General features: G+C 40.7%; 3 protein-coding genes and 2 non-coding genes across 7 annotated transcripts; 3 read left to right on the forward strand and 2 right to left on the reverse strand.

The window, feature by feature from the left end:
• The first annotated feature begins 1,382 nt into the window (after positions 1–1,382).
• On the forward strand, positions 1,383–304,188 carry LOC126325726 (fibronectin type-III domain-containing protein 3A). Its single transcript, XM_049995274.1, is given in 21 exon segments — positions 1,383–1,581; positions 78,087–78,349; positions 199,920–200,083; positions 237,737–237,890; positions 239,947–240,099; positions 240,627–240,775; positions 240,899–241,089; positions 243,004–243,174; positions 245,154–245,223; positions 245,225–245,337; positions 259,547–259,793; positions 260,067–260,271; positions 260,866–261,084; positions 265,771–265,943; positions 269,150–269,419; positions 270,598–270,851; positions 276,053–276,256; positions 281,188–281,354; positions 282,656–282,783; positions 291,481–291,672; positions 300,894–304,188. Coding segments are annotated over 20 exon segments (3,504 nt in total). The 5' UTR covers positions 1,383–1,581; positions 78,087–78,198; the 3' UTR covers positions 301,023–304,188.
• Trnas-uga (transfer RNA serine (anticodon UGA)) lies at positions 48,232–48,306 on the reverse strand. The gene has a single exon. It is a non-coding gene; the product is annotated as a tRNA-Ser (tRNA).
• Positions 304,189–418,502: 114,314 nt separating the features above from the next.
• On the forward strand, positions 418,503–863,516 carry LOC126325742 (putative ATP-dependent RNA helicase TDRD12). Of its 2 annotated transcripts, none has more exons than XM_049995275.1 (29): positions 418,503–418,838; positions 429,325–429,544; positions 436,184–436,440; positions 475,940–476,151; positions 502,627–502,715; positions 532,232–533,313; positions 594,651–594,834; positions 611,242–611,412; positions 634,976–635,128; positions 656,121–656,273; positions 658,551–658,791; positions 688,385–688,531; positions 688,672–688,874; positions 709,814–709,942; positions 710,280–710,425; positions 710,517–710,681; positions 727,697–727,862; positions 731,219–731,407; positions 735,009–735,213; positions 744,344–744,488; positions 751,844–751,951; positions 765,358–765,496; positions 774,144–774,272; positions 800,681–801,184; positions 820,935–821,233; positions 832,485–832,606; positions 846,123–846,233; positions 851,136–851,216; positions 863,389–863,516. In XM_049995275.1, the coding sequence occupies exons 2-29, from the start codon at positions 429,332–429,334 to the stop codon at positions 863,514–863,516; spliced, it is 5,871 nt and encodes a 1,956-aa protein (XP_049851232.1). In that variant the 5' UTR covers positions 418,503–418,838; positions 429,325–429,331. The 2 variants fall into 2 exon arrangements, with proteins under 2 accessions (XP_049851232.1, XP_049851233.1); XM_049995276.1 differs by having other exon boundaries at positions 744,347–744,488.
• Trnav-aac (transfer RNA valine (anticodon AAC)) lies at positions 663,743–663,815 on the forward strand. Its single transcript has one exon. It is a non-coding gene; the product is annotated as a tRNA-Val (tRNA).
• Positions 863,517–863,551: 35 nt separating the features above from the next.
• LOC126325768 (geranylgeranyl transferase type-2 subunit alpha) lies at positions 863,552–953,881 on the reverse strand. 2 transcript variants are annotated; one of them, XM_049995277.1, is made up of 10 exons: positions 953,692–953,881; positions 953,506–953,616; positions 936,996–937,120; positions 908,457–908,644; positions 896,776–896,973; positions 875,337–875,590; positions 867,851–868,091; positions 867,614–867,742; positions 863,987–864,189; positions 863,552–863,901 (listed from the first exon to the last, which is right to left on the reverse strand). In XM_049995277.1, the coding sequence occupies exons 1-10, from the start codon at positions 953,692–953,694 to the stop codon at positions 863,650–863,652; spliced, it is 1,704 nt and encodes a 567-aa protein (XP_049851234.1). In that variant the 5' UTR covers positions 953,695–953,881; the 3' UTR covers positions 863,552–863,649. The 2 variants fall into 2 exon arrangements, with proteins under 2 accessions (XP_049851234.1, XP_049851235.1); XM_049995278.1 differs by lacking the exons at positions 908,457–908,644; positions 936,996–937,120; positions 953,506–953,616; positions 953,692–953,881 and adding an exon at positions 899,732–903,147.
• Between the last annotated feature and the right edge of the window lie 73,837 nt (positions 953,882–1,027,718).

Here is a 1,027,718-nt window from a genome sequence, read left to right on the forward strand (position 1 = left end):
ACGCAGTGACGATTAATAGGTGACCAAATACAGATTCTGTTTGTAAGTAAGATTCCAAGTAAAATAAAGATGTGCGTTAATAAAGAAGAGTACGTAGTACACAGTTCGTTTCTGCCCTCTGTATTTGCATATGTTTGTCCAATCCCGTATCTAGGTATGCTACTGGGAATTTGTCTCTACGAAATCTGATTTATTTCTCGTAGTTCGTTGTCTGTGAATAAAAGACACAGGCCGTATATTTATGACGAGTTGTGTAATTGCTAATGACATACTATACGATGTTAGTTTTTACTACTATTCTAACAAATTTGAAACGTCGTCTAGGCATTGTTTGTAGGAATACTATTCCAGTGTAGTATCGCAATAACGAAAATATTGAAGAATACCATACAGACTCTCAGCTATGATCAGCAACACTGTCGATGAGCATTGCACTATGATTTCATACGGCCATACGTATCTTAAATAATAAAGGATCGAGAAGTTTGAAGGAACATGGATATTTTTTGCGGGGGTGTTCTTGTTATGAATGCCTTTAAACATATTGAGAAATGGAAGCTATCACATTGTGATGGGGAAAAAAAGAGGGTTTTTTTTCATCTGGGTTGGAAATACAAACATGGGCTGTGCAATACATAAAAAGTATTGACATGACATGTTCATTGGATTCGCCAACCCACAACTAAACTAAGACCTTCCAAACTAACGGCTACTTCAGGTTGCGCCAGAATTCAGTCTGTCATCGAAACTTTCATTGAAAAGAACTTCCTTATGTTTGTTATATATTTGTTGGGTCGTCCACTCACAACCAAACGGTCACCTACCAGTTTAAGCTAGACCTGAGGTAACTTTACAGAACAGTCTGTCGCCCCTCCATTTAAAATAAATAAATAAACAAATAAATTGTACACCATATTGCATGACGATACTGATCAAAGAAGAATGGTAGTACTGCAATCATCAATACGCCCGAGAAAACGACCCTGTGAATACACAAATGTGCAAATCGCAACGGCAAGTGCGGTCTGTCTAAAAATAGAATAGTTCTTCCTGCTTGCAACAATACATCGGTCTGCGCGACGAAATTCGCTGTCGTGAAGTCATCTCTTTTGTCGCCCTGCTCTGCCACGTATGCAGTCAGTGAAGACTTTTCATGGATTCTCTTCACAACACGAAGACATCTAGCCCAGAATGGCAAAGTAGACAATAGGAGTGGACCGTTCTGTTCCGTTCGTTCATTGACTCGAGCATAGTCGAGTGACTGACCTTCTAGAGTAGACTCGCTTCGACGCGACGGCCAGACGCGCGCGCCGCGCTGCGGCTGGCTAGCGAGTCTCTCAGGCCTTTCCCCGAATCCGCGACACGTAAGCAGGCTCAGTGAGTCCGTGTGCTTCGTGGCGTGTGGACGTGTGCCGTTGTGCAGCGTGTATTATCTCAAAACCTTGTAGCGCAAGGCCCCTGTTTGCCCCGCCGAGTGCAAGTTTCTGTTTACCGCACGCGCGGACACCAGTGCTGTGACAGATAGCGTGCGTTAAGCTGCGTGTGTGCCGTGCTACCGGTGCAGCCTACTTCAAACGTCAAGTAAGTACTTCACAGTGCAGTCGGGGAATCCACAGATGTAGAAAGTCGAGTACAAAAATTCTACTGTACGTAAGAAGTGCGTTTTTAGTAGGTCAGTGATGGTTTTGTCAGTTTTAAGAATCAGAAAGCAAGTGTGTTCAGTGTCAAAGATAAAATAGTAATTACGTACTTTGGATAAAAGTGTAACGTTGTTACGAGCAGCATCGCAGGTGTGGTGCAGTGTATTTTTGTTACTGTAATGACTTGTTGATTTTAAGTTGTATGTGTTATGTAATGCAATGTGGGCGCCAACCACAGCAGGAGCATTTCCCCCCGTCCCATGTAGCGAGCCAGGCACCGTTATGCGACACGACCTCGATATCTCCCGTCCGGCGGGGGCCAGCGGATGTTGTAGCCGTGTCTGTCCCGGCGCACGTTGCCGAGAACGTCAGGGCGGACAGAATGCGGCGAGGGCGGCTGCAACCCCGCCACGCCCAGGAAGGCTCCCGCCCGTCTCAAGGCTGCCGCAGCCATGCCACGCAACAATAACACTTTGCCATGTGCGGGCAACATGTTTGCGATCGGAGCCGGGCTGCCCTGGCACGCTTGTTTGCGCGTGGGAGTGAGTCTCTTTGCAAATGTCATGTCCCTCTCACGCCGACTGCCCGTCTGCTGTGCTGTGCGTGACGCCTACGCTTCTCACGCGTGCGGAGCACGTGTCGACGGCGCGTCGCCGCGTGTCAAACTTCCTAGGCCTGGGCGGTTTTTCTCGTAAATGTTTTTTATCAAGTTTTGCCAGACCAATACGGACGCGTGTGATTGCTACCTTAATCATCTTTAAGGGTGTCAATTTTTTTTGATGTTACTTGAGCTCTTCTCGAAATTGTTTTTATAGCAGTTGCGTAGTAAAACCGCGTTCAGATCCTGTAAGGTATGTGTACATAAAGATACTTGTTCGGGGCTTGTCCATTATCTAATACATGTTTCCTGAATTTGCCCTCAGGGGTTTAGTTTTTATAACGTAAAATTCGTAATATCTATTACACAAGCGTTACTTCGCATTCACATTCGTCGACTTCTCCAACTCTCAATCAGATTATCATCTTCCAACCTAACCTAGAGCTCGGGCTACTCTACCGACCGGCCTGTCAACGCCTCCAAGATTTCGGGGCTTAGAGCTGGGTGGCGTTTTTTTTACTAAATAATACAGTACATCAAGGAACTACCTTACAGTGCAGTTGAAGCATCAACGGATGCACAAATGAAAAAATGGAAAAAATGCTGATATACGTAAGGCGTCAGTTATAAGAAGATTCAAGCAGAAATTTGGAAATAGGTGTGTCCATTGTTTCGGAGAAAATAGGAATTAATACAGATATTATTTTCAACCTCAGGTAGATACAGAAAACTTTTAAGTGTTATTGTATACGTGTGCATCCTGAGAAAGAATGCATGTATCATGATTGACGTATAAACATTCTGTATTCTCTTGAAGATGACTGCATAAACCCGAGTTGCAGCTAGAATGTCATAAGTTCGGATACTGGTGCAAATACTATCTCATTTCAGTTCATCGTCCAGGCTTTCCGAGATAACATTCTTTCGTCGATGGCATAAGGCTGTTATCCTCATCTTTTATTAGTTTTTCCGTGCTCTGTGAGGGGGAGGAGGTCGACAATCCATGAGTTTCGTGATGAATGGCGAAATCATTTTTTTATACTTCGCGATAGTTGAATCTAGCTATACTTGCTACTATTCAGTGTCCATTTCATGTTCTGGCTTTCTTCAGATTGATGCTGAATTGATAAATCTGCCTGGCGAAAACAGTTTGCACATGTTTTTAATGTCTGGGTACACTCTTTCTATCTCAAGCGTTAGGTATAACTATCTATGGTAACTATGCTTTACATAGTACCGGAACACATTCACAAAATTTCTGTAAAAAAAGAAAGGGCTTACAATTTTTACGTGCTTGTTTGTATTCGCTGAGCATGAGTGTCTGTATTAATGTTGTGACATCTTTAAGCAGACATAAAAACACGCTGTAATGGTCGAGAAGTCCAACGATATTATCTGCTCTGAATTCCACGTTACTTATGAAAATAAACTGTAATGTTTTCGTGTACTGAAAAGGCCCTTTGCAAAAGGCTTGCTTGTATTAACTGCTGACAACGGTCTTTTCTTCAGTCGGGTAAATGTGTGTCAAAGTCATAGTATTACTTATATTGGTGGAATTCTGACTGCTAGAAACGCTCCGTGTTATTGATGTAGAGAACGATCCAGCGAGATCTTTTCGTGTACCGTTATGTTAAGATTCTCTGGATCACTCCTGTCATGTCACAATAATTCCTTCTGCAAAAAGGCGGCAGATTGTACAGTCCCATACCTGTTGATGAAGTAGATCTCCAATGTCTCATTTATCGATTGAAAAAGGGGGAGGGGGTGAGCTAAATCCCAAAAGGAATCTCTTTCGTGATGTATAAATCGTTTGTCGTCACTCGGGCGGTAATTCAAAGCACGATTGACACAATTCCAGCGCTGGTTTGCTCTTTGGGTTGCCATGACACTGAGTATTACAAAATAGTTTTTTTTTCATACACTATTTACACTTCACAACTTTACCATTTCTCGTAGTCACCAAGTTCATTATTAGAACTTGGACAGCATTGATTAGCTTCGATTCAGTAACACATCATATGGTTTGGTTACTCATGAACTTTCGAACAGGTAGCGAATGTATGATAACGCGCTGCAGCTCTATGGAGGCTAGCAGTTGCAGGACGTGTCAGCGCTGAGCGAAAGGAAGGAGAGAGGCCGAAGGTTGAGCCTGTGTACGTGGCAACCCGCTGGATAGCAACAGCAACTGCTGCCGTGGCTGTCACAGCTTCCAGTCTCGCGCTGCGTCCTGCCGTGCGACTGAAAAGCCTCCATCTCTCGTGGCATATCGTGAGTAAGGTACGGCTCTGACAGTTAACTTCTTGTTGCACACAACATACTAACAAAAACAGGCACACAGGTACTATTTGTGCACAAAAATGTACTCTGGGCGATTCAAAAGTTGATTCCGCATTTCAGACTGGCATCTAGGGACTCATGTATCTGATAGACTCTGTATTACGAACAAAACTTCCTAGATTTGAAGAATGTGTTGAGAAGCAGAAAAAGGTGATTGCTAGTCATCAGTGTTGAATCGGCTGTCGCGGATAGTGTGACGCTTTGTTGTCCTTGTAAGTTTACATGTGTGGTGGCACTGGTTGTTTTAGCCTCTGAGTAGTGGTGTCTTCATTCTAGCTTCTATCCTGCTACATTAAGTGATGGTTGCACATCTAATAGCATGTCATAATATTTACAAATTCTGTGTCATACTGTTCTTTATGGCGGAATTATAAATAAAGGACACTACTTTCGGGAGATCCTAGACCACTGTTACTTTCCTGTGTTTTATACTTAGTGCAGATCATTACCTGTGCAGCATCCTTACTGTTAGTAACCTACTTGTACCCGTGCAGTCGTTCCAGTCTCTTTTTCTGGAGTGGGGGAATGAGAGTCTGAGTGAGACATGCAAACAGTGGAGCATATAATGTTTACAATTATACGGTGCAGCGTTGCCGCTGATTGAAGTTCGTGCACATAATATAAGATTAGACCTTCCCGCGTCTAAATGCACTGGTGGTCTAGCTCCTCTCTTCTGTATCTGACTGGTGATGGTTTGACGATACTGTCGTGCTGGACGATGCCATTGATGGGCATCACACCGTTCGCAGTGACATCGTTTGAGCCTTACATTGTTGGTTGGTAGCAGACTAGTCCTGATCCTTGTATTTCTAAGTAGGTTATTCGAATCTAATGATAATCCGCGATTAGTTTGTTGCTGTCTCTTGTTATGACACACTCATAATTTTTTTCCCTTACAACAGCCACACATTTTTGAGTCCCCTACACTAAATATTTATAGCTGAAGCTCATCATAATGATCCATTTCTGTTCTTGTTTTTTCGCAAGAGATTCCACCATTGTTTAAATCATTTTATTAATCTCGCTGGTGCTGTGAGCTGCTACGCTGGATATTTGACTCAATGATGAGTGGGTAATGACGCAGATGCTGTGCAGTTCTCAGAGGCGCGCCATACGTACTGATATTTCAGAAGCACTTAAACCGTAAATCGTCGCACGCGCGTATAAATCAGAACAGTAAATGACGAATACGAATTATTTATAGCACATGTTGACTAGATTAGCTCTGCTCACCACTAGTAACATACAAAACTACTGAGGTTAGAGGCAGTAGCTTTTACTTATAAAAGCGTTCTTTCCTTTTGGAGATCTCATCGATTAAATCGCCGCAAGTGTTAGGCATGGTTCGTAGAATACCAAAGTAACTTTAATAATCAAAGAAAAAAAAATCGTTTGTTTCTTTACTGGTAAACGCCAAAACATGCATTTCAGATCACCACTCCACTGATTTTTCTAATATTTTTATCATGATATCGTTTGCATTGAGGCACATTCATTAGAGATACATTGTTTCATCTCAGCACGATAACATACTTTCCCACACTGATACCTCGAAGTTTATTGGTATCATGTGTTCACATTAATAGTGCTCTCCTCGCACAGACGACTCATCAAGTTTGCACTATTTATACTGCTGTTTATTTAAGAAAATAGCGCCGTAACCGGTTTCGAACTGAGAAGTTCAGCATCGGACGGGTGTTCACAAGATGCACTTTTGTTAATCTTGTGAATACCCGTCTGATGACAAATCACAGTATTTCCAATACTTTTTTAAATGTGCGAATGGGTTGAATAACAAACTTTCGTACAATTGAGATTCCGTAGTAGTATCTCCATAGAACTGTTATTGTTTCGCCATTGAGTTGAAGTAGTCACCTCAGTATTATTCCGTATTTCGAATTTTGTCAGATAGAACAAGATAATGTTTTCAGTCTTTGTCACCTCTGCTCAAACATAGCCAACAATTCTCTGTACTTTTGTTATTTTCTTCGCCGTCTGGCGTACATCCAAATCCAGTGAGATTCGCTTTATAGCCAACTCTTAATTAAGTAATAATTTAATCAATGTTTTTATATGAACTTTACATTAACCCTAGTTCAGGTTACTGGGAAGCCCCAAATAGTAGTGTCAAACAAGTTTGTAATTATGTCCAAGGCATATATAGTTTGTATGACGAGGTTATAACAACATTAAACACTATGTGTTTCCTGTACATCTTATCATTTTTGAGCACACAGCTTAGAGGACTACTAAATTTAGTTTTACACAACTCTTAAGATCCTTTTCCAACGGCCTATTGCTCGTAGAAAGTAGGGGGAAGGGGGAGGGGCGGCGTCGTTATTCAACAACACTTGGAAGTTGACGTCATGTGTTCCTTGGCTTCCACGATGTAAGTGTCTCAGCTTGTGTGAGTGATGAATTTGCGTTACGGACTTGCATATGCAGAGCGGTATAGTGATTACCGTCCTTACAAACTTTTAATATTCCAGATTATGCTTAAACTGTTTATTAGTCGTGTCATTTTGCCACTTAACTAGTTTTTAAAATAATGCCACAAGTTGGCGTTGTTGTAATTGTGTATCTTTGCAGCACAATTAATAATTGACTGGTTATGTGATTCAGGACGGTCTCTGTACAAATATTTGGCCAACAATATCGAAACCAATAGTGTGTTTCTTTTATATTCGTACAAAAAAAAAAACATCAATGACTGTATACCTGTAACAGCGAACCCGGCTATGCTTCGCTGTTGCTAAATATGTGTGAGAATTGCATATTCATCCTAGACTCTTCCCCCTCACCGTCACCCCCGTTCGCCCATCTCTTCCTTCCCCCTTCTCTTTGCCCTTCTTCTGCCCCCCCCCCCCCCCCCGTATGTATCACCTCTGCTCCCTGTCCAGTTGCTCCCCCCCCCCCCCCCCCCCCTTCTTTTCCTCTCAACTGTTCTCTCTGACTTGAACCTTGTGTGTTGTTATTGCAAACAAATCTTCATTGTGAATTGGAGTCGCTTAAAATGAATCGATAAATAGGTTGGGATCATTGATATGTGGGTTTGATATGGGGTATGAGAGATACCTGTCCCGCTACTGGTGGTGGTGATAATGCTTCGTTGACATTATTTCCAATAATAGTTTTAATGTGCGAAGCCATAAAGTCACCATTCCTGTTGTCTGTGTGTACGGAGATACAAAATATATGCGAGAAACCATGTCTAATGGTTTACATGCCCTGCTACTGTAGCTGAAACTGACTGGAAGAAAGAAAATGAAATCGCACATTTTCACGGCGCAGCTTTTTCTTTCTCGATGTCGATTTTAAAAGAAAACCTGTACGCTGTGTTTTTTCTTTTTTTAAAATTTATAGCTTATGTCCGTCTGAATTTTCATTAGAGTATCATATAAAAATGAAGCAAATCGGGTTTTTCGAGACTTTTGGTAACAACGTCAAAAAACGAATTGTCTTTATATTGCAGTGTGGATATCCTTCTGTATTTACTGAGTTTTCAATTGATTTCAAACCAAGTAACAGCATAAACAAAATGAAACAGCGAGCTATTGAACAAGTGATAAACAAAACAGTTGGCAGTAAAATAATTTGGAACTGTTGCCGATGTAAATTATACGCCGAACTCTGCAAGGTTGACGTTTAGAAAATTCCAAAGTATTCGTGTTTTAGAGAGAGCTGGCAGAGTAAAATTACGACGTGTTCTGGTGGAGTCTTCTCCCTCCCGTGGTGATGTTCGAAGGGCGCTCCCCTTCGCGATGGATGACGCCCGCGGCGACAGAGCTGTGGGGGCGGCCGGCTTATTATGGTAGCCAGCCTCACACACTGGGGCTTTGTCTTTCGCGAGGCTGTACGACAGATAGGAACTGCGCTGACACACAGACCTGTATGGAGGTGGTGCCGTGCGGCGCGTGCGCCATCTCGCCGTTAACATGTTCATGTCATTTCTGATTCACAACTGAGGGTCAAGGGAATACCTACATCGCCCGCTAACGGTTAGTTAATATCTTATCTGATGCAATAAGGTGACCTAGTGCCACATCACGTTATTTTTGTTTCTTTACATTTAACTCGCGTAAGGACGTAGTGTGTATGTATTGGAGGCAGTTTTTAAGAAAACGTAAACGCACAAAATAATCTGACCATCTCACCATTCCTTGTACTTCAGTACTGGCACGTGTCATTTGTTGCAGTGAATTACAGAAGGCACCCACATTGTGTTTGCAGTGACACGTAGGGTACTGGCGTTCTTAAGGCATTTTGTGTGCTGATAGTTTCTCATTTTGACTACCTTTTCTTAATTACATTTCATTGAACACCCATTTTTACGGTCTCAGAAATGCCGAAAGTACTTATCTCTGCGCGTTTTATCCAAGTCTCAGCTACACCACCACGTACGAGTCTGTAAGATTAATTAATTAAAATATTATATTTACTCTTGATTTATCGGTTATCAGATATCAGTTTGTGCTGTTCTTTTCAGCAAAACTTCTGCACCGTAATCTTCAGCGATCCGCCATTTATCTGCGCATCTTGCTTTCCACTTTCCCTCCAAGTCAAAACTCGAGTCGTAAAATACGTACAGTCTTTCTCGCTGTAGGCTTCATTACATTTGTTAGCCTTGTTTTTCTTGTTGAATTCTTTTTTCCTTAATCAAGCAAACCATATTATCTTTAACAGTATTCTGTAACACAACATTTCAGAGGCTTCTAATAATTTGATTTTAGTCTTTCTCCCTTGTCCATGTTTTACACCCTCAAAAAGCCGTGCTTCAAGAATCACTTTCTGCTCTTGTGGTTTTTATTTTAGTATTTAACAGCTGTCTGTTTCTATAGGAGGTCCGTTTACCTATGAAATCATTGCTACTAGCCATTTTTGTATTTTACTTGTTTCCAGAGTAGTAAAATTGCATTTTTGAAGTGTTATGATTTATTTTGTTTAAAGTTTCTCCAAGACAGTAGGAGCATTCGGCTTCTAAAACTTTTTCAAAGTTGCAGCTGCTTTTCTTTTAACTCTTTGACTTTGAGCTGGCAATTCATTATTAGTGGAATACGTTCATTAGTAATATCGGGACCTTCGTAGCTCTGGCAAGCTTTATTTTGATTCCTGAGTGTTTGTTGTACCAAAATGTAGTCCGTCGGATACTTCTTTCATACCGCGGTATCATCCACACAAGTTTCGTCCTCGAAAAGTTCCCGAAAAATGTATTCTCGACGACTAACTCGTGTCCAGCACAGAATATTCCTCCCTTGTCATTTCATTTACCGAAACCAAACATCGTTATTTGCTGTTCCTCACCTTCACCGAAGAATGTACTCCAGCCTCACTTTACGATTAAATTCTCATCCCTTTTGAATATTTTATGAGATAATTGTTATACGCTTCAGTTTCATTCTCATCTGTATCTGTGATTGATATGCATGATTGTGATACCTATTGCATATCAATTCAGTAGCTCCATCAACGCCTTTCTCTGTTAGCTGCAGGTAATCCTTAACAGTATTGTCAATTTCCTTATTCATTATTATTCCCAGCCCCTTTAAGAGCCATTTATATAACTCCTCCCGCACAGGCCATGAAGGCTCAAAGGTACCGACTGGCCGCCGTGTCATCCCCAGCCCACAAGCGTCACTGGATGCGGATATGGAGGGGCATGTGGGCAGCACACCGCAAGAGCCATGTATATAGACCTAGAAATATTAGTAGGCTCCATTCTGAGAGTCTATTCTTGGCATTATACTTGTAGTTCTTCTCGTGACTTGAACTTCTGTCACTAAATGCCTTCCAGCTGAGCTTATAACATTTCCGTCAATCCCTCCGCGCTTCTCTGTTTTACTTAATGCTCGGTTCCGCCCACTTAAATCTCATATGGATGCCATGCACCTGAGTGGAATTAGCGTGTAAGTCTTTAGGTACTGAAAGCGAGAATATATATATATATATATATATATAACGATTTATGCATATTTAGTGGCAACGCAAAGTACTCTAACAATCAAACGGAAAATTTGATTCAACGCGAGGAAGTGGTGTGCCGCTGTTCGTTGTTTATAACGCAAAGGTCCGTTTCAGTTACATAACTGCAGCATGTTTTATGAAGGACACAGAGTTATCACATGTGTTTGATGTGCGAAGCATTAGTGAAAAGATAAGTGTCGTATAACTTTGCCATTTTATCCAACGTCCCGTTCCACTGTTAAAATGTCTCCCCTTCCAACACCTGGAACACTTTTGTCTATTTATTTCACAATGTTTTGAAAAATAAAGTGAATAGGAAAACTTTCTGCAGCCAATATCGTTTCGTATCGTCTCTCATTTCACAATGACCGGTTGCTACAGGATCTTGTTGTCAGAATCAGATTTTCGGAAAGTTCTCATTAACGTGCTTACATGCTACCACTACAATGAGAACGCCTTCCACTCGCGGGAAACATCACATTGGCTTGTGAAACACACATAAACAACATATAGTTGCAACAACTGTGTGCGCCGAAGTGGATGTGTTCTAACAGAAAGTCCATTCAGGACTCAAGGAATGGACCGCAGGCACAGAAATGTTATGTGCATGGGCTAATGCTCTTTCTGTGTGTGCACATCCACTCCTGAGCATCCAGTGTTCTTTTTTGTGTATGACAAGCCAACGTGATAAAGTTTCTTGGGCGTGAAAACTGTTCTCGTTGTAGTGGCAGCATGTATGCATGTTAATAAGAATTTTCCGACGATCAGTTGTTGACAGGAAGAATCTGTCGAAACTGGTCATTGTAAAATAAAATACCAAGCGATCTTGGCTGCAGAAGGTTTTCCTTTTCACCAATGACAGATCGCTCCCTGCGAACATATACAACCTATGGAAAAGTAATGGTCTGCATCATCGCAAATTTGTGCTTTAGTGGTGACATTCTGCTAACCTGAATCTTATGCTAGAACTCTGTATATCACAACCGCCTGGCTTTCTTGGTATATTTTCAGTATTCATTCCCTTTGATTTATTCCTTTGTAGCTTGTCTCACTAATGTTAAAATACGTGATTGCTAGTGGAGGAGACATGGCTGGGAAATGTATGAAAGTCCAGTACTACCTATGGAGGGACAGGTCAGGGTTAATGTTTGTGGGCATATGGCATAGATGGTGGAACGACGATTTAGAGACGTATTGTGCATGTCAAGGTTCTCAGGTTGGCCAGTGGGTTCCATTCGAAGTCTTCAGCCGATTTTAAAGTTTAGGTTTCCTCATACTAATATTTAGTCCATAGTTCTGCGTGTCTTCATTCTTTAAATGCAGCTTTAGTTCATACTCATTATAGATAGGGAGGCTAATGACGTCAGCAAACTGCGTTTCATTGAAGTTTCTTCTGGCAGTCAAGGTACCACCACGTCAATGACTGAAAGAACTTTTCTGGATGTTTTGAAGTACCAGCCCAGTAATAAAAATAACCTGCTTGGTCTTATTACGCGTCCGCTTGCCTGAACAGTCGAAAATCGTAAACGTCTAGAATATGAAAGGAGCCATTGTGCGTCCATATCCATCAAACCACTTTTATGTTTTATCCAGACGTTATCTCCCATTGTAACATATATTAACCTACTACGCCGTCTCATTCGCCTATAGAGCGTAGGCAGAAGAACGCATAAATTCCTCTGTCACCTATAATTAGCCTAACCTTGTCTTCCTGTCCCTACAGTACAGACACACATGGATCTGTTCTATGTTCCTCACTTAATACTGGCTCTTGAAACTTTGTAAGTGTGCTTTCGACCAGTTTCCGTGGCTCGGAAAAGCCTGTGTCCATTCATCCTGCCCTTTTCGTATACTTCAAATATGTGTAGTGCTATTTGATGTGGTCCCACACATTTGAGCAGTATCGCACGTTGGCTCGCTGTAAGATTATCCCTGCCAATTGCAGTGGGCTGCGCACAGCATCTTCGCTCGTCTTCTGCAACCAATCGCGTTACTCGATTTTGTAAACGTCTCTGTGGCATCGCTTCAACGTCGCTGGAGTCTACAGATGACTACTGTTTTCGGCTGCAGCCGTTTAAGCCCCATAGTTGAAATATGGTAACGGCGCTGCCAAATGTCAAGAGATCAACGTACGTCGACTCGACTATGGGAGGGTATAGTGAGCAATCTCCTTGGCAGGTTGACTGAGTTTTCCTAGTATCCTCCCAATGAATCGCTCGCCTCCGTAGCTCAGTCGTCAAGGTCCGCAATGCGGAGGACCTTGGTTCGATTAACGGCAGTGCCAAATTTTTCCTTGGAAGGGTGGGGGGAGGGGGACGCGGGCCGCTGTGGCCGAGTGGTTCTAGGCGCTTCAGTCCGGAACTGCGCTGCTGCTACGGTCGCAGGTTCGAATCCTGCCTCGGGGATGGATGTGTGTGATGTTCTTAGGTTAGTAAGGTTTAGGTAGTTGTAAGACTAGAGTACTGATGACATCAGATAGTCCCATAGTGCATAGAGCCTCCCTTTGTAGGGGGGGGGGGGGGCGGAAGGTGGGAGAGGACAGGCTTGGCCTGCACTAGCCTTGTGAGATCAGCTGAGGAGGTTCTTGAATGAGAAGTTGTGGCTTCTAGATCACGAAAGCCGACAACGGCCGGAAGAGCGGCGTTCTGAACCCACGCCCCTGCATGCCACATCTGGATGACGTTATTCGCGGAGGCTGATATGGCGGTCTGTTGGTCCCGATTGGCCCATTAGGTTCAGAACGTGGAACTTTGCTTTGATAGCAATCAACTGAATTCTACCACTTGCTGAATTTGTTCATTCAGTTTCATGTGCAAACATCAAGGTAATTGCGAATCACTGATCTTGTAGTCACAGGACATTACTTCTTGAAGTTTGCTAAGTGCACAGTTTGACATTTATGAACTTTTAAAGCAAGTTACAAATCTTGCACCATTTCAAAAGCTTATCAAGATATGACTGAATATCCATGCAGATTTTTTTCAGGCAGTACTTCGTTTCAAATAACTGCAGAATCCGCCAGAAGTCGGAGGTTACTGTTATTATTATGTCTCAGGTAATTAACACGCAACATGCACAGCAAGGGACCCAACACACTTTCCTGGGGGATGCCTGCAGTGACTTCTACATCCGCCGATGACTCTCCACCTAAAACAAGTTGCTGTGCCAGTCCTACTAGTAAATCGTTAACCTAGTCACAAACTTCGGTTGATACCACATACGGTGATACTTCCTTTAATAAGCGTTTGTGTGGTACTGAGTTATGCTTTTTTGAAGTCAACCAGTACTGCAATCACCTGTCTGCCTGATCCAGTGTCTCAGTATAAGTGGGAAGAGCGCAAGTCAGGTTTGGCGCGAAACACTGCGGCAATTGCACAGCCGTCAGAAAGGTGTGTGTATTTGAGGAGGGCGCGTGGCGCGGCAATTACGAGCCGTAGTGGTCGCTCCGCCGGCCTGAATGGCGCTGCACTGCCTGCGGCTATCGATCGGCAGGGAGGGGCCCGCCCCAGCGGCCCGGCATGGCGCTGCCCCCACTCTTCTCCTCTCTACTAGTGCGCTCTCCTTCCGGACAGTACTCGCCCGTGATGCGGCGTAATTTTGTTACCCTGTAATGTCCCGCCATCACCGGAGCCACTCTAGACACAGGACATGTTCAAACATCACGGCCACTGAGAGCACATAGACCACCCCCTTAGGGAAGTGGTGTCCTCTCTCAGCGGAGCTCGCTGGTGTTGGCTGCGAACGAGAAATATTACTTCGATATCCCAAATGGGACGGTTCTTTCTCAATTGACCATAATAGCATCATATTCTGAATTACGGTCTTGTTGCATCTAACGTATGCCGACTCTACAGCAATACTCGGCAAACCACCTTATGCTACTCTCACACGGCACGTGAGAGCGAACGTGGAAGTGGAACCGATCGACTTTTTTGTAACATTCGATCGTGGAATTTCACGTTGCTAAGAACTGAAACGCGTAAAATGTAGAATCTGTCACGCCAAATTTTTACTTCGTGGAGAGGAACGTGGACAATGAGATGCAAGGCCGTTTTCACGTAAAGATGGGCTCTGAGCACTATGGGACTTAACATCTATGGCCGTCAGTCCCCTAGAACTTAAAACTACTTAAACCTAACTAACGTAAGGACATCACACGCCCACCAGTCATCGCGAGGCAGAGAAAATCCTTGACCCCGCCGGGAATCGAACGGGGAAACCTGGGCGCGGGAAGCGAGAACGCTACCGCACGACCACGAGCTGCGGACTTTGGACTATAGGAGATAATATAAAATAGGGTTGTGACGTTCGCAGTTGAAACCAGCATTAATGAATTTTATAACATAACTCCCGTACTGTGAATATATGCTATTTAAGAGCACTGACACTTGGAGAATCTCTCCAAATCGCGTCGTTTTTGATAAGATTTTCAATAATTTAACTACGGGAAACGACACATTGTCGGTTAGTTTCCTTGTATTTGGTGCTTTGCATACTATAACTGGCGAGCTGTGGAAGAACGCCATTTCAAGGTACTGGCCCATTTTAGATTTATCAAAAACGTGTCATTTTTTGTAAGATTTATTACATACTTTCAACATTGCTGCCCAGTCAGCAATCGTGATAACCTAATATATAAGAAACTATCAGCCTCGACTGCTGTAATGAAACCAACCTTTACCTAGGTTTCAGTCCAAATAATTGAGCCTTCAGAAGATACACCTGAATCTATAATTTGTCTAAGAGGGCATGGTCTAGACATAAAAGGTCTGGGTAAAGGTTGGTTTCACTACCGCAATCGAGGCTGATAGTTTCTTATATATAAGATTTATTATAATTTGTCAGTTACTGACATATCGGTTGTTAGTGTTCAGGACACATTAAGATAAAAGGCAGACTTCGACTGGTGTAGTGCAGTAGACAGAGGTGCGGATTCTGGTTCGAAACCGTGCCAGTTCGCTACCTGCGTAGTGCTTATATTTTATTCACTTTCGTTTTCAAAAAAAAATCTGGTACTTCAATATTTTGATACCAGTATGTTCTGTAATATTAGAAATGAGTTTGTTCGATTTTGTGAACTTGCCAAGGGTCATGAACCAATGAATTGCAGCACTGCTATGTCACTTCAGTTTTCATTTATTTACTAACCCAAAATATTTTTCGGGGTATGAGATACGTCAGTCATTTATAAATATTTATGTATACTAACTCTCTCTCTCTCTCTCTCATACAGTACAGAATACAAGAGAGAATGAATTATATGCAACAGGAAATTTTGCTTTTTCATGTTTCAAGTCTCTATTACATCGTATTTTCTAAAATTCTGCTGCTGATATGAAGCAGAGGTCTAATAAGAAAGCCCTTAAGGTTTTACTAAAATGTGACAATGATAAAATATTTTTACGTTATGTGGAAGACTGTTGTCTGTCTGTATCGCACTATTCGTGATCGAAGTTTTTAAATGCTTATCTCGTTTCTGACTGGCACGAGACTTTTCTTTTTGTCTTGTCAAGTGTTCATGAATCTTGAATTTTTTTTCTTTGTGTATACTACACACAGAATAACATGGCTAACATATGGAAAAGGGGTATATGAGCGTTTTAGTAGACCTAACTTCGCAATTTTACGCACCGGAGAGTGCTGCGATCGCAAATCATAAGGAGAAGCACGTTCCGTTTGATGTTTCAGCTCGTTTCTGAACGTGCACCAACCACGATGGGAAACATGTCCAGTTATGACGGCTGTACGGTATGAGGCTAAGGGTAATTCAGGTACAATTGCAATTTCCCCCCCCCCCCAAATTCCTGATTCATTCGCGATTGGTTCGCAGGGAGAACGGCTGTACATAAGCTGAAATTTTTACATTCGTTCGCGACATGTATAGGAGAGAAACTAATAGATTGCTTGACTATTCTTAGAACGCACGCACTCTTAACTGTAACGTTTCACTTGTGAGGCGCCTGCCACTCGAATTCGATGAGCATATTCATTACGCACTCGCGCGTATTAAACAAACCTGTGTCGAAACTCTGAGCTCTTTGACGGGTCTCCTCGATATCTTCTAATAATCCCTGGTACGAGTAGCAAACAGACGAGCAATATTCGGCCGAATGCGTGGTGTCCACGTCATGTTTTTCGTAGATGAACTACATCTACCTCAGCATACTTTCGTTGAATCTCAGCATGGCATGTGCTTTTGCTACGAGTGTGCAAGGAGTTGTTTGGTTTTCTTGGGCTGCGGAATGCGGAGCGAAAGTTAGGTGTGATTTCGAGATTTTTTATACTAATAATGTAAATAGAAATGTTTTGAAATCATCATTAACAGTTGCGAAATTTTGACGAGAGCCTTGTTTTCGTTTTTCCTTTTCAGTGAGAACGATGAGGCTAATTACAATGTGGATTTAGGTATCTCTGCCTGTTCTCTATTAACCCGAGTAAGGGTTACACGAAACTGAGAAGCAGTTAGTTACTTCAGCCAAACGCTTTATTAATTATAAGGGTACCTCAGACGGAAAACATTAATGGGGCTGTCCTGTGCCGATTTACTATTAGGCCTGTTCCGAATGCATCACTCGACATACAGATAATTGTGCTGAAACATCCGAAGTAAATGTGACGCATCTGTAACAGTTACCATACACTATAGTACAACGTACGGGGACTTTAGCGTGATTCCCTCTTTAAATGAGATAATTGGCTTTCTTTCTCTTATCAGTGGTTGTAACATCACAACTTAGCCTAGCACGTAAAAATTTAGATCAAGCGAAAAGCTATGGTTTATTGTACAGCAAAGAACATAAGACTTGGGTAGAATTGTTTCATGAACTTCCGGAATTTTCATTTCCTGAGCTGTAGAGCCAAAAGTCATTCCATCCAATGTAGTATCTGTAGTAGAAACACTTTTCGTAAAAGTATTTTCAGCGAACAATATTGTCGAGTAGATGGAGATTGCTCATCCATTGTTCTGAAGCCGCGAACACAGGCACTCTTCGAGGAGGGTGTATTTAGGAAACGTCTGGCAGTTAGGACTCTAGAACGGTGAAGAACTGCCTTATAATCCATGAATCATCTTCAAACGTGTACGGATAATTTACCTTACTTCAGCCCGTTGTTTCTGAGCAGCCAGCTTTCCTTACTTGTTTTATGAGTATTACAATGTTACTCTGCAAATTGTTGCACTTCCCGTCGTGCCTTTCGGGATTGTGGTACTAAGTCTCACGAGATGTGCTACTGTAGCCGTTCGACACAGGCAACTGTGTATAGGACACTGAAGAGGCCGCTTCGTGTTATATTTTCCTGTCCCATCGCAAACTGAGTGAGAAGAATTTACGCCTTGGCACAAGCCACAATCTCTTGGCTGTGTCGCGTAAGGACTAGAATTAAAACCACTAGACTGAGTGGCAATGTTTTGGCACAGGGCTGCCAGACTATATTGACCTCTTGCTTGCTCTCTGTCTTCAAAGACCCCTTCTTGCTTGCTCTCTGATTTCAAAGACCGTCGCCGAAATGATCATTGTGTGTGTCACCACAAAATAACTTTCAAAATCCTGCGTGGTTGACAAAGATATGAATTGTCTTGCTCAAGACGTGAACCAGGACGAATATTAACAGGCTCTCTTGGAGCGGTTCACGCCATATCACGGAAAACCGCATCGAAACCAGTATTCTCTGGACCTCTCATGTAGTTGCCTCTCGCATGGGGCGAGGATTGGGAAGTAGCCCAGTGTTTCCCTCAACGTGTGCGATAGGCCGCCTATAGCAGAGTCGACGCCGACAGTTGCTGTAGGTTACGTTGGCTGCTTCGCGCGGGAACCTCATCTAGTACGTAACACAACTTTGTATACGTCTGTATGCCAACGTTTGAGTTTTATCGCAGCTCTGTATTACCCGACCACAATATTATTGCTCGTGACCTACCGTGGCAGTTATAGGAAACACCGGGACTCTCGAGAAATCCGGGTCCCCGCAAAGAACTTGTGACGTCACACCAGTCGGCTAGTCCGCTACACTTCGCGAGCGCTCGGCTTCATGCAGTGTCCACCGGAATTCAGTTGATGTTATTGAAAGGATACGCGCTAAAGGTCTTAACTTTTTCGTATACTATCCAGAGCGTGCTTGCATATGTAAACAGGCAGTGAAGTATTATTAAACTCAATCGTTACTGGGTCCTCGCCGGAGACAGCTGCTGACACTCGTAAGACCTGCAGTGTCACGTGCCGTGACGTAAGCGCCATGGCCTCTCTTTCCCGTGGGTCTCGCGGAAACATGCGGTGACGTTACAGTAAACAAATGTAGGGGTGACCAAGGAAAATGCATCGCATTGTGAATGATTTCAATACAATTATGCATGATTATACTATCAAATGGTTGGGTGTGTCCTCGTGAAATAACGCGATAAATATAAGCTGACCCAAACGCCCTCACTCCCAGCTGCAATTATATTGTGGCCGACTAATTGACGATTTTTTTTTTCTCTTGAAGCCATTTGCGCTTCATAGCTGAAAGCAGCACTGGCGGCTGTCAGGGACTTTGTTTCGCCAACTCTGCTGTAGAAACCACGCTCGTGCTACCCAGTGTACCAGACCAACGGTGGGTAATACGCCACGCAGATTCCATCCTGGGCTACCTCAAGTCCCAGTCTCGCAAACTTGAGCACTATGCGTTAAGCTTAACATCTACAAACATACTCCGCCAGCCACCTTATATACAGTTCATGGCTTATGATACCCAGTACATCTACACAGGCCGGCCGGTGTGGCCGTGCGATTCTAGGCGCTTTAGTCTGGAACTGCGTGACCGCTACGGTCGCAGGTTCGAAACCTGCCTCGGGCATGGATGTGTGTGATGTCCTACGGTTAGGTTTAAGTAGTTCTAAGTTCTAGGGGACTGATGATCTCAGATGTTAAGTCCTATAGTGCTCAGAGCCATTTGAACCATTTGGTACTGAACAACTCTGTAGGCTGTCGCCTTTATGGATGAGCTACACTTTCTCAAAATTCTCCCAGTGAAACGAAGTCAAGCATTCGCCTTCCCTTCTACCATCCTGAGATGTTACCTAACTGTTAGTCATTCTTTTTCCTGTTACGGCCGCAAATGGAGCGAGGAAAAAATGCGTCTGCATGTGCCCTTACTTCTCACTTGTCTTCAGGGTCCTTACGCGAGATGTATGTTGGTGGCGCTAGGATCGTTCTGCAGTATGTCGCAAATTCCTGTTCTCTAAACTTTCTCAATAGTATTTCGCGAATGGAGCGCCTTTTACCATCCAGGGATTCCTATTTGAGACCAAGGAGCATTTTTTAATATTAACGTGTTGATGGAACCCAGCGATAACAAGCCTAGCGGCATGCTTCTGAACTGCTTCAGCGCCTCCCTTTAGCCCACTTTGGTGGGATCACAAACACTCGAGCAGTACTCTAGAATGAGTCGCACAAATGTTCTGTACGCAGTCATCTTCATCGATAAGCTGGTGACCTATAAAGCGTGTACAGTAGAAATTTGATCTCTGAAAAGGTCGAGGAAAGGTGCACAATTCCTCTGTCCGAACTCCAACTGGTAGGCACAGGGTCTGAGGGCTCTTACGTGTTGTGAGAGGAAGAGGACTGGAGATGCTCAATCAAGAACTGCAATGTTCACATTTTTAGGATCGAAAGTGATTAATTTTTTTCTTTCGAACGTCATCACGAAATTTTTACTTACGACTAGGTCTTCAGAAACTGCAATGAAAACATAAGAACCAAATTACAAAAAAGGAATTTTATAATGTTTGTTTTACAGTTGACAAAGCATACTTTGAAAATATAAGAAAATATGGTCCATACTAGAGGATCAGCAGATTTGTGGTACGAGTGGTGTCGTACTGAAGTAAGAGTTAGTAGTACAAAAGTACGTCGGTGAAATAAACTGTATATAGCTCTTCCTCCCGTTCATAGCGCTATATTCGCGTGTCCTCTGTATGTGACTTCAAAAATTAGAACAATTATCTTTATTATAATAATAATTCTGCATACATTATTAGTAAGTGGAAGAGGAATTAGCATTATAAACTAGTATAGTTAGTTAGTTATTCCTTAAGAAGGCAGAGTACCATAGAATAACTTACGCAATAACAAACAGAATTTTTAAAGTGACAATGCGTAACTTCGTTTTTCATATTGGACAGAGTACGAATCATAAATGAAAGAAAAGCAGGCATTTAAACGTTTAAACAACTAGAACCAGTGCAATGTGGGTATGAAAGATGGCATATCGTAGAACGTTGTGTCGACTATTGTTGACGCTCGTCTTTTGACACCAGCATATTTACATTGCTGGTCATTTGCGTAGTCGATTCGACGCGACTCGGACAAGGCGGCAACATCACTTCACATCGGACGCACTGAACGTCTCCGACGAACGAGAACCCTCAGGTGCAGCTTGTCCGTGGCTTAGCGAGCATGTAGTTTCTACGAATACTGGGCGAAAACGCAAATTTCATAGTTTTGTTGTTTTCTTAAAGGGCACATTTTTTCACTGAGCGCGCTTTCGCGTACTCACATACGGCATACTGTCCTAGAATTTTTCTAGTAAACCGAAATAATCATCCGCGTTTCCTACAACTGGCTTAACGTGCTCGTAACCATTTCGTATCGCTTTGCTACGTTACACCTAGATACGCGGGAAGGTTCCCGCTCCAACACCGATAATGGTGTGAACAACAGAGCGTCTATTTTTACTTTTTTGAAATTAATTTTGTCTGAAGTTAGACCGTGATCTCGGTTTTTCCGTCGTCATCCCCAGAACACGTGAGACGAATGTTCAGGTGGGTCCTTAAGATGTTTCACATGAGACGAATGTTCAGGTGGGTCCTTAAGATGTTTCACAGAGCTAATGAGCTCAGTTTTGTCAGGACCATGTCCAATCTTTGTTCCGCCGATCACTTGTAGCGCAGGAGTGGCTGCTGTTAAGTGGGCCCTGGCGTTGCTGGCGCGCAACAGCTGTGTCCGGCCGGGCGCCGTGGGATCGTCGGCTGAATGGCCGCTATTCATCGGCGACGCGGGCACACAGTGCAGTGCAGCGGCGAGCGGGCCCCGGCGGCAGCCGGAACAGGATGTTGGCGGCGGATACCGCTCGCGACTTCCTCTGCCGCACTCTATCTCGCGCCTTGTTACATCGCAGCCGCGCTGCACGCGCTGCCCTCGTGCTGGACCGTCCCCTCTGCACAGCCGACCACATCGACAAGACTTAATAATGGAATGTTCAGACCAACACAGGACGATTGTCTCATACTTGCAAAATGTGAAGGTCGTGTCCGGGCATCAGTTGCCTAAAGCACGACCGACCTCCAAAAAAAAAAGAAAAAGAAAAGACTTCGACAATTAGATTTCCTACCTACCAAATCAGTTTGGGCCTTTACTACAACTGCTGGTTGCTGAGTGCATAGCGCAAACGTCTATTAATCCTATAGTTGTGTGGGAGGACGAATGGCTGGCGGTGACGGCCAATAAACTGCGGTTGATAAAGTCAACCACTCGGCCGTGGCGTTCCTCCTGCCGGTTGCTCAGGCGGGAGGAGGTGGCCCTCACACGTCTTCGGATCGGGCACTGTCCTCTCACACATAGCTTTTTATTACGGCGGGAGGATCCACCGTTTTGTGATGCTTGTGGTGTGCACATCTCTGTCCGGCACATTTTAACAGACTGCATTTTATACCGTGATGCACGGGCAGAAGCACAAATTGCTGGGGATGTGCCTTCTTTTCAGCTAATGATGAGACGTGTGTGTCTAGGGTTTTTAAGTTTTGTGATGTGTCTGGACTCTGGCCGAAAATTTTAGGCTGGAGGTTTTAGTGTATTGCAGACTGGCTGACTCCTCCCCTTTTTTCCTTGCGGTCAGCCAGCCACTTCCATCTGCTACATTGTTTTAGCTTCTTCTATCATTTTCTTCCTGCGTTGTCCATGTTTTATTGCTGACGCTCTGCTTCATCCCACGCTTTGGTGTGGGTGAGCACATGTTTTTCGACGATTATTACCCATGTTTTCTGTTCCGGCATGTTTCTTGACACCCGTCTCACTAAGTTACTGAACGGGCGCTGAAGACCTTGCTGTCGTGCGCCCCAAACCCCTCTACTACTACTACTACTACTACTACTACTACTACTACTAATCCTATAGTTACTGGTTCGAATCTTGATGGTAGCGATTTGTTACTATTATTTAAAATTTCTTGTTCATTAACAAATGGAGATGTCAATTAAAACAATGAATTATAGATTTTAAAAAATTGTATATTTTTCTTGTTAATTTCTAATAACGTAAAAATGAGAGTAATCACGATGAATTAAAATTCGAAACATAAAATAGAGTATAAGATACTTTTAGGACCTTTTTTTTAAAGACTGTAGCGGATTGTATACTGGGTGATTGTTTAAAAAAAACGGAGCGACGTAGATGATGCCGAGACAAGTAGTTTAACAGAAGACACATGGGGCCGTGAACGTCGGGAAATACCCCAAATGTTGAACATGTGTCGTTGCCGGATAGCGTGTAACTCCCCGCGCGTGCATTGTTTGGGCTTGTCGATCGTACTCTCGCTGGTAGTGAGCAACTCTACACAGCGCTCCGCTAGGCTGCTCGGTTTTCGGAAATGTAAATCGATTCATCGTAGGCTTGTGCTACCACTACCACGTACGGCCCTGGTAGCTGAGTGGTCAGCGCGACGGAATGTCATACCTAAAGGCCCGGGTTCGATTCCCAGCTGGCTCGGAGATTTTCTCCGCTCAGGGACTGGGTGTTGTGTAGTCCTTATCATTTCATCCCCATCGACACGCAAGTCGCCGAAGTGGCGTCAACTAGAAAGACTTGGACCAGGCGAATAGTCTCTCCGACGGGAGCCCTAGCCACACGGCATTTCCATTTTACCACTACCACGAGCTCTGACAAACTACATTGGATAATGCAAGAATGATTGTGGAGTAGCCTTGTGGAGGAATGTGTAGAACTGCGCCCACCAGTGAAGGTAGGATCGACAAGCCGAAGCACTCCACACGCGGAGAGGTACGTCATCTATCACACGTTCTACATTTGTCATCTATTTTACGTTATATCCCGAAATTTGCGGCCCCCTTGTCTTGTATAAAATTACTTGTCTCAGCGTAATCTACATCGCTTTGAGGTGTTCTAAACATTAACAAGAATCACCCTGTATATTTCATTTCTTATGGGTTGCGGTTGTGGGTAATGTATTAAGGGTAATAGGTTGTGGTTTACAGGTTATTTGTGATGGGTTGTCATCAAGTATGGGTTTTGAGTTAAGAGCGTTCCACTATGCACTATGGGTTACTGGTTATGCTTTAGCATATCTATCACATTTTAATTTATTTTCATAGTAATTAAGAGTAGAAAGATGTTATTTGAGTTCGGCCGGACGGTGTGGCCGAGCGGTTCTAGGCGCTACAGTCTGGAATCGCGCGACCGCTACGGTCGCAGGTTCGAATCCGGCCTCGGGCATGGATGTGTGTGATGTCATTAGGTTAGTTAGGTTTAAGTAGTTCTAAGTTATAGGGGCTGATGACCTCAGAAGTTAAGTCCCATAGTGCTCAGAGCCATTTGAACCGGTATAGCGACGAATTAAAAAAGTCCGACTGCAGAGAGGTCTCCTTGCGAGCTGATGCCAGGTGCTGAACGATCCCTTCTAATTACTGGTGCGGAACTGTGTGTGTCTGCGGCGAGTCGTGTTCTGAGCCTGTCGGCGGAAGGATCCCCTTGTCCACCAGTTCAAGGCGGAAGCGAAGTCGTCCGCGGTTGACAGTGTTCACTATTGGCAGTTGCCGACTTCATTGGCGGACGTACGACGCGGTGAAGGAAGTAGCGCGGAAGCAGAAGGACTTGCGGGTTCGTGAGCGCCATGCGGAAGTTGCCGCACGGACCTGAAAGAAAGCCGAGTGGGTGTGTCTGTGTGATGGCGTCCTCTGGCGGTATTTGTTGCGTCCTCGTCCTCGTCCTCGGCACACGATAGGGGTAGCGTTATAAAAGTAACGACAATTTTATCCTTGTCTCGCGGGCCAAAGCGGTTTAATATGCATTAGTACAGACTACTCATCCACTTCGGCGAGCGTGTATTGTGGCCGCGAGTAGGACTTCGTGCGTGCGACGGAAGCTTTGAGGACGGACGGAAAAAACGTTCGGTAACACTTGATTGGGCATAGCTGAAAGGTGGAATGCCTCGCCGTGTCCGTCGTTTCCGCCGTGGCGTGCGGCGATTTATGGGCAGCGCGTGTGGACCTGCGGACGCTGTGGAGCCGGCAGCGGCGCTTCCGTTTTCCTGGGCGCCTAAGTATAGCGGCCTCCGTTTCGCCACGCTATTTCAGGACCTCCTACCCGTGGCCCGCCCCACGCTGTTTCTACCCGCCGCTGTCGCTATGATGGAGGTATTACGTCAGTGAATCTTCATAGCATCCAAATTCTAGAAGTAATTCACCTGTTATGACGTTTTTTCGAGAACCAAAATCTCTCCTGTGAAGAGCAACGTGGATCTCTGAGATCTTGCGAAACTCAGCCTGCTCTGTTCCCTTCTGATATCCATAGAGCTGTAGACAACGGCGCCCAGGTTGATGGCGTGCTTCTTGACTTCAGGGAGGCATTTGACGCCGTCTCGCAATGTCTGTTAGTGGAAACAATACGAGCGTAACGAGTATAGGACCAGATTTGCGACTGGATTAAGACTTCCTTACAGACAGAACTCGACACGTCGATCTTAACGTAACAAAATCGACAGATGTTAAGGTAAAATCCAGGGACACAAAGGAAGTGTGGGAGGACTGTTACTGTCTACAGTGCATATAAACTGTCTAATAGAAAGCATCGGAAGCTCTTTAAGACTATCCGCAGGTGATGCGGTTGTCTATAGCAAAGCAGCAAAGCCAGAACGCAATATCGATTTCCAGAATGACCCGCAGGGGACTGATGAATGGTGCAGGCTCTGGCAGTTTACCCTGAACGTAAATAAATGTGACATATTGCATAGGAAAAAAGTCCACTACTGTACAACTACACTATTGACAACAAATTGGTGGTAGCAGTATCTACTCTAGAGGAGATGTAAGTCATCCACGAAGGAAATGGCTTAAAAGACGTTCGTTGTACAAGTGTCTTGAGCATCGTTCATCAGTATAGGATCCTTACCAAATAGGACTGATAGAAGAGACGGAGAGCGTTAACGAGATGCTCAACAAACTCCAGTGGCAAACGCTTCTGCAAGAGGTGCATCACGGAGAGGTGTACTGTTGCAATTAGAGTGAATACTGTCCGGAAAGAGTCCGTCAACATAGATATTACTTCCTTCCACAATGACCGCATTCCTCGCGCAGTGACCTGATGAAAAAATAAAAGAAATTTAATAATTTTTTTCATTATGTGGGGCCACAGTCATAATACATTTCTTTTTAAGTCAGTATCGCCATTAGACTGTTTATTATTTGCAGTGTTACATTTATACGATCATGATTTTGGCTTCAAAGTACCATTATGAAGTGTTTTAAGTGTTATACAGTGCCTAAGATAGCATACTGTCGTATTTAAAATACACTATTAGACACATTGTCTATGGGTCGATATTTCTGGTAAAGCCTACTGCTTTGTTTTATCACTGAGTATGCCATCTTGACTCAAGATGCTGACGAATAATAAGTGGCATAGAGACCCTACAGGCTAATCTTAGCAACAACAGTACCGGTATATGTATTCCGGTACTATTGTTGTTGAGATTAGCCTATAGGGTATATGTATACCACCGTCAGAGGTAACAGGAAGATTTTCGCTCACAACTTTCGACCTGATTTTTTCCGAACCAGGGTCCCTTATCTCAAATTAAGTTTCCCCTCTCCATCGTCCCGGAAAGTTTGTAACATCTACGAATCACTGTGCATAATTACCGGTTCCTTTATTCCATACATGACGATAACTACTTTCTTAAATAAACGTCTCTCTTGGCGTAGATATTTTGGTCAAGTAACAGATTCGAATTGACAATTACACCTTTTACGCACTAGTACTTTTCGCAAGTTTAGAACATAAATGGTTCTGCAGGTATTTTTCGAGTAACAATGCCTTCAGCTAACATACATATAGGATATGGTAAAAATTAGGCAACTGTGCCTGAATTTTACTTAACAGTTGTTTTAATGATTCTAAACTGTAGTATATTCACGCGAAATTGAGTCGCCTTCGTGATTTTTATTCCTCCGCAGCGCTGACGCAACCCTTGCCACTGTTTGTGTAGTGACAATCGCCACGAAGCCGCGCCAGAGGTCGTTATCCAAATCAGCGCCCGCTATCACTTGACCCTTGTTTATGAAAATGTTTTATATAACAGCCGTGAACTGGCCGGCCGTGTTTTCTTTTATGACTCCTCAATGAATGTCAAATGTAATTCGTACCGACAGTGCCCGCTGCTGTAAAACCCGCAGTAAAGACCGGTCAGTCGGATGTATTATTTGAGATGCTGTGCCGTTACGTCATTTGAAGGGACGTTTATTGTACCTGTTGAACTCACCGTGCGAAAGCTGCAGACTTACCGGAACGGTAGCATGGAATCGGAGACTTGTTGCACTAACGACTTCTTAAGAGTAACGGATAGACAACTAGTTGCAAAAAAATGGTGCCTTTCAAATGATTTGATTGACTGTCCTTTATTCCTGCTGTTCTGTCCTTGCTGTATTGCAGCCATGTTCAAAATATTGAAGTAACGACTTAGTAATATTTTCTCGTCTTTAAAGACCGGACCAGTGCTTATTGCTAGGGCAGTTGGACAACAGCGAAAGGGTAATGGCTTCAGCGTGCGTAATTCTGGTTATGAATCCCTATATTCTTCGTGTAATATATCACATGTCGTCTGATGTGCTGTTTACACCTAATACTTCAATAGGGATTGGACAACCTCTTGTGTCCGAAGAATATATTGGGTTGGTGCACAACTTCGTAGTGTTTTTCCATTAAGTTCCACAAACACAACGGATACACATAAGAGACTTTAGTCATAATAATATATTCTCCTTCACTATTTGCAAGTATCTCCTAACGCTGCGATAACTTTCCTATTCCGCTACTATAGAAACCACGAGATTTGGAGGCGAAAACTCGTCGAGCCATGTTCCGATCGCATTTTCATCTCTAAAGGAATTTCCTTGAAGATTGTTCATTAGAAAGCGGAAAAGGTTAAAATTTGAGAGCACTAGATCAGGCGAATAAAATGGGTACGGAGTGACTTTCCAAACCAACTCCCGTAAAAAAAAAAAAAAAAATTGTCAGTCTAACAGAAAGCGGGTGGGCATCATCGTGGGGTAGCATCGCTTCACGCAGTCTTCCTGGTCGTTGTTCTTGGATTGTCTGTAAGACTTCTCATTTGTGATGGTTACACCTTTGGGAAGCAATTCATAGTACACCAAACCGTTGCTACTCCACTAGATGCATAACATCTTTTGTGGAAGGACACGGGTATTTATACGGGGAGTTGTTGCTTTGTTTGGGCTCAACCATTCCATTCTTTTTCGTACGTTAGCATAAAGACATCATGTCTCGTCACGAGTAACGATACAGGATTGGAATGGTCGGGACTATTTACGAGACAATTAATGAAGAACATGTAGACCTATATATGTGGCCACCTACTGGTTTTTTTGTGATTTTGGCTTAGAGCATGCGGTACCCATATACCTGCTTTTTGAACCTTCCCCATAGCCTTTAAACGTCGCACTATGGTGCAATGATCATAGTTGATCACATTCACCAGTCCTCGAGTACACTGACATGGATCATTGTAGATTAGTTGATTTAAACGATCTTAATCAAACCCATAAGGTCCTCCTGAATGGGGATAGTCACTAATGTTAAAACAATCCTACTTCAAACGAGAAAACTATTTTCTTGCTGTGCTCTGTGCAACAGCATTACAGCTCCACACATTCTCAAAGTGACAGTATGCAAGCTCAAATAGCAACAGTGAACTACAAACAAAAAGTAACCGATAAATAAGCCCAAAGCAACCGGAATGCCAACACGCGAAACAAAAACGCTACGAATTTACGCACCACCCTAATAGTTATTGAAACAATGAGATATTAGACATAGTGAAGTTAGTAAGCTTTCTTCTAGATGAATCATTAAACATGTATACAGGGTGTTCTACCTAGCGGGAATTCACGTAATCATACAGCTTAAATACATTTGAAACGAAGATTTCGGTGAGTGACAGTCGGCGAAGAGAGAAGTACTTTTGTGCGTGAGTAGTGGCCGTTAACCACCTGTTGGCAGAGATTAACGCTCAGCGTGCTCGTTCGCGAGACAAAGACGTAAGGCAGGCTTGAATCAACCTGCGCGCCAATCAGCCTCATTGTGGTTTTTCGTCGGTTTTTCATATTCGTGTAGGCAACAGCGGCGCTAATTTCCTATACGTACATCGGATATACAACATATAATCTGTTAAAATATGAATACACACATTAAAATAGTTTCTATTTCTGTCCCGACCGACCGCCGTGTCATCGTCAACCACTGGCGTCTTCGGCTACACCTATGGAGGCACATGTGGTCAGCACATCGCTCTCGGTCGGTGTCGGGTTTGTTGACCTTGGAATCTCTACTGATCGTTTAAGTAGCTCCTCAGTTGGCCTCAGGACACTGAGTGAACTCCGTTCCAGTCATCACACCAAGGAAAAATCCATGGCAGTGTCATGAATCAAACCCGGGCCTTCCGGGTTGTGGTCAGCCGCGATGACCACTCAGCTGCAGAGGCGGACACGCACATGACAGTCTATACGGTTCACAAATGGCTTACACGACCTTCTTCCCTTATATAATCCAAAAGTTTTGGCAGTGGAAGAAGATGTGGACACAGAATTCAGAGGAAAAAAAGATACCGACATCGTTCGTGGTTGAATACTTCTCATCAGTGGATCGTGCCGCAGGTGAAACAAACTCCGAAGAAGAAGAACGTTCTTTGTATTTGACTGTAACGACGATATTTTTTTCGCCATTGATATACACACACATGAAAAAAGTTTTGCATCACCTCGGTTCCCAGAACTCCTATAGGTATACGTTGACTGTGGATATTTTATCACACAGATAGTTCCTTTGACTGTTCAGAGATGTCAGTAAACCCACCCAAAGACGTACACAGCCATGCATGAGCAGCGCCTATTAGACGGAGGGGGTCCAACATCCGATCAGTTTGTGATTCCACGAGGAAGGATGCACACGGCTCGTGTTGTCTGTAGTTCAGCCATGCCTAGACGGTCAAATACCGCGGTTCGATCTCGTCCGCATTGTTACTTTGTGCCAGGATGGGCTCTCAACAAGGGAAGTGTCCAAGCGTCTCGGAGTAAACCAAAGCGGATATGGAGGAGATACAGAGAGACAGAAAGTATCGACGAAATGCCTCGATCAGACTACCTAAGGGCTACTATTGCAGTGGATGACCTACCTACCGATTATGATTCGGAGGAACCCTGACAGCAACGCCACCATGTTGAATAATGCTTTCGTGCAGCCACAGGACATCGTGTTTAAGACTCAAACTGTGCACAATAGACTGCACGGTGCGCAACTTCACTGCCGACGTCCATGGTGAGCTCCATCTTTGCAACCACGACACCATGCAGCGCGGTACAGATGGGCCAACATGCCGAATGGACCACTAAGCGTTTGCATCACGTTCTCTCCACCGATGAGTGTCGCATGTGGCTTCAACCACACAACCGTCGGAGACGTATTTGGAAGCAACCCGGTCAGGCTGTACGCATTAGACACACTATCCAGCGAGTGCAGCAAGGTGGAGGAGTTTTAGGATGGCATTGTGCGGGGCCGACGTAAGCCGTTGGTGCTCATTGAATGCGCCGTAACGGCTGTAAGATACGTGAATGCCATCCTCCGACCGATAGTGCAACCATATTCGGCAGCATACTGGCGAGCCATTCGTCTTCATGGACGACAATTCGCTCCCACATCGTGCGCGTCTTGTGAATGATTCCCTTCAGGATAACCATAACGCTCGACTGGAGTGGCCAGCATGTTCTCCAGACACGAAACCTATCGAACGTGCCTGGGATAGATTGAAAAGAGCTGTTTATGGGCGACGTAATCCACCAACCACTCTGAGGGATCTACGCTGAATCGACGTTGACGAGTGGGACAATCTGGACCAACAGTGCCTTGATGAACTTGTGGATAGTATGCCACGACGAATACAGGCATGCATCAATGCAAGAGGACATGCAATTGGGTATTAGATGCACCGGTGTGTACAGCAATCTGGGCCACCACCTCTGAAGGTCCCACTGTGTGGTGGTACAACATGCAACGTGTGGTTTTCATGTACAGTAGAGAGGGCAGAAATTACGTGTATGTTGATCTCTGTTCCAGTTTTCTGTACGTGTTCTGGAACTATCGGGACCGAGGTGATGCAAACTTTTTTATATGTATAGTTTTTTTGTCGCTTTTCAGTAGGTACTGGAAAGAGTAGTATACAAACATATGCAGCTGTGGATGTTTATAGTTGATCTTCTTTTTCTAAAAATAGCAAGAAAATTTACTAAAAGTGAAGCAAAAGTCTGCAGGCACAGGCAATCCCAAGTAAACCGTTGCAAAGTGAGTTCTTCCAGTGGATTGGCTCCCAGGCAGCATATTTTCCTGTTATTTCTGCGAAAATTTTGACCGTGAACATTGATAATTCTTACGCTATTTCCTCTCCCCTTTTTTTCTTAAATTAGGTCGTATAACGTTTAAAATTAAGTATGCCATTTGATTTCGATGCATTATAAAGAAAGAGCATTGACAATGTGAGGAAGTACTCACCCTTTTGCACTCTTTATATACATACTTGAAGCAGTTTATGGAACACTAGATGCTTCGAATGTACGTGGGGCTTCATTTGCAGTTAGAGACAGTCTTTTTGTTATGATGTTCACTTTACAACGAAGAATTTTTATGCGAATATAACTCTTCTTAAATTTGGAATCTAATAATGGTTTTTATTGTGCATACGTTGCACAGCTGTATGTTTACAGATGAAAAATTTGTGTGTCCTTCACGTCGGAAGTTAACTTTGTGAGACGCGACTGGTATTGAACTCAGCGGACAGGTATGCGAGGAGTGGAACTCGCTAACGGGACATGTCTGTGCTACTGACATCACACCGGACGCTGTTGCTATTTGGCTGCGGCACGGCGGGAAAAACACGCTGCTAGCGCACGTGCCACTGCTGACATTTCTATGCAAATGTAGATGAGAATATACACCCTCCGACAAAGTAAGCAGGCAGTCAGTCGGCTACCTCGCAGCACCAACACGAATTATTGAACCAACTTGAAAATAAATCCGAGTTTTAGATGTGAAAATAGTGAAAATCGCCTCGGCTCTGAGAAATATACGTATATTTGTGTGCAATTCTTTATACATTACTCACAATTTCGGAAATTGCAACTACGAATGCACTACAGCTCCCACAAATATGCGTTTCTGGCGCGTTGACATCGCGCTGAAGATGCTGACAGGACAACAGAAGGCCCTGATGCCGTTTGTTTGATGTGTACATTGGTTTCAAAAAGTATTGGCAAAGACATCTTTTCGCACCTAATACAAGATGTATAAATACTAGAAACATTATCTGCACCATTGACTCTGACTCAACAAAGGAAAAATTTGGATATTAAAATAACAGAACAACAGTAACACGTGTAATCATTAAACGAGGGTTTTCTCCTGCTCAAAAAAGTATTGGCTCACTGTAGGACATTTGTTATTGTGTTTGACAGACATCGCCGCGGGTACCAGATTTATGCAGATAAAATTCAGACAGTTCTGTCGCGTACCTGACGGCTATTGTAATGGGCATTCACTTGACATGATGAGTCGGAAGGGGCGGGAGCTTTCTGTGTCATTCCGCAACATCCGCAAGGTAAAAGTCAATTGGTAACGAACTTTCTGTTAATTATACAACAATGCGGGCAGTCATATAAAACTTACGAGAGTCTGATACAACAGACAAAACGCAGATCCGACGTCCGAGAGTTCTTACGTGTAGGGAGCGTCGGATGGCAGTTCGTCTTGCACAAAGAGCCCTTAAAAATGCGAGGTCGTGTGTATCGGACATCCAGTCTGCGTCCATCAAATTGGGTCAGTGCTCAAACCGTTAGGAATGTTCTGAATGCGGCTCATATTCATGGCAAATCTCCCAGAAAGAAGCTATTTATTTCTGAAGTTAGCAGAAGGAAAAGCTTGCAGTTCGCTAAAGATCCTGTCTATAATGTGGATGAAATGTGGAATACTGTGCTACTTTCTAGCTAATCGAAATTTAACTTGTCTGGATCTGACGGAAAGGAATAATTGTCGCGCAAACCAAATAAGAGTTCTATCACATGTCCTGGCTACAATAATACAAGGGGGAGGAAGCATAATGGTTTGGGGGTTTGTGTTGGTGACTTAGCAATTGTGGAAGGTGTCACGGATCATCGTCAGTATATCGATGTGTCGCGAGGCCACGTACGTAATAGTGCGCAGAAACTGGTTCCTTATGGCGTCTTTTACCCGCAACAGTACAGTGACCCTAAACATACGGCTCTGAGAACTCGTGAGTCGTTATTACATAATGCTCCAAGAAGGTTTTTCACTCCACCACAGAGCCCTGACCTTAACCCAATAATATTTAACTCTCATTCGGGAGGACGACGATTCAAACCTCCAACCGGCAATCCTGACTTAGGTTTCCGTGATCGTTCCAGGCAAATTCCGGGATGGTTCCTTTGAAAGAGCACGGCCGACTTGCTTCCCCATTCTTCCCTAATCCGATGGGACTGATGACCTCGCTGTTCGTTCCCCTGCCACCAAATAAACCAACCAAACTTAACCCGATAGAGCATCTTTGGGCATCCTTGGATACAAAAGATCAAAACGCCGTTCTACAGAGAAGTTTCAGACGGTGTTACATGAATGGTCGAAGATCTTACCTGATATACTCGCACGTGTTGGCTGAGCGGTTCTAGGCGCTACAGTTTGGAACCGCGCGACCACTACGGTCGGAGGTTCGAATCCTGCCTCGGGCATGGATGTGTGTGATGTCCTTCGGTTAGTTAGGTTTAAGTAGTTATAAGTTCTAGGGGGACTGATGACCTCAGATGTTGAGTCCCATAGTGCTCAGAGCCATTTGAACCATATACTCGCAACTTGGTCGTTGCCATGCCAAGACTTCTACGAGCTGTTATCAATTGCCAACGTTATGCACACAGGCTACTAGAATTAAGTGAATTAGTCATTTACTTCATTCTTATGTAGGTGTGCCAATATTTTTTCGATGTGAAGAGCAACTGAATTTTTTTAACTAATATTTTTGTGGAGAGATAATTATACTAGCAGAACCGTATGTTTACAACTGCGCATTTAAATAAATGCAACAGTTTCTTGGCATCATTATTTGTTTGTAATGTATATATAATGGCAGATATGCCAATGCTTTGTGATGCCACTGAATAAAATTTTTAATGATACGTCGGTGTCGCGCAAGTTCCCCAATTTTTATCTAACTAGCAAAGTCTTTGATGTTAAGTTGTCACAACTGCCCCGTGGCCATGTTGCTTGGCCGGGATGTACCAACGTCTAGTTACAGCCCCGTGCGTTGTAATTTCGCTGAATTCTCAGGAGTGTGTTTCCCTGTTAGATAAGCTCAGCTCGGCAGCAGCAGAAAAACTTCAGTCCCTTAGCCTTTGCTGTGTGCCCTGCCCTCTCGACCTGGGAGTCGGGGTCACAGTCAGCGTCGTAGCAACAGCGGAGCCCAGCGTCGTGAAATTCCATGAGTAATAAGAAGCAACTAATGATGCTCCTGGTGACTCATGTCGTCTCTCACTATTTCACTTTGTAATGGTTCCCTCCGATCTCCTGTTGAAAATGCATATGTTAATTATCACTACATGGATTTAAGCATCGCGCCGTCAGTGCTGTGGCAGTTTCTATAGGCTGTCATAGTTAAAATACAAAGCTTCCTGCCGACTAGAACTTCCCCACATTCTGGGTTCAGGTGGCTTGACCATAGATAGGCCGTTGTGGAGTGGTTAACTTGCCTCTCTTCCGACACGCACAGCTAAGGCAGTGAATGCACTTCTGTACCGACCTCAAATCACAATCGTCACGTGGTATAGATGTAACAACTTAACAGCCTATACTCTTAAGTGACTAAATGCGTGAAAGCTCGTTTTTTTAAAGTGTTATATTTATGCATTTCTGTCATAATGTATTGACATCTTTCTTTTGGGTGACATGCAGTTTTGACCTATCATGTTACTGAGCATTTTTGGTCGGGTTTGATTAGAGATCTTGTGAGCATTGTCTCGAGCTGATATTGGCGTATGCTAAAAGCAAAGATTTTCTTTCGAAGTAGAGGTGTAGCTTCGTAATTCCGTCGACATTTTCTGTTCGCTAATTTGTTTCAGTTCGTGAGTTTCCTTTAGTTCCCTGCCACTTATCTTATTCTGACTATTGTGTTTATAAGATATTGAACTGCATGGTCAAAAGAGCAGAATGAATATTGTAGGTACTATGAAATATTAAAACTGTCTTCTTTACGGGTTCAATAAATGTTGATCTTCGCTCGTTGTGAACCAACTCATTATAGGTAGCTGCTTCCAACGCTTGCTTGCTTTTTTTTATGTACAAAAAGGCAGGCGCCTCAGCTAATTGCCTGGATGGTTCCTTTGAAAGGGCACGGCCGACTTCCTTCCCCACCCTTCCCTAAACCGATAAACCGATGGGACTGATGACCTGGCTGTTTGGTCCCCTTCCCCAAATGAACCAACCAACCAATCATTCGATGTTTTCGAGAAGTACGCAAGTCTAGAAGCAACGTGTTTATTGTTGGCGTCACAAAATCAAACAGCAGCAAGGATATGCTAGCGTCCTGTACAAAAGCACTACTTGAATGAGGCAGCCTGAAGCTGAAAGCTGTAGTTTATGAACAATGTAGTAGTGCCGATAACATTAATGGAAGCTGACGGATAGCGGCAGTGCAGTTACGGACTACGCCTGAAGGTTGCAAACTACCGGCCAACGGTCGCCATCCGGTTCGCGGAAACAGTATGACGCAAGTGTTGCCAACGCAACGAGGAAATGCTATGCTCGAACAAGTAGCGATTAATCCCATCTCCCATACGGCGTTTCAACATTTTATGCGTACGTGTGCTTGCAGGTGGATCGGCACAACTAAAATTGCTATGCCGTTGGTTGTAATTTACACAAAGAATATTTACTATGTAATTGGCTTTACAAGTGCACGACCGAAAATGCCTACATGCATCTATATTCAATTATTGAATCGCCTTGGACTTTACGGTATATATAGTGGTTTCAATGATAACTGCGAAGGCCGTCTTCTAGTACGTCAGGAAAGAGTAACGTTTTTTGTCTGTATGCCTGTAGGACTGTGTGGCTCCGTAGCTTTTTTTCTGATTGAAAAGGCAGCTATTCAATTCCTGGTCAGTGATATTATTTGTGTGTCACTTATCTGTTCTTTCACCTCTAACAACGTGAAAAACATTGAGTTATGCCTTCGTTCGGGGTCCTATGTTAAAATGCCGATTCCCCGATAACCGGCTGGCAAGTCAGATCAAAGTTGGGAGGAAGGGAAGGGCATATCACTTCAAATAGATCCATATCTATTGGGGTAGGGTGGTAGGACAAAAATACGGAAACACCACGAGACACGCATGCCTGAATATAATTAATAATAAATATAAAACCTGCGAGTTGCGCTGCTATCTTTGACCACTATCTGTTTAGTAACCTCAGTACGCTCGTGGCCTTGCGGTAGCGTTATCGCTTCCCGCGCACGGGGTCCCCGGTTCCATTCCCGGCGGGGTCAGGGATTTTCTCTGCCTCGAGATGACTAGGTGTTGTGTGTCTTTCATCATCATTGACGCGCAAGTCGCCGAAGTGGCGTCAGCTAAAAAGGACTTGGAATTTCAGCGGCCGAACACCCCGCATGGGATTTCCCGGCCAACAATGCCGTACGATCATTTCGTTTCAGCACGTTGTGTCAGTCGTGGTAGAACAGTGTTCTGTGTAGCTGTGACTGCATTATGTCTGAGCTAAATGACTTCTAACGTGGGCCAATTGTCATTCCTCGTATGACGGCTGCTTCCGTTTGATATTTCAAGAGGCGCCGTATCGAAGATTCACACCGCATACAAGGAAAATGGGAACATTGTCGGCTAAGCCACAACTCGGACGAAATTGTGTGTTGCGATCGTGACGGGCGCTCATCAAAGTATTGTAACGAAAAATAAGACCACGACAGCTACAAAGATCACGGCAAAACAGAATTTAGCGCCCGCGAACTGCTCGACAGTGATGCAAATGCCCGTAACGGGAAAACATGCTGCCGCAGCAGAAAAACATGGATTATGAAACAGTGGAGGAAAGTAATATTGTAGAATGATTGTTGTTGCATACTGTTTCCAACTTCTTGCCGTCTTCACGCCTCAGAAGTGTTAAAAAATGTTTCCGCCATTGCAAGATCGCGATGTTTGGTTAGTATTAAGATATTATTTGGTTTTACCAACTTGATCACTGTGGGCCTGCTTAAATCCTGTTTTACACGAGCGACATTCTGGATAAAATCAACTACTCTTTGTGGGTACGCGCCATATGCTTCTGAGTTATTTCGCCGCCAGCCATGTCGTGAATAGGTCACCGACCTCCATGATCTGGTGAGTATGGCGTTCAGGGACCTTGAGTATGCTACAGACTGTGCTTGCACAGAGGCACGGGACTGTGACATCTTCTGCTACACTGGAAAGTAACCTATTGTCGCCGAACTCACTCCTGCCAAAGCCATAGGTTTTGCAGCGTCTTCATCTTTATTTTTTGTTTCCTTTGTTCTCGTGACACATTGCGAAAGTTGCTATATGGCCTGGTATTCTTCCTACTAACGTTCTTCCACAGGAAAGCAGAAATATCTAAAAGTAAAACCGTATGTAAGCCTTAAAAATCTGGACAAAAAAAAGCTCTACACTGCGTAAATAACGAGAAAACTAATTTTCGGTGTCATTTGACACTTACAAAGAAACCTGCGCCATTTTTTCCCTTCTAAATATTTGTGGATTTGTTTATAAGTATATACTTTCTTGAGAAAATAAAGATATTTGAAATCCTAAGAGGACACTTGGTCTATTCTTTCAGTTTTCTGAAGTGCTAAGAATTTACACTTCTACCTTTGTCAAGATCATCCACTACGATTTTTGCTTTTGTTATTAATAAGCTCTTTCATCATACCTGCTGTTACCTTCTGGTGCCAAATTTTTATTTCTTCGTAAAAAGGATATTTGCTTGTAACCTAACATACACGTTCAGGTGCCAAATTGCACTGCAGACAGCTCTTACAGCACATGCAATTTCGCGCTGCCGTGTAAAAGAAAATAACTACTCATAACAAACGAGATTCAGTACAGGAATAAAACGCCAGGGACGTTGCGGTAAACTTAATTAAGGGCTGTCGACTGAGACAAAGTTCCCCATATAAAAGTGGCCTAGGAGAAGTTGGTAGTCAAGCCATAAAGTAAAAAGCAAAGGGCAGTAACATGGATGTTGAATAGCTTCGGGGAAGTGTTGTATGTTGCACAGAGTAATACGCGGAAGGTTGCCTTTACGGGAGATCTGGAGCTTTTTGCTGGAGCGCGCGTTGTAATCTCACGCAGCAGCCGCTGTTAGCCAATCGGCGGCGTCTGTGTCGGCATTCCAAGTGACGTCACCGCCGCCTGCCTGTCCGTTGCTGCCAGCGTAAACAGTCGCAGGGCCTCGCGAACTGCGATGATGTAGCCGCAGCTCAGAGACCGGGAATAACGGCACTCTCGTTTGCAATTGGAGTCGACCAAAATCTCAAAGAGCCAAGCACTGCAACTGAAAACTAAACGCTCAAATGAGAAAGATCGTTAACGGTTGACCGTAGCTGTGCAGCCTGATTCAGGGATTAAAACATATCTATTCGTGAAGATTCATATTCACTATGTGCTGCAGACCATTAACTCCATCTTCAGGCGACAAAATTTATTTTTCTTTCGTCAGCATTGCTTTTAACAACGTAGCGCTTTTACATATTCTGCAGTTTTGTCCCATTTGCTTTAGTTATTTTCCTGGTCAGCACTACCTGTCGAATGTGTATTGTTATGTCGCCAACAAAAGGAAACTCCCCAATTACAGTTTCAAAGCACGCTCTTAATGTCAACACCCATTGCTGCCATTCATGTAAAAGTCATGATTACTTTGGTGTCAAAGGAAGTAGATAGACTTCGTATTAAGTGGAGCATAGAGTTTTATACTAACTTCATTCCTTAACTTTTGTTACTTACATCGAAGTATTTTCATTCTCATGCGGCAATGCACTTCACATTTCAGTACCTTCTGACTGGTCGCGAAATGAGTGCAGCCACATGGTTTTCTTTTTCACTCAGTAAACATGGTAACTTAAACACTCCTTGTTACTCTTTCTCGCAGCCTAGAGATTACTTAAACGAGCAGCGCACCAGCTTCGTAAGCAACTGCTACCATTGTGATGCAGCTCGTCCTACAATGTCTTTGTGTACTTCATATTCCATGTTGTTTTGGCTCAAGTGGCTCTGAGCACTATTGGACTTAACATCTGAGGTCATGGGTCCCCTAGAACTTAGAACTACTTAAACCTAAGGACATCACACACATCCATGCTCCAGGCAGGATTCGAACCTGCGACCGTAGCAGTCGCGGGGTTCCGGACTGAAGCGCCTAGAACCGCACGGCCGCCGAGGCCGGCATGTTGTTTTTACTGCGTATTATTTAACATAAACTGAAACACAACACAACAGTGCACGAGCACTCGTGATAGTGTTAACTGGTGAACATCAACATCTGCCTCGTCTAGTGAACGCCAACGTACTTGACAAAATGATTTTTTTTTTTATGAGCAACAGTAGATGCATTGTTGTTTAGCACTGTTGTTGTAATGTGCTGTATTTCATAGTGTTCGACGGAGAACATCCTAGATTTCATGACAAGCTGAGCTGAGTAAATTTGCTATCAATCAATATCCATTACATATTCTTCCGTTCTTTTGTTACTTGGCTTGTCGTGAAAATAATTAATCTGAAAGCTGATAGTTAAGTGACATACTCATTTTCCATCTCGTGCTGTTTGTAGAGAAGTAACGTTAGTTTTAAATGAAACAGTAAGCATAAATCCATTTACGGAGATTATTTCTGTACATTCCTAATTCTTTGTCTTGGTATGACCCTCCCCTTCGCAGAAAGATCTTCCACATTAACGTCCTCCAAAAATCATGTATACCGGGTGATTTGCGTCTATTCTCAAGGCGGTAGAGCGGCTCATACTCGGGTAGTTGTTTATTATCTTGCATCTAGATGGTGCTGATTCTCCCGCATTTGACGGTGTCCACAGCAAACTCGTCATGCAGAAGTGGAAGAAAGGTTAACATTTGATCACCGAGAATTTGGAAATAAACAACCTAATTCATGTTCACGATTACGTGATTGAGTAATGGTGCGGAAAACGTTCTCAAAACATGAGAGCCACCTTCGCCTTGAACTACATTCTCCGCATACTACAGATTAAACACCTGATTTCGCCGTCCATGCTATTGACGCCGTGCGCTATTTGAAAAGAAGCAAAGTCGCTACTCGTCTCACCACACTATAAGCCTCCAGTCAACTGATGGATGTTTTCTGTGTCTGGACCATTGAAGACGTGTAGCTTTCTTTGTCATTGCGAGCAATGGCCTCCTGCGAGGAACTAGACTCCAAATGCCCATTGCGACCTCGGAAACTAGTTCGGAAGGACTTGAGCCCATTGACAGAAAGCAGTTCTTGTCGGATTTGAAACCAGTTGTCATTAACAAGGCGTGACAATTGTCTCCGGCCTCTGCGGTTAAGATATTTTTGCGGCCACTGCTCTAAGGCTGTGTTATATGTCCTTTAAACGCGTTACATTCTTTACTCGCCGCGACAACAGGGCAAGAGATTTAACTTTCGCTAGTAAACTTGTCCTAGAAACTGCCGCGCGGGATTAGCTAAGCGGTCTGGGACTGTGCAGCTGGTCCCGGCGGAGGTTCGAGTCCTCCCTCGGGCATAGGTGTGTGTGTGTGTGTGTGTGTGTGTGTGTGTGTGTGTGTGTGTGTGTGTCTTTGCCCTTAGGATAGTTTAGGTTAAGTAGTGTGTAAGCTTAGGGACTGATGACCTTAGCAGTTAAGTCCCATAAGATTTCACTTGTCCTAGAAACTCATACCGAAAGGGCCTTTAAAAACTGTGTTGCTTTTTAACTAGCACTCCAGGCTCCCTGTGACTATTCATTGTAGTTTTATCCGCCAACTAACGCCGTTTTGGCTCCGTGTTAAGTGTCTTGAAGAATCACTAATTGCTTTCCTTGGAAAACGCTCCATTTCAGTTTGTCACCTTGGTTGTTTTGCATCATAAAGCCCCAACATGGAGACGCTACAGTAACCCTCAAAGACATATTGGACAGTCGGCGTTGACACCAAGAAATCGGGCAAATTTATTCATGGCATAGTCATGGGCACATCAAATCACGATGGTGTTCTGTAAATTGTATCCATGTATCCAGTGAAATTTGTGGCCAGGATAGGTGCAGGAAAGGTCCACTAATATGTCCGTCCAACCTGCGCAACTTGCTTGAGCAGACGAAAGAGCCGAGGGCTCTAGACGCGTTGACATGATCCATATTTTACGCCAATGTGCGGCCACAATAGCATTCCCGGCAACATTGCTGAAGGAACAAGCTGTTGCGTGTAGCTGCGGACGCACTGCCGAGTTTTCGCCCGTATTGTCAAGTCACGTAACACGTGACTTCTCTCTCTCTCTCTCTCTCTCTCTCTCTCTCTCCCCGCTTCGAAAGCTGGCGCGCGTGCGTAGTGATGCTATGTGTTCGTTGTCTCATGAATATAGAAGTGGGCAAACAAGACAACCATTAAATCCATGAATGTGGTACGTATATCAAGGAGCAGAGCTATGAAGCACAAAAAGTAACAAAGTGTTCAAATGTGTGTGAAATCTTACGGGACTTATCTGCTAAGGTCATCAGTCCATTCGAGTCTGTCAATAAACCGACGCGCGGGCAGGGTTCTTAGGGCAGGAAGTGGACTTTTCCAGTAGTACTTAGCAGCAGGTAGGCCGGTGTATCCTGCTTCTGGAACAACCTGTTCAGAGGCACTGCTACCTGAAGTGTCATGGGCACTGTGGAAATGTCAACACATTCCGACTGCGTACAAGTTTCACAAACTCGCGCTCCAAGGCGACCACTGTACCCGTTCGAGGAGATGACTAACATCTAGTCGTCAGGGCTTATGAGAACAAGTTGTGTAGTCACTGACTGCTGAGTAGGCCTACGGGCTGCCGGGTGGGATTCCAGGGATAGCTGGGCGAGACGAGGGTAGGTATTTCGCCAGCGGGCGCGCCGTGCTGGCCGATAAGCGGGCCTGAGTACATTTTTGTGTCTGGCCGGCGCCTTATCTTTATGAGCGAGTGGCCTGCGGACGATACAGCACGCTGGCGCAGGCGCACCGGACGCGGCCATTAGGGCGGCTGCTGCACTCCTACAGGAATGTCCCCTCGATTCGCACCGCCAGGCTGCGTGCACCTCGATAGAGGCACGCCAGGAGCACTTGCTGTAGCATTCGTGAGGAACACACTCTGCCGCTCACGCATTCTGATACGGTGATAGGCAGTTAGCATTCGAAGCGAGCCTTTCGGAAACCCGCCGTCTACCTTACCAACTAGCGGCATGAATTGCATATTCGAAACTGAATGACAGTGGCGATACTGTCGTACAAATTTGATTTTTTTAAGTTGTAAGATTTACTCCCTTGACTATTACAGAGTAAGGTGTTAGGCTGACTGTTTCATCCTAGATTTTTGTAAGTGATCAGTCGGCTTCTTAGTCGTACATCTTAGATCTTTTTAACCTGTGTGCTGTAGTTCAGATCGGATTTTAACAACACATTTTTTGTGATAGGGTAAGACTGGGCAAATGAATGGGAGTGAAAGTGGAATAGAGTGTAATTTTTAAGCCGGCCGCGGTGGTCTAGCGGTTCTAGGCGCTCAGTCCGGAACCGCGCGACTGCTACTGTCGCAGGTTCGAATCCTGCCTCGGGCATGGTTGTGTGTGGTGTCCCTAGGTTAGTTAGGTTTAGGTAGTTCTAAGTTCTAAGGGACTGATGAACACAGATGTTAAGTCTCATAGTGCTCAGAGCCATTTTTTTTGTAATTTTTAATGAAGTTCATGTATCAAAGGTGTAAAATATTGATTGGGAGTGCATATAGATAGGATTTATTTATATACCCCGTGGGTTTTTAACCTGTACCTTATCCAAAACAAAATGTTTGTTTTTTCTATTTACCTTCTGTGTATCTCGATTTATTTCTGTAAGAATGTTATGCGAAGGTTTCTTTCTATACACACAGGTGTCGAAATATGTTTAGGTAAATAGATAGTGTTTTGCAAGAGGTGCGTTCAGAAATCCCAAATTAAATAACAAACGCAAAAAAATGAAACAGGAGATTGCTTTGCAGCGAGATGAATATGTACGTTAAACAATGATGAAATAAATGTCTTGTTTCGTTTAATATATTGAAGAAGCTGGTTTTTGGGTTGATCACCGTTTCTTCCAATCTTTCGTAAAATACGTCAGCGGAAGGCGACATATTTTCTATACTGAGATTACTTAATGCAATACCGGCAATGTTCACTCGCCTGTGGTTTCTAAAGGGTTGAAGTGCGTAATCGCGAAAAACAAATTCTTCGCAGCTTCATGTCTCATTTGCTGAAGGATAACATTCACAGTACTAGAGCGCGGAGATCTTCATTGACCTCGACGCTATGGTAAGGTGTTTCTTTCGAAGCCTATTCTTTTGCTTGAAGTTTTTTAAGTTCAGTCCTTCATCCCTGAAGTATATTCTCACTAAATTTTGAGCATTTTTTATGTCTCAACATAAGACACCCGTTTGTTGTATGCACCCCTGAGTCTCCCTCCACAATTTTTATCCCCCACACTCTCATCTGTTACCAATCTGGCGATTACTCGAGGCGTCAGGATGCGTGTGTATGGACTGCTACCTTATTTTTAAATTGCGCAGTACATTTTTTTCCCATATTTGATTCTATACTCATCATTATTTGATTTGCCCACCTAATCTTCAGCATTTCTCTACAGCAACTCATTTTAAAAGGTTTGATTGTTTTTTGTCTGAACTGTTTATCGTGTACTGTCTCTTTCGTACAAGGTTGCACCCCAGACAAATACCATCAGAAAAGATTTCCTGACTCTTACCAGATATTTTTTTTTCATCAATAATGCTTTCCTAGCTGTAGAAAATCATTTTATTTCCCCTCATAAGTTATTTCGCTACACAGAGAGCAAAACTCTCCTAGTACCTTCAGCGTCGCCTAATCTAATTCCACTACATTCCATTGCCCTTATTTTACTGTTGTTAATGTTCAGGGTATAATCCCTTTTCAAGGCACTATCCATTCCGTTCAAATGCTCTTCCTTGCTGTCTATAAACCTCAAAGTATATATTTCGTTTCCCTGTAATGAACATGGGGACAAGCTACGACATCGTCTCACTCCCAACTACTGCTTCCCTTTATATCCTAAGACTCTTATAACTACAGCCTCTACAATCTAGTTTCGCTCCGTGTATTTTATCCTCGCTACCTTCAGAATTGCAAACGGTACATTAGTCAACATTGTCGAAGGTTTTTCTGAATCTACAAATGCGAGAAATGGAGATTACTATGTCTCCAATTTATGATGATCAAAGGTAAGTCGAAGGGTCAGTATTGCCTCGAGTATTCCCACATTTCTCCGGAACCCAAACTGATCTTGCGTGATGTCGGCATCTACCAGTTTTCCATTCTTCTCTAATTTATTCCTGTCAGTATTTTTGCAACCGTGACCTACTGAACTAATGGTTCGGTACTCGTAGTATTGATATGCCAACTGACATGTCACTTGTAACTGTCGGGTAATTTAAGGATGCTTAGAAACAAGCCTCTAAGACTAGTCCTTTACTCGAGAAGAACCACAGTAGTGACTTACGTTGTGGTCTGCACGAATTACAACTTGGTGTTCGATAAGCAATGTTGATAAAGAGCAGTGTAACTTTTTTACGCAAGACTAGTTGGTCTTTTATGCGGAGAGGCGGTAGATGCAAGACTCGATAAGCAGTTACTAGTTGAAAGCGTTTACGTTTCACCTTCTGACTCCCAATTAGCCTCAATATTGAGCGCAATGCAGCAGTTAGATGCGTCCCCGGCGGGACTGCCATTTCATTTGACACGGCAAAACACGCCGCACCGCTGGCCTCTCACTATTTAGGTCTGTCCTTCGCGGAGCCGCTGTCTCTACCGTCTGACATTTCGTGTACATCATGGTGCTACAGCTACATAAATCACCACACTGACAACGTTCCGTTTAACCATTTCATTGCGTGTCGCCTTCATCTTGTAACATGGACTCCGCGCTGTGTAGAAACATCTACCGGGCTTACGGTAGATGGAGTTGTTGGCTGTGTAGCATGTCCTCCAATACGCATAGAGAATGTCACTTCCGTGATGTCTGTGTTAAAGTAAATGTTTTAAATATATATTTTACATTCTACGTATTGTCCTTGAGACTTAAATGCCGTCCATTGTGATTACGGCCGGCTAAGACGTGAAGATTTTTGGTTGAGCAGTCTTGCATTAAACACCCATTCAAACAGCCATTTATTTGCAACTATGAGGGTTATCAGGTGTTGTTAAAAAGGAAACAATCACAAATTTTAATTAACACTAATAGATATTTTCACAAAGACACTGTCAGCTTTATTTTCAGCAATCTTTTTCCCGTTTCCCCTAAAGTCGCGTCACGTCGCCATTTTTTATTACATGCAACGTCCTTCATCCAATTTCAAACATTGGTCTCTAGGATAGCAAGTAGATGTTCGTGATATTTTTGATGGTTCTTCTTATTTATCCAGCACGTTAGACTACGCAGGAATTTACTTTTATTTACCTGGATGTTGGGATTTTTTTCTTCTTTGTTTGAGGCTCGTGATCCAGTATTCCTTTCAAACATCAGAATTTTTAATTTGGCACTTTAAAAAAATTAGTGGCTTTTTTGCTTGCTTCAGTCATTTATACCTCTCACGACTCTGTCGCAGTGCAATAAGGAGTTCAGTGATAGAACGTCCTAGGAGCGTGTTATACTGGCTTTCATTTCCAGTTCCTAAATATATTATCCACTATCGCGGTATGTGAGCTTCACGGTCCACCACACGCTAGGTCTGCTGTCAATTGCAGAAACTACAGACATGTAACCTGTTTCTTTATTCTGACGGCTAGCGTGTAGCCAGCTATTTCTTGACGATACATGTATGTTTCTGATGATCGTCAATTCTGACAATACAATACAACCGTATCGTTAGCTTATGCCTGATAATGAAGATTATTTTACCCTGTTAGGATAGGTACGAAATTTGACTTTTCTGAGCTTATTTTAAATGCAGTAGGTTTTTGTCTATATGCTGGTGGTGTTACATAGTGTGACCTCGTTAAAATCACTTCAGGACGTTATCCTAAGCGTTCTACTAATCTCAACCCCCCCCCCCCCTCCCCCTGTTGTCTTACACAGACCTCATCTGAAGATGTATAATACGTTTCCTCAAATTCCAGCCCTTCCACACTTTATTGTATCTTCTCCTATTTCTGCATTTAGAAAGGAAGGGAAAGAAAGATAAGCTTAAACGAGCTGTCGAAAATTTGCTGACTTGAGCACGTGCTCAAATATGACAACAAGGCAGGAGATAGCACGACGCCTTCCCGAAGGAAGCTTCTCAGTATTCGATTTAAAAATATGCACCGTAAGAAAAACCCAGTCGAAAAATTAATCCGTGACTGCTGACGGAGGTTTGAGCCCTGCCGTGTCGAAAGTGTGTCACTGACCGTTGTTGTGCAGTTGGACTGGCATTCGAGAGGAGCTCGTTTCAAATTCCCGTCTGGTGTTCTATTTTAAGTTCCACCTTATTTGACAATCATTGCAGCCAGTTCTTAGAGTCGTTTCATTAACAGTAACACGGCACAGTCCTTCCCTAAGCCTTTGCCAAGTAGTTCTAACTCCGTCTCTATTGACACCCCCCCCCCCCACCCCCCACCCTTCACCCACCACCGACCCCCCGCCTATATTACACCCTAAACGTTCTGTCCTATATTGTGGATAACGGGTACGCGTACACAGCTAGATTTATTTTAACTCTTGGCGATACATTTGTGCATACCTGTCTGGTGTCTGTACAAAAGTGCGTTACTCCAAGATATTTTCAGCTTGTACAAAACATTCTCCCACTACGATAAAACCTCGAGATTTCGACGAATACCTCCATCGTCTTCGTCAGGAGAAAACTTGACTGTCAAAGCTGTTGCTGTGGTGGCTTCATAGCCCGATTTTAAATGCTCAGTCGATAGGGTAATGAAACCCACTCAGATATCCACGCGCGCTAGCATGCCTCTTCCGGGATTGGGGGAGGCGCGCCGGCCTCGAATCTGATCCGTCGGGCGTATTGACGACGACGGCCAGCCTGGATGTGGTCATTAGGTGGTTTCCTCCATCCGACTAGATGAATACTGGGCTGCTACCCAAGTGCCGCTTCAGTTATACGATTCGCAAACACACGAAAAGAAATTCCTACGTTTTCACACGGGATAACAGACAGTTGAAGTGCACAAATTACGCTCAGGGATAAAGGAAAGGCGACAGGAAGGGCAACTGGCAAGCGTACCATTAACATTGCCAAGCCCAATCTACATCTACATGATACTCCACAAGCCACCTTCCGGTGCGTGGTAGAGGGTACTCTGTATCGCTGCTTGTCATTTCCTGTCCTGTTCCACTCGCAAATAGAGAGAGGGAAAAACTATTGCATATATGTCTCCGTATGAGCCCCAGTTTCCTATATTCGTGGTCCTTACGCGCAGTGTATGTTGGAGGCAGTTGAATGGTTCGGCAGTCAGCTTAAAATTCTCCCAATAAACCGAAGTCGACCATTCGCCTTCCCTATCACAGTTCTCACATGCTCGTTCCACCTCATACCGCTTTGCAACGTTACGCTCAGGTATTTAAATGACTTGACAGCGTCAAGCAGGACACTAGCAATACTGTATCCGAACATTACAGGTTTGATCTTTCTACTCAACCGCATTAACTTAAATTTTTCCACATTCAGGTCTAGCTGCGATTCATCACACCAACTGGAAATTTTGTCTAAGACGTCTTGTATGCTCCTATAGTCACTCAACAACCGCACCTTACCGTGCACCACGGCATCATCAGCAAACAACCGCAGATCGCTGCCCACCCGGTCCGCCAAATCATCCTATCACACTTCCCTGGGGTATTCCTTCGCATATTGTGAGCTTATTCCATATGCTCGTACCCTCGTTAACAGCCTGTAATGGGGCACCGTGGTAAATGGTTTCCGGAAATCTAGAAATATGGAATCAGCCTGTTAATTATACGGACCAAGAAGAAGAAGAAGAAGAAGAAGAATTGGTAGAATTTTGTGTTATTTGGCGCTTCATTTGGTTCAAATATTTTCGACCATGGAAATAAACCGTATGCTATTTCCTGGCAGATTAAAACTAAATGCCGGGCCGAGACTCGAACTCGGGACCTTTGCCTTTCATGGACAAGTGCTCTACCAACTGAGCTACCCAAGCACGACTCACGCCCCGCCCTCAAAGCCTTACTTCTGTCAGTACCTCGTCTCCGACCTTCCAAACTTTACAGAAGGTCTCCTGCGAAGGAGGACGGGGCGTGAGTCCTGCTTGGGTAGCTCAGTTGGTAGAGCACTTGCCCGCGAAAGGTAAAGGTCCAGAGTTCGAGTCTCGGCCCGGCACATAGTTTTAATCTGCCAGGAAGTTTCATATCAGGGCACACTCCGCTGCAGAGTGAAAATCTCATTCTGGAAACCGTATAATCATTCTGGTCATTGTATCTGCAACCAATGAAGTGACATTGTGGAGGCACACTTTAAACCGTTACTACTTCCGAGGCGTGGATACATCTCCCTTTCCCAACTAACTCTAAACTTTTCAAATGCTAGACCGGTTCCATTCCAATTGGCTCTGAGCACTATGGGATTCGTACTGCTGGTCGAAATTTTGTACTGATTCTACATACACACATAAATAAAAGACAATTGTGCTGTTCGGTTCTTTTGCTTGTTGATCTTTTAATAATAGATGTTGTGAGTCTAGCACTTAAAACGAAGTCCCTTATGCTGCGTACTTCGCAACTGTACAGGCACGTATTTGAAAAATGACATCTTGTTGCACACCACACTTTAACAGCAGTATTTCCTTGACTTTTAAAAAAATCAGCTGTATGGCAGCGTGGAAAAAATAGCTCGTAGACACAAAGAATGGTTCAAATGGCTCTTAGCACTATGGGACTTAACATCTATGGTCATCAGTCCCCTGGAACTTAGAACTACTTAAACCTAACTAACCTAAGGACAGCACACAACACCCAGTCATCACGATGCAGAGAAAATCCCTGACCCCGCCGGGAATCTAACCCGGGAAGCGAGAACGCACCCGTACGACCACGAGCTGCGGACCCATTCCAATTGAACCGATTTTCTTTAATTGCGCTTTTATCACTGCATATAGTGAAACAGTCACCCTCCACCATACATCAGTAGTTGGCCGATGGGTCATAAGAGTTAAAGACGACCAACCGACCGGCGACAGGATAATGTGTTTCCATTATCGGTTATCAAACAGTAATTGCTTTATGGAGATGCTGGGGTTCAGTGCGTAGTTCTTGAACTGAAACCCACTCATTTGCGGTTCTGTACGGTAAGGCATCTAACATACCTCAGAGTCACTTACTCATTTCCGCGCAGACACAGAAAATGAAACTTTTGGGGTCGCACCAGGTAATGTTCGCGGCCGCCAAAGTGCTGATTAGTAATTCGTTGCAGACGTGCTTGCTAATAACGATTCTAACAAGGCCTCTCAGACGAAAACACGAAAAAGGCCGTACTGCTCCCTAAGGAACTGGAGATTGTAGTGCTGGCAGCCGTGAGCCGACCTTATAGCAGCGCGGGTGACGTCATTTATGCAACCGGGAGGCCTTAGCCGTCTCAGTGTCAAGGCAAAAGACGGCCGCTCCTTACTGGGAGAGGCTGACCGTTGTGGCGGACGCACGTCGCGTTCCCACAGGGCACAGGTATTGTGTGCAACTGCCACAATCTTTTCCTGCCAGCTGCTGCAGGGACATCTGACGATCACTCCGACACCGAGACGACTGCAGCGATAAGCAAGAATCGAGACTGACCACTAGCTGAGTGTATCACGTACCTTGAGGCATTCGCTTGAACTAGGGAAACCACAGAATTATAAAATTATGATGATGGGTCGACGATATGAAGAATGCGCCCGAATCTACTGACACACTTCAGTAGACATATCATTTTTCTCTCTTTATGGAATTATTTCCCTATTTAATAGCATTAGATGCCCTTTAATGGAGCAGCATAGTTGCAACCGACGTTAATGTCCGCAGCGTAATTTTCAAAGAAAGAAAACCTTACGTTAACTTCCACTTTCGAAGAGTAAATCGACGTTTCAGCCTTATTTCATGCTGATATCACAGTGCTAGTGAATTCGTACTATGTCAACAACGGTGGGTTTCAGTTCTAGCAAAAAGCAGCTTTACATTTGCACAGCCTTCCACTAGAAACATTAACGCTTCGTGTGATCTTTAAACATAATCTCATACGTATCTAAATGGCCAAGTACCTCTTTTAATATTGCGTTGTCATTCGCTTGAAAGAAACGGTAGAACTAACCTCACCACAGATTCTGAGAGTTTCCCGCTACAGAAGTTTCATTTTTACGGTTCCGTACCTCAGTCGGTAAAAACAAACCGTAAGAGGGATCGAATTGTAACATTTCTCTTTTTAAGACTACCAGATACATTTGTCCTATTACATTTAGATCAGTGTGATCGATAGGCGTTATGTTTTACGAGGTTTAGCTGGAGTGACTGTATCATTTTCATGTACAGTATTTCGACAGATAATATACACGTCTCTGCATCTGTAGCGCACACACGAGTAATGTCATCCACTGCAAGACCTTGAGAAGATGGATAGGTAAGTCGTCGAAATATACGTAAATGTGGAATCTAACTCCACTGGACGCTAGAAAAATTACCAACTATTCCTTGCAATATTGGAGAAACCGCGCCCCTCAGAATTGCTTTACTCGTAAATTTTCACTCTTTCCCTAAATCGCCTAAGGCAAATGAAACGATGGTTCCTTTAAGTTAGCTTATCACTCTTGTCCACTTTATATATGGATCCCTGGTAGTTTTCCTGTTTGTTATACGACCTAGTTCTTGCAACCAGTGTAACGTAGCATTTTGTTGTTTCACCTACACAAAGCAGCGGCAGGGATGAAATCTCCGTCCTGTCGCCAACGAAGTTGTTGGAGAAGGACCAAGTAAGGAAGTCATTCGTGCCTTTTCTAATAAACAATCCCAGCGCCTCAAGACCTTTAGGTAAATTTAGTTCCCGAATTGGTATTTGAATACTGTCCTTCCGAATTCAGGTGAAGTGTCTCAACATCTCACCACTACTCAGCCTCACTTGGTGGAAAGAGGAAAACGCATAAGAGAAAGGGAGGGGGCGGGGAGAGAGGGAGGAGGAAAGAAGGAAGGACGTAGTGTTCCCTGGCTTAAAAAGTGCCTCCGGGGAGTGTGCAGGCAGATGATGCCTGGCGTCTGGTTTCGGTTGTTTGAGAAGTGCGGCGTCTGCTGGCGGCCGGAAGTGCAGTCAGCGGCGTTCTCGCGTTGCAGCGGCGCTGCTTTGCGCACACGCCAGATGCTGGCCCCTCATCTCACAGTTTGCTGCAGCCAAGGATACGGCAGACACTCCTGCCCGGCGCCTCTCGAACGCCCAAGTAACTCGTTTAATATAGCATTTCCATTCTTAATTAAGGCCTTTTGTTCATCACTTGAAAGAAACGGTAGAACTGACCCACTATTGAGATCTCATATTTACGGTTCCGTACGTCAGTAGGTAAGAACAAAACCCTTATTGGATGACTTTGTTGTCTCTCTCTGTCTGTATGTTAAAAATCCTTTTTCCGAGGATCGGGTACACTTATCAAGTTGACATTTATGTCGCATACTAAGATCTATAGTTACTTGGTGTAATAAATACAGGCTCTTTCGTCAATACAATCAAAAGATAGGGGCGTTTAAGTCACATATTTTGATATTCGCAAACTCTCTCATCAAAACCTGTAGTGTACTTCCATTGGCTTAGAATCATGAAATTTGGCAAGAAGCAAGGTTTCACAGTACAACCGAAAGGGAAAATACGAAAATTGTGAATCTGCAATTGTATCACAGGAAAAAAATTTTCTTTCGTCATTTGTTATTCGACTTCAAAATCAAAACATTTCGGAAGTCCTGGAATTTCTGGAACCGATATTTTCGCAGTATCAGAGTCGACAATAGTACAAAATCGTCGACATTCTCGTTTCCCGTGATTGATGAACTGTCAATATATAATTAAGTTTGTGCGGAACCCTCCAGCACGAATGCTACTCGCACCAGGAAAATTTTCTGTTATGGAGACGAGAGTCAACTTCTTGCAACGAGAACCACGGTTCCTAAATTGTCATTTTGCCTTAATGGCAATTTTCCGTGCCGTTATATAAACATTCCTTCGTGTTTTTAAAGTCTCATAACTCTGCATGTTGATTTCCCCGTAACTATGTAGTCATTCGCAATGTATGTGGTGTATCACTTCCCTCTGCTTTTTGTTATTACACCCGACGTCGGCAGTCACACGTCTAAACCATCGCCAGTTCAATTGCAGTTCTTGCTTTTCACTTCCCTGTTTTCAGTTGAGCTCACAGATTTCACCGTTTTCAATCAGACTACTTCCTTCCACTGCCGCTGCCTTCTCCCCTTCTTTCCTTAAGTTAAAAGTAATTTTTTCCGTGTAGGCTATACAGTCATTTCTCAATGTTTTGGGAATTTTTAGTTTTTTATGATGCAGCGCAAGATTACATTTATTTAAAAATTTCATAATTACTTATATTTTGATGAGAGAGCTGCCATATTAGTTGGTAGTGGTTGATGACATCTGACTAATTGTTGCAAGAAATCAATTTACTGGTTTTTATCCAGTTCACATTCGAAGAAAAATTGGTTGATATCACCTTAATCGTGTTGAACCAGGGCTTAAAGAGAATTTTGGTTGTGTTTATTCATAATATTTCTCTTCACTGCATATTCATGATTGATATTCATTTTCTCATTGGCGTAGTTATGTACAATGTAGCCATCAGTTCTGAAGACGGTAGTAAAAAGTTTTTAAATGTGCCGTATAGAGCCGTGGTCTTCGCTAACTCATCAATTATCTCATATTTATGTTAGCATGCTCTTTACCTACATAAATTTTACCTTCTCCTCGAGATTTTAGTTTTCCTTGGTAACTGTCACAAATCCATTACTACTAAATCAGGTTTCTTGAGTAGCTGGCACAATCCTTAAAAATTAAATTGTTTTGAACTGTAAAGTTCTGCAAATAATGTAGAAGTTCGTAAGTAATTACCGGTCAAGGATAACCGGGGTGTGTTAAAATAACAATTATGTATGTCTGCTTCATGTGTCTGGATGATTAAAAACTGTGCGAAGACTGTCTTTCATAGTAAGACTGTCTTTCATAGTATAATAGTACAATAAGCCAGTAAAAATCGTGTGAATGTAAACTTCTAAAACCAGAAGTGCTTTCTTGTAATTTGTGCTTTGCTGGGGGAAAAAACTCAATTCGCGCAACTTGTTGTTTGTAAACCTTGCTTCTGTTAACTAGTCCCTTTTTCTTATTATGAGTACAAATTTACAGAGTGAATGGGAATAATTTTGTACTTTGTTTGTTTGGGGTAATTTGGCTAGAAATTCTTTCGTCTGTCACAAGCTTGTAATTCAGTCTCCAACTCGTAGTTCAGTTTGATCTCAACAGTGAGTGCGCCAGTGCAGGTACAGAATCACGGATCGATTTACAATGCAAATGGGAGATTATAAAGGCAACAGAAAATCTGTGCCAGTCGCGAGAAGAGGCATTTCTGTGTAATGGTTTGATATCTCGTAGACTGCTGGGCGGGGATTGTGAAAGGCAATGCTCATGGTCTTGTTGAATGAATCTGTCCATTTCATCTTACCTGTTAGCTATCTTAGAAAAGACATGCGTAATTGTGACTGGGAGGGCGATATTGTGGCTTGAGGCTGGTTTTTCCTACGAGATTATTCTGTAGTGACAAACTTCACACCAAGCGTGATCAGTTTTATTGTCATTTACTAATGGGAGATTGTTCATTCCTACTAAAAGATATAGCTCTACAAAATTGAAACCATTTCTATTGGATTACCTTCTCCCAAAGAAAAAAAGATTGCAGATTTGTGAAGCCCATTCCTCTTATAAGTAGTCACAACGCTTACCTTTTTTGGGTAAATACTAGCTTTAGCTTCTATTTAACTTCCAACACCACCATCGCATCTGCATTTTGACTTCTATATCGTTCTACTCCGAATATTGGACTCAGTAAGTAGGTAGGTCACGCACGCACTTACAGAATTTCGTTTGCCGTTCGTAATATACTCCACCACTCCATTAAGAATGAACTTCTTTAGTTACAAGAAAGGTTATACTCCTTAGGTGAACTGGGTGTATTGACAACGAGGTCCATCCGATTTGGACTCGGGGACTGACTACAGTGAATTGATTCCAAATCGTACAAGTTTCAGAACTGTAACACTTTTTTCCTTCCATCGAATAACAAGAAGCATTATGCCGCTCCTTGGTAACTGTTAGGAGCCCTTCTGGATCGACGCAAAAAGCACAGAGCACAGTGCAACTGTTACTCACTCCCCTGGTTGCACGCCGTCAACACTCTACCATTCTGAAACACTATCATACCTAAATATTAAAATATATAGAGGAGCGTTCAATAAATAATGCAACACTTTTTTTTCTGAAAGCAGATTGTTTCTATTCGGGATTCCAGAACACCATACTATTCTCCACTGTTTTCGTTACAAAACCCTATTTTTCAACATAATATCCTTTCAGTGTGACACCCTTATGCCACCGTAGGGAGGGCCTGCATACCCAAATGGTACCGCTCTACTCGGGCACGTCGGAGTCGACATCATGCTACATTAATAAATCCCCATGATCCACTCAGTGCTTCCCGCGGAGTGCATCTTTCATTTGACCAAAGAGATGGAAGTCGGAAGGTGCTAGATCTTGGCTGTAGGAGGGATGATGAACAACGGTTCAATGAAGTTGTGTGAGCTCTCCTCGGGTGCGCGAACTTGCGTGAGGCCTTCCGTTGTCCCGGAGAAAAAGTTCATTTGCATTTTTTGGGGGCAACACACACACTGAAGTCGTTTCTTCAGTTTCCTGATGGTATCACATTACGCTTCAGAAATGATCGTTGCAGCGTCAGGGAGGACATCAAACAGAATATCGTGACTCTGACTTTTCCGGCTGAGGTACGGCTTTAAACTTTTTCTTCGTAGGAGATGTGTTGCTACGCCACTCTGTGGATTGCTGTTTTATCTCTGATTCGAAGTGATAATTCCGTGTTTTATCAGCTGTGACGGTGTTAGATAAAAAATTGTCACAGTCCTCCTCGTAACGCGCAAGCAGTTTCGCACAGATGGTTCTTCGTTGCTCGTTGCGGTCTTGTTTGGCGGCGACGAACCCAAGAGGCACACACTTCTGAGTACAACTACTGGACGTGTGTATCAACACTGCCAACTGAGACGTCCAGTTGTGCAGCGAGACGTTTTATTGTGATCTATCGGTTACCCGGAGTGAGTGTGTCCGCACGTTCCGACACTGCAGGAGTCACAGCTGTGTGCGGCCGGTCGAGGCGCGTAGATCAGACAGGTTTGCGCAACATTGTTGCGATGATGATGATAATGATGACAGACGCCTCGCTTAACGACTCTCCGCGCTTTTGTTCACTGCCAGCTCTCCGTAGACATTCTACAAGCGCCTGTGAATACATGCGATGCTCTGGTTTTTCGCTAAAAGAAACTCGAAGAAAGCTCTCTACTTGGAACGCACCTCCGTTACTGACTCCATTTTGAAGGCTACGTACTGCACTGCCCACTTCGTAAACTGTAGGGGTCAAAGCCGGAATATTCCACGATGTTCTACAGCAAATTCCGCATTTTTTTCAGCCGAAACTGGAAGAGAAAAAGGAAATGTGTTGCATTCATTGAACGCCTGCCTCATATTCCACTACACTGCATGAGTACCGATGCCTGTGACGTATTTATCACGCACGATTTAGGTACCTTCACGAGTAGCAACTAACCTTGTCTTCTCAATAAGCGGGTTTCAGATGGAAGAAGCCCACTGTATCATCATCGATTTTACGGCATACTGAAGGATGTACCTCTTTTTTTTTTGCGGTTAACGATTTAGAGTTCGCACGGAGGACAGTTTTTTTTTCCCTTCTCCCGCTAAAACGAGTTGCAGAAAAGCGCGCGGGATGGTGTGTGTGTGTGTGTGTGTGTGTGTGTGTGTGTGTGTGTGTGTGTGTGTGTGTGGGAGCGGCTGCAGCTGCGTGTGAGGCGAGCCAGGCAGCCAGGCGAAGCGAGGAGAAGAGAGGAGCCGCTGAGGCCGCGCCGGCCGTTGAACTCTGAGCCGGCGGGCCGGCGGCTGCTGGAATGTGGTGCTGTCTGCGCGTGCCGACACCGCCGCCAAGCGGCGCGCCCAACTTCAGGACGCGCGTTTCGCCGCTCTCCCTTATATGGACGTTCATTTTGCGACGCCGGTGGTTCCTTCGTGTGGACGGCAATCACACAAGGGCCGTGCGTTAAGACACACGAAGACATTGTCGAAAGCACCGAAGAAATGAACAGAGCTTCTTTAATAATTGACGCTGAGGGTTCGGATTAAACATGTAGTCTAAGCGAAACTGTTGTTGTAGTTGTCTTCAGTCCTGAGACTGGTCCGATGCAGCTCTCCATCCTACCCTATCCTGTGCAAGCGTCATCTCCCAGTACCTACCGCAACCTACATCCTTCTGAATCTGCTTAGTGTATTCATCTCTTGGTTTCCCTCTCCGATTTTTACCCTCCACGTTGCCCTCCAATGCTAAATTTGTGATCCCTTAATGCCTCAGAACGTGTCCTACCAACCGGTTCCTTCTTCTTGTCAAGTTGTGCCACAAACTCCTCCCCAATTCTATTCAATACCTCCCCATTAGTTACGTGATCTTCCCATCTAATATTCAGCATTCTTCTGTAGCACCACATTTCGAAAGCATCAATTCTATTCTTGTCCAAACTATTTATAGTCCACGTTTCACTTCCATACATGACTACACTCCATACAAATACTTTCAACAAACGACTTCCTGACATTTAAATCTATACTCGATGTTAACAAATTTCTCTTCTTCAGAAGTGTTTTCGTTGTCATTGCCAGTCTACATTTTATATCCTCTCTACTTCGACCATCATCGGTTATTTTGCTACCCAAACAGCAAAACTCCTTTACTACTTTAAGTGTCTCATTTTCTAATATCATTCCCTCAGCATCACCCGACTTAATTCGACTACATTCCATTGTCCTCGTTTTGCTTTTGTTGATGTTCATCTTATATACTTCTCTCAAGACACGGTCCATTCCATTCAACTGCTCTTCAAAGTCCTTTGCTGTCTCTGACTTTCTCTGACAGAATTACAATGTCATCGGCGAACCTCAAAGTTTTTATTTCTTCTCCGTGGATTTTAATACCTACTCCGAATTTTTCTTTTGTTTCCTTTACTGCTTGCTCAATATACAGATGGAATAAAATTGGGGAGAGGCTACAACCCTGTCTCACTCCCTTCCCAACCACTGCTTCCCTTTCGTGCCCCCTCGATTCTTATAACTGCCGTCTGGTTTCTGTACAAATTGTAAGCGAAACTACGTGTACATAATGCTGTAACTCAGTATAGTGTCCATTAAAAGGGATTCATTTCCATACTTGGTACTTTTTGTTGTACACAGGTTTTACACCGTGGTCCAGTTTAAGTTTCTGTGCTTAACGTTTGCTGCAGTAATAGGGATTCTTCTTCCTCCTCCTCGCCATTTCCAGTTTCTCTACAGGGCCTGCATTTTTATATGGGTTTTGGCAATGTTAGTGGTATTTGGTGGCCGGATGCCACCACTCCCTCCAGGAAGGAATCTGTGTACCCCATCCGAAGTGTGTAGAGTAAATCTCGTGTCTAAATTTGTGAACATAGTCTAAATGACTGCATTGCATGTAACCGAGGCGGAACGTGGGTAACACCCAGGTATTTACCTAACTCAGCGGTTCCCGACCTGGGGGTAATTAAAGGGATTGCTACGCCCCAGTTCTAATGCAAGTCGTGCTAAAGTGTCCCTGTTTCGCTGTACACGATATGTTCTGTTCATTCCTCTGCTTAGATGTTTCATTAACAGAAAAAGTTCGCGGTCATTGCCCTGAGGCGTGGACATAGGTTTCCATGTGCGAAGCAACCTTTTCGAGTATACAAACTGGAACAAGCGACATAATTCCCGCTGTAAAGTCAGGTAGTGAAAAGGAGAACTCGCGTTCCAGAGGTGCAGTTCGGAAACGAGCACCCACTGCTCTGTTCCCTGCCCTGACTGAACCTCAACTTACTAATTCATCTTCCACTATATGCGCGATCCCACCTTGTCTTCAGAATCACAGTGGAATAGGTCAGGCGTGATGACAGACTGGTGCCTGTAGCACTCAGTTATACTGTGTCGTCGTGCCGCGTAAATAGCAGGATCATAAGGTGTCGAGACTGACAATACGAGCCACCGAAAACGCATTTTGATGGCTGAACAACTCGGGGACCCACTGAAGCACACCTCTTGCTGCGGGGGTTATTTAAAATTTTGGATTTCGAAGGAAACGGCCGACTGCTTTTCGTAGCTAACCTGTAAGTCGCATAGAACTATTACGCGAGAAGTTCATGCTTGGAAGTAAAAGCAGATGCTGGCCAGGCCTGCAAGTTGCGCTGTTGTTCCGGTGTTTGACCTCGAACGTCACCTGTGAAATCTCAAAACGTCAATCGTCGAAACAGTGGTCTGTGTAAGTCGGTGATTATGTCGGAGCTAAGGGACTTCGAACGTGTGAAAATTGTCCCTGCTGGTATTGTGACTGCTTCCGTAACCTAATAGCCAAACGTATCGTGTTTCAAGAGGCACCGATCCGAAGATTTATACCGTATACTACAAACAGCATAGTGAACGCATTATTGTGGCCAAGATAGATACGAAGTCCACACCTACTACAGTAGTACAAGTCTATATGCCAACTAGCTCTGCAGATGACGAAGAAATTGAAGAAATGTATGATCAAATAGAAGAAGTTATTCAGATAGTGAAGGGCGATGATAATTTAATAGTCATGCGTGACTGGAATTCGGTAGTAGGAAAAGGCAGAGAAGGAAACGTAGTAGGTGAATATGGATTGGGGAAAAGAAATGAAAGAGGAAGCCGCCTGGTAGAATTTTGCACAGAGCACAACTTAATCATAGCTAACACTTGGTTCAAGAACCATAAAAGAAGGCTGTATACATGGAAGAAGCCTGGAGATACTGACAGGTTTCAGATAGATTATATAATGGTAAGACAGATTTAGGAACCAGGTTTTACATTGTAAGACATTTCCAGGGGCAGATGTGGACTCCGACCACAATCTATTGGTTATGACCTGTAGATTAAAACTGAAGATTTAAGGAGATGGGACCTGGATAAACTGGCTAAACCAGAGGTTGTACAGAGTTTCAGGGAGAGCATAAGGGAACAATTGACAGGAATGGGGGAGAGAAATACAGTAGAAGAAGAATGGGTAGCTCTGAGGGATGAAGTAGTGAGGGCAGCAGAGAATAAAGTAGGTAAAAAGACGAGGGCTGCTAGAAATCCTTGGGTAACAGAAGAAATATTGAATTTAATTGATGAAAGGAGAAAATATAAAAATGTAGTTAATGAAGCAGGCAAAAAGGAATACAAACGTCTCAAAAATGAGATCGACAGGAAGTGCAAAATGGCTAAGCAGGGATGGCTAGAGGACAAATGTAAGGATGTAGAGGCTTATCTCACTAGGGGTAAGATAGATACTGCCTACAGGAAAATTAAAGAGACCTTTGGAGAAAAGAGGGCTACTTGTATGAATATCAAGAGCTCAGATGGAAACCCAGTTCTAAGCAAAGAAGGGAAAGCAGAAAGGTGGAAGAAGTATATAGAGGGCCTATACAAGGGCGATGTACTTCAGGACAACATTATGGAAATGGAAGAGGATGTAGATGAAGATGAAATGGGAGATACGATACTGCGTGAAGAGTTTGACAGAGCACTGAAAGACCTGAGACGAAACAAGGCCCCGGGAGTAGACAACATTCCATTGGAACTACTGACGGCCTTGGGAGAGCCAGTCCTGACAAAACTCTACCATCTGGTGAGCAAGATGTATGAGACAGGCGAAATTCCCTCAAACTTCAAGAAGAATATAATAATTCCAATCCCAAAGAAAACAGGTGTTGACAGATGTGAAAATTACCGAACTATCAGATTAATAAGTCACAGCTGCAAAATACTAACGCGAATTCTTTACAGACGAATGGAAAAACTAGTAGAAGCCGACCTAGGGGAAGATCAGTTTGGATTCCGCAGAAATACTGGTACACACGAGGCAATACTGACCTTAAGACTTATCTTAGAAGAAAGATTAAGGAAAGGCAAAGCATTTGTAGACTTAGAGAAAGCTTTTGACAATGTTGACTGGAATACTCTTTCAAATTCTAAAGGTGGCAGGGGTAAAATACAGAGAGCGAAAGGCTATTTACAATTTGTACAGAAACGAGATGGCAGTCATAAGAGTCGAGGGACATGAAAGGGAAGCAGTGGTTGGGAAGGGAGCGAGGCAGGGTTGTAGCCTATCCCCGATGTTATTCAATCTGTATATTGAGCAAGCACTAAAGGAAACAAAAGAAAAATTCAGAGTAGGAATTAAAATCCATGGAGAAGAAATAAAAATGTTGAGGTTCGCCGATGACATTGTATTTCTGTCAGACAGCAAAGGCCTTGGAAGAGCAGTTGAACGGAATGGAGAGTGTCTTGAAAGGGGGGTATAAGATGAACATCAACAAAAGCAAAACGAGGATAATGGAATGCCGTCAAATTAAATCGGGTGATGCTGAGAGAATTAGATTAGGAAATGAGACAATTAAAGTAGTAAAGGAGTTTTGCTATTTGGGGAGCAAAGTAACTGATGCTGGTCGAAGTAGAGAGAATATAGAATGTAGACTGGCAATGGCAAGGAAAGCGTTTCTGAAGAAGAGAAATTTGTTAACATCGAGCATAGATTTGTCAGGAAGTCGTTTCTGAAAGTATTTGTATGGAAGTGAAACATGGACGATAAATAGTTTGGACAAGAAGAGAATAGAAGCTTTCGAAATGTGGTGCTACAGAAGAATGCTGAAGATTAAATGGGTGGATCACATAACTAATGAGGAAGTATTGAATAGGATTGAGGAGAAGTTTGTGGCACAACTTGACCAGAAGAAGGGATCGGTTGGTAGGAAATTTTCTGAGGCATCATGGGATCACAAATTTAGCATTGGAGGGCAGCGTGGAGGGTAAAAATGGTAGAGGGAGACCAAGAGATGAGTACACTACGCAGATTCAGAAGGATGTAGGTTGCAGTAGGTACTGGGAGATGAAGAAGCTTGCACAGGATAGAGTAGCATGGAGAGCTGCATCAAACCAGTCTCAGGACTGAAGACCACAACAACAACGGGGAAAGAGGAAAAAAACATCCATCTGCTGAATCACAACGCTGACGAAAGTGTGTGTTGATTATTCGTGACAGGCGGTCATTGAAGAGGATTGTGACGAAAAATATGAGGACCACAACGACAAAAGTTACTGCAGAACTGGATGTCGCACTCGCGAACCCTGTCAGTAGCAAAAACGCGAAGGGAGCGCCGTAATCATGACAGTACAGGGCGTGCAGGAATTCCAAAACCACCTCATCGAAGACGCAAAGCCCCGTAACAGGAAAACGTGGTGTCGAAACCATAAAACCTGGACTATGGAGCAATAGAAGTTCACTTGGTCGGACGAGTCTTGTTTCACTCTTTCTAACTTCTGGCAAAGTTACGTCCGAAGAGTGAAACATGCCGGGGGTTGGGCGGTGTTTTGGGCAGCCTAATCACGGTATTCCACTGCCCCCATTGGTACTCTGCAATGTCTCATTACTGCTAAAGATCATGTGACCATTTTGGCTGATCACTTTCAACGCGCGATCAGTGTACCAAGACGACAAGCCCATTTTCGCACAGGTCCAAATGGCTCTGAGCACTATGCGACTTAACATCTGAGGTCATCAGTCCCCTAGAACTTAGAACTACTTATACCTAACTAACCTAAGGACACACACACATCCATGCCCGAGGCAGGATTCGAACCTGCGACCATAGCGATCGGGCGGTTCCAGACTGTAGCGCCTAGAACCGCTCGGCCACACCGGCCGGCTCTTCGCACAGCTCACATCGCCCAGGACAGGTTTTGTGAGCACGAGGATGAATTATCGTATCCCGTCTGGTAACCATAATCGTCAGATCTGGATGTTAGTGAGCCTTTATGGTCTGCTTTGGGGTGAAAGGTACGTGATTGCTATGCATATCCATCATCGTTACCTGAACAGGTCACTATTTTGCAGGAAGAATGGCATGAGATTACCTTGAGAACGGTAGAGGACCGTATTTGTCCATTCCGAGACGACTGTGAAAACTGGGCGAGAGTCGTGCTGGGGTAGCTCAGTTGGTAGAGCACTTGCCCGCGAAAGGCAAAGGTCCCGAGTTAGTCTCGGTCCGGCACACAGTTTTATTCTGCCATGAAGTTTCATATCAGCGCACACTCCGCTCCAGAGTGAAAATCTCATTCTGACAACTGGAAGCCGTTTTGGATGCAACTGGTTTCCCTACATAGTATTAGGGAAGGCGACGTGTTGTATTTTTATGTTTGTCCACCCCGTGTAACTGTGCTTCTGCACAGTTTGTGCAGGCTGCTTATTTGCTTTATGTTGCGAGACGGACGACCATAACCGTTTCCCCGGCGTACTCGAGCACGAAGGAGCGTTCACACTTAGCAAGAGAGCTTCTCTATAACGGATTATGACGTCTTAGGAAAAATTGCTTTTGTATTTACGAGCAGCAAAAATTATTTCTACATTGGCGCATCACTACTTTATATCTTGTATCTTTCGTCTGCATACGCCACTAATTTAAAATAAATAAATCATCGATGTAGCTCTATACTTACTAGCTTCAAAGGCTTGTTAGTGTTTAATTAACCGATGTGGCGATAATAGTTTACAGCCCCTGAAGAGTATGGCATGACAGTAGGTGCATCAATATGATGGGTTTCGTAACGGCTTCGAAGCGTGTGGTTAGGTGGGGAGGTTGGCTGCGCCTCTTGGCGAACAGACGTCGGTGTGACGGTGTGGCGGCGCGCCGTTCCGGTGTGTGGCCGCCAGCCAGACGGCCGGGAAGGGAAGGGACAGGCGTCGTTGACCTAGGTCGCTCCGCTCGAGCCGTCTGCGCCGCAGGGCCAATCGTTACCGGCGCGCCCGGCCAGCCAAAACTGTCTGCCCACTTCTCTTTAAACACCACCGCGTGCACGAATCCCCAGACAAACTGACTCGTCTCATTTTCAAGTAACAATTCCCAACAAAGCAACAAAATTGTGTGTTGGCTGTGTCACACCCACAGATGACTGTAGAAATTTTTCCAAGAGGAGGCAAAATTCTAAAATTATCAATTTTGATGTAACTGAGTGGTTTGCTAGAAACACGCCGTGCCTCATTAGCTAAATTTGACAAGATATATACGAAGGGCGTTCAGTAAGTAATGCAACAAATTATTTCTCGTGGAATTTCAGTTGAAAAAAAATGCCATATTTGCGTAGTGGAATATTTCCGCTTAAGCCCTTACAGTTTCATGAAGTTCCGATAGGTGCCCGTAGGACTGTTGACATTTTTAAAAATATCGGGAATCCAATATATCGATATTTAAAAATATCATTATAGATATCATTATAGCCCGTCGATATATCGAGAAAAACTAACGATATATTGAATTATCTACGGTATACATATCGACTCACTGGCCTATAAAAATATCGGCTGCATATTGTAAACACATTGCCGGTTTTAGAGCTGTTTATTTAAGTGTTGATTGATAATTAGATATTCTGTACATCTGCTTATCCCCCTTAGAGCCAGAATCGAAAGGAAGGTGATGCACGTTCACGCTTGGCGAAAACCATTTTGTTAACAGTGATAACTGTATGCAAATGGCAAAATAAAAGGAGTGTTCTAGCAGTAGTGGACACCAAAAGATCCTGAGGAAGATCCCAGCAAAGGGGTCGAAACGTCGAACATTTTAGAAGAAACATGACGCGGCCTAATAACCCAGAAGATTTTAAATTCAGCAAAATAAAAGGTGTCCGATGGGTCCGTCTTTCGGTTTCTTCACATATCGCATTTGTCCGGAGCACTCCATCTCGACTTCCCTGTTGGTTTTTTTCTTCATTTCTACAAACGCTAGCGACGTTCAGTTTTTAAACTTAACTGGCGTGCCATTTCTTCACATCGGGAAACTTGTTTTCCATTCACACTGCCACCATTCAGTGCAGTCGGAGTTCTTCTTTGTGCCACCTATACTTACTTCACACAGTCAAAGAGAAAGATTGAACGCGATGAAAGCTCAAAGCAGTAAGACTCCTTCACACAGTGAAAGTAAAATAATGTTCTATTGCAATTTCAAAAGAGCGGTTTCAAATATATACCGAAAATTGCGAAAAAAGTATAGCATAAAATAAAGATATCGGCGCCCGATATTACCATTTCTATATCGATGAGGAATATATCGCAGATAAAATAGGCAAAGTTTGCAAAAAAAATATCAATATATCGACATTTTATCAACAGCCCTACGTGGCGACACTGTACATGGTGTCTGTAACGGAGGAGCGTTCCAAGGCGACAGCTGTCATAGAAGTTTCTTTTGGAGGAAAACCAGAGAATTGCAGATATTCATAGGCGCTTGCAGAATGTCTACTGATAACTGGCAGTGAACAAAAACACTGTGAGCGTCTTTATTCATCGCAGTGTCGTTGTTTGACAGGAAGTTCCATCTTCGAATCTATGAATAGCGCTATTTGTTTATTATTTATATTAATCTTAATTCTATATCTATATAATACACGCAGCATTCAGTTAAGTTCCACACTCTTTGCGAGAAGCGACATCGTAGCGGTGGAATTTTTCCAGCTTTTAATGCAAGCATAAGAAATTTCTGCTGTAAGTAATTCGATGCTGCAGGAAACTGCCCGTCAGCTGTCATGACAGCAATTTCACTGCGTGACGACGTTTCTGATGAGACACGTTCGTAGCAAATGAATGAAATAACAAGCACACTAGTCAAAACCCACTGTTATCTACAACAGAAAAATTCTTTCAGGGCGAAAGATGGGTATACGAAAAGGGTTTTTACAGCATTTAAGCAGTTATAAAATTAAATAGTTTAAACCAGGGTCTTATGTCCTGCCTAGGAACACACTGATTTTAACTGTAGGAGCTGGGAAGAGCTGCAGAAATTTTATACGTATTCATTGCCTAAAACTGAAGACCAGGCATCTCACTTACACCCTTTCGTACTCTTCAGGAACATGCTGTCTGGATGTGCGTACGACTGAAATACAGCACACCGGGGGATCCTTCCACCCGAGGAGGACTTCAGTTAATACAGACTCAAAGGTGAAAGCCGACTTGCAACTAATGCTCATTTATTCTCAGCGCGTTTGCCTCTGCTATATGTAGCTCTTTACAGGTTATATATTACGTTTTGCCTTCGTTCTGTCTTGTCCTGCTGCATGCTGAGGTACCGATTTTCTCATTTGAAAAATTTTACTATATCACCAATGGTGCCCATTTCCACGTTCTGGTCAAGATTTTCTGGGGGTTTCCCTTGGTTGTAACCCACATATTGGAACTATAAATTACCTTCCATATATTCCCAATTATGACTTCCATAACCCCCACCACCAGTTCGCTGGTACTTGGCTGCAAAGTCCTGACATCCTGCTGTATTTCATACGTAGCTTACTATCTCCTACAGTCATTTACCTGCAATATTATTATTTATATCACTAGAATACCAACCAGAAGTTGTTATTTCGTTGTTTATTCACTAAAGTACAAAATTTGGGCTCCAGATGCCGTGCATATGTTGCATAAAATTGCTTAGAGACTACATTCTTCTGTTGTGGTCAGTTTTTAATCTTTGCCATCAGACAATCTTATCTCTTATCCTTGGAGGGACGAACGTTCGTGAATGGGAGCTGACTGGCAGATTTCTAGTCCAAGTCAGGTCACATTTCCAATAGTGAAACATTTTTTAAATTATATACGTATAATAATGTTAGGATTATTTACGTACCTGATAGTATTCCAGGGTTTTCCGCTGACTTGAAAACTGACGCTCGGTATCTCTTTCGGTACACCATATGTTCATCCCATTCCATTATTTTAATTAACCTGTTCTGCAGGTTGAATTACAGCCTCGGAAATGAGTTTGCAATTTGTAAAAAGAGAATAGTAAATTATACATATTGACTGAGAACGCTTTTATGGGGCAATTTACGTTATTTTACAAACACCGGTTGAAGAAGACAATAATTGACTAAATCTGAAAAATGGGGCGCTAATAGAATTTTTTGAAAACAAGTGGAAGGCTTAAAACTTACTTTCTTCAATGCATGTGCCGTTAATGACATTGTAGCCTATAAGGGGAGAACGAAAAACGGCTGCATCAGCGCATGTGGAAAAGACGGTTGGTGTAAACGAAAGGTTGCAATGCCTTAACTGGTATCTCAGTTTAATAAACTGACTCAAGTAATCGAAATATCGCAGAAGATATATGTACTACTTTCGCCAGAATGTTAAACAATTACATGAAGTAAAAGTTGAATGTGACTTAGTCGAATACCTGTCTGACCTAAATGTCGGTTTAGGTAGCGCAACACGCACTCAGGCCAAAGATTTGATTGCCGTACTTACAAGAGGTCTGACAAACTAAGGTAAGTTGGGGGGAGGGGCAGAAGACAGGGGGATGGCAGGAGGTGTAAGTTCCTGTCTTGGTGGACTAAGAAAAACTACGTACGCTGACATAAACCGCCGTTGTCATACGATCGCCTCGCTACTGAACATTATACATAGCGGAGGTACGGAATTACGTTAGCAAGTGAATCGCTCCATTCTTCGACTTGCTGGCCCTATCAGACGCTTCAGAGAATAGTGTAATTGAGATTTATTGGCCATTATATCGGTGGCGGAAAATAAGTCTGTCTGGCTGCCGTCGCCTGCAGATATAGACATTGAACCTTGTAGGCACCTTGCTCTGTCTAACACGGTTGTAGGTTGAACGAATTGTTCTCGGCTATTTTAAAGATCAAACTTGGTAGCCGGAATAAAACTTTGCCTGAGATAACATTCCAGTCACCTGTATCCGCACTTGAATAAGCAGTCAATTAATAGTTTCAGTGAAACAGTTTGAGTGAAGATATATGTAAAAATGAATGCTGAATTCTTGATTCCCAAAGACAGACATAGTATTTCAATAACGTGCACCTTTATCGCGCAATGTGCCTGAGAATAGTCCACCAACATTTTTATTTACAAAGTTGTATTTTTCTTAGAAACCACAACATTATATGTATATAGCGTCGTAAAAATTGTACAGTTAACTTTGTTGCTTCGGTACTGTCAGGAAGCAAATACAGTCCTCTGAAATCGTTCGGCCAGGATCATGTTGTTGATTGGTACTGAATGTACAACAAATATTTAATACGGTGATGGGATACAGTTGACTTTTAGATTCTTTGATATCAATCTTCAGACGTTCTGATAAGCAGATTAATTCTTTTTCAGAAGAGAGAATTTCTTAAAGTTTTGTCAAGTGAAGTAAAGAGTGTACTCGGAGAAAGCAAAGAAATTGATCGGAAGTTGTTCTGCGAGAAGTTGTTTGTTTGCACTTAATGAGCACGCTATGGGTGTTTGTTTTAAGCAAAACAATAGTCACCAACACAATTCAATTATCTTCATCTGGAAGATGGAAAAGAATTTATCTTTTCGTGAAGTAAGATGGCAGAATATACTATAGGAATAAATCAGATAATACTGCTGCTCAAAAAGGGGAAACAATTGAAAAAATTGTGAGGACAAACTTAGGAGACAGCCTGATAAAGATTTTTGTTTGGAGCATAATGCCACGAACCGAAAAAGGGAAGATAGAGGCAGCATATTAGACCAGTCTGGTGTTTATGGAGAAAGAGAATGTAGTGGATACATAGCATAAGCAAGAGATAACTGTACTAACTGGAGGATTCAACTTCCGTAACATTAACTATAAGAGTAGTGACATGAAATTGTTGTATACGAAAATAAAAGAAAGGGATCGACTGCAGAACGGAAGATTAGCAGAGGCGACGTTGCTAAAGTAGCCTGGTCAGCTAAGAAACAAAGGCCGTTGTATCTACAACGTGCCGAAGACACTCGCTGAAGACAAAAAGTGATAGTCAAACCGAAAAACCTGCAAGCAATACTCGGAATGTCGGCGAACACTGGACAGTATTAGAAGTGACTAGAACAGTCTCATGCTGATGTATTTATCAATAAATTAACTGCCTCGATGTGTAGAAACTGGATAGTAATTGATGAAAGTATTGTTTGATACTGCAGACAAAGAATGGAACAACTCGCTCACAACACAAATGTTTCCAGACATATTGATAATTTAGTTATAGTAAGGCCGAAGCAAAATTACATCTTTTATTTGCGGTTTCCATAAGTTCCCGAAACCTCTTCAGACGAACGGGTTGATGATTGCGTCCTTCATTCTCTTCAAATGAAATAGTGTTCGGTCTTCAATAACCTCGATATGGTTAGGACATCATTTTTCACTTGTCCCAGGCACTTGCACCAAGTGAGATCAGAGCTGTTTGCCGCTAAAGTATTACCAGTATCCCTTCATCCTCGAGAAGACGGTGCCGTATCTGTGTTGTCACGCTATGCGTATAGGCCTGAACTCTTGTTCCTGTTAGCGGGCATACATGTAGGACGTCGCGGCTAGCGGAGAACCGGGGATGCATCCTATCGCCACGGTAAATATTTACGCACGATTATGGCGCTACAGCGGTGGCAACACGGTGACTTGGGAAGCCGTCCTGCTCCCAGCTAAAGATGTATCCTCAGGCTGCCGGCAGGAGAGATTCTATTCTGCTCCAATTAGCACGCTCGCCCGCCTTCATTATTTCACAGCCGAGGTCTTGGTCGGCAGCAAATTTCTGTATCGGCATTGTGTTGTGCCAGCAGCCGATATTCATTCTCCCTCCCTCCCCCCCCCCCTCCTTCCTTCCTTCCTTCCTTCCTTCCTTCCTTCCTTCCTGTGTGTGTGTGTGTGTGTGTGTGTGTGTGTGTGTGTGTGTGTGTCGCGCACACATCCTTCCAGTACAGCATTATGACATTAGATAGCGGAATGCCGTAAATGAGCACTTCAGTAGATGTTTTACAGTACGCTAACGAAGATAACACTTGAAGGTTGACCACCTAAAACAGGTTCTGTCTTAGATAACTACAGACTGGAAACTGCAGATATTTATAGATGATATGCAACCACGCACTTAAGCTGCCTATAGCTCAAGTAGTTCATCCTGTATGTATCAGGTGAATTAAATTCAGGTAAATGAAATCAATGGGACCGAGGGAATGAAATCGGCAAAGACGCCCTGATATTTCATGTCATGAGAGAGACCCATTCAGAAACGTTTTCAGGTTAGGCACAAATTTATGTCTGTCATTTGTCACAATGTTCAGTTTCTTGCAACTTCGGCGTTTTTAACGGTTTGCAGTGATTTAATTTCATGTCATCGCATCCTAATTGATTTAATCCTTCGTTCCCTTAAAGTACATTTCTTCGTTTCACGTGAGGGCAGTAATAATTCCTCTTTGACTGATTGTAAAGCAGGGCTGGTATTTACGGTTTAGCTTTCTGCCACTGGAATCGTAGAGGTGGCGGAGGAGGAATTAGGGAGCCGTGTGCAGAGGAAATGTGCGGGAAGTGGGAGGTGGCGGGAACCTCCCACACGCCAGCCGGAAGCACGGCACACCCTTATCTCGCCCGCTGCCGCCCGGCATCCGCTCCTGCTTTCCCCGCTGCCTCATTCTCCTACCGACTTTGCTGGGCTTCAGCTAAGCTATAATTGCTGCCCCCCCTCCTCCCATATCCACTGTCTGACAAAGCAGTTGAAGCACCCAGAAGGCATGATCGGATGTTACGTAACATTGTACACAAACATGTCGTCGCCGAGTATCTAAATTATTAGAGCTGTAGTTCTCCGTGACGTGCAAAACGGCCACCAGAGTGCATTAGTGTAGTTCGTGTTCAGTGTTGTTCCCAGCCCTGACAGATTATTAATGGCTGTTCACAGCGTCAGATATTGAGTGAGCACTGTGAAGGACGCGGAAACGGTCGATTTGTCGATATTGAGATTTGGGGGTCTTAGAGTGTGAAAGAAGCCGGAAGATGGGCTGCATGGGAACGTGAAAACAGGCATTCTCGTCTCCAAGGTTCTTGTCAACCACATCTCACCGCCACAAGGGACGATCGCCTTATAGTGTACCAACCCCATCGCAACCCTTTTACGTCTGTGATTGCCATTAGAGAACAATTTATGGACGACTTACAACATCGTGTCATCCTGCACCATTGGTCGGAGACCAACACCAGCTGGACTAGAAATTATTGTACCTTGCATAGGCTGCCGTTCACACTGTAACACGAACGGCTTCGAATGGCGTGGTGCCGGGACGAGGAAACGTGGACTGCTGCTGATTGCGTCGCTCTGTAGTGTTCAGTGACGAATCTGGGTCCTGCATTGCTACGGGTGACGCCCCCTCGTAACATAGTCACTACCAAGAACTATATTGTTGAAATAACAGATGTAAGGAAGAATCTGAATCGGGAGTATACAATTCTTATTGCAACTTAACAGAAAAATCTCTCTAAACTAGTGCACGTGGGACGTGAAGAAACCACAAATTAAATCTTCTTCCCCCCCCCCCCCTCCATTTTTTATTCCGTCACTCAAAAATTACCTGCTTTTGTATCGATTCCTATGGCATCGTAGTGTTCAAGGTCGGTGTTTAGTAAGGAATGTAAAGCTTTCTGCGACTCTTCACGTGGCATCCATTAGGAATAAACGCTTTATTAAGAAGAATCTCCTTGGGCTACCACTTTTCTCTCGTCTGGCATCTTTTCCCGTTTAAAAACACGCGGGCGTCTTCCACCTCAAGCTGGTTCTCGGTCACTCCCATCGAATGAAACGGCGCGCCTCAGGCTGGAAAGTTAATCGTCCGATGACGTCCTAATTGCGTTATTACTGCCGCTGCGGACGTCAGCCGCAAGAGGTCGGAGTGCCGCGCCTTCCAGCGAGTGGTGGTCGCAGCTGCGACTGCAGACGTCTTATCGCCTGGAGAACCACTACCGTGTCTTCTAAGATTTGCACTGTGGTAACTCACGTAAGCAGCATGTTCCTTTAGCAGAGGAAACAGAAGAGTAGTGCCTGTTGGCACACACTATTTTGACCCGCGTGATTGTCACAGAAATTTTTAAAAAACTGAACTGGTGACACTTGAAAGGCACAGGCACCATCTTCAGTAATGTCAAGAATTTTTTTGTATGCTATTTAGGAACACCCTCTAGTGCATGCACCAGTAATTTTCGTTGCCGGCCGCGGTGGTCTCGCGGTTCTAGGCACGCAGTCCGGAACCGTGCGACTGCTACGGTCGCAGGTTCGAATCCTGCCTCGGGCATGGATGTGTGTGATGTCCTTAGGTTAGTTAGGTTTAAGTAGTTCTAAGTTCTAGGGGACTGATGACCACAGCAGTTGAGTCCCATAGTGCTCAGAGCCATAATTTTCGTTGCAAAGGCAGTCCCTGTTGCGTGTATATTACTGTGTTCACCAAGCGAACATCGTAATTTGTTCCGCGTGTGAAGTTGCATGGATAGGGCTGCGTCGCACGAGCCGCAAGCGTAATTCCTAAGATATCTGCTTACCGTGTATCTTCTATAGATGCCTTATGTCATTGGTTATCCTCTCGATTGGTCGGTGACTCTTAGCTGTCAAAAAGTGAAATCTAGAGTGGTAATGAGGGTCACTACGTTTATGTTGGATGATAAACTCAAGTCATTTGATTTAAAAGAAGGGACGCTATCTCATTTTTATTGATGTAAACACACGTCATACTTCATGTTGCCGACAGAGCGTCAATGAAGTCAAGAACACTATGTCTATTACACGTGCAAGCACAGTATCAAATTAAATATTACTCGCAGACTTGTTCTCATGCTCCAGTCACTGTCCGAGATACTTTTAACACTTAAAAATACATCGGATATACGGTACTGTGGGCTGCCTGCAACTAACGGCAACGACAAATTCCTTGTAACTGGAGGCTATAGCGCACAACTGAAGTCCGTCAGCGCTCTCATCATACTACGTTCTTAACAATATTGTATCGAAATCATTAGAAAGCTGAAGTGTTAGTATAACTATAGCTTGCAGCAAGGCGAGCTTATGATTTCACTGTATTAAATATTAATTATTAAGCTTAAATGAAGTTACACTTGTCGCCAGTGTCCATACACGAGGTTTTTTAAATATACATTTTATCACAGAATCACTGTCTCGACTCGACAGACTTATTCCCACGATCCTGGCTCCTGTGTCCTGTACCTATAACACTTTAACTATTTCTCCTGCGAAGCGTATCTGCACACATCAAAAAAAGTTTTGCATCACCTCGATTCCGAGAATCCCGGAATCTGGAATACAGATCAACATAAGCATCATTTCCGCCCTTTTTATTGCTCATGGAAACTGTACATTGCGTATTGTACCACCATACAGCGAGACCTTCAGAAGCGGTGGTCCACATTGCTGTACACACTGGTACCCCTAATACCCGGTAGCACGTTCTCTTGTGTGGATGTATGCCTGTATTCGTCGTGGCATACTGTCCACAAGTTCATCAGGGCACTGTTGGTCCAGACTGCCCCACTCCTCAATGGCGATTCGGCGTGGGTGGGTCACGTCGTCCAAAACAGCCATTTTCAACATATTCCAGGCTTGTTCGATAGGGTTCATGTCTGGAGAACATGCTGGCCACTCTAGTCAAGCGATGTCGTTATCCTGAACGAAGTCATTCACAAGATGTGCACGATGGGGGCACGAATTGTCGTCCATGAAGACGAATGCCTCGCCAATATGCTGCCGATATGGTTGCACTATCGGTCGAAGGATGGAATTCACGCATCGTACAGCCGTTGCGGCGCCTTCCATGATCACCAGCAGGGAAACTTAACCTTCACTCGCTGGACAGTTTGTCTAAGGCATTCAGCCTGACCCGGTTGCCTCCAAACAAGTTTCCAACGATTGTCTGCTTGAAGGCATACGCAAATCTTGTTGGTGAAGAAAACGTGATGCCAATCCTGAGCGATTCATTCGGCATGTTGTTGGGCCCATCTGTACGGCACTGCATGGTGCTGTGGTTGCAAAGATGGACCTCGCTATGATCGTCCGGAGTGAAGTCGCGCATCATGCAGCCTCTTGCGCACAGTTTGAGTCGTAACACGACGTCCTGTGGCTGCACGAAAAGCATTATTCAACATGGTGGCGTTGCTGTCAGTGTTCCTCCGAGCCACAGTCCGTAGAGAGCGGTCATTCACTGCAGTAATAGTCCTTGGGCGGCCTGAGCGAGGCATGTCATCGACAGTTCCTGTCTCCCTGTATCTCCTCCATGTCCGAAGAACATCGCTTTGGTTCACTCCGAGACGAATGGACACTTCCCTTGTTGAGAGCCCTTCCTGGCAGAAAGTAACAATGCGGACGCGATCGAGCCGCGGTATCGACCGTAGAGGCATGATTGAATTAAATACAACATGAGCCGTCTAATAGGCGCTGCTCATGCATGGTTGTTTACATCTTTGGGCGGATTTAGTGACATCTGTGTGCAGTCAAAGGGATTGTGTATATTATACAATAACCACAGTCAATGTCTATTTTCAGGAGTTCTGGGAATCGGGGTGATGCAAAACTATTTTTGATGTGTGTATATCAAATGAAGTGAACCAGATCTAATATATGAAATGATGATATAAAATGGCATAAACACTACAACACTAAACCATCTCACAAACTGTACAATTCGATACGAGACCTTTAAAGTCGGCCTTCGCATATACTACTCCTGAAGAGTATAACAACTACATACTCCCATGTATTTCCCTGTCGTTCACATAATGTATCGGATATATCACATTTAATGGCGTACACGCATGCAATTAAATGTAGGCAATAGTAGAAGCAAAAAAGTCAGCCTTAGTAAACATGGGCTTTAAAACGCATCGGTTAAGAGCTATGAGCACTTTGTCTTCGATACTGTGAAACAAATCTGTTCCACTGCAAGCTCTTCCTTCACATATTTCCAAGTCCTCCCTAGTGTGTGTGTGTGTGTGTGTGTGTGTGTGTGTGTGTGTGTGTGTGTGTGTTGTTCTTAGCACAAGTTAGTCTAAGTAGTGCGTAAGTCTAGGGACCGATGACCTCAGCAGTTCCGTCCCTTAGGAATTCATACACAATTGAACTTTCTATATTTTGGGAGTCCAGTAAATATGGGCTCTAAAGAGCAGTCCTTAAGAACTGAGCACCTGTTCACCGTAGATGGATTGAAGTGTGCATTTTGGAGCCCATGTTTACTGAAACTCTTTGTTTCCGGTATCTTAAGCTGTATGCGTGTACGCCATTAATTATAAAACACTCTGCAGAATCCGACCACAGCAGAGGGGTCTGTCAGTTGCACAGTCCGTCCTGCTAGGTGCGTCTTGCGTTTAGACCCTTTGTCGTTGTCATTTGTTATCGCGCGTAAACAAAAACAAAAGATAATTTTATGTTCGTGGACAAACTGAACGCACTGTTCAGAACATATGACGGAGAAATCTTTCCAGTCATGATCGCCAGCTTTGACATTTAGGAGAAAGGAAAGTTAGATTGTAATGTACTCTCGACGACGTCATGAAATGCAGAGTACAATCACGGATCGGACAATAACGTGGCAAGTAATCGGCCATTTTTTTCTGTGGAATCATCCACTTGTTTTCGGTATGTAGTACAAAGAGGATACGGCAAACCTGATTAGATTTGGCTGCAAGTGTATTTAAAAACCTCTCCTCCCTAATGCAAGCGCAGTTCCTTAACTAGCAACTGTCTCGAAAATTGCGTGTATACAGGGACGTCCGAGTAGAAGTTTTGGGGTGCGCCGAAGCCTGATGTTCTTTCGTATATATGAATTAACTAACCTAATACGATGATAGGCTAAGACAATATTTTGTGCTGCAGTATTGGCGGAATTTCCACACTGCGTTACTATTTTTCTTTCTTTGCTCGGAGAGAACCTAATAAAATGTTAATTTTCCAAGCGGCCGCACAAAGAAGACGGTATGAGATAACCCTCGTGTCTGACGGCGATTAACAGGACGTGGTCGGTGCTGGGCTTAGCATCGGCGCTGCTCACATATTGAGCATACCTTTTTATTGCAGCTTCTCGAATCCTTTGGCAGCAAATTAGAACTGAGCAGTAGAACTGATTTCCATTGCTTGTACATTTCAGTTTCTCGCATTACAGTGACAAAGATTTAGGCGAAATAGGTACAGTAGAATTCTGAAAGTAATGGAAAATATGACACCAATTTCGTTAGATATTCATTTGGTAATAGAACAAATTAGGTGATATTCTTCATCCGCTAACACGATTTGTTTCTCTAATAAACCAGCGCATACTTTCGTTCACCGTGCTGTTAACTTTCCCGCTATTCACATTGTTTTGCATCTTTTCACCATGACTGCGATTAAATTAGAATCGCAGCTCATTTATTTGCGGGTATTATGAGGGGCAGTCAAATGAAAGCCGAACACCCGCTACAACAGAACCATGAAATGGTTCTATTCACAAATAATCACCAGACGCGTTAAAACATTCTAACAGCTGACTTCTCGAGCGCAAATGGCAAAGCCAAAAGTGAAAACATCCCACAATGAATGTGCAGCGCTCTCAAGACACTTTTCGGAAACTAGACGCGCCACAGTCAAAACGCCCGGGAATGCTGTCGGACGGAATCATCCTGTTTCATGATAATGCCCGATTTGGTTGGGAAACACTGCAAGATCGATCGTACAGCCCGGATCTTTGTCGACTTCAAGAAAGACGTGTGTTGACGTAATTCCAATCGGGCGAGAAAGTGAAAGAATGGATGCAATTGTGGATCCGTCAGCCGCCGACCGCGTTCCACCAAACAGGAACCGATCGTCCCATATCCCAGTGCGTAAGTGTCTTACGCGTATGCTGAATGCAACCATTCCATCGTCTCGTTGTGACGGGTGTTCGATTTTCATTTGACTGCCCCCTTATGAAGTACATGCATGTGTGTGGTCTTTTATCTTGTAAATGTTGCTACTATTGTACAAAATCCGGTAATTTCCAAGAATGTTTGCCTATCGAAGCCGCGGGCTCCAAACGATGGATATCGGACGTGCGACTCTAAATCGATCACACGACTATGGTGGCGGGCGTTATGAGCATTTTTATAGTGGCCTCTACAGCTAAAAAAAAAAAAAAAAAGCAAATGGCTCTGAGCACTATGGGACTTAACAGGTCATGAGTCCCCTAGAACTTAGAGCTACTTAATCCTAACTAACCTAAGGACATCACACACATCCATGCCCGAGGCAGGATTCGAACCGGCGACCGCAGCGGTCGCACGGTTCCAGACTGAAGCGCCTAGAACCGCTCGGCCACACCGGCCGGCGGTCTCTACAGCAATGACAAAAGAAGAGCGTTACTAAAATGTTGTAATACAGAGAAACGACTTACCTCGGTCGTAGTCCAAGTTGTCATGAGAAAGTCCATTTGATGTGTATGCCACGGAACGCATTTCTTTTTTGCCATAACCTGGGTAGACTATGTCAAAGTCGTGCAAAGATATGGATAGAGGGTCACATTTCCGACAAAAATTCAAACTATTCTCTACATTACATAAGCATGGATTAATATTCTTCCACGTGAGGCAGTTGGCCGAAGAAACGTCTACAATACCACACATCACACACACTATCGTCATAAATCGTTTGGGTTTTCCTAGCATCTTACAACGCCCGCCATCATAGTCACGTGATCGATTTAGAATCGCACGTTCTATATCTATCGTCTGGAGCCCGCGGAACCGATAGGCAAACATTCTTTGAAATTACCCAAAATCTTATCTTTCGTAGTGGTATTACCTTGGAGAGAAGTGTAAAAAATATTTACTGATTTGGCTCCTCGATCGATGTGGAAGGTGCTGCTAAAGTCTGTCTTTTTTCTGGTTTAAGAAGACGTTCGACTCTGGTTACAATTCGTTTCATTCTTGACACTGATCCTTACGAGTATATTTACCTCGTAGGTGTATCAAGGAGCTCCCGTTAGTGATATCTCAAGAATTTCTTCCTCGTTCTCTTGTATTCTGCATTTACAAGTGTACTTATAGCCAGCTGGATGAATGCCAGAATTGAATACCCTGTCCATATAAGGAACGGTTGCCGTGGCACTAAAACTACATGCGACGAATTCCAACAATGGTGATGAGCTAGTTGAAACGGTCAGTCAACTATGAAAATCACAATTTACATTTACAGTGACAGTACGAAATTCAGTTTGCCGCGGATGTTTTATTAGCCGTTTTCTTCAGGAATACATCTCAGGAGAAATGCTGTACATTACTAAGCAAAAGGACGCTTACTAAGCCTCATCGTCTTCAACTTTTGGTTCTCTTGCGAAATATACGACGGAGAATACAACTTTGTTCTACAGTCCTTGAAAAACTAGTTCTTTAAGTATCTGCCTTCTTCAGCTATATCTGTGTAGTATAAATCTTTATTTCCGGTCATGCTCAAAACATCTAGATGGGGTACCGGTTTCTGCTGCCATAACATGACCAAAAAAAATCCGTTTATATTTCCTGAGCACATACTATCGGTGTAAATGTGCCACTTACGACCGTACCTCGGCGTGATAATGGCTATACCTGTTTCTACTGACGATAACACAACAAATATGAAAAAAAACTGTTTATATCTCCGGAGCCCATATTTTGGGTGCGAAAGTGTCGCTCACAACGGTAGCACGTCGTGACCCCGACTAGGGTATCGCTCCTGCGTGGTTGGCAGCGGCGTGCGGCGGGCGCTGATGGTATGGTGTTGGTTCTAGATCGAGCGGCGCGTGCCAGAGGGACTATGTACAGTAGCGTTGTGACGTGACGCGGCCCACGACAGCAGCAGCGCTCCAGCCCAGCAGCCACGAGCCGGCGCCGCAACCTCCCATGTTGAAGGCTATGGTCGCGGGGCAGCCGGTGGAAAACCATAATGACATGTATTGCTCTCCATATGACTACTACCCGGCCGACTTCTACCCGCAGCCGCAGGAGATGTGCCCCGCGCACCCTCACATGTGCGCCGTGCACGGAGACTACGGTAAGGCCCGCCCTGCACCTCTCTCTCTCTCTCTCTCTCTCTCACACACACACACACACACACACACACACACACACACACACACCGCTCCGTAAACTGTAATAAATGGGAAGTGCCCCAATGACTAGTGAGACAGGGTTCAAGGAACATTCGCTGTCTACCTTATAATTATAAAACCATATAAACAGATATTTTAATTTGGTTATCATGCTTGGACAACTAATAAAGAGTTTTCCTTAGTGTTTCCTAAATGATTCGACGAAGAATGCTTGACCCCAATGACACATATATCACCAACCAGCTTAGCGCCCGCTTCTTCGCTCATGTAGACGTATAGTGCACAAAGATTTTTCTTTTGTTTTTGTTTTTCTTTAATCGAATTTTATGTTCACAAATTGCAACAACTAAACTTTTCACGCTAATTAAGGCCATAGAAACATGGTCTTTCCCGAAAGAACGTCTGACGAAAAAGCAATCCTGGTAGCTGGAGTCGAAGATTTTTCTTAATCTTGCCTTTTTTGTGCTTGTGGTGATATTTCCATAGAAACTTTCATCCAATAATACACATTTCTTTACATCTAATTGAGAAGTGAAATGCCAGTTTTCATAGATTTAGCTTTAAAAATTTTGTAATATAAGAAATATTTTCTTAGTAATTTTCTTCCCACACACGCGAGACAGATGAATGTCCGAAAGCAGTGGAAACACGTAATCTTTCTCGTTTCAAAAGCTAAATTCAAAATATATGAAGGTTTAAAGATCTTTTCATAATAAAATATTTTCATAAAACATTTCGTCCCCTATTTCTGCCCCTTAGGGATTGAGTTTCCAAAGGCTATATATTTGTAACCGAGAAGTCTTTTACCAATTTCCGTAGGTGTAGCTTCAAAAATGGTTTGTAGATCAATAATTATTTATTCCGATAAAAAACTTTCACCCAATATCGGTAAAATTCCCAAAATCACTGAAAGACGTATTTCTTTATTTCTGATCGAGAAAACAGATACCAATTCTCGTAGGTATAGCTTCAAAATTGTCTTCATAGCGACATTTTCAAAAAAACCTTTCATTTCCTTTTAAACCCCTCCTCCTTAAAAGTGAACCTTCGAACAATCCTTCCTTAAATGATGCCTGCCTTTTCCAAATTTGAAGTTTCAATCCTTAGTGGTTTCGGAAGGGCGATGATCAGTCCGTCAGTCAGGACATCGCCGTTTTTGCGTTTATAGATTGCTGTCTCCACACAGGTTATTAAAAAAAAAAAAATTATCCGGCCTCTTTTGTAGCTTGATACTTAGACTAATACGGAGAGGTAGGTGCAAAATATGTCCACCCAAAATGATTCAGAATGTTTTAATGTTTCTTCTGAATAATGCGAATGAATACTTACTTAAACACCACAAGGCCGCTTTGGCACCAACCTAATTCATCTGATTTGCAGCTCATTCTACAGGGTGGAGAAAAACAACGTGATAGTAAGGTCACAACAGGGGTAGCGAATGCTCCATAAAATTTCGGGTGTCCAGCCGCATAAGTTCAGCTTCCTCTAATAATTTCGACGTTTTCGTACAACGTAGAATGCCCAGTGTCAATACAGTTCTGTGCCACCGTCAGTTTATTGGGTTTTGAGACCCAGGTGTACATGCGGTGTTCTGTGCATCTTTCGTGGACGGTACGTGTCGTTTGTCCGATGCATGAAGGGTCACACTGACACGGTATCTTGTAAACCCCAGGCTTCCGAAGCACCAAATTATCTTTAATGGAACCCAGGAGTGCTGCTGTCTTCGGTGGAGAGTGAAAAAAATCGCTTTTACTTTGTGGTTCTCAGGATCCGTCCTATTTCACATTAGACAGCGGCTTCAAATTGGATAAGTTATGGGATCTGGCGCTTTCAATAATAAACTTCCAAACAAGTCGCGACAATAAATCTCAGTGTGATACATTGACACCCCACATTGGATCAATTGCACAGCCACAGATATAATTCATGCACACTGAACTTCTATGCCACCGATTAAAACGTCTCTGGCGCCTGTGAACCAGTGGCCGCGTGCGCAGTGGCGTGGTCCGCGAGTTTTAAAGGGTGGAGCGAGTGCTGGGGAGTCAGTCTTGCTGCTCACCCTGAAGATGGCTGAACGACATACAGCCGAAATAGCAGAAGCTGAAACTGACTTTTTGTAACTGCATACCCGAAACTTAACAGAGCAGTCGTTGCGCCGCGAAACCATGAAAATACAAAGGGCAGGGAAAGTCGAATCGAGCCAAATTTTCCATGCGTTTGAAATGTTCCGTTGTGGAGCTACGGCGCTAAAACGACAGCCAATCAGCGAAGTGCTTGTTCTTCAACTACCCTGCCCCAGCTAACAGCTGTTATGCTAAAGTGCGCGATTAGTGACTAAATTAGTCGTAAATAATGATTTCAGCTGAAGAGCGAAAGCTGCTTACGTTACATGCGAGTTTTCTGTGTTGTTTACTCGGTGAAGCTTGACTATTAACTCTTTTGCGGCGGCACCCGGTTAGAACTCTTGCAATGTTAGTTACTCAGGTGGACGCCGTCCGAGTCTCGTCAGTGTAGTGCTTAGCCGCCATTGCGCATATCGATAACCATGTAGACAGCACAAGGAAGAATCTGTGCAATGTGCTGCCACGTAGTGATCGAATTCAGTCCTATCTATACTCGAATACAGCGCGTTATACAGTGCTGCTCTGTGTTGTGTCTATACTATAGCCTCGTCTGTTAATAAGAGCCAGAAGAGGAGAACGTGCCCAAAAGAAACGTCCTGATTGTGTCCAAATTTTGCTGTAGCTCTTTGTATGCGTTAGTGTTTCAAAACAAAACGCTATGAGGCAAGTTGTGTAAGAATAGCGTGTACAAATTTTCTTTCGGAATAAAAATATGGTTCAGTAAAACTGTATATTTACTAATTTTACTATCTCATAATTCACCTTCTACGAAAAGTTAAAAGGAGGTTACATCGTTTCAAGTGACACATCACACAAATTTATTGCATGTATAATGGCAGTGCTATGATCGCCGGAAAATGTGCTGAAAGAAACCGCCCAGCGGCCCCAACCACGGTAGCTCAGACTCGTCTCGTAAGCGTTAAATCAGCTCAGCTAAAAATACTGTAATCCATTAATTGCTTAGTCGGACAAAACAGCACTGCTAGATGCACTCATAAACACTCTCGCACTAGTCATTGGTTGGCTGTCTCTTATGCCCATAGGTTAATAACAGTGCAGTTCTCGCCTATAGTTATCCAAATTTTTGCTTAATTGTGCGTCCCCTGCTCTGCTCTAATCTTACCAGCCCCCCCCCCCCCCTCTCGACCCCCTACACCCTGCATGATGACCGCGATGTAGAGGAGACATTAAACTTCAATCTAGTTCGATTCGCTCTTTACAGAGGAATATTGTTGTTGTTTTATTTCTGTAATTTGATGAAAGATTCCGGATCCGGACTGTATACTGCGTTAGGAATACTTTCACAGATTTGTGTTTTTTACAGTGCTGCAGTTACATTAACTATACACCTACAGTCACACTTCCATTGCCGTGCGGTTTCTTTTTTATTATTATTAATTTTTTGAGAAAATGGAAAAAAACAAGCGTCAGTACATTTGCAGTTATAACGCGAAAGTTAAGTTCGTTGGAAAGGTTTTTCTGTTATACCAGAACGTCAATCTCTGCCACAATCATTGCTTGTAAAACATCAAGGCAGTATTAGAGCTCTGCACATGTACAAGTCAACTGTTTTGATTGCTTTATTGATTCCTGCACGAAAGGTAGCCATTTTACTGCCATGGTGTGCACCGCATGCTGCACGTTCAAACTCCAATATCCGGGTGCATCATCATGCTGAAAGATGATGGATAGCTACAGCTCTTCGGTCTGTGGTAGAAGAAGCTGTAAATGTTTCCCATTATTCCCCAGATAAATATTTCCCATTATGGTTTTCTCTGCAAGAAAATCGCCCTATCGTCCTATCGTGCATTAGGCCACACCAAACACGAAAATTCGGGTTATCACAGATGTCTTAAAGTGTATTTGTGGGTTTTCTTAGACCTATAGCCCTTTCTCCTGATCTGACGCCATTCTCTTACAGGCCAAGTCAAATCTGCAAAAAATGACAAAGGAGAAGGTCGTTTTACTAGAAACCACAAAGCGGTCTCTCTAGTAAATTTCCAAGTTACAATTTTTTGTGGACACATTATTTTAACAATCATAAATTCTTGAATATATTTTTGATGACAAAAGTTAGCATGACGAAACAAGTTGGTTTTTATCCTGAACCTTGTTCGCTGCTGTCCAGAATGAAAATATTTTGAATAATTACGGATAGGATTTTAATACCTCGTGAAGGTAATTAGGTATGAATAGTAAACCAGACTGGAGAAAGGAACAGGACGTTAAATATTCAAAGGAATAGTCCCGGCAGTTGATTTAAGCGGTTAAGAAAAACCATAGAAAACTTAAATCTGGATGGCCGAGCGTGGATTTGGAGCCCTGCGTCCCCCACTGCGGATCCAGTTTCGTAATCAGTGCGCCACCTCGCTCAGATTGAACACACACACACACACACACACACACACACACACACACACACACACCATCCCTTGTTCTAACGTTGTTGGTGTAGCATGCTGCAAATATTAGCTAACGTAGAGATTAATGGTTCAAGTGGCTCTAAGCACTATGGGACATAACATCTGAGGTCATCAGTCCCCTAGACTTAGGACTACTTCAGCTTAACTAACCTAAGGACATCACACACATCCATGTCCGAGCAGGATTCGAACCTGCGACCGTAGCAGCGGTTCCGGACTGAAGCGCCTAGAACCGCTCGGTCACAACGGCCGGCATAGAGAATAATAACTAGTATGTCGTCTTCTAATCTGAGTATTTTTGATACACTGTGTGAGAAACAAACTTTCAGTAAACAGCATGTTACGACAGGATATGCGTTTTTGTGACACATGACAACTTACTAGTTCAATAACAGTAACTATAGTACTCTATGCCTGAAGTTCCTATTGCTAGCAATTTTTTGTTTTTTAGATAACTTAACGTAAAGTCATTAAGTTATCTGGTGACGCTATCATTAAAAATCAGAGATATGGAGAAAATTATGACCTAAACAGTGAAGAATTTGCCCCTATAGGTAATGTTATTTATATATTTACTAGCTTCCGTAACTCTGTTAGTGTGCACGACAAACTTAGTAGTAAACTCCTTGAGTCTTCTACACAGTTTAAACACACGGCAAGTCAGCTACCCCAACGTATGGGTTTTACGCAACCTGCAATGCCTTCAGGTACCATACGCAATAGTTTCATATTCTCTCGATCGTTACGAGCAAACTGTCAGTGATACACAATAAACAAAATCTTTTTGTAGGAAATATTAAGTCGCTGAATTTTGTATTTGGTTACGTTTTCGCTAGAGACCGTAATTTTCGAATTGTCCAATGAAAACGGATAAAAGTGACCTAACGCGTTTTTCTGGAGTACCTCGAAAACCGTGACCTCCAGCATTAACGTATTCCTGTACAAAATTTGATTACATTAAATTTCCTACAGGAAAGACCTGTTCATTTTTTTCTATAATACTAATAGTGTGTGCTTAGATAGCGAGAAAGTATGACAATCTTGAGCATAGTTTTCGAAGACTTTGCGGATAACATAAAACCTACTTGTAGGAGCAGCTGAATCGCCTTTTTTTATCTTAGACTTACCGTGGCATGAGTGTGACTTGATCTAGATCCCAGAGAAGCTGACAGCAGACATCGAAGGAATCTTGACACACTTCGCTAGGATGGTAACAGGTCATTACAGCTCAGGCGAATATCTGACATAGATGTTGCTGGTGAATATTCCGTCGATAAGACTCAGCGGACCCAGGAGCACATCTGAAGATGTCCAACGCAGCTCTGGACGAGAGGTCACCAACGATCTTACGATCTGGAAGATTCAACAGCTACTAACTTTTCATTTTATGTAACAAAGGAACTCCGAAAACTTAAAAGGGAATATCTGAAAAAAAGGCAATTTCGTTCTTTCGAAACACTGTTATGTGGCTTTCGGGAGGACGACATTTCAATCCCGCGCCCGGCCATCCTGATTTAGGTTTTCCGTGATTTCCCTAAATTCCTCCAGGCAAATGCCGGGATGGTTCCTTTGCAAGGGCACGACCGATTTCCTTCCCCGTCCTTCTCTAATCCGATGAGACCGATGACATCGCTGTCTGGTCTCCTTCCCCAAACAACCCAACCCCAACTGTTAGGTGGACCGATATTAAAGGCACACTGTGTAACAGTTCTGGAGACTCCACCTTGTAGCTTGCGCAGGGATCATAAGAATAAGTACGAATGCATACAGGCAGTCCTTTCTATCAGCGAATGATATACGACAAATTACTACCATGCCGGATAAAAAGAGCTTTACGAGTAAATACATAGCTACAGGGATGATACCATTTTCTGTAGTCAAACGTTCAGCAGAGAGAGAGAAGATGGGGGGGGGGGGGGGGGCAGGCATGAAGATTTTGGGATTGAAATTCCTTGCTGGTCACCCAGATATAGGTTTCCCTACATCTTTAAATGCAAATAGCCACCTTTGCAGAGGACACGCTCGATTTCCTGCCCTGCTGTACCCCAGAGGTCACGTAAACGAGTAACAGGCTACCGTTGCAAAATTGCTAACGGCTCGCAGTTGTGATATTTTGGCGGAAGTGGGACGACCGGTGGACTGCTTTTCGCATCGAGCGGGGCCTGAGAGAACGTGCCTGGCACATATCGGCTATTTCTCCCCGCCACCGCCGCTGTTCTGCTGCCGCAGTCAGTCTGAGAAATGGCCGTTCCCCGCCGTCTCCCCGCTTGCTTTATTCTCGGAGCGCTTGCGCAAACCTCCCGTAACGCTATTTGTCGCCAAATTCTGGATCGTTACGTGTAGCTGAACTGCTAAGAGATGTGCCATTAGGTAGGAGAGGTGGGGGTAATTGAAGGGTTAGGCTTAAATGAAGAGGGATATACTCAGCTTAAAGGGGAGAAAATATAGATTCTCGCTACTGTAGCAGGTGAATTACAGAATCACATAATCAAATTAGTGTAACGGTTATAACCAATGTGCTAAAAATGTTGAGCGATTTCCAGCGTAGGAAGAGGCCTGTATTAAACTGCATGTCGCCTGCCACTGGGTGGAAAATTTTCATGAAATTTAACATAGTATAGTGATAACGTTCAGAATCACTTGGGCCACTTTGTGGACTTGTTACTCAAACATTAAAACCGTTTGCGCTACACACATTTTAACACTATGAGAGACTGTTTTGCACGCAGTGGCAACGATGAACCCCGAAAATAAGTTCGGTGCTCAGAGAACACTAGGTCACGCTATATGGAGTTCGTCAGCATATGGGGATATCCTCTACACAGATTACAATGACAGTTGTAACTAATGAACACACACACCGTATTATTGGATTTGTTGCAGTTTTCGCCCATCAGACGCGAGGATCTTCTGGTCTGATAACATCACGTCTGATAACAAACTCTGCTTGGCGCCAAATTCAACACGTTCACTCCAGGCAAAACTGTAATGAATCAAATAAACGTGACGTATGCCGACTTATATGTACATTAAATATTAGGCATCTCCGTGTTCCCTTCGGTAGGCGGAGTTTTCTTCCTCCACTCCCCACCACCCCTCCCTCTCAGGCACCACCCCTCTCCGCCCCACCCACCTTACCGCTCGAAAACTATCAAGACGTCTTGAACAAACTATTCCTAAACAAAAAGTCCAGTGCACAGTCACCTATCCCAGTTTCGGGCTTCCTATCTAACAGAATCCGCTGCTGGACAGAAATTTAATTTTCAATATTTCATATAACAGTTTAATAACCGAATTTAAAAATTTAAAATACTGTCAAAATCCACTCATTAAGAGGTATAATCTTACGTTAAAGATTTTACACAGTAAGACAAGTATTAAAGTTAGCAAGTAGGTTTGCCTTGAAGCAGTGCAACTCGTGGTGCACAAATACCCGGATTATATTCATTCTGTATTTGAGACTGAGAGCACTCAGCGACTTCCAGCAGACTTACCACAGTTTCAGATTTTATCAAAGCGTTCTCGCATTCACGCTTAACTCACTTGTAAAGTAATCAGAAGTTGTTTTGTACATGGGAGTTGGATTCTTCAAAGTTTCGTATTTTTACTGGTATATTCCTAAGAGCTGCTATAACCTACCTTAACACAGCCATTACACAGTCAAATCGAAAAATAAAAATTGAGAACTAGGCTGTTTAGAAATATTCTATGAAAATTGAGTTCTGAAACCATTTTAATGCGTTTATACGGTTTTATGAAATAGAATTTTTCCGGTCGATTTCCGTGATTTCCTCCAAAATGTAGGTAAGGGCTATCGCTTAGATTGAGACCAGTTGAGTGGGATCCGCAATTTTTTAGGTAACGTTTGTTCTTTATTGGCGTTTTCCTCGCAGTTCGTCGTTGCTTTAAAGGCCCGATTTACGACACATAGTCGCCGCATCTCAGGGACGGACGAGAAGATCGTTTACAGAGCGCAGAAGTGGCTTCTTTCGAAGTGGGCCGCTTGGCGGCATTCCATTCGCCGCCGGGGTAGCCGGTGCGGTCTCTTTCACGTCACAACACGAACTCAGCCGGACCCTGGCCACGCACAAGTAACTGACAGCTTCCACGAATAGCTCGCAAGAGATGTTACTCCAGCTGACAGCGTGAAATACGTGTGGAAACTTTGGTCAGATTACACCTGCGCAGATACCGATGTTACATTCTGTCCCCAGGAGGTAGTGGTGTTCGCGAAAGGTAGGAACACTGTTTTCGTAATGTCCCGAACCCACATCCTGTAATCTCTCCAGAAGATTCGTAGCATCGCACATCCCGCTTTATAGAGCGAGTTTAGTTTTATTCCGCTACTGTCTCCGTTTCGAACGCCTGCCAATTGCGTTCCCTGCCAGAGTAAGCAGACGGGCGACCTGAAGTAGAAAGCACAAACACAACGAATTGTAGTAAACGCAGATTGTAGGCTGTCATTGGCAGAATCTTCCACGAAAGAAGTGTCTTACAAAAAAAACTTGCTCTACAGATTCTGGAGTACTGCTCATCAGTCTGGGACTCTCACGAGATGGATTAATAAGAGACAGGGAAGAGCCAACAGTGTGTGGCGCTTTTCGACAAGGAGTCGTTTAGTGGGCGCGACAACGTTACGAAGGTGCACACCAAACTCTACTACTGAGTGAAGTGGCGCGGTAGTTAGCACACAGTACTCGCATTTGGGGGGGACGACGGTTCAAATCCGCTTCCGGCCAGCCTGTTTCAGGTTTTCTGTGATTTCCCTACATCGCTCCAACCGGGATAGATGCTTTGAAGCGGCTAGTCCGATTTCCTTCCCCATCCTTTAACAATCAGAGATTATACTCGGTCGTTAATGACCACTATGTCGACGGGACGGTCAAACACTGATCTTCCTTCCTTCCAAATTCTACTGGCAGATGCTACAGTAGAGGCGCGGGGGATGTCTTAGAGGTTTACTGCTGAAATTCCGAGCGTACGTCCAAGGAAAAATCGGACAATATATTACTTCCTCCCAGTACAGAAGTACACTTCAGCAAACACCGTAAGGTGGCTTCGGAGTATAGATGATAGATGTAGAGAATGCAATGCTGTTGGCGATTTCTGTGTGTTCAGATGTTTATACAATAAATCTCTTTATAGAACGGAACGCGTGCTGTCTTGAGACTTCGTGAGAGGTTAAAACGGCGTTCCAGAGTGAGACTCTCCCAGAACCTCATTTGTGTACATTGTTCTTGCGACACGGCCCAACAAACTCAATTGTGCCATTCTCTTTCTCCTATTATTTAAATTGTACATTTTTTATTTGGTCTGTCTTTCGGAGAATATGTTCATTCTACTATAAAGATCTACTTGTAGAAGCAGTTTTTAGGAAAACAAAAACCAAAACAAAAATACGCCGAAAGCTACTGTACAGAGAAAAGTGGAATGCTTTACCGCCATTAATAATACCGTCTTTACTTAAACCTTCTTGAAATGGAGGACGGTGAAGTAGAAATACTGTACGCGGTTGTATTCAGTGTAATCGTTTCCGTATATAGTTCCGCGCGAAACGCTCAAGTTTCTTATTGCTAAACTTGGCGTGTTATAAACCTCGAGCATTTAGCATTTCTTAAAGCTGAACAGTTCTTTTAGTTAAGTTTGACTGCACTTCGATATAAAATCCTTCATACGACAGCTCTGCACGAGGTACCGCTATCAGCATCGGGAGGTCTCTGCTGGGCAACGTCTGAATTGGCATTCCGCTGTGAGGTGTCAGGCACTGTTGACGTCAGGGGGAAATGTTAGCTGCCTGCACGCTGCACTGCGGGCGTGTCTTCCTGGAATCCGAATGGCTATACAGACGTCGGTTGTTTCTGAACACCACATGTTTGTCCAGTGTTAAAGTGGACTGTCGTTACAGCGCATATGTTTCGTCTAGCTATTAATAGTCCTAACGCGCCGCGTGCTATTTTTCGAGAATGTGTGGTGAAGCGGAGCTGGATCGAATCCGCCTGGCTGATTAACGATCGTTGATCTGGTAGACGTACCAGCCCGAGTGTCTTTTTTAACCAGTTTCCGCGCTTCTTTAAGGAAATACTGCTCCATCCGTGGCTCAGAAAATATGATACACAAACAGTTAAAATAAGTTACCAAACAGAACAAAATTTACACAATTCATATGGATGGTGTTTCCCTTCGCGGGCTAACTGACGACAGGAAGGATATATGGCCACAAAGTTAAAATAATTTTGCAAGATCATGAAAACAGCAAACATCACTTTTATTTCAGTCATCAGTCGGCTGACTGGTTTGATGCGATCTACATATACATACATACATACTCGTACGTATGTATGTACCGGACGGTGCGTGGCAGAGTACACTGTACCACCACTAATCATTTCGTTCTGTTTCTCTCATAAATGCTTCGTACGAGCCTTAATTTCTCTTAGCTTCGTGATCCTCACGCGAAATGTATGTTAACGGCAGTAGAATCTTCGTGCTTTTACTTTCAGGTGAGGGTTCTCTAAATTTTCTACATAGCTTTCCTCGAAGGGAACGTCGCCATCCCTCCAGGGATTCCCAAAGCATTTTCGTAATGCCTGCTTTATGTTCGAACTTGCCGGTAACAAATCTAGCAAACTGTCTCTGAACTGCTACGATGTCTTCCTTTAATCTGACCCGGTACGGATCTCAAACATTCGAACTGTACTCAAGAATAGGTAGCACTAGTATTCTACACGCGGTCTATTTCACTGATAAACCACACTTTCTCCAAATTCTCCCAATAAACTGAAGTCGTCCATGCGCCTTCCCTACTGCAATCCTTACATGACCGTTCCATTTCATATCACTTTGCAGCGTCACTCTTAGTTTTTAATCGACTTGACTGTGTGAAGCAACACATTTCTAATGCTCACATTAAGGGTTTGTTTTTCCTGCTCATTCGAATTAACTTAAATTTTCCTACGTTTATAACTAAATGCCATTCATCACATCAACTAGTAATTACGTCTGTCGTCAGGTAATGGTGTATCCTCACACAGTCACTCAAAGATGACCCCTTCCCGTATACCACAGCATCATTAGTGAAAAACAGCATCATTCATGTTTTTAGGATTAATATCGGTCCTATCACACTTCCCTGGGGCACTCCTACACATACCCTTGTCTCTGCCGTCAAAGACAACATACTGGTTTCTGTTACTTAAGAACTATTCGAACCACTCACATACCCAGGAACCTATTCCATATGCTCGTGGCTTCGTTAAGTCTGCAGTGGGACACCGTGTCGAATGCTTTTAGGAAATACAGAAATATGGAATTGTCTGCCCGCCCTTCATCCATAGTTCGCAGTATATCATGCGACAGTCCCCGTCTGTGACAACCTGTTTATCTCAGAGTAGCACTTACAACCTACATCCTCAATTATTTGTTGTATGTATTCCAATTTGTATCATCCTCTCCAGTTTTCATCCTCCACAGATCCCCTTAGTACAATGAAGTTTATTCCCTGATGTCTTAACACACGTCATATCATCTTGTCCCTTCTTGTTATCGGTGTTTCCTGTCTGTCCCTTTCTTCGTTAATTCTTAAGAGAACATCCATATTCCTTACCTTAAAAGTCCACTTAGTTTACAACAGTCTTCTGTACACAACATCTCAAACGCTTTGTTTCTCATCTGTTCCGGTTTTCCCCACTGCCCATCATTCACTACTATACAATGCTGGGCTCCAAATGTACATTCTCAGAAATTTCTTCCTCAAATAAAGGCCTTTGTTTGATACTAGTATAATTCTCTTGAACAGGAATTCCATTGTGTCTGTGCTAGTCTGCTTCGTCCGTCATGGGTTATTTAGCTACCAAGGCAACAGTTACTTAAAGTACTTCGTGATCACTAGTATTAGATGTTGAGCATCCTGCCCTGTTTGTTTACTTGGTTTATTTAGGTCTGTACTGAAAGACTGTGGATGAAACTTTAACCTATTAACAACAATGCTAACTGAAACAGCGACTATTTTCAGATTCGTAATATTTCTGACAGCATTAACGCACGCTAAGCAAGTTTGTGAAATACTGACGATGTGGCGTTTGATTGGTCTGAAGACTTCGTAGAGTATTTACGAATGCTATATGTCAATTCGTACAACACCAGCTACGCTAATATACGGTAGGAAATCCATGGTATGATTCATATCGACATAATTTTGTGAAAAGAGGCTGTACGCAACTACAAAACTCCTTCAAGGTGCTGTAACGAGAGATGGAATGATTAAGTTGAGCTTTAGACACACACGATAGTACTATTCTCAAAGAGAACCTGTCGCAAAAGGTATCGTAGAAGCCTTTCATTATTCTCCATGACAGTGTCTCACAGTATTTCTCTTCAAGTCGTCCAGTGAATGAGAACCTATAAAATGACACTTTCAGTGTGTGTCTCTCCATGTATAGCACCTGGCTGACATGCCATCGGTAGGTACATGTAAGAGACGGTATTCTAGCTTATTTCTGAATAGGATGACGAAAGGAATAATCGTGGAGGTACGACGGCAATTCTCTATTGGAGTTCTTAGGAAAAATCAAAATTGGCTTTGCAGCTCGAGAAACTTAAACAAAAATCCACCAAACAAAAATTCACTGCTTCACTTCTCGGTATAGACGACCGTTGTCTGATGTCGAATAACGTACTCGGAGTTTTTCACCAGTCTGGTAATTGCATTTATTTCGCTGGCACCGTGCAGAGCGCGTGCCAGTGATATGTGTAGGAGCGGCTTGCCGTAGCTCGGAGGAGGTCGGTGCTGTGTGCGTCGCCCAGGGAGCGCTGGGAGAAATAAACTGCAATTGGCATAACTTGAGAGGCGGCCCGGCGTTGTGCTGACGTCACGTCCGGCCGTCTCGCTCAACCCGTTCCAGCCGGCGGCCGGTCGAAGTAAGCCCGGTGGCTCTCCAACCTGATTTTCTTTATTGTTTGCCTGTTACGGGCGGATACACTTTTCCTGGAAACATGGTAGTTGGGTTTCCTCGAATTGGTCTATATTTATCATACATTCAGTACGTTGTCTCAGTAGGTCGATACTCACTCAAGAGATTTCAGGATAGTCATAAATTTAGATTTATATGTGTATATCCTTTTTTAAATCGATATTTGGAAAAAATTGGATTTTCGGATGTCTGGCTTGCAGCAAAAGTCTGTTGGAAGAACCTAATGTAATACGCAAAGAAGAATGTAATTGTTCGCTGACTTCTGCTGTAAAAGTCCTCAGCCCAAAAATCATGGTTTCACATTTTCGTTTGCATAATACATAGTAACGTCCATAGTCACGCGCCCCCCTAAGGACGATTACATAAGTAGCATTCTTTGAACATATGCCTTGAAACATTTGTTCTTTTAATCCAAAAGGAGACGAAGTGTTCTTGTTTCGGTGTGTCTTTGTTGCTAGATCAAGATCGAAACTCTAGTGGTCGTTTCCTTGTGCAAGTAGCTTCGTGGTCTAGATACGTGTAAGACATGATATACTCTACAACTATTTGTAACCAGCTTAGCGTCCACACTTCGCTCGCGTGCATTGTATGGCTTGCCCAAGCTTTTTTTTTGGGTCGTATTTTTATGTTGTTCACAAATTGCAATAACTTTTGAACTTTTCACGCTAATTAAGGCCATAGAAGCATGGTCTTTTCCGAATGCGCTTCTGACCAAAAAGGGATTCTGGTAGCTGGAGTCAAAAGTTTTTTGTTCATGATGCCTTTTGCGTTGTGGAGATATTTCCATAGAAACTTTCATGCCCTAACACACACTTCTTTATATAATAGAGGTTATATGTCCAAGAGCAGTGAAACATTTTTTTTTTATTTCTAACAGAGCAGGCAAATACAAATTTCCGTAGAATTAACTTTGGAAGTGCTTTCATAATGAAATAAATTTCGCAACATTTTTCATCCCCTATTTCACTCTCTTCGGCAGTTGAAATTAAAAAAAAAGCTAAAAGACGTAATTTTAAATTTTTAACCGGGAAGTCTAATACCAATATGTGCCCTGAGTAGTAATACTGTCTTAAGCAGAGGTCGAACTTTGTTTGACCTCGATGGCTGTTAATCAGTTGAAATCGATTTGCAAAAGTGAATAAATAAAACATGATTTTGCGAGTGGTTGCTGCATATTTGGTAATTTTAATAGAATTCTGTCATTAGGAAAGCCGTTGAGGTCAGAATGTGCAACAACAAATTTAACCGAAACCTTTCTGTGGTGCCGGCCGGAATGGCCGTGCGGTTCTAGGTGCTACAGTCTGAAACCGCGTGACCGATACTGTCGCAGGTTCGAATTCTGCTTCGGGCATGGATGTATATGATGTCCTTAGGTTAGTTACGTTTTAGTAGTTCTAAGTTCTAGGGGACTCATGACCACTGATGTTAAGTCCCATAGTGCTCAGAGCCATTTGAACCACCTCTGTGGTGCATGGAAACGAGCGCTTGATGCTGAAAGAGTCAGAGGAAATAAAGCCATGTAACTGGATCAATGTCGCTACTAATGTTCCTCCAACAAAGGTATCGACATACTCCATGGTAGCGTCGCCATCATATAATTCGGCCAACTACATAAGCAAGTACCATGCGGCATATTAGTACGACAGTTAACTCCTGACGATGCCGTCAGATGTAATCGCTGAAAACCTCAGCTCTCAAACAAATCAGATGTAGCAAACAACCCGAGAAACACACAATTCGCAATATTCGCGTCTTGATCGAACCAGCGGGTAACAAATCTAGTGGCTTGGCTCTGAGTTACATAAATGTCTTCCTTTAATACGACACGGTGGTGTTGGGTATCCCAAACACTCAAAAATCGGTCGCAATAGTCTTCTACACGTTATTTCCTTTGTAGATAAGCTATACGTTCCTAAAATACTCCCAATAAACCTACTTCCCTACTACTGCCCGTAAGTGCTCGTTCTGCTTCAAATCGCTTTGCAACGTAACGCTTAGATGTTTAATTGGCGTGGCTGTGTGAAGCAGCACACCACCAATGCTGTATTCGAACATTACGAGATTGTTTTTCCATTCACCTGCATGAACTTACATTATTCTTCATTCACAGCAAGCTGCCATTCATCACACAACTAAAAATACTGTCTGTCATCTTGTATCATCCTACAGTTTCACAACGATGACACCTTACGTTACACCACAGCGTCACCGGCAACCTGCCACAGATTGCTGCTGATCCTTTCCGTCAGACAAATGACACACAGCAGTTTATTAAACATACTACTCCGGGTCAAACTACTCATAAAAAGAAGAAATGATACGAACGTATGTTTTATCAGTGTGCGGGTGTTATAATATAGGTAACAATCGTTGCAGTCCAACTTTGTGTCTGGCTTAAAATTTAATCTCTATTTAACACAACAGGTTTGTCATGAGCAAGGTTTCGCAGACGACTGCTCCTTTCGCCCTCTGTGTGACTTTGTTTTGTACAGTTTGCAATTTCTCGTGCGGCCGTAACCACGGATACACACTCGTAACGAGAATGTGCTGCCTCTTGTGTGTAGACTGTTCTTCCGGAATGAGCTCATGTGTGGCGACGTGTAACATGGTGTTTTCAGCACGCTGCATGAACCTAGCATTACCAAGAGGAAGGTTACTGCTTGTACCGATGTGCGTGTGTCCAGGGCAACGTGTAGTGTCGACAACTGTAGGACAGCCAGCTATCCTAGCGTTTTGTGAATCTCGTATGGCATATTTTAGCTGGGTTATCATACGGGATGGGTTTAGCTGCCTGTTCGCCCCCCCCCCCCCCCTTTCCTTGCGAATATGGGCGTGGTGTCGTATTTCTGAAGAGCACGTGATCGCAGTGTTCGTGCTTGTGCAGGATGATGATGATGATGATGATGATGATGATGATGTGAAACATGATTCCAGCCCATAGCATACTCCTTTCGAATAGCACGAGGGGGCTGCCAAGCTTAATGTGCCCATCCGACTGACGCATTACCATAAATAGTGTTACGTGCCCTCACTCAATACGACACCATGGAGATGTTTGGAATTTAATCCAGGACAGCGATTGGTAATTAGGAATTTTATGCCACCATCTCTACTCCCCTTGCTGACCAAACACTGGCAGTGACAATTTCATCCACCACCAGGAATCGAACCGGCTTGCCTCAGTCAAGCGCCACTGATCAGGCATGCCTAAGCGACCTCGGCTACGAAGGCGGGTATATAATCTAGTGTTTGCGCCGTTTCAGAATAGCATGCAGGGGAGAGAAGAAAGCGATAGTCACAGCCTCTCACACAGTAACGCCCTACCTGGAAATGAGAGATGTGTGCAGAAGCAGAAGGAGCAGTCAGAATGTTCCCCGTTTGCTAAACTGCTACATTTGTTGTGCAAATTTTGGATATTCTGTGCGGAAACGAATGATTAAATCACTCTTAGTCGTTTACAACCGCCACCCACTATTCCAAGTTGGGTAAAAAGCTTCCCTTTCGCTTATGTGAAATCATTTAAACGTTTTTACTTGTGGATTTTAGCGTCAGGTTAACACGTAACACACCTCATTTCCAGCCAGGGCATCACTGTGCGAAGAGACTGGAACGTACTGCTTCTACGTCCTGTGGAATCGGCGCCATCTATTCCCCCTGCATCGCCATTGGCAAGGAATGTTATTTTTCAGATGTATTCAGAGATCTACCGGCTCAAGGCTAAGAATCAGACAATGAGAAAAAATGCGTCGGCTATGAACGAAGTGTGTCCCGTTGTGAAACTTCCTGAAAAATGAAAACTGTGTATCAGAACGGAAATTTTCGTTTCGGGAGCAATTCTCTCTGTCAATGAGTGAGTTATCCAAACACGACTCGCAGCAGCCCAGTACGTATCTCCTACTTTATCTTCACAGAAGCTGTCTTGCGATTCAATCCGGTGACGTATACAATAGAACATCTGTGAAGTTTCGAAAGTGGAGGTTCTAGACGCTTCAGTCCGGAACCGCGCACTGCTACGGTCGGAGGTTCGAATCCTGCCTCGGGCATGGATGTGTGTGATGTCCTTAGGTTAGTTTGGTTTAAGTAGTTATAAGTTCTAGGGGGGTACTGATGACCTCAGATGTTGAGTCCCATAGTGCTCAGAGCCATTTCAACCATTTTGAAAGTTGAGGTGAGGTACTAACAAAAGTAAAGCTGTGAAGGCGGGTCGTAAGTCATAGCTGTATGGGTCAACTGGTAAGAACATTGCTCGGTAAAGTTAAGGTTCTGGGTTCAAGTTCCGGTCCGGTATACACTTATCTTCCAGGAGATTTCAAAACAGAACGGACTGTATTATAGAGCAGGAGACTCAGTTTGTAGAGGTCTCATTAGTGTTGCTATGTTAGATTGTTTCCTTCTTACCCAGTGCTTGTAGCGGCAAAAGGGGGCAGAGGAGTTTGTCATTAAGGCTTGGACAAGATTGTGACAGAGAGCTCTGATTAACGATGAACTGCTGCAAAACAATGAAGACGTGGGAGACAGAGCACTTCCTTTTTCCTTTCACTCGGCGTAATATCGATATTATTTGCGGGTGTTACACACCTAACAGACGGGAGACTTCCACAGCCACACTTCATATCCACAACGTAATTCTTCAGTCTTTACATATTTAATTTATGTTTTAGTGAAAACTTCTGCTACAGTAGATCACTACGTACATCCATTGCTCCGTAAAGCAGTTTCAACATCGATTTTACGAATCGGTTAAATGTTCGTTACTTCTCTGTAATGCCGCCTTGTTATGGATGCGGAGCGTACGTTTTTCCGGCCCACTCATTCGATGGTACCTTGTGTTAAGTGTGGAGCTTCTTTCTTGTACTCCACACAAACCCCACAAAAATGTGTCGAGAATAATTGATACGACTGTGAATGTTGGAGTTCCCCCTTCGTTTTCCTAAGTACCTTGAACAACTCGTGACACTTTTTGGCCACTCCTACCTTGATTCAGGCGAACAGAACTTATCAAAAGATACATTCAATGTGAAATAAAATATTGATGCGCACCCCCCCCCCCCCCCTCCTCCTCCTCCTTCACTACCGGGATTCTGCCAAGCTGTTATCATTTGACGCCTGATTCTTGCATGTACGTTTAGCTGGGAGTAAGGCCAAAACGTTGACGGCTATGGGTATGGGAATGCATTTAGCCATTGCCTGCTGTAAATCGTAACGATTTGGTAGCTGCTTTCCAAATGAGCAGGCCATTTTAAAATAAGAACGGCATAAAAGTTATAATTATGTACGTAGATTCTATTGGAGCCTTTGTTAGCGTGCCGTATGACACGCTTAAGTAAGAGTTCACTGGATGGGCACGAAATATTAGCTTTCGCTCAGGCATGACAACTCGAAGCGCCATAGAGACCTGATCCTAGCCGGCTGTGTGACCGAGTGGTTCTAGGCGCTTCAGTCCGGAGCCGCGCATCTGCTACGGTCACAGGTTCGAATCCTGTCTCGGGCATGGATGTGTGTGATGTCCTTAGGTTAGTTAGGTTTAAGTAGTTCTATGTTCTAGGGGACTGATGACCTCAGATGTTAAGACCATAGTGCTCAGAGGATTTGAACCATTTGAAGACCTGATCCTATACTCTGGAAGCTGCAGGAAGCACTGATGTTGGCAATATCAACAGTGTGCCTTTGCAAACAAATGATATGATAGAACATGCAGCAGCCTCAACGTTGACTCAGTGGGTGTACAACGATAGCTGGATGCGTCACATCTTGTCTCTAGCGACCCATTCGTCTCTATGACGCACTAGGCACTATCGTGGGTATTTCTGTTTTTGCCATATTATTTCTTTACCAACTAATTCATTACTTTCTGACCCAATTCAAAATTTCACGTACTTGATAGAATAAATCAAGGAAAGGAATTGAAGTATGTCACACGCAGCCCACTTACATTTCGTAGAGTTGTTCTTTCTGTTTTCATTCTACGAGACAGTTTCAGTTAATTTTGCTCGAGCCGTGTTTTGTCATATTTCTGAAAGCTGGAGTACCATTAAGGAGGAGACAATGAAAACGCTTGGTCAGAAGAATACTGAAAGCTGCTTCTTTATTCAAGTGCGTTACACTGAGCGGCTCGTTTAATCAAACTTGTGCGAATGTTCGAAATATTCGGTTCTTCCGCATGAAAACAGTTTGCCCAGATTATTATTTCACTCACTGTAAATCATTTAATTATCCTGTTAACAGTAAAAAAAAAAAAAAAAAGTCAGCCTCTTAGTTCAGCCTTCTAGAAACCTATTTTGTTTGCTTTAGCTGTAGATTACAAGGCTTCAAAAATTCGCAAAATACAACGCTATTTCGCAGTGCAAGTAATCCGTTCATACTTCCCACACTCGTCTTTTGAACTGCACTGAAACACACCAGTAAGCTACATTTTAATTTGTTACGCTGTATGATTGTGTAAATTTTGCGTTCGGTACATCATCTTCGTTTTACGACGTCTCTAAGTATTTGAAATGACTATGCTTTACTCCAGAATGCAATCATCAGTTGTCTTCCCCTTTTTAATACTTCGAAGAATCTTGATTATTAATTTTCAGCTATTTTTAATTGACGTCCTCAGATTTCGTCTTCACACGTAAACTTCACTGCACGTAATATTCTCCCATTTGTATGACTCTACAGTAACAAATATTTAACGACCTGCTCGCCTAATCGTTACTACTAACCGCCATCAAAAACACTAAAAGATTGTAAGAGATGACCTATCCGTCAGCACCGATCGCCCCTGAACTTGGAAGGCGAGGGTCCCCGATCCCAGTCAGAGCTAATGACCCTACGGAGTTACCTTGAGCAGACCGCCGGAGCCTTTGACCTGAAGCTGTGTAGTGGAGACACAAATATTTGTGCATCATGTAAACATGTTACTCGCACGTCGTTGGCGTGGTGATCTCCCACTGATTGCTATGGACCTGGTGTTGCAGAAGAGGAAAACTGTCTGAAAGCAGCCCAGCTAGCCCAAGACGAGTGAACGTTGCGTTAGTTGCGCTCCGAGACTTTCATTACATAAATGAATATGACTACTTTCTCCTTTAAAAAAAAAACTTGTAGAGCCTTCGAGAGTAACTTCGACAAACCGCCATCTCACGTTACACGTAAATCAACTGTCTTGAGTGATTCGCGTCCGAAATTCCAAGGCTCCTTACCAACCACATAGTTCTTATTTCAGATTTTCGTTGATTGTCAGAGGTTCTGTATCTTGGTTCTATTACCTGCATGAACACATCACTGCAGTTTTTCTGCCATTCCTTTACACTTGTTGTTTTCCTTTTTCCTTTTCTTGTTTCGAACGGGACGGTAAATAGAAATCTGCAGGTCACTCAATTCCACGGCGTTGACTTCGTACCCCAACGTTACTAATATAACTTAACCTTTTCTTAGTCCCCTTTATTTTTATTTCTCACTAGAGCGTAGGACAGGTACAAATCTTTCGCATTCGGCTCAGCATTCTGCACGTATAACCTACCTATCTCCCTCCCTCCCCTTCTCCCCTTTTCTTGTCTTTCTCTCTTTGTAACTACACTCGCCGTGTTCCTTTTTCATTATTTTGCACTCACTTTTAGAAAATCGTTTGATATATGTATTGTTGAACTGGAGGCTATATTTGTCAACAATTTCCCAAGCTCTAAAGCTGAAATTTAATCATAGATTTCTGGCTAATTTGTCTTGGTTGATATTCCCTGACAATTTTTATCGGTTGTGTATGTTAATTTCAATGAATTGCCCTCTGCCGATAAAAAGTTTTCTTCGGGAACAGTTCTGTGAATAAAATATTACCTAGCATATCCTTTTTCCAAAAAATGGTAATCTACGAAGTTAGAGGAAGCAGCAACCCTAATGACAGATTGAATCTGTGATAGACTGCACTGCCGGTGCTGTGTTAACCGTCAGTAGGGACTGTACCAATCTGGTACAGTCTTAAAGTTGAGAAAATATACAGCAATCAATCGCTAATAATCTAATCAATGCAGATCTAGATTTCAACCAGTGCTTCGCTATCATCAGTTTAGTAAGATGCAAGGCAAATCATCATTATTGCTTGCCTGCAAAAATAACCCCTACTAGACTAACCATATCGGTATTTCGGTTAAGTTTTAATTTGTTAAAAAGAGAACGTTACATTGTGTACCGTTGAGAAACATATTATTGTCACAATCTGATGTTTTTTAAAGCACATAAGAATACCACAACTTTAGGAATTTAAAACTCTGCAACGACAAAAGGCAGAGCTAAGTACTATCTGTCGGCGAATTAAGGGAGCTATAAAGTTTCATTTAGTTGTACATTTGTTCGCTTGAGGCGCTGTTGACTAGGCGTCAGCGTCAGTTGATGCTAAGATGGCGACCGCTCGACAGAAAGCTTTTTGTGTTATTGAGTGCGGCAGAAGTGAATCGACGACAGTTGTTCAGCGTGCATTTCGAACGAAGTATGGTGTTTGGAGAGTCCTACGAAGGAGGTTAGTTATGAAACCTTATCGTCTGAAATTGGTTCAAGCACTGTCTGCAGCTGATAAGATTAAAAGAATCGATTTCTGTGATTTTATCCTTGCTCAAATGGAAACAGATGAATCTTTTGTTTCAAAGATTGTGTTTAGTGATGAAGCAACTTTCCACACTAACGGGAAAAACAACCGTCACAATGTCTGTATATGGGGCACTGAGAATCCGCGGGAAACACCTCAGTATGAACGTGACTCGCCTAAGGTGAACGTTTTCTGTGCCATTTCAACCAATAAAGTTTTTGGTCCCTTTTTCTTCGAAGGTGCTACTGTAACTGGACTACAGTATCTGGAGATGTTAGAGAATTGGCTGTTCACTCAGCTCGAACAAGAAGCACAACAATTCATATTTCAGCAGGATGGAGCGCCACCACATTGGCACTTATCTGTCCGTAACTACCTGTACGTCAACTACCCGAGGCGATGGATCGGCCGCCAGGCAGCCCGTGACAGAGCACTTCATAGCTGGCCTCCAAGAAGCCCTGATCTTACACCCTGCGATTTTTTCTTATGGGGGTATGTTAAGGATATGGTGTTTCGGCCACCTCTCCCAGCCACCATTGATGATTTGAAACGAGAAATAACAGCAGCTATCCAAACTGTTACGCCTGATATGCTACAGAGAGTGTGGAACGTGTTGGAGTATCGGGTTGATATCGCTCGAGTGTCTGGAGGGGGCCATATTGAACATCTCTGAACTTGTTTTTGAGTGAAAAAAACCTTTTTAAATACTCTTTGTAATGATGTATAACAGAAGGTTATATTATGTTTCTTTCATTAAATACACATTTTTAAAGTTGTGGTATTCTTTTTGAATCACGCTGTATTTTCCGTACGTCTTTAACAACCATTTGACGCATACGTCTTCTTTTTTTAGCTCTCTCTATTTTTCAGGTTATCTTTTCCCTTCCGTTAAGTTTTCGAAGAAAAGAAACCGTAATGTTTGATTATTCCTTCCCAATATCTTCCAGTGATTGTTCTGGTTTTACCGCTTCTTCTACATTATTCCAGTTTACCCCCACTAAGTTTCATTTCTCTTGCAGAGTGAATTATTCGTTCTTAGAGTATGTTTGTTCTTCATCTGTGTTTTGCAGTCGGACATGAAAATAGAAAAAACTATTTTCCGGTGTCGTCTTAGGACGGAGTGGAGTGACACTGTGTTAAAACAATGGATTCTCTTTCAGGACGACGGCGGTTCACTCCAGACAAAACAAATGCTGGAATGGTTCTTGTGTAAGGGCACGGTCCACGTCCTCCTACAATCCGAGTTCGTTCTCTGTGCTTAATGACCTCATCGACGGGACATTAAAATCTGTTTTTCTTCGTTCCTTCTTTCCGGTGTCACAATATTAGGAATGAATGTTATGTGCAGAGCTTGTTCATGATCCATCTAGCTTCTTTGTCTCTTTTCAACCGGGTGGTGGCGATTCTGTAATGGACTGACAGAATACATGCAAGATTAAAGTTTCAGCAGGTCATCCGCTCATGCTTGTGCATTTGGGTAGCACAGTGAACAGCATTATTTTACTTTCATATTATGAACATACATACGGCACTATGTTAGAGTTGCTGTTATTGTTACTTACTTGAATTACAAGAAAGGTCCAACATCACGAAGATATGTACATGTAATGTGCAATAAACCGTCTTGAACCGGCTTGCTTACTTAATTATTAAACGAACGGAATAGATCCAGTATTAGTGAAACATACTGTGTATGTCCAATTGCCGGCACAGAATAGTTTGAAGGTATCTAGATGAGAAACAAGCCAACCTGATACAGCCAGAGGTAACAACACTTTCACTACTTTTTCCGTAAATGCAATGCTCAGCGATACATTGGCTTCTTTCTTACACTGGTTCAGTCCAGATGTACTGGTGCTATGGCAACGACTCGATAAACCAGGAAATGTTAGTTGTGTGACGAACTGAACTCATCCACCGAGTGAGATGGCGCAGTGGTAAGCACACTGGACTCGAATTCAGGACGACGACTGTTCTAATCCGCGTCCGACCATCCAGATTTAGGTTTTCTATGATTTCTCAAAATCGCTCCAGCCAAATGCCGGGATGAGTCTTTTGAAAGGGCACTGCCAGATTTCCTTCCCCGTCCTTTCCTAATCCGAGCTCGTGCTATGGCTCTTAATGACCGCGCTATCGATTGATTTTCAATCTAAATCTTCCTTAATTTTGTGTTCAGCCTTTCGGGATTAGAATTGGTGCATTATTTGACGTAGTGGAAAGCGACTCAAATTTCGGCTGGTCATCATGAATTTCTCTGTGATGATGGTTGGCATGGTTCTGAAAAGGACCCAGATGTTGTTTCTGGTGTGTAAGGCTTAACCGGCATTTATGCCGCTGTCCAGGGAACGCCTGATTGCTTCATCTACTGAGATTCCCAAGCATACCACAATCTTCTTGCAGGTACTTTTATCGTTCCTCATGTTGCTAAACTTATTAGTATCCGGAATGGGAAGACGCAAGGACAATATGAAGAAATGGGGGTTTAATATTTATAACACGTAGCCTGAACGTGGACAAGAGCAAACCACAAGCCACACGCTTAAGTCTTCGTGCCCAGCATCCTGCGCAGAGGAGTATGTCATTCTTGGCATCCCGAGTGTCCTAGAGACTGCTAAGTTCTGGGCTCATGGGATAAAGCCCACCAGATCTCTTATATTTTCCCAGTCTTAAATTTCCTGTTTACTGATTGTCAGAAAAATACGTGTATTCGTATGTTTCTGACTCGAGAGTAAATAAATCGTCACTTTACATTACTCTAGGTTTCCTAAAACAAACTAACGTTGATATTAATACGATTCCATCAGTTGATCACAGCCGATTCTTTCACTAGTTCTTCTCTAAGTTTGTCGTTATTAACCTTGCCATCAGCAGCACGTTAAACTCAGACCTTCCGACCTTCCTTCCTTAATTCATAGGAAAGAGGAGACTCGCGTTGCCTAAACTTACCTTCTGTAGCACAGCTCAGGAACTTCATATTTGCTTAGACATGGTGCAGTTGCCTGAACAGTGGCTCGGGGAAGCTGTGGCCGCTCTTTTCAGGGTGGGGGCGCGGCGACCCAGAAGCTGATAATCCGACTGGGGTGTGCGTCGCAGTGGTGGTGGCTGTTGCAGCTGGCTGCACCGGAAGACCTCTCTTCTGAGAAGTCACGCAGTAGCCAGGAGCAAAGCACTGTGCCTCTTCCCTTCTCTTTTTACACGTCATCTTTCTTCTGCTTGTTGTCACTTCATTTCCCGCTACTGACACACTGCCGCTTTTCTTTTGTTGCTCGGCCATTGCAGGAAAGAGTTGGAAGGGAGGGAGGGGACCTTGACCCAGAGATAACAGCCGGTATTCAACACACTGTAGCCGCAGCGTCTTGTATTCCCTAAGAGTTTCATACATATTCCTGTTGAAAGCAACAAAAATAAATCTCCTAGGTGCTTGATCTCTTGCAAAAAATAAATTCTCTTCTGCAGCGGTATGTCCCCACGTTTTATTCCATAAAGAACTTAATTGTTATATTATCCATGATTGCGCTCCGTGAACTCCGTGCTTGTTAGCCAAATAAAGGTAGTTAAATGAACACAGAACTAGCGTTAAGTGTGGCTTGGTGGCTGAATGGGTGTTAGAATACATATGTAAGGGTCGGGAGTTCAATTCCCGCTCGATCCTAAAATTATTTCTGTCTTTTATCTTTTCGTTCAACTCTAGGAATGGTTTGTTTGGAAAAAAATACCATGTTGCATCGTGGTACGGTCCAAGTTAAAACTGTAGAGCATCCAATACTGACTCATTCAGAGTTGGGAGGAAGGCAAGACCATATTATCTACAATAGGACAACGCCTATTGAAGCACTCTAGTGATCAAAAAAATTAGGATAACATCTTTAGGTTACTTTCATAATTTATCCCACGTGTGCAGCACAACAAAATGGCTATTTAATAAATTTAATTCTTGCTTAAATGTCAGAAGCGGGGCTAACATCTAATACTACTCACGTACGAAATCAACAGACAACACGACTTACAATATAGTCTGCGTATGAGACGGCTGTGCAGGCATTAAAAAACAGGCATGACCGCCCAGAAACCGGTTGTGGTTTGAAGATAAACCCCTTTCACTGAATTCTTTCAATATATAGCAAAACGAGTTTCCTACTCGTTTCGCCTTATGGTACCCTTACCCTTTCCTCACTTACCAGTTAGCCTTTCCGTTCATCTACATACACTGGCGGAAAAAAAAGCGACACCACGGAGGAGTTGTGTGACATAAACGAAAATTGGTAGGCGTGTTTGTACATCTGAAAGATGTCTACATAAATTCAACGACAGTCGCATAAGAGTGGCGGCAGTAGCGTCACTATGGGGATGCAGATCAGGTTTGCTTTAAATACACACTACAGGAGTCGTGGGCTTCAGGGTCCAGTCGTGAGCTTTAGGGTCCTTTACGACTGGACGTGATGGGTTGACGTTAGTCAAGAATGCCTTTCAGTGGACAAAGACGCAGCTAACGAACATTTCAATGAAATTGAACGAGGTCGTGTAATTGGGCTACGAGAAGCTGAATGTTTCTTCTGCGATACTGCAGAAAGACTTGGCAGGAAAATAGCCACTAAGCATGATTGCTAACAAGGGTGTTCACAGGACGCAAGAAGCCCGGGCTCCGACGTGATACTTCACAGAGGAAAGATCATCGTATTCGGCGTTTGGATTTGGGGCATCGTACTGCAGCTGCAGCAGCAATTGCAACCACAGTCACCCAACGAACTGTTACAAATTGGTCACCTCAAGGTCGACCCCGAGCCTGTAGCGTGCATTCCATTGACTCCCAACTACCGCTGCGATTTCATTGGTGTCAAGCGACAGCTCATTGGAGGGCAGGGTGGAGGGAGCTCTGTTGTGTTTTCCGATGAAAACTGGTTCACCTTGGTGCCAGTTGCGTCCGTGTGTTGGTTTGGAGGAGGCCAGTTGAGAGTCTGTAACCAACCAGTCTGCGTGTTAGACGCACTGGAACGACACCTGGTTTTATGGTCTGGGGTGCGATTTCGTATGACGGTTGGAGTACTCTCGTGATTATCCCACGCACCATGACAGAAAATTTGTACGTCAGTCTGGTGATTCGACCTGTTATGGTGACATTCATTAACATTATTCAAGGTTTTTTGTTGTTGTTTTTCGACAGGTACGCTCGCCCATATACCGCTGTTGTGTTGTAACTTAACATGCTTTGCAGAGCGCCGACTTGTTGCCTTGGCCTGCTCAGTCACCAGATCTATTTTCTATCGAACACATATAGGAAACTATCGGACAACTCTAGCGTCAACCCCAAACAGCATTAAACGTGCTTGTATTGACCCACCAAGTACAACAAACATGGAGCGCCATCCGACAAACTGAGATCCAGTACCTGTACAACACAACACATGCATATTCGCATGCTTGCATTCACCATTCTGGTGGTTTACTGATTGTTACTGTACAGGCATTTCACATTTCCAGTGGCTTATCTCGCACTTAAATTAACCCGTGATCTTAAAATGTTAATCACCTAGATACGTTATCTAGACAAATGTATTCCCGAAATTTCATTACTGGGCATGAATTATTTTTTGTTAAGAGTTTTTCCGGCAGTGTAGATACTGCTTTCGATTAAAAGATATAGTTCCAAAGTTTCTCTCCATGTCACGTTTACCGTAATGCGAATTTTGTAATATTGAATTCTTACGACACACACGTTTATACTGAAGACTATTATGAACAAATACGGCAGCTCTTTAAGATGTTAGATTGGTGTTGGGACACACAATGCTCTGTGGTAAATTGTAAATGCTATATGTAGGTAAACAGATAACGTAGCCACGCAGTCCAATCCTCTTCAACAGGAAGCCTATCCTTCACTGCTACAGAGGCTGGCAAAGGGCACTAATCTATAGCCAACAAAACCCCAGCGTCCTTGAGCACATTGACGAAGCTGACGTCGCACGCAAGAACTACTGGAAGATTGCTGTCCACAGGTATCCATATTATAAAATACTGAAAAATTTAGGACGTTACTTGACGTAGATGTACACTGAGGAACCAAAGCGTTATGACCACCTACTTAAAAGCGTGTCGGTACACATCTGGAACGCAATTCAGTAGTTATTCTCAGTGCCATGGATTCGACAAGAACTTAATTGGTTTCCAGAGGTTTGTGGCACCAGATGCAAAGCACAGGTCCCGTAATTTACGGGCGGTTGGTTTTGCGGGCGCGGAGCTGGCGACCGATAGCGTCTCAGTTGGGTTTCGTCGAGTTCAGGTAACAGAATTTGATGGCGAAGACACCAGCATGAGATCACTATCAAGGTCCTTCAACCATTGCAGCGCAGTTCTGGTCTTGTGACATGGACAGTAGCATGCTGGAAGGCGCCACCGTTGTTGGGGAAGACATCAAGCATAAGAGATTACAGGTAGTCCCTAATTACGTTCACGTAGTCCACAGTTGCACTGGTGCCTTCGATTACTACCGCAGGCCCCATGGAAGTCCAGGTGAATGTCCTCAATAACATAATACAGCTCCCGCGTCACTGGCGCGCAACATGTTTCGAACACCCGTTCGCCTGGATGACGGCGTATCTGCACACGACCATCGACCCCGTTTAACAAAAAAAGCGATTCGTCCGACTAAATTCCATTGATCTGCCGTCCAATCTCGATGGTCCCGTGCCTGCTAGAACCATAATTGACGATGTTGTTGGTAAACATGGGAACACGTAGTGGTCATCTGCTGCGGAATCCTATGCTCAACTCCGTCCACTGAACGATGTGCTCCAAAACACTTCTGCCTGCGCTAGCACTCAGCACTGAACTTTTTCGTCAGATCTGCCGCAGAATGACGCCTATCCTGCTTTAGGGAGCGGGCAAGCCTCCGATCCCTATTTTCCTACCGAACGAGGTGGCGCTGTGGTTAGCACACTGGACTCGCATTCTGGAGGACGACGGTTCAATACCACGTCCGGCCCTCCCGATTTAGGTTTTCCGTGATTTCCCTAAATTGTTTCAGGCAAATGCCGGGGTGGTTCCTTTGAAAGGGCGCGGCTGACTTCCTTCCCCACCCTTCCCTAATCCGACGAGACCGATGACCTCGCAGTTTGGTCTCCTTCCCCCCCCCCTCCTCTCCCCCCCCCCAAATAACCCATTAAACCCTATTTTCCTTGAAGAGGTAAGGTCGTCCAGCTTCGTGTCGCCTACTTGTGGTTTCAGCACTGGGGCGCAACAACATGGCTTTTGTCAGTCACTTAAGACGGCTGATTTCCGCATATTCGCTACTTATCGTGGCTAGAACGATTCCCCATTCGTCTCGACTCCGCTCATATACTTCTCTTACCGCGCCACATGAGTAGTAGTGTTAGTCCCATTGGTACTTCTCTGCTGTTTACCAGTGCGGGGAACTCTACTTGCACATAGTTCATCGTTGGCGGTTAGCGATATACTTACCTTATTCTTTAAACTGACAAAAATTGATATATCAGATATTCAGCCAGACTCTATATGAAAGCAGTGTTAATAAAAGCACAAAAATAAGTAAATATTAATGAAGTGCTGCGTATGTAGTGTGTAGCAAGATGGGAATTTGGGTCGGACGGAAAGCATAGCCGAAGCAGTAACCGCTCGCGTAAAGCACGAAATCGGTGATTGAGTCCGGTCCAGCATAAATTTTCGCCTGTCGCCCGGAATTTATTCAAGCGGCCAATTGCGGACGATGTAAGAATTTTTCATTTAATCATGTATATGTACGGCTGCCACACACACACACACATATATATATATATATATATATATATATATATATATATATATATATATATATATAATTTCTTGTAGTGGTGCATGGCGCTTAGAAACAGAAAGATGGTGTCTGTCTATGAGAGTCTCACACATTCGCATAGAAGTTATAGCGTATACAAGAAAATGAGCTGACAGGAAACACTAAATTAACTAAAACTGAAAGTCCCTTTCAAGATACAGTTAGATTCAACAAATTCTTATTTAGTGTGCAGTCGACGAATTCCTCCTTAACTCGGTCTACAATATTCCTTTTCGTAGAAGTGATGTAGTCGAAGTACCCTGATCCACACGCTGTCTGGTTGCTTTCGGAGTATAGATATAAGGCTAAAAGACATCTTGGATTAACTACTACTGTCGAAAATTTGAGCATCAAAAGGACAAACTTATTAAAATTTATTCACCAGTCGTCAGAAATTAGTTGTCAGTCTCCCACATTATAAGAGGTAATTTTAAATTCATATCGTGTAGTATTCTGCCCATTAACGTAGTGCCTCAGTGGTCTTTGGAAACACATCTCCACAGGAAAGTGTGATTTCTATATCATTTGAAGGGTAGTCCTCTGATGACAGGCATCTTGCTTCATACCACTCACGATAAAAAATGAGCCTTACATTCACCACTTATTACTGGGCAAATAGAACATGTGTTACAATAACTTGCTTTGACATTTTAAGACTGTGAGATGCCAAGGCAAATATGAACGAAAAACATAGATGTTCTGGCAGTGCTGCACGCCTGGAACACTAAAGATTACCACTGTTTATCAGTGCATAGCGCGGCAAACACTTACACGTCCATTTTAGGCATCAAAGTTTCGGCTCTAGCTGAAAATTAAGGCGCTGAAACTGAATACGTGCAAATGTTACAGCAACTGACCCTAATCGTGAGAAGAAGCAACAAGTGCGTGGCTTCTGGTAATATCAGAAAGTGATTAAACACGTCAGTTATCTCAAGGTATGAAGCAACAGTGTCTTGGCTAACCGCTGTAAAAGATATTCCTTAACGTATGTAGCTGGCTACTCGTTGCGTATAAGTATCAAGAACTGCAAGCAATATTATGAATTGTGAACTGCAGCAGTGATGGCCCTCGTTTGTTGGGGTGGGGGCTCTAGGACCATTCTTGTTGTGAGCCAGGTATTCCCACAGTACCACTCGACTGCTGTGTCGTCTCCCAGAACCAGTAAAATTTTTGCAGTTTATTCAAATACAATCGTCTTCAAGGAAACACAGTGTTACTTTGCTGCTGCTTTAAATCGTGTCGAAAGTAGGTTAAATAAGCGAGACAACAGTAACACACCAAAAATGAGTACGTTTTCGAAACTACAGAAATTTTAAATTCTGGAGAATTACTCTCAGAGCACTTTGAAGGCATGGAATGTAAGGTTTCGCACTCTTGTAATGAATCCACCATCTTTTTTTGTTGTTCAGTAAGGAAATATGACGAGTGTATGCAAGTTTCAGAAAATATGAAGTCCATCAGAGATCTCTCAATTTATTGGTCGCATACATAGTTCATGGAACACGAAAACAAATCGTGCGAAATTTTTGAAGGAATGCTGTGGAAAAAGCAGTAGGATGTTCTCCAGGTTTTGTTGTTGGCGTATGCATTACTTCCCTAAAACCACCGTAAAGAGACTGGAGAATTGTGTCTAGAACCACTATTGTACCTCCTTCGCATCCTTTCTCCGGATGCTGTGAAGGAAAATCTGCTCGAAGGATCAGTGTGTCCACATTACTCTTCGTCTAGCACAGCAATTTCAAATAGATTTGTGCGTGTGCTTTAATGTCATTTTAGTACAGTCACTTTTGGCAGAAGGAAAAAACCGTTAGGAACCGCGGTGTTATTGTTTGAAATTTTTATCCACTCACCCCAGACTCTAAAACTGGCCTACAGTCAGAGCAGTGTTCAAGGATGCAGCACCCGAATGCCTTATAAACTTCTGTGGTAGATAAACTTCTGTGGTAGATAAGCTTCGATGTCGTCAGTATGTTGAACAACAAAGCCGGCGTTGTGCGATATGCAGCAGCGATATAACGTTAGACGTCAGGCGGAGAGAAATTCCTCATCCTGCCAAGCTGGTGGAGCTGTCTTGCTAAAACGCCGAATTACTGTAGCAGCTCAGAGACACACTGTGATCACAAACTACGGCAAATATCGCAGTGTATGTTGTAAAAACAACGAAAAGAGCACAGTTAAAACCATAGCTCACAGCCTTGAGCACATTCGTGAGCGGATATTGTTTTGGATTTTATTGGACTGTGTGAATCGCCTGCATTCTGATCTGTTGCACGTCAACACAAAATTGCACGTTAGTAAGAAACGCATGTATAATACATTCATAACGTTCGGATGACGATGAGTTGCCATTGTACATTGGTGAGCTGTTGAATTGGAGTTAGATCTCACTATGAAGACGAAGGGCTTTTGTTACTTTAGCGTGTGCAATAGTTCACTGTGGCATTTGGAAGACACTCCATGTACTGGAAGCAAAAAGCGATGTCTACCCGTCTTTTCGTCTACAGTATTCATCAGGAGAGTAATTCTTTCTGCAAGTGACTGCAGTGCAACGATCCAGAAGTAGCAGGACAGCTCGATTAACACTTTACCTACATGTGGACCCTTGCCTTGTCCCAGGGGTCTAGGATTTATGAGGAGATATGCGCGTCTACACGTCGTTTTGTGTATTGAGCGTTCGTCTACCGTGATCCCGTTGAAAGCGATTATTATGTACTGTTATGGAGGTGTATTGAGTTGCGAATATTAGAGGTCAGACTTCACAGTAACCGTCATGAACATTAATTTCGAAAATACAAATTACAGTACCAGTCATTTATTATTTTTCTCACTACATGTTTTGGAGGACTGTACTATTAGCATCATATAGATTAAAATCAAATAATAAGGAATGTATGTGTTGCATGTGCAGTTCAAGAGAACATATTTCACTGTCTTTCAGTGGTCACAGGCTCGTCTACCAATCGTATTTATGTCATATATGATTTGTACACACTATATATCATGTGTTGAGCCGGCCGTTGTGGACGAGTGGTTCTAGGCGCTTCACTCTGGAACCGCGTGACCGCTACGGTCGCAGGTTCGAATCCTGCCTCGGGCATGTATGTGTGTGACGTCGTTACGTTTAAATAGTTCTAAGTTCTAGGGGACTGATTACCTTAGAAGTTAAGTCCCATAGTGCTCAGAGCCATTTGAACCATTTTTAGTGCGTGCGTTGATAGCGACGGTATACCACTTCTTGCTTCATATCCATCCATTCAGTTCTAAACATCATCTGTTAGAGCACCAGGCTGTAAGCACTTGCAGCCCTGGAAATAGGCAACATATAGGTGTTTAGCTACATTCAGTGGAGTTTGATATAAATTTATTTTGTCTCATTCGTTGCAGTGTACATTAGTAAATTGGATGTACATACGACTGGAAAAGAAGTCTGTGATCATTAAAACAGAGTGCCATAGGTTTCCCAAAAGCCATACATACAGTACATATATGGTTCATTTATATACATGAAAATTCAGCCTGTGTTTGCATATGCTCACGAAACTCAAAAAGCTGTTTGTCGATTTACTTGAAATTTTGGCACAACGTTGCATTCGAATACCCGTGTGTTTTTATGTACTTATTTTTCTAATATATATAATATAGAAAAAATGTGTAAGTACAAAGAGGAAACGTTGTTACAGAAAATCTCGAAAATTCTTGACCGGTTCATTTCAAATTTTTAGATGTTACTGTAACAACATTTAGGCGCGTTTAGGCTATACATGTTCAATATACAACATTTCACTGCATATAGTGAAATGTTGTTAGCAAGCAGGACAGTTGTATTTATAGATTATCGGGTTATGATTAGAGTACTGCTACGAAATCTGAATTTGTACTAACAGTAAAAATAAGGCTCAAGGATAGAGAGAGGGACAAGAGGTGGTAGACAGAAGTGTGGGAGGAAAAGGACAGAGGGAGGGGGCAGTAAGAGATGAGAGGGGGAGAGAGTGAGAGGGGGAGAGAGAGAGGAGATTAGAAGATGGACAGAGAAATGGGGGAGAAGGTGGTGGACAGAGAGAAGGGGGGATGACAAGATGTGCAGAGAGAGGAGGGAGAAGCAGGAGATGGACAAAGAAAGGGGGAGGAGGAGATTAGGACGTATATCCAATTCCCATAGATATTTAGCAATTTTCCGTTTCACCAGATTTGGCCACAGCAGCACGTGGCTAGTTAACTGATATAAATTCATTTGCGGACAAAGGTGTAATCCTCTGAAACCCGCAGTGGAAAGTACAATATAATAAATGTGACTGGTCACGGGAGCTTTAACATCGCTAGAAATTAGTTCCGTGTTAGTATGTTGAGTTCATTGTCGAACCGAACGGAATTTAGTAAAAGTGCGAGCCACTCTGCACGGCAGAAGTCGGTGCTTGGCTACGTTGTTCCTCTTTCCTTACGGTGTGTGAGGCGGCGACATGACCGGCTGCGGGCGGATGTGGCGCGCGGGCTGCTGCCGAGTGACTCACGGCGCGTGGGCAGCCTAGCCTCACACGGCCCTCCTCCCTACGGATCATATGATTCCGGCACATTCCACGTACCTACGACGGCAACCAGACAATTCCTCACCAGCAGGAGACTGTGTTTTTTTTTATCACAACGACACGCTTATTTAGGTCCGTGCACTTTAACCTTTGGTTCAATGCGTAGATTTCATCCCACAATAGAGATTATGAAAGGTCAGCAAAACACACACAGAGTACTTCTGTAACCTCTCCTAAGACTCTAAACCTTTTCTAGCCAAACTAGTGAGTTGTCCCGGCTCCGAGCGGGATCCGGACGACATAGCGGTACTAAGTAATATACTCAAATCTTTCTCGTGAATCAGTCTCTATATTAATGAAAAATCCCTGCAGTAGTTCATGAGATTAGCCTTCACGTGCAGACAGAAAAAGGCTGTGAGGGGCTTTAACTTAGTATTATGTATGGCTGTCAAAATCAACTGGTGTCACTGGCGCCAACAAGTTAGAGCTGTATCTTCCTATATTATTTCGTTGGCTTGTTCATTTTTTTTTCCATTTGTAGGCCCTTGACTCTCGTCTGTTGTTTCTGGTCAAGAAGAGCCACTAGTATTCGGCGCACCCTTTGAAACGCAATCAGTATCGAGAATCATTTTGAATTTCTGAAAAAACTATCTATATCACGATTAAAGTTCGCCTGGTGTGGTGCAGCGCTACCACTTCTATTCACAGATGTGATTCTGGTTTCATTTCTGGCTACAAGTGGTGAACTGGCATCTCATAAATTGTCACAAATTGACGAAAAAAAAATTCATTCTTTGTAGTAGCTTTAAACACGGCTGAAAAATTGATAGTCCGAATTGCTTTTAGTTCGCTTGCAACAAATTCCGCATCACTTTTGAACAAAGCTCCCTTGTGGTTATTTCTCCTTGTAACACGTACAATATTATTTCTTCGCATATGTAAAGGCATTGGCGTTTTCGTACGCCAAAAGCATACTGTGCATTTCTTCGATGTTTTTATCAATAGTTGTAGCCTTGTGGCGTCATTCATGTGGATTACCTTTCAGGGGAAGATGACCAGGTTTTAATGTATCAGTCATTTCTTAAATCTCAAATTGACAGTTATGTAAGTGCACAACATGTAACATCATAACAAAAATGGCTTTCCCTTCCGCGCGAGGAATATAAATTTACTCCTTCCTCTCCATAAATATTCATCCACCTTTCCATCATTCTCAAAAGTTTTTTACTACAACGCCAGGCTGTGGACACTTGCTCGCACGGAGAAACCACAAAAGTTTTACCTGCATTAGATTTTGTTATAAATTTATGTCTTATCTCATTTTTATTTTTATTTATTTAAACGGTTTCTTGGAGGTGGACACTGAAATCTAATTTGAACATATGCCGTGTTTTGTGGAAATAATGTCCCCGGTTCAACAAGCCAATCTGTTGGCCCCTTAACGGTTTATAAAGTAAGACAGTAAAGAAATAAATAGATATGCCCAATAAGTACTGTGCTCCGATCTAAAAGGGATAATTAACAAATTCATTCTCTCTCTTTTTCTTTTCTCGTTGAAGAAAATTCGAAAATTAAATAAACTGGCACTGCTTGAATCTTCTGTCTAGTAATGCCATGTTCGTTTGAAACCTCTGAAGTTCGTAGTGTTAACCAATTTAACGTACGAATAAATTAAAGTGATACGGTACAAAAATAAAAAAGCAATGAGCAGTGTAACACACTGTTTAAGATTCTTATTCAGCGCCGCTCAATTTCAAGTTTAGGTTTGCCGTCTTTCATTACCCTGAATCTCTCCTTGTGAGTGCTCTAACGGTCGCGCACACGCGTGCACAACCAACTGAAACTCGCTAACGATTGTAACCATTAATGTTCAAAGTTCAACAGTATTATGCCAATGCTAGTTTAATATCTGACTGTATACTGAATACCAAAATTTTCAGAAAAGGGTTGCTTTGATGTCGTTTCGCAACCAACATTCTTGGAGATACTGCACCTGTGTTAAGAGTTACTTTTTTTTTTTCCAGGGTCTAAGCAGGGGTGCAAAGACAGATTTCACGACTGATGTTGATATCAAAACGACTGCACTTAAAATCTCATCGGAACATTAGTCACAAGGCATCATGACTGCCTAAATGCATTCTTTCTTGCCGTAGCAAATTTTATTGCGACGCACGTCGTTGTTGTGTCTTCTAGGCTGTGTAGTGTCACAGAGTAATATCTTTGTCTGTGGTAGTGTACACGCATCACCTCGGTTGACATGTCGGTCCGAGACAGCTGTTGCCGGCTTGCCTCGCGTCCGCCGCTGCGCAGTTGACTTTGGTTCCCGTTAAGCTGGCCTTGTGCTGCCCTCGGTTGGAATGAAATCGCATTCGCGGCGTTCCAACGCGCTGAGCCGAGCCAACGCCAGCCGGCGAGTTACCGCTGCCTGCCTGGGTGGCTAACGGGACGCTGCCCGGCCTGACCTCTTGACCTCCACGCACCTGTTTTCTCTAGCAGCCTCGATGAGAGATGTATAGTGGGAGATGGTACTGGGCTGCACGTGCCTGTGGTCACTGCCAAGGTGTCATCGCACCGTTTGGCGCTACAGTCCTGTCTGAAGACATTGTGGCTTTTAGGGTACGATTTGCATGGAATTACGAACAATCGATTTATAACGTTTTCAAACTGTTACTTGACAATTAACCATTACAGGTAGATATTTTAACCATTACCTTAAATTTCACTACGGATCCGGCTTTAACACACTCTTCATTGGCGAGCAATTTGCTCGGGAGTAGAAGTGCAAAACTTTTTTGGGTTTAAACAGTGTCCTTCTGTTTGTAACAGGCTCCACAATCACGTCCAACACTCCATGACGTAGGGTTGGGGCAAAATGTACAGAAGTAAATTTATCTTATTTTTTCTTGATACTGAACACGGAGTTTGTCGTTAAAATTATTTCGATGGAAACTGCGACCGATGTTTTGTAAGGCTTTAGAAATGTTGCTTAGCCATTAATTGGCTTTCGACTCATTGCAGCTTCTTAATACCACGGTGGGCATTTCTTTTAAATGCAGTTAATTGCTGGGTTCGTGGCACTAGTGGAAACAGTCCGATTTATATCGATTCTACCGAATTACATACATAAGATATAGGGATGCTATTTGAAACTTAAGTCATGCGATCCCAAAATCGTGCGCTGTATTTAGTACATTTTGACGAACGAAAATAATGCCAAAGAACACGATGTGATGAAACTTCTAAACTCAGAATTATTTTGTTATCCTTAGCGGTAAAGTTAAATGGTTGTTCTCTGTTTACTAAATTGTGTGTCTACGAGTCCGCAGCTCGTGGTCGTGTGGTAGTGTTCTCGCTTCCCGCGCTCGTGTTCCCGGAATCGATTCCCGGCGGGGTCAGGGATTTTCTCTGCCTCGTGATGACTGGGTGTTGTGTGATGTCCTTAAGTTAGTTAGGTTTAAGTAGTTCTAAGTTCCAGGGGACTGATGACCATAGATGTTAAGTCCCATAGTGCTCAGAGCCATTTGAACCATTTTTTGTGTCTACGAGCTGTTTTTTCCACGCTGCCGTACAGCTGATTTTTTAAAAGTCAAGGAAATACTGCTGTTAAAGTGTGGTGTGCAACGAGATGTCATTTTTCAAATACGTGCCTGTACAGTTGCGGAGTACGCAGCATAGAGGACTTCCTTGTATGTGCTAGACTCACATCATCTATTATTAAAAGATCAACAAGCAAAGGAACCGAACAGCACAATTGTCTTTTATTTGTGTGTGTATGTAGAGTCAGTATAAAATTTCGACCAGCAGTAAGAGTGCAGGGATTAGCTGTAACGGTGCACACCTCATGATCTTGCAGCTGGCCAGTGGAAAAATAGAAGTTTAAAAATAAACCACTGGTCTTAATCTCCCGCTGTTTTAACCATAGTCGCGGTGATCAGCTTTCAGAATGAATAAGATTAAATTAGTTTTTACTAGTTTATTCTGCTCCGATGCCAACTGGAAGTGGTAGAAACGTCTGTGTGAACTGCTCGTGCACTGCCACCGTGATGATCGAGTGTGATAAAACAAGCGCAAGGGCAAAAAACGGTTGCGCCCTAGAGCAGTGAGATAAATAGTTTCTTAGTAATGCGAACAGTCTTCTGTCTTTTCTGTCGAGGTGGATCTGTATTGAAATTTAAGATCATTATTAAACGTCTGACCTTAATATAGTCGTTAATTCTGCTACATTCATATTTTCCTCTACGGTATCAGCTATTTCTACTAAAGCGTTCTCGTTCAAAAATCGCCATTACTTTCACGGTAGCAATCGCAATCGCTTGAATAGGTGTTTAATTGCGATAACTTCGGACTTAATCTTGCCAAGCCGTTATTCACCTGTTCTCTGTTGACTGAGTGTACCCAAATACATTTCAGTTTATACCAATATAACTGCTTTGGAATCAGTTACTGAACTGTAAGTTCCACATAAACACCTGGCACTGAAATTGATTTCGGTCGGCAAGTTACATCAAATGTGCCGCCTATTCGATCTGTTTCATCCTATGCGTAAGAACACCTGCAACCTTGTGCACTCGCCCTGGGTTGCGACCTTCGTGAATTCGACTATTATGCGGTACGTTTTGTCAAGAAAGACACATCTCCTTTGTACGAGCCGATCTGTTCGAGGTTCGACAAAGAAATGCAGCTGAAAATTCAAGTAGTTCGCCGCTGTCTTTGGAGCAGAAAATCTTCTCCTTTATTTGCGGCATATTATTATTATTTTTTTTCAAACTTTTACTCTTTCTTGAAGCTTTAACATCCGGCATTCCTATGGCAACATTCGAATAACGTCAGTCGATTACCCCTATGTAATATCCTTCGTGTTCTCGTGCTACACATATATGCAGTTGGCCACCTCGAAGGAAATCTGCTCTGCATAACTGAATAAGAAAGTGGCGGTGGTATCGAGAGTCTAAAATCGCCACCGGAAACTGAAGCTAATATAGATCGCCCTGGGCCAGGAGAATGCGGTGTGGGTATCGCGGATGGCGACTGCAGCGGGCAGCGGGGGCAGGTGCTTCTGCTTAGCATCCCCAGCGTGCGGCGTGCCTCTAATGCTGCTCGCTACTTAAATATTTATAAGTTCGCGGAACGACATACACTGCATATTACAGTTTCCTGCCGTTGCACACGTGTCGTCGTCATGATGGCTTTGTGAGAAGTGATGCATCAGTCAAACAGTATCTCGGACACTGCAGATCTGTCATAACCGTAACAGTACACATTCTTATGCACTAACGATACAGTGCCTAAACGTCGAGGTGCTCTTCACCGAAAGACGCCAGTCTAAAATAACTCCTCCCCTCAGTTAATAGACAGTGACAAGACATCGGCCTCGCAGTTGGCAAGGTGATGGTTCAAATCCCCGTCCGACCACTGGGTTATCCATGTCTTCCCAAAAGCACATAAGAGAAACGCCGACACAGTTCCTTTGAAAAGGACACGACAGATTTCCTTCGTTTCTGAGATTTTGCTCCATTCTAATGACTTCGTCGTCGACGGGACGTCAAAAACTAACGAACCTACCTTTCTTTGCCCCCTCCCTATGTTCTTTCGTTGTTCCCCGAAGAGCGTCTAATCTTTTCGTAAACAAGTGACGTGTCTTTCTGAAACTGTGAATGCCATTTACAAATCTAACTAAAAATATAGGCTGTTAGTATCACACAAAATTAAATCATTGTTTTACCATTGATTACGCTTAAAAGTTCTTTTCGTTTCATATAAGCAGCAAATTGTTATAAGTTCCTTCCGTAATTGGTATAATTTTAGATACAGAGGGTCATTCAAAAAGTTGCACAAAATTGAAGGAGCTGACGGAGGAGTCGAGCTACACCAACTTTGAAATAGGAACTTTCGTTCTAGGAAGTAATCTTTTGCCAGTGAAATCTTTGTCAGCAACATTGACGTATTGTTTCTGTGAACGTACAACTGCTTGTCATTCAAATGCATTCCGTGTGCTGACATACAGTTAATGTCTTGTGCAACATTTGCTGTGAACGTACATCTGCTTTTCAATCGTGCGCATTGAGATCGATAGGAGAGGTCCAGTTGCATAGCCATATCGTTCCCCTGGGGATGTATCATCGTGTCATAGCCTCGCGTATCTGGTAGCAGTTGCCGACGAAAAAACACTTCCCGCCAGGATACCTACAGGACTGAAGACATTCGTGCGATGCCTGACGTACTGATAAGAGTGCGCCAGAATTTTCTACGATGTTAAGCCTGTTTGAATGTTGTTGTCTCCATTTTGAACAGTTTCTGTAACGTACAACATTTTTGAGGAAACAGTACGTTACCTTTGTTGAACTTGACGCTCGTGTACATTGATTGGGACGTTAGGAACAACAATAAAGCTTTCACTGGCTCAGTATTACTTGCAACTTCATAAGTTCATATTTTTGAGTTTTTATTTAGACTCTACCGTCAGCTCCATTACTTTGTGCGCAACCATTTGTATCGCCCTGTATATCCTTAGGAAACAAGAAGGAAGATTCGCGAAGCAAAGTCTGTGGCCTAGTTGAGATTAGGCGATTCTGCAGTGGTAAAAAGGAACGTTCGACAAACGAGAACATTGCATAAGGAATAAGATGTGATAAAATAGACACGGGGTGTTTCTTTTATAGTGTGTTGATCCCTTTAAATAAGTATACCCCGTGAACTCTGTCAAATCTGTTGTGGTACTGGCTCACATTTGCAACCTGTGTTGTTGAATCAAATCAAATGTTGAGTACTGAGGTTAAATAAATCTACTGGCGTAAGATTTATTTAATAAGATGTAAAATTGGGTCGGTCGTAATGTCGCAGCATTTTCAAAAAGCATTTGGTAATAGCAATTAAAATTCAAGTTTTAAATTCTGTGTTTTACAATATATGCGGAAATAAAAATGCAAGAAAACGATGAAATAAAGCATCCGCTTGATATTTCAGAGAAAACACAGAACACGGCAGTGACGTACGCAGTGATTGTGAATAAGAACGGAATAGCTATTCTGTTCTTCCAAATTCACCTCGCAATGTAAGGGACCTGTTACTTAAAACTTTGAATCTGTCCGTGAGGAGTGCTCATCTAGCGCAGATGATATATCGTTGTATGTCATGTTTCAGATATAGCCTCAGCGAGGAACGGAAGCTGTAGAACCAAGAGGTTGAGCAACGCTTTAGATGAAAAATTCTAACATGATTTGGGAAATATAGATCAATACTAATATCTTTTGGGATATTGTTTAATTTCAGAATCAGTACATTTTTGAATTTCTAAGATATAAAGAAAATACGACAGCACTTACGTGTATTGGAGAAGATATTTCTTCAGTCCTCCCCAGAGAACAAAACAAGCATAAAGATATGTAGCCTCTGAGGCAAAAGGGAAAGCTATGGCCTCGAACATCAGCAGGCAATCTCTTCTGATGGGAGACTAATGGATTGGAAGTCTTGGCCGGCACGCTCTCTATACCCAAAATAGACTGTGCTTATGCAACTCTTGCTTGAAAGCTAGACGACATTTTACAGCTCGAAAAACGAAAAACATCAGCTATAAGGAGTTTGTCTTAAATGTAATTTTTTACCCCTCTTTTTCCGCTGTGTAAAATATAGGGCATCGGTTTAATCATGAAAATGGGAAATGTGTGGTTTTCTGGTCTTACTAAATATATATTCCATAGTCGAATGCGTGGCACTCTAGACGTTGGTGATATAAACGCATGATATCAAAAGTAATTTGAGATGTAATGGTTTCGTCACGCAGGTAATGTGAACGCGTAGTTGAGAACACACACGTGTCGTTGAGGACACTGAAGAAACGTGGAACAACTAGAGGTCAAGGCAATGGGAGTTGCAATTAGGACTTCGTTATAGGAAGTTGGAGCAGTCTGATATAGCTAATACTAGACTTTGAACCATTTTATTTTTCTTGTATGCAAAAAAAAATATTGTCTTGTATTCTTTTTAAAAGACATAAAACAATGAATGTGTGTTCAGATTCATGGAAAATAAGTGTTTTTGTTGGAAATTGATTGTTAATATTGTGCTTACTTTGAGAAGTGGAAGTGGCTTCTGTTATTTGGTTCAAATGGCTCTGAGCACTATGGGACTTAACATGTATGGTCATCAGTCCCCTAGAACTTAGAACTACTTAAACCTAACTAACCTAAGGACAGCACACAACACCCAGCCATCACGAGGCAGAGAAAATCGCTGACCCCGCTGGGAATCGAAACCGGAAACACGGGCGTGAGAAGCGAGAACGCTACCGCACGACCACGAGATGCGGGCACTTCTGTACTTTACAAGAACGTAGTAGCACTAACTTGTAAACGAATTAGCCTGAGTATAGCATTGTGGTAATAGCATTATTGTCATGGGGAGTATTTTATTGCAGGAAGCGCCAATTCGCCTGTGGAAAGACTGATAAGAGAACCTTAGTGCCATGTTAAATCCGTAAGTCGCACAGGAACACAGACAGACACATACATCGGGTAGAAAGTGCCCGTTACAATGAGTAAACAGAGCAAAGTTTAATCTCATATTTACATACTGTGGTCACATTCACCCCCCCCCCCCCCCTCGCCACCATACTTCTCCTACTGACCCATAACTCCTTTCTTATTTATTCTACACTTTTTACTCTTCTCGATTGATTCAGGCCTGCTGTAAACAATCTAGGGCGCCCGATTTATAAGTCGGTCGTAATGCGAAACCTGTTGTATTGCTAAGTTGCGTACCTCTGTTCGTGGTGTATCCGCTTCGTGTGTGAAAGTTCCCTAGTCCAAGCCTCAGTACACCTATAATTCGACTTTTCTCCTCCTCCCCCTCTTCCGTTTTTCTCTTCTTCTCCTTCTCCTCCTCCTTCTCCTTTTTGTGACTTTATACCCTTCGTGGGTCTTGGCCACCTTAACAATGTTTTTCCATTCCACCCTCTCGATTACTTCACCACCCTCTGATTCCTAGGGCTCGGACGTTGTCTTCCATGTCGTCCAGCCATCGTTTGAGATCTTCATTTTAATCTTCTTCCAAGATCTTCTTCGTAGTCCTTGTGTCCTCCATCCTTAGGACGTGCCCCAGCCAGGCTATTTTATTTTTAATTAGCCTTACAATATCAGAGACGATCTAACTTTCAATTGGTTTTTGTTCTCTAAGTATCATTATTTCGGATCCTTCCATTAATTTTCCACAGTATTCTTCGTTAGAATATTCTGAGTTATCCATTAGTGTTGGTTAGCGTCAATGCTTCACATCCAGATGTAACCACTGGTCTAATAATAGCCTTAAGTGTATTCATTTTGAGCTGTTGGTTTACTATCCTAGGTATTAGCTTTTTAAATGTGTAACACGTATCACCCCTCTAAATGCGGTCTTTTATTTCAGAGCACATGGAATTTACTTTGTTAACATTAGCCCCTAGGTAATCAAAATCCTCAAAATTAAAAACTGCTGCTGAGCAGTTACTGTCCACTGTTGTACGGAGTTTCTTAAATTTGGTTGCTGATTCGTTAATTTCGTCCCCTATGCTGTGCGGCTTCTTTCTGCTCCAAAACTAATATCTCTGAAGTTCTTCGACGCATCAGCTTATGCAACCATTTGCATGGTCCTTACTCTGATGTGCCCAGATGTTTGCAGTTTTCGTGTAATTGCTTTTAAGGTCAAATTGAAAAGCATTGTGGAAAGAGCATCACCTTGTCTAACTCCTTTGTTGATTCTGAACTAGTCGGTTGATTCACCAACCACTTCCACTATTGCCTTGGAGCCTGTCATGGTTGCCTTAATAACCGAAATATATTTGAATGGTATGTCAAGTATTGTAATCCACGTAGATATTGTTGAGTTCCATATTATATCCATATGCTTTTTCGATTATTTGTCTCAGGCCGAATAATTGGTCCATAGTTGATCTATTCAGCCTGAAGCCCAGTATATCTTCCACTCTTCCGCTTATGGGATTAGTCTATTGTGTAAGATTCGGGATAAACTTTTATATACTACAGTCAACAGTATGATCTATCTGTAGTTAGAGCAAAATGCCTTGTCGCCTTTTTTATGTATGGGCTGAATTACACCTGTAGTCAGTTCCCTGGAATTCTTTCTTAATTCCTAATTAAACAGATAAGTTTGTGTGTTCCTTTGTGTAAAATAATGCTTCCTCTGTTGAGCAGTTCTGCAGTTATTGCACTTCTTCATGGAGATTTGTGACTTTTTTTTCACTTCTGCAAGAGTAGGCTCTTCTATATTTCGTTCTGTTGTATCGTATTTTTGTAGCTTGCCGTCATGCGATCACCCTCCAGCATTTCTTTAAAACATTCCTCCATCTGTCCGTCACTTCTCCCTTTTCTGCCTCCAGGTTTCGATCTTTGTCCTTGCTGCAGCATGTTTCTCCTGTTAACTTATCAGACTCTCGACTCTCATCTCTGTTATGGTGCTCTTTCATATCTTCTGTCTTCACATTTCTTTCTTCTGCTTATCCTTGACGCTTCTGTTCTCTTTCCAGTATATGACACCTTCATTTTCGTACGTCGTAGGATACACTGTAATGTTGCTTCTTTCTTCTGTTGCATCATCTGTCTACATTCATTATAATACTACTCCTCACATCTAGGCCTTCAAGATTCCTGTATTACGTTCTTTGCCACAATTATGACCATATTCTTAATACATCCCCATTTCTTATATATGTCATTCTACTACTTGTAATTTCATTTTAATTTATTCTGGCTTTTAAAAGCTGTATCTCTGTCTTCCATATTTTCTACATTTCATTTCGTCACACACACACACACACACACACACACACACACACACAGCCGCTAGCTGGATGTTCAATTATTGGTGCCAAACTTGTTTCAATCGAGCTCTTATATCTGCTTCAGATTTCCAAGGTAGATGTTCGAAAAGATCGGTGGTTAATGCATTTTGCATGAAGTCTTCCTTTGAGAACGATGTACATAACTTATTTAGGCAGAGTGGGAATATGAGTTTAAGTTTTGTGTACTACGAGCAGAGAGAGAATTTTCTTAAGAGAGCGTTACTGAATTTTCTCGTAACAGTCAATGTGCCTCTTGTGCGAAGTCCAGATTTTACAACCTTACATGAGGGTCTAAAAGATGATGCATCGGTAACTCGATTCGAGTACTGATGGGGTTGCAGGACGCCATCTTCCGCCCCCCCCCCCCCCCCCACACACACACCGAAAGAGCAGATGCTGTAGGGAGAGGTGTTGGTGCGATGGGACATGCCGCTGTGCGTACAAGCTGTAGACTTGTGGACCGAACCTCACCAGCATCAATCGAATGGTTTGGAGGGTCTTGTGTGGCTGCATTCGGTCTGTCCACACTTGACGGCAGAGCAGTTCATTTGGCGCTCCGAGCCAAAACAAGCTGTCAAGAGGCGCTGGCACACATCACGGGCCGTGCGTCGCTGCTCCCTCCCCACGCACTGGCCTCAGCTGTGCAACATTTCCCGCTACTGCCGCGCCGCATGAGCTGACGTAACAGCTGACACCGTTTTGCGTAACAGAGATGCAAGAAGGAAGAAGCGCGCGCGTATATATATATATATATATATATATATGTGTGTGTGTGTGTGTGTGTGTGTGTGTGTCAGTCACCCACCCACAATGTACGACAAGCCGGACACATTTCTAAAATAGAACAACCTGAGTCTACCTGTTGGCATGTGTTCGTGAGTTGCAGGATTTCGTGTGTGAAAGGAGAGCAGTTTTTCACAGGAATGCGGATTCATATGCACAAACTCTCAGGGACGATGTTATCTGAACTTTGTCTATTTACCTTGTGTATTCAGATCACTGGACCGACTACTGTCGCGACACCGAAGCTGTGGAAAAAGGCAGTGTTTTTCACGTAGGATGCACAGTTCCTGTTCTACACGGAGACCAGCACCAAGGAGGCAGACTGAAAAAAGACGTACAGTTATTTCATGTTGAACAGCGCAAGAGCGTATACTATCAGTGCGCCTGTGAAAAGTATTACGAAGTGCTTTTGAGAGGAAAACTGTCCTCGTGATGTACTACTGTCAGACTCCTTGGCACGTGTGTGTAGTTAGAATCCATGGTTTGGTGAGAAAAGGTGGTCCGTTAAATGCACATCGCACAGTTGGTTTCACGTATAAGAGGCTTTTTATGTACCTGATGAGAATTTTCATTTGATTATTCTGGGCCTTCACGTGTCCCAGTAAATGCAGCCATACTGCATCAGGTTTCATGGTTTAATAATCATGAAAGAAGGTTGTATACATGGAAGAAGCCTGGAGATACTAAAAGGTATCAGATAGATTATATAATGGTAAGACAGAGATTTAGGAACCAGGTTTTAAATTGTAAGGCATTTTCAGTGGCAGATGTGGACTCTGACCACAATCTGTTGGTTATGAACTGTAGATTAAAACTGAAGAAACTGCAGAAAGGTGGGAATTTAAGGAGATGGGACCTGGATAAACTGAAAGAACCAGAGGTTGTACAGAGTTTCAGGGAGAGCATAAGGGAACAATTGACAGGAATGGGGGAGAGAAATACAGTAGAAGAATGGGTAGCTTTGAGGGATGAAGTAGTGAAGGCAGCAGAGGATCAAGTAGGTAAAAAGACGAGGACTAGTAGAAATCCTTGGGTAACAGAAGAAATATTGAATTTAATTGATGAAAGGAGAAATTATGAAAATGCAATAAATGAAGCAGGCAAAAAGGAATACAAACGTCTCAAAAATGAGATCGACAGGAAGTGCAAAATGGCTAAGCAGGGATGGCTAGAGGACAAATGTAAGGATGTAGAGGCTTATCCCACTAGGGGTAAGATAGATACTGCCAACAGGAAAATTAAAGAGACCTTTGGAGAAAAGAGGGCCACTTGTGTGAATATCAAGAGCTCAGATGGAAACCCAATACTAAGCAAACAAGCGAAAGCAGAAAGGTGGAAGGAGTATATAGAGGGTCCATACAAGGGCGATGTACTTGAGGACAGTGTTATGGAAATGGAAGAGGATGTAGATGAAGATGAAATGGGAGATACGATACTGCATGAAGAGTTTGACAGAGCACTGAAAGACCTGAGTCGAAACAAGGCCCCGGGAGTAGAAAACATTCCATTGGAACTACTGACGGCCTTGGGAGAGCCAGTCCTGACAAAACTCTACCATCTGGTGAGCAAGATGTATGAGACAGGCGAAATTCCCTCAAACTTCAAGAAGAATATAGTAATTCCAATCCCAAAGAAAACAGGTGTTGACAGATGTGAAAATTACCGAACTATCAGGTTAATAAGTCACAGCTGCAAAATACTAACGCGAATTCTTTACAGACGAATGGAAAAACTAGTAGAAGCCGACCTAGGGGAAGATCAGTTTGGATTCCGCAGAAATGCTGGAACACACGAGGCAATACTGACCTTAAGACTTATCTTAGAAGAAAGATTAAGGAAAGGCAAAACTACGTTTCTAGCATTTGTAGACATAGAGAAAGCTTTTAACAATGTTGACTGGAATACTCTTTCAAATTCTAAAGGTGGCAGGGGTAAAATACAGGGAGCGAAAGGCTATTTACAATTTGTACAGAAACGAGATGGCAGTTATAAGAGTCGAGGGACATGAAAGGGAAGCAGTGGTTGGGAAGGGAGTAAGACAGGGTTGCAGCCTCTGCCCGATGTTATTCAATCTGTATATTGAGCAAGCACTAAAGGAAACAAAAGAAAAATTCACAGTAGGAATTAAAATCCATGGAGAAGAAATAAAAATGTTGAGGTTCGCCGATGACATTGTAATTCTGTCAGAGACAGTAAAGGACTTGGAAGAGCAGTTGAACGGAATGGAGAGTGTCTTGAAAGGGGGGTATAAGATGAACATCAACAAAAGCAAAACGAGGATAATGGAATGCCGTCAAATTAAATCGGGTGATGCTGAGGGAATAAGATTAGGAAATGAGACAATTAAAGTAGTAAAGGAGTTTTGCCATTTGGGGAGCAAAATAACTGATGATGGTCGAAGTAGAGAGGATATAAAATGTAGACTGGCAATGGCAAGGAAAGCGTTTCTGAAGAAGAGAAATTTGTTAACATCGAGTATAGATTTAAGTGTCAGGAAGTCATTTCTGAAAGTATTTGCATGGAGTGTAGCCATGTATGGAAGTGAAACATGGACGATAAATAGTTTGGACAAGAAGAGAATAGAAGCTTTCGAAATGTGGTGCTACAGAAGAATGCTGAAGATTAGATGGGTAGATCACATAACTAATGAGGTTTTGAATCGAATTGGGAAGAAGAAGAGTTTGTGGCACAACTTGACCAGAAGGAGGGATCGGTTGGTAGGACAAGTTCTGAGGCATCAAGGGATCACCAATTTGGTATTGGAGGGCAGCGTGGAGGGTAAAAATCGTAGAGGGAGACCAAGAGATGAATACACTAAGCAGATTCAGAAGGGTGTATGTTGCAGTAGATACTGGGAGATGAAGAAGCTTGCACAGGATAGAGTAGCATGGAGAGCTGCATCAGACCAGTCTCAGGACTGAAAACAACAACAACAGTAACAACTGCATGAGCGGAAAGAGAACATTTCAGAATCATTATCGCCGTCATACAAAAACTGCAATGGCCAATTACATTACCATTGTCGAGCAATGACTTGATCAGTCGATCCATTACAGTCACTTTGTAAGGCTTCATTTTGTGTTCGTATATAGCTCTTACGTGCTGCTGATACATCAACCTGAAGGCTTTTCTCCCAAGGCCGTTGCCCACTCGTCTAGCTGCTCTTGACCCGATACGCCACTTGAGAGTACGAGGAACGGGCCGCAGTGTATGCAGCACCCGCGTTCCTGCCTCTACATATACACTTAAGAGTACATGCCTACTCTGCAAGCCACCGTTCGGTTCGTGGCGGAGGGTGCGCCGTTCCGTATGTAGTCATTTCTTTTTCTCTTCTACTCGAAAATAGAGCGACGGAGAAACAACTCTATCTTCGTAACCCTTAAGCGAATTGTACGTTGGCGGCACTGGAATCTTTCTGCAGTCAGCTTCAAATGTCGGTTCTCTAATTTTTTTCAGTAGTATCCCTCATAAAGAAATTTGCCTTCCCTCTAGAGATTCCTTTTTGAGTTCCCGAAACATCTCCTTAATGCCTGCGTGTTGCTCGAACCTACCGGTAACAAATCTGGCAGCTCGTCTCTGAATTGCTTGGATGTCTTCCTTCAGTCCGAGCTGATGCGGATCCCAAACATTTCCTAGGGCGCTACTGATGATAGCGTTGCCTCTGCTGAACACTCGCCGTCGAGGACAACGTACTGGCTTCTGTTATTTAAGAACTCTTAAACACACACATGTGGGAACCTATTCCGTATGCTCTTGCCTTCAATATGTCAGCAGCGGGGCACGGCGTGAAACGTTTTCGGAAATCTAGGCGTATCGAATCTGCCTGTTACCCTTTATCCATGTTCAATGAGATTTGTGTTACTTCCGTCTCAACGCCTGTATAATCACCGCTCTAGCCACACATCAACGCCGGTACTACAGTCTTTCGTTCCTTTAGGAGATGCGCCGGGTTATCTACACCGAAGGCTCCTCGTAGCCACATGTCTATATTTACCACGTAGCTTAAAGGAAAACTGTTCCGGCATTAAGGTAATAGTTAAATATTAATGAGGATCTCGAATTATTTCGAGGAACGTAATATTAACATTCACGTATGGAGAACCATATGAATCCGTAGAAAGGTAAGTGCCCGTCCATGAGAGCTGTGAGCCGGCGCGAAAACATCTCAGTAAGTGGAAAGTGCAGCAGATTAGAGCGGTGGAAAGCTGGAGAGAACTGAGTACCAGGAGACCACAGGCCAGCTCAGAGGGAGGGCCGTGCATAGTCGTGAGCGGTCGTTTATACTATAGTTCAAACTTTCCGATTAACTCATCTCCTCTCCTACACGCCATTTGTCACAACTTCCAGTTGTAGGTTGGCTGAGTGATACCTGCCTGAACAGTCTCCTACATTTCCCGTTCCAGTCACAAATGTTAAGAACAATTTAATGGGAGTTTCACTCCCCCCTTCCTGTTGCCGTCAACAACACTGCTCTGCCACACTCGTGCACCAGGCATCTGGACTAAGTTGTTTAACTTCAGACACAGTTCTCTTACTTTACCAAGGTGCGCCAATACGTGGGATGTAGGAGGTGGAGGGAAACTTTCTCCTTAGGCTGCTGAATCTGTCCGTGGAAGTCTTGCGGATAATAACGCCTACTGGGAACGTGCTGCTGCTGCATCGTGGCATTGTCGCTGAATTTTCAGTAGGTAAACGTACGCAAAGTTCCCAAAACTACAGTGCTTTGAAAGACATCGTTTTCTTTTGCGTTAACAGTACTCGCTAAAAATGTTTTTTAGAGCGTGGAATTACGATCAGCTGTCAAGGATCTGAAGATACGTTGCATAGCCTTGACTCGAGATGAACTCAAGGAACGCGAAACGATACTGAGAACGTAGTTAGCCTTAATAAGGACGCGCAGTTCGAGATGAAGGAAGAGCTCCTCTCATTAAGATCTTTTGGGGACGATGCATTTTCATTTCAGTGCCAGTTATACTTAAGCGTTTACGGATTTCCGACACGGTTAGTCAGCCAGCCAGAGGGTGCACGTAGATGGTAAGCAAGGTACAAATGCCTCTTAATCTCGATACATTTATCTCTACTGAGAGATCCGCTTGCCAAGACATTGGTTTCACATTGGGGAGGACAAAGTTCCAAATTCCCGTTTCTCTATCCAAATTTAGGTTTTCTGTGGTTTTCTTAATCGCTTAAGATAAATGTAGGGATACTTTCTTCGAAAAGGATCCGAGCCTTCTCCTTTCCAACACGAGGTTATGATCTGTGATGTTAAACTCTAAAATCCTTTTCCACTGATCTGTTCTTAACACTTTAATAACTAGCCAAGAAAACGAAGGAATATAAAATTACAGACAAAGCCCAAGTTGAGATAGGGAAGGTATTTGGAAGAGATCTTTTACAGTGGCTCTTTCCCGACATTAGTGTTAATCTGGGTTAACCAGGGATAACCTAAGTCAGGATAACTGGACAGGGTTTGAACTGCTATCTTCCCGAATGAGAGTCCATAAAGATAATTACTGCGCTACATCGTTTGGAACATTAATCATTAGTAATTTTACTCTGAAGGGAAATTTGGTTCATATATTATTTACGTCATAATTTAGACTTACATTACAAAAGTAGTATCCCTGCTACAGCAGTAGCATCTTTGTTGAGATGAGTAACACGATTATGATTTTCACTTCCATTATTGTCGGAATTTAATAGCTATCACGAGCCATATAACACAATAATCATTCGAAAGAAAGTGCACACAAGAACTTAAGAACGACTGTCTTTCTCACCTCTTAGGCAGAATGACGTTCGTCTTACTTTTAAGTAACTTAAATGCGGTTAACCATGTTGACTCGTAATAGTGTTTGTAGACCGCTGGCATTCCTTTGTGTTACAAAATCAATACCAATATAGTTCAGTGACACAGCTCTCTTGTGACGACGGCTACTTTGCCCGTAGGTACCACCGACTCGTATACAGTTAGAAACTTACTGTAAGTGCTGACAGTTATCGAACGGCGCCTGGAATGCTAGAGGCCATTTTCTATAGCCACCTGTAATGAACGGAACTTCTCCTTGTAGTTGCTAGAAATAAACTGAGGTAACAGTATTGAGGCAAGCTGCCCTGAGTCAAAAAGAAGGCTCTCCAACTCTCATACTTAATGCTTTCAGACCCTCTAGCTATAATAATCTACATTAACTTTTACTGCGCGTTAGCTGCAACAGAAGTATTTTTTCGCAATGGAAACCTGAGGTAAAAAATTGTGGAAGTTCAGCCTTTTATCATGTCCAAGTGCTGCCAACTGTTGGACATCACTATGAAAATATCAGCAAGTCAATGTAGTAGTGCGCAGCAGCACGTGATCGCCAGAATACGCGGATGTGGTTGGTTCGCTATATTCCACTGTATAATTGAATTCTGTTGTTACATTGTTATTTTGCTTGTTAATTATTGAACTATTATTTTACTATTTGTTACAATAGAGAATATTTCGTAATTAGTTATTTTAGTCCATAAAATGAAGTCAAGTGTACAAAGTGTTTTGATAATGCGTTCGTATTGTTGAATAAAATTTGCATATAAAATCATTAAAAAATAACCTTAGAGCATATGGATATGGATAAAGATGAGATGGGAGATATGATACTGCCTGAAGAATTTGACAGAGCACTGAGAGACCTAAGTCAAAACAAGTCCCCGGAAACAGAAAACATTCCATTAGAGCTCCTGAAAGCATTGGGAGAGCCATCCATGACAAAACTCTTCCATCTTGTGGTGAGGAAAATGTAAGAGACGGAAGAAATACCCTCACACTTCAGGAATAATGTAATAATTCCAGTCCCAAAGAAAGTGAGCGTTCACTGGTGTGAAAATTACCGAACTATCAGTTTAATAAGTCTTGGCTGCGAAATACTAACACGAATTCTTTACAGAGGATTGAAAAACTATTAGAAGCTGCCCTCGGGGAAGATCAACTTGATTCTGTAGAAATGTTGGAACACGGAGGCATTACTCACCTTACGACTTATCTTACAAGGTAGATCAAAAAAAGGCAAAAGAGAAGATTTAGAGAAGGCTTTTGACACTGTTAACTGGAAAACTCTCTTTCAAATTCTGAAGGTGGCAGGGGTAAAATACAGGGAGCGAAAGGCTATTTACAATTTGTATAGATACCAGATGGCAGTTTTAAGAGTCGAGGGACACGAATGGGAAGCAGTGGTTGGGAAGGGAGTGAGACAGGGTTGTGGCCTACTACTATTCCTGATATTCAGTATGTATATGGAGCAAGTGTTAAGGGAAACAAAAGAAAAATTTGGAGTAGGAATAAAAATTTTGAGGTCTGCCGACGACATTAAAAGTCTGTCAGAGACAGCAAAGGGCCTGGAAGAGCACTGAACGGAATATACAGTGTCTTGAAAGGAGGATACAAGATGAACATCAACAAAAGCAAAATGAGGATAAAGGGGTACAGTCGAATTAAATCGGGTGATTCTGAGGGAATAAGAGTAGGAAATGAGACACTTAAAGTAGTTAACGAGTTCTGCTATTTGTGCAGCAAAATAATGATGATGGTCGAAGTAGAGGAGATATAAAGTGTACACTGGCAGTGGCAAGAAAATTGTTTTTGAAGAAGAGGAATTTGTTAAAATCGAGAATAGTTTTAAGTGTAAGAAAGTCCTTTCTGAAAGTATTTGTGTGAAGTGTAGCCATGTATGGATGTGAAACATGGACGATAAACAGTTCAGACACGAGGAGAGTAGAAGCTTTCGAAATGTGGTGTTACAGAAGAATGCTGAAGATTATATGATTAGATCACATAACTAATGAGGAGGTACTGAATAGAATTGGGGAGAAGAGGAATTTGTGGCGCAACTTGACTAGAAGAAGGGATCGGCTGGTAGGACACTTTCTGAGGCATCAAGCGATGACCAATTTCGTATTGGAGGAAAGCGTGGAGGGATGAAAATCGTAGAGGGAGACTAAGAGATGAATACACTAAGCAGATTCAGAAGGATATAGGTTGCGGTAGTTACTCTGAGATGAAGAGGCCTGCATAGGATAGAGTAACATGGAGAGCTGCAACAAACCAGCCGCTGGACTGAAGACCACAACAACAACAAATGTTTCAAATGGCTCTAATCACTATGGAAATTTATATCTGAGGTCATCAGGCCCATATAGACTTAGAACTACTTAAACCTAACTAACCTAAGGACATCACACACATGCATGCCCGAGGCAGGATTCGAACCTGCAGGGCCGTAGCAGCAGCGCGGTTCCAAACTGAAGCGCCTAGAACTGCCCGGCCACAGCGGCCGGCCAACAACAACAACAACATGTTGCACAAAAAAGAGTAGCACGCAATTAACGTTATTAAAAGCTCATTAAATTATTTAAATCTATTACAGTATTATTGTTTTCCCATCTGTAAAGACACTGTGGATGCTCCAGTGCCTTGTCACATTACAGTGTTTGGATGGGTCCGTGCGCATGCGTGTATGCTTGTGCAGTTTAGTTAATTTACGTATAAACTCCTTTCTCTTTAAACTCGTATAGTGAGAGGGCTTGCAAACCGTATTGGTATCCGCAGCTGTAGTGAAAAACTCTTGATGCAGAGTACGGTCAGGAATTTTCGGGACACATTTTGGGCACGGTGTCAGCGACTGGCAGAATAGGTGGGTTAGTGCCCGGATGCGGCAGTGGGGATCCCGTTACGAGAGCGGGTGGCGCCGCCGGCCGATGGAAGCTGCGGTGCGCGACTGATGGCTCAGCCGGCCGTCGCGAGTGCCGTCATTTAGCGCGACACGACCCTGTTGCCAGACCGGCGCGCCGCCGCGGACACGCGACAGCAGACACGAGCTCCCAACCCGCTGCGTTTTCGCGGGCCGCTGGCCTCGTCTAGTGCAGGCTGCCTTTTTCGGGCCACTTTCCTTTAACTGTGCTTCTTGTACCAAGTGTTTGCTTCTGAGAAGTAATCGTATGTCCACTCGTATAGTCTAGTGGAAATTGAGCACTGGTCACTCTAGAGCATTAGTCCCACATGAAGTTTGGCTAAGATATAATACGAGGGACATTCTGTGACCGTAATCACTGGGTCGTGCACTCTGATTGAAGTCACGAAAGATGGCGTTCAAGTTTAGGCTTGTTCTGCGCATCTACATCACGTATTCTCTGGCAAGCAGTGAGCTTGAAACGTCTCCTTAGGAAAATTTATGAATTACAGTGCTGATAAACCTCTTACGTATTTGATTTTCAAACAGCTGAGCAGAACTGAACGTACTCAGACATTTCTCTCTTTACTTATCCTGATCAACACTAAACTGACACACACAATTTTTAGCGCAATAATCCCTACAAAAGAATGGCCCTGACTAACAATAACCTATATCTTTCGTGAATCACCTCACAAAAATCTTCGTTACTCGAACTACTGCAATAGCGCCAGTACTGCCAGCTAAATAAAAGATTCTAACTACTGAAGGCACTAACTACTGATAGGCATAGTTAGCAAATGAAAGATTTTGATAGAGAACAAACAATGTATTTACCTTAATAGTGTTCAAAAGTCATAACATATATATAACTTCATGACATCCAGTCTTACAAATTTACTGTCTCTTATGGACACACGTCCAGATCATCCGCTCTCAAAACTCCACCATCTTTCCCCCCACATCCACCACTGCTGGTGGCTCACCTTCAACTGCGCACCAGCTGCCCAACACTACAATAGCGAATATTACAACAATGCCAACCAGCCACAGATTGCACACAACACAGCCAGTGATTTTCATACAGAGCGCTACGTGGCGTTACCAACATAAAAACCTAAACAGCCTACTTACAAGCTTTCAGATGTGTTGGGACCACTCTGCTCCGAATGCCGTAGCCAATGCGAGCATTAAACATGACCGTAGCGAGTTGTTTAGTGTATTTCTATTCCATTTGTTGCGAGTTGTTATCGCTGATGTGGTGGTGAGTGATAAGTTCTGCATAAGCAAGCGAGGGACATATTGTGCAGGACATGTGCTTAACGCAACCGTCGCTTGGAATCACCAAAAATGCATCCCCAGTCAGTGCCTCGACATGCGCGAACCGCCATCGATCGTGGATAAGACTGTAATGGAATGTCATGGACAGAAATTTCAGTTTCATGCATATCTTCTCCTGTAGCTGTGATCTAGTCCTAGAACCGCACAGACACGCTACTATAAAAGTCTATATCTACGTCTCTTCTTCAAGCCACTGGTGTGTAGCGGAATGTACTTTACGTACCATTATCAATTCTTTCTTTACTGGTCCAGTCGCGAATGGTGCACGTGAAGAACAACTGTTGGTTGAGCTTGTTGTGAGCTCGGATCTATCTGTTTACCCTGATGGCATTTCGCGAGATAAATGTAATATGATGAAGTAAACTGATGGACTCTTCTAGGAACGCACGTTCCCGGAATTACAGCAGTAGACAACAATGAGATGCACGAAGCCACGTAGTAGCGGCTGCCACTGGAGCTAGATAAGCATATCTTTGATGATTTCTTCCCTACTGAACGAACCGTGACAGCTCGCTGGTCTTCCTCGTATCTACCGTAATTCCTCTATAAATCTTGTCGGTTAAGGGTCCGCTACTGAAAATCAGTGTTAAAATAATGGTCAAACGGTGATTTTGTAAAGTACCTCCTTTGTGGGTGAACGAAATCTCAAGAGCGTTGATCCAGTGAATCTGACTTCAGACTATGGTTCTCCACACCTTGATGCTCCATGATGGTAGCATCTGTCGCTGGTCGTTACGCTTACGCATTACGTGATCAACGCTTCACTCATCACCACCATAGCCACGACTACTGACACCAGAGCTGAATCTGCTCGCATCACGAAACGCAACAATGCGCAGTTTAGTTCTCCCGTTGCGCGTTCCTTATCCATCACAAACACGGCGATTAAGTTTGAGAGGTAGCTTGGCATGCAGAACTCTAGCTCGAAGCCCAGCTTTCCATTGGTGTTACCAGGTATTTTGGTTGTCCACACAATAGCAGTGGTTGCTCGTTTAAAGCGAGTTTTGTATTGATATGGCACTGGCGTCCGGACCTAGGACGATGAACATGTGAACTTGCTTGCACAAACGGCGCCAACACTGTGGTAACCAGCTGACACCGCACGATCAGCGGGTAGGGAAATTCTTCAGGACGTATAGCCTCCTGCAGCCTGTCAATAATATTTCGATGAAATTAAATTATGCCTGTGATGCCGTCCTGATATGTCCACAATGTTTACTAACCCACTAAGACATTCGAAACAGAACACACTTTCAAAAATACCAATACAGTAATGAGTTAACTGTCCTCACGTTCAGTTCGTTGTTCCTATACCTTTCGCAAGATGGCGACTTCTATCCTTACATTCACTGTCCTCAGACACTGCTCTGTGCTAATATAGTATTGTTTCTTCTTAACTGACCCCTAGTGAACATGCCTCTCCGCTTTCCGGCCGATATCATACACTTAAAAGTCCTTGAAGTTTTTAGGCCATGACTTTACTTCATTTCAATGTTTCGGTCCTAGTTATAGAAAGTGACAGGTTTGCCTACGAGGCAAAAAGTGGGAATGATTGTGTTGTGGATCACACTTACTACTTGATCATCTTGCATGTGAGTCGTTGCAAATTTTTGAGATGATGATAATCCATACCTCGCTCTTAGCTTGCTAATGAGCTATTGAACAGCCTCAACTCCGATGATCAGGTGGACATTCTCGCGACTAGAAGTCCACGAACCAATTCTTTACAAAAGGTAGGACAAGTGACGACCTGTTATTTGAATGATGTCTGTGTGGCTAAACATCCTAATTGTACACTCGTATGTTCGGAGAGTAAGTGTCTTTGCAGAACTCGGCTGTATACGCCACGTTGACATCTATCTTCTTAGCCTGTTTACCCGAATTTAGGTATTGCTATACACCAGTACACAGTGCCATTTGAATAAAGAAAGTACAGAAGAGTAATCTCCGCGTAATTACTTCGGGTGCATTGTACTCCCATCCTCGCTGTAGCAATTTATCTGAATAGTGTAAACAATAAGGGAGATTCGCGAGCAGCGAGAGATGTGGAGTGTGGGATATCCTATCGAAATCACTGTTGCACCGACACAAACGCAACTTACTCCAGAACGATGGGTGAGTTGCCTCCGTTAGACACAGGTGACTAGTTTTTGTTTTATTAACGGCTTAATACCCGGACTCGTTCGAAATCGAAGTTGGTCGAAAAGTTAGCGCCCAGTCTTTAATAATGTGAGCAATGGCATGCTGCTAAATCGTGCTGGGAATTGCTTTTGCCAGTTTTGTCCCGTTTACTGCATTGCGGTTTCCAGTCTTCCGTAGTCGTTCTTTATGACACCAATTTTTCCATTCTGTTATTTCTAGACAAAATATTTGATGAGGAAGCTGATCCAGGTAACTTTCTCCACCTCTTCTGGATCTATAGAAATTAAAGAAACAGCGTTGTTGCAGGAAAGACATACGCTGTCCTCTCGGTAAAATAATCTTCTTTCGTGAGAGTCTTTGTCATTTAAAACAGTAATTTACTTTTAATTGGCAAATAAAGCCATTGGGCATGGTGTTGTCGCACCAGTAACAGCAATCCTGACAGGAAAATGTGCTTACTGATTGTAACGATCGCCTTCTCGGAAGAGGGCTCTTAGCCTAAGCTTTGAAACTAGCCATCAGATGGCTTTATGCCGTGGTTACTATATCAGAGAAATCTTTTTATGAGTTCCAGTCTCTTACTCAAGCTGTTTTTCGTGCCCCACAACAGCCAAAGCGAAAAACCTATTTTGTGTTGATGTTGTACACAAACTTCTTGGCGACGTTTGGAATCTGCGCCTCTCACAGAAATCAGATTTCTAACCGGAAATAACATTTAGTTATATCGAAGATGAGCTTCAGCGTCATGCCATGACGTTGTCAGATACGTGTATGCAACGACTGATGTCCAGTTCATCTGTCCCAGTGGGGCAGGTGGCGTAGTGGTTAAGACATTGTTCTTGCCGAGGGGCGGAGTTTTCTCTTTCATTGTTTCTGATTTAGTTTTCACGCGCTTTCCACAAGTTGCATAAAGATCGAATAGCCTCTCTGAATCTATGTAAAAGGTTTCCAATTAAAAATTTCACATTTGAAAGCACCTGCATCAGGATATGTTAATAGTGTCTGGTCTTGTGACGTCCGTTTGAAGAAGTCTGCAGTCTGTCAGCTGAACCATACGTTGCACCGCCTCCTAATTAATTAACATTGAAGTTAGTCAATTAGGCCGTTGCGCGCATAAATTCAAGCGGCCCGCGAGATACAATTCTCATAGCGTAGATGGTATCGCACGAGACTCCTCAGCTTTTGGCTCGGGTTCGATCATTACTACCGTCCTATGTCCACTTTTTGTGCCGCTCTCTTGTTGGGTTTTAGGAAACTAAATTAAGTACACGTCTGGCGACACAGTCTCTCACGGGGCGCTTGAATTTGCAACACCCTTACAAACTTTTCAGATTGTTTCTGGCCACCCTGTATTCGTCGATGATGTGTGCGCAGAACTACTGTCGATGCATCTATGTATAAGATGAAATTCATGATCATTACACGAGACGTGAATATCCAGTCTCGGAATTACAAGAATATGCCTGTCCGTGATGTACAACGTCCGTTCTGAAGCGTTTCCCATCGGAGTTTGTTGAGCATTTAAACGGCATTCGCAGCGGTACAACTTTGCAAGACAGCAATAGCAGGAGAAGTCGAATATGTCCCAAAAAAACGAAAGGTGGATATTATGCGGCATTACAACCTGGAATCACTGAAAGGCCGTGGTTTACGAGAACCCATTTGGACCGATCTAAGATTTCCACCATCATTCGGCTCCGCTTTAACCATGCCTCGTTCCCTTTGCATCAGTATAGAATAAGCATTTACGATTCCTCTGCATATGAATGTGATTTCAAGGCAGAATCTACTGTAAACCTATTTTATTTTCATGTTCCGAATTTGACAATGTACGACCGAAATTTCTGAGGATTTTGGTGAGTGTGGGTTACCTTATCCCTCAATCAGCGTCTTCTCTTTTGCTTTCTAAAGACATTCGTCTGTATTAAATAACTGTCAATTTTCTTAAGAATATAGGGAAACATACCCAGGATTCATATTTTCATTTATCTGTATCAGATATTAAATTTAAGTAGTAGTGTGAACTGATTACATAAATATGTCTAGTTTAGTTATCAGTCTATTTGTTAAACATTTGTTGTGGTAAAAGCTTGAGACTTCTATTCTGTAAATATGCCTTTTTGTATTTTGTTTGTACATTTATGTATTCTGTGTACTCATGTCTTCTGGTTGGCTGAATAGAGTACAAACTCTGAAGGCCAAATAAAACAAACAACTTAGCAAGGATCCCAGACGGGGAAACTAGTTTCGACATGGCTTCCTTTTAAGACAGTCTTCTTCTGCCAAGCGCTCTCTACATGTCCTAAGAGTGATCACATTTTTTCCCCCGTTATCAGTCTTATTTACTGGTTTGACGCGGCCTCCATGACTTCCTCTTCATGTCAGAATATCACTTACACCCAGCGCCCTCAATTATTTGTCGGGTATATTCCAATTTCTGTCTTCCTCCTACAGTTTTTCCTCTCTGCAGCTCCCTCTAGTACTGTGGAACTTATTGCCTTACCTCTTAACGCTTGTTATTCCTCCTTGTAGTCAGTGTTTTCCAAATATTCATTTTAACACCCTTCAGTAATTCCACATCCCAAAGCTTTAATTCTATTCTTTTTCGCCTTTCACACGTTTTGTAAGAATAATATATTAAAGCATTACATATTTCGATGAGGAACGGTACCATCCCGCTATTGAGGCATGCCCGACGCAACTGTTGCTTCTTCTTGAGAGTCTTGTGTCTGGTGAGAGACCTTGAGTCAAAAAGCGAACCTGGCCTGTTTTGTTTGCTGCAGAGAACAAAATCGAAACGAACAACTCTAAACCGACCACTCTCATTAGGAAACAACACAAAAAAGTGGGTCTTTACGAAGCTGCGCGCCATTCGCCAGAAAGCTCGCGGCACTAAAACTGAGCGAAAGGGCGTTTGTGAGAGTTATTCCTCGGCAGTAGCAGATAGTGCCGAGTTCGCACGCGGAATGAGAACGCCGACTGCATATGTGGTGAGCCGGCGCACCGCTTTCGCCCGAGTTCTCAGAAGAATGCGACGAAAGCGCGAGCGGAGGCGTTGATAAGCGAGGGCGAAAGCGGCGGCGCCAAAGCCGCAGTAGGAAGTATGTGGGTACGGGAGGTGCGGGCTGCCACGGCCGTTCACCTTCGCCACGCGCTGCCTGCTAATGCCTGCCAGCAGGTGCGACTGACATCACTTCGTACTAGGCTACTGCCGAGGCTCTCCTCCTCACCCCTCCCCACACTGCGTAGCGGAGAGGTGCGCGGTATTCCACTTCGGAACCCCTATTTCCCTCTTCCGGAGACATAACTGGGATATCTGCTCCACGCTAGAGCTGGATTATTAGTTGCTGGTAGATCTTCCGGGATGGATGGCAGCGGTCCACGATACTTTCCCGTTCCTAACGTTCCCGACTGCGAAGTCGGCAAGACTCAGCAGAACCTGCAGCACCTCCGCAGATGCCCAGCGCAGCTCTGGACGAAACCATAACAACTGACAAGTTTCATGGACCGCGATCATCCAATCCGGAAAATTTACCAGCGCTCAAGACATCCAGTCGTGCAAGCCTTAATTGTATGCTGGAGTTTTAGCCCGAAATAGGATGTTTTTCTTGGTAACCACAGAGGCTATTCTTCCCAAACATCGCGACAATGAAATAAATGAAAAATTAAATCATTTAAGCTCTCTCCTGCCTTTTTAATACCATTTTTAGTATGCCATTGTGCATTTCAAAGTCATAGCTTCAACAACAGGCCTTCAGTTCTTACGTAAGGACTTTCACCGCCATGTCAATAGTCAGACAGAAAAGCATACCAGCTAATTTTGTTGGTTCTTTTTGCATATGATACCTCAGTGAAGATTAACCCACATGTTTCTTACGCTGTTATATTGGAAGTGAAGTTTTGATGATGCAGTGACTTCGAAATGTACAGTGGCATGGTTGAAAACGCTATCTAAAAAGTAGCAGAGAGATTTTATGAAATTTCCTACCACGCTTTCCTTCAAAAAATAAAAAGTTAAATCAATATATACAATTTTACAAAAACATTTTAGATTGTTATTTTTTCTGCCTGAATACCAAATTTACTACGTAACGGTCCTTTTTTTTATCACGGAGGGGCGGGCGGAATTTGTGATCTGTGCAGAGGACTGTTTTTCCACTGACCTGTAGAATTCTATACTGAACATTCTATTTGAATGAGGAAGGAAGAGAGTTTGAGCTTCCAGCTAAACATAATAGATCACATCTAAGTATCGTGAGCGAGATCTTGTTTTTTCTCACCACTACGTTCACACAAAACAAAACAAAACGTAAAACTGTTAACATTTTCGCTACCATGTCAGCGTATGTACATCACAAATCAGATGGGAGGGAGATGGGGAAAAAGAAACGCTATAGCACCGTTGCTATGCCATATGACTTTACATAGTACGTTTTATTTGGTGAGAGGAGGCGGAGAGTATAATCCAGGGTTTCATGGTCAGTATGTACATTCCTAAAGGTTCTCAGAACTGCAACCAGTCGCTTGTCATGATGGTGGAATTTTTTCTTTACTGGATCCAAGTCGCTTAGCGATTCATCATCAGACGGTACAGTTCTATAGTGCCGTTCGTATCATCGTGAACGTTGTCGTACAGAGTTATTTGATTTCACAGGGACTCCTTTTGCACATATCACTTTCGAAAACATTGTTGACGTTCAACAGCTACGTTAATTATACAACACTGCACGTACTTCGCCAAAAGTAACAACTTCCACGTACTTTGTTTCAGTTGAAAAGTTGAAATATTGTTTGAATTCACTCACTTATATGTTTGCTGCGTCGTAAAGAGGGATCGATACTAACTAGGGTTAATTTTATTGGGGCACTAAAGTCGTATTTGGGAGAACAGCAGCTGGGTTTCCCATCTGCTCTTTCAAGATTTTTGTTTCACGTGATTTCTATAAATCGCTTGGGGGCTTAAACCGGGCTAGTTCCTTTGAAACGAACACGTCATATTCCCTTCCCCCACCTACCACAAACTAAACATGTGCTCCGTCTCTAATGACTCAGTCGTTGACGGGACATTAAACCCTAATCTGCCTTGCTTCCTTCGATTCTTCCTTCTGTGCCCGGGAAATAAAACTGAAACTGCAAGGAAGATGCGAGAAAATGCCTTTTCTGAACGAATTGGACCGTCTGCTTGCTTAAAATAACGTTCCACTTGCAACATCCTTGATTACGCACAGTGCTGCTCGACAAGCTTGCTAACTGAACTCCATATAGCAAGCGGAGACACCGTGAACGTGGCCCGTTAACTGTAAAAATATACTTTACTGAATAGTTAAGAGCTATTTATTATTTCTTTGTATTATGTTTTAAATTACATTTGTGGTTACTGTTCAATCCAGTGGTGTTGCTTACTTGTTTACATTCTGGTGTCATTTTTGTCTTGTGGTTATAAAGATAAATGCCTAAATTTTTAATTAGTGCAGTAGCTGTTAAATTTGATGTGTGAAATTTAGTCAGCGCTTTTAAGATAATTAAAAAAAAGTCCATTGTAAGATGAAAAAAGTACGAATCGAAAGACAGTAATGATAGGTCACCATTACAAATTCTTTGCCACAGACATCTCGTTATATGAATTTGTCCGTTGTCCTAACAGTCAGTCACTAAGAGCTTGGATTTTTTTCATGGTCGCGTATGAACAATATCAAATAGGAGTTGATGGTGGTGGTTAGACTTCAATACAGACAGCGAAAACTTGAGCGTCAAATCAACTGCTCAAAGCAGTGAATTTGCGAGGCCTCATTGTAGGAATCGTCAATCATTTGCCTGGAGTGATTGAGGTAACCTACGAATAATTTGTACCATCCTGATCGGATGGTTAAAAGTGAACCGCTTTTGTTCATTTGTTACTGCATCGTTGAGCATGACAGTGACCGCATAGTACTCTCCGTCAATCGTATTTCTGAAAAATTTGAGCTTACTATCCAAATCACTTTCGTCAATTTATGTTGTACAAGAAGGTAACCCACTGCGCAAAGAGTAGTATCAAAGGCTCGTAAAGATTTCATGCAATTTCTGTAGCAGAGTTGCACTTAACTGCTCTTGTTGCCCGACGTGAAACTGTTGGCGTTGGTGCTCTTTGGTCGTTACGAGGGCGTTAAACGTATGCAGAAAAGCGACCTCTGAGGAAATATTTACCCGCTTTCCCGCAAGAAACTAGGAACGGTGCAGTGAGATTGTTCCGGGAAGCTGTGTGTGTCTGAGGCGTTAATGAACATTGCGGGAAGAACTGCTTCTCAGCAGTGGCCTCACAAAAGCCGTGTTTGCACACCGTGTCCGAGAAGCGGGGCTAACTGAGGATGCCATGCATTATTCCCGAGCTCCAGCGCACCGCTGCTTGAGCTCGTCAGCAATTTCAGAGAGAGACAACGATGCAAAAACCGTAGCAGCTCGTGTAAATTTTGCTTACCCCTGCAAAGGCTTATTATTGTTCCTGATTTACATTGTAGACGTCACGAGAAACAATAGCATTCACCAAGGACTATTAGGGTCTCTCTTCTGTATAACCCGTTGATAAAACTAAGAAATAATGAAGTGATTTATCTATTCTCCGCACGTCGTTATTTCATTAATGGCTGGCATATCTTGTTCTTGCTAAGACAGTGTATACAAAAGTAGCAGTAAAATTCGAATTGAAATCCTGCCTTGCGCCAGACAACGTTCATTTTATTTTTCTTTCACTTATACATTGTACAGTTTCTTTCGTGAGGTCTGCAGTTGGTTATTTTACTTTACTGCCCGAAAAATTTGCTGAAGAATTATTTATTAGAAATAAAAAACACATTTTTACGATTTTAAGCATATTAATTTTATTCTTCAAAGCGCTGAGTTAATGTCAGTGATACATTTTGTCATATTATTTAACGTTAACGAATGTTAGTACTTAAATTTGGTGTGAAAACTATATCTAGAAATAAATCAAATCAGTTACTTCATACAGAAGTAGCTACTATCTTGTATCGACACCACCACACGATATGTAGTTTAAGCTTATGACCTGCTGCTACAATTTTTTCCGTTAGGTTGTGTTCAGTACTGAAAAGATGTATGTTTCCTAGGCGGACAGTGAAACTTATTTTCATGCTGTGCTTGTGGCTCTCGGTGTTTTCTTCCTATTTGACCTTGAGGTTAACCTATTAAGAAGCGAATCAAATTTAGTGATTGTTTAGCTATCCATAACGGCCATAATATTTCTTGACACGTTGCGTTCTCTCTGCTTAGGCTTTTGTGCGTAAGTACGGCTGTTTACATATACTATTAGGGCGTAAGGAATATTGAGGTTCAATGTCCCGTTGACAATGAGAACATTAGAGACGGATCTCAGTCTCTGACTGGAAACGGATGAGTAATGACATCTGCCGCAAGCTTTTTCAAGGAAACATCTCGATATTTGGCTTTCGCGGTATATGGAAACCACGAAAAATCGAACCCTGGATAGTCAGACGCGGAGTGTTTGAGCTTGGGAGCTGCAATGAGTGAAAAGAGAAGTTGGTATAAACTGAAAGGTTAGGGAGGTGTTCTATGATTTGTTCATGGCGTGTGTCAATTTATTTGTGATAGTGTTCTGCTACAGATTGAAGTGTATAAATACCAACAATGTTCATTGTAGGTACACCCAGTTTACTCTCGCTATTCATTTCAATGGTTATTGTTATGCAGTAGTAATTGTATCATAAATGGTAAATTCAATTTTTAAGATTCACATGTGTTTGTCTTACAACTGCCGAGTCAATGTTACGCGGACGTTATCTTCTGCGGTGTGCTGCTAATGTTGAGTGAACTCCACTGAATACAACACTGAACGTGGTGAGACGGGTAGGGCGAAGTAAAAACAAATAATGAAATCTGCGCGGAAATAAAAAAAACTAATATTTTCAGAAGCATCTCAACATATTCGTCATGATTTAAAATTTAGAATCAGCTTTAGTTCCCTTTCCAGATGAGGAAAATGAGTGATAGATGACCATGTTCTGGAACGGAACTAGTATGAAGGACAAATCCTTGTGCCTATGTTTTGAATCCTTTCTGAAAATACAAAACCCGAAAAAAGACAGATTCCTTCACATTCCTATCAAATATTTGGAGAGTTATCTGTTTTATAGAGAACAGAAAGCTTCATAATAGAACGTAATCATAACGAATTAATTACCTATTCAAAAAAGATTGGCCGTTATTCTGTTTTCCTGAAAACTTTTGTAAGACCTAAGGCTAAATAACGGTGAGGCACATACCAGCACTGCAATACCCAAGTGTGAGGGGCTTTTAATAATGAAATATTGTTTTGATACAAAGATATAAACGGTTTTAGTGACTGAAGAAAACAAAAGACTCGAGAGACATCATGTGAATTGCAAACATCTCTACAGAATGCATCCACAACAGCTCAGGAGGGAAATAATTTTGATAAAAAGGAACATCATTTGGGTTACTGGTGGTACTGAGGACCTACACGAACGAGTCAGTGGCCGTACATAGTGGATGGAATACTGATTCTGCTAAACTCGTTTTTCCCAGAAGTCGACAAACGCTACGCTTCAGTAATTTCTAGAAGTGAACTAGAAAGATTTATTCATTTGAGATGGGGCCACTCCACGCCCGCACCAACGTGGTGACCAAACCAAAAGTTCTACTGTCACCTCCGTCAACTTGTTAGTTATCTAGTAAGTGGATCACAGGATGCTGGGCTGTGATGATGTCCGTGCGTCTGGGTAAGACTACGCATTAACACGGTCCATCAGGTGATGGTGGACGAAACGCTGCCATGGCTCGTGCTGTGGGAAAAAACCTCTGCGACAGTGGGATGGGTAGTAAGAGCAGTAGTGGCTTACTAGCTGCGATAGTTCATGCAAGGTTGGATTTGTTAGTATAGGTATCATGCATCATTACCGTGACAAGCGATGGCGATGTGTCCCAGTTGCTGCAGCTGCTACATTCCTGGAACAATCAAGATCGTTATACAGTAGTGGGAGATCGACCATAGATCATCTCACTGTGTGGGGGATGTGTGGAGCTTGTCTGCATGCAGTGTACGGTACAGCTTTCCTGTGTGGTGCCAGTTATTCGGCAGTGTGTTTCAGCTGGATATCCAGTAATGGCGTCTAATTAGCAGGGGCTCGCCTGTACCGTTATGTTTGCGTATGCTTGGCCATAGATGTTATGTCCTTAAAATTATGTCTTTTGGTCTTTTATGTTTCCATCTATGGTTGTGGTCGTAGTTCCCCAGATTCAGAATAAACGGGTTCTGCGAATGTCTGGAGTTCCTGTATAGTCTTGTGGTGAGTTTGTGGATTACCTCCTTGAGAGTCTCAAGTCGGTATTCCCGGTGAAGGTCCGCGATGCGTGTGTATCGTGGAGCATTGCTTATGATTTTGAGTACTTTGTTTTGTATGAGCTGCAGACGGCGCAGGCGTGTGGATGCAGCGTATCCCCAGACAGGGGCTGCGTACGTCATCAGGGGTCGAATAAGTGTCAGGTACATGGACCTCGACACCCTTCTGTTCAGTGTGCTACGCCTGTTGAGCATAGGATAGAGCTGTTTGAGCCTCGCGCTAGCTCGGTTGGTCATGTGTTGTATGTGGTCCCCCCAGAGTAGTTTCTAGAAAGAAGTCGCCCGAGAAAGAAAACGTCATGCCAGACGTCCAAAGAAAACCTGTCATCAATCCGAAGGTTGCTTTGATCACAACAATGTTTGAGCAAGCATGCTCGTGTTGGAGGTCCTATGCCTTTGCATGTCTCGGACCTTCGAACTAACTTACCGTGCGAGTATACCTGGTGCTATAGCTTAACGTTGATACGGAACAACTGTGCAGCCCAAATCATTGCCAGAGATGAAGGAAGTAAAAAGTGAGGAAAAATACTCGGACCGACTAGAGCGCAACCTGGAACTTGAGTTGTGGTCTGACACTTACCAGCCACCGATCCATAAAAATAGCAGTCGCTGAAAGTAATCAGTGTATTCAGTCGACCATACTCGTCAGGAATAACATAATTAAAACTACTGTGTTTCTTCGTAAATGCAGAGAGACGATGATGCCTACATGCACCTCCGTCGGAGGTAGTCCTCCCTCGGGCATGGTGTGTGTGTGTGTTGTCCTTAGCTTAAGTTAGTGTAAGTTGGGTTAAGAAGTGCGTAAGCTTAGGGACCGATGACCTCAGCAGTTTGGTCCCATAAGACCTTACCACAAATTTCCTACATGCAAATCTACGCTTTACAGAGCACTGTAAGTGCTTGGCAGAGAACACTTTCTATTGTACCACGACTTATTAGGGGGTTTTTCCTGTTGCTTTCGCATATGGAGCGCGGAAAGAGAGAAACTGCTTGGATGCCTGTGTGAGCGCTATAACTAGTCATATGTTCACCATGGCAGCGACATGCAGGGAGCTGTTTCATATTCCTAGATTCCTGACTTAATATTGTTTCTTGAAGGTTTGTAAGTAGTCTTTCACGCTATAGTTGGCGTCTGTCTTCACGGGAATAGCGTGCATACCACACGTGCTGCCTTTCTCTATGTACGTTCAATATCCTGTTCGCAGTATCATGTGTGAGTCCCAAACACTGCAGGAATAGTCTAGAGCGGGTCATTTGTGAATTTTAAATGCAATCTCCTTTTCAGATTTTGTTTTCATTTTCCTAGTATCATACCCTCAACCGCAAGTCTTCCTACCACCTAGACTATGTGATCATTCAATTTAATATGCCCTCAAACTGTTACGTGTGAGTGAACTGTGTTCAGTTTTGGCTCATTGATATCGTCATAGGTACCAAGTTTTGCATTAATTTAAACTGCAAAATTTTTCATCCTTGGACATTTAAAGCACGTTGCCAATCATTGCATCACTTTGAAAGCTTATCAAAATCTTACTAAATATTTGTGCAGCTTTTTTTTTCAGGCAGTATTTCATTATAGGTATTCCACCATCTGCAAAAAGTTTGAGGTACATATATGTTTTGTTGCTACAAAACTTCGAGGGGTTGTAGAATGTTTCTTGAGGACCAATTCGAGAGGAACCCCTGTCTGGAAATGTCATCCAACGACGTAAGGTGTGTCAAAGTTATAGGCACCAGCGCCTGCCACTATAGGACATCTCTTCGGCAGCAAACGTGACTTCATACGATGACTGACTGTAAGCGGAACGTCTCGCAATGTTGTTTGTTATTTAGTGATCGTGACTGGCAAAGATCGCCAGTGGAGAAGATGGAGCTAGCTGCTGCCTAGACAGTCCGTGTCTCTTGTGAATGAGATGTTATGTTGCCTTGGCGGATGGTGGTTCGGACGCGGATTTCCATCCTCAGTTTATTTTTCTCCTGTACACAAAAAGACATTGGAGATTGTAGAGAATTCCAGGAGAAAAATAAACTGCGGATGGAAATACGTGTCCAAAACAGTCATCCACGGAGGCAACAGAATATCGCATTCATAAGAGACGAGGTCTTTCTACGCAGCATCTCCTCCACTGGCGATCGTGGCAATCAGTCGCGGTTACTGAATAACAAACAATATTGCAAGACGTTCTGCTTACAGGCCCTCAGCGTACCAAGTAACGTTTGCTGCCGAAAGGGTGGCCTGATGGCAGGCGGCGGCTGTAACTTCGACGCACTGTAGCGTTGTTGGATGACATTTCTGCGCACGGGTTCCTATCTCCGATTTGTCCTCAAGACGCCCTCTACACCCTTCGAAGTTTGTCACAAAATTTCTCGGACACCATGTACAAACGTAAACTACAAGGGTCCCAGGTCAACACTTGTAGTTGTTGCTACTTCTGTCGATGACAGTCCATCCAACATGATACTCTGTGTTCTCCATACCAAGAAATCCTCAGTCCAGTAGCATGGAGAGCTGCATCAAACCAGTCTCAGAACTGAAGACAACAACAACATGATCGTACTTTCGTTAAGAAACGTTGGTGCGGTACTGAGTCAAATGCTGGCTACCTTGATCGACGGGTCCCGTGTGTGACATGTTACAAATCGGCGCTGTAATGTCCGCTGTACTACTAGATAGTGTTCGTCTAACAGGACTGCAGCAGTAGCGTAGCGCTCAACTTCAGTCAGGTACAGTGTTTCATCGCTGCCTACATGCCTGTCATGGAAGCCGCAAGTAGGCGTTGAAGTCTTGCAGCCCTTCGGCGGGCCACTTGGGTACGGACGAGGGGACGCAAGTGCGCTGGGGGAAACAAAGCAAGACTGATTAGCAAAGGTGAGTGCCGCACTCTCGGCGTCGACACGCAGCGACCCCCCTCCCCCACCCCTCGTGTCGATGAGGCTTACTACGTGAGTACAGAATGAGTCAAAGAATCGCAGCATACACGCGCTCCGCAAAGAATCGTCGATTTGGCTTTTAAACAGTCGATCTGCTCAGACGAACTACTCACATTTACTATTTCTCGTCTTTATTATACACTGTGCTATGAACCGCGGCAGTATTTGATCTTCTTTCGTAATGTCGAGTATAAAGCTACTTTTCGTAATTCCGTGGCAATCGTCTAATTATTTATGGAAAGAGGTTTGTTCCCAACAGCTGTTTTTCCTTTTACGAGCTTTGTGTTACCAAATGAGCAAGCGCGGCACGCCTCTTCGATCGCTTCAGAGCTTCTTTCTGGTAGCGCCAGTGCTTTGCCTTCCGAAACTCAACAGAAGTTCTACAGCATACGAGATCGAGATGAAAATTTCTCGACATAGCGCGGACATGGTGTATATATATCAATGAAAATCTACTTCTATGATGACGTGCTGAAAAGTAATGCCTCCGAATTTTTATGTGAATATCCTTAAAGATTTTTACATAAAACAAACGTTAACTTTGTATATCTTTATTCGTAATATTTACTTATTTGCAGCCCCCTACCATTAGAGGGCTCCTAAATGTAGTGCGTAACATCACTGCTTGTAATGTAACTATGTCTGTGCGTGAGAAACAGAGTGCTGTAATCGAGATGCAAATTCGAAGAGTTCTACATTTGAAGCATCCTCTCCTTCAGCAGGGCACTGATAGGCGACACATGAGAGCTTCGACATCTGCAACAATCCGAAGTGTTGGAGTCAGTGCCATCCATCATCCTCAGTATAGTCCCCACTTGACACCACACGATTTTCATTTGTTCCCAAAACATAAAGAACACCTTCGAGGACTTCTTTGATTGTGATGAAGTGTAAATAAAGTAAGACATTTTACAGTGACGCTATCAATAAACTGCTCTCTCTCATTGACAGAAATTGTTTTCGCCGCAAGGGTAACAATATTGAGAAATAAATACGTAGTTGTGAAGAATAAATATGTATAATGTTAAAACGTTTGTTTTATTCGAAAAGCTTTAAAAATTTTCACATAAAAATTTCGGAGGCATTACTTTCCAGAGCGCTCTCGTACTATAGTGATACAAGTTGCGCAGAAAGTAACTTTAAGCATGGTGTGTGGGTTGGTTCGTTGGTACAGCACGTTAAGGAGTGTGGGTGGGGGGAGGGCGGACTCCTCATGAAAGTGATTCACGTGCAACACTTCCTAAAACTGAAGTTGCAGGTGAAACATCTACAAAGTCAATACTGAATGTTGTGAGACTAAATTTCTGCATCTACAACGATACAGGGCAAGCCACCGTACAGTTTCTGCCGGAGAGTAATTTGTGTTCCAGTGTCACTTCACCCTATCCTGTTCCGGTCGCGAATGGTTCGCGGGAAGAACGATTGTTCGTAAGCTTCCAGGTGTGCTCGAATCTCTCTAATTTTATATTGATGGTATTTTCTCGAGATATACGTAGAAGAAAGCACTATTTAGTTTGACTCTTCTAGGATTATGCAGAATGGAGGCAAACCAAAAATAGCAAGTTTCTCGGCTGTGGTGGCTTCTCTTAAAAGAATCTAAGTGATTTTATGGGCTGTTTTCTTTGCGGGGATGACTTTTGGCCTTCCGCCAAAAGAGGCGACGTCGTTTCAAACTGTGTGAAAAGTTACGGCTAGTTCTCGGATGTAAAAAAGACTGAAGGTTATATTGCAAACGGTTAAATAACGTGTGTCGAATTATGTACAAGTATACTAAACTATGTTGGTGAAAGTATGTAAGAAGTGGCCTGGATCGCCGGTGTCAGATTTTTGTGAGCGCACAGCCTGTACCCATGCAGGTGCTTAGAAAGAGAGAAGATTGACGTATTTAAGGTACAGACTGTTTAAACACCTACCCTAGTCGGCAGCACCCTCTGACTGCATCATACTGTAGCATCCCAAGAAATTTGCAGCTTGAAAACATTTTCATACTAGTGACGAGGTTGCGAAGTTGTAGATTCATTTCTTAGGAGGCTTAGAGAAAAGCGATTCAGGAATGGACACGTGTTCCTAAGACAGGTGGACAAAATGCACTGAATCGGCACTACATCGAAAAATTAGTACACCTTTGACCTGAAATGAGAAACCGCGTTTCACTACAGGATATAGGACACTTCAGTACAATCCTGAATGTTGTGAAATATCTTTTGGTACCCTGTATATCAACATCTGTACTCACAAACCACTTAATGATGTGGGGCGGATGGTAGCGATTGTACTTTCATGATCTTATCATGAGACTGACGTCGGAGAAAGCAGCAGGTTCGTTGACTCTTCTACGAACGCACCCTCTTGGAGTTTCAGCTGAAATGCCTCTTATAGCGCCTACCATTAGAGGTATGCGAGCACTTCCATGACACTTTCGCGCCCATTAAACGAACAAGGAACTATCTGCGCTGGTCTGCTTGAATATTATGTTCCGTCTAAATTCCTACTGGTAAGGGTCATAGACGGATGTGTGTACGTGTACGTGTGCGGGGGGGGGGGGGGGGGGGGGGGAGGAGGAGGAGGAGGAGGAGGAGGAGGAGGAGGAGGAGAGAGATAAGAGTTTTATACGCTAATCTTTTAAACTTTTCATGGGTGGGCTATACTTCCTGAGGAGTCTTCTATAAATCGAGCCGTACGCAACTTCCCAAATGTTTAATGGATGTGGCTGTTCCCAGTGACTTCTCGACTATAGGGTAATCAAAGAGTAATGAGTCTTCCAGCTTATTTAAGCGAAATGCGTTGCATTTGTTGATATTGAGGGTCAAATGCCAATCCCGGCTCCCAAGCATCGATCCTTGCAGTTCTTCCAGCAATTCACAACAATTTTTAAGTATTATGACTTTCGTATATACAACGCCATCAACCGTTAACAGCTTCTCGGTGCTTCCAGCGCATTCCTCCAAGCCATTTAAACATATTGTTACCAGTAATAGAACATACGCGGTTACTCAAGATTTGTCTCCGTTAAGAACGACATACCGTGTTCTAAAAGTCGAAAATGTTAGTTTAAACAAGAATACTTCTGTGGGCCGCGCGAATACCAGATCTCATGCAGTCGCAGAAGGGCAGCGAGTGCAGCTGTGTGCGAACTGTTGGCGTGTCCCGTCATCCCGTTCCCACAGTGTGAGCTATATATAGCCGCGATGTGCTCGCCGTGGCCGTTGCGGCCGCTAACCTCGCTAATAAACACGAATCTCCCCCACTCCTTTGTGTGTGCGTGCTAACCAGCCACATTTAATCGCCCGTTGTGATTCATCTGTGCCAAACAGTTCATCGCCTTATTTAAAAATTATGTCCTGTTGAAATGCGTGTATCTCCCTCATGAAAGTGAATGGAAGTGATTCACGTGCAACACTTCATAAAACTGCAGTTTCAGGTGAAACATCGACTAAGTTAATATAGTATGCAGAAGAATGAAAGCGCAGATTTTCAGTGGGTATATGAAATAGGATTCCAAGAAAATGTTTCTCGTCGGGAAGTAAAGCAGCCATTTCTGTAGCTGCGTACGTTGTTCTACACAACGATTTGATATCTGTAGACCTATCTGTTGATTTAAAAAAAAAAAAAATGTTTTTGTTCCCCTCTAGGGACGTGGTACATTGTGTAACTTGCAGAACTATACAAATCTTTTATCAAAATAAAAGGCAGTCGTCAACACGAAGGTTTAGTTGAATAATACTGTGTTTTACTGCGCGTGGTCCTGTCAGAGGTGGTATGTAGTTTCTTTCCTCAGACCAGAGAAATTGCTTTCCCATTTAGTTATGCTGATACCCGCAGATTCACACACACACACACACACACACACACACACATACACACACACACGACTATTCTTAAATGTTTTCGAATGTTCTAGGTTACTCTAGGGTGTTTTATATTGTTAGGAGTGTTCTTTAACGTTTTAGAATGTTTGAGAATGTTCTCGGTGTTCTGTGAAGAAATGAAGAATGACACCAAGTACTTTATTTCAAATTAGGGCAATGTTGACTACTTAAATGGATATAAGACTAGTTAAGATTATTTTTGAGCGTTCCAGAATTTTTTTTGGGCATTAAGTATTAAGATTTTTATAATTTCCTAATTTTCTTCTATAATGTTAATCTTTACGACTTTTTCAGCTTATAATAATTATATTTTCATCACTTGTCAGCCAATATTACCTGTGGTCGTCACACATACAACAGTCTCGTTTCATACATTAGCTTTGATATACAAACGTGTTGCTTACCTGGAAGAATTTAATATTTAACGCTTCTAAAATACAAAAGCAACGTATGGTAAATGTACGCATGGACATAAGTCTCTAGACATGGTAATCTAATGCATATTTATGCATATTTGGTCACACTGGTAAAGCAACTGAATTTCCTGTTCATCGTTCTCCTTCGGCATCATATAAGTACTTACATACTAAGTATCACACCTTTAGTGTAGCAGTCCTTTCGACTGGTGTTTGACGTGTGAACTAAGATCAACTGTCAAGTTATCTGAAGCTGTGGCTCACCGCTAAATACGGCTGGTAGTAAGAGGCACTAGCTGAAACGAAATGTGAAACATTACAATACTGCACACCGGCCTTGACGGCGTTCCGCAGCTTCGAGCTGTCACGAACTGCCGTTAACGCATCAAAGTTCTTCGCGTCAATCGCTATGTTGGCTAAGGACTTCTAGGAAAACTGTCTTTGTAGCTTCTGAGGAATTTCCCAAGGATGCAGCAACAGTGGAAGGCCGTGACCTCAGATGTCCGCCTCTAAGAGACACATTTATTCGTGTGTGTGTGTGTGTGTGTGTGTGTGTGTGTGTGTGTGTGTGTGTGTGTGTGTGTGAGGTGTCGCTGGTTGAATTTTGGGAAGGGACCAAGCACCGAAGTCATCGGTCCTACCGGATTAGGAAAGGATGGAGAAGGAAATCGGCCGTGCCCTTTTCAAAGGATCCACCCGGCATTTCCCTGAAGCGATTTAGGGAAATTACGGAAAATCTAAGTAGGGATGGCCGGACGTGGGTTTGAACCGTTGTCCTCCCTAATGCGGGCCCAGTGTGTTAACCACTGCACCAAATGCTCGTTGTGGTGTCTTTAGGTGCGTACACGACGACTGACAACTCCATGCCTTCAGTTATGTGTGCGCTTTAATAATGGATCCCGAGGACCTACTCCTTTCTTTCGTCAGCAATTAATGGCTGTCAGAACTATTCTTTAAATTGCTTTTATTTAGCCATGTGAAAATATGCTCCCACAATATGCTCTCAAAGAGAGAAAAAATAAAGTTTATATAGAAAATATTTCGTGGGAACACGATTACAAGAGAATAATTTCTTGAGGTGTAGTGGGACGAAATAGTTGTAAATTTATGGACCACATTGTTAAAATTTCTTTCTTTCGTCTGTGGAATCTGGTGATAGGCGCTAAAGGTTGTACGATATTGTCGTTGTCGTCGTCTGCTTCTTCCTTGAGTCCTGCCCCCCCCCCCCCTCCCCACCCTTATTCAGTAGAAATTATTTATGCTTTCTCGTCGCCTGGAGCTATCCCTCCCCTGAATATGTAACACCACGGATGACCCAGCTAACGAAGCAAAGCAGCAAAAGTCCTTACCTGCTGCTTTTGTTGCGTTCGCTTACTTATAGCTCGCGCCCTCTGCCCAGCCTAGTTTTTGATTCGGTTCCATAAAGCAAGTAGCGTGCTGCTTCATTTACGTTGTGAATGCTCTTGACTTACGTGTATTATCGTGAATCAACAGTTTAACGTTACTTCATTAATGTCTTAAGGTGTTATAAAGTGGAGCGTATGAAAAATGTTCTCTTCCTTGTCGTTATCTCCCCTGTGGCCTCTCTCGCGCCTATGGTGCTTTTGATTCTCGGTCTTACTGAAAAAAGGCGAGATTGTCGGTGCGATGAGTATGGTGACACAAGTTTCCCCAAATTTCGTTCTGTGCCTGAGATCGCTCGATTAGATGTGAGACTGAAGTTAAGATGGCGTGAATAACGTTGTATATTATTACGGGTCTTATTGCCTACACCATAGGTCTCACTGAGTGGACAGCCAAGGCGCTTAGAGTGGGCAGGTACAGTGTGTAAACTTATAGATGGCAGACCTCTCCCTAGTCCTGAATTGGGAGAAGTCGGTTGTGTTGTACAAGGTAGCCATTGTCGTCTGCTTCGTTGTTGTTTTGCGCTGTACTGTTCTGCGTGTTTTTATTGTGCAGGTGTGCAAAACATTATCAAAATGAGTGAAGAGGCAGTTGCTGACCCACCTCGGGAGTCGCCAACAACCCCTACCGGTAGGCCTCCGGTTAGAAGGAAACTAGTATTACGTAGCGATTGTCGCAAAATTAGTATATTTAAATTTTATAATTGTTTAACATTCGGGGAATGAAATAAAATGAAAAAAAATTGCGAGGAGTGGGAATCACACCCGGGTCCATTGCATGATAAGCCTTTACCTAATCAATTACTCTACGCATGCTACAGTAACCTACCTGTTGAAACATTGCCCATCACTCTTTTCGGGCGTTCGGAGAACAACTCAGCAAAGTTTAATTGCAATCGGATGAATGGTTTGTGAGCGTATATATTAATGTACATGACGATTTCAGTTTCGTTTACGAACAACACTTAAAGCGAGTTTTACTTCCAAGCCTTTCGTCTGCTTTCTATGTTACTTACCGGACTTGCTTATTCAGCAGCTGGATGACTGGATCGTCATATCAAAACGCCGATCTACCCTGCTCTCCCCAGCTTCCTCGTGTGTAGCACTGCCTGCGATTGCCAGTGTTTTTCCTGCATGCGGCCGAGCCGGAACTGGCGGGCAGCCACCGGCGCGTCGTTCCCACGTACCCAATACCGCGCTTGGCCGCACCGAGCCGACCGCTGCCCGCCGGGAACCCAGCTACGTACCTCTGCTGTCTCTTGAAACCTCTCGCGTAAGCGTTGCCAGCAAGTGTTCACATGCGCGAAGCGCTAAAGTCCGTAGGAGTAACACAGTAATACTGTTCATACAGAAATTCACAAGAAGCAACCTTTTTATTTAAGGACGATTATTGACGTAGTGCTAACGTAAAAAAAGTAGTTTACCTTCAGAGCTATATGCGATGTTTGTAGTCATGCACTGCCAAAAAATCTCTAATATCTGATCGGCAATATCCAGACACTCCTATGTAATGCGAAATTGACCACGAGATGTCGCGAGACACTCATCTGCCAATACAGAAGGAAGCAAAGAATATTGTATTGTCAGTCCAAAACCCACCCTCCGTCTCCAACTCCGAGTGGCGGCCCGACGTATAATATTCTCGGGGTGACTATGGACCAACGCCTCATATGGTCCTGAGGATAAAAGCAAGTAAAAGGCTGCACGCACTATACCCCATACTAAACAGAGAGCAGCCTAGCAGCCGAAGTAGAGATAAAGGTGTATTGCAGTCTAGTATGCCGCATTGTGGAATATCCCTGCCCTGAATGGGGCTACGCTCCAGAAGCCCACTCCAAAAGACTGCAAGCGGCCCAAAACAGAGTTCAAAAAGAGCCATACATGTAGACAGCCTTTTTCCCACTGCAGACTTGTACGCTGCCGTCAGTATAGAACCTCCGAAAATAAGGTTTTAAAAGTCTCGCCGAAGTTTTCTCCGAAAGAACCAGGCAATCCCCGAACGATGCAATAAGTTCCCTTGGGCACTACAACTAAAGACTTCAGGATCAAAATCCCCAGATCACTAAGTGAAGATTAGTTATGTGACAACACGCACACGCAAAACCCTAATCTCTGATTAATCCAGGAAACCCACACACTTCTCTCATAAACGACAGGACTTCACAAAACATACAAGACTGTTACCACTCCCCACCAGAAGGAAGAAGTAAATGTCGTAAAGACAAAGCACTTCACCAAAATGAACCTTCAAAGCAATTCTAACAGTAAGAGAGAGAGAGAGAGAGAGAGAGAGAGAGAGAGAGAGAGAGAGAGAATTGTCATTAGAGAAGCGTTAACAGCAGACTGGGTCTATCAGAAGAACTCACAATGCAACCGCGCCTACTCGTCATCACCGATGTCGACCAAGTTTATGGTCTATACAAGGCGTGGCCAGAAGTGAAGTGACAGCAGTGGGTGCTTCACATGGCCAAGTGTTTAGGAAAAAAAAAAAAAAATTGGCGAGAGCCGAATGAGTCCAGAGCCATTTATGTCAGCGTCGTTTCCAGGCAACAGTTGGCGTTGGCGAAGTACAGAACGGTAACGAAGCATCTTGAGATTGAATCCGTATGTTCAAGCTTTTTTTCTTTTTCTGTTCAAGTTTTAAGTTACTTACACTGCAAATAGTTCGAAACAATGCCCTGTATATAGTATTCATTAATATTTTCACAAAAAACATGAAAAAGAAAGGCCGAGGACAGTTTCGGGTGTACAGATAAATTTCCAGGAAGGGATTGTAGCCATACACGAGAACCTCGTATATAAAATAAAGTACTTTTAATATTTCACAGTTGATGATTTTCTCATACTACTGTGATTATTTGCAGAGTCCTCGTGGACGATGTTAGAACAATCCATTTCGGAAATTTATGACTATATGTAGGGAATTATAAAAAATGAGGTTCTGCTGTCGAGCAGCTCTCATAAGCCACATATAGTACACTTAATGCTAAGCGACGTTTCAGGTAGTCGAAAGAGCGGCACGACTTGACAGTGGATGACTGGGAACGAATGATGAATCACGTTATGCCCTGTGGTAATAAGATGGAAGGGTTTGCGTTCGGCGAATACCTGGAGCACGTTACCTAGTATCCTATGTACTGCCATCAATGAAGTACAGAGTTGGGTTGTGTTACGGTATGTTTTATTTTTTCCGTAGTTAGGGTATTGTCTGCTTATCGCGTTTCAAAAAACGCTAAATACGGAAGGATATGGCCATACTTCAAAGCACTGTGTAATCCCTAGAGTAAAGCAACAGTTCGGAGACCTTGACTGCGTCGGCATATGATAATGCTGCCTGTCATAAAGCAGCATCTTTGCTGAGGCAATGGTTTTTGGATAATAACACTTCTGTGATGGACTGGTCACACTAGAGCCCCGATCGGATCAGAATCGAACCACATACGGGCCGAGCTGGAACATAGACTTCCCTCCAAACATCACCGTCCATCACTAACTTCCCTGGTTTCGGTTGTTGAGTAAAAATTGGTCTGACGTTCCTCCACAGACGTGCAGACACCTAATTGAAACGGGCCCTAGAAAAGTATAAGCCGTCGTAATGGCGAAGTGTGGTCATATCCCATACTAATGCACACTAATAGGTGCCCGGAAACGTTTAATCAGATTGTGTATATAAAAGACTGCCATCTCAAGCCGAAGAATAAAATTTATAGTGCAATTTATTCATTGCATAAGAAGGAAAACAACTTTCGCTGCTGACAACACTTTACAAATAATTGATTTCATTTTTTCTGGTAATTTTGGAGCTATTGTTTCTGATCAGTGTCTTATTTTCCACAGAAAGTCGATTTAATATCGCCTGTAATTTATTTACGTTCATCTTAATCGTTAATTGTGAAATGAATTTAAGCTAAACTTAGCTATACTTTCGCTAATTACTCAAAACTGTGCGCTCTCTATGTTTTCCTATAGATACTTTCTTTTGCAATCTGACTTACTTCGGGAAATAGTCTTGTTCACTACGTGCATATTTTTTGCTTTGACACAATGAAACATGCAAACTTTGACAGCAACAGTATTACTTAAACGAATAGTCAAATAAGTACAAGGAATGCATGGCCTAGCAGATGGTCATTCTATGGAGGGTCACCATTGAAAAAATTACAGCCTCTTGTCCTGCATATGCTGGCTTGTTTCCAGGACAAGCAATGGCGCAGGGACGTTTTTAGAACACTACACGTATAGCGTCTAGACTGCTCGTGTTAAGCGTCGAACGTTGGCGTAGGAACCGTATCCATTTTTAACTCTAGCACGCAGATATGATTAGACTTAATTCCACAAAGAAGAATGGCGATTAGCTTCCTCGGTCTATTACAGCATCTTCTCTGGCAATCGGAATTGCATAGACTTTCGTATGGATGGAAGACACGTGTCACCGATGGGGCCATGTCCCATTGACAATAACGTATTTACTGCCGGACCCGTATCTCTATTAAAGATGGACAGCAGTCTCTGGAGACTTATTCGAAGAATGTTCCTAACATTTGGTTTTAGTAATTTAGGGAAAGGACGGAAGTCTAAATCAGAATAGTCGGACTGGGATCTCTGATACGGATTTGTCATTTAACAGTCTACCATCTCGCTCCAAGTATATTTCAACGACCCGGCCATCCAAGTTTAGATATTCCGCAGTTTCACTTTTGGTAAACGCCGGGAGGAATACTTCGGGTGTTTCACGTCAGATTTCTTCCCTATTATTGCCCAATTATGCTCGCCACTTCCTCACCACTAATGTAAATGTCGACCGTACTTAATTCCAACCTCCCTTCCTGCCTTATTTATTTTAAGCTCAAATAGAGAAACTGCTCAGCATCACTTCGGGGACTGCAGTCATGGTGAAAAGAATGTTGGTTTGTGGGTTATTTATTGATTAGACAGTACGGAATAAGAGTGGATTAGATCCTCATACGTGATAATTCAACAGCCAGTTCCGCCCCACCGGCTAATGCTTACACATTGTGTTGCTTCATGTAGTCTTGGCTAAGTATACTCCACGTAAAACGTGGCTCTCTTGCTGGAAGACCATTCGATGTCGAATAGTAGAATAATTCCACTCATTAAAGTCATCAACGCGTCTTATCAAGCGCGTAAGAATTTTACCCTGATTCGATATTTCGACGAGTTTCTAATTTATCTTAAGATAAAAACTGCATATGATGATGATGATGATGATGATGATTAGTTTTACGTCTCATTTCCATGCTTTCTTTACTGGGAGCTAAACAAAATCTTCGCTATGGCGGTATTTCTGAAATTATAAATGACCACTGCGTTGGGATTACAAATATTCTACTTTAATTACTCTCAAGTAGGAAGGAAGTAAAACTGGGTTTAATGTCCAGTCGACATGAGGCCATTAGAGCAGCAGCTCAAGCACGGATTGTAACAAGGATGGAGGAAGGAAATTGGCCGTGCCCTTTCAAAGGAACCATCCTGGCATTTGCCTGGAACGATTTAGGGAAATCACGGAAAACTTAAACCAGGACGGTCGGACGTGGGTTTGAACCGTCGTCCTCCCGAATGCGAGTCCTGTGTGCAAACCACAGCGCCACATAACTCTGTAAGTACTCCCCAAGTTTATTTTGAATACTGGGCTCGCCAAGTTTTTCATTTAACATAATCGGCAGAAATATGCATAGAAATTGATTTCAGAAGTCTGTAATTATTTAATCTCATATGGAGCACGATTTAATTGTCTGTGGAGCTCCACTCAAACAATGTGTGTTCCTCTTTGGTTTATAAAACAAATGACAGAGGAAATAAGTTTCACATATCTGGCATGATTCTGTAATGCTTGATTTCTAACAGTTAACCTGATCGTTCTTTGTTAATAATTCGTTCAAATCTCACTGACACAAAGAATTATTTTAGCTAATTTCAATTTTCGATACGATGAATAAAAGTGAAAGTGTTACTTACTCGGAATGTTTTCGTAAACGACATTTATCGAAAAAGCCTTCTTTCGCAACCAAGTGTATCTAGATGTTCGTTATGTCAGCTTTCGACGTTCTTTAGGGTCACATGTATTAATACTAAACATGTGAAATAATTTTCAGTTTACTGTTGGGTAAACGATGAGATTTCTGCCTATACACTTTGTGCCATTTGCGCTTGTTCGCCAACTCGTATTTCGGCCTACCAATGAAGGTGCGCTGGACGGGGTACGTTCAAATTTTGAGGGCGCAATTCTTAAGGAGATAGTCACTAGTCTCAGAACACGCACATAGCCCTTCACTAAAGTAATTTACCCTGTGGGCTGAACAAGAATATTATTCCTCTAGGTCGTCCTCTCTCGCGGTGACTATGTAGAAACTGCGAGGACTTGTGAGCGCAATAGAAGAGCGAGTAGTGCAGCCGAGATTGCTCAAAAAATCAATAGCGGTCTGCGGCCGGGGCCCGCGGGCGCTCGATGCGATTCCTAACCTCAGATCATTACCACCCACATCGCGTGAGACCGCGCTGCGCCCAAAACAGACGCCTCGCGTGACTGCTTAAAGGGCAGGCAGGGCCACAGCGTGCGTGTCGCAGCCCCTCCCCTGCTTAATGCTTAATATATAGCCGTTGACAGATACCACTTCAGGCACGCGTTAATTGAGTCTGTGACTATCTGTTGGCATTGTTTTGGAATGAAATTTGGTTTGTTAAGTTATTATGTAACTGATTTTTAGGTTAAGACCTATGCATGCAGCTAAACAAGGGTACCATTTAATTTGCCAGGAACGTTTCGCGTAAATTTATTAAGGCACCGTCCGTGGCCTTAATAGATAAATTTCAACTTTCATATTCTGCTACTGTACATGCAGATTCGAAACTGATCTGAATCAGGCACATTTTGTTCTATATATGTTTTAATAATTACTTACATATTAATGCTGTTTTGCATGTCCTCTCTCTGTTCTGCTGTTGAAGCTCCTGCTCTGCCTGTGGCACTAAAAACAGTTTTCAGCGCAGGTGACACTCATCCAATCAACTTGTTCTTGTTATGTAGTGTTGGCAGCTACGGGGCGTATTTTGATGTCAAACGTCAGAGGTGTGTGTGTGTGTGTGTGTGTGTGTGTGTGTGTGTGTGTGTGTGTGTAGGGGAGGAGGGGTTTCGTCCAAGTTTTGGTTGGACATGGCAACAGCATTAAAGGTATTAAAATCTGTAGATACGGAGAAATCAAACAAATATTTACGACTATTACAGTGTTTTGCAGTACCAAGTACACTACACAAGTTAAATGCGGTGTGTTGCTAAAGTTGCCATGTGCTAATGGCATTTGCTCGCAATGAACTGCAGTAGCTCTACCCGTTTCATTTTCTAAGACTGGTTTGATGACATTCTCCGCGCTAGTCTACCCTTTGCAAAGCCTCTTTGTCTCTGCTGCGACCTATATCCACTTGAACCTGCTTAAATACAGTCGCGTCATGGTCCACCTATAAAATTTTCGGCCCTCTACACTTCGGTTAATTGGCAAATTGACATAATATCAATGTTCCATGGTGTGTGTGCTATTAATCGATCGTTTCTTTCATCCTAGTTTTGCTATAAAGCTTTTTTTTCTTTCCAGTTCGATATGATAGTATCTCTTCATTAGTTCCCCGAACTGCTCATCCTGTCTTTAATATTCTTCTGCCACGCCTCATTTCGAACTCTTCTATTCTCTTTTTCTCTGTAATTTAATCGTCCGCATATCGTTTAAAAAATGGTTCAAATGTGTCTGAGCACTATGGGACTTGACATCTGCGGTCATCAGTCCCCTAGACTTAGAACTACTTAAAATTAACTAACCTAAGGACATCACACATATCCATGCCCGAGGCAGGATTCGAACCTGCGACCGTAGCAGTCACATCTCTTTCCCATATAACAGTGCACTCTAAAGAAATACTTCCAAATATATTTCCTAACACCTAAATGTATATTTGCTATTAACAAATTTGTCTTTTTCACCGAATATTTTCTTGTTGTAACAAATCCCTTAACTTCTGCTGTCGTTTGTTATTTTATTGCTCAATTAGTAAAATTCGTGTTCTAATTTTTGTCTCATTTGCTATTATGATTCCTCCAACGTCTCGTTGCTTCATTCGACTGCACACCAGTACCCGTGCTATACTTTTATTGGCATTCATCTTACGACCTCTCTCCATTTCTTGAGTAAATAACACGCAAAGTAACTGGCGTTATTCCGCGTGTTGCTACCAGATACCTCTTGTGTTCCACCTAGGTAAGTTCCGATATTTGCGGCTGAAAAATTAAAGATTTCAGAAACTTCTTGTGTTCAGAAACTTTGCGAATTAAAGTATTCTGTAATGAATTACTTGTTCTCATTCTGTGCGGGACCTCTTAGAAGAACTGGACAAATAAGTTAAAGAATTCAGCCAGTCCGTCAAATTGTCTATGTATGATACCAGCAGAATACTTTTTTTAAACCTTCATAATTTACGAGGCCTTGGTAGTTTAGTTGCATTGCTGCTCTGTGTGCTTGTTTATTGAGCAGACAGTAGGTCACAGTTGAGGATTTCGTTGAAATACTGGTATCTCAACTTATTTTCATTCATTACATTCGCTGTAAGTGATGTATTCCGCGGTAAGGCATGTGTGAAGTACGAGTTTTGCAATGTTACTAGTTCCCGTGATACAGAGGCGGTGTGCCGGACGATATCTCGTCGCTATGAGTCAGACGAGGAAGTATAGTTGTTCGCGTTTGTATACTTGCACAGCTTAACTTCAGGCAGCGCCGGGATGTACCAGCTTAAACACATCAGATCTGCTTGTAGCGTATCCCAATTTTCTTGTTATCTGATATCAGACTCTAATGAGAGAGTAGGGAAGTCTCATCATTTAGTAAGTTTCATTTTGTTGTCATCCTCCATAAGTTACATCTTAATTATAAAACGTATGATGACACAGTAGTTATATTTAAGTATGACGATCGACGAAAGTCGAATATGAACCATTGTTACGATATTAACGTGGATCCTGAAACTCTTCAGCTGCTGAACATCAGACGAGCCACGCCGCCGGTGGCAGTCTAATACACTCCTGGAAATGGAAAAAAGAACACATTGACACCGGTGTGTCAGACCCACCATACTTGCTCCGGACACTGCGAGAGGGCTGTACAAGCAATGATCACACGCACGGCACAGCGGACACACCAGGAACCGCAGTGTTGGCCGTCGAATGGCGCTAGCTGCGCAGCATTTGTGCACCGCCGCCGTCAGTGTCAGCCAGTTTGCCGTGGCATACGGAGCTCCATCGCAGTCTTTAACACTGGTAGCATGCCGCGACAGCGTGGACGTGAACCGTATGTGCAGTTGACGGACTTTGAGCGAGGGCGTATAGTGGGCATGCGGGAGGCCGGGTGGACGTACCGCCGAATTGCTCAACACGTGGGGCGTGAGGTCTCCACAGTACATCGATGTTGTCGCCAGTGGTCGGCGGAAGGTGCACGTGCCCATCGACCTGGGACCGGACCGCAGCGACGCACGGATGCACGCCAAGACCGTAGGATCCTACGCAGTGCCGTAGGGGACCGAACCGCCACTTCCCAGCAAATTAGGGACACTGTTGCTCCTGGGGTATCGGCGAGGGCCATTCGCAACCGTCTCCATGAAGTTGGGCTACGGTCCCGCACACCCTTAGGCCGTCTTCCGCTCACGCCCCGACATCGTGCAGCCCGCCTCCAGTGGTGTCGCGACAGGCGTGAATGGAGGGACGAATGGAGACGTGTCGTCTTCAGCGATGAGACTCGCTTCTGCCTTGGTGCCAATGATGGTCGTATGCGTGTTTGGCGCCGTGCAGGTGAGCGCCACAATCAGGACTGCATACGACCGAGGCACACAGGGCCAAAACCCGGCATCATGGTGTGGGGAGCGATCTCCTACACTGGCCGTACACCTCTGGTGATCGTCGAGGGGACACTGAATAGTGCACGGTACATCCAAACCGTCATCGAACCCATCGTTCTACCATTCCTAGACCGGCAAGGGAACTTGCTGTTCCAACAGGACAATGCACGTCCGCATGTATCCCGGGCCACCCAACGTGCTGTAGAAGGTGTAAGTCAACTACCCTGGCCAGCAAGATCTCCGGATCTGTCCCCCATTGAGCATGTTTGGGACTGGATGAAGCGTCGTCTTACGCGGTCTGCACGTCCAGCACGAACGCTGGTCCAACTGAGGCGCCAGGTGGAAATGGCATGGCAAGCTGTTCCACAGGACTACATCCAGCATCTCTACGATCGTCTCCATGGGAGAATAGCAGCCTGCATTGCTGCGAAAGGTGGATATACACTGTACTAGTGCCGACATTGTGCATGCTCTGTTGCCTGTGTCTATGTGCCTGTGGTTCTGTCAGTGTGATCATGTGATGTATCTGACCCCAGGAATGTGTCAATAAAGTTTCCCCTTCCTGGGACAATGAATTCACGGTGTTCTTATTTCAATTTCCAGGAGTGTATTTTGTTATGGACAGTTAAGTCTTATAATTTTTACTAAGTTTGATTTCATAAGTCAAAATGAATCATTATCTATTTTCTAAGCAACATTCTAGTTGCAGTAGTAACTTTACAACGTCCTAGATTTAAAAATAAAATTCCAACCACGACACCATCATTCACATCTTACGAGTAAAGAGTCGTCTTTATGATGGTACTTTCATCAATGCTCCAACTGTCTACGGAGAAAGAATAGCGATAAACTCAGGAGAGATGGCTAGACAGAGCCTGACCTTGTTCACGAGAATTTATAGACAAGTAAGAATCCCAGCGAGCTAATCACCCCGCGGCAACAGCTGTATGTCGTAAACGCGGCCTTGGGTAAGCAAGCAATTACTTCGAAAAGATAGTGCTGCAGTACCACCATACGAGTGCAATACATGCTTCTAACAATTAAGTTGGCGGTTCTCGTTTACTGGAATGGTTCGGCTTCATGACGCATAAATCATACTCTACGTTATCCTGCCTAGCCCATTTATCTTCTGTAATATTACACGTCATGAACTGGACTGTTAGGTCCAAGAAACAAAGGTACAAAGATCGTGACTTGAGTTTCTCGGTAATGGGCTCTCAGCTGGCTCAAAGCTAGATATGGAGCATTTATCGGTCTTTTGGTAATTGTCTTGTTTTCTTCCGTTGCTCTGAAATAAATACCATCTTCGTAGAACACTGATGTAATCTTCGACATGCTTGTATTCACAGTTTCCAGTATAATACTGCTTGGCTATTGTTCACGTTCATCAGTTAAAAGGTAACAAGTCATAAAGAAGTAAATATTTCTAATACTGTCAGTTAACTAGTAAAGTCTCGTAAATCCTACGCTCAAGTATGCCTGTTTCAGCGTTTTGTACTGTAATAATAATAATAATAATAAAAATAGGCAACTCGTTCCATTTGCACTGCTACAGACACGAAACTTCTTTGCCACCCATCACGTAAACATTGACTGTCTACTTAGGAGTCACATTGAACAAAAAAAAAAATTCTGACGTTTTACATATGCTAGTTATTCGTTTTACACGCCATAATCTAAAAAATATTCGCTGCTGCGACATTTCATTTCCAGAAAACTACATCGTCGTATCTGAATCTACAGGCAGACATACATAAAGTGATCAAAAGTATGCGGACACCTGGCTGAAAATGACTTAAAAGTTCGTGGCGCCCTCCATCGATAATGTTGGAATTCAGTATGGTGTTGGCGCACTCTTAGCCTTGGTAGCTCCCACTCTCGCAGGCTATGTTCAATCAGGTACTGGAATTTTTTTTGGGGGGAATGGGGGCCCAGTCTTCACGGAGTGCTGCACTGGGGAGAGGTATCGATGTCAGTCGATGAGACCTGGCACGAAATCGGCGTTCCAAAACATCCTGCAGGTGTTCCGCAGGATTCTGGCCAGGACTCTGTGCAGGGCAGTCCTAAACAGGGATGTTATTGTCATGTAACCACTTCGCCACAGGTCGCGCATTATTAACAGGTGCTCGATGGTGTTGAAAGATGCAGTCGCCATCGCCGAATTGCTCTTCAACAGTGGGAAGCAAGATGGTGCTTACGACATCAATCTAGGCCTGTGCTGTGATAGTGCCACGCAAAATAACGTGGGGTGCAACCCCCTCCATGAAAACCACGACCACACCATAACAGCACCGCCTCCGAATTTTACTGCTGGCACTACATACGCTAGCAGATGACGTTCACTGGGCATTCGCCATACCCTCACCCTGCCATCGGATCGCCACGTTGTGTACCGTGATTCGTCACTCCACACAACGTTTATCCTCTCTTCAATCGTCCAATGTTTACGCTTCTAACACCAAGCAATGCGTTGTTTGGTATTGACCGGCGTGATGTGTGGCTTATGAGCAGCAACTCGACCATGAAATCAGTTTTCTCACCTCCCGCCTAGTCATAGTACTTGCAGTGGATCCTGATGCAGTTTGGAATTCCTGTGTGATGGTCTGGATAGATGTCTGCCTATTACACATTACGACCCCCTTCTACTGTAGGCGGTCTCTGTCAGTCAACAGACGAGATCGGCCTGTATGTTTTTGTGCTGTACGTGTCCCGCTATCATATCAGAAACAGTGAATCTAGGGTTGTTTAGGAGTGTGGAAATCTTGCGTACAGACGTATGATACAAGTGACATCCAGTCACCTGACCTAGATCGAAGTCCGTGAGTTCCGCGGCGCGCTCCATTCTGATCTCTCACTATAGTGTATATACAGAGTATCATGCAGTCTTATTCTTCAGCGATGCTACGTTTCGAAATACGAGATGCAGGAGGGGGGGGGGGGGGGGCGTTTAGGTCATTTAGTTACTGATTTGAAACGCCTTCAGTTTTGTTTAGCATTTACACCCATCAAAAAAGTTTTGCATCACCTGGGTTCTGAGAGTTTCGGAACCTGTACAGAAAATTGGAATAGAGAACAACATAATTTTCATTTCCACCCTTGTTATTGCTCATGAAAACCACACATTGCGTGTTGTACCACCATACAGATAGACCTTCATAGGTGGTGTTCCAGATTGCTGTGCACACCGGTACCTCTAATGCCCAGTAGCACGTCCTCTTGCATTGATGTATGCCTGTATTCGTCGTGGCATACTATCCACAAGTTCAACAATGCACTGTTGATCCAGATTGTTCCACTCCTCAACGGTGATGCGGCGTAGATCCCTCAGAGTGGTTGGTGGGTCACGTCGTCCATAAACAGTCCTTTTTAAATCTGTTCGAGGAGTGTTCGATAGGGTTTATGTCTGGAGAACATGCTGGCCACTCCAGTCGAGCGACGTCGTTATCCTGAAGGAAGTCGTTCACAAGATCTGCACGATGGGGGCGCCAGTTGTTGTCCATGAAGACGACAGCCTCGCCAATGTGCTGCCGATATGTTTGCGCTATTGGTCGGAGGATGGCATTCACGTATCGTACAGCCGATACGGTGCTTTCAATGACCACCAGCGGCGTTCGTTTGCCCCAAATAATGGCACCCCTAAACAGCAGGGAATCTCTCCACCTAACTGCACTCACTGGACAGTGTGTCTAAGGCGTTCAGCATGACAGGGTTGCCTCCAAACACCGCTCCGACGATTGTCTGGTTGAAGGCGTATTCAACACTCATCGCTGAAGAGAACGTGATGCCCAGTAGCACGTCCATTCATCATGTTGTTGGACACATCTGTAGCGCGTTGCATGGTGTCGTGGTTGTAAAGATGGACCTCGCCATGGACGACGGGAGTGAAGTTGCGCATCCTGCGGCGTATTGTGCACAGTTTAAGTCGTAACACGACGTCCTGCGGCTGCACGGAAAGCATTATTCAACGTGGTGGCGTTGCTGTCACTGTTCCTCCGGGCCATAATCCGTAGGTAGCGGTCATCCACTGCAGTAGTAGCCATTAGGCGGCCTAAGCGAGGAATGTCATCGACAGTTGCTGTCTCTCTGTATCTCCTCCTTGTCTGAACATCATCACTTTGTTAAGAGTCCTTCCTGGCACAAATTAACCATGCGGACGAGATCGAACCGCGGTATTGACCGTCTAGGCATGGTTGAACTAGACAACACAAGCCGTGCAACTCCTTCCTGGTCGAATGACTGGCACTGATCGGCTGTCGGACCCCCTCCGTCTAATAAGCGCTGCTCATGCATGGTTGTTTACATCTTTGGGCGAGTACAGTGACCTCTCTGAACTGTCAGAGGGACTGTGTCTGTGATACAATTTCCACAATCAACATCTATCTTCAGGAGTTCTGGGAACCGGGGTGATGCAAAACTTTTTTGTGTGTGTTTTTTGTGCATTTGTGTCTATACTCTATCCGAGCTAGGTTTTTCTAGGGGAAAGAGAGATTTAAATGTGCACCATGACGTCCCTGCCTTATAATGCCGGATTTCAGTATTTTCCAGATTTTTGCCATTATTGGCAGTTTTCCTAATAGATGGTATTCTCAGTACAATGTAATTACCGTATACTCTTACCGCAGACCTGCATTACAAATGATTGACTTGCAACTTTCTATAGTGGGCTGGCCATATTTAAAATGAATTGTCTTCATCGCACGGGTTTCCGTGGTAATGCGGTCCCTGCAAGAAAATGTTTACTACTTAAGTTTACTTCTGTCGCTATGTCAGTTCTAGTCCAAATTTCCTCTTCTGCAGAAAACTAGTGAACTGTGGTGTCTAAGTTCACCGAATGCCGGTTTTCACTTCATCCCACATAGTCGTAGACGCTTCGAAGTATCACAGATAAAAATACGGATTGTGATTCGTGTAGCTCGGGTGAAGACGTTTTGCTGTCATTTGAGAATAGGAATTCATTTGCCTTCTATGATGAGGAGTGTCGCGGAACAGACAGCTCTGCAATGGTTCGACTGCCTCTTTGATGTCTGGTAGTCTGTGTATTGACACAATCTCCACAGAGTTAAATTTATTTACCGGATAAAGAAAGTTTTAAATAACGAGGGTGTCATGGTGTAACAGCATATTGTCCATTTTGAACATATATTGTGATCAATGTAACTTATTCTTGCTAAATTGCTCTCGCGAGCTATCCCAAGCGTCGACGAAAGTTAAACAGTAATTTTTGCTCCATCGTTCCATATTTTTGAGCTGTGAAGTAAAATTTCTGATTCGATCTTAAGAGCTTGTATTCCTGGGCTTGTTTCCCTGAAACTCTGCAGACAAATTTCCTGCGCTCCCCAAACCGAAGGCTGGCCGGGGTGGCCGAGCTGTTCTAGACGCTACAGTCTGGAACCGCGCGAGCGTTACGGTCGCAGGTTCGGCTAAATGGGTCAAATTGCTCTGAGCACTATGGGACTTAACTTCTGAAGTCATCGGTCCCCTAGAACTTAGAACTACTTAAACCTACCTACCCCTAAGGACATCACACACACATCCATGACCGAAGCAGGATTCGAACCTGCGACTGTAGCGGTCGCGCGGTTCCAGACTGAAGCGCCTAGAACCGTTCAACCACTCCGGTCGGCGTAGCAGGATCGAATCCTGCCTTGGGCATGGATATATGTGATGACGTTAGGTTAGTTAGGTTTAAGTAGTTCTAAGTTCTAGGGGTCTCATAGTGCTCAGAGCCATTTGAACCATTTTTGAACCCAAACCGAACTCTTCTGGAACGATCAGAATGTTGACAGGACGTCGTGTCCTGCTTTACTTATGCAGCGGTCACCGGCCCTGCACTACGCGCTGCCTCAAGAGTCTTCATTGCATTCCGTGCGTTGGTGTTTCTAGCAGACTACATGGTTGACATGAAAATTAACTAGCGCCATCATTTCTTCATCCTGGCAAAGAAAATGGTGGAAGTGTGTCGTTAATATTGAATCTACTGATTTCACAAGTCTGCTGGACATAAACATCCTATCTAAACCCAGTATAGATAATATACGTTCGGTAATAATTGCAGTTGTTCTCGTGACATTACGTTCTTTGGATTCTCCGTACTAAATTGTCGTCATTCAGTCTAACCCAATTTTCTTGCTACATTATAGATCGGCCCGTCAACACGACCTACATAAAAATTGGCAATTTTATCTCCGCTTAGGTACATATGACTTCATACACGACATTTTTACGTCGCTGGTTGAAGTTGACGTCCGGTGTCAATAGTTTCAACAGACACAATTTTCCTACAATCCTTTTTTTCAGTCTCTTCTTAAATGGCTCTGAGCACTATGGGACTTCTGAGGTCATCAGTCCCCTAGAACTTAGGTTAGTTAGCTTTAAGTAGTTCTAATGACATCATACACGTCCAGGATTCGAACCTGCGACCATAGCGGTCGCGCGGTTCCAGACTGTAGCGCCTAGAACCACTCTACCAACCCCGGCTGGCCTTTTTTCAGTCGTGGGATGTTTGTATCCCATGGGACATTCTCTGTTCCTTAATCTGAAACTGTAGCGCGAAAGTTGTATAAACGTTTGGTATGCCCGATCTCGAGGGAAGTGGATCAGCTAAACCACAGCGTTCTGCCCGAGAAGCAGCTTAACGGTGGACCAGTGGATGCGTGCAGCCGTGGAAGCGGCGCCAAAACAGTTGCGCCACTCGCGGCCCAGTCGGTAACGCGAGCGGAGGTTTCTTAACCGAGCTGCCTTGTGAACTGAGACTGAGTTCCCGTTAGGTGAAAGTCTGCCTGCCTTTATATAACAGCCGTGCGCTGCGCTGAGCTGCGGCACGTTCCGCATTCTTCTGCCGGCTGCAGCGCCAGCGCCGTGTTATGCCCGGCAGGCTGCATGCACCACGGACGGTGGTTTCGAGCCTCCGGGCAAGCGCTACGGAGTGGCACAGAAAGGCATACGCGGTAGTCGATAGGCATAACTTAGGTGGTATCTAGAGACGGCAGCGGGCGTATTTAGGAAAATCTGTTATTTCAATTAGAGTTACGTGAAAATGAGAAAAGGTTAACACCGTCAAGGATTCAAGACTTCTATAAAGTCTGCAATTCACTATAATTTACAAATCTATCAATTTTGGGCGGTTGTAAGAGAAACTATGCAATATTTAAAATAACTGTTTTGTACTGTGCCCTTAGCTCAGTGTCAAATTACGGATACAAACGCCTTATATTCCATCTCCAGTCAGTTCTAGGATTTTATGTCACTTACCACTTCTTTCACCTCAAGCAGTAATTGATACTGTTAAAAAACGCTGAGCTGCAGGGTTCGAGAGTAGATGGTAAACTGTAGTTCAGCCTATGAGGTGCTGGATAAGTGACGCAAAGGCGTGCTACCTCCAATAGGACCATCCCTGGTAAATCCCTACGTAATCAAACCAGTATTGGAGTTAATCATAGCTTTGCCTTTTCTCATCTCCATCAAGGGACATAATTAAGTAAAACGACACAATGTATTATTACTCTATATAATGGAGCATGTTAATCGAATCGACAGACGATACAGAAATTGCAAAATACACAGTATAGAAATAAAGCTTCTATAAAGTTCAACTACGAATTCACCATAAATTACTATAGGCTCATTGTTCTTAGGCTTGCTACACTTAGGAGTTGGTACTCCATTTTCAATGAAGTCAGCTTCTTTCTTACACGTTCGTCCGCTTGTTTCTCACGTGAGTCACCGAAATAAAACAGTAGTAAATGTAATGTCCATCTAGTACACGTTGCAAGGATAAATAAATAAAAACAGCAGTACTCTGTACACTGACTAATGTTTCAAACTTTTTCCCTTTAATCTTTCTAATCTGTTCAGAGCAGAAATCAAATCATTTTGTTTCAACAACTGCCAGTAAAAACAGAAGTGTATAATGTTTAAAATTTTAAACAACATCCCTAGACAACTTCAGAATCTTCAATAAAAGATCAAAACTTTAGTAGTTTAATAACAGTATAGTTGTTGAAATATTCTATCATACCGATAAGTCACGGTCCACACGTAGTAATGAACTGCATCTTCATAACATTAGACTTTGGTGGATTCGTTCGTTTGCGCTTAGTAGAATAATTTCATCTTTAACAATGAAAATTTTACCTAATCGTCCGTTTTCTCAACTGTCCCATTATTGTTTGCTCCCATCTTACTTCACTATTTCATTTTGATTTTCGTGGTGTTTTTCAAATGACTCAGTATTCAGTTGTGTCATATGTACGTCTTCTCTAGAGCTATGAGCAATTGTTTCTTTTTATGTAAACCGGAAAGTTACTTATAACATGATGGCTATTGATTTGTCACAAATTTCTATTTAGTTTTTACAAAATTTCGACTCCTAATGTTGTTAGTTCTTTCGTGTCCAACGTTTCCACCTCTACATAGCTTGACATTTGCTTATCTCTTGTTTCAATATCTTCAAAGTGTAACGATTTCACTGTCAAACATAGTTCTTACTCTAGTCACATGTATAGAAACTTTCATTTAGTTGCTCAATTAATTTCTTAATATATTACTTACCGATAATCAGTTATTTGTGATAAGCTGAAAATTGAATCACAAAATAAGTTTACATTTTCATTGTTGAACATAAAGATACTTGCATTATCGGGTAAGGTGCTGCTGGGCTAAAAATACGGTGACCGTAGAATGTTTCGCTACACTCGTACGTTCATCTACTACAATAGCGAGCGAGGTGAGACACTGGGCCCGTTTTCAACAGGGTGATAGTTTTGTGTACCTATGGCAGAGTTCGGTTTCTACTTTCAGCTGTTTGGTCGTCTTGTAACTGGTTGGATGGATTGGTTTTCAGATGGTAGCATACTACTTCCGATATTGCTTTATTCCCAGACACTATGCAGCAGTTTTTAGGCTGAATATTACTTAACGTAAAGCACCATTATTCGGTGGAATTGTTGTTAGGCCATCTGTGCTTATAGTATTTCATAACAATTTCATCTTGTTAGAGTTGTTAAAACTGGTCGATATTGTATGACTTTGAAAATTACCCACGTCTGTGTATTTCGGTATCATCTGAGTAGTAAAAAAGCTGTCGATTAAAAGGACCAATACGGAATAAGTATTTACCGTTTCATATTTCTTTCTGTGCCTGGCCTTGCTCTTACACATTATAGACTTACTTTTTTTTATAGTTTGTGAAAGTGCTCTCAGCTTTTTATTGTGGACTTATGTAATTCTTAACAGCTATTTACCTGACAGCTATTTACCAGATTACAAAGCTAAAATAGATAATAATTGTGGTATATTACTTAATGCTGTCATTAAATTGCTGACTTTGACCCGTGAGAGCCATGCGATTTAGCTGTATTATCAATCACCAGTTTTTACTATAGCACTTAATGTAGTTTAAGAGCAGTTCCCTGAGGGATTGAACAAAATACTTAGACGCTTAAAAATTATCTATCAAGAGAAAAAGACGCGGGAGACATCCGAAGTTAGAAAACTATTGTTAAATACGTCTCTTTTGGTTAACATTCTGTAATCGTACATTCCATTTATATTACGCAAGTCTTGGAAACGGGCGTTGAAGTACGTACTGAATCGTGAAGACATAATTTCTTTTCCGTAATGCTACACAACAGAGTAATGTCAAAAGCCAGTGGTGCGCAGAAATATCAGGATATTTAGGATGTGGGGTTAAAGTTTTTAGCTGGTACTACTGCTGCCTTGACAGACCTATTTACTCAACCAAAGTGCCTCTGTATGGCCAGTTCTTGATCCTTGTAATTGCGTTCCTTTACTTTCAGGATTAACGATCACACATTAAAAAAGGTCTGGAGAGCTGTTGGGGTAATCTTACTTTGGTTAATTCCTGTAATTTCTGATACGTGACCGGAAACTCATACTGTTGGCTTGCAAGGATGCAAGGAACATGACTTACCTCACTAATACGTATACTAATTCTTCTTCATGTTCAGAAAACACTCTCTCTGTTTCGCTCTCCCTCTCCAGCTGCCGCCCCCCCCCCCCCCCCCCCCCCTGTTGAATAACATTATGCCTGTCAATTCCGCTCATTCTTCTTACCTTCCTGGAAAATGCCGTTAGGACAGTATATTTTCCATGCCATCTTTATTGTTCAGTGGGAAGGTAGAATCTTTGGACAGTAAGTAAAGGTCTGTATTCCTGTCCTGTGGGTAACGCTAATCTTGGGTCGGCCGCCCGAATAAATTAATGTGCCGTGAAATTGTGGTTCAGCTCGACTTTCTCTCCGCGGGCAGTGCCAATAGAATTTGCACGGTCTGCTGCAGCGGCACGACTGCTTGTGTTGGATTAAGGCAGCTGCTGTCCCTTTCCGTTTATCGGTGAACAGCTTCAGCCAGGACGTCTCGTTTAAGCTGTCGTCACATGGCAGTCAGGTCTGCTACGAAGACTTAGTGGTATTCCGGCTTACATCTTTATCTCCACTACGGGGTTTGTTACGCCGGTATGTGACCGATGGAGGGGAACTAGATTAAGCTTAATTTATGAAACCTGCTAGTAAAAACTGTCTTGCAGATACCGCTATTTCTTCAATTCGAATTTTGTATCGGTACCTTCTTATGAAATACATTTCACTGTTTGTGCTTTTGAAGAATAGCAACTTCTTAATAGTTTGTAGTTCATTGTCCTGTCTGTTTGGTTGCTGAAGTTTCACCCTTCCCTTTCCCTTCTCATTCTCAATCTACAAACACTCAGTTTCAGGAGGATTTTGTAGCATTACCAAACATTCAAGGTTACAGACCAAAATGAAAAGCAGCTCAATGCCAGGGGACTTCCAGAAGAAATTACACATTATTGTGGCAGAATGGTACAACACACTTTGAGATGTCACGAATACATGACAGTATTTTTCAAGACAGTCGCCAAATCTCTCTAAACAACGATCGGACCGTTCTGCCAATCGTTCAATTTCTCGACGATAGAAATCCACTCTTTGATCAGAGACATTCGAGAAGCGCAACGTGAACGACCTCATCACCCCGTCCGCCCTTCCAACCCTCTCTCCTCCCTCCCCCACTCCATCTCCGTATTCTCTCAGCTTACCGAAAAGAGAGTTCACTGCGGCTGGACGCGACATTGCATTCTTCCATATACCTCCAAAATTTCAAAGTGAATCTGTGTGGAATTTAGACGTTATGTGTACGTTGGCGCAAGGTTGCAGCTGCCTTGCCATTTCACTCACACACTATGATGCACCTATGATGCGTTCCGCAGCAGAACTGTGTCGGCTGAACACCTGGAACATTTACAATGCCCCACCGACATCTCGCAATGGTGTTAGCTTGGAACGACATGGGTAACTTAATTTGTGATGCTCCTACGTGCAACTTTCACCTTCAGTAGTGTTGTAGTATAAGATCTGATGAGAATAATTAAGTGTACTACGACCAAATACATTAGCAAGATATTTAAATTTAATTATTTTATTTGTAAAACCCATCTAACAAATGGTTCAAATGGCTCTGAGCGCTATGGGACTTAACTTCTGAGGTTATCAGTCCCCTAGAACTTAGAACTACTTGAACCTAACTAACCTAATAACATCACACACATCCATGCCCGAGGCAGGATTCGAACCTGCGACCGTAGCGGTCGCGCCGTTCCAGACTGTAGCCCCTAGAACCCATCTAACAGATACTTATAATTTAGGACATATTTACGTAGCAATAACATGTACCGTTAAAGTTTTACCATCGTATATTGACTGATGAAACGATTTAAAAGTTCTGCATCCGAGCTTTCATTCTCATGTCTAGCGTTGTGCTCAATTTGACCATTCTTTAGCGATGGAATTTATTTATAGTATTTAGTTACTTTTTAATCACCGTGTGAAACACGTTTCGTGCACTATGAGCACGTTTGTACCACTTGTGCAATTTTCGAAGTTTTAATACTTATGTCGTACGTTGTATATTTTTAATGTAGTAATATATAATTTGATAAATCTGAAGCAAGACCCAATGAAATTACCATCGTATGTAAACGTTGTTTAGTGGCACCAAAGTTGGTGTCCAGTCGCTCTTGGACAACACAGGAACTGAAATTGACAGTAGCAAAGCAAAAGCGGAAAATGCTTATCTGTTTTCAAATGTTCTTTTACGAAGGAAACCTCAGGAGTATAGGCCCAATTTAATTCTCGTACACTCTACCAGCTGGTGAGCAAGATGTATGAGACAGGCCAAATACCCTCAGACTTCAAGAAGAATATAATAATTCCAATCCCAAAGAAAGCAGGTGCTGACAGATGTGAAAATTACCGAACTATCAGTTTAATAAGTCACAGCTGCAAAATACTAACGCGAATTCTTTACAGACGAATGGAAAAACTGATAGATGCGGACCTCGGGGAGGATCAGTTTGGATTCCGTCGAAATGTTGGAACACGTGAGGCAATACTGACCTTACGACTTATCTCAGAAGAAAGATTAAGAAAAGGCAAACCTACGTTTCTAGCATTTGTAGACTTAGAGAAAGCTTTTGACAATGTTGACTGGAATACTCTTTTTCAAATTCTAAAGGTGGCAGGGGTAAAATACAGGGAGCGAAAGGCTATTTACAATTTGTACAGAAACCAGATGGCAGTCATAAGAGTCGAGGGGCATGAAAGGGAAGCAGTGGTTGGGAAAGGAGTGAGACAGGGTTGTAGCCTCTCCCCGATGTTATTCAATCTGTATATTGAGCAAGCAGTAAAGGAAACAAAAGAAAAATTTGGAGTAGGTATTAAAATTCATGGAGACGAAGTAAAAACTTTGAGGTTCGCCGATGACATTGTAATTCTGTCAGAGACGGCAAAGGACTTGGAAGAGCAGTTGAACGGAATGGACAGTGTCTTGAAAGGAGGATATAAGATGAACATCAACAAAAGCAAAACGAGGATAATGGAATGTAGTCCAATTAAATCGGGTGATGCTGAGGGAATTAGATTAGGAAATGAGACACTTAAAGTAGTAAAGGAGTTTTGCTATTTAGGAAGTCAAATAACTGATGATGGTCGAAGTAGAGAGGATATAAAATGTAGACTGGCAATGGCAAGGAAAGCGTTTCTGAAGAAGAGAAATTTGTTAACATCGAATATAGATTTAAGTGTCAGGAAGTCATTTCTGAAAATATTTGTTTGGAGTGTAGCCATGTATGGAAGTGAAACATGGACGATAACTAGTTTGGACAAGAAGAGAATAGAAGCTTTCGAAATGTGGTGCTACAGAAGAATACTGAAGATAAGGTGGATAGATCACGTAACTAATGAGGAGGTATTGAATAGGATTGGGGAGAAGAGAAGTTTATGGCACAACTTGACTAGAAGAAGGAATCGGTTGGTAGGACATGTTTTGAGGCATCAAGGGATCACAAATTTAGCATTGGAGGGCAGTGTGGAGGGTAAAAATCGTAGAGGGAGACCGAGAGATGAGTACACTAAGCAGATTCAGAAGGATGTAGGTTGCAGTAGGTACTGGGAGATGAAGAAGCTTGCACAGGATAGAGTAGCATGGAGAGCTGCATCAAACCAGTCTCAGGACTGAAGACCACAACAACAACAACAACACTACTGAAAAGATGAGAGAAATAGGTTTCAGTGTCAATGGCGTTGAGAAGCAGCTGAAATCATTAAAACTGAATAAAACTCCAGGGTCCTGTGGAATCTGTCAGATTCTATACCCAATTTGTGGATGAGTTAGCCTCACTGTTAACTATAATTTATCATAAATCCCTCGAACAAAAAGCTGTTCGTAGTAGCTGGAAGGAAGCACAGGTCACACCAGTCTCTAAGAAGGGTAGCAGAAGTGATCCACAGAACTACCATCCAAAATACTGGACTCGTATTTTTTGTAGAATCTTAGAACACATTCTGAGCTGAAACATAATGAGGTCACTCGAACAGAACGACCTCGTTCGTGACAACCAGCCTGGATTTCTCAAATGACAACCTGAAGTCATGGATCAAGGCAGTCAGGGAGATTCAGTATTTCTCGATTTCCGAAAAACATTTGAGTCAGTAAGACACCTACGGTTATTATTTGTGCCTTGATTGAGGATTTCTTGGTAAGGAAGAACATAGCATGTTATCTTGGATAGAGAGTCGTCGACTGAAGTAGAAGTAAAATCGGGTGTACTTCAGGGAAGCGTGTTAGGTCCCTTGATGTTTGTTTGTTGTTTGTTGTCTATCAATGGCTTTGTAGACAGTATTCATAGTAACCTCAGACTTTTCGCAGATGATGCAGGAATCTGTAATGAAGTACAGTCCGAACGAAGCTGCACAGTCTTTGATGATTTCAAAGTTTTCCAAAGGTTGGCAACTTGATTCACACGTCTAGAAATTTAAAATTGTGCTATACACGGAACGAAGGAGAATATGCTTATCAGGTAGCCGCTGTAGGAATTGGTAAACTCATACAAATACCTAGGAGTAATACGTAGTAGGGGTATTAAATGGAATGATCACATAGGTTCCGTCATGGGAAAGGCAGGTATCAGACTTCGGTTTATTGGTAGAATACCAGGAAAATGCAGTCACTCTACAAAGGAGATAGCTTATAAAACACTCGTACAACCCTTCCTAAAATAGTGCGTGGGACCCGTACCAGATAGGACTAAAAGGGGATGTTGAAAGTATACAAAGAATAGTAGCACAAATGGTCACAGGTTTGTTTGACTCGCGGTAGTGTGTCACTGAAATGTTGAAAGTACTGGACTGGCCGACTCTTGAAGAGAGACATAAAGTATCCCTAGAAAGCTTACTGACGAAGTTCGAAAAACCGGTTTCGGTTGAATTAGAGCTCAGACTTTTATGATCTTGACGTCGATGCGGTGCTAAGCTTTCTTTCTTACCCCCCACCCCCAAATCGTTTTCATGGAGCATTTTGGATAGAGGTATACCCTTATCACAAAAGCTCCCTATATCAAATTATCAATCATTATAGTATATAATAACGGCTTACACAGGAAAGGTTCCGTGCAGTATGCATGGACTTACGTTCCCGTTTTAGGCATATACAGTGATACGGGCAACGAATTGGCTTCAAAGCTGCATTATCAGACATACTCACTCTAAAACTGTTATCACAGATCTACAGACTTCACAAATTACGTCAGGAAATGAGTTAGCGAAGACACTTCGGCGAACGGGCCTGTCACTTTAAAATTAGCCGCAGCAAGTTAACGAGCTGGCCCTTACCGCTAACGAAGCAGCGAGTAACCGTGGCTACATTACGTTTCACGCGTGCTAAGTAGGCCGTCCTTTTCTAACGGTGTGCACCTACGCGAACGCTCTTTCTGCAGCATTATCTCTCGCTCTTTCTGCAGCATTATCTCTCGCTCTTTCTGCAGCATTATCTCTCGCTCTTTCTGCAGCATTATATCTCTCTCTCTCTCTCTCTCTCTCTCTCTCTCTCTCTCTCTATCTATCTATCTATCTATCTATCTATCTATCTATCTATCTATGCGAAGCAGTAGGTGAAGTGAGTGGAGGGGTAGCTCGGATGCGTTGATCTTCCTGGATGCGTTTCATTCCTATTGACTTTCAGTAGGTGAAGTGAGTGGAGGGGTAGCTCGGATGCGTTGATCTTCCTGGATGCGTTTCATTCCTATTGACTTCTATCTCCTCGATGGATTTCAAGAGGCGGGGATGTAGCACTGCCGACACCTTGCAATTATCTTGCGAGACATGTTTAGTGCGATGCTCTCTTTTCACTCATGGGAATTACACTACCACACTAGGCATGAGTAGTGTTCAGCAGGCAAAGTAGGAGTACGCAGGTTGGACATAGGAGCTTAATAATGCTGTTGTGTGCATTTACGTTCTCTAAGTGTTCCTGTAGGAGAAGGTACGGTCGAGAACTACAGATAATTTTTAATTTCTTTCTACGGCCATCGGAAGCACGAAACCAAATTTTTCCCTGGGCTAAGGTACAAGAAGTTAAAGCCGATAAGCGATGAATAAAACTTCCTTGTTTTCCGTAAAGTCGACGGCGAGGAAGAAAACAAAAACATCACATTGCTGTGTATAAAATTTCTGTTTAAAATTGTATATTAGAGGAAAGAACGTGTATTGGAGAAACAACTTGTCTAACGATTTACAAGCCCTGCTATCGTAGTTAAAGCGGACTTCGAGAAAGAAAACTGAAAGCCGCATCTTTATAGTACAACACAATTTGGGTTTTAGCAGCAAACCTTTACATTGTTGTTTTAAAAAAAATACAGCCCATGTCCGTCTCAATGTTTACTAGCGTATCTTGTTAAAATACAAAGTAAATTGGTCGAGAATTTTTGTAAATTTTGGCAAGGACATAATTTAAGAAAAATGTAGGCTAAGTCCGTTTGAATGTTTCTCACGAGAGTCTTGTAAAAATTTGGAGCAAATCGCTCAAGAACTTTTTCGAGATTTTTGGACGCGACGTTAACATCACCTCGTCTCCACACACACACACACACACACACACACACACACACACACACACACACACACTATACGTTCGTGTGTGCGGTCGTTAGATCTTCATGTAAAAATTGGAAGCAATGCATGCTCCGCTGCATGGGAACATGTTGCGGAACACACATTTCTGTGCATGGTGATCACTTACCGTATTAATAATAAAGTCCCTTCTTTGAAATGTCGAGGGGAAAGTCACAAATCGCAATGAGAAACAAAACAACTTTAAAAGAAGACTTGTCTTTATATAGTAGTAGTAGTAGTAGTAGTAGTAGTAGTAGTATAGATAAGAGGAAATGATTGCATTTGTAGGTGATTTGTTGATATACACCCTGGCAAGGACAACAGTCAAACACCCTGTATCGAGATAGGTCATAACAGGGGACTTGCTGTCATACATTCTGATGAAAGATCATATCTTGGAAACCTCAAGGTTGGGACACAGTTACCGGAGGAAAGGAAAAGGCTGCTGTCCAAATTAGCGGCTATGCGAACAAGAGCTGATGGTCTTGTGTACCTATCACGCCAGGGGTCGTATGATGACGAAAGCTGTCTGGAAATAAAGCTTGTCGGAGCCGCCTCACACTTGCATCGTGGTGCTGTACTGAGAACCGGGCTCGTCTGAAAAGATGGCGCGGAATCACTTCTGCATCCAGTGCTGTTGCTGGATTTACCATTGTCAGTGTACCTCTTTACTACCGCGTCACAGAAAGCCACATTAGTGGCCATCGTAGTGACATTTCCTGGTACTACATATATCCTCACACGATCCTTGTGGACACTAGTCCTGCTTGAAACTATTTCATCATACAAATGAAGGCTTTCACGGCCGGATGGTACTGTTGTTGATAATTCTTCCGGGTTATATGGCCGTGGTCCATGGAATTCTTCTATTCCTAACGTTTCGTCCAATACTACGTTGAACATCCTCAGAGGTATGGCTGGTCCTGCCGACTGACGAGTTGGGCGTCGGAGAGCGGCCTAAATACCGAGGAAAGTGGGCGTGGTCTAGCTTGCACATAGTAGCAACTATCGATAACAGTCCGTCACATCAGTCAGGTGACCATGTAGTTAAGTGTTCTGAAACTACAGTTTAAGTGCTCCCACGAACTATTATCCACGACTGTGTAAGGCGGCTATTGAAATTTATAAACATGAAGATAATTTTAATAGATAAGAAGAGGCCTTGAAATTAAGCGAGATATGGACAGTGGCGTCACAGAATCGATAAGTGATTTTTATCTATGACTGACTATTATCGAGTTACGTTTTATCTTTGACTAGTTTTCTCTCTGCTACTATGTGCAAGCTAGACCACGCCCACTTTCCTCGGTATTTAGGCCGCTCTCCGACGCCCAACTCGTCAGTCGGCAGGATTCAGCAGGACCAGCATACCTCTGAGGATGTCCAACGTAGTATTGGATGAAACGTTAGGAATTGAAGAATTCCAAGGACCACGGCCATATAACCCGGAAGAATGGTCATCAAACTGTTTTATTTCGTGACTCGGAACCGATGTGGTTATAAGATCCTGCACAGCCGAGTCAACGATGTCCTCTCGTGCTCTATTCGCGTGGAATCGTTGATATTCTGAATAACTTTGTGTGGCCGCCAACCATCAATTCCATATTCTCAAGACTTTAATAGGATCCCGTTCAACGCGAGCATCAGTGTCGTTGAACGATGAACCGTCGTCTTCATAGGCAACAATTCTGCCAGTCGAATTTCAGCACTGCAGGCAGAAGTTCCTCCTCTTTACACGAGCCGAACACGACTTTCTGGAAGAAAAAAAAAATTCAAATGCGATTTCCGAACGAGGAACCCGGCGCCTCTCCTTTCCTTATGTAGAGGAAGATAGTGGCGTTGCTCCAACCTACTCTGTGCAGCTACACTGAAATGCTAATTATCTTCATATCTAGGCAGGTTGTACACTAAAAGTCTACTTGATATTTGGAGCATGTTGGCTCCACGGTGATGCAGTTTAATACCCGGCGGTATACTTAGTCGCCTTAGGCATGTGGTACCCTGTATGCAGTTACTTGTGCAAGCCCTTTCGTTCACGTGAAAGCTGATAAATTTGTGATCTAACTTGTCACCATCGATCTATGAAAACCCCCTTAGGACAAGATGCCCCTTGGAAACGGTTGCGGGACGTGGGATCCAATGACTGGAAATAAGTGCGCTGAGCTGTGAGAGGTAAGTGCAGAAGGCACGGCGGTAGTGACTATCGAGCCGGGAGCGGCCGGGTTTGTGGACATCGTCTGGTTGCCCGGGCAACCGGGCTGCAGCGCTGCGCCCGGCCGGCGCTTCCAGGAACTGCGCTGGGGTCAGGCGTGGCCCACACGTGTCGATATCGCCTCCTCGCTACCTGCAACGCCCACCTTCTCCGCTGCCTGCCCCAGACCGTCTCGCCAGTGCATAAAACATTCCATACAGCCGGAGCAGTCGGAGAAGCTTTCTTCAACTCTCTCTACTTTTAGTTATCTATTTCTCTGAGGATGTATTATTATAAGATTGGTAATCTGCATATGCACAGATAATAAAATTAAGAAATAAACGTTTCTGCAATGCAGCTCATGGCGCACATCAAGATGTCCTTTATCACATTCCGTAATACGTGCGAGGGTAAGTCAATTATTTTCCGCACAGTAGTTATAAAATTTTATTGTAATCAAATAGGAAACTTACAGGAACATCATTTTTCGACATAGTCTGCTGGAGTTTCAACGCACTTGGTCCATCGTTGTACAAGCTTCCTGAAGCCCTCATAAAAGGTTCTCGGCTGAGTTGCGAGCCTGGAATGCACCGCTTCTTTCACTGTTTCGTCTGAGGCAAATCGACGGCCCGTTAATATCTTTTTGAGTGGACCAAACACACTTGCCAGAAGGGGAAAGATCGGGACTATCAAATTTAAGTTTCTAGAGCGTTTCAGCAGTGTGGGCAGCAGTATGCGGACGGGCATTCTCGTGCAACAACACAACACCTTTTGACAGAAATCCTCGGCGTTTGCTTCGAATTGCAGGCTTTAACCTGGCAGTAAGCATATCACTGTAACGTAACACTGTTTGTTGTTGTTTCCCTTTCCCCATAATGTTCCAGTACTGAACCTTTTGCGTCCCAAAATACCGTAAGCATGACTTTTCCTGCGGACGGTTGGGTTTTTAACTTTTTCTTGCAGGGCGAATTTCCATTCCATACTCTGCCGTTTCTCCGGCTCTTAATGATGGATCCATGTTTCGTCACCAGTAATGATCCTGTCTAAGAAGTTGTCCCCTTCGTTACCATAGCGATCCAAATGCTTTTTTGCAGATGTCCAAGTACGTTTGTTTATGCAACTGCGTGAGTTGTTTTGGGACACATCTTGCACAAACTTCATGAAACCAAAGTCTGTTGTGGATGGTTTCGCAGGCAGAACCGTGAGCAATTTGCAGACGATGTGCCACTTCGTCAATAGCTGATCGTCTGTCTAAGAGAATCATTTCACGTGAACGCTCAATGGTTTCTTCATTTGTGGCGGTAAACGGTCGTCCTGCTCCTTCATCACGCGTAACACTCGTGCGACCGTTTCGGAATTTTTCAATCCATTCGTGGACCATCCCTTATGGAAAAACACTGTTCCCGTACTGTACCGAGAGTCTTAGATGAATTTCGGCCCCTGATACGCCTTCCGACCACAGAAAACGGATCACTGAAAGTTGCTCTTCTTTGGTGCAGATAAACAGCGGAGCTGCCATGATTAACAGCACGGGAGCGATAACGAAACTAACCTAGCAGCTTGAAAATTGCTAAGATATAACAAAAATTAAAGCATGCGTCATGAACGTAAAACGACAGTATTACCAAAATAAACCAAAATATAACTAAATTGCGGCTAATAATTGAATTACCCTCGTACATACACTGCTGTAAAATTTAAGGATGAAACTTGAAACTACACGTAGAATGAATTACTACATTGTAGTACTAAAGGTAACAATGTTATTCAAATACAATAAGTACTCTGGTGTCACTGCGAATATGATTGTCCCCTTGACGTTTCAGAAGGCGGGATATTGTTCTTCATATGGTGTGTGATCACCATCGACAGCAGTGCATGCACCGGAACATGCTCCCGTACTGGCGTCCAGGGCGGTTGACAACTGAGCACAGCTGGTACGACGCACATGGAGGAGTAGTACAGTGTCACAAATAACATTGGCCTGAGAGTGTAGTGTGTCAAAGATTTGGAGGTCAGTACGTCCAGGCAACGCTGTGCTTGGCAAGCTATAATACCTGTACCACTAAAAGGATCATTTTTGACAATGTTCATGGGTGCATTATGTGCCATATAATGGTACATCGAGAATTGTCAGTCGCGACTGTTTCGGTGGTCCAGGTGTTACGGTGTTGGAGGCGTAATGTTAATTGGGCTACTGACCCCCAAATATTTTTTAATTTTCAGTCTATTGGCTTTCCATTCGTGCCCGTGCAGCCATCTCAGCTAGCGGAAATGCAATACGACAGTGTGTTTGGGGCGACTTCCTTATCATTAATGACGGTACGGTTATGGATGTCACTGCGTGACCGCATCGAACAGCTGAAGTGGAGCAGCTCTTGGAGCAAGAGGATATTAGGCGAATGCACTGGCCTACCCGTTCTCCAGACGTAAACCCCGGCGAGCACGTTTGCGGCGGTGAGGAGAGTTCACGCCCACCAATGACCATCCGAGAAGTTGTGAACTACGCTGGTGAAGGAATGGAACGCCTTACCACAAGGACTCCTTACCAACCTAGTGGGCAGGGAAGTAGCACGTTGAAGAACATGCACTGTCATACGTGGTAATCGCAAATACCGTATCCTATCGTTAATTTTTCTGTTCCAGATGCACTTTTTTTTTATACTAAAGTGCGGCTGAGACCGAAAAATAAGATAAATGAAAAAATAAAATATCAGTACAGTTACTAAAGTCTTTCGCTACGAATTTGTTGGCTGTAGTGACAGAGACGAGTGTTTAAACATGTCTAGTCGAACATGTGTTCAGTCTTTAATGACCTCACCTACATGACAGGCTGCAATCATTTCCGTAACTTAGCATGTTAGAACGTTCTTACGTAAAGCGTTCATCGTAGCTTTATTATAACAGTTTGTTTAGTGTCTCAAATGTATACTATCGATGACTGTAACGAATTCGTTTTGAATGTGATGTGTTGTAAAGACAATGTATAGACAGGAACGAAAGGAAGAAAGTAATGAAAATCATTAACTCAACAGTGGCACATACTCTGTCTATTCAACGAGCACAAGTGCCCTACGCCCACACACCGATCGCCACCAATTTCTGGAACTCTTTCTGCGCGAAATACTGGGGTGGAGAATTAGTGTGCGATACTGCCATAATTTTTTTTCCAAATACAGAAGAGGTGAGGCGTTAATTGCCGACATGCAAATGCTTGCTTTGTGTAAGCGATAACTCCATTACTGTCCTGTTGCTGTTTAAGGAAACAGGGGCAAAATGTATAAAAAATTACAAATAGGAATACATTTCTTCACCTCGTACGCTTGTGACGTAGGTACCGTCAATAAACGTTTCACTGATGGTAACAGAGTAGGCATCCCACGAAAAGCAGTAGTTAGGTTGTATGTAAATACTGTCATATCTCAATCACAGGTCCACTCAGCTCACTCTTACGTCTGCTTTGTCTTATTCTGTAAAAGCGCCCTTCAAATCCCCACTCGTGAATCCTGATTTACGTTCTCCGTCGTTTCCGTAAATAACTTACGGATCGGATGAAGCCTTGGGTAAGTGGATTGGTGCTGCGTTGTCGATGACCTAAACTCAGGGTAAATTGCAACATTTCTTTCTTTTTTTCTGTTCCTTTCTCCTTCTTTCTTCCTTTCTATCTTCCAACAAAACGTAGGAATGGTTTTGGTGTTCAAAAGTAGCCCACTATTTCCTACGATTGTCGAGTATGTGACACATTTCTAGATCTTCAGAATGTGAAGTCAAATGATCGTGGACTAAACAAGCTCTTCTGAACGCGTCGTGTGCGTCCAGAACAGCAATATTCAGTTAACTCCTAACTTTGGAAAGTGATACAAACTCTGCCCATTATACCAGAGCAAGCGTCTGTTCATGTCGTATTTAGTGTCGGGTTTATACGTCATACACACATATTGTTTACATTCTGTGTTTACATTAACGCCGCTTGAAAGAACGGACAATTAAAATTTCAAGAATTATTTCCCAACGGTTTTTCTGTTAGGTTTACGGATATAACTTACAGATATTGGATAAAATTACGTAATTGCTTTCGAGGTGCAGCAGTGGAAACAACTAAGTTAACGTCATTCACGTTGACAGATTCCTTAAATCACACGGAGATTAAATTCTGACGTTGAAATATTATGAAAGAAATAGGTACTGTAATAAGACTATAGCCGGCCGCTGGTGACGCGTTTCTTGGCACTTCAGTCTAGAACCGCGCGACCGCTACGGTCGCAGGTTCGAATCCTGCCTCGGGCATGGATGTGTGTTATATCCTTAGGTTAGTTAGGTTTAAGTAGTTCTAAGTTCTAGGGGACTGATGACCTGAGATGTTAAGTCCCATAATGCTCAGGGCCATTTGAACCATTTTAATAAGACTATATTACTCGAGGAAATAAAGCAAGCCAGAATACGATGATCAGAAAATGGCTATAAATGTAACGGAATTTCAGTGCGATAATCAAGAGACGATACATCAGTCGGGAAACTCTTAAGAGCAGCCTCATGTTTGTCGCTATCGTGTCAGACACGACTCTATTAAAAGTTCTTTCTGTAATATCCCACTGAAAAATTCTGTACGTATCGGATTCCGTTCAGTTGCAATTAAGAAACTGGTCGCCTTTCGAACTTTTTTCCTATGATTCCCTCGTGGCATCCAGGTGCTTTTGCCGTACTGCGTGCACTTGACTGTTCGCTGCCCGCGGACAGTTCATCGCGTGTGTCGTTAACTTGAGCATGCGTCTACCACCGCTTCGTCGGAAGGCCGTGCGCCACAGCGACCTCTGCCTTCAGACATGTTTGTCGGAATGACTGCACGCTGCTGTTCAACGGGCGGACTGCGCAAGTGGTTGTTGTAGGATATGGCGTTTTATCGGCCTGAAGCCCACGAATGGCAATCGCCGCAGGACAATGCGTGGAACTCGGCCGCTTTCACCTCCCACAGGCGCTTCATCTGCATACAACGGTGCACCGCTGAACCATTTTAGACGCCAGTTTTCCACTGTTTTCTTTCTCTGCAACGGGTTAGAAAGGGTGCTATCCTATCCTGCAGGTACAAAAGTAATAGGAAAGATATTAAGACTTTGATTTTCTGGAAGTAGTATAAACGAAAGCGACGTAAATTTTGACAAGGCTTTTGCGAAATAACATTTTTCTTAATCGATGATGGCTATATGTCGTGATCTGTACTTAAATTAACTCGAACTAAGACTTTGCAGAACAGACAACGGTGAAAAAAAGTGCTCAGTCTAACGTTTCACAGAAAGTATTAGTTGCCTCTGTGTTGCTGTGAAGGACCTCTCCCTTGATTTTAGTGTATTTTATCACGAGAAAACCGAGTGAAGTGACGCAGTGGTTAGCACATTGGCCCCGCATTCAGGAGGATGACAATTCAAACCCGCGTCCGGCCATCCTGATTTAGGGTTTCCGTGATTTCTCTAAATCGCTTCAGGTTAATGCCGGGATGGATCCTTTGAAAGGGCACGGCCGATTTCCTTCCCTAATCCGATGGGACCGATGATCTCGCTGTTTTGTCCTCTCCCCCAAATCAACCAACCTATGGTGAAAAATTCAGATATGGAATCGTAAAGAGGCTTACCGCAATGACTCTTAATGTCCTAGGAAATCAAATCGTGCCAGTAAACTAGTAAATGTAAATGTCGTGTGACTAGGGCCTCCCGTCGGGTAGACCGTTCGCCGGGTGCAAGTCTTTAGATTTGACGCCACTCCGGCGACTTGCTCGTCGATGGGGATGCAATGATTATGATTGGGACAACACAACACCCAGTCTTTGAGCGGGGAGAGCGGGGAAACCTCCGACCCAGCCGGGAATCGAACCTGGGCCCTTAGGATTGACATTCTGTAGCGCTGGCGGCTCCGCTACCGGGGGCGGACAGTGAACTAGTACTGCCTCGGAATATACCGGTACCTTAACCAAAAAGAAAGGAATTGCCAAAGTCTGTTATGATGGACAACGCTAGTTTTATTTTACCTTTTAGTAACTCCTTGGCGAATGGTCAGCGAAGTACTACATGTCACTTGTAAGTGAAAGTAACTTTAGCAGTCTGTTTTGACGCTCGTCTGTGCTCTCGAAATCGATAACTCTGGCAGTCAACGAGTTCTGTAGTTGCTATTGTGTGTTACCAGTACATGGAACATTCTCGCTATCGAAAACGACAGTTTTCTAATTTTTTTCCTTAAGTCTGAGAAAAAAAAACTTGTTCTACAGCTGCAGATCGCGATGCGCAGCGACAGATATTCACACATCACATGCGGAAGTCATCAGATTCACTCTGTATGCGAATAAACAAATACACTTGCATATACACATGGCTTTAATATTTGTTTCTCTGGGACACATCGTCCCAGAATTAAAGTAGAACTGATCCCGTCCCCATGTTGTGTGACTAGTCTTTCGGGAACTTTCCCTCGATTGTAAGACAAATGGTTGAAGTGGCAATGCTTGTATGACTGTTCCCGCCCAATGACATTAACATTATTGGAGTGCGTAATTACCTGAGCGCAGCAGAGTCATCAGTCACAGCAGGCGACTGGTGATGGCGTGAGGAACGTTTAGAAGAGTCACCCGAGTGTCTGTAACTACAGAAGCAGCGTGCAGCTACTAACAGCTCCGATTTCTTTCAGTACTTGCTTCACATGCAGTCTCCGGGAAGCAGACATTTAATTTTTCCTCAGCAAAAGTCTCAAATTTAGTCACCTCGACAAGAGCGCCAGTGCTATCCTCTCACAAGAAGACGGTGTCCAAATTATAGAAAACAAACATATTTCCAATACCTTATCGGTTACAGGTACACCAGATGGACTGCGGCAGCTAATGTTCGCTTCTGATGTTTTCCGAAAGTCAGATTCGCTGTTATAGAAAGGCTTTCTATTTACTCAGTAATATGAACGTTCGTTATAAATGTAAAACAAAGAGCAATGAAAGAGTGGACGATCCAAAGCCACTTTCTAAATTGCGAGTGATCATCGTAACATAAGAAAGTTCCCAAAAGTCTGATCACAACCTGGGGACGGGAAAAGTTTTAATTTAATTCTGGTACGAGGTGTCCCAGAGAAAAGATATTAAAGCCAAGTATGTTTGCAAATGTATTTGTTAATAGGTATAAAGAGTGAATCGGATGACTTACACATGCGCAGTAATACTTCGTAGGGATATGAAATGGAATGATCACAAAGGGTCAGCAGGTGGTAGACTTCGGGTTTATTGGCAGAATATCGGGGAGGAGCAATCAGTCTATAAAGTAGACTGCTTACAAATGACTCGTGCGACCAGTTCTATAATACTGTTGCAAGTGTAGATCCGTACCAGATAGGACTAACGGGAGATATTGAACGTGAGCAGAGAAGGGCAGCACGAATGGGGACAGATTTGTTTAATCCGTGGGAGTGTCTCACATAGATAGTGAAGGAACTGAACTGGCATACTCTTGAAGACAGACGTGCACTATCCCGAGAAAGCCTGTTAAGAGTTGCAAGAACCGGCTTTAAATGATTACTCTAAGACTATTCGACAACTCACTACGTACCGCTGACATAAGGACCGTCAGAATAAGAGTACAATAATTACTGCACACACACAGGGGCATTCAAATAATCATTCATCACGCGCTCCATACGTGAATGGAACAGGAGAAACTGTAATAACTGGCACGCTCTACCATGCAGCTAACCAACTGAAGTAGATACAGAGCAAGAAACACTCATCAGGCAATAAATCGGAAATGTAGATTATGAGAAGTTGTTTAAGAACAGGGAAGGATACCGTATTGAATTACGCAAATAGTTCCCGCACCTTAGAAAATGAAGCTTGTAAAGACATACTCAGCTGAGATCTTCCGGAATAATTAAAGAGAGAGATAGAGAGAGAGAGAGAGAGAGAGAGAGAGATAGAGAGATAGATAGATAGATAGATAGATAGATAGATAGATAGATAGAGAGAGAGAGAGAGAGAGAGAGAGAGAGAGAGAGACACAAATGTATCGGAGAACACACAGTAGTAGAAGAGAGAACAGACGACGACCTAATAGTAGCAAAATAGATTACTGTAAAGTAAATAGATACCAATACGGAATCCTATCGTTGAAGGGCTTAATGTTTGGAAAAGTATAGGGCGGCATTAGGTATCAGTGGATATCTAAATGTTGTAGTTTGTTGATAAGCTGAAGAAGACAATGGGGGGGGGGGGGGAGATGATGTACAAGGCAGCACTTATTAGGCGTTACTTCCTCCTTTGCAGTAGGACGGACTAATAGATAACTTCACTTTCAAACTTTGGTAATTGAAATGTAGGAGACAAATTTAGGTAGATCTATTTATTTAAAATGATGAACGTCACAGCTATCGAAAGAATTATGTCTCAATTAGATACAACTGCAACGAACAAGGCGAGGCAGTGGTTAAGGCACCAGACCCGCTGTAGGGAAGAGTGGGGGAAAAAATTTTCCTCGTTTTGCATTTAACCAAGTCGCGGCATGCGTTATTTGGTTTGGTAGTCAAGCTATGCGGAACAGCCTTTGTGCACACTTTAATCTTCTTCAAAATATTCTGCAGAATGTCTTGAACACCCGATTTAGAGTTCAGTTCGTTGCTGCACCGCGATTTGTGACACGGCGAGAGTGACACACAACGGTCGCATCTCCGCTGCTTAAAACTGCCTGCTCACAACTAACTGGTCGAATACGCACCTGTTCTTTACAGGTGTTAGTTCAAGTTGCCTCCATAGTTACTGCGCTGGCGTCATCTATGCACCAGGAATGAAATCAATCATGGCCCATTTTGGACGGGCGGAGTACTGTGAAGTAAGTGTTCAGTCTCCTGTCTAATGAGCGGTTAGCTATATGCAATGGGCGTCCAGTCTCGTGGCACTGCTAAAGCTTTTTCACTGACGATAGTGCTGGAAAATGGTCCCGTCAGTCTCACGAAGGAAACTGATGAATTACCTCGAGAAACAGTAACTGCAGCTGTAAGTTCCGGCAAGGAAATGCATCCTCTTTCGAGAGGAGAGAAGCTTAGGACCTCGTCCTACCACAAGGAAATAAGTTTTCTCTGGATTCTCTGAATCGTTTAACGTGAAGAACGAATGTCGTAATGCTTTTTCCCAAGAGTGAAAAGCCGCCTGCTTGCCTTATCCTTTTGTAATTCGATCTTGAGCTGCGTCTCTTGTTAACTCGTCGTTCACGAGATGTTAAATCCTAAACTTCTCCCGAAACGGTCCAGAGGGCGATATGCTGACTAAATGCGTCCGGTAGGAAAGTTCTCGGAAGTATCTCAGTTTTCTTTGCCGGTTAATGTAAGCTCGTTTGTTCTATTCCCCTTCGATCTGTAGGTGTCAGCCCTGGAGGTTAATTTTACTTCGTAAGCGGAGGCGGGATCGGGAAAGAGAGTGGTTGCAGCTTGCTACGAGGAGAAACCAGCGCCACTTTCTACTGCTATTGCGGCTGAGCGCTGCTCGGCCTTGGCACGCCGACAAAGACTCCGTCGCCTGCAGCCAGTTGGCGATTGGCTGCATCGCCTCCACGCCGCCGAGGCGGGGCACGTATTGTACACGGCGCATGCACGGGCTTTCGTGTGCTGATCAGAGCAGCAGTAAGTGCGTGCAGAAAATATTGACTCCCACCGAAAGATAGGAGCAAAAGGAAAGAAAATCTGAAAATGAAAGGCTACAGGCGGGCCAATGGCTCTAGTCGCAGTAGGACGCACATGGCCAATGATTTTCTCACTATTAAGAGTAATAGTCGTGGAGAACTGTCTGAGAGCGCTTTCGCCATTTGCAGTCACTATCAAGTAATTCTGCCATTAACATATCCATTTCAGCATTAGTTCATTATTACAACGTTACAGATTACAACATAAAAGTCATACAGAGGCTACCGCTGATAGGTATATACTTAGGCGTCCGCAAGAGGGAGCAGCTGCCCCTTGCTGGCACCTGAGTACAGGCTTTTCTTCATTACAGTTTTCCCTCGAATTTCTAACAATCACTGTCTGCGACTCTACTGAACGGCAACTTTAACACTGCTGCTTCAGCAATCGCTACATATTTAGGGTTTTATTAGCAAGGGAAATTATACGTATTCCTTGCCGATTATTCCGTTTCAACGCTTCTCTGCAGTCAGGATGGTTGACCTTTACAGAACAGTGCCGATATAACATCTTCAACTTTTTTTTCTGTGTTTTCAACGTTCAGCCATTACCGTGCTCAGGAAGGGTCTCTTCAACATCCACTCGCACGGATCCCGTCGCCAGTTCCCACTACCTCATACCTGCGTCATCCATCACCGATTCTCATAATGCACAATGGTATCACAACTGTCTCTGGACAAGGAAAACCCAAGTTGCGTTGCTGAGTCTGTATTCACTTTAACAGAGCAGAACTACGTATGGTAGTGCAATCGGAAGAACACAACCATACTCTTACGTAGGTGTGAAAATCTATACTTAAGTTACAGCCCCAAACACGTTAGTCGAAAGAAGAAAAAAACTGTTTCCTGTGCTAGAAGAAATGGAGAAAAGTATGAAATGTTAAGATCAAAATTTTTTTTCTCTAGGGCTGGGATCTTAATAAGGTCAGCGAGTGCAACAACGACACACGCTTTCAGAGTTAGAGATAATGCATTCAGTTGCTGTGCTGCATAACAGTGTAACAGACTACCAGGCGAGGATTATATTGGTGCATTCCTAGGAGGCTAAAAGCTTATTCTACATACCAGTTTCAGGATGGTTAGGTTAGGTTACCAGTTTGCTGTAGTGGTGCATTTACCACTGGGTATGTTTGACCTAACCAACTCAAATAAATGTTGCTTTCATAACATATTTTGTTCAACTTCTTTTATGTCAGTCAACGCTAAAAAATATAAATCATGAATAATGCAATAAATCCGTTACAGTGAACAGATGTGATATTTCATAAGCAAACAAACTGTTATAGACGGGATCAAGGTAAAATAAGTATTGTTAAGGTTTATTCTCTGTTTATCTGCTTCTAGGGGTATTAATGCGATATTTTTGTTGATATCCAACAGGGTTGTGTCACGTATTCTGATTTTTTCCTCTTTCTGATTTTATTATTTCAGTTTCCGCCTAACATTAGGGGAATGTGAATACATAATTTTTTTTTTAAATTTTACTTCACAATTCATTGAGATTTAATTGTAGAAGGATGTAATTCAGATCGTTGAGTCAAAAAACTGGCATTTATATTTATGCTAATAACCTAAATAGAAGTACCTTTCATATACTATCGAAATATGCTTACCGTTCAGATACCAAAGTAATCTACTTCAGAATTACTATTTATTAACTATCAATCTTTTGAGATACAGTAAGTGTTATATGCTTCTTGTCAAATTTAGTTCTTTGGGTACGAAACGTTCTCCGACTAGAGAATTAGTTGAAAAAATTGAGTTTTGAATATTGTCCACCCCTCCCTTTGAAAAATTTTTGCGTACACGCATGATTGCATACCATTTTATTGTCTTATTGAAATTAGTTACATTTCATGTTGTGTTACATATTCATTATTTGAACATACAGGGATCTTAACCTGTGTTGATTAGTAAAGTTTTTATCACGTATCAGGTTACCAGTAATTCTATGGGAGACTAAACCGCCAAAGATGTATTTTACATACATTCTCATTATGAAATTACCTTTGATCCTAAAGCAGAAAAAGACCTAACACACATGATACTTCCATTACGCATCCTAACAAAGTATATAATAATTGGTCTGACAATCCTTGTATTGTCAAATAATGTATATTACGGTCTTGATATTTAACGCGACATAAATGTAAATAATTGTAACGTGAATTCTTGGTCGCGTCTGTGTGCTCTTCCTGTGGCCCTCGTCTGCGTCAAGGTCTCTGTCCGGGGGGTGATGGGCCGGTCTTTCCCTAATCCCGCTAAATGGGTTGTTGAGGAGACCTACGAGGCTGGCTCAAGGGCTTGTGGCTTCCCCAGGACGGGCAGGTGGTTTCAAACACCTGCCGGAAAATAAACGCTTCAAAAGACCTGGTGATGGGCAGTTTTTGCAGTGGAGTGGTTAGTGCGACTGGCGAAGGGCCACTGAAACTACCTGCACCCGGCTACCGAGTGGCCGAGAAGCCTGACTGTTAAATAATTTCGTGGATGTTTTTTGGAGCTTACGAAATCAGAAGTAGTCGACATGCAACCCCGTACTGTGCAGAAGTCATGTGTCCACTGGGGCGGATGTAATGTTTTCCGACGAAAAGTCTGAAAGCATTCGAAAGTGCGTTCCCATGAGCCAGCGTGGAGTGGTAAGATTTTTACATCAGACCGCGAAGCCAATAAATAACTAGATGGTGGTGCTTTATTGAACAAAACTGTCTTGGCAAGAATGGCAGAATCCAATAAACTACATCTATTTCCAAGGAAATTTGAAAGTGATATTTTTGCGTGGATTTTTCTCTTATTGTCGCTGAAGTGTGGTGTTGGGCTAAGTAGAGATTATCGGTGTAAGTAGTCAGGAGCCAGTTGGAGGTAGCATAGGAACTGTATGCGGTGTTCATATTCCATTCCACTGGTCGGATCTTGGAAATGTTCCGCAGTTGGATTCCTAGAGGCCTTTTAAGTAGCTGGTTTGTAACACTGAGAAGTTTAACCCTGTCTCGTGGGTCAATACGAGGCTAGCGATCCATTCTTAAACTAATTTTGGTTGTGCAGCAGCACAGAGAATTAATTAGGGTTCGACAATATACGTTTTCGACTAAATCCGCAAAGCAGTACGTCCCTCACCGATTTCATTCATAGTGACAAGACGGTGTTCGGCTTTCATTACATGAGCAATATGTCTCAGTAATTGTTGTGGTTCAAATGGCTCTGAGCACTATGAGACTTAACATCTCTGGTCATCAATCCCCTAGAACTTAGAACTACCTAAACCTAACTAACCTAAGGACATCACACACATCCATGCCCGAGGCAGGATTCGAACCAGCGACCGTAGCAGTCGCGCGGTTCCGGACTGAGCGCCTAGAAACGCTAGACCACCGCGGCCGGCAGTAATTGTTGTCTAAGTTTTTACAATCCCTGTCATCCTGATACGTATTTTACACATTATACGAGGAGGAGGAGGATCGGAAAGTTAACGCACAATAATTGTTTTTCTTCCCTGATATTGCAGCTGGATTGTTGAAATTTCATGTCGATATGGTCTGAAGTTCGCGTTACCGAAGTTACTTTTTTTTCATGTGCAGCTCTAGTTTCAACTACGAAACACACATAGCGGGCGGGCATGTAACCGTCGTCAGCTTGTGAAGAGCAGCGAAGTGTAGCTCTATTTGTGGGCCAAATGGCATAAACAGAGTTAAATTCACAGGTATGGGCGTGGCGTGTTTGGGGAGCACTATATGGACCGTAGCGATGTCTCCAGGCGATGTGCACTCTCCCAAGGCGGCCCTGTGAACCTTAGTGATTCGCTATGCGTCGGGCTGCCGGTAACAGCTGCAACCTCGCAGAATGTCGGAGCCGTTGAAGCAGCAATTTTGAACGACCGGCTTGTGTAACTGCGAACCTTATCGCAGCAGTTCAACATTTCCTATGGTGCAGTGTGCGATATCGTTCATTACTCTTTGAAATTTCATAAAGTTAGTGCACACAAAGTGCCTAGAACCTGACAGATAACCACAAGTGCCAGCGAATTATGACAAGTTTGGGCCACTTAACGCGTTATGTGGCAGAAGGGCACTACTTTCTGAAAGAAATTGTCACTGGTGCTGAAGCCAAGCAGGCCTCTGTGAAGTGGAAACATGCTGGTTACCCCGAACGAAAATAATTCGAAGTGACTGAATCTGATGGGCAAGTGCTTGTGGCAGAGTTCTGGGATATGCATGGTGTGTTATTGGGGGACTTAGCTGAACATGAGATCACTTGGAATGTTGCAGCCTACATTAAAACTCTGATTTAAGTTGCGTCATAACTTTCGTGATAAACGCCACAACTGCCGGTATCATCTTCATGACGATGCCCGTCCCCATGTTGAAAATTATAACTGAATCATTAAATGTTAATTTCTGCAGTAATACTAATTCTGTTGTTAGAATTACGTTGGAATGGAGAAAATAGAAGTACCAGCAGCGAAATTGGGTCCAGTGATCTCTCGCTTACGGAACTAAGCGCTTACACGCTGGACTTCGGAGTCCTTGAATACTAGCGACCATACAACATACACAATTTCTCAAACCCGGTTTTCTCGAAAACGGTTGAAAGCGCGTCTCTGTGTTTACATATATACTGAAGTCCTAATCGTGCCTTAAACACCCTGTCTATAAGAATCAGAATAGTGAGTGGAAGTTCGTACGCTCTAGTAAGTGTGCGAGAGGTCTGGCGCCCTCCATGGGTAACGCTGCAGCCTTCAGTATGGTGTTAGCCCACCCTTAGACTTCACGACAGCTTCCACTCTCGCAGGCATACATTCAATCAGGTGCTGGAAGGTTTCTTGGGGAATGGCAGCCCATTATTCACGGAGTGCTGCACTGAGGAGAGTTATGGATGTTGGTCGGTGAGGCCAGGCACGAAGTCGGCGTTCCAAAACATACCAGAGGTGTTCTATAGGATTCAGGTCAGGACTCTATGCCGGTCAGTCAATTACATGTCGTGTAACCACTCCGTCACATGCTGTGCATTATGAATAGGTTCTCGATAGTGTGAAAAATGCAATCGCCATCCCCGAATTGCTCTTCAACAGTGGGAAGCAAGAAGGTGCTTAAAACATCAACGTAGGCCTGTACTGTGATAGTGCCACGCAAAACAACAACCACATTGTATACTGTGATTCGTCACTCCACACAATGTTTTTCCACTGTTCAGTCGTGCAATATTTACGCTCCTTAAACCAAGCGAGGCATTGTTTGTTCACCGGCGTGATTTGTGGTTTATGAGAAGCCGCTCGACCGTGAAATCCAAGTTTGCTCACTTCCCGTCTAACTGGCATAGTACTTGCAGTGGATCGTGATGCAGTTTGGAATTCCTATATGATGGTCTGGATAAATGTCTGCCTATTACACATTACCATCCTCTTCAACTGTCGACGGTCACTTTGTCAACAGACGAGGTCGGTCTGTACGCTTTTGTGTTGTACGTATCCCTTCACATTTCCGCTTCAGTATCACATCGGAAACCGTTGGACCTGAGGATGTTTAGGAGTGTGGAAATGTCGCGTACAGAGGTATGACACAACTGACAATCACTTGACTACTTTCGAAATCCGTGAGTTCCCCAGAGCGCCCCATTCTGCTCTCTCATGATGTGTGATGACTACTTAGCGTGCTGATGTCGAGTACCTAGCATTAGGTCGCAGCACAATGCACCTAATATGAAAAACGTATTTTTTTAGGGTGTCCGGATACTTTTGATCACATAGTGTTCATGATAAGATCACGTTACTGCTCAGCTTTTGGCTCGGTTCGATTCGTACCTCCCTCGCATGGTCAGTTTTTGAATTACTCTCATGTTAGATTGTATGAAAGCAAAATAACAACACATTGCAGTCCCTGGTAGGTCGCTTGATTTTGCGCACGCTGAGGCCTGATTGGCTAACTTCAGTGCTCATTAACTTGGAAACGGTGCAACGCAGTAAATTTTTTTCTTAACAATTACTTCTCAGCACAATCTATCTTGCAATATCCTTACAAGCTTTCCAGACTGTGAACAGTAATGGTCCAGTAACAATTCCCTTGGGAGAGTCCCGAAGCTACTCCCGAAGCTTCTTTTATATACTAAGTCATTGCCGAGAGGAGTGGGATGCTGCGTCCCATTTGCTAGCAACAAGCTGTTCTGAATTTTTTTTTTTAGGCAGCAAAGAGGACTTCCCTCAAATGCCTTCCAGTATACAAGCAACACTGAAGCAGTAGACGGTGGTATATACTGCTTTCTGGATCTCGTTTACGAGCAAGGCGAGCTGAATCCAACAAGATCGTTGTTTTACTAGGGCTATTCGTTTATTAAGGTCCGAGCGGTCGCGAAATGGAAACCACAGTGAAACTCCGACGAAGCTGTGCGCAGGTGTGTTGCGCAGTGTCATTAGTATGTTCATCGATCACGTCACGTCACTCTTTACAGTTCTGAGTGGAGAGTGAACATCTAAAGATGCATAGAAAATAGTGTCTGAGCCAAGTATGAATGAGTGTCTGTTGAAAGACTTAGCCTGATTTGATGCAGCCCACATTACATAACTGGCATGCATTTCCTTCGTCATGACAATTCTGTGTCACGCACTGCAGGGGCAATGGAGACGACCCTGCAGCATTTTCGATGGGAACTGTTTGATCCCCCACCATACAGCCCAGACTTGGATCTCTTATTACACGAAAACAACATTTTGGCACAGACAGCGAGCTGCAGACCAGCGTAGAGAATTGGCGGAAAGTACCGGCGGCAACCTTCTGTGGCAGGGGAAACGGGAAGTTGGTACAACGCTGCAACAAATAAGTTGGAGCGGCGACTGTGTAGAGATATAGCTGTAAGGTGTAGGTAACGGACGTAAACAAAACATATTTAATTTTCACTGTGCTTTCCATTTAGCGATCGATCGAACCGTAATAAACGAATAGCCCTCTCGGAAGTCATGTTGATGCCTACAACTAATGTTTTCGGTCTTCAGGAAGGTCGCAATACTCTGGTTGTTCCTCTCGGAGTGTGTGGGTGTTTATGGAATGCTTGTTTCAGGTCCGGTGACGGTGCCGATGGTGTCGACCAACAGCTCGCCGCCCATCGCGATGCCGGTGCAGGTGCCTCCGGGCCACGTGGTGCAGCAGATCGTGGACGAGAGCGGCACGCTGCGCCACGTCATCCTGTCTCCGCAGGCCATGCTGCCCATGCCGCCGCCCTACGTGAGTAGCCTTGTACACGACAGTCATGCTCTGTGATTTCTTATCCCGTAAATTACACCAAAAGAAAGAGGGAACGCTCGATTGTATTGTGCCTCAGAATATTAGTTGTTCTGAGGTGGGATAAGTCACGAAGGTTGCACCGGGATTCGAAAGCGTGATGTTTAGTTTGCAGTTACGATAGAATTTAAACAAAACTCTCCGCTGAAGCTAGTTCTGCACTTTGTTACCAGTATTTTTCCGGCTATGACGAAACCAGACGCAGAGATCGCTGTAGGAGAGCGTTAAGTTGGGTTTTAGTCAATCGTGTTAAACTGTAGCACAATGCGATGAAATGTCGCAGTGCACAGCAAGAATAATCGGACTTGGAATAAAAAAACAATTTAGACTGCGAGCTATAAGAGAGAGGATGCAAATACGCGTCTGATAGAACGTTGATTGCGTGTAATCGTCACACCTTTTTCGTTTCCCAGCGGAATTAAACTGCTAAAACATGTAATTCACTTGTACAGACAATTAGTAATTTTTAAGGTGATGACTCCTAAATATAATGAAAGACTTTAAAATACCATCAAAATTAATTAGATTAGTTAAAATGTGTATCGATGAAACTTTGTCGCATAAAGACACCTGTAGGAGAAACTGAAGATTTTAAGGTGTACACTAGACTGAGACAAAGGGATGCCATTTCACTTATTTTATTTAACCTTGTCCTAGAGAAGATTGATAGAGAATTTTCTAAAACTAGTCCACAAGGGCTAGAGAAGATTGATGGAGAATTTTCTAAAACCAGTCCACAAGGGTTCCAGTTACAGGATGTGAACATTACAAGACTTGCCTATGCAAATGGTGTAGCACTAATAAGTAGTTCAAAAAGAGAATTAATCAGAATGATGCAAAATTACTAGAAAATTGCTGAGAAAACAGGATTACGTGTTAATGAAGAAAAGACAGAATACCTGCCCATAAGTAAGAAAACCAGAAAAGATGCACCTCTGACTGTAGATGAATTCAATTTAAAGACTGTTGACCACTTCAGGTACCTAGGAAGTATTTTTAGTAATAACAACAGCAAACAAGACACTTTTTAGTTTCATCAAAATTCTAAGAAAAAGATCACTTAGCAGTAACTTCAAAATCCGCTTATATCAGTCGACCATTATACCTGTGATGTTATATGGATGTGAAACATTAATATTTAGAAAGAAAGATGAAGAAAAACTTAATATTCGAAAGAAAAGTATTAAGGAAAATTTTTGGACCTGTATACGACGAAAATAACATGGAATGGAGAATAAGAAGAAATGAAGAATTAAGAGGGCTTTGCAAACACTGTAACATCGTCGAAGTGCTCAAGAGGAGAAGGTTGAATTGGGCAGGCCATATACCAGAATGACAGAGAACAGACTACCTAGAAGGGCATTCAGCAGAACAATAGAAGGAATGAGAGAGAGAGAGAGAGAGAGAGAGAGAGAGAGAGGGGGGGGGGGGGGGGGGGAGACCCAGAATCAGATCGCGGGATGACATTCGGGAGGACACAATGAGGACGAATAGCAGCAGCAACTGGACAAACAGCGCATTGGACAGGCAGAAGTGGAAGAGGCTCATAGAGCAGGCGTATGGTCGATAAGGCCCTTGCCACATGTAAAGTAAGACTTCAGTACACACTGATAAGCGAAAGTATTTGACCACTGCCCTCCACGACGTTAGATGCCGCGTAGTGGCGATGCCTGCCCGTGACGCGGTAACAAAAGTATGTAAGCGGAGCAACCACGGACGGGGGATCACCCTAGAGAGGATATGGTATGAAAATGGGGAAATCCACTGAGGTGAGAGACTTTGTCAAAGGATAAATTATTACGCAGAGCCTGTGAACGACTATCTCGAAAACAGCGAAGCTGGTCGAATGTTTACGTGCTGCCGTAAGCATTTATGGAATAAAATAGAAGGGTAGTGAAACTACCACTATGCATATCTACGGAAAGAGGTAGGGCAGTGAAACTACGACTAGGCGCTAAATGGTCAGACGTCGGCGACTCCCCACAAAACGTGGGTCTGGAGGCTTGTCTGCTCCGTTACGTGGGATAGATGGTGCTCAGTGCCATCTCCGTCAAAAGAGCACATTGCTGGTGCACGCACAAGTTTTTCGGAGCATACCGTTCATCTTACATTGTTGGACATGGAGCTCCGCAGCAGACCACTCCTACGTGTTCACATGTTGACCCAACTACATCGTCAGTTATGACTGCAGTGGACACGGGACCATCGGGATTCGACCGTCGATCAGTGGAAACTTGTCGGCTCTTCGGGTAAATTACACATTTGCTACTCTGTCGCTGGTCGTCTCCACAAACGTCGTCACCGAGGTGAACGGCGGCTCGAAACGTGCAACAAGTCACGGACGCTGGCTGGTGGGAGCAGTATTATTTTATGGGACACATGCTTCTGCGCTTGCATGGGACCTGTGATAGTAATCGAAGACACGCTGGCAGCTGCGAACCTCCTGCATCCCTTGATGGATGATGTGTTCCCCGACGGCGATGTAATCTTTCAGCAGTATAACTGGCGGTGTCTCGGAGCCAGAACTGTGCTACAATGGTTTGAGGAGCATTATAGCTGATCTCACATTGGTGTCTCGGCGACCTAATTGGCCTGATGTAAATCCTATGGAACCCATCTGGATCGCTATCGGGCGCCATCACCGCCTACTCAAATCAACGGGCCATTATATCCGCGAATTACATGGCGTGTGCGTAGACACCTAATGCCACATACCTCCATAAACCTACCAACAAACGTTCGAAAGATGGACGAACACTGTCATAATGTTTTGGTTCATCACTGTATAATAGGAGCCAAAGTCATTTTAACTCAGTAGCAAGATTATTATTCACAATTAATGTAAAGCTACAAACGTGGTGATCTTAGATGCGTCTAGACAGAAAAAAAACATTATGAAGTACTTACGAATCTAAGGAATTTGGAATTTCCTATGTTTCATATTAAAGAATAAGGAAATTAGTCCATCGACTCTAGCACATAAAGTTAAAGGATACACATAACTCTGCATACTACTTAATCAAATGATAGATTTTAATTTATTTACAGGTTCTATTGCTATATTCATACCTTTAACTACTTTTGTGAAAAGAGGAACATTGGATGTCACAAAGGACATTAATGAATTTACGTATTGTGACGTAGTTGCCAAAATACCCAGTTTTTTGAAGAGGTGTCTCAGGATGTTCTTTAATTAACTCCAGGGGTTAACACCCTTTTGTGTTCTGAAAATATTATCCATGTAACTTGAATTTTCTCTAGAATAGGATTCCATGATAAACTGACTATATCCTGTCTCTGGGCTGAAAAACTTCGTTAGCGTTGCTTGTACTGGCATTGAATATTTTCTCACTCGTGGAACCTTGCCAAATGTATGCCGCCTCCAATCCGCTAACTAACAAGCCTCTTGTATTGTCATTCAAAAAACAACTCATTACACTACACTATACTACGCTATGCCATGTTCTCGTACTGGCACGCTACATCGGTCACGTATTTTCATTGTGTCTAGGCAACAGCGAAGACCGCCCACTGTCAGCTTAGCGTAGTGATTTTTCGTCGGACTCAAAGACCACATGATTTACTGACATGAGAGTGGTTATATTAAAGAGAGACAGACGAAGAGAAAGAGATTATCTCCATACTGAGGAGGAAAGTTGCTAGTCTTCAAAATTAAGTTAGGTTCCTCCCAGCTTTCTTTAAGGACTTCAGGCGGTAGTAGAAAGTTCCTTAAGTACTATAAATGTATTCAGTCGTTGTAGACCTTTTCATAGTCAAGGCATTAAATACCGGCTGAAAGTTTTATCGAGATGGGAAAGCAACCATAGTTGTTTTTAAATAACAAGTCAAATATGCACCTAAAAAAGACATTAGGATGTCACAGCAAACCTTAATTGTATTGTCAAGACTACGTTTCTCCAGTCCACATCCCACTGATCCCTGAATATGCAATCGAAAACAGTCAGCAGTGAATCTGCACGACAGATTGGTGGCTACTGGCGTCATCAGAAATTCGGACAATGAAAATTAGGCACCTCAGTTTTTCACAAAAAAGGATGAATTGATGGTAAAAATTGGCCACTTATGACGTGAAATATTTATATGTGCCAGAAGATGCTTACAGCTTAATTTTAAAAACTTCAACGTGACTCTACTGTCAAATTTACAGTCGCGCTGATTGAGAATAAAATGGACTGAACAAAAAAGAAAAATGTTTGACCGTTATGTCGGCTGTTCTGTATTTAGTACTGTATTTTACAGAATTGCCGTTGTGATATATTTTGACTGTGGTTAATTATATTTTGACTTGGACGAAATACGCAAACAAAGAACTTGAATTTTTTCAATACAAATATCTGCTTGGGGGAGGGGCGCGGCCTCGGACGGCGGCGGCAGAAGCAGCAGATGAGGGTGTCGAAAACATACGTAGCCAGTCACAGGTTATCTTCAAGAAGCCGACGCGCTGTGCTGTGTCCACTCGAGAGATCCACGTAGAAAAAAGCCTTTGTTGAAGTCACGTTATCTGCTGAATTACGAAGAATTTTTATACGTGAATGTTTTGTGAAAAATTGCAAATCAGAGTGCAGCACCATAGGGAACGTAGCGCTGCAAATGAAACCGTAAATACGGCATCCCTCATTTGGAAGGAGGGGGGAGGGTTGCGTAAGGGGGAAGGCGGACCTTGATGTTTACTTTCGCTTTAATAACGTGGAGGGTGAAAGGCCGCAGCCATTGGAGTAAAGGAGCAACTTTTGTGGCCGTTTGAAACATTGCTTGGCGGGCACCAGACTGTTAAACCGGCAGTGGCGGCAGACGCCGACTGTCGAGTGCGGGGGCGGCAGGGGTGGCGGAGTAAATCACGTTTACAGCCTCCACGGCCACGTGCGCCGGAGCCGCCACACGTGTGGTCGGTTACAGCTAGCTGCGCACATTTACTGCTGCAGTTTCTGCCTCCCCTTCCACCCTTCCTGATATCGTAGCCGCAGGCTAGTGATAATTTCTGCAGCAGTTAGCATTTAAGCTGCAAAACGAAGCGCTAATTATTCGCCTCATATTTGTATGTAAGCACCGAAAGAGAAGGCGCAGTTCTTACCACACTGGACTCCCTCTTAGGAGGGCGGCGTTCAAATCCCATCCGGCCTTTCAAATTCAAGTTTTCCTTGGTTTCTCCAAATCGCGTACGGTAAATACCGGAATAGATCTTTCAAAAATTACACGGCTGATTTCCTTCCCCCATTTCGAGCTTGTGCTCCATCTCTAATAACTTTGTCGTCGACGGGACGTTAATCCCTATTCTTCCTTCGTTTTGGTAAGTAAGCGCCCAAGAGCTTCCTACGGCGATTTGTTGGTAACCAAAAGGGCACCAATACTACGGCCATTGTAGGGATGGGCCAGTATTTCAGTATGCACATCATTCATTAGTGTGTTGTCTTTTATTTCTGTTGGCGGTGCCTACGCAAAAGTATGCATATGCCTCACGAGGAACCCAGAAGGCTGAATTTTGTGTTTCCACGTTCATTAATGATCTTCTAGCAATTAATCAGTCATATTTATTGCTACACTTCTGGAGTTTATCGTAAGTTTAAAACTACGGTCATTGGTCATGGTAAGGGAAGCTCAAGGTTACAGTCCTTATGAAGGGGGAGAGAGAGAGAGAGAGAGAGAGAGAGAGAGAGAGAGAGAGAGAGAGAGAGAGAGAGAGAGAGAGGGGGGGGGATGCAGAGAAGTGACCTGCGTGCCACCAGACCTTTTCCTCGTGAAAAACTGAAGGAGCATCCATAGTGATGCCCTCCTTCCAAGCGATAATTGGATTTCGGTTACATTCTTAGGATCAATAGCCTATAGCCCTACACGCTGCCAACTTCTGCCATTTGATTGCAAAATCTAGTTATGAGAATTTCTAACATCACCGAGATTTGAACCGGCCACTATGTTGAGTACCTGTAACACTGATGCAGGAGCGGAACGCTATAGTTTGCCACCATATTACAGAAAACATTACGTTTCTAAAAGTGGCCTGGTGTTCCGGTAATTAGAACTTTTGCACCAAAAGAATGTGTCCTGATACTACTTTAGATTCAAATTTGGTTAGTAAATTAGGTAGATAGCTACTTTACGATGTCCATTATGTTGGCTAGTGCATACATGGATGCTGAAACAGCCGGTATTGGACGTTGTTTTTGTCCCATGACGTAATGATGTGGTTTGTGACGTTATATGTGTGCAAACAGATCAAGGGACTGAAATATTCTGTGGACCTAGGCTGCGTACATTTCAGTAAACACGTTCCCTATCTTCCGATTGTTCTTCTCTCCATCTTCGGCAGAACGCTGACTATTCGTTCCGGATTTGTATTATCTTTTGGACTGTAGACTGTGGTGACGTGATCTGGTGCGTACCCCTTAGTCTATATGGGGTCAGTCTGATAAAGTTTGATTGAGCGAATGTGGTATCATGAGATTGACTATAGCTGTTAGACGCGTATGGTTTATGCGCCTCCTCTCCTCCCGCTCCCCACGTCTGATAGGATTTTTTTTTTTTCTGCGAACTAGACTCGCAATTTGCCCCGTCAAACACACTGACGTATAAACTCAGTATGAGCTTCAAGAAAGGGAGCACATGTAATGGATATTACATATACTATCTTCAAAATTACTTTAAGATTGACAGCTACGAAGAAAGTAGTGCGGTGAAATTCACACGTGAAGCACGCCACGCTGTCTTACAGATCAACGAGACGTGGAGGCACAGCAACCGGCCAAGATTGCAGGCTGGCACATCACCTACACCTCTTCCTGCTTGCACTTTGCTGTAGTTTGTGGGCGGGTGTCTCTACGCACTTGGCTGCTTCGACGTTTAGTAACCGGAAATGGACATCCTGTGACCCTGCTTTCAGTTCGGACTTCGCCGCGATGACAGGTTACATAGCAGTCACGTCACTGTCGGCCACAGTAGACCTGAGCACAGCACGCGCTGTGCAGTTTTTTCCCCTCATTTCCTTTACATGTAATTTTGTTTTTACTATTTGTGGTGTGATACTGAACAATGCCAGAAGCAAGATTATCAAATATTAGGCGTGGAAACTTCGATGTCGCTCTCTTGCGCAGGAGATAACCATACAATCTCAGTCGTTAGCTGCCTTCTTCGAGAAAAATTAATGATGGCCCGCTTCTTTCCGTTAGCAAAGTGACCTAAAGAACTGATGCAGCTTTGAACATAAACAAAAAATACTGGTATGGTAATCTGCAAGGTTATTTCGAGAAAAAAAGAAGCTGGAAAATTCTCGAAGCTGAAAACTTTTTTTTTTGGGGGGGGGGGGGGAGGAGTGTTGATGGGTAAGCGTATTACGTCTTCATATCTACTATCGCAGAAGGAAACATCAGACTCTCTGCAAATTATTGGTAACTTTTAAGAAACAGGTCTTTTCCAAGACAGAAACATCATTACTTATAGTACTTCACGTCCTGACGTTTCACTGTGGACAAACCTAGGCAGTAATGTATTGTTAAAGACGGAAGGTATAGATGTGAGGCTGAACAGAAATCGTGTAAACCTAATTATCTGCTTCTCGTAATGAAATCAAGTGGGCAACCACTAGTTCTTCACGCTCTTATGCAGCGTTATATGTCACATTTACCTACTTCTTTATAGATACCTTTCACAAAGTTCTGATTTGGAACAACAGATATTAAGAGCTATACTGAACATTTCACTTGCGTAACGATACACCTGTCTTCAATATCAACAACATTTCTCATAATCGGAAAATTCAGTAGTTTAAGTAGGAAATACATTTTCGTAAACTTTCCCTGTATCATCTTACAAATTAGCTGTTGCAGTTAAATATAAGATGAAAACATAGTGCAGCTTCGCTTAAGATAGGTTAAGGAAAGGCGAACTTACGTTTATGGCATTTGTAGACTTAACCAAATCTTTTTGACAACGTTGACTGGAATACACTCTTTGAAATTCTGAAGGTAGCAAGGATACAATACAGGATCGAAAGGTAACTTACAACTTCTACAGACTCAGTGATAAGAGTAGAGGGTCGTGTAAGGGAAGCAGTAGTTGAGAAGGGAGTGAGACAGGGTTGTAGCCTCTTCCCGATGTTACTAAATCTGTACAATGAACAAACAGTGGAGGAAATCATTGAAAAATTTAGAGTAGGAATTAAAGTACAGGGAAAGAAATAAAAATTTTGACTTTACCGATGATATCGTAATTCTGTCAGAGACAGCAAAGGACTTGGAAGGGCAGTGGAACTGAATGGACAAGAGTCTTGAAAGGAGGATATAAAATGAACATCAACAAAAACTAAACAAGAATAATGGGATGTAGTGGAATTAAATCAGGTGATGCTGTGACACTGAAAGTAGTAGATGAGTTTTTCTATTTGGGTTGCAAAATAATTAATGATGGCTCAAGTAGAGAGGATATAAAATATAAACTGGCAATGGCAAGAAAAGCGTTTCTGAAAAAGAGAAATTTGCTAACATTAAATATAGGTTTAAGTGTTTGAAATCTTTTCTGAAAGTATTCGTATGGGGTGAAGCCATGTATGGAAGTGAAACATGGACGATAAATAGTTTGAACAAGAAGAAAATAGAAGCTTTCGAAATGTGGTGTTATAGAAGAATTCTGAAGATAAGATGGGTAGATCACATAACTAATGAGGAGGTATTGTGGCACAACTTGACAAGAAGGGGGGACCGGTTGGTAGGACATGTTCTGAGGCATCAAGAGATCACAAATTTAGCATTGGAGGGCAGCGTGGAGGGTAAAAATCGTAGAGGGAGACCAAGAGATGAATACACTAAGCAGATTCAGAAGGATATAGGTTGCAGAAAGTACTGAGAGATGAAGCAGCTTGCACAGGATAGGGTAGCATGGAGAGCTGCATCAAAACAGTCTCAGGATTGAAGACAACAACAACAACAACAACAACATACTAGCATGCGTACCGAGAGGCTGTAAAATCTCGAAGTTTTTCATCATTCACAGCGTCCGCCCCTGGTAGCTGAGTGGTAGCCGGCACGGTAGCTCAGCGTGTTCGGTCAGAGAGCGGGTTGGCCTCTGTAATAAAAAAAACTGAGTGAAACTATCAACAAACGAACTTGACCGGATGTCATGTGATGTCCGCAACGAACAAACGCAACGATCAACAATGAACAAAATGGAGAATAAAAAAATAAAAAATAAAGTGGTCAGCGAGACGGACTGTGAATCCCAAGGGCCCGGTTTCGATTCCCAGCTGGGTCGGAGATTTTTCTCTGCTCAGGGACTGGGTTTTGTGTTGTCCTAATAATCATCATCATCATTTCATCCCCATCGACGCGCAAGTCGCCGAAGTGGCGTTAAATCGAAAGACTTGCACCAGGCTAGCGGTCTACCCGACGGGAGGCACTCGTCACATGCCATATTATTATTATTATTTATCATTCACAGCAAGACTAATACGAGTTGCTCCCCTCCATTTCACATCTTGGCACGCTCTTGGGTTTGTGCCTGCCATTTTGATGTCATGGGTCAGATCGTACGTTGGGTATCGATTGGTCCAATATGTCTTCTCTCATCGTTGTAAAGTCCGGCAACAGATGCACTCTTGCAATGAGGTAGTCAATGGTGACGGGAACGGTTGCGCATCCTTAGCATGCTGCAGCGCCTCGCGTCGTCCGCCATGTCGAAGGTGAGACCGGAATCGAGGGTGTAGGCGGACAGTGACTGTCGGCCGTCTTCCCGGAGAGGCTTGGCGCAGGGCAGGACGGAACGTGCGTCTCAAGGCCGCAGCGGCCAAGGTTGCAGCGGCGAGAATAGGACGGCCCACCAAAATACCTGCTCTGCTCTCTCCCAGCCCGGCGCACCGGCGCTCGCTGGTTCCCCTTATCATTTCCGACGTCCCATTGTGATTTAATCAAATACTGTGTGTGCTTAGGCTGCGTGCATTTCAGTAAATACGTTCCCCCATCTTTCGATTGCTCTTTCCTCCACTAGCTCCCAAAAGGTGAGTGACGAAGGCTGTATTGTCTTCGTTAAAGACGAAGGAACTGACAGTCCACCATAGCATCTTGAGACAGTCGGAAGTTAGTTATTATGGACAGAGAACAACTGATGCAGACAGTGTTTTTTTGGGGGGGGGGGTGGGGGGTGGGGGGTGGGATGTGACTGTTTCCAACGATTATACAGGATGGCTACAAAAAATATCATTGATTCCAAGTACAGCTGTCTCCCGTTATTGGAATACTGCTACTCGTCGAAATTTATGGTGTGAAGACGTAAATCGCAAAATCATTCCCAAGTGGTTACATAGTGATGCTTACGAACTGCGATTTGGGCAGGTAAGTGACGCAGATATAGCGGTGCAGTAGACACAGAGATGCGATGATGCGATTCGGAAACCCTGTCGTCATGCACATCGAATGACTGAAATTCTCGTCAGAAAAAAATGAAAAAAAGAAACAGGAAAAAAGGGACGATTCATTCCCGAAAGCGAACTGGAAGCAAGTGATACGAAATATTGTGTTCTTGGGGTAATTTTATGTAAATGCGTTGTCAGATTCTGGCAAATAATGCGTATGCACTGTAGTGGTCTTTCGCATGTGACATGTAGCTGTTTTACAAATTCAGTCGATTACACTTTGTGGTAAAAACTAGATTTTCAATATCTTATTCTTTCGGTTATCTGCACTATCTCAGGTCCCGATTAACAAAGATAATCGGGAACGTGGAATACTTGAGTTTCTCGAAGTGGTCGTGATACTTGATTGTAAAGAAAAACTCTCAGAATTTAGCTACATAAAATGTTCCAAATTATATTTACGACTTTGACCACATATATTTCAGAAATGAGGTGGGTAGAAAGGTACTGTGTGCGGAGTAATGTTTACACCAAGTAAAATTTTAGTAACGTTTAAGAAATTTCAGTATGTACGCCATCTGTAGCACACAGGATATGTAAGCGATATTCCAGTTCCTCCCATGTCTGGCGTAGCGTGTCCTTATGAATGCGTGCGACTACTGCTCCGATGAAACCAAGCTTCGTCCATGTACCTTACGTTACACTAATACTTCTTCTATAGATCATGAATAAGACATTTCGTAATGATGTGGAACGTGTCATTTTTACGTCAGTTTTTATTACACAACGAATTTTTTTTTTTTACACTTCATCTATTGAGTAGGAGGAGTTGTCATTCAGAGATTCTTGTAATCTGTTACCTGAAAAAGGTAAGTCTGGGTTATCGTCGATGTGACTCACTCTCAATTGCAAATGCTCTTCGCTTTGGCATTGCAACACATTGGAGCTCTTGCAGCAGCTGCGCCTTGTGGGCTGTATGTTTTAGACTCTACACTGTGGTCGGTGGTCGCCGCCGCATCTGTCGAGACGATTGACGGGTTGATTTGGTTGGGCTCAGGATTAATGCTTGTTGCATCCATTCCACTTATTCATCATTCGTGCTCGGACGCCTGGAATTCGTCCTTTTAATCACATTTTTGGGTTCCTTGACAATTCCACACTCTTTGCCATATGTCAGGTGGTGATTTTCGTCAAAAATAAAATAATTTAACTCTAAAAGAAAAGAAAAAGCTTCAAGTGTGTGAACATTATGCTGCAATCGACAGCTCTCTACCTGTTCCCGCTTCTGAAATATACGCCAGAAAAATTGTAACGATCGATTTGAAACTTCCTATATTTTCAAAAAATCCTTTCGTCAAGCGCACCATGATGTACGCGCGGTATTACGGTTCTGTCCACACACGTTCCTGTGTGTCACTACTGATTGCCATGAATGCAGTAGTAATACAGTTGCTGCTGCTGATGACTTCGGCACTTTGGCAACTCAACGTTCAAGTGGTGGCTCTTTCTACTGTACCAATGAACTGTAATGCTTTTTTTGGGGGGGGGGGGGGGCGTGTGAGAGATGTTTGCAGTGGTTATGAGAGAGGCAATTGAATGCTAATCGTAGGGAATACACATCCAATCAGACGGTTCAATCTCGCGTACAGCCATCCTGATTCAGGTTTTCCGTGATTTCCCTAAATCGCTCCAGGCAAATGCCGAGATAGTTCCTCTGAAAGGGCACGGCTGACTTCCTTTCCCGTCCTTACCTAATCCGATGACCTAGATGTTTGGTCTCTTCCTCCAAACAAGCGAAGCGACCATCTTCATTTAGACTGCCTAAGTTTTTCAGGTGAACTCCAGGATTCCTTTAGAAAGGACGTCGCAGAGTTCCTTCACCATCCTCGTCTAATCATACCATGTGCTTCGTCTTTTGACCACGACCTCTACAGAAAGTGGACTCTGTAATTTTTCTTATACGACAGAACTGTTGTGTTCCTTCCCCTTCAGCGAAACTTCAGACAACATATAATTGTATCACAAGCAGCTCGCAGTCAACAAAATCAGAAACGCTCTTTGCTCATATTCGATTTTTTCGCATCCTTAAAGATAAACGCTGCAATTATCGAGCAAGAGTACAGTGTCTCTCTTATTTGGCTAAGGGAAGCCACTTTGTGTAAGATGCTACATCAGGTAATGAGAGATACGTCAGATCTGACCAGGCCTTCAGTGTTTTACCGAGTGAGGAGGTGCAACGGTTAGCTCACAGGACTCATATTCGGGAGAACCGGGGTTCGATTTCCCGACCATCCATCCAGATGTAGATATCATGCGGCTGGCTTTGGACATACGCCTGGATAATTCTTTTGAGAGGTACATCGCTCCTTTGCTTCCCAGTCCTTCCCCGGCTTGCTCTCTTTGTAATGACGTTTTTGGCGGTACGGTATTACGTTGCCCTTACACACATAGCTACTTTTTATTGGGTAAACTCGCATCCGCATTAATCATAGGTTCAGCATTTAATATTACGTGATCTGGTTTGATTTAGCATGCTGAATGTACTTATTTTGTGTTGTAGATAAGCTTTTATATTATCTCTGTCAGTTTATTTTCGGATTCCCTCTAGGTTAACACAACTTCAGGAACTCTCCTATTGCGTACTTATTCGTTCGTTCACTTTCGTAATCTATAATGTAAAAATGAAAAACTCACATGCACAGAAGTATAGGGTCTTCAGCGAAGGAATCCGTTATTTCAAAATAACATATCAAAAACGAATATCGATAGAAGAGTATATTAAACGGTATGTTTATTGTGAAAGCCGTAAGAATTTTATACGGAAGTTATACTTTAATTTCAAAATAGTTCTAAAAGCTGCGAACACTTGGCGCTGTAACCGCATTACGTAGTGCCTAGAAGTAGTGCGTTGCAGCTCAGTGATCAGTTCCACGATTGAAAGGTGAAAGAAGGTTAGCGTACCGAAGGAAGAGGTTGAAAGCATATATTCCATTGAAAGACGTGTTGTCTGTTACTGGAAAACCACTGGTTAAAACACGGTCCTACGCATCTAGACACAGTTTTCATACATGTTTTAATGTTCCAGAAGCTCTCAATGCACAAACCATTCGCAAACCATTCGCAAACTCTTCGCCAATTTCCAACGGACAGGCAACGTGGCTCATGATCTAGCGAAGAATATTGCTCCAGGCAAACTGTAGCTACTCCTGAAAATGTCGCCAGTTTCTGAAATTATTCAGTAAAACCCGAGGAAATTCCTCAGTAGAACTGCAGCAGAAACTGGTTTGAAGCGTTACAGCAATCGGAAAATACTAAGACATAGCCGACAAATATTTCCATTCATAAGCCAATAGCCCTAGGCCATACCTGTATGAACTACGTGACAAAGGGCTGACTTTGCGAACGAGGTTGTCAGAGTGATTGATAGTGAAGGATTTGATGCTGGCTGCATCTAGCTCATAGATGAAACACACCCGAATGGAGTAGAGAATAAATAAAACTGCCGATTTTTCGAGTCCTAAAATCTCCATTTGTGTGAAGCGAAACCATTATTTCTCCCTAAAGTTTGTTGGGGTTGCTGTACGCAACGCCTTGTGGCCGTTTTTTTCCGCCTGAGAAGACCAGCAATGAACGTTACGTTGCAATTTTAGAACAACGAAACTGCTATTCAGTCTCTGAATGTGAGAGGGGAAATGCAGGGTGGAAAAAACAGCTTGGTTACTAGCTCAGAGCAGGACAGAAGACGACGTTCGAGTAAAATTTCTAGATGGCCATAGGTCGGAAATGCACCGATATGGTGCTACGGCCATAAAAAGACAGCCAACCAGCGACGATCATGCAGTTTATCCTCCAAGCGAACGTGTTTAGATGTGTTTGGCATTGCGGTTTCGTCCGACTTAGGAGCCCTGTTATTTATTATTGTTACGGAAACGCTGTTTAAATGTTCTGTTTTCTTTCCCACTATTGTTTCAGTTCTCACACATTGAGCTCCTGTTTTTGTTAGAAGGAAAGCTCGCTGAGCTGCTTATCTGACCAAATTAACGACATTACGGTACTTTCAGCCTAGTTAATTTAACAGCCAAGCTTTACCCCATAAACCTCATTTAAAATCCGCTTCTAACTTAACCAGCCATGGGTAGGAATTTAAAATTTGCTTGTTTTTTACTGTTCAGCTGAAACCATTACATCAGCTAGTTAGTAACTGTGCTCCTTTGCATAATAGGTATTATATGGGACAAGTTAGTCTAAATTCACACTCTTCGATGCGCTCGTTGCCTTTTTAATGCTGTAGGTCTAGAACGCTGTATTTCCGACCTATTTGGTAAATTTTGGTAGAATCTCCCCCAACTGCTCTGACCTTATCTAGCCGTTTCTCTCCACCCTATATTATAAACGTTGGCGATCTCTTCTTCTGTTACATCTCAAACACAAAAATCAGTGGCAGGTTAATAGTTCAGCAGTTTTTGTCATAATTCAAGGATCTGATAAGTGATGTTGCAATCTTCTTGAATGAAAGAACTATTCTGTTGTGTGAGTTGGGCACCTTCAGCAGAATGAAAACTGATAAGTCAGTAAGTGAACTTTTATGATTTTTTCGGTCACAAGAATCGCTTTAGCCTGCTTCATTTGTCCTAGTCTACAGCCTGTACCCTCCGCCAGGAGAAACCAATAAAATGGCTATCGAACGTGTGGCAGATGTTCAGTGCCTCCCCCCCCCCCCCCCTCCCGCCCGCCCTCCCCTTCCCCGAGGGCTTTCGCACCCGGTATGATCTTATACGGTTTCTTCGCAAGTACTCGTAAACAAAAGGACTGTTAAATTTTCCCTTATGGGAAATGCCTCAAAAACGCCACAAACTGTTAAATACCACTGGGAGAATTCGCTTGCCTGGGACACGTCTCATAGTACTAAACATATCCGGCAGTATAGTACTGAAAAGCTTTCAGATCGCCGACCTCAATGGTTTCAGTGAAACTAAAATAATTCTTAAGTGGTGAAGAGAGTAGGCAGTATTTAGCGGACGAAACATAAATGTCATAAATCCATACGAGCCAGACATCAGGAAGAAGGAAGAGAAGATGTAAGAAAAACACTCATAGATACCCGAAGTACGAATAATATAAAACCAACAGAGAAGCACTCATCACTCAGCATATTAGGTGGCACCACTATGAACGAGAGAGGTGCTACTATGATGTTCAAAGTAATAATAATTGATACTTAGTATACTTAATCGACTTCTAGAGAAAATCAGGTAATAAATTTAGAGAACGAATGCCTTTCTGGAATATTGTCAGTGGAAGAAAATGATGCATTCGATAGGGGCAATAACGACAAATATCCGGAAAAGACGGGATGATAAAAAGGGTATTAAAACGTGGGAGATTTGTGAGAAACTGAAACCTTGAATAATTATTCACAGGATACCAAATATTTGGAACGAAAGTGTGATGTTGTTAATACACCAGAAATAATAATGTCCTCTGTAGTGTTTCGCTGGCGATATACAATGTTTTTACCAAAATTCTTGGTAATGGTATGGAAAATATCCTTGACTGAGAACAGGAAATGACTGTAGTATGATGGCTCATCTGTAAGGCGAGCCAAGAGTTTGACGTAAGCGATGAGTGTGGATTTCAGCTTTGTCTGACGTTACTGGGTTTTGATTAAGTTTGACTCTGGTACCATAATGTCTGTGATGATACCAGTCAAAAACCAATGAACAAGTCCACAAATAACATCCTAATCGAAATTTACGGTGAACCTGCCTTTTCAGTTATAAGGCACCAAAACGGGGGAAATTGTGGAATTAGAAAGGCAGTTAAACGAGAGGTGAGTACATTTTAACATCTATTTTTCTGCTGCTTTTAAAGACATTTCTAAGTTACTGATCTGGGATGAAGTGTAAGTTTCTATTCGAAGGCCGTAGAGTCCAGAGTCGGTATACCAGTCGGACAAAATACCCATGAGCACTCACGTAATCATCATCCCACCGATGCACCAGGTTGAAGATACCCGTTTGCTAAAAGACGGCATCCTGTTGCGTTAAGAAGTCCATAACTGCCTCCTGCACATCCTCGTACGACAGGAATTGTCAACCCTTCAAGCTCGGTTTTTTACCAAAGGCACGATAATGGCATGGAGAGAGATGACTATAGGTCGGGTGATCGAGTGTCTCCCACTTGAGTTGGCGTAACTTCTGCGTCACGACGTTTGTAATATTGCCTTAACTGCACGCCGTAGTATCTCCAGTGTGGCGCGGTACTGCCCCCGAGTGATGGAGACACCGGTATCGATGATGCTGGCCTCCCAGATCGACCGGCGTCTTGTGTCGAATCGCGACCAGCACGAAACTTGGCACACCATTCCACAACGGTGCTTTTCGACAGGGACGCTGCCCAAAACACATTCACTTTCCGATGGATGTCTATCGGTGTTTGTCCTTCGACAGTCAAGAAAAGAGTTCAAATGGTTGAAATGGCTCTAAGCACTATGGGACTTAACATTTGAGGTCATCAGTTCCCTAGAACTTAGACCTACTTAAACCTAACTAACCGAAGGACTTCACACATATTCATGCCTACATCTACATCTACATCCGTACTCCGCAAGCCACCTGACGGTGTGTGGCGGAGGGTACCCTGAGTACCTCTATCGGTTCTCCCTTCTATTCCAGTCTCGTATTGTACGTGGAAAGAAGGATTGTCGGTATGCTTCTGTGTGGGCTCTAATCTCTCTGATTTTATCCTCATGGTCTCTTCGCGAGATATACGTAGGAGGGAGCAATATACTGCTTGACTCTTCGGTGAAGGTATGTTCTCGAAACTTCAACAAAAGCCCGTACCGAGCTACTGAGCGTCTCTCCTGCAGAGTCTTCCACTGGAGTTTATCTATCATCTCCGTAACGCTTTCGCAATTACTAAATGATCCTGTAACGAAGCGCGCTGCTCTCCGTTGGATCTTCTCTATCTCTTCTATCAACCCTACCTGGTGCGGATCCCACACTGCTGAGCAGTATTCAAGCATTGGGCGAACAAGCGTACTGCAACCTACTTCCTTTGTTGTCGGATTGCATTTCCTTAGGAGTCTTCCAATGAATCTCAGTCTGGCATCTGCTTTACCGACGATCAACTTTATATGATCATTCCATTTTAAATCACTCCTAATGCGTACTCCCAGATAATTTATGGAATTAACTGCTTCCAGTTGCTGACCTGCTATTTTGTAGCTAAATGATAAGGGACCTATCTTTCTATGTATTCGCATCACATTACACTTCGCTACATTGAGATTCAATTGCCATTCCGTGCACCATGCGTCAATTCGCTGCAGATCCTCCTGCATTTCAGTACAATTTTCCATTGTTGCAACCTCTCGATACACCACAGCATCATCTGCAAAAAGCCCCAGTGAACTTCCGATGTCATCCACCAGGTCATTTATGTATATTGTGAACAGCAACGGTCCCATGACACTCCCCTGCGGCACACCTGAAATCACTCTTACTTCGGAAGACTTCTCTCCATTGAGAATGACGTGCTGCGTTCTGTTATCTAGGAACTCCTCAATCCAATCACACAATTGATCTGATAGTCCGTATGCTCTTACTTTGTTCATTAAACGACTATGGGGGACTGTGTCAAACGCCTTGCGGAAGTCAAGAAACACGGCATCCACCTGTGAACCCGTGTCTAAGGCCCTCTGAGTCTCGTGGACGAATAGCGCGAGCTGGGTTTCACACGATCGTCTTTTTCGAAACCCATGCTGATTCCTACAAAGTAGATTTCTAGTCTCCAGAAAAGACATTATACTCGAACATAATACGTGTTCCAAAATTCTACAACTGATCGACGTTAGAGATATAGGTCTATAGTTCTGCACATCTGTTCGACGTCCCTTCTTGAGAACGGGGACGACCTGTGCCCTTTTCCAATCCTTTGGAACGCTTCGCTCTTCTAGAGACCTACGGTACACCGCAGGATTCGAACCTGCGGCCGTAGCGATCGCGCGGTTCCAGACTGAAGGGCCTAGAACCGCTCGGCCACAACGGACGGCCAAGAAAAGAGTAACAGCATGTTGGTCGTGTTTAGACGCTTTGGCAATAACGTCGCCTCAGTTCACGTTACTGCGTTTACCGCACGCAACTCATAAAGACACAAATACAACATCAATCAGTTGCCTACATGTCGAGACAGAGGGAGGTGGCACACCGGGTAGCACACTGGACTCGCCTTCAGGCGGACGATGATTTAGGTTTTCCGTGATTTCCCTAAATCGATTCAGGGAAATGCCGGTATGGTTCCTTTTAAAGGGCACTACCGATTTTCATCCCGTATCCCTCTATAATCAGAGCTTGTGCTCCGTCTCTAATGACCTCATTGTCGACGGGACATTAGTGTTTAATCTCCTCCTCCTCCTCCTCCTTCTTGTCCTACATGTTGGTGCTTGTATATCAGAATCAGAGTCGCGCTACATTGCCTATTCGTTGGGCAGCAACGCCCCGAGACCGAATATTTCTTATAAGTTTAACGTATCATAGCCAAACATCTTTCACTTGCGATTGACATTGCTTTACTTGCTTGAACTATATGACAATTTTAATGAAGAATGGATGAACTCGATAAAATACACTCTTGGAAATTGAAATAACACCGTGAATTCATTGTCCCAGGAAGGGGAAACTTTTATTGACACATTCCTGGGGTCAGATACATCACATGATCACACTGACAGAACCACAGGCACATAGACACAGGCAACAGAGCATGCACAATGTTGGCACTAGTACAGTGTATATCCACCTTTCGCAGCAATGCAGGCTGCTATTCTCCCATGGAGACGACCGTAGAGATGCTGGATGTAGTCCTGTGGAACGGCTTGCCATGCCATTTCCACCTGGCGCCTCAGTTGGACCAGCGTTCGTGCTGGACGTGCAGACCGCGTGAGACGACGCTTCATCCAGTCCCAAACATGCTCAATGGGGGACAGATTCGGAGATCTTGCTGGCCAGGGTAGTTGACTTACACCTTCTAGAGCACATTGGGTGGCACGGGATACATGCGGACGTGCATTGTCCTGTTGGAACAGCAAGTTCCCTTGCCGGTCTAGGAATGGTAGAACGATGGGTTCGATGACGGTTTGGATGTACCGTGCACTATTCAGTGTCCCCTCGACGATCACCAGAGGTGTACGGCCAGTGTAGGAGATCGCTCCCCACACCATGATGCCGGGTGCTGGCCCTGTGTGCCTCGGTCGTATGCAGTCCTGATTGTGGCGCTCACCTGCACGGCGCCAAACACGCATGCGACCATCATTGGCGCCAAGGCAGAAGCGGCTCTTATCGCTGAAGACGACACGTCTCCATTCGTCCCTCCATTCACGCCTGTCGCGACACCACTGGAGCCGGGCTGCACGATGTTGGGGCGTGAGCGGAAGACGGCCTAACGGTGTGCGGGACCGTAGCCCAGCTTCATGGAGACGGTTGCGAATGGTCCTCGCCGATACCCCAGGATCAACAGTGTCCCTAATTTGCTGGGAAGTGGCGGTGCGGTCCCCTACGGCACTGCGTAGGATCCTACGGTCTTGGCGTGCATCCGTGCGTTGCTGCGGTCCGGTCCCAGGTCGACGGGCACGTGCACCTTCCGCCGACCACTGGCGACAACATCGATGTACTGTGGAGACCTCACGCCCCACGTGTTGAGCAATTCGGCGGTACGTCCACCCGGCCTCCCGCATGCCCACTATACGCCCTCGCTCGAAGTCCGCCAACTGCACATACGGTTCACGTCCACGCTGTCGCGGCATGCTACCAGTGTTAAAGACTGCGATGAAGCTCCGTATGCCACGGCAAACTGGCTGACACTGACGGCGGCGGTGCACAAATGCTGCGCAGCTAGCGCCATTCGACGGCCAACACCGCGGTTCCTGGTGTGTCCGCTGTGCCGTGCGTGTGATCATTGCTCGTACAGCCCTCTCGCAGTGTCCGGAGCAAGTATGGTGGGTCTGACACACCGGTGTCAATGTGTTCTTTTTTCCATTTCCAGGAGTGTATTTACAAGAATAGGACTGAAAATTAAGACCGGAATGAGGTGATGTACAAACACGCTCATTTATTGGTCACTTTCTAAGGGTCCGTATTTTCAATCGGTGAAAACTGAACCCTTATAGGATCCCTTTGTTGGCTGTCAGTCTTCTGAGACTCCTTCTTTCTCAGGAACGGTTAGAGGTAACATGCTTATTACTCATACTCAGGCCTATAGTATCTCGACAGTGTTAACAATTTAAGCTTCTAAGATTCTACAGTTTGTCACATATTTCGATAATCGAAAAGTCACAGTTTTAACTTATCGTTAAACCGGTTGGTTCCTTTCCCCGGCTAGATAACAGGGGTAGGTTAGGGGCACGATGGTCGCGGAAGCGGCGTCGAATGGAAAGACTTGCACCAAGCCAATGACACACACACACACACACACACACACACACACACACACACACACACACACACACACAAATGGTTCAAATGGCTCTGAGGACTATGCGACTTAACTTCTGAGGCCATCAGTCGTCTAGAACTTAGAACTAATTAAACCTAACTAACCTAAGGACATCACACACATCCATGCCCGAGGCAGGATTCGAACCTGTCACCGGAGCGGTCGCTCGGCTCCAGACTGTAACGCCTAGAACAGCACGGCCACTCCGGCCGGCGAGCCACACACAATTATTATTGTTCTCTGTTACATAATGAAGTTTGTACATAACGGTCAGAGCGCGAGCTTTACTCATACTTGGCCCGTGGGTTTACTTCACAGCTTCAGGGTTGGCCTTAACGATAATAATATTAGGAGAATGTAAATTGTTCATCGGTTATAGATTTTATAGGGTAAGCTGATGCGTGATGGCCAATATCGTTAAGAAAATGTCTCTCATAAATGTTTCTGTATTTCTGTGGCGCTCTCACACTTACCCAACAAGCTCATGTCGAACCTTTTAAAACTTTGCCAAATTTTATGAAGACAGAAAATTCAGGAAAGGACTCAGACTGACGAATTATTGTGAGGATCAGAACGCTTCTTAAAGCGACCACGTTTGAGGATGAATTACACTTATCCACGATTATTTCAACGAATTTGGCTAGCATTCACTGTTACCTGACACAGATTTGCGAAGACGGTGCAGTCCAGATGTATGCTCCCACATAGTTTACAGTTATGACTGTTTCTAGTTACTGATATACACTCTTGTCCCGTATTATCATGCCATCTCACCTATTTGGCGGCATTAAATTTTATTACTTTTCGTTACATTGATTAATATTTCAATTTAGGTCGATGAAGTACTTGTAGGTACTTTCTGTCTCCCAACTTCGTCCTAATGAGACTGATCACAGCATTTTCCTACACGCTACTCAAACTATATGATCTTTCCACATCACATCTCTATGTAGTATTATTGCAAGGTCTTTGAATGACAAAAATTACTTTACCCATTTAATCATGTTGTCAATGACTACGAATTACACTGTTCAGTAACATTAATCTGAAAACGTGTCAAATGCGTGAATAGTTAGCTTTCGCAGCGCAGACCGCTGCGAGACCTGCTGGAAGAGTATCAGTGTGGTTCCTGAAGGCACCGACAGTGATGTGGAGTCGCGCTGCGGCCAGCTGCGCTAAGTTTCTCGGCCGAGGATCCATGACGCGGACAGCCCGATCGAGGTGGTCCCACATATTCTCGTTTGGGTTTAAATCCGGTGAGTTTGGGGAACAGGGGAGTGCGGTAAACTCATCCCGGTGCTATTCGAACACCGCATGTACACTGCGAATGTATGACATGTTGCATTGTTCTGTTGGTAGATGCCGCAGTGTCGACAAAAAACAAACTGCACGTAGCGTTACGTATAGTCAACAAGGATAGACGCAGATGTATGTTGATCCAGTGTGCCTTCCAAAATGACGAGATCACACAGGGTGTGCCCCTGGCAAGGACCTTCCCGATCGTTGCAGGATGCTTGCTTTCAGACGTGTCACACCGTACGTGCTGATCGACATTTGCCCAATGGTGCGTAAAACGTGATCTGAGCGCCCAGTAGTCGCCACACAGTGGACGTCTAGTAGTGACGGCGTGAATTCCAGGCTTCGTCGCCGGTGAACCAGTCAGCATGAGAGCACGAACCAGGTGCCTGCTGCAGAGACCCATGCGCAGCAATGTTCTTTGAACAGTTGTTGAGGAGACGCTGTTGGTAATCTCTTGTTTCATCTGAGCGATCAGTTGCTCAACAGTTGCACGTTTATTCGCCCGTACACCTCTCTGCAATCGTCGTTCACACCTGTCATCTACAGTTTCACAGTTGACTCGGTGTCATTTTTGCATAGCGCCGGTTTGCCATGCACGTTATACTTTAACCACGGCGACACTTGAACATTTTAAAAACTTACCTGTTTCGGAAATGCTTTCACCCATTATCCCGAAAGCCTACTATTACGTCCTCTTGAAAGTCGGACAAATCGCACAGTTTCGGCATTGCGACAGAGATAGTACGGTTTTACGCGTGTCCCTTCCGACACGCTTTATATGTCCTCCACTGCTAATGCTGCCACCTACCGTCTGTTAGTGGTTATTGCACGTTAAAATCGAACACAGGCGGTAGTCACGTTAATGTAGCTGGACTGTGTATTTAGTATTTGTGAAGAGTACAGCTTTTGCCATATTAGAGCTATTTGATATGTGTCTCGATGTCGATGCTGTGTTTGCGAATAAGACTTCTTACTAAATGAGACCATCATTTTGGTGAAGACTGAGATTTCAAGTAACATTACCCATCAAGTTTATATTATAACAGATGGTTATAATTAAAGTGCAGTAGCTCACGGACATCCAGAGTGGGCTGTAATTATCGTATGGCAGCGAAACTTGATATTTTTTCTGAGGCATTAATGCGGAACCGATTTACGCTGGAAAAACAAAGTTCCAGTTTTGGTCAGCATGAGCAAATCTGGCACTGTGATTGCAAGAAATAATTATAGAAATGTTTCCATATTTAATATGTTAGGAACGAGATGTGGGAAGAAAAGGTCAAACAAGTGAGAAAGGCGTAATGTTGGTTTCGTTATTAACCGCTGCTTACACAGTTTGTTCAGTATGAGCACTGGACACACAGGCGAGATGCTGCATCTGTAAAACGACGTGACCAGCAGTTGTTCGCAGCAGTTCCGATGGAATCTGAACAACATGTCCCTGTTTACTGGTCTTCAGATCAGGTAGAGACCGGACGTGTCCCTGGTAAACGCGTCCTTTTAGATATTCCCGGAGCCAAAAGTCACTTAGATTCATATCAGGTGGTCTTGCAGGTTGTGCACGTGGAAAACCTATACAGATTACTTTCGTGGAAGGTTGTAATAAAAAGATCTTTCACTGGGAGTGCGCCATGAGATGTTGCCCAATCTTCCTTGAAAAGTGTGATTTCCGCGCAGCTGCGTCTAACAAACCAGGCATCACATACTGTAAAAGGAGGTATCGATAACGTACATACGTCACGGTATATCTGACAGGCCTTCTAAGTGTATTCTCTTCAAAGAAGAACGAATCGACAATAAAGGTGCTTTTGAATCCACACCACCAGTCACATACGTAGAGTGCAGTAACTCTACGTGCGCAACACGTGGCTTAACAGTACCCCGTAATTGGGTGTTCTGTGTATTCACTACACCCTGTAGTGTGAAATGAGCCTTGTCACTACATAGGATATTGCCCGATCACACGTAATCAGCTTCGATCCGTGCCAGAAACCGAAAAGCAAATTCAGAACGTTGCTGTGGATCATGAGGTTTCAGTTGCTGCATCGTCTGGGTCTTGTACGGCTACTAGTTAAAATTGACCGCAAAACTTTCCGTACCGTTGACCATGCGATGGAGAATTCTCGCGTCACTGCACGAACAGTAACTCTGCCCGGGACACGTGGTGCATGGTCAGTTACAGCAACATGAACCACGTCAGTTACTTCCACCCGGGGTAGAACGCCTTCCTGTTCCAGGTGCCACGCAAAGTTCACCTGTGTTTTCGGATTCCATTATCATTATCTTTAAACCATTTGATGACATCGGGCCTTTCGTCAGACCCTTCAGTCGGCGGCACTCTCTCAGTGCAGTACTGTAATTTCTTCCGTTAACATAGAACAGTTTCACTAATAGCACACGGTCTCTCATGTCGACAGTCCTACTTTTCATTCACGTTATGGTTTGTTAAATGACAGCGTGGATGTCATACCATCACACAAACAATGCTCAGCGCCACACTTGTACCTGGTGAGCACAGTGGGAACTAATTTGCTTTCCAACGTAAATCTGTCCCGCATTGACGCGTTAGTATATCTACGATGTTTCGCTGCCTTACGATAATTACAGACCACACTGGACTACGTGAGTAGCTGCACTTTAATTATAACCACCCAGTGTGTTAATAGTCCAATCATAATTAGCTGGGTTGGATGTTGTGGTCTTCAGTCTGAAGACTGGTTTGGTGCCGCTCTCAACCTTAGTTGTCGTGTACAAGCCTCTTCATCTCTGCATCATTACTGCAACCTAGATCAATTTGAACCCTCTTAATGTTGTCAGGATTTGTACTTCCATTACAGTGTTTACCCCGTACGCTTTTATCATTTACCAAACTGATGATCCTTAAGTGTAAACCAATCGTTTCTTTTAGTCAATTTAAGTTCTTCTTTTTCCTGGTCTTATCCCATATTATTCAGAGAGGCATCCTACTCTGGATTTAGCAATATTGGTGACTGGATGCGCTTCCTGTTGCACCCAATGTAGCGTCGCTATGTTCTGTGGTCGCACCCCCTGCGTCCAGCGTTATCCCATGTGATTGTGTGCAAAAGTTTGATAAATATCTGCGATCGTTTATCTGATGCAGGACGCGGGTACAAGCCCAGCATTCATGTAGTGAGATGGGAGAAACCGCATAAAAATCATTTCCAGGCGGGCCGGCACACCGGTCCTCATCGTTAATCCACCGGGCGGATTCGATTTGAGGCAGGTGCACCTCCGCTAATTCCCCAAGCTGTGTGTTACCGCGCGCGGCCATCCTGGCTGGTCTTTCCGTTAATTTCAGTTGTGCCTCAAATTTCTTTCTTTTCGTAATTCGATTTAATACCGCCTTATTAGTTACTCAGTCTACCCATCTAACAGTCAGCGTTCTTCTGTAGCACCACATTGCAGAAGCTTCTTGTCTGAACTATTTATCGTCCACATTCCAGTTAGTCACAAGGCTACAATTCAGACAGATGACGTCACAGAAGACTTTCTGGCACTTACATTTACATGCGATGTTCCAAATTCCTCGTTTTGAGAAACACTTTTCTTGTTATTGCCTACCTGCATTTTGTATCCTCTCTACTTTGCTCCCTAATATCGGAGCTCGTCTAGTACTTTTAGAATCTCATTTCCTAATCTAATTCCCTCAGCACCCCCCTGCTTTTAATTCCACTACATTCCATTATTCTTGATTGTCTTTTGTTGGACATTACCGGGACACAGTTTAAATTTTTACTTTGTCGTAGTACCTCTCAGTCTAGGGAGCTGTGCTGTGCTTTGCCTAATGAGAATGATGTTGTCTTACTAAGTATCTCATACGGACACATTTTATGCATCACAAGTGAGTGCGGTACTGAATCAAAGACTTTTAGAAGTCTGTCGGGCTAGTCCTTCCACTCATCAACACTGCTGAAATTAAAAACTTACCTTACAGACAACCCTTTCTTACCTGTTACGTCTACAAGTAATATTAGTGTTGTTCATTTGCTCCTGTCGTAGCGTGGTTCACATATTTGCAGTTCATCTTCCGTTGAAAAGAGCAATCATATTTTTCGTATAATCGTAGCAACTTCTGGTTCAGAAGCAGATGATCTTTCTCTTTTCCGTACCATTGATCATAAATAGTGCAACGCGCACCTCGTATTCTCTGACAGTTGAATTTTTCCTTTTCCTACAATTTCCCGTACATCTATACTGAAGAGCCAAAGAAACTGGGACACCTGCCTAATATTTTGTAGGGGCCCCGCGAGCACGCCGAAGTGCCGCGGCCCGAGTGGCATGTACTAGACTAACGTCTGAGGCAGTGCTGGAGGGAACTGACACCATAAATCCTGCAGGGCTGTCCATAAACCCATAGGAGTATGAGTGGGTGGAGATCACTTCTGAAAAGCACCGGACAAGGCATCCCAGATATGGTCAGTAATGTTCATTGATCCCCACTTCATTGATATTTCGGTGACTCTGTGGCCCATCGCTCGTGCGCCAACTATAACACCACGTTCAAACTCATTTGAATCTAGATAACGTACCATTGTAGCAGGAATAACCGATCTAACAACTGCGCCAGACACCTTTTTTAAAATCATTGGAAGTTACTGTTCTACAAGGAAGATTTTTGTGTTAACATTCGTCCAGTCTGGACATATACCGTGCTTTCAGTTCTTTAAATATCGAAGGAAAGACCTAAGTAAAATGAAATACGTTTGTTATATTATACAGCTATTTGATTTAATCCTTTTCACGGATATAGCTCCGATAGTTTAACTTCACACAAATACTTTAAGATACAGCAGCATAGCAGAAGTTTTCCGGACGTCAGTTTGAGTATTTGAAGACAGCATGCCATTATATGTAACTTAGCCCCATCCATACCATAAATGGCTATAGAACGGCCTTTCCCTCACAAGAAATACCGTATCTCGTTTCAGTTTCTAAGAGGAAGAGGAAAAAACTAATGACTCAAAAACACCGAGAAGTCCACACGAGATAATTGGGATCCGATGAACTACAATCAATCTATATCAGTGGTCGTAATTATTATTATTGTTATTATTATTATTATTATTATTATTATTATTTCTCTCTCTCTCTCTCTCTCTCTCTCTCTCTCTCTCTCTCTCTCTCTCTCTCTCTCTCTCTCCCCATGAGAGTCAACACTGGCACTGCTGAGCGTCGTCTCGGGGCCATATAGGAAGAGAAAAGGGGAGGAGGGGGGGCGACGGCGGTCACTTTTCGAAAAATTTCATTTTGACCAAACCGTAGCTATTGTTAAAAGCATACCACTTACACATTTTGAATCTACATTTTATAAGGTATCGTGCGGGTACTGTAAGCAGTGCCATCTCAACAGGATCCCATCTTGGTTTTTCTGATTTACGGGCACGTTTTCAAATAATCTTCGCACTGTACTATCTGAAAGAATACCAGACGGCTGGATCAGACAGTTTTCAATCGGACTTTTGTATTAGGTCGAATAAACTGAACAGAGACGATTTTAAATAATTTAACTTAATTCATTCAAAAAAGTCACAAAGGCATAGAACGGCGGCTCATACGCAATGGTTTAGAAATCAGTTTTACGTGTTGTGTTATGCGTGTTTTCTGGAGGTAACTGTTATTGGGGTGATCGCCTTGGCTGCTTTTCCCGACAGTGTGGCTACTTTTCCAGATCAAACGCCATGTCGACGTCAGTGATCCATAGAAGAAACTACCAGACTGAAATAAGTAAAAAGGGCCTATATTTATAGATCAAAAGACGTTGTGTAAACACAGATATTGTAAAAGAAATTATTACTTTGCAAGAAAGTAGGTTAACAAGGACATCATAAATGAATGACTTACCGCACACCAGACGACTACGAAACAAATAACAAAAAAGATTACTGAAAAATAACAGGACGAGCTTCCTCAATCTCATTGACAACACTGATGGTGTATATTATGACTAATCTGACCACTTCTCGGCAAGCAGCAGCAGTGTTCATGGTACAAAACGTGCAAAGGCCTTTTTTCTTGTCGTGGCCACTTTACCAGACCTTCCGCTACCGTTCTTACTATTAATTAGTAACCTACATAAATTAGTATTTTATATTTATTAACAACAGTAATTGCATTATTAAACATGTTGGCAAATGTTTACTTAATGTTGTGAATGTCAGTTACCAATTACTCATTACTGCAGTACACGTTACATTGTACGACTTTTACAACTGCCTTAATTTGATTTCATATTACTTGCTACAGACTTTTACCACATTTGAAGATGACCGTCTCTATAATGCACATTCATGAATCCTTTTCACTTCCATTTGAAATTCATACCACAGATTCTGATCGCTACTACTTGCGCACGCTCTTGAGTTGCCAGTATTGGAAGACACCTTAAGATATTCCACTTCTCACTTGTATTAACCCCGCAGTCACTGCGCTACATACCTCTCTGCCTCTGACGCAAACGGTGAACTTTAAGTAGCTCATAGGCAAATTATCCACCGTTAGTTAAAATTAAGCCCATCTTAAAATATTACTGCCTACACACGTATTTTGTTTGTTACTAATAAGAAAAAATGCGCTCTAAGAAACTTATAACGCTAGCTGACGTGTTTCTAATCGGCTATTAGTTGATACAAGGGCATTATTATAAAATACGCCTGACAACCGCGATGCGCACGAACATTTGATTCGGGCCGCAGCCGCAGTTTGAGACCACTGATCTAATTGGTTTGAATGTTGTTGTTGGAATTTTTTTTATCATCATCTGACTACAAGTGACATCTCCTCATTTCTTCAACCGGATCTGGTGCGATGGCGTCTTTCCATCGCAATGGCCGTAGAGCACCATCATTCCAGTTTTCAAACCCGGTAAAAACCCGCTTGATGTGGATATTTATCGGGCCATCAGCCTCACCAACGTTGTTTGTAAGCGGCTCGAACATATGGTGTGTCGGCGGTTGGGTTGGGTCGGGTCCTGGAGTTGTGTGTCCTACATGCTCCATGTCAGGGCGGCTTCCGCCAGGGTCGCTCTACCACTGATAACTTGTGTCCTTCGAATGTGACATCCGCACAGTCTTTTCCAGACGCCAACACCTAGTTGCCGTTATTTTTGATTTACGAATGGTACCTGGCGACATCATATCCTTACTACGTTATACGAGTGGGGTCTCAGAGACCCGTTCCCGATTTTTATGCAAATTTTCCTGTCGCTTCGTACTTTCCGTGTCCACGTTGGTGCCTCCCATAGTCCCCCCCCCCCCCCACCCCCCTATCCAGGAGAATGGGGTCTCGAAGGGCTCTGTATTGAGTGTCTCTCTCATTAACGGTCTAGCGGCAGTTTTGGGGACATCCGCCTCGCCTTCTCTGTATGCTCCTCCAGTACTTGTGTCGCTGAGCGTCGCCTACAGGAAGCCATTCACAAGGCGGAGTCATGGGCTCTAGCTCACGGCTTCCAGTTTTCAGCCGCGAAGTAGTGTGTTACACACTTATGTTGGCCTCGTACCATTCATCCGGAACCAGAACTTACTGACGATCCACTCACTGTAGTGGAGGCATACCGATTCTTAGGACTGGTACCTTCGTCTGCTTAAGCGGAAATGCTGGAAGCACCTCAATGCCCTCCGCTGCCTGTGCAACACCAACTGGGGTGCAGGTCGCTCTGAGCTGTTGCAGCTTTACAGAGCCCTTGTTCAATCCCGCCTTGACTATGGGAGTGGCGTTTATGGTTCGGTGGCGCCCTCGGCGTTGCGTTTACTCCACTCAGTGCACCAGCGTCAGGTTCCTTTAGAACGAGTCCAGTGACCAGTCTCTTGATGGAGGCTAAGTCCCTCCATTTAATTCTCCTCTGCATCCGAATTACCGTCTCCTTTTCCCCACCCGCGGCAGCCCGTCTTCCGCATCGCCGGCCCTTGTCAGGGCTAACAATAGCGGTTCGCGTGCGATCCCTTCTTTCTGAACTGGAGTTCTTCCCTTTACCACCTACACTTGAGGTCCATTCACGTACTCCTCCATGGTGTACACCTAGGCCGCGGCTTCGCCTGGACCTTTCACATGGCCGTGAGGACTCAGTTAACCCTGCGACTCCCTGCTGTCACTTCCTCTCGATTCTCGACACATACTGGGGCCATGAAGTGGTTTACACTGATGGCCGATGGTCACCTTGGCTTTACTTATGTTCATTGAGGACATATAGGACAGCACTCCTTGCCTGATGGCTGCAGTGTTTTCACTGCAGAGCTAGCGGCCATATTTCGTGCTCTTGAGCACATCCGCTCATGCCCAGGCGAGTCTATTTCTCCTGTGTATTGACACCTTGAACAGCTAAAAGTATCGACCAATGCCACCCTCCCCGTCCTTTGGTAGCGATCATCCAGGAGTCCATCTCTGCCCTGGAATGGTCCAGTCGTTCAGTGGTGTTTGTCTGGACCCCAGGTAACGTCGGAATCCCAGGCAACGAACTTGCCAACAGGCTGGCCACACAGGCTACGCGGAAACCGCTTTTGGACATTCGTTCTGTCTTAGGCCGCGGGGTTTTTCGGCTTTGGGAGAGGGAATGGCATAACTGTACGCACAATAAACTGCGTGTCATTAAGAAGACTACGAATGTGTGGAAGTATTCCACGCGGGCCTCTCGCATGGAATCAGTTATCCTCTGCCGGCTCCGCATTGGCCACTCTTGGGCGACCCACGGTTTCTTCCTGCGCCGTAAAGACCCGCCTCAGTGTCGGTGCGGCACCATCTTCTGGTGCATTGTCCCACTTTGACTGCCCAGCGACGGAGTCGTGGGTTACCGTACTCGTGCCGCTAATTTTATCTGACAACGCGTCATTGGCTGGTATAGTTTTACAGTCGTGAGGGTGGGTTTTATCATTTGCTCTAAGTTTTAGCGCATGCCCTTTGTACCTCTGTGTCCTCCACCCTAGTGCTGTTAGGGTGGACGTTCTAATGTGTCGCAGAGAGGCTGGCTTCTCCTTTTTATTCTCATGGTCAACCAGCCATGGTCATCTGGTTTCCCCCCCCCCCCCTCTCTCTCTCTCTCTCTCTCTCTGTCTCTCTCTCTCTCTCTCCATCCATCGCGTTTCTTGCGTTTCTGTGGTTTTCTTGTCCCCCTTTTTGCCATTTACACGTTCGTCGCCCTTAATCGTTCTTGTGATCTTTCATTCCGTTTTGTGTTGTCAGTCTCGTTTATTTTATTCTCACACTTGTGGCATTGTTTTATTCGGAACAAGGGACTGATTACCTCATAGTTTGGTCGTCCCTCACCCCCCCCCCCCCCCCCCTCACCCCCCACCCCCACCCCTCTTTTAATCCAACCAACCAACAAGGAAAAACTGTCAACAGCAAGGTATACTGTGACACCCTAAAGGTGCGTTTACACCTGTGCGTCTTGAGGCTAGTCGCCCTGCGGCTGTAGCTTTCCCAGTCGCAAGCACACGTTGAGGAAGAGGCACGAAACCTACACGCAAGCCTCTACTCGCCGGTGCGGCAAGCACAGCCGCACGGTGGCTAGTTGCAAGTCGTACAGGTGTAAACGCACCTTTACACCACTTCGATGCAGAATTCAGCAATGGCGGTGGGGAGAGTGATCGAAAGGAGTGCTCCTATAGCACGACAGTATGCGGCCACACACCGGCGATGCATGACTGCAAAGCTGACATCACTGAGATTCGTTGCGCCACACGCACCAAATTCACTGGATCTCGCTCCATCCAATTATACTTCATTCGACCACATGAAGTAGCGCTGCGATGTAAAAGTTTCAACAACAACAAGATATTGCTATCGGGTGTCCACGAGTTAAGTGCGTAGACCCCCAAACAATGGCTCCGTGGTGCAGTAATGAAGTTGCCAGCGGTGTATTGACGTTGGTGGGGTGTATGTTGAGAAATCCCATGTACATTGACTCGCATTGATTAGTAAAAGAGGTACTAAAATTACTGTTGTAAATCATTTCCAAACACTGTGATATATAGCACCAGACTTCTACGCAGGCCACGCGTTTCCCGTTAAGTTATGAGCAGCGGTTTGTGGGCCCGGAGTAGGCGCCCGTTGGCGGCCTAAATATGTTCCGCCGATTTCAAGTCAGTTGAATTTGGTGACAAGAAATCAATGTGAGTTCACTTGATGCTTCTCAAACCACTGTACCACTTGTGATACGGACAGTTATGCTGCTGGAAGATGCCATCACCGTCGGAGAAGGCAAGCGTGAAGCGACGGATAGATTCGTGGAAATGCGGTACCATTCGCGTGACCTGAAAGTGAAACACACAGTTAAAGGCTGTACAAGACTGTCGCTGTGTTTTTCTAAGCCTTACTAGCATAGCAATAAGTTACATTCTCTAAAACTGAGCACAAAGTGTTCTGCTACTACGGCTCCTCAGGCATTTGATTACCTTGGTAGACCTACCGTTGACGTTTACCTTCGTCCAAATCATTTTGCATTCCAAATTTATAATAACCTCACTAGATGTGATCAAGCTCTTTAAGGCAATACGTACCCCGCCACTATTGAAGTAAAGCCGTTCTTTCGCCATGTACCTCGCTGTATTAGTATCTTTGATGTGCAAGGATGAGCGATTCCCTCTAAACTTATGTAGCTGATCTGTATTACCAGACATAAGTGATAAAGTGGTCATAGATCCTGGAAAAGAATTGGACTTCACGTAAAAACAGTACATTTGTACACCATGCGCTCTGTACTACCAGACACACGGGTCGTGCTTCAGTTCTACATGCTAGGGCAAACGTCTTCACCAAGAAGTTTTCTAGGGGAGCTGAGGGTAGCTTCTAAACAGAGACCTTAGGTACATTCGTGTTAGCATAATAGAAGGCGAATACGTAGCCTTCAGAGATCGAAAGGCAGCATAGGATCAATTAGGAAAAAACACAAGGTCCAGTAGAAATTCATGGTTAAGGCACGAAATATTGAATCTAATTGCCGAAAGACCAAAATTTAAAAAAAGGCGGCCAAAGGGAATACAGAATTCTAAAAAATTAATGGTACGAAATGAAAAATGGCAGTGCAGGAATGGCTAGACGAAAAATGTAAAGTTGTTCAACTGTGCATGACTATGAGAAAGATAGCTATAGCACACATGGAAGTTACACATTTGGAGAAAAGAGATACACTTGTATAGAATTCTTGAGAGTATTTTTGTTCTGTCATTGCAATTACAAAAATGCGTGATACTTTTCACCGTAAGTGTTTCGCTATATTGAGGTAAAGCATCATCAGTGGTCCTTAATAAAATTATTTATATTTTGATTTGCTTTTAGATCGACATAACCTTAAGGAAAGACGATAATAAAAACACGTTTGACATATACAGAAAACCTCACAAGTGACGTTATCTTAAATGCAACCTCAAACCACCTGCAGTGTCACAAACAAGCAGCAACCACGTACATGAAACTTCCTGGCAGATTTAAACTGTGTGCCGGGCTGAGACTCGAACTCGGGACCTTTGCCTTTCGCTGGCAAGTGTTCTACAGACTGAGCTACCCAAGCACGACTCACGCCCCATCCTCACAGCTTTGCTTCTGCCAGTATCTCGTCTCCTACCTTCCAAACTTTACAGAAGCTCTCCTGCGAACTTTGCAGAACTAGCACTCCTGAAAGAAAGGATATTGCGGAGACATGGCTTAGCCACAGCCTGGGGGATATTTCCAGAATGAGATTTTCATTTTGCAGCGGAGTGTGCGCTGATATGAAACTTCCTGGCAGATTAAAACTGTGTGCCGGGCCGAGACTCGAACTCGGGACCTTTGCCTTTCGCGGGCAAGTGCTCTACCGACTGAGCTATCCAAGCACGACTCACGCCCCCATGTTAAAGTTGTACTGACAGTAAACCTATTTTGTGGGTTTCTGAATGAATCATAGTATATTAAGTTATGAGTTTTATCATACAGTAATCCATTTGAGGCGCTGACAAGGGAAACCCCCCTTCGCAACCCCCCCCCCCCCCCCCTCCCCCGATGTCATGTTAAGAGGGCCCAGTGGACTGCCCGTCGAAACCTGAACACAGATTAAGTATGAAAACAGGGAGAACGTGTTCTGAACTGTGAAATAGGCGAAACAGAAAAAGTGTATGGTTCAAGGAAAAGAAGTGCAATATACGGCCAGCTGCAAGAACGGCGACGTTGTGGTGTAGTTGTGACTGTATGCCAAAAGCGAGGTGTAAGGAAGGGATCTATAATGACAGTTCATTCTGACTACTACTGTGTTAGCAGTCAAAAGGAAGTGGCTTTCGAATGGGAATCGCTAACGTTTGATGGTGTGTCATACACGGCGTTAGTGACAGTTGTATGTCATATGATAGGAATCTCTTACCGATGCACCTAGTTTGGACGCCTGGTGACTAAGATACGCCTCCTTGCTCGATTTAAGTGTTCGTATGAATGAGAATGTGATCCACTCCCAAGGAAATGATGAAAACGTTATAGTTTGTCACGTAAGTTGCAAAAAATGAACGCAACAATTCACTACCATGTAGTTTCTCTGTACTCTTTCAAAACAAATGTTTTTAACGTTTATGAAGTTGCGTTCCGTTTTGAAGTTTTGACTCTTGAATTTCTTTGTTGTAACGTAGTTCACACTCGGTTATTTGTTATTTCTGTGAGACGTCTGTGGTATCTCGCCTGCTGTCACTATTCATTAGATTTACTAGCGACGGTAACGTATTCTTACCATATTACTCATATTCTATAATCAGTGTATAGTACGACAACTGCCAAGACTACGGAAAGAGAACAAACAGTTCACTGACCTGACGGACAGTTCTTAATGTTGCGAAAAAAAGAAAACCTTGCATGAGAGAGTTTTGAACACGACTCATCCTCTTCACACAGCAACACCGGGACCGTTTAACCACGACGCCGCGCCTCGAGTATGTGCATAATGTTGCACTTCTTAAGCACGGACCATTCACTGTTTCTATTTTGATTTTTTTGGTAGTTCAGTTCACCTTCTTCTTGTTTCCATTCTTGGTCTGTGTGAAGCTTTTGATGGACTATCCACTGTCTAACCACTAAATCTGAGGGGATTGCGATTGGGAGTTTCCCTTGTGAGAATCATTAAGGCCTAAAGCACATGAACGTCGACTGTGATCTTGTAGGATTTATTCGTGCTTCTTAAATCTGTTTATCTTACTGTGAGTCAGGTTTATCTGTGCTGTAGGCGCACATTGCATATCTGAAAATTCACGAAAAGCTGTATCACTGGTTTCTTCGATATTCACTTAGATGCGGGATCGACAGCGCTGTGCTTTATTCCCTTCTACAAATGAACTAGCGCCTCCGAGAACAGAATATTTGGTTGAGAGAGTGACTAAATAAAATAAGCGTGACTACAAGCGAACATTTAACAGGGAAGTGTGTAGTTAGCACAAGTTGTTGTGTGGGTTCAGCGTAAGAATATGTTATTGGAAATGGCTGTAATTGTATAAATTTGTTGATAAGCATAACTGTTATACAGCAGATGCTATTAATTTCACACTCTCAAATTGATCTGAATCTAGAAAGTTGTGAACTTCCAGAATGTATACTCAGGAACCGCCATTGCTTCAGTCTAATATTTCTACTTATCCTTTACAGTACAAAAAGCCACTCTTTCCATAATTAGCCGAAAATTTGTAAAATAAAGAAACCTGACAGCCCAAGCACGTTTCAAAACCGGTTGCGTTTACATGGGAGCGAAAATCGATTGCGGAATTGGAAAATCGGCAACCAGGAGCGGATTTCCAGAATCGATTTTTAAGTGTTTACATGTCCACCCAGAAGAGAGTTGGGAAACGGTACACGAAATCCGGTTTTGGGAGCCCCTTTGTGATTAACAATAATTTACTACGTTTCATACGGCAGCGCTATGCAACAGTTGGTAGCCTTGGCAGTAAGGCGCCTTCCAGATAAGTTTGTTGTTGTTGCCAGCGCATCAAAGCATGAGATGTGAAAGTGTTTGACACGGTAAGCAGCTGATATTTGCTCTACGTCGTGCGATAGCAACCGTTTACTGTTGGTTCACAGACCTAGCGCGAGGAACTTACGCAGATATCTCGTGCCACCTATTTAAATACTAATAATATAGCATACTGCAAACCATCTCAGGTGCGCACATCTGTCAGAACAGACAGTGATCCGTATTGTAACAGAAAAGTACTGTGGAAGCTGCTGTTATTTACTTATGGCTCTACAGTTTGTGTTCAGATAATGTAAAAACAACGTTTTATATTCAGAAAATTTGTTCTGTGGTACATTAATGTAGGCCTACTGAGATTGCCCTACGCTAGTTGTATTTAAAGTGAACGATTTTACTTTTACTCGTGTTCTCCCTTGATTCCCAATTCCGAAACAGAACTTAATCTACATATGAATGTGTAATGTAAATGTAAAATGACTCGTTCAACATCATTACGATTAATTGTACAAACTATCCTCGGAACACGAAATTAACATACGTATATTAGGAGGAGAAACTTCAATAGCGTAGTTAGTTTTATGCATTTACAAATGTCTTTTATAGCGGTTGTTAAATCATCGTTGCATTAAAGGTCTTAACTAATCCGAGAAAAATATATTTGTTGTCAACGCTCGCGTTTATTGTTGTGACAGTGATGGAATCCTGATTCATTTAAATAATTTTAGTTGTCTTGTCGCTGTGGAATTCATCAAACGATTATTATGTGTAGTAATGCATATACTATGCTTCAATTTTTCGTAATTCGGCTTATGTCAGTGCAAAAAAGGTGTGACCAGGTCATAATGCGTAGATCTTGATTAAAGATGACAAACCGGGGGGGCGGTCGAGAGACAGTATAGAAAACCCTGGGGGGAGGAGGGAGAGAGGGAGAGAGAGAGAGAGAGAGAGAGAGAGAGAGAGAGAGAAGCCACTCACCTTAGATTATAGGGGACTATGCCTGATGATGACATATGGATATGTATTATAATCATCAGTGTTATTGAGACAAACCAGTTGTGCCCTTGGCACTGACGTGGCAGGGAGAGAAGATAAGCCTAGAACACAGTGTTGGTTTTTCACTACCAGTTTTACGTTTTCTCACTCATATAAATAAAACAGAACTTAATGGGACTAATGTTCAAAATAAACTGTGACAACAAAAACAGTTCTCAGGAAAATAAATTGTACATAGTTTAACTGATATAATTGATCATTTTATGGGTCATCATTTCAAGAGAATAAACAAGTTTGTAAAGCAGGAAATTGATAGCAGGTAATATTGCACTTAGTTGAACCTGTGGAGTACAATAATAAAACCAACAGAACACCATAAAGGGAATTGGTAAAGAGCATGAGACATATTAAAAAGTTGATGTAATATTCTCCCAATGGTTTTCAGAAATATATTGTATTTAGAATGCATGGAATTACCAATGGTCACTGTTGATTTCTTCCACATTTTGACAGCCATTTTTTTCCCTTCTAGGGTCCTGGTCCAGGGACTAGCTCAAACCAGCCACACCAGCCATTCTTTGCACCACAAGGCCTACCTCCAAGTTTCCACACCCCTCATTACGGCAATCCTCTACAGCCTGGAGTGATGAGTCATGTGCCACCCTCTGCTACTACAGCCCAGCAAGGTAGTTATTTTCTTGATGAAAGGATCATTAAATGTGCTATTTTTGTTTTTTCATGTATTGTGATGACTTACTTTTAATTTTGGTCATAATACCATTTCATAAGCTTTTCATAGATTCATCATGTTCCATGTATGCCATTTAGAACAACTGCTAAGACCGTGGAACAAATCAAGTATATGTTAACAATAGATAACCATATCATGAGAAATGTAACTTGTTTACCATATCAAAAATGAAGTTCGGTGTCACTGTGGTGTCAGTGTTATTTGTCAGATAAATGTAATCAAGTAGATTGGTAAGAAAGCTACTACTCAGAATAAACATGGCTGTGTCCTTGGTTACTCTAGGCAGCTGATGTTTATCTCCTTAATATTTGCTTGATTACATCGGTATTTTTCAAAGAAAAATGGGGTAAATGTTACTTATTGGACACCCCCCCCCCCCCCATGCATTTTTCAGTATGGCACAGATGTAACTGGTTAGTTTTTTTACCACAACTTTTATTTGGCTTTCACATTCACTGGCTACACCAACTCTCAACCAGGTTGTCTCACCTTGCAGCATAAACTAGAACTTCACCTGTGTGACAGACAAGTCTCTCACAACAACCAGGGTTGCTTTTTTTCTGAGGGGGGGGGGGGGTTGGTTAATACCACATTTTTAACTGAAATTATCCATACTGAGACATGTATTACAGTACATTACTATTTTCATACAGCTTTACGCCAAAGACTGGTACTTGCCATGTAGCTAAGAGAACTTTCCATACCATGAATCTAGAAATGTAGATGATATGCAGGAAGAATGCGTAAGGAGGTATATTTTTAACTTTCCTTCTGTTATAATGCATGTGGTTCTCTGAACTCCAGATAAGGAGACAAAATTTACAGAAAAATTATTTTTGACTTCTATTGTGATTGCGTACACACAGTTCAACTGAAACAGATCATTGTTAACTACAAAAATTGTTATGAAGGAATTGTAGTAGTAAAGAGTGTAAGGATTCCAAGATCCTTGAAGAGGTTTCTGCAAGACATGCAGTTATGTACTTCACACAATATTTTCATTTCAGCTGGAAAAGCACTATTTTAGCTGTGCTTTCCCAGATGTTGATATTGCAACACAACAGGAAGTGAAATTATGCAAAATAAGCCAACTAGTTTGAAAATGAATGAACAGGTTTTTGCTTGTATTTCAGCTTTTCTTTTAAATTACATTTTCTTTCCATCTCATGGACAGTGAGACCACAAATAGATTCATGGCATTTTTGTGAAGGGGGTGGGAGTGGAAGTTTGATAGAGAGTTGTACACCAATAAAAAAGTATTATGTATTGTGATGCACTGGCTAGGGTAATATAATGCCCTCCTCTTGTGAATTTGTTGTTGTGAAAACAGGTTACTTGTAGGTAGTGTAGCCATTCTTCATCCCATATAGCTATCCTCTTTTTCTCTCCACTGACCAAAGTAAAAGTTACTATGTTCTTCCCTCTAAATCAAAACTTTTCCCTCTTTAGGGATTTGGTTTATTTACCAGTACTTAGCATATAGAACCAGCTATTTTTTGCAGCTGGACGCCAACCAACCTAATCTGTCTTTGAAGTTACAGCGGTAAAATGTAAGTATTTGGGCTTCAATTTCACTGTAAAACATTTTTCTGGCTCTGATATGGAGCTGTTAGATTTGCATTTAGCCACAATACTAGATTCTACTAGGCCTATATTAATTTATTTTTTGTTCATATTCTACTGAAGGGCTTTGAATGTGGTAAGGTCTTGCCCATTCAAGAATAATGAATGAAAATAATTTTACACTGCTTGTGTTAATTTCTGAAGCAGTGTCAGTTACTCCACATGTTTGTAGAACTCTTTTAAGTAGTGCATACTTGTTCCACTCCCACCATACCTTAAGTACTATATTATAATTATACTGGAGTGCCTCATGTAGTTATTTTGTAGAAAAACTGCATTAAATCGTGTTGCAGTGTTGTCATAGATAATATTTCTCACAAATTTTGCATTATACTTGTTTAATGCATATAACATATCTTGTATTACAGGTCATTCCCCACCTCCACTTAATTTTCACAAAGATGAAAGAACCCACCGCCAGTATATAAAACTGAAGAAGAAGCTTGAACAGAAACAGTTAAGAACTGAAAATTTTATTGTTGGTTCATCTCAGGTGACACCACCTGCTTCACCTAGAAAAGGTAAATTTAAAAAACTAAAGGGTTCTGTATTGATTAAGCAGCTTGACTATAACAAAAATGTAATAACATTGTGTTTTGTTACTTGACTGGTTGAGATTTGCAGTTTCCGATAAAAGCAGACGGATTACATATTACAAAGCTCCAGACAGAAATCCAAATAATCATCTGAAAAGTATAGAAATGTTATTGAAATTTCATTCAGAAAGCTATGGTTACATATATTGGAACAAAAAATTTCATTTTTAGTTCACAGGGCAACCAAAAGTCAAACTTATAATTCAGCTTATAAAATTTTCACAAAGAAAGACTAACGTACAATATGTTTTTTAGAATCATTACTTTTGTTCTGTATGCTATGTATGTTTTTCTTGGGGAGTCGACATGGAGTCACATAATTTCAGAATATGTTTCATTCATTTTTACTTTTAATCATACTTAAATTCTATCGCTTCCCTTTCATTAACACTTTCTCTGTGCATCACAGATGGTTTTTCTCTGCATTCAGTAATGTCTGTCTTCCTTTGCAGAATTAGTGAATGGTATGAGAAGAAGCAAGGAAAGGGGCATGAGCAGTGTTGGCACATCAGAAGATGGGGAAGAAAGCAGCAGTGTACAGGATGATGATGATGATTTTCATGTCATTTCTGAAATTTTATCTACTGTCAAACCTCCCCAGGTTAGATGTTTGTATGCTTGATTAAATCTATTTTTTAATATATATTTCAGTTTCTCTGTGTATTACTTTAATTTTTCCCAGCTGGCTGCTATTTTTTCTGTAATTTTTCATTCTGATGTGTAGGTAGCTGAACTGAACTCTCGTAGTGCCTTAATGCAATGGTCACCCCCTGAGAGGCTTGCTGATAGTGGACTGGAAGGGAAGACTGAGTTTGACATTTCAGAGTCAGATCTTCGTTATGAAGTGCTTTTGAGTGACAAAGCAAAAGAAGGGAAATACAAGATGATTTACAGTGGACCATCACTTTCGTGCAGGTAAATGCTAAATTTACCAAAAAGTGATATAATTTGTTTGTCATAACTAACTGTTTGTTTAATTGTGTTGTGACAGAATATAATTGCACTTAAAATTTCAAGGCTGTTGTCAATAATTTCTAGACTCTCATGAAGATTGTTTGATCAGCATCTCATATTGTTGGTATTGTCATGGAGCTTTTTTTTTTTAGATGTCATTATGGTCATTAAAATTATTTTACTTTGTAAATAAATGAAATTTTTATAAAATTTAAAATGAGAATGTCACATGCTTGTGATATTCTGTTCCATTTTTTGTCTAGTCAGTTTTTGCATAGAACAGTGAAATCAATGAATTTATAATGGAGAAGAGTAACTTAATTATCTGGCAGCAGTTACAAAATTTGAGACATATATTTAACGGAAAACATTATGAAAAGCTTACATTGCTATCAACCATATAGCAGAGATTTTGAGCCACAGATAGACACAACAAAAAGACTGTCAAACAAGTAAGCTTTAAGCCAAAGGTCAGGAGGAGGCTGGGGTGGGGAGGGTGAGGGATATAAGGGTTGGAGTAGGAGTCAGTATAGTGCTGCTCGTGGGAGTGTGTAGGGCCGAGGTGAAGAAAAACGGTAAAGTAAGGAAGTTGTAGGGGGGGGGGGGGGGGGGGGCAGGGATGTTGGTGGTGAGGGGAGGAAGGAGAGATGTAAAAAGACTGTGAGTGCCTTGGTGTAATAGAGGGCTTTGTAGTGCTGGACGGGGTACATAGTATGAAATAAGTGGGTGATATACAATGAATAACAAAGTTTGAGGTCAGGAGGGTTATGGGAACGTAGGATATATTGCAGAGAGAGTTCCCACCTTCACCATTCAAAATAGCTGATGTTGATGGGAAGAATCCAAGTGGCATAGGCTGTGAAGCAGTCATCAAAATGAAGAACATTGTGTTGGGCAGAGTGCTCAGCAACTGAGTGCTCAAGCTGTTTCTTGGCGACATTTTGTCAGTGGCCATTCATGCGGACAGACAGCTTGATGGTTGTCATGCCCATTTAGAATGCAGCACAGTTGTTGCAGCTTAGCTTGTAGATTATGACTGGTTTCGCAGGTAGCTCTTCCTTTGACGGGATCGGTGATGTTTGCCACCAGATGGTGTTGCATCTAGGACTATTACAGGGATACAAGTGATGAGGCAAGGGGTTTGGGAGCGGGGTTAGTGTGGGGATGGATGAGGATATTGTGTAGGTTCGGTGGGAGGCGGAATACCACTATGGGAGGGGCGGAAAGAGTATTGGGTAGGACATTCCTCATTTCAGACAATGACAAGATCCAGTCGAAACACTGACGGGGAATGTGATTCAGTTGCTCCAGTCCTGGGTGGTACTGAGTCACGAAGGGAATGCTATCTGTGGATGGACGGTGAGACTTCAGGATGTGAGAATATGTCGCCGCATACTCCAAAACACCCAGTTAAAAATGATAACATTTCAAATATGCCATGCACCTATGACATGACACAGCACAGTTACATTACGGGTTAAAGCAGAAGAGTGGTATCGAATGCTCTAGTTGACGTACATTTGGCACACATTTTCTGATAAATAAATGGGGGTAATATTTATGTGACACTAAGCAAGTCTAATGTTAATATTGTTTTGCTTTATTTTAGACTGCCCTTTCAGTAAGATATGCAGAGACTGTAGGACAAAGTAGGGATAGAAGGATCCAACAGTCTTAACATTGATCCTATGATCCAGCATCCTATAGCATGCTCAAATAAAGGCAAATCATGAAAACGGCTTGTGTTGAACTTAGTTGTCAAATTAGCATTTATGCCAGCTGTTTGCTCAGTGATTCCTATATAATAGTATTTACAGGCACAATTTCATAAGTGTTTAGCATCAGATCTATCAGAATATAATTGTTCTTAAACAGGATTCAAGATCTACGACCTGGGACAGAATACTCTGTATGTGTGGCAGTCAGTCTGGATGATCTGAAAGGATCAGTATCTATTCCTACAACTTTCCGCACGCCACCTTGTGAACCAGAACAGCCTCTCCCTCCAAAGCTTATCAGCAGATCTCGCACCTCTCTTTTGCTCAGGTAAGTTCTTTGAAAGACTTTGTATTGATGATTTTCAGTATGATCAAAAATTTTATAATATGCTTATACATGCTTGCAGTTTGCGCTCTTAATTTCAGATGCCAGAACATGTTCATGTCATTTTTCTTGCCAGTGAAGTAGGATTATAATAGAGCTATTGCTAGACCTTTTAACTGTGTATATATGCTGTACAATTGTGATATGGCCAACATATTCTCTACTCCCCTAAATTACAATCCGTTTCGTTGTAATTTGTTCATGCATTGTATTTTTAGTCAACTACGCATACGCTTCTTTTAAATTTTGAAAGAACTGGAAAGTAGTCATAACTGGGTAAAACACACAAAACTTGCACTCATTTTATTTCATGAGCAGTTCAAGTTATTGAAATAATGTTTTTGGGAAATAATAGTATAGAGAGAAGCATATGATATAGTTGCACAAGTAATCCTCTTAACTTTAGTAACATCTTAGACATTGTAGTAAGTGTGATTTGTTTTAAAAGCATTTGAAAGCTCTATAAAAGAAAGGGTACAGTGCGAAAATCATTGTTAGTGTTGGCTTTGAAACTTTTGCAAAATTTTTATGAAATGTGCTAAAGAATAAAGGTAGAGTGGTAAGTCTGATTTTGCAGTATTAAGTTCACCAAAATTGGGCTCTCGTGCCAGGCTCTGTCATTATATATAGCATGAAGTTAGGCCTATCCTACTGAGATTAAACCTTTCTTCTTGACTCAACTTTGTGTGACATAGAGGCAGAATCGGGTACGATTGTTATAAACAGAACTTATGCTAATTTCAAGCTTATTAGAAGGGGCTTAGGAACACTATTTCAAATGTGTGTACGTACTTATGTTTAAGTGAACAGCTGTTGTGGAAATGGTTAAACAATTAATACAGCCATGGAGTCTGACATGAGATCCCCACTTCGTGGTGTTTACACCACCAAGCCATTTAATTTTATCACATTTCTGGAATACTTCAGCAAAAAATTTTAACAACAACATTAGCAAGCATTAAAGCACTATACTCACGTTTTCAAGTGTTTTCAAGTGCTTTCAAATGCTGTTATGAAAGGTATATAATTCTAGTTCAAAAAATCCATTCTTGCTTCTCTATCTTGCTCACCAGAATTAAGAGTATTGCCCATAGAACAAAATGATGTGTACCTTCTTTTTGCTACCATTAGCCGAAAACCTTCTTTTCGATATCTTGAACTGTTCACGAGATAAAAGTAGTGCAAGTTTTAGGTAATTCACCCTGTACATATTAACCATTTTGCGAAGAAGTCATAGTTCATAAAACCATAATTTGTGGGGGGGGGGGGGAAATCACTCATTTCACACACAGGAAAATTAACCAGGAGCAACCATGCACAGTGATGATGTTATGATTGTCTACATGCACTTCCTATCTTATCCAGATTCCTCTTAGATGCTATCAGAGTTATTTACCATGGTGTATTTTTGGTGTCGCTGAAATTGTATCCTCTTAAACTAGATGTGGGCAAATAGCAGTCTGTGGGCCACATGCTAATGGTTTTTGTGCATTCCTAAGGAACAGAGTTTTTATGCAACAATTTCTACCTTTTCTGTAATTTAAAATTAACTAATACATGCAATCATTTTAAAAGTGTACCCCTCTGGTAACATCTGCTGCCACAAAGTAGCCCCTGAGCAAAAACTGTTGCCCATCCAAACTGTGCTTCTGAGATACAGTTTCCGTCATATCTGAAACCAGACTGCACAACTCTTTTAGGAGTCTGGTCTTAACTAACAAAATTGTGACAGAACTTAAACTTATTAAAGAACACCTTTACCATTTGCAATCAGAAAAATACAATTTCTGTAATAATGAAACCACATTACATGATTCCATGATTAACTTTCTTTTAAACACACAGCCAGCATGGGCTTATTTGTTGCAGTTTACATTTAATAGTTCAATGTATGATTGCCAATAATAGTTTTTCTGTTTTAGATGGAGTCCAACAGGAGACAATGGTTCTCATATTACGCACTATATTTTAGAATATGATGAAGGAAAAGGCGGGTGGTTTCGTAGAAGCGTACAAAAACCGGGGAAAACAGCACAATATGCTTAAACTTCAGTCTTCGACGTGCTACAGGTTCAGATTAGCTGCTGTAAATGAATATGGCAAAGGGTAAGATACCAGCAGTTTCAAATTGTTACCAAGTGGAATGTTGATGTTTCAAACACGAATTAATTCTTGGTGGTTGGAAGTGCAACTTTCTAAGCATTTATTATTATTATAATTATTGCGATCATCATTATTATTTTTCTGTGAGACACTTCAGTGTAGCAGTTTGGGGGGGGGGGGGATGTTTTGAGATCTGGTCTGTACTGCCTTATTTATGACACAGCAAACCATTGCCCTGTGTCCGTTACGGAACGCTTAGTGTAATCCACTTTGATTTGTGTTCTACAGTGCTCATCATTATCTTTCCTTGTTGTGAGATGAGTGAAGATAGTAATCCCGGTTCATCATAACATCAATGCAGGCTGTAAGTCCTGTGAGAAGGGGGTTGGTGTGGGACTGTTTTCCTGCACTGTTCCTCTCCCCTTGGGCAGTCTCATTTGTTTACACATGCAGCCAACTGCCACATTTACTTATACACAAAAGAATAAAATTTGGGTGTTTTGGGAAATTAAATGTGAACATTTTTGCATTATTCGCTTTAACAATGTGTTAGGAGGAAAATATAGGTGAAGCATCTTCGATAGTTTCATACCTGGATGTCTTTAAATATCTCTCTCTGTCTCTCGTATTTAAAAAGATAAAGACACACACCATTACTGTTAAAATACTGGAGTATTTGCAATATCAAACAATGGAAAATCGAGAATGGAACGTAACAATATCATAAGGATATTGCTACACACCATATAGCGGGGATGCTGAGCCACAGGTAGGACACACACACACACACACACACACACACACACACACACACACACACACACACACACACACACACACACTCTGCTGGCTTCAGAGACTGTGGTCATGTGTGTGAGAAGGCCGTGTTCGCCTTCTGACAGTTTTTTGGTTGTGCCTATCTGCGACTCAGCATCTCCGCTATATTCTGAGCAGCAACTATCCTTTTCATAATATTGTATTACGCTGCAAGATTTACTACTTGCTATCTTGCAAGAAGTGGGGAAAATGCCGGTGCAGATTATAAGTTTGGCCTCTATGTACTGTAAGCATGCAGTACTGGTAACGCAATCCTGTGTTCTGAGCGTCCACAATCTCCTGATAACTGGTTTTCTTTTCCGAACTGCATCATTACTGTTTTTGAAACAAATCACAATGAAAATAGTGCAACGGAACACATACAACAGCATAGCTCAGTGCCAAAGCAGACAACAGTGCAGTTGACAGCAGTTTGTAGTTCATTGTGCAGTTGGCAACAAACACCTGCAAATCACCATAGTATGAAGTCTCCTAACTGCTACTGATCAGAACTGGAAAGTCCACATGCCAGGTTATAGTTCCCATATAGTACTTGTTATTTATTATTGTTTTATTTAATATTTATTTATTTATCACACTGGAAGTAAATTGGAGAAGCTGAAGAATTGGTCACTTTTAGTCACAGTCTGTTGTGACTTTTTAAAATTGTTGTTACATTTATCAATTTTTTTTTTTTTGCTCTTTTAGGAAGAGAATAAGTTATTTAATTTTTTCCCAAGTTTCTGTACTCAGGTTTGCTCATTTAATTTTTTGGAGTTCTCCAATGATGAAACCAGAGGATCTTCCACAATTTGAGAGAGATTGTTCCCTTTGGATTTTTTTAGGGTTTTTTATAATTTGTGCAACTTCTGTTAGTGTCAAATATTCCTCTGTTATAACTGCTTCTAGTTTTGTTCCAGGTTATAATTTTACTTTAGTAACAAAACCACTGCTATGATACTCTGTTCAGTTTTGAAAATAGACCTTCTGTACTGCCTGGCTTGCAAAGACTGAAAAAATTAGTGAAAGTGAACTATTTTGCAGTGTGTGTTCTTGCTCTATTAATTTTGAGACAACAAGTTTTCTGGCAGTTTGTAACCAATCACATTCAACAACACATTCGAAATTAAATCACATCAGTTGTGTTTAGAACTTTCAGATCAGACACAACCTGCAAGTTTGATACATGTGCCAACATAACAAATAGATCCACTACTGCCGAATTGATTTGGACAGTGGAGGCAGTAATTCCTAATTACTTTATGGATTTGTCAAGTGATAGTTTTTAAGATGATGATTCCTGCCAGCATTCCTGAACATATTGCGTTTCGGCGTAAGAAAAATACTTGATTACAGATGGACTGGCTCCAGTATCTGGAACATGTTAGAAGAAGCAAGTTCATTGTATTACACACGGAGTTTTGATGAAACTAAGGGTGTTGAAGATAAAAGAATTAATAAAAGCAATCATTCTAAGAATTTCTTTATAACCAAAGCGGATGGTGAAATGAAATGTTACCTTAGAAATTATGTGAAGCACTTTCTGAAATGAACTTGTCCCTAAATAAATGCATTATGCTAGGATCAGGTGGACCTAACATCAGTAAAGTGTTTAGGCATTTAGATAGTGACATCCAGGAAACTCGTGGCAGACAACTTATAAACATCTGAACTTGCAACATTAGAAGGAATTTTGTCTAAGTTTTAACATCCCTCATCACAGTTGTTTGAGGCATATAGCTACTAGATGACTTGCTGCTACCCAGTCCAGATTCTCCAATGACATTGTGAATGCTTAAAAACTTAAGTGAAAGCAGAATGTCCTTCCATAATTTTATGTGCAGAACTAGTTTGTAAATTGTTTTCAAAGCCAAACACCTTGATTTGCAAATTGCACACAGAAATAGAACATACTCGAACCTTTTTTGCTCATCGTCTGGTAGATTCTGCTTTGAGGAAAAATGAGTGTGTTTCTGAAGTTCTTTATAATGAACTTTTTACATTGGACAATCTGTATCCTGACGAACAACTACACGTTAGCAGGCAAGTAACTAAAGACCTTAGTAAAATGTAAGAATGTGAGAAGTTTTGGTTAGTAAAGTTGGCCCAAGGACATTACATTGCAGCTTGCAGACTAGATGGAAAACACATGCTTATCAAGTGCTCCACTGAAAAGTTTTAAGTTTTTTGACCTCAAAGAAAAAATACAGAGCAGAAGCTACAGAGACATCCTAAAGATTGTAATAATGATGTCTTTTGATGCGTGGCACGATTCTAGGACTATTGTAAGGCTCTACAGTTTGGGAAAGATACCCAGCTTTAGATAACAAAGGTTTTGACAATTAGTGACAGCAACATATCTCGAAGAGAGACTTATCATCCGTAGAGTTAAAATATCCAGATGTTTCAAAACAAGTGAAAGCTTCTTTTAATTGTCCTGTAGAAATGCAGGCTTAGGGAGAAAATATTGTGCCTTGAAGTGCATAAGGCAGTGATGCCCAAAAGTTTTTTAAACAGATGCCTCTGGAAACTAGTCCCATTTTCTGTTTGTGCCAGTCGAATTACAGCTCGTTACTTGTAGACAGCAAGCACATGCAAATTCTACTGCTTATAAGGAAGAATGTTAAAGGAAAATAAAACTGGACTTAGAAGAAAAGCAAAAAGTGGAATAAAACTAAAGTTATCCTGAAAAGGGAATTAAGAAGGCGAAAAACAATAAAATATCAATTGACTGTGTCAGGTGCTCCAAAAGAAAAGAAAAAAGAACATAACTATCTAAAAGAAGCATGAGATGATCTTCTCTCTCAAGCTTCAGCTGCTGGTGCACAAATATTTCAGTAGAAGAAAGAGTGACGGAAAGGGATGTGCAGACCACTTAGAGATATATTAGGAAAAATAAAATGTAGTATGGTTATGAACTGTAGATTAAAACTGAAGAAACTGCAAAAAGATGGGAATTTAAGGAGATGGGACCTGGATAAACTGAAAGAACCAGAGGTAGTACAGAGTTTCAGGGAAAACATAAGGGAACAATTGACAGGAATGGGGGAAAGAAATACAGCAGAAGAAGAATGGGTAGCTCTGTCGGAGGAAGTAGTGAAGGCAGCAGAGGATCAAGTAGGTAAAAAGACAAGGGCTAATAGAAATCCTTGGGTGACAGAAGAAATATTGAATGTAATCGATGAAAGGAGAAAATATAAAAATGCAGTAAATGAAACAGGCAAAAAGGAATACAAACGTCTCAAAAATGAGATCGACAGGAAGTGCAAAATGGCTAAGCAGGCATGGCTAGAGAACAAATGTAAGGATGTAGAGGCTTATGTCACTAGGGTAAGATATACTGCCTACAGGAAAATTAGAGACCTTTGGAGAAAAGAGAACCACTTGTATGAATATCAAGAGCTCAGATAGAAACCCAGTTCTAAGCAAAGAAGGGAAAGCAGAAAGCTGGAAGGAGTATATAGAGGGTCTATACAAGAGCGATGTACTTGAGGACAATATTGTGGAAATGGAAGAGAATGAAGATGAAATGGGAGATTAGATACTGTGTGAAGAGTTTGACAGAACTCCGAAAGACCTAAGTCGTAACAAGACCCCAAGAGTAGACAACATTTCATTAGAACTACTGATGGCCGTGGGAGAGCCAGTCCTGACAAAACTCTACCATCTGGTGAGCAAGATGTATGAGTCAGGCGAAATACCCTCAGACTTCAAGAAGAATATAATAATTCCAATCCCAAAGAAAGCAGGTGTTGACAGATGTGAAAATTACCGAACTATCAGTTTAATAAATTTGTTAACATAGAGTATAGATTTAAGTGTCGGGAAGTCATGTCTGAAAGTATTTGTATGGAGTGTAGCCATGTATGGAAGTGAAACATGGACAATAACTAGCTTGGACAAGGAGAGAAGAGAATAGAAGCTTTCAAAATGTGGTGCTACAGAAGAATGCTGGAGATTAGATGGGTAATCATACACAACAAAATAAATGAAAACACAACTATGGAAGAGTTACAACTACTGGTTTATATAGGAGCACTCACTACACTAAATGTACACACTAGGCAGAGATCAGAACCAACCAACACACAGAAGAAACCCAAAAAACCAGCATGGCAACACAGGCTACAGATCAGAATAGAAAAACTGAGAAAAGACATTGGACAGCTAACACAATTTATACGACATCAGATGTCAGAAAAAAAAACGAAAAAGGTTAGGTAAAATCTCACAACAAGAAGCAATAGAGCAATTAGATGAAAAGAAACAGAAATTACATGCATTGGCCAAACGACTTAGAAGATACAAAAAAAGTGAAAATAGAAGGAAACACAACCAAACATTCAACACAAACCAAAAGAAATTTTACCAGACAATAGATAACACACACATTAAAATACACTCTCCACCAAACATAACAGACATGGAACACTTCTGGAGCAACACATGGTCAAACCCGGTACAACATAACAGGCATGCACGGTGGATAGAAGCAGAAACAGACACATACAAGATGATACCACAAATGCCTGAAGTGATAATTTTGCAACATGAAGTCACCAAAGCAATTAATTCTACTCACAATTGGAAAGCCCCTGGAAAAGATAAAATAGCAAATTTCTGGCTAAAGTAGTTCACCTCAACACATTCACATCTAACTAAATTATTTAACAGTTACATTGCAGACCCATACACATTCCCTGATACACTTACACATGGAATAACATATATGAAACCTAAAGATCAAGCAGACACAGTAAACCCAGCTAAATACCGCCACATAACATGCCTACCAACAATATACAAAATATTAACTTCAGTCATTACACAGAAATTAATGACACATACAACACCGAACAAAATTATAAATGAAGAACAAAAACAAAAAGGCTGTTGCAAAGGAGCACGAGGATGTAAAGAGCAACTGATAATAGATGCTGAGGTGACGTATCAAGGTAAAACTAAACAAAGGTCACTACACTACGCATACATTGATTACCGAAAAGCTTTTGATAGTGTACCCCACTCATGGTTACTACAAATATTGGAAATATACAACGTAGATCCTAAATTGATACAGTTCCTAAACATAATAATGAAAAATTGGAAAACCACACTTAATATCCAAACAAATTCAAATATATTAAAAACAATTATTCCAATACTTTCCAAGCGAGGAAGCGCCGGTAGACAGGCACAATAAATAACACACACACACACACACACACACACACACACACACACACACACACACACACACAATTTCTAGCTTTTGCAACCGACGGTTGCTTCTTCAGGAAAGAGGAAAATTCAAATATCACATCACAGCCAATACAGATTATGCGTGGAGACTCATTAAGTCCTTTCTGGTTCTACCTTGCTCTGAACCCACTATCCAACATGCTAAATAATACAAATTATGGATACAATATTACTGGAACATACCCACACAAAATCACACATTTGCTATACATGGATGATCTAAAACTACTGGCAGCAACAAATCAGCAACTCAACCAATTACTAAAGATAACAGAAGTATTCAGCAATGATATAAATATGGCTTTTGGAACAGACAAATGTAAGAAAAATAGCATAGTCAAGGGAAAACACACTAAACAAGAAGATTACATATTGGATAACCACAGCGACTGCTTAGAAGCTATAGAAAAAACAGATGCCTATAAATATCTAGGATACAGACAAAAAATAGGAATAGATAATACAAATATTAAAGAAGAACTAAAAGAAAAAATAGACAAAGACTAACAAAAATGCTGAAAACAGAATTGACAGCAAGAAACAAAACAAAAGCTATAAATACTTATGCTATACCAATATTGACCTACACATTTGGAGTAGTGAAATGGAGTAACACAGACCTAGAAGCACTCAATACACTTACACGATCACAATGCCACAAGTATACAATACATCACATACATTCAGCAACAGAAAGATCCACATTAAGCAGAAAGGAAGGAGGAAGGGGATTTATCGACATAAAAAACCTACATTATGGACAGGTAAACAATTTAAGAAAATTCTTTCTAGAACGAGCAGAAAGAAGCAAAATACACAAAGCAATCGCTCGTATAAATACATCGGCTACACCACTGCAATTTCATAACCGCTTCTGCAACCCTTTAAGATCACATAACATCAACAGATGCGAAGAAAGTAAATTGGAAAAAGAAAACACTACATGGCAAGGACCCGTATCATCTAACACAACCACACATCGATCAAGACGCATCCAACACATGGGTAAGAAAAGGCAATATATACAGTGATATGGAAGGATTAATGATTGCAATACAGGATCAAACAATAAACACCAGATATTACAGCAAGCATATTATTAAAGATCCCAATACCACAACAGATAAATGCAGACTTTGCAAACAACAAATAGAAACAGTAGATCACATCACAAGCGGATGTGCAATACTAGCAAATACAGAATACCCCAGAAGACATGACAATGTAGCAAAAATAATACATCAACAGCTTGCCTTACAACATAAATTTATAAAACAATACGTTCCCACATACAAGTATGCACCACAAAATGTACTGGAGAATGATGAATACAAATTATACTGAAACAGAACCATTATAACAGATAAAACACCACCACATAACAAACCTGACATCATACTCACCAATAAAAAGAAGAAATTAACACAACTAATCGAAATATCCATACCCAATACAACAAATATACAAAAGAAAACAGGAGAAAAAATTGAAAAATACATCCAACTGGCTGAGGAAGTCAAGGATATGTGACATCAGGATAAAGTTGACATTATACCAATTATACTATCAACTACAGGAGTCATACCACACAATATCCACCAGTACATGAATGCAATACAGCTACATCCAAACTTATATACAACTACAGAAATCTGTAATTATTGATACATGTTCAATTACCCGAAAGTTCCTAAATGCAATATAATGACGATGTAAATAAAACAGAAAGAAACTTCCACATGGGAAAAATATATTAAAAATAAAGATTCCAAGACTTACCAAGCGGGAAAGCGCCGGCAGACAGGCACATGAACAAAACACACAAACACACACACAGAATTACAAGCTTTCGCAACTGGCAGTTGCTTCGTCAGGAAGGAAGGAAGGAGAGGGAAAAATGAAAGGGTGTGGGTTTTAAGGGAGAGGGTAAGGAGTCATTCCAATCCCGGGAGCGGAAAGACTTCCCTTAGGGGAAAAAAAGGACAGGTGTACACTCGCACACACACACACACATATCCATCCGCACATACACAGACACAAGCAGACATATTTAAAGTGAGTGTGCGAGTGTACACCTGTCCTTTTTTTCCCCTAAGGGAAGTCTTTCCGCTCCCGGGATTGGAATGACTCCTTACCCTCTCCCTTAAAACCCACACCCTTTCATTTTTCCCTCTCCTTCCTTCCTTCCTGACGAAGCAACTGCCAGTTGCGAAAGCTTGTAATTCTGTGTGTGTGTTTGTGTGTTTTGTTCATGTGCCTGTCTGCCGGCGCTTTCCCGCTTGGTAAGTCTTGGAATCTTTATTTTTAATATAAATGCAATATAACATATACCGTACAGTTAAAAGGAAGTCACGCTTGATAAAGGTGCGTGTCACTTTCTACTTCTGACCAGACATAACGTCTGAGATAAGAAAGAAATAATAATAATAATAATAATAATAATGTGCCATACCTGTTCATTGAAATATTTTGGCACCTTTTTCAAGTGCCACACTGGTTCCTCACCCTGAAATTGGTCATTCATTAAAGTATGTACACTTAACTACCAAAGAAAGCTAAATTAACTGTGCTAAAAACATTTTATTTTTCATTTATCATAACCTGGTCTGTACAAGTCTCAAGATTGCATGGGGAGTCCTGAGAGGATAGAACTCAAAGTGAATTAATTATGCAGCTGGTAAACTATTATTTTGAAACTCGGAAAAATTATTAAAAAATTGAGAGGTTGGGCATGCATTAGAAAGCTAGTCTGGCTAGGACATGAAGGTAAATGAGTAACACCTCCTTTTTTAGAAAATAATGTAGTCGTAGAATTGCAATAGAAGCTGGTTGGTCTAATGAGGCATTGGTTTCAAATTCCTCTGCTGCCAGAACAGCATTCCCCCCTCTCCCCCCTTGTTATGGGCAATATGCTAAAACAGTTCACTCCCCCTCATCTTGTGTACTACAACAAATGTGGTAGTGTTTTGAGTCAGCAGTACAGCTATGTGTTATATTGATTTACCATCATATTGGCCTTTACACACTTCCACCGTGAGAACAGTCACCAATTGTACTGTGTGTGTAGATGCTGTGTTGCTAGATTACACAACTGAAGAGAAACTTCATCTACTAAGCATAACATTAGAGAAATAACAGCAATAAAGTAATGTTACTGCTGATGTTATCACTTGTGCTAAAAGTTATTTTGCCAGATAACTGGAAATTAGGTGAATGCAGAAAAGTTTCATTGGTGCAGGGAGACAGAATCTTAACATACTCCACACTGCTATGTATGAACCTCGACAATGCAGGTGCACTGGCGATTTTCTAGCAAATTTAATGAATAAGTGTGCAATAACTAAGGGCCTACAGCATTCCCATAACCATGAGAAACTTGCAACCGGAAAAATTTTTTACTTTTCCTAAAATGATTTCTGTTGTTCGTAATAAAAAGAATTTGTTTCACAAGAGGTTTTTAGTTAATATTTTATGATATAAAATGATGATGAATATTTTATAAATAATACACTTACAAGTAGTAATCCTGAAAGCACTGAGGTACACAGTCTTTGCATCATCATCTGCTTTCTTTTCTTATCAATTTGCCAGTCTCTTTCTTCCCTTTCTCTGAGCAAACTTTGCAGTAATGCATAGTATTTACTTTGTTGGCAGTGGGAGGTACTTTTTCTGGAAAGTGATGGCCAAAATTTCTGTCCAGGCTAGTGCTTATTGTTGATCCTGAAGATCAAAAGTCTCCTCCTGTTGCTACCAATTTCAAGCTGGTTTTCTTATATTGTTTTTTTTTTTTTTTTTTTTTTTTTTTTTTTTTTTTTTTTTTTTTTTTTTAATGATGTTCACTAGAGAGATTTTCTATTTATTGACATCTCTGTACAAAATTAAACTGTTCACGGCAGACATTACAAAAACATGGAAGAAAAGTTTTTCCACCACTTCATTGCTTTTTGTGCGAATGGGTAGTAACTGTACAGCTGATCCATATGATCTACACCAGTCTTCCCGAATGAGGTTTTCACTCTACAATGGAGTGTGTGCTGTTATGGAACTTCTTGGCAGACTAAAACTGTGTGCAGGACCGAGATGTGAACTCTGGTACTGAATTGAAGTCTTGGTCCAGCACACAGTTTTAATCTGCCAGGAAGTTTTACACCAATCTTGTTCATATTGTAGTCAGTTACAAAGTCTGGTTTCATTGCTATTGTAATACCACCTTTTGAAAATACTGGAATGTCTTCTGTTGTAGCTTGATGTTTTGTGGATACAGTATACATCACACTTATTTTTCCACTTCAGTGCTAGACTGGGCCCATTCCTCAAAAATATCATTTCATTTTGCTTCAGTTTTATTCTTTTGAAGCTTGTTGGTAAGCCTTTTCTGTTTTTCTTTACAATTCCAACAGCTAATGTATTTTTCTCCCACAACATCTGGAACACTAATGTAATATCTGTCCATGTAAATACAGTGGCCTATACCATAATATGGAGAACAGAGTCTGTCTAATAATGCTGGAGTATGGTTGTCAGTCCTTCCTGCTGATCCTGTGAAACATTGCAGTTCACAACATAGCCTGTTGCAGCATCACAAAGTGCATAAAGCTCAAAGTTATATTTATAGTGTCTATTTTTCATGTAAACCCTAAAGCCAACATTTCCACAAAATGAACAAATAACTTAATCTACAGTTAAATTTTCATATGGCACGCAACTGGATCTACATCTTTTGACAAAAATGTTGAAAACAGGTCTAATTTTATGAAGAAGACCGTGATTTTCCTCTTTTTTTGTTATGTTGAGTTGTCATTGGCATGCAGCATGAACATAATACTGGAAAACCTGTCATGGTTCAACAATCAATAAGCAAAGCCTGTTTGTAAAAATGGATCAGTTGACCAATAGTCAGTAAGCATTGGTAACTTCACAATAAACATATGCAGAACTGTTGCAAAAAAACAAAATATTTCTTGTTGTTTTACTGGATCCCATTTGTGCCACATATTGTTATTTTTTATTTTATTTCATTGTTTCGTTGCAGCAATTTTTGTACCGGCATATGTTTGTCTCGGTCTTGTATGTTTTGCATAACATTGTCACTAAAAAAAGTTCTAAAAACAGTCGTAAACTTTAGTTCCTGTTCGCAAACAAGTGGCTCCAGGTGCCAACGGAAATACTGGAAGCTGAGGGTGTGCACCGTGCTCCTGCCAGTTGTCAGCATTGTGTTCAGTAAGACCTACTGTAGCATTTGTTGCTATAACATTTGCTTATCGTTGCGGCTCCTCATCTAATGGAAGTTACAAAGAAAAAAAAAAGATAGTGTGTTTCCTTTACAAATTATCCATATAAATTAGCAACAAAATTGAGAAAAAAATATTAAAAACTATTACCTGATTCGTCACTTGAAACATTTTCTTGCTCGTAGTTACTGTTGTCTCCACTGATGTCAATATCAGATTCATTTTCTCCGAATAAAATGTCCAGAACTTCACTTTCCAGGAGGACCCTGGCTGTCATTTTTGCTCAAAATGATCATTCACAATCACAAAATTATGGTTGCATGCCAAGTGAAAAGTCGTCAAAGGACCAATTGCTATACTTGCAGATATTCTACTCGTACAACTGATACACACAATTCATCGACTCCTGCTGCATCTAGTGGACAAAATATTAAACTACTGCAGTTATCTTACAGCCACCAGCCATAGTGCAGTGAAACACACCTTTCAGTGACCATACGAGATATGGGTGCTGTACACGCGGTCGAAACGTATAGCGTACGGACGTAGTGTTGAACGCGTTAACTATTAGCCAAATGAAATACAGTCTAATTGAATGAGTGTATTTTTGTGATATTTCCCACGAGGAAACATGTTTGCATATTGAGAATGCAAGAGGAAACATACCATTGAAACATGCATAACTCTTTAAAATGATGATGAAAAAACATACCTTCTTTGACCTCTGCAGTGATTAGAAGTGAATGTTACTGAGTTGCTGCTGCCAGCCTCCTCCTCCTAACATTTTTCAGAGGCGTTTTCATGAATAATGATTTATCTTTTTGGGAGAATGTTTGCCTTTTATGGCTGTAAAACATAGGGTGTGAGTGTTACTATTGACTCCTATAAACCTTCACAGTCAAAGAATTTACTGCTTAGCACATACTTTATTTGGACCAGTTACCTGCTTTTGGAATTATCTGTTGACTGTTATCTGTATTAGTTAGAATATTCTGCTCAGAAATATTGCTCTGGCTGGACACACAGTACTGCTACTGCATTTTGGCTGGTTGACTAGATTGTGGCGAGAGCATTTCGCTCTGTGTCAGTGCTTGATTTCGTCTGTTGGACTAAGTAGTGGGTGACGTCTATGGCTTGGAGTCATCACATGCCTAGCTCTTGTACCTGCCAGACTTGCCTCCCACATCTCTAGCTGGCAAACCAGCTACCTCCCTCAGAGGAGCACCCTCCCACCACCAATCCCCGTGCCTGCCTTCTGCCTCTCTCTTTCACTGTCCATCACACCTGACTCACGTACCAAAAACCTAGTCCACCTGTTGAAATGTAGCGCTGTTACTGTGCATCCATCCAGCCCCATGTAGAGGCAAACATACATACGTGTGTGTGTGTGTGTGTGTGTGTGTGTGTGTGTGTGTGTGTGTGTGTGTGTACAGATACAGAAAAAATATTGTACAAAATTCTAAAACTGTTAAACTACTTTTCAACTTAGTTTCTGAAATTTTGTAGGCACTTGTTATAGTGTGGCCCAAGTTTTTGTACACCTCCTTCATAGAAGGTTGTCGCCTATGTATTCAACCATGAGGCAACATTTTCTTTGAGCTCGTCATCATCGTTGAAATGTTGACCACCAAGGACAGATTTTAGGTGTAAGAGGAGATGAAAGTCGCTAGGAGCGAGGTCCGGGTTGTACGGAGGATGATCAAACTCATCCCAGTGAAATTCCCGAAAGAGTAGTTTGGTCATATTCGCCATGTGAGGTTGAGCATTATCATGGAAAAAACACCACCTTCCGACAGTAATCCTCAGTGCTTGTTCTGTATAGCGCAGCGCAATTTCTTAATGGCCTCACAGTAACTGTGGACATTGATTATTTGGCCTTGTAGTAAGAAATCAATCTGCAAAATGCCTTTTCTGTCCCAAAAAATGGTGCACATGACTTTTCAAGGTGTCAAGATTTGCTTATGGTTAACCTTCGTTCGGGTGAACTGTGCTTCCATTCCATTGTTTGCTGTTTTGTTTCAAGGGTGTCGTACGATATCCAACTTTCATCCCCCCTGACTATCCGAGAAAGAAAACCATTGTCTTCTTCATTGTAGCATGTCAAAAACTGAAGTGCACTGCCCATCCATTGTTTTTTGTGTTGTTCAGTAAGAATTTTGGGTACCCAATGTGAGCAAAGTTTTTGAAATTTGAGGTTTTCAGTAACAAGTTCATGAATTAGTGAGTGTGAGATTTGCGGAACTTCCATAGCAAGGGCACTAAGGGTAATCTTACAGTTGAGTTTAATCTTCTCTTCTGTTGTGTGAACCAGTTCATCAGCAACCACAGACGTGTGTCCTCTGTGTCCTTCATCATGCACTTGGTCATGTCCATCATTGAACATTCTGACTCATCTTCGACCCATTGAATCATTCATAGCTTTCTGTCTGTAAACTGCACAGATTTGTCGAATTTCCTTTGTTTTAACTTTCTTTGAATTCAGAAAATGAATCGCAGATCTGATTTCACACGAGGTGGCTTTTTCAATTACGGCTAACCTTATAAAGAAGTGCTACAAAACACACGTCAGCAGCAGCGATCTGAAAATGGCATACGTGTCTTCTCCTTGAGTCAAAGTAACTGCCGTGCATGCTCGGAACTGCAATCATAGTGCTGCTGCGGATAGAAATAGAAACAGAACTTACTTTGTGGACAACCCTAGTAGTTACATTCTACTAGAATTTTCCTACGATGCTCAACTTGCACATCTTGATTCGTACCAACTTTCTGCTCTTTTATGTTCCTTACTCACTACTGGATAAATTGAAAGTTATGATTAATTGTTGCTTTGGCATAATGCTAGTATAAGTGGACTGTTTAATTTTTCTCTGGGAGTTTTCTCATTGTAGTATGCTTCATTGCAGGCCATATTCAGACATAGTTCAGTTTTCAACATCTGGCAGTCCACCTACGGCTCCTGCTTCTCCAGTACTGAAGGAAGCGACTGTTTCATCACTGCATCTTGCTTGGCAAAAGCGACCTAATGATGTTGAATTTTGCCTGCAGATGGATGATTTGGTTTCAGGACATGGTTTCAGACCAGTTTACAACGGACCTGAAACTCACTATGTCCAAGATCGCCTCTACAGGCACACAGAATACAAGTTTAGAGTGAGTCAGTTTTTCCATCTAAAGAGTACATTTAATGCTACATGTTTACTACGTGTAATATATGTGCCTTAGTTTAGATTTAATTGCTGAAAGTGAACCTGTAATTTACATTTTGTGTTTATAGCTCCAATAAACGACATCCTGTTTCAGCGAAAGATGCAAATGTAAAATTTTGTTCTCTTTTGTTGTGCACAGCCATTAAATTATATTGCTAGTGAAGAGTTTATCTGCCACCGGCACAGCTTCTTTTACATAATGGCTCTAATTTTACAGCTATGTGCACATAATGAAGAGGGAAATTCTCGGTGGTCGGACGAAGTGTGCTATCGTACTCTACCTGGTAGGCCAGCTGTTCCTTCTAGACCAAGTGTGAAAGGTCGCATTCATACACACACCTTTAAAATAAAATGGGAACCACCAAGTGATACTGGTGGTGCTGAAATAACTGCCTATACAGTGGAGCTGAATGGTGGAAGAGGTAAGGAAGAATTGTTGCTATAGTAGTAGTAGTAGTAGTAGTAGTAGTAGTCGTCTAAAATTAACAAAATTACTAAGTGTAAGTGGAATGGATTAAGAAAGTTTGTGATAAAGCGATCATGGCCCTTAAGTCATGAGCAGCTTATTATGCATTATTGCTTTTGTTCTAATTCACTGAAATCAGTGAGAAGGTGATGGCATTGAAATCCCTTTCTCCATCTTGGCCTTGCGTTCCTCTTCAACAAGCTATCATTTTGTTGGAAACAACACATTTATGAAGCTCCATAGCCTGCTTTAGAGTGCTATTAAACAATGTCCACCTTATAAATAAATTTCTGATGAAACGAAACATTGATGTTTATATAATTAATGATTGAATGAATGAACAAATGACTGAACAAATGTGTCAAGTGAACACACTTAATAAATATTATTCTGTTCACATAACATTCAAGGAATGTTTAGATTTCTGATGTCTTGCACAGTTAAGTAAACACAAATGAGGCTACAACATCTGTGAATGATTGTGCAATAATGATCTTTTACTAATACTTGGGATTTACAAATAGAGATTTACCATTTCTGTTTGTTTCAGGTTTTGAGAGAGTCTATACTGGCCCAGAACTGGAGTATGTATGTGATCGGCTGATGCCTGGCACAACATACCAAGCACGAGTCTCGTGTAGTAGTGCTGGTGGCTGCAGTGATTACTCAGAGCCTTGCATTGTTACGACTGAGGCAGTGTGTCCTGGGCAGTGTTCACCTCCTCGCCTACATGGAAAGGCCCGTGCCACATCACTTGCTTTAAAATGGAGTAAGTTATTATTCCTGATTTCTGTTCCATTTCTTCAGTGTGACACTGTTTTGAAGAGTGTTGGAAAAAACAAGGGTCATAATTGTGTACAATGAGGGTAGCTGAAATATACACAGTCAAATTTCTCGATACTCATTTGTTGCAGAATCCTAGAACATGTAGTAAAACCTGTTTCTAGTCATATCTAGGGATTTGGATATTTTTTCCTTAAATAGGGGTTTTCCTTAAATGGAGGTTTTGCCACAGAACATGAAAGGAGTGACCCAGAATCATAAATCAATCATGTTTGGGTGATGTAAGTGCTATATAATTACAAAATTATCCTGTGCCATAAATTTAAATGTAGCAAATATATAATTATTACATTTTTCACAGAGCACATTATTTATTTGTCAGTAAGTCTTGTTTATTTTGTCCTTCCAGCATATTGTATTGAAAGAAGTTGTTGCTTCAGCTGGTGAATATTAGAATTGATCCATCTACATTGAAAGAGGAAAAGAAATTCTTGACTGTTTCAGTTACTTGCACAGCAGCAGCAGCAAAACTTGATGCTATGCCCCCCCCCTCCCCCTCCCCCTCCATCAAAGTCCCTGCCAGCTTGTACCTGTGTTCCTTCATAAGTATTTCACTGACACCAATGTCGGGTATGGAAGTTATGACATAATCATAACAAATAATGCTCTGGAATGTTGCATTTTTGGAAATATGTTTTTCTACTCCATTCTTCTTCTGGAAGAACATTGTCTTCAACAACAACTGATGTACGACAGCCAGCCTATGTGAAACAATTTAACATAGTCTGTTGTGTTACAGAATTCTAGGCAGCAACAAACGTATGTTAGTCTGTACAATGGTGAGTCTCATCACTTCCTTCCTCTCAAAGAATGAAATTGACTTCTACTCAATTGCTACTTTGTATTTGGATTTACAGTGTATTATGCCCAGGTCCAGAGGCTGAAGATGACTTCTACAGTTTGGAGAAAGAAACACTACTTTACATTCTGAAATTACATTTCTTTACGATGTAAAAGGCATAAGTCAATAATAAGTACAATTTTCCTTCTTGCTGCACTCGTCTTGGCATCTAAATGCCCAAAAATGCTGTAAAGATTTCTGATATCTCCAGGGATTGCTATTGTACTCATAAGTTCAAAGTAGCGTTTTTATGTTTTGGAAACACATGGGAACTAATAATGGCAGCAACTTCTAACTTCCATTATTATGTACACATAATAGCATTGTCATTTTATTTACTTTTTATTACTCCTGTGGCATTTTTCTCCCATAATAGAATATGATTTTGCAGGAAGTAAATTATAGAAGACACAAGTTTCATCAGCATTCAAAAAGTATTTGGCCTCATACTTGGAGCCAAGCGTGGCAGTTTAACGTTCATCCACTACTTCTCACTTTCTGCGACCAGAGCTGTACTTTCTCCATGTACACTTTGAAATAACAGTTTACAGTGATTTTTATTTATTTTTAAAAATTCAACCAGCCATTCCTTTTTTGGATTCGCAGGAATCATCAATTTTGGAATTAAGAAATGCTTCCATATGTTTTAATATGATGCACATGTAGACAGTGCTAAATCGTATTTCTGCACCATGTTGGAAAGATTCATTTTAAGATTGTTATTGTCTGCTTTTGTTGAACTGTAAGCTTTCTACATTTGCCTCCATAACTATACAAAAATAAAATTGATAGCTTCAGCACTTCAGAAACCGAACAGTTACACTTTTAGCACTTCATACTTGTAGCCTCAGTGACTGTGATGTCAAATCATGTGACCTCTGTTACAGAAAAATTGATTTCCAATTCTTTTAACGGATCTGGCGGTATCATTACAAGCTAAGTAGAGTTATTGACTACATTCTAGGCGCACGCCGACCTGTTGAATCAGTTTCCATTTACAGCATCATAAGACAAAAATTATGACTTGCGTGAAGCGGAAACAAATCAGAAACTTACCAGAACATGTTAGGAACTATGTAAAAACTGGATTCCAATTTGCAGAATGTTTCATTTTTATTCCTTAAAAGTGGACCTTTTCTTAAGCGGAGTCCTTTAAAGGCGGGGAGAAATACATTTTTTATGGGAGTTTTGCTGGGACCAATTGAAATATTCATTAAAAGTAGAATTTCCTTTAAAGGAGGCTTGTTAATTCAGGGTTTTTCTGTACTCTGAACTCAAATATCATTAGGTATTTTGGACAGAATGTCCTTTTCCATGTCAGATAACATGTATTCCAAAAACATTGATCGTATAAAACCCAACTCTCACTTTTCTCATATGACATCAGAAAGTTATGTGAAAGGTTTTACACTGAAGACAGCAAGCCTCCCACATGTTTGTCAGTAAAAGCTTCGAAAGTTATTTGTTGCAATTTTGATGATTTGCTGTGTTGACTTCTTGGGTCTGTAAGATATTCCTTCATCTGTGAGCCTTGTCATCCTTCTTCTTCTTCTTCATCATCATCTCCAAAGAACTACAGCAACCCGTATCCATTTGAACTTCCTTCCTGTACTCTTCTCTCGGTCTTCCTCTGCACTATGCATGCACCTCTCCCCTCCCTCCCCCTCACTTCCCACCAGTACTAAATTGGTGATTCCTTGATGTCTCAGTAACTAGTCCCTTCTTTTAGTCAAGTTATTCCAAGAATTTCTTTTCTCTCCAGTTCTGTTCAGTGCCTCCGCATTAGTGCGACTTACCCATCTTTAGCATTCTTCAGTAGCACCACATTTCAAGCTTTTGCCCATATTTCACATTCACATTCACACAAAGCTACAGTACAGCCAAATGCCATAAGGAAAAGCTTCCCAACATTTACATTTATATTTGATGATAAGAAATTTCTGTTCTTCAGAAATGCTTTTCTTGCCATTACCATTGGCATTCTTCTTTTTATGTCCTCCCTACTTCAGACATCATCAGTTATTTTGCTACCCAGATTTCAAAACATCAAATACTTTTAGTATCCCGTTTCATAATTTAGTTCCCTCAGCATCATGATTTAATGCTACTGTATTCCATTACCCTTGTGTTGCTTCTGTTGAGTCTCATCTTATAACCTCTTTTCAAGGCACTATCCAGTCCATTCAACTGATAATCAAAGTCTATTGCCGACTCTTCCAAAATTACAATGTCATCAGCAAACCTCGAAAGTTTTGATTTCTTCTTCTTCTTAAACTTTGTGATTCCCCTTCCAGATTTCTCCTTGGTTTCCTTTACTGCTTGCTCAATGTGCAGACTGAATAACACGGGGCATAGGCTACAACACTGTCTAACTCCCTTCTCACCAACTGCTTCATTTTTGCACTCTAGACTCTTAAGACAGCCGTTTGGTTTCTATAAAAGTTTAAATAACCTCTTGCTTCCTGTACTTTACACCTGCTACCTTCAGAAGTTTATCAAAAGCTTTCTCTTAGTCTACAAATGCTATAAATGCAAGTTTGCATTTCTTGTCTAATAGGATAAGTCATTTGGCCTGTATTGCCTTGTGTATGCCTACATTTCTTCAGAATCCGGTCTGATCTTCCCTGAGGTCGGCTTCTACCACTCTTTAGTAAATAATTCCTGTTATTGTTCTGCAATCTTGACTTATTAAACTGATAGCTTGGTGATATTCACACCTGTCAGCATCTGCTTTCTTTGCAATTGGAGTCTGAGGGTATTTTGCCTGTCTCATACATGTTGCACACTAGGTGGAACAGTTTTGTCACAGCTGGCACTCCCAAGGATATAAGCAGTTCTGAAAGAATTTCGTCTGCCCCAGGTGCCTTGCTTTAAATTCAGTCTTTTGGTGCTATGTCAGGTAGTTCTAACAGTATCATATCTCTCATCATCATCATCATCATCATCATCATCATCATCATCATCATCATCATCAATCCCCCCCCCTTTTCGTATAATATTGTCTTAAAGCTCGTTTCCTTTTATAGCCACTCTGTATATTATATTCATACAGCTGCTACTCTTTTCTCCAAAGATCTCTCTAATTTTCCTTTGGGCAGTATCTGTTGCTCTTCTATTTATACATACTTTGATAGCCTTGCATTTGTCCTCTGGCCATTCCTGTATCACCATTTTGCACTTTCTGTCTATCTCGTTTTTATAGTCTGTCTCCCACTTACCGGCTTCATTTGCTGAATTTTTATATTTGCTCCTTGCATAAATTAAATCAGTATCTCTTCTTATATCCAAAGATTTCTAGCAGCCCTTGTCTTTTTACCAATTTTATTCTCTGCTGTTTTCATAATTTCATCTCTCAGAGCTATCAATTCATCTTCTACTGTAATCTTTTCACCTGCTGGTCTCAGTCAGTTCTTGCCAAATGCTCTCTGAACAACTTCTGCTTCTTTCAACTTACATGAGGTATAAGGTATATCTTTCTTAATTTCTCGCCTTTTTGCAAGTTCTTTATGGCCAGAGTCCATATCTGCCCCTGTAAATGTCTTATAGTTAAAAATCTGGTTGTGAAAGCTATCTATTACCACTATATAACCAATCTGAATCGTTAGTCTGTTCACGTCCTTTTCATGTATACAACCATCTTTCATGATTTTTAAATAAAGTCTTGTGTATTGACTTTGCTGTAGCACCTGTAAAAATAAGATGCACACCAATTATTTAAAGTGGCTATTATTACTTCATTTTAATCATTGTTAATAATTTCTTACATGCTAGGTGACCCTGAATATGATGGTGGATCGCCACTGACTGATTTTGAAGTTGAATTGGCCCAGGCGGATTCTACCAAGTGTACGGTGTATAGAGGCAAAGAAGCTGAATGTGTTGTTTCAGAACTTTCACCAGGTCAACTTTATGTCTTCCAAGTCCGAGCATTCAACAGGGTTGGTGTAAGTATCTAATATATCTTGTCGGTACTTGAGAGGGGCCGGGGAGGAGGGCGGAGACACAGTGAGGGTTCTGTCAGGGAAGTTCTTACATTAACGAGGAAAATAACAAGTAACACTAGTTATTTTTCACGATTTATGTAAAGCAGGGGTGTTCAACTGTTTTAGGCTTTAGATTTCCTACATGTAATTTAGTCCATTTAGAGATCAAATGAGTTAAAAATTTATAAAAGCTTTAAGCACAAAACAACACTGTAGCCAAAATTAACCACTTTAACTACACTAAATACATATAAGGTAATTTTCTCTCTCTCTTAAGATGTAGGCCTACTACCCAGTTCTCAAGTTAGTAGGCATGTGAACAAAATTAAAATATACATCATCATAAATATTAAGAAAAGGCTTAGTGAGATGCTTGGCTTTGCATATTATTGTTAAGTTCATTATAATCTGCTGAATAAATCCTCAAACCCAACCTTCACAGTCTGCAAGATGAGTATCAGTTAGTTTCTTTCTACACTTTGATTTCACAATGTCCATAGTTGAAAATGCTGCCTCACATAAATAAGTTGATCCAAAAAGTGATTAAACATATGATAACACTTTTATATTGTTCCGAAAGTTTTCTACTTTAAGGAAATGTCATTTTGAAATCGAATTATTTTCTCTTCAGCTTTTGCCTCACTAAAACAGAAAGCAGTATTCATTTTACATTAAATATCTTCCACATCCACTTTTTGTGAAGATTGAGCTATGAGCGCTAGACCAAGTTCCATCGCCTTGAAATTTGAAACTCGGTTTTCAATCTCCGTCTTCAGTGCTGTCACATTGGCTGTATACTTCTTTGCAGCTCCTTGATCTAATGATGTTTGTTGATCCAACAGTTCTGAGCGTATTTGAGGAAAGTGTTTCACATTTAATTTCTGTAAGTGTGCTCTCCTAAGGTCAAAGTTTTGCATGAAATACTTTATAGAAGATGTAAAAATTATGACAGTACATTTTTTTCCTGGAAGCTCATTGCTTCACTCATTTTAACTCATATTAGTTACAAATGCCAAATGTATCAACCAGCTCAAATCATACAATTCTGAGTAATCTTCCTCTCTTCAAGACACAGAGGATGTTATTGCTGGCAGAAATTCTCTAAATATGGTTAAAACCATACCCAGCTACTGAACTTTGGTGTGCAGTAGGTGTTCTCCATATTGGTCATCCAATTCTTCTAATTGCTCTCTAACCTTATTTCTCTGTGGTGACTGTGAGCGAATTGAATCCAGCTTTTGTGACAATACTCATACCATGTACCATTTTCAAAATATGTCCACAAAGCACTTGCTGATGCACAATACAGTGCTACTTAAAGAAAGGCAGGTAAGATTCGTTGTTCACACAAAAGGTAACAAATCCTTTGTGATTGCCTACCGTGCAAGGTACTCCATCAGTACTAATAGACTAGTTCCTAAACTGGCAAACCATATTTCGAAATAAAGGATTTGAACGCATTGTAAAAGTCTTCTCCTGTAGTGTCTATCAAGATCAAAATTGTAAGCAAGTCTTCTTTTAGACTGAAATCCGAAAACGTCAATCTTATAAAAATTATAACTTGGAGTGAATCAACACCATCTACTGACTCATCTAACTGCATTGAGAAACATAAGAAGCATTGCAAATCTGTTATCAGTTAACCTTTTACAGTTTCTACCATTAATTCCACTTTTCTTGTTATAGTAGTCTTGACACAGACATGTCTCTGATGGCTGATATTATCTCTGATTTGTTTTTAAGATTGGAAAAAACAAGGACTCACTTGCTGCCAGAAAGCACTCCTTAATAACTGTGCCATCATCATATGGTATTGCAGGTTTCATCAGTACTTGTGACACACTAAATAATGCAATGTTTGATGAAAGACTTTTTTGTACAGGCTTTACAAAAAACACTTCTGTGACTGTAAATTACTTTTAACACTAGGAAATTTCTTCCTCTTCATGTCACTACCAAACTGGTATTTTGCAAAAATGGCTCATTTAAACAGATTTCTGACAAATGACTTCAAAGATCCACGCATAAAGCTATGGCGATTGACCAGTCATTTGTGATCGATGGGTTGAGCACCCTTACTGTAAGATATTCTCCTACAGCTTCAAAGTCCCCTTAATTTGGAGAAGGCTAGAGATTGGTGAATTTAGGGAAGAAAACAGTTCAGAGGCATTGTATGTAGGTAATAGTGTTAATGATCCAGCAGTAAATAAAGAGTCCTTAATTTTTCAAATGTGCACAGTGGTCTCAATCAGAGGTGCATTGTAATGATAAAAGTCACTTTTCTTCTGAAAGCAATGTTTCTCTTTGTTGATTTTGGGATTCACTTTGCCCATAATAACAAAGTGGCACATGCCCATTTTTATTGTTGTTGATATGAGGAGAATAATGTTCTAAAATTTTGTAAATGTGTGGTTACAACCCCCATTTTGTGCAAAGATATATTATGTACAGTGACTCGTTTGAAGTAAATCCCACAGATTGCTTTTAGTCTGAACAGTATTGACAGTTTCCCTCTTTTTTTTAATCGAATTGTCTTCCACTGCAAATTTTTGTTTGTAATGATTTATGGTAATGTCTCACTTCACAGATACATTAATTATCATGAAGGCTAGTATGCCCAATTTAAAGATGTGCATCACCTTAACATTAATGTAACTTGAACAACCCTAGAATCTAGCGTACTGCAGTGGTCCAGGCACATTGATATTTGCATTTCAAGACAATAATGTGTGTTTGTTGTATCATGCTAGGCCTAAATGAAACATTTCAAGTATGATTAGTCATTCCAATTGAGTAATGCATGGTTGAATATGTATGTGTCTTACTGCCTTAGGATGATCAGTATGTGACAGATAGTGATAGTCAAAATAATAAAATAAAATTAAGTACAGATGTGTATTGTATGATGCAGCTCCTAACCATTGTGAAAGCTATGCAACACTGCCTTAACAAAATATTTTTTCATGGTAAATATGATACTTGTCTCTTTCTCCACCACCACCACCACCACCACCAACAACAACAACAACAACTACTACTACTACTACTACCACTACCACTACTAAGTACATTAACTGTACAAATTATATTAATTTATAGCCAGGTCTACAGTATAATACATATTCACTGAGTTTCGTGACCTTATACTTTAATTTTTGTTGTTATAGCCTGGCCCCTGGTCAGACCCTCTAGAAGTTTTGAGTGGAGCTGCACCTCCTGAGACACCCTCACCACCTCAGGTTAACTGTCGTTCCTCGCAACACGTATTCGTCCATTGGTTGGAGCCTGTAAGCAATGGTGCAACTATCACAGACTACCGCCTTGAGATGAGTCAGTCTGACAATGAAAATGATTTTTCTACTGTGTTCCAAGGTCTTGCTAATTCCTGTCATATCAAAGAACTAGTCCCAGCTACACCATATTATTTTAGGTTGCAGGTGAGTAATATTTATTTTAGTAGCAATAGTTAACATAGCCCTTTAAAATAGCTGAAAATTTACATACAGTGTAAGATTCTTGCCGCCATCATTTCACAAATACAGTGCCAGCAGTTCCATTATATTTGAAATTAGTTGCAAAAAGCAGATTGGCTTGCTGTGTCGCTACCTATGATTTAGGTATTAACTCTGCCTTACAGTTAATATGTAACTGATTTACCAATATTAATGCAAAAGATTTTTGTAGTTTGTCAGATAATAATTGTACTATTATTGAAATTGGAAGTAGAAACTGAAAGCAGGAAAAATGAAACTTTGCACATAAATAAGCCTTATTTTTATTAATAAAATGATACGTAGAAAAAGTATTAATTGAACATTAAAGTTCATTTTAATTCATTAAATTAGACTTACATTTTTTGGAACATTGTTTCAGGAAACAGTGATGTAAATTTATAATTTATTTAGTAAAAACAGTTGTGGTCTTGAATAAGTTGTTACTTTTTATTTCTGGATGACTGATTTGATCGACAACAAAGATCATCAGATCTACATTCTTTTGTGATAATAGGGATCCCTGCCATGGTTGGGCCTGCTGCATGCCAGAGGTCCCTACTATCACCAAGGAGTGTCAATCTAATGATGGTATCTGTAGCAGATTGAAACCAGTCATCACAAATAAAAAGTAACAAATGTGACCACGACAGTATTTACTAAATAAATTAGACTTATATGCTTCAAATTAGGAACTGTATTTTGTGTCCGTGATGTGCATTTGTGAGTGAAGTGGACTAGAGTAGCTGTTCTCAGAAACATCCTTTGCCTGAGTTTAACTTTCATTTTTGGCATGGAGACTTTTTGGTTTATCTATTAATACACACTGTTCCTGTAAAATAAAGAAGTACTAGAGCAACTACATACACGCAGTAATGGTATTGTACATTGATGGAAGAATAAACTCATCCCATGGAATTAGATAAAACAATAAAGTGTGTCAGTATACAGTAGTCAATCATGAGAGGAGACATTTGGACTGAAATTAAAGCATGTTTGTAAAAAAAGAAAGAAAGAGCAGAAGTTAATGCATGTGACATAAAAAGGTCTCAGTTTTGTTTCTGTGTTGGTTAAAAGGATGAGTAGCTATTAAATGAAAACACTGTCATTTTCTTTTGTTTCAGGCAAGTAACAGTGCAGGTTGGAGTGGATTTTCTGACAGCACACTAGCTGTAACACCACCCTCTTCGCCATCAGCTGTTTCCTTACCTCGCTACACAGCCACTCCACTGACAATCTCCCTCACATGGCAACAGCCAGATTGTCATGGTGCTGAAATTCTCCACTACAATATTGATTTGGGTGACAGGGTTGTCACCACTTGTGGACCTGTATTAGAACATACATTGGAAGGTCTACAGCCAGAAACTACTTACAGGTTTGTGTTACTGTAAATTTGTGTTGTCATAAATTATTCATTGAAAAAATGATTGATACTGTAGTCTTATTATAAGACATGGCAGTGGTTGTTACAGTTCCACGAGTTTCCCTGTAGCCACAGATAAAGCAATAACAAATCCTCAAAATTTGATAATTGCAACGTTTATGCAAGATGTTTCTATGATAAGAGAGAAAACTCTCAAGGACGATGGAACAGCGAAAAAGTAGCAAAATGGGAAGTAACCTTGTCAGATATTCAACATTAAAATTGCTGCTTGGTGATAACCAGTAAGAGAAAACGCAATCCTTTTAACATGTATGGGCATATGAGGGCCTTTTTGGAACTGAAGTATCACAACAAATGCTCTGCCAGATGGGGGCTGAAAGAACCTTGTTAACTTATTTACATCGCTGTTTAGATTATGGAGGATTTGGGTAGACGACAAGAAATGTTTGTTGCTAAAATGCCACTATTGAGATTCCAGAATGACATTTCACAAATCTTCGTCTTTGTAAGCATCTTTTACCTGTTGTACAGTCTCTAAACTGTTATACTGAATTGCTTGTAAATTGTAGCACCTTTCCTTGCACTCTTTGTTACACAAAGAAACTTAGGGTTTCCCCAAAATATTTGCATTTCTTTGTCCCTGGGGACCAAGGAAACCAATTGTAAGTGGTGGTGTTCCTGCATTTTATAAGGAAATTTTATTTTGCTCATCAATATCTAGGAGATTCTATTTCAGTCAGCATTCTTCTATTTCAGCCAAACACTATATTGGAGTCTTCTTTAATTTTGAAATGAGATTGTCCCAAAGACTATTCTCTGCTACCTTGTGTTGTTTTTGTGCATACAGACTTTGAAATCCCTTGAGAGTTACACAAAAATGAAAGAGATTTTCTATCTTCGAAGCGACTGTGCATCACATTATTTTGTATGAATGAATTGTGCAGTGTGAACTAAAAGATGGAGCACTGCCTATCCTGCTGGATGATAAAGATTCTGCTCTGGTGTAAGTGAATGAGCCATTGAATTGAATATAAGAGGAAATGAGCAATTTCCTGTTTCTTTTTTAAGGAAGTTTTCTTAAAGTAGTCATTCATTTAGTCAAGGAAGGCACCTGAACCATTAATCTGAATGTTTTGATGTTTGTGTGTGACCTTTGGATAGCTGAACATTAGAGATCAATATGGCTGTGGGTCATATTCAGAATAGTTTCGTTCAACACACAGCTTTGTGTGACCTACTGTGTAAAGTAAAGGCTACTGATTTTCATAGGTTCTTTATCAAGCTTGTAAATCTAAGAATACATTCAAATAATGCAGGTGATAATACATCTTTCTCACCATTCAGATCCATGTTGTAATTCTTGTTGAATACACATACAAAGGCATGCATCACTACATGAAAATTGTACAGTTTCAGACTTCACCATGCTTCATTACTTTCATCCGTGAATATCTGAAAAATCAAACAGTGGAAAATCCAGGATGAAATGTAACAATACTACGAAAAGGAAAGTTGCTAATCGCCATATAGCGGAGATGCTGAGTCGAAAATAGGCACAACAAAAAGGCTGTCACAAATGAAGCTTTCGGCCATTAAGGCCTTTGTCAACAATAGACATCAACACACACACACACACACACACACACACACACACACACACACACACACACACACACACACACACACGCGCGGCTGCAGTCTCGAGCAACAGCACCAGTGTTGGAAGGGACTGGTAACTGAGTGGGGGTAAGGAAGAGGCTGGGGCGGGGAGGGGGAGTGAAGTGCTGCAGGTCAGACAGAGTGCAGGGGAGAGGTTGGGGAGGCCCCTTCCTTGTTCCCATTCGCGCACTCCATAGCTGTCATTCCGCCATCACACCCAGTCTTTTTACTTTTCTCTTTTTCCACTCCTTGCGAACCCCCCCCCACCCCCCACCCCCCACTCCCCACCTCTTCCATGCCCTCTGTCTAACCTGCAGCACTTCACTGTTCGCTACCCCACAATACTATCCCTCTCCCTCCTTGCCTCAGCCTCCCACTTACCCCCATCCAGTCGTCACTCTCGTCATTCACTGATGCTGATGCTGCTGCTGCTGCTTGCAGTGGGGTTTCAGTTGCCCGAGACTGCAGTCGTGCGTGCGCGCGTGTGCGTGCGCGCGTGTGCGTGCGCGCGTGTGCGTGCGCGCGTGTGCGTGCGCGCGTGTGCGTGCGCGCGTGTGCGTGCGCGCGTGTGCGTGTGCGCGCGTGTGCGTGTGCGCGCGTGTGCGTGCGCGTGTGCGCGCGTGTGCGTGCGCGCGTGTGCGCGTGCGCGCGTGTGCGCGTGCGCGCGTGCGCGCGTGCGCGCGTGCGCGCGTGTGCGCGTGCGCGCGTGCGCGCGCACCGAAAGACTGACTGTTGATAAGCTAGTACATGAGCTAGGAACCTCCACTGATTTTATTTCATGCTGTTTTTTGTGAGTATAGGATAAAGCATTATGTTTATTGATTCTGCTTTTTGATGAGACCCGCGTCAAATGTATCAAGTGAACACTGGCCTTCTTACGCAACTTACCACTATTTCCTTGAAGGATCTGTAATATGCTTACTGTTGAAACTACCAGTGTGCAATAAACCCACTTTTTACATTTGCCCAGATCTTTCAGGAAGAGCAGCTCAGTCCCAACAGACAGGATATCCTTTCCTGGCTCAGATACCCTCTCACTGAAGGGCAAGAGTTCAAACCCATTTCTAAGTTGTGAAGGGGGCAGCCTTGCAGCTAGTACAAAGTTTAACCTTCCACACTTAGCTCTGTATCCCATCACATTTTGTCATTTGCCCTCAGGTGTATGTGGACTAGTCATGTCAGGCATATTGGGAAGTGCTTGAAATCAGAGGTCACAAGTGACAGCACTGCCTGAGGTGCTGTGGCTTTTAGTACAAGTACCTCATTGCAACCGCATTGCGCAGGGCCGGCCTGAAGCCTGCTGACTGTTAATAACACAATGTCCAACTGTTTCCATGCAGTGACCAGTTCCCCTTGCATCTGTGCACAGCAGACACAGGTGCTATCTAGCTTTACCTGCATTCCGCTGTACAAAAACAAGTACACTATTATCTGAAGCAGTCAGGAGGCACTGCTGCTCTACTGCTTGTGGCTGTCATTGCAGTAGAAACTCAGCTCGCATTACACTATAAAGCTGTGTAGAACTAGGTACTGCTGGCGGTTTTTCACTGATCGACCATAAGACCACTACTGATTTGGGTTATATTTTAACAATTTTACAAAAAAGATAGTTGCTACTCACTATATAGCAGAGATGCTGAGTCAAAGATAGACACAATGAAAATACTGTCACACTATAAACATTTGGCCAACAAGGCCTTTGTCAAAAATAGACAATAGAACAAAGTAGTCTGGCTTCAGCTGCCAGAGACTGTGGTAGCGAGCGGGTGTGCATACGTGAGCACGTGCGTGCATGTTTGACAAAGGCCTTGTTGGCCGAAAGCGTATTGTGTTAGTCTTTATGTTGTGCCTATCTGCAACTCGGCATCTCCACTGTATGATGATTAGCAACTATCCTTTTCTAATATTGTTATATTCGAGCCTGGATTTTCCATTGTTTGATTTGGGCTATATTTAAAGGCATTGTTTTGTTTAAAGCTTCCTCACTTAGTGTTACGTGAAAACACTTTGATCTCAAATATTTACGTTATAGAGACTGAAATTGTAATACACATTTGTGGTTGTCTGCTGTTATAAACGTCCATGGAACCCTACTTTTTTATTCTATATTATATCTTTGTTCTCAAAAGACTCATATTACAAGTGCTGTTTGATAAGTTCTCAGCCTCACCCCAAGATCTTGCCACTATTCACATGATTTTCTCCCCTCTTACATTGCTGCGCATGTTAGTGGATGTCACTTAAAATTGCAAGTCATTCTAGGCAGCAGTTGGCTGTAGGCAGTCATTTAAAGCAGTTGTAGTGCACGTGGTGTTGAAAACGGAAAAAAAATCAAGCATTTTGCAGTGATTAAATCTTTCGTAAAAGAAGGTTCAGCACCAGTCAAAATCCATTTGCTGCCTGTAAATGTATGTAGTGCCACTTCACCTTCAATTTCCAGAAATAAATTTGAAGAAATCGGCAGCAGAGTTAAATGTGGCCGTGAAAGCTTCTAGGTGGGACATCCAAAAAGTGCAACCACACTGGAGATCATTAACTAAGTGCTTAATATGAGTTTGGAAAATTTACTTATAGAGGTACATAGCGAAAGCACTAGGGATAGCAAAGGAACGTGATGATCACCTCTTGCACCAGGAATTGAACTTCAGAAAGCTTTGTGAAAAGTGAGTGCCACATGTGCTCACCGTGGATCACGAACACATTTGCACAACACTTTCTGTAAAGGGCTTGGTGTGTTTTAGGAAAAACAGAAGTGACTTTTTGCATTAATATGTGACAGTGGATGAAACATGAGTTCACCACTACATACCCAAATCCAAACGGCTATCTGTGCAGTGGATAGAAACCAGTTCGTCAGCTCAAAAGATGGCAAGGACTGTGCCATCGTCAGGAAAGATAATGGTATTGGTGTTTTGGATGTTAAAGGAATTTAGTTGGTTGACTGTCTTGAGAAAGGCAAAACTGAGAGTACTAATCTAAACTTCTAATGAAACAGGATGCAAGCATTTGTGAAAACAATGGGGAAAAAATCACCAGGACTCTTCACCAGTCCTCAGAAGTGTCTTGGCAATGGGGAAATTGAGGAATTTGCCCTATGAAGTGCTGCAACATCCACCCTATTTCCCAGCTTTGACTCCCTTGGGTTTCCATCTGTTCACAAAACCAAAGAAATTCCTTACTGGTCAGCACCTGTTGTCCAGTCAAGAAGCCATTGCGACAGTAGGTGGGTACTGTGAGCACTTCTGAAGGAATTCTTCAGAGGGGTTAATGGTATTGGAACACTGTTGGATAAAATGTATCTATATTAGAGGAGATGATGTTGAAAAATAAACTTCTTTGAAAGCATAATTTGTTATTTTCACCATGAGGCTGAGAACTTTTCGGGCTGCCCATGTATGTTAAAACAAAATAAATAAACTGAAGAAAATAGCTACCCGTTCTTTATAATGTTGTTGTTGTTTGTTAGAAACTTGCCTAATTAATGGCCGTGTACACTATTAGCTGTCAAATAATTATTTCTTTATATTTTTCAGGATAAGGATTCAGGCTGTGAATAGTGTTGGCCCAGGACCATTTTGTCCTGTACTGCGAGCTTCTACCCTTCCTTTACCACCTGCACCCCCTAAACTTGAGTGTGTTGGAACTGGACATAATTATTTGAAATTCAAGTGGGGTGATGGTAAAAACCTTGACTTCACGCAGTATATTTTGGAAATGGAGAATTCTTGGTCAAAAGAGTGAGTGCTTAACTATAACATTTTTTTTTATATTTAGTCTTTAAGTGTATTTTATTACTGCCAAGTAATAATAGTTCAGTGAAACTTAGATTATACATTGAAAGAACTGCTATAATTTAGTACAGAAGGAAAAATACCCAATGAGATAAACAGAAATGACACTTTCATTCAAAGACAATAACTGTACTGAAGTCACTACTATTCAATCATGGTTGCCTAGACATCACAAAAGGTGGGACTTGATTCTTTATATGACGTGTTATTACTATGGATGGCAATGCGTGCTCTGCAACATGCTTGCATGCTGGCCACAAGTTTGGTTATAAGTTCTTGTGGTAAGGTGTCTCGTTCCTCCACCAGCACAGTTGACAGCTGCTGGATGGTCATTGATACATGTGAATGTCCTGCAGTGTCTCTCCCTCAATCCTTCCCACACATGCTGAATGGGATTTAAGTTGGGGGTGGGGAATCTATACGCCGAATATCCTCGCATGCCAAGAACTGCTCCACCTGAGCTGTTCGATGCCATCGTGCTTTCTCATCCATACAAAGACAGACAGACAGACAGACAGACCTAAATGCACCCCTGAAATGATACTGTGTTGAAAGATTTGTAGGTCAGTATGCCCATGAAACATCATTTCCTCCACAACATAACACATGGACCATCAGAATGACAATGTTCAACAATCCTAGATGTAATGCACTGAAGAACATTGTTAAACATAATTGTTTTAATTTTTTAAATTTATTACTTACTATTTTAATCTTATTATAGTTCTTACATGTACTATTATATTTTAGTTATATTTTTATGCTCTACTAATTTTTCCTGTTTGCCTTTGAAGTTTATCTAAGGTAGAATCAAAGAGTACTGTATCATTATATTGTGCTTCAATAATACCTTTTAGTGCTCCAATGCTGAAAAAATCTAGTACTGTTGAGAAAAGGGAACTTCTTTGCTGGACTCCTCACTATGTTCTGAATTTCCCACTGTCGTGATAACCGAAACTTTAGCGGTGGCATGTATATTCTTTAGGACACTCATGGACATTTAATCACTTTCTTGTTTCACAAGTGCAACCACTACAGCTTTTGTTTCAATTGATTCAAAGCTTTCTCAAAATCTATGAACATAAAGAAAATTGTAATTCATACTCATTACTCTGTTCTGTAATTTTTTTCATTCCTTGCAACATTTTCTTTGTGCTATATGCATCTCTGTAAGCAACTAGTTCCTTTTCTTGATTGAAATCCAGTGTTTTCCCTATATTATTGATGATAATTTTAGTGAATATTTTTTACATTATAGATACGAAGTGGTAGGTCTATAATTTTTATCTTGTTTGTAACCTTTCTTGTGAAGCAAAATAATTAAATCGTTGCCCCAGTTTTAAGGAGCGATTTCTTTCACAAACTTTCTATAAATAACCTAGCAAGTTCCTTGTTTATAAATTCATGTCAGCTGTCATCACTTCTGTTGAAATACCATAATTTCCAGGAGTCTTCCTTGACTATGTCTTCGTAATGGCTCTTTACACTACATCAACCACCACTTCTGGTGTGTGTTTATTTTCTTATTATCAACTATTTTGGGTTTGTGATTCATCTCTTGAACTGTATAACCTTTCAAGAAAATCTTGGCGTTTCTTACATAATTATCTCTCGTTTGTTGGTTACAGTGGCACTTGCAATATTAACTGATGATGTCATATGTGTACCACACAGAAGTTGCTGTTGTCTTCGTTATATTTCATTGTTTTCAATTTCTCATGCCAAATCTTTATTGTGCCGTCTCACATCCTTTCAAAGAAAATTCTGAATAGTTCCATTGTTTTAACCTGTTGTTATCATCAGTATTTTGAAACCAACTCCTTTTCTTTAGATATAAGTCTTGTTCCAATTCAAATGTTCTTGACATTTGACTCCTTTATACCTGCAACATATTTTACTGTTTTCTGAAATACTCTGTTAAATAATTGTCACTTTTGACACTGTTTGTGTTATACTCTTCCCTACACTTAAGTAAATTCTCAAAATTTGTGTTTCTGTCATCCTGTCTAAAATATCTCTTTCTAGCTTTCATTTGTGTAGATTCCTAGCTTGGGTGTGAACATCTGTGGGACTGTCAAGTGCTACATTTGCTACAGAGCGATAGATAATGACATTGAAGATTCAGTCAAATGGCACATCACCAAGTGGAAAATTGATGGTAGAATGAGAATTTCACCAAAGTTTGTCAGTTATTACTGCTATGCTTGACTTTTCTAAGATTAGTGCTCAATTGGTTCCACAGATGCCCGTGCCCAAAGTGAAAGACTGCAGACTTCAAATTTGCCGGCAGATGATGATGATGATGATGATGATGATGATGTAAAAGACTGAAAGTGTTCCTTCATACAACATTACAATTTCATGTGTAACTCCAGTCCACCATTATAAACCGAAAAATTCCAGTGCGTTTAATATTGACATGGATATATGCCACAGAAAAAAAGTTCAAAAATGGCCTTAAATTGGAAGATAATAATTTTAGTGAATATTTTTTGCATTATAGAGAGGAAGGACACCAGTAAAGTTACCCATATTGAATTTGTGCTTCTACATACAACTTTGAATGCCTCAGGAAAATATGATGAGAAAGAAAATGTTTTGTTGGAACAAGACCACATTGAGCTGTACACTTAACACGTCAGCATGAGAGTTTGAGGGTGAAACATGTGGAAATACTGTGTCCACCATACAAACCAGATTTTGTGTTCTGTGGTTTTCATATATTTCCTAAAATAAAGCAAGTCTTCTGTTGATATTGGCCTATTACTTCAGTGAAGAATCGCAGACAGTGATAAAGACCTGATTATAGATACAGAAGGCGGAGTTCTTCCATGATGGCTTCATGAAACTTGTCATTGGCAGAAGAGCATGTAATGGTCTTGAAATAATATTGGAAAAATAATATCTCCTTAAAAGAAGAATTCATAGGAAAAGTTGTTTGATTTACTATAATATTCCCATCCAGTCATATATACTGTTTAAAGAAACATTGCTTTTCATTAGGGACAGGAAAAAATCATTTTATTTTATTGCCAAATTCTTTGGTATGTTTTGCCACGGCCAGTGTTACATTATGTCAGATTCGGCATTAGATTTTGTGAAATTATGTTACTTTTTTGCCGAAGTTGGTGGTTTTTGTCAAATTCAGTGTTATTTCCATCATGTCATGATAGTTCGTTACACTAAATGAACTGTCAGTTTAAGATCGTACACAAACCCCAGCCTTGAGGAGGTAAGATGTCAAAATGCAGCTTTTACATTCAATAATTATCAGTTATGAATATTAGTAAACTGCTGTCCACAAATTTATAACAATTTTATGTTGCAAAATTACAAAAATCTTGATGTCTGTAAAAATTAACACTTTCACATTATTTTGCCAAAAATGGCTAGTTATACATTTTTCCATCTTATTGTTTTCACAGATTCTTCGTGTCCCTACTCATATCTCTTACTCGCTCTAGACCTAATGGTACTTTCAGGCACATAAATTTATTGGTTTCCCCTCAGATCCTCATCATTGCTTTTCTGTCGTAGTAGGTGTTGTGACTTGCTGACTTCTACAATTTACATCTGGTGCTCCTTTTCCCATTCAAAGCATTCACCCAGAAAGGGCAGCATATGCAAGGAAGTCATCAAAATAGGTCTTGTTCAGAGCAAACTGGTGGTTAATGGCAAACTTGAAATTATGAGTCACTTTAATCACTACTATCAAATAAATGACTCACTTTTCCAGGTATTTGGGTCATATTAAAGATAGTCCTAATGACATGGGTTGTCAAATGTTAACCTATTGGCTATAGAGGTGCTAATATTGCTTTTATGTGTATATCGACAGCAGAATGCGTAATAGACTTTGTGGGTCCAAGAGAGAAATAAAGCATGCAGCAGCTTAATTCATCCAAATATAACGTCAATCTAAAGGATCACTGGGAGAGTAGATAAGCATCAGATAATGAACAATGTTGTGTAGTTAGTCAAAGCATTGTCCATAAATGGTAAGGTTCTGTGTGTAAGAATTTTAGTCTGGCACAGTGTTTTAATCTGTTGAAAAGCTTAAAGAGGCATAAAATTGTTACTTTTGTCTGTCTCTCACAACAGGTACCTTAGCCTGATCTCTCCCATTCAGCATAAGCAATTGTGTGACAAGTTAAAACAACATTCCTCAGTATTTTAAACAGAATTGGTTCACTTAGCAATATGCAACCAATGTGGAGCCAGTTGCATACTTGTTTTTGAAGCCTAGCAAAGATTCTATTCAACTGTGCCATTTTTACCACAGTGTGGCCAGTATGGCAAAGACTTAAGTTTGGATGACATTTTGTAACCATTTATAATAAAAAGATTCAGAAAATTGTTGGCTCACTCCTATATTTATGTGAAAGCAATCTGAGATACTTAAAGAAACTCTGAACAAGAATCCTTAAGGTAGCACATATCCTCAGGAAGTTGACTTGGGGTTAGATAGATTACTGTAGATTATATTTTTCAAATTATAAAGTATAAAGCCATCTGGTTGCATGAGTTTAATGTAAAAACTTTGACCAGGTTTTGATACACCTAATGGTATCTTCAGAATGAAATCGTATAAATTACGTGACGTTAGAATTTGTGACTGCCTTCTGAGAAGATATCCTTAGTGGTATCAAAACATGTTCAAAGTTTTTACATTAAACCTATGCAACCAGTTTGCTGTATACTTTTTACATATTGAAAATTTATTTACAATTGCTGCTGTTAGCCATGTTTAAAACAAACTCCATTCATATCTACCATGACTTTACAAAATGTATTTACGTATCTCTGCCACTAATATTGGTAAAACAGTTTTATATGTTTTTGTTTTTATTTATTAACTATTTATTTATTTATTACAGATTTCAGTGTGTGTATCAGGGTGCCAGCCACAGTTACAAAGTTAACAGGCTGCAGGAACTAACCACATACAGATTTAGAATAGCAGCTAGCAATGATGCAGGACAAGGGGATTTTTCTGATGTTGTGGAACATACCACTTCAAGAGCACCACCACCAGCTCTTAAAGGTAAAGATGCTGTGTAATGGACAGAGCTTTCCTGTTTTGTAAGAATAAAAGCTGTTCCAGTATTAAAGTCTATACTTATAACTATTGTAATGTTATCTGCTTGTAATTTGCTGCTACTACATTATGAGAAGTCAGACTATTATTACTAGTTTTAGAGCAAATTTTGCTGGTTGAAGAAATAATGTAAATTGCCTTAAAATAATCAAATATATTATAGGGACCAACTAGGACTTATTAGAAAAAGAGAAGTTGGCTCCAAGTGTTTGGATATAACATCAGGTGCAATGTGCCTATAAAATAAACAACAAAAAATTTTCAAACATTAATCAGGTGTTTAAATGAATTTTATCAGTTCTCTACAGTTCTGTTGGAAAATCTGACCAACAGTGACTAATGTGGCATTCAGTGGTATATAGCACTATAAAGTAACTTAACTTCTTCAGTGGCACTGCCTGTCAGGTTAATCTAGGTTTAGATAGCCAAGGTATTTACCAAGTATTTAGTATATTAAATTGTTTGTCTTGCAAATTTAGTACACTTAACACAGGGCTGAAGTGTAAATAAATACTTTCTTTATCGGTATGTAGTTTATTGAACAGAAACAAATGCAGTAAAATGTGGAGACCTCTGATGCTGATTTCTTAATTTCTGTCCAATCAAAAATCTTTATGTAGTTTGTGGTTTTCATAATTGATTTCAAAATGTTCTTCTGTTTCTAAAGTTGTAAAATTTGTAGTCATGGTTCAGACTTCAAAGTACTGATAATGAGCTGTGTATAACCTTGAAATATCACACGAGGAGTGTTTGGTTCAAGTGCCAGAAATTAGAATTTGGGCCCTGTATGCATTGACCATACCACAAGAGTGTATTCAGTCTTACACTAATTTTTCTTTTGAGTGTATAAGGGAACTGAAGGCTTCAAGGGCTGTTGTGGTTCTGGTATCAAATTGTTTCTAGTGTCTTTACCCAAAATTGTCATTTTCACCAAGTAATGGCACAAGATAAGTTACTGCTAAATTTCGAATTTTTTTTAATGAGTTACTGTTGGAGATTTTATTATTACATATTACTACTCTTAATAAACATTTTATTTGTTACCAAATTGAGTTTTTACTTTTAATTTTGATCAAATTCTGTTCCTTATTGTAATAGCTTAGTTAGGATTTTGTATAACATCTTAGTGCAGTCTGCCAAAAAGAGGCCATCTTCTTGCCATAATAAGTGTAGATCAAGAAATAAAGTATTGGTCTTTTTTTATTGACAAAGGGATTAATAGGATTACTTTCTTTTGTTGTTGATAGCTCCTAAGACAACTGAAATCCAGCAGAGAAGTTGTCTGGTGGAGTGGAATTCTTGTAAGCCAATTGGGGCTGATCCTGTTATATATCAAGTGCAGCTTGCACGTGTAAGAGACCAGGATTACAAGCAAGTATGTGCCTACACGTTTTAACATTATTTTTGCAGTTCTTTTTATGTGGTTGTTGTTATATAAATTAATCTATTACTTCTAATTTTGTGATTTTTGTGCTGCCTTAGTATTTATGTTAGACTGGAATATTGCATATACTGTTGCTTTATTGTACCTCTAGCTCAAACTACAATACTTCTAGTTGTTATGTCATATAAAGACCGTGGAATGCTTGTTTGCTTTTGTAATTCACTTTATAATATTCAGGCCAGTCAACTTCGAAGATTTTGCCATAATTCTCAAAAATAAATGTGATAAATATGGTGGCTCTGTTTCGGAGCTACTCTTGGTTACTTCATGTATCTATTGTCTTCTGTGACCTAAGTTGAAAACTGTGAAACAGCATTGAGAGGCTTTGAGTGGAATTACCAGAAGGCTAGAAACATTTCCCCTACTAAAGTTCATTTTGAAAAATTTCATTGATGTGATCGTTGTTATTGTTGTGTTCTTTAGTCTGAAGTTTGATTTAATCCACTTTTCCACACTAGCCACACTATTCTATCTTGTGCAAGCTTACTCAACTCCACATAATTACTGTAACCTGAGCTTGTTTTCTATATTCAAGCCGTGGTTTCCCTCTACACTTACCTCCATTATCAGACTGGCAGTTTCTTGATGTCTCATAGTGTGTCCTTTAACCAGTAAATCTTAAATTTTGCACCACTAGTTCCGTTCTTCATAATTAGGTTCAATACTTTTTCATTAGTTATTTGATTTACCCGTCTAATCTTCAGTATTATTCTCTAGCACCAAATTTGAAAATCTTCTGTACTCTTCTTGACTGAACTGTTTGTCATCCTCATTTATCTTCCTCACAAGGCTACACTCCAGCAAATACTATCAGGATACACTTCCTATATTTGCTGTTGGCAAAATTATCTTTTTCAGGAATTCTTTTCTTGCTGTTTCAGTGTTATTTTACACATATTGGCGATATTGATGTCCAATAGCAAAATTCATATATTACTTCTAATGTATCATTTCCTGATTAGTGCCCTCACGATGATCTAATTATGATTCAACTTTTTTACATCACTGGTATTTTTCTGTTGTTAATATTCATCTTATAATCTGTTTTCGAGATACTCCATGTTGTCTGACTGATCTATAAAGTTCTTTGCCATCTCCAACCGAATTACCATACCATTGGCAAACCTCATAGTTTTTATATTTTTATCCTTGCACTTTCACTCTTTTGTCAAGGATGTCCTTGATTTCCTTTACTGCTTGCTCAGTGTACAGATTTAGTAACACTGGGGATAGGCTACAGTCCTATATCACTCTCTTCTCAACTAAATCTTCCATAATTCCTTTCACTCTTAAAACTGTCAGTTCCTGTTTTTTATCTCTGCCATCTTCAAGCCAACATAGTCTCAAGCTTTCACTAATTCTACAAGTGTTATAAACGTAGGTTTACCTTTCTTCGTTCTATATTCTAAAGTAAGTTGTATGGTCAGTGTTGCTTTACATATTTTTACATTTTTCCAGAACCCAAACTGATCTTCCCCAAAGTCAACTAGTGCCAGTCTTTCCATTTTCCTCCATATAACTCATGTCATTATTTTGCAACCACCTGGGTCCAGAGTTCATGAAATTTTTAAATGAAATTGTTTTTCTTTTGTCTGTTAGAACATTGTTTTTCACAATAAGTAATTTTTTAATGTCTAGAAGTGGAATGATTTCATTTGAAAATATTAAACTGAAGTAACGTGGTCATTTGTCTGTGTGTTCAGGCTACTCACAGGAACTACTTGCTGCATGTATTTTGACACCATTTTTTGATTGGTAGACAAATTTATAAGGAAATTTTGTATATATAATTATAAATTTTTCATGCAAATTGTCTGAACTATGATGAATCAAAGTAAACAACTGATGTGAAAACAGTGTTATAAGCCTTAAGTTGTGAATGGTAGAACTTGCAGCACGAGGTGTTGCTGCAGGATTGTGTCCATTTCATCTTCATCACTCCCTGCGGCTCGCTGGTTAACTGCTCACTCCAAGACACTATTGTTGCGGTTGTGTGACCTATTGTTTCTTCTTCTGGGTTTTACACATTTTGTAGTCGCCCGCACCTTCATGGATCAAGTCAATACTGTCCAGTATTGACATGAAGTGGCTCCTAATTGAAAGACTTGCATTAAACCATTGAGCCACACTAGACTGTTATTACCAGAATCTATACAGTTATACATGTCTTCGTCATCTATACATTTTATAAATTAAATTCCTGTGTCATATTTTTCTGTCTCTATGTAAAGACTAAACTCAGATTTAGATAGACTAGGCCGACCAGGCAGTGCAGTAGCCTGCACTTCCATCACTACCAAGAGATGTCACTTCTTCTTCTGTGGACTGCAACGCTTGATTTGCCTGCTCAACAAACAAACACATTTTTCACAGGATTTTCATTTCAAATGCCCTTAGGTTTTTCATAATCTGCTCTTGTCATTGTCCACATTTCTGACCAGTATATAACAATTGGTTGCACAAGGGAATAGTGTACTCTTAACTTGGTCGATCTTCTAATTAGAGAATTCTTGAATACTTTTAAGTTTGCATAATAGGCTCTGTTTCCTGGTTGTGTCCTTTCTCTAAAACATTGTCTCATATTATTATTGGTGGTTAAGAGGAGACCTAAACCATGGAAGCAGCTGACAGCTTTGAAACATTTATTAGAGGCCTACAGTTCATGTGGTGGTCTTCTTGCATTACAACTAAGCATGTATTTAGTCGTGCTTTTGTTTACCATCATTAAGTTCAGTTCTTGCTCCTTCTGCTTCCATTATTTTGTACATTTATTAAAAGTGTTTACATCTCTTGCCACAATTGTGATATCACTTGCATATGAACATATCAGACTCCATTTCATCATTATTGTTCCTCTCTTGTGTATTTTTTGTTTCAGACTTTGCAGTGCTAAGTTGAATGGCACTACCAGGTCACACATGCCCAATTCATTTTGTACTTTATACAATGCTAGCCTGTTAACTGTAGCAAAATCTTGTTTGAAATCAACAAACAGGAAGTGGAGCTCTGTACCACATTTGTAAAAATTTTCCATTATTTGTCTAATGACAAATAACTTGTCAGAAGTGCCTTTTTTGGCTGAAAACCACATTGATATTCTCCAAGGGTATTTTCAGTGCACTTCATCCTTTCATTCAGCACTCCAGAAAATATGTTGTAAGCTTTAGTAAACATCAATGTGTGCTCCCTTGGTAGCTCAGAGAATGTTGAGGCGGTATTCCAGTCCCGCCAGGTGTTTCGTAACATGTGTTCTGTCACAGTACCCACGGCAGCTTGTATCCTAGCCTTCAGTTTGTTTACATTGGCAAATGGTGTGATGAAGACTCTGTCCTTGATACAGCCCCCCAAAAAGTCAAGGGGAGTAATACCTGGAGAGTGGGGTGGCCAGTGTGTTGGACCATTCCTTCTAATCCACCAATCCATAAATGTTTCATCCAGGAAATCATGCACTGTCAAAGCCCCACAATTAGAAGAATATAAACCAAAAATAATTTTCCAGCATGATGGAGCACTCCCCCACTGGGCTTTGATAGTGCGGATGAAACCTTTCTGGATCGTTGTGTTGGAAGGAACAGTCCAACACCCTGGCCATCCCGCTCTCAACACCCCTTGACTTTTTTTTCTGGGGCTATATCAATGACAAAGTCTTTGTCACACCAGTTGCTGCCGTCAACGAACTGAAGGCTAGAATACAAGCTGTTGTGGGTATTGTGACAGAACACACGTTACGAAACACCTGGTTGGAACTGGAATACCGCCTCGACATTCTCCAACCTACCAAGGGAGCAAACGCTGAGGCTTACTAACGTAAGTGGTCTTAAAAAACTAGTAACAGTAACCTATGTAATGGCATCAAATGTAAAATATTATGTCAAACGGTTATTCTGTAATAAATTGTTATAATCACGGCAAGACTTTGTGCGCACCGTGTGTTACCAAATTTAGAGTTCTGACACTATCCTCTCTTCACCAGGTGCATGGATATTTTTCAATTTATGTCATTGACTCCATCTCCTGCATTGTTATTTTTCATGTTTCTTCCCTTTCATTTTCTCTTACTCATTCTGCCAATCTCTGCAATATTTTTTGTCCACCTCTGATTGTCTCGCCATTTCTATTTTTGCATTCGTTTTCTGTGCATTTTTTCTCTTTCCTATTGCATGATAGAAGTTTGTTTCATTGTATTCCTTTAGTTCTTCTGTCTCTTGAAATTTTGCTTTCAGCCATTCGTTTTTCGTACATATGCTATCAGCATTAGACCTTAGTTACTTACACATGCCCTCTTTTCCTCTTATCTCTCTCTCTGTACCTCTTTCATCTCTTTCTGGACCTGCTCTGTCTGTCTTGATGTCTCATTGTTTTCTTGTTTGCTGCAGGACATCTTTAATTTTTATTTCATATGCTTTTACATTTCCAGGATCATTCATTTTTTTTTCAATATTCCAAATTGCCTTTTCTCCCATTCCATTTTTATGCATTACCCCCAGCTTCTCTCTCACTAAGACTTTTATAGCATAGTGGTCTGAATCACACTTTGGACCCCTACAGATCCGTACATCTGTGACTGATGTAGCATATTATGGTTCACTACACATGATCTATTGGGTTAACTACTACATTTACACTTGATTTCCATGTTCCAAGATATATTCTTTTGTGTGGTAAACATGTACTTTTGAGAGTAAATTATTTATAGCAGCAAACTAATATGTCTCCATCCTCAATACTTTCTTCCTGTAATCTCCTTGGTAATCTTCCAGTGTTATTTCCCCAAACCTGTGCATTAAAGTCATCCAAAATTGGCATTAGATCATAGTTTTGTACTTTACTACATGTATTTTCAAGGTTTTCGTCAAAACTGTTCTTTTATTCCTTCTTCTGACACTCTTTTGCAATGCCTGTTGGTGCATATGCTGTTGTTATTGTTATATTCTTGAAGTTCTCTTTTACTCTCAGTCTGCTGAGTCTTCAGTTGATAGATTCAAATTCCAAAAGACTTTTCCTAAGCTCTTTTGTTATTATAAATCCTATTGCAAATTTGTGGGTTCTTTCTGGTCTGCTGTACAGTACGGAATACTGGGGCATATCTATCTGCCTTTGCCCTTGCCACCTCACTTCTTGTAATGCTACAATATTGTACTTAAACTTTGTAAGCTCTTCAGTTATTTCTTTAATTTTTTTCAGGTTTCAATATTGTTTGTATATGCCAAGATACTATACTTCCTTTTTCTGTGCCAAAATCTTGTTCTGTGTATCCCATCTATTATCTGAGGCCCTTGTGGGTCCTCAGTATCACCTTTTTTTGTGCGAGGTTATTGACACCGTGCCCAACTCCCACCCTAGAGGACATGGATCTTTTTAGGGTTTACTCTCCAAGGAAGGGTGGCTTCCCTACACCTTCTAAGCCCTCCCTGTCCTATATTGTAGGACGCACCTCGTCTTTCTCCTCTGTCAAGACAACTCCGGCTTGGGTGACGCTGCCGGTAGCTATGCTACCGCCGGCACAGCCCTTGTCTTAATCAGTGTGTGCAAACCCTCGTGCCTATCACTGAAGGTGCCTTCGATAAGGCGCCCTTGGGAGGGACGAGATGCCAGTTAGATGTGGACCTCTCAACATTCATGCCTCCTGAGAGCATTTGTTTGTTATATGAAACTGATATTCAGTTACCTAACATTGTTCTCTGAATTTTAATCATAACTCTGTGCAGTGGCCAGAAAACAAAATTACCGCCATGCCAAAGAAGTTGTCTGCTAGTTGATATTTAGTTCTACCTGTACAAATCTGGGGTGGGTCATTCGTGATTTATTAAAACAGGTGATTCAGTAATATTCATTCTTTTCAGGTCTGCCTGTCTGAGGCTATTTTGTCAGTCTGGTATATTCTGCATACTAGATGGAATAGTTTTGCCATGGAATGTTCTCCCAAGGATCATAATAATTATGAGGGGAATCTTGTCTACTCTTTGTGGCTTGTGTGGACTTAGAACTTTCAGTGCTCTGTCAAATTATCCTTGCAGTTTTCTATAATATTGTCTTTTTAATTTTCCTTGTGAAGCCATACTATACAATCCTTCTGCCTTCCAGCATTCCCTTCTTTGCTTAGTACTGAAATGATATCTCAATTCAGGATATCATACAGCTGCTTCTTTTTTACCTGAATATTTCAAGTTTTCAGTAAGTGACATCTCTGTTGACCAGTCATGCATGCTTTTCCAACTTTTCATGTCTTCTCTACTTTGCAATTTTGTATTTTCTGTCGGTCTCATTTTTAAACTACTGGATTCCCATTTGCCAGCTTTATTTTTATAGTTTTGTCTTTCAGGTATTAAATTATGTACCTTGTGTTCTTCGAGGAGCTCTACTGGGCATAGTCTTTTTGGCTGAATGATTGTCTATTGCCACCAATATTTTTCTTTCTCAAAAGTACTGAGTTGTCGTCTTTTGTTGTTGTTGTTGTTTCTAGGTTTGCCAGCTGTTGCCTAATGCTCCCTTGGAAACTCTCAGCATTTTCAATTTATTCAGGCCCCTTCTCCTTAATTCCCTTCTTTCATGTAATTTCTTCAGTTTTAATCTGCAGTTCATAATTGATTAATTCTGGGTGGGACCTACATCTTCACCTGAAAATGTTTTGCATTTAAAATTCTGTTTTCAAAGTCTCTGTCTGATCAGTGTATTAACCTGTCTGAAAACTTTCTGTGTGTCAATGTCTCTTCCACTTTTACTAAATTCTACAATGGCTCTCAAACCACATTTTAGAAGTTATTAAATTGTGATTCCCCCTACCCTCCTGGTCCATATTTTCTTATTCTTCCCTTCACTTCCTTTTCCTGTAGTTGTACACCAATCCCGTCACAGTTAAGTTTTCATCTCCAGCGATGATCTGAATAATTTTCTGTATCTCATCATACATGCTTTCAATCTCTTCGCCATCTAGAAAGCTAGTGGGTGTGGTAACTTTTACTGCAGAAGTAGGAATAGGGTTTATGCCCCTTTTGGCTATGATCATGCTTCCTTTATGATGGTCATAGTCGATCACAAGCATTGCTATTGTCTTACTGATTATTAGACCTACTTTTGTATTACACCCAGTCTGGTTTTGTTTTGATAAACCTTAGCCTCCTGATCGGAAGTCCTTTACTCTTGCCATTGCATTGCGCAATGGGCAAGTAAATTACAAAACAGGCAGAACTGAAAAGATATTTTAACTTAATGTTGTCCTTTTTGAAACATGATTGTTGTCATACTGTCCTACATTATACAGTTACATAGTTACTTTTATTGTGTTGATCTAATACAAGAATTCTAATGTTTAAGGTCACAAACATTGTTTTGTTAATTTGTTTATCATCCAGTGCCCCTTAGAGATTCAAAATAAAGCCCCTTTTATTGTATGCCACCATGTACCAGTAAGAAATACTTTTACTGCAATTCTGTTCCAAAAACAGATGCACAAAAATTGTATTGCAAGCCAGTTTTGTTGTGCTCTCTCAAATATTAATGATATTACAATGTCTTTGTACTAGCACAAATGTTGTCCACATCTACACAGCACTGCTGCCTGGAAAGAATTACTACAAATGCAGGCTGTTGTAATAGTGCCTCTCTATGGCCCATTGTTTGTGATCATTGTTATATTTTTTTATTTTTTCAACAGCTGAATATTATTTGACCTTATCATATATCATCATATATCTACCGTTGACAGCTGGCCATACTCCATATGAATGAATAATTAATAATGAAATATAAAATTAAATACTGTCATGTATTTCAGCATCTGCAAAGCTAGTGAACTGCTGAGGTAGGAATAGGGTTTATGTCTCTTGGCTATGCTGAAGTAGTTGCTCGCCATTACAAACTGAACATGTCACATTTACAGGATATTAGAGCAGCATTCTACTCAAAGAATTCACATTTAGAGAATTAACAAAAATAAAAAGATACAGAATTAAAAACATATAATGAGAGAAAAATTTTAGAAGAACTGTTTGCTTTATGCATTAAATTTAAAATTTGCTCTTTGGTTAGGCATTTATTTTCTGTGAATGATAGTTTCATATCACTACTAATGGCAAAACCAAATGCAGATAGATGGTGAACTGTTCAGATGAAATAGTACTGAATAAACACTAAATGGATATCTATTTTTAAATTGTCTGGCTACATTTTGTTGTGTGTTTTAGATTAAAGACAGATACTGGCTTCACATATTTGCTTTTGGCAACATATTGCATAATACGTAATTATAATGTGTAAATATTGATATGGTTAGACAAAAGGAATGTACATAAAACAACTGTTAGGAAGTGAATCAAAATTCTAAATATTGTCTTTGTAAAAGCTATAAAATTTAAATAAATTCACAATTTAAGATAGCTATGCATGAAATTTACTTAAAATTGAGACAGGAGAGGTTGTGAAATCTCATTTGCATTGAAACATTTAGTTGAGCTGAGAACCTGCTCAGGGCCTTTCCCATATGTTTACCAGTTTGAACAAATTATAGCTCATAGTATTATTGGTGTCAGTTAATTCATTTTGCAGTTGTAGTTGCGAAGAAAAACTGTATTAACATATAAAACCTTTGACATGAATATATTCAAATCATGTAACATGTAAAATTTGTAGGTTTATCGAGGACCAGAAACAAAATTGCAGCTGAATGACCTTGAGCCTGGTACAGATTACTGTGTAAGAGTTTGTCCAGTGAGGCAGGCAAATTCAGGAGATCTTCCAGGGCCATATTCACCTCCTGGGACATTTTCAACAGTTGCACCTGAACCTGTAGTTTCCCAGACTCCAAAGTCTTCATCTTTACAGGTATTTAAAGATGTCTCCTAGTTATTTATTGTAAGTGTATGAAAGATTGAAGAGAATGAGATTAAAATTTGCAGGATAATCTTCAGTTTCTTTGCATTGGTTAAAAATAATAATTTTGGAACAATCTTTCCTTTTATGATATAACTGTCCTTAGTTATATGTTTAATATCTGTGCATAGGACATTTATCCTGAACAACTGTCTATAGTGACTGAGTCTCCTGCACTTAGGTAGGCAGTCTATGAAGAGTCATTTTGTTAAATCCATATATTTGCAAGTGTTCCTCATGTAGTGTTCCAAAATAGTGACTGACAGTAACTTTCAGTACAGGGAGTTCTGATGCTGCCCTGTGAGGTAAAAGCATCCTGAGATGCCCCCAGCTTGCCCATGGGCAGGTGCAGGTAGGCTGGGTTTCCCACCAGACAGCCCTATATCACATGTTCTGCACATTCACCAACAACTTGTAGGCCTCTGTCAGCAGTCTCTGTGCCAGGGCAGTATGGTTATATAGGTCATGTCCCAGTTTTCTGATTACTAGTGTATCAGCTGATTGCCCACCTGTGCCTTTACGTACCTCACTGTCTGCAGACAGACACTTGTTTTGTACGACCATGCTCTAATATTTGGGCTGAAGTAGTAGTAGTAGTAGTAGTAGTAGTAGTAGTAGTAAAAACTCACCCAGTAAAACTGGCTTCAGTGTGGTTAAAGCAACACTTCGGCTGCTATTTTTGCTAAGACAAATCCATGTATTGTGGAGTCTTTCTAGGTAAACAACATTAGATAATATAATCCTTGCTGATGCTGCTGTTCCTGCTACTGAATACAGGGTGGCCACAAAACCGAGGAAACAGAATTATCAGAATTTCATGCAACCAGGAAATAATTTTCTTGTGACCCCCCCCCCCTCCCCCACCTTTTTTTAATAAAGGAACAAAAAAAACTGCATCGAGGGGTTTCTTTGTGCTAGCACGATCTTCACAATGTAGCATGCATACCATCTGTTGACTACTGATGAAAGGTTACTAAGCATCTGAGATAATGTCTGTGCTTGTTTTCCTGTGGTATAGACTCTGGAAACTTCGAGTCATGGAGTGTACTATTCTTGTATAGCAGAGTTCTCCAACTAATACAGGCCCTTGCTTTATTTTTTATGCACAGTACATTGGGTCAGGATTCAAAATTTTAGTGCATGCTGTGTATTTACAAGCTGCTGTGAGGCTTCTGGACTGTATAGACCTGCTAGTTTAATTTCGTATTTTATGTTACAAATATATAAAATTTCTGAGAAGGACCGTATCTATAATGCACTTTTGAAAATTTTTATTGTTTTCATGTGTCTTTATACAATGATTTATATTGTCAGGTAAATATTGTAAAAGTGAAAATATCAAATAATATAATATTAATATAATATATTAATTACATGGTATTGCACTCAGCATAACAGCACACTTTCTAAGCCATTGGTTTACTGATCCGGATTTGAAGTTTTGGATAGAAAAAGTTAGGAAAGAGCGCAAAATGCAAGCATTGCAATGTACATTTTCTTTAAGTAATATGGTTATAACAGCTGTCAAGAATCATGCTAAAGAATTAAAACATACTACCAAAGTTAAAATCTACAAAAGTATCACTCCTCCCCTTCAAAGTTTTTTAACTTGTGGTCAACACATTACTAATGAGACAATGAAAAATGAGGAAGTGATGTATTGTTATTTTAAAAAATGTTCAACAACAGTGAAATAGCCAGAAGAATGGAACTGCAGTGAAATAAAATTTCGTACTAATTTCTGTGTGGAATTGCTCTGTTATAAAAATAGATTGAGGAAATCTATTACAACTTATAATCATTTTGTTATAGGATTTGATGAGTCACGTAGTAAAGTTTGTCAAGAAATCAAATGGATGTAAATGTCAGATTTTGGAGCAATGAAAAAAATGAAAATCTACTTTTCTTCATCATAAAAGAGCTTCTTATCTTCCTCTGTCACTCATGAAAATACCTTAAGAAATTTTACAAATCTGAATCATAAAATTTTCAAAGATCTGAAATCTGAGTTGCAGTCTACTAAAGAAGTCAATGATCCAGTGATACTTAATATGGGCAGTTGCACTCTTCATATGGTGCATTTAAACGTGGAACTGGAATATTGTTAAATTTTTTAGGTCAATTATCATATGTTTAAAGATGTACTGACTTGTCGTGCCTAAGTAACAGAGTATTCAGGATCAAAACTTTATTCTGAGAAATTTTGTGCAGTCCATTTGGTAGATAATGGAAGTGCTGCTGCTTATGCTGTTGAAATTATTTGGAATTGTTAAAAAAAATGGCGGAGAGTTTAGAGCATAATAAAAAAGAACTGACTTCCACTATCTACATAATTGCAACGGGGCTGTTTCAGATCCTTTTCTGCCAGCAAAACTACAATTATTTGTCATCAGCAGCAGAGTCACAATCATTACTACCATTTCTGCACATCTCTTTAGTGACAGTTGTTTAAAATATAATGTGAAGATTTATCAAACCAGATGTACCGAACTCTGTTGACTCCTTATGAGGTACAGACTAAGATTTGATACTAACAAAGGCTATCAAAAAATTAAAAAGTAGTAGAAAAGTCACCAATCTCATGATTTTTACAACTAAGAAAAGATCCTGCAACTGCTTTCATACCTTTTATAGAAAAATTCACTCTTGAGACTGAAAATTATACTCACTATTTTGAATGGAAATAATTGGATAAGTGGTACGCGGCTGATGAAATTATGCAAGATTTCAACAATTTATGTTCTCAACCTTCATCACAACTACTCTTAAAAAATAATTCACTGGCCTACAAATGCCTAGATCATAGATCATGTTCTGAATGAATTTATTCTTACACACACCAGTTCACAATCATTAGTAAAACTGTTAAAGATAGATATGATTTTTATCTCGTGGCAGTGCTAGTATTGAAAGAGGTTTTTCAGTCATTTCTGAATGCTGTTGAGAATATGAGAAATAACTTTAATTGCTCATTGATTAATATGTGACTTCGTTCTAAATGAAACAAATGGAGATGATGTAATTCTTGATGTTCCAAAATCTTTAATTCATTATTCCTGGAGCTTGCATTAAGCATTATCAGAAGAAACTGAACATCAGAAAAAGGAAGCTGCAATAACTGAGACAGAATATTTGAAAAGCAAACATGTAGCAAATGGAATAAAAAAAAGATTTGAGGTAAAAAAAAGAAAGCTAAACTGTTAGATAGATTAAAGTTATTGATGAGCAATGTAAAAATCTTCATAAACTGATCTATCAAGTATTAGAATTTTAATTTGTACTAGTTCATACTAAGAGTCATTAGCTTATATGTGTCTAGCTCATTTTAAATTATGTACATTTTATAAGACCGTTAAATTACCTGTAAATACAAGCTATGACAAAGTACCATAATGAATAAAATAAAAAATAAACTTTAAATAAACATAGTTAAAAATATCTTTTTAACTTTCGTGAATTTTGTAGCAGATTTAATTATTGAAAGTTAGAAAACATTTAAAACTTTGTCTTTATAATATGCATACAATTTCAAAATCAGGGAACATAATTACAAACTTTACTGGAAAACCTGGTAAATTTGAGAGAATTTTTAAATCATTTCTTTGTGGCTATCCTGGAATAGTAGTATCTCTTAAAATCTATTATGGTAAGACTGTAAACTTTCCAGAGGCTGACTGAACAGTTGAGTACATCATGGGGAAGTTCTGCAAGATTATCTTTGCAGATGACTAGTTCTGTTATTCCTTTACAAAATCTTAAACATGACTGCAGTTCAACATCTGTGTAAGTTTGAAGAGTCTGAAAAAATCAACCAAACAGTTGCAAACAAAAGGTTTATTTAGCCCCTGACCTAGGATTTGATATTTATAAAAATATCTTCTTCAGGAGTGGGCCTTGTTACATCACATTGTGGTAAATTTCATTAGCTTCACAATATAACAATCATATAATCGAAGACATAATATTACTATTTGGATGGGTCCTTGATGGCCTATATGTGGAACTTGTTACCAGAAGATACGGCACCCAACAGAGCAAATTTTTGAGTAGACCAGAAAAATTCCCTGTATTCACAATAATACTCATTTGAGAAATATAGTTTATATCCAGCTTGTCTGGGATGCACTAATGTCTTTGAGAACATTTTAATGTATGCTACATTATTTTTGTATATTTATTAGGACATTAATTGGTACTTTTGTCATAAAAATTACTTTAAAAGTGTACAAATTTTATGACTTTCATTGCAAATGACTTTAGAGGATATGTCTAGCAGTCGCACATTAATTCTCTACTGACGTAGAATGGGATTTAGTTAAACTCCTACAAAATTATTTTGTTTTAGTTGTTAAGAGATACTATATTAATAGTGATTATACATATAGAAACCCATTTTTCCCAGTATTACTGATATTTGGTTCAAAACATCAGTCACCATAACTAATGATTATGATACCACACTTTTGTAAAAAGGGATCTGGTTCAATTCAAAGTCAATTGCAGATGACGTCATTGTGGTCTTCAGTCCAGAGACTGGTTTGATGCAGCACTCCATGCTACTCTATCCTCTGCAAACCTCTTCATCCCTGAATAACTACTGTAACCTACATCCTTCTGAATCTACTTAGTGTATTCATCTCTTGGTCTCCCTCTACCATATTTTGCCCTCCATGCTTCCCACCAATGCTAAACTGGTGATCCCTTGATGCCTCAAAATGTGTCCTACCAATTGATTCCTTCTTCTAGTCAAGTTGTGCCACTAATTCCTCTTCTACCCAATTCTATTCAATACCTCCTCGTTAGTTATGTGATCTACTCATCATTCTTCTGTAGCACCACATTTCGTAAGCTTCTATTCTCTTTTTGTCTGGATCATCTATGTTTCACATCCATACATGGCTACACTCAATACAAACATTTTCAGGAAAGACTTCGTAACACTTAAATCTATACTCAATGTTAACAAATTTCTCTTCTTCAGAAACGCTTTCCTTGCCATTGCCAGTCTACATTTGATATCCCCTCTACTTTGAGCGTCATTTATTTTGCTCCACAGACAGCAAAATTCGTTTACTACTTTAAATGTCTCATTTCCTAATGTAATTCCCTCAGCATCACCTAATGTAATTCGACTACATTCCATTACCCTCGTTTTGCTTTTGTTGGTGTTCATCTTACGAAGTCATTTTTCTTTGCTTGTTTACATGACTACTGTTTGGTAAGTCTTTTACTTGAGGCAAAATACAATTACATCTTACCCACTTTTTGACTATTTTGTTTTGCACATTGATGTTATTTCATATGGTGCATGCATACCAACCAGTGCTGATGTGTAACAAATAGTGAGACATTTAGCTTCATTAATGTTGAAGATTTTTACTTTGGAACTGATATTTGACAGAGTTCTTGCCAATTAACCCAGGAAAAATCAGAATTGATGGAGTGAAGTGTTTCTAGTGCCTCAAATATACTGTCATATTCCCCTGGGATTATTACAATTTCAAGTTTTCAGATTTTCTTTTCTGCAGTACCAAAAGATCTGTCTGGAGGTGTGGGTGAGTGACCACACACACAGGAGAACCACTCAGTCTGAAATCCGTTCCGTGATGTAATCACACACAACACAAATAAAATACAGGAATTTTCGTTTTGAGATGCACAACAATTGAATACACTTATTATTATTTGCATATTTTAAGACTGACTTTAAAAAATGCTACAGATATGAACTACTTACCTTTGGACCCCTACCAACTTCACTGTCAACCCACTTGTAAAAATGTGTTGTGTTTGGAGAAATAATTTTGCTCTCCTCAAAAAAGTTTACTGTTACACTGTGATCTGGAAATTAACCAAGGTTTTGAAAAACAGCTTTTGCTTTTAGTTTATGGACAAGTCTATCCACAACAAGCTGTTCCTTGAAATCATCCGTACCAGCTTTAAAGCGAACTTTTAATGATAGGCGGTCATTGCAGGTGTCTTGTTTTAAGTGGGTAAATCCAGGATCGAATTTGGTGACAAAAATCTGAAGAAAATAAAAAACTGTAATTAGAAACTGTCTTTTAGTATGCAGTGATCGTAATACAAATTTTAGACATACCATGAATCTAACTTTTAACTGTCAACTCATCATATCATATCATATCATATCATATCATATCTACTAGATAATTAACTTATTGCACACCTTCTAATACATTGCATAAGCAGATTACATTGGATTTGGGCTCCCCCCCCCCCCCCCCCCCCCCCAATGCTGTTCCCTGTGTTTAAACCTTGTTATGTGAGCTGTAATTTCAGCTTGTAGTTTCTTCATATCACAACCAGACCTTGCACCACCATTTGTTTCAGAAACTACTGCTCCATTTCTCATCAACTGCATGCTCATATTTCCTTCTCCCAACATTAAAAATGCTTAGGAAAATAGATCTATAAACAGGAACCTTCCCCTGAAGAACAGTTGGTGTGGTCCATCAGAGTTACTCTCCCAAAATTGGGGTAGATAGTCACTAAATACAAGCATGCTAACCTTCTCCGAAGTATCGCCTAGATATGTACAAAGGGTCATAAAACAACTGAAATCATCTGATAGCTTAGATATATATGGCATATCATGCAACCTGTTAAGAAAAGTGGTTGATTGCATTCTCTACCCTTTAACCCATTGCATAAACAAGTGCTTACTTGAGGGATATTTCCCTGACGAGTTCAAACTGTCTAGGATCGTCCCAGTATACAAAAAGGGAGATTAAGACTCTCCATCTAATTACAGGCCTATTTCAATAGTGCCCGCATTCTCCAAGGTAATAGTATGCATCATGTACCAACAATTATCATCTCACTTTGAGAATCTAGGAATAATTAATGCTACACAATACGGGTTTAGGAAGAATCTGCCGACCATTGATGCAATCAACACGGTAGTCAGTTACATCCTCAAAGTTTTTGAGAACAAAGGCTTTGCTCAGGTCTCATTCTGTGACCTAAGCAAGGCCTTTGACTGTGTTGAGCACACACCACTATTAGAGAAACTAGAATTCTACGGCATCAAAGGGAACAGTCTGACTATTAAAAGGTTATCTCAACAACCGTAAACAGGTAGTTTGTGTTGGTAAGTAAATGTCAAACATAGAAAATGTTAAAGTAGGTGTGTCTCAGGGATCTGTACTGGGGCCCTTCCTGTTTCTGATAATGATCAATGACCTCCCCTCGTTTATTAGATCAACCACTGTATTGTATGCAGATGATACGACTTTTCTTCATAGCAGTAACAATTTGAATGATCTTAAAACCTGTGCTAAAAACACGGTCACTCATGCAGCATATTGGTTCAGAGCAAATGGTTTCCTGCTAAATGAAAATAAAACTCAGCAGATAATCTTCACTCTAAGAGACAAGCCGTTCTGTTAAATTCCTGGGAGTTTATTTAGACGAAAAGTTATCCTGGGGCCAACATGTAAACTATATTAGTAGTAAGCTATCTAGAGTAATTTATTTATTAAGACAACTCAGAAATTGTGTACCTGAAACATACATCAGATCATCTTATTTTGCATTTTTCCAAAGTATAATATCCTATGGCATTATCTTGTGGGGTAACTGTAGTCATATACATGACATCCTATTACTGCAGAAGAAAGCCATTAGGATAATTACAAATTCTTCACATAAAGCTCATTGCAAACCCTTATTTACTAAACAAAAAATTATGACTGTAATAAACCTCTATTTATACAGTGTCTTAATCTTTACGAAGAAGAACCTACAAGATGTGAAACGTAGAGAAAATGTACATTCTTACAACACAAGAAGCATCAAACACACATACACGCCTTACCACAGACTATCAAAATCAATAAATAGCTATGAAGTCACAGGGCACAAACTATTTAATAAGCTGCCACATGCCATACAGGATCTTCTTGAACATACATTCAAAGAAAGACTGCATGAATGGTTTATTGCCCACCCGTTCTATGATATCAATGCATTCTTCAACTGTAAAATGCAGTAATCCAACAGATGACCCACTGTACATTTATTGTAATATAAGCTAAAATATTTCAGTAGTCAATACCTTATCACACTGTATTATAAATTGTAACTTCATTTGACGTTGTCAATTGCTGTAATGGCCTAAAGACAATAAAATCTTTATTATTATTATTAGCTTATAGTTTTATTTTTGCTTGCATTCTTTCATACATTAATTGGGCCTTTTTCTTTTGGATAATTCACATTGATACACCCCCATTATAATGTTTCTCCATCTCACAGCATATGTATTGTTCCAGTATCTGTTATTTTCAGCTTTCATGTTATCTTCTGATAAGCATAATGCTTTGCAATAATTATCATTTTGTTTAAATGTGATTTGAGCTTTTGCACTTGCAGCAGCACAATATTTCATGTTTTAAAACACTCTGCTTTCACATATTTAAGAGATCTTTTAATTTACTTGGCTTTTCTGTAAATTCAGGCACATCCCCATATTCATAAGACGTATCAGAATTCATTTTAAGTGTTCACAATAAACAAACACAACAGAAAACGCAAGAATATTATATGAAATAACACAATAACAAACTGAAGGCTGCCATTACTCAAACTGTAATCACTTGATTGCACACTCTCTATATTCGCCCACTGCGTTTGTAATGTCACAACACTCAGCCAGACCATTGCAAGAGAATTTGGTACTTCTTGCCATGAAAGTTGAAAGGGATTTGGTATGTTTTGGTTTAAAAAGTGGGATTTGATGACCTATGCCTAAGAGATTGGGTACTATTTGCAAGAAAATATTTACATGTTAGATCCACCAAGCCGTTAGGTAGGGGGCTGTCATCTCTGTTTTGGTTTCAATAGCTTTTGGAAACAATCTCCACAAATGGTGTTAAGGTATATTAATTTGAAGTGGAAGTCCTAAAGGAAATAAAGCAATTGTATCTGGAATGACAAAAATTTGTTTATAGAAGGTGTACTGAACAGCAAGTAGATTCATGAATACATTATTAGTGATAAAGCTTAGCAATATAACATGTATTCTTTATCAGAGCATACTTACCAAAGTGACTAGAGAGAATTTTTAAAAGTAAGTCATATTATTGAATTTTTAAAAGTAAGTTATATTATTATAATAACACATAACTAATGGTCATTCCTTGTTTTTCTAGGTGTCTGAGAGAAAGGCTCTAACAGATCAGCAGTGGGCAATGATAATATTGTGTGGATTTGGATTCTTCTCAGTGTTGGTTGCTGTGATAATGCAACAAGCAATTCATTGGAGCAAAGACCATACTTGAATCTAACCGATCCAGAATGATGTAGGTTGTAATAATGCACCATTAATTACAATGAGTTGTATTGGTGTTGTATTTACTTCCTCATATTCCACAAAATGTGATCAGAAATTTTCACCTATTTTCCTCATGGACCATTTTTATATCATAAAACTGCTTTCCAACCAGAGCTTTTGCATGACAAACAGAGGGATGCAGTACAATGTATGTTGCATACTCACTTGGACAGAATGACTGTGAGAAACTACTTTAAATTGAAGTAACGAACTATATACATGTACATATAATCCTTTTGTTTACTTATGTGCACTTCATATTTATTTGACAGATTAAGGTGCAGTATATATTATACTCAAATTGAGGTGAATATTTGTTCAGCTAATACCAGTGTCATTTCTTTCGTCAATGTCCTCATGCTGCTGCTTTTGCCCGTTACTGCTGGCTTCAGGCGTCTTTTCCTCTTAAGTTATCAGAATTTTCTGTTGTGATGCGTTAAATTGTCTTCTTAGGTCTGTTAGTAGTATGGTGCATGATATTTAGTGATACGGTGTTTAACCATAGTCGTGCCACTGCAATGACTGATGGTATTCCGTAAAACTGCGTAAGCTCTTCAATGATTTTATATTATTTCTGATTAATTTTAGAGAGGGTGGCAGACTGATACTATTTTACCGTAAAGTACTACTGGTTATGAAGTTGCTATCACTGTAACTTCAAATAAATGTTGTAACATTCTTTTGATTTGAAACTGGTCATCAGCATTCAGTTATGTTACAACTTTTGGTGAACGATTGTCATATGGCTGAGTGATTGTCCTTTTTTTTTTATAATGTGCCTGAAAGATTACAGCAAAATATTTTTACAGTGAACTGTAAGATGGTGAAACATAATTTTTGTATTTATTGTAAGGAAGCTTAGCATTAAAATTATTGATCCCGAGTTTTTAGTGACTTTCAACACTGAATTTCAGTACTTTCTGTGAAACTTTTATCTGATTATGTGTAAAAAAAAGGTTTAAAATGCTTCATATTGTGTTATGCACAAGGGAGTGTACAGTTCATGTCTAAAAGTGTAATTTTGAATACAGAATAGCACCTTTATATATTAGATTGTGTTCTAATTGAGATAACTCACTGAATATGAAAACGTGGAAGAATATATTTTCGTAAATATATAGTTTGTCCTCTTCACTGTGTTAATAAACCACATATAGATCTTTGTGGCTTGTATCCTGTATAAACTAACTAACTTTTGTGTATAAATTAAATCTTGTATCTTTCTGGTAGTATTGTTACCTCTCCACTGCATTGTTTGTTGTAGTTATGTATGTTGTGATGGAAGAAATGCATTCCAAGAATCAGATTTGTCTAGTGTTGTAAAATAATCTCTCAGTTAATTGTTCTCTTGGATGTATCTTGGAACTAAGAAGAATTTTTTTCAATCGTAGTGCTACATCAGACAGACAATTTACAAACATAACATTATGGAATGTCAAAAATTATCCCTTAAGTTTCCCTGTGTTTGTCATGTTAAATCTACTTCCGTATCATTAAGATGAAAAAGACATGGCCCTAATGCATTTTATTAAACTAATTGAAACTGTCTTTATCTATGGACATAATTTTTGCCACCTGTTTATGTATTCAGTTAATGTGAATTGCCTGTATGTTTGTGATGTTGGAGACTGGCTTGCATTAATGAAGTATTCTGATGTGTTTCAGGTAAACACAGATGGCAAGTAATGTTTGTGGTGCTAATATTGTTGCTATTATGACAAGTTTATAGTGAAGTTTACTTATTAGCAATGAAAATATTTAAAGGTTAATGGGATAGCAGATGTATTTTTTATCATATAAACTTTATACAGCCTCTTTTGTGAGTTGGGTTGGGAGGGGGGTAATATTGAACCAAATGTGTTGTGTATGTGTCTTGACAGTGATTTAATTGTAAATTGTGTATGAATTTTGTAAATTTGCTTGCTGCCTTATTTCCATATGTGCAGGATATTGCACAAATGTTGTTTGAGTCAGTGTGGTAGGAGTATGTTTAAGTCAGTGTAATAAAAGATTTCTCAGCATAGTTCATATTGAGCTTTGCACAAAAGTATTGATGTGCAATTAAGTTACCTACAGATTTGGTGCCGTTATAGATGTGGTTGTTGGAAGACTGCATAATAATTGTGGCTGATATATATGTGCATCATATATTTGTATATAATATGAAATGAAGAAATATATATATATATGTATACACACTTGCATAAGAATTTATATACATATACATGCGAAAACAGCAGTTATGAAGGTATTAAATTATTTCACTCAGATTTGCAGCCAAGTATTTCATTAAGAGATGATTTATTATTTGTGTATAAATAGTTTAGTAAATATGTAACATGTTTATTGGTTGGAAAGCAGCAAATGTTATACCATAGATAATATTAATCTACTAAAAGTAAAATATATATATATATATATAAATAGCTGTTGAAACAGAACCAAAGTATTTTCGGAGGGAATTTAGTGCTTGTCAGATACATGCACAATTACTTGTTCCCTGCGCAAAATAACAGATTTGGTACTGATGTTTGACGTTACTCAGATTCTATGAGTGCATATAAATATATAAATAAATATATATATATATATTATAAATACAAATATAATATAAAGTGAATATATTTTATGTAAGTGTATCAGTGATACTCTTCTGAACTATAAGTCAATTTTCTGCAGAATAAAATAAGTAAAAAGCCAAAAATTATATTGGGGATAAAATATTTGTCTGTGTCTGCTAAAATGAAATTGTGAAGAAGAAGAAAAAAAAGAATCATCTTTGGGAAATGTATTTTGTATGGTTCATCCAATTTATGGATTAAATATGATGTTGCCTAAACTTTGTATGTCATGCAACATATCCATAGTTTTCATACCTTTTTATATAAAAAAGACTTTCCTGTTGTATGTACACAGTGAAACATCATGCAAATACCCAAAACTGTTTTGTGTGCAGTAACCCATTTACAAGTGATTGAATTTGGGCAATGCCTGTCTTTGAGAATTGAATCTGTTTATTATTGCCAGTCACATTAGGTTGTGTTTCTTGCTGTTTGAAAATATTATTGAATTTTGTTGTATCCCAATCCATAATTAAACAAAATGCTACTTTTTGTTTGTATTTGAATCTCACAGTGCAGAGAGAGATTCCTTTTGATTCCTTGACTATCCCTAGAAAATGCATTCAGACACAACATGTGTTTTAAGAAAGACAATTAACTGCTTGATCTCTGAACAACCTTGCAAACAGAATGCCATACAATCATTTAATTTTGTTTCGCCTGCAATATTACCACAGATACATGCATCAATTTTTCACCTTAAACAGATTTTCCTCCCCAGTAGTACAGGGTTTCTGACTAGAAATCATATTTGAACTATATTAATAACCGATGTGTCACTAGTCATATTTGTTGGCTTTGAAAATAAAAATTCCTGTCATTTGCAATTACAGCGAGTTATTTCATTTGTCATTATAGAAGGTTATGCTGTTGTATCCAATGTCAACTGTGCATCTTTAGTTAAGAGTGAAACACAAGGAAAGTGAATGAGTCATACTTTTAGTAAAGGCCAAACATTTTGCACTATGAAGTGACAGACTTTGCACTCAGGTAGGGAAACCTGTTGGATTTCACTGAGCACCAAATACCAGTATTATCTTATATGTGCAGTTACACACTTTTGAAACTGATAAGAGAGCTGAGATATGGAATTATTTTTATTGGCAACAGTACATAGTTATACATACCCAGAAACCTTCTCTTAATTGCATACATCTCACACTTCTTATAGACTGAAAACTTTTAAGTTCTGGGCTGGATGAAACCCTCTGGCAGCAGGATTCTTTACAAAGGGCTTAGAAAAAGCTTGTTTGTGGTGCCAAAACAGAGTGATAGATAATGTTTGTTCTGTTGAAGACTTTGAAAGCCCACATCTCTGGGCCTCATAATATTCTACATTTTTGTAACACTTCCTAGATTACTAGCCCTTTTTGCATAAACCCAGATTTAAGCATGTTGTGGGGCTATTAGACCTTCATTAAAAAGTAGAGCCATTGTAGATAATAGCTGACCATTGGACTATTTACTAACAGGTCGATGTTCGGGCTCCTGAGCCCACCCTTGTAACAGTGAACTGCAACACTCATTCCATGACAGCAGCACATAAAATGTAGCCTAGTCCTAAGGTACCTGTGTACCATACCATTGCCTGACTTCCTTTCGGAACACCAAAATAATTTCTTCTTCTTCTTCTTCTTCTTCTTCTTCTTCTTCTACTTCTACAAATGGTGATAACAAAGTTAATTTTTGTGTCATCTTGGGTAACATCTTCAGTTTTTCAGTTTCAACACTCTGTAGTGAAGTGTAGGGATGTACACTTTGTTGCTCTTTCATCTTGCCCAGTTCTGTCTTCAGAATTTGCCACCCAAACTAGTTTATTCTGTACAGTGCAAAAAAGGAAGTGACTGTGATGACTTGGAGCAGATGATTGTTTCAATTAAGGTAGGGTCTTCCTATGTGATGTTATTTCTCGAGAACAGTTTCAAAAGTGCAACTGTGTTCAGTTGTATCAGAATCAATAGTGATCAATGTTCTCTGATGCAGAACATTTGGACATGATGCCACAGTGAATAGATAAAACTTTATGTATGTACTTAAAAGTAAAAGTGCCAGTTGCAACTATCGTCTGGCAAAGAGCGTGGCATGAGAGATTGGACAATACTGAATTGCCTCTGTACATATTTCACATAGTAAAGACCATGATGATTAGTCTTGGAAGATTCATATGAGGTGCCTTTACTCCACAGCTGTACTAGCATGTTTTGTGCTGGATGAATGCTGGCTGTCTTGGTGTGTGTTAATGCTCTGTGCACTACAGCTTGTCACCCATTAGAAGAATCTCAAACATAAAAATCCATACACTGCACTATTAACAAGCGTAAACTAAATATCAGTCTCAAACTTGTCAACGAACACATGTCAAAACTAATTATTAAAGATACGCCATTTTCAGAGCTCAAAAGGATCCTATATCCTTATAAAATATAGTTTTGTAGTAGCTTATGCAGACACATTCAGCTTGAATTGCTGGTTTGGGTTTGGGTTTGGTTTGGGTTTTTTTTTTCCATGTGGTTGACTAGTGGCGTGGGTATAGGGCAAGTGAGTGAGACTCATCAGTGGTTTTGTAGGATATGTAGTAGAGAAAGGAAGGTACTAGAACAGGAGGAAAAATTGGTGCACTTCAGGCTGAGTTAAACAAGGCTAGGGGAGATCTTGACAGGTGAAGGAGGGAGAAGATTAGAGAGAGATGCAACAGGAGGAACAGGCCTAGAACTTTGTCTGGCAGCTTCATGGTGAATGTGGTAAATAGATTTGACGGGTAGCTTCAGTTAGAAGTGGGTGAGCCTCAAGCAGTTGCAGGTGTAGACAGGGCACAACAAACTTCCAGTAGCAAATTCAAAAGTCAGAATGTGGGAAATCAGTAAAGAGAAAGAAAGTGTTGTTAGGTAGTTCCCATGGAAGAGGTGTTGGCCAACTTTTGCAGGATGAATTAAGATCAGAATACCAGGTCACCAATTTTTTAAAACCTAGTGCTGGTCTGGAGCGAGTGACAGAGGATTTAGGATCACTTTGCAAAGATTTCACTAAGGAAGACACCGTGGTTATAGTGGGTGACCAGAGAGCCTGGGTACAGTGTAGAGTGTGACCCGGCAAAGATTGCATAACCATTGAAGCATACCAGTATTTTGTATCTGTTCTTGGGCAGCATGACTGACCTCATTTGAACTCTTCTGCCAAGATAGTTAATTTGCAGTTGGAACAGCTGCTTATGGCAGGTGCAGGGTCACACATTGGTGTGGTTCCTGTTGATTCTCTGAATAGGAGGAATTATACTAGGCATGGCCTTCACCTCATCAGGAAAGGGAGGAGTAAACTGGCTGGAAAAATAGCAGTAAAGTTAAAGGGAGGAGGCACTGTCATGAGTGATAACATACCAGTACTTGTAAGGCTAAGAAAAGACTACTTTTTTTAGAGTAGAAAGGACAGAAAGAAACCTAGTTTTAAGAGAGAGTAGGGTTGAGACAAACCTTCAGTTCGAGAAAGTAGCCAAAAAATATAATTCTAGCTTATTACATCATTATAAACAGCTGTTGGGTAAGAATGTTCAACAATCAGCAGAAATTTCAACTCTACCCAGTTTTAACTCAGTCAATGTGAAATGTCAGCTATCTTTATTGCATCAAAATATTCGAGGACTGAGAAATAAAATTAATGAATTAATTATCTGCATAGATGAATTAGAGTCCTCAAACCCAGCTGACATAATCTGCCTCTCTGATCATCATGTGACCACTGCTACAGAACTTTTAAGTGTTACAGAATTTAGGGTAGCATCTCACTTTTGTAGAGCAGAAATGGAAAAATGAGGGGTTACCCATCAGGAACTGTCATAAATTTAAGAAAATAGACATTCATAAATTTTGCCTAGGACAGCATATGGAAGCATGTGCTACAGAAGTAGAATTTCACAAAAAATCCTTCATAATATTCAGTGTGTATCAAGCACCTGCAGGTAACTTTAATCTGTTCATAAACCAGCTTGAAGCTGTACTGACCCATTTAACAACCAAAAGCAAACAAATAGTTGTTGCTGGTGACTTCAATGTAGATTTCCTCTAAGACTCTCCCAATAAGAACTTATTTGAGTTAGTAGCACTGTCATTCAACTTAATCCCCACTGCAAAGTTCCCCACTAGGGTAGCCAATTACTCACAAACACCCATTGATAATATATTTATTGAAAAGTCCAATGAACAAAATTGTATTACAAAACCAATAGTCAATGGCCTCTCAGACGATTACATTCAGTTTCTTCTGTTAAATGTTAATATTGAACAGGATATAAAATCTGTTAAATCTGAGCTCAAGAGGGTAATCAATAAGTCAAAAATTTATTGTTTTAGGACACTCCTCGGAGACATCCACTGGAGCGATGTTTACAGTGCTCATGGCATGAATGGAAAATACACTTTTGCTAACAAGGTGCTTACCTTATTTGAACACTGTTTTCCCCCAAAACTAACCAAGGTTAGAGCAAAGTCTACAAAGAGGCCATCGATTACTCAAGGAATAGGCGTATCTTGTAAACAAAAAGAAAACTGTGTCTGTCAATTTGAAACAGTTCTGATGTTGATGCTGTAGCACATTACAATAAATACTGCAAAATATTAGACTGTATAATAAAGACATCAAAGCAAATATATTACAATGAAAAGATAGTTATATCAGATAACAAAATAAAGACAATATGGGATATAGTGAAGGAGGAGACTGTTAGAACCAGACATGAAGAGGGACAAATAGCATTAAGAGTAAATGATACATTGGTGATGAATGTGTATAGTGTTGCAGAACTTTTTAACAAACATTTTATAACTGTTACTGTAAAGATGGGGTTGTCAGGTTCAGTAGATGCTGCTATGGAATACTTCAGACCAGACGTTTCAAGTAACTTCTATAATATGAATTTCACCCTCACTACCCCAGCAGAAGTAATGTCCATCATAAAATCTTTAAACTCAAAAACATCTTGTGGGTAAGATGAAACGTCAACAGTTAATTAAAGAATGTGATTCTAAGTAACATATTAAGCTATCTGTGTAACCAGTCATTTATCAGTGGAATATTTCCAGAATGGTTGAAATATGCTGAAGTTATGCCACTGTTTAAGAAGGGAGATCAAGAAATAGAATCAAATTTCTGACCAATTTAACTTTTGTCAGCATTCTCAAAAATTTTAGGAAAGGTAATGTACAAGTGGCTTTATAACCATCTTATCACATACTGTCAAAGTCGCAGTTCGGATTTCTAAAGGGTTCTGATATTTAGAGAGCTGTCTACACTTACAGCGAAAATGTACTTAATTCATTAGACAAAAAATTGCTGGCAACTGATATATTTTGCGATCTGTCAAAGGCATTTGACTGTGTAAATCACAGTATCCTTTTAAGTAAATTAGAATATTATGGTGTAACAGGAAATGCAGCAAAATGGTTCAAATCTTATATCTCTGGCAGGAGACAAAGGGTGTTATTAGGAAAGAGACATGTATTAAGCTCTCTGGCATCTTTCAATTGGGAACTAATTACATGTAGGGTCCCCCACAAGGTTCCATCTTAGGGCCCTTACTTTTACTTGTGTATATCAATAACCTTTCATCAGTAACATTAACAGATGCCAAATTTGTTTAGTTTGCTGATGATACACACATTGCAATAAATAGAAAGTCAAGTGTAGTCTTAGAAAGGTAGGCTGATAAAATATTTGTGGACATTAATCACTGGTTCCTAGCCAATTCTTTGTCACTAAACTGTGAAAAAACACACTACATGCAATTCAGAATTTGTAAAGGGTGTCCCACGAGTATATGCCTAACATATGGTGCAAGCAGATAAGGACAGTGTTAAATTCTTGGGATTAAGCCTTGAAAATAAATTCAACTGGGAGGAGCACACCACAGAACTGCTGAAGCGTCTTAACAAATCTCTGTTTGCAATACAAATCATGTCAAACATAGGAGATGTAAAAATGTAAAAGCTGGCATACTATGCTTGCTTTCATTCCATAATGTCATATGGGATTATTTTTTGAGGTAACTCATCATGCCAAGCTAAAGTTTTCCAGGCACAAAAACATGCAAGAGTTATATGTGGTGTGAACTCAAAAACATCCTGCAGAAGCCTGTTTAGGGAACTAGGGATTCTAACTACTGCTTCCCAATATATTTATTCCTTAACGAAATTTGTCATTAAAAATAAATCACTTTTCCAAACCAACAGCTCAATTCATGGAATCGATACTAGAAATAAGAATAATACTCACAAGGATTTAAAGTCACTCTTGTACAAAAAGATGTGCATTATTCAGGAACACACATTTTCAATAACTTGCGACCAGCCATAAAAAGCTTAACAACCAATGAAATTCAGTTTAAGAGGGACCTAAAGGATTTATTGGTGGCCAACTCCTCCTACTCCATTGATCAAATTCTCAGTAGAAATAACTGGTGTGTGTGTGTGTGTGTGTGTGTGTGTGTGTGTGTGTGTGTCAGTCAGTACAATCTAACTTCGGCACCATTTCAGTGCAGTAATGTCTTCATTGTAAATAAGTATTGTAGCTGTTCTATTATATGTTTATTACCTTATAAATAAAAAAAGAACATTTTTTTAAAAATTCAATGCATTAATGCGATCTTGGTAAATGAGTGTTTGTAAATTGATTCTTTCATATAGTGTTCATTAAAAAAAATAACAATCATTCTACTTGGGACCTGTGGTAGGTACATTTAACTTATGTGTTTCAGTTGCAAATATTTGTCATGTAGTATTGTTTTTCTGACATGTTCTACATCCTGGAGGACGTCCTCGCTATGGATCAATTGGAATGAAAATTAATCTAATCTAATCTAATCTATTAGGGTAACAACACTACATAGCGACATTTTTGTACTGTTGTGCAAAGCCTTCATAGTAGGTACATTATCCATTATCCACATAGTTTCACATTTTATCATTTTCTTTGTTTCATGTGGAGTGTAATCAATAATTATTTTTGCTCTTTGTCCTGTAGGTGAAAAAGCATGATTTGCTGAGAAGACAGATTTCCATTATTGTGTTTATCTTTTTTTCTATATGAGAAGTTCTGTTGCTTATTGTACAAAGGACATTTAAAATAAATGTCATTTACAGAAGCGATTACTTTGGTCAGATGGGAAAAATACTTTCTCATTCAGTCTACACTTTGCAAAATGTGTGTTTTTAACATACTTTATCTATTTTGAACAAATGTACTTTCACAGCATTTGTCAGTGCCTTCAGTTGAATTTGAGTCTGCTATTCCAGATTAATTTAGATTTTCTTTCTTTTCTCAGCAGAACATTCAAAATGTGGACTGTATCAGATGTAGTCCTGTGGACAATATTGTAATGACACACTAAGGTAATGAAGTGGCTGTATTTTTGATAATTTGCCCCCATTTCTGTTGAACTACTTATCATGGTCACAGTGAATCTTGCCTCATTGGTATCTTCAAGTGACTTGCTTTACTCTTGCTAGTACATAATGTGAAGTAATTTTTCAGTTCATTTTGACAGTTCTCATGTGCACATCAGGTTTCCTGTAATTTTTTACTTGCATATTCTCACGTCTTGCCACCCTCCTAGACTTTACTTCCATTACATCTACATCCACAAGCCACCTGACGTTGTGTGGCGGAGGGTACTTTGAGTACCTCTATCAGTTCTCCCTTCTATTCCAGTCTCGTATAGTTCGTGGAAGGAAAGTTTGTCGGTATGCCTCTGTGTGGGCTCTAATCTGTCTGATTTTATCCTCATGGTCTCTTCACGAGATATACGTAGGAGGGAGCAATATATTGCTTGACTCCTTGGTGAAGGTATGTTCTCGAAACTTCAACAAAAGCCCATACCGAGCTACTGAGCGTCTCTCCTGCAAAGTCTTCCACTGGAGTTTATCTATGATCTCCGTAATGCTTTTGCAATTACTAAATGATACTGTAACAAAGCGTGCTGCTCTCCGTTGGATCTTCTCTGGTGAGCAATATTCAAGCAGTGGGCGAACAAGTGTACAGTAACCTACTTCCTTTGTTTCGGATTACATTTCCTTAGGATTCTTCCAATGAATCTCAGTCTGGCATCTGCTTTACCGATGATCAACATTATATGATGCATTAACACTACGTCACCCCCTTTTTCCTCAATGGTGGAATTTCGTTATTTATACACTAAATTTTTATCTTTATTTCTTCTCTTGTAGTGATTTTTTCATCATATCTTCTCCCCATTCTTCCTTCCTGCAATATTCCAATTGCATTTTTCATTTCATTTCTCAGTTACTCTCCATCTATAATCTATCTTCTTTTCTACCTCTGTCCCTTAAACTGAAGCTGCCATAGTGCTTACTAATGTACTGTCTGTGACCTAATCACACTGTCACCCTCTCCTCCACCATGTGCATATGCATATTGATTGTATCTATGTAACAGAAACTCAGTATCCATCTGACAAGCAATTTGGACAACAGTTCATACAATGAGGCAGTTAATTCTATCAAAGTAAAGTTCAACCTACAAGACATAACTGGGGGCTAGCTTTTACTTTCAGGGTGTGAAATGTGCAGTACTTTCAATATGCATATAAGAAGAACCCACTAAGTAGCCTTTGGAAGTAATAGTTCCTTCATTGGTGAAGAGGGAGGGATATGTTGGAGAGTGTTAAAAAAAAAGAAAGGACGCTCACTCAGATCCCAGGATGGGAGACACCCACCTGCAATGAGGACGAGGTTAGACCAATAATCTGGTCTGTACTTGTCCTCTTTGCAGGTGGGTCTCATCCCTGGGTGAGAATATCCTGGCCTTCCTTTTTAACATTCTTCCCCTATTAAAGAGCTGTTAGCCCAAAAAGTGTTCAAGCTCAATGGGAAACCTCTTGCCAACTGACCTCTGTATCTCCGACTCCAGCCATCACCACTGTCCACAGAGAAATACAATGTAAAAGACTCTGGCCCATAGAGCCCAAACACCTTCAGATGGGATGAGCTTCACTGAAGAATTAGACATACCTAAGAATACTGTTCCGAAGGTGTGATAACTCTCATCATTATAGTCAAAATCCAAAATGCCTGAAAAAAGTGAGAGCAAGAAAAGCCAAGAAGCACTTACTCTGGCCCAGTACCTGTAAAGAGTGATAGACTCCTACAAATATATGGCATCCAGTGTAGTTCCCTCCCATTGACAAAAATACTGTTCTCTGTAATATTAAAGCCAATCTAGGTCTCCAAAAGCCAGATGTGTTCCACATTCCATGCAAATGTAGCATGTCTTACATGGATCAGGAGAGATGTGAGGAGAATCGTCGTACCGGACTAAAATAACCGATTAAACCAGCTGTCTCCAAGCATTGTGTCAAATATAATTGTGAAATGAAATAGGATGAGACCAGTATCATATGCATACACTAAGTTCCTAGCACTGTGTAATTAGTCTATCAATATTTAGATGCTGAAAAACGTAATAAACAAATGGAGGTTTCAGTTTGAATAAGGTGTGGGTCCAGCACCTGATTTATTGAGATTTTTGCCAGCCACCATGTACATCAACCCTGGGAAATGATGAGAGAAATATGTTCCGCAGAATATCATTGCGAGCTTTGGAGAGGAAACAACATCAAAGGCAACATGGTTATAAATACAGTGGAACTTTGATTTTATGTTCTCCGAGTTTACATTTTTTGCAATTCAATGCAATAAATTCATATCCCCTGTGAGAAACCCATTAATATTAAAGCTAAAAATTCTTCAATTTTACATTTCTTCCCACTAAGTTTTACATCAATTCTAAGTAATTAATCTATGTGTCCCTAGACTTCATCCCATTTTCTTCCTGTTGACATTTGATACGACTGAACAAGTTACAAGTGCCACATTAGACAAATGGTTCGCAACACAGATGATAATAGAGTTAAGGAGATGGTTTAGGTCATTGTGAAGAGGGGAGACAATGAGAGAGGAAATGCTGATGTAATCCATAACTGTTGTTGCCAACACAACTTGCAATGTTTACCTTCACTGCACTATTGTGATGCAACTACCGCTAGGTTGCAGTGGTAATGGAAAACCAAGACAGTCAGCTAGAAGTGTTCTGGACTGAACCAAAATGTGATGAAGGGGCCCAGCCATCACCTTTGTTTTTTTGCCACTTATAACTCAGTCTCTTCTTGTTGCATGTACACACATCAAAAAAAGTTTTGCATCACCCCGGTTTCCAGAACTCCTGAAGAGAGACGTTGACTGTGGATATTGTATCACAGACACAGTCTCTTTGACTGTTCAGAAATGTCACTAAACCTGCCCAAAGATGTAAACAACCTTGCATGAGAAGCGCCTATTAGATGAAGAGCGGTCTGATAGCTGCTCAGTTCACATAATTCCACCGGGAAGGAGGTACATGGCTCGTGTTGTCTGCAGTTCAGTCATGCCTAGACAGTCAGTACTGCAGTTTGACTGTGTCTGCATTGTTGCTTTGTGCCAGGAAGGGCTCTCAACAAGGGAAATGTCCAGGTGTCTCGGAGTGAACCAAAGCAATGTTGTTCGGACATGGAGGAGATGCAGAGAGACAGGAACTGTCGATGACATGCTTCGCTCAGGCCACCCAAGGGCTACTACTGCAGTAGATGACTGCTGTCTATGGATTATGGCTCGGAGGAACCCTGACAGCAATGCCACCATGTTGAATAATGCTTTTTGTGCAGCCACAGGACGTTGTGTTATGACTCAAACTGTGCACAATAGGCTGCATGATGTGCAACTTCACTCCTAAGGTCCATGGCGAGGTCCATCTTTGCAACCATGACATCATGCAGCACGGTACAGACGGGCCCAGCAACATGCCGAATGGACTGCTCAGGATTGGCATCACATTCTCCTCACCAATGAGTGTCGCATATTCCTTCAACCAGACAGTCGTGGTGGTTGTGGTTTGTGTTTAACGTCCCGTCGACAGCGAGGTCATTAGAGACGGAGCGCAAGCTCGGGTTAGGGAAGGATTGGGAAGGAAATCGGCCTTGTCCTTTCAAAGGAATCATCCCGGCATTAGTCTGAAACGATTTAGGGAAATCACGGAAAACCTAAATCAGGATGGCCGGAGACGGGATTGAACAGTCATCCTTCCGAATGCGAGTCCAGTGTGCTAACCACTGCGCCACCTCACTCGGTCCAGACAATCGTCAGAGACATGTTTGGAGGCAACCCGGTCAGGCTGAATGCCTTATACACATTGTCCAGCGAGTGCAGCAAGATGGAGGTTACCTGCTGTTTTGGGGTGGCATTATGTGGGACCGATGTATGCCGCTGGTGGTCATGGAAGGCGCTGTAACAGCTGAACGATACATGAATGCCATTCTCTGACTGATAGTCCTACCATATCGGCAGCATATTGGCGTGGCATTTGTCTTCATGGACGACAATTGGCACCCCCATCATGCACATCATGTAAATGACTGCCTTCAGGACAGTGCTATCGCTCGACTAGAGTGGCCAGAATGTTCTCCAAACATGAACCCCATTGAACATGCCTGGGATAGATTGAAAAGGGCTGTTTATGGACAAGTTTATCACCAACCACACTGAGCCGAATCGCCACTTACGAGTGGCACAATCTGGATCAACAGTGCCTTGCTGAACTTGTGGATAGTATGCCATGACGAATACAGGCACGCATCAATGCAAGAGGACTTGCTACTGGGTATTAAGAGGTACTGGTTGTGTACAGCAGCCTGGACCACCACCTCTGAAGGTCTCACTATATAGACGTACAACATGCATTGCGCGGTTTTCATGAGCAATAAAAAGGGCTGAATTGTGATTATGTTGATCTCTATTCCAATTTTCTGTACGGGTTCCGAAACACTCAGAACCGAGGTGATGCAAAAATTTTTTTAATGTGAGTATTTCTGATTGACTGTATTCAGCAACAATATCAATCGTCAATCTTTTAAATTCGAACATTGAGTCTCGAAAAATATGCTTGGTCATAATCGAGGAAAGGTTGCCCATTTCTGCCTGCTGTTTAAGTCACAAACAATGACAGTCAATTTTACATATGTTCTGCACATCTACGTTATGTGTTCTCCAACAGCCAATGAGCATTCAGTAGTGTTCTCAGCACTCTGCTGTGAATGTCGTAGCCAATGTGACCATTAAACATGATTGCAGAGAGTTATTTAGTGAATTTTTATGCCGTAATTGCAACTTGTCACAGCTGATGGTGGTGGTAAGTAACAAATTCTGCACAAGAGGTGAGAGACATAATTTGCAATATACACACTAAACCATGCAGTCCCCAACAGTATCTCAAGCTGCGCGAACCGCCATCGTCCGTGAATTGAATTATAGTGAACTCTTATTGGCTGGCAATTTGTTATGTCACCCAATTTCCAGTGCAGCCACCATGCCACACTAACACGAGAAAATGAGCTTGCCTGCTGGATGTGTGGAGACAGGATGTGTGGAGAGGGGGAGTGGCGCTTCAATGACAGGAGTGCAGGTAGGGGTGAAAACATCTTGTAAAGTGCTGAAGCTATACTTTTCATGCAGATATTGTGTTATAACAGAGACGTCACATGGAAATAAATTAAGGGTTTTGCGACAGCACATTTTAAAGGCTTACGTGTTCAAATCTATCACAATATAGTTGCAGCAACTACATACACTACTCACATATATACTTTGCACCACACATTATAGATCATAAAGACTGGAAGCAGTGATAGAGGGTGTGAAGTGAAACTGTAGCACCTGAGTTTTCTTTCAGATTTACATTTTACACAGTGTACAGAAATTCACTGAGCCAACTTCTATTAAGCTTATAACGTCAATTGGGGAAGTAAACTCATTTTTTCATGTCTCTGTTTCTCCCATCAACCCTAAAATAACATTTTACCAGTGTTGAGCATATTAAGTGTGGCTCATAAGAAAAGCATTAAACAATAACAGCAATGGTGACAAAATTTGTCATTAAGCAGACATCTGCATTTCTGCTGCTATGATGTTTTTGGTTTAATTCAACATGTTCATCAATTTTTTCTTTTTTCTGGGCAAGCACAAATAATGATCTCTCAAAAATGTGTTTTGAACATACAATTTGTGGTTGTAGCTTGTCAGAAAATAGCTTGATTACCTTGCACCCAAATACTAATTTCAGTTTTTACTTGCTGTTACACATCTGTGATTTTTTAAGAACTGATGAAACCCATTACCACAAATTACTATATAAACATTGTATTGTACATTTAATTTCCTTCAATTAGACAGATTTTATACAAAGTATTGGGAAGGATTGTGATTTTTAATCATATTTTGGGTGTTTTAACATTTTCTTCGTTCTATGTTTTCCTCAGTTTTTTGTTATTAAGTCTGGACCACACAAAAAGGTAGAATAGGGTTTTCACTGCATCAGCTCAACACTAACAATATTTCAATCTGATTGGAGTCCACTTGAGACCAACAATATTTCATTCTGATTGGAGTCAAGACAGTGAGTACACACAGCACCTGCAGATGATGACAGAGTCATTGAAATAGTATGCATAAAATGGAAACAACTCGGCTGAATATGCAGAAGCACAACATTGAAGAATCCTTTGTGAATCTGAAGTATTTGGAAAGATATGAGTAGCAAGGATTTAGCCATGATTTTGTCAAAAGGGTGGGGTCTCATTTGTTAAAGAGGACCTTAAAATACAATTAAGTTTTTCGTGTATTCTGAAAAGTATGATAAACTCTCTCTCTCTCTCTCTCTCTCTCTCTCTCTCCATTTTTTATTACTTACAATGATCTCAGAGTTTTCACCAAGTGGTTATATAATCTCGTTATTTAGGAGTGCTGTATTTTGACAAACCACTAAGAAGCAATCGTGATCCAGTCTCCCTTCACTCTCTAAGGTCATTTCATGCTCTTCCTCTTTCAGTATGGGTATGAAATGAAGAAGTGCTCAGCAATGGACAAGTGCTGATCTTTCGGGACACAGTTATTATTACCAATATGACTTTTGGAATAAGGAGATCTCAGTTCGACAAAGAAGCTACAACAATTTTTGGTGGTGAAAGTACAAAGGACCCATAATTATTGAACCTTACACTGTACCAAATTTCCTCATTGAAGTATGCATTTGTCACTTCTTGCAATGTAAGACAGATTGTTTTTTGTATTAAAAAATGCTCTGCCAGACAAATGCATGAGCCTAAATTAGGAGAATTTTGATTATTGTTTATTTATCATATGGCCTTTAGTGCCACGATACTCCGAAGGGCTGCTCAACAACCTCCAGTGCAGCTCTCTTCATTTAAGCTAAGGGGCTGCATCTTTAAGGAAACTAGAATCTTTCCAGAAAGAAAGTTATCCAGAAGGAATAGGCTGTGGCCAACAATAAGGGAGGAACCTCGCCATTTGCCTATATTGAAAACAGGAAACCACAGAAAACCATTTTCAAGGGTGCCACCAGATGGATTGAAACCACTTTGCCCCCAAGTCCAGGGATTTCTAGAGAGAGTTATGCCAGGTCAGCAGAAAATTTGGAAAAAGTGGTTATCGTATATGGTTTAAAGTAACACAACAGAAGATTGAATTCTATCGAAATTAAAGGTTGAGGGAAGAGAAAAGAAAAGAAAGGAAAGGGAAGGAACTCATGATGTCAGCTGCATCAGCACTGTCTACAGTGTCAATGGCATGGATTGACAATATGTGCTGGAGTGGGATTCAAACCTGGGATCTCTTGCTTATTAGGCAGTTTCATTAACCACTGTGCCATTTGAACACAGCGTTTATTGCAGTTGTGGGGGCCACATTGGTACACCCCTCAGTCAACCCACATTCTGTTCCAGCACTACTGGTCCACAGTTCTCATTCATGTCTCCCATGCTCACTACTTTGAGTTTCCTGCAGGAGGTCGAATGTGATTGTTCCAATCGCACTGAAGGTGGTGGATACCCATCGAGTCGACTCAGTTATATGAATGCACAGCGCCTGTTCTTTTGAATGTGTCTGAAAGAACAGACAGCATGCATTCACATACGACTGAATTTTAACATTGAATATTTTTCCTTTAATTGTGTATGTTCAGTCATTTGAGAGTTCATTAATGCATTCATATTTTAAGATTCAGTTGTACATGGAATCGCTGAATTCAGTTATTATAGTCTTACAAGAATGTAAATAGATTTTGGGTGAAACAGGGAGGAAGTAATGCAAAGAAGAGTCAACTTAGACAAATTCAAGTAGCCTGCCGAAAATAATCTTTTAGAAATGGATAAACTATAGAATGTGCTGTCATCACATATGCTTTCCAACACTCAGAAATCCCTTCACATCTTTTTGTCTTGTTACTGGTTTTCATAACAGTACCTCCCAGGTATAACAGTACCTCCCAGGTGACCAGATTGGGCGATATTTTGCATTTTGGCTACCAATTATGGCATATTGAGCGAGGTTTTTTTTTTATATATATATAAAAGAATTGCTGCCATCACCAATTGGGCAATATTTTTTGGGGGACAGAGAGAAATCCAGGTGTATTTTTAGGCAGTGATTTTAATTTAGTGTTATTTGTAATGACACTTACCACTCATATGTCTTGTGTGAAACACTGCAATGCCAAAGTTCTGTCAGCCTCAAAACAACAAATCCAGTGCTAACATTATACTGCTTGTAAACCTTTCGGGATGTGAGGTTGGGGGACAAGAAACTCTTCTGTTCCTTGCCAACTCAGCAAGACTTAGTGGAGGAGCACCTCTGAGGAAGTCCAGTGCATTCCTGGACAAAACATCAGGAACAGAAGAGTTTCTTGGACCATGACATCACATCCCAAAAGGTTTACCAGCAGCTATGTCGTCCAGTCGTGAAAGCCTTAATTCTATGATCTAAAATTAAACAGCTGTAGATAGGTAATTAGGCTATTGTAGTCAGGCATACACATTTTTAACTTACCATAAAGCAATCAGATGAATCAAAATCAGTTTTCCTCTTCTTTCTTGTTACAAATGCATCCATGTTGAGAAACTTCTGCAACAGCAACAGCACCTAAATAAATAAATAAATAAATTATAGCATTTACATTAAATTCAACAGAACTGATTAACAAAAAAACAACTGAGCTCAAGCAAGGCCAACAATAGCCTTGGCTAAAATACCCGATAGCTGATCATATTGCAGATTAGTAGGTAGTTTAAATCCATTGCTGGTCTTCTTGACCATTGGTAGTGCATGCTCCTTTTTCATCCTGTGATTGAAAATCAAAATATCTTTCAGTTTCAGTACATGACAGTTAGCTTGTGTGAAATTTCATTTAGGTGATAGTGGGGATCCACACCTGTTGGACCCCCCATTTGGCTACAGTCTTGTGGGTGCTAATGGAGATAGAGGTGTCATACTTTTCACTTGCCATTATAAAAGCATAGGTGTGGAAGACAGTGTTCACATAGTAATATTTTTGTGTGGATTCAATTCGGCACCACATTTTCCCAAGGAACTCGTGCATGTGATGTCCATGAGTTACACAACACATATTTTAGCCCTGGTAGTATGCTGCAGCAGTACCAAGTGCTGAAAAAAAGAATAATTATGCCATTTGTGAGTGCAATAAAATGTAAGCTAGTCACTGAATGTGCTTCACTCAATGGCTACAAATATGCACCTTAAATGGATCAGATAGTTTACTGAATTTGATACCAATGTATCAAGAAATTAATTTTTTTGCAGGAACATTACAATTCAACACCAATGTTGTGTGATGATAGGTAAGTCTCAGATTTATCCTCAGTCACTAACACAGAACCAGGAAACATGTTTTAAAACATTAATGCATTAGTGGATACACTTTATTCATATGAAAGACAACTTTGAATGAAGTAATTGATCACTGCAATAACATCATAACAAATTTTTATTTAAATGTTTCTAGTAGTTTAAAGTTGGGGAATGACTGTGTGTTAATTTGTTGCATCCTCTCACAAATGTAGAGAGCTGAGGATAAAAATATGGCACCAGAAAACTATTCTTTCCAATTTTTTATTATTAAATTAATTAAACTTATAAAAAGAAACCAGCAAATATTGGATTACTAATCTAAAGGTCTGAGATTGAGTGTCAAACAATGCTATGATTAATTGACTTTTTTTCATTTGTCTCTTCTTTATCCTCTGTTTCTATTTCTTAATGTGAAAAATGCAAAGCCCATGTTAAAGTGGAAAAGATCTTAGTCCTAATTGTCATGTAAATATACAAAGTTGCAGTTGGTCATTCATTGAATGTGCCACACGTGATTGAGTTACCAATTAATATCAGTCAGCTGTTTGAATGCCACTGAAATGTGAAATCATGCCACATGAGCTGCCATGTCTTGGAGAGGGCAGTGGATTGGCATGCATCAATCTATAACCATTAAAAAAACTAGATTAAAATTTGTTAAACTTGTTTTGGAATACATTTATGCGGGAATCATAGATTATGTGTTAAGGAAGTGCTCAGCCTAAATTACCAGCTGGTGAAAAAAACTTCATTACAAGGTTAAAAGCACAAGTTTTTATATTTGGGGACATCATTAATCAGTTAGTATTTCCTTTTACAGTAATTTCCCTATCCCCATCTCCCTTTCTGCTGTGTTCTAAATAGAGCTCATTTTCTTGGAAATATACATTTTAATGTTCTGATCGTTTTGATTAAAATTTTACCGTACAATTTGTAATGTAATTTAACCATACCAGCACACATATCTAAGTGAATGGGAAAGCGTTTATCCCATTGTAGCACTTTTTAATCTTCCTTCAAGTTCAATTCACATGCAGAGCATGGGCAGAACGAAGACTGCTTAAATGCCTTGGTGCATCTCATAGTGTAATCTTGTCTTTGCGAACAATACACAGAAGATAGCAACATATCATTAGATTCTTCCGTTATCTTAAAGTGTTTGACTCTTCAGTATTTCTGTGACACTCTCACATGAAGCAAACAAACAAGTGGTCCTTTTTGCTGACTTTTGTTTATGTTTAATATTTTCTGTTAGAATTATTGGGCATGGACCCCACATTTGAGCAGTATTCTAGGATGAATCACATGAGTGTTTTATAAGGAATTTCCTTAACAGGCTGACTGCATTTTTCCAGTATCCCACAAATGAAATTTCATCTGCTGTATGCTTTACCTACAGCTGAGTCTATGTGATCATTCCATATTATATGCCCACAAGTTTTTGTACATGTACGTATGTGTCAACTGACATCAATTGTGGCTTATACGGGCTGTTTGGAAATTCCATTTAAAAACTTCAAAGACTTGTAGAGGGGATGAGTACATAATATTTTGTATAAGAGCCCATGTCTGGAAATGTATCGTTTCCATTATACTACAGTTTCAATTCAGATATGCAAAGGGTCCATGTCTGCTGAGGGAAAGAGAAAAGACTGAACTGCATGTCCTGGTTTGCAATAGCGTAGGCAGGATGGTGTGTACTAGCTGAGCTGGTCATATGATGTCACTTAATGTCTTCCTTGCTGTGAGACCTTTTCAATGCCTGTGTATCTCTGATACAATAAACATGGTTTGGTACACATTTTCAGAATACATAAACATGATCCTAGTGTATGGCAAAGCTTGAGGTAAGAGATGAACTGCTAGTCAGCTGTAATATGAACATTTTCTGCAATGTAGCCCACCATCACACAAACTTTTTGCTCAAGTTACACAACAGCTCTGAGAAACAGGTGCCTTCACCATGAGGAGGCAGGTCTGTGGTGTTCCATAGCAAACCCGCACACTAGAATTTAAAGATGATCTAATGCATTATGTTGAAGAAGAGAATCTGTCAACGAGTACATGCCACAAGTGATAGTCACAGTATCATGTGGGATGTTCTGCAACCACAAAAATTACATCCATACCACTTACAAAGGGTACACCTGCATATGGTTCCTGCACAACTGCATCAACACACCACTGTTTCCACGTCGAGTTCTGTTCACAGATGAAACGTAAGTTCAATGGGAATTGTGTTCTGAATTCACAAAACAGCCATATCTGGGCACATGAAAACCCTCATGCCACACATGTTCATGGATTTCAACACTGGTTTGGTATTAATGTGTGGGCAGGTATTCGAAATGGTCATGTGGTTGTGGCATACCTTGCTTCCCCTTGTCCTGCATACTTGATCTTCCTACAAAACCTAATGGACCTGTTCTTAGAGGTGGTGCCACTGAATGTCCATCAGAAAATGTGATTTTACTATGATGGTGCACCACCTCACTTCTCATGTGCGGTTCCAGTGTCATCTCAACAGACAATGTGGTGAAAGAGGGATAGGCCTAGGTGGTCCATCCATGTGGCTGCCGTGATCACCAGATTTAACTCCTATAGACTACTTCTTGGTGGGTTGGATGCAAAGCTTAATTTACGAGACTTTTGTGGAGACAGAGGAAGATCTGCTCGAATGAGCTCTGGCCACTGCACTAGAAATTGAAGAGAAAGCAGTTGGGATGCAGAGAGTGTACCACAGCATGGTTCACAGGTACAATGTCTCTAACGCCATTGGTGGTAATCACATTGGGCTGCTGTTGTAATGCATCAGTGCTGTTCTGTACATATAGTATGGTCACATAGAAGAAGATGTAATTAGATGAATGACAAACACTAACTTCACTTAACGAAGGTTTATTCAGCACTTGCACATACAAGAATGCGGAGCAAACAGCCTCCGGACAGAACACATATGGTATATATATATACAATTACAGAACATTCCATTGCAATGATTCTGTACATTTGTGGATACTCCTAGAATGTACTCAAGCGAAATATAGAAATCAAAATTTTGCCCTTCAGGGGGTTTTTGGACTCATGACCCTCCATGCAACAGTCTAGTATCATAACCACTATACCATGGTGACGGTGCTTCTCACTTTCTTCTGCGATGTTGCTCCCTCGGTGTTACGTCCTCCAAGTCCAGGAACAAGTCAGTGGTCCTGAATACTCTGACTCCCAATGACTGATGTTCGCCCTGGTGGTGCTCTTATCAGAACTTGCTTTGCCACTAAGCTCTTCATCACCTTTCTGCTTGTTGTCTGTCACTGGAGCTTCAAATTTACCCTAGGTTGCACGATCCTTATAGGGCTTCATTTGAAGGATGTGGACCATATCTCCAATCTTTTGTAGTCTTGTGATGGGGTTGAAATCTTCAACTTCATTAGTAACATCAAACAAATGTCTTACAACCTTATAAGGTCCAAAGTACAGCCTGAGGAGCTTCTCAGAGAGACCAACCTTCCGAACAGGAGTGAAGACAAGACGAGGTCACCAGGCTGGTAGACAACAGGGCGGTGGTTAGCGTCATACCTTCGGCGATCATTTTCTTGAGGCTGCAGCGTGCAGAGTCAAAGCCAACTGCTGAGCTCCCTCACCTCTGGTTAACACCTGGCCGATGTAGTTGTCATCCATGTCACCAGGATGTAATGGAAACACAGTATCCATCATCGTAATTGCCTCACACCCATGCACCAGGAAAAGTGGCGTAAATCCCTTGGTGTCTTGTTTGGCAGTGTTGTAGGCAAACATCATGAAAGATAGCACCTCATCCCAGATGCTTTGCTCAACACTGATGAACATTGATAGCAAGTCGGCCAAGGTCTTATTAAGGCGTTCAGTAAGCCCATTAGAATGTGGATGGTAGGCAGTCGTCATGTGATGAGCAATGTTGCACCGATAGTTTATCTCTGTCACAAGATTCGATTGAAAAACTTTCCCTCGGTCCGTAATTAACGACCCTGGGGCACCGTGTTTTAATAGAATTTCTTCCACAATGAATTTAGCTATGTTGAGTGCTTCGTCTGTTTTCACGGCTTTTGTAATGGCATATCGTGTTAGAATTATGAGTGCAAACAATAATACATCTATTGCCACCAGCAGACGTTGGATATCGTCTGAGGATTTCAATTCCAACATGCTGGAAAGCCGTTTCGGCTGGTGGAATTGGTATGAGTCAGGCAGGTGGTTTCTTAGGAACTGCCTTTCTCCTCTGGCACTCTCGACAGTGCAACACATAGTGATGGACACCATGGGCATACCCAGTGAGGAGCAGGGGGGGGGGGGGGGGGGGGGGGCAACTGCCCCTCCCCCCCAGGAGTTATTTGCAGTTTTTCACTAGTTTACTGTTTTTTTTTAATAAGAAATGCTGCATGTCTTCTCGGATTGTGTAAGTGCATTCTTGTATTTAAAATGTTTATTAAAAGCAGTTTTTCACTGATTTACTGTTTTATTTAATAAGAAGTGCTCTATGTTGACTCGAGTCCTTGTTTCCTGAGAACAGTATGACCTACCCCCCGCCCCCTACCCCCTAGTTCAGATCCTGGGTACGCCCTTGATGGACACTCCTAAATAAACCTGGCCAGAAAAATCTCTTGCAGATATTATTGTATGTCTCAATAAATCCTAAATGTCTGCCATGGAATTTCTGTAGAATATCAAAGCACATGTATTTAGGAATCACTGGTAGCCACCTCTTTCAAAATTGATCAAAGTTTTACTTGCGAAGTATTCCATTTACTACCTTAAATTGTCCTTTAACAACCTCCAGTGCTAATCCAGTGCTTCACCGTCGATTTTTTTAATTTGCTCTTCACCTGTGAATTGAAGCATTCAGAGAACTCTTGAAGAATGGCAAGTAGCTTCCTCTGTTTTTCCTTAGTGCAACCTGGTGATAGTCGAGCTAGAAGATCTTGTCTCTTAGTAGTAGTGATAATTTCGCCCACAGAGTCGGCAGGGGAAGTTTCTATACCGCTCAGCTGTTCTGCAATTAACGGCTCAGTGTTTGCTACGCACATGCGTCTTGGAAGGTTCTGCGGTTCTCGGTGACAGTTAGCTATCCACAATTCACTGAATCTGTTCTTAAACGAGACGACAGAGGCTGGAATGACCAAGTTATTCTTGAGTGGTATGCTTCTCTTACATTCCACATGGGTTGATGCATGGCATGACAAGTGACAGTTACTTTTCTAGTGCTAACTGCAAGAATGATCACTTCATCCAGCACACATAGTCTCCACACACTTGGATGCACATCTTCCTGTCCACACTATGTCTTCTTGTCTAGCATAATCTTCCAGCGACCACAATCTACAATTGCCTGAGACGCTTTAAAAATGTCCCATCTGAGAATGACGTCCTGACTACACTCCTGTAAGACGATGAATTCTAAGGGCTGTGTATGGTCACTTGTATCCACATGAATGGCACATCTTCCTGTAGGTTTTAAAATTTCCCATTAGCCACCTTCAGCAGAGATGTTTTGTTGTCAAATACAGTTTTCTGCAACTGCTGACAGTTCTTCTCCGAAATGACTGAATATGACGCTCCAGAGTTCACAAGAGCTTGAGCTGGTCAGCCGTCCATGAGGATATCGACATAGTTTCCTACCATTTTTGTAGTGATCGACAGCAGAGGATTTTTCTCTTCGGTGGCCTCACCTCCAAGGAAGGTCGACCCCTATAGTTTTCCATGTTGTGGCAGCTGGGTGATCGGCTGGAGCTTCTAAACGGCGATGGACACCTTGATCAGCGTGTTGGGGAGTGTCCTCTCCAGCTGCTAGCTTGGGCGATGGTGACCTACGTCGTCCTGCACCCACATCTTGTTCATCTTTGTCATCCCGGAGGTGGCATCGGCTAAGGCCGGTCTGCTGTCTTCTGGCACGGGCGTCATCTAATATCCGCCGCCTTTCTCGACAATACCACACTACATGTCCCGGTCGTCCACAGTGGAAATATACTGGTTGGTTATCCTGGGTCCTCCAGACGTCAGTCTTCCTTGGTGCCCAAACAAGTTCCTTATGCGGCATTGTAGGAATTTAACTTTGCCTGGGTCTCAACTGTTGCACCATCTTAAATGAAAACGAAGGACGAGAGATTTGAGTTCAATGTCTGTTCGACTTCCTCCCTTATGACCTCTTGAAGCGTCTCGGTTTTTTTGCTCACCGCGCAATCCAAGTGCCTTCTGAACTTCCTCTCTCACTATATGACAAAGAACACTTCATCCATCACAGACATCGATTTGATGGTTGGAAGCCGTTCAAACTTCTTATGTGTAATTCTTTTTTGATGCATTGTCTCAATATACTGGTAAGTTTTTATGTAGTCATCTGCTGTCGAAACCTCCTTCAGGAGTAGGGCTTGATACATGTCCTCAGCCACACCCTTCATGGGATGTGAAACATTATCTTCCTCCTTCATTCTAGGATTCATTATTTCACACAGCTCCAAGATGTCTTGAATGTAGGATACTGTGGTTTCTTGTAGGAGCTGTGCCCTGCACTTTAATTTATCTTCTGCTTTGCACTTCTATCATTGTGTATCACAGAAATACTTGCACAGTTCTGCCTGGAATACTTCCCAGCTTGTGAACTTCTCCTCGTTGTTTTCATACCATTCCTTGGCAGTGCCCTCCAAGTAGAAAAGTATGTAAGCCAAACACAAAGTGTCATCCCATTTGTTAGCACCACCAGAACCCGGAAGGATGTCTCATGTGGTGGCACACAGTTACTGTCATTGTAACATCCTTTTTTTCTTCTGTCTCTGATAGATTGCAATGTGTTCCATGACACATCTGAGACCGGACATGTAGGATTTATTGAGACATATAATAGAATCCGCAAGAGATTTTTGTGGCCAGGTCTATTTAGGAGTGTTCATCACTGTGTGTTGCACTGTCGAGAGTGCCATAGGAGAAAGGAAGTTCCTCAGAAACCACCTGGCCGTCACATATCAATTCCACCAGCCAAAACGCCTTTCCAGCGTGTTGGGATTGACCTCCTTGGACGATTTGTAAGGTCTGTTGGTGGCAATAGATGTAATATTGTCTGCACTGATTATCTGACACGCTATGCCATTACAAAAGCCATGAAAACAGCCGAAGCATCTGAGGTAGACAAATTCATCGTGGAAGACATTGTATTAAAACACAGTGCCCCAAGGTCGTTAATTACGGATCAAGGGAAAGTTTTCAATCAAATCTTGTGACAGAGATAAACTATTAGTGCAACATTACTCATCACATGACGACTGCCTACCATCCGCAAACTAATGGGCTTACTGAACACCTTAATAAGACCTTGGCCAACATGCTATCAATATTCATCGATGTTGAGCTGGGTAGCTGGGTTGAAGTGCTACCTTCCGTGGCAATCGCCGAAAGTATGACGCGAGCCACCGCCCTGTTGTCTGGCAGCCTTGTTTGCTAAATGCGTATTTCTTCACAAGAGTTTTCAATGCTTCATCTTCATTTTTTCTTCCAACGACCTCTGTTAATGGCTGGATGAAGATAATGCGTTCACATCGCTTGACATTCATGACAGCCACAATAATGTCACATAGGAGAAGGTGTAATTAGGTTAATGACGAACACTAACTTCACTTAACGAAGGTTTATTCAGCACTTGCACATACAGCAGTGCGGAGTGAATTGCCTCCGACCAGAACACATATAGTATATATACAGCTACAGATCATTCCAATAGAATGATTCTTGACATTTGTGGATACTCCTAGAATGTACTCAAATGGAATATAGAAATTAAAATCGTACAGCCTTCCATGCAACAGTTTAGTATCATAACAAATACATCATGGTGCTACTCAGCTTCTTCAGCAACATTCCTCCCTCCTTAAGAGAACAGAGTCTCGGAGTTATGTTCTCCTAGTTCGGGAACGAGTCATTGTTCCTGCATACTCTGACTCATAATGATTGATTCTCGCCCTGGCAGTGATCTTCTTAGAACTGCTTTTGCTGCTGCGCTCTTCATCACCTTTCCTATTGTTGCCTGTCGCTTGAGCTTTGAATTTACCCTCAGTTGCAGGATCCTTATAGGGCTTCATTCGAAGGACGTGGACTTTATTTCTGATATTACGTCGTCTTATGCTGGGGTCGAAATCTTCAACTTCATAAATAACATCAGACAACTGTCTTACAACCTTATAAAGTCCAAAGCAGAGCCTGAGGAGCTTCTCGGAGAGACCAACCTTCTGAACAGAAGTGAAAATCCAGACGAACTCACCAGGGTGGTAGGCAACAGGGCGGTGTCTCATGTCATACCTTCAGCAATCGTTTTCTTGAGCCTGCAGCTTGCAGAGTCAAGCTAACTACTGAGCTTCGTTAACTATGGTTAATACCTGGCCAATGTAGTCGTCGTCCACGTCATCAGGATATAATGGAAACACAGTGTCCATCGTCGTAGTTGCCTCACGCCCATGCACTAGGAAAAATGGCGCCTCATCCCAGTTTCTCTGCTCAACATTGACGAACGTTGATAGCAGGTTGGTCAAGGTCTTATTAAGGCATTTAGCAAGCCTGTTAGTTTGCAAATGGTAGGCAGTTGTCATGTTATGAGTAATGTTGCACCGACGGTTTATCTCTGTCTCAAGATTCGATCGAAAAACTTTCCCTCGATTCGTAATTAACGACCTTGGGACACTGTGTTTTAATATAATGTCTTCCACGATGAATTTAGCTATCTCAGACCAGAACAGCACTAATCCCATACCAACTGGCATCTGTGTGTAGTTCTGTAGGTGCTATCTAATCATACAGTCGAGGTACAGAGTCAGTCATCAGAACTTTTCACAACATCGAAAGAATTTTGTTAAGCACTGCCCCAGATAAATTTAGCATCAGATTTTAACAACTCTTGGAGTGGCCTGGCTTTTATACAAAAGTCTTTGATAAAACGATGGCAATAACAACATAATCCGAGGAAGCTTCTCACATCTCTAATACTTTTAAGAATAGGAAATTCCATTATACATCTCACCTTTTCTGGGTCTGGCCACACTCCTTCATTTGACGCAAGGTGTCCAAGTATTTTGATTTCTTTTGCTCCAAAGAGACACTTTCTTGGAGTAAGTTTCAGTCTGCCTTGTTGGAGACACTTATAATAGCCCTCAGTCTTTTTATATGTTCATCAAATGCCTCTGAGAACACTATAATGTCATCTAAATAACAAAAACACATTGTCCACTTAACGTGAGTTAGAAGATTATCCATCATCCATTCTAAAGTTGCTGGTGCGCTACACAAACCAAACGGCATTATCTTAAACTCATACAGGCCCTCAGGGGTGACAATGCAGTTTTCTCATGATCAGCTCCATCTACTTTGATTTGCCAGTATCCTGAGTACATGTCTATGGTTGAGAAAAACTTAGCCTCTTTCTGACAATCTAGTGCATCATTGCTGGCCGCGGTGGTCTCGCGGTTCTAGGCGCGCAGTCCGGAACTGTGCGACTGCTACGGTCGCAGGTTCGAATCCTGCCTCGGATATGGATGTGTGTGATGTCCTTAGGTTAGTTAGGTTTAAGTAGTTCTAAGTTCTAGGGGACTGATGTCCACAGCAGTTGAGTCCCATAGTGCTCAGAGCCATTTTAGTGCATCATCAATTCGTGGAAGAGGGTAAACATCCTTTTTAGTAATCTTATTAAGCTTCTTGTAAGCAACACAAAAGCGCCAACTGCCATCCTTCTTCTTGACGAGGACTACTGGTGATGACCATGGGCTCTGCGACAGCTGAATGATGTCATTCTTCATCATTTTCTCTACCTCGATGCGGTTTATTCAACTTTCCATTTCTGACACATGGTATGCTCTCTGGCTTATTGGTTGATGGCCTCCAGTGTTAATCCAGTGCTTCACTATCGATTTGTCTAACTTGCTCTTCACCTGTGGATTGAAGCATTCAGAGAACTCTCGAAGAATGGCAAGTAGCTTCTTCTGTTGCTCCTTAGTGAGATCTGGTGATAGTCGAGCTAGAAGATCTTGTCTCTTAGTGGTAGCGCTAATTTCACCCACAGACTAGGCATGGGAGGTTTCTATGATTCTCAGCTGTTCTTCAATTAACTGCTCAGCATTTGCTATGCACATGCAATTTGGAAGGATCTGCAGTTCTCGGCGACAGTTAACTATCCACAATTCACCGAATCCGTTCTTAAATGAGACAACAGAGGCTGGGATGACCAAGTTATTCTTGAGTGGTATGCTTCTCTTACATTCCACTACGAGGTCCATGGGTTGATGTGTGGCATGACACGTGACAGTTACCTTTCTAGCGCCGAGTGCAAGAATGATCACTTCATCCAGCACACAGTCTGCACACACTTGGATGTGCATCTTCCTGTCCACAGTATCTTATCTCATCTAGCATAATCTTCCAGTGACCACAATCTATAATTGCCTGAGAAGCTTTCAAAAATTCCCTTCTGAGAATGATGTCATGACTACACTCTAGTAAGACAAAGAATTCTAAGGGCTGTGCATAGCCACTTATACCCTCACAAATGGTACATCTTCCTGTAGGTTTTACATATTTCCTATTAGCCACCTTCATCAGAGATGTTTTGTTGTTGGCGAATACAGTTTTCTGCAACTGGCAACTGTACTTCTCTGAAATGACTGAATATGATGCTCCAGAGTCCACAAGAGCTTGGGTTGGTCGGATATCCATGAGGATGGTGACGATGAGTGTAACGGCAAAAGTTCTAAGAAGATCACCATAAGTTCTAGCTTCAGTCAGTCAGAAGAAGCTGAGTAGCAGCAAAAGAAGTTATAAGAAGATCACTGCCAGGGCGTGCATCAGTCATCGGGAGTCGGAGTATGCAAGACCAATGACTCATTCCTGGAAAAGGATGACGTAACACCAAGACGCTGCTCACTTAAGAAGAGAGCAATGTCGCAGAAGAAGAGTAACACCATGGTGTAGTGCTTATGATAATAAACTGTTGCCTGCAGGGTCATGATTTCAAAACGCACCTGGACTGTATTATTTTAATTTCTATATTCCGTTCGAGTACATTCTAGAAGTATCCACAAATGTCAAGAATCATTGTACTGGAATGTTCTGTAGCTCTATATATGCTGTATGTGTTCTGGCCAGAGGCAGTTCACTCTCAGCTCTGATAAATGCAAGAGCTTAATAAACCTTTGTTAAGTGTAGTTAATGTTCGTCAGTCATCTAATTGCACCTTCCTCTTCGTGGCAGTATGGTGGGCTCAATTTTGTTTTGAAATTATGTAAATAAGTAATGTTTGAGTATTAATACAAACAAGTGTGCTTAAATGATAAATGAATGTTTTTTTTTTTCATATATCCTTTTGAATTTTTACCTAATAACTGTACTGTCACGCCTAATTCATTTTGACAAGCAGAAGTGGATGAGTTAAACATCTGAACTGAAACCAGACATGGGTTCCTATTCAAAATATTGTGTACTCAGTCCCCTCTACAAGTCCTAGAATTTTGAAACAGGGATTTCTGACCCTCCTATAAATATTGTATTGACTAGATACTACCTTCTTGAATTTTCTGAAGTGAAGTGCGCAATGAACATTTAAAGCGAGTTGCCAATATGCATACCACTCTGAACTCTCATAAATATCATACTGAACATTTGTACTGCCTTTTTTTAGACAATACTTTATTGCAGATAACTGTATCATCTGCAACAGTTGTGATGTTACTATTAATATTGTCTGTTGGATCATTAACATACAACATGAACCGCAAGGGTCCCAACATACTTACCTGAAGGACATGAATTTACTTCTACATGTGTTATTTACCCTTTACTGCAGTAGCAGATTTTATTAAGTTTAAGTATATTAATTAAAGTTATTTGCACTTGAGTGTGGAATTAGCAAATTAATAATAATAATAAAAGAAATTAGATGTGCCAGCTGCAAGAATGTAAATAGATTACATTACATCATTTATTTTTACAAAAGGCATCTGGACCATAGTCACAGAAGTCCCAGAAGGAAGATCCTGCACACTTGTCCTCCCATCTACTGTATCTTTCGAGATTGGATACTCACTGGAGACTGGGTACTTCAATATTATAAGACCCAGGAGCACAACCACTCCAGCCTCCATTTTGCTTGGTTTTCCTTTGGACCAATGGTTGCAGCCAGATGACCCTGTCACAAACATGCTCTACACTTTGTGCTTGCTGCCTTGAGTCAGATTACAATTTGCATATTCATTACCTTCAGCAGAAAATAGTAATGTCAGTCATGTATAGCCATCACAGTTTTTACACAGCATACATGACTATGATATGCTGTCACTATTAGACAACATCTTCTGCCATATGGTAAGAAATCATTGCAACCTCCTTAACCACCCTTCTTCCCCTGCGAATCACTTTGTTGTCTTGATTGTTATAAAAAAAAATGGCTCTGAGCACTATGGGACTCAACTGCTGTGGTCATCAGTCCCCTAGAACTTAGAACTACTTAAACCTAACTAACCTAAGGACATCACACACATCCATGCCCGAGGCAGGATTCGAACCTGCGACCGTAGCAGTTGCACGGTTCCGGACTGCGTGCCTAGAACCTTGAGACCACCGCGGCCGGCTGATTGTTATCTCACTGGTTCAGCTCTGAGCATGTTAGGATTCCCATATGCACTCAACTCTCTCCAGCAGGTTAGTAGGGCAGGTGTTACACAGATAACTTTGTAATTTCATGTGTTAATTCCTGTACTTATTGATAAGCATGTGCTACCTAATATGTTCCAAAATGCCACACTTAGAACAGGATTCTTCCGGGGCTCATACTTCAGGTTTTATTGGTGATAAAAATGTAGGGTCAAGTGCTTTGGATAGCCCCTGGGCTAGGGGCCATTTGTACAGTCAAACTTCAATATATTGGACCTTGATATATCAAAGACCTGTCTGTATTGAGCTTTTCTTCATTCCTTTCCCTCAGAAGCCCAAAACCTTGATATTTCAAAGAAAACTCACTGTTTTATCAAAGTTTTGGAAGGCTAAAGAAGAGCAGATTTGACCTCTGTACAAGGTGATTTTTTCCACTGTGTACAAACTCTATGGATTGATTGATGAGAGGATACAAAGAAAAGGTCTAATGAAGTTATGACCAAAAATGCATGTTTTTCACACGAGAGACCGTTTATTCAGTCATACATTGTTACAGAGACTGCAGTCTAACATGTGCTGTACCATGCAGCCACAGTATGTGCTGAAAATGGTTTCCATGTGCCTCAACATGTGCATGTAAGCCCCACAGCATGTTCTGTCTCACATGTTCACATCAGCCAGGCTGCATGTGAACAGTGTTAAATGCAGCATGAATACACTGCTCCAGTGTACCCACATCTGCAATGGACACTGCATATACAATACTTTTGAGATTGCCCCATAAACATAAATCACATGGGTTGAGATCTGGTGAATGGGCAGGCCATACAACTGGACCCACTTGTCCAATCCATCGTCCGGGGAAGACCCAACTGAGATATGTCTGGACATTAACAGTGAAGTGGGCTGGAGCATGAATAGGTTTGTGGGAATCGAAATCAATCAATTTCCATTCCCACAATTGCTTCAATAATTGGAGAAACTGATTGGAAAGAACAGTTGATAGACTTTAGACGGTAATTTATAAATCTGTGCACAGTCTGGGGTGAACTTTAACTGATACAAGTATCAACAAACCTTTAATATCAATATGTTGAAAGTCAATAATTGTAATTTTCATTACATACTGCTTCATGTTAAGTCCATTGTATTTAGTCTTGATTTTGACAATGTCATTACAGGAATGCTCCTCTGGATACCATGTAAATTCATCTTGTCTGCACCTAACCACCTTTTGATGTAGGATCTTGGTTGTGAGTGAAATGACGACCAGATAGGAGATGACCTCTTAACATTGCTTTTCCAATAATCTTTTATAACACTTTTAATTAACAGTACAATGGATCCAAGCATATGTCCGTGTGCTACCACTTCTCGAAACAAAAGTGTGAAGATACAGGAATTAATAAAATGAAGAGCGTATTTCTTATTTTGTTTCATACAGGTAGTTAACAATGTATCACAACATTACTTTTGCTATAGAACAACTCGTTATATACCTTTGGTGATGTCTATAACTCATTCAGTTTGTATATAGCTTATATGTAAGAAAAGAAAAGAATAAGAAAACAATATGATTTAACACAAGAACCAACATGTAGCAGCCACATAACCCTTCGAATCATCAATGGCACTTCTTGCAGGGGAGGCATAGTCACCTGCAAAAAAACGTCAGTTAGGTTACATGGAAGGAAGATTGGTCTCAAAATACAGTCACCAATTGTCCCAGCCCACATACTCTGGTTGCACCAGTGCTGATGATTCACTGTCACCATACCAAGGGGTTCTGCATACTATCCCACAGATGACCGTTATGAAAGTTGATGATACCACTCCATGTAAAGTGGCCTCATATGTGAATAACATGGATGGCGCACAGATCCTGGAATGACGGTTGCCTGGTTAAGAAACCAGTGACTAAATTGCTCCTGATGGGGAAAGTCTGTCCCTAGCAAGCCCTGCACATCCTATATGTGATAAGGGTAGTAACAATTGTCATGGAGAATGTCCCACACAGTCGTCTGGCATACCCTGTACTGTTGGGCCAACTGCCTGGTACAGATGCAGCGAAGGCCTTCCACAGTGTTAATCACATTTTCCTCCAAGTATGGCGTCCGAACATTTCAGGTACATCCTTCATGATTTCCTGGTTCCTGAAACAGTCCTGTCTCAGGCAAATGGCGAAACACTGTTGCAAACATTGAATGCTGTGGTGGTTGTCGGTGGGGATAGGTCTCCTGATGCAACCTTGCTGCCTGCCACCCATTGCCATTTGCCTTTCCGTAAGTAAACACCATATTGGCAAGCTCTCGATTCGAATATGGAACTGTTGTGTACAACACTGTATCACATACACTACAAGGTGAGTCAGCAAGAGAAGTGAATCAGACACAACATTACCGATTCCTGTGGCAGGAGTGGGCAGTAGGGCATGATGTGTGAGGAACAATGCCACTCTCTAGGAGGAAACCATGCATACTATAACTGTGGCTGCACGGTAGAGCATTTATTAGACCGCACTCTGTGTAACAAAGTGTGATGCGTGGAAGCCATGCATTTCCGGACATAAGCTGATTAGACCTTCTTTTGTTCCGTATCCTCTCATTGATTAATCACTCGAGTTTGTACACAGTGGAAAGAATCGCGCTGTATATCTGAGTTTAGTGGACAAAAATTTTTTATATGAAGGTCACATCTATATATCGAAGTCTTTCATGTGCTATCTCTGTATATCAAGTGCGCACAAATAAGGGAATCTCAGTTCCTCTCCTCTGCGTCAGTGGGATTTGTGTTGTGTTACAGTTCCCACGCCCTTTCTGCAGGTGCGATTTTACGCAGTGTTTGTTTTGATTGTGAGCTGTAAGTGCCATGAATGGGTTGTAAGCGGGAATATCTGACAATCGCTGAAAAGCTAAAGGTAATTGACGAAGGAAAAGCAGGAATGAAGACAAAGAAAGACTTAGCTGCAAAGTCTGGGATTTTGGGAAACACTGTCGACAATAATCAAGAACAAAGACCGCGCGATTATCACAGGTGAAGGGACAGATCGGAAACGACAACGAAACGCGACTTCCAAATTTAGAAGAGCATTCAGCGCAATTTTTCCAATAACAGAGGAACATTTATGTGAACGTTGCTGGACGTATTGTGAAAGAAAACGCAGATTATTTCACAGCAGCGTTGGGATACTACACGTTTCGTATGAGTAATGCGTGATTACACAATTTCAAGAAAATACACGGTACTGTTTTCCGAAAGGCGAGCAGAGAAAGTGCTAGTGTACATAACAAAATTTTTGATGAGAGAAAGTTGGAATTGCAGAAGATCCTTCAAGATTACAAACCCAATGAGGTTTTTAATGAAGACAAATTTGGACATTTTTATAGATTTCTTTCAGGCAAGCTTTTGAGTTTCCGATGAGAAAAATATCACAGAGGCAAGCTAAGCAAAGGTTGCATTACCGTTCTGTTAGCAGCAAATATGACCGGCACACAAAAAAATCAAGCCAGTTATGATCGAAAAACCTAAGAAACCGCAATGTTTTCCATGTGTAAGTTATTTCTGTGGAGTACATTGCGAACAAGAAAACATCTGTGAACAAGAAAGCATGGATGACTGCAGAAGTGTTTTCCTACAGGTTAAAGGATTTTGATAGGAAAATTACTCTTGAAAATCGAAAAGTTGCGTTGTTTGTGGAGAACTACAGTGCGCACAATGCTATCCTCCCGTTAAAATCCGTGACAGTACAGTTTTAACTACCTACCACTAAGTCGAAATTGCAGCCCTTAGATAAAGGAATATTGAAAAATTCCAAAGAAACCTACAGGTAGGAAGTGGTCCGAAGGACAACACTTACAACTATCAGTATTTCAGATGTTATGAGAATGCTGGATAAGGCGTGGAGAAACGTGAAGGAGCAAACAAGGGATGGGTCGTTCGTGAACTAACGGGTCCAAATGAATGGTTCACCATGATGAACAGAAGGAGAGAGGAACGTATTTTAAGGAACAGTCTTTCATAGTTAACTTCGGTTAACTAATCATAGTTCCCGGGAGCGCGAAACGGTCAGTCTCGGCACGTCGGTCGGTTTCGTTCCCAGCCTCGGTCACGTTCCCGTCTGTCTCGGTCTCCCTCGGCTGCACTCGTCCTTCGCGTGGCCAATCCTCGCAGTTCCACTGCCGACTGCTCCTAGTTAGTTCAGCATCGAGTTGTTCGTTTCGTTCGCTGCGCACGCCCATTCTAGATCTGTTTCAAACCTTCTTTTTAGCTCTGGACTTCTGGTTTTCTTTTCGTATTCTATTCAGCGTTCACGACCGGTAGTTAAAATGTATTTTATAATTACGTAAATTACATAAAAGTTACGTGGTATGTAATACATTTATCTTCACTATTTCGATAAACAGCAGAAGATATACTTACAAAAAGGCAAGCTTTCTTTGTTATTACACACGAGTGGCCATTTTCCGTCTTTTTTTGATCCAAGGTAAAACAGCATGTTCTTTGTTATGGAAGGCAGACAGACTTACAGCCAAATGAAGCCCGCGCTCCGTAATCGAGTATCTGGTGTCGCTTTTTGTAAAGAGAATGTGATAACTTCTACAATATTATTTCAATGGTACAGGGTGGCGCACGAAAAATCGGCTCCGAGTACTAAACTGCTCATTGTCGTCCACCAATCATCATCCGTTGTTTCGAAGTTGTTGTTTGCATTAACTTATTTGTTATTTCTTTACTGCCTAATTATTACATGTTCATCAATTGTGCTCGTAGCGGTCAACAAATCGTGCGCAATTGGCGAGCAGACTGTACTCGGGGCCGGCTTTTTGTGCGCCAGCTTATATTATTTCACTGCGATCAGCCACATAACGCTACAGTTGGCTAAACAAGAGGTTTTGCTGAATCACAAAAATTACTTCTGCAAGTGTGTGAGAATTTGTAATGAATAAAAACTCTGTACTCCAGGGGCGAGGCAAGTACCGCGTCTTGGCGCCTATGCTATTAATTTTCAATTTTTCATAAGAACCATATACTATGTACAAATGAACGGTGAACGAGTAAAAATGAACGTTTCCCAAAAAAAAAGAGCGATCACCAGTGAACTAGTTTCCAAGGATGAACGAGTTTGCCCATCTCTAGAGCAAACGATCATCAGTTGATGAAAATGAGCAGCTGGTGTATTTAATATTTAAGCACGTAACATTGTTGTTTGAATCCGACACTGGTTTATGCGAATTTTGATTGAAGTTTTTATGGACCATGGACGTTGCCGTTGGTGGGGAGGCTTAAGTGCCTCGGCAATACAGATAGCTGTACACTAGGTGCAACCACAAAGGAGAGGTAGCTGTTGAGAGGCCAGGCAAAGGTGTGGTTCCTGAAGAGGGGCAGCAGCCTTTTCAGTAGTTGCAGGGGCAACAGTCTGGATGATTGACTGATCTGGCCTTGCAACATCAACCAAAACAGCCTTGCTGTGCTAATACTGTGAAAGGCTGAAAGCAAGGGGAAACTACAGCCGTAATTTTTCCTGAGGGCATGCAGATTTACTGTATGGTTCAATGATGATGGCATCATCTTGGTTAAATATTCTGGAGGTAAAATAGTCCCCCATTCGGATCTCCGGGCGGGGACTAGTCATAAGTACATTGTTATTAGGAGAAACAAAACTGCCGTTCTACGGATCAGAGCGTGGAATGTTAGATCCCTTAATTGGGCAGGTAGGTTAGAAAATTTAAAAACGGAAATGGATAAGGTTAAGTTAGATATAGTGGGATTCAATGGAGTCTGGTGGCAGGAGGAACAAGACTTGTGATCAGCTGAATACGGGGTTATAAATTTATAAATACAAAATCAAATAACAATAATGCAGAAGTAGGTGTGTCACCTCTGATGGTGCCGCTCGCTGGCTGCAAGCAGGGTATCTTTGTGGAATTAGACATTGTGTGTTTTCGAACGTTGTATGGCTTTATCTCTGTGACAAGTGACTGTTCATATCGGAAAACATAAACGCTATACCATCTACGTCGACTTGTGGTGTTTGCTTTGTGTTGTTTAGCTGTTCAATTTTGCGTATTTGACGAATTTTGCTCGTACCTGTTTTACGTATTTGGTTTGTGGATATCAATATGCCCCGTTCCAGCAAATGAGTGTTTAAGAAAAGGCACAATGAGTGGAAGAAGAAATCTTTTGTTGTTTAGAGGGGAGATGACGCTCAGACTGCTTCACCGACTACTCCAAATGAATGTGATAGAACTTCTTCCAGCAAGAAACTTTGTGACAGCAAAGAAAAATTTGATAACTATGAAAGTGACAGTAATGATGTGAATGAAATAATTAACATTTCCTTGCTCTCTAATATTTTGAAACATAACGTATTATGCCAAGTTTGCAAAGAAAAAGGACTGGAATTGAAAATAACTTCACACACTGGTTTGGCATGTGAAATGTTATTGAAGGGTAACAAATGTGCTGCAGAAGTTTCGTTTTCTAATTCTAACAATATTCCTCGTAGTGGTAATAGTGGAAAGAAGGTGTATGATATAAATGTTAGGCTAGTGTATGGTTTGCATTGCATTGGCAAGTGCAGTGCTGCAGGGACAATGTTATGTGGAATTATGAACTTGACAAAACCACCAACCAAGCTTGGATTTTATAATGAATTGGTGGTATCTTCTGTTGAATATATTGCTCAAGCAAGAATGAAGAAAGTAGTTTAAAAAGCTGAGACAGATAATGGGAATTATAGAGATTTAACTGTTGCTTTAGATGGATCATGGCAACATAGAGGTCATAAATCTCTAAATGGAGTTGTAATAGCTACCAGTGGAGACAGTTGCAAAGTAATTGATGTTCCTATTCTCTCATAACATTGTAGATGTAAAGACAACAGCTGGAGACAAGAAGAATCGTATTCCAGTTAAGTCTGTCGCTGCCCAAGCTCTGCTGGATGGTCCTGCTGTTTTCGTCGGTTGTAGACTTAATTTTAGTTTAGATATAAACGATACGTTTGGTCATGGTAACGGATGGTTAACTGTTGCCATTGTTCGAGGAGGTACTGGAGTACCAAGTGTTCCTGGACTTGAAAGTTTTGTTGACAGAGACATTATTGCTTTTCGCACTTACCATATTTCAGAATTAGCTAATAAGGATTTTGGTAAATCTGCATATGTTTCTCCTTCTTCCTTCTCATTGTATACTCGTAACAGGAGGAAAATATCTCTAAACGAATCTGTATTCATTTGGGTTAAAGGCAAAGGTGTATGTGAATATGTAAAATTTGTTGGTGATTGTACTGTATATTTCCATAAATAATTTTTTTTTTTGCAAACACCAAGGACGAACATAGTGAAAGTTGTGAAGCCAATTTTCATGGCACGAGTAAAGTGATGGAAGTAGAAGGAGTGAAAGCAATTTTTTCCAGATCACAGGAGTGGTATAATGTACGGCACGCTATTTATCTAGGAGATAATGATTCTAAGGGATATAAAGCTGTAGAGGAACTCAAACCTTATGACAATGAAATTCACATTAAAAAACAGGAATGCATTAGACATGTGCAGAAGTGCATGAGGGCTCGCTTGCACAAACTAAAGCAGACATTAGGATCCCAGAAGCTTAGTGATGGTAAGACCCTTGGAGGCTGAGTAAGATTGACAGATGAAGTAATTGATAGATTCCAGAGGTATTATGGGTGTGCAATTAGGCAAAATACAAGAAACATCAAGCATATAAGTAGAGCAGTATGGGCATTATTTTTTCATACTGCATCAACAAATGAGCAACCACAACATACAATGTGCCCCACAGGTAACGACTCATGGTGTAAGTACCAATCAGGAAAGGAATATACCCAAAAAACAGTTTGCAAATGCTGTAATTGATGTAATTAAGCCCATATTCAGAGATTTATCACAGGTAAGTTCATTGGATCCCCCCCCATGAACCATGGACCTTGCCGTTGGTGGGGAGGCTTGCGTGCCTCAGCGATACAGATGGCCGTACCGTAGGTGCAACCACAACGGAGGGGTATCTGTTGAGAGGCCAGACAAACGTGTGATTCCTGAAGAGGGGCAGCAGCCTTTTCAGTAGTTGCAGGGGCAACAGTCTGGATTATTGACTGATCTGGCCTTGCAAACATTAACCAAAACGGCCCTGCTGTGCTGGTACTGCGAACGGCTGAAAGCAAGGGGAAACTACAGCCGTAATTTTTCCCGAGGACATGCAGCTTTACTGTATGATTAAATGATGATGGCATCCTCTTGGGTAAAATATTCCAGAGGTAGAATAGTCCCCCATTCGGATCTCCGGGCGGGGACTACTCAGGAGGATGTCGTTACCAGGAGAAAGAAAACTGGCGTTCTACGGATCGGAGCGTGGAATGTCAGATCCCTTAATCGGGCAGGTAGGTTAGAAAATTTAAAATGGGAAATGGATAGGTTAAAGTTAGATATAGTGGGAATTAGTGAAGTTCGGTGCAGGAGGAACAAGACTTCTGGTCAGGTGACTACAGGGTTATAAACACAAAATCAAATAGGGGTAATGCAGGAGTATGTTTAATAATGAATAGGAAAATAGGAATGCGGGTAAGCTACTACAAACAGCATAGTGAACGCATTATTGTGGCCAAGATAGATACGAAGCCCACACCTACTACAGTAGTACAAGTTTATATGCCAACTAGCTCTGCAGATGACGAAGAAATTGAAGAAATGTATGATGAAATAAAAGAAATTATTCAGATAGTGAAGGGAGACGAAAATTTAATAGTAATGGGTGACTGGAATTCGAGTGTAGGAAAAGGGAGAGAAGGAAACATAGTAGGGGAATATGGATTGGGGCTAAGAAATGAAAGAGGAAGCCGCCTAGTAGAATTTTGTACAGAGCACAACTTAATCAAAGGTAACACTTGGTTTAAGAATCATGAAAGAAGGTTGTATACGTGGAAGAACCCTGGAGATACTAAAAGGTATCAGATAGATTATATAATGGTAAGACAGAGATTTAGGAACTAGGTTTTAAATTGTAAGACATTTCCAGGGGCAGATGTGGACTCTGACCACAATCTATTGGTTATGACTTGTAGATTAAAACTGAAGAAACTGCAAAAATGTGGGAAATTAAGGAGATGGGACCTGGATAAACTGAAAGAACCAGAGGTTGTACAGAGTTTCAGGGAGAGCATAAGGGAACAATTGACAGGAATAGGGGAAAGAAATACAGTAGAAGAAGAATGGGTAGCTCTGAGGGATGAAGTAGTGAGGGCAGCAGAGAATAAAGTAGGTAAAAAGACGAGGGCTGCTAGAAATCCTTGGGTAACAGAAGAAATATTGAATTTAATTGATGAAAGGAGAAAATATAAAAATGTAGTTAATGAAGCAGGCAAAAAGGAATACAAACGTCTCAAAAATGAGATCGACAGGAAGTGCAAAATGGCTAAACAGGGATGGCTAGAGGACAAATGTAAGGATGTAGAAGCTTATCTCACTAGGGGTAAGATAGATACTGCCTACAGGAAAATTAAAGAGACCTATGGAGAAAAGGGAACCACGTGTATGAATATCAAGAGCTCAGATGGCAACCCAGTTCTAAGCAAAGAAGAGAAGGCAGAAAGGTGGAAGGAGTATGTAGAAGGTTTATACAAGGGTGATGTACTTGAGGACAATATTATGGAAATGGAAGAGGATGTAGATGAAGACGAAATGGGAGATACGATACTGCGTGAAGAGTTTGACAGAGCACTGAAAGACCTGAGTCGAAACAAGGCCCCCGGAGTAGACAACATTCCATTTGAACTACTGACGGCCTTGGGAGAGCCAGTCATGACAAAACTCTACCAGCTGGTGAGCAAGATGTATGAGACAGGCGAAATACCCTCAGACTTCAAGAAGAATATAATAATTCCAATCCCAAAGAAAGCAGGTGCTGACAGATGTGAAAATTACCGAAATTACCGAACCTCGGGGAGGATCAGTTTGGATTCCGTCGAAATGTTGGAACACGTGAGGCAATACTGACCTTACGACTTATCTTAGAAGAAAGATTAAGAAAAGGCAAACCTACGTTTCTAGCATTTGTAGACTTAGAGAAAGCTTTTGACAATGTTGACTGGAATACTCTTTTTCAAATTCTAAAGGTGGCAGGGGTGAAATACAGGGAGCGAAAGGCTACTTACAATTTGTACAGAAACCAGATGGCAGTCATAAGAGTCGAGGGGCATGAAAGGGAAGCAGAGGTTGGGAAAGGAGTGAGACAGGGTTGTAGCCTCTCCCCGATGTTATTCAATCTGTATATTGAGCAAGCAGTAAAGGAAACAAAAGAAAAATTTGGGGTAGGTATTAAAATTCATGGAGACGAAGTAAAAACTTTGAGGTTCGCCGATGACATTGTAATTCTGTCAGAGACGGCAAAGGACTTGGAAGAGCAGTTGAACGGAATGGACAGTGTCTTGAAAGGAGGATATAAGATGAACATCAACAAAAGCAAAACGAGGATAATGGAATGTAGTCAAATTAAATCGGGTGACGCTGAGGGAATTAGATTAGGAAATGAGACGCTTAAAGTAGTAAAGGAGTTTTGCTATTTAGGAAGTAAAATAACTGATGATGGTCGAAGTAGAGAGGATATAAAATGTAGACTGGCAATGGCAAGGAAAGCGTTTCTGAAGAAGAGAAATTTGTTAACATCGAATATAGATTTAAGTGTCAGGAAGTCATTTCTGAAAATATTTGTTTGGAGTGTAGCCATGTATGCAAGTGAAACATGGACGATAACTAGTTTGGACAAGAAGAGAATAGAAGCTTTCGAAATGTGGTGCTACAGAAGAATACTGAAGATAAGGTGGATAGATCACGTAACTAATGAGGAGGTATTGAATAGGATTGGGGAGAAGAGAAGTTTGTGGCACAACTTGACTAGAAGAAGGGATCGGTTGGTAGGACATGTTTTGAGGCATCAAGGGATCACAAATTTAGCACTGGAGGGCAGTGTGGAGGGTAAAAATCGTAGAGGGAGACCGAGAGATGAGTACACTAAGCAGATTCAGAAGGATGTAGGTTGTAGTAGGTACTGGGAGATGAGGCAGCTTGCACAGGATAGAGTAGCATGGAGAGCTGCATCAAACCAGTCTCAGGACTGAAGACAACAACAACAACAACAAGTTCATTGGAAAGGTGTTTACATGGGAAAACACAGAATCCAAATGAAAGTGTAAATAATTTAATTTGGATTAGGAGTCCCCATAGAGTGTTTGTACAGAGAAAAACATTGCTTGCATTTTGGAGTGTATGATGCAGTGGCAACATACAATGAAAGAAACATTATCAAATGTGATGTGCTGAAACGTTTAGGTTACCAACCAGGACACAATGTGGTTAATTGACGAAGGAAGATAAGAAGAAGAGACAAAAGTGTGCAACATGCAGAAAAAGGGAAGGAAAGATCAGTGAAAATGAAACTAACACTGGAAGAAGAAGAGGATGCTGATAACCCAGCATATGGGTCAGGAATGTATTAAAAAACTTTGCAAGCCATTTTCTGTAACTTTAAAATTTTCATCTTTGTGGAAGATATATCAATGAAATTTATATTCGCTATTGTTTACTTCTTTTCATTCATTTTTATAACAAATTGTAAAAAATATTCTATAATTCAAGAGTTATAGAAGAGAAAGTACAAAATTTTAGAGAAAAAAATAAGCATCTGTCTAAAAAAAATTGTATACCAAAAACCAATAAATATTTCTTAACATAGCATTACAACTTTGTAGAGAAATATTCACTGAACATGTAGTCCAAATTTCAGAGCAATATGTTTAGGGATTTTAGAAAAAAATGTTCCTTCTATTTGCTAAAATTAACATGGAGGAGATGGATTGTTCAGGCTCCCCTTAATCATAGCTAACAGTTGGTTTAAGAATCATGAAAGAAGGTTGTATATGTGGAAGAGGCCTGGAGACACTGCAAGGTTTCAGATTGATTATATAATGGTGAGGCAGAGATTTAGGGGCCAGCTTTTAAATTGCAAGACATTTCCATGGGCAGATGTGAAATCTGACCACAATTTTTTGGTTATGAACTGTAGATTACAACTGAAGAAACTGCAAAAAAGGTAGAAATTTAAGGATATGTGACCTGAGTAAACTGAAAGAACCAGATATTGTAGAGAGTTTCAGAGAGAGCATTAGGGAACAGTTGACAAGAACAGGGGAAAGAAGTGCAGTGGAAGAAGAATGGGTATAGTGAAGGCAGCAGAGGTTCAAGTAGGTAAAAAGATGAGGGCTAGTAGAAATCCTTGGGCAATTGAAGAGATATTGAATTTTATTGATGAAAGAAGAAAATATAAAAATGCAGTAATTGACGCAGGCAAAAAGGAATACAAACGTTTCAAAAATGAGATTAACAGCAAGTACAAAATGGTTAATCAGGAACGGCTAGAGGACAAATGTCAGGATGTAGAAGTATATATCACTAGGGGTAAGATAGGTCCTGCCTATCTTTGGAGAAAAGAGAACCACCTGAATGAATATCAAGTGCTCAGATGGAAAACCAGTCCTAAGCGAAGAAGGGAAAGCAGAAAGGTGGAAGGAGTACATAGAGGGTCTATACAAGGGCGATGTACTTGAGGGCAATATTATAGCAATGGAAGAGGACATAGATGAAGATGGAATGGGAGATATGATACTGTGTGAAGAATCTGGCAGAGCACTGAAAGATGTAAGTCGAAACAAGGCCCCAGGAGTAGGCAACGTTCCATTAGAACTACTGACAGCCTTGGGAGAGCCAGCCATGACAAAACTCCTCCACCTGGTGAGCAAAATGTATGAGAAAGGAGAAATACCTTCCAACTTCAAGAAGAATATAATAATTCCAATCTCAAAGAAAGCCGGCCGTGGTGGTCTCACGGTTCTAGGCACGCAGTCCGGAACCGTGCGACTGCTACGGTCGCAGGTTCGAATCCTGCCTTGGGCATGGATGTGTGTGATGTCCTTAGGTTAGTTAGGTTTAAGTAGTTCTAAGTTCTAGGGGACTAATGACCACAGCAGTTGAGTCCCATAGTGGTCAGAGCCATTTGAACCATTTGAATCTCAAAGAAAGCAGGCGTTGACAGGTGTGAAAATTAATGAACTATCAGTTTAATAAATCATGGTTGCAAAATACTAACACAAATTCTTTACAGACGAATGGAAAAACTGGTAGAAGCTTCTGCGAAGTTTGGAAGATAGGAGACGAGGTACTGGCGTAATTAAAGCTGTGAGGAGGGGGCTGAGTCATGCTTGGGTAGCTTGGTAGAGCACTTGCCTGCGAAATGCAAAGGTACCGAGTTCGAGTCTCGGTCCGGCACACAGTTTTAATCGGCCAGGAAGTTTCACAATACTTAGACTCCCTGAGTCCGAATGGACGAAAGTGGTGACTCACTTTAGCACTGCTCACATTCATTTTAAAGATTTCGTGGATACGGACAACGATGCCGCAGTAGCAGGAGCACTAAGAGAAGCCGAGATTGTTGATTCTATGAAGACAGCGAACGAAAAAAAAGGCTGCAACAGTGACAAAGATTAGTGGGGGAAGAGGAGAAGGGGGAGGTCGAAGAAGCACCGCCATTAATTACGAAACAGGCCAAAGCGACTCTCGACACAACCAGGGCATATATGAAGTCTGAGGGAGTAGTGGATAATGTATTCTCACCCATCGCAATCACAGACAATAAAACTGACTCACAGATGATCAGAAGTTTAAAACAAGCCAAAATTACGGGTTACTTTTAAAGCCAATGATGCCTGGAAATTTTTAATGTAGGTGCAGGATGTTCGGTACTCGGGATAGTAGTTACGTGTGAGGGAAATTGTGCTCCATCCCTAATAACAACTCTGCCAACGAGACGTTAAACTCTGATCTTCCTCCTTCTTTATGAAGGTGGGAGTGGGGGTGTTGCTAGATCGATTGAGACATTACATGAACGCGTGGTGTCTGTTCTTTCGGATGTGTCGTTTCTCCCTCTTCCACCTTCAGTATACACAATACAATGTATGTATCACTGCTGTGGACTCTAAGTGGTGTGTTCTTCCATCTGGTCTGGCACACATTTTCATACATCACCGTTGATTCTGCATAAAGTTCCAATGCAGCTGACTTCAACAGTTCCTTACCTTTTGCCCCCTCCACCTTCAGTTTACATAACACGACTGATACATGCCTGTGTAAGGTACATCTTTCGAAATGGTGCTTTTTGTTAACACTACAACGGCTAGTTAGCACCTGGAAGGTCTTTTCTGTGCACAATGTTACGCAAGTGGATTACTGTACAAAAAATCATAAAAATTAAACTCGAAAGAATTGTTGCTGTACTAGTTGAAGTTCTCAGTTCTCGGTTATGTATTCGATTCATTTTTGTCCTCGAGAACAGAGGTCTCAGTTCCTGTAAGTTTTCGTCTTTTTGAAAATATTCCAAAGAACGTCGAATTCGGAGTTAATGACATGGAACAAATTAGCGATTTACACCATACGATTTCCATTATTTTTCTTCAGGTTTCCTTTAATCCTTTTTCTCTTCCTTTTACACAAGCAGGCAATAATGTTCAATATTTTAACGTATTTATTTGGCGTCTTTTTTGCACAAGTGTTTACTGCATTTTAGTAATATTGTATGTCAAAAATACGAGTACAATAAATGCTCAAAAACACCAATTAACATTAAAAAATATTTCATTCTACTGCATAGACACTCTCACACAGAAATAAAGATTGCACAAACGTCTTACATCTCAGTTACGCGTTGAGGGAAAAGAGACATTGACGAAAGAGGTGGATGGCATCTCAGGGCCCCGCACACAGCGACGAATAGCAGCAAGTTCTCGCTAGATCGCGCGACCATTCTTCAACCGCACGACTGTGGACAAATCACTGTGATGCATCAGTGATTGCTCGTAATAAACAAGCGACTAATCGCTCGTGTAAGCCAATATAGTTGGCCTCTGGCGACATATTTGTACAGGGTGTTTACAAATGAATATTGGGGTTTTAATGCTTTATAATATTTATTACATTAAACTCACTGTTATAAATGATATGTCAAATGAAAGAGCAACTCGAACAGTTGTGTTTGGCACCAGTGCGCATGCGCAGCGCGCTATGTTTCCGCCGCAATCCGCTAGACTTCACTGTACCCAAGTGCTGGATAGGCCGCAAGGGGACCAATGACAGGGCTTGCTTTCCATGGCCTCCACGTTCACCCGACCTAACGCCATCCGATTTTTTGCTTTGGGGTTTCATCAAGGATCGTGTTACGAGCCTCCGCTACCAGCAGACCTCTCTGAATTAAGAAACCGGATTGAAGCAGCTGTTGCTACAATAACTGAAGACACACTTATCAACATTTGGGAAGAACTCGGCTATAGACTTGACGTGTGCCGTGTGAGAAATGGTGCTCACATCGAACATTTATAAGGTTCTCGGTAAAACTGTTTGAGTTGCTCTTTCATTTGCCATATCATTTATAACTGCAAGTTTAATATATCGGGTGATCAAAAATTTGAAAACTGAATAAATCACGGAATAATGTAGATAGAGAGGTACAAATTGACACACATGCTTGGAATGACATGGGGTTTTATTAGAACTAAAAAAATACAAACGTTCATAAATGTCCGACAGATGGCGCTTCGTCTGATCGGAATAGCAATAATTAGCATAACAAAGTAAGACAAAGCAAAGATGATGTTCTTTACAGGAAATACTCAATATGTCCACCATCATTCCTCAACAATAGCTGTAGTCGACGAATAATGTTGTGAACAGCAATGTAAAGCATGTCCGGAGTTATGGTGAGGCATTGGCATCGGATGTTGTCTTTCAGCAACCCTAGAGATGTCGGTTGATCACGATACACTTGCAACTTCAGGTAACCCCAAAGCCAATAATCGCATGGACTGAGGTCTGGGGACATGGGAGGCCAAGCATGACGAAAGTGGCGGCTGAGCACACGATCACCACCGAACGACGTGCACAAGAGATCTTTCACACGTCTAGCAATATGGTGCGGAGTACCATCCTGCATAAACATCGTACATTTCAGCAGGTGTTTATCAGCCAGACTGGGGATGATTCTGCAACATACCGGCGTACCTCTCACCCATCATGGTAACAGTTTTGCTGTCCAACGCCATCTGTCGGACATTTTGTGAACATTGTTTCTTTTTTTTTGGTTCTGTTAAAACCCCATGTCATTCTAAGCATTTGTGTCAATTTTTACCTCTCTATCTACATTATTCCTTGGTTTATTAAGTTTTCGAATTTATACTGACTTTTTGATCACCCTGTAATAAATATCATAACCCTTAAAACCCCAATATTCATTTATAAACACCTTGTATAATTGTTAAGAGTGGTTGTGTTATTTTTTCCGTTTCGTTATGGATACGTCGAGTAAGGACTGTCCATTAGAATTAATAGTTATTCACAAAGCATAAACCACTGTGAAGTCAAAGGAGATGTTACTTATACAGGATGGCCCTGAATTTCACCAGCAAAATTTCGAAGATGTTCAAGGGTATTTTCTCAGTTTCTTTAAAAATAATTTCAAAACAGTGAAAAGTCTGTAATATGCAATGACACAGACGAAACTTGTACTCAGCCATCGCAACATAGAGTCATTGTGCCGTTCTTTCACTGTATTCATTGAGACCATACATGAGGTGTGTACAGGAAACTCGTTACCAGCAAACTTACCAATACTGCAGTGCACCATTGTTAACGTGCAACTAATATAGCCAGAAAAACAAATCCAAGACAAAACCGAGCGCAGTACAGATCTCAAGCTTAAGGGCGAAAAGCAAAGTGGACAAAACTGTTGTGAACAGCAAGAATCCTGAGTAAATTGAACAACATTTATACAGGTGCGCAAATATTTCAATGCAATACAAATACAAAGATAAATGAGGTTGAGAAATCAAATGAAATGCAATTGCTGTGTAATGAGTTAGCGAAGACCATGGATCCCTTGCATAAAAATAATCAGAAATTATCCCTGGACAAGCACTGAAGTTTTGTCGCTGGAGTTTGGGTTCACTCTTTATCCCTTTCAGACGATGTGGTTCCGTTTGAAGCCACCTAGAATTTTCTCATTTCGTGGCATATGCAGAGTAGCTATCTATATCTGTAGCCACCCTTTAGGTCTCCAATAGTGTTGCCCTCTAGAAGGTGCACCTTGAACTACTTCATAAGTTAATGTAGGAGCCATTTTTGTATGCGGCGCAGGATTGCCTTTGTTTTCAAATTACGACTGAATTTGTCTGTACAAGGCATTACTTGGGCATAGATTAGGTACAAAGAATTGTCCTGTTCAAATTTATACTCTGTGTAATGCGATAACAATTAAATTTACGTACTGCTAATTATTTTCTTAATATTGTTGTGGTTCCTTCTGAAACCACTGTGGCTCTTAAGGGGAACATGATTAGCAGTGACAGTCAGCCATATTTCCAGTTTCTCACGACGTACTCTCGCAGAATAAAGGAAGAGGAAATTCTTGCCTGCCTTTTGGAAGGGATTTCTTCTGATGCCGACTCAGAGATTGACATCAACAGCGAAAGTGGAGATGATGTGTTAGCTGAAGACAGTGATCTCGATTTGGGGATAGTATGCTGCAACAAATAATTTTCCAGATTAATCGGGAAATTTCAAGCACCAACTTTCTCCTCCAAATGCGAAAATATTTTGTTGACGCCGATCTACGTAGGGAGAAACAATCATCACAATAAAATAAGGGAAATCAGAGCCCAAAAAGAAAGATACAGGATAGGTGTTCGTTTTCTCCACAAGCTATTCGACAATGGAATAATAGAGAACTGTTGTGAAGGTGGTTCGATGAATCCTCTATCAGGCATTTACTTGCTTGTGATTTGCAGAGTACCCATGTAGATGTAGCTGTAGACGTACATTGTACCACAAAGAAGTAACCTCAAAGAATCAGATGGAAGTATGCTCGCTGTCAAGAAGCCATATGCCTATCTGCAGTAAGGAAGTGCATTACCACCAAGATTAACGACATTTCATGCGCAATAGCTCCATTTGAAACCATCCTAATGTATGTTACACTTGTTTTTCATGTCATTCTGTCTTAAGCTGTCTAAAATCTATTAAAAAAAGAAAATTCAAATAATCTAATTTTCAATATTTCGAGTCTGAAACTGTTAGTATTAAGAAGGAGTGCGAACATAACAAAATATGTTCTCTAATATCATGCAATGATCAGCATTTTATAGCCATGGAAAAGCATGGAAAGTTACTAGTCATGATATACAGGGGTTCAGCTTGGGATTTTGACTTTTTCACGAAACAACTTGATGTGGCATTAAACTTTTGAGTGATTAGGTAATAGTGAACTGTGATTTAAATTTAATTTTTAAGGGTATACCCATTCTAGAGCTACACTTTAGTCAGTCCCTTACCATTTCATATAATTTCATACAAATTCCATAAGTTATGGAAGCAGTGCTTGTGCAGTTGATAATATTTTATAGGTACATCAGAACTCCCCCCCCCCCCCCCCCCCCCATGAACCATGGACCTTGCCGTTGGTGGGGAGGCTTGTGTGCCTTAGCGATACAGATAGCCGTACCGTAGATGCAACCACAACGGAGGGGTATGTGTTGAGAGGCCAGACAAACATGTGGTTCCTGAAGAGGGGCAGCAGCATTTTTAGTAGTTGCAAGGGCAACAGTCTGGATGATTGACTGATCTGGCCTTGCAACACTAACCAAAACTGCCTTGCTGTGCTGGTACTGCGTACGGCTGAAAGCAAGGGGAAACTACGGCCGTAATTTTTACCAAGGGCATGCAGCTTTACTCTATGATTAAATGATGATGGCGTCCTCTTAGGTAAAATATTCCGGAGGTAAAATAGTCCCCCATTCGGATCTCTGGGCAGGGACTACTCAAGAGGATGTCGTTATCAGTAGAAAGAAAACTGGCGTTCTACAGATCGGAGCGTGGAATGTCAGATCCCTTAAACGGGCAGGTAGGTTAGAAAATTTAAAAAGGGAAATGGATAGGTTAAAGTTAGATATAGTGGGAATTAGTGAAGTTCGGTGGCAGGATGAACAAGACTTTTGGTCAGGCGAATACAGGGTTATAAATACAAAATCAAATAGGGGTAATGCGGGAGTAGGTTTAATAATGAATAGGAAAATAGGAATGCGGGTAAGCTACTACAAACAACATAGTGAACGCATTATTGTGGCCAAGATAGATACGAAGCCCACACCTACTACAGTAGTACAAGTTTATATGCCAACTAGCTCTGCAGATGACGTAGAAATGTATGATGAAATAAGAGAAATTATTCAGATAGTGAAGGGTGACGAAAATTTAATAGTCATGGGTGACTGGAATTCGGTAGTAGGAAAAGGGAGAGAAGGAAACGTAGTAGATGAATACAGACTGGGGCAAAGAAATGAAAGAGGAAGCCGCCTGGTAGAATTTTGAACAGAGCACAACTTAATCATAGCTAACACTTGGTTCAAGAATCATAAAAGAAGGCTGTATACATGGAAGAACCCTGGAGATACTAAAAGGTATCAGATAGATTATATAATGGTAAGACAGAGATTAAGGAACCAGGTTTTAAATTGTAAGACATTTCCAGGGGCAGATGTGGACTCCGACCACAATCTGTTGGTTATGATCTGTAGATTAAAACTGAAGAAACTGCAAAAAGGTGGGAATTTAAGGAGATGGGACCTGGATAAACTGGCTAAACCAGAGGTTGTACAGAGTCTCAGGGAGAGCATAAGGGAACAATTGACAGGAATGGAGGAAAGAAATACAGTAGAAGAAGAATGGGTAGCTCTGAGGGATGAAGTAGTGAAGGCAGCAGAAGATCAAGCAGGTAAAAAGACGAGGGCTAATAGAAATCCTTGGGTAACAGAAGAGATATTGAATTTAATTGATGAAAGGAGAAAATATAAAAATGCAGTAAATGAAGCAGGCAAAAAGGAATACAAACGTCTCAAAAATGAGATAGACAGGAAATGCTAAATGGCTAAGCAGGGATGGCTAGAGGACAAATGTAAGGACGTAGAGGCTTTTCTCACTAGGGGTAAGATAGATACTGCCTACAGGAAAATTAAAGAGACCTTTGGAGAAAAGAGAACCACTTGTATGAATATCAAGAGCTGAAATGGAAATCCAGTTCTAAGCAATGAAGGGAAAGCAGAAAGGTGGAAGGAGTATATAGAGGGTCTATACAAGGGCGATGTACTTCAGGACAATATTATGGAAATGGAAGACGATGTAGATGAAGATGAAATGGGAGATATGATACTGCGTGAAGAATTTGACAGAGCACTGAAATACCTGAGTCGAAACAAGGTCCCCGGAGTAGACAACATTCCATTGGAACTACTGACGGCCTTGGGAGAGCCAGTTCTGACAGAACCATTTGGTGAGCAAGATGTATGAAACAGGCGAAATACCCTCAGACTTCAAGAAGAATATAATAATTCCAAGCCCAAAGAAAGCAGGTGTTGACAGATGTGAAAATTACCGAACAATCAGTTTAATAAGCCACAGCTCCAAAATACTAACATGAATTCTTTACAGACGAATGGAAAAACTAGTAGAAGCCGACCTCGGGGAAGATCAGTTTGGATTCCGTAGAAACGTTGGAACACGTGAGGCAATACTGACCTTACGACTTATCTTAGAAGAAAGACTAAGGAAAGGCAAACCTACATTTCTAGCATTTGTAGACTTAGAGAAATCTTTTGACAATGTTGACTGGAATACTCTCTTTCAAATTCTAAAGGTGGCAGGGGTAAAATACAGGGAGCGAAAGGCTATTTACAATTTGTACAGAAACCAGATGGCAGTTATAAGAGTCGAGGAGTATGAAAGGGAGGCAGTGGTTGGGAAGGGAGTGAGACAGGGTTGTTGCCTATCCCCGGTGCTATTCAATCTGTATATTGAGCAAGCAGTAAAGAAAACAAAAGAACAATTCGGAGTAGGTATTAAAGTCCACGGAGAAGAAGTAAAAACTTTGAGGTTCGCAGATGACATTGTAATTCTGTCAGAGACAGCAAATGATTTGGAAGAGCAGTTGAATGGAATGGACAGTGTCTTGAAAGGAGGATATAATATGAACATTAACAAAAGCAAAACGAGGGTAATGGAATGTAGTCGAATTAAGTCGGGTGATGCTGAGGAAATTAGATTAGAAAATGAGACACTTAAAGTAGTAAAGGAGTTTTGCTATTTGGGGAGCAAAATAACTGATGATCATCGAAGTAGAGAGGATATAAAATGTAGACTGGCAATGACAAGGAAAGCGTTTCTGAAGAAGAGAAATTTGTTAACATCGAGTATAGATTTAAGTGTCAGGAACTCGTTTCTGAAAGTACTGGAATGGCGTGTAGCCATGTATGGAAGTGAAACATGGACGATAAATAGTTTGGACAAGAAGAGAATAGAAGCTTTCGAAATGTAGTGCTACAGAAGAATGCTGAAGATTATATGGGTAGATCACGTAACTAATGAGGAGGCGTTGAATAGAATTGGGGGAAGAGGAGTTTGTGGCACAACTTGACTTGAAGAATGGATCGGTTGGTACTACCTCTTCTGAGGCATCAAGGGATCACCAGTTTAGAACTGGAGGGCAGCGTGGAGGGTAAAAATCGTAGAGGGAGACCAAGAAATGAATACACTAAGCAGATTAAGGAGGATGTAGGTTGCAGTAGGTACTGGGAGATGAAGAAGCTTGCACAGGATAGAGTAGCATGGAGAGCTTCATCAAACCAGTCTCAGGACTGAAGACCAAAACAACAACAACACATCAGAACTGCAAAGCTATAGTGTGCAGTTGATCAAACACCGGATAAATATGTACCTAGTAGAGAATTAGTGACAGAAAACACCTTTCATGGTATAAAGCATCTGTTAAGAAACTTCTAAAGAAACAATGACTACTCCGCAGTGGGTGTAAAGCAAAGCATCTACATCCATACCCTGCAAACCTCTTTGAAGTACGTGGCACAGATTATGTTTCAGTGTACCACTTATTAGGGTCCTTTCCCACTCCATTCACGTGTGGAGCATGGGAAGAATGACTGAATGCCTCTATGCACATTGTAATTTATCTAATTGTGTCTTCGCGATCCCTATAGGTGCGATATATAGAGGGTTGTGATATATTCCTAGAATCATGTATTAAAGTTTGTTTTAGAAACTTTCTAAGTAGATTTTCATGGAATAGTTTGTTTCTGTCTTCAAGCGTCTGTCTGCCAGTTCAGTTTTTTCAGCATCTTCGCGAAACTTTGCCAGTGGTTGAAGAAACATGTGACAATTCATGCTTCCCTTCTTTGTACCCGTTCAATATCCCGTTACACATATTTGGTATGGGCCACACTTACTGGAGCAATATTATAGGAAGGCTTGCTTGAGTGTTTCGTCAGCAGTCTCTTTCGTAGATTGAGTACATTTACCTAGTTTTTAATCAGTGAACTGCAGTCTGTCACCTGATTTATCTACGTACAACTGAGACTATGTGATTGTTCGATTTTATGTCCCTTCAAATTGTTACACCCAGGTAAGAGGCATCTGCGGAAAGTATATCGTTTTGGAAAGAAACTCATAAAAACATTTTCTTTTTTCCAAACTAAAACTTATTTTTACAGTGTCGTAGGAGGAAACCAATGTTTCTATACACTCTTCATAGCAAGATGCCGCCACTGCTTTTTTATTTTATTTTATTTTTTACTGTTCCTTGCACTATCGTCGCTGTCAAAGCGCCTGCCTCCAAAATCAAGCTCCAAGTTCAAGAATAAGTGATTGTAGGTGGAGATCGGGGCTGTACGATAGGTGATCAAACTGCTTGCAAAAATGGCTCTGAGCACTATGGGACTTCCATCGGTAATGCTGGAATTCAGTATAGTGTTGGCCCACCCTTAGCCTTGATGAAAGCTTCGACTCTACAGGCATACGTTCAGTCAGGTGCTGGAAGGTTTCTTGGGGAAAGGCATCCCATTCTTCACGGAGTTCTGCACTGAGGAGAGGTATCGATGTCGGTCGGTATGGCCTGGCACGAAGTCGGCGTTCCAAAACATCTCAAATGTTTTCTATAGGATTTAGGTCAGGACTCCCAGGACTCTGTGCAGGCCAGTCCATTACAGAGTTTTTATTGTCATGTAACCACTCCGCCACAGGCCGTGCATTATGAACAGGTGCTTGACCGTGTTGAAAGATGCAATCGCCATCCCCGAATTGCTCTTCAATAGTGGGAAGCAAGAAGGTGCTTAAAACATCAATGTAGGCCTGTGTTGTGATAGTGCCACGCAAAACAACAAGGGGTGCAAGCCCTTTCCGTGAAAAACACGACCACACCACAACACCACCGCCTCCGAATTTTGCTGTTGGCACTACACACGTTGGCAAATGACGTTCACCGGGCATTCGCCATACCCACACCCTGCCATCAGATCGCCACATTGTGTACCGTGATTAGTCATTCCACACAAAGTTTTTCCACTGTGCAATCGTCCAATGTTTACGCTCCTTACACCAAGCGAGGCGTCTTTTGGCATTTACTGACGTGATGTGTGGCTTATGAGCAGCCGCTCGACCATTATATCCGTTTTCTCACTTTCCGCCTAACTGTCATAGTTCTTGTAGTAGATCCTGATGTAGTTTGAATTCCTGTGTGATGGTCTAGATAGATGTCTGCCTATTACACATTACGACCCTCTTCAACTGCCGGCAGTCTCTGTCAATCAACAGACGAGATCGGCCTGTACGCTTTTGTGCTGTACGTGTCCCTCGACATTTCCACTTCACTATCACATCGGAAACAGTGGATCTAGAGATGTTTATGAGTGTGATAATCTCGCGTACAGACGTATGACACAAGTGATACCCAATCACCTAACCACATTCGAAGTCCTTGAGTTTCGCGGAGTGCCCTATTCTACTCTCTCACGATGTCTAACGACTACTGAGGTCGCTGGTATGAAGTACCTGGCAGTAGGTGGCAGTAAAATGCACCTAATATGAGAAACGTATGTTTTTGGGGATACATTTGATCGCATAGTGTGCGGGGCGATTCCGTGATGATTGAGAATGGTGAATGCATGAATCTGAGGTAAAGCACCCAGCTTCAGAAACGACCGAATCGAAAGGTATAAGCGAAAATCTACAAAAGTTCCGCCTTAGCCTTGTGCAGCACTCAAACTAAGGGCACCAAATTCTGAACCCTGATCATGCCGTATAGAAGTCCCAATGAATGAGCCACAATACCCTCAGATAATTTCCCCATTGATGAACTAGTAACGACGCATGTAAATCGATGTCAGACGAACCGAAAATCTTAAGTTTATGGTACAGTAATAATGAATTTCATTTACCTGCACAGTTTTACAAGCTCTACATTTACAATAGTTGTTCAAAATGATGTCCCCTGCGGCAGTGCAATGACATCGTAGCACAAAGTTCTGTCGTACCTGTCGTAAAACCCCCCTGTCTTGTGAATATTGTCGCAGGCAGCAAGAATTCTTGCCAGAAGATCCTATTGAGTCTCGAAAGGCGTCTTCTTCACGAAACTTTTCACTTGACCTCACAAGAAGAAGCCAAGCGCGTTGAGATCCGGTGAACGTGCTGACCCGAAGCAGGACCTCCTCTACCTATCTAGTTTTCAGGGAATGTCTGATCCACGCGTTCAGGAACCTTCAGTTCAAAGTAATGGGGGAAAGGGGGGCCTCCATCATGTTGAATCCGCAATCGTTGACGAATAACAAGTGGGCCAGGAACTGTCTACTCTTCAATCTTAGCAATAACAGTACCGGTACATGTATTGTACTGTTGGAGGCATCAGAACATTTTCGCTTATATCTTTCGGCTCGGACTTTTCTGGACCGGGGTCCCTGACCTCAAATTGATACATTTATCATTCTCCATCATCCAAGGCAGTCTGTAACATCATCCAGAAATCACCCTGGACAACAAGAACAGGAAGGGTCCCAGCACACTTACCTGGGCACACCTGAAGTTACACTCCTGGAAATGGAAAAAAGAACACATTGACACCGGTGTGTCAGACCCACCATACTTGCTCCGGACACTGCGAGAGGGCTGTACATGCAATGATCACACGCACGGCACAGCGGACACACCAGGAACCGCGGTGTTGGCCGTCGAATGGCGCTAGCTGCGCAGCATTTGTGCACCGCCGCCGTCAGTGTCAGCCAGTTTGCCATGGCATACGGAGCTCCATCGCAGTCTTTAACACTGGTAGCATGCCGCGACAGCGTGGACGTGATCGGCGGAAGGTGCACGTGCCCGTCGACCTGGGACCGGACCGCAGCGACACACGGATGCACGCCAAGACCGTAGGATCCTACGCAGTGCCGTAGGGGACCGCACCGCACCGCCACTTCCCAGCAAATTAGGGACACTGTTGCTCCTGGGGTATCGGCGAGGACCATTCGCAACCGTTTCCATGAAGCTGGGCTACGGTCCCGCACACCGTTAGGCCGTCTTCCGCTCACGCCCCAACATCGTGCAGCCCGCCTCCAGTGGTGTCGCGACAGGCATGAATGGAGGGACGAATGGAGACGTGTCGTCTTCAGCGATGAGAGTCGCTTCTGCCTTGGTGCCAATGATGGTCGTATGCGTGTTTGACGCCGTGCAGGTGAGCGCCACAATCAGGACTGCATACGACCGAGGCACACAGGGCCAACACCTGGCATCATGGTGTGGGGAGCGATCTCCTGCACTGGCCGTACACCTCTGGTGATCGTCGAGGGGACACTGAATAGTGCACGGTACATCCAAACCGTCATCGAACCCATCGTTCTACCATTCCTAGACCGGCAAGGGAACTTGCTGTTCCAACAGGACAATGCACGTCCGCATGTATCCCGTGCCACCCAACGTGCTCTAGAAGGTGTAAGTCAACTACCCTGGCCAGCAAGATCTCCGGATCTGTCCCCCATTGAGCATGTTTGGGACTGGATGAAGCGTCGTCTCACGCGGTCTGCATGTCCAGCACGAACGCTGGTCCAACTGAGGCGCCAGGTGGAAATGGCATGGCAAGCTGTTCCACAGGACTACATCCAGCATCTCTACGATCGTCTCCATGTGAGAATAGCAGCCTGCATTGCTGCGAAAGGTGGATATACACTGTACTAGTGCCGACATTGTGCATGCTTTGTTGCCTGTGTCTATGTGCCTGTGGTTCTGTCAGTGTGATCATGTGATGTATCTGACCCCAGGAATGTGTCAATAAAGTTTCCCCTTCCTGGGACAATGAATTCACGGTGTTCTTATTTCAATTTCCAGGAGTGTATTTGTATAGCTGTCGACAACTTTCCGTCCAAGGTAACATGCTGCCTCCTCCCTACCAAAAGGTCCATAATCCAGAAATTTCGCTTGATACCCCATATAATCGTACTTTCATAATAGGTGTAGATGTAGTATGGGGTCAAATGCCTTTCGGAAACGGAGAGACACTGCCTATACCTGACTGACTTGCTCCATATCTTTAAGTATTTCATGTGAGAAAAATGCGAGTTAGGTTTCACATGATCGTTGTTTTCGGAACCTATGCTGTTTGGCATGGAGGAGGTCAATGTGTATGAGATAACTCATTATGTTTAAGTTAAAACTATGTAATGAGATTCTACAGCAAATGGATGTCAAGGAACTTGGACAGTAGTTTTGTATATTACTTTTGCTACTCTTTTTGTAGAGGAGTGTAACTTGTGCTGTCTTCCAATTATGTGGTACAGTTTTTTCTTTGTAGCATCTACGGTAGACTATATGTTAAAGGAGAGGCTAACTCAGCCACAAATTCAGTATAGAATCTGATAGAGATTCCGGCACGCTCTGAAACTTTAATCAGTTTTAACGATTTCAGATGTTTCTCAACACTACTGAAACCTGTGTCTATTTCACTTATCAGTGGTATGGGAATTAAACTGGACTACACTTCTGGCTTTTCCTTTCCAAAGGAACATTTGAAAACGTAATTATATATTTTTTGTTTTAGCTTCAATACCCTCAATTTCAGTTCATGTCTCATCCACGGGACACTAACAACCTTTATGTACGACCGGAATTTCTTCGGGTTTCGTGAAAGATCTGTCGAAGAATTTCTTCTGCAGTAGTCATTGAAGGCTTCACGCATTGCTCTCTTGACAGCCAAATGCATTTCACTAAGTGTCTCTATGTATACAGCACCCTGCTTTCTTTTACACATATTACGCTGGAGTCTGTTTCTTTAAAAATTTCTGTACTGTGACTGAATACCAAGGAGGAGTCCTCCCACCATGAACTGCTCTAGTAGGTACACATCTGTCCGGTGCATAGTCGACTCTTCTTTTAAACTTGAGCCATAGTTTCTCTACATGCTTCTATGCTGGGCTAAAAGTTTCAGCTTCTTCACTGAGATATGACACTACTGCTTCTTTATCTATTTTACAGAACATGTAAATATTTCTACTTATTTTAACTGCCTTTTGTACTTTGATAGTCATTGTTGTTACAACTGACTCACCGTCATTGATGCCAATTTCGATGTCGACATCCTCAGAGAGCTCAACTCTGTTTGTTGCCAATACACACATCAAAAAAAGTTTTGCATCATCTCGGTTCCGAGAGTTCACAAACCTGTACAGAAAATTGGAATAGAGATCAACATAAACATCATTTCCACCCTTTTTACTGCTCATGAAAGCCGCACATTGCATGTTGTACCACCATACAACGAGACTTTCAGTGATGGTGATCCAGATTGCTGTACATACGGGTTCCTGTAATAACCAGTAGTACCTTCTCTTACATTGATGCATGCCTGTATTAGTCATGGCATACTATTCGCAAGTTCATCAAGGCGCTGTTGATCCAGATTGTCCCATTCCTCAACGGCGATTCGGCGTAGATCCCTCAGTTGGTTGGTGGATCACGGCGTCCATCAACAGCCCTTTTCAATCTATCCCAGGCATGTTCGATAGGATTCATGTCTGGAGAACATGCTGGCCACTCTAGTCGAGCTATGGCGCTATCCTGAAGGACGTTATTCACAAGATGTGCACGATGGGGGCGCGAATTGTCGTCCATGAAGACGAGTGCCACGCCAATATGCTGCCGATATGGCTGCATTATCGGTTGGAGAATGGCATTCACATATCGAATAGCCATTATGGCGCCTTCCATGACCACCAGTAGCGTACATCGGCCCCACATAATGCCACCCCAAATCAGCAGGGAACCCCAGCCTTGCTGCACTCGCTCGACAGTGTGTTTAATGCATTCAACCTGACCGGTTTGCCTTCAAACATGTTTCTGACAACTATCTGGTTGAAAGGATATGCGACACTCATCAGTTTAGCGAACTTGATGCCAATTCTGAGCGATCCATTTGGAATATTGTTGGGACCATCAGTAGCACGATGCATGGTGTCGTGGTTTGCAAAGATGGACCTCGCCATGGACATCGGGAGTGAAAATCTCATTCTGGAAACATCCCCCAGGCTGTGGCTAAGCCATGTCTCCGCAATACCCTTTCTTTCAGGAGTGCTAGTTCTGCAAGGTTCGCAGGAGAGCTTCTGTAAAGTTTGGAAGGTAGGAGACGGATACTGGCAGAAGTAAAGCTGTGCGTACCGGGCGTGAGTCGTGCTTCGGTAACTCAGATGGTAGAGCACTTGCCCGCGAAAGGCAAAGGTCCCGAGTTCGAGTCTCGGTCGGGCACACAGTTTTAATCTGCCAGGAAGGTTCAAGCTTGCTAATTGTCAACTGTCGAAATCCTGCAAGAGTCTTTATTTGAGGCACTACCACCATCCAGTGTGTTCGCCACAAAGTCCAGAGTCCAACGGACCTAGTACACAGTACCACCACCAGAGAGCACTGTCGTCCATTCCGTGATGTAACCCAAGACGGTGGGGGAAAATGGCGGGAAATGGTGTTGTTACCACGAGGTCTGAGGTCTGAGCCTAGTACACCATACTGTCACCATAGGGCGATGTCGTCTGTTCCAAGACATAACCCAAGATGACTGCCTGGACAGGAAAATGACTCAGCCTGTGCTGGTCTGCTGAAGAGAAGAAGGAGTGCACTTTTTTATTTTGGAACAATTTATTTACTACTGTTTGTGATCCTTCTCAATCAGTCATCGCCTGTAGAACCTACGACATGGTATCGAGACAGAATATGTTACAAATACTATAGAAATATCTAGCGGCGTGAGGGAGTCGCAAATACTGCTTCTATACCACGTTCCTTAGCCGAATCACTTTCTAAATTCAGCGATTTTATCCCGAAGTTACATCGTGGGCTACGTGTAACTGGACTGCTGGTCTGATAATATACTCCTCTACGATCACCACCTCGGTATTTGTCTGGAAAAAAACAAATTCATTTGGAGGTAATGCCATACCTCGATTTATAAAGCAAGTATAGCTTTTAACATAAATACTTGTGTGTACCTGTAGAACCAAGAGCGCTTGTGACAGTAACATACAGTAGTTGTTGCGATCGGGTTTTTAACATCTGGCGGTTTGTAAGACGATTACACCTTTCTTTCTAAGACACAGTGGTATCACTCGCAAGAGAAACTTATGAGACATGTCCCCCCATTGTTGATTTTCTCTGAGTATTATTTTGTATCGTCTGGAATCATTTATTGGCCAAGTATTATACTTAGTAGTAGTAGTAGTAGGGGATGCGTGACAGGTTCACCCTGAGCATCAGGCTTATTAAGTATGTGTTTGTGTTCCGACTTGTGCAATGGGAATGACTATGTCCAGTCCTAAGGAAGGTGTGGATTTGAAGTAGAGTACTGTGATAGCAAAGGGAAGAGTATGTCAAGTCATAAGAATGGCACCGATATTTTTATTTCCAGATCCACAGCCGTCAGCGTGGTGTATTTCCAATACTTCAGTCATTGTCAAATGTCATTCAACTGAAACGGAAATCCTAACATTTAATTGTAAGTATAACAATGAAATATATATGTGACCGATTTTGTAGGATGATTCCGTCTATGCGTGGCCTGTGGTAAGAATGATTCACGTTTCCAGTTAATAGCCTGAGCGGTCCGAATGCAAAGGTCTCTTGGAATGCAGGAATGGAACTGAGTTAGCTGTGTCGTCCTCTAGACGGCAGAATAGCGAACTAATACTTAGTATGTGTTGAGCATCTTTCGTGATCGCATGAAATTTGAGAAGATTCAATAGGGATGTGTGTTTGCGCTGGACCGTTATTCCCTCCCATGTAGATTCTTCGGTTGGCTGCTCGTGCACATTTCGGGCCTTTATTTAGTTGAGGGAAGACGAAATGTGGTGTGTGCATCTATCAGGTGAGAGACATGTTAAAACGTCACTTAGAAAAATTGTGAATGACAGTGCTGGCAAAACTCTTACGTTATTTGATACAGAAAAAGCTGAGTAAAACTAAACGTACTGAGACTGTTTTCTCTTTACTTATTCTGAACATCACTAAAGTGACACACAATATTTTTAGCGCAACTTTCAATAATCCCTACAAAAGAATGCCACTGACTAACAATAACCACTGAATCACTTACCACACAAAAATCTTCGTTACTCGATTTACTGCAATACAGCGAGCGCCAATACTGCCAGCTAAATAAAAGAATCTAACTACTGAAGGCACTAACTACTGATAAGCATAAATAGCAATGAAAGATTTTAGTAGAGAACAAACAATGTATTTGCCTTAAAAGGCAATACATATATAATTTTGTGACATCCAGTTAAACAAATTTCCGTTTTCTGACGGACACAAGTCCAGATCGTACGCTCAGAACTCTGGCATCTCTCTCCCCACATCCACCACTGCTGGCGACTCACCTACAAAACTGCCCAACGCTATACACTGTTCACATCCAACTGTCCAACACTACAGAAGCGAATATTCCAACAATGAGTCCAACCAGCCACAGACTGCACACAGCGCAGTCAGCGATTTTCATACGGAGCACAACGTGGCGTTACCAACATAAAACCCTAAACAGCCTACTTCTCTAGGCCCATGTTCCCCACAAAAAATTTTCAAACTGGTTTGGGCAGTACCCTAAACTTATTTGCTAAAATTTTCTTATATTAACGACAGCAAATATATGAAATGCACACTGTTATTGATACGCTGTTGGTCAAAGGCAAAAATTGTCCTCACTGTCCATAAAGACAGTCCTGATCATTCATCACAGTAGTAATTGCAGTTTTTTTTATTTTTGCACAAAGTCTGAGCCGTAAAAGAAAGGCACATGGAAGTAGTGGATTTCCATGCACTCTTCAAGAAGTAGTGTTGTCCTTCCAATGGAAAGTCAGTGCTGACTCTTGACATGCAGACAGGTAAGGGCCACAACAGAGCAAACCCACAGCACAGTCAGTCCAAGTTTTGAAGAATAGTGGTAGGTAGATCATCACAGAGCAGACCCACTGTAGTCCTTGTAGAGATAATGGTATTGGTGGGCTATCAAAGATGCAGGCCCACAGTAGTCCTTGTAGAGATGGATAGCAGCCATCCATTGCGACTGTGCGGGTGCACAATCACCATCGAAGAGTCTTATGAATAATATAGCAAGTCCATAAACCACCACTTGTGCACTCAAAAACTTTTTGGAATGTCCTTAGAACCAGCAATGCTGTTAACCAGTACCTTGCTGAATTATCAACACAGATGTAAACACTAGCAGTCCCTTTTTTTTTTAACTTATCACATATTGTGTATGTACTATGACCAACAGAAACATGTGCAGCAAAATGAAACTTAGTTTGAAGAACTAGTGTCTATACAATTACAAATTTACAGCATCAGAATACAATTATAAAGATACAGAAAACATAATTAAAGAACATAATAATACAGACAACATTTGTAGTAATACAGGCTTTACAAAAGAATAGATATAAACATATACATCAGTGTTACAGGAATTTTGGCATAAGTAAATAAATAAAAAAGTGAGAACCGCTTTCAAAACATTAACTTCACACATGAGCATTAAAACAGAACAGAATAAATAATGTCTAAACATCTTTACAAAGTAAATAACATTTGAGGTTAACAGTATTCCTCATCATAGTGAATATGTAAGTCTTATAGTCGTTACGTAATCGTGCAACAAGCAAGCAATATGTTCACACAATAACACTGTCTCGTCTGTTCACTACAACAATGCATTCGTAATTACTGTCTAAATAAGTTCCCTAGGTTCTTGACTGGACAGTTAACTCCAAAACATTGTTGCATGTTAACAGTTTCTAAGTGTGACAAAGCGCACTAGTAACATGAAGTAGAAATCTTACAGCAACGACTAATTCAGAAAGCAAATTATCTCTCAATAAATGGTTTTACATGTGAAATGTGGTGTAAACCTTTACTCTTCCTAGTACGCAGAGTTCCAACTTCAACGCTTTTATCATGTGGTATACGTCGGTAAAGAGAGCTAAAATTTTTCTCAAGGTTAGCGTCTATGCTATTTTCCTAATGTCCGAGTGGCGCACGTGGCTGCCTGCGGTGCGAGTCACTGTCTATTGTCTCTTTGTTGTCGTGTGTCGTTACTGGGGTTTGGATATCTAACTTCTACAAATTCACCTTGCCGAGAGGGCCCTGACCTATTTGAATCCCACCAGTTCTGATGAAATTCAGGTTTGTCGTTATGATTATATCGTCTGTCGTCATGTCGGTAGTTTCTGCAGTTTCTTTCTTGCCGGTTAAGTGGTGGAGAATTTCTCCCTGACTCCTAACTGCGCAGTGGACCTTTGCGTCTGAAGTTATTCTGTCTCTCTTGATAATAATTGTTTGGGTTCCCATATTGTCTGTTTCTATGGTTGTCTCTGTCGTATTCATTACAGCAGAGAGGTGATCTTTCCCTGTAGTTATTATTACTCTGCCAACAGTTGTCATACAGGTGATGTCTGTTTTGGTCACAATCTGCGTTGTAAGAATAGCCTTGTCGTGTCCAGTTATTATTTCTGTCGTCACGGAATTGTGACAGATGTGACCTGTAATTGGTGTTCTCCTGGTTTTGTCTCCCGCGATTGTCAGTGTCAGTTTTCAATTCGTGTAAGAGTCCCTGAAAGGCTTCAGTGTCGTCTTTGCAACGTCCTGCCAAAATAATATGTCTTAAATGTTCAGGCAATTGGATTAAGCAAATGCGGATGAGTTCTGAGGGGCTGTATGGGTTTGATAGGTACTGATTTTTGTGCAGCATGTCTTCAAAATATTTTACCGCACTGAAAATTCAGACTGTTCAAAATGCTTCATCATTATGATGCTATGTTTTACTCGGTCTTGAGTACCTGAAGACCAATATGCTGAGAGTAAGGCATGATAAAATTCTCCTTCACTGTGTCAACCGCGAATGATCGATGACATTCTTACAGCTGGTTCATTCTCTAAGTAGCCACACATAAATTCTAATCTGTACTCTAATTACCATTTGGGAGGAAAACAATGAGAGAATTGATGAAGCCACTCTTGTAGATGAATGTCGTTGCTGGAATTCGTAAATGTTTTGAATTTATATTTAGTATTGAACAGCTTATAATCAAAGTCATCATGACGCCGAGTAGCATATTGGTCAGTTTTACGTCGTGTCGGTGGTTCCATCTCAAAATTCGATGCACCTTGCCAATTTCTTTCATAATTTCCGAAATGCCCTGTGTTATTATTTTGTGGCTTTTCCATATTTCTAAGTCCCTCTTCCCGTATCTACTGTATCCTTTAAGTTTTCCTGAGTTTTTGAAAGTTGCGTAACTGAATCGGTAGATGCAACTGAGTAAATTGTAGCCCTCAAGGTGTCGTGATTTTTATGAACAATGGTTTGCAGTTCTTTTATGGCTGCTTCGTGATTCTGTAATGCATTTTCATGGCACAAAAAATACTTCGAAAATGCTACAGATTTGTGTTTCTACGTCATTACAGATTTTTTGGCATTTCGATTCGATGTTATGTAACTCAGTAGTTAAATCTTCACGTGTTTTTTGAAGTGTTTCTTTAATTTGCTTCTGATTTTGTTCCATTTGCTGCTGTGATTGTTTTTAATTTTGTTCCATTGCGTCTAACTTTTGAAGCTGTTGTCCTATTTGTTGCATTAATTATAATAACAATGCACTGGTGTCTGAAGCATTTTCTTCTGTACTTTTCGGCAGTGCATTTGCACTGGCGGCATTCGCATTTTGAAAAGCAGAAAATGTGCCTGACTTAATTGAGAAAAAGGTGAGGACGCAAAACCTGAATCTACAGTATTTGCAAGATTCTGTCCTGATCGATCGACAATGCTTCCTTGTTCACTAATTGTTTCACTGTCTACAACATTATTTATTGCTTGGTCCCTTTCCTTATGCACAATTACCAAATTATTATTCTGAATATTTGTTAATTTATTACACGGTGGCACTAATACACTACTCTTGTCTTCACTGTCATTTCTCAATTTACTTTGCAGGCTAACGTTACGTCTTTCACACGCCATAATTGTTACAGTATTTCACACGATAACACAAAAAAGCACAATTTGAAGAGCAAAATAAGAATACACATTAACTTAGCACTCAAAATAATATCTAATTAATTGCAAGCACAGTTGCGAAATACTTGGGCAAATCTACATGCATGCCGCAACTGTTTTACAGTACAACAACGAAAAACTACAACTACAAAGGAAATTCTCTCTCTACTATTATGTACTAGCAATAAATAACAACTACACTAATTACTCAAACTACAAGAAAACATTCAGGAGATTTCAATGAAGTATCCTCAGCTAAGGGTCGACGACAGTGCTGGAAAAACTCTTGCATTATTTGGTACAGAAACAGCTGAGTAAAACTAAACGTACTGAGACTGTTTTCTCTTTACTTATTCTGATCATCACTAAACTGACACACAATAATTTTAGCACAACGCAATCTGACTTTCAATAAACCCTACAAAAGAATGGCCCTAACTAACAATAAACACCACCTTTCATGAATCACTTACCTCACAAAAATCTTCATTACTCGAACTACTGCAATACAGCGAGCGTCAATACTGTCAGCTAAATAAAAGATTCTAGCTACTGAAGGCACTAACTATTGATACGCATAGTTAGCAAATGAAATATTTTGATAGAGAACAAACAATGTATTTACCGTAACAGCGTTCAAATATATAACTGTCCATCACTACACAAGCGAATATTCCAACAATAAGTCCTACCAGCCACAGAATGCACAGAGCGCAGTCAGCGATTTTCATACAGAGCATTACGTGGAGTTACCAACATAAAATCTAAACAGCCTACTTACAACATTTGCCGGTTCTCTAGACAAGAGAAATACCTTAGTTGTCTTTGTAAATTATTGGGATGATTTGGAATCTGTTACATCACCGACATAGGTATTCCCAAGCGGAAATATCATTATCCTCTATTTGTTTCGAGTTCTCACGTAAAGGTCTTCGCAGATAGTACAAGTTTCTAGTTACTTAGTCGTCTAGAGCACGCTCTACCTCGCTAAAGTTTGGGGTTTATAGAGAAATAATTTCCAGTCTATATCTTGGGAATTATGTCTCGCGAGTGATCGGTAGGATGCTGCCGTGTGCTTGACATCGAGAAGTACCGCAAAAATGGTATAATATTATGGCAAACCATGTGAAAATACATGTGTTCTTATACTCCCCGAGACTGGGGATGAGTGTATAAAAGTGAGCAAGCAAACAGGTCCGCACCAGAAATAGTAATGCTTCTGTGGCGAGGGGAAACGAGCCCGAATTTGTAGAACAGTTCTGAGAGTGACTTTGGTCCGCTGAGGACGTTCTGGTCACCTGTTGGGGGTGGATAACCGACGACCTTGCATGGAAATATCTAGTGCTGTGAGGAGTGTATACGGTGCTGTCTGTCTCTGCGGTACATATACGAATTATGTGGAAGGGAGCATTTTGTATGGCACAGGATAGGAAATGATTGTTTGCTACATCGACACGGTATGCGGTGATATATTTCTGGGTCGGAGATCGGTTTTATGCTATAATATTCAAGCTCCTTTCCTTAATGGGAGACCAGTGTAATTGAGTTAGAGTCTTCCCATCTTTGACTATATGTAGGTGCACATTGCAGGGTTTAATTGTCGGTGTAATATAGCGATCTGTGTTAAATAGTTATATCTGCTGCTGAAAGCCTCATCTGCAGAAAGAAAGAAAAGGTGGACAGAGCTTCCACACCAGCTGCATCAGTAATTCGGAGGATACATTCGATAAGAGCCAATCATAATGCTCGATTCATTCACATGGCATCCTTTGTGCTGGGATATAGGAGTCTCTACATAGCGGTGAGAACGGTGGTGTATGTTGAAAGCAGGAAGGGTAACATGTGATGGACAGGGTGCTACGTTAATGCCTTGAGGAAGAATGCATTTGAGGTTATTCTGAGCTATTTTTGTAAACATATTCTGTTGGGGAAAGAATTTCTGTGCATACAAACTGAGACATCCAGAAAGCCAGCATTAACTATTTGTTGGACACTACACAATTTCCGAGAGGTCGTATCGGTTCTTACTTGACATAGCCATGTGATATCAGTATAAGATTGTGAACCTTGTTAGATGTGCTTGCGATGGTTTGTAGCTACACACAGTGATGCATCAGTATGTGCATCACACATGTCGCTAGATGTGGAATGCTTTTTCTAGAGCACGATCCGTGACGTCAGTATGCGCATCACACACATGTCGCGAGCAGTCGAACAGTTTTTCTATAGCACGATCTGCGACTTGAGTAAGTGTGTAACACGTTTCCCGTTAGAAATCGCGAATGTTGGAACAGTTTTCTATAGCATTTGTGAGGGTGAATAGCGCTGCAATTCTGCAGACGGGATGACGTCGGCAGCAGCAGTGAACACACACGTGCATGACCCACCATTTATTTAGACAGACATGTGACATCAGTATAACACTCGAAGAACTTTCACATGCCGTCGGCAGTGGTATGAGTGTGATGATTCGTGCACTCTTGTGTCCGGCGGTGGCTCTCGCTCATGGAGCGTCTGCGCTCTGCAAATATGTCTTTGCTCCCATACGGTTGCATCAGCAATGGTGCCTCGCTGAAAGGAATGTCGCCACCTCATGCTTGTGGGTACCTGTATGTGGTTAGACAGCTGCTGGTGCATCTCGACTTCTGGAAGCATCTGTCTCCTGTGCAGTCTAGTGGAGACAGGGGCACTGGGCAGTACATGCGGATGTTGTTTGCATGTCTGTTGTGTGATTTTGCAAGCAGGTCTGTAGGCTGTGCTATATGTTATTTGGATGGTTTACCAGTTGGTTTCATGTCTGCACATCAGTGTACTGCGTTATTTAGGAGGATTTTGCATGTCTGTCCTGAAATTATTTCAGTGATTTAGGAGTTGTTTGCATGTCTGCAGAGCGTTTTTTATGAGTAGTTTACAGGTCTGTGGGCTGTGTGGTGTGACTCCAAGAATGTCAGAGCGTGTGTTTTGTATCAGTGTGTCAAATATACTATCTTTCAAAATCTATCCCTAAATAAATTGTTTCCAAAATAAAAAAAAGGTACATGCCTTCCTCTCTCCAGCAGTCCAGTGCAGCCTGAGCCATTTTCCCCTCCAGGCAGTCATCTTGGTTTATGACACGGAACAGATAACGGCGCCATCTGGTGACAGTATGATGTACTAGGTTCAAACCTTGTGGCGACCACACTGTTTCCCGCCTTTTCCCCCCCACTGTCTTGGGTTACATCACGGAATGGACGAGAGCCCTCTCTGGTGGTGGTATTGTGTACTAGGTCAGTTGGAATCTGGACCTCTTGGTGAACACATTGGATGGTGGTAGTGCCTCAAATTGTTTAAATAAAGACTGGTACATGATTTTAACAGCTGACGATTAGGAAGCATGTATCCAGAGTCTTTCCGATGTATTATTATTATGACAATTTACGAGTTGTTTGGCTCTTTGAACATAAATGTATTGCATTATTTACAAGTGATTTGTATGTCTGTAGGGTGTGTGGCATGATCCCAAGCATTTGCAGGTGGAGACAGGGCACAACATACTTTCAGCAGCAAATTGAAAAATAAGAATGTAAGGAAATCAGTAAAGAGAAAAAAAAAATGTTGTTGTTAGGTAGTTCCCATGGAAGAGGTGTTGGACAACTTTTGCAGGATGAACTGGGATCAGAATACCAGGCCATCAATTTTTTAAAACCTAGTGCTGGTCTGGAGCAGGTGACAGAGGATTTAGGATCACTTTGCAAACATGTCGCTAATGAAGACACCGTGGTTATAGTGGGTGGGGCAGGTAACAGTATTGACAGAGATCCTGGGTACAGTATAGAGTGTGACCTGCCGAAGATTGCATCAGCACCGAAGCATACTAGTGTTGAGTTTGTATCTGTTTTTGGGCGCCATGACCGACCTCATTTGAACTCTTCTGTCAAGAGAGTTAATTTGGAGCTGGAACAGCTGTTTATGTCGGGTGCAGGTCACACATTGGTGTGGTTCCTGTTGATTCTCTCAGTAGGTGGAACTATACTAGGCATGGCCTTCACCTCAACAGGAAGGGGGAGGGTATAGTGGCTGGGGAAATAGCAGGAAAGTTAAAGGGGGGAGGCAGTGTCATGAGTGGTAAAATACCAGAGGTTGTAGGGTTCAGAAAAGACCCATTTTAGGGTAGGGAGAACAGAAAGAAAGCAAATTTTAAGAGAGGTTAGAACATAGACAAACCTTAAGTTCGAGAAAGAAATTAAAAAAACATAATTCCAGCTTATTACATCAGCATAAACAGCTATTGGTTAAGAATTTTCAATAGTCAGTAGATATTATAACTCTACCAAATTTTAACTCAGTCAATGTGAAATGTCATCTATCTTTATTGCATCAAAATATTCGAGGACTTAGAAATAAAATTAATAAATTAACGATCTGCATAGATGAATTAGAGTCTTCAAACCCAGCTGACATAATCTGCCTCTCTGAACATCATGTGACCACTGGTATAGAACTTTTAAGTGTTACAGGGTTTAGCTTAGCATCTCACTTTTGTGGATCAGAAATGGAGAAAGGATGAGTTGCCACATTCATTAGGAACTGTCATAAATTTAAGAACATAGACATTCATAAATTTTGCCTAGAACAGCATATGGAAGCATGTGCAACAGAATTAGAATTACACAAACAATCCTTCATAATATGTAGTGTATATCGAGCATCTGCAGGTAACTTTAATCTGTTCATAAACCAGCTTGAAGCTGTACTGACCCATTTAACAACCAAAAACAAAGAAATAGTTGTTACTGGTGATTTCAATGTAGATTTCCTTAAAGACTCTCCCAATAAGAACTTATTTGAGTCAGTAGCACTGTCTTTGAACTTAATTCCCACTGCAAAGTTCCCCACTAGGGTAGCCAATTACTCACAAACACCCATTGATAATATATTTATTGAAAAGTCCAATGAACAAAATTGTATTACAAAACCAATAGTCAATGGCCTCTCAGACGATTACATGCAGTTTCTTCTGTTAAATGTTAATATTGAATAGGATATAAAATCTGTTAAATCTGAGCTCAAGGTAATAAGCCAAAAATTGATTGTTTTAGGACACTCCTCAGAGACATTCACTGGAGCGGTGTTTACAGTGCTCATGGCATGAATGAAAAATACACTTTTGCTAATAAGGTGCTTACCTTATTTGAACACTGTTTTCCCCCAAAACTAACCAAGGTTAGAGCAAAGTCTACAAAGAGGCCATAGATTACTCAAGGAATAGGCGTATCTTGTAAAACAAAAAGAAAACTGTGTCTGTCTATTTGAAACAGTTCCGATGTTGATGCTGTAGCACATTACAAGAAATACTGCAAAATATTAAAGACTGTAATACGGATGTCAAAGCAAATATATTACAAGGAAAAGATACTCATATCAGATAACAAAATAAAGACAATATGGGATATAGTGAGGGAGGAGACCAGTAGAACCAGACATGAAGAGGAACAAATAGCATTAATAGTAAATGATACATTGGTGATGAATGTGTATAGTGTTGCAGAACTTTTTAACAAACATTTTATAACTGTTACTGTAAAGATGGGGTTGTCAGGTTCAGTAGATGCTGCTATGGAGTACCTCAGACCAGAAATTTCAAGCAACTTCCATAATATGAATTTCACCCTCCCTACCCCAACAGAAATAATGTCCATCATAAAATCCTTAAAATCAAAAACATCTAGTGGTAATATCAACAAAGTTAATTAAAGAATGTGATTCTGAGCTAAGTGACATATTAAGCTATCTGTGTAACCATTCATTTATCAGTGGAATGTTTCCTGAATGGCTGAAATATGCTGAAGTTAAGCCACTGTTTAAGAAGGGAGACAAAGAAATAGCATCAAATTTCACTTTTGCCAGCATTCTCAAAAATTTTCGAAAAGTATTGTACAGTCGACTTTATAACCATCTTATCTCAAATTACATACTGTCAAAGTCACAGTTTGGATTTCTAAAAGGTTCTGATATTGATAAGGCTATCTACACTTACAGAGAAAATGTGCTTAATTCATTAGACGAAAAATTGCGGGCAACTGGTATATTTTGTGATCTGTCAAAGGCATTTGACTGTGTAAATCACAATAGTCTTTTAAGTAAATTAGAGTATTATAGTGTAATAGGAAATGCTGCAAAACGGTTCAAATCTTATATCACTGGTAGGAAACAAAGGGTATTATTCGGAAAGAGACATGTATCAAGCGATCAGGCATCATCAAACTGGGAACTAATTACATGTGGGGTCCCACAAGGTTCGATTTTGGGGCCCGTACTTTTTCTTGTGTATATCAATGACCTTTCATCAGTAACATTACCAGATGCCAAGATCGTTTTATTTGCGATGATACAAAAATTGCAATAAATAGCAAATCAAGCATAGTTTTAGAAAGATCAGCAAATAAAATATTTATGGACATTAATCACTGGTTCCTAGCCAATTCTTTGTCACTAAACTTTGAAAAAACACACTACATGTAGTTCAAAACTTGTAAGGGGTGTCCTATGAGTATATGTCTAACACACAATGACAAGAAGATAGAAAAAGTGGACAGTGTTAAATTCTTGGGATTACAGCTTGATAATAAATTCAACTGGGAGGAGCACACCACAGAACTGCTGAAGCGTCTTAACAAATCTCTGTTTGCAATGCGAATTTTGTCAAACATAGGGGATATAAAAATGAAAAAGCTGGCATACTATGCTTACTTTCATTCCATAATGTCATATGGGATTATTTTTTGGCGTAATTCATCAAGCCAAGCTAATGTTTTCCAGGCACAAAAACGTGCAAGAGTTATATGTGGTGTGAACTCAAGAACATCCTGCAGAAGCCTGTTTAGGGAATTAGGTATACGAAATACTGCTTCCCAACATATTTATTCCTTAATGAAATTTATCATTAAAATATCTCACTTTTTCAAACCAACAGCTCAATTCATGGAATCAATACTAGAAATATGAATTATCTTCACGAGGATTTAAAGTCACTTAGTCTTGTACAGAAAGGTGTGCATTATTCAGGAAAACACATTTTCAGTAACTTGCCAGCAGGCATAAAAAGCTTATATATATATATATATATATATATATATATATATATATATATATATAAAACTTCTGCGCAATTTCAGTGCAGTAATGTGTTCATTGTAAATGTGTGTGTGTGTGTGTGTGTGTGTGTGTGTGTGTGTGTGTGTGTGTGTAAGTACTATCTAACTTCTGCACCATTTCAGTGCAGTAATGTGTTCATTGTAAATAAGTATTATAGTAGTTGTATTACATGTTTATTACCTTATAAAGTAAAGTGACTTTCATATAGTGTTCATTAAAAAATGACGATCATTCCACTTGGGACCTGTGGAATGGTACATTAGCTTATTTGTTTTAGTTGTAAATATTTGTCATGTATTGTTGTTTTTTGACATGTTCCACATCCTGGAGGACCTCTCAACCGCAGATAAATTGGAATGAAAGTAAATCTAATCTAATCTAATCGAGAATATCAGCCTGTGTGTTCTCTATCACTGTGATAACTATACTATCTTTCAAAATCCATCCCTAAGTAAATTATTCCAAAATAAATAAAGTACACTTCTTCCTCTCTTCAGCAGCCAAGCTCAAGCTGAGGCTTCTCCCTGCCATTTCCTAGCACAAGGTGACGGTCGGGTGACTTAGGTTGTGGATGTAGCCCAACTGCACTTTATTTCCCATCATTTTTTATGTTAGTGGAGATAGCCCAAGTAATCTCAAAATTCAAACTTCGCGCCAGTCCCTAGGAAGAGGTGGCAGTCAGATGACTTGAGTTAGTGGAGGTATCCAAACTGCCCATTCGTTGCCGCCATTTTTCTTACATTAGTAAAGGCTGCATTATCCTAATGGAATTTGAACTTCCTGCCATTTTCTGGGGGAGGGTGTTAGGTTAGTGGAGGTAGCCCAGTTGATCTATCTTCTAACCAAAATGCAAACTTCCTTTCAAAATCCGCCATTTTGAATGACGTCATGACCGTCATCTTGGGTGACATGATGCGATGTTGCCGATTCTACACGCCGCCATCTTGGATGACGTGATCCCTGACATCTTGGATGCATCTGGCTACAATGGAGAATGGAGTAGAAAAGGCTTTGTCTCAATACTCACATATTCTCGCATGAAGGGAAATTCGGAAGTCAACTTATATATGTAAATAAATGTGCAATTTACTCTGATGTTTTACTTACTAAGCTTCCATAGACCTGTTAATCATGGTTTTGATGTGTCATAAGGGGAAATGGTACAATCCGACAAGTTGAAACTTACCGTGATATTTTTCGTGCAGGAAGAATACACCGAAACAAATGCAAGTTTTTTTTTAACTGTTAAAGTTATTCATTTTTGCCCCACAAAAAACCTCTTATAAAAGCCATTTGTGAAGCGCTAGCACACATCTCGCCGAATGAGTGATCACAGCTGTGACAAAGAATGTGTAGCGCCACGTCCAACGTGCTCACACATCGATTTTAAGCACTTGAACCTGACTAAAAAGTCTCACATCATGAATTTTTTGAATAGCTTTCAGGTCATATCGACAGATGAACTGTAGTAGACACCATTTTTACACAAGCGTCTAGCAAAGGAAAGAAGATCAATGCCTTGCATGATGTTGCATTACAGACGACTTCCATCAATCCAGAATCTAATTTGTTCACACTAAATATTTTATAACGATTCCTGTGGCACGGTTCTCATGATAACTTTTCAATAATGTTTACTTTGATAACAATGAAACAGCTCCTTGTTTATTCTCTGTTGTAGTCACAAAAATGCAAAGTGTCTATTGGACGACGAAAACAGTTTCCTTACACAAAAGACACTTGATGAAGGGAAAATTAATAAATTCTGGCATTTCACAGTAATTACTAGTTTCATTTAGACAGAACTACACTACTGGCCATGAAAATAGCTACACCAAGAAGAAATGTAGATGATAAACGGGTATTCATTGGACAAATATACTATACTAGAACTGACATGTGATTACATTTTCACGCAATTTGGGTGCATAGATCCTGATAAATCTGTGCCCAGAACAACCACCTCTGGCCGTAGTAACGGTCTTGATACGCCTGGGCATTGAGTCAAACAGAGCTTGGATGGTGTGTACAGGTACAGCTGCCCATGCAGCTTCAACACGATACCACAGTTCATCAAGAGTTGTGACTGGCCAGTTGCTCGGCCACCATTGACCAGACGTTTTCAGTTGGTGAGAGATCTGGAGAATGTGCTGGCCAGGGCAGCAGTCGAACATTTTAAGTATAGAGAAAGGTCCGTACAGGACCTGCAACATGCGGTCATGCATTATCCTGCTGATATGTTGGGTTTCACAGGGATCGAATGAAGGGTAGAACCACGGGTCGTAACCCATCTGAGATGTAACGTCCACTGTTCAAAGTGGAACAAGAGGTTACTGAGACGTGCAACCAATGGCACCCCATACCACCAACAGGGTGATACGCCAGTATGGCGATGACGAATACACGCTTCCAACGTGCGTTCACCAAGATGTCGCCAAACATGCATGCGACCATCATGATGCTGTAAACAGAACCTGGATTCATCCTAATAAAATGACATTTTGTCATTCGTGCACCCAGGTTCGTCGTTGAGTACACCATCGCAGGCGCTCCTGTCTGTGAAGCAGCGTCAAGGGTAACGGCAGCCATTGTCTCCGAGCTGATAGTCCATGCTGCTGTAAACGTCGTCGAACTGTTCGTGCAGATGGTTGCTGTCTTGCAAACGTCCCTATCTGTTGACTGAAAGATCGATACGTGGCTGCACGATCCGTTACAGCCATGCGGTTAAGAAGTATGTCATCTAGACTGTTAGTGATACGAGGCCATTGGGATCCAGCACGGCTTTCCGTATTACCCTCCTGAAAACACCGATTCCATATTCTGTTAACAGCCATTGGATCTCGACCAACGCGAGCAGCAACGTCGCGATACGATAAACCGCAATAGCTATGTGCTACAATCCGACCTTTATCAAAGTCGGAAACGTGATGGTACGCATTTCTCCTCCTTACACGAGACATCACAACAACGTTTCACCAGGCAATGCCGGTCAACTGCTGTTTGTGTATGGGAAATCGGTTGGAAACTTTCCTCATGTCAGCATGTTGTAGGTGTCGCACCGGCGTCAACCTTGTGTGAATGCTGTGGAAACCTAATCATTTGCATATGACAGCATCTTCTTCCTATCGGTTAAATTTCGCGTCTGTAGCACGTCACCCTCGTAGTGTAGCAATTTTAATGGCCGATAGTGTAGAATGCAGTAACAAATGATAGTGGTCGTTGCTTTGCATATTTTGCTGCATACCAGGCATACTTATGTGTTACGCTCCACCTGAGTAGCGTAGTGCAGGGGCACGGTTACAACGCTAACGGCACCGATTCACGCCCTGTTTCTTTCCTTCAGTTTGCCGGCCTGAGTGGCCGAGCGGTTCTAGGAGCTTCAGTCTCGAACCGCGCGACCGCTACGGTCGCAGGTTCGAATCCTGCCTCGGGCATGGATGCGTGTGATGTCCTTAGGTTAGTTAGGTTTAAGTAGTTCTAAGTTCTAGGGGACTGATGACCTCAGATGTTAAGTCCCATAGTGCTCAGAGCCATTTGAACCATTTTTTTATTTTTATTTATTATTATTATTATTATTATTATTATTATTATTATTATTATTATTTTGCAGAATGATTCTGTATACCGATGCAAATACTGATCCATAATTTCGTCCTAGATTATGTAATTAATACCGATCAAAACAGCTACCAGGACCAATCGACATTCAATAGATCCTTTGAGGAACAGGGAGCGAAAAGCGATTTAAATGGGATTAGTCATTCCTTCAAAGCACAGTATAACTCCGCCAGGAAAGAAATAGCCTTACGTTTTCTTACATAGGCAAGAATCACCTGGAAAATTTGGTCGGAATGTAAATAAAAAAAAGAGTTGACGGGTTGACACATAAATTAAAAAAGATGCAATTGTGACCCGCACGAAATCAGGGAAGTTCACGTAAGTGCTGCTCGAATAGTTTTTAAAATCTTCTGACGTTCTTCCTGACGTGAGACAAGAAACATTTGTTTACATTATTTATTTGTGGGAAGGGCACGCTGATCTCACTTACGATCAAATTTTTATAGTCGATAGGCCTTCACCTGCGCAGTAGAAATTACCCCACCCAAATGAACTCCACTTTGTGAAATCTGTTATGCTTATCTTTATAAGCAGGTCAAAATTTTCATTCAAAAATCAAACTGTTCCAGCCTTACTAAGGACTAACAGAGAAATCGCTTCGAGAGAATATTTCATAAAAACACATTCTTTAATTCTAAATTAAATAAGTGCATCAGATTCCACAGAAATGAAAAGTAATGTTGGCGTCGAAGTTGAGCGAAGAAAGTTTTGTGCCGTCATTGACCCGGCACGGGGCAGCGCAGCGAAGGCAACACTTCGCGACACAGCGTGTGCGCGTGTCTGGAGGCAGTTTCCGTTGCTGTGTCCACCACGCGAGAGCACGTGCTCTGTATGGAGGCTGGCGCAGTAGTGTGGAAAGATCTGTATAAGCTCTGTGTATTATACAGGGTGTTACAAAAAGGTACCGCCAAACTTTCAGGAAACATTCCTCACACACAAAGAAAGGAAATATGTTATTTGGACATGTGCCCGGAAACGCTTACTTTCCATGTTAGAGCTCATATTATTACTTCTCTTCAGATCACATTAATCATGGAATGGAAACATCCAGCAACAGAACGTACCAGCGTGACTTCAAACACTTTGTTACAGGAAATGTTCAATATGTCCCCCATTAGCGAGGATACATGCATCCACCCTAAGCGCATGGAATCCCTGATGCGCTGATGCAGCCCTGGAGAATGACGTATTGTATCACAGCCGTCCACAATACGAGCACGAAGAGTCTCTACATTTGGTACCGGGGTTGCGTAGACAAGAGCTTTCAAATGCCCTCATAAATGAAAGTCAAGAGGGTTGAGGTCAGGAGAGCGTGGAGGCCATGGAATTAGTCCGCCTCTACCAATCCATCGGTCACCGAATCTGTTGTTGAGAAGCGTACGAACACTGCAACTGAAATGTGCAGGAGCTCCATCGTGCATGAACCATATGTTGTGTCGTACTTGTAAAGGCACATGTTCTAGCAGCACAGTTAGAGTATCCCGTATGAAATCATGATAACGTGCTCCATTGAGCGTAGGTGGAAGAACATGGGCCCAATCAAGACATCACCAACAATGCCTGATCAAACGTTCACAGAAAATCTGTGTTGATGACGTAATTGCACAATTGCGTGAGGATTCTCGTAAGCCCACACATGTTGATTGTGAAAATTTACAATTTGATAACGTTGGAACGAAGCCTCATCCGTAAAGAGAACATTTGCACTGAAATGACAACTGACACATTGTTGGATGAACCATTCGCAGAAGTGTACCCGTAGAGGCCAATCAGCTGCTGATAGTGCCTGCACACGCTGTACATGGTACGGAAATAACTGGTTCTCTCGTAGCACTCTCCATACAGTGTCGTGGTCAACGTTACCTTGTACAGCAGCAACTTCTCTGACGCTGACATTAGGGTTATCGTCAACTGCATGAAGAATTGCCTCGTCCATTGCAGGTGTCCTCGTCGTTCTAGGTCTTCCCCAGTCACGAGTCATAGGCTGGAATGTTCCGTGATTCCTAAGACGCCGATCAATTGCTTCGAACGTCTTCCTGTCGGGACACCTTCGTTCTGGAAATCTGTCTCGATACAAACGTACCGCGCCACGGCTATTGCCCCGTACTAATCTATACATCAAATGGGCATCTGCCATCTCTGCATTTGTAAACATTGCACTGACTGCAAAACCACGTTCGTGATGAACACTAACCTGTTAATGCTACGTACTGATGTGCTTGATGCTAGTACTGTAGAGCAATGAGTCGCATGTCAACGCAAGCACCGAAGTCAACATTACCTTCCTTCAATTGGGCCAACTGGCGGTGAATCGAGGAAGTACAGTACATACTGACGAAACTAAATTGAGCTCTAACATGGAAATTAAGCGTTTCAGGACACATGTCCACATAACATCTTTTCTTTATTTGTGTGTGAGGAATGTTTCCTGAAAGTTTGGCCCTACCTTTTTGTAACACCCTGTATAGAGCTTTAACCTGTGCGCTGGTCACTGCGCGACGAAGGCTCAAGCTGCTCTGCCCTTCTCTTCCCTGCCCTGAGCCTCAATTTTGCGCTGTTGCATCTACCTACACCCACGAGTCACAAAAAACCTGTGCTGTGCTTCCCTGCCCTTCGTCGCCTGTGCCCCAATATGCGCCTGGCCTTAAGACACTTTGCGCGTCTGCAGTGCTGTGTACTAAGTGCTGTCGTCGTTTAGTTTTGGAAAATCAGTAAGAGGACGACTGTCTTTCTTAGGTTTATTTTTGCCCCTGCCGCCTGTTCGAAGTTCTGCAGAGTTTCTCGTATCATGTTAAGGTCTTCCTTCTCTCATGCAAAGAATCCTACGTCATCTTCTTATACTTAGCATTTTATGGTTGTGCCACGCAGCGTGATTCCACTGATGTTGCGGTGGATCTGGCGCAGTTTTAGGTCCAGTGCAATGGCAAATACTGTCATTAAGAGCGAGCATCCCAGCACAGAATGGTAGCACCACAGAAGGTGTTTTTGAATGCCTCGAGCCGCTCTTTCTGTCTTAAGTTGAACACTGTAGTGGTGCTTGGTTGGTGAAGGTAACCAGTGTTACCTCACTGTGCCTTGCTAAGTATCACATCGGTGCTTGAGTTTCTTTCCGCCCTGTTCCGACGCTTTGCGCATCAGCAGTATGACATGTTGACATCACGATTGGCGCACCAGCCCAGCAGTAACTTACTCTGTTCCGAGCAAGCCTGGGAGAGCTTCAACAAAACTTAAGGCTTGCACAAGAAAACTGTTCTGCTGCGCAACACTGCGTGTTACAGATATGAGTTCCAGTCACTATGCTGGTGTTAACATAGTGACTCAACATTTCAGGGGTGGTCCTGTGAACTCGTTCTGTTCTGCCATTAGTTTATGGATGGAACAGGTCTGTCCATTACTTCCAGATACAAAGTACGTGACAACTGCTTTGTCAAGTCTGATACAAAATTCGTGTCCTGAGCCGTAACTAAGGTATCAGGTACACCACAGTTGAATATCCAGCTGTTAACCAAAGTCTGTGCTACTGCACTAGTCTGCTGATTAGGAATTGCCACCATTGCTAAGAACCTTGAAAAATGGTCTATAATGGACAGTACGTATTTATTTCCAGTGGATGTCCTGTAGGTGGTAATAAAATATTTAGCCCAACTCTTCGAAAGGGTTTCAGTGAGACTGGTAGCCTTTGCAAAGCGGTTTTTTGGTCCTAAGGTCAGCTCTTTGTGTGCAGGGTATGCAGTCCTTAAGATGTTGCTCGACATCACTTTTCCTTGTTTGCCTCCAGAACCTTTCCGCTACTTGTCTGTCCACTTTTTGGTGTCCTCTGTCGCCTGACAGCACATGGTCATGCACCTGGTGCAACACTTTGTCATTGATCGCTGCCGGAACCACTGTGCACAGTCCGCAGGGCAAGTTCTCATGTGTAATCTGAATCCCTGTCGACCCCTTGTGCTCTCTGTCACTCCGATACACTTCTGTCTAGCGCGTTCAGTACTGCGACCTTGCTACTCAATGTGTCTGCATTTTTGTACCTCCTACCTGGTTTATCGATCACCTCATAATTCAATTCGCTGAGTTTGAGTGCCCTTCCCGTTATCCTACTTGATGGGTCTTTCAGCCTAAACAGCCATTTCATTAATATATGGGGTGTGACGACCTTAAACTTCTGTCCATATAAATAATAACGAAAGTATAGACCTTTTATTTCATATATCGCCACCAGCATTACCTTTTCTGTAGTGGATTAGTTACGCTCTGCATTAGTATGCACTGGTGGATGTTTCTGACCACTGATGTTACGCTAAGCGTCAGATGTGCAGATAGCAGATTGCTAAGCGTCAGATGTGCAGGTTGCACATTGCTAAGCACCTCTTCGAAGTGTTTCACAAGCTGCGCCGTTGTTCTTGTGGTCTTATTTCGAATACTGGTTTGATGCAGCTCTCCATGCTAATCCATTCTGTGTAAGCCTCTTCATCTCCAAATAACTCCTGCAACCTACATCCTTCTCAGTTTGCTTGCTGTATTCATCTCTTGGTCTCCCTCTACAAATTTTACCCCCACACTTCCATACAATGCTAAATTTGTGATCCCTTGGTGTCTCAGAATGTGTCCTATGAAACAGTCCCTTCTTGTGGTCAAGGTGTGCCACAAATTTCTCTTCTCCCCAATTCTATTCAGTACCTATTCATTAGTTACGTGATCAACCCATCTAATCTTCAACATTCTTCTGTAGCACCACATTTTGGAGACTTCTATTTTCTTTTTGTCTAAATTGTTTATCGTCCTTCTTTCACTTTCCTATAAGGCTACACTCCAGACAAATATCTTCAGTAAAGATTTCCTAACACTTAAATCTACGAGGGTGAGTCAATTGTTATCCACATTTTAGTTATATTTTGTTCATTTTGGCAGTGCTGTCGTTTTACGTTGATGACGCATGCATTGTTTATTTGTTGTTGTATCTTTGCTATTTTCAAGCTGCTAGGTTAGTTTCCTTATCGCTGCCGTGCTGTTAATCACGTCTACTCCAGTGTCTATTTGCATCATAGAAGAGCAACGTTCAGTGATCTGTTTTCTGTGCTCGGAAGGCTTATCAGGGGCCGAAATTAATCGAAGACTTTCGGTACTGTACGGTAACAGTATTTTGCCACAACGGAGTGTCTACAAATCGATTGGAAAATTCCGAAATGGTCCCACAAGTGATACGCACAATGAAGGAGCCGGACGACCATTTGCCACCACAAATGAAGAAACCATTGAGCGCTCACGTGAAATGACTCTCTTAGACAGACGATTAACTATTGACGAAGTGGCACATCGTCTGCAAATTAGTCACGGTTCTGCCTACGAAATCATCCACATCAGACTTGTGTTTCATAATGTTTGTGCAAGATGGGTCCCAAAACAACTCACACAGTTGGATAAAAAAACAAGCTTGGACATCTGCAAAACAACATTTGCATCGCTGTGGTAACGAAGGTGGCAACTTCTTAGACAGGATGAAACTTCATGGCAGATTAAAACTGTGTGCCCGACCTAGACTTAAACTCGGGACCTTTGCCTTTCGCGGGCAAGTGCTCTACCATCTGAGCTACCGAAGCACGACTCACTCCCGGCACTCACACCTGTGAGTTCGAGTCTCGGTCGGGCACACAGTTTTAACCTGCCAGGAAGTTTCATATCAGCGCACACTCCGCTGCAGAGTGAAAATCTCATTCTTAGACAGGATCATTACTGGTGACGAAACATGGATCCATAGTTACGAGCCAGAGAGTAAACGGCAAAGTACGGAATGGAAACATCCAAACTCGTTCTGCAAGAAAAAGTCCAAGACCCAACCGTTCGCATGAAAATTGATGCTTACGGTATTTTGGGATGCACAAGGTCCAGTACTGGAAAATTATGGGGAAAGGGGAACAACAATAAACAGTGTGCGATACAGTGAGATGCTTATTGCTAGGCTAAAGCCTGCAATTCGAAGTAAACGCCGAGGATTGCTGTCAAAAGGTGTTGTGTTGGTGCACGGCAATGCCCATCCGCATACTGCTACCCACACTGCTGAAACGCTCCAGAAACTCAAATTTGATAATCCCGATCTTGCCCCTTCTGACTATCACTTGTTTGTTCCACTCAAAAAGGCATTAAGGGTCGTCGATTTGACTCAAACGAAGCAGTGAAAGAAGCGGTACATTCCTGGCTCGCAGCTCAACCGAGAACCTTATTTCATGTGGGCATCAGGAAGTTTGTACAACGATAGACCAAGTGCATTGAAATGCAAGGAGACTATGTCGAAAAATGATGTTATTGATCATTGATTTTATATCCTCTCTACTTCGGCCTTTATCAGTTATTTTGCTGCCCAAATAGCAAAACTCATCTACTACTTTAAGTGTCTCATTTCCTAATCTAATTCCCTCAGCATCACTTGGTTTATATAGAGTACATTCCACTATCCTAGTTTTGCCTTTGTTGATGATCTTATATCCTCCTTTCAAGACACTTTCCACTCCATTCAACTGCTCTTCTAAGTCCTTTGCTGTCTCATAGTTTTTGTTTCTTTTCCCTGTACTTTAATTCCTACTTCCATAATTTCTTTTGCCTTTTTATTACTTGTTCAGTGTGCAGACTGAAAAACATCAGAGACAGGCTACAACCCTGTCTCACTCCCTTCTCAACCACTGCTTGCCTTTCAAGCCCTTCAATTCTTGTAACTGCCGTCTGGTTTCTGTACAAGTTGTAAACAGCCCTTCGCCCCCTGCATTTTAACCCTGCTACATTCAGAATTTCAAAGACAGTATTCCAGTCAGCACTGTCAAAAGCTTTTTCTAAGTCTACAAACGCTACAAACGTTGGCTTGCTTTCCTTAACCTGTGTTGTAAGAGAAGTCTACAGCTGGGCGAATTGGTTTCTCACCATACTTTAAACAATCTGCCCACCTGCCTGGAAAGGCTTCAGGTTATCTGTCCCTTCACTTTGGGATGATATAAGTACTGGTTTAGCCGACAAAAGAAGAATTGATGAAAATTCGACTTAATAACTACCACACAAAAGCCACATAACACCAGTCCACGGATAGTAGATGAAAGTTAGTTAAATTATCGAGCGTTAGGGATTCCTGCATAAGCCGTTTGAAAAAGTGTCAAAAATTTCCTTTTAGTTGGTTTATTGTCTTTAAAACAAGGAAAATGGCTATAAAGTCGTATTTAATATCCCGACATCAATTATGTAATGTTACTGGCTGTCTCTGTAACAAATTCACATCCAAAAGCAGTCGGAAGACATTTAGTCCGACCTTATATTTGAAACGTCTTAGCCGGCAGAAGTGGCCGGGTGGTTCTAGGTGGTACAGTCTGGAACCGCGCGACCGCTACGGCCGCAGGTTCGAATCCTGCCTCGGGAAGGATGTGTGTGATGTCCTTAGGTTAGTTAGGTTAAAGTAGTTCTAAGTTCTAGGACACTGATGACCTCAGAAGTTAAGTCCCATAGTGCTCAGAGCCATTTTGAAACGTCTTAAACTGTCACTGACCCACGACTATTGGCAAGTTAACACATCAGTCCTTCAGTAGTCTTCTTCTAAGGAAGTGCTCCCATAATGTCTCGTGATTCTCGCGAAAAACGCCACGCGGAGTTTGTGTACTACTTGAAATAGTCACATGCGAAATCTCCTAAAATAAATTACTCACAGAGGTCAAACTTTCTCAGAATACCTAACATTGTAGTCGCTTTTCATTAGCTACACGAAAACCAATCAAACGCCCAGCTTTCTTCACTTAATTAGCGCGATTTAACATAAGTGTTTACCAGAAGACGGCTCCCAAGTGACTGCGGCATGAGAGAGTTGCAAATACGGGCTTCATACCACGTCCTTAGCCGAATCACTTTCTAAATTAGTTGATTTTATTACGAGCTTACACCATTGGCGACGTGTAATCGCACCGTTGGTCTGTTAATATACATTCCGGTGATCACCATCTATATTCATTGTCGTGGTATTTGTGAGGAAAAACTACTTCATTCGGAGATAACGCCATACCTCGATTTATAAGGCCTGTATAGTTTTTAACATGGATATCGTTAGTGATACATGTGAGCACCTGTAGAACCAATACCGATTGTGACAGTAACACGGTCGTTGCTATCGTGTTTTTAACATCTGGCGACTTGTAAGACGATCATGCTTCTCTTTCTAAGACACGGTGGTACCACTTGCAAGAAAAACTTGTGAGACGTGTCCACCCATCGCTGATTTTTCGCTCATAATTGTTTCATATCGCCAGCATTCAGTTACAGGCGAAGTATTATACTTAATAGTAGGGGATGCATGATAGATTCAGCTTGATCATTAGGCTTATAAAGTATGTATGTGGCTCCGACATGTGCAAAGAAAATGAATATGTCCTGTCATAAGAGAAAGCACGGATTTGATGTGGAATAGTGCCATAACTGCTAAGGAAACGAAAGATTTTTTTAAAATTTAGAATATTATGTCAAGTCATGAGAATGGTTTATACATTTCTATTTCCAGAGCCACTCTCGTCAGGAGGGGATGTTTCTGGTACTTCGTCTCATTGTCGAATGTCGTCCGATCGAGGCTTCAACTGTAATATTTAATTGTAACTATAGTGATCAAACACATATGAGGTCAGTCTCCAAGGACGATTCTGTCTGGAGGCGCGTGGCGCGCAATAGCGGTGGCCTGTGGTGGGAACGATTTACGTTTCTGGCTTATGGCAGAAGCTGTCTAAGTGGATACGCCAGTTGGGGTACAGGAATATAACTAACCTAACCGCGTCCCCCTCTAGATGGCTGAATAGCGAACTAATACTAAGTATGTGCTGGACAGCCTTAGTGATCGTGTGTGTTCTCCGTGGAATTTTGAGAAGATTCAATATGGAGGTGTATTTGCGTTAGACCATTATTCCCTCCCATGTAAATTGTCCAGTTGATTACTTCTGCACATTTCCCGGCTTTATTTGGTTGAGAGAACATCGATTTTGCTGTTTTGTGTGCATGTAGATGGTGAAAGACGGGTGGAAGACACGTTTGCTGGTTCTCTAGACATTAGAAACACTTCGTGAATTAGAAGGATGATTTGGAATCTGTTAGATCATGGACAGCGGTATTCGCGAGTGGAACTATCAATTTCCTTTATTTTTCGAGTTTTCATGTGAAGATCTTCGCATATGAGGTAAATTTACAGTTACTCTGTGGTTTACAGTATGTTCCACCTCGCTGCACATCGCTAAAGTTTTGGGTTTCTAGAAAAATAATTACCAGTCTTTATCTTCGGAATTATACTGTGCAAGCGATATTGCTATGCATGCGATATTGCTATGTGCTTGATATCGAGAAGTATCGCGTAAATGATATGATATTCTGGTAAACCATGTCAAAATAAATATTCTCTTGTAATCCCAGAGTCTGAAGATAGGTGCAGAAAAAAAGCAAGCAGGTCGCAATCAGAAACAGTAATGCCTTTGTGCCGAGGGAAACTGACCTAGTCTTTGTACTACAGTTCAGACTGTGACATCGGTCCACCCCTGAGGGTACTCTGGACATGCATTGGGCCAGCGTGTGTACAGGGAGGGGGGCGAGGGGGGGGTGAGACGATTTGTGACTGTCAGCTGTGGTGTATAACCGCCTGACCTTTCAGCAAATATGTAGTGCTGCAAGGAGTATATACGGTGAATGTGCTTATGCTATCTGTCTTTGTGGTATATGTACAAGTGTCTGGTGGTCGATAGCTAAATGCATGATGCAGAAGTGGTGATATTGTATGGTGCAGGATACAAATTATACGTTTACAACATCGATATGTTATGTGGTGAAATAGCCGGGTCGGAGATTAGCTTCACACTGAAATATTCAAGCTTTCCTCAACAGTAGCAGAGCAGTGTAATTGAGGAAGTGTTTTTCCATATTTCATGATCTCTAGTCCACTTTTGCAAGGTTTAATTGCCAGTGCACTACGCCGATCTATGGAAAATAGCTTTGCCACCGAAAGTCTCATCTGCAGAAAACAGCAGACGGTGCACCCACACCAGCAGCAATAGTAGTTTGGCGAGTTTCACACCGAAAAATCAAGCTTTGCTCAACAGTATGTTCAAAATGTTCAGATGTGTGTGAAATCTTAAGGGACTTAACTTCTAAGGGCATCAGTCCCTAAGCTTACACACTACTCAACCTAAATTATCCTAAGGAAAAACGCACACATCCATGCCCGAGGGAGGACTTGAACCTCCGCCGGGACCAGCCGCACAGTCCATGGCTGCAGTGCCTTAGACTGCTCGGTGCTCAACAGTAGCAGAGCACTATAATTGAGTAAGTGTCTTTCCGTATTTGCCGATCTGTAGACCACTTTTGCAGGATTTAACTGTCAGTGCAATATGGCCATATGAACAAAATAGTTTTACTCCTGAAAGTCTCATCTGCAGAAAAAAATGGCGGACAGTGCTCCCATACTGGCAGCACCAGCAGTTTGATGGGATAAATTCAATAAGAGCCAATCAGAAAGCTCCATTCATTTACAAGGCATCCTTTGTGCTGGGGCACAGGAGCCTCTACAGACTGGTTCCATCAAGACCGGAGTAATGTGATGTCTTCTGTGTTGAAGTGTTCAGAGATAAGTTGAAGCAGACCATCCATCTCTGGCTCTATGCTGTGCCATTGTGACATTAGGACATCTCCAGACCAGCAGCTGTAGGACACCGAAAATTCTAGCCATTTTTCTCTTCTGTAGGACAGTGCTTCAAATTCTGTTTGCGTAACTGTTCTATTTTCCCATCTGTGCTTAGACAGTGCTCTGTTTCTGAACAACAACAATGCTTAAATTATTAACAGTGTTTTTGCAAACATGCACAGACATGATGAAGACTTTTAATGGTGAGAACATGAGCGAACTTTTATCGTTTCTGAGACGTATTTTGAAAGCAGGACATTACGATTTCCAGGAAGGGTAGCAACGTGATGGATGGGGTGCCTCGTTAGGACCATTAGGGAGAATGCAACCGGTGCTATTCTGGGATATTTTCGTAAACAGGTCCTGTTAGGACAAGAATTTCCATGCTGACAAGCTGAGACCCCACGAAAGCTCCTACAAAAAAAGTGACTGTTAACTATTTCTGTGATACTTTACCATTTCTGGGAAGGTTTGATATATAGTGGATGGGCTGTCCTGTTAGGATCCCTTGGGAAGAATGCATCCTCTGTTATTCAGGGATATTTTCGTAACAAGTTGCTGAAAACATTGCAAAAGATTTACATAGCACGTCCAGAGAGAGACTTGGTTGTTATTTACATAGCTATGAGATGTCAGTATAACACGGACAACCTTGCAGCTGCACCTGCAAGGGCGAATCGCTAGGCAAACATCTCACTCGGCGCTGGGCCCACAGGTACGAAGACTATGTGTCAGTGCAGGAGCAACAGTAAAGTCTTGCACATGGCCAGATGCATCTCGCATTTGGGACAGGCTGGACCTGCATACGCGCCTGATACATCCGGTCACCATTCTGGCTTGGACCTCTGTCGAGAACAGTTCACTGATACGTCTTGGTTAAATTTCGATAGCGTTTCTACATGCAATGAGTGAATTTGCACTGCATTATTTTCAGCTGTTTAAGTGTTATGAGTGTATTTGCAGAGTGTTATACATACATTATGTTTTGACACTTTTCCTCCGTTGTGAATGTGTCTGCGCATAGGTGTACTGCATTATTTTGTGAACATGTCTGTAGGCTGTGCAGTGCATTATTTCGATAGTTTATAATTAGTGAGAGTGTTTGCAGAGTGTTCTACATGCATTATTTTGACAATTTACGAGTTGTTTGCGTGTCTGTACATCAGTGTGCTGCATTATTTCGGTAATTTACGAGCATCTGGAGATCTGTAGGCTATGAATTGTGACCCCAAGGATATCAGGGCTTGTGTTTCGTATCAGCGTACTAAATAAACTATGTAAAATCCATCTGTAAATAAATTGTTCCAACTTCTCACTGAAAATGAATAAATTACACTCATTCCACTCCAGCAGCTGGACACAGACTGCATCCTTTTCCTGCCAGTTCCTAGGAAGAAGTGGTTGTTGGATGAGTAGGTTAGTGGATGTAGCCCAAGTGACCTTTTTTCCTGCCATTTATCCCACAAAAATTTTCCCACCATTTATTTGGGGAGGGAAGGGGTGAGGGGAGGGGGGAGGTGAGGGGAAGGTTTAGGTTAGTGGAGGTAGCTCAATTGATCTATTTTCCCGCCAAAATTTGAACTTCTCGCCATGACGTCATTGCACTGTTGCCACATCTATCACCACCATTGTGGATCCGCCATCTCGAGTAAATCTGGCAACAATGCAGAGTGAGATGACACGAACTTTGCCCTACTACTCGCAGGATATACTGAATTCCGGTTGGCTACTATGTTAAGCAGCCAGTGAGATCGAATAGATACATTTTTGTTTATTGAACTTCTATACAGAGAATTTTTTGTATTTTATTGACTTCACCATAGCCAGTAGTAGCAATAGTTCACTACCATATTATTCTGTATATATTCTTCTACAGAAAAAATATTTTACAGTAAAAAGTGAACTAACATTTATTAATCGAAAGTAAATAGTATGTCAACTATCCCTATCTTTACCCAAATCAGATTCCAAACCACAATCATTAGAAGTACTAAAAATTACTGAAAGTTTACAATAAGTGCCTCAGTTGGCAGCTGTCACAAAAAACACAGCATGTTCACCTTTATCTCTGTACTAAACCTCTTGTCTTGGCATACTGACAATCATATCAGTACTGCCTCTGTTCTGAATCTTAAAGATTAACAGGCATAAGAACATTTCACCACACTTAAATTTTATGAGTACATCTTATTACACGAGAAAAACTTTCAAATATTTTTCTCACTCATTCCTCATCCACTATGTAGTATGTTAGCAGTTTTTTTTATAGCTGAAATTTCTTCAAAGTTGGTGGGTCAATAACTTCTATCTACAATACCTGCATCTTTGGCAGAATCCGATGATATAGCAATGGAATTGCCGTGTGGAAGAAAGATTGACGTTTTGCTATGAAGAGGCAATTTCAGACAGGTGTACCTTCAGGAGTGTAGGACACCTACAGTGAGCAAAGGTACTTATATTCATGATTATTCTGACGAAGAATGATTAGGCTATGATGAAGTTAATGCGTTTAAGTTGAAAGGAATTCATTGTAGCTTTCAGTCTGGAGAGGTTTCTACAATGCAAGTGCAGATAGTGCAGGTGTAAAGAGACAATCACTGTTATGCACTACGGAGCCTGTGGACAAAAGTTCTGATGAGCTTGAGTATACAATCAGAAGACAAAGTGGTAAATATGTTTATGGCGATCCTGTATGTTTAAGAGCAAGAGTTTGCCGAAATTGTTTAGCATCTGAAAGACTAATAACTTCTGTATGAGCACGATATGGTGATTTTTATTGTTCAGAAGAATGCCAGAGGAATGACTAAAGACAGTCACTGTGTTATTGAACAAAATAAAAATGTAATAGATGAGAACAAAGCTGCAGAGAGTCCAATACTTTCAGTCAGTAACAACTATCCTACCAACACTCCAGCAATTGCTCAGGACATTAGTAGCATTGGGAGATATTCCACTTAAAAGAGTGGTGCTAAATGTGGTGTACCTCACTAAGGCGAAGAAAGGATTTCAGTAAATGCAGAAGTGTTGCAGACACCACAGCCTTTACTAAGAAATAATGAAAAGAACAGAGAGCATGAAAAATTCTGAATGAAGAAGAGGTAGGTTGACAATACGAAAACGAAAAGCGAATAGTATTGCCAACAACTCAGGATGCCTGGTGTTCGTCCAACACCTGACGTCGCAAAGAATGCGCGTCCCCTGAGGCCAGCTAGTTACTACTGTCCCCATCATCTTTCTGTATATACTTTTTTAGGTCAGTTATGTTGCTTAGTCCTAACGCTTTGTGTGTCTACAGTGCTCTAGCCTACAGGCATTCGCATGAGGCTTGTCCACATATTCATCTGTGAATTTCTTGGTTTCTGCAGACAGCTTTTCTTGATTTTTCCTTAGTTTTAACGAGTACCAAGACTCTAATTTGAAAACTGGTGAGGGGCCCTAGCATCATGTCTTTCCAAGGACTTTTTCTTAATATTTGCACTTGCTATTTTCTTTTTCAGCTCCATAGCTACTTCTGTTACTTTAGAGAATTCCACTAGCTTGAATATAAATTATCAGGTCTAACCCCACACATCAATTCTATAGGCGCAAATCCATTGGCTTCTGGCTTTAAGTGATTAAGCACTTCTTCAAAATATCCGTGATAGTTGGCTCAAGCTGAGTGTTTCTTATGATAATATGCCCTGCAAAGTCTATTCAGTTATTTCATTATTCGTTCACTCATATTGCCTTACGGGAAATACACAGAAATCTTTATATGTTCAGCAGTTCTATTTCTCAGACACTGTTAAAAGCTCTTAGATACAAATTGAGGCCCACTATCTGACAGTATTGCCTTTGGCACATAAATGGTCACAGAATAGTCCTTCCTATGGAATTTGACTATTTAATGGGGTAAAATCTAACATACTTCACGAATCCATCGACTAGTACAAATACATACTCACAACCTCCTCTTGAAGCAGGCAATGAATCAAAAGCACCAGTTCACCCTATTCTTCTTTGTTTGGCTAAACAGTACACCTTCATGTAAACTGTAATATTCTGCCAATTTTGGAAAATTGGGATGACCTAATTTACTTTTCACTAATTTCAGCTTATCATCTCGGTTTTGCTCTCTCCTAATGTCTTGACAAATTCTTTTCAGTGGTGCCTCCTCTTTAATGTGGATTGTTACGTTAAAAATGTGGATCTCGCCTTGGTTTTATTTTCTCTTGGTTTTCCTCTATACTGCGTGACAATGCGTCAGCTACCACATCCCCAGTGCCATTTATATATTTATTATCTATATAAAACTGCTGAAAATACATTACTGGCCATTAAAATTGCTACACCACGACGATGACGTGCTGCAGACGCGAAATTTAACCGACAGGTAGAAGATGCTGACATATGCAAATGCTTAGCTTTTCACAGCATTCACACAAGGTTGACGCCAGTGGCGACATCACAACGTGCTGACATGAGGAAAGTTTCCAACCGATTTCTCATACACAAACAGCAGTTGACCGGCGTTGCCTGGTGAAACGTTGTTGTGATGCCTCGTGTAAGGAGGAGAAATGCGTACCATCACGTTTCCGACTTTGATAAAGATCGGATTGTAGCACATCGCGATTGTGGTTTATCGTATCGCGACGTTGCTGCTCGCGTTGGTCGAGATCCAATGGCTGTTAACAGAATATGGAATCGGTGTTTTCAGGAGGATAATACGGAACGCCGTGCTGGATCCCAACGGCCTCGTATCACTAGCAGTCGAGATGATAGGCATCTTATCCGCATGGCTGTAACGGATCGTGCAGCCACGTCTCGATCCCTGACTCAACAGATGGGGACGTTTGCAAGACAACAATCATCTGCACGAACAGTTCGACGCAGCATGGACTATCAGCTCGAAGACCTTGGCTGCGGTTACCCTTGACGCTGCATCACAGACAGGAGCGCCTGCAATGGTGTACTCAACGACGAACCTGGGTGCACGAATGACAAAATGTCATTTTATTAGGATGAATCCAGGTTCTGTTTACAGCATCATGATGGTCGCATGCATGTTTGGCGACATCTTGGTGAACGCACGTTGGAAGCGTGTATTCGTCATCGCCATACTGGCGTATCACCCGGTGTGATAGTATAGGCAGCCATTGGTTACTCGTCTCGGTCACTTCTTGTTCGCACTGACGGCGCTTTGAACAGTGGACGTTACAGTCCAGATGTGTTACGACCCGTGGCTCTACCCTTTATTCGATCCCTGCGAAACCCTACATTTCAGCAGGATAATGCACGACCGCATGTTGCAGGTCCTGTACGGGCTTTTCTGGATACAGAAAATGTTCGACTGCTGCCCTGGCCAGCACATTCTCCAGATCTCTCACCGACTGAAAACGTCTGTTCAATGGTGGCCGAGCAACTGGCTCGTCACAATACGTCAGTCACTACTCTTAATGAACTGTGGTATCGTGTTGAAGCTGCATGGGCAGCTGTACCTGTACACGCTATCCAAGCTCTGTTTGACTCAAAGCCCAGGCATATCAAGGCCGTTATTACGGCCAGAGGTTGTTGTTCTGGGTACAGATTTCTCATGATCTATGCACTCAACTTGCGTGAAAATGTAATCACATGTTAGTTCTAGTATAATATATTTGTCCAATGGATACCCGTTTATCATCTGCGTTTTTTCTTCTTGGTGTAGCAATTTTAATGGCCACAAGTGCACCATACTAACCTCTTGGGTGTTTTAACTTACAAGTCTACATAAAGGTCAAGGCACACTGGTGACTGTGTATGATTACTTTATGGCCGAATAGGTAATGTTGAAATTTCTGTAACCCAAATGTAATGGTGAGAGCTTCTAACTCAGATCTACCATAGTTCTTTTTAGCGTGTTGTATAGATCTGCTAGGAAACGCTATTGTTTTGACGATTTGCTCTTCTTCTTCATTTCCAATTCGAAACAGTGCCACCCCCACTACGTATTTAAATGTACCTGATGCTAGGCAGAAAGGTTTGGAGAAATCGCGATGATTCAAAATTTGACTGTTTACCAAAGCAGACTTAAGTTCTCAAAGGTCCTCTCACTCTCCTCTATCCATCTATACGATGCATAGTTTTTCAATAAATCTCTTGAACAAGGTGCACTTAATAATTGTGCCAGAACGAATTTTCGATAAAGCCCAAATAGTCCGAACATTCCCTTTAAGTCTTTTCTATTTGTAGGTGCTGGCAACTCTTTGATGGTTTTTATCGTGTTGCTGGCCGGAGTGGCCGTGCGGTTCTAGGCGCTACAGTCTGGAGCCGCGTGACCGCTATGGTCGCAGGTTCGAATCCTGCCTCGGGCATGGATGTGTGTGATGTCCTTAGATTAGTTAGGTTTAAGTAGTTCTCAGTTCTAGGGGACTGGTGACCACAGCAGTTAAGTCCCATAGTGCTCAGAGCCATTTGAACCATTTTATCTTGTCAAGATCTGGCATTACCCTTTCTCCACTGATAATATGTCCCAAGAATTTTCTTTCTTTCTTCATAAACTCTGTGTTATCTAATTTCAGCTTCATTCCACCCCTCTTCTATGGCTACTAAAGCTCTGTCCAGTAACATGCAATGTTCTTCCAAAGTGGGGGTTGAAATTAACACATCGTCCACATAAAAAGTTACTCTCTTCAACATTTCGTCACCTATAATTGGGACACTGCTTTGACGAAAGCACAAACACTGATATTCAAACCAAAGGGAACTACTTCGTACTGGTAATATCGTCTTTCAAATAGGAAAGCTGTGTACTTCTGTGATTCTTTTGCTAACAGAAGATTCCAGTAACCACAAGTTACAGGGTGTTTCAAAAATGACCGGTATATTTGAAACGGCAATAAAAACTAAACGAGCAGCGATAGAAATACACCGTTTGTTGCAATATTCTTGAGACATCAGTACATTTTCAGGCGGACAAACTTTCGAAATTACAGTAGTTACAATTTTCACCAACAGATGGCGCTGCAAGTGATGTGAAAGATATAGAAGACAACGCAGCCTGTGGGCAGTCTGCAAAGGATAGCACTCTTACAGACTGCTATATGTTTCCCTCATCACCTGCTCTGCCATTAGTCATAGCATTCCATTGGTTTAGCTATCTGGAATGCTGCTCTGCTCTCTCAGCTGATTGCTGATTTTGATAACTGTCATTCCTGTTCCTGCCGTAATTTCTATATCTAGTAAAACCCTTCTCCACCTTCCTCTGTGATTGTTAAATCTCTGCACACCTATTCAGTTTACTTGCACTTCATTTTCCCTCGTAGGAGCCCTATAATCGTTATTATTATTTTCTTCTTCTTTCAAAAGATTCTCTACCCGTCCCAAGTAACCAATCAACTTGTTAATGCCCTCTCTGATTGCAGAAATTATTTTATTTCGCCAGTATAAAGGCAATACGTTTTCTAACTCAATTTTAACTTGTTCTACTTCTAACTTGGTAGTCATTTTAGATAAAATAGTTACCCACTTCTACACAAACTTCGTAACAGTGTCTTTCTTTGGGTTGAATTTTCACCTGACCAAAAGCTGTTTAATACTTCCATTTGTTTTTTTTTTCCACAGTATTCCTCAAAGAAAGCCTGTTTTAAATTTTCCATGTTGTTACACTTGTCTACTGCTAAATTTCCCGAAACACGAGCTTCCCCATAAGATTACATACCACAATGCGTATTTTCTGTTTATCATTCAATGACCTAGGCAATACATCCTCAGAATCACTCCAGAACTCTTTAGGATGCACACTCTTATTGACATCAAATCTCAAAAACTGTCGGTGGTTAGCATAGGCAATTTCAGGGGACTCTGCAACACTGTTTATTATTACATGACCAGTATTCTTAGTAATTTTCTGTTCTAAATTTGTTAGTATAATATCGTGCTCTTGTTGGTTACCATTTACTGCAATTATGAATTCTGACAAGTCAATTTCTAAATCAGTTATTCTTGCACACACTTGTCCTTCAAACAGTTTATATTTGTCACTTTCCTCCTTAATTTTACTTGCCAGAATTTTATGATCCTCGTTACATTGTAATGCAACGTGTTCTACTCGTGCCTGTACTTAAGTCAAGTCAGCACTTAACTGTTCACCTAGCTGTTTACTGCCTTCAGAAACTTGCTTGATATGGTCAGTCAGTTCACCGTTTACTGTTACAGTATCCTTCTTACATTCGTGTTTTGCATAGCAAAATTGTCGTTTCACACTTTCGTTAGGCTGCAATATCTCATTTTTTACAGAATCACTTAAACCTGAAATCTGTGATCTATTTCCTCCTGAAATTTGTCAATTTATTATCAAACTGTGCTGACTGTTTTAGAAACCGCTGCTTGATTTCTGAGACTAATCCACTTATTTTACTATCCATTTCATTATCCAGTCCACTTATTTTATTATTAATACCTCCCATCTGTTTCATAATGTCTTGGAACATGGCTGCAATCCAAAGATCCTGCTCACCAGCTTCCAGTGCTGGCTCTATTCTCGCTTCAGCTGCAGTAAATGGTACTAATTTAACATTAGGACCAGGTGTCTGTTCCCGACTTATTTCTTGAACAGGAGTACTTATATTTTTCTCATCAACTTCAAGACATGACACCCTTTTCATTTTCTCACAAGACTGGATGCCAACTTAACATCAGTTTCCACCGTGTTTTGCTTATTAATTGACCTATAAGTATCACACACTGAATTTGGATAACCACTGTCATTAATTTGAGACACATCAAAACTAAAATTTTCTCTCAAACTATCATCTGCAAGTACTCAGTCATCAAAACCTACGTCCTCCTTCCTTTCAATTATCAGACTTATCACTTTTGTCCATGTTGACAAATTTCTTTCCTTAGCCACACACCATAGATGCAAAGCACTACTTCTCTTTTGCTCCAAGTTGACAACATGGCGAGATGCTACTGCCACTCCGTCCGCCAAAAGGCTGCCAACTCCGCTCCAGTTTCTGGGACCCCATAGCACCGTCCAAGGGTAACTGCTCCTGCTGCCGAACTGCTACGGACGCTGCTCCCATCTGCCAACCTCAGCGTTCCTGAAATTTGGTGACCTTTTCTCCTGCTGTCTCCTGAACCTCCGCAAATACTGTTGACAGTTTTGCACTGGATGTAAGTCCTTCTTCTATAGCTTCAGTTCACAAGTTTTATTTGCACACGTGTGGGTCTTTCTGCCGCGGGCTTTAGACTGCTACTTTTGAAGTTCATTCCACACTGAACTTTACTTTTCTCGGCCGCTAAATGCACCAAATGCGGAGGGCCGGTTCATCTCTCAGTATCCTTTAAACAAAATGCCCATCTACCTGGATAGGCTTCAGGTTGTCTGCCCTTCACTCTGCAGTGGTAGATATTGGTTTAGCCGACAAAAGCCGCGTTGATGAAAATTCGACTACATACCTACCACGCAAAGGCGACATAACACCAGTAGTCGAAAGTTAATTAAACTGTCGAGCGTTGCATGAGCCGTTCGAAAAAATGTCAAAATTTGCCCTTTAGTTGCTTCATTGTCTTTAAAACAAGGAAAATTGCTACCAAATTCATATTTGATATCCAGACATCAATTACGCAATGTTACTAACTGTCTCTCTAACAAGTTCACACCCAAAAACAGACAGAAGATATTTAGTCCGAAATGATATTTTAAAAGTCCTAAACAGTCACTTACCCATGACTATTGGCAAGTTAATACAGTCATTCATTCAGTTGTCTTCTTGTACAGAAGCGCTCGCCATAATGTCTCGTAATTTGGACGAAGCACACCCCGCGGAGTTTGTGTACGACTTGAAATATTCACAGGCAAAATCTCCTAAAATAAATCACTCACAAAGCTCAAAGTTTCTCAGAATATTGAAAACTGAGTCGCTTTTCATCAGCTACACGAAAACCAATCAAACGGGCAAATTTCTTCACTTGATCAGCGTGATTTAACACTGGTGTTTACCAGAAGACGGCTTCCTGGCGATTATTCGACTCATAGATCTGAGGCACCAAAGCCTACTCAAAAGCGCGAGTAATAATGAATTTCTATTGGCCAGGATGTTAATCAGCCAATCAGATCAACTCGAGCATTTCTATACTCACAGTATTTCTAATGTCAGCCAATCAGATTACCACACTAGAAATATCGTAATTGCGAAACTGGATAAAATTTAATGAAAACGAAATACGACTCCTTTCCACAAAATATATTACTAATACATTTAATACTCAACTCCCCTTCTGGCTCCCCTTTATTACCCGACGGGAGGCCCTCGTCACACGACATTTCATTTTTTTACAAAGCCAAGCTCACTCAGACATGTCACAAATTCCCCTATTACACAACAACTTTCCCACATAAACATTTACGTAGTCCTCTATTCACTCTCTCAGTCTCTCCGAAACACTCACACAATGAAAATACTATGAAATAATAATTTTCCAGTGTACTGTTAATTACGTTACAAGTCGGTGGTAATGAAACTAAAGAAAATTCCAGAAAATTAGATTATACACACATCAAAAAAAGTTTTGCATCATTTCGGTTTCCGAGAGTTCCGGAACCTGTACAGAAAATTGGAATAGAGATAATCATAAACATCATTTGCACCCTTTTTATTGCTTATGAAAACCACACACCGCATGTTGTACCTCCATACAGCGAGACCTTCTGAGGTGGTGGTCCAAATTGCTGTACCTCTAATACCCAGTAGCATGTCCTCTTGCATTGATGCATGCCTGTATTTGTCGTGGCATACTATCCACAAGTTCAGCAAGGCACTATTGGTCCAGATTGACCCACTCCTCAACAGCGATTCGGCGTAGATCCCTCAGAGAGGTTGGTGGGTCACGTCATCCATGAACAGCTCTTTTCAGTCTATCCCAGACTTGTTCAATAGGGGTCATGTCTGGAGAACATGCTGGCCACTCTAGTCGAGCGATGTCATTATCCTGAAGGAAGTCATTCACAAGATGTGCACGATGGGGCCTCGAATTGTCGTCCATGAAGACGAATTCCTCGCCAATATGCACTATCGGTCGAAGGATGGCATTCACGTATCGTACAGCCGTTACAGCGCCTTCCATGGCCACCAGCGGCGTACGTCGTCCACACATAATGCCACCCCAAAATAGCAGGGAACCTCCACCTTGCTGCACTCGCTGGACAGTGTGTCTAAGGTGTTCAACCTGAGTGGCTTGCCTCCGAAGACGTCTCCGACGATTGTCTGGTTGAAGGCATATGCGACACTCATCGCTGAAGAGAGCGTGATGCCAATTCTGAGCGGGCCTTTCGGCATTTTGTTGGGCCCATTTGTAACGTGCTGCATGGTGTCGCGGTTGCAAAGATGAACTGTATGGAGAGGCACTACAGATATCTGTAGCTGCCTTTACTTTTACAGCAATAAAAGTAATCAAGGCACATGCAAATTTTAAGAAAGTTTTATTTAAACTGATTATACACATATACAAAACAATGCCGTCTTGTGATATAAAAAAGTTACAATTGTGGTTCTCTTCCTTAAATGATGAATTCTATGCGCCTATTCGTCCTGCCAAATTGGTTAATTACATCGCCAAATAGGACAATCAATGTCAGGGTGAATGTTCAACAGAGCTAAGCCAATAAGTCGATCCTCCTTCATCTACATCAACATACACCGGTAACTCCGCTAGACACCAAACGGTGTGTGACGGAGGGCACTATTCACGCCACAGTACGATCTCTAATTTCCATTATCTTTGAATAGTGATCGCTGCGCAATTTGAAAGTTGGTGGTAATAATATATGCTCTACATCCTCGGCGAAGGTCGGATTTTGTAATTTAGTGAGCAGCCCCTTCCATTTAGCGCGTCGTCTATCTGCAAGTGTGTCCCATTTCAAACTTCCTATGAGAATCGTAACGCTCTCGCGATGACTAAATGTACCATTCACGAATCTTGCCACTCTTCTTTGGGTCTTCTCAATCTCTTGAATCAGACCCAACTCGTAAGGATCCCATACAGACGAACAATACTCTAAGACTGGACGAACTAACGTATTGTAAGCAAGTTCCTTTGTTGAAGGACTGGATCGCTTCAGGATTCTACCAATAAACCTCAATCTAGAGTTTGACTTGCTCGTTACTTGTGTAACCTGATTGTTCCATTTGTGATCATTTTGAATGTTCACACCCAGATACTTGACGGATGTTACCGCTTCCAAAGACGGGGCATTTATTTTGTACTCGGACATTAATGGGGATTTTCGCTTTGTTATACGCAGAAGATTACACTTACCGATATTGAGAGATAATTGCCAGTCATTACACCACGCATTCATTTTCTGCAAATCCTCATTTTTGATACTACTTTCCTGTAGACTACAGCTTCATTGTCTACCTCAGCCATGTGTTTGTACGCCGAAATGTTGAAACACTTCTTTCTACTCTGGCAATAGATGCAGGCAGACAAGCAAATATTTTGTACAGCATTTGTCTCTTTTTAATCACTAAGACCGATTCTTCGGTCCCGGCGGGGGTTCTAGTCCTCCCTCGGGCATGGGCGTATGTGTTTGTCCTTATGATAATTTACGTTAAGTAGTGTGTAAACTTAGGGACTGATGACCTTAGCAGTTAAGTCCCATAGGATTTCACACATATTTGAACATTTGATCCTTCTTCAAAGAACGGTAGTTCAGTTAAGCACTGATTCAATTTATCTTATCATTACCGTCATGTATATTAAGCAAGCAGTAAAGGAAACAAAAGAAAAATTTGGAGTAGGTATTAAAATTCATGGAGACGAAGTAAAAACTTTGAGGTTCGCCGATGACATTGTAATTCTGTCAGAGACGGCAAAGGACTTGGAAGAGCAGTTGAACGGAATGGACAGTGTCTTGAAAGGAGGATATAAGATGAACATTAACAAAAGCAAAACGAGGATAATGGAATGTAGTCAAATTAAATCGGGTGATGCTGAGGGAATTAGATTAGGAAATGAGACACTTCAAGTAGTAAAGGAGTTTTGCTATTTAGGAAGTAAAATAACTGATGATGGTCGAAGTAGAGAGGATATAAAATGTAGACTGGCAATGGCAAGGAAAGCGTTTCTGAAGAAGAGAAATTTGTTAACATCGAATTTAGATTTATGTATCAGGAAGTCGTTTCTGAAAGTATTTGTTTGGAGTGTAGCCATGTATGGAAGTGAAACATGGACGATAACTAGTTTGGACAAGAAGAGAATAGAAGCTTTCGAAATGTGGTGCTACAGAAGAATGCTGAAGGTAAGGTGGATAGATCACGTAACTAATGAGGAGGTATTGAATAGGATTGGGGAGAAGAGAAGTTTGTGGCACAACTTGACTAGAAGAAGGGATCGGTTGGTAGGACATGTTTTGAGGCATCAAGGGATCACAAATTTAGCATTGGAGGGCAGCGTGGAGGGTAAAAATCGTAGAGGGAGACCGAGAGATGAGTACACTAAGCAGATTCAGAAGGATGTAGGTTGCAGTAGGTACTGGGAGATGAAGCAGCTTGCACAGGATAGAGTAGCATGGAGAGCTGCATCAAACCAGTCTCAGGACTGAAGACAACAACAACAACAACCGTCATGTTTCAGGAGGTATGAGGGCAAAATTATGTTGAATTTGAAATGATAAATATTTTCTTCAGCAAAAAATGTTTGAATAAAAACAGTTCTTTTCCAATATGTCATAGCATCAACAGTATGCTCGCAGTTTTCCCTGTGTCTTTGTCTGTCTGTAAGACGAGAAACACACATCTCCAAGTCTAACTTTTCCATAACTGCCTTCGCCTCTTCAACAATACGAGCAAATTGGCTATCAGCATTAGCTCTCATGCTGACCCAGACCTTAAGCATCGAATCTAATTTTGCTTTTATCATTGCGACGTCCAAGCTACGGTCTTGTAAGAGTTTTCTGACTGGATATGTTATGCCCATAAGGTCACTCAGTGTAAGAAGAGTGATAATAAACTCGCAATTACACTACTGGCCATTAAAATTGCTACATCAAGAAGAAATGCAGATGATAAAAGGGTATTCATTGGACAAATATATTATACTAGAACTAACATGTGGTTACATTTTCACGCAAGTTGGGTGCATAGATCTTGAGAAATCAGTACCCAGAACAACCACCTCTGGCCGTAATAACGGCCTTGATACGCCTGGGCATTGAGTCAAACAGAGCTTGGATGGCGTGTACAGGTACAGCTACCCATGCAGCTTCAACACGATACCACAGTTCACCAAGAGTAGTGACTGACGTTTTGTGACGAGCCAGTTGCTCTGCCACCATTGACCAGATGTTTTCAATTGGTGAGAGATCTGAAGAATGTGCTGGCAGGGCAGCAGTCGAACATTCATTTTCTGTATCCAGAAAAGCCCGTACAGGGCCTGCAACATGCGGTCGTGCATTATCCTGCTGAAAAGCAGTGTTTCACAAGCATCGAATGAAGGGTAGAGCCACGGGTCGTAACACATCTGAAATGTAACGTCCACTGTTCAAAGCGCCGTCAGTGCGAACAAGAAGTGACCGAGACGAGTAACCAATGGCTCCCCATACTATCACACCGGGTATTACGCCAGTATGGCGATGACGAATACACGCTTCCAATGTGCGTTCACCGCGATGTCGCCAAACACGAATGCTACCAATGGCACCAATGGCACCCTATACCATCAACAGGGTGATACGCCAGTATGGCGATGACGAATTCACGCTTCCAATGTGCGTTCTCTGCGATGTCGCCAAACACGGATGCGACTATCATGATGCTGTAAACAGAACCTGGATTCATCCGAAAAAAATGATGTTTTGCCGTTCGTGCACCCAGGTTCGTCGTTGAGTACACCATCGCAGGCGCTCATGTCTGTGATGCAGCGTCGAGGTTAACCGTAGCCATGATCTCCAAGCTGATAGTCCATGCTGCTGCAAACGTCGTCGAACTGTTCGTGCAGATGGTTGTCTTGCAAACGTCCCCATCTGTTGAGTCAGGGATTGAGACGTGGCTGCACGATCCGTTACAGCCATGCAGATAAGATGCCTGTCATCTCGACTGCTAGTGATATGAGACCGTTGTGATCCAGCACGGCGTTCTGTACTGCCCTCCTGAACGCACCGATTCCATATTCTGCTAACAGTAATTGGACCTCGTCCAACGCGAGCAGCAATGTCGCGATACGATAAACCGCAATGGCGATAGGCTACAATCCGACCTTTATCAAAGTCGGAAACGTGATGGTACGCATTTCTCCTCCGTACACGAGGCATCACAACAACGTTTCACCAGGCAACGTCGCTCAACTGCTGTTTGTATATGAGAAATCGGTTGGAAACTTTCCTCATGTCAGTACGCTGTAGGTGTCGCCACTGGCGACAACCTTGTGTGAATGCTCTGAAAAGCTAATCATTTGCATAGGACAGCATCTTCTTCTGTCGGTTAAATTTCTAGTCTGTAGCACGTCATCTTCGTGGTGTAGCAATTTTGAAGTCCAGTATTGTAAACAGAGCTCGAAGGAGAATATTGGCTTTGGCAGCCGTTGTTCTATCACTCCAACACTCTATTTCTTTAAGACCTGTGCAACCTGTCCAGAGCAGCTGCGTATTGAATAACAGCATCATGTCGCTCAACCCATCTCGTTTGATAATGTGACTGCAGCGAGTATTTTAGGTGACACTTCAATGTTGCGAACCGCTTGCTAGACGCTTTAAAGAACGATACTACTTCTTCAATAGTACCAGGTGAGTTCTCACACTTGTAACTTCGCAACTGCGAGAGACAGCGAGGAGGAGCTGATGACTTCAACATGGTGCTACTTGCGCGCTGATAGCTTTCTTTTTTATTGTAGCCATAGCTCTTTTCAATTATGACATATTAACTGAGCAACCATCACAGCCTATACCCACACAGTTCTCCAGTGACACAGAAGGATTTTCCAGTCTCCTTAGAACTGTACTATCTAATACTATGCTCTTCATTGTGACTCTCTTGAGGTTCATCGTCAATGTTTCCACTACAATCATTGTCTTTATGGATGTCAACGAAACCCAAAAATCTTTCGTGTAATTTGCCGCCACCATCAACATAATTATCTTGCAGCTAAACTCAGTCGGGCAATGTGCGCTACGTCCGTAGTCTCATAGAAGATTATGCTGTAATAACGAGAATCTTTGATTTCCTCCAGTATTCTCGATAAGATCACTGTTTTACAGCATGAAATATGTTCGTTACACGTTATTTAACTTACATAAGCGACGTTCGCTTAAGTGGTCTCAAGCTGATGATTTAGTTGCAAGTCTCCGACATCAATTCTAAATCTTAGAAGAGCTCTGAAGTTTCCCTCGTTACTCAGTATACTTTGATGATCATTTTCGTTTTCTAATAGAATCCCATCATCTCTATGCCCCCTCAGAGGAATACTTTATTTTTCATGAAATATGATTGCTTTTATTATAGGTACAAGACGGTCTCTATTTTTCTAAATGCTTTCCATTCTCTGTCTTGACAATTGATTTATGACCTAGTTTCGGTCGTCTCATGTCGCCAAAAATAATGTTGCTTTTGTCGACGCTTCTACGTAGTACCTGCACTGAGAGTGTTTCTCAAGGCACCATCTTTATCAATAAGTTTGGCAAACTTTGTTAGTGATTCAGTCACAAGTTTCTTGGTGATAATGGATTTCTTTCCTGCGACCATTTTTTTATTCACAAAAACTGAAAAGTTAATGCAAAGAAGTCCCTTTTTAACTTGTGAGAACAACAGCCATGGATACTGTTCAAAGTGATAATCGTGCGCTTCTCTGCATTCAACCCGTCTCCTCTTGTTGAGCTCGGAAGTAGGAAAGATATAACCTGTTTCCTTGGAGCTGTGAAAAGCTTCTGTTTTGTATCATCAATAATATTTCCTGACACTAATATATCCAAATAATTGCAAATATCCGTGGGGTTAAAGGAATCAGTCGATGAACTTTATTGTGTAAGTTTCTCTGCCTGTACATCTGGTGGTTTTTTTGCGGCCGAATGGTGACCGGAATCTTCAGATATTTCTACTTTTCTTTTTCTTATTACATAATGATCCATTTTATTATGTTATTACGGCATAGGTAAATTAGATTCCAATTATTCTCGAATAAACACATTATTCGCACTGAAAAATGCAACACTAGTACACTTACCACTAAAACACACACAGTCACACTCCGCATATTTCTAATATCACTAAGCACAGCACTTAACAAAGTCCGTGGCAATAGCAAATAATCGCAGTTGTTCACTTTTTATAACTTCCAAGTTTTTGCGACGATCGTAGCTTTCAAACTGACTTGCTCGCAGCGACTCTGCTTCCCTTATACTGGGTGATCAAAAAGTCAGAATAAATTTGAAAACTTAATAAACCATGGAATAATGTAGATAGAGAGGTAAAAATTGACACACATTCTTGGAATGACATGGGGTTTTATTAGAACCAAAAAAACCAAAGTTCACAAAATGTCAGACAGGTGGCGCTGGACATCAAAACGTCAGTGACTGCGAATGACAATCGTGTATAAAAGAAGCTGTAATGAGAGAGAGAATCAGATGCACCAGCAGTCGCAGCATGTTGAAGTTATCTGAAAAGGCGCTTTTAGTGAAGCTTTAGTGTCAGAATGGGGAATGTGCTAGTTCAGCGTTACGATCCTATTGCCATAGGAAGGGGATTCCAACGGATAAAGGTCCGTTGACAAATGCAGCTGTGGCGAGAATGATTTCGAAGTTCGAAGCCACGGGTTGTTTAGACGATAGACCTCGTAGTGGCCGACCGAGAACAAAGCGTAATGCTGCTGAGACAGTTCAGGAAAAAATGGAGACTGTAGCGGGTTCGTCTATGCACGGGGAAGTCAGCGCTCGTGCAGTCGCACGTCGCACCGGCATTCCATACACTACTATTTGTTTGGCACTTAGGCGTACCCTCCGATGCTATCCGTACAAAATCCATCGGCATCATCAACTGTTACCTGGCGATTTAGTGAAGCGGAGGGCATTTGCGCTGTGGGCGTTTCAAAAGATGGCGGAAGATGACGATTGGTTGAGTAACGTGTTGTGGACCGACGAAGCTCATTTCATCGGTCTGTCAACGCCCACAACTGCAGAATTTCGGCTACCGAAAATCCTAGAACTGCCGTGGAAACTCCATTGCGCGACGAGAAAGTCACGGAATGTTTTGGATTTACCACATCTATCGTTATCCGGCCTTTTTTCTTCGAGGAAATGCGTGATTCTGGTTTTGTAACTGCTACCGTGACGGGTGAGAGGTACGCCGATATGTTACAGACTCGCATCATCCCCAGCCTGGCTGATAAACACCTGCTGGAACGTACGATGTTTAAGCAGGATGGCGCTCCACCCTATAATGCTAGACGCGTGAAAGATGTCTTGCACGCGTCGCTTGGTGATGATCGTCTGCTCAGCCGCCACTTTTGTCATGCTTGACGTCCCAGGTCCCCAGACCTCAGTCCGTGCGATTATTGGCTTTGGGGTTACCTGAAGTCGCAAGTGTATCGTGATCGACCGACATCTCTAGGAATGCTCAAAGACAACATTCGACGCCAATGCTTCACCATAACTCCGGACAAGCTTTACAGTGCTGTTCAAAACATTATTCCTCGACTGCAGCCATTGTTGAGGAATGATGGTGAACATCTTGAGCATTTCCTGTAAAGAACACCATCTTTGCTTTGTCTTACTTTGTTATGCCAATCATTGCTATTCTGATCAGATGAAGCGCCATCTGTCGGACATTTTTTGAACTTTTGTAGTTTTTTGGTTCTAATAAAACCCCATGTCATTCCAAGCATGTGTGTCAATTTGTACCTCTCTATCTACATTATTCCGTGATTTATTCAGTTTTCAAATTTATACTGACTTTTTCATCACTGGGTATATGTAGCTCGGTTGCTTCGAGAACATTCGTTGCCAGAATGTTCGCTTTGAGATTTTTCTGGAGTGTGAACAAATACCTACTGTGAAAGCAACTAGCCAATATGTACTTTACGACGAGTTTTATGTCATCTGGCAATTTATGTGTGTGGAACTTTTATTGTCAATTCCGTTCATTTCTAGTGCATTCGGTAGAGGGCCTATATAGTAACAATGCTTTTTTAGGAATATTCTCCAAAGTCACTATTACCGGAGATATGTACATCAATTGTAATATGAGTTAGGTATGGGAAACTATTATTACGTTATTAGTAAAAATATTGTTACGAGTCTCGTAAAAATATTTTTACTGAAAAATTACTATGAATTACTATTATTAATACTTCACAATCAACTCATCAGTCTCACTCTTGACTAATCTTCACACTTGCACTTGCTACCACTAGAACTTTTTACTTATTCATTCTTCAGTCTTAATATTTCTGCTTCTGAATGTAAACTAGATTCCTATTCGGCAAATAGTCAGTATTTATAAAGCTGTGTATCGAAGGTTCTCTGTACAATAAAACAATAGAATATTCGCGACTTTTCTCGAACAAATGCCAGACAGAATAACGTATCGAGATCACTAGAATGGCCGCAATTTTTTTCGTAGGTACGTGTTAGCTATCTATGTGCCAGACTGAAACGTTTAAAATCGATGACGCGGACGCGCTTGCTACGTAGGAAAGTAGAACTACTCGATTCAGTCGAGTCGACTGACGAAAGGAACGAACGAACAGCGTGCGGGCTGACTGGCGAGGGCGACGCGGTTGGCAATGGCGGGTGACTCCACAAGGTGAGAGGGAGGGGGCGCCCCGTGCGCCCGCAATATGTATCCGCCACTGGTCTGCCTTGATCCAAATCTATGAGTATGTCATATGAGAAAAGTGCGAGTTGGGTATCGCATGATCGAAGTTTTTGGATCCCATGGTGCTTGGCATTGAGGGTGTCAATCTGTTCAAGATACTTCATTATATTTGAGCTCAAAATATACTAAGGTTCTACAACAAATCGGTATCAAGGATATTAGATAGTAGTTTTGTGGATCACTTATACTACCTTCTTGTAAGTAAGTGTGACCTGTGATTTTTCCCAAGAACTGGGCAAGGTTTTTTATCCGAGAAATCTACAGTAGATTGTACAGGTTGGTGCAAATAAAGCTGACCCAGACGAGTGGATACTATTGGACATGAGTGCATGCAAATAAACACACCTCGTGAAGCGCACGCTATAATCCGTTCATCATAAGAGTAAACCTAATGTAAACATTGCACTATGTATTCTTCCGCGTTTGCTGGAACCTCACTGGATTTCCGTTTCACATGGGGTTGCAGCTAAGCTGTCTCGAGTACTGTAAAGTACGACAGTAAGGGTACTTTTTCTGCTGTGCGTTACGCGCACATCGACTTTGCGATAATTCGGGACAACAGCTTTACCGGCGCATTTAAGTTGGACATCACTGGCCGGTCAGCTGGTACAACTAGGCTGCACTGACGTGGCCAGCTGCAGTTCACACGTAAAACGAGACGAGCAGAGAAGAAATACATCTCCGAATGTCATGTAATTTTTAAGCAGAATGAAATAATACATTGCAAATCTCCCACAATACGCTACTTAGACGACTAGTCGAAAACCGCAATTCGTTATCGTTTTCAGCTAACGAAACTATTGCAATTAAAAGCAAGAACGCTGAAAACTCTTGACTTAATCTCAGGTTAATTTTACTGCATAATCTGTGTGTAACGTAAGAGAATATTGAAGGATTTCACTGTATAGTTAAATATTGAAGCCACTGAAGGTATCACTTACAGTCAGTCGTCTGGTAATCTCTTAGCTACTTCCTTATCCGAATCCGAGAAATACATTTCTGTTCCAGAAGTGTCACCGCTGCTACGTTGATAACGAGCCTATCAATAACAGAATCCACGAATCCAACCAGGCGCAGTATTTTTCTCTACCTCTTTCATGACGAGTCGTTCTCTATCTCGCCAGCATTCGTCAGTGACGTGTGAAAAAGCTGCGTGCCAGTACGTCGGGCAGCTTAACATTCTTGTTACTTCTCGCGCCAAATCCCGCAGCTTGGCTCCATATCATTTAGGTTGGGCTCATATTGTAATGGTACAGTAACATACGTAAAATGCAGCATTTTTACGTGCTCGATGGTGTGAAAATGATTTTTTTCATCTTTCTACGATACTTATTTACCTCTGTGGTATTAAACGATGGGCAAAGCGCAAATAAAGAGGACTTGGTTTTTCATTTTTGCCTTAAAAAATTAAATTGTCATGTTTTCTTACTTTAAACAACTTTTAGGAACAGTCTTTCATGAAACATCGATGATTAAGAATTTGTATTTGAAATGCAAACAGGAATTTCGCGTCCAGTACTTAATTAGAAACAAGAAGACGTGCATTATTCATAAAAAATGAAGATGAGTTTTATAATTACAAGATGTAAGTATTTCAAACTGAAAGAGGAGAAAAAGTAACAGTAGAGAGATTTGAACTACGCACAAATAATAGCGCTTGTTTTATATCGTATTACGCAACGAAATGCACGTTGAATGTTCAAATTGTCTAACAACTGCAGTATATACAATACTGCGAAAACTTTAAAAGCCGATTACCTATGTAAATGTATGAGAAACATTAAAAACAGCTTATTTCTCGGCACTTTTTAACCGTGTTCCACACGCGTGTTTCCTTACGGAGCAGAAAGCAGCCTCAGCCATTTTCATTAACAGCGCGACAACGCTGCAAAGGCTGTGACTATAAACGATTTTTGAAATAAGAACCACGGATCTAAAGCGTGATTAAGTAAAACATAGACGGTCGTTAATATATTTGTACATCTTAAAGTTTCATGTAACGTAACTTATTAATAAGATATCTAATACGTAAGTAGGATCTACTTCAAGAGCGTAAAAACACCAGTGTTCATGTACTACGACTTCTGACTAATCATCGCTTTTGTTTGTTTGTATCAGGTTTATTCTTACGATGAACGAATTATAGTGATCCATGTGATCCACACTAGTTCAGAGTGTAATGTGGGCTGTTTTAGTGTGAGTGGAGCAGTGTAAAGGAGACGATGGTACTTACAGTGGAGCAGTGGATGTTCGTTGTGAAAAGTTATGTGACAACAAAGTCGTGGAAGCAGTGTGATCAGTTGTTTGCTAATAAGTTTAATGGTGTCAAAAATGGTTCAAATGGCTCTGAGCACTATGGGATTTAACATCTGTGGTCATCAGTCCCCTAGAACTTAGAACTACTTAAACCTAACTAAACTAAGGACATCACACACATCCATGCCCGAGGCAGGATTCGAACCTGCGACCGTAGCAGTCACGCGGTTCCGGACTGCGCGCCTAGAACCGCTAGACCACCGCGGCCGGCTAATGGTGTCAAAGTGCAAGGAAAGAGTGCCATGCAATGCTTAGTCTGAAAATGGCGTTATACAGGATCTGTTTTGCCCAAGGAAAAAAAAAAGACCAAATGTGGCTGCACACCTGCAAATGTGACTGCAGCTTACCAAAAATATGCTTCAGAGTCCTACCAAATCGGCCCAAGCTTATCACAACATACAGGCATATCACGTCAATCATGCAGAATACTCGATCTGCACTTTCATCCCTACTGAGTTCATGTCTTAAAATCATCAAATGCTCCTCAGGGTCTCCAGTTTTGTGAGTGGCTGTTCACTGAAATAACAGTGGATGACTTGGACAGGATGTATTCTTTACATCTGATAAAGTCTGGCTTCGCCTGAGTGATTATGTCAACTCACAGAATCACAGGTTCTGGACAGTGGAGAATCTTCATAACTTCCAAAAAATACCTTTGCATGTTCAGGAGGTTGTGGTTTCGTGTGGAGGGTGTGCACACCACATAATTCTTCTTTCACCATACGCTGACTTCTTTGTGTTACATTGCCAACATTTTGAAATCATTTGTGGCAGCATTAATGGAGGAGGAAAAGACTTACAGTTACTTCCAACAGTATGGAGCAATTGCCCATGCAGCTGGCTGAACATTGGACCACATTTACAAAATCTTCACGCCTTTCAGAGTTGTTAGCAGAGATGTGGCCAACCAGGTCACCTGATCTGCATTGTGTGATTACTTCGTGTGGGGAGCTGTTAGGTCTAAGGTGCTTTGCAACAACCCTCATAGTCTACAAAAACTGCATAGAACATTTCGAATAAGACTGCAGTAATCTCAGCAGTCCAGCTTTGATCCGCTTTCAGTAATTTGCTGGTCATGGCCCAAAAATGCCAAGAGGTGAATGGTGATCACTTTCAACGTCTGCTGTAGTCAGGTTTGTACTGTATTTTCTTTCCTCTGTTGTGTTTCTATGTACCCACGAACTCTGTTCTCTGAGACACTTTTATTTGCCCCACCCTGTAGATAGAATATGTGCTAACTCAGCCACAAATTCAGTATAGAATCTGACAGGGACTCCATCGGGCTCTGGAGCTTTGTTCAGTTTTATCGATTTCAGCCGTTGCTTAGCACCACTGACATTAATAATTGTTTCATTCATATTTTTAGTGGCATGTGGATTAAATGGGGGCAATTATCATGGGATTTCCTTTGTAAAGGAACGTTAGAAAATTGAGTTAAGCATTTCAGCTTTTGCTTTGCTAATCTCAGTTTCAGTTCCTCCCACAATACTAGTGTTGTCTGCAAAAAGAACTAATTCTGCTTGTTGTATATTATATGGAAGATCGGTTACATAAATGAAGAACAGTAGTGGACGTAAGGTTGAACCTTGGGCAACCCATTACATGAATTCACCCCAGTCAGAATTATGTCCCTGGACTATATTATTTGAATTACTAAGTACAACTTTCTGGATTCTTCTTGTTACATATGACATTGGTGGCTATACCACCAGTCACATGAAATGTCAGGTTACCTAGAAGAATACTATGATTCACACCGTCAAATGCATTAGAGAGCTTGCAGAAAATATGAGCCGGCACTGTTTTATTATTTAATACTTGTAAAATCTGGCGAGTGAACGTGTAAATGGAATTGTCAGTAGCGCAACCCTTCTGAAACCCAGATGTGATTTTCTGCACTCGCTGGACAGTGTGTCTAAGGCGTTCAGCCTGACTGGGTTGCCTCCAAAGACGTCTCCGACAATTGTCTGATTGAAGGAATATGTAACACTCATCGGTGAAGAGAACATGATGCCAATCTTGAGCGGTTCATTCGGCATGGTGTTGGGCCCATCTGTACTGCACTGTATGGTGTCGTGGTTGTAAAGATGGACCTCTCCATGGACGTCAGGAGTGAGGTTGCGCATCTTGCAGCCTATTGTGCACTGTTCGAGTCGTAACACGATGTCATATGGCTGCATGAAAAGTATTATTCAACATGATGGCGCTGCAGTCAGGGTTCCTCCGAGCCATAATCGGTAGGTAGCAGTCATCCACTGCAGCAGTAGCCCTTGGGCTGTGTGAGCGAGGCATGTCATCGACAATTCCTGTCTCTCTGTATTTCTTCCATGTCTAAACAACCTCGCTTTGGTTCACTCCAAGACGCCTGGACGCTTCCTTTGTTGAGAGCTCTTCCTGACACAAAGTAACAATGCGGACGCGATCGAACCGCGTTATTGACCGTCTAGGTATGGTTGAACTACAAACAACATGAGCCGTGTACTTCTTTCCTGGTCGAATGACTGGAACTAATCGGCTGTTGGGCTCCCTCTGTCTGATAGGTACTGCTCATTCGTGGTTATTTACATATTTGGGTGGGTTTAGTGGTATCCCTGAACAGTCAAAGCGGTTGTGTCTATGATACAATATCCACAGTCAACGTCTATCTTCAGGAGATCTAGGAACTGGGGCGATGCAAAACTTTCTTTGAAGTGTGAATTTTTTGTGACTCATCATTTATAGCACTTCCAGTCAGTTCAGTAGTGATGTCTTGTTCTGTGGCTCATTGCCCTGTTTCTCATTTCAATGCATTCCATGTAACCTTAAGTCTAGTGTCTAAAGTACTGATTTCTGACATTATGTGCATGTTCCTTGCGTTTTTAATAACCTTTCTTAATAACTCTGAGTAGTTTTTGTAGTGTGTAACTACTGCAAGATCCCTATTCGTTCTCCTCAAAAGATATATTTCCCTTTTCCTTTCCTAGATGCTTTAATCCTTCTACTGATTCTCGTTTTTTTACATGGCTCTTTAGTGTCCTTCCTGATTAGCATATATGAAGAGCTATTTTCAGATAAACCTGGTGAGTAGGAATTACAAAGTCATGTTTGTATATTTAAAAAAAGCATGTAGCCATATTTACAAATTAATTTGTGATATGAATATGATCTGAGGAACATGAAACTAACTAACAAACTTGTTATACTGCGATATCCCACCAACAGAGCTCTAATAGGAAATTGCAAAATAATTGGTTTTCGGATTTCAGTCTAATAGACTGAAGATATTACATGCATCTCAAAAGCACCATACTACATGGCACAACGAATCTACTCTAACGATGCCAGTACCTTGGAGAATTGATTCGAAAAAATAATGTTGAAAATATAGCCAATCAAATAAGATGCAAAGAAAAAAGAGAACTGTATTTCGTGATGCTCCAAGTACCTACAATAATGCTAGTCAATCAAGAAGTCAAACAGTATGCTATATATATCATTAGAAAACTCGAATTACGTTTTATAGCACTATTAAAGAATTTGACAAGACAATTACGACAATTTTATGAAACTGCAGTAAAGTAAAATCAGAGACCATGAAATGATTTGGCAAAATAAAAAAATTGCTGTGATTGCACAAGAAGGTCCTGTTGATGGTATTGGTATATGGGACATCACAAGACTTGTTCTTCACCTCAATAGAAAAGGGAAGGGTAAACTGGCTGGGATGATGGAAAAATATTTACTTGTGGGGTTACCTCTCTTTTAGGCCAAGATCAGTGACCAATGATTCAACATTGAATGAAATTAAGCATGTGAGAAGCTCAGATAGCAAGGTACTAGAGATGCTAAAATATTACAATATTTGCATAAAAGTACAGTGAAAAATAATCTCAGTATGTTACAAGGTCATCATATATGCACAGTGAAAAGTAATATTACTGTATTGCATCAGAATATCAGGGGATTAAAAAACAAAGTAGATAACGTTCTTGTTTGTTTATAAGATTTAAAAACTGAGGGTGGAACAGACATTCAATGCCTGTTTGAACATTATATAGCCACAGATATGGAAAAGGTAAATGTAGGTGGATATAAGCTTTCAGCACATGCAAGTAGAGACATTACGGAGAGAGGAGAAGTTGCCATATATGTTAAAATCTGTCATAGTGTGAAAAATTTAGAAACTAAAAAAGTTTGTGTAAAGCAACATATAGAAGCATGTACATGTGAGCTTAAACTAAATAAAAGTACTTTTATAATCCTAGCTGTGTGTAGGTCTCCCTTGGGAAATTTTCAGCTATTTTTGAAAACTTGGATTCCTTGTTGTGCTGTCTGCCAGACAGAATGAAGCAAATTATTGTTTGTGGGGATTTCAATGTAGATTTTCTGAAAGAATCTGATAGAAAGCTTGACCTTGAAATATTACTTTGTTATTTCTATTTGATGTCAGTTACTGATGTTCCTACTTGAGTGGTACAGGAAAGCATGACACTGATATACAATGTTTCTACAGACCAAGATAAACATCAACAAATAAAATTTTTTCCTGTGAGAATGGTCTTTCTGATCATGATGCACAGCTAGTTACAGTATATGACATAGCTCTATGCAGTAATGCAAAATATTCCTCCAAAATAATGTGTTCAATTAATGATTTAACAATTGAAAATTTTAGGGAAAGCTTAAAATGGCTAGACTGAGATGAGGTGTACAGGGAATCTGATGCTCATTTAAACTTTGACCTATTTCATGATACGTTTGGGAGTATATTTGAAATCAGTTTTCTTAAGAAAGTAGTGAAATATAATTGTAAGAAACCACGTATAAAGCCATGGCTTTCTAAAGAGACAAAAATATCTTGTAAACCGATAAGGGAAACGTATGTTATAGCTAGGAGGTGTAATGAACCAGAAACAGTGAAACTTTATAAAAACTATTGCACTGTATTAAAAAAGTTATTAAAAAATCCTGAAGTATGTGCCTTATATCTGAGATTGACACATCTGATAACAAAATTAAAACAGTTTGAAATATTGTTAAAAGGGAAACAGGGTGACTGAGAGCACAGGAAGACTGTATTTCTATCAAACTCAATGAAAAGTTTATTAACAAAAAGTATGAAATAAGAAACATTGTTAATAATATTTTTTTAAGTGTCAAAGAGAAAATTGGATTCAGTTATTCATTAGAAAATGAAACACAGAATATGGAAGAGGCAGTACATATGCAACTGGATAAAACTGAAATTCAGCGCATCTCTCCTACTGAAATTAGGAAAATAATAAATTCCATCAAAAGTAAAAGCTCACATGGAGTTGCGGCTTTTCCAACAGAGTACTAAAAGCTTGTTCCCAACAGATAAGTAGGATTTTCTGCCATATACATGGTAGCTCACTGAAACAGGGCATTTTTCCAGATAGACTGAAATACACTATTGTTAAACCATTGCATAAAAAAGGGGATTGGTCTGATGCTAACTACTTCCCAGTCTCACTTCTGACAACTTGATACAAAATTCTTGAAAAAGTAATGTATTCAAGAGTAGCATCACATATCTGTAACAATGAAGTATTAACGACATGTCAGTTTGGTTTTCAGAAAGGCTTTCCAACAGAAAATGTTATATATGTTTTCACTGATCAAATACTAAACATCACCCATTGGGATATTTTGTGATCTCTCACAGGCTTCTGATTGTGTGAATCATGAAATTCTTCTAGATAAGCTTAAGTATTGTGGTATGAGTGGGACAGTGCACAAATGGTTTAATTCATATTTAACTGGAAGAATGGAGAAGATTGAAATAAATACTACAGATATTTCCAAAAATCAGCAGAGTCCAGAGGTATCAGGAATGGTGTCCTACAGGTTGCAATATAGGGTCTCTATTGCCCTTAATATATATTAATGATATGCCACTCTATATTCATGAAGATGCAAAGCTAGTTGTTTTTGCTGATGATACAAGTATAGGAATCACACCCAACAGACAAGAATCAGCTGTGGAAATTGTAAACAATGTCTCTCAGATAATTATAAAGTGGTTCTCTGCAAATGGACTCTCACTAAATTTTGAGAAAACACAGTGTATACAATTCTGCACAGTAAATGGCGTAACATCATTGGTAAATATAGACTATGAACAGAAGTGTATTGCTAAGGCAGAATATTCAAAATTTCTGGGTGTGTGCATTGATGAGAAAATGAACTGGAAGAATACATTTATGATATGCTGAAATGGTTAGGTTCAGCTACTTATGCTATTAGGGTTATTGCAAATTTTGGTGACAAACTTATCAGGAAATTAGCCTACTATGCCTATTTTCATTCACTGCTTTCATATGACATCATATTTTGGGGCAATTCATCATTACGAGAAAAAGTTTTAATTGCAAGAAAAGAATAATAGCTGGAGCCCACCAAAGATCACCTTGCAGACATTTATGTAAAGAACCCGGGATATTCTCAGTACCATATATTCACTTGTGAAATTTATTATTAATAACCCATCCCAATTCAAATATAGCAGTGAAGACAACACTAGAAGAATGAGCGATCTTCACTATTCTGGGTTAAATCTGACTTTGGTACAGAAAGGGATGAATAATGCTGCCACAAAAATCTTTGATCATTTGCCAAATAGCTTTAAAAGTGTGACAGATAGCCAATGAGCATTTGGAAACAAATTAAAAGAATTTGTAAATGACATCTCCTTCTACTAAATAGATGAATTTTTGTAAAGGAAGTGGCAACTGTAAAATAATAATAACAATTATTCTTATTATACTGCTAAAGAAAACTTATGTTAAAGTGACATGTTCCGCATAATTACTAAATATCGTATTCAGGATCTGTGGAAGAACTATTAATGTAGAGTAATGATATCCAGAACAAAACTGACTTGACGTGATGGTCAATGTGAATACACCTTGACGTGACATCGCCGTGACGGACAGTGTGAATTGGCCTTGACTTTAAGATCTAATGTTCACTTATCGCAAACTGACAAGAGGAAAAGCTGACGAAGATGTCTGGGACAAGTTGGTCTGAAAATAAGAAAACAAGTTTATATCAAAAGAAGTACAGAAATATGGGCGAACAGGAAAGACAATCAAGGTTTTTAATTATTTTGTGAGGTCTGAAATAGGGCAATTCGAATAAATATAATAATAAAGTTATGTTTGTGCACATTCTTTTTAAGATCTGGCTTTCTGAGTCAGTAAAAATTCCTGAAAAAGCTTCTTCCTTTTGTAAGAACCTTATATTATTGTTGGTAAAAATTTTGCGGGAACTTACGAGCTCTAGCTTAATGCATATCTTTCGTGGATGATGTTTGGTCGCACACTGCGGCCGGCGTGTTGCATGTGTGGTGTTGGTGGTAAATATGAAAGTTGGGTGGGTACGTTCTGGCGTTTGAAATGTGTAATGGTTGGTGGAACAGTGATCATAATACTTTTGTTCGTTCACATATAATGAACAAATAACGGGCAACGTCTTTTCAGTTTATGTCAGTTGTACTGTTTGAAGTTTGCTTTGTGCAATAGTGCTGTGTTAAGAGCGAAAAATATTGAAATCTAATACTTAACATTTCCACAAAACCTCACTGTTACCTGCGGTGACCTCAAACAGAGAAAGAATCTCTGTTTTATAGAGGGACCTTTTTATCGACTGAAACTTGCTGAGGTAATACACATCCCTTGCATGTTATAGTATGTATACATATTTTTGTTGTTATAGTTCACATAAATTTATCATTTTGTAATATTGACTGTAAACAGTTTATGTAAAAGAAGCAAACAACAAAAAGCTTGAATATTACTGGTAATTTTCGCAGTAGCTGCATGACATTTGTTAGTAAACAGCAGCATTTTAATTTTGTGCTTAATCTTTACTTATACATAACAAAGAGTGAACTATCTGTTGATATTTATATGGTACATGCACAAGGAAAACAGTTACCATTTTCAATTTACTATTAAGGTGTTCTTCGTATTTACATGGTTGTATGGATGCACAGTGGACAGGTTGCTGCTGATACATAAAAATAATCAACCATTTAAGTACGAATATGTATTATAATAAGCACATAAAAACAAGAATTTAGTAGTAGTAGTAGTAGTAGTAGTTTATTAATCCAGGAATCACTGTGTGACAATAGAGTAACTGTGAGTTTAACGTACGGAAAATATATCAACATTTATTGCTAGTACTGTGTTATTTACCTGTTAGGGTTGGATGAACTGTTGCAGTATTACATTTGAATAAAACAACAGTGAAATAAGTAGGGTACTAGTAATTATTGTGCCACTAGAAAGAATTGATCCACAATCACTCAATGCTTTTTGCTTTAAATAGCTCCATTGGTAGAGGCTGGGCACTGGTACTGCACTACAGATTTTCATGGGCAATATCAGCAAAATTTGACTGTTGAATAGTGTCTGAGACCGATCAGTGGTGCAGAATAGGACAAGGATGTGTGTTCTGGTTGAAGGCCAATGCAAGGGTAATAGTCTTCTTCCTAAATTAAGAATTAGTAAAAGGCGATTTACATAAGGCACTCCAGTATGAGGATAAATTATTTATTTATTGAGATTTTCCTCTGTGGAGAGGTTTTTCTGCAACATAACAAATGAACAGAAATTATTACATGTTACATTGTTGTTGTTGTTGTGGTCTACAGTCCTGAGACTGGTTTGATGCAGCTCTACATGCTACTCTATCCTGTGCAAGCTCCTTCATCTCCCAGTACCTACTGCAACCTACATCCTTCTGAATCTGCTTAGTGTATTCATCTCTTGGTCTACTACGATTTTTACCCTCCACGCTGCCCTCCAGTACTAAATTTGTGATCCCTTGATGCCTCTGAACAAATCCTACCAACCAGTCTCTTCTTCTATTCAAGTTGTGCCACAAATTTCTCTTCTCTCCAATTTGATACGTCCTCATTAGCTATGTGATCTACCCATCTAATCTTCAGCATTTTTTCTATAACACGACATTTCGGAAGCTTCTATTCTCTTCTTGTCTAAACTATTTATCGTTCATGTTTCACTTCTATACATGGCTACATACAAATACTTTCAGAAATGACTTCCTGACACTTAAATCTATACTCAATGTAAACAATTTTCTCTTCCTCAGAAATGCTTTCCTTGCCATCGCCAGTCTGCATTTTATATCCTCTCTACTTCGACCATCATCATTTATTTTGCTCCCAAAATAGCAAAACTCCTTTACTACTTTAAGTGTCTCATTTCCTAATCTAATGCCCTCAGCATCATCCGACTTAATTTAACTACATTCTATTATCTTCGTTTGGCTTTTGTTGATGTTCATCATATATCCTCCTTTCAAGACACTGTCCATTCCATTCAACTGCTCTTCCGAGTAGCAGAATTACAATGTCATCGGCGAACCTCAAAGTTTTTATTTCTTCTCCATGGATTTTAATACCTACTCCGAATTTTTCTTTTGTTTCCTTTACTGCTTGCTCAATATACAGATTCAATAGCATTGGGGAGAGGCTTCAACTCTGTCTCACTCCCTTCCCAACCACTGCTTCCCTTTCATACCCCTCGACTCCTATGACTGCCATCTGGTTTCTGTACAAATTGTAAATAGTCTTTCACTCCCTGTATTTTACCCCTGCCACCTTCAGAATTTGAAAGAGAGTATTCCAGTCAACATTATCAAAAGCCTTCTCCAAGTCTACAAATGCTAGAAACGTAGGTTTGCCTTTTCTTAATCTTTCTTCTAAGATAAGTCGTAAGGTCAGTATTGCCTCACGTGTTCCAACGTTTCTACGGAATCCAAACTGATCCTCCCCGAGGTCCGCATCTACCAGTCTTTCCATTCGTCTGTAAAGAATTCGCATTAGTATTTTGCAGCTGTGACTTATTAAACTGATAGTTCGGTAATTTTCACATCTGTCAACACCTGCTTTCTTTGGGATTGGAATTGTTATATTCTTCTTGAAGTCTGAGGGAATTTTGCCTGTCTCATACATCTTGCTCACCAGATGGTAGAGTTTTGTCAGGACTGGCTGTCCCAAGGCTGCCAGTAGTTCCAATGGAATGTTGTCTGCTCCCAGGGCCTTGTTTCGACTTAGGTTTTTCAGTGCTCTGACAAACTCTTCACGCAGTATCATACCGTTTCATCTACATCCTCTTCCATTTCCATAATACTGTCCACAAGACCATCGCCCCTGTATAGACCCACTATATACTCCTTCCACCTTTCTGCTTTCCCTTCTTTGTTTAGAACTGGGTTTCCATCTGAGCTCTTGATATTCATGCAAGTGGTTCTCTTTTCTCAAAAGGTCTCTTTAATTTTCCTGTAGGCAGTATCTATCTTAACCCTCGTGAGATAAGCCTCTACAGCCTTACATTTGTCCTCTAGCCATCCCTGCTTAGCCATTTTGCACTTCCTGTCGATCTCATTTTTGAGATGTTTGTATTCCTTTTTGCCTGCTTCATTTACTGCATTTTTATATTTTCTCCTTTCATCAATTAAATTCAGTAGCTCTGCTGCTACCCAAGGATTTTTACTAGCCCTTGTCTTTTTACCTACTTGATCCTCTGCTGCCTTCACTATTTCATTCCTCAAAGCTACCCATTCTTCTTCTATGTTTCTTTCCCCCATGCCTGTCAATTGTTCCCTTATGCTCTCCCTGAAACTCTGTACAACCTCTGGTTCTTTCAGTTTATCCAGATCCCATCTCCTTAAATTCCCACCTTTTTGCAGTTTCTTCAGTTTTAATCTACAGTTCATTACCAATAGGTTGTGGTCAGAGTCCACATCTGCCCCTGGAAATGTCTTACAATTTAAAACCTGGTTCCTAAATCTCTGTCTTACCATTATATAATCTATCTGAAACAGTGTAGTATTTCCAGGGTTCTTCCATGTATACAACCTTCTTTCGTGATGATTAAGTTATGCTCTGTGCAAAATTCTACCAGGCGGCTTCCTCTTTCATTTCTTAGCCCCAATCCATATTCACCTACTACGTTTCCTTCTCTTCCTTTTCCTACTGTCGAATTCCAGTCACCCATGACTATTAAATTTTCGTCACCCTTCACTATCTGAATAATTTCTTTTATTTCATCATACATTTCTTCAATTTCTTTGTCATCTGCAGAGCTAGTTGGTATATAAACTTGTACTACTGTAGTAGGTGTGGGCTTCGTATCTATCTTGGCCAAAATAATGCGTTCACTATGTTGTTTGTAGTAGCTTACCCATACTCCTATTTTCTTATTCATTATTAAACCTACTCCAGCATTACCCCTGTTTGATTTTTTATTTATATCCCTGTAGTCACCTGACCAGAAGTCTTGTTCCTCCTGCCACCGAACTTCACTAATTCCCACTATATCTAACATTAACCTATCCATTTCCCTTTTAAAATTTTCTAACCTACCTGCCCGATTAAGGGATCTGACATTCCACACTCCGATCCGTAGAATGCCAGTTTTCCTCCTCCTGATAACGACATCCTCTTGAGTAATCCCCGCCCGGAGATCCGAATGGGGGACTATATTACCTCCGGAATGTTTTACCCAACAGGACGCCATCATCATTTAACCATACAGTAAAGCTGCATGCCTTCGGGAAAAATTACGGCCGTAGTTTCCCCTTGCTTTCAGCCGTTTGCAGTACCAGCACGGCAAAGCCGTTTTGTTTTAGTGTTACAGGGCCAGATCAGTCAATCATCCAGACTGTTGCCCCAGCAACTACTGAAAAGGCTGCTGCCCCTCTTCACGAACCACACGTTTGTTTGGCCTCTCAACAGATACCCCTCCGTTTTGGTTGCACCTACGGTGCGGCTATCTGTGTCGCTGAGGCACGCAAGCCTCCCCACCAACAGCAAGGTCCGTGGTTCATGGTCTTTACCTCCCCACCAACAGCAAGGTCCGTGGTTCATGGTCCTTATGTGTTACATAAGATCTTAATTTATCTCCTTAAGATTACTTTCCAGGTGTTTGTGTTGTAAGTCTTCCTCCTCTGCCTCAGGTCTTCTCATTGTTAATTGTACATCTGTGAACAAGGTGGTCATAGGGCGACCTCCTCTCTTCTTTCCCTCTGGTTCCCATTCCAGGATCATTTTTGGTATTCTGGTTTCCTCCGTTCTTCTTACATGGCCGTACCATTGTAACTTCCTTCTATCCATCGTGTCATGTATTCTTTCTCTTACTTCCATTGTCCTTACTATTTTGTTGTGTCCTTTTTTTCTCACCTTCATCAGAAGTCTCTTTCTACTGCTTGCAATTTTCTTTATGTTTCAGATTAGTATCCAAGTCTCCACTCCGTACATATCTGTGCTCTCTAGTATCGATATTTCTGTGATTTTTTGGTTCAGTTTATTACATTTCCGCTTCAAGATTGAGCTGAACATCCCAATGACCTTACTTCCAGTGTTCTATCTCTTATTTTTCCTCCAGCTCTAAAATGGATCCCAAATAATGGGAAGTATTGACCTCCTTAATTTTCTAACCCTCTATGTATAAGTCATCTGGATCATTAGTGAGGTATTCTGTTTTCTGGTACCGTAATTAATCTTCAATCAGCAGTTTCTGTATTCCATTGCTAACTGGTTATATCTTTGTTTTTTGCTATAACTGCTAGATTACAGCAAACAGTAGATGATGTGAAGAAACTCCATCTCTGATTTCTAACCACATCTGTTGCATTTACAAGTCCATCTCTTAAGACTGATGCCTATAGAGATTTTAAATAATGTTGGTGAAATGGGCGAGCCTTGTAACAGACTCTTGCTTGTTCTAAATTTTTGTGGATGTGTACTACCAATTTTCCCTTGACATATGTTATCTTTATATATTGTGTGTGTTATTTTAATTAAAGGACCATTTATGTTCGATGTATGTAACACTCTCCAAAGTAGTTTTCTCAGGACAGTATCATTTGCTTTTTTTATATCTACAAAGATTAATCTTTTGTTTTTTGATTTTTCCCTATGTTTCCTTAAGATCTGTTGTAATGTGAAAATATGGTCTACACTTGATCTACCAGCTGTGAAACCACATTGTTCTTCCTGGGCTTTAAAATTTATTTCTAGCTTATTTTAATCATTTTCCCAAAAATTCTCATTAGGCCTAACATGTTTATAACACAGATTCCTCGATAGTTTGAACAACTTTTGAAATCCCCTTTGTTAAATATAGTATTAATAGAGCCCAACTTCATTTCCTTGGATACTGAATCGCCATGTAACATTTTATTTAAGAACCATCTTATTAAGTTCACAATTTTGTCACCACCATATTTTAAGAACCCAGACTGATACCGCCTGTTCCAGGTGATATGCCACTCTTCCCTGTTCTTAATACCTTACTCACTTCACTTTCTAAAGTTTGGATCTCCTCCTTTTTCTGTTCCTTTTCTTCTACTGCTCCTTCCTCCATACACTCTATCCTCATTTAATAATTTCCAGAAATATTCTTCCTATTTTTTTGTTGTTATTAGTTGAAGATTGGTTTTGGTTTTTGTCTCCTGTCCTTTTAATACTGACCACTGAGCGCACTTCTTTCGCTCTCCCAAATCCCAGTTTGTTATCAACACTGGCACATATCCTTCCCCATGCTTCATTTTTTGCTATCATTATTTTTTTAATCACTTTATCCAATTTATCATTCAATGACTGGTTAAATGCAGTCGTCTTTTCTGTACTTGACACCTCGATTTCCTCTGACAACCGTTCTACTTTACAGCTGCGGTTGTTTCTTCTTATTCCCCGCACCTCTGTTGCTATATTTATAACACTGGATTTTATGTATTAATATGTTTCCTCTGTACTTCCTTGAAATGTTTCTCCCAATCTTATTTCCATTCTGGCAGCAAAGAATGTTCATATGCTTTCATTTTGTAGGCTGTCAGTATTGAAGTTTTGACCTTTCTGAGCACAGTTCGTTTTAATGTTTTTAGAATAATTCTTTGCATTCTTCCATGGCCAAAAGCTCTTCTTTTTACTAGATAACTGTGTGATACGCACTGGGTTCCCATATAAGATCTAGCATCTGTTGCCTTGAATCTACTTGTCTGACTAATGATAGTATGTATATTAAAAAGAAAGATTCCAAGACTTACCAAGCGGGAAAGCGCCGGCAGACAGGCACAATGAACAAAACACACAAACACACACACAGAATTACTTTCGCGAAAGGAAGTGCTCCATTGCAGCGAGGCCCCGGACGTGCGGGACATTCGTGTATAGGGAAGTGGCATCAATGGTTACAAGGATGGTTTCCGGGGGTAACAGACCGGGTACGGATTCCAGGCGTTCGAGAAAGTGGCTGGTGTCTTTGATGAAGGATGGGAGACTGCATGTAATGGGTTGAAGGTGTTGATCTACGTAGGCAGAGACACGCTCTGTGGGGGCCTGGCAACCAGCCACAATGGGACGGCCAGGATGTTTGGGTTTGTGAATTCCAGGAAGTAGGCAGAAGGCAGGAGTGCGAGGCGTCGGTGGGGTCAGGAGTTTGATGGAGTCAGGTGAAAGGCTTTGCAGGGGGCCTAAGGCTCTGAGGATTCCCTGAAGCTCCGCCCGGACATCAGGAATGGGACTACCCTGGCAAACCCTGTATGCAGAGTTGTCTGAAAGCTGACGCAGTCCCTCAGCCACATACTCCCGACGATCAAGCACCACGGTCGTGGAACCCCTGTCAGCCGGAAGAATGATGATGGATCGGTCAGCCTTCAGATCACGGACAGCCCAGGCTTCAGCTGTGGTGATGTTGGGAGCAGGACTAAGGTTTTTCAAGAAAGTTTGAGAGGCAAGACTGGAAGTGAGAAACTCCTGGAAGGCCTGGAGAGGGCGATTTTGAGGAATAGGAGGTGGGTCCCGCTGCGATGGAGGACGGAACTGCTGCAGGCAGGGCTCAATTCGGATAGCGTCTTGGGGAGTTGGATCATTAGGAGTGGGATCAGGACTACTCCTCTTCGTGGCAAAGTGGTATTTCCAGCAGAGACCACGAGTGTAGGACAGCAAATCTTTGACAAGGGCAGCCTGGCTGAACCTGGGAGTAGGGCTGAAGGTGAGGCCTTTGGACAGGACAGAGGTCTCGGATTGGGAGAGGGGTCTGGAGGAAAGGTCAACCACTGAATTGGGGTGCTGTGGCTCCAGATTGTGTTGACCAGAATTTTGAGGTGTTGGGGGGACCGGAGCCGGAAGTGGGAGACTGAGCAGATGGGAGAGACTGGGTCCGTGTGCAATGAGAGGAGGCTGAGGCCTGCTGGAAAGGCTGTGGAGGGTGAGTGAGTTGAATTTCCGGAACATCAAAATAATATGGCTTATGATGAAAAAGATTCATAGTTTCTGTCTCTAATTGAACAACACAGAAATAACTAAAAAACTCAATCCAGCATAATGTCAATTGATTGAAAATACATCAAGTCAACTTTAAGTACGACATAAAAGACACAGCACACACAATATAGAAATAAAAGAGCCATGAAATGAAAGGAAAAAAATTTCTGTGATCTGGAGTAATTTTTAAGAGAATTCACAGGACCAAAAAGCTGTAACAATTGTTGTTGTTCTCACAAAAAAAGACTGCTTCAAAAATGATTAAAAACTTGCACTGACATACTGCTTACAAATTCCATGTCAACAAAGTACACATAGCAATTACAAGAAGCTCTGGCCATACTAGCAAAACCAATCTCTAAAATGCACATACTTTATCAGATTCCACAGCTAAATACAAAATGCTTCTAACAAAGTAAAGCCATTAAGATGTTATTTAACAAGAAGCCTCATTAATAATGCTTAAGCAGTTCCAACTACTAATGAACAGCAGCATGACTCCGGAGATGGGAACTCGCCCTTCAGTATATCCTCTCTTCTCGATATCCGCCAGGCCTCAACCTCCGCTAATTTCAAGTTGCCGCCACTCATACCTCACCTGTCTTTCAACAACTTCTTTGCCTCTGTACTTCCGCCTCAACTGACATCTCTGCCCTTACTCTTTGCCTAAATATGTCTGCTTGTGTCTGTGTATGTGCGGATGGATATGTGTGCGTGTGTGTGTGTGTGTGTGTGTGTGTGTGTGTGTGTGTGTGTGTGTGTGTGTGTGTGCCCGAGTGTACACCTGTCCTTTTTTCCCCCCTAAGGGAAGTCTTTCCGCTCCCGGGATTGGAATGACTCCTTACCCTCTCCCTTAAAACCCACATCCTTTCGTCTTTCCCTCTCCTTCCTGAAGAAGCAACCGTCGGTTGAGAAAGCTAGTAATTCTGTGTGTGTGTTTGTGTGTTTTGTTCATTGTGCCTGTCTGCCGGCGCTTTCCCGCTTGGTAAGTCTTGGAATCTTTCTTTTTAATATATTTTTCCCATGTGGAAGTTTCTTTCTATTTTATTGACATCATCATTAATGATAGTATGTTATATTATAGAGCAAAGTTCTCTAGTATTCTGTTGCCAAGTATATTTATGGATAGCCTTGTATTTAAAAAATGTGTTGGTAATTTTCAGTCCAAACTGTTCACAAATTTCAATTAATTGTTTTCCTTTGTCATTACATTCTGTCCCTCCATGTTTCTCCACTGTTGGACATGATTATCTATTTCCTACTCCTCAATTCATATACCCTATGACAGTCAGTTCTTTCCTCCTTGGTATTTTTTCTGTAGTTTCCGTAAGTATCTTTCTTCTGATCTCTTGCATCATTCGTGGGTGCATATACACCAATAATTATAACTTCCCCGGCAAATAGGAATTTCTACCACAATAATACATTCATCAATAAATTTCCAATTGGTGATTCTCCTTTTCTGTTCTTTCTTTGTCATAATGGGGACTCCTGCTTTGACTGTTACCACTTTGGATGCCCCATTCCAAATATGTTCATAATTACAAAGTTCTTCTTCTTCACCTTTCCTCTTAGTCTCACAGAGTATGACAACGTCCATTTTGAACCTGTAAAGTTCTGTTGGTAATATATTCAGTTTTGTGTAGATATCTTGCACATTCTAGCATTAAAATGTCATTTCGTTTTTTTCTTCTCCAGTTTCTCATTCAAGATTTCTTTTTTTTTTTTATTCTGAGACATAGCATTAGGTTTATTTTACATTTTAATTTTTTGACACAACTGCCAACCTTGGGGACCAGGTAATTTATTTTCAAGGTTTTCTTCTTTCAGCCTTTAATAAGCCAATATCAAGCTACAAGGCAGCAGCCATTAGTTTTGGTCTATCTCAGCATTTTATTTCCGGGATATCCACCGTATCTGGTGAGCATTCCCCTATCTGCCACCTAGGTAGGTGCCCAATGGGAGACCAACAACTCCATAAGGGATAAGGATAAATGCAAATCGTAGAAGTAACTGATGCCCAAGAAGAGTTATGTTACAGTGTTTGCAGTTTATAATGAGAATTAATCACTTGAGTAGAGGGATATTAATCAATACTGGCATCAGCAGATAGTGTGCCTTTGTTTTCAATGCTAATTAAACAAAAGGATCCTGGATTGTAGGAAGTTTTTAGAACTTTTAGTATCATTGTTCTGAAGTGATGCAAAAATAATTTGTCAGTGCTACTTGCTACCTTGTACATTATGTCCTTACTCGTCCACTGGAACTGGCATGCTTATTATTTTGTAGTCCTCTAGTTATCTTTGTTAATTTGTAAGAAGAGAGTTACTTTATTGCTGAAAACTTGAAAGTACTGAAACTAAAATTTCAGTGACAGATTGATGCTAATTTAACCATGGTTTATTACTAGTTTGGAGCTTAATTTAACTCCTGGCTCAGGTATCTGAGTAACTTACTTTTTGTTCTTTTCTTTTCACTTCATTTTCCTTTAAAATAAGTGCTATTTTAAATGAACACTTTGTATCCTTTTTTGTTTCACATTCCACTATTTCTTCATGAGGTTCTTTTACTGTCAGTGGTATTAAAATGTTGTCAAGTTTGTCTGGAAGCAATGTGGAAATAATGAACTAAAAATTTGACCTATGTCTGCACCATCTTTCTTCTACATTTTGTGGGCCAGTTGTCGTCCCCTCCCTTTTCTTTCCATACTTCTGTGTTTAAATGTGGAAAACTGAAGTAACCCACATGTAGCTCAGATACACTGTAAAGCTTCTGCATGTTATACGTTTTTATGTAAGCTGAAAATAATTGTGTGCTTGAGGACTAATTGTAACAATATTGTTTCAGAGTTAACATGGAGAAGCGTAATATTATTGCTGAATTGCCATCGGATGCTAAGAAAGTAGTATTAGGTGACATGATTAGCAGTTCAGCATTTTGGGTCATGGACCCTAACGACATAAACATGTCTGAGCAGCGTAAAGAATTCCTTGTGAAGGAAGAAATACTGTCAATCCGCTGCAGTCAGGCAAAAGCATCTGATCATTTCCTACCAAAAGAAGCAGAGGTATGATTTGCTAAGCTGTGTTAGAAAATTGTAATATGCTTTATGCTTGATCTGACTTACATGTTAGGTATTTTCTTGCACTCCATAAAAAAGTCTAATTTGAGGTAAATTCTGACTCCTAGTTTCTCTATAAATGTCCGACTTTCAATATAGATCTTTTTATCTTTGTAGAACAGTAAACATCTCATTATGTAAAAGTAAACTCTAGTGTGATATATAGGAACTGACACTTTTGTAAGAAAGGCTTAGGGAGGAGGGCGGTGACTGAAAGAAGACATTTTAGGCACATTTACCTTAACTAGCCTGTACAGTATGGAGTGTAATATTACAACTTTTTTGTTAATCAATCAGAAAGAGCATTCTGCCGATACTGAAACAGAGCAAAAGGTTACAAAATTTGGTCACAAAGTTGTGACTAAATGGTAGAAAGCAGCAGTTAGTTGACTTAAATTTGCCTCAAATTCATACATTTTGGGAAAGCCTTTGATCCAGTTTCAACAAAATTTGTACTATGCATATAGTAGGGAGCTACGAAAGTGGCAGCTGGAAGGGTAAGTGGAGAAGGCACCCCCTCCACCTTTCATTCATGTTTCACCCACTTGTTTTCTCACTGCACACCTCAGTTGCCACGAGTTGGCAGCCTTTGGCCCACGTCTAGCCGATCTAAGCTGTCAGATATTGCTGTCTGTATGCTCAGTGCATTACAAGGCATTCATTTGAAAATAATGCCTGAAATCTCTAGGTAGCACATTTTAAGAACGATTTTATAATCAGAAGCAGTCAGTGACTTATTTTGAACACTTCATTATGGTATCAAATCCATACACCAAGAAAATGCTTTGAAAACACTGTAGTGAGATAGCAGCCCCTTCATATTAATGTATTCTTGTGTGTTTAGAAGGTATATTAGAGCCATATACATTATTAATGTTCATCTGTTAAACTATAAAAGTATTTCAGTTATGATTATGTGATCATTCAAGCAGTCACTGAGGTTGCACATTAATTTTAACATCGCTACAAGACAAAAGACGCAAGTCTTCTGCAGGGGCGATTCTAGAAGTTGGTGAAGGGGGGAGGGGTTTTGGGGGAATGAGGGAATGGAATATGGCTTAACAAAAGGCAAGTTGGGGTCTGTGACCGACAAATTGGTAAAATTTGGTGTTGCTTAATGTAGTTGCTGAATAGAGTTGAGGGTAAAAAATGTGCATTAATAAATAACAAGATGCCTGTTTTAAGTTAAATGATATTTATTGGTTTAGGCAGTAAGCTATTTGACACTCTTATTCTTTTGTTAAAATGTGTTTGGAATACATTGCAACCTATATTGCTATATAATTATATAAAAAATGATTGATTCTATTAGAATAATATATTCACTGATTTCTGAAGTCATTTTATCCAGTGTAATATGATACACTCTGTGTGTGTGTGTGTGGGGGGGGGGGAGGGTAGTGGTATAGCCCCCCCCCCCCCCCCCCCTTTCCCTTGCCACTGCCCCTGGTCTTCTGGTCCCCACAAGTAACACCGAAGAACATGACAGCATAGTCAGGTTTGGCGGCTGTTCTGCTTTGTACTGATAATTGGGGAGGGGGAGGAAAGAGAAGAGGACAGCAAAGGGAAGGGATGGGATTTATTGCTCTGAATACTGACTAACTGAGGAGTTATTTGAAGTAATGACAATACCTTCAGTGCACTTTCGTTGAATGCCTGCCTTCAGAAATTCTTTTTTTAAATAGAATTTCAGCATGGTGTAAATTGTTAATGTAGTGGTACATTGTGACATCATCAATTGCTTCCTCATGTAGATTCTTCACTTCTTTCATTCTTGATGTAACCTTTCTTTTTACTAGTGTTCATATATTTTCTATGGGTTTGTATTAGTAAACTTACCACGTCGTGACCCATTTCTGCTGTTAAGCTGTGAAATTCTGTTGATTATTCACATTTTGGTGCCTGAATTCCACCACCATCTCTACTTTTGTGTAGTGACCTGAAATGGAAATACTTTTCTCTTCTAGCCACTGTGTGATTTCTTCCTTCTATGTGCTTCAGCTAGGAATTTTTTCTGTTGTTCTCAAATGATAACTGGAATTATCCATGACAATTACAGAACCCTCTTCTAAACCACATAATAAACGCAAAAACTAGTCTTCATCTATGTCACTATTCATTTCTTGAAGATAATCGGTATATTTGCAGTATGTAAATATTAGCCTTGCACCTTTGATAAAGCCGTAATTGGATGACCCTGCATGACAGACCATACATAAGCATGTTTCTGTTGCCAGTAGGCACTTTCAGCCGGCCATTCGCTTGCAGGTCCCACCAGATGTGCTTTCTTGTGCGATTTTGATCCAGCCAAGTTGCTGTGAGGTGAATAAGAAGGCAACAATGATTTTCTTTCCTGATGCTGTGCATTCTTCACAGAAAATTAGCTCTAGCTGCTACTGTATCTACATATACATCTCACTCCACAAGCCATAATAGTGGGATATGGAGGACACTTATGGTTGTGTGTCCACCCCCCCACCCCCCCTCTTCTCAACCCCCTCCCCTGTTCCACTCATGAAAGGCACATGGGGAAGAATGATTGTCAGTAAGCCTATTTATTGGCTCTAATTTCTTGAATTTTTTCATTGTGGTCATTACATGAGATATATGTGGGAAGAAGCAATATGTTGCCCAACTCTTCCGAAGAAGTGCTCCCTCAAAATTTCAAGTGGCGCAGTTTGAACATTGAATGTCGAGGCATGGGTGTCGCACTACTAAAATGAACCACCACGCCGCTGTAGCATTCATTCCACAGTCCACGGGACAACAGAAGAGGCAACCTGTCTCTTGATGGAGTACTCAATGCCGCTCTGCAATCAGGACAGGGCATGCGGCTCTGTGCAGGTTCAAGTGTCGAACAATTGCAGAGAATCTTGCAGCCTTTCAGGTGGCGAGTGCAAAGAGTCATCGAATTATTTGAGAGAGTAAGAGGTGGTCATGGCAACAGTTCCTGAACACCATTAATCGTTCCACCATAAGTTCCGTTGTTTGGGAGACCATCAGGAGTATTTCTGGGAGAGAAGGCAGATGCTCCATGGCTGCTGTAATGGGGAACGGCACTCTCCAAACCAATCCACGAGATACTGGCGAGACTATGCCAGCGTATTTTGCCACAGTTACTGCAACAGCCTCTCAGGATCCAGGTTTCCAGTGCCATAGAGGTTTAGTTTGGACTTCTGGTCCACCTCTAATGAAGATTACAATTGCCCATTTTCCGTGTAGGAGCTGGGTCCTGCAGTGTCTGCAGCTCATGGCACATCCCCTGGTCATAACAGACTGCATTACTGTATGCTGTGGCACCTCACACTTTTTAATGCCATCTGGGTGTCAGGTCACTTTCCCGACTTGTGGTATGAGGCAATTTTAGTTCTCCTTTTAAAGCGTGGGACAGACCGTACATGCCCAAGTAGTTACTGTAGTGTTGCCCTCACTACCTGCATGGGGAAGACCTTGGAGTGCATGGTCAACTGCTGCCTTGTCTGGATCTTAGAAGCCAGGCAACTCCTTAGTCGCTTTCAGTGTGGGTTCAGGAGGTATCACTCCACCTTTGATAACCTTACCCTCCTGGAGGCGGCTAAACAATAGTCTTTCCTATGCCGGCATCACCTTTGAGGTATATTTTTTGACATCGAGAAGGCCTATAATAGTACTTGGAGGCAACGTATCCTGGGGCAACTTCACAATTGGGGTTTTTGTGGTTGTCTTCCCATTTTATTCAGTACTTCCTCTTTTTTAGATATAGAGATACAGAGTTGGTGACGTCCTGTCTGATCACTCTGAGCAGGAGAACAGTGTCCCTCAAGGTAGCGTATTAAGTGTGACTGTCTTTACATCCATATTGAAAATTCCTGTCCAGTGTTCCTTGTTTGTCGATGATTTCGCTGTGTTTTCTTCTTCTTCAAGCCTCGCAATGACAACACATCAGTTACAACTAACTCTTTGACATTTGCGTGAATGGGTGCAGAAGAGTGGTTTTGAGTTTTCCACCAAGAAGTCTGTATGTGTTCTTTTTAATTGTTCTTATTTCATTTTGAACTTTCCTGAGTTGAGGATGAGGGACACTGTTTTTACTTATAAAGACACAATGAGGTTTCTGGGCCTCATATTTGACTCTTAAGGTTACATGGTTGCCAGATCTTAAGGACCTGAAAAAATGGTTACTTAAGACTTTCAGCATGTCTGCTCCGGTTTTACAGGGCATTTGGTGGATGGGTCTGCGAGACCATTTTATTTAAAGTCTGTGGATGTAATGCACTGTGAAGGGATTCGGTTGGCCACTGGGGCATTCAGAACAAGCCCTGTACCAAGACTCTGTGTGAAGGCTGGTGAACCACCACCTCATGTCAGGCAATGGCTACTTATGGTGCGTCAGGCGTATGAAACACTGTTCACACCATACACACCCGCCTACCATACTATTGCTCAGTCTGCACTGGAAAGGCTTTTTCATAAGTGGCAACATGCAACGAGGCGGTATGGGATTCGTGCACAGGTTTGCCTTCTAAAGATGGGTGTGGCCAGTCTTCATGTTTTACATCGTTGTGGGAGCAGATTTCCACCTCAGCTTCACCAGAGGCCCAGACGTACTTTAGACTTGACGAATTTTAAGAAAGATCGTACATCAGATTTTACATTTCAGTTTCTGTATTTTAAGATTTTACGTATACATCATGGTTTCACAGTAAACAAGAGCATTCCCTTGGCTGCTCTGTTGTGTTCCCTGACCAGGATTCACCTTCCTTACGAGTTTACCATTTTCTCAGTGGAGCTCCAGGTGATCCTGGAGGCACTGAGGTAGATGCATCATACTCGGGGCAAACAGTTTCTCTTTTGCTCCAATTCCTTAGTGCCTTGCAATCATTACAGAACCTGTATCTATCTGAGGAGTGGTCTGGCTGATATATGACTAACTGTACTTGCTCCAATGGCGGGGTAAGCAGGTGTCATTCTGCTGGGTGCCAGGTAATGTAGGGATATGGGGAAATGAAGAGGCCGATCAGTCTGCCAAGGAGGCCTGCAGAGGGCAGGATGTGGCTCAGTGTCGTATTCCCTTTCAAGAAGTGCATACAGTTGTGGAATGAGGAATGGCTGGCAGTGACAGCCAATAAGCTGTGGTTGGTGAAGTCAACAACCCAGTCATGGCGTTTCCTCCTGCCAGTTGCTCAGTCAGCATGAAGTGACCCTCTTGCATCTTAGAATTGGGAACTGCCCTCTCACACATAGCTTTTTACTATGGCGAGAGAATCCTCCATTTTGTGATGCTTGTGGTGTGCCCATCTCTATCAGCCATATCTTGATGGAGTGTGGTGCAAGGGCAGAAGCAAATATTGGTGGGGATCTGCCCTCTATTTCAGCTGATGATGGGATAAGTCTGGCTAAGGTTTTAAAGTTTTGTGATGTGTCTGTACTCTGGCCTAAACTTGTAGGCTGGATGTTTTGGGGTGTCAAGAGTGGCTGGCTTCTCCTTGTTTTATTCTTGAGGTCAGCCAGCCATGTCCATTTGCTATATTGTTTTAGCTCCTTATAGAACTTTCTTCCTGTGTTGGTAATGTTTTACTCTTGACACAGTACTTCCTTTCGTGGTTCTGTACGGGTACGCACATAGTTTTCCAACTTTTGTTGCCTATGTTGTACGTGATGTTTTATTTTCCTGTTTTGTGTATTTTATCAACACTCATTGCAATCTGTTTTTGCACAGGTGCTAAAGATCTTGCTATCGTGTGCCCATACAAATATCCATGTCTGTCTCCATGCCCATAGAAAGTAATTGATTTTTAGAATACTTAAGTTTGGATGTAGGTCTTGCTTTTATATGATTACATTAATTAATGACAGAACAGGTAAACTTCATTATTGATCTCAAATATGTGACTAATCTTATCACTGATACTGTATGCTGGTGAAGTACAACTGTGATCAACAACTTTTACTTGAACGAAACTAGAACTACATTGACTTGACAGACACATGATACAAATAAACCCAGAACAATACCAGTTTACAAAGTTTTATTAAAATGTTGACATAAAAAGTTTTAATTAAGAATTAAAAGGTCACCGATGTTCAGGTGCAGCGTTATCCTTCACAAAATAAGTAGATTTTTTTGACAGATCTTTGCCAAAATTAGTTTTGTGTATAAAATTTAACATAATTCCAGTCTGTTGACAGTTAGTTACAAAAAACTTTAGATAACTTTTTGACTGCATTAATATTTTAATTGATAATCTTTTCGTGTGATCTCTTACAGAGGCTAAATAATTTAGGGTAGTTGGTTTTTCTTGACTGAGGAACTGATGACCTTGTTGTTTGGTCCCGTAACACCCCATCCCCAACCTAATAGTTAAAGGAAACAAATCTCCATCCTCTATAACACTTTGCACATTTTCTGTTTACTTCTGCTGTTAACTGGTTGCCTGCTTATCTCATTGAATATACTGCATAAAACATTGGAAAGCTATTAGTAAAAGTCTGGTTTTTCATTTTTGTGTATGTAAACTTTACTCTTGGCATTACTCTTATTTCAGCAGTGTTTATTTTCATATTTGACTGCAACATTCTCTAGGATTTTTATATATTCTGTCACAGATGGTCGCAGTGCAGCATCCACTAACCCACAGATGGCACAGAGGAACTGTGCTTAGACTCTCGAAGCTGGACCGAGGCTACATTTATCGTGTTTTTCTAGTAGATTATGGTATCTCTGTAGATGTCAAAAATGGAGCAATTAAGGAACTTCCACATGAAATGAGGAGGTTAAAACCTCAGGCCTATCAAATTGAGTTGTACGGTGTTGTACCTACAACTGTGGATTTAGATTATAATGTGATGAAAATGAAACGAATGTAAGTATAATGTCACTATTTGATATGTAACTTATATTTGGAAGGTTTCTGAAGTAAACTGTATGTCAGTAAGAAAAACAAAACTTATATTAGACATAGTGACACACACAATGTGGATGACTACATTTTGGAACATTAAATCTTGCTCATTAAACAACATTTACGTTATCTGAGGTGAAGTGGTAGTGAGCTAGGAGATGAGGTGCTGAGAGATGGAACATGTTGGCCAGACAATAACCTTGTTTCATAGTGGGAATTAAGTGCAGAAGTCCTAGGAAACGGAGAGAGAACACAGTGGCATGTTAATTAAAGTCCAACAGATCATTTGTCTGATCAGAGACACGAGGAACGCGGGAGGAGGAGTGAGAGAAAATCACTGTGTGGACATAAGCAAGATAAGAAACTGGAAGAGGCACATAGCAAATGTCCATGACTCAAGTGGAAACAGATAAGTAAAGGGCAAGACAATAAATAATTGATAGCTGTAGTGAACAATGAATAGAAAGTATTAGAATCAAGAAAGTATTAGAATCAAACTGAGAACCACAAATAACAATAGTGAGATTAATCACTTACTGCACATCAGATACTTCCCCTTGTAGCTAATTCCAGGGGGCTCATAGCTCTTTTGTGAGTACAGGATTGCCTATCACAGGGCTCTAACTTTTGCGGCATTACTTCCTTTCTGTGCTGCAAGCTTACATTTCCACTATACCTCTCCTGTCTGCCTCTCCATCTGATGGTTTTCTTGGTGCAGACCCTGCTTGGACCTGGTTTACAATTTGGTACTCGATTTTCAACTTCCAGCATTTTCTAAAAGTGTTTGTTAAGTAAACACATGGTCTCCATTGTTGAGTTTGATCTAACCACCAGTTTTCAAAATTCTCCAGAAGTGCAGATCATACAGGGAAGGTCACCAGGTGCAGTGTATGCTCCACCTGTGTGCCTTTCCATCTTTGCACCCTTCCCTTTAATGAAGTAATACATCCAAAACCCAGCACCATAGCCATCGTGTTGTGGGGGAGGGTAGGGGGGGGAGTTGTCAAGTACCTCAACGATGGTAGTCACTGACTACGCAGGGGTCACGCTGCTGGTGCCTGAGCTGAAACCTATGTGTCTTCATGACAAGCATGGCGTCTCTAAGAGATGGATTACTGGACTGGTAACCATTGCTGAGGCTGGGTGGTGCTCACGGGGAGAGCCCCCATTTGGAGTGGCTGGCACAATGGTAGATGAGCCACAGATGAAGAAGATGAAGTTATCTCCCGCTGGTAGCCATACATCACCAGCAGTCCTCTTTTAATGCAGAGTTAAGACCCTAAAATGTTCCCTTCCCTAGCTATGTCATGGGAGGAATGTAGGGCTAAGCAGCAAGTAGAGAAGTACTCCGCACAACACTTACTTTGCACAAGGACTGATGATGATTCCTTCATACCCACAAAGCTCTAATTCTCTGTGAAGAATTTAAGACAAATTTGGGGAAGTGGCAGCCATTGGTAAAATGAAAAGTGAGTCAGTTTTGATCAAAACAGTGTCCCCTGCCCAGTCATGGACACTGCATGCTTGTGACATGCTGGGTAACGTACTGGTGACTGTCGCTCTCCATAGCAGTTTAAATATGGTTCAGGGCATCATTTTCCACTGAGACTTGCTCTTCCAATCTGAAGATGAGATACATGCAAACTTGGAGTGACTGGGTGTAAACTTTGTCCGTCATGTACATAGGGGGCCAAAGGATAATAGGGTTACTACTGGTACCTTCGTCTCATCATTTGAGGGAAATTCATTGCCTGAAAAGGTAAATATGATAGTATACCGATGTGATCCGAAATTGTATGTTCACCCCCCACCCCACTCCACCCTACCCAACCCCTTCCCTTTTGGTGCTTCAAGTGTTTGAAATTCGGGCAAATGTCTTTGCATTGAAAACCGCGTCTGTAGGGATTGTGGACGAGCATTGCATGTGAACACTCCTTGTGCCCCTCGCCCCATTTGTGTGAGCTGTGGAAAGCACCATTCTCCCTGCTCATGAGATTTTCCAGAGAAAAGAGAGAATAAAGAATACAAGACTCTGGACAAACTAACTTACAAGAGGCCAAGAAGAAATACGAGCAGCTGCACCCAACATGTCTGACTGCTTCATATACTTCAGCTACGATGACTTCACCCCCTATGGTGATGGTACTTCCACCCATTACACCTGCTACAGTGGGCCCACAGTACTGCTCAACCATGCTTCCCCCCCCCCCCCCCCCCCCCATGGATGGGGGCTCCCCTCTTGCTGCTTCTCCCACACCTACTTTGGGGTCAGTGGGTTTCCACCCACCAGGGACTTTGGTCCTTACCTTGCTTCACCTGCTCTTGCGAGGAAGGAATCCTTTGGAACACTTCCTTCCAAGGTTTCCACTGGTCTACAACCAGACACCAATCAGTGAGTAAAGGAGCTGCAGGCTACTGGTCGCAGGGCTTCACAGTCATCATCTTTAGGTGAAAATGATTCAGAGAACCCTCACAATCATCAAAATTCTCTAAGGAGAGGAAAGAAAAGAAAAAGTTCTCCGAGAAGAACATTCCGGTGGCGCCCACATCGCCAGATCTTACCGAGGCAGAGAGTCTGGCCCCCCAGGGGTCTCACAGTTGTTTCGTGAGTATGTGCGTGGCGAGCATGGGGCCCAGAGGTATTGCAGGCTTCCTTCTTTCCAGGGCTGCATTTCTGTGCCCTTTCCTCTCCTTGCTCCTTCCCCTTCGCCCTCTCCTCTCTCTGTATTGATGTCCTTGCTTATGTTGGGCCTGCTTTCCTCCTGGTTATGTTGGTTTTGCAATTTAGTTTTGTTGCATAATCACCTCATCCTTTTGGCATTCCCTGGTCCCCCTCTGGCGTTTGACCTCCATTACTAAATTTCTCTTCCATAGTGTGAGCCATTTGGGGAAGAGCACCTTACCTAGTGTCTTCGACGTGTGCCCTCCTAATTCATTCCACCTTTTCTTTCACGTCGTTGTCTGATGCTAGGATGCATAGCCAGCACAGTAGGCAGCCCGTGTGGTGGGGTCACTATGTACCCTTTTGTTTGAGCCCCCTGAACCCACAGGGATCACACTTCTGATACATGAGTTGTGACCTCCTCATGTAAGCCTAGGAGTGGTTGCTTGTCATCCTGGAGCATCGGAACTCCCGGCAATGGCCGCCGTGCCAGATGGCTCTTGCTGTGGCTGGGTGGCACCTGTGAGGAGAGCCCCTGATTGGAGTGGGTGGTATCAGGGCGGACGCTGTGCAAATTAAACACTTACGGGTTCAGAACTCTGGCCATTCTTCTGCAGTTGTCTCTGCCTGGAACTGATTCTTTTTAGTACTGCTTCTCCTGCCCCTTTGGCCTTCCCTTCCATGGCTACCCTGGGAGGAGGGTCAGGCCCGTCGGCTAGGGGTGAAACCTTTCCCCCGCTATCTGGCTTGCACCAGGACTGATGGGGATAATTTCACCAATACCAAACCTTAATTCTTTGAAGAAAAGTTTGGTGAAGTGGACTCCCTGAGCAAGTTGCGGTCGGGTTCGTTGTTGATCAAAAGTGCTTCAGCTGCCCAGTTTGCGGCCCTTCGTGCCTGTAACCATCTTGGCACAATTCCTGTGTCCATTACCCCCCAACTGTCTCTAAATATGGTTCAAGGTGTGATTTTTCACAGGGACCTCATCCTTCAGACTGATGAGGAACTTCGGGACAATCTCGGACGGAGGGGTGTTCACTTTGTTCAGCGTGTTCAGAAGGGTCCAAAGGACAATCACATTGATACTGGTGCCTTTATCCTGGCCTTTGAAGGGATACCCTTCCTGAGAAAGTAAAGATTATGGTTTATTGATGTGATTTGAAGCCGTACATCCTGCCTCCTCTGAGGTGTTGTAAGTGCTTGCGTTTTGGACACATGTCATTCCGCTGTTCGCAAGCCCCTCTCTGTGGTGTCTGTGGACGTCCACTCCATGAGGGGAGTTCCTGTGTTCCCCCTCCTGCATGTGTTAATTGTCATGGCAATCATTCTCCACCTTCTGCTCCAGGAGCTGCTCCCCCTCCCCAGCTGGAGAAGTGTCCCACTTCTTTGGCGTCTGCCGATCAAGGGCGTCCCTTCCTGGCACCTTCCAGGCCAAAGGTCTGCTGCCGTTTGACGATCGCGAGTACCACGGTCTGTCGGCCCCCAGGTCACCCGATCTTGTTGCAGCTGGCTCCTTTATGCCACACAGCCCTCCTCGATCTCAAACAGAAAAGAAGAAGAAACATAAGTCCTGGGATAAGGAGCCTCTGGTGTCACCAGATGTCCTATCCCTGGCTTCCCAACCCCCTCCTTGACGGTGACGGGTCGTGACCCGGCAGCATGACTGGCTTTAGCATGTTCAACCGCCATTTGAATCATCGTTCAGTGGTTATCCAACGGAATTGTAATGGATATTAGCGTCACCTTCCGGAGTTGAAATCCCTTATTTCGTCTTACTCTGCAGCTTGTGTGGTTCTACATTTTACTGATGATCACTCACCAACCCTCTGTGGGTTCCGTGTTTTCTGTCAAAATTGGGTCGGCCCCCTGTGGGCTTCTGGTGGCATTTGTACGTTGGTCTGTACAGACGTTGCTAGCATGTGGATTCCTCTTCAAACTACATTAGAAGTGGTTGCTGTTAGGGTCCACCTGGACTCTGAGGTCACGGTTTGCAGTCTTTATCTCCCTCCTGACGAGACTCTTACTCCTACTGCCTTAACTGCCCTTCTTCAGCAACTTCCTCCTCCCTTCCTCCTTCTCGGGGATTTTAATGCTCATCATCCATTACGGGACAGTTCATTTCCATCTAGACGAGGTCTTCTCATAGACCAGTTTATTGCAGACCACGGCTTGTGCCTTCCTAATGATAGCTCCCCTACTCATTTCAGTGCCGGTCAAGGTACCTTTTCTGCCCATTGATCTTTCTCTTTCTTCTCCCTCCCTCCTCCCTTTGTTACACTGGTCGCCACACAACGACCTTTGTGATAGTGACCTTTTCCCATTGATTCTCTCGCTCCCTTCCCGCTCCCCAATGGACTGGTGACCTCGTTGGTCTTTCCAATGCACCGATTGGCCCCTATACACTGCACAGGCCGTGTTTTCTCCCTCTTTGTTGGGTAGTATTGATGACATCCTATGTAACGTGTCTGATGCGATTGTTCGCGCTGCTAGCCTTACTGTACCGCTCTCATCTGGACCATTTCGCCGCCAGCAAGTCCCATTGTGGAGTACGGCCATTGCCATAGCCATCTGTGATCGCCATCGAGCTTTGCAATGCCTTCCGTTGCCAACCTTATTACCTTTAAACGCCTTTGTGCTAAAGCCCGTTATTTAATCAAACAGAGCAAACAGATACGTTGGGAACGCTATGTTTCTTCCCTCGGTTCTACTGTCCCTATGTCAAGGGTATGGGCTACACTTCACTCTCTCCAAAGATGCCATTGGCAGTCCGTCCTCCCAGGCCTTCACCTCCCAGATGGCCTTTGTACGGACCTATTGATTCTTGCGAAACATCTTGCAACCCATTTTGCAATGACATCAGCATCAGCCTCCTATCCGGCTGCTTTCCTTCACTGGAAACAGCGGGCCGAAGCCTCCACCTTATGTTTTACCCCTTGTCAGTCAAAATCTTACAATGAACCTTCTACTGAATGGGAATTTCTTTCCACACTTTCTTCTTCTCATGATACGGCATCTGGTCTAGGCTCCATTCATAACCAACTGCTTCAACATCTCAGTGCTCCACAACAGTAACATCTTCTCCTGGTGTTCAACCGTATTTGGCTCCAGGGTGACTTCCCTTCTCGGTGGAGGGATAGCATCGTGGTTCCTGTCCTTAGGCCTGGTATGAACCCCCTATTTGTTGAAAGCTATTGGCCAATTAGTCTGACAAATGTTGTTTGCAAGTTACTTGAACGGGTGGTAGCCCATAGGCTCAATTGGGTCCTCGAATCTCGGGATCTATTGTCCCCTTACCACTGTGGCTTCCGAGAGGGACGGTCTGCGATTGATCATTTGCTTCGCTTGGGATCCACAGTTCGGCAGGCTTTTTCCCAGCGTCACCATTTGGTTGCAGTACTTTTCGACCTTCGCAAGGTCTATGTCACGGCTTGGCACCATCATATCTTACTTACACTTCATCAGGGGGGTCTTCGGGGCCCACTCCCGATTTTTTACCTCCAGTTCCTGTTCCATCGGTCGTTCAGGGTTCAGGTTGGTACTGTTTTTAGTTCTCCATGAACCCAGGAGACTGGCACCCTACAGGATTCTGTATTGAGTTTACTTCTTTTCCTCATTGCTATCGATTTGACGTGTGGCATCTGTCGGTCCTTTGGTCGCCCCTGCCCTGTATGTTGATGATTTCTGCATTTGGGTTAGTTCCTCTTCGATGGGCTCTGCAGAGCAGCAGCTCCAGGGAGCTATATGGCGTGCTCTGCGTGGATCCTCTCACACGGGTTTCAGTTCTCTCCTTTAAAAGCCCCCTGCGGGTTCGGGGGTTAGAATAGGCCCACGGTATTCCTGCCTGTCGTAAGAGGCGACTAAAAGGAGTCTCAAACTTTTCGGCCTTATATGATGGTCCCCTGTTGGGTTTGACCTCCATCTCTCAAAATTTTCCGAAGAGCGAGCCGATTGGGGAAGGACGCCTTACTTGGTGCATTGTGTCCATCTTGCGATCAGGCCTTTCGCCAGCTTATACACCGTTGAACTGCAGTCCTGTCCGCTCTCCATCTCTTGGGCATGACTCTTTTTCTGCGTGCAGATAACACCTTGAACTGTGCAGTGCCTCTTTCTGCACCGACGGCGACCATGGACCACATGTTACCTAACATCCAGCACGGTAGCCAGTCCATTGTGGTGGGGCCACCATGTACCCTGTTGGTTGTAGCCCCCTGACAACACAGGGATCGCTCTACTGATGCCTGCGCCGTTAACTCCCCACACGTATGCCAAGGAGTAGATGCCTATCCTCCTGGGGTATCGGGACTCCCGGCAACGGCCATCCTGCCAGGTGGCTGTTGCTGTGGCTGAGTGGCGCCCGTGGGGAGGGCCCTTGGTCGGAGTAGGTGGCATCAGGGCGGATGACCCGCAATGAAGCGTGGTACATCGTCTCTCGCTGGTGGCCAGCCGCCAGCAGTCTCTAAGCGTTCTCGGGCTCAGTATAACGCTCAGAAATACGATCCGAAAACGTTCCCCTCCCTGGCTACACCGTGGGAGGAACGTAAGTCTCAGGATGGCAGTAGCAGTTATTCGCCCCGCTTCTTAGTTTGTACGAGGGTTGATGGGGAGTCTTTTCTCTCCACAAAGCCTCAGTTCTTCGTCGAGCATTTAGAGGACAAGTTTGGGGACGTGGAGGGCTTGTCAAAAATGCGCTCTGGGTCAGTCCTGATACAAACGACATTCTCTGCCCAGTCACGACGGTTACTCGCTTGTGACAAGTTGGGGGATGTTGCCGTTACGATCACACCCCATAAGAGTTTAAATATGGTCCAGGGAGTTATTTACCATAGGGATCATCTTTTGCAGTCTGATGAAGAGCTGCGCGCCAATTTAGAGCACCGAGGTGTACACTTCGTCCGGCGCGTTCATCGGGGTCCAAAGGAAAATCAGATTGCTACCGGTGCCTTCATCTTGGCCTTCGAAGGGGATACATTACCGGAAAAAGTCAAGGTGATGGTCTACCGATGTGACGTTAAGCCCTATATCCCTCCCCCGATGGGGTGCTTTAAGTGCTGGAAGTTTGGCCGTATGTCTTCTCGCTGCACTTCTAGCCTCACATGTCGAGATTGCGGACGCCCATCACATCCCAATACTCCATGTGCCCCGCCTCCCATCTGTGTCAACTGCGGGGAGCACCATTCACCTTGCTCGCCAGACTGCCAAATTTTCCAGAAAGAGCATAAAATCATGGAATACAAGACCCTGGATCGACTAACCTATACTGAGGCCAAGAGGAAATACGACCGACTCCATCCTGTGAGAATGACATCTTCGTACGCTGCTGCTACAACACCTGTGCTAGCCCCGTCTGTTTCTCAATTGTGGCCGGATCGACGAGTAATAAAACTCCTCCTGCCCCCTCGCCAGTGGGGGGCTCTACCCACCGGGTTTGCTCCTGCGCCACCTACCTCAGGAGCAACACCATCCCACCCATCGGGGACGTCCGTCCCCACTTCTAAGCTGGAGAAGTGTCCAACTTCTTCGGCTTCTCACGCTCGCAAGGGGTTCCTTGGGTCCCTCCCTTCCCAGGTTTCCGCCACCGAGAAGCCTGACGACCAACAATGGCGTAAGTGCCCGCAATCAGCTGGTCGTAGGGCTTCATGATCCTCCTCTGTCCTGGAGACTGAATTGGTGAAGCCCTCCCAGCCGGTGCAACCCAAGGAACAGCGTGAGAAACCCAAGAAGAGCTCTCAGCCCAAGGAACTCGCGGTGGCAGCCATCCCACCGCAACCTTCCAGCTCTGCGTCTGAGGATGCGGTGGAGATTCTGACGTCCGCTGAGGACCTCCATCTCGCCGGTCCATCAGACGCCATGGCAAGCACTATCACAGGTGCTAAATCGGAGGCAGCAGGTGACCCAGTGGCGTAATCTCCCATCCCAGTCCCGTCAAGCCTTTCTCAGCCATGGACAACACCATCCTCCAGTGGAACTGCAGCGGTTTCTTCCACCATCTAGCTGATTCTGGCCTATGTCCTACGATTTGTCTATTTTTTTTTTCCTCCTGTGGTTGGCTTTTCCCTTTTTGTTTGTATGGTCGGCCAACAATCGTCACACTGTGTGATTTTAGTTCGTCTTGTCTGGTCTTTGTCTACGTTTCTCGTGTTCTGTGTCATCTGTCTTATCGTCTGTTGCTCATTTTTATTCTCAGTTGGTGTTTTTAGTATTTGGAAAAAGGGATCGATGACCGTGGCAGTCTGGTCCCTTTAACCCCCACAAACCAACCATCTCCTTTAAAATCGCGGGTGGTCTACTTCTGTCGCCGTACTATGATCCACCCCGATCCAGAGCTCTATCTCGATGCACGACGATTGCCTATGGTCCCACAGTTTCGTTTCCTGGGTCTTCTTATTGACAACAAGCTCACTTGGCTGCCCCATATCTGACTTCCAAAGGTAGGATGTTTCCGTGAACTTAATGATCTTCACTTCCTTGCCCACACCTCTTGGGATGCGGACTGCTCCATCCTTCTCCGCCTTTATTGTGCTTTAGTTCTGTCTTGCTTGGACTATGGGTGTCAAGTTTATGGTTCGGCTACTCCTTCCACACTGCACTTTCTGGATCCAGTCCACCATCATGGTATCCGTTTGGTCACCGGTGCCTTCCCTACTAGCCCTGTTGATGGTCTCTTGGTTGAAGCTGGGATCACCCCCCCCCCCCCCCCCCTTTTCTGTTTGGTGGTCCCAGCTTCTGGTGTCTTATGCAATCGCTGTCTGTTCCTCTCCCACTCATCCTTCCTATTCTATCCTGTTCCCAGACCGTGGATGTCGCCCACCTGATTCCCACCCTCAGGCGGGTTTACCTGTTGGGCTCCGCCTTGCGTCTCTTCGCTGTGATTTTCAGCTTCCTTTTTTGTCCTGCCCTCCACACACCCTCCACACCACCTTCCCTTGGTTAGTTCCTCGTCCCCGAATTCGGATGGATCTCCACTGAGGTCCGAAAGATTCCATCCCCCCCGATGGTGTTCCATTCCTTTTTCTGCCGAATTTTATGGGAGTTTCGGGATGCTGTTGTTTTTTTACACCAATGGCTCCAAATCTGGTGATCACGTCGGATATGCCTTCACATCCTCTATTGGCACAGAAAATCATATGCTGCCATCTACATGTGGGGTTTTTACTGCGGAATTGATGGCAGTTTCCCAGGCCCTTACCGTTTTTAAACAGTCCCAACACAACTTCATTATGTTATGTATGGACTCAGTGAGTGGCCTTCTGGCTATTGACTGTTGTTTTTTGCACCTTCGCTTGGTCTTGGCCATCTATGACCATCTCGCCGATTTTCACCATGCTGTTTGTTTCGTCGACTTCCTTTGGGTCCCTGGCCATGGATATCCCAGTTAATGTAATGAGCTTGCTGATCGTTTGGCTTGGGGAGCAGTCACTCCCCCCCCCCCCCCCCCCCCCCCTTACCCCCGTTCTCTGTAACCCCACCTGCAGCGGATTTACGGCCCACTTTGCACAATCATGGGCCAACTCTTGGGAGCCTACTTCCCTGTCTAATAAACTTTGTGCGATTAAGGTGACACCAGGCCCGTGGTGTTCTTCCTTTCACCTCTCCCGAAAGGAGTGGCCACACTGTCGTCTCCGCATTGGCCATATCAGGCTGACCTATGGTTTTCTTTTGCATAATGAGCCACCCCCACTTTGTGGTTGTGGAGCCTTCCAGTCAGTAGCCCACATTTTGGTGGAATGCCCCCTTCTTTTGGCCCTACATACTAAGTACAATGCTCGAGGGAGGGGGGCGCCAGTATCTAATATTGTCCCAGTTTGGAAATATCATAGATCTGGACTTGATGCACAGAGCAGTCTGAGTTGTAATGGAGAGGTGGTAGTCTCCACGTGACCTGTGTTTACGTGAAGTGATTTTGTTGTTTCCTCTTCATTTATTGCTCTCATGTACGATGAAAAGAAAATGGATTTCTGTGGCCAGGAGCTATCAAGTGAATTAAAATACATTCACATAATTACGGAAGGCTAAAATACATTATTAGTTTCAGATTTTATTTTGTTTCCAATTTTCTGACAGTCAAGCAATAATCACCTTACAGAACAATGAAGTTATTTTTGTCGGTTTGTTAAAGAATTTGACTTTTATTAATCTCTTCTGCTGATGGAAGTGTTTAATTCCACACTATTGGCTAGTTTCACCTGTTCGCTGCATTTCAAGTTCATGTTTTCATCTTCTAGCACGTATGGTATTATGCCGTAATAAAGAATCAAACATGAGGTGGTATTGGTACTCCAAGAAAATTGGCATATGATTCTGGACATACAAATGTGCACTTTAAGCCGAATTATGCATTTTAGTATGGTTCACAAAATTCCCATGCTCTTTGAGTATCCTCTAATGTCTTGTTTCTTTTATGACATAATGTAAGATCTTTTAATGTTTACACGTACGAACGTACGGGCTTCCTACGTCATCGTGGCTGCCCAAGCGCGGCGACGCCTGTCATCTGGTGCAACTGCTGAAACGAATCCATTTGTAACAGATAACGGGAAAATATTCCGAAAAGGTTGTTCCAAAAGCGTTATTTTCAAGTAAGGTAAATTTCCTTTTACACAAGATGAGCTCTGTGTGTGGCTGTCCGATGAATTTCTTAAATCACAGAATGTTTGACTCTCATTCAAAAATCAAGTCTTTGAGGACGACCATTTAGAATATTTTCAAGCCCAGAAGATCAAACAGTTATGTCATTTTTTAAAAAAATTTAACTGAGACATTTGTGTGATGTATCTTAAAGTGTAACACACACAAAAAAGATCAACATTATGTCTGAAAGCTTAGCTTCTCTTGCGGCTTATTAATCTTAGAGACCATTATTATACGTGAAAGCTTTTCTTTTCTTTTCTTGTAGCAACACTATGTATAGTAATTTAAACCATTACCTTTTCCTATTTGTGTGTTCTCGCTACTTAACAGTGATGTTGCTATTAGCTGACAACATCACATATCCTATGCTCTGAATATCCACTGTCATCGGCTGGCAAGATCACTTGACATGAGGTACGACTGGCTTACAAAAGTGCATTGCAATCTCGATTTCAATCCTTCGGAAATATGCAGTGTACATTTTGCTGCATATCAGACATCTTTCCAAAATGTGTTTTTTCCCCTGAGTTTCGTTTTCTAAAGTGCCGGGAAATTCTAAGCAGGTGTATAAAACCACAACCATATAAAGGATTGATAAGTTTTACAGTTCTGAGGAAAAGTATTCTGTTAATTAACACAGAAAAAATGCATTTTCATCCGGGAGAAAGTGTATTTTTAACCGGGAAATCCGGGAAGTTTTTTTTCCTCGTCCACATATACACCCTGCAAGGGCAATACCCGAGGCGAAAGCACCACAGTCAGCACTGTTGAGAGTCCATCTCTCGCATCGAGGGGAGCAACAGTGAGGGAGGGAAAGGACAATCAGGAACCGGTCACAGACACACAGGTCATTGTAGACTCTCCAGTGTATGGATGGGGAAAGACAAAGGCTGCAGATGGAAAGGTAAAAGACTGAGAAATTTCTGTGCACCACACTGAAGCGTGTGGGGGCACCAGTATTCCAGAGGCAAAGGCTAAGTTGTGTCAGTAAGTTTTCAAGGTCTTTAATTGAAGCCATGGATCATGGTTCCACCCCAAAAAGGATTCGTTGGTTGGTTGATTTGGGGAAGGGTACCAACCAGTGAGGTCATTGGTCCCATCAGATTAGGAAGGAAGTCAACCATGCCCTTTCAAAGGAACCATACTGGCATTTGCCTGAAGCGATTTACAGACATCACGGAAAACCTAAATTAGGGTGGGCATATGTGGGTTTGAATCATCTTCCTCCCAAATACTAGTCCCAAAAAGATTATGAGCATTGAAATAACCCAAGATTAGGAAAGGTGAGGGTAGCTGAGAGACCAATGCAAACAATTTGTCCATAGAGACTTCACCATCGGGAGAGAGGTAAACACTGCAGATGGTAATATCTTGAAATGCCCTTATCCGAACAGCCACAGCCTCCTAAGGTATATTCAGAGGCACAAGTTCACTATACAGTGTCCAGAACATATGTGCAAACTCCACCCGACACCCTGTCACAGTTAGCATGATTCTTATAATATCCCCTGTACCCACAAAGTTCCAGGGTCTGCATTGCTGGAAACCAAGTCTCCTGAACGGCAATGCAGAAGGCAGGGGAACTGCTTACGAGATGTCATAGTTCAGCCAAGTCGTGGAATAAACCCATTACAATTAAATTGGAGAATAATGTTGTTGACGTTCTGTTAGGTTGTAAAGGGCCTAAGGGGACAGGTTATGGCCGGTGTCACCAGCTGCTACTAGCTGAGGGGTTATTGCATTACCACACATAGGTTTCGGGTTCTGTTGTGTGGTGCACACTGGAACCTCAGGGGTGTCGGAATCTCTGGTTGGTTGGTTGGTTGGTTGGTTGGGGTTGAAGGGACCAAACAGCAAGGTCATCAGTCCCTTGTTGCAAATGTGGTCCATTCAGATAGTGTGACATCTCAGAAAAGTCAGAAAGATAAAAGGAAAAAGGCTAAAAGTGCAGTCATGTCATCAATGGTAAAAACAAAATGAGGTAAGACAGCAAGAGAGCGACCCCAACGCTATGCTAGAGGCAGAAAATATTCCACCTCTGAAGCAGTAGAGGCAAGACCACTTGTGACTTAAAAGCGTCCAACTGCTAGAATGTAGAAGTGCTTATGGGAAAAGGAGACTAACCAATACCAAAAAGTGATAGAAACAGAGTAAAAGGGAAAGAAAAGAGGATCTTGGCCAGGGAGGGGAGTCGGGAACCTCCAAACACAGCTTACATTGGGAGATACCCCAATGCTCACCGCCCTGTCCCAACACCAGAGTGAGACTATAAACCTTAAAACTGAGAATAGAAACCACTTTCCCGGAGGAAACTAAGAACCAGTTTGACTATCTGGGAAATGTCAGCCAACATTAAAGGTAAAGATTTAAAAAAAAAATCTACTTTTCAAAAATATCTTCATTTTGTACCGCATATCTTTCTGAAGAGTCTGATACATAAAACATATATGTTCGAGGGAATGTAAGACATGTTATTTGGCCTTTAAGTGTGCCGGAGTGCAGTGCCAAACCTCTTCACACAGCATTCTTCCATCGGATGTCTCGGCATATCGCTCTGTTGAATTCTATCGTGTAATATTTTGTAATGGGTGCAATCGACCTATATTCCGGCCAGTGGAAATTAAAATGTCCTGTGGTGCCTCTCCTACTCCCAGTCGGTCGGTTTGACATCCTGCCCCTCTTAAAAAAGTCTCTCAATTAATACTAGTTGGGATTATTCATAATTGGCAGAACAAGAACTCTTCAGAAAATTTGCAGTCTTTACTGCCTATTAGCTAATAACTTGCTGTTTTGTGTGGCATAAAATTAAATATATGATACATAAAATGAGCAAAGACAAGAGAGAAGCAAGACAGTACACATTTCTTCAGTCCGAAAGGCCTAGCTTTTTTTTTTTTTTTTTTTTTTTTTTTCTCTCTCTAATCTTGTCACAGCTTTATATGGCGTACTTTCCTTTCTGGAAAAGAATCTATTACCTTATAAAAGTTTGTCAATGTTTTGCTATATGAAAAAACGAAATGTCGTTCTCTAATACTAGAAAAGCTGTTAATACAAATAAGTACCTAAGACTGGTGTGGTTTCTCGATCTGATTACGTGTATTTTGTCACTGTCTGCTAGATAAAACGAATAGGCCTGCCTAATACTGCAGAAATTGTTACACATCAATTGGCACAAATGGTTATTTTTATAACACGATAGAATATAATTCACGAAGTACCGATGTCAAATGCCTATTAGGCCTACTATAAGCAAAAAGTTAGGAAATAGTTTCTTATGTCATTCATACACTCTAGTTTCTGAAGCATGAGATCGAAAAGTGGTAGTACGAAATTTTTATATAAATTTGGAATCGTCATATTCTTCCGTAATTTGTGTGAGTCGGCATTTCTTCTCCTTCCTCATTCTAACAATCTTGTCATCACTAATTATCTAACTATTCCTGCCAGTGTCAACATTTATTCTCTGGTTAACTTCACTAACCCTGCCAAAATCGCCGGTGTAGTTATTCTGCATTTATTCTCCGATTAGGCGTTATTACATGTACGGACAACGCGTTTTCTGTGCTACTCTGAGAATAGAACTTCAGCAGCTGCTAGCCAGGGATTGTTCAACTGGCCCTTAGTAGTGCAGCGGTCTGTCCAAAAATTTTCTGTAAAAATTTCATTTTCTTGGATACAAGGAGAAGACAATATGTAGTCTTTGTTGCCTGTTATTCCTGTTAGTCGTTTATTTCCATTCTGGTAGTCTGAATCTATGGAAGTAGCTAATAATTGATAACAATGCTGATCATTTGCAAACCCAGTCAACCACATAAACAGTGATTGTCATTCACCCTTTCAGCTTTATTCGCTCAACTTGAATAGACCTGTCCCCTTTTGTCTGCCGGAAACTTATTTCTAGATGCGACGGGGATTCCCCTGGCAGAGACATCACGTACACCTTGCACGCATTCAAAAATCAATTTACGGTTCATTCAGAAATCAACATAGAATTTGATCAAAAATATTCAAAAACCAACAGCGATGCGTTCAAAATCATGTGAGTAATCGATAGACCAACGTGCACTGGATGCTTGGTGCTTTGTGAACAGCACTCACAGCTATTAGGGACACTCTTCAACCTATCACTATCGGTTAATATCCTTTAAATGAACAACACACCAAATTAATCTCAGGCTGTTCTATCAATTAGGCACATAAAATAACATGTCAAACAACATTTTGGTTGTGGTGATAATCTGGATATCATATGAGAGACATGTTGCGTTGTCTTGAATGTATACAAATTTCAAAAACAGATTTGAAAATATATTCAGAAACGTGAGGAAAGGCACCTGAAGACAAGAGAAAAATATTTGGATGGAAAGGCTAGTAGTGAAGACGAATGGAAAGGAAAGAGGATGGTGTCAGGATGGGAAAAGAAATGAAATTAAACATAAAATGGAGATTGCTTTGTTGTAAAGCATGTAGTTAAAACAGACAGGAAAAAGTGGAAATTTTCATTATGGATTAATATGAGGGTGGTTTGAAAAGTTCTTGGAATCGCCAGAGAGGTCAGCACTAGTGCAATGAGTTGTTCACATGATATTCATTGGACTGTTGCCTGTACACATGTGCCACATCAGTGCTCTTGGAAGAGAGGTATGGCGGTGACGTGGCTCTGTTTTTGTTCCCACATAGTGATTTGCGAAGATGGAGAAAATCGAGATTCGAGCAGTGATTAAGTACTTTGTAAAGAAAGAAATGAAAGCAAAGGACATTCATGCCGATTTTCAGAATACACTGGGGGACTCTGCTCCTTCATATTCAACTGTTGCCAAGTGGGCAAATGAATTTAAATTTGTTGTGGAGAACTTAAATGATGACTCACGCAGTGGTCAGCCAAGATGTGTCATTACTCCAGAAATCATTGCAAAAGTGCACAAAATGGTCATGGACGATCGCGGATTGAAAATGCATGAAATTGCTCACGCTTGCCACATGTCATCTGAAGGGATATATTACATTTTAACTGAAGAATTAGAAATGAAAAAAATACCTGCAAGGTGGGTGCTGCAACTCTTGAAGCTGGATCAAAAACACATGACAATGGACATATCGGAACAATGTTTGGCCCGTTTTAGGAGAAACGAAAAATATATTTTGTGCTGGTTTGTGACCACAGATGAAACTTGGGTGCACTACTATACCCTAGAGACAAAACAACAGTCAAAGCAGTGGAAACATGCTGATTCCCCGCCACCAAAGAAAGCAAGGACAATTCCTTTGGCGGGAAAGGTCATGGCATCAGTGTTCTGGGATGTGAAGGGGATTTTATTTGTAGATTATCTCCCCACTGGGCAAATAATTACTGGAGAGTACTATGCTAACCTCCTGGACATATTGCAACAGAAGAGGCAAAAAAAAAGGCCAGGTTTAGCAAGGAAGGTCGCCCTAACCGCCGTCTGCTTCACGTCTGCTGTGCAGCGAGCTACCTTAATTTAAGTATTATCTGTATTTTTCTTACTTGTCACTTCTTCTTCTGCGTGTTTTTGCTTTTAGGAAGCTTTAATAGTAGAGTGCTATTAAGTGTTCCATAGATCTCGTGTTTGTTTTGAATACAGTCAGGGAGAGTCCCTTTAGTCAGCCATAGTGCCAGTAGTGTCAGTGTCGCCCTAACCGCCGTCTGCTTCACGTCTGCTGTGCAGCGAGCTACCTTAATTTAAGTATTATCTGTATTTTTCTTACTTGTCACTTCTTCTTCTGCGTGTTTTTGCTTTTAGGAAGCTTTAATAGTAGAGTGCTATTAAGTGTTCCATAGATCTCGTGTTTGTTTTGAATACAGTCAGAGAGTCCCTTTAGTCAGCCATAGTGCTAGTAGTGCTAGTGTTTGTTTTCCATACCATCCAGAGACAGGTAGTGCTATTTTCCTTGTTTCTACAAGAAGTGGTTAGCAATCACAGTTTAGTCAATAATCAACCGCCTTTAGTGAATTAGCAGTCTAGTTAAAAGTTGATTAACACTCTATAGTAAATTGATTTCTTAGGATGGATAGGATGTGTGGCTGCTGTGTACGGACGCAGGAGGAGCTGGCCACTCTTCGCGAACAGCTGAGCGTGTTGATGGCCGCGGTCAGCCGTCTTCAGGCTGCTGCCTCGGAGTGTAGCGGCAGTGGGGAGTCTGGTGCGTCGCATGGTGCACCCCAGGTGTTAGATGCTTCACCCACTGTCCCTGCTGTCGAGACATCTTCGCGGGTACCGGGCGCGGTTGGGCCACCCTCTCCCCAAGGGGAGTGGCGGGTTCAGCGGCATTCGCGGCGCACGAGGCGGAGGGTCAATGTGGAGGCTGGCCGTGTGGCATCGCCCGCTCTGCCTGTGAGTGGACATGTGGCTGCTCCTTCAGCAAGGTCCGAGCAGGCACACGGGGGGAGGGGTTTATTAGTTATTGGGAGCTCCAACGTTAGGCGGGTGATGGAGCCCCTTAGGGAAATAGCGGAAAGGTCGGGGAAGAAGGCCAGTGTTCACTCTGTCTGCTTGCCGGGGGGTCTCATCCGAGATGTGGAGGAGGCCCTACCGGCGGCGATAGAGAGCACTGGGTGCACCCGACTGCAAATTGTTGCTCATGTCGGCACCAATGACTCTTGCCGTCTGGGTTCAGAGGTCATCCTCAGTTCGTACAGGCGGTTGGCGGAGTTGGTGAAGGTGGAAAGCCTCGCTCCCGGGGTGGAATCAGAGCTAACTATTTGTAGTATCGTTCCGAGAACCGATCGCGGTCCTCTGGTTTGGAGCCGAGTGGAAGGCTTAAACCAGAGGCTCAGACGATTCTGCGGAGAGCTGGGGTGCAAATTTCTCGACCTCCGCTATCGGGTGGAGAAATGTAGGGTCCCCCTGAATAGGTCAGGCGTGCACTACACGCCGGAAGCGGCTACGAGGGTAGCGGAGTACGTGTGGAGTGCACATGGTTTTTTTTTTAGGTTAGTGAATTCCCTCCCTAGGCCCAACAAGACGCCTCCTGAGATGCGGCAAGGCAGGAGTAGGCAAAATGCAACAAGGAATAACAATATTAATGTGCTAATAGTAAACTGCAGGAGCGTCTATAGAAAGGTCCCAGAACTGCTCTCATTAATAAACGGTCACAACGCCCATATAGTACTAGGAACAGAAAGTTGGCTGAAACCAGACGTAAACAGTAATGAAATCCTAAACTCTGATTGGAATGTATACCGCAGAGATAGGCTGGACAGTGAAGGGGGAGGCGTGTTTATAGCGATAAGAAGTGCAATAGTATCGAAGGAAATTGACGGAGATTCGAATTGTGAAATGATTTGGGTGAAGGTCACGGTTAAAGCAGGCTCAGACATGGTAATTGGATGTCTCTATAGGCCCCCGGGCTCAGCAGCTGTTGTGGCTCAGCACCTGAAGAATAATTTGGAAAATATTTCCAGTAGATTTCCCCACCATGTTATAGTTCTGGGTGGAGATTTTAATTTGCCTTGATATAGACTGGGAGACTCAAACGTTCATAACAGGTGGCAGGGACAAGGAATCCAGAGAAATTTTTTTTAAGTGCTTTATCTGAGAACTACCTTGAGCAGTTAAACAGAAAACCGACTCGTGGCGATAATATATTAGACCTTCTGGTGACAAACAGACCCGAACTATTTGAATCAGTTAATGCAGAACAGGGAATCAGCGATCATAAAGCGGTTACTGCATCGATGATTTCATCCGTAAATAGAAATATTAAAAAAGGTAGGAAGATTTTTCTGTTTAGCAAAAGTGACAAAAAGCAGATTACAGAGTACCTGACGGCTCAACACAAAAGTTTTGTCTCAAGTGCAGATAGTGTTGAGGATCAGTGGACAAAGTTCAAAACCATGGTACAATATGCGTTAGACGAGTATGTGCCAAGCAAGATCGTAAGAGATGGAAAAGAGCCACCGTGGTACAACAACCGAGTTAGAAAACTGCTGCGGAAGCAAAGGGAACTTCACAGCAAACATAAACATATCCAAAGCCTTGCAGACAAACAAAAATTACGCGAAGCGAAATGTAGTGTGAGGAGGGCTATGCGAGAGGCTTTCAATGAATTCGAAAGTAAAGTTCTATGTACTGACTTGGCAGAAAATCCTAAGAAATTTTGGTCCTATGTCAAAGCGGTAGGTGGATCAAAACAAAATGTCCAGACACTCTGTGACCAAAATGGTACTGAAACAGAGGATGACAGACTAAAGGCCGAAATACTAAATGTCTTCTTCCAAAGCTGTTTCACAGAGGAAGACTGCACTGTGCTTCCTTCTCTAGATTGTCGCACAGTTGACAAAATGGTAGATATCGAAGTAGACGACAGAGGGATAGAGAAACAATTAAAATCGCTCAAAAGAGGAAAGGCCGCTGGTCCTGATGGGATACCAGTTCGATTTTACACAGAGTACGCGAAGGAACTTGCCCCCCTTCTTGCAGCGGTGTACCGTAGGTCTCTAGAAGAGCGAAGCGTTCCAAAGGATTGGAAAAGGGCACAGGTCATCCCCGTTCTCAAGAAGGGACGTCGAACAGATGTGCAGAACTATAGACCTATATCTCTAACGTCGATCAGTTGTAGAATTTTGGAACATGTATTATGCTCGAGTATAATGTCTTTTCTGGAGACTAGAAATCTACTCTGTAGGAATCAGCATGGGTTTCGAAAAAGACGATCGTGTGAAACCCAGCTCGCGCTATTCGTCCACGAGACTCAGAGGGCCTTAGACACGGGTTCACAGGTAGATGCCGTGTTTCTTGACTTCCGCAAGGCGTTTGACACAGTTCCCCACAGTCGTTTAATGAACAAAGTAAGAGCATACGGACTATCAGATCAATTGTGTGATTGGATTGAGGAGTTCCTAGATAACAGAACGCAGCACGTCATTCTCAATGGAGAGCAGTCTTCCGAAGTAAGAGTGATTTCAGGTGTGCCGCAGGGGAGTGTCATAGGACCGTTGCTATTCACAATATACATAAATGACCTGGTGGATGACATCGGAAGTTCACTGAGGCTTTTTGCAGATGATGCTGTGGTGTATCGAGAGGTTGCAACAATGGAAAATTGTACTGAAATGCAGGAGGATCTGCAGCGAATTGACGCATGGTGCACGGAATGGCAATTGAATCTCAATGTAGCGAAGTGTAATGTGATGCGAATACATAGAAAGATAGGTCCCTTATCATTTAGCTACAAAATAGCAGGTCAGCAACTGGAAGCAGTTAATTCCATAAATTATCTGGGAGTACGCATTAGGAATGATTTAAAATGGAATGATCATATAAAGTTGATCGTCGGTAAAGCAGATGCCAGACTGAGATTCATTGGAAGAATCCTAAGGAAATGCAATCCGACAACAAAGGAAGTAGGTTACAGTACGCTTGTTCGCCCAATGCTTGAATACTGCTCAGCAGTGTGGGATCCGCACCAGGTAGGGTTGATAGAACAGATAGAGAAGATCCAACGGAGAGCAGCGCGCTTCGTTACAGGATCATTTAGTAATTGGGAAAGCGTTACGGAGATGATAGATAAACTCCAGTGGAAGACTGCAGGAGAGACGCTCAGTAGCTCGGTACGGGCTTTTGGTGAAGTTTCGAGAACATACCTTCACCGAAGAGTCAAGCAGTATATTGCTCCCTCCTACGTATATCTCGCGAAGAGACCATGAGAATAAAATCAGAGAGATTAGAGCCCACACAGAAGCATACCGACAATCCTTCTTTCCACGTACAATACGAGACTGGAATAGAAGGGAGAACCGATAGAGGTACTCAGGGTACCCTCCGCCACACACCGTCAGGTGGCTTGCGGAGTACGGATGTAGATGTAGATGTAGAAGAAAGTCATCTTCCATCAAGACAATGCGTTACCGCACACGTGTTGTCGCCATGGCAGAATTACATGAACTAAGTATGAATTGTTGCCACACCTGCCGTATTCCCCTGATGTGGCTCTGTCAGACTTCCATTTTTTGCCAAAACTGAAAATTTTTCTTGGTGAACGAAGATTCACTTCAAATGACGAACTGATAGCCAGAGTTGTCAACTATTTTGCAAGCCTGGAGGAAACTCGTTTTTGAGATGGGATCAAGGCACTGGAACATCATTGGACCAAGTGCATTAATTTACAAGAAGACTACATTGAAAAATAAAAAAAGTTTCAGTGATGTACGTACTTTTTTTTTACTCCGTTTCAAGAACTTTTCAGTCCACTCTCATATCATAGGGAGCTGAAAGAGATGGATTGATACTGAAGAATGTCATTTTTAGTTCATGAATCATGAGTCAGAACTCCGATGGTATTGTCATACAATTATTATTTCCTTCTGTTAGCCTGCCCTCTTCCTTATGTTGACTTCATAGTGAACGTGTGTCTTCCTCTATGAAACACTATTGCATACAGCAGCACCTGCATTTGTTTTCAGCATTTGTGTAAAATGCTCCAGTCTGCCCTTTATTTATGTGGCAGATGAGTTCTTCTGTCATAAAATATATCCAAGGATTATACACCATTTGAATGGAGCTTGCATGTCTAGAGGCCTCCCTCATCTCAAGTTTTTAGGGCACTTCCATCTTAGTGCATAATCTAATATAGTAATTTATTCATCCAGGAACCATTTTTACAATGATTTGCAATTCATCAGCTCAGTACAAGGGGAAAAAAACATAAGATACATATCCTGACATATAAATATTTACAGAACTGTTTAATGTGGATAGGTCAGGTGTTGGACCGTGACCTTTTTTAAGGAACTGTCCCAATATTTAACTGGAATGACTTAGGAAAACCTAAATCAGGATGGCCAGACAGAGCATGAACCTTCATCCTCTCAAATATTAAGCTATTGTGTTAACAAGTGCTCTACCTTATTCAGTTTATACCTGGTGTACAATGTTAAGATGAAGAATAGTTACACACCACTCATTTCATTTCCCATCACTTGTCACTGTGTGTGCGTTACATTCTCTACCTTCCCTTCAGCATTTTTGAGAACCTGAGTTAGCCTTATTTCGTATTGAGTGAGATGTTGAGCTCAGAAAGAAAGTGATACGTTGGTATTAAGCAGTTCAGATTTTGGGCATATGATTTCTCAAAAAAAAAAAAAAAAAAAGGCTGTGAAATTTGTTATTTTATGTGATGGGTGTTTAGTCATGATTTATCTTTTGCTAACCTCTAATTTTAGTTTTCTAGGTAATCTTTGTATACACAGACTATAGTGTGTACAAAATTACTTTGGGATTGACCCTTGGTAGGAGCACGTAAAAGTCCAGAATAGAGTTGCTATGTCCCGCAAACAGGCAAATGGTTCATTTTATAAATATGGAAATTACATTAAAGTGTTCTGGAAGGGTGACATTTAATTTTGATCTTAGTTGTATCTGGGGCAATAAATTATTATTATGATATGCAAACACATGCTCTACCATCTGAGTTACCGCAGCATGACTCACGGCCGGTACTCACTGCCTTACTTCTCTCAGTATCCGTCTCCTACCTTCCAAACTTTACAGAAGCTCTCCTGCGAACCTTGCAGAACTAGCACTCCTGAAAGAAAGGATACTGCGGAGACATGGCTTAGCCACAGCCTGGGGGATGTTTCCAGAATGAGATTTTTCACTCTGCAGCGGAGTGTGCGCTGATATGAAACTTCCTGGCAGATTAAAACTGTGCGCCTGACCGAGACTCGAACTCGGGACCCGAGTTCGAGTCTCGGTCGGGCGCACAATTTTAATCTGCCAGGAAGTTTCATATCAGCGCACACTCCGCTGCAGAGTGAAAAATCTCATTCTGATATGCAAACAGTTTACGAAAATGCATTTTCTCACTAGATCATTGAATTTTTGACATGCCATGCAGGGAAACTTTTTTTTTTAAATTGAAGTTAGGGGAATACATTATGGGAATCAAATCTTAAGAGTACGTCATATTTTCTTATGTTTGAAACCAGCAATTTGTCGGAGATCTCTGTTGTGAGACAATTTTAGTTAGATATGACACACAAGGGTCTGTCTGCTCCGTCAGCTACTAACTGGGTGCCCGTACGGTTTCAACACGAGAAGTGAATTGTTACAGGTTTGTAATGAAACTGTTGTTAAGTTTTCTGATCTGTCTACTTACAGTTCTAACACCACAAAAAATAAGATTGAATTCGAGAGATGAACTTGCTGTGGAATTAGTTGCTTTTAAGACCATCTTATTCAAATTTCAAAACTTCTTCCAATCTGCAGAGGTGATATTCCTGACAGCTTCTCTTGTGGGTGCTTTGACTACAGAGAGGGTAAATTTATTATTATTTCCGCCAATGTAAACTTTAATTTGGGCCCATATTAACTGTGTTGGGTTGAAATGGCTGTGGTAAGGTGGTAGCCTAATGACTTTATGTCTATGTTTCTTTGTCAGTTCATCAAATTCGTATAGAGAGAACTGTGGCTTAGAGGGAGATTTTTTTCCCCATAAGTGCCACCTTTTCAAGCTCATCACTTACATCGACATTATGGCACTGAAACCAGTTAATGATTTCCTTCTTCTGGTTTGCCATGGTAGGTGCATTGTCAACCTCAACTGAATGGTAAGGAGCATTACCTAGAACTATTGTTGATGATGATTAGTGGATCTTTGAATCATTTTGTAAATGTAAAGTAGTTTGTTTCTTCTTGAGAATCACCGGTTTTCTTTGATTTAAAAAGCAGGGGACTATTTGTGAAAAAACTTGGCAACTTGAAGACGAATAAGTCTGCCTCTCTTGCTGGAAGGCAATCTGATTGTTTCTTTAGTTGTGTTGTATGTCCAGCCTTCCTTCACAATGTGACCAGAACTGACCCATGTTTTGCCAAGTCACACTACTTTGTTGATGTTTATGCTATGAATATCACTTAAAAATCGAAATTGCCATGCAGCTATATTATCTGCCCCCATCAGCAGCTTGTGGCTACAGAAATCTCCATAGTAAAACCATAGATTGTGCAAAACTGTGGATGAGGGTATAACACTGCTTTGAAAAAGCTTTGTTTCTTTAAGTGTCACCAGTAAGTTCCTGAGTGTTGGATGTTCCTTCCTGCGATAATCATCATAAACATGACGATGAATCGCATCCCCTGCAAATGAGTCAATGTTAGTAATACATCTATACAACATTTTTTTCCCCAAGAGTGTTAAGTTTTGATGATTTTTCAGTTTATTTTTATTTATTGAACATTTCCTTCCCAATCTTCACAGTGGTGTTTTTGTTCATATTCAGAGCTGCAGCAGTTCTGTTGATTACTTTGTTAACACAGAGCAGTGGACCCCCATAAGCTTCTCACTCCCAAAGCTAGCATGTAAAACTCAAACCATTTCTCTCAACTGCTCTCCTATGGCAATTCCTTGGCCAAGAGAATGACATCGAATTTTTCCATTTGCAATTTTCGACAGACTTCTCACTGATGTTGTTGAGTACCATACGATGAATGACTGTAACAACCAGTAACAGTAACAATGAATAATAGTAAGAACAAATAAAACAAAATAACTCTCACAACTGTAAAAATTAACACACAGTATGGTTGCCGGGAGGTCTCGTCCATGATGTGGAAGAGGCCCTGCCGGTAGCTATTGAGTGCACTGGATGCAACCGGCTGGACATAGTGGCGCATGTCGGCATGAATGACACCTGCCGCTTGTTTTCTGAGGTCATCCTCATCTCCTTTCAGTGGATGGCTGATTTGGTGAAGGCAACTAGCGTCGCACATAGGGTGCAGGCTAAGCTGTCTTATTTGTAACATCATACCCAGGGTTGATCACAGTTCTGTGGTTTGGAGCATAGTGTAATGTCTAAAGCAGAGGGTCAGATGGCTCCGCAACTGTGTTGGATGCGAATTTGTCAATCTCCACTATCAGGTACAGAATTGTAGGGTTCCACTTAATAGGTCGGGTGTGCATTACACACAGGCAGCAGCTACTAATGTAGGGAAGTACATGAGGTGTGCACATAGGCCTTTTTAAGTTAGTCTCCCTTGGGATAAAAGACGATTTGTCTGATAAATTAGACACAGTGCCCTCAGAGAATGTTTGTTTGTTACAAACCAGAGGTAGGAAAGGTTAATATGATTTTAGTAAACTGCAAGGAAAGGTCCCAGTATTAGCACTGCTTACGGAAAGTAAGACAGTATTGGGAACAGGAAGTTCGTTAAAACTTGGGGTAAATGACAATGAAATCCTAAGTTCAGATTGGAATATTTATCATAAGGATTGCTTAGTTCCCAGTAGCTTGTTTATTACAGTAAAGAATTCGATAAAATCTGGCGAGGTTGTCACGGATTCCGATTGTGACTTTATCTGGGTGATGTTAAGCATCAAAAATCTGTCAAAAATGGTAATTGGATGCTTTTATATACTGCTTGGATCAGGAGCTCTAGTGGTAGAGGGCCTCAGATGTAACTTGCAGAATATCGTTAATAAGTTTCCTGAGAACACCGTTGTAATTGGGGGTGACTTCAACTTGTCAGGTATAGATTGGGAGTGTCATGCTATCAAAACTGGTGCCAGAGACAGGGACATTGTTCTGGATTTCTTGTTCAAAAATGACTTTGTGCAGATCGTTAGACAACCAAATTGTGAGGGTAACATCTTAGACCTCCTGACAACAGACCTGAACGTACCAAATCGATTACTGCGGAGGAAAGTATCAATGATCGTAAGATTGTGATAGCTTGTATGACAACGGATCTGCCAAAGAATGTTAAGAGAAGTAAGAAGATAATTTCAGAGTATTAGCATAAAATATTTGGTGATGAGGATGAAGATGTGGACAAAAAATGAAAAAAAAAAAAAAAAAAATCAAAGGAATCATGCAGTATGCCCTAGGCAAGTATGTTCCAAGTAAAGTCTTAAGGGGTAGGAAAGACCCACCATGTTTCAATAGCCGTGTAAACAAAGAAAACTATAGCTGACAAACAAAAGCTGAATGAAGTGAAAATGAGTGTAAAGAGAGGAATGAGAGGGGCATTTGATAACTTTGAAAGTAAAACTTTGTCAGCTGATCTGAGTAAAAGCCCTAAGAGTTTTTGGTTGTACATAAAATCAGTAAGGGGATCAAAATAATCTGTTCATTCGCTCAGTGAGCATACTGGCACTGAAATGGAAGATGACAGAGAGAAGGCTGAAATACTGAATTCAGTCTTCCAAAATTGTGTCACCATGGAAGATCGAAACACGGTCCCTCCTTTCAGTCATCGTACAAGTGTTAAATAGGCAGACATTGAGATAAATGATCGCGGAAGAGAAAAACGCTACTGTCACTGAGTGGTGGAAAGGCATCTAGACCAGGTGATAAGATTCTACAAAGATTGTGCAAAAGAACTTGCTCCTTTTCTAGCAGTAATTTATCATAGATCACTTGAGCAATGAAAGTATCTAGCAACTGGAAGAAAGTACAAGTCATTCCCGATTTGAAAAGGGCCGTAGTACACATGCACACAATTATAGACCTGTATTATTGATGTCTGTCTGTCTGTAGAATTATGGAACATGTTCTGTGCTCAAGAATCGTGACGTTTTTGGAAAATGAAAATCTCCTCTAAAGAAATCAACATGGATTCTGCAGACAGAGATTGTGCAAAACTCAGCTTGCTCTGTTCCTCCATGACATCCACAGTGCCATAGACAATGGTGCTCAGGTTGATGCTGTGTCCCTAGACTTCAGATAGGCATTTGACACCACCCCGCACTGCTGTTCAGTGAAAAAAAAAAAAAAAAGAGATAGAGCTTATCGAGTAACGGAACAAAATCGACAGATGTAGAGGTAACTTCTGGAGTACCCCATGGAAGCATGATAGTACCGTTACTGTGTACAGTATATATAAATGATCTAGTAGAAAGCGTGAGATGTTCTCTAAGACTGTTTGCAGATGATGCGGTTGTCTATAACTAAGTAGCAATGGCAGAAGACAGTAACGATTTGCAGATGACCTCTAGAGAATTGATGATTGGTGCAGACTCTGGCAGTTGACTCTGAATGTAAATACATATAATATATTGTGCATACATAGGAAATGAAATCTACTACTGTATAACACTATTGATCTACATCTACATAAATACTCTGCAAGTCACCGTACGGTGTGCGGCGTACAGTACCCTGTCATTTCCTTTCCTGTTCCACTCGCGAATAGAGTGAGGAAAAACGACTATCATTGTGCCTCCATGTGAGTTCTAATTTCTTGTATCTTATCTTCATGGTCCTCATAAGCAGTGCATGTTGGCAGCACTAGAACTGTTCGGCAGTCAGGTTCAGATGTCGGTTCTGTAAATTTTCTCGATAGTGTTTCTCAAAAAGAAAGTTGTCTTCCCTCCAGGGACTCCCATTTGAGTTCCCAAAGCATTTCTGTAACTCTTGCGTGTTTTTCGAACCTACCGGTAACAATTCTAGCTGCCCATCTCTGAATTGCTTCAATGTCTTCTTTCAATCTGACTTGGTACAGCTTCCTAACCCTCGGGCAATACTCAAGAATAAGTGGCACCTGTGTCCTGTATGTGGCCTCCTTTACAGGTGAGCCACTGTTTCCTAAAATTCACCCATAAACCAAAGTCGACCATTCGCCTTCCCTTCCACAGTTCTTATATGCTCATTCCACCTTATATCACTTTGCAACATTATGCTCAGATATTTAAATGACTTGACTGTCAAGCAGGACATTAGTAATACTGTATCTGAACATTGCAGGTTTGACCTTCCTACTCAAACACATTATCTTACATTTTTCCACATTTAGGGCTAACTGCCATTCATCACACCAGCTGGAAATTTTGTCCATATCATCCTGTATTTTCCTACAGTCACTCAACTTGGACACCTTGCTGGACACCACAGCGTCATCAGAAAACAACCGCTGCCCAACCTGTGAGCCAAATCATTTACGATTATAGAGAAAAACTGCGGTCCTATCAAACCTCCCTGTGGCACTCCTGATGATACCTTTGTCAACATCGAGGATAACATACTGGGTTCTATTATTTAAGAAGTCTTTGAGCCACTCACATATCTGTGAACATATTCCATATACTTGTATCTTCATTAAAAGCCTGCAATGGGGCACCATGCCAAATGCTTTCTGGATATCTAGAAATATGGAATCTGCCTGTTGCTCTTAAACTATATTTCTCAGTATATCATGTGAGAAAAGGGCAAGCTGAGTTTCGGACAAGCGATGCTTTCAAAACCATGCTGATTCGTGGGCATAAGCTTCTCAGTCCCAAAAGGGTTTATTATATTCATATTGAGAATATGTTCAAGGATTCTGCAACAAACTGAAGTTAGCTGCAATTTTGTGGGTCCATCCTTTTACCTTTCTTGTATATTGAAGTGACCTGCGCATTTTTCCAGTTGCTTAGGACTTTACACTGGGCGAAAGATTCATGATAAATGCAAGCTAAGTAGGGGCCAATGACGTAGAGTAATATTTATAAAATCAAACTGGGATTCCATCTGCACTTGGTGATTTATTTGTTTTCAAATCTTTCAGTTGTTTCTCTACACAAGGTATGCTTATTACTGTGTCGTCCATATGGTAGTCTGCCTTATGGTCAAATGACAGGATGTTTGTATGATTCTCCTGTGTGAACGACTTCTTGTATGTGAAATTTAAAACTTTGCTATCTTCATCTTGCCACACCAGACTGCTCAATGAGGGACTGAATGGAAACCTTAGACTCACTTAACGAATTTACATAGGACCAGAATTTTCTTGGTTTCTATGCCAGATCTTTTGCTGCATTGTGATGGTAGTAGTTGATGTATGCTTTGCGCACAAATCTTTTCAGATACACTAATGTCTACTAGTCTTTGTCGTAATTTATGCATTCCCTTTTGAACCAAGAGTGCAACATCGTCGGCTTCCTCAGCATCCACCGAATTTTGTTATTGAACCATGGTGGGTCTTTTCCACCCTTCATCCACTTACTAGGCACATAACTCCCCAGACCACGATTTACAATCTACTTAAACTTTTCTCCATAATTCCTGTACATCCATCATACTGGAACCAAGTGATGCCAATTCATTGTCTAAATGAGATGTTAATAACTGCTTATATGCTCTATATACCGGAAACACTCTCCTAGCATTCTTGGCTGATTTCAACTTTTGTAATCATAGTTTTTATAATGACATCATGATACCAAGAGTGCAACATCGTCGGCTTCCTCAGCATCCACCGAATTTTGTTATTGAACCATGGTGGGTCTTTTCCACCCTTCATCCACTTACTAGGCACATAACTCCCCAGACCACGATTTACAATCTACTTAAACTTTTCTCCATAATTCCTGTACATCCATCATACTGGAACCAAGTGATGCCAATTCATTGTCTAAATGAGATGTTAATAACTGCTTATATGCTCTATATACCGGAAACACTCTCCTAGCATTCTTGGCTGATTTCAACTTTTGTAATCATAGTTTTTATAATGACATCATGATAGCTAATCCCAGTTTTTATACTGACATTATTGATAAAAGTCCAGTCTATTTGTAGCTACAAAATCTAAGATACTTCCATTGCATGTGGGGTGCCGAGCTAGCTGCTCGACAATTTTCAGAAAACTTTTGTATTTTTCATGTCTGTATATAACAGTCAATACTTGGCAGGTTACAGTCACCTCCAACCATTATTGCATGATCTCGGTATTTACGCACTGTTGACTGTAGATTTTCTTTGACCAATTGTAGAACTGTTCCAGAAGAATAGGGTGGCCAGTAAAAATATCCAAAAATTAACTTGGTTTCACCTACACCTGTTATATGCAACCAGATGACTTCACTGTCACATTCAACCTTGACCTCAATAGAGAGAACATTTGTATCAACTGCAATGAACACTCGCCATCCTTTGGTCTCTAATCTGTCTCTCTGATATATGTTTCATGACTTGCTAAGTATGCCTTTGGGTTTCAGCCAGCTCTCACTCAGAAGAACAATTTGAACGTGAGAACTTTCCTGGAGGGCAGTAAATTCAGGAACTTTATTATGAATACTTCAACAGTTTAATGTTGAAATTGTGACAGTCTATTGTGAATGCCGTTTAACTTCCCTTACTGAATATCGACTGATGAGTGTTCTTCATAGTAGCTCGAACTAATGCCTAGCCTAAAAAATCCTCATGTGCAGTCCACAAGTGCTATGCTACACAAGTAGCTTCTTCCGAACAACTTTGGGAATGATGTTGCAAATTGCGATCTCTGCTTGTTGTACCCCATGTGCGAGGCCAGCAGCCCCCCTCCCCCTCCCCCCTTGTGGCTGTTCGGACCCTGATGAAAGAGCCACCTGTCCACTCACAGGGTGAATGAGCGAGACCAGGCGATCAGTCTCCACATTGTCCCCCCGCCTCGAGTGTGCAAACGCATTACCACCCACCACTGACCCTTCTGGAGGGTGGACCCACCACATTGGGTGCTGTAGGAGGTGCCTCAGAAGCAGAGACTGTGGGCAAAACAAGTGACACATGAGGTGTCCATGTGACATGCTAGATTCTCCACAGCTGTTACACCCACAGGCAGCAGCCTGAATGTGACTGACTGTAGCCAAAAGTGCATTCAGCTAACACGAACTGCAGCCAGCTGGTCTTGCATTCGCAAACAGCATGCACACATCCTAACCATCCTAGCAAGACTAACTGAAGAAGTGAACTATGAAAGAAGACAATCCTAGATATGCAACTTTCTGCCCTCCTGATGTGTCACCAGTGGGTGCTGATGCATAATGAGCTATGTAGGTGGTTGTTCAGTGGGCAACTATTGTGCTACAGACTGAATTAATTTACTCTTACAAAAACATGAGATTAAACCTCTTAAACATAAATTTAATAAATATACTAAGTGAAAAACACAAGAAAAGATAAACACTTAACTTGCTGTGATGCAGATGTGTATCACCTGAGAGCTAATGATTAACCACTGGATACAATATATGCCATAAAATATCTAGGAGTAACTATCCAGAGTGACCTTAAGTGGAATGACCACATAACTCAAATAGTGGGGAAAGCAGATGCCAGATTCAGAGTCATAGGAAGAATCTTAGAGAAATGTAACTCATTCATGAAGGAAGTGGCTTATATGCCACTAATTTGACTGATTCTTGAGTATTGCTCATCTGTGTAGGATCCCTACCAGGTAGGGCTGACAGAAGAGATAGAGTAGGTCCAATGAAGAGCAGCACATTTTATCATGGGATCGTTTAGTTGGCATGAGAGCATTATGGAGTTGCTCAATAAAATCCATTGGCAGACAACAAACTCCATTGTCAGACATCTAAAGAGAGGCATTATGGACCACAGAGAGATTTACTATTGAAATTTCAAGATAGCCTTTCCGAGAACAGTCAGACAACATATTACTTTCTCTCACATGCATCTTGCCTAATGACCATGAGGAGAAAATTTGAGAAATTAGAGCCAATACTGAGGCTTACTGACAATCATTCTTCCCACGCACTATTTGCGATTGGAACAGGGTTGGAGGGCTCAGACAGTGGTACAAAAAGTACTCCCTGCCACACACCATTAGGTGGCTTGTGGAGTATGGTGTAGATATAGATGTAGATCACACAGGAGAGCAAACTGTCTGCAGTTGAAAATCAGTGAAAGCAGGAAGTGGTGTTGTGTGGAATGAAGGTTTGACAGTTCGTGGGTTTGCTGCAGATAGTGTGGTATTGGCAGAAAGTGGCCTGAGTCTGTTTCATAGAATTCTATTGTAATACTATTCTTTATAACAAGCCGAACTACCAGTTTTAGTGTAATTCTTACAGCTCATTTCTGTAAATTGAAAATTGTCCATGTTTTGTGCATTTGTGCAAGTAATCCTGTAGCTTTGAATTGAGTGTACATATAACAGCGTGTCACCACAATTTACTGCCTTTTAAATATTGATAATTAATAAGACCCTAAGGATGTAACATGCTATGAAAGGCATAACATACTGAGGACATTCTCTTTGGCAGTATCTTTGTTGATTCCGTGTCAGTTGATAACCAATATCCATCCCTAAAATATTTGTATTTACTATACAGTCTATAGATTTATCATTTATATGTAATGTGACAGAGTTGCTTCCCTTTTTGAGTCAATGTTTGTGCCGTTTGTTTTCTGTATATTTAGTTTTAATTTACTATATTCTGCTCAATGGTTAATACCCTAAAAATTTTATTTACCTTCTCTACTACGAGTTGTGGTGTTTTATTAAAGTTACTATAATATTGGTGGCATCACAAAAATGCGTTCTCCTCCATGCACCGTATTTTCTGCAAAGTCACTGTTATTTATTATAATTTGTCTTAATATACCACCTGAAGGAATACCTCTGTTAATATGTGCAGGGTATGGTAAATGTTTCACTAGAATACAGGATTACCAGATTATAAATCATGTATTGTGCACAAAAAGTTTACATTTCATAACAAGTGATATGTGATCACTGACAAGTACATTAGATTTACTTGTTAAAAGAACAATTCATTTGATAAGTGAGCCACATTTTTATTTTAATAAATGTTTAAAGTATGGAGTTTTTCCAGATTTGCTCAAAATTTCAAAAGTTATCCCCATATACAAAAGGGGTGATGAACTACTACTCCAGAAATATCGACCTGTTTCTATTGTGCCACTATTCTCAAAAATATTTGAATCATTCATGCACATTCAATTAAGTAATTGCTTTGAAAAATATGCCCTTTTACGCAACAGTGAGTTTGAGTATGGATTTCAACCAGGTAAAAACATCACTGCAGCTGCTTTAGAAATTGTTGACCAGACTTTAACTGCTTTCGAAATTAAGATGATGGTGTCACCTGTATTATGTGATTTAAGTAAATTTTTCAACTGCATTCCTTTTAACATATTACTAACAAAATCGGAGTATTATGGTTTACAGAAATCTACATTGGCAGTAATCTCTTCCTACCTGACTAACAGGAGACAGTTTGTCTCAATTAAAAATAGGCATTTCCCCTTCGTAGAAGTTAGCACAGGTGTACCACAGGACTCGGTCCTTGACCCCTTCTTTTTCACTGTGGCTATCAATGAGCTGCCCCATTGTGTATCATAGTCTGTAATCTGCTAAGGTGATGATACGATTCTGCTTTCTTCACATCATGATGTCCCAAGCCTTAATAAGATCTCGCAAGAAACTGTCGACTCTGCATTGAACTGGTTTGCAGCCAGTAAACTTGTCTGTGAACCATATTAAACTCAAAAGCATATGTTAGGATTGATTAAGGAGATAGAAAATAAATGTGTCAAACTTTTAGGGATAAATATTAATGCCAAACTCAGTTGGGAAGAACATATCAATCATATATGTAAAAAGATCTCACGAGTGTCCTCATATGGAAACTGAGAGATATGGTTTGTAATAATCATCTCCGTATGGCATATTTTGGACTCTCTCTGTATCTCATCTCATATGGCCTTCTCATATGAGGACATTCTCCTCATATCAGCAACATTTTAAAAGTCCAAAAAATTTTTTTGCATGTTACGCAAGGCTGGTTCTAAAGAGCACTGTCACCTCTTTTTATCAGGCTTAAGCTGCTAACAGTTGTGAAGCTGTACACCTATGCGTCTGCACTCTGTCAAGAACAGCATTAAATAATGTGTTTGTTGTTGTTGTTGTGGTCTTCAGTCCTGAAACTGGTTTGATGCAGCTGTCCATGCTACTCTATCCTGTGCAAGCTTCTTCATCTGCCAGTACCTACTGCAACCTACATCCTTCTGAATCTGCTTAGTGTAGTCATCTCTTGGTCTCCCTCTATGATTTTTACACTCCACGCTGCCCTCCAATACTAAATTGGTGATCCCTTGATGCCTCAGAACATGCCCTACCAAGGTCAAGTTGTGCCACAAACTTCTCCCCAATCCGATTCAATACTTCCTCATTAGTTATGTGATCTACCCATCTAATCTTCAGCATTCTTCTGTAGCACCACATTTCGAAAGCTTCTATTCTCTTCTTGTCCAAACTATTTATCGTCCATGATTCACTTCCATACATGGCTACACTCCATACAAATACTTTCAGAAATGACTTCCTGACACTTAAATCTATACTCGATGTTAACAAACCTCTCTTCTTCAGAAATGCTTTCCTTGCCATTGCCAGTCTACATTTTATATCCTCTCTACTTCGACCATCATCAGTTATTTTGCTCCCCAAATAGCAAAACTCCTTTACTACTTTAAGTGTTTCACTTCCTAATCTAATTCCCTCAGCATCACCCGACTTAATTCGACTACACTTCATTATCCTCGTTTTGCTTTTGTTGATGGTCATCTTATGTCCTCCTTTCAAGACACTATCCATTCCGTTCAACTGCTCTTCCAAGTCCTTTGCTGTCTCTGACAGAATTACGATGTCATCGGCGAACCTCAAAGTTTTTATTTCTTCTCCGTGGAATTTAATACCTACTCCGAATTTTTCTTTTGTTTCCTTCACTGCTTGCTCAATATACAGATTGAATAACATCGGGGATAGACTACAGCCCTGTCTCACTCCCTTCCCAACCACTGCTTCCCTTTCATGTCCCTCGACTCTTATAACTGCCATCTGGTTTCTGTACAAATTGTAAATAGCCTTTCGCTCCCTGTGTTTTACCCCTGCCACAAGGAAAACAATACACCAACATGACACCAGAAATAAGGCAAACATTGACATTCCAAGACACAGGCTAGCTATAACAGGAAACTCTCATAAAATAAATACCTTCAAATTTTTAACAAGCTGCCTCTTACTGCTAAATCCCGGCACTTCAAAAAATTCAAAACAAAATTGTATGACTTGCTGACAAAAAACCGATATTACAAAATGAAAGAGCCCTACAAAATGGGCACTATTGACATTAATATTCAGGATTATAGCTGTATATAGGATAGTTAATCTGTATGTGGATTGTAATGGTTAATTGTAATAATTTAAGTTCAGCTCTAACTCGATATTATTAAGATATTACCTAATATTTATTAAGAAAGCCTATTTTACTGTATGTGGTAAATGACAATGAAAGGTTCTGACGTATGATTACTGACCAGCACATCAGGTTTATGTGAAGTCTTTTACATTGCCATTTCAAATGTTGTTTTGCAAAGAATAAACAGTACAGTTTTTTTAACTGAATAATTAATGCAAGGTTTTATGACAATGAGATGGGGATCTCCCTGTGTGTTTAAGGTGTTGAGGACAGCTTGGTGTCAGATGGCTTCACACTACTATGTATTATCTGTTCGTGCAGCAGAATTTAACTGCAGACTGGACTGAAACTTTGAGTCCACACTTTTCATTTACAATGCTTGACATTCCTGAGATATTACTTACGGATATTTACAATCTGCGTAGAAAGTAACTTCTTATAACACATGTAACAACAACATGCTTACTGCTTGTTTGCCAGACTCTGAAACACAATCTTTCAGCTGAATGAATTATAATACTCTTAATGCATTTTAGTGCTTAGTGTGAGACAGAAACTGTAAACCGTATAAGCATTTTTCAACGGATAAATTGCTGAAGTAGGCATGTTGAAGTAGAAGAAAAATGATAGAGCATAGAAATAAAACTGGGAAAATAGGAAGTGGAAATGAAATAAATTAAGGCTCAGCTTCCTCTTTTTAACAGTTGATGTACGCACAGAAAATCTGTCTAACCTGTTAAATACTCTGTAAGATGCAAACAGAAAAGGACAATACGAAGATGAGAAGTGAGATATGATACTGCGTGAAGAATTTGACAAAGCACTGAAAGACTTAAGTGGAAACAAGGCTATGGGAGAAGGTAACATTCCATTAGAGCTCCTGAAAGCCTTGGGAAAGTCAACCATGACAAAAGTCTTCCATCTGATGAGCAAGATGTATGAGACAAGTGAAGTACCCTCAGACTTCAAGAAGAATGGGCAAGCTGTACAACTTTGCTTCCGCCATTTTTTCCCCAGCATTTGAGTCTTTAATGAAACTAATTGGGCACACAGCTATCATTCAAAGTATTTTCCATCGCTGGCCACTACTTTCTCTGATCTTTCGGGCAGTGTACGAATTCCGCGTCAAAAAAATTGTTCATCTTTTGAAGTGATCCATGGATTGATCCAATTTGTGACTTCTTCATGAGATTGGAAGTGCTGGTCAGCCAGGCCATGCACCATTGATTTAAACAGGTGATAGTCAGAGGGAGCAATGTCAGGAGAATATGGTGGCTGGGGTAGGGCTTCCCATTTTAACATTTGCAAGTACATGTTGACCTCTTTTGCAACGTGGGGTCGAGCGTTTTCGTGCTGCAAAATCACTTTACTTGCCCCTCGATTTATTGTGGCCATTTGCCTTTTAATGCTCTACTCAGATGCTTGCGTTTGATAACAAGCACCTGTGATTGTTTGACTTATTTTTCACACCTCATAGTACAAGACGCTGAGCTGGTCCCACTAAATGCAGAGCATGGTCTTGCAGTCGTGAATATTCGGTTTGGCAGTTGACGTGAAAGCATGTCCAGGATATCTCCATTGATTTTTTGCCTTTAGGGTCATTGTAATGAACCCATTTTTTGTCCCCAAAATCCGTTTCGTTTTTGCCTCTGAAGCAACTGTTCACAAACACTGTTCAACTTCTCTTGGTTTCAGCTCACACAGGACCCAAGTTCCTTCTTTCTGAATCATGCCCATAGTCTTGAGACGTTTTGAAATGGCTTGCTGTGTCACTCCCACTAATTTTGCCAATTCTTCTTGAATTTGACGCGAGTCTTCACTCAGCATTGTCTCCAATTCTGCATATTCGGAAACATTCTCTCTTCCACCACTATGCTGGTCTACGGCGTTAAAAATCACCCTTGTTGAAGCGTTAAAACTACTTACTGCACATTATTTCACTAATAGCGTCCTTACCAAATGTACTTGAGAGCATTTGATGAGACTCAGCCGCTGTTGTCTTCATATTGAAACAAACCAGTAACACCTCCAGCAAATGAAGAGAATTAGGCTTCTAAACTGACATTTTCAATCAAGAACAACTTTATGATGTTGACACAAATTGACTAATGTTTGAATGAGGTTATGTTGACTGAGTTCCAAACTAACTACCTGATATATGCGATCTGTTTCTTTCGACCACTACTTACCGTTGTCGCTACCTATCAGCAAATGGCGGAAACAAAGTTGTACACCTTGTAATAATTGCAGTTTCATAGAAGCAGGTGCTGACACGTGTGAAAATTAACGAACTATCAGTTTAGTAAGCCACAGTTGCAAAATACTAACCCAAATCCTTTACAGAAGAATGGAAAAACTGATAGAAGCAGACCTTGGTGAAGATCAGTTTGGATTCTGGAGAAATGTAGGAACAAGTGGAGCAATACTGACCGTACAACTTCTAATAGAAGATAGGTTAAGGAAAGGCAAAAAGGCAAACCTACTTTTACAGCATTTGTAGACTTAGAGAAAGCTTTTACAATGTTGGTTGGAATACTCTCTTTCAAATTTTAAAGATGACAGGGGTAAAATATAGGGAGGGAAAGGCTATTAACAATTTGTACAGAAACAAGATGGCAGTTATGAGTTAAAAGGCATAAAAGGGAAGCAATGGTTGAGAAGGGAGTGAGACAGCATTGTAGCCTATGTGCAATGTTATTCAATCGATATATTGAGCAGACGGTACAGGAAACAAAAGGAAAATTTGGAGTAGGAATTGAAATGCAGTGAGAAGAAATAAAAGCTTTGATGTTTGACAATGGCATTGTAATTCTGTCAGAGACAGCAAAGGACTTGGAAGAGCAGTTTAATGGAATGCAGAGAAACTGTAAAGAGGATATAAGATGAACATTAACAAAAGTGAAATGAGGATGATAAAATGTAGTCAAATTAAATCAGGTGTTGGGCGAGTAAATTAGATTAGGAAATGAGACACTTAAAGTAGAAGATGAGTTTTGCTATTTGGGAGGCAAAATAACTAATGATAGTTGAAGTAGGGAGGATATAAAATGTAGAATGCAATGGAAAGAAAAGAATTTCTGAAGAAGAAAGGAAATTTGTTAACATCTAGTATAGATCTAAGTGTCAGGATGTCTATTCTGAAAGTGTATGTATGGAGTGTAGCCATGTATGAAAATGAAACATGGACGATGAAAAGTTTAGACAAGAAGAGAATAGAAGCTTTCGAAATTTGGTGCTGCAGAAGAATGCTGAAGATTAGATGGATAGATCATGTAACTAATGAGGAGGTACTGAACAAAATTGAGAAATTTGTGGTACAGCCTGACTAGAAGAAGGGATCAGTTGGTAGGATACATTCTGAGGCATCAAGGGATCATCAATTTATTACTGGAGGGAATTATGGGAGGTAAAAATCATAGAAGGAGACCAAGTGACGAATACGGTAAGCAGATTCAGAAGGGTGTAGGTTGCAGTAGTTACACGGAGATGAAAAGGCCTGCACAGGATAGAGTTGTATGCAGAGCTGCACCAAACCAATCTTTGGACTGAGGACCACAATAAAAACAACAAGCACCTTCTAACTATTCACCCATTCTCATTACAATAAGTCAGTGGAGCTGCACCACTTTATCACAGAAGCAGCTACATAATACAACAACATTTTCCAGTTCATAGTGTAGGGAAATTATATATACTCAAATTCTTCAGAGGTTGTCATTTCTTAACTAATTTGGCAATTGCCACTTTATAATGTGTGCCTTCAGTTAATAACACACTGGAGCACTTTTCCTTCTGTCATGCTTTAGTTTATATTTAACCATTGTGTCAACTGCTCTATCACAAAACATTCTTGGGTGTTTTTTTTCCATGGGAAGAGCCAACACATCTGTGCTTGTGCCATGTTACTTTGCACAAGCTTTACCTTCTCATCACAGTATTTCCATCCCTTTTCTACGTATTCCCATTATTGGTACAAATGTGTGTGTGTTTGTGGGGGGGGGGATTTTCATAGGTAACCAATTCTTTGCTGTTATGTGTGTTTTTATATGTTCATATACATAAAAATAATGGATTTAAGAAACTGTCATTAATCAGCAAACAGGTTTGTAATCCAAAATAGTATGTCAAAACAATGAAAAATCTCTTTCATTCGCAAATACTGTTTTAATTTTAAGCAGGCTGTATAGGATTTTTATTACGTTTTATGCTCTTATATGTTGCAATTATTTTTTTCAGAATATCTGAAATGTGGTGTCCTGCATCTGCAATATTTGTGAGACATGTTCTGAGACAAAGTTCTGGGAGTTACATTGTACAAAAACAACAAAGCAAAAGTCGGAAGAGGCTGTATGTTGACCTCTACCTATCCATTGACGAGGGTTTTATTAATCTTGGTGAAGAGCTTTGTGATAAGGAATATGCAGTATTTGAGACACAGATTTTCGAAGGTATGTGTTGATGTAAATAACAAAAAATAAAATCGTTTTAGTAACATGATTACACTTCCCAAGAAATAATATTTAATTTATCTAGAGGAGACCAACCTACACTGATTCAACAATACATAACTTATCACACCATCTATGCATGCATAAGTTTGCTGCGCTCACATATGTGCTACATAGGGCACACAGACACTCCTGTTAAGCCAGAAACTGTACATACACGAAATTAATACTGTAGCAGAAGTTGCAGTGAATACTGAATAATTGGCAGACTCGGCTGACAGATTCTCCAACAGAATGAAATCCAGTACTTGCAATAAAGACACCACAGAAAGGCAAAAAACATCTCACAGACCTGCACAATTTATGGGACATTGAAAAAATTGGCAAACAATTTAAGAATATTAATGTAAAACCATCCTTCTCCACAAACAACAAATTTGGTTATCATTTAGCTCCCACAGTGAGCACTGAAATGTCATGGTTTTAATTAATAGTTCTAGTATGGCTCCACATTGGGCACTATTGAAAGATAATGATTTTTAGTTAGTTAGGCCACATGCTGAGACAATTGTGGTGTACCTACTACGAGCAGATTAGTAGACATACATGTATTTTTAAGCAGTTGCCAATTATGTGCTAGTTATGAACCAAGTGTCAGATTCATTGGAATGGCTTGAATAAACTGATCCTTCCTGGGCGCGCACTTGCATACATCCAAATAGTAATGAAGGATAAGTTGCTGTGGCAACAGTGATGTGCATACTCTGCTTGGGAAAGGAAAAATGGTGCGTCAGTTTTGTGAGTTTTCTCTAATTAATGTCCTATAAATTGTGAAACTGTATTGCTGGTCAGTACATACCTTCACATGGTGAAATATGTAGTATTGCTGATCAGTACATATAAAAATGACATACTATCCTAGCTTTCTAAAGTATTTGTTCCTTCCTCGGGGAGGGGAGAGGGATAGATTAGAGCGGGTCACTCAGACCCCAGGATGAGAGGGATGCACTTGGCGTGAGGGTAAGGGTAGCGTTTCTCTTTCTTTTTTCTGACGAAGCCTATGACCGGAAGCTGATGTGTAATTGTCTTTTAATTGTGCCTTTCTGCAGTGAAACATGCCATCTTTATGGTAAATAGCATTCTATCTTTTCCTCATGTTGTTAATCATTAGAATGCTGCCCTACTATTTGTAAGAAATTGTATGAAGTGTGCTGACATTACAACAGCACTCTAAACTACATTATGTGATCAAAGGTATCTGGACATCCCCAAAAACATATGTTTTTCATATTAGTTGCACTGTGCTGCCAGGTACTCCATATCAGCGACCTCAGTAGTCTTTATACATCGCGAGAGAGCAGAATGGGGCTCAATGCGGAACACATGAACTTCGAATGTGGTCAGGTGATTGGGTGTCACTTGTGTCATACGTCTGTACGCGAGATTTCCACACTCCTAAACATCACTAGGTCCACTGTTACCGATGTCATAGTGAAGTGGAAATGTGAAGGGTCATGTACAGCACAAAAGTGTAGAGGCCGACTTTGTCTGTTGACTGACAGAGACTGCCGGCAGTTGAAGAGGCTCGTAATGTGTAATAGGCAGACATCTATGCAGACAATCACTCAGGAATTCCAAACTGCATCAGGATCCACTGCAAGTACTGTGATAGTTTGGTGGGAGATGAGAAAACTTGGATTTCATGGTCGAGTGGCTGCTCATAAGCCACACATCACGCAGGGAAATGACAAACGACACCTTGCTTGATGTAAGGAGCGTAAACATTGGATGATTGAACAGTGGAAAAACGTTGTGTGGAGTGACGAATCATAGTACAAATGTGGTGATTTGATGGCAGGGTGTGGGCATGGCAAATGCCCGATGAATGTCATCTGCCAGTGTGTGTAGTTTCAACAGTAAAATTTGGAGACGGTGGTGTTGTGGTGTGGTCATTTTTCTCATGGAGGGCGCTTGCACCCCTGTGTGTTGCATGGTACTATCACAGCACAGGCTTACATTGATGTGTTAGGCACCTTCTTGCTTCCCATTGTTGAAGAGCAATTTGGGGATGGTGATTGCATCTTTCAACACGGTCAAGCCCCTGTTCATAATGCACGACCTGTGGCGGAGTAGTTACACAACAATAACATCCCTGTAATGGACCGGCCTGCACAGAGTCCTGACATGAATCCTATAGAACACCTTTGGGATGTTTTGGAACGCCGAATTCATGTCAGGCCTCACCAACCGACATCGATACCTCTCCTCAGCGCAGCACTCCGTGAAGAATGGACTGCATTTCCCCAAGAAACCTTCCAGCACCTGATTGAACTTATGCCTGCGTGAGTGGAAGCTGTCATCAAGACCGAGGGTGGGCGAACACCTTACCGAATTCCAGCATTACCGAGAGAGGACGCCACAAACTTATAAGTCATTTTCAGCTAGGTGTCTGGATACTTTTGATCACATAGTGTAAGTAGTTGCGTTTTTCTGGTATTGGGGTTTTCTGTCTGACAGCTGTGGTTGCCAAACCCATCCGATGGTGACTTGGTTCAAGTTGAGTGTGTTAAGCAACTTAACCAGACATTTGTAGCAGAACAAGCAGTTCTATAAGAACGACTTTTCATGTAACATTGTGGCATATCTGTTATATCTCAACCTGTGACATTATCTCACATCTAGTACCAGATTAGGCAGTCAGTGCAAAGGAATGGTGTCATCTGATCCAGCATTAACTAATGTTCCAAAAATCACTGAAGTGCATGAAATAACATTATGTTTGATGGTAAAAGTAGTGTTGAATAGCTGTCGTGTTCATCAGTCAACAAATGATAGTAGTGTAGAATTTTTTACTAGTAGTCATTTTTTTGTCCATGAATCAGCTTATGAGTCAGCATCATCACTGAACACACTTTCATTAACTGGGCTATAGAAGGGAGATACAGTGCTTAGAAAAGTAGTTGGTGATTCACTGTCCTCGTCATTTGTATATGTGCACAGCAAAAAACACTTATCAACCATTGTTCACTCACTTAGTGAGCAAAAGTTAACAGAACAATTTGCTGCACAACTTTGCCCACAAATCTAAGGAAAGCTATCATGAATAATATATACATGTGATTGCACCACCAGGCATGAAAAGCAACATTACTCATTCCTTGAAGTCATATTTTGTATGCAAACAGCTGGGGCACATAGCATGTATCTGCCATAGGGTACGTATTGAGTAAAAGAACAGCCTTACTGGATTGTGTGGATGCAGTAAATAACAGTCCTGAAGAAGAACTTAACAGTTGGACTTCTTCTACAGGAAAGTTAGTGAACTAAGAAATGGTAAAATTCCTATGATTACAGGTATGAGAGGTAAACCTTTTTAAAGTGAAGTACTTCATTCAGAAAAGCTGCTTCAAAAGGTGTCCAGATAAATGGAGGTTCTACGTAAAAGAAACTGAATAATCTTTGGAATGATAGAGGGCTATAAAATCGAACAGTGGAAAGTCCAGGTTGGAATGTCAACATTATTATGAATAGGATAGATTTATGCTCACTGTAAAATGACATGTTGAGTTACAGACAGGCACAGTGAAAAAGACTGTTACATATAAGTTTTCGGCCAAAGTCTTCTTTAGAGAACAGAAATGTGCACACACATTCACACATGAGCACTAACTGCAGCCACTCAGGCTGGACTGCAACAAATACACATTGAACAGGAACAACAATCCAGAGGGGGTCCGAAAATGGGGAGGTATAGCAGGATATTGGTGGGGGAAGAGGAAGTAATCCTGCCTGGTAGAGCATTCAGGGACTAGAGGTGACAGACAGGGCTGCCAGGCACAATATCGGGAAGCTGTGGTGGTGGTAGAAGGGGAAAGATGAGAAGTGGGAAGGAGAGAAGCAGAGAAGGGGCAAAGACCATTGTGTGCACCAGCAGAGAGCAGAGCACAATGAGACTGAAGGGAAGTGAATTGTGAGGAGGTTTCAGAGTGGTGAATGTGTTGTAAAGATAATCCCTGTCTGCCTAGTTCAGAAAAGCTGATGGTGGATGAGAGGATCCATATGGCTCAGGTTGTGAAGCAACCATTGAAAGCAAGCATATTAAGTTCTGTCCTGCCACCACTAGTCTCTGTACACACCACCAGGCAGTACTGATTCCTCTTCCCTCACATAGATCCTGCTATCCCTGCTCCTTCTCCACCCCACACCGAGTTTTGTCTCATTTTAAGCGTTTCAGCTGCATTCTGACCACAGTGACCAGAGATAGTGTTCACTTGTGTGTGTGAGTTGAGCTTGCTTGTGTGAAAGGCGTGTGCATTTTTCTTTTCTGATGAAGGCTTTGGTTGATATCTTTATGGGTAACAGTGTTTTCATTGTGTCTGCCTTCTACTCAAAATGTCATTTTTATGTTGAGTAGCAATCTATCCTTTTCATATTATCATTGTTATTCCTACCTGGTCTTTCCATTGTATGAAGCACAGCTAGCCATACAGAATACCTTAACTAATTACAGTGTAGAGGTATCGTGGGAAACAGATTAATTAATGAACAGGCAGCAGGAAGCTGGCTGGAGGGATATGTATAATGCAAAAGACGACAATTCCAAATGGAATGTATTTGTAGGTGGGCTTTTATCAATTTTTAATAGCCGCTTTCCCAAGAAAATGTAAAGTATGACACTAATAAGATGTCAGGAAATGCTGGTTTACAAAAGGAATAAAAAATTTATGTGCAAGGAAAAAAGATTTTTTTGGAAATTATTAGGAGAAACAGAGGTAGGACTGATTACATATTAAAAGAAGTATTGTTTCTTTCTTAGGAAAAAGATTACAAATTTAAAATAAACATTGTATAATGTCGGACATTAGTGGTTCATATAGTAAAATTAAATCTGTATGGGCAATAACTGAAAGAGACTCTTAGGAAACTAGTTAAGGATTGTAAGGACTTTACTGGTAAATAAAACAGCCACATAATAAGTGATAGCAGTCAGGTAGCCTATATATTTAATTATCACTTCCTTGCAGTTCGGTAATGCAAAAGACTGGTATGGACAATTCAAGGATTAAAGTGATGGATAAATGCAAGAACAATGTCACATATGCGCAGGCAAATCACAATTATTCCTATTTCTGCAAAAGAAATTAAGAATTCAGCAAACTCTCTGAAAAGCATAGACAATCATGGAGCTACAAAATCTCAAGTAAAGTACTAAAATCCTGTCCTTCAGAAGCACAGATGAGCCAAACATTATGACCACTGCCCACTGCGGGATTGTTTGCAGTGTGGTGGTGTTCTGGACACAAACACAATAAAGAAAGTACATAAGCAGAGCAGAGACAAATGGGAAAGGACGATTCGGAATACAAATGGGAAATGCACTGATATAAAAGACTTTTACAAAGTGTTGTTATATAATATATTATAGTTGTTATAGTTACACTCCTGGGAACAAGTGTCTTGTAAGTGGGTTGAAACTGGTCAGTTGTTCATGTACTGCTGCCATGAGCATCTGTGGAAAGAGATTGAAGGAAGATGAAACCATGAATTGGCTACAGGGTCTTTGCCATTAATTCCTTTTCTCAGAATTTGGAGGTCAAATGCTTACCCACTATGTAAAGCAGGATAGCTGATGATCTGTGGCAGATATGATTAGAGAGTTTAGTGCGGGTGCAGACACAAGTGTTACCAAGTACAACTTTCATCACACATTGTTGAAGGTGGAGCTCACGGCAGATGATCTCTATGCGTTGCCATGTTGTCACAACAACACTGTCAGTTAAGACTGTAGTAGGCATAAGATCATTAGGTTTGGTCCATGGATCATTGAACATTTTTGTTACATCAGGTCAATAGTCATGTTCAGATACTTAGTCATCCAGGTGAACAGTTGTGTGGAACATGCACCACACCACAGATCAAGCCAACGGGGACAGTATTATGGATGGAGCACATTCACCTAGGCTTCCACAGGACCTGTGGTAGTAATTGAAGGCACGATGACATCTTTGGACTATGTGAACATTATTGTGAATCACCTACATCCCTTCCTCCGCAGACAGCAATGGCATCTTCCAGCAGGATAACTGTTAATGTCACAAGGCCATACTCGTGGTATTTGTGAAGTGTGTGATGTCTTAGTCACCAAATTTGCCTGATTTGAAGCCAGGGGAAGACAGCTGAGACGCTATTGGGTACCAAATCTGCACCCACAAATCACCAACCCATAATTTGCAAGAATTTTGTGAATTGTGTGTTGACAACTTTTCCCACATACCTCAAGAACTTATCAAGGGTTTATCAAAGCCATGCCATGCATAATCTCTGCTGTGTTGCGTTCTGTAGGTGGACCAACACACTGTAAAGCAGATGGTGATAATGTTTTGGGTCATCGATTTATGTACAATGTTTTCAACCACATATGGAAGATATCACTGTCACAGAGGATATTGCCAGACGGACCAAAATATGCTACTGTAAAGGACAGATAATAATAATTAGTGACTGCTCTCACTATCTGCCTCCTTGTCAAAGTTACTCAAAAAAATATGTATGCAAGAAGCAGAACACACCTCTCACAAAATAAGATGCTCAGTCTCAGTTTGATTTTCACAAGTGCCTCTTTACAGAACATACTATTTTTCAATTCACAAGTGACTATCCAAAATTTAAATGTCAGTATGTTGTCAACTGGTATTTTATGTGACTTGATAGATGCAGTTTATTTTGTAGTTCACAGCACTGTCATAGTAGCTCAAATATTATGGCATCAGAGACATTGCTGGTGACTGGTTCTCATCCTGACTAACCCAAAGGAAACAGTATGTAGCACTCAGGAAGTGCTCACAGTGAAATAGCATCTTCATGCTGGGGAATAAGCACTGCAGATGTGCCACAGGGATCAATAATGCGCCTGCTCTTGTTCTTGGTACATATTAATGATCTTCCATCATGTATTTAAGAAGCAGAAATGGTTCTCTTTCCCGATGATGCAAGTATTACCATAATATCTTATGATTAACTTTTAACACTTGAAAATATAGTATTTCTGTGAAAAGTATTAACTGATTCTCTTCAAATGGATTGTCACTGACTTTATATAAAACACAATACATGCAATTCAGTATTGCACAAGGCACGATCATACCATTAGAAATAATACATGAGGGTAAAACTATAAATGGGAAAAGAATATTCAAAAATCTTATGTTCTTTTGTTGATAAGAACCTGAATCACAAGTCACATGCTACAGAATGTAAATGTTTAAGGCCTGCAGCTTTTATATGCAGTATATCAGATTAAGGAGATGGAAATGTCAAATAGGTGACTTATTTTACCTACTATCATTCAGTAGTGTTGTAGGCATCATATTCTTAGGTAACTTGTCAATGAGGAAAAACTGTTTATTGCCTAGAAGTGTGTAATAAGGATAATATATAATGTCCCCTCAAGGACTTTGTACAGGCAGCTCTTTAACAACTGGACCTACTGTCACTACCCTCATAGTACATTTACTCCCTTATGAGTGTTGTTGTTAACATCAGTCACAGTCTACAGACCACAGTAGCGTTCATAAATACAGGGTGTCCCAGGATTGATGGTCAGTACTCAGGGATGTGACAGGAACAATAATTGAAACAAAAAACATGTGCTCTAAAAAGTGTACTTTAAGAGCCACATTCACTTCAACTTCGATACTGTGAAACAAAGCTTTTCTACTGCAAGCTCTTTGCTTTCCGTGTAGACCAAAACAAGGAAAAAATGTTCAGTATACACGGACTCTGAAATGCATACCTTCACAACTACTAGCACTTTTTCACCTTCACTACTGTGATACATGTCTCTTCTATTAAACAAGTCCTCATAGCTCTTAAGGTATGCATTTTAGAGTCCATGCTTACTAGACTTTTTTGTTTTGAATGATCATTCCTGCCATATCCCCGAATATTGACCATCGTTCTTAGGCTATCCTGTATAATGCTAAAGAGAGAAAAGATTTATATCATCAATCAGTTGTGGTGTGACACAGGAAGGAATGAGGCAGAAAAATCTTTGACAACCTACCCATCGATGTAAAGAATTTAATACAAAATAAAATTAACTGTGTGTACTTGTGGCTGTGAGGCATTGAGAAGTGAGTGGGTAGTAAGGGGGGGGGGGCAGAGAGAGAGAGAGAGAGAGAGAGAGAGAGAGAGAGAGAGAGAGAGAGAGAGAGAGAGAGAGAGAGATATTGAACATAGTTAACTATAAATCACTATATGTGTTTGGCAACAAAAATGTAGCTTAAGAAATCATATAAATGGTCAACATGTTACATTAATTTTTATTGAGGTAGTGTACTGTAATTGTAAAGATGACAAATGCAACATCATAATGAGAGGTCCCAATTGTTATCATTCAAACATGCCAGTAATTAACTAGCTGAAAAGGGGCTTAAATTTGGGTGCATGGAAGAATACCAGAAACCACTCATGCAACATAAAAAATACATTAAAACTGCCCCCCATCTACTAATGTGTCAGATTTTGGCATCGGAGCACTATTGTATCACAATATGCAGTCAACATGGAATAACCTATTGGATTCATGTAGAAAACATTAAAGGTGGTGTAAGGCAACTACTTGAAAATTGGGGAAGAGTAATTGGCAATCATATTTGATTCAAGAATTTTCACATTTATTGTAACGGAACAAATTTCATTTGATTACCAGTGTTACACACATGATTTCATTGTTTGACCTCCACCCTTAGCTCCCTGATAAAAGAGCGAAACAGCAGCAAAAGTGGCCATTGTTTCTTTTTAATTACAATAATGAAATTTATTGTCAGCCTACTGTGCATCATGTAAATGCGGATGCTCTTCCCTGTCTGCTTAGTAGATCAGGCACAGGCATGAGGCACTATGTTTCGCTTTATATACCAACCAGTGACTTTCTACAATTTTCCAATCACAGTACACAAAGCAGTTAGAGAAATAGACCATGACCCACTACTTCACAGGGTGTTGCCTGCTGTGTGGCAATATTGGCCAGAGCATTTATCAAAGAGAACAGACCCGGCATGGCAGACATTTTTCCATTGTGCCATTGCTTCAGCTTAATCATCCATGTCTTCTTGTTACTTACAGGATTATCTCAATGATAGGCAGTGATCTGTCCTATGATCCCCCCCCCCCTCCCCCCATATTTAAGTGTGGGGTATGTGCTAGATTAAGGCACACTTACTGGTCTAGTGTTGTTGCAGGCCTGCATCCAAAACAAGGCAGCCATGGAGCAGTGTTCCAGTTCCTGTCTCTGCTCTGAGCATGCCTGGCAAAGCTACGTGTCCACCATGTTCGTAATAGAGGGACACCTACTATGTCTAAAAAGAAAAACAAGCACCCCCCCCAATTTAAGGCTCCTGAGTTCCAAATATCCAGAAATGAACACCTCACCACTGCTCAGTTACAAACAGTGTTGAATTCTGAATTGGAGCAGTTGGTCAAGACTTATAAACCATATATATGAGAAGTTATGACTCCAACTAATTCTAGAAAAGCACTCACTAGATTTCTTGCAACATACAGGTCTGGCCTTGTAAACTGACTTAGTCTGGCCACGATATTACATGTATGCAGTCCACATACTGTCTTGGACATGCTGTAACAGTCCCAGCATGACCACTACCCACACAGACAGCCATGTTATTAAATGGGCTCCTGTGTACAACAGATAGTCACAAAGTGATTATTACCTCTAAAAAAATAATGTTATGTTATGTTAATTTTTTGTTTGTTTGCAGATACATGTCTAGAGTCCTGGTACTCATAGAAATCCCTGTGTCACAGTCCTCTAGAATGTGTGCAGAGGAATCAGATGAAAATGGTGCAGCCTATGGATAAAATGAAGTATTGTGCAAAGGCAATGGAAACCAATGCATTAAATTAAGGTGTAGCCACAGAAAATGTGGGTTTTTAATTGAAAGTGTGTCTGATGATCTCTCCATTGGCAAGAAATCCCCCATTTGGATCTCCGGGAGGAGACTACCAAGGGGTCGGGGGTTGACCATGAGAAAAAGGTTAACCATCCAGTGGAAGGGTAACAATTTGTGAATTGTTGCATGGAATGTCAGGAGCTTCAGTGTGGTAGGAAAGCTAGAAAATCTGAATGGGGAAATGGAAGGCCTCAGTCTAGATGTAGTCAGACTCAGTCTAGGGAACTGGAAAGAAGATGAGGATTTCTGGTCAGATGACTATAGAATAATATCAACAGCAGCAGAAAATGGTATAATTGGAATAAGATTCGTTATGAGTAGGAAGTTAGGATAGAAAGTGAGTTACATTGAACAATTTAGTGCTAGGACTATTCTCATTAGAATCAACAGCCAACCAGTGCCAACAATAATAGTCGAAGAGTACATGCAGACATGTAATATCCATCTGCTAATAGAAATATACTGTTCAGAAATCACAAGAGGGGGAGGTATATTTGAAAAAGGCTTGGGGACATGGAAAGATGGATTATATCATGGTCAGCCAGAGAAGCTGAAATCAGATATTGGATTGTAGGGCCTACCCAGGAGCGATTATTGACTCAGATCACAGTTTAGGATTAATGGAAAGTAGGCCGAAGTTTAAGAGAATCCCCAAGAAGCAGCTATGTGGAAAGGGGGGATACTGAAGTACTGTGGAATGATGATGTACATTTGAATTTCTCTAAGGCTGCTACACAGGGATGGTGAAAAACTTGGCTCTTGTGTTGTACTTGTGCATGCATGCAGATCTCCCTTGCCCGAATGCGCACTTTCCCCTGTACCATGCCACACTGTCTGAGTGGCTGTGAGGGGGGAATCTGTTTAAGTGCTGCATGTGGCTTTGTTTCATATTTCTCAACAACATAGATCAAAGACAAAACATTTTTAAAATTACTTCTGGCATGCTAAAGACATAACAAATTTATGTGGATGCAAATTTGTCACCTTACAAAAAAAAACCAGACTCAGACATTTTCACAGATTGTCGTCACGCAGGCGGCTATGTAATCATGACTTTTCGTGCTCACATGTTGATCAAAACATTGGTATCATGTTTGCAACCTCGTTGTGAAAATGTGGAAACTCTTTTTGAGACAAGCAGCATAGGGCACCTGGATGGTTTTAACATAAATAAATTTGTCCATCTGGAGACACAAAGAGACCCTTTCAACTGAAATTGCATCCTGAAACATCTAGACAGCTATCCTTTAATACCACAGTGAATTGTTTTAAATTCACATTTTCATTAATGCTAGTGAGCTTAGGGAAGTGTACAATGCTCTTTGTCAGAAGCTGTCCCTTCAGCAATGTGATTTTCTTTTTAAGTACATCCACTTTCATTGTGAAAGCAAAGATAAGTTGCTTTATCACCTTGCAATATCTTACTGAGGGCAGTCTGCAATCAACTGTATTTAAAATGTAAGGTTTGCGATTCATTCTTGATCTTATTATTTTTGTTCTTGTTTTCCTTTTGTCTTTAATAATTCGACAATAACCAATCTTGAATTGGAAACTTGTTTCAGGCATATCCTTTGACATAATCAACATACTTGCAGTAATGTATAATGTCTCCAAGCTCTTCATTCAATTCCATCAAAAGCTCTTGCAGCTAATGATGTAATAATGCGTGCAACTTCAGAAAATTTTGCTATTCACACCACCGATTGCATCACATGATCCATGTCATGTTATTTAACACAAAAGGCTTCTTTATGTACAGAACAATGAATCCCATACAAATTGTCTGTCAAATATTATTTTTAACTCTTTCAGCTTCACATAAATCTTTATATTATTCCTGCACGGTGTTGTAATGCAATTTCAGAGCAAATTTCCAATTTCCATCAATTATGCAGCTATATAATAGCTATTGAGAGATCTCGTCCCTCACTTCTGTGATTTCCATTCATTTTAACACTTTGGAGATCAAACCTGAGCATAGCTCAGGCCACAACTTTGTTTTAAAAAGACCGCACCAAAGTATAGCTCAGGCAAAGATTTTCTTGACACGTGAGCCCAGTATCACTCAAAAACTGGACTAATTTTTTGTGAGAACATTGTAGAGATATCTCGCTACCTGTCTCTTGACAGATGCTGCCTTCAGTTGTCAATTTCTAGAATTATTTCGAAAGAAAAATTAGTGAACATAACAGCTGCTGTTCCAAAGGTCTCAGCAAACATGTTATCACATTAACATGATTTTATGCATGTTCTCATTCGTTCTTGCAGTTTGTTATAATTCTGCTACAAATATGTCATTTTTGTTGAGTGAGCAAGAAATTTTGGAAGCTCAAGAGGAATAAATTGCTCATAAGGCACCTCACTCTTTTTTTGGGAGAAGTTAATTATACTTTCTGTCATCATTTTAAAATTCATAAACTGTCAAAGAGCTAAAGAACAAGTGAACAATGTGTTTAGAATTTTGGTCCTTTTTTTAGTATGTGATATATCAATAACATATGTGCCAGCAACACTTTAAATAATGGTATAAGTGGCCTGTTTCCTAGGCCTGATATTCTTCTAAGGGGCTGGTCTGCAAAGTGTTAAAGGACTTTGAAGATAGATCTCTAGACTGCCATTTTTTGGAAGGGAATAGTGCTGAGACAGGCTGAGCCTTGACCTGCATCTGAGCATCACATTGTCCATGTGTGAAGGTTTGCATTCTGTGGCTGACCCTGCTGTGGACACTGTGATAGTGAATACCACAGTGGGCAATTTAGTTGAAGGGGAGTGGAAATCCCTAAAAAGGGCAAACACACAAACTGGACAGACAAACAGAAGATAGCTATGGAGAAACTTTGGGTAATGGTAGAAACACGGAAACTGATCAACAAAAGAACGATGTACAAAAAAGGCTGGAATACAGCAGTATAATTTACTTAGGAAATGAAATAAATAGGAAGTGCATGGAAGCTAATAGGGAAGCAAATATGAAATGGCCACAGGAAAAATGTGAATAAATATGAAGGGAAATTATTGTTGAAAGAACTGATTCACTATATAGAAAAATCAAAACAGCCTTTGGTTAGATTTAAAGCAAAGGTCTCATCATTAAGAGTACAAGATGAAATCCACTGTTAACACAAAGAAGGGAGGCGATACGTAGAAAGACCACATTGGAGACCTCTGTGTGCAGAGGAACTGTTTGATGCTGTGATAGGAGAATATAGATGTCATAGGTGATCCAGTATTACTGTTCAAAGATAGCAAAAGAAGCTAAATGTGAAAATATTATAAAATCAGTGTAACAGCTCACGCATCAAAGTTGCTGACAAGAATAATACACAGAATATAAAAGCCACGGTGATAGGAATCAGTTATAAAATTCACTGATGACACTGCTATATTAAGTGAAAGTGAATTGTGGGAATACTAACAAAATGAACAATCTACTGAGAGCAGAATATAGACTGAGAGTAAAATTGAAAAAAGATGGAGATGATGAGGAGTAGTAGAAATGAGATAGGTGAGAATACAATGGAAAATCCAGAATGGAATGTAACAGTGTTATGAAAATGGTAGTTGCTACTCACCATATAACAGCGACACTGAGTCGCAGAAAGGCACAACAAAAAGACTGTTGGAAAGTTAGCTTTCAGCCAACAAGGTCACACACACACACACACACACACACACACACACACACACACACACACACACACCTCATGCACACATGACCACAGTATCTGGCAGCTGGAGCAGGTGTGTGTGTGTGTGTGTGTGTGTGTGTGTGTGTGTGTGTGTGTGTGCGGTTTTTTTTTTTTTTTGTTTGTTTGTCAAAGGCCTTGTTCGCTGAAAGCTAACTTTCCAACAGTCTGTTTGTTGTGCCTTTCTGAGACTCAGCGTCTCTGCTATATGTGCTATATGGTGAGTATCATCTATCCTTTTCATAATATTGTTATAACCGATAAAATTAACATAAAAACTGGGGACCAAGAAGTAGGCCAAGGAAATGAATTCTGGTACCTTTTAAGTGAAAGAACTTGTGATGGATATACCAAGGAGCACTCAAAAAGCAGATTAGCTCAGGCAAAGAGAGCATTCGTAACCAAAAGAATTCTGCTAGTATCAAATCTCGGCTGTAATTTGAGGAGAAAATTTATGAGAAAATTCGTATGTTGTACCATGTTTTGTGAAAGGGAATCATGAACTGTGCGAGGAAGCTGAGAAGAAGATAATCGAAGCATTTGAGACATGATACCAATAGAACAATGCAGAAAATTAGGTGAACTGATAAAAAATGAAGAGGTTCTCCACAGAATTGATGAGGATAAAAATATATGGGAAACATTGACAGTAAGAAGGGACAGGATGATAAGACACATGTTAAGACAACAAGGTGTAACTTCCATGTACTAGAGGTCGGGATAGAGGATAAAAACTGTAGGGGAAGACCAAGATTGGAATATACCTAACAAATGATTGAGGTAATTGATTATAAGTGCTGATCTGAGATGAAGAGGTTGGCACAGGAGAGGAAGTCAGGCAGTCTGCTTCTGGTTAGTGTGATGACTGATGGAAAGGAGGGGGGGGGAATATGTTTTTCCAATTGTAACATTTCTGCTGCTGCTGCTGAAAATATTTACAGCATGATACTCCACTTTATCAATGAGCTGCACCATTTGGTTTTGGCTCCATTTGTGGTGAGCTAAATTGTTGTGGTGAGACAATTTGAATGTGTACCAAGACTTCAGACATACCTGCTAACAAACAAAAATAGAATTATGTATTTGTTTATTTATTGGGCCCACATTAATTAACAGAATCTCAGATGGGCCCCAAGGCATCATTGTCAACAGGAGGAGGTGACAGCCTTGGCGTTGTGGCTGTGACCATAAGCATCTGATCTGACCTGAGAACCAGCTGCAGTGGTGACTTGAGAACCAGCCAAGTTGTGACAGTCCACAATGTGCTGACATGGACCCAAAACACAAACATGAGCCTGCTCACCATCCTGTCAAAGGAGGTGAAACCAGTGCCTCTCCCTGCACCACTTTTTTCACCCACCACCACCACCACCACCACCTTCCTCCACATGAGAAAAGGCAGCAGAAGTAAAGCATTAAGGCACTGAAGCATAGTTGAAGGCAGAACTGCTGCCACTCTGTAAACAAGTCTTGGCACCTACTCCCCTACAGACGAGCTCAAGCAGCACTCCAGACATATGACTGACTCATGGCATCACATTGATAATGGAACTGACATTATGGCACAGACATGTCATAGGAAGTTTTGATGGATGTCCTAGTGTGTGTGTGTGTGGGGGGGGGGGGAGGGGGCAATATTGATGATAAATACTATGGCTGGAGGTGGCCCACGTGGCCTAATGTAATCCACAAAGCATCCGTTATTGTGGCAGATGGATATTCAGTGTTTGATCTTGCTTGTTAACGTTTCTCAATTTGGATTGCAATCTGGACACGTTTATCGTGGTCAAACGGTGTACTTTATTATTAACAATGCTAATGGCATTGCCACAGTAGTAACACCAGTTCCCGCCGGATCACTGAAGTTTGCTGTCGGACTGGGCTAGCACTTGGATGGGTGACCATGTGGTCTGCCATGCACTGTTGGAAAGTGGGGTGCACTCAGCCCTTGTGAGGCAGATGAGCTACTTGATTTAGAAGTAGCAGCTCCAGTCTCGTAAGCTGACATATGGCCAGGAGAGCAGTGTGCTGACCACATGCTCCTCCATATCTGCATCCAGTGATGCCTGTGGTTTGAAGATGACACGGTGGTCAGATGGAACCGTTGGGGCTGCATGGCCTGTTCGAGCGGAGTTTAGTTTTTTTAGTTTAGCTTTGTTTTTCGCAATACATAAGTTATTCTTTTTTATTAGAAACCCACCTATAGTCATTTGTTTCTGGCGGCGCTCCAAAATATGGCAAAAATACAATGCAACATTATCGTCAAATAAATTTGTAGCACGCTGAACCACTGCTTTATTGGGGTGATGATTTTCACTGTAAGGTGCAACCGATTCCCATGCTTTCAGCGTATCTCGTACTGCGTCAGATGATTGTTGCTTTGCTGTTATGGCCACCTCCTCCTCCTCCTCCTTTGAAGAGCTCCTCTCCACAACTTTCTGCTGTGAAGTGCACTGCAATTCCATAATCTTTTTGGTGGTCATTTCTTGGCTATGATCTTGCACAAACTCATCGATATCAGTGTTATTCACTTCAGACATAATCTCATTGACTATAGGCTCCACAGCTGCTGACTCAAATACCTCAGAGTCACATTCGATAACACACTCCGGCCAAAGCTTCTTCCAAGCGGAAGTGAGAGTGCTCTTGGTAACCTTTTCTTTCCTCTTTTCGATCATCTTGAGGCAGGTAATGATGTTCAAGTGATATTTCCAAGTGTGTAACTCTCTACAGTAACCACATTTGTTGTTACCAACAGTTTATTGTGTGGAGGACTGGGTGGAAATGATAAGTTTAAAAGGTTGTCAGCTGATAAATACCTTTGTATGTACACATGTTGACTTTGAAGATAGGGACTAAATATGACCGGGTCCTGTCTCTTACATTCACAGATCACAAGAGTGTAGAATGTATCAGTTTTTTTCTGTTCTGTTCCTTGAGCTTGTGGTACTATGTTTTATTGGTGTTACAGAATGGCCAGTGAATGATGTGCATGCTGGTTTTGTATGTTTTAAATTTATGTAACAAAAAACAGTATTGTCATTCTTAATGGTAGTTCCAACATATTTAGGAAACAAATTATCTTAAATTGATATTCAACAATGTAGTCAGAATGTATCATTGTTTGAACCAACATAGCATTATTTACCTATAATTCTGATAATACATACCATTGCTGATTTCTTTAGTGTGGGAATCATCTCCATTATATTTCTATATAACAGTTGGACAAGGCTGTAGTTTTGGCATTATTGGTTTGTTCTATTTTTCTGTAAGTTTGTAATTTTGCAGCAATTTCTATACATTGAAATAAATACATAATGGTATCTTCTGCAGTTGGGAACATTCCTTCATAAATAAAGAGTATATGAGTCCATTTATTAATGCCTTTTATATTACCCTTTTAAGATATTGAGTAAATAATGGTTTGCATCGGTACCTGTGATTTGAGATGTACTGTTTGTGTGCTATAGGAACAAAAATGTGTAAAATAATGTTTTCTATTCACCTGCAAGTGTTAGATGAAAGAGTGATGGTAGGTTACTGTAACTCTGACAATTATTACATTTCTAATCAACTAGCTAAAGTAGTAACAGTTCCCAATACTAACAATTGCTGTAGTGGAACAGGATGCACACTATCGTTTTGAAAAGAGGCACTGTGTTCATAATTTGACACAGGAATATGGTACACTTTGTTTGTGCCCTAAGAGTGAATATTGTTGCCTTATTAGTTAGCTTGTGACAAGTGTAGTAATTACCTGCATTATAGTAAATTACTGCAGTTCTTGCACCTAGCAGTTTGTGTGTGTGTGGGGTGGGGGGGTGGGGGGGGGGGGAGGGGAGGCTCATCGTATCAGAGACATTGGTTAACCAATACATGCTTCTAAAGTCATGCTAAATGACAGCACTTCAGGGAACTCGACTGCTTTTGACTGGATATGGATTTATTGAAATTGACATTTCTGAATTGGGGTCTGCTGAGTGCCACCTGTTCCCTGTAACTGAAAGCTCTGTGTTTGTGTGAGTGTAGACTCTTGTGCTATATATTGTTTTGAAAGAGTAGGGTTTCAAGCCAGGTGGCACTGTTAAAATACCATGACGTATCAAAGAATGCCATACTCATAATGTTCTAGTCAGTGTTGAGATATTGCAGAAGTTGCAATATTTATACTAGTGGTGTACTGCCTCCAACTGGCTATGGATGACTGCGTGGTGTGTGGCTGGCAGGTGGGGGGGTGGGGGGGGTGGCTGAGTTTGCAATGGTAGGGGTGACATGTCCCATTCACATGTCTGTCTGGGCATTCTGGGTGCATCTTATGTGCTGGATGGTTTTGGTCACACTCTCGTTGTATTGCTGTTAACCCTTTGCCTGTATCAACCAGATTCTCACGAATTCATGTTTCAGTGGATTCCTTTATATAGCTGTCCCAATAACCAATTGCTCAGAGTATTACTTTGGTGTTCTGAAAGTCAAAGGTGTGTTCTACCGTATGCTATTCTCTGCTATCACTGATGTGCTCCTAAGTATTCTGCAAAGATGGGTACAATGAAGCACAGATTAGTGAGACATTAAAGAAGAGAAAAGATACATTAATCTGGGAAGGGGAGGAAGAAGATGAGATGTGCTTTCCTTTTGTACTAGGGACCGATCTCAGCCAAAATTGTTAGGGAGCTTGAAAAATCTAACTTAAAAGCTGTCTTCTGACCACTGCATAAGATGAAAGAATACCTTGACTTTCCCAAAGTCCCAGTAAAACTGAGTGTAGTGAGAATATACAGTGGTGCCTGTGAATGTGGCCACCAATACATTGGCCAAACAAATTGCAGTATTTCTAAACACTGTGAGGAGCACTTCAGGCATGTATGACTGGGACACACAGAGGAATCAGCAGCAGCAGAGCTTAGCATCAGGGAACATGACACCTTTGACTTCCAAAACACCAAGAAGCTGTGACAGACAACAGACTGTTGAGGCAGCATTATTAAGGAATCCATTGTAATGAGTCACAAGAATCTTGTTAGTAAGGGCGGAGGATACCAACTGAATTTGGCATGGAATTTGGAATTAGCGACAGTACGACATGAGTGCACTCCGTACCATCCAGCACTGGAAATGCCCAGAGAGAGATGGAAATGATGCACTCACTACCCCTAACACTGCAACCTCATCTCTCGCCCTTCCCCCCCCCCCCCCCCCCCCCCCCCCTTGCTGTCTGGATAACACCCAGTCACCCGTATTCAGGTGGAGGGGGCCACACTGCTGGTATAAATATTATGACTTCTGCAATATCTTGATACTTTACCAGAAGATAGTATGACACACTTTGAAACATTGTAATTTTTTAACCCTGCCAACCACAGCAAACCTTAGCTTTTCATCACTCTGCTCTGTGTGTGATTAAACAATGAACATGCATCATGTTGGTGCAACACTGTATGTCACAGTGAACAAAGATCTTGTCTTAATTGCTTGGGCACAAAGTTTGTATAAACCTCTATGGAAATAAAAACCTCAATTTCAAGGTGTGCTATGTACTGATGTCATGAATTGTTATTGAGGGAAAAGAGTTGTTAAAGCACACCACTGGGACTCCTGTGGCACACCTCTGTTATGTAATCTTGGTACATCCATCTCCTGATATATCGTGGGATGACAGCTGTTTTTGTGTTTTTATAGTGCCTGGATAACACCTTCAACTGTATTTGTAGGTGTTGTTTTATTTGCAGTCAGTTTCAGTGTTACATGACACCATCTTCAGGCCCCTCAGTTACCAGGGATCATGTGGATACTGGCTAATCATCACCATATACACTGTAGAAGGTACAGAAAATCAATGTCCATCTACGAGATGTATAATGATGATTATGTGGTATGTACATGATCACTTGGTACAATAGAGATGCTTAAAGATGGTGTGATGCAACACCAAAATCAGCTGCCAAACCATTAAGAGAAGCTGTGACAGGTCTTTCATGACGTAGCAGGAAATTTAAAATTGGTGAAATGCCTCCTTAATAAGAGTACAGTAGGGCAATAAACACTGTTGTTGAATGTGCAACTGCTTAGTGTGTACCCACTCATGATAGAGCAGCCCAGCACCTTGAATTCGAGTAAAGATGTTGTGCCTTACAGTGACATAATGGACCTAGACAGTAGTGAATTAAAGTAAGAATAACAAGTTGACTGAGTCATGTAAATACTGTGGAAAAGTCAGTGGAAAACTACAAAAGACAGCTACACTTGTTTTTGAGTTTTGATGCACCTGGTTTTCCCAAATGTATTTCAACAGCATTTATCTACAGATAAGTCATCCTTGCCAATCTCTTTTTAGATAATTGTGTTACAGTTTGGAGTTGAGATTTTCCCGTTTACATGGAGGAGAAGAAACTGAATTTAAAAGTGACCAACCAAGTACCTTGCAATGAAGCAAAATGTACCTGTAAGTTACAGCAGCCATCTACCTTCCTGTCTCTATAGGCACAATGAAAAATCTGATATAGAAAATTATCATGTTGAGGCAGACTAAGACCAGTAATGAAAAAGAGAATAAAAGCACCTGCAAACACACTTGTAGAAATGTAATAGCTACAAAACCGATTAACTCTTGAAAGGTGCTGATGAAGCCCACACTCAAAAATAATGCACAGTAAGCCACACTTATGCAGGGAACAGATAAAGACAAATCTATTAGTGCAGTGGTTAAATCACCACCTTCATAATCAAAAGCTGAGCAAAAAACAAAGTAAAGGAACATGAACTGGTTGAGTCCGAAACCTAACTCTAGCTTTGTGTGACAGACCTGTTGCCACTTTAGTAGACACTGCAGACTATAAAGTCAGTGTTACACACCACTAATTAATCTAGGTGACTTAGCATCTAGAGGCTTGCTGGGTATGTCAGGCTAGTCAAAAAGATTACCAAAGGCTGTCCTCAGTGCTCCATAAGTGCTCCATTGTTGTGGGATCTCAGTATCGAACTCCTATTACATTTGTTAGTGCAGTTGCACACACAGATGACTTCCTAGTACTTGTGTCTACAGACTCCAGGGTGAGACTTATGTAGTGTGCTTACTCAGATGCAACTTTGGTGCAAGAGCAATGAACTGATTATAGCTGTTCATAAAACCAAGTACATACTGCTGAATGGGAGACTTTCTCTACCAGTAATCCTTCTCTGAGGCTCGATGGACTCCCTGTAAAGCCCAGCACTGTTTGTAGATGTAGGCATTCTTCTAAACAAGAAAAGTGGCTTCCTAGACTGTGTAAGACATGGTACTCAGAAGTTGGCTGAAATTGTGCAAAAGATTGCGCACTGGTGACTATAAATTACTATTGCACGTGGTGCGGTCACATCACATAGCTATCTTTAATGCCATTGTGGGCTTGACCACCAGCATCTGGGGCAGATCGTCTTTGAGTAGGCAGCTACAAAACAATACTGTGACAAATCAGTGGAGCGTATTTCTGAGGCCCACTGATGTCTTTTGCACTGCATCTGTTGAGGGTTTGCTGGTGATCCTTGGGATAAATGTGATGGATATTGTGGTACGTTACAGAGCAGTGCTGCATTGGCTATGGTGTGAAAAACATAATTGTGTGTATGAGATCACAGGAACTCATTACCGATAAAAGATAGTTATGAGCCTGGATGTTAGTTGAATGATAGTATGACTGAGACACTAGAAGCACTACACGACAGGTTTACAGCTCAAAGTGCGTGACATTGCCCTACTTGAGGTATGGTGCACCTGCAACAGCTCACAGTCCATATCCTCAGCATTTGCTTTGAGGGGGATGTGGTAAGACTCCAATCTTTGAATGTGGAGAGGAAGGTTCTGCTGATCATGTCTTATTGAGTTGCCTCCATTTTCAGATGAAGAGAGACTGCACATAATTAGACTGTGATTTACAAATAATTGTAAATGACCAAGTGACCAAAACTTGTGGACTAAGTTAATATGATTGCACATAGAATATGTAAAAGACAAATGCTTAACATTGTCTTTGAGATCAGGTGGACACTCTGGATATCAAATAAGACATTAAGACATCTTCCATTATAACTATGATAGGCACACACAAATTTAATTAAGAGAGAAAACAAACACACACACACACACACACACACACACACACACACACACACACACACACACACAGAGAGAGAGAGAGAGAGAGAGAGAGAGAGAGAGAGATGGGGGGGGGGGGGGGGATGAATGGTATCGCTGCCCAAACAGGTATGCATAGAATTTGAGATTGTGGAGACATCCGCGTACAAGGGTGTGTGTTGTGGAATAGTGTAGCAATGTTAGGTTTAGAAGTTTGTACAGTGTGTTAGTTGGCAAACCTTGAATTATTCTGAGGCTGCCAGCAGGAAATCACATACTATAAGCTGGGAGTTGCTCACTTGGAACTTGGGTTAATTCCTTTCATTTTATTTGTTTTTTAATTCTTATTTTCAGTGTTCTGTTTTATTACTACATTATATTCTCAGTGGTTCTGTTAACATAACTTGTTACTGTATACATAATAAATATTGTATGTCACTATGATTATTGAATGTGTATCACCTGTTTAGAGTTTCCAGATAATATGTGTAAAATTCATGGCAATAAATTGAATTGAAATGAAATGAGTGAACACCAAAGTCACTGATGCTCCTGTGGTGCTGTACCTTCCACTGTTAGGGTCACTTTTATGGGGAATAGCCAAAAGCTGGGTGGCTGTGTTTGTAAATAACACATACCACTTTTCTACTATCCCTCTGGTTACAGGCATCCAAGCAGCTATTGACATTCATGTTTGACAAAGGATTACAGTGTGCTCCCTGTAATTACCACCCATTTCTTAAACCATGAAAGAACCAAACATGCATCAGTAGAGTTACTGTAATGGGTTGTCTGGGAAATTCCTTGGAATATATGGTCACACCTTGCTTATTTTGGGAGCTAAATACCAGGAATCTCCTTATACTCTCTCAGTACAGGTTGAGGAGGTATCACTCTGCTGTCACAAACATAATCCTGCTGGATTTGGCTATATTACAGGGTTGCTGTGTAGGCAGCTCTGTATTGTATAAGAATATTTTTTGACATAAAATTGATGCATGAGAGTACTTGTAAGAACAGGGATTTTCTTCACCTGGAGACTGGGAGTTTGTGCTGCACATATCATTTTCATCATTATTTGTGGAAGTGGCGAGACTGGACAGTGAAAATATTGGGAATTTGTACAGGCACTGATACACACGCAGTTGAGCATTCCACGAACCAAATATCATCATCATCATCATCATCATCATAAGTACTTATAAGAAAAACTATTCTAGGGCAACTCCAAAGTGTCCTTCTACATATATTTATTCTGTGTTCTTCCTGTAATTTTAATTTTGTGATGTAAGGGAGAGGCTGTAATATGGCATAGGTTTTAATTCAAAATGCTACAAAATTTTAAATGAGCGGAAACTATATACCTGTATTCACAAGTGAGTATGAGCTGGGGTCTCTTGGCTGTTCTATGGTTGTCCCTGATTGTGTCGTCTAGATAAGTCTACCAAATGAATTTTCTGTATTTAATTCAGAGCTACACACAATTTTGATGACACTAGAGCAGATTAGATGTATTCATGCTAAATAGTTTTCCATCTGCTCCAACTTAAAAAAAAGTCCTTTTCAATCTCTACAATGCTTGTAGCTAACAGATGAAGTAATTTAGAATTCCAGGACTACCTTCACTGCCAACAGAGGTTGGAGATGACCTGTCATGTTGCTGGGTACCAGGGCACATGACAATCCAAGGAAATGTTTTAACAGATGTGCTATCCAAAGAGGCACGTGATAATCATTTGGTTCAGTGTGCCGTTCCCTTCACTTTTGAGGTAAGGAGTCTTGGATGGGAGAAAGAATGACTGGAAATTATGATAATAAGCTATGGCTAGTAAAATCACTGACGTGGCCATGATGAACCTCTTTCCAGTCACACAGATGAGGTGACATACTTGTCACATGTCTACACATAGGTCATATTTTGATGATGCATGGCTGTTTGGTCCAAGCGAGAGGAGTGCATCAGTGTGTGGTGTACACCACATTAGTTGACTGTGGTTTATGTTCATTCTAGAGGCAGAGGTATGCAATCTATTTACCTGACAGTATGAGAAAGTTACTACAAATATTAAGATTGTGTAATGTCCAATTCATTCCCTAGAACGCTAGAGAGGTCCAGCCATGTCTTTTGTGTAAGTAATTGGCCTGCTGCACATCTCTGTGTTACTATTTTAGCCTTTCTATTACATTAATCATTTTTTGCAGGTAGGGATTAATGAGAATGAGAGAGAGCAAATGTGGTTTTAACTAAGATTGTCTATCTAGCTATTTTAGCAGTGTCTGAGCATTAATAAACCTTGCACATGTGCACAGGGTTAAAAGTGGGTGTAAGTTTTTAATATTTTTATTCCCCTTTCTCATAAATACCTCAAGACATGGATTTGTATTCAGACCAGTGTGAACCTACAGTAACATCCTTTAAAAATATCTGCAGTTGGTAAGGAGATATTACAGAAACCCCAATATATGAATTATTCATGAAGTAATGTACTGTCTTGTGTGTTACTGTTATTTGTATGATAGAGGAACAGTTATGAAATGAAAAGCCATAGAGCAACAGCTTGAATCAACAACAATAATAATGATAACAAAACAAATCATATCCTTGTTGAATTTTTGTGCTGAAGTATGTTGTATGTTGAGAAAAGCAGTGTTCTTGTCGTATTCTTTTGACCGTCCCTGTGTTTATTATGTGCACACTTCTGTTGGTCAGAATTTGTGAACAGTAAAACCCTGTACTAAAGTTGAGACACACACATTTTACTGTACTGATAGCACAATAAAATAACATCTCCAGGTAAGTGATTACTTATTTAAGTATCCATAGTAACAAATATACATTTACAATACTCATCATTATTCTGTTTGTACAGATTGAGATATCACAATTGAAAGACTTATTTATGCTGATGTGCCCTAACAACCTGTACAATCTATTTCAGTTGTATCAATAAAACACATATTGAAATAGACCTGTTCACAAAAAAATACTATGTAAATTATCAAATTATATAACCAGATTGAAATTGCACTCATACAGTGTAATAGTGGAGAAATGTATGATCAGATAATGGGAATTACCATTTCATTATGTTCATCACCTCTATATAGTAATCAGCTACAGACTATTTATCAATATGTCAATTAATTAAATGTATTTTATTTCGCCATTAATTGATAGACTGCAAGAAGCACTTGCATAAATTCTTAATTTTAAGGTGATAAATTCTTAATTTTAAGGTGTTTTTCTCTAATTCTTTGTAGCTGATGACTTGACCACTTGGGCATCAATGCTGTAAGTAACTGAGAATTTCCCACACCTCCCCTCAAAATTACTATTACCAAATGTAAAGTGTACAACAGCTGGTGTTTTCTTTTGTTTTCCAGTGTAGTTATATCTCTGCTTCCATTGTGATCTTCTAACAGAACTTTTGAAACATCTCACATTATTGTGGCACTTGCATGTCAGATCTTGTTGTTGAAAGTGATACAGTTTTCTCAAATCGGGGCTTATGCTCACAAATAAATGTTAAGTAAATCCCTGAATAACTCACTGTTAGTACTTTCCATAGTTTCAAGTATTGCATGGTGTTTATCACTTTCATTGGCATTTTCTTTCTGCCTCTCAGTGACTGTTTATACTTAACAGAAAGGAAATTTTCATTGGCAGATTTTACACCATGAATGACACATCCAAGAAATTTTATTTCTGGTAGGTGGTGCTGTGGTCAAGACACTGGACTTGCATTTGGGAGAAGGAATGGAGTTCAGATCCCCATCCAGCCATTCATATTTAAGTTTTATGTGATTTCTTTAAACTGTAATTGGAATTTAGGGTGCATTTGGCTCACAGAAACTTTTCAAAAATATATCATCATCTTTCAGGTTTACCACATTTGCTCTGTTAATGTTCTGTTGATGACATGGTCTTTAGAACTGAAGCAGAAGCTCAGGTACAGCAACTGTGAAGGAATTTAGCTGTGTCCCTTTCAAATGAACCATCTCAGCATGCACAATAATACATTTAGGTCAGTCATGGAAAAAACTGAATTAGGATGGCTGGATGTGGATTAGCAAGCTACTTATAAATGCAAGTCAAGTGCCTTTACCTGTGTACACTCTGCTTTGTCATAACTTTTGACCAAGTATTGATTTCACTACCTTCCAAGGTTTCACAGACAATGGAAAATATGGTTTAAAATATATAAGAAATTTATAGGTTGCATTAAGGACTTTTGTTCCCATTTTTGAAAAGTGTCACTGCATTCTTAGGTTACTTGATAGCATTTACAACACTATTTGACAATTGTCAAGTTAATTAGCAAAGAAAGAGATAATGGAAATACTAGTGAGAAGAAAAACTTGATTTAACATACAAAAAGAAGTGCTGTGCCATTCGAATAAATAGTCCATATAATTTTTGCTTGTTTAATAAGTTAGTTCTAATTTAGTTATTAACTTGGTATAGCTATGTTGTTGTAGCCTTTAACTGAATTTTCAGTAAATATTGCTGTTGCGTTTCCTGATTCTATCATAAACTGGAAGAACTAAAGGCTATAATTTAATGAGAAGTATTTCCAAGATATATGGTTATTATATTTAAGCAGTCTGTTGCACAATGTGTTTTCAAATGTATTAAACTGGTTGTTCAGATTATATCTTATGCAAATGAAGCACACAGTATCAATTGAAAAGTACTTTCCTGTTGCAGATCTCCTTCAGTGTGGGCTGAATGACAGTTCGAGTGGTAGTGAGAGCGACTTTTATTCTGAGAGTTTGCCTTGTGATGCGTCTGAAGTGGTAAGCATGTCGAGATTTGATGTAATTCAAAAGTTTTCAGAAAGTAAATATTTCAGTGACATTCCTTGTAAAAGTGAGTACGTTGAAAAATTTGTCCAAATTATTTGCAGAGATTGTCCTAGAGCTGCCAAGAAAGAATATTTACAACTTTAATTTTTAATGTTGAGATCTGTGATTGTAAATTATTGACTTATTTATGTTTAGTAGGCAGCAGTCTGTCTGTAGCATCACCTGGAAATTTTAAGAGTTGCATTTGTATCTTTTGCTCTTCTTATCTCCATCACCTTTACTTGGTTTTTATTACTGCTACTTGCTTATTCTGTTGTCATCTCTTGTTTCACATCTTCTTACAGTTTATTTCATGAGCTTTTTCATGATTTTTTTATTTCACCAGTTCCTCTAAACAATAATAGGATTGAACGTAATATTTCATCAATTACAGAACTTGGAAGTAGGGAGATTTAATCAGTAAATTTGCATTGCACTCCTTTCTCTGTCTCTCAAAAGAAAATCAGTCCATATTTACAAAGAGAATTTTAATTTCTGAATTAAATGCAACCTAATGATCTCTCATAGTAATTCAGCCAATTTTCTTTTGATTTTTCTTTGTATTTACTTTTGCTACTTCGTCTTTTTTAAACACTAATTGGATAGTTTTCTGAATGAGAACGTAATTCATAGTAAAAAACATTTTTGAAGGAGCAGTGACTGGTCGAAGAGCTTGAAGAATGTACATACTGATAGGTGATATATAGATAAAATAATTTTATTCAGATTCATTTTGCTAAAATTTATCATATTTGGAAAAGGAAGCTAGAAAAGAGGGAGAGCTGGCTGATGCTCAGCTTCCTGTAGAGGTCATTTACATAAAGTATCATGTAGTAAACAAGTAATACACCAAACCAATACAAGTAACGCAAATATGGCCTTATTCAACAATGGAAATAAGCCTCTCGTGACTTCACACGAAATGAGACAAAAGACCCATATAGAAGATGCAACATAAGTGATACATGGAACAACTGTTGTGAGCAGTACAAATTAAAAGAACATAGTGAGGGTGAGTCAGTGCTGCTCCATGCATATATAGGCATGCGTCACGGATAGATGGTGCCATGTGAATGCTTCCTGCTGGTGGTTTCTAGTGGCCGGCCCTCACAGAGTTGGCTGTTGATTTAAGTACACACACACGTGGTGACACTACATTCAGCACACTCGCACACGTACACACAATAGCAGGATACAGCACGCCTCTCCCTTGTGCGAAAACGTTTGCAAAGGCAATGGATGAGACTTCAGCAGTCTGACTAGGGACGCTTCCATTGCATCCGGAGCAGCAGCAGCCGGTGCTGACGGTGATGGTGGGATGAAGCATGCGGCGGGCCTCGGATGTAGGGCCAGAATGTGCCAAAATGCAGGAACGCCCGAAGGCAGTGGGCACACATGGGATGACAGGGTTATGGTACCATCGCCATATCTGTATCATCCTCAGCAGGCAGGTCCCGTTGCAGAAGAGATGGAGATGGACCCACTGGTGATAATGGCTGAAGCGATAATGGTGAGGGCGCTTGTGGAGGCAGCCCAATCAGAACAGCAGGCTGCGACAGCAGACCCAAGGCCAGAAATGGATCTGTGCCCGTAACGCGAGAGCTGGAACCCCAGGGTGCCGCTTGTGAGTGAGGCAGCCAGTGAGACTGGCTTGGCTCCGCAGCAGATGATGACAGGCTCGAGGTGGAGGTCGCAGGACAGGCTGCGGCAACGGGAGCCTTAACCATGAACTGGTAGCCTCTGGCGGAGAGTGGGGGCATAACTGATCAGAGTGGTGCATCGCCAGCCTATCGGCCTTACAGGTATCTCAAAGACTTTATCTCCAGCCAAACAACAGTGACTGGTATCCACCTGGACTGGCAATCGAAACCTCATGCCCACACTGCCAATCCCAGCACTAAGCGGCCAGATGAACCCAACTGCGGCAGGTGCAGTGCAGCCCACAGAAGGTGGAGGACTGTGCATGGCTGCCAGCTCTGAAGCAAGTCACCCAGGCTCCACTCCCCCGTAGATGTGAAGCGATAGGTGCCCAGAAAACGGAGAAGAGTGTTGTCTGCTGAAGAATCCACAGGGAACTTTTCCATTTGGTACTTGAAAGTATGCACTAGTCAGTCTGCCTCGCCATTTGATTGAGTGGGGAATAGCAGAGCCATAACATGACTGATGCCATGACGGGAACATAACAGCTGAAAGGTGTGAGAAATGAATTGGGACCCTTTATTGGAAACTTAAAGTACATGGTGACCCATCAGTAGAAAAAGACCCTCAAAATCGTGTGAATTGTGACCTCAGCTGACATCGACGTGCACTGGAGGATGTAAGAAAACTGGCAAAATGTGCATCCACAACCAAGAACCAATAGGAATTCAAGAAGGGATTTGCAGAGTCTATATGAATGCATTCCCATGGCTAGTGTGGATCGGGCCAGGGGGGCAGACACACCCTGGAAGCTGCCCGTTGTTGGGCACATTACTAACAAGCCACAACAAAACGGAGAGTTTCGCCATTAATCCCTAGGTGAAAAACATGTTTCCTAGCTAACAGTTTAGTGCATGAAACTCCCCCAATGTCCCTGACGGAGAAGGTGTAGAACCATTTGCCATAACATGGCATGAATGACTACTCAGGGAGATAGAGCTTCCGCGGACAACAGCAAAACACCGTCAAAGACTGAGATGCAATCCAGTAGGAAAAATATTTGTGCAGGGGATCCCAAGACCGACCTGGCAATTTATCTGGCCAGTTGTATTGACCAAACCGAACTACCTGTCAGAGAACTTGGTCTGTGGCAATGACAGCTACTATGCACGAGCTTGTAATTGGGAACCGCTTCATCACAGCCTGAATTTCAATATCAAGATGGAAGCAAAGTAATTCTTCACAATCAAAGTCAAGATAAGGACCCACAGATAGATGGGACAAGGCATCCACATTACCATGTTCAGACATAGGTCAAAAATAGATTTTTTAAATGTAATGAGACAAGAACAGGGCCAAGCATTGTAGACAGTGTGCTAGTTTGTCAGGCAAGGAAGTGTGTGAGTTAAAAAAGGAAACCAATGGTTTATGGACATTCATAAGCTGAAACTTGGAGCTGTACAGAAAAAAAAGAAAAGAAAGAAAAACATAAAATTTCTGGAGAGCATAGATTCTGGCAAGAACCTCTTTTTCCACGTAAGAGTAACACTACTGGACTGTAGTGAAAGATTTAGAGGTGCAAGTAACAGGTCATTCAGAGCTGTTGGCATATCGGTGTGCTAGGACTGTGCTGAGGTCTTACTGTGAGGTGTCCATAGCCAAAACTATGTGCTGGTCCAGAGTGAATGTAGCTGAGAGTAGTTTGAAATTCCACATTTGAAAAGCTTGTTCACGGTCTGGGCTTGAGCAAAAAGGTAAGTTCTTTTATAATAAGGCATACATTGGGTGGGCCAATATGGCTGCTAGGTGTGGCAGGAATTTATGGTAGTAGGCTATCTACCCTAGGAAGGTGTGAAACTCTTTTGTGGACAAGGGGCAAGGCATAGACATAACAGCAGAATGTGGTCTGGCAGAGGGCAAACCCCATCCCAGGAGACCTCAAACACCAAATAAACAATAGAAGGTTGAAAACAGAGATTTTGTGAAGTTACATTATAAGCCTGCAGACTGTAAGACAGAAAACAAAATGTGCAAATTTTTCAAGTGATGGGCCATGGAGGAGCTCATGATAGTGTCATCCAAATAATTAATGCAGCCTGGGACAGACATAGGCAGTTGCTCTAAAAGTTGTTGGAAAATAGCAGGACCACTAGCCACACCAACAGGAAGGCCCAAATATTGATAGAGACCAAAAGTGGCATTGAAAACCAGAACTTGCCGAGACTCTTTGTTCATAGGGACCTGCAGATATGCTTCAGACAGATCAATTTTAGAGAATTACAGGCCACCTGATATTTTTTCCAACAGTTTCTCCTGGCATGGAAGAGGATACGTATCCACGATCGACTCCAAATTGACGGTAATACTGAAGTCGCCACAGATGCGAAGTTTCCCCGACAGTTTTTGGACTACAACCTGTGGACTAGCCGTAACAGATTACTCCACTCCTGGAGATTGAAGTCCGTGCAATTCTGTTGTCAGTTGATCTTTCAAGGTGACAGGAATAGGACACACACAACAAAAATGGGGCTCAGATAGGGATTTCAAAGAAATAGGAACAGAAAAATTCTTAGCACAACCTATAACTCCCAAAGAAGTCCAGAAACTCCTCACACAGTGTTTCCAATTGAGAACACGGTACCTGATCGGACACAGGATGAAAAATCCAAATGCCTGAAATATGTCCATCCTGAAAAAGTTCTCAACACCGGCATCAGCAGCCACAAAAAATGTAATAGAATGAATCACTGACTTGTAAGAGGCAAATATGTAAATTATCTCAGCAGCACAATGTTCTGTTTGTTATGACTGAACAGCTTCTGCCTGACTGGTGTTAAGCGGCTGTCAGTCTAAACTCACATAGGTTTGAGTATTCTGTAATGTTAACTTGCAACCGGAGCACTTGGCGAAAAACACACAACGTGATAGACAACTTGGCTTGTTACTGTTTTTGGTTGGGATGTAGTCACACAGTTTACATCCATATTCATATCCTGAGCAACCTTTGGTGTATGACATGTGGAGGCAATGCGGCCTTTCTTCTGGCAAGCATTACAAGTAGCCCAGTGCTCAGGTCACGCTGAATGTTCGTGCAGGACACAATAGTAAGGACAAGACAGAAACAGAGAACGCTGATGCTGGCTCTGTGGTGGTCGCAGATGCTTGGGCCAGTTTTGGTCTGCTAAGCACTGGGTCCACATTTTACCACCACCACTGCCACCTCCTTGTGCAAGCTATCTGTCGTCCTGCTGGGCACATATTGTGACATAACTACCATGTCGCCCCATGGTTCAATTTGGTTACCCGCTGCGCGGGAAATGTCAGAAGATTATGCTATTTGCAAAACTTCTGCCAAAGGGTGGTTTCCACAGAGTAAAGCCTTTTGGTGTATTTGCTTGTTCAGAGCTAAACAGATCATTGTCACACACCATAGTGTGTGCATAAGAGTCATTATGAGCATCAGTAAAAACTGACACTTACGGCTAAAGCCATTATGTTCAGCTACCCAGTATGACTGGTTTGGTTTCTTGTGGCACCGTAGAATTCAACTCATGCCGCTATGACATGCATTCGTTTACGATGGTAGTTGGACAATAAACTGCACATGTGATCAAAAGAAAGAGCTATCGATTCTTGTAAAGGGGCAAGCTAACACAGTAATTGATACATGTTAAGTGTAATCGATGAGAGGAATAAGGCTTTGCACAAATTCGAGTCTTTCACACCAAAAGCCAAAAAATGCTTCCCAAATCTTTTCTCACAAACTTCCCAATCCTCAACTGGAAGATCATATGGAGAAAAATTGGTGTATGGATTGGTGGAGTGGTACGCTGTGTGTTAATGGAAGTCAACATAGTGGTCACTGCCTAAATAAGCTATTCAGTCGGGGCCAGCAGCACGGCATCCATAATGACTAAACGTGACAAACTGTACTTAAAAGACTGCACATGCGGTAACTGTTGCAAACTCACCACCAGTTACTTAGTAACCAAGTAATACACAAAACTGATCCAAGTAACACAAATATGGCTTTATTCAAAAACCTCTGAACAATAATAGAAATAAGCCTATCATGACTCCACACGTACCAAGACAAGAATCGTATAAAAGGTGCAACACAAGTGATACGCAGAACAACTGATGTGAGCAGTACTACATAAAGAACATAGAGAGGGTGAGTCAGCATCATTCTGCGCATATATATAGGTGCAAGTCATTGGTAGGCTGTGCAGTGGAGATCGTGCTGTGTGCATGCTTCCTACAGGTGGCCTTTTGTGGCTGGCCCATGCTGATACAGTTGTCAAGTGATTGAAGTACACAGGTGTGACTACACTACACTTGGCGCACTCACACTCGCATACACTGGCAGGAGGACACAGCACACTCAAACCAATTATGTTAAACAATTTAAAAAGTCCAATTTTTAACTGTACAAAGTTGCAACATTGATAGGTTGGTGCCTTGCCATCAAATGGTTATTGGCAGGTAACAAACATCAGTGGGAACTCTGTATTCTGGTCTTTAAATGTAATGATTCCTAGGAACCTGATTCAGAATAATTGGATCAATGTAGAACTTGTTTCCACGTGACTTTGTGTTCAAAGTGTTACTGATGTCTTGTCTACCTCTTTTGTGACTTTCTACTTGGTTCTGTGATGAACAGGGTGGTCCATAGGAAGTATGCCAGACAACAGTGGATCATTATTTTCTGATATAAAGGGAAAGCTGAATCTTCCAGAGAAGTATGCTGTTAGATTTTTGCAGGCAGTTGACAGCTACCATAGACTGAACTTTTTTAGTTACATCGCATTGCAGGTATAGGCCTAAGAATGTCCCAAGAAAGCACAATTAGAAGGTAAAGTGCACTTTTGAAGTACAAAGCCACATGAGAAAAATATAAACAGAATTTAAAATGTCTTTGAGATTAACTATTGTATAAATACCTGAAAACTATTATCTGCAAGAGATTTTCTTTTGTGTCTGAATTCTTTTTGCCAATGAAAGATCATGGCCAAAGACAGACAAGTATTCCCAAATGACAAACACACATTTTCAGTGCACTGACTTGCCCTCTAATCCACTTCTCAGTGTGAAAAATCATCACAGAGAAATTTTACTCTTTTAGTTTCATAGTGATTAATGTTGGTGAGAGAAGTAAGTTACAAATCAATGTGTGAATCATGGTAGTTGAGACCCTTTCACAGTTTCTCGGACATTGGCATTAACTTTTGATCAGTTGACTAGATTGCATATTGCTCTAGGATGCATTTCTTAGTATCACAATAATGGATCAGAATCTAATCATTCTTAAATTTTCAGATTGACAAACTGGGTTTTTAAATATCTGTTTCTTGTAATACTAATTTTGTTTCAGATTGACAGTAACAGTCTTACCATTGGCAGGAATCATTAATGATTAATATTATTGTCGTTGGCAGGAATGTTTAGTTCTGCCTGTTTTTACCTGAAATAAGACTGAAATTGTATATCACCGACAACTCATAACCAAACCCTGCAAACTCTGTTTCTGATCTCACATTTGGCAAACAGTTATGATCCCTTTGTAAAGTGTTTGAATTACTTAATACTGGGACACATTTTCTCAGTAGTTTTCTACCAGCATACTGATCTTGATTGGGAACGATTCCTTGACTGTGTGCCATCCACTAATTTTTCATTAAGCCAATGAATGATGGCAGTAATGTCAAATATGATGTCAAAAGTAGAAATGACCCCTCTTTAGCACTAAACTAGGTAATTTGTCCATGCTTATGATACGATGGAATGAATAATTAGGTCCCTAAAGTAATCAGAGTTACAAATGCACATGTGTTATTTCTAATCAGATGTAAATGTTCGGAGACTTTCATGACCTTCACTTTGAGGTTCAGAGTGTTCTTTTGCACTGACATTTGTAATTCTCCCGCATGCTATAAAATAAAGCAAAATGCCCAGAACATCACAAGACACTACGAATCAAAGCCGTGTACAATGACTGAGTAAAACATGCACAAAGTTTTTAAGGCATTAAAACTGGTACATGATACATTAGCCATTCTCAATTTAGCATGTGCAGCTTTCACATGTCTTTATCCATCTCATCTTGTTCCTTTTTTCTTGTTTAAAAAACTAAGCTGAAGTGTTCCAAAACAATAACTTCTCCCTAAGTCTCTAGAAGCACTTCATACATTCATCCAAACTAACTATTTTGTATGATGAAAGCAGAATTTCAGTTCAATTATGTTCACTCTATTTTTGCTTTAGATAAATCAGTCTAGTCAACTTCCACAGCAGTCACAGGCAAAAGACTGAAGCCAAAGCAATGAAACTATAGCAATGTGTGTGGCATACAACTTATTATTAAATTCAGTCTTCGCATGAAAAACAGTAAGGAAAAAAATTAATTATCTTTGTAAACTGTCCTCACTCTTTAATTACTAGCACAAGCATGAAAGAGTTGCTAACAAGTGATTCCTCTTTAATGTCATTAGAACCACTGCTGCTTATGTTGTCATCATCGGTATCCATCTTTGTAATGATATAAATGGGCTAGATCCCACATTATTTAAACAACAGAGCTAATATGTTTAGTACATAATGGCTTACAGGTTCCAATACATGTATTTTACTTTTATTTGTGAATATTTAAGAAAAATTAAATTTCCAACAAACCACCCAGTACAAATAATGCTCTTAATTACACTTGTAGTACATATTGAACTGTAACATTTTGTATACTTCAGATTGTTACCTAGCAGTGCAGAACACACACACTTTACACTGCAAAATTTAAAATTACTTCATCAGTGAGAAATGTTTCAGCTTTTGCAATGCAAACCTTTTGACGTATTATCAAAAGCAAATACAGGTCATACTACAACACCCAAAAATTGTACAGTAGTCCTTACTACATCTGAAAGAGCCAGACAGTCTTTAAAGAAGGTATTCTTATGATTATTGCTGCATTGAATGGTTTCCTAATGACAATACCGACCAATAGGCCACCTATAAAAACAATTCATTTTATTGTTTTTCAAAGTATTCTGCTCTTTATGGATTCTAAACAGTTTTGATAATCTCTGTGAAGCAACTTTTTTTTGTTTTACATAAAGGGAATTAAAAAATGGGCTGTGAGACATTAATTCAGTGTTTTTCTTTGTTGGATAATTAATTCTAAGCTACAGCTGGCATTGTTACTATGAAGAATGATGATATGTTTTCAGTTGTCTTTCCTAGTTTCGTCAGTACTAGTTGCAAAAGAATTGTGTACAGTTCAACATTAACTAGTGTTTTGATCTTTCACACGTATGTCACATATTTGTAGCTAACATGAGTATTGTCAGAACAGTATCAAAATCATTTCTTTTTGTAATCCATAAACATTCTTAATCACCACTATTGCAGTTCGAGGCAATATCATTTTTTAGTTGATAACGTTGCCTTTTGAGACAGCTTTTTTCACACCAAACACACACCATGTGAGTAGTTCTCTCTTTTTTTATATAATTTTTCAAGAAAGGCACCAAAGTATTATTTTGGGGTGTAAAATACTGTGCTAACTGCATGAATTGGATATATATAAGTACCAGTCTATACGTACGTGATGTCCATGCTTAAAGTTCCAGTTTTAAAACACTGTAGACAAAGAACCACTGCTCAGAATGATGTCAAATTTGAACAGCATATTATTGATGGGGGAGGGGATGATGAAAATTTTGCCAGTACATGGCGCTGTAAGCATCTTAATTTAAATGGGGTCGGCTACAAATGACAGATGATGAATTGAGAATGCTATGGCTGTGGTTTAAATTGCATATTACACCATCCACGCTGTTTAATGTGCATGACTGCACAAGTTCAGCAGTCAACAGTTGTGGTACTGTTAATTAGGTAAGCCTGTCCGTCACAGCAAGGTCATACCACATGGGATGGGAAAAAAATGATTTTTAAGTGTTCTGAGGCCAAACACAGTATAAAAAGCAAAACAACATTGGTTTTTAATTGTCCTGGGGCCAAGAAACATATAAAAGGCAAGATGACATTGATTTCTAATTGTTGTGAGACTGGCGCAAGGCATGTTCTATATGCTGTACCGTTTTCTGCCACAAGTTGAAATCAAGGAACAGTGGGTTCCACAACATATCAGAATGTCTTGGGAGTCATGTTCAGAATGTTTTACACAATGTGTGCCTTCAGTTCATCTGTTGTAATTGGAGCTCTGAACACAATATCTTTCAAATCACTCCACAGCCAGAAGCCCCATGGTTTAAGATCAGCTAATCTGGACAGCCAGGTCGTAGAGAAATAACAGCTGATAATTCTATAGTTCCAGAAATGTGTCTGCAGCAGCCAGTTCACTAGCTGTATAGTGTTTGGAGGAACACCATCATGCATAAAAATGATCCTGTCCATGCTGTTAAAGGGTTGGCATGACATACCATAAACGATGCCTTCAGCTCACACACAGTCACCTTTGCAGAACGAAGTGGTACCAGTTGTTGTGCATGTGGATTTTCCATTGCCCAAATTCTACAATTGTGTGTATTGGCAAGTACTTGGAGATGGAAATGGGCTTCGTCCGTTCACAGAATATTCCATGGCCAGTCATTGTCCACTGTCATGCAAGCAAGACATTGCAGAGTGAACATTTGTCATGCTGGCAGGTCAGCAGGAAGAAGCAACTCCTGAACATGGGTGATTTTGTATGGATAGCAATTCAGGATATTATGTAGGATGTTATGCACCATGCTCACAGGCATTTCCAGCATTCGGAAAATTCCCCGTACACTGCCGGTTTTCGCACCATGGCTCGAACCCTCTTCAACAGACGTCGGATAAACTGTTTTCTCCCCTCTGCCACACTGCACTTCAAAAGAACCTGTCTTTTTGAATTTGTAATCATTTTCTCCAGGTCTTTAGCAGACATCACACCAATGCCTTTTTCATACCCTTGAATGTACAGAATTTCTGAAGGGCTGCTGGCGCACAGTCACTGTTCGTGTAAAAGAGCTTTACAGGCAGTGTGTGATCCTTCATGGAGACAGTGATGTTGGGCATCTTGGAAGCAAACTGAGGAACAGCTGTGTTCCGTGCATCTGTTGGTATACCTATTCTGATGCTTACAATGCCATCTGTTGGTCAAATCGTTGTTCAGATTTTTTGTTCCATGACATTTTCTCCTGTGGCAATAATATGCTGTTCACATTTGACACCATTCTGAGCAGTGGTTATCTTTTCCTACAGCATTTAAAAACTGAAACTTTAATTGTGGACACCCTGTATATCCATACTCCGTGTGATGGAGGGTACTTTCTGTACTGTGTAATTCTCCCCTTTACTGTCCCAGTCATGAAAGGCATGAGGGAAGAAAGATTGTTAATAAGTTTGCATATGGGTTTGAATTTCTCTTATATTACGTGTCATGGTCATTCCACCATGTAAGTATGGAAGAAATGTGTTCACAGAATTTTATCAGTAAATCTCTACATTCATGCATTCAATGTGTATCTTGTAGGGTTTGACACATAAGTTGTGTGAGCATCCCTGTGTTGTACAGATACGTATTCAGTTAACATGTGATAGAACACAGCAATTTTCTTTGGCTCTCCCCCAGTAATTTCATTTGGCTGGGCCATGGATGAATGAGAAATACTCAAAAATCAGTGGACTGAGAGCTTTCGAGTTACATCCTTTGTTGGTAAATTACATTTCCATAGGATTCTTTCAGTGAATTTGTGTGCCCTCTATCTTTGCTGAAACTGGTTTTATGTGGTTGTTACACTTCAGATACCTATGTATATTTAACAACTGCATTTGTTTCCAGTGATTGGATGCCGGTTATGTAATCAAATAGTAATGGGTCTTTCTACATATTTAGGTACAATTTATAACAGCAAGTCTTCATTCTAGTCACAAAGTTGGTATAATATTTTATTCACATGACAAATGCCTTTTGAATATCAAGGAAAGTGACATCACTTTGGGTGCAGTTATCTGTGTCATAGACACTCTGAACAAGCTGAGTTTTTGAAGATTGCTTTTAATCAAAGCTATATTTATTCCTACAGAGGGTATTTGTGGTCTCCAAAATTGTCCTGATTTTTATTGTTCATTAATGTGTTCCATAATTTTCCAACTGATTGAGACTATTGATAAATTCTTATACTTATTTGTCTGTGCATTTACCCTATTCAAAATGAATGTGACCTGCCTCCTATTAACAATAACTTGGAATGTTTTGTTGCTCCAGTGAGCTTTCATAAACTGCTGCTAGCAACAGAGCACATTATTTTCCGTAATGTATAGGACATAGCTATAATTAAACTTTCACAACTTGAACCAGTGTAGATGGAAAACTATTTGCCATATAGGTACCCATCTTTATAGGAATGATGTTCAGACTGTATGTTACAGGATATGTATTATTAGTAATGCTAGTGTCATGATTTGCCATTACGTGTTGGTTCTGGTAAGGCGATGAAGGTTTGAAACACAAGCATCAGTGTGCATTACAGTTGCAGACAGGCAAAATAGGTCTGGACAAGGTGAGTGGGGCTGTACTCGTAAAGCTGTTTTTGTCAGAACAGCAGCAATAGTTCTGTTGCTCTTCAAAACTATCTGCACATTGAAGGAATTTGTAGAGATCCAGAGGTCCTCATTCTGCACCAGTGTTGGTGAACATGATTCAGAAGTTTGAATTTACTGGTGATTTTGGAATTGCTTCAGGGAGAGCCGATGGCAGATTGTGCCAAGGATAGTTGACGAAGTTACTGTTGCTGTGGCCGAGAATGCTGAATGCCCTGTGCGACCCCTGAACAATGCATAATCTGTGTCATGCCAACTGAAAATTCCATAGTCTGCCATTCGAAAACTGCTGCAAACGGTTGTGGAATGTTATCTGTAGTGGAGTTACAGGCTGTCATGGATGCAGATGGTCATCACATTAAGGAATATTTGTAACCTGAGACGCAAACATGGTATGCAATTAACAAATGTTACCTTCTCACGTGGAAATTAAAATGTGTTGGTTTCAGTGGTTTATATGTTATTTCTCTTCCACATGTCATTACAAATGCTTCCACAAAGTTCATGATCACTTGTTTTTCAAGGGGACACTCATAAGTAGCAAAAGTTAATATTACCACCCTATACTGTTCAGAAATCATCCCATCAGGACCAGCTAACTTTTCCTCTGTTAAGCTATTTTAGTAGATTTTTTTTGTCACAATCTCAGTATATCATTTTGGTGTTCATGCATAGATACAGTGGAACGATTGTAGCACAATCTTTCTCAGTCTTGATGCATGATCACTGATTGACTGCCTAGATGATTCTGATCCATTTCGTGATGTTACGTAGAATCAGAACATTGTACTACATCTCATCAGATCAGTAGATAAAATTTTCTTTCCAAAGTCATTTAACAATTATTGTGTTGTCTCCTTACCCACTTTGATGTCATTCAGAGTTTGTTTATCAACTAGGTGACCTCTTTTTACAAATGTATGATACTAAGTGAGGTGGTGCAGTGGTTCAGATCTGTGGCAAGTGATCCAGCTTTATGTTTCCCATTGTTCCATAATTCTTTAAGTTGATTGCTGGAATGGCTATTTTGGAAGAACAAGGTAGGTTTTATTCACCACTCTTCCCCAGTCCAAGCTTGTGGTCATTAAATCTTCTTTCCTTACTCCCTTCAAATCAGTGATGAACCTGTCTTTGCTTCTCTTACAACTTTCTAACCTTAATTTTAATAAAGAGTGGTAATGTGCAGCCTTCACAAGATGGTAATTCAAACTCTTGAATGTTATCCTCTACTATTGAAGATTTCAACCTAGAGAGGAATGTTTCATATTTACCCCTCAGGTAGTCTGTTTCTTTGTGCTTGTATGTGGCTTAACACTTCCGCTATGTGGTAAGTAGTAATCTATCCTTTCCATATTGTTATTCCATCCTGGACTTTCCATTGTTTGATTCAATCTGTATCTTGTCACACTTTCTACGTGGAAATAGTTTTCTACTTTTAGGTAGATTCCTGTTGCCACATTTTGCCATTGATGCTACAACTATATGCTTATTGGTTCCCTTGTATACATTAAATGGGTCTGAAAATGCAAATCTTTCTTCGCCAAGAGATTAAGATGTACCCATAACAAGATTGTTCTGTAACTAACTGTACACAGTAATTTTTGCGTAAGTCATTTAATGCAATATCAAATAAATCCTTGTCCCTGTGACTTCTAGTCTACAAATTGATGAGTCAGTTCTGCAAATTTTCCCTGAAGCTTTCTGCCACTACAGCTCTTGGAGGCAGATTGTTTATAAAAGCATCCAGGTATCATGTGTGACTGATCTTCAGAGATTACTTTCACTTAAATTATTTTCCTGTTAAAACTGAGTTAGCTATGACAATAAATACTTTTGTCACCACTGATGTGTGCATCTTATCACTTTTAAGTTGGAGGTAGTTTAGCTTTTAATGGAAACAACGTTCCCCAAGAGACTGTATCAGATGTCACTTCGCCATGACTGTGAACAAGATATTGACAATGAAATAAATCCAATTCAGTTGTCACTTTTATTTGTGGGTGTATCTCCTTCTCAAGCCTTTCAGTTGCAGCTCATTAGCTACAGCTATTGATGTGAGGTAGGTCAGTTCTGCAGAAAAACCAAGTTTCATATATTAATCTGCAAAAAACTATTTGTGTTTGATCTAAGCGTGGATGTCAGTTTGTATTTTGTATGTAGTACAGATGAGGGTCATTACTATTCATTTTATTTTATTGATGTTTTTCTTTGGCAACAAATTGAATATGAAAACTTACCTGGTTGTCATATTTGAAAACTTTCGAGGGAAGAACTCTTTTCAGTATTTAATATCCTTAATAGCCCGACACAGAGGATTTGAAGTGTATAGTGATCCTGTTTATTACCATTTTATAAAGGTTCAGTTGCATTTTTGTTAAATTATGCTCTACCATTTAAGTGTCATAATCTTTCTTAAGACTCCTGTGTACTGTGCACTGCCATGGCAGTTGGGCTGGTGACCTGTTATGATTAAGCTAACACCAACCTCAGTGTTTACAATGAAGGGCATGATTGTCTAACAATCAAGTGATAGCTCATCAGTGTGGCACAGATGAAAACATTCATGTCATGATGATTTGCATTCAAGTGATACAACTCCATCTTCTTGAAACAGAAGGCTCAGCAATTGCATTCATCAGCAGCTATTTTATAAGTTTGGCTTGATTAAGTCAAAATCATTTGGTAACTGGGAATGACATGTAACTGTATCATTTTGTCCTGAGAGGAAACAGCAGTAATGCTTCTGGGCTTTTCCAAATGCTGCTACTCAAACAGAAGTGAAAAATAAAACAGCGTTTAATAGAAGGATTAAGTGTACTTTCATTTCTGGAAATGGACAGAATACCATATTTGAAATGGAAGGTGGTAATTGTGGATCATTAGCTGGTGTATTTTGTCTTAAACTTTGCAATAGAATCCAGGAGAAGCAACCAAAGGTGATCCGAGTGAGATAATTATTCTGCCTCGATGCTGGCCCTGTGCACAGAGCAAGCAATCTCAGCCCAGATTTCACCGCAATCAAAAGAAACCATCCACCGATATCATTGTAGGTCTCCAGAAGTATGTTCCTACCTTTTAAATGCTCCTGAGCAGTATGCTCAAGAAGCTATATGAGTGGATTCACCAGCTTCTGCAACTTGATGGTGCATATTTTGGAAGTAAGAATTTGTCTAACTTCCTCAAATTTCCATTGACACCACTGCAATAACATTTGATCTGAACAAGCCAAATTAGTGACATGACAGAGACTACATAATGTGTCAGTGTCTTATAAGCTAGAAGTTGTTTAATTTTAGTGTTGTAGTCATTATGTGAGACATTGATGGAAATAATGTTTCTTGGTTGGTGTTGTATGTCTACTACGGGAATTTTGAGAGACTACCTCTCTTTAATGTAAACCTTCTTTCTATCAGTGTCAAACATAAATTTTTATTTTATTTTAATTTTTTTATTCTCTTAAGGTATGTCCACACAATGCCTCTTTCCTTGAGGACATTTGTGGAGACATGGGAATAAAAGTGCATGCACAGAAATTAGTGGAAAAAATGTGTTAATGCATGCTTATTCTCATATTCGTATGTCACCTAATTGACAAGCTGTCTACTGTGCATATCATTTGCAATTTCTGAGTGTTTGGTTAGCCAGGAATCTAAGAGCACAGCTTAAATTGTGATTTCATGGTCTGTTACTTTTCATGTTTTTGTAGCCAGCATAGGCACTGATATTTTTTAGGATTTTAATTTTTGGAAATGTCATCGACTATTACAGATAATAAAGAACCTTGTAACAGGCAAGTAGATTTTGCCTGTATAGGTTAATTCTACTGGCTGCTTCTAAGCCAGTTACATTTGAGTTTTTTCAGTACGTGTCTCTAGTGTCTGTGCTTGTATATTCCAACCACTGTAGGATATCCAGGAAAAAAGTACTGGTGTGATGTCATGTAAATGGCCTGAAAGAAGCAAACAAAGAACAGATGATTCAGTAATGCAACAAGTGCACCAAACAGCAAGTAGCTCCCAAGATGACTCTCTCCATGGCTTACACCTGCGCGTGTGGCTGTGGGTCCACTTGAGCATTGTTGGCCCCTGTCTAAGAACAAACTGGCTCATTGTGATTGACGGATATTGCCGCTTCCCGTATATAGTCATCCTCAGGTTCACAGTGCAGGGAGGCACCATTATAGCCTCATTGAAAATCTCTTTCACTGAAGTTATCCTCAGACTTTGGTGATGGACAATAATCCCTAGTTTCTACCACAATCCATTAGGGACTTCTGTGCAACAAATGGCAGCCAATACATTTGAGACACACCTTTTCACTTGCAACTAAATGGTGAAGTTGAGTGCTTGGTGCACACCTTTAAATCTCAAATGCTAGAGTACACTGGTGACAGTACTGTGGAAGGTAGATATTTTTTAAGTTCTTACTCAGTCACGCCCATAGATATTAAAGGTCCTGCAGAGCTTCTGCATGGCTGCCATCTGCACATGCTATTTCACCTGCTGATGACAGCCCCATGCCCAAAGCCAGCACTGAAGTTTTGCCTGGGCACCTTGATTTGGGTATGTACATTTGATTGTGGGGACAGATGGGGCCCAGAATCTTCCAGCAACAAAGGGAGTGCAAGGCATTTATGCTGAAAGTGGAGGACAGCTCCATCTGCACGTTCTCAGGCAGTAGCCACTGCCATCTCCTCTAGGCACTACAGTGAATCCACTGGTGGATGATTCCTCTCCTGTCCTTTCTTAGTCACCTCTGGTCACATCCATCTGTGTAACCACTTTTTTGCTTACCCTACAGTGTCCACACAATCTGAGCAGAGAGTTTTAGATGAAACATGTTTCAGGAATTGGGTGTCTCAGCTCAGTTCCGTCATCTCCATTTGTGTAGTGACTACTGCACAGTGAAACGACCTATAAAATAGTAAACACTTATTTATTGATACCACAAGTACAAGAATTGCAAACTATTAATCTGTCAGAGTAATTCCAAACAAAATCCTTAGTGAAACTTCCTGGCAGATTAAAACTGTGTGCCGGACCGAGACTCAAATTCAGTACCTTTGCCTTTTGCTTCTGTGTAGTTTGGAAAGTAGGAGATGAGGTACTGGTAGAATTGAAGCTGTGAGGACGGGTCGTGAGTCGTGCATGGGTAGATCAGTTGGTATAGCACTTGCCAGCGAAAGGCAAATGTCCCAAGTTCGAGTCTCGGTGCGGCACACAGTATTAATCTGCGACGAAGTTTCATATCAGCGCACTCTCCACCTCTGCTGGAGGAGTCACCACTGGAGATGGAGATGCATAGCAACATGATAATGTGTGGGTCTTACTGCCCCATGTTCCTTTATTATGTCATTTTCATTTTCCTGGATTTGTTGTTTATCACAGCAGCACTGGAAGCAACACCAAAAACTGAAATCCAATAACAAAAAGCTGCACACACCTACTGCAAAATTACTGAAAATAATGGAGCTTGGGAATCGTCAACTAGAATTGACACTAGAAGGACTGGCATTAGCAAGCTACCGAGAAGGACCACTACTGGTCTTTTGACCGGTGTAGTTTTTCTTCTTTGTTTTCAGCTTTACTTCTTAAATTTCTTCAGTACAGTGTATTTATAGGTCAGTAGTGCATTATGCTTGTCGTACAATATTTAATTAAACAAAAAAGATTGAAGTAAAGAATATACTGAAAATACAAAATCAGTTTAAACTAAACTTACAAATGTAAATAAGTATTTAATCATACAATAACATTTTTTACCTGTATGACTTGCACTCATTCGAAGCACCAAACAGGTCATACACATGTATTTATTACAAAAAATAATAAAAAATGGACACGAATTGCTGTAGCAATTATGAGAAAATAACTCCCTACATCATCTTTTCAATCTAAGCCACCATCTTTGTCAAAACACTTTGCACACACATACTGAACACTACCGGCACATGGACCTCACATGAATTTCGTGCTTTGCATGCACAGTTTTTTAGTTTTTTTCCAAACTTTTTCGTTCTCCTACCTGGCATGTGTTCCGCACCGTTACCTTATGTATTTCGGTGGGCGCACTGAATGTATGAACAGTTCCTTTCCTTGTTTGTACATACATAGAAAGAGTTCTGCTAAATTGAAAAGAAACATTTGCTGCGTAACTTTCTCTCCTGTTGTTTTTCTGTGAAGGATGCAGGCATTGAGTTTGGCAAGCTCTGTGACATTGTAAAACACGTGCATAGGCCATCTGAGGCAACCAAACTTGAGACATCTGGTCCAGAATATCAACTCTAAATTCAGTGGAACTGTAGAAGCTCACACTCTCAGGGAGATTTATTTTTCTGTGTTTGTTTGTCCACTGCAACTGACTGTAGAAACTCACACTCTCAGGGAGATTTATTTTTCTGTGTTTGTTTGTCCACTGTGACTGACTGATGTATTTAACTCAACAGAAAAAACATTTTCCTTGGTCTTCCTCTAATAGGAAGTGGTTGTTGTGTCATCTGATTTGTGTAAAATAGCATCATACAAAGATCCGGTAGTAAACTTTGCTGATGGAGGAAATTCTCTTCAGGTTTTCTTCATTGTACTTGCCATGGTTATGTTCTCATGATTCAACTGTTCTGCAGGATGTTTGGCTGTTGAGAAATTGTCTGTGTTATATTTCTTCCTTTCAAAGTGTAAGGTTTCATGAGACGCGTAACAACATGCTCTGCAACAGGTTGTTGTCGGTCTGTCACTTTGTTTACCAAGTAAGGAAGTCCATTCATCATACATTTACTAATGGCATTTGCTGCAATCGAGAAGTTCAGACCAAATTTGTTTGGTTTATTACTCATGTATTGTAGGTAGCGGCAGTTAGCTTTGCATGGATGGAGCTGCTCATCTACGGTTATAAATGTAACTGGTTTATAATTCTGGATACAGTTAGCTACAAAGGAATCCCAGACTGGGGTAGCTGCTGCAAAGCCATTGTTCTTTAGCCTTTTGGCACGAGTGTACTTTTCATCAAATCTTAAAAATCGCATGAGTTCTATGAACTTATTTCTATCCATAGTGCGATAAAAAAATGCCGGCCCCTTACACTTGAGACCGTAGAAGTTTCACGGGAGAAGATCCTTCCTCCATACGCACCATGTGCATACATTATAGCTATGGCAGCTTCTAATTGGGCAATATCAAGTACTCATGTGTCATCCTGGAGATTCTCAGGCTCCAATTTTTGTAAAGCTTTTTTTATGTTTTGTAGAATATTATTATCTATCAACACTCGCCATGCACTCAAGTAACTGCCTTTGAGTATAAAAGTTTTTTAGCGTTACACATTGGTATAGGAGTTTTTATCAACATGTGATGCGCTAATCTTCCCAGGTGCATGCCCTGCTGCAATTTGAGTCCATGTTGTTTCGTCGGCAGCAGCCCCTGCACTTCAAGCTTCCAAACACTGAAGGGGATGCGATTTCTCCCTTTTTTCCCCGGCCACGAGAACTGATTTGTGATGGTACTGGAGTCTAATGCAAGCACTGGGGTTTTCGTATGTTGTTGTACAGGTTCTGAATAGTCATCTTCTGAAATGATGATTTGCCTTTTTCTGTTTTGTTGGGCTGATATTCCGTGTCATCTTTATAATCTTTGTCATTTTTATCATCCAACTCATCACATTCAAAAATACCTTCTCCTTTAGAATCTTCTTCTGGTAAACTGTTCACATAAATCAGTAATTCTTCATCCAAACCAAGACACCGGTGTGCCATAGTACTGAGGAGGAGCACTAAACTTCTGCTGAACACAACAGCATATTGACAGAGAACAGCAGCTAAAGTATGTCCACTATTGCAATAAAGTAAAAATAAAGAGAGAGAGGAAATGAGATTGCAACAATGAAATAAAATCAGCTAAGCGGATGAAAAAATCCATCCAATGTAAAAAATATCCCACCCGTCAGAATGTCCGGCTGCAGTCCTTTAAGGTAAAAATGTTTACAATTCTTTAAGTTTTTGTAATAGCCTTATAAACCAGAAAGGCGGATTAAAAGTCATGAAAAATACGCCTCATGAATTAACATGTACACTGTTTATTAAATGTTCAACAACGCTCACTGGTCAGATGGTCCTCCTAGTGTTAACCTATATAGCAGAATTCTAGTTGCCAATTCCAACAACTGTTTTTCTTTTGCAAGTTGTTGTTACTTGTGTAGTGCCTTTTCATTTAGGAGCTCTGTGTTGCTTTCTCCTTATTCCTCGTTTATGTCCTTTTTACATTTCTCATATTTTACTATTTATTTCATTTTGCAATTGTTGTGCTAGATTTCAGTTTGTCCACACACAGAATCCCACACTTTCCCACTATATTCCCCTTAAATTCAGTATTTATCATCATCATTATTCCCTAATATTACCAGCTTACAATGCCTGATATTGTGGTGGACTTTAAAGGTTGTCTGTGGCTCTTTCACCTGCTCGTGTAAACTATGATGATAATTTATAGGAACTTGGATTTTACATTTTTCATGATTCTACACCCTAAATTCATAGCCTCTGTGAAAAACCCATAAGATCAATGCTAAACATGCCCCGATTTTACATTTCGTTCTAGTAAGGTTTACCACGAGTCTAAGTTCTTACTCAACGTCTCACTTTACTTCGTCCCATTTTCTTCTTAGTAACATTTGATATGACTGAAAACTATATGTGGCTCAAAAAACAGATGTTTTGCACTATGGGTAGTGGCAAAATTAAGGGAATATTTTAGGTCAATGGGGAGAGGGGAGATGTGAGAGGGGAAATGTGTGACATAATGCATGATCAAGGTTGCCACCACAACTAGCAACACTTAACTTCACGCACAATTATGATACAACTACTGCTAGGTTGCATCAGTAATATAAAAACAGTACAGTCAACTTTGGAGCGAGCCAATACGTAATGAAGGGGCCCTTTTCTAGTGCCACTTATAACTCTGTCTCATCTTTTTGCATGCATTTCCAATGTACTTTATTCAACAACAATATCAATTGTCAACCTTTTAAATTCAAATACTGAGTCTCGTAGAATATGCTCGGTCATAATGTAGAAAATGTTTCCCATTTCTGGCTAGTGTACTGGTATTGGCTGATGTCTTGTTAAGTCACCCAATAGCCAGCACAGCTATCCCACCACCCTAACAAACGTAAAATGTGCTCACCTACTGGATGTGTGGAGAGAGGGAGTGGCCCTTCAGCTACGGGAGTGCAGGTCGGGATGAAAGCTGAAAATATACTTTTCGTGCAGATTATGTGCTAAGAGGGAGATGTCACACGGAAATAGAATATGGATTCTGTGATAGAACATTTTAAAGACTTTCGTGTTCAAATCTGACATGATCAAGTTGCAGAACTACTCATGTATATACTTTGCAACACACACACACACACACACACACACACACACCACACCACACACTGTAGAGTGTAAAGATTGAAAGTGAAACTGTAGCACCTGAGCATACAGTGTACAGAAATTCACTGAACAGACTTCTAATAAGCTTGTAACATCAACTGGGGAATTAAGCTCTTCTTTCACATCTGTTTTTCTCATCAAACCTAAAATAACTCTTTAACAGTAGTGAGCATATGAAATGCGGCTCATAAGAAAAATGTTAAAACAAGGACAGCAATGGTGACAAAGTATGTCATTAAGCAGATGTCCGAATTTATGCTTATGGTTTAACCACTTTGATGCTGTGATGTTTTTGGTTAAATCAACAAGCTCATTAGTTTTTGCTTTTTTTCTGGACGAGGACAAAAGATGACCTCTCAAAAACATATGTTTTCAACGTATAATTTGTAGTCATAGCATGTCAGAGAACAGAGTGATTGCATTGTACCCAAATACCAATTTTAATTTTTTCATTAGTTTCTACTTGTTGTTGTATATCTGTGATTCTGTAAGAACTGATGAAATTCATTACTGTAATTATTATATAAACATTGTATTGCACATTTAATTTCCTTCATGTAGACAGATTTTATACAAAGTATTGGAGAGGATTGTGATTTTTAATCATATATGCCTATTACATGTGTTTTTGCTCATATTTTGGGGGTTTTAACATTTTCCTCAATTCTGCATTTTCCTCAGTTTTGCATTTTGTGAATCTGGACTGTACAAAAACATAATATAGGGGTTTCACTGTATTGCCTTTTTTTCTGGTGTCTTTATTTTTATATATTTCATTTATCTTTATATAATTTGTCGCTGCATGATTTATCTCATGAACTGATTTTAATTTATCCCAAGCATTTGTACTGCCTTTTCTTTCTGTGATATAATTGTTTGTTTACAAGTAAGCCTCTTGCTTTCAAATATCACTACTATGTAGTATATTTGGCTTAGATGTTATGCCATTGGTCAAAGCCAGTGGCTGGAATTGGTCGCTATAATTTATCCAAGAGTTTAATGGTTTTTGATAATGGTGAAACAGGCAAGTAAACTACAGATGGAGGCTGCCATCTTGGTAGCATGTGCACAATGAACGGGAAAAGACTCGATGATAAGGTCAAACATAAAGTCCTCAGAGTCCCTAAAGATGATTAATCTTCTTTGCTGTGTCCAGGCAAAAAAGATTGCATGGCAGTAAGAGTGGATAGTGAAAGCGTTCATGAGCAGAAATCCCTCCTACTTTGTAACCTGAAAGTAATGTTTGTAAGCCTATCATAAGCAAAATAGCAGTGAATTGGGCTTCTCAAAATTTTGTGGAGTGGTGTATTACAGTAGGTGCTGCTTGTACACACTCAGTTTATGTGTGCATAATACATAAAAATGCCAAACTACAATGAATTAATCAAGAAAACTGTGTGCTGTTTGAAATCAAAAGACTGCTTGCTGCAACACTGTGAACAATGTCCTGAAAAACCTCCACTGGAAACCTATTTGGTACAGACTTTCAAAGAATATGATCTAGAAGAAATAGAATACAAACAGTGGTCATACGGACTGGGATACACTAGAGGCATGCCATACCACTGCAGAAGAGTTTGTAGAGGAGTGCTTTCCAAAAATTTGTGATCTGACAGGCCACCATTTCTTTTCAAAACAAAAAAATTCATATCTGAAGCAACTGAAACAAAATATTGCAGATGGTGAAGAGATCATTTTGATGGACTTTTGTGAGAACTATTCATTTGTCATTGAAGATGCTTTTCAAGGGTTTCATTGGGAGAACAGCCAAGCCACATTGCATCCCTTTATGGTCTACTTTGGTGGTAAAGAACTTCAGAAAATAAGCGCTATGTTATTAGTTACTGCATTCATCATGATACCATTGCAATGAGGCTGATCAAATATTTCAATACAACAGTATGAAAAATTGAGCACCTTAACTACTGTAGTGATGGATCTGCTGCCCAAGACAAGGACTTCGAGAATTTTATCAGTTCCAAGTGTTGTGTCCTTGAAACCAGCCGTGGCAAATATCCTTGTGATAGAACTAGCTAAAAGACTGGCAGCTCATTATAGTTTGCAGAGTCCTTTATATAAACAAATTTTGATACCTCTTCATCTGTTTAGGTTTTGCAGTGACAAAACTTCAGGCATTGTCTTCTTTATGTTAGACAGAAAGAAACTGAACTAATTCAGTTTGATGAAAAAGGGTACTTTGGAAAAACTTACGCAATTTCTGGAACAAGAGAAGATCACCAGTTCAAGCTCATTGGTTTAAACAAGATCAGATTAAGGAGAGTTGCTAGTGATGGTGTGCAGCATTCACAGTTAAAGCATTTAAAGAAATTCCATTTATGACAATGCTTGGGGGTGGGCAATGTATGTGGAGTTTTGTTAGAACAAAAAGACACATTTGCCAGCTTTATGCATCCGTATTGTTCTGCTCATTCCTTCCACTCGCTATCTGCTAAAGGTACTTGCTGGAGTCCAAGGCAGCACATATTTAAAATCATAAAAGCACCAGCAACAACATTGGGAAGCCAGTATATTTAATCAGAATCTGAACAGGACAGTATAGGCAATTTATTCAGTGTGAACTGGGAAAGAACTATTCCAGTTGTACAGTGTGTTTAAAATTCTAGCTTTCTTGATTTTCATGTGTGTTATTCCAGCGTATTGTCTGAAGTTGATTTTCACATATGCACTCTTGTATTTTTGCTGGCACAAAACCAGTTTCCATTAATTTTACTTTCTGTTTACTCATTCTCACATATTCACTGTGTATGGAAAGTAATATTTTTAAGTGATTATTTTGGGCTATAAGCAAGCTTACATCAAAAATCAAACCACATGGCTTCTGAAGCTTGAAGAATCCTCTTTCAGGATGTAGCAAGCTAAAGTTGAGGCACGGGCCCCCAAGACTATGCAAAATTTGGCATCCAAAACTTTTTCACCAAATTTTCTGGTGCATGTACTTTGATAGAGGAGGACAGAGGCTATATTGTACAAGAATCACAAGAAGACTGCATGGCTGTGTGTCGTACTATAAATTCTTGGCTGAATCCATCCATTAAATTGTGATTTGTGGCTGTTTATAGATGATCTCTCCAAGTTGCACAATGGATTTATTATTATTATTATTATTATTATTTTTATTATAATGTGATGACTCCATTTTCACTTATACTCAGATGGATATTAAGGAATATTGCACAGTGTGTTTCATTTGTTATGAGTCTTTAATGTTTCCTTTTGATGCTACCAATCCATTAATGTTTGTTCGAAATTGCATAATATAAGTCTTCCTTAGATTGACTGCACTGCTCCTTGGCCTAGTACAGGCTGTACCAAAGCTAGGAGCTTCACCAAGGCTGAGGCCTGAAATGAAAACTCAATACAAGACACCAAGAACAACATAAATGCAGTCTCTTTTGTGTAATTTTTGCCTTGGCCTGCCTGCTTGTTGTATTAAGGTTAAAAAATATTGTAAATTATATATAATCAATTTTTGAAAGTATAATGTAATTGGATGGATGAAGAGACTACTCACCAAGCAGCAGCAGGATGACACACATGTAAAGATATTTAAATCTGCTAGCTTTTGGAGCTCATGGTTCCTCCTGGCAGAAGGATTGGAGGGGAAGGAAAAGGACTGGTGATGTTTAGAAAATGGAGAGTTTGGAAAAGTCACTTAGACCTTGGGTGATGGGAAACTTACCGGATGGGATGAAAAGGAAAGACTGAGTGTTGGGGGACTGCACTGGATGAGATTTCAAAACCTGTGAGCTTAAAGCTGGAAGATAGGGTAATATACAAAGTAGATATTACTGACAAAAAAAGTGTACAAGTTAATAAGAGTGAAAAGATAAGTGCATTGTATGTTGTAGAGGTGGGAGGCAGGGAAAAATAGACACCTGATTCCAAATGAATGTCATCCTTCCTGCTCACCTTAATCAACTTTATACTTGCCAACAAATATTTTACCTTTGAGAGGCAGATGTACAAACAGTCCAGCGGCACGACCATGGGAACTAGGTTGCCTTCTTCCTATGCCAACCTTTTCGTGGGTCACTTGGATGGGGCTTCCCTGTGATCCATAAGCCTTCGGATCATGGCTTGGGCTGGCCGCTGTGACCGAGCGGTTCTAGGCGCTTCAGTCCAGAATCACGCAGCTGCTATGGTCGCAGGTTCGAATCCTGCCTTGGGCATGGGTGTGTGTGATGTCCTTAGGTTAGTTAGGTTTAAGTAGTTCGAAGTCTAGGGGACTGATGACCTCAGATGTTAAGTCCCATAGTGCTAGAGCCACAACTTGGTTTAGATATCTAATGACACGTTTGCCATATGGATTCATGGTGAGGCTGACCTGTTAAAATTTTTGAAATCTCCCAATACATTATCTCAATTAAATTTCACATGGTCCTATTTAGAATCCCATGCCACATTCCTTGAAATTGATCCCTTTCTTATTGAAGCTCAGTTACACATTTCTGTTCACATTAAAACTGCTAACAAATAACAGTACATACATGTTGACATTTGCCATCGTTTCCATGTTAGATACAGCCTTGGCATTCAAGGCAAACATATTTGTTCAGCCGAGACTCCTTACGGCAGTACTCTCCACCATTCTCACTTTAGCCTTCACTGGATGTAATTACTCCTCCAGGCTCATTCAAAAGCAGATTTCCTGTGCCATCACATCCAATCCTAATACTGCTTATACGCCCCCCCCCCCCTCCCTGAAAAAAAAAGAAAAATAAACTTCTTGTCACTCAGTATTATCTTAGTCTTGAATGAATTAATTTACTACTTCCGCAAGGCTATGACTTTCTAAAAGCGTATCCTGAAATGAGCTCCATTCTTTCTGACATTTTGCCCACCAAACTTAGAACAGCTTTTCATGCCCTCCTAATCTCTGTAATATCCTTGTCAGACCCTACGCTCCTTCTGCACCCAATTTCCTACCCTGTGGCTCCTAGTCCTGTGACTGTCCCCACTGTAAGATTAGCCATATGTGTCCTCCTACCACCACCTATATGAGCTTTGTAACTGGCAAAACACATACTATCAAACAGAGAGCCACATGTGAAATGACACGTCTTATATCAGCTGTTATGTAAACACTGTTCAGCCTTTCTCTTTGGCATGACTACCATCAAATCGTCAATTATGGTGAATGGTTATCAGCAGATCAGCAGAGAGTGTACACTGGCAACACACAATATCCTCGTGGAGGTATGAACTATCCATGCAACTAAATGAAGGCAGTTTGGTTATTGCCATACGCGTTTTGCTTATTTTATTTGGAAGCATCATCAGTGACCTGAAATATGTGTTTCCTTTTATGCATACAATAAACATATTATGTGGTGGATATTGTACATTGCTATATTACATTTTGTTGTGTTTTTCTCCACGAATTTAGAGCAACAAAGGGAAAGACAGAAAACAGAAAAAAATTACACAATATCCTGTTGCAGAGCATACTGTGCAACATGACAGTCGTTGCCTTGCTGCCTGTTTCTCCACAAGCACCGTCTGGCTTCTTCCCCCTGACACCAGTTTCTCAGAACTCCGCAGATGGGAACTGCTTTTACACAGGTCCATGGTCCTTGCCACCCACCTGACCTTAATTTTTGTTAATTTCTTCGCTCTTAGTGTTTCTTCACAGAACTATTCCCTGCTTCAGTACACACACACACACACACACACACACACACACACATTTACCACATACATTTACCACATACACATACGGTATTACCGTATATCCAGCCTTAGCTCTCTGTCCTTTCTTCTCATCCCGTACAGATAAGTCTCCCCTTACTCGGGGTTCTGGACAACATTTCTGAACTCTCCACATTTCCTAAACCTTACCAGTCCTTTAACATCATCCCTCTTTCTTCCCTTTCAAACCCTGCCAGAAGAAGGAGCTACTGCCTCTGAAAGCTTGCAAATTTAAATGTCTTTATAAGTGTGTTCTTGTGCTGCTGCTCGGTAAATGGATTTTTTTGTCTATTCAATTACATTATAAATTGTATTATGGCTGAAGGAGATCATCCCATCAAAACCTTTGTGCCACTTGTTTCCATCTTGCAGTAGAAAACAAAGTACCCATGCACCATTTTGAAAGTTAAGAGTAGGTAACTGCTTCTCACAATAAACACCACTAGTCATAATCTTTGTTTAGCCATATTTATTTATGTGTAATATGGTATCATATTAATTATACTGACCCCACATGAAGTGGGGAAAAGGCTGAGATGATGATGGTCGTGGTGGTGGTGGTGGTGGTGGTGGTGGTGGTGGTGGTATCATTTTTATTCTACTCTGTTTTTTTGGACCTACTTTGAATTTCTTGCACTCACTTAATTGAAAAAGGTGTTCATGTATGTGTGAGAACAGAGTTAGCAAGTTGGATTTTCACCTGTGAAGTTGATGTTTTACTCATTAATTTTCTACTTAGTCACTTCTTATTTGATAGTAGTTGGAAACTTGTGTCAGAGTTGTATTTGTCAGCCTTCACTTCGGCTTCTAATCTAATTACTTACAAGATGTCAAAATTTAGATGAAGATATGAAACTTTGTAAAATATGTATTGGAGATGAGTTAAAAATACAGTCCTGGTTATGGAGGGTTTTATTTTCAAACATCAGTGACATGTTTTGTCTGTGGTAGGCATCTTCAGGTTCTAGAAACTGGTCATGGCGCAGTCTGTCCATTAAGTGATTACACAATGTGAATACATCAGCAAAATGCAAGTGGGATATCAAAAAGTTGAAAATCCCCAGTGCCTGTCATATGGGTTCCTTACTCACTGCCATGCGTAAAGGGCACTGCAAGAATTCGGAACATATGCATAGCAGAGCTTCATGGAGCAGGAGCACAATGTGCACGAGTGGCCCCCGCTTATAAACATAGAACACATAAAAGCATGGTGACTGGGCGTCGAGTGCAAGTAGTACAGTAGAATCAAAAACATGGCATTGGCTAGTCAATACATTATCCATTGTGCAGGACCATATTGATATACAGAACACAAGTAATCCTATAAATCACAGTGCACATAATTTCTAAAATTATAGCCCTGAAAATAAGAGTAAAATTAACTGGCATTCATCCAGTGAGATAATTATGCCATATTAAATGATGTCATAAATATAAAAAACAAAAATTAAATAATGCCATAAAGCTAAGGTAGTCAACCAAATGCAAAAGAGATACTACCATACTTCACAGTAACAAGGTTAAACTACTTTAAAAAGGAATATCATTAAATCACAAAAGACTAATTTTTACTGATAAGCTCATCACTGAGCAGGCCATCAACACAAAAAATGTGCATTTAGTGATCTCAAATTCCTCAGTTAAATTACATTTCCATCCCTTATGGGCAAAATGCAAATTTTCGTATTATTGATAGTAGGCAGGCAATGGGTAGATGCCTTTAGATGTTCTGTGAATGGTGAGTGGTGTTTTATCTCCTGTCTTGTTGTAAACAGGTGTTCCTGAAACTTGGTTTTAAACATTCTTCCGTTTTGCCTGCAACCAAGACTGTATTTTTGTCTCGAAACCACACTGGCTGCTGTATGAGCTGCAGTGATGAAATGGAAGAAATTTTAAATTTTTACTGTATGGACATTTTTAGAAACTTTTTTGTAGTAATTTTAATTTTCTGCACAAAATTTATTCCTCTCTATGAATAATAATTTAGATTTTACTGCTTCTGTTCTTTTGGAATCTGCTTTTTAAGTAAGCAAAGTAATTAGTCATTAAACAGTGTATAATTATGTAATATGACAATTGATGTAATGTTTCACTTTGAATTTCACAGGAAGTACACACTAGTTCCAGTTCACAGTCTGCTACTGCAGAGTGCATGGAAGTTCATAAGCAAAAGAGGCAATTTTCCTCTGTTGGAAATGAAGCTTTCTGTTCTGTTTCTTCAAACAAAGAATTGGAGGAAGAGGCTTGTAAAAGGAAGCAACAAGTTTATTCAAATCTTTTAGATTTTTTGAAAGAATATTCACGGAACAAGAATCGGGAGAAGAAGGAACTGATTGTTTGTAAAAATAGAAAGCATAAAGCTTCTGATGAGCAATTAGGTGCATTGGATACATCAAGTTTAGGGAAGCATGATATTGAGGTTGAAAATGTAGGCAACAGTGTTAAAGTAAACAGCCCTCTACAACAGATCCCAAAGACTGTGAATCCTCCAGAATTCAGTACATTCATTCCAGTGGGTGCCGAAACAAAGGTCAGTGAAACACCTTGTCTCGTTAGGAGTGTAAAAAACTTATCGCTTTCCTTTTCTGAAAAGTTAAATGCAGGTGTTACTTCAGTTGATCAGTTGCAACTTGTGAAACCGGTATCGGCCAATGGTAGAACAAAAATGGAAAATAACAGTTTACTTGATTTCTTTCAAAAAAATTATCAGAAGAAAAACAGCCTCTCCCAGAAAGCTGTCGATGCGACAGGAACTAAAGAAACTGATGCAACTCAACTGCCACAAAATATGAAAGACTTCAGTGATGATGAAACAATAACTGAGACTATTTCATCTGTTGCTACACCACAAACTGACTCAGTTAATTGCAATGATGAAGTATCATGTAGCAAAAAAAAAGCAGATCAAGTTGCTGCACATGTATTAATAACAGAGGTAGAAAATAGGGGCACTACTGACTGCTCATCAGATAAAATGAATGGTGAGAACATATCACTCTTAGATTTTCTGTTGAAAAACAAGAGCAGTAAATGTGGGCAACCAAACAATTCACAACAGTCAGCGTGTGTTGTGCACACTACTCAACATGATCATCAAAGAGAGAGCCAAGGTTTGAGTGAATTGCAAAATACTAGTCAGTTACCTGCTACCAACAACAGAAGTAAGCTGCCCAAAGGAAATGTGGAAATGTGAGTATCAAAACTGGAAGTGTGTCAACCAGTATTTCTTTCCCAGAAAACTGTATTTTTTTCTGAGCAAGTATGAGCTCATTTTTTAAGTTTGTGTGGTTTATGGGTCCTTTGTGAAACTACTGATTGTAAATATTTTGAAGTGAATTCAGAGATATTAAGTGCAGGATTATGGTGCCTTTTTCACTTTAATATTATTTTTAAGAGGTTTTAAAAGTACTGAAAAGGGACTGTGCGAAAGCATCTTGTAATCTTTTTGTTTTCTGTTGTAAGATAGCTGCCAGTGTGGTATTATAGATGGGCTAAGATTACATCTTTAGAGTATACACAACACAGAATTTCCATTGTTTTTCCTTAGAGTATAAGGGACTTGTGATAGTGTCAATCATTAATGCACGCTCTTTTCTCAGTTATTTATTTTTATTATTTCCCCAAGGGGTATTCTTAAAGACATTCTCTGAGAATTAATCTACATATTGGACAGGTATCTTTGGAGATTGCAATTTGTTTCTTATTTATAATTTACCACCAGAAATACCAGGTTTTCATGAGATAAATAGATTTGAATCTACAGAATACACATGCGGTAGTAATTGCCAAACTGTAGGATGTGTAGCCTACAAATACCTTCATATTCCAAATATTTGAATGTATAACACTGTAGTCACTTCCAAGCTGTGTGTCATCTCAGATTATTCCCACAGAAATTATAGTCTTATGGTATTTTATAAGGCACGTAGGCAAAACAAGCGCATAAGCTCTAAGTGAAGGAATAGCATTTTCACAATGAGCGTCCTTTCTACTCCCTGCCTCTTCTCAATGTCTAGCATTTGCAGCACTATTTATAGTCACTTAACTTACAACTATGTGCCTGCAGGCAACACTATTTCTTGTCAATCTTTTCTTCAACAATATGAAGTCCCTCCCCCCCCCCTCTCTCTCTCCCTCCCTCTGTGTGTGTGTGTGTGTGTGTGTGTGTGTGTGTGTGTGTGTGTGTGTGTGTGTGTGTGTGTGTGTGTGCGTGCGTGCGTGCGTGCGCATGCCCTCTACTTTTTTTGCCTAACACATTTATGTACTTAACAAGAAAGGTCAGTTGAGAAAAGGGTTCCATATTTATTTTGATTCATTCCTATTTCCAGTCCCAGAGACTGGAGGTAGAAATATCAATCATCAGTTTACTGTTGAAAGATTTTCTCTGGGGATTCCTGCCCAGTGATATTATGTTTTCAAGTTTCATTAGTATTTTACAAGTTCTTAATAAGTTTAAATCTATTTTCACGGGCATATGAGTGACATAAGGGAATTAAAGTGGTAATTTAATAACTTAAAGAAGTTGCAACATAAATTAAAAGTATTTCTGTAATTACTGCAAGGATAGTCAGCACCACTGATGGAAATGTACTTGCTGGATCTGTGAACACTTAGTTCAAGAGAAGATTCCTGTCATCTGATGAGAGTGAAAAATGAGTATAGAAAATACTGGTGCTACCATTACTCATGACAATCACAAAAAATATGTTTACATTTGCTTCTGTAGCTTAAGTGTAGATGAAATAAAATACAAACAATAGGACAACAAATAACTGATGGAGTGAATGTCAAGCTCACTGCACTGAACCAGTGTCTCAGTTGTAAGGGAGATGAGGGATGGCGGGAGGGGGGTGGGGTGGGGGGAGAAGGGAGCTTGCTTACTATACTTTGTATTGCATGTGTTACTCTTGGTGCATGATTGCATGATTGAGGTTGCTCCCACCACCAAATCACCCTCTTTCTGTTTCACTTGCAGTCTGTTACTATTTCTTCTAATTTTCTTTACTTGTAGCTTGTATGTAGCTCCTGGTAGAGGACTCTGATCTTCTGTGAACTTATATTTGACCTTTTCATCTTGTGACATGCTCCAACTGCCACACTCTGTGCAATGCTTTTCAGTATATACCTTTTCTTTACTGTTAATAATATTTGGTGGTTCATGTGTGGTATGTAAGCAGTTATTTGTAGACTGCTCTTTGTGAACCATTAATAATAGACATTAATTAATATTGTTAAAAATGCAAACACTTATCATTGTTAAGGCATTACGTTTTTAGGTATTTAGGACTGATACCTTTGTATTTTTCATAGTATGGTTATCACTACACTTCAGTCTTTTTTTAGAAAGGTGTAGAACATCATCTGAAAATAGTTTCATTTGTCATAACTGATTGAAACATCCTTGTAGAATGCTCATTTTCCTTTATGACAGGCTGTACTAACTCGAGTGCTGCCCGACAGGCAGCCAGGCACTCGGGAAAACCGGTGAGCAGGGATGGGCAAGTAGCTGACATGTTAACAGTAGTGCATGTAGTCATACTGCCCTGGCCGAACACCCGTGAGCAGTGGTGGCCAAGTGACTCGCACATGTGCAGAACCTGTGCAGTAGGACCACTTGGCAACTAGCCCATACTACCTTCACTTGCCTATGAGCAAACTGAATAGTGTCCTGTGGCACTCCTGCTCTATGGGACAGCACTGGAACAGCCAGCTTCTAATGTGTCATTTCATATTAGTTTACTTATCCCATGGTTTGTGGCTGACAACAGATCCTGCAATACGTGACCTGCTGTATTTTTAGATATTGAATATGATAAAAAGTGTCATTGTAATACAGGAATTTCCATGATCAATTTTCTTTTCTGCAGCAGAGTGTGTGCTGATACGAAACATCCTGGCAGATTAAAATTGTGCCACACCGATAATTAAACTCGGGATCTTTGCCCTTTGTGGGCAAGTTCTCTACCAACTGAGCTACCCAAGCGCAACACGTGACCTGTGCTCACAGCCTTACTTCGCCCAGTACTTCATCTCCCATTTTCCAAACTTCACAGAAGTATGAATGAGGTACTAGCAGAAGTAAAGCTATGAGGAGGGGTTGATAGGCGTGCTTGGGTAGCTCAGTTACTAGAGCACTTGCTTATGTAAGGTAAAGGTAAGTCTCAGTGCGGCACACAGTTTTGATCTGCCAGAAAGTTTCATAGGAGTTTCTACATTTGTTGCTTTTATCTTAAAGAAAATATGTTTTTATGATACTGTTTAGTATAGGAAGTTAAACAAAAAGTAGAAATGTAAGCAATCTCAAAACTTTGAATGGTGTGTGATTGAAGTTTCTGCGTCTGCCTTAATATCCTAAGAGCAGTTTGATTGAGGTAATTAAGTGTGCATTGGTACTCTGTTTCTATTGAGTGTGCCTAAAGTAACTTCCACTTTTAGAGAGAATACGTTCTCATTTTGAAGGACAGCAAAAATCATACATAGCTGCTTGAAAAATTTAATTTACTTTTAGAGTGGAACATGCACAATCCAATATTTGACAGTTAGTTTTGGAGGTACCATCAAGTAGTGGTCATTGTGGATGACAAGCCTTGACAGGTGGGTTAGTAGTGACTATCTGTGCTCTTCATATGTGTTCTAATAAACAAATAGTATATATAGTTAATGGTGAACACCAGATGTATGGTGCATTTCTATGCAATTGTATGCTGCACTACAGCTGTGTTTGGTTTGTAATGCCCACATATATTTGATGATGTGACAGCAGTTGTGACCTCAGATGGATTCTGTAACATGTTACTGAATGTTTGATGGTCAAAATTGCGTGAAACTGAAGAGAGTATATTGTTTCAACTATATGGAGCCACAGCAAATATCTATCACTCGCTATTCCTAATTGTTGAAATCTTTTCCCTGGGTATCTGGTATATTTTTTTAAAAAACCCACTGGGGAAAATTGATGTTCATATATCATCGGTGAACTAAGGAAGATGAAAGATTAGATTTTAAAGTCTTGCTGACAGTGAAGTTATTAGAGGCAGAGCACAAGCTAGGATTTACCAGTATCATGAAGTAAATTTGCATCTCATGTGAACATTTGTCTTAAACAGTTTAGGGATATCAAGGAAAGTCTATATCTGGACTGCTGGACAGAGATTTGTACACTGCTCTTGCTGAACATGAGACTAATGCTTTAACCACTGTGCAAGCTGACTCGGTGATAAGTAATTACTAAAATTATTTAACAATTACAGGAGACAATGTGATGAAAATTTGTCACCAGCCTGCCTGAATAATATACAGTTAAATAAATTTGCTGTATAAGTTCTGCAGTGTGTTCTCAAATAAAACTTCCACTTGAGAGATTTTATGTTTTAGAATTATGGAATGATTTTTATGGCCCTTCAAATTTTGGTTTATTCCTCCACATGTGGAACTGACCTCTGCTACCTCACATGGAGAGTTATTTTCCAGTCATAATATTAAAGTATAATAACGGGTTCATTCTGATCACCTTTCTTCCTTCCTTCCCATTCAGAGTGCTAATTCTCACTTTTTATGTTGCACATGATTTGGAACAGATGGCAAAGGAGGTAAACCCAGTGTTTGAGTTTTTATTTACTGGTTGTAAATATATTAAAGCTGAAAATAAATCTTCAGGAATGAGGAAAAATAGCGATAAAAATCTCTATCTCATTGGAATATCAACAAAGTAAGAAAAGATAGGCAAATCAGTGCTTCAGCATTTCGGTGAGTGGTGTCCTTTAATCCAGAAATATTTATGTTGTAGAAGACTACCCTAAAACAAATACTAAAGTGCTTATGATTATGACCAAATATTCAATAGATGGCTGAAACTATGGGTAGCCTACATCATAATAATACTGAATCAGTTGCAGAACATGTTCTCTAGTGACTAACTTTAAGTGTACGTATTTCATTTTGCATGAGGAGGCTGTAAAATATACTGCAGATATGGGAACACTAATTTGGAAATACGTTTTGAAAGATCAGTCCATGAAAACTATTCAGCCATGTCAGTAAGCATAACCTGCTACTGGAGATTCCCCAGTTTGACCAACTTCAGTGATAATATGTTATGAAACAGTTTCACAAACCCGTAACGAGACTAACCAGCCATTCCTGTAACTGATCAACACAATGGAACATTGGCATGGTTTTGACGCTCTTCATGCAGATTATTGTTCTCTAGCCATTATGTGCTAATGTTTTGTATATAACTTTCTATAACAATTTTTAAAACATTTTCTGTTGGTCCCTCCTTTGTGTGGCAGGTACATTGGGTTTCCTGAACATGACATTGTTCATAACGTATCCATTTGTTTGTTACAGAACAGTGTGCTTGCATTTAATGAATACAGGTGTAGGTGGATGGAGTTGTTATACACAATTTGGTCAAAGCTGGTGTTGGCTTTGCAGTAATTGAATACACTGAGGATAGATAAGCACAGAAAGATGTTGGACATATCACAGTGTTGTTCTTTCTTTAGTAATGCCTTTTTTGCACCAGATAAGAAAATTTGTAAATTCTGTAGAACAGCTGAACTCTACCATTCTGTAAAGGATATGGGTGGTACGTTAGGATAAAATTTATGTGATTTATTTTACGAGCCAATAATTGAATTGAATAAATATTAGCATGCAACTTGCATGCCATTGCAATTTCATATTTGTGTAGAGAGTATTGGACCTGGAAACATTGTAAAGATAGGTTGTGGAAAGATACCAGTTTTGTGCTGGTGTTTGTGATAGCTCCCTGATGTGATCTGGTTCTATGTTTGGTGGAAATAAGGAGCTGTCTCAGTAGGAGTAAAAGTTTTTGATAGAGGTGCAAAGGCAATATATCCCTGCAACTTTTTAGAGACATGTTTGTGCCATGCTTCTTTTATTTTGATAATATATGTGTACGAGCCTGAACAGTCATTAAAGGTGGAAGTATTAGCTTTGACCAGTTGGGCCTTCAAATGGCACCTCTGTGCAAGGAAGTATAAGATATGTGAAACATAAACTGCAGTCAAATTCCTTCAGTCTCTGAGAAGCTCAATACTCTCCCTGCACACAATTGAACAACAATGGTCTCTTGTATCAAATGCAGTTTGGAGATTGAACAGGTTCGAACAGAAATCCACAGAAATGCATACTAAAATTCACATCTAGATGCTGTCCACCAAAATGACCTCAGTCAGTAGTGAACTATAAGATTTTTACAGAACATCCACATCATGAGCTTATGTTAAAAAGGCCTGCAGTCTTGTTAATAGAAGACTGTTCTGTGTTCTGGTTGTTGTAGTTATTGTCACCAGTCCAATCACTACTTTTACAAAGCCATGTACAGCCATTTGAAGAAGAATCTGTGTACTATACGCAAGCCTTTATCTTACCCAACCCCCCCCCCCCGCTCATACCAACCCTCCCCCTCATCCCAGCCCACCCCCTCGTCCCAACCCTCCCCTTTCCCCCCTATTCCCAACCTCCCCCTCCCCCCCAAACCTCCCCCTCCCCCCCAAACCTCCCCCTCCCCCCAAACCTCCCGCTCCCCCCAAACCTCCCCCCCAAACCTCCCCCTCCCCCCAAACCTCCCCCTCCCCCCAAACAGCCCCCTCCCCCTCGTCACGACCCTCCCCCTCGTCACGACCCTCCCCCTCGTCACGACCCTCCCCCTCGTCACGACCCTCCCCCTCGTCACGACCCTCCCCCTCGTCCCGACCCTCCCCCTCGTCCCGACCCTCCCCCCTTGTGTCCTCCCCCTGCCCCCACTCTCCCTCTCCCCCTGCCCCCACTCTCCCTCTCCCCCTGCCCCCACTCCCACTCTCCCTCTCCCCCTGCCCCCACTCCCACTCTCCCTCTCCCCCTGCCCCCACTCTCCCTCTCCTCCTGCCCCCACTCTCCCTCTTACGCTTACCCCTGCCCCTACCTTCAGAAAATACTTACAAAAACTAATTTTTATTCTGTGTCAACAGTGTCTATTTTTCAGAAATGTGTTTTGCTGTTACCAGTCTGTATTTTATATCCTCTTCACTTTGGCCATTATAAGTATTTTGCTGCCCAAATAGCGAGACATTCCTGTTATTTCTAGTGCCTCGGTTCTTAATTTTATTCAGCTACCATTGCCTACTGACTCAATCCACAAGTTGAACAAAGTTGTAGATGCGCTACAATGATGTATCATTCTCTTCTCAATTCCTGGTTGTGTTCCTCAGCCTTCAACTCTTGTAATTGCAGTCTGGTTTCTGTAGAAATTGTAGGCAAGCTTTTGCTCCTGGCATTTTGTTCTTGCTACTTTCAGAATTTCTGGGATAATATCCTAGTCAATATAGTCACAAGCTTAAAGTCCTAGGGTCAGTATTATACCACTTGTTTCTGCATTTCACCAGAATTGAAACTAATCGTCCCTGAGATCAGTTTGTGCCAGTCTTTCCATTGTTCTGTAAGTAGTGTGTCAATGTTACACAACTGCGTCATATTATGGTTCAGTAATAGTCACACTTGTCAAGACCAGTCTTCTTTCAAATTGGAATTATTACATCCTTCTTGAGGAGTGAGGTTTTTTTCCCCCAAACCGCATATGTACTGCACACTGGGTGGAATATTTTTGTGATGGTCTGTTCTCTCAAGTGTTTTAATGATTCTGAGGGAATGTTATATACTCCAGGTGCTCTGTCAAGTTGTTCTTGTAGTGCGTCATCTCTCAACTATTCTCCATTCACTTCCTATTCCTGTTTTATAATATTGTCTGTAAGTTCACTTGTGTTTCCGTTCTATATCTCCCTTCATGTTTCAGTTTTCCCTGCTGTGTTTGGTACTGCCTTGCCATCTTAGCTCTTGATATTCATACAGCTGTTTCTCTTTTCTCCAAAGATTTCTTTAATTTTCGTATAAATGCCATATATCTATCAGAGCTGCAAAATACTAACGCGAATTCTTTACAGACGAATGGAAAAACTAGTAGAAGCCGACCTCGGGGAAGATCAGTTTGGATTCCGTAGAAATGTTGGAACATGTGAGGTAATACTGACCTTACGACTTATCTTAGAAGAAAGATTAAGGAAAGGCAAACCTACGTTTCTAGCATTTGTAGACTTAGAGAAAGCTTTTGACAATGTTGACTGGAATACTCTCTTTCAAATTCTAAAGGTGACAGGGATAAAATACAGGGAGCGAAAGGCTATTTACAATTTGTACAGAAACCAGATGGCAGTTATAAGAGTCGAGGGACATGAAAGGGAAGCAGTGGTTGGGAAGGGAGTAAGACAGGGTTGCAACCTCTCCCCGATGTTATTCAATCTGTATATTGAGCAAGTACTAAAGGAAACAAAAGAAAAATTCGGAGTAGGTATTAAAATCCATGGAGAAGAAATAAAAACATTGAGGTTCGCCAATGACACTGTAATTCTGTCAGAGACAGCAAAGGACTTGGAAGAGCAGTTTAATGGAATGGGCAGTGTCTCGAAAGGAGGATATAAGATGAACATTAACAAAAGCAAAACGACTATAATGGAATGTAGTTAAATTAAGTTGGGTGATGCTGAGGGAATTAGATTAGGAAATGAGACAATTAAAGTAGTAAAGGAGTTTTGCTATTTGGGGAGCAAAGTAACTGATGCTGGTCGAAGTAGAGAGAATATAGAATGTAGACTGGCAATGGCAAGGAAAGCGTTTCTGAAGAAGAGAAATTTGTTAACATCGAGTATTGATTTAAGTGTCAGGAAGTCATTTCTGAATGTGTTTGTATGGAGTGTAGCCATGTATGGAAGTGAAACATGGACGATAAATAGTTTGGACAAGAAGAGAATAGAAGCTTTCAAAATGTGGTGCCACAGAATAATGCTGAGCATTAGATGGGTAGATCACATAACTAATGGAGGTATTGAACAGAATTGGGGAGGAGTTTGTGGCACAACTTGACAAGAAGAAGGGACCGGTTGGTAGGACATGTTCTGAGGCATTAAGGGATCACACATTTAGCATTGGAGGGCGGTGTGGAGGGTAAAAATCGCAAAGGGAGACCAAGAGATGAATACACTAAGCAGACTCAGAAGGATGTAGGTTGCAGTAAGTATTGAGAGATTAAGAAGCTTGCAGAGGATAGAGTAGCATGGAGAGCTGCATCAAACCAATCTCAGGACTGAAGACAACAACAACAACAACAACAATCTATCATTCCCATAGTAATGCATGCTTCTACAGCTTCGCATTTCTGCTCTCTCTAGTCCTACTTTTTCATTTTCACACCCTGTCAGTCTGATTTTTTAGACATTTATATTCTCTTTTCTCTGCTCTACACGGTGCTTTCTAAATTTTTCATCAGTTAAATTCCATATCTTGTGTGATATCTTAGAATTTTTACTGGGCCTTGTCTGTACACCTTGAATCCGTTTATATGTGGTTTACAGTTTGAAATTCTGGTGTATAACCATAGTAAATATTTTGCTTACTCTACAGTTTGCAAGAATAGTTATAATATTGTCTGAATGCTACTTGAGAAGCCATCCCAGCACTTGCACTGGCCTCCTAAATCAAAGTTGACTGACTTGGGAAGTATCTATAGTTTTCTTGGTCTTCCATATGAAACAGCTATTAAGAAATAGTTTCTAATTCAATCAGTATTTCTTGTAATTAATGGCATTTGTAGTACAAGTGCATGTGATAAATTGGATGTTATTTTACTGTAATTGTGGTTTTATGATAATTGCTTCCAGCAAAGAAACCCAATTTAATTTAAGTACATGATGTGTTTGATTTTTCTTTTCCCAGTTGTCTTATTCTTCTCTGTGTGGTTTGTATTCTGCTGTGTTACCAAAATTTAATTAGTTCTGCTATTTATATTGTCCACAAATGATTTTGGCTGCCAATTTTCTAAGTGTAAACCCACATTATATAGGGGGCTTCTTTCAGTTTCCAGTAGCCAGTTGGCCATAACATTCATTGAGAGTACAAGGATGAAATATTTGTTTGGTGGGTCTTTACTGCTGTTTGTCCTGAGAATGCCAGTGTAATGTTCATTTTCCTGATTTCTATTGAATAGCCTAAAACATTTTGTCAGGATTTTTGTTTCTGGGTCTTTAGTTCTTTAATTGAAGATGTATGTATTGTTGTAAGGTCTCAAGTTTTACCTTCTGGAATACTGATGTCTTACAAAAAAATTTCCAGGTGATTCTGTAGGCTGTCTGTAAGTAGTTCATGAATAAATGTCCCTCTTGATCATGTATACTATACCATTCAGAGTGACCAGTTTTGGTTTACTGCCATCATAAAACATTGTGTGACAAAAATACTTTCAATTGGCTGAGGGTTGAATTTTCTTATAAAGATTCAATGTTTTTGAATAAGTAGTTGAATTTATGATTTTGAGATACACCAAATTTAGTCCTCATGGCCATTCCATTGGCAGTTTGCAAGAAAATGCTTCCATATATAGTTTTTGTATTTATTTATGTATTTTTTATAGTATGAGATATCAGAAATTAGGTTTTAGGTTCATATATTTTTTAATTTCCACCCACTTTTCTTGTGTATCACAATCATAAAATCATGAAATGGATTCGGAGTTTCCATTATGTGTCATCATCAGTTCATATGTTACTATGTGCTCAGTATGCCCAAGTATCACTACTTGTGATAGCGGACAGCCCATCACTACTCCATCTGTTTGTAGTAGTTCCCATCAAACAGAAAGAATGTTGACATAAGTACAAATTCGAAAACTTTTGTTACTGTTGGTCTGAATTTTTCTCCTATGAGGCTTAGGGAGTCTCTTAAAGGTACACTAGTAAAGAGGGATACCACGTCAAAGCTCACTGTGAGGTCTTCTTACAACAACTGGCAGATAAAACGCACCTTAAGACCGAAGAGGACGATACCGCAGCCTTCCGAGGACAAAGACAAACTGGTTGTGACAGCAACCATTCCATATGTCGGGAACACATTGGCAAAGATCGGCAGAATACTCAGAAAATATAATGTCAAGTGCATGGTTCGCCCTCAATCCAGAACGAAAACATTATTAGGATCAGTCAAGGATGACTTAGGACCCCAGAAACCGGGAGTGTATAGCATCCCTTGCCACTGCAGGAAAATTTATATAGGCCAGACCATCCGGATGGTACAGGAGAGATGTAGTGAACATAAACGCCACACAGACAACACACAGCCCACCAAGTCCGCCGTGACAGAGCACTGCATCTCACATCGACATGACATGAACTACGATGGCACAAAGGTGTTACAGCAATTGAACAGCTTCTGGGATTGTCTCATCAAAGAGGCAGTGGAGATCCGGCTGCATGACGAACTAATAAATAAAGACATCATTTTCCAGTTAAGCAAAGCCTGGGATCCGGCTTTGAGTATGATTAAAACACAATGGCAGTCCACACAGAAATCCACTCCTGACAGGACACCTGAAGAAGAAGAAGAAGAAGAAGCATTGTCACGACGACGACAGAGTTCCGCAAGCGGCCGTAGATGCGGAAGGACTGCGGCCTATAATCTGTCGCGGGGCGCCGCGATTCCCTCACAATCCAGCACTGCCCTTCTCCCACCACCAGCTGTGGGCCGCTCGGAAGCACCCAGACAGAGGCTGCGGGCGAGGGATGGAGATTATATAAAGTTGGCATCCATTAGAGATCAATCAGACCCCAAAAACGCCTAAAGATGGCAAAAAGTCGGCTTGCTGAAATATTGTGCCTTTTGGACGATGCTACCCGGCTGAATACCCGAGAAATTTTTAAGATTTCTGCACGGCGGGAAAACCTCAGATCCCGTCATCAAACTTACCACCCATGTAACAAGGTGCATAGTATGTGAACCAAATGTAAAAATCCTCCATAAATTTCTTGCACCCCATCTCTAACTGACATCTTCTGTATGAGATCTCCCTTTTTCGTGCTAACCCCCCCCCCCCCCCCAATCACCAACTGTGCACCCCACATGCATGTGTTAGAAGGGCATGCAGTAGCTCTTCTTCTTCTTCTTTTTCTTCTTTTTTATATACACCTCATCCAGTTTCATTGCCATCTTTGTTTCCCTTTTTCCAGCATCAGACCAGATTGGGACATTCGTGGTATGTCTGCACTTTGCTCTGTTTTTCCACCATTCTTTTATAACTGTTTTGTTCCAGTCCAGATTCCTTGTTCTTAAACTTGTGTTTATTGAATCAATCCATCTAGCTCGAGGGCCCTCTTGCTCAAGCTTGATCTCCATCATTCGTTTTGGTCTTCTTCTATCTTCCATAATGTTTGTGTCCAAACAATTTTAATGTGTTCTTCTCAGTTCTCCCATTTTACTTTTCCACTCCAACTTCATTCTTAACATCTTCACTTCTCACTCAGTCTCTCCTCATTTTCCCTAACACTGGCTTGGATTCTCCTCTCATCTCTCTTTGTCAATGTCCAGGTCTCCAATGCATATGTCAGTATGGGTTTAAAGCACAGCTTGTACAGCACTTTCTTACACTTCATTGGCACCTCATTTCTCTGTACTAAGCCATTCACACACTGATAACTTACGTTGCGATATTGTATCCTTTTCCTAACTTTTGCATTGGCATTTTCCATTATCGCACTTGCTAGGTATTTAAAGTTATCCACAGTTTCAATATGCTGCTCTTGAATATTAATTTGTCCCTTGGATTTTTTGTCACCTTTGGTTAGCACTATAGTCTTGCTTTTTCTCCGCATTGCATTTCATTAAATATCTCTCAATTTTTTTGTTTCCATTGTTTGGTCTCTCAATTTTTTTCATTTAAGGGATCTGTTTTTTCTTGTACCTCCTTACTGTTGGTTCCCCACCTCATGAAATCAGTAGCAAATAGCAATAACTTAATTTCCCTTCCTCTGTGAGCTTCTTTTCTCTCTCACACAACTTAATCCATCACCATTATAGATAATAATAGTGACATCACAGTTTCTTGTCCCAACCCTGTAACATTCCTAAACCAATCTTTTCTGGACACAGCTGAAGTTTCTGTCATACATTTCTTAAAGGATGTAAATTGTTTGATTTTAAACTTTGATTCTCTCCTTTTTCTGGGGACGTTATTGTCAGCCTTCACTAAGTCAAGAAGTGTCATCACCAGTTATTTCCCATGCTCCCAATGACTTTCCCTCAACTGTCTCTTATTAAAGATTTGGTCCACTATTGATCTACCACATTAAAAGACATACTGCTTCTCTTCTAACTGACCTTCTACTTTTTCCCTCAATCCACTCCATTATGTTTGCTACTTGTTATGCGAGTGCAATCCGTCGATAGTTATCATATACTTCTCTGTCTCCCTTCTTGACCACTGGAACTATTACTCCCTTTCCTTACTCTCCAGGCACACATTTCTGAGTCCATATACATCTTATCAATCCATATAACCATTGCAGACCAGTAGATCCTTTTGCCTCTATTAAATGCACCCTTATTTTATCTGTACCAGGTGCCTCTCCTCTCCTATTTTCATTCTTCTCAGTGCTTGTTCTACTTCTAACATTGTAATTCCTTTCTCTTCTTCCAGGCCCAGGTCCCCGTGCTGTACTTCCAGTCTCTTTTCAGTGCTGTTTTTTACTTTTGGTACTTTGTCGAAGTACTCTTTCCACCTTTTCCTTATTTCTTCTGGTTATGTTATTAGCTTTCCATTTTCCCCTTTCAACAGCTTTGTGTAAGTGCTTTCTTTCCTCTTATTCCTCGTGAATCCATACAGCATCCTTTTATCCCCAGTATCATCATTTCCTAGCTCTGTTGTGAATGCCTCCCAGGTGCTCTCCTTTTCTTCTGCTACCACTTTCTTACCCTTCTATTTACTTTTACTGTCTTCTTTTTTATTTATGTTGCCTTCTTGCCATACTTTCTTCTTTTCTTTTAGTGCCTGCTTTGCCTGATTCCATCATGGTGTATCTGTTTTCTTTGTGCTCCCGGACATTCTGACACATGTGTTCTCTGCAGAGCTTACAAATGCCCTTTGAATTTATCCCATTCATCTTCCTAACTTCCACATTCAGTCTTTGAGATTTTGAGCTTAAACAACTCCCTGAATTTTTGTTATATCATCCTACCCTCTTTTTATCTTTTCTGCCTATCTGCCTTTATTCCATCTGTTTTACCCATCCTCATCTTTGCCACTATTACTCGATAATCCCCATCAAAAGCTTCTCCTGGGAGTGCAGTAACATCCGTCAAATGTCTATGATTCCCCTTTTCCAAAAAAAGTAGTCTGTGACTATCTTTGCCTTGTCCTACTCTCTCTCCACTTATATCTTATTATGTCTTACATCTTAATAATAAAGAACAAATGTGTTAAAACTTCATGCATGCTGCAGTATTTTTGAAGCATCTTAGTGTTTATGATGTCATATCTCTTGAATTATTTGTCCTACAATAATATATTTGCGTAAGTGCATTCAGTGGCATTTGCAGATACTGTCTGTGAAATATGTTGTGAATAGAGTTAGTAGCAAAGAAGTAATAAATTTAAACATCATGCATGATGTGGCACTGTTTTGCACCTTTCAGTGTTTTGTGACATGATACCTTCTAAACTACGTGCAGTATCATAATATAACATTTTGTGTGCATTTAGTGGCATATGTGGATACTGTCTACAAAATTTTCTTTGAATACAGTTTGTAGCACAAAAGTAACACATTTAAATGTCATGCATGATGTGGCAGTGTATGTGGTATGTGTATCAAGTTTGGTTGAAATTAATCCAATGGTTTAGGAGGAGATGTAGAACGTACATACATAAATTTTTATAATATGTATTCATAATGAAAATAATAAAAAATGATGATGATGATGATGATGATGATGATGATACATTAGAGGATGTAATGATGATGAATCAAGAGTCTACTTAATTTTTTTACATGTCAACGAACCGGAAGTAATTTCTGGATGGTTTAAGTCAAGGCAATTATTTGAAGACAGATATGATGAAGGCTTTCTTACACGAGATGATTTTTGCACTATTAGTCTGTCATAAACACTGGGTCTTACATAGAGACATAGAGCCTCACAGTATAAGAGTAGACGGAAATGGGAGATAAAAAACAGCAGACTTTGGTTTGGGCTGAGTGATTGGTTTACCTCTAGGGCATTTATTCATGAAATTGTAACAATGTGATACTGAGCTCCTGACAAGTTCCTTAGGGCAAACAAGTATTGTTGCCCAATACACATTAGTCAATTGGTTGCATTAAAAAAACTAGCAGAAGAAATATGGTCAAGTGTTACCTAGTTACTGGATTATAAACCAACTTTTCTTCAGTGGGTATAATGTAACTACGTAAAGATCATTCATGAAAATGGATTGGACTTACCTTAAATGCCACTCCCATGCTCTGGGCCTAGTCTCGCAAGTAGTTACGAAGGAGGAGGGAGAGAAGTAAGAACCTCATCAAAAAAACCTGGATCCATCTGGCTTTGGATGGTAACACCCTGTAAGGCCCCTTGCCAGGGTAAAAGGTGAAGACAGTCAATGGATATGGAAGCAAAAGAGAATACAAACATCTCAATGATGGAAAAAGTGCAAGAATTGTCTTCGTACTGTATTACGTGTGGCGTCTGTTCTTCACAGGAGGGACTACAAAATGTGTCTGTTCTCCATGTTAACAGTGGCCTAAATCTGTGCTGGCAGTAGCTCTAAAGAGCCTTCGGGAATGGTGACCTGATAGTAGTAATAATAACATACATTTGGAATGGTACTTGAAAATCAGGCTCAGGAAAGATTGGTGCATAACCTGCAGGCAACATGCATTCTTGGAGTTTTGAGGGACCTATGAGAAGGGAGTGACTAATCACCAACGCGTTGGAGGTGGACATAATTAATGTGATGACAATGACTGAGAAGGCAGAAAGACTGATAGATTTCATGGAGACTGAGAATGTAGAAATGTTAGTACTTAGTGAGGTCAGCTGGGAGGAAAGAGGAAAATGAGGACAGAATGCATTCTTTATTGGGGTGGCAGACAAGAGGCAAAAAATGAAGTGAGTATAATAGTAAAACCGACCCTAGAACACCATGTGGAAGCAGTCGAATACACAAGTGACACGATGATGAAGATTCGGCTAAGGACATGTAATGGAGTGAATGACTTCATCCAAGTATAAGCACCACAAACAGGAAATAAGGAGGAGAACATGAGGAATTCGTAGAGAAATTAGTGAATAGAATTAAGGGTGTGGAAGCAATACTGAAGGTGACTTAAATGTACATATGGGAAAGGGAAGAATAGAGAACAAAGAGATAGTTGGTTCCATTTGTCTTCTTTTAATAGTGTTCTACTGCCACAATGAATCATTGATTTCCTGTAAAGCTACTTAATTTTTTGTCCTCTGTGTCCATGTTATCTACAGCATCCACTTACAGCTTTACATGCTAAATGCCTAAACTCATCTTTTTTCAGCTTTGCACAGAGTTCATGCATCATTCTCATCTTCCAAGGTATTTACTGGCCTTAAGCACCAATTTTATTTGAAGCAGTAAGGTCTTTTACTTTATAAAATGCTAATTTATTTTTGTATATGTGGCTTTCACCACTCACAACTGACGTAACTCTGCTTCCCAAATAGCCTAACTCTTGGAGTTAAGTCCTTTCCATGAGTTAAGATATGAGTCTTGATTTTTTATTTAATTTTTTATTCGTCTCCAAGAATGTAGGGTTTCCTAAAATCTCATGAAAACCTGCCTCAAAAATGGTAAGAAAGTGAGCATTTATTTATTTATTTATTTATTTTTAATTAAAGGCTGGAATGTATGAATATTTGTACATCCCCTGTGTAGAAACAGTGACATTGAATAAGGCTGTTCTGTGGAATAGCTGAAGTAAGGGTCTGGAGATTGTCAGTTCTCGCACCTTTCCTGTTCGTGTTTGTAACTGTCATTGGTGGCTTTTCTGTTATCATGTGACAATAAAGGTGTACTATTGTCACAGAGTAATTTCAAGTACAGCTACCATCCAGGTAACACCATAAAACACAACAATTACAAAAACAAATGCCTCTCTCCAACACATCTGCTGTATACATACCCCACAAACCACCATATGGCAAATGGCGGGGAGGGTACATTTGTACCACTGCTAGTCATTCTCTTTCCTGTTCCACTTGCAAAGGGAGTGAGTGAAGAAAACTGACTATAGGGTTCTATATGAGGCCTTATTTCTCTTGTTTTGTATTTGCGGTTCTTGAATGAGATGTACGTTGGTGGCAGTAGAGTTGTTCTGAAGTTTTTCACAAATGATGGTTCCCTAAACTTTCTCAGTAATCTTTTGCAAAAAGAATCTATTCTTCCCTCCAGAGATTTCCATTTGAGATCATGGGACGGTACTGTAATACTCATGTGTTGGTTGAATATGTTAGTAACAAAGCTAGCAGCACATTTCTGAATTGCTTCAATGCCTTACTTTAATCTCACCTGTCGATAATTCCAGACACTCACGCAGTACTCGAGAGTGGGTGGCAAAGGTGTTTGTACCCAATCTGCTATGTAGATCAGCTACACTTTCCTAGAATTCTTCCGGTAAACTGAAGTCAACCACTCATCTTCCATACAACTGACTGTACATGCTCGTTCCGTGTGTGAGTAAGAATTGTATGAATTATGTGTGCAAGGTTTTCTCCATTCATTTTCTGCAATTTGGTAACTATGGAGTTCTGTTAATATTGAGTTCATGTATTATTTTCTAAACATTGCTGGGGTAGATAATTCTATATCTCGGCTTGTTTAATATTTTTCTAAGGTGGATTGATTTTTGAGGTGTTTGAAATGTTTTCCAAATTACTTGGCAAGCGACCAAAATTTATGTTACTATTTGCTTATTTTGGCGTATCTCAACATTTAAAATATCTCCTGGATGCTTAATATTTTGAGAAAGCTTCTTTAAATAATCTGTTAAAGTATCGGTACCATATATCTAAAAATTGTGTCTGGTTTGTGATAGTTATTGTAGAATTTTTATGTTTGGCTGCTTTTTTTTTTTTTTTTTTTTTTTTTTTTTTTTTTTTTTTTAAGTTTCTCAGTTTAAGTGAATGAATGCCACTGTTGATCATTTTTATGAATATTTCTCGTAATCTTTCTTCCTAGGTGTGAGAAATGATTACAACCTTGTATATAACATGTGCCCTACTCTGACAACTGGAGAGGAGCCATGTCATTATTACTTTGTCTTAAAGTTTGAGCTGAGTTCCTAAATTGTAGTGTTATGTTTATAATAGAAATTAATCTTATCTGACAAAAAGCTAGATCCATAATTCCTGTTATTGTACCGCCTATACAAAGAAGACTCTTGATTAACTGTCTCTGGTACAATTGAGTAAGACACAGAACTTCCAAAATATTTGTGTAGTGTTACAGAATATAGATATTAAATGTACTTAGATTGTGTCAAATACCAGGGGAATAGGCAAATGAGGTGTTACTGAAAGGAGACACAGATTGCTCATTGTTGCAAGCATGCATTAACTGTCCAGAACAATAATTACTTTCGAGCAGAAAATGTCCTGTTTTCCTGGAAGAGACAGTTACGAATGTTACTAAGTGTGTATAAATGAGAGTGATAGTTGTATGACTACATATGGGCTCCAAAACTCACATTATCACCTGAATATGTAAAGTGACTGTATTGAAGATCAACACGCCATTGGAGGTACTTGGCAGTGGGTTCATATACTTGTTCCTCTTCTTATAAGTGTTAATATATAGCTTGCTTTCTGCAGTATCTAGAACTGCTGCCAAACTTTTTAAGATGCTACTGAAATTGCCAAAACTGAAGAATGGAATTATTGTCAGGTTAACCATGATATACCATAGAGCCGTTGAACAAAAAATTGTGCTCATTGTTTGGAAGAAGCCATAGCTCACATCCCTCTACAAGAAGGGCAGTAGAAGTGATCTGAATTATTGTTATAAATACTTAGCACGTGGTCTTTTTACACACAAGTAATTTTTTAATTAATATAGATTAAAATAAATTTCCCGCTGTTCATTTTGGACTGAGATCTTAGGTACAACAGCACTTTGCTACAAAGTTTAAAGGGAAGTCATAATGTTATGCACATTATCCAACATCATGTCTTTACTAACTGGTTTCTTGCAGAGTTGGATTGTTTTAGTGGAACACACTTCCAAGGCCTTGGCTTTAGTACATTGTAGCTTGTTGCGTTAGAACTCCGTACCTTGTAACATATGGCTAAGCAATTCAAATTAGTGTAATGTTTGATCATTGGAGTACATATATCAGCTTCCTAAATTTTCTTTTGACAAAAGAAATTCAATTAGTAATGGGTGAAGAGGGGAACTGGAATCAAAGTAGAATGCTGTATGAGGAACTCATTGTAAAAATTTGTAGGCATAGATGGAATCAAAGTCATGATGTTACTTTTGCAGATGTCAGGTGGTACCTCTTACAAGAGACCAGTTCTTCCATTATTCAATTTCAGTTCCATTATTTAATGTGTTGTCGATATGTAAGTGAACACGTTATCATCACAATGTAAAATGTGAAATTGATTGTGTGGTCTATTGTGAGTTATAGTTTTGTTGTAAGCTACACATTGCATGTGTAATGTTGTCATTAAGACAAATCTGAATTATTTTCTCAGTTGAGAATAAACAATTCTGGCAGGAAATTTCTCAACCTTACTAGCAGAGATCATGCTGATGATATAGGAGGAAAGGAAATACCAATGATAAATGAGAGAGAAAGAAATGAAATATCGCAATTGAATTGCTAAAGACCACCACAAGGACTAAGTTTGACATGTGTTATTTGATGAAAGATAGTGACACCCATAAACCAGAATTGTTGACTGTGTGAAGTATTCCATTGAAAGAAAAGATAATGCAGTAATAAAACACCTATAAGCATAAAAATTTGCAGTTGCATTATCAGTTTTGTATTTTTACTGTGTAGGTAATTCTGTTCACAACTGACTTGTAATATGTGGAGATCTCCAGGAGAGTGTAATGCTGTACAAATGTACTAAGAGAGACATTTGGGGCTCTAACTGGATTAAAAAAGTTATTTACCATTTTGTCCTCTCTTTTTCTTAAATAATGCAGAAAATTTCGCAAAAAAGTTGTAAAGTAATAATTTAAATTTTTTTCTCTAAGTATCTGCCACACAGCGCTGTAAATTAATGCATAATGATATGTTGATTAATGCTTGTAAGCTACCTTCCAGAGCAGAAATAATTGCATGAGACAGAGTCAGCAAATAAGGTGAATGTAGACAAGTCATCAGAGTCTGTTGTCTGAAAAACGGAAAAATGCTTAATTTTAAATAAGATTTGCTAGTTTTAATTTTTTTGCTCAAATGAAACTAAAAGTGTATGGCTCAACATGTACACTGTATGAAAGTATCTTTATCAACCATGGCTCGTCTTTAAGACAACCAGTTCTGTTTTCAGCCCGTAATTGCTATTGATAGTTTGTTTCAATTTTTTTTAGAATGTCACTTCACCTTATTTATTGACCACTCTTCATAAGGAAAATATATTATTTAATTTAACAGTAGAACATGGAACAAAATGAAACACTGTGACAGCTAAAAACCACATTTAAAGTCAAGACGCAGTTGAATCTGCCACAGAGACTTAGCCCTTGTATCTTTCCCCTAGTTACTTAGAATTAAACAATTTGGTGTGCCATTTAATCCATGATGTTATTTTATTTATAGGCTTTACATGTGATTATTACATTCAAAGCTTTAATAAAGTAATTTTTATTGTCGTGGCAGTGAATAAAATGTCTAGCATAAACAAGTCAGTGTTATTGTTGACTGTGTTTATTTAGCACTGATTCAGAATTAAATAAAGTGGATGCTTTGCAACCATTTGTTATTTTTATGCTGACCATCTAGAGTCTGAATTTCAGCATTGTTCTGGGTAAATGGTTACACAAAGAGAGAAACTGGAAAAGCTTTCAGGTACCATCGATGATAGGTACATCAGGAATTGGCAGAAAGGGCCAAGCTAACTGCTTTCCTTCCATGTTATGGAGCAACGAGTAGCAAGACAGTATGTGTGCTGGAGAGACATGAACTATGAGCAGTGTTCCAGCCTGCCTCCAAGATATGAAATACGTTACAGCCTGTTAAAGACAACATAGGTCTTTGGAGTTCCTGGTGTGTATGGTGTCCTCTGTGGAAGTGATTGTATTTACATAGGTCAAGCTATTTGCACTGTGCTAAGTGTTGTGCAGAGCACCTACAACTTATTAAACAAAGAGAAATTGAGAAGTCGGCCATGGGTAAACATTGCCTAGAAACTGGACATGGAATACAATTTGAAAAGATGTCAGTTTAGAATTCTGTTATAAAAGAAGTAGCCAAAATTAGAATAAACAGTGACAATTTTAACAGAGACCAGGGATACACACCTAGTAGGTCATGGGGACGGGCTTCGGCCATCAAGCGAAAGCAAATACTGAGGCCTGACGCTTGTAGGAAGGCAGAAGCAGCAGTTTTGAATGTGGCACCAGCCCCTTGCACCACTTGACGTGTAGGTCCCATGGCAGGATGGAGCTGCTACGAGCTGCCCAACTTGCCTTCTGCATGTGTGTCACTTCGGCTCTTTCTGGAAGATTCCGGATGCTGCTATTGCATCTATGTAAGCAGAACATTGTGCCAACGCAGACACTCAGTGGTTTTAACTATGATGGTGGTGGTGGTGGTGGTGAAGGCAACTATTGCAAGCTTGTTATTCAGAGTAAATACTATACTTGTCTCTATTTGAAAAATTGACAGTTATTTTGTACTTCGTGTTGCTGGAGTCTATATTTTCAAATGTGATGCAAAGTCACTGCCTAATCAGCTATGCCCAGTCATGGAGACCGAGTGAGATGGCACAGTGATTAGCACTTTGGACTTGCATTCAGGACAACCCATGTATGGCCATCCAGATGTAGGCTTCCTGTGATTTCCCTACATCACTTCAGGTAAATGCTTGGACAGTTCCTTTGAAAGGGCACGGTCAATTTCCTTCCCCATCCTCTGCACAATCAGAGCTTGTGCTTCATCTCTAATGACCTCGATGTTGACGGGATGTGAAACCCAATCCTCCTTCCTTCCTCCATCCAGTCATATTCCCAATAGAACAATCAGAAAGTTCCTATTTTTCTGTCCATCAGGTTGTACGAAACCTCACACTTCAAATGCTTGTGAATGTGTTCATCCAGCACATGTACCAGAATACTTGAGTTAGAACTTCTACTTCACATTTTAATTCCTTTGTGACATACTCAAAATGTCCTATCTCATTTGCTACTCTTGATGCCAAGCCTTTGTGCCATAAAAACCAGAAAGTTTGTCTGCCGTCGAAGTTATAGACAGTGAAACTGTAATTCCATATTGCTATGTGTAGGAAGACACTGAGTTGTACACATGAAGCATTTGATGTAACCCAAAATGTTAACTTTCTTCGTGCATCACCTTTTCACATATCAGTATCTTGCAGCCTTCTTTAACATTATGTGTCTGTAGAGGTACCTTATTTTGGCCAATTTTGCACTTAACACAATTGTATAGCAAAAACTGATATCCGAAGGTGTTCTTACTGGAAAAATGAACCAGCTCCCAGTCTAATTTACCGGTATACTCTGTAAACTTTTTCAGCAGATGTATAATTTGATTTCTGATTACAGATCTCAGCGTAGAAGGTATTCATAGGAAAACAACAGTCATTAATAAATCTATGGCAATAACTTCTACAGCTTCCATTGTAAAATACACAAGAATTTAATTGTTGCTTATTTTTCACAAAATTTTATTTATGTGGTCAAAGTTTCTTGTTAAAGCCCATTTTCTAATGGTACTGCTGGAAATATGTTAAACAAGTCTTGGGGTGTACCTCAAAACAAAGAGTGTAGCCTACCTTGAGACAAGGAATCTACAACCAACAAAAAATTAAGAGCTAATTAAAACTAAATGATGGTCTTGTAGTATACAAGGTGTCCCAGAAATAATTCCGACAAACTTCTAGGGCAGGTGAGGTGCATCATGATGATTGAGAATTGCGTAGCAACCCCTGGCCGCTAACATCTGGCGTAACTGATAGCGGAAGTCGAAGGTCGTAAAGGAAACAAGAGTGATTAATTTGCAACTTTTATTGGATATAATGAGTATATGTAATATACGACATGAGCACAGCTCTGATGTTACAACAGATGCTCGATGTTTGCACCAGCAGACACCACGCATGCCTGACACCGATGGAGCATTGACTGTTGTACATGATCGAACACACCAAGAGTTTGTTGATTGTAGCATGTGTGCAGACAATTCTTGTGATGTGATTCATTTCAGACTCCACAGGATCACAATACATAAGAAATTTCATGGCTCCCCACAGAGAGAAATTGAGGTTTGATAAATTTGATGAGCTTGGGGGCCAGGGAACGGGTGTGCAACAGCCAGTCATCGATGACGTGTTCACATGCCTATGAACAGCCAATCCAAAATGAGCAGGGCAATTGCTGTTACATCTTCAAAATCAGGAAGAACCTTGTCCAGAAAGGCCTGATAATTCTTGATGGTCAAGCAGAATGGTAAAAACCCACAGCCTGTCTAAATAGTTGCCAGCCATACCTTCCTAATCATTAACTTTGAGGCAATGTTTTGATGCATGGTGCTGCACACCATGAGGTTTCTCATGCTCACAATTGCTAATTGTAGTGATACACCATCCCTAGTGAATGTGGCCTCAACAGTGAACAATACATAAGTGGGGAAATTCACATCTCAGCCACTTTATTGCAGAAACCACTGTGCAAACTGCACATATGCAGGATGGTCATCGGTGTGCAATAACTGCACTCTTTGGAGACAAGAAGCATGTAAGGTGTTCAAAACACACTGGACACTGCTATGAGACATTCTAATGTCTGATGCTAAAGCACATATGCTGGTACTTGGATAAGTATCCACAGCACCATGCAGACTTCCTTCCTGAACAACTGAATGCATCGATCAAGGCCTGCGCCACTCAGTAGCCCCGTCACTTTCTAATGAATTGAACTCTCACAAATTTCAGTGCAAACATGCAGACAAACTGTGGTGTGGTTGATGTCTGTTGAGGGAATGTTCTAGATAAATGTGCTCAGCACCTGCACTGCACTCAGCTATTCCATACATTAAGTGCATGTCTGCAAGCTCACCATTCGTATACGTTCCCTTGCTCCTTGTATTCTGGCAGCACTCAGATGAGGAAGTCCTCACATTCCCCTCCAGTACTCTCATGTACAGCACAACCTAGCAGCATACAACAAAGTTTGTGGGCATGGGTAGCCATGCAATTATCAATCCTTATGATGTGCCCCACCTCTCCTAGAAGTTTGCTGCATGATTTCTGGGACACCTTGTATAAGAAAGAAATAAAGTGGTGTGAGATGTTGAGGGATAACTTCCAACTTACAGGATGAATATGGTGCTTCTCACAGCACAATCAATATTGGCAGTAGGGTCCTGTTTATTACACAACAGAGTATTTTACTAATATTCACAGTATTTAAAGATGGAGTTTTGGTGCCAGTTGCATAACTAAGTAACACAGACTGTTTGTGAGGTGGAAAGATAAAAATGTATTGAAGTAGGTGGTATCTGCACTATCTGATCAAAAATATCTGGACACTTATTAGTGGACATTAAAATGTGGTGTGCTCACCTTCACCTTTATGATGGCGTGAACTCTGCTGGGGACATATTGTTGCACCCCAACACAGGTCCAAGCGATCAATATAGTGTTTGTGTAGTCTACACGGGGCAGTCAGGGTGTTGATGACAATATTGTTCTATTGTGCTTTCCCATAATTAATCTCTATAATGGAGTTGAGAGGGAGTGGAACCTTCTTGGTTCTTGTAGGGTTGGTGCTAGGAACAGAGAAGGATCTTTGACAGGGCTGATCTGCCAAAGTGATATGATATGAATTATTTAAACAAGTTTATTTACTGTTAAACATATTTATATGTGAGATGTCTCACCAACAAATGGGCTTCCTATTATCAGTAGACAAGAGCCACTTGGCTTCTTGTTCTAATTGCTATTAAATGCAGTACCTGGGGTGCCTAACTCAGAGAAACGTGCAATAGTTGCCCCTTGTTCTTCATCTGCTGAAAAAATTGCGATTGCGCCTAACTACTAACTTCCATGGTCACATGGCCAAATTATTATAGCACTGGCCGCTGACCTAATTCACAAGAGATGAGTACTATGCAACTACTTGTTGCTACTAGCAAGTGTGGCCTGCTACCCTGCTATCTGAGGCAGAGACATCCTGTCTCTGTTCAAAACTATTCGGTGGTACTTACGTCACTTTTGTCAGACAGTTGTAAGTTTGCTGCATCTCTATCAGTTGTTGTTGTGCCCCCGGATTAATACTCAATGTCACTGGCTCCTGCCTCAGCTTCACAGGCTGATTACTGCATGTATATTTTGTTGGTACGCTCACAGTCTTATTTGATACTGGCTATGGCTGCTCTTTCATATGCTTATTGGGGGTCTGTTTCACTCAGTTATTATAGCACACAACTCTCTTCATTGTCTTTCTGGCATGCTAGGAACATTTTGTCTAATAGACAAGGCTCGAACCAGAATTTTTCCTATCATGAGTGTGGCCTCAGACCTTCACCTTCTTGGCATTGTGACAAGTGCTATCCATGTGCTAGTGCCTTGGCTGACCTTCAAGTCATAACTTGGTGAGCAGCTGGTTCCAAACGTATTGTCTTTTCCAAATGTCCTACTCACCATTATGTCACCTCACAGTGCATCCAGGTGTGCCTGCCAATAACTTTTGTCTGAATCTCTTTCTTATAATATGACATGTAACTAAAATAATTTCCAGTCACAACAGCTTTCATTGTGTTTTTTGTGGAGGAATGGCAGCCCATTCTTCCTAAAGAACCAAACTAGAGAAGATAGTGATGTTGGATGCTGAGGTCTGGAGTGAAGTCACCATTCTGACTGACACCCTGGTTTTGCTGTGGTGGTTCCTTTGTGTTTACACTTCACAATGTCATCGCCAATAGTCAACTTGGACAGCTTTGGAAGGGTTGAAAGGTTTTTGATGGATTTGTTACTCAGATGATATCCAATGACTAGTCCATGTCCGAAGCCACTGAATTCTCGTGACCAACCCATTCCGCAATTACTGCTTCTGCCTCCTTTAATTGTGACAGTTCCACCTCTTGTGACATATAATGGTCAGTTCCACATTACATAACGGTACATGGATACTTTTGATCGGCTGTGAACTTTCTGGCCATACACACAGAAATCGAAGCAGGAACAGACCAGTTTGAAATATACAAGGATAACATGTTCAGACTTGAATTCTAATTACTTCACAGCATAAAGTTCCCAAAAAACATGCTGCATTCCACTTTATGCTACCCTGTGACCAGTTCACAATTCATTTAGACAAAGAATTATGTACCATCTAAACAGTACTCTAAACAATGGCTACCAACCCACCCTTATTCACAGCAAATTCCAGAGGAAGAAAATAAAGCAGGCTGGAGCACTAACACGTACCATAGTGACACTTAATATTCTAGCTAAGAAAACAACACCAGCACCTATGACTGAAGGATCTTGTGGATGCTGAAAATTGCTGGAAACACACTCCACAGTTACACAACACTATTTAGATACAACCCACACATATTCCATAGATATTTACAAAGAGGGCAATTTCTTTGAAGGACTGAAATAATACAAATTGAAAAACATTGAAAAGTCAGCCAGAACTGTTATTAAAACTAAACAACATTTGCTTTCTCACCACTTCTTGAAAGCGTCAGAATAGCATAGGAAATTTATATTGATTGCACCCTCTTCCCACAGAAATTATGAAATTCTGTTGTGTACCATAGACTAAAATTCTTTCAGTAAATAAGTGAAAATCAGAGAAACGAACTGGATGCACTGTTACATAGTAAATAGTGTCTTGATGTTGATATTGGTTGTGCTGTGAGAATCTTTATATGCAGTCTCTAGTATTGTAATATCCTCTATATGCAGTCTCTAGTATTGTAATATCCTCTATATGCAGTCTCTAGTACTGTAATATCTCATTTAATAACTTGGTTTCCTTGTTGTATATTGTGAGACATTTATATATTTGAAATTACCACTTAATAATTTTTTTGTGCTTGTGGATTGTTTCGTAGTACACAACGTGATGCCAATAACATATTTGAAACAGGGACACTGATAAATGAACTTGTTACACAGAATTCTAGATCATTCAATTTAACATTTTGTTAAACATTGGCAAAAAAGTGTGTTTTGCTGTGTAATTATATACAACTCACCAAGAACACAGTCAGTTCAATTAAAATAATCTATGCCTTTGAGCTTCCCAATGGGCCTGGATTGCCTGACTCGGTCACTTTTCAGCCAGTGATTAACTGCTCAGATTAAAATGTTTTCTACATGTGAACCACAGTGAATGCTGCACTGCACTTTTCCTTGAAACATAATGTGATTGAAACTTCTTCCAGAAATAAGGTGTTTCTTAACATGTAGACCCAGAAGAAGGCCATTGTAACTATGGTTGAAAAGTTTCATCAATGACAGTCATTTACCCTATGACATGGTACCGTACCCAGAAAACTTTCATGTTAGTTGGCTCTGGCCACGGAAGCCTACACAATATTATATAAGATGTTTCTATCTATTAACACAATTTTTTAAAAACCTATGGTATTGCTTGAGATATTCTGATCATTCTGAGGTGAATCCCCCTAGGAAATGTGCAACCACAAAGGAGACGTGTCTTTGGAGAGGCCAAACTAAGAAATGGTTCCTGAAGAGGGCAGCAACCTTTTCAGTAATTGCAGGAGAAGCAGTGTGGTCTATTAGCTGATCTTGCCTTGCCATATTAGCCAATATTGTCTTGCTGTGCTGAAAGCAATGAGAAGCCAAGGACAAAATGTGCATCTACTGTATGACTTAATGTTACAAAATGTTGTTCGATTTGGATAATCCCTATATGGGATAGGAAGGTTAGAAAATTTAAAGAGGGAAATGGAAAGTTGAATCTATACATAGTGAGAGTAAGTGAAATTTGGCGGCAGATAGACCAGAGTTTCTGATCAAGTGAATATAGGGAGATCAACACAAAATGAAACATGAGCAGTTCAGGGTTGACTGATAGTGCGAGAAGAATTTGACAGAGTATGAAAAGACCCAAATAATAATAAAAAAGGGCATTTAGAGTGTAAATCATTCCCTCAGAATTATTAAGATCTTTATGAAAGCAGCCATTGCATACTATCCAAATTGTATTTCATCTTCAGTCTTACAGAAGAATTTAATTATTCAAATTTCAGAGAATTCAGTTGATGCCACGTGTGTGTTACCAAAACCTCAGTTAAGTCATGGTTTGCAAAATATTTACATTCGTTACCTACAGGGGATTGCAAAGACTGGTAGAAAATCCGTTTGGGTTCTGGTGAAATGTAGGAAGAATCAAGGCAGTACTGCCACTATGACTTAGTTTAGGGGATAAGACTGAGTCTAGTTCCTCCCATCGCCGAAGTCGAACACGTGCCAGAACAAATGGACGTGGCCAGCCCATAGATGGCTCCGTGTCCGTGGGGTTCTTCCACGCAGCGAGGGTGCCACCGCCACAACACGTGCAGACTGCGGCCAATAGTCGCTCCCTCTGGTTTCATATACAGGGACCCGCTCTGCCCTAGTCCAGCAGTCTGGTACTCGCTTTGGACTGCGTGTCTGTCTCGGTGGTACTGCGTTCTGGTCATTGCTCGTTGTTGACATTTGCCTGGCTCTGGTTCCGAGTGGATTTACTGTTGGTGTTTGGTGTTGTGGTTTCTACAAGCCTCTGTTGTTTATCTCTTCCTTGTTGTGTTGGTCATAGTCGGTCGTTGTCGTTGGTCTGTCGTCCGACTCGTCCTTGTGTTTACCCGGTGGTGTGTGCTCCACCGCCAGTGGCTTCCTCGCCTGGCAGCTCCAATCCGCAGCCCAAGGCGTTCCCACGGCTGGTTTTGGTTACTACACTGAGAAAAGCAAACCTACATTTGTAGCAGTTGTAGATGTAGAGAGAGCTTTGACAGTGTTGACTGGAATATTCTCTCTGAAATTCTGCAGGTATCAAGGATAAAGTCCAGGGCACAACAGGTTATCTACAACATGTACAGGAACTAGAAAGCAGTTATAAGAGTTGACATGAAAGGGAAGTTATAACTGAGAAGAGATTGAGGCAGGATTGTAGTGCTTTCCCCCTCCCCTCCCTCTGCTCCTGTTAATCAATGTGTACATTGAACAAGATGAGAGGGAAACCAAGTAGAAATTTCAAAACCAGAATTTAAGTTGAAGCACTAGAAATAAAAACTTTTGAGATCTTCCAGTGACATTGTAGTGCAGTCAGAAATGGAAACGGATTAGGAAAAGCAGCTGATCTAAGCGGATAGTGTCTTGAAAAGTGGTTATAAGGTGAATATAAAAAAAGGTAAAACAACGGTAATGGGATGTAGTCAAATTAAACCAGGTGAGGCTGAGGGAATTAGGTTGGGAAATAAAACAGTAAGGTAGTACATGAGTGAAACTTCCTGGCAGATTAAAACTGTGTGCCCGACTGAGACTCGAACTCGGGACCTTTGCCTTTTGCGGGCAAGTGCTCTACCATCTGAGCTACCGAAGCACGACTCACGCCCGGTACTCACAGCCGTACTTCTGCCAGTATCTCATCTCCTACCTTCCAAACTTTACAGAAGCTCTCCTGCGAACCTTGCAGAACTAGCACTCCTGAAAGAAAGGATATAGTGGAGACGTGGCTTAGCCACAGCCTGGGGGATGTTTCCAGAATGAGATTTTCACTCTGCAGTGGAGTGTGCGCTGATATGAAACTTCCTGGCAGATTAAAACTGTGTGCCCGACCGAGACTCGAAGCTGTGAGTACCGGGCGTGAGTCGTGCTTCGGTAACTCAGATGGTAGAGCACTTGCCCGCGAAAGGCAAAAGTCCCAAGTTCGAGTCTCGGTTGGGCACACAGTTTTAATCTGCCAGGAAGTTTCATATCAGCGCACACTCCGCTGCAGAGTGAAAATCTCATTCTGGTAGTACATGAGTGTTACTATTTGGGAAATAAATAACTGATGATGGCCAAACATAAAGAGAGTATAAAATGCAGACTGGCAATAGGAAGAAAATTGTTTTTGAAAAAGAGAATTTTGTTAACATTGAATATAAATTTCTTTGTGAGGAAATGTTTCTTGAACGTATTGGGGTGTTGCTTTGTACAGAAGAGAAATGTGGAATATAAACAGTTCAGACAAGAAGAGAATAAAGCTTTCTGGAATGTGGCCCTACAGGAGAATACTGAAGATTAGATGGGTAGAATGCTTAATTAATGGCGAGGTACTGAATAGAATTTTGGAGAAAAAACAGCTTGACACTATTTGTAAAAGAAGGATCTATTGATAGGACATATTATAAGCCATCAACGAATTGTCAGTTTGGTAATGATGGAGAGTGGGAGGGTGAAAATTGTAGAGTGAGACCAAGGCTTCAAGAGAATATACAGGTTCAAATGGAGTAGTAATAGGAGGAGATCAGTGTTTAACATCCTGTTGACAAAGAGGTCATTAAAGACAGAGCAAAAGCTCAGATTAGAGAAAGATGGGGAAGGGCATCCGCTGTCCCCTTTCAAAGGATCTATCCTGGCATTTGCCTCAAGCAATTTAGGGAAATCATGGAAAACCTAAATCAGAGTGGCTGGGCATGGGTTTGAACCACCGTCCTCCTGAAAGCGAGTCCATTGTGCTAACCACTGCACCACCTTGCTTGGTGTGAGTTCAGATGGATGCAAGTGCAGAATTTATCTAGAGGTGAAGAGGCTAGCACAGATGAACCAGCATGGAGAGCTGCATCAGACAAGTTTTTTGACTGAAGATCACAACAGCCCAATTAAGTGAATGTGTCTGGGGCAGCATGGAGTACATCTGCTCATTCTTTTTTATAATGTGTGTCCAGTAGATAAATGACAAGTAGGAAGGGTGTTGCTTAAATACTTGAACTTGTGGAATTTTTGGAAGTAACTTTTCTACACTTGCATTTTATTTATTTGTTTGATCACAGCTAGTTTCAATGCCAAAACTTCATTACAAGAACTCGTGGTCTTTGAAGCCAGAAACATGCTGTTACTGTACAGGTTGAATCACCTAAAAAACTTGCATGCAAATATTTCAGGAATGGAAGGGGTTATTAGGCAGGGGCCCAACATTTGCAGCTTGTACAAAAGTGTATTGTCATTTTTGATTGTGTGTTTATTTACAAAAGTATAGATATTATGTAACAATGCCTGTTGGTAGGACCACAATCAACGTACAGTACATTAGAATGTCAAGGTGCTTGTTGCATTAGTCTACTGCAAGGAGTCTATGAGATATCACCATTTGAAAATTGTAAACATGGACAGTTGTTTATTACACGTGGTAGCACAAATGAATCTGAATTAGACATGAGTGTGTATGTGCAGTCCACAGATGTTAGTATATCTCCGGAGGTGCCGTTTTGCTAAATAGGACATTGCCAAGGATAAACAAAAGACAAAGGTGAATAGAGTACCTCAGTGGGATCTGTCACGTAAATAAGCAATGTACCCTGAAAGCCTGTGGTCAGAATGACCACCACCAGTGTCAGTATAAGCTTGCAGTGTACCATGGACATGTTTCAATACCATTTGGTGTTGTTGGTATGTCCCTGTGCACAGTTTCTTTCAGCTTCCCCCACAGAAAAAAATCCAGTGGCGTCAGATGTGGAGAATGGGCCAGCCATGGTACATGCGCTCTTCATCAGATGTATTGATTTGAAAACAATACCTGAAGACACATAGTCATAATTTGTGCACTGTGGGCTGAACAACCATCATGTTGATACCACAGGTTCCTGCTAGTTTGAAGCGGAATGTCTTCTAAAATCCGTGGAAGATGGTCCACTAGGAGTTTGATATACTTGTGGAGATTCAATGTTACCCTACAAACAACAATTTGAATTTATGTTTCTGGGATGCAATACTTTGTTTCCATGATCTGAATCTATACTGATCAATGTATTTAACATCTCACCATCATGTCATTAGTCATTGATATTGCTTTTTTATTTAGAGAAGGTAAGAACTAAAAATTGGCTGGTGCATTATGTCCTTCAGTTGCAATGGGGAACTTAACTGTTGGAGGTAACCCAAAGTATATACCACCAAAAACTGTCCCCTCTTAATCAGTACCACCTGATAAAAAATTTATGTCCATGGCTCAACAATCAGTGATTCTCTTTTAAGACTGCATAAATATATTAAGTTGTTTTCAGGCTGCATTACGAAGATTGAAATATTTGCCACTGATTGTTTGTGAGCTGTCAGCAGCAAAAGCTTGTGTGTTTCCAGATGCATTGCTGTGGCACAAACACTATCCATTACCCTGAAGGTTCTTGGAGTTAACTCTATATTTCGTAAGTATAACCAGCCCCCCCCCCCCCTTTTTCCTACTGGTTATGGAGTAGTGTGATATTAGTGTCTACACATCCAGTGGTGTTCTGCCACTGCCTGCTTCTCCATTGGCTGAAGGCCATCCCCACCATATATACATTGTTCGTAAGATCTACAGACATGATTTGACTCAACTTCACCATTTGCCACGCTAAACTTAATACATTATAAAAATATTTAAATAAGAAATGTTATAAACATTCAGTCACACTCGGACCATGTACAATAAATAGATAAAGGTTTGTTCACAAATAAGTATGCCAGTATTCTTGCGCCAATGCGCTCACATTAATTGATAAGAAATTGCTGTTAAATGTTCTTTAAACAGTTATTTACATTTGTTTGATAGAAGCATTTTTTGGTGCTCGTTTCAGTAGTGGTGTCAGCTAACACATGGAACTGACCACTTCTTAAATTAACATGATTTTTAATAGCACTTTTGATCAACATTTAAATAAAGTTACTGGCAAAATAGTAAACTATTCAGTATATAACTAAACAAGTATGACAAGGTATGAGGTATTCAAGTTGCATTCATTTGCTATGTTATCGTAGAGAATACAACATTCTGACAAAATTGATACAAATCACAAAAAATAACTTTTGTACAGCCTTTCTCACTTATAGATCTCTCTCGGTATTTGATATCCAAGTCACAGCTTCAGCTTCCAGGACATTCTCCCATTTCCCAGAATGTCTTGTCTTGCAGCACTGCAGGACAATGCCCTCCACTATTCGCATTGCTGCCACTCAGTCACATTCAGGGCTTTCAATTATGTTCCATCTCCGTTGGGTAGTCGTACTTCTAGCACAGCCTGTTGAGGTCCTGCTTAGGCGGCACTGACTTTCCTGGGTACCTTAGACTCTGGCACTTGTATAATGGAGTCTTTGTAGTTGTTACAATGAAAATCTATGCTATACTTCCATCTCTCTTTCCAGGCATCCTTCAGTTGTGTGGAACTTCAGTCAGGAGCATTATCCAGCACAGTGTGGATCGGAAGTACTTTTGGAAATACGGGAGCATGAAACTTGTTCCATTCCTTGATTGTGGCTTGTTGTCATATCATGTCTGTCAGAACAATGAAGTGCATGCAACCAAGGTCTTAGTGTGGGTTTCATTGGTTATACAAGGTTGAATAAAATATAAACTGAAATCAAGAATGAGATTTTCACTCTGTAGCAGAGTGTGCACTGATATGAAACTTCCTGGCAGAGTAAAACTGTGTGCCGGACAGAGTCTCAAACTCGGGACCTTTGCCTTTCGCGGACAAGTGCTCTACCAACTGAACCACCCAAGCACGACTCACACCCTGTCCTCACAGCTTTAATTCCCCCAGTACCTCGTCTCCTACCTTCCAAACTTCACAGTAGCTCTCCTGTAAACCTTGCAGAACTAGCACTCTTGGAAGAAAGGATGTTGCGGCGACATGGTTTAGCCACAGTCTGGGGGATGTTTCTAGAATGAGATTTTCACTCTACAGCGGAGTGCGCGCTGATATGAAACTTCCTGGCAGATTAAAACTGTGTGCCGGACCAGGCTGTGGCTAAGCCATGTCTCCGCAATATCCGATGTTCCAGGCGTGCTAGTTCTGCAAGGTTCGCAGGAGAGCTTCTGTGAAGTTTGGAAGGTAGGAGACAGGGTACTGGTGGAATTAAAGCTATGAGGATGGGGTGTGAGTCATGCTTGGGTAGCTCAGTTGGCAGAGCACTTGCCCGCAAGAGGCAAAGGTCCCGAGTTCGAGTCTCGGTCCGGCACACACTTTTAATCTACCAGGAAGTTTCATAAACTGAAATTTTTGTCTTGTGCAATTCTTTGTAAGCATAGAGCAATGCGATCGCTTCCTGTTGTTGTTGCCATTTCCAGTGATAGTTCTCCACAGCTAGAAGATTGCTATACCATTTCTTTAGGCAGAATTGCAATGTCTGAGCAAGAGGTACCTTCGTCTGTTGCACAACACATGATAAATCAAGTTTCTCACAACGGAGGATGTAAAACCATTCCAAATTTTCAAAAGAATTGAGTAACAGTTTGGGGACAATATCCTGAGGAAATCTTAAGCGTACGCATGATACATACTTTTTTGCAAAGGTTGGAAACAGCCGAGAATGCAGCTCCGTGACATCGCTCGAGGGCCTTCATGACTGAGGGAAATATTCACATTCTTAGCCAGCTTATTAAAGATGATCACCAAATAAATGTTGCTGAAATTGCTACTAAGGTTGGTGTAAGCTACTGTAGTGATCAGGTGATCTTCAAAAATTGCGTTCACTGTGCTGTCTGCAATAACCTTTGTTTGCAAGTTGTATCTGTTTTACACTGTCATCGCAGCAGGAAAAATATTACAGATGTATTGTGTGTTGTACATATCTTGCCATGTAGATGTATGGACATTAGACAGATCAGTTTTAACAGATGTGTCTAAACAGGAAAATAACATGAGGGTTGAGTGGAACAGTCTCAGTCCAGTCAATCCTCATGTGAATTTCCTGTTTAGTCACATTTGTTAAAACTGATTTGTCTATGTGTGTACATTTAAAGGCAATTCATGTACACTGAAGCACCAAAAAACTGGTATAGGCATGTGTATTCAAATGAGACATGTAAACAGGCACAATACGGTGCTGGGGTAGGCAACCCCTATACGAGACAATAAGTGTCTGGCACAGTTGTTAGATCAGTTACTGCTGCAGTGGCAGGTTATAAAGATCTAAGTGAGTGTGACCATGGTGTTATAGTTGGCACATGAGTGATGGGACACTGCATCTCCCAGGTAGCGATGAAATGGTGACTTTCCCATATGACCATTTCACGAGTGTACTGTGAATATCAGGAATCTAGTAAAACATCAAATCTCTGACATTGCTGTGGCCAGAAAAAGTTACTGTAAGAACGGAACCAACAACGACTGAAGAGAATCATTCAACGTGACAGAAGTGCAACGCTTCTGCAAATTACTGCAGATTTCAATGCTGGACCATAAACAAGTGTTCGCGTGCAAACCATTCAGCAAAACATAATCAATATCGGCTTTCAGAGCCGAAGACCCACTCGTGTCCCCCCTGCGGGTTCGGGGGTATGAATAGGCCCGCGGTATTCCTGCCTGTCGTAAGAGGCGACTAAAAGGAGTCTTCAAAGTTTCGGCCTTATGTGATGGTCCCCACTTGGGTTTGACCTGCCATTTTCAAAATTTCCGTTGTTAGTGCGTGCCATTTGGGGAAGGATGCCTTACGTGGTGTTTTCTATTGGTCCATTGTGCACCTCCATCTTGCATGCTATCTATTGTCGTGTGGAGGGATTTACACCCCATGTCTTCTGGGTTGCCTCCTCGTCTTGTGCGCAATCCCCTTCTTAGCGCCCACGGCAACTGTGGACCCTTTCAACACCTCAAATCCAGCACGGTAGCCAGTCCGTTGTGGTGGGGTCGTCATGTACCCTCTTGATGGTAGCCCCCTGACCACGCAGGGATCGCACTACAGATGCCAGAGCTGTTTCCTCCCCATGCATGCCAAGGAGTATGTGCCCATCTTGTCTGGGGCACGGGGACTCCGGGCAATGGGATATTGGCCAGGTACCCGTTGCTTTGGCTGAGTGGCGCCCTTGGGGAGAGCCCTCGTTCGGAGTAGGTGGCATCTGGGCGGATGTGGCGCAATGAAGCGCAATAAATCTCACCAAGCTGGTGGTCGCACTGCCACCAGCGTCTCTAAGCGAGGCAAAATTGAATTCGATGCTGCACAATATGATCCTCAGTCGTTCCCCTCGTTGGCTGCGCCATGGGAGGGACGCAGATCTAGTGCCAAGCAGGAGCCTTATGTACCACAATACCTTGTCTGCAGCAGGACTGATGGTGACTCCTTTCTTTCGACAAAGCCTATGTTTTTTGTGGAACACCTGGAGGATAAGTTTGGGGAAGTGGCGGGTTTGTCTAAAATGAGGAATGGGTCCATCCTCCTCAAGACGTCCTCCCCAGCCCAGTCACGGGCGTTGCTCTTGTGTGATAAGCTGGGAGACGTCCCTGTTACCGTCACTCCCCACAGTAGCTTAAATATGGTCCAGGGGATTATTTACCATCGTGACCTCTTGTTACAGTCCGATGACGAGCTGAGAGCTGACTTGGAACGACGTGGTGTGCATTTTGTCCGTCGTGTGCACAGAGGACCCAAGACCAACAGGGTGGCCACCGGTGCCTTTATCTTGGCCTTCGAGGGTGCTGTATTGCCTGAGAAGGTCAAGGTAATGGTTTACCGTTGTGACGTCAAGCCATACGTCCCTCCCCCGATGCGGTGCTTCCAGTGCTGGAAGTTTGGGCATATGTCCTCCCGTTGCCCATCCAGCACCACATGTCGAGATTGCGGACGCCCCTCTCATCCCGATTCTCCATGTGCGCCTCCGCCTGTCTGTGTCAACTGTGGGGAACACCACTCTCCATGCTCGCCGGACTGCCCCGTTCTTCATAAGGAGCGGAAGATTATGGAATTTAAGACCCTGGACCGGCTTACTTATCGCGAGGCAAAACTGAAATTTGAAAGGTTGCATCCTGTCCCTCTTCAAACTTCTTATGCTGCAGCTACGTTATCGTCGCCCTCGCGGGCGGCAGTTGTCGCCTCCTCTGTGCCGCCTTCAGTTGGCCCTCGGGGCCGTCCATCTCTGTCTGCCCCCCTTGTGTCTGGGGGCAAGCCTTCCTCTGTTGCCCCCTTAGCAGTTGGGGGCAAACCCCCTTCTGTCACTCCCCCCGCACATGCTTCAGGAGTGACATCTGCTCCAAAACCAGGGGGCTCGATCCCTCCCCCTCCCCCTTCTCTGCCGGCGTCGTCTCCGCCGGCGTCGTCTCTGCCGGCTCCTCTCTCGCGTAAGGGGTCCCTCGGGGCCCTCCCTTCTTCCGTTTCTTCTGCTACCCCGCCGGATGTCAGCCAGTGGCTGAAGGTTCATCCACCTGCTGGTCGTAGGGCTTCTGCGTCGTCGTCAGCCTCCGACGCTTCTTCAGAGAAACTCTCCCAGCCCTCTAAGCCAAAGGACAGACGCGAGAAGAAGGACCGGAACGTGTCCAAGAAGAAGGACGCTCCGGCAGTTTCAGTACCGCCTGCTGTCAATAGCTCTGGCTCTGGGGATGCGGTGGAGATCCTCGCCTCTGCCGCGGATCTCGCCCTCACGGAACCTTGGGGACCTCTCCTATGGACACAGCTGACTCTCGCTCGGTGGCGGCCGTTGACTCTGCGGCGCCGTCTGCCTCTTAGTCGACTTAACGCCCTCCCAGTCCCTTCCTGCTTCCATTCTCCAGTGGAATTGCGGCGGTTATTTCCGCCACCTGCCTGAACTCCGAATGCTTTTGAGATTTTCCCCTGTTCTGTGCATTGCTCTTCAGGAAACTTGGTTTCCAGCAATGCGGACCCCTGCCCTTCGCGGTTATCGGGGATACTATAAGAACCGCGCTGACTGTCAACGAGCTTCAGGTGGAGTTTGCCTCTTTGTTCACCACTCTGTCTGTAGCTCACCAGTACCCCTTCTGACGCCTTTAGAGGCAGTCGCTGTCAGGATTGAGCTCTCGCCGGCTATTACTGTTTGCTCTGTTTACGTTCCTCCGTATGGGCAACTCCCCCGACATGTCTTGGCTGTGCTGCTGGCTCAACTCCCGCCACCATTGCTGCTTCTGGGCGATTTCAGTGCCCACAACCCTCTATGGGGTGGGACTGTCTCCGATGACCGCGGTTGCGCTGTGGAACATGTGTTGGCTCAGCTCGACCTTAGCCTCTTGAACACCGGTGCTCCCACGCATTTCAGTGTGGCCCATGGCTCGTTCTCGGCCATCGATCTCTCTCTTTGCAGCCCCGGACTTGTCCCATCCCTTCACTGGAGAGTGCATCCTGATCTGTGTGGTAGTGACCATTTTCCCATCTATTTGTCACTGCCCCAGTGTCATTCTTCTGGGCGCCTGCCCCTCTGGGCTCTCAACAGGGCTGACTGGCCGGCTTTTACTTCCGCTGCCACCATTGCTTCTCTCCCACAGGGTGACATTGACGAGGTGGTCCGTGTCTTGACCTCGTCAATTATTTCTGCGGCCGAGACTGCCATCCCTCGCTCTTCTGGGCTCCCTCGGAGGAAGTCTGTCCCCTGGTGGTCGCCGGAGATTGCTGAGGCTATTCGCGACCGTATGCGGGCTCTCCAGCGTCATAAGCGGCACCCGTCTCTGGAGACCCTCATCGCCTTTAAGAAGCTCCGTGCCTTGGCCCGTCGTCTTATTGCACGGCGTAAGCAGGAATGCTGGGAGAGGTACATTTCATCCTTGGGCTCCCGTGTCTCCCCGTTGCTCGTGTGGTCCCGCATCCGGCGGATTTATGGATACCAGACCCCTATGGGTGTCCCTAGAATCTCCCTGGACGGCCCTGTCTGCATGGACGCCGCCACCATTGCTGACCACCTTGCCATGCACTTTGCTACGAGCTCTGCGACTGCAACTTACCCTCCTGCCTTTCGCTCTCTAAAGGAGCGCGCCGAGCGGACGCCGTTCTGAAAAATACAATGCTCCTTTCAGCGAGAGGGAATTCCTCGCTGCCCTCGCCAATTGCCCTGATACAGCGCCAGGACCGGACTGCATCCACGCGCAGATGCTGAAGCATCTCTCCAGGGACTGCCAGAGACACATCCTCACCATCTTTAACCGCATTTGGAGCGAGGGCGTGTTCCCGTCGCAATGGCGAGAGGGTGTTATCGTTCCCATCTTGAAGCCCGGTGCGGACCCTCTGGCGGTGGACGGCTATCGTCCCATTACACTAACCAACGTTTTGTGCAAATTGCTCGAACGTATGGTGGGGCGGCGTTTGTGTTGGGACAATTTGGTGCGGCTGGAATCTGCTATCCGTACGGCCTTTTCCCGCCGTCAGCATCTCGTTGCTGTATTTTTTGATCTGCGGAAGGCATATGACACAACATGGAGGCATCACATCCTTGCTACGTTGCGCGAGTGGGGTCTTCGTGGTCAGCTCCCAGCTTTTCTTCAAAACTTTTTATTGCGCCGCTCTTTCCGGGTGCAAGTCGGTGCCGCCTCTAGTTCATCTTATATACAGGAAAATGGGGTCCCGCAGGGCTCGGTGTTGAGCGTTTCCTTATTTCTAGTGGCCATTAATGGTCTGGCTGCAGCCGTGGGGTCGTCGGTGTCTCCTTCTTTGTATGCCGACGACTTCTGCATCTCATTTAGCTCAACGACTACGGGAGTCGCCGAACGCAGGCTGCAAGCAGCCGTTTGCAAGGCGGCATCATGGGCTCTGACTCATGGATTTCAGTTCTCTGCGGCCAAGACTCGAGGTATGCACTTCTGCAGGCGTCGGACGGTCCACCCTCATCCGGAACTTTACCTCGACGGTCACCTACTTGAAGTGGTGGACACTAGCCGCTTCTTAGGACTCGTCTTTGATGCCCGGCTCACATGGGTTCCTCATATTACTCAGCTGAAGCAAAAGTGCTGGCAGCACCTCAACGCCCTCCGCTGCCTGAGCCATGCGTCTTGGGGTGCAGATCGCAGCACGCTGTTGCGATTGTACAGAGCCCTTGTGCAGTCCAGGCTTGATTATGGGAGCCTGGCCTATGGGTCTGCATCGCCCTCAGTGTTGACGTTGTTGGACCCCATACACCACTGTGGGGTTCGGCTTGCAACTGGTGCTTTACGTACGAGCCCCGTGGATAGTCTGCTGGTGGAGGCCGGGGTTCCCCCGCTGCGGATTCGCCGCCACCGACTGCTCGCCGACTATGCTGTCCACGTGCATTGCTCACCGGGCCATCCCAATCATCGCCTGCTTTTCCCTGCCAGGGTCCTCCCTCTGCCCGACCGGCGACCTAGGTCTGGACTTTCCATTGCTGTCTGTGTCCAGTCCCTGCTGTCGGAACTGGGGTCGTTCCCTCTTCTGCCGCCCTTCCGGGCCTGTGCACCCACGCCTCCCTGGTGTATGACCCGTCCGTCCGTCCGCCTGGACTTGGCACGGGAACCCAAGGACTCGGTTCCGCATGTGGCCCTCCGTCACCGTTTTCTTGCGCTCGTCGCCTCATTTTCAGGCTGTGAGCCTGTCTACACTGATGGTTCCCTGGTGGATGGTCGTCCTGCCTATGCTTTTGCTCACGCTGCCCATGTTGAACAGCGCTCCTTGCCGGCTGGCTGCAGTATTTTTACTGCAGAGCTGGTGGCCATATTGCGCGCTCTTGAGCATATGCGTTCCTGCTCAGGTACGTCCATCGTCATCTGCAGTGACTCCCTGAGCAGCCTCCAGGCTATCGACCGCTGCTATACCTCTTCTCCTCTGGTATCCTTTATTCAGGAGTCTGTTTTTGCCATTACCCGCTCTGGTCGTTCGGTGGTCTTTGTTTGGACTCCAGGTCACGTTGGCATCCCGGGGAATGAACGTGTCGACAGGCTGGCCAAAGGGGCGGTCGACGCCCCCACTTTGGCGATCGGCCTCCCGGCTCGTGATTTGCAGCTGGCGTTGCGCCGTAAGGTGCTTCAGATGTGGCGTGACGAGTGGCGTAGCCTGACTTCTCCGAATAAACTGTGGGCTGTTAAGGAGACGACCGATGTGTGGCAGTCCTCCCTGCGGGCTTCTCGCAGGGACTCTGTCATCCTGTGTCGGCTCCGCATCGGCCATACCTACCTGACGCACGGACATCTTTTGCGTCAGGAGGATCCCCCCCCGTGTTAGTGTGGGTCCCGGTTGACGGTCGCCCACATTTTGTTGGAGTGTCCCCGCCTGCGCATCCTCCGGCAGACTTTTAATCTCCCGGGCACGTTGCCTTTGGTTTTATGCGACGATGCCTCCATGGCTGACGACGTTTTAAATTTTATCCGTGGTAGTCTTTTTTATGGTTCCATTTAGGGGGGACCTGTCCCTTTCCCTTTCTGTGTATCTTGTCCTCGAGTGTCTCATTGGTTGCAGATTTTAATGTGTGTATTCGGATGGTTGACTCTTTCCCAATTTTTGTTCCCATGGTCAGTCAACCAGTCTCCGACCCTCTTATTTTCTTCCGTTTCTTTCTGTCCAGTGTTCGTCTGTACTCTTCTTGTCTCTAGTGTTCGCTGACACATTGGTGTTCTTTCAGTGACTGGGGGGGAGGGGCGTCTCCTCCCTCCTTGGGGTTTTACCTGTTCCGTAAATTTTGTTTCGCCGGTTTTTTGGAATGGGGGACTGATGACCTTAGCTGTTTAGTCCCCCTTAAACATCCCAACAACAACAACAACAACAACAACAACCCACTCGTGTACCCTTGATGACTGCACAACACAAAGCTTTACGCCTTGCCTGGGCCCGTCAACACCAACATTGGACTGTTGATGACTGGAAACATGTTGCCTGGTTAGGTGAGTCACTTTTCAAATTGTATCAATCAGATGGATGAGTATGGGTATGGAGACAACCTCATGAATCCATGGACCCTGCATGTCAGCGATGGACTGTTCAAACTGGTGGAGGCTCCGTAATGGTGTGGCGCACGTGCAGTGGGAGTGATATGGGACCCCTGATATGTCTAGATATGACTCTGACAGGTGACATGTATGTAAGCATCCTGTCTGATCATCTGCACCCATTCATGTGCTTTGTGCATTCTGACGGACTTGGGCAATTCCAGCAGGATAATGCGACAGCCCACAAATCCAAAATTGGTACAGAGTGGCTCCAGTAACACTCTTCTAAGTTTAAACATTTCAGTTGGCTATCAAACTCCTCAGACATGAACATTATTGAGCATGGCTGGGATACCTTGCAACATGCTGTTCAGAAGAGATATCCACCCCTCCGTACTCATGGATTTAAGGACAACCCTGCAGGATTCATGGTGTAAGTTCCCTCCAGCACTACTTCAGACATTAGTCAAGACCGTGCCACGTCATGTTGTGGCACTTCTGTGTACTCGCGGAGACCATACACGGTACTAGACAGGTGTACGAGTTTCTTTGGCTCTTCAGTGTATTTATTGTAAACTTTATCTCAAGACATGTGTGACACACAATACTTCTGTAATATTTTTCCTGCCTTGTTAATGTTTTAAAACAGAAACCAGTTGCAAATAAATGTTATTATAGACAGAACAGTGCCATGGTGTTTTTTTAAAATTTCATACATACTCTCGATTTTTGCCTAAACAAAATGCTTAGGTGATCATTAATGACAGCCATTTATTTCGGAAATTGTTCGTAAGGTGGGTGCCAATGATCAACCCTACATAGATACCTGAACTCTACAAAAACTTCAGGAATTGTTTTCGACCACACTAGAACATCCTCCCTTCAGTCTAGACTTATCGCCCTGCGATTTTCATTTGTTTGGACCTCTATAGGAAGAAGTTGGAGGACATAGATTTGACGTTGATGGTGATGTTAAAGTGTTCATGTGCAATTGGCTGCTGTCACAGCCATATTCATTTTATGAAAATGGAGTCAAGAAACTGCCTGTCTGTTGGGACAAATATGTTTCCTATTCAGGAGACTATAATGAAAAATAGGTTCTTGTGCATGAATTCTTCTGAAGCTTAAATAAATGTGTATAAAAAAATTCTTGTGCATATTTCATTCATTGTTGTAATATGCGTTGACTCGTTTAGGTAGACCTATTTTTTGGTGTGCCGCCTCCTGCACCATACTGGAGCGCAACTCTACAGGACACTAGAGAGTATGCAGCAGTATAAGGGGCACTCAGATTAAGAGAGGCAGATCGCAAAAAATAAGTACACTGTTGGTTATTTGAAAAGTAATTGCCAGAACTGTTGATACATTTATCCTATTGTGAGACAAAACAGTAAATGCCTTTATGGAAAAATGTGTGCAGTTGCCTACATAACCATGATTATACTGAGGCATGCACTTCTTTGTCTGATGGCCATGGGTGTCTTTATTCAGGGCTCCAGAAATATGGAAATAATTGCATGGGGAGAGATTGGGGCTGTCCCATCGAAACTTCTGCAGTGTGCTATAAACAACCTTTGTACCATACAGGCCTTATCTCTTCCCATGCAATTTCCGTACTTTTGGAGCCCTGAGAAAAGACATTCATGCCCATCAGTTTGCTTTAGACAAAGAGGTGCACGTCTGCTTACAATCATAGTTACACACGCAACTGAAGACATTTCTCACACAATATCGTAAATATATCAATAGTTATTGTGATTACTTTTGAAATTACAAACAGTTTGCTTACTTTTTCCCATTTGTCTCATTTTCATTTTACTGCCCCATGTATGTAAGATACCTGCTTGAACTCCTTAGGCTGTTTCCAACAGTATCCTTATCACATTATTTCTGATCCAGTTAACTGCAAGATTTATTTATTTATTTTTCATACTGCTAGGCAGTTACTGAGATGACATGTCCAATTTTTGTTTTGGCTGCATTTGGGCACAGTCACCACTTATTATAATATTCATTAAATAGTTCCATATCTGCTCTCAGACTGTGTTCACCTTCTCCTGTATATTTTTGGGTTCACTATTGCCATAACATCAGTGTAGCAGAATTATGAGAGATTGTTACTGGCATATCAGAAGTATAAACATTAAGTAAAAGAAGAGGAAATACTAAACCTGATGGTAGCCCATTTTTTACAGAACGACTTACTAGGTTTTTGTGACTCATTAAGTATCGTTTTCTTATGTTTAAATGAGCTTGGTAAAATTTGGGCATGGAATCATTTTCTTTAGCTTCAACTCGACTCCAGCTAGTCAGATGCCACACTGTGTTATAAACAGGGGTCAGGCCAATGAATACAGCCACTGTTTATAAACCTTTATGGAATCCTATTTGTAGCAATTGATGCATCCTCTAAAGCCAGCTTGCTCATGAGGAATAACACTACTATTAACCTGTTTCTATATCCTATTACAGATGATCATCTTGAGCATATACTTATGAATGCTGTTAGACTGTAATTTGATGGGTATTTACTGGATTTCACTGACTGTAGTATGGCAAAAGTTTCAACTATTTTATACTGTCTTGATATGCTGAAGTTCTGTCATGAGTAAAATTAGTGAGACATAAACATAGTGCTTGCTATGCAGCAAATGGAGGAAGCAAGCTGTGCTTGTGAAGTGGACTGCTGTGGGGAGAGGAATGGTCCTGGGGCAACAAGCTCCAAATGTCTCGTTCAGAACCAGCACTACATGTGTGTGCTGTGCTTTATACCAACTACATGACATTCACTATGTAATGGCTGCAACTATGCCACATATAACAATAATATAATTGTGAGATCTCTTACCCTTCAGGGGCATGTCTTTCATTTGCTGACTATGAGCTTGGCGACCCAAAGTTTCTGAGCTGGAAACTGGTAAGTGCCGCCAGTCCCCTGTCACCATAAACTGTGGGCATGCTTCAGCAAATGCTGCATGGGACAGCAGTGGAACATTGTGTGTCAGAGGGAATTGGGGTCTTGGCTTGACCGCCCAGATCATGAGGATGGTAAAAACTTGTATAAAAAATATAAAAAAAAAACCTCAATTTCAAGGTGTGCTGCACGCTGATGAGATGCATGCCTGTTGAGATAGAACAATCATTAGGGTGCAACCTCTGGGGAATGTGCTGCACCTCGTTTGTATAAGGCTTATCTAGGTGCGCAGGGCTCTGTCTAGGTGGACTTTTATTTTCCTAACTGCTCATGGGACCAAGATGTGTACTTCAAAGTTTTCTCTTCCACCTCCCAGTGGAATGGGTAGCCCACTGGTAGGTACTAACATCCAGTCAAATAAGAATGCTTGATAGCCATTCCTCTGGACTCGGGGATAGTCAAGAATTATAGTGGTTAAAAGGAAAGAGGGAAATTTGGACAGTTTGTCATCTTGTTACATACAAAAAGTTTTAGAGGGGTTTGCAGGGAATTGCAGTTAAGTGGTTACAAAATGGGACTCTGTTGGTGAAAACAAGTGGCGAACCTGCAGAAGGCCAAACCCTTGGGGAATATGCCATTGAGACTACATGCCACATTGAACTATAGTAAAGGTATTGTGACATGCAGAGACTTGGTGAGCATCCCCAAAGAAGACCTGAAGGTTGAGTGGGCCAAATAAAACATTGTAGATGTGCAGAATATTATGAAAAGTGTGAAAGGTGATCTGATTAAATTCAACTCATCCATCCTCATTTTAATGTGCGGCCATATATCCCTAACCCAATGCGCAGTTTAGATGGCAGCACTTTTGGCACACCAGGGAGAAGCCACTTGGGGCAAATGTGGTAAGGCTGCCCACAAAGAAGTCAGATGTTCATCTTTTCCAAAGTGTGTGGATTGCTCTCACCCTGTCTAGAGTAGGGACTGCTATGCCTTCCTTGAAGAGTGGCAGATATATGAGATTAAAACAACACGACGGATCCCCTCTGGTGAGGCCACGAAGATTTATAAGAACCATGCAACCTCCAGTATTCACTACCTCCATTGCTTCAGTTGTTAAACAGCCAGCACAGAAAAGTGATGGTGCTACACAAACAGAGGTAGCTAGCGTTAGTGCTAGTACTTGCATTTGTCAGTGTACTTGTGGTGCTTCTGCAGCAGCTTCACAGCCTACACTTCCTCCCAACACAACTGAGAAGTCTGTGGTCATTAATGTTGCGGAGCACCCTGCTGCCCTTAAGGCTCAGTCCGGTCCACTGTCTAGCACTGCCACTACCACTGCTGTGGTGGTGGCTCCGAAGCCTACCCAGGACAAAAAATCAAAGGCCAAGCGTCCCCCACTGATGCAGTCGGGAAGTAAACAGTCCGATGATGTCAACATCGTACCATCTGACATCTCTCCTGTCTCTTCAGTAGAAGCAATGCAACTTGATGTCAGATTGGGGCAATCATCTCACCCCAAGACCAAGCCCCCCACCCTCCAGGCTCCCCTACCCAGTGGAAAGACAGGGTGATGGTACAACCCCTGTGATAGGTGGTTCCCATATTTTAGTGTAACATTAATGGGTTCAGGACACATGTGGAAGAACTAAAACTGCTTGGGCAGGGACATCCCCTGTGCCTTTATTTACAAGAAACACATTTTGAAGCCCATCATGTCTTGTGGGGCTCAACCTCTACATGGCCTTGGCCTTGTGGTCGGGTTTTGGAGAGCTTTGTGATGTCTCAAGAGCTTTGCATCCTCAAAACTGACACTCATTTCTACACTGCTACTGGGCCATTCTCACTGCTACTGGGTTGATCTCTCTTTCTGATCTCCAGCCCTCAGACTCTGTTCAATGGGAGGTAGTTGATGACCTTCATTCCAGTAACCACTTCCCACTGACATTCACGTGTAGGATAGAACATTACCTGAAGAGAAGCTACCAACATAGATGTTCAGCAGCACTAACTGGCTGCTGTTCAGCCAGATGGCTGTGTTTGAACATTATAACAGTGTCTGGGAATGGGTGGACCACATCGTGCAAGTGAACCATCGTGCCACTGACGTATCCATCCTAAAGTCCTTAGGTCATCTTAGGAGGCGACATGTACCTTGCTGGACAGATGAATGCCATTCAGTAATCTGGGACAGGCATACCACTCTTTGCCAATTTAAATCCCACCCTACAGCAGACAACCTCATAGCCTTTCGAGTCTCGAGAGCCAAGGCTCAAGCGTAATTAAGGAGAACAAAAAAAAGTTAAGGCAAGTGTTCCTAGACTCTATCAACCATTCCACTTGTTCTAAGAAAGTATGGGTAACCACCAGGAAGATATCTGGTAAATGCAGTTGTTCACAATAGCAGCACTGCTGAAACAGGGATGTCTTCAAACAGCACCTGGAGACATTACTCAGACACTGGCAGAGAATTTTGTATGAACTCTGCCAATGCCAGCCAGGATCCAGTTTTTCATCACTATCGGGAAAACTGCCTCAAGAGTTTACAGTCTGCAATACAGACTTATAATCCATCTTGTGGACACTGGAGCAGATGAGATGTTCTTCCAGTGCTATATTTCTTGTCTGTTTCCATTCTGTGAGTGCTCTTCACTCTCTGCAAAATTTGTGCCCAGCAGGTAAAGTAATTCAGAAAATCCAGGATGCCCTCCTCCAACTACGATGACTGGGGAAGGAGGTGTCTTTCTGCTGGGTATCATAGCACATTGGTATTGCAGGGAACAAAAGGTTGGATCTAGTAGGAAGGAGGCATGTAGTGATCCTCAGTTATTTCAGTGTGTTATCACCCAGCATGCTATCACCTCTCTGTTGAGGTACAAAGTCATGCGTCAGTGAGAAGATGAGTGGCTGTAAATGACTGACAATAAGCTCCAGGTCCTCCATACTCATCTTTACTTTCCACAGCCCTATGACACATGGGTTCTTACTCCTGTAGGAGGACCCTCCAATGTGTGGTGATTGTGGTGTAGAGATAACTGTGCATCACATTTTATTGGACTGTGTTTTATTTCCGACCAGTGGACCATGGCAGATTTGCCAACAGGTCTGCCCTCTATTTAAAATAACGTTCAAACTTGTGAATTGTCCAATATTTTTCCCAAGATTTTAGGGAACTGCTTTTAATGTGTTCACATGGTGACTGCTCGCCCATTGTTTCTTTTTTTTGTAAGTGGGCAGCAAATCACATTTCTCTGTGCCTGTTTTTCAGCTCCTCTGCCATTTTACTGTGTTTTAATGTATTGTACAGTACATTTTAGTATTTCTTTGTCATGTCAGCGCGTGTGTTAAAATCTTGCTATTTTAACGACATCTGGTTTTTTAAAATGTGTGTAGGGGCCCTGATAACCTCACTATTGAGTGCCCATAAGCTCCAAACACACAACACACATTTGTTAGATCTCTTAGGTTGGGCTTAGCTGGGCTTGGAGATAGGGATCCAAATGATGATGAAGTGTTCATAAATAGTAAGGATTCACTAGATGGGAGGAGGAAGGCTTTTTCTATGCAAAGGAGAATAAGACTTGAAGCTTTGAATGAAAATATTAGAGGAACACTGTAAAGTTACACTCATTTGTTCCAAACGAAATGACAAATAAGAGTTATCAATAACATTGATATAAATTAAAATGATATGCATCTAAAATATTTATTACTTCTAATCATTTTATTCTGAAAACAGAGTTGTTCTGTAAGTGATACTACACTCCTACATTGAAGAGTGCATTGCATTAAATCAGATGCGCCGGCCAGGGTGGCCGAGCGGTTCTAGGCGCTACAGTCTGGAACTGCGCGATCGCTGCGGTCACAGCTTCGAATTCTGCCTTGGGCATGGATGTGTGTGATGTCCTTAGGTTAGTTAGGTTAAAGTAGTTCTAAGTTCTAGGGGACTGATAACCTCAGAAGTTAAGTCCCATAGTGCTCAGAGCCATTTTAACCAACCAAATCAGATGCCTACAAGTTGTTTGTCTAGTGGTCTTAAATCTTCATCAAATAGCCTTACAAAATGTTTATTTGTGTGAACATTTGTTTCACAAACTTTGTTTTTCAAGAATACATTACGGATATTAAGTCTCTTTTGCGGAACTGCTAAGCCACCGTACATATTCTTACATAAATACTTTATGAACTTGCCAGAAAACTGTGGGATGTATGAACTGTCACTATCTAGTTGGTAGGAAGAAGTGATAACTGTGCTTATAACAGGTAAACTGGATGTAGAAGTTATCGGATTATACAAAGTACAAGGGTAACCCATTAAGTAAGTTTCCCTACTTTATTTCTCTGCTGATAAGGATTGAAAACACTCGTAACAGCTTGTGATGTGTACAACAACATCACGCCAGTATTCTGCCAATTAGCATGGAATTACCCCCACAAAATTTGCCCACTTGTGAGCTGTGCTCTGCGATTCATTTTTTCGTAGCAATGCAACTAACTGCTGTAGATATCCATCAAGAGTTAACAGCTGTCTGCGGGAAAGGCTGTGTGAGCAAATGAGGTTGAGACCTAGGCCATCATTCGAGTCCCAAAACAAAACATCAGGGCACGGTTTGGAAGAAACCAGGAAAAGGGCAACAAAAAAGGTAAAGCTCAGACATGGAGCAGGAGGGGTTATGGCAACCATCTTTTGGGACTGTTGGGGCGTGTTAATCGTTCACTACATGTGTTAAAACACCAAAATGAATCTGAAGAAGTACTGTAATGTCTTGAGTAACCTGCAAGCTACCACCTAAAAAAAAAAAAGCCCTTAAATTTATCTCACAAAGTTCTCTTCCTTTATGACACTCAGTCTGATGCAGCTCAAATGATCCAGGCAGAGCTTGGAAGATTCAACTGGGAAGTGTTCCCACATTCTTCATATTCACCAGATTTTGCCCTAAGTGATTTTCACATGTTACTGCAACTGAAAGGTCATTTAGGAGATAAGCACTTCAACACTGATAATGAATTCCCATCAACAGTGAACAGCTGGTTATGAGCACTGCACATGACCTGATACTGCACTGGTTTGGGAAAACTTGTGTCATGTTATCAAAAGTGCCTGGAAAAGTTTGGCAACTATCTTTATTAGTAACAGAAGCATTTACAATGTGAATAAAATTATTTAAACATGATAAATTGTGCATAAAAATTTATTTATTTATTTTATAAAATATGGAAACTTACTTACTGGACTCCTCTCCTGCTATTGTTAGCGTAAAAGCTATAAAAATAGTAGAAAAAATATCAGACTCAGCATATTTCTAAGTGTCTACTCATTCCTGGAAAACCTTTCCTGAATATTGCTGATTATTTCTATAACTCTTGTAGCAACTGTAGTTAACACTGATCCTTAGATGTTGTTTCCCAATAAAGGGTGCTGCCCTGTGCCAGAACTTTTGTAGTTATCTAATTATCACCCGATGATTCCCATGATTCCATGAAAGATACTTTACGAGTGCTGCTTCAACTATTGCATTCCTTTCCTGAACAGAATGTGACATTCTATAAAAGCACTGTATGCTGCAAGGTACACACACTGAAATACGTTGGTGGCAATTGTATAAGCAGATGACGAGTAGAAATCAAAAATGAGTAGTAAAAATGCTATGTTGTTAGATTGCTCTGTATGATTAAGTCCAAGTGATGTAGACTTATTGCAGTAATAATAAATAGATGCTGAACTCAGCACTGTGAAATACACTGAAAACAATGGAGTAGTGTGCGTTTCACCATTGCACAGTTACCAAATGAGTTGTTATGGAATGACTGCTTTCACGGGTGGCTCTGCCTCTCATAGGGTAGGACATGACTGTACCAAAAATGAACAGTATGTTCTGGATGGCTACATTGGTTTTTCATTATGTATTCCATAGATATATTAATGTTCCAGTGTATTAAAACAAAAAACAATTGTAGTTTTCTCTTCGTATTGCAGATAAAGCAATACACAAGAGAGTGTTTTTGTGGGCTATTTGCATCTCTTCATGCTTGATGTTGTCCCTTTTGATAATGGTGTCTTCCAACAGGATAACTGTATATGTCACAAGACCACAATCATGCTACAGTGGTTTAAGAAGCATGACAGTGAACAGTTGATGTCGTGGCCAACAAATTCACATAATCTGAACCTGATGGCACAAACCTTGGATGCTATTGTGCTCACAAACGATTAACCTGTAATTTTTGTGAATTGTATGACCTGTGCATAGTCATCAGGTGCCACAAGCCTCTGGAAACCAACCAAGGACTTGTTGAATCCATGTCACACAGAATCATTGCTGTATTGCACTTCAGAGGTGGTCAACACACTATTAAGCAAGTGGTTATAAAGTTTTGACCAATCATTGCTTTATAACTATTAAGATAATACTACCTTAGTTTCAAATACACTTCTTTTTTTAATGAAGAATTTTAATATTTGCAACTATACACTAATAGGGAAAAGGGTATTTAGAGGTAGTTGGTATTTTTGTGTAGTGGGTGACAGTGTCTCTACAGATATGTATTCAGTTTATGAGCACTGCTGTTGGCTTGGAGAGCGATGTTGTTTAGTGGTAGATTTGTTGTATTGAGGAATGGAATTGAAAGTACAGTGTTAGATACTTGTACTTCGGTTAATAATGTTTGGATCATAGGGGTACCGCATAGGTCCTGTGTGCTATGGATGATGCATTTTATTTCTAATACACTTAACAATGTGCTTAAAAAGGAATGGGCAGATGATCATGAGCTTACTGCTTAAAACCATGTAAGTAGGTTAACAGCTTTCAGACAAACTCGTACCCAACTAGTGTGTGGTACCTTGCTCCTGTTGCCTCCAACACTGATTGCCCTTCCTGTGGGTATGGTTAGAAGTTTAGTATTTCCTATGCTATCTTCACAAAGGTTACTTATTTGGCTTTTCAGATACATACCTATTTTTGGGCCTTATGTGGGACGTTATTATTGAAACAGTTTGGCCTTTACAAGATTTTTCTGGGATAGATTTATCTGATACACATCCCTTGATTGGTAAAAATGTGACAAGATAATTTATTTCGTTTTTGTGAAATATGGAGGCCATGTCAAGGTGGCGCAATCTGTTGTACAACAAATGTTTTGGAATCATACATTACATATTGGTAAATTCATTTTTTACATTGTAGTGAAGTCATTCTTGCTCTTTCTGTTCTTTCTCATTTTCATATAATTAATAATGTTCCTACAGCCTCTGCTGCTATATTATTATTATGGAGGAGAGAAGAATGCACATAAAGATATAAGAGGTGGAAAAGAAAGTCTACATGTATTCTCTGCAAGCCACCTTACTGTGTGTGAGAGAGGGTACTTTCTGTATCACCATCACTTTCCTTTTCCAGTGGCAACCTCTTTGTTGTAGAACTATTGTGATAAGCCTCCATGTGAATTCAGAGCTCTCTAATTTTATGTTTATGATCTTTCCTCAAGGTATAAGTAGGAGTAAGCAATATACAAGCTGACTCTTGTAGAAATGTGCACTCTCAGAATTTTAATAAGAAACTACACAATGATGCAGGATGCCCCTCTTACAGCTTCGGCCACTAGAGTTGCCTGAGCATCCCCGTGACACTTTTTTGCTTACTAAATTAACCCTGTAATGAAACACGCTGATCTTCTTTGGGTCATCTCTGTTTCCTCTATCAACCTTATAAGGTACACATCTCAGGTTGACAAGCAATATTCATTATTAGTCGAATGATGTTTTTGTAAGCTATTTCCTTTGAGGATTCTTCCAGTGGATCTGTTTGGTATCTGCCTTACCTGTGATTAGTGTTAAGTGGTCTTTCCAGTTTCAATCACTCCATATATACTGTATTCCTTTGTATTTTATGGATGTGGCTGCTTTCAGTGATTGTTCTGTGATTGTGTATCATACATCCTGTGGCCTATTTAAGCACAAAATGCTACATTTGTATATGTTGAGGGTCAGTTGCCAATCCCAGCACCAAGCATTGGTTGATACAATTTTGTAGTGTTGAGACTTCTCTGCACACAACAGCATCAGCTGCACTCCCACAGAACTTCCAACTTTATCCAATTGGTCATTTATATATTTTGTTAGAAGAAATGGTCCTATAGCACTTCCTTGTGGTACACCTTGAGTTACTTTTGCATCCTAAGATTTCTCTCTGTTAAGAATGGCATGCTGTCTTTTGTTTGCTAGAAACTCACACAGTTGCTCTGATGTATACCTATTTGTGAGGTTTATGTGTGACCTTATTATTAAACAGTTTGGTCTTTACAAGATTTTTGTGAGTTAGGTTTATCTGATGCACATCCTTTGATTTGCATGCTTATATTTTGTTCATTAAGCAGCAGTGTAGTCTTGTATTAAACACTTCTTGGTAGTTAGGAACATGGCGTCATTGTGGCCACCAGTATCTACTGCTTCCCAGATGTTGTAGATGAACATAGGGAGGCAGAGTTTCACACAGTTATTGTGTTTGGGTCTGATGTGGATTCATACAGGAGACATTTTCGGCATCCTGAAATTTTATAATAAACAAGCATAAAATGTTACAGAATTGTACAACAGACTAATATCATAGAGATAGGTCTAGTTTTGTGCTTCTGTTTGACAACCTTTTTTCAAAATGAGAATGTCTTGCACTTTTTCCCAATCACTAGAAACGCTCCGCCTTCCTGCGATCTATATTACACTGCTGCTAGAAGAGGAGCAAGTTATTTTGTATACTCTTTATACAGCCACATTGCTAATCCATGAGGTCTATTGTGTTTTCCTCTGTTGAACGATTTCAGTTGCTTTTCTATTTTGTGGTCACATATTTCTATAATTGTCATTTTCACATTTGTTCCATGATTTATAGGAGCAACCACAATATTATCTTCCTTAGTGAAATCTTTTTTTTTTGGGGGGGGGGGGGGGGGGGGCAGGGAGAGGCATCTAGTATTTTGGCCTTCTCTTTGTGATGTTTTGGTGCCATTGCGGTCACAGAATGTCTGGACTGATAGCTTAGATTAGTGCACTGATTCCACATAAGACAAACACTTCTTAGGAATTACTGTTGATTCAGTAGATAGATTTTTATTTTCGAATTCTGCTAATTTTGGTTTCATTCAATTTTTGTTTGTCTGTAAGGCTTTGACTACATTTAAATTTGCATTGAAGTTCTCTTTTCTTTTTTAGGAGCTTCCTGATATCAAAGCCCAGTTGTAGTTTGTCTTTCCCATCCTTCAAAGCTTTGCGCAAAATATAGCTGTATAAGACATATTATACTATACTCTTGAACTTTATTTGTTGATGCTTGATGTTTTCAGGCCTGGAGGTGAACCTGTCTCTTGTCACTCTAGCTAAACAGAAATATCTTTGTACTTTTCTTATTTTCCTATTTACAGCCATGTATTCTGTGATCCTATAATGGTATTATGATCAAGTATTGTTTCTCAGCACAAAGCCAAAGGATGTCCACCGTATATACTATGAAATGAATCCACTCCTTTATTCTTTTTTTAAGTCTACTCTATTTTAATAAGTGAATCATTTTAGTGAAAACAAGTAGTTTGTGTGCCTTAAATATAATGACATTTCAGTTTATTAACAAGTGTGATTTAGCTTTATGATTAGCTGCTTATTTTCCTCCAGAGTTAAATTAATTCTATGTCATAAAATGTATAAAGTATGAGATTGTTCATCCCTAGCAAAACAAACATACAACTCCATTTTCTAAAACAAGAAGTAAACGAGTTACAAGTTGTTTATAAAATCATAAGCTTTCTGGCAATATCTTTTGTGTCAACTGTAAAGTTCATTGTAAAATGTTGATAAAACCTGTACTGTTGATAAAACCTCTACTGTTGATAATTTGCCAAACAGAAAATTTGTTATGTAATTATAATACATGCAGACCTTCAAAAATTCTAAAAAATTTCAGATTGTACAACCTTATGAAGCATTTAAATTTCAATAAACAACACCCTTCTTTAAAAATCACAGTTTTATTATTATTATTATTATTATTATTATTATTATTATTATTATTATATCCAACACAGTTGCTGGAGAGTACAGAAGAATAGCCAACTTCAGAGAAGCATCTTGGCTCTGTTATCTTTTAGCATGTACAACAATAACCAACCACTTAGTAGAAATACAAGAGGCTTCTTGTATTAAGATGACCTGTTCTCACTGCCCAGAGCAGGACTTTCTAGTCTGTGGAGAGGAATCTTGGAATCTTACTACTGTTCTTAGAATTTATATCAGGTGCTAATCAAGACCAAATGCTTCAAAGACATAAATCTGTACTATTCAGTGTGAATGACCCACTAACTCCAAAGTACGTGTGAGTAATGCCTGACAAAACACTTAAAATTCAAGAACCATTGTGTGAACAACATCGAATCTCCAGTGAAACTGATCTGTGGGGCCTGCATCCGTGCTTTAATGGTGGACCTGTGGTTGCCTATTGCTGTTTGTACTTCCCCCATCTAGTACAGATCATTTCATACCAAACTGACTTTTGTCAGTGGAAATTGTATGCTGAGTCCTCCAACATATAAACTATATTATTACAGACAGTAAAGTTTCTCGTAAATGATGAAGCAAAACAATAACATAACAGCTGTGATTTTTAGCACAATGTGTTAAATTGGTTTTTATATTATTATTTTTTTATTTAAATGTCACAAAATTTAAATTTTCCCTGTTTCCATCTAAAAATTTTGCAAATCTGAGGATGACAGTTTACTAGTATTGATAACTAACAAGTTATTGAATGCTAAAACTGGATTTTGTCATTTTTCTCAATTCTGATAAATGTGTATATTTTAAAATAAGAGTTGATGTCTTATGGGTGGGAAAAAAAACCTATAGTTCCAGATGTGATGACTAAAACTGTTACTGGAATCTAGTTCGTTTTGACATCTACTTGAATTTCCCCCAAAATTTTACCCATGTCATACAAAAAAAGGAATTTTTTGGGAGATATTTAACATGATTTGTCAGTTAAACTAAGATATTTTCATAGTACGCAACTCTAAATATGAAAAACACCAAATAAAGCACTTCAGTTTTGCAGACATGTAAATCAAGGTGGCTTCTGATACCTTTCAACATAATGTGGTCCCCAGCCAATGCAGCTGATACTGAGCAGGTACAATGTTAATATGTGTGTTTGTGAGCCTAAATTTGATGGTTTTCATATTTATAATTGTGTACTACAAAAATGTGTAGTTTAGTTGCTGCATCACATTAAAGATCTCACCAAACTGTGTATGTTTTGCTAGAGTTTGTTGCATAAAAATATGGAGGAATCTGATGTTGCTGGGTAAAAGTTAAAAGGAATATTCTTCATTACTGTGGGAAAATGAATTTTTGATCATCGAATTAGTAATCATCTGAGAAATATGAAGGGGTGAATACTTCAGGTAGAAGTGAAGCAAACACTGAAACTCATTGAGTTGCATCTTCAAGTTCGCTAACAACTCTTATGGCCACAGATCCATGTATTAATACTGCATTCACAGATCTAGGACCTTCTTTCAGCCATGGGATGATAGTGAACTGTATTAATGCTGACTTGTCAAAGAGTCTGTGAAGTGTGTCTAAAATGGCAAGTCTCAGTCATGTAAGATCTTCTGGAGGTATACGAATACCTTGATAATTTAGTGGAAAATATACTTTTCCTGCCAGCAATATAGGTGAACATTGTCAGAGGTCTGGTGTTGGGTGATGGCAGTTTGTCTCCATTGTTCAAATTTAGACTTTGCAACTGTTTTCACACTATTGTGAAGTATTGACAGATTTGTGGCGTAAAATATCAAAAGAAAATTTTGAAATTATGACAGTGCCCTCTTTCAAAAAACTTCCAGCTGTATATGGTTTCAAAAATAATTTTGTCTTTCATTGATTAGATTTAATGAGTGCAATATAAAAATAATGAAAGTACGTATGATCTTTGATTTAAATAAGCATAAATTATTATTGATAGGTATATTTTCATGTTTAATGTAAAGGGAGAACAGTGAAATAAGACAAAAATAGGAACATGTGGTATTTCATAAGTAAGCCATTAGAAACGAATGCCAAAATTGGCAAAAAATAACTTCAAAATCATATTTTCCCTTTTCTTCCTATTACCTAATCGGGATAGCTTCACACTCTGTAAGCTAAGAAATGGCCGCCAGTAGGGAGAGGCTTAAAGAGGAGCTGCGTAGTGGCCACCCACTGTCTGATCAAATCTTTCCCCAACAACATATGACCTTCAAGAATAAATAACCACCAGCCTAATGCAAGTCTTTCTGTATTATTCCCCTTCGTGTCAGTTTTGCTGCTTATTTTATCATATTGTTTCTCATTTGGCCTTGTGAGGCTGAGTAGACCCTGTTCCAGGCCTTCCCATCACAAAAAATATGTTGTGGTTACTGGGAATCAAACCTCTGATCTCTGCATTAGCAGTCAGTGACACTACCTACTAGATCATGGAGTTGTTTTATTTACCTTCATGAGTGGTTAATGGCAGTCAAATGGCTGTGACACAGAAAAAGGTGGTTGATATGGAAGGTATTGACCAGGTTACTATTAGGATTGGGAAGATACAAGGAGGACATTAGTTAGTGAGGCTTCTGTGCTGGTAAAGTAAATAGTGAGTTTCATGGAAAGTCACATGATTTACTTCCTGTTGCTCCTGTTGTATCATAGGGCAACCAAAAGACCTTTCATCTGGTTCTGTTGGTAGCCAAACATTTCTCTTCTCTCCAGTTTTTACTGGATTTCAGAGCTGCCTCTTCCATCTTTCTTTTCATGGTCTTTTTCTGGTGGCCATGCTACATGTTCTTGTGGGTTTCAATCCAGTTCCACCTCTTTGCAGTTATTTGTATATTGTGTGGCCAGTTCAGTTCCATTCCCTGTTCTTTATCTGCTCCTGGCTTGGCCATTGGTTTGCCATTTCCCACAATTCATCATTTGAGATTACATCTGGCCACCTCAAATTTATAATTTGCTGAAGTTGCTGGTTAATGAAGACTTCTGGCTGGTTTACAATCATGTTTGTTACTTTCCATGTTTCATGAGTGCACAGGAGTACCGACTGTACAGTTTAATTGAACAATCAATGCCTGGATTGTCTTTAGATGTTCTTATTATGCCAGACTGGGTTTATCTGGACAAAGACGCTATTTGACTTCTGTATCTCACTCTTTACATCTTCCTCTGCCCCTCCGTCTTTTGAAACGGGGCGTCCTAGACTTGCGAAGGAGTCTACTTGTTCCAGTTTCTCTCCCTACACTGTTAGCTTTGCCTGTTTTTCAGATAAGACTCTCATTTCCTTAGTTTTCTGAACAGTTGCTTTTAGTCCTGCAATTTGTGCTTCCTCTTGCAGTCGTGCTTTTCTTCCATGTCACAGTATCTTCTTGAGAGCAGATATCATCAGCAGAATCACGGTCTTGAAGTCCATCTTGCACTCCCCATTGAATATCTTTCCTACCAGCAACAACTGATTTCCATACGCTGTCCAGCACTAACAAGAACAAGGTAGGTGACAGAACACACCAGTGCCTCACCTCAGCATTTGTTTGGATACAATCAGTAAGTTTCCTGTTGTGCAGCACCATACATTCATATCCCTCATACATGCTTTAATAACATTTATAGTCTGTAATGGCATTAGGGACAGTTAAATGAAAACCTACTACCTGCTGCAACAGGACCATGGAATGGTTTCATTTAAAAATAATTCAATGTTCAAATGTGCGTGAATTCCTAAGGGACCAAACTGCTAAGGTCATTGGTCCCTAGACTTACACACTACTTGAACTGACTTATGCTAAGAACAAAACACACACACACACACACACACACGCACAAAGGGAGGACTCAAACGCATTCCATGAAATGGTGTCTCAAACTGCATGGCCACTCCGTGCTACAAAAGTAATCACCATATGTGTTAAGACATTTATCTCACTGGGAGAGGAGATGATCAATTCCTCTGCCATACAACAGGGTCATCCGCTGACAGATCCACAACCACACTTACTTTTGCACCTCCTCATCTACTGAAACTTAAGTGTATCCATGTCTTTCCTCAGGTCGCCAAAGATGTGAAAATCACACGATGAAAGATCCTGGCTGTACAGAGGATGTTGCAGTGTTCCCCAACCAAACCACTGATGCCTTTGTCTGATTGGCAACATGGGGTTGGGCATTGTTGTGCAACAGGGTGAATCTGCCCAACAGTATTCTTACAGCCTCAGAACAAAAGGCAATGCCAATAGTGGAAACATCACACATCTCTCCTGCCAAAGAAATCCAGAGCTGTTCACATGAATTCTGTTTAGGTAACGATGACCACTTCCTTCGACTGCAGGGGCCCTCTGCTCATAGATTTCCTCACGTATGGAACTGGAATCAATGTGCAGTGCTATAAAGACACGTTGCAGAAACTACGACACGCCATAAAGCCAAAACACTTACAAATTCTGTCAGACACTATCATCCTGTTATGTGATATTGGGGAACACTACATCCTCTGTACAGCCCGTATCTTCCACCATGTGATTTTCACATCTTTGGTCACTTGACGAAACACATTCATGGATGCCAGTTTCAGTTGGATGAGGAAGTGCAAGAATAGATGCGATTGTGGATCCATCAACAACCGATCACATTCTATAAAACATGAACTGATCATCTTGTCTCCCAGTGGTATAAATGTCTTATGCCTGTGATAATTACTTTGGAATGGAACCATTCCATTGTCACAATGTGGCAGGTGTTCGGTTTTCATTTGACTGTCCCTTATGATCCATATTCTTCCAAGATACCAAGATATACTATGTAACTCTCCTATTAAGTGTGTCAGATGTCTTCTCAAAATCAATAAATGTAAGGTAGTGTTTGTTAGATCAACACAACATCGGTGTTCTCTAAACCCCACTTGCTCTTTTCTTAGCTGTGCCTCCACAGTGTCCTTAATGTGGTTTAGCATTAATCTAGAGTGTGCTTTGCTTGGTAGAGATAGGAGAATGATGCATCACTAATTGTTACAGTTGTTAGTATCCCCTTTCCTTGGCAGCTTAATTATCCGTACCTCTCCAATCCTTTGGTAGTTTCTCTTCTATCCATATCTTTGCAAACAATGGATGCATTAGATTTGTGGTGGTGTCAGTGTCTGCTTTAAGCACCTCAGTTGCAATATTATCCATTTCTGAAACCTTTCCATTCTTTATCTGGTTGAAGACTGTTTGAATTTCAGCCTCATTTGGTATGTATAGGTTGATCCTCTCACTGGCAACTGTCGCATTCCATCAGCTCACTCCCTCTTTGAGTTGATCTCTGTTCAGGACATCTGAAAAATGTTCTCTCCACCTTCTAAGTTGATCCTCTTCTACCATCAACGATCTATCCTGCTTACTTTTCACAGGTCTATTTTTACTGAATCCTTTTTTTTTTTTTTTTTTTTGATGACACTCTGGTGATAATGTATAGTTCTTTAACATAACCCCTCTCTGTGCTCTTTCTGCTTTCAGAGCTTGTTCATCCATCTACTTTCTCTTATCATTTTTCACACTCCTCTTTACTAGAGAGTCAGTCGCTGCATACTCAGCTTATATTCGAGTTTTATGTTATCTTGTTTTACTCATATTTAATTTTCTCTTAATCTGTTTTCTGCAACTGATCAAATTCCATGTACTCTCAGACATCCAATCTTTCTTCAAATGGCTTTGAAAGCCAATTACCTGTTCACTCACATTGCAATTGATTGCCTTTATCTGTGTCCATGTATCATTATTATTTTCATTATTTTCCTGTGCCATTTGGAATACCTCATAGTGGTTACTTAACTCAGTACAGAATTCTTCTTGTTTTGCATACTTGTTGTTAAAACTTTCTATTTGTAGTCTTAATTTTCAGTCTAAAATTTTCAACAATAAGGTGTCACGTTAGCTTCATGTTTATTCCTCACACCCATGAATGACCTAAATTTTTTACTCAGTGCTATATGATTAATTTGATTTTCTGCTCTGTGATCAGGGCTGCCCTTGTAGCCTTATGGCAATGCATGTGTGGTAATACTGTATTTTGAATCACCAAATCGTCAGAGGCACAGGAATTTGAAAACATAGTCCGATTTTCATCACATCTCCAATACCATGGACTCCCATTACATGCTCTAGGCCTTCATTGTTGTTTACAACTTTTCCACTTAGATATCCAATAATAATCAAGATCTCTCTCTTGATATTTCTTCTGATGGTTTCATGTAAAAACACTAACTTTTTTTTCTCTTTTCAACATCTTTTATTTCAAGAAGTACTTACTTCAGTGTTATCTGCACAAAACATTTTGTGCAGAGGACATTGGTTTCCTTGTAAATTGTAAAGCTCTGATCAGATGTGATGTCACGAGTAAAATTAAATCTTATGTTTGTATTTTTGTTTGTAAATATATTTCCACATTGAGAGTGAAGTAAATAAGACTAATTTACTTACCACAGACCTCTTTTTGAATGTGGATATAATGGTGAAAATACAGTATTGGTCTCTTGAGCTATATACATGCTGGATCAGATAAAAGAATGATGTTACAGTTGCTCTGTGGGTACAATGTAGTAAGTTATTGTTTTTCTTTTTAATGAGGTCGTAATTTATGATAGGTTTTTAGTGTGCTCTCAAGTAATACGTCTATAATGGTATTCCATGTCTTGCAGATTTGAGCCTGAGGAAGTGATATTGTCTGAAACGTACAGCAGTGGGCACGCTTTTAAAGTGGACGACTCTGCTTCGGTTTCAGAAAGATTGGTGATGAGTACAGTTCTTGTACATGGTCAAAATAAAACATTTAAACCCATAGGAACAATAACAGAAGCAAATTTTCCCAAGGAGGTCCATGAGGTATCCACTCTATGTTATAGAACATATAGATTAATGATATTCATACTAGTGATAGTCTACAGACTACATGCCAGTCTTTTATAATAAGTGTAACAACAAATGCAATACATTGTAAATCTTTGTGTTATAAGACCCTGTACCCAATGTGGAAAAGGTATGAGACTCCTGAAGAGGAGAGTATGTGGTGAGTCATCCAAGACAAGTGTAGAATTACAATGGATCCAAGCTGCAGCATGTTAACAGTCTGTGTAGTTTCCTGTGGCTCAACATTTGCACACTAGAGGATGTAATTCTACACTTGACTTGGACTGCACTGCAACTACTTCACACTTTTATTAGATCTAAAAGGCTAATTTCAGTCTTTTGTTCACAAAGCATGCAATTTGACATTTTTGAATATTGTAAAACATAAATCTTCTTCAATCCAAAGAATACTTATAATATAATGAATGATACACTCCCTGTTTCTCAAAACATTGGGTTCATAACATTCTAAATCCACCTGGGTTTTGCTTCTCTACAGCATAGTTTTTTATTCCATCTGTACCTTTAATGTAATAAGAGTATGAACTAGATATCAATTGAAATTTTTGTTTTACACACCTTTTTGTAAATGGAAAGTGGCATGATCTCTGCTCATCGGTGCTTTCATTTCCAGTTATTGTTCTCAACATCTAGAACATTGTCATACTGTTTTGGTAGTCAGAAAAACAGTGTCAGAGCAAGAGATGCACAACACCTTATAATGAAGTTTTTTTCCTAACTAAGGGCATAAAATTGCCCGAAATTTTGGAAAGACCTGTGGCACAGTTCAGAGACCACACCCTGAGAAAGACGTAAGTGTACACATGGCACAAACAGTTGAGAATGCAGATCACTGACATTGTCATGTGACCAGCATGACTGAGGAAAAAATTCGCATCATTAGCTGGCTTATTGAAGATGGTCACCAAATAACAGTTGTTGAATTCGCTACTGAGGTTGGCATAAGTTGCATTAGTGCTCAGGTGATCATTACTGACAATCTTTGATTTCAGTAAGTGTTCCCAAGGTGGGTGACACATCTTCTCACCACACTGCACAAATTTCATTGTCTGGAGATTTGTAAACGGTTTACTGAGACACTACATGTTCTGAGGCATCAAGGGATCACAAATTTAGCATTGGAGGGCAGTGTGGAGGGTAAAAATCGTAGAGGGAGACCAAGAGATGAATACAGTAAGCAGATTCAGAAGTATGTATGTTGCAGTAAGTACTGGGAGATGAAGAAGCTTGCACAGGATAGAGTAGCATGGAGAGCTGCATCAAACCAGTCTCAGGACTGAAGACCCCAACAACAACAAAAAACCACACTGAAGTGGAACATTTTTTTGCACTGGATTCTGACATGCAGGGAAATGTGGGTGCACCATTACACATTAGAATAAAAAAAAAAAAAAGCAACATGGAATGGCACAAAAAGGACGAATTTGCACCAATCAAAGCCAAACACTATCTCTCCACGAGGAAGGCTCTGTCACAAGACTAGTTGGTAGCTTTTCGAACCAAATGTTATAAGTGCTCATAAGCTCAGGCAGGTACAAACATGAAACATTAGTTCCATTGTACTGTCATAAGAACATTTGTTTATAACAAATCACAGAAACTTATACTACTTACTAAATAGTCATGACGAGCTGTTATCTGAACGTGAATTGAAACGAGGGCAGATACAAATGCTGTAGAAGTAAACTGGATCATCTAAGCTGAAACGATGACTAACTGAATTTCTGGGTCAGTAAAATCAACAGTTGTGGAGTGTCGTACTGCACCAGAGAGAGAATAATCACAGTGCTCCTGGTAGTCAGTGTGTGAACGCATTTGACAGCTGTGATGAACAACTCAGCTGAAAACTTGTTGACAATGTGTGCTGATGTATGCCACTAAACCAGCCTGCTCGGGGAAAGTGGTGCATTGTCTTCGAATCAAGATGTGTTTGGTGCTCTCATTGAGGTTTTGCTTCCAGTGGAGGTTGACCTCAGGCAAAGGCTGCAGCTGATTATGTTGTGCATGTGGCACAAAGGCTGGCTTAACACTGTCAGTGGAGACGGTGTTGGGTTTTGCAGCTAATCAAAATCCTTATGGTTCTTCCAGCTCTGTCAATGACATGAAGATGGCCTGTGTATGGAAGTTTTGGTACTGATTTCATGCCATCTGTCTGTAGCATAATGTATGCATGACTGTAGCTCATTGTGTACATAGGTGTGTGAAGTTCCTTGCCTTGATGCTTGATAAGGCCAGATTTGGGTCACCCATTCCCTCAGGGGAGAAATGAAATCAGCTTGATTGATGTCATCCATTGTGATTGCACTTGGATCAACAACTTTGCGAGGGAATTGCAACATTTCACCATGAACAAGCTTAGTCCACGAAGAGTCCAGGTCAGGTTTGTAAATGCTTCTCAGACTGAGGAAGACCAATGGTATTGCTTTTGTCCAATTTGAATCATGTCTCATGAGTACACCTTTTAATGATTGGTGCCAGCATTCTGTCATGCCACTACTTGCTAGGTAATAGCTTGTGGTCTTGGAGAATATGGCACCACAGAATTTGCTCAGCTGTACAAACAGTTCAGATTCAAATTGCCGGCCACTGTCTGGAGTGATAAGTAATGCATGACATCCACTGTGAAACAAAGGTGGAGGCTTATTGTTTCTGCTGAAATATTGTTGACTGGTATTACTTCAGGCCAGCAAATAAAATGGTTGATTGCTGTTAACAGGTGTTGTTGATCATTCGACAGAGGCAGTGGTCCTACAATGTCAGTATGGATATGTGCGAATCTTGCAGTTGTGTTTGTGAAATTTAGACGCCTTACTACATTGACATTGAATACATGCACGAGTCCACACTCAGCAATCCTTCTGCATGCCAGGCTATATGAAATGGTTAGCAGTCAGTTGATTTGTAGATCTAAAGCCAGGTTGGCATGAGACACGAAGGCTTTCAAAAGCGTGACTGCAGAATGAGGAAAGTAGGAACAGAGATTTCCCATTTGAGACTTTGGAATAAAGCTGTACATTTCTGATGGGAACGGCAATCAGTTTCAGCTGAAGGTTGGAAGAAGCATCTTCCGGAATGTCTTGAAGCTTCTGGTCTGACGCTTGTTCTTTAGCAAGTGGAGCAAAATCGATTGAATTAGCTATGCTATGTACATGGAATAGGCAGTAAGATAATATGTTATCAACTCCGGATATGTGACATGCATCAGTGCTGAATTGAGCAATAAATTCTAACTCATTGTACTGCTGTGGCAATCACTTATTTGTCATTCTATTGGAAGCTATAGACGAATGGTTTGTGGTCAGTGAAAATTGTAAATTCTCTTGCCCCCAACTTGAGTGAAAGTAATTAATAGCTTTGTTCACAGCAAGTAGTTCATGGTCATATGCGGTCCATTTTTGTTGTGATGGAGAGCTTGTGTGAATAAAATGCCAGATGCTACAATGCCCCACCCATGTGCTGCAATACGGCACCAATTGTGGTTTGTGCAAGGAGTGCCACATTCACTATACTTTGTTTACCTGTTTCAGAAGTGAAATCTGTCCCTGGATTGGTGTTTTCCCCTTGATGTCAGGGCCAGAGAATGCAGTAAAAGTTCAGTATTTCTAGAAAGCGCTGCACTTCTATCGCTGTTTCTGGCCATGAAATCCTGAATATTGCCACATCTTTTCATGCAAGATCAGCTTGTCTAAAAGTAATCTCAAGTTGGTGGAAAAACACACTTGGCCATATTTAATACAACCCCATTTTGGTTCAGGTGTTTAAAGATTTTGGCCAAGTTCTTTTGGTGTTGCTCTGCTGTTGCTGAAAAGACAAGGACGTCGTCAAAGTATGCGAAATCTATAAATCTATGCTGAATTGTGCAGCACTGTGTCAACCAAAAGTCATTAAGACTCAAGAGACCAAATGGTGTAATTATAATTGTATTTGATATAATTCTCATCAGCTACAAAAAAAATTGTGTTTAGGCCTCGGCAGAGTCTAGCACACTTAATACAGTTGCGCCACATAAACCATAATTATAGTCTTTCGACATTGGTGCAGGATGATGATGTGGCACCATTCTAGCATTAAGGGTGCACTAATCTCCACATGGACCCCCACTTTTGGGCACTAAATGTAGAGGCGATGATCATGGACTGATAAAAGGATGAATGATGCCTTCCTTCAGCATAATATTGTATTCTGCCTTGGCAATAGCATAACAGCCAGGGGCAAGGTGTCTTGGCGTACATGAAATTGGTGGGCCCATAGTAGTCTTCATATAGTGCACCGTGCTGGGATGTACCTCTTTTGAAGCACCTGGGGATCGTGTAATGCATGGGAGCTGCTACAACAGCATGGTGTATCTCCTGGCTGCCAGCTGGATAAACTTAGGACTGTGCATAGCTGTGCTGCTTCAAAACATGGCAGCAGCTGGGCCGGAGATGCTGAGACATGCATTGGCGATGTTTAGCGTCAGATGGTAAATCGCTTGCTTGTCAGCTCTGATGATGGTCGAGCTGTTGGCTACAGAGAGGTAGATCAAAGTCGGCTGCTGATACTTATGTAGCAGTGCCTGAGGGTAAATACATAAATCAGATCCTGTATCCACCAAAAATTTCCGTCCTGTCTTCTGATCTGTTATGGAGAGGAGGGACAATGACTGGCAATCAGGTGCATCTACATCCAATTTCCATATTATACCAACAAATGTCGTGTGGTGACTCTACTGTGCCGCATGCTGACAAGGGGTTCACAAAGGAATGACTTTTTGATTTTCTATGGCATCCATAGCGTTCTGACAAGAGAGTAGCTCCCTGATTTGTTTTCTTAGGGCATCAACTTTGTTTGCAAAACAGTCATAATCTGCGTGTGTCACTGTAGATGTCGATGTGCTATTATATGCTGTCACTGCTGTACTAGATGGGGATGGCACAATCATGTCCCAAATCCTATCTGCCAGGTCTGCTATGGCATCTAGTGGCAACTCTGTCTGGAACACTACAACAGCCTTACTCGAGTGGGCAGTCAGCTGCTCCACAATGTATGCAGCAGAGTGCCTGGTACCATGCCTGCATTGACCTTGCCGCGTGGATGTCGGAAATACTGAGACGACTGTTGCCTCACACACTCTTCCTGCGAGGTGGACACCCTGCATATCAATTCTGGCTTGAGCTTCTTGTATCACTCTTTCACAGAATATGCCATTATTGTCCTGTATTTCTGCAGCATAACAGGCCTAGCTTGCTGACCACTAGAGCAAATTTGGAGAGTCTATGGTTACTCCAGCACAGAGAAAACTCGTCTCACCTTGAGAAAACTATACTGCGGCATTGTGTTGTCAAAATGGGGTATTTGTACATTGCAAGTCTTAATACGGCACATATGTCTACGACCTCAGAAAATTTTGACTCTGGAGAAGTCGCTCGTAATTCCTCTGGTATCGTAGGTTTATTCACAGTGGCTGATCATGTTGAGGTCACCACTGTCAACAAGACTACTTGATAGTATTCTGAACCAAATGTTCATAAACTCAGCCAAGTACATGCACAGGATAGCACTTCTGGAGTATGGTGACCAAAACATTTATCTAAATGAACTACAGATACTTGTACTGACTTGCTAAATAGTAATGTCAAGCTGTTAACTGAAGTTCTGTGTCGGAACATCAACAGCCATGGAGCATCACACTGCACCAGAGAGAGAATAATCAAAGCTTCTTGTGGCCAGCAAATGAACTCATTTGACAGCTACAATGAACAAATCAGCTGACAGCTTTTGATGATGTGTGTGAGTGTAGGCTGCTACAAGACTGTTTTAATTTTAATGGAATTCTTCTCATTGATTTTCTTCATGAACATCATACAGTAAACGCTGATCACTATTTGCCAATGTGCATATTGTCAGATAAGACACACATTTCCAATTCAGGATGTAATTGTGTTTCATGACATTGCTTGACCCCACACACCTGCCCAAACACAAAGTTCTACTACATAAGAAATCTGTGAGCCACTTACATATCTGGGAACCTAATATGAATGCTCAGACTTTTGTTAACAGTCTGTAGTGGGGCACCGTATCAAACACATTTTGGAAATCTAGGAGTACGGTATATGATATGATATGAGAGAAGGGCAAGCTGAGTTTCACACAAGCGAAGCTTTTTAAATTCATTCCCCCTCTCCTCCCCCTTCACACACACACACACACACACACACACACACACACACACACACACACACACACACACACACACAATAGACCACTGTTTCTGGCCACTGAGGCTACTGTAGAAGGAGCCCTTTTGGTGAAAAGCTCAAATGTATAGCAGTCATTTGTGCCTGTCTGTGACTCAACATCTCCACTATATGGTGAGAAGCAATCAATCCTTTTCATAACACTATTGTTTTTCCAATCAGGATTTTCCATTTGTACTTCTCATGAATCCCTATCTGCCCTCCTTGGATCTCTCTCTCTCTCTCTCTCTCTCTCTCTCTCTCTCTCTCTCTCTCTCTCTTTCTCTCTCTCTCTCAGATCATTAGTTTAACTTTGATTATGGTACATTACAGGAAACAGAAGAAACTGATATCATTAACATTTGTAGAGCTTTAAATGGCATATGATCGTCTCCATAGATCAACAGTATTATAATTTCTAAGGAATGTATCGAAAACCAACTTCAGAGGAGAAATTGCTGAACCATTTATCAAAAAACAAGACTGATGACTGCCTGTTATAATTACTGTTCACCTGTACACTGGAATGTGCAATGAGAGAATGGTATCAGGATAATCCATAGAACATAAGAATTGGAAGTGTTAAAATGATATGAGGTTAAAGTGATTCATTTACAGTATATTAGATGTACTTCTCATCCGAATAGATACGTAGTGAAAAGATCCTCCAGGATGTAGAACATACCAGAAAAGTAAAAATACACAAGAGATATTTACAAAGAAAACAAATAAGCTGATGTTCTTTCGACAGATACCAAGTGAAATGGTCTTCATGGGTGTGGAACAAAACAAAATATCTTAAACATATTTTCATTTAAATGATAATAAATAACTTGTCACAAAACATGTAAATGTCTTAGGCCACGCATCATCAAATAGAAAAATCATTTTACAACTGTTATCTACAGTTGTTGCATTACTGCACTGAATTAGTTTTGAAATCAGATTGTAGTGATAATTCTGAATCAGATGAAGCAGACACTATTAGACTGGGATTTGCCGATGATCTTGCTCTCCCAGCCAACAATCTTCAAGAAACCAGACAAGAAGTTAAATCACTTCAAGAAGTAGCACATAAAATCTGTTTTAATTTTTTTCCTGTTTTAAAGAAAAAAGAAAAGGAAAACCAGAGATTATGTTGCTGGCTCCAGCAGTTGAAAAACAAAATTACAATAGTAAAATGAGGACTCAAAATCAATCAATAAATTTAAATATTTAGGTAAAATCATAACATAAATCCCAAAAGAGAAGCTGATACGTCAAAACTGAACAAAGCAAATTACAGACTGTACCAGAAACACATACAACAAAAGAAAGAATATTGATACATGCAAAATTAATACATTATAAAACAGTCACACAACCTGAAATAACATATGCATCTGCACCATCTCCAAAGCAACTAATACAACAGAAATTGACAAAATACTCCAGATTGTAAGAAGAGTAAGTAAGACACCCATAAATAAATAAAATCGAATAATAGGAATTGGAGAATAGCTTTAGGTGGAACGGTATATAAGAAAACAGAGCCAGTAATAACCACAATCAGGAAGAAACACATGTCATTCTTTGGAGATCTAATCAGAACACCAGAAAACAGAATTAATAGTGTCAGGAAAGTTCTAGCAGAATGTAAATGATTGTGAAATAAAGGAGACCACTTGTTGAATAGCATCAGTGTTCATTCATTGATAGGCACATACAAAAGACAAAAACTTGCTAGAGTTCAGAAAAAGTCCTGGGCTGAGGTAATATATATATATATATATATATATATATATATATATATATATATATATATATATATATATATATATGTGTGTGTGTGTGTGTGCGCGCGCGTGCGCGTGCGCTCTGCCTCATTATAGGCTTTTTTCTGAAACTAGCAAGTTTTCATTATCTTTTGTGTGTGGCTTTCAATGACTTGACATCTCTGCTATTTGAAGAGTGGCTTCCTGAATTAATTACAGAAAACAGAATTAGTAAGTGAATAATAGAAAATTTGAAAAATAGTAATACAAATATTAAAAGACACACAGAAATTGAGAATAATGTAACAGAACTACATTAGATGACCTAAAAAATAAAAGAGAGAAAACCAAAAAAATGCAAGACACATAAACAAGACAACAAAGATCAATAAAAGGACTGCTGGAACGGTAGACAAAAAATAAATGTGAAAGAGTGAGGAGATATTGGGCAGATGGAGAGGAATAAACCCTTAACATGAAAGTAATATATCATTATCCTTTGTATAAGCATTGTATTATTGAATAATAATGTCACTTTGTAACGACACTGACTTCCAAATGCAAAAGCTTGGTTGTCAATAAAATAGAGCATTTAACACTTAAAGCAGGTTTTAAGAATACCAACAAACAGGCAGAGCAGAACTGATCTCCAGATGGAAAGTGAAGTTGTTTATACAAACATTGATGTTCCAGGATGCTAATATTTATATAGCACTCAGATATACTAACATTACTACCATAAGATATTTCAAGAACCTTCCAGAAATGATAAATACTAAATAATAAATAACTGCTTGTGGTCCAGTTTGAGCCAGTAACAGGCAGCATGCCACCTGTTGGAACTAATCAGTGCTCCACACTGATGGCACCAGAGCTCACAGCATTGTTTGAAAAACAGCGATATGCCATTTCAGAAGTCCTCTCTGGAGCTGACTACAGCAACTAGTCATATCTCACATTCTGCATGTGTCATTACATCCTCTTCACTTTGATGAAGATGAAAGGTAGCCTCTCCTGTAAAGATTCACAATTGTAGAGTGGTTTTCAATTTTCTTGAATCTCCCGTCATCGATTGGCCCCTCTGGATTCTAACACAGCTTTATTTGGAGGTCATAGACAATGTCTCTACACTTTTTGATGAAGGGTCATAATCCCCTACTTCATATGTGACTGCCAACAAGAGACAAACGATATGACACTGCCCGAAGAACTGCTTTAGTAATTTTTCCAATAGTTCCACTTACCACACAGGTGTAAATATATATAGGAACTCTCAAAGACTTTAGCTTACTGGCTGGTCCTTGGTGTTACAGAGCTTTGTCTCTTTCTGGACATCCATGGTCCCCATGGGATCCATCAGCCTTGGTTCTTCAGTTCTGGTGGTGAGGTGTTTCATGTACTCATCCAGAATATCATCTAGTTCAAATGGGGTCAGTGTGTCCATTGTCGTTTCGGCCTTGCAACTGTGGATAAGAAAGAACTGTGTGAACCCTGTAGTGTCTTGCTTCACTACATTGTATATGAATGCCATGACAAGCAACATTGTATCCGTCTCTCTGTTTGACATCAACATAGATCAATAGCATATCTGCTAACATCTTATTAAATTGTTCTGTGAGGCCAGTCATCTGTGGATGATAGACAGTTGGCGACAGTAAGCAGAACTTTGGTGATAGTGTAGTGGGTAAGGTGGTCAGTGCAGACTATTGTCCATCCGTCCTTGTTTGTTGACTTTAGAAACCTCCACAAGAGGTAGTTTCCAATTTAGTGAAACGATTCTGCTGCAGGCAGAATTGGTACCAGATGCCCCAGCGGTAATTGTGGTACATGTTGGCATTCCTTACAGTGGCTCACATAATTTCTAACAGAACGGTAGAGGCCTGGCCATTGATACATACATCTAATTCAGTCTAGAATCTTTATAAATTCTAGATGTTGGAACTTCTTGAAAATACTCCAGGGTCACTGGCTGCAGATGAGCTGGGATGATGAGCAATCATTGCTGCCCCATCAAATCGTAGTTCCTCTTACAGAATGTTACATTTATTGATTGGAATCTTCCTTTGGTTGGTTCCTCATTTTTCAAGGCTTATATGGTTTTCATCAGTGCTGGAGCTTCCCTCTGTTCAGCAGTAGGGTCTCATTTGATACAGTGATGACTGAATTTTCATCCACACTCCGTTCCTCTAAAGGACAACTTGAAAAGCAGTCAGCATTCTTGTGTTTGCATCCAAGATGATGATGTACTCCTGTAGCCCAAGTTCCCATCTCATCAGTCGACCGGATGGATGCTTCAGGTGAGTCAGTTAGCATAGATATGGTGGTCTGTCACAGTGGTGAATGGTTTGCCAAGTGAATATGGTCAGAACTTGTTGATGGTCCAAATAACTGCAAGAAACTTCTTATTAGTTGTGAAGTATTTTTATCTCAGGCTTGGAAAGTGGCCTGGGCTCATAATCTATCACCACTTCAACACCTTCCTGAATTTCTGATGGAATTGCTCCTATTCCAAAACCACTAGCATCAGTATAAAGTTCTGTCTTGGCATTCTCATCATATAATGCTAGAACTGGAGGAGATGTTAGAGCCTCCTTAAGGACAAGGAAAGATATTTCTTGTGTCTCGCTCCATGAAAATTTTGTCTCCCTGCAGTGTTTCATGCAAGGGACATGCATTGACACAGAAGTTTTTTTATTGACCACTGGTACTACAAGCACATTTGGAGAAAACTGCTAACATTACAAATGTGCTCAGGAGTCAGTAAATCTGTAGCTACTCTTATTTTCTCTGGATTGGGTTGGACTCCACAACCATTGACTAGGCACCCCAAAGATTTTTGTTTCTTGGGTGACAAAGAGGAACATTTTCTTATTCGGTGTGAAAACTGCAGTTGGAAAACACTTCAACATGGCTGTCAGTAGGCTTAGGTGTTCTTCAAATGTCACCGCAAAACTATTATGTCATTCAGATACGAAAGACATGTCATCCATTTAAGGTGTAGAAGCAGGTTGTACATCATATGTTTTAATGCTAGAGAAGCATTACCCATTCCATACGACATAATTTTAAGATCGTAGAGGTCAGCCTCTTCAACCTCAATTTTGCCAGTAGCCTGGCTGCATGTCTATTATTGAGAAATACTTTGCGCGTTTCAAGCAGTGTAGTGTGTCTTCAGTGTACGGCACTGGATACACATGTTTCTTCAAGGCCTTGTTCAGTCATTGGTACTCAGTGCAGAAATGCCATGTACCATCCTCCTCCTTCACAAGGACCATCGGAGATTACCAAGGGCTCTCTAATGTTCAGTGATGCTGTCTTACTGTATCTTCTCTACTTCCTCCTGGATTGTCCATTGTTCAGCCAGCAATGTTCTGTATGAGTGCTGACTGATTGTTGGTGATCTCCATTTCTCCATTACAGGGGCTGAAAGCCTCCGAAAATTGATGGAGAACGGCTATTAGACGCTGATGTTGTCACTCAGTTAGGCCAGAACTTATCGGCAGTTCAAGTGTAACATCCTCCTCTGCCTTGTCTGTAACGATAGCAGAGTGTGATCCTTTGCCAGTGACACCAAGCTGCCCTTCCTAAATTGGTTTGGCTATCACTATGCCTGTATGTTTATGGTTGAGTTGTGGTTTTCTGTGACAATTAGTGATCCAAAATTCTCCTTGACCATACTCAATGCTTGTGACTGTTGCTGGTATGTAGATTGATTTTGTGAACTTGAGTAGCTTCTTCCAGCCATCAGAAGCTTCATAGTTTCACTGTGCAACTCAGTTCACAACCAGAACTCTTCTTGTTTATGATGTTGGAGTAACAATGTCTTCAAATCGAACAATGCCCAGAGCAATCTATGTCATGTGTGCTTGCAGGAACATCTTCATCGATCTGGAGCTATCTTCCACAGTCTATGCTTCTTGTGGTACCTGAAACAAGTTCAGTCCAAGAATAACATAAGGCTACATTCTGTTACGACAACAAATTGGAAGGACTTTGTCGTACCATTCCTAGTAATTCTTGCCGTCCATGTTTCTGTGGCCTGGATGTGTTTCCCATTTGTGACCCTCTGCACAATTGTTTTTGTATCTCAGAACATAGTCTTCTTTAGTTGGTGATGATAAACATTCAACATTACAGAAAAAGAAGCTCCTGATTCGACTAGCTCTGGGACAGGTTGGCCATTGATGATGATGTCATTGAAATTTCCTATCATCATGGTAACTATCATCCATGGAGGATTTACAGCTGACAGCCTCATCACCATAGGTGGTCACCTTGCTTAGTTTTCTTGAATTTGATAGCTAGGTGAGCAATATGCATGTTTGTACAGTTATGGGGAACAACTGTGGTGTGTTGGGGAATGACGTCATTCAGGATACAGTGATCAGTTTTGGCTCACAGGTAGACTTCAGTTGTCCGTGTATGACTGGTGTAAAAAAGACTGTTTTGATGGTTGATGTCTTGTGGCATAGTTGCCAAACATTTATCTTTTTTCTCTAGTGTAGTGCATAATTTTTCCATGGTGTTTATGATGAAAACAAACTTTTGTTTTACTTGATGAAGGAATTTGTTGTACCTGCTTTGGTCGCATGCTGGGTTGTCATTTGAGGGCAGTGGTGTAAGTTCAAGTTGGTAGAGTCCATTCTTCATGGTGCATTCAACTGGTCGTGATTGGCCCTACAGACTGCCTCATCCTCAGCACATGCTGTTACTTCCTGGCATATTGGGTCACATTCGTGACTGTCTCTTGTGCACTTGGCCCGACATTTCTGATTACCATACACTGCTGTATCTCTTCTATTACCATTTGCTGCATGAGAAAAGTACATTAATGGTAGTCTTCCACAAGGGACTATGCAGGGATTACATTCGGCAGTCAGTCATTCCTCATTTCTCAACTCTTTTCTGTTCCATTTCCTCGATTTGCCGGCACCACTGAATGAATTCCTCTATTACTTTGACTTTGTCTGGAGATCTAGGTACATGTCTTCTGCTACCCTTCTTTGAGTATATGGTATTTTCAGCTTTTGTCACATTAGAATTCGCAATGTGGCTTAGGGCCAAAACTTGATATATGTGCTACTGTGTCATATTCTCATAACATTGGGCTCTGTTCTTCAATTGTTCTTCTCCTAAATGGACTTGCTGCTGATTATCGCCGAACATTTTCTTCAATTCAGACTGGGATTTGTCCCAGATATTGGGCATCTTTTTATTATTGTGGAACCACTGCTTGCCTGTGCCGTCTGAGTAGAAGCACACATTTTCCAAACACATCAGGTGGTCTCCCCTGTCGAATTTTGCGACACAATCAAATCCTTTCAGCCATTTCGTTGGGTCCTCACCAGCATCTCTGGAGAACACTGATGGATGTCTGATGTGCAGCTGACTTACTGCTGACTTGGAATCCATTGGTCTGTTGAATATAGGGACGATAGGAACAATGTACTGCTTGCCTGCGTTGTGGTTCCCGTCCGTGTAGGCGACAGTTTTAGTGTTGCTTGTTTGGAGCCAGGGTGATGTAGATGTTTTGAAGTACCCAACAACATCATGTCGAAACCGTGATCAATTCTGAATCAAAAGGCAGGATTATCAGTGAAGCAGGATGGGGCTGCTAAGTGCTGCACATTTGTTACTGATACCAATGTACAGACAGAACATAATTGAACAGACAGAACATAACTGATCTCCTGGATGGAACTGTGAATTTATTTATACAAACATTGATTATTCCAGAATGCTAGTATCTATAGAACCATTGAATATTCCAGATATACAGACATAAGATATTTCAAGAATGATAATTATGAAAAACAAATAATTTACTGTTTGTTGAGTTTTGAACTGGTGACCCCAGCACACCAGCCAGTGGTGCCTACCACTACAAGATATTGCCTGTATCAGTGATTGCAGCAATAACAAATACCAGTATAAATCTTGGTATATGCGATTGTGTCTGAAGTGATCAGCAGTGTACTGGGGTGGATGTTGTGGGTAAGGTGGAGCATGGCACAAGTAGTGATTGTGAGGGAAGATGCTAGAGCTGCATATGGGACTGTGCAGGAACTTGGCGGGGGACAGGAAAGTGCAGGAACGGGGTGGGAGGGGGGGGGGGGGGGGGGGCAAAATGGGCCTTCTAGGTGCTGCATTGGGTGGTTGTGGGGAGGAAGGGTGGGAGCAGGAAGTGGGGAGGGGGGGGGGGAGAGAATTAGAGAAGAGGATAAGATTGTTAGTGAACTGTGGAGATAAAAGGCGTGTGTGTGCTTTGGTGGGAACAGGGAAGGGAACAGCTAGGTGGAGGACAGCGACTAGTGACATTTGAGGCTGGGGGGTGTGGTTGGGAGGAGGGGGTGGTGGTTTACAGGAATAATGAAGTTTGTGCTGTAGGCAGAGTTCTCACAAGTGCAATTCAGAAAATCAGGTGTTTGTTGATAGAATTCAGATGGTACAGGCTGTGAAGCAGTCATTGGGTAGCACATTCAGCAATTGGCTGGTCCAGCTATCTCTTAGCCATAGTCTGACAGTGGCCATTCATGTAGACAGGCAGATTGTTGGTAGTCATGCCCACTTAGAATGTGGGACAGTGATTGCAGCTAAGTTTGTACATCACTTGGCAGCTTTCACAGGTGTCCCTGTCTCTGATAGTGTAGGAGATTGCTGTGACATGATAGGAGAAGGTGATAGTGGGAGGATGTAGGGCACAGGTCTTGCATCTGGTTATGTTCCAGGGATATGAGCCATGGGGCAAGGGGTTTGGAGCAGGGCTGGAATGGAGATAGACAAGGATATTACTTAGGTTGGATGGCCAGCAAAATACAATTGCAGTGGTAATGACTAGAGTAAGTGAATCACATTCTGTGCCACAGTTTCAACTCTGTCATCCTGCACTTGAGTGAGAAATATCCCCCCCCTCCCGTCACAGTGGTATTTTGCTGCCCACTCAACCTAAGCAATATTCTTATTTCACTCTGCTCCAAAGCCCTTATCTCATGGCTTGGATCACTGCAATAGACCTACATAGTAGATCTGTGCCATATATCCTCCCACTACCATCTACTCCAGTCTTTTCAGTCATCTGCTACCAAAACAGAGGCAAGCCCATCTGTGAAAGCAGCCATGTGATCTATAAAGTAAGCTGCAATCACCATGCAGTATTTTACATGAACATGATTACTAATGATCTGTCTGTCCAAATGAAAGGCCACTGCCAAACTGTGGTCAAGTGACAGCTAGACCATCTAGTTGCTGAACATGGTCTGCCCAACATGGAATACTTCATTTAACAACTGCTTCACAGCCTGTGCCGTCTGCATCTTCTCACCAATACCAACATTTCTGAATTGCACAGGTGGGAAAATCATCCTACAACATACCCTTCATTTCCACAACCCCCCCCCCCCCCCCCTGGCCTTAACCTTCGCTAGTCCCTGACCTCTGTCTGCCTGACTTTATCTGTTTCCCTGCTCCCGCTACAGTGCACTCATGCATTCTATCCCTCCAATATAGTTACATCCTTTACTCCCCCCCCCCCCCCCCTTCCCCAGCATAACCTTCTGATGCTGCTCAAAGCATCCCCATCCTGTGCCCGCCATGTCTCTTCACACACCCACAGACAGTTCTAGCACTTTACCCCACCACTACCCTATTACCCCTTCCACTTTCCATCGCATGCTGCCTCATTATCCTCACCACCCAAACCAGCAGTTTGCTGCTCACATCGGATGCAGTCTCTGTCGGGCTTTAGTGCCCGGAGACAGTAGCCCCATGTAGTCTGTGGTTTCCATATTGTTGTTAAAGTAACTTAAAATAAAATAAAAATCTAATGTTTAAGTAATATTAAATGTGTATCTTTTCTCTTTGTCAGTGGATTGGTAAAAGGATACCATAGACAAATCGTCAAATATGTTTAAGAATGGGAGAATTGCATGCTAGCCCACAGTGGAAAAAAATATGTTTTTATTAATGATCTTTGTGTAGATTGAGCAATTTCTGTTTGGGAACAAACTGGAAAAAGAAGGGAAAGGAATTGGAGCGGATTGGAAGAAATATATATAAAAAAATGTACAGTTAAAACTGAAGAACAGACCTATCACTCTTCACTCAAGATTTCACTGTTAATTCTTAGTTTTTAACAGAGTAGCCTTTGTCCATCTTTGATATATGTTGTTTTTCTTGTATATGTACTGCAAAAAACAAGTATGTGGTTTCAAATGATGCCAATTACAGAATTCACATTTTACTCCCTGTGCATTAATGGTTTTTGTTCAGTATCCTGTCAAATCAGATATTTTGTTGTTCATTTGTGCACTTTGTTAAGTCACTGCAGTAATTTTCGTAATGTTCAAGGTTTAACTACAATTTTGTGAGTATCATGTTCTTTATTTTTACAGACACTTTATAGACTGGGCATAATTGAACCAATGCGTATCCAGACTTATATGTGGCCAGCAATTTTACGTGGTTACAGTGTTGTAATGGTGAATCCAGCTAAATCTGGAAAGACGCTTTCATATATTGTCCCACTGATATCATTTCTTTTTCGGAAGAACTTGTATGATGATGTAAGTACAAACCTTTATTATTTATTTTTCTAGATAATCTAGGTACATACTTTTAGAATAATCTTGTTGTTATTTTTTATTTCAGTATTACATTGTTAAGCTTCATAATGGTATCCTATTAGCAATGTTGTTACATGAAGAAATCTTAGTCAGTTATGAAGATTTGATCAGATGTTTTAGTGTCTCCAACATGATGAAGTCTCACCGAGGTTCCCATAACTATATTTAAAATTGTTTTATTTGAAGAAAGATTTCAGGCCTTTTAAATATATTCCTATGATGTAGAAAGCCAGTAAATCCAGGCATGTTTCTTACTTTGTCACCACTGGGTGAATCAGAAACAATTCCGTGCCTGGAAATGCTAACTGTTTATTTTGTGCCATAAAATTTAATTATATTGAATATAGAAAATCTTATAATGCAATTCCATATGTGATGATTGTGTTCATTTGTAAACTACCGGTTTTGACTTGAAAATATCATGAGTAACATCAGGAATGGAATGGGCAGAAGCACTAATAATTGGTACTAGGTTAAGTGTCTTCTGCCAGGCCTTAACAGTGGTTTTCAGTGTGTGAATGTAGATTTAGATATGAGACATTGCACAGTATTGTAATATGTTTCATTTCTTTATAGAGAGTCACCGGCCTGTTTCCTTATTCTGCCAGTATCTCTCATCTGAAATCATAAACCAAATGTTGTTTCCATCAGTTCGTTGTGCACTATATTATTAGACTCCTTTTATTAATCCTTAACTATGTATGTACAAACAGAGAAATTTTTTTTCATTGTGTGCCAGACATTAATAAATACAGGGGTAATACAAATCAGAGGAAAAATAAATATATAAACAATTCCCTTCATTTTTACAAATAGACAACATTGTTTATTCTCATAGAAATTTATGTCATTGGAAAGAAGAAACTTAGCTCTATTTTTCTACAAAATTGTCATTTCTTTCTATGCATTTTCGCAGACGGTGCTCCAGTTTCTGTATCCCCATGTTGTAGAATTCCATCACCAACCCACTGAGGAAGCATTTCTCCTCTTCTTTGACTTCGTTGTCACTCTGGAAATATTGGCCACCCAAGTGTCTCTTTAATTTGTGGAACAAGTGATAATCACTAGGTGCAAGTTCCAGACTGTAAGGTGGGTGGGGCATGACAGTCCAACCAAAGTTTATGAAAAGTTTCTGGGTTTGGTGGGAGACATGGGGTCAGGATTTATCATGAAGCAGCGTTACACCTTCTGCCAGTGATCCGCTCCAGCAATTCGGACTAGCTCGCCTGAGTTTTCGTAGTGTTACACAATAACTGTCCGAGTTGATTGTTGTCCCTGGTTCCATGAAATAAATCACCAGTATCTTCTTAAGATCCCATCACATAGTGGTCAATGACACCGCCAGCAGAAAGAGTTTGTTTGAACTTCTTTGCAACTGTTGACCCTGAGTGACACCATTGTTTGGATTTTTCTTTCATTTTGGGAGTGGAATGAAACACACACATTTCGCCTCCCGTAACAAAAGAGCCCAACAATCTTCCTTATCTTCCTGACACTTTTGAAGAAACTGGTGAAGACATGAAGGCATTTCTCCTCATGTTCTGCAGTCTGCACACACAGTACCCATCAACTGCAACACTTGTGACACCCCAATTTTTCCATCACAGCTCTTCCAACTGTACCATAAGAATTCCCAGGAATCAGAGCAACAAGTTAACAGTGATCCTTCTGTTTTGAAACACTTCGCACTGGACCATCTCAATAACTACCTCTGCAACTGAAAGTATTCCACTCTGCTCTTCATCATGGATCTCCTCCTGATCGGCACTAAACTCCCTGCGGATGTGTTGAAAAGACATACACTTATCACCGTACACTTGTGTCAACTGACAGTGAATATCCATGGGTGGGGTCCCATTCATGTCCAAAAACTGAATAGGAACAAATCTTGCACTTGATGGGATCAACAATGGTGAACTCCATGGATGGCTGCTGAGCCAATTCTGAGCCGTGCAGTGAAGTGCAGCCAGGTAGAATCAAGAGTGGGGGGACAGCTGTGCACAGCAATGTTGAGGGATTTCACCTGGTATCTTCTTGTGCAGCTGGAGCTCTTTTGGGAACCTTACATCTGGATCAACCGTCATAGATAAAAGACGACATTACTCTTTCTAGTCTCTAGAACAGCATTAATATTAGTAAATACTTTTGCCAGTCATTATTATGTAGTGGGAAGAGTGGAAGGTACTAAATCTGCTATTATATCGAAATTGATATATACAGATACAGTTACTGAAGATGGATAAAACACTAAAGCTGCATTTACATTGTGAGTGAGACTGCATAAAATAACTGTTTTGTGGGCAGCTTCGTGCAGCTCTTTGTCCTGTCATTCATTACTAGGGCATGTTAAATAAAGTACATTCAAGCAGTGGAAAATCTGATGAATATGTTGGGTGTTTCCAAAACCAAGCTCTAGTGATGCCAAATTTGTGCTCAAAACTGTGAATGTGGGACTGTAGAGTGTCACATAGGAACAGAAATTTATCAATTATTTCTCAGTTTGATCTTTCTGACTGTTTCTAGCAGTACCGGTCTAGCAGTACAATCTGCTGTCAGTGGTCATTGCTTGGGGAAGCCAATCAACAGCATGCCTGAATTAACACTAAAACAGAAGTTATTTGTTTGCTTGGAAATGGAGTAGCAAGACATTTATTTGGCAAGAACATTTTATATATTACCACTGTTAGAATTAGTGTATGTTGTGTGGTACACAGAACTGACATTTCATCCCATAATTATTTGCCGGCTATTTAAAGAGATTGTAACTTCTTTTGGAATTTCCTCTAACTTATGACAAACTTCCACCTTTTCTTCCTGTGGAATCCAAAACGTGGAGCCTTGCTTCACATTCAGTCATTGTGAACAGCTAAGTGCATGGTTGTTTGGCCAAAGACACACTCTCACTCACTGTGTTAAAGGTTAGTCGCTTTGTTGGCAGTAGTCAGTTTGTGCATCAAACGAGTTGAATGACTTGTTTTGAGATAAAGGCAGATGTGTTGTACCTGTTTTAAATTTCATCTACCACAGAAAATCCAAAGGTTATGGGATTTGGAACTTCAAATTTTTTATCACAGGTGATTTTATTAAAATAAAATTACTGTAAATTACAGGTAGTAATCAACTTTTGCTGCAAATTAGTGTTAATGATGTTTGTCTTCAGGCTGAAAGGAAGAAACATGAGCTTTTCTGCAGTGAATATCTGGGTGCTGTCTGTGCAGCGTATTCTCCTGATCTGAATGTTCAATAGTTCCTGTTCTCCATATGCCTTTACCCCACTTGTTCCCACTTGCCACATTTCTGCACATACCAGCTTTACACTGCTCCCCTTTCCTTTATATGTCACCGTATCTCACTTGTATTTTTCTTTCCTTATTTTTTACCATATCTCACCTATATCTCACCTATATCTTTTATCTTTTCCTTTTCCTTTTCATATTACACCTCAGCGGTTTTACTACTAGACCCCTGCACTCCCCCCTGCCTGAGGTGTCAGTCACCTCTCTTAAATACATCTGGATGTTATACATTATTATGATCCTTTTTAGCCTTCCTCCTGAAGTTTCTTTTGCACCCATCATATACTTTCCCTGTCCCCACACTCATTTGAGAACTTGCATTTTTATTGTAAACAATAGAGTAATAGTGATGGGTGCTCACCCAATTCAGGCTGCAGCAATGGGAGAGAACCACTTGGACAGGTGTATGTGCATATGTGTGTGAGTGTGAGCACTCTGAAAAAGAACTTTATCTTAGCGCTGTAGCAGATTATCCCCCCCCCCCCCCCTCTTACATTTGTGCTAGGTACATAGCTACTTCTTCCTCCTCATCCTCTGATTATCCGTCCTTTTTAAACCCAAGGACCGAACCACTGCGTATGTGGCCAAAGATTGAATTTAAAAGGATGAAGCAAGTGCTGGAGTGTTAGTACCTTTGCTCACTCTGTAGTTGGCTGGATGGTATTCAGCTGAAATATTAGAAGAAGAAGCTGAATTTATGGGGCTGCACACCTGAAGTTTTATGGAACATACTTCTAATTTGCTCTGACTTGTGCAAAGAGGCTCCTAATATAGTCTTCCTAGATCTTTTTTTCTCCATAACATCAAGAACTATTTTATTAACTTTGTTGACTGTCAAGATATGTTTATTCTTCTGTAAATCCCAATAATTTCTTTTAACATTTTATATAAGTTTAAATCATCATGTGAAGCATTGCAGGCTTCCAATTTCTTCACATTCTTGTTGTAATGATTCATTTTTTGCTACTCTGATCTTTGACCTTAGAAGTTTCTGAATATTATTGTCATTAGTTAGATCTTCTTGGGCTCTGTGCTTTCAACATTCATTCTCCAATGAAAAAATTTCATCAGTTATTCATTTCTTTTTTTGATCCCTTTTCTTAAATATCATAGCTTATCTGCAGCAGTGGTTATCATAATGTTATTAATCTTTTCCTGGACTTGGAACAGTTTTCTTGATCAGTCAGAGGTGTCACGGTTATCACTATTTTACTGTTTTACAAATTTTGTTTTTAGAGGGGCTATGAATAGTCTGGGCTCAAATCATAAGTCTTTGCAGGATAAGTGGATGCTCTTGTGACTGATGTTCCAAAACACTTATTGATTAAATTATGTACTTTCTGGTTGTGAACTATATTTTCTTTGTTGTCTACAAGAGATATCCATGTAAATAGTTATCGAGGTAGTAATCTGAACCAAGTATAAGTGACTGTGCCAGTGCTGTAGTGGTCACACTGGTTATCATCACATCGCTGAAGTTAAGTACTGTTGGACTTGGCTAATACTTGTTTGGGTTACTATTGGGGTGTGCCAAGTGCTCTTCACAAGGGGGTTGCACTCAGCCTTTGTGAGTACAATTGAGGAGGTATGTAATTGAGATGTAGTGGCTCTGGTCCCAAAAACTGACAACATTCGGGAGAGAGGGGTGCTGTCCAATGCCTCTTCATATGTACATCCAGTGACGCCTATGGGCTGAGGATGATAAGATGGTCAGTTGGTACCATTGTGCCTTCAAGGCCAATTTGGATCAAAGTTTGTTTGGGTGATCACCTCTCTCAATTCATGCTCGTTAACCAAAATGTCCTGTCAGAGCTTCAAATCTGCTTTTTCCCAGTTTAGTGTTGAAGTTTATCATTATTAATTTCATATAGTTTCATGAGTTTGTGTACTACCTTGATTTGGTCACAGAAAGAGATTAGGAAACCATGTTTCTCACATGTTTTTGAAAACATTTTGGGAAAACAGTGTCAATTTAACAATTGTGCTTAGAAAAACAGTCTAGATCACACACATCACATTTACTGGTGACCAGCTTCAGTTCCAAGGCAGACCATCTTCAGACCATACTTTGCAGTATAGCATACTGTGAATGTAAAGGGACATCAAGTTAAAATATATACAGTGTAATGAAAAAACATGAAGTTGTATTCAAAGTTGATGTGTGGAGATAGATCCATGGAGCAGGCAGAAGTCTCCAGATGCTGTCAACTGCTGGAGAAATGATGATGTGATATGGTTAAATAGCAGCAGATCCAGCCCTAGTCATCTCCACACATCATTTGTAAGCAATAAAATGAATGCTTATTCAATACATGACAAAAACTTTGGTTACTAACTTAAAATATCTATTTATAGTATTGGCTGTAAGATTAACCACAATTATATTTGTGATGCAAACAATAACAACATAAAGTAGCTTACAGTAAAAAGCTGATAACTTATACTTCTCTCTACGGAACAGTACATACACTTAGGGTGTCATTGGTTACTTAGTAACAAGTATAACATAGATGCAGAACTTTTTCCCCAGCTTACTTATGGTATCTAATTACAACATTGGCCTAATTTCATTATTGGAAGTTTACACTGTAAAATATAACATATGAAAATGAAAACTAACATAAAATAAGAAGCTAAAACATAGCTATTGCATTGCCCTCTACAGGACCATCTGCATGTACAGGATGCTGCCAGTTATTTAGCAAGGTGCAGCTTATCGATAACTGTCAAAGATGTTACAATGTAATGAAGAATATCTAGCTGGTTGCTAGTAGACATATAAAACCTCTGAATATTGTTTGTAAGTTTACTGGCACACAAGAACAGTTGTAAAAGCCCATTTAGCTGTTACATAATTCTATTTGCTACTCAGTTTACATGAAAAAGAGATCAAAACAGCTGTGAATTAGCCCAACAAATCTCTCGCAATGACATACCACAAGATGTCGATTTTGCATGTTTTGATATGAAAAAATTATACTCTAATATGTCTGCTTTTCAAACTAATGAAATTATTAAAGCAAATTTGTTACAGCATAAAATAGTGATCCAGCAGGAAACAGAAGAATTCTTAGAATTATTAGAAATCACACTAGCCTTCAACTAGTTCTATTTTAATTGGAAAATATACATCAAAAAGATGGTCTAGCAAGTGGAACAATGCTTGATATCTTTATGAATTTCATCAGAACTAAATTTTTTGAAAGTAATTCTGAAATTGCAGAGAAAACCATATAGTATAAAACTTTGGAGATGATAGTATTATTTAATATAAGGGCCCAAAGACGATATTGATGCTGTGTTACATAACTTGAACAATATTCACTGCAATCTAGTTTTTACAGTAGAGTATGAAAAAGACACTGGTGTATATTTTGTAGACTTAACCATTTCAAAATGTGCAGGTAAACATCAATTTGAAATATCACAGTTGCCACAGGTTTTGTAAATCAGGGAATATCAGGGAATTTCAAACACATCAGGGAAAAATCATATAGTATAAAACTTTGGAGATGATAGTATTATTTAATATAAGGGCCCAAAGACGATACTGATGCTGTGTTACATAACTCGAACAATATTCACTGCAATCTAGTTTTTACAGTAGAGTATGAAAAAGACAATAGTGTAAATTTTGTAGACTTAACCATTTCAAAATGTGCAGGTAAACATCAATTTGCAATATCACAGTTGCCACAGGTTTTGTAAATCAGGGAATATCAGGGAATTTCAAACACATCAGGGAAATTTGAAAAGAAACACCGGAACAATCTCGTTTTTGTCTCTATAGATGAAATGGTCTGTTTACTGAGGTGTCATGTATCGTTGCTGGCTGGGTGAAACTGAGTACGTGTGTCGCTTCCTTACTCTCTCATTGCTACTGCTTTTCCTCTTCCTACCACACCTCTCATCTTGCAGTCAGTGCTGCCACCACTTCTTGTTGCTAGCTCAGCAGCTGCCGACAAGAGACAGGGATGCATGGGGAGTGGTTTGTTTGGATTGGATTCTCAGAGACTGTAGATGCAGCACCTAGAGATTGCACTAGTGTGCATGAGTTGTGTCTGAGTGATTGTGTGAATGTGTGTGAGAGTGTGATTGTATTTTCTACATGCCTGTCTGCAGCTCAGCAACCATCTTTATGATGAGTTGGTACCTATCCTCACTATTATTGATTCTCTCAGTATTTGAACAAATTATGTATTGCACGAATTGATCACTATGGTCTCATTTCATCAGCATACTGTCTGTGGCTTGTGAATAGCAGGCCACATGAGTGTGGATTTAGCTGCAAAAGGCTGTTTCTGTGCTTTCTGTATTTGATCGGGCCTGCCCATATGAAGCCATTCAGTTTCCACTAATGTGCAGGCCCTGTCCATCAGATGTAGTCTCACTGACGTGCCTGTGGGCTGGGTCTGTTTGTGTGTGGCATAATGCAGCGGATTTTCATGGCTTATCCGTGAACCCAGGACTGCAGTGCTCCCCAGCAGGCCAGAGGCCATGGGCGATGGTTTTCAGGAATTACAGCTGTCTCACCACAAGTATGCTGTGCAGTGTGGCATTTTATAGACATTTTATTTATTCTAGTATGTTTTAACACTTCAAAAGTAATTTATATAGTAGAAAGTATGGACAATAAGAAAAAGAAAATTGTGTCACTTGCTGGCATTTTGTACGCTATGTACTCGTACATTTCTCGGAAGAAAAATCCCACAATACCTGTAATAAAATAACATCACTGGTCTTAATGAAACACACATACCATTTGGCTTGCTTCCTACATCTAAAAACAGTTCATTACAAAAGATGTTGATCTTAGATCTTAAGATTTTTGCTCACATCAGGCCCCCAGGGGTTCAGCATTCATTTGCTGGGTATGAGCTTAGCGGCCCCAGGGTTCCTGAGTGGGTGACTGGAAAGCGCCTCCATTCCCCTGTCATCTAAGCTCTGGGCATGCTTCAGCTACCACCATGTGGTGTGGTGGTGGAACATTGTGTGTCTCAGGGAATGGGGATCTTGGCTTAACCGCCCAGATCGCAAGTAGTGTGTTTATGGGATGCATGGCTGTTGAGTTGGAACAGTCGCTAGCGAGCAACCTGTGGGGAATATCATGCACATCAGTTGTATAAGGCTTACTAAGGCATGTGGGGCTTTGTCTGAGTGGACCCTTATTTCCCTAGCAGCTCGTGGGACCAAAATGAATCATCCAAACTTTTCCCCCCTCCCTGCAGAAAGGATGGGCCACTGGAAGGTATCAACACCCAGTCTAATAAGAGGACTCGTGTAGCCAGTCCTCCTGATTCAGTCCATAGTAACAGAATGCGTGCTGTTTTGCAGAAAGTGTTTCTTGTAGTTTAAAGAAGAGAGGGTAGTTGTGAGAGAGTTTCACCGTTTTACGTACAGAAAGGCTTAAAAGGCATTGCTGGCAGCTTAAAACGTGTTAAGCTCTTGCGCAATGGTGCTCTCTTGGCTGAAACATCTAGCTCCCAACAAGTAAAAAACATTCAGAAAGCTCCTTGCCTTGGGGAGTATGCGATAGAACTAAAGTTGCACAACACCTTGAACTACAGCAGAGGTGTTGTGACTTGCAGGTATCTAGTTGACATTCCCCAAGAAGAACTGAAAGCCGAATGGTCCCAGCTAGCTATTGCTGATGTACAAAATGTTATGAAAAACATGGATGGTGAACTTGTAAAATCAGATTACCTTTAACAGCACCAAACTACCAGAGCATGTCAATGCAGGTTTCCTATGCCTAAGTATGTGACCTTATTTCCCAAATCCAATGCAGTGTTTTAAATGCCAGCACTTTGTACACTCTCTTCTTGGCTGGAAAGGGAAAGGCACTTGGGGGAAATGTGGTAAAGCCACCCATGATGGAGTTGGTTGCTCCTATCCTCCAAAGTTTTCTTCAAGGAACAAAAGATTCAGAAGGTCAAAATGACAAAGTGCATCCCACATGGTGAAGCCAAGAAGCTATACTAGTCCATGCAGCCACCCATGTTCGTTGCCTCCTTTTCTTCCATTCTGAAACAGCCAGTTCTGAAAACTGATGCTGCTACACAAGCAGAGGTTGTTAGTGTCAGCACTAGCACCTGCGTTTGTCAATGACTTGTTCTGCTGCAGTTACACTTAAGCCTGCCCCTCTCCCCAGGACTTCAGAAAAGTCTGTGGTTGCTGACATCTTGAAATTTCCTGCCCCTCCACAGGTCAAGTCTTGTGCACCGGCCAGCACTGCTACCACCACCACTACTTCCGAGGTTGTTGCTTCAAAGCCACCTCAGACCAAAAAATCGAAATTGAAGGCAAAGCATCACCCACTGTCGGAAGACATTGTCATCCTATCTGACATCTCTCTCAAATCTTCTTCATAGGTAATGGAACTTGATATCGGACTGGAGCAATCTTCTCACCACCTCCACCCATTGTGGGCTCCCTCCCCGGCAGAAAGTCAGGATGAATGTACTCCCCCCCCGCATTATACAGTGGAATGTTAATGGGTTCAAGACATATTTGGAGGGACTGGGGACTGAAACTTCTGGCAGAGCAATGCCCCCTGTGCATATGTTTACAGGAAACACATTTTAAAGCCTCTGATGCCCCTGTACTACAGGGCTATACACTATATCGCAAGGATGATCTGACTGGGGAAAGGGCTAAAGGAGCGGTTGCCGTGTTTGTCAATAATGCGCACCACTCCTCTGTTCTCCCCATGGCTACTGGCCTGCAAGCAGTTGCAGCTGAAATTACTGCATGTCGTGGGATTACAATTTTCTCTCTTTATTTACCTCCAATGGATGCAGTAGACGCTGAGGCTCTCACAGATCTTATGGAGCAAATCCCTTGACCATTTCTCATTCTGGGAGACTTCAGTGCTCATCATGTCCTGTGGGGCTCGACTTCTACTTGCCTTTGGGCTCGAGTTTTGGAGAGTCTCCTGATGTCTCAAGAGCTGTACATCCTAAACACTGGTCCTCCAACTCATTTCTGTGCTGTTGCTGCATCATTCTTGGCCAACTGCATCATTCTTCGCTATTAACCTATCTCTTTGCTCTCCAGCCCTTGCTGACTCTTCACTGGGAGGTCATTGATGAACTTCATTCCAGTGAGCACTTCTGAATCCATATTCACCTATTGGATGATGCACTACATGATGAGAAAACTACTTCCCAATCTGTATTCAAGTACTGGATGGAGCACTGCATGAAGAGAAACCACCGACATGGAGCATGGCTAACTGAATGCTGTTCAGCCAGCTAGCTGTGTTTGAACATTGCAACTGTGTCCAGGAATGTGTGGACCATATCACATAAGTGATCCCACATGTTGCTGACTTATCCACCCCAAAGTCCTGAAGTCATCTTCAGAGGCGACATGTGCCTTGATGGATGGAACAGGCGCATGGCTCTTCGATGATCTAAAAGCCACCCTACGGCAGGCAGCCTTACAGCCTTTCGAGTCGCGAGAGCAAAAGCACGACGTGTGGCTAAGGAGAGCAAAGAGACGTCATGGCAAGCAGTCTTGGACTCGATCAACTATTCCACTTGTTCTACGAAAGTATGGGAAGCCATCAGAAGGATTTCTGGTAAACACAGTCCTTCACCAGTAGCAGCAGTGCTGACACAGGGATGTCTCCAAATGGCGTGTGGAGAAATTGCACAGGCGCCAGTGCAGAATTTTGCATAAACTACTGCCAATGCCAGCTAGGATCTGGCGTTTTGTCACTACCATGCAGTTGTCAAGAGGAGCAAAATGGACTTAGATCCAATTGTTCTGAGGCCTACACGCCATAGACAAGGTCCCCCTCACTTGTCTTCACACAGGCCACAGCCCTATGACGCTTGGATTCTTGCTCCGGTGAGAGGACCCTCCAGCGTGTGGTCCTTCTCCATCTGGGAGCTGAAGTCAGCACTGTCTTGAGATTCGTGATGCTGCACTCAGTCATGATGAAATCTGATACTGCTTGCTTTGCCATTTGCCAGCACCATCAAAGGAAATCCTCCTCAAATGGTTCAATCTTATATGGTAGACAGGCAACTTCCCGAACTCCACCATGAGCAGATTCGGCTGACCTCAGGTGATTGTTGGACCAGTCCCATACACAACCTCGGTGCTGAGGCTAGGGAACTGACACTTATCATCCGGCAGCAGTTCCTCCTTGTGTATCAGGCGTGTAAGTTCCTCGCATCTCCGACTTCACTCACACACCATACTGTCGCTTATCTGCCTCTGGAACATCTTTTTCCAACCGCCCATGTGCTACAATGTGTGTTGGAGTTCTTCGGTGTGGAGCCAGTTCGGCCCCAAATCCAGGGTTTTAACAGCCTGCAGCCCAGGTTACTGGAGAGGCCCAGAGTGATTTTAGATTAGGTGCAGTACAAGAGAGATTGCACTCCTGCTTCCATTTTTAATGCAATATTTTCTGTCATTTTATCTGAGCAGCACTACTATTTAGCTGTTTTTACAGATGGGTTGAAATGGGGATTCTGTTGGTTGCTCTGTTGCTTTCCTGGATCGTGTCCTGAAGGTTCGACTGTCTCAAGTGTTTACTGCCTTTGATGCAGAATTGTCTGTGATCTAGTGGGAACTGTAGCAGATAACACATTTTTGCAGTGCTAAACTTCTTGGCTGCTCTAATTCTCTAAGTGCTCTTCACTCATTAAAACATTTTTACTCAGCAGTTAAAGTAGTCCAGACCATTCAGGATGCACTCCTCCAACTACGGCGACTGGGGAAAGAGTAGAACTTCTGCTGGGTACCAGGGTACATTTGCATTGCTAGGAACAAAAGGGCAGATCTAGCAACCAAGGTGACATGTCTTGATCCGCAGCTATTTTCTTGTGCCACCTCCCCGCATGCTATCACCTCACTGTTGAGCTCAAGAGTCTTGCGTCGGTGGGAGGATGAATGGTTGGGAGTGACTGACAATAAACTCAGTTTAGTGAAGCCCATAATGTGGGTGTGTTGTATTTCCTTCCAGCCATGTACATGGGGCGAGGTCCCTCTTACTTGTCTTTGCATAGGCCAAGCCCTATGATGCTTGGATTCTTGCTCCGACAAGAGGACACTCCAGTGTGTGGCACTTGTGTCGTACAGATCACTGTGCAACACATTTTATTGGACTGTGTTTTATTTTCCAACCAGTGGGCCTTGACTGATTTGCTGATGGATCAGCAATCTCTTTGAGGTAATAATCAAATGAATGTGGTTAGGGTTTAAAAGTTTTGTGAACTGTCCAACGTTTTACCAAGATTTTAGGGAGAAGGTTGTAATTCTTTCACAGGGTGACTGGCTCGTCCATATATTATGCAAGTGGCCAGTCAGTGACAATTTCCTGTGGTGTCCCTGTAGCTCCTTTCTTGTTTTACTTATGTTTTAGTCTCTTGTATAGCTTCTTTAGTCTTTTTCCGCTGTCTTTGCATGTATGACCACATTTTACTAACTAAGTTTCTCAACATTCATTTCTTTTAATATGTGTAAGGGTGCTGACAACCTCAGAATTGAGTGCCTGTAAGTACCAACAAACACACACACACACACACACACACACACACACACACACACACACACACACACACACACACAGATCATATCAGGAAATGCTATTTGCTTGCAAGATTGTTTAGATATTTCCTCATTTGCACTATTGTTTCTTGTACCTAAGCTGTAAAGACAGATTGCCATCTTACATCTTAACTTACCCTTGAGATCTCGAAATTTGTCAGGGAAAAATGCTAAAACATGTCTGATAATCAGGGAAATATCAGGGAATTTCACTTGGCAAAACTTGTGGCAACCATGAATATATAGCAAGACCATAAATTCTGATGTTATAATAAATGCAGACGCCTGTCATCGAAATTGATATAAGAAAGCTTTTTTCTTAGCAATGATTCGCAGAATCCTCAAACTTCCATTACAGGCCACTGAAATTTTGGGCCCTTGCTCCAGCTGATTGGAGTAAGAAGAAAGTAAAGATATAAACATGACCTCCAAAAGAAATAGATCTGGTAAAGTATCTAGATTATTTAGCCGTGCTGACGTTACTGTGGCCTTTGCAGTTAACAATGCTTTACAAGTAGACTGAGGCATAAAGTAAGAAAGAATTACAATAGATTTTTAAGTTCGGGTTTCTATAAAGTGGAAACTGCTACATAGGACAGACAGGATGTAATTTTCAAATAAGTTATCAACAACTTACTATAGATGTTGCTGGTAGCATTTTTTTTTTTAGCAGTATTTAATAGAAAACAAACATTCCCATGGAACAGCTGAAAATAATGTAAATGTTCTATTCACAGTCCCAAAGAGTTTGTGCCTTAATGTATTGCAGGGAACAGGATTTATGCACAATATAAAAAGATTCTTCTAAGTTAGTGAATGAACAGATTGATTTTAAAAAGAAAAATTATTTCAATTTATTTTAATATGAATACTTACTCCTGTGTTCTATCTTTTCACTGTTAACTGGCAAACAAGTACAGCATGTATAAGGTTTTTAGTAATGAATTTATATCCACACAGTAAAACACACATTGTTTTTCTTACGACTAGCAGATAGCTAGTGATACTTATTACATTGTTATTAGTAGCTGTAGTTATGCTACAGTTAGGTAACCTTCTGTGTTAAGTCATTTATTTTTTGTGTCTGTTTTTAGTAAAATGCTACTCATTTTTATCTCCTTTATTGAGTAATGAATATTGTTACATAAGAGTTATGTAGGTTTTTATAACTACTCTTGTGTGTCCGTTAACTTACAAACAATACTCAGAGTTTGCATTGCTAAGTAACCAACAGTGTCTTGCTTGCGTACATGCTTGCACACATACATTTACATACATATTCCATACAGGGCAGTGTAATAGTGATTTTACTGGTTTCTTATTGCATATTAATTCACTTTTTCTTATTGTGGTTTACAATGTAAACTCAAAATAAACAGCTCAATAGTATTACATAACAGCCAAATAGGCTTTTACAATTATTTCTTTGTGTATGTCAACTTACAAGCAATACTTCATGACAGCCAGCTAGGCATAATTCATTGCATCGTAAAAGATTTGACAGTTATTGATAAGCTGCACCTTGCTAAATAACAGGCAGCATCATGTTCATGCAGATACTCCTGTAGAGGGTAGTCAACAGTGATGCTACTGGCTTCTGACTTCATGTTAATTTTTATTTTAATGTATTATATTTTACTGTGTAAGCTTAAAATAAGCAGCTTAAGCCAATATTATAATTAGATACAATAAACAAACTCATAATTTTTTTTATGAAGTTGATCTGCAAGTCACTTTAGTGTTTCATTACGAATTCTGCTCCTTCCCCTCGTGCTAGCAGCAGTTTGTGTCAAAAGGCTTCTTTTCCCTTATGCACTTGGAATTCTGCAATATTTCTTGTACTGTATTATTTATGCTTCACTTTCTTAAGCTGTTTCTCATTCTGCAGTGCCACAGTGTTTATGTCTGTTCATTCGTTTTCACTGATGCTGTGGGTGTCGCCAACCTGTGTGTGTGTGAAATTGTCTTGTACATAGGTAGAGGTATGAGAGGAGTGGGGGTGGATTGGCTTTTCTTTTTCGGGGGGGGGGGGGGGGGGGGGGGCAGCAGGGATGGGCTTGGACGGTGATTATAGGACAGAATCTGGGAGGAGATGGTGGAGCCTGTGGTTATATGTGTACATGTGGTATTACATTAAGTGGTCAACTAGTGTAAAGAGTGTGTGGTTTGCCAAGTTGATCTTATCATTTATGAGTTGTTTCTTTCCTGTTATGGTTTTTTTTGGATGTGGTAATTTTCTTGTAAGGTGAGGTGTTTTTTGGTGCTGTTTTTCCTTGTGATTTCTGTGTCTGTGTCTCTGGTTGTAATTTTATGTTGGTGTTGATGTGAGTGTTCTGCAAAAGTTGAGTGATTTGTCCTATACTTCCATGCTCTTACAAGTTCTTTGTACCTGGTATCAGTTGTCCTCCTGGTTTGACCTATGTGTCTTCCATCACATTTATTGCATTTCGGTTGGTATATTTCTGATATTATCAGTTTTTCCTACTGTTTTTGGGAAGTATTTCTGGATTGAGTTGCTGGTTTGGTGTGCAATTTTCATGTCTTGTTTTTTGAAAATATTGGATGTTCTGTGTGTGTATTTGTGATTGTATGTCATTGTGTACCATCTTATTCTTTCTGTTTCTTTCACACTTTGTATTGTTTCTATTCTTGTATTTTGTGTATTTGTTTATGTGTGATTTTGTCCTTGTATTGATGATAGCTGAGTGTTGGTTCTTTCTGTTTCTTGATTTTCCTGCTCGACTTTGTTACTAAGTTCTTTTTGTGTCCTTCATTTGTGGCTATTTACATTATGGTATTCGTTTCTTTTTTTTTGTAATTGTCTGTATGTAATTGTACTGTGTTTAGTCTGTGGAGCATGTATCTAAGTTCTGCCTGCTTTTGCGAACTGGGGTGCTGTGATGTCTTATGTATAATTGTGTATGTTGTTGTTGGTTTTCGGAATATGTGAAGTGTGTGTTGGTTGTTTTGAATATTTATGGTGAGGTCCAAGAAATTTAACTGTCTATTTTGCTCTTTCTCTATTGTAAAATGTATCTTATCACGAACAGAATTTATGTGTGTGTGTAACTCGTTAATTTTATTGTTTGGTTCATCTATCAGGCACAAGATGTCATCCATATATTTATGCAGTATTGTTCAGTATAATCTGTTCTATGAGGATCATAGAAATGAAACCTGGTCTGTGCGTCTACCTTTGTAATACCGCTAGGTGGCACCATGTAACTGTGGGTATGATGGCACCGTCTATTGGTAGAAAGACTGATGCTTGCGTGCCGTTTGATGTTGCATAGCGCTAATGTGGTTTCACGCCGAAGAGACGGTGGTCACAAAAGTTATCGTCCACTACCGAACATGCAGGCAAGTAAGCAGGAACAACGAGGAGTGATTCAATTTTTGATGGAGGAGGGAGTTGGAGGCCGTTGTATGTATCGACGGATGAAGGCTGTGTACGGTGAGTACAGTCTGAGTCATTCAAGTGTTATGGAATGGCGCGAATGATTCCTTGAGGGGCGCGAGTCACTGGAAGACGGTGCTTGACCTGGACAGGCTCATCATGTCATCACACCAGAAAAGGTTGTGGAAGTGAATGCTTTAGTCTTGGACAACTGCAGAATCACCATAGACAAGATCCATCGATTATTGTGTATTAGCGTGGGCACCGCCCACACCATAATGCATCAACACTTGAACTTTCGGAAAATCTGTGCACAGTGGGTTCCCCACCAACTGTTCGCCGAACAGCGTAATACCTAAATGGTGCTGTCTTTGAGTCATCTGCAATGTTATCATGAGGAGGACTATGGATTTCTGTCCCGTATTGTCACAGGTGATGAAACATGTTGTCACCATTGTGAACTGGAAAGCAAGCTTGAGAGCAAGCAGTGGAAGCATGCGACTTCACCACCTCCAAGGAGATCAAAGGACATGCATGCCAGTTCTGGTTAGGTCATAATGTCCCCCTTTTTTTTTACCACAAGGGCCCACTACTTGTCAAGTTCCTGGAACGGGGAACCACCATTAATGCCCAGTGTTATCAGGTCACTTTACAGAACCTTAGACAAGCCATCAAGTCAAAACGCCAAGACATGTTGTCCAATGGCGTTATCCTCCTGCATGATAACGCTCGCATTGCAGTAGTTTCGGTAAGAAGTGCAGGAACATCCATCATGCATTCCCAACCTTTCACTGTGTGACTTTCATGTGTTTGGACCTCTGAAACAATCTGTTCACGGACATCGATTTGCAGTAGACAATGAAGTGTGTGACTGGGCCCAGCCCTGGATCTGACAGCAGCCTACTAGCTTCTTCAAGGATGGATTCAACTGGCTAGTGTTGCAGTGGGATAAATGTGCCAAGAGTTTTGGCAACTATTTTTGAGCATGTGTACTGTGTCTAACTACATTTTTGAGTTAATAAAATCTTTACCGTTACTTTACATTAGTGACTGGGTTTCATTTGAATGCCCCTTATACAGAGTTCATAAATATGTTTGCTATGGTTCCAGACACTGGAGATCGCATTCGTAATCCTTCACTTTGTAAATAGAATTCATTATTAAACTGAAAGTAATTCTTTTCTGTTATTAGCCCTAGAAGCCTGACTGCTTCTTTGATGTATTCATGTGGAAGTGTACTGTGTGCTTCAAGATTTTGTTCTACAATGTGTATTGTTTCAGTTATTGCTATATTGAATACACATTCTCTACATCAAATGACAGGAGGATGGCTGTGTCTGGAACTTGTATGTCTTTTACATCTACATCTACATCTACATCTACATCCATACTCCGCAAGCTACCTGACGGTGTGTAGCGGAGGGTACCTTGAGTACCTCTATCAGTTCTCCCTTCTATTCCAGTCTTGTATTGTTCGTGGAAAGGAGGATTGTCGGTATGCCTCTGTGTGGGCTCTAATCTCTCTGATTTTATCCTCGTGGTCTCTTTGCGAGATATACGTAGGAGGAAGCAATATACTGCTTGACTCTTCGGTGAAGGTATGTTCTCGAAACCTCAACAAAAGCCCGTAATGAGCGTCTCTCCTGCACAGTCTTCCACTGGAGTTTATCTATCATCTCCGTAACGCTTTCGCAATTACTAAATGATACTGTAACGAAGCGCGTTGCTCTCCGCTGGATCTTCTCTATCTCTTCTATCAACCCTATCTGGTACGGATCCCATACTGCTGAGCAGTATTCAAGCAGTGGGTGAACAAGTGTACTGTAACCTACTTCCTTTGTTTTCAGATTGCATTTCCTTAGGATTCTTCCAATGAATTTTAGTCTGGCATCTGCTTTACCGATGTTCAACTTTATATGATCATTCCATTTTAAATCACTCCTAATGCGTACTCCCAGATAATTTATGGAATTAACTGCTCCAATTGCTGACCTGCTATATTGTAGCTAAATGATAAGGGATCTACCTTTCTATGTATTCACAGCACATTACACTTGCCTACATTGAGATTCAATTGCCATTCCCTGAACCATGCATCAATTCGCTGCAGATCCTCCTGCATTTCAGTACAATTTTCCATTTTTACAACCTCTCAATATACCTTAGCATCATCCGCAAAAAGCCTCAGTGAACTTCCAATGTCATCCACAAGGTCATTTATGTATATTGTGAATAGCAACGGTCCTATGACACTCCCCTGTGGCACACCTGAAATCACTCTTACTTCGGAAGACTTCTCTCTATTGAGAATGACATGCTGCATTCTGTTATCTAGGAACTCTTCAGTCCTATCACACAATCGGTCTGTTAGTCCATATGCTCTTGCTTTCTTCATTAAATGACTGTGGGGAACTGTATCGTACACCTTGCGGAAGTCAAGAAACATGGCATCTACCTGGGAACCCGTGTCTGTGGCCCTCTGAGTCTCGTGGACGAATAGCGCGAGCTGGGTTTGACACGACCGTCTTTTCTGAAATCCATGCTGATTCCTACAGAGTAGATTTCTAGTCTCCAGAAAAGTCATTATACTCAAACATTATACGTGTTCCAAAATTATACAACTGATCGACGTTAGAGATATAGGTCTATAGTTCTGCACATCTGTTCAACATCCCTTCTTGAAAATGGGGATGACCTGAGCCCTTTTCCAATCCTTTGGAACGCTACGCTCTTCTACAGACCTACGGTACACCGCTGCAAGAAGCGAGGCAAGTTCCTTTGCGTACTCTGTGTAAAATTGAACTGTTATCCCATCAGGTCCAGCGGCCTTTCCACTTTTGAGCGATTTTAATTGTTTCTCTATCCCTCTGTCATCTATTTGGATATCTACCATTTTGTCATCTGTGTGACAATCTAGAGAAGGAACTACAGTGCAGTCTTCCTCTGTGAAACAGCTTTGGAAAAAGACATTTATGTATTGAAGCAATTGTGGTGTGTTTCTTATGGTCCCGTCTTCATGTAATTTGTAGTTTTCTGGTAAGATTTCCAACAGGTATCTTGCAAGTGGGTAAGTGGAAGCATTTCTATAATTTACAGTAGCTGTGACGGTGAGATCTTTCTTGTGTAGCTTTGGTTGGCATTGGAGGGAAGGTGCACTGGGATTTGTTTGTAGCAGTTTTCCTTTTCCATTGTTTTCTAATGTATGTCCAATGTCTTTCAGAGTTGTTTCTTAACTTTGTTTGGAATCTATTAGTTGAATCTGATTTTAGTTTTATGATTTTATTGTTTGTGATGAACTCTTGTGTCTTTCTGATGTATTGTTCTGTATCCATGAGAACCACTGTGTTTCATTTATCTGCCCTTGTGATAGTGTCGTGTTCCTGTAGTTTCTTTCTAAGTTTTGTCAGTCTTATGGGATCTGTATTGTTTCAGTTTCCTCTGTTTTCTTTCATCTGTGGTGTTGTGTTTTTGATGTCATTACTGAGTAGCTCTCTCGTCAGACCAGTGTTTACCTCACTTGTTTCATTTCTGTTTTTCTGTGTGAGAATGCTTTCTGATTCAACTATCAGTTTTTATATGTATTTTTCGCCTATCTATGTGCTGTCGTTGTGTTTCAGACCATTTTTTAGTAGTTTTACTCCTCCTGTATGTGAAACAGTGTCATTGAGGTTGACCAGTCATGGGTAGAAGTGATGTTTCTTGTTAGATTGTGTGTATTTTGTGGCTGTGTTGGGTGGTTGTTTAGCTTTTAAATTTGCAATCTTCTTTTGTGAGGATTTTTTGTTTTTTGTGTCACTGCATATATACGATTTTCAACCTTGCTAACAATATGGGCGAAAATAGCAGTATTATTCAGAACACTTGCAAGATTAAGGTGTGCTTTATATAGTTCTCAATGTTTATTGTCATAAAAAAACATGATTTCATTGTTTAGCCAAATTTTTTAGCTATTTGTTTCATTTTCTCTGCACTGGCACTTTTTAACTGTACGTTGATATATTTAGGTATAATTTTTATTCCATGGTTATTCTGTAAATTGGATACATACATTTGTACATTTTTGATTGTTTTAGGTTAAAAACAGTGTATTCTGCTACTTCTCTCCTTCCTAGCAGCACTTGGTGTTGAAAGGCTTCATTTCACATGTGCATTTTGCACTCTGCAGTATTACCTGTGCTGCATTATGTACACTTCACTTTCTTAAACTGTTTCTCACTCTGCACTGCCACAGTGTTTATCTCTGTTCGTTTGAGTATTGTCAACCTGTGAAACTGTGTGTGTGTGTGTGTGTGTGTGTGTGTGTGTGTGTTGAGAGAGAGAGAGAGAGAGAGAGAGAGAGAGAGAGAGACCGACCTTTCACTAACTCACATAGTGCATAGAAAACCTCGTAGTTCCATTCTCACACAGGAAAACAGAAATGAAACAAGTGAGGTAAACATCAGTCTGACAAGAGAGCTAGTCAGTTATAAAATTGAAAACATTATAACACAGATGAATGAATGCAGAGGAAACTGAAATGATACAGATTCTATAACACTGACAAAACTTAGAAAGAAACTACAGGAACACAATACAAGGGCAGATAAATGAAACACAGTGGTTCTCATGGATAAAGAGTAATACATCAGAAAGACACAAGAGTTCATCACACAAAATAAAATCATAAAACTAAAATCAGATTTAACTAATAGATTCCAAACAAAGTTGAGAAACACTCTGAAAGACATTGGACATACATTAGTAAACAATGGAAAAGAAAAACTGAGACAAACAAATCCCAGTGCACCTTCCCTCCAATGCCAACCAAAGCTACACAAGAAAGATCTCCCTGTCAGAGCTACTGTAAATTATAGAAATGCTCCCACTTATCCACTTGCAAAGTACTTGTTGAAAATCTTATCAGAAAACTACAAAGTACAAGAGGACAGGACCATAAGAAACACACCACAATTGATTCAGTACATAAAAGACATACAAGTTCCAGACACAGCCACGCTCCTGTCAATTGATGTAGAGAATATGTATTCAATAAACCAGTAACTCTAATAATAAACATTATAGAACAAAATCTTAAAACACGCAGAACACTTCCACATGAATACATAAAAAAAAAAAAGTCAGGCTTGCAGAGCTGATAACAGAACAGAAATACTTTCAGTTCAATAATGAATTCCATTACCAATGGGATCCACAGCGTCTGGAACCGTAGCAAACATATTTATGAGCCATGTAGAACAGATTATATTTAACAAAATACTGCCAAATAACAACAACATCCTATACTGCATAGATATATGGATGACATCTTGTGCCTGATAGATGAACCAAATAATAAAATTGACGAGTTACACACACACATAAATTCTGTTCGTGATAAGATACATTTTACAATAGAGAAAGAGCAAAATAGACAGTTAAATTTCTTGGACCTCACCATAAGTATTCAAAACAACCAACACACACTTCACATATTCCGAAAACCAACAACAACATACACAATTATACATAAGACATCACAGCACCCTAGTTTGCAAAAGCAGGCAGAACTTAGATACATGCTCCACAGACTAAACACAGTACAATTACATACAGACAATTACAAAAAAAAAAAAAAAAAAAAAAAAAAAGAAACGAACACCATAATGCAAATAGCCACAAATGAAGGACACAAAAAGAACTTAGTAACAAAGTCGAGCAGGAAAATCAAGAAACAGAAAGAACCAACACTCAGCTGTCATCAATATAAGGACAAAATCACACATAAACAAATACACAAAATACAAGAATAGAAACAATACAAAGTGTGAAAGAAACAGAAAGAATAAGATGGTACACAATGACATACAATCACAAATACACACACAGAACATCCAATATTTTCAAAAAACAAGACATGAAAATTGCACACCAAACCAGCAACTCAATTCAGAAATACTTCCCAAAAACAATAGGAAAAACTGATAATATCAGAAACATACCAACTGAAATGCAATAAATGTGATGGAAGATACATAGGTCAAACCAGAAGGACAACTGATACCAGGTACAAAGAACTTGTAAGAGCATGGAAGTATAGGACAAATCACTCAACTTTTGCAGAACACTCACATCAACACCAACATAAAATTACAACCAGAGACACAGACACAGAAATCACAAGGAAAAACAGCACCAAAAAACACCTCACCTTACAAGAAAATTACCACATCAAAAAAAAACCATAACAGGAAAGAAACAACTCATAAACGATAAGATCAACTTGGCAAACCATACACTCTTTACACTAGTTGACCACTTAATGTAATACCACATGTACACATATAACCACAGGCTCCACCATCTCCTCCCAGATTCTGTCCTATAATCACCGTCCAAGCCCATCCCTGCTGCCCCCCCCCCCCCCCCCCCCCCCCCTCAGAAAAAGATCACATATTTAGCTACGCACAAGACAATTTCACTCTCTCTCTCTCTCTCTCTCTCTCTCTCTCTCTCTCTCTCTCTCTCTCTCTCACACACACACACACACACACACACACACACACACACACACAGAGGTTGGCAACACTCACAGCACCAATGAAAACAATTGAACAGACATAAACACTGTGGGAGTGTAGAATGACGCACAGTTTAAGAAAGTGAATTGTAAATAATGCAGCACAGGAAATACTGCAGAATTCCAAGTGCAATTGGGATATGAAGCCTTTCAGCATCAACTGCTGCAGGTGAACTAGCAAAATATGTGAAGAAACACCTCAAGTAACTTGCAGTCCAATTTTGTAAAGAAAATTCTGTTTTTATCGAAAACAATCAAAAATATACAAACATATGTATCTAATTTACAGATTAACCATGAAAGATGCTTTATAAATAAAAGTGAAACGTGTCTGGTGTAATTCTTTTTAATTAGATTGCAGTCAGCTCAGATGGATAACCAATAGTAATAGACTACTTTGGGTTTAAGTTTAATGTGTGTGTGTGTGTGTGTGTGTGTGTGTGTGTGTGTGGTGTCAGAGAGAGAGAGAGAGAGAGAGAGAGAGACCATTCAAATTAAGGTGTATACTTACAGAGTAAAAATGAAAATATACTGATTTTTTGTGTGTTGTGAGCATGCAGTTAATTGTTACATGTGACACTGAAATTGTTATTGTGATGTATTTTGTATAACTATAGTGCTTAATTGATACCTTACATTCACCAAGAAATTTATTGAACAAACTATATAGAGACTTCCTGACCATTTTTCCAGTTACCTTTGGGTAATGGTCCTGTGAGCCTAATACTCTGCTCAAGCAGTGCAAGTGCCCAGTGGATAGGCAATGCTTGTACTCTGCTTCTTTCCAAGAAAAGCCCCTACAAAGTAGTTGTCACGTATGGAGGGGGAGCTGACAGCACAAAAGTGGTATGATGATTATATATCAAACAATATTTCATTTATGTAGAATTATTTCATTTTTTAAGTGTTGTGAAAGACTGTACATGGTCTTAATGAAATTTTATTTGAGACTGTTCTTAAACTTTATAAATGTGATTAAAATATATGTTGTAAGTTTCTGATTATCAGGATGCAGAGTATCCAGTTTGCATATTATTTGCATCTGCACATAGTTTGGCAAGATTTGATTAAGTAAAAAATGAAACCTGCAGCATTCTGTTGCAATTATAATAAATATTTTCATTTAAGATAAACTGTTATGCATGTAATCCAGGTCTTACTACCTAAAGATGATGAGCCCCCAACTCCACTGCCAGACATCCCCGAAATATTTTTCCATTGTTCCCCATTTTTTCTTTAGATAAATGCAGGCACACTATCTTGTAATGTATTCATGGCTGATTTCCTGTCAGTATGTTGGCCTACTCCTTTCCATATGAAATTAAGGTTGATAAGTTTCAACTCTACTAAATCTGAAAGTAAGAGAAAATTATTTTCGTTTTCTAATGGGGTGGTTTCCTTCACAATTCTGTCTCTGTGTTATTATGAAATGAAAGCCTACTGTTAAACTGTGCCAGGAGCAATACATTATTGACTGTACTTTTACAGCCACTCACAGATCCCAGTAATACCATAGCTTTTAAAACTGATAATTGACAATGAGTTTTAACCTCATTCACTTGCCACATTTCTGTTGCTAAAATACCTAATGGTTGTGTGTGCTAAGGTGATACATAAATTCAGATTTGTTGTTCTAACAGTCAAAAGAAAATTATGTGATGTAAATGGATAGATAAGAAATCTACTCACCAAATGGTGGCAGGCGAACACACACCCAAAACAGTTTAGCTTTTTCAAGCTTTTGGAGCCAGTGGCTCGTTCTTTTGATAGAAGAGTTGAAGGGGGAGGAAGACGGGTGAAGGAAAAGGGCTGGAGAGGCTTAGGGAAAGGTGTACAGTACAGAAAAGTCACCCAGAACACCGAGTCAGAGGACACTTACCAGACGGGATGAGAAGGGGAAAGACCTGTCTGGTAAGTCTTAAGTCTCCCCTGACCCGGGGTTCTGGGTGACTTTCCTGTACTGTACCCACTTCCCTAAACTTCTCCAGTGCTTTTCCTTCAACCCTCTTGTTTCCCCTTCAACTTGTCTGCCAAAAGAAGGAGCCACTGGCTATGAAAGCTTGTAAATGTTAAACCCTTTTGTGTGTGTGTTTCCCTGATGCCATTGGGTGAGTAGATTTTTTTTATCTATTCATTAATGTTATATTGTCAATAATCGATTATTTTCATTATCACAAAAGAAATGATAAGTTATAGGAAAGTTAGGCAAAGGTTAATCTACAGTAAAACTTGGGATGGACATAAAACCAATGAGAGATTTAAAATATAACTTAAGAATATTTGTCAAATTTTGCAATCAAAGCTGAGAACCGACCTGGTCAGTTACTGGAAATTTCAACATTTGTGAAACAAAATGAAGTGCTGCTTTTGTGGTTCCATTAGAGGAGAGGACAGTTAGTTTCCCTATCAGGTTTGAGATTAATAGATAAGACAGGGGATTTCCATGAAACCCTAAAGTTTAAAGAAATATTTAATGCTTTGTCAAGATGGCCTACTTGGTTTAAACATTGCTACATGGTTTGAAAAATTCCTGTTCAGGGTGAGAAAGTTAATGCTATAAAGATGCAACATATCCTTTATGTGAGAAATTCTTCAGTTACATCAAAGAGAACAGTTTTCTCCCACAAAAAGGCTGCAATAGCGATAAAACTTGACAGTACTGGTTGTGCTAGGAGGACAAAGCCACATGAACCTTAGCCTTTCACAGTGGATCTCAGTCTACCAGATGTGACCGTTATAAGGAAAGACTGATTGTTGTTTGTGTGCAAATTCGGTGGTGACCACAGATTGAAGCCATTTGTTATAGACCACTCAAAGGCACCATGCACTCAAAAAGAAAAGAAAAAAATACTTACTGATTTATTATATGCTTAAAAAAGAGCACAAATCAACAGCACTGCATTCAGAGACTGGTTACATTCTGTGTTTGTTCCTACTGTCAATAAATATTTGGAGGGTAAAGAATTACCTGAAGGAGCTGTCCTTTTGCGATGTACTTTCCACTGATACAGGAAATGGGCCAAGGTCTGATTGCAGCTGTGAAACATTATTACCAGTCAGATCTCATGAAACAGCTTGTGCAAGAATGTTCAGATATTCCCAGTTCCCGTGAATCCCCTGAACATGCCCAGTGCAATCCACAGTTTTTGTAATGTTGGGGGCAATGTGATATCAACAGTAGCTCACCCATGGAAGTAAATTGCAACACCCTCTCCTGAATGTTGCTTTGAAGGGCATGGTAGTGAGGAATGTCATACTGCCACTTGTTTGATTTGTCTTGAAGAACAAAGTTGTGGTTGCAAAGATGTAGGTAAAAAAATCTATGAGTGGTTAAACAATGGTGTCTGCTAAATGGTGTGAGTATAGGGAACAAAGAATGTTCGATAGGGGGAGAGAGTGAAGGTGTTATTTATCTCACTGAGACCCCGAATTATGTTCAGCTACTATAAGAGTATGCAAACTAACTGCCTGTTCACTTCTGTCTCAGGTTCTTCGGCCGACATAAATCTGTTAATTTTTTTTTTGACGTTTTACCAGCATGAGTGGTTGGCATTTTCAGAGTTTGACCATTTATTCCTGGTGGTGGATTGGAGCCGAACTTGCAGCTGCAGACTATATGTGCCTGGCGCACTAATGTCCAAGGGCTTCTCCGCGGTTGTTTCTGGTGCGATTCTCTTGCTACCTGCTACAGCCGTTTGCTGCAGCACAGGAAGCCAGGATCCATTTACCTTGAGGCTTTCCTGTTTATTGTTGAAGCTGTTCTTGTGTTTGTGTATTTCTACAGCTTCTCTGAACAAGCGGGTGCGGTAGATCTTTACAGCCAGAACTTCCAGGTCAGTGAATTTTACTACATGGTCAGTCTCACACAGTGCGTGCTCCGACATAGCTGATTTCTCCACCTACCCCAACCTGCAATGTCATTTCTTCTGCAATCCTGGTGTTGATCGAACATCCGGTCATTCCAACATAAACATGTGCATGGTATGCGGTATATTCCCGGCATTGCAATTTGGTCCCTTTTCTTCTTTGTTGATCTCAGACACTCTTTGATCTTCTTTGTCAGTTTGTAAATAGTCTTTATGCCATGTTTGTGTAATATACGGCCGATTCTGTGTCTCACTCTGGGAATGTATGGCAGAAAGGCCGTACCCGACATTTTTTTTTTTCTGGTTTGTTACTTCGCCAAGTGTTTAGCTCTGTTATACTTCCAATTTCACTTGTGGAATACCCTTTGCTCCTCAAAATGCTTTCCTAGTGTTGTATTTTACATCTGCTGTGCTGTGGCTCACACATTTGTCTTGCCCGCATTATGAGCATATTAATTGTGCTTCTCTTCTGGCTCGGGTGGTGATTTGATAGTTTGTGCAGGTATCGGTCCATGTGTGTTGGTTTTGGATACACACTGTGCCCCACGTTTTCACCATCCCTTGTGGCCAGCACATCTGGAAATGGTAGTTTTTTATCCTTTTCTACTTCCACACATACATTTTATGTTGGCATGGAGACTGCTCAAGTGTCTTAGGAAGTCACCAAGCTGTTCTTCACCATGACTCCACACAACAAAGGTATCATCAACGTATCTGAACCACACCTTAGATTTACAAGGTGCCAAGTCCAGTGCCTGTGCTTTGAAGTGTTCCATGAAGAAGTCGCCACCACTGGATTAAGAGGGCTACCCATGGCGATGCCTTCCAGCTGCTCATTGTTGTTGTTGTGGTCTTCAGTCCTGAGACTGGTTTGATGCAGCTCCCCACGCTACTCTATCCTGTGCAAGCTTCTTCATCTCCCAGTACCTACTGCAACCTACATCCTTCTGAATCTGCTTGGTGTATTCATCTCTTGGTCTCCCTCTATGATTTTTACCCTCCACGCTGCCCTCCAATGCTAAATTGGTGATCCCTTGATGCCTCAGAACACGTCCTACCAATCGATCCCTTCTTCTAGTCAAGTTGTTCCACAAACTTCTCTTCTCCCCAATCCTATTCAATACCTCCTCATTAGTTATGTGTTCCACCCATCTTATCTTCAGCATTCTTCTGTAGCACCACATTTTGAAAGCTTCTTGTCCAAACTATTTATCGTCCATGTTTCACTTCCATACATGGCTACACTCCATACAAACACTTTCAGAAATGACTTCCTGACACTTAAATCAATACTCGATGTTAACAAATTTCTCTTCTTCAGAAACGCTTTCCTTGCCATTGCCAGTCTACATTTTATATCCTCTCTACTTCGACCATCATCAGTTATTTTGCTCCCAGAATAGCAAAACTCCTTTACTACTTTAAGTGTCTCATTTCCTAATCTAATACCCTCAGCATCTCCCAACTTAATTTGACTACATTCCATTATCCTCGTTTTGCTATTGTTGATGTTCATCTTATATCCTCCTTTCAAGACGCTATCCATTCCGTTCAACTGCTCTACCAAGTCCTTTGCTGTCTCTGACAGAATTACAATGTAATCGGCGAACTCAAGGCTTTTATTTCTTCTCCATGGATTTTAATACCTACTCCGAATTTTTCTTTTGTTTCCTTCACTGCTTGCTCAATATAGAGATTGAATAACATCAGGGAGAGGCTACAACCCTGTCTCACTCCCTTCCCAACCACTGTTTCCCTTTCATCCCCGTTAACTCTTATAACTGCCATTTGGTTTCTGTACAAATTGTAAATAGCCTTTCGCTCTCTGTATTTTAACCCTGCCACCTTCAAAATCCGAAAGAGAGTATTCCAGTCAACATTGTCAAAAGCTTACTCCAAGTCTACAAATGGTAGAAACATAGGTTTGCCTTTCCTTAATCTAGCTTCCAAGATAAGTGTAGGGTCAGTATTGCCTCACGTGTTCCAACATTTGTACGGAATCCAAACTGATCTTCCCCGAGGTTGGCTTCTACTAGTTTTTCCATTCGTCTGTACAGAATTCATGTTAGTATTTTGCAGCCGTGACTTATTAAACTGATAGTTCGGTAATTTTCACATCTGTCAACACCTGCTTTCTTTGGGATTGGAATTATTATATTCTTCTTGAAGTCTGAGGGTATTTCGCCTATCTCATACATCTTGCTCACCAGAGGGTAGAGTTTTGTCAGGACTGGCTCTCCCAAGGCTGTCAGTTGTTCTAATGGAATGTTATCTACTCTCGGGGCCTTGTTTCGATTCAGGTCTTTCAGTGCTCTGTCAAACTCTTCACACAGTATCTTTTCTCCCATTTCATCTTCATTTACATCCTCCTCCATTTCCATAATATTGTCCTCAAGTGCATCGCCCTTGTATAGACCCTCTATATACGAGGTGCATTCAAGTTCTAAGGCCTCCGATTTTTTTTCTCCGGACTGGAAAGAGATAAAAACATGCGCATTGTTTTAAAATGAGGCTGCGTTCATTGTCAATACATCCCAGAGATGGCAGCACTGTACGGATGATGAAATTTTCCTGCCAGCGGCGAGAATGAGAACTGTTTTAAATACTTAAAATGGCGACGTTTTACTTACTTGAAAAGCGTGCAATCATGCGTTTTCTGATTTTGCGTAGTGTGAAACCAATTGAAATTCATCGACAGTTGAAGGATACATGTGGTCATGGGGTTTATGGATGTGTTGAAAGTGCGTTCGTGGGTGTGACAGTTTAATGAAGACAGAACATCGTGTGACAACAAACCGAAACAACCTCGGGCTCGCACAAGCTGGTCTGACGACATGATCGAGAAAGTGGAGAGAATTGTTTTGGGGGATCGCCGAATGACTGTTGGACAGATTGCCTCCAGAGTTGGCATTTCTGTGGGTTCTGTGCACACAATCCTGCATGACGACCTGAAAATGCGAAAAGTGTCATCCAGGTGGGTGCCGCGAATGCTGACGGACGACCACATGGCTGCCCATGTGGCATGTTGCCAAGCAATGTTGACGCGCAACGACAGCATGAATGGGACTTTCTTTTCGTCGGTTGTGACAATGGATGAGACATGGATGCCATTTTTCAATCCAGAAACAAAGCGCCAGTCAGCTCAATGGAAGCACACATTCACCGCAACCAAAAAAAATTCGGGTAACCGCCAGTGCTGAAAAAATGATGGTGTCCATGTTCTGGGACAGCGAGAGCGTAATCCTTACCCATTGCGTTCCAAAGGGCACTACGGTAACAGGTGCATGCTACAAAAATGTTTTGAAGAACAAATTCCTTCCTGCACTGCAACAAAAACGTCCGGTAAGGGCTGCGCGTGTGCTTTTTCACCAAGACAATGCACGCGCACATCGAGCTAACGTTACGCAACAGTTTCTTCATGATAACAATTTTGAAGTGATTCCTCATGCTCCCTACTCACCTAACCTGGCTCCTAGTGACTTTTGGCTTTTTCCAACAATGAAAGACGCTCTCTGTGGCCGCACATTCACCAGCCGTGCTGCTATTGCCTCAGCGATTTTCCAGTGGTCAAAACAGACTCCTAAAGAAGCCTTCGCCGCTGTCATGGAATCATGGCGTCAGCATTGTGAAAATGTGTACGTCTGCAGGGCGATTACGTCGAGACGTAACACCAGTTTCATTGATTTCGGGTGAGTAGTTAATTAGAAAAAAAATTGGAGGCCTTAGAACTTGAATGCACCTCGTACTACTTCCACCTTTCTGTTTTCCCTTCTTTGTTTAGAACTGGGTTTCCATCTGAGTTCTTGATATTCATACAAGTGGTTCTCTTTTCTCCAAAGGTCTCTTTAATTTTCTGTAGGCAGTATCGGTCTTACCCCTAGTGAGATAAGATTCTACATCCTTACATTTGTCCTATAGCCATCCCTGCTTAGCCATTTTGCACTTCCTGTCGATCTCATTTTTTAGACATTTGTATTCCTTTTTGCCTGCTTCATTTACTGCATTTTTATATTTTCTCCTTTCATCAATTAAATTCAATATTTCTTCTGTTACCCAAGGATTTCTACTAGCCCTCGTATTTTTACCTACTTGATCCTCCGCTGCCTTCACTACTTCATCCCTCAAAGCTACCCATTCTTCTTCTACTGCATTACTTTCCCCCATTCCTGTCAATTGTTCCCTTATGCTCTCCCTGAAACTCTGTACAACCTCTGGTTCTTTCAGTTTATCCAGGTCCCATCTCCTTAAATTCCCACCTTTTTGTAGTTTCTTCAGCTGCTCATAGTAGTTGCCATTCCACGTGAAATGGCTCGTGGCCAGACATACATGAACGAGCTTTGTGATGTCTTGCAGGAAGGTGGAACCGATGTGCTCCAGATAGTCCCTGAGTGGCACTTCTGCAAACAAAGAAACAACATCAAAGCTGACCAGGATGTCGTTTGGCACAATTTTTAGTTTCTTCACCTTCTCAATGAAATGTTGAGTTGTTTATGTATGCCTCAGTCTTCCCCATGCGCAGCTGGAGCAGAGAGGCCAAATGTTTCGCCAGTTTATTCATCGACGAGCCAGGATTGCTAACTGTCGGTTTTAGTGGACCGTTATTCTTATGTATCTTAGGTAATCCATACTGCCGAACTGGTAGGGCTTCTGTATTGCGCATGTTCCTCTGTATGTCCATCAGCAGAGAAGGTGCCTTGATTAACCAATTCATATCCCGTGTGATACGATGCGTGGGATTGCTCTTAGTTTCCGGTACATCATCGGATCTAATAGGTCCCAGATCATCTGCTTATAATACTCGGTCTTCATTATGACAATCTCATTTCCCTTATTGGCAGGCACTACCAATACACTGTTGTCAGCGTTAAGGTTTTTAATGGCCTTCTTCAGGTTGCAAGCTGGTGGTTTTTCTCGGTGCAGTAGCCTGGCTGTTTCAGTGCATATTTCCTCTGCTCTTTCAAATGGAAGGGTCTGAATGGCCACTTCAGTACTAGCAATGATGTCCTCCATAGATATAGTTCTCGGGATGATAGCAAAATTTCCTCTGCAGTCAGTTGTTCAGTGATGGTGACCACTGTGCATGACATGTTGGGAATCGCCTCATCAGTCTGCTTTCCAGCATCTTGCAAACTTTTACTTCTATTGCTCAGTGCAGCGCACAAGTTTGTTCTGCATGCTCCTGTGGGTGATGCTGTCGATCTTGTCCCAGTCGTCTCGATGCATTCTGCAACATAATTGATAGAAAATGTCCAAAAGTTCCTCATCCGTTCTTGCTAAGTCCCTCCATGTTGTGTGAATTCACCCACAAAAAAAAAAAAAAAAAAAACCTCGTTCCATTCTGTCATAGATACAATGTGCTTGGGGCTGGTGAATAGGTGCTTACATTTCAAGAACATTGGTTAGCACCTTCATACTGGCTCCACAACAGAAAGGTGAGAGAGGACATCAATCGCACTTTCTTCTTCCAGCGTTGATCAAGGCGTCAGTACAATCTGCAAATCTCCTCTCCGTAGAGGCGTAATACAAAATTGTTAATGCCAGAAAAGAGGCATGATTAATATGCTCCTAATGCGGGCAAGAGAATATGTGAGCCACAGCACCTCAGACGTGAAATACAACACTTGGAAAGTGTTCTGAGGAGCAACGGGTACTCCACAAGTGATATTAGAAGCATAACAGAGCGAAACTCTGGACAAAGTGACAAATAAGAAATAAAAAAATCAGGTACAGCCTTTCTGCCTTACATTCCCATAGTGACGGACAGAATCAGCCGTATATTGCGCAAACTTGGTGTAAAGACTATTTACAAACCGACAAAGAAGATCAAAGAGTGCCTCAGATCGCCAGAGAAGAAAAGGGACTAACTTTGCAATGCCAGAAATATACCATGAAGAAAAGTTTATGTTGGGAATGACTGGATGATCGATCAACACCAGCATTACAGAACATAAATGACATTGCAGGTTGAAGCAGGTGGAGAAACTGGCTGTGGCAGAGCATGCGCTGTGTGAGACCAACCATGTAGTAAATTTTATCGACACAGAAGTTCTGGCTGAAGAGAAGAACTATCACACATACTTGTTCAGAGAAGCTGTAGAAATACAAGAATAGCTTCAACAAGAAACAGGAAAGCCTCAAGGTAAATGGATCCTGGCTTCCAGTGCTGCCACGAACGAACAATGCAGGTAGCAAGAGAACGACACTGGAAATGACCATGTAGAAGATCTTGGACATTGGCATGCAAGGTACATACAATCTGCAGCTGCGAGTTCGGCTCAAATCCACCACCAGGAATAGACAGTGAAACTCTGAAAATGTCAACCACTCATGATGGTAAAACGTCAGAAAAATCATTAGACGAATGTTGGCCAAAGAATCCGAGACAGAAGCCAACAGGCAGTTTGTCAAGAAAGCCATAACAGTTTTGTAGACCATAATTTGTCTGACTGTATAAATATTTTTGAGAACCATCATCAATGGAAAAGTGAATGAAAAACAGTAACAGAAAAAACTGGATAATTATTTTCTAAGAGTGATCTGGAAGCAAGTGATATGAAGTACAATGTGTTTTAAGTGCTATACTGTGAATACATAGTCAGTTTCCAGTAACACATAACTAAACTAGTGATGAAGAGACCCGATTCCATTCATCCTGGTTCCACTCTAATGTTCCCTTGCTCACTTTCTTTGCACACGGTGGTGCTGGTGGTTTGCACAGTTGTTTGTAATAGCTGCCTAGGGCTGGATGGATTGTCTGTGGGTGGTTGAGTACTTTTTGGGTTGACAAAGCTCTCCCAGTTACTTGGAAGGAAGGCTGTATGCATTCTCCTCGCAGTACCTCCTAGGTATAATCTGTAGCATGGTGTTGTTTATTGTAGGTTTCTACTGTGAGATAGCTCCTTAATATTTTGTGTCTCAAAGTAGCAGGTGAATGTTCAAATGATATCACTGCAGTGTATGCCAGTTTGGCAGGCAACTTCACATGCTAACAAGTAAGTAATAATGCACACATGGTGTATGCTTAAAATTTCCCTTCAGTGTTGTCACATTGGGCAAATTACATAAGCCACATTGTGCTGTTCGCTGCTGGAGATAGAATGCACTCCATGCATTAATAATACAGGTTCACTTTCACCTTCATTAAACAGATGACTTTACATAGTGAATTCCTGTAATCAATTTGGTATTTAGAAAGAAGTTTCAGATCACAATAACAACAGCAATAACAGTAATAATAATAATAATAATAATAATAATAATAATAATAATAATAATAATATAAATAATAATAAATATTTGTGAGTGATGAGGGTAAAGAAAAACTTTTTTGAGGAGTTTATGTATATTTTTCTCTCTGTCAGGTCATTTCCCCTTTATTGTGGCCACGGAAGTGTGTGTTTGGTGTCTGTGTGACTGTGTGTAAATGTGTTCATTATTGCTGGACAAAGAGCTAGTGCCCGAAAACTAGTGTGAATGCTGTTTTGTATTGCTGTGCTGCATGCATGAACCATTATAGGTGAGTGGTTGCCTTCCCTTATTTTACGTGTTGCTCCAACCAGGAAGTTCCATTACTGTTATTCATTTTCACTTTATATATTCATACATTCTCAGTGCTGTCTGCTGCTGAGAACAGTAGTGATAGCAGTGTGAAAATGAGTAGAATAGTGCACACTATTTTAAAAACATTTTTGTGAATGCAATCACATTGACTGGCATTATGAGATTTGAGTGGCAGAAATATATAAAGTTGTCATTGTATCAGATTCATTTGTGTCTCAGTAACTACTGTATAAATAGTTTATCACTAATACTGGTGCACTAGTGAAATGTGGTTTTCATCTCAGTACAGTGGAACCTTGCACAGCAAGCATGATTTGTTCCAGAATCTCACTCTTAAGTGCGAAACATCCATTAAGTGAAACATTTTAGCCCATATAAATTAATGTAAAATATGATAATCCATTCCATGCAGAAAAAGTACTAAAAAGTTTTATATTCTTCATGGCATTTATTCAAAGAAAATCATATGTGTAGTATTACAGTGTAACTTGCATTTTAAGTTCTCCAATTTTACATTTTTCGCTATTCACATTATAAACTCATTGCCCTTGTGAAACACCCATAAGATCAATACTAGAAATTCCCCAATTTTTATGTTTCTCCCTAATAAGATTTACCTCGATTCTAAGTTCTTACTCGAAATCTTGCCTGACTTCATCCTGTTTTCTTCGTATTGACATTTGATGTGACTGAATGAGTTACAAGTGGCACAAAAGAAACACCCATAAGATCAATACTAGAAATTCCCCAATTTTTATGTTTCTTCCTAATAAGATTTACCTCGATTCTAAGTTCTTACTCGAAATCTTACCTGACTTCATCCTCTTTTCTTCCTATTGATATTTGATGTGACTGAATGAGTTACGAGTGGCACAAAAGACAGATGGTTCGTTCCATGGGTGTGGTGGAGTTGAGAGAATATTTAAGGCTGTTACGGAAAGGGGAGACGTGAGAGAGGAAATGCTGATGAATCCATGATCTACGTTGCCAGCATAACTTGCAACATTTAGCCTCTCCATGCAGCTATGATACAATTACTGCTAGATTGCAGCAGCAACGGAAAACCAAGACAGTCGACGCAAAATGTTTAGGACACAGCCAATACGTGAGAAAGGGGACCAGGTGTGAGCTTATATTGGCTGACAACTTGTTAAGTCATACAATAGCCAGCACACTCACCACACCACACTAACACAAGTAAAATGAGCTTCCCTGCCGGCTGGTTGTGTGGAGAAGGGGAGTGGCCCTTCAATGACAGTAGTACAGGTACGGGTGAAAGCATTTTGTGAAGTGCTGAAAACATTCTTTTCATGCAGATGGTGTGCTGTGGTGCAGGTGTCACATGGAAACAAAACAAGGGTTTTGCGATAGCACATTTGAAAGATTTTTGTATTCAAATCTGAAACAAAACAGTTGCAACAACTATGTAGACTACTCACACATATACTTAGCACCGCATAGTGTAGATCCTAAAGCCTGATAGTAGTGATAGAGGGCATGAAGTGAAATTGCAGTGCCTGCACTTTCTTTCAAATTTACTGTTTACACAGTATACAGAAATTCACTGAGTTAACTTCTAATAAGCTTGTAATGTCAGTTGGGGAAGTAAACTCATTTTTTCACATCTCTGTTCCTCTCATCGAGCCTAAATTAACACTTTGACAGTGGTGAACGTCTAAAGTGTGGCTTGTAAGAAAAGCATTAAACAGTAACAGCAATTGTGACAAATTTTTGTCATTAAGGAGATGTCTGCATTTATGCTTATGGTTTAACAATTTAGTTGCTGTGGTATTTTCGTTTTAATTCGCCACGTTAATCAATTTTTACTCTTTTCTGGGTGCGCACAAAGGAAAGATCTCTTGAAAATGCATGTTTTGATGTATAATTTGAGGTTGTGGCATGTCGGAAAAGAGCTCAATTACCTTGTACACCTATATCAATTTTAATTTTTTGATGAGTTTTTACTTGCTGTTACCCTCTTATGAAATTCATTACCGCAATTACTGTATGAAAATAGTATTGTATAGTTAATTTTCTTTACTTATACAGATTTTATACAATGTATTGGAGACGATTGCGATTTTTAATTATATATGCCAATTCCAGGTGTTTTTGCCTGTATTTTTGGGGTTTTAATGTCTTCCTCAATTCCAGTTTTGCGTTTTTTGAGTCTGGACCAATCAAAAATGTAAAATAGGGGTTTTACTGTATGTACTTCATTATGCACACTACATAACTAATTATTTTTTACTAGGAAGCTATCTCTATTCATTTGTTTCTGCCGACACTGCAACTTGGTGAAAATGAGACGCAACATTATCGTCAAATAAATTTTTAGCACTCGTAGCCACTGCTTTATTGGGGTTATGATTTTCAATGTACAATGCAAACTATTCCCGTGCTTTCTCTCATTGTGCCAGAAGGTTGTTGATTTGCTGTTACTGTCTCCTCCTCCTCCTCCTCCTCCTCCTCCTCCTCCTCTGAACTCCTCTCCACATCTTCCTGCTTTGAAACACACTGCAACTTCATAAGCTTTTCGGTGGTCATTTCTTGGCTATGATCTTCCAGAAGCTCATCAATATCATTGTTGTCCACTTCTAGTCCCACGCTCTTGGCCAAAGACACAATCTCATTGACTATAACCTCCATAGGTACTGACTCAAATGCCTCAGAGTCACATTCGACAATGCACTCTGGCCAAAGATTCTTCCAAGCAGAAGTGAGAGCTCTCTTGGTAACCCCTTCCCACGCCTTTTTGATCATCTTGACGCAGGCAACAATGTTGAAGTGATATTTCCAAAACTCTGGGAGTGAGATTGGTAGCTTCAGTCAACTCAAAAATTCTTGATGAGTGCTTCGTGTAGATCTTCTTAATGTTAGAAATAATATAGTGGTCCATAGGCAGAAGTAACAGAGTGGTGTCAGGAGGCAGAAATTGGACCTTGATAAATTGAAATTCTTCAAGAACGTAGTCTTGTAGGCCTGGAGAATGGGCAGGAGCATTGTCCACTACAAGCAAGGCATGGAGTGGCAGATACATTTCAAGCAAATATTTTTTCATTGAAGAACAAAACACTTCATTGATCCAATCATAAAAAAAGATCATGTGTCACGCAAGACTTGTCATTGGACTTCCGCATCACATTTAACCTGCTCTTATGGACTTTACTCTTCCTGAAGGCTTGTGGAGTTTCTGAATGGTAAACAAGCAGCAGTCTGATTACTTGGCATTGGCATGGAATAGCAGTGTGAGATGGTCTTTCATTGGCTTGTGACTAGGCAATGCATTCTCTTCTGCTGTTATAAAGGTGTGCTTCAGCATCTTTTTCCAGAATAGACCCAACTTGTCTCAATTAAGAACCTGTCGTGGCAGATAACTCTCAGAATCTACGAGCATCTTGAAGTTGCTGATGAAGTTATCTGCTGCCTTTGTGTCGGAGCTGACTGCTTCGCCATGCCTCACAATGCTGTGGATACCATTTCTTCTCTGAAACCACCCACGGATACCATTAAATACTTGTTTGGACACTGATGATCCTGGCGTCATCTTAACGAGGATGGCATAAATCATTTTTGCCTTCTCAGAAATGATGTTCTTGTTAACAGTGTCATGTTGCAATGGCTTTTCTTTTATCCATATAAGAAGCATCTTTCGGCATTGTCCAGAATATGAAACCATTGTTTAGACACTCTTGTCACTCTCTCTGAAACATTTATCTCCTTAACCTTGTTCTTGAATATAGTGTAAATAGTTGGTATAGACTGATTGTATGTGCGTGCAAAATCAGCGATGCTCACACCACATTCACATTTTATGTTTCATTTCTAAGGTCATTCTCTTTCTCTTATGGTCATTGTCTTGCGGCTTTATCTTCAGGGACATTTATTTATTTACACGTCACGTTCCGTAGGATCAAATTGAGGAGCAAATCTCCAAGGTCATGGAACATGTCAGTACATGAACTTACAACATAAAAGTAATAACAGATAAAAATAAATGTTCATGAACCTGAAAAAAAAGTCAGTCCATAAATTTAAGCAAACGCTATCAGCAATACAGTAAGAATCAGCTTAATTTTTCAAGGAACTCCTCGACAGAATAGAAGGAGTGACCCATGAGGAAACCCTTCAGTTTCGATTTGAAAGCGCGTGGATTACTGCTAAGATTTTTGAATTTGAGTGGCAGCTTATTGAAAATGGATGCAGCAGTATACTGCACACCTTTTTGCATGAGAGTTAAGGAAGTCCAATCCAAATGGAGGTTTGATTTCTGCCAAGTATTAACTGAGTGAAAGCTGCTTACTCTTGGAAATAAACTAATATTGGTAACAAGAAACGACAATAAGGAATATACATATTGAGAGGCCAATGTCACAATACCCAGACTCATGAACAGAGGTCGACAAGAGGTTCGTGAACTCGCACCACTTATTGCCCGAACTGCCTGTTTCTGAGCCAAAAATATCCACCTAGAATGGGAAGAGTTACCCCAAAACATAATACCATACAACATAAGTGAATGAAAATAATCAAAGTAGACTAATTTACGAGTCAAAGTATCACTTACTTTTGATACCGTTCGAATAGTGAAAATGGCAGTATTAAGTCTTTGAACAAGAGCCTGAACGTGGGCTTTCCACAACAGCTTACTATCTATCTGAATACCAAGAAATTTGAACTGTTCAGTTTCACTAATCATATGCCCATTCTGTGAGATTAAAACGTCAGGTTTTGTTGAATTGTGCGTTAGAAACTGTAAAAACTGAGTCTTACTGTGATTTAACGTTAGTTTATTTTCTACAAGCCATGAACTGAGGTCATGTATTGCACCACTTGAAACTGAATCAATGTTGCACACAACATCCTTTACTACCCAGCTAGTGTCATCAACAAACAGAAATATTTTAGAGTTACCCATAATAGTGAAGTTCGGTGGCAGGAGGAACAAGACTTCTGGTCAGGTGAATACAGGGTTATAAACACAAAATCAAATAGGGGTAATGCAGGAGTAGGTTTAATAATGAATAGGAAAATAGGAGTGCGGGTAAGCTACTACAAACAGCATATTGAACGCATTATTGTGGCCAAGATAGATACGAAGCCCACACCTACTACAGTAGTACAAGTTTATATGCCAACTAGCTCTGCAGATGATGAAGAAATTGAAGAAATGTACAATGAAATAAAAGAAATTATTCAGATAGTGAAGGAGGACGAAAATTTAATAGTAATGGGTGACTGGAATTCGAGTGTAGGAAAAGGGAGAGAAGGAAACATAGTAGGTGAATATGGATTGGGGCTAAGAAATGAAAGAGGAAGCCGCCTAGTAGAATTTTGCACAGAGCACAACTTAATCATAGCCAACACTTGGTTTAAGAATCATGAAAGAAGGTTGTATACGTGGAAGAACCCTGGAGATACTAAAAGGTATCAGATAGATTATATAATGGTAAGACAGAGATTTAGGAACCAGGTTTTAAGTTGTAAGACATTTCCAGGGGCAGATGTGGACTCGGACCACAATCTATTGGTTATGACCTGTAGATTAAAACTGAAGAAACTGCAAAAATGTGGGAAATTAAGGAGATGGGACCTGGATAAACTGAAAGAACCAGAGGTTGTACAGAGTTTCAGAGAAAGCATAAGGGAACAATTGACAGGAATAGGGGAAAGAAATACAGTAGAAGAAGAATGGGTAGCTCTGAGGGATGTAGTAGTGAAGGCAGCAGAGGATAAAGTAGGTACAAAGACGAGGGCTGCTAGAAATCCTTGGGTAACAGAAGAAATATTGAATTTAATTGATGAAAGGAGAAAATATAAAAATGCAGTAAATGAAGCAGGCAAAAAGGAATACAAACGTCTCAAAAATGAGATCGACAGGAAGTGCAAAATGGCTAAGCAGGGATGGCTAGAGGTCAAATGAAAGGATGTAGAGGCTTATCTCACTAGGGGGGGCGGTAGATACTGCCTACAGGAAAATTAAAGAGACCTTTGGAGATAAGAGAACCACTTCTATGAATAACAAGAGCTCAGATGGAAACCCAGTTCTAAGCAAAGAATGGAAAGCAGAAAGGTGGAAGGAGTATATAGAGGGTCTATACAAGGGCGATGTACTTGAGGACAATATTATGGAAATAGAAGAGGATGTAGATGAAGACGAAATGGGAGATACGATACTGCGTGAAGAGTTTGACAGAGCACTGAAAGACCTGAGTCGAAACAAGGCCCCCGGAGTAGACAACATTCCATTAGAACTACTGACGGCCTTGGGAGAGCCAGTCATGACAAAACTCTACCAGCTGGTGAGCAAGATGTATGAGACAGGCGAAATACCCTCAGACTTCAAGAAGAATATAATAATTCCAATCCCAAAGAAAGCAGGTGCTGACAGATGTGAAAATTACCGAACTATCAGTTTAATAAGCCACGGCTGCAAAATACTAACGCGAATTCTTTACAGACGAATGGAAAAACTGGTAGATGCAGACCTCGGGGAGGATCAGTTTGGATTCCGTCGAAATGTTGGAACACGTGAGGCAATACTGACCTTACGACTTATCTTAGAAGAAAGATTAAGAAAAGGCAAACCTACGTTTCTAGCATTTGTAGGCTTAGAGAAAGCTTTTGACAATGTTGACTGGAATACACTTTTTCAAATTCTAAAGGTGGCAGGGGTAAAATACAGGGAGCGAAAGGCTATTTATAATTTGTACAGAAACCAGATGGCAATTATAAGAGTCGAGGGACATGAAAGGGAAGCAGTGGTTGGGAAAGGAGTGAGACAGGGTTGTAGCCTCTCCCCGATGTTATTCAATCTGTATATTGAGCAAGCAGTAAAGGAAACAAAAGAAAAATTTGGAGTAGGTATTAAAATTCATGGAGACGAAGTAAAAACTTTGAGGTTCGCCGATGACATTGTAATTCTGTCAGAGACGGCAAAGGACTTGGAAGAGCAGTTGAACGGAATGGACAGTGTCTTGAAAGGAGGATATAAGATGAACATTAACAAAAGCAAAATGAGGATAATGGAATGTAGTCAAATTAAATCGGGTGATGCTGAGGGAATTAGATTAGGAAGTGAGACACTTAAAGTAGTAAAGGAGTTTTGCTATTTAGGAAGTAAAATAACTGATGATGGTCGAAGTAGAGAGGATATAAAATGTAGACTGGCAATGGCAAGGAAAGCGTTTCTGAAGAAGAGAAATTTGTTAACATCGAATATAGATTTATGTATCAGGAAGTCGTTTCTGAAAGTATTTGTTTGGAGTGTAGCCATGTATGGAAGTGAAACATGGACGATAACTAGTTTGGACAAGAAGAGAATAGAAGCTTTCGAAATGTGGTGCTACAGAAGAATACTGAAGATAAGGTGGATAGATCACGTAACTAATGAGGAGGTATTGAATAGGATTGGGGAGAAGAGAAGTTTGTGGCACAACTTGACTAGAAGAAGGGATCGGTTGGTAGGACATGTTTTGAGGCATCAAGGGATCACAAATTTAGCATTGGAGGGCAGCGTGGAGGGTAAAAGTCGTAGAGGGAGACCGAGAGATGAGTACACTAAGCAGATTCAGAAGGATGTAGGTTGCAGTAGGTACTGGGAGATGAAGCAGCTTGCACAGGATAGAGTAGCATGGAGAGCTGCATCAAACCAGTCTCAGGACTGAAGACAACACACACACCCATAATACTAGAGGGCATATCATTTATTTAAATAAGGAACAGGAGCGGCCCCAACACTGATCCCTGGGGCACCTCCCACTTGTCAGTACCCCACTCAGATCCCATATCACAGCCGTTATCAACATTGTGAATAATGGCCTTTTGCTGCCATTGCTAAAGTAAGAGGTGAACCATTCCTGCAGAGGTAATTAATATTTGCACAAAAAAAAAGTGTGTAAACACAAGTTTAGAAAAAGTTGTGATCACAAGCTGCAGTAAGATGGTAGCAGAAAGAGCACGAAACCCAGACTGCAGTATATACTAAAGTCATTGTTGATATGTCACTGCCGACAGTGAAAGGTGTTCATATTGTTGAACGTTTCCCCTGCCGCATGCAAATGGCTGGTGACATCACACTAAATTGTCGTCACTCATTATTATTATTATTATTATTATTATTATTTTTTACAATTTGTTTTGCTCGTTATGCCAATTGCACATTATGGGAGGTGCTTGTTACTCGTTTGTTTTTATTCTGTTCAAACAGCTTCAGAGATAAAGTTTTTTGTCTGCCTCTTGCTTACAATAGGGTTGTGGTACCGGCACCCACATTTTACAGCAATTTTCTGTTTTGTCACTGGTATTGTAAATAAAAATTAAAACTGGAGAACGTTCACAGGGAAATGCGGAGCAAAGCCGACAGTGAAGTCATCTTATAAGGCAATATTTTTCAAATGGCGAATGGTACAGACTGTAGTCAGCCGCAAGTTGGAAAGTACCAGGGCAGAGGACTGTTTCTCTACACCTTGCATCAACTGTCACTGGCTTTCCTCCAAGCTGCTTACAATAAATGTTTGCCTTGCTTTGGAGGAACATTTTTGTCTCACATTTCTGTCATTTTGATGTCTTGTACACACTGTTTTTGGGTCATGTTGTTGTATTCATCTGTATTGAGAAGACCATGACTGTGAACACAGATGAACACCTGCTCAATAACTTGTTTGTTCATCTCAGAATGAAATATATCACTGATTCTGCATATCACAGATCCGACAGTTTGTTGGTAGCTTTGCGGAGATATGTGACAAGAGATGTCTAGGCACACGTCATGTAATTCACATAGATAATGGGCCGCTGATTTGCATATGTGGTGATGGTGCCCGATAGCGACCTAGATGGGTTCCATAGGATTTACATCAGCTGAATTTGGTCTCCAAGACATCAACATGAGCTCACTATAAAGCTTGTCAAACCTGTGTAGCACAGTTGTGACTCCGAGACATGGATAATTATACTGCTGAAAGACAACATAGCCACCAGGGAAGAGATCAAGCATGAAGGAATGCAGGTGGTTTGCAGCTGTCAGCATGTCTTTGATTGCTACCAGACGTCCTGTGCAAGTGCAGGAAAATGTCTTATGTAGCATAATGCTGTTCCCACCAGCCTGTGTCCATTGCACACTGCTCGTTTTGGGCCGCTGTTAGCACCGATGATGGCATTTGTGGAGAAGACCATCAACATAGTGCAGAATAAATGTGATTTACTCAAAGAACCGACATGTTTCCATTGATCAACATTTGAATCCTGATTTTCCCATGCCCGCTAAAATCATAATTAACAGTGTTGTTGAGTCAGATGTGAACATGCAGGGGTGATCTGCTGCAGCGCTCGATGTCCAACAATGTTCAATGTATGGTGTGCACCGAAATACTTGTGTGTGACCATCATTGTGCTCTTTCAGCAGCAACAGATCACCATCTATCCTACTTTAAAGAGCAGACAAGCCTTCAAACCCCACGTTCTGTGAATAGTCTTGGACGTCCAACCATTTAGTGCCTAGTGGTAGTTTCACTGACCTTCTACCTCTTTCTGTAGATGCTCAAAACTGTAACATATGAATGTTTGACCAGCTTGACCGTTTTTGAGATACTCCTTCACTGGCTTTGCATAATAATAATCTGTCCTCTGACAAAGTCACTAATCTCAGTGGATTTCCCTATTTTCAGCCCAGATCTTCGCCAGGGTGATTCCTCGTCCGTACGGGCACTGATAATTTCGTTGTTGTGCGCTCTAAAACACTAATCATCATCATCATCATCCTCCTCATCCATCTCTGCTGCACTTGCAAGCCTTCCATAGCATGTTAAGTCGCTAGGCGGCATCCAACCTCATGATGTGCAGTGGTCGTAATGTTTTGGATTAGCAGATTGTATAATTAAAGAAAAAAAAAATTCCTGCATCAGTCAGTTTGACTCCCAAGTATATGATTTTCTTTACCAAGAGTTTGAAGTGTAAGACGACGTGCCTATCTAATCTCATTTCCTCTCTTCTGCAGTGCTTATGCTTAAGACTCCACTTGTGTGACTTTTAATGCCAGCTAGCACTACGTAGGTAGAGTTTTTTCTGTCTGTATATGAGGTTGTAGTTTTACTGTAATTATTCTGTGTAAATCATTTTTTTTTCAGACAGAGAAAGAATTGTGTTGTTACACTGCCCTGACAACAAGATACCTCCATACACGTAAAGTGTTGTAAGGGTACAGGTGACTAATTTTGTGTTATGTTGAAATATGTGGGTTTCCTTCTCAGTCTGTACAGTATGCTTATGAATAATAATTAGTCTTCTGACAGTTCTATAAATAGAACTTTTTTCTTTCTTTTTTAAATTCAGGCATTTGACCATTGTATACAGATCAGTTTTCTTTCTTTGTGATGTACTATTACAGATATTTTCCTATTTCTCTGAAACAGAATGATTTGGTAAATGGCTGCCATATTTTGGTTTCTACACCAAAATGTTTGTGGAGGCTTCTACATAAGGGTCCTCTTGTTGTCAACTTCAGTAGATTGTGCCACCTTGTTTTGGATGAAGTGGATGTTTTATCATTCAGATTTCTTTCAGAGGTAAGATAGTAATTGATAGTTTCTGTTTATACCTTTATCATAAAGCCACATTCATGTATTGTCAGTTAACTTGCTTTATATCTCTAATGCTTTTAACCATACTAGTGTCATAGAAATGCATGTAAGCAACCCGAAGCATATTTGTATATTACTCATAATTTAACAGTATAAGGAAAAGAATAGATTACTAATCGGACCAGAATGTTTCAGCTGCTGGAGATGGTGATCGCTTACGTGTGTGTGTGTGTGTGTGTGTGGGGGGGGGGGGGGGGGGGGGGTGTCTTTTCTGAAGAAAGCTTTGGCTGAAAGCTAAACGTGTAACAGTCTTTTTGTGTGCTTGTCTGCAAACAAACGTGTAAGCTTTACAGTGAGCAGCCATCTATTCTTTTCCTTATATTGTTGATATTCCAGTCTGGAGTGTCCATTGTTTGATTTTACTCATAATTTAAATTTATGATTACTCCCCATTGACTAATTTGCATCATAGTGAAGTGGCAGTGGAGAGTTTCTTTTATTGAAAGATAATGTGTTAAAGCTGTTGCATAGTATGTTAGTAGAAGTTTCTTCTTCATTAGATGACTGATTCGGAAAGATTTAGCTAAATTTTGGATATGTTTTTAAGGACAAAGAACAGCTGGATGAAAACAGCAAGGACAGGTATAAATAACTGATGCTTTTCTTTCTGTCTGTCTTGGATAGCTATTCATTGTTTTAAATTTACTGTGTAAACCACTGGCATTGGGCACTTTACGTGAAACCATTTGGGCCTCGTAAATCAAAAGGGCAAAGGTCGAGTTTAATATATTTTGTGAATACCTATTTCACGCACTTGCTCTCTTCTTAGAACGTACCAAATAGTTCATTACACTTTGTTACTGTCGAGGTAGAGAGAATGTTTAAACATTGAATCAGATATTCAATATGTAATCTAAAATATCAGTATACCCCTCCCCCCCCCCTCCCCTCTAGCCTTATCAAATTTGGCTTTTTGGAAACTGCCTCATATTTTCTTGTTTTATGCTCTAAGCATGTCTTTCCAGTGAACATAACATTTTAGACTTCTCATTAAGCAAGTGAAAATTTTCAAATAACAGTAAGGCACAATTCATTGTGGGTTACTTTTGAGTCCTCTCAGAATTCTGCTAATGACATTAAATTACACATTGATTATTTTTTATTTTAATCGCTGAATTCTCAGAGGTGACACTGGCCATGTATGTGTGAATTGTGTGTATATGATAGTGAGCATGTGCACGTGTGTGTGTGTGTGTGTGTGTGTGTGTGTGTGTGTGTGTGTGTGTGTGTGTGTGTGTGTGTATCCTGAAGTTTCTCTCTGTCTTATAGCTTACTTTACCTTTAAATTTGCCTGTTGCTCAGCACCTCTTCGATGTCGTGAATAAGAGCCTGTCCTATTTCATATTATTATTAACAATATTTGTGTGTAAACTTGGTACACGTTTATCAGCCACTGAAACTAACACATTTATTAAAGAACATAGCTATGTGTGCAGCTTTCAGAGTTTTTTTCTCCTCCCAAGTTATTCATATATGTATTTCAATACCATGGAGTGTTACTACAAAGCATTAAGAAATGGAAGAAACATGTAGTTTCTTTGTCAAATGTAAAAAGATAGGGAATGGCTAACACTGGCACGAAGTACCCTCTCCCATGCACTTTCCAGTGACGTGGAACACTTATTTTGATGTAAATGATTACTTAAAGCAAGTTATTAATATCACAGGGGAGTTTTAATATCAGCTGTTAATTCATAATAACGTTCTCATGGGCTTCGTGGGGAGGCATTACACGCAGATAAATCATTTTTGTGAGCCCTTGCAGAAGAAAGTCTGATTCTGCTAGGTAGTTGTCAAAAATCCCTGATTACACATTGGGACTGAACTGGTACTGATGGCTCATGAACATTGTACTGTAGAATCACAAGAGCTGACAGATGTGTGTTGTGGAGTTCCAGTGTTGCCCACTTTGCTGTAATGGATTTTGCATTGTATGACTAAAATGAACTCCTGTTAGACCTTACTCGTTACTTCTCCTCTCGGGTATTAATTTGTTCATTTTATTGAGAAACATCCTGTATTACACAGATTATTTTGGGTTAGTAAATAACAGTGGATTATTCCCATACAGCGTATGAGATGAGATGGGGATAGTGATTGTGATGGCGGTGGTGATAGTGGAAAATGTTCTATATTTAGGATGAATGTTATGTACTTTTATTTCATTCATTTAGAGAGGTTTTTTTGTGATTCAATTTCCAGGTGAAGCTTATTCTTGCAGAATGCAAACAAGCGTTAAAGAAAAGAGCAGCAGGACTATCTGTATCTTTACAAGTGATAGCTTCATCTGAGAAGTGGTGCTCACCTCTTGAATCTTTTGCTCATAACATTATATCAAATCCAGTAATTTGTATTGGATCTTATTTGGAGGCAGCTGTGTATGCTAAATTGAAGCCAAATCTTTATTTTGTCAAGAGAGCTGATAGAAAGTCCAAACTTCTTGGTAAGTAAAGACATTTTCCTTAAGGTGTGGAAGTGACATTATGTTGCTTTCCATGTGGCTGTGTTGTCCTTGCAAACATAATGTGTATACATAACAGTATTTTTAAATAACTGCCTGCCAAATAAGGACTTTCAGTACATTTCTTTCCATCTAGACGGTTTATACATTCAAAACCGCACATCAAGATCATATACGCAACCTGATCATAAGTATGTGAACACCTATTAATATGTGATATGTCCACCCTTCACTTTTATCATGGCTTGAACTCTGCTGGTACGCTTTCAGTGAAGTGTCTGGAGGAGGAATGGGGAAGTGGCAGCTCATTCTTCCACAGGATCAAGAACCAGAGAAGATAGTGACATAGAACCATGGGGTGTAGAGCGAAATTGATATTCTGACTCATCCCAGAGAATGTCTGTTTCATTCAAGTAAGGGCACTGAACAGGCTAGCACATTTCAAGAATGTCATTGGCTACAACCCATTGCTTCTCATGTGCTGCTTTATGACAGGATACATTGCCATGTTGGTAAAACGCTCATCATCTCTGAACTGTTCCTCTGCTGTGTGTAGTACAGAATGCTGAAAAATGCATTGGTACCCTTCCTCATTTAGTGTTTTCGTAACTTCAATAAGGCAACTACACTCTAATCAAGAAAAACACTCCTATAGTGTAACACTACCTCCTCTGTACTTCACTGCTTGCACTATGCACGATGGCAGGTAACATTCTCCAGCCAGTTGCTAAACCCAAACCCACCCATCAGATTCCCACAAAGCAGAATGCGATTCATCACTTCAGATCAATCACTTCCAGTCATCCTCTGTCCATTGGCATCGATATTTATGCTAGCTCAAGCATTGCTTAGCATTGACTGCAGAAATATGTGGCTTACAAGGAGCCACTCAACCATTGTAGCACTTTCTTTTTAACACTCTATGTGCAGTCATTGTGCTAGCAGGAATGCTGGTAGCACTTTGGAACCCACAGGTGATTTGGTCCTCTGTTTTAACGTGATTTTTCCGTACAACCACCTTCCACAGAGCTAGATAGTCTGTGTCTGTCAGTACATTATGTTTGCCTTGTATTGGTTTAGCTGTGGTTGTTCCTTCACATTTCCACTTTATGATAACATCACAAACAGATGACTTGGGCATCTTTAGAAGGGTTGAAATGTCCCTGATGGACTTGTTACTCAGGTGACATCCAATGACTAATTCACATTTGAAGTCACAGACCTGTCCTGACTGACTCATTTTGCTGTTACTGCTCCTCTACTGATAGCAGAGGACTCTCCTCCTCTTTTTATACTGGTGGGTCCACTTCTCATGACATCTCGTTGTGTTACATAAGTGCGACTGGATTCTTTTGATCAGACAGTGTACTGCACAGAATATTTTGAAGAATTTTGTTTGATTCACATTGAAGTAAACCCTAATTACATAGTGCTTATGGCAGAAGGTAAGTGTCCACATAACTGCTGGCATATCAATGACTCAAACAAGACAGCCCGCATGCAAATGAAAAATTGTAGTTGAGTTTGATCTTCATGAATTCTCTCATCAGAAGGAAGGGAAAGTGTTGTCACCTTGTAGTGTGAGTACGTGTAATCAAACAGTGTGTGATACAGGTGCCTCTGTGGCCAGCTTTGAGTACAGCAAATGCTGTGCTGTGCACGACAGCCCAGTATAAAGCCCAGCACACCGGGCCCTCAGATCACTTATGTTTACTTGCTTATTGTATGCTCCCCTATAAGACTGTATATTGATGTGTTCTTCAGTTATGAGACCATCTACTGTTCTGTACTTTGTTCAGTATTGTTGTGGCTCTCATCATGTATAAGCAGAATGAAACTTGGCTGGTGTTACTTCTGAGACTGTCTCTGTACAACATTAAACATACTTGGTGATGAGTTTGCTTTTCTATTCTGCGTGTTTTGTTTCTTTGATACAATATACAGCCAACATATCATTGAAGGAAGTTCTTCAGTCTCTTGCTGAATTTGAGTTCTCAACACTCAGCATCAGATTCTCCCTTTGGCACTAAACAATTTGGCAACCTTGTTGACACACTAGGTTCCACCACCATTGATGCAACGTCCACCGTTTCCTCCAGTGGATGATTTTGCAGAAGATTGGGATGCATGTGATAAACTCCATCAAAAACATTTAAAAGTTTTTAGTATCATTGTTCCCAATTTGTGTAAGCCTTAATTTCTGTCATGGATATATCCTCACGTTTATCACCTTTTCCGTCAGCTAGCTTCTCTTCAGGAACCTGCCAATCTCTATTTTGATGAAACGAGTCAGTTGCTCCCTAATTGTCATTGCAAATGTACTCATGTTATCACTGCTCATGTTAAGTTCTACCATTTTCAAAAGTGGCTATCAGTCTTACAGAGCTTGGGCAGCAGAACTTCATGGGCTTAGCCATTGGTGCCAGTTTTGTTACTGAGGCAGACCGTGACTCATATGCTGATTTGATGGTTTGTTAACCTATTATATGCCTGGCTTCTGATAGGAAAGTTCATGAACATGCTTTACAATGTGAAACCTCTCTCTCACAGATATTCTGAATATTGCTCAGTCTTTTGAAGTATCTAGGGCAGTAGGAAATCGATAGAAGCATGATGTGAAGCAGCTGTCATTGTTTCCTCTCCTTGGCCACCATCGGTTAGCTCATGGGCAAGGAGATGACATAGCAACCATGGCCAACATGCCGCATGGGGCAGCTCCATGCTAAGCAGCAGCAGTCTGTGTCACAACAGGAGCCATGTGCACCTCTTCCAAAGTGCCCTTATTGTTTTGTTCAACATGAGTGGACCGCGTGCCCCAATCACTGAGTGATGTGCAGCCGCTGTAAAAATAAAAATAAGAAAGGGGAGAGAGAGAGGGACTATTGTGTGTGTGTGTGTGTGTGTGTGTGTGTGTGTGTGAGAGAGAGAGAGAGAGAGAGAGAGAGATTGTGCGTGTGTGCAACTCTCCCTCCTTCATCGTACATGAACATGGATGTAAATAGTATTTACCAAGTAATGGTAGCCCCAAACAAACTTTACATTGAAGTAATTGTGATGGACAAGATTTTAAAAATGCAAATGCAATTAGTGATGTTGTTAAATTCTTAAACCTAAATTGATCTTGGATCACAAGGTTTGGCCCCTACATCGCACCAGTTAGTGAGTTACAACAAATAGCAATATTGGGATAGTTTTCAACTTCTGTAGTGTACATAACAGTTGTTTGGCCTTTAATCTTCCTAGTAGTGGATGATGCCAAACTGGAAACTTATTTGGGTTAAGTGCCTTCAAAATTTTTGGGTTCTCTCTTTCTGGAGAAGTGCATCTGGAATTGGTTCAGCTTGTGTACCAGTAACTGCACATGCTCGGCTTGGAACATACCTCCCTGTTTTCTGGGAGGTTAGGGTGTGCTACCGATTTTAAGGCTCACATCACAATGAAACTGAAGGTGTGCTCCCATTTTTTTCATGTCTGCTCAGACCAGGTTGCTTCATGGGATTGGAATTAGATCAACTTACGTTTTTGGGTGTCATGATGCCTCTCTCCTGTAGTGAATGCTTACTCTGTTGGCAATTGTCAAAAAACCTAAGACAGCATTTGGCTCTGTGGTGACTTTAAAGTGTCTGTAAATTTACATTCTGTTATTGATACCTCTCTCTTACCCTGTTCAGGTGAACTCTGTGGATGGCTTTCCAGGGGCCAATATATTTCCAAAATAGATTTGTCAGAATCATACTTACAACTGCCTCTAGATAAAGATTCCGAATATGTCGTAGCAGTGAATACCTCCTTCGAGTTATGTCAATACCAGCAGCTGCCATCCTACATGGCTAGCACCCCTGCCATTTTGCAATGATTTTTGGAGCAACTTTTTGCCTCTGTGCCCAGGTGCATTTACCAACTGTATGGTATTGTGTGGTCTGAGGTTCCTCAATAGATGAACATTTAACTGTCATGCCTTGTTCATAGGCTGCTACTTTGAAGCGTAACGTGGACAAATCACAATTTTTTCAGCCATCTATCATCTATCTCGGTTATGAAGTCTCGCTTGCTGGTTCAAGCCTTTATGCCAACAAGGCAATGCCATTACAGCTTTGCTGCATCCTACCAATGTCAAAGAGTTGCAAGCATTTTTCAGAAAGATTATTTACTAACATAAATTTGTTCCTCATGCAACCACATTGGCCCAGTCACTTCATGCTTTCTTACTTTTTTACATGAAGATGTCCCTTTTCACTGATTGTCCACCTGTGAGCAAGCTTTTGTCCTATTAAGTAAAAATTGTACTTGGCACCTTGCTTTGTTACCTAACCAACATCTTGTTTTGGCCATGGTCACCTCCCTGTATGGCCTTGGGGCCATTCTCGTGCATAAATATGCAGACAGTTCCGAAGGCCCTATTACGTACACTTCCAAAACTACAACAGCACTACTCACCGGTGGGAAAAAGAAGCATTTGCTGTTGAGTACATGTTCAAAAAATTTTGTGTTTTTCCATACATTTCTAAGTTTTGCTGATCACAAACCTCTGGTTTCTCTTTTCAGTCCTTCTGCATCTCTATTGGACAAAGTGCCCCATTGCCTGCAACACATTGCTCTGTTTTTGTCACTCTGTAGCTACCGCTGGGCCCGGGCTCCTTGCCGCTAACGAAGTGATTGCTTTTGGTGACATCATCTGCAATAGCGACTGCGCGAATTGACGGTAGCTCGTACGGAAAGCAAGAGTAGCTGATGCTACCGAGGACTCGGCCGCGAGCATTTCCGACGACTTCTTGGGCTCTTATTCGTGGTGGCATTCAGACAGGCAAGGGTGCTGTCGATTGTTGCCTACGAATGCGAAATACCTGCATTGTGCATTTCCGCAAAGTGATTTTTACGCCAAAGTTGCGATCGTCCTACAAGTTGTGTCACATGTGGATCTCAGAGCGTAGCAGTTTCCGTGGTGTAGCGGTTATCACGTCTGCCTAACACGCAGAAGGTCCCCGGTTCGATTCTGGGCGGAAACACTTTTTCGTCGCACTCAACAAGACACTTGCTACAATCTCTACTGTGACCATTTAAATTTCCAACCAATATACAACACACTAATGTGGATGAATAATCTCATTGCATATTGGTCCTGATCCAGCATTTGATCAGGATGAACTGTTGTCTTTCCATTTGGACATCAAAGCCCAAAACACCTTGTGTGGTTTTCCCATTACTAGTAATCAGATTTCAGAGGCCATTGAGGGCGATCCGGTCTTACGTCAGGTTTTTCAATTTGTCCACCATGGCTGACCGAATAAACCACTGGGCTGATCCTTGGATTCTTCACATAATTATTATGCTCTCCGCCACCACCTCTCAGTTCTTCTTGATGGTGTGTTTCTGTTGCCTTCCGAAGAGTCAACGCCCAGCATTGTAATACCTTCTGCAGTGCACTGCGACGTCATGTTCTTTCTCCACCTGGACTGTTGTGGTGTTTCTCATACAAAATTTCTGGACCACCACTGTGAGTTTGGCTAGGTGTTCACAACGAGATCATCCTACACCCTGTGTGCCACTCATCATATGGCACCACCAGTGTCTCTTTCACAGAGTCCCCATCCCCCAGTGCACCTGGGAGCATATTCATGCTGATTTTAAGGGTTTGTTTCTTAACTCCTTTTGGCTTGTAGTGGTTGATGCTTTATCGGAATTTGCTTATATGGTTTGCTACCCATCTACATCCACAGCGGATACGGGTATGGCCTTCTCAAAGATATTTTCCTTAGAGAGATTGCTGTGTGTGTTTGTGATGGACAACGGCCTATAGTTTGTCTCAAGATTTTGAAGATTTTTATACAAAGAGTGACATCCAGCATGTTACAGCCCCTCCCTTCGTCCCCAGTCCAATGGAGAGGTGGAGTAGGTGGACTGTACATTCAAAACCCGAATTAAAAAATATATCATTCAATCTTCTCCTGAGGAACCCCTAGATACTTTCTTGATTTCATATAGGTTCATTCCAGTCAGCAAGCATAGCCTGGAGGAGCTGCTTCATGGCTGCCAGCCCTGTATGCTGCTACATCTGCTCCAGCTGTGCCTTGCCATCCCCTGGCACCTGCCTCGCGTCCGGTTCATCTGGGCTCCGCCATTTGGGCTTGCAGTTTTGGCTGTTACCCTAAGTGGATACAATCAGATGTCCAACGTTGCCAAGGCTGCCACCTCTGCTTCTTACACATCTCCAGTGGCTTGGTGTGAAGACACTACAACCAGATCCATTCAGGTGTGACCAACAGCATACTGGCCACCTCCATCATCTCCACTGGCCTTCACGATGCAATCCATACCTCCTCTGGCTCCAGCACCATCTTTGCTCAGAGTGCCATCGCCACCAGGTGGAGTAGTCAGCGCCGGGCTGCCTCCATCTGTGCAGCTGCTATCACCATCACCGTTTTCATTGTTGCCTCCAAAGCTGAGTGCCTACCAGGATGTGAACAGGGATACAGCACCATAATCATCAGTGCTCCCTTACAGCTTCTTACAGAGGAGTGGGCACCAAGTCTGTCTGCGCATGCATCTTTGCAGATCATATTCTGCTGTGATAGTACGACACCTGTTCCAGCGGTCCTCACCTACCAATGAAGACATGTACATCTCCACTGTGAATGCTTTTTCCCAAGAGAGAAGATCTATTGTAACCCTATAGTGCGAGTGTACATAATCAAACAGCATGTGATACAACTGCCTCAATGGCCGGCCTAGATACATCACCTTACAACCTGGACAGACAGGCAGCAAGCCCTGTGCCTTGTGCACAACAGTAAAGGATAAGCCCGACGCACTGGGCCCTCAATCACTTAATGTTTGCTTGCTTATTATATGCTCCACTATGAGACTGTGTATTGATGTGCTCTATAGTTATGAGCGTTTGTACTGTTCTATACTTAATTCAGTGTTGTTGCGGATCTCTTCATGTGGAAGCAGAATAAAACTAGGTTGGTGATACTACTGATATTGTGACTGAACCTCACAACAGAATGGTAGAAAATGACAAAGGAAAATTTTAAATGTACAACAGTTGAAGAAAGGTGGAGTTTCCTTGAATCTTCAATTAGTTGTGCATGATACAAGAAAAGTTTGTGAGAGAGATAAATTAAGAAAGTTCAGCCAGCTTGTCAATATGTACTGTTCACAACTGATGTGTAGCGTGAGCGTTAAGCGTTGTTGGGTAGTTTATTTTCAGTCACTTCCACCATCTTGCCACTCTTCTTCACAAAAGATAATTCACAGTTGTTGATTTTTTCTCGGAAGTTTAAATTTACTGTGAACTATTTGCCTTATGTGTTCCTGTGTAGCACAGAGATTCAGATAGTTAATAACTATACAGAAATGAACAGCTTCTCTGTTGCTTATATCTGCAGCAGCTATGAGCCAACATTCCAGTAATTTACTTTATATTTGCTGAAACAATTTCTCTTGCCATAAAGATTAAATATTTCTTTGCATAGTCTGTATCATCTTTTGCTTGTTTAAACATTCAAATAATTTAAGGACTAAAGGTAGCAACTCACCGAACACTAGAGGTCCTGAATTGTACGGAGCTCGACAGGGGTATGGGGTTGTGTTGTTTGGAGTAAGTTGGTGGTTAGGGGAGGGGTGAAAGGAGGTAGAGAGTGGGAGTGAGTGTTGGAGAAGGATGGCTGTTGTTGGGGATGGAGAGGCAAAAGAAGGAGTTGCATGCAGTGCACAATGGTAGTTGTTGTTGTTGTCTTCAGTCCTGAGACTGGTTTGATGCAGCTCTCCATGCTACTCTCTCCTGTGCAAGCTTCTTCGTCTCACAGTACATCCTTCTGAATCTGCTTAGTGTATTCATCTCTTGGTCTCCCTCTACGATTTTTACCTTCCACGCTACCCTCCAGAGCTAAATTTGTGATCCCTTGATGCCTCAGGACATGTCCTACCAACCGATCCCTTCTTCTAGTCAAGTTGTGCCACAAGCCTCTCTTCTCCCCAATCCTATTCAATAATTCCTCATTAGTTACATGATCTATCCACCTTATCTTCAGCATTCTTCTGTAGCACCACATTTCGAAAGCTTCTATTCTCTTCTTGTCCAGACTAGTTATCGTCCATGTTTCACTTCCATACATGGCTACACTCCATACAAATACTTTCATAAACGACTTCCTGATACATAAATCTATATTCGATGTTAACGAATTTCTCTTCTTCAGAAACGCTTTCCTTGCCATTGCCAGTCTACATTTTATATCCTCTCTACTTCGACCATCATCAGTTATTTTACTTCCTAAATAGCAAAACTCCTTTACTACTTTAAGTGTCTCATTTCCTAATCTAATTCCCTCAGCATCACCCGATTTAATTTGACTACATTCCATTATCCTCATTTTGCTTTTGTTGATGTTCATCTTATATCCTCCTTTCAAGACAGTGTCCATTTCGTTCAACTACTCTTCCAAGTCCTTTGCTGTCTCTGACAGAATTACAATGTCATCGGCGAACCTCAAAGTTTTTACTTCTTCCCCATGAATTTTAATACCTACTCCGAATTTTTCTTTTGTTTCCTTTACTGCTTGCTCAATATACAGATTGAATAACATCGGGGAGAGGCTACAAACCTGTCTCACTCCTTTCCCAACCACTGCTTCCCTTTCATGCCCCGTGACTTTTATGACTGCCATCTGGTTTCCGTACAAATTGTAAATAGCCTTTCGCTCCATGTATTTTACCCCTGCCACCTTAAGAATTTGAAAGAGAGTATTCCAGTCAACATTGTCAAAAGCTTTCTCCAAGTCTACAAATGCTAGAAACGTAGGTTTGCCTTTTCTTAATCTTTCTTCTATGATAAGTCGTAAGGTCAGTATTGCCTCACGTGTTCCAACATTTCTACGGAATCCAAACTGATCCTCCCCGAGGTCCGCACATACCAGTTTTTCCATTTGTCTGTAAAGAATTCGTGTTAGTATTTTGCAGCTGTGACTTATTAAACTGATAGTTCGGTAATTTTCACATCTGTCAGCACCTGCTTTCTTTGGGATTGGAATTATTATATTCTTCTTGAAGTCTGAAGGTATTCCGCCTGTCTCATACATCTTGCTCACCAGCTGGTAGAGTTTTGTCATGATTGTCTCTCCCAAGGCGGTCAGTTGTTCTAATGGAATGTTGTCTACTCCCGGGGCCTTGTTTTGACTCAGGTCTTTCAGTGCTCTGTCAAACTCTTCACACAGTATCTTATCTCCCATTTCGTCTTCATCTACATCCTCTTCCATTTCCATAATATTGTCCTCAAGTACATCGCCCTTGTATAAACCCTCTATATACTCTTTCCACCTTTCTGCCTTCCCTTCTTTGCTTAGAACTGGGTTGCCATCTGAGCTCTTGATATTCATACAACCTCCAAAGGTCTCTTTAATTTCCCTGTTGGCAGTATCTATCTTATCTCTAGTGAGATAAGCTTCTACATCCTTACATTTGTCCTCTAGCCATCCCTGCTTAGCCATTTTGCACTTCCTGTCCATCTCATTTTTGAGACGTCTGTATTCCTTTTTGCCTGCTTCATTTACTGCATTTTTATATTTTCTCCTTTCATAAATTAAATTCAATATTTCTTCTGTTACCCAAGGATTTCTAGCAGCCCTCGTCTTTTTACCTACTTTATTCTCTGCTGCCTTCACTACTTCATCCCTCAGAGCTACCCATTCTTCTTCTACTGTGTTTCTTTCCCCCATTCCTGTCAATTGGTCCCTTATGCTCTCCTTGAAACTCTGTACAACCTCTGGTTCTTTCAGCTTATCCAGGTCCAATGTCCTTAAATTCCCACCTTTTTGCAGTTTCTTCAGTTTAAATCTACAGGTCATAACCAATAGATTGTGGTAAGAGTCCACATGTGCCCCTGGAAATGTCCTACAATTTAAAACCTGATTCCTAAATCTCTGTCTTACCATTATATAATCCATCTGATACCTTTTAGTATCTCCAGAATTTTTCCATGTATACATCCTTCTTTTATGATTCCTGAACCAAGTGTTGGCTATGATTAAGTTATGCTCTGTGCAAAATTCTACCAGACGGCTTCCTCTTTCATTTCTTAGCCCCAATCCATATTCACCCACTATGTTTCCTTCTCTCCCTTTTCCTACTGAGGAATTCCAGTCACCCATGACTATTAAATTTTCGTCTACCTACACTATCTGAATAATTTCTTTTATTTCATCATACATTTCTTCAATTTCTTCATCATCTGCAGAGCTAGTTGGCATATAAACTTGTACTACTGTAGGAGGCATGGGCTTTGTGTCTATCTTGCCCACAATAATGCGTTCACTATGCTGTTTGTAGTAGCTTACCCGCACTCCTATTTTTTTATTCATTATTAAACCTACTCCTGCATTACCCCTATTTGATTTTGTATTTATAACCCTGTATTCAACTGACCAAAAGTCTTGTTCCTCCTGCCACCGAACTTCACTAATTCCCACTATATCTAACTTTAACCTATCCATTTCCCTTTTTAAATTTTCTAACCTACCTGCCCGATTAAGGGATCTGACATTCCACGCTCCGATCCGTAGAACGCCAGTTTTCTTTCTCCTGATAACGACGTCCTCCTGAGTAGTCCCTGCCCGGAGATCTGAATGGGGGACTATTTTACCTCCGGAATATTTTACCCAAGAGGACGCCATCATCATTTAATCATACAGTAAACCTGCATGTCCTCGGGAAAAAATTATGGCTTTAGTTTCTCCTTGCTTTCAGCCGTTTGCAGTACCAGCACAGCTAGGCCGTTTTGGTTAATGTTGCAAGGCCAGATCTGTCAATCATCCAGACTGTTGCCCCTGCAACTACTGAAAAGGCTGCTGCCCCTCTTCAGGAACCACATGTTTTTCTGGCCTCTCAACAGATACCCCTCCATTGTGGTTGCACCTACGGTACGGCCATCTGTATCGCTGAGGCAAGCAAGCCTCCCCACCAACGGCAAGGTCCATGGTTCATAGGCGGCACAATGGTAGAGAGGAGTAAATTGTGAGGGGGAAACATACAAGAGGAAGTTGTGGTCCTGTTGGACACACTGAGGTCGGTGTGGGGTAGGGGCCTAGAGGAGGTTGAATCCAGGAGCAATACAGAAGTGAAGCATGCATTGCAGGACAACTCCCAGCTACATAATTTAGAGATGCTGGTGTTGGAGGGAAGGATCCATATGGATCGACTTGTGAAGTAGCCATTGAAACCAAGTACTTTGTACTCGGCAAAGTGTTTTGCCAACTGGTGCTCAGCTCCTCTTATTGCCACAAATTGGCAGGGGCCATTCCTTTGGGTAGATGTCTGGTTGGTGGTCATGCTGACATAAAAATTGCTTTAACGGTGTCTCTGTCTCTTTTATAGGACAAGTGAAGCCTGTGATAGAGCTGGAGTAGGATGTAGCGCTTGTGGGTCTTCCACTGGGATGTGATCCATGTGGCAAGGGGTTTGGAGTATGTTTGGTGTAATGGTGGACTAGGATTTTTGTAGATTTGGTGGGAGGCAGAATGCCACTCTGGAACCGGTGGGATGGAAGATGGCTAGGGTATTTGTCATTACTGGTCCCAGTGATCTATAGCTGAAGTCCAGGGAAAGGATATATTTTTTTCCTGTGAAGAAAGTGCATTCTGTATCATCAGTCGCTCCTCCTGTACCAAGAGTTTTCCACACTTTAGTTAACTTCTTACGAGTTATCTGACCAGAAATAGGTAGAACACTTTTGTTGACATCTTTTTCTGTTTTTACTGTCCTGCAAATATAAGGAACAAATGTTTACCATTTCACAGTCTTATTAGCCAAACACAATATTATTGTACCCAGGAGTGAGGGCACCTCGGGTGACTTAATGTGAGCTTTTATCATGGTAGTTTAACAAGACAGTATGAATACTTGACAATATCTGCACTACTGTCTTGAAATCATGGACAGTGCGATGTGCTTTCCTTAGTCGGCACTGGGCTTGTTTACAGTAATGTCAAAAGTGTTTCTTATAATGACTGTGGGAGGCAAAATGCAATAATACCATTCTTAGGTATTGCACACGAATCCATACGAGTTCAGTGGCATGTCAGATTAATACATTGCTACATTATTTGAGTTGTATTCTGCAACACTGTGGTTTATCAGTTTTTTTTATCCAGTTTTCCAGTTAGTGTTTTCCACCTACAGCATTTTTGTTGTGTTACTGGCGGTGTGCATCGTTGCTTCATTTTTGTCATGCTACTTGATGACAAGCTGTGTAACAGGATTTCTGTTAGTTTCAGTGTCAACAGACAATTTTTCTGTTGTCCTTTTTTGTATGAGCAGTAACACATACAATACCAATGTAATGAGTCAGTCTTCAATATTACCTATATGCTTAGAGCATGCTCCTGCTGTAAATAGATCATCATGACTTTTACCACTATCTTGTAATTTTTTCACCAAATTGTGAAACCCAGTTTTTTTTTCACTTTATCTATATAAGGATTAAAATAAAATAAATCAATCTGAAAGCCACACAGTACTAATGGTTTATGCCAAACCCACTTTGTTTGGATAAACTAATTTTTAAAAGGATTGTCATCTTTTGATCAAAAATAGAATTCCTTCAGTGCAAAGCTCATTAGATAACTGAAATACACTTTCCAATACCGTATTTACTCGAATCTAAGCTGCATTTGAATCTAAGCTGCACCTGAAAAATGAGACTTGAAATCAAGGAAAAAAAAATTTGGCGAATCAAAGCCGCACCTGAAATTTGAGACTCTAATTTCAAGGGGAGAGAAAAGATTTCGACCGCACCTCCAAATTGAAACAAAGTTGGTCTCCATTGTAACATGAGACACAATTTAGGTCGAATGGATGAGGATACAGCCACAGTAGTTTGATTTGAGTCTTAAGCTTAACAGTTAAACTTTACCGAGTAGCCATTGCTATGTGTCAGGCACTCCGTCCGTATTTATACGGGTACCCGTCCTTTTTCATGTGCTTTGGCTGGTTTGAATCAATTGCTTATTTTGCTTTGATCTAATAAGTGCCATTGTTGTAGGTGTTTACGTCACCCCTAAGCTGAAAATGCATTATTGTACTGTGTCATGCATTGTTTGTCACGTTCTGATGATGAGTGTTTACGACCTGTCTCCACTCGCGGCATGCTTTTGCTTTTGTGCGCCCTCCCGCCATTTCAATATAAAAAAAGAGAGGAATTGTCTCATATGCGAAACTGCTATTTGTTGTTACTTACACTGCTGCTTTCTTTGATAATGATAAATAAGAACCAAAGAATAGACTGCGTGTGATAGAAGAATTTCCAACGAGAGGTTAGCAAAAATTTTTCTCTGTTTGAAAATCTTTGCGGATCTCTTTAGTACATTACATTCTGCACAGAAATTAGGGTCATCTTAGATTTAAAAATCTAGTCAGCTGTTGTGCTTCATTTCTGACTGTATCACTATTCACCATAATACATAAACATGACATGATATCTATATTCTTCTGCATTTGCTGTTGCCTCACTCTACTTTCGTAGTTTATTAGGCAGACAGGATTTAAATGAGATAGCAGCAAACACAAAAGAATACATGGCTGATGTTTACATTCTTCTACCTTTTCTTTTAATTGATTTACTGATGCAGAGGTTTTGGTGCCTGCAAAGCATATCTGTGTAGTGTTACATACACTCCTGGAAATGGAAAAAAGAACACATTGACACCGGTGTGTCAGACCCAACATACTTGCTCCGGACACTGCGAGAGGGCTGTACAAGCAATGATCACACGCACGGCACAGCGGACACACCAGGAAGCGCGGTGTTGGCCGTCAAATGGCGCTAGCTGCGCAGCATTTGTGCACCGCCGCCGTCAGTGTCAGCCAGTTTGCCGTGCCATACGGAGCTCCATCGCAGTCTTTAACACTGGTAGCATGCCGCGACAGCGTGGACGTGAACCGTATGTGCAGTTGACGGACTTTGAGCGAGGCGTATAGTGGGCATGCGGGAGGCCGGGTGGACGTACGGCCGAATTGCTCAACACATGGGGCGTGAGGTTTCCACAGTACATCAATGTTGTCGCCAGTGGTCGGCGGAAGGTGCACGTGCCCGTCGACCTGGGACCGGACCGCAGCGACGCACGGATGCACGCCAAGACCGTAGGATCCTACGCAGTGCCATAGGGGACCGCACCGCCACTTCCCAGCAAATTAGGGACACTGTTGCTCCTGGAGTATCGGCGAGGACCATTCGCAACCGTCTCCATGAAGCTGGGCTACGGTCCCGCACACCGTTAGGCCGTCTTCTGCTCACGCTCCAACATCGTGCAGACCGCCTCCAGTGGTGTCGCGACAGGCGTGAATGGAGGGACTGATGGAGACGTGTCTTCTTCAGATGAGAGTCGCTTCTGCCTTGGTGCCAATTATGGTCGTATGCGTGTTTGGCACCGTGCAGTTGAGCGCCACAATCAGGACTGCATACGACTGAGGCACACAGGGCCAACACCCGGCATCATGGTGTGGGGAGCGATCTCCTACACTGGCCGTACACCTCTGGTGATTGTCGAGGGGACACTGAATAGTGCACGGTTCATCCAAACCGTCATCGCAACCATTGTTCTACCATTCCTAGACCGGCAAGGGAACTTGCTGTTCCAACAGGACAATGCACGTCCGCATGTATCGCGTGCCACCCAACGTGCTCTAGAAGGTGTAAGTCAACTACCCTGGTCAGCAAGATCTCCGGATCTGTCCCCCATTGAGCATGTTTGGGACTGGATGAAGTGTCGTCTCACGCGGTCTGCATGTCCAGCACGAACGCTTGTCCAACTGAGTCGCCAGGTGGAAATGGTATGGCAAGCCGTTCCACAGGACTACATCCAGCATCTCTACGATCGTCTCCATGGGAGAATAGCAGCCTGCATTGCTGCGAAAGGTGGATATACACTGTACTAGTGCCGACATTGTGCATGCTCTGTTGCCTGTGTCTATGTGCCTGTGGTTCTGTCACTGTGATCATGTGATGTATCTGACCCCAGGAATGTGTCAATAAAGTTTCCCCTTCCTGGGACAATGAATTCACGGTGTTCTTATTTCAATTTCCAGGAGTGTATATTTGCTGGCAGAAGTTAATTGAGGCCTCACCTACAAACATTTTTCAGAACTTCCGCTTACTTTGCACTCAATTCTAAGCCGCAGGCAGTTTCTTGGATTACAAAAACTGGAAAGAAAGTGCTGCTTATATTCGAGTAAATACTGTACATTATCACTTTATTGACAGTATTTCTTACCTACAATTAACAGTTTTCTCTTTGCTGGCAAAATTCTCATGGAAGTAACACTTCCTCAGAATTAAATTAAACAATATCAAGTCAAAGTTTTTGAATAAGTGTGTTTGAAAATAGCAGTACTTTTCAACTCATTTTCCCAAGTCATGATTAGAAAATCGCAGTAAGAGTCACAAATCATGTATATGACAGCTGAGAATTTTGTGAATACATAGTATTTGCCATAATGCAAGTGGAATACAAGTACAGCTGATGACCAAAACGTGTGGGTCCCTCTCATTCTGAGGTATGAGTCACTTGTCCTTCCATTCCAACATTTCCCAATCTATAATCCTTTTCTTCGCAAGGAATGAATTATTTTTCTCTTACAGTTAAATCCTGGCCAGCAGTTCAACCACAAAGAATGCCACTGTCTTCACAAATTTGATATTTACTCTGATATAGAACAGAAAATCAGTGAGAATAACACTATGACATCAATCCTGACAAATAATTGTACACACAGTTGATTGAAAGTGAAGCAAAAAGATGAAAAAAAGAAGTAAAACAACAAATTCAGTTGTACATTTCAATGAAGTTGCTTGGAATTTGAGCAGATACTGATAGATTTGGATCAAAATTCAGCTGAGCTTGTTATCATATGCACAGCACACACTTTATTGAGTGGCAGCATATCTGAACACATTCACATTATGTTAACCCCACTGCTTTTTGGAAGCATCTCAAACTCCGACTTCAGCTTCAGCAGTTGATCTTTAGCATTTTAATTTTTGTACCTGCAGAGGAAATTTCTTTAGGTCTTAATATTTCAGGGTCTCCTACAGCGATGATTATCTAAACTGGATGGAAAGTCACATAATCTGCAAGCACACACGTGTGCACTAACTGGATAGCAACCTTTGATGTGTAGAACCCCCTGAACCATTTAGAAGATCCTGTATTTCTCAATTTAATTTCTAACCTTTAGAAAATTGCAGAATATTTTAAGTGTCTGGTTCAGTCCTTCCACTCGATACAAAACTTAATAACAACCCCTTCTGGACATGATGAAGTTGATTGTGATCTTTGTTGAAATCACCTGAGCAAGGTCATTTGTCACAACCTGCTATCTGTCAGGCATCAAATTGATCCAAGTTTGGCCTCAGAACCCAGGTGACAGGTATCATTCATTCCAGCATATCCATCAAAATCTGTACTCTGCAAAACTGCTGTGAAATGCACGGCAAAAGAAACTTCCCTTCGAAGTTCTTAGTAGGGTTGCTTAGTGTATAGAACCAGGGGGGAATGATTGCTTAAATGTCTCTTTGTTTACTTGAACTAGTCTGAGCTTGTCTTTGCAGTTTATGTATAAGAGATACATAGGGATTTTAGTGTATTCTAAGGTACTGGTCGTTGAAACATGGTATGTACACTTTTGTAAGACAATTGGTGTATCTTAAAGTGTCTGCTAGTTTCAAGTATTTAGATATCTCTGTATTTCTCTCCCATGGGCTAAACAAACCTGTGACCTTCTTTTTTATGTATTCAGTATTCCCTGGCAGCCCTGTTTGGTTTGTGCCCCACATACTTTGGCAATTTTTGAGAACTGGTTACAAATGTTCTTTGTAAGCTGTCTGTTTTGTACAATGATTTCATTTTCCCTGTATCCTACCAGTGAACTAAAGTCTACCACCTGACACGCTATAACAGAGCCTTTGTGATCATTCCACTTCACATCCCTGTAAATAAATACACCTAAATATCTGTATATGTTGTAACTGATTAATATTGTAGACTTAATATACTAAATTTTTTCATTTAATGAAATTCATGGTTGTATATTTCTGAGCATTTAAGGCAAGTTACTAACCTTTGTATCAATTTGAAATCATACCAAAATTTTATTGAATATTTTGGCAACCTTTTCCCAAACCGTACTTCACTATAGGTAACAGCATCATTTGCAAAAAGTCTAAGGTTACTGTTAACGGTGTTTGCAAGTTCATTAATATATGACATGATCAACAAGGGTCCCGTGATACTTACCTACAGCCTGCATGTGTCGATGACTCTTCAGCCAAGATAACATACTCCCTCCTCCATACCAAAAAGTTCTCACTCCACTTACAAACTTTGCTTGATATCACATACTATCTTCCTTTTGATAATAAATGTAGGTGTGGTACTGAGTCAAACACTTTTTGAAGTCAAGAAATATTGAATTTACCTGACAGCTTTGTTGCATGGCTTTCAGAATGTCATGTTAGAAAACATGAATTGCTTTTTTGCATGACCAATGTTTCTCGAATTGATACTGTTTGGTATGGAGGAGTTCATTCTCTTTGAGATGCCCCATTATGTTTGAGCTCAGAATAAGTTCTATGATTGTACAAGAGATTGATGTCAAAGATATTGTAATAGATAACTTATGCTACCCTTCTTGTAGATTGATATGCTTGTGTGTTCTCTGAATGTTTGGATAAAGTTTTTCATTTGAGGGATCAGTGGTTTCTTATAGTTAAGGGGCTAACTTGGACACAAATTCTGTGAACAATCTAATATGGAATCCACTGGGCTCTGGAGGTTTGTTCAATTTTAACAATTTCAGCTGTTTCATATGCACTGACACTGTAATATCCATATCACTCATCTTTGCAGTGGTGCAAGGATTGTGCTGAGGCAATCCTCCTGAATTTTCCTTTGTAAAGGGACATTTGAAAGTTGAGTTAAACGTTTTTGCTTTTGATTTATTACTCTCTGTTTTAATTCCTGTGTTATCTGTTCATCTGTGAGTATCAAGGAGCTAACTTTCAACTTTTACATTTTACCAGAATTTCTGTGGGTTTCAAGGTCACTGGATAACATTCTTCTACAGCAGTCATTGAAGGCTTCACAAATTGTCCTGTAGACAGCAAAACAAGTGTCATTTAGCATATCTCTATGCTTTGTTTTATGCACATTGTGCAGTAGTTGCGGTTTCCTTAGAAATTTCCTTATAGAGACTGTATATATGTTGGGTTCCTTCCATAATGAATTTATCCACTGCTTGGTCCAACTCTTCTTCTAAATCTGAATCCCATTTCCCCACTATTTGAAAAACTGGAATTATCCAGATCAAGAATTGGATGATTAAAGTGTCCTCTAATGCTGTCTGTATGATTGGAGAACCGAAGTACTAGAGCACTGAAGATATCTCTTAAAATTTTCAGTTACATCTGGAGATACGCCTGTGGTCAGTAGAAATATCCAACTACAAGCTTATGCCCATACTTGATATTGAGGTTTGCCCAAACATTCTCACATGGAACTTCAGCTCCTATCTCTGCGGATTCTACTGCTGGTTGCATCCCATTCCCCCAGTGGTTGGCAGAGCAGCCATATCATATACTGAATAAGGACCCCAGATGTACAGTGTTAAGTACACAATGTGATCCTTCCTGACCCCTGGATATTTCATTAAGGGGTGCCATTACTCACTGTCCATTCAAAATTATGATAATTAACAAACCCTTACTCTTTTGGACTTGCTTCCCTCCGACATACATTCCAAAAAGTGTACCGTATCACAGTCATGGTGTTTTAGTTTCATTGTGAGATAGCACCTCAGATTTGTTGTTTGAGAGGATGGTGTAGCTCTCTTTTGTCTCTATTTTAGCTGTGCAGGATCTTCAAATCTATTAGTAATATGTCATAGTTAAGTCAACAAAATGTGATAGGTCTTGTATTTCTTGCAGAAGAGGGAGTGTCCAAGAGAGAGGATAGTACTTGAAGTAGATTTGGTATCTCTAGTATGTGTGTCTCAGTAGCCTACCCCAAATATACATTTTGAGCAATTTCCAATTTCTTGACAAAAATCAGAGTGACTTCTGGCTGGTCATGAACAGCAATTAACTCATCCCATGGCAGAGAGCAACATTGAGTGTTCTATGTTGAGGTTGAATGCAATGTTTTCTGAATTGCAAACAAATAACTTTAAGCTAAACTTGTCAGATCTCTTTCAATTTCTGAATCTGTGATGCTACATGGACTACATGTTCATTAGTAACTGTAGTGATTAACACTCAAGAAAATGATTTTCCCTTATAGTAAGCAAAAAAGCGAGATAAAATTTACTGGAGCTACATGGAAATTTGAATCTTCAACTTTTATTTAGTCAGTGTTGTAGTCACTAACAATCTTGCTGTCAAAACATCATCTACATATATTGTTTATTTTTCTAATGAGTAGTAGCAACCTGCTATTTTTCATAAATTCAGTCAAAACAGCAAAATACAAAATTGGTATGATTCATGCTTGAACAGAAAAGCAGTATTTAGTCATGGCTTTGGGTCTACAGTATTTCGCCGAAACCGTAGGATCAAGTCTGTTGCACTCATATAGTGGATCACTTAAAACTGATTTAAGTGTGATCTTTGGTAACTGGTCTGTCTCTCTTAATTCTGATGATCTGGTTTAGTGTTCTTGCATCATGTCCACACTGCTTTCTTTATCATTTAGTGTACGGGCTGCACAGTCTTTTGGTTATGCCCCTGCCAAGTTTATTTTAAATTTCTCTTGTCACAGTGTCTTTCAGTGCAATTGCTATAGATTAAGATTTTTTGAAAAAACTTAATATTAAAAGCATTAATTTTGATTCTGGAAGTGTGATCCAAGTGAGAATCTATATTGGAACATTTTAATAACTCCCCTAGGTCGTTTTTTTAAAACTAGCCTGCACACATTTCTGCTCTACAAGCTCTTCAGATCATAAATTACAATCACCTTACATTGTCACTTCTCTATCATTTTGAGCTAAATTCATTCCAGCTATTGTTTGAGGTGAAGCAATTCATTCCTCTATTTCCACCATACGGCTTTAAATCTGACTCTTATTTGTCTTTACACATATAAAAGAATAACTTGCTGTCTTTTAAGTCCACAACTCCCTCTTTCATTAAACATTCCCATGAAAAGGATTAACTACTGTGATACAGTTAGGAAAGTGTGCACAAATTCACTATCATCTGGAGTGGAGAGCAGCTATCAAGGCGTGTGTGGCGTGCATTGTGCAAAGGGAGAGAGGGAAGATTTGATGTAATGCTGCCAATATTCTTCACTCAGTTCATGCACTGTAAATGCTAACAGCGCACTAGCATACACAATACGTATTGCTCCACAGTGAACTGCATTCTTAGTAACGTGAAGAGCGACACACACACGCGCACACACAATTTTGTCAGTAATAATTATGTGTCTTCTTCCTTTAAATACTGTCAATGTTCATTGGTTTGTCTTTAAAACAATAACGATATGTTTTTTTAAGTAAATGAATTTTTGTGTTGTGTACATTACATATCCGCAGTGATCAAGTATATTTAAAGCATTTTCCAGCTTTAAAAATGTGTGACCTTAATGATATGAGAAACAGGTTGTTCAAAAGGCTACTGAAAGTTAATTATCTTACCTTCTACAGCTTACTACTGTATTACGATAAATGTATTTAATCGAATGAAATATGTATTATGAAGAAAACTGCATTATTATGAGGCAGAGATGAATACTTGTGGTGTCAGTAATTTTTAATGCAACTGCTGACACAATCATACATATACAAATTCATAAGTAGCAGTAATGAATGCTTACGTACTTCACAGTAAGAAATGCATGCCATCGCTTTCACTGTCTGGCACAGATGATGTGCTTTCAGCAAGCTCTATAACATGGGTTCCATGGTTGTGTCGCTGCCAACTTCTCTGTCGTAGTCTTCATCGTGCAGTTCTTCTGCATGTCTTACACAAGTTGCACATGCAGATCTTGAGATGCTTTCTATTGCCTTGTGTGTAAGCCTCTCAACATTTACAATTTTAAATGTATTTTTTTTCCCCCGAGCCCATACCAGCTTGACCGGGCTGTAATTGCAGAGGTATGGGGCTAACCCAACAGCACGGTTTCCATGCTGCTTTACATCATTGCCTACCACATAAACTCTGTATGCAAGCTTGTAGACATTGATAAGAACCAGCAGTTGTGCTCTGGTATATGACAAACACTAAAGCCGTTGGTATACAGGCAGTGCGTTCGAATGTTGAGCATTGAGTATGCCAAGTTTCTGGCATCACAGTATGGAAAAACCACATTGGGAAGTCTGTCCGGAAGTACAGAGCAACATGTAACATGGCAGATATTTGGAACGTGTGTTTAAACATTTACCAATGAGGTGGACAAATGCCACCTACGTTATATGCACGCCATCTCTTCTCAGTACAGACTATGTAATGGGACACCCTCCTCCAACATTACCTTTCTTTAATAGAAATAGCCGATACCAGGAATATTTTTTAACTTGTATATGAGAACATTATCTCAGCTGTTTAACTAAATGAATTTCATTTGATTTTTGTGTACAATGTATTATATTTTGGGCTAAAATGTATAAAAGAAGTTAATTTGTTACAGTTGATATGTATTAGCTTTGTATGTACAGTTAAAATTACTCTTCTTTTAAAAACATTTGAAATTATGAAATATCTGGCAAGCTTACAATTCCTATTATTAAACTGCACACTCTGATGATTTTTATTAAATTTATTTGAGGACTCATTTATAAAATAATGGGACAAAATAAAGAGAGTCATAGAAACAGAGAGAATGCAACTGCATTACTTAATATTTATCATATCATCTGGAACCCATAAAGTTAAAAAATTTCAGTCTCACGAATCTACCCCTAGATGTGATGAACTACAGCCAACAATGAGAAAGTGAAGATAAATAAAAAAGTTACACGCCTCGAAGCTTTAGAAAAGAATTAATATTTATGAAGTGACTAAAAATAGACTGGTGATGTGTGGGAGGGTAAGATTACAACTTGCAAGATGCCATGTTGGCTTTGAGATGGCGTTGTTCATTTTCTGAGATCTGAACCACATGTATTTTGGCATCATCAATACAGTTCATTTTCTCCTGTTAAAATTTTCGGCTTCTTTCATGTGCAAAACTAATTTTTCTGCTATCGGATATTCACCTTTAGTATACTTGCTGGATACTGTGAACCCAAAATGTTTTTTTTTTTTTGCAAAATCGTCCTGGTCACTTTTTTTTTTTTTTTTTTTTTTTTTTTTTTTTTTTTTTTTTCCCCAGTTGTGTTGCTTACCTGGTGACTTGGAAACAGGTGAGCTGCAGGCTTGCGTGGACGTTGTAGCTTCATTGTATATCCTCTGAATGGTCATCAAACTAGTACTATAGGCTTCAGCTGTCTGCTTCTGGCATTTGGCAATGGCCATCTGATGCACAACTGGTCATGAGTTGCCTGGTACACTTCTGTGTGCTTCTGTGCATCTGACCTTGACCCACCTTCATAGCTGCTGTCCACTCTAAAAATGAAAGGAAAGAAGAACAGGAGTTGAGATCCATTTAATGATGAGGTCATTTGAGATGAGACCCAGACTTCAGTCATACAAATGTGATGAAGGAAATCAGTCAGTCTTTTTCAAGAGTACCACTCTGGGATTCACTTTGAGAAAATCACAGACTTAAGTCCTGCTCCTCTTGCATGTGACTCCAATGTTTTAACCACTGTCCATTCTTCCTCACTACTGCCTGATGGAAATGATTAAAGAACCTCTCCGTGACAGCTTTCCATTTACCTCCAATAATCCTTCCTGTTCTAAGGTCCGTAATTGGCGACACTGGACAAACCCATCTGGAATTCTGCTTTACCAAATATTCTTAAGATATAACACTTATCTCACTCCGTAAGTCTGTTATAATCTTAACTTCTTTGTTCATGAGTTTTTACATCAGAACTTGTTTCTTCATGTCCATTTGCCTTAATATAATAGATGCACGTATCCTCTCAGTCATGTGAATTAAGAGTCTTGTAATTCTACCTGAACAGCCCTACCTCACCTTATCTAATATATTTCATTGCTTCAAAAATTGTATCAATAACTTTGGTTATACCTCTTGGGATCTCTAAATTCTATCTCATTTATCTTCTCTTCCCTGAGAAGCCAGTACTTTTATTTCAATGTCCTCTCAGATTTCTCCCAGATAAGTAATTGCTCCAAACGGAGCATACCACTTTAAGCAACATCTCCATCCAATTAGCTCAATGCAAACTTCTCTACATAGTTTGTCATCCCATGATCTTGACAAAGTATTTTGAAAATTAAAAAAAGAAAGTTGGCTGAATCTCCTATTTTGACTGGTGATGTGGGAAGTGATTGTTGAGTTGTCTGTTGCCCTGAAAATGAAATTCTTTTTACCAAATGATTAATCAAGAATCTCATATAAAGATGTGAAACAAATACTAACAAAGAGAAAGAGGGGCTGGCCAGTACTTTCCTCAGCTCAGTACAACCAATACATACACAAAACAGAATCCTCTCAGCCATTCACACATCTTTTCATCCTACAGAGTTGTGTTTATCTTTATACTGTATACCTCTTTACTTCTGTATGCATTCTCTTGTTTGAAGCTGGCACAGTACTTACAGTAGAATATCTTTGGCTTCCCTCTGACACCCATGCCTCCATCTTTGCTGCCCTCCCTGTTTACCTTTCCCCTGTTGCTTCAAAACCTGGGTTGTGAGTAACTGGATCCACTTTCCCTTCTTCCCCTTTTTTCCCCCCGTCTCTCCTCCCTGAAGAAGGAACAAAGTTCCGAAAGCTAGGATACGTAAATTTTCTTTTGCGTTTTGTGTATGTATCGGCTGTACTGAGCTGAGGTAAGTACTGGCCTGTCCCTCTATCTCTTTGTTAGTATTTGTTTCACATCTTTATATGAGATTTTCCATTAATCATTTAGATCACCTATATGGCCCACATCCTTCAATATTTTGCCCCTTTTGTTAGCTATCACTTACATCTGTCATCTAAACACTTTCTCTTCTTCGTCACCAACTGCACTAGTTTCATTTCCCTCCCTCCAATCATCTACTTCTGTTTATAGTCCACTTCCCTTTATTTATTTATTGATTTATTTATTTAACATTCCATAGTTGTAACATTCGTTATTCACTGTTTTCCAGCCAACAATCACTGCCAACAATCTTTATCTAACAAATTTCCACACCTACCAGTATCATTCATTTCCATCGATTTTTTGTTGCTGGCGATCTTTTTGTGCCATTGGCTATCTTTCTCTGCCACAGGCAAAAATTTTTTTGGTACATTTTTGCGCCACCCGCCATCTTCTCTGCGCCACCCGCCATCTTCTCTGCGCCACCCGCCATCTTCTCCGCGCCACCCGCGACCTTTTTCTCGCCACTCGCGATCTTTTTTTGGGTAACGTGCATTTGTTTCCCCTGATCTGGATATACTTGCTTGGTCTGGTCAACCTTTATCCGTACTTTTCCCTTTTTTTCCGTATAGTGTTTTTCTTATTTAGTGGTCTTCCATTCGTACTGAACATTACTAACACATTTTCTTTCTCGTCCTTCCCTCCTTGTTTTATTCCTTCTTATTATTACCATTTTAACTTTATTTATTTAATTTCCCTACCCACCAGTTACCCACTATGTACCCTAATGCTATACAACATTATTTACATTTATTTCGGAAACATGCATTCACTGTAGCCAAACTGCAATCCCACATACTATTCCTTCGGTTCTGCTTAACCTTTAGAATTACCTCTAAAGACCTTACCTTAAAAGTTCCCATCTCTGGGTTCAATCCCTCCTTTCACCAGTCTCTCCTGGACTTCCAGAATCTTCAGTCCTTAGCCCTTACTCAACTTTTCCTGAATCTCTACACTACTTTGTGTAACCACCACTTCCAACAGGTCCTATCTCTCTTCAAAGTCCTCCACCCCTCAAACCCCTGCTTGGAGAACACACTCAGGAACACCATCCTAGAAGCCAGCTGTAAATCTGAGTTCCATGCCACACACCACCTGAAAAAAACTATCCACAGTGCTAGTGCAACACCTAAGAAGTAGGGTCCCTCTCCCTATCCCTCACAGACACCAACCACAACAGCACCTTCAACAAACCCTTCTCATAGCCACCAAACCTAGCCTAGCCACCCTACTCAATCTCCCAATCCCAGCACATACCCCACACAGACCAAATCACAACTGTAACCACAATCAGATGCCACATATCACCAGTCCCAAGTCAGTTCTAAACCTCTCATCCATATCCCTCTCTCCTCCAGAGACATCTGTTCTATCAAAAGGCTTAACCTTTAGTCCCACACCTAAATTCAACCACATTGCCCTGATTAAAGATCTCCTCTCATTCACCCGGAACCTCTACTGAAAATATCACTTCACCACCCAAACACAGCCCCCAAATACTAGACCCAGTGTTGAACCCTATCTAGAACAGTTACGACCGCCTTCTCAAAGGTGTCCTCCTCCCCTCCCCCAAAACCATCCCTTGCTGACATTTCAGGAATTCCTCACATCCAGTGTTGCCTCCCAGTCCTCCTTGAAGAATATCCCGACAACCCCCAACATCACCCCAGCTGAATCCCGTGCCATTAAGGAGCTGCCCCTAGTCCACACAGAACCATCCCCCTTGTCACCCAATATTATGATGGCCTAGAATACATCAACAAATTGCTCCACCAGGGATATGACTGTCTCAAGTCAAGCCCTGAAATGAGATCGTCCCTTGACAATATTCTCCCCACACCACCCAGAGTTGCCTTTCATCCCCCCCTCCCCCCCCCCCCCCCTCCAACCTTTGTAACATCCTTGTCAAACCCTACAATATTACCAGACCACCTTCTCTACCCAGCGTACCCCACTGCAAAACCTGCCCCCATGCATCCCCTCACAACCACCTACTCCAGCCCTGCTACTGGTAAAACATACACAATTCAAGGCAGGGCCACATGTGAAACAACACATGTCATTTATCACCTGACATGCCTGCACTGCACAGCCTTTTACATTGGTATGACGACAACTAAACTGGCTGAGCGCATGAATGGGCACAGACAAACTGTCCGCCTAGGATATGTCCAATACCCAGTAGCACAACATGCCCTCCAGCATAATTATAGGGACCTAGGAGCCTGATACACCGTATGTGCCATTTGGCTTCTCCCACCCAACACCAGTCTCTCGGAACTGCGGAGATGGGAACTTGCACTCCAACACATCCTTTCATCCCACCGTCCCCCCAGACTGAACCTACATTAACCAACCTCACTCTCATTTACTCTTCGGTCTTCTCCTCTTTCCCTTTCTTGTTTAGCCATTCACGCATCTTTTCATCCTACATAGTTCTGTTTATCTTTATACTATATACCTCTTTATTTCTGTATGCATCCTCTTTGGTTCGAAGCTGGCCCAGTACTTGCAGTAGATATCTTTGGCTTCCCTTTTTTGTATTTCCTTATCCAGTATTGACTTTCCACCATTATCAAATGACAATGCTTTGTCTATCTCACATTTCCATTCAGTCCATCCTCATACTCCCCCCCCCCCCTCCCCCCTTTATACTATTGAATACTAGTAGCTGAGTGGTATGTTTTTTGTACTTATGCATCCTAACCTATTCAGTATACTCATGTTATTGTAAATCTTTGATTGATTAGTAGCTTCATATTTAAACTTACATTTTCTGATCACAAACCGTTATACTCCTTATGCAAACACTGAAATGTTTATTTTTTCGCTATCAATTCATACCGGAATTCATTTATCCTCTCTTTTCATGTTGACTCTGTGGTTACAGCTCAATGAGTTGGAAAGGTGTTTGAAACAAACATAGTTGATTAATAGCCAAAATACATAAAGTAAAAAATGTTTTAATAAAATATTTTAGTAGTCAAGATTGCATATGAATGACATTAAGTGACAAGTTGCAGCTGATTATGCCTCCATCTTCAGATCTGGAATAATAGCAGAAAATTGCAGTGAGATAAAGTACCAGAAGGGATTACACAAACTGTAATAATAAAAGCAAAAATTCAATTACATATGAGTTATAAAAACATATGTTGTGTATGCTCGTAAAACGAGGCTAAGAGGCAACATCTGCATCACAATGGACACTTATGCAAGGGATGGACCTCAATAAAATAATGATGTGTACCATTGAGATAAAATATTAACTGTTCAAAACCTAAGAAATAAACACACACATCATCAGCACAAAATAAAATCCAAAAATGCAATAAACAAAGCCAAATTATGCAAATTACAAACCCACCTAACAGGCTGCAGTGATATGCATATAAATAAATCGAAATTTTGCAGAGCACAAACTCACCATATTGATATACAATATTTTGCATGGAATATTGTTACACCAGTAACTCATCAACCAATCCACATTATATACAGCAGTGCTAAGTGGATCTAGTAGTACATGGCCCATTTAGAATTGTAAGCAGACTAATCGACTATGTGTGCTCGTGCTGGCCCAGAAGGAAATTGCAAGTTGCCAATAGATGGCGCACAACTACACTTAATTACAATAAGAACATGTAATTTACAAAATAAAATACAGCAAATAGACAGAGGATAAAGGAATTAATTAAATGATATCTAGCTAACATTATAGCACCAAAAAAATTAAGAAAAATGTGTTCAAAAATATATGCATATTAGGTGAAAATGTATTTAAGGTGAGCACAGATACCAGGCTGTGACATGCTTACCTGTGGAGGGTTGGCACTGCACTCATTTTGCAGTGTAGTCTACATTGTCTTCTATTTAATTGTTTGTAGTATACCCGTTTGCTTCCTACTCTTGATTTCATACTGATGGGTGAAAGATTTTTTTTGCTTGTTCTCGTTATCTGTGTATATTTTTGTATACATTTTTCTTAACTTTTATATTATGTTGTGACTGTTGCTTAAATTCCACGTAAGTCCTATGTTCTTATGTTTAGCAGTGTTCTTTCAATACTACTAACAACAAGACTGTCTGTACATCAGAACATAATTTTATGCCCTTGTTATTACTATGAAAACACTTTTTCTCAAATGTCATGGGCAAAAATAGAAAAATTAAAAATCCTCAACAAACCCATACACATGTCATCATTGAACTTGTCATGGTGCAGAATGACATGATGGTACACACTGAGATTTATCTGGTTTCTCCACCAATGAATTAGACCTCATTCAAAAATTGTTACTTTGACAGCTGTTTCTTTACAATACATGTATTTATTAATGCACTTTTTGTTACAGATATTTCTGTTTTCTTTAGTACTTCTCAAAAGATATTAACTATATTGTGAGTAATTGTATGGAGTTTAAGAGTGAATTAAGGTTCTTTCTGTCTGGCAATTCCTTCTACAATATTGAAAAATATCTTCACAGAAACTGTTAAAGTCAATGAATAAAATTATGACTAATATTTGCACTATAATGCTTAATAATTCATTGAAATAAAATATTCATCGTTGGCATCTTGCAGAGTCCCACAAACTTGGAATGTGACTCATATAATGTATTAGGAATAATTAAGTAAATATACCCTTCTCCCAGATATGAAATGTTTTAGTGAAAACATGACAATGGACTTACACTGTAAATTCCATCAAGTGAAAGATGTATATTGATGCAAAAAAGTTACAGCTTTGTTAACATTTATGGTGTTGTGTCAAGCATATGACTTCAAAAGTGCATGGCCAAGAACCATGTATTGTTTTATGTAAATTCCAGCCACCGAACTGCGTTACAACAATGTGTGATGTAAATAAAATAGAAAGAAACTTCCACATGGGAAAAATATATTAAAAACAAAGATTCCAAGACTTACCAAGCGGGAAAGCGCCGGCAGACAGGCACATGAACAAAACACACAAACACACACACACAGAATTACGAGCTTTCGCAACTGGCAGTTGCTTCGTCAGGAAAGAGGGAAGGAGAGGGAAAAATGAAAGGATGTGGGTTTTAAGGGAGAGGGTAAGGAGTCATTCCAATCCCGGGAGCGGAAAGACTTCCCTTAGGGGAAAAAAAGGACAGGTGTACACTCGCACACACACACACACACACACACACACACACACACACACACACACACATATCCATCCGCATGCCAGTTGCGAAAGCTCGTAATTCTGTGTGTGTGTTTGTGTGTTTTGTTCATGTGCCTGTCTGCCGGCGCTTTCCCGCTTGGTAAGTCTTGGAATCTTTGTTTTTAATATACAACAATGTGTGAACAACACATGTTTTGACTGTCTAATAGGTTATACCATACATTTAAAATGGTTACACAGCCATACTGTGTTTCAACAGCTAGTGTAGCGGAGCATTGCCATCCAAAAAACTTTACAACTTGTTTCACATTAGTGATTCAGGAATAAAAGGTCACCTACTTTTTATTTATTTATTTATCTCCCATCTCCTTGTTGTAATATTTGTTTTCTAATTGGTTTCAGATCTTCTGAACAGTAACTTTGGTTTGTATAAAATGGTAGTTGTTTCTGAATCTGTAGAGGATGTTGCTGAACTAGGCCTTGCAATGAAATCAGCCTATGAACATGTTCTGATTGCTCATGAAAATATGCTACATTTTGACATTGAAGGTGAGTTTATGAGTGTCTCAGGCATTTAGAAAAAATGAATTTTTCTATGTCATGATGGGTATGCATGGTTTTATTTTATTCTTTTGAATGTTATTTGATTACTCTCTAATTGTAGTGATCACCTGACTGTTTCTTCACAGATGTGTACAGGAAGTGGAATCTCATGAAAATATCAGGTTCATATCCCATTCTTGTTTGCTCAGATGCAATATTATATGACTTAAAGATAACAGATTCTCTATGGCTGATACATTATGGTCTTCCCAGTGAATCAAAATCAGCATTTGGATTTCGTTTTTCATGCCTCATGAGTAATTACAGGGATATGTTCTCAGAAAATGACGTGAGTTTGGCATTATAATATTTGTGTACATTAGAGATTTAGCATTAGTTATTATAATGCATGTCTATTTTGATAGTCATTACATATGTTTCTTTGTATTTTACTAAGAATATTCCTTGTTTCAAACTAACAGTGGGTGGTGGTATTTTTGAACCAAATCCTATTTCTTATGATAAATAATATAAACTATTTGGGTGGTACAGTGGTTGATTTAGACATTGTAAAAGGATGACATCGGTACTGACATTGATACAAAAGGTTAAGTAATGTACTTGTAACTTCTGGCTAATATTACTTGGAAGTGAAAAGTCTTGAGCATAATTATGTGTACAAGCTGTTGCTGCTAAAGTAATTTTGGAAGTGAAACAGAAATATCTTTCAACGTATCTGATTTTACATGATATGTAAAATATATTCCTGGTCTTCCAAATAATCATACTTGAATATGAACAAATGTCCCAGACACAGACAATGGATATATTTTTACATTTTAAAAGTCACATACTTTCTTTTTTTTCTTAGTACTGATAGTCTTCTCTCACTGTGTAGTGTTCACCTAAGTCTTCACAAAAACTACTGCCTCAGCATTCTGCTTCTCAATATATATCAGGGAAGAATTAGAAAGGAAACAACAGCCTATCGAAAGAGAATCAAATTGTCTGCCTCTATATTAAGAATCAAGTTGTCTGCCTCTATATTACATCTTTTCCATGGTCTGTTGATCTCTACTCAATGCTTAAGGTCTAGGCATGATTTTGAATTTTACTTTATCTGTTCAAGAAGTAAGTAACTTCTTGATTAGAGACGTGGATAAATTAGAGAGACCATCATAATGTCCCACCTTCAGAACAGCTGGAGACAAATACAGACTGTATGGACACAGAAAGATTAATGAATGTCTTTGAACTGATGTTGCTATTTGCAATAGAAACTTGGAGAATCAATGTATGACTTCCATGAGATGGATTATAGACAAATGCAGACATGCAGTCCTGTCTTTGATGCACAATGCAGTGTTTCTGGGAATCTCTCATACCCATGCACCATAGCGGATTACTCTTGGCACAATTCTGTTAATATCTGTTATCTTTTATTGCATCTTGAATGTATTGCATGCTTTAGGTTTGTGTTAATGTATTTGTTTATCAAATAATAATTCTCAAGATTGATTTTCACTCCATTTTTCTGAGTGTTTAATTTTTATCTGTGTAGTAATTTTTTTAAAAATTTTATTTATTTATTTTTTTAAATCACAGATTGGAAACTTCCTTTACTGTTGATTATGTTGTTACAATATGTAATTACAGCCTGTACTTTGAATGAATTCTGGCATGATCCTAGGTGATACTTATTTTCTTTCACCACTTCTTGTCTATTTTATCCAACACTGCCTTAATGCAGCAGAGTTCAGACTGGTGAAAAATATATATAAAAAAACTTATTGTTTACAGCAATCACGCTATACTCAAAACTAACACGGACCAAATTAATGCTGTGTGTGAGTATGTGAACTGAAGGGAGGAACAAAAGGAACAAGAAAAGTGCCCTTGAAATGTTGTTTAATTTGAATAAACAGTACAATGGAGGTGGACAACAATTTACTATTAATTTTTTCTGCCTGGCACTTAACATCTCTACTCTGATACTACTGTTCCTACTTTGGGGGAAATTTTGTTTGGATTGATTACTTCTGATACTGCCTGGAGATGAAAGCCAGTAATTCTGGATCTGTCAGGAGATTTAATTTCCTAAATTATCGTAAATAATTACACACTTTGAAAAGTACTTCCAAACATGGATATAATTTCATGTGCAAATTCTCTGGTGTTTGCAAACCTGGCAGGTTTTGCAAAATCAAGGCATATCCACGTCACCTAATTTTGTAATTTTGCTTTTCAATCTGAATCACACTGCATCTCAGTTACCTCCATTTGCTTTTGATTAGCCACCGATCAAATATCTAAAAAGGAGGAGAGGAAGGAGGAGGAGGAGGAGGAGGAGGAGGAGGAGGTGGAGGAAAAATCTTTTATTCCAAAATTTTGAAATCTTCATAAATTGCTTCATATTAAATTTTTCTGTAGGTTTCTGATATACAATTTAGCTTGATCTGGCCTTGTTCACATTGGATGTCAGAAACTACTTTAAATTGTCATTCTTTAACTGCTTTTCACGTTTTCCTCTGCAGCTGAATGCTCAGCATGCTCTGACTGCTGTGTTGAAGGACTCAGTTTCAGTTCCTGATATTGCCAGGAATTTTTCCTTGATGGGGTCCTTTCACCCATGTGAAACCAATTGATGAGCTACTTCAATGAGAAGTAGCAGCCTCCAAGGTTTGGAAATCCACCAACAGCTGTGAGAGTTGTGTGCTGACCTCATGCCCTGCTGTACCACAGTTGCATGAGACTGAATGGCAGAAGATGACATAGCAGCCAATCAGCATTGCATGGTCCTCTGGACCTGAGAACAGAGTTACTTACTTACTTAACTGCTTTCCCAAAAACTAGTTTACCCTAGAACATTTTAACTTTGTATCACATGTTTATAATGACTCAATTATTTGTATGCAGTTTAAATTTAAATTGTGCAAGTGTTGTCTTACATTAACAATGATAAAATATTGTAAACACCCTCCAGGGACTCGTAGTTCTTTTGTGAGAATGTGACTGATTATTGCAGGATCTGAAGCCCTTGCAATTCTGCTTCCTGTGCTGGGCTGCAATCCTATTCTCTGACTCCATCTTGTCTCTGACTTGGTCTGTAGGATGACTTTCATGTTGTTGTTATTGTCATAGTCATCATCGTCGTCATCACCCCCCCCCCCCCCTTATTCCCCAAGAACAAAAGAAGAAGAAGAAGAAGAAAAAGAAAAAAGTTAGAGTAGTGCGAGAATGTCACCCATTGTGGTACACATTCCACCACTTTGCAATTGTACCTTAAGCACCTTTTGTGTGAGTTATTGAATTAGATCTGCGAAACTTCTCATTGTAGCCAGTCCATTGAGTTCTTTGTAGGGGGTCCTCAGGTACCTGCACAGTCATAGCCCCCTAATAACTTGGCGAACTCACTTTTGTTACCAGAGCTGCATTCTCCCCAAGCATGGCCAGGAACATGTACCCATCGAGTTTCAAGGCAGCCATTGTTGTGAGAGGGTGGTGCCTATGGGGACAGCCTCTAGTCAGAGTGGAAGACACAATGACAGATTTGGTTCACTGTGGAAAAATATGACCCACAGGCTTTCTATCCCTGGCCACATCTTGACAGAAAGTAGATTTGATGGAAATAGTGAGAAATATTCCCCTCACTATTTACTTTTTGCAACCACCTATATCGTCGTGTAGGTTAAGAACCCAGGTATCACACCCTGAAGCCATTCACCCTGGTGGGCCCTCATTAACGAGTAAAACCCACAAAAAATTAAGCCTGTTCCTCTAGAACATTAAATTAACACCAACATTTCAACTGATGCTGTAGCGTAATGGATAGCGTAAAGGGATGGAAAATTGAATGTGGCAAGTTCGAATTCCGTCATATTCTGTAATTATCTTTTTTTTTTTCCTTCTTCAATTATTTACTTCAGTTGTAACGTAATGTAATTTTCTAAGCCTTTGGCAAGTCATTTTAACCTTCATGTTAACTTGTTTTATTTGCTCTCATTTCTTCACTGAGCTAAAAATCATTTCGGATTTGCTGTTACCAATCACAAATCAGTTCTCCCCCCCCCCCCCCCCTCTCCTTTTTTTAAATGTCTGACAACGCAGATTCATCCAACAGCAAATGTCATGATGAGAGAATGGAACACGGATGCCTTACGCTATGCATTGTCTGTTTGCAAAGGGAGATCTCGCCTTTCTGAACAACCCCACACCTCCACCCACCCACCCCACCCTCCATCAACATACATTCCATTAAAATACAAATCAAAAGCAGTTGCCTTTGCTGAATATCATCCTAATTACTCATTGAAAAAAAATTCAACAAATTGGTTTCTCTCATTTATGCAAAAAAGGATACTTGAGGAAATGGAAACAAGATGTCAAACAACAAGGAACTAAATTCAGTATTCTGTGTCTAATTGATACCGAAACATTTGAAACATATAAGGATACTCGGATATGCCAGGAGCAAGTGACAACGCATACACTGCAACAATGGGCAGTTGTTATCGTCGTTCTGTATCTATCAGAAATCTTTTCATTCTTTGCAAGTGGGAAGTGGACAAAAAAAATTAAAATAAAACATGGAATATGTCAGAGAAAATTGACTAAATTCGTTAGTGCAAATGACGTTGCAACACTTATAGAAACTGTAGCAGCAGCAGAACAATTCAGGAAACGTGTAGTGCTGATTAATGGGTGATTACAATCCAAGCCTTGTTATTAATACTGATCAAATGGGTTGCAATTACGAATCAATGTATCATAGTTCACTGAAGTCTCAGGGATTAAAAGCAGTTTTGGTGCAAAACAGAAATTTGGCAAAAGCTATACATTCGTATACAGCACTGTATGCTTTGACAGTCACCAATGAATTGCTACCAGACATGTTCTTATGCGTGCAGGAGGTCGGAGATAGATTCAAACCTAGAATTGCTAAAGAAACTGAACGTTTGGAGTCAGAATACAGAAATATGGCCATGACCTACTCAAAATCAAGAAAATTAACAAAAGAACTGTACAGACAATATTTGCAGTCTGTAATGAAACCTTACATTAAAGAAAATGATTTTTTGTTACTTGTTGATTCATGGAGTGGTCAGATGAAAAACATGTTATATGACGAAATATTTGTGAACAGTGCTGGAAAAGCTACATACACTGTGAAAATTATTCCTCCAAAGTTTACGCCACTGTGTCAGTCATATGATGTATGTTTTTATTGGCAAGGGAAAAATATTATTAAAAAACTCCAGAGAGCACCTGAATTTCTTCAAGATACATGCAAAATGGCTAAAAATGGAAATGTAATCAAAATATGTTCAGCCGTTCATCACATTCTGTGTGCACCAGCCTTCCGAAATATGGTAAGGTATGTGTGGTATGGATTGAAGTTAGGGAATGGAAAAACGGTATTTCTTAATGTGGATGAAGTGTGCTTCTCTTTGAATTTGGTGAAGAAACTATATGAATGTAAAAAGATTGCTTTTATATTTTGTCCATTGTGTAAGAACAATTCGTGTTTCAAATGTTTGTATGTCAATTACCACCCAAAAGACTGTACATTTCACATGAAAAATAAATTTTTGTGACTGTTGCACAATCAGTATTAATACTAATAACTATTTCATTTCTTTAGTTGTTTGATTGGTATTTTTAAATGATTAAGTATTACAACATATAAATAAAAGAGAATTAAAACCATGTGGACAAATATTCCAAATGAAAAAAGAATGACAGGAAGACAATATGAGAGCAAATTAAAAAGTTAATGAAATGGTTAAAATTGAAACTTCCTGGCAGATTAAAACTGTGTGTCGGACCGAGACTCGAACTCGGGACCTTTGCCTTTCGCGGCAAAGTGCTCTACCAACTGAGCTACCCAAGCACGACTCACACCCTGTCCTCACAGCCTTACTTCTGCCAGTAATTCGTCTCCTACTTTCCAAACCTTACAGAGGCTCTTTCAGGAGTGCTAGTCCTGCAAGGTTACAGAAGCTCTCCTGCGAGCTTCTGTAAAGTTTGGAAGGTAGGAGACGAGATACTGGCAGAAGTAAAGCTGTGAGGACGGGGTGTGAGTCGTGTTTGGATAGTTCAGTTGGGGAGAGCACTTGCCCGAGAAAGGCAAAGGTCCCGAGTTCGAGTCTCGGTACGGCACACAGTTTTAATCTGCCAGGAAGTTTCATATCAACGCACACTCCACTGCAGAGTGAAAATCTCATTATGGTTAAAATTACTTGGCAAGGATTAGACAATTTAAAAACATTACCTGAATATTTTTTTTATTTTATTTATTTATTTATTTATTTACAGGTACGTGACAGAATTCGAACCTGCCACCTATGTTTTTCTAGTCTTTTACACTATCCATTGCATAGTGGCAGCAGCGTTAATTATTTTGTTAATTTATTGCTCTAGAGAAACAGGCTAAATTGTTTTTTGGCTTTTACTCTTAAACGATGGTTCACTATGGTGAATGGCTTTGGGTTGTGATAGTTGGGTCCGTAATCTACACCACCACATAGGTGGTTGCAAAATGTTGATTGTACAACTGGGGACTTGTCCTTGTTAGTTTGTTCCCAAAGTGATGGAAGAGACCTTTTTGAGGACAAAATCATTGTTCTTCATTGAACGTATTGAAGAAAAATTTGAGGAAGTAATATCCAGTATTAAAAAGATGAAGTGAATGCTTTATCCTCATTCAAACAGAGATATTTACTCGATCACAGTCATGGCTCTCTTGCAAGAAACTTGGTGACATTCCAATCACCATCACACTCCTTTCCACCCCACTCACTCTCACCATCCTCCACAAGAACCTCAATGTGAACAAGGGTGTTAGTTTTCATTGACCCTCATGTTACAGAGAGATGAGAAACTGTGTACAGATTTGGAAAAACAGATGTTTATTTTGTTCACCATAACCAACAGCACTCAAAGGATAATTGAGTGGTTATTGGTGGCTTTGTTTTACCACTCTGATGCAGAACTGTACTTTCCATCCCCAATGCAGTGTTTTACATGAATTTGTTTTGGGTACAGGAATAAAAATCTGTAAATAAAGATGAGTGGATCCACTTGCTCTCTTGTTCCCACTACACCTGTATTGGGAAACTTACTTCTCCACCTACTTACCGAGCATCCCCCAGTGGAGGATCATCTTCCTCTGGACCTTTTCAGCAGACTAACTCTGCCTACTGGGCCACCATCAGACACAGGCTATGGGCCCCAGGACAGCTCGTTCCTACCCCCTTTTTGATATCACAAACAAAAAAGTCCCCACTTGGAGTTGAAATGCCACAAGGAGAATAAAGACAATCAGCAGAAAGACGACAAGAAAAAATGAAAGGTGAAGATGGACCAGGTGGTCTCAGCTGTACATAAACCTCCTGCCTCCCCCTCTTTCCAACTCAACAGGTGATGTAGGCAGAGGCTGAAATTTGATTAATCTTCTCGCTTTCTTCCCACCATGCCTGGGTACTTCCACAACTTTGGATGCCTACTTTCCTTTTATACAGCTGTATGTATAGAGTCCTTCCAGAAACTCAATTCTGTGAAACATATTCTCCTACCCTACATAACCATCATGCCAATTTCAAAAATAGTTTTGATCTTGAAAGGGCATCAGGTGATGTCTGCATACTGATGCTTGCAGGCACTTTTGGTTGTCAACTTCCACTCAGTACCGCATTAGAGGCTGTGGCTGTTTGCTTACCGACAACTATGGGTTTTACTTTCTGTAATACATATCTCTTTTGAGACAGGGAGCTGACTTATTGCTAGATAGTTGACCTGACCCATCTGCTACCTCCACCCTTCCTCCTGCTAGGTGATTTCAGTGCCCAGAACTCTTGTGGGGCGTCAGTAGAACTTCTAACAGATTTACACCATGGAACAATTAATCACAGACCTTTACTCACAGTCACTAAACAGTGGCACACCAACTTATTTTAGTCTGGCAGATGGAATGTATGCAGCTATTGATCTCCTGATCTGTAACTCTAGCCTTCTCCGCTCAATATAGTGGAGAGTACATAGTAATCTCTATAAGATTTATCATTTTCACTTTGTCACCCAAATGAGTACCATCGATAGTGGAAACTTAAGAAATACAGTTATGTTCTTTCAGTAATGCCCTACCATTCAATGCTACTCTACAAGGGAATATTGACAACTTAATATATGACACTAGTACTGACAATTCCCCATTCTGTGGGAACATAAAAAACCACTCCTATAATGGAAACAGGAAATCTCTCAGGCAATGTAAGACTGCTGGTGGGGACCACAATGACATACACATCATCCATTAGTTCAAAATCTTAGTGTCTTTCAAGGCTTCATCCAAGCACACTAGCTTATGAAACACCAGAAGGGAAAAATTTGGGAAAAGTATGTTGCTGAAACAGGAACTCATATCTCTTCCTCACAGGTGTGGGCCACAATGTATTTCACAGGTGTGGACCACAATGTATTGTGTCTATGATCACCAGCTAGCAACTAGTATTCCCATTATCCTCTTAGATGACAGTATTCATTCTGACCCTACTGTTAATCCAGAACACTTTGTGGCACACTTTGCTCAAGCATGTGCATTCAACAACTATTCCTCAGCCTTTCGGCTGCACACAAGACAGGTAGAGGATAAGAACCCACTCTTCACTATTCAATGTCTGGAGACATATAACACTCCTTTCAGTGAATGGCAACTCCTCAGTGCTCTGGTCGTAAGTCATGACACAAAGCTGAGACTTGATGAAATCCCCAGTCAAATGCTACATCCAACTGTGGATTACCAACACCACATATTTTGGTCTTCAGTGGTATCTGATGTGAGGGTTTGTTTCCAACACAGTGGAGGGAAGTCACAATTGTCCAGTTTTTGAAACCAGGTAAAACCTCATATAAAATGGACAGCTACAGACCGATCAGCCTTACAAATGTTGTGTGAAAGTTGCACGAATGAATAGTGAACCAACAGCTATATTGGACTCTTGAGACGAGAGCCCTTTGTCCAAAATCCACTGTGCAGATCCTCAACTGAGCATTTATTTCCAATGGAATGTGTGTAAGAATGTCACAAACATCTCACTGCTGTCTGGTTTGACTTAAGAAAGGCGTGTGACCCATTATGGTGATACTACATCCTTACCACATTGTACATATGAAGTTTTGGAAGCCCTTCTCGATTGTTTTAATTTATTTTATTTTCTGTCTCTCCAGTTGTTCATGTTCAGGTTGGGATGTCCTGTAGCACCTTCCACATACTGGAGATACTGGAGAATGGTGTCCCACAGGGATTCATGCTGAGTGTGGCCCTTTCCATGATAGCAATTAATGGGATTGTAGATGCTTTGGGGCCTATGGTCTCACTGTCCCACTGACCCTATATGTAGATGTCTTTTGTATTTGCCACAGTTCTTTAGGAATGTTGCTGAATACCAGCTGCAAGATGTCATCAGGAACGCACAGTCCTGGGCTCGCAACTGTGGTTTCCTGTTTTCCACTGCAAAGACATGTAGTATGCACTTCTGCCGGTGTAGAACTGTTCATTCAGATCCGGAACTCTACTTTCAGAATGAAATTCCCAGTGTTGTAGAGTTATATAGTTGTTCTGTGACTTTTATTTGATGCTCGATTGACAGGACTACCACATATTTACCACCTTAAAAAGATGGGCCAGTTGAAAGTCAGCACACACCTCTGCCTCACTTACATCTCTTGTGATCTAGAATGCTCTACTCTCCCGCACCTAAACGAAGCACTAGTTCTATCCCAATTAGATTATAGGTGTCTTGCTTATGGATCAGCAATCCCTTCGGCTTTACAGCTATAGGACCTGGTTTACCACTGCAGTATCTGGCTGTTCCAGCAGCAGAAATTTGTCTGTAATCTCTTTGCACTGTCGTCTGTCTTCCTCCTTCTAACCATCTTGGCAGGTTTCTTCACAACACCCCCCTCCCCAAACAACACAGTGTGTACCTCATCCAGAGACATAGCTGAATCTTTTCAACAGAAATGATAGGACTCTCTACTTTTTGGCTTGTTTCTCTCATTTCGTGGTGAATTTCCTACTTCTGCAGCCATCCGTATTGATGGCTCACAGGTTGATGATCACATTGCCTTCACACATTGCAGGGGTCATGAACAACACTCAAAACTGTCTGTATATACTGTTTCTACAGCAAAATTAGTAGCCATTATCCAAATGCTTGATTATATGTGCACTCACTCTTGCAAAAATTTCCTAATCTATGGTGACTCTCTAATAGGCCCACAGGCGACAAGCAATGCTCTCCTTGGAATCCACTGATTTTGCCCATACATGATCTTCTTAGTCAACTTTACAGTATTGGGAACTTGACTGGATTCCTCTTGACTCCATGTCAAGTAGGAATGATACTGAGATGGAAATCCTGCAAATGAGGACACTAGGATCTGCCTTGAAGACAACATGTCGTCATCAGTTTCTGGAGACAAGGAACAAGGAATGGCTCATTGTGACAACTACGAACAAGCTATGCCGTAAAGGAATCCATGGCCACATGGCACTCCTCCCTTCACCCTTCTCAAAGGGAATCTGCTGTCCTGTACCAGCTACATATTGGTCATACCTGGTCGATTTATCGTCACATCCTTGGGCGAGATGATTACCCTGTTGTCATTGTAATACACTTCTTGTCAGTGGCTTGTACCCTGTTAGGGTGCCCCAACTTCACTCCTTTGTGAGAAACACTTAAGCTTGGCAACTCTGCCTCTACTGTTAAACGATGACATCCAAGCGGCTTCTCTGGTTTTATGTCTTATTTCGAGAAACTGGCTGGAAGAGTGTGGAAGTGGAACTCTCAACACAGTACTGGATCTGGAGGTCCTCCAGAACCTTCTGGCCAGCACACCTCCTCCACTCTGTTGCATTTTATTACATTAACCTTTTTTTTTACTTTTGGTATTATTTTGCCTTTTTAATTATGAATGGAAACACATGTTTCACTTACTTGAGAATTAACCCTGTATTCTATAGTAATTGGGAGACTGCTGGAGTGTGGAAGTTTATCTCCTGCTATGGAACAGACCAGTTGCTGGGAGGGTCTGGCGATTTCGGATTAGCACACCTTTCTTACCTCATTGCAGTTTCTTACTTTTTGATGTTTTGTTTCCTTCCCACTGATTTTACCTCACTCTTTACTTCAGATGTTGCAGCAAACATCACACTGGTAGTGCATTATGTTCTTCTACTGGAAACCTTTAGGTTTTGATTCTTTACGGGAAAAAGGGACTAATGACCTCAATGTTTAGCCCCTAATAAATCTCTCAAAAAATTCGTTTATTCTTGCAGCCATATGGTGTCAAACAACAGGCTTGTGTCTTGACTAGGAAGGACAAATTTCTTCTTACAGTCCTAGAATTGTTTACAAGCTTTGAGCTTGGTAGCCAGCATACCTCAAATATACTAAGGCGAACAAGAACATTCACTTTCTAATTTACTTAAGAAACCAGGGAGGTATTGCTGAATTAAGTCATGAGAGTCAGTACAATTAGCTATTTCTCTGACAGGCGTTGACATATTTTCCATGTTTATTATTTTATGCATATTGGCATGTTATACAGTGCATACGATAAATGTTGGCTCCTTCACAAATTTCATGATACAAATGTTATACATATTTTAAGCTTTTGTGAAATCTCCTGCTTGTTCCCTAAAAACTGTCACCACCACAGCTTAATCCACCTGCTGAAATACAGTACCGGCACTGTCTGCCCAGCCTTCATCATGTAGGGGCATCAGTTTTAGTCAACTTTGATGGAACCGAGGTTCAAGTTGTAGAATTTTTTCAAGTACCTCATTCCCAGTTAGAACTCGTAACATTTTAGAAAGGACTGATTGCTACTCACTTCATAGAGAAGGCACTGAATAGCAGACAAGCACAATGAGAAAGACTGCTAGAATCTTAGATTTTTGTACACAGACTGTCTTCAACACACACACACACACACACACACACACACACACACACACACACACACACAAGAACAGCTCACACAAACATGGCTCCTGTGTCTGAGCTCTGGGTCCCAGCTATGGCTGCATCTGATTTGAGCTACAATCTGCTGGGGTGGGTCACAAAAATCAGAGGCAGCATAGGGCAGAATGGGGGAGCTGTGCTCCCTGTAAAAGTGTGTAGGGACAGGATAGGGGTGCTAGGTGCAGTGTTGGAAAACTGTGCTGGGGGTGGGGGAGTAGTAGGTATGTTGGTGGGATAGAAGGTAAGTGTGTGTGTGTGTGTGTGTGTGTGTGTGTGTGTGTGTGTGTGTGTGTGTGTGTGTGTGTGTGATGTGGGCAGGGAAAGGGATAGGGATGGGGATACGGATAGGGAGAGGTAGGTGGGAAATAGGGACTAGCGTAGGATTAGGTCAGGTTGCTTACAAGAATGAAGGATTTCTTGCAGGGAGTGTTCCCACCTACGCAATTCAGAAAACCTGATGTTGGTAAGAATAATCCAGATAGCGCATGGAGTGAAGCAGTCGTTAAAGTGAAACACATCATCCTGGGCAGGGCGTTCAGCAACTGGGTGGCCCAGCTGTCTGTTGGCCACAGTTTGGCAGTGGCCATTCATACAGATGGACAGCTTGCTAGTTGTCGTACCCATATAGAAAGCAACAAAGTGGTTGCAGCTTAGTTTGCAGTTCACATGGCTGTTGTCACAGGTGGCTCTGCTTTTGAAACTATTGTGGAGAATATAATTCAGTTTCCAGTCCTGGGTGCTAATGAGAGGAATGTTACTTATTGATGGACTGTAGATGTGTGGAAGGTGATAGGTGACTAGAGAGACAAAGAACATGAGCTCTGTTTCTGGACAAGGTTGGGTGAGTAATTTCAGTCTGTGAGGCGACAGGGAGACGCTTGACAGATTTGGAGAGGGACTGATTATCGCTTTAGATGCAGTGACCATTGGTGGTTAGGCTGTGTGGAAGGAATGGGTGGCAGCTCTTGAGGTGGAGGTATGTTGGTGGTTAGTAGGCTTGATGTGGACATAGGTCCTGATGTAGCCATCCTTAAGGTGGATGTAAATAATGAGGATTGTGGCTTTTTGGGTTGAAAAGGACGAGGTAGTGTGAATGGGGAAGAATGTGTGGAGTGTCAGGAGGAATGGGGATAGCATGTCCACTCCCTTGATCCAGATCAGGAAGATGTCATCAGTGAATCAGAAGCTGATGAGGGATTTGGGATTCTGGGTCAATATGAAGGATTCCTCTAGAAGGCCAATGAGTAGAGTGGCATAAGATGGTGCTCTATGTTGTACCTTGGAGTTGCTTGTAGATGAAGTAGTTGTGGATGATTATATAGTTGGTCACAGTGATGAGGAAGGAGGTTGTAGGTCTGGAGTCAGGCTTTATGAAAGGTAATGTTCAGTAGCGGCAAGGCTATGGGCAGTGAGGGTATTAGTGTAGAGGGAGGTAGCATCGACAGTGACAAGCAGAGAGCCAGGTGATAAAGAAACAGGAAGTATGGAGAGTTGGTTGATGTTATTTATATTGGAAGTTATGTTATGGATAATAGGCTGAAGGTGTTGATAAATGAAAAAGAGACTCTCTCTGAGGGGCCACAGTAACTGGCCACAGAGGGTTGTCTTGAGTGGTTGGGTCCATGAACTTTAGGAAGCATGTAGAATGTAGGAGCACAGGGAGTAATGGAGGTGAGGAGGGAGGTAGACCCAGAGGAGAGGTTCAGGGATGCAACCATGGATTTCGTGAGGTATTGGAGATGCTTCTGGATTTATGGAAGGGGGTCACTGTGGCACAGTTTGTAGGTGGATGTATCTGACAGCCAACAGAGTCCCTACACCAGGTAATACCTCCTACCTTCTACTTGCTTACAAAGTCCATAAACCCAACCACCCAGTTCACCCCATTGTGGCTGGTTACTCTGCCCCCACTTAGAGAATCTCTGCTGTTGTAGATCAGCACCTTCTGCTTATTACCTACAACCTACCCTTCTACATAAAAGACTCCAACCACTTCCTCCACTGACTCTCCACACTTCATGTTCTGTTACCACCTGGCTTCCTACTCATCACTGTACATGCTACCTCCCTCTACAATAACATTTTCATTGCCCATGGCCTTTCTGCTATTGAACACTACCTTTCCCAGCATCTGACTGACTACAATCCTACAAGCTCCTTCCTTATCACTATGAATAACTCTATTCCCATCCACATTTATTACCAGTGTGGTCATTTATGTCCTCATCCACGATTACTTCTCCTTTGAAGGCATCTCCTACAAACAAATCCATGGTAAAGCAACGGACAAACTACATTGCACCATTCTATGCCAGCCTGCTCACGGGCCTTCTAGAGGAATCCTTCCTAACCACCCAGAATCCACAATCCCTCACCTGGTGTAGATTCATTAATGACATCTTCATGATCTGGACCAGGAGTAATGAGACTCTTCCACATTCCTCTTCAGCCTCAACACCTTCTTCACATTTTGCTTCATCTGATCCTCCTTAATCGATTAAGCCACCTTCCCCATTGTTGACATATGTCTAATTGCTACATCAGTACCTCGGTGCACATTGAACCTATCAACCACCAACAATACCTACACTTGGACAGCTGCCATCCATTCCATACCAAGAAGTTCATTCCATACAGCCTAGCCATCTGTGGTTGTCGCATCTGTAGTGACAAGCAATCCCTCTCCAAATATGCCAAGAGTCTCACTAAGGTCTTCATGGACCGCAATTGCCATCCCAACCCTGTCCAGAGATATATCTTTTGTTTCTCTAGTCACCTACCACTTACCACCTCCCACACATCCACTGTCCAGCCACAAAGGAGCACTTGTCTTGTGGCTCAGTACCACTCAGAACTGGTGCAACTGAATTACATTCCCTGCATGGGTTTCTACTACCTCCCATGGTGACCTGAAATGAGGAATTCCTCCTCACTATTGGGACAATGTGACTGTCCCTCCCACAGTGATACTCTGTCACACACCTAACTAACCCAATATCCATGTCCATCTCTGCTTCCAAAGCACTGCCTCATGGCAGAGACCTACATGCAAATCCTGCCCCATACGCCTCCCACTATCAACTTCTCCAGTCCTGCAATCCACAGACTAAGTTGAAAGCACTGTGCTACTTTCTCAGTATGCACGACAACCAACAAGATGTCTGTCCACATGAATGATAAGTGCCAAATGATGGCAAAGAGACAGTAGTACCAATCAGTTGTTGAATGTGCTGCCCAAGACTGCAGGCTTTACTTGAATGACTGCTTCACATCCTGTGCCTTTTGGACCCTTGCAACCAACACCAGCTTTTCTGGACGGCATAGGTGGGAACTCCCCCAACAACAAATCCTTTGCTCTCGTAACCACTGTTGTCTCACCGTTCATTAGTCCCTTTCCTCCATGTATCTGTTCCTTCACTGCTCCCACTCCAGCACTACACATGCCTTCTACCTCACCAGTGCAGTCACCCCCTCACACCTCCCCTCTGTAGCACAGCATTCAGCATCTAGCAGTCCTGCAGTATCCCCACCACATCCCAGTGTACTCGCACAGGCAGTGCATCATCTTCCCTCACTCCCACTCTGATATCCCTCTCCCCACCCATCCCAACAGATTGCTGCTGTCATCAGATGTATCACAGTCAGTCCCCAGGGTTAACTGAGTCATATGTCTTTTCTGTGTCTATAAAAACCATTATCACCCTTTTGTTCTACTCCCATTTTTTTCCATCAGTTGACGGATAGAAAATATCAGGTCGATCGTGCTTCTTCCTTTCCTAAACCCATGCTGTTCTTCACCCAGGTCCTTTTCTACCTTTTCACTCATTTGATTTAGTAAAATTCTTTCAAAAATCTTGGCTCTGTGACTCATAAGGGTTATTCCTCTGTAGTTTTTACAAAGTCTTTTATCGCCTTTTTTGAAGATGGGAACAATGTCTCCTCTTCTCTCATCGTCAGGTATTGTACTATTTCTCCACACACTTGATAGTATTCTATACAGCCACTGCATTCCCACTGGACCTGCGCTCTTATCATGTCCACTGATACTTCATCAGGTGCTGGGGCTTTCCCCCCATTCATTTTCTTCACAGCTATTTCCATTTCTTCCCCTGTAATTTGTCCTAATTCTGCTTCCCAGCTGCTCTCAGTTTCTCCATTATTTGTTGTTTCCTCGTGTACCTGCTCCTCGGCATTTAATAGTTTCTTAAAATGTTCTTTCCAGAGATCTTTTATATTCCTTGGATCTTCAATCACTGTACCATCCTCTGTTTCCATCTTTACTCGTACTTCAGAAGCCTTCCTTTTATTTTTCATCATTTTATAGAAAATTTTCTTATTGCTCTTCACCTCTTCTGCATTTTTTTTTGTAAGCTCTTCCCATGCCTTTTTCTTTGCTGTTTCCACTATTTCTTTGCACTTCTTCTTTTTCTCTTTATATCATTTATGGTCCTCGTCATTTTTAGTTATCCACCACTTTCTTCATGCTCCATTTTTACTTCTAACTGCTTCGATTGTGATATCATCCCACCAACTTGTCTGTCTTACTTTTTCTTTTCCAGATGTTCTACCAACCACATACTTTTTGTGGTGCTTTAACTAAAGTGTCTTTTAATTAACTCCATTCTTTTTCTACATCGCAGAAAACTTCTTTTGGAAATTTTTGTGTGATTAATTCTCTATACTTCTCAACACTTTCACTCTCCTTTAGTTTCCAATCTCATATCCAATTCTCTATACTTCTCAACACTCACTCTCCTTTAGTTTCCAATCCTGTATCCTCATCACTTTCCGCTGGTTTCTATTTTTTACTCACTGATTCATTTTCCATTGTCCCACCAATAATCTATGGTCTCCATCTGCACTCACACTTGGAATTACCTTCATATTTGTTACTTTTTCTCCCCATTCCCTGTCTACTAGAATATAACCAATTACACTCTTGGTTCTTCCATCCCAACTGCATCTGGTGATAGCATGACTTTCTCTCTTCATAAACCAGCTATTTGTTATTTTCATTCCATTCCTCTGGCACAAATCCAGGAGTTTTTCCCCTTCTTCATTTCTGCCTCAATATCCAAAACATCCCAACACTTGCTCAAATCCCTTTTGTCTTTGCCTTCCTGGCATTAAAATCTCCCATCAGTATATAGCACTCTCTATATGTTTCTCTAACTCATTTTCAAAGTCTATCTTCTCTTCTTCACTACATCCCACTTGAGGTGCATAAATCTGAATGACTTTTAGTGTTTCTTTTTGGAATCTCAGGTTTAAGATTATGATCCTGTATGATATATATCTCACACTTTCGGTACAGCTTTGTACTTTCTTATTGACCATCACTGCCACACCGCTTCTTCCGAACCTGCTATTCCCACTCCAGTACAGTTTTCCTCCTCCTCCTCTCAAATTCTTCTCAACCTTTCCCTTTCACTTCGTTTTGCTTAATCCCAAAATATCTAGCTTTCTCTCTGTTAGTACATCTGTTATTTCTTCCATTTTTCCATCGAGGGTTAATATATTAAGGGTGCCATTATTTAGGTTATTTTGTAGTCCATTTGGTTTCATCTTCTTGTGCTGATGAATATCATCATGTCTCCCATCATTCACACCAGTACCTGAAGAAGCAGTGGAGTCCTGAGTGGTTCATTCCGAGGCTCATCTGTGTTTTGAAAGCAATGTATGAAGACTTTCCTACTGGCTTGCTAGGCCTAACGCAAGGAAGGATTTTCTGTTGGGGTTGTCTCCCTTAGCCTTTGGAGTTTCTCCTCCACCACAAGGCACTGCCTGAACTCAGCCATCCTATCACTCCGGCCTACTGAAGTGTGGGTTGCCCACCCCTGCGACATGGACGTGCCAGACAGGAATTACCCCAGTGGAGGAATAGGGAAGGGGACCCTACCTCCCTGGAGCCGGGTTAATGATTGTGCAGGGTGCCACAATCAAAGCACTATAATCTATTGTAAAGTAAAATTGTTTGATTGCATGTAAAAATAATGTGCATCCTGTATTTCTTTCCACATTACTGAGATCACTCTCCACAGGGTCCAAGCAATACAGTTAACGTAATGTAAAAATGTAATACAAAAGAGTATTTTTACTGGAAAAAAGTTCTTTGTGCCATAGTAATCATACTATTGGAAACTCAGTTACAACAGCGCATTGACCAAAAGTAAAGGAAACCATGAAGAAATTTTGGGAAGAAATTAAAGTTCAGGGAGAAGAAATAAAAACGTTGAGGTTTGCAGATGACTATAATTTTGTCAGACATAGCAAAGGCCTTGAATAGCTGCTGAATGGAATGGATAGTGTCTTGAAAAAGAGTTTATAAGAGGAAAATGAGCAAATGTAAAACAAGAGTAATGGAATGTAGTTGAATGAAATCAGGCGATGCTGAAGGAACTAGACTGGGAAATGAGAAAGTAAAAGTAGTAGATGAAGGTTGCTATGGAAGCTGCAGAATAAGTTCGCTGAAGTGGAGAGGACATAAAATGCAGACTGGCTAAGTGCAATAAGCATTTCTGAAAAAGAGAAATTTTTTAGTGTCTAATTTAAATTCGAACTCTGCAAAATCCAGGATGGAATAATGACAATATTATGAAAAGGATAAATTGCTGTTCACCATATAGAGATGTTGAACTGCAGAAAGATGCAACTAAAAGACTACTAAACATGTGAGCTTTCAGTCAAATCTCCTGCTTCTAAACTAGACAACACACATACATTCATGCAATCAAAACTTGCACACATATGACCGCTGTGTGTGGCCACTGAGGCAAGCAACTGTGCATGATGGAGAAACAGTCAGGATGGTGAGGGTAAGGAGGAGGCTAGGGTGGGGAGGGGAAGGGATAGCAGGGTAGGGATGGGAGATGGTAAAATGCTGCTTATAGCAGAATTCAGGGACGGGGTGGGGGCAGGATAGGGCATCTAGATGCAATCGGGAGGGTAGAAGGGGGGGGGGGGGGAGCAGAAAAGGGGAGAATTAGAGGAGGGGAAAAGGAGACTGTTGATGCATTGATGGGTTAGAAGGCTGAGTATTGCTGGAATGGGAACAGGGAAGGGAATAGGTTGGTAAAAGAACATACCGTATACTGCAGGGAAAGTTCCCACATGCACAGTTCAGAAAATCTAGTGCTGGCATGAAGGAACTACACTGGCTATGAAGCAGTCATTGAAGTGAACAACATTGTATTGGGCAGTATGCTAAGCAGCTGGGTGGTCTAGCTGTCTCTTAGCCACAGTTTGTCTGCATGAATGCCCACCAACAAAGGGTGGCCAAGAGACAGCTCTGTGACCACTGACTTGTTGGGATATGTTATTCAAGTGTGCCGGTGGTGTACCTGGCATCTATCTCTAACAGTGTACACTGTTTGCCTAATATGTGTCTTGCCACATTGGCACAGAATTTGATGTACACTAGCCTGCCACAAACTAAGGTCATGCTTGATGCTTCTCAATAATGACAGTTTTTTATTGAGTGAGCAGCTTCTTAGTTTGTGTTTTTTTAGTCTTTTCCTGTAGTGCACCAGTGTATGATAAAAAGGGCAGTGACTGCTTCTTCTTATGCAACCTCATCCATCTCCATAGTTTGCATTGTGGTGGAGGGGTGCAGAGAGCACCTAATCTGTCACTCTAAGTAACCGTTTTTTTGGAATACAGTTATGAGGTATTCTAGTTCATGGTGAAGACACTCTATATCTGAGATAATGTGCGCTATTTGTGCTAGTGTTTTTAGGATTCACTCCTCGGCATAGGGTAGTGGTAACCTCTTTGTGCAAGTACAGGCCAGCGTGTGTTTCCTTCCAATAAACACTGCGACCCCTCACCACTTGACCACAATGGTAAGGACTGGTAGTCTTCCTTCCTCTTGTAGTGAATTTGATGTTGAGTTTAATGGAGTTAAGACGTGTGAGGAAGTCATGGAGTTTGTCCCTTCTATGGGCTCAGATGACAAACATGTCATCCACATAGCAGAAAAAGCAAGTGAGTTTCCATTCAGATGATTTCAGGGCTTCTTCCTCAAAGTGCTACATATACAAATTTGCAACCAGGTGAGTGTGGACTGCCCATTGCAACTCCCTCCATTTGTTCATAGTATTCTGCATTAAATAGAAAATACATGGAGGTCAGGACATGACTAAAAATGTCAGTAGTCTTCCCATCAAATTTATGATCAATGATTTTAAGTGACTCTTATAGAGGAACCCAGGTAAAAAGCAAAACAGTGTCAAAGCTGACCAATATACGTAAGTCTTTTAGCCTGAAGTGGTTGAGATGTTTCACAAAACCCACAGAATTGAGGATGTCATGTGGATATTTAATGACGTAATGGCTTGGCAAGTCTTTCAGATATTTTGCCAGCAGTGTGTGGGAGATCCGATGTTGCTGACGATGGAGCATAAGAAGACACCATTTTTGTGGCCCTTAGGAAGTCCATAAAGACCTGCTGGTACAGATTCTTGTGGTAACAATTTCTTGATGATCCCCTGTGGTAAATACAAGTCTCTGAGAATTGCAGACCACATAGAGAACTGCTTGCAGTGGGAAGGGCATGTAAATTGACATGTGCCTGCAGGGGATAAGTTCGTCAGGGCACCCGATGACGGCAACATGTCTAATGGCCAAAATATTGTGCATATTGGACACTAGGAAGTGGCAAGACACTTGTGGATTATTCAGTCATCGAGTAAACTGAAAGAAACTGATGAATCACAGACCAATCATTGCTAAACTGAGGTTTGGCACTTTCTTCCACTGACTGCTGTAGGTCTTTTCCACAGGTTGCTCCCTTAAATGCATTGAAGTGTCACAGACTGCAAGGTTTTGCATAAAGACTATTTTGACTAATAAGGAGTGTTGCAACCTGTCCTACCAACCTTTCCATGACTAATCCTAATTACATCACCACTTTTGATATCTCAGTTAGAATTTTTTTTGTAGTACTCACTGTGAAACTATCTTGAGGTTACAAGATGGAAACATTACTTCTCATTCAATCTCTCATTGGGCAGCAATGAACTGAGGTAGTTTGATTAACTTTAAGCCCTTGAGTGTTTTGTAATATAATATGTCTTTTCATCCACCTTGTAACTTGTTTGGCAGTAATTTTATAAAATTTAAAGCCAAATTGAGAGTTATGTAACGCCTATTGTACTGTGTAGCTGCTTGTATCACAGCAGAAGCAATTTTATTTATTGTTACCACAGAGAGGTTAATATTTAAGTACAATGAAGACTGTTTTAGCTACACTTGGTATTTTCAGGCATTGCATCAAGAGTGTGTTGTTCATATTTTAATGGGAGAAGAAAATGCTAAACAGCTGCCAACAATTGTACATTTAATGAAACGACTAGGAGCTACAGTTTCCCCTGACCTTGAGGCAGTTTCCGCAGTAAGTATCTTCAGAATTTTGTTTTTCAGTTTTCAGTAAGCCAGAAGAAAAAATGTTTTTCAGTTTTCAGTAAGCACTCTCCTCTCCTCTCCTCCTCCTCCTCCTCTCCTCCTCCTCTCCTCCTCCATCCTCATCTGAAGGCATTAATAGCCCCAGAAACTAAGCTAGTGATGTGTACTTTTACTTTTATGCATGTCTATTGCCAATACTAGTCATTTCCCCTCCTAAAGTTGAGTATTCCATCAAATTGGTAGTTGCTGAATCACTGCTCACGTAAGAGCATATGTGTGTTAATTTATCATTTTTTGCTGCATATAATTCCAACACCTTTTTCCAGTCTATACTAAAGAAGAAAGATGAAGAAAAAGTGGACATGCCATTATGTTACAATATAAAAGCTTTTGGTGCATGTTGGGACAGATCACAGTGCCTATATAGACATGTGATTATTCCAGAAGAGGACGTTGTTGGGAATCTCCCTGTGTATGTACTCTATTTTGTAAACTTTGAGAACTTATAAGCAGTTCTTTTCTTTCTTTGTTCATCATTTTCTCATGTTACTTATGTTCTACAGCAATGGTAAAGTCAAATTCAAAGTACTTCATGTGCATGATGTGACACACTTTTCTGTCAGACTTCTGGAACATTTTGATCTAAGTGGAAAGAAGAATATTTTACATAGTGAATATGTAAAGATTGAGATGTGCCTCAGTGCTTTTTTCCTCAACGAGAACAACAGGTAAGTCTGTCAGAACATATTTAGTACAACTATCTCCAGAAATCTTACATGTTAGAACTGGAAATGTAATTGTATTGTATTGCAATGAATGTGGTGAACTTGTTTTCACAAGTATGGTAGAAATCTGTTTCCTTTGTAAAGTAAAAGAAAGTGTTTCAGCTGGAGGTTTTCAAGCACTAAAATATAATTATAATAAATATAGTGAAAAAATGTTAATGAATATTTAACACTGTTAAAGAGATTCTAAAGTATAGTGTGAAAGGTGGTAGTAAAATGCTTGCCATATAATGATCATCACCATCTACAGTTTCCAGCTCCTGGCTGGGCTTGCCCTGAACATAAACATCTCCATATTTTCCTCTCCTTCTGCATCTCGGTCTTCCTCTAAGTCTCTTGTCTTTTGTCATTTCATGAGTGTCTCTCAGTGTGCTATCAACTCTCATTCTATTAAAATGTTCATATTTCCTTAATATTGTCTTTTTTGTTGTATCTTGCATAGGCTACTCTTCCACTATTTCTCTCACCATCTCGTTCCTTACTCTGCCCATTCTAGTAAGTCCTTCTCTGCTTCTTTGAAATTTCATCTCGCAAGCCTGCATCTACTCACCTGTCTTTTCTTCATTACCTATCTTTCTGATACATATGTGAGTACTGGAGAATAATATATTTGATAAAACACTTGTTTGCTTTATGTAATAATACCAGAGAAGGAAAGTTGCTACTCACCATATAGCAGAGAAGCTGAGTTGCGATAGGCACAACAAAAAGATTCACGCAATTAGAGCTTTTGGCCATTAAGGCCTTTGTCAGCAGTAGACACACATTCACGCAAATGCAACTTGCTCATTTTTCTGTTTAACCTAGTTTGTCTCCTCTCCCCGTACTTTTACACAACTCTCACTTCTTTAATCTGCTATATGGTGAGTAGCAACTTTCCTTCTCTGGTATCATTACATTCCATCCTGGATTTTCCATTGTTGTTTGCTTTATGATCGTAAATCCTTGCTAAAGACCAGGCTTCTTCAGTATGCAGGAAACCATGGCCTCACCTTCCCCTTTCACTGATCTCATTATCATTCCTCCTGCTGTCATGTATTTTATACTACCAAGGTACTTGAGACTTCCCAATTCCTGTAGCACTTGTACTCTAATACTTATGTCCATTGCTGCTCTCCTCCTATTGCTTGTTGCCACCATCTATGCACACTACTTTGCATAAAATTTCAGTCCATACCGTCCCACCATTTCCTCCCATACATTTAGCCTTTGTTGTACCTCTTCTCCTCCATTTCCCCACATCATTAAATCAATTGTAATCACCATTGCTTTCATATTTTCGTCACCTATTTGCATTGTCACTCCTGTCATGATCTCATCCTTAATGCTGCCGAAAAGAGAGTGGATAGTGCTCCTGGCTTCAGCTCATTTTTGTGCACAACCTAGTCTGTCTCCTCTCCCGTACTTTTACACAACTCTCACTTCTTTAATAAATCTCTTTTATTATTCTCATAGTCAGCCATCCAGGGTCTCCAAGATCCTGCTTTTTGTTACGCTATCATATGATATCTCAGTACCCTGGAACGCCATTACTAAATCCCTATCATATTCATAGTGTCTCTCTTCCACATAGTTTCCTGCAACCAATCTTAAAAATTTGCACAGTGATTCCCTTTCTCAGTTTTAAGGTGTTCATTTTTCTTTCTATACTGTTTTTATGATGTGTGAGCGCCACTTCAGTCCAACAATATGTGAAAAATATGAATGATGTTTGGGGGAAGGGGGTGGGGTTACACATAACATAAATTACTTTTATTGAAAAGTTTACTTCTTTAATTGCGGTATGGGATTTATGTACTGACACAAAAGTGTTCATTTATGTACTAACACAAAAGTGTTCATGAAGCTGCAATTATCCAGAATGAATCTTTCACTCTGCTGTGGAGTGTGTGCTGTTTTGAAGCTTGCTGACGCATTAAAACTGTGCATTGGATTAGATTTGAACACACAACCTTCCCTTTCATTGCCAGTGATTTTCCTGACAACAATACAAGTGAGACTCAAGACACTGCCCCCAAGCCTCACTTCTGGAACCCCTTTCATATTTTCCAAACTTCACAGGAATTCTCATGCATACTTTGCAGGATTAGCACTCTGGGAAGGAAGAACATAACACAGAAATGTATTAACTACAATCATGGGGACTATTTCCAAATGGGGGGCGGGAAACAAGTTGTTGTTATTGTGTAGAAATCAAGAAATCATACTCTGTCAGACAGTTTGTTGATTCCAATTTGTAGGAAAAAAATTATCAAACGTGATTAATAGAAACAGAAGCACAGTTATTACGCTTTTGTAAAAAAGGAAACAAATTATCTGCAACCACTAATCATGATTTTTATTTCAATATGCAGTGCATGTCAACACCAGGGGGCTCAGTTCTGTGCTTGATCAGTTTGCATCACTTTCTGAGAACAGATTACTGCTGGTCAGTTGTAGCATCGGTTCCATTGGTTAGGTACAGCATATGTAAACATTTATACATTTGCACCGACAGTTCTAGTCTCTCTCTCTCTCTCTCTCTCTCTCTCTCTCTCTCTCTCTCTTCCCCTCTCCCCCCCTCTCCCCCTCCCTCCTCCCTCCTCGCCACTCCCCACTCTCTCCTCCCCACTCCCCCCCTCTCTCCTCTCCCTCTCTCTTTCTTTCTCTCCCCCCCCTCTCCCCTCTCTCTCTCACTCCTTTTGTATCAAGGAATTTATGTATTGCATACTTTCTACCACATTTATAGTGCCTCATGTTCTTATGTTCTGAAACATTAACTGAAAAAGAAATTCTCTGTACCTGCTTGAGTTACTCTAAGAAGTCAATGAAAAAGCTGTGGAACTTGTTGAGAAATACACTCCTGGAAATTGAAATAAGAACACCGTGAATTCATTGTCCCAGGAAGGGGAAACTTTATTGACACATTCCTGGGGTCAGATACATCACATGATCACACTGACAGAACCACAGGCACATAGACACAGGCAACAGAGCATGCACAATGTCGGCACTAGTACAGTGTATATCCACCTTTCGCAGCAATGCAGGCTGCTATTCTCCCATGGAGACAATCGTAGAGATGCTGGATGTAGTCCTGTGGAACGGCTTGCCATGCCATTTCCACCTGGCGCCTCAGTTGGACCAGTGTTCGTGCTGGACGTGCAGACTGCGTGAGATGACGCTTCATCCAGTCCCAAACATGCTCAATGGGGGACAGATCCGGAGATCTTGCTGGCCAGGGTAGTTGACTTACACCTTCTAGAGCACGTTGGGTGGCACGGGATACATGCGGACATGCATTGTCCTGTTGGAACAGCAAGTTTCCTTGCCGGTCTAGGAATGGTAGAACGATGGGTTCGATGACGGTTTGGATGAACCGTGCACTATTCAGTGTCCCCTCGACGATCACCAGAGGTGTACGGCCAGTGTAGGAGATCGCTCCCCACACCATGATGCCGGTTGTTGGCCCTGTTTGCCTCGGTCGTATGCAGTCCTGATTGTGGCGCTCACCTGCATGGCGCCAAACACGCATACGACCATCATTGGTACCAAGGCAAAAGCGACTCTCATCGCTGAAGACGACGCTACGGTCCGGTCCCAGGTCGACGGGCACGTGCACCTTCCGCCAACCACTGGCGACAACATCGATGTACTGTGGAGACCTCACGCCCCACGTGTTGAGCAATTCGGCGGTACGTCCACCCGGCCTCCCGCATGCCCACTATACGCCCTCGCTCAAAGTTCGTCAACTGCACATACGGTTCACGTCCATGCTGTCGCGGCATGCTACCAGTGTTAAAGACTGCGATGGAGCTCCGTATGGCACGGCAAACTGGCTGACACTGACGGCGGCGGTGCACAAATGCTGCGCAGCTAGCGCCATTCGATGGCCAACACCACGGTTCCTGGTGCGTATGCTGTGCCGTGCGTGTGATCATTGCTTGTACAGCCCTCTCGCAGGGTCCGGAGCAAGTATGGTGGGTCTGACACACCAGTGTCAATGTGTTCTTTTTTCCATTTCCAGGAGTGTAGGTATTCATTCATGTGCGCATTTTTTTCTGTAAATCCAGTAATGGAGGAGATCCTGTAGGGATGTTGAATTTGTCAAGTTATACATTAACATGCAGAAGTAGCTGCTACGGGCTACCGTAGTAAAGTATGCTAGTAGCAAATCATTGATTAGTGCTGATCTACTTATGCAGAATTAATTATGAGAACTACTTCTAAATTACATTATATATGATTAGGGAAACAATAGCTAATTTGAAAACCCACTGCTTCTCTTGTTCTACACAGTCACTGTTTTCAACTGATTCTTCAAACAAAGCATTTGCATGACTACACAGAGACTACTATGAGATGCTATATACTGGGAACATTAACAACAGTTTATGTTAAAAGTTAAGAGTTTGACTTCAAAGAGTTAATCTACATTTTAAAACACTTCTGGTATCTGTGAGCCATTTTATTTCTGCAGTTAGATTGTCAAAGAGTTTATGGTTGCATCTTTCACCCTTTTCTGTGCCAAAATTATGTTCATTAAAGGGTAGCACAGACTTTTTTCTTCTAGTATTGTCCTTTTAACCCTTTCAGACCTGATTATTTTATGGAGTATGGAAAATTTTTCTTTATGCAGTAATGCTCTTAGGTGTTTTTTAAAATAAGTTGAGATGTAAGATTTATACAAAAATATGTAGCCATTTTCAAAACATGCTTTGTACACTAGGATTCATTTTATGAACTAAAATAACTAATTATGAAATATTCTCTACTTAATAATAGTAAAATTATTAGTCAATAATTACCATGCAAAATAACATTATTCAATTATCTACATCTACATGACTACTCTGCAATTCACATTTAAGTGCTTGGCAGAGGGTTCATCGAACCACAATCACACTATCTCTCTACTATTCCACTCCCGAACAGCGAGCGGGAAAAACGAACACCTAAACCTTTCTGTTCGAGCTCTGATTTCTCTTATTTTATTTTGATGATCATTCCTACCTATGTAGGTTGGGCTCAACAAAATATTTTCGCATTCGGAAGAGAAAGTTGGTGACTGAAATTTCGTAAGAAGGTCTCGCCGCGACGAAAAACGTCTATGCTGTAATGACTTCCATCCCAACTCGCTTACCATATCTGCCACACTCTCTCCCCTATAACGCGATAATACAAAACGAGCTGCCCTTTTTTGCACCCTTTCGATGTCCTCCGTCAATCCCACCTGGTAAGGATCCCACACCGCGCAGCAATATTCTAACAGAGGACGAACGAGTGTAGTGTAAGCTGTCTCTTTAGTGGACTTGTTGCATCTGCTAAGTGTCCTGCCAATGAAACGCAACCTTTGGCTCGCCTTCCCGACAATATTATCTATGTGGTCCTTCCAACTGAAGTTGTTCGTAATTTTAACACCCAGGTACTTAGTTGAATTGACAGCCTTGAGAATTGTACTATTTATCGAGTAATCGAATTCCAACGGATTTCTTTTGGAACTCATGTGGATCATCTCACACTTTTCGTTATTTAGCGTCAACTGCCACCTGACACACCATACAGCAATCTTTTCTAAATCGCTTTGCAGCTGATACTGGTCTTCGGATGACCTTACTAGACGGTAAATTACAGCATCATCTGCGAACAGTCTAAGAGAACTGCTCAGATTGTCACCCAGGTCATTTATATAGATCAGGAACAGTAGAGGTCCCAGGACGCTTCCCTGGGGAACACCTGATATCACTTCAGTTTTACTCGATGATTTGCCGTCTATTACTACGAACTGCGACCTTCCTGACAGGAAATCACGAATCCAGTCGCACAACTGAGACGATACCCCATAGCTCCGCAGCTTGATTAGAAGTCGCTTGTGAGGAATGGTGTCAAAAGCTTTCCGGAAATCTAGAAATACGGAATCAACTTGAGATCCCCTGTCGATAGCGGCCATTACTTCGTGCGAATAAAGAGCTAGCTGCGTTGCACAAGAGCGATGTTTTCTGAAGCCATGCTGATTATGTGTCAATAGATCGTTCCCTTCGAGGTGGTTCATAATGTTTGAATACAGTATATGCTCCAAAACCCTACTGCAAACCGACGTCAATGATATAGGTCTGTAGTTAAATGGATTACTCCTACTACCCTTCTTAAACACTGGTGCGACCTGCGCAATTTTCCAATCTGTAGGTACAGATTTATCGGTGAGCGAGCGGTTGTATATGAGTGCTAAGTAGGGAGCTATAGTATCAGCGTAATCTGAAAGGAACCTAATCGGTATACAATCTGGACCTGAAGACTTGCCCGTATTAAGCGATTTGAGTTGCTTCGCAACCCCTAAGGTATCTACTTCTAAGAAACTCATGCTAGCAGATGTTCGTGTTTCAAATTCTGGAGTATTCCATTCGTCTTCCTTGGTGAAGGAATTTCGGAAAACTGCGTTCAATAACTCCGCTTTAGTGGCACAGTCGTCGATAACAGTACCATCGGCACTGCGCAGCGAAGGTATTGACTGCGTCTTGCCGCTTGTGTATTTTACATACGACCAGAATTTCTTCGGATTTTCTACCAAATTATATTATGGAGTATAGCAAACCCAGGTACATCCGTGTATTCCGGTGGTCACGAGCTGCTGCAAACTGCTACATTGACTTGCTGATATTTTTATAGCGATGTCCAACGGTTAGCAGCACTTGCTCATGATGAAAAGGTTAATCGGTTGGGTGATTTGCGGGATGGGACCAAACAACGAGGTCATCGGTCCCAGCGGATTAGGGAAGGATAGAGAAGGAAATCGGCCGTGCTCTTTCAAAGGAACCATCCCAGAATTTTCATGAAGCGATTTAGGTAAATCTCGGAAAACCTAAAGCAGGATGGCCGGACGCAGGTTTGAACCAACGTTCTCCTGAATGCGATTCCAGTGTGGTAACCAATGGGCCACCTCACTTGGTGAAAAGGCTGAACATTCACAAATGTGCACCTCAGGTTTGTATTCGGGAAAAATACTTCTGTTTCAGCTAAGACACAGTAAAAGTTAATGTACGCAATTGTAGCCAGATGTAAGAATAAAATGTGGTGGTCAGTATTTTGACTATGCCTCACAGTATATTTATTCTCTCATCATGTTTGTTGTTAATAATTCACTTCAGTTCAAAGAGAACAATGATTTCCATAACTACAATACTAGAAGAAAAAATTACATTCATTACTCCATGTTACAGGTGCACAATACTGCCAGCAAAATTTTTTATCACTTACCCAATGGTACAAAAACTGACACACACAGCAAATTTAAATTTGGAAATCAAATGAAAATGTTTCACCTTGCCAACTCCTATTCTGTAGAATTTTTACTTTGTAATGTGTAAAAGATGGTGTATAAGAATGTCTTACAACTGCATTAAAAAAAGTAATTGTCAGCATGCATCTGTATTTATATATGGTTGTCTGTTGTGATTGCAAAATGATTTATTCTACATCATTACGAATAATCGAATTAATGATCCATAGAGTGTAAAACTAACTAACTAATTAACTACTAGCAATATTATGAAAAGGACAGATTGTTACCATACAATGGAGAAGTGAGTCACAGACAGGCACAACAAAAAGACTATCAAACAAATAAGCTTTTGGCCAAGAAGCTCTCTTTTAAAATAGACAACATACTAACACAGATATTCACACAAACATCGCTTGCACACATGACCACTGTCTCTCGCTGCTGGGATTAGGCTGCAAGCAACTGTCCATGAGAGGAGAAGCTGTCTGGGTTGTGGGAGGAAGGAAGAGGTTGGCGCTGGTAGGGGTAAGGAGAGCAGGGGTGACAGTAAAGTGTTCTTTGGGGGAGCATACAAGGACAAGGTGGAGAGAGGGCAGGGCAGCTAAGTGCATTTGGGAGGTTAGATGTTGGGCAAAGGCAGGCATTGTGGGGGGGGGGGGGAGGGGGGAGGTAAGGAGAGAAGTAATAATACTGTGGATTGAGGCCAGGAGGGTTACAGAAACATAGGATATATTGCAGGGAGAGTTCCCATCTGCGCAATTCAGAAAAACTGATGTTGATAGGAACCACCCAGATGACACAGGCTACGAAGCAGTCATTAAAATGAAGAAAGTTGCGTTGGGCAGCATGCTCAGCATCCGGTTGGTCCAGCTGTTTCTTGGAGACAATTTGTTGGTGGCCATTCATGCGGACAGACAGCTTGTTGGTTGTGAAGCCCACTTATAATGAAGCACAGTGGTTGCAGCTTAGCTTGTAGCTCACATGACTGGTTTCACAGGTAGCCCTGCCACTGACAGGACGGCTAAAGCGAATGGGAAAGAAGGTCTGAGGTTCTGGAGGAATGTGGATAGGGTGTCCTCGCCCTCAGTCCAGGTAATGAAGATGTCATCAGTGAATCTCTTACAGGTGAGGGGTTTGGGATTCTGGGTGGTTAGGAAGGATTCCTCTAAATGTCCTATGAATAGATCGGCAAAGGGTGGTGCCATGTGGGTGCCTGTAGCCACACCCCGGATTTGTTTATAGCTGATGCCTTCAAAGGAGAAGTAACGGTGGGTGAGGATGTGGTTGGTCATGTTAACCAGGAAGCAGGTTGTAGGTTTGGAATCCATCAGGCGTTGGGAAAGACAGTGTTCAATAGGGGCTAGGCCATGGGCATTAGGGATGTTAGTGTATAGGGATTTGGCATCAATAGTGACGAACATGGCACCTTGCAGTAAACGGAGAGGAACTGTGGAGAGCTGGAGGAGGAAGTGGTTGATATTATTTATGTAGGAGGGTAGGTTGCAGGTAATAGACTGAAGGGATTAGTCTACAAGAGCAGAGATTCTCTCACTGGGGTTATAGTTACTGGTGACAATGGGGTGTCCTGGATGTTTGGGTCTATGGACTTAATTAGGCATGTAGAAGGCAGGCATTCGGGTAGTGGTAGGGTTGAGGAGAGAGACAGACAAGGGGGAGAGATTATGGTTTTGGCCTAAGGATTTGATGAGACACTAAAGATCCTGCTGGATCACTGGAATGAGGTCACCGTGGCAGAGGTTATAAGTGGACAAATCTGACAACAGTGGTGGAGCCTTTATACAGTGAGTAGCATCAACCCTTTTCATTTTATTGCCATTATTTCAGTCTGTTTTTTCCATTGTTTGATTTTAACTAACTACTAATTCCTCTCTCTCTCTCTCTCTCTCTCTCTCTCTCTCTCTCTCTCTCTCTCTCTCTCTCTCTCTCTGTCTCTCTCTCTCTCTCTCTCTCTCTCTCTCTCACACACACACACACACACACACACACACACACACAGACACCACACTAAACCATAAAAATGTTTCATGAAAACTACCTAATCACCTGTGTACTTGACAGTCACAAGTATTACATTCCAATATTGACTCGCAACACATGCTTCTGTGTCCTGGTATATATTGAATTTACTTTGTTTTTGCATTTATATTCCTCTGAGCATTTTTCCAGAAAGATGGAAATACTTGCCGTTGTTAAACTCCTTTATAAGAAAGATGATTGGAGAGATGTCAATAACTACCAACCTGTATTGCCGTTGACATCATTTTCCAAAATTTTTGAGAAGTCCATGTGTTATAGAATAGAACTCCACCTTAGCAACAACAATGTCTTCAGTAAATCACAGCTTATGTTTCAGAAGTATTGCTCAACTGAGAATGCTATGTACACATTCACTCACCAAATTGTACAAGCACTAAATAACAAAATAGCAACACTGATATTTTTTGTGACCTATCTAAGGTATTTGACTGTGTGGATCACAATATTCTCCTGGATAAACTGAGGCTTTATGGAGTTGATGATGAACCCAAGCAATGGATAATGTCAGTTGTAACTAAAAGAATGCACTAAGTCATACTTAATAATTCAGCTAGTGCAATCAGGAGAGATTCTTCTAATTGGGGAGAGAGAATTTATGAGAGTCCACAATGCTCAGTCTTAACTCCACTGTTTCCCATATATGTAAGCTAACTTCCATCTAATATGCAACAAGCAGAATTAGTTATTAACGATTAATTAAAACATCATCAGCTTTATTATTACACATTTGTTGTGTTACAACCATTTCGTTCTTTGAACATCTTTAGGTTGCTGAGTTGTGCTCAAGTCATGCCGTAAAGGTCCAGTGGAAGTGTGGCGAACAGACACAAATTGCTACAAACAGAAAACTCCCATGGAGCAGTCTGTGTCTAATCACCATACTTCCACCAGGTGATTTTCAGGATGTTTATGATCAGTGTTTTTGTATCTGGTTTTTAACATTCCCCACAACAAACAGCTCGTGGTGTTGTCATCATCATCATCATCATCATCATTCATCCCCATTACGTTCTTAGGAAGGCAGTGGCAAACCACTTCTGCTAGGACCTTGCATAGTACAGCAGAGCGGGTCTCCCGCATCGTCCCCTATGCTCTGTCAAGGAGTATGGGACCTCATCATCATCATCACCACCACAACAACCATACCATTTATGGCAAGACATTAGAACAGCTCCAGAACCTAAGAATAGTAAAAGAATGAAGCCAGTTATAACACAATATGTGTAATGGTACAGCTGAGGTAGTTTTTCTTACTCATCAATGTTGTCAGCTGTGGTGCTCAGCATCCTCAAAAGATTTAGTTCTTTTTGTGCATTACATTAGTTTTGTAATCAGTCAGAGCATATATATTGCAATAGAAGAAATGGTAAATAATATTCTTGAAAATGACAGTGACTGGTTTTCTGTGATTAATTTTGCTCCCGATTTTAAAAAGACACAACATATTCAGTTCTCCAAATCTGTAGGTACTACACCAGTGATAAGTGTAATACAAGATGAAGAAATAAAAGCTAGAGTGCAGACTTCAAAGATTGTAGGTATTGTTGAGAATTCAAACTGGTAGAAAAAAACACATTACGGACCTTTTATAACAGCTTGGTTCAACCAGATTTGCACTTCAAATAATTGTAAATCTTGGGTGGAATCAAATCAGAAAGCTGATAATATTTTGTTTATTTTCATTTAATAGTGCCATATCGAATAATGTTGTGGTGTAACTCATCCTTAAGAAACAATATTATGAAAAGGGAAGTTGCCACTCACCTTATAGTGGAGGTGCAGAGTGCTGATAGTCACAACAAAAAGACTGTCACATATAAAGCTTTCAGCCAGTAAGGCCTCCATCAGAAATAAGCCCCCCCCCCCCCCCCCCCACACACACACACACACATGCAAACACAACACACACATACGACTGCAGTCTCAGGCGGAGCCACACTTGACAAAAATTCTACTCTCTCCACCTAGTATCTTTAAAGTCTACCTTTGCTTCTTTTGTGTCCTTTCCTCCTCCTCCTCCTCCTCCTCCCTCCTCTTTATCTCCATCATGTCCCCCTTCCCTTTGCTCCTCCCTGGCAGTTCCCAAACTCTTCTTGTACAGACGAGCTTCTTCATTGGTACCCACTGGGGTGGGATTTCCTGTCAGAGCCCCTCTCCATGGCATCTGCAGGACAAGAAGTCAAGTCGGAAGTGGGACCCACACACTGTGGGCTCAAGGCCACTCGTTCTCATTGGATCCTGATATTTCTGCGGCTTGCTCTCTTCCCGGCCACACCTCTTCTCACCCTCCAAAGGAGGAAAAGAAGATGGTAAGCCCTGTGATAAGTGGCCCCCTGTCCACTGACATCCCAAGGGGTGTCGCCCCCCTCCCTCTCAATCTGGGTCCAATCTTACATTCATGGTTGTCACTCCGCATTACTAGTGATGGACACTGACTTGGCCCAATGAACGATACAAGCCCATTTGATGTCTGCCTGTAGCCCATTTGATGTCCGTGTGCACTCTTGTACTACTCTCCTCCAATGGAACTGTAATGTTTACTATAATCACCTTCCAGAATTGCAGTCTCTTCTTTCTCTCATCTCTTAACTTGTGTTGTATTACTGGAATCTTATTTTGTGGATAATCATTTGCCAACTCTTCATCGTTTCCAAGCTGCCTGCTAGAACCAGGTCAGTCCTTTGTGTGCCTCTAGTGGTGGCTGTACGTTGGGCCATGCAGACATTGTTAATTTTAGGTTTCCTCTTCAAACCACACTGGAAACAGTGACTGTTCCAATATCCACCTGAGTTCCATCTTCTCAAACACCATCTCGAATGACTTCCTTTATCTTTCGTTTCCCATCACCTCAAGCCTTTTAACATCCCATTTAGCGAGTGGGTATTCGCCAGCACCTTTGCTATGTGCCGCGATGTGGCACCTGGACTGGACTGGGTATACAACCAAATATTTCAACAGTTGTCAGTGGCTAGCCAATGTCATATACTTTCTGTTTTCAACCATTTATGTTTTGAGCGGGAATTACCTTCCCAGTTGCGAGAAAGTGTCTTTATTCCAGTTTTGATACCAGGTAAACAGCGTCTTCAGATGAACAGCTATCATCCAATCTGTTTAACAAATGCCCACTGCAAGGCACTCGAACATGTGGTGAGTCGAAGGCTGTATTGGGTCCTTGAATCCTGGGGACTTTTGGGTTCAACTTGGGATGGTTTCTTCCATGGTTGTTCTACTACAGATAGTCCACCTGGAGTCTGCTATCTGAATGGCTTTTTCCCAGCATCAACACATTGTTGCAGTCTTCTTTGACGAGCATAAAGCTTACAGTACCACATGGCACTATCACATCCTTTCCACCTTACATGAGTGGAGCCTTTGTGGTCCGTTCCTGATTTTTATCCAGAACTTACTTTTGTGACACACTTTTCAGGTACAGTTTAGCACCTCCTGTAGAATCTCCCATCTGTAGGAGAATGGGGCTCTGCAGGGTTCTGTTTTGAGCATCCCTCTCTTCTTAGTGGCTATCAATGGTTGCTGTGCAACCTACAGTGTTCCACTCTTTGTATGCTGATTACTTTTGCATTTATTTCTGTTTGTCTGCAATGGGTGTTGCTGAATGCAGACTGCAGGGAGCAATACACCAAGCAAAATCTTGGGCTCTGACTCAAAGCTTTCAATTTTCAGCTGCCAAGACCTACGTTATGCATTTCTGTCATCGCCATACTGCGCATACCAAACGGATCTGTACTTTCATGGCCATACCTCAGAGTGATGGATTCACTTTGCTTTTTGGGTCTGGTCTTTGATGCCTAGTTGACATGTCTTCCCCATCTTTGTCCATTAAAGCAGACATGTTGGACACACCTCAGTGCCCTTTGATGCCTCAACAATACCAACTGGGGCATCACCTGCTCTGCTGTGCTACAGCTTTACAAGCTATGGTGCAATCCTGTCTGGATCATGCGAGCCTTGAATATAGTTCAGCAGCACCTTCAACATTGCGGATGCTGGACCCAATACAACATTTTGGGGTATGACTGGCCTTTTGGATTACCTTCATGATTAGCTTCCAAGCAGAGCCAGGGGTTCCACCATTGCGGGTTTTGTGCCAACAACAGTTGATCGCATATGCTTTGTACATCTGCTGCTCCCCAGAGCACCCAAATTAATGCCTCCTCTTTCCAAATATAGATATCCACCTCCTCCAACAGTGCCACAGATGTGGGGTTACGATTGCCATCCTCATCCAGTCCCATTTTTTGGAACTCCAGCTTTCCCCTCTACAACCTCTTATCCAGGCCCACTCCCATACACCTCTGTGGTAGATCCCCCATCCACAGCTCTCTCTTGACCTACCACATGGTTTGAAAGACTTGGCTCCACTTGAAGCCCTCTGCTGCCAATTCTTCTCCATTCTTTGTACATTTTGATTTTCAGCAGTAGACTATGCTCATGGCTTGATGGTTGCCAGTCACACTGGCTTTGGTTATGGTCATGTGGGATGTAATGTACTCCGCTCCTTTCCATATTGCTGCAGTATTTTCATTGCAGCGTTGGTACCCATCTCTCATACTCTTCAGCATATCCATCCCTGCACTGGTTAGTCCTTCCTCATGTGTAGTGATTCCTTGAGCAGTGTTACTAGTGTTACTTGACTAGTGTTACCCTTGCCATCCCTTGCCTCTTGGGATCGGTGTTCTGGCAGCAGACCTTCAATCAGTATTATGCTGTCGGGGGTCTAAGGTTTTGGTATACGGAATGCCTTTGAGTGCCTCTGGCTGCTTCCTGGATGGGACACCTCACCCACCTTTCTTTCTTTCCCCCTTTTCTTGTTCCATGTTCTTTTCTCTAGGTTTTATTGACCTTCGGTAGACCCCGGGGTTATCTTTCCTTGGGTTTTATGCACTCCATCCTTCTTTGCTGTGTAGTTTTGTTTACTTGCCTGTTCCAGGTAGGAAAGACCGATGACCACATGGTTTGGCCCATTTAATCATGAAACTAACAAAGGTGTTCAAACAAATTAACAATTCATTAACTTTATTCTTTATCTCCATCCCTGACCCCACCCCCATCCCTGAATATTCTGATAAAACAAGTTTATTTCATTTTTTCATGTATTTTTACTAGATGAACTGGGAGACTGTATTTAAATTCCTGTAAAACTTTCCGTCTGAACTCTGAAATTCACCTAATGCTGTAATTATGCCATAAAGATCCCTTTTTGTGCTGTTGGAACCCCTTACGTTTTCTCATTTGTCCTTAGTCTTTCCATTCAGCTGTAGGCAATGAGAAGTATGGTATATCACCACCATCCTTTAGTAACTACTGGAACAGCACCAATATGAGATTTCTTTGTCTATCTGAGGATAGAAATTTCACATTCATTGAGACACAGTTGGATGATTGCTGAAAATTTTTAACCAACAGCTGTTTGTGCTGATGCAGTATGCCAGAACTTGTTTAATTTCTTTGTGAAACTGGAGATCTGTTTCAGTAGTAACCACTCTGAAAACTTCATTTCCTTCTCTCCTTTCTATCATAAAAATGTCCTGTTCTGACACTTAGAACCTCTGGTACTTTACTGTATTTTACTGCTCATGACAGCACCTCCTCCACTGCCTCCCCCCCCCCCCCCTCCACCGCCCACCCCTAAATTTTCTGCTATTAGCCCAGCCTGTTTACTCATCCCTTTCCAGTTGAGGTGGAGGCCATACCTTGTATGATCCCATTTACTGACAAAATCAAGAGGAACCATGTCAACATGTGACCCTGCACATGACATACACAGCCGTTCCAACTCCAGGTTAACTCTCTTTAGAGAAGAGTTCCAATTATGGTCTTTTTTCTGTGCATGAGTTTTCTTCTGGTGTATTTTTTTTCTGAGGAGTGTTATTCTGACCACCTTTCCATGTGCTGTTTCAACCACCAATGAAAAATTTTTCTTGGAAGATATGTTGCAAAGAAAATGTGAAAATTTTCTTAATGAGTTATAGCAACAGGTCAATAGCCTGAATTGCTGTTAAAGAAGAAAATAGGAAATGAACCTGTGAATAGTATCACCCCCCGCCCCTCAAAAGAGAGAGAGAGAGAGAGAGAGAGAGAGAGAGAGAGAGAGAGAGAGAGAGAGAGAGAGAGAGAAATGAAGCCTCCAGAACAAGTGGTCAGATGTGACTATAACACCTACAGATTCTGCAATTCTCTGCGACAGCTAGAACAGCTACCAGAGAGCATTGGTGTCATTCGGGTTCAGTATTGTTATTATACATGGTAAGATAGTAGATGCAAACAGTGTCAGATATTGACTGTTCACTGTGAAGAATGTAGACATGCCGTGTACTCATGTAACACTGCATTATCAGCACTTGTTAAGAGTTTGAAAGGGACCTCATTGTGAGTTTCCATTTGGCCAGCAGGTTGAATTGCCACTACCCAGATTTTTTGGTTATTCGGATGTGACAATGGCCCAGTGTTGGATAGAATGGAAATATGAAGGCAAACATACTCATAAAGGTTCTAGTTGGCCCTGCGTGATCACCACAAGCGAAGATTGCCACGTAATGCACAAGACACATCATAACCACTTCTCATCTGTGCGACCCGTGTAGTGGACTCTGTGTGACATTCTTTGTCACACCACACCATTGGTTGGTGACTGGCAGTGCCCAGACAAAGAAATCACCATCCCATGCGTTGGCTGCTGTTGGTACCACATCACAAATTAATATGTTTTGAATGGCATCTTGACCAGGAAGCAGCTGGCAAAAGGTTTCCTATTGAATGATGATGAATTTTACTGCTGCTCTATCCTGGATGGCCATTGTTGCTGAGAGTGGTGGTGACTGGTGGAGAGGTAACCTCCTTCCAATATTTTGGAGAAGTACGATGGTGTTACCCCTGGTGTAGTTTGGGGAGGCATCATGTATGACTTCAGGTCATGGTTGATAGTGACTGAGACACTCTGGTGGCACAATTGTATGTCACAGACAACCTGCATCCTCATGTTACCCTCTCGTGTGACAGTATTGTACTGACATTTTTGAATAGGACAATGCTTGTCCACAATTGCCATGTCTCTCTGAACTGTCAATATGACATTGTGATACCCTCATCCCCCGCAAGATGCCAAGATTTGTCACCGATTGAACATGTGCAAGACTAGTTAAGACTTCAGCTCAGTCCCAATGCCAACGGCAAAGATATCAAGTACCAATTACAACAGATGTGAGCCAGCTTGCATCAGGAGAGGATACAATTATTTTAACAGCCTTTAGCCTTCCCAAGTGAATCAATGCTTGTGTCCATGCCAGAGGGATGCAAGATCATATTGATAAGTGGGCTCATACTACCATTTTACTCAACTTTCTTATCACTTAGATGGCATCATATACCCTCTCACGCCATGAAGTTTCATTTTGGTCGCTCCAGCCCATCTGGATGCTTAAATTTTTTTTATCAATCAGAGTATAGAATTCACTGATTGAGCAGCATTGTTAACTCTTTCAGCTTGGCCATTCTGAAAGTTTAGTGCTGTGTATCTTTTACTTTTATATGTTTCTATCAGTGGGATATACATTTTGAGAAAACTAAGTTGGAAGTTTCCTCAATGTTCCAAAATTATTTCCAATACTTATCTTTCCTTTTGCAGGTTGTCTCATGGAATTCCACAGGTGAACGACATCTGTGCCATAGAAGTAGATAAAAATTTGTATAAACGAGTGCAGGTACTTTCTATTCTGAAGTATGATTCTCACAAAAATCCCACAGATGTTAAAGTAAAATTTTTGGATAATGGCCAGTACGAAGCTTGTAAGGTAACCATTACACTTGATATTACATTAATGATTACATTGTATTTTGCTTTTATGTCTAAGATTTCATTGCCCCTGTATTTTTCCCTGTTTTGAAGTCATGAGAAAGTATTGACCTCAATAATAATTTGCATATATTTCTTCTTATGAGTTTTATTGAAAGCAAAATGCATTTAAATGAAAAATAAATTCTCAAAAATTTAGCAAAGCACTGTTGGAGAGGAAGTGATTGGCAACACTCAGAGAACAGTGATGAGAGTAAAGACAAGCTAAATAATGGATAAATGGATTAAGAGATCAGTTATAGCTGTCAGGAGGGATTAAGAGCATTTGAACTCTGCTTTACAATTTTTTTGATATAAAATTGTATAAAATTTTGTTTCCTGAATCAATGTATTCGCCCTTCAGTGTGACACGTTTTTCCCAATGATTGATGACTTGGCAGAGACCCTGTTTGTATAAATCTACATTTTGACTGTTCAGAAAACATCCCAACACTAAAATAAGCTTGTCCTCATTCTGAAAATGTCTGCCACAGTATGATTTCTTCATACATGGAAAGTAGAAAAAGTCACTGAGCATTGTGTCTAGAGAATATGAGCGTGAGGCAAAATTTGATAGCTCACAGAAGCAGCGTGTGTAAATGTGTTCATGCGGAATGGGCTGGGATGTTATCATGGAGCAAAAACACTTCCTGTTAATGCTTCATCTTGATTGCCCTCTGAAAACCCATCAGGATATTTCAGTAGCATGCTCCTCCTGTGATGATTTTCCCCTTGCAAACATACACTCCTGGAAATGGAAAAAAGAATACATTGACACTGGTGTGTCAGACCCACCATACTTGCTCCGGACACTGTGAGAGGGCTGTACAAGCAATGACCACACGCACGGCACAGTGGACACACCAGGAACCGCGGTGTTGGCCGTCGAATGGCGCTAGCTGCGCAACATTTGTGCACCGCCGCCATCAGTGTCAACCAGTTTGCCGTGGCATATGGAGCTCCATCGCAGTCTTTAACACTGGTAGCATGCCGCGACATCGTGGACGTGAACCGTATGTGCAGTTGACGGACTTTGAGCGAGGGCGTATAGTGGGCATGCGGGAGGCCGGGTGAACGTACCGCCGAATTGCTCAACACGTGGGGCGTGAGGTCTCCACAGTACATCGATGTTGTCGCCAGTGGTCGGCGGAAGGTGCACGTGCCCGTCGACCTGTGACCGGACCGCAGCAACGCACGGATGCACGCCAACACCGTAGGATCCTACGCAGTGCCGTAGGGGACCGCACCGCCACTTCCCAGCAAATTACGGACACTGTTGCTCCTGGGGTATCGGCGAGGACCATTCGCAACCGTCTCCATGAAGCTGGGCTACGGTCCCGCATACCGTTAGGCCGTCTTCCGCTCACGCCCCAACATCGTGCAGCCCGCCTCCAGTGGTGTCACAACAGGCGTGAATGGAGGGACGAATGGAGACGTGTCGTCTTCAGCGATGAGAGTCGCTTCTGCCTTGGTGCCAATGATGGTCGTATGCGTGTTTGGTGCCGTGCAGGTGAGCACCACAATCAGGACTGCATACGACCGAGGCACACAGGGCCAACACCCGGCATCATGGTGTGGGGAGCAATCTCCTACACTGGCCGTACACCTCTGGTGATCGTCGAGGGGACACTGAATAGTGCACGGTACATCCAAACTGTCATCGAACCCATCGTTCTACCATTCCTAGACCGGCAAGGGAACTTGCTGTTCCAACAGGACAATGCATGTCCGCATGTATCCCGTGCCACCCAACGTGCTCTAGAAGGTGTAAGTCAACTACCCTGGCCAGCAAGATCTCCGGATCTGTCCCCCATTGAGCATGTTTGGGACTGGATGAAGCGTCGTCTCACGCGGTCTGCACATCCAGCACGAACGCTGGTCCAACTGAGGCGCCAAGTGGAAATGGCATAGCAAGCTGTTCCACAGGACTACATCCAGCATCTCCACGATCGTCTCCATGGGAGAATAGCAGCCTGCATTGCTGCGAAAGGTGGATATACACTGTACTAGTGCCGACATTGTGCATGCTCTGTTGCCTGTGTCTATGTGCCTGTGGTTCTGTCAGTGTGATCATGTGATGTATCTGACCCCAGGAATGTGTCTAATAAAGTTTCCCCTTCCTGGGACAATGAATTCACGGTGTTCTTATTTCAATTTCCAGGAGCGTATGTTAGTCCCGCACCATGCAGTTCCAAAAAAATACTCAGTATCATCTTTCTCAATGATGGTCAGGGCTTCACCTCTTTCAGTAGGATAATTCTACAAGTTTCCACTGCTCGCTTTGTCCTTTTTCTCAAGATCATAATGATGCAACCACTCATCCATGGTACTTTGTAGCTAAAGAAACCATCTGGATTAGACTAACATAGCTGAAGTATTTCTGCTGCTGCATCATTTTGGCTCACTTTTTGAATCATTGTCGCCATTGTGAGCAGTTGTGGAATCCACCATGTGCTGACCTTCGTCCTGTTCAAAAAGTCATGCAGGACGTTAAAAACTAATCAATAACTACTTTTCACTTTTCCAATACCACTTCAATTTGTGATACATCAGTTTTTGAGCACCATGATCTCCACATCTCTAGTGTTTCCCATTTTTTCACCTAGAAATGGTGTGCCATTTTACTCATCATCATTTAGACTTGTTTGACCATACTGGAAGAATTTGACATGTTATGTCATATGATGGTTCACTGTTGCCATACACTTCTATCCGGTCAGCATGGATTTTTGCAGCAGTTTTGCCCTTCAAATGCACAAACTGAATTACTGCATGACCCTCCACTTTGTCTGTGGGCGCCATCATTTTGTTTTGCATGTTCTAGCAACATACTATGGTACAGGAATTTCAATGCATATCAAACTAAAAACATGTACATGCAAAGAAACAAAAAATGTTATTTTATATTTTCGTAGGTGGTAATTGTAACTTCATAGCTAACTGTAATATTATGGCTAGAGTAAGAAGTGTGTATTTTTGTGCCTGTGTGCGTGCATAATAGTTAGTGCATGTAGAGAGACATACAACTTTGTGAAATATACGTTAGGGGTAAAATTGTCCCAGCTGTGTATTCCATTGTGTAGACCACAAAGATATGCTAATAGTAGGAATGCACAGGATTGTATTTTAATTGGTGTGTTATTCCATATGAATGCTTCCACATATTTGTTGAAGGAATTGTATATTAATACATTTGAGTGTTGTAATGTGTATTTAAAATACTACATGTTTTTTGTATTGCTGCTGTTGAGGTTTTTCGTGATGTGCATGTTAATAATATACCACAAATTCTCCAGTTTATTTTTTTGTTTTTAGGTGTTTAAGTTGCTTCACATTCCAGAAGAATTCAGACACATCCCACCTCAAGCTGTTGATGTATTTTTGTGTCATTTAGTTCCTTGTGATCTTGACTGGAACTGGAGCCATGCAGCTAGCATGAAGGTGTATGAATGGTTAAACAGTGTAGATGACAATGAAGAACAAGGAAAGTTCATGATAGGGAAGGTCAGTACAAGAAAATACAATATACAGTATATGCAAAATATGTGCATTGTATGTTTCATTTCTGTAGCTGATGCATTTCACCTACTCTTCTGCAGTAATGTTGTTCATGTGGTCTTCACTCTGAAGACTTGTTTGATGCATCTCATCATGCTACTCTAGTCTGTACAAGCCTGTTCACCTCAAAATAACTACTACAATCTGTAACCATCTGAATCTGCTTACAGTATTCATACCTAGGTCTCCTCCTAACCCCCCCCCCCCCCCCCCCCCCCCCACACACACACACACTCTTCCCTCCAGTCCAAAACTTACTGTTCCTTAATACCTAATGATGTGTCCTATTAGTCAGTCCTTTCTTTTAATCAAGTTGTGTCATAAATTTATTTTCCCCCAATTTATTTTGTACCTCCTTAGTAGTTATTTGATCTACCCATCTAATCTTCAGCACTCTTGTGTAGTACCTCATTTCAAAAGGTTCTATTGTCTTCTTGTGTCAACTACATACCGCGCACATTTCACTTCCGTATGTCTGTACTCCAGCCAAATATCTTCAGAAAATACTTACTTTTATTCAGTGCTAACAAATTTCTCTTCTACAGAAGCACTTTTCTTACCATTGCTAGTCTACAATACCAGAGAAGGAGATGCTGAGCCACTATAGGCACAACAAAAAGATTCACACAATTAAAGCTTTCGGCCATCAAGGCAATTGTCAGCAGTACACACACACACACACACACACACACACACACACACACACACACACACACACACACACCTGCAGTCTCACAGTCTCAGAGAGCTGAAACCACACTGCGAATAGCAGCACCAGCGCATGATGGCAGTGGCAACTGGGTGGGAGTAAGGAGGAGGGGAGGGATAGTATGATGGGAGCGGCGGATAGTCAAGTGTTGCAGTTTAGATGGAGGGCAGGAGAGAAGGTGCGGGGGCAAGGGGGGGGGGGGGGGGGGGGGGGTAAGTAGCGGAAAGGAGAGAAATAAAAGAAATAAAAAGACTGGGTGTGGCAGTGAAGTAACGGCTGTGTAGTGCTGGAATGGGAACGGGAAGGGGGCTGGATGGATGAGGATAGTGACCAACGAAGGTTGAGGTCAGGGGGGTTACGGGAATGTAGGATGTATTGCAGGGAAAGTTCCCACTTGCGCAATTCAGAAAAGCTGGTGTTGGTGGGGAAGATCCATATGGCACAGGCTGTGAAGCAGTCATTAAGATGAGGGATATCATGTTTGGCAGCGTGTTCAACAACAGGGTGGACCACTTGTTTCTTGGCCAAAGTTTGTCAGTGGCCGTTCATGCGGACAGACAGCTTGTTGGTTGTCATGCCTACGTAGAATGCAGCACAGAGGTTGCAGCTTAGCTTGTAAATTTTTTGATTTCCATTGTTTGATCATTGCTAGTCTATGTTTTATATCCTCTTTATTTTGCCTCCCATTAGTTATTTTACTGCCCAAATAGCAAAACTCAGCTACTACAATTAGTGTCTCATTTTTTAACCTAATTCCTTCAGCATTCCCTGATTTAATTTGACTTTGTTCCATAACACTTTCGTTAATATTCATATTATAATCTCTTTTTCAAGACACCATCCACTCTATTCAGCTGTTTTTCTAAGTCCTTACCTTTCCAAATTTCTCCTTGTATTCTTTTAATGCATGCTGGATGTACAGATTGACTAATACTGGGGATAGGTTACAACTCTGTCTATATCCACCACTGTTTACCTAGTATGTCCTTCAACTCTCGTAACTGCTGTCTTCTCTCTGTACAAGTTCTAAATAACCTTTTGCTCCCAGTATTTAGCCCCTGCCACCTTCAAAATTTCAAAGAATGTAGTCCACACAACAATGTCAAAAGTAACTTGTGTCACACATCAGCATACTGCATACTAAAAGACACTGACCACCTGCTTTGTGTGTAAATAAATTGCCATTAAAAAGTCAAATGATAAATTGGGGCATTGATTCAAATTTTCTTCATTTATTATTGCAGATCTTTGTAAGAGATTGTCTTTTATTTTCTATATGCAGCTGCTGCTGATACAGCATCATTTTTTCATGAAAATGTATTTTGTTTACAATTATTATGTATTCTTGAATAACTCTCATCATTCCAGAAGTGACCATCATTTTATTTTTATTTAATTGTGAGGATCATACAGGCACACAATCATGAAATAGATGCCTGAAAACTTTGAAAAGCGATTTGCAAATATGGGTCTCCCAAGTCTTTCTACAGTTTCAGTCATTGTGATGGACAGTGATCCATACCATAACAGACAGATGGGAAAAACACCCCACAAGGTATGATAACACAGGAAGGATGTTTGAATGATTTGCGAAAGAGGTGTGTTGCCTTTAATGAGAGCATGAGGAAGCAGGATCTGTTTGCTTTAATTCAATAACATAGACCTGCTAAAAAGCATACATGATCGACAAAGTGGCAAAAGAAAAAGGCCACATAGTTATCTGCTTGACACTCTCTAATTGTGATTTGAGTGCTGAAAAACGGGCATGGACAAAAGTAAAACGGTTGTTTAGGGATCACAACATTTCAGGCAACATGTCCAAAGACAATCTATTTAAGATTGCAAGGAATTACTTCTGTCAGTTACTGCTGGTGTCTAGGAAGGGTACTTAAGGATGGTCCAACAACTGGAAGAAGATTATGGGAGGCGTGATGGTATCATTGAACTCTGAATAGACAAAATCAGTATTAATACTACTGAATCAGACAGTAGCAACAATAACGCCATAAGCAAAGATGAGAAATGTAATGAGACTTATTCTGAGTGATTTATGTGTGCATACAGTTCAGCGTTACATATGTGGATAAATGTTCCAGATCTCACTCATTCTTTCTTTATTGTCCAGAGTGCAGATTTTACTACTGGATCTTTTTAATTTCAAGTTGTCTATGAGAACTGAACAGGAATTAGTAGCAACAGGACCATCATTGAACATGAAACTGTCAATTCTGCTTTCCTGAACCCTGCAAATTGATTTTACACCCATGTCTCAATTTGTAGACGTGCAATACCTAGCAGTTGATAGCTGTTACAGTGGGTGGCTAATAGAGGGCACTTACAGTGACACTTGGGAACAAATTATGTGTGAAAGCAATTGTGTTGCCAGCACTGCGTGACATTAGCTCAGTTCCCCCCCCCCTTTCCCCCTCCCTCCCCCTCCCCCTCCCCCTCTCCCTGTGCTGTTCCAATCCCCTCCACAGGCTGTGTGCTGGGATTCAGTGATCAACGCTTGCTTCCTTCACTCTCTGCACCCCTGTCAAATTTGCTCTTTTTCTTGTGAGAAGACTGTATGCTACTCACTGCATCCTTTATTTAGCTAGGAGATAACTGTCCTCTCATACAGTTTGTTTTCTATTCTATAAACAAGTCTGTGTGTGATGAAGTTAATTCCAAGCCATGTGTTGTAACTTAATTTTGGTGTACTTAAAGAGTGTAAATAAGCAAGATTGTGTGTGTATATACACAACGGCTGTGTTGACTGCCTGTACAGAAGAGCATGTGAAAAAACTCACACTTTTATCTCCCTCCACTGTATTTATGATAAAATGTGAATTGCAGATACTGTTGAGTCTTTCTGCTACCTTATGGCTTGACCCTATTGAATGCCATCAACTACTTCCTGCTTTGAAGACAACTGCTGTAGTTCTTTCGTTGAGGCAAAAGATATTAGAAAATGACCTTGGTGTAGAAAATCCACATCATATGTCAAGGTTGTATACATTATGTGAAGAAGCTGGGTTGGTTTTACCGGAATACTGTTCAGGTAAGCATTTTTTATTCAAATTTCATTTATGTAAGTGCAACATATTTAAAGCAGTAAAATGCACATGTATTTTTCTTTAATTGTTAGCTTACCTTCCTGTGTTGTAACAGTAATTGCCTTGATTGTCATTTCCATTTCTTATCTATCAGGTGAACCAATAGATGCTTAAATAAATTTAAATAATCAGCTTGATACTGTCAAAGTTAATGTTTAATCAGATCACATTGATTGTCTCGGCATATTTTCCTGATGATCAGCTTGCAGATGACAGGTTCCATTATATCAGAGAACCAGTTAATAATGTACAAAGACTGAAAAAAGTGTTTTGCCTGAGGATTTGGAGGGGGAGGGGAGGAAATCTTTCTGAATATAGGCTGCTAATATTATGTAACTTTACTCTTGTACACTCCTGGAAATGGAAAAAAGAACACATTGACACCGGTGTGTCAGACCCACCATACTTGCTCCGGACACTGCGAGAGGGCTGTACAAGCAATGATCACACGCACGGCACAGCGGACACACCAGGAACCGCGGTGTTGGCCATCGAATGGCGCTAGCTGCGCAGCATTTGTGCACCGACGCCGTCAGTGTCAGCCAGTTTGCCGTGGCATACGGAGCTCCATCGCAGTCTTTAACACTGGTAGCATGCCGCGACAGCGTGGACGTGAACCGTATGTGCAGTTGACGGACTTTGGGTGAGGGCGTATAGTGGGCATGCGGGAGGCCGGGTGGACGTACCGCCGAATTGCTCAACACGTGGGGCGTGAGGTCTCCACAGTACATTGATGTTGTCGCCAGTGGTCGGCGGAAGGTGCACGTGCCCGCCGACCTGGGACCGGACCGCAGCGACTCACGGATGCACGCCAAGACCGTAGGATCCTACGCAGTGCCGTAGGGGACCGCACTGCCACTTCCCAGCAAATTAGGGACACTGTTGCTCCTGGGGTATTGGTGAGGACCATTCGCAACCGTCTCCATGAAGCTGGACTACGGTTCCGCACACCGTTAGGCCGTCTTCCGCTCACGTCCCAACATCGTGCAGCCCGCCTCCAGTGGTATCGTGACAGGCGTGAATGGAGGGACGAATGGAGACGTGTCGTCTTCAGCGATGAGAGTCGCTTCTGCCTTGGTGCCAATGATGGTTGTATGCGTGTTTGGCGCCGTGCAGGTGAGCACCACAATCAGGACTGCATACGACCGAGGCACATTGGGCCAACACCCGGCATCATGGTGTGGGGAGTGATCTCCTACGCTGGCCGTACACCTCTGGTGGTCGTCGAGGGGACACTGAATAGTGCACGGTACATCCAAACCGTCATCGAACCCATCGTTCTACCATTCCTAGACCGGCAAGGGAACTTGCTGTTCCAACAGGACAATGCACGTCCACATGTATCCCGTGCCACCCAACGTGCTCTAGAAGGCGTAAGTCAACTACCCTGGTCAGCAAGATCTCCGGATCTGTCCCCCATTGAGCATGTTTGGGACTAGATGAAGCGTCGTCTCACGCGGTCTGCACGTCCAGCACGAACGCTGGTCCATCTGAGGTGCCAGGTGGAAAAGGCATGGCAAGCCGTTCCACAGGACTACATCCAGCATCTCTACGATCGTCTCCATGGGAGAATAGCATCCTGCATTGCTGCGAAAGGTGGATATACACTGTTCTAGTGCCGACATTGTGCATGCTCTGTTGCCTGTGTCTATGTGCCTGTGGTTCTGTCAGTGTGATCATGTGATGTATCTGACCCCAGGAATGTGTCAATAAAGTTTCCCCTTCCTGGGACAATGAATTCACGGTGTTCTTATTTCAATTTCCAGGAGTGTATTACTCAAAGTTAACTGACCAGATGGACATTATGCAAGGCTTCATCCATTTAATGGTACTCTACTGTAGCTCAGCAGTGGCTGATTGTGCTGTTGTCCACAGCATCTGTTTAAGAGTACTATAGGAAGGGTTCTATAAAATCATAAAATACGAAGATATTACATACTCAGACATGACATAAAAAATGAGAGTAATGTATACACTTGGCAGTGAAGTTATTTCATTCAACTCAAAGTCATATTATACTTCAATTAAAACATCTTTATGATAGAAATTTGAGTGGGTCAAGTTGTAGAGGCCCGCCACCAGCCAATCTTACTTCTCTCTCAAGCATCACATGCTATCTGTGTTGCCTATTTTGTAGGTACATGCAGAGCTTGTCTAACATGGCTGGCTACACGCCAGCAACATTGTCCTCTATCTCTGCAGTCTATCAGCCACAAAGTTACTTTCTTGAAGCTGTAAAACTAAGTTCTGTTTCCTGGAGCAGATTTTTAGAATCACATTTTTCTTTGTGTTTTTTTAGCAAAACTTGTAAAGATTTTTATAGAAACTCAGATTTTATGTTTTGTATATTTCAGTGACTAACATATTACAAAGTTCAGGTGTACTCCAGAATGAAATTTTCTCTCTGCAGCAAAGCTTGCACTGATATGAAATTTCCTGGCAAATTAAAACTGTATGCTGGATTCGGAACTCGGGACCTTTGCCTTTCGCAGGCAAGTGATCTACCATCTTAGCTACCCAAGCATGACTTATGACCCCACAGCTTAAATTCCGCCAGTACCTTGTCTTCTACCTTCCAAACTTCACAGAAGCTCCCCTGCAGACCTTGCAGAACTAGCACTCCTGGAAGAAAGACTATTGCAAAGACATGGCTTAGCCATAGCCTGTGGGATGTTTCCAGAACGAAATTTTCACTCTACAGTGAAGTGTGTGCTAATATGAAACTTCCTGGCAGATTAAAACTGTGTGTCAGACCGAGATTCAGTCTTAGGACATTTGCCTTTTGCAGGCAAGTGCTCTACCATCTGACCTATCCAAGCATGATTCACGACCCGTCTCCACAGCTTTAATTCCGCCAGTACCTCGTCCTTTTCATTCTTCAAACAGTCCCCAGGCTGTGGCTAAGCCATGTCTCCACAATGTCTTTTTTACAGGAGTGCTAGTTCTGCAAGGTCTGCAGGAGAGCTGTGAAGTTTGGATTTTATAAGATGAGGTGCTGGGAAGCTGTGGGCCGGGTTGTGAATCATGCTTGGATAGCTCAGATGGTAGATTACTTAGCCGTGAAAGGCAAAGGACCCAAGTTTGAGTCTCGGTCCAGCACACAGGTTTTAATCTGCCAGGAAGTTTAGGTACACTACTTCTTTTCACTATGTCTTTTAGAAGGGACAATAAAATGAAAACAAGACAGATGGAAAAAAATAAGGGATCTATTTACAATTGCAAATGTAATCCCATAACTGTTCAGCTGTTCGTACATTTATCCCACTGTGAGACTAAACTGTGAGTGCGTTTATGGAAAAATGTTTGCAGTTGATTGTGGAACTATGGTTGTGATGAGGCGTGCACCTCTTCATTGAAGCAAATCGTCTGTCTTCAGGGCTCGAAAAGGAAATGGCATGGGGCGAGATTGGGATTCTATAGAGGATGTGTTAGGGCTTCCTAGCGAAACATCTATAATGTACTTGAAACAACTTTGGCAGCATGTGAGTGGGCACTATTCTGCAGCAGAACGATGCTGTCTGTCAACATTCTTGGGTGCTTCGACTAAATGGCATGCTAGTGTTTTCTGTTTTTGCCCTCCCCCATGAACCATGGACCTTGCCATTGGTGGGGAGCCTTGTGTTCCTCAGCGATACAGATAGCCGTACCGTAGGTGCAACCACAACAGAGGGGTATCTGTTGAGAGGCCAGACAAACATGTGGTTCCTGAAGAGGGGCAGCAGCCTTTTCAGTAGTTGCAGGGGCAACAGTCTGGATGATTGACTGATCTGGTCTTGTAACAATAACCAAAACGGCCTTGCTGTGCTGGTACTGCAAACGGCTGAAAGCAAGGGGAAACTACAGCTGTAATCTTTCCCGAGGGCATGCAGCTTTACTGTATGATTAAATGATGATGGCGTCCTCTTGGGTGAAATATTCCGGAGGTAAAATAGTACCCCATTCGGATCCCCGGACGGGGACTACTCAAGAGGATGTCGTTATCAGGAGAAAGAAAACTGGCGTTCTACGGATCGGAGCGTGGAATGTCAGATCCTTAATCGTGCAGGTAGGTTAGAAAATTTAAAAAGGGAAATGGGTAGGTTAAAGTTAGATATAGTGGGAATTAGTGAAGTGCGGTGGCAGGAGGAACAAGACTTTTGGTCAGGTGACTACAGGGTTATAAATACAAAATCAAATAGGGGTAATGCAGGAGTAGGTTTAATAATGAATAGGAAAATAGGAATGCGAGTAAGCTACTACAAACAGCATAGTGGCCAAGATAGATACGAAGCCCACACCTACTACAGTAGTACAAGTTTATATGCCAACTAGCTCTGCAGATGATGAAGAAATTGAAGAAATGTATGATGAAATAAAAGAAATTATTCAGATAGTGAAGGGTGACGAAAATTTAATAGTCATGGATGACTGGAATTCGGTAGTAGGAAAAGGGAGAGAAGGAAACATAGTAGGTGAATATGGACGGGGGCAAAGAAATGAAAGAGGAAGCCGCCTGGTAGAATTTTGCACGGAGCACAAATTAATCATAGCTAACACTTGGTTCAAGAACCATAAACGAAGGCTGTATACATGGAAGAAGCCTGGAGATACTGACAGGTTTCAGATAGATTATATAATGGTAAGACAGAAATTTAGGAACCAGGTTTTAAATTGTAAGACATTTCCAGGGGCAGATGTGGACTCTGACCACAATCTATTGGTTATGACCTGTAGATTAAAACTAAAGAAACTGCAAAAAGGTGGGAATTTAAGGAGATGGGACCTGGATAAACTAAAAGAACCAGAGGTTGTACAGAGTTTCGGGGATAGCATAAGGGAGCAATTGACAGGAATTGGGGAAAGAAATACGGTAGAAGAAGAATGGGTAGCTTTGAGGGATGAAGTAGTGAAGGAAGCAGAGGATCAAGTAGGTAAAAAGATGAAGGCTAGTAGAAATCTTTGGCTAACAGAAGAAATATTGAATTCAATTGATGAAAGGAGAAAATATAAAAATATAGTAAATGAAGCAGGCAAAAAGGAATACAGGCGTCTCAAAAATGAGATCAACAGGAAGTGCAAAATGGCTAAGCAGGGATGGCTAGAGGTCAAATGAAAGGATGTAGAGGCTTATCTCACTAGGGGGGCGGTAGATACTGCCTACAGGAAAATTAAAGAGACCTTTGGAGATAAGAGAACCACTTCTATGAATAACAAGAGCTCAGATGGAAACGCAGTTCTAAGCAAAGAATGGAAAGCAGAAAGGTGGAAGGAGTATATAGAGGGTCTATACAAGGGCGATGTACTTGAGGACAATATTATGGAAATGGAAGAGGATGTAGATGAAGATGAAATGGGAGATACGATACTGCGTGAAGAGTGTGACAGAGCACTGAAAGACCTGAATCGAAACAAGGCCCCCAGAGTGGACAACATTCCATTGGAACTACTGATGACCTTGGGAGAGCCAGTCCTGACAAAACTCTACCATCTGGTGAGCAAGATGTATGAGACAAGCGAAATACCCTCAGACTTCAAGAAGAATATAATAATTCCAATCCCAAAGAAAGTAGGTGCTGACAGATGTGAAAATTACCGAACTATCAGTTTAATAAGTCACAGCTGCAAAATACTAACGCGAATTCTTTACAGATGGATAGAAAAACTAGTAGAAGCCAACCTCGGGGAAGATCAGTTTGGTTTCCGTAGAAATGTTGGAACACGTGAGGCAATACTGTCTCTACGACTTACCTTAGAAGGTAGATTAAGGAAGGGCAAACCTACATTTCTAGCATTTGTAGACTTAGAGAAAGCTTTTGACAATGTTGATTGGAATACTCTCTTTCAAATTCTGAAGGTAGCAGGGTTAAAATACAGGGAGCGAAAGGCTATTTACAATTTGTACAGAAACCAGATGGCAGTTATAAGAGTCGAGGGACATGAAAGGGAAGCAGTGGTTGGGAAGGGAGTGAGACAGGGTTGCAGTCTCTCCCCGATGTTATTCAATCTGTATATTGAGCAAGCAGTGAAGGAAACAAAAGAAAAATTCAGAGTAGGCATTAAAATCCATGGAGAAGAAAAAAAAAATGTTGAGGTTCGCCGATGACATTGTAATTCTGTCAGAGACAGCAAATGACTTAGAAGAGCAGTTGAACGGAATGGATAGCGTCTTGAAAGGAGGATATAAGATGAACATCAACAATAGCAAAACGAGGATAATGGAATGTAGTCGAATAAAGTCGGGTGATGCTGAGGGAATTAGATTAGGAAATGAGACAATTAAAGTAGTAAAGGAGTTTTGCTATTTGGGGAGCAAAATAACTGATGATGGTCGAAGTAGAGAGGATATAAAATGTAGACTGGCAATGGCAAGGAAAGCGTTTTTTGAAGAAGAGAAATTTGTTAATATCGAGTATAGATTTAAGTGTCAGGAAGTCATTTCTGAAAGTGTTTGTATGGAGTGTAGCCATGTATGGAAGTGAAACATGGACGATAACTAGTCTGGACAAGAAGAGAATAGAAGCTTTCAAAATGTGGTGCTACAGAAGAATGCTGAAGATTAGATGGGTATATCACATAACTAATGAGGAAGTATTGAATAGGATTGGGGAGAAGAGAGGCTTGTGGCACAACTTGACTAGAAGAAGGGATCGGTTGGTAGGACATGTCCTGAGGCATCAAGGGATCACAAATTTAGCACTGGAGGGTAGCGTGGAAGGTAAAAATCGTAGAGGGAGACCAAGAGATGACTACACTAAGCAGATTCAGAAGGATGTAGGTTGCAGTAGGTACGGGGAATTGAAGAGGCTTGCACAGGAGAGAGTAGCATGGAGAGCTGCGTCAAACCAGTCTCAGGACTGAAGCCACAACAACAACATCTGTTTTTGCAAAGTGTCCACATACTGCAGTGTGTTAATTGTCATGCTGGGTTCCAGAAAGTCAATGATCAGCGGGACCTTGCAATCAAAGGAAAATGTCATCATAACTTTCCTGGAACCTTGCATGCTTTTTGTTTTGACTACACTGTAGAAGTTTCCCTGGGAAAACCTGAAAACCTTTCACAACTTTCATACAGTCCCGATATCTCCCCATGCAATTTCCATATTTTTGGAGCCCTGAAGAGTGATATTGTGACTGTTTGTTTGCAGGTGCATGCCTGGGTACAAAATAGACCTGTAGACAACCACAAACATGTCTCCATGAGGGCACTGACTGTCTTTTCTCTCTGGACATTTAAAGCAAGTTGCCAATCTTTGCACCACATTGTATCTTCTCAAGATTTGACAGTATTCGTTCAACTTTTCTGTGACAGTGCTTTATTTTAGATAACTGATGATCTGTAAAACTCCAAGGTTAGTATAAATATTGTCCGCAAGGTCATTAATGTACAGCATGAACAGCAAGAGTCCCAGCACATTTCTCCAGCACACACATGAAGTTACTTCTACATATGTCGATGACTCTCTGTCCAAGAAACCTAATGTGTCCTCCCACCAATGAAACTTCAACCCAGTCATACACGTCACTTGATACACCATACTATCATAATTTTGATAGTAAATTTAGGTATATTACTGAGTCGAATGCTTTCTAGAAGTCAAGAGATACTGCACCTTCCTGACTGCCTTGGTCCATGGCTTTCTAGATGTCATGTGACAAAAGTGAAAGTAGGGTTTCACATGGTTGATGTTTTCAGAATCCATGATGGTTGGCATAAGAGAGGTCATTTTGTTCAAGATACCTCTTTATATTTGAACTCAGAAAATGTTCTGAGATTCCACAACACACAAATGTCACGGATACTGGATATGGACTAAATTTAGTGTGACCTTAATCGTACACATGGTTTAGTTTTTATCCCTCATTTAAAGATTTCAATTTTAGAACTACTATACTTGTTGTCCCATTCTGGTTTCAAACAGTAGATTTTTACCAACAGAATCAAGAAATTTACCATGTATGTTTCAACCTTGTAAACAGCATACCTAACCAAAAAATGGTTCAAATGGCTCTGAGCACTATGGGACTTAACATCTGTGGTCATCAGTCCCCTAGAACTTAGAACTACTTAAACCTAACTAACCTAAGGACATCACACACATCCATGCCCGAGGCAGGATTCTAACCTGCAACTGAAGCGCTTAGAACCGCATGGCCACACAGGCTGGCCACCTAACCAAAGATTGGGTCAATATAGCCTGAAATTGGCAATGCAGCGTTAAATATGGAAGTTATAAGATGAAAGCTCGCTGTTTGTCTTTCACTTTACATTGCTTTAAACTAAAATAGATGAAGTTTCAACATTGGAAGGATTAATCCTACTGATCTTCTGACTGTTCCAAGTGTAGGTCATACCACCTATGTGGTTTTATACACAGTGAAGAGTGCCAATTACTGCACTGTAATTATGGTGTACAGTTGGATTTATGACTTTTTATTTAATTGTATTTTCTTTTTACCCTAAAATATTTGAAATATATGGTGATGTAAATCTGAACTAAGAATCAGAACAAGATGTTTTAGATAGCAAAGTCTAATGGGTCATAGAAAATAATAATAAAAACAAGTTTAATGAACATGATGTAATTACAGCAGACAAGTGCAAAGCCACTGGAAAAATGTGGTGAAAGTGTTGCATTCAGTATGTCAAACTAAATGGGTCAGGATTGGAGTATGAAAAGCTGTATATTTCACCTTATTTATTCAGTCTGTATGCAGAGTACATTAAGAGAACTGCTGGGTATAAAATAGCTGAGATAATATAAATAACCTTAGATATCACACACACATGCTTCAGACATAATAGTACAGGAAGGAAATACAATCAAGTAAAAAATTATAAATACCACAGTAGACCAGTACACAATGCCAGGCCAAGACTGCAATTCTGTAGTCAAGCTGTAGAACTGCAGTCCCAGCATTGTGTACTCAGTTGGTTCAGTGTACCTGACAGATGTGTGTGTGTGTGTGCGCGCTTTAACTCAAAAAGAATTTGTCCAAAAGATAGCAAATTGTCAGAGATATTTTAACAAGCCTTATTAGTTAAGAATAGAGATAAATTTTATGATTTTTGCCTGCTAATGACTTGATTGTTTTTAGAAGCTCAGCAGTGCCAAAATGAAAAGGAGGGTAGTCTGGAACCCCAGTGGGCATTTCTTTCAGAGCAAGACAACACTGAAATTGCGTTCTTTACTGCTGATAGCCCTAGTCAGTTCTTCATAAGAAATGCCAAATGGGAAGAAAGGTGAGTAACTGCAGTTCCAAATTACAAAGTGTGTGTGTGTGTGTGTGTGTGTGTGTGTGTGTGTGTGTGTGTGTGTGTGTGTGTGGGTGGGTGTGGGTGTGTTTTGCATCAGACAGAAGTAATTTTGTTCTTCGTAACAAAATTTTAATGTGCTAAAAATTGTTTCTGATGTAACATAAAAGGCACTTTTGGCTAAAACATAAAATTGCTTGAAACTGTGTTTGCCTCTCTGCACCACATTTTACTTGTACAAGGGCTGTCCAGAAAGTATAAAGAGTTTTATCTATAAAATCAGTGTTTATTTAGATACAGCTGTTTGACACTAGTCACCCTGAAATAGTCCCCTTCAGCTTCTACACATCACTCCCAGTGCTGCTGCCCAGGGGTGTCAACTTATAGAAAATATTGGGGGGGGGGGGCGCATACTATGGGTCTGGCGCTGGGAATTTTTTGAAAGTTTTGATAAAAAATAGTGAGTTTTAAAGTTTTTTAAAGCATTTTAGAGTCATGTGATCAACACTAGAATCCTGGAAACTGGACTCTCGATAACTCGACACTCTGGGAAACTCGACAAGCCTGACACATTTTTTGGCTTTCAAAAAAGAAACAAAACATAAATACACATGGTATTTTCATAAAAAGATAATTTAATTTACAGTAATAATCATGATTATAGACTATTATGGAGCAGTGAATATATAGCTCTGAAAAGACTGAAATTATATTTAAATAAATCCTAAACTATCATTAAAAGAACAAAACATAAAATATTGCTGTCACAACAGTAATAGCACTTTGAGTAAGGCTCAAGGTTCGTTAAACAAAAACAGTATCTCAAAGTTAATGCTTTAATACAGTTAATAAAGTTAATACAGTATGGCAAATACTTTCAGTCAAAAAGTATGTAAATAGAGGGTTTTAATTGGGTCTTACACCTTAAACATATTTAAGTATTTGAAAATAGCTAATGCAGTAGTATAGTAATACAGTACTAAACTAGTGCTAATATTTTCAAACTGAAAATTTAACATTATGTATGTATTTAATTCTCTATTTTATAAAGATTTTTAATATTGCCCTAAATGCCATTATTAGGGCTAGAGTGCCTTTAGAAAGGTGACTGTCTGACTGGATTATTGAATATGATGTCGTTGATGACTGGTTGGATATCCGATTCATCCAAAACATGTCGGTGGGCATGAAGAACAGCCAAGTTGTTCAGTCACTTCTGTCCTATTGTTGATCCGAGATATGACTTCGGGCATCTAAGGGCGCTAAATGACCATTCTGCTGTTGCTGTCGTGATTGGAGCTACTTGGAGAAGCTTAATGGACTTCACTACTTCACATAACATTTCTCCAACGGCAGGCTCTTGTGTAATGTACATTCTTACATCACACATGTTTCTTAAGACCAGATGTTTTTTATTATCAATATTGGCTAACATATTCAAGTGTAAGCACAGTGTCTCAGTGTCTAGGACATTTTAGAAAAACTAAGTTGATATTTCCAAATTTGTTTCACCTCTGTTTACTAAAAGCAAACACTCTAGTTCGACTGCAATGACCTGTGTGAGTCCAGTTGAAGCAAAGCACTCAGTAATGCAAGGTTGCACAGTTTCACAAACTTCAATGTAAATAGCTTTGTGGTATTCCTTTGGGGTTTTGAAAGTGTGCTGTGAGCTGGCTTTGTTGTTTTCATATTTCTTTGGTATACTTCAATTCCAAGGAACCGAAGGATCATCAACTTGTGATGGTTTTTCTTTTAAACACAATTCCTAAAAGTATTCAAAACTACCATGCCTTCCATTCAATATGTAAATCAAGCCCTCATATATTTTTTCCAGGTCAGCAACACTTAGATGAGGGCATTGAATTTTTTCATTAACATCCTTTACTGGGATCCATTGCATGGCAATAAAGACGTAAAAAGAAATAAGTCTTGAATTGTACCATTGACTAAAGGTAGCCTGCACATTTGTAACCATCCTCTGTTTTGTCTTCTGCAGAAAATGTTTCAAATAATTGTAAAAGGTCTTCAAAGTTTTTCAATATTCTCAAGATACTAGAAGCTTACATAGTCCATCTAGTCGGGCACAGGGGTCGTAGACCAGCTTGTCCGTATGCTTCTGTAAAGTCCCATCCTTTTGTTGGATTTCCTTACGGTGTTTATTAAGTCCTTGGTCAAAGCCATATTACCCCTCATAGATGTAAGATGGTGGAGACTGTCTACACCTTCCAAGTCTTAAACTGTGAGCAGTGCAGTGAATGTAATGTGCTTTTTGTTGTATATCCAAAACTAACTTTTTTATCCATTTGTACTTACCTCTCATATTCGATACACCGTCGCAGCACTGTCCTCTTAACTTATCCATTGACAAATCAAGACCAGCAAAACTTTTAAAATACTAAACAGAGTTTGTGATTCAGTGTTGGGGGTCTCATATAAGCCAATACAGCCTTCATTGATGATTAAGGAATCATCAACAGTACGAGTACAAAATAACACTTGTTCGTCAATCGAAGAATCACTTGTTTCGTCAACCGTAATAGAAAAATGTTCAGTCTATTTGATTGAAGCCAATACCATTCTCAACACAGACTTTCCTAGTAGATCAATGATCTCGTTTTGAATATCGTGGGAACTGTTCATTCATTTGGGAGGCCACACTTAAGTTATTGTTAGAATTTAGTTTCAGAACACCTTCTTTATGCGTAAACGTGTTCTCCTGAAGACGGAATTTTTCCAAAGCCTTGTTCCTGTTAGAAAATCCTACAGAAGTAAATGCATCTTCTTTTGAAGAAAATTCTAATAGATTTTTGGTGTCTCCTTCTTTGCAGGTTTTGCAAAAAACTTTTTCAGTAGATGCTTCATATTCTAGCCATGCATATTTGATCAACCAAGACTTCTGAAATGATCTTCCCTTACCGTATTGTCCAGGTTTTGGCTGTGAACGGTTCTCACCTGGAGATGACGAAGCAATTGATGACACAATAATTGTTGGAGGTTAACTTGCAGTATCATTAACTTCTAATCATGCCTTTTTGATAACAGTTTTATCCATTGCAAACTTAATTCACAATACACTAAGAGACTAAGGTAAACGAATAAAATATAGTCATATAAAATAGTCTACTAAACACTAAAGTCGGAACACTAAACACGTCTGCAGCATGCACTGAACGAAACTATCCATACTGAATGGCTGCGACAGCAGGTTGGGCTTTATATAACCACAGCACCGTAACGTCTCGAAGCATCAAGGCAACACGAGGCGAGGGTTTCCAGATGCTTCTGCTCCAGTTCTTTTGAAGTCACCATGGCCGCAGTGCTGGCCAGCCAGCGCCAGACTTTACCCGAAGGTTCGCGCACTGGGAAAAATTCTAAGTGTGCCCGCAGCACCGTAACACTATCATGATTCACACCACTTGTTTTCAGTTAACCTGCTTACTGCCATAATAATTATTTGTTTTAACTCATTACTGAATGTACTTTAAGGAAAATAAAAAATTCCATCATAATTTTGTGATTTTACAAAGAATCATATTTTTTAATTTATTGGGGTGGGGGACCTCTGCCCCCCCCCCCCCCCCCCCACTCTAAACGAATTTTTTAGGGGCCTCAAGCCCCCTCAAGCCCCATGGAGTTGGTGCCTGTGCTGCTGCCACTGCTGGAAGCATCACTGGAAAGCCTCTTTTGGTATTGTGTACTGCTGCTCTGTTGAATTCTGCGTAATGTCTCCCTATTGTGAAATATGGTCCCTTTCAGAGTTTTTTCCAGTTTAGGAAAAAGCCAGAAGTCACTTGGTGCCGAGTCAGGGAAACAGGGAGCTGACAAACCTCAGCCATGTTGTGTTTGACCGAAAAGCTATGAGCCATTTGCACCTTACTGCTTCACAAAGATGTGGCAGATCCTTGGTAGTACTCTGTATTGACATTAGTGCCTTCTGAGCCGTACTTCTGATGGACCACACCATTGGAGTCAAAAAAGATGGTCAGCACAGCACAACTTTCACATTGCTGCAGATTTGTTTTGCTTTTTGAGGTCTTAGAAATGATGGATGCTTTCATTTTGATAAATGGAATCCTGTTTCTGATCAATAACAATCTCATTCACAGATGTTTGAGAGCCTGCCTTTCTTCGCTGATGATCGGTCATCTTTGAAGTGGCTGTACCTCTCCTTTATTTGTGTGGTACCCATTGCTTCATCCCCAAATACTTGTCGAATTTGTGAATTGTTTAAATGTGAGAATTGCCAATTCTAAAACAAAATTTGATCCAATAACATCGTTCCAATTTTTCAGTCATTTTGCCCACCACACAAAATCTGACAACTATCACTTACAAATGTTCACTAGTCAATGAGTAGACAGCAACCACTTGTTTCCATAGTCATGAAAAAAATCGTGCATCTGAGCTACGTAGCCCTACAAACACAGAGAGCTCTGATACCATTGTTGGTTTCAACAATAAAAAATAAGATCAGAACAGCCCATGTATTTACTTTGTCAGCTCCCATTGTGTGACTGAAGCTTTTGTTTTTTGAAATTATTAACAATATCTGTTGGAAGTCAGAAGCACCTCCTTTTCACAGTGTCGTAAGAAGTTATGTGCTGAAATAATCCCAAAAAGTCTGATGCAAGATCACTGTTCAGCTTACTTCTTGACACTTTCTTTAAAAATACACTTCTGGAAATTGAAATAAGAACACCGTGAATTCATTGTCCCAGGAAGGGGAAACTTTATTGACACATTCCTGGGGTCAGATACATCACATGATCACACTGACAGAACCACAGGCACATAGACACAGGCAACAGAGCATGCACAATGTCGGCACTAGTACAGTATATATCCACCTTTCGCAGCAATGCAGGCTGCTATTCTCCCATGGAGACGATCGTAGAGATGCTGGATGTAGTCCTGTGGAACGGCTTGCCATGCCATTTCCACCTGGCGCCTCAGTTGGACCAGCGTTCGTGCTGGACGTGCAGACCGCGTGAGACGACACTTCATCCAGTCCCAAACATGCTCAATGGGGGACAGATCCGGAGATCTTGCTGGCCAGGGTAGTTGACTTACACCTTCTAGAGTACGTTGGGTGGCACGGGATACATGTGGACGTGCATTGTCCTGTTGGAACAGCAAGTTCCCTTGCTGGTCTAGGAATGGTAGAACGATGGGTTCGATGACGGTTTGGATGTACCGTGCACTATTCAGTGTCCCCTCGACGATCACCAGAGGTGTACGGTCAGTGTAGGAGATCGCTCCCCACACCATGATGCTGGGTGTTGGCCCTGTGTGCCTCGGTCGTATGCAGTCCTGATTGTGGCGCTCACCTGCACGGCGCCAAACACGCATACGAACATCATTGGCACTAAGGCAGAAGCAACTCTCATCGCTGAAGACGACACGTCTCCATTCGTCCCTCCATTCACGCCTGTCGCGACACCACTGGAGGCGGGCTGCACTATGTTGGGGCGTGAGCGGAAGACGGCCTAACGGTGTGCGGGACCATAGCCCAGCTTCATGGAGACGGTTGCAAATGGTCCTCGCCGATACCCCAGGATCAACAGTGTCCCTAATTTGCTGGGAAGTGGCGGTGCGGTCCCCTACGGCACTGCGTAGGATCCTACGGTCTTGGGCTGCATCCGTGCGTTGCTGCGGTCCGGTCACAGGTCGACGGGCACGTGCACCTTCCGCTGACCACTGGCGACAACATCGATGTACTGTGGAGACCTCATGCCCCACGTGTTGAGCAATTCGGCGGTACGTCTACCCGGCCTCCCGCATGCCCACTATACGCCCTCGCTCAAAGTCCGTCAACTGCACATACGGTTCACGTCCACACTGTCGCGGCATGCTACCAGTGTTAAAGACTGCGATGGAGCTCCGTATGCCACGGCAAACTGGCTGACACTGACGGCGGCCATGCACAAATGCTGCTCAGCTAGCGCCATTCGACGGCCAACACCGCGGTTCCTGGTGTGTCCGCTGTGCCGTGCGTGTGATCATTGCTTGTACAGCCCTCTCGCAGTGTCCGGAGCAAGTATGGTGGGTCTGACACACCGGTGTCAATGTGTTCTTTTTTCCATTTCCAGGAGTGTAGTTGGAAAACAATCAACATAAATCAGGCAAAGTACGATATCAAAAAGTCTTGATTGAGATAACTAGTGTCATCTAAACAGTAACACTTTATTAGCAATTATTAATTAAACATTCTTAAATCATTTTAATAACTTTCATTTTATAAGGTTTGGTTTCAGGTTTATTCTGCTCTGATCAAACAAAATCATTTTATATGCGTACAAGAATGTCCTGTTAATTTTTTACTGTAGCCCTTTATAGCGATTTTGTTTTGCATGTTTTTAGCATTTCTCAACCTCCCCTCCCCCGGGGCACTGCAATTTTTATTTTGCTGCAGTGAATCTTCCATAAACTTGGTCTTGAACACAATTCAAAATTATTGAATAGATTACTTGATTAAAAAGATATTTCGTCATTATGACATCAGAGGCTGCCATTACTAAAGAAACTGCCTCAGCTGAAGATGGCACTCACAGGCAAAGTAGCAGCAGAGTGAGTGAGGTTCTCAGTTTGACAGTTACATATGTGTAACACTTCTGATAGTATTTTCAACCATTTTGGAGTGTATCAGCACACATTTTTGTTGTATTTTGCTGTTAATAATAAACACACATCCTATAAAGTTTTGTTTTGTTATTCGTATCTCACTCTCACCTCAGAAAGCAAATGAAACCATATAATTGCAGCCCTAAACGGTATGATGACTACTGTACTAGTGTGCACATAAGGTGGGTAGCGGGGCAAAATGCAGTGACAGAAAGTGTAATAAGTTATGCTCCAAGCAGTAACATCACTTTTCCAGGTCCCTCTATAACATGTGTTTCAATGTGTGCACAGAACATTTATCATTGATTTTCATGTTAGTTTATTATGAAAGTCTTAACAGTGAACTGTCCATTAAGAGTGGCAAATGCAAACATAAGTATTACTTTAAGAATTGATTGTGATGGTTATCAAAGGAAATAGATAGGGAGATTCAGAAATACAGTGGCCAAATGCTCTGCTTACCCCACTGTTACTTTACTAGGTTTGGCAACACAAAGAGGAGCACACTGATGACTCCACAAAGTCTGCCTTTATCCATAATGCATCTTGCACCCATCTTTTTTCTTGTGCATTATGGCAGGATAAGTGTATTCACAGAAGTTATAGTCTTGAGTATCTGCTAATGGGGGCTTGATTAACTGCCAGAAAATAAACATAGATAGATCTCAGCATCTCTTTTGTAGACCATTCATTTTGTACATATTTTATCTTATGTCTTACAGTTATCAAAAACTGGAGAAGGAACTGCAGAATGCCGCTGAAATCAAAGCAGGAACACCTAATCTTAGCATAGGAGATTACTGCATTGGGCGATATCCACCGGAAGACGTGTGAGTTTCTCCTTAACTATGTGTACCATACCAGCAGGAATATAAATATTTCATTGATTCTTGCGCTGTCTCTCTCTCTCTCTCTCTCGCTCTCTCTCTCTCTCTCTCTCTCTCTCTCTCTCTCTCCTGGAATTTATCTCACCATATGGGATGTGCTGTCTTCATGATTTGACAAATTTATTTTGTTTTAACTTTGTTGCCAAATGCTCTTCCTGTCACCAATTTTTGCGCTGTTTGTGCAACTAGTAAATATTTTCATGTCACCTCACAAGTTTTCTTTTACTTGTGTAAAACATTGATAATAGTCTGAAAATGACATGAGACACAATAATGTGATTTCTTAGTTATCATAATGATGGTATTTTATACTGAATGTACACATTTAGAGGTATGTGTGAAATATTTGATGTCTTAGTCATTTATTTTATGGAATTTTGTGTGAGTTCAGTGACAGTTATCCAAAGCAATTTAAGAAAACCATGGAACAGTTAAATCTAGGTAGCCACACATGGATTTAATTTGCAAGTCTCCTGATTATGAGTCAATGGATTAATTAATCACTCACCATGCTTGACACAATAAATGATGCACTGGTATTTCAGTGCAGAAGGACCTATACCAGCCTGACTGGCAGGACCGGCATGCTCAGGGCTATGTCAGTGCTATATTATCAGATTGTCAAGGTCATTGTTTAAAAATGGATATAAGCAAAATTTTACTTTATTTTAAAGAGATCCACTTCAATTGTACTAATTATTTATTCAGACCACGGCTTACCTGCATAGCACTCTTCTTCTCCTTCCTTCCTTCCTTCCTTCCTTCCTTCCTTCCTTCTACCCCCCCCCCCCCTCCCCCTTCCCCCCCTCTCCCCCCTCACATGTCTGTGACTCAACATCTCCTCTATATGGTGAGTAACAGTCTGTTCTTTCATAATATTGTCATTATTCCATCCAGAATTTTGCATTGTTTCATTTTGTACAGAAATTTTTACAAAGGGGGGGGGGGGGGGGGGGGAGAAAAGAAATATATTGCAACAAATCTGTAAAAACCAGAAGAGCAGACTACTGAAACAAGCCAACTCGTGTATTGTATTTGGTAACACATAAGACGAGGTTGGGCCAATCCGTGCAAGGGCTCCAGATCACTACATATTTGTGAAATTAGAAAAAAGAAAGGAGAGGCCTACATAATCAAACAGACCTAAAAATGTAACATCCGGATGGCAAACTAAAAATGAACATAGTGCTCCCACTGCCTGACATCTGGCAGCTACACAGTATGAATGCCAACCATGACCGAGTACATGAAGGATGAGAAATGCACAAAAAAATATCCTCAGGCTCTGTTAAGAGACCCAAATGAACAAGAATGGATATCTGTCGTACAGATGCAGAGCACCCAAGAAGGAGGGACATATGATTACCATTAAACTGAGAGGTACCACACAAGGGATAGTGGACAAACAGCTGATTGGTTTCTTACTTACTGCTCCTTTTTAAAAGTTTTAAATCACACATTAATATGGAGATTTGTAACCTGCTTCAGACAATGGAATACATTTGCAAGTACATAGAAAAGGTAATGGTGAGGTGATATTTATTGTGCAGCAGTGGGCTACACTAATAGTGAAACAAGAGATGAAGTGTAGGTGTCTATTGTGGTCAATATGTGAGCAGAAATGAAGTGGCATGGATGATATTGTGTTTACCATTTCATGAGAAGCACGCGATAGTGACTCATCTTAAGGTGCACCTTCCCTATGGTGTGCATGTGTACTTCACAGAGACCAATTTACGCGATCGAGTAGCTACACCATCCATTACCATCGTGACTGCATTTTTCCATCTGTGTCAGTTGGATGACTTTGCTCAAATTTTGCTGTACCTGGAAGTACCAAAATATAACATACTGAATGCATCACGGAAAGAATGAAAGCATTATGTGCAAAATGCCCCTTTCAAAGGCATTAGATGTACTGCCCAGAATTACACAGTGCAATATTGACCCATGTACGGGACCCCCAACAGTTTTCAGGTCCTCAAATAGATGATGGACAGAAAAAAGCCACATACCAGCAAGCATGTGGGACGTTGGGACTTTTGGAATATGATGGCCATTGGGACACAATGATGGAGGAACTGATTGAGCCAATCATCAGCCATGTTGAGAGAGCTCTTCACTACCATTTTGAGCATGTGGACTTTCGAACCCTATGACACTTTGGAACAAATAAAAAACCACATTACTGGACGAGATTACATACTGGTATCAAGGGGCAGCATGTGCCAGCAGTGACATGTATCTCAAAAAAGGACTCAAACTTATTGAGGACAAAGTTTTCTCAATGATGGCAAAAAGGGCTATCTGGTTTCGGCATGCCCACCCCACAAGAAGTGGGCGAGTTGACCACTGATTTGCTCAAGGAGCTCACTTATTACACTGCAACTTTGGGGGCTCAAGTTACCCAAACTTGGCCCCAGCTGTCACCAAAGCAAAGTCACATTTTTAATACAATTTTGATTCACATGGTGAATGGAGAAGCGGGTTTTTGTCTCTTGGATGCAGCTGATGTACCGGCAAGACATTCCTGTTCAATTTGCTGTTGGTGCAGTTGCAAAAGGATAGGAATGTCACACTAGGTATTGCATCTCTGACATAACTGAGACCACGCTCGGCAGAGGAAGAACTATCCATGTCATGCGCAAGCTTGCGCTGAACGTTGCAAGTGAGGAGACGCCCACTTGCAATATAAGCAAGAGCACTGGGCACACCATTCTGTTGCAGCAGTACAAATTGATTGTGTGGGATGAATGCTCAATGTCACACTGATGTGTGATCAAGGCACTCGATCATAGCTTGTGAGACATCCCCAGTAACCATATGTTGATGGGTGGAATGGTTGTCTTGCTTGTATACACGACTGGTCATCAAGCGGGGCACTGTAGCAGACAAGATCACCGCTTGTCTCAAGTCTTCACAACTGTGGACAAATGTAGAAAAATTACACTTCACAACTAATTGAGAGTCCAGCTCTACGATGACTGATAATGTGGGCTCTTTGCTAAATACCTCCTCGAGATCACTGAGGGTTGCATGGCAACGGAAGTGGAAAGCTTAATAGATTTTGAAAGCCACTTGTGCAATATTATAGGCTCAGAACATAGCCTAATTAATGATGTTTTTCCAGGCTTACAGCAAAACTTGAGATATGAGGATTGGTTATATGTAAGAGCAATATTGGCACCTGTGACGAATAATTTTATATATATAAATTTTTAGTGCCTACAGTGTCACATCTTTCAGTGTCACACAGATTTTTATTTTTAAAGGGGATTTCCATGGGTTCACCGCTCAAAATTCTCCCTCATATCACAAAATTGTCATCTGATGTAGTACAAACTGAAAAAATAAATTCCTTTTAAAGCACAGTTTCATATATAACTTATATTCAAAACTTTACGCCTGTGTCACAGAACAAATCCTACATCGAGAATACTTTACAAAAGTTTAAGGGAAGAAATGCTTCCGATCATTATTACAGTATTTAAAGAACATTAAAATATGAACAGGCTGAAATGAACAAACTGTACGTGAGACTATGTTAATCTATTCATCTGTAAAAAGCTAAGGAGCATATTATTAGCAAAATGAGAAATATGCAAAAGTGAAATGCCAAAATGAGCACTTCTCAATTGGGAGTAAATCCAAACAATCAGAATGGCTGAAAGAGAGCACAATAACATGAGGCATAAACAAATGAGAAGTAAGCAACTAAGCAAATAAGAGAATAGGTAAAAATGAGATGCCAACCAAATGAGAGCTGGCCGAACTCTGTTGGCACTTATATACAGTTGCGCTCGAGGCCCGTATCCAACATGCGCACCTGCGATTGCAATGCACTCTTAGCGCTCGCGGCAGCGTCTAGCGGCCCGTACGCAAGTTGTGCGATTGCTGTTGCAGGTCGACCCTTAATCTATGACGTTACACATCCAAGAATGAATTAGTGCGAAACATCAATAAAAAAGTTATTGATCAAGTGAGATGACCACCTACAAATCAATCTATACAGTGATGACGAGACGACGCTGCTCCACATCCTGAGGAGTTTCTAAGCTCATTAGAGTTGTCTGGGATGCCGTCCCGCAAGTTGGAGGTGAAGATGGGTGTGTCTGTCGTACTATCTGTAACCTGGGTGCACCAAGATTGTGCAATGACACCAGGTTACCATTAATTTTTATCATCCCAATGAACGTGCCTTTCCAGTGCAAATACTTGCAGTTCCCTTTAAAAGTGGCTTCTCCGTCACCGTAAATAGAGTCAAGGACAAACCTTAAAAGTGGCATATATTCATCTGGGCACATCATGTTTTTCACAGGGCCAACTCTACATTGGCTACTTCCATATATCAAGAGCCAGAAATTTCTACATATACACAGAGAATGAGTAGATTTCTGGGTGTCTGTACACACCAAGACAATTAATCTTTTCTGTTCTAGCGTGTCACAGTCAGTCATGAAGTTGTTTACTCCCTTTCCTGGCACATTTTGTAATTCTCTACTGGGTCACAAAAAGCACTCACCCCCACCCCTAGTGTGCTGTGAGTCACATGTATCAGCATCTCCCATCATCTCAAAATCTCTCTCTCTCTCTCTCTCTCTCTCTCTCTCTCTCTCTCTCTCTCTCTCTCTCTCTCTCTCTCTCTCTCTCTCTCTATTTTTATGCAGTTTGCTGTGCTGGGTGGCTTTTTCTCAGTACCTCCAAGAGATAATTTTTGTGATGGCACACACATGTGAATAATGATTTTCGGTGTTAACACTTCCTTATAAATAACTATTTAACCAATGGTAACAATGAAGGGGCAGCTAACAATAAAATAAGATAAACTGGAGGTCATCCAGAAATAATTAAGTGTTCAAGCCATTAGAGAGTGGAATGGTAGAGGAATAGTCTGAAGATGGTTCAATAAACCCTCTGCCAGGCACTTAAGTGTGAACTGCAGAGTGGTGATGTAGATGCAGATGCCAAAAGTATTTTCTGATTTTCAAACATTGGAAGTTTGGGTTGGAATTTGAACAGTTATGGGAAGGCTAAATTCCTATTCACTATAAAGATGACACATGGAGTTGTAGTCAGGTATAACAAAAAGATTGTTATACAGTAAGCTTTCAGCAGAACCTTCATGAGGAAACAGAAATACACATGCATTCATGCAAGCAAGCACACCTGACACACACTTGAAAAGACAGTTGGATGTGTGTGGGGGAAGAACAGACAGTGGTGTTTGGCTGAGTGTGCAGGTGCTAGAGGTGTCAGACAAGGCTACCGAGTGCAGCATTGGGAGGCTGTGGGGCAGAGGAAGGGAGGGAATAAAAGGGAGTGGTAAAGAGAGGAGGGAAAAGATTATGGCTCCATGCAGAGAGCACTGCACAGTGAGGGTGAGGGGACATGAATGGTGAGGGGGTGATAGGACAGAGGTTGTGGAAACTGTCAGGTGGAGGGTGGTAAGGACAGTATGTTGCCTTAGGTTGAGGGTGGGATAATTTCAGGACTGGAGAATGAGTTGAAAGGATAACTAACATTTGCATAGTTCAGAAAAGCTGGTAGTGAAGGGGATGATCCAGATGGTCCAGGTTGCAAAGCAGCCATTGAAGTCATTATGCTCTGCTGCATGTTGTGCAACAAAATGGTCGACTTTGCTCTTGGACACAGTTTGGCTGGTTGATAGTTATATCAACGTTGGTAGCTGAGTGGTCAGCATCATGGAATGTCATACCTAATGGCCTGGGTTTGATTCCCGGCCGGGTCAGAGATTTTCTGTACTGAGGGATTGGGGTTGTGTTGTCCTTACCACCATCGTTTCATCCCAATTGACATGCAAGTCGCCGAAGTGGCGTCAACTCAAAAGACTTGCATCAGGCGAACGGTCTATCCGACGGGAGGCCCTAGCCATATGATATTTCCATATCAACGTAAGAGGCTGTGCAGTAATTGCAGCTGCTACATGATATGGCTGCTTTCACAGGTGGCCTGGCCTCTGATGGAGTAGAATAAGCATGTGACAAAGACGAATAGGAAGTGCTGGGCAGGTGGATTGAGCAGGTCTTGCACCTTGGTTTTACACGGGGATATGATCATTATGGCCAGGGGTTGGGATTGGAAGTGGCATATTGATGGACTAGGATGTTGTGGAGGTTGGATGGGTGACAGAACACTACTTTTTCGAGAGTGGTAGGGTGTCCCTCATTTTGGGGCATGATGACAGATAATAAAGCCCTGATGAAGAATGTGTTCTAATTGTTCGAGTCCAGGATGATATTGGGTGATGAAGGGGGCACTCCTGTGTAGGTGATTCTTGGGGTTAGTGGGAAGATTGGGGGTGTGTGGGGATATAGTGTGGAAAATCTGTTGGTGAACTGGGACTGGGGCATAGCACCTGCCTTTGTGTCTAAGCAAGGGAGGTCTTGTTACTGCAGATATTCCATCCACAGGTGGATAGGCTGTATGGAAGGGATTTTTTGCTGTGGAAGGCATGAGAATTGTCAAAATGCAGGTACTGTTGGATCTGGATCCTCCCCTCTACAACCAGCGTTTCTGAATTTCACAGATGGCAGTTAAGCTGGCCATGGGGGCAGAGTGGTTCTAGGCCTTTCAGTCCAGAACCACGCGACTGTTACGGTCGGAGGTTCGAACCCTACCTCGAGCATGGATGTGTGTGATGTCCTTAGATTAGTTAGGTTTAAGTAGTTCTAAGTTCTAGGGGGTACTGATGATCTCAGATGTTAAGTTCCATAGTGCTCAGAGCCATTTTGCAAATGGCAGTTACCCTTACAACACATTCTCTGCTCCTGATGTCATCCTGGCCTCAGTCTACGGTAACCTGCCGTCCCCACACCCTCCATCCAACAGTTTCCACCCACTCTGTCCTATCACCTCCTCCCAACCCACATCCCTTCGCTTCCATACTACAGTGCTCTCTGACAGTGCACACACCAATCTTTTCCTTTTCTCTGCTGCTCTCCTTTCCACTCCCTTTCTTTTTCTCTCCCTCCCTCCCTCCCATACAGCCTCCAACACTGCACCAGGCAGCCTTGCCTGCCACCTCTGGTTGGAGCACATTTCACAAGGCAATACTTTTCTAGGTGTATGTAGCCTTGGTCTGTTCCTCTTTCGACTACTATCATTACATATTTTAAGGCACATGAAGTTCAAAGTACCCAGATCTCTTACTGCAATGAATCAATGAGGACTGGCTGACACAATGTTCTACGCAGGGCAAATGTTTTACACAGGGCAGTGAAGCGGAAGTGGCAACATGGTGGGAGCCGACAGTGCTGGGCACTACTTGGTGTATTTATGGGAGGAGTAGTCCAGCCCACTACCTGTCAAGTGTCAACTAGTTTAATTTGAGCTATAAATATATTCAACATCTGATTGTTTTCATGATTACATAATTGGAACGAGTACACGGGTATCACGGGGATGTCAACCTCATCCCGTCTGTCCCCAGATCGGTCTGCCGCTGTGGTTGCCCCGGTTGCTGCCCGCAGTGGGGCTGAGCCCTCGCCTGTGGTTGATTGGGAGGTCGTTCCAAGGCGTGGTAGGCAGCGAAAGGCGTCCCCGGAGGCTGATCAGAAAGCCTCCCCGGTGCGTCTGACAAACCGGTTTCAGGCACTGTCTCTAGCTGAGCCAGATGCAGCCGCCTGCCCTGTTTCAGAGGATCATTCTCAGCCTTCAAGGTCCGGGCAATCGCACAGGGTGGGCTTACTGGTAGTTGGGAGCTCCAATGTTAGGCGCGTAATGGGGCCCCTTAGGGATATGGCGGCTAAGGAGGGGAAGAAATCCAGTGTGCACTCCGTGTGCATTCCGGGAGGAGTCATTCCTGATGTGGAAAGGGTCCTTCCGGATGCCATGAAGAGCACAGGGTGCAGCCAGCTGCAGGTGGTGGCACATGTCGGCACTAATGACGTGTATCGCTTTGGATCTGAGGAAATTCTCTCTGGATTCCAGCGGCTATCTGATTTGGTGAAGGCTGCCGGTCTTGCTTACGAGATGAAGGCAGAGCTCACCATCTGCAGCATCGTTGACAGAACCGACTGCGGACCTTTGGTGCAGAGCCGGGTGGAGGGTCTGAATCAGAGGCTCAGACGGTTTTGCGACCATATTGGCTGCAGATTCCTTGACTTGCGCCATAGGGTGGTGGGGTTTCGGGTTCCGCTGAATAGGTCAGGAGTTCACTACACTCAGCTGGCGGCTACACGGGTAGCGGAGGCTGTGTGGCGTGGACTGGGCGGTTTTTTAGGTTAGAAGGCCTCGGGAAAGTGCGGGATGGGCTGCAATGTCAAAGGGTGCTTGGCAATTACAGGACGTGCTTGGATCAAGGAACAGTCGGAATTATAGTTGTAAACTGTTGTAGTTGCGCTGGAAAAGTCCCTGAGCTTCAAGCGCTAATAGAAAGCACAGAAGCTGATATCGCTATAGGTACAGAAAGCTGGCTAAAGCCTGAAATAAGTTCTGCAGAAATTTTTACGAAGTCTCAGACGGTGTTCAGGAAAGATAGATTAGGCAGAATTGGTGGTGGAGTGTTGGTGTCTGTCAGTAGTGGTTTATCTTGTAGTGAAGTCGAAGTAGATACTCCGTGCGAATTGGTGTGGGTGGAGGTTATACTTAACAGCCGAATTAAGTTAATAATTGGCTCCTTCTACCGACCCCCAGACTCCGATGATACAGTTGCGGAACAGTTCAGAGAAAGTTTGAGTCTCGTAACAAATAAATACCCCACTCATACGGTTATAGTTGGTGGGGACTTCAACCTACCCTCGGTATGTTGGCAAAAATACTTGTTCAAAACCGGTGGTAGGCAGAAAACGTCTTCCGAGATTGTCCTAAATGCATTCTCCGAAAATTATTTCGAGCAGTTAGTCCACGAACCCACGCGAATTGTAAATGGTTGCGAAAACACACTTGACCTCTTGGCCACAAACAATCCAGAGCTGATAGAGAGCATCATGACTGATACAGGGATTAGTGATCACAAGGTCATTGTAGCTACGCTCAATACCATTTCTTCCAAATCCATCAGAAACAAACGCAAAATAATTTTATTTAAAAAAGCGGATAAAGTGCCACTAGAAGCCTTCCTAAAAGACAATTTCCATTCCTTCCGAACTGACTATGCGAATGTAGACGAGATGTGGCTCAAATTCAAAGATATAGTAGCAACAGCAATTGAGATATTCATACCTCATAAATTGGTAAGAGATGGAACGGATCCCCCGTGGTACACAAAAAAGGTCCGAACGCTGTTGCAGAGGCAACGGAAAAAGCATGCGAAGTTCAGAAGAATGCGAAATTCTGAAGATGGGCTAAAATTTACAGACGCGCGAAATTTGGCACGTACTTCGATGCGAGATGCCTTTAATAGGTTCCACAACGAAACATTGTCTCGAAATTTGGTAGAAAATCCGAAGAAATTCTGGTCGTATGTAAAATACACAAGCGGCAAGACGCAGTCAATACCTACGCTGCGCAGTGCCGATGGTACTGTTATCGACGACTGTGCCGCTAAAGCGGAGTTATTGAACGCAGTTTTCCGAAATTACTTCACCAGGGAAGACGAATGGAATATTCCAGAATTTGAAACACGAACATCTGCTAGCATGAGTTTCTTAGAAGTAGATACCTTAGGGGTTGCGAAGCAACTCAAATCGCTTGATACGGGCAAGTCTTCAGGTCCAGATTGTATACCGATTAGGTTCCTTTCAGATTACACTGATACTATAGCTCCCTACTTAGCACTCATATACAACCGCTCGCTCACCGATAGATCTGTACCTACAGATTGGAAAATTGCGCAGGTCGCACCAGTGTTCAAGAAGGGTAGTAGGAGTAATCCATTTAACTACAGACCTATATCATTGACGTCGGTTTGCAGTAGGGTTTTGGAGCATATACTGTATTCAAACATTATGAATCACCTCGAAGAGAACGATCTATTGACACGTAATCAGCATGGCTTCAGAAAACATCGCTCTTGTGCAACGCAGCTAGCTCTTTATTCGCACGAAGTAATGGCCGCTATCGACAGGGGATCTCAAGTTGATTCCGTATTTCTAGATTTCCGGAAAGCTTTTGACACCGTTCCTCACAAGCGACTTCTAATCAAGCTGCGGAGCTATGGGGTATCGTCTCAGTTGTGCGACTGGATTCGTGATTTCCTGTCAGGAAGGTCGCAGTTCGTAGTAATAGACGGCAAATCATCGAGTAAAACTGAAGTGATATCAGGTGTTCCCCAGGGAAGCGTCCTGGGACCTCTACTGTTCCTGATCTATATAAATGACCTGGGTGACAATCTGAGCAGTTCTCTTAGACTGTTCGCAGATGATGCTGTAATTTACCGTCTAGTAAGGTCATCCGAAGACCAGTATCAGCTGCAAAGCGATTTAGAAAAGATTGCTGTATGGTGTGTCAGGTGGCAGTTGACGCTAAATAACGAAAAGTGTGAGATGATCCACATGAGTTCCAAAAGAACTCCGTTGGAATTCGATTACTCGATAAATAGTACAATTCTCAAGGCTGTCAATTCAACTAAGTACCTGGGTGTTAAAATTACGAACAACTTCAGTTGGAAGGACCACATAGATAATATTGTCGGGAAGGCGAGCCAAAGGTTGCGTTTCATTGGCAGGACACTTAGAAGTTGCAACAAGTCCACTAAAGAGACAGCTTACACTACACTCGTTCGTCCTCTGTTAGAATATTGCTGCGCGGCGTGGGATCCTTACCAGGTGGGATTGACGGAGGACATCGAGAGGGTGCAAAGAAGGGCAGCTCGTTTTGTATTATCGCGTTATAGAGGAGAGAGTGTGGCAGATATGATACACGAGTTGGGATGGAAGTCATTACAGCATAGACGTTTTTCGTCGCGGCGAGAGCTTTTTACGAAATTTCAGTCACCAACTTTCTCTTCCGAATGCGAAAATATTTTGTTGAGCCCAACCTACATAGGTAGGAATGATCATCAAAATAAAATAAGAGAAATCAGAGCTCGAACAGAAAGGTTTAGGTGTTCGTTTTTCCCGCTCGCTGTTCGGGAGTGGAATAGTAGAGAGATAGTATGATTGTGGTTCGATGAACCCTCTGCCAAGCACTTAAATGTGAATTGCAGAGTAGTCATGTAGATGTAGATGTAGACTTTAATCTTACAAAGTTTATGCTATAGAAAGTGCCCTATCAAACTTGTGTAGTTACAGATGGATATAACCACTTTAGATCAACAATGTGATCATTTAATGTATGTAATTCATGTTTAGCTGCAGCTATCAGCCATTTTGAAGTTAGCACACATTTAATGTAATGAGATGTCTTATCAGCATGATATTCATCACATTTTTATCACTCTTTATGTCAGACACAAGTGACAAAGCATTTATATCTTTGTTATCAAGTCAGGTCTACTGGCATTTGTGTGGTGCTTACACTACTATTTGAACTGAAGCATGTTTGCATCACATAGGCATAGGATGACAATAGGCTTACCTACTAGTCTCATATACAACAGAGGACGATATTGTGCAGCCAAGGTAGAACAATGTTTATATCATTCTCAACAGAGATTTTGTAGTACCGCATTTTGCCACTAGGAGCACATACAGCGAACATAGCCAGTAAGCTGAGTTCTCTCACTGAAGGAGGTCGGGATTAGTTTCGGCTGAATTTATGTTGACAACTGTTTTGTGTGATTATCATTTTTGCAATGGCTGATTTTCATGAACAGCAAGTGGTGGTGAAAATCTTTTGGCTCAGAAAAAGTGGAACAGGAACTCCTGAAATGTTAAAAACAGCATACAAGGGTGATGCTATGGGGAAAATTCAAATGTTTGAGTGGTTTCCCAATTTCAGACATGGTGAAATGTCAGTTGATGAAAAACCTTGTTCTGATTGTCCATCCTCAGCCTGAACACATGGAAATGTTGAAAACATTTGTCCAGTCCTTAATAAAGATCACTGACGGGCTAGACAGGCTGCAGAAGAAATTGTGGAGTTGTCAGGAGTGACTTGGAGTTCGGTGCAGTGAATTATGACAGAAGATTTGGGAATGAAAATGGTGGCTGCCAGGTTTGTGCCATGACTGCTGAATGAAAACAGGATTGTGTGGAATCATGCTGTGCTTTGAAGAGAAGCGTCCTGAAATGATACAAACTTTCTTTCAAAAATTACCACAGGTGACGAAGCTTGGTGCTACAGTTACAATCCTGAATCAAAGCAACAGTCAAGGCAGTGGAAGATTTCAAATTTACCTTGCCTGAAGAAAGCTCGTCAGGTGAAATCAAACATTAAAACAAGGCGGTTTTTTAAATGTGACAGGCTTTCTATTTGGTAGTTCCAAAAAGATTGTGCAACCTGTGCAGCATAATCAGCCTGATTTGTGGCTGTCAGGTGACTTGTTTTTCCACCATGACAATGCTTTCACAGCCCGCCACCCCCTTTTTTTTTTGCTGAGAAGAAGAAGAAGAAGAAGAAGAAGAAAATAATGGAGGTGCTGTCAAGTAACACAAAACATGAATTTAAACAATGTTTTGAGAAAAGGAATAAAAGATTAGACAAGTGTATTAGTGCAAGTGGAGAATACTTTGAAGGGGATTGAAGGTTTGTGCTTAAAATGTGAATAAATAAGTAAAAAAATAGTTCGGTTTCTTTTTGGTACTCCTTGTATATGTGGCGGTATAGTATGCATTAATTGGTTGATTATTTGTGTGGGTGTTACATAAGACCGGAGCAAGAACATTCTGTAATATTCATTGTAAGGCAGAAAACCAAATGGGTGAAATATCTCTCTCTCTCTCTCTCTCTCTCTCTCTCTCTCTCTCTCTCTCTCACTCACTCACACACACACACACACACACACACACACACACACACACACACACCAACCATACGTTAGTGCTTTTAAGTAAGTAATTTCAGTACATGTAGGAATGTCTGAAGTATTGCCAAGACCTAGAGCTGGTGATGTAAAGTGTCAGTTTCTATTTTCGTGTGCTATCCAGCTCTGATGTTCCTTCCTACTGCCCAAATTTCACTATCGTTTTATCAGATGCATTAGCTGCATTGTCTCTGGCTTTTACATAGCCTCAATCTGCATATTTTTGGGTGATCTGTTCGTTCATAAATTTCCTGGTTTTTATAAAATAAATTGTAAATTTTTTGCAGTTTTTACCGTAAAGAATCTTTTGTTGGACGCACAATGCTGTAAAGTTGCATTAATTCCTTCTTGTAATTTACTATGGCTCTGCTGGTTGTGGAATATAGTTGACTAATACCTAGATTTATTATTTTTCTTTCCTTAGGCAGAAGAAATGTTTTCTCCTCACAAGTGAAATTTTTGTTGAATTTTTATTTTTTCTTAGGTGGTACAGGGCTAAAGTCCTTAAAATTGTTGAAGGAAAATATGAATTATTCTTCGTTGATTGTGGAGATCGTGCGACAGTCAACCAGGAAGATGTTGCACCCATAAGCAAGACATGGATTGATCGACTTCCATTCCAGGTATGCACTGTTGGTTTGAAGTCCACACAGTTTGCTAAATACATGTGTGACTTGGTCTGGCCATTTGTAGCAGCACTTTTACATTAAAGTGACAATCTATAATAACCTTACATACAAACAATAATTTCAAAAGGAAAACTCACTTGAGAAAACTGTAAAATTTATGTGACAGAATTATTGGCCAGTTTAATATCCCTGCTGATAGCTGACATTGATAACTGCTCGTATTCACTACAGGTCAAATATGATGATCACCACCATGGGCATGAGTGGCATGTCACATGGGCTGAGCAGCTCACAGCTACGTGGCTGGGCTGTCTATTACAGTCTAGTACAGTCCGTTGCCTGTGACACTGTCAACCACACTGTTCTGTTAATTGGATTTCAAACCTGCATTATACTTACACTTTCTCACCCTCATTATTGGCTTTCATTTAGTTGCCTTTGATTACCGATTATGCATTTGTGTCGGGAGTGGACAGAAAGGCCAGTGATAACTTTCCAGAGGGGAAATACTTAATACTGCTGATAGACAAATATAAAAGTACACAACTCTGTCATAGCTAATATTAGTTCTTTCCTCTGGGATGAGAAAGGGATAGGTTGAGGAAGGTTGAAAGAAGGGCAGGTTATTCAGACTCCAGGATGAGAAATATCCACCTGTTGCTCTCTCATATCCTGCAGTCTGAGTGACCTGTCCATCTTCCTAGCCTTCCCCAAACCAATCCCTTGCTCATCCCAGAGGAAAGAACTAATATTTCTGAAAGCTATGATGGTGTCAAATAATTTTACATTTGTGTGTCAGTGGTCCTAAAAATTTCACCTCCTGTGGTTAATACTGCCCATTAAACAACCAGTATGAGAACAGTGAATACTTGTAATGCAAATTTTGCTACCACTCTCAATATGAATTTTACTAACCATAGCAGAGTACACAAAACTGGAATGATAGAGTCAATAAAGCAAAGACCAGTCCAGCTAGTTTGGCAATGTGACTATCACAGGCCAACCATTGAGATAAGCAATCACCTCTAGATCCAGTACAATAACTAATCAGTGCAAAAGCAATACTAAATCCAAGAGAGAATGTGTATGTACAATTTCAAGAAAAAAAAAATTGGAAATATGTGGTAAGGTCTTATGGGACCAAACTGCTGTGGTCATCGGTCCCTAAGCTTACACACTAGTTAATCTAACTTAAACTAACTTATGCTAAGGACAACGCACACATCCATGCCCGGGAGAGGACTCGGACCTCTGTCGGGGGGGAGCCACAAGGACCATGACAAGGTGCCTTAGACCGGGTGGGTACCCTATGCGGCCCAAGTTCAAGTCAAAGCTTATTACACAGTAATTCACATCTAATTGATAAATAACAAGTATACAAAGTAACACCATAGTGAAAGGTTGCTGACAACTGTAGCAGCTATTTATCTGGCCCAGTGACCAAAAGTACAGCCCAGGTGATACACTGCTGACACTGCCTGAGGCCTCAGGAAGTAACCATCACAGTTGCCATTTCACAGCTTTTTATTGAATAGACAAATGAGAATATCACTGCATCAAGTGAAAATTAGCAATTCTTCCCTGCAACCCCAGTCCCATGCAAGTTCTGGGGCCGCAACCCAGATGGCCACATTGGACTGCCTGCGGAAAGGGAGGCCTGTCATTATTGTTGCTCATCCACTGGGTTGGGTCAAACTATCAAGCTGCACTTGCTGTTGTGACTCCTCTAATACATGTGAAGCAAGTGTGTTAACATTTTAGTTTTATATATCCTCACCAGTCATTTTGCTTTTTCGTTGAAAGCTGAGTAGAATAGTGGCATGAATGCATTGACATTGACTGAATGACTGCCACTGTTTTTGTAACCTTTAGCTTCTCCAGGTCTGCCTGATGTTGCCCTTAGTGTGTGGCATATAAAAAAAAAGGGGAAGAGCATAGCTCGAGCTCTACAAAAATGCTGACTACTGTATCTTTATATGCACTCTAATACTCCCTGCACATCATAGACCTGGTTCATACAGTGTCACATGTCTGTAATCCAGATCATCATACAGGATAGACTGACAAAAAATTACTGTCCTCAATTTGAAAACCAAATGTCTTGCTTACTGTAGTGGCTACCAAGTTTCTGCCTTGATTAGTTGAAACTGATGCACCAATTTCTACTTAGAATTCTCTTTGCTTGTGCTGTATGCCAACAGCGATAAGCAGTATGTGGGGCATTGCTATTGCTGAATTTCTAACAAGGACCACGCAGTTTGCCTTGTATTTCTAGAATGCCTGAAATGACAAATTACAGTGAAACTTTCTGTGAGTAACAGCAGCCTAGTAGCCCCATTTCTGGCAGAATATACCGGCCATCAGTGAGAATGGGTTCTAGCTTTGTGCCACAAATCACTGTGGACATGCTGGAAAAAATGTTTTGTCCTGTCTGTGTGCACTGCTTGCCCTTTTGCTAGTATCAGAAAATTTTGGAGGTCTGAAAAATGGCAATAATCAACAAACTGATAATGCAATTCCATAAAGTTAATGTTGTTGAATTAGATATGTTGTTGAATTATCAGGAGACTGTAGATGTCAGTCATTAAAACACAACATGGAACACTTGGTTTTCTAAATACTTATATTCTTGGTGCCATGGCATCAACTTCTGTTTGTCATAAATGAATCTCAAATTGCTCAGTCTTTTGCACTTTTATTGTGACCAGTGTGTCATCCGTTGATGGTGTTGTAAAATGAATGCTCTAATTTGGATCTCACTATCATGAGGAACATATCTAACACCATCTCTTATTAATGTGGTGGCCTATGAATACTTGCTGATTACATGTACACACTGGAATTTCCAACCCTGGCTTAATTATTTTAGGTATTCTTCCATGAACAGTTGACTGGCCATTTCATTTTCTGTACTGCCTCTGTATTACTTGTGTCTGCCTCATTAAATGTTGAGGCAGATACTGCATAGTTTTGAAAAGTCAACTCACTTGCAGTTTAGACCACATTTAATTGGCAAAATTTGGAACAGTTTCAGGTTAGTGGCCTACAAAATATCACTTTGTGTATTAGTATCTATAATGTTAAGAACATTAAAAGGCATTACTGCTAAGAGTCCCATTCTTTTCATTTAGTCTCAAATGTTGGAAAAAGCCTGTGATGCAAAGGACAAAGGTAGTTTCATACTGTACAGTGAAAGTTGCTCTTGTTTGTTTTAGCAGAAAAGCCAACTGCTCTTGCAGCTGCTGATTTTGTTGTCACAGTAAATCATTTAAATGCTTATCCAGCTCTTAATAGTGCATCAGTTGTTGTTGCCACAATTTTGAGTTCTGGGATTATGTTATTCCCGTATTAAAAAAATAAATAAATAAAATAAAATTGTTTGTTTTGTTCAGAAGGCTGCCTGATCACTACTTTGATATTGCATTCAGTACCAATTTTATTAACCAAATTGGAGCACACCAAGCTGAAGTGATACAGTGAATTAAGCTATGACCAGTCCAATTTAGGTTGGCAGTGCAACTATCAAAGGCGAATCCTAGAGATAACATCTCTCTACTAGGTTGATAGCAGTAGTTCACTAATACAAAAGCAGTGCTAAAGAGCAAGTGTGTGCATACAAACTCAACTCCAAGCCAAGTTCTCAGGGATTCACAACTGATCGACAAGTAACCAATGTTCAAAATACCACCACAGTAACTGTTGACTTCAAAATACCACCACAGTAACTGTTGACTGACTGTGGTGACTGTATCTGGCCCAGTGGGATGTCTAAGGTGATATCCAACTTACAGTACAATAGCGGCACTACTATAATCATAAGAATAAGACTGATGTCAACAAATACAAATGCGATGATTGGTCAGCAGCCATAGCTGCCATATGCTGGTGGTGCTCCACCTTGGAAGTAGGTCCAACTTATGTATTACAAATCTTATTACTATGGCTCTATGTATGGTCTGATGTATTAACAGCCATCACATTTTTTAAAATTGTACTTTAACTATGTAATTTTTATTTCAAACATCATATACAGTCACAGTCTCTGTAAACGTTATTTATGCTCTGAATGTCTCACTGTTCATAAGTACCGTGAAAGTGGATGACTCTGCTACCTGCTTTGTAGTGAAACACGAGCTCAGAACACCGTTAATGACTGGAAACAAGTTGTTCTTGCAGTTTTCACAACAAATAAAAGAGAATAAATTTCAATTATAGATGTGGTGTAATCCTTAGCGCTATCGGTTAATACTCGAGTGTGTGTGGCGGGTGGCAGTACGAACCCGTTAGATGCTACAAATTTTTTTTCATTGGGTTTGAATACCTAAATCATTTAAGTATGAAATACATCAAATAAATGGTAATTAAGTCATACCTAACCATCGTTTTTCAGTACAAATGCACATATTCTAGTTTCTAATATCATATCGCATTCAAAATTTTGGTTTTCATTGAAAATACACATTCTTAATTATTGAACTTTTATAAAAGATCGTTGAAGTTGAGAAATCATTACACAATCAAATTGTTTGGAGAAAAATGAAAAATCAAATGCTCTTTGTTTGAATATATCCATTGTTTTGTAGGACAGATGTGGTCTCACAAGAGCCAGAGTGACAAGCATTGTAGAAACCAATAATTTTTATGGCGTCGAACACACTGTGCACATGCTGCATTTTTACAGTTGCCACCTTAACAATTGCTACAGAAGAATGCTGAAGATTAGATAGGTAGATCACGTAACTAATGAGGAGGTATTGAATAGAATTGGGAAGAAGAGGAGTTTGTAGCACAACTTGATGAGAAGAAGGGACTGGTTGGTAGGGCATGTTCTGAGGCATCAAGGGATCACAAATTTAGCATTGGAGGGCAGCGTGGAGGGTAAAAATCGTAGAGGGAGACCAAGAGATGAATACACTAAGCAGATTCAGAAGTGTGTAGGTTGCAGTAGGTAATGGGAGATGAAGAAACTTGAACAGAATAGGGTAGCATAGAGAGCTGCATCAAACCAGTCTCAGGACCAAAGACCACAACAACAACAACAACCTTAACAATGCAATCTGAACCCAACAGAATTGATCTGGAGACAAGCTAAGGAATTTCTTGCGAGAAATAAGACATTTAAGTTGCCAAACATATTGGAACTAATGCATGAAACTTTGTGACACGTCACTGCTGAATGATGGCAAAATGCAGAACAGCCTGTCAGGACATGTGTACCTTTTGGTGGTTTGGGATTTTGTTGCTGATTGCCTCATTATTGACATAGCATTACTGAAATGTATTCCTCCAAGTCCGATATGAAAGAAGTTCAGAGATTACCAGACGACTGAGTGTAGTACCTTTAGTGGTTTAAATATTTAACCACGTGGTAAAATCCCATCAGTGAGCTTTTGCACCGCACATATCTCATACAGAAAAATTACCATTGTTAAAGTCAGGAATTCATATCACTCTTGTTTTTAATCACAGTACCATGTTTGCTAAGATCAAGAGCAAGTTATGTTTTCCATCCAGTCTCCTAAGAAGCATAATATCTGAGTTTTACCATGTATTATCTCCTTTTGTTTCAAAACTAAATGACATTCAAAGGTATATTGTTCTCAGCTCGTCACTTTTTATGTTGCTACTGCAACTATTCACACACCACTGCAGTTAAGTTGGATCACTTGCCTGGCCAATGCTGTCGAAGTTAAATGCATCAGTAAAGCTGTTGCCCCATATTGTCGCTGAGTCAATGTTTGCATAACACAGAGCATAAAACTTATTCTCATTGTCGTACTTAACTGTACTTGAGACAGCTTCAGCTCCATGTGAAATGAAATCCAATGAAGTTTCAACAAAAGCGGAAGAATATGTTGATGTTGTGTAATGTTTACATCAGGTTTATTCTTATGATGAACGGAGTATATGTAGCAGTATCATCCGAAGGCTGGCCAACAAATCCTCATCTGACATCAGTGTGTCTGTCAAAAGTACAAGACAAACAACATTATCTTTGAAATAATATGTGTTTGCTTCTTAATTGTTTTGTTATTATGAACTAGCTTTCTAACATTTTGCAACCAATAAATAAGTCAAATATAGTGGAATCCTATTGATTTCTTGCCACCTTTGGCTTCTTGTGTGACAAATGCACTGCTCTTATATTGAAGTAGCTTCTCACTTGACCTCATGATGATCTATGCACCCCATTCCAAATCTTCTCACATCAAAAAATTAGAAGTGATCACCAAGAGTTGAATGTAGGGTATTTTGCAAGTTGAGACTAACTATTAAAATAAGACTCACTTTGAATATATTGGAACAGAATATTATGTATTACAACTGATTTGTAGGTTGACCTTGTTGTTGGAGGATCCACAGAATTAACTGGCATTGTCATACGCAGAAGTGTAGGCATAAAATCCACATATTGTAATTATATTTTGTACTGCAGTGCATGGTAGAGAGCATGAACTGTAACTGTGGTTTGATAATGATATTTATATTAGTAAGCCATAGAGAACAGCAATGTTCACACGTCAGTTATTGTGAACATGTTCTCAATGTGACTGTGAAATATGCTTTTTGGGATAAAACTGTACTAATTTTTTAGTGAAATACTCATCTGAATCAGTGCCCTCTGCCAACTCTTTTATTTTTTTATTTCTTCTTTTTAATTTATTTTTTATTATTTATGATTAGACTTCACCCATGATTTCTGGAAGTCTTGCAAAATACTTGGGTGCAAACCAATATCTCAGTAAAACATCTACCAACCACAATTTAAAAAAAAAAATGAGGAAACAGGTGGAAGTCAGAGTGCACTTAAATCTGGTGAACAGGGTGAACTTTCTACAATTCATGTTCTCATCCTTCAGTTTTCTACTTGGCAAAACTCCTTAATGATGGACAAGTACATCCTTATCCAGGCCTGTTCTTAGTGTGTTTTTTCATCCATATGGCCCAGAAGACTTCCCAGTTATTATTCTACTCTAACAGTAACAACAACAACAGCAACATAACAGGCTTATTTGCATTGAAACATTGCCTATAACATTTCTAGTTAAACAACTTAACAGTGCTGTAAACACAAGAGAATTTTTTCAGTACATATTGCTGCAAAACACTGTTAAGTGCTTCCATTAATTGTTGAAGTTTATCTCCAGTCTAGACAAAAGAGACTTTTCTAAAATTGCCCTGTTAAAATAGTTTTTTTCCCTGTATTAATTCTCCAGCATATTCATTATTAGTTGAAGTTATAAAACAGTTTCTATACAGAACACAGAAAATAGGTGTGATAATTCGCTCAATAACTGCTTTGACTGTTGTCTAAATACATTTAGACCTTATGCATTTCCTTTTTGTCAGCATTCAACAAATGTGCTAACCACCAAGCATATCAATAGATGAAAGTAACATATAGTATTAAAGTGCACAGTCACACATGATACAGGGCTTGGTAGGGAATGCTGTTTTGAAGGTCATATGCCAACAGCACACTTCATATTTACAACAATGATTAAGTACCTTTATATCTGTCTAGTAACAAGCATATTGGGCTAGCACCAATGGGTTAATTTTAATAACAAAACACCTACAGCAGTGTACGTGCTAACAGTTATAGTAAAATAATAAAACACACAGTAATATTGCACATTAATAGAAATTCTTGGGTGGAGCAGTATATAAAATAAGAGAAAGGCAACAACTCATCTGTAGCAGGTTGCTGTACAGAGGACAGAAACATTTAACAGAAAACAGCATTCACACTAGCTTCTAAGCAGTTGCTCTTTTTCTATTTAAAACACACACACACACACACACACACACACAAACACACACACACACACACACACAAACACACACACACTCCCACGGTTACGGCTAGAAAAAATGTGAATGCTCAAAAACTAGCCCAAAAACTTTTTTCTGTTAATGTCTTCCACACATCGACCTGCTATAGGTGAGTGGTTGCCTTCCCTTATTTTACATAGTTAATATCTTGTACATGTTAAACCCACACAACCTTAGCATTGAGGCAGCTTCATAATCATCTGTACTGTGTTGTCGTCTGTCTTGTCATCATGATACTGCTTGTGAGCAGTAAGGCACCATGAAAATGAGAGCTCAATATGTCACGCATTTTTTCTAAAGATGAAGATACAGGCTTTGCAAAAGGAACTGGTTTAAGCGATAAAGGAAAAATTTCTGTAACTATCCAAGAATTCAAAATGTCTTTCTGACTTTGTAGGCGAGATACCAGAAATGTTTCAAAACTCTGCTGCAGGTAAGTGCTATATGAAGCCCAATCTTCCTAAACTCATGAAATGATGCAAATGCTGAACATGTTGTTTATAATATTTTCTAAATACGTCCATTTTCTTGTAATTTATTATTTACTGTTATTGCTCATGACATGGAAGGTGTAAATTTAACAAACTTAAATCATATATATCATGTAATTAATTATAACTGAATTTTTCGTTGTTATATAGGTATGGTTTCTTATACTTTGTTGCCAGTTCCCTGATTTATTTGCTTATATTATATTGATCACATTCTTTGAATTGTACAATATATAAATAAGTTTTTAATTTGTTGTTGGTGCATATTACATGCTATTTAATTGTTTTTAATTTGTTGTTGGTGTATATTACAGGCTGTAGAATGTGAACTGGCTGGTGTGCTCCAAATCTCAGAAAGCAACTGGGAAACTGCAACTACTGATACATTTTATGATATGATGTACTTGGATGACAGTGGTTTACTAAGATATGTTCATGCAAAGGTCAGGCTTGCCCTCAATTACATTGTCATTACTATCATTTTTATGATTGATATTCTTACTGTAACTTTTAATTGAAAGGCAGTTTATTATTTGTATATGAATATTATATTTTTATTTGTATGTCAATCTAGCTATTCACAAGCAGAGTTCATTGTATTAAAATACTTTTGTGTGTGTGTGTGTGACCCTGCCATTGTCAAATAAAACTACTGGCATTATTAATATCTCAAGAAGAGCTGCCCATAACTGTAGGCAAAATGTTGATAGTTTTGTTTGCATAATATTTTGTTCACGTGCTTTAAAGAATTGCTATGAAATATGTGTGTGCCACACCAGGATCCCTGCCTTAAGCAGGCAGTGCACTCCCAGATATTGCATTTAGTTACATCTCCTAAACCAACTCACAGCTTCAGTTTGTCATAAGCTCATTAACTTTCCTTCCAAACTCTTGATATTAACTTTGCTAGATACTAGTAAACTTGTAATGAACCAGAACATTAGTGGTGTGATCTGGCACATCTTAAGAAAATTAGGATTTTTTAATTAAAAAAAAAAAAAGAAAGTTGAGGCTTAAATGAGTTTCTCAATCCAGAAATCCTTCCATTCTTCTCCTAGCAGATTTACTGACTCTTATAACATTCATGTGGCATTTTTAATACAAAACCCTTTTAAAAATTTGCCTATAGAATAAATGGAGGTATTTTTCACTGTCTCTAATACAATATATGATATTAATAGGAAGATTAATATTACAGTAAACAGTGTTTACAATAAACTACAAAACTAACATTGGATGTGGTGTTAAAAATCTTTATTTGGCAGATTCTTTGAAGACAGAAATGGGAACTTGACAGATCCATACAAACAACTTTATCAAACTGAGTATACCTGTAATAGTTGTTGTGGAGATGATGAATATCTGCATTCTTGATTCATATACCAATTAAATAAGTTGCCCAAGTTATCAGAAATACTTCATATTTAGTAAAAGATTAAAGAACTTTTATCTTTGTCCTCAGACATTAATGTTGTTGTTGTTGTTGTGGTGGTGGTGTTCAGTCCAGAGACTTGATTTGGTGCAACTCTCCATGCTACTCTATCCTGTGCCAGCTTCTTCATCTCCCAGTACCTACTGCAGTCTACATCCTTTTGAATCTGCTTAGTGTATTCTTCTCTCGGTATCCCTCTACAAATTTTACCCTCCACACTGCCCTCCAATACTAAATTGGTGATCCCTTGATGCCTCAGAACATGTCCTACCAACCAATCCCTTCTTCTAGTCAAGTTGTACCACAAATTTCTCTTCTCCCCAATTCTATTCAATACCTCCTCACTAGTTATGTGATCTACCCATCTAATCTTCAGCATTCTTCTGTAGCACCACATTTTGAAAGCTTCTATTCTCTTCTTGTCTAAACTTTTTATTGCCCACATTTCACTTCCATACATGGCTACACTCCATACAAATACTTTCAAAAATGACTTCCTGACACTTAAATCTATACTCGATGTTAACAAATTTCTCTTCTTCAGAAACTCTTTCCTTGCCATTCCCAGTCTACATTTTATATCCTCTCTACTTCGCCCATCATCAGTTATTTTGATCACCAAATAGCAAAACTCATCTACTACTTTAAGTGTCTCATTTCCTGAGCTAATTCCCACAGCATCACCCTACTTAATTCGACACATTCCATCATCCTCATTTTGCTTTTGTTGATGTTCATCTTATATCCTCCTTTCAAGACACTGTCCATTCCGTTCAACTGCTCTTCCAGGTCCTTTGCTGTCTCTGATAGAATTACAGTGTCAACGGTGAACCTCAAAGTTTTTATTTCATCTCCATGGATTTTAATTCCTACTCTGAATTTTTCTTTTGTTTCCTTTACTGCTTGCTCAATATACAGATTGAATAGCATCGGGGAGAGGCTACAACCCTGTCTCATTCCTTTCCCAACCACTGCTTTCCTTTCTTGTCCCTCGACTCTTACAACTGCCATCTGGTTTCTGTAAAAATTGTTAATGCCTTTCGCTCCCTGTATTTTACCCCTGCCACCTTTAGAATTTGAAAGAGAGTATTCCAGTCAACATTGTCAAAAGCTTTCTCTAAGTCCACAAATGCTAGAAATGTAGGTTTACCTTTCCTTAATCTATCTTCTAAGAAAAATCTTAGGGTCAGTATTGCTTCACGTGTTCCAACATTTCTATGGCATCCAAACTGATCCTCCCCATTATCAGCTTCTACCAGTTTTTCCATTCACCTAAAGAATTTGCGTTGGTATTTTGCAGACGTAACTTATTGAACTGATAGATTGGTAGTTTTCACATCTGTCAACACCTGCTTTCTATGGGATTGGAATTATTATATTCTTCTTGAAGTCTGAGGGTATTTTGCCTGTCTCATACACCTTTCTCACCAGATGGTATAGTTTTGTCAGGACTGGCTCTCCCAAGGCTGTCAGTAGTTCTAATATAATGTAGTCTACTCCCGGGGCCTTGTTTCAACTTAGGTCTTTCAGTGCTCTGTCAAACTCCTCACGCAGTATCATATCTCCCATTTCATCTTCTCTACATCCTCTTCCATTTCCATAATATTTTCGTCAAGAACATCGCCCTTGTATAGACTGTCTGTATACTCCTTCCATCTTTCTGCTTTCCCCCCTTCGCTTAGAACTGGGTTTCCATCTGAGCTCTGGATATTCGTGCAAATGGTTCTCTTTTCTCCAAAGGTCTCTTTAATTTTCCTGTAAGCAGTATCCATCTTAACCCTAGTAAGATATGCCTCTACGTCCTTATATATGACCTCTAGCCACCCCTGCGTAGCCATTTTGCACTTCCTGTCGATCTCATTTTTGAGACGTTGGTATACCTTTTTGCCTGCTTCATTTACTGCATTTTTAAATTTTCTCCTTTCATCAGTTAACATGACATTAATGTACTTATTATTATAGTTTCTTAAATTAGTCGTTCAGGAGGAGAATCGCTGTCATTCATTTCAGATGTCGTAAGGCATTTCTGCGTCTCTTATATAAGCTAGTATACACACTGAATTGGACCATATTGTTTTATGTCAAGTTAACAGTGAAGTAATAGAAGCATAAAAATTGTGCAACAGGGTCTGAAAGTGTGTTGCCTTCTTCTATAGTTATTTAGTTAGTTACGTGTTCCATTGATCAATAGCATGGAAAACCGATATGATGTGGAATGAGTCAAATGCACAAAAAATGCGCACAGCAAATAGGTTATTTTTTCTCCCCATTATAGTGTTATACCTAAATATTTCCATTATCTATCCCATTCCCTAAAATGGCACAAAATGCCTCCAGATTTATTTACCCATATTCAAGAATTAATCTATGGAATAGAAGAAGTTGTCAAGGAGGTATGATCTCAATTTGTTTTTGAAACTATTACTGCTATCTGTCAGGCATTTTATTTCATCTGGCTATTTATCAAAAAGTTTTATAGCAGGATATTTTATACCTTTCTGTGCCAAAGATATTTTAAGTAAAGGATAGTGTAGGTCTTTCTTTTTTCTGGTATTGCAAAAATGAATGTCACCGTTAATTTTAAACTGGTCCATGTTGTTGGGAAAAAAATGTCATTACTGAGTAAATGTACTGTGAAGCAGTTGTAAGAATTCTTAATCTTTTAAACAGATGCCTACAAGTTGTGTGACTATAAACCCCACACATTACTCCAACTACTTTCTTTTCAGCAGTAAAGACCTTATGCCTAAGTGTTGAGTTGCCCCCAGAATATTATTCTGTATGACATCAGAGAGTGGAAGTATGCAAAGTATGTTAGCTTACTAATTTCTACATTCTCAAAATTGGTAGTTATTCTGACTGCAAAAGTTGCTGAACCTACTCGCTTTAGGAGATCCAAAATATGAATTTTTCCAATTAAAATTCTCATCTGTATGTACACCCAAAAACTTAGTATGCTCTACCCTGGCTGCTGACTTCTTTTGATGTGTTATGTTTATTGAAGGAATTATACTTTTTGCAGCAGAAAATTGGATGTACTGTGTTTTTTCAAAGTTCAGAGGAAGCCCATTCACAGAAAACCAATTAATAATTTTTTCCAGAGAACTTATTTGTATAATTTTCTATCGGACTTTCTTTTACTGGATTAATAATTATGCTTGTATCATCAGCAAACAGTGTCAGTTCTGCATCTTGTTTCACATAAGAAGGGGAGGCCATTCACATATATCAAGAACAGGAGGGGACTCATGACCGAATCTTGTGGAACGCCTAATGTAATTTCACCCCAGTTGGATGAAGTGGCAAACTCCTTTGAATCACTTGAAGCATATAAAGAGACTTTTTGCCTCCTGTTCCGTAGATATGACCTAAACCACTCATATGCTGTTTCATTTATACCATAGAATTATAATTTCTCTTACTTAATGTCATGGTTCACACAATCAAATGCTTTGGATAAGTCACAGAATATTCCTACTATTGACATTTTACTATTTAAAGACTCTATTATGTGGACAGTGAAATTGTATACTGCTGACTCAGTGGAACAGCATTTCTGAAATTCGAACTGTGATTTACTAAGTATCTCATTACTGTTGAGATGGCTAGCCACTCTTGAGTACATTACTTTCTCAAAGATTTTTGAAAATGCTGTAAGCAAGGGTACTGGCTGGTAATTATTGACATATGTGGTTTCCCCATTTTTGTAGAGAGACCTGACAATGGCATATTTTAACCTGTCTAGAAAAATACCCTGAGTCAGTGATGCTTACATATGTGACTCAAAAAATCAGCTGTAATTGCTCCACATTGTTTTAATAACTTGTTACAGATGTCATCTATTCCAACAGAACATTTATTTTTCAAAGATTTAATAATTTTCCTTATTTCACAAGAGGTTGTTAGAAGAAACTTAATCTGATTAAAAATTTTCAAAACTGACTCTTCCATGTACTGCCTGGCTTTTTCTTTAGAACTGTTCTCACCTACACTTAAGAAGTGATTGTTAAATACATTGGCTACCTGTCTACTGTAGGTTAATATGGTATCATTTTCTTTAACAGTAATACTACATACCCCAGTGGTTACTTTTCCTGTCTCCCTTCTAACAACATTCCATATTGATTTGATTTTATTGCTGGAGTTGTTAATTTCTTCTCTAACATACATATTTCTTGATTTCCTTACGACTTTTCTCAGTATGTTACAATAATTTTTATAGTTTAAAATTACTTCTGAATCTTTACTAGTTCTTGCTGTCTCGTACAGTTTTCTTTTTCTTTCTGAAGACACTTTAATACCTGTAATAATCCAAGGTTTCTTTGAAAAGTTTGTGGTGTTACATTTAATAATTTTCTGTGGAAAACGATGTTTAAAAAGGGATATAAATTTATCAAGAAATATGCTGCATTTATCTTTAGCATTTGGCTCATTATATACATCTTCCCAGTTTACATTTCCTAAACTTTCTCTGAACTGATCCATAGATACTGGGTTGAGCATGCTCACACTTTTACTTAATGGTTTCTGAAGTGTACACCCTGTTAGTTTTTGTAAGTTAATCAGCTGGGCATCATGGTCAGATAATCCATTTACCACAGGTAAAGCATGTGTTTGTTCAGCATCCTCTTGCTGTACAAATACATTATCTATTATAGTACTACTGTCCTGAGCTATACGTGTAGGGAAATTGATCACTGATTCTAAGTTATATGTTGTTAACAACACTTCTAGTTTAGTTTTGCTATCAGAATTGCTTAAAAAGTTAACATTGAAATCACCACAGATTAATAACTTCTTCTTTTTGTCTGACAGACAGCATAATAGGGAGGCAACTTTTTTTGAATAGCTCCCAATCTCCTAGTGGAGACCTGTACACTGTTGCTAAATTCAACACAACATTGTCTAGCTTAAACCTCAAAATGCCGATCAACACAAAATTTGCTTACTTCAACAGTTCTGTATTTATACCCTTGTTTTATGAAAGTGACAACTCCTCCTTTATCCACACTAGATCTACAAGTGTAATATGCTGTATTATACCCATTTATACTGACATTTTCCATCCCCACAGTTACATGGTGCTCAGACAGACAAAGTATACCAATCTCATTCTTATTTTTGAGATCATCTAAAGACATTGTCAGCTCATCTACTTTATTTTTTATTCCCGTGATATTTTGGTGAAGTAGGTTGATACCACCCTTAGCTTTATCCCTATTTGCTGTGCTTGAAGTTTCTTTTCTTCTACTTTCCTTGGTTGTTGTCTGTCTGGAATTTGGCTTTAACCTAAAAAACCTGTCTGCCTGGTTCCAATAACCACAGGGATTACCCCTTGTGTGACTGTGGCCCCTCTTACAGTATCTTTTCCCTTCCTATTAAGGTGCAGGCCATGTGTAGTGTAACCCCACCTACCAATAGCATCAACTGGAACAACACTCATGTGAGACTTTGCCAGTGTCTGGAGCATCCCGTTCAGCTCAGTGTTAACACGCCTTACAGCAGTGTTTACCCAGGGCTGATCATGGCGCTGAAAGACTTCCACAAACCCCACATTTGTGTGCCTAGTTTCTGCTCCTATTTTATCCAGATCACTCCTAATACTATATCTTGGATTCATAGCCAGGCTGTTTCCTGCTCCGCCAATTATAATTACCTGATCTTCCTTCTCAAAATCATTGCATAGCTGACCTAAGTTTTCTGTCACCAGGCTAAGGCTAGCACGTGGTTCCACAAAACTTGTGATCTTGTACTCCGTCCCTAATGTCTCCTAGAGCAGTTGGCCTACACCCCTCCCATGACTGCTACTATAAGCAGAATTCTTCTTTTCCTATTCTGGTTTGATCCCTACCTATCTTTTTTTCTTTAAGCTACTATTCTGCTTCAATCTACATTTAACTACACCTGAATGAAGCCCTTCCTCCACTACTTCAGATAGCAAGCCAAACTGATTTGCTAACTGAATTTCAGAAGTTTTATCAATTGTTTCCCTTTTTTACCCTTTGCTTGCTACCGTTTCCCAGTGCCCAGAGTCCTTTTCCTCCCTTAGCTTACATAATTCCAAATTCGATTTCTAATTCAGCCTTAAGGGCATAAATCTTTGCCTCCTGTTCCACGATTCTTCTGTCCTTCCTACATAACCTGCACTGCCGTGGAAGAGCCTTATCTACCCTAATTTCCTCTCCGCTACACTCGCCCCAATCAAACCACAACCTACAGTCTATACAGAATACCCCCACTTTCAAATTTCTATGGCAACCACCACACTTGTCACACATTGTTTGATAGTAAAACGTAACACAAAAGCAGAAAATAACTTCAAAAACACGATAGTTTCATAACCTGTACTAATACGTAACTAAACACTATGCGTGTGTGTGTGCGAGTATATACTTATCCTTTTTTCCCCCTAAGGTAAGTCTTTCCGCTCCCGGGATTGGAATGACTCCTTACCCTCTCCCTTAAAACCCACATCCTTCCATCTTTCCTTTTCCTTCCCTCTTTCCTGACGAAGCAGCCGGCGGTTGCGAAAGCTCGAAATTCTGTGTGTGTGTTTGTGTGTTTTATTCATTGTGCCTATCTACCGGCACTTTCCTGCTTGGTAAGTATTGGAATCTTTGTTTTTAATATATTTTTCCCATGTGGAAGTTTCTTTCTATTTTATTTACATAAACACTAATATAAATATACTTACAAACTTACTTCAGAAACTTTTAATTAACCACACAAATTCTGGATGAGAGACATGAATTAATTTAACTTTGAAGTGCTAAGTCTAGTCAAAAACAGATATCTACGCTCGTACGAAATTTATGCCTAAGTATGTAAACAAACTCACAACTGCCGGCTTTTACGAAATACTTCCTTTTTGATGTAATTACGTTTAGAAAATCAAAACCTTCAGTAGATAGATTAGATCAGAAGTAAATGCAATAGTCTAAAATATAATATTAACTAAATTAGCTCTTATTTCAATATTAATTGCTTAACATAGTGAGAGCTTCGTACATGCGCATCCGCCTGGCTGCAGGGCTGCCAACCAATCTAATATGCTCCAATTCCTTTGACAGTGTAAAAACGACATGTGATCTGATTTATCTGTTGAAATAAATTGTGGTGATGATACAATTATGATGATGGTGATGGTTATGATGATGATGGTGATGGCACATGACATTTGGAGCAGGAGTGATCTTATGAGGATGAATGACTGATGAAATTTTAAAACAATATGCTATCTCGTGCAATTAGTATATGATCAAATCAGCTGGGTGATAAGTGTGGGGCTTTTTATTCCCATCAAGTAGTACAATAAATGAGTTTTTACTATGCCACTGTGTTCAAAATGACTGAGTATCTCAATTTCATAATTATACTGCTGTTGCTAGTGTCATCTCTTCTATTTTACATTTTATTGGTGACAGGAGTCTCCCTCAGTTCTATTTATAACAGAAATAGAAAGACCACAGTTCAACAGACCTAGCTATGGTTACAGAGGCCGCCACCTTACAAGGCTGTATGTTGAATACATGTTGAGAGGCACAGGAGCATGAGTGCAGGAACACTTCCATTGACTCTTCAAAGTATGAAAAACAGTGTCTGAACTGGTGACTTGACATGATTAAGTGATTCAAGTTCATTGATGACCATTTGAAGTGATGAATCTTTGTTTCAGCCAGAATACAGCTGAAACTGATTATACAATCACATAAATGTTTACGTCTGATAAAATGGGACCTATAGTACATCTGTCATTATCTCTCAGACGTGTATCACACATGGGCGTGTTGAAAAATTACATGCATCTATTGGTTCATCTGTAACACTGTCTCTGAGACATCTGTGAACAGCAAGTTAACATGTAGCTTCACTGTCCCGAAAATAACATAAAAGATTTTTTCTTTTGTTTTTTCCTTTTAATTTGTTATAATCCGAAAAGAATACTTGCCTGCTTCTCAGGTTCATGTGATCTCATTCCTGATGACAACACCTGGAGTGCTCTTGTCAACTCTGGCCATATTGTGATCAACATTTGGTGCCCATAAGTAGCGGGCAACATGGTTTCATGACTCTTATATCACAATCAGTATCATGGCATGCTGTTTCTGGCTTCAAGGCAAAATGATAGTCACACACATGAGATTTATCTTCATATTTTTTGTAAATATCTGCTGCTCTATCCGTGTTGACACACATTATGTTTATTAGGTTGTAGTTTTACTTTAGAGATCCTTTTTTGTGTATAGATAAAAACAGAACAAGTAATAATGAAAATGAAATTGAGAAATTGAATAAAAGAAAAAAAAAGAAAGGGGTTCGAAGATAAAAATGGGCTTTCATGACTCAGATGAGGGTACTGGCAACAGATTGGTGGGAAGGAGACGAAGCAATTTTAGGAGTAGGAGAATAGATAAGAGAAATATTGATACAAATATATTAAGGAAAGTTCTGCCGGAATATGTATAACTTAGTAGTGAAGGAGACCACTCGACAAATATTAGGGTTGTTGTGTGGTCAAGGGGCACACAGGAAAGAGAATGAAAACTTCGCTGTCCACACACACACCGTTCCCAGGTGATATCTCTCTCTCTGTGTGTGTGTGTGAGCGTGCGTGCGTGCACGCTGTAGCTCTTCAAGGGATTTCTCGTGACAGCTAGCAAAGTTTTCATCCTCTACAATTAAGTATTGATACAGTTACATAGGAGAGATAGTAGAGATTAAAATATACTAATGTTTGAGAGTGGTATGAGAACAATTTGGAGGCCAGGTTTATGTCCCTGTTGTAGCAAAGTGCTTTTAGGCATTTTGATGAGTATGCATGTCAGGTGTCATGTGGTCATAGATGATCAATGTTTAGGCACCAACCAGACTGTTAGATAATCGTGCATTTACAAATGAGCATTTTTTGCTATGAAGAATTCACAGTCCTCTAATTGCTTCAGCTTGTGAGGTGTCCATCATTTCGAGAATAATACTCTCTATTCTCATTTTCTGGTCAAGGAGAGCCACTGGTGTGACAAGGGCAAAATAAAAGGTATAGAAAATTATATATCACTTTCTGTAGTGTCTTTCTGTTAGGGGTAAGTTATAAGACAGGATGGTTGTAATTAAACTTTTGCTAGTTAAGCCAGTGTAGATGAAAAAGTATTTAATATATGGGTACCGAATTTTGTAGGAATTATTTTCAGATCATGCCCTGCAAGATTTGCGTTGTTAGTAAAGTTAGTGTCATGACTTGCTGTTAGGCGCTGGTAATTGTATGGTGTTGAAGGGTTGGCGCATTACCATCAGTGAGCATTACAGTTGCAGACAATCAATATGGGTCTGGACAAGATGAGCAGGCCTTACTCATAGAGATGTTTTATCAAAACAATGGCAATAATGCTACTTTTCTTCACAAGTTTCAATGCATTATAGGAATATCGAGCAATCTTTATTCCGCACTGGGGTTGAAGAACATGATTCAGAAGTTTGAATTAACTGGCGATTTGATAATTGCTCTCAGGAGAGGCCAACTCCGAGTTGCACCAAAAATTGTGAAAGAAGTTACTTCTACCTTGTTTGAGAATGCTGGGCACAGTGGGAAACCTTCAAGCAGTACACAAGCTGTGTCATGACAATTGAACATTTCATAGTCTATCTGAGATGTTTAGGGCAGCAGTAGAGCATTCTCTAGTGCCATGCAGGAGCAGTAGAGCACTCTCTAGTGCCATCACAGGCTGAATGCAGCATCACAGTGAGCAATTTTTCAAAACTAGAATGTAAACACTGTATGTGATTCACCAATGTGGAAATCAAAATGTGTTTCTTTCTGTAGGTAATTCATTATTTCTCTTCGACGTGTCCTTAAAAATGTTTCTACGAAGTTTCATTGGCCTGTGATCACTTGTTTTCGTGGAGGCTCTCTCAAGTAGCAAAAATTTAATTATAAGTACCCAGTATATTGCTCAAAAAAGAAAGGTACATGTACAAATTGTCATGCACACAGGAAGCATAATTAATTTGAAACATTGATTGTATTTTCAATTGTACATAATGTTCATAGGCAATCAGTGCGTTCTTTCTAAATTTGTTGAAGGTTTTCAGGATAGTGTTATGCTGTTGATTTCATTATTATTGTCATTATTTTATGGCCTTCATTGGACCACTCAAGTCAATTATATGAAGATTTAAGGAAGAAGTTGTTATTCAGTAATACAATTCAGTTCAATAATAATTATGTAGTACAATACAACAAGATAGTGGTTTAGTAAAGGATTGTTATCATTTATTATTATATAAAGGGATTTTTGCTCTTCTGTCTGCCCAATATTTCTTCTTTCTTTCAGATATTTTTTCTTTCTTTCTTTCTTTGTTTGAGATCAGTCTTCCTCTAGTCATTTAGTTGAATTTCATTTATAGACTAGTTTGTATGTCTTGTGCTGTTTTGGTTTTCCGTGTTTTGTTTTTTAATTCATCTACTATAATTTGGAATTCTCTAATATATTTCTAGCATAGTTTTTCATTGTACCTGACTGTGACTCAGCTCCTCATCTTTGTGGTGAGTAGCAGTCTATCCTTTCCATATTGTTGTTATTCCATTCTGCACTTCACATCATTTAGACATACAAAATCCGTAGTTGAAAAAACTTTTATTTTAAGGGATTTGCCTTGTGACCTTTTCTTGAATATTTTCTGAGTATTGGAGATTCTCTTCAGGTGAAGCTAAAGAAAGATTCGTAACTCTGAATACCTTCTAATTTCTTATTTATAGATATGAGGGGACTTCAGAATGTAAGTTATACTTTATTATGACAGGCCAGGATGCTTTTCAGTGCTGCAATATGCTTCAAAGTGACATAGATGCATGACATTACTTTTTAACTGAGTCTCTGTTAACAGAAAATTCTGCCAACCCCAGGAATCCTCAATGATAGGAATCCACTCCATAATTATGCAACCATACAAACACCACTGTGTAAATTTAATCATCAGCTTCCTGACAAGATGGAAAATGCATGGTGCAAGATCTGGACCTCCTGATCATCATCATCCATGTCTGTGCAGTCTTCATCAACTTATTGGCATCACCTCACTATGAAAGAGTCCACGGTCAATATGTATGCAGATGCAGTTTAGATGTGTGGTGTCCCCCCCCCCCCCCCCCCTTCCCCATCTACAAGAATCATACTGTCCGTGAGAATTTTGTGGTGAATCTGTTTGCAATTTATATGTTTTGTCCACAAGAATCGCAGACTCCCATACTTAAGCGTTGGAGTACGTTTCCAGTTGCTGTGTGATTTCACTCTCACACTATGATGCCCCTGTTATTCATACTGCAGCAGAACTGTGTCCACAGAAAATAGTGAACACGCGCTCTCTTCTGAAAAAGCACCACTCTTGTTGTGTGTCCTTCCATTTGTTGCAGTGTCACACATCATGTACTTTATTTTTGTCCCTGGAAACATAAGGATTATTAAAGCTACAATGTAAACAATTAGTGAAACTATAATGTGTACTATATCGACCGCTTTCCCCCATTTACAACTAGCACAAATATGACAGCCAAGACACATTCTGCAGTTCTTATTGTTCTATCACACAGCTTTTGATGTCACTATTTATCTTTTAACAAATCTTACTTGTTCAATAGTGATAGGCAAAAACCTACTGAAATTGGTGTGAAGTCACAATGAGATCAAATGAAAAATAAAAATATTTGTAATGTGGGTTGCAGGTCTGTGATTTGTAATGTGGGTTGCAGGTCTGTGGGTGGATAAGTGTCAAAAGAGAGATGTCAAAAATGACTAGACTAGGTGAAACTACTAGGTGTGAACTGTAATAGAGAGGGTAGGGAGTGGCGCGTGGGGAAATGTTGGCAGGATGAGGTACAAGTTCATGTGGCACAGGAAAGATGCAGAAAATAACGTGAAAATACAAGAGGGTGATGTAGGGGGAGTGATCAATATGAAGGTATAGGATTAATGATATCAGCAGGTATCACGTGGGACTTAAGATGCTGCACCAGCAATCAGTGTGGTTCTGTAGCTGTCTATTGAGGCTGTTGCCAATGGGCATCACTGTGGGGGTCTGGGTGGGGGTTTGTCGGGGACAGCCAGCTCGTCCCACGCATCCCCCGATCGAACTACGACTGTGGCTGCCCAGGATACTGCCCACATTGAGGCTGACCCCTGACCTGTGGTAGAGTTGGAGGTCGTCTCGAGGTGAGGCAGGGGCAAAAGCCATTCCGGAGGGTTGAACGGAAGGCCTCTTCAGTTTGTCTGACGAACCGGTTTCAGGCTCTGTCTCAGGCTTATACTGATCTTCGGCCCGACATGGCTGCTAGTCCTGTTCCAGAGGTTGCCCCTCAGTCTGCAAGATCCGGGCGGTCACAGAGGGTGGGCTTACTGGTAGTTAGGAGCTCCAATGTCAGGTGTGTAATGGGGCCCCTTAGGGATATGGCGGCAAGAGAGGGGAAGAAAACCAATGTGCACTCCCTGTGCATACCGGGGGGAGTCATTCCAGATGTGGAAAGGGTCCTTCCGGATGCCATGAAGGGCACAGGGTGCACCCATCTGCATGTGGTCACTCATGTCGGCACCAATGATGTGTGTCGCTATGGATTGGAGGAAATCCTCTCTGGCTTCTGGTGGTTATTTGATATGGTGAAGACTGCCAGTCTCGCTAGCGGGATGAAAGCAGAGCTCACCATCTGCAGCATCGTCGACAGGACTGACTGCGGACCTTTGGTACAGAGACGTGTGGAGGGTCTGAATCAGAGGCTGAGACGGTTCTGCGACCGTGTGAGATGCAGATTCCTCGACTTGCGCCATAGTGTGGTGGGGTTTTGGTTTCTGCTGGATAGGTCAGGAGTCCACTACATGCAGCAAGCGGCTACACAGGTAGCAGGGGTTGTGTGGCGTGGACTGGGCAGTTTTTTAGGTTAGATGCCCTTGGGCAAGTGCAGAAAGGGCAACATCCTCAAAGGGTGCGGGGCAAAGTCAGGACACGCGGGGACCAAGCAGCAATCGGTATTGTAATTGTAAACTGTCGAAGCTGCATTGGTAAAGTACCGGAACTTCAAGCGCTGATAGAAAGCACCAAAGCTGAAATCATTATAGGTACAGATGCACAAAACTATAGACCTATATCTATGACATTGATCTGTTGTAGAATTTTAGAACATGTCTTTTGCTTGCGTATCATGTCATTTTTGGAAACCCAGAATCTACTCTGTAGGAGTCAACATGGATTCTGGAAACAGCGATCGTGTGAGACCCAACTCGCTTTATTTGTTCATGAGACCCAGAAAATATTAGATACAGGCTTCCAGGTAGATGATATTTTCCTTTACTTCCAGAAGGCGTTCGATACAGTTCCGCATTGTCGCCTGATAAACAAAGTAATAGCCTACGGAATATCAGACCAGCTGTGTGGCTGGATTGAAGAGTTTTTAGCAAACAGAACACAGCATGTTGTTATCAATGGAGAGACGTCTACAGACGTCAAAGTAACCTCTGGCGTGCCACAGGGGAGTGTTATGGGACCAATACTTTTCACAATATATATAAATGACCTAGTAGATAGTGTCGGAAGTTCCATGCAGCTTTTCGCAGATAATGCTGTAGTATACAGAGAAGTTGCAGCATTAGAAAATTGTAGCGACATGCAGGAAGATCTGCAGCAAATAGGCACTTGGTGCAGGGAGTGGCAACTAACCTTTAACATAGACAAATGTAATGTATTGCGAATACATAGAAAGAAGTATCCTTTATTGTATGATTATATGATAGCAGAACAAACATTGGTAGCAGTTACTTCTGTAAAATATCTGGGAATATGCGTATGGAACGATTTGAAGTGGAATGATCATATAAAATGAATTGTTGGTAAGGCAGGTACCAGGTTGAGATTCATTGGGAGAGTCCTTAGAAAATGTAGTCCATCAACAAAGGAGCTGGCTTACAAAACACTCGTTCGACCTATACTTGAGTATTGCTCATCAATGTGGGATCCGTACCAGATCGGGTTGATGGAGGAGATAGAGAAGATCCAAAGAAGAGCGGCGCATTTTGTCACAGGGTTATTTGATAACCGTGATAGCGTTACGGAGATGTTTAGCAAACTCAAGTGGCAGACTCTGCAAGAGAGGCGCTCTGCATCGCGGTGTAGCTTGCTCGCCAGATTCTGAGAGGGTGCATTTGTGGATGAGGTATCGAATGTATTGCTTCCCTCTACTTATACCTCCCAAGGAGATCACAAATGTAAAATTAGAGAGTCAAGCGCACACGGAGGCTTTCTGACAGTCGTTCTTCCCGTGAACCATACGCGACTGGAACAGAAAAGGGAGGCAATGACAGTGGCACGTAAAGCGCCCACTGCCACACACCGTTGGGTGGCTTGCGGAGTATAAATGTAGATGTAGATGTAGATGTATTATGTGCGGCCGAGACGGTTGATACAGGGTGGCTCGTAAGTAGAGTGTGCAGTGCGGTTTGTACGGCGACAAGAGAAACATAGGAAAGAAGGACGGATGCTGAGTATAGTAAAGCATTGGAAAATAGTAACAAAGGAAAACAGCACTAGGTTAGGATGGAAGGAAAGCCATCCGGCAAAATCAAACAATGGAAAATCCGGGATGGAATGTAACACTATAATGAAAAGGCTAATTGCTACTCACAATAAAATGGAGATGCTGTGTTGTAGAAGGGCACAACAAAAAGACTGTCAGAAAGTTAATTTTTGGCCAACTAGGCCCTTGTCAAAATAGACAACACACACACACACACACACACACACACACACACAGTTTCTGGCAGCTGGAGCCAGACTGCAAGCAACAGGGCATTATTGGAGAGGTTAGCAGGTGGGAGTAAGGAGGAGGCAGAGATGGGGATGGATAGGGATAGCAGGGTAGAGGTGGAGAATGGTAAAGTGCTGCTGGGGGCATTCAAGGACAAGCTGGAGAATAGAGCAGCTAGGTGCAATCAGAAGGTTAGATGAAGGGTGGTGGAGAGAGAGGGGGATTATCGGAAAAGGAGAGAAGTAAAAAGACTGTTTACATTGCTGGAATAGAGGGCTGTGTAGCCCCACCCCTAATTCAGTCATGCAGGACTTGTTAAAGAACTGGTCCCTGCAATGAAAACACTCTTTCACCACCACTCCTACCAATCAGACTGAACCAAAACCAAAGGATCCACCACTGTTGTTTTGAACCACAAGGATTATCTGGCAGAAGGTATCTGCCAGCTGTTAGATTCATCTTCCTACAAACCTTGCCACAGTGACCCCATTTCAGAAATCAAGTAGGATCTTCAGTCCCTCCTCAGAATCTTAGGCCCATCCCAGAACCTCTCACCAGAGTCCATCTCTCTCCTCACCCCTATCATTCTCCACACTCCTACCTTCCTCATGCTTCCTAAAGTCTGTAAACTCAACCAACCAGGATGCCCCTTAGTGGCCGGTTACTGTGCCCCCACTGATAGAATCTCTGCTCTCGTAGATCAGCACCTTCAGCGTATCACCCACAACCTACCCTCATGTATAAAATATACCAACCATTTCCTCCACCGACTCTCCACAATTCCTTTTCCTTTACCACATGGATCCCTGCTCATCACTATTGATGCCACATCCCTTTACACTAACATCCCTAATGCTCATGGCCTTACCGCTACTGAACAGTATTTCTCTCTGTGCCCAACAGATTACAAACCAATCACCTCCTTCCTGGTCGCCATGACCAACTCCATATATCCTAACCCACAATTACTTATGCTTTGAATGCATTACCTACAAACTAATTCAGGGTACAGCTATGGACACCAGCATTGCACCATCCCATGGGAATCCTTCCTAAAGACTGAGAATCCCAAACCCCTCACCTGATTCAAATTCATAGATAACGTCTTCGCGATCAGGATCGAGTTGAGGACACCCTGTCCACATATGTCCAGAACAACACCACCGCCTCTCCCATTTGCTTCATTTGGTCCTGCTCAACCCATCAAGCCACATTTCTCGATGTCAACATCCACCTCAAAGATGGCTGTATGAATTCCTCGGTCCATATCATACATACCAACCACTAGCAGTACCTCCACTTTGACAGCCGCCAGACATTCCATACCAAGAAGTCCCTTCCATACAGACTAGCCACCTCTAGAAATATACCATGGCCTTTACAGATTGTAATTACCCTCCCGACCCTTTCCAGTCTCCCAACACCTCACATAGCCCCACCATCCAGCCACAGAGGAGAATTCCTTTTGTGACTCAGTACCACTCAGGACTGGAGCAACTGAATTACATTCTCAGCCAGGGTTTCGACTACCCCTCGTTGTGCCTGAAATGATAAATGTCATATCCACTATCCTTCCCACTTTTCCCACAGTGGTATTCTGCTGCCCACTGAACATACACAATTATTTTATTGTATCCCTACACAAACCATGCTCCCAACCCATTGCCTCATAGCTCATATTCCCGCAATAGACCAAGATGCAAGACCTGTCCCATACATCCTCCCATCACCACCTACTCAAGTCCTGTCACAAACATTACCTATCCCACCAAAGGCCGGGCTATCCGTGAAACCAGTCATGTGATCTACAAGTTAAGCTGCAACTACTGTGCTGCATTCTATGTGTGCATGACAACCAGCAAGCGTCTGACAGCATGAATCGCCACCAACACACTGTGATCAAGAAACAACTCTACCACACTGTTGCTGAGTGCGCCAGCGAACACAACATCCTTCATTTTAATGACTGCTTCACAACCTGCACCATCTGGATCCTTCCCACCACCACCAACTTTTCCGAACAGCACAGGTACTACTGCTCCCTGCAGTATATCCTATGTTCCTGTAACGCTCTTGCCCTCAACCTTCATTAGTCATTGTGTTTGCCCATTTAGCCCTACCCTGTGCCCATTCCAGTATTACAGAGCCCTTGATTCTATCAACATACCCAGTCTTTTTACTTCTCTCATTTTCCGGTAACCCTTCCCTCTCTCTCTCTCTCTCTCTCTCTCGCCTGCCCTCAATGTAACCTCCCGACTGCATCTAGCTGCCCCACTCTCCACCTCGTCCCTGCCTGCTCCCAACAGCACTTTACTGTCTCCCACCACTACCTTGCCATCCCTCCCCCTCCCTACCTCAGCCCTCTCCTTACCCTCACCCAGTTGCCCCTCACATAATGCCCTGCTGCTCGCAGTGTGGCTTCAGCTGCCAGAGACTGTGGTCGTGTGTGTGTGTGGGGGGGGGGGGGGGGGGGGGGTGTTCGGGTCGCGCACGTGCACATGTGCTGTCTATGTTTGGCAAAGGCCTTGTTGGCCAAAAGCTAACTTTGCGACAAACTTTTTGCTACTCACCACATAGAGGAGGTGTTGAAGCACAGACAGGCACCATTAAAAATGAATGATAGAAATATTTCAGCTTTAGGATAAAGTCCTTCTTCAGAAGTATACAAATTCACACCACTGTCAACACGACCACAACACTACTACTACTACTACTACTACTACTACTACTCTCTCTCTCCCTCCCTCCCTCCCTCCCTCCCACCCACTCACACACATGATGTTCACTGCGTCCGGGCACTAAGGCCTGACTCAACTGCGTTAGATGTGAGCATCCAGGGTTGCAACAAGTTCCGGAAATTGGAATATCAGGGTATTTCAAATGTGTCAGGAAAATCGGGCAAATATGACGGAAATTTGGAAAAAAAAGGAATGATTTTGTTTTTGTCTCAGTAGATGAAATGGTTTGTTTACTCACATGTTGTGTATTGTTGCTGGCTAGACACAGCTGAGTACATACGCCAGTTCCCTACTCCTTCACACTTACTGTTTCTCCCCTTCCTACCATTCTCCTCAGCTTGCAGTCAGTGCTGCCACCAATTCTTTGTGGCTAGTCAGAGACAGCGAGGAGTGAGGAGTGGTTTGTTTGGATCTGATTCTCAGAGATTGTTGATGCAATGGCCGGAGACGGTGGTCACGTGTGCATGAGTTGCATCTGAGTGATTTTTGTGTGTGTATGATGTGTGTGTGTGTGTGTGTGTGTGTGTGTGTGTGTGTGTTTGGATCTGATTCTCAGAGATTATTGATGCAATGGCCTGAGACGGCGGTCACGTGTGCATGAGTTGTATCTGAGTGATTTGTGTGTGTGTGTGTGTGTGTGTGTGTGTGTGTGTGTGTGTGTGTGTGTGTGTGGGTGGGTGTGGGCGCGCTCGTGCATGCGCCCTCATTTTCTGATGGAAAGCTATGGCCCAAAATTTAGTTTTGATAGTGTGGTTGTCTTTTCTGCATGCCTGTCTGCGGCTCAGCAATCTTCTTTACAGTGAGTTGCTATACATCCTCATTAGTATTGATTCTCAGAGTATTTGCACAAGTTATCTGTTGCATGGATTGATCACTGCACTCTCATTTCATCAACATGGTGTCTATGACATGTGACTAGCTGGCCACGCAAGTGGACTTCCATGACGGGCCAAAACTGCTGGCCATTTCTGAAGCCCAACATTTCCCAATAATGTGCAAGCCCTGCCCATCAGATCTAGTCTCACCGAGCTACCCACAGGCCAGGTCTGTTTGTGTGTGGCATAATGCAGTGGATTTTCATGGTTTATCGAAAGACGCAGGACTGCGATCCTTCTCGGCAGGCCAGAGGCTGTGGGCGAAGGATTTCAGGATTTGTGACTGTCTCACCCCCAAGTACATTGTACAGTGCAGTCTTTTATAAACGTTTTATTTATTATAGCACATTTTGGCATTTAAAAAGGATAGACGATAATAAGAAGAAAATTGCGGCAGTCACTGTCAGTTTGTGCGCTATGTATTCAAATACGTCTCAAAAGAAAATACTGGGCATAACACAGTGCATAATAACCGACAATAACAAACGTGATACAACCAAAATTTTTTTGGCAGTCACCTATACTGTTGGTTTACACAACTCTTCCCTGCCTTATAAACTTTGTTCAAGAGGCCTACTTTCTTCTGGGGTTATTTCTGAAATCCGTGAAGGTATTTTAAATCTTTCTTGCGACTCCAAGGAAATGCATATTTTTGTCACCAAATGTGTGTTCTTTTATTGAAATACGATAATAATGTGTTTTCTTTCTGAAACACACATACGACTGGCTTGGTTTCTCCATCTAAAAACATTTCATTACAGAAGATGTCTATGTTAGTACTTAAGATTTTTGCTCACACAGGGGAGAAATGTGGAAGTCCTTACATCTTTTTGTCAACTTATGCCTTTACGTTCCCCTGAGATCTCAAAATTTGTCAGGGAAAAAGTTAAAACTTGCCTGGAAATCAGGGAAATATCAAGGAATTTCTCATGGGGAAACTCGTGGTAACCCTGGCAACATTCTAGCTAGGGTGAGTAGTGTGGGTAAGGAAGACACATGGGATGGGGGTATGGAAAGATGGAGGGATGCCGATGTAGGAGTGGAGATGATGCTAGTGCTGCCTGTGGGAGTGTGTAAGGACATGATGGGGATAGAACAGGACTGCTTAGTGCAATATTGGGAGGCTTGCAGGCAGCTGCCTGGTGCTGGCAGGAGGAGGGGAGGGTGAGGAGAGAAGAGAAGAGAAGAAGGAATGACTGTGTTGGTGCATTGGCAGGATAGAAGACCTGTGTAGTGCTGGAGTGGGAGCAGAATGGGGGATAGGCAGGTGGAGGATAGCGATTAGCAGAAGTTGAGGCCATTAGGATTATGGGGACAAAGGATATGTTTCCACGTGCGCAGTTCAGGAAAGCTGTCGTTGGTTGGAAGAATCCGTAGGCAAAGGCTGTGGAACTGTCATTAAAATAAAACACATCATATTGTTGGACAACATGTTAAGCAACTGGGTGGTCCAGATGTCCCTTGGCCCAGTTTGACAATGGCCTTTAATCTAGACAGGCAACTTCTTAATTGTCGTGCCCATGTAGAAAGTTGCTCAGTGGTTGAACCTGAGTTGTCAGATAACATGGCTGCTTTACAGGTGGCCCTGCCTTCAGTGGGATAGGCATCCCATATCTAATGGAGGTACTACAAAAAGTTTAACTTTTCACTGGTCCACTAACCCATTATTTCTGTGGGCGTCTTTTCTACCTTTACTTTGTAATAATCAATTTTCTTCATGTTGATGTACATTTACTGTTGCAATATCTTCTTTGTCTTTTCTCTGTGGTTTGTTTGTTAGTTATTTACATTTCTCACTATGGTCAGATTTTATAATTAAAGTACAGGGTGTCTGACAAGAAACAACCAGGAAGGGTCCACGGGTCACATGGCCCAGCTGCCAGCACTGCACCTGCTGGCAGCCACTACACCTGACTATCGGACACTGATGTGGGAGTAGTAAGCTGCACGCATGCTTCCCCTGAGTTACCATAAGCACAAACAATGTTGCATCTGATTAACTTATGTCCCTCTGGTAAGAGCAGTCTCCTAAACACACTAGCAATTTCTTGACAAATTTCACCAGCCGAAATCTGGGAAATGACTAGCTGAAGCCTGTCTTACAACTCATCGAGCATGTGGGGATTGATTGCACACACTTTGTCTTATTTAACATTCCCCAGGGATAAAAATCGCATAGATTTAAATTCGGAGAATGAGGAGCCCAGTCAACTGCGGTATCATGACAAACACTTTGTATTGCTGTCATAGAAGCATGGGCAACGTGTGGTCTTGCATTGTCCTGCATGAAATAACCATACATCTTTTCATTAGGCGTTAGTTTTTGGAAAGAAAAAAAAAGGATACAGTATATTGTTCACATAACTATCAGAATGTGTTGTTTCGTGGAAATGATTTGTACAATAATCCATCTTGCACTAATTGCATGCCACACTCCTGTTTTCACATCATACAGAGATTGTTGACTTAACTCATGATGACTTTCAAAGCTCCAACATAAATTGTTCTGAGAATTAATGTATCCTGATAAATGCAGCCATGCTTCATCAGAAAAAAGCATCAATTTACCCATTGTGCACAGACTGTTAACAGCTGGTTTCAATAACAGTGTCAAGCAACAGTATTTGAGATCCTCAGCTGATGCACTACCATTATTTCGCGTGGTTTCAGTTTCAGTTTGTGCACAGCGCTGTGAGCTGATGCTCTTGACACACCAGTCTGAAGTGCCAAATGGCGCAGACATTTTCTCTGACTTCTTTTCAAGGCCTCCCCTGTCTCGTCTAATTTATTTTAGGTTAAAGCATTAGTTTCTCCAGGCCTTCATTTGTGTAACACAGACCCAGTCTTTTGAAATTTCTTCACTAATCTGCATATCATCAAATAATTGGGAATGTGGATACTGAGAAATTTTCGTATTAACTCAAGCTGACATTCCATATATGATTCTGTTTCTGCATGTGCGACCCATGGACCCCTCCTGGGCATCTTTCGTGAGACGCCCTCTACATCTTGCCCAGAGAACATATGACAACACACTGACAATTTATATAACTTCTTAAGTATTTTATTATTATTATTATTATTATTATTATTATTATTATCTTGCATTCGTAGAGTGATTTATACATGCTTAAGTTCATTATCTCTCTCAATCCCTGTCTTAAACACACACACACACACACATACACACACACACACACACACACACACACACACACACACACACACACACACAGAGAGAGAGAGAGAGAGAGAGAGAGTCTCGCTCTTCTCTGTGCCACACTAAGGCTGCGTGATGGATATTGTAAATCATTTCTCCTTGTAGTATCATATTTAGGGCTAGTATTACATTTATGGATGTCAATGTAGTTTTGAAACTGCGATTGATTGTTGGCACCAAGATTCATTAGGGAGCAAGTGTACTGTGAGGTGGTTGTCAGTATGTCCAACTGTTTAAAGAGCTGCCTGCAAGAAGCTCTTCAGTAGACAACAAACACTACACTCTTCTGTGCAGCAGACACTTATTTTCTTCAAGGATCAGTTGTCCCAGAAGACAATGCCATTAGACATTAATGAAAGAAAATAGGAAAAATGACAATTTTTTTACGTCTCCAAGGTCTGATATTATCTGTAATGCAAAAGTTGCAGAAATAAAGGCTTAAGATTAGTGTAATGTGTGACTTTCATTTCATATTCTTATCAATACAGGGTGTCCCAGGAGGAAAGGTCAGTATTCAGGGACTTGACAGAAACAACAACTTGTAGCAGAAAATTTTAGTGAGCATTGGCTCTAAAATGTGTACCTGAGGAGTTAGGAGCATTTCTTGATTGTCAATACTGCAAAACAAATATCTTCTCTTTACTACCCATATTCTACAAGGAGGTAGTGTGGACCAAAACAAGAAAAAATTTAAGGAAAAACAGGCTCTAAAGTGCATACTTTAAATGCTATCAGCATTTGTGTCTCACAGTAACGAAGATGAACAAGTGCTAATAACTCTTAAGGTACACATGTAGATGTTTTTCACTTAGAATTATCTTCCCTGTTGTATCCATTAATATTGGCCATTCCTCCAGGGAAACCATATACAAATGTCCAAAAATTTAAACTGTTCTGTTTCATGTATTGATTTACCCTCATGCATTATTTCTAGTAGTGTGGTTCAGGCCTTGTGCAGTGCTGACTTATATGTTATGCATTTAACATGAATTAGGTGACAGTCTATTTGCATAGAACTAGTTATTGATTATCAAGAAAATGTTATTTACCTTTCAGGTGTTGAAGTTACTCCTTTAGCCATGATTATAATACTTGCATTTTCAGCGTAGAGAAGTATGGCTGCTTTTTAGATTTATGATAAAAGATTGTTCAGTATAAGACCAGCAAATTTGGACCCAATGTAGATTCTTGTGGTACTGGTACACCTTTTGTAATTATTCCCCATTCCAGAAGATGCTGTTTCATTATTAACACTCTCCGAATTTCTTATCACAACATTCTGAATCCTTTCATGTAGATAGGATGAAAAACCAGTTACCAGCAAAGATCTTTAACATCATAAAATTTGAACTTCTGTTGGAGAACACTGTGAACTGCACAGTCAAAAGCTTTTGAAAAGTCACTGAAGTTGCCAATATTTTGCCATTAAAAATTTTGTATTATCTGATTTAAAAAATAGCATGTTCTGTGAAGAGATTGTTTTGAAATCCAAGTTGAGAATGCATAAGAATCATTTTTTGAGAGATGTGTGTTATGTTTATTTATACATAATTTTTCCAGTACTTTCGATGATGAGGTAAATAGTGTGACTAATCAGTAATTACTAGTATCTGTCTTACTACTGTCCTGGTAAATGGGTCTGACAATAGCATACTTGTATTACAGTCTGTCTGGAAATATCCCTTGTGACACTGATGTATGGCATACACAACTGAAAACATATATATGAAGAAAAGGTTTTTAGTACTTCATGTGAGATATTGTCAACTCCATAAGATATTTTAGATAATTGGAGTCTTAATTTCTTTTGCAGAGCATGGAATAATTGTAGTTTACCTCTATGTATGTAGAATTGCTTGTTGCATGTATTCTATTACATATCCCATAGCTGTCTGTGCTATACACATCTGTTTTTGACCTTCGTTCACTAGTGTTATGTTCATCTCTGTATCTCATTTCTGTGTTTCAACGTCTCTGTTGAGGTGTTTGATTTTCTGTATCTTCTTCCTCCCCTATTCCCATTTCTCTATGGGATCAGCATTGTTATATGGATTGTGCCAATGTTAGGACAGTTCGTGTCTAGATGCTCTTTCTAACACAACCACTACTCCCCGGGACATGTGAAAATGGTTATCTGAAAAGGTAGTTTTATCTTCTATATTATCTTTTAGAGATAATTCAACTTTATCCTCTATTTTCACATCAAATACCAGCACATATTTTGTTACCACCATATCATTTACCCAGTTGGATTTGGAACGTTTATACTCCCAATCATTGACTACAGTGATATTATCCTATAAGGCCTCTCTCAGGAAAATTCCCGACGTCTAGAACTGGTCATGAATGCCTGCGTCCGATATATCTGTGACGTTCGACTTTTTGATCACATTTCACCATCATATGCAAAATTGTCCTGGCTGCGTGCAGACAAACGCAGAGATTTCCATACACTCTGTCTCATCTACTGCCTTCTAAATGTACACTGTCCCTCATATCTCTCCTCGTCCCTAACGCTCATGTCGGAACAACATGACAGAAACACACATTCCCATTATAATAAAATCCTCTCTGTTCCACTGCACCACTCAGTCACCTTCTCCAAGTCCTTTACCGTAGCGGGAATCCGACTCTGGAATAACCTCCCTCGTTATGTTAGATCAACTTAAAAACATGTCCGGCTTCAAAAAACAGTTAATGACGTATCTACTTAAGCAACAGTAATGCCTTCCTCTGTACATGAATGCACTTCACCTCATTACTTGCATCTTTCCCCCTCCTTAAATCTCCCTTCCCCAAAACTCGCTATACTAGTAAACATCTACTTTACACACCAATATATTAATGTACATCTGCACAAACCTTCATTACTATTGCCAATCTTTCTCATGTTTGTCATGATTATTTGATTTTTTTTTACTGTTATTATTATTGCTTTTATCATAATCTGTATGTATAGCACCTGTTGTGAAAATACTGCCAGCATTTACTTTATTAGGCCTTAGTCATGTTTATTCATTATTATTTGCTTTTTTTACTGTTATTATTATTGCTTTTATCATAATCTGTATGTATAGCACCTGTTGTAAAAATACTGCCAGCATTTACTTTATTAGGTCTTAGTCATGTTTATTCATTATTATTTGATTTTTTTTACTGTTATTATTATTGCTTTTATCATAATCTGTATGTATAGCATCTGTTGTAAAAATACTGCCGCATTTACTTTATTAGGTCTTAGTCACTACTCTTTATTCATATTGTCACTAGAGTAAGCTAATTTTCTCATTTAAACTATGGTCATGATGTAACTCTGACGTGTGAAATGCTGCATGTGTGGAACACTGGTCCGATGTAAGAGAGGGCCTGATGGCCCTAATCTGATCAGGTTAAATAAATAAATAAAATAAATAAAAACCACATCCATTCTGGCAGGCTAACTAAACTTCATCGTTAATCCATGAGGTGGATTTTATCTGTGGCAGGCTTCCTTCCCGAAATCCCACACTTGTGGCTTGTTTTATTCGGAACATGGGACTGATCATCTCATAGTTTGGTCCCATCCTTCCTCTTTTAATCCAACCAACCAACCCCTTCCCATACTAGTGTAACATGCGTAGTGTTATTTTGATGTCCAAATCATGTGAGGAGCATACATCCTTGATGTTAAAGTATTGTTATTAATTGGTTGCTAAATGTTTTAGCCAAAACAATATTTTCTCCATCTATGTTAAGATTATTGAAGTTCGGCAAACTATTCACTGTATCTTGAACCAGCAGCTCAAATTTGCTCTGTTAAAATAGGTGTGTGAGAAGAAAGAAAATGGAGCGACAGTAACAGGAGGTCATAAATACAGAGTGATTTTGATTGATGAAGAAGATACTGAAGAACCAATAATAAATAAAAAATTAGTTCAACGTGGACTTGCTCAACTTGGTGAAAGTGAGAAGCACTTTTTTGATAGTTGTGTACTTACAAAGCGGCAGTCATCTAGTGTGGAGAGTAGAAATAAAGCTAAAAATAAAGGACTAAATAAAGATCATGGTACTGAAATAAAGAGCCAGTATGATGCTGCTGCTGCTTATGATGATGATGATGATGATGATGATGATGATGATGATGATGATGATGATGATTTGGATAAGTTGATAAATAAGCCAGGTAATGTACTGGTAGGACTTCAAAACAATCAGCTAGTACCATACGGTGCAAAAATTCAGGATGACATGAAAACACCATTATTTGATTTTAATGAATTTGAAATGGATGATGAGGATTTCTACACCTTCATGGATTGTCTACTGAAGGTTAGTGAACCAGCATTTTATATTTTTATGAAAACATTAAATTTTGAAACAGTTTTTAGGAAAATAAAATTAAACTAGAACTTAATTTTTTCAATCACAGATGTTATATGTGTATTTTTGTAATATTTCTGTTACAGTCATTTCTCATAACAAAATACAGGTCTATCACGTTGCAAAAATGTTTTATTGTTTGACCTGTTTCTGGCTGGGCTGTAAGACAGTAGTGTGACTTTTTGATTTAATTGAGTTTTAGTCCATTGTCAGCAACCGATCTATACTTCAAGTAAAATAACTTTGTGATTTGACATGTCAGTGAGTCAGGTGACAGAGATCAGTCACCATCTAGTGGGTCACCCCATCACCACCACCACCACCACCACCACCACCACCACCACCACCACCAACACCAACACCAACACCACCATCCCTCTCCTAAGCCCTACATGCTCACTGCATAGCCTGTTTTTCAGGATTCTCTGCATGACTGCTCACCAGGAAACTTTCTGCTCACCATTGCAACTATCAATCACAAAGTTATGTTATTTGAGGTGTAATATCGTATTACATGTTCAACAATGTTCATATACTACAAACTGTGGAAATCCTCCAGTTGTCAAGTTCTGTATGGCATATTGTCATTGAGCACATTTCAGTTGAAATGTGCATTTCCATGATTTCTTAGTTGAATCAAAGCCTTTAACCACTCCATGTGGCTTATCCTTCCATGGACATTGTAATTAACTGATTCAATGATTCAAACATGAAAGAAATTCCCTTGTAGATGAAAGTAATTACGGGTGTTCAACAGCAGCCATTATTTAATAGAATGTGTGTCATAGTCTCAGAATGATTGGAAACTTCACACACTGCACCTTCCTTCAATTCCTTAAGATTGGGTTGGGTAGGGGGTGGGGTGGGGTGGGGGACTTTTTCTGATCTCACACAAGAGTACAAACGAGGGGGGGGGGGGGGCACTGCCATTCATAAACATAGTGCAAAGTTCTACCACTAGATGCGGTTAATATAGATCTCCACAAAACAACGGTACAGATGGTGTCAATGTGTTGGTGAATATAGTGTTGTGTTTCTCTGCTTGTTGGACGTGTTCCGCTTGCCAAGTTGTCATGGCAAGTTTAAAAGAATAAAGAATGTCAGCGAAGTTTTGTTTCTTGTGTAAAAGATCAGCAACGGAGAGTCACCAAATGTTTCCAAGAGACTTCCCAGCAGAATTGTATGGGCTGCACACAAGTTTTTTACTGCTTTTGGTGCTATCGACATGGTGAGATGAGTGTTGAAGACCAATCTCATTCGGGACCCTTGCAACATAATGAAACGAGAAAAACACTGAGAAAAATCTACCAAAAATTCAACCAAGATCATCGTTTCATGATCCTCCAAATTTCAGCAGAGGCAAGCATAAGTTGGAGCTCATGCCAGCAGATTTTGAGTGAAGATTTGCACTTGAGACATGTTGCTGCTAAATTTGTTCTGCATCTTCTCACACAGGGCCAAAAACTGATGTCCATAAATGTGTTCCCGGACTTGAAAATGGGGACTGAAAATAATCCAGACTTTTTGAGCAATGTTATTACAGGTGATGAGAGTTTTTACTACAGGTGTGACCTATAAACCAAGAAAGCATCAAGCCTGGGGAGGACTCCCAACCGAGAAAAGCAAAGCAAGTGTGGTTGAATGTGAAGATGACGACCATTGTCTTTTTGGAATTGGCAATTTGTACCCCCTGGCTAGATTGTTACCCAGCAGTATTATTTTGGAGTTTTAAGACATGTGCTAGAAGATGTGTGGAGGAAATGCTCGGACTATGGCAGTCAGGTGACTGGTTGATTCATCACAACATTGCTCCTGCACACACGGCCTTAGGAGTGACCCACTATTTGGCTTCTCAGGGATGGACTGTCATTCCTCACCCTCCATATTTGCTAGACCTAGCCCCATGCGACTTTTTCCTATTCCTGCTAATGAAAAAAAAAATGCTTAAAGGGAAGCCTTGTGATGATGTGGGGGCAGTAAAAGCAGCTTTGCAAAGGGTTCCAGGCATGCTTCAAACAGTGGGAAAAAAGACTTTACAAGTGCATCACATCTAATGTAGAGTACTTTTAAGGTGACTGCTGAAGGAATTTTGTAAAAAGATCCATGAATAAATTCTTATAACAAATATCTGGGTTTTTTGGGGGGGAGGGGCTCATATAATTGTAGGTTCACAGCTATTAGATAGCACTTTCAGGGACAAAATAAGTAGAGTTTGAGTTCTTGTATGGACCTCCAGATTCGATTTTCCTAGGCTTCCCTAAATCAATTTAGGTTATGCCAGAAAAATTCCTGTGAAAGTGAAATGACTGAGCTCCTTCCCTTATTGAGTTAGTGCTCCATTTATGATTATCTCATTGTTAAATGTTATAAAACACTCATGCCTCACATCCTAGGATATTTCTCATGTGATACTGGTAAATGAAGTCCATCTACAAATGACATTGCTTACAAAACAGTTGCACACCACATCTTAAAGTATTCGAGAAAAGTGTGTGGGCTCCACATCAGTGGGGTCATCAGAGATATTGAATGTGTATATAGATATTAACAAGTTAATGTGATCCAGGTTCAGAGCCCACTGATCTGTAGTTGGAGAGTGAATATGGATCACGGCCGTATGCACCTTAACAACCAATATGAGGTGTTATGTTTCTGACAGTACAACTAAACCAGCATAAGCCTCCCAATATCTTCGGACAATGGCTGTTCTTTCTGCAAGTTCTAGACTTGTGTTGCTGAAGAAGTTACTCATTATTGAGAGCTCCTCAGGGAGAAAGCAACTAGGTCAGCAGACAGTAAGTCAATTTTGTACTGTCTCTGTTTGTCAGCAAGTCCTTTTTGAAATGTGGTGGAGATTCTGCTGACTGCTATTGAATGCATTGCGTGCAGCCAGCTACAGATTGTGTGTCTTGTCATCATCAGTGATACCACTCATCTGAATTAAGAGGCCATCCATAAGTGATAGCAACAGCAAATGGTCTCCCATTGAGAGAAACATGCTTGTTGCCAGGGTGATTATGTTAAGATATAAATATGTACGCATGGAGAATAAAGATGTAGAATGTTAATAATGTTTGCTTTGCTTAGAAAGCTATAAGGGCTTTCACACGAAAAATTCTGAGGCATTACTTTTTAGCACATCTTCTAACAACTGCTTAGTAGTGGAAAGTAATGTGTACTGTGTGAGATACCTGTGAGATTCTAGTGACATTATTTGAAAGAACTTGTTCCCCTTCTTGCAGCAGTTTATCATAGGTCGGTTGAGCAGTAAATGGGGCCTGGCAACTGGAAAAAAGTGCATACCATTCCTGTTTTCAAGAAGGGTCATCAGACAGGTGCACATATTTACAGGCCTATATTGGTGGCATCAGTCTTTCATAGAATTATGGAACATGTTTTATGTTCTCATAATACAAAGTTTATGGAGAGCAAGAATCACCTCTATAAAAACCATAAAGGACTCTGTAAACAGAGATCTAGCAGAACTCTGCTGTCTCTGTTTCTCCATCAGATCCGTAGCACTGTAGACATCACCACCCAGGTTGATGCCATGTTCGTTAACTTCAGGAAAGCATTTGAAACAGCCCTAAACTGTGATTTAGTGAAAAAAGTATGAGTGTCTTGAGTATCAGATCAGATTTCAACTGGATTCAAGACTTCCTTGCTGCAGATATAACACAACAAGCCACCCTTAATGGAACAAAATTTCTGGAATACCCAAAGGACGTGTGATAGGACCATTACTGTTATAGAAAGGGTCTAGGAGAAAACACCAGAAGCTCCATAAAGCTGTTTGCAGATGATTCAGTTATCTATAAGAAGGTAGCAATGTTAGAAGGCTGTAGCAATATGCAAAACAATATGTAGAGAATTGATGAAGGGACCAGCAGTTGACACAGAATGTAAATAAATAAAACCTACTGCACTTACCTGTTGATGATAGATTGCTGGAAACAGATTCTAATGTATTATATCTAAGAGTAACTATCCAGAGCAACCTCAAGTGGAATATCTCTATAAAACAAATAGTAGGAAAAGCATATGCTAGACTGAGAGTCATAGCAAAAATCTCAAAGAAAATATACATCATCTACAAAAAAGAACTGGCTTACAGAACACTTGCTCCACAGATTCTTGAATGTTGCTCATCAGTCTGGGACCTTTTCTGGTAGGATTAATAGGAGAGATAAAGAAGATCCAGTGTGAAGTGGCATGTTTCATCACAGGAACATTTACATCATGGAGACATTTGCTGTGAAACTGTGAGAGAGAACATTCTGAGAAGAATGGGGAAGCATAGTACTTCCTCCCAAATATGTCTTGCAAAATGACCGCAGTGAGAAGACTCAAGAAATTAGAGCTAATACAGAGGTTTACCTGTCATCGTTATCCTCTTGCACTATTTGCAGATGGAAAAAGGAAGAGGTTAGTGGTAACGATACAATTATCATGACAAATACAGAATCAGAATGGAAGATCATCTGAGTGAAGATACTTATTTAAGGTATGCCTAAAATAGTAATTGAATGTTTCTGTTGTACACCCACATCAAGTAATGGTGAAATTCTTCAGAGAAAGATGAGAAGGTATCACGTGTAAACAACCAGTTTCTCAAAATGTAACTTTGTAAGATAATGGATAATTGCATCTTTCCTAAATATAAACATGTTCTGTAGTCTAGGGGGTAACATCTTTGATTAGTAATCAAAACGTCCTCAGTCCCGGGTTCAAAACTCACAACTGCTTAAATTTTGATTAATAATTAGCATTAGAAGCTGAAGACTTCCGGCATAAGAAGTCACCATCATTCTACCAACAGCCTTGTCAAAGAGGGCGGAGGAGTGGACAGAGGTTCAGACTATCTTGCCCTTGGGGTAGGAAACTGGCCCTAAAGGCAGAAGAATCAGCAATGATCAGTGACATGAGGATGCAGAAAGCAATGGAAAACACTGCATTAAAGACACAATGTTTATCCACAGGACATGTGGCCTGTAATTGAAAATGTATCATGATAATCTCTCCATTGGCAAATGCTTCCAGAATGGCCCCCCATTCGGATTTCTAGGTGGGGATTGCCAAGGGGGAGGTGACCATGATAGAAAGTGTGAATAACCAGCAAAAGGAAAATGTTCTACAAGTCAGGGGGGAGGGGGGGGGGGGGGGGGTAGAATGTCAAAAGCTTGAACATGGTAGGGCAGCTATAAAATCTGAAAATGGAAATGCAAAGGCTCAGTCTAGATATAGTAGGGGTCAGTGAAGTGAAACAGAAAGAAGGCAAGGATTTCTGCTCAGGTGAGTATAGCAGCAGCATAAAATGGTATAATGGGACTAGAATTTGTTATGAATAGGAGGGTAGGGTAGAGAGTGTGTTGCTGTGAACAGTTCAATGATAGGGTTGTTCTTATCAGAATCGACAGCAAACCAACACTGACAATGATAGTTCAGGTATACCAAGTATACATGCTGATTATCACAAGCTGAAGATGAAGAGGTAGAGAAAATATAATGGGATATTGAAGGGTCAGGTGACTGGAAATGCAGTTGTAAGACAAGGAGTAGAAGAAAAGGTTACAGGAGAATATGGGCTTGGAACAAGGAATGAGAGTGGAGAAAGACTAATTGAGTTCTATAATAAATTTCAGCTAGTAATAGCGAATACTCTGATCAAGAATCATCAGAGGAGGAGGTTTCTTGGAAAAGGCTAGTTGATATGGGAAGATTACAGTTAGATTCCAAAATCAGATACTAAATTATGAGGCCTACACAGGAGCAGATACAGACTCAGATCACAATATAGTAGTGTAGTAGTTGAGTTCTATAATAAATTTCAGCTAGTAATAGCGAATACTCTGATCAAGAATCATCAGAGGAGGAGGTTTCTTGGAAAAGGCCAGTTGATATGGGAAGATTACAGTTAGATTCCAAAATCAGATACTAAATTATGAGGCCTACACAGGAGCAGATACAGACTCAGATCACAATATAGTAGTGATGAAGACTAGGTTGCAGGTTAAGAGATTAGTCAAGAAGAATCAGTATGCAAAGAAGTGGGATACGGAAGTACTAAGGAATGACAAGATGTGCTTGAAGTTAGATCTCTAAGGCTGTAGATACAGCAATAAAAATAGCTCAGTAGGCAGTACAGTTGAAGAGGAATGGACATCTCTAAAGAGAGCAGTCACAAAAGTTGGAAAGAAAAACACAGGTGCAAAGAAGATCACTGCGAAGAAGCCATGGGTAACAGAAGAAATACTTCAGTTGATCAAAGAAAGAAGAAAGTACAAAAATTTTCAGGGAAATTCAGGGATACAGAAATGCACATCGCTGAGGAATGAAATAAATAAGAAATGCAGGGAAGCTAAAATGAAATGGCTGCATGAAAAATGTGAAGAAATCGAAAAAGAAATTATTCTCAGGAGGACTGACTCAGCACATAGGATAGTCAAAAGCAACCTTCAGTGAAATTAAAAGCCAGGGTGGTAATGTGAACTCCACTGTTAAATGCAGAGGGGAGCGCGAATAGGTTGAAAGAGTTCATGGAAGGCCTGTATGAAGGGGAAGATTTTTCTGACATAATAGAAGAAGAAACAGGAATCAATTTAGAAGAGAGAGGGGATCCAATATTAGAATCAGAATTTAAGACAGCTTTGGAGCACTTAAGATCAAATAAGGCAGAAGGGATAGATAACTTTTCATCAGACTTTCTAAAATCAAGTGACAACAAAACAACTGTTCACATTGATGTGTAGAATGAGTCTGGTGATATACCATCTGACTTTCGGTAGAATGTCATCCACACAATTCTGAAGACTGTGAGAGCTGACTAGTGCAAGAATTATCGCACAATCGGCTTAGCAGCTCATGCATCCAAGTTGCTTACAAGAACAATATGCAGAAGAATGGAAAAGAAAATTGAAGATGTGTTACATGATGATAAGTTTGGCTTTGGGGAAGTTATAGCCACCAGAGAGCCAATTCTGATGATGTGTTTGATAATGGGAGCAAGACTAAAGGAAATTCAAGGACTTGTGAACCTGAAAAAAGCGATTGACAATGTAAAAGAGAGATGGGTAATATACACTCCTGGAAATTGAAATAAGAACACCATGAATTCATTGTCCCAGGAAGGGGAAACTTTATTGACACATTCCTGGGGTCAGATACATCACATGATCACACTGACAGAACCACTGACACAGAGACACAGGCAACAGAGCATGCACAATGTCGGCACTAGTACAGTGTATATCCACCTTTCGCAGCAATGCAGGCTGCTAGTCTCCCATGGAGACGATCGTAGAGATGCTGGATGTAGTCCTGTGGAACGGCTTGCCATGCCATTTCCACCTGGCGCCTCAGTTGGACCAGCATTTGTGCTGGACGTGCAGACCGCGTGAGACGACATTTCATCCAGTCCCAAACATGCTCAATGGGGGACAGATCCGGAGATCTTGCTGGCCAGGGTAGTTGACCTACACCTTCTAGAGCACGTTGGGTGACACGGGATACATGCGGACGTGCATTGTCCTGTTGGAACAGCAAGTTCCCTTGCCGGTCTAGGAATGGTAGAACGATGGGTTCGATGACGGTTTGCATGTACCGTGCACTATTCAGTGTCCCCTCGACGATCACCAGAGGTGTACGGCCAGTGTAGAAGATCGCTCCCCACATCATGATGCCGGGTGTTGGCCCAGTGTGCCTCGGTCATATGCAGTCCTGATTGTGGTGCTCACCTGCACAGCGCCAAACACGCATACAACCATCATTGGCACCAAGGCAGAAGCAACTCTCATCGCTGAAGACGACACGTCTCCATTCGTCCCTCCATACACGCCTGTCGCGATACCACTGGAGGCGTGCTGCACGATGTTGGGGCGTGAGCGGAAGACGGCCTAACGGTGTGCGGGACCGTAGCCCAGCTTCATGGAGACGGTTGCGAATGGTCCTCGCCGATACCCCAGGAGCGACAGTGTCCCTAATTTGCTGGGAAATGGCGGTGCGGTGCCCTACGGCACTGCGTAGGATCCTACGGTCTTGGGGTGCATCCGTGCGTCGCTGCAGTCCGGTCCCAGGTCGGCGGGCACGTGCACCTTCCGCCGACCACTGTCGACAACATCGATGTACTGTGGAGACCTCACGCGCCACGTGTTGAGCAATTCGGCGGTACGTCCACCCGGCCTCCCGCATGCCCACTATACGCCCTCACCCAAAGTCCGTCAACTGCACGTACGGTTCACGTCCACGCTGTCGCGGCATGCTACCAGTGTTAAAGACTGCGATGGAGCTCCGTATGCCACGGCAAACTGGCTGACACTGACGGCGGCGGTGCACAAATGCTGCGCAGCTAGCGCCATTCGACGGCCAACACCACGGTTCCTGGTGTGTCCGCTGTGCCGTGCGTGTGATCATTGCTTGTACAGCCCTCTCGCAGTGTCCGGAGCAAGTATGGTGGGTCTGACACACCGGTGTCAATGTGTTCTTTTTTCCATTTCCAGGAGTGTACAATATGTACAAGAGGCAGGAGGGAATAATAAGAATGGATGACCAAGAAGGAACTGCTCAGATTAAAAAAGAGATGTAGTCTGTCTCGCCCATACTTTTCAATCTGTACATCAAAGAAGCAATGATGGAAATAAAAGAAAGATTCAGGAGTGGAATTAAAATTCAAGGTAAAAGGGTATTAATGATATGATTCACTGATGGCATTGCTATCCTGAGTGAAAGTGAAGAAGAACTACATGAGCTGTTATGGAATGAGCAGTCTAATGATTTCAGAATGTGGATTGGTAGTAAATTGGAGAAAGACGAAAGTAATGAGAAGTAGCAGAAATGAGAAGTGCAAGAAACTTAACATCAGGATTGATCGTCACAAAGTAGATGAAGTTAATGAATTCTACTACTTATGTAGCAAAGTAACCAAAGATGGACAGAGCAAGGAGGACATCAAAAGACTAACACTGGCAAAAAGGGCATTACTGGCCAAAAGAAGTCTACTAGTATCAAAGATAGATGAGGAAGAAATTTCGGAGAATGTACGTTTGCAGCACAGCATTGTGTGGTAGTGAAACATGGACTGTGGGGAAACAGAATCGAAGCATTTGAGATGTGGAGCTGTAGATGAATGTTAAAAATTATGTGAACTGATAAGGCAAGGAATGAGGAGGTTCTGCACAGAATCGGAGAGGAAAGGAAAATGTTGAAAACACTGACAAGAAGAAGTGACAGGTTGACAACACATCATTTAAAACATTGGGGAATGACTTCCGTGGTATTATAGGGAGCTGTGGAGAGCAAAAACTGTAGAGGAAGGCAGAGATTGGAATGCATCCAGCAAATAATTTAGGACATAGATTGCAAGTGCTACTCTGAAATAGGAGAGGAATTCATGGCGGTCCACGTCAAACCAGTCAGAAGACTGATGACTCTTAAAAACCCATGTTCTTCCACACATGGGTGTGAAAATTAAGAAATTTTCAGATCAAGAGACTTTTTCCAGTTGTTGAGTATCCTGGTATGAGTGTCAGCATTTTGTCTTAGCAACATGCTAATGAAGTCAACTCTCACTATCATTCATAACTTGATTCAATAATTTCTTCTGTTATTGACACAACTTTCCTATTTTGTGGATTACACATAATATACAGAAATATAAAACATTTCTTTAACATTGACCAAAAAACTAAGTCCTAGGGCAGAACAAGTGAAATTTTAAAGAAGTGGTGATGACCTTAATCTTTTAGAACCAAAAATTAGTCCTTTGGGAGCTCAAAGCAGAAGAGGTGTGATAAAGAACTGCTGAAAAGGTAGAATCATGAGGAAAGTGCTACTCAGAACGCAAAGTTAGAAACGGTACAGATGTTATCTTGGTCGAATAATTGCAATGTCAGTGTAGTAGTAAGAAGATACTTTTTGCCTATCCATATGTACAAATGGCTACCAAATTATGTAAACATTGATTCTCTAGAAAAACTGGTCTACAATGTTACGTGTAACTATTCTTAACATGCAAGATTTGTGTGTTACTGCAATGAATTAAGTTAGTATGCAGTTGTAAGACATCTGTTTTCCTATGAGTCAACAAATGTGGACAAAAACTGTGGTTAGATTGTAAGACTACGAATAGCTAAAGTAACTAATTAATGGAAAATCTCATATAAAGATGTGAAACAATTACTAACAAAGAGATAGAGGGGCTGGCCAGTACTTACCTCAGCTCAGTACAGCCGATAGAAACACAAAAAACAACCGAAAATTTAAGTTCCTAGCTTTCGGAATAAATGTTCCTTCATCAGGGAGGAGAGAGGGGAAAGAAAGGGAAGAAGGGAAAGTGGATTTAGTTACTCACAACCCAGGTTATGAAGCAACAGGGAAAGGAAATAGTCTTTATACTATACACCTCTTTACTTCTGTATGCATCCTCTTTGGTTTGAAGCTGGCACAGTACCTGCAGTAGAATATCTTTGGCTTCCCTCAGACAACCATGCCTCCATCCTTGCTACCTTCCCTGTTTTCCTTTCCCTGTTGCTTCATAACCTGGTTTGTGAGTAACTAAATCCACTTTCCCTTCTTCCCTTTCTTTCCCCTCTCTCCTCCCTGATGAAGGAATATTTATTCCGAAAGCTAGGAACTTAAATTTTCGGTTGTTTTTTGTGTTTCTATCGGCTGTACTGAGCTGAGGTAAGTACTGGCCAGCCCCTCTATCTCTTTGTTAGTAATAGCTAAAGTAAATGTGTTGAAGACTGACACTGTGCTACCTGTATCAAGATCTACAAGTGCAAGCATGCCACCTCATCACCAAATTAGCTGGCACGGTGGATAAGTCATTGGACTAACATTCGAGGAGAGTAGGATGCGAAACCCCATTTGGTATCCAGATTAATGCTTTTGATGGTGTTCATATATTTTCTTCCCCATGCATTTCATACTTTAGCAGTCTCTGTAGTGACCTTGATTTTGACAGGATGTTACGTCCTTATGTTACTTCACTCCTTTCTTCTCATGTTTTGGTAACATTAGCTTAATCCAACAGTGGTTCAAAGTAAAGTCTTCAGTTACACTGTCTAACAGTTTAAGGGTATGGCCACACATGCAATTTCTCCAATAGAATTACACCTGGAAAAATTGCAGTCAGGATCTGAGCAAGTGTGCCAGCCACACACAGCAGGAAAAAGTGCCAGACGTTAGCAGTCAGATGGACAGATACACATGCTGGAGAAGCAACTTCTCGAGAACACCAATGAACGGTGTTTCATTGAATAGCAATTCAGTTTTTACACTGTGTTTATTACTCACTTGTTTCTGTTGAAACCATAGCCAGCAGAGGAAATGATGAATCTACTCTGTAACATGTCAACAAAGGGAAAGTTCATTTTTCTACATTAGGAATATACTGATGTATTTTGTGAGTATTATCAAAGTTGATAATTCATTTGAAAAACTCTTATCTGTAGTGAAAACTGACATTTCTAAAACAAACACAGTGATCAGAACTCTTCATTGTTCTATTAGCTTGGAAGATAGCAATTACTGTTACAGATATGTTGATGTGGGGTGTTGAGACCATGAATTTTGTTCAAAGCAACTGATCTAGAGAAAAAAATTTACACACAAGATATAAAATTTGCCTCAGCTGAAACCACTTGCAAACGGATCTACTTGTACATCTCTTCCATTTGTATTTGTGGCTGATAAAGAATTTGACCTCTGTGGAAACCTCCTAAGATCTTCCCCAGAAAAATACTAGACAACTAAAACCCCAACCAACAGATTATCAAGAGCCAGACTTTTTCTTTATTGCCTTTTAGCTAGTAAATTGTGGATTGTGCATCTGATAGATGTGAGTGTTAAATTTGTTGACATTATACGTACAACATGTTGTGTGCTTCACAGTTGTGTGAGCATTGTGGATGACTTCAACTCCAAGGACACACTGACATGTCTATTAAACAAGTTGCCTGTAGGACTGGAGGTAACACAAATAGAAATTTTTCCAGACACCATTTCTCAGACTATTTCTGTCATGATCATGGACCAGTGCCTTGGCAGAACTGCTGTAAGGAGTAAATCATAAATGGTTGTCCTAGCCAAAATATGAAGAAGAAACTTCTTGCAAATATAGTTTTGTATATTTTTTGTACCTATCAGCTTTATTTCTTTGTTTCAGTTCAATTTTCTCCCTTTCTGTTCAATAACTGCTAGCTGTGACCCCACCTTCATTATGGTCCGCACACTTTATATCATAAATACATGGATATTTTTGTACCTCCATAATTAACAGCTCTCTGTCCACATAACCCATGTTGCTCATCAACACTGAAATGTTCTGGTTGGGAGTGCACAATGGACAGACTGCCACATGAAAAACTGTATATGTGGCCACTCAGGCTGCTGGAATTCTGCTGAGAGATAGGCTGGGGCATACATGTGCCCCACCTGTGTACCGGTGGTGTGAGTTCCAGTATCATGTGGCCACACTCACTGAGATGCCCAGCTCAAATTCCCCTGGAAAAATCGCATCTGTTGTCTTAGCCGAAAGCAGTGTGCCAAATCTGAACTTGAACTTGGACTTTTGTCTTGTTACTAGGAAGGTTCGGGTCCAAGTTGCATTGTGAAACCAGGTTTTTGGTCATTCAGAAGCATCATAGCAGCAAACATTCTGTTGCAGTGTGTTAAATTCATTTTGACTTCTCAAACAATCAGGAACACTGAACATATAGGGTGTTCCGACTAACTGTATCGCCTGCAAGAACTATATTAATTTTAATGTGACAAGAATATAGTTCTTAGTTTGTTGCTTCCAAAATACCTGTCTGACTGAAAAGTCGTGTGGATGACATGTTATAAAAATGCAGTGATTGTTAGCATTTTTTTAATGGGGCAATTGTGCCACCTACCCAACCTCTTTCACCTTTCTACTCCCAGAATTGCAGATTCATATAAGAAAACCCAGTGACATAATTCTTTTGTCTATCAGAAGAGAAATTATGGAGTGAAAGTATGATGAATATTGGGATGATTGTGCTATTGTTGCAACCATTTGAAATGAGCAGTATACAGAAGCTTTTTCCACACGTTGTGTAGAGTGACCTAGCATGATGTGCTGCTTGCCTCGGCATGGAGAGTGGTCTAAACACCCAAGTTGGTACATCGTTCAAATGGCCACAACATCAACATAAAGATCCCCACATTTAATGTATTATTCATCCATAATGTCTTGTCAGATCTACACAAAAGTTATATTGCTGATGTGTGACTCATACAGGTATTCTATTTTCATTCGAAAAATACTGTAAACCTATATTCAGAAATGCTAGTGGTCATTGTAGTTTTCTTAAGGAATATGTAATTTAAATGTAATAAAATGTAAGCTTTTGGAGCCAAAAAACCTTTTCTATGCTGTTTTTCGCAACATCAAAGTTAACATAGTTCTTACAGATATTAGAGCTAGGCACCTTGTGTATAGGCAGACAGGCAGACATACATACATACATATAAATACAATAGTAATGAAGAGATAGATTTCCACTCACTGTAAAGATGACACATTGAGTTGTAGACAGGAACAACAAAAAGATTGAGATGTGTTTGCATGTGTGAATGTTTGTGTGTTTCCGTTCTGAAGAAGACTTTGGCCAAAAGCTCAGTGTGTAACAGTCTTTTCACTGTGCCTGTCTGCAACTCATTTGTCATCTGTATGGTAAGGAGCACTCTATCCTTTTCATAATATTGTCGATATTCCAGTCTGAAATTTGTTAGAAAGATATATTGATGGAAAAGAAGAAAGATTAGATTGGAAAACTTATATTTGGATGATTGGGCAGACTGTTTAACTGTGCTCCTCCCAAATACAAATTCAGTGCCTTAAAACTGCGCCATCACACTTGTTATTTTGTTAGCATATAGAGGCACCTATGTATGTCATACATTTACCTGAATAAAACAGAAATAATGTAGGCACAAATAAATTAAATAAATAATTGCATCACAGCTACACTGAAAACTGACTCTATTTCAGCATTCAAATACAGACACACATGGCCCCTCAACACCATAAATTCATCCATAAAACTTATATTTCTATTTATTTCCAATAATTAAGATGGTGGGTGGAGGGGGGGGCTATGTGACACTGTGTGTGCATTTCCTTGGAATTTTGTCGGTCCTTTCCATGCTATAAGAATTAGTTACAGAGAGGAGCTATGTGGACATTTTAGGTGACCAAAAAACACCTTTTATATTACATCTGTTGTTATGTAGTACAAATCCTGTCTTCAAAGCTGAGCTGACAATGCACCAATTCATATATATAACTGATTTTGTTCAAGAAAGGTTTGACAGACGTGCACAAGGGTCAGGACGTCCGTCGTTTTGTCATGTCACCCTCACAGAAACATATTAGCAATATTGATCAAGATAAACTAACACTGCGCTCTTCTTCTTTGACACGCTAGTGTTGAAGTATGCACAGAATCAGACAAGTGAAAAATGTGTGCAATATGCACACTTATTTATATCTAAAAAATGACAGAAATTTTCTTTTGTGTGCGACCAAGTGTACAACATCGTGTGCCAATTTAAATTTCTAGATTCAAATATTTTACTGTTTGCATCACTCCTGCGTAATGTTTCACTGATTGTATCTTTACCGGTTTGTATTGTGATCTGTTGTGAAATTTCAAAAGTTCGTGAGTACCATGATAAACTCGTACTGTGATCATCAATTGTAGGCTTAAATTTAATTGTGCTCTTTTAAAATTTTTTAGAACAGTAGGCCTATTCTTGTTCAAAACAGTCATTCTCTAATCTCATGGTAGGTAATTTTGAGAATTTTCAAATGCTTACAAAACTGTATTTTCCTAAGTTACCAGTAAGTGTGTTTGGAAATGTAATTTATTTCAAAGCAAATCAGTGTTTGTGGCTCACAGTTCTGCTAATGATTACATCATCCCTGAACTGCTTTGTAAATCAACACAGATAGAAATGCATTTTTGAGAATTTTCAGAAGCTACCTTTGTTCTTTGGATAATCTACGGTCAATTTGTTGGAAATTAGTGTTTGTGATTTAGTTACTGTAGCAGATTTTTTGGCTAACATACTGTGACACATTTGCTTTTCCCTTAAAGAGGATACAATCTGCATTAATCGTAAATTAACTCTGTTTTCAAGTTTGTAACAACCATAATTAACCTCAAAATGTTTTAGTAAACTAGTAGTTTTTGCCTTAATAGAAATCTTGTTTTGTATGTTTGCTTCAATCCTCATAGGGAATTAGAAACTTTTTATTTCAACAGATTAAAAGATTATCTGTAGGCTTAATTTAAAGTTATTTGTTCACTACCTTGTAAAACATTGCACCAGCCAAAATGCAGCTCCACTGTGAATGCCATCCTCAGACATGGGCTGAATTGGTTGACGTAGTAAGCAGCTGGAAATTGCCCTAACTGCTGCCAAATGATTGGCAGCTGCTGCGAATCGGTGTGTTGAAAGAGTTCCTGAGAGTTGTGACCTGCAATACCTGTACCAGACGTACCTCAAGTACTGTCTTCTCCCATTAATCATGCCTCAACCTGCAGAAAATGCAAGATCTGTCTTTAATTGTCCACTTGACTGCAAGTGGTGTGTCAATTGTAGATGTACTGGGTGGGCGGGGACCAGGAAGGCTCAAGGTGTTACACCAATCTCCCTAACCACGAAGTCTGAGGGGCCGTCTTTCACTGAAACATCCAGTGGGACTCACTTCACCTGTTTTGGGGAAACCTGTTTTGTCTGGTGTCAGGAGGAGGCAATCGCAAAAGGGTAGGAGTGTATTAATTGTCAGCAGTTCATACATACGGCGAATGATGGTACCCCTTAGGGAAATGGTAGCAAGGGACAGGAAAAGACACTAGTTGCTCTCCGTATGAATGCCTGGGGCCACATTAAACATGTTGAAGAGGCTATTCCACCAGCCATTGAGAGAACAGGGTGCAACCAACTGCAGATTGTGGTGCATCAGCATCATGATACCTGTCTTGTGGGCTCTGAAGTAATTTGTGGATCATTTCAGTGACTGGCAGAGAAGGTTGAGAAGACCAACCTTGTGCATGGAGTTTCAGCAAAGCTCGCAATTTACATCATTGTCCCCAGAACTGATCGTGGCCCCTTGGTTCTGTGCCGAGTGGAAGGACAGAACCAGAGACTTCAAATGTTCTGTGACAAGCTAGGCTGTGACTTCCTGGACTTGCGCCATAGCATTGAGAGCTGTAAATGAGACATGTGTGCACTACACATCATACCCTGCTGTTCAGATAGCTGACTGTGCGTGGAGTGCACACAAGGGCTTTTTAGATCAGGCGACTCTCCATCCAATCCAGATAACAGTAGCTGTAGGAACCCCAGAAGTATCAGTCTGAGATTGAAAGAAATGCCTCCCAAAGGTGAGAGTATTAAAATCCAATGGTAAACTGCCAAAGTATTTGCAACAAAGTTCCAGAGTTTGAAATGCTCATGAAAAGCAGTGAAGCTTACATAATATTAGGTACAGACAATTGGTTGAAACCTGAAATTGATAGCAGTGAGATTTTTGGGGAAAATTAAACTGTATAACAAAAGGATAGGCAGATGGGAAATGGAGGTGGTGTATTTGTCGCAGTAGACAAGAAACTTGGATCGACCAAGGTAGAAATTGAAGCTGCATGTGAGATTGTTTGGGCAGGGCTCAGTATTACCCACCAGATTCATCTCCTGACATAACTGAAAACTTTAGAGAAAACCTCACTTCACTTGTACGTAAGTTCCCCAATCATATTGTAATCATTGGTGGAGACTGTAATCATCCAACATTTGAGAAAATTACAATTTTGTTAGTGACGGGTTTGATAAGACATCCTGTGAAACTTTACTAAATGCCTTCTCTGAAAACTTAATGGAATAGATAGTTAGAAACCCCATCCATGATGGAAATATATTGGATCAATGGCAACTTATAGACTTGACATCTTTGATGATGTCCACATCAAAACTAGTATTAGTGACCAAGACACAGCTGTGGCAACACTGGTTAGCAAAGTACAAAGGAGAACTAAAACAAGCAGAAAGATATATATATATGTTCACTAAATTAGATAAAAGTCAGTAGTGTCATATCACAATGAGAAACTTGAAACTTTCGGCACCAGACAGGAGCATGACTCAAGTTTGAAAGAACAGTTGACCATGCACTGGATAGATATGTACCCAGTAGAATAGTCCATAATGGGAGGGAACCTCCATGGTATACAGTCACTTTAAAGAAACTTCTAAAGAAACAGAGGTTACCGTGTAATAGGTATAAAACAAAGCATAGGGCTGTAGAGAGAGAGATGCTGAATTAAACACATTTGGCTATCAAGAGAACGATGCGAAATGCATTCAATGACTTCTGTAGCAGAATATTGTAAACTGATCTTTCACAGAACCCAAAGAAATTCTGGTCACATGTAAAGGCTGTTAGTGGCACCAAAGTTAGTGTCCAGTCCCTAGTAAATGAGACAGGGACTGAAATTGAGGGTCGCAAAGCAAACGCTAAAATAAGCTTTGAATGTTTCTTTACAAAGGAAAACCAAGGAAAATTGCACCAATGTATTTCTTGTACCACTCGAAAGATGAATGAAATAACTATTTGTGTCAGTGGTGTTAAGAAACAGCTAAAATCATTAAAACTGAACAAAGCTCCAGGGCCCCGTGGAATCCCTGTCAGATTGTGTATTTAATTTATAGCTGAGTTAGCCCCTCTTATAACTGTAATCTATTGTGCATCCCTGAAACAAAAAAAAACATGCCTAGCTCTTGGAAAAAGGCACAGGTCACAAGAAGGGTAGTAGATGTGATCCACCGTCCAGTACCCTTGACATTGAATTATTATAGAATCTTAGAACACATTCTGAGCTCAAACATAATGAGGTATCATGAACAGAATGACCTCCTCAGTGCCAACCAGCATGGATTTTGAAAGCATGAAGCATGTAAATCCCCACTGTCACTTTCCTCATATGACATACTAAAAGCTTGGAATCAAGGCAGCGAGGTAGATGCAGTGTTTATGACTTCCAAAAAGCATTTGACTCAGTACCATACCTGCAATTATTGGCAAAAGTATGATTGTATGGGATATCAAGGTAAAATTGTGACTGAATTGAGGACTTTTTGGCAGGGAGAGTTCTTGCCAGATGGAGAAGTAAACTCAGTTGTGCCCTAAGGAAGTGTGTTGGGACCCTTGCTGTTCATGTTGTATGTACTCTCTGAAAGAAGCTGCATAAATATTCAATCAGATGTTGGAAAGATTTTAACATGGTGCAGAAATTAGCAGTTTGCTCTAAATGTTCAGAAATGTGGAGTTTTACACTTCACAAAAGAAATATATGTAGTATCTTATGGCTATAATATCAATGAGCCTCTGCTAGAGGGTTGTTTGAGGGAGAGACCAGACAGCGAGGTCATCGGTCTCATCAGATTAGGGAAGGATGGGGAAGGAAGACTGCCCTGCCTTTTCAAAGGAACCATCTCAGCATTTCCCTGGAGCAATTTAGGGAAATCACGGAAAATCTAAATCAGGATCAGATTGAACCATCATCCTCCCGAATGCAAGTCCAGTGTGCTAGCCACTGTGCCATCTCTCTCGGTGCGCTGTTAGAATCGACTAACTTAAACAAATACCTGAGTGTAACATTTTGTAGGGATATGAAGTAGAATGATCATTTAGGTTCGTTTCTGGGTAAAACAGGTGGTAGACATCGGTTTATTGGTAGAATACTGGGGAAGTGCAATGAGTCTATGAAAGGGATTGCATACAAGTCACTTGTGCTACTGGTTCTAGAATATTGCTCAAATGTGTGGGACCCTCACCAGATAAGACTAACGGAGGACATTGAACATTTACAAAGAAGGGCAGCACAAATGTTCACAGATTTGTTTAATCCATGGAAGAGTGTGACAGAGATAATGAAGGAAGTGAACTGGAAGACTCTCGAAGACATACGCAAACTGTTCCAAGAAGGTCTATTAACAAAGTTCCAAGAACCTGCTTTAAATGTTTACTCTAGGGACATACCACAACTCCCCACGTATTGCTCACATAGGGATCATGAGTATAAGATGAGAATAATTACTGCACATACAGAGGCATTCAAGCAGTCACCCTTCCTGCACCCCATATTTGAATGGAACAGGAAGAAACCCTAATAATTGGTACAATTGGACATACCCTCTGCTATGCACTCACGGTGGTTTCCAGAGTATAGATGGTGATATTGATGTAGATTATTGAGCTGCTGGACTCTATGTTAAAGCAAATAATGCAATGCTGATTTCCATGCCTGTCTTTGCTCCACGAATTAAGTAGTGCTCTGCACAAAAAATGGTACAAAATTGTACTGAAAACAGTTCAGTTGCATCCATAAAATTTTAGCTATACAACTGCACTATTTTTATTACAATAATTTAGTTGGTTTCATTCTTTTTATGAGTGAGTGCTTTGGTACTTTTTATTTTTGGTCACAATCAGAAAGTCAAACATAATCTATAATTCCAATGACTTATTCCAAACAATTTTTATGTGATCGTTTTTCAGAGCGTGTGAAATCTGCACTACTATAGTGTACATATATGTTATGGAATATTTCTAGAGTGTACTCATAAAACTTTTGGTAGTGTTTTTCAGTAACATATACCTTTTATCCCTTAGGGGAATAAGCTGTCAGATGACAGTGAGTCACTGGAATGTGATTCTAAGGACAGTGTTTTGATTGAAGAAGTGGAAGATAACAGCTGTATCAATGGTAGCAGTGACATTCACGTATCTTCAGAGATCACATCTGAGAGGTCACCACACAGTGTACAGGATACAATGCCAATACTAAGAACTGAAGCAAAAATACCTCAAGTTCATTGGCGACAGAATGCATTATATGTTTGGATCAAAATTGCTTTGGTGGGAGTTGAAAAATATTATTTGTCATGCACAGGAACCACAATTGAATTCAGGTAAGTGTGTTTAGTTGCCATGTGAATTCATTTTGTTAGTTCAATAGACAAAGTAATGTGGTGCAATTAGTCTCTATGTTTAATGTTTTGGAATTCTTTTTGCCACCGAGTTTTGAGTTACAGGTTCTGTAATGTCGTTGCATCATAATTCTCAGATGGTTATGTTTAAGTGGTTTGTTTGTGCCTGGCTCAGATTATTTCTTGTCTCTTATGTAAGGAAATTGGAAAATTCATCTGCTTCATTTTGCAGTTGGATTTTATGGCTGTATAATAACTTACTGATGTGAAAATAGAAAGCAGATATTAAAACAAAGCAGATATTAAAACTAAGTCAAACTGGATATAAATATGCAGTGTCACTTTTGATATACTATTGCTAATTAAAAACTTCAATATACATAAAGTACTTCTGTAAAAATGGCTTTCCATTGAGTGATATTCACATATATTCAGATTTTGACTTTTTCAGCATTTTTACTGCTTCGTTTTGTAGAAAAATGCTAATAATTATCTTACGTTGCAGCTAAGAACACAGGAAATTAATGTATGAAAAATATGACAATTCATTTCACACGGTTATCAAAAACTGAGAGAGATTTTATGTACATACGAAGCCAAGTAATATTTTCAGCCACATATTATTAAAATGGCATGCAGCTGTCAAACTGTTTTCAAACGCCTACTTTCCATGAGTATAACTCACCAAAGAAGGCGAAGTAAACATTCCAGAATTCGAATCAAGAACAGCTGCCAACATGATTAATGTAGAAGTAGATATCCTCAGAGTAGTGAAGCAACTTAAATCATTTAACAAAAGCAAATCTTTCAGTCCAGCTTGGTATACTAGTTAGGTTCCTTTCAGAGTATGCTGATACAATAGTTCCTTACTTAACAATTGTATCCAGCCATTCGCTCGACAAAAGATCCATACCCAAAGACTGGGAAGGTGCGCATGTCACACTGATATTCAAGAAAGATAGTAGGAGTAATCCACTAAATTACAGGCCCATATCATTAACATTGATATGCAGCAGGATTTTGGAACATACAGAGTGTCCCATTTATCTTGACCACCCTAAATAACTGTTAGTTCAGATGCAAATTACAAAATGTTTCAAGCAAATGTTCTTTAGCCGTCAGGGGGACATCAATCAGCATGATTGGCTTCGTTGTAGTTTTTTTTTTTTTTTTTTTTTTTTTTTTTTTTTTTTTACAAAGATATTAATAGTGGTATGACCTTTTTAAATGGCACCCTGTATTTTTTATTTGGTAATTCATTTCCTCTCATAAAAACCTATTCAAAAATGTATCACAGTGTAACATTCACTGAAACACACATTATTAATTACATAACACAACATTAACATTGACACTCCCAGCCTTAGTGCAGTTACTCGAGGTAATGGAACACATCCACATGCTGATATTGACAGAGGACAAATGCAAACATAAGTAGAATGCACACCAGTCATTCCATCAACCATCGTCAGTTGAAGAGTTGTGTGAGTAGAATGTACACCAACTAAGAGAATGTAGAAATGCTAGTCATTTATGGGGAATGTAAGTTAGCAGAACAGTAATTGCAATACTGGTTTCTTAAGTACGAGTACATTTAGTACAGTAGTTTAGTTTTTTTAAATAGTGTTGTGTAGAGAAGGCATACAGTAAAGGCCGTCCTTCCTAAAAACTGAATCGATATAATGTTTCTTTTATTATTGTTGTTGTTGTTGTTGTTGTTGAAGGTAGGCGAAATGCTACGCAGGCAGTGGAATTATACAGAGAGTGATATCCTGACAAGAACCCACCTTCTCGATGGATGTTTTCCTGTCTTGTTGCGACGCTTCAGGAAATGGGAAGTTTCAATCCACCACAACGCAGATGTAGCAGTCGCACAGATGAAGCTGCCAAAGTTACTGTACTTGCTTCTGTTGCTGTGAATCCACTTGTGAGCACACAACAGCTTTAACACAAGACTGACATTCCTAAAACCAGTGTTCATCAAATTCTTACACGTCACTGGTTCCATCCTTACCATGTACACCTACATCCAGAATTGCATGGGAATGATTTCCAGAATCATGTACAGTTCTTACAGTGGGTACAGCAGCAAATCCTCGCCAACCCAAACTTCTTCTCCAATGTTCTATTTACCAATGAATATTCCTTCTCAAACAAAGGACAGGTAAATACAAGGAACATGCATTATTGGTCCAACGACAACCCGTGATGGCTTAGACAGGTGGAACATCAGCACAATGGAGAGCTAATGTCTGGTGTGGGATGCTTGGTACTACAATTATTGGCCCTTATTTCATCAATGGTAGTCTAAATGGCACAGCATGTGCCAACTTACTCAGACAAGTTCTTCCTCCTCTTCTGGATGAAGTGCCACTAAGAACCAGAATGCTTATGTGGTATCAACACAGTGTATGTCCAACACATAATGCCTTCCGTGCACATCATGTTCTGAACCGGAAGTATCCTGCCAGATGGAGTAGTTGAGGAGGAACAGTTACTTGGCCTGGACTTTCTTCTTTGTGGCTGCATTAAAGACATTGTCTATTGTGATCTTCCAACAACTCCAGAAGTCATGCAGGAACATATCATGCTTGCTTGTAATTCACTTCAGCAGGCAACACTGGAAGCAGTAGATAATTCTTTCATTCTACGTGTGCACCTTTGTTTTGGTGTCCAGGGTCACCACTTTGAGCACTTTTGAATGTTGTACTCCAGGGCAATGGTACAGGAGAGTCAAAGTCAATTTTGGGTTATGTTTCTACTTGGTTTTCATTTGTTTTCTAACAACTCCAGCAAGTGGACAAGTTTGTGATCCTGGGCTCAAAGTCAGTGTCATGTTATGTAATTAATAAAGTTGTGTTTCAACGAATGGTACATTGTGATACATTTTTGAATTGGCCTCTAGGAGAGAATGCCATTTAAAAAAGTCATACTGCTATTTATATCTTCATAAGAAACAAAGCTGCAAAGAATGCAGTCATGCTGATTGATGCCCCCCTGACAGTTAAAGAACATTTACGTGAAACATTTTGTAATTTTCATCTGGATAAACAGTTATTTAGGGTGATCAAGATAAATGGGACACCCTGTGTATTGTGTTCAAACATTATAAATTACCTCATAGAAAACAGTCTATTGACACACAGTCAACACAGATTTATAAAATGTCATTCTTGTGAAACACAACTAGCTCTTTACTTGCACGAAGTGTTGAGTGCTATTGACAAGGCATTTCAAATTCGTTCCATAATTCTGGATTAGTGGAAGGCTTTTGACTCTGTACCACACAAGCAGCTTGTAGAGAAATTGCAAACCTATGGAATATCATCTCAGTTAGTGACTGTATTCATGATTTCCTGTCAGAGAGGTCACACTTCATAGTAACTGACGAAAAGTCATCGAGTAAAACAGAAGTGATTTCTGGCATTCCCCAAGATAGTCTTATAGGCCCTTTGCTGTTCCTTATCTGTATAAACAATTTGGGAGACAATCTGAGCAGCTGTCTTAGATTGTTTGCAGATGACACTGTCATTTATTGACTAGTAAAGTTATCAGTAGATCAAAACAAATGGCAAAATGATTTAGAAAAGATATCTGTACGGTGCAAAAATTGCAATTGGCCCTAAATTACGAAACGTATGAGGTCATCCTCATGAGTGCTAAAAGGAATCCATTAAACTTACATTACACAATAAATCAGTCAAATGTAAAGTACTGTTCTGGACCTCTTTCCAAATAAAAGTAGTTATAGTCTAGTAAGATGCAGTGTAAAAATAAATTAAAAACTAATCACAGAACTGAAGATTGTGAAAATGTAAATAAGAATAAGTAGTTATGCACCATTGAATTAAGAAACAGTTTCAGCATGTTAAGATTTGGGGATGATGCAGGCAGGCAATAGAGGCAGATGTTTATAAAGGTAATTTAGGCAAGCAGAAATAGATGACACAAGTATGAAGAAAGCAAATCTAAAAAAAAATCTCAAAACAATCAATTGTTAGAGAAAAAGTAAGAATTTCAAGTAAATGATGATAAACACATGATAAAACATGCAGATTTAAATAAAAAAATTTGGAATTGTCTGTGAGAGGATGTAAGAAGGTGTTATGAAAATTTGACAAGATAAAGCAATTGAAAGCCCCAGGGATATGTAGAAAATTTGAATCTTTGATGGACAGACATCACTTTATATTAGTTAAGGTGGCACTGTAACAATATACAGAGTGAAAATTGTGTAAGTGTTCAAATATTTTTTAAACATTTATAAGTTAAAGTGATTAAGCTGAAACACAGGTAGTTAATAATGAAAGGAAGCAAGAAGTGCCATATGGGGCCTATAAAACCATTTGAAATATAGAGTATATTAATTATTGAGTATAGTAAGTATAGACTACAGTATTTTGTTAAAAAAAGTAATAAAAACAGGACAGTAGAGGAAGAGAATTTGTCAAAACTGTAACAATTCTGTAACTGTTCTACTCACAAGGAAGGGGACCAATAAGACATAAAAACTATAGGCCCTTAAAATATGTATGAAATATTCATTAAAATTATCACTGACTACGCAGGGAGAAAAAGTATAGTTTACAAGTCATTGTAATGAAAGCTGTAAATGATTTTTGCATCTTGAGAAAGCTTTTGTCTTGTTATCAACAAAATATATACTAATAGTGCTTTTAAAAAATGGTACTGATTCTATTAGTGCTATTGAAGAATATATCTCAATACTAGATCCTCAGATTTTGTCAGGATTGTGGGAAATTCAGAATGGGGAGAGAAGTGGGGCAAGGAGATTTTGTATCACAAAAATGTTTCTCAGCTTTCCTAGAGGTGTTTTTGTATATTGTCCGTGGAACATACTGAACCAGCTTTGATTAACCAGTGGTATTATACTGCTTGCCTCCAGTGCAGAAAAACTTCCAACCAAGAATAGAAGAACACAATAGAGCAAGTTTGAAAATACACCTGTAAATTAATTATACTAAAACTAAAATAATGTGTAATCGACACAAGAGTAAAAATTGACTGGAATTTATTTAGTAATACAGATATAGTTTTCAAAACTAAGCTTTGATTACTCTATTAAGCAGAGAATACAATCAAGCAAGCAGTGCGAGTGACTAGTTTTGATCTGTAACAATGAGACATGAGCTTTTGGCATGAGAACCTTTCACGAACTTGGGGTTGCTTGTGAATTAGTGGGGTGGGTTAGAAATTACTAGAAGAAAATAATTGGGTTGGAGAACAAACTGCAGTGAAAGATCTTACTTGGACTACAATGAAAATGAAATGGAATTTGGTTGGACATGTAGCAGTCTCCTGTTGTGTTGTTGCCATAGATCTTACCAGCTACTATTTTAGCCAACATAACCTACAGAGAATTCCAGTCTGGCAATAAGCTATTACCTGATGGTGGCTAGCCAGATGTGTTCAAATATAGAGCTGTTTCATTAGGAAGATATTATGTGGCTAATGGCTGAAATATTATCTCATACTCTAACAAGTAGGTTTGAGGCATTGTGTCCTACTAACAGTGAGACAGAGCCACCAGTCTCTGCTTCTCCTCCTCATGCAGCACTCTCTTGTCTGTCTGCAGCCCAGGCACCCAGAGAGGGCAAAGAAGAGGTAGTTCCAGTGTTAAATGCAAAAAGGCCTTTATTAGAAAAATAGTGTAACTGGAAGGAAACAAACTGGATGTGCCCTCAGTGTGTAAGCAGTGAAGAATCATGCACCCTGTGGAAGAGCCCACCCTGGTAACAATTGAAAGCCTCAGCAACAACTAAACCTCAGTTTTGAGGCCATTCTCAGTTCTTTCCAGAGACTGATGGATGTGATGAAGGCAGCTAGCCTCACTCATGAGGTCTCTGTACAGTTGCCTGGGGACCGATAGGGGTGCTCAGGTCTGTAGCCGAGTGTAGGGTGTGAAGCAAAGGCTTTGTTGCCACAGTGACAAGGTTGGCTGTAGATTATTTTACCTATGTTGCACTGTAAAAACTGGTAATGTTGCCCTACAGGAACGGCCACCTGGGTGATAGAGTTTGCTTTCCATTTTAGCTGAAACTCTGAGATCACCAACAGAAAACCAGCATCACAGAACACAATTATTTTGACTTTCCAGATATCAAATACAGATACTGAGAATCTTAAAATAGTTGTTGTTAACTGACGGTGTATTCACAACAGAGTTCCAGGGCTAACGCATCTCATAGAAAGCAGCTACCCCCACTTTATGCTAGGCACTGGAATCTGGTTGACAGGTGAAGTAGAGAAAAGGGAAATTATTGGCAATAGTGGAAAGTATATCAGAAAGACAGGCAAGACTCTCTAGGAGGCGGAGTGTTTATAGTGACAGTCAGAAGTTGAGTGTGGCCAAAATGAATCCAACTGCAAAATAATATGAACAAGAATAACTATGTTCAGGGGTAGGTACATCAATAATCAGATGTTTCTACTGACCACTAGATTCAGACACATTGATCATGGAGTCGTTCAAAAATAGCCTTAACTCGATAGCACGGAAGTACCTTGAGCATACAGTAGTTATAGATGGTGACTAATCTATCCAGTATCTCGTGAAAAAAAATTAATGTGTTGTCAGCTGTAAGGACAGCCAGTCCTGCAAAGTGATACTGGATATGTTGTCTGACAACTGTCTCAAACATATCCAACAATACACACACAAAAGAAATATTTTAGACCTCCTGGCTGCAGACCAACCCATGACCAAAAATTACTTCAGTCTCCTGTGGATCCATCTGTGCTGAAAATGGAGACAACAGCTAGAAAACTGAAATATTAAGTTCCACTTTTTTGAAAACACATTTATACACAAGTATACTGTTGGACCAGCATTTGACTACAGCATGGACTCCCAGATGGCATTTGAAATTGATTTTAGTATTTGTGGTATGGTAAAACAATTAAGACTACTTAAAAGAAACAATGCACCAGGCCCTCACAAAATTTCAGTTAGATTTTACAGTGAGTGGACTGCAGAATGAGTGAGGTCATCAGTCCCATCAGATTAGGGAAGGAAGTCGGCCGTGCCATTCAAAGGAACCACCTCGGCCTTTACCTGAAGCGATGTAGGGAAATCTTGGAAAACCTGGCCAGACATTGGTTTGAGCTATCATCCTCCTGAATACGAGTCCAGTGTGTAACCAGTGCCCCATCTGGCTCGGTGAAAGTTGGACAAACAAACTATTAAGCAGGTGGGCATAATGGTTTGGCTCATCAGTGTACATAGAAATGTATTTAGCCAACAAGGTATGTCAAATGAATGACATTGATTATATGTATGGATACTAGGAAAGATTGAATTTTACACACAGCATTACATTCAGTGTCTACCCTCTGAAAAACTGCCCTTAATATTTGCAAATTGCTGTTTTAGTGTGTAGCTAAAACCTTCAAATATTCGTGTTCTGACCTATACCTCATTCCGTATCTCTCTCTCTCTCTCTCTCTCTCTCTCTGTCTCTCTCTCTCTCTCTCTCTCTCTCTCTCTCTCTCTCTCTCTCTTTACAAGTGCTTTGCCTGCCAAAAAACACATTTTTATTCTATTGGAAAGTCGATTGTAAAATATAACTGGAAGGAGTAAAGGTAACAATACACCAAATTCACTGGTGTCCAAAATTAAAGCAACGAACTGCTGTTCCCCCATATTGTTTCTAATTCACGGTATAATCATACAAACTATCAACAGATGCCTGTACAATCACGTTTTGTACAGAAGATGGCATTCCGGTTAGCAGACAACCACGTCCATGATGACGTCAGGGCACCTATCAAATAGGGTAGTGTTTTGCCAGGTAGTCCCAAATCCACAGTCACCAACATTGCAGTATGGCACAAAGAACACACCTACCAGACTCTCTGTGGTGGAGGGCCTGAAGAAGAATGTAAGCAGGACAGTTGCAAACTGATGAGGTCCGATGGCTCAATGAGAATCATTCTGTTATTTCTCGGATATGGCAACAATTTATAGAGGCTGAACACTATCTCGAAGACCAGGCTAGGATAGGGTCGACCATGTGTGATATCAGAAAGAGAGGACTGTTATTTGGCTATAATGGCATGACAGTACTGCCTTAGTGCTGCTTATCAACTGGCATCTGACGTCACAGCATCCCCTGGATGTGTTTTATCAAGGAATATGGTGTACAGAAGGCTTTGGCAGAATGGCCTTTATTAATGCTGTTTGCACAGATGAGTCCTAGTTTGATTTGGAGTGTGAGTCCCAATGTATTCACATCTGGAAGGAGCATGGAACATGATTTCGGGGTCCAAACATTGTGGAAAGAGATCGATATTGAGGAGGATCCCTAAAGGCGTGGGCAAGGATGTGTTGACCATTCGAACACCTCTTCATGAAATAGTACAGGTGAATTGGCAAGGTTTAACGCTGTCAGGTATCATAACGAGATTTTGGGACTTGATGTGCGATTGTTGTGAGGTGGTGTGGCCCAGATTTCGTATTGATGAACCACAATGCTCGACCTCACAGAACACAGGATGTTGATGTTTTCTTGGAAATGGAAGACACTGTAGGCCTGGCATGGCCTGCTCGCTCTCTTGATTTGAACCCCATAGATCATGTCTGGGGAGCACCAGGGAGATAGGCTGCAATGTATCAGTGTCCACCAATCACTCTCCAAGATTTGTGGGCAGCTCTGCAGGAAGAATGGCCGGTGTTGCCTCATCAAGAGGTTGATGATATCGTTCACAACATGCCTCATTCTATCAGGCCTGTATTGCTGCCAGAGGTGGTCACACCCCCATGCTGAGCACATTAACCAGTTGTTGGAATGTGTGTACAAATGCGTTAAATTCTTTACATTGTTTTTACTTTACTATCACCTGTTTGTACAGTTTTGTGGCAAAATAAACACAACCTTGCAAAATTTCCATTTGTTGCTTTAATTTTGGACATCAGTGTAGTTGAGCACTAAGCCATTTATGGCCGCACAAACAAAACAGTGAAGATTGTACATACACACAGATACACGTGCATGGCTGCACTGTCCCAGCTGGCAATACAGTACGTACACTGCAGCTCAGCTGCAGTCAGTGGTTGTATCAGGTGAAGTGGGCAAGGAGTGTTGGAGTAAGGACTGAGGGAAGGTGGCTGACAGCTAGGAGGGAGAGGCAGCCAGCATATAGTATAGGAATTGACACTGGTGAACCCGTTACGGCTGCTGGTTGGAGAAGTTCTGCACCCCGCACATTGAACACCATGGTTTGAAGGAATGGATTGGGAGAGGGAGAGAGCACAGACAAAAGAGCAATACTGCAGAGAGGAGGATGGCACAGGCAGTCTGCTGCCCACCACGAAGCAGATTCCCATGCCACATTCAGAGGCGTCCCTAATCCTCTGATTACTTTCAGGAACCAGATTCAAAAGAGCACCCCACCCATCACCCATTAACATCCTGGACTGGAACAACCCAACAGTATCATTCATCAGGGTGTCAGTTATATACCATTGTGCCCAGAAATGAGGATCATCTTACTCGCAGTCCTTTCGATCCCTCCCTAAGTAGTATTCTGTGAAATTCCATAGCCCATCCTAACACCACACCTACTCCCAGCCCTTTGCCACAAGGGTCATGCCCCCGTGGAAGACTCAGGTGCAAGATCTGCCTAATACATCCAGAAGGAGGTTAGTGTTCAATGTCTTATTGACTATGAGGTTATTAGAGACGGATTAGGATTAGGGAAGGACGGAGAAGGAAATTGGCCATACCATTTCGAAGAAACCATCCCGACACTCACCTTAAGTTATGTAAGGAATCATGGAAAACCTAAATCAGTATGGCCAGATGTGGATTTGAACTTCATGCTCTTGAACGCAGATCCAGTGTGTTAACCACTGCACTACCCCGCTCACTTTATCGGAGGTGGAGCCACATGTGAAAGAAGTCATTTCATATACCAGCTCTGCTGTAATTTCTGCACGCCCTTTTATGCAGGCTTGAAACTGGTTGTCTACCATAATGACTGGCCACTGACAAACTGTGGCCACAGGAAGCGTTGACTATATAGTGGCAGAATATGCTGCTGAGCCCAACATGTTAGAGTCCAATGACTACTTCACAACCATCTTGATCCTCCTCCCGAGCAGTATCTTCTCTGAATTACGTAGATGGGATAGTCATTGTAGCTCATCCTTTAATCGTGTAATCCTCCTTACTCAATTTTCATAGCCCCTGCCCCATACTCACATCACCACTGCCCGATGGCTCTGATTTGATTCACCCTGCCCTCACATCCTTCTCTCCACAGTTTGCCCCTTCTTTCTTTTTATGTTGCCCTCCTGATCCACTCCTCCACATGACTGTGCTTATTGTACATTGCACACCACTCCCTCCATGCAGCTCAAATGAACTCACCATGCCACATTCCTGTGCCATTCACCTGCTTCCCTTTATCTGCCTCACTTTCCCATCCCTGACAGCTGGGAGGGGGGTAGCAGACATATAGGAAAGGGATGATACACTGCTGAGGTCATTATGGTTGCTGTCAGGGGAAATTCTGCACAGTGCACAGTGAGTACCATGATGTGCCAGCCACACCCCATCTTCGTACTCTTTACTCATTTACTCAGCTGGCACAGTGTAGTTGTAGAGATGGTATGTGTTTATATGAATACTCCAATAGCTCCAAAGAAGGAGCCATCCTAAGCTATGAACATTCTTTGTCTTGTTTATTGGCCTATCAAAGACTCGGCTATTGAGTATGGCCTTTGTCAGCAGTAGACATGCGCACACACACACACACACACACACACACACACACACACACACACACACACACACACACACACTAACGCAACTTGCGCATGTGTGTGTGTGTGTGTGTGTGTGTGTGTGTGTGTGTGTGTGTGTGTGTGTTCTGGTGACAAAGGCTTTAATGGACGAAAGTTATGATTGTGTGAATCTTTTTATTGTGCCTATTGCGACTCAGCATCTCCGATATATGCTGAGTAGCAACTTTCTTTCTCTGGTATTGTTACAGTTTGTTACTCATGTATGTAGGCAAAATTAGTGATTCTTGATAAAGACTTACTTTCAGTATTCAAAATATTCTATGCTGACCCGTGTTTTGCTTGGATATGTTGCCAATAATAGTTTAAATGGTTGGCTTACATATAATGAATATATGTGCTGTGAATATTGTAGATTGAGATAATTTTTATTTGATATTCCATAATTTTTAGTTTATTTTGTTACAGCACAGACAATGATGGTCTTTATCACTTCATTTTAGAGACATATGGGCAATTTCATCCAGACAATATTAACCACTCTGCCAAAGGACTGTATGTGCAAATCAGGCTACAAAAAGTTTTGACAGGTAAATATCTCTTATTGCTTAAGGTAGAAAGGAAAAATCATAATTTACGTAAATACTGACGGAAAAAGAGTGAAAGTACTCTCTCTTGATAAGAGGCTGCAGCGCATTACAAATCAGTTGTCAGGAGATGAAGATGGTAAAAGCAAGATTGGAAGGGGGAAAAAAGAAAGAAAAAAAAATTTTAAGCGAAATGGTGCAGTGGTGAAATAATAGATCCACTTTATGCCGCAACAGTTTCCATCTTTGAAACTTCCCAGTTATCAGTCTCTGTTTACTGTTATTGTTGTTTAGCATTTGGAAGCACATTTGTTAGTTTAGTTGCATTTGAAGGGCCCAGAAAATAATACTAACTGGTTACTCTCAGTTATGTAATGTTCATAATGTATTATGGGTTTTATTACACTCATTGTTGGTATGAAGATTCTAAAAAAATTTAGACAATAGTATCATTAAAAAACTTGTTAGTAATTGCAGGATATATGTTGATATATTTTCTGTTACCTTTCTTTTATAACATTATGATAAATGCGTTAAAAGAATTATCTGTACTTACAATGCATGAGCAGCATTGGTTTTGTGAAAACAATTTCTGAATGTTCTATTGGAATCTTTGTCAACACCAGGTGATCTTTTATTGTTGCAAGACTTCTGTCTTGACTTCAGAAGGGCTAGTTGCTGAACTTGCCAGTTGGTTAAACTTTATAGATGTTTTCTCTCTGGTGCTTCGTACTATTTTTTCTCTGTTAGATTTAATAAATGATCATTAAAACTGCTTGCCAGTTGTAAATTATAGTTGTACATTTCTTAATGTAAATGAATGTAAAAATGTAAAAGCAAGCTCACACGGCTATGTGGAACATAAATGCTGCCTATAGAAAAATTAGAGATACCTCTGGAGGAAAGAGAAGCAGATGTATGAACATTAAATGCTCAGATGGCAGATTCGTACTAAGCACAGAAGATCAAGACACCTGGAGTAGGTGTTGGCCCCTCAGAATTATCATGATCCTTGAGAGAACCAACATTTGAAACTATTCCAATCCTGTTATGTGGTATGTATAAGATAGGCCAAATAAACTCAGACTTCAAGAAAAAGTATTACTATCCCCACACCAAAGAAGGCAAGTGATGAGATGTGTGAATATTTAGCAAACCATCAGATTAATAATTCATAGTTACAATATTATCTACAGAAGAAAGTAATGATTAGTAGATGTCTACCTAGAGGAAGATCAGATTGGTTTCTGAAAAAAAAAATCATGAACACTGAGGCAACTGACTCTACAGCTTTTCTTAGAAGATAGATGGAAGAAGTCAATGTATGTGTATGTTGTGTGAAGTTTTCAGGGATAAAATACAGAGAGCTGATGGTTATATACAACTTCTACAGAAATGAGACTACAGTTAATAAGAGTCAAAGGACATCAATAGGAAGCACCAGTTTAAAAGTAAGAGATACAGTGTTCTTTCCCTTCTATCTGTACATGATGCATGCAATTAAGGATGCCAAGGAGAAACCTGGCAAAGGAATTCCAGCATAGACATAAAAGAAAACGACATATCAGCTGAACAGAATGGGTAGTCTCTTGAGGAAAGGTTGTTGTTGTTGTCGTCTGTGGTCCAAAGACTTCAGTCTATATCCAGTGTTAACAAATTTAGTTTTTTAAGAAATGCTTTCCTTGCCAATCTACATTTTATACCGTCTCTACTTTGGCCATCCTCAGCTATTTCAATAGCCAGACCACACACACATCTACTGCTTTAAGTGTCTCATTTCCTAACTTAATTCCTACTGCATCACCTGATTTAATTACGCTGCATTCCATAACCCTTGTTTTTCTTTTGTTGGTTATATTATACCCTTCTTTTAGGTTACTGTCCACTCCATCAAACTGCTCTTCCAAGTTCTTTGCTGACAGAATTACAATGTCAATAGCAAACCTAAAAGTTTTTATTTATGTATTTTTCCATTTTTTTTTTCTTTTGTTTCCCTTACTGCATGCTATAACATCTGGGATGAGCAACAATCCCTTCTCACCACTGCTCCCTTTTCATGCCCATCAAGTCTTACAGCAGCCATCTTGTTTCTGTACAAGTTGTACGTAATGTTTCGCTCCCTGTATTTTACCACTGCTACCTTCAGAACTAAAAAGAGTGTATTTCAGTTGACATTGTCAAAAGCTTTTTCCAAACATCCAAAATTTGTAAACATAGGCTTGCCTTCCCCTGGTCCATCTTCTAAGATGTTTTAGAGCCACTATTGCCGTGTATGTTCTTACATTTTTGTGGAATCCACCCTGATCTTCCCTGAGGTTAGCTTCTACCAGTTTTTCCTTTCTTCTGTAAATAATCTGTGTTAGTGTTTGCAACAATGACTGATAGTTTGATAGTATTCACACCTGTCAGCACTTGCTTTCTTTGGAATTGAAGTTATTACATTCTTCTTGAAGTCTGAGGATATTTTACCTGTCTTGTTCATCTTACTCACCAAGTGGAATAGTTTTGTTATAGCTGGCTCTCCCTAGAAGCTTCAGTAGTTCTGAGGGAATGGCATCCACTTCAAGGGCCTTGTTTTGGCTTTCTGCTCTCTGTGAAATTCTTCTCACAGTGTTGTACCTCCCATCTCAGTTTTATCTACTTCCTCTTCCCTTTCTATAATGTTGCCTTCAAGTTCATTTACCTGTATGGCCCTTCTATATACTCTTTCCACCTTTCCTTTCTTTGCTTAGTAGTGATTTTCCAGCTGAGCTCTTGATATACAATTGCTTCTCTTTTCTCCAAAAGACACTCTAATTTCCTGTAGGCAGTGTCTATCTTTCCCCTAACGATACATGCTTCTAAATCCCTACTTTTCTAGACATTTTGCACTTTCTATCAATCACATTTTTTAGACATATGTATATTTTGTATTCCCTTCATCTGCTTTCTTTGCTGCATATTTATATTGTCTCATTTTATTAAATAAATTCAATATCTCCTGTGATACCTGTTTCATTTTCTTCTGCCTTCACTATTTCTTCTCTCAAAGCTACCCACTCATCATCTCCTGTATTTCTTTTCCCCTGTTTCTCAGTTATTGCCTAACGCTCCCACAGAAACTATCAACAATCTCTGGTTCTTTCAACTTATCCAGGTTCCATCTCCATAATGTCATGTCTTTTTGTGATTTCTGCTGTTTGTCTTCATTTCGTGACTATTAACGTATGGCCAGAGTCCACATCTGCCCCTAGAAAGGTTGTACAGTTTAAAAGTTGGTTACAAAATATCTCTTTTACCACTACATAATCTGTCTAAAACTTTCCGGTATCTCCATGTCTCTTCCACATATACAACCTTTTTTCATGATTCTTAAACCAAGTATTAGTAAAGATTAAATTAGGCTCTGTGCAAAATTCTACCTGGTGGCTTCCTCTTTCATTCCTTTCCCCCAATCCATATTCTCTTCCTACTGCTGAATATACATTTCTCCAATCTCTTCATCATTTGCGGAGCTGTTGGCATATCAAGTTGTATTAATGTCTTGTTTTGATTTCACATCTGTCTTGACTGCAATAATGTATTCACTATGCTGTTTGTATTAGCTTACTCACATTTCTATTTTCTTATTCATTATTGGATCTTCTGTATTACACATGTTTGATTTTGTATTTATAATCATATAGTCACCTGACTAGAAGCCCTGTTAATCATGCCACTGAATTGACTGATCCCATCTATATCTAGCTTCACCCTATCCATTTGTCTTTTTAAATTTTCTAATCTATCTGCCCGGTTAATGGATCTAACATTCCACTCTCTGACCAATAAATTGCCAGATTTGTTTTTCCCGACGACGACATCCTTCTGACTAGTTCCTGCCTGGGGATCCACATGGGGGATTGATTTACCTCTGGAATATTTTATCCAAGAGTAATGCCATCATCATTTAACTGTACAGCAAGGCTGAATGCTCTCAGGGAAATAACAATGTAGTTTCCCCTTTGTTTCCAGCCATTCACTACACGAGCACGGAAAGGCTATGCTAGTTACAAGGTCAGAGGAATCAGTCACCCAGGCTCTTGCCCCTGTGACTGCTGAAAAGGCTGCTGCCCATCTTAAGAAACTGCACATTTGTCTTTCTTCTCAACAGATACTGCTTTGTGTTTGTTGCATCTACAATATGTCTGTGTGTGTCATAGAGGGACCCAAGCTATCCCACCATAGCAATGTCCATGAGGCATGAGATAAGACATCAACAAAAGTATAACAAGGTTTGCAGATTATAGACAGATTAACTCTGGCGATGCTGATCTAATTAGATTACGAAATGCAATGCTAGAAGTTGTTTTAGAGTTTTGCTATCTTGGGAGAAAAATAACTGTTGAAATATCATAAATTTGGGAGTCTTGTATGGTACCTAACTACTTCCAGGAAAAATACTTCGTGGTGTTAGCTGTCATGGTAATTCATGTATAGAAATGTGCAGACTATCCAAAGTAGAGGGGATATAAATTTACAGACTGGCAATAGCAACAAATATTTTTGGAAAAAGAGAAATGTATTAACATTTATTGAATCAAATCATGGAAAGGAGAGCTTTTAAGGCAGTAATCACCTAAAACAAGAGACATTTTGAAGTATCAAGGAATAGTTAAGTTGGTAATAGAAGGAAGGGTGTATTGAAGAGCGAGACTACAGTAATCAGGTTCAAGTTGACGTATCTGCATTAATTATGTAGAGGTGAAGAAGCATATAAAAGTTAGACTAGTATCGAGGGCTGCCTCAAATCAGTCTCTGGACGAAGACCTTACAAACAGCATAATAATTCATAATGATATGAACTATGTTTTGACATTTTGCCCTGTTTCTTGTTTATAAAAATTTCTACAATAATTTTAAAAATGTTAAGAAGTTTGTAAATCTGGATGTTATGTCAGAAATTAGCAGTTATGGCAGTTAATTTTTGAGATAATATCCAAGCTTGTAGACTTTTTAATAAATTTTCTTAATACCCTCTACCACCACTGCCATCACCGTCATTGCCATCAGCACTACCCATTTTATTGCCTCTAATACCTCCTCCTACTTTTTGCATTATTGTATTCCAGTTTACACATCTATAACCATCCTTCTAGTTTACTAATGTCAGCTACTTCCCTTCCATTACATAGACTGCTGAGCTTTTAGTTCCTTCCTCAGGGAGGATAGATGCATAGGTTGGTGAACGTTAGAAAGGAGGGGTAGGTCACTCAGATTCCAGGATGAGAGGGACCCACCTGTTGTGAAGACCATATTAACAAACTTTTCTTTTTGAAAAACACTTATATTGCTATTTTCAAATTGTATTTTATACCCTCACAATTTCTGCCAATCTCAGTTATTTTGCTGTTTTCGTGTCTCACTTCCAACTCTAATTCTGCCAACATCACCTGACTTAATTTGCCTGTATTTTGTCATCCTTATTTTTCCTTTGGTGATAAAACATTTTGAAGACACTATCCATTCTGTTCAACTGTTCCTCTAAAAGGATTATAATGTCCTTGGAAACCTCTAAAGTTTTTATTTCTTCTCCCTGAACCTTAAGTCCCTTCTCATAATTTCTCCTTGGTTCCTTCTAATGCTTGCTAAGTGTACAGATCGAATGACATTATAGGTAGGGTGCAACATATCTCACTCCCTCCCCAACTATGTGTTCCCTTTCATGTCCAATTTTTATTACTTCAGTCTGGTTTCTGTACAAGTTATGGATAACATTTTCCTTCCTTTTTTTTTACCATGCTTTCAGACTTTCAAAGTTTGAATTCCACTTAACATTGTCAAAGGCTTTCTCTAAACCTACACACACTATAAGCGTTTCTTCACTCTGAAAAAGATTTTTTTGGGCAATAAAGAATATTATTATTATTATTATTATTATTATTATTATTATTATTATTATTATTATTGTTATCATCATCATCATCATCTTCATCATCATCATTGCTTCCAGTTGCCTCAAGAATATACCTGGTGCCTTAAGTGATCTCACAATATTTTATGCAAGATGTAGGTGGTTTCAGACATTACTGAATCTTGTACTTCACTATCATTATAACGTACTGTATTTTGGACAGAGTGGTCTTCAAGTCATCTAATTTTTATTTTAGGGCACTAATTATAACAGGGATGAAATCAGTTTTAACATTCCAAATTTGACTAACCTCACTCACCCTTATATTTCAGTTTCTTTGGGTTTCTGTACAATTAATGTTCCCATCACACAAGACTGACAAGGAGAGGTCCCCAGCGGTGGGATCGACGCTTGAAAGCATATATATGGTAAAGTCCCAGGTATCACAGTCTGCAACCATTCCTACTGGTGGGCCCTCATTTGCAAGTAATCTATAAAATTTTTTTTCGCAATTTCGTGTGCTGCTCTACAACTTTAAAAAAGAAATCTCATACAAACTGGTTATGTAGCATACAAAATGTTCAGGGCACAAACCTTATTAGCAGCTTTCAAATTTTTATTTTATTTTTAAATTTTTGCTGAACTGACTTTGATATTATTTTTATTCAGTTACTTGTAATTGAAAAAAATAATTTTTATTCAGTTACTTGTAATTGCCTCTCCCCCTGAACCATGGACCTTACCGTTGATGGGGAGGCTTGCGTGCCTCAACGATACAGATAGCCGTACTGTAGGTGCCAGACAAACGTGTGGTTCCTGAAGAGGGGCAGCAGCCTTTTCAGTAGTTGCAAGGGCAACAGTCTGGATGATTGACTGATCTTGCCTTGTAACACTAACCAAAACGGCCTTGCTGTGCTGGTACTGCGAACGGCTGAAAGCAAGGGGAAACTACGGCCGTAATCTTTCCTGAGGGCATGCAGCTTTACTGTATGATTAAATGATGATGGCGTCCTCTTGGGTAAAATATTCCGGAGGTAAAATAGTCCCCTATTCGGATCTCCAGGCGGGGACTACTCAAGAGGATGTCGTTATCAGGAGAAAGAAAACTGGCATTCTACGGATCGGAGCGTGGAATGTCAGATCCCTTAATCGGGCAGGTAGGTTAGAAAATTTAAAAAGGGAAATGGATAGGTTAAAGTTAGATATAGTGGGAATTAGTGAAGTTCGGTGGTAGGAGGAACAAGACTTCTGGTCAGGTGACTACAGGGTTATAAACACAAAATCAAATAGGGGTAATGCAGGAGTAGGTTTAATAATGAATAGGAAAATAGGAATGCAGGTAAGCTACTACAAACAGCATAGTGAACGCATTATTGTGGCCAAGTTAGATACGAAGCCCACATCTACTACAGTAGTACAAGTTAATATGCCAACTAGCTCTGCAGGTGACGAAGAAATTGAAGAAATGTATGATGAAATAAAAGAAATTATTCAGATAGTGAAGGGTGACGAAAATTTAATAGTCATGAGTGACTGGAATTCAGTAGTAGGAAAAGGGAGAGAAGGAAACGTAGTAGGTGAATATTGACTGGGGCAAAGAAATGAAAGAGGAAGCCGCCTGGTAGAATTTTGCACAGAGCACAACTTAATCATAGCTAACACTTGGTTTAAGAACCATAAAAGAAGGCTGTATACATGGAAGAAGCCTGGAGATACTGACAGGTTTCAGATAGATTATATAATGGTAAGAAGGAGATTTAGGAACCAGGTTTTAAATTGTAAGACATTTCCAGGGGCAGATGTGGACTCTGACCACAATCTATTGGTTATGAACTGTAGATTAAAACTAAAGAAACTGCAAATAGGTCGGAATTTAAGGAGATGGGACCTGGATGAACTAAAAGATCCAGAGGTTGCACAGAATTTCAGGGAGAGCATAAGGAAGCAATTGACAGGAATGGGGAAAAGAAATATGGTAGAAGAAGAATGGGTAGCTTTGAGGGATGAAGTAGTGAAGGCAGCAGAGGATCAAGTAGGTAAAAAGATGAAGGCTAGTAGAAATCTTTGGGTAACAGAAGAAATATTGAATTTAATTGATGAAAGGAGTAAATGAAGCAGGCAAAAAGGAATACAGACGTCTCAAAAATGAGATCGATAGGAAGTGCAAAATGGCTAAGCAGGGATGGCTAGAGGACAAATGTAAGGATGTAGAGGCTTATCTCACAAGGGGTAAGATAGATACTGCCAACAGAAAAATTAAAGCGACCTTTGGAGATAAGAGAACCACTTGTATGAACATCAAGAGCTCAGATGGAAACCCAGTTCTAAGCAAAGAAGGGAAAGCAGAAAGGTGGAAGGAGTATATAGAGGGTCTATACAAGGGCGATGTACTTGAGGACAATATTATGGAAATGGAAGAGGATGTAGATGAAGATGAAATGGGAGATACGATAGTGCGTGAAGAGTTTGACAGAGCACTGAAAGATCTGAGTCGAAACAAGGCCCCCAGAGTACACAACATTCCATTGGAACTACTGACGGCCTTGGGAGAGCCAGTCCTGACAAAACTCTACCCTCTGGTGAGCAAGTTGTATGAAACAGGCGGAATACCCTCAGACTTCAAGAAGAATATAATAATTCCAATCCCAAAGAAAGCAGGTGTTGACAGATGTGAAAATTACCGAACAATCAGTTTAATAAGTCACAGCTGCAAAATACTAACGCGAATTCTTTACACACGAATGGAAAAACTAGTTGAAGCCGACCTCGGGGAAGATCAGTTTGGATTCCGTAGAAATGTTGGAACACGTGAGGCAATACTGTCCCTACGATTTATCTTAGAAGCTAGATTAAGGAAGGGCAAATCTACGTTTCTAGCATTTGTAGACTTAGAGAAAGCTTTTGACAATGTTGATTGGAATACTCTCTTTCAAGTTCTGAAGGTAGCAGGGGTAAAATACAGGGAGCGAAATGCTAGTTACAATTTGTACAGAAACCAGATGGCAGTTATAAGAGTCGAGGGACATGAAAGGGAAGCAGTGGTTGGGAAGGGAGTGAGACAGGGTTGTAGTCTCTCCCCGATGTTATTCAATCTGTATATTGAGCAAGCAGTGAAGGAAACAAAAGAAAATTTCGGAGTAGTAGTAGTAGTAGTAGTAGTAGTAGTAGTAGTAGACTTAGAGAAAGCTTTTGACAATGTTGATTGGAATACTCTCTTTCAAGTTCTGAAGGTAGCAGGGGTAAAATACAGGGAGCGAAATGCTAGTTACAATTTGTACAGAAACCAGATGGCAGTTATAAGAGTCGAGGGACATGAAAGGGAAGCAGTGGTTGGGAAGGGAGTGAGACAGGGTTGTAGTCTCTCCCCGATGTTATTCAATCTGTATATTGAGCAAGCAGTGAAGGAAACAAAAGAAAATTTCGGAGTAGTAGTAGTAGTAGTAGTAGTAGTAGTAGTAGTAGTAGACTTAGAGAAAGCTTTTGACAATGTTGATTGGAATACTCTCTTTCAAGTTCTGAAGGTAGCAGGGGTAAAATACAGGGAGCGAAATGCTAGTTACAATTTGTACAGAAACCAGATGGCAGTTATAAGAGTCGAGGGACATGAAAGGGAAGCAGTGGTTGGGAAGGGAGTGAGACAGGGTTGTAGTCTCTCCCCGATGTTATTCAATCTGTATATTGAGCAAGCAGTGAAGGAAACAAAAGAAAATTTCGGAGTAGGTATTAAAATCCATGGAGAAGAAATAAAAAGGTTGAGGTTTGCCGATGACATCGTAATTCTGTCAGAGACAGCAAAGGACTTGGAAGAACATTTGAATGGAATGGATAGTGTCTTGAAAGGAGGATATAAGATGAACATCAACAAAAGCAAAACGAGGATAATGGAATGTAGTCGAATTAAGTCAGGTGATGTCGAGGGTATTAGATTAGGAAATGAGACACTTAAAGTAGTAAAGGAGTTTTGCTATTTGGGGAGCAAAATAACTGATGATGGTCGAAGTAGAGAGGATATAAAATGTAGACTGGCAATGGCAAGGAAAGCGTTTCTGAGGAGGGAAATTTGTTAACATCGAGTATAGCTTTAAGTGTCAGGAAGTCATTTCTGAAAGTATTTGTATGGAGTGTAGCCATGTATGGAAGTGAAACATGGACGATAACTAGTCTGGACAAGAAGAGAATAGAAGCTTTCGAAATGTGGTGCTACAGAAGAATGCTGAAGATTAGATGGGAAGATCACATAACTAATGAGGAAGTATTGAATAGGATTGGGGAGAAGAGAAGTTTGTGGCACAACTTGTCCAGAAGGAGGGATCGGTTGATTGGACATGTTCTGAGGCATCATGGGATCACCAATTTAGTATTAGAGGGCAGCATGGAGGGTAAAAATCGTAGAGGGAGACCAAGAGATGACTACACTAAGCAGATTCAAAAGGATGTAGGTTTGCAGTAGGTACTGGGAGATGAAGAAGCTTGCACAAGATAGAGTAGCATGGAGAGCTGCATCAAACCAGTCTCAGGACTGAAGACCACAACAACAACAACAACTTGTAATTGCTTTAAATGTAATTTTTTTTATTTATGTTCCTTTGTCACAACATTTTAATCACCATATTAACTTTTTCAATTGCTCTATTTTTTCTTTCAATCATTCTTTTTCCATTTGGAATCTTTGTGCATGTGAATTTAATTAACATGTGGAAATATTGATCTATTGGTTAAAACACAAAGATGAAATAAACTATTTATTTTGAATTTTACAGTGGTATAAGAAATGTCTTTTTTATTACAATATGTTCATATTTTGGGTGGTAACTGTCTCGCAAAAATTTAAAATATAAATTCCTATTGCACTATGAACAAAATAACACAGATCAAGGTTTAAAGAAAAGACGGGAAGTTAAATGAAAATTAAGTAAAATGAGGAATAGAAATAATGAATGTAAGAACTTGAATGAAAGTATAGGATGGTATAATCGACTAAGTTAAATTGAAGTTAACACAGAAAAATAATTAAAATCACATAACAAAGATTCCAAATGGAAAAAGAATGGTAGGAAGAAAAAAATGATAGTAATCGAAAAAGTTAATAAAATGATTATAATGATGTTACAAAGGAATACAAATACAAAAAATCACAGATAAACCAATGAACTGAATTAAAATAATAATCAGAGTCATTTCAATAAAGATTTAGAAATAAAAAAATTCAAAGGACCTACAAAGATTCAAACCCATAACCTTTTGCTTTTGGGGACTCTGTCTTAACTGTTACACTATGCAACCAATGTATATAACATTTCTTTTTTATGGCAGTAGAGCAGGCATGAGTAACATTCTTGACCCACAGGCCTGATTCACATACTTACTTAAGTTCGTGGGCCTCAACAGCAGTGCTCCTAGTGCCTAAAGTCAAAACTATAGTGTCCTAGACATTAACGTTTATGATGACATCTGCTTCCAGCACTCTGTACCAACAAATTATGCCTCAAAACACATGTTTTCACCACAGCTTCATAAGTTTGCATTTATTTATGCATTATGAACATTGTTTCTTTACTTACAACATTTTAAAAGAGCTGTCTTAACAAAGCTGTGTTGCAAACTCTACAACACTTTTAAAAAGACACAATCTTCATGACATGTAAATAAATGTAAACATCTGAAGATGGAATGCCAGACATCTTGAAGTGTCATCATGGAATAATAAACCCATATGAAAGCAACTGATTGCAGTTAATTCATTATAAATTACCTTCAATTTCAGCAACATGTCCACAACAGAAAAAAAAATGTGCAAATAAACCTAGAAAGGCTTGAAAAACAAAATGTGGCAGTGAGGTAAACAATCCCAACTGACAAGCAATTAGGAGTATCTAAGCAATTTTTGGCCACAGGCAGGTCATTAAAGTGTTTGAAATTTAGTGTGCTATATTCACAAACACTATTCACATACATTTTTTTTAATATTTGTCCAAAAATAGTTTTACTAACTGACAACATTGGCATGGTTTGTTAACAGCATCAGTCGAAGACAAAAATACTTCTCACCTCATCTCTTCAAGATAGAGAGCTGTTTCCCCTCTTGTAAGCTTCTCTTTGTTGTTCAAAGCCAGCAGCAGCGAAATTGCATTGCACGTGCATGGAGTAAACAAAACATTAACTATTTTGCATCATGAGCAGAAAACCTGAGATTAGCTGAGTGTCCATAGAAATATCCAAAAATGCGTCGCAAAGTACAGTGTGATCGCTTCCGTATGTCTCCCACAAACTTTTTTCGGCAGGCTGGATTGAAAACAATCCCCGGCTGAATCCAACCCACAGGCCATCCGTGCTGAGAAGCATCTCACAAAATTCTAAAAAATTTTTTTCGTCAACTGCTCATAAATGAGGGCCCACCGGTGGAATGAGTGCAGATCTTGAAATTTGGGAGTTTAACCTACATCACTGTGTAGATGGTTCAAAAATTCAATCTCACTGCTGGAGATGTCTGCTTGTGACACATCTGTTAAGAAAGAGGCTTTTATCTGGCTGTTTTATAACATTGTCAGTCTTGTTAGCTATTGCCATTCACTTGGTACAGATGTGTTGATCATACAGAATTGTGTTACATCATGGCTGCTTTAGGTGTGTCATCATACCATACTGGCCGATTGTTTGACTACCTGGGAGCGTGAGGGCAGGCATACTCTTTGTCTGTGCTGCAGTCAGTCACATCTGACCACCACAAGGTAGGACCACCATATTGTGCAAGCACACCATAACCTGCCACATCTGTACTTGCCATCCGAGAACAAGTAATCGATTCCCTGCAACATTCTTTGTCAGTCGGCTCCGTTGGTCGGAGACTAGCAGCAGCTGGATTAGGGAATTACCACCCCATACGTAGGCTACCATTAACAGTGTCTGTATTTGGAATGATGCTGTGACTGGGAAACATGGACTGCTGACGTATGGTGATGCATTCTGTTCGGCAGTGAATCACAGTTCTGTGCTACACCAGATGACCACTTCTGGCAGCATCATAAGAAGAGATCCCATTCTTCCAATGTAACATCGCAGCAGTACATCATGGATATCCTGTGTCCTCACATGCAACAATATCATGATGTCATTTTTCAACAGGACAGTGTTCATCCACCAATGGTACATGTCACTAAAAACTGTCTGCATGATGTAGAGATACTCCTTTGGTTTGTATGTGATAGAAGACATGTGGCCAAGCCCAGACATAAACTCAGTCCCAGTATGTCAAGGACCAGTTACAACTTTTGTGGCTCAGGGTGCCTCAGGAGAGGATTCAGTGGCTTTATGTCACTCTTCCCAACCAAATCATTGCGTTCTTTGTAAATTTTACTCGATTTTGTAATCGCTGAAATAACATCATTGTGTACCCTCTCAGTCCATGAAGTTACATTTCGTTTTCTCCTCCTTTTCTGGCTGCTTAATATTTTTGTCAGATAGTAGCAGTAAGTATCTTTTTAATAGAAACTATAAAGATTTTAAGTCCATGTCCTTTAAAAACATTTTTGATGCAAATTTCTAAAAACAGTATTTACTGAAATTGTATATTGTTTCTGATGTGAGATTTTATACAATTTAACTGTCTATACTAATTAAGTTGCAGACCAAAGCAAGTTTATTTTTCAGGTTTCAAATGGCCTCGACTGCTGAAATCAGAGAAGAAGAAATCCTGGTTAAAAATTGATCATGATTATGAAGAGACTGAAACTGAAGCATGTTTCACTATGATAGAACAAGGTAAGCAACATACTGGGACCGACAGTCTGGATTATTAACTCTGTTGATATGTTGTTTGTTGTGGTCTTCAGTCTTGAGACTCGTTTGATGCAGCTCTCCATGCTACTCTATCCTGTGCAAGCTTCTTCATCTACCAGTACCTACTGCAACCTACACCCTTCTGAATCTGCTTAGTGTATTCATTTCTTGGTCTCCCTCTACGATTTTTACCCTTCACGCTACCCTCCAATACTACCCTCCTTCTTCTAGTCAAGTTGTGCCACAAACTCCTCTTCTCCCCAATTCTATGCAATACCTCCTCATTAGTTATGTGATCTACCCATCTAATCTTCAGTATTCTTCTGTATCACCACATTTCAAAAGCTTCTATTCTCTTCTTGTCCAAACTATTTACTGTCCATGTTTCACTTCCATATATGGCTATACTCCATCAAATACTTTCAGAAACGACTTCCTGACACTTAAATCTATACTCGATGTTAACAAATTTCTCTTCTTCACAAACGCTTTCCTTTCCATTGCCAGTCTACATTTTATATCCTCTCTACTTCGACCATCATCAGTTATTTTGCGCCCCAAAGAGCAAAACTCATCTACTACTTTAAGTGTCTCATTTCCTAATCTAATTCCCTCAGCATCATCTGACTTCATTCGACTACATTCCATTATTCTCGTTTTGCTTTTCCTGATGTTCATCTTATATCCCCCTTTCAAGACACTGTCCATTCCCTTCAACTGCCTCTTCCAAGTCCTTTGCTGTCTCTGACAGAATTACAATGTCATCGGCGAACCTCAAAGTTTTTATTTCTTCTCCATGGATTTCAATACCTACCCCGAATTTTTCTTTTGTTTCCTTTACTGCTTGCTCAATATACAGACTGAATAACATCGGGGAGATGCTACAACCGTGTCTCACTCCTTTCCCAACAACTGCTTCCCTTTCATGTCTCTCGACTCTTATAATTGCCATCTGTTTCTATACAAATTGTAAATAGCCTTTCATTCCCTGTATTTTACCCCTGCCACCTTCAGAATTTGAAAGAGAATATTCCAGTCAACATTGTTAAAAGCTTTCTCTAAGTCTACAAATGCTAAAAACATAGGTTTGCCTTTCCTTAATCTATCTTCTAAGATAAGTCATAGGGTCAGTATTGCCTCACATGTTCCATTATTTCTATGGAATCCAAACTGATCTTTCCTGAGGTAAGCTTCTACCAGTTTTTCCATTTGTCTGTAAATAATTTGTGTTAGTATTTTGCAGCTGTGACTTATTAAAGTGATGGTTCAGTAATTTTCACATCTGTCAACACCTGCTTTCTTTGGGATTGGAATTATTATATTCTTCATGAAGTCTGAGGGTATTTCACCTGTCTCATACATTTTTCTCACCAGATGGTATAGTTTTGTCAGGACTGGCTCTCCCAAGGCTGTCACTAGTTCTAGTGGAATGTTGCTACTCACGGGGCCTTGTTTCGACTTAGGTCTTTCAGTGCTCTGTCAAACTCTTCACACAGTATCTTATCTCCCATTTCATCTTCATTTACTTGCTCTTCCATTTCCATAATATTGTCCTCAAGTACATCGCTCTTGTATAGACCCTCTATATACTCCTTCCACCTTTCTGTTTTCCCTTCTTTGCTTAGAACTGGGTTTCCATCTGAGCTCTTGATGTTCATACAAGTGGTTTTCTTATCTCCAAAGGTCTCTTTAATTTTCCTGTAGGCAGTATCTATCTTACCCCTAGCGAGATAAGCCTCTACATCCTAACATTTGTCCTCTATCCATCCCTGCTTAGCCTTTTTTTTTTTTTTGTTTTTTTTTTGTTTTTTTTTTTTTTTTTGAGACGTTTGTATTACTTTTCCCCTGCTTCATTTACTGCATTTTTATATTTTCTCCTTTCATCGATTAAATTCAATATTTCTTCTGTTACCCAAGGATTTCTACTAGCCCTCGTCTTTTTACCTACTTGATCCTCTGCTGCCTTCACTACTTCATCCCTCAAAGCTACCCATTCTTCTTCTACTGTATTTCTTTTCCCCATTCCTGTCAATTGTTCCCTTATGCTCTCCCTGAAACTCTGTACAACCTCTGGTTCTTTCAGTTTATCCGGCTCCCATCTCCTTAAATTCCCACCTTTTTGCAATTTCTTCAGTTTTAATCTACAGTTCATAACCAGTGGTCAGAGTCCACATCAGCTCCTGGAAATGTCTTACAATTTAAAACCTGGTTCCTAAATCTGTCTTACCATTATACACTCCTGGAAATGGAAAAAAGAACACATTGACACCGGTGTGTCAGACCCACCATACTTCCTCCGTACACTGGGAGAGGGCTGTACAAGCAATGATCACACGCACGGCACAGCGGACACACCAGGAACCGCGGTGTTGGCCGTCGAATGGCGCTAGCTGCGCAGCATTTGTGCACCGCCGCCGTCAGTGTCAGCCAGTTTGCCGTGCCATACGGAGCTCCATCGCAGTCTTTAACACTGGTAGCATGCCGCGACAGCGTGGACGTGAACCGTATGTGCAGTTGGCGGACTTTGAGCGAGGGCGTATAGTGGGCATGCGGGAGGCCGGGTGGACGTACCGCCGAATTGCTCAACACGTGGGGCGTGAGGTCTCCACAGTACATCGATGTTGTCGCCAGTGGTCGGCGGAAGGTGCACGTGCCCGTCGACCTGGGACCGGACCGCAGCGACGCACGGATGCACGCCAAGACCGTAGGATCCTACGCAGTGCCGTAGGGGACCGCACCGCCACTTCCCAGCAAATTAGGGACACTGTTGCTCCTGGGGTATCGGCGAGGACCATTCGCAACCGTCTCCATGAAGCTGGGCTACGGTCCCGCACACCGTTAGGCCGTCTTCTGCTCACGCCCCAACATCGTGCAGCCCGCCTCCAGTGGTGTCGCGACAGGCGTGAAAGGAGGGACGAATGGAGACGTGTCGTCTTCAGCGATGAGAGTCGCTTCTGCCTTGGTGCCAATGATGGTCGTATGCGTGTTTGGCGCCGCGCAGGTGAGCGCCACAATCAGGACTGCATACGACCGAGGCACACAGGGCCAACACGCGGCATCATGGTGTGGGGAGCGATCTCCTACACTGGCCGTACACCTCTGGTGATCGTCGAGGGGACACTGAATAGTGCACGGTACATCCAAACCGTCATCGAACCCATCGTTCTACCATTCCTAGACCGGCAAGGGAACTTGCTGTTCCAACAGGACAATGCACGTCCGCATGTATCCCGCGCCACCCAACGTGCTCTAGAAGGTGTTAGTCAACTACCCTGGCCAGCAAGATCTCCGGATCTGTCCCCCATTGAGCATGTTTGGGACTGGATGAAGCGTCGTCTCATGCGGTCTGCACGTCCAGCACGAACGCTGGTCCAACTGAGGCGCCAGGTGGAAATGGCATGGCAAGCCGTTCCACAGGACTACATCCAGCATCTCTACGATCGTCTCCATGGGAGAATAGCAGCCTGCATTGCTGCGAAAGGTAGATATACACTGTACTAGTGCCGACATTGTGCATGCTCTGTTGCCTGTGTCTATGTGCCTGTGGTTCTGTCAGTGTGATCATGTGATGTATCTGACCCCAGGAATGTGTCAATAAAGTTTCCCCTTCCTAGGACAATGAATTCACGGTGTTCTTATTTCAATTTCCAGGAGTGTATAATCTTTGTGATACCTTCTAGTATCTGCAGGCTTATTCCATGTATCAGCCTTCTTTCATGATTCTTGAACCAAGTGTTAGCTATGAATAAGTTATGCTCTATGCAAAATTCTGCCAGGCAGCATCCTCTTACATTTCTTACCCCCACTCCATATTCACTTATTACATTTCCTTCTCTCCCTTTTCCTACTGTCAAATTCCAGTCACCCATGACTATTAAATTTTCGTCTCCCTTGACTATCAGAATAATTTCTTTTATCTCATCATACATTTCATCAATTTCTTCATCATCTGCAGAGCTAGATTGCATACAAACTTGCACCACTACTTTAGTAGGCGTGGGCTTTGTGTCTATCTTAGCCACAATAATGCGTTCACTATGCTATTTGCAGTAGATTACCCACACTCCTATTTTGTTATTCATTATTAAACCTACTCCTGCATTACCCCTATTTGATTTTGTGTTTATAAACCTGTATTCACGTGACCAAAAGTCTAGTTCCTCCTGCCACCAAACTTCACTAATTCCCACTATATCTAACTTTAACCTATCCATTTCCCTTTTTAAATTTTCTAACCTACCTGCCCGATTAAGAGATCTGACATTCCACGCTCCGATCCATAGAATGCCAGTTTTCTTCCTCCTGATAACGATGTCCTCTTGAGTAGTCCGCTCCCAGAGATCCGAATGGGGGACTATTTTACCTCCGAAATATTTTACCCAAGAGGACGCCATCATCATTTAACCATACAGTAAAGGTGCATGCCCTCTGGAAAAATTATGGCTGTAGTTTCCCCTCGCTTTCAGCCGTCCGCAGTACCAGCACAGCAAGGTTTTTTTGGTTAGTGTTACAAGGCCAGATCAGTCAGTCATCCGGACTGTTGCCCCTGCAACTACTGAAAAGGCTGCTGCCCCTCTTCAGGAACCACACGTCTGTCTGGCCTCTCAACAGATACCCCTCCATTGAGGTTGCACCTACGGTACGGCTATCTGTGTCGCTGAGGCACGCAAGCCGCCCCACCAGTGGCAAGGTCCATGGTTCATAAATGTCTATAACCAATGAAATCCATCCAAACAAATTTTAAAGGTCAAGGGTCTTTATTTATCAAAGTTAATTCTTCTGTTCTATTGTAAGTCTTATTTCTTTGCTAATTTCATAATTTATGTTAATCAAAACAAGATTTGCAGTACAAGCAAATTTCAACAAAGGGGATGTGTTTTTCAGACACACAGATTCACAGAACAGAAGGCGACAGTTCCTGTTGTAAAGTGCTGCAGACTCATGAACCAGTATATAGTACTGATGGTAAGTGTATTGCCAAATAGTACTTTAAATTAAAATATATTTTCTGTGCCCTTTCGCTCCACATTTTTTTCCCCAAGAGGCTCTTTACAGATGAAACATGGATTTTGAATTAACAGCACAAGGAGATGTACTGTGTGACTTCTGGTACAACAATGTAAAATTTTTGTGTAGATCAAAGTTAATATTGTTTAATGCAGGATGGCATTTTGATGCCAAAATAGTTCAAAACCTAAAGATTGCTCAGAGATAAATGTAAATACGCATCTTGGGAATTACTAAGAGATACAGACAAACGAACAGATGGAGTATGTAAAGTGCTGGAGTAGAAGATCTAATTAAGACTGTAATGAAAGTGAAGTGAAGGTGGGTGGAACATGTAGCGAAGTAAAAGGAATGCAGATGGAGCATAAATCTTTGCTGATTCCACGAAACATGGAAGATCAAAATGAATAAATGACATTAAAAATCCATGCAGTATTGGGTATATATGTTTGAAGACTAACCTGCATAAGGAAGCATGTAGGAGGTCTTCATCTATTAGTTGATGTCAGGTAAGTATTGAGGACATGTTCATGCAATGCTTGATTTGTGATGGTACATACCAGTACCTCTGACGAAAAAAAATCAAAACCGCATATTTTGAGATGTGCTACTATAGGACTATTAATAACCAGTATAAATGTTATACTCACACTTTTAAAATGCACAGGAAAGCATTAAAATATTATTTTAAGAAGTCTAATAAATTTCAAAAGCACCTCCCTGGAAGGTCACAGTGTTTTAACCTCAATTTTACCAATTAAGTACTGTGTATATGTGTAGGAAAGATCCTTGAGCAAGCCCTGGCAGTGTGTGCAGTTATCTACTTAACACAATATTTTTATTGCTTAATAAATATTTTATATAATTTAGTTACTGCATCACAAGGTCTGTCTCTTGTGCCACTTTGGTAATGATTTTATTAACATTTCAGTGTGCCTCCAAATTTATTTAGCATGTTCTTTTATACCGCCTTGATGAAGACATGAAATACTGGAGCAGTCCTGTAGAACCATTATAATTTGCCTCTTATTTACAGATGCACTATACTTTTGCAGAACCATCCTAACAAAATCATAGCCTTCCACTCACTTTCCTTACTACTGATTTCAAGTGTATGTCCTATTTCATCAAAATCAGATGCGGTCAAGTGGGGTCCTAAAGACCACTTGACATCCAAATACAATCAAGGATAGGGTGTAACAGCACAGTGTATTCAGTGTAAAATGTAATAGAAGTTCTTCAATATCACTTATTTCATAAGTATGAAGAAAATTGAAGGAGCTAGTATGTAAGGTCCTGTAGTGAGATTAATCACAAAGTGTGACACAAAGTGACCAGTGGCCAAAGGGAAAGAAGGAAGTTACAGATTAGAACAGAGCGCTGAAACAGTTAAAAAAGGAAATTACCAAGTTAATGTTAGGTTGTGGAAAGAAATGACAGAAAAGGTGCCAGGGGGCTGGTAACAACAACAAGGAAAATTATTGTAACTTGTAGTCAGTGTGAACAAAAATGATCTGTTAAAACAAGTACCCATGTAGTGAAACAACATGATCAGGACTGTAGTGTTCCAAGGTGTTCTGCGTAATAGTTATTGTGTGTTACCTATCCCTTGTGTGTTTGAAAGGGTAGGAGATGTGTATTTAAATTATTAAAATTGTTGAAGAGGCAAACTCAGCACCAAATGAGGGCACATGGTGCAGTCAGATGCAGATTCTTGGACAAATTAGTCCAAACAAAGCCTCTTGCCTGGATTCCGATGTCATGTTTGGTTCCTTTCAACAACTGGGAAAAGGCGAACAACCAGGAGGAAAATTGAACAATTGCATAATAACCTGTAGTTTGAGTGGATAGGGGTCCATTATACAGCAAAAACAGTTATCAGTGTGGCCGTCTACAGCAGAGAGCTCCAAAATACTCAAGAAATGCTGTAAACGTGAATGCCATGATATTAGAGACCAAATGCAGAAACATGAGGGAAAAAAGTTGTGCTAAAGTTTGAACCACTATTGAAAAACTGTGGGTCCCTTATAACACTTAGGTGGCTAGAACCAGAAATTAATGGTAGTGATCTCTTTAGACCACCCCGTGGGAATGGAGGGGTATATTTGTAGCAGTAGACAACAATCTTCAATCAACTGAGGTAGAAATTGAGGCTTCACTGAAAATGATTTGGACAAGAATTATAAATGGAACAGTTGTAGCTGGACCCTACATCAGCCTTCAGAGTCGTCTCTAGAACCAACTTAAATCCCTAACAGGTTGTGTGAATGTTTACAAGTAGTTCTTAGTTTAACTACATTTGCAAATGCTGCCCAAAAAGTAAAGACACACATAAAGTGTACAACAATAATAGACATTCCAATAGGAAAATTTTTTTAAAAGGTGGGAACAGACAGTCAATCGCCTTTCCAGTTACACAAGAGAAGGAGCGTGGCTTGTACTTTATGTATTTTCATCATCTCTCTGCAGTGTTAATCATGTGTTGATGGTGTACTGTTCTGTATATGATCTAAGTTTACATTCATCAGGCTTGTTCTTTCTGTATGTTGTAGTTGTACTAACATTAGTTTATTAACAAAGTTAATAAGGTACTACATTTCATGTGAATCTCAACTATATTAGCACATACCTTTACATTTCACTAAAAAAAATCCATAAAAAACTTCAATGCCACAGAATTGTTCTACCTGTTTTGTTTAACCTCTTTATTACACCTCATGAACTATTGTAGTTTTATTAGCAAGGGAATTTCACTTTGTGCAAGATGTACTGTGTTGATGGATGCACTGTATGAAGGAGGTGCCAAACTTTCCCCCTCAAGGACTGCAACAGTTTCTACTTACAATTCACAATATTTTGATGGTAGTATCATAGTAAACAAATTTTTCACAGCAAGGTTCTTCTGTTACTAGAATCACCCAGCACTGTTTTCATAACATTCCACAGTAGGTGTTGGGTTCATACTTACTATGTCCTCTATGTAGACAGATGTGGGGAAGTCACAACATAACACTTCTGCGATTCTTCTGTTTTATGTTTTCAATTTTTATTAAGTTTTGTGTGTTTTCTATTTCATTGATTATTACTTATTCTTAAGTTTGTAGCAGAAAGCAAAAGTTTTGTTGAGCATCACAATGCTACGTGCAAAATAGTTTCCTTGTTCTTAACAATATTAAATTAACATTTGTTACAAAAAACAAAATTAACTGCTTGGTGCACAGTTTCATGAAATAGATTAGAGGTTACTCAGTTGATGGACAGTTCCATCAGTTGCTGTGTATGGCATTTCTTGACAATGGGCATCAGTTATTTCCCATTGAAATTTACAGTACCATATAGAAATAAGTTGGTAATGAATTTTAGTGGTTGTTTTCCTCCTCCTGATCAAAAATTAATAATGGTACTAATTTCAAACATGGATGAATTGGAACCAACAGAGTTATTACGAACTTAATTTTCTAACATTGCAGTGCCACAGTTCAGGTGCATGGCAGTGAGTACATCCCATTGTACCAGTTATTAGAGGTTCTCCCATTCCAGTCACATATGGAGTGTGGGAAGAATCCCAATTTTGAAAGTTTGTAAGTAGGCATTCTCAGGATAGTTTACAGCTATCTTCAAGTACTGTTCAGTTCAGTGACCATTCATGCTGCCCTTCTCTATATATGTTCAGTATCCCTAGTTAATCCTATTTGGTACAAGCCCCATACACTTGAGCAGCATTCAAGGATTGGTTGCACAAGTCACATGTAATAATCTCCTTTGTAGACTGATAGCATTTCCCTAATATTGTACTATGCCACTTGTGGTAACTACGACTGAACCTATGTGATTATTACATTTCACATCTGTACAGTGTTACACTTGGATATTTGTATGAGTTGATTGATTCCAACTGTGACTTATTTGAGGGTGTTTTGAAAAGTTCTCAGAACGGAACAGAAAAAAGTAATTACATCACTGAAAGTTTTTTATTTTTATTTTTCAACATAGTCTCCTTGTAGATTAATGTAGTCTCCTTGTAGATTAATGCACTTGGTCCAATGATGTTATAGTGCCTTGATCCCACCTCAAAAAAGAGTTTCCTCCAGGCCTGCAAAATAGTTGTCAACTTCATTTGAAATCAATCTTCGTTCTCCAAGAAAAATATTCAGTATTGGGAACAGAGGGAAGTCTGACAGTCATGTCAGGTGAATAAGACAGATGTGGTAACAATTCATATTTAGTTCGTGTAATTTTGCCATGGCGACAGCACGTTTTTGATCCAGCATCAAGAGTCGCGGCACCTATCTTGCAAATAATTTTTCCCTATCTAATTCTTCAGTTAAAATGTGATATAACCCTTTCAGATGACAGCTGGCAAGCGTGTGCAATTTCACACACTTTCAATCAGTGATCCTCCATGACCATTGTGTGCACTTTTGCAATGATTTCTGGATTAGTGGCACATCTAGGTTGACTACTATTCGGATCATCATCTAACTTCTCCCAACCAAATTTAAATTCATTTGTCCATTTGGCAACAAATGAATATGAAGGAGCAGAGTCCCCCAGTGTATTTTGGAAATGGGCATGAATGTCCTTTGCTTTCGTACCTTTCTTTCTGAAGTAGTTAATCACTGCTAGAATCTCTCGATTTTTTCCATCTTCACAAATCACTATGCAAGAACAACAGAGCCACGTCACCGCCCCAGCTCTCTTCCAAGAGCACTGACATGGCACGTGTTTACAGGCACCATTCCAATGAATATCATGTGAACAACTCGCGCTAGTGCTGACCTCTCGTGGTGATTCTGAGAACTTTTAAGACAATCCTCATATGGTTTTTTTAACTTTGTGAAGGGCAAAATTTTACATTTCTGAACATTTAAAACAAGTTGCCAAACTTTGCATGACTGAAATTTTATCAAGATCTGACATAGTATTCGTGCAGCTTCTTTTAGACAGTACTTCATTATACATAACTGCAACAGCTGCAGATAGACTGAGGGCACTACGAATTTTGTCCACAACATCATTAATTCCTCCAGAACCTCTACATCTACTCACCTTTCACTACACCTCATTCTTATCAGCTCATTCTGCTATCTTCCTGAATCTTGGTTCCTTATTCTCTGATGGCTCACTAAAAACCTCCTCCTATATCAGATGCACCAATAACCCACAGTACCTTCATTTTCACATCTGTCATCCATTCCACAACAAGAACTCCCTCTCCTGTAGCCTTGCCAGATGCTGTGAAACTGCCATCGACTAGCACTCTCTCTATACCTAGGATTTGAATCACTAGTGAACAATTTGGTTGAGTTTTTAATTTTTTTACTACATGTTACCTGTACACCAAAAGTGATATACTGTTACCCACTTAATCTGTGTGACAACCTAGTCCATACTATGAAGCCTCTGCACAAAATTCTGCATCTCACACGTCCACTCCCATCCCATACTTCTGTATATCCACCATCTCCTGCTGAATTCTAGTCACAGACACCACTTATGCTATAAAAAGATAGGGTCACATGTGAAAGTAGCTACATCATATAGGAGCTGTGTTGTAATTACTTTCTATGTTGATATGGCAACTAACCAGCTGTATACTAGCACAAGGTGCCACCTCCAAACTACAGCTAACCTCAGACTTGACTATATCAACATCTGTGCCATATGGATCGCGCCCCCCCCCCCCCCCCCCCCAATTCACTCTCCTATGTATTGAGTAACTGGGAACCGTCCTTCCAGCACATCCTCCATTTGTACAATCCATTAGTGTAAACCTCAGCTAATTAATATAGTTCTTTCATTAACTGTTATAATAAATATCATACTTGCTGTCCACTACAGTGGCAGCACACTTGTTAACCACCCAACTGCAAACAATATGTTGTCCAGTCACAGTTTGGATTAATGGGTAGTTCTGGTATTGAGAAGGCTAATACACTATGTGATCAAACGTATCCAGACACCTGGCTGAAAATGACTTGAAAGTTCATGGCAACCTCCATTGGTAATGCTGGAATTCAATATGGTGTTGGCCCACCCTTAGCCTTGATGACAGCTTCCACTCTGGCAGACATACGTTCAATCAGGTACTGGAAGGTTTCTTGGGCAATGGCACCTCGTTGTTCACAGAGTGCTGCACTGAGGAGAGGTATCGATGTTGGTCGGTGAGGCCTGGCAAGAAGTCAACATTCCAAAACATAGCAAAGATATTCTATAGGATTTACGTCAGAACTCTGTGCAGGCCAGGCTGTTACAGGGATGTTATTGTCATGTAACCACTCTGCCACAGGCCGTGTATTATGAACAGATGGTCGAACGTGTTGAAAGATGCAATCACCATCCCTGAATTGCTCTTCAACAGTGGGAACCAAGAAGGTGCATAAAAAACTTCAGTGTAGGCCTGTGCTGTGATTGTGTCAAGCAAAACTACGAGGAGTGCAAGCCCTCTCAATGAAAAACGTGACCACCACCGCCTCCGAATTTTATGTTGGCACTACACACTCTGGCACATGACATTCATCGGGCATTCACCATACCCACACCCCACCATCGGATCGGGACATTGTTGTGTACCGTGATTTGTCTCTTCACACAACGTTTTTCCAATGTTTATGCTCCTTACACCATGTGAGGTGGTGTTTCGCATTTACCGGCGTGATGTGTGCCTTATAAGCACCCGCTCAACCATGAAATCAAAGTTTTCTCACTTCCCGCCTAACTGTCATAGTACTTGCAGTGGATCCTGCTGCAGTTTGGAATTCCTGTGTGATGGTCTGGATGGATGTCTGCCTATTGCACACTATGACCCTCTTCAACTGTCGGCGGTCTCTGTCAGTCAACAGATGAGTTCGACCTGTATGCTTTTGTGCTGTATTCATCTCTTCACGTTTCCACTTCACTATCACATTGGTAACAGTGGATCTAGGGATGTTTAAGAATGTGTAAATCTTGCGTACAGACATATGATACAAGTGACACCCAACCACCTGACTAAGTTCAAAGTCCGTGAGTTCCGCAGAGCGTCACACTCTGAGATCGCTGATACGGACTACCTGGCAGTAGGTGGCAGCACAATGCACCTACGTAATTCATTGCACAATAAGTTACACACTAATATTATATTCTGTGGCATAACAAAGGTGTTTCACTGCATAAATCACTTTACCCTTTCAAGTAAATTAGAATATTGCAGTTTCATAGGAAATCCTTTGAAATGGTTCACGTGATATCTATCCAACTTTCAGGAGGCAAATTGTGTCACTGCTAACACACACACACACACACACACACACACACACACACACACACACACACACGTACGTGCAATTTTATGTCTCTTGTAATGAGACAGAGGTTTTTTGTAAATGCTCAAAAATGATTGCATGGTACCACAGCACGTGGTGCCCTGAACAAATGCCGAGTGTCAACCTAACCCACAAGGAGTGACCCTGAAAGTGTGGTCATGTACAAACATGGAAGTAATAAAGTGCAATAACTCAAAAGGATTCACACATGAAAAACTATTGAGTGAAAGTCAAGTAAACAAGAACACCGACTGGAGCTAGCAAAAGACTAACTACAGATTCACAATGGCTGTAGCAGAGGTACTGACACTCATACTCATGCTGCTCTCAGTGGAGTCATGGATCACTCTGTCTCTCGACCACAAACAGTTCCTCATCTAACATGCCTGGGTCTGGCAGGTATACCAGATCCCTCCTGACCTTCATGAGGCACATAGGGCCGAAAATGCTCAGGTCTGCGACAGTTACTCAGTCAAGGGATAAGATGCAATGAGGATCACTGCCCTGGATTGCCTTTGGGCACACTCTGGCAGAATGTCAAGGGCCATGCTGGAAATGGTGAAGGGCTGAAGCTTCACCCAATGGTAATGGATGAGGAGACTGTGAGGTGCAACCTGTGCCTGCTGCTAGGAAGATGGAGAGTGGAACACCAATGCCATCGGATCTTCCCCTTTCCACTCCTTATTTCCCATCAGAATGTCTTACAATTAGCCTAAACCTTGTTGATACCTGTGGCACAGCTCTTGGACCATGGGCGTTTGGTGCCGCACACAATAGGTCAAAGAGATCACAAGGCTGACGACTGTGCACTGCCTCAATCGGACTGCATCCATTGATTGGAGTTGCTTGGTAAGAACACTGCAAGTTACTCCGACACAAACTGGCAAACACAGTCTGACACAAGAGAGTGCAGCACATATTCAATAGTGAAAATGGCAGCTAAGGCATGAATTGTAGAATGTAACACTGTGGAGAACAACCTAGCATAGCAGCACAAGAGGGAATCAGAAAAGATGTGTACCACTAACATCAGAAACTCTTTGTGGTGGGGCAGCCTGGTTGTGGGTGCACATTGAACAGTGTTTCACCATTGGCTTTCTGTACTATTACCATCAAAGGCTTGCTAAATCTGATAACACTGCCATGAGATTCTGAAACCTCTTGAGTCCTCTTCATTTTATCTCATGTAGCGAAGGGGATAGGGATGGCTTGACAGAAATTAGGAACTCCCAACAGTTTCCATCTAATGCAGGCCTCAAAATTGACGGCTCCAACCAGATACTTTCCAAAAAATTGATCGAATGACTGCAGCAATGCCTGTAATTTATCTGAGACCAGATTAACTTGGTCAACTGCTTCAAATCCAAAAGTACTGAAAGCATCGAGTCCAAAAACGGGATATGGTGTTGCACACTTTGTATTTGGCTGAAACTAGCAGTCACTCCAGAAAGGAAGTCACTGCCCAATGTATGGTATTATTTGGTTCTGACAGTGTTAAAACATGGAGCAGCTCCCTTCCCTCTTCGTGATAAATATCCAAATTGATTAGATAGGCGAAGGCCCATTTGATCTTCGTGCAAAACCCAGCTATCTTCAAGTCAACCATAATACAGCACGGCTGTAAGTCTGCTAATTTGTTTGTGGACTCAGTGCAAATACAGGGACATTGTCCTGTGGCACAGATTGCTGACATTTTCCATTCACAGCTACAAAGTGACCTGATGGTAAGTGTGACATGTTGCAATTTATAGGGGCATTGTCTCCTCTCGGGTAATGACCAACAATATAAGCAAGACTTTTTCGCTCGTGGAATGAGGCCAGCGTTGTGTAAGTACAGCACTCCACGCCAGCTGTGAAGTCAGCAGAAGACTTGCACAGCAGAGACCAAGATCAGTTTGGAGGAGCACCCACTTTGTAGCGGACCTGCACTGGGACATCAGAGTACCCATCCCAGTACTATACCTGTCCAGCTAACTTGACAGTGCAATTGCTACAGCCTCAGTATCTTCCACTGGGGACTCACCTCGCTGGTATGACTGGTGTTTTTGTCACCTGTCAGTTTCATCTGAAAACAGTTTCCTCTTCAATTTGTGCCCCATCGTCTAACGTTGCATCTGAATCTGCTAAATTTCTGGCCTGCACAGCCTTGACTGGTGCCAGCTGCTCCAGTATATCATGAATAAGGAATTACTACAATGTTTACACTCGAAATGACATCTGCATGCTAAAGTCTGCCGTCCACACTGCATACAACTGCCCAGGACATTTCTAATATTGGTTAAACTGCAAATGGCCAGCTACCATGTGCATCTGGTGTCCATATAAGTGCATTAGTAATATCCACAGTTGTGTAAATTCTGCGTTTTCAGACTCCATAAAGGGCCACAATTTCTGCGCTACCACATACAACCTAATGCAACAAGACAGCAACAGGTTTGGTGACACACTTTACCTGGCAGTAGAGCTTCAAATGTGTAAATAATTTTCCTCTCTTTCCAGTTTCATCAACATTTGAAAAAGGAGCTGGTGACAACAGCAAAGGCTGTGAGACATGCACTCGCATTGCTGCCGCTGCTATTGCTCCTCCTGCAGCTGCATTTGTTGCCTCCAACACTCCAAACATGCTGGGTCCATTATGGCCACAATAAAAACACTTAACTCAAAAATAAATGTACACGCGAGAACAATTTCTTGTCACCAGCTGTTATGTGTCACATAGGAAGATGCTGTTATGTGTCACATAGGAAGATGCTCAAAAATGTGTGTGGAGTACCATTAGATGAGCAAACACTGTGAACAAACACAGTGTGTCAACCTAATCCACAAGCAGAGAATCAAAAGTGCAGCCAGGGAGAAACACAACTAAGAGAGCATAACAGTTCCAAGAATTCACACACAAAAGCCAGTGAGTGTAAGCCATCTAAACAAGAACACTGGCTGAAGCTGTCAAGCAACTGGCTCTGGACTCAGTGTGGCTGAACCAGGAAAATTTAAATTCCACAGACACTGCCCAATGTTTATGACACTCACACTGCTAATGGGAAGTCGTGGGTCACTCTGACTCTCAGTCATAATAATCATCATCATCTGCCTGGGATACCAAGTATAAAAAGATATCCTAACTTTTAACACTATTATGAAAAGGAAAGTGGCTACTCACCATATAGCGGAGATGTTGAGTCGCAGATAGGCACAACAAAAGGACTGTCACAGATATAGCTTTCGGCCATTAATTTTATTATTTGTGACAGGTACAACAAAAAGCTACCTGCACCTCAGCATCTCCACTCTGTGGTGAGTAGCAACTTTCCTTTTCACAATATTGTTACATTCCATCCTGGATTTTCCATAGTTTGATTTATCCTAACTTTTAGAACCATTAGTTCCTTTCTGAGGAAAGGACGATGGATAAGTTGAGGACGGCTGGAAAGGAGGGGCAGGTCATTCAGACCCCAGAACGAGATGGGTGCACATGTTGTGTACAAACCGATCGATCCCTCTCATCATGGAATCTCAGTCATCTGCCCATACTTTCTAACCTTATCAACATATCCTCCTTTCTTCATGAGGAAGGAGCTAATAGTTATAAAGTTAGGATAATTTTTAGTACTATTATATGTGTCTGTCTATAGTATTGGAATTTTGTGACTGCTGCATGCTTAGTGATTGATGTTTCACCACCAGGCCAGGCACATAGCCTGTGACTGCACAGCATTCAGTGGTAACATTACCAGATGCCAAATTTGTTTTGTCTGAAGATAATGTGGCACATTAAATATAGTTTTAAAAATAGCTGGTAATGAAAGGTCATTGGACATGGCCTCCATCCAGTTTTCTCCTGCCACCTGGAGTGGCCGTGCGGTTCTAAGCGCTACAGTCTGGAGCCGAGCCACTGCTACAGTCGCAGGTTCGAATCCTGCCTCGGGCGTGGATGTGTGTGAAATCCTTAGGTTAGTTAGGTTTAATTAGTTCTACTTTCTAGGCGACTGATGACCTCAGAAGTTAAGTCGCATAGTGCTCAGAGCCATTTGAACCAGTTCTCTCCCATTAAAATCTAAAATCACACTATAAGTTTCCATCTAACAATGCATAATATATGAGAACATGTAGAAGAGCTTGGGATTACAACTTGACAAAATAAACTCAGTTAGGAGCAGCACACAACACAGTTGAAATACACAAACAATTCATTGTTTGTGATGTAAAAATTAGAGAGAGAAAAAAGAGGTGGTGTACATTGTTACTTTCATTCCATATAATCATATTTTGGAGCAACTAATCAAGCCAAGCCAAGATTTACCAAGTACAAAAGTGTGTGACATGAATTATTTATGGTGTGACTTCAAGAACATGAGAAAATCTGTACAAATAACTGACTATTCTATACATTCATTCATAATGCAATTTGCGGCATGCTATGTATATCTTTACCAAACCATCAGCTCAGTTCAAGGAATAAATGCTATGAAGAAGAAATTTTCATAAATATTTACTTTCACACTTTGTCCAGAAAGATATCACATTTTTAATAATTTTACATCAAAAGCCATAAGAAGTTTTGGTACTAATGAAGTACCGTTCCTTAATAGAACCAATTGATTTACATAAATTATCATCTACAGCACGTCACAGCTGAATTTGAAACAGCTTTATTGCACTATTATGATCAGTGAAAGCTTGTCTTATAAACTGTTTTCAACTTGATAATACTTGGCTATAATAGGTTATGCATTATCTTATATCATAAAAATTTAATGTTTGTGGCAAGCTTTTTAATGCATGTGTGAATACCACTGGATTTAATCAAAACTTCTCTTGTATTACAGATCATGCTCCAGTACAACTTTACGATTCTCAGGACAGTGATGAAACAGACTTTTCAGATGATTCAAGTGAGAAAGAAAACCCTGAAATGCATTTTAATCCATATGATCCTTGGGGGTATGACATATAAAAGCTTTAAGGCACAGAAATGTTTTACACACAGACTGACTGTACATAACAATTTTATTTATTTTTATATACTTTTTATAATGACAATGTAAATAATAAAAAATAAGTTTGGTTTTTTATAGTAAATTATCAAATCATATAAGAAAGCCATTTAATTTCTGCAGTGATGGCACTGCTTCTTTTGCTATTTTTGGCAAATTGTTATCACCATTTTCCATTATAGGATTTCCTGATAAATCAACACTATTAAGCTTCCTGCACTTCTTAAGATATTTTAATTCCTCTGAACCAGTTATTTCATTGTTTTGCAGAGAGAGTTCCTTCAGCTGCCGTAGCTCAGGAAAGGCAGCTAATGTATTAATACAATTGTTGTCAAGTTTAAGTACCTGTAATTCCATAAACTTATGTTAGAAGGACAATCACAAATAATTATGACTATATATATATTTTTTAATATCAGTGTTTACACACCTGGCAGTTTTGCAGTAAATGCAGCTTAGCCAAAGATAACTTAAGCATATTGCAACTTAAATCCACATTTCTGAATAAGCTTAAATGATGTACATGGTAAAGAGCAGTAAGAGAGCTGTTTGACAAATTAATTTCTTTAGGCAGTACAGATTTTACTGCAGTCTGGTTAGCATCAACTGCGTACTCCATCAGGTATCTGCTTCCTAAAAACAATGGAAAAAATTGCACCAATATTAACTTACAGTATATAATTGGTTTTGATTACAGAAAAATAAAGCAAAAAAACTCTTTCAATCTTGGATTATGAATATAAAGCATTTAGTATTTGTTTATATTACAGGTTGGTGCTAGCCTTTAAGAGAAAGTGCTGAGTGGCAATAAACTCACGTCTATTGGAATCATAAGGTGTAGCGGAGACTTGAGATAAAATCAAATGAGGTGGTTTGAGAAATTACGATGGGCAAAGTTCGTTTTTGTGTACTCTGTGTGAACTGGTGTTGATACTATTTCATAAATCAATCATGTTGGGCATTTTCTGAGAAGTAATTTTTGTTTGTCAGTATGTGTCTACAGTCGTGGTACAAATTGAAATCCTTGCACCACAGTCTTGTAGCACATGGATAGAGGAGTGAAAACAGAATGGTGCAGCAATTCATTTTCTGCGTTTGACTGGGAAGAATGCTGCAACAATCTATCATTGTATGAGAGGTTGCTGATAAGTCCTTGACTATAATGAAAAAATGCTGTTATGGGTTTGAAAAATTTTGTTTACTCAACATATCTCCCCTTGAGCTATACACATTTATGGTGTTAAATCAATGGTGCAGCAAACCATTCATCTGGAGCCATTCTGGTGTCCCCAATTTTCAGAAACTGTATTACCTTAGATGTGTCTGAGGGAAACAAGATAGCACAACAGGGTGGATGTTTGAGGATTAAGATCTGCCAATAGCCACTTTATGATGAGGGGAATTGTCTCACAGACACAAATTTCCTTTTCTCAGCTTTCCTATGTGTTTGGATACTAACTATTACTTCAGTTTGTCTAGAAATTCAACATAGTACTTTGCTGTGGTGGTTTCATCATGTGGTAGGTAGTCAATAACTAGGATACCTTCTTTATCCCAAAAGACAGATACGAGAAACATATCTACTGATTTTTGAACTTCTTTGAATGTGGAGAACCACTGAGTCTCCTAACTTTGGATCATAAGTGTACACCAATATTTTATCCAAAGACGATCCAAAAATCCTGTAGATCCCAGTGAAATTAGACCAAAATGAACTGTGAAGCACCCACACATTCATGCTTTTGGTCTGTATTAAGACATTTGGCAACCCACCAAAATCTCATGAGTAAAATGACGCACATATTCAATGCCCAGGGTCTCTGCTATCTTTTTATCAATTATTCGTGATCATGGAACAAACAGCATCCACTGTTTCTGAAACTGACTCGGACCATCCTAGAAGGACAACCCATCTGTCAGTGCTGAATGTCCTGTTTTAAATGCAGCAACCAAATTCTTGATATGGAGTAGGAATAGCAGTTACCACACAATGTACCACACACATCAATTTTGTCAGCATGATTATCTTTCAATTTTCACTTCGAACTGGCACAGCAAAATAAAAAACAATGTTACTACTATTGCATATAATATAAAGAACAAAGTTTAATGCCACATAAGGATTAATCTACGTCAACTTTAACCAGGAAAATCCAAGGACCTGTCAACTCCCCCTCGTATGGCACAGAGACTTCCATTGGTGTCAGACAAGAAGCAGACTATGTCTCCTCAATAATCATGAATCACATGATAAGTTGAAGCTCTGGTGTTCAAGGACGAGAGTACCACAATTGAGGCAACAGTGGAAAAAATAAAAATCACTCATGAGTAGCTTTCAACATCATGCACGACATATCAAGCTGGTTGGAAAGTCATTGACAAGAGATGCTCGTGAGTAAATTGAATAAGGATAAATGTAGTAGGAAAGGTAAACTGTGTGTTTCACTTTCTTGTATGCAGTGAATGTGGAGCAGTGGTGGAGCCAGCAAGAAAGGGACCAGTAAAAATGGTATTTCAACCACTGGTTGTCCGGGAGTCGTTTGTGCCATGGTGCAGCAAGTGCCTGAATCCAAGAGTCATGGAATAAATGACACACCAACAAGGGCATAATGAACAACTGAAGAGCAGCTGTTGTTCTGGATTTTCTCTCGTGTCCTACAGTATACATGTATGGACGTTTGGATGTACTCAAGAGAGTTGTATTACTGTAGCAATTGTTAGTTGTGTTGTGAAAAGTAATAGTGAAAATGTTGGGAAAATATACCCTTGTTTGTGAGACGTGTGGCTATTTATTTAGCAGCAAAATAGAGAGAACTTGCGGAAGCATTACAGGGATCTTCACCGCAGTTGGATTGACAGGGAGGTGGCACATAAGGATCCGGACTCAGAGAAGAGAATATAAGGTAAGGTAATACTACTTTCATCTGGCGCTGTATCGGGGTTGGCAAAATATTACCTTGTTATATCTGCCTGGGACAAACTTCCTGCTAGTGCTGGTACAGGACCCATCACAAAGCTTACAAAACAAACAACAGCAGGAAAAGAAGGAAAAATACACCCCAACCACTACACAAAAAAGTGAGGACTCAGTTGTCATAGCTGAAGGTGATGCTAAAATATTTTAGTTGAGGTTACAATTGGCTGTCAAGACAAAGCATCACTGGAATCTGTCCAAGATGGTTTTGCTTCAAGAGGACAACCTACTTTGTCTAGTCACAACACACACGGTGCTTTTTTGCATTCCCCACATTCTCCTAGCAAGGCACCAGTGACTACTACTATTACCACCACCACCTTCCTAGGATGAAGAAATTATGGCTTGGCATGCATTTTCAGAATGAGCCAGGTGGTGGAACTTTTTCATGAACAGCCAAAATGGAAACACTATACTCAAGGTCTCCACCAAGTCATGTCACACTGAAGAATATGTAGAAAGCCAAGTACCAGCATCAAACTTCATGGTTGAAATATTTTTTTTAAATACATAATAATTAAAACTTTTGACTATGCCTTGTTCTCTGTCCATAATTTGATATGATACCTCATCAAATACATGATGGATGTAAAATTCACATTGGCTACTTCACAGAGGTTGTGTGACACAGGTTTCAGAATAGCAGTGAGTGATATTGTACTTTCCAGAGGATGACAAAATGTAGTGAGTTGCTCAAATCTGACACTGTATGGCTGAAGTGACATTTGTCAAAAGGTGACAAGCATACATCCCTGGAAAAACTCTGATATTTAACATCCGTGGATTCCAGTTCCATAAAGAACAGACTGTTGACATGAAAGGAATCTGAGCTTTATAAGGTTTGAAGTTAGCATTGGACAGAACTTTATTCAATGGTCCATTATTACCTTCCATGGTAAAATAATTGGGTTTGTGAATAAGCGAGCAACAGATAAAATGCACAATCAATGATTGTTCATTATGAGTAGTATTTAGGAATGTGGGCTTGAAATGCATACGCATGTAGTCATCAATGAAATACATATTAGACATGCTCTATGAAGTATCTATGTGTGTAATAAGAGTTAAAGGTAAAATGGTTACTTAGATCATTATAATATCCGCTACGTAATTGGTCAACTCTGCTCAGCAGCTGTAACTTTTCCATTGTAGCCTCTCTGTATTTATGCCGGTCAATGGCCTGCATCAACAATATTGATGTCAACAGTGTCCCTGGAAAAAAATTTAACACAAGCTATCTGATTACAACACTACTTAAACAACAACACAACAGTAACTAAAACTACCAACAATGCATATCTGCAAGCAAACAAAACTCACATTTACTGTCTGGTTCCAGCTCTAACAGCTGGGCACAAGAATCTAGTTCTTCTTCCAAAACTGATGTCAACCCTTCACTAAACTGAAGTCCAAACTGACTTTCTGTGCTTGTCCAAGCCAAATCCCCATCAATAACAAGGGGCACATGTATAGAATGTGTTGTATTTTTTTCCATCACTTGTACAGTAACTTCGGATAAAATGATGTCACCATGATATATCTCTGATGATGGTGAAAATATCTGTTGTCTTGTTAAGGTTAAGAGTTCTATGACTCTTTCAGTACCAGAAGATTTATGGTTGTTACACAGCTGGACATGTCTGCTCTTTGAAGTTGGAATAAATGCATCTCAAATATGATGGAGCAATATTACACAAATAATCTTAAGGACTACGTAATGTACCAAACATTAGCGCTAAAAAAGAGTAACATTTTGCAGTGTCACTGCAGAGTACGTGATAACACTACTAATGGTTCAACTACTATTGCGGGCAGCTTTAAATCTTTATGATCTGGTGCGACGTCTGAATTACACTTTTACAAAACGGGAAAAATTATTCTCATCATTAGAAGACTAACAGAACTGCAGTGCACTGTTTATTCCTGGTGTGGTACACTTTTAACATACTGCAGAACTTAGAGCACACATACTTCACACTATATGGTTGCTTATAGTTGCAAGGTGACCATTCTGTGCCTGATTTTGAGTGTTTGCTGTGATAATTTGATCTGGTATTGCTTCCGCAATTTTGTGGTAAGTCTATTTATGCCAGTAACCGTTTCGAAGCACAAAATATTTAAGAATTTTGGAAAATTTTTGTATAAAATATTCTGTACTTGTGAGTCCCATTAGGTCTTTAGCTTAATGTGTTTGCATAACAGTAACCACTTTTGCAAATAATTCGAAATCAACAATTTATGGGCAAAACAAATGAAAAATGACACCATGCCACATGTCAAGATCAACAGTATATTTACACTTATTCTCCAGAAGCTGAAGACATTCAAATTGAAGACAGCACTATAATATAAAATATCTCTCAACTCTTTCTAGAACAAAAGAAGAAAGAAGAGAATTTCACTTTCTATGAAGTTCAAATCCAAATTTTGGAGCAGAGTGAAAACTATGCTATCTATGATATAGAGTAAAAACCTCATTCAAAGTGTTCCAAATGTAAGGTGTTTTTATGTGTAAATGATAGAGAAAATTGCTTTTACCAAAAACAGTTTCACGAACTAATTTTGGTCAATGACTATACCATTATGACTTTATGGGACTCTCAAAACCCATTTAAAAGAAAAAAAAGTAAAGGACCAAAAAAGATACATTTTTCTGGTTTTCTTTCAACTATAGCAGTTTCTAACCTATCGTAATGACATAAAAAAATTTATAATTGTCAACAGCAAAGACCAAAAATTCATACTAAGAAGGATTAATCCAAATGACTAATTGTGGTCCATGACTACTTGTTTATATGTATTATTTGAAAATGTTGGCCTTTCTGAGATGATTACTGTAGGCAATTTTTTAAGCTGTTATCGTAATATAGTTCTGCTCACAGCATATTGGTGCTTCAGGCATATCAGTGCTTCCCCATTATCTGCTGTCAGGTGCTTATGGTATGCAGTGGGGAAGCTCTGAAAGCACAAACAGCCCACTTGTCTGCTATAACTGCTGAAGAAGACAACAACAGCCTCTGGCCTTCATCATAGCTCATAGCGGAAGATCACCCTTGATTATTTTTTCCCCCTTAGTTGTCAGAGGCTTCCTAGCTAAAACATGGGCTAGTTTAAATTGTGTGGATCTGCCACAGTTGTCTTCACAGCCTCTTAACTCCGACTTCTCAGCCATTTCCATCTGCATCAATTAACAACTTACTTGTAACTTCAGGTTTCCACTTTCATTTACCCCTCTCATCAAACTGCTCAATTTTTGCTCATGTGTAAACAAATGATTTTAACAACAATTCTAACAATTCTATGCTTTGATGCTGGTATTATGAGAATTTTCTTTCAGTCTAAGACTGCAGTGACAATGGCACTTCGCCAGGGAGTTCCTCAGACTACTGGCGTCAGCTGAAAACAACTGATGTTTTCAAAGCATTATGCCAGTATGTGAGCAGTCTCAGTGCAGCCAACTGCTTGAATGTATAAATCCAGAGAGATAGTAGGTGAAATTCAAATCTGTTTGTTTTCTTCAGTCAAACTGACTGACAAGCACACAAGTAGAACATGGATTATGAGAAATTTTTAAGTTTAGTACAGGAAAGTAGAAGTTTTCTGCATCCTGAGGATAAGGAATTTAGCAACAGGGGCATGTCTTGGAATCCACAGTTTTATTGGAAAAGACAAGTTACAAACAACTTAAAAATTTAATAATTACTTGATTGTTGCCTCAAATTACAATATGCATGCTATGTGGCTGGCTAGCCATTCAACCTTATGCCTGTAATTAATGCAGTATGTCATCTGTAACACATGCAATATCTGTATCAGAATTTTCAAGCTTCAAAACGTTATGTTTTCAAGTGAAAAGTTGGCATACATTAATTTTGATGCTCAAAGTTACTGTAGTGGCTGTTTTTTGGGTTGTGGTTGGTGAGCATTAGCTATCTAGAAATTATTATTACTGTTTACTGGTATTTTTATGACAGTGGTGTGGTGATTCTGTTATGAGGTGGTTTGCAAATGTGATATATGTATTCCCATTTTCAGTACTTTAGGTCTACTGAGAATCTTTTTCTAAAATTTGTTTGTCTTTCGCACATCTTCTGAATGACAGTCATTGACAGTTAACTGACATTTGTCTGTTTTGCTGAATTTATTTGAAGTGGAAGAGCAATATTACAAACACTCTGCACAACACAAATGAACTTGATTAAGTAATAGAACATTTCTCTCTTCATCTTGCATATTCGTAAGACTTGTCTGGTTATTTCTGTAACAGAGGAAAGAGTGTATAATACTTGCCAAATTCTTTTCGTAACATATATAGCTCATTCACACATATTCAGCACCTTTTTAACAGCATCCACAATGCAGCACTTGGCTCCCAGCACTGCCATCCATCCCACCAAAGGAGGTTGAAATACATTCTAACCTCCTTGACAGAGTAGATCCTAATGTAATCCCCTTGATCCCACCAAAAACTAATCAAAGAGATCGGACACATTATTACCAAGTATTAAGCCAATGTAATCTGATGACCGTCATCAGTGCCACTGCAGATGCAGCCTTGGTGTAAATTATGATCCAATGGCAACATCCACTACACTCACTGGATCATTTCTGCAGATCATGACAGCATAAAACAATAGTAAAATACATTTTCTTTGCAATCACAACTACTAACCAATTTTGAAGTGCAACAAACAGGAAAGAAACAGGTATACATAAGGGGAAAATCTAAAATATTTCTATCAACTTACCTGACTGTTACAATAGTGAGAATAGTTTAAAACAGAATGTCTTATATGTCAGCATCATTAATTTGCCAACGATGTGAATGTAACTTCTGCTGATAAAAAGGAGAAATAAAATATATTAATGATTTATATATGCACCTCAATATGTGCCCCAGCAAGTATACCTTTTTTTTCCTCTCTTTTTATTCGGTTGGCTGCACTGACCTATTGCATGACTGTAATGTAAAACAGTATGGCAAAGTTCTTATCATGCAACAACAAATGTTGAATCATTAAACACAGTAAGTGTGTTGCTGAGTGTGTATAAAACAAGCAAAAATTTGTAAGAAGCACATATGACTTGACTGGCAGACAGACTCTTGTGAAGATCCTGTAGGGATTAGGACTGGGCCAGAAGCCCCTTAATCTTATACAGCACATTTTAAACAAAACAATGAGTATTGTTCACAAGACCACTTTAAAGAAGTTTTGAAATGAAGACAGGATTACCGTATTTACTCGAATCTAAGCCGCACTTTTTTTCCGGTTTTTGTAATCCAAAAAACCACCTGCAGCTTAGAATCGAGTGTAAAGTAAGAGGAAGCTCTGAAATATGTTGATAGGTGCCGTCACAACTAACATCTGCCATCTGATATATGCAGCACTACACAGGCATGCTTTGCAAGCACAAAGATAAATATTGGCGCCAAAACCTCTGCGTCAGTAAATAAATTTTTAAAAAAGTGGAAGACGAGCTTTTTTTCTCCGCCCCCAATTTCGACCACTGCATTTTCATACATTATCCAACGAAGTAAATACATATTCCGTATTGTTCATCTTCGAATGTAACAGCTTTTCAATGTACTACGAAAATCCGACTGGCAAGACTGTTTGCGATGTTTGTCAATATGGCCAATTCTACATTCTGAATTTTTTCCTACCTGTGAGAAGAGATGGTTGCTAATGGGAACTTTTATGAATTGTGAATCACATGCAGTATTCTCTTCACCATAAGAATAATATGAATATTAACATTTTGCCATGTATTCTTTCGGGTTTGCTGCTATCTCATTTAAATCCTGTCTGCCTAATAAACTACGAAAGTAGAGTGGGACAACAGCAAACGCGGGAGTATACACATATCATGTCATGTTTATATTCATATTATTTCTATGCCTAATAGTGATACAGTCAGAAATGAAACACGGCAATTAATCTAAGATGACTAATTTCTGTGCAGAAAGTAATTTACTAAAGAGGCGTCTGCAAAGATTTTCAAACGGGGAAAAATTTTTGCTAAACTCTCGTTCAGAACATGTTCTATCATATGCAGTCTATTATTTGGTTCTTGTTGATCATTATCAAAGAAAGAGCAGTGTAAGTAATAACAAATAGCAGTCTCTTGCCATTGTTTCGCTAATGAGACGATTCCTCTCTTTTTTAATTGTAAGCGGCAGTAGCGCGCAGAAAAGCAAGCCATGCCACGAGCGGCGTCAGGCCGTAAACATGCACTATCAGAATGCGACAAACAATGCATGACACAGTACAGTAATGTATTTTCAGCTTAGAGTGACATAAACACCTATAACAAAGAGAACAGCACTTATCAGATCAAAGAAAAATAACCAATCAATTCAAACCAGGCGAAGCACGTGAAAAACAAAGGGTACCCATTTAAATACAGACGGAGAGCCTGACGCATAGCAATGGCTACCTGGTAAAACTTAACTTCTAAGCTTACGGCTCGAACCAAACTACTGTAGCTGTACCGTCATTCATTCGACCTAAATTGTGTCCCATATTACAATGGATCAACTTTGTTTCGATTTGGAGGTGCAGCCTAAAACTTTTCTCTCCCCTTGAATTTCGAGTCTCAAATTTCAGGTGCGGCTTAGATTCGGGAAATTTTTTTCCCTTTATTTCGAGTCTCATTTTCAGGTGCGGCTTAGATTCGAGTAAATACGGTAAGTCATGGAGATATTCTTTCCCCTTTCCTTGTATGGCCCTATCTACAGGACGCATCCCAGCAGGTTGACTTGTCAGCTTCCCATACACTATCAAAAGAAGCAGCCGATGTAGATGGAAGTGATAAAAGATAAGCAGGATCAGAACTTAAAAAGGTTGACATCTCTCAGGAGACTGCTTAAGCGAATGTGGTTCCAGAACAAACCAACAGGAAAGACGATAGGTGCCATCTTCAGAATGGAAAGGAAAGAAAACACAACCAGAGGGTGTGCGACCACTGAGCAACCATCACACCCTACTCCAACGACAATAGTTGAATGTTGTGGTCCTCAGTTGGCCTATATGAAACAGGAAAAAGAAAACGGTTTGAATATTTGCAAAAGCAAGTTAAAAATTTATTAAGAAATTACAATCACAACAAATCATGCAGCCAGTCCTGACTAAGGACAGAAATTTCTGCAGGGCTCCATATTCATTCGAATGACTGACAAAAAAGGAACCTCTTCACAACTGTGCAATTATATAAAAACAAGTAGAAAGCACATAAGCCCAATGATAAACAGTTAAATACAATACAAACTGAAACATACAAATAAACGACATTCGAGAGAGAGAGAGAGAGCTGTGACAGTTAAATTACATACACAAATAAATATAAGACGGACAATGACAATTAGCTGTTATTAAACTGAAGTGAGAATACATAACCAAGCCATGATCACACTCTATAGCAACATCATTTTATTCCATTTACAGAAATCCTATGTAGATTTAGAAGTAAAGAGAAGAAAAAACTTTTACATAACTGTTAGCAGCATACAAGTGATAATCCATCCAGGACTCTGTTTCATATGAGAAACTAAATGACATTGTGGAGACAGAGACCAACAATGGAGAGCATTAGTTTTTTTTTCCATTTTACTACTTAAAAGAATTACTGCTTCCACAAGACTGCATTTACATTTTTTGACTTTCCTGTTGCTGTGCTAAAGCAATAGTGAAAGTTACGAGAAGCAAATACTATTCATATAAATATTGGATATTTGCGAAGCGATGTACATACGAACTTCAGAAAGTAAGTTACACATGTCATCACACACTAACACCATTATGTAACAAGGGTGGAACATTGTCAGCAGAGAGTACATGTTCAGAGTGTCCTGCAGACATAGTTCAGCTGTGGTACAGATAATATGTGCATCACAGTGTCCAAATGATATTGTGTGGCAACTGAAAGTATATTCCAAAGTCGAAGCACACAGGGCAGTACAATTCTCATGTGGAAAATATCTAAATGCTGTATGTATTGGCATCATGTAACTTTCATCTTTTCACAAAGCTGCAATAGTATCTGGGTTGAAAAAGATTTTTCCACCACGAGAATATTCACACAATGGTTCTCAAATGCCTCCATGATCAAAGAATGGATTTCTATTCTAGAGGAACTGAACGATTGGTAGAACATCCTGACCATTCTTTATGGAGACTTGGTAACTATGCAGAAAAACAGAGTCGTCTATCATTTTGAAATGTATTGCAGGATTAAATAAAAGTTACTTGGGCTGCTATGATAATGTGTAAATCTTGAAAGATACAACTTCATGTAATACGGCTGCAAAAGGACTGTCATTTGGGTTAGGATGTTCTCCCAAAAATAAAATGATTACAGATGGAGCACTAACACAAGGAACTCAACTCAGTTTTGCTGAGGCAACTGTTCTTTTGTCCTCCTGAAAGTATGCAGGAAATCTGCAGAAAACATATATGGAAAGGCAGAATTAGACCTCTCCTTCCAAATATGAGTTCCTTTTCACTGTGAGGACTCCATGCGCACCAAAAAAACAATAATTACAGTCTACAATTAACTAATAAGAAACATGTTTCCTCTAGTCACCTATGTGACTTGACAGCATTTCACAAATATTCCAAAATTGTTCATACAGTGCCGCATTAATATATATTCCAGGGAACTACTGTTTACACTTTTAAAGAAGTAGTTACTTGTTTGGATAAATTACACAAGCCTCAACCTCTATTACATAATGTCAGTTTGTTAAAGTAGAAGTTATAATCTCATATCACTAACAATTATTGTAATCCTATATGTAAAAGGATACCCATAAATGTGAGTAAACATTTCCGTCGCTGCTGTGCCATGCACCTTGTGCTGTAGTGCCATTTATAATGAGCTTCAATTCAACATCTGCTAAACTCACTTCCTGACTCATTGTAATAAATATGACATCACGTGAGACAAAAGCATTCTGCACAATAAACGGTTGTTTTCCACGACCCAACAGCCAGCGCTGATAGAACCAAGCACTCTGATCATTTGGGTCAGTAAAGGCTGCGTTCTGTACCAGTTCTAGTTCTGTAAACAAATTTAGAAATAAATAATGTATCTCCTCAAAATCAAACAAAAATTAAATGCACATGTACTATAAGGCAAAAAGAACACATTATTTTATGCTATGTATTGCACTAATTATGTTGTATTTATTCATTACTATAAAAAAAGATTGTTGTATAAAATTATGATCTTGTGCTTTCTAGCAAGTGATTTGGTATTGTATATCACATTTGAGATCTTATCTTGCAGTTCCAAAGTGAATTTTCACTGTACATCAAAGTGTGCAGTGATGTGATTTGAGCTTCTTGCAGATTAAAATTGTATGCTGGCACAGACTCGAACCTGGGGCCTTTGCCTTTTGCAGATAAGTTCTCTACTGACTGAACTCTCAAAGCACGACTCGCAACCTGCCCTCACAGCCTTGCTTACACAATATTCTTTCTTCCAGGAGTGCTAGTCCTCCCGAGGTATACTGGAGGACTTTTGGGAAGTTTTCAAGATACAAGATACAAGATAAGGTACTGGTGGAAGTACCACTGTGAGGGCAGGTCATGAGTCATGCTTGGGTAGCTCAGTCAGTAGAGCACTTTCCTGCAGAAGGCAGACAGTTTTAATTTACTTTGTGACTATAATAATTTATAGCTAAATATATTCAAAATGAAAGTCAAAACTGATAGCTAACACTATTTGTAACAAAAGAGAAGTTCCTACTTATCAACTGCCAAAACACAAACAATTGGGCTGATAGATACTGAATTTGAAATTAGAATTGAATCTTGAGTACTAGGAATTTTATGAAATATGCACAGATGCTGAAGGACATGTACAAGATGCATCGAAGAAAATGTAACAAATGAGACTAGTGCCATGAGCTGAAGAATATGTCCTTTCATATCCAAACCTAAAGCTGCATGATAGATGTACACTCTTCGATGTCTTCTTGCAAATGTAGTGCTCAGCAATAGTGTCTTAGATTACTCTTAATATTCCACAGAGGCACTACTTCCCTGAAATATATTCCGAAAGTCCATAACTCCTTACAGCACTGTCTATTAATACAACAAACCCAAAAGTGCAAATACTACTTAGTGACAGAGCTGGATATCGTAAGCTGAAGCTTCATAATTAGTCATTCTTATGACACCAAATAATAATGATGAGGATGAATGAAGTCTTCAGAGCAAAGGGGAATGGAGAAGAAATCATTGTAGGGAAAAGAAAGGGGGGAAGGGTGGCACATGGGACTCCTGCATCAATGAGTCATTCGCAGTCAGGTGCAAGGAAGACATATTGTAACTATCAAATTGTACAACACTAATATCATGGAAATAATAAGATGAATAAATAAGCCTTACAATACTCTTCTTTCTACTGTGTTGGACTATATACAATATCATTCAAAATATGATACTCTACATAATTTTGCTATCCCAAGGTTCCAGATTTTCTTGGGGATGTGGTGGTGGGGGCTCCTGTAACTCATTTATCATTGATTAATATCACTTTTGTACAGAATATATAAATGCAAGGAAGTTAATAAATTAGATGATTTTTAACAGATTACTTAACGGTGCCACTTAAATTTGTACAAGCTGTGCACTCCAGTTTAAATAAATTATTTATGTTAAGTCAAGTGCTGTCTCATATCAGTTATGCTTTAATATACAAACTATTAGTGAAGTAATTCTACCAAAATGCAAAAACTGGCAAATTGGAGTCTTGTCAAATTTTAGGCCATCCCACTTTAACACATATTATGTGGTGGAAGCACAAAGCATCCTGTTGCTAGAGTTTCGAGCTGTTTAACACTTGTTAATCATTGTCTAGGGTCTTTTGGACTCCAAGGCTCTTTTAATTCAAAGAAACAGTTTTAATGTGAACATAGGATTCTCACCCACCAGATATGCTCTTTAAGGACTTTTTATTATAACTGGGCAAAATTTTTATGGTTACAACCCAGTTCACAGTAAAATACACTCCTGGAAATTGAAATAAGAACACCGTGAATTCATTGTCCCAGGAAGGGGAAACTTTATTGACACATTCCTGGGGTCAGATACATCACATGATCACACTGACAGAACCACAGGCACACGGACACAGGCAACAGAGCATGCACAATGTCGGCATTAGTACAGTGTATATCCACCTTTCGCAGCAATGCAGGCTGCTATTCTCCCATGGAGACGATCGTAGAGATGCTGGATGTAGTCCTGTGGAACGGCTTGCCATGCCATTTCCACCTGGCGCCTCAGTTGGACCAGCGTTCGTGCTGGACGTGCAGACCGCGTGAGACGACGCTTCATCCAGTCCCAAACATGCTCAATGGGGGACAGATCCGGAGATCTTGCTGGCCAGGGTAGTTGACTTACACCTTCTAGAGCACGTTGGGTGGCACGGGATACATGCGAACGTGCATTGTCCTGTTGGAACAGCAAGTTCCCTTGCCGGTCTAGGAACGGTAGAACGATGGGTTCGATGACGATTTGGATGTACCGTGCACTATTCAGTGTCCCCTCGACGATCACCAGAGGTGTACGGCCAGTGTAGGAGATCGCTCCCCACACCATGATGCCAGGTGTTGGCCCTGTGTGCCTCAGTCGTATGCAGTCCTGATTGTGGCGCTCACCTGCACGGCGCCAAACACGCATACGACCATCATTGGCACCAAGGCAGAAGCGACTCTCATCGCTGAAGACGACACGTCTCCATTCATCCCTCCATTCACGCCTGTCGCGACACCACTGGAGGCGGGCTGCACGATGTTGGGGCGTGATTGGAAGACGGCCTAACGGTGTGCGGAACCGTAGCCCAGCTTCATGGAGACGGTTGCGAATGGTCGTCGCCGATACCCCAGGAGCAACAGTGTCCCTAATTTGCTGGGAAGTGGCGGTGCGGTCCCCTATGGCACTGCGTAGGATCCTACGGTCTTGGCGTGCATCCGTGCGTAGCTGCAGTCCGGTCCCAGGTCGACGGGCACGTGCACCTTCCGCTGACCACTGGCGACAACATCGATATACTGTGGAGACCTCATGCCCCACGTGTTGAGCAATTCGGCGGTACGTCCACCCGGCCTCCCGCATGCCCACTATACGCCCTCACTCAAAGTCCGTCAACTGCACGTATGGTTCACGTCCACGCTGTCGCGGCATGCTACCAGTGTTAAAGACTGCGATGGAGCTCCGTATGCCACGGCAAACTGGCTGACACTGACGGCGGCGGTGCACAAATGCTGCGCAGCTAGCGCCATTCGACGGCCAACACCGCAGTTCCTGGTGTGTCCGCTGTGCCGTGCGTGTGATCATTGCTTGTACAGCCCTCTCGCAGTGTCCGGAGCAAGTATGGTGGGTCTGACACACCGGTGCCAATGTCTTCTTTTTTCCATTTCCAGGAGTGTAATTTGAAACTGTTGCAATGGAGTCAGAAAATTCCTCAGGCACCAATATGTCATTTTAAATGTTATATTTCAATTTTATTACAAAAATAAAAACTTGGCAACAATGCATCTTCTCAACTGATGTTTATATGTCCACTGTTGTCGCCAATTTATGTAAAATACAAACCCACGCACTGTTGTAACAAATTCACAGTAACCAATTGGATATTGTCAAAGTGAGATGTAGTATTATGTTTTACTAATAATGGATGATGATATACACTTTGAAAGGGGCTACAGTCTCAAGCACGCTTCAGCACATATATGTACTAGTGACAGACATAACAAATCAGTTTTGGAAATGAGGATGGGAATAATGCTAATTTAGATGTACCAGAGGAAGATATACAGGTCAGGGATGAAAAGATACACAGGTCAGGGATAAAGTGGATGTGAATGAATGTGAAGATGATAATAGCACTCAGGAAACTAGTGCATTTAATCTTGTGTCTTGAAGTAGACAAATAACATAACTCATGACATAGTACTATCTGATGTGTGCAAGCAGGCTTCAAATAATACAATACAAGAAACTGAGCGTATTCTACATCACCTCAGATCATAATTCCAGACAAGAGCAGACTGCCTCAGACTTTTTGTCACCAATCACATGCCGAGTGTAATAGTAATGCGTGACAATAACTGTGCAGAAAATAGTAAAATTCTACACATGTATCTTCAATGCTGGATTGAACTTGACTCTACAGAACTACAGGCATTCTTTGGTCAACTCATAGTAGCTGGTTTATAAAAAGCTTGTGGGGAAACCTTTGAGTGAATTTTGGTCAGATGAGTATGGCTTACATGTTTTTCATGCCACAATGTGCTTTCAAGAATTTATGATCTTTTGATATGCCTCAGGTTTGGTAATATATAAGGAAAGTTAAAAAAGAAACAAGCCAGAGTCCGGAATGCACAAGCTGGTGACAGGATGGTGTTATCAACAAAAGAGCAAAGAGGTGTTGTTCATTTTCTAACAAACAGCAGAAGGAGTAGGAGGAACAGACATTCTTTGACGAATGTCACAAGTGTACAGCATACACTGCATGTCCCTTGCAAGGGTCAAGGCATGGCACAAGCACTTCAGGGAAGGATGGGTGTCTGCAGCCAATTATGCATGGTCTGGAGCACCACACTGCATTACCGATGACATGGTCCAGCTGGTGGATGCACTCATCACCCAGGATCGCTGAGTGACAGTAAAAGCCATAGCCGCCATGATCTTTCACACCATCCGAAGGAACAACTTCACATGCGCAAAGTGTGTGCCCAATGGGTGCCCCACAGTCTTCAACCACACCAGGAAGCATATCAAATGGCCCCACTGTCTTTCTCATCTGCAGCGCTATGCTCGGGGAGGGAATTAGGTCCTAGAACGAATGGTAGCTGGAGATGAGTCATGGTGTCATCACTTCCAACCAGAATCCAGTGGAAGTATCCAGGGTCACCACCACCAAAAAAGCCAAGGCCATCCATACAAGTGCAGAAAAGGTTATGCTGAAATTCTTCATTGACCAAGATGGCCTGCTTCTGATTCCCTTCTTGCAGCGTGGGACAACAGTGAATGCCCAGCATTACTCACAAACCTTGACAACCCTTCGCCAAGTGATCAAATCAAAATGACCAGCCAATGCAGTCGCCATGCTCTTGCAGAAATTCAATTGGAGGTTCTCGGCCACCCTCCACACAGTCTGGACCTCTCTCTTTGTGATTATGCCATTTTTGGTCCCCTTAAAAGGGTCAGAGGGGCAAATGATTCACCTCGGATGACAACATCCAGCTGTACAAGCAGAACAAATTAACATCGCAGCCCCAGGAATTTTATGAGACAGCCATTCGCCACCTTGTGTCACAGTGGGACAAGTGTCTCAACAGCTATGGTCAATACCTCTAACATACAGGTACTGGTTTCTGTAATTATGCCTCTGGCTTGTTTCTTTTTGAACTCCCCTTATACTAACAAAAGAAGAAAGAAAAGCTGGTTTTGGATCAAAAACTTAACAGACATACACTATTGAAATGTTTGTTGATGCATGCCTTTTGTCTTACATCCCAGGGCCTCACACTACAGTAGATGAGCACCTGTGTACCTTCAGGGAACGGTGTCCATTCAAAGTGTACATTCCTTAAAAACCTGGAAGCTATGGCATAAAAGTGTGGCATGCTGTAGATTATGAGACCAATTATCTCATAAATGCACAACTATATACAAGGTCATCTGCTGAAGTAAGGGAAATAAATCAAGGGAAATGATGTACTTGATCGCCAAGGGGAAGTGGTAGTGATTTTGGACAGGAACTTCTTGCTGACAACTGACACTGTTGGGAATTCTTCAGGCCACCCTGAAAAAGATACCAAAAGAGAAGTTGCCATCATAACAAAGGTCTCCATTATCGACCACTTCTGGGTACACAGTACTGTTTTAGCTTCTTACGTACCTATACAAAACAAATCAGTTATTCTGTTGTCTACTTTACACCAAACATTTGATGTAAGTGAACATGAACACAAAAAACTTGAAATAATAATGTTCTAAAACTCAATAAAGTCAGAAGTTGATAAAATTGATAAGATGGCTAGACACTATTCAGTGATACTTGGAACAAGAATTTTTATTTTTAATAAAATTCTTCCAGCTGTATTTAAGATTTTTTATTTACTTCGCTACTAGTTTCAGTGTTGCATCAATGCCATCGTGTGTGGCTCAGTCTAGAAGTACAGGGTGAGATCACTAGTCACTGCCCACCATCCATGTGGAACACTTGTTGATCTCACCGCGGACTTCTAGACTGAGCCACACACAACTGATTTCAGCAAAGTATACTGGCCTGAAGATGGCGTTGATGCCAAGCAGAAATTAGTAGCAAAGTAAATAAAAAATCTTAAGTACAGCTGGAGGAATTTCATTTTTAATAAAAATTATACCAACTGTGTCCCCCACCTTCATCCAGTTTAAATATGAATGTATGAAGATTGGAACAAGAAGGTACTTGCTGTATTTTTTTATGTACGTGATTTAGCATGTCACACTGCTTATGCCCTGTACTGTAAATTTTTACATGATATGAGAGGTAAAAATGCAAGAAGAGTATTTGTCTCAGAGCTGGGAAAAGAACTACTAGAACCTCACACTGAAAGACAAAGTCTGCCCCCCATCCCCAGTGCAGAACATTACACATTTGTTCAGCAATAATTTCTACTGGTTTCATGATACTCAGGATGCAGATGTTCCAAACCTCAAATGATAAAGATGTGATTCTTGTTCATGGTGAAAGGGCTGCGGAAAAAAAGTGAATTGACAGTGTAATGAGTGTCACAAGTTTGTAAAGAACATCCCAGAGTAACAGAGTTGTGTAATGAGTGTTTATCATATGAGATAGACAGTGAGTAGATTTCCATTTTTAACAGTCATATTAACCAATTGCAGTATTGTTACACAGAGTGTGGTACATGAAAATTTTGTGTTAAAATAACTTTTTGGTACTACACAAAGTAAAAAAAAATGTTTCCATATTTCAAAAATAGCTAGTACATACATCGTGTATGTAACTTAATTAAGGCATGCAACAATGAAATTGTAATTTCAACAATGTGCGTTGGTCCCACATGAAGAATTTCTCCCCCCCCCCCCCCCCAAATTGTATTGACCAATTAGGATCACATTAACAACTTCAGTTCCTCTTCTTCCTTTGTTGTTGTTTCCTATTTTTCCAGTATTCCCTCATTTTCTCCCCATGAAGTCTCTTCCTTTCTTCTGTCCATGTTGTTCCCGATTTTTTATTTCTTCTGCTTTGAAAGCCTTCCAAATTTAGTATTTTATTTTTAAAACGGTTTCTTTCTGCTATTTCTGCTTCTTTGATGTTTTTTATTTCTAGATCTTTCCTTACTTCTGTAATACATGCTATTGTCAATTTATTCTTCCAGAAATATAGGAGTATATGTTTTGTTACTCTATTTCCATCCAATCAGTAGAGGTGTCCGAAAAAGGTTAATCTTCGTTTCCCCATTACTTCAGATATTTTCTCTCCATTTTTGTAGATCTCATTACTTCTTTTTTCCAACCATCTGCAGTTTTTATTTCATCCATTATTTTTCTAATGATCCTTCTTTCCAGTACCTCTAGTCTGTCCATCTTATAGTTTGTCGTCAGGCATCCAGATCCATACAGACATTCTGGTCGTAGCACTGTGGTGCAGTGTTTTAGTTTTGTTTTTCTAGATATACACTTTTTGTTGTAAAAATTTTTGGTCAAACCATATGCTCTTTCCATTTTGTTAATTCTTACATCTATTGCAGATTTTTCTACTCCATTCTATTGTATAGTCTCTCTAAGATATTTAAATTTATTTACTCACTCTGTTTTTCCTATTTGTATTTCTATGAATTTTGGCACACTTTTTTATTTGTCATGATTCCTCCCCCTACCCCTCCCCCCCCCCCCACCCCCACCCCCTACCCCAAATGAAATTTTGAGACCAGTTCTGTTTGCTATTTTTTCCAGAAGGTTTATCTGAATAACTGCTTATGCCAGGTTTTCTGAAACTATTGCAAAATCATCCACAAAAGCCAAGCAGTTTCCCTTAATTCCATTTGTTTTCCTTCCCAGAGTTATTGGTTCAATTTTGTGATTTTTTTGCTCTGAATTCCAGATCCTTACCATTTTTTCTAGAACACAATTAAACAGTAAAGGTGATAAACCATCACCTTGCCTAACATCAGTTTTTATTTCAAATGGCTGAGATACTTCTACCATAAATTTGACTTTAGATATTGTACTTGTTAGTGTTTCACGAATTATATTTGCTAATTTTGATTTAACACAAAATTTTCTAATGACCTTATTTATTGTTTCTCTCTCTATACAACCAAATGCTTTCTTGAAATCAATAAATGACACTGTTATTGGTTTGCTGGTTAACATTCTATGGCAAATTATTCACTTTTAAGTTAAAAATTTGTTCTGCACAGGATCTTCCCTTTCGAAAACGACCCTGATATTCTCCCAGTTGTTGGTCGAAAGTATCTACCACTCTGTTTAGGAGTGTTTTTGATATTTTGTATACTCTGGTAGAAGTGACACTCCTCTGTAGTTATTGACATTTTGTTTGTCTCCCTTTTTATGTAGTGGGTGGATTAATGCTGTTTTCCATTCAACTGGAATCTTTTTAGTTTTCCAAATGTTCTCAAAAAGCCACTGTAGATCCTTTATGATTTTTGGTTCTGACCACTTCAATAATTCTGCTGAAATGGAGTCTTCACCAATTGCTTTATTGTTTTTTTTTAGTGTTTTTATGGCTTTATGAATTTCTAACTCTGTTGGTGAGAAATCTTCCTCTATGTTTTGAGGTGTCACAGGAAATTCTAATTATCTGTTGGAACTGGACAGTTTAACAGCTTTTCAAAAAAATTTGCTAAAATTTCACAATTTTCTTTGTTATTTAAACTCATTTTGTTATTTTCACCTTTGAAAAAATACTTAGTGCCTGATATCTTTGAAGTTTGTGTTTAAAAGTTTGGTAAAAATTTTTAGTATTGTTTTTGGTGAAATTTTCTTCTATTTCAATAAAATGAGAATTTTCAAAGTTTCTTTTGATTTTCTGGATTATTTTTGATGTTTATTTTCTTTGTTGTCTGAATTGTTCAAGGTCTTCCTCTTTTTTCGAACATCTCCTGTTTCTCCATTTTTGAGCTCTTTCTATTAATGCTTCTTCACACTCCTCATTCCACCATGTCTTCATTTTATTCTTGTCCAATCCTAAAGTTTTCTCTGCTGCTTGAGTTATTTGCATCTGCAGTTCAGCTTAATCACCTTCTTTACTTGCCTTAATTTTTTCTCTAAACTTTTCTATATTTTATTTTGTAATATTAGCTGTAGTGGTGTTGTATCTGATCAGTTTCTTGGTCACCTTTTTTGTTTTAGATGGGAGACATTTCATTTTAATCTTAGAGAGATAATGATCTGAGACGAATTCCCCATTTATGACTATTTTGACATTCATAATTTCTGTGATATACCTTTGAGATATGGCTATGTGATCCAGTTGAAACTCTCCTAGGTTTGGATTTGGATGTCTCCAAGTTTTGGCTTTTCTTGGTAGTTTACGAAAATGTGTGGACATGAGTTTAACTGGAACATTTTACACATATTAATCAGTCTTTCACCATTACTATTTGTTCTTGAGAGTGCTGGATATTCACCTACAATAGTCCTAAATTTCTTTTCCCTCCCAATTTGCATACTGAAGTCACCAAGAAGTATTTTAATGTTCTTTTTAGATATGATAGAAATTTCAGATTCTAAAAGATCCCAGAACTGATTTACTTTCTCCAGATTTCTTTTGTTGTCTACATTTATAGATGGATGACAGTTTATGATGATGTAACTTTTATTCTTGCACTTTATTGTTGACATGGATATTCTTTCTGAATTCGATCTAAATTCTGTTACGCTGTCTATAGTTTTTTTGTTTACATAAAATGCTGTTCCAAACATTGGCATGTTTCCCAGTATTCTCACGGCTGGTTTCCCTTTATAAATTCTATAACGTTGTGTATCAACTAAATTCTCATCTAAGAATCGTGTTTCCTGTACTGCTATAATTTGTATACCGTTCTTCTTCAGAAATAATTCTAATTTCTTTTGTTTACCAACTTTCAGAAGAGAATTTAATGTTACAAAGCAGTACTACTTCTTGAACTGAAACTTTGAAGGTTTTTCAATATATTCCATCTCTTCTTCATTGCAAATGTTGGGACACCCCAGAATCCTAGATCCCATCACATTACATGATGTAATGGTGGATTCCTCGTCAGAGTTACCACCTGGGGTAGAGCATCCATTGTGCAAACTTTCCATTTTGCGACTTGAAGCTCTAAATTGTAAAGTGTAGGGAATCCGAAGTCATCTCTGAATTCATAAAGTAAGACCAGGTTGTTAGCCTGCCATTAACATGTGGAACAGACGCTGTGGGGTACCGCCACTAACATGTGGAACTATCATGCCCTCTGTCCACTTTGGCCTTGGACAAGAGGCTGCCTCTTCCACCAGCTCCGCTGTACCAAAGTCCATCTTCTCTGCCTTCATTGCCATTGATGTTAATTACAATAAGTAATTATTATTTTTAATGAAACATTTTACATTTTATTGCCATACAGTTGCTAGAATCATTCTGGGGCCAGAAGAGTCCCCATACATATTATATATTTTTCCAGGGCTGATACAATGCCAGGAATTAAAACAATGTGATAGAATATCTCTGAAGGCTGTCTGAAAACCTATAAATTCCTGAGAGCACTTCCATCTATGCCAGAAATTCATGTGCAGCCCATACTGGACTGATAGCAACAAAGCTTTTTGCAGACTTACTGGGTAAAGCAGTATACATTGTTGCAGACCTGTTTTGTCTTTGCCATTGTCCTGTATCTATACAAGGTCAGCATGTTAATTGTCAGAATTGTTAATGTTAGAGGGTGGGCAGGTGCCATGCCTGTTGCCACCTCTTCACCCCTGGGATGGAAATTATGTACGCCAACTGTCTGTGTCTAGCGTTTTCTACCAGGTGTAGAAGTACAAACCCAGAATTTAGCTATATGTGGTGCTAGCCATCAGTGTAGGGCCCATAAGATCGCAACTGCAGTGGCATCTGCTTCCTGCAATGGCTGACAAACGAATGTGGCTGACGACGAATGTCAACATGCAGCAACCCAAGTTTCGTACATCAATAACTGTTTCAAACCCGTAAACATTTCGAGTTTTGTGCCTACGAGCTACCATTTGTGAACAGTATTGGTATTCTGTTATCATTTGAAGAGGAAAATTAAAGAGACCTTTGGAGAAAAGAGAACCACTTGTATGAATATCAAGAGCTCAGATGGAAACCCAGTTCTAAGCAAAGAAGGGAAAGCAGAAAGGTGGAAGAAGTATATAGAGGGCCTATACAAGGGCGATGTACTTCAGGACAACATTATGGAAATGGAAGAGGATGTAGATGAAGATGAAATGGGAGATACGATACTGTGTGAAGAGTTTGACAGAGCACTGAAAGACCTGAGTCGAAACAAGGCCCCCGGAGTAGACAACATTCCATTGGAACTACTGACGGCCTTGGGAGAGCCAGTCCTGACAAAACTGTACCATCTGGTGAGCAAGATGTATGAAACATGCGAAATACCCTCAGACTTCAAGAAGAATATAATAATTCCAATCCCAAAGAAAGCAGGTGTTGACAGATGTGAAAATTACTGAACATTCAGTTTAATAAGCCACAGCTGGAAAATACTTTTAATAAGCCACAGCTGCAAATTACTAACTTGAATTGTTTACAGACGATTGGGAAAACTAGTAGAAGCCGACCTCGGGGAAGATCAGTTTGGATTCCGTAGAAATACGGGAACACGTGAGGCAATACTGACCTTACGACTTATCTTAGAAGAAAGATTAAGGAAACGCAAACCTACGTTTCTAGCATTTGTAGACTTAGAGAAAGCTTTTGACAATGTTGACTGGAATACTCTCTTTCAAATTCTAAAGGTGGCAGGGGTAAAATACACGGAGCAAAAGGCTACTTACAATTTGTACAGAACCCAGATGGCAGTTATAAAAGTCGAAGGACATGAAAGGGAAGCAGTGGTTGGGAAGGGAGTAAGACAGGGTTGCAGCCTCTCCCCGATGTTATTCAATCTGTATATTGTGCAAGCAGTAAAGGAAACAAAAGAAAAATTTGGAGTAGGTATTAAAATCCACGGAGAAGAAATAAAAACTTTGAGGTTCGCCGATGACATTGTAATTCTGTCAGATACAGCAAAGAACTTGGAAGAGCAGTTGAACGGAATGGACAGTGTCTTGAAAGGAGGATATAAGATGAACATCAACAAAAGCAAAACAAGAATAATGGAAAGTTTTGCTATTTGGGGAGCAAAATAACTGCTGATGGTCGAAGTAGAGAGGATATAAAATGTAGACTGGCAATGGCAAGGAAAGTGTTTCTGAAGAAGAGAAATTTGTTAACATCAAGTATAGATTTAAGTGTCAGGAAATCATTTCTGAAAGTATTTGTATGGAGTGTAGCCATGTATGGAAGTGAAACATGGACGATAACTAGTTTGGACAAGAAGAGAATTGAAGCTTTCGAAATGTGGTGCTACAGAAGAATGCTGAAGATTAGATGGTTAGATCACATAACTAATGAGGAAGTATTGAATAGGATTGGGGAGAAGAGAAGTTTGTGGCACAACTTGACCAGAAGAAGGGATTGGTTGGTAGGACATGTTCTGAGGCATCAAGGGATCACCAATTTAGTATTGGAGGTCAGCATGGAGGGTAAAAATCGTAGAGGGAGACCAAGAGATGAATACACTAAGCAGATTCAGAAGGATGTAGGTTGCAGTAGGTACTGGGAGATGAAGAAGCTTGCACAGGATAGAGTAGCATGGAGAGCTGCATCAAACCAGTCTCAGGACTGAAGACAACAACTTTGAAGAAAACTGCTGCAGAATTGCAACGAATGCTTATCGAAGTTTTCGGTGAACATGGTCTTGGGAAAACAGTGTTTCGCAAATGGTTCAAAAAATTCAAAAGTGGTGATTTTGACGTGAAAAATGATGAGCGCACGAAACCACTGAAAACGTTCGAAGACAATGAATTGCAGGCCTTACTGGATGAAGATGATACTTAAACTCAAAAGCAATTTGCAGAACAAGTGAATGTGATCCAGAAAGCCATTTCTCTTCAGTTGAAAGCTATGAGAAAGGTGCAGAAAGTATGAAAATGGGTTCTGCATGAACTGAATGAAAGACAAAAAACAAATATAATGACCACTTATGAAATGCTGCTTGTCAGACGTAAAAGAAAGTTGTTTCTCCATTGCAGTGACAGGTGATGAAAAATGAATATATTTTGAGAATTCTAAACACCGTAAATCATGGGTGAATCCAGGCAAACCCTTGACATCCACTGCAAGACCAAATCATTTTGGAAAGGAGACAATTCTCTGTGTTTGGCGGGATCAGACGTGTGTCATCTATTACAAGCTGCTAAAGCCTGGTGAAACTAATAACACTAATCACTACCAACAGAAAATTATTGATTTAAATCGAGCATTACATGAGAAAGACCTGAATATGGAAAAAATGCAACACAAAGTCATATTGCTCCATGATAATACCCCATCACATACAGCAAAATAGGCAGGGAAATGATCAAGGCATTCAGCTGGGAAATACTAGTGCATGCGGCTTAGTCTCCACCTGATTATCAGCTATATCCATCACTGGGACATGCTCTCATTGAACAATGCTTCAATTTGTACGAAAATGGCTTGCTCACTGGTTCACTTCAAAAGAACTGTTTTCTTTTTGGCATGGCATTCATAGCCTGCTGAGAGGTGGGAGGAATGTATAAATAGCAATGGAATTATTTTGAATAAAATACTGTTTCAGTTTCAAACAACAGAAGTGTAATTATTGCAGCCAAATCTCAGTTGGTTTAAAAGGGAAAAGGGGGGGGGGGGGGGGGAGACCAAACTGCTAGGTCATCAGCAGTCCCTTGTTCCGAATAAAACAATGCCACAAGGGTGAGACTAAGACAAACGAGACTTATAACACAAAACAGAAAGAAAGGAAACACCACATGAATGATGGAAGGGCAACAACCACACTGTGGTTCAGGTCGAAAAAATATGATTTCGGATTTCATCATATTTTGATAGATTACGGCTTTATTTACTTACTCTGAAAAGGATTTTGCTGAAAAAACTTTTTTTTTTTTTTTTTTTGAGCAGTTAAAGAGCACCTTCCTACCACGTGTGTTTATGTGCCACACCCACTTTTCTGTCACCCACTTTTCTGCATATATTTGAGATCTTTATATCCCCTACATTGCAAATTAGGTTTTTTTTTTACTCCTGAGTGTGTTGGCTATCCTTGGAATGCAACAGTTGGTATTCTTTTGTTTCTGCTGTTCGTAAACAACAAGCTTTCCAAGACGCGGTTAGTTTAGTTCAAGTGTGATTGCGAGTGGTTGTTATAGAAAACTTGCAGGTATACTATGGGCAGCTAACTAGGAGAAATAAAGAAAATCTGGATGCAATGAAGAGAGATGTTTGGGCCAAATTCTTCCACAAGTCGTCTACTGATGATAAGCCATTTCATGGATTGTGTCGATCAGGAGAATATTCGTGGTGCAAATACAATAGGGCTCAGGCAACTGGAGAATCTTATTCTCATCAGCACTCTCTTCCTGCTGCTGTTATTACAGCAATTAAACCTATTTTCAGAGACTTGGCTCATCCTGATCTTCTAAGGAAATGTCTGCATGGGCAGAGACAGAACCCAAATGAATGTTTCAACAGCATAATTTGGAACTGCCTTCCTAAAACTGTATTTGAAGGCATGCATACAATGAAACCAGGAGTTCATGATGCTGTAATTACATTCAATTGTGGTAAAACTGGAAAGTGTTGGGTACTGAAAAAGCTGGGAATTAATCCTGGTGAAAATATGATCACTGGGCTGCAACATTGCGTTAAAATGAGGACAGCCCATTATATCAGAAACTATCATAGATAAATGACTGAAATTTTCAGAGACTTTGCATAGCATAAAAAGCCACCTCTAGTACTACGTTCATCAATATTACCCCATTAGGAAGTAAACAAAAAAAAATTTTCTGTAGAAAAATCTTAATACTTTTTGTTAATAAATTTAAAAAAGTATTTCTTAAAAATTATAAAATGGAGAAAGTAGATTTTAGTACAGTTGACTCTATTATCATCATGTAACATACAGTAAAAATATTAAGGTCCTACATCAAATAGTTTTTTTAGAAATGGGTCAAATACTTGCCTAAATTAACATGGGTTGGATAGGCAGGGTTTGGTCCCCTTAAACACACAAAAGGGGACAAGAAAACCACAGACTCAAGAAACAGCTAGAAGAGATTGAAACGAGAAAGGTTACAATGGCTGGCTGACACTGAGAATAAAAAGGAGAAGCCAGCCACTCTGCAACACAGTAAAACGTCCACCCTGAAAGCATTAGGGTGGAGGACACAGAGGGACAAAGGACATGCGCCAAAACTTAGATCAAATGTTAAAACCCACCCTCACATATAAAACATAAAACCAAATCAACCAATGAGGTGTTGTCAGCTAAAATTAATGATAACAAGTCTGGTAACCAAAGATGATGTCTCAGGGCAGCCAAACTAGGACAGTGCAAAAGAATATGGGCCACTGTCAACCAGGTGCTGCACCAGCACTTAGGTGGATCTTCATGGTGCAGGAGGTAGCCATGGGTTGCCCAAGCATGGCCAATGTGGAGCCAGCAGAGAACCAGAGACCCTGCGAGAGGCCCGCATGGAGGACTTCCACACATACATAGTCTCCCTAATTGCACGCAGTTTGTTGTGCATACTGAGACTATGCCATTCCGCCACCCAAAGCCAAAAAACCTTGTTGCATAATAATGAACACAGGTCAGTTATTGGAATGCCGATCTCCATAAGCGGTTTCCATGTAGCCTGTGGCAATTTCATTGCCTGGGAGTCTGACATGATCTGGGGTCCAAACAAACTCCACTGAACAACTGAACCGTTCCAGGGCACAAATGGACTCCTGGATGGTCGCTACCAAAGGATGACAAAGGTAGAACTGGTCGACAGCTTGTAGGCTACTGAAAGAGTCAGTACACAGAAGAAACAACTCCCCAGCGCATGAATGGATGCGCTCAAGAGCACGAAGTACAGCCACCAGTTCTGCAGTTAAGACACTGCAGCCATTGGGCAAGGAATGCTGTTCAACATGGTCTTTGTGAATGTAGGCGAAACCAATCAGCCATCGAGCTGTCGGTGTAAACCACTTCAGAGCCCCGGAACACATCAAGAATCAAGAGGCAGTGGCAGCGAACAGCCGCGGGACTAACTGAGTCCTTAGGACCATGTGAAAGGTCCAGGTGAAGCTTCGGCAAAGGGTTACACCATGGAGGTGTAAGTGAATGGACCTCGAGTAGAGATGGTAAAAGGAAGGACTTCAATTCAGATAAAACCGCAATCGTGAGCCCTGACCTGGGCCGCCGATATGGGAGATGAACCACAGTGGTTGGGAAAATGAGACGGTAATTCAGATGCGTAGGAGAACTTTGAAGGTGTGCCACATAACTGGCAAGCAATTGTGCAAGCCTAACCTTCAACAGAGGGACTCCGCTGGTCGCCATACTCGTCCTAAAAGCTCCCGTCACTAGTTGAACGCCACAATGGTGCACTGGGTCAAGTAAATGAAACGTCGAGGGTGCCGCCGAACTATAAACCAGACTCTCATAATCAAGGCAGGATTGAACAAGGGCTCTGTAGAGCTGCAACAGTGTAGAGTGATCTGCACCCCAGGTGGTGTTGCTCAGGTAGCGGAGGACACTGAAAACTGGAATCCTTGGGCTAGAGCCCATGACTGGACCTTGTGGAAGGCTCCCTATAGGCACTTCTCAGCAACACCAGTACTGGAGCAGCAGTACAAAATGCAGAAGTCATCTGCATGCAGAGAAGGTGAGAAGGATGGCCCTACAGCTGCTGCTAGGCCGTTAATGGCCACTAAAAATAGAGATGGACTCAATACAGAGCTCTGCGGCACCCCATTCTTCTGGATATGGGGAGAACTATGGGAGGCACCAACTTGGACATAGAAAGTATGGAGCAACAGGAAATTTTGGATAAAAATCGGAAGTGGGCCCCGGAAACCCCATTCATACAATAGGGAAAGTTTATGATGTCACCAGGTCATGCCCTAAGCTTTTCGTAAATCAAAACAGACGGCAACAAGATGATGGCATCTGGAAAAGGCTGTCGAGATGGCAGACTCGAGGGACAAAAGATGATCAGTGGTAGAGCAACCCTGGCAGAAACCACCCTGACATGGAGCCAGTAGACCACGTGACTCCAAGACCCAACCCAACCGCCGACACACCATGTGTTCTAGCAGCATACAAAGAACATTGGTGAGGCTGATGGGCCCATAGCTATCCACATCAAGCGGATTTTACCAGATTTGGGCACTGGAATGATTGTGCTCTCCTGCAATTGCGATGGAAAGATGCCATCTCACCAGATCCAGTTGAAGATGATGAGATGTTGCTTGTACTCAGACTAGATATTTTTAACCATCTGACATCCGGCCCAGGAGCTGTGTCGGGGCAATGTGCAAGGGCGCTCAGGAGCTCCCACTCTATAAATGGGGCGTTATAGGGTTCACTGTGGCATGTAGTGAACGAGAGGACTTTCCCTTCCATCTGCAGTCTGAGAGTGCAAAAGACTGGGGATAATTCTCCGAAGCAGAGGCTTGGGCATAGTGCTCAGCAATCACATTTGTGTCGGTAGATAACATGCCATTGATGGTAATGCCAGGGACACCTGTTGGGGGTCTGGTACCCAAATACACGTCTGATCTTCGTCCAGACTTGGGAAGATGTCATACAGCACCCAATGGTCAAGACGTACCTCTCTCAGCATTCCTGTTTCCATCTTTTTATAAGCTGGTGAATGCGAGCACAGAGCCGTTCAAAAGCTATTAGGTGCTCCAGAGATGGGTGCCGCTTATGCCACTGTAGAGCCTGCCTATGGTCTTTAACGGCCTCAGCAATTTCCAGTGACCACCAAGGTACTGTCTTTCACCAGGGGCACCCTAAGGAACAAGGGATCGCATTTTCTGCCACAGAAACGATCGTTCTAGTGACCCACTCAACCACCATATCGATGGTACCGTGTGGGGGAGATTCAATGGTGCCAGCAGAGGTGAAAGCTTCCCAGTCTACCACACCATCTGGAGGAAGATATACATTGTAGACCATTATTTCCTGCATCATCCTTACCCTGACAGCCACAGCTTCAAGAGGAGTGTGAAGGGGCACAGGTTCACTACATACCGAGTTCAGGACATAGACGCAAACTCCACCCGACATACTATTATATTCACTACATTCTTGAAATATCCCATACATGCACGGAGGGCAGGGATCCACATCGGCAGGAACCACGTTTCCTGGAGGGCAATGCAGAAAGCAGGTGTAAAGCTTAACAGCTGTCGTAGCTCAGCCAATTGGTGGAAAAAGCCACAGTAATTCCACTGGAGGATGACATTATTGTGAGACTGGGAAGGCATGAAGCACTCAATAAGGCAGTCTATGCCTCAAGGTCATCTGCTGACACCAGATGAATACCTGTGCAATCAACAATCATTGTGCCTGAGGGCCCAGCAAGATCTAGGTCCTCAGCGGATGCCAGAATCTCCACTTCATTCTCAAACACAGAGCTTGTAGGTAGAGGTGGTATGGGTGCCACCATAGTGCCTTGGTTCTTGGGGATCTTTTTCTCTTTTGGTTTCTCTCGCTGCTCCTTACGTTTTTCAGCTAGGAGGTCTTCACTGATTCAGTCTCAGAGACTGAGAAGGACCGTGAAGACTTATGACCAGCTACCTGTGGGTGCTTCAGCCACTGGCAGGTGTCCACTTTGCCACTGGTAGGAACCTGGGAAGGGAGTGACACAAGGGACCTCTTCCTAGCGAGAGGAGCCAAAGAAGACTTACGCTTCTCCAGCCGTGAAGGTGGGACTGATGTCCCTGATGGTTTGGGGGGTGTTGCTCCCGAAATTTTGGTTTCATACTTCTACATCTGGTATGTGAGAGTGCGGGAGCAACAGGGGGCAGGTGTAGTTTTATGGCTCTGAGAGCCGACTGGAATTGGCGGAATCATGGGGCTATAACTGTTCTTGTAGCAGTGCCGTAAGAATATGTTATAGGCACGGGATGTAGGTGTTCAAATTTCTTCTTAGCCTCAATGTAGGCCAGTCAGTCCAGGGTTCTTGTATTCCATGATTTTCCATTCTTTCTGGTGACTTCTCCGGTGAGCATGAGCATGGTGAATGGTGCTCTTTGCAGTTGACACAGATGAGAGGCAGGGCACGTGAAGTATTGGGATGTGATGGACGTCCACAGTCGCAACATATGACGCTGGAAGTATAGCGGGAAGACATATGCCCAAATTTCCAGCACGTAAAACACCGCATTGGGGGAGGGATATATGGCATGACATCACACCGGTATACCATCACTTTGAACTTCTCAGGTAATGTATCACCGTTGAAGGCCAAGGTGAAGGCACTGGTGGCTACCTGATTATCCTTGGGACCCCTATGTAAGCACTGGATGAAATGAACACCTTGTCGCTCTAAGTTTGCGTGCAGGTCATCATCAGACTGCAAAAGAAGATCCCTGTGAAATATAATACCCACCCTGGACCATATTTAAGTTTTTACGGGGTGACATCCCACAGCTTGTCACACGAGAATAGTGCCCTTGACTGGGCAGAGGATGCCGTTTTGATCAAGACTGACCCAGAGCGCATTTTGGACAATTCCTCCACCTCCCCAAACTTGTCCTCTAAATACTCCATGAAAAACAGGTTTCATCGACATAAAGGATTCCCCATCAGCTCTCATACAGACAAGGTACTGGGACAAATAAGATTCACTGCCATCCTTAGCCTGGCATTCCGCACATGGTGTGGCCACGGAGGGGAACGACTGGGGGTCATACTTCCGTGCATTGAATTGAACGGTTAGAGACTGCTGGTGTTTGACCACCAGCAAGTGATGATGTACTAAGCTTCATGGCATGTCATCCACCCTGATGCCACCCACTCTGACCAGGGGCCCTCTCCACAGGCACCACCTGGCCGCAGCAAAGGTCACCTAGCAGAATGGCCATTGCTGGAAGTCCCAATGCCCCCAGGTGGCAGGCATCTACTCCTTGGCATAAGTGGGGAGTTAATGGCACAGGCGTCAGCAGAGCAATCTCTGTTTTTCAGGGGGCTACAACCAACAGGTTACATGGTGGCCCCACCACAACGAACTGGCTACCATGCTGGATATTAGGTGCAAGCAAGTCCATTATCACATCAGTGCAGAAAACATTACTGCGTAGTGGATGAAGGAAAATGCACCCAAGAGGGTGACCTCGTCCAACAGCTAGAGAATGAGGGGAAGTGCAGATCCACGTCGACAAATGATGCGAAAGGTCTCAGCACACAATGAACATGATGGACCATGTAAGGCACCCTTCCCCAATTGGCTCGCTCTTTGGGAGAATTTAGAAGAATGGATGTAAAACCCTGCAGGCGACCATCACATAAAAGCCAAAACGTGAGAGACCCCTTTTAGTCAAACCTTGTGACAGGCAGGAATACCTCAAGCCTATTCTATCCCCCGGACCTGCAGGGGGGCCAAATTCCGGATTCATACTTCTACACCTGGTATGTGAGAGTGTGTGAACATTTTCTAAATATTTATGAATTGTCTGAGGCGGGATGTGGGTACCAGACTGTAGTCACCTAGTCTGTTTCGATATGTGGCCGATGTGCCTTTCTGAATCTCAGAAGTGATGTGCTAACACTCATGGTTAGATTTTTGAAGAGAATGCTCCATGAATTGATTGTTTCTCAAGCAGTTTGTACAATGAAAAATGTTAATTTAAGTGCCTTGTCAGAAACTGCTAACACAATATCACAAGGCCATTATGCTACAGGACGTAAAACTACTGTTTCAAAATACCAGATTTTATTCATAACATAATTTCAAAAGTCCAATACTTTCATATTATTAAATAAAGTTATGATTAGAAGTAGACTACTGCATAATTTATTTCCATATCCAGATATATATCTTTATTAAAATGTTTTTGCTAATCTTTTGATCATTTATGAGAAAAAAAGTACTTTCGAAGTTTTATCTCACCTTCCTTGTGCTTGTTCTCTTGAATAGGACGCCTACCAGTAGGATCTGGATAAAGCAATGGTAACAAACGACTTCGATAATGCCACGATGAATAATTTGAAAAGTTTGTCGTAATTTTTGCAGACGTGAATTCAAATTCCTTAGTTGGAGAAACGTTTGCTCTTGAAACAACAAACTGCCGGTAATGCCAAGTGTGGACTAGGAACAGGATGAAAATTTATGTAAAAGCAATTTATATCAAGTTCTAATTGTTAATTGTATATTTTAGCACATTAGCAGAACATTACAATGACGTAATAACAAGAACTGTACTGAATTTTAAAAATGCAGGAACCAGTAGCAAGACTTCAGTTAGCTTCATTATTTAGAATATCAGTGTCTGTAATTTTTTTTTTTTTTTTTTTTTTTTTTTCCTAACACAATCCTTTACCTAAATGCAATACTACCTACAGTTTTGGTCTAATCTTATTTCCTTTATGTGACATGACTATGAAATCACTTGACATTGTTGAATTATTGGTAACTAGTCCTAGACATATCATACAAAAAAGGAAAATAAATGAAAATGGCTGGCACGTACAAAACATCTAAAAGATGTTCAGTTGTCTCTATAAATTTTCGACACGACAATGAAATGAAAAGACTGCTACTCACCAAGTAGATGAAGCACTGAGCCGCAGACAAGTACTTTTAAAAATAGATTACACTATAAGACAAAATCTCTTCAGAGATGTAGGAAAAAAAGACACCTCACCCATGCATATGGCTACTGCCACCTCTGTTCACTACGTCTGAATCGCCGGTACTCCATCCTCGGTTCTCCCTTGTTTCATTTTTAAACACAAACACTCAAAGCACGAGTCTGAGCTACATACAGTATTGTCAAATCAGGTGTTTGCTGCTTTACATGTGATAAATGTTCAGTATGTATAATTACTTTTATAGAATAACTCTAACTACAATGGAGGTACAAGGTGAACAAATGACAGTAATAAAAACTACAAGATGACCCAAAAAGTCCATAAACATTCAAAAATTCAGGGAGTAATGTAGGTAGGGAGGTAAAACTTTGCACACATGCCTGAAATGACATAGGGTTTTATTGAAACCAAAACCGAGCACCAAACATGGCCAACAGTTGGCGTTTGACACTAACAAGCCAATGAAGCCGGATAAGAATCAGATATAAAATGACTGTAGTGAGAGAAGGAGCCAGATGCACCAATTTTGCAGTGTGGGCACTTGAACAAATGGAGGAAGATGATGACTGGTTGCCTAAAGTGTTGTGAACTGACAAAGCCCATTTCACACTGTGAGGATCTGTCAACACCCACAACTGCATGATATGGGCTACTAAAAATCCTAAAACTGTTGTGGAAACTCCACTGCACAATGACAAAGTCACCGTCATGACTGGGCCCTTTTCCTACAAGGAAATGAGGTGCGCTGCTCTGTCAGTATGACAGGTGCGAGGTACAATATATTACAGAATATAATATCAGTCCTAGCCTGGGTGATATACACCTACTGAAAGGTACAGCTTTTATGCAGGATGGCACTCCATACCATATTGCTACATGTGCTTGGTCTGCTAGGCCCCCACACCTCAAGTCGTGTGATTATTGGTTGTGGTGTTACCTGAAGTCGCAAGTCCACCATGATCATCCAACCTCATTAAGGATGTTAAAAGACAACATCCAATAACTTTCTTAATATACCTACTGATATGCCATACAATGCTGTTTACGATATTGTCCCTGACTACAGGTGTTGTTGATGAATGATGGCCAACATGTAGAGCAATTGTTGTAAAGAACATTGTCTTTGCTTAAAGTCAATTGTTATGTTAGTTATTGCTTTTTATCATCTGTAGTGCCATCTGTTGAACATTTTGTGCACTTTTTTATTTCACTAAAATCCCAGTCATTTCAAGCACGTGTTTCTATTTTTACCTACACTATTCCATGAAGTATTGAATTTTCAAATGTTATAGTACTTTTGGGTAACCCTGTACATCAAAAAGGTGTGTTCATATGAGATAAGCATTAAATTATTGCTTTAATAATGGTACACTGCTGTGGTAACCCAAGAGCTACCACCCCCTTCAGCAGGCAACAAACACCATCGATGCCACCATAGCCAGCCTGTTGCAGTTATGACCTGCCAGTTTATTGCACTCCCCACTACAATGGGAGAGAGGCACTGCTGCAAATCTACCATGCAGGTGACCCCCTAGTGCCACCTGTGTTAGGTTTCACTATGGCTGTCCACTTATGTGGCTGCTGAAAGCTGCTCAGGCTTTTTCTTCTTCACTTGCAGTACTGTGCACTTATTGTTCTTTACATACAAAACTATTTGCTGTTATACTGGATTATTCTTGTGGCTTGCTCTTTTGAACTGTGTACTACGCATGTGACATTTGTAAAGAACTGTGACTTAAAATACATCAGCTGACTGACAGGCTCTCTTGGCCCAATTGTTTTCAAATCATACGACTACATATCTGCTGCTTTCTCACCATTCAATGGAACATATGAAAATTGGGATGCATACAAGATGCAGCTCCAACAAAATTTTGCTGTATTTAAGGTTACAGACCCTGCAACTGTTTTTGCCTTGGATTCCACCCCAAACATATTAGCTGCTTTGTAAGTTTGCCTCACCCACTAAAGTGGCCCAACTTGATTTTTATGAAATGTGTGCTCTCTTAATTGCCTGTTTTCACTGACACTGTCATGTTATATCATCTTGAGCAGAATTCTAATAGTGTCGCAAAAAGCCCAACCAGTTGCACCATGCCTAGGCAGTGGAACTACAAGTGCCCAGTAGAAAGTGCCATTTCATTACTCGCAACACTTAATGAATTGTATGTGGAGGTTATGAGTTAGGATTATATTAATTCCAAGGCCCCAGAAAAGAAAGTATGTCAAACAGCTTTCCAATTCGGTGACCCTACCTTGCAGGAGGTTTTGAAACTGGCTCAATCTTTTGAAGTCTCCCATACAGCTGGCACCATTTGTAATCTTGAGCAGACATGACGACCATTGCTTCTGTCCCAGGTAGTGCATACAGTTTAGCCCATATGGAGGAGCAGCAGGTCAAATGTAATCATCATCATGCTGTTGGCTCAGCCTGCGAACAAGGGATTAAGTCTTGGCCACTCTACAGGCATCAACTCTTGTCATGCCCGGACTGTTTTCGCAACCATTCCTGGAGTGACTGTGCAGACAGGTGGGCACAAAGCGAAATATGCAATAGTGAAGAAAGCTGTTTTACCTTCTCTAAGCTGAGCCACCTTGTTCCGTCACTCCCCTTGGTAGGAACACATGGACAAAATCACCATGAACTTTCAAAATGCAACTGTAGCACCAGACAAATAGTCCAAAGTATTGGATAGACAATGAATCTACTTACTAAGTGGCAGAAGGAGAACACAACTATAAAAAGTATTATGTATCCAAGCTTTTGGAGCCAGTGGCTCCTTCTTTTGGCAGAAATATTGAAGAGGAAGGAAGAGGAGTGAAGGAAATGGACTGGTGAGGTTGAGGAAAAGGGGCAGAGTTTGGAAAAGTCACCCAGCACTCCGGGCCAGGGGAGACTTACCAGGCAGCGTGAGAAGGAAAGACTGATTGTTGAGGACTGCATGTATGAGATTTGAATACCTGAAAGCTTAAAGAAGAAAGACAGGGTAAAATGTGAGACAGAGATTACGCTAAAACAATGTGCATGAGTTAATAGTTGTGAAAAGCTATGTGGATTGTATGTGGTAGAGGTGGGAGGGGGACGGCAATAAATAAACAGGTCAGAAAATGAAAGATGTGCAGAAAACTAAAATAGAGTGAAGAAAGGAATAATTGCTATGAAAAATGCTGATACCACAGAAATTAACATAATTAAGAACAGGTGGATGAATGTGATATAGTGCCAGTTCTCACCTGCAGAGTTCTGAGAAACTGGTGTTTAGGAGAAGAATTCAGATGGCATGTGTGGTGAAACAGGCACTGAGGTCACAACTGTCATGTTATTGTGCATGTTCTGCAACATAATATTGTGTATTGCCAGTATACACCCTCTGCCTATGTCCAACTGTCCTTTTGATAATTTGTAGGTAGTTATGCCAATCTAAACAGCCAAATGGGGTTTCCGCAACAGCTGTTACAAGATATGACAGTCATAGGGCTAGTATAGGTGGTGTAAGAGGGTGCACAGGGCAAGTCTCACAGTGGAGACAGTCACAGATGTAGGAGCCACAGGGTAGAGAGCAGAAAGAGTGTAGGGTTTGACAAGGATATTTAACATATTGGGATGACAGCAAAAAGCTATTCTAGTTGTGGTGGACAAAAACTGACAGAATGGGCCTCATTTCAGGGCATGATTTTAGGAAGTCATGGCCAAGTCAAAGAAGCTGATTAAAAATTTCAAGACCAGGATAATACTGAGTGACAAGTGGTGTACTCCTAAGTTGTTTTTGAGGGATCAGCAGTACCTGGATTGAACGTGATGGCTGAGGAAAAACTAGGCTCATGGGTTAATTACATCCAGTGAAGGCTGGGATTAGAATGGTGTATTGCTGTAAAGATTCTGCAACATTTTTGCATTAAAATATTACACATTTTTCTCTATGGAGCAAAGTTTCACTTTATCACTGTTCATAAGACTCTAATATCATTCTTCAGCCTGCCCACTAAGCTGCCCAGTCAAATAGCCAACTAGTACCAGTTATGGGCTCTTTTCATAAGCAGATATAAGTAAGTGAAACATTTCTGTCTAGTTAGCAGGCAAGAGCTGGTGTCCTGTCATGCCTCCCAATGTGCCCTGACTCAGAGTTTGATAAACACAAGGTCCTTTGTTTCCATTTAGATGATGAGGCCCAGCAACCAATGGAGCACTTTCACATCACTGGATCCCACATCACAAGCACCATTAGCAAGGATACAACATTACTGCAACTGCTTTGCTACATCCAATGGGGATAATCGAATCAGATCCCAATTGGAACTCAAACTCCCCAAAGTGCTATTTTCACCTCTTTCATAGGCTTGTGCTTGTGGACTGTCTAATTTTGTTACCAACAGACCAAAACTCTCCATGGGTAGGCCTTCTGGAACTCTTTTGGCCTAATATACTGTGTCTCCAGCACCATGGACATTAAGGTTTATCCCCCACCAAGATCCTAGCCATATGCTATGTCTACTGGCCTGGCACTGATAGGCAGACTGAGCACCTCATCTTCAATTGTCAAAAATGTGAACCACAGCAAGCAGCGCTTCACTAGTCATTGTCACCCTGACTGATGTCCCCACAGCCTTGGAAGATAATTCATTTCAATTCTGTCCACCTATTTCTTGACGCCACCTGGTTGACAGTCATCAACACTTATTCCAAATTTACCTACATTGTTAACTCCATTCCACCAGTACGGAGGCCACTGTTAAAGCACTCGTCAGACTTTTCACCATACAAAACCTTTCCCACATGATTGTGTCAGATAATGGGCTGCAATTTTGGATTCATTCTGCTACCATCAGGGCATTCCAGTCACGTCGCCCAATCCATCCTCTCTGTGTTTCTCACTGGGCACTTTCCTATGGTTGTGGGGTTTTTGGCACCTGATCAAATGGATCCTGGTTATTGTCCAGCAGCAAAGGCTGTTTGTTCATCTTGGATAAGGATGGCAAGACGGTGACTCACCATTGAGCCCAGCTTTGCCTGCAACATGGTAACTAACCACCTAAGTTTCCGATCACACTCCAGGAAGCTCCATGCAGCGACACCACATGACATTCCTCTACTTCCCATTCTCCCATCTTGTCCCACTCCCACTATGATGACTTTATATCCTCCTTATCTGCAAGCCACCATGCCACCCCAGCTGTGAATCACTCTTCTTTTCCGGACCACCTACTGATAACCAGATGCTCATGGTGTCACAGCAGGAAGCACCACAAGACCTTCCTGACCAGCAACTCAAGCTGGGGTTTCGCTACATCTGTCTATTTCTGTGGTTGCTGTGGGCTACTCTGGTTTTTTGTCTTTGCTTGCCGTACTGTGCACTGACCATTCTCTAAATATGGAACTATTTGCTGTTACACTGGATTATTCTTGTGGCTTGCTCTTTTGGACCAAGTACTCTGCTTGTGACATTTGTAAGGAACTTTGACCGTAAAATATATCAGCTGACTGACATGTCACGTTATTATTTATATTGTGAGTCACAATAACTGCAATTATTCCTTTAGATAATACGAGCATGATACATTCTTCGACAAATGTCTGCACTGCTTTTACACCTCATAAGAAGGGACGTAATGGAGTGAAGCACAACCTATCAGTTCCATGGGCTGCAGGCTAAACAATGAACATCTGTTATTAATTTTTCAAATCAGTGTGTCATTTTATCACTGTATTTATTGTGGATGATATAAAAGAAAAACAACAAATATTACTTGAACAAGTATGAGAAACATCATTCCCTGTACGTTAATTTCCCAAGAATATGCTTTGCCAGAATGCAGCTTTCAGTTACAATATCTACAGTCATGTAAACACCAAAAATTGACCCCCTTCCTCACTTCAATCTGAATTATAAATTACTTTTCTTCAGTTAAATATCATAGTGAATGCTTCTTCCAACTCTTTTATTTTCTTACTAATAATAATAATAATAATTATTATTATTATTATTATTATTATTATTTTATTATTATTATTATAGAGAGGCCAATGAAGGCTTTATACGAATTTCATTCAGTATTTGTATATCAGCACTATTTACAGCTCACTCCAATGCACATTTACCTCAAGTAATTCAAGGTGTCTCCATAAGATCAAATCTGCACAGCCAGACAGAGCTCTTAACCTAGCTCCTACAGTCTGTGTGTTAATTACTTTAAATCACCACCACACTCACTTCTTGATAACTGAAGCTAAATCTACACTCCTGGAAATTGAAATAAGAACACCGTGAATTCATTGTCCCAGGAAGGGGAAACTTTATTGACACATTCCTGGGGTCAGATACATCACATGATCACACTGACAGAACCACAGGCACATAGACACAGGCAACAGAGCATGCACAATGTCGGCATTAGTACAATGTATATCCACCTTTCGCAGCAATGCAGGCTGCTATTCTCCCATGGAGACAATCGTAGAGATGCTGGATGTAGTCCTGTGGAACGGCTTGCCATGCCATTTCCACCTGGTGCCTCAGTTGGACCAGCGTTCGTGCTGGACGTGCAGACCGCATGAGACGACGCTTCATCCAGTCCCAAACATGCTCAATGGGGGACAGATCCGGAGATCTTGCTGGCCAGGGTAGTTGACTTACACCTTCTAGAGCACGTTGGGTGGCACGGGATACATGCGGACGTGCATTGTCCTGTCGGAACAGCAAGTTCCCTTGCCGGTCGAGGAATGGTAGAACGATGGGTTCGATGACGGTTTGGATGTACCGTGCACTATTCAGTGTCCCCTCGACGATCACCAGAGGTGTACGGCCAGTGTAGGAGATTGCTCCCCACACCATGATGCCGGGTGTTGGCCCTGTGTGCCTCGGTCATATGCAGTCCTGATTGTGGCGCTCACCTGCACGGCGCCAAACACGCATACGACCATCATTGGCACCAAGGCAGAAGCGACTCTCATCGCTGAAGACGACACGTCTCCATTCATCCCTCCATTCACGCCTGTCACGACACCACTGGAGGCGGGCTGCACGATGTTGGGGCATGAGCGGAAGACGGCCTAACGGTGTGCGGGACCGCAGCCCAGCTTCATGGAGACGGTTACGAATGGTCCTCGCCGATACCCCAGGAGCAACAGTGTCCCTAATTTGCTGGGAAGTGGCGGTGTGGTCCCCTACGGCACTGCGTAGGATCCTACGCTCTTGGCGTGCATCCGTGCGTCGCTGCGGTCCGGTCCCAGGTCGACGGGCACGTGCACCTTCCGCCGACCACTGGCGACAACATCAATGTACTGTGTAGACCCCACGCCCCAAGTGTTGAGCAATTTGGCGGTACGTCCACCCGGCCTTCCGCATGCCCACTATACCCCCTCGCTCAAAGTCCGTCAACTGCACATACGGTTCATGTCCACACTGTCGCGGCATGCTACCAGTGTTAAAGACTGTGATGGAGCTCCGTATGCCACGGCAAACTGGCTGACACTGATGGCGGCGGTGCACAAATGTTGCGCAGCTAGCGCCATTCGACGGCCAACACCGCGGTTCCTGGTGTGTCCGCTGTGCTGTGCGTGTGATCATTGCTTGTACAGCCCTCTCACAGTGTCCGGAGCAAGTATGGTGGGTCTGACACACCGGTGTCAATGTGTTCCTTTTTCCATTTCCAGGAGTGTATAACCTTCCCATAACCTGTATAACCTACAGACACTTACCCTAAATTATATAAAAAAAAACTCTGCAAATGTCAGTTCTGTAAAAAATTCAGGAATTAAAAGCAGAAAGAATTAGCCAATAGATATGGAGATCAGGTAATGTTTCAAGGTCTTGCTGGTTAATTGCAAATAAAATCAGAACAGTTCAATACAAACTAAAAGTAATAACTTAGAACTGACTGTGAAAGATGACATTTCTGATGCCTTTTTTATTTTGCAATATTTTTATGATTTTTTCGAAGGTATTGTTGAGAGTGATGTTTGCTCGAAATCACATGCACAATGTACATTGTGTCAAGTAATAAACAGACCAGCAATACACTACCTGCTGTATACACCAATAACATTCTGCAGCTTATTAATGACAACGAATAAATAAACCAGCAGTATTAGATTAAAATTCTCCACTTCTATTGAAGAAATATTAACTAGAGCTGGTGAAAGCATCACGTCAGCTACTAAGCTGTATTTCTCAAAATGGTTCACTCCCTGACAAGATGAAACTGTCTGTAATCAAACCTTTCACAAAAATGGACATTAAAACATGTTCAGAACTACAGAGACCTATTGCCTTAATGTAAATATTTGGCAAACTGACAAGAGAAAATAATGTTAACAAGCCTCTTGGAATATTATGAGGGGCAACCAAATGAAAACTCAACACCCAACACAACCGAACTATGTAATGATTCCATTCAAAAGTAAACAGCACATGCCTTTTTTATCCCAGTGGAAGATGAAACAATCAATTTCTGTTTTGTACAATGCAGTTGGCTGCAGATTAATCCACAATTGCATCCACTCTTGCATTTCCTTCTCCTCAACAAATATGTGAAAATCACATGGTGAAAGATCCAGGCTGTACGGAGGATGCTACAGTGTTTCCCACTCAAATTCCTGAATCACAGCCTTCATCCTATTGGCAGTGTGGAGGCAGGTGTTATTGTGCAACAGGATGATTCCATCTGACAGCATTCCTGGGTGTTTTGACTTTATGGCACATCACAGTTTTTGCAGAGTGTCTATACAGTACTGTACACTGATAGTGGTTCCATGCTCAAGGAACTTGATGAGCAGACACTCCTTCAGTTGAAGAAAAAAGTCATCGTGAACTTACTGGATCTTGTGTGAACAGCTTTGGATTTTTTTGGCAGGCAAGATGTGGGATGTTTCCCCTGTTGGGTTTGCCATTGGGCTGTCGTAATGCTGTCAGATGCAATCATCCTGCTGCATGATAATGCCTGCCCCCATACTGCCAATCGGACAAAGGCTACACGTCAGCGATTTAGGTAGAAAACAATGCAACATCCTCCGTATAGCACGGATCTTTCATCAAGTGATTTTCAAATCTTTAGAAAGATAGACATGTACATCAGTTTCTGTTGGACAAGGAATTGCAGAAGAGGGTGCAGTTGTGGATCCATCAGCAGCACTTTGTACAAAATAGTAATTAATTGTCTCATTTTCTAGAGCAATAAATGGCTTACAGCACGTGGCGATCACTTTTGAATGGAAACATTCCACAGTCTCATCACAGCAGGTGATTGGTTTTCATTTGACTACCCATTACACAATGGTGTTAACGTATTAGGTGATTTCTAGCATGGTTTCAGGAGATGTCAGTACTACACTGCAGCAGGACAATTGGCCCATTATGTTCTTGAAAAAAATAAATTAAAAATCCCAAGCAGCAGGAGTTTTACCGGGCCTTTCCAAAGCTTTCAACACACCTATTGAAAATTGCAATGAGTAGTGTCACTGAAAATCTCACATAGTTATTAGGAGCATATTTCAAAGGCAGACTACAGAGTACAGAAATTATGTATGATAATGGAGAAGTACTAGCAATGAGACATTCAAGAAAAAGAAATGTACACTTCGGTGTCTGTTCGTATATACTAGAAATGTGTTCCCAAGTTCTCTTGATAATAAGCGTCTGATCACTGTGTACAACAATGCAACCTCTGATGTCTGTTGCACATACTGTGAGCCCAGCGTTATTGAATAGAAAAGCCACAGTTTACTTTGAAAGAGGACAACTTAAAAGTTAACATAGAAAAAGCAACTAATATTCAATTTAAACGGAGTGGTCCATGTAAACAAAATATTATGAGTGATGAGATTCTGTCAAAAATCCTATTGGTGGAGGAGATTATCACCATACCTTAATTCTGAAACCCTGAGAACTGCACGTTCTGCACATTAGTGTATCCTTCCTTGTCTTATGGAATAGTATTGTGGGGTGGAACCTGGCAGATGAATATGGAAAAGATTTTCGGGTTGCAGGAGACAGCCTTGACGATTGCAGCGAAAGTAAAACAAAAAACATCTTGTGGAAGCTTATTTTAGTTTAGCATTCTCAGAGTTTGTACCATGATAGGTATGATAGAAAGCATACAACACATTTCTCTATGGTTAATAGCAGATCAACTTTAACACAAAAAAACTGTGTCAAAGGAGCTGTTTTTCATCATTTGTTAGCTAACAATCTTCAGATGTTACAGAATATACCTTTAAAAAGCAACTTCAGTGGTGGCTTATGCATAAATGCCTGTATAACTTTGTGTACCATGAATAATATTGACGATACCCATGAATGTAAAATTGGTTGTTATGAGCAGTAAAATAAACTTAAAATTCTCTAGTAAATCATTAACATTAAGACAGAAATCCCCTGAACAGCATTTATCTTCTTTAAAAAGCATAGACAACAGTGGAAAGAGGGAAAGTGGTACCAATAAGAACTACGGAGCAACTAAACTAACTGAAATATAACCATATGCTTGACGCATTTACCCTGCTACTCAAAATGAGGAATCTCTCATTTAAAAAAATTTTAAAAAATTATTGACACAGACAGTTATAATCAATATTACACTGAAGATATAGTGACATTACACACTGTGTGCACAGCTGGAGCTAGAGACATATGAAAGGATCCTTCAGTGCAGCAAAGAACGTTTATTAGCACTGTAGAAATTATACATTATTCTCTAAATGTCTAGCAGTTACCAACGGAGTTTCAATAAAGAGATCTATGGATTGCCTGCACGTGTGAGTTACATGGTAAATATATTATTCACAGCATAATTACCCATTTCCTTTACTGTCCAACAACTCAGCTCTAATCCAGAGTTTAAGCAGTAACATAGCTCATTTTTTGCAGATTAGCATTTGAACAGACATAAATAAAGTAGGACACAGAATAAACTTTAGCTGCTTTCTTATGACGCCTTTCTTTTACAAAGTGACAGAAGATAAATGAACAAAAGAACAATACTTGCAATTTCTTTCATCCATATCCAGATACTTATTGCACAGTGCCAATTCTCTTGACCAGTTAGACTCAGGCATATTATCAAGAACCCAAGCACGGTGATGCCATGCTCCATATGATTTTGGATTAACATGCAATGTACGTTCTGTCAACTGCAATTCTATTTCCATGAGTTGTTGCATTTGGTCTTTGGACCTAAATTAAAAACACAATGTAGTAATCATTCTTTTGTAGAAGCAGCTATGACAATAGTCATTATTACAATAATTATAAATATATTTAAAAATAACAACATCAATAATTAATATCATCATCTCTGGTTGAGGGAAAACTTATCTAATGAAGTAGAAAGGAAAAAAAGCAACCTTTCTCTACATCTTTGCAATGACAAATTAATGCAACAGGTGAAATGAATATAGTATTACACAGGACATCTGAGTATTTACTATATTAAGCTAGTAAAAACAATACCAATTTGTGGAGGCTAAGAAAGAAATGGAAGGTTCATCTGAAACAGGGAACAACAAACAATTGTATGCCGATGAATCCAGTATGCAGCGGAGTGCACACTGAGGCGAAACTTCCTGGCACATTGAAACCTTGTACCAGACAGGGACTCGAACTTGGAACATTGGCTTTCTCAGGCAAGTGCTCTACCAACTAACCTACCTGAGCACAACTCATGTCCTGTCCTCACAGCTGTACATTTGCTAGTACCTCACCTCCTCCCTTCCAAACTTACAGACGTTCTCCCTCAAAACCCCCAGGCTGCGGCTAAGCCACATCTCTACAATATCCTTTCTTCGAAGTGTGCTAGTCCTACAAGTTGTACAGGAGAATTTCTGTGAAGTTGCCTTTACAAATGTCTGCTTGTGTCTGTGTCTGTACTGTACTGTGTCTGTACTGGATGTGTGTGTGTGTGTGTGTGTGTGTGTGTGTGTGTGTGTGTGTGTGTGTGTGTGTACACCTGTCCTTTTTTCCCCTAAGGTAAGTCTTTCCACTCCCGGGATTGGAATGACTCCTCACTCTCTCCCTTAAAACCCACATCCTTTCATCTTTCCCTCTCCTTCCCTCTTTCCTGAAGAAGCAACCGTTCGTTGAAAAAGCTAGAATTTTGTGTGTACGTTTGTGTGTCTATCGACCTGCATATATATATATATATATATATATATATATATATATACATATACTCCTGGAAATGGAAAAAAGAACACATTGACACCGTTGTGTCAGACCCACCACACTTGCTCCGGACATTGCGAGAGGGCTGTACAAGCAATGATCACACGCACAGCACAGCGGACACACCAGGAGCCGCGGTGTTGGCCGTCGAATGGCGCTAGCTGCGCAGCATTTGTGCACCGCCGCCTTCAGTGTCAGCCAGTTTGCTGTGGCATACGGAGCTCCATCACAGTCTTTAACACTGGTAGCATGCCGCGACAGTGTGGACATGAACCGTATGTGCAGTTGACGGACTTTGAGCGAGGGGGTATAGTGGGCATGCGGAAGGCCGGGTGGACGTACCGCCAAATTGCTCAACACTTGGGGCGTGGGGTCTACACAGTACATTGATGTTGTCGCCAGTGGTCGGCGGAAGGTGCACGTGCCCGTCGACCTGGGACCGGACCGCAGCGACGCACGGATGCACGCCAAGAGCGTAGGATCCTACGCAGTGCCGTAGTGGACCGCACCGCCACTTCCCAGCAAATTAGGGACACTGTTGGTCCTGGGGTATAGGCGAGGACCATTCGCAACCGTCTCCATGAAGCTGGGCTACGGTCCCGCACACCGTTAGGCCGTCTTCCGCTCACGCCCCAACATCGTGCAGCCCGCCTTCAGTGGTGTCGTGACAGGCGTGAATGGAGGGACGAATGGAGACATGTCGTCTTCAGCGATGAGAGTCGCTTCTGCCTTGGTGCCAATGATGGTCGTATACGTGTTTGGCGCCGTGCAGGTGAGCGCCACAATCAGGACTGCATAGGACCGAGGCACACAGGGCCAACACCCGGCATCATGGTGTGGGGAGCAATCTCCTACACTGGCCGTACACCTCTGGTGATCGTCGAGGGGACACTGAATAGTGCACGGTACATCCAAACCGTCATCGAACCCATCGTTCTACCATTCCTCGACCGGCAAGGGAACTTGCTGTTCCGACAGGACAATGCACGTCCGCATGTATCCCGTGCCACCCAACGTGCTCTAGAAGGTGTAAGTCAACTACCCTGGCCAGCAAGATCTCCAGATCTGTCCCCCATTGAGCATGTTTGGGACTGGATGAAGCGTCGTCTCACGCGGTCTGCACGTCCAGCACGAACGCTGGTCCAACTGAGGCGCCAGGTGGAAATGGCATGGCAAGCCGTTCCACAGGACTACATCCAGCATCTCTACGATCGTCTCCATGGGAGAATAGCAGCCTGCATTGCTGCGAAAGGTGGATATACACTGTACTAGTGCCGACATTGTGCATGCTCTGTTGCCTGTGTCTATGTGCCTGTAGTTCTGTCAGTGTGATCATGTGATGTATCTGACCCCAAGAATGTGGAGCAGCCATGAACTACACACTGAGCAAATTGGTCTTAATGGAAAATTTATGTGTATCATACAATGAGATTGTAAATTTAGACTTAGATTCAATGGTGACCAACAGATCATGTGAAATTTTAAGATTTTTTCATGCAGGAGATGAAGAGCCTTCAAACTGAGATTGTTCAATTTGTTGTCCTCTGTATCAGATGCCACTGGCAATATGTTATACAGCCAAATATGGGTTTGCTAATAAACATTTTAAGTGCAGCTCATGAGGTTCAGAAGAAATTCTTTAAGAAACAGTCTACTTGTTTTTCTGTGTTCATAGTACAAGGTGACTAGTAATAGATACTGTTATACAGAGTGTTACTATCATTAGTAAGCACAATTCAAGCTCAGTAATTAATGGATCCATTACTCAATCTTGATTTTTTGCTTGTATGGCACCACAGTGAATTGTGGGCAATGAACACCCAAGACCTCACTAACAAAAATAGTGGAGCCACACATATTCACACATAATTTTAATGGGAAATAAATGGTGCAAACAAGTATCAGTACACAAAATGCAAATGCTTTTGGTTATTTGTCTGGCAGCACTTATTTACTAAAGAGATATGAGTGTACCAGTGTAAAGACATTTCTCAACATACTGATACTATTAACATGGTTCTTATATGAGACTTGATTGGCTTTAAAGGAAGAATTGTGATCTTTTGTGGGCATTCATCTCTTCTGAAGCAACAAAGACTTCAGAATATGTTGCAACAACGCAGACTTCATAATAGGTTGCAGTTAGATGTCAGAACTCGGCCAGGTTCTTATAGTAGCTTCTGCAGCTCCACAGCAGCAGGGCCACTGGAGGGTTTTTTTTGTTGTGAAAGAGATTCATATTCATCACACAAGTGGTTGACAAAATAAACAACAATACAGATTCCTCAAACAATGTTATGGCCTTGTAAGGTGGCAAGGGTGAAATGTTCATGAAGCAGTGTCACTCATTTGCTCCCGAAAGCAGCACGACACGATTACAGAACTGGCTGCTTCCACAGTTGTCCTGAAGATTGTGGGATGGTGCTTCAGTAGCATGGTAATATGATTTACCCATTGCTGGACACTGACTGCAAATCAGGTGGCGACACTCAAAATGTTACAGAACACGTAACTAACATCCTGACTAAAGCTTATACACTTTTCAGTTTTAATGGTAGAGCTGCAAAATTTATAAGCGAAGGTCAATCGTGAAACTTCCTGGCAGATTAAAACTGTGTGCCGGACCGAGACTCAAACTCAGGACCTTCGCCTTTCGCGGGCAAGTGCTCTACCTGCAGGGTTCACAGGAGAGCTTCTGTAAAGTTTGGAAGGTAGGAGGCGAGGTACTGGCAGAAGTAAAGCTGTGACGATGGGGCGTGAGTCGTGCTTGGGTAGCTCAGTTAGTGGTTACTTTTTTTGCCAATTTCTGTGTTATTTTTTCCCTTTCTGTTGTTTATTTTTTGTAATTTCGGTGCTAGTTTTGGCCAACTTTGAAGATTTTTTCAGGTTTTGTCACTTTTTTTGTCAGTTCCGGTATTACTTTTTTTGCTAACTTATGAATTACTTTTTTGCTAGATTTAGTGATTCTTTTGCCAATTTTGCTGTAATTTTTGACAAATTTGCTGTATTTTTGCCAATATTGCTGTTATACTTTTGCCAAATTCGCTGTCATACTTTAACCAATTTCTTCGTGTTTATTACTAAATTCGGTATTTTTTGCCTATTTTGGTGCTTTTTTTATGTCACATCTTAGTTCTGTATGCAGGTAACTAACTGTTGTATTCAAGTTATAGACGAGCAAAAAAGAATGCAGTTGCAACATTCGATAACTATCAGTTACGAATATTGGTAAACTGTCGTCCTCAGATTTATAAAACTTTTTTTTTTTTTTTTACACTGGAAAACGACAGATTTCATGATACTTTGTAAAAATTTCTGCTTTTGCACTATTTCACTAAAAACTACCAATTTTGCTTTATTTTTCGTGTTTCATTTTTGCGGAATTTTCCTGCCGCTACCAATAACCAACTGTCCAGAGATTGTACAGATGTAGTTACAGTGCCTTGTAAGTCAAAGAGCATTCATTACTAGTTTACACTGTGAATCAAATATACAGATAACAGATACATAATTGTTTATATCTTTACAATGTTTTTGCTTAAGATTATTCTTCTTCTTCTGCTTTTACGGTCTCATCGGATCACTTCAGTCAATCTTTTTCTGGTCACTTTCTTTATTAAGTTATCTTTCCAAACTGCTCAATATCTTTTCATTAATTCTGATCTTTTTTGCCATTACTCATCTGTAAATACCATTTTTATTGTTTGTTGTTTGCTATTCTGGTTTTATATCTTATTTTTTATGTTTTTCAGTTCCTTTAGTGTGTGTTTTTTTTTTCCTTTTTTTTCCAAGTTGTACAGGGTTAACTCTAGCTCTTTCATATTTTCCGTGATTTCCTTTATCCACCCTAACTGTTGCTTCATGATCCAAAGTTTCTCTATAATTTTTCTTGGTTATCTGGTTTCTGGTGTCCTCATAATGTCACCATGAAAAGAGATCTTTTTTTCTCATATATTATCTGCAATAGGCTCCATTTTGCCAGCCACCATTTCATTTCACATGGTCCAGCTTTTCCATCTTTTTGATGTTTCTTATTTACATAAGTTATATATTCTTCTCTCTACCTTTAGGATCTTGTCAATTCTGCTTTTCTGAGTGGCTATGAAAAGCATTTCAGTTTCTCACCTCTGTTTTCTCTTGTAATGTTTTAATTTAGTTTTAACTGACATATATTTTTATTGTATGTAGACTGTATTATTTTTTGAGCTTTTATCATTCTACTAGTTCTTTCTTGCCAAACATGTTTCTCATCCAAGTTTTATGTTATAATTTCTCCTAGGTATTCAACCTATTTCACTATTTTTACTTTGCTGTTATTGACTGCTATATGGTTGGTTACTAGTGGATCTGCTACCATTACTCATTCTTTCCAAATGATATTTAGAGTCCTATTTTTCTGCGGTATTTTTTAGGCTAGTTATTTGATTTCTGACTTCTTGAATGTTATTAGCTAGCATTGCTAAGTCATCTGTGAATACCAAACAATTTGATCTTTCTTGGTTCAAATTCTTATGTTTTTTGGATTTTCGTTGTACCATTCCCTCATCATGTACTCTAGAGCAAAGTTGAAAAGTGATGGCAATAAACTATCTCTCTGTCTTAACCCTGTTCAAATCATAACTGACATTTACTTTGGATTTGGTATTTGTTAGAGTTAAGTAAAGGTTTGTTGTTTTTGTGTTCCTGATCAATCAATACATGACTCTCAGACCATGTCATGGCTTCGGCAAAATTCCATTAATCACGAGCCAAGTAACCCTTTACCAATTCCAAACTGATTACCTGTTCTTCTCCATGGTCTGAATCTTCCTCTTCTAGTTCCAGTTCAAGTTCACCAATATAATGACAGTACAGAATTCTTGACATGGCTATATATATGATATCCAAAAGGTAAATTCCTCTATAGTTGTCTGGATTTGATTTGTCTCCTTTTTGTGTAATAGATGCATTACAGCAGTAGTCCAATGTTCTGGTAGTTCTTCCTTGTTCCACATTTTCACTATGGATTGGTGTAATGATATCTTCACTGGTTCTGCTGCATATTTCAAAAGTTCTATGAATGTTTGACCTTCTCCACTTGCTTTGTAGTTTTTGAGCTCTTTTAAAGCTTTGTAGACTTCATGAATTGTGGATGGGTTTATATTTTCTGCTGGTATTTTAATAGGGGTATCTGCATATATCTAACATAATTCTGGGGGATCTTCTCGCTTTGGTACCATCATTAGAAGTATATCTTCTTCATATGACATGTAACCTTTCTCTTTATTTTTTGGGGCATGTTTCTTTGTTCTACGAGTTTCAAGTGTGATTCTTATGTTTTATGACTCTGATATCTTAACCAGACTCGGTGTCTATCTACCATAGCTTTAGCACACTCATTGTTCCACCATTGATGTTTTTTGCTAGGATTTACTGAGGCTACCTGTTCAGCTATTTGTTTCAACTGGGGAAATATTTCCTCTAAATGATCAGTTACTTTTATATCTTTTATATTCTTTGTCTGTTTTTTTTTTATATTCTTAGTTACTTATTAATTTGTGAGGGTCGTAGGTTCTCTTTTTTTGGGATGAGATTTTTCTTCTTTGTCAATGGGGTGAAATTAATTTTTATTTTTATCGTGTAATGATCTGATCCAGTATTTGCCTCTCTCAGAACTTTCACACTGTAGATTTCCCTAGGGTAATTTTTGTCCATATAGAAATGAGCCAGTTGCCATTCTCCTTTTTCACCAGTCTATAGGTTCCAAGTTTTGTGCCTATTTGGTCTTCTCTTGAATTATGTTGACATTGAGATCATGTCATGGTTTCTGCAAAATTCCATTAGTCTCATGCCATATATGTTTGTTGTTTCTTGTGCTGGCCATTTCCCTATTATCTCTCTACATCTCTTTTCCCTTCCTAACAAGGCATTAAAATGTCCAATAAAATTTTTGGGGTGATTTTTATTTATGTTTGTTGTTGTTTTATCTAAAAGCTCCCAAAATCCAGCCACATCTTCTCTATGTTCTTCTTTATTATTTTTATCGTTAGTTGAGACATGGGTACTTATTATTGTGTATACTGCATTTGCAGCTTTTATAGTTAGTATTGATAGTGTGGGAGACTGTGATTTTAATTCTGTTATGGATTCAATTATGTTGAGACTGACCACAAATCCAGTTATGAATTGTGGACATTACTTCATTATTATTTTTCCTGGGATTCCTTTATAAATTCTAAATCCTTGTGATTCTATTGGTTCCTGATCAATTCCTCTTGTTTCTTGAGGTATAGTTATAAGAATCCCTTTGTGATCCATTTCATCTGTCAAAATGTTGAGCTTCCCTGGTTGTATGATGGAATTTATGTTGTGTGTTGCTATTTAGTGTATCTGTCCTGTCTCAAATTTAAATTTTGATATTATTTTCAGATGATCCATGTTAAGTGACTGCCCATCATATCCAAGTGCCAAGTGGTAGCTTTTTCCTTCAAAGATTTCCCTCCATGCTTGACTTTCAGAGATAATCAACCTTGGATGGAGCAAGCTCCAAATTACAATTCCAGTTGTTAACTGTAGAGACTGTTTTGCATTTGGTCTGTGGGAGCTGTTTTATTTTGCTTAAGTCTACTGGCAAGCCAGTGAGGACTCTTATCCACCACATGGGACATGCCATATCAGAGAATCACCTCTCTGCCTGCTACAACAGCGTAGTAGGTTTGTATGATTAAGATGATTATTATTGCAAAGTATAAAAACCTGAAAATTAAAAAAATTAAAAACTTATAAAACTAATCTTATCAGATCTGTTTACTATACAAGCTGTATGGCTCGGAACAAAAGATAACATGCAGTTTGTTTTGTTTTGTTTTTGTAATTTGAGAACTGTTTTATGATTTAGGTCACTCAAAAATAGATACTAAAAAATGTTATGGTGCATTGTCTAGCATGCTTGAGGAGCATTGCCATTGCCTCAGATTTGTCACTGCAAATGTTTTGTGTTGTGAATAAAGCTTTCAGATGTTCGTAGAGGTTCTGTTTGTGGTCTTCAGAGTATTATTAGATCTGTGCTGTCAGAAGCATGTCCTGTGTCATTATTTCAAGTTGTTATGGCAGGTTTACAGAGAGTGTTGTACCTAAATGCATTTATATGACTTTAAATGTAGTTTTGAAGCTTTGTCTTATCTCACCCACATACTGTGCAGAGCATTCTTTGCACTTTACCTTGTAAACAACAGAACTGGTAAATTTGTCTTTGCTGAGTATTGTGTCATGTGGCAGTTCATTACATAATTTATTGGAGGTGCAGAAAGCAACTCTTATATTATATGGGCTCAATACATTAGCAGTTTTCTGTGAAACGGACCACAGTAGGGAAGGCATACTGCCCTGGTCTCTGATGGTTGTTCTTACTTTTGTTCCTGTCTGTTCATTCCCTAAGCTTATTGCTCATTTTGTCAATGAGTGCAGGTTGAAAACTATTTGCAGCTACTATTTGTTTAATTACTCCATTTTCATTTTGAACAGGAAGATGCACTGCTTATATCCATTGTAGTGTGTTTTATGTAAATGCTACACACATGTTCACTGCATTTTCTGGTTATGGTGAGATATAAAAAGTTTATTATATTCTGACTTTCAACTTCACATGCAAACTAAATATTCTTGCACATGCTGCTGATAATTCAATTAGTGCATCAGCTTCTTCCTAATTTATTAATAATTATTAATTATTAATAAAGTGTCATCCACATATCTTTTGTAAAACTTAATGTGTTGTAGACATGGTACACTGCTAATAAATAATTTTTGCTTAAGGTGGTGTAGGAAGATACTGGTCCCAGATATGTCAAAGCCCATTCTAAACCATTTGGTTGTTTCTATACTTTATCAATGAAAGTGAAAGAGTTTTAATTTAGTAACATTTAAACTAAGTCAATGAATTCAATAGTTTCAGACATTGAAAGTATTTTGTTTTATAAAATTGGGTTTAATAGCTTCCACTGCTTCATCTAGGGGGATGTTTCTGAATAAATTGGTGACAACTAGTGATAACTTCTGGCAATTGTTGGGAACAGGAGTATTTTGTAGATCACGTTTTCTACAGAGTAGTTTTCTTCAAATGTGGAATTGTTCCTCAGAATCACATTCATGTGTCAGTCTAAGGTGATGTACTGTTTCTAGAGTTATCTGTTGGTCTGACAAGACCATTTTCCTTGCAAAATTTTAATTGTGACCTCAGTTATAGTCTTTTGCATTCTCCTCCCCCCCCCCCCCCTCCCCCCCACCACCAACCCTCCCAGCCAGCTGAATGAGAAGTGAGCCCACCTCTGGAGATTGTGGAGATCCAGTCATTACCATTTATGCAATCCAGATGAAGTTTCTCTGAGACAGAATCCAAGAAACTGTCAATGTGCTTGCATTTAAATGCTGTGTAACCTGCAATATATTTCAGTCATCACTGGTTACTGGTTCAGCACCAAGAAACTGCAACAGTGCTACTTCTTGCTCACTGAAATTAGTGCAGTCCAAATCAGCTATCATATTTTCATTTGTGGTTAATTTTATGAAGTCCTGTTCAGTTTCCTTCTGTTAGAGAAATATGTCGCGGCACCTCACTAGTCTATCTATAATAGATACGGTAGCCAACAAGCAGACATCTCTGTATTTCCAGGCAGTTTTAGAAGCCAAATTCTATTTTTCACTTTGAAAGTTGTTGGGTTGCTGTAAAATATACCATGACCATGAATTTTAGAAAAAAATTCTCAAAACAATCTTGATTTAGCCTGGAAGGCAACATGTATGAAGCTCTCATACTCTCAATGGCACTGTAAAGTTCACAGAGAGAGTTTACTGAGATTATGAATCCCTTCTACTTCTATGTCAAGCTCTGTAATGTTATATATGATGCTTAAATCCTTGTTCTGCATTGCTAAAAGATTTTCAAAAAGCTTCTTGTTCAAGACTGTGATGTTGGGCAGAGTTATTCTATCATGGTTTCTAAGTAATTTAAGCAAATGTAGGCCATCACAGGAGATCCATACACTTCTCACTGGGTCCAAAGGGTTTGGAAAGCATGTTTTTGTTGTGGAAACATCAAGCTCCTTCTAGACCTTCGAGTTGTTGGTTCCCATATCACAAATTACTGCTGCAATTTGGGTTTCAACTACTTCCAACTGCTTTATGTTCAGGAGTAACTCACTAGTCACGTACTACTGATGTCAAAATATACAGGCTGTCTCCATGATGACAACAAACCATGAACCATTACCACTGTAATGTTTTTCTTTGGTTCTAAAATTACATTGTCTAATGAATCCTAGAAGGCGCAACCATCTATATTCATCTCGTCAAAACATAGGACTCCTATTTTCTCTCTGCCGCACAGGGTAGCCACACGGTCTGGGGCATCTTGTCACGGTCCACACGCCCCCCTCCCCCCCTCCTCATTGTCCTTAGTTTAAGTTAGATTAAGTAGTGTATAAGCTTATGGTCTAATGACCTCCACAGTTAGGTCCCATAAGATCTTACCACAAATTTTTCCTTTTTTCTCTAGAGGTTTGAATGTTTTTGTCAATCTATCATAAGATCCAGCACTTCTTTTAGAATTCCAGGTCTCCATTTGAACTGTTTGGCCAATTTCTGAAGTGTTGACTGGCAAGGAAAAGGGTAGTGCTTTTTCCATAAGTATGTGTGAACTTTGGGTGAGGAAGCCCTTAAGATGAGAGAATCAGCAATATCGTTGGGCTCCACTTCACTCTCTTTTTGTTACTAAGTAGAGATTGAATCTAGCCTAGTGTAAAACACTGAGACAAAATGCTATTTACAATATGTCTAATTTGTTGTTTTATTGCAGAAGCATATCTATTTACTTCCATAGCATACTTCAAACACCTGGCATTCATAAACTTTGTTACCATAGTTTTCTTTCCTCAACAGTTGTGTTTCAGTTTTTAATCTATTTCCTCTTTAGCAGTGATGTCTATATCAAGAAGAACCTCTGTATTGGTCAACTGATAAAATATAGTTTTTTTGTTTTGTTTTGTTTTGATAAAGCAGACAGCACTCTTTTTTGGAATCTTCACGTTCGTAATCTCTTGCTTATGTTATCTGTTAATAAAACAAATCTTTTTTACAATAACATCATTATTATCATCATCATCGTCATTATCAGCAATATCATCATCGTCATCATCATCGTAGTTGTTGTTGTTGTTGTCAAAAGGAAAACTTTGTAACAGCCATAAAAAAATTAATGAGCAAATGATCCCAAAACCGATAACACACAGAAATGTGTTTCTAAAGAGAATGAATTTCTGGCATGTACCTGTACTTTAGTACATTGTCCTTCTTACTGATGCTTGTGATAACCTTGAATGCACCTCCATGCCAATCTGGAATTTTTTGTGATGGCACATCATCACCCTTTAATTTTCTTCTCAGAGACAACCCCAGATGCTCATTTTTTTACGTCCTGTTCTATCCAGGGAGGAAATGATCTGAACAAATCCTTGCATTACTCACATTAATCAGGTCAGCACTTTTGCACCATGACTCCTATTTGCACTGTAGTTCACTAGCTTTTGGAAATCAATGATGAATGGCATCCATAGTTTTATATGAAGCACTTTTGCATTCAGTAATAGCACAATGATTTCTACTTTTGCTCATAGTATTACAAAACAGCCAGCAACAGGAACAGCTAACAAGCAACTGCATTTTATTTACTTCAACAGAGAGATTAGGGTATTACTTGCATTAACAATGCAAATCTAACATTGTCACTTCCTGCTTCTTGCTTCCCATAACCTCATGCTATTTCACCAACAGCTTATACAGGATGCCAATATAACATGCTCTGGGTAGGCATGGCAGTATCACTGCCAGCTGATGCGCTCAGCTCATTCTGGTAACTACACTTTCCTCCATTCACTCCCCTACCGAACTATCAAAAGTAACAACTTGTTTTAAACACCTTTCAAATGTGCTGCATTTTCTGCCACTGATTTCTCTTTCTAACAGTCTACTTACTGAGCCACCCTCAATCACACATATTAGCAGCATATAGTTCTATGTTGCACAGAGCACACAGAATACCACTGAGCAATTAAATGCTCAAAATGAAAATGGAGTAATTAAACAAATAGCAGCTGCAAATGGTTTTCAATCAGCACTCATACACAAAATGAATGAGAGTGTATAGAAATGAATACACAGAAACAAAAATAAGAACATCAATCAGACAGAGACTAGGACAGTACGCCTTCCCTACCATGGTGCCAGTCCACAGAAAATTGCTAATGTACTGAAGCCATGAATGTAAGAGTTCCTTTATTCACCACCAATAAATTATATAGTAGGCTGCCACACAACATAAAATCCAAGATGACAAATTTTCCTACTCAGGCTAAAGTGTAATGAATGTCCAGTACAGTATGTGGCTCAGACTGCACAAAGCTTCCAAACTACACTTTAAGAACACATAAACACATTTAGGTACAGCACTCTCAGTAAATCTGCCATAACTATTCACATTAATGATGCAGGACACACTTTTGAAATGCAGATAAATAATCTAATACCACTTCATAGAAAAAAGAAAGGACACAAGCAGAACCTTTATGAACAACTTGAAAAGTTTATCCCCAACACAAAACAGAGACAGGATCAGAGACATGACACACTCAATGGCAAATCTGATACAGTGGCAGTTAACTTTTTTAGGAGTTTCCTCACACATACAAGATGGTGTACCATGACTTTTGCTACTATCTATTTTGAATAAACAAAATCATAAAACAACATGTAAAACACCAACCCAAAATATAACAAACTAAATTGAGGTGACAAAAGTCATGGGATACCTCCTAATACTGTGTCAGACCTATTTTTTTCCCAGAGTAGTGCAGCAACTCAATGTGGCATGGATTCAACAAGTTGTTGGAAGTCCCTTCCAGATATATTGAGCCATGCTGCCTCTAAACTGTCCATAATTGTGAAAGTGTTGCCGCTGCAGAATTCTATGCGTGAAATGACCTCTTGATTGTGTCCCATAAATGTTTGATGGTATTCATATTGGGAGATCTGGGGGGCCAAATCAATTGCTCAAGTTGTCCAGAATGTTCTTCAAACCAATTGTAAACAACTGCGGTGTGTTGACACAGTGCATTGTCATCCATAAAAAATCAATTGTGATCTCCAAGTAGCCAAAAATAACCATTTGCAGTCAATTATCCACGTAAAGACAGCCCATACCATTTTGGAGTTACCACCAGCTTACACAGTGCCTTGTTGATAACTTGGGTCCATGGCTTCGTGAAGTCTGTGCCATACTTTAACCCCATCATCAGCTCTTACCAACTGAAATTGGAGCTCATCTGACCAGGCCAAGGTTTCCCAGTTGTACAGGGTCCAACCAACATGATGAAGAGTCCAAGAAAGCCACTGCTGGCGATGTCATGCTGTGTTAGCAAAGCACTCGCATCATTCGTATGCTGCCATAGCCCAATTATATCAAATTTTGCCAAACTGTCCTGATGGATATGTTTGTCACTCATCCCATATTGCTTTCTGCAGTTAATTCACACAGTGTTTCTTGTCTGTTAGTAATGACAGCTCTATGCAAACACTGTTGCCCTTGGTCATTAAGTGAAGGCCATTGTGCACTGTGTTGTACACGGTGAAAGGTATTGGCTGAAACTTGGTATTCTCAGCACACTCTCGACACTGTGGATCTTGGAAAATTGAGTTCCCCAATGATTTCTGAAATGGAATGTCCTGTGTGTCAAGGTCCGACTACCAGTCCACATTCAAAGTCTGTCAATTCCAAATGTGCAGCCACAGTCACGTCAGAAACCACTTCACACGAATCACCTGAGTATAAATGACAGCTCTGCCAATGCAGTGCCCTTTTATACCTTGTGTATGTCATACTGCTGCCCTCCATCTATGTGCATATCACTATCCCATAACTATTGTCACTTCAGTGTAATATGATCAAATTAGGTTGGTAAGTTTTCCATTTTTTAACTTTCAGATTTTCGTTTTTTGCAATAATTATATGCATAAGTAAAAAGATTGTAAAGAACTAAAGAATTATATATTTGTTACCTATAAATTTGAAATGCCATGTTAGCTAATAATGAATGTTCTTTGACTTGCAAGACACTATCTCTACATCCGTACAGTCTCTGGACTGTTTATGTTATTGGTTCATGTTTATGTGACATGTGAAAATGAAAATGTGTATTTATGAGAAACCTAAGGATTATTTTTGTTGGATAATAGTGTATGTAGCTTTGTTAATGTTTAAAATTTGTAGTCCTTGTGCCATATTACATTAACAGGTGCTGATTATACCTTATTTGTAGTTAAATGAAGCTCAAAGCAGACAAGTGACTACATCCATTAATCAAAAATGTACTGTAATCCACTGATCCACCTGAAAGTGGGGTTATAAGCCCTTGACATATGTCAAGGGAATAAATACGAAGTGACTGACACAGATAATTGTTTTAATTTATCTTTTAAAGTGATAGTGAATATAAAGAAAATGAATATAATGAGTTTCGGTTTGAAGAGTGAAAATGATACTGTGAAATTAAATTTAGATTGTACTATAATAGACTGTGTTATAAACACAAAATTTCTAGGAATGAATACTGATTCTCAGTTGAAGTGGTGTGGACACACAAAGATATTTGTAAACAAAATGCCATGCACTTACAGTTCTGTCATTAGTGTTTAACAGCCATTGCATTTGAGTTACATACTTTTCATATGTACACTCAGTTTTCAGCTGTGGAATTCATTTTTGGTGAAAAGTTTCATGTAGTATGGACACAGTTTTCACACTACAGAAAATGGGAATAAGAATAATAACCAAAAATGGTTATCAAGCTCATTATAAAGATCTGTTCAAAACACTGTAGCTTTTAACTACACTTTATGAGTCTATTTACCAATCAGTTATGCACATCAAAAATAACACTGATAAATTACTGCACTAATAACTCATTACATAACTATGGAACAAGATCTAGAATGAACCTACATTTACCAAGAATGAATAAACTTAAAACTCACAGCAGCATCTTCTAGCAAGGAATAAAACTGTACAATAAATTTTCCACAGAGATTGTTAAAATAAAGATACTTACAAAGTACCTGTTAAAGAATACATTCTATACAGAGAAGGATTGCTTAGGCAAAAGAATGCAACAAATAAGTAAATAATCATAAAACATTTACCATTTTACACTACACTTATACAATATAATTTTCTCTTCTGTTTTTTTTATTTTTATTCTGGACAATATTACTCTCAAAACTATGCAATGTACAATACTAATACCTTATCCTCTTTGTGAGCACATCATCTTATTCATTATAGAGGTATGCTGACTCAAACTTTCCAGACTACCAACGGGGAAAGTGTGGTGCATGAAATGGAAACCAAGCATCATCACAGTGGTCCTGATGTCAACTGATAGTATGTAGTGTAAGTAGTGACTGGGAGTGAGAAACTAATGAGCAGTGTATCATTAGCCTTTTGCGTTATTAAATAACTTGTCTGTAAACAATGTCGTGCACTAGGGATAAACTGAACAAGGTAGCAGTGGTTACCCTCATATTCAGAAAAGGCCATGGCCAATTACCTATCAATCATTGTCAAAATAAACCTATAGGTATGTAAATGCCTGTATTTATGTATTATGTCATTTTTGTTTTCTTAAAGGCAGTAAACAGAATTTATGACACAGAAATTTGGCTCAAAAACTACTTAAGATCTTTCCAGTATCTTTACCTAAAAACTGCAATGCAAAAGAATTCAAAGACCACAGAACAATTAGTTTTATCACTCATGCTACAAAGGCTGTAATAAAATCTTTCCCTTGTCATCCCATCCAGTAAGTCTGCCCAGACCTGGGGTTTTGGGTGACTTTTCCAACCTCTGCCCCATTACCTAAACCTCTCCAGTCATTTCCCTTCACCCTTCTTCTTTCCCCTTCAACCCTTCTGCTGGAAAAAGAGCAACTGATTCCCAAAGCTTGATACATAAAACCTTTTTTTATGTGTGTGTTCTCTTGCCACCACTTGGTGAGTGGATTTTATTATCAATCCAATTTCATTACATTGTCAAAAAAGTGATTATTTTCTTATTTTTGTTGTTATTAAGGCTGTAATAAGTGTCATATTAAGGAGTAGTTTGGGTTCAAAAAGGAGCAAGAGATGTTATAGATTGTCTGAGGGAAATTGGAGACAGAATGACAGAAGTTAACAAAAAGGTGTACATTTGTTTTATCAACTGGGAGAAGGCATTTGATGGAATCAACTGGACTCTAAGGCTAAGAATTTAAAAAAATGCTGATATAGAATGGAATGATAGAAGGCTGATAAAGGAGATGACACAAAGCAAAAAGTGATGAGTAGAGAGTAAGGAGACGAACACGATGAGCATCAGAAGGGGTATAAGACAAGAATGCTAACTTCTACTGAAGTAATGCAATATATATGGAAAAGAACGGATACGTAAGGATACACAGGATGCAAGACACACTGTAATTGACTATAAAATTTGAGAATGATCACCCAGTATTGACAGACTCTGAGGAGGTACAGTAGATGTTGAAGAGTATTGAAAGAAGGGGCAAGGAAAACTGAATGAAGACAAATGTAGGAAAAACAAAAGTGATGAGAAAGAGCAAAGAGAAAGTGCCAGTTAACATAGTCTTAAAGGGAAAAAAGAAAGGACAAATAAATTCGTCTTTGTATATGGAAAGTTTACCGACACTGAACAGAAGCTGTAGAGAAGAAATAAGGACAAGATACCTATGGGAAAAAGATCATCTGAAAATGTGAATCAGTTACTAACAGTGAGAAGATTTCCAATGGAGATGGTGAAAATATTTGCTAAATGTTATACTTGGATTGTAGTGCTGTATAGCAGTGCAACATTGACAGTTAAAAAGAAAGAAAAAAGATGTTTACAAAGTTTTGAAAGGTGGAAGTGGAGAAGAATGCTTCAGGTGAAGTGAACTGACAAACTTAAGAATGGAGAAGTAATGACAAAAATAGTAGAAAAGAGAAGATTATTGAAAGTGATCAGCAAAAGGAAAGAGATATTGCCTGGGACACATACCATTGAAGAATTGTCTACACAAAGAATTATAGAGGGAAATGCAGAAGGAACCACAGAAAGAGAATGGCAACTTGAATTGGATGAACATACAAATGGATAAAAGAAGATGCTTAGAACAGGGTGCAATGGAATACCTTCAATTAACATCTGTTGTAAGACAGATACACTAAAGAAAAAACGAAGAGGTTGCAATACCAAGATAGAGTCAATATACTTGTAAAAATTATTACAGGCAAATAAAGCTACTACTATTACTAGTAGTAAACATGTGAGAGTGCCTTGAAAAAGTCAATCACATCTATCACCAGGGCTAGGGCTTCAACTCCATCTTCACAAACACTAAGATGGGGAATTTCCAGCCCCAAATACGACTTTCATCACTCATTTCAGCATTCTATCCCACAATTTCACAGGTTAAGATGTTGGATATCCTGCCTACAAACTTATCCTCATCACCCAGTGCAGCATTCCATCATTCACCCTACAAAATATTCTAGTCCATCCTGGGATTAACACTATACCCAACACCGTGCCATATGGGTCAGTCCCTTGTGGACAAATCGTGTAAAATCTGTCATTCAGTCCCACTTACAGTCTCCTACCATAATCCAGTCTCAGGTATTTCCTTTCCTATAAAATCTAGGGTCACTCACAGAAACAGAAACCTTATACACCACATGAGCTGCAATTAGTGTACAGCATTCTACATGGCATGTTAACTAATCATCTATCCATCTGCAAGAATTATGACAGCCAAACTGTAGCTAAACGCAAATTCACACTCCCTTCATAGCATTTTCGTTTTGCGTGTTGGTATTCCGGTTGCTATGGGTTTATTTATTGATTGTTATTTTTTATTTGTAGTTCCCTGTTGCTATCTGAGTTGTCATTTGGAGATAGTGAGTGGAGCTATGGTCACTAGTAAATGGAATGCCAAGCGGATGGGAGCTCCAATGATAGGCGCGTAATGGGGCCCCTTAGAGATACGGCAGCTAAGGAGGGGAAGAAATCCAGTGTGCACTCCGTGTGCATTCCGGGAGGAGTCATTCCTGATGTGGAAAGGGTCCTTCCGGATGCCATGAAGAGCACAGGGTGCAGCCAGCTGCAGGTGGTGGCACATGTCGGCACTAATGACGTGTGTCGCTATGGATCTGAGGAAATTCTCTCTGGATTCCAGCGGCTATCTGACGGGTAGCGGAGGCTGTGTGGCGTGGACTGGGCGGTTTTTTAGGTTAGAAGGCCTCGGGAAAGTGCGAGATGGGCTGCAATGTCAAAGGGTGCTTGGCAATTACAGGACGTGCTTGCATCAAGGAACAGTCAGAATTATAGTTGTAAATTGTTGTAGTTGCGCTGGAAAAGTCCCTGAGCTTCAAGCGCTAATAGAAAGCACAGAAGCTGATATCGCTATAGGTACAGAAAGCTGGCTAAAGCCTGAAATAAGTTCTGCAGAAATTTTTATGAAGTCTCAGATGGTGTTCAGGAAAGATAGATTAGGCAGAATTGGTGGTGGAGTGTTTGTGTCTGTCAGTAGTGGTTTATCTTGTAGTGAAGTCGAAGTAGATACTTCTACCGACCCCCAGACTCCGATGATACAGTTGCGGAACAGTTCAGAGAAAGTTTGAGTCTCGTAACAAATAAATACCCCACTCATATGGTTATAGTTGGTGGGGACTTCAACCTACCCTCGGTATGTTGGCAAAAATACTTGTTCAAAACCGGTGGTAGGCAGAAAACGTCTTCCGAGATTGTCCTAAATGCATTCTCCGAAAATTATTTCGAGCAGTTAGTCCACGAACCCACGCGAATTGTAAATGGTTGCGAAAACACACTTGACCTCTTAGCCACAAACAATCCAGAGCTGATAGAGAGCATCATGACTGATACAGGGATTAGTGATCACAAGGTCATTGTAGATAGGCTCAATACCATTTCTTCCAAATCCATCAGAAACAAACGCAAAATAATTTTATTTAAAAAAGCGGATAAAGTGCCACTAGAAGCCTTCCTAAAAGACAATTTCCAATCCTTCCGAACTGACTATGCGAATGTAGACGAGATGTGGCTCAAATTCAAAGATATAGTAGCAACAGCAATTGAGCTATTCATACCTCATAAATTGGTAAGAGATGGAACGGATCCCCTGTGGTACACAAAAAAGGTCCGAACGCTGTTGCAGAGGCAACAGAAAAAGCATGCGATGTTCAGAAGAACGCGAAATCCCGAAGATGGGCTAAAATTTACAGACGCGCGAAATTTGGCACGTACTTCGATGCGAGATGGCTTTAATAGGTTCCACAACGAAACATTGTCTCGAAATTTGGTAGAAAATCCGAAGAAATTCTGGTCGTATGTAAAGTACACAAGCGGCAAGACGCAGTCAATACCTTCGCTGCGCAGTGTCGATGGTACTGTTATCGACGACTGTGCCGCTAAAGCGGAGTTATTGAACGCAGTTTTCCGAAATTCCTTCACCAGGGAAGACGAATGGAATATTCCAGAATTTGAAACACGAACATCTGCTAGCATGAGTTTCTTAGAAGTAGATACCTTAAGGGTTGCGAACAACTCAAATCGCTTGATACGGGTAAGTCTTCAGGTCCAGATTGTATACCGATTAGGTTCCTTTCAGATTACGCTGATACTATAGCTCCCTACTTAGCACTCATATACAACCGCTCGCTCACCGATAGATCTGTACCTACAGATTGGAAAATTGCGCAGGCCGCACCAGTGTTCAAGAAGGGTAGTAGGAGTAATCCATTTAACTACAGACCTATATCATTGACGTCGGTTTGCAGTAGGGTTTTGGAGCATATACTGTATTCAAACATTATGAATCACCTCGAAGGGAACGATCTATTGACACGTAATCAGCATGGCTTCAGAAAACATCGCTCTTGTGCAATGCAGCTAGCTCTTTATTCGCACGAAGTAATGGCCGCTATCGACAGGGGATCTCAAGTTGATTCCGTATATCTAGATTTCCGGAAAGCTTTTGACACCGTTCCTCATAAGCGACTTCTAATCAAGCTGCGGAGCTATAGGGTATCGTCTCAGTTGTGCGACTGGATTCGTGATTTCCTATCAGGAAGGTCGCAGTTTGTAGTAATAGACGGCAAATCATCGAGTAAAACTGAAGTGATATCAGGTGTTCCCCAGGGAAGCGTCCTGGGACCTCTACTGTTCCTGATCTATATAAATGACCTGGGTGACAATCTGAGCAGTTCTCTTAGACTGTTCGCAGATGATGCTGTAATTTACCGTCTAGTAAGGTCATCCGAAGACCAGTATCAGTTGCAAAGTGATTTAGAAGAGATTGCTGTATGGTGTGTCAGGTGGCAGTTGACGCTAAATAACGAAAAGTGTGAGATGATCCACATGAGTTCCAAAAGAAATCCGTTAGAATTCGATTACTTGATAAATAGTACAATTCTCAAGGCTGTCAATTCAACTAAGCACCTGGGTGTTAAAATTACGAACAACTTCAGTTGGAAGGACCACATAGATAAAATTGTCGGGAAGGCGAGCCAAAGGTTGCGTTTCATTGGCAGGACACTTAGAAGATGCAACAAGTCCACTAAAGAGACAGCTTACACTACACTCGTTCGTCCTCTGTTAGAATATTGCTGCGCGGTGTGGGATCCTTACCAGGTGGGATTGACGGAGGACATCGAAAGGGTGCAAAAAAGGGCAGCTCGTTTTGTATTATCACGTTATAGGGGAGAGAGTGTGGCAGATATGATACACGAGTTGGGACGGAAGTCATTACAGCATAGACGTTTTTTGTCGCGGCGAGACCTTTTTACGAAATTTCAGTCACCAACTTTCTCTTCTGAATGCGAAAATATTTTGTTGAGCCCAACCTACATAGGTAGGAATGATCATCAAAATAAAATAAGAGAAATCAGAGCTCGAACAGAAAGATTTAGGTGTTCGTTTTTCCCGCTCGCTGTTTGGGAGTGGAATAGTAGAGAGATAGTATGATTGTGGTTCGATGAACCCTCTGCCAAGCACTTAAATGTGAATTGCAGAGTAGTCATGTAGAAATCACAACATTTCCATCGTATTCATCTATATGAGTTCAGCAGATGGTTGACAGTAGCAAAGGCAGCCAGAAACATTTGCGCCGTGTATAGGGATAATGCCACTGAACACAGCACGACAAGAAAATGGTGTTCACATTTTGAGGAGGATTTTTTTGACATCAATGACTCCATGTTCAGGAAGACCTTCAGAGTTTGATGATCTAAATACATTTATCCAAAATGATTCATGTCGGTGTACTCGAGAACTAGCAACTGTGATGAACTGTGATCATTATGGGGAATGATGCCTTTGTGTTAATGTAAGAGAAAGAAATGAATGGATGATACAAAAAAGCAGCATTCACAGAAGATAATTTTATGTATCTGATGGAACAGCAATGGTGTGGTGTACTACAAATTGCTTCCCTAAGGTGTAACATCATTGGTGGTATTTACAGTCAACAACTGAGACATCCTGCCGAAGCAATCCAAGAAAACTGACCAGAAAGACTGCATGAAGTGTTGTTACTCCTTGACAATGTGCACCTGCATTCTGCTAGACTGACAGAAAACACTATAGAGAAGTTGGGTTGGGAAGTCTTACTGCACCAACCTTATTCACCTGACCTTGTGCCCTCAGATTCTCACCTTTTCTGCTCTCTATCGAACAACCTTCAAGGAACTTCCTTTCCGCATGAAATTAAGCTCCAAACATGGCTCGGCAAGTTCTCCGCTTCAAAACCATGTGGTTTCTACAGTTGGGGAATTGAAAAGTGGTGGCAGACGGTTGTAAATAGTGGAGGAGACTATATTATTGATGACTAAAGTCTGTGCCATGTGTATCTGTTGTGTTTATTAAACTTTTGGAAAAATGCTACAAACTTATGCACCAAACTAATAGTAATACATAAAGTAAAATTGTTTGCTTAAGATAAAATGTGGAATCTATATGAGGAATCCATACTGCTACCTGGCTTGATTTGGTCTTCTTTATGGTTATTTCAATAATAGCTGTAGTGTTCCCAGCCCATTATTTTTGACATGAGGACACAAATTATATTATTTGTTGTGTGAAACCATGGTTAGTTCAGTCATCAGTGAGTGTTGCAAGTGACTAGGGGCCCATAAACTTGCTCTCATTAAATCAGCAATTAAAAGTGCTTAAAGCTGGATATCATTTTTATTCATTTCATGAACTGGATGTTAATATGAGACCTTCATTCATCAAATGGAACACTGACTGCTGCACTAAATGCATGGAATATCTTTATGCAACCTTTAATTCTGGTGTAACACCCCACTCACTTGTCCAGTCTCCACATTTTATAGCAAGAACATCTTAAAAGAGATCTGGGAATGGGTTAACACAGCAAAATTCTGCTGTCTGAGTAAAAGAAAGTATAATTAAATAGAATATGCAATTAGATGTCAATATGCAAAAGGCTGCATTGCACTGTGAGTCCTGTGATGCCCATTTATACCTTCACCCTCACTTTTCCACTCTGATATTTTCTCCACCACTCCATCTTGCACTTATTATGCTTCCTCCCACAATCCTACTTCTCCTACGAACCTAATCCTTTTCAGTTCTCTTTTTGTGACTTCCACAGACAGAGGACCACTTGTCTCTCCCTCTATTGTGCCACTCATTAACTCCTCATCATCTCTTTGTTCCCCACAGCTTAAAGCCTTTCAGCTAATACTTCTTCCCTCTACTTACACTGGGTAAATAATGGTAGCTCAAAAGCCAGATAAGTCTCTGCGATTTTGTGTTTTTCTTGCATTATGTGAATGATATATTTCTTTATTGCTTCCACACTGAAAATTCCATTAATTATTAGGGAAAAGCAAAACTGTTTTAAAAAAGATGCTGTGTATCACTGTTTCAAAAAAGAAGTAGTGAATCTGTGGGACTATACACACTAAAAAGCTAAACAATGTCATAGCAAGAATTTAATTGTTGTTACAATTTAAACTTGAATTCACATCACGATTCCTTGATGTGCTGGTTTAGGGCTGATAGGTGAAAACCATGCTATGTTTCCATATCAGTTGTTGCTAAACTGATGCAGTGATACTTGATTCAGAGTTTCTGGTCTAGACCCTAAGCTACACTAGTAGCCTGGATTAAATTCCATGTGTGTCTACAAAATCTTTTGTGGACTGGGATAATTGTTGCAGATTTTTGAAAAGAACAGACTGTTTGCCAGCACCAGACACTATTCTCTCTTTTCCTTTTATCTCCATAAACACAAATAAAGCAGTCTACTTTCCTTCCATTTATTATAAAAACAAACCATTCAAGTATTCGAACATTTTACTTTAAAATTTAAATGTAAAATGAATATTTCTTAAGAGCACAATGAATCCAAGAAATCAGTTTTACATATTTGTTTGATAGCAGCACAAGCTGATAGCTACAAATAATTAATATTTCTTAAAAGACATCATAATGTGTTTTAAGAAATATTATATGACTGTGAATCCCAACCATGAGAAGTTAAACAAATAATTAAGTTTATTGTCAAGTCACAATAATAGACTAGTTAAACTACCTTTAGACTGAGAGCAAATACTCAGTAACTTGTAAATGGGCATATATAAAACCATTGTTGAAGAATTAATCAGGCAAAGCATTCTTAGATTTTTATGTTTTTGTACTGTTCCACGGCTAACTACAGCTTTAAATTACACAGTTTATGAGCAGGTTACTGACAAGCATAATGCAGTCTCCGTTTTATGCACAAAAATGGCTTCCTCTCATGTTAAATCAGTGTCCAGAGGTAAAATAGTCCCCCATCCCATTTGGATCTCCGGCAAGGGGGGGGAGGGGGGGGGGGGGACACGACAACACACAACTCGAAAGGAGGCAAAAAATCAAAACAAGAATTGGTACCTGGAATGTTAGAACTCTGCTACAAGCAGGAAAACTAGAAAACCTTAAAAGAGAGATGGAAAAGAATCATATGGACCTCATAGGAGTTGCTGGGGTAAGATGGAATGGACATGGGGAGTTGCAGTCAGATGAATATGTGTTGTACTACTCAGGAGGAGAAGTAAAAGGAATGATTATGACAAAGGAATTGGCTAAATGTGTGGAATATGTAGACTATGCAAATGACTGGGTTATTGGAGTAAGGCTGAAAGGAGCACGAAAAGATTTACTGATTGTTCAGGTGTTTGTGCCAACTTCAGAACATGATGACCACATTGTAGAGGAAACATATAATGTAATAGAGAGACTAATGAACAAAAATAAAAAATGCTGCAAGAGAGTAATTGGCGACTGGAACACCACTGTGGGAAAAGGGAAAGAGGAAAACATAGTAGGCAGTCATGGTCTTGGAAAGAGAAATGATAGAGGTGAATGGCTAATTGACTTCTGCAGGGAAAGGTAGCTGACAGCAGCAAACACATGGTTTAAGAACCACAAGAGGAGGCTCTACACTTGGAAATCACCAGGGGATAAATACAGAAACCAAATCGATTTTATACTGGTAGAAGAAAGATACAGGAATGGAATCAAGAAGGTACACACATTACCAGGTGCAGATATTAATACTGACCACAACTTACTTATGGCAGAAATAGAAATAAGAATGACAAAACTGAAGAAGGTGGCCATGGTGAAGAAGTGGGATCTAGAGAAGATAAGATCCAACAAAGAACAAATTACAGAAATGCTGTCTCGGGAGTTTCTCAATACATTACGAGACAAAGAACCACCTCATAATGCCTACGAGTACTGGAATATGCTGAAAGAAGGAATCATTAAAGCAGGACAGCAAAATATAGGATATGTAAAAGGGAAAAGGCCATAAAAACCATGGGTCACACAAGAAATGATTTCCAAGATGGAGGAGAGAATAAAATTGAAAAACAAGTGCACTGAAGATGCAAGAAAGACATACCGAAGGTTAAATAATGAACTGCGAAGAGAAACAGAGCAGGCTAGGAAAAAATGGCTAAAAGAGGAATGTGACGAAATTGAAGAACTGGACAGGAAGGGAAGATATGACCTACTATACAACAAAGTAAAGACTATGACATGGGAACAAAACAGAGCAGGAAGTGCTACTATGGAAATTTTGAGTAAAGACGAAGAATTAGTGTACAAAGATCATGACGATGTCCTCCAGAGATGGGAAGAATATCTAAAAGAGCCATAGGACACAAATAGCAAACCAGAAACTCTGGAACTTGAATCACACAACAGTGTAAGTGATGATGAGAAAGGACCAACCATTATAACAGAAGAAGTAAAGTCTGCCATAGCTGCAATGAAAAATGGCAAAGCAGTAGGTATAGATACGATACTGGGAGAAATGTTAAAATGCTTGAACCAATATGGAATAAGAGAAATATTGAGATTATGTAATAAAATATATGATAGTGGTGAATGGCCTGAGCACTTTCCGACAATAGTAATGATTTCATTACCGAAAAAACAAGGAACTAAGAAATGCAGCGAGCACAGGACAATCAGCCTCGTTTCACAAGCACCCAAAGTGATATTAAGAATAATTAATAAAAGACTTGAAAAATTAATGGAGGAGAAACTTGGCGAGCAGCAGTTTGGCTTTAGACAGAATACGGGCACCAAAGATGCAATAGGGTTCCTACGAATCTTGGGAGAAAGGTTTATTGAAAAAGGAAGAGAACTATATATGTGCTTCATCGATCTAGAAAAGGCATCTGACAATGTGGTTTGGGACAAGCTGGCGACTATAATGAGGAAAAAGACAGTGGACTGGAAAACCTGAAGACTTGTAAACTCATTATATCTTAATCAAAAAGTTTCAGTTAAAGTGATTGGAGAAAGTACAAACTGGATCGGACTAGGAAAAGGAGTAAGACAAGGATGCTCTTTTCAACCTCTACTTGGAAAATATAATTGACCAATACCCACTAGATGACAAAGGCGTAAAAATTGGAGGAAGAAGAGTAGGGTGTCTGAGGTTTGCTGGTGACATGGTCCTTCTAGCCACAGGGAAAAAAGAGTTACAGGATTTGGTGGACACCATTGAAACTAACAGAAAAAAATATGGAATGAAAATTAACACAAATAAAACAAAAATATTGGCACTAGGAGGAAATAAGGAAATAAAAATTATGCTGAATGGAGAAATACTAGAACAGGTGCAAAATTCTAAGTATCTTGGAAGCAGGATAGACACTGACTGGAAGTGCACCACAGAAATTAAAACAAGGATAGCAATGGCAAAAGAGGCATTTTATAAGAAAAGCAGAATTTTCTGCAGCGGTCTGGGCAGAGAACTCAGGAAGAGACTCATAAAATGTCTTGTGTGCAGTATTCTTCTATATGGCGCTGAAACATGGACTATGGAGGAAGAAAGACAGAGAAAGGCTGGAGGCTTTTGAGATCTGGACATGGCGGAGGATGGAAAGAGTAAGTTGGATGGACAGAGTAAAAAATGAAGAGATATTGAGAAGAGTGGGAGAGAAAAGACAGTTACTAGATGTAATAAAGAGAAAAAAAAGAAATTGGATTGGGCATATATTAAGAAAGAATGACGGACTGATCAAAACAGTTTTAGAAGGTTATGTAGAAGGGAAAAGGAAGCGAGGAAGGAAGAGATTCCAGATACTGGATGACATGATGGATGGTACAACATACAGCAGTCATAAGAAGGAAGCAATGGATTGCAGAAAATGGAGACGCAAAGGACCTGCTAATATAGCCGACAACTGATGATGATGACTGACAAGTTAATTACAAATAACCTTCTATGCGAATACCTGACATGTAACTGTAGGTATCACATTACTCTCACTGTTCTCATAAAAATGTCAGACAATCTGAAAGTATCACATACAGACAAAAAGGGAAGAATTCATGTTTTTAAGATATTAGAACAGCTTTTACAAATTTTAATAATCTTCTTGGCAAACTCATAAATCTGTTTTTCTCTCTCTTGTGAGCTCTCTCTCAAGGTGATGTGCAACTGATCCTGTTGTATTAGACAAGATGCCAACTTCTTGTAAATTTCAGAACAACCATGGCACAATATGATAACATTATCAGTGCTAGGGCAATAATTCATTTCTGTTGTATGCATTAGTGCAACGTCTACCATTTTGTCTCACATTATTTGGATGAAATACTGAAAGACACAGAAACTGGTACCTCAAAATCACTAGCAAATCACACATTATAAAGCAAAAGAGGTTATGAAATAAAAGTACTGGTTACAAAAAGTCTAATTTAAATACCTAGACACTGATAATACAAAACTGATCAAAAATAGGCTAATTATTTGTAAAATAATGATCATCACACTCTTTGTCTGATGTCCCAGCAGTTGTAAGGAGTGGAAGCATTACATCACTTTGGATAATCATGTGTGCAAAAAGCAACAGATGCTTGGAGTGATAAAAGAAAACACAAAATATATATTACATGGTTACACACAGTATCTGTCATATGTGACACAAGTATTTTAGTATTATTCTAAATCTTCAATGCATTCAGGAGAGTAATGAACATGAAATGATCACCTATATCACACATCGGACTTAATTTGAGGAAGAAGTTTCTGAAACTGAACATCTGGAGCGCAGCACTGTGTGGTAGTGAGACATGGAGTGTGGGAAAACTGGAACAGAAGAGGATCGAAGCATTTGGGATGTGATGATACAGACAAATGTTGAAAACTAGGAGGACTGATAAGCTAACAAATGGGGAGGTTCTGCATGGAATTAGAGAGGAAAGAGATATGTGGAAAACACTGACAAGGAGAAGGGAGAGGATGACAGGACATCTGTTAAGACATCAGGAATGACTTCCAGGGTACTGGAGGGAGCTGTAGAGGGCAAATACTGTAGAGGAAGACAGAGACTGGAATACATTCAGCAAATAATTTAAGACATAGGTTGCATGTGCTATTCTGAGATGAAGAGGTTGGCACAGGAGAGGCATCTGTTGTGGACCGCATCAAACCAGTCAGAAGACTGATTACTCAAAAACAGAGGTGTCAAAAGACAGAACAATCTTAGAGAAATGTATACTTGAATGTGAGAAATCAAATTCCACTTGTCAAGATAGAAACCAGTATATGACCAACAGTAAACATCAGAATAGCATCAATTGTATGGTATTAACAGTAGACACCATGATGAAATGTGCTGAAGGCTGTAACAAAACAGATTCAGGTGGCAACATATTAAAGTCTTAAGATACTTAATGTTACTCACAATGTACCTGAATTCCTGGAAATGTAGTAGTGTCTCTCTCCTTATATTCCATAGTGTATATATATCTGGGTTAGCTGTTAGAAGCTGTCCGATTGCTTCAAGAAGCTCCTCGTCCAATTCATCATTCTTGCGCTAAAAAATAAATTAATCAGTTAAAAGTTCATACTATATTCAAATTAATTGCGTCAACAGAAGGTAATGTGATATTCTAAAAAACTTTTTTTCCATTTCAGTAATACCAAAAACAACTTTTATAAGAATACAGGTATTTACTTTGTTAGTATAGGTATATACTAATGTTAACTTTACTTTTAATAACTTTAATACAGAGGCACACACCACCTCAGACAACGTAACTTTCTATGCAATAAATAGAATTTTAAAATCATACACAAAACACTGAATCAATGTGACAAGGCTACCAGAAGCTTTACAAAGAGACTGCTCTGTGCCTTTCATAGCAACTAAATTACATTATTTGCTTTAATGATGATACCAGATTATAAGTTTTGTGTGCTACCCAAGTCATATTATCTGAGGGATTACAACATTAAGTACCCTAAAAAGAAATTACTAATGTTGCAGATGCTCTTCAAACAGGTGCCTGTTGCATACTTATGTAAATACATTTCCTGTCTACAACTGTATAAGGAGTATTCTGCCATTTTTGAGTCCGGCACTCACTATCAATATTTCCTCTTCCAATATTTCAACTGAATAACTCCCAGTCATTGTCAAGAAAGTTAACAACTGTCACTGTTTGGACTTGTCAATGGATTGATGGTATCCAAGCAAAATATCTGAAGAGAATGTAATGATGAAATTTCCTGGCAGATTAAAATTGAGTAGCAGACCAGGACTCAACCATGGAACTATTGCCTTTCATGTCCAAGTGCTCTACTGGTCAAGTTATTCAATCACGATCCACAGACTACCCTTATAGACTCATCTATTATCTTTCAAACTACACAGTAGTTCACCCGTACATCTTGCGGGACTAGCACTCCTTTCTTCCAGAAATTACACTACCAAATGAGGTTTTCAGGAATCTGTACTGAAAAAGGGAACTAGTGTTTTTAGAATTTTTGTGTGTCCATTGTTTAACCACTTATATAGCCATTATCAGCTACGACAATATTGATGACACTGGGGAGGACTGGAATGTAAGGTAGGAAACGAAGTTCAAGATTAGGATACCCCAAAATGTGTTTGAATACATCCCTAATTTCTACTTTAATTATTTTTTCATAAAGAAATGCTACATCATAATTCGGTGATTCACAGACACTTCCAATCATTTGTCTGAGAAACCTGTAAGCTACTCTCATTATGATTACTTCAAATTCACAGTCACTCAGTGCATTGTCATGAAACTATTTGTGTGTAGGACGATGACTGCTGATCACACAGATTCGTACTAGAGCTATTAAGCAGCCCTCTCATGCTCAATATTATTGACAATAATATTGTGCCCATATGCTGCACTGAACTGCACGGCCAAGAACAGCACAGCAATATTGCAAAATATATTGGCAGTAACATAATCTTGCAGAGTAACCATGTAGCCAATGGATTACCACATTACAGGTGCCCAAATCATTATTAAGCCCCAATACATTTCACTTTTGGTTCATAAACTTGGCTAGAAGTTGGGAACAAAACAAGATTCATCTGACCAAATTACATTCGTCCATTGCTCTATAGTCCAAGTTTTACTGCTTTGGCACTTTTTTTTCCTCTTACGGAAAATATGCATCACTCATGAGTGGTTTTGGAAATCCAGTTTTCCCTGCAATCCCCTTCTTATAGAGCTCCCTTTGTGTGTGGTTTTTTGACAGAGCTTGCAAGTGCGACGTTCAGTTCTGTAGTGACTTTTGCAGCTGTCATCCTCCATCCTCTTATTTTTCGTCACAATCCTCTTCAAATACCCATGGTCATGATCACTCAGCACAAACTTTTGTCCACACTGTGATATAGCGGATGATGTTTTTCTGGTGTTCCTGTATGTGGTATATAAGTCTTTGGTACGGTGCCTCTTGAAACATCACGGTTCATGAAGCATCCACCATAAGAGCCCCCAAAATTTACCCATCTTCAAATTCTCATGGGTCATTCCATGTCAGTTCAACCAGGGGCTCGAGCAGCTCATAGTCTCATATTTGACTGAAATTCAGTACAGTAATTCTACCATGTGTGGAACACTCATGTACAAAGTATTAGTTTCCCCTGTCAATTAGTTCCAGAATTATGACTTGTGAAAGAAGGTGGCGTGACCTGGAAATTGCAACCCACATCTGGCAATCTATCTTCAGACCCAACTTCAGGTCTTAATAACTTTGGAACTATTCCACACAGTCAAGTGAAATTTTTACAACCCAGTAACATCCATTTAGAGAACACACTCCATGAATCAAACCACCAACAATGTATTTCTGAGGGAAAACAAAAAATTCCAAAATATGATTAAAAAAATGTAATACATTAAAAGGTACATATTGTAGGTGCCCTCTATGCCAAATATAATTCACTCAAAAAGAGTATAATTTTTTTTGTGGTAAGCTTAATGTGGCCTAAACACACACAGAACTCATCATGCCCATATCAGTCACAAAAACTGAGTTACATGCACACGAATAGACGAAACTTTGAAAAATTACCTGAAAAACATGGACAAGTGGTATCCAAGCCAAAGTTCACACACTGCATAAGTAGACCATAATATAATATGGGGCACAATTTCAACTTGTTATTGCAGGCATTTGTGTACAATAAAAGTTGACAGAGATGTATCTGGTTACATTTCTTTTAACATGATTTAGCAAGTAGTAGTGATGATGCAGACAGCTAGTTTCAGATAAAGCTGCAGCAATTGTTGGGAACCATTAGGCAACAGTAAGTTAAAGAATGGTAGTTTTCAGGGACAGAATGAGTCATTGTTAGGCAGGAACAACAAAGGAAACAAGCAACAATTACACATTACTCGTGTTTTTAAGATTCTAGTTCAGACTGGTCAGTACTGTTGTGGAAAGTCCGTATGGAGGCAGAAGAGTACTAGTGGTGCTTTTGTTCAAACAAGTTGCAGTATTGGTAGAGCACAAGCATCAAATATCATAATACAACATATGGAACAAAATGTGGCATTTGCTTTGTACTGTATGATCTGGATGAATCAGACCAAAATTTGTTGCTATGGAGATCCGAGATACACCCTGTGGGCACAAGAAGTACAGTTTCAGAAACTTAAGTGTTTGTTTTCATCATATGAAAGTGTTTCTGGATAAGTATTCTTTCCTACAAAGAAGTTGTTTTGATTCATTTCGGATTCATAAGAAGATGGTGAAGTGTAGCCTCAGAGTAATTGATATACTGTTCCAGAGCTTCCCACTTCCAAATTCACTCTCTCTTACTCATAGGTGATCTCTACAAGGTTATTATTACTAATTTAAAACTGCCAGTGACTATACCAGCAGCCTCAAAGTTCTGTTCTTCATACAAAAAATCTGTATCCAGTTTAATAACCGAGCAACTGAGTGACTGGTTAACATACGAGGGGCATTCAATAAGAAAGGCAACTCATTCAGGATTCCAATACACCATATTATTCCCCACTCTTCTGGCTACAAAGCTCTATTTTTCAATATAATCCCTATCTATTCAATGCAATGGCCTTAGTGGGAAGGCCTACATGCCCGCACGGTACAACTCTATTGGACAACGTTGGAGCCAACATCTTGCTGCAACAATAATCTCCCCATGTATTATTTCCTGTGAAGTGTATCTTTCATTGGGCCAAACAGATGAAAGTCAGAAGTGAGAGTTACGGGCTGTAGGGTGGATGAGGAAGAGCAGTCCAATGAAGTTTTGTGAGCTCCTATTGGATGTGCGGACTTGTGTGAGGCCTTGAATTGTCATTGAGAAGGAGAAGTTCATTAGAATTTTTGTGGTGATGAACACACTGAAGCCACTTCTTCAATTTCCTGGTGGTCGAACAAGACACCTTTGAGTACCTCAACCTGTGGAATGAGTGTGTCTTCAGCATCAAGGTATTTGTTTGTGATCCATCAATCACCTCGAATTAGAGAGTCTGTACAGTCCAACATTGTAAGAGTCATAGCTGTATGCAGCTGACTTTCACACAGGAGATTGAACAGGTTTATGTGACCTTGTTGCGATGATGACAGATGTTTCGCTCAATGACTTATTATGAATTTGTTCCCTGTCCAGTCTCTTAGTCATTCAACAAGCACCTATGAATATCTAGGGTACTCTGGTTTTCCACCAAAAGGAACTCAATAATAGGTTTTGGCTTGAAACGCAGCTCCATTACAGATGCCATTTTGAAGGTTATGTATAGCGCCACCAGCTGTCCGAACTTCATGAAACTATCGGGGCTTAAGTGGGAATATTCTACAATGTGCCACAACAAACTCTGCATTTTTTTCAATTGAAACTGGCCAAGAAAAAAATGGTGTAGCATTACTGATAGACTGCCCCTCACAGATTACCACATCACCTCTTATATGCAAATTTTCTGTAGTAACTATTTGCTGTGTTGCATTTAAATAATTTAACAACTGCAAATTCACTCTCAGTAGCCCAATGTCCACACAAACAAGAAATATCAAACTTATTCTTTAGTCCAAAATGATTTACCATATATTATTAATCATTTACTCATTGAATGTTCAGACAGCAGACTTTCAGATTGCAACTGTTATTCCCTTAAGACTGTCCATTATGTTGAGGTGCTAAACAACCTTATATCACAGGTTTCTTCCTCCCACTTCAATTAAAAACTCATTTAGATATAGAGGAGACACTGCTTTTAACTCACACATGACATTTGACACTGTTTCTCCTACCTTCTACCTCCTGCCATGCAACGCCAAAACATACCGAAACACTGGTTACTGGCTCATTTCCTGGGTTGTAGTTGCAAAACTGCTGGCAAGGTGTAAATGCTGAGCCAGTGGGTGTCTGGGTGTTGGCAAGCACCTGGTTATCCACATCAGTTCTTGCATCACCACAATTTCTTAATGGGGTTTGTTTGCTGCAATGCATGCCTTCAGAAAAGAAACTTGAACCTCCTCTATGCCTACTGAATTCTCACTTTCTAATTTTAGTACTGTCTTCCTCAGTTCATGCTATGTTATGGGAAAGTGTCACTGTGCTTTCTGTTTAAGTCACTGTGGGTGTTACGTGTCTTTTAGGACGATTTTGTTGCAACACATGATCCTCCACCTTATTTTTTCTACCTTTCATGTACACAATGAAGAAAACTCTGAACCAGTTGCTACAATTTATCCTAAAAGAGGCCTGGTGCTCATACACATGACAATAGGTATTTGACCTTGTGTGGCCCTACACTCACATGCCATACTCTCACTAATCAACTCCACCAACCTCCCTTTCCCCGACCAGTTGAGGTACAGACCTCACTTAGTGTAGTCCCATATCCCAATAATCAAACAATGGAAAATCCAGGATGGAATGTAACAATATTATGAAAAGGAAAGTTGCCCCTCACCATATAGCAGAGATGCTGAGTCGCAGATAGGCACAACAAAAAGACTGTCATAAATAAAGCTTTCAGTCAGCAAGGCCCTCGTCAAAAATAGATCACACACACACATACAATTGCAACTCACACACGACTGCAGTCTCAGGCAACTAAAACCAGACTCAGTTTCCACACACACACACACACACACACACACACACACACACACACACACACACACACACACACTCGTGCAAATGCAACTCACACACACAACTGCAGTCTTGGGCAACTGAAACCACAATCAGTTTCAGTTGCCTGAGACTGTAGTCATGTGTGTGAGCTGTGTGTGTGTGTGTGTGTGTGTGTGTGTGTGTGTGTGTGTGTGTGTGTGTCATCTATTTTTCACGAAGGCCTAACAGGCTGAAAGCGTTTTTTGTCACAGTCTCTTTTTGTTGTGCCTATCTGCGACTCAGTATCCCACCTCCCGATAGTCATTCAAGAACTTCATATAGGCAACATGGTGCCATGAATAAAAGCCAGTTTTAACTGACTTCTAAAATACGATTCCTCCAACCCCATGTTATATGCTGGCATTATACCTCTTGTTGTTGCTACAGTCTTCTATATTGATAAATAAAAATTACATCCTGTGATCTTCTCTTTTTTATCACATCAAAATAAAATGAATCTTCGGGGAACAAGAGAAAGAAACCATCTCTAAACTCTATTAATTGCTAATAAAATTTATTTCCCATGTATTACTTCCATTTCTATTCTTGTTGTAGTGTCTACTTTGAGGTAGAAATCTTCATGGTGTGCACATCTTAATCATATTTTATAGGCTGCTTGGATGAATCGTTTAGGATGGGGTGAAATTTTGACTTTACTAGAACATAGACATCTTTTGCTATTTCCAGTTCCAATTAAAGGCTTCTGAATGTGTGACTGTGTTATGCTTCGAAGTACATCACTGTAAATACAAGAGGAAATTATCAAGAGTTATAACAGACACTACCCTCACATTTTTGTATGTCAAACACACATGCAAAGAGAGAGGGGAAAAATAAGGTTTTTTAGTCAAAAGTGTGAGGAATGATATGGTGTATTGGAATCCCGAATAAAACCAACCTGTTTAGAGGGAGGGAGGGAGGGAGGGGGGGGGGGGGGGGGGGATGTGCTGCATTGTATGTTAACTAGTCACACAGTTGCTCTGTTATTAAACTAGATATAGATCTTTTGTGTGAAGAACAGAACTTCACACCTGCTGGTATAGTTATTGACAGTTTTAAATTAGTAATAACATCCTTGTAGAGGTTACCAAAGGATATTATCAGTGTGTATCATCAATGTCTTCCTAGACAAATTGGACATGCTGTTATACGAATTTAGAGAGGCTAAATGGATGTGTTATGACACTGTAACAGGTGGAGATCTGAATATATAACAACTCCCCACCCCAGCCTCTTCCTTACCCCCACCCAGTTGCCATTCCCATCATGCACTGGTGCTGCTGTCTGAGACTGCAGTCATGTTGTGAGTTGCGTTTGTGTGAGTGTGCGTATGTGTGTCTATTGTTGACAAAGGCTCAAGGCCAAAAACTTTAATTGTGAGAGTCTTTTTACTGTGCCATCTGCGACCCAGCATCACCACTATATGGTAAGTAGCAACTTTCCTCCTCATAATATGGTTACATTCCATCCTGGATTTTCCACTGTTTGATTTGAACGCATAAACATAGTGACACAGACATGAAAAATCTACTAAGACAAAGACAGTACTTCCATTTTCAGATCCTAATTCTGTGTCTTTAAAATGTAGAAGTGGGTTCCCTGTTGATTTCCGACACTGACAATGTTGAGTGTTTATGAAAAAAGTTCAAGGCAATCGTAAAATGCGTTTTAGACAGATACGTGCCGAGTAAATCTGTGAGGGACGGGAAAAACCCACCATGGTACAACAACAAAGTTAGGAAACTACTGCGAAAGCAAAGAAAGCTTCACTCCAAGTTTAAATGCAGCCAAAACCTCTCAGACAAACAGAACCTAAACAATGTCAAAGTTAGCATAAGGAGGGCTATGCGTGAAGCATTCAGTGAATTCGAAAGTAAAATTCTATGTACCAACCTGACAGAAAATCCTAGGAAGTTCTGGTCTTACGTTAAATCAGTAAATGGTTCGTAACAGCATATCCAGACACTCCAGGATGATGATGGCATTGAAACAGAGGATGACACGCATAAAGCTGAAATACTAAACACCTTTTTCCAAAGCTGTTTCACAGAGGAAGACCGCACTGCAGTTCCTTCTCTAAATCCTCGCACAAACGAAAAAATGGCTGACATCGAAATAAGTGTCCAAGGAATAGAAAAGCAACTGCAATCACTCAACAGAGGAAAGTCCACTGGACCTGACGGGATACCAATGTGATTCTACACAGAGTACGCGAAAGAACTTGCCCCCCTTCTAACAGCCGTGTACCGCAAGTCTCTAGAGGAACGGAAGGTTCCAAATGATTGGAAAAGAGCACAGGTAGTCCCAGTCTTCAAGAAAGCTCGTCGAGCAGATGCGCAAAACTATAGACCTATATCTCTGACGTCGATCTGTAGTAGAATTTTAGAACATGTTTTTTGCTCGAGTATCATGTCGTTTTTGGAAACCCAGAATCTACTCTGTAAGAATCAACATGGATTCAGGAAACAGCGATCGTGTGAGATCCAACTCGCTTTATTTGTTCATGAGACCCAGAGAATATTAGATACAGGCTCCCAGGTAGATGCTATTTTTCTTTACTTCCAGAAGTTCCGCATTGTCGCCTGATAAACAAAGTAAGAGCCTACGGAATATCAGACCAGCTGTGTCGCTGGATAGAAGAGTTTTTAGCAAACAGAACACAGCAAGTTTTTATCAATGGAGAGACGTCTACAGACGTTAAAGTAACCTCGGGCATGCCACAGGGGAGTGTTATGGGACCATTGCTTTTCACAATATATATAAATGACCTAGTAGATAGTGTCGGAAGTTCCATGCGGCTTTTCGCGGATGATGTTGTAGTACACAGAGAAGTTGCAGCATTAGAAAATTGTAGCGAAATGCAGGAAGATCTGCAGCGGATAGGCACTTGGTGCAGGGAGTGGCAACTGACCTTTAACATAGACAAATGTATTGCGAACACATAGAAAGAAGGATCCTTTATGATATGATTATATGATAGTGGAACAAACACTGGTAGCAGTTACTTCTGTAAAATATCTGGGAGTATGCGTGCGGAATGATCTGAAGTGGAATGATCATATAAAATTAATTGTTGGTAAGGTGGGTAGGTGGGTACCAGGTTGAGATTCATTGGGAGTCCTTAGAAAATGTAGTCCATCAACAAAGGAGGTGGCTTACAAAACACTCGTTCGACCTATACTTGAGTATTGCTCATCAGTGTGGTATCCGTACCAGATCAGGTTGACGGAGGAGATAGAGATGATCCAAAGAAGAGCGGCGCGTTTCGTCACAGGGTTATTTGGTAACCGTGATAGTGTTACGGAGATCAAGTGGTAGACTCTGCAAGAGAGGCGCTCTGCATCGCGGTGTAGCTTGCTCGCCAGGTTTCGAGAGGGTGCGTTTCTGGATGAGGTATCACGAATGTAAAATTAGAGAGGTTAGAGCATGCACGCAGGCTTTCAAACAGTTGTTCTTCCCGCGAACCATATGCAACTGGAACAGGAAAGGGAGGTAATGACAGTGGCACGTAAAGTGCCCTCCGCCACACACCATTGAGTGGCTTGCGGAGTATAAATGTAGATGTAGATGTTGATAAGAGCAACATAAATAGCCCTGTCCTGAAAGTTATTATCAGACCTGTCATTGACGATAAAATTATCAGTCTTTGTAAGTCTCTTGCTGACAAAAACGGGTTTGGTCAGTGTTATGGTGACGTACGGTTTGTTAGCCACGATAACATTTGACAAGTTTCGAAGCATTTTTTAAATAATTTAATGACAACATTCCCGTAAAGAAATGCAAAGTAACTGACACAGGCTTCAAAACCAAAGTTCCAAACAGACAAAATACATGGTATACTAAACAGCTGACAAATCTGAAAAATCAAACAGTGTTGTTGTACAACATATTTAATAGTCTGAACATTGACCATGGCAGATTAACCTACGTTCCACTTAGGAATGAGTATAAGGAAGCCATCATGGAAGATAAAAAAAGTACACAATTGCAGCAGTATTGATAATTCCACCAGCAAGTGGAAAGCTGCACGGAAACTAATAAACAGTGTTGCCAAAAACACAAGAAACAATTAATTAATATCTGTTCCCAAAAATTCAACTATTTTTTATTAAATCAGTTGAAAAAGTAGGAAATTCTGTTATCAAACCTAATATCAGTTTATCAGAGTTGCTTTTTAAAAATGTTTGTAGATCATCACAAAATAAAAGTATGTTTACCTTCTCTGAGGTCTCGCCTAGTTTCATTCTAAGAATAGTAAAGCAGATGAAATCATTAAACAGTGAAGATGCACAACCAGCTAAAGAAATTGATTTTATTGTGTAGCCCTCAACATATTGTGTAAAAAAGTATCTATCCAAGGGTATTTTCCTTATGAACTTGAAATGTGTAGGATAGTTCCAGTATATTAACAGGGATATGTCGACTCCCCTTCCAGTTACAGGCCAATTTCCATAGTCCCCACATTTTCTAGATTATTTGAATGTATTATTTACCAACAGTTATATGTTTATTTTGAAACGTTATGAATAATTAGTAGTTCACGATATGGCTTTAGGAAAAATGTCAACTGTTGATGCTATATACTCTGTAGTCAAATACCTATTTTGTGTTTCTCAGGACAAAGGGCTTCCCTCAAGTCACTTTTTGTGACCTAAGCAAAGCCTTTCACTGTGTAGGGCATACACAACTTCTAGACAAAATGGACTTCTACAGCATTAAAATCTTATCTACAGAACTATAGGCAAGTTGTTTGTGTTGGAAAAGGATTGTCCAGTATAGAACAAGTGAAGGAGGATGTTCCACAGGAAACTGAACTGGGCCCTTTCCTGCTCCTAATAATGATTAATGACCTGCCATTATTTATTAAATCCAGTACAGCGTTATACACAGACAATACCACTTTTCTTCACAGTAGAATTGATTTTAGTAATCTTAAAACTTGTGTTGCAAAGTCAATTTGCTCAAGCATCCTACTCATTTAAAGCAAATGGACTCTTGCTAAATGAAAACAAAACACAGCAGATAGTTTTTAGTCTAAAAGACAAGATTCCATCAGACAATTCACTTTACGTACAATAAGTACAATATATTAGTGGATTCTCTCTCTCTCTCTCTCTCACACACACACACACACACACACACACTGGTTACACACCCATGAAGGAATTTGCCAATATAACACAAAACTGTAGTTCTGGTAACTAGTCTGTTGTTCCTTTTAAATTATCAACTGCATTATATCATGTGAGTGAGACTGTCGGCCTAATGACAATACCATTATCACTATTATTATTAATCAGTTGCAACTAAACTTGTTGTGTATTCAAACTGAGCGTCCAGTCATGATGCGCATGTTGTGTTGGCCCTGGGCAACAACAGAGTACTACCAGGGGCCCACACTGCCTCATTCTGACTTCAATTACAAGAGCAGATGCACCTCTGCTTGACACAACACCAAGGCAGTACAATGCACTGCTCAGCAAGGTTGCTGCCACGCCTTATTAATGAAAAGTGTTGGTTTCGGCACACCATTGCCAGCCCATCCTAGCCAGATGCTACTGCCCCTGCTGATATTTTTTTAAACTCTCCAGGGTGGTCTGTTTCCATTGTCATCTCACTCAAATGAATCACTGTCATCAACAAAATCACTGTCACTCTCTTCTTTATTTGGACATTCCTCTAAAAGATCTACACTCTCTTCCTAAGAAAAGACTGAGTGTGAAGAACTAGTCATTTTGCTCCTATTAACTTGAGTATAACAATTACAGCTTTTCGCTAAACAGAACTGCTACGGTTTGACACCAAGTTAAGACAAGTTTCCCTAGATGGCAGTACTATGTAGCATGGATGCTTAGTGTCATACGAGGCTTGACACCACAGTGGAAACCAAATTTGCAATGATGAGCGCCACTCACTGTTGGACTGGAATTGATCAGAGAGAGAGAGAGAGAGAGAGAGAGAGAGAGAGAGAGAGAGAGAGAGAGAGAGAGAGAGAGAAGATTGTATGGCATTATTGTCTGGAAGATCCTGGTTGGGGTTGTTCAGCTGCCTGGTGCACGTCTCTCCATATGACATCACGTTAGCAACATTCGTAAATTTGTGATTAAGGTGAAATGAAATTATTAGGACAACACAGACACCCCATACCTGTGCAAAGACAATCTCCACCCTGGCTGCGAATTGATACCAGGACCCTATGACCCAAGTGGCAGCAACACCATTAGACCATGCACCGTATGATGGGAACACATTAAGCATCAAATGTTTTGGTTTTTTTTTTTCTTTTCAATACCAGTCTTTGATCACAATATAAAATCCCTCAACAATGACTGGGATGAGGAAAAGATTAGAACAATTACTGCATGCACAGAGGCATTCAAACAATCACTCTTCCCACCCTCCTTACGTGAATAGAACAGGAAGAAACCTTAATAACTGGTAAAATGGGACATACCCTCTGCCATGCACCTCATGGTGATTTGCAGAGTATAGATATAGATGCAAATATATAGACATCATCTGTGTGTTATGGAAAGGCAGATAATTAACTAGAGGTAGGTGTTAAGAGGGAAATACGGAAGTGTCCGATCCCACCCGTCTGCTTTGACACATGACGTCACAAATATGGCAAAAACGACCACAAACCACGATTCCAATATGACGCATATAAAGTCATTACGTACACATTATGAGGACGAGAATACATTGAAAAACACTCACACACACTTTCGACAAAAAGCCTAATGACACTAACGGGACAAGAGTGGGAAATGGGATGTTTTTGGGTGGGGGGCAAACTAAATACACTCCTGGAAATGGAAAAAAGAACACATTGACACCGGTGTGTCAGACCCACCATACTTGCTCTGGACACTGCGAGAGGGCTGTACAAGCAATGATCACACGCACGGCACAGCGGACACACCAGGAACCGCGGTGTTGGCCGTCGAATGGCGCTAGTTGCGCAGCATTTGTGCATCGCCGCCGTCAGTGTCAGCCAGTTTGCTGTGGCATACGGAGCTCCATCGCAGTCTTTAACACTGGTAGCATGCCGCGACAGCGTGGACGTGAACCGTATGTGCAGTTGACGGACTTTGAGCGAGGGCGTATATTGGGCATGCGGGAGGCCGGGTGGACGTACCGCCGAATTGCTCAACACGTGGGGTGTGAGGTCTCCACAGTACATCCATGTTGTCGCCAGTGGTCGGCGGAAGGTGCACGCGCCCGTCGACCTGGGGCCGGACCGCAGCGACGCACGCCAAGACCGTAGGATCCTACGCAGTGCCGTAAGGGACCGCACCGCCACTTCCCAGCAAATTAGGGACACTGTTGCTCCTGGGGTATTGGCGAGGACCATTCGCAACCGTCTCCATGAAGCTCGGCTACGGTCCCGCACACCGTTAGGCCGTCTTCCGCTCACGCCCCAACATCGTGCAGCCCGCCTCCAGTGGTGTCGCGACAGGCGTGAATGGAGGGACGAATGGAGACGTGTCGTCTTCAGCGATGAGAGTCGCTTCTGCCTTGGTGCCAATGATGGTCGTATACGTGTTTGGCGCCGTGCAGGTGAGCGCCACAATCAGGACTGCATACGACCGAGGCACACAGGGCCAACACCCGGCATCATGGTATGGGGTGCAATCTCCTACACTAGCCGTACACCTCTGGTGATCGTCGAGGGGACACTGAATAGTGCACGGTACATCCAAACCGTCATCGAACCCATCGTTCTACCATTCCTAGACCGGCAAGGGAACTTGCTGTTCCAACAGGACAATGCACGTCCGCATGTATCCCGTGCCACCCAACGTGCTCTAGAAGGTGTAAGTCAACTACCCTGGCCAGCAAGATCTCCGGATCTGTCCCCCATTGAGCATGTTTGGGACTGGATGAAGCGTCGTCTCATGCGGTCTGCACGTCCAGCACGAACGCTGGTCCACTGAGGCGCCAGGTGGAAATGGCATGGCAAGCCGTTCCACAGGACTACATCCAGCATCTCTACGATCGTCTCCATGGGAGAATAGCAGCCTGCATTGCTGCGAAAGGTGGATATACACTGTACTAGTGCCGACATTGTGCATGCTCTGTTGCCTGTGTCTATGTGCCTGTGGTTCTGTCAGTGTGATCATGTGATGTATCTGACCCCAGGAATGTGTCAATAAAGTTGCCCCTTCCTGGGACAATGAATTCACGGTGTTCTTATTTCAATTTCCAGGAGTGTATAAACATATTTAGACACAAAAAGACGAAAAAAACTGGCATCACAAAACTCCCCAAATACCACTAAACACAATATCATCTGGAATCGGACACTTCCCTTGACCTATATAGTTCAACAGCACCTCCCGATCCCCTAAATTAGGATCAAACACTTCTCTTTGCCTATATAACGCAAAATCATCTCCCAATAACAATACCAACATACACAGCCACACATTGGGATCGAACACTTCCCTTGACCTGTGCACTGTTAATTTTATCCGTCATATCCATTCCTGAACAAAAACAACAAACGATTAATTTTACTAAAATTACCACATGACGTACAGCGAACAACACTAAATGAACCTTCACACAAAATCATTAACTCACTGAAATGAATTCCACTACAAACACAGCCGACACTCTAACAATTCTGGATAATGAGCAAAAGCAAACTCAGCCCGTTACACCACACAAACGAAAACCCTGAACATACCACCAGAGAGCACAACAAACCACAACACGACATCTAGAAACATGCCACACTCACAAACCAAACTTCACACTGTCATTACGTCACACACGATAACACCCTTACGTCACGGGTCAAAGCCGAGGCATGGGATCGGTCGCTTCTGTCGACCCGTTAAGAGTTATCATTATTTTTTATGTGGGTTCAGAATAGTTCATCTCATATCTAAAGAAAATTGCTGTTACCAGATGAACATAAGGTTTGCAGAAGCCATGATAGATACGTGACTGGCAAAATCAAAATTTACTTGAAATGATAAAAAGAAAAATGTACAATATATTGGGTAAAATTGCTTAAGAACATGCATGGAGTATTTTACAAAGACTAAAAGGTGTTGGACTGTTTTTATATGCTGTTAATTCAATTGACTTTCATCCATGATTTTCAACTTCCCAGGAGTGCAGTGATGTATTAAACATGAAAACGGCATCTGGCCAATATTCACAGGTGCATGTCATTCAGTTTAACATGTCAAACAATGGAAAATCCACAACGGAATTTAGCAATTCATGAAAAGGATGGTTGCAACTCACCATACAATGGATATGCTGAGTCACAGGCAGGCATAACAAAAACACTGTCAGAAGATGAGTTTTTGGTCAAAAGCCCACTTTCTGAAAGTGTCTTCGTTGTACCTATCTAGGACTCATCATCTCCACTACATGGTAACAACTGTCCTTTTCGGTCCAACATGTGATAGGTACATGAACTGGTTTAGTGTCAATATGTGACAGTGCCGTGGATACATACAAATATGTTAGAAATAATGAATGGTAGGCATGGAATCATTGATGGGCAGTTGTCATAATCAATACAACATTGCATATCTTCAAATCAGCACCAGTAGTGTGTCATGATGGTGAAGAGAGATTTTCAAATTCTCTGTGGAGTAGTGGTTCATGCAGAATGAAGGTTATTTCCACTGAACCACCAGCACAACCATCACAGTAAAGACTGAACAAATTGTACAAACGGGATCACCTGGCCCAGAACAGATTTCTCTAAGATGGGTTGTACTCATAATGGTCAACACTTTAATCCCTTCCAGTCTTGCAAACACATTCAGAAGATCTGCATACCCCTTTGAGGTAGGAAAGCCTGATTAGTATTTAATGTCATGTAAACACAGAATATATGCCAGAAATAATGGCAAAGCAAATAACATACGATAAAACTATTCACAGAATACAATATTAGGAACCAAAAAGTTCACATGTAACAACATTTTATAATGCTTACAACAGTGCTATTTTTGGGGAGTTTTAGAATGACAAAGAAGAAGACGAAGATGATGATGATGATGATAATGAAGAGAAGAAACACTGATGATGGCAATATAGTTAGTGAAACAAGTTTGGGAAAAATAAAATAAACAAAAATACAAGTGTTGTGCATCAAGGTGGACCCACAATATCAAGTTGTTGAGCAATGAGCTATTGGAGAAACACAAAGTTGCACTGGGAATGACGAAGGAAGGAAACTGGCCATTTCCTTTTCAAACAAATCACCCCATAATATGCCTTAATCAGAATTAGAAAAACCACAATAAACCTAAATCTGGATAGAAGAATGGGCACTAGAAACTCATTCGTCCTGAGTGAGAGTACAGTGTCTTAAACATTGCATCCCTTCTCTCAGTTCAACCCCTCACTGACATGCAGTCACAGATAATACAGTAACATTTCTTGTCATTATGTCGTTCACAATGTTGCTCTGTATTCAGCTCAGTTTTTTACTATATCATGTAAACGAAAATTTACGCAAGTACTCTATATTTTCTACACAGATGAAGTGTATTTTCTATGTGGAGTGCATGACTTGGACCACACCTTCACTATCAGTTGGTTCCTGTCTTATATACTCCAGTACTTGCCCGCAGGTAAATCTAATATAAATGATTAGTGCTTGCAGATGGCAGTATTTATTGCTCAAATATTTATGCAACAGTTTAAGTGGCATTTTGCTTATCTTCCCTAATATGAATGTCAAAGCGGCAAATAAAAATTTAATTGCTACAGAGACGACTTGAAAATGGAAAATTCAGTAACGTTACCTTATTGAAAACTTTCTCCATTCCAGCACGGTACAGTTTAACTTTTTTTTCTCGTTCCTTCCGCTTTATTTCTTGCTGTTCTGCAGTTGTCCGCGTCTTGACACGGCCGTGCTATAATTAAATGTAGATGTCAAAATTCCTTATTTCTATCACAAATAGGGTAAAAAAACAGCAAAATCAATTTACCATTCTGTAGGATGATTATTCTATGGCTTTAGTTAAATTCAGACCTCTGCTGCTAAACCATATACAAGTTTTCCGATTACGGCTTCAAACACCACAAACTTTGTTGTTCTATTGTTGTTTTGCCCAGCATCCCTAGCAAGCACCTGACACTAAACGCCTAAAAGTCGAATATTACACGATTCACATCGAAGTGGGAGATCGATTTGCAGAAATATCAAGTAAACCACGGTCGAGATTGTACTCCGGAAACACATTCGATTGTATCGGGCCTGTCGGCTATATAATACCGAGCTATACACACACACACACACACAAACACATTCCCCCCCACCCGCTTCGTATTTCTTCACCCCAACTGCCATTGTTTGTGGTTTGACATCTCCGTGCCAACTTTTCAGTGCAGTGTTTTGAGTGAGTGTTCAGTGTTGTTCGTCTTTTACGAAGTGTTGCGAACAGACATCATATTGTTGCTGGGTGTGATTTCTATATCTCTTGAAAACAGAAACCAGATTGTGGATGTGTATTTTTTTTTTAATTGTCTTGTCTTACTATTCTACCTGTCTGCTTCCTGTATATTTTATTAGCATCGCCCCTTTGTTTTATGTTTTACCTCCCACAATTCTCCGCCATTTTACACTTTAATTCACCGTTTTTATCGCCTGCTTTTATTGTTATTCTCTTCTTCCTCTGGTTTAAAAATTCTGTATGCTGAAGAGCGGCGTACCAAGCTGTTGCCAGTCCGCCCCCTTTGGATTGTTTGTTGTGGTCTTCAGTCCTGACACTGCTTTGAAGCAGCTCTTCATGCTACTCTACCCTGTACAAGCTTCTTCATCTCCCAGCCCCTAGTGCAACCTACATCCTTCTGATTCTGCTCAGTGTATTCATCTCTTGGTCTCCATCTACGATTTTTACCCTCGATGCTGCCCTCCAATACTAAATTTGTGATCCCTTGATGCCTCAGGACATGTCCTACCAACCGATCCCTTCTTCTAGTCAAGTTGTGCCACAAGCCTCTCTTCTCCCCAATCCTATTCAATACTTCCTCATTAGTTACATGATCTATCCACCTTATCTTCAGCATTCTTCTGTAGCACCACATTTCGAAAGCTTCTATTCTCTTCTTGTCCAGACTAGTTATCGTCCATGTTTCACTTCCATACATGGCTACACTCCATACAAATACTTTCATAAACGACTTCCTGATACATAAATCTATATTCGATGTTAACGAATTTCTCTTCTTCAGAAACGCTTTCCTTGCCATTGCCAGTCTACATTTTATATCCTCTCTACTTCAACCATCATGAGTTATTTTGCTCCCCAAATAGCAAAACTCCTTTACTACTTTAAGTGTCTCATTTCCTAATCTAATTCCCTCAGCATCTCCCAACTTAATTCGACTACATTCCATTATTCTCGTTTTGCTTTTTTTGATGTTCATCTTATATCCTCCTTTCAAGACACTGACCATTCCGTTCAACTGCTCTTCCAAGTTCTTTGCTGTCTCTGACAGAATTACAATGTCATCGGCAAACCTCAAAGTTTTTATTTCTTCTCCATGGATTTTAATACCTACTCCGAATTTTTCTTTTGTTTCCTTTACTGCTTGCTCAATATACAGACTGAATAACATTGGGGAGAGGCTATAACCCTGTATCACTCCCTTCCCAACCACTGATTCCCTTCCATGTCCCTCGACTCTTATAACTGCCATCTGCTTTCTGTACAAATTGTAAATAGCCTTGCGCTCCCTGTATTTTACCCCTGCCACCTTTAGAATTTGAAAAAGAGTATTCCAATCAACATTATCAAAAGCTTTCTGTAAGTCTACAAATGCTAGAAACGTTGGTTTGCCTTTCCTTAATCTTTCTTCTAAGATAAGTCGTAAGGTCATTTCTACGGAATCCAAACTGTTCTTCCCCGAGGTCGGCTTCTACTAGCTTTCCCATTCGTCTGTAAAGAATTCGCGTTAGTATTTTGTAGCTGTGATTTACTAATCTGATTGTTCGGTAATTTTCACATCTGTCAACACCTGCTTTCTTTGGGATTGGAATTATTATATTCTTCTTGAAGTCTGAGGGTATTTCGCCTGTTTCATACATCTTGCTCACCAGATGGTAGAGTTTTGTCAGGACTGGCTCTCCCAAGGCCGTCAGTAGTTCCAATGGAATGATGTGTACTCCGGGGGCCTCGTTTCGACTGAGATCTTTCAGTGCTCTGTCAAACTCTTCAGGGGCCACAAACAGATTTACGAAATAAATAACGCTCGAAGACGAAAATGCGGTATACTATGGCAAACTAACCAACCTCTGGAAGGTAAATACCATCTGCAGACAAGCCACTCCTCCGAGATTTTTGATTCCTGCTGCCACAATACACTTGGGGAACATTTACTGCATACAATCCATGATTTCTATACTGCTTGGTTTCAGAAAACACGACGTTTTGTTTACCAAGGAAAATTGCTGAACATCCGTATGGTTTGAGAAGTTATTTTATGTAGACAACCAGTTGCTTCCTAATAACGCCATCCTCAGGCCCCTATGCACTTCATGTAAAGACAATCAGATATATCGGTACTTGCAAACTGGAGACATCAACATCTTGATTCTGTGAATGCGTTTTTGGAATGTGTCCTTCAAATAGCTGGCAGTCCAAATTCCTCAAATAATGCCTCTCATATGTTTCTTCCTACTTATTATATTCTAGTCTACTTTAATTTTATTTATAAAAAACATTTCCACTTTTAAACCTAACGTTTCTAAAAGATTAGAAACGGAGCAACTGAAATAAAAAACCTAGTCTGAAAGTGATGACAATTTTATTCTCAGAATTTGACCCATATGTTAACTTCTTTCGTTTAACATCTATTTAAATTACAAAATTTCTAGGACTACTGTTAATCTCTTCCTTAATTTTACCTGCACCACCACAGATTAATATTATCGAAAATAAATTAAATTTAACGTTATGCAATTAATTTAAAACTCTTATCAGGATCAAAATCGCTTAAGGGGAGCTAGACCAATCCATCTCCTCCATGTTAATTTTAGCAAATAGAAGGAACATTTTTTCTAAAACTATTAAACATATTGCTCTGAAATTTGGACTACATGTTCAGTGAATATTTCTCTACAAAGTTATAATGCCTTGTTAAGAAATATTTATTGGTTTTTGTTCCACAATTTTTTTTAAATAGATACTTATTTTTTTCTCTAAAATTTTGAACTTTTTCTTCTATAACTCTTTTTTACAATTTGTTATAAAAATGAAGGAAAAGAAGTAAACAATATTGTGGATAAATTTCATTGAGATACTGTTACCAGTTTTTGGAAAATGTTCCTCAAAGATGAAAATTTTAACGTTGTGGGAATGGCCTCCAAAGTTTTTAATACATTCCTGCCCCATATGACAGATTAACAGCATCCTCTTCTTTTTCCACTATTAGTTGCCTTTTCACTGGTCTTTTTTCCCCTTTTGCTGCATGTTGTAAGCTTTTGTCTCAACTTCCTGCACCTCTTAGTCTTTCTTCATCATTGTGGAAATGGTATTGTATACTGGTTGGAAACCTAAACGTTTCAGCACATCACATTTGATAATTTTTCCTTCATTGTATGTTGCCACTGCATCATACACTCCAAAATCCAATGTTTTTATCTGTACAAACACTCTTTTGGGCATCCTAATCCAAATTAAATTATTTACACTTTCATTTGGATTTTGTGTTTTCCCATGTTAACTATTTTCCAATAAACTTGGCTTTCATAAATCTCTGAATATGGGCTTATTACATCAATTATAATGTTTGGCAAACTGTTTTTATGGACATATTTCTTTCCTGATCGGTACTTACACCATGAGTCATCACCTGTGGGGCACAGTGCATGTTGTGTGTGATCATTTGTTGATGCAGTATGAAAAAAATCATGCCCATACTGCTCTCCTCATATGCTTAATGATTCTTATATTTTGCCTAATTGCACATCCATAATACCTCTGAAAACTATCAATTGCTGCATCTGTCAATCCTCCTCTTCCTCTTACCATAACTAAGCTTCTGGGATCCTAATGTCTGCTTTAGTTTGCGCAAGTGAGCCCCCATGTGCATCATTTCATTGCCATAGGGTTTGAGTTCCTCTACAGCTTTAAATCCCTTAGAATCACCATCTCCTAGATAGTCAGTGTATCGTACATTCTACCACTCCTGTGATGTGGAAAAAATTGCTTTCACTCTCTCTACTTCCATCGCTCCACTCATGCTGTGAAAATTTGCTTCACGAATTTCACTATATTCGTCCTTGGTAATGCCCTTACATCTACAAAGTTTTGAGAGAATAGCAACATCATTTACTTTGCAACTGTCCCCATTGGTAGCTGTCACAACTCCATTCAGAGATTTATGACCTCTACATTACTGTGATCCATCTAAAGCAACAATGAAATCTCTACAATTCCCATTATCTGTCACAGCTTCTTCAACTGCTTTCTCCAGTGTTGCTTGAGCAATATCTTCAGCAGAAGATCCCACCAATTCATTATAAAATCCAAACTTAGTTGGTGGTTTTGGCAAGTTCATAATTCCACATAACATTGTCCCTGCAGCACTGCCTTTGCCAATACAATGCAAGCCATACACTAGCCTAACATTAATATCATACACCTTCTTTCCACTATTACCACTACAAGGAATACTGTTAGAACTAGAAAACGAAACTTCTGCACCACATTTGTTATACTTCAATAACATTTTAGATGCCAAACCAATGTGTGAAATTATTTTCAATTCCAGTACTCTTTCTTTGCAAACTTGGCTTAATACATTATGTTTCAAAATATTAGAGAGCAAGGAAATGTTAATTCTTTCATTCACATCATTAGTGTCACTTTCATAGTTTTCAAATTTTTCTTTGCTGTCACAAAGTTTCTTGCTGGAAGAAGTTCTTTCACATTCATTTGGAGTAGTCAGTGAAGCAGTCTGATAAGCATCTCCTTTCGTAACAACAAAAGATTTCTTCTTTCACTCATTGTGCCTTTTCTTAAACACTCGATTGCTGAAACGGGGCATATTGATATCCACAAACCAAATACGTAAAACAGGTACGAGCAAAATTCGTCAAATACGCAAAATTGAACAGTTAAACATCACACATGGTGTAGAGTTTATGTTTACCGATATGAACAGTCACTTGTCACAGAGATAAGGCCATACAACACTGGAAAACAAAGCAATGTCTAATTCCGCAAAGATACCCTGCTTGCAGCCAGTGAGCGGCGCTGTCGGAGGTGCCACACCAAGTCTCTACAACACTTTACACAGCGCTTCAACATTGCTGCAATAAAAAACGCACTTAGAATTCACTTAGAAGGGTGAAACTTGATTTGACTTATTCAGAAAACTCCAAATATATTTATAATGAAAAAACTAAAAAAATGTTAATTTTGTCATTTTCATCCTTCTGGCTCCCTTTAATGATACAACATTTATCTTCATCTCAGTTTTTATTATAATATTGTTTTACAACCCAAGGTACACCACTCACACTAACATAATTAATAGTTCTAAATGAAACTATTAAAAAAACTTCTAAAACGAATTCACATAATCCAGATACTGATGGCTCCAGTATGCAATTGACGATACTTCTGACTGTCTATACATGAAGTGCACAGGGGCCTCTAGATGGCATTATTAAGGTGCCATAACTGGTTGTCTAAATAAAATAACTTCTCAAACCATACCCAAACCGGATATCTAAATAAAATAGCTTCTCAAGACATACTGCTGTTTTGTGTTTTTTTGGTCAATATTTGACCATCCACTGCGCCTGCACACACATGCGCCAATGACACCGATAATTAACCATATGTAATTATTCTTGTAGTTCCATAAGATGTGAAAGTGTACCTGCCGACCACAATTCTGACTTTTTTCAATACTAAAATGAAAACACACTGTAATAGATTTGAGTAGAGAAGCAATTACTCCGAGATTAACTGAGTTTCGAAATACAGCTATCATGGAGCAGTGGAGGAAGGAAGGATAAATTCTAGTGTCTGATTCCACTCATTGGCTTTGAGCCATGACGTCATAACTAAGGCAAAGCCGCAATCTATTAAAGCAATGGCGTTGATCATACAAACAAACAAACGTACAATACGATAAAATTAAGATCACACTCACGCAGTTATTTACTTAGTAATGAATTATATCGAAACTAAATGAAGATAACGAAAATAATTACAAACAAGAATGAAAAACAAATTTTCATGTCTGGTAAGAAGTAATTTCGTAATTTATGTGACTAGGAAAGCACAGAGAACCTTTAAATTGCATTACAGTAAAGTGCATGGTGAAGTCATACTGTTATAAAATAGTGTTAATTTTATATTAATTACTGAATCTAATGGGAGAAGTGGAAGAGAGTGGAAGTTTTGGGCTGGGAGAAATTAAAATGTATCAGAAAAACGGGCAAATTAAATAGATAGCAAAAAATACGAAACAGCAACATGTAATGTGGAGAAACCCACACACTAAATGCTAAAAGAAAAGACAATGCATGACAAACGGATATCCACAAGAAAAAATAATATTGGAATCGATAACTAGAATTAACCTATATAGGTAAATCCAAGTTATAAATTCCAACCGCTCCATGATTCATATGTGAATTATTTTTGCATTTCTAAGTTATAAAACGTAATACCAATGCAACATTTGTAATTGCTGTCTAAAACTACTGCATTCTCTAACTAATTGACCTTCTATATAGATTTATTCTAGTTACCGATTCCAATATTAGAAACTTTTTAGGATTAATTCAAAGAGCAATTACAAATGCAGAAATCATATTAGACTGCATTTTAGTGCACACAGTTGCTGAAAAAATGATCTAATTAATGACTCATCCAATGGCAGTAATCATAAACTAGAATTGACCTATAGAGGAGGTCAGTTCTAGTTATGGATTCCAACTTGCTGATGGTTCATAATTTTGGACATTTTTGCAGTAAATTTCTTATTGATCTCAGAACTACCATGAAAAGTTAATAAACATTGTAGGTACATCTTCTAAATTTTTCTCTTTGTTATGGCAATGAAGACAGTAATACCATGTTTAGAAATCTTGTAACACTTCAGTGCACACACTTGTTGTTAAAGCGATCTAAATAACGAACCGTGGAATCGTTGGATTACGTAAGTAGAATTAATCTATATAGGTCAAAAAAACTTCCTGGAAGATTAAAACTGTGTGCCGGACCGAGACTTGAACTCGTTCAGTTCCAGCTACCGATTAAAGTATTTGTTAGGTCCTACTTTTTGTCTATTTTCACTACTTGTGCACTCGCCCCATTAGATTCAACAATTAGTATTAAAAGTTAATGTTTATTCATAATGTTACGACTACACCATGCACTATACTGTACTGGATTTAAAGGTTCTCTGTGCTTTTCTTACTTGCATAAATGACGATAATAATTTATTTTAGACATTTATACTTATCTTTTACTGTTCTCATTTATTTTCGTTACTTTAATTCTTGACGGTACAATTTCTGAATATGATCTGTAGCTTTCAAAGATTGCCTCTATGTAGCGTCTGCCTTACGTATGACGTTCTTTCTGAAAGCCAATGAGTGGAATCCAGTGATCTCTAGTGGAATCGAACACTAGAATTAACCCAATTTCTTTGCATTTAAAGTTATGAGGTAGCAGTAAAATAATCCTTGAACAAACATCATGGTAGTTATTTGCATGAAATATTAATTTCGTTTCGTTTTATTTATAGATTTGCAGAAATTTCGAAATGCCGCGAAAGTGTAGTGTTTTTGGATGCAGATCAATTTACAAAACGGAAACGGAATGAAAACCAATATTTTCATTGCCATCGGATGAAAATGGTCTTAATGTTTCGCTTAGACACATTCCAACTGACTTTTCCAAAGTGAAACACTCAGGTGGTTGCATAAAACATTTTGATGAGTCATATGTAATTACAGTGGACAAAATTATGGACAATAGAGAATTAAAAGCTTTTCCAAGAGTAATTCCTAATCTAACAGATGTTGCTCTGCCCACAATATTTCCAAACACACCATCGTACTGTTCAAAATCTGTGTCTGAAATAAAATATCTTGCAGCTATAGAAGAAGACAACATGCAAAACGCTATTTGGGGAGTACTGAAACCCATAAGTGTTATTTTGAGCAGGATAGTCTTGGGGAAATAACTTCACTTTCAGAAAACAGAAATATTAACGACAGTATGTGGTCTGTGATGGAAGAAGATAAAATGCACATTTGTATCTTGGGACATGATAGTGGAGTTCCTTGGGTCACTTCCTTCATCACAATAAATTTTGATTTGAGTTACAGTATAAATATAAATGGTGGCACCAATAAACTTGTTGTCAAGTCCTTTTCAGATAATCCAAAGATACTTAACTCTGCAAACACTTTAGAAACTGTTATATTACAAATGGAAAAAAGTAAATAATTCCAAATACGAATTATAATATAGAATGTGCCATCCAGTGTCTGCAAAGTACATCAAATTAGGGAGAAAATAAATATTTAAAATTTTGTTGAGAACAACTTAACCTATCACAAATACCAAAAAACAACAGACATTATGGAAACAAAACCATGATACTTGCTTGATGTTTATTTGTTCATTCAGTTTCTGCTTATAATATTCTCTGGAAATGTGATGTTATTTTTCTTCCACACCCACATACCCTTCAGAAACATTTGCAATTATCAGCTAGTCAACTCATTATTATAAAGTTATCAGTATCTGAAAAACAGGGTTAGTTATTTAAATCCACATGATATATTAGTTTCTCTGTTAATGAATGAGACTTACTTTCAGCTACAGATTCCCTTTAATTATGGTGAAATATATGGACACAGTGTTTTTGATACTGAAACATATGGCAAGACAGCTCAAGTATTTATGGTTTCCTGACTGTTGTAGCTATTGTATCAGTTTTAATATGACAGCAGAACAGTTGAAGTCCTTAACAGAAAAAGTATTGACCATGGCAGAAAGTACAGGATTCATAGTTAACAGATAATAAGCAGATAATTATGTGAACAGGAAAGCTTATGAACTCTTCACTCCAAATAAAATCTTGCAACCTAGCATTGTACATCCTCTGGATGCTTCTAGGAAGCTGTTTTTATGTTTGACTCTGTGCACAGACTGAAATCTAACAGAAATAACCGGAAAAGAATTAGAAATGTGAACAAGACACTGCATTTTCATGTTATGGCTAACCATTCTGTCATGTTGTCAGCACAGTACAAGCACATGGAACTTCTGTACGAGAAAGAGAAAAAACTCATTGGTCAGGTATGGCCACATACTTTCGACCTAGTTTTTGTATCCTTCATCTGTATAAAAGCAAAATGTCAAAATCTCTCTGAGACTATTCAGTGAAAATAACGTAGTGACACTGAAACATGCAATGAAAGACCTCCCTAATATTTCTGAAGAGATAAATCAGACTGCTATTTTCATTCAAATTACTGTAAACTGGTGGAAAATTTGTAATGTTAAAAGTGTATTTGAAGCCCAGAGGTTCAAAGAGAAGCTATAAGAGTCACCTCAGTTAATCAGTTGAAGCTTTTAAATGCTATGCTTCAATGGCTTAAAATTTGGAGGCAGTCTGTCCCATCAAATGTTGCCTTAACTGCACAAACATTTCAATCTTTAATTTTGGCTACAGAACCCTTCCTGGGAGTAATTCCCTACTTATTTGACAAATATCAGATGGATTGTATTCTGCTATTGAAATTTCAGTCTGATATTTTAGAGAGTCGATTTGGATCCTACCAGCAACTGAGTGGTGCCAACTATTATATTAGCTATGTTCAGGTTTCAGAAAATGATTGGAAACTTAAATTTAACAATGATGGACTGTTTGCTGCCAACAGTGGAAATGTACATCTGAAAACCTTGATTCCTGTTCATCAGTGTAAAGATGAAAATGTTGATTTACATAAGTTTTCAGATCTCATGAATGTAAGCTTTACACTAGTTGACATACCCTCTGATACTTTGCCTATTTTAACTTACATATGAGGTTATGCTGTTGTGAAAGATTGACAGAGTGTGATACATGTACTTCATGGTTACAGTCAGGTGAAGAAATCACAGTTGATTTTCTTATGATTTTGTAAAAGAGTTGAACAGGGGTCGACTAACCTTACCATCTGAGGAGGCAATCTTTACTGTAGTGCTGGAATGGCACACGGTATCTTTGCTACTGGAAATGTACCTACAGCAGTTCATTGCAAGTGGAAAGCACCGGCCACTTGCGCGCAATCTAAGTTTCACAAGGCTGATTAACACTGCAGTCATTGATGCTAAGTGTAAATGTTTGCTGTATAACACTCTATTGTGTAAATTACAAGACACCCAAAAAATTCACCCAAACAATGTTGAGGAAAAGTGCAAGGACAAAGACACAGATATTCAAGGAAAATCAAGAAAAGTGAAGAAATGTAAGTGTACATCCACATAGTCAGATATGAAATAGTTTACTGTATGCTTGTACCTAACTGCCATACAGTGTTTTGAGAATAAATTGATACTGTATGTATATCCAACCCAAAACATGACTACTTTCAATTATGTATTTTTAGAGTGCTACTTTTTTTACTATGCTCCCCTCCCCCCCCCCCCCCCCCTCAGCCCTACCATTTCTCATACAGGGAATCCTGAACATTGTATGCTGCCCACTGCTGAAGAATACATTCAGGATGAGTTGAGCATAAGGTAATATTGCCTAAAACGATCAGATAATTAGTTCAGTGTTGTGAAGTAAAAATAATTCTGTTTCCTTAGAGGCATCACATATGTAAGCCACTGGTTTACACTATTTAGCACAGGCAACCAGTTTTGGCTCGACGTTCAGTATTTACTCAGGGATTTTGTTAGATGTAGAAGAGTAATAGTAACTAAAGTGACAGTTTTTCCTCCATACAACATTTCCTACATTTCTGTGAATTATGTATCAGAAGGTAGTTTCTCAATCAAGGCGAGTTCATATGGGTGGTATATTCCTGAAGTGAAATTATGTTTGGTACCTTTGTTATATTGTGTTTTGTAGAACTGTAGATAATGGTCTACCATGTTATGCTAAAAGAGCTACAATACTGTAAGAGGTTCACCCAGTCAGTAACAGGATAGGTGCAAATCACAGAAAATATTTTATACCCAGGTCCGAAATTCGAAAAACCAGAGAATTATGCAGATGTCTGGTTCTTATATCTGTTCCTTACTGATTAGAAAGATGAAGATTCACATCTGAATTTATGTATAGGTCTTGTTAATCAAGTGTAAATAACAACTGTGATGTTATGCTCAGGATGCTGTTGGAGGCTGGGCTGCCAAATTACAAACAACTCATCTTCTCGTGACTATCAGTGAACCGATCTTTCATTTGGTAGTTATTGTTGCTCACGAATTTGATTAAGTTTATTTAATGCTCTGTTTCTGCAGTAATGTGTTAACCAACAGAAATTCTCTCTGCATTTCTAATTAGCTTGATTTGTTTTGACTGTCAACTAAGTGCTCTCTCTCATGTGTGTGTGTGTGTGTGTGTGTGTGTGTGTGTGTGTGTGTGTGTGTGTGTGTGTGCGATGAGAAAGAGAATGAGGAGTTGCTATTCTGTTGTAATTGTGGCAGGTGTTACAGTGATTCTCATCAACTTTGTTATCACATTCTTTGTCTAGAATTAATTTAATGACATGGGACAATTAATTTACCTCGTTTGTAGCTTAAGATAATAAGTGGTAACTCGCATAAATGCAATGTATTTATCATTTGTCAAGAGAGGGAAGGCAACCATCCTCTTCCACCTCCATTGTAAAATGAATGTTCGGTTGGATCGAGTTCAGATGTTCTAGAAAGACATTCAAATTCTCCCTACCACGAGGCCAAACAACGAAGGTATCGTCAACGTATCTAAAGAATTTGTTTATGGAATACTTCGAGTAATGTGCATTGGAGTTGGCCCCTTTGAAACCCGCCTGTTTCTTTATACACGTTGACGATACCTTCGTTGTTTGGCCTCATGGTAGGGAGAATTTGAATGTCTTTCTAGAACATATGAAGTCGATCCACCCCAAGATTCGTTTTACGATGGAGGTGGAAGAGGATGGTTGCCTTCCCTTTCTTGTCATGTTAGTTAGGAGGAAGGATGATGGATCATTGGGACATGCAGTCTACAGGAAACGTACTCACACTGACTTATACTCACAGGCTAATAGTTGTCACCATCCGGCTCAGCGTGAAGGGGTACTTCGTACCTTGGTATACAGGGCACATGTTGTTTCTAACGCTGAGACTTTGCCAGCTGAGCTGTCCCATCTTGAAGTTACATTTCTTCAAAATGGTTATAGTGATAGACAGATTGAACGTGCGTTGCGCTATCGACCAACTGTACATCGGGTGATTGATGATAATTCTGAGTCAACACCTAAGTCTATTGCTTTTTTTTCCTTACGTAGGAAACACGTCCAACAAGATCGGTCGTATTTTACGGAAATACGGTGTGAAATGTGTTTTCCGACCTCCATCTAAAACTAGAGCACTTTTGAGTTCCTTTAAGGATGATCTTGGACTGCGTAAGGCGGGTGTATATCGTATTCCTTGTAGCTGTGGCATGGCATATATTGGTCAAACTATCAGGACCGTGGAGGACCGATGTACTGAGCATAAACGGCACACACGGCTACAGCAGCCAAGTAGATCTGCTATTGCCGAACATTATTTGGATACTGGTCACCCCATGTTATATAACAACACCGAGATATTGGCATGCACGTCCAGGTATTGGCACAGTGTTCTTAGGGAGGCAGTTGAGATTAAATTAGCTAGCAACAGGGATGGAGGTTTCCGTTTAAACTCTGTTTGGAATCCGGCTCTCTCCCTTGTCAAAAAACAGAGGGACAGAGTCAATGCTACCTCACCTGCGAATTCACAGTCTCACTATCGATAGCTCTGACTCTGGTCATCTTTGGTGGCACTAGTGTTCAGTGTGTGTGTTATCTCGCCTGCTTCAGTCCGAGAACCGAAGTTTTAAATTTGCATGTATGCCGCCTGTCCGTTGCAGTTTGCCTTGAAAATGGCTGGGTGTTCTCCCGCCGAAATATCGGCTGTCACTGAAAGTGTTACCTGGCTGAATTCCCGGAAGTTATTTGAAATATTATTCATTTAAAAATGATCTTGCTACAAATTTGCACAATATAGTAGATGATGCAGTACGTAAACTTGTACTAATAGATAACAAAATGTTGAATCAGCCGAAATGCAGTCTGTCCTGTAGATGGTTCGTAGTTAAGGCACACTGGCGCAGTTCTGTAGCTCGGCCTTTCCTGGTCACGTGACGGTCAGCGGATGATGTACACGCCGCGGCCTGTCTTTCTCGTCGGCCTCGTGTTCTTCCGTGTAGTCTAAAGACGTCGACAAACGGGACGCGTTACCTAACGCCGATCTGGTGCTCTACGAGTTTTCTGGTGTCCCTTACCGCTACGTCTTGTTGAGAAGATATTTCGACACGTGAAGCATAAAAAAAGATATTTCGGCCCTGTGTCACATAAAGTACAACCAATATGAAGCAAGAACGGCCCCTAAATCACAAGTGGAAAGCTTGAAGCCGGTAGAAAACGAGACGTCATTCTATACTTGTCTTGTTCAGTAGAACCCCATATTCGATGGATTTTCTGTTATACTTTACGCCCCATACACGTAAACACTGAATGCCTTGAGAACGAATCGTTATTGGTATGTTGTTTTTTCTTTTTTTGTTTGTAATATTAATATGGGGAAAAGTCGTATTGATGGCAAAATAATTTTCGTATTTAGTTATTAACACTGTTGGAATTAGCAAGATTTGGGTTAAGCCACCTTTGCTTGACATGAATAAAACTGAGTCTGGATGTTTCATGGAACAAAAATCCTATATTTTGGTAACAATGTCTGCTGAACAGATTGGACAAGCGATTACTCTCTAAGCTGAGTATGGATCTGAACATTTAATTAGCAGGTGAAACATTCTGAACAACTCAGGAAGAGGTAAAACTGACAAATGGTCGTTGACACTGTATTCATGAGAGACTGATTGATACACAACAAAACGATTCACATGTCAAAGAATAAACAGTACAAAAGAACGTACAGCATATTACGTAACACAACATCCCTGATCGTTGGTGCAGAAGCTGTTTGACAGCTGCATCTTATTTTTTAAAACACACACAAAAAACACACACACAAAAACACAAGCACACAACACTGCACTACTGAACCCAATAACACCGCCACTTGGCACAAATTTCATACCAGACACTATATCAGCCCCCACAGTGGAAGTGGAGTGTCGTCATGGAACTGGACTGGGAAGCGTACACAATGGCTGGAATGAGTTGTGTCCACTTGTTGGTCGACATTGGCTAATCGTTGCTCGTGTGGTAGGGTTTAAGGCGCCAGTACTGAAGGCTGCTTTAGTCTCAGTCCTGCAGGTGACAGCTCTTCTTTGAACATGTATCCAAGTTTGACATTGTTAATGGCAACAGTCATAGACTTACCCTTTACTACAATGTCAAAAGTCTGTGTACTTTGTCATAAGGCATAGAATGGCCAGTGTACAGCAGTTGCAGTGGTGGCTTAACACTGTCCATTTGGAGCATTGGGTGTGTGCAGCTTTCCATGTTGCAGAACATGTAAGTGGTTGGAATACTGTGACTCGAAGCTGTAGGGGGGTTGTAAGTGCATGATGTGGTCTCTTAATTGTTGAAGGAGTTCCGATTGATTTTGAGTTGGTAACTGTAGGAAGCTGGCCTCGACATATTTCTTGGGAAACACAGTGGTTCGCAATCGATTAATTCCACAGCCAAGGAGTCCAAATCTTGCCTATATGTCGTTCTTAGGCCCAGGAGAACATCGGAAGGGTGCAAATCCAGGATATACCATGACACATGAGCTCTGCCATTATGGAACACTGCCCTTTCTCGATCATGCTGTTACTAGTGGTTTTATAATGTATATACCTGTAGAATATAGCCAGATGGTCGAACACTTCTAATTCAAACTGCCTGCTTAGGTCGCTAGTTATGTGGAGTGCACAGCCAAACCTGCTAGCCAAGTTGGCCTGAAGGCAGAGTCTAAGGCTTCTGCAGTGATGTTGTCTACAGGTGTCGCCTCTGGCCTGCACACAAATTGATCGATGATTGTAAGGAGACATCGCTGACCATTCGATGAGGAAAATGATCCCTCAACATCAGGATGTATTTCAATGAAATGAGAGTTTGTGTCTGGATAGCTTCCCACTGGCGTGTGCATTTGATGGGACTCTTTGCAATGCTGTCATTGAAGGCATGTCCACATCCACTCTCGGCAATACCTCTCCATACCTAGCCAAACAAAAAGCTCAGTGACATGAGGAAAAAGGTGCGAAGGGGTTCCAGGGTGACTTAGGTTGTGGACACTGTCAAATGCTTGTTATTGGAAATCTAATGGGAGAAAAGGGAGAGGTCTTCCTTGGAAGACGTCACAATATAGAATAGCTTCTTCCCCCGGAATGTCTACAAGTTTCAATGCTGGCACGGCATCGTCAACAACGTTCAGAGCTCTTAGTCGTCCTGTCGTGCATGTGTCAGTTCCGAAACGTCAATGGGCTCGCCATGCTGCTGACACGTGAGATACAGACAGCCACTACATTATCGATGCTGGAAAATGTCATAAGTCCGTACAAAATTGTCTTATACGCTCTAGATGGTTGAAATGGCAGGGAGACCAGTTGATGATATTCCTTTTTTGAAGGTACAGATCAGTGGTTTTTGATCCATGTATGACATGAACGTTCTTACTTTTGTTGTTGGCCAGAAGTATTTGAATGCCTCGTACTTGGCGAAGAGTTCATGGTCATATTGGTCATATGCACTCCACTTTAGCTGAGATGGCGACAATCTGCAGGAGATATATGCGAGTGGTAGTCACGAATCTTCTGACCATTGTTGCAGTACCACACTGACAACCATTTGACTCGCGTCTACTACTAATGCCAAAGGTGCATTCAGCTTAGTGTGCGCAAGCAGTACTGCATTTGCTGTGCTGTTTTTTGTGGCCTCAAAAGCGGAGCACATTGTTTTGGTCCACTGCACTGGAATACCACCTCGAACCCTAGGGCCAGAAAGTGCTGCATTCAATAGGTCATATAATTCTGCTGTGTGGGGTAAATGTCAGCAGTAATAGCTTAGAATGCATAAAAAAACCTGTGCAACTCTTTGCCTGTCAACAGTTGTAGTATCTGCAAAGTTTCTTCAACCTTCTCACTTTGTGGTGGAGAGCCTGTAGATGAAATGTGATAGGCTAGGGACCCAGTAACCCTGGGCTGTCTAGTGACACACTTGGCCACATTCAATACCATACCAAATTATTCCAATTGCTTACATTACTATGCAAAGCAAAATGGCAGTCCTCATACAACAGAGTCAATAAACCTCTGCCAGCTTTGTGCACTGTTCTGTAACCTGAACATCATAAATTTGCTCTCAAAGAGTCTAAATAGAGTGATTATTGCTATCTTGTGAATGTCCTCTTCTGCCAAAGGTATGTGTGTATGTGCCTTGGTGCAGTCCAAAGCACTGAATACTGTTGTGCAGTACAGGACAGAATTGTAGTTAGTCACAGTTCTTGCACTGAGTGCATGGCAGTCATCATATGGGCGCCAGGTTCCTGTTTTTTTTTTTTTTGAACAATTTGCAACTTGGACAACCAAAGGGTACCTGATGGCCAAATTAGTCCTTCCTTAAGCACTACACTGAATTCTGCTTTAGTGAAGGCCAGACAATCAGATGCCAATGTCTTGGGTCTACAATACACCGGTGGGTCATCTGTGGTTTCTATATGGCATAGTGTGTTGCATGCCACATGCTTAGGTGCACATGGTGGCCTGGTCAAGGTCAGATATTGCCCCTGCACTGCAGCATACTCTTTGTCGCATGCCTTTATTACCTAGGCACTATGCACCAATGTTTTGTGGTGAAAACCCGCTGCTGTCAGTCCAGTAACGCGGTCGACCGGTTTGGCGTTGCCAACATCTGGTAAAAGAGAGTAATGTGCCAGAAGATCAGACCCTATTATAGGCTTCACAATTTTGGGGACAGTAAAGTCCCATGTAAATTGGGATGCATGACTACTTCTCAGCAGCTAAAAATAACAGTCAGCTGTGACTTTATTGAGCACCTGGTTGTGCTTGCTACCAGCTGCCACTAGCATTAAGGATGTGAACACAGTGCCGTACATTTACATGCATATTCGTTGAACTTAAGGTGGTATCGACATATAGGATGTTCTATGTTCGACAACACAGCATTGGTTGATGGTCGGCCTCTAGGTCTCTGGTGATTATGTCCTCTACTATTCCTGGCACCGTCCTGAGACAGTAGTACGGCGAACTGTGTGTATCATGTCTACTTTAGCCACCAATCAGTCAAAGTGGTACACGTAACGTTGTGCCACGTTGCAGTACAGTGTGTCACTGCAGTAACCTGTGTTGAAGGCTTCCTGATTCTGATCCACAAGCTCCACCACTATGTCCAACGACATTTTCATCTGCAATGCCACAATCGCTTTGACTCATCGAGATAATCTGCTGCTCCACAGGCTGCATAGCAAGTTTTCAGGATGGTAAGTGTTTATACTTTGCTCGGCAGGTGAGTCAGATAATCCGAAGGCTTATGGTCACTGATATCTTCCTGCAACAGTGCCTGTCTGAACTGCTCTTCATACGACACAGCGATTTTCTCGATTAATTCCGCTTTTACCTTTTCATATGATTATTTGTGCAGTGGCGCCATGATCACGTCTTGTACCTCTGCAGCACAGTGATGGTCAAGTAGGCTCATGATGAGGGCGAATTTTATTGAGTCAACAGTAATTCCTGCATAGCTAAAACTAGCTTCAACTTGAGCAAATAATAAGAGGACTAGAACTCAGGTAAAAAGACCACTAGTCTGGACACTGTTGGGGTGTCTGTATCTTTCACGACATTTAAATTCCGTGATAGTCCCTCAACCTTCTTCTTCAGCACAGATCACGTCGGGGTCACCACTTGTCAGGATAGCATAATTCGGGCCAATCGATCTTTGTTTGGTGTGAACTAAACTGTATCTGGGGGTTTCACATAACAAAATCCTTTATCTCACTGTATCCCTGAGTGACTGATACTCAATGAAACATAAAGACACGGAACAAACAAAAGCATATCCACATTCACATGTCAATGAGTACTCATTACAAAACAACATAAAACGTATAATGAAACAGAGTACGGAAGCTATACATATCCAAAGCCTCTTCAAACGAAGATACTGCCTATAACCCATTCATCATAAGAACAAGCCTGACGTAAACATTGCACTGTATTCTTCCGCGTTTTCTGGAACCTCATTGGATTTCAGTTTCACGTGGAACTACAGCCAAGCTGTCGTGAGTACTGTCAAGTATGATAATAAGGGTACGGTTTGAGCTGTGCATTACGCGCACACCGACTTAGCGATAATACGGGACAATAGCTTTGTTGTTGTTGTAGTCTTCAGTCCTGAGACTGGTTTGATGCAGCTCTCCATGCTACTCTATCCCGTGCAAGCTTCTTCATCTCTAAGTACCTACCGCAACCTACATCCTTTGAATCTGCTTAGTGTATTCATCTCTTGGTCTCCCTCTACGATTTTTACCCTCCACGCTGCCCTCCAATACTAAAGTGGTGATATCTTGGTGCCTCAGAACATGTCCTACCAACCGATCCCTTCTTCTAGTCAAGTTGTGCTACAAACTTCTCTTCTCCCTAATCCTATTTAATACTTCCTCATTAGTTATGTGATCTACCCATCTAATCTTCAGCATTCTTCTGTAGCACCACATTTCAAAAGCTTCTATTCTCTTCTTGTCCAAACTATTTATCGTCCATGTTTCACTTCCATACATGGCTACACTCCATACAAATACTTTCAGAAATGACTTCCTGACACTTAAATCTATACTCGATGTTAACAAATTTCTCTTCTTCAGAAACGCTTTCTTTGTCATTGCCAGTCTACGTTTTATATTCTCTCTACTTCGACCATCATCAGTTATTTTGCTCACCAAGTAGCAAAACTCTTTTACTACTTTAAGTGTCTCATTTCCTAATCTAATTCCCTCAGCATCACCTGACTTTATTCGACTACATTCCATTATCCTCGTTTTGCTTTTGTTGATGTTCATATGATATCCTCCTTTCAAGACACTATCAATTCCGTTCAACTGCTCTTCTAAGTCCTTTGCTGTCTCTGACACAATTACAATGTCATCGGCGAACCTCAAAGTTTTTATTTCTTCTCCATGGATTTTAATACCTAGTCTGAATTTTTCTTTTGCTTACCTCACTGCTTGCTCAACATACAGATTGAATAACATCGGGGAGAGGCTGCAACCCTGTCTTACTCCCTCCCCAACCACTGCTTCCCTTTCATGTCCCTCGACTTTTATAACTGCCATTTGGTTTCTGTACAAATTGTAAATAGCCTCTCTCCCCTTGGGTTTTACCCCTGCCACCTTCAGAATTTGAAAGAGGGTATTCCAGTCAACATTGTCAAAAGCTTTCTCTAAGTCTATAAATGCTATAAACGTAGGTTTGCCTTTCCTTAATCTAGCCTCTAAGATAAGTCGTAGGATCAGTATTGCCTCACATGTTACAACATTTCTAAGAAATCCAACTGATCTTCCCCGAGGTTGGCTTCTATCAGTTTTTCCGTTCGCCTATAAGAATTCGCGTTAGTAGTTTGCAGCTGTGACTTATTAAACTGATTGTTCGGTAATTTTCGCAACTGTCAACACCTGCTTTCTTTGGGATCGGAATTATTATATTCTTCTTGAAGTCTGAGGGTATTTCGCCTGTTTCATACATCTTGCTCACCAGATGGTAGTGTTTTGTCAGGACTGGCTCTCCCAAGGCTGTCAGTAGTTCTAAAGGAATGTTGTCCACTCCGGGGGTCTTGTTTCGACTCAGGTGCTTCAGTGGTCTGTCAAACTCTTCACGCAGTATCGTATCTCCCATTTCATCTTCATCTGCATCCTCTTCTATTTCCGTAATGTTGACCTCGGGAACATCGCCCTTGTATAGATCCTCTATATACCCCTTCCACCTTTCTGCTTTCCCTTCTTTGCTTAGAACTGGGTTTCCATCTGAGCCCTTGATATTCATGCAAGAGGTTCTCTTATCTCCAAAGGTCTCTTTAATTTCCCTGTAGGCAGTATCTATCCTACCCCTAGTGATACTCGCTTCTACATCCTTACATTTGTCCTCTAGCCATCCCTGCTTAGCCATTTTGCATTTTCTGTCGATCTCATTTTTGAGACCTTTGTATTCCTTTCTGTCTGCCTCATTTACTGCATTTTTATATTTTCTCCTTTCATCAATTAAATTCAATATATCTTCTGTTACCAAGGATTTCTACTAGCCCTCGTCTTATTACCTACTTGATCCTCTGCTGGCTTCACTACTTCATCCCTCAAAGCTACCCATTCTTCTTCTACTGTATTTCTATCCTCCAGTCTTTTCCATTGTTCCCTTATGCTCTCCATGAAACTCTGTACAACCTCTGGTTCTTTCAGTTTATCAAGGTCCCATCTCCTTAAATTCCCACCTTTTTGCAGTTTCTTCAGTTTTACTCTATAGTTCATAACCAATAGATTGTGGTCACAGTCCACATCAGCTCCTGGAAATGCATTACAATTTAAAACCTGGTCCCCAAACCTCTGCCTTACCATTTTATAATCTATCTGATACCTTCTAGTATCTCCAGGTTTCTTCCATGTATACAACCCTCTTTTATGATTCTTGAACCAAGTGTTGGCTATGATTAAGTTATGCTCCGTGCAAAATTCTACCAGGCGGCTTCCTCTTTCATTTATTACCCCCAATCCATATTCACCTACTACGTTTCCTTCTCTTCCTTTTCCTACTACCGAATTCCAGTCACCCATGACTATTAAATTTTCGTCACCCTTCACTATCTGAATAATTTCTTTTATTTCATCATACATTTCTTCAATTTCTTCGTCATGTTCTGAGCTAGTTGGCATATAAACTTGTACTACTGTAGTAGGCATGGGCTTTGTATCTCTCTTTGCCACAATAATGCGTTCACTATGCTGTTTGTAGTAGCTTACCTGCATTCCTATTTTCCTATTCACTATTAAACCTACTCCTGCATTACCCCTATTTGATTTTGTGTTCATAACCCTGTAGTCACCTGACCAGAAGTCTTGTTCCTCCTGCCACCAAACTTCACTAATTCCCACTATATCTAACTTTAACATATCCATTTCCCTTTTTTAAATTTTCTAACCTACCTGCCCGATTAAGGGATCTGACATTCCACACTCCGATCCGTAGAACACCAGTTTTATATCTCCTGATAACGAGGTCCTCTTGAGTAGCCCCTGCCCGGAGATCTGAATGGGGGACTATTTTACCTCAGGAATATTTTACCCAAGAGGTTGCCATTATCATTTAACCATACAGTAAAGCTGCATGACCTCGGGAAAAATTACAGCTGTAGTTTCCCCTTGCTTCCAGTCGTTCGCAGTACCAGCACAGCAAGGCCGTTTTGGTTAGTGTTACAAGGTCATATCATCTATCATCCAGACTGTTGCCCTTGCAACTACTGAAAATGCTGCTGCCCCTCTTCAGGAACCACACGTTTGTCTGGCCTTTCAACAGATACCCCTCCGTTGTGGTTGCACCTACGGTACGGCTATCTTTATCGCTGAGGCACGCAAGGCTCCCCACCAATGGCAAGGTCCATGGGGACAATAGCTTTACAGGCGCATTTAACTTAGCGCTGGCTGGTCAGCTGATACAGCTTCCCTGCAGTGATGTGGCCAGCTGTAGTTCACACGTAAAACGAGATGAGCAGAGAAGCAATACAGCTTCGAATGTCATTTAATTTTTAAGCGACATGAAATAATACACTGCAAATCTCCCACAATACGCTCCTTAGACGACTAAACGAAAACCACAAAACGTTAACGTTTTTAGCTAATGTAATATTGTAACTAAAAACAAGAATGATGAAAATTCCTGACTTAACCACAGGGTAATGTTTCTGTATAAGCTGTGTGTAACATTAGAGAATATTTAAGGATTTCGCCATATAGTTAAATATTGAAGCCATTGAAGCTGTTACTTACAGTCAGTCGTCTCTTTCCTTATCCGAAATCGATAAATAAATGTCAACTCTGGAAATGTCACCTGCTACGTGTAAAATGAGCCTATCAAAAACAGAAACCACAGAGCCAACCGAGTGCAGCACTTTCTCTTCTTATTTTATGGCGAGCCGTTCTAAATGCCGCCTGCATTCTGGAGTGACGTGTGAAAAATTGCATGCGTTAGTTCCAGTACGTCTGGCAACTTAACAGTCTTGTTACTTCTTAGGCCGAATCCCGCACCTGAGCTTCAGATCAGTTCTGTCGGGTTCATATTGACATGGTACAGTAGCAAATGTAAATATCCAGCATTTGTATGACGTGCTCCATGCCGTGAAAATAATTGTTTTTAATGTTCCTACGATACTTATTTAACTCTGTGTTATAAAACGATGGACATAGGCCAAATAAAGTGGATTTGGTTTTTCATTTTTGCCTTAAAAATTAAATTGTTGTTGTTGTCTTCAGTTCTGAGACTGGTTTGATGCAGTTCTCCATGCTACTCTATCTTGCGCAAGCTGCTTCATTGCCCAGTACGTACTACAGCCTACATGCTTCTGAATCTACTTAGTGTATTCATCTCTTGGTCTCCCTCTACGATTTTTACCCTCCACGCTGCCCTCCAATACTAAATTGGTGATCCCTTGATGCCTCAGAACATGTCCTACCAACCGATCCCATCTTCTAGTCAAGTTGTGCCACAAACTCCTCTTCTCCCCAATTCTATTCAATACCTCCTCATTAGTTATGCGATATACCCATCTAATTTTCAGCATTTTTCTGTAGCACCACATTTCGAAAGCTTTCATTCTCTTCTTGTCCAAACTACTTATCGTCTATGTTTCACTTCGATACATGGCTACACTCCATACAAATACTTTCAGAAATGACTTCCTGACACTTAAATCTGTATTTGATGTTAACCAATTTCTCTTCTTCAGAAACGCTTTCCTTGCCATTGCCAATCTATAATTTATATCCTCTCTACTTCAACCATCATGAGTTATTTTGCTCCCCAAATAGCAAAACTCCTTTACTACTTTAAGTGTCTCATTTCCTAATCTAATTCCCTCAGCATCACCCGAGTTAACTGGACCACATTCCATTATCCTCGTTTTGCTTTTGTTGATGTTCATCTTACATCCGCCTTTCAAGACACTGCCCATTCCATTCAACTGCTCTTCCAAGTCCTTTGCTGTCTCTGACAGAATTACAATTCATTGGCGAAGTTTTAATTTCTTCTCCACAAATTTAATACCTTCTCCGAATATTTCTTTTGTTTCCTTTACTGCTTGCTCAATATACAGATTGAATAACATTGGGGAGAGATTACAACCCTGTCTCACTCCCTCCCCAACCACTGCGTCCCTTTCATGTCCCTCGTCTCTTATAACTGCCATCTGGTTTCTGTACAAATTGTAAATAGCCCCTCTCTCCCTGTGTTTTACCCCTGCCACCTTCAGTATTTGAAAGAGGGTATTCCAGTCAGCATTGTCAAAAGCTTTCTGTAAGTCTACAAATGCTAGAAATGTAGGTTTGCCTTTTCTTAATCTAGCTTCTAAGATAAGCTCTGCGATCAGTATTGCTTCACGTGTTCCAATATTTCTACGGAATAGAAAATGATCTGCCCCAGGTCGGCTTCTATCAGTTTTTCCATTTGCCGTAACTTTTAAGGACAAGTGATATTGCATTCTGCGTCTTTGCGATAGGTGTCACAGATCAGACGCACTCGATTTTTGGTAGTTTTCAGTATGATACGGCACTTTATAGTATTACAGAGCCTGACGTACGTTTTTGCAGTGATAGTCTTGCAAAACGACTTGACAGTGCGCTAGTACTTTTGCAAGTGTCCGAAAAACACCGACTTTGCCACACACTAGCGATTATATCACTGCGAATTCGCCCTTTTTTTCTGCTGTTTCTGCGTATTTATTTTCTCGTTTTTGCGACCTAAACCACAATTTTCTGACTGGTGACACTTTGAAGTGTTTATTTAACCCATTTTATGTACTAAATAAATTTATTAAATAAATAGTAGACTGAGTAAGAAGAGGAAAAAAAGGCGATCGGTGAATAAATGTACTGTAAAGCAAATACAGTTGATCATGTAACAGTTAACCCATATAACACCATTAAGGGTAGTGAAGAGTGACACAAATGAAAGAGTTTGGGGACATGTTTACTAATATTTTACGCTTCTTAATCAAATGGTGAAGAAAATAAATTGAAGGCAAAATATACCAAAGAAGATGAATGTGTAATTTGATTAGCTACACTATTGTGTTTCTTATTTGATTTGTGCAGAAAATGTATTTAAGCTGAATGCAGAAATTGGTAGTAGGTGCTGTGGAAAATTAAAAATGGTTGGTATAGCATTTACCTTCAGCCACACACGTTCAAATTTTTCTTTGTCTAAACATTCCTCTTCAAAGTGTTGTGAACATACTTTGGAATATTTTGTGAGGACAAAATTACTCCTTATTTTCTGGAGCCACATCTTTACTCGTTGTTCATCCTTCGGAAAACTAAAATGTAAATCACACATAATCATTCTCCATGTCCTAGACACACTTAACATGGTCTCCTACGGTAACTTTATAGTAAACAAAAAGGTTTGGACGCACATATCATACAAAGACAATTACACTCTGTAGATATATTCCTAGCAACTTAACATCATCAACTAATTTCACAATTTTGTTGTTTATTCCAATGCATATTCACTTTGTTGTTTATAGTCGGGTTTATGAAAGTTCATTTTTCACCGATTTCCCAGTGTTAATTATAAGTTTCCTTTTTTCAAACCAAAGTGTTCACTCCAGCAACGATGCATTTGTAACTAATTGAAGCTCTTTTTGGTCTGACCCTGTAATCAAAATACTTGTATCATCTCCAAATAAAGTTTTCTGTTTGTCATGGAGAGTGTCTTTCTGGTCATCAATATACAAAAGAAAGAGGATAGGACCTAATGTTGATCCTTGTGGCACACCATATTTGATAGTAGTTTTTTCTGATGTGTATGTAGTTCTTCTTGAAATGTTTTCAGTTATTGTGTCTTTTTTGAGAACAAATTTTTGTTGCCCACTAGTAAGATATTCCCTTTCCTTCCAACTTACTAAGTAGGATACCATGATCTAGAATGTCAAATGCTTTGGATAGGTCCAAGAATATTCCAGTAGCCATTTCCTTTTCATCTACAGCTTTTAGAATGGAGTGCAAATATTCATAGACTGCTGTGTTTGTGGATCTAGATTGTCTTGAACCATGCTCATTATTTCACAGGAATGAGTTTTTGTTAACAAACTCTATTATAAAAGAGCTGGTCAAAGATTTTGAGAAGCCACTAAGCTGAGCTACAGGTCTGTAATTGTTAACATTGTCTGTGGCCTCCTTTTTGTGTAAGGGTGTCACTGTAGCAATCTTTAGAAGATTTGGAAAGGTACCTGTGGAAAAGGAGTGATTAACAATATGCTTCAGAGGTTCTACAATATGAGATCTTGTTTGGTTTATAATACAATCTGGAATCTCATCAAAACCACATGAAAGTTTCTTTAATGAGCTCATTGCCAGTATGAGCTGACTGTGTGATCTGCTTGAGAAACATAGACACCATGGGAGGTTTACAGTTGTCAATGTAGTGCAAATTAGTATTCTGAAAGTTGCTTTCGATAAGATCATTAGCAGCTTTACCAAAGTTCTCATTGAAGATATTAGCTACAGAGGTAGCATCAGATACTTCTTTGTTTTCCAGCTTTAAGTTAATATTTTTTCCACTGGTTTTGTGTGTATTTCAGATCTGATGATGTTCCATGTGGCCTGTGTTTTGTTTTTTGCTTTGAGGTTATATTCATCATTTCCCCTTTTCTTTGCCTCTTTAATAACTTTGTAGTAGATCTTACTGTGTTCTTTGATATAATTTGCGTTTTTAATGATATATTATTTTGGTTTTTTTACATGAATGTAGAAATCTTTTCTTTGCACTGCAGATTTTTATGCCCTTAGTAATCTAACTTTTGTTTCTGGTTGGTTTTAATTTACCTTGCTTTAGTGGGAAGACTACATCAAAATAGTACTTATATGATCCATGAAAGTTGTCAAACATTCTATTTACATCTGTTTCACTGAACACTTCATCCCATGTTTCTCAGCTTAATATATTGTAAAAGTTTACTATATTGCTATCACTGAAATCCCTGCACTCAGTTATTTTAATGGGAGATATTTCCTCTGAACATAATTCCACTGATAACAACACAGCCTCATGATCACTGTATCCCATCTTAACTGCTTCACTACTGTATGGAGAAAAGGTTTCTTGAATAAAAATTTGTTCTGGTGCAGTTTTATTATGCCTAGTGACTCTTGATGGTGTATTTACGGTGGGGATTAAGTTAAAACTCTTTGTCATTTCTAGTAATTCATGTTTCTAGTTTGAGGGTTTCAAAAAGTCTATGTTGAAGTCTCTACAAATGATTTTCTTTTTTTTCAGTTCTACAATATTTAACATCATTTCAAATTTACACAGGAATTCTTCTATGTCAGTATCAGGGGATCTGTAAATAGTTATAATAACTTTCTGAATGTTAGTAAGTTCAATAGCCGCCATTTCAGAGACTTTTTCATTATTCAGTTCAGGATATGTTTGGATTGCTTTGTACCTTAAATCCCGCTTTGCAAAGATAGCTGCCCCTCCATGTTTATAATAAGACCTGCAAAATGAACGGACTAGGAAAACACCAGGGATCTTTAGTGTTTCTATTTGCAGTTCTTCTAGCCAATGTTCTGTTATGCAGATAAGATCAACATTTAGTTCAGAACACAGTATTATTTCTCGTTCTTTCAATTTTTTAGTCAGAGACTAAATATTATGATACATTATATTAAATGGCAGAAGGTTGGATTTAATTTGCTTACTGCAGCTACTGCTTTTAGTCATTTCTGATGAACCACTCACCTCAAATAAAGTCCTGACCCTGCTTATCTTGTGTTGTTCTTCTTTGCTTGATTTTCTACTAAAAATCATTTAGGGGGGAAGGCGGTACTCTTTTCCTTCTGCCCTGCTCAATGGACACTACTGTTCATGTTGTTTCTTCTGTATTTATAATATTATAATAGAAGCTCTGCCATCTGCACATGTATTCACAATGCTAACATAACTTTTTCTTGGGTATCTTCCTTGGGAGGTATCTGGTGCTGACAGTGATTGTGTAGGCCTACTATCAGTGTGGAAGCAATCTTCTGATGCTGCTCCTGTGGTTTGGGACACTTCACTGCACTTTGATTGACTATGATTAGCATCTGTGAAACCGTTAGTACTGTCTGAGGTAGAGGAATGGTGGTTAAATGAGGTGTGCAATGAGCACTTCTCAAATTTTCCACGATTTTTTTACTGAGCAATGATTTTCCCCTCCTATTGAAGTGCATGCCTTGTCTGGCAAATAATTCACGGTCCATGTACCCTGTAGGGAGAAATAATGCGATCTGAAAGGCTAGGCAGATTTTCTAGCCCAGCGATTTAAGGCGCTTCACTACTCTGAGGATATCTACTTCTATGTCACTCACGTTGGCAGGTGTTCTTGATTCGAATTCTCGAATGTTTACTTCGTCTTCTTTGGTGAAGGAATTTCGGAAGGCTATGTTTAGTAACTCTGCTTTGGCAACACTGCCTTCGATAGCATCTCCATTGCTATTACTCAGAAAAGGCATTGATTGTGTCTTGCCACTAGCATACTTTACATACGGCCAAAATCATCTTTGGATTTTCGACACAAAATTTCATTGTGGAGCCAATTATAAGCATCCCGCCTTGAATTCCGCGGTAAATTTCGAGTTTCTGTAAGAGATGGCTAATCTTGGAGATTTTGCGTCCATTTAAATTTGCCAAGTTTTTTTTCGTTGCTTCTACAACAGTGTTCAACCCATTTAGTGTACCAAAGAGGATCAGTTCCGTCGTTTGTTAATTTGTTTGGTATAAATCTCTCAATTGCTGCCGATACTACTTGTTTGAATTCAAGCCACATCTGGTCTACCCTTACATTGATAATTTGGAAGGTTTGGAGATTGTCTCTCAGGAAGGCGTCAAGTGTTATCTGCTTTTTTGAATAGGTATCTTTTTCGTATATTTTTGGAAGATTTGGGAGTTAAAATATTCAATTTCGTTATGACAACCTTGTGTTCACTAAACACTGTATCCATTTTCATGCTCGTTATTAGTTCAGGATTATTTGTTGCTGAAAGGTCAAGTGTGATTTCACTACCGTTTACTATTTGCATGGACGCATTAACTGTTGTCGTTGTTGTTGTGGTCTTCAGTCCTGAGACTGGTTTGATGCAGCTCTCCATTCTACTCTATCCTGTGCAAGCTTCTTCGTCTCCCAGAACCCACTGCAACCCACATCCTTCTGAATCTGCTTACTGTAGTCATCTCTTGGTCTCCCTCTACGATTTTTACCCTCTACACTGCCCTCCAGTACTAAAGTGGTGATATCTTGGTGCCTCAGAACATGTCCTACCAACCGATCCCTTCTCCTGGTCAAGTTGTGCCACAAACTTCTCTACTCGCTAATCCTATTCAATACTTCCTCATTAGTTATGTGATCTGCCCATCTAATCTTCAGCATTCTTCTGTAGCACCACATTTCAAAAGCTTCTATTCTCTTCTTGTCCAAACTATTTATCGTCCATGTTTCACTTCCATACATGGCTACACTCCATACAAATACTTTCAGAAATGACTTCCTGACACTTAAATCTATACTCGATGTTAACAAATTTCTCTTCTTCCGAAACGCTTTCCTTGCAATTGCCAGTCTACATTTTATATCCTCTCTACTTCGACCATCATCAGTTATTCTGCTCCCCAAGTAACAAAACTCCTTTACTACTTTTTTGAGTGTCTCATTTCCTAATCTAATTCCCTCAGCATCATCCGACTTAATTCGACTACATTCCATTATTCTCATTTTGCTTTTGTTGATGTTCATCTTATATCCTCCTTTCAAGACACTATCCATTCCGTTCAACTGCTCTTCCAAGTCCTTTGCTGCCTCTGACAGAATTACAATGTCATCAGCGAACCTCAAAGTTTTTATTTCTTCTCCATGGATTTTAATACCTAGTCTGAATTTTTCTTTTGTTTCTTTTACTGCTTGCTCAATATACAGACTGAATAACATTGGGGAGAGGCTACAACCCCGTCTCACTCCCTTCCCAACCACTGCTTCCCTTTCACGCCCCTCGTCTCATAATTGCCATCTGGTTTCTGTACAAATTGTAAATAGCCTTTTGCTCCCTGTATTTTACCCCTGCCATCTTCAGAATTTGAAAGACTCTAAGTCTACAAATGCTAGAAACGTAGGTTTGCCCTTCCTTAATCCAGCTTCTAAGATAAGTCGTAGGGACAGTATTGCCTCACGTGTTCCAACATTTCTACGGAATCCAAACTGATCTTCCCCGAGGTCGGCTTCTACTAGTTTTTCCATTTGTCTGTAAAGAATTCGCGTTAGTATTTTGCAGCTGTGACTTATTAAACTGATAGTTCGGTGATTTTCACATCTGTCAACACCTGCTTTCTTTGGGATTGGAATTATTATATTCTTCTTGGACCCATGAACTAACTGTTCTCAATAATTATCAGAGAATGTGTCTAGCACAATTTCAGATGATGTTTTCTATGTACTTCTGGAACTGAACATTTATTTTCACCAACATATTGAGGGTAAATTAAAGTAACCACCAACTATAATTGTATGAGTTGGGCAGATGTATGAAATCAAACAAGGTAAACTACTTCTAACAGCAACAAAACAGCCACCACCTACTGTGCTTAGCCTATCGTTTCGGAACACCGTTAGGTTTTACACAAAAATTTCAGCTGAACTTATCTCCGGCTTTAACCAGCTTTCAGCGCCTATAACGATTTGAGCATAAGTGCTAAAATACTCTTCATAATCAATAATCCTAAGTTCCTGCAACACATTTTTCATTTCACAAATGTCTTTGTAAAAGTCACTTCTCTCACTCTCACCGTTTTTGGTCCTGTGTTTATTTGCAGCACACATTCTTCTCAACACCCACGAGAAGGAAAGACCATGGCGCCTTTCCACGACATCAGTAACTCGGGCATACCATGTTGCTCAAGATGTCGACCATTCGAGCTTTGTAATTGTGGTTGTGATTCACTGTGGCCAGTAACTGTTTTTCTGTGCTAGTTTTCAGGGAATTGAATAGTGGGGTCAATTCTAGTGTCCGATTCCACTCCTCAGCTTTGAGCAACGACGTCATACCTAAGGCAGAGACGCTACATAGAGGCAATCTTTGAAAGCTATTGATCATATTCAGAAATTATACCGATATGAATTGAAGGTAACGAAAATAAAGAAGAACAGAAAAAAGAGAAGTATACATGTCCAAAATAAATTATTATCGTAACTTGTAAGAGTAAGAAAAGTGCAGAGAACCTTTAAATCCAGTACAGTATAGCGCTTGATGTAGTCATAACATTATGAATCAGCATTAACTTTTAATACTAATTGTTGAATCTAATGGGACAAGTGAACAAATAACGAAAATTGACAAACAGTGGGACCTAAAAAATACTTTAATCGGTAACTGGAACTGACCTATTATGGTTAATTCCTTTTACCTATTCCAACGATTCCACAGTTCGTTATTTAGATTGTTTTAACAACAAGTGTGTGTACTGAAGTGTTACAGGATTTCTACATATGGTATTACTGTCTTCATTACTATGAAAAATAGAAAAGCTGTAACTACAATAGTTATTAGCTGTCCTGGTAGTTCTGAGATCAATGAGAAATCTGGAAATCCTACGAAGAACGTAGTCCAGAAATTTACTGCAATAATGTCCAAAATTATGAACCAACGGAAAGTTGGAATCCGTAACTAGAACTGACCTTCTATATAGGTCAATTCTAGTTACCAATTCCAACCTATGGATGATTCATTAATTAAAGTTTTTCAAAATGTGTGTACACTAAAATGTAGGCCAATATGGTCCCTGCATTTGTTTTGCTCTTTGACCTACTCCAAAATAGTTACTAATATTGGAATTGGTAACTGGAATTAATCTATGTAGAAGGTCAGTTCTAGTTACCGATTCCAGTTTTTGTTATACACTGCAGTAGTTTTAGAGAGCAATTACAAATGTAAAAATCGTATTACTTTTCGTTACTGAGAACTGCAAAAATAATTCACATATGAATCATCGAACGGTTGGAATTTGCAACTGGGATTCACCTACATAGTTTAATTCCAGTTGTCGTTTCCAATTTTCTTAATTTTTTGCAGACATCTGTTTGTCATGCATTGGTTTTTCTTTTAGTATTTAGTGTGTCGGTTTCTAATCATTTTTCGCTGCTGTTTCGTATTTGTTGCCATCCATTTAATTTACCCATTTTCTGAATGATTTTAGTTTCTTCCAGCCCAAAACTCCCACTCTCCTGCGCTTCTCCCATTAGATTCAATAATTAATATAAAATTAACACTATTTTATAACAGTATGGCTTCACCAAGTAATTTACTGCAATGGAATTTGTAGGTTCTCTGTGTAGTCTCATAAACCATAAATTACGACGATACTTCTTACAAGACATGAAAATCTTTTTTTAAATCTTATTTTCATTATCTTCATTTTGTTTTGATATAATTCAAGACTAAGCAAGTAACTGAGTGAGTGTAATGGTAATTTTATCATATGCTACATTTGTTTGTTTGCGAGTATGATCAACACTGTTGCTTTCATAGAGTGCTAATATGTAGCTGCTTTGCCTTAGGTATGACATCATTGCTCAAAGCAGATGAGTGGAATTGGACACTAGAATTTATCCTAGAAATCATACTGTTATAAAATACGGTTAATTATATATTAACTATCGAATGTAACGAGAGAAGCACAGGAGAGTGGGAGTTTTGGGCTGAACTTCTATATAGGTAAATTCTAGTTAATGATCCAAGATTAGTAATTTTGAGTAGTTAAAGAGCAATTACAAATGCAGGAATCATATTAGCCTACATTTTAATGCACACACGTGCTGAAAAAAACGATCTAATTAATCAAACATTCAATGGCTGGAATCGGTAACTAGAATTTACCTGTACAGGAGGTCAGTTCTAGTTACGGATTTCAACTTTCGATGGTTCATAATTTTGAACATATTTGCAATAGTTCTCTGGACTAAGTTTCTCTATGATTTCTACCTTTCTTATTGATCTCATACCTACCATGAAAAGCTAATAAATATTGAACATACAGAATCAGAATTTCTCGCTTTTTTGTGGTGTAGAAATCCTGTAACACTTCAGTGCACACACTTGTTGTTAAATGATCTAACTAACGAACAGTAGAATAGCTGTAATAGGTAACTAGAATTAACTTAAATAGGTCAGTTCCAGCTAGCGATTTAGATATTTGTTAGGTCCTACTTTTTGTCAATTTTCGTTACTTGTGCAGTCTCATTAGATTCACCAATTAGTATGAAAAGTTAAAGCTGATTCGTAATGTTATGAATTCAACAAGTGCTATACTGTACCAAATTTAAAGGTTCTCTGTGCTTTTCTTACTCACATAAATTACACTACTAATTTATTTTGGACATGTATACTTATCTTTTGCTGTTCTCATTTATTTTCTTTGCCTTTAATTCTTGTTGGTATAATTTCTGAATATGATCAGTTGTTTTCAAAGATTGCCTGTATGTAGCATCTCTGTCTTAGGTATGATGTCCTTGCCCAAAGCTGACAAGTGGAAGTGGACACTAGAATTGATCAGAAATGAAAGTGGCATAATATCAGATTCACAAATGCAACGAAAGTTTCACCATATATAGTGGCATACTGCAGTTTCAATGCAGTTCCATGTGTGAACTGCCACTTTTTAGTGGCGAAGTTTAAGATACCCTGCTTTTGTCATGAGGACAAATATTTCAACATAGTTTTACTTTGTCACACCACTTTCCTTCCACCACTGCTCCCTGGTGGCAGAATTTCAAAACACGAGCATTCTCTCACACTTATTATTGAGTAATTACCACTGTATTCCATTCGATTTCAGGTTGTTTCCATTTTATTACTGAAATAAGTAAAAATAGTGATGAGTATGTACACTTCCACAGCTTCCGCAACCACAAGTAACCTATGTAAGACTTTCTTCAGTATGTGCGTGTGTGTGTGTGTGTGTGTGTGTGTGTGTGTGTGTGTGTGTGTGTTGTGTGTATGTGTGTGTGTATGTGTGCATAGGTACAATATTTACAAAGCAGTGACATATCCCACAGTCTTAACAGATTCTTGGATGAATAAATAAATAAACCTAATATGTGTAACCAAAACAAGCAAGTCACATACATTTAATGATTTGTGAGACCAAAAATTGCATAAATTAGGATTATATGAATATATCCTGAATGAGACACAGCAGCGGTTAAACTAAAAATTAGTTATTCGAAATGCCTACAAATACCACAAGATTTTAAAATCTTGGAAGAGTGACAGTCTGCAGATGAAGTTTGCGACCCAGTTAATGGTTAGTTTGCCAATGCAGACAGCGTTTGTTTCTGCGAGCGTTATTTATTTTATAAATGTGTTTGTGGCGTCTGATTTATCCCTGCGTGAAATCCATTTTCAGATCCCACAGTTGTGTTTCGGCTTCCTTGTATTTAACTCTCAGCACAACTCTAATGCCATAACCTATACTATAACATTTATACCCACCCACATGACTTCAGTTGACGCCATATTGAAAGCTATACAACTACGTAGAATTTGTGGCATTCTATGTGAATGGTAACTCACGAGGCAACTACCGACAGCCGCCAGTTGTGGCGCCACATTAGCTGCACATGTGAACCCTGCTTAACAAAGTAAGACCAAGTTCACCTTCTTGTGGCAGGATAAAAGTTGTGTAGCTTGAGCTGCGCCACTGAAAATTGCAACTGCAGAATGCAACTAGCTATGACAACACTTTTGCTGTGTGTGTGAAGGTGGCATTAGTTTACGTAATACAGTATTGCTACATAACTGATTTACCATGAACAAATTACAATGTTCTCTTAACATAATGGTATGCAAGCCATTCTGTTTAGAAGTTAAAAACCTTAAAAATTTATTTAATTATTTCATAAATAACTCAAAATTAGCACACTGCGCCCATTGTATACAACTATTACTATGAACTTTCTATCATTTCTACTTCTACAGCACAAGCTTCAAAATGCTAATCAATGCCAATTTGGAGGGTACATTTTGCGTAATTTCTTAATATAAATAGCAACTCTGGCCTCCACTTCTCAGAGTAGTATGTGGTCTGTGAATTATAACACAAAGTTCTTACTCAGCATGGGTGAAAAGAAACAAAACTGCACAACCACATTTAATAACTAGAGATACGAATCACAGAATTCATCGCTGATACATAGAAGAGTCAACACTGCAGTGAGCTTAGTGCACAGGAGTACACTTTTCCTTGTGCATCATTAGTATGTTTTTCAGTGGTGTGCTTAGGTTTAATTTAGGTTCAGTATTCATTCTTGCAGATAACACAACGTTCATAACAGGTGTATATGGAGGTCGCTGGGTAACGGCTCTCAGCAGCTATAGTTAAAATGGCAACTAATAACGTGACTGCAGCTGATACCAGTCAGTGGTATGGACACAGCCGGCTCTGTAATTGAGATGATAATGATATAGGCCATACCACCGCTAACAGTGCAAGTTACAGACCAGCATCAGTTGGATAATGTTGAAATTTGCTTTCACGATCGCTATTCTCAAAATTAACATATGTAGATGGAACATCATTTATACCATACAGTTGTCCTGTTGCAATCTGCAATAGACAATGATCAAAGACGAAAGTCAGGACATCATTCACCATGGCACAACAGGTACCAGATTCTGCCGCAAATGCGCCTAAGAAGGCAAAGCCAAGTGACACACACTGTAGTAATGTTGTATGGGACACTGACATGGCTGATCTTGCACCTACACTGTGGATGTCACAGCAAGTAATTTGTATGCTAATTCCGAAAACAGTATTGCAATGGACAGCTTATTCTTCAAAAGTCAGGTAGTAACGACATGGACGCCTCAGTGCCACCAGCGATCGCTCCTGCAGGATGCAATGAATCCTCAACGACAGGAAATATGCCAGTAGGAATGACCTCTGCTACCAGAAAAAATAGGTATAAAATTGCAACCAAAACTGGGCAGTCAACACAGCTCTGGTTGCTTGATGTCTTTCAGCTTAGAGGTATGGAGGCTTAAATCCATAATTTTCTCATAAAGAAGAGGCGCATTATCTGAATAGTTGAAACTGAGTTATCTAATGAAGACATCCTTACAGAAATAAATCTGACTCTTTAGTCACCAACGTGAGAAGGTTTACCAAGAAAGTCATTGAAGACGGAGAGGTGAAGTACCTTCCCACGCCTAAATGTGGCTTAACATTTGAATCTCAATAACTTCTACAATATGTACTTGCGGTGTATGCGCTTTCGGGTTGCACATTATGTTTAGTTAGTTTTGCAATGCCGTAACTGCCTCCGATATTTCCATTTAAGTATACTATGTCGTAGTAGTACTCATTGTGCTAAATGCATGGGAGCTCATGAGACTAAATAGTGCTCACATAGTAGAGCACATTGCAATGGAAATCACGCCACAACCAATCTCTGTTGCCTAGTTTACCAGCAGAATATGGAAACCAAGTGCAGCCAAGCCTATGACACCTATTACCCTATTGATGCCCCATCCCAGCATCTATGCTTTGCACAAGTTACTGCTGATATTTCTCTATCTCGTGTGTGCTGCATTAGTGACTGACCTACAGTATGCAGGAAAGTAGAAGGCTTGCAAATGATAGAAAACATGCTCTTACAGGGATCTAAGCATGCAATTATTTAGGTTCCAGCTCCCAGGACTTACAAAAATAAAACAGTCACTCACAGTCTGTACAGGCAAGTCTGTTCTCACGTGTTACGCGAAACAATCTGTATCTTCCCACTCCTCTGGTTACCTCTCAGCCAAATCGAAAAGTTGCTATTAAACAACATTTGTGCTTTAATACTACAGAGCTTTCCTATCTTAATAAATGAAACAGAGATGGTAAGACAAAATGCACTTTACAGAAAGCTGTTGAATACTTCTGTAAATCTGTCAATGGCTTTTAAAGTGTGGAATGCACAATCGGCTATTTTAAACAGAGAAAATATTTTTTAGAAAACTTAGCGGCAACCATGTATTTGTGAAACTTTTTTTAACCTTTCCCATCGAATGTATATCAAAGCCTATGCAAAACTTCGACAAATAAAGGGGATGCAAAAGGAATTGTCATTATTTTTCTTAGGGATATAATTCAGTCAAAACAATTTGATTTCAATTATCAATCTTAGGATGACCGTCTGCCAAGCGCCGGCTGTGGTGGTCAAGCGGTTCTAGGCGTGCAGTCTGGAACCGCGCGACTGCTATGGTCGCAGGTTCGAATCCTGCCTCGGGCATGGATGTGTGTGATGTCCTTAGGTTAGTTAGGTTTAATTAGTTCTAAGTTCTAGGCGACTGAGTACCTGAGAAGTTAAGTCGCATAGTGCTCAGAGCAATTTGACTGCCAAGCATTGGCCACTGTAATTTACTCTGCTCATGGAGTATTTACCACTATCACCATATACAAACATTCTCAATGTAAATTACAAAACCTTGTTCTGGATAAGATTATTGCCCAGCTTGAAACACAATTTCTCCTTTGTGCAGACTTCAACATACACCACTCTGTATAGGGTTGTGAAATAGACCATGTAGATAGTAGAGAGTTGCTTACAATTCTCGAAAGGTCAATAAAGTACTTCTCAACGATGGTTCTCCTACCACACTACATAACCCATACAGTTAACTGTCAGATGATGATTTGGCATTGTGCTCTTTTGACTTTACCCAGGTAAAGGGAATACACAGTTAAAGAAGATTCTCTTAGGTTGGATAATCTCAGTCTGGAAATTGCGATAGGTTTCCCCATAAATCCAGTTAATGTTATATATCCAACCAGTAACTGGCATACCAAGGATACTGGTCAGGGTTAGTCTATCACTGTGTACAGGCACCATCATCTGTATAATTGAGGCAGTAATGAGATGAGCCGTACCACCACCAACAGTGCAAGTTATAGGCAAATGACCACTGTAGATTGGTAACGTCATGGAGACATTTAACTCCTTTAACAGTCTGTTGTGTCCAAAAGACGTCTATCAATAGCTCAATTCAATTATTGAAGAATTTGCAACAAAGGCAAAGAAAAGCCATCGTTTTGAAGCAACCGACCCCTGTCTGATGGACGCCACAGTGCTCTAGAGCTATAGCACAGCATAAACATGCATACAGCATGTTTCGGAAACAGTAGACTGCAGAAAACTTCATTGTTTATTAGGAAATAGCTGCATGAATTTGGTGACACTTAATTGACATAAAAAACAGCTAGAAACCTTAATGTGAATCCTTAACGAACAGTATCTGTCTTGCTGATTTATGGAAAAAATTAAAGCTTTTTAAACATGAGGACTCAGCTAATCATCAGCCATTAACTAATGTTTGGCTTGAAGATTACGTGACTTAACATCACCAGCTTCTGCAGTTGAGCAGCTGTTTCGTCCCTCAGAACAAAAGGGTCATAGTCACACTGTTTAGGTATCATTTTCATATGAATGTAGGACACTGCAGATACAAGATAACGTTGATCCGAACATCGAGGTCATTCTGAGAATCTTTCCATGCGCAGGCAAGTGTACTTACTATACTTCACTGACATCAGCATCAATGCTTCCTTATCGCTATGGCCATTCCAGCAATCATGACATCCTGCCATGTGTCAGGTTCAAGGAGTTGAGATGAGCAACAATATAGACATAGTGGAGGTATTTACACTGAATGTAAAACTACTTAACGGTAAAAAATGAAATGGAAGTTTTAGACATATGATAGTCACTTGTTGTAGTGGTAGTTAAAACAGTAATAACAAAAAGTAAAAGAAAACACAAAATGCGCAAATTTAAAACATATAAAACATGTTGCTGAAACCCTGATATTGAAACGAAACCCTTTCCTGTCATTAGAAACTTGAAGGACCTGCCGTGGGCTAGGGAGCTGGTTGGTGAAGGGGTTAAGGCTGGCTGGTGAGGAGGGTGGGAATGTGGTGCAATAGGGATGGAAAACAAGTACATAGCAGCATTGGTGTTGGAGAGACTGTTGGGACAGAAGAGGGTGTGCAGTAGACGGGGAACATCTGAGGCTTATACTCAAACAAGCGATGTCAGTCAATCATTATGTGGTAGCCAACAGTGTACCAGTGGATGGATAGGATGGGAAAGACACCCCTGATGTACTGAAATAATAAGCATTACACTCGATTGTGCACTGAAAAATTAAATTTCTCTATAAATCATTAAAAACCTTCATTTGCTTGTAAAATATAAATAACAAATTAGAAATTTGTAGCATTTCCTAGGCTGATGCTCCACTTTGTATCATCCCATCTGTGGAATGACAGACCCTAACTTATAACGTACTGGACCCCTTGGACTTTCTGGTATAGTAAGTGGTAGATTCACACGGGTGCATGGTAGGTACTCTTTGTGATTTACCTGCGCAGTGGCAACGTAGTCTGCGTCCGCATTTTCTCGACCTGTAATCTTACCTGCCCTTATCTGCAGTTCAGCCGCTCGCACGTTATTCGGCACCCTGTGGATTCTGAAATTAGCAAATAAGTGGAACAAAGGTTTTGGAGTGGAATTTTTGTGCTACTAAATAATTCAAAGCTGATAAAGGTGATAAAAGCTATTGTATGCTCTGATAAAAGCAATTATATTCTAGAGAGTTGTTGGTCTCAAAATCCTATGATACAATTTATTACAAAAAATTGCAATATCCTAGTTTACATGCCAGACTCCAGCCAGATACCATTCAGACGGACATGTCTCTCTAAGTGGGTTCAAGACAACTGTCGGATACCAATTGCATTTGGTTGTTGTCTCAATCAGGCTAATCCCAATTTTGATCATATTAATATAATTCACTCAGCTTCCACGCGGGTATTCTAATGCACAAGGCCAGCATAGTCTATTACTGGATGCCACGGAACTCAGTCTTTACTTACACTTCATACTGCACATAAAAATAAGCATGATTATAACGAATTGGTCATAATGATCATTGGCTGAAAACAAAACAGAATTGCAACAGCAGGAATGAGCACAGCAGCTGACTTACTGTATTCAATGACTGTTGTGTTGTTGCACTCAATAAGCTTTGCTCAAATAACTATTTTCGTCTATGCCTCAGTAATTATCACATATTAAGATAAATATTCATTCACAATCAAAATAATTTTAACACCTGTACGACCATTACTTTGTCACAGTCTTATTCAGATCTAGCCAAAAAGCAAACTTTAGTTTGTAATCTTGAGGGAGTGCAACTCCTGGCCACCCGTACTGCTCCCTGGTCGAACATCTAGTCCTCAACAGTGTCGTGATGTGCGCCTTTCTCCCCAACTAAACCACTTGTGACATCAGCCATCATCTTTATCCTTAAGATAGACACAATATACCTTATACATTACCTGTTGCTTTCTGCCCACGTACACTTTGGAATTAGATCTTCAGCAAATTTTACTCTAGCCCTCTCCTCTAATTTAAAGTTTTTTTTTCAAAAGAACTACCTTTTTACCCTTCAGCAGCCTCTGGTCACACAATCCCCAAGGGTGTCCATCTGTGGATACTGGGTTGTATTTCTAATCTACCCCTGGCTTTTCTGTGTCCTTCTGCCTTGACATTCTTGCAAGTCTCTGTGCCGCCCTACTGTGCAGAATTGAGTGCTACCTCTGCTCTGGCCTTCTGCCTATCGGTAGTGCAGCAACCAGAGCATCACCCCACTCTCCATGTTTGCTAAATATATTCAAGATGGAGGAGCCAAGATAGCGGGGACAGATATGGCAACGTCACAATGATGCCATGGTGGGAAGTTCAAATTTTGGCGACAAATTGGTCAATTGGGCTACCTCTGCTAACCTAACCCTCTCTACCAGAAAATGGCAGGAAGTTCAAATTCCAGCAGGACAATGCAACACATCATGGCTACCTATACTAACCTCAGAAAATGGCGGGAAAGTATATCACTTGGGATGCCTCCACTAATCCGACCGCCACCTCTTCCTAAGAATTGGCGGGAAAAGGACTCAGCCTGTGCTGGAGAGGATGGACATAAGACTTTATTTTGCAGGCGGTCTTTAAACAATTAGAGGCAGCAGCTCCATCCAGTCTGTTCACCATGAAGTCTGGAGTCCAACTGACCTAGTACACAGTACTGCTACCAGACGGCGCTGTCATCCCTTCCATGACGTAATCCAAGATGGCGGTCTGGAGGGGGGAAATCGGCGGGTAAAGGACTCAGCCTTTTCTGTGCTGCTAGAGAGAGGAAGGAGTGTACTTTATTTATTTCGGAACAGTTTAGTTAGGGACAGATTTGACATAGTATATTTATTACACTGATACAAAATAGTCACGCTGACATGCTTGAGATCGCAGTAAATAGTCTACAGATCTGTAAACTAATCGTAAATAATGCAGTACACTGACGTGCAGAGATGCAAACAACTCATAAATTACTGAAATCATGCATTGCAAGCCTGCACAACTGTTCACAAAATAATGTAACAGACACGAAAACAACTAATAAATTGTCAAAAAATAATGCATGTGTAACGCTATTCAAACATGCTCACAATACTTAAACTCCCGAAAATAATGTAGTGCACAAACACTCAGTCCATGTAAAAAACGCAGCATATCAGTGAACTAATCAAACGTGCGCACACACTTTGCAGGGTTAGCCAGACGCAAGCCAGCGCCAGAGCGCGAGCCATTGCTATTGCGCTGCTGCCGATGACAGGTGAAAGTAACGTTTACAGTTAGAGTTCTTCAAGTGCTATACTGACGTCACATTTCTATGTAAATAAGTGCTACGTCAACCTCTGGACTGAGCATACATGTTCACCGTTGCTAGCGTGATCCCTCTTCCTACCTGCAGTCCAGCATAGGCCTAATTGCCGAGCGACTCACCCTCACAAATGATGCAGAAATCAGTTCCATTGCTTCCCAGAACAGCACAGGGTGCATTGTTCCTAGCGATCCTAACAGGACATGCGAGATACGTATAGCCGTGCACATGTGGTTACCTGCCCAGTGTGACTGATGCATCGCTGCAAAATGTTCACGCAGTACCCAGGACCTGTTTACGAAAATAGCCCACATTAACACCGACTGCATTCATCCCGATGGTCTTAACGAGACATCATGTGTTCCCTTCCTGGAAATCGCGACGACCTGTTGTCAAAATACGTCTCAGAAATGTTGAACCTTCTCACTGCTAAAAGCCTTCATCATGTCTCTGCACGCTCGCGAAAATACTGTTTACCATAAAAGCATTCTTGTTGTTTGGAAAGAGAGCACTGTCTAAGCACAGATGGGGGGGGGGGGGGGTCAGAACAGTTATGCAGACAGAATTCGAAGCACTGTCCTACATAAGAGAAAAATAGCGGAAATTTTCGGTATACTACACCTACTGGTCTGGAGATATCTTAACGCCACAGTGGTGGATGAGTGACAGCATCCCCACCAAAGGTGGATGGTCTTCTTCAACTTGTCTTTCAACACTTGCTTTCTCAGAACTCTCCATAGATACCTTGCCTCCATCTTGTTCAAATCAGTTTGTAGATGCTCCTGTGTCCCAGCACAAAGGATGTCTTGTGAATGAATGGACCATTATGATTGGCTCTTATTGAATTTACCTGCCGAATTACTGATGCTGCATTTGTGGAAGCGCTGTCCACCTTTTTTATTTTCTGCGGACAAGACTTTCAGCGGCAAAAAACTAATTTGTACACATCAACATATTGCACCGACAATTAAACCCTGCAGAGTGTCCTACAGATCGTCAAATACGGAAAGACTCTTTCTCAATTACACTGTTCTGCCATTGAGGGAGGGAGCTTGAATATTAGAGAGCGAAACCTATCTCCAAACTGGCAATATATCACCACATACCGTGACGATGTAGTAAACGTACATTTCGTATCCTGCACCATACAAAATCTCCCCTTTTACACTATTCTTAAAGCTATCGACCGCCAGACACTCGTACATATACCGCGAAGACAGACAGCACCCTATACACTCCTCGCAGAACTAGATACTTTCCTATAGCTGACGGCCATAAGTCATCTACTCCCGACGCATGACCAGGGCACCCTCAGTCGACCGAAGTCACTCTCAGAATTTTTCTACAAATTCGGCGTCGGCTCCCCTCGGCACAGACGAGTACTGTTTCTGGGCCCGATCTGCTTGCTTGCTTGCTTTGCTACACACATCTCCAGACTCTGGGATTACAAGAACAAATGTATTTCACATGGTGGTTGCCAGAATATTATACCATTTATACGACACTTCTCGATATCAAGCACATAGCAGAATCCTACCGAATGCTCACACAATATAATTTCGAAGATACAGACTGGAAATTATTCCTCTACAAATCATTCAAGGAAACCGGTCAGATATATATTTTACCACTGTACTTACAGTTAAATATCACGATCATGGTCTCAGTTAAACAACATTCGACAATGAGTGAAGTATCTGAAATACACCCTGCTGATGGGTGTGGCTCTGGAAATAGAAATATGTGTACCATTCTTATGACTTCACATACTCTTCCCTTTGCTATCACAGTATTCCACGTCAGATCCATACCTTCCTTAAGAGTGGACATAGTCACTTCTTTTGCATATGTTGGAACACAAACACATTCTTTATAAGCCAGATGCTCAAGTCGAACCTATCACGCATTCCCTACCAGTGGTACCACTGTGTCTTAGAAAGAAAGACGTAATCGTCTTACAAAACGCCAGATGATAAAAAAACACGACCATATTACTATCACAAGCGATCATGGTTCTAGAGGTGCACACAAGTATCCATGTTAAAAGTTATACTGGCTTTATAAATCATTGGTATGGCATTACCTTCGAATGAATTGGTTTTACCAGACAAATACCGTGACACTGAATATAGACAGTGATCGTAGGAATGTATATTATCGGACCAGCAGTGCAATTACACGTAGCCCACGATAAAACCGCATGATGAAATCGCTGAATTTTGAAAGTGATTCGGCTAAGGGACTTGGTATGAAACCGCTATTTGCAACTCCCTCATGCCGCCACTAGATATTACTCCAGTATTTGTAACACATTCTGTCTTGATACCATGTAAGATGTTCCACGATATATCTACCAGATTACATGCGATGGTTGATTGAGAAGGCTCACAAACAGTAGATGGTGTGCTGATTGAGGTCGTACGAAATGTGCACAGCCTTCTCAGATCTCTAGCGTTACGCTGTCCGCTAGAAATGATGTCTACAATTAGGAATCAACTCTTTCCATACAACCACATACCTGCATTAGATCCTATGGAGAAGTCCTTTAATGATTACAGCCATAGTGAATCATATTTCTGGCACTCTCATATCTCGAAACGAGTCACCTTTCTCGAACCTCTCTGCTACAGTAAAATTCCAATGTGGTTGTAGGTAGTCCCTTCCCATCTTGTAACTGCTGCCATTTCTGCAGCTTTGTGCATGTGACCGTTCCAGTTTAAGACGGAAATGAGCATAATTCGGAGAGAGCCATATCCACCACCTTCTGCAATCCATGTAGAAACAAGAGTGACCTGAGTTACTGCGACAGGTTCATGTTTTGACCATTCGGTGGAAATGAGAACAAGTTGTTGTAGCTCTGTCAACAGTGTATGATGTGTAAGGTCAGCACCAAACGAAGCCTGCTCCTGCAGCACTAGATAGTATAAAAGACAGTATGGGAACTGGGAGCAGGACGAGGATTTTGCTACTGCATTTTGGTGCGTCCCAAAACTACATATGGATACTACAGTCCATTGCAAATCCGCGTCCCTCAGGGCCCATGCACTTCTATCGACCTAACATGCTACTTTCATTATTCTGAACCATCCAACAGAAAAATTACAAACTATAAAAGCTCCACTAACTTCATCCGATAGAGAACTCGAAAAGATTTTTACACAGCTCTCTTCTCCCATATATTGAAAACAAATACAATCTGCATGCTGGCATCGAGCACATGTGACGATTCTATTAAATATACAGGTATTGATCCACTGCACAGACCAGTGTAAAGTTTCATCACCAAATCCCACAAACTACCCGGTGAAGCTGTATCAATGTTTGAAATATTGTTTTTTTCTACTGTAACACTCTTTGTATGCTCCCATACATTTTGTTTTTTCCACCATGACTTCGAGGTCTGTGTCAGATTCTAATTTGACAATAAGCATGTTCTGATCCATTACTTCTGACAGAAATCTAGATGTCGCGTGGTATAAGTCATGTTCTTACCGCTGCTTCCATAATACCCCATAAACACTGGATGATTTTAAATAAAAGACATTTACAACTTAAGGTAACTGGCAGAGTTGGGCGGTGTTGTGGAGAGTTTCCAAACTGCAGTCTAAAGGTGACTGACGACCTCTACATCTAAGCTCATCTGTCACAGTGATGGAATAGCTGATGGCTCTGCATTCCATTTCGACTGACTCCTCATATTGCACTCATGTATGTAATCATGGTTTTGGTGCTATCCATCCCCAGAAGGTGTTGTCCCTCCACCAAAACTCTTTCTCAAACTCAAACAAGCGATGTCAGTCAATCATTATGTGGTAACCGACAGTGTACCAGTGGATGGATGGGATGAGAAAGTCACCCCTGATATCCTGGAATAATAAGCATTACAGTTGATTGTGTGAACAATTTTACCAATTTAACAGTAATTTCAACACTGACCAATGATGTGACAGCATGTTTCCCAATATCAGTATCATAGCTCATTTAAACTTCTCCAGCCCCTCACCTACAGAACTCATTGTGTAAGCTCACTTCTTGGTATGACACAAATATGGCCATTGACAGATTTACAGAAGTATTCAACAGCACTCTGTAAAGTGCATTTTGTCTTACCATCTCTGTTTCATTTTTTAAGATAGGAAAGCTCTGTAGTATTAAAGCACAAATGTTGTTTAATAGCAACTTTTCGATTTGGCTGAGAGGTAACGAGAGGAGTGGCAAGATACAGATTGTTTCGTGTAAAACGTGAGAACAGACTTGCCTGTACAGACTGTGAGTGACTGTTTTATTTTTGTAAGTCCTGGGAGCTGGAACCTAAGTAATTGCATGCTTAGATCCCTGTTAGAGCACGTTTTCTGTCAATTGCAAGCCCTCTACTTTCCTGCAGGTCAGTCACTAGTGCAGCACACACGAGATAGAGAAATATCAGCAGTAACTTGTGCAAAGCATAGATGCTGGGATGGGGCATCAATAGGGTAATAGTTGTCATAGGCTTGGCTGCACTTGGTTTCCATATTCTGCTGGTAAACTAGGCAACAGAGATTGGTTGTGGCGTGATTTCCATTGCAATGTGCTCTACTATGTGAGCACTATTTAGTCTCATGAGCTCCTGTGCATTTGGCACAACGATTACTACTACGACATAGTATACTTAAATGGAAATATCGGAGGCAGTTACGGCATTGCAAAACTAACTAAACATAATGTGCAACCCGAAAGTGCATACACCGCACGTACATATTGTAGAAGTTATTGAGATTCAAATGTTAAGCCACATTTAGGCGTGGGAAGGTACTTCACCTCTCCATCTTCAATGACTTTCTTGGTAAACCTTCTCACGTTGGTGACTAAAGAGTCAGATTTATTTCTGTAAGGATGTCTTCATTAGATAACTCAGTTTCAACTATTCAGATAATGCGCCTCTTCTTTATGAGAAAATTATGGATTTAAGCCTCCATACCTCTAAGCTGAAAGACATCAAGCAACCAGAGCTGTGTTGACTGCCCAGTTTTGGTTGCAATTTTATACCTATTTTTTCTGGTAGCAGAGGTCATTCCTACTGGCATATTTCCTGTCGTTGAGGATTCATTGCATCCTGCAGGAGCGATCGCTGGTGGCACTGAGGCGTCCATGTCGTTACTACCTGACTTTTGAAGAATAAGCTGTCCATTGCAATACTGTTTTCGGAATTAGCATACAAATTACTTGCTGTGACATCCACAGTGTAGGTGCAAGATCAGCCATGTCAGTGTCCCATACAACATTACTACAGTGTGTGTCACTTGGCTTTGCCTTCTTAGGCGCATTTGCGGCAGAATCTGGTACCTGTTGTGCCATGGTGAATGATGTCCTGACTTTCGTCTTTGATCATTGTCTATTGCAGATTGCAACAGGACAACTGTATGGTATAAATGATGTTCCATCTACATATGTTAATTTTGAGAATAGCGATCGTGAAAGCAAATTTCAACATTATCCAACTGATGCTGGTCTGTAACTTGCACTGTTAGCGGTGGTATGGCCTATATCATTATCATCTCAATTACAGAGCCGGCTGTGTCCATACCACTGACTGGTATCAGCTGCAGTCACGTTATTAGTTGCCATTTTAACTATAGCTGCTGAGAGCCGTTACCCAGCGACCTCCATATACACCTGTTATGAACGTTGTGTTATCTGCAAGAATGAATACTGAACCTAAATTAAACCTAAGCACACCACTGAAAAACATACTAATGATGCACAAGGAAAAGTGTACTCCTGTGCACTAAGCTCACTGCAGTGTTGACTCTTCTATGTATCAGCGATGAATTCTGTGATTCGTATCTCTAGTTATTAAATGTGGTTGTGCAGTTTTGTTTCTTTTCACCCATGCTGAGTAAGAACTTTGTGTTATAATTCACAGACCACATACTACTCTGAGAAGTGGAGGCCAGAGTTGCTATTTATATTAAGAAATTACGCAAAATGTACCCTCCAAATTGGCATTGATTAGCATTTTGAAGCTTGTGCTGTAGAAGTAGAAATGATAGAAAGTTCATAGTAATAGTTGTATACAATGGGCGCAGTGTGCTAATTTTGAGTTATTTATGAAATAATTAAATAAATTTTTAAGGTTTTTAACTTCTAAACAGAATGGCTTGCATACCATTATGTTAAGAGAACATTGTAATTTGTTCATGGTAAATCAGTTATGTAGCAATACTGTATTACGTAAACTAATGCCACCTTCACACACACGGCAAAAGTGTTGTCATAGCTAGTTGCATTCTGCAGTTGCAATTTTCAGTGGCGCAGCTCAAGCTACGCAACTTTTATCCTGCCACAAGAAGGTGAACTTGGTCTTACTTTGTTAAGCAGGGTTCACATGTGCAGTTAATGTGGCGCCACAACTGGCTGCTGTCGGTAGTTGCCTCGTGAGTTACCATTCACATAGAATGCCACAAATTCTACGTAGTTGTATAGCTTTCAATATGGCGTCAACTGAAGTCATGTGGGTGGGTATAAATGTTATAGTATAGGTTATGGCATTAGAGTTGTGCTGAGAGTTAAATACAAGGAAGCCGAAACTCAACTGTGGGATCTGAAAATGGATTTCACGCAGGGATAAATCAGACACCACAAACACATTTATAAAATAAATAACGCTCGCAGAAACAAACGCTGTCTGCATTGGCAAACTAACCATTAACTGGGTCGCAAACTTCATCTGCAGACTGTCACTCTTCCAAGATTTTAAAATCTTGTTGTATTTGTAGGCATTTCGATTAACTAATTTTTAGTTTAACTGCTGCTGTGTTTCATTTGGGATATATTCATGTAATCCATAGTTTATGCAATTTTTGGTCTCACAAATCATTAAATGTATGTGACTTGCTTGTTTTGGTTACACATATTAGGTTTATTTATTTATTCATCCAAGAATCTGTTAAGACTGTGGGATATGTCACTGCTTTGTAAATATTGTACCTATGCGCGCGCGCGCACACACACACACACACACACACACACACACACACAGACACACACACAGACATACACACACACACACACACACACACACACACACACACACACACACACACACACACACACACACATGCTGAAGAAAGTCTTACATAGGTTGCTACTCTTGTAGTTGCAGAAGCTGTGGAAATGTACATACTCATCACTGTTTTTACTTACTTCAGTAATAAAATGGAAACATCCTGAAATCGAATGGAATACAGTGGCAGTTACTCAACAATAAGTGTGAGAGAATGCTCGTGTTTTGAAATTCTGCCACCAGGGAGCAGTGGTGGAAAGAAGTGGTGTGACAAAGTAAAACTATGTTGAAATTTTTGTTGGCATGACAAAAGCAGGGTATCTGAAACTTCGCCACTAAAAAGTGGCAGTTCACACATGGAACTGCTTTGCAACTGCAGTATGCCACTATATACAGTGAAACTTTTGTTGCATTTGTGACGCTGGCATTATGCCACTTTTGTTTCGGGTCAATTCTAGAGTCCCGATTCCGCTCATCAGCTTTGAGTAATGACGTCATACCTAAGGCAGAGATGTTACATAGAGGCAATGTTTGAAAACTGATCATATTCAGAAATTATACCGACAAGAATTAAAGGTAAGGAAAACAAAAAAGAACAAAAAAAGAGAAAGTATACATGTCCAAAATAAATTATTATCATAATTTATGTGAATATGAAAAGCACAGAGAACCTTTAAATCCAGTACAGTATAGTGCTTGGTGAAGTCATAACATTATGAATCATTGTTAAAGTTAACTGGTGAGTCTAATGGGACGAGTGCACAAGTAACGAAAATTGACAAAAAGTAGAATCTAACAAATACTTTAATCGGTAGCTGAAACTGACCCATTTAGGTTAATTCTAGTTACCTATTCCAACGATTCTACTGTTCGTTATTTAGATCGTTTTAACAAGTGTGTGCACTGAAGTGTTACAGGATTTCTACACCACGAAAATGTTAAAAATTGAACGCTGTACCTACGATATTTATTAGCTTTCATGGTAGTTATGAGATAAATAAGAAATATGGAAATCCCAGAGAAACGTAGTCCACAGATTTATTGCAAAAATGTCCAAAATTTTGAACCATCGAAAAGTTGAAATCCGTAACTAGATCTGACCTCATGTACAGGTCAATTCAATAATCCGTTCACCATACGAACGAACCTGATGTAAACATTGCACTATGTATTCTTCCGCGTTTTCTGGAACCTCATTGGTTTTCCGTTTCACGTGAGACTGCTGCCAAGTTGTCTCCAGTCCTGTCAAGTACGTCAACAAGGGTGCGTTTTGTGTTGTGCGTTACATGCACCTCGACTTAGCGATAATATGGGACATCAGCTTTACCAGTGTGTTTAACTAGGACAACATTGGCCGGTCAGCTGGTACAGTTAGCCTGCAGTGACGTAGCCAGCTGCAGTTCACACTTAAATACGGATTCGAATGTCATTTAATTTTGAAGCAAAGTCAAATAGTACACTACACTGCAAATCTCCCACAATACGCTCCTTAGACGACTAGACGAAAACCACAACACATTATAATTTTTAACTAATGTACTATTATAATTAAAAAGATGAATAATGAAAATTCCAGACTTACCCACGTAGTAATTTTTATCCAAAAGCTGTGTGTAACGTAACAGTGTAACCTCCCCACAAAATAAAATAGTGTAACTTCCCAACAAAATAAAATAATATGAATAATATTCTCATTTAGCATAACTACCCAACACTGAAAATATAATACAATATGACAAACCTATAACCTTTCAATAATTGACAGTCAATTTAACCTGGTAAATTTTGAACTTCAGCAATGCTGCGTCATGGCCCTGATACATCATTCTGAATAAATAGAAAAATCTTACCTGAATTAGATCGCCGGATAACGCGTATATATCTGCTCCTATAAGAAATTTTCCTGGCGCAGCTAAGTGCAATGCTGGTGGATAGATTTGTCTTATATAAAAGGAAAGAACTGATTTTTTTTCAATAATCGGGATAGCCAAAGATTGGAGAAATTAGTGAATTCTTTAAATTGAGATTAATGTCAAAAGTTACTTTTTATGAGAAAGATTATTATTAACAGATTTTTTTTAAAACATTTACATGGGACTTGATGTGACAATACTACATATGCGCGAGGCTGCTTTTACCTTACCCTACAACGCTCAGGCTCTGCCATCGCTGCACACGACCGGCCAAGAAAACACGATACACCAGACACAACTGCTCGCTAGCAACAACTTACTCCTACTAACACTCAAGTTCCTACTGCAGTCAAAACTGCTCGTTGGTCTCAGATTCTCTTCTAGCTCACATATCGCAGGCAGCGCGTGAGCAATACATCGAAATTACATCAGCTCGAGTGCGCTAGCAACAAATTCTTTAATTATGGACCTCTTACAACAGATTATTGAAGGATTTCTCGGTATAGTTAAATATCGAACCTGAGAAATACATTTCAGTTCTGGAAGTGTCTCCTGCTACGTTGATAGCGAGATTATCAACAACAGAATCTACGAACCTAACCAGGGGCAGCATATTCTCTTCTTCTTTTATGACGAGCCGTTCTATATCCTACCAGCGTTCGACAGTGACATGTGAAAAAGCTGCATGCATTAGTTCCAGTACATCTTGCGGCTTAGTAATCTACTTACTTCTCGGATCAAACCTTGCAGCTTGGCCCGAGGTCAGTACTGTTGGGTTCATATTGTGATGGTACAATAGCAAATGTAAAAATGCAGCATTTGTATGATGTGCTCCATGCTGTGAAAATGATTGTTTTTCATGTTTCTACGATACTTATCTAACTCTGTGTTATAAAACGATGGACATAGTCCAAAAAAAAGAGGATTTGGTTTTTCATTTTTGCCTTAAAAATTAAATTGTTGTGTTTTCTTAATATAAACAAATTTTATGAACAGTCTTTCATAAAACATTGATAATTACGAATTTGTATTTGAAATTGAAAAAGGAATTGCAAGTCTAATATGTAAAGAGAAATAAGAAGATGCGCATTATTCATAAAAATGATGATGAGTTTCATAATTACGAGATGTAGGTATTTCAAATTGAATGAGAAGAAAAAAGTGATAATGGGGAAATTTGAACAAACGCGCGAGTAACTGCATTAGCTTTACATTCCATTACATTACCGACTTCACTACACATTCAATGTGATTTTGCTTATGAAGTGCATTATATAAAACGCTGGGAAAACTTCAAATCCGATTATGAAGAAAATTAAGAACAGTATATTTCTGGACACTTTTTAACTATGTTGCATGCGTGTGTTTCACTAAGGAACAATAAACAACCTCTGCCATACTGGGCATGAACAGCGTGACAGTCAGAGCACAACAGTGCAGAGGTTGTGATTGTACACGATTTTTGAAATAAAAACTATGTAGCTAAAGCGTGATTAAGAAAAACATCGATGGCTGTTAATACATTTGAATGTTTAAAGTTTCATTTAACGTAACTTTGTAATAAGATATCTAATACATAATAAGGACCTATTTCCAAGAGTGAAATAACATCAGTGTATATGTACTATGGCTTCTGACTGATCATCGCATTTGTGTTTGTTTACACCAGGTTTATTCTTATGATGAATGGATTATAGTTACCGATTCCAGACACTGAATGATTCATTAAATAAGTCGTTTTTTCAACAAGTGTATGCTAATATGATTTCTGTATTTGTAATTGCTCTTTGAACTACTCCAAAAAATTACTAATATTGGAATCCATAACTAGAATTGACCTATATAGGAGGTCAGCCCAAAACTCCCACTCTCCTGCGTTTCTCTCGTTACATTCGATAATTAATATAAAATTAACGCTATTTTATAACAGTATGACTTCACAGATAAAGTCTAGTGTCCAATTCAACTCATCTGCTTTGAGCAATGATGTCACACCTAAGGCAAATCCGCTTCATGTAGGGAATCTATGAAAGCAAAGGATCATACTCGTAAACAAACGTATGTAGCATACAATAAAATTACAATCACATTCAGTCAGTTACTTACTTAGCTGTGAATACAAAAAATAAGCAGTTGCGGACAGCCAGTGGGGAGCAGGCGATGGCGTGATGAACCATCCCTGTTTCTTCTCCTCTTACTATCAAATCTATTCATGAAGAATCAGTAACGTTAATAGGCATGGGTCCCTTTCAAGTAAAATACTCTGGAGGTAAACTAGGTTCCCATTTTGATCTCTGGGTGGAACCTACTTCAAAGAGATCCAGGCCAAAAGGAACTTTCAGGTTGGGAACATGGAATGTTAAAAATTTGGACATGCCAGGAACGTTCCAGACATTATTAGACTAATTAGATAGATACGATGTAGACATTACAGCTATTTATAGAAATTGGTGGTAGGGGGAGGGTAGCATGAAGAGGGGTAACTATACATTTTTCTATGGAGGTGTGGAAGCTCACAGTTTTGGAACAGGTTTTGCAGTACAGAGAAAAGTGTGTCACACAATCAGAGATATTAGGTTCATTAGTGACTGACTATCAGTTATAGTAGTAATTAATGTACACACATGAACTGAGAACACTGAAGAGGTTGTTAAAGACGGCTTTTATGAAGAACTAGATCAACTGTGAGATGAGTTCTCCTTGTATGATACAAAACTAATCATAGGTTATTTTAATTCGAAGATAGGGAAGGAGGAAGCATTCTGGCCTACAATTGGGAAATAAAGTTTGCATAACATTTCGAATGATAATGGCACAAGGGTGGTTAATTTTGCTGTTTCAAAAGACATGATTGTTGAGAGCACATATTTCAAAAGGAAGGACATTCATTAAGCAACTTGGGTCTCTCCGGATGGTCACACCCGGAACCAAATAGATCATGTTCTTGTACATCGGAGATGGTACACTAGTATAGGAAATGTTAGGACTTTCAGGGGAGCAGACTGCGATTCTGATCATTTCCTGTAGTTGCAAAAGTTCACCAACTGCTATCTACAGCAATGTCAAGGTGTTACAATGCAGAACTTGTTAGGTTCGACATTGACAAGCTAACTGATGAAAACTTTAGAAGAAAGTACATGATAGAAATTTCAAATAGGTTTGATGTTCTCAGGACACAGAAATATCAAGACGAGGATGTAAATAAACAGTGGATCACTGTGAGGAATAATATCAAAGAGGCAGCGAAGGTCACAATAGGTACAATTAAGAAGAACTCGAGGAAACCGTGGTTTGATGAGGAATGCAAGAAATTGCTAGAGGAAAGGAGAAAAGCGCGATTAGATTGGGATAGAATGGGAGACAGAAAACGAGAGGAGTTCTTGAACATGAGAAGGGAAGTTGGTCATAGGCTACGGGCAAGGAAGAGGGATTAGCTGAACAATCAATTTTAAAAAATAGAAACAAACAGTAAAACAAAAAACATTAAGAAACTTTACCTTGACAAAAATGGGTATAGGAAGGGGTTCAAGGCTAGGACAAATGCACTTCGAGGGGATGCTGGTGGAATACTGACAGACCCCAGTGCTATATTAAGTAAATGGAGGGCGTATTTCGAGCATCTATTATATGTACACAAGGAAGCAGGAAATGAGCAGGCATATGAACCCCAGATATCTGAGCCAACATTAAAGGAAGTAAAAGGTGCAATAAACAAATTGAAAAACCATAAAGCACCAAGATCAGATTGCATAACAGCAGAATTAGTTAAAAATGGGGGACAGAAATTGGTGGAAGTAGTTCACAAAGTGATAACTAAAGTATGGAACTCGGAGATGATACCTGAAGAGTGGCTGGAATCGATTCTGATCTCAATTTTTAAGAAGGGCGACAAAATGGATTGTAGTAATTATAGAGGGATATCGCTATTACCAGTATGTTCCAAAATTTTCTCGAATATTCCACTAAGCAGGGTTACGACATATGCAGATAAAATTGTGGGCGATTACCAAGCTGGATTTCAGAGGGACAGATCAACTATAGACCAAATATTCTCCGTGTGTCAAATTTTGGAAAAGAAATGGGAATACAATAAACCAGTTCATAATCTTTTCATAGATTTTACTAAAGCACATGATTCAGTATTGCAATCAAATTTATACAGAATTCTTTTGGAACTTGGAATACCAAAGAAATATGTTAGACTTATAGAAGCGAGTTTGAAAAACACAAAAGGTAGAGTACGCATGGGGAAATTGGAGTTAGAAAAATTTGTAATAAAGAACGGACTTAAGCAGGGGGATGCCCTGTCTCAGCTACTTTTTAATTTAGTCCTAGAATATATTGTATGAATGACAGCAGATAATTCAGAGGGTGTGGAGTTAAATGGAAATATTAAGATATTAGGGTATGCAGATGATCCAAACATCCTTAGCGATAGGAAAGAATCTGTAACAGCAAATGCAAATGCGTTAATCAAGGCTAGTGAAGATGTAGGTCTAAGGATAAGTGAAGACAAAACTAAATACATGGTTACTACTAGAATGCCAACAGCAGTAAATCAGGAAATGTTAAGAGTTGGAGACATGCAGTTTGAAAAAGTGAACACATTTAAGTATCTAGGCATGGACATCACCTCGAGGAATGAGATTGAATCCAAACTGAAGAACAGATTATGGGTGGGAAATGCGTGCTACTTCTCACTGAATCTTCAAAATATCGTCTGGTCCTATCTCTTCCATTAAATGTTTCAACATCAATATGACCACTCCCATATACTTCGATATGCACATTATTTTTAGCACTATCCATTTTCTATGGTTCATCAAAAGGAGTGTATAAAACATAGCAGTCTTGACGATTTGTAACGTGATGTGCCGCGCCACTATCAATGTAACGTTCATCACATAGTTATACATCTACATTTGTGGGTAAATTACATACTTTAAACAAAGTTTCTTCTGAAATTTCTCGTGACAATGTTTTCACAGGTGATAACATTGCAGAATCACCACCACCACTAGGACAGATGCTGGAGATATGACCTTTGCTTATACATTTAAAACACACTATGCCCGTTTTGCAGTCTTTCGAAATGTGTCCAGTCTTAACCACATGAAAAATATTTCTTCACATCGCGGTTGCTTGAATTTTGCACCTTTTTCACATTACCCAATTTAATTTTGTTTTGTTACTGTGTAGATACAGTTCCCTTAGTACTTGAAAACTTTGCAGCAGCTACCTTTGTTTCTTCTCTGTCTTGAATTCGCAGATCATAATTAACACACCTTTTCTGTAGTTTATGCCATGTTTTGTCAGCTTGTGGTAGATCATGCCAAGTTGCGTCAATGTGATCAAATTCTTTTGGCAGTGTCTGAGGAAAACGTGCACACAAATCAGGTTTATTTAGCATAGAAATCTTTATTTGTACTTCGCCAAATTTTGCTAAATGACAAGTCGACATTTTCAGCAGACTGTATATCTTAAAACTGGTGTAATTTATCCCAAACATATTTTGCAGTTTCACATGTAAGTACTCGAAGTAGCCGTTTTGTTTCTAGCGACAAACCAAGACATTTCTTCGTTTTTGAGTTCGCTTTCGTCCATGTACTTAATTTAGTTACATAATCTTCAACATTTGTTTTCGGTTTCGCAATAGACGCGCAAACAACATCGTAAACAGCGTCACATTCCAAGACAGCCTTCATGAGAATGCGCCAGGTAGCCCAATTTTCTTCGAAATTTACTTTTTGAACATGTTGTTTTTTTTACAGTCATGATTATTTGCCCTTATTTTCTGTTTATGCTTACAAACACGTCGAATAACTTAGTAAACTGTCTGTAAAAAGGGTGATCGCGTCACAAGCCATCTGCTTGAATTAGATGAGTCTGACAATATTAAACACGCCTCAATTATATATCAAATCAATGTTAATCGGAACCACGCTCTGCTACCATGTTAGGATAAAAAAATATATATATATATCCAACCTGTAAATGATTGCGCTAAGATTTATTAAAGTGCCAGAACTTAATGTAAGATCAACAACAGAACAACTGTATATATTTTTTTAAAACTCTTCACAGATCTCTAATACAAAGAACAAACAAAACTTTGGATCAAAGATAAATGTACACATATAACAGAAGCAAATATAAACTTGTAATATTATTTACAATCGTTTAATATGGACATTATTGCAGTAAATTTCTGTACTACGCTTTTTGTAGGATTTCTAGATTTCTTATTGATCTCAGAACTATCATGAAAAGCTAAGAAATATTGTTGGTACCACTTCCAAATTTTTCTCTTTTTCATGATAATCAAGATAGCAATACCACATATAGAAATCCTGTAACGTTTCAGTGCACCCACTTGTTGGTAAAACGATCTAAATAACGAACTGTGATATCGTTGGAATAGGTAACTAGAATTAACCTATATAGGTCATTCCAGTTACTGGTTAAAGTATTTGTTAGGTCTTACTTTTTGTCTATTTTCGTTACTTGTGCACTCGTCCCGTTAGATTCAACAATTAGTATTAAAAGTCACAGTGATTCATAATGTTATGACTTCACTATGCACTATACTGTATTGGATTTAAAGGTTCTCTGTGCTTTTCTTACTGTCGCAAATTACGATAATAATTTATTTTGGACATGTATACTTCTCTTTTCATGTTCTTCTTTATTTTCGTTACCTTTAATTCTTGTCGGTATAATTTCTGAATATGATCAGTAGCTATGAAACATTGACTCTATGTAGCGTCTCTGCCTTAGGTATGACGTCATTGCTCGAAGCTGAAGAGTGGAATCGGACCCCACAGATAAATTCTAGCGTCCTAATCCACTCATCAGCTTCGAGCAATGATGCAATATCTAAGGCAAAGACGCTATGTATAAGCAATCTATGAAAGCAAAGGATCATACTCGTAAACAAACGAATGTAGCATACAATAAAATTAGAATCACATTCACACAGTTATTTACTTAGTCATGAATTATGTGGAAACGAGCTGAAGATAAGGAAAACAATTAAGAACAAAAATTAAAAACAAATTTTCATGTCTGTTAAGAAGTATTGTCGTAATTTATGTGACTAGAAAAGCACAGAGTACCCTTAAATTGCATCACAGTAAAGTGCATGGTGACGTCACACTGTTATAAAATAATTTTAATTTTATATTAATCATTGAATCTAATGGGAGAAGCGCAAGAAAGTGGGGGCTTTGGGCAGAGAGAACCTTAATGTATCAGAAAAACGTGAAAATTAAATGAATGACAAGTACGAAAGAGCAGCATAAAATGTGGAGAAACCGACACATTAAATTCCAAAATAAAAGCTAATAAATTTAAAATGGATATCTATAAAAAAGAATATTGTTACTGATAACTAGAATTAACCTATGTAGGTAGATCCCAGTTACACATTCCAAGCACTCCATGAGTCATACATAAATTATTTTTGCAGTTGTAAGCACTGAAACGTAATACAACTTGTGCATTTGTAATTGCTCTCTAAAACTAGAACTGACCTTCTACATATGTAATTCTAGCTACCACTTCCAATATTAGTTCCTTTTTTGTAGTAGTTCAAAGAGCAATTATAAATACAGAAATCATATTAGCCTACATTTTAGTGCACACACAGGCTGATAAGCCGATGTAATTAATGAATCAGCGAATGGCTGGAATCGGTAACTGGAAGAGACCTATATAGGAGGTCAGTTCTAGTTACCGATACCAACTTTTCGATGGTTCATAACTTTGTACATTTTTGCAGTAAATCTGTGAACTACGTTTTCGTAGCATTTCTAGATTTGTAATTGATCTAAGAACTACTATGAATGAAGATAGTAATATCATAAGTAGAAATCCTGTAACACTTCAGTGCACGCACTTGTTATTAGAAAAATGTAAATAAAGAACCCTGGAATGGTTAGAATCGATAACTAGAATTAACCTGATTCCAGTATTTGTTAGAGCCTATTCGTTATCAGTTTTCGTTACTTGTGTAGTTGTTCTGGTAGATTCAACAATTGGTATAAAAATTACCACTGATTAATAATATTATGTTTTCACCATGAGCTATACTGTTCTGGATTTAAAGGTTCTCTGTGCTTTACTTACACATTTAAATTACGATAATAATACTTGTCTTTTTCTGTCCTTATTTATTTTCGTTACCTTCAATTCTTTTCGATGTAATTTGTGGCTACATAATTAATCATGTGAACTGTGTTTGTAATTTTATTGTATGCTACATTCGCTTGTTTACAAATATCATTAGTTGCTTTCAAAGACTGACTCCATATAGCGTCTCTGCCTTAGATATGACGTCATTGCTCAAAGCCAACAAGTGGAATCCGACACTAGAACTGACCCGACCCCACTACAGAGTGCAATTCATTGAAAATTAGCACAGGAAAACAGTTACCGGCCGCCATGAATCACAACCATAATAACAAACCTCGACATGGCCGATCTCGTGAGCCCCGAGGTAGGCCCATGTTACTGACGTCACGAAGACGGGCTGTGGCCTTTCTTTCTCGTGGGCCTCGAGAAGAATATATAATGAGTATAAACACAGGACTAAAGACGGTAAAAGTTAAAGAAGTGACATTTCCAAAGACATTTGTGAAATGAAAACTGTGTTGCAGAAATTTAGGATTACTGGTTATGAAGAGTATTTTAGCACTGATGCTGAAATCGTTATAGGGACTGAAAGCTGACTAAAGCTGGAGATACGTTGAGCCGAAATTTTTGCGAAAAACCTAACGGTGTTCCCAAAGGATAGGCTAAACACGGTTGGCGGTGGCGTTTTTGTTGCTATTAGAAGTAATTTACCTTGTCACGAAATTGAAGTAGATACTTCCTCTGAGTTAGTATGGGTAGAGGTCATTCCTGGCAATCGGAATAAAATAATAATTGAAACCTTTACCGACCTCCCAATTCAGAAGATACAATTGCTGAAAGGTTCAAAGAAAACTTGAGTTTGATTTCAAACACGTGCCCATCTCATACAATTATAGTTGGTGGTGACTTTAATTTACCCTCGATACGTTGGTGAAAATACATGTTCAGTTCCAGAGCTATGCATAAAACATCATCTGAAATTGTGCTAAACGCATTCTTTTAAAATTATTTCGAACAGTTAGTTCATGAATCCATGCGATTAGTAAACAGTTGTGAAAACACACTTGACCTTTCAGCAACAAAAAAACCTGAGTTAACAACTTGCATGACAACAGATACAGTGATTAGCGAACACAAGTTTGTTATAGCGGGATTGAATATTGTAACTCCCAAATCCTCCAAAAATATACGAAAAATACACCTATTGAAAAAAGCAAGTAACACTTAACACATTCCTAGAGACAATCTCATTCCTTCCTAGTTAACAATGTAAGGGTAGACCAGATGTGGCTTGAATTCCAAGAAGTAGTATCAGCAGCAATTGAGAGATTTATACCAAACAAATTAACAAATGACGGAACTGATTTTCTTTGGTACACAAAATGGGTCAGAACATTGTTGCAGAAACAACGAAAAAACTTGGCAAATTTAAACGGACACAAAATCTCCAAGATTAGCCATCTCTTACAGAAATTCGAAATTTACCGCATACTTCGAAACGAGATGCTTATAATAGGTTCCACAACGAAACTTTGTGTTGAAACCTGGCAGAAAATCCAAAGAGATTCTGGTCGTATTGTAAAGTATGCTAGCGGCAAGACACAATCAATGCCTTTTCTGAGTAATAGCAATGGAGATGCTATCGAAGACAGTGCTGCCAAAGCAGAGTTACTAAACAAAGCTCTCCGAAATTGCTTCACCAAAGAAGACGAAGTAAATATTCGAGAATTCGAGACAAGAACAGCTGCCAACATGAGTAACGTAGAAGTAGGTATCCTCAGAGTAGTGAAGCACCTTAAATCGCCAGTCTAGATTGTATAACAGTTAGGTTCCTTTCAGAGTATGCTGATACAATAGCTCCATAATTTTCAATCATATACAACCGTTTGCTCGCGAAAGATCTGTGTCGAAAGATTGGAAAGTTGCACAGGTCACACCCCACTCCAGTCATCTACTGCGCTGAGTGTCAACTTTGCAAGTGTAGTACTTTCTGCCGAGGAGACAGGTTCAAGAGGAGAGGACAATATTTAAGATATCACAGGTACACGATTCTCGGGAGCTCTTCCAACACACCGATTCGCAGCAGCTGCCAATCGCTTGACAGTAGTCAGGGTGACATCTAGCTGTTTACGAACATCAACCAACTCATGCCGTATTCGAGAACAGCATTCACAATGGAACTGCATTCTGCCTGATGCAATATATTACTAGTCAGTGAACAAATAACATTAAATCAAGGCCACTGATTATCTTTTAATCTACGAGCTAAGAAGTTGATAATTTTGTAGAAGAAATGAAGCAAGTACCGTCATTTGAAGTTACTTTGCTCCACTTTTTACAGATTTTTAAAGAAAATAATTTAGAAACAGGGATTCCTTAATGTTTTTGTTTATCAAAATGATTTGATTAGTTACAACAGTCTTTTGAAAAGCAATCTGTATTTACATCTCTTAAAATAACCTTTTATTTATATTTTTATTGTTTTTAAAAAAGTGGTGCATAGTTTCCTTGACCTGGGATACCTTGCACCAGATGCCTAAATTTCATTAAAAATGGGGATTACAGAGGTCTGGAGTTATGTTTGACCATAGGAATGATAGGTAATAAAGCAGTTACTAAAGAAATAAGGACTACAGAGTACTGGAGCAATGACTGACCATCAGAATTAAGAAAAAATAACGATCTCGTTAGCAGAAACAAATTTTATTGCCAAAATAGTTTAACAAATTAAAGATTTAACACAAAATGTAGCCTATATTGTGAGTTAATAGGTCCAATATCCTTCAAGCTGTGGTGTGGAGAATAAGCCATCTTTGCTTATCTGTTTTGGAGGCTGAATGGTGCAAATTATTTCATGGAAGTCATACTTCATTTCATCTTTCGGCATTGGCCACTTCCATGATTTCTTAGACCTTTGCATTGAACTTATTGTAGCTCCGTCATGGCTTACATCAGTAATTAATTTAGGAAAATATTCCCCTTCATATCTGAAGATCACATACTGGCCCACAGTGTGCACAACTTCACCAAATTCTGGACTTTTCTTCTTCGGCGTGGTTAGTAACTGAGTTTCATCCACTTCAAACTCTACAGGTGATGGTGACCTGACTTGAGATCTGAGATAAGTCTCATCTTCAGAAGAATCTATGAGAGAGATGGTATCAGAATCTTCTCCTGAACTACTATCTTGATTTTTGTGACTTCTTCTGTATTTCTTCAAAACCTTTTTCTCCATTACTGTCACACTTTTATCAGGTGTGACTGAAAGTTTCTTTCTTCCTCTGTTACTGGCAACACCAGTAGTCCATTCAGTTCTCTTATTCTCAAGGGCTTCAATGAAAGAGTCTTGTACCGCATCATTGTCACAAGTTCGTGATGGAAGATGGCAAAGCATATCATCAACATTGATTGGATAAATGCTGCACTTTTGGAAACCTGCTATTAGGTTCTTTGCCGAGTTCTTGACAACTATATCCATTAATCTCTTTATCATAAATGGGAAATGCTGTTTATGCAAGACAGTGTCCTTGAAACCTTGCTTGCTACTTTTCCACTATGTAAGGACCTGTCTCCAGGCCACTTTCATGGGCCAAAAGAAAGAAGTGATCAAAGGCTGAGTAATGTGAGTACTGTTTGCTGGTAGACAGATGAACGAAATGTTATTCTCACCGCAGAGCTCTAGATCGTAAGTTGTCAAATGTGAGGACAAATTGTGACAGATTACTACTTTATTTCCTTGGAGCTTTTCAGTCTTGGTAGCATCAACTTGGTGAACCACTCGCTAAATGTATTACTGTCAAACCATCCACTAGGACAATGTGAGTAAAGGCAGCCAGTGGGCCCATTTCTTGTCCATGTTGACCATAGATGTGTTGATTTGTAAACAACAAATAGAGGCAAAACTTCTCCCTCAGCATTTCCAGCAAACATTACAGATATGCTGCTCTTGGAGGAATTACAGATGTTTTCTGAATATTTTGAACCTCTTTTTGTGAGTACTTTCTTTTTCCCTGGATCGTCAGTTAGGATGTTTCATCAAAATTCCATATATTAGTAGGTGGCACAATTTTCAGTTCAACTTGTAAATGTTCAACATATTCTCTGAGAACATGTTCATCAACTGCAATATTCTCTGAGAACATGTTCATTAACTGCAATATTCTCTGAGAACATGTTCATCAACTGCAGCTCTACTCCTTTTAATGTTGGTTGCAAAACGTACACAAAGTTCAGGGTGGTGTTTGGTGAAGCCCAAGAGCCATTCATAGCCTGGACAATTGTCTTTGAATCTAGGAACTTTACGTCCCTGTCTGGCAAGGTATGACTTTACAATTATTCGAAGTTCCATTGGAGCAACAGGTAACCCATATTTACTCAGCTGCAAAACACATTTTACAAACTCTGCTTCTTCTTCTTCTTCATTACCAGTAGTAAAAAATCTGTGGGAATCATGGACGTGAATTACTTCCTTCCTTTGACTTCAGTTTATTAATTATGGTTCTTCTTGAGATTTTAAAAAGTTTTTCAGTTTTCCTTTGTGATATCTCCTTCTTCCTAATGGCTTGTAGGCATTTCTCCAGAGTTTCTGGGCTGTAATCACAGTATTGCCTATTTACAACCATTCTCTTATACTTCTGTGGCATTTTCACCAGTCTGAAAGAGATTACAAACATTGTTCACTGCCAGCAGCACACTACAGAGGAAAAATAAGTCAGAAATGTTCCTAGATGTGGAAGAAATGCACGCTGGGGATACTATGCACCACTTTTGTTGTGGTATGATGTTTCTCCATAGTAAGAAGTTTCGTAACCTACAACAGTAAATTGACAATGACACAAACAATAGTCCAGTAAACGAAAAACTACGATACTTTTCAGCAGCTAGACGTTCTGAGTAATTAAAATAATGGTGACTGACCTTCACAGTGACCAGTTCACCCTGTGAAAAACATAGATTTTTCCAGCTTAATTTTATACACACTTATGAATGTCTTTACTAAGATGCTTCTGAAAAATTCAAGATGGCCGGCAACTGAACATGCAACTTCGACCATAGATATTAGTATCTATGGTCGAAGACATGCAAGTAAGGGTGCCAACAGGTGATCTCCACTGGTGCCAACCTGTAAGTGCTACCTCAATGGATATACAGCAAGTAGTGTAGCATCTATGAACCAAAGGTACTTTTTTTTTTCAAATGGAGATAAGTTTGACGCTATGGAGCAAAGTAACCTTAATTGACGATATACAAAATGAGATTTCTATTAATACAACACAAAAAAACTGTGGTAGAAATTACTAGTTTCCTAAAACGTTTTAATATTAATTAGAGTTGAGAGCAAACTCAAAAACCGAGTTAATATATGATGAATGTATATAATTTATAGGGCTACTCCTCATTATGGGGAAACTAGACATCACACAGAATGTTCGAAAATCTGCTACAGCAAATATCACAAACCGCGATTGCTCGTAGGATATGCAAAGGACAATAGTTGCTCTCGAAAAATTTTAAAAACTCACGTTTATTTGTGTTGATACAATGAAATTCAGGAGTGATGTATTCTTTGGCTGATCTGTGAACCACAAACGCTAGTTTGCTACGAATTAAATTACATACCTATCCAAAACATTCATACCACTAACTTATAAAAGTACAGTTTTGTAAGCGTCCGAAAATTCAGAAACTTACCTGTTTCCCACAAAATTAGACACCAAATTAGAGAAAGATTGTTTCGAACGAGGAGAGGCTAACTGTCCCTTAAAAAGTTTTAAAGAGCGCAATTGACGATAACAGTACTAGTTGTGACGTTGGTTAATTATGTTTATGGCGGTTATTCGCGTCTTTCCTGCACGATATTTCAACTGCTTGACTCGCAGTCTTCTTCATAAGAAGACTGCTTTTGAAATATCGTGCAATAAAGACGCGAATAGGTGGCAGAAACCCAGTTAATCAAAATGACAATGCCTCACCGGTAAAGCCCGAAGAATTACACAATACTAGTTTATTGCTGCACTTGCGAATGTTTCGAAATATTACAGTACAAATGGGTATTGATACAATCAATGAAATATTACGCAGAAGAAGTGCCGCGAATAGTAAAATATGCGAATATATAACTTTAAATCGACACACGATCTTATACAAGCTGTCTCACACAAGGGAAAATTCCTGAGTTGGCTTCTGTATGTAAATAAACGTGTGTACTGCACGGATTTTTCACTTAGCTGATTCTGTGCACACTGGTGTGCCGAAGAACACTGCAGCGTAAGCTTATCTCAATAAAAATAGCTAAAATGTACAGGACCAACTAAGCACGTCTTCTGCCTGCAAGTCGCTGCATGGTATTGCCCGAACTATCGCATCCCAAGAGGCTTTGCTAGCAGAACTTAAGTAGTCACAGCATACAAGTTTAGGAGACATTACTGTATTGGGTTCTCAACCACAATGAGTGGAACCTACTATGACTGTGTGATAGTAAGCTGTCATCTGGCGTCCAATTTTCATGTTTTGTAAGCCATTTGACTTTAGCATGAAGGTGGAGCTGCAGTAGTGTTAAGTCAACAGGACGATACTGCCTGCTCGGTGCACTCAAACCACATCGTTCTGTGCATAATACAGCATAAAGTTCATGTGGATAGTTTTCACGTCACAATAGAAGCATATACCGGTGCTGATTATACTGTTTGGAACACAAATTCCAAAATAGGGTCTGCACCTCAAATTCTGAATGTTTCTATGTACGATGCAGACATTCACTAATAGCACTGTTTAATAGATATATATAAAAAATCATAAATCCTGTGGGTGGGGAGGGATAGTATGGTGGGGATGGGTGACAGTGGAGTGCTGCAGGTTGGACAGTGGGCAGGGGAGAAGTGGGGAAAGGGGAGGGGGAGCAAGTAGTGGAAAAGGAAAGAAATAGAGAGAAATAAATAACTAAATGTCCTGCCCACTATCTTTCCCACTCCTCCCACATTGGTATTCTGCTGTCTACGAACCTACACAATATATTCGTCCATCCTTACACAACCCCTGCTCGCAATCCCTTACCTCATGGCTCATACTCCTGTAATAGACCTAGATGCAAGACCTGTCCCATACATCCTCCCACCACCACATACTCCAGTCCAATCACTAACATCACCTATCCCATCAAAGCCAGGGCTATCTGTGAAACCAATCATGTGGTCTAATAGCTAAGCTGCAACCACTGTGCTGCATTCTATGTAGGCATGACAACCAACAAGCTGTCTGTCCACATGACTGGTCACCGGCAAACTGACAAAGAAACAAGTGGACCACCCTGTTGCTAAACACGCTGCCAAACATTATATCCTTCATTTCAATGACTGATTCACAGCCTGTACCATATGGATCCTTCCCACCAACACTGGATTTGCTGAATTGCGCAGGTGGGAACTTTCCCTGCAGTACATCCTATGTTTCCGCAACCCTCCTGGCCTCAACCTTTGTTAGTCAATATCCTCACCCCTCCAGCCCCTTCCAGCACTACACAGCCGTCATTCCAGCATCACATCCAGTCTTTTTTATTTATGTTTTTTTTGTTATTTATTTCTCTCTATTTCTCTCCTTTTCCCGCTACTCTCCCCCCCCCCCCCCTCCCACCTCTCCCCTGTCCACTGCCCAACTTGCAGCACTTCACTGTCTGCCAATCCCCACCATACTATCCCTCACACTTCCCAATCCAGCCACCTCCTTTCCCCCACCCAGGTGTGTATGCGTGTCTATTGTTGACAAAGGCCATTGGCCGAAAGCTTTGTGTGTGAATATCTTTTCTTGTGCCTATCTGTGACTCTGCTATGTGGTGAATAGCAACTTTCCTTCTCAGAATATTGTTACATTCCATTCTGGATTTTCCATTGTTTGACTTTTCACAATAGTATTACTAACCTAGATGGCTGGAATGGGATGGCGGTGTACTATTGATGATTGATAGTAAGGCAACACCTCATCCTGAAGTGCAGGCACAACAAATTGTAATCACTGATGCAGCAACATAGACGTACAGTAGGCAGAGAAGCAAGACACCAATGTCACTCCAGGGAGGCAGAACCACATAGGGAATTTCACGTTAATGATTACGTAATCTGTAGTTTCTAAGGCTCAAGGTATAGATGCAAGCATCTATCTGTAACACATTTTTATACTATGATACCCATGCAGTCTGTGGTTTCCTTGGCGAGTATGGAGGTAGGGCTGGCACATAAGGCATGTATTCCACATAAGTGTCATATTATTATATATACACTGAAGTGACAAAATTCGTGGGATAGTGATATGTACTTATACAGATGGTGGTAGTATCAAGAACAGAAGATATAAAATGGCAGTGCATTGATGGAGCTATCTTTTGTATTCAGGTGATTCATATGAAAAGGGTTCTGAAGTGATTATGACCACATGTCAGGACTCAACAGACTTTGAACATGGAAAGGCGGTTGGAGATAGACGCATGGGGCATTCCATTTCTGAAATCGTTAGAGAATTTAATATTCTGAGAACAAGAGCATTAAAAGTGTACTGAGAATACCGTATTTCAGGCATTACCTCTCACCATGGACAATACAATGGCCGACAACCTTCACTTAATGACCAAGAGCAGTAGGGATTATGTAGATTTGACAGTCCAAACAGACAAGGAACACTATGTGAAATATCTGCAGAAATCAATATGGTACATACTACGAATGTATCTGTTAGAACAGTGCAGCAAAATCTGGCGTTAATGTTAACGGTGTTTGACACGTTGGGAGCACTTGGCTGGGAAATTCCAGCCTATGCAGCTTACTCACCAGACTTCGCTCCTCCTGATGACCACTTGTTTGCATTGATGGGTCATGCACTTGCTAAGCAGTGCTTTGTTTCATACGAAGATGTGAAAAAATGGCTCGATGAACGGTTCACAGCAAAAGGGGAAAATTTTTACTTGGGTGGTATTCACAAATTTCCCGAAAGATGGGAAAACTGTATAACAAATGTTGGAGCATACTTTGAATAATGCACTATTTATCATTCTTCCGATTTTAAAATGTTTTTTTAGACAAAAAATCCGCATTTCATACGTGTACACCTGGTGTACCATACTGGAGTTGCATTACATAACCAAATGTCTTCTTACTTAAAGTGCATACTGACATTAAATACATTTAAAGTTGAAACTGTTCTTGCTTGACCATGGCTTCTACTCTGTATGAATTTCTGGAACATCATAATGATTAAAGCTCTTTTATCAAATAATTTTAATCATTTATGTCATGTCATACTGTAATTTACTTTCATTGTGTTGATCATGTATTCTCACTTAACTACTGTATCATATATACAAGCAATGTAGTCTGTCAATTTAAGTACTAAGGTTGTGTTATGTAGGATAACATATCACTTTGGCACAGCGATGTGTTGAACAAGCATCTGCCAAACTGATGTATGGCAATTGCCACCTTGAAAAGTTTATTTAAGTAATACATTAGTATGGCCTACTGTTCAGATGTATGTTTTTATATATTCCCAAACCAGGACAACAATAGAGATCTTACTACACTCACGGTACCTGCTGATTGGGTGATTTATTCCATGTTGTCCACTCCTGCTTTAGCGATATGATGCGAGCTGTGAAAGAATGGCCACAGTGATGCCAATGACGTCAAGGGGACAAGAGAAAACCACTTACCTGTATATTCAATTGGTGTCAGTTAACTAAGACAGACAATTTTGGACGTAGACCGTATTAATGTATTTGTGATGTTCTGAATAATGATCGAACTTTGTTACGCATGGTCATTGTAAACAAAAGTAGAACATACAACACATTGTTCCTGAGAAGCATCATATTTATTTCAAGAATTTTGATACTAGGTTGTGCTCTTAACTTCCAGAAGTAGCTGCAGTACTTTGAGAAAGGAAGTCTGACCAAGAGATACGGACAAATGTGAAGAAATAACAAGGTGAGTATAGAACAGCAGAACATCACAGTTATCAAAAATCATAAATTACTTATGTTTTACCACTCATCCGACACTACAGCATATGAAAGAGAGAGAGAGAGAGAGAGAGAGAGAGAGAGAGAGAGAGAGAGAGAGAGAGAGAGAGAGAGGGGAGGGGGGGGGGGGGGGGGGGGAGAGATATTTACTGCACTATTTGTGGGACTTTTTTCCCTGACATAGGACAGTGTTTGTTGCACTGTTATCTTGTCACTATTTAATAAACTTATTAAATCCTTTTTGAAGCCTCTGACCACTGCCACCAAAAAAAAAAGTATATAACTGTATAAGAAAATCAGCACAATAACGCAACAGCTATAGAAGTTAAAAACTACTTGTATGTATCAACAAATTCGTCACATATCTGCTATAACTCAGCAAAAATTGCACCTCAGTATATAGTCTGCCTTAGCTTTCCCACACTTGACAATGAGTTACTTTAAGATAGTCCACAGAATACACAGGGATGTAAAATGGGTCTAATTACAACACCACTATTCCAGATTACAGGATAGAAAAACAGAGCTGGGTTCAATATGTGAAAACTCATAAAAATATTCTGCATTTTTATATTGTTCACTGTTTCTTACATAAATTGAGATATTATCTTTCTCGTCACAAATGGAAAAATATGTGAATGAAGAGTGCCATAGTTTCAAAATATTGGAGGCAATCTGAGGAAAGATGGAAAGGAGGAACAGGTCATATGGAATCTATATTGTCAGGGACCCACAAGAGACGAAGATGAGAGGAGACAAAACTGCTCCTTCTTATTTACAATATTAGGAATTTCACCTCCCGGAGGTAAAAAATGCCAAGCAGCTTTATGTCTCTTTGTAATTCAACTGCCAACCCAAAGTTTGGTACAGATTTATTGATGACATCTTCATGATCTGGACTCACAGTGAAGAACAACTCCAGAATTTCCTCTCCAACCTCAACTCCTTTGGTTCCATCAGATTCACCTGGTCCTACTCCAAATCCCATGCCACTTTCCTAGACGTTGACCTCCATCTGTCCAATGGCCAGCTGCACACATCCGTCCACATCAAACCCACCAACAAGCAACAGTACCTCCATTATGACAGCTGCCACCCATTCCATATCAAACAGTCCCTTCTCTACAGCCTAGGCCTTTGTGGCAAACGAATCTTCTCCAGTCCTGAATCCCTCGACCATTACACCAACAACCTGAAAACAGCTTTCGCATCCCGCAACTACCCTCCCAACCTGGTACAGAAGCAGATAACCAGAGCCACTTCCTCATCCCCTCAAACCCAGGACCTCTCACAGAAGAACCCCAAAAGTGCCCCACTTGTGACAGAATACTTCCCGGGACTGGATCAGACCTTGAATGTGGCTCTCCAGCAGGGATACGACTTCCTAAAATCCTGCCCCGAAATGAGATCCATCCTTCATGAAATCCTCCCCACTCCACCAAGAGTGTCTTTCCGCCGTCCACCTAACCTTCGTAACCTCTTGGTTCATCCCTATGAAATCCCCAAACCACCTTCCCTACCCTCTGGCTCCTACCCTTGCAACCGCCCCCGGTGTAAAACCTGTCCTATGCACCCTCCCACCACCACCTACTCCAGTCCTGTAACCCGGAAGGTGTACACGATCAAAGGGAGAGCCACATGTGAAAGCACCCACGTGATTTACCAACTGACCTGCCTGCACTGTGACGCTTTCTATGTGGGAATGACCAGCAACAAACTGTCCATTCGCATGAATGGACACAGGCAGACAGTGTTTGTTGGTAATGAGGATCACCCTGTGGCTAAACATGCCTTGATGCACGGCCAGCACATCTTGGCACAGTGTTACACCGTCCGAGTTATCTGGATACTTCCCACCAACACCAACCTATCCGAACTCCGGAGATGGGAACTCGCCCTTCAGTATATCCTCTCTTCTCAATATCCGCCAGGCCTCAACCTCCGCTAATTTCAAGTTGCCGCCGCTCATACCTCACCTGTCTTTCAACAACTTCTTTGCCTCTGTACTTCCGCCTCGACTGACATCTCTGCCCTTACTCTTTGCCTTTAAATATGTCTGCTTGTGTCTGTGTATGTGCGGATGGATATGTGTGTGTGTGTGTGTGTGTGTGTGTGTGTGTGTGTGTGTGTGTGTGTGTGTGTGTGTGCGCGCGAGTGTACACCTGTCTTTTTTTTCCCTAAGGGAAGTCTTTCCGCTCCCGGGATTGGAATGACTCCTTACCCTCTCCCTTAAAACCCACATCCTTTCATTTTTCCCTCTCCTTCCCTCTTTCCTGACGAAGCAACTGCCAGTTGCGAAAGCTCGTAATTCTGTGTGTGTGTTTGTGTGTTTTGTTCATGTGCCTGTCTGCCGGCACTTTCCCGCTTGGTAAGTCTTGGAATCTTTGTTTTTAATATTATATATGCGATCTGAGGCTTTCCTGGAGTATATGCTGCTCCCATGGTTCTCAGCTGTACTGCTGATTAGGTGGCAATCTCTGTCAGGTCTGATGGCAGAAAACAGTTCTAGTGCTGGCACAAATGTTTTGGAACACACCATACAGTGCATATTGTTGAGCATGGCGCTTCCATATTGACCTGAGGACATCATCAATTGTGATTGCAGTGGGGTGGGCATGGGATCATCAAGACTGGATGGTGGATCAACGGAAACATGTTTCCTGGTTGGAGGAATCACATTGGTTGTTACACCAGATGATGATTGTGTACAAATATGATGTCATCCAGGTGAATGGTTGCTCCAAACGAGCACTGCACCATCAACTCATGCTAATGAGGTCTGTAATAAGGTACAGGAGACATTCCCCTGTGGACTACGAATACACTGCTATCATGCTTTCTTGCTTTTCACCCAAGTTATTTTTTTTTTGGAAAACTTCATAAAACTGATCAGTGAGAAGTTCAGCCATGGGCTGACACAAGTTTTTAAACATGTTATGAAATTGACTTATTTTGTTTGCAAAGGGCTATCTTATGAGCAGACCGAGGCATAGCCAATGGCAGCCCTCTCTTGCAAGCTGTAGCAAATCTGTTCATGGATTACTTTGAGGACTGAGCACTGGGAACTGCTGAACTAAAACCTGTGTGTTTCTTTTCATATGGTGTCAACTGGTTACATGGGCCTGAAATACTGAAAGATTTCTTAAAATATCCTAGTTAAATCCATGAAAACCTCCAGTTTACCATGGAAATAAAAAAAGACGGTGAATTTCTTTTTCTCTATGCCCTAGTTCGGTGTAAGCCTGATGGCTTGCTCGCCCACGGTGTATACTGTAATCCAAAGTATACAGATTTATTTCTCCATGCTTCCAGTTGCCTCCATCCCTCACAATAGAACAGTGCCCTCAACTCTCTAGTACACACAGCATGGTCCGCCTTACAGGAACAGAGCCTAATGGCAGAGCTGCAGCACCTGGAATCCATTTTCCATGAGAATGGATACAGCAACTGATAGATTCAGACAGCTCTGTAACATAAGATCTCTGAGAATGACATGGAAGATGAAAACACGTAAGAAGAAGAGATAGAGATAAAAGAAAACAAGCTTTCATACCATTTACTGGTAATGTATTGTCAAAAATTGGCAGCCTACTGTTAAAACATTACATTATGCAAGTTTTCTGTCTGACAGCTGAAAAAAAAATAAAGCGTTATTAGGGGCAATGAAAGATGGCCTGTTTCTTAAAAATGTGGGGGGTGTATTAAGTCATGTGTGAATGTGGAAAGACTTACATTGGACAAACAATCCACACTACTGCAAATCAATGCATAGAACATAAGCACCAAGCCTGCTTATTGCAGTCCAGCAAGTCTACAATAGCAGAACACCACATTAAATATGGACATAAAAAGAACGATCTGGAAACGAAAATCCTGGCTAACATCAATAAATTTTGGGACTGCATTTTCAAAGAAACAATTTAAATTCATGCAACTGATAATGTAATCAACAGGGACACTGGCTTCCAACTGAGCATGGCATGGGAGCCAATACTAAGATCCATTAAAGAAAAATGTGTCACTTGGCTGTCATATGTGACAGGGATGGGGCGGAAAGCAACTGAGACTCTCCCGTCCACTGTTGCAGCCAGACACATCGCCACCACTGAGCAAGGCTCTGAGCATTATGGGACTTAATTTCTAAGGTCATTAGTCCCCAAGAACTTAGAGTTACTTAAACCTAACTAACCTAAGGACATCACACACATCAAGCCTGAGGCAGGATTCGAACCTGCAACTGTAGCGGTCGGGCGGTTCCAGACTGTAGCGCCTAGAACCGCTCGACCACTCCGGCCGGCACACTAAGCAAGGCACAGAGCTGGCAAGACCTGAATTCTGGACTGAGAGGTATAGACACCACAAGTCCACAGCACACACATCTTTCCACCAGCACCACCTGATGATGGCGGTACAATTGTCCATCAAAATATCATATCATAGGCTTTCAACAATTGTGTCCGGCAGTACACCTGAGATTAGTTTCATGGAGTCTTCCAAAGGGACTTTAGTGAAATGCAAGATGATTGGATCTGGTGGTACACGCAAGAACCACGGAAACAGCATATATGCCAGGAAAGCTTCAGATCAAATACACTATGCGATCAAAAGTATCCAGACACCTGGCTGAAAATGACTTTAGTTCGTGGCACTCTCCAACGGTAATAATGGAATTCAACATGGTGTTGGCCCACCCTTAGCCTTGATGACAGCTTGCACTCTCACATGCATACGTTCAATCAGGTGCTGGAAGGTTTCTTGGGAAATTGCAACCCATTCATCACTGAGTGCTGCATGGAGGAGAGGCATCGAAGTCAGTCAGTGAGCCTGACACAAAGTCAGCATTCCAAAACATCCCAAAGGTGTTCTATAGGATTCAGGTCAGGAGTCTGTGCAGGACAGTCCATTACAGGGACGTTACTGTCGTGTACACTCCGCCACAGGCTGTGCATTATGAACAGGTGCTCGATCATGTTGAAAGATGCAGTCACCTTCCCCGAATTGCTCTTCAACAGCGGGAAGCAAGAAGATGCCTAAAACATCAATTTAGGCCTGTGCTGTGCAAAATAACAAGGGGTGAAAGCCCCCTCCATGAAAAACATGATCACACCATAACACCACTGCTTTCGAATTTTACTGTTGTCACTACACATGCTGGCAGATGAAATGCACCAGGCATTCACCACACCCCCACCCACACCCTGACATCGGATCGCCACATTGTGTACTGTGATTTGTCACTCCACACAACACTTTTCCACTGTTCAACTGTCCAATGTTCACGGTCCTTACACCAAGTAAGGCATCATTTGGCATTTACTGGCATGATGTGTGGCTAATGAGCAGCTACTCGACTATGAAATCCAAGTTTTCTCACCTCCCGCCTAATTGTCATAGTACTTGCAAATGGATCCTGATGCAGTTTGGAATTCTAGTGTGGTGGTCTGAATAGATGTCTGCCTATTACACATTACAATCCTCTTCAACTATCGGCAGTCTCTGTCAGTCAACAGACGAGGTGCTGTACATGTCCATACGGATATTTAGGATTGTGGAAATCTTGCGTACAGACATATGACACAAGTGACACCCAATCATCTGACCACTATCATAGTCCACGAGTTCCGTGGAGTGCCCCTTCTGCTGTCTCACGACGACTAATTACTCCTGACATCACTGATATGGA

This window comes from Schistocerca gregaria, chromosome 2, assembly GCF_023897955.1.
Source record: "Schistocerca gregaria isolate iqSchGreg1 chromosome 2, iqSchGreg1.2, whole genome shotgun sequence".
NCBI lineage: Eukaryota > Metazoa > Arthropoda > Insecta > Orthoptera > Acrididae > Schistocerca > Schistocerca gregaria.

Excerpts from the sequence above, each read along its gene's own strand:
- LOC126325768 (XM_049995277.1), bottom strand. Across the intron at positions 908,645-936,995 it reads CTACATTTCCAGGAATTCAG|GTCCAAAGACCAAATGCAAC; the intron begins GTACATTGTGAG and ends TTTTTAATTTAG. Across the intron at positions 875,591-896,775 it reads AGAGAACAAGCACAAGGAAG|AACTAGAACTGGTACAGAAC; the intron begins GTGAGATAAAAC and ends ATTTGTTTACAG.
- LOC126325742 (XM_049995275.1), top strand. The coding sequence starts at position 429,332 with ATGGAGAAGCGTAATATTATTGCTGAATTGCCATCGGATGCTAAGAAA. Across the intron at positions 594,835-611,241 it reads TTCCCAAGGAGGTCCATGAG|ACACTTTATAGACTGGGCAT; the intron begins GTATCCACTCTA and ends TTATTTTTACAG. Across the intron at positions 611,413-634,975 it reads GGAAGAACTTGTATGATGAT|TTACCTTTGGGTAATGGTCC; the intron begins GTAAGTACAAAC and ends CCATTTTTCCAG.